Here is a 1,153,433-nt window from a genome sequence, read left to right as displayed (position 1 = left end):
GCAGCCAGACCGACCGCCCGACCAACGCCCTCAACTCAGCCCTCCGCGGAGCCTCCCTTGGCACTGGCACCTCAGGCCTGCCATTCTCCCAGGACCCAACCCTAACCCTAGGTGGCGTGTTCAGGACCCGGACCCCAGAGGCCTGGCACCCAATTCCTCCCAGGCAGGGCAGCCTCAGGCTGACGGCCGGACTCAGCCTCTCCGCCAGGAGCAAACGCTCTCATGGGCTGCAGTCTACTACCCTCGCAATGACAGAAAACAGTATGCCCCCGGGAGGCCATGCCCGCTCTCTGGGCCCCTGCGGGCCCCAAACGCAGGGAGCGAGGAGCCTGCTGAGTCCCGCCCTCAACTCAGGCCTTGGGGGAGGCCATGAGGGTGTGGCCAGAGCAGACATGCCTTGTCCCTAAGACCTAACCCTAACCCTAACCCTAGCCCTAACACGAAGCCCAGCTTGGGTGCTCAGGCTTCCGTCCGCAGAGGCCTGTTTCCCAAACTCTCCAGGCGGGGGGAGCCCCGAGCTTCAGCCCACAACTGCATCTCCACGGAGGAGGAGAGCCTGCCCTTTGAAAGGAGCTGAATCCGCAGAGCGGGAGACCCCCGCCTGCTTCCCTTGGGCCCCCTCCACGTTAGGCGCCCAACCGGACCAGGAACCAGTTGGCTGACGGTCCTGCAGACACAAGCCCTCAACTCAGCCTGCGGGAGAGGCCACGTCAGCGCGGGCAGCTCGGGCCTGCCGTGCCCCGTCGGCCTAACCCTAACCCTAGGCTGGTTCCTCAGGCTTCCGTCCCCAATGGCCTGGCCCCGCAGCCCTGCCGTTCGGGGACTCCTAATTCACAACGTCGGACTCTGGGGGCCCCCCGCGTGGCAACTGTGCCCTTTGGCCCCGTGGAGAACCCTCCTGGCGCGCGAAAAGTACATGGCCCCCTACAGACACACACAGCACCCGAGGGCACCCACACCCAAATCCCGCAGCCAGACCGACCGCCCGACCAACGCCCTCAACTCAGCCTTCCACGGAGCCTCCCTTGGCACCGGCACCTTAGGCCTGCCATTCTCCCAAGACCCAACCCTAACCCTAGGTGGCGTGTTCAGGACCGGGACCCCGGAGGCCTGGCACCCAATTCCTCCCAGGCAGGGCAGCCTCAAGCTGACGGCCGGACTGAGCCTCTCCGCCAGGAGCAAACGCTCTCATCGGCTGCAGTCTACTACCCTCGCAGTGGCAGAAAACAGCATGCCCCCGGGAGGCCATGCCCGCTCTCTGGGCCCCTGCGGGCCCCCAACGCAGGGAGCGAGGAGCCTGCTGAGTCCCGCCCTCAACTCAGGCCTTGGGGGAGGCCATGAGGGTGTGGCCAGAGCAGACATGCTTTGTCCCTAAGACCTAACACTTACCCTAACCCTAGCCCTAACACGAAGCCCAGCGTGGGTGCTCAGGCTTCCGTCCGCAGAGGCCTGCTTCCCAAACTCTCCAGGCGGGAGGAGTCCCGAGCTTCAGCCCACAACTGCATCTCCACGGAGGAGGAGAGCCTGCCCTTTGAAACGAGCTGAATCCGCAGAGCGGGAGACCCCCGCCTGCTTCCCTTGGGCCCCCTCCACGTTAGGCGCCCACCCGGACCAGGAACCAGGAGGCTGACGGTCCTGCAGACACAAGCCCTCAACTCAGCCTGCGGGAGAGGCCACGTCAGCGCGGGCAGCTCGGGCGTGCTGTGCCCCGTTGGCCTAACCCTAACCCTAGGCTTGTTCCTCAGGCTTCCGTCCCCAATGGCCTGGCCCCGCAAACCTGCCGTTCGGGGACTCCTTATTCACAACGTCGGACTCTGGGGGCCCCCCGCGTGGCAACTGTGCCCTTTGGCCCCGTGGAGAACCCTCCTGGCGGGCGAAACCTACATGCCCCCCTACAGACACACACAGCCCCCGAGCTCGCCCACGCCCAAACCCCGCAGCCAGACCGACCGCCCGACCAACGCCCTCAACTCAGCCCTCCGCGGAGCCTCCCTTGGCACCGGCACCTCAGGCCTGCCATTCTCCCAGGACCCAACCCTAACCCTAGGTGGCGTGTTCAGGACCCGGACCCCAGAGGCCTGGCACCCAATTCCTCCCAGGCAGGGCAGCCTCAGGCTGACGGCCGGACTCAGCCTCTCCAACAGGAGCAAACGCTCTCATCGGCTGCAGTCTACTACAATCGCAATGGCAGAAAACAGTATGCCCCCGGGAGGCCATGCCCAATCTCTGGGCCCCTGCGGGCCCCAAACGCAGGGAGCGAGGAGCCTGCTGAGTCCCGCCCTCAACTCAGGCCTTGGGGGAGGCCATGAGGGTGTGGCCAGAGCAGACATGCCTTGTCCCTAAGACCTAACCCTAACCCTAACCCTAGCCCTAACACGAAGCCCAGCTTGGGTGCTCAGGCTTCCGTACGCAGAGGCCTGTTTCCCTAACTCTCCAGGCGGGGGGAGCCGCGAGCTTCAGCCCACAACTGCATCTCCTCGGAGGTGGAGAGCCTGCCCTTTGAAACGAGCTGAATCCGCAGAGCGGGAGAACCCCGCCTGCTTCCCTTGGGCCCCCTCCACGTTAGGCGCCCACCCGGACCAGGAACCAGTTGGCTGACGGTCCTGCAGACACAAGCCCTCAACTCAGCCTGCGGGAGAGGCCACGTCAGCGCGGGCAGCTCGGGCCTGCCGTGCCCCGTCGGCCTAACCCTAACCCTAGGCTGGTTCCTCAGGCTTCTGTCCCCAATGGCCTGGCCCCGAAGCGCTGCCGATCGGGGACTCCTTATTCACAACGTTGGACTCTGGGGGCCCCCCGCGTGGCAACTGTGCCCTTTGGCCCCGTGGAGAACCCTCCTGGCGGGCGAAACCTACATGCCCCCCTACAGACACACACAGCCCCCGAGGGCACCCATGCCCAAACCCCGCAGCCAGACCGACCGCCCGACCAATGCCCTCAACTCAGCCCTCCGGGGAGCCTCCCTTGGCACCGGCACCTCAGGCCTGCCATTCTCCCAGGACCCAACCCTAACCCTAGGTGGCGTGTTCAGGACCCGGACCCCAGAGGCCTGGCACCCAATTCCTCCCAGGCAGGGCAGCCTCAGGCTGACGGCCAGACTCAGCCTCTCCAACAGGAGCAAACGCTCTCATCGGCTGCAGTCTACTACAATCGCAATGGCAGAAAACAGTATGCCCCCGGGAGGCCATGCCCGCTCTCTGGGCCCCTGCGGGCCCCCAACGCAGGGAGCGAGGAGCCTGCTGAGTCCCGCCCTCAACTCAGGCCTTGGGGGAGGCCATGAGCGTGTGGCCAGAGCAGACATGCCTTGTCCCTAAGACTTAACCCTAACCCTAACCCTAGCCCTAACCCGAAGCCTAAGCCTGACCCGAAGCCCAGCTTGGGTGCTCAGGCTTCCGTCCGCAGAGGCCTGCTTCCCAAACTCTCCAGGCGGGGGGGCCCCGAGCTTCAGCCCACAACTGCATCTCCTCGGAGGTGGAGAGCCTGCCCTTTGAAACGAGCTGAATCCGCAGAGCGGGAGAACCCCGCCTGCTTCCCTTGGGCCCCCTCCACGTTAGGCGCCCACCCGGACCAGGAACCAGTTGGCTGACGGTCCTGCAGACACAAGCCCTCAACTCAGCCTGCGGGAGAGGCCACGTCAGCGCGGGCAGCTCGGGCCTGCCGTGCCCCGTCGGCCTAACCCTAACCCTAGGCTGGTTCCTCAGGCTTCTGTCCCCAATGGCCTGGCCCCGAAGCGCTGCCGATCGGGGACTCCTTATTCACAACGTTGGACTCTGGGGGCCCCCCGCGTGGCAACTGTGCCCTTTGGCCCCGTGGAGAACCGTCCGGGCGGGCGAAACCTACATGCCCCCCTACAGACACACCCAGCAGCCGAGGGCACCCATGCCCAAACCCCGCAGCCAGACCGACCGCCCGACCAACGCCCTCAACTCAGCCCTCCGCGGAGACTCCCTTGGCACCGGCACCTCAGGACTGCCATTCTCCCAGGACCCAACCCTAACCCTAGGTGTCGTGTTCAGTACCCGGACCCCAGAGGCCTGGCACCCAATTCCTCCCAGGCAGGGCAGCCTCAGGCTGACGGCCGGACTCAGCCTCTCCAACAGGAGCAAACGCTCTCATCGGCTGCAGTCTACTACCCTCGCAGTGGCAGAAAACAGCATGCCCCCGGGAGGCGATGCCCGCTCTCTGGGCCCCTGCGGGCCCCAAACGCAGGGAGCGAGGAGCCTGCTGAGTCCCGCCCTCAACTCAGGCCTTGGGGGAGGCCATGAGGGTGTGGCCAGAGCAGACATGCTTTGTCCCTAAGACCTAACCCTAACCCTAACCCTACCCTAACAGGAAGCCCAGCTTGGGTGCTCAGGCTTCCGTCCGCAGAGGCCTGTTTCCAAACTCTCCAGGCGGTGGGAGCCCTGAGCATCAGCCCACAACTGCATCTCCACGGAGGAGGAGAGCCTGCCCTTTGAAACGAGCTGAATCCGCAGAGCGGGAGACCCCCGCCTGCTTCCCTTGGGCCCCCTCCACGTTAGGCGCCCCCCCGGACCAGAAACCAGTTGGCTGACTGTCCTGCAGACACAAGCCCTCAACTCAGCCTGCGGGAGAGGCCATGTCAGTGCGGGCAGCTCGGGCCTGCCGTGCCCCGTCAGCCTAACCCTAACCCTAGGCTGGTTCCTCAGGCTTCCGTCCCCAAAGGCCTGGCCCCGCAGCGCTGCCGATCGGGGCTCCTTATTCACAACGTCGGACTCTGGGGGCCTCCCGCGTGGCAACTGTGCCCTTTGGCCCCGTGGAGAACCCTCCTGGCGGGCGAAACCTACATGCCCACCTACAGACACACACAGCCCCCGAGGGCACCCATGCCCAAACCCCGCAGCCAGACCGACCACCCGACCAACGCCCTCAACTCAGCCCTCCGCGGAGCCTCCCTTGGCACCGGCACCTCAGGCCTGCCATTCTCCCAAGACCCAACCCTAACCCTAGGTGGCTTGTTCAGGACCCGGAACCCAGAGGCCTGGCACCCAATTCCTCCCGGCAGGGCAGCCTCAAGCTGACGGCCGGACTCAGCCTCTCCGCCAGGAGCAAACGCTCTCATCGGCTGCAGTCTACTACCCTCGCAGTGGCAGAAAACAGCATGCCCCCGGGAGGCCATGCCTCCTCTCTGGGCCCCTGCGGGCCCCCAACGCAGGGAGCGAGGAGCCTGCTGAGTCCCGCCCTCAACTCAGGCCTTGGGGGAGGCCATGAGGGTGTGGCCAGAGCAGACATGCTTTGTCCCTAAGACCTAACACTTACCCTAAACCTAGCCCTAACACGAAGCCCAGCGTGGGTGCTCAGGCTTCCGTCCGCAGAGGCCTGCTTCCCAAACTCTCCAGGCGGGAGGAGTCCCGAGCTTCAGCCCACAACTGCATCTCCACGGAGGAGGAGAGCCTGCCCTTTGAAACGAGCTGAATCCGCAGAGCGGGAGACCCCCGCCTGCTTCCCTTGGGCCCCCTCCACGTTAGGCGCCCACCCGGACCAGGAACCAGTTGGCTGACGGTCCTGCAGACACAAGCCCTCAACTCAGCCTGCGGGAGAGGCCACGTCAGCGCGGGCAGCTCGGGCCTGCCGTGCCCCGTCGGCCTAACCCTAACCCTAGGCTGGTTCCTCAGGCTTCTGTCCCCAATGGCCTGGCCCCGAAGCGCTGCCGATCGGGGACTCCTTATTCACAACGTTGGACTCTGGGGGCCCCCCGCGTGGCAACTGTGCCCTTTGGCCCCGTGGAGAACCGTCCGGGCGGGCGAAACCTACATGCCCCCCTACAGACACACCCAGCAGCCGAGGGCACCCATGCCCAAACCCCGCAGCCAGACCGACCGCCCGACCAACGCCCTCAACTCAGCCCTCCGCGGAGACTCCCTTGGCACCGGCACCTCAGGCCTGCCATTCTCCCAGGACCCAACCCTAACCCTAGGTGTCGTGTTCAGGACCCGGACCCCAGAGGCCTGGCACCCAATTCCTCCCAGGCAGGGCAGCCTCAGGCTGACGGCCGGACTCAGCCTCTCCAACAGGAGCAAACGCTCTCATCGGCTGCAGTCTACTACAATCGCAATGGCAGAAAACAGTATGCCCCCGGGAGGCCATGCCCGCTCTCTGGGCCCCTGCGGGCCCCAAACGCAGGGAGCGAGGAGCCTGCTGAGTCCCGCCCTCAACTCAGGCCTTGGGGGAGGCCATGAGCGTGTGGCCAGAGCAGACATGCCTTGTCCCTAAGACTTAACCCTAACCCTAACCCTAGCCCTAACCCGAAGCCTAAGCCTGACCCGAAGCCCAGCTTGGGTGCTCAGGCTTCCGTCCGCAGAGGCCTGCTTCCCAAACTCTCCAGGCGGGGGGGCCCCGAGCTTCAGCCCACAACTGCATCTCCTCGGAGGAGGAGAGCCTGCCCTTTGAAACGAGCTGAATCCGCAGAGCGGGAGACCCCCGCCTGCTCCCCTTGGGCCCCCTCCACGTTAGGCGCCCACCCGGACCAGGAACCAGGAGGCTGACGGTCCTGCAGACACAAGCCCTCAACTCAGCCTGTGGGAGAGGCCACGTCAGCGCGGGCAGCTCGGGCCTGCCGTGCCCCGTCGGCCTAACCCTAACCCTAGGCTGGTTCCTCAGGCTTCCGTCCCCAATGGCCTGGCCCCGCAGCCCTGCCGTTCGGGGACTCCTAATTCACAACGTCGGAACCGGGAGGCCCCCCGCGTGGCAACTGTGCCCTTTGGCCCCGTGGAGAACCCTCCTGGCGCGCGAAAAGTACATGGCCCCCTACAGACACACACAGCACCCGAGGGCACCCACACCCTAACCCCGCAGCCAGACCGACCGCCCGACCAACGCCCTCAAATCAGCCCTCCGCGGAGCCTCCCTTGGCACCGGCACCTCAGGCCTGCCATTCTCCCAAGACCCAACCCTAACCCTAGGTGGCGTGTTCAGGACCCGGACCCCGGAGGCCTGGCACCCAATTCCTCCCAGGCAGGGCAGCCTCAAGCTGACGGCCGGACTCAGCCTCTCCGCCAGGAGCAAACGGTCTCATCGGCTGCTGTCTACTACTCTCGCAGTGGCAGAAAACAGCATGCCCCTGGGAGGCCATGCCCGCTCTCGGGGCCCCTGCAGGCCGCAAACGCAGGGAGCGAGGAGCCTCCTAAGTCCCGCCCTCAACTCAGGCCTTGGGGGAGGCCATGATGGTGTGGCCAGAGCAGACATGCCTTGTCCCTAAGAATTAACCCTAACCCTAACCCTAGCCCTAACCCGAAGCCCAGCTTGGGTGCTCAGGCTTCCGTCCGCAGAGGCCTGTTTCCCTAACTCTCCAGGCGGGGGGAGCCCGAGTGTCAGGCCACAACTGCATCTCCACGGAGGAGGAGAGCCTGCCCTTTGAAACGAGCTGAATCCGCAGAGCTGTAGACGCCCGCCTGCTTCCCTTGTGCGCCCTCCACGTTAGGCGCCCACCCGGACCAGGAACCAGGAGGCTGACGGTCCTGCAGACACAAGCCCTCAACTCAGCCTGCGGGAGAGGCCACGTCAGCGCGGGCAGCTCGGGCCTGCCGTGCCCCGTCGGCCTAACCCTAACCCTAGGCTGGTTCCTCAGGCTTCCGTCCCCAATGGCCTGGCCCCGCAGCCCTGCCGTTCGGGGACTCCTTATGCACAACGTCGGACTCTGGGGGCCCCCCGCGTGGCAACTGTGCCCTTTGGCCCCGTGGAGAACCCTCCTGGCGGGCGAAACCTACATGCCCCCCTACAGACACACACAGCCCCCGAGGGCACCCAAACCCAAACCCCGCAGCCAGACCGACCGCCCGAACAACGCCCTCAACTCAGCCCTCCGCGGAGCCTCCCTTGGCACCGGCACCTCAGGCCTGCCATTCTCCCAGGACCCAACCCTAACCCTAGGTGGCGTGTTCAGGACCCGGACCCCAGAGGCCTGGCACCCAATTCCTCCCAGGCAGGGCAGCCTCAGGCTGACGGCCGGACTCAGCCTCTCCAACAGGAGCAAACGCTCTCATCGGCTGCAGTCTACTACAATCGCAATGGCAGAAAACAGTATGCCCCCGGGAGGCCATGCCCGCTCTCTGGGCCCCTGCGGGCCCCCAACGCAGGGAGCGAGGAGCCTGCTGAGTCCCGCCCTCAACTCAGGCCTTGGGGGAGGCCATGAGGGTGTGGCCAGAGCAGACATGCCTTGTCCCTAAACCTAACCCTAACCCTAACCCTAGCCCTAACACGAAGCCCAGCTTGGGTGCTCAGGCTTCCGTACGCAGAGGCCTGTTTCCCAAACTCTCCAGGCGGGGGGAGCCGCGAGCTTCAGCCCACAACTGCATCTCCTCGGAGGTGGAGAGCCTGCCCTTTGAAACGAGCTGAATCCGCAGAGCGGGAGAACCCCGCCTGCTTCCCTTGGGCCCCCTCCACGTTAGGCGCCCACCCGGACCAGGAACCAGTTGGCTGACGGTCCTGCAGACACAAGCCCTCAACTCAGCCTGCGGGAGAGGCCACGTCAGCGCGGGCAGCTCGGGCCTGCCGTGCCCCGTCGGCCTAACCCTAACCCTAGGTTGGTTCCTCAGGCTTCTGTCCCCAATGGCCTGGCCCCGAAGCGCTGCCGATCGGGGACTCCTTATTCACAACGTTGGACTCTGGGGGCCCCCCGCGTGGCAACTGTGCCCTTTGGCCCCGTGGAGAACCGTCCGGGCGGGCGAAACCTACATGCTCCCCTACAGACACACCCAGCAGCCGAGGGCACCCATGCCCAAACCCCGCAGCCAGACCGACCGCCCGACCAACGCCCTCAACTCAGCCCTCCGCGGAGACTCCCTTGGCACCGGCACCTCAGGACTGCCATTCTCCCAGGACCCAACCCTAACCCTAGGTGTCGTGTTCAGTACCCGGACCCCAGAGGCCTGGCACCCAATTCCTCCCAGGCAGGGCAGCCTCAGGCTGACGGCCGGACTCAGCCTCTCCAACAGGAGCAAACGCTCTCATCGGCTGCAGTCTACTACAATCGCAATGGCAGAAAACAGTATGCCCCCGGGAGGCCATGCCCGCTCTCTGGGCCCCTGCGGGCCCCAAACGCAGGGAGCGAGGAGCCTGCTGAGTCCCGCCCTCAACTCAGGCCTTGGGGGAGGCCATGAGCGTGTGGCCAGAGCAGACATGCCTTGTCCCTAAGACTTAACCCTAACCCTAACCCTAGCCCTAACCCGAAGCCTAAGCCTGACCCGAAGCCCAGCTTGGGTGCTCAGGCTTCCGTCCGCAGAGGCCTGCTTCCCAAACTCTCCAGGCGGGGGGGCCCCGAGCTTCAGCCCACAACTGCATCTCCTCGGAGGAGGAGAGCCTGCCCTTTGAAACGAGCTGAATCCGCAGAGCGGGAGACCCCCGCCTGCTCCCCTTGGGCCCCCTCCACGTTAGGCGCCCACCCGGACCAGGAACCAGGAGGCTGACGGTCCTGCAGACACAAGCCCTCAACTCAGCCTGTGGGAGAGGCCACGTCAGCGCGGGCAGCTCGGGCCTGCCGTGCCCCGTCGGCCTAACCCTAACCCTAGGCTGGTTCCTCAGGCTTCCGTCCCCAATAGCCTGGCCCCGCAGCCCTGCCGTTCGGGGACTCCTTATTCACAACGTCGGACTCTGGGGGCCCCACGCGTGGCAACTGTGCCCTTTGGACCCGTGGAGAACCCTCCTGGCGGGCGAAACCTACATGCCCCCCTACAGACACACACAGCCCCCGAGCGTGCCCACGCCCAAACCCCGCAGCCAGACCGACCGCCCGACCAACGCCCTCAACTCAGCCCTCCGCGGAGCCTCCCTTGGCACCGGCACCTCAGGCCTGCCATTCTCCCAGGACCCAACCCTAACCCTAGGTGGCGTGTTCAGGACCTGGACCCCGGAGGCCTGGCACCCAATTCCTCCCAGGCAGGGCAGCCTCAGGCTGACGGCCGGACTCAGCCTCTCCGCCAGGAGCAAATGGTCTCATCGGCTGCAGTCTACTACCCTCGCAGTGGCAGAAAACAGCATGCCCCCGGGAGGCGATGCCCGCTCTCTGGGCCCCTGCGGGCCCCAAACGCAGGGAGCGAGGAGCCTGCTGAGTCCCGCCCTCAACTCAGGCCTTGGGGGAGGCCATGAGGGTGTGGCCAGAGCAGACATGCTTTGTCCCTAAGACCTAACCCTAACCCTAACCCTACCCTAACACAAAGCCCAGCTTGGGTGCTCAGGCTTCCGTCCGCAGAGGCCTGTTTCCAAACTCTCCAGGCGGGGGGAGCCCTGAGCATCAGCCCACAACTGCATCTCCACGGAGGAGGAGAGCCTGCCCTTTGAAACGAGCTGAATCCGCAGAGCGGGAGACCCCCGCCTGCTTCCCTTGGGCCCCCTCCACGTTAGGCGCCCACCCGGACCAGAAACCAGTTGGCTGACGGTCCTGCAGACACAAGCCCTCAACTCAGCCTGCGGGAGAGGCCATGTCAGTGCGGGCAGCTCGGGCCTGCCGTGCCCCGTCAGACTAACCCTAACCCTAGGCTGGTTCCTCAGGCTTCCGTCCCCAATGGCCTGGCTCCGCAGCGCTGCCGATCGGGGACTCCTTATTCACAACGTCGGACTCTGGGGGCCTCCCGCGTGGCAACTGTGCCCTTTGGCCCCGTGGAGAACCCTCCTGGCGGGCGAAACCTACATGCCCACCTACAGACACACACAGCCCCCGAGGGCACCCATGCCCAAACCCCGCAGCCAGACCGACCGCCCGACCAACGCCCTCAACTCAGCCCTCCGCGGAGCCTCCCTTGGCACCGGCACCTCAGGCCTGCCATTCTCCCAAGACCCAACCCTAACCCTAGGTGGCGTGTTCAGGACCCGGAACCCAGAGGCCTGGCACCCAATTCCTCCCGGCAGGGCAGCCTCAAGCTGACGGCCGGACTCAGCCTCTCCGCCAGGAGCAAACGGTCTCATCGGCTGCAGTCTACTACTCTCGCAGTGGCAGAAAACAGCATGCCCCCGGGAGGCCATGCCCGCTCTCTGGGCCCCTGCGGGCCCCAAACGCAGGGAGCGAGGAGCCTGCTGAGTCCCGCCCTCAACTCAGGCCTTGGGGGAGGCCATGAGGGTGTGGCAAGAGCAGACATGCCTTGTCCCTAAGACCTAACCCTAACCCTAACCCTAGCCCTAACCCGAAGCCTAAGCCTGACCCGAAGCCCAGCTTGGGTGCTCAGGCTTCCGTCCGCAGAGGCCTGCTTCCCAAACTCTCCAGGCGGGAGGAGTCCCGAGCTTCAGCCCACAACTGCATCTCCATGGAGGAGGAGAGCCTGCCCTTTGAAACGAGCTGAATCCGCAGAGCGGGAGACCCCCGCCTGCTTCCCTTGGGGCCCCTCCACGTTAGGCGCCCACCCGGACCAGGAACCAGGAGGCTGACGGTCCTGCAGACACAAGCCCTCAACTCAGCCTGCGGGAGAGGCCACGTCAGCGCGGGCAGCTCGGGCGTGCTGTGCCCCGTTGGCCTACCCTAACCCTAGGCTTGTTCCTCAGGCTTCCTTCCCCAATGGCCTGGCCCCGAACCGCTGCCGATCAGGGACTCCTTATTCACCACGTTGGACTCTGGGGGCCCCCCGCGTGGCAACTGTGCCCTTTGGCCCCGTGGAGAACCCTCCTGGCGGGCGAAACCTACATGCCCCCCTACAGACACACACAGCGGCCGAGGGCACCCATGCCCAAACCCCGCAGCCAGACCGACCGCCCGACCAACGCCCTCAACTCAGCCCTCCGCGGAGCCTCCCTTGGCACCGGCACCTCAGGCCTGCCATTCTCCCAGGACCCAACCATAACCCTAGGTGGCGTGTTCAGGACCCGGACCCCAGAGGCCTGGCACCCAATTCCTCCCAGGCAGGGCAGCCTCAGGCTGACGGCCGGACTCAGCCTCTCCGCCAGGAGCAAACGCTCTCATGGGCTGCAGTCTACTACCCTCGCAATGACAGAAAACAGTATGCCCCCGGGAGGCCATGCCCGCTCTCTGGGCCCCTGCGGGCCCCAAACGCAGGGAGCGAGGAGCCTGCTGAGTCCCGCCCTCAACTCAGGCCTTGGGGGAGGCCATGAGGGTGTGGCCAGAGCAGACATGCCTTGTCCCTAAGACCTAACCCTAACCCTAACCCTAGCCCTAACACGAAGCCCAGCTTGGGTGCTCAGGCTTCCGTCCGCAGAGGCCTGTTTCCCAAACTCTCCAGGCGGGGGGAGCCCCGAGCTTCAGCCCACAACTGCATCTCCACGGAGGAGGAGAGCCTGCCCTTTGAAACGAGCTGAATCCGCAGAGCGGGAGAACCCCGCCTGCTTCCCTTGGGCCCCCTCCACGTTAGGCGCCCAACCGGACCAGGAACCAGTTGGCTGAGGGTCCTGCAGACACAAGCCCTCAACTCAGCCTGCGGGAGAGGCCACGTCAGCGCGGGCAGCTCGGGCCTGCCGTGCCCCGTCGGCCTAACCCTAACCCTAGGCTGGTTCCTCAGGCTTCCGTCCCCAATGGCCTGGCCCCGCAGCCCTGCCGTTCGGGGACTCCTTATTCACAACGTCGGACTCTGGGGGCCCCCCGCGTGGCAACTGTGCCCTTTGGCCCCGTGGAGAACCCTCCTGGCGCGCGAAAAGTACATGGCCACCTACAGACACACACAGCACCCGAGGGCACCCACACCCAAATCCCGCAGCCAGACCGACCGCCCGACCAACGCCCTCAACTCAGCCCTCCGCGGAGCCTCCCTTGGCACCGGCACCTCAGGCCTGCCATTCTCCCAAGACCCAACCCTAACCCTAGGTGGCGTGTTCAGGACCGGGACCCCAGAGGCCTGGCACCCAATTCCTCCCAGGCAGGGCAGCCTCAAGCTGACGGCCGGACTCAGCCTCTCCGCCAGGAGCAAACGCTCTCATCGGCTGCAGTCTACTACCCTCGCAGTGGCAGAAAACAGCATGCCCCCGGGAGGCCATGCCCGCTCTCTGGGCCCCTGCGGGCCCCCAACGCAGGGAGCGAGGAGCCTGCTGAGTCCCGCCCTCAACTCAGGCCTTGGGGGAGGCCATGAGGGTGTGGCCAGAGCAGACATGCTTTGTCCCTAAGACCTAACACTTACCCTAACCCTAGCCCTAACACGAAGCCCAGCGTGGGTGCTCAGGCTTCCGTCCGCAGAGGCCTGCTTCCCAAACTCTCCAGGCGGGAGGAGTCCCGAGCTTCAGCCCACAACTGCATCTCCACGGAGGAGGAGAGCCTGCCCTTTGAAACGAGCTGAATCCGCAGAGCGGGAGACCCCCGCCTGCTTCCCTTGGGCCCCCTCCACGTTAGGCGCCCACCCGGACCAGGAACCAGGAGGCTGACGGTCCTGCAGACACAAGCCCTCAACTCAGCCTGCGGGAGAGGCCACGTCAGCGCGGGCAGCTCGGGCGTGCTGTGCCCCGTTGGCCTAACCCTAACCCTAGGCTTGTTCCTCAGGCTTCCGTCCCCAATGGCCTGGCCCCGCAACCCTGCCGTTCGGGGACTCCTTATTCACAACGTCGGACTCTGGGGGACCCCGCGTGGCAACTGTGCCCTTTGGCCCCGTGGAGAACCCTCCTGGCGGGCGAAACCTACATGCCCCCCTACAGACACACACAGCCCCCGAGCGCGCCCACGCCCAAACCCCGCAGCCAGACCGACCGCCCGACCAACGCCCTCAACTCAGCCCTCCGCGGAGCCTCCCTTGGCACCGGCACCTCAGGCCTGCCATTCTCCCAGGACCCAACCCTAACCCTAGGTGGCGGGTTCAGGACCCGGACCCCAGAGGCCTGGCACCCAATTCCTCCCAGGCAGGGCAGCCTCAGGCTGACGGCCGGACTCAGCCTCTCCAACAGGAGCAAACGCTCTCATCGGCTGCAGTCTACTACAATCGCAATGGCAGAAAACAGTATGCCCCCGGGAGGCCATGCCCGCTCTCTGGGCCCCTGCGGGCCCCAAACGCAGGGAGCGAGGAGCCTGCTGAGTCCCGCCCTCAACTCAGGCCTTGGGGGAGGCCATGAGGGTGTGGCCAGAGCAGACATGCCTTGTCCCTAAGACCTAACCCTAACCCTAACCCTAGCCCTAACCCGAAGCCTAAGCCTGACCCGAAGCCCAGCTTGGGTGCTCAGGCTTCCATCCGCAGAGGCCTGCTTCCCAAACTCTCCAGGCGGGGGGGCCCCGAGCTTCAGCCCACAACTGCATCTCCACGGAGGAGGAGAGCCTGCCCTTTGAAACGAGCTGAATCCGCAGAGCGGGAGACCCCCGCCTGCTTCCCTTGGGCCCCCTCCACGTTAGTCGCCCACCCGGACCAGGAACCAGGAGGCTGACGGTCCTGCAGACACAAGCCCTCAACACAGCCTGTGGGAGAGGCCACGTCAGCGCGGGCAGCTCGGGCCTGCCGTGCCCCGTCGGCCTAACCCTAACCCTAGGCTGGTTCCTCAGGCTTCCGTCCCCAATGGCCTGGCCCCGCAGCCCTGCCATTCGGGGACTCCTTATTCACAACGTCGGACTCTGGGGGCCCCACGCGTGGCAACTGTGCCTTTTGGACCCGTGGAGAACCCTCCTGGCGGGCGAAAGCTACATGCCCCCCTACAGACACACACAGCCCCCGAGCGCGCCCACGCCCAAACCCCGCAGCCAGACCGACCGCCCGACCAACGCCCTCAACTCAGCCCTCCGCGGAGCCTCCCTTGGCACCGGCACCTCAGGCCTGCCATTCTCCCAGGACCCAACCCTAACCCTAGGTGGCGTGTTCAGGACCCGGACCCCAGAGGCCTGGCACCCAATTCCTCCCAGGCAGGGCAGCCTCAGGCTGACGGCCGGACTCAGCCTCTCCGCCAGGAGCAAATGGTCTCATCGGCTGCAGTCTACTACCCTCGCAGTGGCAGAAAACAGTATGCCCCCGGGAGGCGATGCCCGCTCTCTGGGCCCCTGCGGGCCCCAAACGCAGGGAGCGAGGAGCCTGCTGAGTCCCGCCCTCAACTCAGGCCTTGGGGGAGGCCATGAGGGTGTGGCCAGAGCAGACATGCTTTGTCCCTAAGACCTAACCCTAACCCTAACCCTACCCTAACACGAAGCCCAGCTTGGGTGCTCAGGCTTCCGTCCGCAGAGGCCTGTTTCCAAACTCTCCAGGCGGTGGGAGCCCTGAGCATCAGCCCACAACTGCATCTCCACGGAGGAGGAGAGCCTGCCCTTTGAAACGAGCTGATTCCGCAGAGCGGGAGACCCCCGCCTGCTTCCCTTGGGCCCCCTCCACGTTAGGCGCCCACCCGGACCAGAAACCAGTTGGCTGACGGTCCTGCAGACACAAGCCCTCAACTCAGCCTGCGGGAGAGGCCATGTCAGTGCGGGCAGCTCGGGCCTGCCGTGCCCCGTCAGACTAACCCTAACCCTAGGCTGGTTCCTCAGGCTTCCGTCCCCAATGGCCTGGCCCCGCAGCGCTGCCGATCGGGGACTCCTTATTCACAACGTCGGACTCTGGGGGCCTCCCGCGTGGCAACTGTGCCCTTTGGCCCCGTGGAGAACCCTCCTGGCGGGCGAAACCTACATGCCCACCTACAGACACACACAGCCCCCTAGGGCACCCATGCCCAAACCCCGCAGCCAGACCGACCGCCCGACCAACGCCCTCAACTCAGCCCTCCGCGGAGCCTCCCTTGGCACCGGCACCTCAGGCCTGCCATTCTCCCAAGACCCAACCCTAACCCTAGGTGGCGTGTTCAGGACCCGGACCCCAGAGGCCTGGCACCCAATTCCTCTCGGCAGGGCAGCCTCAAGCTGAGGGCCGGACTCAGCCTCTCCGCCAGGAGCAAACGGTCTCATCGGCTGCAGTCTACTACTCTCGCAGTGGCAGAAAACAGCATGCCCCCGGGAGGCCATGCCCGCTCTCTGGGCCCCTGCGGGCCCCAAACGCAGGGAGCGAGGAGCCTGCTGAGTCCCGCCCTCAACTCAGGCCTTGGGGGAGGCCATGAGGGTGTGGCAAGAGCAGACATGCCTTGTCCCTAAGACCTAACCCTAACCCTAACCCTAGCCCTAACCCGAAGCCTAAGCCTGACCCGAAGCCCAGCTTGGGTGCTCAGGCTTCCGTCCGCAGAGGCCTGCTTCCCAAACTCTCCAGGCGGGAGGAGTCCCGAGCTTCAGCCCACAACTGCATCTCCACGGAGGAGGAGAGCCTGCCCTTTGAAACGAGCTGAATCCGCAGAGCGGGAGACCCCCGCCTGCTTCCCTTGGGCCCCCTCCACGTTAGGCGCCCACCCGGACCAGGAACCAGGAGGCTGACGGTCCTGCAGACACAAGCCCTCAACTCAGCCTGTGGGAGAGGCCACGTCAGCGCGGGCAGCTCGGGCGTGCTGTGCCCCGTTGGCCTAACCCTAACCCTAGGCTTGTTCCTCAGGCTTCCTTCCCCAATGGCCTGGCCCCGAAGCGCTGCCGATCAGGGACTCCTTATTCACCACGTTGGACTCTGGGGGCCCCCCGCGTGGCAACTGTGCCCTTTGGCCCCGTGGAGAACCCTCCTGGCGGGCGAAACCTACATGCCCCCCTACAGACACACACAGCGGCCGAGGGCACCCATGCCCAAACCCCGCAGCCAGACCGACCGCCCGACCAACGCCCTCAACTCAGCCCTCCGCGGAGCCTCCCTTGGCACCGGCACCTCAGGCCTGCCATTCTCCCAGGACCCAACCCTAACCCTAGGTGGCGTGTTCAGTACCCGGACCCCAGAGGCCTGGCACCCAATTCCTCCCAGGCAGGGCAGCCTCAGGCTGACGGCCGGACTCAGCCTCTCCAACAGGAGCAAACGCTCTCATCGGCTGCAGTCTACTACAATCGCAATGGCAGAAAACAGTATGCCCCCGGGAGGCCATGCCCGCTCTCTGGGCCCCTGCGGGCCCCAAACGCAGGGAGCGAGGAGCCTGCTGAGTCCCGCCCTCAACTCAGGCCTTGGGGGAGGCCATGAGGGTGTGGCCAGAGCAGACATGCCTTGTCCCTAAGACCTAACCCTAACCCTAACCCTAGCCCTAACACGAAGCCCAGCTTGGGTGCTCAGGCTTCCGTACGCAGAGGCCTGTTTCCCTAACTCTCCATGCGGGGGGAGCCGCGAGCTTCAGCCCACAACTGCATCTCCTCGGAGGTGGAGAGCCTGCCCTTTGAAACGAGCTGAATCCGCAGAGCGGGAGAACCCCGCCTGCTTCCCTTGGGCCCCCTCCACGTTAGGCGCCCACCCGGACCAGGAACCAGTTGGCTGACGGTCCTGCAGACACAAGCCCTCAACTCAGCCTCCGGGAGAGGCCACGTCAGCGCAGGCAGCTCGGGCCTGCCGTGCCCCGTCGGCCTAACCCTAACCCTAGGCTGGTTCCTCAGGCTTCTGTCCCCAATGGCCTGGCCCCGAAGCGCTGCCGATCGGGGACTCCTTATTCACAACGTTGGACTCTGGGGGCCCCCCGCGTGGCAACTGTGCCCTTTGGCCCCGTGGAGAACCCTCCTGGCGGGCGAAACCTACATGCCCCCCTACAGACACACACAGCCGCCGAGGGCACCCATGCCCAAACCCCGCAGCCAGACCGACCGCCCGACCAACGCCCTCAACTCAGCCCTCCGCGGAGCCTCCCTTGGCACCGGCACCTCAGGCCTGCCATTCTCCCAGGACCCAACCCTAACCCTAGGTGGCGTGTTCAGGACCCGGACCCCAGAGGCCTGGCACCCAATTCCTCCCAGGCAGGGCAGCCTCAGGCTGAAGGCCGGACTCAGCCTCTCCAACAGGAGCAAACGCTCTCATCGGCTGCAGTCTACTACAATCGCAATGGCAGAAAACAGTATGCCCCCGGGAGGCCATGCCCGCTCTCTGGGCCCCTGCGGGCCCCAAACGCAGGGAGCGAGGAGCCTGCTGAGTCCCGCCCTCAACTCAGGCCTTGGGGGAGGCCATGAGCGTGTGGCCAGAGCAGACATGCCTTGTCCCTAAGACTTAACCCTAACCCTAACCCTAGCCCTAACCCGAAGCCTAAGCCTGACCCGAAGCCCAGCTTGGGTGCTCAGGCTTCCGTCCGCAGAGGCCTGCTTCCCAAACTCTCCAGGCGGGGGGGCCCCGAGCTTCAGCCCACAACTGCATCTCCACGGAGGAGGAGAGCCTGCCCTTTGAAACGAGCTGAATCCGCAGAGCGGGAGACCCCCGCATGCTTCCCTTGGGCCCCCTCCACGTTAGGCGCCCACCCGGACCAGGAACCAGGAGGCTGACGGTCCTGCAGACACAAGCCCTCAACACAGCCTGTGGGAGAGGCCACGTCAGCGCGGGCAGCTCGGGCCTGCCGTGCCCCGTCGGCCTAACCCTAACCCTAGGCTTGTTCCTCAGGCTTCCTTCCCCAATGGCCTGGCCCCGAAGCGCTGCCGATCAGGGACTCCTTATTCACCACGTTGGACTCTGGGGGCCCCCCGCGTGGCAACTGTGCCCTTTGGCCCCGTGGAGAACCCTCCTGGCGGGCGAAACCTACATGCCCCCCTACAGACACACACAGCGGCCGAGGGCACCCATGCCCAAACCCCGCAGCCAGACCGACCGCCCGAACAACGCCCTCAACTCAGCCCTCCGCGGAGCCTCCCTTGGCACCGGCACCTCAGGCCTGCCATTCTCCCAGGACCCAACCCTAACCCTAGGTGGCGTGTTCAGGACCCGGACCCCAGAGGCCTGGCACCCAATTCCTCCCAGGCAGGGCAGCCTCAGGCTGACGGCCGGACTCAGCCTCTCCGCCAGGAGCAAACGCTCTCATGGGCTGCAGTCCACTACCCTCGCAATGACAGAAAACAGTATGCCCCCGTGAGGCCATGCCCGCTCTCTGGGCCCCTGCGGGCCCCCAACGCAGGGAGCGAGGAGCCTGCTGAGTCCCGCCCTCAACTCAGGCCTTGGGGGAGGCCATGAGGGTGTGGCCAGAGCAGACATGCCTTGTCCCTAAGACCTAACCCTAACCCTAACCCTAGCCCTAACACGAAGCCCAGCTTGGGTGCTCAGGCTTCCGTCCGCAGAGGCCTGTTTCCCAAACTCTCCAGGCGGGGGGAGCCCCGAGCTTCAGCCCACAACTGCATCTCCACGGAGGAGGAGAGCCTGCCCTTTGAAACGAGCTGAATCCGCAGAGCGGGAGACCCCCGCCTGCTTCCCTTGGGCCCCCTCCACGTTAGGCGCCCAACCGGACCAGGAACCAGTTGGCTGACGGTCCTGCAGACACAAGCCCTCAACTCAGCCTGCGGGAGAGGCCACGACAGCGCGGGCAGCTCGGGCCTGCCGTGCCCCGTCGGCCTAACCCTAACCCTAGGCTGGTTCCTCAGGCTTCCGTCCCCAATGGCCTGGCCCCGCAGCCCTGCCGTTCGGGGACTCCTAATTCACAACGTCGGACTCTGGGGGCCCCCCGCGTGGCAACTGTGCCCTTTGGCCCCGTGGAGAACCCTCCTGGCGCGCGAAAAGTACATGGCCCCCTACAGACACACACAGCACCCGAGGGCACCCACACCCAAATCCCGCAGCCAGACCGACCGCCCGACCAACGCCCTCAACTCAGCCCTCCGCGGAGCCTCCCTTGGCACCGGCACCTCAGGCCTGCCATTCTCCCAAGACCCAACCCTAACCCTAGGTGGCGTGTTCAGGACCGGGACCCCGGAGGCCTGGCACCCAATTCCTCCCAGGCAGGGCAGCCTCAAGCTGACGGCCGGACTCAGCCTCTCCGCCAGGAGCAAACGCTCTCATCGGCTGCAGTCTACTACCCTCGCAGTGGCAGAAAACAGCATGCCCCCGGGAGGCCATGCCCGCTCTCTAGGCCCCTGCGGGCCCTCAACGCAGGGAGCGAGGAGCCTGCTGAGTCCCGCCCTCAACTCAGGCCTTGGGGGAGGCCATGAGGGTGTGGCCAGAGCAGACATGCTTTGTCCCTAAGACCTAACACTTACCCTAACCCTAGCCCTAACACGAAGCCCAGCGTGGGTGCTCAGGCTTCCGTCCGCAGAGGCCTGCTTCCCAAACTCTCCAGGCGGGAGGAGTCCCGAGCTTCAGCCCACAACTGCATCTCCACGGAGGAGGAGAGCCTGCCCTTTGAAACGAGCTGAATCCGCAGAGCGGGAGACCCCCGCCTGCTTCCCTTGGGCCCCCTCCACGTTAGGCGCCCACCCGGACCAGGAACCAGGAGGCTGACGGTCCTGCAGACACAAGCCCTCAACTCAGCCTGCGGGAGAGGCCACGTCAGCCCGGGCAGCTCGGGCGTGCTGTGCCCCGTTGGCCTAACCCTAACCCTAGGCTTGTTCCTCAGGCTTCCGTCCCCAATGGCCTGGCCCCGCAACCCTGCCGTTCGGGGACTCCTTATTCACAACGTCGGACTCTGGGGGCCCCCCGCGTGGCAACTGTGCCCTTTGGCCCCGTGGAGAACCCTCCTGGCGGGCGAAACCTACATGCCCCCCTACAGACACACACAGCCCCCGAGCTCGCCCACGCCCAAACCCCGCAGCCAGACCGACCGCCCGACCAACGCCCTCAACTCAGCCCTCCGCGGAGCCTCCCTTGGCACCGGCACCTCAGGCCTGCCATTCTCCCAGGACCCAACCCTAACCCTAGGTGGCGTGTTCAGGACCCGGACCCCAGAGGCCTGGCACCCAATTCCTCCCAGGCAGGGCAGCCTCAGGCTGACGGCCGGACTCAGCCTCTCCGCCAGGAGCAAATGGTCTCATCGGCTGCAGTCTACTACCCTCGCAGTGGCAGAAAACAGTATGCCCCCGGGAGGCCATGCCCAATCTCTGGGCCCCTGCGGGCCCCAAACGCAGGGAGCGAGGAGCCTGCTGAGTCCCGCCCTCAACTCAGGCCTTGGGGGAGGCCATGAGGGTGTGGCCAGAGCAGACATGCCTTGTCCCTAAGACCTAACCCTAACCCTAACCCTAGCCCTAACACGAAGCCCAGCTTGGGTGCTCAGGCTTCCGTACGCAGAGGCCTGTTTCCCTAACTCTCCAGGCGGGGGGAGCCGCGAGCTTCAGCCCACAACTGCATCTCCTCGGAGGTGGAGAGCCTGCCCTTTGAAACGAGCTGAATCCGCAGAGCGGGAGAACCCCGCCTGCTTCCCTTGGGCCCCCTCCACGTTAGGCGCCCACCCGGACCAGGAACCAGTTGGCTGACGGTCCTGCAGACACAAGCCCTCAACTCAGCCTGCGGGAGAGGCCACGTCAGCGCGGGCAGCTCGGGCCTGCCGTGCCCCGTCGGCCTAACCCTAACCCTAGGCTGGTTCCTCAGGCTTCTGTCCCCAATGGCCTGGCCCCGAAGCGCTGCCGATCGGGGACTCCTTATTCACAACGTTGGACTCTGGGGGCCCCCCGCGTGGCAACTGTGCCCTTTGGCCCCGTGGAGAACCCTCCTGGCGGGCGAAACCTACATGCCCCCCTACAGACACACACAGCCCCCGAGGGCACCCATGCCCAAACCCCGCAGCCAGACCGACCGCCCGACCAATGCCCTCAACTCAGCCCTCCGGGGAGCCTCCCTTGGCACCGGCACCTCAGGCCTGCCATTCTCCCAGGACCCAACCCTAACCCTAGGTGGCGTGTTCAGGACCCGGACCCCAGAGGCCTGGCACCCAATTCCTCCCAGGCAGGGCAGCCTCAGGCTGACGGCCGGACTCAGCCTCTCCAACAGGAGCAAACGCTCTCATCGGCTGCAGTCTACTACAATCGCAATGGCAGAAAACAGTATGCCCCCGGGAGGCCATGCCCGCTCTCTGGGCCCCTGCGGGCCCCCAACGCAGGGAGCGAGGAGCCTGCTGAGTCCCGCCCTCAACTCAGGCCTTGGGGGAGGCCATGAGCGTGTGGCCAGAGCAGACATGCCTTGTCCCTAAGACTTAACCCTAACCCTAACCCTAGCCCTAACCCGAAGCCTAAGCCTGACCCGAAGCCCAGCTTGGGTGCTCAGGCTTCCGTCCGCAGAGGCCTGCTTCCCAAACTCTCCAGGCGGGGGGGCCCCGAGCTTCAGCCCACAACTGCATCTCCACGGAGGAGGAGAGCCTGCCCTTTGAAACGAGCTGAATCCGCAGAGCGGGAGACCCCCGCATACTTCCCTTGGGCCCCCTCCACGTTAGGCGCCCACCCGGACCAGGAACCAGGAGGCTGACGGTCCTGCAGACACAAGCCCTCAACACAGCCTGTGGGAGAGGCCACGTCAGCGCGGGCAGCTCGGGCCTGCCGTGCCCCGTCGGCCTAACCCTAACCCTAGGCTGGTTCCTCAGGCTTCCGTCCCCAATGGCCTGGCCCCGCAGCCCTGCCATTCGGGGACTCCTTATTCACAACGTCGGACTCTGGGGGCCCCACGCGTGGCAACTGTGCCCTTTGGCCCCGTGGAGAACCCTCCTGGCGGGCGAAAGCTACATGCCCCCCTACAGACACACACAGCCCCCGAGCGCGCCCACGCCCAAACCCCGCAGCCAGACCGACCGCCCGACCAACGCCCTCAACTCAGCCCTCCGCGGAGCCTCCCTTGGCACCGGCACCTCAGGCCTGCCATTCTCCCAGGACCCAACCATAACCCTAGGTGGCGTGTTCAGGACCCGGACCCCAGAGGCCTGGCACCCAATTCCTCCCAGGCAGGGCAGCCTCAGGCTGACGGCCGGACTCAGCCTCTCCGCCAGGAGCAAACGGTCTCATCGGCTGCAGTCTACTACCCTCGCAGTGGCAGAAAACAGCATGCCCCCGGGAGGCGATGCCCGCTCTCTGGGCCCCTGCGGGCCCCAAACGCAGGGAGCGAGGAGCCTGCTGAGTCCCGCCCTCAACTCAGGCCTTGGGGGAGGCCATGAGGGTGTGGCCAGAGCAGACATGCTTTGTCCCTAAGACCTAACCCTAACCCTAACCCTACCCTAACACGAAGCCCAGGTTGGGTGCTCAGGCTTCCGTCCGCAGAGGCCTGTTTCCAAACTCTCCAGGCGGTGGGAGCCCTGAGCATCAGCCCACAACTGCATCTCCACGGAGGAGGAGAGCCTGCCCTTTGAAACGAGCTGAATCCGCAGAGCGGGAGACCCCCGCCTGCTTCCCTTGGGCCCCCTCCACGTTAGGCGCCCACCCGGACCAGAAACCAGTTGGCTGACGGTCCTGCGGACACAAGCCCTCAACTCAGCCTGCGGGAGAGGCCATGTCAGTGCGGGCAGCTCGGGCCTGCCGTGCCCCGTCAGACTAACCCTAACCCTAGGCTGGTTCCTCAGGCTTCCGTCCCCAATGGCCTGGCCCCGAAGCGCTGCCGATCGGGGACTCCTTATTCACAACGTCGGACTCTGGGGGCCTCCCGCGTGGCAACTGTGCCCTTTGGCCCCGTGGAGAACCCTCCTGGCGGGCGAAACCTACATGCCCACCTACAGACACACACAGCCCCCGAGGGCACCCATGCCCAAACCCCGCAGCCAGACCGACCGCCCGACCAACGCCCTCAACTCAGCCCTCCGCGGAGCCTCCCTTGGCACCGGCACCTCAGGCCTGCCATTCTCCCAAGACCCAACCCTAACCCTAGGTGGCGTGTTCAGGACCCGGAACCCAGAGGCCTGGCACCCAATTCCTCCCGGCAGGGCAGCCTCAAGCTGACGGCCGGACTCAGCCTCTCCGCCAGGAGCAAACGGTCTCATCGGCTGCAGTCTACTACTCTCGCAGTGGCAGAAAACAGCATGCCCCCGGGAGGCCATGCCCGCTCTCTGGGCCCCTGCGGGCCCCAAACGCAGGGAGCGAGGAGCCTGCTGAGTCCCGCCCTCAACTCAGGCCTTGGGGGAGGCCATGAGGGTGTGGCAAGAGCAGACATGCCTTGTCCCTAAGACCTAACCCTAACCCTAACCCTAGCCCTAACCCGAAGCCTAAGCCTGACCCGAAGCCCAGCTTGGGTGCTCAGGCTTCCGTCCGCAGAGGCCTGCTTCCCAAACTCTCCAGGCGGGAGGAGTCCCGAGCTTCAGCCCACAACTGCATCTCCACGGAGGAGGAGAGCCTGCCCTTTGAAACGAGCTGAATCCGCAGAGCGGGAGACCCCCGCCTGCTTCCCTTGGGCCCCCTCCACGTTAGGCGCCCACCCGGACCAGGAACCAGGAGGCTGACGGTCCTGCAGACACAAGCCCTCAACTCAGCCTGTGGGAGAGGCCACGTCAGCGCGGGCAGCTCGGGCGTGCTGTGCCCCGTTGGCCTAACCCTAACCCTAGGCTTGTTCCTCAGGCTTCCTTCCCCAATGGCCTGGCCCCGAAGCGCTGCCGATCAGGGACTCCTTATTCACCACGTTGGACTCTGGGGGCCCCCCGCGTGGCAACTGTGCCCTTTGGCCCCGTGGAGAACCCTCCTGGCGGGCGAAACCTACATGCCCCCCTACAGACACACACAGCGGCCGAGGGCACCCATGCCCAAACCCCGCAGCCAGACCGACCGCCCGACCAACGCCCTCAACTCAGCCCTCCGCGGAGCCTCCCTTGGCACCGGCACCTCAGGCCTGCCATTCTCCCAGGACCCAACCCTAACCCTAGGTGGCGTGTTCAGGACCCGGACCCCAGAGGCCTGGCACCCAATTCCTCCCAGGCAGGGCAGCCTCAGGCTGACGGCCGGACTCAGCCTCTCCGCCAGGAGCAAACGCTCTCATGGGCTGCAGTCTACTACCCTCGCAATGACAGAAAACAGTATGCCCCCGGGAGGCCATGCCCGCTCTCTGGGCCCCTGCGGGCCCCAAACGCAGGGAGCGAGGAGCCTGCTGAGTCCCGCCCTCAACTCAGGCCTTGGGGGAGGCCATGAGGGTGTGGCCAGAGCAGACATGCCTTGTCCCTAAGACCTAACCCTAACCCTAACCCTAGCCCTAACACGAAGCCCAGCTTGGGTGCTCAGGCTTCCGTCCGCAGAGGCCTGTTTCCCAAACTCTCCAGGCGGGGGGAGCCCCGAGCTTCAGCCCACAACTGCATCTCCACGGAGGAGGAGAGCCTGCCCTTTGAAACGAGCTGAATCCGCAGAGCGGGAGACCCCCGCCTGCTTCCCTTGGGCCCCCTCCACGTTAGGCGCCCAACCGGACCAGGAACCAGTTGGCTGACGGTCCTGCAGACACAAGCCCTCAACTCAGCCTGCGGGAGAGGCCACGTCAGCGCGGGCAGCTCGGGCCTGCCGTGCCCCGTCGGCCTAACCCTAACCCTAGGCTGGTTCCTCAGGCTTCCGTCCCCAATGGCCTGGCCCCGCAGCCCTGCCGTTCGGGGACTCCTAATTCACAACGTCGGACTCTGGGGGCCCCCCGCGTGGCAACTGTGCCCTTTGGCCCCGTGGAGAACCCTCCTGGCGCGCGAAAAGTACATGGCCCCCTACAGACACACACAGCACCCGAGGGCACCCACACCCAAATCCCGCAGCCAGACCGACCGCCCGACCAACGCCCTCAACTCAGCCCTCCGCGGAGCCTCCCTTGGCACCGGCACCTCAGGCCTGCCATTCTCCCAAGACCCAACCCTAACCCTAGGTGGCGTGTTCAGGACCGGGACCCCGGAGGCCTGGCACCCAATTCCTCCCAGGCAGGGCAGCCTCAAGCTGACGGCCGGACTCAGCCTCTCCGCCAGGAGCAAACGCTCTCATCGGCTGCAGTCTACTACCCTCGCAGTGGCAGAAAACAGCATGCCCCCGGGAGGCCATGCCCGCTCTCTGGGCCCCTGCGGGCCCCCAACGCAGGGAGCGAGGAGCCTGCTGAGTCCCGCCCTCAACTCAGGCCTTGGGGGAGGCCATGAGGGTGTGGCCAGAGCAGACATGCTTTGTCCCTAAGACCTAACACTTACCCTAACCCTAGCCCTAACACGAAGCCCAGCGTGGGTGCTCAGGCTTCCGTCCGCAGAGGCCTGCTTCCCAAACTCTCCAGGCGGGAGGAGTCCCGAGCTTCAGCCCACAACTGCATCTCCACGGAGGAGGAGAGCCTGCCCTTTGAAACGAGCTGAATCCGCAGAGCGGGAGACCCCCGCCTGCTTCCCTTGGGCCCCCTCCACGTTAGGCGCCCACCCGGACCAGGAACCAGGAGGCTGACGGTCCTGCAGACACAAGCCCTCAACTCAGCCTGCGGGAGAGGCCACGTCAGCGCGGGCAGCTCGGGCGTGCTGTGCCCCGTTGGCCTAACCCTAACCCTAGGCTTGTTCCTAAGGCTTCCGTCCCCAATGGCCTGGCCCCGCAACCCTGCCGTTCGGGGACTCCTTATTCACAACGTCGGACTCTGGGGGCCCCCCGCGTGGCAACTGTGCCCTTTGGCCCCGTGGAGAACCCTCCTGGCGGGCGAAACCTACATGCCCCCCTACAGACACACACAGCCCCCGAGCTCGCCCACGCCCAAACCCCGCAGCCAGACCGACCGCCCGACCAACGCCCTCAACTCAGCCCTCCGCGGAGCCTCCCTTGGCACCGGCACCTCAGGCCTGCCATTCTCCCAGGACCCAACCCTAACCCTAGGTGGCGTGTTCAGGACCCGGACCCCAGAGGCCTGGCACCCAATTCCTCCCAGGCAGGGCAGCCTCAGGCTGACGGCCGGACTCAGCCTCTCCGCCAGGAGCAAACGCTCTCATCGGCTGCAGTCTACTACTCTCGCAGTGGCAGAAAACAGCATGCCCCTGGGAGGCCATGCCCGCTCTCGGGGCCCCGGCAGGCCGCAAACGCAGGGAGCGAGGAGCCTGCTGAGTCCCGCCCTCAACTCAGGCCTTGGGGGAGGCCATGAGGGTGTGGCCAGAGCAGACATGCCTTGTCCCAAAGACTTAACCCTAACCCTAACCCTAGCCCTAACCCGAAGCCCAGCTTGGGTGCTTAGGCTTCCGTCCGCAGAGGCCTGTTTCCCTAACTCTCCAGGCGGGGGGAGCCCGAGTGTCAGGCCACAACTGCATCTCCACGGAGGAGGAGAGCCTGCCCTTTGAAACGAGCTGAATCCGCAGAGCGGTAGACCCCCGCCTGCTTCCCTTGTGCGCCCTCCACGTTAGGCGCCCACCCGGACCAGGAACCAGTTGGCTGACGGTCCTGCAGACACAAGCCCTCAACTCAGCCTCCGGGAGAGGCCACGTCAGCGCGGGCAGCTCGGGCCTGCCGTGCCCCGTCGGCCTAACCCTAACCCTAGGCTGGTTCCTCAGGCTTCTGTCCCCAATGGCCTGGCCCCGAAGCGCTGCCGATCGGGGACTCCTTATTCACAACGTTGGACTCTGGGGGCCCCCCGCGTGGCAACTGTGCCCTTTGGCCCCGTGGAGAACCCTCCTGGCGGGCGAAACCTACATGCCCCCCTACAGACACACACAGCCGCCGAGGGCACCCATGCCCAAACCCCGCAGCCAGACCGACCGCCCGACCAATGCCCTCAACTCAGCCCTCCGGGGAGCCTCCCTTGGCACCGGCACCTCAGGCCTGCCATTCTCCCAGGACCCAACCCTAACCCTAGGTGGCGTGTTCAGGACCCGGACCCCAGAGGCCTGGCACCCAATTCCTCCCAGGCAGGGCAGCCTCAGGCTGACGGCCGGACTCAGCCTCTCCAACAGGAGCAAACGCTCTCATCGGCTGCAGTCTACTACAATCGCAATGGCAGAAAACAGTATGCCCCCGGGAGGCCATGCCCGCTCTCTGGGCCCCTGCGGGCCCCCAACGCAGGGAGCGAGGAGCCTGCTGAGTCCCGCCCTCAACTCAGGCCTTGGGGGAGGCCATGAGCGTGTGGCCAGAGCAGACATGCCTTGTCCCTAAGACTTAACCCTAACCCTAACCCTAGCCCTAACCCGAAGCCTAAGCCTGACCCGAAGCCCAGCTTGGGTGCTCAGGCTTCCGTCCGCAGAGGCCTGCTTCCCAAACTCTCCAGGCGGGGGGGCCCCGAGCTTCAGCCCACAACTGCATCTCCACGGAGGAGGAGAGCCTGCCCTTTGAAACGAGCTGAATCCGCAGAGCGGGAGACCCCCGCATACTTCCCTTGGGCCCCCTCCACGTTAGGCGCCCACCCGGACCAGGAACCAGGAGGCTGACGGTCCTGCAGACACAAGCCCTCAACACAGCCTGTGGGAGAGGCCACGTCAGCGCGGGCAGCTCGGGCCTGCCGTGCCCCGTCGGCCTAACCCTAACCCTAGGCTGGTTCCTCAGGCTTCCGTCCCCAATGGCCTGGCCCCGCAGCCCTGCCATTCGGGGACTCCTTATTCACAACGTCGGACTCTGGGGGCCCCACGCGTGGCAACTGTGCCCTTTGGACCCGTGGAGAACCCTCCTGGCGGGCGAAAGCTACATGCCCCCCTACAGACACACACAGCCCCCGAGCGCGCCCACGCCCAAACCCCGCAGCCAGACCGACCGCCCGACCAACGCCCTCAACTCAGCCCTCCGCGGAGCCTCCCTTGGCACCGGCACCTCAGGCCTGCCATTCTCCCAGGACCCAACCCTAACCCTAGGTGGCGTGTTCAGGACCCGGACCCCAGAGGCCTGGCACCCAATTCCTCCCAGGCAGGGCAGCCTCAGGCTGACGGCCGGACTCAGCCTCTCCGCCAGGAGCAAACGGTCTCATCGGCTGCAGTCTACTACCCTCGCAGTGGCAGAAAACAGCATGCCCCCGGGAGGCGATGCCCGCTCTCTGGGCCCCTGCGGGCCCCAAACGCAGGGAGCGAGGAGCCTGCTGAGTCCCGCCCTCAACTCAGGCCTTGGGGGAGGCCATGAGGGTGTGGCCAGAGCAGACATGCTTTGTCCCTAAGACCTAACCCTAACCCTAACCCTACCCTAACACGAAGCCCAGGTTGGGTGCTCAGGCTTCCGTCCGCAGAGGCCTGTTTCCAAACTCTCCAGGCGGTGGGAGCCCTGAGCATCAGCCCACAACTGCATCTCCACGGAGGAGGAGAGCCTGCCCTTTGAAACGAGCTGAATCCGCAGAGCGGGAGACCCCCGCCTGCTTCCCTTGGGCCCCCTCCACGTTAGGCGCCCACCCGGACCAGAAACCAGTTGGCTGACGGTCCTGCAGACACAAGCCCTCAACTCAGCCTGCGGGAGAGGCCATGTCAGTGCGGGCAGCTCGGGCCTGCCGTGCCCCGTCAGCCTAACCCTAACCCTAGGCTGGTTCCTCAGGCTTCCGTCCCCAATGGCCTGGCCCCGCAGCGCTGCCGATCGGGGCTCCTTATTCACAACTTCGGACTCTGGGGGCCTCCCGCGTGGCAACTGTGCCCTTTGGCCCCGTGGAGAACCCTCCTGGCGGGCGAAACCTACATGCCCACCTACAGACACACACAGCCCCCGAGGGCACCCATGCCCAAACCCCGCAGCCAGACCGACCGCCCGACCAATGCCCTCAACTCAGCCCTCCGCGGAGCCTCCCTTGGCACCGGCACCTCAGGCCTGCCATTCTCCCAAGACCCAACCCTAACCCTAGGTGGCGTGTTCAGGACCCGGAACCCAGAGGCCTGGCACCCAATTCCTCCCGGCAGGGCAGCCTCAAGCTGACGGCCGGACTCAGCCTCTCCGCCAGGAGCAAACGCTCTCATCGGCTGCAGTCTACTACCCTCGCAGTGGCAGAAAACAGCATGCCCCCGGGAGGCCATGCCTCCTCTCTGGGCCCCTGCGGGCCCCCAACGCAGGGAGCGAGGAGCCTGCTGAGTCCCGCCCTCAACTCAGGCCTTGGGGGAGGCCATGAGGGTGTGGCCAGAGCAGACATGCTTTGTCCCTAAGACCTAACACTTACCCTAACCCTAGCCCTAACACGAAGCCCAGCGTGGGTGCTCAGGCTTCCGTCCGCAGAGGCCTGCTTCCCAAACTCTCCAGGCGGGAGGAGTCCCGAGCTTCAGCCCACAACTGCATCTCCACGGAGGAGGAGAGCCTGCCCTTTGAAACGAGCTGAATCCGCAGAGCGGGAGACCCCCGCCTGCTTCCCTTGGGCCCCCTCCACGTTAGGCGCCCACCCGGATCAGGAACCAGGAGGCTGACGGTCCTGCAGACACAAGCCCTCAACTCAGCCTGTGGGAGAGGCCACGTCAGCGCGGGCAGCTCGGGCGTGCTGTGCCCCGTTGGCCTAACCCTAACCCTAGGCTTGTTCCTCAGGCTTCCGTCCCCAATGGCCTGGCCCCGGAGCGCTGCCTATCGGGGACTCCTTATTCACAACGTTGGACTCTGGGGGCCCCCCGCATGGCAACTGTGCCCTTTGGCCCCGTGGAGAACCCTCCTGGCGGGCGAAACCTACATGCCCCCCTACAGACACACACATCGGCCGAGGGCACCCATGCCCAAACCCCGCAGCCAGACCGACCGCCCGACCAACGCCCTCAACTCAGCCCTCCGCGGAGCCTCCCTTGGCACCGGCACCTCAGGCCTGCCATTCTCCCAGGACCCAACCCTAACCCTAGGTGGCGTGTTCAGGACCCGGACCCCAGAGGCCTGGCACCCAATTCCTCCCAGGCAGGGCAGCCTCAGGCTGACGGCCAGACTCAGCCTCTCCGCCAGGAGCAAACGCTCTCATGGGCTGCAGTCTACTACCCTCGCAATGACAGAAAACAGTATGCCCCCGGGAGGCCATGCCCGCTCTCTGGGCCCCTGCGGGCCCCAAACGCAGGGAGCGAGGAGCCTGCTGAGTCCCGCCCTCAACTCAGGCCTTGGGGGAGGCCATGAGGGTGTGGCCAGAGCAGACATGCCTTGTCCCTAAGACCTAACACTTACCCTAACCCTAGCCCTAACACGAAGCCCAGCTTGGGTGCTCAGGCTTCCGTCCGCAGAGGCCTGTTTCCCAAACTCTCCAGGCGGTGGGAGCCCCGAGCTTCAGCCCACAACTGCATCTCCACGGAGGAGGAGAGCCTGCCCTTTGAAACGAGCTGAATCCGCAGAGCGGGAGACCCCCGCCTGCTTCCCTTGGGCCCCCTCCACGTTAGGCGCCCACCCGGACCAGGAACCAGGAGGCTGACGGTCCTGCAGACACAAGCCCTCAACTCAGCCTGCGGGAGAGGCCACGTCAGCGCGGGCAGCTCGGGCCTGCCGTGCCCCGTCGGCCTAACCCTAACCCTAGGCTGGTTCCTCAGGCTTCCGTCCCCAATGGCCTGGCCCCGCAGCCCTGCCGTTCGGGGACTCCTTATTCACAACGTCGGACTCTGGGGGCCCCCCGCGTGGCAACTGTGCCCTTTGGCCCCGTGGAAAACCCTCCTGGCGCGCGAAAAGTACATGGCCCCCTACAGACACACACAGCACCCGAGGGCACCCACACCCAAACCCCGCAGCCAGACCGACCGCCCGACCAACGCCCTCAAATCAGCCCTCCGCGGAGCCTCCCTTGGCACCGGCACCTCAGGCCTGCCATTCTCCCAAGACCCAACCCTAACCCTAGGTGGCATGTTCAGGACCCGGACCCCGGAGGCCTGGCACCCAATTCCTCCCAGGCAGGGCAGCCTCAAGCTGACGGCCGGACTCAGCCTCTCCGCCAGGAGCAAACGGTCTCATCGGCTGCTGTCTACTACTCTCACAGTGGCAGAAAACAGCATGCCCCTGGGAGGCCATGCCAGCTCTCGGGGCCCCTGCAGGCCGCAAACGCAGGGAGCGAGGAGCCTCCTGAGTCCCGCCCTCAACTCAGGCCTTGGGGGAGGCCATGAGGGTGTGGCCAGAGCAGACATGCCTTGTCCCTAAGACTTAACCCTAACCCTAACCCTAGCCCTAACCCGAAGCCCAGCTTGGGTGCTCAGGCTTCCGTCCGCAGAGGCCTGTTTCCCTAACTCTCCAGGCGGGGGGGAGCCCGAGTGTCAGGCCACAACTGCATCTCCACGGAGGAGGAGAGCCTGCCCTTTGAAACGAGCTGAATCCGCAGAGCGGTAGACGCCCGCCTGCTTCCCTTGTGCGCCCTCCACGTTAGGCGCCCACCCGGACCAGGAACCAGGAGGCTGACGGTCCTGCAGACACAAGCCCTCAACTCAGCCTGCGGGAGAGGCCACGTCAGCGCGGGCAGCTCGGGCGTGCTGTGCCCCGTCGGCCTAACCCTAACCCTAGGCTGGTTCCTCAGGCTTCCGTCCCCAATAGCCTGGCCCCGCAGCCCTGCCGTTCGGGGACTCCTTATTCACAACGTCGGACTCTGGGGGCCCCCCGCGTGGCAACTGTGCCCTTTGGCCCCGTGGAGAACCCTCCTGGCGGGCGAAACATACATGGCCCCTTACAGACACACACAGCCCCCGAGGGCACCCAAACCCAAACCCCGCAGCCAGACCGACCGCCCGAACAACGCCCTCAACTCAGCCCTCCGCGGAGCCTCCCTTGGCACCGGCACCTCAGGCCTGCCATTCTCCCAGGACCCAACCCTAACCCTAGGTGGCGTGTTCAGGACCCGGACCCCAGAGGCCTGGCACCCAATTCCTCCCAGGCAGGGCAGCCTCAGGCTGACGGCCGGACTCAGCCTCTCCAACAGGAGCAAACGCTCTCATCGGCTGCAGTCTACTACAATCGCAATGGCAGAAAACAGTATGCCCCCGGGAGGCCATGCCCGCTCTCTGGGCCCCTGCGGGCCCCAAACGCAGGGAGCGAGGAGCCTGCTGAGTCCCGCCCTCAACTCAGGCCTTGGGGGAGGCCATGAGGGTGTGGCCAGAGCAGACATGCCTTGTCCCTAAACCTAACCCTAACCCTAACCCTAGCCCTAACACGAAGCCCAGCTTGGGTGCTCAGGCTTCCGTACGCAGAGGCCTGTTTCCCAAACTCTCCAGGCGGGGGGAGCCGCGAGCTTCAGCCCACAACTGCATCTCCTCGGAGGTGGAGAGCCTGCCCTTTGAAACGAGCTGAATCCGCAGAGCGGGAGAACCCCGCCTGCTTCCCTTGGGCCCCCTCCACGTTAGGCGCCCACCCGGACCAGGAACCAGTTGGCTGACGGTCCTGCAGACACAAGCCCTCAACTCAGCCTGCGGGAGAGGCCACGTCAGCGCGGGCAGCTCGGGCCTGCCGTGCCCCGTCGGCCTAACCCTAACCCTAGGCTGGTTCCTCAGGCTTCTGTCCCCAATGGCCTGGCCCCGAAGCGCTGCCGATCGGGGACTCCTTATTCACAACGTTGGACTCTGGGGGCCCCCCGCGTGGCAACTGTGCCCTTTGGCCCCGTGGAGAACCGTCCGGGCGGGCGAAACCTACATGCCCCCCTACAGACACACCCAGCAGCCGAGGGCACCCATGCCCAAACCCCGCAGCCAGACCGACCGCCCGACCAACGCCCTCAACTCAGCCCTCCGCGGAGACTCCCTTGGCACCGGCACCTCAGGACTGCCATTCTCCCAGGACCCAACCCTAACCCTAGGTGTCGTGTTCAGTACCCGGACCCCAGAGGCCTGGCACCCAATTCCTCCCAGGCAGGGCAGCCTCAGGCTGACGGCCGGACTCAGCCTCTCCAACAGGAGCAAACGCTCTCATCGGCTGCAGTCTACTACAATCGCAATGGCAGAAAACAGTATGCCCCCGGGAGGACATGCCCGCTCTCTGGGCCCCTGCGGGCCCCAAACGCAGGGAGCGAGGAGCCTGCTGAGTCCCGCCCTCAACTCAGGCCTTGGGGGAGGCCATGAGCGTGTGGCCAGAGCAGACATGCCTTGTCCCTAAGACTTAACCCTAACCCTAACCCTAGCCCTAACCCGAAGCCTAAGCCTGACCCGAAGCCCAGCTTGGGTGCTCAGGCTTCCGTCCGCAGAGGCCTGCTTCCCAAACTCTCCAGGCGGGGGGGCCCCGAGCTTCAGCCCACAACTGCATCTCCTCGGAGGAGGAGAGCCTGCCCTTTGAAACGAGCTGAATCCGCAGAGCGGGAGACCCCCGCCTGCTTCCCTTGGGCCCCCTCCACGTTAGGCGCCCACCCGGACCAGGAACCAGGAGGCTGACGGTCCTGCAGACACAAGCCCTCAACTCAGCCTGTGGGAGAGGCCACGTCAGCGCGGGCAGCTCGGGCCTGCCGTGCCCCGTCGGCCTAACCCTAACCCTAGGCTGGTTCCTCAGGCTTCCGTCCCCAATAGCCTGGCCCCGCAGCCCTGCCGTTCGGGGACTCCTTATTCACAACGTCGGACTCTGGGGGCCCCACGCGTGGCAACTGTGCCCTTTGGACCCGTGGAGAACCCTCCTGGCGGGCGAAACCTACATGCCCCCCTACAGACACACACAGCCCCCGAGCGTGCCCACGCCCAAACCCCGCAGCCAGACTGACCGCCCGACCAACGCCCTCAACTCAGCCCTCCGCGGAGCCTCCCTTGGCACCGGCACCTCAGGCCTGCCATTCTCCCAGGACCCAACCCTAACCCTAGGTGGCGTGTTCAGGACCCGGACCCCAGAGGCCTGGCACCCAATTCCTCCCAGGCAGGGCAGCCTCAGGCTGACGGCCGGACTCAGCCTCTCCGCCAGGAGCAAATGATCTCATCGGCTGCAGTCTACTACCCTCGCAGTGGCAGAAAACAGCATGCCCCCGGGAGGCGATGCCCGCTCTCTGGGCCCCTGCGGGCCCCAAACGCAGGGAGCGAGGAGCCTGCTGAGTCCCGCCCTCAACTCAGGCCTTGGGGGAGGCCATGAGGGTGTGGCCAGAGCAGACATGCTTTGTCCCTAAGACCTAACCCTAACCCTAACCCTACCCTAACACGAAGCCCAGCTTGGGTGCTCAGGCTTCCGTCCGCAGAGGCCTGCTTCCCAAACTCTCCAGGCGGGGGGGCCCCGAGCTTCAGCCCACAACTGCATCTCCACGGAGGAGGAGAGCCTGCCCTTTGAAACGAGCTGAATCCGCAGAGCGGGAGACCCCCGCATACTTCCCTTGGGCCCCCTCCACGTTAGGCGCCCACCCGGACCAGGAACCAGGAGGCTGACGGTCCTGCAGACACAAGCCCTCAACACAGCCTGTGGGAGAGGCCACGTCAGCGCGGGCAGCTCGGGCCTGCCGTGCCCCGTCGGCCTAACCCTAACCCTAGGCTGGTTCCTCAGGCTTCCGTCCCCAATGGCCTGGCCCCGCAGCCCTGCCATTCGGGGACTCCTTATTCACAACGTCGGACTCTGGGGGCCCCACGCGTGGCAACTGTGCCCTTTGGACCCGTGGAGAACCCTCCTGGCGGGCGAAAGCTACATGCCCCCCTACAGACACACACAGCCCCCGAGCGCGCCCACGCCCAAACCCCGCAGCCAGACCGACCGCCCGACCAACGCCCTCAACTCAGCCCTCCGCGGAGCCTCCCTTGGCACCGGCACCTCAGGCCTGCCATTCTCCCAGGACCCAACCCTAACCCTAGGTGGCGTGTTCAGGACCCGGACCCCAGAGGCCTGGCACCCAATTCCTCCCAGGCAGGGCAGCCTCAGGCTGACGGCCGGACTCAGCCTCTCCGCCAGGAGCAAACGGTCTCATCGGCTGCAGTCTACTACCCTCGCAGTGGCAGAAAACAGCATGCCCCCGGGAGGCGATGCCCGCTCTCTGGGCCCGGGCGGGCCCCAAACGCAGGGAGCGAGGAGCCTGCTGAGTCCCGCCCTCAACTCAGGCCTTGGGGGAGGCCATGAGGGTGTGGCCAGGGCAGACATGCTTTGTCCCTAAGACCTAACCCTAACCCTAACCCTACCCTAACACGAAGCCCAGGTTGGGTGCTCAGGCTTCCGTCCGCAGAGGCCTGTTTCCAAACTCTCCAGGCGGTGGGAGCCCTGAGCATCAGCCCACAACTGCATCTCCACGGAGGAGGAGAGCCTGCCCTTTGAAACGAGCTGAATCCGCAGAGCGGGAGACCCCCGCCTGCTTCCCTTGGGCCCCCTCCACGTTAGGCGCCCACCCGGACCAGAAACCAGTTGGCTGACGGTCCTGCAGACACAAGCCCTCAACTCAGCCTGCGGGAGAGGCCATGTCAGTGCGGGCAGCTCGGGCCTGCCGTGCCCCGTCAGCCTAACCCTAACCCTAGGCTGGTTCCTCAGGCTTCCGTCCCCAATGGCCTGGCCCCGCAGCGCTGCCGATCGGGGCTCCTTATTCACAACTTCGGACTCTGGGGGCCTCCCGCGTGGCAACTGTGCCCTTTGGCCCCGTGGAGAACCCTCCTGGCGGGCGAAACCTACATGCCCACCTACAGACACACACAGCCCCCGAGGGCACCCATGCCCAAACCCCGTAGCCAGACCGACCGCCCGACCAATGCCCTAAACTCAGCCCTCCGCGGAGCCTCCCTTGGCACCGGCACCTCAGGCCTGCCATTCTCCCAAGACCCAACCCTAACCCTAGGTGGCGTGTTCAGGACCCGGAACCCAGAGGCCTGGCACCCAATTCCTCCCGGCAGGGCAGCCTCAAGCTGACGGCCGGACTCAGCCTCTCCGCCAGGAGCAAACGCTCTCATCGGCTGCAGTCTACTACCCTCGCAGTGGCAGAAAACAGCATGCCCCCGGGAGGCCATGCCTCCTCTCTGGGCCCCTGCGGGCCCCCAACGCAGGGAGCGAGGAGCCTGCTGAGTCCCGCCCTCAACTCAGGCCTTGGGGGAGGCCATGAGGGTGTGGCCAGAGCAGACATGCTTTGTCCCTAAGACCTAACACTTACCCTAACCCTAGCCCTAACACGAAGCCCAGCGTGGGTGCTCAGGCTTCCGTCCGCAGAGGCCTGCTTCCCAAACTCTCCAGGCGGGAGGAGTCCCGAGCTTCAGCCCACAACTGCATCTCCACGGAGGAGGAGAGCCTGCCCTTTGAAACGAGCTGAATCCGCAGAGCGGGAGACCCCCGCCTGCTTCCCTTGGGCCCCCTCCACGTTAGGCGCCCACCCGGACCAGGAACCAGGAGGCTGACGGTCCTGCAGACACAAGCCCTCAACTCAGCCTGTGGGAGAGGCCACGTCAGCGCGGGCAGCTCGGGCGTGCTGTGCCCCGTTGGCCTAACCCTAACCCTAGGCTTGTTCCTCAGGCTTCCGTCCCCAATGGCCTGGCCCCGGAGCGCTGCCTATCGGGGACTCCTTATTCACAACGTTGGACTCTGGGGGCCCCCCGCATGGCAACTGTGCCCTTTGGCCCCGTGGAGAACCCTCCTGGCGGGCGAAACCTACATGCCCCCCTACAGACACACACATCGGCCGAGGGCACCCATGCCCAAACCCCGCAGCCAGACCGACCGCCCGACCAACGCCCTCAACTCAGCCCTCCGCGGAGCCTCCCTTGGCACCGGCACCTCAGGCCTGCCATTCTCCCAGGACCCAACCCTAACCCTAGGTGGCGTGTTCAGGACCCGGACCCCAGAGGCCTGGCACCCAATTCCTCCCAGGCAGGGCAGCCTCAGGCTGACGGCCAGACTCAGCCTCTCCGCCAGGAGCAAACGCTCTCATGGGCTGCAGTCTACTACCCTCGCAATGACAGAAAACAGTATGCCCCCGGGAGGCCATGCCCGCTCTCTGGGCCCCTGCGGGCCCCAAACGCAGGGAGCGAGGAGCCTGCTGAGTCCCGCCCTCAACTCAGGCCTTGGGGGAGGCCATGAGGGTGTGGCCAGAGCAGACATGCCTTGTCCCTAAGACCTAACACTTACCCTAACCCTAGCCCTAACACGAAGCCCAGCTTGGGTGCTCAGGCTTCCGTCCGCAGAGGCCTGTTTCCCAAACTCTCCAGGCGGTGGGAGCCCCGAGCTTCAGCCCACAACTGCATCTCCACGGAGGAGGAGAGCCTGCCCTTTGAAACGAGCTGAATCCGCAGAGCGGGAGACCCCCGCCTGCTTCCCTTGGGCCCCCTCCACGTTAGGCGCCCACCCGGACCAGGAACCAGGAGGCTGACGGTCCTGCAGACACAAGCCCTCAACTCAGCCTGCGGGAGAGGCCACGTCAGCGCGGGCAGCTCGGGCCTGCCGTGCCCCGTCGGCCTAACCCTAACCCTAGGCTGGTTCCTCAGGCTTCCGTCCCCAATGGCCTGGCCCCGCAGCCCTGCCGTTCGGGGACTCCTTATTCACAACGTCGGACTCTGGGGGCCCCCCGCGTGGCAACTGTGCCCTTTGGCCCCGTGGAGAACCCTCCTGGCGCGCGAAAAGTACATGGCCCCCTACAGACACACACAGCACCCGAGGGCACCCACACCCAAACCCCGCAGCCAGACCGACCGCCCGACCAACGCCCTCAAATCAGCCCTCCGCGGAGCCTCCCTTGGCACCGGCACCTCAGGCCTGCCATTCTCCCAAGACCCAACCCTAACCCTAGGTGGCATGTTCAGGACCCGGACCCCGGAGGCCTGGCACCCAATTCCTCCCAGGCAGGGCAGCCTCAAGCTGACGGCCGGACTCAGCCTCTCCGCCAGGAGCAAACGGTCTCATCGGCTGCTGTCTACTACTCTCACAGTGGCAGAAAACAGCATGCCCCTGGGAGGCCATGCCAGCTCTCGGGGCCCCTGCAGGCCGCAAACGCAGGGAGCGAGGAGCCTCCTGAGTCCCGCCCTCAACTCAGGCCTTGGGGGAGGCCATGAGGGTGTGGCCAGAGCAGACATGCCTTGTCCCTAAGACTTAACCCTAACCCTAACCCTAGCCCTAACCCGAAGCCCAGCTTGGGTGCTCAGGCTTCCGTCCGCAGAGGCCTGTTTCCCTAACTCTCCAGGCGGGGGGGAGCCCGAGTGTCAGGCCACAACTGCATCTCCACGGAGGAGGAGAGCCTGCCCTTTGAAACGAGCTGAATCCGCAGAGCGGTAGACGCCCGCCTGCTTCCCTTGTGCGCCCTCCACGTTAGGCGCCCACCCGGACCAGGAACCAGGAGGCTGACGGTCCTGCAGACACAAGCCCTCAACTCAGCCTGCGGGAGAGGCCACGTCAGCGCGGGCAGCTCGGGCGTGCTGTGCCCCGTCGGCCTAACCCTAACCCTAGGCTGGTTCCTCAGGCTTCCGTCCCCAATAGCCTGGCCCCGCAGCCCTGCCGTTCGGGGACTCCTTATTCACAACGTCGGACTCTGGGGGCCCCCCGCGTGGCAACTGTGCCCTTTGGCCCCGTGGAGAACCCTCCTGGCGGGCGAAACATACATGGCCCCTTACAGACACACACAGCCCCCGAGGGCACCCAAACCCAAACCCCGCAGCCAGACCGACCGCCCGAACAACGCCCTCAACTCAGCCCTCCGCGGAGCCTCCCTTGGCACCGGCACCTCAGGCCTGCCATTCTCCCAGGACCCAACCCTAACCCTAGGTGGCGTGTTCAGGACCCGGACCCCAGAGGCCTGGCACCCAATTCCTCCCAGGCAGGGCAGCCTCAGGCTGACGGCCGGACTCAGCCTCTCCAACAGGAGCAAACGCTCTCATCGGCTGCAGTCTACTACAATCGCAATGGCAGAAAACAGTATGCCCCCGGGAGGCCATGCCCGCTCTCTGGGCCCCTGCGGGCCCCCAACGCAGGGAGCGAGGAGCCTGCTGAGTCCCGCCCTCAACTCAGGCCTTGGGGGAGGCCATGAGGGTGTGGCCAGAGCAGACATGCCTTGTCCCTAAACCTAACCCTAACCCTAACCCTAGCCCTAACACGAAGCCCAGCGTGGGTGCTCAGGCTTCCGTCCGCAGAGGCCTGCTTCCCAAACTCTCCAGGCGGGAGGAGTCCCGAGCTTCAGCCCACAACTGCATCTCCACGGAGGAGGAGAGCCTGCCCTTTGAAACGAGCTGAATCCGCAGAGCGGGAGACCCCCGCCTGCTTCCCTTGGGCCCCCTCCACGTTAGGCGCCCACCCGGACCAGGAACCAGGAGGCTGACGGTCCTGCAGACACAAGCCCTCAACTCAGCCTGCGGGAGAGGCCACGTCAGCGCGGGCAGCTCGGGCGTGCTGTGCCCCGTTGGCCTACCCTAACCCTAGGCTTGTTCCTCAGGCTTCCTTCCCCAATGGCCTGGCCCCGAAGCGCTGCCGATCAGGGACTCCTTATTCACCACGTTGGACTCTGGGGGCCCCCCGCGTGGCAACTGTGCCCTTTGGCCCCGTGGAGAACCCTCCTGGCGGGCGAAAACTACATGCCCCCCTACAGACACACACAGCGGCCGAGGGCACCCATGCCCAAACCCCGCAGCCACACCGACCGCCCGACCAACGCCCTCAACTCAGCCCTCCGCGGAGCCTCCCTTGGCACCGGCACCTCAGGCCTGCCATTCTCCCAGGACCCAACCCTAACCCTAGGTGGCGTGTTCAGGACCCGGACCCCAGAGGCCTGGCACCCAATTCCTCCCAGGCAGGGCAGCCTCAGGCTGACGGCCGGACTCAGCCTCTCCGCCAGGAGCAAACGCTCTCATGGGCTGCAGTCTACTACCCTCGATGACAGAAAACAGTATGCCCCCGGGAGGCCATGCCCGCTCTCTGGGCCACTGCGGGCCCCAAACGCAGGGAGCGAGGAGCCTGCTGAGTCCCGCCCTCAACTCAGGCCTTGGGGGAGGCCATGAGGGTGTGGCCAGAGCAGACATGCCTTGTCCCTAAGACTTAACCCTAACCCTAACCCTAGCCCTAACCCGAAGCCCAGCTTGGGTGCTCAGGCTTCCGTCCGCAGAGGCCTGTTTCCCAAACTCTCCAGGCGGGGGGAGCCGCGAGCTTCAGCCCACAACTGCATCTCCTCGGAGGTGGAGAGCCTGCCCTTTGAAAGGAGCTGAATCCGCAGAGCGGGAGACCCCCGCCTGCTTCCCTTGGGCCCCCTCCACGTTAGGCGCCCACCCGGACCAGGAACCAGTTGGCTGACGGTCCTGCAGACACAAGCCCTCAACTCAGCCTGCGGGAGAGGCCACGTCAGCGCGGGCAGCTCGGGCCTGCCGTGCCCCGTCGGCCTAACCCTAACCCTAGGCTGGTTCCTCAGGCTTCTGTCCCCAATGGCCTGGCCCCGAAGCGCTGCCGATCGGGGACTCCTTATTCACAACGTTGGACTCTGGGGGCCCCCCGCGTGGCAACTGTGCCCTTTGGCCCCGTGGAGAACCCTCCTGGCGGGCGAAACCTACATGCCCCCCTACAGACACACACAGCCGCCGAGGGCACCCATGCCCAAACCCCGCAACCAGACCGACCGCCCGACCAACGCCCTCAACTCAGCCCTCCGCGGAGCCTCCCTTGGCACCGGCACCTCAGGCCTGCCATTCTCCCAGGACCCAACCCTAACCCTAGGTGGCGTGTTCAGGACCCGGACCCCAGAGGCCTGGCACCCAATTCCTCCCAGGCAAGGCAGCCTCAGGCTGACGGCCGGACTCAGCCTCTCCGCCAGGAGCAAACGCTCTCACGGGCTGCAGTCTACTACCCTCGCAATGGCAGAAAACAGCATGCCGCCGGGAGGCGATGCCCGCTCTCTGGGCCCCTGCGGGCCCCAAACGCAGGGAGCGAGGAGCCTGCTGAGTCCCGCCCTCAACTCAGGCCTTGGGGGAGGCCATGAGGGTGTGGCCAGAGCAGACATGCCTTGTCCCTAAGACCTAACCCTAACCCTAACACTAGCCCTAACACGAAGCCCAGCTTGGGTGCTCAGGCTTCCGTCCGCAGAGGCCTGTTTCCCAAACTCTCCAGGCGGGGGAGCCCCGAGCTTCAGCCCACAACTGCATCTCCACGGAGGAGGAGAGCCTGCCCTTTGAAAAGAGCTGAATCCGCAGAGCAGGAGACCCCCGCCTGCTTCCCTTGGGCCCCCTCCACGTTTGGCGCCCACCCGGACCAGGAACCAGGAGGCTGACGGTCCTGCAGACCCAAGCCCTCAACTCAGCCTGCGGGAGAGGCCACGTCAGCGCGGGCAGCTCGGGCCTGCCGTGCCCTGTCGGCCTAACCTTAACCCTAGGCTGGTTCCTCAGGCTTCCGTCCCCAATCGCCTGGTCCCGCAGCCCTGCCGTTCGGGGACTCCTTATTCACAATGTCGGACTCTGGGGGCCCCCCGCGTGGCAACTGTGCCCTTGGCCCCGTGGAGAACCCTCCTGGCGGGCGAAACCTACATGCCCCCCTATAGACACACACAGCACCCGAGGGCGCCCACGCCCAAACCCCGCAGCCAGACCGACCGCCCGACCAACGCCCTCAACTCAGCCCTCCGCGGAGCCTCCCTTGGCACCGGCACCTCAGGCCTGCCATTCTCCCAGGACCCAACCCTAACCCTAGGTGGCGGGTTCAGGACCCGGACCCCAGAGGCCTGGCACCCAATTCCTCCCAGGCAGGGCAGGATCAGGCTGAGGGCCGGACAAAGCCTCTACGCAGGAGCAAACGCTCTCATCGGTTGCAGTCTACTACCCTCGCAGTGGCAGAAAAGAGCATGCCCCCGGGAGGCCATGCCCGCTCTCTGGGCCCCTGAGGGCCCCAAACGCAGGGAGCGAGGAGCCTGCTGAGTCCCGCCCTCAACTCAGGCCTTGGGGGAGGGCATGACCGTGTGGCCAGAGCAGACATGCCTTGTCCATAAGACCTAACCCTATCCCTAACCCTAGCCCTAACCCTAACCCTAGCCCTAACACGAAGCCCAGCTTGGGTGCTCAGGCTTCCGTCCGCAGAGGCCCGTTTCCCAAACTCTCCAGGCGGGGGGAGCCCCGAGCTTCAGCCCACAACTGCATCTCCACGGAGGAGGAGAGCCTGCCCTTTGAAACGAGCTGTATCCGCAGAGCGGGAGACCCCCGCCTGCTTCCCTTGCCCCCTCCACGTTAGGCGCCCACCCGGACCAGGAACCAGGAGGCTGACGGTCCTGCAGACACAAGCCCTCAACTCAGCCTGCGGGAGATGCCACTTCAGCGCGGGCAGCTCGGGCCTGCCGTGCCCTGTCGGCCTAACCCTAACCCTAGGCTGGTTCCTCAGGCTTCCGTCCCCAATGGCCTGGCCCCGCAGCCCTGCCGTTCGGGGACTCCTTATTCACAACGTCGGACTCTGGGGGCCCCCCGCGTGGCAACTGTGCCCTTTGGCCCCGTGGAGAACCCTCCTGGCGGGCGAAACCTACATGCCCCCCTACAGACACACACAGCCCCCGAGGGCACCCATGCCCAAACCCCGCAGCCAGACCGACCGCCCGACCAACGCCCTCAACTCAGCCCTCCGCGGAGCCTCCCTTGGCACCGGCACCTCAGGCCTGCCATTCTCCCAGGACCCAACCCTAACCCTAGGTGGCGTGTTAAGGACCCGGACCCCAGAGGCCTGGCACCCAATTCCTCCCAGGCAGGGCAGCCTCAAGCTGACGGCCGGACTCAGCCTCTCCGCCAGGAGCAAACGCTCTCATCGGCTGCAGTCTACTACCCTCGCAATGGCAGAAAACAGTATGCCCCCGGGAGGCCATGCCCGCTCTCTGGGCCCCTGCGGGCCCCAAACGCAGGTAGCGAGGAGCCTGCTGAGTCCCGCCCTCAACTCAGGCCTTGGGGGAGGCCATGAGGGTGTGGCCAGAGCAGACATGCCTTGTCCCTAAGACCTAACCCTAACCCTAACCCTAGCCCTAACAGGAAGCCCAGCTTGGGTGCTCAGGCTTCCGTACGCAGAGGCCTGTTTCCCAAACTCTCCAGGCGGGGGGAGCCGCGAGCTTCAGCCCACAACTGCATCTCCTCGGAGGTGGAGAGCGTGCCCTTTGAAACGAGCTGAATCCGCAGAGCGGGAGACCCCCGCCTGCTTCCCTTGGGCCCCCTCCACGTTAGGCGCCCACCCGGACCAGGAACCAGTTGGCTGACGGTCCTGCAGACACAAGCCCTCAACTCAGCCTGCGGGAGAGGCCACGTCAGCGCAGGCAGCTCGGGCCTGCCGTGCCCCGTCGGCCTAACCCTAACCCTAGGCTGGTTCCTCAGGCTTCCGTCCCCAATGGCCTGGCCCCGAAGCGCTGCCGATCGGGGACTCCTTATTCACAACGTTGGACTCTGGGGGCCCCCCGTGTGGCAACTGTGCCCTTTGGCCCCGTGGAGAACCCTCCTGGCGGGCGAAACCTACATGCCCCCCTACAGACACACACAGCCGTCGAGGGCACCACGCCCAAACCCCGCAGCCAGACCGACCGCCCGACCAACGCCCTCAACTCAGCCCTCCGCGGAGCCTCCCTTGGCACCGGCACCTCAGGCCTGCCATTCTCCCAGGACCCAACCCTAACCCTAAGTGGCATGTTCAGGACCCGGACCCCAGAGGCCTGGCACCCAATTCCTCCCAGGCAGGGCAGCCTCAGGCTGACGGCCGGACTCAGCCTCTCCGCCAGGAGCAAACGCTCTCATTGGCTGCAGTCTACTACCCTCGCAATGACAGAACAGTATGCCCCCGGGAGGCCATGCCCGCTCTCTGGGCCCCTGCGGGCCCCAAACGCAGGGAGCGAGGAGCCTGCTGAGTCCCGCCCTCAACTCAGGCCTTGGGGGAGGCCATGAGGGTGTGGCCAGAGCAGACATGCCTTGTCCCTAAGACCTAACCCTAACCCTAACCCTAGCCCTAACACGAAGCCCAGCTTGGGTGCTCAGGCTTCCGTACGCAGAGGCCTGTTTCCCAAACTCTCCAGGCGGGGGGAGCCGCCAGCTTCAGACCACAACTGCATCTCCTCGGAGGTGGAGAGCCTGCCCTTTGAAACGAGCTGAATCCGCAGAGCGGGAGACCCCCGCCTGCTTCCCTTGGGCCCCCTCCACGTTAGGCGCCCACCCGGACCAGGAACCAGTTGGCTGACGGTCCTGCAGACCCAAGCCCTCAACTCAGCCTGCCGGAGAGGCCACGTCAGCGCGGGCAGCTCGGGCCTGCCGTGCCCCGTCGGCCTAACCCTAACCCTAGGCTGGTTCCTCAGGCTTCCGTCCCCAATGGCCTGGCCCCGCAGCCCTGCCGTTCGGGGACTCCTTATTCACAACGTCTGCCTCTGGGGGCCCCCCGCGTGGCAACTGTGCCCTTTGGCCCCGTGGAGAACCCTCCTGGCGGGCGAAACCTACATGCCCCCCTACAGACACACACAGCACCCGAGCGCGCCCACGCCCAAACCCCGCAGCCAGACCGACCGACCGACCAACGCCCTCAACTCAGCCCTCCGCGGAGCCTCCCTTGGCACCGGCACCTCAGGCCTGCCATTCTCCCAGGACCCAACCCTAACCCTATGTGGCGTGTTCAGGACCTGGACCCCAGAGGCCTGGCACCCAATTCCTCCCAGGCAGGGCAGCCTCAGGCTGACGGCCGGACTCAGCCTCTCCGCCAGGAGCAAACGCTCTCATGGGATGCAGTCTACTACCCTCGCAATGGCAGAAAACAGCATGCCGCCGGGAGGCCATGCCCGCTCTCTGGGCCCCTGCGGGCCCCAAACACAGGGAGCGAGGAGCCTGCTGAGTCCCGCCCTCAACTCAGGCCTTGGGGGAGGCCATGAGGGTGTGGCCAGAGCAGACATGCCTTGTCCCTAAGACCTAACCCTAACCCTAACCCAAGCCCTAACACGAAGCCCAGCTTGGGTGCTCAGGCTTCCGTCCGCAGAGGCCTGTTTCCCAAACTCTCCAGGCGGGGGAGCCCCGAGCTTCAGCCCACAACTGCATCTCCACGGAGGAGGAGAGCCTGCCCTTTGAAAGGAGCTGAATCCGCAGAGCGGGAGACCCCCGCCTGCTTCCCTTGGGCCCCCTCCACGTTTGGCGCCCACCCGGACCAGGAACCAGGAGGCTGACGGTCCTGCAGACACAAGCCCTCAACTCAGCCTGCGGGAGATGCCACGTCAGCGCGGGCAGCTCGGGCCTGCCGTGCCCCGTCGGCCTAACCCTAACCCTAGGCTGGTTCCTCAGACTTCCGTCCCCAATGGCCTGGCCCCGCAGCCCTGCCGTTCGGGGACTCCTTATTCACAACGTCGGACTCTGGGGGCCCCCCGCGTGGCAACTGTGCCCTTTGGCCCCGTGGAGAACCCTCCTGGCGGGCGAAACCTACATGCCCCCCTACAGACACACACAGCCCCCGAGCGCGCCCACGCCCAAACCCCGCAGCCAGACCGACCGCCCGACCAACGCCCTCAACTCAGCCCTCCGCGGAGCCTCCCTTGGCACCGGCACCTCAGGCCTGCCATTCTCCCAGGACCCAACCCTAACCCTAGGTGGCGTGTTCAGGACCTGGACCCCAGAGGCCTGGCACCCAATTCCTCCCAGGCAGGGCAGCCTCAGGCTGACGGCCGGACTCAGCCTCTCCGCCAGGAGCAAACGCTCTCATCGGCTGCAGTCTACTACCCTCGCAATGGCAGAAAACAGTATGCCCCCGGGAGGCCATGCCCGCTCTCTGGGCCCCTGCGGGCCCCAAACGCAGGGAGCGAGGAGCCTGCTGAGTCCCGCCCTCAACTCAGGCCTTGGGGGAGGCCATGAGGGTGTGGCCAGAGCAGACATGCCTTGTCCCTAAGACCTAACCCTAACCCTAACCCTAGCCCTAACCCGAAGCCTAAGCCTGACCCGAAGCCCAGCTTGGGTGCTCAGGCTTCCGTCCGCAGAGGCCTGCTTCCCAAACTCTCCAGGCGGGAGGAGTCCCGAGCTTCAGCCCACAACTGCATCTCCACGGAGGAGGAGAGCCTGCCCTTTGAAACGAGCTGAATCCGCAGAGCGGGAGACCCCCGCCTGCTTCCCTTGGGCCCCCTCCACGTTAGGCGCCCACCCGGACCAGGAACCAGGAGGCTGACGGTCCTGCAGACACAAGCCCTCAACTCAGCCTGCGGGAGAGGCCACGTCAGCGCGGGCAGCTCAGGCGTGCTGTGCCCCGTTGGCCTAACCCTAACCCTAGGCTTGTTCCTAAGGCTTCCGTCCCCAATGGCCTGGCCCCGCAACCCTGCCGTTCGGGGACTCCTTATTCACAACGTCGGACTCTGGGGGCCCCCCGCGTGGCAACTGTGCCCTTTAGCCCCGTGGAGAACCCTCCTGGCGGGCGAAACCTACATGCCCCCCTACAGACACACACAGCCCCCGAGCGCGCCCACGCCCAAACCCCGCAGCCAGACCGACCGCCCGACCAACGCCCTCAACTCAGCCCTCCGCAGAGCCTCCCTTGGCACCGGCACCTCAGGCCTGCCATTCTCCCAAGACCCAACCCTAACCCTAGGTGGCGTGTTCAGGTCCCGGACCCCAGAGGCCTGGCACCCAATTCCTCCCAGGCAGGGCAGCCTCAGGCTGACGGCCGGACTCAGCCTCTCCGCCAGGAGCAAACGCTCTCATCGGCTGCAGTCTACTACCCTCGCAGTGGCAGAAAACAGCACGCCCCTGGGAGGCCATGACCACTCTCTGGGCCCCTGCGGGCCCCAAACGCAGGGAGCGAGGAGCCTGCTGAGTCCCACCCTCAACTCAGGCCTTGGGGGAGGCCATGAAGGTGTGGCCAGAGCAGACATGCCTTGTCCCTAAGACCTAACCCTAACCCTAACCCTAGCCCTAACACGAAGCCCAGCTTGGGTGCTCAGGCTTCCGTACGCAGAGGCCTGTTTCCCAAACTCTCCAGGCGGGGGGAGCCGCGAGCTTCAGCCCACAACTGCATCTCCTCGGAGGTGGAGAGCCTGCCCTTTGAAACGAGCTGAATCCGCAGAGCGGGAGACCCCCGCCTGCTTCACTTGGGCCCCCTCCACGTTAGGCGCCCACCCGGACCAGGAACCAGGAGGCTGACGGTCCTTCAGACCCAAGCCCTCAACTCAGCCTGCGGGAGAGGCCACGTCAGCGCGGGCAGCTCGGGCCTGCCGTGCCCTGTCGGCCTAACCTTAACCCTAGGCTGGTTCCTCAGGCTTCCGTCCCCAATCGCCTGGCCCCGCAGCCCTGCCGTTCGGGGACTCCTTATTCACAATGTCGGACTCTGGGGGCCCCCCGCGTGGCAACTGTGCCCTTGGCCCCGTGGAGAACCCTCCTGGCGGGCGAAACCTACATGCCCCCCTACAGACACACACAGCACCCGAGGGCGCCCACGCCCAAACCCCGCAGCCAGACCGACCGCCCGACCAACGCCCTCAACTCAGCCCTCCGCGGAGCCTCCCTTGGCACCGGCACCTCAGGCCTGCCATTCTCCCAGGACCCAACCCTAACCCTAGGTGGCGGGTTCAGGACCCGGACCCCAGAGGCCTGGCACCCAATTCCTCCCAGGCAGGGCAGGATCAGGCTGAGGGCCGGACTAAGCCTCTACGCAGGAGCAAACCCTCTCATCGGTTGCAGTCTACTACCCTCGCAGTGGCAGAAAAGAGCATGCCCCCGGGAGGCCATGCCCGTTCTCTGGGCCCCTGCAGGCCCCAAACGCAGGGAGCGAGGAGCCTGCTGAGTCCCGCCCTCAACTCAGGCCTTGGGGGAGGGCATGACCGTGTGGCCAGAGCAGACATGCCTTGTCCATAAGACCTAACCCTATCCCTAACCCTAGCCCTAACCCTAACCCTAGCCCTAACACGAAGCCCAGCTTGGGTGCTCAGGCTTCCGTCCGCAGAGGCCCGTTTCCCAAACTCTCCAGGCGGGGGGAGCCCCGAGCTTCAGCCCACAACTGCATCTCCACGGAGGAGGAGAGCCTGCCCTTTGAAACGAGCTGTATCCGCAGAGCGGGAGACCCCCGCCTGCTTCCCTTGTCCCCCTCCACGTTAGGCGCCCACCCGGACCAGGAACCAGGAGGCTGACGGTCCTGCAGACACAAGCCCTCAACTCAGCCTGCGGGAGATGCCACTTCAGCGCGTGCAGCTCGGGCCTGCCGTGCCCTGTCGGCCTAACCCTAACCCTAGGCTGGTTCCTCAGGCTTCCGTCCCCAATGTCCTGGCCCCGCAGCGCTGCCGGTCGGGGACTCCTTATTCACAACGTCGGACTCTGGGGGACCCCCACGTGGCAACTGTGCCCTTTGGCCCCGTGGAGAACCCTCCTGGCGGGCGAAACCTACATGCCCCCCTACAGACACACACAGCCCCCCAGCGCGCCCACGCGCAAACCCCGCAGTCAGACCGACCGCCCGAACAACGCCCTCAACTCAGCCCTCCGCGGAGCCTCCCTTGGCACCGGCACCTCAGGCCTGCCATTCTCCCAAGACCCAACCCTAACCCTAGGTGGCGTGTTCAGGTCCCGGACCCCAGAGGCCTGGCACCCAATTCCTCCCAGGCAGGGCAGCCTCAGGCTGACGGCCGGACTCAGCCTCTCCGCCAGGAGCAAACGCTCTCATCGGCTGCAGTCTACTACCCTCGCAGTGGCAGAAAACAGCACGCCCCTGGGAGGCCATGCCCGCTCTCTGGGCCCCTGCGGGCCCCAAACGCAGGGAGCGAGGAGCCTGCTGAGTCCCGCCCTCAACTCAGGCCTTGGGGGAGGCCATGAGGGTGTGGCCAGAGCAGACATGCCTTGTCCCTAAACCTAACCCTAACCCTAACCCTAGCCCTAACACGAAGCCCAGCTTGGGTGCTCAGGCTTCCGTACGCAGAGGCCTGTTTCCCAAACTCTCCAGGCGGGGGGAGCCGCGAGCTTCAGCCCACAACTGCATCTCCTCGGAGGTGGAGAGCCTGCCCTTTGAAACGAGCTGAATCCACAGAGCGGGAGAACCCCGCCTGCTTCCCTTGGGCCCCCTCCACGTTAGGCGCCCACCCGGACCAGGAACCAGTTGGCTGACGGTCCTGCAGACACAAGCCCTCAACTCAGCCTGCGGGAGAGGCCACGTCAGCGCGGGCAGCTCGGGCCTGCCGTGCCCCGTCGGCCTAACCCTAACCCTAGGCTGGTTCCTCAGGCTTCTGTCCCCAATGGCCTGGCCCCGAAGCGCTGCCGATCGGGGACTCCTTATTCACAACGTTGGACTCTGGGGGCCCCCCGCGTGGCAACTGTGCCCTTTGGCCCCGTGGAGAACCGTCCGGGCGGGCGAAACCTACATGCCCCCCTACAGACACACCCAGCAGCCGAGGGCACCCATGCCCAAACCCCGCAGCCAGACCGACCGCCCGACCAACGCCCTCAACTCAGCCCTCCGCGGAGACTCCCTTGGCACCGGCACCTCAGGACTGCCATTCTCCCAGGACCCAACCCTAACCCTAGGTGTCGTGTTCAGTACCCGGACCCCAGAGGCCTGGCACCCAATTCCTCCCAGGCAGGGCAGCCTCAGGCTGACGGCCGGACTCAGCCTCTCCAACAGGAGCAAACGCTCTCATCGGCTGCAGTCTACTACAATCGCAATGGCAGAAAACAGTATGCCCCCGGGAGGACATGCCCGCTCTCTGGGCCCCTGCGGGCCCCAAACGCAGGGAGCGAGGAGCCTGCTGAGTCCCGCCCTCAACTCAGGCCTTGGGGGAGGCCATGAGCTTGTGGCCAGAGCAGACATGCCTTGTCCCTAAGACTTAACCCTAACCCTAACCCTAGCCCTAACCCGAAGCCTAAGCCTGACCCGAAGCCCAGCTTGGGTGCTCAGGCTTCCGTCCGCAGAGGCCTGCTTCCCAAACTCTCCAGGCGGGGGGGCCCCGAGCTTCAGCCCACAACTGCATCTCCTCGGAGGAGGAGAGCCTGCCCTTTGAAACGAGCTGAATCCGCAGAGCGGGAGACCCCCGCCTGCTTCCCTTGGGCCCCCTCCACGTTAGGCGCCCACCCGGACCAGGAACCAGGAGGCTGACGGTCCTGCAGACACAAGCCCTCAACTCAGCCTGTGGGAGAGGCCACGTCAGCGCGGGCAGCTCGGGCCTGCCGTGCCCCGGCGGCCTAACCCTAACCCTAGGCTGGTTCCTCAGGCTTCCGTCCCCAATAGCCTGGCCCCGCAGCCCTGCCGTTCGGGGACTCCTTATTCACAACGTCGGACTCTGGGGGCCCCACGCGTGGCAACTGTGCCCTTTGGACCCGTGGAGAACCCTCCTGGCGGGCGAAACCTACATGCCCCCCTACAGACACACACAGCCCCCGAGCGTGCCCACGCCCAAACCCCGCAGCCAGACTGACCGCCCGACCAACGCCCTCAACTCAGCCCTCCGCGGAGCCTCCCTTGGCACCGGCACCTCAGGCCTGCCATTCTCCCAGGACCCAACCCTAACCCTAGGTGGCGTGTTCAGGACCCGGACCCCAGAGGCCTGGCACCCAATTCCTCCCAGGCAGGGCAGCCTCAGGCTGACGGCCGGACTCAGCCTCTCCGCCAGGAGCAAATGATCTCATCGGCTGCAGTCTACTACCCTCGCAGTGGCAGAAAAGAGCATGCCCCCGGGAGGCGATGCCCGCTCTCTGGGCCCCTGCGGGCCCCAAACGCAGGGAGCGAGGAGCCTGCTGAGTCCCGCCCTCAACTCAGGCCTTGGGGGAGGCCATGAGGGTGTGGCCAGAGCAGACATGCTTTGTCCCTAAGACCTAACCCTAACCCTAACCCTACCCTAACACGAAGCCCAGCTTGGGTGCTCAGGCTTCCGTCCGCAGAGGCCTGTTTCCAAACTCTCCAGGCGGTGGGAGCCCTGAGCATCAGCCCACAACTGCATCTCCACGGAGGAGGAGAGCCTGCCCTTTGAAACGAGCTGAATCCGCAGAGCGGGAGACCCCCGCCTGCTTCCCTTGGGCCCCCTCCACGTTAGGCGCCCACCCGGACCAGAAACCAGTTGGCTGATGGTCCTGCAGACACAAGCCCTCAACTCAGCCTGCGGGAGAGGCCATGTCAGTGCGGGCAGCTCGTGCCTGCCGTGCCCCGTCAGCCTAACCCTAACCCTAGGCTGGTTCCTCAGGCTTCCGTCCCCAATGGCCTGGCCCCGCAGCGCTGCCGATCGGGGCTCCTTATTCACAACGTCGGACTCTGGGGGCCTCCCGCGTGGCAACTGTGCCCTTTGGCCCCGTGGAGAACCCTCCTGGCGGGCGAAACCTACATGCCCACCTACAGACACACACAGCCCCCGAGGGCACCCATGCCCAAACCCCGCAGCCAGACCGACCGCCCGACCAACGCCCTCAACTCAGCCCTCCGCGGAGCCTCCCTTGGCACCGGCACCTCAGGCCTGCCATTCTCCCAAGACCCAACCCTAACCCTAGGTGGCGTGTTCAGGACCCGGAACCCAGAGGCCTGGCACCCAATTCCTCCCGGCAGGGCAGCCTCAAGCTGACGGCCGGACTCAGCCTCTCCGCCAGGAGCAAACGCTCTCATCGGCTGCAGTCTACTACCCTCGCAGTGGCAGAAAACAGCATGCCCCCGGGAGGCCATGCCTGCTCTCTGGGCCCCTGCGGGCCCCCAACGCAGGGAGCGAGGAGCCTGCTGAGTCCCGCCCTCAACTCAGGCCTTGGGGGAGGCCATGAGGGTGTGGCCAGAGCAGACATGCTTTGTCCCTAAAACCTAACACTTACCCTAACCCTAGCCCTAACACGAAGCCCAGCGTGGGTGCTCAGGCTTCCGTCCGCAGAGGCCTGCTTCCCAAACTCTCCAGGCGGGAGGAGTCCCGAGCTTCAGCCCACAACTGCATCTCCACGGAGGAGGAGAGCCTGCCCTTTGAAACGAGCTGAATCCGCAGAGCGGGAGACCCCCGCCTGCTTCCCTTGTGCGCCCTCCACGTTAGGCGCCCACCCGGACCAGGAACCAGGAGGCTGACGGTCCTGCAGACACAAGCCCTCAACTCAGCCTGCGGGAGAGGCCACGTCAGCGCGGGCAGCTCGGGCGTGCTGTGCCCCGTTGGCCTACCCTAACCCTAGGCTTGTTCCTCAGGCTTCCTTCCCCAATGGCCTGGCCCCGAAGCGCTGCCGATCAGGGACTCCTTATTCACCACGTTGGACTCTGGGGGCCCCCCGCGTGGCAACTGTGCCCTTTGGCCCCGTGGAGAACCCTCCTGGCGGGCGAAACCTACATGCCCCCCTACAGACACACACAGCGGCCGAGGGCACCCATGCCCAAACCCCGCAGCCACACCGACCGCCCGACCAACGCCCTCAACTCAGCCCTCCGCGGAGCCTCCCTTGGCACCGGCACCTCAGGCCTGCCATTCTCCCAGGACCCAACCCTAACCCTAGGTGGCGTGTTCAGGACCCGGACCCCAGAGGCCTGGCACCCAATTCCTCCCAGGCAGGGCAGCCTCAGGCTGACGGCCGGACTCAGCCTCTCCGCCAGGAGCAAACGCTCTCACGGGCTGCAGTCTACTACCCTCGCAATGGCAGAAAACAGCATGCCGCCGGGAGGCGATGCCCGCTCTCTGGGCCCCTGCGGGCCCCAAACGCAGGGAGCGAGGAGCCTGCTGAGTCCCGCCCTCAACTCAGGCCTTGGGGGAGGCCATGAGGGTGTGGCCAGAGCAGACATGCCTTGTCCCTAAGACTTAACCCTAACCCTAACCCTAGCCCTAACCCGAAGCCCAGCTTGGGTGCTCAGGCTTCCGTCCGCAGAGGCCTGTTTCCCAAACTCTCCAGGCGGGGGGAGCCGCGAGCTTCAGCCCACAACTGCATCTCCTCGGAGGTGGAGAGCCTGCCCTTTGAAAGGAGCTGAATCCGCAGAGCGGGAGACCCCCGCCTGCTTCCCTTGGGCCCCCTCCACGTTAGGCGCCCACCCGGACCAGGAACCAGTTGGCTGACGGTCCTGCAGACACAAGCCCTCAACTCAGCCTGCGGGAGAGGCCACGTCAGCGCGGGCAGCTCGGGCCTGCCGTGCCCCGTCGGCCTAACCCTAACCCTAGGCTGGTTCCTCAGGCTTCTGTCCCCAATGGCCTGGCCCCGAAGCGCTGCCGATCGGGGACTCCTTATTCACAACGTTGGACTCTGGGGGCCCCCCGCGTGGCAACTGTGCCCTTTGGCCCCGTGGAGAACCCTCCTGGCGGGCGAAACCTACATGCCCCCCTACAGACACACACAGCCGCCGAGGGCACCCATGCCCAAACCCCGCAACCAGACCGACCGCCCGACCAACGCCCTCAACTCAGCCCTCCGCGGAGCCTCCCTTGGCACCGGCACCTCAGGCCTGCCATTCTCCCAGGACCCAACCCTAACCCTAGGTGGCGTGTTCAGGACCCGGACCCCAGAGGCCTGGCACCCAATTCCTCCCAGGCAAGGCAGCCTCAGGCTGACGGCCGGACTCAGCCTCTCCGCCAGGAGCAAACGCTCTCACGGGCTGCAGTCTACTACCCTCGCAATGGCAGAAAACAGCATGCCGCCGGGAGGCGATGCCCGCTCTCTGGGCCCCTGCGGGCCCCATACGCAGGGAGCGAGGAGCCTGCTGAGTCCCGCCCTCAACTCAGGCCTTGGGGGAGGCCATGAGGGTGTGGCCAGAGCAGACATGCCTTGTCCCTAAGACCTAACCCTAACCCTAACACTAGCCCTAACACGAAGCCCAGCTTGGGTGCTCAGGCTTCCGTCCGCAGAGGCCTGTTTCCCAAACTCTCCAGGCGGGGGAGCCCCGAGCTTCAGCCCACAACTGCATCTCCACGGAGGAGGAGAGCCTGCCCTTTGAAAAGAGCTGAATCCGCAGAGCAGGAGACCCCCGCCTGCTTCCCTTGGGCCCCCTCCACGTTTGGCGCCCACCCGGACCAGGAACCAGGAGGCTGACGGTCCTGCAGACCCAAGCCCTCAACTCAGCCTGCGGGAGAGGCCACGTCAGCGCGGGCAGCTCGGGCCTGCCGTGCCCTGTCGGCCTAACCTTAACCCTAGGCTGGTTCCTCAGGCTTCCGTCCCCAATCGCCTGGTCCCGCAGCCCTGCCGTTCGGGGACTCCTTATTCACAATGTCGGACTCTGGGGGCCCCCCGCGTGGCAACTGTGCCCTTGGCCCCGTGGAGAACCCTCCTGGCGGGCGAAACCTACATGCCCCCCTACAGACACACACAGCACCCGAGGGCGCCCACGCCCAAACCCCGCAGCCAGACCGACCGCCCGACCAACGCCCTCAACTCAGCCCTCCGCGGAGCCTCCCTTGGCACCGGCACCTCAGGCCTGCCATTCTCCCAGGACCCAACCCTAACCCTAGGTGGCGGGTTCAGGACCCGGACCCCAGAGGCCTGGCACCCAATTCCTCCCAGGCAGGGCAGGATCAGGCTGAGGGCCGGACAAAGCCTCTACGCAGGAGCAAACGCTCTCATCGGTTGCAGTCTACTACCCTCGCAGTGGCAGAAAAGAGCATGCCCCCGGGAGGCCATGCCCGCTCTCTGGGCCCCTGAGGGCCCCAAACGCAGGGAGCGAGGAGCCTGCTGAGTCCCGCCCTCAACTCAGGCCTTGGGGGAGGGCATGACCGTGTGGCCAGAGCAGACATGCCTTGTCCATAAGACCTAACCCTATCCCTAACCCTAGCCCTAACCCTAACCCTAGCCCTAACACGAAGCCCAGCTTGGGTGCTCAGGCTTCCGTCCGCAGAGGCCCGTTTCCCAAACTCTCCAGGCGGGGGGAGCCCCGAGCTTCAGCCCACAACTGCATCTCCACGGAGGAGGAGAGCCTGCCCTTTGAAACGAGCTGTATCCGCAGAGCGGGAGACCCCCGCCTGCTTCCCTTGCCCCCTCCACGTTAGGCGCCCACCCGGACCAGGAACCAGGAGGCTGACGGTCCTGCAGACACAAGCCCTCAACTCAGCCTGCGGGAGATGCCACTTCAGCGCGGGCAGCTCGGGCCTGCCGTGCCCTGTCGGCCTAACCCTAACCCTAGGCTGGTTCCTCAGGCTTCCGTCCCCAATGGCCTGGCCCCGCAGCCCTGCCGTTCGGGGACTCCTTATTCACAACGTCGGACTCTGGGGGCCCCCCGCGTGGCAACTGTGCCCTTTGGCCCCGTGGAGAACCCTCCTGGCGGGCGAAACCTACATGCCCCCCTACAGACACACACAGCCCCCGAGGGCACCCATGCCCAAACCCCGCAGCCAGACCGACCGCCCGACCAACGCCCTCAACTCAGCCCTCCGCGGAGCCTCCCTTGGCACCGGCACCTCAGGCCTGCCATTCTCCCAGGACCCAACCCTAACCCTAGGTGGCGTGTTAAGGACCCGGACCCCAGAGGCCTGGCACCCAATTCCTCCCAGGCAGGGCAGCCTCAAGCTGACGGCCGGACTCAGCCTCTCCGCCAGGAGCAAACGCTCTCATCGGCTGCAGTCTACTACCCTCGCAATGGCAGAAAACAGTATGCCCCCGGGAGGCCATGCCCGCTCTCTGGGCCCCTGCGGGCCCCAAACGCAGGTAGCGAGGAGCCTGCTGAGTCCCGCCCTCAACTCAGGCCTTGGGGGAGGCCATGAGGGTGTGGCCAGAGCAGACATGCCTTGTCCCTAAGACCTAACCCTAACCCTAACCCTAGCCCTAACAGGAAGCCCAGCTTGGGTGCTCAGGCTTCCGTACGCAGAGGCCTGTTTCCCAAACTCTCCAGGCGGGGGGAGCCGCGAGCTTCAGCCCACAACTGCATCTCCTCGGAGGTGGAGAGCGTGCCCTTTGAAACGAGCTGAATCCGCAGAGCGGGAGACCCCCGCCTGCTTCCCTTGGGCCCCCTCCACGTTAGGCGCCCACCCGGACCAGGAACCAGTTGGCTGACGGTCCTGCAGACACAAGCCCTCAACTCAGCCTGCGGGAGAGGCCACGTCAGCGCAGGCAGCTCGGGCCTGCCGTGCCCCGTCGGCCTAACCCTAACCCTAGGCTGGTTCCTCAGGCTTCCGTCCCCAATGGCCTGGCCCCGAAGCGCTGCCGATCGGGGACTCCTTATTCACAACGTTGGACTCTGGGGGCCCCCCGTGTGGCAACTGTGCCCTTTGGCCCCGTGGAGAACCCTCCTGGCGGGCGAAACCTACATGCCCCCCTACAGACACACACAGCCGTCGAGGGCACCACGCCCAAACCCCGCAGCCAGACCGACCGCCCGACCAACGCCCTCAACTCAGCCCTCCGCGGAGCCTCCCTTGGCACCGGCACCTCAGGCCTGCCATTCTCCCAGGACCCAACCCTAACCCTAAGTGGCATGTTCAGGACCCGGACCCCAGAGGCCTGGCACCCAATTCCTCCCAGGCAGGGCAGCCTCAGGCTGACGGCCGGACTCAGCCTCTCCGCCAGGAGCAAACGCTCTCATTGGCTGCAGTCTACTACCCTCGCAATGACAGAACAGTATGCCCCCGGGAGGCCATGCCCGCTCTCTGGGCCCCTGCGGGCCCCAAACGCAGGGAGCGAGGAGCCTGCTGAGTCCCGCCCTCAACTCAGGCCTTGGGGGAGGCCATGAGGGTGTGGCCAGAGCAGACATGCCTTGTCCCTAAGACCTAACCCTAACCCTAACCCTAGCCCTAACACGAAGCCCAGCTTGGGTGCTCAGGCTTCCGTACGCAGAGGCCTGTTTCCCAAACTCTCCAGGCGGGGGGAGCCGCCAGCTTCAGACCACAACTGCATCTCCTCGGAGGTGGAGAGCCTGCCCTTTGAAACGAGCTGAATCCGCAGAGCGGGAGACCCCCGCCTGCTTCCCTTGGGCCCCCTCCACGTTAGGCGCCCACCCGGACCAGGAACCAGTTGGCTGACGGTCCTGCAGACCCAAGCCCTCAACTCAGCCTGCCGGAGAGGCCACGTCAGCGCGGGCAGCTCGGGCCTGCCGTGCCCCGTCGGCCTAACCCTAACCCTAGGCTGGTTCCTCAGGCTTCCGTCCCCAATGGCCTGGCCCCGCAGCCCTGCCGTTCGGGGACTCCTTATTCACAACGTCTGCCTCTGGGGGCCCCCCGCGTGGCAACTGTGCCCTTTGGCCCCGTGGAGAACCCTCCTGGCGGGCGAAACCTACATGCCCCCCTACAGACACACACAGCACCCGAGCGCGCCCACGCCCAAACCCCGCAGCCAGACCGACCGACCGACCAACGCCCTCAACTCAGCCCTCCGCGGAGCCTCCCTTGGCACCGGCACCTCAGGCCTGCCATTCTCCCAGGACCCAACCCTAACCCTAGGTGGCGTGTTCAGGACCTGGACCCCAGAGGCCTGGCACCCAATTCCTCCCAGGCAGGGCAGCCTCAGGCTGACGGCCGGACTCAGCCTCTCCGCCAGGAGCAAACGCTCTCATGGGATGCAGTCTACTACCCTCGCAATGGCAGAAAACAGCATGCCGCCGGGAGGCCATGCCCGCTCTCTGGGCCCCTGCGGGCCCCAAACACAGGGAGCGAGGAGCCTGCTGAGTCCCGCCCTCAACTCAGGCCTTGGGGGAGGCCATGAGGGTGTGGCCAGAGCAGACATGCCTTGTCCCTAAGACCTAACCCTAACCCTAACCCAAGCCCTAACACGAAGCCCAGCTTGGGTGCTCAGGCTTCCGTCCGCAGAGGCCTGTTTCCCAAACTCTCCAGGCGGGGGAGCCCCGAGCTTCAGCCCACAACTGCATCTCCACGGAGGAGGAGAGCCTGCCCTTTGAAAGGAGCTGAATCCGCAGAGCGGGAGACCCCCGCCTGCTTCCCTTGGGCCCCCTCCACGTTTGGCGCCCACCCGGACCAGGAACCAGGAGGCTGACGGTCCTGCAGACACAAGCCCTCAACTCAGCCTGCGGGAGATGCCACGTCAGCGCGGGCAGCTCGGGCCTGCCGTGCCCCGTCGGCCTAACCCTAACCCTAGGCTGGTTCCTCAGACTTCCGTCCCCAATGGCCTGGCCCCGCAGCCCTGCCGTTCGGGGACTCCTTATTCACAACGTCGGACTCTGGGGGCCCCCCGCGTGGCAACTGTGCCCTTTGGCCCCGTGGAGAACCCTCCTGGCGGGCGAAACCTACATGCCCCCCTACAGACACACACAGCCCCCGAGCGCGCCCACGCCCAAACCCCGCAGCCAGACCGACCGCCCGACCAACGCCCTCAACTCAGCCCTCCGCGGAGCCTCCCTTGGCACCGGCACCTCAGGCCTGCCATTCTCCCAGGACCCAACCCTAACCCTAGGTGGCGTGTTCAGGACCTGGACCCCAGAGGCCTGGCACCCAATTCCTCCCAGGCAGGGCAGCCTCAGGCTGACGGCCGGACTCAGCCTCTCCGCCAGGAGCAAACGCTCTCATCGGCTGCAGTCTACTACCCTCGCAATGGCAGAAAACAGTATGCCCCCGGGAGGCCATGCCCGCTCTCTGGGCCCCTGCGGGCCCCAAACGCAGGGAGCGAGGAGCCTGCTGAGTCCCGCCCTCAACTCAGGCCTTGGGGGAGGCCATGAGGGTGTGGCCAGAGCAGACATGCCTTGTCCCTAAGACCTAACCCTAACCCTAACCCTAGCCCTAACCCGAAGCCTAAGCCTGACCCGAAGCCCAGCTTGGGTGCTCAGGCTTCCGTCCGCAGAGGCCTTCTTCCCAAACTCTCCAGGCGGGAGGAGTCCCGAGCTTCAGCCCACAACTGCATCTCCACGGAGGAGGAGAGCCTGCCCTTTGAAACGAGCTGAATCCGCAGAGCGGGAGACCCCCGCCTGCTTCCCTTGGGCCCCCTCCACGTTAGGCGCCCACCCGGACCAGGAACCAGGAGGCTGACGGTCCTGCAGACACAAGCCCTCAACTCAGCCTGCGGGAGAGGCCACGTCAGCGCGGGCAGCTCAGGCGTGCTGTGCCCCGTTGGCCTAACCCTAACCCTAGGCTTGTTCCTAAGGCTTCCGTCCCCAATGGCCTGGCCCCGCAACCCTGCCGTTCGGGGACTCCTTATTCACAACGTCGGACTCTGGGGGCCCCCCGCGTGGCAACTGTGCCCTTTAGCCCCGTGGAGAACCCTCCTGGCGGGCGAAACCTACATGCCCCCCTACAGACACACACAGCCCCCGAGCGCGCCCACGCCCAAACCCCGCAGCCAGACCGACCGCCCGACCAACGCCCTCAACTCAGCCCTCCGCAGAGCCTCCCTTGGCACCGGCACCTCAGGCCTGCCATTCTCCCAAGACCCAACCCTAACCCTAGGTGGCGTGTTCAGGTCCCGGACCCCAGAGGCCTGGCACCCAATTCCTCCCAGGCAGGGCAGCCTCAGGCTGATGGCCGGACTCAGCCTCTCCGCCAGGAGCAAACGCTCTCATCGGCTGCAGTCTACTACCCTCGCAGTGGCAGAAAACAGCACGCCCCTGGGAGGCCATGACCACTCTCTGGGCCCCTGCGGGCCCCAAACGCAGGGAGCGAGGAGCCTGCTGAGTCCCACCCTCAACTCAGGCCTTGGGGGAGGCCATGAAGGTGTGGCCAGAGCAGACATGCCTTGTCCCTAAGACCTAACCCTAACCCTAACCCTAGCCCTAACACGAAGCCCAGCTTGGGTGCTCAGGCTTCCGTACGCAGAGGCCTGTTTCCCAAACTCTCCAGGCGGGGGGAGCCGCGAGCTTCAGCCCACAACTGCATCTCCTCGGAGGTGGAGAGCCTGCCCTTTGAAACGAGCTGAATCCGCAGAGCGGGAGACCCCCGCCTGCTTCACTTGGGCCCCCTCCACGTTAGGCGCCCACCCGGACCAGGAACCAGTTGGCTGACGGTCCTGCAGACACAAGCCCTCAACTCAGCCTGCGGGAGAGGCCACGTCAGCGCGGGCAGCTCGGGCCTGCCGTGCCCCGTCGGCCTAACCCTAACCCTAGGCTGGTTCCTCAGGCTTCCGTCCCCAATGGCCTGGCCCCGAAGCGCTGCCGATCGGGGACTCCTTATTCACAACGTTGGACTCTGGGGGCCCCCCGCGTGGCAACTGTGCCCATTGGCCCCGTGGAGAACCCTCCTGGCGGGCGAAACCTACATGCCCCCCTACAGACACACACAGCCGCCGAGGGCACCCATGCCCAAACCCCGCAACCAGACCGACCGCCCGACCAACGCCCTCAACTCAGCCCTCCGCGGAGCCTCCCTTGGCACCGGCACCTCAGGCCTGCCATTCTCCCAGGACCCAACCCTAACCCTAGGTGGCGTGTTCAGGACCCGGACCCCAGAGGCCTGGCACCCAATTCCTCCCAGGCAGGGCAGCCTCAGGCTGACGGCCGGACTCAGCCTCTCCGCCAGGAGCAAACGCTCTCACGGGCTGCAGTCTACTACCCTCGCAATGGCAGAAAACAGCATGCCGCCGGGAGGCGATGCCCGCTCTTTGGGCCCCTGCGGGCCCCAAACGCAGGGAGCGAGGAGCCTGCTGAGTCCCGCCCTCAACTCAGGCCTTGGGGGAGGCCATGAGGGTGTGGCCAGAGCAGACATGCCTTGTCCCTAAGACCTAACCCTAACCCTAACCCTAGCCCTAACACGAAGCCCAGCTTGGGTGCTCAGGCTTCCGTACGCAGAGGCCTGTTTCCCAAACTCTCCAGGCGGGGGGAGCCGCGAGCTTCAGCCCACAACTGCATCTCCTCGGAGGTGGAGAGCCTGCCCTTTGAAACGAGCTGAATCCGCAGAGCGGGAGACCCCCGCCTGCTTCACTTGGGCCCCCTCCACGTTAGGCGCCCACCCGGACCAGGAACCAGGAGGCTGACGGTCCTTCAGACCCAAGCCCTCAACTCAGCCTGCGGGAGAGGCCACGTCAGCGCGGGCAGCTCGGGCCTGCCGTGCCCTGTCGGCCTAACCTTAACCCTAGGCTGGTTCCTCAGGCTTCCGTCCCCAATCGCCTGGCCCCGCAGCCCTGCCGTTCGGGGACTCCTTATTCACAATGTCGGACTCTGGGGGCCCCCCGCGTGGCAACTGTGCCCTTGGCCCCGTGGAGAACCCTCCTGGCGGGCGAAACCTACATGCCCCCCTACAGACACACACAGCACCCGAGGGCGCCCACGCCCAAACCCCGCAGCCAGACCGACCGCCCGACCAACGCCCTCAACTCAGCCCTCCGCGGAGCCTCCCTTGGCACCGGCACCTCAGGCCTGCCATTCTCCCAGGACCCAACCCTAACCCTAGGTGTCGTGTTCAGGACCCGGACCCCAGAGGCCTGGCACCCAATTCCTCCCAGGCAGGGCAGGATCAGGCTGAGGGCCGGACTAAGCCTCTACGCAGGAGCAAACCCTCTCATCGGTTGCAGTCTACTACCCTCGCAGTGGCAGAAAAGAGCATGCCCCCGGGAGGCCATGCCCGTTCTCTGGGCCCCTGCAGGCCCCAAACGCAGGGAGCGAGGAGCCTGCTGAGTCCCGCCCTCAACTCAGGCCTTGGGGGAGGGCATGACCGTGTGGCCAGAGCAGACATGCCTTGTCCATAAGACCTAACCCTATCCCTAACCCTAGCCCTAACCCTAACCCTAGCCCTAACACGAAGCCCAGCTTGGGTGCTCAGGCTTCCGTCCGCAGAGGCCCGTTTCCCAAACTCTCCAGGCGGGGGGAGCCCCGAGCTTCAGCCCACAACTGCATCTCCACGGAGGAGGAGAGCCTGCCCTTTGAAACGAGCTGTATCCGCAGAGCGGGAGACCCCCGCCTGCTTCCCTTGTCCCCCTCCACGTTAGGCGCCCACCCGGACCAGGAACCAGGAGGCTGACGGTCCTGCAGACACAAGCCCTCAACTCAGCCTGCGGGAGATGCCACTTCAGCGCGTGCAGCTCGGGCCTGCCGTGCCCTGTCGGCCTAACCCTAACCCTAGGCTGGTTCCTCAGGCTTCCGTCCCCAATGTCCTGGCCCCGCAGCGCTGCCGGTCGGGGACTCCTTATTCACAACGTCGGACTCTGGGGGACCCCCACGTGGCAACTGTGCCCTTTGGCCCCGTGGAGAACCCTCCTGGCGGGCGAAACCTACATGCCCCCCTACAGACACACACAGCCCCCCAGCGCGCCCACGCGCAAACCCCGCAGTCAGACCGACCGCCCGAACAACGCCCTCAACTCAGCCCTCCGCGGAGCCTCCCTTGGCACCGGCACCTCAGGCCTGCCATTCTCCCAAGACCCAACCCTAACCCTAGGTGGCGTGTTCAGGTCCCGGACCCCAGAGGCCTGGCACCCAATTCCTCCCAGGCAGGGCAGCCTCAGGCTGACGGCCGGACTCAGCCTCTCCGCCAGGAGCAAACGCTCTCATCGGCTGCAGTCTACTACCCTCGCAGTGGCAGAAAACAGCACGCCCCTGGGAGGCCATGCCCGCTCTCTGGGCCCCTGCGGGCCCCAAACGCAGGGAGCGAGGAGCCTGCTGAGTCCCGCCCTCAACTCAGGCCTTGGGGGAGGCCATGAGGGTGTGGCCAGAGCAGACATGCCTTGTCCCTAAACCTAACCCTAACCCTAACCCTAGCCCTAACACGAAGCCCAGCTTGGGTGCTCAGGCTTCCGTACGCAGAGGCCTGTTTCCCAAACTCTCCAGGCGGGGGGAGCCGCGAGCTTCAGCCCACAACTGCATCTCCTCGGAGGTGGAGAGCCTGCCCTTTGAAACGAGCTGAATCCGCAGAGCGGGAGAACCCCGCCTGCTTCCCTTGGGCCCCCTCCACGTTAGGCGCCCACCCGGACCAGGAACCAGTTGGCTGACGGTCCTGCAGACACAAGCCCTCAACTCAGCCTGCGGGAGAGGCCACGTCAGCGCGGGCAGCTCGGGCCTGCCGTGCCCCGTCGGCCTAACCCTAACCCTAGGCTGGTTCCTCAGGCTTCTGTCCCCAATGGCCTGGCCCCGAAGCGCTGCCGATCGGGGACTCCTTATTCACAACGTTGGACTCTGGGGGCCCCCCGCGTGGCAACTGTGCCCTTTGGCCCCGTGGAGAACCGTCCGGGCGGGCGAAACCTACATGCCCCCCTACAGACACACCCAGCAGCCGAGGGCACCCATGCCCAAACCCCGCAGCCAGACCGACCGCCCGACCAACGCCCTCAACTCAGCCCTCCGCGGAGACTCCCTTGGCACCGGCACCTCAGGACTGCCATTCTCCCAGGACCCAACCCTAACCCTAGGTGTCGTGTTCAGTACCCGGACCCCAGAGGCCTGGCACCCAATTCCTCCCAGGCAGGGCAGCCTCAGGCTGACGGCCGGACTCAGCCTCTCCAACAGGAGCAAACGCTCTCATCGGCTGCAGTCTACTACAATCGCAATGGCAGAAAACAGTATGCCCCCGGGAGGACATGCCCGCTCTCTGGGCCCCTGCGGGCCCCAAACGCAGGGAGCGAGGAGCCTGCTGAGTCCCGCCCTCAACTCAGGCCTTGGGGGAGGCCATGAGCGTGTGGCCAGAGCAGACATGCCTTGTCCCTAAGACTTAACCCTAACCCTAACCCTAGCCCTAACCCGAAGCCTAAGCCTGACCCGAAGCCCAGGTTGGGTGCTCAGGCTTCCGTCCGCAGAGGCCTGCTTCCCAAACTCTCCAGGCGGGGGGGCCCCGAGCTTCAGCCCACAACTGCATCTCCTCGGAGGAGGAGAGCCTGCCCTTTGAAACGAGCTGAATCCGCAGAGCGGGAGACCCCCGCCTGCTTCCCTTGGGCCCCCTCCACGTTAGGCGCCCACCCGGACCAGGAACCAGGAGGCTGACGGTCCTGCAGACACAAGCCCTCAACTCAGCCTGTGGGAGAGGCCACGTCAGCGCGGGCAGCTCGGGCCTGCCGTGCCCCGGCGGCCTAACCCTAACCCTAGGCTGGTTCCTCAGGCTTCCGTCCCCAATAGCCTGGCCCCGCAGCCCTGCCGTTCGGGGACTCCTTATTCACAACGTCGGACTCTGGGGGCCCCACGCGTGGCAACTGTGCCCTTTGGACCCGTGGAGAACCCTCCTGGCGGGCGAAACCTACATGCCCCCCTACAGACACACACAGCCCCCGAGCGTGCCCACGCCCAAACCCCGCAGCCAGACTGACCGCCCGACCAACGCCCTCAACTCAGCCCTCCGCGGAGCCTCCCTTGGCACCGGCACCTCAGGCCTGCCATTCTCCCAGGACCCAACCCTAACCCTAGGTGGCGTGTTCAGGACCCGGACCCCAGAGGCCTGGCACCCAATTCCTCCCAGGCAGGGCAGCCTCAGGCTGACGGCCGGACTCAGCCTCTCCGCCAGGAGCAAATGATCTCATCGGCTGCAGTCTACTACCCTCGCAGTGGCAGAAAACAGCATGCCCCCGGGAGGCGATGCCCGCTCTCTGGGCCCCTGCGGGCCCCAAACGCAGGGAGCGAGGAGCCTGCTGAGTCCCGCCCTCAACTCAGGCCTTGGGGGAGGCCATGAGGGTGTGGCCAGAGCAGACATGCTTTGTCCCTAAGACCTAACCCTAACCCTAACCCTACCCTAACACGAAGCCCAGCTTGGGTGCTCAGGCTTCCGTCCGCAGAGGCCTGTTTCCAAACTCTCCAGGCGGTGGGAGCCCTGAGCATCAGCCCACAACTGCATCTCCACGGAGGAGGAGAGCCTGCCCTTTGAAACGAGCTGAATCCGCAGAGCGGGAGACCCCCGCCTGCTTCCCTTGGGCCCCCTCCACGTTAGGCGCCCACCCGGACCAGAAACCAGTTGGCTGATGGTCCTGCAGACACAAGCCCTCAACTCAGCCTGCGGGAGAGGCCATGTCAGTGCGGGCAGCTCGTGCCTGCCGTGCCCCGTCAGCCTAACCCTAACCCTAGGCTGGTTCCTCAGGCTTCCGTCCCCAATGGCCTGGCCCCGCAGCGCTGCCGATCGGGGCTCCTTATTCACAACGTCGGACTCTGGGGGCCTCCCGCGTGGCAACTGTGCCCTTTGGCCCCGTGGAGAACCCTCCTGGCGGGCGAAACCTACATGCCCACCTACAGACACACACAGCCCCCGAGGGCACCCATGCCCAAACCCCGCAGCCAGACCGACCGCCCGACCAACGCCCTCAACTCAGCCCTCCGCGGAGCCTCCCTTGGCACCGGCACCTCAGGCCTGCCATTCTCCCAAGACCCAACCCTAACCCTAGGTGGCGTGTTCAGGACCCGGAACCCAGAGGCCTGGCACCCAATTCCTCCCGGCAGGGCAGCCTCAAGCTGACGGCCGGACTCAGCCTCTCCGCCAGGAGCAAACGCTCTCATCGGCTGCAGTCTACTACCCTCGCAGTGGCAGAAAACAGCATGCCCCCGGGAGGCCATGCCTGCTCTCTGGGCCCCTGCGGGCCCCCAACGCAGGGAGCGAGGAGCCTGCTGAGTCCCGCCCTCAACTCAGGCCTTGGGGGAGGCCATGAGGGTGTGGCCAGAGCAGACATGCTTTGTCCCTAAAACCTAACACTTACCCTAACCCTAGCCCTAACACGAAGCCCAGCGTGGGTGCTCAGGCTTCCGTCCGCAGAGGCCTGCTTCCCAAACTCTCCAGGCGGGAGGAGTCCCGAGCTTCAGCCCACAACTGCATCTCCACGGAGGAGGAGAGCCTGCCCTTTGAAACGAGCTGAATCCGCAGAGCGGGAGACCCCCGCCTGCTTCCCTTGTGCGCCCTCCACGTTAGGCGCCCACCCGGACCAGGAACCAGGAGGCTGACGGTCCTGCAGACACAAGCCCTCAACTCAGCCTGCGGGAGAGGCCACGTCAGCGCGGGCAGCTCGGGCGTGCTGTGCCCCGTTGGCCTACCCTAACCCTAGGCTTGTTCCTCAGGCTTCCTTCCCCAATGGCCTGGCCCCGAAGCGCTGCCGATCAGGGACTCCTTATTCACCACGTTGGACTCTGGGGGCCCCCCGCGTGGCAACTGTGCCCTTTGGCCCCGTGGAGAACCCTCCTGGCGGGCGAAACCTACATGCCCCCCTACAGACACACACAGCGGCCGAGGGCACCCATGCCCAAACCCCGCAGCCACACCGACCGCCCGACCAACGCCCTCAACTCAGCCCTCCGCGGAGCCTCCCTTGGCACCGGCACCTCAGGCCTGCCATTCTCCCAGGACCCAACCCTAACCCTAGGTGGCGTGTTCAGGACCCGGACCCCAGAGGCCTGGCACCCAATTCCTCCCAGGCAGGGCAGCCTCAGGCTGACGGCCGGACTCAGCCTCTCCGCCAGGAGCAAACGCTCTCATGGGCTGCAGTCTACTACCCTCGATGACAGAAAACAGTATGCCCCCGGGAGGCCATGCCCGCTCTCTGGGCCACTGCGGGCCCCAAACGCAGGGAGCGAGGAGCCTGCTGAGTCCCGCCCTCAACTCAGGCCTTGGGGGAGGCCATGAGGGTGTGGCCAGAGCAGACATGCCTTGTCCCTAAGACTTAACCCTAACCCTAACCCTAGCCCTAACCCGAAGCCCAGCTTGGGTGCTCAGGCTTCCGTCCGCAGAGGCCTGTTTCCCAAACTCTCCAGGCGGGGGGAGCCGCGAGCTTCAGCCCACAACTGCATCTCCTCGGAGGTGGAGAGCCTGCCCTTTGAAAGGAGCTGAATCCGCAGAGCGGGAGACCCCCGCCTGCTTCCCTTGGGCCCCCTCCACGTTAGGCGCCCACCCGGACCAGGAACCAGTTGGCTGACGGTCCTGCAGACACAAGCCCTCAACTCAGCCTGGGGGAGAGGCCACGTCAGCGCGGGCAGCTCGGGCCTGCCGTGCCCCGTCGGCCTAACCCTAACCCTAGGCTGGTTCCTCAGGCTTCTGTCCCCAATGGCCTGGCCCCGAAGCGCTGCCGATCGGGGACTCCTTATTCACAACGTTGGACTCTGGGGGCCCCCCGCGTGGCAACTGTGCCCTTTGGCCCCGTGGAGAACCCTCCTGGCGGGCGAAACCTACATGCCCCCCTACAGACACACACAGCCGCCGAGGGCACCCATGCCCAAACCCCGCAACCAGACCGACCGCCCGACCAACGCCCTCAACTCAGCCCTCCGCGGAGCCTCCCTTGGCACCGGCACCTCAGGCCTGCCATTCTCCCAGGACCCAACCCTAACCCTAGGTGGCGTGTTCAGGACCCGGACCCCAGAGGCCTGGCACCCAATTCCTCCCAGGCAAGGCAGCCTCAGGCTGACGGCCGGACTCAGCCTCTCCGCCAGGAGCAAACGCTCTCACGGGCTGCAGTCTACTACCCTCGCAATGGCAGAAAACAGCATGCCGCCGGGAGGCGATGCCCGCTCTCTGGGCCCCTGCGGGCCCCAAACGCAGGGAGCGAGGAGCCTGCTGAGTCCCGCCCTCAACTCAGGCCTTGGGGGAGGCCATGAGGGTGTGGCCAGAGCAGACATGCCTTGTCCCTAAGACCTAACCCTAACCCTAACACTAGCCCTAACACGAAGCCCAGCTTGGGTGCTCAGGCTTCCGTCCGCAGAGGCCTGTTTCCCAAACTCTCCAGGCGGGGGAGCCCCGAGCTTCAGCCCACAACTGCATCTCCACGGAGGAGGAGAGCCTGCCCTTTGAAAAGAGCTGAATCCGCAGAGCAGGAGACCCCCGCCTGCTTCCCTTGGGCCCCCTCCACGTTTGGCGCCCACCCGGACCAGGAACCAGGAGGCTGACGGTCCTGCAGACCCAAGCCCTCAACTCAGCCTGCGGGAGAGGCCACGTCAGCGCGGGCAGCTCGGGCCTGCCGTGCCCTGTCGGCCTAACCTTAACCCTAGGCTGGTTCCTCAGGCTTCCGTCCCCAATCGCCTGGTCCCGCAGCCCTGCCGTTCGGGGACTCCTTATTCACAATGTCGGACTCTGGGGGCCCCCCGCGTGGCAACTGTGCCCTTGGCCCCGTGGAGAACCCTCCTGGCGGGCGAAACCTACATGCCCCCCTACAGACACACACAGCACCCGAGGGCGCCCACGCCCAAACCCCGCAGCCAGACCGACCGCCCGACCAACGCCCTCAACTCAGCCCTCCGCGGAGCCTCCCTTGGCACCGGCACCTCAGGCCTGCCATTCTCCCAGGACCCAACCCTAACCCTAGGTGGCGGGTTCAGGACCCGGACCCCAGAGGCCTGGCACCCAATTCCTCCCAGGCAGGGCAGGATCAGGCTGAGGGCCGGACAAAGCCTCTACGCAGGAGCAAACGCTCTCATCGGTTGCAGTCTACTACCCTCGCAGTGGCAGAAAAGAGCATGCCCCCGGGAGGCCATGCCCGCTCTCTGGGCCCCTGAGGGCCCCAAACGCAGGGAGCGAGGAGCCTGCTGAGTCCCGCCCTCAACTCAGGCCTTGGGGGAGGGCATGACCGTGTGGCCAGAGCAGACATGCCTTGTCCATAAGACCTAACCCTATCCCTAACCCTAGCCCTAACCCTAACCCTAGCCCTAACACGAAGCCCAGCTTGGGTGCTCAGGCTTCCGTCCGCAGAGGCCCGTTTCCCAAACTCTCCAGGCGGGGGGAGCCCCGAGCTTCAGCCCACAACTGCATCTCCACGGAGGAGGAGAGCCTGCCCTTTGAAACGAGCTGTATCCGCAGAGCGGGAGACCCCCGCCTGCTTCCCTTGCCCCCTCCACGTTAGGCGCCCACCCGGACCAGGAACCAGGAGGCTGACGGTCCTGCAGACACAAGCCCTCAACTCAGCCTGCGGGAGATGCCACTTCAGCGCGGGCAGCTCGGGCCTGCCGTGCCCTGTCGGCCTAACCCTAACCCTAGGCTGGTTCCTCAGGCTTCCGTCCCCAATGGCCTGGCCCCGCAGCCCTGCCGTTCGGGGACTCCTTATTCACAACGTCGGACTCTGGGGGCCCCCCGCGTGGCAACTGTGCCCTTTGGCCCCGTGGAGAACCCTCCTGGCGGGCGAAACCTACATGCCCCCCTACAGACACACACAGCCGTCGAGGGCACCACGCCCAAACCCCGCAGCCAGACCGACCGCCCGACCAACGCCCTCATCTCAGCCCTCCGCGGAGCCTCCCTTGGCACCGGCACCTCAGGCCTGCCATTCTCCCAGGACCCAACCCTAACCCTAAGTGGCATGTTCAGGACCCGGACCCCAGAGGCCTGGCACCCAATTCCTCCCAGGCAGGGCAGCCTCAGGCTGACGGCCGGACTCAGCCTCTCCGCCAGGAGCAAACGCTCTCATTGGCTGCAGTCTACTACCCTCGCAATGACAGAACAGTATGCCCCCGGGAGGCCATGCCCGCTCTCTGGGCCCCTGCGGGCCCCAAACGCAGGGAGCGAGGAGCCTGCTGAGTCCCGCCCTCAACTCAGGCCTTGGGGGAGGCCATGAGGGTGTGGCCAGAGCAGACATGCCTTGTCCCTAAGACCTAACCCTAACCCTAACCCTAGCCCTAACACGAAGCCCAGCTTGGGTGCTCAGGCTTCCGTACGCAGAGGCCTGTTTCCCAAACTCTCCAGGCGGGGGGAGCCGCCAGCTTCAGACCACAACTGCATCTCCTCGGAGGTGGAGAGCCTGCCCTTTGAAACGAGCTGAATCCGCAGAGCGGGAGACCCCCGCCTGCTTCCCTTGGGCCCCCTCCACGTTAGGCGCCCACCCGGACCAGGAACCAGTTGGCTGACGGTCCTGCAGACACAAGCCCTCAACTCAGCCTGCGGGAGAGGCCACGTCAGCGCGGGCAGCTCGGGCCTGCCGTGCCCCGTCGGCCTAACCCTAACCCTAGGCTGGTTCCTCAGGCTTCCGTCCCCAATGGCCTGGCCCCGCAGCCCTGCCGTTCGGGGACTCCTTATTCACAACGTCTGCCTCTGGGGGCCCCCCGCGTGGCAACTGTGCCCTTTGGCCCCGTGGAGAACCCTCCTGGCGGGCGAAACCTACATGCCCCCCTACAGACACACACAGCACCCGAGCGCGCCCACGCCCAAACCCCGCAGCCAGACCGACCGACCGACCAACGCCCTCAACTCAGCCCTCCGCGGAGCCTCCCTTGGCACCGGCACCTCAGGCCTGCCATTCTCCCAGGACCCAACCCTAACCCTAGGTGGCGTGTTCAGGACCTGGACCCCAGAGGCCTGGCACCCAATTCCTCCCAGGCAGGGCAGCCTCAGGCTGACGGCCGGACTCAGCCTCTCCGCCAGGAGCAAACGCTCTCATGGGATGCAGTCTACTACCCTCGCAATGGCAGAAAACAGCATGCCGCCGGGAGGCCATGCCCGCTCTCTGGGCCCCTGCGGGCCCCAAACACAGGGAGCGAGGAGCCTGCTGAGTCCCGCCCTCAACTCAGGCCTTGGGGGAGGCCATGAGGGTGTGGCCAGAGCAGACATGCCTTGTCCCTAAGACCTAACCCTAACCCTAACCCAAGCCCTAACACGAAGCCCAGCTTGGGTGCTCAGGCTTCCGTCCGCAGAGGCCTGTTTCCCAAACTCTCCAGGCGGGGGAGCCCCGAGCTTCAGCCCACAACTGCATCTCCACGGAGGAGGAGAGCCTGCCCTTTGAAAGGAGCTGAATCCGCAGAGCGGGAGACCCCCACCTGCTTCCCTTGGGCCCCCTCCACGTTTGGCGCCCACCCGGACCAGGAACCAGGAGGCTGACGGTCCTGCAGACACAAGCCCTCAACTCAGCCTGCGGGAGATGCCACGTCAGCGCGGGCAGCTCGGGCCTGCCGTGCCCCGTCGGCCTAACCCTAACCCTAGGCTGGTTCCTCAGACTTCCGTCCCCAATGGCCTGGCCCCGCAGCCCTGCCGTTCGGGGACTCCTTATTCACAACGTCGGACTCTGGGGGCCCCCCGCGTGGCAACTGTGCCCTTTGGCCCCGTGGAGAACCCTCCTGGCGGGCGAAACCTACATGCCCCCCTACAGACACACACAGCCCCCGAGCGCGCCCACGCCCAAACCCCGCAGCCAGACCGACCGCCCGACCAACGCCCTCAACTCAGCCCTCCGCGGAGCCTCCCTTGGCACCGGCACCTCAGGCCTGCCATTCTCCCAGGACCCAACCCTAACCCTAGGTGGCGTGTTCAGGACCTGGACCCCAGAGGCCTGGCACCCAATTCCTCCCAGGCAGGGCAGCCTCAGGCTGACGGCCGGACTCAGCCTCTCCGCCAGGAGCAAACGCTCTCATCGGCTGCAGTCTACTACCCTCGCAATGGCAGAAAACAGTATGCCCCCGGGAGGCCATGCCCGCTCTCTGGGCCCCTGCGGGCCCCAAACGCAGGGAGCGAGGAGCCTGCTGAGTCCCGCCCTCAACTCAGGCCTTGGGGGAGGCCATGAGGGTGTGGCCAGAGCAGACATGCCTTGTCCCTAAGACCTAACCCTAACCCTAACCCTAGCCCTAACCCGAAGCCTAAGCCTGACCCGAAGCCCAGCTTGGGTGCTCAGGCTTCCGTCCGCAGAGGCCTGCTTCCCAAACTCTCCAGGCGGGAGGAGTCCCGAGCTTCAGCCCACAACTGCATCTCCACGGAGGAGGAGAGCCTGCCCTTTGAAACGAGCTGAATCCGCAGAGCGGGAGACCCCCGCCTGCTTCCCTTGGGCCCCCTCCACGTTAGGCGCCCACCCGGACCAGGAACCAGGAGGCTGACGGTCCTGCAGACACAAGCCCTCAACTCAGCCTGCGGGAGAGGCCACGTCAGCGCGGGCAGCTCAGGCGTGCTGTGCCCCGTTGGCCTAACCCTAACCCTAGGCTTGTTCCTAAGGCTTCCGTCCCCAATGGCCTGGCCCCGCAACCCTGCCGTTCGGGGACTCCTTATTCACAACGTCGGACTCTGGGGGCCCCCCGCGTGGCAACTGTGCCCTTTAGCCCCGTGGAGAACCCTCCTGGCGGGCGAAACCTACATGCCCCCCTACAGACACACACAGCCCCCGAGCGCGCCCACGCCCAAACCCCGCAGCCAGACCGACCGCCCGACCAACGCCCTCAACTCAGCCCTCCGCAGAGCCTCCCTTGGCACCGGCACCTCAGGCCTGCCATTCTCCCAAGACCCAACCCTAACCCTAGGTGGCGTGTTCAGGTCCCGGACCCCAGAGGCCTGGCACCCAATTCCTCCCAGGCAGGGCAGCCTCAGGCTGACGGCCGGACTCAGCCTCTCCGCCAGGAGCAAACGCTCTCATCGGCTGCAGTCTACTACCCTCGCAGTGGCAGAAAACAGCACGCCCCTGGGAGGCCATGACCACTCTCTGGGCCCCTGCGGGCCCCAAACGCAGGGAGCGAGGAGCCTGCTGAGTCCCACCCTCAACTCAGGCCTTGGGGGAGGCCATGAAGGTGTGGCCAGAGCAGACATGCCTTGTCCCTAAGACCTAACCCTAACCCTAACCCTAGCCCTAACACGAAGCCCAGCTTGGGTGCTCAGGCTTCCGTACGCAGAGGCCTGTTTCCCAAACTCTCCAGGCGGGGGGAGCCGCGAGCTTCAGCCCACAACTGCATCTCCTCGGAGGTGGAGAGCCTGCCCTTTGAAACGAGCTGAATCCGCAGAGCGGGAGACCCCCGCCTGCTTCACTTGGGCCCCCTCCACGTTAGGCGCCCACCCGGACCAGGAACCAGGAGGCTGACGGTCCTTCAGACACAAGCCCTCAACTCAGCCTGCGGGAGAGGCCACGTCAGCGCGGGCAGCTCGGGCCTGCCGTGCCCTGTCGGCCTAACCTTAACCCTAGGCTGGTTCCTCAGGCTTCCGTCCCCAATCGCCTGGCCCCGCAGCCCTGCCGTTCGGGGACTCCTTATTCACAATGTCGAATCTGGGGGCCCCCCGCGTGGCAACTGTGCCCTTGGCCCCGTGGAGAACCCTCCTGGCGGGCGAAACCTACATGCCCCCCTACAGACACACACAGCACCCGAGGGCGCCCACGCCCAAACCCCGCAGCCAGACCGACCGCCCGACCAACGCCCTCAACTCAGCCCTCCGCGGAGCCTCCCTTGGCACCGGCACCTCAGGCCTGCCATTCTCCCAAGACCCAACCCTAACCCTAGGTGGCGTGTTCAGGTCCCGGACCCCAGAGGCCTGGCACCCAATTCCTCCCAGGCAGGGCAGCCTCAGGCTGACGGCCGGACTCAACCTCTCCGCCAGGAGCAAACGCTCTCACGGGCTGCAGTCTACTACCCTCGCAATGGCAGAAAACAGCATGCCGCCGGGAGTCGATGCCCGCTCTCTGGGCCCCTGCGGGCCCCAAACGCAGGGAGCGAGGAGCCTGCTGAGTCCCGCCCTCAACTCAGGCCTTGGGGGAGGCCATGAGGGTGTGGCCAGAGCAGACATGCCTTGTCCCTAAGACCTAACCCTAACCCTAACCCTAGCCCTAACACGAAGCCCAGCTTGGGTGCTCAGGCTTCCGTACGCAGAGGCCTGTTTCCCAAACTCTCCAGGCGGGGGGAGCCGCGAGCTTCAGCCCACAACTGCATCTCCTCGGAGGTGGAGAGCCTGCCCTTTGAAAGGAGCTGAATCCGCAGAGCGGGAGACCCCCGCCTGCTTCCCTTGGGCCCCCTCCACGTTTGGCGCCCACCCGGACCAGGAACCAGGAGGCTGACGGTCCTTCAGACCCAAGCCCTCAACTCAGCCTGCGGGAGAGGCCACGTCAGCGCGGGCAGCTCGGGCCTGCCGTGCCCTGTCGGCCTAACCTTAACCCTAGGCTGGTTCCTCAGGCTTCCGTCCCCAATCGCCTGGTCCCGCAGCCCTGCCGTTCGGGGACTCCTTATTCACAATGTCGGACTCTGGGGGCCCCCCGCGTGGCAACTGTGCCCTTGGCCCCGTGGAGAACCCTCCTGGCGGGCGAAACCTACATGCCCCCCTACAGACACACACAGCACCCGAGGGCGCCCACGCCCAAACCCCGCAGCCAGACCGACCGCCCGACCAACGCCCTCAACTCAGCCCTCCGCGGAGCCTCCCTTGGCACCGGCACCTCAGGCCTGCCATTCTCCCAGGACCCAACCCTAACCCTAGGTGGCGGGTTCAGGACCCGGACCCCAGAGGCCTGGCACCCAATTCCTCCCAGGCAGGGCAGGATCAGGCTGAGGGCCGGACAAAGCCTCTACGCAGGAGCAAACGCTCTCATCGGTTGCAGTCTACTACCCTCGCAGTGGCAGAAAAGAGCATGCCCCCGGGAGGCCATGCCCGCTCTCTGGGCCCCTGAGGGCCTTAAACGCAGGGAGCGAGGAGCCTGCTGAGTCCCGCCCTCAACTCAGGCCTTGGGGGAGGGCATGACCGTGTGGCCAGAGCAGACATGCCTTGTCCATAAGACCTAACCCTATCCCTAACCCTAGCCCTAACACTAACCCTAGCCCTAACACGAAGCCCAGCTTGGGTGCTCAGGCTTCCGTCCGCAGAGGCCCGTTTCCCAAACTCTCCAGGCGGGGGGAGCCCCGAGCTTCAGCCCACAACTGCATCTCCACGGAGGAGGAGAGCCTGCCCTTTGAAACGAGCTGTATCCGCAGAGCGGGAGACCCCCGCCTGCTTCCCTTGTCCCCCTCCACGTTAGGCGCCCACCCGGACCAGGAACCAGGAGGCTGACGGTCCTGCAGACACAAGCCCTCAACTCAGCCTGCGGGAGATGCCACTTCAGCGCGGGCAGCTCGGGCCTGCCGTGCCCTGTCGGCCTAACCCTAACCCTAGGCTGGTTCCTCAGGCTTCTGTCCCCAATGGCCTGGCCCCGCAGCCCTGCCGTTCGGGGACTCCTTATTCACAACGTCGGACTCTGGGGGCCCCCCGCGTGGCAACTGTGCCCTTTGGCCCCGTGGAGAACCCTCCTGGCGGGCGAAACCTACATGCCCCCCTAGAGACACACACAGCCCCCGAGGGCACCCATGCCCAAACCCCGCAGCCAGACCGACCGCCCGACCAACGCCCTCAACTCAGCCCTCCGCGGAGCCTCCCTTGGCACCGGCACCTCAGGCCTGCCATTCTCCCAGGACCCAACCCTAACCCTAGGTGGCGTGTTTAGGACCCGGACCCCAGAGGCCTGGCACCCAATTCCTCCCAGGCAGGGCAGCCTCAAGCTGACGGCCGGACTCAGCCTCTCCGCCAGGAGCAAACGCTCTCATCGGCTGCAGTCTACTACCCTCGCAATGGCAGAAAACAGTATGCCCCCGGGAGGCCATGCCCGCTCTCTGGGCCCCTGCGGGCCCCAAACGCAGGGAGCGAGGAGCCTGCTGAGTCCCGCCCTCAACTCAGGCCTTGGGGGAGGCCATGAGGGTGTGGCCAGAGCAGACATGCCTTGTCCCTAAGACCTAACCCTAACCCTAACCCTAGCCCTAACAGGAAGCCCAGCTTGGGTGCTCAGGCTTCCGTACGCAGAGGCCTGTTTCCCAAACTCTCCAGGCGGGGGGAGCCGCGAGCTTCAGCCCACAACTGCATCTCCTCGGAGGTGGAGAGCGTGCCCTTTGAAACGAGCTGAATCCGCAGAGCGGGAGACCCCCGCCTGCTTCCCTTGGGCCCCCTCCACGTTAGGCGCCCACCCGGACCAGGAACCAGTTGGCTGACGGTCCTGCAGACACAAGCCCTCAACTCAGCCTGCGGGAGAGGCCACGTCAGCGCGGGCAGCTCGGGCCTGCCGTGCCCCGTCGGCCTAACCCTAACCCTAGGCTGGTTCCTCAGGCTTCCGTCCCCAATGGCCTGGCCCCGAAGCGCTGCCGATCGGGGACTCCTTATTCACAACGTTGGACTCTGGGGGCCCCCAGTGTGGCAACTGTGCCCTTTGGCCCCGTGGAGAACCCTCCTGGCTGGCGAAACCTACATGCCCCCATACAGACACACACAGCCGTCGAGGGCACCACGCCCAAACCCCGCAGCCAGACCGACCGCCCGACCAACGCCCTCAACTCAGCCCTCCGCGGAGCCTCCCTTGGCACCGGCACCTCAGGCCTGCCATTCTCCCAGGACCCAACCCTAACCCTAAGTGGCATGTTCAGGACCCGGACCCCAGAGGCCTGGCACCCAATTCCTCCCAGGCAGGGCAGCCTCAGGCTGACGGCCGGACTCAGCCTCTCCGCCAGGAGCAAACGCTCTCATTGGCTGCAGTCTACTACCCTCGCAATGACAGAACAGTATGCCCCCGGGAGGCCATGCCCGCTCTCTGGGCCCCTGCGGGCCCCAAACGCAGGGAGCGAGGAGCCTGCTGAGTCCCGCCCTCAACTCAGGCCTTGGGGGAGGCCATGAGGGTGTGGCCAGAGCAGACATGCCTTGTCCCTAAGACCTAACCCTAACCCTAACCCTAGCCCTAACACGAAGCCCAGCTTGGGTGCTCAGGCTTCCGTACGCAGAGGCCTGTTTCCCAAACTCTCCAGGCAGGGGGAGCCGCCAGCTTCAGACCACAACTGCATCTCCTCGGAGGTGGAGAGCCTGCCCTTTGAAACGAGCTGAATCCGCAGAGCGGGAGACCCCCGCCTGCTTCCCTTGGGCCCCCTCTACGTTAGGCGCCCACCCGGACCAGGAACCAGTTGGCTGACGGTCCTGCAGACCCAAGCCCTCAACTCAGCCTGCCGGAGAGGCCACGTCAGCGCGGGCAGCTCGGGCCTGCCGTGCCCCGTCGGCCTAACCCTAACCCTAGGCTGGTTCCTCAGGCTTCCGTCCCCAATGGCCTGGCCCCGCAGCCCTGCCGTTCGGGGACTCCTTATTCACAACGTCGGACTCTGGGGGCCCCCCGCGTGGCAACTGTGCCCTTTGGCCCTGTGGAGAACCCTCCTGGCGGGCGAAACCTACATGCCCCCCTACAGACACACACAGACCCCGAGCGCGCCCACGCCCAAACCCCGCAGCCAGACCGACCGCCCGACCAACGCCCTCAACTCAGCCCTCCGCGGAGCCTCCCTTGGCACCGGCACCTCAGGCCTGCCATTCTCCCAGGACCCAACCCTAACCCTAGGTGGCGTGTTCAGGACCTGGACCCCAGAGGCCTGGCACCCAATTCCTCCCAGGCAGGGCAGCCTCAGGCTGACGGCCGGACTCAGCCTCTCCGCCAGGAGCAAACGCTCTCATGGGCTGCAGTCTACTACCCTCGCAATGGCAGAAAACAGCATGCCGCCGGGAGGCCATGCCCGCTCTCTGGGCCCCTGCGGGCCCCAAACGCAGGGAGCGAGGAGCCTGCTGAGTCCCCCCCTCAACTCAGGCCTTGGGGGAGGCCATGAGGGTGTGGCCAGAGCAGACATGCCTTGTCCCTAAGACCTAACCCTAACCCTAACCCAAGCCCTAACACGAAGCCCAGCTTGGGTGCTCAGGCTTCCGTCCGCAGAGGCCTGTTTCCCAAACTCTCCAGGCGGGGGAGCCCCGAGCTTCAGCCCACAACTGCATCTCCACGGAGGAGGAGAGCCTGCCCTTTGAAACGAGCTGAATCTGCAGAGCGGGAGACCCCCGCCTGCTTCCCTTGGGCCCCCTCCACGTTTGGCGCCCACCCGGACCAGGAACCAGGAGGCTGACGGTCCTGCAGACACAAGCCCTCAACTCAGCCTGCGGGAGATGCCACGTCAGCGCGGGCAGCTCGGGCCTGCCGTGCCCCGTCGGCCTAACCCTAACCCTAGGCTGGTTCCTCAGGCTTCCGTCCCCAATGGCCTGGCCCCGCAGCCCTGCCGTTCGGGGACTCCTTATTCACAACGTCGGACTCTGGGGGCCCCCCGCGTGGCAACTGTGCCCTTTGGCCCCGTGGAGAACCCTCCTGGCGGGCGAAACCTACATGCCCCCCTACAGACACACACAGCCCCCGAGCGCGCCCACGCCCAAACCCCGCAGCCAGACCGACCGCCCGACCAACGCCCTCAACTCAGCCCTCCGCGGAGCCTCCCTTGGCACCGGCACCTCAGGCCTGCCATTCTCCCAGGACCCAACCCTAACCCTAGGTGGCGTGTTCAGGACCTGGACCCCAGAGGCCTGGCACCCAATTCCTCCCAGGCAGGGCAGCCTCAGGCTGACGGCCGGACTCAGCCTCTCCAACAGGAGCAAACGCTCTCATCGGCTGCAGTCTACTACCCTCGCAATGGCAGAAAACAGTATGCCCCCGGGAGGCCATGCCCGCTCTCTGGGCCCCTGCGGGCCCCAAACGCAGGGAGCGAGGAGCCTGCTGAGTCCCGCCCTCAACTCAGGCCTTGGGGGAGGCCATGAGGGTGTGGCCAGAGCAGACATGCCTTGTCCCTAAGACCTAACCCTAACCCTAACCGTAGCCCTAACCCGAAGCCTAAGCCTGACCCGAAGCCCAGCTTGGGTGCTCAGACTTCCGTCCGCAGAGGCCTGCTTCCCAAACTCTCCAGGCGGGACGAGTCCCGAGCTTCAGCCCACAACTGCATCTCCACGGAGGAGGAGAGCCTGCCCTTTGAAACGAGCTGAATCCGCAGAGCGGGAGACCCCCGCCTGCTTCCCTTGGGCCCCCTCCACGTTAGGCGCCCACCCGGACCAGGAACCAGGAGGCTGACGGTCCTGCAGACCCAAGCCCTCAACTCAGCCTGCGGGAGAGGCCACGTCAGCGCGGGCAGCTCGGGCCTGCCGTGCCCTGTCGGCCTAACCTTAACCCTAGGCTGGTTCCTCAGGCTTCCGTCCCCAATCGCCTGGTCCCGCAGCCCTGCCGTTCGGGGACTCCTTATTCACAATGTCGGACTCTGGGGGCCCCCCGCGTGGCAACTGTGCCCTTGGCCCCGTGGAGAACCCTCCTGGCGGGCGAAACCTACATGCCCCCCTACAGACACACACAGCACCCGAGGGCGCCCACGCCCAAACCCCGCAGCCAGACCGACCGCCCGACCAACGCCCTCAACTCAGCCCTCCGCGGAGCCTCCCTTGGCACCGGCACCTCAGGCCTGCCATTCTCCCAGGACCCAACCCTAACCCTAGGTGGCGGGTTCAGGACCCGGACCCCAGAGGCCTGGCACCCAATTCCTCCCAGGCAGGGCAGGATCAGGCTGAGGGCCGGACAAAGCCTCTACGCAGGAGCAAACGCTCTCATCGGTTGCAGTCTACTACCCTCGCAGTGGCAGAAAAGAGCATGCCCCCGGGAGGCCATGCCCGCTCTCTGGGCCCCTGAGGGCCCCAAACGCAGGGAGCGAGGAGCCTGCTGAGTCCCGCCCTCAACTCAGGCCTTGGGGGAGGGCATGACCGTGTGGCCAGAGCAGACATGCCTTGTCCATAAGACCTAACCCTATCCCTAACCCTAGCCCTAACCCTAACCCTAGCCCTAACACGAAGCCCAGCTTGGGTGCTCAGGCTTCCGTCCGCAGGGCCCGTTTCCCAAACTCTCCAGGCGGGGGGAGCCCCGAGCTTCAGCCCACAACTGCATCTCCACGGAGGAGGAGAGCCTGCCCTTTGAAACGAGCTGTATCCGCAGAGCGGGAGACCCCCGCCTGCTTCCCTTGTCCCCCTCCACGTTAGGCGCCCACCCGGACCAGGAACCAGGAGGCTGACGGTCCTGCAGACACAAGCCCTCAACTCAGCCTGCAGGAGATGCCACTTCAGCGCGGGCAGCTCGGGCCTGCCGTGCCCTGTCGGCCTAACCCTAACCCTAGGCTGGTTCCTCAGGCTTCCGTCCCCAATGTCCTGGCCCCGCAGCCCTGCCGTTCGGGGACTCCTTACTCACAACGTCGGACTCTGGGGGCCCCCCGCGTGGCAACTGTGCCCTTTGGCCCCGTGGAGAACCCTCCTGGCGGGCGAAACCTACATGCCCCCCTACAGACACACACAGCCCCCGAGGGCACCCATGCCCAAACCCCGCAGCCAGACCGACCGCCCGACCAACGCCCTCAACTCAGCCCTCCGCGGAGCCTCCCTTGGCACCGGCACCTCAGGCCTGCCATTCTCCCAGGACCCAACCCTAACCCTAGGTGGCGTGTTAAGGACCCGGACCCCAGAGGCCTGGCACCCAATTCCTCCCAGGCAGGGCAGCCTCAAGCTGACGGCCGGACTCAGCCTCTCCGCCAGGAGCAAACGCTCTCATCGGCTGCAGTCTACTACCCTCGCAATGGCAGAAAACAGTATGCCCCCGGGAGGCCATGCCCGCTCTCTGGGCCCCTGCGGGCCCCAAACGCAGGTAGCGAGGAGCCTGCTGAGTCCCGCCCTCAACTCAGGCCTTGGGGGAGGCCATGAGGGTTTGGCCAGAGCAGACATGCCTTGTCCCTAAGACCTAACCCTAACCCTAACCCTAGCCCTAACAGGAAGCCCAGCTTGGGTGCTCAGGCTTCCGTACGCAGAGGCCTGTTTCCCAAACTCTCCAGGCGGGGGGAGCCGCGAGCTTCAGCCCACAACTGCATCTCCTCGGAGGTGGAGAGCGTGCCCTTTGAAACGAGCTGAATCCGCAGAGCGGGAGACCCCCGCCTGCTTCCCTTGGGCCCCCTCCACGTTAGGCGCCCACCCGGACCAGGAACCAGTTGGCTGACGGTCCTGCAGACACAAGCCCTCAACTCAGCCTGCGGGAGAGGCCACGTCAGCGCGGGCAGCTCGGGCCTGCCGTGCCCCGTCGGCCTAACCCTAACCCTAGGCTGGTTCCTCAGGCTTCCGTCCCCAATGGCCTGGCCCCGAAGCGCTGCCGATCGGGGACTCCTTATTCACAACGTTGGACTCTGGGGGCCCCCCGTGTGGCAACTGTGCCCTTTGGCCCCGTGGAGAACCCTCCTGGCGGGCGAAACCTACATGCCCCCATACAGACACACACAGCCGTCGAGGGCACCACGCCCAAACCCCGCAGCCAGACCGACCGCCCGACCAACGCCCTCAACTCAGCCCTCCGCGGAGCCTCCCTTGGCACCGGCACCTCAGGCCTGCCATTCTCCCAGGACCCAACCCTAACCCTAAGTGGCATGTTCAGGACCCGGACCCCAGAGGCCTGGCACCCAATTCCTCCCAGGCAGGGCAGCCTCAGGCTGACGGCCGGACTCAGCCTCTCCGCCAGGAGCAAACGCTCTCATTGGCTGCAGTCTACTACCCTCGCAATGACAGAACAGTATGCCCCCGGGAGGACATGCCCGCTCTCTGGGCCCCTGCGAGCCCCAAACGCAGGGAGCGAGGAGCCTGCTGAGTCCCGCCCTCAACTCAGGCCTTGGGGGAGGCCATGAGGGTGTGGCCAGAGCAGACATGCCTTGTCCCTAAGACCTAACCCTAACCCTAACCCTAGCCCAAACCCGAAGCCTAAGCCTGACCCGAAGCCCAGCTTGGGTGCTCAGACTTCCGTCCGCAGAGGCCTGCTTCCCAAACTCTCCAGGCGGGAGGAGTCCCGAGCTTCAGCCCACAACTGCATCTCCACGGAGGAGGAGAGCCTGCCCTTTGAAACGAGCTGAATCCGCAGAGCGGGAGACCCCCGCCTGCTTCCCTTGGGCCCCCTCCACGTTAGGCGCCCACCCGGACCAGGAACCAGGAGGCTGACGGTCCTGCAGACACAAGCCCTCAACTCAGCCTGTGGGAGAGGCCACGTCAGCGCGGGCAGCTCAGGCGTGCTGTGCCCCGTTGGCCTAACCCTAACCCTAGGCTTGTTCCTAAGGCTTCCGTCCCCAATGGCCTGGCCCCGCAACCCTGCCGTTCGGGGACTCCTTATTCACAACGTCGGACTCTGGGGGCCCCCCGTGTGGCAACTGTGCCCTTTGGCCCCGTGGAGAACCCTCCTGGCGGGCGAAACCTACATGCCCCCCTACAGACACACACAGCCCCCGAGCGCGCCCACGCCCAAACCCCGCAGCCAGACCGACCGCCCGACCAACGCCCTCAACTCAGCCCTCCGCAGAGCCTCCCTTTGCACCGGCACCTCAGGCCTGCCATTCTCCCAAGACCCAACCCTAACACTAGGTGGCGTGTTCAGGTCCCGGACCCCAGAGGCCTGGCACCCAATTCCTCCCAGGCAGGGCAGCCTCAGGCTGACGGCCGGACTCAGCCTCTCCGCCAGGAGCAAACGCTCTCATCGGCTGCAGTCTACTACCCTCGCAGTGGCAGAAAAGAGCATGCCCCCGGGAGGCCATGCCCGCTCTCTGGGCCCCTGAGGGCCCCAAACGCAGGGAGCGAGGAGCCTGCTGAGTCCCGCCCTCAACTCAGGCCTTGGGGGAGGGCATGACCGTGTGGCCAGAGCAGACATGCCTTGTCCATAAGACCTAACCCTATCCCTAACCCTAGCCCTAACCCTAACCCTAGCCCTAACACGAAGCCCAGCTTGGGTGCTCAGGCTTCCGTCCGCAGAGGCCCGTTTCCCAAACTCTCCAGGCGGGGGGAGCCCCGAGCTTCAGCCCACAACTGCATCTCCACGGAGGAGGAGAGCCTGCCCTTTGAAACGAGCTGTATCCGCAGAGCGGGAGACCCCCGCCTGCTTCCCTTGTCCCCCTCCACGTTAGGCGCCCACCCGGACCAGGAACCAGGAGGCTGACGGTCCTGCAGACACAAGCCCTCAACTCAGCCTGCGGGAGATGCCACTTCAGCGCGGGCAGCTCGGGCCTGCCGTGCCCTGTCAGCCTAACCCTAACCCTAGGCTGGTTCCTCAGGCTTCCGTCCCCAATGGCCTGGCCCCGCAGCCCTGCCGTTCGGGGACTCCTTATTCACAACGTCGGACTCTGGGGGCCCCCCGCGTGGCAACTGTGCCCTTTGGCCCCGTGGAGAACCCTCCTGGCGGGCGAAACCTACATGCCCCCCTACAGACACACACAGCCCCCGAGGGCACCCATGCCCAAACCCCGCAGCCAGACCGACCGCCCGACCAACGCCCTCAACTCAGCCCTCCGCGGAGCCTCCCTTGGCACCGGCACCTCAGGCCTGCCATTCTCCCAGGACCCAACCATAACCCTAGGTGGCGTGTTAAGGACCCGGACCCCAGAGGCCTGGCACCCAATTCCTCCCAGGCAGGGCAGCCTCAAGCTGACGGCCGGACTCAGCCTCTCCGCCAGGAGCAAACGCTCTCATCGGCTGCAGTCTACTACCCTCGCAATGGCAGAAAACAGTATGCCCCCGGGAGGCCATGCCCGCTCTCTGGGCCCCTGCGGGCCCCAAACGCAGGTAGCGAGGAGCCTGCTGAGTCCCGCCCTCAACTCAGGCCTTGGGGGAGGCCATGAGGGTGTGGCCAGAGCAGACATGCCTTGTCCCTAAGACCTAACCCTAACCCTAACCCTAGCCCTAACAGGAAGCCCAGCTTGGGTGCTCAGGCTTCCGTACGCAGAGGCCTGTTTCCCAAACTCTCCAGGCGGGGGGAGCCGCGAGCTTCAGCCCACAACTGCATCTCCTCGGAGGTGGAGAGCGTGCCCTTTGAAACGAGCTGAATCCGCAGAGCGGGAGACCCCCGCCTGCTTCCCTTGGGCCCCCTCCACGTTAGGCGCCCACCCGGACCAGGAACCAGTTGGCTGACGGTCCTGCAGACACAAGCCCTCAACTCAGCCTCCGGGAGAGGCCACGTCAGCGCGGGCAGCTCGGGCCTGCCGTGCCCCGTCGGCCTAACCCTAACCCTAGGCTGGTTCCTCAGGCTTCCGTCCCCAATGGCCTGGCCCCGAAGCGCTGCCGATCGGGGACTCCTTATTCACAACGTTGGACTCTGGGGGCCCCCCGTGTGGCAACTGTGCCCTTTGGCCCCGTGGAGAACCCTCCTGGCGGGCGAAACCTACATGCCCCCATACAGACACACACAGTCGTCGAGGGCACCACGCCCAAACCCCGCAGCCAGACCGACCGCCCGACCAACGCCCTCAACTCAGCCCTCCGCGGAGCCTCCCTTGGCACCGGCACCTCAGGCCTGCCATTCTCCCAGGACCCAACCCTAACCCTAAGTGGCATGTTCAGGACCCGGACCCCAGAGGCCTGGCACCCAATTCCTCCCAGGCAGGGCAGCCTCAGGCTGACGGCCGGACTCAGCCTCTCCGCCAGGAGCAAACGCTCTCATTGGCTGCAGTCTACTACCCTCGCAATGACAGAACAGTATGCCCCCGGGAGGCCATGCCCGCTCTCTGGGCCCCTGCGGGCCCCAAACGCAGGGAGCGAGGAGCCTGCTGAGTCCCGCCCTCAACTCAGGCCTTGGGGGAGGCCATGAGGGTGTGGCCAGAGCAGACATGCCTTGTCCCTAAGACCTAACCCTAACCCTAACCCTAGCCCTAACACGAAGCCCAGCTTGGGTGCTCAGGCTTCCGTACGCAGAGGCCTGTTTCCCAAACTCTACAGGCGGGGGGAGCCGCCAGCTTCAGACCACAACTGCATCTCCTCGGAGGTGGAGAGCCTGCCCTTTGAAACGAGCTGAATCCGCAGAGCGGGAGACCCCCGCCTGCTTCCCTTGGGCCCCCTCCACGTTAGGCGCCCACCCGGACCAGGAACCAGTTGGCTGACGGTCCTGCAGACCCAAGCCCTCAACTCAGCCTGCCGGAGAGGCCACGTCAGCGCGGGCAGCTCGGGCCTGCCGTGCCCCGTCGGCCTAACCCTAACCCTAGGCTGGTTCCTCAGGCTTCCGTCCCCAATGGCCTGGCCCCGCAGCCCTGCCGTTCGGGGACTCCTTATTCACAACGTCTGACTCTGGGGGCCCCCCGCGTGGCAACTGTGCCCTTTGGCCCCGTGGAGAACCCTCCTGGCGGGCGAAACCTACATGCCCCCCTACAGACACACACAGCCCCCGAGCGCGCCCACGCCCAAACCCCGCAGCCAGACCGACCGCCCGACCAACGCCCTCAACTCGGCCCTCCGCGGAGCCTCCCTTGGCACCGGCACCTCAGGCCTGCCATTCTCCCAGGACCCAACCCTAACCCTAGGTGGCGTGTTCAGGACCTGGACCCCAGAGGCCTGGCACCCAATTCCTCCCAGGCAGGGCAGCCTCAGGCTGACGGCCGGACTCAGCCTCTCCGCCAGGAGCAAACGCTCTCATGGGCTGCAGTCTACTACCCTCGCAATGGCAGAAAACAGCATGCCGCCGGGAGGCCATGCCCGCTCTCTGGGCCCCTGCGGGCCCCAAACGCAGGGAGCGAGGAGCCTGCTGAGTCCCGCCCTCAACTCAGGCCTTGGGGGAGGCCATGAGGGTGTGGCCAGAGCAGACATGCCTTGTCCCTAAGACCTAACCCTAACCCTAACCCAAGCCCTAACACGAAGTCCAGCTTGGGTGCTCAGGCTTCCGTCCGCAGAGGCCTGTTTCCCAAACTCTCCAGGCGGGGGAGCCCCGAGCTTCAGCCCACAACTGCATCTCCACGGAGGAGGAGAGCCTGCCCTTTGAAAGGAGCTGAATCCGCAGAGCGGGAGACCCCCGCCTGCTTCCCTTGGGCCCCCTCCACGTTTGGCGCCCACCCGGACCAGGAACCAGGAGGCTGACGGTCCTGCAGACACAAGCCCTCAACTCAGCCTGCGGGAGATGCCACGTCAGCGCGGGCAGCTCGGGCCTGCCGTGCCCCGTCGGCCTAACCCTAACCCTAGGCTGGTTCCTCAGGCTTCCGTCCCCAATGGCCTGGCCCCGCAGCCCTGCCGTTCGGGGACTCCTTATTCACAACGTCGGACTCTGGGGGCCCCCCGCGTGGCAACTGTGCCCTTTGGCCCCGTGGAGAACCCTCCTGGCGGGCGAAACCTACATGCCCCCCTACAGACACACACAGCCCCCGAGCGCGCCCACGCCCAAACCCCGCAGCCAGACCGACCGCCCGACCAACGCCCTCAACTCAGCCCTCCGCGGAGCCTCCCTTGGCACCGGCACCTCAGGCCTGCCATTCTCCCAGGACCCAACCCTAACCCTAGGTGGCGTGTTCAGGACCTGGACCCCAGAGGCCTGGCACCCAATTCCTCCCAGGCAGGGCAGCCTCAGGCTGACGGCCGGACTCAGCCTCTCCAACAGGAGCAAACGCTCTCATCGGCTGCAGTCTACTACCCTCGCAATGGCAGAAAACAGTATGCCCCCGGGAGGCCATGCCCGCTCTCTGGGCCCCTGCGGGCCCCAAACGCAGGGAGCGAGGAGCCTGCTGAGTCCCGCCCTCAACTCAGGCCTTGGGGGAGGCCATGAGGGTGTGGCCAGAGCAGACATGCCTTGTCCCTAAGACCTAACCCTAACCCTAACCCTAGCCCTAACCCGAAGCCTAAGCCTGACCCGAAGCCCAGCTTGGGTGCTCAGGCTTCCGTCCGCAGAGGCCTGCTTCCCAAACTCTCCAGGCGGGAGGAGTCCCGAGCTTCAGCCCACAACTGCATCTCCATGGAGGAGGAGAGCCTGCCCTTTGAAACGAGCTGAATCCGCAGAGCGGGAGACCCCCGCCTGCTTCCCTTGGGCCCCCTCCACGTTAGGCGCCCACCCGGACCAGGAACCAGGAGGCTGACGGTCCTGCAGACACAAGCCCTCAACTCAGCCTGCGGGAGAGGCCACGTCAGCGCGGGCAGCTCAGGCGTGCTGTGCCCCGTTGGCCTAACCCTAACCCTAGGCTTGTTCCTAAGGCTTCCGTCCCCAATGGCCTGGCCCCGCAACCCTGCCGTTCGGGGACTCCTTATTCACAACGTCGGACTCTGGGGGCCCCCCGCGTGGCAACTGTGCCCTTTGGCCCCGTGGAGAACCCTCCTGGCGGGCGAAACCTACATGCCCCCCTACAGACACACACAGCCCCCGAGCGCGCCGACGCCCAAACCCCGCAGCCAGACCGACCGCCCGACCAACGCCCTCAACTCAGCCCTCCGCAGAGCCTCCCTTGGCACCGGCACCTCAGGCCTGCCATTCTCCCAAGACCCAACCCTAACCCTAGGTGGCGTGTTCAGGTCCCGGACCCCAGAGGCCTGGCACCCAATTCCTCCCAGGCAGGGCAGCCTCAGGCTGACGGCCGGACTCAGCCTCTCCGCCAGGAGCAAACGCTCTCATCGGCTGCAGTCTACTACCCTCGCAGTGGCAGAAAACAGCACGCCCCTGGGAGGCCATGACCACTCTCTGGGCCCCTGCGGGCCCCAAACGCAGGGAGCGAGGAGCCTGCTGAGTCCCACCCTCAACTCAGGCCTTGGGGGAGGCCATGAAGGTGTGGCCAGAGCAGACATGCCTTGTCCCTAAGACCTAACCCTAACCCTAACCCTAGCCCTAACACGAAGCCCAGCTTGGGTGCTCAGGCTTCCGTACGCAGAGGCCTGTTTCCCAAACTCTCCAGGCGGGGGGAGCCGCGAGCTTCAGCCCACAACTGCATCTCCTCGGAGGTGGAGAGCCTGCCCTTTGAAAGGAGCTGAATCCGCAGAGCGGGAGACCCCCGCCTGCTTCCCTTGGGCCCCCTCCACGTTAGGCGCCCACCCGGACCAGGAACCAGTTGGCTGACGGTCCTGCAGACACAAGCCCTCAACTCAGCATGCGGGAGAGGCCACGTCAGCGCGGGCAGCTCGGGCCTGCCGTGCCCCGTCGGCCTAACCCTAACCCTAGGCTGGTTCCTCAGGCTTCCGTCCCCAATGGCCTGGCCCCGAAGCGCTGCCGATCGGGGACTCCTTATTCACAACGTTGGACTCTGGGGGCCCCCCGCGTGGCAGCTGTGCCCTTTGGCCCCGTGGAGAACCCTCCTGGCGGGCGAAACCTACATGCCCCCCTACAGACACACACAGCCGCCGAGGGCACCCATGCCCAAACCCCGCAACCAGACCGACCGCCCGACCAACGCCCTCAACTCAGCCCTCCGCGGAGCCTCCCTTGGCACCGGCACCTCAGGCCTGCCATTCTCCCAGGACCCAACCCTAACCCTAGGTGGCGTGTTCAGGACCCGGACCCCAGAGGCCTGGCACCCAATTCCTCCCAGGCAGGGCAGCCTCAGGCTGACGGCCGGACTCAGCCTCTCCGCCAGGAGCAAACGCTCTCACGGGCTGCAGTCTACTACCCTCGCAATGGCAGAAAACAGCATGCCGCCGGGAGGCGATGCCCGCTCTCTGGGCCCCTGCGGGCCCCAAACGCAGGGAGCGAGGAGCCTGCTGAGTCCCGCCCTCAACTCAGGCCTTGGGGGAGGCCATGAGGGTGTGGCCAGAGCAGACATGCCTTGTCCCTAAGACCTAACCCTAACCCTAACACTAGCCCTAACACGAAGCCCAGCTTGGGTGCTCAGGCTTCCGTACGCAGAGGCCTGTTTCCCAAACTCTCCAGGCGGGGGAGCCCCGAGCTTCAGCCCACAACTGCATCTCCACGGAGGAGGAGAGCCTGCCCTTTGAAAAGAGCTGAATCCGCAGAGCAGGAGACCCCCGCCTGCTTCCCTTGGGCCCCCTCCACGTTTGGCGCCCACCCGGACCAGGAACCAGGAGGCTGACGGTCCTGCAGACCCAAGCCCTCAACTCAGCCTGCGGGAGAGGCCACGTCAGCGCGGGCAGCTCGGGCCTGCCGTGCCCTGTCGGCCTAACCTTAACCCTAGGCTGGTTCCTCAGGCTTCCGTCCCCAATCGCCTGGTCCCGCAGCCCTGCCGTTCGGGGACTCCTTATTCACAATGTCGGACTCTGGGGGCCCCCCGCGTGGCAACTGTGCCCTTGGCCCCGTGGAGAACCCTCCTGGCGGGCGAAACCTACATGCCCCCCTACAGACACACACAGCACCCGAGGGCGCCCACGCCCAAACCCCGCAGCCAGACCGACCGCCCGACCAACGCCCTCAACTCAGCCCTCCGCGGAGCCTCCCTTGGCACCGGCACCTCAGGCCTGCCATTCTCCCAGGACCCAACCCTAACCCTAGGTGGCGGGTTCAGGACCCGGACCCCAGAGGCCTGGCACCCAATTCCTCCCAGGCAGGGCAGGATCAGGCTGAGGGCCGGACAAAGCCTCTACGCAGGAGCAAACGCTCTCATCGGTTGCAGTCTACTACCCTCGCAGTGGCAGAAAAGAGCATGCCCCCGGGAGGCCATGCCCGCTCTCTGGGCCCCTGAGGGCCCCAAACGCAGGGAGCGAGGAGCCTGCTGAGTCCCGCCCTCAACTCAGGCCTTGGGGGAGGGCATGACCGTGTGGCCAGAGCAGACATGCCTTGTCCATAAGACCTAACCCTATCCCTAACCCTAGCCCTAACCCTAACCCTAGCCCTAACACGAAGCCCAGCTTGGGTGCTCAGGCTTCCGTCCGCAGAGGCCCGTTTCCCAAACTCTCCAGGCGGGGGGAGCCCCGAGCTTCAGCCCACAACTGCATCTCCACGGAGGAGGAGAGCCTGCCCTTTGAAACGAGCTGTATCCGCAGAGCGGGAGACCCCCGCCTGCTTCCCTTGTCCCCCTCCACGTTAGGCGCCCACCCGGACCAGGAACCAGGAGGCTGACGGTCCTTCAGACACAAGCCCTCAACTCAGCCTGCGGGAGATGCCACTTCAGCGCGGGCAGCTCGGGCCTGCCGTGCCCTGTCAGCCTAACCCTAACCCTAGGCTGGTTCCTCAGGCTTCCGTCCCCAATGGCCTGGCCCCGCAGCCCTGCCGTTCGGGGACTCCTTATTCACAACGTCGGACTCTGGGGGCCCCCCGCGTGGCAACTGTGCCCTTTGGCCCCGTGGAGAACCCTCCTGGCGGGCGAAACCTACATGCCCCCCTACAGACACACACAGCCCCCGAGGGCACCCATGCCCAAACCCCGCAGCCAGACCGACCGCCCGACCAACGCCCTCAACTCAGCCCTCCGCGGAGCCTCCCTTGGCACCGGCACCTCAGGCCTGCCATTCTCCCAGGACCCAACCCTAACCCTAGGTGGCGTGTTAAGGACCCGGACCCCAGAGGCCTGGCACCCAATTCCTCCCAGGCAGGGCAGCCTCAAGCTGACGGCCGGACTCAGCCTCTCCGCCAGGAGCAAACGCTCTCATCGGCTGCAGTCTACTACCCTCGCAATGGCAGAAAACAGTATGCCCCCGGGAGGCCATGCCCGCTATCTGGGCCCCTGCGGGCCCCAAACGCAGGTAGCGAGGAGCCTGCTGAGTCCCGCCCTCAACTCAGGCCTTGGGGGAGGCCATGAGGGTGTGGCCAGAGCAGACATGCCTTGTCCCTAAGACCTAACCCTAACCCTAACCCTAGCCCTAACAGGAAGCCCAGCTTGGGTGCTCAGGCTTCCGTACGCAGAGGCCTGTTTCCCAAACTCTCCAGGCGGGGGGAGCCGCGAGCTTCAGCCCACAACTGCATCTCCTCGGAGGTGGAGAGCGTGCCCTTTGAAACGAGCTGAATCCGCAGAGCGGGAGACCCCCGCCTGCTTCCCTTGGGCCCCCTCCACGTTAGGCGCCCACCCGGACCAGGAACCAGTTGGCTGACGGTCCTGCAGACACAAGCCCTCAACTCAGCCTGCGGGAGAGGCCACGTCAGCGCGGGCAGCTCGGGCCTGCCGTGCCCCGTCGGCCTAACCCTAACCCTAGGCTGGTTCCTCAGGCTTCCGTCCCCAATGGCCTGGCCCCGAAGCGCTGCCGATCGGGGACTCCTTATTCACAACGTTGGACTCTGGGGGCCCCCCGTGTGGCAACTGTGCCCTTTGGCCCCGTGGAGAACCCTCCTGGCGGGCGAAACCTACATGCCCCCATACAGACACACACAGCCGTCGAGGGCACCACGCCCAAACCCCGCAGCCAGTCCGACCGCCCGACCAACGCCCTCAACTCAGCCCTCCGCGGAGCCTCCCTTGGCACCGGCACCTCAGGCCTGCCATTCTCCCAGGACCCAACCCTAACCCTAAGTGGCATGTTCAGGACCCGGACCCCAGAGGCCTGGCACCCAATTCCTCCCAGGCAGGGCAGCCTCAGGCTGACGGCCGGACTCAGCCTCTCCGCCAGGAGCAAACGCTCTCATTGGCTGCAGTCTACTACCCTCGCAATGACAGAACAGTATGCCCCCGGGAGGCCATGCCCGCTCTCTGGGCCCCTGCGGGCCCCAAACGCAGGGAGCGAGGAGCCTGCTGAGTCCCGCCCTCAACTCAGGCCTTGGGGGAGGCCATGAGGGTGTGGCCAGAGCAGACATGCCTTGTCCCTAAGACCTAACCCTAACCCTAACCCTAGCCCTAACCCGAAGCCTAAGCCTGACCCGAAGCCCAGCTTGGGTGCTCAGGCTTCCGTCCGCAGAGGCCTGCTTCCCAAACTCTCCAGGCGGGAGGAGTCCCGAGCTTCAGCCCACAACTGCATCTCCACGGAGGAGGAGAGCCTGCCCTTTGAAACGAGCTGAATCCGCAGAGCGGGAGACCCCCGCCTGCTTCCCTTGGGCCCCCTCGACGTTAGGCGCCCACCCGGACCAGGAACCAGGAGGCTGACGGTCCTGCAGACACAAGCCCTCAACTCAGCCTGCGGGAGAGGCCACGTCAGCGCGGGCAGCTCAGGCGTGCTGTGCCCCGTTGGCCTAACCCTAACCCTAGGCTTGTTCCTAAGGCTTCCGTCCCCAATGGCCTGGCCCCGCAACCCTGCCGTTCGGGGACTCCTTATTCACAACGTCGGACTCTGGGGGCCCCCCGCGTGGCAACTGTGCCCTTTGGCCCCGTGGAGAACCCTCCTGGCGGGCGAAACCTACATGCCCCCCTACAGACACACACAGCCCCCGAGCGCGCCCACGCCCAAACCCCGCAGCCAGACTGACCGCCCGACCAACGCCCTCAACTCAGCCCTCCGCAGAGCCTCCCTTGGCACCGGCACCTCAGGCCTGCCATTCTCCCAAGACCCAACCCTAACCCTAGGTGGCGTGTTCAGGACCCGGACCCCAGAGGCCTGGCACCCAATTCCTCCCAGGCAGGGCAGCCTCAAGCTGACGGCCGGACTCAGCCTCTCCGCCAGGAGCAAACGCTCTCATCGGCTGCAGTCTACTACCCTCGCAATGGCAGAAAACAGTATGCCCCCGGGAGGCCATGCCCGCTCTCTGGGCCCCTGCGGGCCCCAAACGCAGGTAGCGAGGAGCCTGCTGAGTCCCGCCCTCAACTCAGGCCTTGGGGGAGGCCATGAGGGTGTGGCCAGAGCAGACATGCCTTGTCCCTAAGACCTAACCCTAACCCTAACCCTAGCCCTAACAGGAAGCCCAGCTTGGGTGCTCAGGCTTCCGTACGCAGAGGCCTGTTTCCCAAACTCTCCAGGCGGGGGGAGCCGCGAGCTTCAGCCCACAACTGCATCTCCTCGGAGGTGGAGAGCGTGCCCTTTGAAACGAGCTGAATCCGCAGAGCGGGAGACCCCCGCCTGCTTCCCTTGGGCCCCCTCCACGTTAGGCGCCCACCCGGACCAGGAACCAGTTGGCTGACGGTCCTGCAGACACAAGCCCTCAACTCAGCCTCCGGGAGAGGCCACGTCAGCGCGGGCAGCTCGGGCCTGCCGTGCCCCGTCGGCCTAACCCTAACCCTAGGCTGGTTCCTCAGGCTTCCGTCCCCAATGGCCTGGCCCCGAAGCGCTGCCGATCGGGGACTCCTTATTCACAACGTTGGACTCTGGGGGCCCCCCGTGTGGCAACTGTGCCCTTTGGCCCCGTGGAGAACCCTCCTGGCGGGCGAAACCTACATGCCCCCATACAGACACACACAGTCGTCGAGGGCACCACGCCCAAACCCCGCAGCCAGACCGACCGCCCGACCAACGCCCTCAACTCAGCCCTCCGCGGAGCCTCCCTTGGCACCGGCACCTCAGGCCTGCCATTCTCCCAGGACCCAACCCTAACCCTAAGTGGCATGTTCAGGACCCGGACCCCAGAGGCCTGGCACCCAATTCCTCCCAGGCAGGGCAGCCTCAGGCTGACGGCCGGACTCAGCCTCTCCGCCAGGAGCAAACGCTCTCATTGGCTGCAGTCTACTACCCTCGCAATGACAGAACAGTATGCCCCCGGGAGGCCATGCCCGCTCTCTGGGCCCCTGCGGGCCCCAAACGCAGGGAGCGAGGAGCCTGCTGAGTCCCGCCCTCAACTCAGGCCTTGGGGGAGGCCATGAGGGTGTGGCCAGAGCAGACATGCCTTGTCCCTAAGACCTAACCCTAACCCTAACCCTAGCCCTAACACGAAGCCCAGCTTGGGTGCTCAGGCTTCCGTACGCAGAGGCCTGTTTCCCAAACTCTACAGGCGGGGGGAGCCGCCAGCTTCAGACCACAACTGCATCTCCTCGGAGGTGGAGAGCCTGCCCTTTGAAACGAGCTGAATCCGCAGAGCGGGAGACCCCCGCCTGCTTCCCTTGGGCCCCCTCCACGTTAGGCGCCCACCCGGACCAGGAACCAGTTGGCTGACGGTCCTGCAGACCCAAGCCCTCAACTCAGCCTGCCGGAGAGGCCACGTCAGCGCGGGCAGCTCGGGCCTGCCGTGCCCCGTCGGCCTAACCCTAACCCTAGGCTGGTTCCTCAGGCTTCCGTCCCCAATGGCCTGGCCCCGCAGCCCTGCCGTTCGGGGACTCCTTATTCACAACGTCTGACTCTGGGGGCCCCCCGCGTGGCAACTGTGCCCTTTGGCCCCGTGGAGAACCCTCCTGGCGGGCGAAACCTACATGCCCCCCTACAGACACACACAGCCCCCGAGCGCGCCCACGCCCAAACCCCGCAGCCAGACCGACCGCCCGACCAACGCCCTCAACTCGGCCCTCCGCGGAGCCTCCCTTGGCACCGGCACCTCAGGCCTGCCATTCTCCCAGGACCCAACCCTAACCCTAGGTGGCGTGTTCAGGACCTGGACCCCAGAGGCCTGGCACCCAATTCCTCCCAGGCAGGGCAGCCTCAGGCTGACGGCCGGACTCAGCCTCTCCGCCAGGAGCAAACGCTCTCATGGGCTGCAGTCTACTACCCTCGCAATGGCAGAAAACAGCATGCCGCCGGGAGGCCATGCCCGCTCTCTGGGCCCCTGCGGGCCCCAAACGCAGGGAGCGAGGAGCCTGCTGAGTCCCGCCCTCAACTCAGGCCTTGGGGGAGGCCATGAGGGTGTGGCCAGAGCAGACATGCCTTGTCCCTAAGACCTAACCCTAACCCTAACCCAAGCCCTAACACGAAGTCCAGCTTGGGTGCTCAGGCTTCCGTCCGCAGAGGCCTGTTTCCCAAACTCTCCAGGCGGGGGAGCCCCGAGCTTCAGCCCACAACTGCATCTCCACGGAGGAGGAGAGCCTGCCCTTTGAAAGGAGCTGAATCCGCAGAGCGGGAGACCCCCGCCTGCTTCCCTTGGGCCCCCTCCACGTTTGGCGCCCACCCGGACCAGGAACCAGGAGGCTGACGGTCCTGCAGACACAAGCCCTCAACTCAGCCTGCGGGAGATGCCACGTCAGCGCGGGCAGCTCGGGCCTGCCGTGCCCCGTCGGCCTAACCCTAACCCTAGGCTGGTTCCTCAGGCTTCCGTCCCCAATGGCCTGGCCCCGCAGCCCTGCCGTTCGGGGACTCCTTATTCACAACGTCGGACTCTGGGGGCCCCCCGCGTGGCAACTGTGCCCTTTGGCCCCGTGGAGAACCCTCCTGGCGGGCGAAACCTACATGCCCCCCTACAGACACACACAGCCCCCGAGCGCGCCCACGCCCAAACCCCGCAGCCAGACCGACCGCCCGACCAACGCCCTCAACTCAGCCCTCCGCGGAGCCTCCCTTGGCACCGGCACCTCAGGCCTGCCATTCTCCCAGGACCCAACCCTAACCCTAGGTGGCGTGTTCAGGACCTGGACCCCAGAGGCCTGGCACCCAATTCCTCCCAGGCAGGGCAGCCTCAGGCTGACGGCCGGACTCAGCCTCTCCAACAGGAGCAAACGCTCTCATCGGCTGCAGTCTACTACCCTCGCAATGGCAGAAAACAGTATGCCCCCGGGAGGCCATGCCCGCTCTCTGGGCCCCTGCGGGCCCCAAACGCAGGGAGCGAGGAGCCTGCTGAGTCCCGCCCTCAACTCAGGCCTTGGGGGAGGCCATGAGGGTGTGGCCAGAGCAGACATGCCTTGTCCCTAAGACCTAACCCTAACCCTAAACCTAGCCCTAACCCGAAGCCTAAGCCTGACCCGAAGCCCAGCTTGGGTGCTCAGGCTTCCGTCCGCAGAGGCCTGCTTCCCAAACTCTCCAGGCGGGAGGAGTCCCGAGCTTCAGCCCACAACTGCATCTCCATGGAGGAGGAGAGCCTGCCCTTTGAAACGAGCTGAATCCGCAGAGCGGGAGACCCCCGCCTGCTTCCCTTGGGCCCCCTCCACGTTAGGCGCCCACCCGGACCAGGAACCAGGAGGCTGACGGTCCTGCAGACACAAGCCCTCAACTCAGCCTGCGGGAGAGGCCACGTCAGCGCGGGCAGCTCAGGCGTGCTGTGCCCCGTTGGCCTAACCCTAACCCTAGGCTTGTTCCTAAGGCTTCCGTCCCCAATGGCCTGGCCCCGCAACCCTGCCGTTCGGGGACTCCTTATTCACAACGTCGGACTCTGGGGGCCCCCCGCGTGGCAACTGTGCCCTTTGGCCCCGTGGAGAACCCTCCTGGCGGGCGAAACCTACATGCCCCCCTACAGACACACACAGCCCCCGAGCGCGCCGACGCCCAAACCCCGCAGCCAGACCGACCGCCCGACCAACGCCCTCAACTCAGCCCTCCGCAGAGCCTCCCTTGGCACCGGCACCTCAGGCCTGCCATTCTCCCAAGACCCAACCCTAACCCTAGGTGGCGTGTTCAGGTCCCGGACCCCAGAGGCCTGGCACCCAATTCCTCCCAGGCAGGGCAGCCTCAGGCTGACGGCCGGACTCAGCCTCTCCGCCAGGAGCAAACGCTCTCATCGGCTGCAGTCTACTACCCTCGCAGTGGCAGAAAACAGCACGCCCCTGGGAGGCCATGACCACTCTCTGGGCCCCTGCGGGCCCCAAACGCAGGGAGCGAGGAGCCTGCTGAGTCCCACCCTCAACTCAGGCCTTGGGGGAGGCCATGAAGGTGTGGCCAGAGCAGACATGCCTTGTCCCTAAGACCTAACCCTAACCCTAACCCTAGCCCTAACACGAAGCCCAGCTTGGGTGCTCAGGCTTCCGTACGCAGAGGCCTGTTTCCCAAACTCTCCAGGCGGGGGGAGCCGCGAGCTTCAGCCCACAACTGCATCTCCTCGGAGGTGGAGAGCCTGCCCTTTGAAAGGAGCTGAATCCGCAGAGCGGGAGACCCCCGCCTGCTTCCCTTGGGCCCCCTCCACGTTAGGCGCCCACCCGGACCAGGAACCAGTTGGCTGACGGTCCTGCAGACACAAGCCCTCAACTCAGCATGCGGGAGAGGCCACGTCAGCGCGGGCAGCTCGGGCCTGCCGTGCCCCGTCGGCCTAACCCTAACCCTAGGCTGGTTCCTCAGGCTTCCGTCCCCAATGGCCTGGCCCCGAAGCGCTGCCGATCGGGGACTCCTTATTCACAACGTTGGACTCTGGGGGCCCCCCGCGTGGCAGCTGTGCCCTTTGGCCCCGTGGAGAACCCTCCTGGCGGGCGAAACCTACATGCCCCCCTACAGACACACACAGCCGCCGAGGGCACCCATGCCCAAACCCCGCAACCAGACCGACCGCCCGACCAACGCCCTCAACTCAGCCCTCCGCGGAGCCTCCCTTGGCACCGGCACCTCAGGCCTGCCATTCTCCCAGGACCCAACCCTAACCCTAGGTGGCGTGTTCAGGACCCGGACCCCAGAGGCCTGGCACCCAATTCCTCCCAGGCAGGGCAGCCTCAGGCTGACGGCCGGACTCAGCCTCTCCGCCAGGAGCAAACGCTCTCACGGGCTGCAGTCTACTACCCTCGCAATGGCAGAAAACAGCATGCCGCCGGGAGGCGATGCCCGCTCTCTGGGCCCCTGCGGGCCCCAAACGCAGGGAGCGAGGAGCCTGCTGAGTCCCGCCCTCAACTCAGGCCTTGGGGGAGGCCATGAGGGTGTGGCCAGAGCAGACATGCCTTGTCCCTAAGACCTAACCCTAACCCTAACACTAGCCCTAACACGAAGCCCAGCTTGGGTGCTCAGGCTTCCGTACGCAGAGGCCTGTTTCCCAAACTCTCCAGGCGGGGGAGCCCCGAGCTTCAGCCCACAACTGCATCTCCACGGAGGAGGAGAGCCTGCCCTTTGAAAAGAGCTGAATCCGCAGAGCAGGAGACCCCCGCCTGCTTCCCTTGGGCCCCCTCCACGTTTGGCGCCCACCCGGACCAGGAACCAGGAGGCTGACGGTCCTGCAGACCCAAGCCCTCAACTCAGCCTGCGGGAGAGGCCACGTCAGCGCGGGCAGCTCGGGCCTGCCGTGCCCTGTCGGCCTAACCTTAACCCTAGGCTGGTTCCTCAGGCTTCCGTCCCCAATCGCCTGGTCCCGCAGCCCTGCCGTTCGGGGACTCCTTATTCACAATGTCGGACTCTGGGGGCCCCCCGCGTGGCAACTGTGCCCTTGGCCCCGTGGAGAACCCTCCTGGCGGGCGAAACCTACATGCCCCCCTACAGACACACACAGCACCCGAGGGCGCCCACGCCCAAACCCCGCAGCCAGACCGACCGCCCGACCAACGCCCTCAACTCAGCCCTCCGCGGAGCCTCCCTTGGCACCGGCACCTCAGGCCTGCCATTCTCCCAGGACCCAACCCTAACCCTAGGTGGCGGGTTCAGGACCCGGACCCCAGAGGCCTGGCACCCAATTCCTCCCAGGCAGGGCAGGATCAGGCTGAGGGCCGGACAAAGCCTCTACGCAGGAGCAAACGCTCTCATCGGTTGCAGTCTACTACCCTCGCAGTGGCAGAAAAGAGCATGCCCCCGGGAGGCCATGCCCGCTCTCTGGGCCCCTGAGGGCCCCAAACGCAGGGAGCGAGGAGCCTGCTGAGTCCCGCCCTCAACTCAGGCCTTGGGGGAGGGCATGACCGTGTGGCCAGAGCAGACATGCCTTGTCCATAAGACCTAACCCTATCCCTAACCCTAGCCCTAACCCTAACCCTAGCCCTAACACGAAGCCCAGCTTGGGTGCTCAGGCTTCCGTCCGCAGAGGCCCGTTTCCCAAACTCTCCAGGCGGGGGGAGCCCCGAGCTTCAGCCCACAACTGCATCTCCACGGAGGAGGAGAGCCTGCCCTTTGAAACGAGCTGTATCCGCAGAGCGGGAGACCCCCGCCTGCTTCCCTTGTCCCCCTCCACGTTAGGCGCCCACCCGGACCAGGAACCAGGAGGCTGACGGTCCTTCAGACACAAGCCCTCAACTCAGCCTGCGGGAGATGCCACTTCAGCGCGGGCAGCTCGGGCCTGCCGTGCCCTGTCAGCCTAACCCTAACCCTAGGCTGGTTCCTCAGGCTTCCGTCCCCAATGGCCTGGCCCCGCAGCCCTGCCGTTCGGGGACTCCTTATTCACAACGTCGGACTCTGGGGGCCCCCCGCGTGGCAACTGTGCCCTTTGGCCCCGTGGAGAACCCTCCTGGCGGGCGAAACCTACATGCCCCCCTACAGACACACACAGCCCCCGAGGGCACCCATGCCCAAACCCCGCAGCCAGACCGACCGCCCGACCAACGCCCTCAACTCAGCCCTCCGCGGAGCCTCCCTTGGCACCGGCACCTCAGGCCTGCCATTCTCCCAGGACCCAACCCTAACCCTAGGTGGCGTGTTAAGGACCCGGACCCCAGAGGCCTGGCACCCAATTCCTCCCAGGCAGGGCAGCCTCAAGCTGACGGCCGGACTCAGCCTCTCCGCCAGGAGCAAACGCTCTCATCGGCTGCAGTCTACTACCCTCGCAATGGCAGAAAACAGTATGCCCCCGGGAGGCCATGCCCGCTATCTGGGCCCCTGCGGGCCCCAAACGCAGGTAGCGAGGAGCCTGCTGAGTCCCGCCCTCAACTCAGGCCTTGGGGGAGGCCATGAGGGTGTGGCCAGAGCAGACATGCCTTGTCCCTAAGACCTAACCCTAACCCTAACCCTAGCCCTAACAGGAAGCCCAGCTTGGGTGCTCAGGCTTCCGTACGCAGAGGCCTGTTTCCCAAACTCTCCAGGCGGGGGGAGCCGCGAGCTTCAGCCCACAACTGCATCTCCTCGGAGGTGGAGAGCGTGCCCTTTGAAACGAGCTGAATCCGCAGAGCGGGAGACCCCCGCCTGCTTCCCTTGGGCCCCCTCCACGTTAGGCGCCCACCCGGACCAGGAACCAGTTGGCTGACGGTCCTGCAGACACAAGCCCTCAACTCAGCCTGCGGGAGAGGCCACGTCAGCGCGGGCAGCTCGGGCCTGCCGTGCCCCGTCGGCCTAACCCTAACCCTAGGCTGGTTCCTCAGGCTTCCGTCCCCAATGGCCTGGCCCCGAAGCGCTGCCGATCGGGGACTCCTTATTCACAACGTTGGACTCTGGGGGCCCCCCGTGTGGCAACTGTGCCCTTTGGCCCCGTGGAGAACCCTCCTGGCGGGCGAAACCTACATGCCCCCATACAGACACACACAGCCGTCGAGGGCACCACGCCCAAACCCCGCAGCCAGTCCGACCGCCCGACCAACGCCCTCAACTCAGCCCTCCGCGGAGCCTCCCTTGGCACCGGCACCTCAGGCCTGCCATTCTCCCAGGACCCAACCCTAACCCTAAGTGGCATGTTCAGGACCCGGACCCCAGAGGCCTGGCACCCAATTCCTCCCAGGCAGGGCAGCCTCAGGCTGACGGCCGGACTCAGCCTCTCCGCCAGGAGCAAACGCTCTCATTGGCTGCAGTCTACTACCCTCGCAATGACAGAACAGTATGCCCCCGGGAGGCCATGCCCGCTCTCTGGGCCCCTGCGGGCCCCAAACGCAGGGAGCGAGGAGCCTGCTGAGTCCCGCCCTCAACTCAGGCCTTGGGGGAGGCCATGAGGGTGTGGCCAGAGCAGACATGCCTTGTCCCTAAGACCTAACCCTAACCCTAACCCTAGCCCTAACCCGAAGCCTAAGCCTGACCCGAAGCCCAGCTTGGGTGCTCAGGCTTCCGTCCGCAGAGGCCTGCTTCCCAAACTCTCCAGGCGGGAGGAGTCCCGAGCTTCAGCCCACAACTGCATCTCCACGGAGGAGGAGAGCCTGCCCTTTGAAACGAGCTGAATCCGCAGAGCGGGAGACCCCCGCCTGCTTCCCTTGGGCCCCCTCGACGTTAGGCGCCCACCCGGACCAGGAACCAGGAGGCTGACGGTCCTGCAGACACAAGCCCTCAACTCAGCCTGCGGGAGAGGCCACGTCAGCGCGGGCAGCTCAGGCGTGCTGTGCCCCGTTGGCCTAACCCTAACCCTAGGCTTGTTCCTAAGGCTTCCGTCCCCAATGGCCTGGCCCCGCAACCCTGCCGTTCGGGGACTCCTTATTCACAACGTCGGACTCTGGGGGCCCCCCGCGTGGCAACTGTGCCCTTTGGCCCCGTGGAGAACCCTCCTGGCGGGCGAAACCTACATGCCCCCCTACAGACACACACAGCCCCCGAGCGCGCCCACGCCCAAACCCCGCAGCCAGACTGACCGCCCGACCAACGCCCTCAACTCAGCCCTCCGCAGAGCCTCCCTTGGCACCGGCACCTCAGGCCTGCCATTCTCCCAAGACCCAACCCTAACCCTAGGTGGCGTGTTCAGGTCCCGGACCCCAGAGGCCTGGCACCCAATTCCTCCCAGGCAGGGCAGCCTCAGGCTGACGGCCGGACTCAGCCTCTCCGCCAGGAGCAAACGCTCTCATCGGCTGCAGTCTACTACCCTCGCAGTGGCAGAAAACAGCACGCCCCTGGGAGGCCATGACCACTCTCTGGGCCCCTGCGGGCCCCAAACGCAGGGAGCGAGGAGCCTGCTGAGTCCCACCCTCAACTCAGGCCTTGGGGGAGGCCATGAAGGTGTGGCCAGAGCAGACATGCCTTGTCCCTAAGACCTAACCCTAACCCTAACCCTAGCCCTAACACGAAGCCCAGCTTGGGTGCTCAGGCTTCCGTACGCAGAGGCCTGTTTCCCAAACTCTCCAGGCGGGGGGAGCCGCGAGCTTCAGCCCACAACTGCATCTCCTCGGAGGTGGAGAGCCTGCCCTTTGAAAGGAGCTGAATCCGCAGAGCGGGAGACCCCCGCCTGCTTCCCTTGGGCCCCCTCCACGTTAGGCGCCCACCCGGACCAGGAACCAGGAGGCTGACGGTCCTGCAGACACAAGCCCTCAACTCAGCCTGCGGGAGAGGCCACGTCAGCGCGGGCAGCTCGGGCCTGCCGTGCCCCGTCGGCCTAACCCTAACCCTAGGCTGGTTCTTCAGGCTTCCGTCCCCAATGGCCTGGCCCCGAAGCGCTGCCGATCGGGGACTCCTTATTCACAACGTTGGACTCTGGGGGCCCCCCGCGTGGCAACTGTGCCCTTTGGCCCCGTGGAGAACCCTCCTGGCGGGCGAAACCTACATGCCCCCCTACAGACACACACAGCCGCCGAGGGCACCCATGCCCAAACCCCGCAACCAGACCGACCGCCCGACCAACGCCCTCAACTCAGCCCTCCGCGGAGCCTCCCTTGGCACCGGCACCTCAGGCCTGCCATTCTCCCAGGACCCAACCCTAACCCTAGGTGGCGTGTTCAGGACCCGGACCCCAGAGGCCTGGCACCCAATTCCTCCCAGGCAGGGCAGCCTCAGGCTGACGGCCGGACTCAGCCTCTCCGCCAGGAGCAAACGCTCTCACGGGCTGCAGTCTACTACCCTCGCAATGGCAGAAAACAGCATGCCGCCGGGAGGCGATGCCCGCTCTTTGGGCCCCTGCGGGCCCCAAACGCAGGGAGCGAGGAGCCTGCTGAGTCCCGCCCTCAACTCAGGCCTTGGGGGAGGCCATGAGGGTGTGGTCAGAGCAGACATGCCTTGTCCCTAAGACCTAACCCTAACCCTAACACTAGCCCTAACACGAAGCCCAGCTTGGGTGCTCAGGCTTCCGTCCGCAGAGGCCTGTTTCCCAAACTCTCCAGGCGGGGGAGCCCCGAGCTTCAGCCCACAACTGCATCTCCATGGAGGATGAGAGCCTGCCCTTTGAAAAGAGCTGAATCCGCAGAGCAGGAGACCCCCGCCTGCTTCCCTTGGGCCCCCTCCACGTTTGGCGCCCACCCGGACCAGGAACCAGGAGGCTGACGGTCCTGCAGACACAAGCCCTCAACTCAGCCTGCGGGAGAGGCCACGTCAGCGCGGGCAGCTCGGGCCTGCCGTGCCCTGTCGGCCTAACCTTAACCCTAGGCTGGTTCCTCAGGCTTCCGTCCCCAATCGCCTGGTCCCGCAGCCCTGCCGTTCGGGGACTCCTTATTCACAATGTCGGACTCTGGGGGCCCCCCGCGTGGCAACTGTGCCCTTGGCCCCGTGGAGAACCCTCCTGGCGGGCGAAACCTACATGCCCCCCTACAGACACACACAGCACCCGAGGGCGCCCACGCCCAAACCCCGCAGCCAGACCGACCGCCCGACCAACGCCCTCAACTCAGCCCTCCGCGGAGCCTCCCTTGGCACCGGCACCTCAGGCCTGCCATTCTCCCAGGACCCAACCCTAACCCTAGGTGGCGGGTTCAGGACCCGGACCCCAGAGGCCTGGCACCCAATTCCTCCCAGGCAGGGCAGGATCAGGCTGAGGGCCGGACAAAGCCTCTACGCAGGAACAAACGCTCTCATCGGTTGCAGTCTACTACCCTCGCAGTGGCAGAAAAGAGCATGCACCCGGGAGGCCATGCCCGCTCTCTGGGCCCCTGAGGGCCCCAAACGCAGGGAGCGAGGAGCCTGCTGAGTCCCGCCCTCAACTCAGGCCTTGGGGGAGGGCATGACCGTGTGGCCAGAGCAGACATGCCTTGTCCATAAGACCTAACCCTATCCCTAACCCTAGCCCTAACCCTAACCCTAGCCCTAACACGAAGCCCAGCTTGGGTGCTCAGGCTTCCGTCCGCAGAGGCCCGTTTCCCAAACTCTCCAGGCGGGGGGAGCCCCGAGCTTCAGCCCACAACTGCATCTCCACGGAGGAGGAGAGCCTGCCCTTTGAAACGAGCTGTATCCGCAGAGCGGGAGACCCCCGCCTGCTTCCCTTGTCCCCCTCCACGTTAGGCGCCCACCCGGACCAGGAACCAGGAGGCTGACGGTCCTGCAGACACAAGCCCTCAACTCAGCCTGCGGGAGATGCCACTTCAGCGCGGGCAGCTCGGGCCTGCCGTGCCCTGTCGGCCTAACCCTAACCCTAGGCTGGTTCCTCAGGCTTCCGTCCCCAATGTCCTGGCCCCGCAGCCCTGCCGTTCGGGGACTCCTTATTCACAACGTCGGACTCTGGGGGCCCCCCGCGTGGCAACTGTGCCCTTTGGCCCCGTGGAGAACCCTCCTGGCGGGCGAAACCTACATGCCCCCCTACAGACACACACAGCCCCCGAGGGCACCCATGCCCAAACCCCGCAGCCAGACCGACCGCCCGACCAACGCCCTCAACTCAGCCCTCCGCGGAGCCTCCCTTGGCACCGGCACCTCAGGCCTGCCATTCTCCCAGGACCCAACCCTAACCCTAGGTGGCGTGTTCAGGACCCGGACCCCAGAGGCCTGGCACCCAATTCCTCCCAGGCAGGGCAGCCTCAAGCTGACGGCCGGACTCAGCCTCTCCGCCAGGAGCAAACGCTCTCATCGGCTGCAGTCTACTACCCTCGCAATGGCAGAAAACAGTATGCCCCCGGGAGGCCATGCCCGCTCTCTGGGCCCCTGCGGGCCCCAAACGCAGGTAGCGAGGAGCCTGCTGAGTCCCGCCCTCAACTCAGGCCTTGGGGGAGGCCATGAGGGTGTGGCCAGAGCAGACATGCCTTGTCCCTAAGACCTAACCCTAACCCTAACCCTAGCACTAACAGGAAGCCCAGCTTGGGTGCTCAGGCTTCCGTACGCAGAGGCCTGTTTCCCAAACTCTCCAGGCGGGGGAAGCCGCGAGCTTCAGCCCACAACTGCATCTCCTCGGAGGTGGAGAGCGTGCCCTTTGAAACGAGCTGAATCCGCAGAGCGGGAGACCCCCGCCTGCTTCCCTTGGGCCCCCTCCACGTTAGGCGCCCACCCGGACCAGGAACCAGTTGGCTGACGGTCCTGCAGACACAAGCCCTCAACTCAGCCTGCGGGAGAGGCCACGTCAGCGCGGGCAGCTCGGGCCTGCCGTGCCCCGTCGGCCTAACCCTAACCCTAGGCTGGTTCCTCAGGCTTCCGTCCCCAATGGCCTGGCCCCGAAGCGCTGCCGATCGGGGACTCCTTATTCACAACGTTGGACTCTGGGGGCCCCCCGTGTGGCAACTGTGCCCTTTGGCCCCGTGGAGAACCCTCCTGGCGGGCAAAACCTACATGCCCCCATACAGACATAAACAGCCGTCGAGGGCACCACGCCCAAACCCCGCAGCCAGACCGACCGCCCGACCAACGCCCTCAACTCAGCCCTCCGCGGAGCCTCCCTTGGCACCGGCACCTCAGGCCTGCCATTCTCCCAGGACCCAACCCTAACCCTAAGTGGCATGTTCAGGACCCGGACCCCAGAGGCCTGGCACCCAATTCCTCCCAGGCAGGGCAGCCTCAGGCTGACGGCCGGACTCAGCCTCTCCGCCAGGAGCAAACGCTCTCATTGGCTGCAGTCTACTACCCTCGCAATGACAGAACAGTATGCCCCCGGGAGGCCATGCCCGCTCTCTGGGCCCCTGCGGGCCCCAAACGCAGGGAGCGAGGAGCCTGCTGAGTCCCGCCCTCAACTCAGGCCTTGGGGGAGGCCATGAGGTTGTGGCCAGAGCAGACATGCCTTGTCCCTAAGACCTAACCCTAACCCTAACGCTAGCCCTAACACGAAGCCCAGCTTGGGTGCTCAGGCTTCCGTACGCAGAGGCCTGTTTCCCAAACTCTCCAGGCGGGGGGAGCCGCCAGCTTCAGACCACAACTGCATCTCCTCGGAGGTGGAGAGCCTGCCCTTTGAAACGAGCTGAATCCGCAGAGCGGGAGACCCCCGCCTGCTTCCCTTGGGCCCCCTCCACGTTAGGCGCCCACCCGGACCAGGAACCAGTTGGCTGACGGTCCTGCAGACCCAAGCCCTCAACTCAGCCTGCCGGAGAGGCCACGTCAGCGCGGGCAGCTCGGGCCTGCCGTGCCCCGTCGGCCTAACCCTAACCCTAGGCTGGTTCCTCAGGCTTCCGTCCCCAATGGCCTGGCCCCGCAGCCCTGCCATTCGGGGACTCCTTATTCACAACGTCGGACTCTGGGGGCCCCCCGCGTGGCAACTGTGCCCTTTGGCCCCGTGGAGGACCCTCCTGGCGGGCGAAACCTACATGCCCCCCTACAGACACACACAGCCCCCGAGCGCGCCCACGCGCAAACCCCGCAGACAGACCGACCGCCCGACCAACGCCCTCAACTCAGCCCTCCGCGGAGCCTCCCTTGGCACCGGCACCTCAGGCCTGCCATTCTCCCAGGACCCAACCCTAACCCTAGGTGGCGTGTTCAGGACCCGGACCCCAGAGGCCTGGCACCCAATTCCTCCCAGGCAGGGCAGCCTCAGGCTGACGGCCGGACTCAGCCTCTCCGCCAGGAGCAAACGCTCTCACGGGCTGCAGTCTACTACCCTCGCAATGGCAGAAAACAGCATGCCGCCGGGAGGCGATGCCCGCTCTTTGGGCCCCTGCGGGCCCCAAACGCAGGGAGCGAGGAGCCTGCTGAGTCCCGCCCTCAACTCAGGCCTTGGGGGAGGCCATGAGGGTGTGGCCAGAGTAGACATGCCTTGTCCCTAAGACCTAACCCTAACCCTAACACTAGCCCTAACACGAAGCCCAGCTTGGGTGCTCAGGCTTCCGTCCGCAGAGGCCTGTTTCCCAAACTCTCCAGGCGGGGGAGCCCCGAGCTTCAGCCCACAACTGCATCTCCATGGAGGAGGAGAGCCTGCCCTTTGAAAAGAGCTGAATCCGCAGAGCAGGAGACCCCCGCCTGCTTCCCTTGGGCCCCCTCCACGTTTGGCGCCCACCCGGACCAGGAACCAGGAGGCTGACGGTCCTGCAGACACAAGCCCTCAACTCAGCCTGCGGGAGAGGCCACGTCAGCGCGGGCAGCTCGGGCCTGCCGTGCCCTGTCGGCCTAACCTTAACCCTAGGCTGGTTCCTCAGGCTTCCGTCCCCAATCGCCTGGTCCCGCAGCCCTGCCGTTCGGGGACTCCTTATTCACAATGTCGGACTCTGGGGGCCCCCCGCGTGGCAACTGTGCCCTTGGCCCCGTGGAGAACCCTCCTGGCGGGCGAAACCTACATGCCCCCCTACAGACACACACAGCACCCGAGGGCGCCCACGCCCAAACCCCGCAGCCAGACCGACCGCCCGACCAACGCCCTCAACTCAGCCCTCCGCGGAGCCTCCCTTGGCACCGGCACCTCAGGCCTGCCATTCTCCCAGGACCAAACCCTAACCCTAGGTGGCGGGTTCAGGACCCGGACCCCAGAGGCCTGGCACCCAATTCCTCCCAGGAAGGGCAGGATCAGGCTGAGGGCCGGACTCAGCCTCTCCAACAGGAGCAAACGCTCTCATCGGCTGCAGTCTACTACCCTCGCAATGGCAGAAAACAGTATGCCCCCGGGAGGCCATGCCCGCTCTCTGGGCCCCTGCGGGCCCCAAACGCAGGGAGCGAGGAGCCTGCTGAGTCCCGCCCTCAACTCAGGCCTTGGGGGAGGCCATGAGGGTGTGGCCAGAGCAGACATGCCTTGTCCCTAAGACCTAACCCTAACCCTAAACCTAGCCCTAACCCGAAGCCTAAGCCTGAGCCGAAGCCCAGCTTGGGTGCTCAGGCTTCCGTCCGCAGAGGCCTGCTTCCCAAACTCTCCAGGCGGGAGGAGTCCCGAGCTTCAGCCCACAACTGCATCTCCACGGAGGAGGAGAGCCTGCCCTTTGAAACGAGCTGAATCCGCAGAGCGGGAGACCCCCGCCTGCTTCCCTTGGGCCCCCTCCACGTTAGGCGCCCACCCGGACCAGGAACCAGGAGGCTGACGGTCCTGCAGACACAAGCCCTCAACTCAGCCTGCGGGAGAGGCCACGTCAGCGCGGGCAGCTCAGGCGTGCTGTGCCCCGTTGGCCTAACCCTAACCCTAGGCTTGTTCCTAAGGCTTCCGTCCCCAATGGCCTGGCCCCGCAACCCTGCCGTTCGGGGACTCCTTATTCACAACGTCGGACTCTGGGGGCCCCCCGCGTGGCAACTGTGCCCTTTGGCCCCGTGGAGAACCCTCCTGGCGGGCGAAACCTACATGCCCCCCTACAGACACACACAGCCCCCGAGCGCGCCCACGCCCAAACCCCGCAGCCAGACCGACCGCCCGACCAACGCCCTCAACTCAGCCCTCCGCAGAGCCTCCCTTGGCACCGGCACCTCAGGCCTGCCATTCTCCCAGGACCCAACCCTAACCCTAGGTGGCGTGTTCAGGACCCGGACCCCAGAGGCCTGGCACCCAATTCCTCCCAGGCAGGGGAGCCTCAGGCTGACGGCCGGACTCAGCCTCTCCAACAGGAGCAAACGCTCTCATGGGCTGCAGTCTACTACCCTCGCAATGGCAGAAAACAGTATGCCCCCGGGAGGCCATGCCCGCTCTCTGGGCACCTACGGGCCCCAAACGCAGGGAGCGAGGAGCCTGCTGAGTCCCGCCCTCAACTCAGGCCTTGGGGGAGGCCATGAGGGTGTGGCCAGAGCAGACATGCCTTGTCCCTAAGACCTAACCCTAACCCTAACCCTAGCCCTAACACGAAGCACAGCTTGGGTGCTGAGGCTTCCGTACGCAGAGGCCTGTTTCCCAAACTCTCCAGGCGGGGGGAGCCGCGAGCTTCAGCCCACAACTGCATCTCCTCGGAGGTGGAGAGCCTGCCCTTTGAAACGAGCTGAATCCGCAGAGCGGGAGACCCCCGCCTGCTTCCCTTGGGCCCCCTCCACGTTAGGCGCCCACCCGGACCAGGAACCAGGAGGCTGACGGTCCTTCAGACCCAAGCCCTCAACTCAGCCTGCGGGAGAGGCCACGTCAGCGCGGGCAGCTCGGGCCTGCCGTGCCCTGTCGGCCTAACCGTAACCCTAGGCTGGTTCCTCAGGCTTCCGTCCCCAGTCGCCTGGCCCCGCAGCCCTGCCGTTCGGGGACTCCTTATTCACAATGTCGGACTCTGGGGGCCCCCCGCGTGGCAACTGTGCCCTTGGCCCCGTGGAGAACCCTCCTGGCGGGCGAAACCTACATGCCCCCCTACAGACACACACAGCACCCGAGGGCGCCCACGCCCAAACCCCGCAGCCAGACCGACCGCCCGACCAACGCCCTCAACTCAGCCCTCCGCGGAGCCTCCCTTGGCACCGGCACCTCAGGCCTGCCATTCTCCCAGGACCCAACCCTAACCCTAGGTGGCAGGTTCAGGACCCGGACCCCAGAGGCCTGGCACCCAATTCCTCCCAGGCAGGGCAGGATCAGGCTGAGGGCCGGACTAAGCCTCTACGCAGGAGCAAACGCTCTCATCGGTTGCAGTCTACTACCCTCGCAGTGGCAGAAAAGAGCATGACCCCGGGAGGCCATGCCCGCTCTCTGGGCCCCTGCAGGCCCCAAACGCAGGGAGCGAGGAGCCTGCTGAGTCCCGCCCTCAACTCAGGCCTTGGGGGAGGGCATGACCGTGTGGCCAGAGCAGACATGCCTTGACCATAAGACCTAACCCTATCCCTAACCCTAGCCCTAACCCTAACCCTAGCCCTAACACGAAGCCCAGCTTGGGTGCTCAGGCTTCCGTCCGCAGAGGCCCGTTTCCCAAACTCTCCAGGCGGGGGGAGCTCCGAGCTTCAGCCCACAACTGCATCTCCACGGAGGAGGAGAGCCTGCCCTTTGAAACGAGCTGTATCCGCGGAGCGAGAGACCCCTGCCTGCTTCCCTTGTCCCCCTCCACGTTAGGCGCCCACCCGGACCAGGAACCAGGAGGCTGACGGTCCTGCAGACACAAGCCCTCAACTCAGCCTGCAGGAGATGCCACTTCAGCGCGTGCAGCTCGGGCCTGCCGTGCCCTGTCGGCCTAACCCTAACCCTAGGCTGGTTCCTCAGGCTTCCGTCCCCAATGTCCTAGCCCCGCAGCGCTGCCGGTCGGGGACTCCTTATTCACAACGTCGGATTCTGGGGGAACCCAGCGTGGCAACTGTGCCCTTTGGCCCCGTGGAGAACCCTCCTGGCGGGCGAAACCTACATGCCCCCCTACAGACACACACAGCCCCCGAGCGCGCCCACGCGCAATCCCCGCAGTCAGACCGACCGCCCGAACAACGCCCTCAACTCAGCCCTCCGCGGAGCCTCCCTTGGCACCGGCACCTCAGGCCTGCCATTCTCCCAAGACCCAACCCTAACCCTAGGTGGCGTGTTCAGGTCCCGGACCCCAGAGGCCTGGCACCCAATTCCTCCCAGGCAGGGCAGCCTCAGGCTGACGGCCGGACTCAGCCTCTCCGCCAGGAGCAAACGCTCTCATCGGCTGCAGTCTACTACCCTCGCAGTGGCAGAAAACAGCACGCCCCTGGGAGGCCATGCCCACTCTCTGGGCCCCTGCGGGCCCCAAAGGCAGGGAGCGAGGAGCCTGCTGAGTCCCACCCTCAACTCAGGCCTTGTGGGAGGCCATGAGGGTGTGGCCAGAGCAGACATGCCTTGTCCCTAAGACCTAACCCTAACCCTAACCCTAGCCCTAACACGAAGCCCAGCTTGGGTGCTCAGGCTTCCGTACGCAGAGGCCTGTTTCCCAAACTCTCCAGGCGGGGGGAGCAGCGAGCTTCAGCCCACAACTGCATCTCCTCGGAGGTGGAGAGCCTGCCCTTTGAAAGGAGCTGAATCCGCAGAGCGGGAGACCCCCGCCTGCTTCCCTTGGGCCCCCTCCACGTTAGGCGCCCACCCGGACCAGGAACCAGTTGGCTGACGGTCCTGCAGACACAAGCCCTCAACTCAGCCTGCGGGAGAGGCCACGTCAGCGCGGGCAGCTCGGGCCTGCCGTGCCCCGTCGGCCTAACCCTAACCCTAGGCTGGTTCCTCAGGCTTCCGTCCCCAATGGCCTGGCCCCGAAGCGCTGCCGATCGGGGACTCCTTATTCACAACGTTGGACTCTGGGGGCCCCCCGCGTGGCAACTGTGCCCTTTGGCCCCGTGGAGAACCCTCCTGGTGGGCGAAACCTACATGCCCCCCTACAGACACACACAGCCGCCGAGGGCACCCATGCCCAAACCCCGCAACCAGACCGACCGCCCGACCAACGCCCTCAACTCAGCCCTCCGCGGAGCCTCCCTTGGCACCGGCACCTCAGGCCTGCCATTCTCCCAGGACCCAACCCTAACCCTAGGTGGCGTGTTCAGGTCCCGGACCCCAGAGGCCTGGCACCCAATTCCTCCCAGGCAGGGCAGCCTCAGGCTGACGGCCGGACTCAGCCTCTCCGCCAGGAGCAAACGCTCTCACGGGCTGCAGTCTACTACCCTCGCAATGGCAGAAAACAGCATGCCGCCGGGAGGCGATGCCCGCTCTCTGGGCCCCTGCGGGCCCCAAACGCAGGGAGCGAGGAGCCTGCTGAGTCCCGCCCTCAACTCAGGCCTTGGGGGAGGCCATGAGGGTGTGGCCAGAGCAGACATGCCTTGTCCCTAAGACCTAACCCTAACCCTAACACTAGCCCTAACACGAAGCCCAGCTTGGGTGCTCAGGCTTCCGTCCGCAGAGGCCTGTTTCCCAAACTCTCCAGGCGGGGGAGCCCCGAGCTTCAGCCCACAACTGCATCTCCACGGAGGAGGAGAGTCTGCCCTTTGAAAAGAGCTGAATCCGCAGAGCGGGAGACCCCCGCCTGCTTCCCTTGGGCCCCCTCCACGTTTGGCGCCCACCCGGACCAGGAACCAGGAGGCTGACGGTCCTTCAGACCCAAGCCCTCAACTCAGCCTGCGGGAGAGGCCACGTCAGCGCGGGCAGCTCGGGCCTGCCGTGCCCTGTCGGCCTAAAGTTAACCCTAGGCTGGTTCCTCAGGCTTCCGTTCCCAATCGCCTGGCCCCGCAGCCCTGCCGTTCGGGGACTCCTTATTCACAATGTCGGACTCTGGGGGCCCCCCGCGTGGCAACTGTGCCCTTGGCCCCGTGGAGAACCCTCCTGGCGGGCGAAACCTACATGCCCCCCTACAGACACACACAGCACCCGAGGGCGCCCACGACAAACCCCGCAGCCAGACCGACCGCCCGACCAACGCCCTCAACTCAGCCCTCCGCGGAGCCTCCCTTGGCACCGGCACCTCAGGCCTGCCATTCTCCCAGGACCCAACCCTAACCCTAGGTGGCGGGTTCAGGACCCGGACCCCAGAGGCCTGGCACCCAATTCCTCCCAGGCAGGGCAGGATCAGGCTGAGGGCCGGACTAAGCCTCTACGCAGGAGCAAACGCTCTCATCGGTTGCAGTCTACTACCCTCGCAGTGGCAGAAAAGAGCTAGCCCCCGGAAGGCCATGTCCGCTCTCTGGGCCCCTGAGGGCCCCAAACGCAGGGAGCGAGGAGCCTGCTGAGTCCCGCCCTCAACTCAGGCCTTGGGGGAGGGCATGACCGTGTGGCCAGAGCAGACATGCCTTGTCCATAAGACCTAACCCTATCCCTAACCCTAGCCCTAACCCTAACCCTAGCCCTAACACGAAGCCCAGCTTGGGTGCTCAGGCTTCCGTCCGCAGAGGCCTGCTTCCCAAACTCTCCAGGCGGGAGGAGTCCCGAGCTTCAGCCCACAACTGCATCTCCACGGAGGAGGAGAGCCTGCCCTTTGAAACGAGCTTAATCCGCAGAGCGGGAGAACCCCGTGTGGTTCCCTTGGGCCCCCTCCACGTTAGGCGCCCACCCGGACCAGGAATCAGGAGGCTGACGGTCCTGCAGACACAAGCCCTCAACTCAGCCTGCGGGAGAGGCCACGTCAGCGCGGGCAGCTCGGGCGTGCTATGCCCCGTTGGCCTAACCCTAACCCTAGGCTTGTTCCTCAGGCTTCCGTCCCCAATGGCCTGGCCCCGCAACCCTGCCGTTCGGGGACTCCTTATTCACAACGTCGGACTCTGGGGGACACCCGCGTGGCAACTGTGCCCTTTGGCCCCGTGGAGAACCCTCCTGGCGGGCGAAACCTACATGCCCCCCTACAGACACACACAGCCGCCGAGGGCACCCATGCCCAAACCCAGCACCAGACCGACCGCCCGACCAACGCCCTCAACTCAGCCCTCCGCGGAGCCTCCCTTGGCACCGGCACCTCAGGCCTGCCATTCTCCCAGGACCCAACCCTAACCCTAGGTGGCGTGTTCAGGACCCGGACCCCAGAGGCCTGGCACCCAATTCCTCCCAGGCAGGGCAGCCTCAGGCTGACGGCCGGACTCAGCCTCTCCGCCAGGAGCACACGCTCTCATGGGCTGCAGTCTACTACCCTCGCAATGGCAGAAAACAGCATGCCGCCGGGAGGCCATGCCCGCTCTCTGGGCCCCTGCGGACCCCAAACGCAGGGAGCGAGGAGCCTGCTGAGTCCCGCCCTCAACTCAGGCCTTGGGGGAGGCCATGAGGGTGTGGCCAGAGCAGACATGCCTTGTCCCTAAGACCTAACCCTAACCCTAACCCTAGCCCTAACACGAAGCCCAGCTTGGGTGCTCAGGCTTCCGTCCACAGAGGCCTGTTTCCCAAACTCTCCAGGCGGGGGAGCCCCGAGCTTCAGCCCACAACTGCATCTCCACGGAGGAGGAGAGCCTGCCCTTTGAAAGGAGCTGAATCCGCAGAGCGGGAGACCCCCGCCTGCTTCCCTTGGGCCCCCTCCACGTTTGGCGCCCACCCGGACCAGGAACCAGGAGGCTGACGGTCCTGCAGACACAAGCCCTCAACTCAGCCTGCGGGAGATGCCACGTCAGCGCGGGAAGCTCGGGCCTGCCGTGCCCCGTCGGCCTAACCCTAACCCTAGGCTGGTTCCTCAGCCTTCCGTCCCCAATGGCCTGGCCCCGCAGCCCTGCCGTTCGGGGACTCCTTATTCACAACGTCGGACTCTGGGGGCCCCCCGCGTGGCAACTGTGCCCTTTGGCCCCGTGGAGAACCCTCCTGGCGGGCGAAACCTACATGCCCCCCTACAGACACACACAGCCCCCGAGCGCGCCCACGCCCAAACCCCGCAGCCAGACCGACCGCCCGACCAACGCCCTCAACTCAGCCCTCCGCGGAGCCTCCCTTGGCACCGGCACCTCAGGCCTGCCATTCTCCCAGGACCCAACCCTAACCCTAGGTGGCGTGTTCAGGACCTGGACCCCAGAGGCCTGGCACCCAATTCCTCCCAGGCAGGGCAGCCTCAGGCTGACGGCCGGACTCAGCCTCTCCAACAGGAGCAAACGCTCTCATCGGCTGCAGTCTACTACCCTCGCAATGGCAGAAAACAGTATGCTCCCGGGAGGCCATGCCCGCTCTCTGGGCCCCTGCGGGCCCCAAACGCAGGGAGCGAGGAGCCTGCTGAGTCCCGCCCTCAACTCTGGCCTTGGGGGAGGCCATGAGGGTGTGGCCAGAGCAGAAAAGCCTTGTCCCTAAGACTTAACCCTAACCCTAACCCTAGCCCTAACACGATGCCCAGCTTGGGTGCTCAGGCTTCCGTCCGCAGAGGCCTGCTTCCCAAACTCTCCAGGCGGGAGGAGTCCCGAGCTTCAGCCCACAACGGCATCTCCACGGAGGAGGAGAGCCTGCCCTTTGAAACGAGCTGAATCCGCAGAGCGGGAGACCCCCGCCTGCTTCCCTTGGGCCCCCTCCACGTTAGGCGCCCACCCGGACCAGGAACCAGGAGGCTGACGGTCCTGCAGACACAAGCCCTCAACTCAGCCTGCGGGAGAGGCCACGTCAGCGCGGGCAGCTCGGGCGTGCTATGCCCCGTTGGCCTAACCCTAACCCTAGGCTGGTTCCTCAGGCTTCCGTCCCCAATGGCCTGGCCCCGCAACCCTGCCATTCGGGGACTCCTTATTCACAACGTCGGACTCTGGGGGACCCCCGCGTGGCAACTGTGCCCTTTGGCCCCGTGGAGAACCCTCCTGGCGGGCGAAACCTACATGCCCCCCTACAGACACACACAGCCCCCGAGCGCGCCCACGCGCAAACCCCGCAGACAGACCGACCGCCCGACCAACGCCCTCAACTCAGCCCTCCGCGGAGCCTCCCTTGGCACCGGCACCTCAGGCCTGCCATTCTCCCAGGACCCAACCCTAACCCTAGGTGGCGTGTTCAGGACCTGGACCCCAGAGGCCTGGCACCCAATTCCTCCCAGGCAGGGCAGCCTCAGGCTGACGGCCGGACTCAGCCTCTCCAACAGGAGCAAACGCTCTCATCGGCTGCAGTCTACTACCCTCGCAATGGCAGAAAACAGTATGCCCCCGGGAGGCCATGCCCGCTCTCTGGGCCCCTGCGGGCCCCAAACGCAGGGAGCGAGGAGCCTGCTGAGTCCCGCCCTCAACTCAGGCCTTGGGGGAGGCCATGAGGGTGTGGCCAGAGCAGACATGCCTTGTCCCTAAGACCTAACCCTAACCCTAACCCTAGCCCTAACCCGAAGCCTAAGCCTGACCCGAAGCCCAGCTTGGGTGCTCAGGCTTCCGTCCGCAGAGGCCTGCTTCCCAAACTCTCCAGGCGGGAGGAGTCCCGAGCTTCAGCCCACAACTGCATCTCCACGGAGGAGGAGAGCCTGCCCTTTGAAACGAGCTGAATCCGCAGAGCGGGAGACCCCCGCCTGCTTCCCTTGGGCCCCCTCCACGTTAGGCGCCCACCCGGACCAGGAACCAGGAGGCTGACGGTCCTGCAGACACAAGCCCTCAACTCAGCCTGCGGGAGAGGCCACGTCAGCGCGGGCAGCTCAGGCGTGCTGTGCCCCGTTGGCCTAACCCTAACCCTAGGCTTGTTCCTAAGGCTTCCGACCCCAATGGCCTGGCCCCGAAGTGCTGCCGATCGGGGACTCCTTATTCACAACGTTGGACTCTGGGGGCCCCCCGCGTGGCAACTGTGCCCTTTGGCCCCGTGGAGAACCCTCCTGGCGGGCGAAACCTACATGCCCCCCTACAGACACACACAGCCGCCGAGGGCACCCATGCCCAAACCCAGCAGCCAGACCGACCGCCCGACCAACGCCCTCAACTCAGCCCTCCGCGGAGCCTCCCTTGGCACCGGCACCTCAGGCCTGCCATTCTCCCAGGACCCAACCCTAACCCTAGGTGGCGTGTTCAGGACCCGGACCCCAGAGGCCTGGCACCCAATTCCTCCCAGGCAGGGCAGCCTCAGGCTGACGGCCGGACTCAGCCTCTCCGCCAGGAGCAAACGCTCTCATGGGCTGCAGTCTACTACCCTCGCAATGGCAGAAAACAGCATGCCGCCGGGAGGCCATGCCCGCTCTCTGGGCCCCTGCGGGCCCCAAACGCAGGGAGCGAGGAGCCTGCTGAGTCCCGCCCTCAACTCAGGCCTTGGGGGAGGCCATGAGGGTGTGGCCAGAGCAGACATGCCTTGTCCCTAAGACCTAACCCTAACCCTAACCCTAGCCCTAACACGAAGCCCAGCTTGGGTGCTGAGGCTTCCGTCCGCAGAGGCCTGTTTCCCAAACTCTCCAGGCGGGGGAGCCCCGAGCTTCAGCCCACAACTGCATCTCCACGGAGGAGGAGAGCCTGCCCTTTGAAAGGAGCTGAATCCGCAGAGCGGGAGACCCCCGCCTGCTTCCCTTGGGCCCCCTCCACGTTTGGCGCCCACCCGGACCAGGAACCAGGAGGCTGACGGTCCTGCAGACACAAGCCCTCAACTCAGCCTGCGGGAGATGCCACGTCAGCGCGGGCAGCTCGGGCCTGCCGTGCCCCGTCGGCCTAACCCTAACCCTAGGCTGGTTCCTCAGGCTTCCGTCCCCAATGGCCTGGCCCCGCAGCCCTGCCGTTCGGGGACTCCTTATTCACAACGTCGGACTCTGGGGGCCCCCCGCGTGGCAACTGTGCCCTTTGGCACCGTGGAGAACCCTCCTGGCGGGCGAAAACTACATGCCCCCCTACAGACACACACAGCCCCCGAGCGCGCCCACGCCCAAACCCCGCAGCCAGACCGACCGCCCGACCAACGCCCTCAACTCAGCCCTCCGCGGAGCCTCCCTTGGCACCGGCACCTCAGGCCTGCCATTCTCCCAGGACCCAACCCTAACCCTAGGTGGCGTGTTCAGGACCTGGACCCCAGAGGCCTGGCACCCAATTCCTCCCAGGCAGGGCAGCCTCAGGCTGACGGCCGGACTCAGCCTCTCCAACAGGAGCAAACACTCTCATCGGCTGCAGTCTACTACCCTCGCAATGGCAGAAAACAGTATGCTCCCGGGAGGCCATGCCCGCTCTCTGGGCCCCTGCGGGCCCCAAACGCAGGGAGCGAGGAGCCTGCTGAGTCCCGCCCTCAACTCAGGCCTTGGGGGAGGCCATGAGGGTGTGGCCAGAGCAGACAAGCCTTGTCCCTAAGACTTAACCCTAACCCTAACCCTAGCCCTAACACGAAGCCCAGCTTGGGTGCTCAGGCTTCCGTCCGCAGAGGCCTGCTTCCCAAACTCTCCAGGCGGGAGGAGTCCCGAGCTTCAGCCCACAACGGCATCTCCACGGAGGAGGAGAGCCTGCCCTTTGAAACGAGCTGAATCCGCAGAGCGGGAGAACCCCGTGTGGTTCCCTTGGGCCCCCTCCACGTTAGGCGCCCACCCGGACCAGGAACCAGGAGGCTGACGGTCCTGCAGACACAAGCCCTCAACTCAGCCTGCGGGAGAGGCCACGTCAGCGCGGGCAGCTCGGGCGTGCTATGCCCCGTTGGCCTAACCCTTACCCTAGGCTGGTTCCTCAGGCTTCCGTCCCCAATGGCCTGGCCCCGCAACCCTGCCATTCGGGGACTCCTTATTCACAACGTCGGACTCTGGGGGACCCCCGCGTGGCAACTGTGCCCTTTGGCCCCGTGGAGAACCCTCCTGGCGGGCGAAACCTACATGCCCCCCTACAGACACACACAGACCCCGAGCGCGCCCACGCGCAAACCCCGCAGACAGACCGACCGCCCGACCAACGCCCTCAACTCAGCCCTCCGCGGAGCCTCCCTTGGCACCGGCACCTCAGGCCTGCCATTCTCCCAGGACCCAACCCTAACCCTAGGTGGCGTGTTCAGGACCCGGACCCCAGAGGCCTGGCACCCAATTCCTCCCAGGCAGGGCAGCCTCAGGCTGACGGCCGGACTCAGCCTCTCCAACAGGAGCAAACGCTCTCATCGGCTGCAGTCTACTACCCTCGCAATGGCAGAAAACAGTATGCCCCCGGGAGGCCATGCCCGCTCTCTGGGCCCCTGCGGGCCCCAAACGCAGGGAGCGAGGAGCCTGCTGAGTCCCGCCCTCAACTCAGGCCTTGGGGGAGGCCATGAGGGTGTGGCCAGAGCAGACATGCCTTGTCCCTAAGACCTAACCCTAACCCTAACCCTAGCCCTAACCCTAACCCTAGCCCTAACACGAAGCCCAGCTTGGGTGCTCAGGCTTCCGTACGCAGAGGCCTGTTTCCCAAACTCTCCAGGCGGGGGGAGCCGCGAGCTTCAGCCCACAACTGCATCTCCTCGGAGGTGGAGAGCCTGCCCTTTGAAACGAGCTGAATCCGCAGAGCGGGAGACCCCCGCCTGCTTCCCTTGGGCCCCCTCCACGTTAGGCGCCCACCCGGACCAGGAACCAGGAGGCTGACGGTCCTTCAGACCCAAGCCCTCAACTCAGCCTGCGGGAGAGGCCACGTCAGCGCGGGCAGCTCGGGCCTGCCGTGCCCTGTCGGCCTAACCTTAACCCTAGGCTGGTTCCTCAGGCTTCCGTCCCCAATCGCCTGGCCCCGCAGCCCTGCCGTTCGGGGACTCCTTATTCACAATGTCGGACTCTGGGGGCCCCCCGCGTGGCAACTGTGCCCTTGGCCCCGTGGAGAACCCTCCTGGCGGGCGAAACCTACATGCCCCCCTACAGACACACACAGCACCCGAGGGCGCCCACGCCCAAACCCCGCAGCCAGACCGACCGCCCGACCAACGCCCTCAACTCAGCCCTCCGCGGAGCCTCCCTTGGCACCGGCACCTCAGGCCTGCCATTCTCCCAGGACCCAACCCTAACCCTAGGTGGCGGGTTCAGGACCCGGACCCCAGAGGCCTGGCACCCAATTCCTCCCAGGCAGGGCAGGATCAGGCTGAGGGCCGGACTAAGCCTCTACGCAGGAGCAAACGCTCTCATCGGTTGCAGTCTACTACCCTCGCAGTGGCAGAAAAGAGCATGCGCCCGGGAGGCCATGCCCGCTCTCTGGGCCCCTGCAGGCCCCAAACGCAGGGAGCGAGGAGCCTGCTGAGTCCCGCCCTCAACTCAGGCCTTGGGGGAGGGCATGACCGTGTGGCCAGAGCAGACATGCCTTGTCCATAAGACCTAACCCTATCCCTAACCCTAGCCCTAACCCTAACCCTAGCCCTAACACGAAGCCCAGCTTGGGTGCTCAGGCTTCCGTCCGCAGAGGCCTGCTTCCCAAACTCTCCAGGCGGGAGGAGTCCCGAGCTTCAGCCCACAACGGCATCTCCACGGAGGAGGAGAGCCTGCCCTTTGAAACGAGCTGAATCCGCAGAGCGGGAGAACCCCGTGTGGTTCCCTTGGGCCCCCTCCACGTTAGGCGCCCACCCGGACCAGGAACCAGGAGGCTGACGGTCCTGCAGACACAAGCCCTCAACTCAGCCTGCGGGAGAGGCCACGTCAGCGCGGGCAGCTCGGGCCTGCCGTGCCCCGTCGGCCTAACCCTAACCCTAGGCTGGTTCCTCAGGCTTCCGTCCCCAATGGCCTGGCCCCGCAGCCCTGCCGTTCGGGGACTCCTTATTCACAACGTCGGACTCTGGGGGCCCCCCGCGTGGCAACTGTGCCCTTTGGCCCCGTGGAGAACACTCCTGGCGGGCGAAACCTACATGGCCCCCTACAGACACACACAGCCCCCGAGGGCACCCACACCCAAACCCCGCAGCCAGACCGACCGCCCGAACAACGCCCTCAACTCAGCCCTCCGCGGAGCCTCCCTTGGCACCGGCACCTCAGGCCTGCCATTCTCCCAAGACCCAACCCTAACCCTAGGTGGCGTGTTAAGGACCCGGACCCCAGAGGCCTGGCACCCAATTCCTCCCAGGCAGGGCAGCCTCAAGCTGACGGCCGGACTCAGCCTCTCCGCCAGGAGCAAACGCTCTCATCGGCTGCAGTCTACTACCCTCGCAATGGCAGAAAACAGTATGCCTCCGGGAGGCCATGCCCGCTCTCTGGGCCCCTGCGGGCCCCAAACGCAGGGAGCGAGGAGCCTGCTGAGTCCCGCCCTCAACTCAGGCCTTGGGGGAGGCCATGAGGGTGTGGCCAGAGCAGACATGCCTTGTCCCTAAGACCTAACCCTAACCCTAAACCTAGCCCTAACACGAAGCCCAGCTTGGGTGCTCAGGCTTCCGTCCGCAGAGGCCTGTTTCCCAAACTCTCCAGGCGGGGGGAGCCGCGAGCTTCAGCCCACAACTGCATCTCCTCGGAGGTGGAGAGCGTGCCCTTTGAAACGAGCTGAATCCGCAGAGCGGGAGACCCCCGCCTGCTTCCCTTGGGCCCCCTCCACGTTAGGCGCCCACCCGGACCAGGAACCAGTTGGCTGACGGTCCTGCAGACACAAGCCCTCAACTCAGCCTGCGGGAGAGGCCACGTCAGCGCGGGCAGCTCGGGCCTGCCGTGCCCCGTCGGCCTAACCCTAACCCTAGGCTGGTTCCTCAGGCTTCTGTCCCCAATGGCCTGGCCCCGAAGCGCTGCCGATCGGGGACTCCTTATTCACAACGTTGGACTCTGGGGGCCCCCCGTGTGGCAACTGTGCCCTTTGGCCCCGTGGAGAACCCTCCTGGCGGGCGAAACCTACATGCCCCCATACAGACACACACAGCCGTCGAGGGCACACACGCCCAAACACCGCAGCCAGACCGACCGCCCGACCAACGCCCTCAACTCAGCCCTCCGCGGAGCCTCCCTTGGCACCGGCACCTCAGGCCTGCCATTCTCCTAGGACCCAACCCTAACCCTAGGTGGCGTGTTCAGGACCCGGACCCCAGAGGCCTGGCACCCAATTCCTCCCAGGCAGGGCAGCCTCAGGCTGACGGCCGGACTCAGCCTCTCCGCCAGGAGCAAACGCTCTCATTGGCTGCAGTCTACTACCCTAGCAATGACAGAACAGTATGACCCCGGGAGGCCATGCCCGCTCTCTGGGCCCCTTCGGGCCCCAAACGCAGGGAGCGAGGAGCCTGCTGAGTCCCGCCCTCAACTCTGGCCTTGGGGGAGGCCATGAGGGTGTGGCCAGAGCAGACATGCCTTGTCCCTAAGACCTAACGCTAACCCTAACCCTAGCCCTAACAGGAAGCCCAGCTTGGGTGCTCAGGCTTCCGTCCGCAGAGGCCTGTTTCCCAAACTCTCCAGGCGGGGGGAGCCCCGAGCTTCAGCCCACAACTGCATCTCCACGGAGGAGGAGAGCCTGCCCTTTGAAACGAGCTGAATCCGCAGAGCGGGAGACCCCCGCCTGCTTCCCTTGGGCCCCCTCCACGTTAGGCGCCCACCCGGACCAGGAACCAGGAGGCTGACGGTCCTGCAGACACAAGCCCTCAACTCAGCCTGCGGGAGATGCCACGTCAGCGCAGGCAGCTTGGGCCTGCCGTGCCCCGTCGGCCTAACCCTAACCCTAGGCTGGTTCCTCAGGCTTCCGTCCCCAATGGCCTGGCCCCGCAGCCCTGCCGTTCGGGGACTCCTTATTCACAACGTCGGACTCTGGGGTCCCCCCGCGTGGCAACTGTGCCCTTTGGCCCCGTGGAGAACCCTCCTGGCGGGCGAAACGTACATGGCCCCCTACAGACACACACAGCCCCCGAGGGCACCCACACCCAAACCCCGCAGCCAGACGGACCGCCCGAACAACGCCCTCAACTCAGCCCTCCGCGGAGCCTCCCTTGGCACCGGCACCTCAGGCCTGCCATTCTCCCAGGACCCAACCCTAACCCTAGGTGGCGTGTTCAGGACCCGGACCCCAGAGGCCTGGCACCCAATTCCTCCCAGGCAGGGCAGCCTCAGGCTGACGGCCGGACTCAGCCTCTCCGCCAGGAGCAAACGCTCTCACGGGCTGCAGTCTACTACCCTCGCAATGGCATAAAACAGCATGCCGCCGGGAGGCGATGCCCGCTCTCTGGGCCCCTGCGGGCCCCAAACGCAGAGAGCGAGGAGCCTGCTGAGTCCCGCCCTCAACTCAGGCCTTGGGGGAGGCCATGAGGGTGTGGCCAGAGCAGAAATGCCTTGTCCCTAAGACCTAACCCTAACCCTAACACTAGCCCTAACACGAAGCCCAGCTTGGGTGCTCAGGCTTCCGTCCGCAGAGGCCTGTTTCCCAAACTCTCCAGGCGGGGGAGCCCCGAGCTTCAGCCCACAACTGCATCTCCACGGAGGAGGAGAGCCTGCCCTTTGAAAAGAGCTGAATCCGCAGAGCGGGAGACCCCCGCCTGCTTCCCTTGGGCCCCCTCCACGTTTGACGCCCACCCGGACCTGGAACCAGGAGGCTGACGGTCCTTCAGACCCAAGCCCTCAACTCAGCCTGCGGGAGAGGCCACGTCAGCGCGGGCAGCTCGGGCCTGCCGTGCCCTGTCGGCCTAACCTTAACCCTAGGCTGGTTCCTCAGGCTTCCGTCCCCAATCGCCTGGTCCCGCAGCCCTGCCGTTCGGGGACTCCTTATTCACAACGTCGGACTCTGGGGGCCCCCCGCGTGGCAACTGTGCCCTTGGCCCCGTGGAGAACCCTCCTGGCGGGCGAAACCTACATGCCCCCCTACAGACACACACAGCACTCGAGGGCGCCCACGCCCAAACCCCGCAGCCAGACCGACCGCCCGACCAACGCCCTCAACTCAGCCCTCCGCGGAGCCTCCCTTGGCACCGGCACCTCAGGCCTGCCATTCTCCCAGGACCCAACCCTAACCCTAGGTGGCGTGTTCAGGTCCCGGACCCCAGAGGCCTGGTACCCAATTCCTCCCAGGCAGGGCAGCCTCAGGCTGACGGCCGGACTCAGCCTCTCCGCCAGGAGCAAACGCTCTCATTGGCTGCAGTCTACTACCCTAGCAATGACAGAACAGTATGCCCCCGGGAGGCCATGCCCACTCTCTGGGCCCCTTCGGGCCCCAACGCAGGGAGCGAGGAGCCTGCTGAGTCCCGCCCTCAACTCAGGCCTTGGGGGAGGCCATGAGGTTGTGGCCAGAGCAGACATGCCTTGTCCCTAAGACCTAACGCTAACCCTAACCCTAGCCCTAACAGGAAGCCCAGCTTGAGTGCTCAGGCTTCCGTCCGCAGAGGCCTGTTTCCCAAACTCTCCAGGCGGGGGGAGCCCCGAGCTTCAGCCCACAACTGCATCTCCACGGAGGAGGAGAGCCTGCCCTTTGAAACGAGCTGAATCCGCAGAGCGGGAAACCCCCGCCTGCTTCCCTTGGGCCCCCTCCACGTTAGGCGCCCACCCGGACCAGAAACCAGTTGGCTGACGGTCCTGCAGACACAAGCCCTCAACTCAGCCTGCGGGAGAGGCCATGTCAGTGCGGGCAGCTCGGGCCTGCCGTGCCCCGTCAGCCTAACCCTAACCCTAGGCTGGTTCCTCAGGCTTCCGTCCCCAATGGCCTGGCCCCGCAGCCCTGCCGTTCGGGGACTCCTTATTCACAATGTCGGACTCTGGGGGCCCCCCGCGTGGCAACTGTGCCCTTGGCCCCGTGGAGAACCCTCCTGGCGGGCGAAACCTACATGCCCCCCTACAGACACACACAGCACCCGAGGGCGCCCACGCCCAAACCCCGCAGCCAGACCGACCGCCCGACCAACGCCCTCAACTCAGCCCTCCGCGGAGCCTCCCTTGGCACCGGCACCTCAGGCCTGCCATTCTCCCAGGACCCAACCCTAACCCTAGGTGGCGGGTTCAGGACCCGGACCCCAGAGGCCTGGCACCCAATTCCTCCCAGGCAGGGCAGGATCAGGCTGAGGGCCGGACAAAGCCTCTACGCAGGAGCAAACGCTCTCATCGGTTGCAGTCTACTACCCTCGCAGTGGCAGAAAAGAGCATGCCCCCGGGAGGCCATGCCCGCTCTCTGGGCCCCTGAGGGCCCCAAACGCAGGGAGCGAGGAGCCTGCTGAGTCCCGCCCTCAACTCAGGCCTTGGGGGAGGGCATGACCGTGTGGCCAGAGCAGACATGCCTTGTCCATAAGACCTAACCCTATCCCTAACCCTAGCCCTAACCCTAACCCTAGCCCTAACACGAAGCCCAGCTTGGGTGCTCAGGCTTCCGTCCGCAGAGGCCCGTTTCCCAAACTCTCCAGGCGGGGGGAGCCCCGAGCTTCAGCCCACAACTGCATCTCCACGGAGGAGGAGAGCCTGCCCTTTGAAACGAGCTGTATCCGCAGAGCGGGAGACCCCCGCCTGCTTCCCTTGTCCCCCTCCACGTTAGGCGCCCACCCGGACCAGGAACCAGGAGGCTGACGGTCCTGCAGACACAAGCCCTCAACTCAGCCTGCGGGAGATGCCACTTCAGCGAGGGCAGCTCGGGCCTGCAGTGCCCCGTCGGCCTAACCCTAACCCTAGGCTGGTTCCTCAGGCTTCCGTCCCCAATGTCCTGGCCCCGCAGCGCTGCCGGTCGGGGACTCCTTATTCACAACGTCGGACTCTGGGGGCCCCCCGCGTGGCAACTGTGCCCTTTGGCCCCGTGGAGAACCCTCCTGGCGGGCGAAACCTACATGCCCCCCTACAGACACACACAGCCCCCGAGGGCACCCATGCCCAAACCCCGCAGCCAGACCGACCGCCCGACCAACGCCCTCAACTCAGCCCTCCGCGGAGCCTCCCTTGGCACCGGCACCTCAGGCCTGCCATTCTCCCAGGACCCAACCCTAACCCTAGGTGGCGTGTTAAGGACCCGGACCCCAGAGGCCTGGCACCCAATTCCTCCCAGGCAGGGCAGCCTCAGGCTGACGGCCGGACTCAGCCTCTCCGCCAGGAGCAAACGCTCTCATCGGCTGCAGTCTACTACCCTCGCAATGGCAGAAAACAGTATGCCCCCGGGAGGCCATGCCCGCTCTCTGGGCCCCTGCGGGCCCCAAACGCAGGTAGCGAGGAGCCTGCTGAGTCCCGCCCTCAACTCAGGCCTTGGGGGAGGCCATGAGGGTGTGGCCAGAGCAGACATGCCTTGTCCCTAAGACCTAACCCTAAACCTAACCCTAGCCCTAACAGGAAGCCCAGCTTGGGTGCTCAGGCTTCCGTACGCAGAGGCCTGTTTCCCAAACTCTCCAGGCGGGGGGATCCGCGAGCTTCAGCCCACAACTGCATCTCCTCGGAGGTGGAGAGCGTGCCCTTTGAAACGAGCTGAATCCGCAGAGCGGGAGACCCCCGCCTGCTTCCCTTGGGCCCCCTCCACGTTAGGCGCCCACCCGGACCAGGAACCAGTTGGCTGACGGTCCTGCAGACACAAGCCCTCAACTCAGCCTGCGGGAGAGGCCACGTCAGCGCGGGCAGCTCGGGCCTGCCGTGCCCCGTCTGCCTAACCCTAACCCTAGGCTGGTTCCTCAGGCTTCCGTCCCCAATGGCCTGGCCCCGAAGCGCTGCCGATCGGGGACTCCTTATTCACAACGTTGGACTCTGGGGGCCCCCCGTGTGGCAACTGTGCCCTTTGGCCCCGTGGAGAACCCTCCTGGCGGGCGAAACCTACATGCCCCGATACAGACACACACAGCCGTCGAGGACACCACGCCCAAACCCCGCAGCCAGACCGACCGCCCGACCAACGCCCTCAACTCAGCCCTCCGCGGAGCCTCCCTTGGCACCGGCACCTCAGGCCTGCCATTCTCCCAGGACCCAACCCTAACCCTAGGTGGCGTGTTCAGGACCCGGACCCCAGAGGCCTGGCACCCAATTCCTCCCAGGCAGGGCAGCCTCAGGCTGACGGCCGGACTCAGCCTCTCCGCCAGGAGCAAACGCTCTCATGGGCTGCAGTCTACTACCCTCGCAATGGCAGAAAACAGTATGCCCCCGGGAGGCCATGCCCGCTCTCTGGGCCCCTGCGGGCCCCAAACGCAGGGAGCGAGGAGCCTGCTGAGTCCCGCCCTCAACTCAGGCCTTGGGGGAGGCCATGAGGGTGTGGCCAGAGCAGACATGCCTTGTCCCTAAGACCTAACCCTAACCCTAACCCTAGCCCTAACCCGAAGCCTAAGCCTGACCCGAAGCCCAGCTTGGGTGCTCAGGCTTCCGTCCGCAGAGGCCTGCTTCCCAAACTCTCCAGGCGGGAGGAGTCCCGAGCTTCAGCCCACAACTGCATCTCCACGGAGGAGGAGAGCCTGCCCTTTGAAACGAGCTGAATCCGCAGAGCGGGAGACCCCCGCCTGCTTCCCTTGGGCCCCCTCCACGTTAGGCGCCCACCCGGACCAGGAACCAGGAGGCTGACGGTCCTGCAGACACAAGCCCTCAACTCAGCCTGCGGGAGAGGCCACGTCAGCGCGGGCAGCTCGGGCCTGCCGTGCCCCGTCGGCCTAACCCTAACCCTAGGCTGGTTCCTCAGGCTTCCGTCCCCAATGGCCTGGCCCCGCAACCCTGCCGTTCGGGGACTCCTTATTCACAACGTCGGACTCTGGGGGCCCCCCGCGTGGCAACTGTGCCCTTTGGCCCCGTGGAGAACCCTCCTGGCGGGCGAAACCTACATGCCCCCCTACAGACACACACAGCACCCGAGGGCGCCCACGCCCAAACCCCGCAGCCAGACCGACCGCCCGACCAACGCCCTCAACTCAGCCCTCCGCGGAGCCTCCCTTGGCACCGGCACCTCAGGCCTGCCATTCTCCCAGGACCCAACCCTAACCCTAGGTGGCGTGTTCAGGTCCCGGACCCCAGAGGCCTGGCACCCAATTCCTCCCAGGCAGGGCAGCCTCAGGCTGACGGCCGGACTCAGCCTCTCCGCCAGGAGCAAACGCTCTCATTGGCTGCAGTCTACTACACTAGCAATGACAGAACAGTATGCCCCCGGGAGGCCATGCCCGCTCTCTGGGCCCCTTCGGGCCCCAACGCAGGGAGCGAGGAGCCTGCTGAGTCCCGCCCTCAACTCAGGCCTTGGTGGAGGCCATGAGGTTGTGGCCAGAGCAGACATGCCTTGTCCCTAAGACCTAACGCTAACCCTAACCCTAGCCCTAACAGGAAGCCCAGCTTGGGTGCTCAGGCTTCCGTCCGCAGAGGCCTGTTTCCCAAACTCTCCAGGCGGGGGGAGCCCCGAGCTTCAGCCCACAACTGCATCTCCACAGAGGAGGAGAGCCTGCCCTTTGAAACGAGCTGAATCCGCAGAGCGGGAGACCCCCGCCTGCTTCCCTTGGGCCCCCTCCACGTTAGGCGCCCACCCGGACCAGGAACCAGGAGGCTGACGGTCCTGCAGACACAAGCCCTCAACTCAGCCTGCGGGAGAGGCCACGTCAGCGCGGGCAGCTCGGGCCTGCCGTGCCCCGTCGGCCTAACCCTAACCCTAGGCTGGTTCCTCAGGCTTCCGTCCCCAATGGCCTGGCCCCGCAGCCCTGCCGTTCGGGGACTCCTTATTCACAACGTCGGACTCTGGGGGCCCCCCGCGTGGCAACTGTGCCCTTTGGCCCCGTGGAGAACACTCCTGGCGGGCGAAACGTACATGGCCCCCTACAGACACACACAGCCCCCGAGGGCACCCACACCCAAACCCCGCAGCCAGACCGACCGCCCGAACAACGCCCTCAACTCAGCCCTCCGCGGAGCCTCCCTTGGCACCGGCACCTCAGGCCTGCCATTCTCCCAAGACCCAACCCTAACCCTAGGTGGCGTGTTAAGGACCCGGACCCCAGAGGCCTGGCACCCAATTCCTCCCAGGCAGGGCAGCCTCAAGCTGACGGCCGGACTCAGCCTCTCCGCCAGGAGCAAACGCTCTCATCGGCTGCAGTCTACTACCCTCGCAATGGCAGAAAACAGTATGCCTCCGGGAGGCCATGCCCGCTCTCTGGGCCCCTGCGGGCCCCAAACGCAGGGAGCGAGGAGCCTGCTGAGTCCCGCCCTCAACTCAGGCCTTGGGGGAGGCCATGAGGGTGTGGCCAGAGCAGACATGCCTTGTCCCTAAGACCTAACCCTAACCCTAACCCTAGCCCTAACACGAAGCCCAGCTTGGGTGCTCAGGCTTCCGTCCGCAGAGGCCTGTTTCCCAAACTCTCCAGGCGGGGGGAGCCGCGAGCTTCAGCCCACAACTGCATCTCCTCGGAGGTGGAGAGCGTGCCCTTTGAAACGAGCTGAATCCGCAGAGCGGGAGACCCCCGCCTGCTTCCCTTGGGCCCCCTCCACGTTAGGCGCCCACCCGGACAAAGAACCAGTTGGCAGACGGTCCTGCAGACACAAGCCCTCAACTCAGCCTGCGGGAGAGGCCACGTCAGCGCGGGCAGCTCGGGCCTGCCGTGCCCCGTCGGCCTAACCCTAACCCTAGGCTGGTTCCTCAGGCTTCTGTCCCCAATGGCCTGGCCCCGAAGCGCTGCCGATCGGGGACTCCTTATTCACAACGTTGGACTCTGGGGGCCCCCCGTGTGGCAACTGTGCCCTTTGGCCCCGTGGAGAACCCTCCTGGCGGGCGAAACCTACATGCCCCCATACAGACACACACAGCCGTCGAGGGCACACACGCCCAAACCCCGCAGCCAGACCGACCGCCCGACCAACGCCCTCAACTCAGCCCTCCGCGGAGCCTCCCTTGGCACCGGCACCTCAGGCCTGCCATTCTCCTAGGACCCAACCCTAACCCTAGGTGGCGTGTTCAGGACCCGGACCCCAGAGGCCTGGCACCCAATTCCTCCCAGGCAGGGCAGCCTCAGGCTGACGGCCGGACTCAGCCTCTCCAACAGGAGCAAACGCTCTCATTGGCTGCAGTCTACTACCCTAGCAATGACAGAACAGTATGCCCCCGGGAGGCCATGCCCGCTCTCTGGGCCCCTTCGGGCCCCAACGCAGGGAGCGAGGAGCCTGCTGAGTCCCGCCCTCAACTCAGGCCTTGGGGGAGGCCATGAGGTTGTGGCCAGAGCAGACATGCCTTGTCCCTAAGACCTAACGCTAACCCTAACCCTAGCCCTAACAGGAAGCCCAGCTTGGGTGCTCAGGCTTCCGTCCGCAGAGGCCTGTTTCCCAAACTCTCCAGGCGGGGGGAGCCCCGAGCTTCAGCCCACAACTGCATCTCCACAGAGGAGGAGAGCCTGCCCTTTGAAACGAGCTGAATCCGCAGAGCGGGAGACCCCCGCCTGCTTCCCTTGGGCCCCCTCCACGTTAGGCGCCCACCCGGACCAGGAACCAGGAGGCTGACGGTCCTGCAGACACAAGCCCTCAACTCAGCCTGCGGGAGAGGCCACGTCAGCGCGGGCAGCTCGGGCCTGCCGTGCCCCGTCGGCCTAACCCTAACCCTAGGCTGGTTCCTCAGGCTTCCGTCCCCAATGGCCTGGCCCCGCAGCCCTGCCGTTCGGGGACTCCTTATTCACAACGTCGGACTCTGGGGGCCCCCCGCGTGGCAACTGTGCCCTTTGGCCCCGTGGAGAACACTCCTGGCGGGCGAAACGTACATGGCCCCCTACAGACACACACAGCCCCCGAGGGCACCCACACCCAAACCCCGCAGCCAGACCGACCGCCCGAACAACGCCCTCAACTCAGCCCTCCGCGGAGCCTCCCTTGGCACCGGCACCTCAGGCCTGCCATTCTCCCAAGACCCAACCCTAACCCTAGGTGGCGTGTTAAGGACCCGGACCCCAGAGGCCTGGCACCCAATTCCTCCCAGGCAGGGCAGCCTCAAGCTGACGGCCGGACTCAGCCTCTCCGCCAGGAGCAAACGCTCTCATCGGCTGCAGTCTACTACCCTCGCAATGGCAGAAAACAGTATGCCCCCGGGAGGCCATGCCCGCTCTCTGGGCCCCTGCGGGCCCCAAACGCAGGGAGCGAGGAGCCTGCTGAGTCCCGCCCTCAACTCAGGCCTTGGGGGAGGCCATGAGGGTGTGGCCAGAGCAGACATGCCTTGTCCCTAAGACCTAACCCTAAACCTAACCCTAGCCCTAACAGGAAGCCCAGCTTGGGTGCTCAGGCTTCCGTACGCAGAGGCCTGTTTCCCAAACTCTCCAGGCGGGGGGAGCCGCGAGCTTCAGCCCACAACTGCATCTCCTCGGAGGTGGAGAGCGTGCCCTTTGAAACGAGCTGAATCCGCAGAGCGGGAGACCCCCGCCTGCTTCCCTTGGGCCCCCTCCACGTTAGGCGCCCACCCGGACCAGGAACCAGTTGGCTGACGGTCCTGCAGACACAAGCCCTCAACTCAGCCTGCGGGAGAGGCCACGTCAGCGCGGGCAGCTCGGGCCTGCCGTGCCCCGTCGGCCTAACCCTAACCCTAGGCTGGTTCCTCAGGCTTCCGTCCCCAATGGCCTGGCCCCGAAGCGCTGCCGATCGGGGACTCCTTATTCACAACGTTGGACTCTGGGGGCCCCCCGTGTGGCAACTGTGCCCTTTGGCCCCGTGGAGAACCCTCCTGGCGGGCGAAACCTACATGCCCCCATACAGACACACACAGCCGTCGAGGGCACCACGCCCAAACCCCGCAGCCAGACCGACCGCCCGACCAACGCCCTCAACTCAGTCCTCCGCGGAGCCTCCCTTGGCACCGGCACCTCAGGCCTGCCATTCTCCCAGGAACCAACCCTAACCCTAAGTGGCATGTTCAGGACCCGGACCCCAGAGGCCTGGCACCCAATTCCTCCCAGGCAGGGCAGCCTCAGGCTGACGGCCGGACTCAGCCTCTCCGCCAGGAGCAAACGCTCTCATTGGCTGCAGTCTACTACCCTAGCAATGACAGAACAGTATGCCCCCGGGAGGCCATGCCCGCTCTCTGGGCCCCTGCGGGCCCCAAACGCAGGGAGCGAGGAGCCTGCTGAGTCCCGCCCTCAACTCAGGCCTTGGGGGAGGCCATGAGGGTGTGGCCAGAGCAGACATGCCTTGTCCCTAAGACCTAACCCTAACCCTAACCCTAGCCCTAACACGAAGCCCAGCTTGGGTGCTCAGGCTTCCGTACGCAGAGGCCTGTTTCCCAAACTCTCCAGGCGGGGGGAGCCGCCAGCTTCAGACCACAACTGCATCTCCTCGGAGGTGGAGAGCCTGCCCTTTGAAACGAGCTGAATCCGCAGAGCGGGAGACCCCCGCCTGCTTCCCTTGGGCCCCCTCCACGTTAGGCGCCCACCCGGACCAGGAACCAGTTGGCTGACGGTCCTGCAGACACAAGCCCTCAACTCAGCCTGCGGGAGAGGCCACGTCAGCGCGGGCAGCTCGGGCCTGCCGTGCCCCGTCGGCCTAACCCTAACCCTAGGCTGGTTCCTCAGGCTTCCGTCCCCAATGGCCTGGCCCCGAAGCGCTGCCGATCGGGGACTCCTTATTCACAACGTTGGACTCTGGGGGCCCCCCGCGTGGCAACTGTGCCCTTTGGCCCCGTGGAGAACCCTCCTGGCGGGCGAAACCTACATGCCCCCCTACAGACACACACAGCCCCCGAGCGCGCCCACGCCCAAACCACGCAGCCAGACCGACCGCCCGACCAACGCCCTCAACTCAGCCCTCCGCAGAGCCTCCCTTGGCACCGGCACCTCAGGCCTGCCATTCTCCCAGGACCCAACCCTAACCCTAGGTGGCGTGTTCAGGACCCGGACCCCAGAGGCCTGGCACCCAATTCCTCCCAGGCAGGGCAGCCTCAGGCTGACGGCCGGACTCAGCCTCTCCGCCAGGAGCAAACGCTCTCACGGGCTGCAGTCTACTACCCTCGCAATGGCAGAAAACAGCATGCCGCCGGGAGGCGATGCCCGCTCTCTGGGCCCCTGCGGGCCCCAAACGCAGGGAGCGAGGAGCCTGCTGAGTCCCGCCCTCAACTCAGGCCTTGGGGGAGGCCATGAGGGTGTGGCCAGAGCAGACATGCCTTGTCCCTAAGACCTAACCCTAACCCTAACACTAGCCCTAACACGAAGCCCAGCTTGGGTGCTCAGGCTTCCGTCCGCAGAGGCCTGTTTCCCAAACTCTCCAGGCGGGGGAGCCCCGAGCTTCAGCCCACAACTGCATCTCCACGGAGGAGGAGAGCCTGCCCTTTGAAAAGAGCTGAATCCGCAGAGCGGGAGACCCCCGCCTGCTTCCCTTGGGCCCCCTCCACGTTTGGCGCCCACCCGGACCAGGAACCCGGAGGCTGACGGTCCTGCAGACACAAGCCCTCAACTCAGCCTGCGGGAGAGGCCACGTCAGCGCGGGCAGCTCGGGCCTGCCGTGCCCTGTCGGCCTAACCTTAACCCTAGGCTGGTTCCTCAGGCTTCCGTCCCCAATCGCCTGGTCCCGCAGCCCTGCCGTTCGGGGACTCCTTATTCACAATGTCGGACTCTGGGGGCCCCCCGCGTGGCAACTGTGCCCTTGGCCCCGTGGAGAACCCTCCTGGCGGGCGAAACCTACATGCCCCCCTACAGACACACACAGCACCCGAGGGCGCCCACGCCCAAACCCCGCAGCCAGACCGACCGCCCGACCAACGCCCTCAACTCAGCCCTCCGCGGAGCCTCCCTTGGCACCGGCACCTCAGGCCTGCCATTCTCCCAGGACCCAACCCTAACCCTAGGTGGCGTGTTCAGGTCCCGGACCCCAGAGGCCTGGCACCCAATTCCTCCCAGGCAGGGCAGCCTCAGGCTGACGGCCGGACTCAGCCTCTCCGCCAGGAGCAAACGCTCTCATTGGCTGCAGTCTACTACCCTAGCAATGACAGAACAGTATGCCCCCGGGAGGCCATGCCCGCTCTCTGGGCCCCTTCGGGCCCCAACGCAGGGAGCGAGGAGCCTGCTGAGTCCCGCCCTCAACTCAGGCCTTGGGGGAGGCCATGAGGTTGTGGCCAGAGCAGACATGCCTTGTCCCTAAGACCTAACGCTAACCCTAACCCTAGCCCTAACAGGAAGCCCAGCTTGGGTGCTCAGGCTTCCGTCCGCAGAGGCCTGTTTCCCAAACTCTCCAGGCGGGGGGAGCCCCGAGCTTCAGCCCACAACTGCATCTCCACGGAGGAGGAGAGCCTGCCCTTTGAAACGAGCTGAATCCGCAGAGCGGGAGACCCCCGCCTGCTTCCCTTGGGCCCCCTCCACGTTAGGCGCCCACCCGGACCAGGAACCAGGAGGCTGACGGTCCTGCAGACACAAGCCCTCAACTCAGCCTGCGGGAGAGGCCACGTCAGCGCGGGCAGCTCGGGCCTGCCGTGCCCCGTCGGCCTAACCCTAACCCTAGGCTGGTTCCTCAGGCTTCCGTCCCCAATGGCCTGGCCCCGCAGCCCTGCCGTTCGGGGACTCCTTATTCACAATGTCGGACTCTGGGGGCCCCCCGCGTGGCAACTGTGCCCTTGGCCCCGTGGAGAACCCTCCTGGCGGGCGAAACCTACATGCCCCCCTACAGACACACACAGCACCCGAGGGCGCCCACGCCCAAACCCCGCAGCCAGACCGACCGCCCGACCAACGCCCTCAACTCAGCCCTCCGCGGAGCCTCCCTTGGCACCGGCACCTCAGGCCTGCCATTCTCCCAGGACCCAACCCTAACCCTAGGTGGCGGGTTCAGGACCCGGACCCCAGAGGCCTGGCACCCAATTCCTCCCAGGCAGGGCAGGATCAGGCTGAGGGCCGGACAAAGCCTCTACGCAGGAGCAAACGCTCTCATCGGTTGCAGTCTACTACCCTCGCAGTGGCAGAAAAGAGCATGCCCCCGGGAGGCCATGCCCGCTCTCTGGGCCCCTGAGGGCCCCAAACGCAGGGAGCGAGGAGCCTGCTGAGTCCCGCCCTCAACTCAGGCCTTGGGGGAGGGCATGACCGTGTGGCCAGAGCAGACATGCCTTGTCCATAAGACCTAACCCTATCCCTAACCCTAGCCCTAACCCTAACCCTAGCCCTAACACGAAGCCCAGCTTGGGTGCTCAGGCTTCCGTCCGCAGAGGCCCGTTTCCCAAACTCTCCAGGCGGGGGGAGCCCCGAGCTTCAGCCCACAACTGCATCTCCACGGAGGAGGAGAGCCTGCCCTTTGAAACGAGCTGTATCCGCAGAGCGGGAGACCCCCGCCTGCTTCCCTTGTCCCCCTCCACGTTAGGCGCCCACCCGGACCAGGAACCAGGAGGCTGACGGTCCTGCAGACACAAGCCCTCAACTCAGCCTGCGGGAGATGCCACTACAGCGCGGGCAGCTCGGGCCTGCCGTGCCCCGTCGGCCTAACCCTAACCCTAGGCTGGTTCCTCAGGCTTCTGTCCCCAATGTCCTGGCCCCGCAGCGCTGCCGGTCGGGGACTCCTTATTCACAATGTCGGACTCTGGGGGCCCCCCGCGTGGCAACTGTGCCCTTTGGCCCCGTGGAGAACCCTCCTGGCGGGCGAAACCTACATGGCCCCCTACAGACACACACAGCCCCCGAGGGCACCCACACCCAAACCCCGCAGCCAGACCGACCGCCCGAACAACGCCCTCAACTCAGCCCTCCGCGGAGCCTCCCTTGGCACCGGCACCTCAGGCCTGCCATTCTCCCAAGACCCAACCCTAACCCTAGGTGGCGTGTTCAGGTCCCGGACCCCAGAGGCCTGGCACCTAATTCCTCTCAGGCAGGGCAGCCTCAGGCTGACGGCCGGACTCAGCCTCTCCGCCAGGAGCAAACGCTCTCATCGGCTGCAGTCTACTACCCTCGCAGTGGCAGAAAACAGCACGCCCCTGGGAGGCCATGCCCACTCTCTGGGCCCCTGCGGGCCCCAAACGCAGGGAGCGAGGAGCCTGCTGAGTCCCACCCTCAACTCAGGCCTTGGGGGAGGCCATGAAGGTGTGGCCAGAGCAGACATGCCTTGTCCCTAAGACCTAACCCTAACCCTAACCCTAGCCCTAACACGAAGCCCAGCTTGGGTGCTCAGGCTTCCGTACGCAGAGGCCTGTTTCCCAAACTCTCCAGGCGGGGGGAGCCGCGAGCTTCAGCCCACAACTGCATCTCCTCGGAGGTGGAGAGCCTGCCCTTTGAAACGAGCTGAATCCGCAGAGCGGGAGACCCCCGCCTGCTTCCCTTGGGCCCCCTCCACGTTAGGCGCCCACCCGGACCAGGAACCAGTTGGCTGACGGTCCTGCAGACACAAGCCCTCAACTCAGCCTGCGGGAGAGGCCACGTCAGCGCGGGCAGCTCGGGCCTGCCGTGCCCCGTCGGCCTAACCCTAACCCTAGGCTGGTTCCTCAGGCTTCCGTCCCCAATGGCCTGGCCCCGAAGCGCTGCCGATCGGGGACTCCTTATTCACAACGTTGGACTCTGGGGGCCCCCCGCGTGGCAACTGTGCCCTTTGGCCCCGTGGAGAACCCTCCTGGCGGGCGAAACCTACATGCCCCCCTACAGACACACACAGCCGCCGAGGGCACCCATGCCCAAACCCCGCAACCAGACCGACCGCCCGACCAACGCCCTCAACTCAGCCCTCCGCGGAGCCTCCCTTGGCACCGGCACCTCAGGCCTGCCATTCTCCCAGGACCCAACCCTAACCCTAGGTGGCGTGTTCAGGACCCGGACCCCAGAGGCCTGGCACCCAATTCCTCCCAGGCAGGGCAGCCTCAGGCTGACGGCCGGACTCAGCCTCTCCGCCAGGAGCAAACGCTCTCACGGGCTGCAGTCTACTACCCTCGCAATGGCAGAAAACAGCATGCCGCCGGGAGGCGATGCCCGCTCTCTGGGCCCCTGCGGGCCCCAAACGCAGGGAGCGAGGAGCCTGCTGAGTCCCGCCCTCAACTCAGGCCTTGGGGGAGGCCATGAGGGTGTGGCCAGAGCAGACATGCCTTGTCCCTAAGACCTAACCCTAACCCTAACACTAGCCCTAACACGAAGCCCAGCTTGGGTGCTCAGGCTTCCGTCCGCAGAGGCCTGTTTCCCAAACTCTCCAGGCGGGGGAGCCCCGAGCTTCAGCCCACAACTGCATCTCCACGGAGGAGGAGAGCCTGCCCTTTGAAAAGAGCTGAATCCGCAGAGCGGGAGACCCCCGCCTGCTTCCCTTGGGCCTCCTCCACGTTTGGCGCCCACCCGGACCAGGAACCAGGAGGCTGACGGTCCTGCAGACACAAGCCCTCAACTCAGCCTGCGGGAGAGGCCACGTCAGCGCGGGCAGCTCGGGCCTGCCGTGCCCTGTCGGCCTAACCTTAACCCTAGGCTGGTTCCTCAGGCTTCCGTCCCCAATCGCCTGGTCCCGCAGCCCTGCCGTTCGGGGACTCCTTATTCACAATGTCGGACTCTGGGGGCCCCCCGCGTGGCAACTGTGCCCTTGGCCCCGTGGAGAACCCTCCTGGCGGGCGAAACCTACATGCCCCCCTACAGACACACACAGCACCCGAGGGCGCCCACGCCCAAACCCCGCAGCCAGACCGACCGCCCGACCAACGCCCTCAACTCAGCCCTCCGCAGAGCCTCCCTTGGCACCGGCACCTCAGGCCTGCCATTCTCCCAGGACCCAACCCTAACCCTAGGTGGCGTGTTCAGGTCCCGGACCCCAGAGGCCTGGCACCCAATTCCTCCCAGGCAGGGCAGCCTCAGGCTGACGGCCGGACTCAGCCTCTCCGCCAGGAGCAAACGCTCTCATTGGCTGCAGTCTACTACCCTAGCAATGACAGAACAGTATGCCCCCGGGAGGCCATGCCCGCTCTCTGGGCCCCTTCGGGCCCCAACGCAGGGAGCGAGGAGCCTGCTGAGTCCCGCCCTCAACTCAGGCCTTGGGGGAGGCCATGAGGTTGTGGCCAGAGCAGACATGCCTTGTCCCTAAGACCTAACGCTAACCCTAACCCTAGCCCTAACAGGAAGCCCAGCTTGGGTGCTCAGGCTTCCGTCCGCAGAGGCCTGTTTCCCAAACTCTCCAGGCGGGGGGAGCCCCGAGCTTCAGCCCACAACTGCATCTCCACGGAGGAGGAGAGCCTGCCCTTTGAAACGAGCTGAATCCGCAGAGCGGGAAACCCCCGCCTGCTTCCCTTGGGCCCCCTCCACGTTAGGCGCCCACCCGGACCAGAAACCAGTTGGCTGACGGTCCTGCAGACACAAGCCCTCAACTCAGCCTGCGGGAGAGGCCATGTCAGTGCGGGCAGCTCGGGCCTGCCGTGCCCCGTCAGCCTAACCCTAACCCTAGGCTGGTTCCTCAGGCTTCCGTCCCCAATGGCCTGGCCCCGCAGCCCTGCCGTTCGGGGACTCCTTATTCACAATGTCGGACTCTGGGGGCCCCCCGCGTGGCAACTGTGCCCTTGGCCCCGTGGAGAACCCTCCTGGCGGGCGAAACCTACATGCCCCCCTACAGACACACACAGCACCCGAGGGCGCCCACGCCCAAACCCCGCAGCCAGACCGACCGCCCGACCAACGCCCTCAACTCAGCCCTCCGCGGAGCCTCCCTTGGCACCGGCACCTCAGGCCTGCCATTCTCCCAGGACCCAACCCTAACCCTAGGTGGCGGGTTCAGGACCCGGACCCCAGAGGCCTGGCACCCAATTCCTCCCAGGCAGGGCAGGATCAGGCTGAGGGCCGGACAAAGCCTCTACGCAGGAGCAAACGCTCTCATCGGTTGCAGTCTACTACCCTCGCAGTGGCAGAAAAGAGCATGCCCCCGGGAGGCCATGCCCGCTCTCTGGGCCCCTGAGGGCCCCAAACGCAGGGAGCGAGGAGCCTGCTGAGTCCCGCCCTCAACTCAGGCCTTGGGGGAGGGCATGACCGTGTGGCCAGAGCAGACATGCCTTGTCCATAAGACCTAACCCTATCCCTAACCCTAGCCCTAACCCTAACCCTAGCCCTAACACGAAGCCCAGCTTGGGTGCTCAGGCTTCCGTCCGCAGAGGCCCGTTTCCCAAACTCTCCAGGCGGGGGGAGCCCCGAGCTTCAGCCCACAACTGCATCTCCACGGAGGAGGAGAGCCTGCCCTTTGAAACGAGCTGTATCCGCAGAGCGGGAGACCCCCGCCTGCTTCCCTTGTCCCCCTCCACGTTAGGCGCCCACCCGGACCAGGAACCAGGAGGCTGACGGTCCTGCAGACACAAGCCCTCAACTCAGCCTGCGGGAGATGCCACTTCAGCGAGGGCAGCTCGGGCCTGCCGTGCCCCGTCGGCCTAACCCTAACCCTAGGCTGGTTCCTCAGGCTTCCGTCCCCAATGTCCTGGCCCCGCAGCGCTGCCGGTCGGGGACTCCTTATTCACAACGTCGGACTCTGGGGGCCCCCCGCGTGGCAACTGTGCCCTTTGGCCCCGTGGAGAACCCTCCTGGCGGGCGAAACCTACATGCCCCCCTACAGACACACACAGCCCCCGAGGGCACCCATGCCCAAACCCCGCAGCCAGACCGACCGCCCGACCAACGCCCTCAACTCAGCCCTCCGCGGAGCCTCCCTTGGCACCGGCACCTCAGGCCTGCCATTCTCCCAGGACCCAACCCTAACCCTAGGTGGCGTGTTAAGGACCCGGACCCCAGAGGCCTGGCACCCAATTCCTCCCAGGCAGGGCAGCCTCAGGCTGACGGCCGGACTCAGCCTCTCCGCCAGGAGCAAACGCTCTCATCGGCTGCAGTCTACTACCCTCGCAATGGCAGAAAACAGTATGCCCCCGGGAGGCCATGCCCGCTCTCTGAACCCCTGCGGGCCCCAAACGCAGGTAGCGAGGAGCCTGCTGAGTCCCGCCCTCAACTCAGGCCTTGGGGGAGGCCATGAGGGTGTGGCCAGAGCAGACATGCCTTGTCCCTAAGACCTAACCCTAAACCTAACCCTAGCCCTAACAGGAAGCCCAGCTTGGGTGCTCAGGCTTCCGTACGCAGAGGCCTGTTTCCCAAACTCTCCAGGCGGGGGGATCCGCGAGCTTCAGCCCACAACTGCATCTCCTCGGAGGTGGAGAGCGTGCCCTTTGAAACGAGCTGAATCCGCAGAGCGGGAGACCCCCGCCTGCTTCCCTTGGGCCCCCTCCACGTTAGGCGCCCACCCGGACCAGGAACCAGTTGGCTGACGGTCCTGCAGACACAAGCCCTCAACTCAGCCTGCGGGAGAGGCCACGTCAGCGCGGGCAGCTCGGGCCTGCCGTGCCCCGTCTGCCTAACCCTAACCCTAGGCTGGTTCCTCAGGCTTCCGTCCCCAATGGCCTGGCCCCGAAGCGCTGCCGATCGGGGACTCCTTATTCACAACGTTGGACTCTGGGGGCCCCCCGTGTGGCAACTGTGCCCTTTGGCCCCGTGGAGAACCCTCCTGGCGGGCGAAACCTACATGCCCCGATACAGACACACACAGCCGTCGAGGACACCACGCCCAAACCCCGCAGCCAGACCGACCGCCCGACCAACGCCCTCAACTCAGCCCTCCGCGGAGCCTCCCTTGGCACCGGCACCTCAGGCCTGCCATTCTCCCAGGACCCAACCCTAACCCTAGGTGGCGTGTTCAGGACCCGGACCCCAGAGGCCTGGCACCCAATTCCTCCCAGGCAGGGCAGCCTCAGGCTGACGGCCGGACTCAGCCTCTCCGCCAGGAGCAAACGCTCTCATGGGCTGCAGTCTACTACCCTCGCAATGGCAGAAAACAGTATGCCCCCGGGAGGCCATGCCCGCTCTCTGGGCCCCTGCGGGCCCCAAACGCAGGGAGCGAGGAGCCTGCTGAGTCCCGCCCTCAACTCAGGCCTTGGGGGAGGCCATGAGGGTGTGGCCAGAGCAGACATGCCTTGTCCCTAAGACCTAACCCTAACCCTAACCCTAGCCCTAACCCGAAGCCTAAGCCTGACCCGAAGCCCAGCTTGGGTGCTCAGGCTTCCGTCCGCAGAGGCCTGCTTCCCAAACTCTCCAGGCGGGAGGAGTCCCGAGCTTCAGCCCACAACTGCATCTCCACGGAGGAGGAGAGCCTGCCCTTTGAAACGAGCTGAATCCGCAGAGCGGGAGACCCCCGCCTGCTTCCCTTGGGCCCCCTCCACGTTAGGCGCCCACCCGGACCAGGAACCAGGAGGCTGACGGTCCTGCAGACACAAGCCCTCAACTCAGCCTGCGGGAGAGGCCACGTCAGCGCGGGCAGCTCGGGCCTGCCGTGCCCCGTCGGCCTAACCCTAACCCTAGGCTGGTTCCTCAGGCTTCCGTCCCCAATGGCCTGGCCCCGCAACCCTGCCGTTCGGGGACTCCTTATTCACAACGTCGGACTCTGGGGGCCCCCCGCGTGGCAACTGTGCCCTTTGGCCCCGTGGAGAACCCTCCTGGCGGGCGAAACCTACATGCCCCCCTACAGACACACACAGCACCCGAGGGCGCCCACGCCCAAACCCCGCAGCCAGACCGACCGCCCGACCAACGCCCTCAACTCAGCCCTCCGCGGAGCCTCCCTTGGCACCGGCACCTCAGGCCTGCCATTCTCCCAGGACCCAACCCTAACCCTAGGTGGCGTGTTCAGGTCCCGGACCCCAGAGGCCTGGCACCCAATTCCTCCCAGGCAGGGCAGCCTCAGGCTGACGGCCGGACTCAGCCTCTCCGCCAGGAGCAAACGCTCTCATTGGCTGCAGTCTACTACACTAGCAATGACAGAACAGTATGCCCCCGGGAGGCCATGCCCGCTCTCTGGGCCCCTTCGGGCCCCAACGCAGGGAGCGAGGAGCCTGCTGAGTCCTGCCCTCAACTCAGGCCTTGGGGGAGGCCATGAGGTTGTGGCCAGAGCAGACATGCCTTGTCCCTAAGACCTAACGCTAACCCTAACCCTAGCCCTAACAGGAAGCCCAGCTTGGGTGCTCAGGCTTCCGTCCGCAGAGGCCTGTTTCCCAAACTCTCCAGGCGGGGGGAGCCCCGAGCTTCAGCCCACAACTGCATCTCCACAGAGGAGGAGAGCCTGCCCTTTGAAACGAGCTGAATCCGCAGAGCGGGAGACCCCCGCCTGCTTCCCTTGGGCCCCCTCCACGTTAGGCGCCCACCCGGACCAGGAACCAGGAGGCTGACGGTCCTGCAGACACAAGCCCTCAACTCAGCCTGCGGGAGAGGCCACGTCAGCGCGGGCAGCTCGGGCCTGCCGTGCCCCGTCGGCCTAACCCTAACCCTAGGCTGGTTCCTCAGGCTTCCGTCCCCAATGGCCTGGCCCCGCAGCCCTGCCGTTCGGGGACTCCTTATTCACAACGTCGGACTCTGGGGGCCCCCCGCGTGGCAACTGTGCCCTTTGGCCCCGTGGAGAACACTCCTGGCGGGCGAAACGTACATGGCCCCCTACAGACACACACAGCCCCCGAGGGCACCCACACCCAAACCCCGCAGCCAGACCGACCGCCCGAACAACGCCCTCAACTCAGCCCTCCGCGGAGCCTCCCTTGGCACCGGCACCTCAGGCCTGCCATTCTCCCAAGACCCAACCCTAACCCTAGGTGGCGTGTTAAGGACCCGGACCCCAGAGGCCTGGCACCCAATTCCTCCCAGGCAGGGCAGCCTCAAGCTGACGGCCGGACTCAGCCTCTCCGCCAGGAGCAAACGCTCTCATCGGCTGCAGTCTACTACCCTCGCAATGGCAGAAAACAGTATGCCTCCGGGAGGCCATGCCCGCTCTCTGGGCCCCTGCGGGCCCCAAACGCAGGGAGCGAGGAGCCTGCTGAGTCCCGCCCTCAACTCAGGCCTTGGGGGAGGCCATGAGGGTGTGGCCAGAGCAGACATGCCTTGTCCCTAAGACCTAACCCTAACCCTAACCCTAGCCCTAACACGAAGCCCAGCTTGGGTGCTCAGGCTTCCGTCCGCAGAGGCCTGTTTCCCAAACTCTCCAGGCGGGGGGAGCCGCGAGCTTCAGCCCACAACTGCATCTCCTCGGAGGTGGAGAGCGTGCCCTTTGAAACGAGCTGAATCCGCAGAGCGGGAGACCCCCGCCTGCTTCCCTTGGGCCCCCTCCACGTTAGGCGCCCACCCGGACAAAGAACCAGTTGGCAGACGGTCCTGCAGACACAAGCCCTCAACTCAGCCTGCGGGAGAGGCCACGTCAGCGCGGGCAGCTCGGGCCTGCCGTGCCCCGTCGGCCTAACCCTAACCCTAGGCTGGTTCCTCAGGCTTCTGTCCCCAATGGCCTGGCCCCGAAGCGCTGCCGATCGGGGACTCCTTATTCACAACGTTGGACTCTGGGGGCCCCCCGTGTGGCAACTGTGCCCTTTGGCCCCGTGGAGAACCCTCCTGGCGGGCGAAACCTACATGCCCCCATACAGACACACACAGCCGTCGAGGGCACACACGCCCAAACCCCGCAGCCAGACCGACCGCCCGACCAACGCCCTCAACTCAGCCCTCCGCGGAGCCTCCCTTGGCACCGGCACCTCAGGCCTGCCATTCTCCTAGGACCCAACCCTAACCCTAGGTGGCGTGTTCAGGACCCGGACCCCAGAGGCCTGGCACCCAATTCCTCCCAGGCAGGGCAGCCTCAGGCTGACGGCCGGACTCAGCCTCTCCGCCAGGAGCAAACGCTCTCATTGGCTGCAGTCTACTACCCTAGCAATGACAGAACAGTATGCCCCCGGGAGGCCATGCCCGCTCTCTGGGCCCCTTCGGGCCCCAACGCAGGGAGCGAGGAGCCTGCTGAGTCCCGCCCTCAACTCAGGCCTTGGGGGAGGCCATGAGGTTGTGGCCAGAGCAGACATGCCTTGTCCCTAAGACCTAACGCTAACCCTAACCCTAGCCCTAACAGGAAGCCCAGCTTGGGTGCTCAGGCTTCCGTCCGCAGAGGCCTGTTTCCCAAACTCTCCAGGCGGGGGGAGCCCCGAGCTTCAGCCCACAACTGCATCTCCACAGAGGAGGAGAGCCTGCCCTTTGAAACGAGCTGAATCCGCAGAGCGGGAGACCCCCGCCTGCTTCCCTTGGGCCCCCTCCACGTTAGGCGCCCACCCGGACCAGGAACCAGGAGGCTGACGGTCCTGCAGACACAAGCCCTCAACTCAGCCTGCGGGAGAGGCCACGTCAGCGCGGGCAGCTCGGGCCTGCCGTGCCCCGTCGGCCTAACCCTAACCCTAGGCTGGTTCCTCAGGCTTCCGTCCCCAATGGCCTGGCCCCGCAGCCCTGCCGTTCGGGGACTCCTTATTCACAACGTCGGACTCTGGGGGCCCCCCGCGTGGCAACTGTGCCCTTTGGCCCCGTGGAGAACACTCCTGGCGGGCGAAACGTACATGGCCCCCTACAGACACACACAGCCCCCGAGGGCACCCACACCCAAACCCCGCAGCCAGACCGACCGCCCGAACAACGCCCTCAACTCAGCCCTCCGCGGAGCCTCCCTTGGCACCGGCACCTCAGGCCTGCCATTCTCCCAAGACCCAACCCTAACCCTAGGTGGCGTGTTAAGGACCCGGACCCCAGAGGCCTGGCACCCAATTCCTCCCAGGCAGGGCAGCCTCAAGCTGACGGCCGGACTCAGCCTCTCCGCCAGGAGCAAACGCTCTCATCGGCTGCAGTCTACTACCCTCGCAATGGCAGAAAACAGTATGCCCCCGGGAGGCCATGCCCGCTCTCTGGGCCCCTGCGGGCCCCAAACGCAGGGAGCGAGGAGCCTGCTGAGTCCCGCCCTCAACTCAGGCCTTGGGGGAGGCCATGAGGGTGTGGCCAGAGCAGACATGCCTTGTCCCTAAGACCTAACCCTAAACCTAACCCTAGCCCTAACAGGAAGCCCAGCTTGGGTGCTCAGGCTTCCGTACGCAGAGGCCTGTTTCCCAAACTCTCCAGGCGGGGGGAGCCGCGAGCTTCAGCCCACAACTGCATCTCCTCGGAGGTGGAGAGCGTGCCCTTTGAAACGAGCTGAATCCGCAGAGCGGGAGACCCCCGCCTGCTTCCCTTGGGCCCCCTCCACGTTAGGCGCCCACCCGGACCAGGAACCAGTTGGCTGACGGTCCTGCAGACACAAGCCCTCAACTCAGCCTGCGGGAGAGGCCACGTCAGCGCGGGCAGCTCGGGCCTGCCGTGCCCCGTCGGCCTAACCCTAACCCTAGGCTGGTTCCTCAGGCTTCCGTCCCCAATGGCCTGGCCCCGAAGCGCTGCCGATCGGGGACTCCTTATTCACAACGTTGGACTCTGGGGGCCCCCCGTGTGGCAACTGTGCCCTTTGGCCCCGTGGAGAACCCTCCTGGCGGGCGAAACCTACATGCCCCCATACAGACACACACAGCCGTCGAGGGCACCACGCCCAAACCCCGCAGCCAGACCGACCGCCCGACCAACGCCCTCAACTCAGTCCTCCGCGGAGCCTCCCTTGGCACCGGCACCTCAGGCCTGCCATTCTCCCAGGAACCAACCCTAACCCTAAGTGGCATGTTCAGGACCCGGACCCCAGAGGCCTGGCACCCAATTCCTCCCAGGCAGGGCAGCCTCAGGCTGACGGCCGGACTCAGCCTCTCCGCCAGGAGCAAACGCTCTCATTGGCTGCAGTCTACTACCCTAGCAATGACAGAACAGTATGCCCCCGGGAGGCCATGCCCGCTCTCTGGGCCCCTGCGGGCCCCAAACGCAGGGAGCGAGGAGCCTGCTGAGTCCCGCCCTCAACTCAGGCCTTGGGGGAGGCCATGAGGGTGTGGCCAGAGCAGACATGCCTTGTCCCTAAGACCTAACCCTAACCCTAACCCTAGCCCTAACACGAAGCCCAGCTTGGGTGCTCAGGCTTCCGTACGCAGAGGCCTGTTTCCCAAACTCTCCAGGCGGGGGGAGCCGCCAGCTTCAGACCACAACTGCATCTCCTCGGAGGTGGAGAGCCTGCCCTTTGAAACGAGCTGAATCCGCAGAGCGGGAGACCCCCGCCTGCTTCCCTTGGGCCCCCTCCACGTTAGGCGCCCACCCGGACCAGGAACCAGTTGGCTGACGGTCCTGCAGACACAAGCCCTCAACTCAGCCTGCGGGAGAGGCCACGTCAGCGCGGGCAGCTCGGGCCTGCCGTGCCCCGTCGGCCTAACCCTAACCCTAGGCTGGTTCCTCAGGCTTCCGTCCCCAATGGCCTGGCCCCGAAGCGCTGCCGATCGGGGACTCCTTATTCACAACGTTGGACTCTGGGGGCCCCCCGCGTGGCAACTGTGCCCTTTGGCCCCGTGGAGAACCCTCCTGGCGGGCGAAACCTACATGCCCCCCTACAGACACACACAGCCCCCGAGCGCGCCCACGCCCAAACCACGCAGCCAGACCGACCGCCCGACCAACGCCCTCAACTCAGCCCTCCGCAGAGCCTCCCTTGGCACCGGCACCTCAGGCCTGCCATTCTCCCAGGACCCAACCCTAACCCTAGGTGGCGTGTTCAGGACCCGGACCCCAGAGGCCTGGCACCCAATTCCTCCCAGGCAGGGCAGCCTCAGGCTGACGGCCGGACTCAGCCTCTCCGCCAGGAGCAAACGCTCTCACGGGCTGCAGTCTACTACCCTCGCAATGGCAGAAAACAGCATGCCGCCGGGAGGCGATGCCCGCTCTCTGGGCCCCTGCGGGCCCCAAACGCAGGGAGCGAGGAGCCTGCTGAGTCCCGCCCTCAACTCAGGCCTTGGGGGAGGCCATGAGGGTGTGGCCAGAGCAGACATGCCTTGTCCCTAAGACCTAACCCTAACCCTAACACTAGCCCTAACACGAAGCCCAGCTTGGGTGCTCAGGCTTCCGTCCGCAGAGGCCTGTTTCCCAAACTCTCCAGGCGGGGGAGCCCCGAGCTTCAGCCCACAACTGCATCTCCACGGAGGAGGAGAGCCTGCCCTTTGAAAAGAGCTGAATCCGCAGAGCGGGAGACCCCCGCCTGCTTCCCTTGGGCCCCCTCCACGTTTGGCGCCCACCCGGACCAGGAACCCGGAGGCTGACGGTCCTGCAGACACAAGCCCTCAACTCAGCCTGCGGGAGAGGCCACGTCAGCGCGGGCAGCTCGGGCCTGCCGTGCCCTGTCGGCCTAACCTTAACCCTAGGCTGGTTCCTCAGGCTTCCGTCCCCAATCGCCTGGTCCCGCAGCCCTGCCGTTCGGGGACTCCTTATTCACAATGTCGGACTCTGGGGGCCCCCCGCGTGGCAACTGTGCCCTTGGCCCCGTGGAGAACCCTCCTGGCGGGCGAAACCTACATGCCCCCCTACAGACACACACAGCACCCGAGGGCGCCCACGCCCAAACCCCGCAGCCAGACCGACCGCCCGACCAACGCCCTCAACTCAGCCCTCCGCGGAGCCTCCCTTGGCACCGGCACCTCAGGCCTGCCATTCTCCCAGGACCCAACCCTAACCCTAGGTGGCGTGTTCAGGTCCCGGACCCCAGAGGCCTGGCACCCAATTCCTCCCAGGCAGGGCAGCCTCAGGCTGACGGCCGGACTCAGCCTCTCCGCCAGGAGCAAACGCTCTCATTGGCTGCAGTCTACTACCCTAGCAATGACAGAACAGTATGCCCCCGGGAGGCCATGCCCGCTCTCTGGGCCCCTTCGGGCCCCAACGCAGGGAGCGAGGAGCCTGCTGAGTCCCGCCCTCAACTCAGGCCTTGGGGGAGGCCATGAGGTTGTGGCCAGAGCAGACATGCCTTGTCCCTAAGACCTAACGCTAACCCTAACCCTAGCCCTAACAGGAAGCCCAGCTTGGGTGCTCAGGCTTCCGTCCGCAGAGGCCTGTTTCCCAAACTCTCCAGGCGGGGGGAGCCCCGAGCTTCAGCCCACAACTGCATCTCCACGGAGGAGGAGAGCCTGCCCTTTGAAACGAGCTGAATCCGCAGAGCGGGAGACCCCCGCCTGCTTCCCTTGGGCCCCCTCCACGTTAGGCGCCCACCCGGACCAGGAACCAGGAGGCTGACGGTCCTGCAGACACAAGCCCTCAACTCAGCCTGCGGGAGAGGCCACGTCAGCGCGGGCAGCTCGGGCCTGCCGTGCCCCGTCGGCCTAACCCTAACCCTAGGCTGGTTCCTCAGGCTTCCGTCCCCAATGGCCTGGCCCCGCAGCCCTGCCGTTCGGGGACTCCTTATTCACAATGTCGGACTCTGGGGGCCCCCCGCGTGGCAACTGTGCCCTTGGCCCCGTGGAGAACCCTCCTGGCGGGCGAAACCTACATGCCCCCCTACAGACACACACAGCACCCGAGGGCGCCCACGCCCAAACCCCGCAGCCAGACCGACCGCCCGACCAACGCCCTCAACTCAGCCCTCCGCGGAGCCTCCCTTGGCACCGGCACCTCAGGCCTGCCATTCTCCCAGGACCCAACCCTAACCCTAGGTGGCGGGTTCAGGACCCGGACCCCAGAGGCCTGGCACCCAATTCCTCCCAGGCAGGGCAGGATCAGGCTGAGGGCCGGACAAAGCCTCTACGCAGGAGCAAACGCTCTCATCGGTTGCAGTCTACTACCCTCGCAGTGGCAGAAAAGAGCATGCCCCCGGGAGGCCATGCCCGCTCTCTGGGCCCCTGAGGGCCCCAAACGCAGGGAGCGAGGAGCCTGCTGAGTCCCGCCCTCAACTCAGGCCTTGGGGGAGGGCATGACCGTGTGGCCAGAGCAGACATGCCTTGTCCATAAGACCTAACCCTATCCCTAACCCTAGCCCTAACCCTAACCCTAGCCCTAACACGAAGCCCAGCTTGGGTGCTCAGGCTTCCGTCCGCAGAGGCCCGTTTCCCAAACTCTCCAGGCGGGGGGAGCCCCGAGCTTCAGCCCACAACTGCATCTCCACGGAGGAGGAGAGCCTGCCCTTTGAAACGAGCTGTATCCGCAGAGCGGGAGACCCCCGCCTGCTTCCCTTGTCCCCCTCCACGTTAGGCGCCCACCCGGACCAGGAACCAGGAGGCTGACGGTCCTGCAGACACAAGCCCTCAACTCAGCCTGCGGGAGATGCCACTACAGCGCGGGCAGCTCGGGCCTGCCGTGCCCCGTCGGCCTAACCCTAACCCTAGGCTGGTTCCTCAGGCTTCTGTCCCCAATGTCCTGGCCCCGCAGCGCTGCCGGTCGGGGACTCCTTATTCACAATGTCGGACTCTGGGGGCCCCCCGCGTGGCAACTGTGCCCTTTGGCCCCGTGGAGAACCCTCCTGGCGGGCGAAACCTACATGGCCCCCTACAGACACACACAGCCCCCGAGGGCACCCACACCCAAACCCCGCAGCCAGACCGACCGCCCGAACAACGCCCTCAACTCAGCCCTCCGCGGAGCCTCCCTTGGCACCGGCACCTCAGGCCTGCCATTCTCCCAAGACCCAACCCTAACCCTAGGTGGCGTGTTCAGGTCCCGGACCCCAGAGGCCTGGCACCTAATTCCTCTCAGGCAGGGCAGCCTCAGGCTGACGGCCGGACTCAGCCTCTCCGCCAGGAGCAAACGCTCTCATCGGCTGCAGTCTACTACCCTCGCAGTGGCAGAAAACAGCACGCCCCTGGGAGGCCATGCCCACTCTCTGGGCCCCTGCGGGCCCCAAACGCAGGGAGCGAGGAGCCTGCTGAGTCCCACCCTCAACTCAGGCCTTGGGGGAGGCCATGAAGGTGTGGCCAGAGCAGACATGCCTTGTCCCTAAGACCTAACCCTAACCCTAACCCTAGCCCTAACACGAAGCCCAGCTTGGGTGCTCAGGCTTCCGTACGCAGAGGCCTGTTTCCCAAACTCTCCAGGCGGGGGGAGCCGCGAGCTTCAGCCCACAACTGCATCTCCTCGGAGGTGGAGAGCCTGCCCTTTGAAACGAGCTGAATCCGCAGAGCGGGAGACCCCCGCCTGCTTCCCTTGGGCCCCCTCCACGTTAGGCGCCCACCCGGACCAGGAACCAGTTGGCTGACGGTCCTGCAGACACAAGCCCTCAACTCAGCCTGCGGGAGAGGCCACGTCAGCGCGGGCAGCTCGGGCCTGCCGTGCCCCGTCGGCCTAACCCTAACCCTAGGCTGGTTCCTCAGGCTTCCGTCCCCAATGGCCTGGCCCCGAAGCGCTGCCGATCGGGGACTCCTTATTCACAACGTTGGACTCTGGGGGCCCCCCGCGTGGCAACTGTGCCCTTTGGCCCCGTGGAGAACCCTCCTGGCGGGCGAAACCTACATGCCCCCCTACAGACACACACAGCCGCCGAGGGCACCCATGCCCAAACCCCGCAACCAGACCGACCGCCCGACCAACGCCCTCAACTCAGCCCTCCGCGGAGCCTCCCTTGGCACCGGCACCTCAGGCCTGCCATTCTCCCAGGACCCAACCCTAACCCTAGGTGGCGTGTTCAGGACCCGGACCCCAGAGGCCTGGCACCCAATTCCTCCCAGGCAGGGCAGCCTCAGGCTGACGGCCGGACTCAGCCTCTCCGCCAGGAGCAAACGCTCTCACGGGCTGCAGTCTACTACCCTCGCAATGGCAGAAAACAGCATGCCGCCGGGAGGCGATGCCCGCTCTCTGGGCCCCTGCGGGCCCCAAACGCAGGGAGCGAGGAGCCTGCTGAGTCCCGCCCTCAACTCAGGCCTTGGGGGAGGCCATGAGGGTGTGGCCAGAGCAGACATGCCTTGTCCCTAAGACCTAACCCTAACCCTAACACTAGCCCTAACACGAAGCCCAGCTTGGGTGCTCAGGCTTCCGTCCGCAGAGGCCTGTTTCCCAAACTCTCCAGGCGGGGGAGCCCCGAGCTTCAGCCCACAACTGCATCTCCACGGAGGAGGAGAGCCTGCCCTTTGAAAAGAGCTGAATCCGCAGAGCGGGAGACCCCCGCCTGCTTCCCTTGGGCCTCCTCCACGTTTGGCGCCCACCCGGACCAGGAACCAGGAGGCTGACGGTCCTGCAGACACAAGCCCTCAACTCAGCCTGCGGGAGAGGCCACGTCAGCGCGGGCAGCTCGGGCCTGCCGTGCCCTGTCGGCCTAACCTTAACCCTAGGCTGGTTCCTCAGGCTTCCGTCCCCAATCGCCTGGTCCCGCAGCCCTGCCGTTCGGGGACTCCTTATTCACAATGTCGGACTCTGGGGGCCCCCCGCGTGGCAACTGTGCCCTTGGCCCCGTGGAGAACCCTCCTGGCGGGCGAAACCTACATGCCCCCCTACAGACACACACAGCACCCGAGGGCGCCCACGCCCAAACCCCGCAGCCAGACCGACCGCCCGACCAACGCCCTCAACTCAGCCCTCCGCAGAGCCTCCCTTGGCACCGGCACCTCAGGCCTGCCATTCTCCCAGGACCCAACCCTAACCCTAGGTGGCGTGTTCAGGTCCCGGACCCCAGAGGCCTGGCACCCAATTCCTCCCAGGCAGGGCAGCCTCAGGCTGACGGCCGGACTCAGCCTCTCCGCCAGGAGCAAACGCTCTCATTGGCTGCAGTCTACTACCCTAGCAATGACAGAACAGTATGCCCCCGGGAGGCCATGCCCGCTCTCTGGGCCCCTTCGGGCCCCAACGCAGGGAGCGAGGAGCCTGCTGAGTCCCGCCCTCAACTCAGGCCTTGGGGGAGGCCATGAGGTTGTGGCCAGAGCAGACATGCCTTGTCCCTAAGACCTAACGCTAACCCTAACCCTAGCCCTAACAGGAAGCCCAGCCTGGGTGCTCAGGCTTCCGTCCGCAGAGGCCTGTTTCCCAAACTCTCCAGGCGGGGGGAGCCCCGAGCTTCAGCCCACAACTGCATCTCCACGGAGGAGGAGAGCCTGCCCTTTGAAACGAGCTGAATCCGCAGAGCGGGAGACCCCCGCCTGCTTCCCTTGGGCCCCCTCCACGTTAGGCGCCCACCCGGACCAGGAACCAGGAGGCTGACGGTCCTGCAGACACAAGCCCTCAACTCAGCCTGCGGGAGAGGCCACGTCAGCGCGGGCAGCTCGGGCCTGCCGTGCCCCGTCGGCCTAACCCTAACCCTAGGCTGGTTCCTCAGGCTTCCGTCCCCAATGGCCTGGCCCCGCAGCCCTGCCGTTCGGGGACTCCTTATTCACAATGTCGGACTCTGGGGGCCCCCCGCGTGGCAACTGTGCCCTTGGCCCCGTGGAGAACCCTCCTGGCGGGCGAAACCTACATGCCCCCCTACAGACACACACAGCACCCGAGGGCGCCCACGCCCAAACCCCGCAGCCAGACCGACCGCCCGACCAACCTTCTCAACTCAGCCAGCCGCGGAGCCTCCCTTGGCACCGGCACCTCAGGCCTGCCATTCTCCCAGGACCCAACCCTAACCCTAGGTGGCGGGTTCAGGACCCGGACCCCAGAGGCCTGGCACCCAATTCCTCCCAGGCAGGGCAGGATCAGGCTGAGGGCCGGACAAAGCCTCTACGCAGGAGCAAACGCTCTCATCGGTTGCAGTCTACTACCCTCGCAGTGGCAGAAAAGAGCATGCCCCCGGGAGGCCATGCCCACTCTCTGGGCCCCTGAGGGCCCCAAACGCAGGTGGCGAGGAGCCTGCTGAGTCCCGCCCTCAACTCAGGCCTTGGGGGAGGGCATGACCGTGTGGCCAGAGCAGACATGCCTTGTCCATAAGACCTAACCCTATCCCTAACCCTAGCCCTAACCCTAACCCTAGCCCTAACACGAAGCCCAGCTTGGGTGCTCAGGCTTCCGTCCGCAGAGGCCCGTTTCCCAAACTCTCCAGGCGGGGGGAGCCCCGAGCTTCAGCCCACAACTGCATCTCCACGGAGGAGGAGAGCCTGCCCTTTGAAACGAGCTGTATCCGCAGAGCGGGAGACCCCCGCCTGCTTCCCTTGTCCCCCTCCACGTTAGGCGCCCACCCGGACCAGGAACCAGGAGGCTGACGGTCCTGCAGACACAAGCCCTCAACTCAGCCTGCGGGAGATGCCACTACAGCGCGGGCAGCTCGGGCCTGCCGTGCCCCGTCGGCCTAACCCTAACCCTAGGCTGGTTCCTCAGGCTTCCGTCCCCAATGGCCTGGCCCCGAAGCGCTGCCGATCGGGGACTCCTTATTCACAACGTTGGACTCTGGGGGCCCCCCGCGTGGCAACTGTGCCCTTTGGCCCCGTGGAGAACCCTCCTGGCGGGCGAAACCTACATGCCCCCCTACAGACACACACAGCCCCCGAGGGCACCCATGCCCAAACCCCGCAGCCAGACCGACCGCCCGACCAACGCCCTCAACTCAGCCCTCCGCGGAGCCTCCCTTGGCACCGGCACCTCAGGCCTGCCATTCTCCCAGGACCCAACCCTAACCCTAGGTGGCGTGTTAAGGACCCGGACCCCAGAGGCCTGGCACCCAATTCCTCCCAGGCAGGGGAGCCTCAAGCTGACGGCCGGACTCAGCCTCTCCGCCAGGAGCAAACGCTCTCATCGGCTGCAGTCTACTACCCTCGCAATGGCAGAAAACAGTATGCCCCCGGGAGGCCATGCCCGCTCTCTGGGCCCCTGCGGGCCCCAAACGCAGGGAGCGAGGAGCCTGCTGAGTCCCGCCCTCAACTCTGGCCTTGGGGGAGGCCATGAGGGTGTGGCCAGAGCAGACATGCCTTGTCCCTAAGACCTAACCCTAAACCTAACCCTAGCCCTAACAGGAAGCCCAGCTTGGGTGCTCAGGCTTCCGTACGCAGAGGCCTGTTTCCCAAACTCTCCAGGCGGGGGGAGCCGCGAGCTTCAGCCCACAACTGCATCTCCTCGGAGGTGGAGAGCGTGCCCTTTGAAACGAGCTGAATCCGCAGAGCGGGAGACCCCCGCCTGCTTCCCTTGGGCCCCCTCCACGTTAGGCGCCCACTCGGACCAGGAACCAGTTGGCTGACGGTCCTGCAGACACAAGCCCTCAACTCAGCCTGCGGGAGAGGCCACGTCAGCGCGGGCAGCTCGGGCCTGCCGTGCCCCGTCGGCCTAACCCTAACCCTAGGCTGGTTCCTCAGGCTTCCGTCCCCAATGGCCTGGCCCCGAAGCGCTGCCGATCGGGGACTCCTTATTCACAACGTTGGACTCTGGGGGCCCCCCGTGTGGCAACTGTGCCCTTTGGCCCCGTGGAGAACCCTCCTGGCGGGCGAAACCTACATGCCCCCATACAGACACACACAGCCGTCGAGGGCACCACGCCCAAACCCCGCAGCCAGACCGACCGCCCGACCAACGCCCTCAACTCAGTCCTCCGCGGAGCCTCCCTTGGCACCGGCACCTCAGGCCTGCCATTCTCCCAGGACCCAACCCTAACCCTAAGTGGCATGTTCAGGACCCGGACCCCAGAGGCCTGGCACCCAATTCCTCCCAGGCAGGGCAGCCTCAGGCTGACGGCCGGACTCAGCCTCTCCGCCAGGAGCAAACGCTCTCATTGGCTGCAGTCTACTACCCTCGCAATGACAGAACAGTATGCCCCCGGGAGGCCATGCCCGCTCTCTGGGCCCCTGCGGGCCCCAAACGCAGGGAGCGAGGAGCCTGCTGAGTCCCGCCCTCAACTCAGGCCTTGGGGGAGGCCATGAGGGTGTGGCCAGAGCAGACATGCCTTGTCCCTAAGACCTAACCCTAACCCTAACCCTAGCCCTAACACGAAGCCCAGCTTGGGTGCTCAGGCTTCCGTACGCAGAGGCCTGTTTCCCAAACTCTCCAGGCGGGGGGAGCCGCCAGCTTCAGACCACAACTGCATCTCCTCGGAGGTGGAGAGCGTGCCCTTTGAAACGAGCTGAATCCGCAGAGCGGGAGACCCCCGCCTGCTTCCCTTGGGCCCCCTCCACGTTAGGCGCCCACCCGGACCAGGAACCAGTTGGCTGACGGTCCTGCAGACACAAGCCCTCAACTCAGCCTGCGGGAGAGGCCACGTCAGCGCGGGCAGCTCGGGCCTGCCGTGCCCCGTCGGCCTAACCCTAACCCTAGGCTGGTTCCTCAGGCTTCCGTCCCCAATGGCCTGGCCCCGAAGCGCTGCCGATCGGGGACTCCTTATTCACAACGTTGGACTCTGGGGGCCCCCCGCGTGGCAACTGTGCCCTTTGGCCCCGTGGAGAACCCTCCTGGCGGGCGAAACCTACATGCCCCCCTACAGACACACACAGCCCCCGAGCGCGCCCACGCCCAAACCACGCAGCCAGACCGACCGCCCGACCAACGCCCTCAACTCAGCCCTCCGCAGAGCCTCCCTTGGCACCGGCACCTCAGGCCTGCCATTCTCCCAGGACCCAACCCTAACCCTAGGTGGCGTGTTCAGGACCCGGACCCCAGAGGCCTGGCACCCAATTCCTCCCAGGCAGGGGAGCCTCAGGCTGACGGCCGGACTCAGCCTCTCCAACAGGAGCAAACGCTCTCATGGGCTGCAGTCTACTACCCTCGCAATGGCAGAAAACAGTATGCCCCCGGGAGGCCAAGCCCGCTCTCTGGGCCCCTGCGGGCCCCAAACGCAGGGAGCGAGGAGCCTGCTGAGTCCCGCCCTCAACTCAGGCCTTGGGGGAGGCCATGAGGGTGTGGCCAGAGCAGACATGCCTTGTCCCTAAGACCTAACCCTAACCCTAACCCTAGCCCTAACACGAAGCCCAGCTTGGGTGCTCAGGCTTCCGTACGCAGAGGCCTGTTTCCCAAACTCTCCAGGCGGGGGGAGCCGCGAGCTTCAGCCCACAACTGCATCTCCTCGGAGGTGGAGAGCCTGCCCTTTGAAACGAGCTGAATCCGCAGAGCGGGAGACCCCCGCCTGCTTCCCTTGGGCCCCCTCCACGTTAGGCGCCCACCCGGACCAGGAACCAGGAGGCTGACGGTCCTTCAGACCCAAGCCCTCAACTCAGCCTGCGGGAGAGGCCACGTCAGCGCGGGCAGCTCGGGCCTGCCGTGCCCTGTCGGCCTAACCTTAACCCTAGGCTGGTTCCTCAGGCTTCCGTCCCCAATCGCCTGGCCCCGCAGCCCTGCCGTTCGGGGACTCCTTATTCACAATGTCGGACTCTGGGGGCCCCCCGCGTGGCAACTGTGCCCTTGGCCCCGTGGAGAACCCTCCTGGCGGGCGAAACCTACATGCCCCCCTACAGACACACACAGCACCCGAGGGCGCCCACGCCCAAACCCCGCAGCCAGACCGACCGCCCGACCAACGCCCTCAACTCAGCCCTCCGCGGAGCCTCCCTTGGCACCGGCACCTCAGGCCTGCCATTCTCCCAGGACCCAACCCTAACCCTAGGTGGCGGGTTCAGGACCCGGACCCCAGAGGCCTGGCACCCAATTCCTCCCAGGCAGGGCAGGATCAGGCTGAGGGCCGGACTAAGCCTCTACGCAGGAGCAAACGCTCTCATCGGTTGCAGTCTACTACCCTCGCAGTGGCAGAAAAGAGCATGCCCCCGGGAGGCCATGCCCGCTCTCTGGGCCCCTGCAGGCCCCAAACGCAGGGAGCGAGGAGCCTGCTGAGTCCCGCCCTCAACTCAGGCCTTGGGGGAGGGCATGACCGTGTGGCCAGAGCAGACATGCCTTGTCCATAAGACCTAACCCTATCCCTAACCCTAGCCCTAACCCTAACCCTAGCCCTAACACGAAGCCTAGCTTGGGTGCTCAGGCTTCCGTCCGCAGAGGCCTGTTTCCCAAACTCTCCAGGCGGGGGGAGCCCCGAGCTTCAGCCCACAACTGCATCTCCACGGAGGAGGAGAGCCTGCCCTTTGAAACGAGCTGTATCCGCAGAGCGGGAGACCCCTGCCTGCTTCCCTTGTCCCCCTCCACTTTAGGCGCCCACCCGGACCAGGAACCAGGAGGCTGACGGTCCTGCAGACACAAGCCCTCAACTCAGCCTGCGGGAGATGCCACTTCAGCGCGTGCAGCTCGGGCCTGCCGTGCCCTGTCGGCCTAACCCTAACCCTAGGCTGGTTCCTCAGGCTTCCGTCCCCAATGTCCTGGCCCCGCAGCGCTGCCGGTCGGGGACTCCTTATTCACAACGTCGGACTCTGGGGGACCCCCGCGTGGCAACTGTGCCCTTTGGCCCCGTGGAGAACCCTCCTGGCGGGCGAAACCTACATGCCCCCCTACAGACACACACAGCCCCCGAGCGCGCCCACGCGCAAACCCCGCAGTCAGACCGACCGCCCGAACAACGCCCTCAACTCAGCCCTCCGCGGAGCCTCCCTTGGCACCGGCACCTCAGGCCTGCCATTCTCCCAAGACCCAACCCTAACCCTAGGTGGCGTGTTCAGGTCCCGGACCCCAGAGGCCTGGCACCCAATTCCTCCCAGGCAGGGCAGCCTCAGGCTGACGGCCGGACTCAGCCTCTCCGCCAGGAGCAAACGCTCTCATCGGCTGCAGTCTACTACCCTCGCAGTGGCAGAAAACAGCACGCCCCTGGGAGGCCATGCCCACTCTCTGGGCCCCTGCGGGCCCCAAACGCAGGGAGCGAGGAGCCTGCTGAGTCCCACCCTCAACTCAGGCCTTGGGGGAGGCCATGAGGGTGTGGCCAGAGCAGACATGCCTTGTCCCTAAGACCTAACCCTAACCCTAACCCTAGCCCTAACACGAAGCCCAGCTTGGGTGCTCAGGCTTCCGTACGCAGAGGCCTGTTTCCCAAACTCTCCAGGCGGGGGGAGCCGCGAGCTTCAGCCCACAACTGCATCTCCTCGGAGGTGGAGAGCCTGCCCTTTGAAACGAGCTGAATCCGCAGAGCGGGAGACCCCCGCCTGCTTCCCTTGGGCCCCCTCCACGTTAGGCGCCCACCCGGACCAGGAACCAGTTGGCTGACGGTCCTGCAGACACAAGCCCTCAACTCAGCCTGCGGGAGAGGCCACGTCAGCGCGGGCAGCTCGGGCCTGCCGTGCCCCGTCGGCCTAACCCTAACCCTAGGCTGGTTCCTCAGGCTTCCGTCCCCAATGGCCTGGCCCCGAAGCGCTGCCGATCGGGGACTCCTTATTCACAACGTTGGACTCTGGGGGCCCCCCGCGTGGCAACTGTGCCCTTTGGCCCCGTGGAGAACCCTCCTGGCGGGCGAAACCTACATGCCCCCCTACAGACACACACAGCCGCCGAGGGCACCCATGCCCAAACCCCGCAACCAGACCGACCGCCCGACCAACGCCCTCAACTCAGCCCTCCGCGGAGCCTCCCTTGGCACCGGCACCTCAGGCCTGCCATTCTCCCAGGACCCAACCCTAACCCTAGGTGGCGTGTTCAGGACCCGGACCCCAGAGGCCTGGCACCCAATTCCTCCCAGGCAGGGCAGCCTCAGGCTGACGGCCGGACTCAGCCTCTCCGCCAGGAGCAAACGCTCTCACGGGCTGCAGTCTACTACCCTCGCAATGGCAGAAAACAGCATGCCGCCGGGAGGCGATGCCCGCTCTCTGGGCCCCTGCGGGCCCCAAACGCAGGGAGCGAGGAGCCTGCTGAGTCCCGCCCTCAACTCAGGCCTTGGGGGAGGCCATGAGGGTGTGGCCAGAGCAGACATGCCTTGTCCCTAAGACCTAACCCTAACCCTAACACTAGCCCTAACACGAAGCCCAGCTTGGGTGCTCAGGCTTCCGTCCGCAGAGGCCTGTTTCCCAAACTCTCCAGGCGGGGGAGCCCCGAGCTTCAGCCCACAACTGCATCTCCACGGAGGAGGAGAGCCTGCCCTTTGAAAAGAGCTGAATCCGCAGAGCGGGAGACCCCCGCCTGCTTCCCTTGGGCCTCCTCCACGTTTGGCGCCCACCCGGACCAGGAACCAGGAGGCTGACGGTCCTGCAGACACAAGCCCTCAACTCAGCCTGCGGGAGAGGCCACGTCAGCGCGGGCAGCTCGGGCCTGCCGTGCCCTGTCGGCCTAACCTTAACCCTAGGCTGGTTCCTCAGGCTTCCGTCCCCAATCGCCTGGTCCCGCAGCCCTGCCGTTCGGGGACTCCTTATTCACAATGTCGGACTCTGGGGGCCCCCCGCGTGGCAACTGTGCCCTTGGCCCCGTGGAGACCCTCCTGGCGGGCGAAACCTACATGCCCCCCTACAGACACACACAGCACCCGAGGGCGCCCACGCCCAAACCCCGCAGCCAGACCGACCGCCCGACCAACGCCCTCAACTCAGCCCTCCGCGGAGCCTCCCTTGGCACCGGCACCTCAGGCCTGCCATTCTCCCAGGACCCAACCCTAACCCTAGGTGGCGTGTTCAGGTCCCGGACCCCAGAGGCCTGGCACCCAATTCCTCCCAGGCAGGGCAGCCTCAGGCTGACGGCCGGACTCAGCCTCTCCGCCAGGAGCAAACGCTCTCATTGGCTGCAGTCTACTACCCTAGCAATGACAGAACAGTATGCCCCCGGGAGGCCATGCCCGCTCTCTGGGCCCCTTCGGGCCCCAAACGCAGGGAGCGAGGAGCCTGCTGAGTCCCGCCCTCAACTCTGGCCTTGGGGGAGGCCATGAGGGTGTGGCCAGAGCAGACATGCCTTGTCCCTAAGACCTAACGCTAACCCTAACCCTAGCCCTAACAGGAAGCCCAGCTTGGGTGCTCAGGCTTCCGTCCGCAGAGGCCTGTTTCCCAAACTCTCCAGGCGGGGGGAGCCCCGAGCTTCAGCCCACAACTGCATCTCCACGGAGGAGGAGAGCCTGCCCTTTGAAACGAGCTGAATCCGCAGAGCGGGAGACCCCCGCCTGCTTCCCTTGGGCCCCCTCCACGTTAGGCGCCCACCCGGACCAGGAACCAGGAGGCTGACGGTCCTGCAGACACAAGCCCTCAACTCAGCCTGCGGGAGATGCCACGTCAGCGCAGGCAGCTTGGGCCTGCCGTGCCCCGTCGGCCTAACCCTAACCCTAGGCTGGTTCCTCAGGCTTCCGTCCCCAATGGCCTGGCCCCGCAGCCCTGCCGTTCGGGGACTCCTTATTCACAACGTCGGACTCTGGGGGCCCCCCGCGTGGCAACTGTGCCCTTTGGCCCCGTGGAGAACCCTCCTGGCGGGCGAAACCTACATGGCCCCCTACAGACACACACAGCCCCCGAGGGCACCCACACCCAAACCCAGCAGCCAGACCGACCGCCCGAACAACGCCCTCAACTCAGCCCTCCGCGGAGCCTCCCTTGGCACCGGCACCTCAGGCCTGCCATTCTCCCAAGACCCAACCCTAACCCTAGGTGGCGTGTTCAGGTCCCGGACCCCAGAGGCCTGGCACCCAATTCCTCCCAGGCAGGGCAGCCTCAGGCTGATGGCCGAACTCAGCCTCTCCGCCAGGAGCAAACGCTCTCATCGGCTGCAGTCTACTACCCTCGCAGTGGCAGAAAACAGCACGCCCCTGGGAGGCCATGCCCACTCTCTGGGCCCCTGCGGGCCCCAAACGCAGGGAGCGAGGAGCCTGCTGAGTCCCACCCTCAACTCAGGCCTTGGGGGAGGCCATGAAGGTGTGGCCAGAGCAGACATGCCTTGTCCCTAAGACCTAACCCTAACCCTAACCCTAGCCCTAACACGAAGCCCAGCTTGGGTGCTCAGGCTTCCGTACGCAGAGGCCTGTTTCCCAAACTCTCCAGGCGGGGGGAGCCGCGAGCTTCAGCCCACAACTGCATCTCCTCGGAGGTGGAGAGCCTGCCCTTTGAAACGAGCTGAATCCGCAGAGCGGGAGACCCCCGCCTGCTTCCCTTGGGCCCCCTCCACGTTAGGCGCCCACCCGGACCAGGAACCAGTTGGCTGACGGTCCTGCAGACACAAGCCCTCAACTCAGCCTGCGGGAGAGGCCACGTCAGCGCGGGCAGCTCGGGCCTGCCGTGCCCCGTCGGCCTAACCCTAACCCTAGGCTGGTTCCTCAGGCTTCCGTCCCCAATGGCCTGGCCCCGAAGCGCTGCCGATCGGGGACTCCTTATTCACAACGTTGGACTCTGGGGGCCCCCCGCGTGGCAACTGTGCCCTTTGGCCCCGTGGAGAACCCTCCTGGCGGGCGAAACCTACATGCCCCCCTACAGACACACACAGCCGCCGAGGGCACCCATGCCCAAACCCCGCAACCAGACCGACCGCCCGACCAACGCCCTCAACTCAGCCCTCCGCGGAGCCTCCCTTGGCACCGGCACCTCAGGCCTGCCATTCTCCCAGGACCCAACCCTAACCCTAGGTGGCGTGTTCAGGACCCGGACCCCAGAGGCCTGGCACCCAATTCCTCCCAGGCAGGGCAGCCTCAGGCTGACGGCCGGACTCAGCCTCTCCGCCAGGAGCAAACGCTCTCACGGGCTGCAGTCTACTACCCTCGCAATGGCAGAAAACAGCATGCCGCCGGGAGGCGATGCCCGCTCTCTGGGCCCCTGCGGGCCCCAAACGCAGGGAGCGAGGAGCCTGCTGAGTCCCGCCCTCAACTCAGGCCTTGGGGGAGGCCATGAGGGTGTGGCCAGAGCAGACATGCCTTGTCCCTAAGACCTAACCCTAACCCTAACACTAGCCCTAACACGAAGCCCAGCTTGGGTGCTCAGGCTTCCGTCCGCAGAGGCCTGTTTCCCAAACTCTCCAGGCGGGGGAGCCCCGAGCTTCAGCCCACAACTGCATCTCCACGGAGGAGGAGAGCCTGCCCTTTGAAAAGAGCTGAATCCGCAGAGCGGGAGACCCCCGCCTGCTTCCCTTGGGCCCCCTCCACGTTTGGCGCCCACCCGGACCAGGAACCAGGAGGCTGACGGTCCTGCAGACACAAGCCCTCAACTCAGCCTGCGGGAGAGGCCACGTCAGCGCGGGCAGCTCGGGCCTGCCGTGCCCTGTCAGCCTAACCTTAACCCTAGGCTGGTTCCTCAGGCTTCCGTCCCCAATCGCCTGGTCCCGCAGCCCTGCCGTTCGGGGACTCCTTATTCACAATGTCGGACTCTGGGGGCCCCCCGCGTGGCAACTGTGCCCTTGGCCCCGTGGAGAACCCTCCTGGCGGGCGAAACCTACATGCCCCCCTACAGACACACACAGCACCCGAGGGCGCCCACGCCCAAACCCCGCAGCCAGACCGACCGCCCGACCAACGCCCTCAACTCAGCCCTCCGTGGAGCCTCCCTTGGCACCGGCACCTCAGGCCTGCCATTCTCCCAGGACCCAACCCTAACCCTAGGTGGCGTGTTCAGGTCCCGGACCCCAGAGGCCTGGCACCCAATTCCTCCCAGGCAGGGCAGCCTCAGGCTGACGGCCGGACTCAGCCTCTCCGCCAGGAGCAAACGCTCTCATTGGCTGCAGTCTACTACCCTAGCAATGACAGAACAGTATGCCCCCGGGAGGCCATGCCCGCTCTCTGGGCCCCTTCGGGCCCCAACGCAGGGAGCGAGGAGCCTGCTGAGTCCCGCCCTCAACTCAGGCCTTGGGGGAGGCCATGAGGTTGTGGCCAGAGCAGACATGCCTTGTCCCTAAGACCTAACGCTAACCCTAACCCTAGCCCTAACAGGAAGCCCAGCTTGGGTGCTCAGGCTTCCGTCCGCAGAGGCCTGTTTCCCAAACTCTCCAGGCGGGGGGAGCCCCGAGCTTCAGCCCACAACTGCATCTCCACGGAGGAGGAGAGCCTGCCCTTTGAAACGAGCTGAATCCGCAGAGCGGGAGACCCCCGCCTGCTTCCCTTGGGCCCCCTCCACGTTAGGCGCCCACCCGGACCAGGAACCAGGAGGCTGACGGTCCTGCAGACACAAGCCCTCAACTCAGCCTGCGGGAGAGGCCACGTCAGCGCGGGCAGCTCGGGCCTGCCGTGCCCCGTCGGCCTAACCCTAACCCTAGGCTGGTTCCTCAGGCTTCCGTCCCCAATGGCCTGGCCCCGCAGCCCTGCCGTTCGGGGACTCCTTATTCACAATGTCGGACTCTGGGGGCCCCCCGCGTGGCAACTGTGCCCTTGGCCCCGTGGAGAACCCTCCTGGCGGGCGAAACCTACATGCCCCCCTACAGACACACACAGCACCCGAGGGCGCCCACGCCCAAACCCCGCAGCCAGACCGACCGCCCGACCAACGCCCTCAACTCAGCCCTCCGCGGAGCCTCCCTTGGCACCGGCACCTCAGGCCTGCCATTCTCCCAGGACCCAACCCTAACCCTAGGTGGCGGGTTCAGGACCCGGACCCCAGAGGCCTGGCACCCAATTCCTCCCAGGCAGGGCAGGATCAGGCTGAGGGCCGGACAAAGCCTCTACGCAGGAGCAAACGCTCTCATCGGTTGCAGTCTACTACCCTCGCAGTGGCAGAAAAGAGCATGCCCCCGGGAGGCCATGCCCGCTCTCTGGGCCCCTGAGGGCCCCAAACGCAGGGAGCGAGGAGCCTGCTGAGTCCCGCCCTCAACTCAGGCCTTGGGGGAGGGCATGACCGTGTGGCCAGAGCAGACATGCCTTGTCCATAAGACCTAACCCTATCCCTAACCCTAGCCCTAACCCTAACCCTAGCCCTAACACGAAGCCCAGCTTGGGTGCTCAGGCTTCCGTCCGCAGAGGCCCGTTTCCCAAACTCTCCAGGCGGGGGGAGCCCCGAGCTACAGCCCACAACTGCATCTCCACGGAGGAGGAGAGCCTGCCCTTTGAAACGAGCTTTATCCGCAGAGCGGGAGACCCCCGCCTGCTTCCCTTGTCCCCCTCCACGTTAGGCGCCCACCCGGACCAGGAACCAGGAGGCTGACGGTCCTGCAGACACAAGCCCTCAACTCAGCCTGCGGGAGATGCCACTACAGCGCGGGCAGCTCGGGCCTGCCGTGCCCCGTCGGCCTAACCCTAACCCTAGGCTGGTTCCTCAGGCTTCTGTCCCCAATGTCCTGGCCCCGCAGCGCTGCCGGTCGGGGACTCCTTATTCACAACGTCGGACTCTGGGGGCCCCCCGCGTGGCAACTGTGCCCTTTGGCCCCGTGGAGAACCCTCCTGGCGGGCGAAACCTACATGGCCCCCTACAGACACACACAGCCCCCGAGGGCACCCACACCCAAACCCCGCAGCCAGACCGACCGCCCGAACAACGCCCTCAACTCAGCCCTCCGCGGAGCCTCCCTTGGCACCGGCACCTCAGGCCTGCCATTCTCCCAAGACCCAACCCTAACCCTAGGTGGCGTGTTCAGGTCCCGGACCCCAGAGGCCTGGCACCCAATTCCTCCCAGGCAGGGCAGCCTCAGGCTGACGGCCGGACTCAGCCTCTCCGCCAGGAGCAAACGCTCTCATTGGCTGCAGTCTACTACCCTCGCAGTGGCAGAAAACAGCACGCCCCTGGGAGGCCATGCCCACTCTCTGGGCCCCTGCGGGCCCCAAACGCAGGGAGCGAGGAGCCTGCTGAGTCCCACCCTCAACTCAGGCCATGGGGGAGGCCATGAAGGTGTGGCCAGAGCAGACATGCCTTGTCCCTAAGACCTAACCCTAACCCTAACCCTAGCCCTAACACGAAGCCCAGCTTGGGTGCTCAGGCTTCCGTACGCAGAGGCCTGTTTCCCAAACTCTCCAGGCGGGGGGAGCCGCGAGCTTCAGCCCACAACTGCATCTCCTCGGAGGTGGAGAGCCTGCCCTTTGAAACGAGCTGAATCCGCAGAGCGGGAGACCCCCGCCTGCTTCCCTTGGGCCCCCTCCACGTTAGGCGCCCACCCGGACCAGGAACCAGTTGGCTGACGGTCCTGCAGACACAAGCCCTCAACTCAGCCTGCGGGAGAGGCCACGTCAGCGCGGGCAGCTCGGGCCTGCCGTGCCCCGTCGGCCTAACCCTAACCCTAGGCTGGTTCCTCAGGCTTCCGTCCCCAATGGCCTGGCCCCGAAGCGCTGCCGATCGGGGACTCCTTATTCACAACGTTGGACTCTGGGGGCCCCCCGCGTGGCAACTGTGCCCTTTGGCCCCGTGGAGAACCCTCCTGGCGGGCGAAACCTACATGCCCCCCTACAGACACACACAGCCGCCGAGGGCACCCATGCCCAAACCCCGCAACCAGACCGACCGCCCGACCAACGCCCTCAACTCAGCCCTCCGCGGAGCCTCCCTTGGCACCGGCACCTCAGGCCTGCCATTCTCCCAGGACCCAACCCTAACCCTAGGTGGCGTGTTCAGGACCCGGACCCCAGAGGCCTGGCACCCAATTCCTCCCAGGCAGGGCAGCCTCAGGCTGACGGCCGGACTCAGCCTCTCCGCCAGGAGCAAACGCTCTCACGGGCTGCAGTCTACTACCCTCGCAATGGCAGAAAACAGCATGCCGCCGGGAGGCGATGCCCGCTCTCTGGGCCCCTGCGGGCCCCAAACGCAGGGAGCGAGGAGCCTGCTGAGTCCCGCCCTCAACTCAGGCCTTGGGGGAGGCCATGAGGGTGTGGCCAGAGCAGACATGCCTTGTCCCTAAGACCTAACCCTAACCCTAACACTAGCCCTAACACGAAGCCCAGCTTGGGTGCTCAGGCTTCCGTCCGCAGAGGCCTGTTTCCCAAACTCTCCAGGCGGGGGAGCCCCGAGCTTCAGCCCACAACTGCATCTCCACGGAGGAGGAGAGCCTGCCCTTTGAAAAGAGCTGAATCCGCAGAGCGGGAGACCCCCGCCTGCTTCCCTTGGGCCCCCTCCACGTTTGGCGCCCACCCGGACCAGGAACCAGGAGGCTGACGGTCCTGCAGACACAAGCCCTCAACTCAGCCTGCGGGAGAGGCCACGTCAGCGCGGGCAGCTCGGGCCTGCCGTGCCCTGTCGGCCTAACCTTAACCCTAGGCTGGTTCCTCAGGCTTCCGTCCCCAATCGCCTGGTCCCGCAGCCCTGCCGTTTGGGGACTCCTTATTCACAATGTCGGACTCTGGGGGCCCCCCGCGTGGCAACTGTGCCCTTGGCCCCGTGGAGAACCCTCCTGGCGGGCGAAACCTACATGCCCCCCTACAGACACACACAGCACCCGAGGGCGCCCACGCCCAAACCCCGCAGCCAGACCGACCGCCCGACCAACGCCCTCAACTCAGCCCTCCGCGGAGCCTCCCTTGGCACCGGCACCTCAGGCCTGCCATTCTCCCAGGACCCAACCCTAACCCTAGGTGGCGGGTTCAGGACCCGGACCCCAGAGGCCTGGCACCCAATTCCTCCCAGGCAGGGCAGGATCAGGCTGAGGGCCGGACAAAGCCTCTACGCAGGAGCAAACGCTCTCATCGGTTGCAGTCTACTACCCTCGCAGTGGCAGAAAAGAGCATGCCCCCGGGAGGCCATGCCCGCTCTCTGGGCCCCTGAGGGCCCCAAACGCAGGGAGCGAGGAGCCTGCTGAGTCCCGCCCTCAACTCAGGCCTTGGGGGAGGGCATGACCGTGTGGCCAGAGCAGACATGCCTTGTCCATAAGACCTAACCCTATCCCTAACCCTAGACCTAACCCTAACCCTAGCCCTAACACGAAGCCCAGCTTGGGTGCTCAGGCTTCCGTCCGCAGAGGCCCGTTTCCCAAACTCTCCAGGCGGGGGGAGCCCCGAGCTTCAGCCCACAACTGCATCTCCACGGAGGAGGAGAGCCTGCCCTTTGAAACGAGCTGTATCCGCAGAGCGGGAGACCCCCGCCTGCTTCCCTTGTCCCCCTCCACGTTAGGCGCCCACCCGGACCAGGAACCAGGAGGCTGACGGTCCTGCAGACACAAGCCCTCAACTCAGCCTGCGGGAGATGCCACTTCAGCGCGGGCAGCTCGGGCCTGCCGTGCCCTGTCGGCCTAACCCTAACCCTAGGCTGGTTCCTCAGGCTTCCGTCCCCAATGTCCTGGCCCCGCAGCCCTGCCGTTCGGGGACTCCTTATTCACAACGTCGGACTCTGGGGGACCCCCGCGTGGCAACTGTGCCCTTTGGCCCCGTGGAGAACCCTCCTGGCGGGCGAAACCTACATGCCCCCCTACAGACACACACAGCCCCCGAGGGCACCCATGCCCAAACCCCGCAGCCAGACCGACCGCCCGACCAACGCCCTCAACTCAGCCCTCCGCGGAGCCTCCCTTGGCACCGGCACCTCAGGCCTGCCATTCTCCCAGGACCCAACCCTAACCCTAGGTGGCGTGTTTAGGACCCGGACCCCAGAGGCCTGGCACCCAATTCCTCCCAGGCAGGGCAGCCTCAAGCTGACGGCCGGACTCAGCCTCTCCGCCAGGAGCAAACGCTCTCATCGGCTGCAGTCTACTACCCTCGCAATGGCAGAAAACAGTATGCCCCCGGGAGGCCATGCCCGCTCTCTGGGCCCCTGCGGGCCCCAAACGCAGGGAGCGAGGAGCCTGCTGAGTCCCGCCCTCAACTCAGGCCTTGGGGGAGGCCATGAGGGTGTGGCCAGAGCAGACATGCCTTGTCCCTAAGACCTAACCCTAACCCTAACCCTAGCCCTAACAGGAAGCCCAGCTTGGGTGCTCAGGCTTCCGTACGCAGAGGCCTGTTTCCCAAACTCTCCAGGCGGGGGGAGCCGCCAGCTTCAGACCACAACTGCATCTCCTCGGAGGTGGAGAGCGTGCCCTTTGAAACGAGCTGAATCCGCAGAGCGGGAGACCCCCGCCTGCTTCCCTTGGGCCCCCTCCACGTTAGGCGCCCACCCGGACCAGGAACCAGTTGGCTGACGGTCCTGCAGACACAAGCCCTCAACTCAGCCTGCGGGAGAGGCCACGTCAGCGCGGGCAGCTCGGGCCTGCCGTGCCCCGTCGGCCTAACCCTAACCCTAGGCTGGTTCCTCAGGCTTCCGTCCCCAATGGCCTGGCCCCGAAGCGCTGCCGATCGGGGACTCCTTATTCACAACGTTGGACTCTGGGGGCCCCCCGTGTGGCAACTGTGCCCTTTGGCCCCGTGGAGAACCCTCCTGGCGGGCGAAACCTACATGCCCCCATACAGACACACACAGCCGTCGAGGGCACCACGCCCAAACCCCGCAGCCAGACCGACCGCCCGACCAACGCCCTCAACTCAGCCCTCCGCGGAGCCTCCCTTGGCACCGGCACCTCAGGCCTGCCATTCTCCCAGGACCCAACCCTAACCCTAAGTGGCATGTTCAGGACCCGGACCCCAGAGGCCTGGCACCCAATTCCTCCCAGGCAGGGCAGCCTCAGGCTGACGGCCGGACTCAGCCTCTCCGCCAGGAGCAAACGCTCTCATTGGCTGCAGTCTACTACCCTCGCAATGACAGAACAGTATGCCCCCGGGAGGCCATGCCCGCTCTCTGGGCCCCTGCGGGCCCCAAACGCAGGGAGCGAGGAGCCTGCTGAGTCCCGCCCTCAACTCAGGCCTTGGGGGAGGCCATGAGGGTGTGGCCAGAGCAGACATGCCTTGTCCCTAAGACCTAACCCTAACCCTAACCCTAGCCCTAACACGAAGCCCAGCTTGGGTGCTCAGGCTTCCGTACGCAGAGGCCTGTTTCCCAAACTCTCCAGGCGGGGGGAGCCGCCAGCTTCAGACCACAACTGCATCTCCTCGGAGGTGGAGAGCCTGCCCTTTGAAACGAGCTGAATCCGCAGAGCGGGAGACCCCCGCCTGCTTCCCTTGGGCCCCCTCCACGTTAGGCGCCCACCCGTACCAGGAACCAGTTGCCTGACGGTCCTGCAGACCCAAGCCCTCAACTCAGCCTGCCGGAGAGGCCACGTCAGCGCGGGCAGCTCGGGCCTGCCGTGCCCCGTCGGCCTAACCCTAACCCTAGGCTGGTTCCTCAGGCTTCCGTCCCCAATGGCCTGGCCCCGCAGCCCTGCCGTTCGGGGACTCCTTATTCACAACGTCGGACTCTGGGGGCCCCCCGCGTGGCAACTGTGCCCTTTGGCCCCGTGGAGAACCCTCCTGGCGGGCGAAACCTACATGCCCCCCTACAGACACACACAGCCCCCGAGCGCGCCCACGCCCAAACCCCGCAGCCAGACCGACCGCCCGACCAACGCCCTCAACTCAGCCCTCCGCGGAGCCTCCCTTGGCACCGGCACCTCAGGCCTGCCATTCTCCCAGGACCCAACCCTAACCCTAGGTGGCGTGTTCAGGACCTGGACCCCAGAGGCCTGGCACCCAATTCCTCCCAGGCAGGGCAGCCTCAGGCTGACGGCCGGACTCAGCCTCTCCAACAGGAGAAAACGCTCTCATCGGCTGCAGTCTACTACCCTCGCAATGGCAGAAAACAGTATGCCCCCGGGAGGCCATGCCCGCTCTCTGGGCCCCTGCGGGCCCCAAACGCAGGGAGCGAGGAGCCTGCTGAGTCCCGCCCTCAACTCAGGCCTTGGGGGAGGCCATGAGGGTGTGGCCAGAGCAGACATGCCTTGTCCCTAAGACCTAACCCTAACCCTAACCCTAGCCCTAACCCGAAGCCTAAGCCTGACCCGAAGCCCAGCTTGGGTGCTCAGACTTCCGTCCGCAGAGGCCTGCTTCCCAAACTCTCCAGGTGGGAGGAGTCCCGAGCTTCAGCCCACAACTGCATCTCCACGGAGGAGGAGAGCCTGCCCTTTGAAACGAGCTGAATCCGCAGAGCGGGAGACCCCCGCCTGCTTCCCTTGGGCCCCCTCCACGTTAGGCGCCCACCCGGACCAGGAACCAGGAGGCTGACGGTCCTGCAGACCCAAGCCCTCAACTCAGCCTGCGGGAGAGGCCACGTCAGCGCGGGCAGCTCGGGCCTGCCGTGCCCTGTCGGCCTAACCTTAACCCTAGGCTGGTTCCTCAGGCTTCCGTCCCCAATCGCCTGGTCCCGCAGCCCTGCCGTTCGGGGACTCCTTATTCACAATGTCGGACTCTGGGGGCCCCCCGCGTGGCAACTGTGCCCTTGGCCCCGTGGAGAACCCTCCTGGCGGGCGAAACCTACATGCCCCCCTACAGACACACACAGCACCCGAGGGCGCCCACGCCCAAACCCCGCAGCCAGACCGACCTCCCGACCAACGCCCTCAACTCAGCCCTCCGCGGAGCCTCCCTTGGCACCGGCACCTCAGGCCTGCCATTCTCCCAGGACCCAACCCTAACCCTAGGTGGCGGGTTCAGGACCCGGAACCCAGAGGCCTGGCACCCAATTCCTCCCAGGCAGGGCAGGATCAGGCTGAGGGCCGGACAAAGCCTCTACGCAGGAGCAAACGCTCTCATCGGTTGCAGTCTACTACCCTCGCAGTGGCAGAAAAGAGCATGCCCCCGGGAGGCCATGCCCGCTCTCTGGGCCCCTGAGGGCCCCAAACGCAGGGAGCGAGGAGCCTGCTGAGTCCCGCCCTCAACTCAGGCCTTGGGGGAGGGCATGACCGTGTGGCCAGAGCAGACATGCCTTGTCCATAAGACCTAACCCTATCCCTAACCCTAGCCCTAACCCTAACCCTAGCCCTAACACGAAGCCCAGCTTGGGTGCTCAGGCTTCCGTCCGCAGGGCCCGTTTCCCAAACTCTCCAGGCGGGGGGAGCCCCGAGCTTCAGCCCACAACTGCATCTCCACGGAGGAGGAGAGCCTGCCCTTTGAAACGAGCTGTATCCGCAGAGCGGGAGACCCCCGCCTGCTTCCCTTGTCCCCCTCCACGTTAGGCGCCCACCCGGACCAGGAACCAGGAGGCTGACGGTCCTGCAGACACAAGCCCTCAACTCAGCCTGCGGGAGATGCCACTTCAGCGCGGGCAGCTCGGGCCTGCCGTGCCCTGTCGGCCTAACCCTAACCCTAGGCTGGTTCCTCAGGCTTCCGTCCCCAATGTCCTGGCCCCGCAGCCCTGCCGTTCGGGGACTCCTTACTCACAACGTCGGACTCTGGGGGCCCCCCGCGTGGCAACTGTGCCCTTTGGCCCCGTGGAGAACCCTCCTGGCGGGCGAAACCTACATGCCCCCCTACAGACACACACAGCCCCCGAGGGCACCCATGCCCAAACCCCGCAGCCAGACCGACCGCCCGACCAACGCCCTCAACTCAGCCCTCCGCGGAGCCTCCCTTGGCACCGGCACCTCAGGCCTGCCATTCTCCCAGGACCCAACCCTAACCCTAGGTGGCGTGTTAAGGACCCGGACCCCAGAGGCCTGGCACCCAATTCCTCCCAGGCAGGGCAGCCTCAAGCTGACGGCCGGACTCAGCCTCTCCGCCAGGAGCAAACGCTCTCATCGGCTGCAGTCTACTACCCTCGCAATGGCAGAAAACAGTATGCCCCCGGGAGGCCATGCCCGCTCTCTGGGCCCCTGCGGGCCCCAAACGCAGGTAGCGAGGAGCCTGCTGAGTCCCGCCCTCAACTCAGGCCTTGGGGGAGGCCATGAGGGTGTGGCCAGAGCAGACATGCCTTGTCCCTAAGACCTAACCCTAACCCTAACCCTAGCCCTAACAGGAAGCCCAGCTTGGGTGCTCAGGCTTCCGTACGCAGAGGCCTGTTTCCCAAACTCTCCAGGCGGGGGGAGCCGCGAGCTTCAGCCCACAACTGCATCTCCTCGGAGGTGGAGAGCGTGCCCTTTGAAACGAGCTGAATCCGCAGAGCGGGAGACCCCCGCCTGCTTCCCTTGGGCCCCCTCCACGTTAGGCGCCCACCCGGACCAGGAACCAGTTGGCTGACGGTCCTGCAGACACAAGCCCTCAACTCAGCCTGCGGGAGAGGCCACGTCAGCGCGGGCAGCTCGGGCCTGCCGTGCCCCGTCGGCCTAACCCTAACCCTAGGCTGGTTCCTCAGGCTTCCGTCCCCAATGGCCTGGCCCCGAAGCGCTGCCGATCGGGGACTCCTTATTCACAACGTTGGACTCTGGGGGCCCCCCGTGTGGCAACTGTGCCCTTTGGCCCCGTGGAGAACCCTCCTGGCGGGCGAAACCTACATGCCCCCATACAGACACACACAGCCGTCGAGGGCACCACGCCCAAACCCCGCAGCCAGACCGACCGCCCGACCAACGCCCTCAACTCAGCCCTCCGCGGAGCCTCCCTTGGCACCGGCACCTCAGGCCTGCCATTCTCCCAGGACCCAACCCTAACCCTAAGTGGCATGTTCAGGACCCGGACCCCAGAGGCCTGGCACCCAATTCCTCCCAGGCAGGGCAGCCTCAGGCTGACGGCCGGACTCAGCCTCTCCGCCAGGAGCAAACGCTCTCATTGGCTGCAGTCTACTACCCTCGCAATGACAGAACAGTATGCCCCCGGGAGGCCATGCCCGCTCTCTGGGCCCCTGCGGGCCCCAAACGCAGGGAGCGAGGAGCCTGCTGAGTCCCGCCCTCAACTCAGGCCTTGGGGGAGGCCATGAGGGTGTGGCCAGAGCAGACATGCCTTGTCCCTAAGACCTAACCCTAACCCTAACCCTAGCCCTAACACGAAGCCCAGCTTGGGTGCTCAGGCTTCCGTACGCAGAGGCCTGTTTCCCAAACTCTCCAGGCGGGGGGAGCCGCCAGCTTCAGACCACAACTGCATCTCCTCGGAGGTGGAGAGCCTGCCCTTTGAAACGAGCTGAATCCGCAGAGCGGGAGACCCCCGCCTGCTTCCCTTGGGCCCCCTCCACGTTAGGCGCCCACCCGGACCAGGAACCAGTTGGCTGACGGTCCTGCAGACCCAAGCCCTCAACTCAGCCTGCCGGAGAGGCCACGTCAGCGCGGGCAGCTCGGGCCTGCCGTGCCCCGTCGGCCTAACCCTAACCCTAGGCTGGTTCCTCAGGCTTCCGTCCCCAATGGCCTGGCCCCGCAGCCCTGCCGTTCGGGGACTCCTTATTCACAACGTCGGACTCTGGGGGCCCCCCGCGTGGCAACTGTGCCCTTTGGCCCCGTGGAGAACCCTCCTGGCGGGCGAAACCTACATGCCCCCCTACAGACACACACAGCCCCCGAGCGCGCCCACGCCCAAACCCCGCAGCCAGACCGACCGCCCGACCAACGCCCTCAACTCAGCCCTCCGCGGAGCCTCCCTTGGCACCGGCACCTCAGGCCTGCCATTCTCCCAGGACCCAACCCTAACCCTAGGTGGCGTGTTCAGGACCTGGACCCCAGAGGCCTGGCACCCAATTCCTCCCAGGCAGGGCAGCCTCAGGCTGACGGCCGGACTCAGCCTCTCCGCCAGGAGCAAACGCTCTCATGGGCTGCAGTCTACTACCCTCGCAATGGCAGAAAACAGCATGCCGCCGGGAGGCCATGCCCGCTCTCTGGGCCCCTGCGGGCCCCAAACGCAGGGAGCGAGGAGCCTGCTGAGTCCCGCCCTCAACTCAGGCCTTGGGGGAGGCCATGAGGGTGTGGCCAGAGCAGACATGCCTTGTCCCTAAGACCTAACCCTAACCCTAACCCAAGCCCTAACACGAAGCCCAGCTTGGGTGCTCAGGCTTCCGTCCGCAGAGGCCTGTTTCCCAAACTCTCCAGGCGGGGGAGCCCCGAGCTTCAGCCCACAACTGCATCTCCACGGAGGAGGAGAGCCTGCCCTTTGAAAGGAGCTGAATCCGCAGAGCGGGAGACCCCCGCCTGCTTCCCTTGGGCCCCCTCCACGTTTGGCGCCCACCCGGACCAGGAACCAGGAGGCTGACGGTCCTGCAGACACAAGCCCTCAACTCAGCCTGCGGGAGATGCCACGTCAGCGCGGGCAGCTCGGGCCTGCCGTGCCCCGTCGGCCTAACCCTAACCCTAGGCTGGTTCCTCAGGCTTCCGTCCCCAATGGCCTGGCCCCGCAGCCCTGCCGTTCGGGGACTCCTTATTCACAACGTCGGACTCTGGGGGCCCCCCGCGTGGCAACTGTGCCCTTTGGCCCCGTGGAGAACCCTCCTGGCGGGCGAAACCTACATGCCCCCCTACAGACACACACAGCCCCCGAGCGCGCCCACGCCCAAACCCCGCAGCCAGACCGACCGCCCGACCAACGCCCTCAACTCAGCCCTCCGCGGAGCCTCCCTTGGCACCGGCACCTCAGGCCTGCCATTCTCCCAGGACCCAACCCTAACCCTAGGTGGCGTGTTCAGGACCTGGACCCCAGAGGCCTGGCACCCAATTCCTCCCAGGCAGGGCAGCCTCAGGCTGACGGCCGGACTCAGCCTCTCCAACAGGAGCAAACGCTCTCATCGGCTGCAGTCTACTACCCTCGCAATGGCAGAAAACAGTATGCCCCCGGGAGGCCATGCCCGCTCTCTGGGCCCCTGCGGGCCCCAAACGCAGGGAGCGAGGAGCCTGCTGAGTCCCGCCCTCAACTCAGGCCTTGGGGGAGGCCATGAGGGTGTGGCCAGAGCAGACATGCCTTGTCCCTAAGACCTAACCCTAACCCTAACCCTAGCCCTAACCCGAAGCCTAAGCCTGACCCGAAGCCCAGCTTGGGTGCTCAGGCTTCCGTCCGCAGAGGCCTGCTTCCCAAACTCTCCAGGCGGGAGGAGTCCCGAGCTTCAGCCCACAACTGCATCTCCACGGAGGAGGAGAGCCTGCCCTTTGAAACGAGCTGAATCCGCAGAGCGGGAGACCCCCGCCTGCTTCCCTTGGGCCCCCTCCACGTTAGGCGCCCACCCGGACCAGGAACCAGGAGGCTGACGGTCCTGCAGACACAAGCCCTCAACTCAGCCTGTGGGAGAGGCCACGTCAGCGCGGGCAGCTCAGGCGTGCTGTGCCCCGTTGGCCTAACCCTAACCCTAGGCTTGTTCCTAAGGCTTCCGTCCCCAATGGCCTGGCCCCGCAACCCTGCCGTTCGGGGACTCCTTATTCACAACGTCGGACTCTGGGGGCCCCCCGCGTGGCAACTGTGCCCTTTGGCCCCGTGGAGAACCCTCCTGGCGGGCGAAACCTACATGCCCCCCTACAGACACACACAGCCCCCGAGCGCGCCCACGCCCAAACCCCGCAGCCAGACCGACCGCCCGACCAACGCCCTCAACTCAGCCCTCCGCAGAGCCTCCCTTGGCACCGGCACCTCAGGCCTGCCATTCTCCCAGGACCCAACCCTAACCCTAGGTGGCGTGTTCAGGACCCGGACCCCAGAGGCCTGGCACCCAATTCCTCCCAGGCAGGGCAGCCTCAGGCTGACGGCCGGACTCAGCCTCTCCGCCAGGAGCAAACGCTCTCACGGGCTGCAGTCTACTACCCTCGCAATGGCAGAAAACAGCATGCCGCCGGGAGGCGATGCCCGCTCTCTGGGCCCCTGCGGGCCCCAAACGCAGGGAGCGAGGAGCCTGCTGAGTCCCGCCCTCAACTCAGGCCTTGGGGGAGGCCATGAGGGTGTGGCCAGAGCAGACATGCCTTGTCCCTAAGACCTAACCCTAATCCTAACACTAGCCCTAACACGAAGCCCAGCTTGGGTGCTCAGGCTTCCGTACGCAGAGGCCTGTTTCCCAAACTCTCCAGGCGGGGGAGCCCCGAGCTTCAGCCCACAACTGCATCTCCACGGAGGAGGAGAGCCTGCCCTTTGAAAAGAGCTGAATCCGCAGAGCAGGAGACCCCCGCCTGCTTCCCTTGGGCCCCCTCCACGTTTGGCGCCCACCCGGACCAGGAACCAGGAGGCTGACGGTCCTGCAGACCCAAGCCCTCAACTCAGCCTGCGGGAGAGGCCACGTCAGCGCGGGCAGCTCGGGCCTGCCGTGCCCTGTCGGCCTAATCTTAACCCTAGGCTGGTTCCTCAGGCTTCCGTCCCCAATCGCATGGTCCCGCAGCCCTGCCGTTCGGGGACTCCTTATTCACAATGTCGGACTCTGGGGGCCCCCCGCGTGGCAACTGTGCCCTTGGCCCCGTGGAGAACCCTCCTGGCGGGCGAAACCTACATGCCCCCCTACAGACACACACAGCACCCGAGGGCGCCCACGCCCAAACCCCGCAGCCAGACCGACCGCCCGACCAACGCCCTCAACTCAGCCCTCCGCGGAGCCTCCCTTGGCACCGGCACCTCAGGCCTGCCATTCTCCCAGGACCCAACCCTAACCCTAGGTGGCGGGTTCAGGACCCGGACCCCAGAGGCCTGGCACCCAATTCCTCCCAGGCAGGGCAGGATCAGGCTGAGGGCCGGACAAAGCCTCTACGCAGGAGCAAACGCTCTCATCGGTTGCAGTCTACTACCCTCGCAGTGGCAGAAAAGAGCATGCCCCCGGGAGGCCATGCCCGCTCTCTGGGCCCCTGAGGGCCCCAAACGCAGGGAGCGAGGAGCCTGCTGAGTCCCGCCCTCAACTCAGGCCTTGGGGGAGGGCATGACCGTGTGGCCAGAGCAGACATGCCTTGTCCATAAGACCTAACCCTATCCCTAACCCTAGCCCTAACCCTAACCCTAGCCCTAACACGAAGCCCAGCTTGGGTGCTCAGGCTTCCGTCCGCAGAGGCCCGTTTCCCAAACTCTCCAGGCGGGGGGAGCCCCGAGCTTCAGCCCACAACTGCATCTCCACGGAGGAGGAGAGCCTGCCCTTTGAAACGAGCTGTATCCGCAGAGCGGGAGACCCCCGCCTGCTTCCCTTGTCCCCCTCCACGTTAGGCGCCCACCCGGACCAGGAACCAGGAGGCTGACGGTCCTGCAGACACAAGCCCTCAACTCAGCCTGCGGGAGATGCCACTTCAGCGCGGGCAGCTCGGGCCTGCCGTGCCCTGTCAGCCTAACCCTAACCCTAGGCTGGTTCCTCAGGCTTCCGTCCCCAATGGCCTGGCCCCGCAGCCCTGCCGTTCGGGGACTCCTTATTCACAACGTCGGACTCTGGGGGCCCCCCGCGTGGCAACTGTGCCCTTTGGCCCCGTGGAGAACCCTCCTGGCGGGCGAAACCTACATGCCCCCCTACAGACACACACAGCCCCCGAGGGCACCCATGCCCAAACCCCGCAGCCAGACCGACCGCCCGACCAACGCCCTCAACTCAGCCCTCCGCGGAGCCTCCCTTGGCACCGGCACCTCAGGCCTGCCATTCTCCCAGGACCCAACCCTAACCCTAGGTGGCGTGTTAAGGACCCGGACCCCAGAGGCCTGGCACCCAATTCCTCCCAGGCAGGGCAGCCTCAAGCTGACGGCCGGACTCAGCCTCTCCGCCAGGAGCAAACGCTCTCATCGGCTGCAGTCTACTACCCTCGCAATGGCAGAAAACAGTATGCCCCCGGGAGGCCATGCCCGCTCTCTGGGCCCCTGCGGGCCCCAAACGCAGGTAGCGAGGAGCCTGCTGAGTCCCGCCCTCAACTCAGGCCTTGGGGGAGGCCATGAGGGTGTGGCCAGAGCAGACATGCCTTGTCCCTAAGACCTAACCCTAACCCTAACCCTAGCCCTAACAGGAAGCCCAGCTTGGGTGCTCAGGCTTCCGTACGCAGAGGCCTGTTTCCCAAACTCTCCAGGCGGGGGGAGCCGCGAGCTTCAGCCCACAACTGCATCTCCTCGGAGGTGGAGAGCGTGCCCTTTGAAACGAGCTGAATCCACAGAGCGGGAGACCCCCGCCTGCTTCCCTTGGGCCCCCTCCACGTTAGGCGCCCACCCGGACCAGGAACCAGTTGGCTGAAGGTCCTGCAGACACAAGCCCTCAACTCAGCCTGCGGGAGAGGCCACGTCAGCGCGGGCAGCTCGGGCCTGCCGTGCCCCGTTGGCCTAACCCTAACCCTAGGCTGGTTCCTCAGGCTTCCGTCCCCAATGGCCTGGCCCCGAAGCGCTGCCGATCGGGGACTCCTTATTCACAACGTTGGACTCTGGGGGCCCCCCGTGTGGCAACTGTGCCCTTTGGCCCCGTGGAGAACCCTCCTGGCGGGCGAAACCTACATGCCCCCATACAGACACACACAGCCGTCGAGGGCACCACGCCCAAACCCCGCAGCCAGACCGACCGCCCGACCAACGCCCTCAACTCAGCCCTCCGCGGAGCCTCCCTTGGCACCGGCACCTCAGGCCTGCCATTCTCCCAGGACCCAACCCTAACCCTAAGTGGCATGTTCAGGACCCGGACCCCAGAGGCCTGGCACCCAATTCCTCCCAGGCAGGGCAGCCTCAGGCTGACGGCCGGACTCAGCCTCTCCGCCAGGAGCAAACGCTCTCATTGGCTGCAGTCTACTACCCTCGCAATGACAGAACAGTATGCCCCCGGGAGGCCATGCCCGCTCTCTGGGCCCCTGCGGGCCCCAAACGCAGGGAGCGAGGAGCCTGCTGAGTCCCGCCCTCAACTCAGGCCTTGGGGGAGGCCATGAGGGTGTGGCCAGAGCAGACATGCCTTGTCCCTAAGACCTAACCCTAACCCTAACCCTAGCCCTAACACGAAGCCCAGCTTGGGTGCTCAGGCTTCCGTACGCAGAGGCCTGTTTCCCAAACTCTCCAGGCGGGGGGAGCCGCCAGCTTCAGACCACAACTGCATCTCCTCGGAGGTGGAGAGCCTGCCCTTTGAAACGAGCTGAATCCGCAGAGCGGGAGACCCCCGCCTGCTTCCCTTGGGCCCCCTCCACGTTAGGCGCCCACCCGGACCAGGAACCAGTTGGCTGACGGTCCTGCAGACCCAAGCCCTCAACTCAGCCTGCCGGAGAGGCCACGTCAGCGCGGGCAGCTCGGGCCTGCCGTGCCCCGTCGGCCTAACCCTAACCCTAGGCTGGTTCCTCAGGCTTCCGTCCCCAATGGCCTGGCCCCGCAGCCCTGCCGTTCGGGGACTCCTTATTCACAACGTCTGACTCTGGGGGCCCCCCGCGTGGCAACTGTGCCCTTTGGCCCCGTGGAGAACCCTCCTGGCGGGCGAAACCTACATGCCCCCCTACAGACACACACAGCCCCCGAGCGCGCCCACGCCCAAACCCCGCAGCCAGACCGACCGCCCGACCAACGCCCTCAACTCAGCCCTCCGCGGAGCCTCCCTTGGCACCGGCACCTCAGGCCTGCCATTCTCCCAGGACCCAACCCTAACCCTAGGTGGCGTGTTCAGGACCTGGACCCCAGAGGCCTGGCACCCAATTCCTCCCAGGCAGGGCAGCCTCAGGCTGACGGCCGGACTCAGCCTCTCCGCCAGGAGCAAACGCTCTCATGGGCTGCAGTCTACTACCCTCGCAATGGCAGAAAACAGCATGCCGCCGGGAGGCCATGCCCGCTCTCTGGGCCCCTGCGGGCCCCAAACGCAGGGAGCGAGGAGCCTGCTGAGTCCCGCCCTCAACTCAGGCCTTGGGGGAGGCCATGAGGGTGTGGCCAGAGCAGACATGCCTTGTCCCTAAGACCTAACCCTAACCCTAACCCAAGCCCTAACACGAAGCCCAGCTTGGGTGCTCAGGCTTCCGTCCGCAGAGGCCTGTTTCCCAAACTCTCCAGGCGGGGGAGCCCCGAGCTTCAGCCCACAACTGCATCTCCACGGAGGAGGAGAGCCTGCCCTTTGAAAGGAGCTGAATCCGCAGAGCGGGAGACCCCCGCCTGCTTCCCTTGGGCCCCCTCCACGTTTGGCGCCCACCCGGACCAGGAACCAGGAGGCTGACGGTCCTGCAGACACAAGCCCTCAACTCAGCCTGCGGGAGATGCCACGTCAGCGCGGGCAGCTCGGGCCTGCCGTGCCCCGTCGGCCTAACCCTAACCCTAGGCTGGTTCCTCAGGCTTCCGTCCCCAATGGCCTGGCCCCGCAGCCCTGCCGTTCGGGGACTCCTTATTCACAACGTCGGACTCTGGGGGCCCCCCGCGTGGCAACTGTGCCCTTTGGCCCCGTGGAGAACCCTCCTGGCGGGCGAAACCTACATGCCCCCCTACAGACACACACAGCCCCCCAGCGCGCCCACGCCCAAACCCCGCAGCCAGACCGACCGCCCGACCAACGCCCTCAACTCAGCCCTCCGCGGAGCCTCCCTTGGCACCGGCACCTCAGGCCTGCCATTCTCCCAGGACCCAACCCTAACCCTAGGTGGCGTGTTCAGGACCTGGACCCCAGAGGCCTGGCACCCAATTCCTCCCAGGCAGGGCAGCCTCAGGCTGACGGCCGGACTCAGCCTCTCCAACAGGAGCAAACGCTCTCATCGGCTGCAGTCTACTACCCTCGCAATGGCAGAAAACAGTATGCCCCCGGGAGGCCATGCCCGCTCTCTGGGCCCCTGCGGGCCCCAAACGCAGGGAGCGAGGAGCCTGCTGAGTCCCGCCCTCAACTCAGGCCTTGGGGGAGGCCATGAGGGTGTGGCCAGAGCAGACATGCCTTGTCCCTAAGACCTAACCCTAACCCTAACCCTAGCCCTAACCCGAAGCCTAAGCCTGACCCGAAGCCCAGCTTGGGTGCTCAGGCTTCCGTCCGCAGAGGCCTGCTTCCCAAACTCTCCAGGCGGGAGGAGTCCCGAGCTTCATCCCACAACTGCATCTCCACGGAGGAGGAGAGCCTGCCCTTTGAAACGAGCTGAATCCGCAGAGCGGGAGACCCCCGCCTGCTTCCCTTGGGCCCCCTCCACGTTAGGCGCCCACCCGGACCAGGAACCAGGAGGCTGACGGTCCTGCAGACACAAGCCCTCAACTCAGCCTGCGGGAGAGGCCATGTCAGCGCGGGCAGCTCAGGCGTGCTGTGCCCCGTTGGCCTAACCCTAACCCTAGGCTTGTTCCTAAGGCTTCCGTCCCCAATGGCCTGGCCCCGCAACCCTGCCGTTCGGGGACTCCTTATTCACAACGTCGGACTCTGGGGGCCCCCCGCGTGGCAACTGTGCCCTTTGGCCCCGTGGAGAACCCTCCTGGCGGGCGAAACCTACATGCCCCCCTACAGACACACACAGCCCCCGAGCGCGCCCACGCCCAAACCCCGCAGCCAGACCGACCGCCCGACCAACGCCCTCAACTCAGCCCTCCGCAGAGCCTCCCTTGGCACCGGCACCTCAGGCCTGCCATTCTCCCAAGACCCAACCCTAACCCTAGGTGGCGTGTTCAGGTCCCGGACCCCAGAGGCCTGGCACCCAATTCCTCCCAGGCAGGGCAGCCTCAGGCTGACGGCCGGACTCAGCCTCTCCGCCAGGAGCAAACGCTCTCATCGGCTGCAGTCTACTACCCTCGCAGTGGCAGAAAACAGCACGCCCCTGGGAGGCCATGACCACTCTCTGGGCCCCTGCGGGCCCCAAACGCAGGGAGCGAGGAGCCTGCTGAGTCCCACCCTCAACTCAGGCCTTGGGGGAGGCCATGAAGGTGTGGCCAGAGCAGACATGCCTTGTCCCTAAGACCTAACCCTAACCCTAACCCTAGCCCTAACACGAAGCCCAGCTTGGGTGCTCAGGCTTCCGTACGCAGAGGCCTGTTTCCCAAACTCTCCAGGCGGGGGGAGCCGCGAGCTTCAGCCCACAACTGCATCTCCTCGGAGGTGGAGAGCGTGCCCTTTGAAAGGAGCTGAATCCGCAGAGCGGGAGACCCCCGCCTGCTTCCCTTGGGCCCCCTCCACGTTAGGCGCCCACCCGGACCAGGAACCAGTTGGCTGACGGTCCTGCAGACACAAGCCCTCAACTCAGCCTGCGGGAGAGGCCACGTCAGCGCGGGCAGCTCGGGCCTGCCGTGCCCCGTCGGCCTAACCCTAACCCTAGGCTGGTTCCTCAGGCTTCCGTCCCCAATGGCCTGGCCCCGAAGCGCTGCCGATCGGGGACTCCTTATTCACAACGTTGGACTCTGGGGGCCCCCCGCGTGGCAACTGTGCCCTTTGGCCCCGTGGAGAACCCTCCTGGCGGGCGAAACCTACATGCCCCCCTACAGACACACACAGCCGCCGAGGGCACCCATGCCCAAACCCCGCAACCAGACCGACCGCCCGACCAACGCCCTCAACTCAGCCCTCCGCGGAGCCTCCCTTGGCACCGGCACCTCAGGCCTGCCATTCTCCCAGGACCCAACCCTAACCCTAGGTGGCGTGTTCAGGACCCGGACCCCAGAGGCCTGGCACCCAATTCCTCCCAGGCAGGGCAGCCTCAGGCTGACGGCCGGACTCAGCCTCTCCGCCAGGAGCAAACGCTCTCACGGGCTGCAGTCTACTACCCTCGCAATGGCAGAAAACAGCATGCCGCCGGGAGGCGATGCCCGCTCTCTGGGCCCCTGCGGGCCCCAAACGCAGGGAGCGAGGAGCCTGCTGAGTCCCGCCCTCAACTCAGGCCTTGGGGGAGGCCATGAGGGTGTGGCCAGAGCAGACATGCCTTGTCCCTAAGACCTAACCCTAACCCTAACACTAGCCCTAACACGAAGCCCAGCTTGGGTGCTCAGGCTTCCGTACGCAGAGGCCTGTTTCCCAAACTCTCCAGGCGGGGGAGCCCCGAGCTTCAGCCCACAACTGCATCTCCACGGAGGAGGAGAGCCTGCCCTTTGAAAAGAGCTGAATCCGCAGAGCAGGAGACCCCCGCCTGCTTACCTTGGGCCCCCTCCACGTTTGGCGCCCACCCGGACCAGGAACCAGGAGGCTGACGGTCCTGCAGACCCAAGCCCTCAACTCAGCCTGCGGGAGAGGCCACGTCAGCGCGGGCAGCTCGGGCCTGCCGTGCCCTGTCGGCCTAACCTTAACCCTAGGCTGGTTCCTCAGGCTTCCGTCCCCAATCGCCTGGTCCCGCAGCCCTGCCGTTCGGGGACTCCTTATTCACAATGTCGGACTCTGGGGGCCCCCCGCGTGGCAACTGTGCCCTTGGCCCCGTGGAGAACCCTCCTGGCGGGCGAAACCTACATGCCCCCCTACAGACACACACAGCACCCGAGGGCGCCCACGCCCAAACCCCGCAGCCAGACCGACCGCCCGACCAACGCCCTCAACTCAGCCCTCCGCGGAGCCTCCCTTGGCACCGGCACCTCAGGCCTGCCATTCTCCCAGGACCCAACCCTAACCCTAGGTGGCGGGTTCAGGACCCGGACCCCAGAGGCCTGGCACCCAATTCCTCCCAGGCAGGGCAGGATCAGGCTGAGGGCCGGACAAAGCCTCTACGCAGGAGCAAACGCTCTCATCGGTTGCAGTCTACTACCCTCGCAGTGGCAGAAAAGAGCATGCCCCCGGGAGGCCATGCCCGCTCTCTGGGCCCCTGAGGGCCCCAAACGCAGGGAGCGAGGAGCCTGCTGAGTCCCGCCCTCAACTCAGGCCTTGGGGGAGGGCATGACCGTGTGGCCAGAGCAGACATGCCTTGTCCATAAGACCTAACCCTATCCCTAACCCTAGACCTAACCCTAACCCTAGCCCTAACACGAAGCCCAGCTTGGGTGCTCAGGCTTCCGTCCGCAGAGGCCCGTTTCCCAAACTCTCCAGGCGGGGGGAGCCCCGAGCTTCAGCCCACAACTGCATCTCCACGGAGGAGGAGAGCCTGCCCTTTGAAACGAGCTGTATCCGCAGAGCGGGAGACCCCCGCCTGCTTCCCTTGTCCCCCTCCACGTTAGGCGCCCACCCGGACCAGGAACCAGGAGGCTGACGGTCCTGCAGACACAAGCCCTCAACTCAGCCTGCGGGAGATGCCACTTCAGCGCGGGCAGCTCGGGCCTGCCGTGCCCTGTCAGCCTAACCCTAACCCTAGGCTGGTTCCTCAGGCTTCCGTCCCCAATGGCCTGGCCCCGCAGCCCTGCCGTTCGGGGACTCCTTATTCACAACGTCGGACTCTGGGGGCCCCCCGCGTGGCAACTGTGCCCTTTGGCCCGTGGAGAACCCTCCTGGCGGGCGAAACCTACATGCCCCCCTACAGACACACACAGCCCCCGAGGGCACCCATGCCCAAACCCCGCAGCCAGACCGACCGCCCAACCAACGCCCTCAACTCAGCCCTCCGCGGAGCCTCCCTTGGCACCGGCACCTCAGGCCTGCCATTCTCCCAGGACCCAACCCTAACCCTAGGTGGCGTGTTAAGGACCCGGACCCCAGAGGCCTGGCACCCAATTCCTCCCAGGCAGGGCAGCCTCAAGCTGACGGCCGGACTCAGCCTCTCCGCCAGGAGCAAACGCTCTCATTGGCTGCAGTCTACTACCCTCGCAATGGCAGAAAACAGTATGCCCCCGGGAGGCCATGCCCGCTCTCTGGGCCCCTGCGGGCCCCAAACGCAGGCAGCGAGGAGCCTGCTGAGTCCCGCCCTCAACTCAGGCCTTGGGGGAGGCCATGAGGGTGTGGCCAGAGCAGACATGCCTTGTCCCTAAGACCTAACCCTAACCCTAACCCTAGCCCTAACAGGAAGCCCAGCTTGGGTGCTCAGGCTTCCGTACGCAGAGGCCTGTTTCCCAAACTCTCCAGGCGGGGGGAGCCGCGAGCTTCAGCCCACAACTGCATCTCCTCGGAGGTGGAGAGCGTGCCCTTTGAAACGAGCTGAATCCGCAGAGCGGGAGACCCCCGCCTGCTTCCCTTGGGCCCCCTCCACGTTAGGCGCCCACCCGGACCAGGAACCAGTTGGCTGACGGTCCTGCAGACACAAGCCCTCAACTCAGCCTGCGGGAGAGGCCACGTCAGCGCGGGCAGCTCGGGCCTGCCGTGCCCCGTCGGCCTAACCCTAACCCTAGGCTGGTTCCTCAGGCTTCCGTCCCCAATGGCCTGGCCCCGAAGCGCTGCCGATCGGGGACTCCTTATTCACAACGTTGGATTCTGGGGGCCCCCCGTGTGGCAACTGTGCCCTTTGGCCCCGTGGAGAACCCTCCTGGCGGGCGAAACCTACATGCCCCCATACAGACACACACAGCCGTCGAGGGCACCACGCCCAAACCCCGCAGCCAGTCCGACCGCCCGACCAACGCCCTCAACTCAGCCCTCCGCGGAGCCTCCCTTGGCACCGGCACCTCAGGCCTGCCATTCTCCCAGGACCCAACCCTAACCCTAAGTGGCATGTTCAGGACCCTGACCCCAGAGGCCTGGCACCCAATTCCTCCCAGGCAGGGCAGCCTCAGGCTGACGGCCGGACTCAGCCTCTCCGCCAGGAGCAAACGCTCTCATTGGCTGCAGTCTACTACCCTCGCAATGACAGAACGGTATGCCCCCGGGAGGCCATGCCCGCTCTCTGGGCCCCTGCGGGCCCCAAACGCAGGGAGCGAGGAGCCTGCTGAGTCCCGCCCTCAACTCAGGCCTTGGGGGAGGCCATGAGGGTGTGGCCAGAGCAGACATGCCTTGTCCCTAAGACCTAACCCTAACCCTAACCCTAGCCCTAACACGAAGCCCAGCTTGGGTGCTCAGGCTTCCGTACGCAGAGGCCTGTTTCCCAAACTCTCCAGGCGGGGGGAGCCGCCAGCTTCAGACCACAACTGCATCTCCTCGGAGGTGGAGAGCCTGCCCTTTGAAACGAGCTGAATCCGCAGAGCGGGAGACCCCCGCCTGCTTCCCTTGGGCCCCCTCCACGTTAGGCGCCCACCCGGACCAGGAACCAGTTGGCTGACGGTCCTGCAGACCCAAGCCCTCAACTCAGCCTGCCGGAGAGGCCACGTCAGCGCGGGCAGCTCGGGCCTGCCGTGTCCCGTCGGCCTAACCCTAACCCTAGGCTGGTTCCTCAGGCTTCCGTCCCCAATGGCCTGGCCCCGCAGCCCTGCCGTTCGGGGACTCCTTATTCACAACGTCGGACTCTGGGGGCCCCCTGCGTGGCAACTGTGCCCTTTGGCCCCGTGGAGAACCCTCCTGGCGGGCGAAACCTACATGCCCCCCTACAGACACACACAGCCCCCGAGCGCGCCCACGCCCAAACCCCGCAGCCAGACCGACCGCCCGACCAACGCCCTCAACTCAGCCCTCCGCGGAGCCTCCCTTGGCACCGGCACCTCAGGCCTGCCATTCTCCCAGGACCCAACCCTAACCCTAGGTGGCGTGTTCAGGACCCGGACCCCAGAGGCCTGGCACCCAATTCCTCCCAGGCAGGGCAGCCTCAGGCTGACGGCCGGACTCAGCCTCTCCAACAGGAGCAAACGCTCTCATCGGCTGCAGTCTACTACCCTCGCAATGGCAGAAAACAGTATGCCCCCGGGAGGCCATGCCCGCTCTCTGGGCCCCTGCGGGCCCCAAACGCAGGGAGCGAGGAGCCTGCTGAGTCCCGCCCTCAACTCAGGCCTTGGGGGAGGCCATGAGGGTGTGGCCAGAGCAGACATGCCTTGTCCCTAAGACCTAACCCTAACCCTAACCCTAGCCCTAACCCGAAGCCTAAGCCTGACCCGAAGCCCAGCTTGGGTGCTCAGGCTTCCGTCCGCAGAGGCCTGCTTCCCAAACTCTCCAGGCGGGAGGAGTCCCGAGCTTCAGCCCACAACTGCATCTCCACGGAGGAGGAGAGCCTGCCCTTTGAAACGAGCTGAATCCGCAGAGCGGGAGACCCCCGCCTGCTTCCCTTGGGCCCCCTCCACGTTAGGCGCCCACCCGGACCAGGAACCAGGAGGCTGACGGTCCTGCAGACACAAGCCCTCAACTCAGCCTGCGGGAGAGGCCACGTCAGCGCGGGCAGCTCAGGCGTGCTGTGCCCCGTTGGCCTAACCCTAACCCTAGGCTTGTTCCTCAGGCTTCCGTCCCCAATGGCCTGGCCCCGCAACCCTGCCGTTCGGGGACTCCTTATTCACAACGTCGGACTCTGGGGGCCCCCCGCGTGGCAACTGTGCCCTTTGGCCCCGTGGAGAACCCTCCTGGCGGGCGAAACCTACATGCCCCCCTACAGACACACACAGCCCCGGAGCGCGCCCACGCCCAAACCCCGCAGCCAGACCGACCGCCCGACCAACGCCCTCAACTCAGCCCTCCGCAGAGCCTCCCTTGGCACCGGCACCTCAGGCCTGCCATTCTCCCAAGACCCAACCCTAACCCTAGGTGGCGTGTTCAGGTCCCGGACCCCAGAGGCCTGGCACCCAATTCCTCCCAGGCAGGGCAGCCTCAGGCTGACGGCCGGACTCAGCCTCTCCGCCAGGAGCAAACGCTCTCATCGGCTGCAGTCTACTACCCTCGCAGTGGCAGAAAACAGCACGCCCCTGGGAGGCCATGACCACTCTCTGGGCCCCTGCGGGCCCCAAACGCAGGGAGCGAGGAGCCTGCTGAGTCCCGCCCTCAACTCAGGCCTTGGGGGAGGCCATGAAGGTGTGGCCAGAGCAGACATGCCTTGTCCCTAAGACCTAACCCTAACCCTAACCCTAGCCCTAACACGAAGCCCAGCTTGGGTGCTCAGGCTTCCGTACGCAGAGGCCTGTTTCCCAAACTCTCCAGGCGGGGGGAGCCGCGAGCTTCAGCCCACAACTGCATCTCCTCGGAGGTGGAGAGCCTGCCCTTTGAAAGGAGCTGAATCCGCAGAGCGGGAGACCCCCGCCTGCTTCCCTTGGGCCACCTCCACGTTAGGCGCCCACCCGGACCAGGAACCAGTTGGCTGACGGTCCTGCAGACACAAGCCCTCAACTCAGCCTGCGGGAGAGGCCACGTCAGCGCGGGCAGCTCGGGCCTGCCGTGCCCCGTCGGCCTAACCCTAACCCTAGGCTGGTTCTTCAGGCTTCCGTCCCCAATGGCCTGGCCCCGAAGCGCTGCCGATCGGGGACTCCTTATTCACAACGTTGGACTCTGGGGGCCCCCCGCGTGGCAACTGTGCCCTTTGGCCCCGTGGAGAACCCTCCTGGCGGGCGAAACCTACATGCCCCCCTACAGACACACACAGCCGCCGAGGGCACCCATGCCCAAACCCCGCAACCAGACCGACCGCCCGACCAACGCCCTCAACTCAGCCCTCCGCGGAGCCTCCCTTGGCACCGGCACCTCAGGCCTGCCATTCTCCCAGGACCCAACCCTAACCCTAGGTGGCGTGTTCAGGACCCGGACCCCAGAGGCCTGGCACCCAATTCCTCCCAGGCAGGGCAGCCTCAGGCTGACGGCCGGACTCAGCCTCTCCGCCAGGAGCAAACGCTCTCACGGGCTGCAGTCTACTACCCTCGCAATGGCAGAAAACAGCATGCCGCCGGGAGGCGATGCCCGCTCTCTGGGCCCCTGCGGGCCCCAAACGCAGGGAGCGAGGAGCCTGCTGAGTCCCGCCCTCAACTCAGGCCTTGGGGGAGGCCATGAGGGTGTGGCCAGAGCAGACATGCCTTGTCCCTAAGACCTAACCCTAACCCTAACACTAGCCCTAACACGAAGCCCAGCTTGGGTGCTCAGGCTTCCGTACGCAGAGGCCTGTTTCCCAAACTCTCCAGGCGGGGGAGCCCCGAGCTTCAGCCCACAACTGCATCTCCACGGAGGAGGAGAGCCTGCCCTTTGAAAAGAGCTGAATCCGCAGAGCAGGAGACCCCCGCCTGCTTCCCTTGGGCCCCCTCCACGTTTGGCGCCCACCCGGACCAGGAACCAGGAGGCTGACGGTCCTGCAGACCCAAGCCCTCAACTCAGCCTGCGGGAGAGGCCACGTCAGCGCGGGCAGCTCGGGCCTGCCGTGCCCTGTCGGCCTAACCTTAACCCTAGGCTGGTTCCTCAGGCTTCCGTCCCCAATCGCCTGGTCCCGCAGCCCTGCCGTTCGGGGACTCCTTATTCACAATGTCGGACTCTGGGGGCCCCCCGCGTGGCAACTGTGCCCTTGGCCCCGTGGAGAACCCTCCTGGCGGGCGAAACCTACATGCCCCCCTACAGACACACACAGCACCCGAGGGCGCCCACGCCCAAACCCCGCAGCCAGACCGACCGCCCGACCAACGCCCTCAACTCAGCCCTCCGCGGAGCCTCCCTTGGCACCGGCACCTCAGGCCTGCCATTCTCCCAGGACCCAACCCTAACCCTAGGTGGCGGGTTCAGGACCCGGACCCCAGAGGCCTGGCACCCAATTCCTCCCAGGCAGGGCAGGATCAGGCTGAGGGCCGGACAAAGCCTCTACGCAGGAGCAAACGCTCTCATCGGTTGCAGTCTACTACCCTCGCAGTGGCAGAAAAGAGCATGCCCCCGGGAGGCCATGCCCGCTCTCTGGGCCCCTGAGGGCCCCAAACGCAGGGAGCGAGGAGCCTGCTGAGTCCCGCCCTCAACTCAGGCCTTGGGGGAGGGCATGACCGTGTGGCCAGAGCAGACATGCCTTGTCCATAAGACCTAACCCTATCCCTAACCCTAGCCCTAACCCTAACCCTAGCCCTAACACGAAGCCCAGCTTGGGTGCTCAGGCTTCCGTCCGCAGAGGCCCGTTTCCCAAACTCTCCAGGCGGGGGGAGCCCCGAGCTTCAGCCCACAACTGCATCTCCACGGAGGAGGAGAGCCTGCCCTTTGAAACGAGCTGTATCCGCAGAGCGGGAGACCCCCGCCTGCTTCCCTTGTCCCCCTCCACGTTAGGCGCCCACCCGGACCAGGAACCAGGAGGCTGACGGTCCTGCAGACACAAGCCCTCAACTCAGCCTGCGGGAGATGCCACTTCAGCGCGGGCAGCTCGGGCCTGCCGTGCCCTGTCAGCCTAACCCTAACCCTAGGCTGGTTCCTCAGGCTTCCGTCCCCAATGGCCTGGCCCCGCAGCCCTGCCGTTCGGGGACTCCTTATTCACAACGTCGGACTCTGGGGGCCCCCCGCGTGGCAACTGTGCCCTTTGGCCCCGTGGAGAACCCTCCTGGCGGGCGAAACCTACATGCCCCCCTACAGACACACACAGCCCCCGAGGGCACCCATGCCCAAACCCCGCAGCCAGACCGACCGCCCGACCAACGCCCTCAACTCAGCCCTCCGCGGAGCCTCCCTTGGCACCGGCACCTCAGGCCTGCCATTCTCCCAGGACCCAACCCTAACCCTAGGTGGCGTGTTAAGGACCCGGACCCCAGAGGCCTGGCACCCAATTCCTCCCAGGCAGGGCAGCCTCAAGCTGACGGCCGGACTCAGCGTCTCCGCCAGGAGCAAACGCTCTCATCGGCTGCAGTCTACTACCCTCGCAATGGCAGAAAACAGTATGCCCCCGGGAGGCCATGCCCGCTCTCTGGGCCCCTGCGGGCCCCAAACGCAGGTAGCGAGGAGCCTGCTGAGTCCCGCCCTCAACTCAGGCCTTGGGGGAGGCCATGAGGGTGTGGCCAGAGCAGACATGCCTTGTCCCTAAGACCTAACCCTAACCCTAACCCTAGCCCTAACACGAAGCCCAGCTTGGGTGCTCAGGCTTCCGTACGCAGAGGCCTGTTTCCCAAACTCTCCAGGCGGGGGGAGCCGCGAGCTTCAGCCCACAACTGCATCTCCTCGGAGGTGGAGAGCGTGCCCTTTGAAACGAGCTGAATCCGCAGAGCGGGAGACCCCCGCCTGCTTCCCTTGGGCCCCCTCCACGTTAGGCGCCCACCCGGACCAGGAACCAGTTGGCTGACGGTCCTGCAGACCCAAGCCCTCAACTCAGCCTGCGGGAGAGGCCACGTCAGCGCGGGCAGCTCGGGCCTGCCGTGCCCCGTCGGCCTAACCCTAACCCTAGGCTGGTTCCTCAGGCTTCCGTCCCCAATGGCCTGGCCCTGAAGCGCTGCCGATCGGGGACTCCTTATTCACAACGTTGGACTCTGGGGGCCCCCCGTGTGGCAACTGTGCCCTTTGGCCCCGTGGAGAACCCTCCTGGCGGGCGAAACCTACATGCCCCCATACAGACACACACAGCCGTCGAGGGCACCACGCCCAAACCCCGCAGCCAGACCAACCGCCCGACCAACGCCCTCAACTCAGCCCTCCGCGGAGCCTCCCTTGGCACCGGCACCTCAGGCCTGCCATTCTCCCAGGACCCAACCCTAACCCTAAGTGGCATGTTCAGGACCCGGACCCCAGAGGCCTGGCACCCAATTCCTCCCAGGCAGGGCAGCCTCAGGCTGACGGCCGGACTCAGCCTCTCCGCCAGGAGCAAACGCTCTCATTGGCTGCAGTCTACTACCCTCGCAATGACAGAACAGTATGCCCCCGGGAGGCCATGCCCGCTCTCTGGGCCCCTGCGGGCCCCAAACGCAGGGAGCGAGGAGCCTGCTGAGTCCCGCCCTCAACTCAGGCCTTGGGGGAGGCCATGAGGGTGTGGCCAGAGCAGACATGCCTTGTCCCTAAGACCTAACCCTAACCCTAACCCTAGCCCTAACCCGAAGCCTAAGCCTGACCCGAAGCCCAGCTTGGGTGCTCAGGCTTCCGTCCGCAGAGGCCTGCTTCCCAAACTCTCCAGGCGGGAGGAGTCCCGAGCTTCAGCCCACAACTGCATCTCCACGGAGGAGGAGAGCCTGCCCTTTGAAACGAGCTGAATCCGCAGAGCGGGAGACCCCCGCCTGCTTCCCTTGGGCCCCCTCCACGTTAGGCGCCCACCCGGACCAGGAACCAGGAGGCTGACGGTCCTGCAGACACAAGCCCTCAACTCAGCCTGCGGGAGAGGCCACGTCAGCGCGGGCAGCTCAGGCGTGCTGTGCCCCGTTGGCCTAACCCTAACCCTAGGCTTGTTCCTAAGGCTTCCGTCCCCAATGGCCTGGCCCCGCAACCCTGCCGTTCGGGGACTCCTTATTCACAACGTCGGACTCTGGGGGCCCCCCGCGTGGCAACTGTGCCCTTTGGCCCCGTGGAGAACCCTCCTGGCGGGCGAAACCTACATGCCCCCCTACAGACACACACAGCCCCCGAGCGCGCCCACGCCCAAACCCCGCAGCCAGACCGACCGCCCGACCAACGCCCTCAACTCAGCCCTCCGCAGAGCCTCCCTTGGCACCGGCACCTCAGGCCTGCCATTCTCCCAAGACCCAACCCTAACCATAGGTGGCGGGTTCAGGACCCGGACCCCAGAGGCCTGGCACCCAATTCCTCCCAGGCAGGGCAGCCTCAGGCTGACGGCCGGACTCAGCCTCTCCGCCAGGAGCAAACGCTCTCATCGGCTGCAGTCTACTACCCTCGCAGTGGCAGAAAACAGCACGCCCCTGGGAGGCCATGACCACTCTCTGGGCCCCTGCGGGCCCCAAACGCAGGGAGCGAGGAGCCTGCTGAGTCCCACCCTCAACTCAGGCCTTGGGGGAGGCCATGAAGGTGTGGCCAGAGCAGACATGCCTTGTCCCTAAGACCTAACCCTAACCCTAACCCTAGCCCTAACACGAAGCCCAGCTTGGGTGCTCAGGCTTCCGTACGCAGAGGCCTGTTTCCCAAACTCTCCAGGCGGGGGGAGCCGCGAGCTTCAGCCCACAACTGCATCTCCTCGGAGGTGGAGAGCCTGCCCTTTGAAAGGAGCTGAATCCGCAGAGCGGGAGACCCCCGCCTGCTTAACTTGGGCCCCCTCCACGTTAGGCGCCCACCCGGACCAGGAACCAGTTGGCTGACGGTCCTGCAGACACAAGCCCTCAACTCAGCCTGCGGGAGAGGCCACGTCAGCGCGGGCAGCTCGGGCCTGCCGTGCCCCGTCGGCCTAACCCTAACCCTAGGCTGGTTCCTCAGGCTTCCGTCCCCAATCGCCTGGTGCCGCAGCCCTGCCGTTCGGGGACTCCTTATTCACAATGTCGGACTCTTGGGGCCCCCCCGCGTGGCAACTGTGCCCTTGGCCCCGTGGAGAACCCTCCTGGCGGGCGAAACCTACATGCCCCCCTACAGACACACACAGCACCTGAGGGCGCCCACGCCCAAACCCCGCAGCGAGACCGACCGCCCGACCAACGCCCTCAACTCAGCCCTCCGCGGAGCCTCCCTTGGCACCGGCACCTCAGGCCTGCCATTCTCCCAGGACCCAACCCTAACCCTAGGTGGCGGGTTCAGGACCCGGACCCCAGAGGCCTGGCACCCAATTCCTCCCAGGCAGGGCAGGATCAGGCTGAGGGCCGGACAAAGCCTCTACGCAGGAGCAAACGCTCTCATCGGTTGCAGTCTACTACCCTCGCAGTGGCAGAAAAGAGCATGCCCCCGGGAGGCCATGCCCGCTCTCTGGGCCCCTGAGGGCCCCAAACGCAGGGAGCGAGGAGCCTGCTGAGTCCCGCCCTCAACTCAGGCCTTGGGGGAGGGCATGACCGTGTGGCCAGAGCAGACATGCCTTGTCCATAAGACCTAACCCTATCCCTAACCCTAGCCCTAACCCTAACCCTAGCCCTAACACGAAGCCCAGCTTGGGTGCTCAGGCTTCCGTCCGCAGAGGCCCGTTTCCCAAACTCTCCAGGCGGGGGGAGCCCCGAGCTTCAGCCCACAACTGCATCTCCACGGAGGAGGAGAGCCTGCCCTTTGAAACGAGCTGTATCCGCAGAGCGGGAGACCCCCGCCTGCTTCCCTTGTCCCCCTCCACGTTAGGCGCCCACCCGGACCAGGAACCAGGAGGCTGACGGTCCTGCAGACACAAGCCCTCAACTCAGCCTGCGGGAGAGGCCACGTCAGCGCGGGCAGCTCAGGCGTGCTGTGCCCCGTTGGCCTAACCCTAACCCTAGGCTTGTTCCTAAGGCTTCCGTCCCCAATGGCCTGGCCCCGCAACCCTGCCGTTCGGGGACTCCTTATTCACAACGTCGGACTCTGGGGGCCCCCCGCGTGGCAACTGTGCCCTTTGGCCCCGTGGAGAACCCTCCTGGCGGGCGAAACCTACATGCCCCCCTACAGACACACACAGCCCCCGAGCGCGCCCACGCCCAAACCCCGCAGCCAGACCGACCGCCCGACCAACGCCCTCAACTCAGCCCTCCGCAGAGCCTCCCTTGGCACCGGCACCTCAGGCCTGCCATTCTCCCAAGACCCAACCCTAACCATAGGTGGCGGGTTCAGGACCCGGACCCCAGAGGCCTGGCACCCAATTCCTCCCAGGCAGGGCAGCCTCAGGCTGACGGCCGGACTCAGCCTCTCCGCCAGGAGCAAACGCTCTCATTGGCTGCAGTCTACTACCCTCGCAATGACAGAACAGTATGCCCCCGGGAGGCCATGCCCGCTCTCTGGGCCCCTGCGGGCCCCAAACGCAGGGAGCGAGGAGCCTGCTGAGTCCCGCCCTCAACTCAGGCCTTGGGGGAGGCCATGAGGTTGTGGCCAGAGCAGACATGCCTTGTCCCTAAGACCTAACCCTAACCCTAACCCTAGCCCTAACACGAAGCCCAGCTTGGGTGCTCAGGCTTCCGTACGCAGAGGCCTGTTTCCCAAACTCTCCAGGCGGGGGGAGCCGCCAGCTTCAGACCACAACTGCATCTCCTCGGAGGTGGAGAGCCTGCCCTTTGAAACGAGCTGAATCCGCAGAGCGGGAGACCCCCGCCTGCTTCCCTTGGGCTCCCTCCACGTTAGGCGCCCACCCGGACCAGGAACCAGTTGGCTGACGGTCCTGCAGACCCAAGCCCTCAACTCAGCCTGCCGGAGAGGCCACGTCAGCGCGGGCAGCTCGGGCCTGCCGTGCCCCGTCGGCCTAACCCTAACCCTAGGCTGGTTCCTCAGGCTTCCGTCCCCAATGGCCTGGCCCCGCAGCCCTGCCGTTCGGGGACTCCTTATTCACAACGTCGGACTCTGGGGGCCCCTTCGCGTGGCAACTGTGCCCTTTGGCCCCGTGGAGAACCCTCCTGGCGGGCGAAACCTACATGTCCCCCTACAGACACACACAGCCCCCGAGCGCGCCCACGCGCAAACCCCGCAGACAGACCGACCGCCCGACCAACGCCCTCAACTCAGCCCTCCGCGGAGCCTCCCTTGGCACCGGCACCTCAGGCCTGCCATTCTCCCAGGACCCAACCCTAACACTAGGTGGCAGGTTCAGGACCCGGACCCCAGAGGCCTGGCACCCAATTCCTCCCAGGCAGGGCAGGATCAGGCTGAGGGCCGGACTAAGCCTCTACGCAGGAGCAAACGCTCTCATCGGTTGCAGTCTACTACCCTCGCAGTGGCAGAAAAGAGCATGCCCCCGGGAGGCCATGCCCGCTCTCTGGGCCCCTGCAGGCCCCAAACGCAGGGAGCGAGGAGCCTGCTGAGTCCCGCCCTCAACTCAGGCCTTGGGGGAGGGCATGACCGTGTGGCCAGAGCAGACATGCCTTGTCCATAAGACCTAACCCTATCCCTAACCCTAGCCCTAACCCTAACCCTAGCCCTAACACGAAGCCCAGCTTGGTTGCTCAGGCTTCCGTCCGCAGACGCCCGTTTCCCAAACTCTCCAGGCGGGGGGAGCCCCGAGCTTCAGCCCACAACTGCATCTCCACGGAGGAGGAGAGCCTGCCCTTTGAAACGAGCTGTATCCGCAGAGCGAGAGACCCCTGCCTGCTTCCCTTGTCCCCCTCCACGTTAGGCGCCCACCCGGACCAGGAACCAGGAGGCTGACGGTCCTGCAGACACAAGCCCTCAACTCAGCCTGCGGGAGATGCCACTTCAGCGCGTGCAGCTCGGGCCTGCCGTGCCCTGTCGGCCTAACCCTAACCCTAGGCTGGTTCCTCAGGCTTCCGTCCCCAATGTCCTGGCCCCGCAGCGCTGCCGGTCGGGGACTCCTTATTCACAACGTCGGACTCTGGGGGACCCCCGCGTGGCAACTGTGCCCTTTGGCCCCGTGGAGAACCCTCCTGGCGGGCGAAACCTACATGCCCCCCTACAGACACACACAGCCCCCGAGCGCGCCCACGCGCAAACCCCGCAGTGAGACCGACCGCCCGAACAACGCCCTCAACTCAGCCCTCCGGGGAGCCTCCCTTGGCACCGGCACCTCAGGCCTGCCATTCTCCCAAGACCCAACCCTAACCCTAGGTGGCGTGTTCAGGTCCCGGACCCCAGAGGCCTGGCACCCAATTCCTCCCAGGCAGGGCAGCCTCAGGCTGACGGCCGGACTCAGCCTCTCCGCCAGGAGCAAACGCTCTCATCGGCTGCAGTCTACTACCCTCGCAGTGGCAGAAAACAGCACACCCCTGGGAGGCCATGCCCACTCTCTGGGCCCCTGCGGGCCCCAAAGGCAGGGAGCGAGGAGCCTGCTGAGTCCCACCCTCAACTCAGGCCTTGGGGGAGGCCATGAGGGTGTGGCCAGAGCAGACATGCCTTGTCCCTAAGACCTAACCCTAACCCTAACCCTAGCCCTAACACGAAGCCCAGCTTGGGTGCTCAGGCTTCCGTACGCAGAGGCCTGTTTCCCAAACTCTCCAGGCGGGGGGAGCAGCGAGCTTCAGCCCACAACTGCATCTCCTCGGAGGTGGAGAGCCTGCCCTTTGAAAGGAGCTGAATCCGCAGAGCGGGAGACCCCCGCCTGCTTCCCTTGGGCCCCCTCCACGTTAGGCGCCCACCCGGACCAGGAACCAGTTGGCTGACGGTCCTGCAGACACAAGCCCTCAACTCAGCCTGCGGGAGAGGCCACGTCAGCGCGGGCAGCTCGGGCCTGCCGTGCCCCGTCGGCCTAACCCTAACCCTAGGCTGGTTCCTCAGGCTTCCGTCCCCAATGGCCTGGCCCCGAAGCGCTGCCGATCGGGGACTCCTTATTCACAACGTTGGACTCTGGGGGCCCCCCGCGTGGCAACTGTGCCCTTTGGCCCCGTGGAGAACCCTCCTGGTGGGCGAAACCTACATGCCCCCCTACAGACACACACAGCCGCCGAGGGCACCCATGCCCAAACCCCGCAACCAGACCGACCGCCCGACCAACGCCCTCAACTCAGCCCTCCGCGGAGCCTCCCTTGGCACCGGCACCTCAGGCCTGCCATTCTCCCAGGACCCAACCCTAACCCTAGGTGGCGTGTTCAGGTCCCGGACCCCAGAGGCCTGGCACCCAATTCCTCCCAGGCAGGGCAGCCTCAGGCTGACGGCCGGACTCAGCCTCTCCGCCAGGAGCAAACGCTCTCACGGGCTGCAGTCTACTACCCTCGCAATGGCAGAAAACAGCATGCCGCCGGGAGGCGATGCCCGCTCTCTGGGCCCCTGCGGGCCCCAAACGCAGGGAGCGAGGAGCCTGCTGAGTCCCGCCCTCAACTCAGGCCTTGGGGGAGGCCATGAGGGTGTGGCCAGAGCAGACATGCCTTGTCCCTAAGACCTAACCCTAACCCTAACACTAGCCCTAACACGAAGCCCAGCTTGGGTGCTCAGGCTTCCGTCCGCAGAGGCCTGTTTCCCAAACTCTCCAGGCGGGGGAGCCCCGAGCTTCAGCCCACAACTGCATCTCCACGGAGGAGGAGAGCCTGCCCTTTGAAAAGAGCTGAATCCGCAGAGCGGGAGACCCCCGCCTGCTTCCCTTGGGCCCCCTCCACGTTTGGCGCCCACCCGGACCAGGAACCAGGAGGCTGACGGTCCTTCAGACCCAAGCCCTCAACTCAGCCTGCGGGAGAGGCCACGTCAGCGCGGGCAGCTCGGGCCTGCCGTGCCCTGTCGGCCTAAAGTTAACCCTAGGCTGGTTCCTCAGGCTTCCGTTCCCAATCGCCTGGCCCCGCAGCCCTGCCGTTCGGGGACTCCTTATTCACAATGTCGGACTCTGGGGGCCCCCCGCGTGGCAACTGTGCCCTTGGCCCCGTGGAGAACCCTCCTGGCGGGCGAAACCTACATGCCCCCCTACAGACACACACAGCACCCGAGGGCGCCCACGCCAAACCCCGCAGCCAGACCGACCGCCCGACCAACGCCCTCAACTCAGCCCTCCGCGGAGCCTCCCTTGGCACCGGCACCTCAGGCCTGCCATTCTCCCAGGACCCAACCCTAACCCTAGGTGGCGGGTTCAGGACCCGGACCCCAGAGGCCTGGCACCCAATTCCTCCCAGGCAGGGCAGGATCAGGCTGAGGGCCGGACTAAGCCTCTACGCAGGAGCAAACGCTCTCATCGGTTGCAGTCTACTACCCTCGCAGTGGCAGAAAAGAGCATGCCCCCGGGAGGCCATGTCCGCTCTCTGGGCCCCTGAGGGCCCCAAACGCAGGGAGCGAGGAGCCTGCTGAGTCCCGCCCTCAACTCAGGCCTTGGGGGAGGGCATGACCGTGTGGCCAGAGCAGACATGCCTTGTCCATAAGACCTAACCCTATCCCTAACCCTAGCCCTAACCCTAACCCTAGCCCTAACACGAAGCCCAGCTTGGGTGCTCAGGCTTCCGTCCGCAGAGGCCTGCTTCCCAAACTCTCCAGGCGGGAGGAGTCCCGAGCTTCAGCCCACAACTGCATCTCCACGGAGGAGGAGAGCCTGCCCTTTGAAACGAGCTGAATCCGCAGAGCGGGAGAACCCCGTGTGGTTCCCTTGGGCCCCCTCCACGTTAGGCGCCCACCCGGACCAGGAACCAGGAGGCTGACGGTCCTGCAGACACAAGCCCTCAACTCAGCCTGCGGGAGAGGCCACGTCAGCGCGGGCAGCTCGGGCGTGCTATGCCCCGTTGGCCTAACCCTAACCCTAGGCTTGTTCCTCAGGCTTCCGTCCCCAATGGCCTGGCCCCGCAACCCTGCCGTTCGGGGACTCCTTATTCACAACGTCGGACTCTGGGGGACACCCGCGTGGCAACTGTGCCCTTTGGCCCCGTGGAGAACCCTCCTGGCGGGCGAAACCTACATGCCCCCCTACAGACACACACAGCCCCTGAGCGCGCCCACGCGCAAACCCCGCAGCCAGACTGACCGCCCAACCAACGCCCTCAACTCAGCCCTCCGCGGAGCCTCCCTTGGCACCGGCACCTCAGGCCTGCCATTCTCCCAGGACCCAACCCTAACCCTAGGTGGCGTGTTCAGGACCTGGACCCCAGAGGCCTGGCACCCAATTCCTCCCAGGCAGGGCAGCCTCAGGCTGACGGCCGGACTCAGCCTCTCCAACAGGAGCAAACGCTCTCATCGGCTGCAGTCTACTACCCTCGCAATGGCAGAAAACAGTATGCCCCCGGGAGGCCATGCCCGCTCTCTGGGCCCCTGCGGGCCCCAAACGCAGGGAGCGAGGAGCATGCTGAGTCCCGCCCTCAACTCAGGCCTTGGGGGAGGCCATGAGGGTGTGGCCAGAGCAGACATGCCTTGTCCCTAAGACCTAACCCTAACCCTAACCCTAGCCCTAACCCGAAGCCTAAGCCTGACCCGAAGCCCAGCTTGGGTGCTCAGGCTTCCGTCCGCAGAGGCCTGCTTCCCAAACTCTCCAGGCGGGAGGAGTCCCGAGCTTCAGCCCACAACTGCATCTCCACGGAGGAGGAGAGCCTGCCCTTTGAAACGAGCTGAATCCGCAGAGCGGGAGACCCCCGCCTGCTTCCCTTGGGCCCCCTCCACGTTAGGCGCCCACCCGGACCAGGAACCAGGAGGCTGACGGTCCTGCAGACACAAGCCCTCAACTCAGCCTGCGGGAGAGGCCACGTCAGCGCGGGCAGCTCAGGCGTGCTGTGCCCCGTTGGCCTAACCCTAACCCTAGGCTTGTTCCTAAGGCTTCCGTCCCCAATGGCCTGGCCCCGCAACCCTGCCGTTCGGGGACTCCTTATTCACAACGTCGGACTCTGGGGGCCCCCCGCGTGGCAACTGTGCCCTTTGGCCCCGTGGAGAACCCTCCTGGCGGGCGAAACCTACATGCCCCCCTACAGACACACACAGCCCCCGAGCGCGCCCACGCCCAAACCCCGCAGCCAGACCGACCGCCCGACCAACGCCCTCAACTCAGCCCTCCGCAGAGCCTCCCTTGGCACCGGCACCTCAGGCTTGCCATTCTCCCAGGACCCAACCCTAACCCTAGGTGGCGTGTTCAGGACCCGGACCCCAGAGGCCTGGCACCCAATTCCTCCCAGGCAGGGCAGCCTCAGGCTGACGGCCGGACTCAGCCTCTCCAACAGGAGCAAACGCTCTCATGGGCTGCAGTCTACTACCCTCGCAATGGCAGAAAACAGTATGCCCCCGGGAGGCCATGCCCGCTCTCTGGGCACCTACGGGCCCCAAACGCAGGGAGCGAGGAGCCTGCTGAGTCCCGCCCTCAACTCAGGCCTTGGGGGAGGCCATGAGGGTGTGGCCAGAGCAGACATGCCTTGTCCCTAAGACCTAACCCTAACCCTAACCCTAGCCCTAACACGAAGCCCAGCTTGGGTGCTGAGGCTTCCGTACGCAGAGGCCTGTTTCCCAAACTCTCCAGGCGGGGGGAGCCGCGAGCTTCAGCCCACAACTGCATCTCCTCGGAGGTGGAGAGCCTGCCCTTTGAAACGAGCTGAATCCGCAGAGCGGGAGACCCCCGCCTGCTTCCCTTGGGCCCCCTCCACGTTAGGCGCCCACCCGGACCAGGAACCAGGAGGCTGACGGTCCTGCAGACACAAGCCCTCAACACAGCCTGCGGGAGAGGCCACGTCAGCCGGGCAGCTCGGGCCTGCCGTGCCCCGTCGGCCTAACCCTAACCCTAGGCTGGTTCCTCAGGCTTCCATCCCCAATGGCCTGGCCCCGCAGCCCTGCCGTTCGGGGACTCCTTATTCACAACGTCGGACTCTGGGAGCCCCCCGCGTGGCAACTGTGCCCTTTGGCCCCGTGGAGAACCCTCCTGGCGGGCGAAACCTACATGCCCCCCTACAGACACACACATCACCCGAGGGCGCCCACGCCCAAACCCCGCAGCCAGACCGACCGCCCGACCAACGCCCTCAACTCAGCCCTCCGCGGAGCCTCCCTTGGCACCGGCACCTCAGGCCTGCCATTCTCCCAGGACCCAACCCTAACCCTAGGTGGCGTGTTCAGGACCCGGACCCCAGAGGCCTGGCACCCAATTCCTCCCAGGCAGGGCAGCCTCAGGCTGACGGCCGGACTCAGCCTCTCCGCCAGGAGCAAACGCTCTCATCGGCTGCAGTCTACTACCCTCACAGTGGCAGAAAAGAGCATGCCCCCGGGAGGCCATGCCCGATCTCTGGGCCCTTGCGGGCCCCAAACGCAGGGAGCGAGGAGCCTGCTGAGTCCTGCCCTCAACTCAGGCCTTGGGGGAGGCCATGAGGGTGTGGCTAGAGCAGACATGCCTTCTCCCTAAGACCTAACCCTAACCCTAACCCTAGCCCTAACCCGAAGCCTAAACCTGACCCGAAGCCCAGCTTGGGTGTTCAGGCTTCCGTCCGCAGACGCCTGCTTCCCAAACTCTCCAGGCGGGGGGAGCCGCCAGCTTCAGACCACAACTGCATCTCCTCGGAGGTGGAGAGCCTGCCCTTTGAAACGAGCTGAATCCGCAGAGCGGGAGACCCCCGCCTGCTTCCCTTGGGCCCCCTCCACGTTAGGCGCCTACCCGGACCAGGAACCAGTTGGCTGACGGTCCTGCAGACCCAAGCCCTCAACTCAGCCTGCCGGAGAGGCCACGTCAGCGCGGGCAGCTCGGGCCTGCCGTGCCCCGTCGGCCTAACCCTAACCCTAGGCTGGTTCCTCAGGCTTCTGTCCCCAATGGCCTGGCCCCGAAGTGCTGCCGATCGGGGACTCCTTATTCACAACGTTGGACTCTGGGGGCCCCCCGCGTGGCAACTGTGCCCTTTGGCCCCGTGGAGAACCCTCCTGGCGGGCGAAACCTACATGCCCCCCTACAGACACACACAGCCGCCGAGGGCACCCATGCCCAAACCCAGCAGCCAGACCGACCGCCCGACCAACGCCCTCAACTCAGCCCTCCGCGGAGCCTCCCTTGGCACCGGCACCTCAGGCCTGCCATTCTCCCAGGACCCAACCCTAACCCTAGGTGGCGTGTTCAGGACCCGGACCCCAGAGGCCTGGCACCCAATTCCTCCCAGGCAGGGCAGCCTCAGGCTGACGGCCGGACTCAGCCTCTCCGCCAGGAGCACACGCTCTCATGGGCTGCAGTCTACTACCCTCGCAATGGCAGAAAACAGCATGCCGCCGGGAGGCCATGCCCGCTCTCTGGGCCCCTGCGGGCCCCAAACGCAGGGAGCGAGGAGCCTGCTGAGTCCCGCCCTCAACTCAGGCCTTGGGGGAGGCCATGAGGGTGTGGCCAGAGCAGACATGCCTTGTCCCTAAGACCTAACCCTAACCCTAACCCTAGCCCTAACACGAAGCCCAGCTTGGGTGCTCAGGCTTCCGTCCGCAGAGGCCTGTTTCCCAAACTCTCCAGGCGGGGGAGCCCCGAGCTTCAGCCCACAACTGCATCTCCACGGAGGAGGAGAGCCTGCCCTTTGAAAGGAGCTGAATCCGCAGAGCGGGAGATCCCCGCCTGCTTCCCTTGGGCCCCCTCCACGTTTGGCGCCCACCCGGACCAGGAACCAGGAGGCTGACGGTCCTGCAGACACAAGCCCTCAACTCAGCCTGCGGGAGATGCCACGTCAGCGCGGGCAGCTCGGGCCTGCCGTGCCCCGTCGGCCTAACCCTAACCCTAGGCTGGTTCCTCAGCCTTCCGTCCCCAATGGCCTGGCCCCGCAGCCCTGCCGTTCGGGGACTCCTTATTCACAACGTCGGACTCTGGGGGCCCCCCGCGTGGCAACTGTGCCCTTTGGCCCCGTGGAGAACCCTCCTGGCGGGCGAAACCTACATGCCCCCCTACAGACACACACAGCCCCCGAGCGCGCCCACGCCCAAACCCCGCAGCCAGACCGACCGCCCGACCAACGCCCTCAACTCAGCCCTCCGCGGAGCCTCCCTTGGCACCGGCACCTCAGGCCTGCCATTCTCCCAGGACCCAACCCTAACCCTAGGTGGCGTGTTCAGGACCTGGACCCCAGAGGCCTGGCTCCCAATTCCTCCCAGGCAGGGCAGCCTCAGGCTGACGGCCGGACTCAGCCTCTCCAACAGGAGCAAACGCTCTCATCGGCTGCAGTCTACTACCCTCGCAATGGCAGAAAACAGTATGCTCCCGGGAGGCCATGCCTGCTCTCTGGGCCCCTGCGGGCCCCAAACGCAGGGAGCGAGGAGCCTGCTGAGTCCCGCCCTCAACTCAGGCCTTGGGGGAGGCCATGAGGGTGTGGCCAGAGCAGACAAGCCTTGTCCCTAAGACTTAACCCTAACCCTAACCCTAGCCCTAACACGAAGCCCAGCTTGGGTGCTCAGGCTTCCGTCCGCAGAGGCCTGCTTCCCAAACTCTCCAGGCGGGAGGAGTCCCGAGCTTCAGCCCACAACGGCATCTCCACGGAGGAGGAGAGCCTGCCCTTTGAAACGAGCTGAATCCGCAGAGCGGGAGACCCCCGCCTGCTTCCCTTGGGCCCCCTCCACGTTAGGCGCCCACCCGGACCAGGAACCAGGAGGCTGACGGTCCTGCAGACACAAGCCCTCAACTCAGCCTGCGGGAGAGGCCACGTCAGCGCGGGCAGCTCGGGCGTGCTATGCCCCGTTGGCCTAACCCTAACCCTAGGCTGGTTCCTCAGGCTTCCGTCCCCAATGGCCTGGCCCCGCAACCCTGCCATTCGGGGACTCCTTATTCACAACGTCGGACTCTGGGGGACCCCCGCGTGGCAACTGTGCCCTTTGGCCCCGTGGAGAACCCTCCTGGCGGGCGAAACCTACATGCCCCCCTACAGACACACACAGCCCCCGAGCGCGCCCACGCGCAAACCCCGCAGACAGACCGACCGCCCGACCAACGCCCTCAACTCAGCCCTCCGCGGAGCCTCCCTTGGCACCGGCACCTCAGGCCTGCCATTCTCCCAGGACCCAACCCTAACCCTAGGTGGCGTGTTCAGGACCTGGACCCCAGAGGCCTGGCACCCAATTCCTCCCAGGCAGGGCAGCCTCAGGCTGACGGCCGGACTCAGCCTCTCCAACAGGAGCAAACGCTCTCATCGGCTGCAGTCTACTACCCTCGCAATGGCAGAAAACAGTATGCCCCCGGGAGGCCATGCCCGCTCTCTGGGCCCCTGCGGGCCCCAAACGCAGGGAGCGAGGAGCCTGCTGAGTCCCGCCCTCAACTCAGGCCTTGGGGGAGGCCATGAGGGTGTGGCCAGAGCAGACATGCCTTGTCCCTAAGACCTAACCCTAACCCTAACCCTAGCCCTAACCCGAAGCCTAAGCCTGACCCGAAGCCCAGCTTGGGTGCTCAGGCTTCCGTCCGCAGAGGCCTGCTTCCCAAACTCTCCAGGCGGGAGGAGTCCCGAGCTTCAGCCCACAACTGCATCTCCACGGAGGAGGAGAGCCTGCCCTTTGAAACGAGCTGAATCCGCAGAGCGGGAGACCCCCGCCTGCTTCCCTTGGGCCCCCTCCACGTTAGGCGCCCACCCGGACCAGGAACCAGGAGGCTGACGGTCCTGCAGACACAAGCCCTCAACTCAGCCTGCGGGAGAGGCCACGTCAGCGCGGGCAGCTCAGGCGTGCTGTGCCCCGTTGGCCTAACCCTAACCCTAGGCTTGTTCCTAAGGCTTCCGACCCCAATAGCCTGGCCCCGAAGTGCTGCCGATCGGGGACTCCTTATTCACAACGTTGGACTCTGGGGGCCCCCCGCGTGGCAACTGTGCCCTTTGGCCCCGTGAAGAACCCTCCTGGCGGGCGAAACCTACATGCCCCCCTACAGACACACACAGCCGCCGAGGGCACCCATGCCCAAACCCAGCAGCCAGACCGACCGCCCGACCAACGCCCTTAACTCAGCCCTCCGCGGAGCCTCCCTTGGCACCGGCACCTCAGGCCTGCCATTCTCCCAGGACCCAACCCTAACCCTAGGTGGCGTGTTCAGGACCCGGACCCCAGAGGCCTGGCACCCAATTCCTCCCAGGCAGGGCAGCCTCAGGCTGACGGCCGGACTCAGCCTCTCCGCCAGGAGCAAACGCTCTCATGGGCTGCAGTCTACTACCCTCGCAATGGCAGAAAACAGCATGCCGCCGGGAGGCCATGCCCGCTCTCTGGGCCCCTGCGGGCCCCAAACGCAGGGAGCGAGGAGCCTGCTGAGTCCCGCCCTCAACTCAGGCCTTGGGGGAGGCCATGAGGGTGTGGCCAGAGCAGACATGCCTTGTCCCTAAGACCTAACCCTAACCCTAACCCTAGCCCTAACACGAAGCCCAGCTTGGGTGCTCAGGCTTCCGTCCGCAGAGGCCTGTTTCCCAAACTCTCCAGGCGGGGGAGCCCCGAGCTTCAGCCCACAACTGCATCTCCTCGGAGGAGGAGAGCCTGCCCTTTGAAAGGAGCTGAATCCGCAGAGCGGGAGACCCCCGCCTGCTTCCCTTGGGCCCCCTCCACGTTTGGCGCCCACCCGGACCAGGAACCAGGAGGCTGACGGTCCTGCAGACACAAGCCCTCAACTCAGCCTGCGGGAGATGCCACGTCAGCGCGGGCAGCTCGGGCCTGCCGTGCCCCGTCGGCCTAACCCTAACCCTAGGCTGGTTCCTCAGGCTTCCGTCCCCAATGGCCTGGCCCCGCAGCCCTGCCGTTCGGGGACTCCTTATTCACAACGTCGGACTCTGGGGGCCCCCCGCGTGGCAACTGTGCCCTTTGGCACCGTGGAGAACCCTCCTGGCGGGCGAAAACTACATGCCCCCCTACAGACACACACAGCCCCCGAGCGCGCCCACGCCCAAACCCCGCAGCCAGACCGACCGCCCGACCAACGCCCTCAACTCAGCCCTCCGCGGAGCCTCCCTTGGCACCGGCACCTCAGGCCTGCCATTCTCCCAGGACCCAACCCTAACCCTAGGTGGCGTGTTCAGGACCTGGACCCCAGAGGCCTGGCACCCAATTCCTCCCAGGCAGGGCAGCCTCAGGCTGACGGCCGGACTCAGCCTCTCCAACAGGAGCAAACACTCTCATCGGCTGCAGTCTACTACCCTCGCAATGGCAGAAAACAGTATGCTCCCGGGAGGCCATGCCCGCTCTCTGGGCCCCTGCGGGCCCCAAACGCAGGGAGCGAGGAGCCTGCTGAGTCCCGCCCTCAACTCAGGCCTTGGGGGAGGCCATGAGGGTGTGGCCAGAGCAGACAAGCCTTGTCCCTAAGACTTAACCCTAACCCTAACCCTAGCCCTAACACGAAGCCCAGCTTGGGTGCTCAGGCTTCCGTCCGCAGAGGCCTGCTTCCCAAACTCTCCAGGCGGGAGGAGTCCCGAGCTTCAGCCCACAACGGCATCTCCACGGAGGAGGAGAGCCTGCCCTTTGAAACGAGCTGAATCCGCAGAGCGGGAGAACCCCGTGTGGTTCCCTTGGGCCCCCTCCACGTTAGGCGCCCACCCGGACCAGGAACCAGGAGGCTGACGGTCCTGCAGACACAAGCCCTCAACTCAGCCTGCGGGAGAGGCCACGTCAGCGCGGGCAGCTCGGGCGTGCTATGCCCCGTTGGCCTAACCCTAACCCTAGGCTGGTTCCTCAGGCTTCCGTCCCCAATGGCCTGGCCCCGCAACCCTGCCATTCGGGGACTCCTTATTCACAACGTCGGACTCTGGGGGACCCCCGCGTGGCAACTGTGCCCTTTGGCCCCGTGGAGAACCCTCCTGGCGGGCGAAACCTACATGCCCCCCTACAGACACACACAGCCCCCGAGCGCGCCCACGCGCAAACCCCGCAGACAGACCGACCGCCCGACCAACGCCCTCAACTCAGCCCTCCGCGGAGCCTCCCTTGGCACCGGCACCTCAGGCCTGCCATTCTCCCAGGACCCAACCCTAACCCTAGGTGGCGTGTTCAGGACCTGGACCCCAGAGGCCTGGCACCCAATTCCTCCCAGGCAGGGCAGCCTCAGGCTGACGGCCGGACTCAGCCTCTCCAACAGGAGCAAACGCTCTCATCGGCTGCAGTCTACTACCCTCGCAATGGCAGAAAACAGTATGCCCCCGGGAGGCCATGCCCGCTCTCTGGGCCCCTGCGGGCCCCAAACGCAGGGAGCGAGGAGCCTGCTGAGTCCCGCCCTCAACTCAGGCCTTGGGGGAGGCCATGAGGGTGTGGCCAGAGCAGACATGCCTTGTCCCTAAGACCTAACCCTAACCCTAACCCTAGCCCTAACCCGAAGCCTAAGCCTGACCCGAAGCCCAGCTTGGGTGCTCAGGCTTCCGTCCGCAGAGGCCTGCTTCCCAAACTCTCCAGGCGGGAGGAGTCCCGAGCTTCAGCCCACAACTGCATCTCCACGGAGGAGGAGAGCCTGCCCTTTGAAACGAGCTGAATCCGCAGAGCGGGAGACCCCCGCCTGCTTCCCTTGGGCCCCCTCCACGTTAGGCGCCCACCCGGACCAGGAACCAGGAGGCTGACGGTCCTGCAGACACAAGCCCTCAACTCAGCCTGCGGGAGAGGCCACGTCAGCGCGGGCAGCTCAGGCGTGCTGTGCCCCGTTGGCCTAACCCTAACCCTAGGCTTGTTCCTAAGGCTTCCGACCCCAATGGCCTGGCCCCGCAACCCTGCCGTTCGGGGACTCCTTATTCACAACGTCGGACTCTGGGGGCCCCCCGCGTGGCAACTGTGCCCTTTGGCCCCGTGGAGAACCCTCCTGGCGGGCGAAACCTACATGCCCCCCTACAGACACACACAGCCCCCGAGCGCGCCCACGCCCAAACCCCGCAGCCAGACCGACCGCCCGACCAACGCCCTCAACTCAGCCCTCCGCAGAGCCTCCCTTGGCACCGGCACCTCAGGCCTGCCATTCTCCCAGGACCCAACCCTAACCCTAGGTGGCGTGTTCAGGACCCGGACCCCAGAGGCCTGGCACCCAATTCCTCCCAGGCAGGGGAACCTCAGGCTGACGGCCGGACTCAGCCTCTCCAACAGGAACAAACGCTCTCATGGGCTGCAGTCTACTACCCTCGCAATGGCAGAAAACAGTATGCCCCCGGGAGGCCATGCCCGCTCTCTGGGCACCTACGGGCCCCAAACGCAGGGAGCGAGGAGCCTGCTGAGTCCCGCCCTCAACTCAGGCCTTGGGGGAGGCCATGAGGGTGTGGCCAGAGCAGACATGCCTTGTCCCTAAGACCTAACCCTAACCCTAGCCCTAACACGAAGCCCAGCTTGGGTGCTCAGGCTTCCGTACGCAGAGGCCTGTTTCCCAAACTCTCCAGGCGGGGGGAGCCGCGAGCTTCAGCCCACAACTGCATCTCCTCGGAGGTGGAGAGCCTGCCCTTTGAAACGAGCTGAATCCGCAGAGCGGGAGACCCCCGCCTGCTTCCCTTGGGCCCCCTCCACGTTAGGCGCCCACCCGGACCAGGAACCAGGAGGCTGACGGTCTTTCAGACCCAAGCCCTCAACTCAGCCTGCGGGAGAGGCCACGTCAGCGCGGGCAGCTCGGGCCTGCCGTGCCCTGTCGGCCTAACCTTAACCCTAGGCTGGTTCCTCAGGCTTCCGTCCCCAATCGCCTGGCCCCGCAGCCCTGCCGTTCGGGGACTCCTTATTCACAATGTCAGACTCTGGGGGCCCCCCGCGTGGCAACTGTGCCCTTGGCCCCGTGGAGAACCCTCCTGGCGGGCGAAACCTACATGCCCCCCTACAGACACACACAGCACCCGAGGGCGCCCACGCCCAAACCCCGCAGCCAGACCGACCGCCCGACCAACGCCCTCAACTCAGCCCTCCGCGGAGCCTCCCTTGGCACCGGCACCTCAGGCCTGCCATTCTCCCAGGACCCAACCCTAACCCTAGGTGGCGGGTTCAGGACCCGGACCCCAGAGGCCTGGCACCCAATTCCTCCCAGGCAGGGCAGGATCAGGCTGAGGGCCGGACTAAGCCTCTACGCAGGAGCAAACGCTCTCATCGGTTGCAGTCTACTACCCTCGCAGTGGCAGAAAAGAGCATGCGCCCGGGAGGCCATGCCCGCTCTCTGGGCCCCTGCAGGCCCCAAACGCAGGGAGCGAGGAGCCTGCTGAGTCCCGCCCTCAACTCAGGCCTTGGGGGAGGGCATGACCGTGTGGCCAGAGCAGACATGCCTTGTCCATAAGACCTAACCCTATCCCTAACCCTAGCCCTAACCCTAACCCTAGCCCTAACACGAAGCCCAGCTTGGGTGCTCAGGCTTCCGTCCGCAGAGGCCTGCTTCCCAAACTCTCCAGGCGGGAGGAGTCCCGAGCTTCAGCCCACAACGGCATCTCCACGGAGGAGGAGAGCCTGCCCTTTGAAACGAGCTGAATCCGCAGAGCGGGAGAACCCCGTGTGGTTCCCTTGGGCCCCCTCCACGTTAGGCGCCCACCCGGACCAGGAACCAGGAGGCTGACGGTCCTGCAGACACAAGCCCTCAACTCAGCCTGGGGGAGAGGCCACGTCAGCGCGGGCAGCTCGGGCCTGCCGTGCCCCGTCGGCCTAACCCTAACCCTAGGCTGGTTCCTCAGGCTTCCGTCCCCAATGGCCTGGCCCCGCAGCCCTGCCGTTCGGGGACTCCTTATTCACAACGTCGGACTCTGGGGGCCCCCCGCGTGGCAACTGTGCCCTTTGGCCCCGTGGAGAACACTCCTGGCGGGCGAAACCTACATGGCCCCCTACAGACACACACAGCCCCCGAGGGCACCCACACCCAAACCCCGCAGCCAGACCGACCGCCCGAACAACGCCCTCAACTCAGCCCTCCGCGGAGCCTCCCTTGGCACCGGCACCTCAGGCCTGCCATTCTCCCAAGACCCAACCCTAACCCTAGGTGGCGTGTTAAGGACCCGGACCCCAGAGGCCTGGCACCCAATTCCTCCCAGGCAGGGCAGCCTCAAGCTGACGGCCGGACTCAGCCTCTCCGCCAGGAGCAAACGCTCTCATCGGCTGCAGTCTACTACCCTCGCAATGGCAGAAAACAGTATGCCTCCGGGAGGCCATGCCCGCTCTCTGGGCCCCTGCGGGCCCCAAACGCAGGGAGCGAGGAGCCTGCTGAGTCCCGCCCTCAACTCAGGCCTTGGGGGAGGCCATGAGGGTGTGGCCAGAGCAGACATGCCTTGTCCCTAAGACCTAACCCTAACCCTAAACCTAGCCCTAACACGAAGCCCAGCTTGGGTGCTCAGGCTTCCGTCCGCAGAGGCCTGTTTCCCAAACTCTCCAGGCGGGGGGAGCCGCGAGCTTCAGCCCACAACTGCATCTCCTCGGAGGTGGAGAGCGTGCCCTTTGAAACGAGCTGAATCCGCAGAGCGGGAGACCCCCGCCTGCTTCCCTTGGGCCCCCTCCACGTTAGGCGCCCACCCGGACCAGGAACCAGTTGGCTGACGGTCCTGCAGACACAAGCCCTCAACTCAGCCTGCGGGAGAGGCCACGTCAGCGCGGGCAGCTCGGGCCTGCCGTGCCCCGTCGGCCTAACCCTAACCCTAGGCTGGTTCCTCAGGCTTCTGTCCCCAATGGCCTGGCCCCGAAGCGCTGCCGATCGGGGACTCCTTATTCACAACGTTGGACTCTGGGGGCCCCCCGTGTGGCAACTGTGCCCTTTGGCCCCGTGGAGAACCCTCCTGGCGGGCGAAACCTACATGCCCCCATACAGACACACACAGCCGTCGAGGGCACACACGCCCAAACACCGCAGCCAGACCGACCGCCCGACCAACGCCCTCAACTCAGCCCTCCGCGGAGCCTCCCTTGGCACCGGCACCTCAGGCCTGCCATTCTCCTAGGACCCAACCCTAACCCTAGGTGGCGTGTTCAGGACCCGGACCCCAGAGGCCTGGCACCCAATTCCTCCCAGGCAGGGCAGCCTCAGGCTGACGGCCGGACTCAGCCTCTCCGCCAGGAGCAAACGCTCTCATTGGCTGCAGTCTACTACCCTAGCAATGACAGAACAGTATGCCCCCGGGAGGCCATGCCCGCTCTCTGGGCCCCTTCGGGCCCCAAACGCAGGGAGCGAGGAGCCTGCTGAGTCCCGCCCTCAACTCAGGCCTTGGGGGAGGCCATGAGGGTGTGGCCAGAGCAGACATGCCTTGTCCCTAAGACCTAACCCTAACCCTAACCCTAGCCCTAACACGAAGCCCAGCTTGGGTGCTCAGGCTTCCGTACGCAGAGGCCTGTTTCCCAAACTCTCCAGGCGGGGGGAGCCGCGAGCTTCAGCCCACAACTGCATCTCCACGGAGGAGGAGAGCCTGCCCTTTGAAACGAGCTGAATCCGCAGAGCGGGAGACCCACGCCTGCTTCCCTTGGGCCCCCTCCACGTTAGGCGCCCACCCGGACCAGGAACCAGGAGGCTGACGGTCCTGCAGACACAAGCCCTCAACTCAGCCTGCGGGAGATGCCACGTCAGCGCAGGCAGCTTGGGCCTGCCGTGCCCCGTCGGCCTAACCCTAACCCTAGGCTGGTTCCTCAGGCTTCCGTCCCCAATGGCCTGGCCCCGCAGCCCTGCCGTTCGGGGACTCCTTATTCACAACGTCGGACTCTGGGGTCCCCCCGCGTGGCAACTGTGCCCTTTGGCCCCGTGGAGAACCCTCCTGGCGGGCGAAACGTACATGGCCCCCTACAGACACACACAGCCCCCGAGGGCACCCACACCCAAACCCCGCAGCCAGACGGACCGCCCGAACAACGCCCTCAACTCAGCCCTCCGCGGAGCCTCCCTTGGCACCGGCACCTCAGGCCTGCCATTCTCCCAAGACACAACCCTAACCCTAGGTGGCGTGTTCAGGTCCCGGACCCCAGAGGCCTGGCACCCAATTCCTCCCAGGCAGGGCAGCCTCAGGCTGACGGCCGGACTCAGCCTCTCCGCCAGGAGCAAACGCTCTCATCGGCTGCAGTCTACTACCCTCGCAGTGGCAGAAAACAGCACGCCCCTGGGAGGCCATGCCCACTCTCTGGGCCCCTGCGGGCCCCAAACGCAGGGAGCGAGGAGCCTGCTGAGTCCCACCCTCAACTCAGGCCTTGGGGGAGGCCATGAAGGTGTGGCCAGAGCAGACATGCCTTGTCCCTAAGACCTAACCCTAACCCTAACCCTAGCCCTAACACGAAGCCCAGCTTGGGTGCTCAGGCTTCCGTACGCAGAGGCCTGTTTCCCAAACTCTCCAGGCGGGGGGAGCCGCGAGCTTCAGCCCACAACTGCATCTCCTCGGAGGTGGAGAGCGTGCCCTTTGAAACGAGCTGAATCCGCAGAGCGGGAGACCCCCGCCTGCTTCCCTTGGGCCCCCTCCACGTTAGGCGCCCACCCGGACCAGGAACCAGTTGGCTGACGGTCCTGCAGACCCAAGCCCTCAACTCAGCCTGCGGGAGAGGCCACGTCAGCGCGGGCAGCTCGGGCCTGCCGTGCCCCGTCGGCCTAACCCTAACCCTAGGCTGGTTCCTCAGGCCTCCGTCCCCAATGGCCTGGCCCCGAAGCGCTGCCGATCGGGGAATCCTTATTCACAACGTTGGACTCTGGGGGCCCCCCGCGTGGCAAATGTGCCCTTTGGCCCCGTGGAGAACCCTCCTGGCGGGCGAAACCTACATGCCCCCCTACAGACACACACAGCCGTCGAGGGCACCCACGCCCAAACACCGCAGCCAGACCGACCGCCCGACCAACGCCCTCAACTCAGCCCTCCGCGGAGCCTCCCTTGGCACCGGCACCTCAGGCCTGCCATTCTCCCAGGACCCAACCCTAACCCTAGGTGGCGTGTTCAGGACCCGGACCCCAGAGGCCTGGCACCCAATTCCTCCCAGGCAGGGCAGCCTCAGGCTGACGGCCGGACTCAGCCTCTCCGCCAGGAGCAAACGCTCTCACGGGCTGCAGTCTACTACCCTCGCAATGGCAGAAAACAGCATGCCGCCGGGAGGCGATGCCCGCTCTCTGGGCCCCTGCGGGCCCCAAACGCAGAGAGCGAGGAGCCTGCTGAGTCCCGCCCTCAACTCAGGCCTTGGGGGAGGCCATGAGGGTGTGGCCAGAGCAGAAATGCCTTGTCCCTAAGACCTAACCCTAACCCTAACACTAGCCCTAACACGAAGCCCAGCTTGGGTGCTCAGGCTTCCGTCCGCAGAGGCCTGTTTCCCAAACTCTCCAGGCGGGGGAGCCCCGAGCTTCAGCCCACAACTGCATCTCCACGGAGGAGGAGAGCCTGCCCTTTGAAAAGAGCTGAATCCGCAGAGCGGGAGACCCCCGCCTGCTTCCCTTGGGCCCCCTCCACGTTTGGCGCCCACCCTGACCTGGAACCAGGAGGCTGACGGTCCTTCAGACCCAAGCCCTCAACTCAGCCTGCGGGAGAGGCCACGTCAGCGCGGGCAGCTCGGGCCTGCCGTGCCCTGTCGGCCTAACCTTAACCCTAGGCTGGTTCCTCAGGCTTCCGTCCCCAATCGCCTGGTCCCGCAGCCCTGCCGTTCGGGGACTCCTTATTCACAACGACGGACTCTGGGGGCCCCCCGCGTGGCAACTGTGCCCTTGGCCCCGTGGAGAACCCTCCTGGCGGGCGAAACCTACATGCCCCCCTACAGACACACCCAGCACTCGAGGGCGCCCACGCCCAAACCCCGCAGCCAGACCGACCGCCCGACCAACGCCCTCAACTCAGCCCTCCGCGGAGCCTCCCTTGGCACCGGCACCTCAGGCCTGCCATTCTCCCAGGACCCAACCCTAACCCTAGGTGGCGTGTTCAGGTCCCGGACCCCAGAGGCCTGGCACCCAATTCCTCCCAGGCAGGGCAGCCTCAGGCTGACGGCCGGACTCAGCCTCTCCGCCAGGAGCAAACGCTCTCATTGGCTGCAGTCTACTACCCTAGCAATGACAGAACAGTATGCCCCCGGGAGGCCATGCCCGCTCTCTGGGCCCCTTCGGGCCCCAACGCAGGGAGCGAGGAGCCTGCTGAGTCCCGCCCTCAACTCAGGCCTTGGGGGAGGCCATGAGGTTGTGGCCAGAGCAGACATGCCTTGTCCCTAAGACCTAACGCTAACCCTAACCCTAGCCCTAACAGGAAGCCCAGCTTGGGTGCTCAGGCTTCTGTCCGCAGAGGCCTGTTTCCCAAACTCTCCAGGCGGGGGGAGCCCCGAGCTTCAGCCCACAACTGCATCTCCACGGAGGAGGAGAGCCTGCCCTTTGAAACGAGCTGAATCCGCAGAGCGGGAGACCCCCGCCTGCTTCCCTTGGGCCCCCTCCACGTTAGGCGCCCACCCGGACCAGAAACCAGTTGGCTGACGGTCCTGCAGACACAAGCCCTCAACTCAGCCTGCGGGAGAGGCCATGTCAGTGCGGGCAGCTCGGGCCTGCCGTGCCCCGTCAGCCTAACCCTAACCCTAGGCTGGTTCCTCAGGCTTCCGTCCCCAATGGCCTGGCCCCGCAGCCCTGCCGTTCGGGGACTCCTTATTCACAATGTCGGACTCTGGGGGCCCCCCGCGTGGCAACTGTGCCCTTGGCCCCGTGGAGAACCCTCCTGGCGGGCGAAACCTACATGCCCCCCTACAGACACACACAGCACCCGAGGGCGCCCACGCCCAAACCCCGCAGCCAGACCGACCGCCCGACCAACGCCCTCAACTCAGCCCTCCGCGGAGCCTCCCTTGGCACCGGCACCTCAGGCCTGCCATTCTCCCAGGACCCAACCCTAACCCTAGGTGGCGGGTTCAGGACCCGGACCCCAGAGGCCTGGCACCCAATTCCTCCCAGGCAGGGCAGGATCAGGCTGAGGGCCGGACAAAGCCTCTACGCAGGAGCAAACGCTCTCATCGGTTGCAGTCTACTACCCTCGCAGTGGCAGAAAAGAGCATGCCCCCGGGAGGCCATGCCCGCTCTCTGGGCCCCTGAGGGCCCCAAACGCAGGGAGCGAGGAGCCTGCTGAGTCCCGCCCTCAACTCAGGCCTTGGGGGAGGGCATGACCGTGTGGCCAGAGCAGACATGCCTTGTCCATAAGACCTAACCCTATCCCTAACCCTAGCCCTAACCCTAACCCTAGCCCTAACACGAAGCCCAGCTTGGGTGCTCAGGCTTCCGTCCGCAGAGGCCCGTTTCCCAAACTCTCCAGGCGGGGGGAGCCCCGAGCTTCAGCCCACAACTGCATCTCCACGGAGGAGGAGAGCCTGCCCTTTGAAACGAGCTGTATCCGCAGAGCGGGAGACCCCCGCCTGCTTTCCTTGTCCCCCTCCACGTTAGGCGCCCACCCGGACCAGGAACCAGGAGGCTGACGGTCCTGCAGACACAAGCCCTCAACTCAGCCTGCGGGAGATGCCACTTCAGCGAGGGCAGCTCGGGCCTGCCGTGCGCCGTCGGCCTAACCCTAACCCTAGGCTGGTTCCTCAGGCTTCCGTCCCCAATGTCCTGGCCCCGCAGCGCTGCCGGTCGGGGACTCCTTATTCACAACGTCGGACTCTGGGGGCCCCCCGCGTGGCAACTGTGCCCTTTGGCCCCGTGGAGAACCCTCCTGGCGGGCGAAACCTACATGCCCCCCTACAGACACACACAGCCCCCGAGGGCACCCATGCCCAAACCCCGCAGCCAGACCGACCGCCCGACCAACGCCCTCAACTCAGCCCTCCGCGGAGCCTCCCTTGGCACCGGCACCTCAGGCCTGCCATTCTCCCAGGACCCAACCCTAACCCTAGGTGGCGTGTTAAGGACCCGGACCCCAGAGGCCTGGCACCCAATTCCTCCCAGGCAGGGCAGCCTCAGGCTGACGGCCGGACTCAGCCTCTCCGCCAGGAGCAAACGCTCTCATCGGCTGCAGTCTACTACCCTCGCAATGGCAGAAAACAGTATGCTCCCGGGAGGCCATGCCCGCTCTCTGGGCCCCTGCGGGCCCCAAACGCAGGTATCGAGGAGCCTGCTGAGTCCCGCCCTCAACTCAGGCCTTGGGGGAGGCCATGAGGGTGTGGCCAGAGCAGACATGCCTTGTCCCTAAGACCTAACCCTAAACCTAACCCTAGCCCTAACAGGAAGCCCAGCTTGGGTGCTCAGGCTTCCGTACGCAGAGGCCTGTTTCCCAAACTCTCCAGGCGGGGGGAGCCGCGAGCTTCAGCCCACAACTGCATCTCCTCGGAGGTGGAGAGCGTGCCCTTTGAAACGAGCTGAATCCGCAGAGCGGGAGACCCCCGCCTGCTTCCCTTGGGCCCCCTCCACGTTAGGCGCCCACCCGGACCAGGAACCAGTTGGCTGACGGTCCTGCAGACACAAGCCCTCAACTCAGCCTGCGGGAGAGGCCACGTCAGCGCGGGCAGCTCGGGCCTGCCGTGCCCCGTCGGCCTAACCCTAACCCTAGGCTGGTTCCTCAGGCTTCCGTCCCCAATGGCCTGGCCCCGAAGCGCTGCCGATCGGGGACTCCTTATTCACAACGTTGGACTCTGGGGGCCCCCCGTGTGGCAACTGTGCCCTTTGGCCCCGTGGAGAACCCTCCTGGCGGGCGAAACCTACATGCCCCCATACAGACACACACAGCCGTCGAGGACACCACGCCCAAACCCCGCAGCCAGACCGACCGCCCGACCAACGCCCTCAACTCAGCCCTCCGCGGAGCCTCCCTTGGCACCGGCACCTCAGGCCTGCCATTCTCCTAGGACCCAACCCTAACCCTAGGTGGCGTGTTCAGGACCCGGACCCCAGAGGCCTGGCACCCAATTCCTCCCAGGCAGGGCAGCCTCAGGCTGACGGCCGGACTCAGCCTCTCCGCCAGGAGCAAACGCTCTCATGGGCTGCAGTCTACTACCCTCGCAATGGCAGAAAACAGTATGCCCCCGGGAGGCCATGCCCGCTCTCTGGGCCCCTGCGGGCCCCAAACGCAGGGAGCGAGGAGCCTGCTGAGTCCCGCCCTCAACTCAGGCCTTGGGGGAGGCCATGAGGGTGTGGCCAGAGCAGACATGCCTTGTCCCTAAGACCTAACCCTAACCCTAACCCTAGCCCTAACCCGAAGCCTAAGCCTGACCCGAAGCCCAGCTTGGGTGCTCAGGCTTCCGTCCGCAGAGGCCTGCTTCCCAAACTCTCCAGGCGGGAGGAGTCCCGAGCTTCAGCCCACAACTGCATCTCCACGGAGGAGGAGAGCCTGCCCTTTGAAACGAGCTGAATCCGCAGAGCGGGAGACCCCCGCCTGCTTCCCTTGGGCCCCCTCCACGTTAGGCGCCCACCCGGACCAGGAACCAGGAGGCTGACGGTCCTGCAGACACAAGCCCTCAACTCAGCCTGCGGGAGAGGCCACGTCAGCGCGGGCAGCTCGGGCCTGCCGTGCCCCGTCGGCCTAACCCTAACCCTAGGCTGGTTCCTCAGGCTTCCGTCCCCAATGGCCTGGCCCCGCAACCCTGCCGTTCGGGGACTCCTTATTCACAACGTCGGACTCTGGGGGCCCCCCGCGTGGCAACTGTGCCCTTTGGCCCCGTGGAGAACCCTCCTGGCGGGCGAAACCTACATGCCCCCCTACAGACACACACAGCACCCGAGGGCGCCCACGCCCAAACCCCGCAGCCAGACCGACCGCCCGACCAACGCCCTCAACTCAGCCCTCCGCGGAGCCTCCCTTGGCACCGGTACCTCAGGCCTGCCATTCTCCCAGGACCCAACCCTAACCCTAGGTGGCGTGTTCAGGTCCCGGACCCCAGAGGCCTGGCACCCAATTCCTCCCAGGCAGGGCAGCCTCAGGCTGACGGCCGGACTCAGCCTCTCCGCCAGGAGCAAACGCTCTCATTGGCTGCAGTCTACTACCCTAGCAATGACAGAACAGTATGCCCCCGGGAGGCCATGCCCGCTCTCTGGGCCCCTTCGGGCCCCAACGCAGGGAGCGAGGAGCCTGCTGAGTCCCGCCCTCAACTCAGGCCTTGGGGGAGGCCATGAGGTTGTGGCCAGAGCAGACATGCCTTGTCCCTAAGACCTAACGCTAACCCTAACCCTAGCCCTAACAGGAAGCCCAGCTTGGGTGCTCAGGCTTCCGTCCGCAGAGGCCTGTTTCCCAAACTCTCCAGGCGGGGGGAGCCCCGAGCTTCAGCCCACAACTGCATCTCCACAGAGGAGGAGAGCCTGCCCTTTGAAACGAGCTGAATCCGCAGAGCGGGAGACCCCCGCCTGCTTCCCTTGGGCCCCCTCCACGTTAGGCGCCCACCCGGACCAGGAACCAGGAGGCTGACGGTCCTGCAGACACAAGCCCTCAACTCAGCCTGCGGGAGACGCCACGTCAGCGCGGGCAGCTCGGGCCTGCCGTGCCCCGTCGGCCTAACCCTAACCCTAGGCTGGTTCCTCAGGCTTCCGTCCCCAATGGCCTGGCCCCGCAGCCCTGCCGTTCGGGGACTCCTTATTCACAACGTCGGACTCTGGGGGCCCCCCGCGTGGCAACTGTGCCCTTTGGCCCCGTGGAGAACACTCCTGGCGGGCGAAACGTACATGGCCCCCTACAGACACACACAGCCCCCGAGGGCACCCACACCCAAACCCCGCAGCCAGACCGACCGCCCGAACAACGCCCTCAACTCAGCCCTCCGCGGAGCCTCCCTTGGCACCGGCACCTCAGGCCTGCCATTCTCCCAAGACCCAACCCTAACCCTAGGTGGCGTGTTAAGGACCCGGACCCCAGAGGCCTGGCACCCAATTCCTCCCAGGCAGGGCAGCCTCAAGCTGACGGCCGGACTCAGCCTCTCCGCCAGGAGCAAACGCTCTCATCGGCTGCAGTCTACTACCCTCGCAATGGCAGAAAACAGTATGCCTCCGGGAGGCCATGCCCGCTCTCTGGGCCCCTGCGGGCCCCAAACGCAGGGAGCGAGGAGCCTGCTGAGTCCCGCCCTCAACTCAGGCCTTGGGGGAGGCCATGAGGGTGTGGCCAGAGCAGACATGCCTTGTCCCTAAGACCTAACCCTAACCCTAACCCTAGCCCTAACACGAAGCCCAGCTTGGGTGCTCAGGCTTCCGTCCGCAGAGGCCTGTTTCCCAAACTCTCCAGGCGGGGGGAGCCGCGAGCTTCAGCCCACAACTGCATCTCCTCGGAGGTGGAGAGCGCGCCCTTTGAAACGAGCTGAATCCGCAGAGCGGGAGACCCCCGCCTGCTTCCCTTGGGCCCCCTCCACGTTAGGCGCCCACCCGGACCAGGAACCAGTTGGCTGACGGTCCTGCAGACACAAGCCCTCAACTCAGCCTGCGGGAGAGGCCACGTCAGCGCGGGCAGCTCGGGCCTGCCGTGCCCCGTCGGCCTAACCCTAACCCTAGGCTGGTTCCTCAGGCTTCTGTCCCCAATGGCCTGGCCCCGAAGCGCTGCCGATCGGGGACTCCTTATTCACAACGTTGGACGTTGGGGGCCCCCCGTGTGGCAACTGTGCCCTTTGGCCCCGTGGAGAACCCTCCTGGCGGGCGAAACCTACATGCCCCCATACAGACACACACAGCCGTCGAGGGCACACACGCCCAAACCCCGCAGCCAGACCGACCGCCCGACCAACGCCCTCAACTCAGCCCTCCGCGGAGCCTCCCTTGGCACCGGCACCTCAGGCCTGCCATTCTCCTAGGACCCAACCCTAACCCTAGGTGGCGTGTTCAGGACCCGGACCCCAGAGGCCTGGCACCCAATTCCTCCCAGGCAGGGCAGCCTCAGGCTGACGGCCGGACTCAGCCTCTCCGCCAGGAGCAAACGCTCTCAATGGCTGCAGTCTACTACCCTAGCAATGACAGAACAGTATGCCCCCGGGAGGCCATGCCCGCTCTCTGGGCCCCTTCGGGCCCCAAACGCAGGGAGCGAGGAGCCTGCTGAGTCCCGCCCTCAACTCTGGCCTTGGGGGAGGCCATGAGGGTGTGGCCAGAGCAGACATGCCTTGTCCCTAAGACCTAACGCTAACCCTAACCCTAGCCCTAACAGGAAGCCCAGCTTGGGTGCTCAGGCTTCCGTCCGCAGAGGCCTGTTTCCCAAACTCTCCAGGCGGGGGGAGCCCCGAGCTTCAGCCCACAACTGCATCTCCACGGAGGAGGAGAGCCTGCCCTTTGAAACGAGCTGAATCCGCAGAGCGGGAGACCCCCGCCTGCTTCCCTTGGGCCCCCTCCACGTTAGGCGCCCACCCGGACCAGGAACCAGGAGGCTGACGGTCCTGCAGACACAAGCCCTCAACTCAGCCTGCGGGAGAGGCCACGTCAGCGCGGGCAGCTCGGGCCTGCCGTGCCCCGTCGGCCTAACCCTAACCCTAGGCTGGTTCCTCAGGCTTCCGTCCCCAATGGCCTGGCCCCGCAGCCCTGCCGTTCGGGGACTCCTTATTCACAACGTCGGACTCTGGGGGCCCCCCGCGTGGCAACTGTGCCCTTTGGCCCCGTGGAGAACCCTCCTGGCGGGCGAAACCTACATGGCCCCCTACAGACACACACAGCCCCCGAGGGCACCCACACCCAAACCCCGCAGCCAGACCGACCGCCCGAACAACGCCCTCAACTCAGCCCTCCGCGGAGCCTCCCTTGGCACCGGCACCTCAGGCCTGCCATTCTCCCAAGACCCAACCCTAACCCTAGGTGGCGTGTTCAGGTCCCGGACCCCAGAGGCCTGGCACCCAATTCCTCCCAGGCAGGGCAGCCTCAGGCTGACGGCCGGACTCAGCCTCTCCGCCAGGAGCAAACGCTCTCATCGGCTGCAGTCTACTACCCTCGCAGTGGCAGAAAACAGCACGCCCCTGGGAGGCCATGCCCACTCTCTGGGCCCCTGCGGGCCCCAAACGCAGGGAGCGAGGAGCCTGCTGAGTCCCACCCTCAACTCAGGCCTTGGGGGAGGCCATGAAGGTGTGGCCAGAGCAGACATGCCTTGTCCCTAAGACCTAACCCTAACCCTAACCCTAGCCCTAACACGAAGCCCAGCTTGGGTGCTCAGGCTTCCGTACGCAGAGGCCTGTTTCCCAAACTCTCCAGGCGGGGGGAGCCGCGAGCTTCAGCCCACAACTGCATCTCCTCGGAGGTGGAGAGCCTGCCCTTTGAAACGAGCTGAATCCGCAGAGCGGGAGACCCCCGCCTGCTTCCCTTGGGCCCCCTCCACGTTAGGCGCCCACCCGGACCAGGAACCAGTTGGCTGACGGTCCTGCAGACACAAGCCCTCAACTCAGCCTGCGGGAGAGGCCACGTCAGCGCGGGCAGCTCGGGCCTGCCGTGCCCCGTCGGCCTAACCCTAACCCTAGGCTGGTTCCTCAGGCTTCCGTCCCCAATGGCCTGGCCCCGAAGCGCTGCCGATCGGGGACTCCTTATTCACAACGTTGGACTCTGGGGGCCCCCCGCGTGGCAACTGTGCCCTTTGGCCCCGTGGAGAACCCTCCTGGCGGGCGAAACCTACATGCCCCCCTACAGACACACACAGCCCCCGAGGGCACCCATGCCCAAACCCCGCAACCAGACCGACCGCCCGACCAACGCCCTCAACTCAGCCCTCCGCGGAGCCTCCCTTGGCACCGGCACCTCAGGCCTGCCATTCTCCCAGGACCCAACCCTAACCCTAGGTGGCGTGTTCAGGACCCGGACCCCAGAGGCCTGGCACCCAATTCCTCCCAGGCAGGGCAGCCTCAGGCTGATGGCCGGACTCAGCCTCTCCGCCAGGAGCAAACGCTCTCACGGGCTGCAGTCTACTACCCTCGCAATGGCAGAAAACAGCATGCCGCCGGGAGGCGATGCCCGCTCTCTGGGCCCCTGCGGGCCCCAAACGCAGGGAGCGAGGAGCCTGCTGAGTCCCGCCCTCAACTCAGGCCTTGGGGGAGGCCATGAGGGTGTGGCCAGAGCAGACATGCCTTGTCCCTAAGACCTAACCCTAACCCTAACACTAGCCCTAACACGAAGCCCAGCTTGGGTGCTCAGGCTTCCGTCCGCAGAGGCCTGTTTCCCAAACTCTCCAGGCGGGGGAGCCCCGAGCTTCAGCCCACAACTGCATCTCCACGGAGGAGGAGAGCCTGCCCTTTGAAAAGAGCTGAATCCGCAGAGCGGGAGACCCCCGCCTGCTTCCCTTGGGCCCCCTCCACGTTTGGCGCCCACCCTGACCTGGAACCAGGAGGCTGACGGTCCTTCAGACCCAAGCCCTCAACTCAGCCTGCGGGAGAGGCCACGTCAGCGCGGGCAGCTCGGGCCTGCCGTGCCCTGTCGGGCTAACCTTAACCCTAGGCTGGTTCCTCAGGCTTCCGTCCCCAATCGCCTGGTCCCGCAGCCCTGCCGTTCGGGGACTCCTTATTCACAACGACGGACTCTGGGGGCCCCCCGCGTGGCAACTGTGCCCTTGGCCCCGTGGAGAACCCTCCTGGCGGGCGAAACCTACATGCCCCCCTACAGACACACACAGCACTCGAGGGCGCCCACGCCCAAACCCCGCAGCCAGACCGACCGCCCGACCAACGCCCTCAACTCAGCCCTCCGCGGAGCCTCCCTTGGCACCGGCACCTCAGGCCTGCCATTCTCCCAGGACCCAACCCTAACCCTAGGTGGCGTGTTCAGGTCCCGGACCCCAGAGGCCTGGCACCCAATTCCTCCCAGGCAGGGCAGCCTCAGGCTGACGGCCGGACTCAGCCTCTCCGCCAGGAGCAAACGCTCTCATTGGCTGCAGTCTACTACCCTAGCAATGACAGAACAGTATGCCCCCGGGAGGCCATGCCCGCTCTCTGGGCCCCTTCGGGCCCCAACGCAGGGAGCGAGGAGCCTGCTGAGTCCCGCCCTCAACTCAGGCCTTGGGGGAGGCCATGAGGTTGTGGCCAGAGCAGACATGCCTTGTCCCTAAGACCTAACGCTAACCCTAACCCTAGCCCTAACAGGAAGCCCAGCTTGGGTGCTCAGGCTTCTGTCCGCAGAGGCCTGTTTCCCAAACTCTCCAGGCGGGGGGAGCCCCGAGCTTCAGCCCACAACTGCATCTCCACGGAGGAGGAGAGCCTGCCCTTTGAAACGAGCTGAATCCGCAGAGCGGGAGACCCCCGCCTGCTTCCCTTGGGCCCCCTCCACGTTAGGCGCCCACCCGGACCAGAAACCAGTTGGCTGACGGTCCTGCAGACACAAGCCCTCAACTCAGCCTGCGGGAGAGGCCATGTCAGTGCGGGCAGCTCGGGCCTGCCGTGCCCCGTCAGCCTAACCCTAACCCTAGGCTGGTTCCTCAGGCTTCCGTCCCCAATGGCCTGGCCCCGCAGCCCTGCCGTTCGGGGACTCCTTATTCACAATGTCGGACTCTGGGGGCCCCCCGCGTGGCAACTGTGCCCTTGGCCCCGTGGAGAACCCTCCTGGCGGGCGAAACCTACATGCCCCCCTACAGACACACACAGCACCCGAGGGCGCCCACGCCCAAACCCCGCAGCCAGACCGACCGCCCGACCAACGCCCTCAACTCAGCCCTCCGCGGAGCCTCCCTTGGCACCGGCACCTCAGGCCTGCCATTCTCCCAGGACCCAACCCTAACCCTAGGTGGCGGGTTCAGGACCCGGACCCCAGAGGCCTGGCACCCAATTCCTCCCAGGCAGGGCAGGATCAGGCTGAGGGCCGGACAAAGCCTCTACGCAGGAGCAAACGCTCTCATCGGTTGCAGTCTACTACCCTCGCAGTGGCAGAAAAGAGCATGCCCCCGGGAGGCCATGCCCGCTCTCTGGGCCCCTGAGGGCCCCAAACGCAGGGAGCGAGGAGCCTGCTGAGTCCCGCCCTCAACTCAGGCCTTGGGGGAGGGCATGACCGTGTGGCCAGAGCAGACATGCCTTGTCCATAAGACCTAACCCTATCCCTAACCCTAGCCCTAACCCTAACCCTAGCCCTAACACGAAGCCCAGCTTGGGTGCTCAGGCTTCCGTCCGCAGAGGCCCGTTTCCCAAACTCTCCAGGCGGGGGGAGCCCCGAGCTTCAGCCCACAACTGCATCTCCACGGAGGAGGAGAGCCTGCCCTTTGAAACGAGCTGTATCCGCAGAGCGGGAGACCCCCGCCTGCTTCCCTTGTCCCCCTCCACGTTAGGCGCCCACCCGGACCAGGAACCAGGAGGCTGACGGTCCTGCAGACACAAGCCCTCAACTCAGCCTGCGGGAGATGCCACTTCAGCGAGGGCAGCTCGGGCCTGCCGTGCGCCGTCGGCCTAACCCTAACCCTAGGCTGGTTCCTCAGGCTTCCGTCCCCAATGTCCTGGCCCCGCAGCGCTGCCGGTCGGGGACTCCTTATTCACAACGTCGGACTCTGGGGGCCCCCCGCGTGGCAACTGTGCCCTTTGGCCCCGTGGAGAACCCTCCTGGCGGGCGAAACCTACATGCCCCCCTACAGACACACACAGCCCCCGAGGGCACCCATGCCCAAACCCCGCAGCCAGACCGACCGCCCGACCAACGCCCTCAACTCAGCCCTCCGCGGAGCCTCCCTTGGCACCGGCACCTCAGGCCTGCCATTCTCCCAGGACCCAACCCTAACCCTAGGTGGCGTGTTAAGGACCCGGACCCCAGAGGCCTGGCACCCAATTCCTCCCAGGCAGGGCAGCCTCAGGCTGACGGCCGGACTCAGCCTCTCCGCCAGGAGCAAACGCTCTCATCGGCTGCAGTCTACTACCCTCGCAATGGCAGAAAACAGTATGCTCCCGGGAGGCCATGCCCGCTCTCTGGGCCCCTGCGGGCCCCAAACGCAGGTATCGAGGAGCCTGCTGAGTCCCGCCCTCAACTCAGGCCTTGGGGGAGGCCATGAGGGTGTGGCCAGAGCAGACATGCCTTGTCCCTAAGACCTAACCCTAAACCTAACCCTAGCCCTAACAGGAAGCCCAGCTTGGGTGCTCAGGCTTCCGTACGCAGAGGCCTGTTTCCCAAACTCTCCAGGCGGGGGGAGCCGCGAGCTTCAGCCCACAACTGCATCTCCTCGGAGGTGGAGAGCGTGCCCTTTGAAACGAGCTGAATCCGCAGAGCGGGAGACCCCCGCCTGCTTCCCTTGGGCCCCCTCCACGTTAGGCGCCCACCCGGACCAGGAACCAGTTGGCTGACGGTCCTGCAGACACAAGCCCTCAACTCAGCCTGCGGGAGAGGCCACGTCAGCGCGGGCAGCTCGGGCCTGCCGTGCCCCGTCGGCCTAACCCTAACCCTAGGCTGGTTCCTCAGGCTTCCGTCCCCAATGGCCTGGCCCCGAAGCGCTGCCGATCGGGGACTCCTTATTCACAACGTTGGACTCTGGGGGCCCCCCGTGTGGCAACTGTGCCCTTTGGCCCCGTGGAGAACCCTCCTGGCGGGCGAAACCTACATGCCCCCATACAGACACACACAGCCGTCGAGGACACCACGCCCAAACCCCGCAGCCAGACCGACCGCCCGACCAACGCCCTCAACTCAGCCCTCCGCGGAGCCTCCCTTGGCACCGGCACCTCAGGCCTGCCATTCTCCTAGGACCCAACCCTAACCCTAGGTGGCGTGTTCAGGACCCGGACCCCAGAGGCCTGGCACCCAATTCCTCCCAGGCAGGGCAGCCTCAGGCTGACGGCCGGACTCAGCCTCTCCGCCAGGAGCAAACGCTCTCATGGGCTGCAGTCTACTACCCTCGCAATGGCAGAAAACAGTATGCCCCCGGGAGGCCATGCCCGCTCTCTGGGCCCCTGCGGGCCCCAAACGCAGGGAGCGAGGAGCCTGCTGAGTCCCGCCCTCAACTCAGGCCTTGGGGGAGGCCATGAGGGTGTGGCCAGAGCAGACATGCCTTGTCCCTAAGACCTAACCCTAACCCTAACCCTAGCCCTAACCCGAAGCCTAAGCCTGACCCGAAGCCCAGCTTGGGTGCTCAGGCTTCCGTCCGCAGAGGCCTGCTTCCCAAACTCTCCAGGCGGGAGGAGTCCCGAGCTTCAGCCCACAACTGCATCTCCACGGAGGAGGAGAGCCTGCCCTTTGAAACGAGCTGAATCCGCAGAGCGGGAGACCCCCGCCTGCTTCCCTTGGGCCCCCTCCACGTTAGGCGCCCACCCGGACCAGGAACCAGGAGGCTGACGGTCCTGCAGACACAAGCCCTCAACTCAGCCTGCGGGAGAGGCCACGTCAGCGCGGGCAGCTCGGGCCTGCCGTGCCCCGTCGGCCTAACCCTAACCCTAGGCTGGTTCCTCAGGCTTCCGTCCCCAATGGCCTGGCCCCGCAACCCTGCCGTTCGGGGACTCCTTATTCACAACGTCGGACTCTGGGGGCCCCCCGCGTGGCAACTGTGCCCTTTGGCCCCGTGGAGAACCCTCCTGGCGGGCGAAACCTACATGCCCCCCTACAGACACACACAGCACCCGAGGGCGCCCACGCCCAAACCCCGCAGCCAGACCGACCGCCCGACCAACGCCCTCAACTCAGCCCTCCGCGGAGCCTCCCTTGGCACCGGTACCTCAGGCTTGCCATTCTCCCAGGACCCAACCCTAACCCTAGGTGGCGTGTTCAGGTCCCGGACCCCAGAGGCCTGGCACCCAATTCCTCCCAGGCAGGGCAGCCTCAGGCTGACGGCCGGACTCAGCCTCTCCGCCAGGAGCAAACGCTCTCATTGGCTGCAGTCTACTACCCTAGCAATGACAGAACAGTATGCCCCCGGGAGGCCATGCCCGCTCTCTGGGCCCCTTCGGGCCCCAACGCAGGGAGCGAGGAGCCTGCTGAGTCCCGCCCTCAACTCAGGCCTTGGGGGAGGCCATGAGGTTGTGGCCAGAGCAGACATGCCTTGTCCCTAAGACCTAACGCTAACCCTAACCCTAGCCCTAACAGGAAGCCCAGCTTGGGTGCTCAGGCTTCCGTCCGCAGAGGCCTGTTTCCCAAACTCTCCAGGCGGGGGGAGCCCCGAGCTTCAGCCCACAACTGCATCTCCACAGAGGAGGAGAGCCTGCCCTTTGAAACGAGCTGAATCCGCAGAGCGGGAGACCCCCGCCTGCTTCCCTTGGGCCCCCTCCACGTTAGGCGCCCACCCGGACCAGGAACCAGGAGGCTGACGGTCCTGCAGACACAAGCCCTCAACTCAGCCTGCGGGAGACGCCACGTCAGCGCGGGCAGCTCGGGCCTGCCGTGCCCCGTCGGCCTAACCCTAACCCTAGGCTGGTTCCTCAGGCTTCCGTCCCCAATGGCCTGGCCCCGCAGCCCTGCCGTTCGGGGACTCCTTATTCACAACGTCGGACTCTGGGGGCCCCCCGCGTGGCAACTGTGCCCTTTGGCCCCGTGGAGAACACTCCTGGCGGGCGAAACGTACATGGCCCCCTACAGACACACACAGCCCCCGAGGGCACCCACACCCAAACCCCGCAGCCAGACCGACCGCCCGAACAACGCCCTCAACTCAGCCCTCCGCGGAGCCTCCCTTGGCACCGGCACCTCAGGCCTGCCATTCTCCCAAGACCCAACCCTAACCCTAGGTGGCGTGTTAAGGACCCGGACCCCAGAGGCCTGGCACCCAATTCCTCCCAGGCAGGGCAGCCTCAAGCTGACGGCCGGACTCAGCCTCTCCGCCAGGAGCAAACGCTCTCATCGGCTGCAGTCTACTACCCTCGCAATGGCAGAAAACAGTATGCCTCCGGGAGGCCATGCCCGCTCTCTGGGCCCCTGCGGGCCCCAAACGCAGGGAGCGAGGAGCCTGCTGAGTCCCGCCCTCAACTCAGGCCTTGGGGGAGGCCATGAGGGTGTGGCCAGAGCAGACATGCCTTGTCCCTAAGACCTAACCCTAACCCTAACCCTAGCCCTAACACGAAGCCCAGCTTGGGTGCTCAGGCTTCCGTCCGCAGAGGCCTGTTTCCCAAACTCTCCAGGCGGGGGGAGCCGCGAGCTTCAGCCCACAACTGCATCTCCTCGGAGGTGGAGAGCGTGCCCTTTGAAACGAGCTGAATCCGCAGAGCGGGAGACCCCCGCCTGCTTCCCTTGGGCCCCCTCCACGTTAGGCGCCCACCCGGACCAGGAACCAGTTGGCTGACGGTCCTGCAGACACAAGCCCTCAACTCAGCCTGCGGGAGAGGCCACGTCAGCGCGGGCAGCTCGGGCCTGCCGTGCCCCGTCGGCCTAACCCTAACCCTAGGCTGGTTCCTCAGGCTTCTGTCCCCAATGGCCTGGCCCCGAAGCGCTGCCGATCGGGGACTCCTTATTCACAACGTTGGACGTTGGGGGCCCCCCGTGTGGCAACTGTGCCCTTTGGCCCCGTGGAGAACCCTCCTGGCGGGCGAAACCTACATGCCCCCATACAGACACACACAGCCGTCGAGGGCACACACGCCCAAACCCCGCAGCCAGACCGACCGCCCGACCAACGCCCTCAACTCAGCCCTCCGCGGAGCCTCCCTTGGCACCGGCACCTCAGGCCTGCCATTCTCCTAGGACCCAACCCTAACCCTAGGTGGCGTGTTCAGGACCCGGACCCCAGAGGCCTGGCACCCAATTCCTCCCAGGCAGGGCAGCCTCAGGCTGACGGCCGGACTCAGCCTCTCCGCCAGGAGCAAACGCTCTCAATGGCTGCAGTCTACTACCCTAGCAATGACAGAACAGTATGCCCCCGGGAGGCCATGCCCGCTCTCTGGGCCCCTTCGGGCCCCAAACGCAGGGAGCGAGGAGCCTGCTGAGTCCCGCCCTCAACTCTGGCCTTGGGGGAGGCCATGAGGGTGTGGCCAGAGCAGACATGCCTTGTCCCTAAGACCTAACGCTAACCCTAACCCTAGCCCTAACAGGAAGCCCAGCTTGGGTGCTCAGGCTTCCGTCCGCAGAGGCCTGTTTCCCAAACTCTCCAGGCGGGGGGAGCCCCGAGCTTCAGCCCACAACTGCATCTCCACGGAGGAGGAGAGCCTGCCCTTTGAAACGAGCTGAATCCGCAGAGCGGGAGACCCCCGCCTGCTTCCCTTGGGCCCCCTCCACGTTAGGCGCCCACCCGGACCAGGAACCAGGAGGCTGACGGTCCTGCAGACACAAGCCCTCAACTCAGCCTGCGGGAGATGCCACGTCAGCGCAGGCAGCTTGGGCCTGCCGTGCCCCGTCGGCCTAACCCTAACCCTAGGCTGGTTCCTCAGGCTTCCGTCCCCAGTGGCCTGGCCCCGCAGCCCTGCCGTTCGGGGACTCCTTATTCACAACGTCGGACTCTGGGGGCCCCCCGCGTGGCAACTGTGCCCTTTGGCCCCGTGGAGAACCCTCCTGGCGGGCGAAACCTACATGGCCCCCTACAGACACACACAGCCCCCGAGGGCACCCACACCCAAACCCCGCAGCCAGACCGACCGCCCGAACAACGCCCTCAACTCAGCCCTCCGCGGAGCCTCCCTTGGCACCGGCACCTCAGGCCTGCCATTCTCCCAAGACCCAACCCTAACCCTAGGTGGCGTGTTCAGGTCCCGGACCCCAGAGGCCTGGCACCCAATTCCTCCCAGGCAGGGCAGCCTCAGGCTGACGGCCGGACTCAGCCTCTCCGCCAGGAGCAAACGCTCTCATCGGCTGCAGTCTACTACCCTCGCAGTGGCAGAAAACAGCACGCCCCTGGGAGGCCATGCCCACTCTCTGGGCCCCTGCGGGCCCCAAACGCAGGGAGCGAGGAGCCTGCTGAGTCCCACCCTCAACTCAGGCCTTGGGGGAGGCCATGAAGGTGTGGCCAGAGCAGACATGCCTTGTCCCTAAGACCTAACCCTAACCCTAACCCTAGCCCTAACACGAAGCCCAGCTTGGGTGCTCAGGCTTCCGTACGCAGAGGCCTGTTTCCCAAACTCTCCAGGCGGGGGGAGCCGCGAGCTTCAGCCCACAACTGCATCTCCTCGGAGGTGGAGAGCCTGCCCTTTGAAACGAGCTGAATCCGCAGAGCGGGAGACCCCCGCCTGCTTCCCTTGGGCCCCCTCCACGTTAGGCGCCCACCCGGACCAGGAACCAGTTGGCTGACGGTCCTGCAGACACAAGCCCTCAACTCAGCCTGCGGGAGAGGCCACGTCAGCGCGGGCAGCTCGGGCCTGCCGTGCCCCGTCGGCCTAACCCTAACCCTAGGCTGGTTCCTCAGGCTTCCGTCCCCAATGGCCTGGCCCCGAAGCGCTGCCGATCGGGGACTCCTTATTCACAACGTTGGACTCTGGGGGCCCCCCGCGTGGCAACTGTGCCCTTTGGCCCCGTGGAGAACCCTCCTGGCGGGCGAAACCTACATGCCCCCCTACAGACACACACAGCCCCCGAGGGCACCCATGCCCAAACCCCGCAACCAGACCGACCGCCCGACCAACGCCCTCAACTCAGCCCTCCGCGGAGCCTCCCTTGGCACCGGCACCTCAGGCCTGCCATTCTCCCAGGACCCAACCCTAACCCTAGGTGGCGTGTTCAGGACCCGGACCCCAGAGGCCTGGCACCCAATTCCTCCCAGGCAGGGCAGCCTCAGGCTGATGGCCGGACTCAGCCTCTCCGCCAGGAGCAAACGCTCTCACGGGCTGCAGTCTACTACCCTCGCAATGGCAGAAAACAGCATGCCGCCGGGAGGCGATGCCCGCTCTCTGGGCCCCTGCGGGCCCCAAACGCAGGGAGCGAGGAGCCTGCTGAGTCCCGCCCTCAACTCAGGCCTTGGGGGAGGCCATGAGGGTGTGGCCAGAGCAGACATGCCTTGTCCCTAAGACCTAACCCTAACCCTAACCCTAGCCCTAACACGAAGCCCAGCTTGGGTGCTCAGGCTTCCGTCCGCAGAGGCCTGTTTCCCAAACTCTCCAGGCGGGGGGAGCCGCGAGCTTCAGCCCACAACTGCATCTCCTCGGAGGTGGAGAGCGTGCCCTTTGAAACGAGCTGAATCCGCAGAGCGGGAGACCCCCGCCTGCTTCCCTTGGGCCCCCTCCACGTTAGGCGCCCACCCGGACAAAGAACCAGTTGGCTGACGGTCCTGCAGACACAAGCCCTCAACTCAGCCTGCGGGAGAGGCCACGTCAGCGCGGGCAGCTCGGGCCTGCCGTGCCCCGTCGGCCTAACCCTAACCCTAGGCTGGTTCCTCAGGCTTCTGTCCCCAATGGCCTGGCCCCGAAGCGCTGCCGATCGGGGACTCCTTATTCACAACGTTGGACGTTGGGGGCCCCCCGTGTGGCAACTGTGCCCTTTGGCCCCGTGGAGAACCCTCCTGGCGGGCGAAACCTACATGCCCCCATACAGACACACACAGCCGTCGAGGGCACACACGCCCAAACCCCGCAGCCAGACCGACCGCCCGACCAACGCCCTCAACTCAGCCCTCCGCGGAGCCTCCCTTGGCACCGGCACCTCAGGCCTGCCATTCTCCTAGGACCCAACCCTAACCCTAGGTGGCGTGTTCAGGACCCGGACCCCAGAGGCCTGGCACCCAATTCCTCCCAGGCAGGGCAGCCTCAGGCTGACGGCCGGACTCAGCCTCTCCGCCAGGAGCAAACGCTCTCATTGGCTGCAGTCTACTACCCTAGCAATGACAGAACAGTATGCCCCCGGGAGGCCATGCCCGCTCTCTGGGCCCCTTCGGGCCCCAAACGCAGGGAGCGAGGAGCCTGCTGAGTCCCGCCCTCAACTCTGGCCTTGGGGGAGGCCATGAGGGTGTGGCCAGAGCAGACATGCCTTGTCCCTAAGACCTAACGCTAACCCTAACACTAGCCCTAACACGAAGCCCAGCTTGGGTGCTCAGGCTTCCGTCCGCAGAGGCCTGTTTCCCAAACTCTCCAGGCGGGGGGAGCCCCGAGCTTCAGCCCACAACTGCATCTCCACGGAGGAGGAGAGCCTGCCCTTTGAAACGAGCTGAATCCGCAGAGCGGGAGACCCCCGCCTGCTTCCCTTGGGCCCCCTCCACGTTAGGCGCCCACCCGGACCAGGAACCAGGAGGCTGACGGTCCTGCAGACACAAGCCCTCAACTCAGCCTGCGGGAGATGCCACGTCAGCGCAGGCAGCTTGGGCCTGCCGTGCCCCGTCGGCCTAACCCTAACCCTAGGCTGGTTCCTCAGGCTTCCGTCCCCAATGGCCTGGCCCCGCAGCCCTGCCGTTCGGGGACTCCTTATTCACAACGTCGGACTCTGGGGGCCCCCCGCGTGGCAACTGTGCCCTTTGGCCCCGTGGAGAACCCTCCTGGCGGGCGAAACCTACATGGCCCCCTACAGACACACACAGCCCCCGAGGGCACCCACACCCAAACCCCGCAGCCAGACCGACCGCCCGAACAACGCCCTCAACTCAGCCCTCCGCGGAGCCTCCCTTGGCACCGGCACCTCAGGCCTGCCATTCTCCCAAGACCCAACCCTAACCCTAGGTGGCGTGTTCAGGTCCCGGACCCCAGAGGCCTGGCACCCAATTCCTCCCAGGCAGGGCAGCCTCAGGCTGACGGCCGGACTCAGCCTCTCCGCCAGGAGCAAACGCTCTCATCGGCTGCAGTCTACTACCCTCGCAGTGGCAGAAAACAGCACGCCCCTGGGAGGCCATGCCCACTCTCTGGGCCCCTGCGGGCCCCAAACGCAGGGAGCGAGGAGCCTGCTGAGTCCCACCCTCAACTCAGGCCTTGGGGGAGGCCATGAAGGTGTGGCCAGAGCAGACATGCCTTGTCCCTAAGACCTAACCCTAACCCTAACCCTAGCCCTAACACGAAGCCCAGCTTGGGTGCTCAGGCTTCCGTACGCAGAGGCCTGTTTCCCAAACTCTCCAGGCGGGGGGAGCCGCGAGCTTCAGCCCACAACTGCATCTCCTCGGAGGTGGAGAGCCTGCCCTTTGAAACGAGCTGAATCCGCAGAGCGGGAGACCCCCGCCTGCTTCCCTTGGGCCCCCTCCACGTTAGGCGCCCACCCGGACCAGGAACCAGTTGGCTGACGGTCCTGCAGACACAAGCCCTCAACTCAGCCTGCGGGAGAGGCCACGTCAGCGCGGGCAGCTCGGGCCTGCCGTGCCCCGTCGGCCTAACCCTAACCCTAGGCTGGTTCCTCAGGCTTCCGTCCCCAATGGCCTGGCCCCGAAGCGCTGCCGATCGGGGACTCCTTATTCACAACGTTGGACTCTGGGGGCCCCCCGCGTGGCAACTGTGCCCTTTGGCCCCGTGGAGAACCCTCCTGGCGGGCGAAACCTACATGCCCCCCTACAGACACACACAGCACCCGAGGGCGCCCACGCCCAAACCCCGCAGCCAGACCGACCGCCCGACCAACGCCCTCAACTCAGCCCTCCGCGGAGCCTCCCTTGGCACCGGCACCTCAGGCCTGCCATTCTCCCAGGACCCAACCCTAACCCTAGGTGGCGTGTTCAGGTCCCGGACCGCAGAGGCCTGGCACCCAATTCCTCCCAGGCAGGGCAGCCTCAGGCTGACGGCCGGACTCAGCCTCTCCGCCAGGAGCAAACGCTCTCATTGGCTGCAGTCTACTACCCTAGCAATGACAGAACAGTATGCCCCCGGGAGGCCATGCCCGCTCTCTGGGCCCCTTCGGGCCCCAACGCAGGGAGCGAGGAGCCTGCTGAGTCCCGCCCTCAACTCAGGCCTTGGGGGAGGCCATGAGGTTGTGGCCAGAGCAGACATGCCTTGTCCCTAAGACCTAACGCTAACCCTAACCCTAGCCCTAACAGGAAGCCCAGCTTGGGTGCTCAGGCTTCCGTCCGCAGAGGCCTGTTTCCCAAACTCTCCAGGCGGGGGGAGCCCCGAGCTTCAGCCCACAACTGCATCTCCACAGAGGAGGAGAGCCTGCCCTTTGAAACGAGCTGAATCCGCAGAGCGGGAGACCCCCGCCTGCTTCCCTTGGGCCCCCTCCACGTTAGGCGCCCACCCGGACCAGGAACCAGGAGGCTGACGGTCCTGCAGACACAAGCCCTCAACTCAGCCTGCGGGAGAGGCCACGTCAGCGCGGGCAGCTCGGGCCTGCCGTGCCCCGTCGGCCTAACCCTAACCCTAGGCTGGTTCCTCAGGCTTCCGTCCCCAATGGCCTGGCCCCGCAGCCCTGCCGTTCGGGGACTCCTTATTCACAACGTCGGACTCTGGGGGCCCCCCGCGTGGCAACTGTGCCCTTTGGCCCCGTGGAGAACACTCCTGGCGGGCGAAACGTACATGGCCCCCTACAGACACACACAGCCCCCGAGGGCACCCACACCCAAACCCCGCAGCCAGACCGACCGCCCGAACAACGCCCTCAACTCAGCCCTCCGCGGAGCCTCCCTTGGCACCGGCACCTCAGGCCTGCCATTCTCCCAAGACCCAACCCTAACCCTAGGTGGCGTGTTAAGGACCCGGACCCCAGAGGCCTGGCACCCAATTCCTCCCAGGCAGGGCAGCCTCAAGCTGACGGCCGGACTCAGCCTCTCCGCCAGGAGCAAACGCTCTCATCGGCTGCAGTCTACTACCCTCGCAATGGCAGAAAACAGTATGCCTCCGGGAGGCCATGCCCGCTCTCTGGGCCCCTGCGGGCCCCAAACGCAGGGAGCGAGGAGCCTGCTGAGTCCCGCCCTCAACTCAGGCCTTGGGGGAGGCCATGAGGGTGTGGCCAGAGCAGACATGCCTTGTCCCTAAGACCTAACCCTAACCCTAACCCTAGCCCTAACACGAAGCCCAGCTTGGGTGCTCAGGCTTCCGTCCGCAGAGGCCTGTTTCCCAAACTCTCCAGGCGGGGGGAGCCGCGAGCTTCAGCCCACAACTGCATCTCCTCGGAGGTGGAGAGCGTGCCCTTTGAAACGAGCTGAATCCGCAGAGCGGGAGACCCCCGCCTGCTTCCCTTGGGCCCCCTCCACGTTAGGCGCCCACCCGGACCAGGAACCAGTTGGCTGACGGTCCTGCAGACACAAGCCCTCAACTCAGCCTGCGGGAGAGGCCACGTCAGCGCGGGCAGCTCGGGCCTGCCGTGCCCCGTCGGCCTAACCCTAACCCTAGGCTGGTTCCTCAGGCTTCTGTCCCCAATGGCCTGGCCCCGAAGCGCTGCCGATCGGGGACTCCTTATTCACAACGTTGGACGTTGGGGGCCCCCCGTGTGGCAACTGTGCCCTTTGGCCCCGTGGAGAACCCTCCTGGCGGGCGAAACCTACATGCCCCCATACAGACACACACAGCCGTCGAGGGCACACACGCCCAAACCCCGCAGCCAGACCGACCGCCCGACCAACGCCCTCAACTCAGCCCTCCGCGGAGCCTCCCTTGGCACCGGCACCTCAGGCCTGCCATTCTCCTAGGACCCAACCCTAACCCTAGGTGGCGTGTTCAGGACCCGGACCCCAGAGGCCTGGCACCCAATTCCTCCCAGGCAGGGCAGCCTCAGGCTGACGGCCGGACTCAGCCTCTCCGCCAGGAGCAAACGCTCTCATTGGCTGCAGTCTACTACCCTAGCAATGACAGAACAGTATGCCCCCGGGAGGCCATGCCCGCTCTCTGGGCCCCTTCGGGCCCCAAACGCAGGGAGCGAGGAGCCTGCTGAGTCCCGCCCTCAACTCTGGCCTTGGGGGAGGCCATGAGGGTGTGGCCAGAGCAGACATGCCTTGTCCCTAAGACCTAACCCTAACCCTAACCCTAGCCCTAACAGGAAGCCCAGCTTGGGTGCTCAGGCTTCCGTCCGCAGAGGCCTGTTTCCCAAACTCTCCAGGCGGGGGGAGCCCCGAGCTTCAGCCCACAACTGCATCTCCACGGAGGAGGAGAGCCTGCCCTTTGAAACGAGCTGAATCCGCAGAGCGGGAGACCCCCGCCTGCTTCCCTTGGGCCCCCTCCACGTTAGGCGCCCACCCGGACCAGGAACCAGGAGGCTGACGGTCCTGCAGACACAAGCCCTCAACTCAGCCTGCGGGAGATGCCACGTCAGCGCAGGCAGCTTGGGCCTGCCGTGCCCCGTCGGCCTAACCCTAACCCTAGGCTGGTTCCTCAGGCTTCCGTCCCCAATGGCCTGGCCCCGCAGCCCTGCCGTTCGGGGACTCCTTATTCACAACGTCGGACTCTGGGGGCCCCCCGCGTGGCAACTGTGCCCTTTGGCCCCGTGGAGAACCCTCCTGGCGGGCGAAACCTACATGGCCCCCTACAGACACACACAGCCCCCGAGGGCACCCACACCCAAACCCCGCAGCCAGACCGACCGCCCGAACAACGCCCTCAACTCAGCCCTCCGCGGAGCCTCCCTTGGCACCGGCACCTCAGGCCTGCCATTCTCCCAAGACCCAACCCTAACCCTAGGTGGCGTGTTCAGGTCCCGGACCCCAGAGGCCTGGCACCCAATTCCTCCCAGGCAGGGCAGCCTCAGGCTGACGGCCGGACTCAGCCTCTCCGCCAGGAGCAAACGCTCTCATCGGCTGCAGTCTACTACCCTCGCAGTGGCAGAAAACAGCACGCCCCTGGGAGGCCATGCCCACTCTCTGGGCCCCTGCGGGCCCCAAACGCAGGGAGCGAGGAGCCTGCTGAGTCCCACCCTCAACTCAGGCCTTGGGGGAGGCCATGAAGGTGTGGCCAGAGCAGACATGCCTTGTCCCTAAGACCTAACCCTAACCCTAACCCTAGCCCTAACACGAAGCCCAGCTTGGGTGCTCAGGCTTCCGTACGCAGAGGCCTGTTTCCCAAACTCTCCAGGCGGGGGGAGCCGCGAGCTTCAGCCCACAACTGCATCTCCTCGGAGGTGGAGAGCCTGCCCTTTGAAACGAGCTGAATCCGCAGAGCGGGAGACCCCCGCCTGCTTCCCTTGGGCCCCCTCCACGTTAGGCGCCCACCCGGACCAGGAACCAGTTGGCTGACGGTCCTGCAGACACAAGCCCTCAACTCAGCCTGCGGGAGAGGCCACGTCAGCGCGGGCAGCTCGGGCCTGCCGTGCCCCGTCGGCCTAACCCTAACCCTAGGCTGGTTCCTCAGGCTTCCGTCCCCAATGGCCTGGCCCCGAAGCGCTGCCGATCGGGGACTCCTTATTCACAACGTTGGACTCTGGGGGCCCCCCGCGTGGCAACTGTGCCCTTTGGCCCCGTGGAGAACCCTCCTGGCGGGCGAAACCTACATGCCCCCCTACAGACACACACAGCCGCCGAGGGCACCCATGCCCAAACCCCGCAACCAGACCGACCGCCCGACCAACGCCCTCAACTCAGCCCTCCGCGGAGCCTCCCTTGGCACCGGCACCTCAGGCCTGCCATTCTCCCAGGACCCAACCCTAACCCTAGGTGGCGTGTTCAGGACCCGGACCCCAGAGGCCTGGCACCCAATTCCTCCCAGGCAGGGCAGCCTCAGGCTGACGGCCGGACTCAGCCTCTCCGCCAGGAGCAAACGCTCTCACGGGCTGCAGTCTACTACCCTCGCAATGGCAGAAAACAGCATGCCGCCGGGAGGCGATGCCCGCTCTCTGGGCCCCTGCGGGCCCCAAACGCAGGGAGCGAGGAGCCTGCTGAGTCCCGCCCTCAACTCAGGCCTTGGGGGAGGCCATGAGGGTGTGGCCAGAGCAGACATGCCTTGTCCCTAAGACCTAACCCTAACCCTAACACTAGCCCTAACACGAAGCCCAGCTTGGGTGCTCAGGCTTCCGTCCGCAGAGGCCTGTTTCCCAAACTCTCCAGGCGGGGGAGCCCCGAGCTTCAGCCCACAACGGCATCTCCACGGAGGAGGAGAGCCTGCCCTTTGAAAAGAGCTGAATCCGCAGAGCGGGAGACCCCCGCCTGCTTCCCTTGGGCCCCCTCCACGTTTGGCGCCCACCCGGACCAGGAACCAGGAGGCTGACGGTCCTGCAGACACAAGCCCTCAACTCAGCCTGCGGGAGAGGCCACGTCAGCGCGGGCAGCTCGGGCCTGCCGTGCCCTGTCGGCCTAACCTTAACCCTAGGCTGGTTCCTCAGGCTTCCGTCCCCAATCGCCTGGTCCCGCAGCCCTGCCGTTCGGGGACTCCTTATTCACAATGTCGGACTCTGGGGGCCCCCCGCGTGGCAACTGTGCCCTTGGCCCCGTGGAGAACCCTCCTGGCGGGCGAAACCTACATGCCCCCCTACAGACACACACAGCACCCGAGGGCGCCCACGCCCAAACCCCGCAGCCAGACCGACCGCCCGACCAACGCCCTCAACTCAGCCCTCCGCGGAGCCTCCCTTGGCACCGGCACCTCAGGCCTGCCATTCTCCCAGGACCCAACCCTAACCCTAGGTGGCGTGTTCAGGTCCCGGACCCCAGAGGCCTGGCACCCAATTCCTCCCAGGCAGGGCAGCCTCAGGCTGACGGCCGGACTCAGCCTCTCCGCCAGGAGCAAACGCTCTCATTGGCTGCAGTCTACTACCCTAGCAATGACAGAACAGTATGCCCCCGGGAGGCCATGCCCGCTCTCTGGGCCCCTTCGGGCCCCAACGCAGGGAGCGAGGAGCCTGCTGAGTCCCGCCCTCAACTCAGGCCTTGGGGGAGGCCATGAGGTTGTGGCCAGAGCAGACATGCCTTGTCCCTAAGACCTAACGCTAACCCTAACCCTAGCCCTAACAGGAAGCCCAGCTTGGGTGCTCAGGCTTCCGTCCGCAGAGGCCTGTTTCCCAAACTCTCCAGGCGGGGGGAGCCCCGAGCTTCAGCCCACAACTGCATCTCCACGGAGGAGGAGAGCCTGCCCTTTGAAACGAGCTGAATCCGCAGAGCGGGAGACCCCCGCCTGCTTCCCTTGGGCCCCCTCCACGTTAGGCGCCCACCCGGACCAGGAACCAGGAGGCTGACGGTCCTGCAGACACAAGCCCTCAACTCAGCCTGCGGGAGAGGCCACGTCAGCGCGGGCAGCTCGGGCCTGCCGTGCCCCGTCGGCCTAACCCTAACCCTAGGCTGGTTCCTCAGGCTTCCGTCCCCAATGGCCTGGCCCCGCAGCCCTGCCGTTCGGGGACTCCTTATTCACAATGTCGGACTCTGGGGGCCCCCCGCGTGGCAACTGTGCCCTTGGCCCCGTGGAGAACCCTCCTGGCGGGCGAAACCTACATGCCCCCCTACAGACACACACAGCACCCGAGGGCGCCCACGCCCAAACCCCGCAGCCAGACCGACCGCCCGACCAACGCCCTCAACTCAGCCCTCCGCGGAGCCTCCCTTGGCACCGGCACCTCAGGCCTGCCATTCTCCCAGGACCCAACCCTAACCCTAGGTGGCGGGTTCAGGACCCGGACCCCAGAGGCCTGGCACCCAATTCCTCCCAGGCAGGGCAGGATCAGGCTGAGGGCCGGACAAAGCCTCTACGCAGGAGCAAACGCTCTCATCGGTTGCAGTCTACTACCCTCGCAGTGGCAGAAAAGAGCATGCCCCCGGGAGGCCATGCCCACTCTCTGGGCCCCTGAGGGCCCCAAACGCAGGGAGCGAGGAGCCTGCTGAGTCCCGCCCTCAACTCAGGCCTTGGGGGAGGGCATGACCGTGTGGCCAGAGCAGACATGCCTTGTCCATAAGACCTAACCCTATCCCTAACCCTAGCCCTAACCCTAACCCTAGCCCTAACACGAAGCCCAGCTTGGGTGCTCAGGCTTCCGTCCGCAGAGGCCCGTTTCCCAAACTCTCCAGGCGGGGGGAGCCCCGAGCTTCAGCCCACAACTGCATCTCCACGGAGGAGGAGAGCCTGCCCTTTGAAACGAGCTGAATCCGCAGAGCGGGAGACCCCCGCCTGCTTCCCTTGGGCCCCCTCCACGTTAGGCGCCCACCCGGACCAGGAACCAGTTGGCTGACGGTCCTGCAGACACAAGCCCTCAACTCAGCCTGCGGGAGAGGCCACGTCAGCGCGGGCAGCTCGGGCCTGCCGTGCCCCGTCGGCCTAACCCTAACCCTAGGCTGGTTCCTCAGGCTTCTGTCCCCAATGTCCTGGCCCCGCAGCCCTGCCGGTCGGGGACTCCTTATTCACAACGTCGGACTCTGGGGGCCCCCCGCGTGGCAACTGTGCCCTTTGGCCCCGTGGAGAACCCTCCTGGCGGGCGAAACCTACATGGCCCCCTACAGACACACACAGCCCCCGAGGGCACCCACACCCAAACCCCGCAGCCAGACCGACCGCCCGAACAACGCCCTCAACTCAGCCCTCCGCGGAGCCTCCCTTGGCACCGGCACCTCAGGCCTGCCATTCTCCCAAGACCCAACCCTAACCCTAGGTGGCGTGTTCAGGTCCCGGACCCCAGAGGCCTGGCACCCAATTCCTCCCAGGCAGGGCAGCCTCAGGCTGACGGCCGGACTCAGCCTCTCCGCCAGGAGCAAACGCTCTCATCGGCTGCAGTCTACTACCCTCGCAGTGGCAGAAAACAGCACGCCCCTGGGAGGCCATGCCCACTCTCTGGGCCCCTGCGGGCCCCAAACGCAGGGAGCGAGGAGCCTGCTGAGTCCCACCCTCAACTCAGGCCTTGGGGGAGGCCATGAAGGTGTGGCCAGAGCAGACATGCCTTGTCCCTAAGACCTAACCCTAACCCTAACCCTAGCCCTAACACGAAGCCCAGCTTGGGTGCTCAGGCTTCCGAACGCAGAGGCCTGTTTCCCAAACTCTCCAGGCGGGGGGAGCCGCGAGCTTCAGCCCACAACTGCATCTCCTCGGAGGTGGAGAGCCTGCCCTTTGAAACGAGCTGAATCCGCAGAGCGGGAGACCCCCGCCTGCTTCCCTTGGGCCCCCTCCACGTTAGGCGCCCACCCGGACCAGGAACCAGTTGGCTGACGGTCCTGCAGACACAAGCCCTCAACTCAGCCTGCGGGAGAGGCCACGTCAGCGCGGGCAGCTCGGGCCTGCCGTGCCCCGTCGGCCTAACCCTAACCCTAGGCTGGTTCCTCAGGCTTCCGTCCCCAATGGCCTGGCCCTGAAGCGCTGCCGATCGGGGACTCCTTATTCACAACGTTGGACTCTGGGGGCCCCCCGCGTGGCAACTGTGCCCTTTGGCCCCGTGGAGAACCCTCCTGGCGGGCGAAACCTACATGCCCCCCTACAGACACACACAGCCGCCGAGGGCACCCATGCCCAAACCCCGCAACCAGACCGACCGCCCGACCAACGCCCTCAACTCAGCCCTCCGCGGAGCCTCCCTTGGCACCGGCACCTCAGGCCTGCCATTCTCCCAGGACCCAACCCTAACCCTAGGTGGCGTGTTCAGGACCCGGACCCCAGAGGCCTGGCACCCAATTCCTCCCAGGCAGGGCAGCCTCAGGCTGACGGCCGGACTCAGCCTCTCCGCCAGGAGCAAACGCTCTCACGGGCTGCAGTCTACTACCCTCGCAATGGCAGAAAACAGCATGCCGCCGGGAGGCGATGCCCGCTCTCTGGGCCCCTGCGGGCCCCAAACGCAGGGAGCGAGGAGCCTGCTGAGTCCCGCCCTCAACTCAGGCCTTGGGGGAGGCCATGAGGGTGTGGCCAGAGCAGACATGCCTTGTCCCTAAGACCTAACCCTAACCCTAACACTAGCCCTAACACGAAGCCCAGCTTGGGTGCTCAGGCTTCCGTCCGCAGAGGCCTCTTTCCCAAACTCTCCAGGCGGGGGAGCCCCGAGCTTCAGCCCACAACTGCATCTCCACGGAGGAGGAGAGCCTGCCCTTTGAAAAGAGCTGAATCCGCAGAGCGGGAGACCCCCGCCTGCTTCCCTTGGGCCTCCTCCACGTTTGGCGCCCACCCGGACCAGGAACCAGGAGGCTGACGGTCCTGCAGACACAAGCCCTCAACTCAGCCTGCGGGAGAGGCCACGTCAGCGCGGGCAGCTCGGGCCTGCCGTGCCCTGTCGGCCTAACTTTAACCCTAGGCTGGTTCCTCAGGCTTCCGTCCCCAATCGCCTGGTCCCGCAGCCCTGCCGTTCGGGGACTCCTTATTCACAATGTCGGACTCTGGGGGCCCCCCGCGTGGCAACTGTGCCCTTGGCCCCGTGGAGAACCCTCCTGGCGGGCGAAACCTACATGCCCCCCTACAGACACACACAGCACCCGAGGGCGCCCACGCCCAAACCCCGCAGCCAGACCGACCGCCCGACCAACGCCCTCAACTCAGCCCTCCGCGGAGCCTCCCTTGGCACCGGCACCTCAGGCCTGCCATTCTCCCAGGACCCAACCCTAACCCTAGGTGGCGTGTTCAGGTCCCGGACCCCAGAGGCCTGGCACCCAATTCCTCCCAGGCAGGGCAGCCTCAGGCTGACGGCCGGACTCAGCCTCTCCGCCAGGAGCAAACGCTCTCATTGGCTGCAGTCTACTACCCTAGCAATGACAGAACAGTATGCCCCCGGGAGGCCATGCCCGCTCTCTGGGCCCCTTCGGGCCCCAACGCAGGGAGCGAGGAGCCTGCTGAGTCCCGCCCTCAACTCAGGCCTTGGGGGAGGCCATGAGGTTGTGGCCAGAGCAGACATGCCTTGTCCCTAAGACCTAACGCTAACCCTAACCCTAGCCCTAACAGGAAGCCCAGCTTGGGTGCTCAGGCTTCCGTCCGCAGAGGCCTGTTTCCCAAACTCTCCAGGCGGGGGGAGCCCCGAGCTTCAGCCCACAACTGCATCTCCACGGAGGAGGAGAGCCTGCCCTTTGAAACGAGCTGAATCCGCAGAGCGGGAGACCCCCGCCTGCTTCCCTTGGGCCCCCTCCACGTTAGGCGCCCACCCGGACCAGGAACCAGGAGGCTGACGGTCCTGCAGACACAAGCCCTCAACTCAGCCTGCGGGAGAGGCCACGTCAGCGCGGGCAGCTCGGGCCTGCCGTGCCCCGTCGGCCTAACCCTAACCCTAGGCTGGTTCCTCAGGCTTCCGTCCCCAATGGCCTGGCCCCGCAGCCCTGCCGTTCGGGGACTCCTTATTCACAATGTCGGACTCTGGGGGCCCCCCGCGTGGCAACTGTGCCCTTGGCCCCGTGGAGAACCCTCCTGGCGGGCGAAACCTACATGCCCCCCTACAGACACACACAGCACCCGAGGGCGCCCACGCCCAAACCCCGCAGCCAGACCGACCGCCCGACCAACCTTCTCAACTCAGCCCTCCGCGGAGCCTCCCTTGGCACCGGCACCTCAGGCCTGCCATTCTCCCAGGACCCAACCCTAACCCTAGGTGGCGGGTTCAGGACCCGGACCCCAGAGGCCTGGCACCCAATTCCTCCCAGGCAGGGCAGGATCAGGCTGAGGGCCGGACAAAGCCTCTACGCAGGAGCAAACGCTCTCATCGGTTGCAGTCTACTACCCTCGCAGTGGCAGAAAAGAGCATGCCCCCGGGAGGCCATGCCCACTCTCTGGGCCCCTGAGGGCCCCAAACGCAGGGAGCGAGGAGCCTGCTGAGTCCCGCCCTCAACTCAGGCCTTGGGGGAGGGCATGACCGTGTGGCCAGAGCAGACATGCCTTGTCCATAAGACCTAACCCTATCCCTAACCCTAGCCCTAACCCTAACCCTAGCCCTAACACGAAGCCCAGCTTGGGTGCTCAGGCTTCCGTCCGCAGAGGCCCGTTTCCCAAACTCTCCAGGCGGGGGGAGCCCCGAGCTTCAGCCCACAACTGCATCTCCACGGAGGAGGAGAGCCTGCCCTTTGAAACGAGCTGTATCCGCAGAGCGGGAGACCCCCGCCTGCTTCCCTTGTCCCCCTCCACGTTAGGCGCCCACCCGGACCAGGAACCAGGAGGCTGACGGTCCTGCAGACACAAGCCCTCAACTCAGCCTGCGGGAGATGCCACTACAGCGCGGGCAGCTCGGGCCTGCCGTGCCCCGTCGGCCTAACCCTAACCCTAGGCTGGTTCCTCAGGCTTCCGTCCCCAATGTCCTGGCCCCGCAGCGCTGCCGGTCGGGGACTCCTTATTCACAACGTCGGACTCTGGGGGCCCCCCGCGTGGCAACTGTGCCCTTTGGCCCCGTGGAGAACCCTCCTGGCGGGCGAAACCTACATGCCCCCCTACAGACACACACAGCCCCCGAGGGCACCCATGCCCAAACCCCGCAGCCAGACCGACCGCCCGACCAACGCCCTCAACTCAGCCCTCCGCGGAGCCTCCCTTGGCACCGGCACCTCAGGCCTGCCATTCTCCCAGGACCCAACCCTAACCCTAGGTGGCGTGTTAAGGACCCGGACCCCAGAGGCCTGGCACCCAATTCCTCCCAGGCAGGGGAGCCTCAAGCTGACGGCCGGACTCAGCCTCTCCGCCAGGAGCAAACGCTCTCATCGGCTGCAGTCTACTACCCTCGCAATGGCAGAAAACAGTATGCCCCCGGGAGGCCATGCCCGCTCTCTGGGCCCCTGCGGGCCCCAAACGCAGGGAGCGAGGAGCCTGCTGAGTCCCGCCCTCAACTCAGGCCTTGGGGGAGGCCATGAGGGTGTGGCCAGAGCAGACATGCCTTGTCCCTAAGACCTAACCCTAAACCTAACCCTAGCCCTAACAGGAAGCCCAGCTTGGGTGCTCAGGCTTCCGTACGCAGAGGCCTGTTTCCCAAACTCTCCAGGCGGGGGGAGCCGCGAGCTTCAGCCCACAACTGCATCTCCTCGGAGGTGGAGAGCGTGCCCTTTGAAACGAGCTGAATCCGCAGAGCGGGAGACCCCCGCCTGCTTCCCTTGGGCCCCCTCCACGTTAGGCGCCCACCCGGACCAGGAACCAGTTGGCTGACGGTCCTGCAGACACAAGCCCTCAACTCAGCCTGCGGGAGAGGCCACGTCAGCGCGGGCAGCTCGGGCCTGCCGTGCCCCGTCGGCCTAACCCTAACCCTAGGCTGGTTCCTCAGGCTTCCGTCCCCAATGGCCTGGCCCCGAAGCGCTGCCGATCGGGGACTCCTTATTCACAACGTTGGACTCTGGGGGCCCCCCGTGTGGCAACTGTGCCCTTTGGCCCCGTGGAGAACCCTCCTGGCAGGCGAAACCTACATGCCCCCATACAGACACACACAGCCGTCGAGGGCACCACGCCCAAACCCCGCAGCCAGACCGACCGCCCGACCAACGCCCTCAACTCAGTCCTCCGCGGAGCCTCCCTTGGCACCGGCACCTCAGGCCTGCCATTCTCCCAGGACCCAACCCTAACCCTAAGTGGCATGTTCAGGACCCGGACCCCAGAGGCCTGGCACCCAATTCCTCCCAGGCAGGGCAGCCTCAGGCTGACGGCCGGACTCAGCCTCTCCGCCAGGAGCAAACGCTCTCATTGGCTGCAGTCTACTACCCTAGCAATGACAGAACAGTATGCCCCCGGGAGGCCATGCCCGCTCTCTGGGCCCCTGCGGGCCCCAAACGCAGGGAGCGAGGAGCCTGCTGAGTCCCGCCCTCAACTCAGGCCTTGGGGGAGGCCATGAGGGTGTGGCCAGAGCAGACATGCCTTGTCCCTAAGACCTAACCCTAACCCTAACCCTAGCCCTAACACGAAGCCCAGCTTGGGTGCTCAGGCTTCCGTACGCAGAGGCCTGTTTCCCAAACTCTCCAGGCGGGGGGAGCCGCCAGCTTCAGACCACAACTGCATCTCCTCGGAGGTGGAGAGCGTGCCCTTTGAAACGAGCTGAATCCGCAGAGCGGGAGACCCCCGCCTGCTTCCCTTGGGCCCCCTCCACGTTAGGCGCCCACCCGGACCAGGATCCAGTTGGCTGACGGTCCTGCAGACACAAGCCCTCAACTCAGCCTGCGGGAGAGGCCACGTCAGCGCGGGCAGCTCGGGCCTGCCGTGCCCCGTCGGCCTAACCCTAACCCTAGGCTGGTTCCTCAGGCTTCCGTCCCCAATGGCCTGGCCCCGAAGCCCTGCCGATCGGGGACTCCTTATTCACAACGTTGGACTCTGGGGGCCCCCCGCGTGGCAACTGTGCCCTTTGGCCCCGTGGAGAACCCTCCTGGCGGGCGAAACCTACATGCCCCCCTACAGACACACACAGCCCCCGAGCGCGCCCACGCCCAAACCACGCAGCCAGACCGACCGCCCGACCAACGCCCTCAACTCAGCCCTCCGCAGAGCCTCCCTTGGCACCGGCACCTCAGGCCTGCCATTCTCCCAGGACCCAACCCTAACCCTAGGTGGCGTGTTCAGGACCCGGACCCCAGAGGCCTGGCACCCAATTCCTCCCAGGCAGGGGAGCCTCAGGCTGACGGCCGGACTCAGCCTCTCCAACAGGAGCAAACGCTCTCATGGGCTGCAGTCTACTACCCTCGCAATGGCAGAAAACAGTATGCCCCCGGGAGGCCAAGCCCGCTCTCTGGGCCCCTGCGGGCCCCAAACGCAGGGAGCGAGGAGCCTGCTGAGTCCCGCCCTCAACTCAGGCCTTGGGGGAGGCCATGAGGGTGTGGCCAGAGCAGACATGCCTTGTCCATAAGACCTAACCCTATCCCTAACCCTAGCCCTAACCCTAACCCTAGCCCTAACACGAAGCCCAGCTTGGGTGCTCAGGCTTCCGTCCGCAGAGGCCTGCTTCCCAAACTCTCCAGGCGGGAGGAGTCCCGAGCTTCAGCCCACAACTGCATCTCCACGGAGGAGGAGAGCCTGCCCTTTGAAACGAGCTGAATCCGCAGAGCGGGAGAACCCCGTGTGGTTCCCTTGGGCCCCCTCCACGTTAGGCGCCCACCCGGACCAGGAACCAGGAGGCTGACGGTCCTGCAGACACAAGCCCTCAACTCAGCCTGCGGGAGAGGCCACGTCAGCGCGGGCAGCTCGGGCGTGCTATGCCCCGTTGGCCTAACCCTAACCCTAGGCTTGTTCCTCAGGCTTCCGTCCCCAATGGCCTGGCCCCGCAACCCTGCCGTTCGGGGACTCCTTATTCACAACGTCGGACTCTGGGGGCCCCCCGCGTGGCAACTGTGCCCTTTGGCCCCGTGGAGAACCCTCCTGGCGGGCGAAACCTACATGCCCCCCTACAGACACACACAGCCCCCGAGCGCGCCCACGCCCAAACCCCGCAGCCAGACCGACCGCCCGACCAACGCCCTCAACTCAGCCCTCCGCAGAGCCTCCCTTGGCACCGGCACCTCAGGCTTGCCATTCTCCCAGGACCCAACCCTAACCCTAGGTGGCGTGTTCAGGACCCGGACCCCAGAGGCCTGGCACCCAATTCCTCCCAGGCAGGGCAGCCTCAGGCTGACGGCCGGACTCAGCCTCTCCAACAGGAGCAAACGCTCTCATGGGCTGCAGTCTACTACCCTCGCAATGGCAGAAAACAGTATGCCCCCGGGAGGCCATGCCCGCTCTCTGGGCACCTACGGGCCCCAAACGCAGGGAGCGAGGAGCCTGCTGAGTCCCGCCCTCAACTCAGGCCTTGGGGGAGGCCATGAGGGTGTGGCCAGAGCAGACATGCCTTGTCCCTAAGACCTAACCCTAACCCTAACCCTAGCCCTAACACGAAGCCCAGCTTGGGTGCTGAGGCTTCCGTACGCAGAGGCCTGTTTCCCAAACTCTCCAGGCGGGGGGAGCCGCGAGCTTCAGCCCACAACTGCATCTCCTCGGAGGTGGAGAGCCTGCCCTTTGAAACGAGCTGAATCCGCAGAGCGGGAGACCCCCGCCTGCTTCCCTTGGGCCCCCTCCACGTTAGGCGCCCACCCGGACCAGGAACCAGGAGGCTGACGGTCCTGCAGACACAAGCCCTCAACACAGCCTGCGGGAGAGGCCACGTCAGCCGGGCAGCTCGGGCCTGCCGTGCCCCGTCGGCCTAACCCTAACCCTAGGCTGGTTCCTCAGGCTTCCATCCCCAATGGCCTGGCCCCGCAGCCCTGCCGTTCGGGGACTCCTTATTCACAACGTCGGACTCTGGGAGCCCCCCGCGTGGCAACTGTGCCCTTTGGCCCCGTGGAGAACCCTCCTGGCGGGCGAAACCTACATGCCCCCCTACAGACACACACATCACCCGAGGGCGCCCACGCCCAAACCCCGCAGCCAGACCGACCGCCCGACCAACGCCCTCAACTCAGCCCTCCGCGGAGCCTCCCTTGGCACCGGCACCTCAGGCCTGCCATTCTCCCAGGACCCAACCCTAACCCTAGGTGGCGTGTTCAGGACCCGGACCCCAGAGGCCTGGCACCCAATTCCTCCCAGGCAGGGCAGCCTCAGGCTGACGGCCGGACTCAGCCTCTCCGCCAGGAGCAAACGCTCTCATCGGCTGCAGTCTACTACCCTCACAGTGGCAGAAAAGAGCATGCCCCCGGGAGGCCATGCCCGCTCTCTGGGCCCTTGCGGGCCCCAAACGCAGGGAGCGAGGAGCCTGCTGAGTCCTGCCCTCAACTCAGGCCTTGGGGGAGGCCATGAGGGTGTGGCTAGAGCAGACATGCCTTCTCCCTAAGACCTAACCCTAACCCTAACCCTAGCCCTAACCCGAAGCCTAAACCTGACCCGAAGCCCAGCTTGGGTGTTCAGGCTTCCGTCCGCAGACGCCTGCTTCCCAAACTCTCCAGGCGGGGGGAGCCGCCAGCTTCAGACCACAACTGCATCTCCTCGGAGGTGGAGAGCCTGCCCTTTGAAACGAGCTGAATCCGCAGAGCGGGAGACCCCCGCCTGCTTCCCTTGGGCCCCCTCCACGTTAGGCGCCTACCCGGACCAGGAACCAGTTGGCTGACGGTCCTGCAGACCCAAGCCCTCAACTCAGCCTGCCGGAGAGGCCACGTCAGCGCGGGCAGCTCGGGCCTGCCGTGCCCCGTCGGCCTAACCCTAACCCTAGGCTGGTTCCTCAGGCTTCTGTCCCCAATGGCCTGGCCCCGAAGTGCTGCCGATCGGGGACTCCTTATTCACAACGTTGGACTCTGGGGGCCCCCCGCGTGGCAACTGTGCCCTTTGGCCCCGTGGAGAACCCTCCTGGCGGGCGAAACCTACATGCCCCCCTAAGACACACACAGCCGCCGAGGGCACCCATGCCCAAACCCAGCAGCCAGACCGACCGCCCGACCAACGCCCTCAACTCAGCCCTCCGCGGAGCCTCCCTTGGCACCGGCACCTCAGGCCTGCCATTCTCCCAGGACCCAACCCTAACCCTAGGTGTCGTGTTCAGGACCCGGACCCCAGAGGCCTGGCACCCAATTCCTCCCAGGCAGGGCAGCCTCAGGCTGACGGCCGGACTCAGCCTCTCCGCCAGGAGCACACGCTCTCATGGGCTGCAGTCTACTACCCTCGCAATGGCAGAAAACAGCATGCCGCCGGGAGGCCATGCCCGCTCTCTGGGCCCCTGCGGGCCCCAAACGCAGGGAGCGAGGAGCCTGCTGAGTCCCGCCCTCAACTCAGGCCTTGGGGGAGGCCATGAGGGTGTGGCCAGAGCAGACATGCCTTGTCCCTAAGACCTAACCCTAACCCTAACCCTAGCCCTAACACGAAGCCCAGCTTGGGTGCTCAGGCTTCCGTCCACAGAGGCCTGTTTCCCAAACTCTCCAGGCGGGGGAGCCCCGAGCTTCAGCCCACAACTGCATCTCCACGGAGGAGGAGAGCCTGCCCTTTGAAAGGAGCTGAATCCGCAGAGCGGGAGACCCCCGCCTGCTTCCCTTGGGCCCCCTCCACGTTTGGCGCCCACCCGGACCAGGAACCAGGAGGCTGACGGTCCTGCAGACACAAGCCCTCAACTCAGCCTGCGGGAGATGCCACGTCAGCGCGGGCAGCTCGGGCCTGCCGTGCCCCGTCGGCCTAACCCTAACCCTAGGCTGGTTCCTCAGCCTTCCGTCCCCAATGGCCTGGCCCCGCAGCCCTGCCGTTCGGGGACTCCTTATTCACAACGTCGGACTCTGGGGGCCCCCCGCGTGGCAACTGTGCCCTTTGGCCCCGTGGAGAACCCTCCTGGCGGGCGAAACCTACATGCCCCCCTACAGACACACACAGCCCCCGAGCGCGCCCACGCCCAAACCCCGCAGCCAGACCGACCGCCCGACCAACGCCCTCAACTCAGCCCTCCGCGGAGCCTCCCTTGGCACCGGCACCTCAGGCCTGCCATTCTCCCAGGACCCAACCCTAACCCTAGGTGGCGTGTTCAGGACCTGGACCCCAGAGGCCTGGCACCCAATTCCTCCCAGGCAGGGCAGCCTCAGGCTGACGGCCGGACTCAGCCTCTCCAACAGGAGCAAACGCTCTCATCGGCTGCAGTCTACTACCCTCGCAATGGCAGAAAACAGTATGCTCCCGGGAGGCCATGCCCGCTCTCTGGGCCCCTGCGGGCCCCAAACGCAGGGAGCGAGGAGCCTGCTGAGTCCCGCCCTCAACTCAGGCCTTGGGGGAGGCCATGAGGGTGTGGCCAGAGCAGACAAGCCTTGTCCCTAAGACTTAACCCTAACCCTAACCCTAGCCCTAACACGAAGCCCAGCTTGGGTGCTCAGGCTTCCGTCCGCAGAGGCCTGCTTCCCAAACTCTCCAGGCGGGAGGAGTCCCGAGCTTCAGCCCACAACGGCATCTCCACGGAGGAGGAGAGCCTGCCCTTTGAAACGAGCTGAATCCGCAGAGCGGGAGACCCCCGCCTGCTTCCCTTGGGCCCCCTCCACGTTAGGCGCCCACCCGGACCAGGAACCAGGAGGCTGACGGTCCTGCAGACACAAGCCCTCAACTCAGCCTGCGGGAGAGGCCACGTCAGCGCGGGCAGCTCGGGCGTGCTATGCCCCGTTGGCCTAACCCTAACCCTAGGCTGGTTCCTCAGGCTTCCGTCCCCAATGGCCTGGCCCCGCAACCCTGCCATTCGGGGACTCCTTATTCACAACGTCGGACTCTGGGGGACCCCCGCGTGGCAACTGTGCCCTTTGGCCCCGTGGAGAACCCTCCTGGCGGGCGAAACCTACATGCCCCCCTACAGACACACACAGCCCCCGAGCGCGCCCACGCGCAAACCCCGCAGACAGACCGACCGCCCGACCAACGCCCTCAACTCAGCCCTCCGCGGAGCCTCCCTTGGCACCGGCACCTCAGGCCTGCCATTCTCCCAGGACCCAACCCTAACCCTAGGTGGCGTGTTCAGGACCTGGACCCCAGAGGCCTGGCACCCAATTCCTCCCAGGCAGGGCAGCCTCAGGCTGACGGCCGGACTCAGCCTCTCCAACAGGAGCAAACGCTCTCATCGGCTGCAGTCTACTACCCTCGCAATGGCAGAAAACAGTATGCCCCCGGGAGGCCATGCCCGCTCTCTGGGCCCCTGCGGGCCCCAAACGCAGGGAGCGAGGAGCCTGCTGAGTCCCGCCCTCAACTCAGGCCTTGGGGGAGGCCATGAGGGTGTGGCCAGAGCAGACATGCCTTGTCCCTAAGACCTAACCCTAACCCTAACCCTAGCCCTAACCCGAAGCCTAAGCCTGACCCGAAGCCCAGCTTGGGTGCTCAGGCTTCCGTCCGCAGAGGCCTGCTTCCCAAACTCTCCAGGCGGGAGGAGTCCCGAGCTTCAGCCCACAACTGCATCTCCACGGAGGAGGAGAGCCTGCCCTTTGAAACGAGCTGAATCCGCAGAGCGGGAGACCCCCGCCTGCTTCCCTTGGGCCCCCTCCACGTTAGGCGCCCACCCGGACCAGGAACCAGGAGGCTGACGGTCCTGCAGACACAAGCCCTCAACTCAGCCTGCGGGAGAGGCACGTCAGCGCGGGCAGCTCAGGCGTGCTGTGCCCCGTTGGCCTAACCCTAACCCTAGGCTTGTTCCTAAGGCTTCCGACCCCAATGGCCTGGCCCCGAAGTGCTGCCGATCGGGGACTCCTTATTCACAACGTTGGACTCTGGGGGCCCCCCGCGTGGCAACTGTGCCCTTTGGCCCCGTGAAGAACCCTCCTGGCGGGCGAAACCTACATGCCCCCCTACAGACACACACAGCCGCCGAGGGCACCCATGCCCAAACCCAGCAGCCAGACCGACCGCCCGACCAACGCCCTCAACTCAGCCCTCCTCGGAGCCTCCCTTGGCACCGGCACCTCAGGCCTGCCATTCTCCCAGGACCCAACCCTAACCCTAGGTGGCGTGTTCAGGACCCGGACCCCAGAGGCCTGGCACCCAATTCCTCCCAGGCAGGGCAGCCTCAGGCTGACGGCCGGACTCAGCCTCTCCGCCAGGAGCAAACGCTCTCATGGGCTGCAGTCTACTACCCTCGCAATGGCAGAAAACAGCATGCCGCCGGGAGGCCATGCCCGCTCTCTGGGCCCCTGCGGGCCCCAAACGCAGGGAGCGAGGAGCCTGCTGAGTCCCGCCCTCAACTCAGGCCTTGGGGGAGGCCATGAGGGTGTGGCCAGAGCAGACATGCCTTGTCCCTAAGACCTAACCCTAACCCTAACCCTAGCCCTAACACGAAGCCCAGCTTGGGTGCTCAGGCTTCCGTCCGCAGAGGCCTGTTTCCCAAACTCTCCAGGCGGGGGAGCCCCGAGCTTCAGCCCACAACTGCATCTCCTCGGAGGAGGAGAGCCTGCCCTTTGAAACGAGCTGAATCCGCAGAGCGGGAGACCCCCGCCTGCTTCCCTTGGGCCCCCTCCACGTTTGGCGCCCACCCGGACCAGGAACCAGGAGGCTGACGGTCCTGCAGACACAAGCCCTCAACTCAGCCTGCGGGAGATGCCACGTCAGCGCGGGCAGCTCGGGCCTGCCGTGCCCCGTCGGCCTAACCCTAACCCTAGGCTGGTTCCTCAGGCTTCCGTCCCCAATGGCCTGGCCCCGAAGCGCTGCCGATCGGGGACTCCTTATTCACAACGTTGGACTCTGGGGGCCCCCCGTGTGGCAACTGTGCCCTTTGGCCCCGTGGAGAACCCTCCTGGCGGGCGAAACCTACATGCCCCCATACAGACACACACAGCCGTCGAGGACACCACGCCCAAACCCCGCAGCCAGACCGACCGCCCGACCAACGCCCTCAACTCAGCCCTCCGCGGAGCCTCCCTTGGCACCGGCACCTCAGGCCTGCCATTCTCCTAGGACCCAACCCTAACCCTAGGTGGCGTGTTCAGGACCCGGACCCCAGAGGCCTGGCACCCAATTCCTCCCAGGCAGGGCAGCCTCAGGCTGACGGCCGGACTCAGCCTCTCCGCCAGGAGCAAACGCTCTCATGGGCTGCAGTCTACTACCCTCGCAATGGCAGAAAACAGTATGCCCCCGGGGGCCATGCCCGCTCTCTGGGCCCCTGCGGGCCCCAAACGCAGGGAGCGAGGAGCCTGCTGAGTCCCGCCCTCAACTCAGGCCTTGGGGGAGGCCATGAGGGTGTGGCCAGAGCAGACATGCCTTGTCCCTAAGACCTAACCCTAACCCTAACCCTAGCCCTAACCCGAAGCCTAAGCCTGACCCGAAGCCCAGCTTGGGTGCTCAGGCTTCCGTCCGCAGAGGCCTGCTTCCCAAACTCTCCAGGCGGGAGGAGTCCCGAGCTTCAGCCCACAACTGCATCTCCACGGAGGAGGAGAGCCTGCCCTTTGAAACGAGCTGAATCCGCAGAGCGGGAGACCCCCGCCTGCTTCCCTTGGGCCCCCTCCACGTTAGGCGCCCACCCGGACCAGGAACCAGGAGGCTGACGGTCCTGCAGACACAAGCCCTCAACTCAGCCTGCGGGAGAGGCCACGTCAGCGCGGGCAGCTCGGGCCTGCCGTGCCCCGTCGGCCTAACCCTAACCCTAGGCTGGTTCCTCAGGCTTCCGTCCCCAATGGCCTGGCCCCGCAACCCTGCCGTTCGGGGACTCCTTATTCACAACGTCGGACTCTGGGGGCCCCCCGCGTGGCAACTGTGCCCTTTGGCCCCGTGGAGAACCCTCCTGGCGGGCGAAACCTACATGCCCCCCTACAGACACACACAGCACCCGAGGGCGCCCACGCCCAAACCCCGCAGCCAGACCGACCGCCCGACCAACGCCCTCAACTCAGCCCTCCGCGGAGCCTCCCTTGGCACCGGTACCTCAGGCCTGCCATTCTCCCAGGACCCAACCCTAACCCTAGGTGGCGTGTTCAGGTCCCGGACCCCAGAGGCCTGGCACCCAATTCCTCCCAGGCAGGGCAGCCTCAGGCTGACGGCCGGACTCAGCCTCTCCGCCAGGAGCAAACGCTCTCATTGGCTGCAGTCTACTACCCTAGCAATGACAGAACAGTATGCCCCCGGGAGGCCATGCCCGCTCTCTGGGCCCCTTCGGGCCCCAACGCAGGGAGCGAGGAGCCTGCTGAGTCCCGCCCTCAACTCAGGCCTTGGGGGAGGCCATGAGGTTGTGGCCAGAGCAGACATGCCTTGTCCCTAAGACCTAACGCTAACCCTAACCCTAGCCCTAACAGGAAGCCCAGCTTGGGTGCTCAGGCTTCCGTCCGCAGAGGCCTGTTTCCCAAACTCTCCAGGCGGGGGGAGCCCCGAGCTTCAGCCCACAACTGCATCTCCACAGAGGAGGAGAGCCTGCCCTTTGAAACGAGCTGAATCCGCAGAGCGGGAGACCCCCGCCTGCTTCCCTTGGGCCCCCTCCACGTTAGGCGCCCACCCGGACCAGGAACCAGGAGGCTGACGGTCCTGCAGACACAAGCCCTCAACTCAGCCTGCGGGAGACGCCACGTCAGCGCGGGCAGCTCGGGCCTGCCGTGCCCCGTCGGCCTAACCCTAACCCTAGGCTGGTTCCTCAGGCTTCCGTCCCCAATGGCCTGGCCCCGCAGCCCTGCCGTTCGGGGACTCCTTATTCACAACGTCGGACTCTGGGGGCCCCCCGCGTGGCAACTGTGCCCTTTGGCCCCGTGGAGAACACTCCTGGCGGGCGAAACGTACATGGCCCCCTACAGACACACACAGCCCCCGAGGGCACCCACACCCAAACCCCGCAGCCAGACCGACCGCCCGAACAACGCCCTCAACTCAGCCCTCCGCGGAGCCTCCCTTGGCACCGGCACCTCAGGCCTGCCATTCTCCCAAGACCCAATCCTAACCCTAGGTGGCGTGTTAAGGACCCGGACCCCAGAGGCCTGGCACCCAATTCCTCCCAGGCAGGGCAGCCTCAAGCTGACGGCCGGACTCAGCCTCTCCGCCAGGAGCAAACGCTCTCATCGGCTGCAGTCTACTACCCTCGCAATGGCAGAAAACAGTATGCCTCCGGGAGGCCATGCCCGCTCTCTGGGCCCCTGCGGGCCCCAAACGCAGGGAGCGAGGAGCCTGCTGAGTCCCGCCCTCAACTCAGGCCTTGGGGGAGGCCATGAGGGTGTGGCCAGAGCAGACATGCCTTGTCCCTAAGACCTAACCCTAACCCTAACCCTAGCCCTAACACGAAGCCCAGCTTGGGTGCTCAGGCTTCCGTCCGCAGAGGCCTGTTTCCCAAACTCTCCAGGCGGGGGGAGCCGCGAGCTTCAGCCCACAACTGCATCTCCTCGGAGGTGGAGAGCGTGCCCTTTGAAACGAGCTGAATCCGCAGAGCGGGAGACCCCCGCCTGCTTCCCTTGGGCCCCCTCCACGTTAGGCGCCCACCCGGACCAGGAACCAGTTGGCTGACGGTCCTGCAGACACAAGCCCTCAACTCAGCCTGCGGGAGAGGCCACGTCAGCGCGGGCAGCTCGGGCCTGCCGTGCCCCGTCGGCCTAACCCTAACCCTAGGCTGGTTCCTCAGGCTTCTGTCCCCAATGGCCTGGCCCCGAAGCGCTGCCGATCGGGGACTCCTTATTCACAACGTTGGACGTTGGGGGCCCCCCGTGTGGCAACTGTGCCCTTTGGCCCCGTGGAGAACCCTCCTGGCGGGCGAAACCTACATGCCCCCATACAGACACACACAGCCGTCGAGGGCACACACGCCCAAACCCCGCAGCCAGACCGACCGCCCGACCAACGCCCTCAACTCAGCCCTCCGCGGAGCCTCCCTTGGCACCGGCACCTCAGGCCTGCCATTCTCCTAGGACCCAACCCTAACCCTAGGTGGCGTGTTCAGGACCCGGACCCCAGAGGCCTGGCACCCAATTCCTCCCAGGCAGGGCAGCCTCAGGCTGACGGCCGGACTCAGCCTCTCCGCCAGGAGCAAACGCTCTCAATGGCTGCAGTCTACTACCCTAGCAATGACAGAACAGTATGCCCCCGGGAGGCCATGCCCGCTCTCTGGGCCCCTTCGGGCCCCAAACGCAGGGAGCGAGGAGCCTGCTGAGTCCCGCCCTCAACTCTGGCCTTGGGGGAGGCCATGAGGGTGTGGCCAGAGCAGACATGCCTTGTCCCTAAGACCTAACGCTAACCCTAACCCTAGCCCTAACAGGAAGCCCAGCTTGGGTGCTCAGGCTTCCGTCCGCAGAGGCCTGTTTCCCAAACTCTCCAGGCGGGGGGAGCCCCGAGCTTCAGCCCACAACTGCATCTCCACGGAGGAGGAGAGCCTGCCCTTTGAAACGAGCTGAATCCGCAGAGCGGGAGACCCCCGCCTGCTTCCCTTGGGCCCCCTCCACGTTAGGCGCCCACCCGGACCAGGAACCAGGAGGCTGACGGTCCTGCAGACACAAGCCCTCAACTCAGCCTGCGGGAGATGCCACGTCAGCGCAGGCAGCTTGGGCCTGCCGTGCCCCGTCGGCCTAACCCTAACCCTAGGCTGGTTCCTCAGGCTTCCGTCCCCAATGGCCTGGCCCCGCAGCCCTGCCGTTCGGGGACTCCTTATTCACAACGTCGGACTCTGGGGGCCCCCCGCGTGGCAACTGTGCCCTTTGGCCCCGTGGAGAACCCTCCTGGCGGGCGAAACCTACATGGCCCCCTACAGACACACACAGCCCCCGAGGGCACCCACACCCAAACCCCGCAGCCAGACCGACCGCCCGAACAACGCCCTCAACTCAGCCCTCCGCGGAGCCTCCCTTGGCACCGGCACCTCAGGCCTGCCATTCTCCCAAGACCCAACCCTAACCCTAGGTGGCGTGTTCAGGTCCCGGACCCCAGAGGCCTGGCACCCAATTCCTCCCAGGCAGGGCAGCCTCAGGCTGACGGCCGGACTCAGCCTCTCCGCCAGGAGCAAACGCTCTCATCGGCTGCAGTCTACTACCCTCGCAGTGGCAGAAAACAGCACGCCCCTGGGAGGCCATGCCCACTCTCTGGGCCCCTGCGGGCCCCAAACGCAGGGAGCGAGGAGCCTGCTGAGTCCCACCCTCAACTCAGGCCTTGGGGGAGGCCATGAAGGTGTGGCCAGAGCAGACATGCCTTGTCCCTAAGACCTAACCCTAACCCTAACCCTAGCCCTAACACGAAGCCCAGCTTGGGTGCTCAGGCTTCCGTACGCAGAGGCCTGTTTCCCAAACTCTCCAGGCGGGGGGAGCCGCGAGCTTCAGCCCACAACTGCATCTCCTCGGAGGTGGAGAGCCTGCCCTTTGAAACGAGCTGAATCCGCAGAGCGGGAGACCCCCGCCTGCTTCCCTTGGGCCCCCTCCACGTTAGGCGCCCACCCGGACCAGGAACCAGTTGGCTGACGGTCCTGCAGACACAAGCCCTCAACTCAGCCTGCGGGAGAGGCCACGTCAGCGCGGGCAGCTCGGGCCTGCCGTGCCCCGTCGGCCTAACCCTAACCCTAGGCTGGTTCCTCAGGCTTCCGTCCCCAATGGCCTGGCCCCGAAGCGCTGCCGATCGGGGACTCCTTATTCACAACGTTGGACTCTGGGGGCCCCCCGCGTGGCAACTGTGCCCTTTGGCCCCGTGGAGAACCCTCCTGGCGGGCGAAACCTACATGCCCCCCTACAGACACACACAGCCCCCGAGGGCACCCATGCCCAAACCCCGCAACCAGACCGACCGCCCGACCAACGCCCTCAACTCAGCCCTCCGCGGAGCCTCCCTTGGCACCGGCACCTCAGGCCTGCCATTCTCCCAGGACCCAACCCTAACCCTAGGTGGCGTGTTCAGGACCCGGACCCCAGAGGCCTGGCACCCAATTCCTCCCAGGCAGGGCAGCCTCAGGCTGACGGCCGGACTCAGCCTCTCCGCCAGGAGCAAACGCTCTCACGGGCTGCAGTCTACTACCCTCGCAATGGCAGAAAACAGCATGCCGCCGGGAGGCGATGCCCGCTCTCTGGGCCCCTGCGGGCCCCAAACGCAGGGAGCGAGGAGCCTGCTGAGTCCCGCCCTCAACTCAGGCCTTGGGGGAGGCCATGAGGGTGTGGCCAGAGCAGACATGCCTTGTCCCTAAGACCTAACCCTAACCCTAACACTAGCCCTAACACGAAGCCCAGCTTGGGTGCTCAGGCTTCCGTACGCAGAGGCCTGTTTCCCAAACTCTCCAGGCGGGGGAGCCCCGAGCTTCAGCCCACAACTGCATCTCCACGGAGGAGGAGAGCCTGCCCTTTGAAAAGAGCTGAATCCGCAGAGCGGGAGACCCCCGCCTGCTTCCCTTGGGCCCCCTCCACGTTTGGCGCCCACCCGGACCAGGAACCAGGAGGCTGACGGTCCTGCAGACACAAGCCCTCAACTCAGCCTGCGGGAGAGGCCACGTCAGCGCGGGCAGCTCGGGCCTGCCGTGCCCTGTCGGCCTAACCTTAACCCTAGGCTGGTTCCTCAGGCTTCCGTCCCCAATCGCCTGGTCCCGCAGCCCTGCCGTTCGGGGACTCCTTATTCACAATGTCGGACTCTGGGGGCCCCCCGCGTGGCAACTGTGCCCTTGGCCCCGTGGAGAACCCTCCTGGCGGGCGAAACCTACATGCCCCCCTACAGACACACACAGCACCCGAGGGCGCCCACGCCCAAACCCCGCAGCCAGACCGACCGCCCGAACAACGCCCTCAACTCAGCCCTCCGCGGAGCCTCCCTTGGCACCGGCACCTCAGGCCTGCCATTCTCCCAGGACCCAACCCTAACCCTAGGTGGCGTGTTCAGGTCCCGGACCCCAGAGGCCTGGCACCCAATTCCTCCCAGGCAGGGCAGCCTCAGGCTGACGGCCGGACTCAGCCTCTCCGCCAGGAGCAAACGCTCTCATTGGCTGCAGTCTACTACCCTAGCAATGACAGAACAGTATGCCCCCGGGAGGCCATGCCCGCTCTCTGGGCCCCTTCGGGCCCCAACGCAGGGAGCGAGGAGCCTGCTGAGTCCCGCCCTCAACTCAGGCCTTGGGGGAGGCCATGAGGGTGTGGCCAGAGCAGACATGCCTTGTCCCTAAGACCTAACCCTAACCCTAACCCTAGCCCTAACACGAAGCCCAGCTTGGGTGCTCAGGCTTCCGTCCGCAGAGGCCTGTTTCCCAAACTCTCCAGGCGGGGGGAGCCGCGAGCTTCAGCCCACAACTGCATCTCCTCGGAGGTGGAGAGCGTGCCCTTTGAAACGAGCTGAATCCGCAGAGCGGGAGACCCCCGCCTGCTTCCCTTGGGCCCCCTCCACGTTAGGCGCCCACCCGGACAAAGAACCAGTTGGCTGACGGTCCTGCAGACACAAGCCCTCAACTCAGCCTGCGGGAGAGGCCACGTCAGCGCGGGCAGCTCGGGCCTGCCGTGCCCCGTCGGCCTAACCCTAACCCTAGGCTGGTTCCTCAGGCTTCTGTCCCCAATGGCCTGGCCCCGAAGCGCTGCCGATCGGGGACTCCTTATTCACAACGTTGGACTCTGGGGGCCCCCCGTGTGGCAACTGTGCCCTTTGGCCCCGTGGAGAACCCTCCTGGCGGGCGAAACCTACATGCCCCCATACAGACACACACAGCCGTCGAGGGCACACACGCCCAAACCCCGCAGCCAGACCGACCGCCCGACCAACGCCCTCAACTCAGCCCTCCGCGGAGCCTCCCTTGGCACCGGCACCTCAGGCCTGCCATTCTCCTAGGACCCAACCCTAACCCTAGGTGGCGTGTTCAGGACCCGGACCCCAGAGGCCTGGCACCCAATTCCTCCCAGGCAGGGCAGCCTCAGGCTGACGGCCGGACTCAGCCTCTCCGCCAGGAGCAAACGCTCTCATTGGCTGCAGTCTACTACCCTAGCAATGACAGAACAGTATGCCCCCGGGAGGCCATGCCCGCTCTCTGGGCCCCTTCGGGCCCCAAACGCAGGGAGCGAGGAGCCTGCTGAGTCCCGCCCTCAACTCTGGCCTTGGGGGAGGCCATGAGGGTGTGGCCAGAGCAGACATGCCTTGTCCCTAAGACCTAACGCTAACCCTAACCCTAGCCCTAACAGGAAGCCCAGCTTGGGTGCTCAGGCTTCCGTCCGCAGAGGCCTGTTTCCCAAACTCTCCAGGCGGGGGGAGCCCCGAGCTTCAGCCCACAACTGCATCTCCACGGAGGAGGAGAGCCTGCCCTTTGAAACGAGCTGAATCCGCAGAGCGGGAGACCCCCGCCTGCTTCCCTTGGGCCCCCTCCACGTTAGGCGCCCACCCGGACCAGGAACCAGGAGGCTGACGGTCCTGCAGACACAAGCCCTCAACTCAGCCTGCGGGAGATGCCACGTCAGCGCAGGCAGCTTGGGCCTGCCGTGCCCCGTCGGCCTAACCCTAACCCTAGGCTGGTTCCTCAGGCTTCCGTCCCCAATGGCCTGGCCCCGCAGCCCTGCCGTTCGGGGACTCCTTATTCACAACGTCGGACTCTGGGGGCCCCCCGCGTGGCAACTGTGCCCTTTGGCCCCGTGGAGAACCCTCCTGGCGGGCGAAACCTACATGGCCCCCTACAGACACACACAGCCCCCGAGGGCACCCACACCCAAACCCCGCAGCCAGACCGACCGCCCGAACAACGCCCTCAACTCAGCCCTCCGCGGAGCCTCCCTTGGCACCGGCACCTCAGGCCTGCCATTCTCCCAAGACCCAACCCTAACCCTAGGTGGCGTGTTCAGGTCCCGGACCCCAGAGGCCTGGCACCCAATTCCTCCCAGGCAGGGCAGCCTCAGGCTGACGGCCGGACTCAGCCTCTCCGCCAGGAGCAAACGCTCTCATCGGCTGCAGTCTACTACCCTCGCAGTGGCAGAAAACAGCACGCCCCTGGGAGGCCATGCCCACTCTCTGGGCCCCTGCGGGCCCCAAACGCAGGGAGCGAGGAGCCTGCTGAGTCCCACCCTCAACTCAGGCCTTGGGGGAGGCCATGAAGGTGTGGCCAGAGCAGACATGCCTTGTCCCTAAGACCTAACCCTAACCCTAACCCTAGCCCTAACACGAAGCCCAGCTTGGGTGCTCAGGCTTCCGTACGCAGAGGCCTGTTTCCCAAACTCTCCAGGCGGGGGGAGCCGCGAGCTTCAGCCCACAACTGCATCTCCTCGGAGGTGGAGAGCCTGCCCTTTGAAACGAGCTGAATCCGCAGAGCGGGAGACCCCCGCCTGCTTCCCTTGGGCCCCCTCCACGTTAGGCGCCCACCCGGACCAGGAACCAGTTGGCTGACGGTCCTGCAGACACAAGCCCTCAACTCAGCCTGCGGGAGAGGCCACGTCAGCGCGGGCAGCTCGGGCCTGCCGTGCCCCGTCGGCCTAACCCTAACCCTAGGCTGGTTCCTCAGGCTTCCGTCCCCAATGGCCTGGCCCCGAAGCGCTGCCGATCGGGGACTCCTTATTCACAACGTTGGACTCTGGGGGCCCCCCGCGTGGCAACTGTGCCCTTTGGCCCCGTGGAGAACCCTCCTGGCGGGCGAAACCTACATGCCCCCCTACAGACACACACAGCACCCGAGGGCGCCCACGCCCAAACCCCGCAGCCAGACCGACCGCCCGACCAACGCCCTCAACTCAGCCCTCCGCGGAGCCTCCCTTGGCACCGGCACCTCAGGCCTGCCATTCTCCCAGGACCCAACCCTAACCCTAGGTGGCGTGTTCAGGTCCCGGACCGCAGAGGCCTGGCACCCAATTCCTCCCAGGCAGGGCAGCCTCAGGCTGACGGCCGGACTCAGCCTCTCCGCCAGGAGCAAACGCTCTCATTGGCTGCAGTCTACTACCCTAGCAATGACAGAACAGTATGCCCCCGGGAGGCCATGCCCGCTCTCTGGGCCCCTTCGGGCCCCAACGCAGGGAGCGAGGAGCCTGCTGAGTCCCGCCCTCAACTCAGGCCTTGGGGGAGGCCATGAGGTTGTGGCCAGAGCAGACATGCCTTGTCCCTAAGACCTAACGCTAACCCTAACCCTAGCCCTAACAGGAAGCCCAGCTTGGGTGCTCAGGCTTCCGTCCGCAGAGGCCTGTTTCCCAAACTCTCCAGGCGGGGGGAGCCCCGAGCTTCAGCCCACAACTGCATCTCCACAGAGGAGGAGAGCCTGCCCTTTGAAACGAGCTGAATCCGCAGAGCGGGAGACCCCCGCCTGCTTCCCTTGGGCCCCCTCCACGTTAGGCGCCCACCCGGACCAGGAACCAGGAGGCTGACGGTCCTGCAGACACAAGCCCTCAACTCAGCCTGCGGGAGAGGCCACGTCAGCGCGGGCAGCTCGGGCCTGCCGTGCCCCGTCGGCCTAACCCTAACCCTAGGCTGGTTCCTCAGGCTTCCGTCCCCAATGGCCTGGCCCCGCAGCCCTGCCGTTCGGGGACTCCTTATTCACAACGTCGGACTCTGGGGGCCCCCCGCGTGGCAACTGTGCCCTTTGGCCCCGTGGAGAACACTCCTGGCGGGCGAAACGTACATGGCCCCCTACAGACACACACAGCCCCCGAGGGCACCCACACCCAAACCCCGCAGCCAGACCGACCGCCCGAACAACGCCCTCAACTCAGCCCTCCGCGGAGCCTCCCTTGGCACCGGCACCTCAGGCCTGCCATTCTCCCAAGACCCAACCCTAACCCTAGGTGGCGTGTTAAGGACCCGGACCCCAGAGGCCTGGCACCCAATTCCTCCCAGGCAGGGCAGCCTCAAGCTGACGGCCGGACTCAGCCTCTCCGCCAGGAGCAAACGCTCTCATCGGCTGCAGTCTACTACCCTCGCAATGGCAGAAAACAGTATGCCTCCGGGAGGCCATGCCCGCTCTCTGGGCCCCTGCGGGCCCCAAACGCAGGGAGCGAGGAGCCTGCTGAGTCCCGCCCTCAACTCAGGCCTTGGGGGAGGCCATGAGGGTGTGGCCAGAGCAGACATGCCTTGTCCCTAAGACCTAACCCTAACCCTAACCCTAGCCCTAACACGAAGCCCAGCTTGGGTGCTCAGGCTTCCGTCCGCAGAGGCCTGTTTCCCAAACTCTCCAGGCGGGGGGAGCCGCGAGCTTCAGCCCACAACTGCATCTCCTCGGAGGTGGAGAGCGTGCCCTTTGAAACGAGCTGAATCCGCAGAGCGGGAGACCCCCGCCTGCTTCCCTTGGGCCCCCTCCACGTTAGGCGCCCACCCGGACCAGGAACCAGTTGGCTGACGGTCCTGCAGACACAAGCCCTCAACTCAGCCTGCGGGAGAGGCCACGTCAGCGCGGGCAGCTCGGGCCTGCCGTGCCCCGTCGGCCTAACCCTAACCCTAGGCTGGTTCCTCAGGCTTCTGTCCCCAATGGCCTGGCCCCGAAGCGCTGCCGATCGGGGACTCCTTATTCACAACGTTGGACGTTGGGGGCCCCCCGTGTGGCAACTGTGCCCTTTGGCCCCGTGGAGAACCCTCCTGGCGGGCGAAACCTACATGCCCCCATACAGACACACACAGCCGTCGAGGGCACACACGCCCAAACCCCGCAGCCAGACCGACCGCCCGACCAACGCCCTCAACTCAGCCCTCCGCGGAGCCTCCCTTGGCACCGGCACCTCAGGCCTGCCATTCTCCTAGGACCCAACCCTAACCCTAGGTGGCGTGTTCAGGACCCGGACCCCAGAGGCCTGGCACCCAATTCCTCCCAGGCAGGGCAGCCTCAGGCTGACGGCCGGACTCAGCCTCTCCGCCAGGAGCAAACGCTCTCATTGGCTGCAGTCTACTACCCTAGCAATGACAGAACAGTATGCCCCCGGGAGGCCATGCCCGCTCTCTGGGCCCCTTCGGGCCCCAAACGCAGGGAGCGAGGAGCCTGCTGAGTCCCGCCCTCAACTCTGGCCTTGGGGGAGGCCATGAGGGTGTGGCCAGAGCAGACATGCCTTGTCCCTAAGACCTAACCCTAACCCTAACCCTAGCCCTAACAGGAAGCCCAGCTTGGGTGCTCAGGCTTCCGTCCGCAGAGGCCTGTTTCCCAAACTCTCCAGGCGGGGGGAGCCCCGAGCTTCAGCCCACAACTGCATCTCCACGGAGGAGGAGAGCCTGCCCTTTGAAACGAGCTGAATCCGCAGAGCGGGAGACCCCCGCCTGCTTCCCTTGGGCCCCCTCCACGTTAGGCGCCCACCCGGACCAGGAACCAGGAGGCTGACGGTCCTGCAGACACAAGCCCTCAACTCAGCCTGCGGGAGATGCCACGTCAGCGCAGGCAGCTTGGGCCTGCCGTGCCCCGTCGGCCTAACCCTAACCCTAGGCTGGTTCCTCAGGCTTCCGTCCCCAATGGCCTGGCCCCGCAGCCCTGCCGTTCGGGGACTCCTTATTCACAACGTCGGACTCTGGGGGCCCCCCGCGTGGCAACTGTGCCCTTTGGCCCCGTGGTGAACCCTCCTGGCGGGCGAAACCTACATGGCCCCCTACAGACACACACAGCCCCCGAGGGCACCCACACCCAAACCCCGCAGCCAGACCGACCGCCCGAACAACGCCCTCAACTCAGCCCTCCGCGGAGCCTCCCTTGGCACCGGCACCTCAGGCCTGCCATTCTCCCAAGACCCAACCCTAACCCTAGGTGGCGTGTTCAGGTCCCGGACCCCAGAGGCCTGGCACCCAATTCCTCCCAGGCAGGGCAGCCTCAGGCTGACGGCCGGACTCAGCCTCTCCGCCAGGAGCAAACGCTCTCATCGGCTGCAGTCTACTACCCTCGCAGTGGCAGAAAACAGCACGCCCCTGGGAGGCCATGCCCACTCTCTGGGCCCCTGCGGGCCCCAAACGCAGGGAGCGAGGAGCCTGCTGAGTCCCACCCTCAACTCAGGCCTTGGGGGAGGCCATGAAGGTGTGGCCAGAGCAGACATGCCTTGTCCCTAAGACCTAACCCTAACCCTAACCCTAGCCCTAACACGAAGCCCAGCTTGGGTGCTCAGGCTTCCGTACGCAGAGGCCTGTTTCCCAAACTCTCCAGGCGGGGGGAGCCGCGAGCTTCAGCCCACAACTGCATCTCCTCGGAGGTGGAGAGCCTGCCCTTTGAAACGAGCTGAATCCGCAGAGCGGGAGACCCCCGCCTGCTTCCCTTGGGCCCCCTCCACGTTAGGCGCCCACCCGGACCAGGAACCAGTTGGCTGACGGTCCTGCAGACACAAGCCCTCAACTCAGCCTGCGGGAGAGGCCACGTCAGCGCGGGCAGCTCGGGCCTGCCGTGCCCCGTCGGCCTAACCCTAACCCTAGGCTGGTTCCTCAGGCTTCCGTCCCCAATGGCCTGGCCCCGAAGCGCTGCCGATCGGGGACTCCTTATTCACAACGTTGGACTCTGGGGGCCCCCCGCGTGGCAACTGTGCCCTTTGGCCCCGTGGAGAACCCTCCTGGCGGGCGAAACCTACATGCCCCCCTACAGACACACACAGCCGCCGAGGGCACCCATGCCCAAACCCCGCAACCAGACCGACCGCCCGACCAACGCCCTCAACTCAGCCCTCCGCGGAGCCTCCCTTGGCACCGGCACCTCAGGCCTGCCATTCTCCCAGGACCCAACCCTAACCCTAGGTGGCGTGTTCAGGACCCGGACCCCAGAGGCCTGGCACCCAATTCCTCCCAGGCAGGGCAGCCTCAGGCTGACGGCCGGACTCAGCCTCTCCGCCAGGAGCAAACGCTCTCACGGGCTGCAGTCTACTACCCTCGCAATGGCAGAAAACAGCATGCCGCCGGGAGGCGATGCCCGCTCTCTGGGCCCCTGCGGGCCCCAAACGCAGGGAGCGAGGAGCCTGCTGAGTCCCGCCCTCAACTCAGGCCTTGGGGGAGGCCATGAGGGTGTGGCCAGAGCAGACATGCCTTGTCCCTAAGACCTAACCCTAACCCTAACACTAGCCCTAACACGAAGCCCAGCTTGGGTGCTCAGGCTTCCGTCCGCAGAGGCCTGTTTCCCAAACTCTCCAGGCGGGGGAGCCCCGAGCTTCAGCCCACAACGGCATCTCCACGGAGGAGGAGAGCCTGCCCTTTGAAAAGAGCTGAATCCGCAGAGCGGGAGACACCCGCCTGCTTCCCTTGGGCCCCCTCCACGTTTGGCGCCCACCCGGACCAGGAACCAGGAGGCTGACGGTCCTGCAGACACAAGCCCTCAACTCAGCCTGCGGGAGAGGCCACGTCAGCGCGGGCAGCTCGGGCCTGCCGTGCCCTGTCGGCCTAACCTTAACCCTAGGCTGGTTCCTCTGGCTTCCGTCCCCAATCGCCTGGTCCCGCAGCCCTGCCGTTCGGGGACTCCTTATTCACAATGTCGGACTCTGGGGGCCCCCCGCGTGGCAACTGTGCCCTTGGCCCCGTGGAGAACCCTCCTGGCGGGCGAAACCTACATGCCCCCCTACAGACACACACAGCACCCGAGGGCGCCCACGCCCAAACCCCGCAGCCAGACCGACCGCCCGACCAACGCCCTCAACTCAGCCCTCCGCGGAGCCTCCCTTGGCACCGGCACCTCAGGCCTGCCATTCTCCCAGGACCCAACCCTAACCCTAGGTGGCGTGTTCAGGTCCCGGACCCCAGAGGCCTGGCACCCAATTCCTCCCAGGCAGGGCAGCCTCAGGCTGACGGCCGGACTCAGCCTCTCCGCCAGGAGCAAACGCTCTCATTGGCTGCAGTCTACTACCCTAGCAATGACAGAACAGTATGCCCCCGGGAGGCCATGCCCGCTCTCTGGGCCCCTTCGGGCCCCAACGCAGGGAGCGAGGAGCCTGCTGAGTCCCGCCCTCAACTCAGGCCTTGGGGGAGGCCATGAGGTTGTGGCCAGAGCAGACATGCCTTGTCCCTAAGACCTAACGCTAACCCTAACCCTAGCCCTAACAGGAAGCCCAGCTTGGGTGCTCAGGCTTCCGTCCGCAGAGGCCTGTTTCCCAAACTCTCCAGGCGGGGGGAGCCCCGAGCTTCAGCCCACAACTGCATCTCCACGGAGGAGGAGAGCCTGCCCTTTGAAACGAGCTGAATCCGCAGAGCGGGAGACCCCCGCCTGCTTCCCTTGGGCCCCCTCCACGTTAGGCGCCCACCCGGACCAGGAACCAGGAGGCTGACGGTCCTGCAGACACAAGCCCTCAACTCAGCCTGCGGGAGAGGCCACGTCAGCGCGGGCAGCTCGGGCCTGCCGTGCCCCGTCGGCCTAACCCTAACCCTAGGCTGGTTCCTCAGGCTTCCGTCCCCAATGGCCTGGCCCCGCAGCCCTGCCGTTCGGGGACTCCTTATTCACAATGTCGGACTCTGGGGGCCCCCCGCGTGGCAACTGTGCCCTTGGCCCCGTGGAGAACCCTCCTGGCGGGCGAAACCTACATGCCCCCCTACAGACACACACAGCACCCGAGGGCGCCCACGCCCAAACCCCGCAGCCAGACCGACCGCCCGACCAACGCCCTCAACTCAGCCCTCCGCGGAGCCTCCCTTGGCACCGGCACCTCAGGCCTGCCATTCTCCCAGGACCCAACCCTAACCCTAGGTGGCGGGTTCAGGACCCGGACCCCAGAGGCCTGGCACCCAATTCCTCCCAGGCAGGGCAGGATCAGGCTGAGGGCCGGACAAAGCCTCTACGCAGGAGCAAACGCTCTCATCGGTTGCAGTCTACTACCCTCGCAGTGGCAGAAAAGAGCATGCCCCCGGGAGGCCATGCCCGCTCTCTGGGCCCCTGAGGGCCCCAAACGCAGGGAGCGAGGAGCCTGCTGAGTCCCGCCCTCAACTCAGGCCTTGGGGGAGGGCATGACCGTGTGGCCAGAGCAGACATGCCTTGTCCATAAGACCTAACCCTATCCCTAACCCTAGCCCTAACCCTAACCCTAGCCCTAACACGAAGCCCAGCTTGGGTGCTCAGGCTTCCGTCCGCAGAGGCCCGTTTCCCAAACTCTCCAGGCGGGGGGAGCCCCGAGCTTCAGCCCACAACTGCATCTCCACGGAGGAGGAGAGCCTGCCCTTTGAAACGAGCTGAATCCGCAGAGCGGGAGACCCCCGCCTGCTTCCCTTGGGCCCCCTCCACGTTAGGCGCCCACCCGGACCAGGAACCAGTTGGCTGACGGTCCTGCAGACACAAGCCCTCAACTCAGCCTGCGGGAGAGGCCACGTCAGCGCGGGCAGCTCGGGCCTGCCGTGCCCCGTCGGCCTAACCCTAACCCTAGGCTGGTTCCTCAGGCTTCTGTCCCCAATGTCCTGGCCCCGCAGCGCTGCCGGTCGGGGACTCCTTATTCACAACGTCGGACTCTGGGGGCCCCCCGCGTGGCAACTGTGCCCTTTGGCCCCGTGGAGAACCCTCCTGGCGGGCGAAACCTACATGGCCCCCTACAGACACACACAGCCCCCGAGGGCACCCACACCCAAACCCCGCAGCCAGACCGACCGCCCGAACAACGCCCTCAACTCAGCCCTCCGCGGAGCCTCCCTTGGCACCGGCACCTCAGGCCTGCCATTCTCCCAAGACCCAACCCTAACCCTAGGTGGCGTGTTCAGGTCCCGGACCCCAGAGGCCTGGCACCCAATTCCTCCCAGGCAGGGCAGCCTCAGGCTGACGGCCGGACTCAGCCTCTCCGCCAGGAGCAAACGCTCTCATCGGCTGCAGTCTACTACCCTCGCAGTGGCAGAAAACAGCACGCCCCTGGGAGGCCATGCCCACTCTCTGGGCCCCTGCGGGCCCCAAACGCAGGGAGCGAGGAGCCTGCTGAGTCCCACCCTCAACTCAGGCCTTGGGGGAGGCCATGAAGGTGTGGCCAGAGCAGACATGCCTTGTCCCTAAGACCTAACCCTAACCCTAACCCTAGCCCTAACACGAAGCCCAGCTTGGGTGCTCAGGCTTCCGAACGCAGAGGCCTGTTTCCCAAACTCTCCAGGCGGGGGGAGCCGCGAGCTTCAGCCCACAACTGCATCTCCTCGGAGGTGGAGAGCCTGCCCTTTGAAACGAGCTGAATCCGCAGAGCGGGAGACCCCCGCCTGCTTCCCTTGGGCCCCCTCCACGTTAGGCGCCCACCCGGACCAGGAACCAGTTGGCTGACGGTCCTGCAGACACAAGCCCTCAACTCAGCCTGCGGGAGAGGCCACGTCAGCGCGGGCAGCTCGGGCCTGCCGTGCCCCGTCGGCCTAACCCTAACCCTAGGCTGGTTCCTCAGGCTTCCGTCCCCAATGGCCTGGCCCTGAAGCGCTGCCGATCGGGGACTCCTTATTCACAACGTTGGACTCTGGGGGCCCCCCGCGTGGCAACTGTGCCCTTTGGCCCCGTGGAGAACCCTCCTGGCGGGCGAAACCTACATGCCACCCTACAGACACACACAGCCGCCGAGGGCACCCATGCCCAAACCCCGCAACCAGACCGACCGCCCGACCAACGCCCTCAACTCAGCCCTCCGCGGAGCCTCCCTTGGCACCGGCACCTCAGGCCTGCCATTCTCCCAGGACCCAACCCTAACCCTAGGTGGCGTGTTCAGGACCCGGACCCCAGAGGCCTGGCACCCAATTCCTCCCAGGCAGGGCAGCCTCAGGCTGACGGCCGGACTCAGCCTCTCCGCCAGGAGCAAACGCTCTCACGGGCTGCAGTCTACTACCCTCGCAATGGCAGAAAACAGCATGCCGCCGGGAGGCGATGCCCGCTCTCTGGGCCCCTGCGGGCCCCAAACGCAGGGAGCGAGGAGCCTGCTGAGTCCCGCCCTCAACTCAGGCCTTGGGGGAGGCCATGAGGGTGTGGCCAGAGCAGACATGCCTTGTCCCTAAGACCTAACCCTAACCCTAACACTAGCCCTAACACGAAGCCCAGCTTGGGTGCTCAGGCTTCCGTCCGCAGAGGCCTCTTTCCCAAACTCTCCAGGCGGGGGAGCCCCGAGCTTCAGCCCACAACTGCATCTCCACGGAGGAGGAGAGCCTGCCCTTTGAAAAGAGCTGAATCCGCAGAGCGGGAGACCCCCGCCTGCTTCCCTTGGGCCTCCTCCACGTTTGGCGCCCACCCGGACCAGGAACCAGGAGGCTGACGGTCCTGCAGACACAAGCCCTCAACTCAGCCTGCGGGAGAGGCCACGTCAGCGCGGGCAGCTCGGGCCTGCCGTGCCCTGTCGGCCTAACTTTAACCCTAGGCTGGTTCCTCAGGCTTCCGTCCCCAATCGCCTGGTCCCGCAGCCCTGCCGTTCGGGGACTCCTTATTCACAATGTCGGACTCTGGGGGCCCCCCGCGTGGCAACTGTGCCCTTGGCCCCGTGGAGAACCCTCCTGGCGGGCGAAACCTACATGCCCCCCTACAGACACACACAGCACCCGAGGGCGCCCACGCCCAAACCCCGCAGCCAGACCGACCGCCCGACCAACGCCCTCAACTCAGCCCTCCGCGGAGCCTCCCTTGGCACCGGCACCTCAGGCCTGCCATTCTCCCAGGACCCAACCCTAACCCTAGGTGGCGTGTTCAGGTCCCGGACCCCAGAGGCCTGGCACCCAATTCCTCCCAGGCAGGGCAGCCTCAGGCTGACGGCCGGACTCAGCCTCTCCGCCAGGAGCAAACGCTCTCATTGGCTGCAGTCTACTACCCTAGCAATGACAGAACAGTATGCCCCCGGGAGGCCATGCCCGCTCTCTGGGCCCCTTCGGGCCCCAACGCAGGGAGCGAGGAGCCTGATGAGTCCCGCCCTCAACTCAGGCCTTGGGGGAGGCCATGAGGTTGTGGCCAGAGCAGACATGCCTTGTCCCTAAGACCTAACGCTAACCCTAACCCTAGCCCTAACAGGAAGCCCAGCTTGGGTGCTCAGGCTTCCGTCCGCAGAGGCCTGTTTCCCAAACTCTCCAGGCGGGGGGAGCCCCGAGCTTCAGCCCACAACTGCATCTCCACGGAGGAGGAGAGCCTGCCCTTTGAAACGAGCTGAATCCGCAGAGCGGGAGACCCCCGCCTGCTTCCCTTGGGCCCCCTCCACGTTAGGCGCCCACCCGGACCAGGAACCAGGAGGCTGACGGTCCTGCAGACACAAGCCCTCAACTCAGCCTGCGGGAGAGGCCACGTCAGCGCGGGCAGCTCGGGCCTGCCGTGCCCCGTCGGCCTAACCCTAACCCTAGGCTGGTTCCTCAGGCTTCCGTCCCCAATGGCCTGGCCCCGCAGCCCTGCCGTTCGGGGACTCCTTATTCACAATGTCGGACTCTGGGGGCCCCCCGCGTGGCAACTGTGCCCTTGGCCCCGTGGAGAACCCTCCTGGCGGGCGAAACCTACATGCCCCCCTACAGACACACACAGCACCCGAGGGCGCCCACGCCCAAACCCCGCAGCCAGACCGACCGCCCGACCAACCTTCTCAACTCAGCCCTCCGCGGAGCCTCCCTTGGCACCGGCACCTCAGGCCTGCCATTCTCCCAGGACCCAACCCTAACCCTAGGTGGCGGGTTCAGGACCCGGACCCCAGAGGCCTGGCACCCAATTCCTCCCAGGCAGGGCAGGATCAGGCTGAGGGCCGGACAAAGCCTCTACGCAGGAGCAAACGCTCTCATCGGTTGCAGTCTACTACCCTCGCAGTGGCAGAAAAGAGCATGCCCCCGGGAGGCCATGCCCACTCTCTGGGCCCCTGAGGGCCCCAAACGCAGGGAGCGAGGAGCCTGCTGAGTCCCGCCCTCAACTCAGGCCTTGGGGGAGGGCATGACCGTGTGGCCAGAGCAGACATGCCTTGTCCATAAGACCTAACCCTATCCCTAACCCTAGCCCTAACCCTAACCCTAGCCCTAACACGAAGCCCAGCTTGGGTGCTCAGGCTTCCGTCCGCAGAGGCCCGTTTCCCAAACTCTCCAGGCGGGGGGAGCCCCGAGCTTCAGCCCACAACTGCATCTCCACGGAGGAGGAGAGCCTGCCCTTTGAAACGAGCTGTATCCGCAGAGCGGGAGACCCCCGCCTGCTTCCCTTGTCCCCCTCCACGTTAGGCGCCCACCCGGACCAGGAACCAGGAGGCTGACGGTCCTGCAGACACAAGCCCTCAACTCAGCCTGCGGGAGATGCCACTACAGCGCGGGCAGCTCGGGCCTGCCGTGCCCCGTCGGCCTAACCCTAACCCTAGGCTGGTTCCTCAGGCTTCCGTCCCCAATGTCCTGGCCCCGCAGCGCTGCCGGTCGGGGACTCCTTATTCACAACGTCGGACTCTGGGGGCCCCCCGCGTGGCAACTGTGCCCTTTGGCCCCGTGGAGAACCCTCCTGGCGGGCGAAACCTACATGCCCCCCTACAGACACACACAGCCCCCGAGGGCACCCATGCCCAAACCCCGCAGCCAGACCGACCGCCCGACCAACGCCCTCAACTCAGCCCTCCGCGGAGCCTCCCTTGGCACCGGCACCTCAGGCCTGCCATTCTCCCAGGACCCAACCCTAACCCTAGGTGGCGTGTTAAGGACCCGGACCCCAGAGGCCTGGCACCCAATTCCTCCCAGGCAGGGGAGCCTCAAGCTGACGGCCGGACTCAGCCTCTCCGCCAGGAGCAAACGCTCTCATCGGCTGCAGTCTACTACCCTCGCAATGGCAGAAAACAGTATGCCCCCGGGAGGCCATGCCCGCTCTCTGGGCCCCTGCGGGCCCCAAACGCAGGGAGCGAGGAGCCTGCTGAGTCCCGCCCTCAACTCAGGCCTTGGGGGAGGCCATGAGGGTGTGGCCAGAGCAGACATGCCTTGTCCCTAAGACCTAACCCTAAACCTAACCCTAGCCCTAACAGGAAGCCCAGCTTGGGTGCTCAGGCTTCCGTACGCAGAGGCCTGTTTCCCAAACTCTCCAGGCGGGGGGAGCCGCGAGCTTCAGCCCACAACTGCATCTCCTCGGAGGTGGAGAGCGTGCCCTTTGAAACGAGCTGAATCCGCAGAGCGGGAGACCCCCGCCTGCTTCCCTTGGGCCCCCTCCACGTTAGGCGCCCACCCGGACCAGGAACCAGTTGGCTGACGGTCCTGCAGACACAAGCCCTCAACTCAGCCTGCGGGAGAGGCCACGTCAGCGCGGGCAGCTCGGGCCTGCCGTGCCCCGTCGGCCTAACCCTAACCCTAGGCTGGTTCCTCAGGCTTCCGTCCCCAATGGCCTGGCCCCGAAGCGCTGCCGATCGGGGACTCCTTATTCACAACGTTGGACTCTGGGGGCCCCCCGTGTGGCAACTGTGCCCTTTGGCCCCGTGGAGAACCCTCCTGGCAGGCGAAACCTACATGCCCCCATACAGACACACACAGCCGTCGAGGGCACCACGCCCAAACCCCGCAGCCAGACCGACCGCCCGACCAACGCCCTCAACTCAGTCCTCCGCGGAGCCTCCCTTGGCACCGGCACCTCAGGCCTGCCATTCTCCCAGGACCCAACCCTAACCCTAAGTGGCATGTTCAGGACCCGGACCCCAGAGGCCTGGCACCCAATTCCTCCCAGGCAGGGCAGCCTCAGGCTGACGGCCGGACTCAGCCTCTCCGCCAGGAGCAAACGCTCTCATTGGCTGCAGTCTACTACCCTAGCAATGACAGAACAGTATGCCCCCGGGAGGCCATGCCCGCTCTCTGGGCCCCTGCGGGCCCCAAACGCAGGGAGCGAGGAGCCTGCTGAGTCCCGCCCTCAACTCAGGCCTTGGGGGAGGCCATGAGGGTGTGGCCAGAGCAGACATGCCTTGTCCCTAAGACCTAACCCTAACCCTAACCCTAGCCCTAACACGAAGCCCAGCTTGGGTGCTCAGGCTTCCGTACGCAGAGGCCTGTTTCCCAAACTCTCCAGGCGGGGGGAGCCGCCAGCTTCAGACCACAACTGCATCTCCTCGGAGGTGGAGAGCGTGCCCTTTGAAACGAGCTGAATCCGCAGAGCGGGAGACCCCCGCCTGCTTCCCTTGGGCCCCCTCCACGTTAGGCGCCCACCCGGACCAGGATCCAGTTGGCTGACGGTCCTGCAGACACAAGCCCTCAACTCAGCCTGCGGGAGAGGCCACGTCAGCGCGGGCAGCTCGGGCCTGCCGTGCCCCGTCGGCCTAACCCTAACCCTAGGCTGGTTCCTCAGGCTTCCGTCCCCAATGGCCTGGCCCCGAAGCCCTGCCGATCGGGGACTCCTTATTCACAACGTTGGACTCTGGGGGCCCCCCGCGTGGCAACTGTGCCCTTTGGCCCCGTGGAGAACCCTCCTGGCGGGCGAAACCTACATGCCCCCCTACAGACACACACAGCCCCCGAGCGCGCCCACGCCCAAACCACGCAGCCAGACCGACCGCCCGACCAACGCCCTCAACTCAGCCCTCCGCAGAGCCTCCCTTGGCACCGGCACCTCAGGCCTGCCATTCTCCCAGGACCCAACCCTAACCCTAGGTGGCGTGTTCAGGACCCGGACCCCAGAGGCCTGGCACCCAATTCCTCCCAGGCAGGGGAGCCTCAGGCTGACGGCCGGACTCAGCCTCTCCAACAGGAGCAAACGCTCTCATGGGCTGCAGTCTACTACCCTCGCAATGGCAGAAAACAGTATGCCCCCGGGAGGCCAAGCCCGCTCTCTGGGCCCCTGCGGGCCCCAAACGCAGGGAGCGAGGAGCCTGCTGAGTCCCGCCCTCAACTCAGGCCTTGGGGGAGGCCATGAGGGTGTGGCCAGAGCAGACATGCCTTGTCCATAAGACCTAACCCTATCCCTAACCCTAGCCCTAACCCTAACCCTAGCCCTAACACGAAGCCCAGCTTGGGTGCTCAGGCTTCCGTCCGCAGAGGCCTGCTTCCCAAACTCTCCAGGCGGGAGGAGTCCCGAGCTTCAGCCCACAACTGCATCTCCACGGAGGAGGAGAGCCTGCCCTTTGAAACGAGCTGAATCCGCAGAGCGGGAGAACCCCGTGTGGTTCCCTTGGGCCCCCTCCACGTTAGGCGCCCACCCGGACCAGGAACCAGGAGGCTGACGGTCCTGCAGACACAAGCCCTCAACTCAGCCTGCGGGAGAGGCCACGTCAGCGCGGGCAGCTCGGGCGTGCTATGCCCCGTTGGCCTAACCCTAACCCTAGGCTTGTTCCTCAGGCTTCCGTCCCCAATGGCCTGGCCCCGCAACCCTGCCGTTCGGGGACTCCTTATTCACAACGTCGGACTCTGGGGGCCCCCCGCGTGGCAACTGTGCCCTTTGGCCCCGTGGAGAACCCTCCTGGCCGGCGAAACCTACATGCCCCCCTACAGACACACACAGCCCCCGAGCGCGCCCACGCCCAAACCCCGCAGCCAGACCGACCGCCCGACCAACGCCCTCAACTCAGCCCTCCGCAGAGCCTCCCTTGGCACCGGCACCTCAGGCTTGCCATTCTCCCAGGACCCAACCCTAACCCTAGGTGGCGTGTTCAGGACCCGGACCCCAGAGGCCTGGCACCCAATTCCTCCCAGGCAGGGCAGCCTCAGGCTGACGGCCGGACTCAGCCTCTCCAACAGGAGCAAACGCTCTCATGGGCTGCAGTCTACTACCCTCGCAATGGCAGAAAACAGTATGCCCCCGGGAGGCCATGCCCGCTCTCTGGGCACCTACGGGCCCCAAACGCAGGGAGCGAGGAGCCTGCTGAGTCCCGCCCTCAACTCAGGCCTTGGGGGAGGCCATGAGGGTGTGGCCAGAGCAGACATGCCTTGTCCCTAAGACCTAACCCTAACCCTAACCCTAGCCCTAACACGAAGCCCAGCTTGGGTGCTGAGGCTTCCGTACGCAGAGGCCTGTTTCCCAAACTCTCCAGGCGGGGGGAGCCGCGAGCTTCAGCCCACAACTGCATCTCCTCGGAGGTGGAGAGCCTGCCCTTTGAAACGAGCTGAATCCGCAGAGCGGGAGACCCCCGCCTGCTTCCCTTGGGCCCCCTCCACGTTAGGCGCCCACCCGGACCAGGAACCAGGAGGCTGACGGTCCTGCAGACACAAGCCCTCAACACAGCCTGCGGGAGAGGCCACGTCAGCCGGGCAGCTCGGGCCTGCCGTGCCCCGTCGGCCTAACCCTAACCCTAGGCTGGTTCCTCAGGCTTCCATCCCCAATGGCCTGGCCCCGCAGCCCTGCCGTTCGGGGACTCCTTATTCACAACGTCGGACTCTGGGAGCCCCCCGCGTGGCAACTGTGCCCTTTGGCCCCGTGGAGAACCCTCCTGGCGGGCGAAACCTACATGCCCCCCTACAGACACACACATCACCCGAGGGCGCCCACGCCCAAACCCCGCAGCCAGACCGACCGCCCGACCAACGCCCTCAACTCAGCCCTCCGCGGAGCCTCCCTTGGCACCGGCACCTCAGGCCTGCCATTCTCCCAGGACCCAACCCTAACCCTAGGTGGCGTGTTCAGGACCCGGACCCCAGAGGCCTGGCACCCAATTCCTCCCAGGCAGGGCAGCCTCAGGCTGACGGCCGGACTCAGCCTCTCCGCCAGGAGCAAACGCTCTCATCGGCTGCAGTCTACTACCCTCACAGTGGCAGAAAAGAGCATGCCCCCGGGAGGCCATGCCCGCTCTCTGGGCCCTTGCGGGCCCCAAACGCAGGGAGCGAGGAGCCTGCTGAGTCCTGCCCTCAACTCAGGCCTTGGGGGAGGCCATGAGGGTGTGGCTAGAGCAGACATGCCTTCTCCCTAAGACCTAACCCTAACCCTAACCCTAGCCCTAACCCGAAGCCTAAACCTGACCCGAAGCCCAGCTTGGGTGTTCAGGCTTCCGTCCGCAGACGCCTGCTTCCCAAACTCTCCAGGCGGGGGGAGCCGCCAGCTTCAGACCACAACTGCATCTCCTCGGAGGTGGAGAGCCTGCCCTTTGAAACGAGCTGAATCCGCAGAGCGGGAGACCCCCGCCTGCTTCCCTTGGGCCCCCTCCACGTTAGGCGCCTACCCGGACCAGGAACCAGTTGGCTGACGGTCCTGCAGACCCAAGCCCTCAACTCAGCCTGCCGGAGAGGCCACGTCAGCGCGGGCAGCTCGGGCCTGCCGTGCCCCGTCGGCCTAACCCTAACCCTAGGCTGGTTCCTCAGGCTTCTGTCCCCAATGGCCTGGCCCCGAAGTGCTGCCGATCGGGGACTCCTTATTCACAACGTTGGACTCTGGGGGCCCCCCGCGTGGCAACTGTGCCCTTTGGCCCCGTGGAGAACCCTCCTGGCGGGCGAAACCTACATGCCCCCCTACAGACACACACAGCCGCCGAGGGCACCCATGCCCAAACCCAGCAGCCAGACCGACCGCCCGACCAACGCCCTCAACTCAGCCCTCCGCGGAGCCTCCCTTGGCACCGGCACCTCAGGCCTGCCATTCTCCCAGGACCCAACCCTAACCCTAGGTGTCGTGTTCAGGACCCGGACCCCAGAGGCCTGGCACCCAATTCCTCCCAGGCAGGGCAGCCTCAGGCTGACGGCCGGACTCAGCCTCTCCGCCAGGAGCACACGCTCTCATGGGCTGCAGTCTACTACCCTCGCAATGGCAGAAAACAGCATGCCGCCGGGAGGCCATGCCCGCTCTCTGGGCCCCTGCGGGCCCCAGACGCAGGGAGCGAGGAGCCTGCTGAGTCCCGCCCTCAACTCAGGCCTTGGGGGAGGCCATGAGGGTGTGGCCAGAGCAGACATGCCTTGTCCCTAAGACCTAACCCTAACCCTAACCCTAGCCCTAACACGAAGCCCAGCTTGGGTGCTCAGGCTTCCGTCCACAGAGGCCTGTTTCCCAAACTCTCCAGGCGGGGGAGCCCCGAGCTTCAGCCCACAACTGCATCTCCACGGAGGAGGAGAGCCTGCCCTTTGAAAGGAGCTGAATCCGCAGAGCGGGAGACCCCCGCCTGCTTCCCTTGGGCCCCCTCCACGTTTGGCGCCCACCCGGACCAGGAACCAGGAGGCTGACGGTCCTGCAGACACAAGCCCTCAACTCAGCCTGCGGGAGATGCCACGTCAGCGCGGGCAGCTCGGGCCTGCCGTGCCCCGTCGGCCTAACCCTAACCCTAGGCTGGTTCCTCAGCCTTCCGTCCCCAATGGCCTGGCCCCGCAGCCCTGCCGTTCGGGGACTCCTTATTCACAACGTCGGACTCTGGGGGCCCCCCGCGTGGCAACTGTGCCCTTTGGCCCCGTGGAGAACCCTCCTGGCGGGCGAAACCTACATGCCCCCCTACAGACACACACAGCCCTCGAGCGCGCCCACGCCCAAACCCCGCAGCCAGACCGACCGCCCGACCAACGCCCTCAACTCAGCCCTCCGCGGAGCCTCCCTTGGCACCGGCACCTCAGGCCTGCCATTCTCCCAGGACCCAACCCTAACCCTAGGTGGCGTGTTCAGGACCTGGACCCCAGAGGCCTGGCACCCAATTCCTCCCAGGCAGGGCAGCCTCAGGCTGACGGCCGGACTCAGCCTCTCCAACAGGAGCAAACGCTCTCATCGGCTGCAGTCTACTACCCTCGCAATGGCAGAAAACAGTATGCTCCCGGGAGGCCATGCCCGCTCTCTGGGCCCCTGCGGGCCCCAAACGCAGGGAGCGAGGAGCCTGCTGAGTCCCGCCCTCAACTCAGGCCTTGGGGGAGGCCATGAGGGTGTGGCCAGAGCAGACAAGCCTTGTCCCTAAGACTTAACCCTAACCCTAACCCTAGCCCTAACACGAAGCCCAGCTTGGGTGCTCAGGCTTCCGTCCGCAGAGGCCTGCTTCCCAAACTCTCCAGGCGGGAGGAGTCCCGAGCTTCAGCCCACAACTGCATCTCCACGGAGGAGGAGAGCCTGCCCTTTGAAACGAGCTGAATCCGCAGAGCGGGAGACCCCCGCCTGCTTCCCTTGGGCCCCCTCCACGTTAGGCGCCCACCCGGACCAGGAACCAGGAGGCTGACGGTCCTGCAGACACAAGCCCTCAACTCAGCCTGCGGGAGAGGCCACGTCAGCGCGGGCAGCTCGGGCGTGCTATGCCCCGTTGGCCTAACCCTAACCCTAGGCTGGTTCCTCAGGCTTCCGTCCCCAATGGCCTGGCCCCGCAACCCTGCCATTCGGGGACTCCTTATTCACAACGTCGGACTCTGGGGGACCCCCGCGTGGCAACTGTGCCCTTTGGCCCCGTGGAGAACCCTCCTGGCGGGCGAAACCTACATGCCCCCCTACAGACACACACAGCCCCCGAGCGCGCCCACGCGCAAACCCCGCAGACAGACCGACCGCCCGACCAACGCCCTCAACTCAGCCCTCCGCGGAGCCTCCCTTGGCACCGGCACCTCAGGCCTGCCATTCTCCCAGGACCCAACCCTAACCCTAGGTGGCGTGTTCAGGACCTGGACCCCAGAGGCCTGGCACCCAATTCCTCCCAGGCAGGGCAGCCTCAGGCTGACGGCCGGACTCAGCCTCTCCAACAGGAGCAAACGCTCTCATCGGCTGCAGTCTACTACCCTCGCAATGGCAGAAAACAGTATGCCCCCGGGAGGCCATGCCCGCTCTCTGGGCCCCTGCGGGCCCCAAACGCAGGGAGCGAGGAGCCTGCTGAGTCCCGCCCTCAACTCAGGCCTTGGGGGAGGCCATGAGGGTGTGGCCAGAGCAGACATGCCTTGTCCCTAAGACCTAACCCTAACCCTAACCCTAGCCCTAACCCGAAGCCTAAGCCTGACCCGAAGCCCAGCTTGGGTGCTCAGGCTTCCGTCCGCAGAGGCCTGCTTCCCAAACTCTCCAGGCGGGAGGAGTCCCGAGCTTCAGCCCACAACTGCATCTCCACGGAGGAGGAGAGCCTGCCCTTGGAAACGAGCTGAATCCGCAGAGCGGGAGACCCCCGCCTGCTTCCCTTGGGCCCCCTCCACGTTAGGCGCCCACCCGGACCAGGAACCAGGAGGCTGACGGTCCTGCAGACACAAGCCCTCAACTCAGCCTGCGGGAGAGGCCACGTCAGCGCGGGCAGCTCAGGCGTGCTGTGCCCCGTTGGCCTAACCCTAACCCTAGGCTTGTTCCTAAGGCTTCCGACCCCAATGGCCTGGCCCCGAAGTGCTGCCGATCGGGGACTCCTTATTCACAACGTTGGACTCTGGGGGCCCCCCGCGTGGCAACTGTGCCCTTTGGCCCCGTGAAGAACCCTCCTGGCGGGCGAAACCTACATGCCCCCCTACAGACACACACAGCCGCCGAGGGCACCCATGCCCAAACCCAGCAGCCAGACCGACCGCCCGACCAACGCCCTCAACTCAGCCCTCCGCGGAGCCTCCCTTGGCACCGGCACCTCAGGCCTGCCATTCTCCCAGGACCCAACCCTAACCCTAGGTGTCGTGTTCAGGACCCGGACCCCAGAGGCCTGGCACCCAATTCCTCCCAGGCAGGGCAGCCTCAGGCTGACGGCCGGACTCAGCCTCTCCGCCAGGAGCAAACGCTCTCATGGGCTGCAGTCTACTACCCTCGCAATGGCAGAAAACAGCATGCCGCCGGGAGGCCATGCCCGCTCTCTGGGCCCCTGCGGGCCCCAAACGCAGGGAGCGAGGAGCCTGCTGAGTCCCGCCCTCAACTCAGGCCTTGGGGGAGGCCATGAGGGTGTGGCCAGAGCAGACATGCCTTGTCCCTAAGACCTAACCCTAACCCTAACCCTAGCCCTAACACGAAGCCCAGCTTGGGTGCTCAGGCTTCCGTCCGCAGAGGCCTGTTTCCCAAACTCTCCAGGCGGGGGAGCCCCGAGCTTCAGCCCACAACTGCATCTCCTCGGAGGAGGAGAGCCTGCCCTTTGAAACGAGCTGAATCCGCAGAGCGGGAGACCCCCGCCTGCTTCCCTTGGGCCCCCTCCACGTTTGGCGCCCACCCGGACCAGGAACCAGGAGGCTGACGGTCCTGCAGACACAAGCCCTCAACTCAGCCTGCGGGAGATGCCACGTCAGCGCGGGCAGCTCGGGCCTGCCGTGCCCCGTCGGCCTAACCCTAACCCTAGGCTGGTTCCTCAGGCTTCCGTCCCCAATGGCCTGGCCCCGCAGCCCTGCCGTTCGGGGACTCCTTATTCACAACGTCGGACTCTGGGGGCCCCCCGCGTGGCAACTGTGCCCTTTGGCACCGTGGAGAACCCTCCTGGCGGGCGAAAACTACATGCCCCCCTACAGACACACACAGCCCCCGAGCGCGACCACGCCCAAACCCCGCAGCCAGACCGACCGCCCGACCAACGCCCTCAACTCAGCCCTCCGCGGAGCCTCCCTTGGCACCGGCACCTCAGGCCTGCCATTCTCCCAGGACCCAACCCTAACCCTAGGTGGCGTGTTCAGGACCTGGACCCCAGAGGCCTGGCACCCAATTCCTCCCAGGCAGGGCAGCCTCAGGCTGACGGCCGGACTCAGCCTCTCCAACAGGAGCAAACACTCTCATCGGCTGCAGTCTACTACCCTCGCAATGGCAGAAAACAGTATGCTCCCGGGAGGCCATGCCCGCTCTCTGGGCCCCTGCGGGCCCCAAACGCAGGGAGCGAGGAGCCTGCTGAGTCCCGCCCTCAACTCAGGCCTTGGGGGAGGCCATGAGGGTGTGGCCAGAGCAGACAAGCCTTGTCCCTAAGACTTAAACCTAACCCTAACCCAAGCCCTAACACGAAGCCCAGCTTGGGTGCTCAGGCTTCCGTCCGCAGAGGCCTGCTTCCCAAACTCTCCAGGCGGGAGGAGTCCCGAGCTTCAGCCCACAACGGCATCTCCACGGAGGAGGAGAGCCTGCCCTTTGAAACGAGCTGAATCCGCAGAGCGGGAGAACCCCGTGTGGTTCCCTTGGGCCCCCTCCACGTTAGGCGCCCACCCGGACCAGGAACCAGGAGGCTGACGGTCCTGCAGACACAAGCCCTCAACTCAGCCTGCGGGAGAGGCCACGTCAGCGCGGGCAGCTCGGGCGTGCTATGCCCCGTTGGCCTAACCCTAACCCTAGGCTGGTTCCTCAGGCTTCCGTCCCCAATGGCCTGGCCCCGCAACCCTGCCATTCGGGGACTCCTTATTCACAACGTCGGACTCTGGGGGACCCCCGCGTGGCAACTGTGCCCTTTGGCCCCGTGGAGAACCCTCCTGGCGGGCGAAACCTACATGCCCCCCTACAGACACACACAGCCCCCGAGCGCGCCCACGCGCAAACCCCGCAGACAGACCGACCGCCCGACCAACGCCCTCAACTCAGCCCTCCGCGGAGCCTCCCTTGGCACCGGCACCTCAGGCCTGCCATTCTCCCAGGACCCAACCCTAACCCTAGGTGGCGTGTTCAGGACCTGGACCCCAGAGGCCTGGCACCCAATTCCTCCCAGGCAGGGCAGCCTCAGGCTGACGGCCGGACTCAGCCTCTCCAACAGGAGCAAACGCTCTCATCGGCTGCAGTCTACTACCCTCGCAATGGCAGAAAACAGTATGCCCCCGGGAGGCCATGCCCGCTCTCTGGGCCCCTGCGGGCCCCAAACGCAGGGAGCGAGGAGCCTGCTGAGTCCCGCCCTCAACTCAGGCCTTGGGGGAGGCCATGAGGGTGTGGCCAGAGCAGACATGCCTTGTCCCTAAGACCTAACCCTAACCCTAACCCTAGCCCTAACCCGAAGCCTAAGCCTGACCCGAAGCCCAGCTTGGGTGCTCAGGCTTCCGTCCGCAGAGGCCTGCTTCCCAAACTCTCCAGGCGGGAGGAGTCCCGAGCTTCAGCCCACAACTGCATCTCCACGGAGGAGGAGAGCCTGCCCTTTGAAACGAGCTGAATCCGCAGAGCAGGAGACCCCCGCCTGCTTCCCTTGGGCCCCCTCCACGTTAGGCGCCCACCCGGACCAGGAACCAGGAGGCTGACGGTCCTGCAGACACAAGCCCTCAACTCAGCCTGCGGGAGAGGCCACGTCAGCGCGGGCAGCTCAGGCGTGCTGTGCCCCGTTGGCCTAACCCTAACCCTAGGCTTGTTCCTAAGGCTTCCGACCCCAATGGCCTGGCCCCGCAACCCTGCCGTTCGGGGACTCCTTATTCACAACGTCGGACTCTGGGGGCCCCCCGCGTGGCAACTGTGCCCTTTGGCCCCGTGGAGAACCCTCCTGGCGGGCGAAACCTACATGCCCCCCTACAGACACACACAGCCCCCGAGCGCGCCCACGCCCAAACCCCGCAGCCAGACCGACCGCCCGACCAACGCCCTCAACTCAGCCCTCCGCAGAGCCTCCCTTGGCACCGGCACCTCAGGCCTGCCATTCTCCCAGGACCCAACCCTAACCCTAGGTGGCGTGTTCAGGACCCGGACCCCAGAGGCCTGGCACCCAATTCCTCCCAGGCAGGGGAGCCTCAGGCTGACGGCCGGACTCAGCCTCTCCAACAGGAACAAACGCTCTCATGGGCTGCAGTCTACTACCCTCGCAATGGCAGAAAACAGTATGCCCCCGGGAGGCCATGCCCGCTCTCTGGGCACCTACGGGCCCCAAACGCAGGGAGCGAGGAGCCTGCTGAGTCCCGCCCTCAACTCAGGCCTTGGGGGAGGCCATGAGGGTGTGGCCAGAGCAGACATGCCTTGTCCCTAAGACCTAACCCTAACCCTAGCCCTAACACGAAGCCCAGCTTGGGTGCTCAGGCTTCCGTACGCAGAGGCCTGTTTCCCAAACTCTCCAGGCGGGGGGAGCCGCGAGCTTCAGCCCACAACTGCATCTCCTCGGAGGTGGAGAGCCTGCCCTTTGAAACGAGCTGAATCCGCAGAGCGGGAGACCCCCGCCTGCTTCCCTTGGGCCCCCTCCACGTTAGGCGCCCACCCGGACCAGGAACCAGGAGGCTGACGGTCTTTCAGACCCAAGCCCTCAACTCAGCCTGCGGGAGAGGCCACGTCAGCGCGGGCAGCTCGGGCCTGCCGTGCCCTGTCGGCCTAACCTTAACCCTAGGCTGGTTCCTCAGGCTTCCGTCCCCAATCGCCTGGCCCCGCAGCCCTGCCGTTCGGGGACTCCTTATTCACAATGTCAGACTCTGGGGGCCCCCCGCGTGGCAACTGTGCCCTTGGCCCCGTGGAGAACCCTCCTGGCGGGCGAAACCTACATGCCCCCCTACAGACACACACAGCACCCGAGGGCGCCCACGCCCAAACCCCGCAGCCAGACCGACCGCCCGACCAACGCCCTCAACTCAGCCCTCCGCGGAGCCTCCCTTGGCACCGGCACCTCAGGCCTGCCATTCTCCCAGGACCCAACCCTAACCCTAGGTGGCGGGTTCAGGACCCGGACCCCAGAGGCCTGGCACCCAATTCCTCCCAGGCAGGGCAGGATCAGGCTGAGGGCCGGACTAAGCCTCTACGCAGGAGCAAACGCTCTCATCGGTTGCAGTCTACTACCCTCGCAGTGGCAGAAAAGAGCATGCGCCCGGGAGGCCATGCCCGCTCTCTGGGCCCCTGCAGGCCCCAAACGCAGGGAGCGAGGAGCCTGCTGAGTCCCGCCCTCAACTCAGGCCTTGGGGGAGGGCATGACCGTGTGGCCAGAGCAGACATGCCTTGTCCATAAGACCTAACCCTATCCCTAACCCTAGCCCTAACCCTAACCCTAGCCCTAACACGAAGCCCAGCTTGGGTGCTCAGGCTTCCGTCCGCAGAGGCCTGCTTCCCAAACTCTCCAGGCGGGAGGAGTCCCGAGCTTCAGCCCACAACGGCATCTCCACGGAGGAGGAGAGCCTGCCCTTTGAAACGAGCTGAATCCGCAGAGCGGGAGAACCCCGTGTGGTTCCCTTGGGCCCCCTCCACGTTAGGCGCCCACCCGGACCAGGAACCAGGAGGCTGACGGTCCTGCAGACACAAGCCCTCAACTCAGCCTGGGGGAGAGGCCACGTCAGCGCGGGCAGCTCGGGCCTGCCGTGCCTCGTCGGCCTAACCCTAACCCTAGGCTGGTTCCTCAGGCTTCCGTCCCCAATGGCCTGGCCCCGCAGCCCTGCCGTTCGGGGACTCCTTATTCACAACGTCGGACTCTGGGGGCCCCCCGCGTGGCAACTGTGCCCTTTGGCCCCGTGGAGAACACTCCTGGCGGGCGAAACCTACATGGCCCCCTACAGACACACACAGCCCCCGAGGGCACCCACACCCAAACCCCGCAGCCAGACCGACCGCCCGAACAACGCCCTCAACTCAGCCCTCCGCGGAGCCTCCCTTGGCACCGGCACCTCAGGCCTGCCATTCTCCCAAGACCCAACCCTAACCCTAGGTGGCGTGTTAAGGACCCGGACCCCAGAGGCCTGGCACCCAATTCCTCCCAGGCAGGGCAGCCTCAAGCTGACGGCCGGACTCAGCCTCTCCGCCAGGAGCAAACGCTCTCATCGGCTGCAGTCTACTACCCTCGCAATGGCAGAAAACAGTATGCCTCCGGGAGGCCATGCCCGCTCTCTGGGCCCCTGCGGGCCCCAAACACAGGGAGCGAGGAGCCTGCTGAGTCCCGCCCTCAACTCAGGCCTTGGGGGAGGCCATGAGGGTGTGGCCAGAGCAGACATGCCTTGTCCCTAAGACCTAACCCTAACCCTAAACCTAGCCCTAACACGAAGCCCAGCTTGGGTGCTCAGGCTTCCGTCCGCAGAGGCCTGTTTCCCAAACTCTCCAGGCGGGGGGAGCCGCGAGCTTCAGCCCACAACTGCATCTCCTCGGAGGTGGAGAGCGTGCCCTTTGAAACGAGCTGAATCCGCAGAGCGGGAGACCCCCGCCTGCTTCCCTTGGGCCCCCTCCACGTTAGGCGCCCACCCGGACCAGGAACCAGTTGGCTGACGGTCCTGCAGACACAAGCCCTCAACTCAGCCTGCGGGAGAGGCCACGTCAGCGCGGGCAGCTCGGGCCTGCCGTGCCCCGTCGGCCTAACCCTAACCCTAGGCTGGTTCCTCAGGCTTCTGTCCCCAATGGCCTGGCCCCGAAGCGCTGCCGATCGGGGACTCCTTATTCACAACGTTGGACTCTGGGGGCCCCCCGTGTGGCAACTGTGCCCTTTGGCCCCGTGGAGAACCCTCCTGGCGGGCGAAACCTACATGCCCCCATACAGACACACACAGCCGTCGAGGGCACACACGCCCAAACACCGCAGCCAGACCGACCGCCCGACCAACGCCCTCAACTCAGCCCTCCGCGGAGCCTCCCTTGGCACCGGCACCTCAGGCCTGCCATTCTCCTAGGACCCAACCCTAACCCTAGGTGGCGTGTTCAGGACCCGGACCCCAGAGGCCTGGCACCCAATTCCTCCCAGGCAGGGCAGCCTCAGGCTGACGGCCGGACTCAGCCTCTCCGCCAGGAGCAAACGCTCTCATTGGCTGCAGTCTACTACCCTAGCAATGACAGAACAGTATGCCCCCGGGAGGCCATGCCCGCTCTCTGGGCCCCTTCGGGCCCCAAACGCAGGGAGCGAGGAGCCTGCTGAGTCCCGCCCTCAACTCTGGCCTTGGGGGAGGCCATGAGGGTGTGGCCAGAGCAGACATGCCTTGTCCCTAAGACCTAACGCTAACCCTAACCCTAGCCCTAACAGGAAGCCCAGCTTGGGTGCTCAGGCTTCCGTCCGCAGAGGCCTGTTTCCCAAACTCTCCAGGCGGGGGGAGCCCCGAGCTTCAGCCCACAACTGCATCTCCACGGAGGAGGAGAGCCTGCCCTTTGAAACGAGCTGAATCCGCAGAGCGGGAGACCCCCGCCTGCTTCCCTTGGGCCCCCTCCACGTTAGGCGCCCACCCGGACCAGGAACCAGGAGGCTGACGGTCCTACAGACACAAGCCCTCAACTCAGCCTGCGGGAGATGCCACGTCAGCGCAGGCAGCTTGGGCCTGCCGTGCCCCGTCGGCCTAACCCTAACCCTAGGCTGGTTCCTCAGGCTTCCGTCCCCAATGGCCTGGCCCCGCAGCCCTGCCGTTCGGGGACTCCTTATTCACAACGTCGGACTCTGGGGTCCCCCCGCGTGGCAACTGTGCCCTTTGGCCCCGTGGAGAACCCTCCTGGCGGGCGAAACGTACATGGCCCCCTACAGACACACACAGCCCCCGAGGGCACCCACACCCAAACCCCGCAGCCAGACGGACCGCCCGAACAACGCCCTCAACTCAGCCCTCCGCGGAGCCTCCCTTGGCACCGGCACCTCAGGCCTGCCATTCTCCCAAGACACAACCCTAACCCTAGGTGGCGTGTTCAGGTCCCGGACCCCAGAGGCCTGGCACCCAATTCCTCCCAGGCAGGGCAGCCTCAGGCTGACGGCCGGACTCAGCCTCTCCGCCAGGAGCAAACGCTCTCATCGGCTGCAGTCTACTACCCTCGCAGTGGCAGAAAACAGCACGCCCCTGGGAGGCCATGCCCACTCTCTGGGCCCCTGCGGGCCCCAAACGCAGGGAGCGAGGAGCCTGCTGAGTCCCACCCTCAACTCAGGCCTTGGGGGAGGCCATGAAGGTGTGGCCAGAGCAGACATGCCTTGTCCCTAAGACCTAACCCTAACCCTAACCCTAGCCCTAACACGAAGCCCAGCTTGGGTGCTCAGGCTTCCGTACGCAGAGGCCTGTTTCCCAAACTCTCCAGGCGGGGGGAGCCGCGAGCTTCAGCCCACAACTGCATCTCCTCGGAGGTGGAGAGCGTGCCCTTTGAAACGAGCTGAATCCGCAGAGCGGGAGACCCCCGCCTGCTTCCCTTGGGCCCCCTCCACGTTAGGCGCCCACCCGGACCAGGAACCAGTTGGCTGACGGTCCTGCAGACCCAAGCCCTCAACTCAGCCTGCGGGAGAGGCCACGTCAGCGCGGGCAGCTCGGGCCTGCCGTGCCCCGTCGGCCTAACCCTAACCCTAGGCTGGTTCCTCAGGCTTCCGTCCCCAATGGCCTGGCCCCGAAGCGCTGCCGATCGGGGAATCCTTATTCACAACGTTGGACTCTGGGGGCCCCCCGCGTGGCAACTGTGCCCTTTGGCCCCGTGGAGAACCCTCCTGGCGGGCGAAACCTACATGCCCCCCTACAGACACACACAGCCGCCGAGGGCACCCATGCCCAAACCCCGCAACCAGACCGACCGCCCGACCAACGCCCTCAACTCAGCCCTCCGCGGAGCCTCCCTTGGCACCGGCACCTCAGGCCTGCCATTCTCCCAGGACCCAACCCTAACCCTAGGTGGCGTGTTCAGGACCCGGACCCCAGAGGCCTGGCACCCAATTCCTCCCAGGCAGGGCAGCCTCAGGCTGACGGCCGGACTCAGCCTCTCCGCCAGGAGCAAACGCTCTCACGGGCTGCAGTCTACTACCCTCGCAATGGCAGAAAACAGCATGCCGCCGGGAGGCGATGCCCGCTCTCTGGGCCCCTGCGGGCCCCAAACGCAGAGAGCGAGGAGCCTGCTGAGTCCCGCCCTCAACTCAGGCCTTGGGGGAGGCCATGAGGGTGTGGCCAGAGCAGAAATGCCTTGTCCCTAAGACCTAACCCTAACCCTAACACTAGCCCTAACACGAAGCCCAGCTTGGGTGCTCAGGCTTCCGTCCGCAGAGGCCTGTTTCCCAAACTCTCCAGGCGGGGGAGCCCCGAGCTTCAGCCCACAACTGCATCTCCACGGAGGAGGAGAGCCTGCCCTTTGAAAAGAGCTGAATCCGCAGAGCGGGAGACCCCCGCCTGCTTCCCTTGGGCCCCCTCCACGTTTGGCGCCCACCCGGACCTGGAACCAGGAGGCTGACGGTCCTTCAGACCCAAGCCCTCAACTCAGCCTGCGGGAGAGGCCACGTCAGCGCGGGCAGCTCGGGCCTGCCGTGCCCTGTCGGCCTAACCTTAACCCTAGGCTGGTTCCTCAGGCTTCCGTCCCCAATCGCCTGGTCCCGCAGCCCTGCCGTTCGGGGACTCCTTATTCACAACGTCGGACTCTGGGGGCCCCCCGCGTGGCAACTGTGCCCTTTGGCCCCGTGAAGAACCCTCCTGGCGGGCGAAACCTACATGCCCCCCTACAGACACACACAGCCGCCGAGGGCACCCATGCCCAAACCCAGCAGCCAGACCGACCGCCCGACCAACGCCCTCAACTCAGCCCTCCGCGGAGCCTCCCTTGGCACCGGCACCTCAGGCCTGCCATTCTCCCAGGACCCAACCCTAACCCTAGGTGTCGTGTTCAGGACCCGGACCCCAGAGGCCTGGCACCCAATTCCTCCCAGGCAGGGCAGCCTCAGGCTGACGGCCGGACTCAGCCTCTCCGCCAGGAGCAAACGCTCTCATGGGCTGCAGTCTACTACCCTCGCAATGGCAGAAAACAGCATGCCGCCGGGAGGCCATGCCCGCTCTCTGGGCCCCTGCGGGCCCCAAACGCAGGGAGCGAGGAGCCTGCTGAGTCCCGCCCTCAACTCAGGCCTTGGGGGAGGCCATGAGGGTGTGGCCAGAGCAGACATGCCTTGTCCCTAAGACCTAACCCTAACCCTAACCCTAGCCCTAACACGAAGCCCAGCTTGGGTGCTCAGGCTTCCGTCCGCAGAGGCCTGTTTCCCAAACTCTCCAGGCGGGGGAGCCCCGAGCTTCAGCCCACAACTGCATCTCCTCGGAGGAGGAGAGCCTGCCCTTTGAAACGAGCTGAATCCGCAGAGCGGGAGACCCCCGCCTGCTTCCCTTGGGCCCCCTCCACGTTTGGCGCCCACCCGGACCAGGAACCAGGAGGCTGACGGTCCTGCAGACACAAGCCCTCAACTCAGCCTGCGGGAGATGCCACGTCAGCGCGGGCAGCTCGGGCCTGCCGTGCCCCGTCGGCCTAACCCTAACCCTAGGCTGGTTCCTCAGGCTTCCGTCCCCAATGGCCTGGCCCCGCAGCCCTGCCGTTCGGGGACTCCTTATTCACAACGTCGGACTCTGGGGGCCCCCCGCGTGGCAACTGTGCCCTTTGGCACCGTGGAGAACCCTCCTGGCGGGCGAAAACTACATGCCCCCCTACAGACACACACAGCCCCCGAGCGCGACCACGCCCAAACCCCGCAGCCAGACCGACCGCCCGACCAACGCCCTCAACTCAGCCCTCCGCGGAGCCTCCCTTGGCACCGGCACCTCAGGCCTGCCATTCTCCCAGGACCCAACCCTAACCCTAGGTGGCGTGTTCAGGACCTGGACCCCAGAGGCCTGGCACCCAATTCCTCCCAGGCAGGGCAGCCTCAGGCTGACGGCCGGACTCAGCCTCTCCAACAGGAGCAAACACTCTCATCGGCTGCAGTCTACTACCCTCGCAATGGCAGAAAACAGTATGCTCCCGGGAGGCCATGCCCGCTCTCTGGGCCCCTGCGGGCCCCAAACGCAGGGAGCGAGGAGCCTGCTGAGTCCCGCCCTCAACTCAGGCCTTGGGGGAGGCCATGAGGGTGTGGCCAGAGCAGACAAGCCTTGTCCCTAAGACTTAAACCTAACCCTAACCCAAGCCCTAACACGAAGCCCAGCTTGGGTGCTCAGGCTTCCGTCCGCAGAGGCCTGCTTCCCAAACTCTCCAGGCGGGAGGAGTCCCGAGCTTCAGCCCACAACGGCATCTCCACGGAGGAGGAGAGCCTGCCCTTTGAAACGAGCTGAATCCGCAGAGCGGGAGAACCCCGTGTGGTTCCCTTGGGCCCCCTCCACGTTAGGCGCCCACCCGGACCAGGAACCAGGAGGCTGACGGTCCTGCAGACACAAGCCCTCAACTCAGCCTGCGGGAGAGGCCACGTCAGCGCGGGCAGCTCGGGCGTGCTATGCCCCGTTGGCCTAACCCTAACCCTAGGCTGGTTCCTCAGGCTTCCGTCCCCAATGGCCTGGCCCCGCAACCCTGCCATTCGGGGACTCCTTATTCACAACGTCGGACTCTGGGGGACCCCCGCGTGGCAACTGTGCCCTTTGGCCCCGTGGAGAACCCTCCTGGCGGGCGAAACCTACATGCCCCCCTACAGACACACACAGCCCCCGAGCGCGCCCACGCGCAAACCCCGCAGACAGACCGACCGCCCGACCAACGCCCTCAACTCAGCCCTCCGCGGAGCCTCCCTTGGCACCGGCACCTCAGGCCTGCCATTCTCCCAGGACCCAACCCTAACCCTAGGTGGCGTGTTCAGGACCTGGACCCCAGAGGCCTGGCACCCAATTCCTCCCAGGCAGGGCAGCCTCAGGCTGACGGCCGGACTCAGCCTCTCCAACAGGAGCAAACGCTCTCATCGGCTGCAGTCTACTACCCTCGCAATGGCAGAAAACAGTATGCCCCCGGGAGGCCATGCCCGCTCTCTGGGCCCCTGCGGGCCCCAAACGCAGGGAGCGAGGAGCCTGCTGAGTCCCGCCCTCAACTCAGGCCTTGGGGGAGGCCATGAGGGTGTGGCCAGAGCAGACATGCCTTGTCCCTAAGACCTAACCCTAACCCTAACCCTAGCCCTAACCCGAAGCCTAAGCCTGACCCGAAGCCCAGCTTGGGTGCTCAGGCTTCCGTCCGCAGAGGCCTGCTTCCCAAACTCTCCAGGCGGGAGGAGTCCCGAGCTTCAGCCCACAACTGCATCTCCACGGAGGAGGAGAGCCTGCCCTTTGAAACGAGCTGAATCCGCAGAGCAGGAGACCCCCGCCTGCTTCCCTTGGGCCCCCTCCACGTTAGGCGCCCACCCGGACCAGGAACCAGGAGGCTGACGGTCCTGCAGACACAAGCCCTCAACTCAGCCTGCGGGAGAGGCCACGTCAGCGCGGGCAGCTCAGGCGTGCTGTGCCCCGTTGGCCTAACCCTAACCCTAGGCTTGTTCCTAAGGCTTCCGACCCCAATGGCCTGGCCCCGCAACCCTGCCGTTCGGGGACTCCTTATTCACAACGTCGGACTCTGGGGGCCCCCCGCGTGGCAACTGTGCCCTTTGGCCCCGTGGAGAACCCTCCTGGCGGGCGAAACCTACATGCCCCCCTACAGACACACACAGCCCCCGAGCGCGCCCACGCCCAAACCCCGCAGCCAGACCGACCGCCCGACCAACGCCCTCAACTCAGCCCTCCGCAGAGCCTCCCTTGGCACCGGCACCTCAGGCCTGCCATTCTCCCAGGACCCAACCCTAACCCTAGGTGGCGTGTTCAGGACCCGGACCCCAGAGGCCTGGCACCCAATTCCTCCCAGGCAGGGGAGCCTCAGGCTGACGGCCGGACTCAGCCTCTCCAACAGGAACAAACGCTCTCATGGGCTGCAGTCTACTACCCTCGCAATGGCAGAAAACAGTATGCCCCCGGGAGGCCATGCCCGCTCTCTGGGCACCTACGGGCCCCAAACGCAGGGAGCGAGGAGCCTGCTGAGTCCCGCCCTCAACTCAGGCCTTGGGGGAGGCCATGAGGGTGTGGCCAGAGCAGACATGCCTTGTCCCTAAGACCTAACCCTAACCCTAGCCCTAACACGAAGCCCAGCTTGGGTGCTCAGGCTTCCGTACGCAGAGGCCTGTTTCCCAAACTCTCCAGGCGGGGGGAGCCGCGAGCTTCAGCCCACAACTGCATCTCCTCGGAGGTGGAGAGCCTGCCCTTTGAAACGAGCTGAATCCGCAGAGCGGGAGACCCCCGCCTGCTTCCCTTGGGCCCCCTCCACGTTAGGCGCCCACCCGGACCAGGAACCAGGAGGCTGACGGTCTTTCAGACCCAAGCCCTCAACTCAGCCTGCGGGAGAGGCCACGTCAGCGCGGGCAGCTCGGGCCTGCCGTGCCCTGTCGGCCTAACCTTAACCCTAGGCTGGTTCCTCAGGCTTCCGTCCCCAATCGCCTGGCCCCGCAGCCCTGCCGTTCGGGGACTCCTTATTCACAATGTCAGACTCTGGGGGCCCCCCGCGTGGCAACTGTGCCCTTGGCCCCGTGGAGAACCCTCCTGGCGGGCGAAACCTACATGCCCCCCTACAGACACACACAGCACCCGAGGGCGCCCACGCCCAAACCCCGCAGCCAGACCGACCGCCCGACCAACGCCCTCAACTCAGCCCTCCGCGGAGCCTCCCTTGGCACCGGCACCTCAGGCCTGCCATTCTCCCAGGACCCAACCCTAACCCTAGGTGGCGGGTTCAGGACCCGGACCCCAGAGGCCTGGCACCCAATTCCTCCCAGGCAGGGCAGGATCAGGCTGAGGGCCGGACTAAGCCTCTACGCAGGAGCAAACGCTCTCATCGGTTGCAGTCTACTACCCTCGCAGTGGCAGAAAAGAGCATGCGCCCGGGAGGCCATGCCCGCTCTCTGGGCCCCTGCAGGCCCCAAACGCAGGGAGCGAGGAGCCTGCTGAGTCCCGCCCTCAACTCAGGCCTTGGGGGAGGGCATGACCGTGTGGCCAGAGCAGACATGCCTTGTCCATAAGACCTAACCCTATCCCTAACCCTAGCCCTAACCCTAACCCTAGCCCTAACACGAAGCCCAGCTTGGGTGCTCAGGCTTCCGTCCGCAGAGGCCTGCTTCCCAAACTCTCCAGGCGGGAGGAGTCCCGAGCTTCAGCCCACAACGGCATCTCCACGGAGGAGGAGAGCCTGCCCTTTGAAACGAGCTGAATCCGCAGAGCGGGAGAACCCCGTGTGGTTCCCTTGGGCCCCCTCCACGTTAGGCGCCCACCCGGACCAGGAACCAGGAGGCTGACGGTCCTGCAGACACAAGCCCTCAACTCAGCCTGGGGGAGAGGCCACGTCAGCGCGGGCAGCTCGGGCCTGCCGTGCCTCGTCGGCCTAACCCTAACCCTAGGCTGGTTCCTCAGGCTTCCGTCCCCAATGGCCTGGCCCCGCAGCCCTGCCGTTCGGGGACTCCTTATTCACAACGTCGGACTCTGGGGGCCCCCCGCGTGGCAACTGTGCCCTTTGGCCCCGTGGAGAACACTCCTGGCGGGCGAAACCTACATGGCCCCCTACAGACACACACAGCCCCCGAGGGCACCCACACCCAAACCCCGCAGCCAGACCGACCGCCCGAACAACGCCCTCAACTCAGCCCTCCGCGGAGCCTCCCTTGGCACCGGCACCTCAGGCCTGCCATTCTCCCAAGACCCAACCCTAACCCTAGGTGGCGTGTTAAGGACCCGGACCCCAGAGGCCTGGCACCCAATTCCTCCCAGGCAGGGCAGCCTCAAGCTGACGGCCGGACTCAGCCTCTCCGCCAGGAGCAAACGCTCTCATCGGCTGCAGTCTACTACCCTCGCAATGGCAGAAAACAGTATGCCTCCGGGAGGCCATGCCCGCTCTCTGGGCCCCTGCGGGCCCCAAACACAGGGAGCGAGGAGCCTGCTGAGTCCCGCCCTCAACTCAGGCCTTGGGGGAGGCCATGAGGGTGTGGCCAGAGCAGACATGCCTTGTCCCTAAGACCTAACCCTAACCCTAAACCTAGCCCTAACACGAAGCCCAGCTTGGGTGCTCAGGCTTCCGTCCGCAGAGGCCTGTTTCCCAAACTCTCCAGGCGGGGGGAGCCGCGAGCTTCAGCCCACAACTGCATCTCCTCGGAGGTGGAGAGCGTGCCCTTTGAAACGAGCTGAATCCGCAGAGCGGGAGACCCCCGCCTGCTTCCCTTGGGCCCCCTCCACGTTAGGCGCCCACCCGGACCAGGAACCAGTTGGCTGACGGTCCTGCAGACACAAGCCCTCAACTCAGCCTGCGGGAGAGGCCACGTCAGCGCGGGCAGCTCGGGCCTGCCGTGCCCCGTCGGCCTAACCCTAACCCTAGGCTGGTTCCTCAGGCTTCTGTCCCCAATGGCCTGGCCCCGAAGCGCTGCCGATCGGGGACTCCTTATTCACAACGTTGGACTCTGGGGGCCCCCCGTGTGGCAACTGTGCCCTTTGGCCCCGTGGAGAACCCTCCTGGCGGGCGAAACCTACATGCCCCCATACAGACACACACAGCCGTCGAGGGCACACACGCCCAAACACCGCAGCCAGACCGACCGCCCGACCAACGCCCTCAACTCAGCCCTCCGCGGAGCCTCCCTTGGCACCGGCACCTCAGGCCTGCCATTCTCCTAGGACCCAACCCTAACCCTAGGTGGCGTGTTCAGGACCCGGACCCCAGAGGCCTGGCACCCAATTCCTCCCAGGCAGGGCAGCCTCAGGCTGACGGCCGGACTCAGCCTCTCCGCCAGGAGCAAACGCTCTCATTGGCTGCAGTCTACTACCCTAGCAATGACAGAACAGTATGCCCCCGGGAGGCCATGCCCGCTCTCTGGGCCCCTTCGGGCCCCAAACGCAGGGAGCGAGGAGCCTGCTGAGTCCCGCCCTCAACTCTGGCCTTGGGGGAGGCCATGAGGGTGTGGCCAGAGCAGACATGCCTTGTCCCTAAGACCTAACGCTAACCCTAACCCTAGCCCTAACAGGAAGCCCAGCTTGGGTGCTCAGGCTTCCGTCCGCAGAGGCCTGTTTCCCAAACTCTCCAGGCGGGGGGAGCCCCGAGCTTCAGCCCACAACTGCATCTCCACGGAGGAGGAGAGCCTGCCCTTTGAAACGAGCTGAATCCGCAGAGCGGGAGACCCCCGCCTGCTTCCCTTGGGCCCCCTCCACGTTAGGCGCCCACCCGGACCAGGAACCAGGAGGCTGACGGTCCTACAGACACAAGCCCTCAACTCAGCCTGCGGGAGATGCCACGTCAGCGCAGGCAGCTTGGGCCTGCCGTGCCCCGTCGGCCTAACCCTAACCCTAGGCTGGTTCCTCAGGCTTCCGTCCCCAATGGCCTGGCCCCGCAGCCCTGCCGTTCGGGGACTCCTTATTCACAACGTCGGACTCTGGGGTCCCCCCGCGTGGCAACTGTGCCCTTTGGCCCCGTGGAGAACCCTCCTGGCGGGCGAAACGTACATGGCCCCCTACAGACACACACAGCCCCCGAGGGCACCCACACCCAAACCCCGCAGCCAGACGGACCGCCCGAACAACGCCCTCAACTCAGCCCTCCGCGGAGCCTCCCTTGGCACCGGCACCTCAGGCCTGCCATTCTCCCAAGACACAACCCTAACCCTAGGTGGCGTGTTCAGGTCCCGGACCCCAGAGGCCTGGCACCCAATTCCTCCCAGGCAGGGCAGCCTCAGGCTGACGGCCGGACTCAGCCTCTCCGCCAGGAGCAAACGCTCTCATCGGCTGCAGTCTACTACCCTCGCAGTGGCAGAAAACAGCACGCCCCTGGGAGGCCATGCCCACTCTCTGGGCCCCTGCGGGCCCCAAACGCAGGGAGCGAGGAGCCTGCTGAGTCCCACCCTCAACTCAGGCCTTGGGGGAGGCCATGAAGGTGTGGCCAGAGCAGACATGCCTTGTCCCTAAGACCTAACCCTAACCCTAACCCTAGCCCTAACACGAAGCCCAGCTTGGGTGCTCAGGCTTCCGTACGCAGAGGCCTGTTTCCCAAACTCTCCAGGCGGGGGGAGCCGCGAGCTTCAGCCCACAACTGCATCTCCTCGGAGGTGGAGAGCGTGCCCTTTGAAACGAGCTGAATCCGCAGAGCGGGAGACCCCCGCCTGCTTCCCTTGGGCCCCCTCCACGTTAGGCGCCCACCCGGACCAGGAACCAGTTGGCTGACGGTCCTGCAGACCCAAGCCCTCAACTCAGCCTGCGGGAGAGGCCACGTCAGCGCGGGCAGCTCGGGCCTGCCGTGCCCCGTCGGCCTAACCCTAACCCTAGGCTGGTTCCTCAGGCTTCCGTCCCCAATGGCCTGGCCCCGAAGCGCTGCCGATCGGGGAATCCTTATTCACAACGTTGGACTCTGGGGGCCCCCCGCGTGGCAACTGTGCCCTTTGGCCCCGTGGAGAACCCTCCTGGCGGGCGAAACCTACATGCCCCCCTACAGACACACACAGCCGCCGAGGGCACCCATGCCCAAACCCCGCAACCAGACCGACCGCCCGACCAACGCCCTCAACTCAGCCCTCCGCGGAGCCTCCCTTGGCACCGGCACCTCAGGCCTGCCATTCTCCCAGGACCCAACCCTAACCCTAGGTGGCGTGTTCAGGACCCGGACCCCAGAGGCCTGGCACCCAATTCCTCCCAGGCAGGGCAGCCTCAGGCTGACGGCCGGACTCAGCCTCTCCGCCAGGAGCAAACGCTCTCACGGGCTGCAGTCTACTACCCTCGCAATGGCAGAAAACAGCATGCCGCCGGGAGGCGATGCCCGCTCTCTGGGCCCCTGCGGGCCCCAAACGCAGAGAGCGAGGAGCCTGCTGAGTCCCGCCCTCAACTCAGGCCTTGGGGGAGGCCATGAGGGTGTGGCCAGAGCAGAAATGCCTTGTCCCTAAGACCTAACCCTAACCCTAACACTAGCCCTAACACGAAGCCCAGCTTGGGTGCTCAGGCTTCCGTCCGCAGAGGCCTGTTTCCCAAACTCTCCAGGCGGGGGAGCCCCGAGCTTCAGCCCACAACTGCATCTCCACGGAGGAGGAGAGCCTGCCCTTTGAAAAGAGCTGAATCCGCAGAGCGGGAGACCCCCGCCTGCTTCCCTTGGGCCCCCTCCACGTTTGGCGCCCACCCGGACCTGGAACCAGGAGGCTGACGGTCCTTCAGACCCAAGCCCTCAACTCAGCCTGCGGGAGAGGCCACGTCAGCGCGGGCAGCTCGGGCCTGCCGTGCCCTGTCGGCCTAACCTTAACCCTAGGCTGGTTCCTCAGGCTTCCGTCCCCAATCGCCTGGTCCCGCAGCCCTGCCGTTCGGGGACTCCTTATTCACAACGTCGGACTCTGGGGGCCCCCCGCGTGGCAACTGTGCCCTTGGCCCCGTGGAGAACCCTCCTGGCGGGCGAAACCTACATGCCCCCCTACAGACACACACAGCACTCGAGGGCGCCCACGCCCAAACCCCGCAGCCAGACCGACCGCCCGACCAACGCCCTCAACTCAGCCCTCCGCGGAGCCTCCCTTGGCACCGGCACCTCAGGCCTGCCATTCTCCCAGGACCCAACCCTAACCCTAGGTGGCGTGTTCAGGTCCCGGACCCCAGAGGCCTGGCACCCAATTCCTCCCAGGCAGGGCAGCCTCAGGCTGACGGCCGGACTCAGCCTCTCCGCCAGGAGCAAACGCTCTCATTGGCTGCAGTCTACTACCCTAGCAATGACAGAACAGTATGCCCCCGGGAGGCCATGCCCGCTCTCTGGGCCCCTTCGGGCCCCAACGCAGGGAGCGAGGAGCCTGCTGAGTCCCGCCCTCAACTCAGGCCTTGGGGGAGGCCATGAGGTTGTGGCCAGAGCAGACATGCCTTGTCCCTAAGACCTAACGCTAACCCTAACCCTAGCCCTAACAGGAAGCCCAGCTTGGGTGCTCAGGCTTCCGTCCGCAGAGGCCTGTTTCCCAAACTCTCCAGGCGGGGGGAGCCCCGAGCTTCAGCCCACAACTGCATCTCCACGGAGGAGGAGAGCCTGCCCTTTGAAACGAGCTGAATCCGCAGAGCGGGAGACCCCCGCCTGCTTCCCTTGGGCCCCCTCCACGTTAGGCGCCCACCCGGACCAGAAACCAGTTGGCTGACGGTCCTGCAGACACAAGCCCTCAACTCAGCCTGCGGGAGAGGCCATGTCAGTGCGGGCAGCTCGGGCCTGCCGTGCCCCGTCAGCCTAACCCTAACCCTAGGCTGGTTCCTCAGGCTTCCGTCCCCAATGGCCTGGCCCCGCAGCCCTGCCGTTCGGGGACTCCTTATTCACAATGTCGGACTCTGGGGGCCCCCCGCGTGGCAACTGTGCCCTTGGCCCCGTGGAGAACCCTCCTGGCGGGCGAAACCTACATGCCCCCCTACAGACACACACAGCACCCGAGGGCGCCCACGCCCAAACCCCGCAGCCAGACCGACCGCCCGACCAACGCCCTCAACTCAGCCCTCCGCGGAGCCTCCCTTGGCACCGGCACCTCAGGCCTGCCATTCTCCCAGGACCCAACCCTAACCCTAGGTGGCGGGTTCAGGACCCGGACCCCAGAGGCCTGGCACCCAATTCCTCCCAGGCAGGGCAGGATCAGGCTGAGGGCCGGACAAAGCCTCTACGCAGGAGCAAACGCTCTCATCGGTTGCAGTCTACTACCCTCGCAGTGGCAGAAAAGAGCATGCCCCCGGGAGGCCATGCCCGCTCTCTGGTCCCTGAGGGCCCCAAACGCAGGGAGCGAGGAGCCTGCTGAGTCCCGCCCTCAACTCAGGCCTTGGGGGAGGGCATGACCGTGTGGCCAGAGCAGACATGCCTTGTCCATAAGACCTAACCCTATCCCTAACCCTAACCCTAGCCCTAACACGAAGCCCAGCTTGGGTGCTCAGGCTTCCGTCCGCAGAGGCCCGTTTCCCAAACTCTCCAGGCGGGGGGAGCCCCGAGCTTCAGCCCACAACTGCATCTCCACGGAGGAGGAGAGCCTGCCCTTTGAAACGAGCTGTATCCGCAGAGCGGGAGACCCCCGCCTGCTTCCCTTGTCCCCCTCCACGTTAGGCGCCCACCCGGACCAGGAACCAGGAGGCTGACGGTCCTGCAGACACAAGCCCTCAACTCAGCCTGCGGGAGATGCCACTTCAGCGAGGGCAGCTCGGGCCTGCCGTGCGCCGTCGGCCTAACCCTAACCCTAGGCTGGTTCCTCAGGCTTCCGTCCCCAATGTCCTGGCCCCGCAGCGCTGCCGGTCGGGGACTCCTTATTCACAACGTCGGACTCTGGGGGCCCCCCGCGTGGCAACTGTGCCCTTTGGCCCCGTGGAGAACCCTCCTGGCGGGCGAAACCTACATACCCCCCTACAGACACACACAGCCCCCGAGGGCACCCATGCCCAAACCCCGCAGCCAGACCGACCGCCCGACCAACGCCCTCAACTCAGCCCTCCGCGGAGCCTCCCTTGGCACCGGCACCTCAGGCCTGCCATTCTCCCAGGACCCAACCCTAACCCTAGGTGGCGTGTTAAGGACCCGGACCCCAGAGGCCTGGCACCCAATTCCTCCCAGGCAGGGCAGCCTCAGGCTGACGGCCGGACTCAGCCTCTCCGCCAGGAGCAAACGCTCTCATCGGCTGCAGTCTACTACCCTCGCAATGGCAGAAAACAGTATGCTCCCGGGAGGCCATGCCCGCTCTCTGGGCCCCTGCGGGCCCCAAACGCAGGTATCGAGGAGCCTGCTGAGTCCCGCCCTCAACTCAGGCCTTGGGGGAGGCCATGAGGGTGTGGCCAGAGCAGACATGCCTTGTCCCTAAGACCTAACCCTAAACCTAACCCTAGCCCTAACAGGAAGCCCAGCTTGGGTGCTCAGGCTTCCGTACGCAGAGGCCTGTTTCCCAAACTCTCCAGGCGGGGGGAGCCGCGAGCTTCAGCCCACAACTGCATCTCCTCGGAGGTGGAGAGCGTGCCCTTTGAAACGAGCTGAATCCGCAGAGCGGGAGACCCCCGCCTGCTTCCCTTGGGCCCCCTCCACGTTAGGCGCCCACCCGGACCAGGAACCAGTTGGCTGACGGTCCTGCAGACACAAGCCCTCAACTCAGCCTGCGGGAGAGGCCACGTCAGCGCGGGCAGCTCGGGCCTGCCGTGCCCCGTCGGCCTAACCCTAACCCTAGGCTGGTTCCTCAGGCTTCCGTCCCCAATGGCCTGGCCCCGAAGCGCTGCCGATCGGGGACTCCTTATTCACAACGTTGGACTCTGGGGGCCCCCCGTGTGGCAACTGTGCCCTTTGGCCCCGTGGAGAACCCTCCTGGCGGGCGAAACCTACATGCCCCCATACAGACACACACAGCCGTCGAGGACACCACGCCCAAACCCCGCAGCCAGACCGACCGCCCGACCAACGCCCTCAACTCAGCCCTCCGCGGAGCCTCCCTTGGCACCGGCACCTCAGGCCTGCCATTCTCCCAGGACCCAACCCTAACCCTAGGTGGCGTGTTCAGGACCCGGACCCCAGAGGCCTGGCACCCAATTCCTCCCAGGCAGGGCAGCCTCAGGCTGACGGCCGGACTCAGCCTCTCCGCCAGGAGCAAACGCTCTCATGGGCTGCAGTCTACTACCCTCGCAATGGCAGAAAACAGTATGCCCCCGGGAGGCCATGCCCGCTCTCTGGGCCCCTGCGGGCCCCAAACGCAGGGAGCGAGGAGCCTGCTGAGTCCCGCCCTCAACTCAGGCCTTGGGGGAGGCCATGAGGGTGTGGCCAGAGCAGACATGCCTTGTCCCTAAGACCTAACCCTAACCCTAACCCTAGCCCTAACCCGAAGCCTAAGCCTGACCCGAAGCCCAGCTTGGGTGCTCAGGCTTCCGTCCCCAGAGGCCTGCTTCCCAAACTCTCCAGGCGGGAGGAGTCCCGAGCTTCAGCCCACAACTGCATCTCCACGGAGGAGGAGAGCCTGCCCTTTGAAACGAGCTGAATCCGCAGAGCGGGAGACCCCCGCCTGCTTCCCTTGGGCCCCCTCCACGTTAGGCGCCCACCCGGACCAGGAACCAGGAGGCTGACGGTCCTGCAGACACAAGCCCTCAACTCAGCCTGCGGGAGAGGCCACGTCAGCGCGGGCAGCTCGGGCCTGCCGTGCCCCGTCGGCCTAACCCTAACCCTAGGCTGGTTCCTCAGGCTTCCGTCCCCAATGGCCTGGCCCCGCAACCCTGCCGTTCGGGGACTCCTTATTCACAACGTCGGACTCTGGGGGCCCCCCGCGTGGCAACTGTGCCCTTTGGCCCCGTGGAGAACCCTCCTGGCGGGCGAAACCTACATGCCCCCCTACAGACACACACAGCACCCGAGGGCGCCCACGCCCAAACCCCGCAGCCAGACCGACCGCCCGACCAACGCCCTCAACTCAGCCCTCCGCGGAGCCTCCCTTGGCACCGGCACCTCAGGCCTGCCATTCTCCCAGGACCCAACCCTAACCCTAGGTGGCGTGTTCAGGTCCCGGACCCCAGAGGCCTGGCACCCAATTCCTCCCAGGCAGGGCAGCCTCAGGCTGACGGCCGGACTCAGCCTCTCCGCCAGGAGCAAACGCTCTCATTGGCTGCAGTCTACTACCCTAGCAATGACAGAACAGTATGCCCCCGGGAGGCCATGCCCGCTCTCTGGGCCCCTTCGGGCCCCAACGCAGGGAGCGAGGAGCCTGCTGAGTCCCGCCCTCAACTCAGGCCTTGGGGGAGGCCATGAGGTTGTGGCCAGAGCAGACATGCCTTGTCCCTAAGACCTAACGCTAACCCTAACCCTAGCCCTAACACGAAGCCCAGCTTGGGTGCTCAGGCTTCCGTCCGCAGAGGCCTGTTTCCCAAACTCTCCAGGCGGGGGGAGCCCCGAGCTTCAGCCCACAACTGCATCTCCACAGAGGAGGAGAGCCTGCCCTTTGAAACGAGCTGAATCCGCAGAGCGGGAGACCCCCGCCTGCTTCCCTTGGGCCCCCTCCACGTTAGGCGCCCACCCGGACCAGGAACCAGGAGGCTGACGGTCCTGCAGACACAAGCCCTCAACTCAGCCTGCGGGAGACGCCACGTCAGCGCGGGCAGCTCGGGCCTGCCGTGCCCCGTCGGCCTAACCCTAACCCTAGGCTGGTTCCTCAGGCTTCCGTCCCCAATGGCCTGGCCCCGCAGCCCTGCCGTTCGGGGACTCCTTATTCACAACGTCGGACTCTGGGGGCCCCCCGCGTGGCAACTGTGCCCTTTGGCCCCGTGGAGAACACTCCTGGCGGGCGAAACGTACATGGCCCCCTACAGACACACACAGCCCCCGAGGGCACCCACACCCAAACCCCGCAGCCAGACCGACCGCCCGAACAACGCCCTCAACTCAGCCCTCCGCGGAGCCTCCCTTGGCACCGGCACCTCAGGCCTGCCATTCTCCCAAGACCCAACCCTAACCCTAGGTGGCGTGTTAAGGACCCGGACCCCAGAGGCCTGGCACCCAATTCCTCCCAGGCAGGGCAGCCTCAAGCTGACGGCCGGACTCAGCCTCTCCGCCAGGAGCAAACGCTCTCATCGGCTGCAGTCTACTACCCTCGCAATGGCAGAAAACAGTATGCCTCCGGGAGGCCATGCCCGCTCTCTGGGCCCCTGCGGGCCCCAAACGCAGGGAGCGAGGAGCCTGCTGAGTCCCGCCCTCAACTCAGGCCTTGGGGGAGGCCATGAGGGTGTGGCCAGAGCAGACATGCCTTGTCCCTAAGACCTAACCCTAACCCTAACCCTAGCCCTAACAGGAAGCCCAGCTTGGGTGCTCAGGCTTCCGTCCGCAGAGGCCTGTTTCCCAAACTCTCCAGGCGGGGGGAGCCGCGAGCTTCAGCCCACAACTGCATCTCCTCGGAGGTGGAGAGCGTGCCCTTTGAAACGAGCTGAATCCGCAGAGCGGGAGACCCCCGCCTGCTTCCCTTGGGCCCCCTCCACGTTAGGCGCCCACCCGGACCAGGAACCAGTTGGCTGACGGTCCTGCAGACACAAGCCCTCAACTCAGCCTGCGGGAGAGGCCACGTCAGCGCGGGCAGCTCGGGCCTGCCGTGCCCCGTCGGCCTAACCCTAACCCTAGGCTGGTTCCTCAGGCTTCTGTCCCCAATGGCCTGGCCCCGAAGCGCTGCCGATCGGGGACTCCTTATTCACAACGTTGGACTCTGGGGGCCCCCCGTGTGGCAACTGTGCCCTTTGGCCCCGTGGAGAACCCTCCTGGCGGGCGAAACCTACATGCCCCCCTACAGACACACACAGCCGTCGAGGGCACACACGCCCAAACCCCGCAGCCAGACCGACCGCCCGAACAACGCCCTCAACTCAGCCCTCCGCGGAGCCTCCCTTGGCACCGGCACCTCAGGCCTGCCATTCTCCTAGGACCCAACCCTAACCCTAGGTGGCGTGTTCAGGACCCGGACCCCAGAGGCCTGGCACCCAATTCCTCCCAGGCAGGGCAGCCTCAGGCTGACGGCCGGACTCAGCCTCTCCGCCAGGAGCAAACGCTCTCATTGGCTGCAGTCTACTACCCTAGCAATGACAGAACAGTATGCCCCCGGGAGGCCATGCCCGCTCTCTGGGCCCCTTCGGGCCCCAAACGCAGGGAGCGAGGAGCCTGCTGAGTCCCGCCCTCAACTCTGGCCTTGGGGGAGGCCATGAGGGTGTGGCCAGAGCAGACATGCCTTGTCCCTAAGACCTAACGCTAACCCTAACCCTAGCCCTAACAGGAAGCCCAGCTTGGGTGCTCAGGCTTCCGTCCGCAGAGGCCTGTTTCCCAAACTCTCCAGGCGGGGGGAGCCCCGAGCTTCAGCCCACAACTGCATCTCCACGGAGGAGGAGAGCCTGCCCTTTGAAACGAGCTGAATCCGCAGAGCGGGAGACCCCCGCCTGCTTCCCTTGGGCCCCCTCCACGTTAGGCGCCCACCCGGACCAGGAACCAGGAGGCTGACGGTCCTGCAGACACAAGCCCTCAACTCAGCCTGCGGGAGATGCCACGTCAGCGCAGGCAGCTTGGGCCTGCCGTGCCCCGTCGGCCTAACCCTAACCCTAGGCTGGTTCCTCAGGCTTCCGTCCCCAATGGCCTGGCCCCGCAGCCCTGCCGTTCGGGGACTCCTTATTCACAACGTCGGACTCTGGGGGCCCCCCGCGTGGCAACTGTGCCCTTTGGCCCCGTGGAGAACCCTCCTGGCGGGCGAAACCTACATGGCCCCCTACAGACACACACAGCCCCCGAGGGCACCCACACCCAAACCCCGCAGCCAGACCGACCGCCCGAACAACGCCCTCAACTCAGCCCTCCGCGGAGCCTCCCTTGGCACCGGCACCTCAGGCCTGCCATTCTCCCAAGACCCAACCCTAACCCTAGGTGGCGTGTTCAGGTCCCGGACCCCAGAGGCCTGGCACCCAATTCCTCCCAGGCAGGGCAGCCTCAGGCTGACGGCCGGACTCAGCCTCTCCGCCAGGAGCAAACGCTCTCATCGGCTGCAGTCTACTACCCTCGCAGTGGCAGAAAACAGCACGCCCCTGGGAGGCCATGCCCACTCTCTGGGCCCCTGCGGGCCCCAAACGCAGGGAGCGAGGAGCCTGCTGAGTCCCACCCTCAACTCAGGCCTTGGGGGAGGCCATGAAGGTGTGGCCAGAGCAGACATGCCTTGTCCCTAAGACCTAACCCTAACCCTAACCCTAGCCCTAACACGAAGCCCAGCTTGGGTGCTCAGGCTTCCGTACGCAGAGGCCTGTTTCCCAAACTCTCCAGGCGGGGGGAGCCGCGAGCTTCAGCCCACAAGTGCATCTCCTCGGAGGTGGAGAGCCTGCCCTTTGAAACGAGCTGAATCCGCAGAGCGGGAGACCCCCGCCTGCTTCCCTTGGGCCCCCTCCACGTTAGGCGCCCACCCGGACCAGGAACCAGTTGGCTGACGGTCCTGCAGACACAAGCCCTCAACTCAGCCTGCGGGAGAGGCCACGTCAGCGCGGGCAGCTCGGGCCTGCCGTGCCCCGTCGGCCTAACCCTAACCCTAGGCTGGTTCCTCAGGCTTCCGTCCCCAATGGCCTGGCCCCGAAGCGCTGCCGATCGGGGACTCCTTATTCACAACGTTGGACTCTGGGGGCCCCCCGCGTGGCAACTGTGCCCTTTGGCCCCGTGGAGAACCCTCCTGGCGGGCGAAACCTACATGCCCCCCTACAGACACACACAGCCGCCGAGGGCACCCATGCCCAAACCCCGCAACCAGACCGACCGCCCGACCAACGCCCTCAACTCAGCCCTCCGCGGAGCCTCCCTTGGCACCGGCACCTCAGGCCTGCCATTCTCCCAGGACCCAACCCTAACCCTAGGTGGCGTGTTCAGGACCCGGACCCCAGAGGCCTGGCACCCAATTCCTCCCAGGCAGGGCAGCCTCAGGCTGACGGCCGGACTCAGCCTCTCCGCCAGGAGCAAACGCTCTCACGGGCTGCAGTCTACTACCCTCGCAATGGCAGAAAACAGCATGCCGCCGGGAGGCGATGCCCGCTCTCTGGGCCCCTGCGGGCCCCAAACGCAGGGAGCGAGGAGCCTGCTGAGTCCCGCCCTCAACTCAGGCCTTGGGGGAGGCCATGAGGGTGTGGCCAGAGCAGACATGCCTTGTCCCTAAGACCTAACCCTAACCCTAACACTAGCCCTAACACGAAGCCCAGCTTGGGTGCTCAGGCTTCCGTCCGCAGAGGCCTGTTTCCCAAACTCTCCAGGCGGGGGAGCCCCGAGCTTCAGCCCACAACTGCATCTCCACGGAGGAGGAGAGCCTGCCCTTTGAAAAGAGCTGAATCCGCAGAGCGGGAGACCCCCGCCTGCTTCCCTTGGGCCCCCTCCACGTTTGGCGCCCACCCGGACCAGGAACCAGGAGGCTGACGGTCCTGCAGACACAAGCCCTCAACTCAGCCTGCGGGAGAGGCCACGTCAGCGCGGGCAGCTCGGGCCTGCCGTGCCCTGTCGGCCTAACCTTAACCCTAGGCTGGTTCCTCAGGCTTCCGTCCCCAATCGCCTGGTCCCGCAGCCCTGCCGTTCGGGGACTCCTTATTCACAATGTCGGACTCTGGGGGCCCCCCGCGTGGCAACTGTGCCCTTGGCCCCGTGGAGAACCCTCCTGGCGGGCGAAAACTACATGCCCCCCTACAGACACACACAGCACCCGAGGGCGCCCACGCCCAAACCCCGCAGCCAGACCGACCGCCCGACCAACGCCCTCAACTCAGCCCTCCGCGGAGCCTCCCTTGGCACCGGCACCTCAGGCCTGCCATTCTCCCAGGACCCAACCCTAACCCTAGGTGGCGTGTTCAGGTCCCGGACCCCAGAGGCCTGGCACCCAATTCCTCCCAGGCAGGGCAGCCTCAGGCTGACGGCCGGACTCAGCTTCTCCGCCAGGAGCAAACGCTCTCATTGGCTGCAGTCTACTACCCTAGCAATGACAGAACAGTATGCCCCCGGGAGGCCATGCCCGCTCTCTGGGCCCCTTCGGGCCCCAACGCAGGGAGCGAGGAGCCTGCTGAGTCCCGCCCTCAACTCAGGCCTTGGGGGAGGCCATGAGGGTGTGGCCAGAGCAGACATGCCTTGTCCCTAAGACCTAACCCTAACCCTAACCCTAGCCCTAACACGAAGCCCAGCTTGGGTGCTCAGGCTTCCGTCCGCAGAGGCCTGTTTCCCAAACTCTCCAGGCGGGGGGAGCCGCGAGCTTCAGCCCACAACTGCATCTCCTCGGAGGTGGAGAGCGTGCCCTTTGAAACGAGCTGAATCCGCAGAGCGGGAGACCCCCGCCTGCTTCCCTTGGGCCCCCTCCACGTTAGGCGCCCACCCGGACAAAGAACCAGTTGGCTGACGGTCCTGCAGACACAAGCCCTCAACTCAGCCTGCGGGAGAGGCCACGTCAGCGCGGGCAGCTCGGGCCTGCCGTGCCCCGTCGGCCTAACCCTAACCCTAGGCTGGTTCCTCAGGCTTCTGTCCCCAATGGCCTGGCCCCGAAGCGCTGCCGATCGGGGACTCCTTATTCACAACGTTGGACTCTGGGGGCCCCCCGTGTGGCAACTGTGCCCTTTGGCCCCGTGGAGAACCCTCCTGGCGGGCGAAACCTACATGCCCCCATACAGACACACACAGCCGTCGAGGGCACACACGCCCAAACCCCGCAGCCAGACCGACCGCCCGACCAACGCCCTCAACTCAGCCCTCCGCGGAGCCTCCCTTGGCACCGGCACCTCAGGCCTGCCATTCTCCTAGGACCCAACCCTAACCCTAGGTGGCGTGTTCAGGACCCGGACCCCAGAGGCCTGGCACCCAATTCCTCCCAGGCAGGGCAGCCTCAGGCTGACGGCCGGACTCAGCCTCTCCGCCAGGAGCAAACGCTCTCATTGGCTGCAGTCTACTACCCTAGCAATGACAGAACAGTATGCCCCCGGGAGGCCATGCCCGCTCTCTGGGCCCCTTCGGGCCCCAAACGCAGGGAGCGAGGAGCCTGCTGAGTCCCGCCCTCAACTCTGGCCTTGGGGGAGGCCATGAGGGTGTGGCCAGAGCAGACATGCCTTGTCCCTAAGACCTAACGCTAACCCTAACCCTAGCCCTAACAGGAAGCCCAGCTTGGGTGCTCAGGCTTCCGTCCGCAGAGGCCTGTTTCCCAAACTCTCCAGGCGGGGGGAGCCCCGAGCTTCAGCCCACAACTGCATCTCCACGGAGGAGGAGAGCCTGCCCTTTGAAACGAGCTGAATCCGCAGAGCGGGAGACCCCCGCCTGCTTCCCTTGGGCCCCCTCCACGTTAGGCGCCCACCCGGACCAGGAACCAGGAGGCTGACGGTCCTGCAGACACAAGCCCTCAACTCAGCCTGCGGGAGATGCCACGTCAGCGCAGGCAGCTTGGGCCTGCCGTGCCCCGTCGGCCTAACCCTAACCCTAGGCTGGTTCCTCAGGCTTCCGTCCCCAATGGCCTGGCCCCGCAGCCCTGCCGTTCGGGGACTCCTTATTCACAACGTCGGACTCTGGGGGCCCCCCGCGTGGCAACTGTGCCCTTTGGCCCCGTGGAGAACCCTCCTGGCGGGCGAAACCTACATGGCCCCCTACAGACACACACAGCCCCCGAGGGCACCCACACCCAAACCCCGCAGCCAGACCGACCGCCCGAACAACGCCCTCAACTCAGCCCTCCGCGGAGCCTCCCTTGGCACCGGCACCTCAGGCCTGCCATTCTCCCAAGACCCAACCCTAACCCTAGGTGGCGTGTTCAGGTCCCGGACCCCAGAGGCCTGGCACCCAATTCCTCCCAGGCAGGGCAGCCTCAGGCTGACGGCCGGACTCAGCCTCTCCGCCAGGAGCAAACGCTCTCATCGGCTGCAGTCTACTACCCTCGCAGTGGCAGAAAACAGCACGCCCCTGGGAGGCCATGCCCACTCTCTGGGCCCCTGCGGGCCCCAAACGCAGGGAGCGAGGAGCCTGCTGAGTCCCACCCTCAACTCAGGCCTTGGGGGAGGCCATGAAGGTGTGGCCAGAGCAGACATGCCTTGTCCCTAAGACCTAACCCTAACCCTAACCCTAGCCCTAACACGAAGCCCAGCTTGGGTGCTCAGGCTTCCGTACGCAGAGGCCTGTTTCCCAAACTCTCCAGGCGGGGGGAGCCGCGAGCTTCAGCCCACAACTGCATCTCCTCGGAGGTGGAGAGCCTGCCCTTTGAAACGAGCTGAATCCGCAGAGCGGGAGACCCCCGCCTGCTTCCCTTGGGCCCCCTCCACGTTAGGCGCCCACCCGGACCAGGAACCAGTTGGCTGACGGTCCTGCAGACACAAGCCCTCAACTCAGCCTGCGGGAGAGGCCACGTCAGCGCGGGCAGCTCGGGCCTGCCGTGCCCCGTCGGCCTAACCCTAACCCTAGGCTGGTTCCTCAGGCTTCCGTCCCCAATGGCCTGGCCCCGAAGCGCTGCCGATCGGGGACTCCTTATTCACAACGTTGGACTCTGGGGGCCCCCCGCGTGGCAACTGTGCCCTTTGGCCCCGTGGAGAACCCTCCTGGCGGGCGAAACCTACATGCCCCCCTACAGACACACACAGCACCCGAGGGCGCCCACGCCCAAACCCCGCAGCCAGACCGACCGCCCGACCAACGCCCTCAACTCAGCCCTCCGCGGAGCCTCCCTTGGCACCGGCACCTCAGGCCTGCCATTCTCCCAGGACCCAACCCTAACCCTAGGTGGCGTGTTCAGGTCCCGGACCCCAGAGGCCTGGCACCCAATTCCTCCCAGGCAGGGCAGCCTCAGGCTGACGGCCGGACTCAGCCTCTCCGCCAGGAGCAAACGCTCTCATTGGCTGCAGTCTACTACCCTAGCAATGACAGAACAGTATGCCCCCGGGAGGCCATGCCCGCTCTCTGGGCCCCTTCGGGCCCCAACGCAGGGAGCGAGGAGCCTGCTGAGTCCCGCCCTCAACTCAGGCCTTGGGGGAGGCCATGAGGTTGTGGCCAGAGCAGACATGCCTTGTCCCTAAGACCTAACGCTAACCCTAACCCTAGCCCTAACAGGAAGCCCAGCTTGGGTGCTCAGGCTTCCGTCCGCAGAGGCCTGTTTCCCAAACTCTCCAGGCGGGGGGAGCCCCGAGCTTCAGCCCACAACTGCATCTCCACAGAGGAGGAGAGCCTGCCCTTTGAAACGAGCTGAATCCGCAGAGCGGGAGACCCCCGCCTGCTTCCCTTGGGCCCCCTCCACGTTAGGCGCCCACCCGGACCAGGAACCAGGAGGCTGACGGTCCTGCAGACACAAGCCCTCAACTCAGCCTGCGGGAGAGGCCACGTCAGCGCGGGCAGCTCGGGCCTGCCGTGCCCCGTCGGCCTAACCCTAACCCTAGGCTGGTTCCTCAGGCTTCCGTCCCCAATGGCCTGGCCCCGCAGCCCTGCCGTTCGGGGACTCCTTATTCACAACGTCGGACTCTGGGGGCCCCCCGCGTGGCAACTGTGCCCTTTGGCCCCGTGGAGAACACTCCTGGCGGGCGAAACGTACATGGCCCCCTACAGACACACACAGCCCCCGAGGGCACCCACACCCAAACCCCGCAGCCAGACCGACCGCCCGAACAACGCCCTCAACTCAGCCCTCCGCGGAGCCTCCCTTGGCACCGGCACCTCAGGCCTGCCATTCTCCCAAGACCCAACCCTAACCCTAGGTGGCGTGTTAAGGACCCGGACCCCAGAGGCCTGGCACCCAATTCCTCCCAGGCAGGGCAGCCTCAAGCTGACGGCCGGACTCAGCCTCTCCGCCAGGAGCAAACGCTCTCATCGGCTGCAGTCTACTACCCTCGCAATGGCAGAAAACAGTATGCCTCCGGGAGGCCATGCCCGCTCTCTGGGCCCCTGCGGGCCCCAAACGCAGGGAGCGAGGAGCCTGCTGAGTCCCGCCCTCAACTCAGGCCTTGGGGGAGGCCATGAGGGTGTGGCCAGAGCAGACATGCCTTGTCCCTAAGACCTAACCCTAACCCTAACCCTAGCCCTAACACGAAGCCCAGCTTGGGTGCTCAGGCTTCCGTCCGCAGAGGCCTGTTTCCCAAACTCTCCAGGCGGGGGGAGCCGCGAGCTTCAGCCCACAACTGCATCTCCTCGGAGGTGGAGAGCGTGCCCTTTGAAACGAGCTGAATCCGCAGAGCGGGAGACCCCCGCCTGCTTCCCTTGGGCCCCCTCCACGTTAGGCGCCCACCCGGACCAGGAACCAGTTGGCTGACGGTCCTGCAGACACAAGCCCTCAACTCAGCCTGCGGGAGAGGCCACGTCAGCGCGGGCAGCTCGGGCCTGCCGTGCCCCGTCGGCCTAACCCTAACCCTAGGCTGGTTCCTCAGGCTTCTGTCCCCAATGGCCTGGCCCCGAAGCGCTGCCGATCGGGGACTCCTTATTCACAACGTTGGACGTTGGGGGCCCCCCGTGTGGCAACTGTGCCCTTTGGCCCCGTGGAGAACCCTCCTGGCGGGCGAAACCTACATGCCCCCATACAGACACACACAGCCGTCGAGGGCACACACGCCCAAACCCCGCAGCCAGACCGACCGCCCGACCAACGCCCTCAACTCAGCCCTCCGCGGAGCCTCCCTTGGCACCGGCACCTCAGGCCTGCCATTCTCCTAGGACCCAACCCTAACCCTAGGTGGCGTGTTCAGGACCCGGACCCCAGAGGCCTGGCACCCAATTCCTCCCAGGCAGGGCAGCCTCAGGCTGACGGCCGGACTCAGCCTCTCCGCCAGGAGCAAACGCTCTCATTGGCTGCAGTCTACTACCCTAGCAATGACAGAACAGTATGCCCCCGGGAGGCCATGCCCGCTCTCTGGGCCCCTTCGGGCCCCAAACGCAGGGAGCGAGGAGCCTGCTGAGTCCCGCCCTCAACTCTGGCCTTGGGGGAGGCCATGAGGGTGTGGCCAGAGCAGACATGCCTTGTCCCTAAGACCTAACGCTAACCCTAACCCTAGCCCTAACAGGAAGCCCAGCTTGGGTGCTCAGGCTTCCGTCCGCAGAGGCCTGTTTCCCAAACTCTCCAGGCGGGGGGAGCCCCGAGCTTCAGCCCACAACTGCATCTCCACGGAGGAGGAGAGCCTGCCCTTTGAAACGAGCTGAATCCGCAGAGCGGGAGACCCCCGCCTGCTTCCCTTGGGCCCCCTCCACGTTAGGCGCCCACCCGGACCAGGAACCAGGAGGCTGACGGTCCTGCAGACACAAGCCCTCAACTCAGCCTGCGGGAGATGCCACGTCAGCGCAGGCAGCTTGGGCCTGCCGTGCCCCGTCGGCCTAACCCTAACCCTAGGCTGGTTCCTCAGGCTTCCGTCCCCAATGGCCTGGCCCCGCAGCCCTGCCGTTCGGGGACTCCTTATTCACAACGTCGGACTCTGGGGGCCCCCCGCGTGGCAACTGTGCCCTTTGGCCCCGTGGAGAACCCTCCTGGCGGGCGAAACCTACATGGCCCCCTACAGACACACACAGCCCCCGAGGGCACCCACACCCAAACCCCGCAGCCAGACCGACCGCCCGAACAACGCCCTCAACTCAGCCCTCCGCGGAGCCTCCCTTGGCACCGGCACCTCAGGCCTGCCATTCTCCCAAGACCCAACCCTAACCCTAGGTGGCGTGTTCAGGTCCCGGACCCCAGAGGCCTGGCACCCAATTCCTCCCAGGCAGGGCAGCCTCAGGCTGACGGCCGGACTCAGCCTCTCCGCCAGGAGCAAACGCTCTCATCGGCTGCAGTCTACTACCCTCGCAGTGGCAGAAAACAGCACGCCCCTGGGAGGCCATGCCCACTCTCTGGGCCCCTGCGGGCCCCAAACGCAGGGAGCGAGGAGCCTGCTGAGTCCCACCCTCAACTCAGGCCTTGGGGGAGGCCATGAAGGTGTGGCCAGAGCAGACATGCCTTGTCCCTAAGACCTAACCCTAACCCTAACCCTAGCCCTAACACGAAGCCCAGCTTGGGTGCTCAGGCTTCCGTACGCAGAGGCCTGTTTCCCAAACTCTCCAGGCGGGGGTAGCCGCGAGCTTCAGCCCACAACTGCATCTCCTCGGAGGTGGAGAGCCTGCCCTTTGAAACGAGCTGAATCCGCAGAGCGGGAGACCCCCGCCTGCTTCCCTTGGGCCCCCTCCACGTTAGGCGCCCACCCGGACCAGGAACCAGTTGGCTGACGGTCCTGCAGACACAAGCCCTCAACTCAGCCTGCGGGAGAGGCCACGTCAGCGCGGGCAGCTCGGGCCTGCCGTGCCCCGTCGGCCTAACCCTAACCCTAGGCTGGTTCCTCAGGCTTCCGTCCCCAATGGCCTGGCCCCGAAGCGCTGCCGATCGGGGACTCCTTATTCACAACGTTGGACTCTGGGGGCCCCCCGCGTGGCAACTGTGCCCTTTGACCCCGTGGAGAACCCTCCTGGCGGGCGAAACCTACATGCCCCCCTACAGACACACACAGCCGCCGAGGGCACCCATGCCCAAACCCCGCAACCAGACCGACCGCCCGACCAACGCCCTCAACTCAGCCCTCCGCGGAGCCTCCCTTGGCACCGGCACCTCAGGCCTGCCATTCTCCCAGGACCCAACCCTAACCCTAGGTGGCGTGTTCAGGTCCCGGACCCCAGAGGCCTGGCACCCAATTCCTCCCAGGCAGGGCAGCCTCAGGCTGACGGCCGGACTCAGCCTCTCCGCCAGGAGCAAACGCTCTCATTGGCTGCAGTCTACTACCCTAGCAATGACAGAACAGTATGCCCCCGGGAGGCCATGCCCGCTCTCTGGGCCCCTTCGGGCCCCAACGCAGGGAGCGAGGAGCCTGCTGAGTCCCGCCCTCAACTCAGGCCTTGGGGGAGGCCATGAGGTTGTGGCCAGAGCAGACATGCCTTGTCCCTAAGACCTAACGCTAACCCTAACCCTAGCCCTAACAGGAAGCCCAGCTTGGGTGCTCAGGCTTCCGTCCGCAGAGGCCTGTTTCCCAAACTCTCCAGGCGGGGGGAGCCCCGAGCTTCAGCCCACAACTGCATCTCCACAGAGGAGGAGAGCCTGCCCTTTGAAACGAGCTGAATCCGCAGAGCGGGAGACCCCCGCCTGCTTCCCTTGGGCCCCCTCCACGTTAGGCGCCCACCCGGACCAGGAACCAGGAGGCTGACGGTCCTGCAGACACAAGCCCTCAACTCAGCCTGCGGGAGAGGCCACGTCAGCGCGGGCAGCTCGGGCCTGCCGTGCCCCGTCGGCCTAACCCTAACCCTAGGCTGGTTCCTCAGGCTTCCGTCCCCAATGGCCTGGCCCCGCAGCCCTGCCGTTCGGGGACTCCTTATTCACAACGTCGGACTCTGGGGGCCCCCCGCGTGGCAACTGTGCCCTTTGGCCCCGTGGAGAACACTCCTGGCGGGCGAAACGTACATGGCCCCCTACAGACACACACAGCCCCCGAGGGCACCCACACCCAAACCCCGCAGCCAGACCGACCGCCCGAACAACGCCCTCAACTCAGCCCTCCGCGGAGCCTCCCTTGGCACCGGCACCTCAGGCCTGCCATTCTCCCAAGACCCAACCCTAACCCTAGGTGGCGTGTTAAGGACCCGGACCCCAGAGGCCTGGCACCCAATTCCTCCCAGGCAGGGCAGCCTCAAGCTGACGGCCGGACTCAGCCTCTCCGCCAGGAGCAAACGCTCTCATCGGCTGCAGTCTACTACCCTCGCAATGGCAGAAAACAGTATGCCTCCGGGAGGCCATGCCCGCTCTCTGGGCCCCTGCGGGCCCCAAACGCAGGGAGCGAGGAGCCTGCTGAGTCCCGCCCTCAACTCAGGCCTTGGGGGAGGCCATGAGGGTGTGGCCAGAGCAGACATGCCTTGTCCCTAAGACCTAACCCTAACCCTAACCCTAGCCCTAACACGAAGCCCAGCTTGGGTGCTCAGGCTTCCGTCCGCAGAGGCCTGTTTCCCAAACTCTCCAGGCGGGGGGAGCCGCGAGCTTCAGCCCACAACTGCATCTCCTCGGAGGTGGAGAGCGTGCCCTTTGAAACGAGCTGAATCCGCAGAGCGGGAGACCCCCGCCTGCTTCCCTTGGGCCCCCTCCACGTTAGGCGCCCACCCGGACCAGGAACCAGTTGGCTGACGGTCCTGCAGACACAAGCCCTCAACTCAGCCTGCGGGAGAGGCCACGTCAGCGCGGGCAGCTCGGGCCTGCCGTGCCCCGTCGGCCTAACCCTAACCCTAGGCTGGTTCCTCAGGCTTCTGTCCCCAATGGCCTGGCCCCGAAGCGCTGCCGATCGGGGACTCCTTATTCACAACGTTGGACGTTGGGGGCCCCCCGTGTGGCAACTGTGCCCTTTGGCCCCGTGGAGAACCCTCCTGGCGGGCGAAACCTACATGCCCCCATACAGACACACACAGCCGTCGAGGGCACACACGCCCAAACCCCGCAGCCAGACCGACCGCCCGACCAACGCCCTCAACTCAGCCCTCCGCGGAGCCTCCCTTGGCACCGGCACCTCAGGCCTGCCATTCTCCTAGGACCCAACCCTAACCCTAGGTGGCGTGTTCAGGACCCGGACCCCAGAGGCCTGGCACCCAATTCCTCCCAGGCAGGGCAGCCTCAGGCTGACGGCCGGACTCAGCCTCTCCGCCAGGAGCAAACGCTCTCATTGGCTGCAGTCTACTACCCTAGCAATGACAGAACAGTATGCCCCCGGGAGGCCATGCCCGCTCTCTGGGCCCCTTCGGGCCCCAAACGCAGGGAGCGAGGAGCCTGCTGAGTCCCGCCCTCAACTCTGGCCTTGGGGGAGGCCATGAGGGTGTGGCCAGAGCAGACATGCCTTGTCCCTAAGACCTAACGCTAACCCTAACCCTAGCCCTAACAGGAAGCCCAGCTTGGGTGCTCAGGCTTCCGTCCGCAGAGGCCTGTTTCCCAAACTCTCCAGGCGGGGGGAGCCCCGAGCTTCAGCCCACAACTGCATCTCCACGGAGGAGGAGAGCCTGCCCTTTGAAACGAGCTGAATCCGCAGAGCGGGAGACCCCCGCCTGCTTCCCTTGGGCCCCCTCCACGTTAGGCGCCCACCCGGACCAGGAACCAGGAGGCTGACGGTCCTGCAGACACAAGCCCTCAACTCAGCCTGCGGGAGATGCCACGTCAGCGCAGGCAGCTTGGGCCTGCCGTGCCCCGTCGGCCTAACCCTAACCCTAGGCTGGTTCCTCAGGCTTCCGTCCCCAATGGCCTGGCCCCGCAGCCCTGCCGTTCGGGGACTCCTTATTCACAACGTCGGACTCTGGGGGCCCCCCGCGTGGCAACTGTGCCCTTTGGCCCCGTGGAGAACCCTCCTGGCGGGCGAAACCTACATGGCCCCCTACAGACACACACAGCCCCCGAGGGCACCCACACCCAAACCCCGCAGCCAGACCGACCGCCCGAACAACGCCCTCAACTCAGCCCTCCGCGGAGCCTCCCTTGGCACCGGCACCTCAGGCCTGCCATTCTCCCAAGACCCAACCCTAACCCTAGGTGGCGTGTTCAGGTCCCGGACCCCAGAGGCCTGGCACCCAATTCCTCCCAGGCAGGGCAGCCTCAGGCTGACGGCCGGACTCAGCCTCTCCGCCAGGAGCAAACGCTCTCATCGGCTGCAGTCTACTACCCTCGCAGTGGCAGAAAACAGCACGCCCCTGGGAGGCCATGCCCACTCTCTGGGCCCCTGCGGGCCCCAAACGCAGGGAGCGAGGAGCCTGCTGAGTCCCACCCTCAACTCAGGCCTTGGGGGAGGCCATGAAGGTGTGGCCAGAGCAGACATGCCTTGTCCCTAAGACCTAACCCTAACCCTAACCCTAGCCCTAACACGAAGCCCAGCTTGGGTGCTCAGGCTTCCGTACGCAGAGGCCTGTTTCCCAAACTCTCCAGGCGGGGGGAGCCGCGAGCTTCAGCCCACAACTGCATCTCCTCGGAGGTGGAGAGCCTGCCCTTTGAAACGAGCTGAATCCGCAGAGCGGGAGACCCCCGCCTGCTTCCCTTGGGCCCCCTCCACGTTAGGCGCCCACCCGGACCAGGAACCAGTTGGCTGACGGTCCTGCAGACACAAGCCCTCAACTCAGCCTGCGGGAGAGGCCACGTCAGCGCGGGCAGCTCGGGCCTGCCGTGCCCCGTCGGCCTAACCCTAACCCTAGGCTGGTTCCTCAGGCTTCCGTCCCCAATGGCCTGGCCCCGAAGCGCTGCCGATCGGGGACTCCTTATTCACAACGTTGGACGTTGGGGGCCCCCCGTGTGGCAACTGTGCCCTTTGGCCCCGTGGAGAACCCTCCTGGCGGGCGAAACCTACATGCCCCCATACAGACACACACAGCCGTCGAGGGCACACACGCCCAAACCCCGCAGCCAGACCGACCGCCCGACCAACGCCCTCAACTCAGCCCTCCGCGGAGCCTCCCTTGGCACCGGCACCTCAGGCCTGCCATTCTCCTAGGACCCAACCCTAACCCTAGGTGGCGTGTTCAGGACCCGGACCCCAGAGGCCTGGCACCCAATTCCTCCCAGGCAGGGCAGCCTCAGGCTGACGGCCGGACTCAGCCTCTCCGCCAGGAGCAAACGCTCTCATTGGCTGCAGTCTACTACCCTAGCAATGACAGAACAGTATGCCCCCGGGAGGCCATGCCCGCTCTCTGGGCCCCTTCGGGCCCCAAACGCAGGGAGCGAGGAGCCTGCTGAGTCCCGCCCTCAACTCTGGCCTTGGGGGAGGCCATGAGGGTGTGGCCAGAGCAGACATGCCTTGTCCCTAAGACCTAACGCTAACCCTAACCCTAGCCCTAACAGGAAGCCCAGCTTGGGTGCTCAGGCTTCCGTCCGCAGAGGCCTGTTTCCCAAACTCTCCAGGCGGGGGGAGCCCCGAGCTTCAGCCCACAACTGCATCTCCACGGAGGAGGAGAGCCTGCCCTTTGAAACGAGCTGAATCCGCAGAGCGGGAGACCCCCGCCTGCTTCCCTTGGGCCCCCTCCACGTTAGGCGCCCACCCGGACCAGGAACCAGGAGGCTGACGGTCCTGCAGACACAAGCCCTCAACTCAGCCTGCGGGAGATGCCACGTCAGCGCAGGCAGCTTGGGCCTGCCGTGCCCCGTCGGCCTAACCCTAACCCTAGGCTGGTTCCTCAGGCTTCCGTCCCCAATGGCCTGGCCCCGCAGCCCTGCCGTTCGGGGACTCCTTATTCACAACGTCGGACTCTGGGGGCCCCCCGCGTGGCAACTGTGCCCTTTGGCCCCGTGGAGAACCCTCCTGGCGGGCGAAACCTACATGGCCCCCTACAGACACACACAGCCCCCGAGGGCACCCAAACCCAAACCCCGCAGCCAGACCGACCGCCCGAACAACGCCCTCAACTCAGCCCTCCGCGGAGCCTCCCTTGGCACCGGCACCTCAGGCCTGCCATTCTCCCAAGACCCAACCCTAACCCTAGGTGGCGTGTTCAGGTCCCGGACCCCAGAGGCCTGGCACCCAATTCCTCCCAGGCAGGGCAGCCTCAGGCTGACGGCCGGACTCAGCCTCTCCGCCAGGAGCAAACGCTCTCATCGGCTGCAGTCTACTACCCTCGCAGTGGCAGAAAACAGCACGCCCCTGGGAGGCCATGCCCACTCTCTGGGCCCCTGCGGGCCCCAAACGCAGGGAGCGAGGAGCCTGCTGAGTCCCACCCTCAACTCAGGCCTTGGGGGAGGCCATGAAGGTGTGGCCAGAGCAGACATGCCTTGTCCCTAAGACCTAACCCTAACCCTAACCCTAGCCCTAACACGAAGCCCAGCTTGGGTGCTCAGGCTTCCGTACGCAGAGGCCTGTTTCCCAAACTCTCCAGGCGGGGGTAGCCGCGAGCTTCAGCCCACAACTGCATCTCCTCGGAGGTGGAGAGCCTGCCCTTTGAAACGAGCTGAATCCGCAGAGCGGGAGACCCCCGCCTGCTTCCCTTGGGCCCCCTCCACGTTAGGCGCCCACCCGGACCAGGAACCAGTTGGCTGACGGTCCTGCAGACACAAGCCCTCAACTCAGCCTGCGGGAGAGGCCACGTCAGCGCGGGCAGCTCGGGCCTGCCGTGCCCCGTCGGCCTAACCCTAACCCTAGGCTGGTTCCTCAGGCTTCCGTCCCCAATGGCCTGGCCCCGAAGCGCTGCCGATCGGGGACTCCTTATTCACAACGTTGGACTCTGGGGGCCCCCCGCGTGGCAACTGTGCCCTTTGACCCCGTGGAGAACCCTCCTGGCGGGCGAAACCTACATGCCCCCCTACAGACACACACAGCCGCCGAGGGCACCCATGCCCAAACCCCGCAACCAGACCGACCGCCCGACCAACGCCCTCAACTCAGCCCTCCGCGGAGCCTCCCTTGGCACCGGCACCTCAGGCCTGCCATTCTCCCAGGACCCAACCCTAACCCTAGGTGGCGTGTTCAGGACCCGGACCCCAGAGGCCTGGCACCCAATTCCTCCCAGGCAGGGCAGCCTCAGGCTGACGGCCGGACTCAGCCTCTCCGCCAGGAGCAAACGCTCTCACGGGCTGCAGTCTACTACCCTCGCAATGGCAGAAAACAGCATGCCGCCGGGAGGCGATGCCCGCTCTCTGGGCCCCTGCGGGCCCCAAACGCAGGGAGCGAGGAGCCTGCTGAGTCCCGCCCTCAACTCAGGCCTTGGGGGAGGCCATGAGGGTGTGGCCAGAGCAGACATGCCTTGTCCCTAAGACCTAACCCTAACCCTAACACTAGCCCTAACACGAAGCCCAGCTTGGGTGCTCAGGCTTCCGTCCGCAGAGGCCTGTTTCCCAAACTCTCCAGGCGGGGGAGCCCCGAGCTTCAGCCCACAACGGCATCTCCACGGAGGAGGAGAGCCTGCCCTTTGAAAAGAGCTGAATCCGCAGAGCGGGAGACCCCCGCCTGCTTCCCTTGGGCCCCCTCCACGTTTGGCGCCCACCCAGACCAGGAACCAGGAGGCTGACGGTCCTGCAGACACAAGCCCTCAACTCAGCCTGCGGGAGAGGCCACGTCAGCGCGGGCAGCTCGGGCCTGCCGTGCCCTGTCGGCCTAACCTTAACCCTAGGCTGGTTCCTCAGGCTTTCGTCCCCAATCGCCTGGTCCCGCAGCCCTGCCGTTCGGGGACTCCTTATTCACAATGTCGGACTCTGGGGGCCCCCCGCGTGGCAACTGTGCCCTTGGCCCCGTGGAGAACCCTCCTGGCGGGCGAAACCTACATGCCCCCCTACAGACACACACAGCACCCGAGGGCGCCCACGCCCAAAACCCCGCAGCCAGACCGACCGCCCGACCAACGCTCTCAACTCAGCCCTCCGCGGAGCCTCCCTTGGCACCGGCACCTCAGGCCTGCCATTCTCCCAGGACCCAACCCTAACCCTAGGTGGCGTGTTCAGGTCCCGGACCCCAGAGGCCTGGCACCCAATTCCTCCCAGGCAGGGCAGCCTCAGGCTGACGGCCGGACTCAGCCTCTCCGCCAGGAGCAAACGCTCTCATTGGCTGCAGTCTACTACCCTAGCAATGACAGAACAGTATGCCCCCGGGAGGCCATGCCCGCTCTCTGGGCCCCTTCGGGCCCCAACGCAGGGAGCGAGGAGCCTGCTGAGTCCCGCCCTCAACTCAGGCCTTGGGGGAGGCCATGAGGTTGTGGCCAGAGCAGACATGCCTTGTCCCTAAGACCTAACGCTAACCCTAACCCTAGCCCTAACAGGAAGCCCAGCTTGGGTGCTCAGGCTTCCGTCCGCAGAGGCCTGTTTCCCAAACTCTCCAGGCGGGGGGAGCCCCGAGCTTCAGCCCACAACTGCATCTCCACGGAGGAGGAGAGCCTGCCCTTTGAAACGAGCTGAATCCGCAGAGCGGGAGACCCCCGCCTGCTTCCCTTGGGCCCCCTCCACGTTAGGCGCCCACCCGGACAAAGAACCAGTTGGCTGACGGTCCTGCAGACACAAGCCCTCAACTCAGCCTGCGGGAGAGGCCACATCAGCGCGGGCAGCTCGGGCCTGCCGTGCCCCGTCGGCCTAACCCTAACCCTAGGCTGGTTCCTCAGGCTTCTGTCCCCAATGGCCTGGCCCCGAAGCGCTGCCGATCGGGGACTCCTTATTCACAACGTTGGACTCTGGGGGCCCCCCGTGTGGCAACTGTGCCCTTTGGCCCCGTGGAGAACCCTCCTGGCGGGTGAAACCTACATGCCCCCCTACAGACACACACAGCCGTCGAGGGCACACACGCCCAAACCCCGCAGCCAGACCGACCGCCCGACCAACGCCCTCAACTCAGCCCTCCGCGGAGCCTCCCTTGGCACCGGCACCTCAGGCCTGCCATTCTCCTAGGACCCAACCCTAACCCTAGGTGGCGTGTTCAGGACCCGGACCCCAGAGGCCTGGCACCCAATTCCTCCCAGGCAGGGCAGCCTCAGGCTGACGGCCGGACTCAGCCTCTCCGCCAGGAGCAAACGCTCTCATTGGCTGCAGTCTACTACCCTAGCAATGACAGAACAGTATGCCCCCGGGAGGCCATGCCCGCTCTCTGGGCCCCTTCGGGCCCCAAACGCAGGGAGCGAGGAGCCTGCTGAGTCCCGCCCTCAACTCTGGCCTTGGGGGAGGCCATGAGGGTGTGGCCAGAGCAGACATGCCTTGTCCCTAAGACCTAACGCTAACCCTAACCCTAGCCCTAACAGGAAGCCCAGCTTGGGTGCTCAGGCTTCCGTCCGCAGAGGCCTGTTTCCCAAACTCTCCAGGCGGGGGGAGCCCCGAGCTTCAGCCCACAACTGCATCTCCACGGAGGAGGAGAGCCTGCCCTTTGAAACGAGCTGAATCCGCAGAGCGGGAGACCCCCGCCTGCTTCCCTTGGGCCCCCTCCACGTTAGGCGCCCACCCGGACCAGGAACCAGGAGGCTGACGGTCCTGCAGACACAAGCCCTCAACTCAGCCTGCGGGAGATGCCACGTCAGCGCAGGCAGCTTGGGCCTGCCGTGCCCCGTCGGCCTAACCCTAACCCTAGGCTGGTTCCTCAGGCTTCCGTCCCCAATGGCCTGGCCCCGCAGCCCTGCCGTTCGGGGACTCCTTATTCACAACGTCGGACTCTGGGGGCCCCCCGCGTGGCAACTGTGCCCTTTGGCCCCGTGGAGAACCCTCCTGGCGGGCGAAACCTACATGGCCCCCTACAGACACACACAGCCCCCGAGGGCACCCACACCCAAACCCCGCAGCCAGACCGACCGCCCGAACAACGCCCTCAACTCAGCCCTCCGCGGAGCCTCCCTTGGCACCGGCACCTCAGGCCTGCCATTCTCCCAAGACCCAACCCTAACCCTAGGTGGCGTGTTCAGGTCCCGGACCCCAGAGGCCTGGCACCCAATTCCTCCCAGGCAGGGCAGCCTCAGGCTGACGGCCGGACTCAGCCTCTCCGCCAGGAGCAAACGCTCTCATCGGCTGCAGTCTACTACCCTCGCAGTGGCAGAAAACAGCACGCCCCTGGGAGGCCATGCCCACTCTCTGGGCCCCTGCGGGCCCCAAACGCAGGGAGCGAGGAGCCTGCTGAGTCCCACCCACAACTCAGGCCTTGGGGGAGGCCATGAAGGTGTGGCCAGAGCAGACATGCCTTGTCCCTAAGACCTAACCCTAACCCTAACCCTAGCCCTAACACGAAGCCCAGCTTGGGTGCTCAGGCTTCCGTACGCAGAGGCCTGTTTCCCAAACTCTCCAGGCGGGGGGAGCCGCGAGCTTCAGCCCACAACTGCATCTCCTCGGAGGTGGAGAGCCTGCCCTTTGAAACGAGCTGAATCCGCAGAGCGGGAGACCCCCGCCTGCTTCCCTTGGGCCCCCTCCACGTTAGGCGCCCACCCGGACCAGGAACCAGTTGGCTGACGGTCCTGCAGACACAAGCCCTCAACTCAGCCTGCGGGAGAGGCCACGTCAGCGCGGGCAGCTCGGGCCTGCCGTGCCCCGTCGGCCTAACCCTAACCCTAGGCTGGTTCCTCAGGCTTCCGTCCCCAATGGCCTGGCCCCGAAGCGCTGCCGATCGGGGACTCCTTATTCACAACGTTGGACTCTGGGGGCCCCCCGCGTGGCAACTGTGCCCTTTGGCCCCGTGGAGAACCCTCCTGGCGGGCGAAACCTACATGCCCCCCTACAGACACACACAGCACCCGAGGGCGCCCACGCCCAAACCCCGCAGCCAGACCGACCGCCCGACCAACGCCCTCAACTCAGCCCTCCGCGGAGCCTCCCTTGGCACCGGCACCTCAGGCCTGCCATTCTCCCAGGACCCAACCCTAACCCTAGGTGGCGTGTTCAGGTCCCGGACCCCAGAGGCCTGGCACCCAATTCCTCCCAGGCAGGGCAGCCTCAGGCTGACGGCCGGACTCAGCCTCTCCGCCAGGAGCAAACGCTCTCATTGGCTGCAGTCTACTACCCTAGCAATGACAGAACAGTATGCCCCCGGGAGGCCATGCCCGCTCTCTGGGCCCCTTCGGGCCCCAACGCAGGGAGCGAGGAGCCTGCTGAGTCCCGCCCTCAACTCAGGCCTTGGGGGAGGCCATGAGGTTGTGGCCAGAGCAGACATGCCTTGTCCCTAAGACCTAACGCTAACCCTAACCCTAGCCCTAACACGAAGCCCAGCTTGGGTGCTCAGGCTTCCGTCCGCAGAGGCCTGTTTCCCAAACTCTCCAGGCGGGGGGAGCCCCGAGCTTCAGCCCACAACTGCATCTCCACAGAGGAGGAGAGCCTGCCCTTTGAAACGAGCTGAATCCGCAGAGCGGGAGACCCCCGCCTGCTTCCCTTGGGCCCCCTCCACGTTAGGCGCCCACCCGGACCAGGAACCAGGAGGCTGACGGTCCTGCAGACACAAGCCCTCAACTCAGCCTGCGGGAGACGCCACGTCAGCGCGGGCAGCTCGGGCCTGCCGTGCCCCGTCGGCCTAACCCTAACCCTAGGCTGGTTCCTCAGGCTTCCGTCCCCAATGGCCTGGCCCCGCAGCCCTGCCGTTCGGGGACTCCTTATTCACAACGTCGGACTCTGGGGGCCCCCCGCGTGGCAACTGTGCCCTTTGGCCCCGTGGAGAACACTCCTGGCGGGCGAAACGTACATGGCCCCCTACAGACACACACAGCCCCCGAGGGCACCCACACCCAAACCCCGCAGCCAGACCGACCGCCCGAACAACGCCCTCAACTCAGCCCTCCGCGGAGCCTCCCTTGGCACCGGCACCTCAGGCCTGCCATTCTCCCAAGACCCAACCCTAACCCTAGGTGGCGTGTTAAGGACCCGGACCCCAGAGGCCTGGCACCCAATTCCTCCCAGGCAGGGCAGCCTCAAGCTGACGGCCGGACTCAGCCTCTCCGCCAGGAGCAAACGCTCTCATCGGCTGCAGTCTACTACCCTCGCAATGGCAGAAAACAGTATGCCTCCGGGAGGCCATGCCCGCTCTCTGGGCCCCTGCGGGCCCCAAACGCAGGGAGCGAGGAGCCTGCTGAGTCCCGCCCTCAACTCAGGCCTTGGGGGAGGCCATGAGGGTGTGGCCAGAGCAGACATGCCTTGTCCCTAAGACCTAACCCTAACCCTAACCCTAGCCCTAACACGAAGCCCAGCTTGGGTGCTCAGGCTTCCGTCCGCAGAGGCCTGTTTCCCAAACTCTCCAGGCGGGGGGAGCCGCGAGCTTCAGCCCACAACTGCATCTCCTCGGAGGTGGAGAGCGTGCCCTTTGAAACGAGCTGAATCCGCAGAGCGGGAGACCCCCGCCTGCTTCCCTTGGGCCCCCTCCACGTTAGGCGCCCACCCGGACCAGGAACCAGTTGGCTGACGGTCCTGCAGACACAAGCCCTCAACTCAGCCTGCGGGAGAGGCCACGTCAGCGCGGGCAGCTCGGGCCTGCCGTGCCCCGTCGGCCTAACCCTAACCCTAGGCTGGTTCCTCAGGCTTCTGTCCCCAATGGCCTGGCCCCGAAGCGCTGCCGATCGGGGACTCCTTATTCACAACGTTGGACTCTGGGGGCCCCCCGTGTGGCAACTGTGCCCTTTGGCCCCGTGGAGAACCCTCCTGGCGGGCGAAACCTACATGCCCCCCTACAGACACACACAGCCGTCGAGGGCACACACGCCCAAACCCCGCAGCCAGACCGACCGCCCGAACAACGCCCTCAACTCAGCCCTCCGCGGAGCCTCCCTTGGCACCGGCACCTCAGGCCTGCCATTCTCCTAGGACCCAACCCTAACCCTAGGTGGCGTGTTCAGGACCCGGACCCCAGAGGCCTGGCACCCAATTCCTCCCAGGCAGGGCAGCCTCAGGCTGACGGCCGGACTCAGCCTCTCCGCCAGGAGCAAACGCTCTCATTGGCTGCAGTCTACTACCCTAGCAATGACAGAACAGTATGCCCCCGGGAGGCCATGCCCGCTCTCTGGGCCCCTTCGGGCCCCAAACGCAGGGAGCGAGGAGCCTGCTGAGTCCCGCCCTCAACTCTGGCCTTGGGGGAGGCCATGAGGGTGTGGCCAGAGCAGACATGCCTTGTCCCTAAGACCTAACGCTAACCCTAACCCTAGCCCTAACAGGAAGCCCAGCTTGGGTGCTCAGGCTTCCGTCCGCAGAGGCCTGTTTCCCAAACTCTCCAGGCGGGGGGAGCCCCGAGCTTCAGCCCACAACTGCATCTCCACGGAGGAGGAGAGCCTGCCCTTTGAAACGAGCTGAATCCGCAGAGCGGGAGACCCCCGCCTGCTTCCCTTGGGCCCCCTCCACGTTAGGCGCCCACCCGGACCAGGAACCAGGAGGCTGACGGTCCTGCAGACACAAGCCCTCAACTCAGCCTGCGGGAGATGCCACGTCAGCGCAGGCAGCTTGGGCCTGCCGTGCCCCGTCGGCCTAACCCTAACCCTAGGCTGGTTCCTCAGGCTTCCGTCCCCAATGGCCTGGCCCCGCAGCCCTGCCGTTCGGGGACTCCTTATTCACAACGTCGGACTCTGGGGGCCCCCCGCGTGGCAACTGTGCCCTTTGGCCCCGTGGAGAACCCTCCTGGCGGGCGAAACCTACATGGCCCCCTACAGACACACACAGCCCCCGAGGGCACCCACACCCAAACCCCGCAGCCAGACCGACCGCCCGAACAACGCCCTCAACTCAGCCCTCCGCGGAGCCTCCCTTGGCACCGGCACCTCAGGCCTGCCATTCTCCCAAGACCCAACCCTAACCCTAGGTGGCGTGTTCAGGTCCCGGACCCCAGAGGCCTGGCACCCAATTCCTCCCAGGCAGGGCAGCCTCAGGCTGACGGCCGGACTCAGCCTCTCCGCCAGGAGCAAACGCTCTCATCGGCTGCAGTCTACTACCCTCGCAGTGGCAGAAAACAGCACGCCCCTGGGAGGCCATGCCCACTCTCTGGGCCCCTGCGGGCCCCAAACGCAGGGAGCGAGGAGCCTGCTGAGTCCCACCCTCAACTCAGGCCTTGGGGGAGGCCATGAAGGTGTGGCCAGAGCAGACATGCCTTGTCCCTAAGACCTAACCCTAACCCTAACCCTAGCCCTAACACGAAGCCCAGCTTGGGTGCTCAGGCTTCCGTACGCAGAGGCCTGTTTCCCAAACTCTCCAGGCGGGGGGAGCCGCGAGCTTCAGCCCACAACTGCATCTCCTCGGAGGTGGAGAGCCTGCCCTTTGAAACGAGCTGAATCCGCAGAGCGGGAGACCCCCGCCTGCTTCCCTTGGGCCCCCTCCACGTTAGGCGCCCACCCGGACCAGGAACCAGTTGGCTGACGGTCCTGCAGACACAAGCCCTCAACTCAGCCTGCGGGAGAGGCCACGTCAGCGCGGGCAGCTCGGGCCTGCCGTGCCCCGTCGGCCTAACCCTAACCCTAGGCTGGTTCCTCAGGCTTCCGTCCCCAATGGCCTGGCCCCGAAGCGCTGCCGATCGGGGACTCCTTATTCACAACGTTGGACTCTGGGGGCCCCCCGCGTGGCAACTGTGCCCTTTGGCCCCGTGGAGAACCCTCCTGGCGGGCGAAACCTACATGCCCCCCTACAGACACACACAGCCGCCGAGGGCACCCATGCCCAAACCCCGCAACCAGACCGACCGCCCGACCAACGCCCTCAACTCAGCCCTCCGCGGAGCCTCCCTTGGCACCGGCACCTCAGGCCTGCCATTCTCCCAGGACCCAACCCTAACCCTAGGTGGCGTGTTCAGGACCCGGACCCCAGAGGCCTGGCACCCAATTCCTCCCAGGCAGGGCAGCCTCAGGCTGACGGCCGGACTCAGCCTCTCCGCCAGGAGCAAACGCTCTCACGGGCTGCAGTCTACTACCCTCGCAATGGCAGAAAACAGCATGCCGCCGGGAGGCGATGCCCGCTCTCTGGGCCCCTGCGGGCCCCAAACGCAGGGAGCGAGGAGCCTGCTGAGTCCCGCCCTCAACTCAGGCCTTGGGGGAGGGCATGACCGTGTGGCCAGAGCAGACATGCCTTGTCCCTAAGACCTAACCCTAACCCTAACACTAGCCCTAACACGAAGCCCAGCTTGGGTGCTCAGGCTTCCGTCCGCAGAGGCCTGTTTCCCAAACTCTCCAGGCGGGGGAGCCCCGAGCTTCAGCCCACAACTGCATCTCCACGGAGGAGGAGAGCCTGCCCTTTGAAAAGAGCTGAATCCGCAGAGCGGGAGACCCCCGCCTGCTTCCCTTGGGCCCCCTCCACGTTTGGCGCCCACCCGGACCAGGAACCAGGAGGCTGACGGTCCTGCAGACACAAGCCCTCAACTCAGCCTGCGGGAGAGGCCACGTCAGCGCGGGCAGCTCGGGCCTGCCGTGCCCTGTCGGCCTAACCTTAACCCTAGGCTGGTTCCTCAGGCTTCCGTCCCCAATCGCCTGGTCCCGCAGCCCTGCCGTTCGGGGACTCCTTATTCACAATGTCGGACTCTGGGGGCCCCCCGCGTGGCAACTGTGCCCTTGGCCCCGTGGAGAACCCTCCTGGCGGGCGAAACCTACATGCCCCCCTACAGACACACACAGCACCCGAGGGCGCCCACGCCCAAACCCCGCAGCCAGACCGACCGCCCGACCAACGCCCTCAACTCAGCCCTCCGCGGAGCCTCCCTTGGCACCGGCACCTCAGGCCTGCCATTCTCCCAGGACCCAACCCTAACCCTAGGTGGCGTGTTCAGGTCCCGGACCCCAGAGGCCTGGCACCCAATTCCTCCCAGGCAGGGCAGCCTCAGGCTGACGGCCGGACTCAGCTTCTCCGCCAGGAGCAAACGCTCTCATTGGCTGCAGTCTACTACCCTAGCAATGACAGAACAGTATGCCCCCGGGAGGCCATGCCCGCTCTCTGGGCCCCTTCGGGCCCCAACGCAGGGAGCGAGGAGCCTGCTGAGTCCCGCCCTCAACTCAGGCCTTGGGGGAGGCCATGAGGGTGTGGCCAGAGCAGACATGCCTTGTCCCTAAAACCTAACCCTAACCCTAACCCTAGCCCTAACACGAAGCCCAGCTTGGGTGCTCAGGCTTCCGTCCGCAGAGGCCTGTTTCCCAAACTCTCCAGGCGGGGGGAGCCGCGAGCTTCAGCCCACAACTGCATCTCCTCGGAGGTGGAGAGCGTGCCCTTTGAAACGAGCTGAATCCGCAGAGCGGGAGACCCCCGCCTGCTTCCCTTGGGCCCCCTCCACGTTAGGCGCCCACCCGGACAAAGAACCAGTTGGCTGACGGTCCTGCAGACACAAGCCCTCAACTCAGCCTGCGGGAGAGGCCACGTCAGCGCGGGCAGCTCGGGCCTGCCGTGCCCCGTCGGCCTAACCCTAACCCTAGGCTGGTTCCTCAGGCTTCTGTCCCCAATGGCCTGGCCCCGAAGCGCTGCCGATCGGGGACTCCTTATTCACAACGTTGGACTCTGGGGGCCCCCCGTGTGGCAACTGTGCCCTTTGGCCCCGTGGAGAACCCTCCTGGCGGGCGAAACCTACATGCCCCCATACAGACACACACAGCCGTCGAGGGCACACACGCCCAAACCCCGCAGCCAGACCGACCGCCCGACCAACGCCCTCAACTCAGCCCTCCGCGGAGCCTCCCTTGGCACCGGCACCTCAGGCCTGCCATTCTCCTAGGACCCAACCCTAACCCTAGGTGGCGTGTTCAGGACCCGGACCCCAGAGGCCTGGCACCCAATTCCTCCCAGGCAGGGCAGCCTCAGGCTGACGGCCGGACTCAGCCTCTCCGCCAGGAGCAAACGCTCTCATTGGCTGCAGTCTACTACCCTAGCAATGACAGAACAGTATGCCCCCGGGAGGCCATGCCCGCTCTCTGGGCCCCTTCGGGCCCCAAACGCAGGGAGCGAGGAGCCTGCTGAGTCCCGCCCTCAACTCTGGCCTTGGGGGAGGCCATGAGGGTGTGGCCAGAGCAGACATGCCTTGTCCCTAAGACCTAACGCTAACCCTAACCCTAGCCCTAACAGGAAGCCCAGCTTGGGTGCTCAGGCTTCCGTCCGCAGAGGCCTGTTTCCCAAACTCTCCAGGCGGGGGGAGCCCCGAGCTTCAGCCCACAACTGCATCTCCACGGAGGAGGAGAGCCTGCCCTTTGAAACGAGCTGAATCCGCAGAGCGGGAGACCCCCGCCTGCTTCCCTTGGGCCCCCTCCACGTTAGGCGCCCACCCGGACCAGGAACCAGGAGGCTGACGGTCCTGCAGACACAAGCCCTCAACTCAGCCTGCGGGAGATGCCACGTCAGCGCAGGCAGCTTGGGCCTGCCGTGCCCCGTCGGCCTAACCCTAACCCTAGGCTGGTTCCTCAGGCTTCCGTCCCCAATGGCCTGGCCCCGCAGCCCTGCCGTTCGGGGACTCCTTATTCACAACGTCGGACTCTGGGGGCCCCCCGCGTGGCAACTGTGCCCTTTGGCCCCGTGGAGAACCCTCCTGGCGGGCGAAACCTACATGGCCCCCTACAGACACACACAGCCCCCGAGGGCACCCACACCCAAACCCCGCAGCCAGACCGACCGCCCGAACAACGCCCTCAACTCAGCCCTCCGCGGAGCCTCCCTTGGCACCGGCACCTCAGGCCTGCCATTCTCCCAAGACCCAACCCTAACCCTAGGTGGCGTGTTCAGGTCCCGGACCCCAGAGGCCTGGCACCCAATTCCTCCCAGGCAGGGCAGCCTCAGGCTGACGGCCGGACTCAGCCTCTCCGCCAGGAGCAAACGCTCTCATCGGCTGCAGTCTACTACCCTCGCAGTGGCAGAAAACAGCACGCCCCTGGGAGGCCATGCCCACTCTCTGGGCCCCTGCGGGCCCCAAACGCAGGGAGCGAGGAGCCTGCTGAGTCCCACCCTCAACTCAGGCCTTGGGGGAGGCCATGAAGGTGTGGCCAGAGCAGACATGCCTTGTCCCTAAGACCTAACCCTAACCCTAACCCTAGCCCTAACACGAAGCCCAGCTTGGGTGCTCAGGCTTCCGTACGCAGAGGCCTGTTTCCCAAACTCTCCAGGTGGGGGGAGCCGCGAGCTTCAGCCCACAACTGCATCTCCTCGGAGGTGGAGAGCCTGCCCTTTGAAACGAGCTGAATCCGCAGAGCGGGAGACCCCCGCCTGCTTCCCTTGGGCCCCCTCCACGTTAGGCGCCCACCCGGACCAGGAACCAGTTGGCTGACGGTCCTGCAGACACAAGCCCTCAACTCAGCCTGCGGGAGAGGCCACGTCAGCGCGGGCAGCTCGGGCCTGCCGTGCCCCGTCGGCCTAACCCTAACCCTAGGCTGGTTCCTCAGGCTTCCGTCCCCAATGGCCTGGCCCCGAAGCGCTGCCGATCGGGGACTCCTTATTCACAACGTTGGACTCTGGGGGCCCCCCGCGTGGCAACTGTGCCCTTTGGCCCCGTGGAGAACCCTCCTGGCGGGCGAAACCTACATGCCCCCCTACAGACACACACAGCACCCGAGGGCGCCCACGCCCAAACCCCGCAGCCAGACCGACCGCCCGACCAACGCCCTCAACTCAGCCCTCCGCGGAGCCTCCCTTGGCACCGGCACCTCAGGCCTGCCATTCTCCCAGGACCCAACCCTAACCCTAGGTGGCGTGTTCAGGTCCCGGACCCCAGAGGCCTGGCACCCAATTCCTCCCAGGCAGGGCAGCCTCAGGCTGACGGCCGGACTCAGCCTCTCCGCCAGGAGCAAACGCTCTCATTGGCTGCAGTCTACTACCCTAGCAATGACAGAACAGTATGCCCCCGGGAGGCCATGCCCGCTCTCTGGGCCCCTTCGGGCCCCAACGCAGGGAGCGAGGAGCCTGCTGAGTCCCGCCCTCAACTCAGGCCTTGGGGGAGGCCATGAGGTTGTGGCCAGAGCAGACATGCCTTGTCCCTAAGACCTAACGCTAACCCTAACCCTAGCCCTAACAGGAAGCCCAGCTTGGGTGCTCAGGCTTCCGTCCGCAGAGGCCTGTTTCCCAAACTCTCCAGGCGGGGGGAGCCCCGAGCTTCAGCCCACAACTGCATCTCCACAGAGGAGGAGAGCCTGCCCTTTGAAACGAGCTGAATCCGCAGAGCGGGAGACCCCCGCCTGCTTCCCTTGGGCCCCCTCCACGTTAGGCGCCCACCCGGACCAGGAACCAGGAGGCTGACGGTCCTGCAGACACAAGCCCTCAACTCAGCCTGCGGGAGAGGCCACGTCAGCGCGGGCAGCTCGGGCCTGCCGTGCCCCGTCGGCCTAACCCTAACCCTAGGCTGGTTCCTCAGGCTTCCGTCCCCAATGGCCTGGCCCCGCAGCCCTGCCGTTCGGGGACTCCTTATTCACAACGTCGGACTCTGGGGGCCCCCCGCGTGGCAACTGTGCCCTTTGGCCCCGTGGAGAACACTCCTGGCGGGCGAAACGTACATGGCCCCCTACAGACACACACAGCCCCCGAGGGCACCCACACCCAAACCCCGCAGCCAGACCGACCGCCCGAACAACGCCCTCAACTCAGCCCTCCGCGGAGCCTCCCTTGGCACCGGCACCTCAGGCCTGCCATTCTCCCAAGACCCAACCCTAACCCTAGGTGGCGTGTTAAGGACCCGGACCCCAGAGGCCTGGCACCCAATTCCTCCCAGGCAGGGCAGCCTCAAGCTGACGGCCGGACTCAGCCTCTCCGCCAGGAGCAAACGCTCTCATCGGCTGCAGTCTACTACCCTCGCAATGGCAGAAAACAGTATGCCTCCGGGAGGCCATGCCCGCTCTCTGGGCCCCTGCGGGCCCCAAACGCAGGGAGCGAGGAGCCTGCTGAGTCCCGCCCTCAACTCAGGCCTTGGGGGAGGCCATGAGGGTGTGGCCAGAGCAGACATGCCTTGTCCCTAAGACCTAACCCTAACCCTAACCCTAGCCCTAACACGAAGCCCAGCTTGGGTGCTCAGGCTTCCGTCCGCAGAGGCCTGTTTCCCAAACTCTCCAGGCGGGGGGAGCCGCGAGCTTCAGCCCACAACTGCATCTCCTCGGAGGTGGAGAGCGTGCCCTTTGAAACGAGCTGAATCCGCAGAGCGGGAGACCCCCGCCTGCTTCCCTTGGGCCCCCTCCACGTTAGGCGCCCACCCGGACCAGGAACCAGTTGGCTGACGGTCCTGCAGACACAAGCCCTCAACTCAGCCTGCGGGAGAGGCCACGTCAGCGCGGGCAGCTCGGGCCTGCCGTGCCCCGTCGGCCTAACCCTAACCCTAGGCTGGTTCCTCAGGCTTCTGTCCCCAATGGCCTGGCCCCGAAGCGCTGCCGATCGGGGACTCCTTATTCACAACGTTGGACGTTGGGGGCCCCCCGTGTGGCAACTGTGCCCTTTGGCCCCGTGGAGAACCCTCCTGGCGGGCGAAACCTACATGCCCCCATACAGACACACACAGCCGTCGAGGGCACACACGCCCAAACCCCGCAGCCAGACCGACCGCCCGACCAACGCCCTCAACTCAGCCCTCCGCGGAGCCTCCCTTGGCACCGGCACCTCAGGCCTGCCATTCTCCTAGGACCCAACCCTAACCCTAGGTGGCGTGTTCAGGACCCGGACCCCACAGGCCTGGCACCCAATTCCTCCCAGGCAGGGCAGCCTCAGGCTGACGGCCGGACTCAGCCTCTCCGCCAGGAGCAAACGCTCTCATTGGCTGCAGTCTACTACCCTAGCAATGACAGAACAGTATGCCCCCGGGAGGCCATGCCCGCTCTCTGGGCCCCTTCGGGCCCCAAACGCAGGGAGCGAGGAGCCTGCTGAGTCCCGCCCTCAACTCTGGCCTTGGGGGAGGCCATGAGGGTGTGGCCAGAGCAGACATGCCTTGTCCCTAAGACCTAACGCTAACCCTAACCCTAGCCCTAACAGGAAGCCCAGCTTGGGTGCTCAGGCTTCCGTCCGCAGAGGCCTGTTTCCCAAACTCTCCAGGCGGGGGGAGCCCCGAGCTTCAGCCCACAACTGCATCTCCACGGAGGAGGAGAGCCTGCCCTTTGAAACGAGCTGAATCCGCAGAGCGGGAGACCCCCGCCTGCTTCCCTTGGGCCCCCTCCACGTTAGGCGCCCACCCGGACCAGGAACCAGGAGGCTGACGGTCCTGCAGACACAAGCCCTCAACTCAGCCTGCGGGAGATGCCACGTCAGCGCAGGCAGCTTGGGCCTGCCGTGCCCCGTCGGCCTAACCCTAACCCTAGGCTGGTTCCTCAGGCTTCCGTCCCCAATGGCCTGGCCCCGCAGCCCTGCCGTTCGGGGACTCCTTATTCACAACGTCGGACTCTGGGGGCCCCCCGCGTGGCAACTGTGCCCTTTGGCCCCGTGGAGAACCCTCCTGGCGGGCGAAACCTACATGGCCCCATACAGACACACACAGCCCCCGAGGGCACCCAAACCCAAACCCCGCAGCCAGACCGACCGCCCGAACAACGCCCTCAACTCAGCCCTCCGCGGAGCCTCCCTTGGCACCGGCACCTCAGGCCTGCCATTCTCCCAAGACCCAACCCTAACCCTAGGTGGCGTGTTCAGGTCCCGGACCCCAGAGGCCTGGCACCCAATTCCTCCCAGGCAGGGCAGCCTCAGGCTGACGGCCGGACTCAGCCTCTCCGCCAGGAGCAAACGCTCTCATCGGCTGCAGTCTACTACCCTCGCAGTGGCAGAAAACAGCACGCCCCTGGGAGGCCATGCCCACTCTCTGGGCCCCTGCGGGCCCCAAACGCAGGGAGCGAGGAGCCTGCTGAGTCCCACCCTCAACTCAGGCCTTGGGGGAGGCCATGAAGGTGTGGCCAGAGCAGACATGCCTTGTCCCTAAGACCTAACCCTAACCCTAACCCTAGCCCTAACACGAAGCCCAGCTTGGGTGCTCAGGCTTCCGTACGCAGAGGCCTGTTTCCCAAACTCTCCAGGCGGGGGTAGCCGCGAGCTTCAGCCCACAACTGCATCTCCTCGGAGGTGGAGAGCCTGCCCTTTGAAACGAGCTGAATCCGCAGAGCGGGAGACCCCCGCCTGCTTCCCTTGGGCCCCCTCCACGTTAGGCGCCCACCCGGACCAGGAACCAGTTGGCTGACGGTCCTGCAGACACAAGCCCTCAACTCAGCCTGCGGGAGAGGCCACGTCAGCGCGGGCAGCTCGGGCCTGCCGTGCCCCGTCGGCCTAACCCTAACCCTAGGCTGGTTCCTCAGGCTTCCGTCCCCAATGGCCTGGCCCCGAAGCGCTGCCGATCGGGGACTCCTTATTCACAACGTTGGACTCTGGGGGCCCCCCGCGTGGCAACTGTGCCCTTTGACCCCGTGGAGAACCCTCCTGGCGGGCGAAACCTACATGCCCCCCTACAGACACACACAGCCGCCGAGGGCACCCACGCCCAAACCCCGCAACCAGACCGACCGCCCGACCAACGCCCTCAACTCAGCCCTCCGCGGAGCCTCCCTTGGCACCGGCACCTCAGGCCTGCCATTCTCCCAGGACCCAACCCTAACCCTAGGTGGCGTGTTCAGGTCCCGGACCCCAGAGGCCTGGCACCCAATTCCTCCCAGGCAGGGCAGCCTCAGGCTGACGGCCGGACTCAGCCTCTCCGCCAGGAGCAAACGCTCTCATTGGCTGCAGTCTACTACCCTAGCAATGACAGAACAGTATGCCCCCGGGAGGCCATGCCCGCTCTCTGGGCCCCTTCGGGCCCCAACGCAGGGAGCGAGGAGCCTGCTGAGTCCCGCCCTCAACTCAGGCCTTGGGGGAGGCCATGAGGTTGTGGCCAGAGCAGACATGCCTTGTCCCTAAGACCTAACGCTAACCCTAACCCTAGCCCTAACAGGAAGCCCAGCTTGGGTGCTCAGGCTTCCGTCCGCAGAGGCCTGTTTCCCAAACTCTCCAGGCGGGGGGAGCCCCGAGCTTCAGCCCACAACTGCATCTCCACAGAGGAGGAGAGCCTGCCCTTTGAAACGAGCTGAATCCGCAGAGCGGGAGACCCCCGCCTGCTTCCCTTGGGCCCCCTCCACGTTAGGCGCCCACCCGGACCAGGAACCAGGAGGCTGACGGTCCTGCAGACACAAGCCCTCAACTCAGCCTGCGGGAGAGGCCACGTCAGCGCGGGCAGCTCGGGCCTGCCGTGCCCCGTCGGCCTAACCCTAACCCTAGGCTGGTTCCTCAGGCTTCCGTCCCCAATGGCCTGGCCCCGCAGCCCTGCCGTTCGGGGACTCCTTATTCACAACGTCGGACTCTGGGGGCCCCCCGCGTGGCAACTGTGCCCTTTGGCCCCGTGGAGAACACTCCTGGCGGGCGAAACGTACATGGCCCCCTACAGACACACACAGCCCCCGAGGGCACCCACACCCAAACCCCGCAGCCAGACCGACCGCCCGAACAACGCCCTCAACTCAGCCCTCCGCGGAGCCTCCCTTGGCACCGGCACCTCAGGCCTGCCATTCTCCCAAGACCCAACCCTAACCCTAGGTGGCGTGTTAAGGACCCGGACCCCAGAGGCCTGGCACCCAATTCCTCCCAGGCAGGGCAGCCTCAAGCTGACGGCCGGACTCAGCCTCTCCGCCAGGAGCAAACGCTCTCATCGGCTGCAGTCTACTACCCTCGCAATGGCAGAAAACAGTATGCCTCCGGGAGGCCATGCCCGCTCTCTGGGCCCCTGCGGGCCCCAAACGCAGGGAGCGAGGAGCCTGCTGAGTCCCGCCCTCAACTCAGGCCTTGGGGGAGGCCATGAGGGTGTGGCCAGAGCAGACATGCCTTGTCCCTAAGACCTAACCCTAACCCTAACCCTAGCCCTAACACGAAGCCCAGCTTGGGTGCTCAGGCTTCCGTCCGCAGAGGCCTGTTTCCCAAACTCTCCAGGCGGGGGGAGCCGCGAGCTTCAGCCCACAACTGCATCTCCTCGGAGGTGGAGAGCGTGCCCTTTGAAACGAGCTGAATCCGCAGAGCGGGAGACCCCCGCCTGCTTCCCTTGGGCCCCCTCCACGTTAGGCGCCCACCCGGACCAGGAACCAGTTGGCTGACGGTCCTGCAGACACAAGCCCTCAACTCAGCCTGCGGGAGAGGCCACGTCAGCGCGGGCAGCTCGGGCCTGCCGTGCCCCGTCGGCCTAACCCTAACCCTAGGCTGGTTCCTCAGGCTTCTGTCCCCAATGGCCTGGCCCCGAAGCGCTGCCGATCGGGGACTCCTTATTCACAACGTTGGACGTTGGGGGCCCCCCGTGTGGCAACTGTGCCCTTTGGCCCCGTGGAGAACCCTCCTGGCGGGCGAAACCTACATGCCCCCATACAGACACACACAGCCGTCGAGGGCACACACGCCCAAACCCCGCAGCCAGACCGACCGCCCGACCAACGCCCTCAACTCAGCCCTCCGCGGAGCCTCCCTTGGCACCGGCACCTCAGGCCTGCCATTCTCCTAGGACCCAACCCTAACCCTAGGTGGCGTGTTCAGGACCCGGACCCCAGAGGCCTGGCACCCAATTCCTCCCAGGCAGGGCAGCCTCAGGCTGACGGCCGGACTCAGCCTCTCCGCCAGGAGCAAACGCTCTCATTGGCTGCAGTCTACTACCCTAGCAATGACAGAACAGTATGCCCCCGGGAGGCCATGCCCGCTCTCTGGGCCCCTTCGGGCCCCAAACGCAGGGAGCGAGGAGCCTGCTGAGTCCCGCCCTCAACTCTGGCCTTGGGGGAGGCCATGAGGGTGTGGCCAGAGCAGACATGCCTTGTCCCTAAGACCTAACGCTAACCCTAACCCTAGCCCTAACAGGAAGCCCAGCTTGGGTGCTCAGGCTTCCGTCCGCAGAGGCCTGTTTCCCAAACTCTCCAGGCGGGGGGAGCCCCGAGCTTCAGCCCACAACTGCATTTCCACGGAGGAGGAGAGCCTGCCCTTTGAAACGAGCTGAATCCGCAGAGCGGGAGACCCCCGCCTGCTTCCCTTGGGCCCCCTCCACGTTAGGCGCCCACCCGGACCAGGAACCAGGAGGCTGACGGTCCTGCAGACACAAGCCCTCAACTCAGCCTGCGGGAGATGCCACGTCAGCGCAGGCAGCTTGGGCCTGCCGTGCCCCGTCGGCCTAACCCTAACCCTAGGCTGGTTCCTCAGGCTTCCGTCCCCAATGGCCTGGCCCCGCAGCCCTGCCGTTCGGGGACTCCTTATTCACAACGTCGGACTCTGGGGGCCCCCCGCGTGGCAACTGTGCCCTTTGGCCCCGTGGAGAACCCTCCTGGCGGGCGAAACCTACATGGCCCCATACAGACACACACAGCCCCCGAGGGCACCCAAACCCAAACCCCGCAGCCAGACCGACCGCCCGAACAACGCCCTCAACTCAGCCCTCCGCGGAGCCTCCCTTGGCACCGGCACCTCAGGCCTGCCATTCTCCCAAGACCCAACCCTAACCCTAGGTGGCGTGTTCAGGTCCCGGACCCCAGAGGCCTGGCACCCAATTCCTCCCAGGCAGGGCAGCCTCAGGCTGACGGCCGGACTCAGCCTCTCCGCCAGGAGCAAACGCTCTCATCGGCTGCAGTCTACTACCCTCGCAGTGGCAGAAAACAGCACGCCCCTGGGAGGCCATGCCCACTCTCTGGGCCCCTGCGGGCCCCAAACGCAGGGAGCGAGGAGCCTGCTGAGTCCCACCCTCAACTCAGGCCTTGGGGGAGGCCATGAAGGTGTGGCCAGAGCAGACATGCCTTGTCCCTAAGACCTAACCCTAACCCTAACCCTAGCCCTAACACGAAGCCCAGCTTGGGTGCTCAGGCTTCCGTACGCAGAGGCCTGTTTCCCAAACTCTCCAGGCGGGGGTAGCCGCGAGCTTCAGCCCACAACTGCATCTCCTCGGAGGTGGAGAGCCTGCCCTTTGAAACGAGCTGAATCCGCAGAGCGGGAGACCCCCGCCTGCTTCCCTTGGGCCCCCTCCACGTTAGGCGCCCACCCGGACCAGGAACCAGTTGGCTGACGGTCCTGCAGACACAAGCCCTCAACTCAGCCTGCGGGAGAGGCCACGTCAGCGCGGGCAGCTCGGGCCTGCCGTGCCCCGTCGGCCTAACCCTAACCCTAGGCTGGTTCCTCAGGCTTCCGTCCCCAATGGCCTGGCCCCGAAGCGCTGCCGATCGGGGACTCCTTATTCACAACGTTGGACTCTGGGGGCCCCCCGCGTGGCAACTGTGCCCTTTGACCCCGTGGAGAACCCTCCTGGCGGGCGAAACCTACATGCCCCCCTACAGACACACACAGCCGCCGAGGGCACCCACGCCCAAACCCCGCAACCAGACCGACCGCCCGACCAACGCCCTCAACTCAGCCCTCCGCGGAGCCTCCCTTGGCACCGGCACCTCAGGCCTGCCATTCTCCCAGGACCCAACCCTAACCCTAGGTGGCGTGTTCAGGTCCCGGACCCCAGAGGCCTGGCACCCAATTCCTCCCAGGCAGGGCAGCCTCAGGCTGACGGCCGGACTCAGCCTCTCCGCCAGGAGCAAACGCTCTCATTGGCTGCAGTCTACTACCCTAGCAATGACAGAACAGTATGCCCCCGGGAGGCCATGCCCGCTCTCTGGGCCCCTTCGGGCCCCAACGCAGGGAGCGAGGAGCCTGCTGAGTCCCGCCCTCAACTCAGGCCTTGGGGGAGGCCATGAGGTTGTGGCCAGAGCAGACATGCCTTGTCCCTAAGACCTAACGCTAACCCTAACCCTAGCCCTAACAGGAAGCCCAGCTTGGGTGCTCAGGCTTCCGTCCGCAGAGGCCTGTTTCCCAAACTCTCCAGGCGGGGGGAGCCCCGAGCTTCAGCCCACAACTGCATCTCCACAGAGGAGGAGAGCCTGCCCTTTGAAACGAGCTGAATCCGCAGAGCGGGAGACCCCCGCCTGCTTCCCTTGGGCCCCCTCCACGTTAGGCGCCCACCCGGACCAGGAACCAGGAGGCTGACGGTCCTGCAGACACAAGCCCTCAACTCAGCCTGCGGGAGAGGCCACGTCAGCGCGGGCAGCTCGGGCCTGCCGTGCCCCGTCGGCCTAACCCTAACCCTAGGCTGGTTCCTCAGGCTTCCGTCCCCAATGGCCTGGCCCCGCAGCCCTGCCGTTCGGGGACTCCTTATTCACAACGTCGGACTCTGGGGGCCCCCCGCGTGGCAACTGTGCCCTTTGGCCCCGTGGAGAACACTCCTGGCGGGCGAAACGTACATGGCCCCCTACAGACACACACAGCCCCCGAGGGCACCCACACCCAAACCCCGCAGCCAGACCGACCGCCCGAACAACGCCCTCAACTCAGCCCTCCGCGGAGCCTCCCTTGGCACCGGCACCTCAGGCCTGCCATTCTCCCAAGACCCAACCCTAACCCTAGGTGGCGTGTTAAGGACCCGGACCCCAGAGGCCTGGCACCCAATTCCTCCCAGGCAGGGCAGCCTCAAGCTGACGGCCGGACTCAGCCTCTCCGCCAGGAGCAAACGCTCTCATCGGCTGCAGTCTACTACCCTCGCAATGGCAGAAAACAGTATGCCTCCGGGAGGCCATGCCCGCTCTCTGGGCCCCTGCGGGCCCCAAACGCAGGGAGCGAGGAGCCTGCTGAGTCCCGCCCTCAACTCAGGCCTTGGGGGAGGCCATGAGGGTGTGGCCAGAGCAGACATGCCTTGTCCCTAAGACCTAACCCTAACCCTAACCCTAGCCCTAACACGAAGCCCAGCTTGGGTGCTCAGGCTTCCGTCCGCAGAGGCCTGTTTCCCAAACTCTCCAGGCGGGGGGAGCCGCGAGCTTCAGCCCACAACTGCATCTCCTCGGAGGTGGAGAGCGTGCCCTTTGAAACGAGCTGAATCCGCAGAGCGGGAGACCCCCGCCTGCTTCCCTTGGGCCCCCTCCACGTTAGGCGCCCACCCGGACCAGGAACCAGTTGGCTGACGGTCCTGCAGACACAAGCCCTCAACTCAGCCTGCGGGAGAGGCCACGTCAGCGCGGGCAGCTCGGGCCTGCCGTGCCCCGTCGGCCTAACCCTAACCCTAGGCTGGTTCCTCAGGCTTCTGTCCCCAATGGCCTGGCCCCGAAGCGCTGCCGATCGGGGACTCCTTATTCACAACGTTGGACGTTGGGGGCCCCCCGTGTGGCAACTGTGCCCTTTGGCCCCGTGGAGAACCCTCCTGGCGGGCGAAACCTACATGCCCCCATACAGACACACACAGCCGTCGAGGGCACACACGCCCAAACCCCGCAGCCAGACCGACCGCCCGACCAACGCCCTCAACTCAGCCCTCCGCGGAGCCTCCCTTGGCACCGGCACCTCAGGCCTGCCATTCTCCTAGGACCCAACCCTAACCCTAGGTGGCGTGTTCAGGACCCGGACCCCAGAGGCCTGGCACCCAATTCCTCCCAGGCAGGGCAGCCTCAGGCTGACGGCCGGACTCAGCCTCTCCGCCAGGAGCAAACGCTCTCATTGGCTGCAGTCTACTACCCTAGCAATGACAGAACAGTATGCCCCCGGGAGGCCATGCCCGCTCTCTGGGCCCCTTCGGGCCCCAAACGCAGGGAGCGAGGAGCCTGCTGAGTCCCGCCCTCAACTCTGGCCTTGGGGGAGGCCATGAGGGTGTGGCCAGAGCAGACATGCCTTGTCCCTAAGACCTAACGCTAACCCTAACCCTAGCCCTAACAGGAAGCCCAGCTTGGGTGCTCAGGCTTCCGTCCGCAGAGGCCTGTTTCCCAAACTCTCCAGGCGGGGGGAGCCCCGAGCTTCAGCCCACAACTGCATCTCCACGGAGGAGGAGAGCCTGCCCTTTGAAACGAGCTGAATCCGCAGAGCGGGAGACCCCCGCCTGCTTCCCTTGGGCCCCCTCCACGTTAGGCGCCCACCCGGACCAGGAACCAGGAGGCTGACGGTCCTGCAGACACAAGCCCTCAACTCAGCCTGCGGGAGATGCCACGTCAGCGCAGGCAGCTTGGGCCTGCCGTGCCCCGTCGGCCTAACCCTAACCCTAGGCTGGTTCCTCAGGCTTCCGTCCCCAATGGCCTGGCCCCGCAGCCCTGCCGTTCGGGGACTCCTTATTCACAACGTCGGACTCTGGGGGCCCCCCGCGTGGCAACTGTGCCCTTTGGCCCCGTGGAGAACCCTCCTGGCGGGCGAAACCTACATGGCCCCATACAGACACACACAGCCCCCGAGGGCACCCACACCCAAACCCCGCAGCCAGACCGACCGCCCGAACAACGCCCTCAACTCAGCCCTCCGCGGAGCCTCCCTTGGCACCGGCACCTCAGGCCTGCCATTCTCCCAAGACCCAACCCTAACCCTAGGTGGCGTGTTCAGGTCCCGGACCCCAGAGGCCTGGCACCCAATTCCTCCCAGGCAGGGCAGCCTCAGGCTGACGGCCGGACTCAGCCTCTCCGCCAGGAGCAAACGCTCTCATCGGCTGCAGTCTACTACCCTCGCAGTGGCAGAAAACAGCACGCCCCTGGGAGGCCATGCCCACTCTCTGGGCCCCTGCGGGCCCCAAACGCAGGGAGCGAGGAGCCTGCTGAGTCCCACCCTCAACTCAGGCCTTGGGGGAGGCCATGAAGGTGTGGCCAGAGCAGACATGCCTTGTCCCTAAGACCTAACCCTAACCCTAACCCTAGCCCTAACACGAAGCCCAGCTTGGGTGCTCAGGCTTCCGTACGCAGAGGCCTGTTTCCCAAACTCTCCAGGCGGGGGGAGCCGCGAGCTTCAGCCCACAACTGCATCTCCACAGAGGAGGAGAGCCTGCCCTTTGAAACGAGCTGAATCCGCAGAGCGGGAGACCCCCGCCTGCTTCCCTTGGGCCCCCTCCACGTTAGGCGCCCACCCGGACCAGGAACCAGGAGGCTGACGGTCCTGCAGACACAAGCCCTCAACTCAGCCTGCGGGAGAGGCCACGTCAGCGCGGGCAGCTCGGGCCTGCCGTGCCCCGTCGGCCTAACCCTAACCCTAGGCTGGTTCCTCAGGCTTCCGTCCCCAATGGCCTGGCCCCGCAGCCCTGCCGTTCGGGGACTCCTTATTCACAACGTCGGACTCTGGGGGCCCCCCGCGTGGCAACTGTGCCCTTTGGCCCCGTGGAGAACACTCCTGGCGGGCGAAACGTACATGGCCCCCTACAGACACACACAGCCCCCGAGGGCACCCACACCCAAACCCCGCAGCCAGACCGACCGCCCGAACAACGCCCTCAACTCAGCCCTCCGCGGAGCCTCCCTTGGCACCGGCACCTCAGGCCTGCCATTCTCCCAAGACCCAACCCTAACCCTAGGTGGCGTGTTAAGGACCCGGACCCCAGAGGCCTGGCACCCAATTCCTCCCAGGCAGGGCAGCCTCAAGCTGACGGCCGGACTCAGCCTCTCCGCCAGGAGCAAACGCTCTCATCGGCTGCAGTCTACTACCCTCGCAATGGCAGAAAACAGTATGCCTCCGGGAGGCCATGCCCGCTCTCTGGGCCCCTGCGGGCCCCAAACGCAGGGAGCGAGGAGCCTGCTGAGTCCCGCCCTCAACTCAGGCCTTGGGGGAGGCCATGAGGGTGTGGCCAGAGCAGACATGCCTTGTCCCTAAGACCTAACCCTAACCCTAACCCTAGCCCTAACACGAAGCCCAGCTTGGGTGCTCAGGCTTCCGTCCGCAGAGGCCTGTTTCCCAAACTCTCCAGGCGGGGGGAGCCGCGAGCTTCAGCCCACAACTGCATCTCCTCGGAGGTGGAGAGCGTGCCCTTTGAAACGAGCTGAATCCGCAGAGCGGGAGACCCCCGCCTGCTTCCCTTGGGCCCCCTCCACGTTAGGCGCCCACCCGGACCAGGAACCAGTTGGCTGACGGTCCTGCAGACACAAGCCCTCAACTCAGCCTGCGGGAGAGGCCACGTCAGCGCGGGCAGCTCGGGCCTGCCGTGCCCCGTCGGCCTAACCCTAACCCTAGGCTGGTTCCTCAGGCTTCTGTCCCCAATGGCCTGGCCCCGAAGCGCTGCCGATCGGGGACTCCTTATTCACAACGTTGGACGTTGGGGGCCCCCCGTGTGGCAACTGTGCCCTTTGGCCCCGTGGAGAACCCTCCTGGCGGGCGAAACCTACATGCCCCCATACAGACACACACAGCCGTCGAGGGCACACACGCCCAAACCCCGCAGCCAGACCGACCGCCCGACCAACGCCCTCAACTCAGCCCTCCGCGGAGCCTCCCTTGGCACCGGCACCTCAGGCCTGCCATTCTCCTAGGACCCAACCCTAACCCTAGGTGGCGTGTTCAGGACCCGGACCCCAGAGGCCTGGCACCCAATTCCTCCCAGGCAGGGCAGCCTCAGGCTGACGGCCGGACTCAGCCTCTCCGCCAGGAGCAAACGCTCTCATTGGCTGCAGTCTACTACCCTAGCAATGACAGAACAGTATGCCCCCGGGAGGCCATGCCCGCTCTCTGGGCCCCTTCGGGCCCCAAACGCAGGGAGCGAGGAGCCTGCTGAGTCCCGCCCTCAACTCTGGCCTTGGGGGAGGCCATGAGGGTGTGGCCAGAGCAGACATGCCTTGTCCCTAAGACCTAACGCTAACCCTAACCCTAGCCCTAACAGGAAGCCCAGCTTGGGTGCTCAGGCTTCCGTCCGCAGAGGCCTGTTTCCCAAACTCTCCAGGCGGGGGGAGCCCCGAGCTTCAGCCCACAACTGCATCTCCACGGAGGAGGAGAGCCTGCCCTTTGAAACGAGCTGAATCCGCAGAGCGGGAGACCCCCGCCTGCTTCCCTTGGGCCCCCTCCACGTTAGGCGCCCACCCGGACCAGGAACCAGGAGGCTGACGGTCCTGCAGACACAAGCCCTCAACTCAGCCTGCGGGAGATGCCACGTCAGCGCAGGCAGCTTGGGCCTGCCGTGCCCCGTCGGCCTAACCCTAACCCTAGGCTGGTTCCTCAGGCTTCCGTCCCCAATGGCCTGGCCCCGCAGCCCTGCCGTTCGGGGACTCCTTATTCACAACGTCGGACTCTGGGGGCCCCCCGCGTGGCAACTGTGCCCTTTGGCCCCGTGGAGAACCCTCCTGGCGGGCGAAACCTACATGGCCCCCTACAGACACACACAGCCCCCGAGGGCACCCAAACCCAAACCCCGCAGCCAGACCGACCGCCCGAACAACGCCCTCAACTCAGCCCTCCGCGGAGCCTCCCTTGGCACCGGCACCTCAGGCCTGCCATTCTCCCAAGACCCAACCCTAACCCTAGGTGGCGTGTTCAGGTCCCGGACCCCAGAGGCCTGGCACCCAATTCCTCCCAGGCAGGGCAGCCTCAGGCTGACGGCCGGACTCAGCCTCTCCGCCAGGAGCAAACGCTCTCATCGGCTGCAGTCTACTACCCTCGCAGTGGCAGAAAACAGCACGCCCCTGGGAGGCCATGCCCACTCTCTGGGCCCCTGCGGGCCCCAAACGCAGGGAGCGAGGAGCCTGCTGAGTCCCACCCTCAACTCAGGCCTTGGGGGAGGCCATGAAGGTGTGGCCAGAGCAGACATGCCTTGTCCCTAAGACCTAACCCTAACCCTAACCCTAGCCCTAACACGAAGCCCAGCTTGGGTGCTCAGGCTTCCGTACGCAGAGGCCTGTTTCCCAAACTCTCCAGGCGGGGGTAGCCGCGAGCTTCAGCCCACAACTGCATCTCCTCGGAGGTGGAGAGCCTGCCCTTTGAAACGAGCTGAATCCGCAGAGCGGGAGACCCCCGCCTGCTTCCCTTGGGCCCCCTCCACGTTAGGCGCCCACCCGGACCAGGAACCAGTTGGCTGACGGTCCTGCAGACACAAGCCCTCAACTCAGCCTGCGGGAGAGGCCACGTCAGCGCGGGCAGCTCGGGCCTGCCGTGCCCCGTCGGCCTAACCCTAACCCTAGGCTGGTTCCTCAGGCTTCCGTCCCCAATGGCCTGGCCCCGAAGCGCTGCCGATCGGGGACTCCTTATTCACAACGTTGGACTCTGGGGGCCCCCCGCGTGGCAACTGTGCCCTTTGACCCCGTGGAGAACCCTCCTGGCGGGCGAAACCTACATGCCCCCCTACAGACACACACAGCCGCCGAGGGCACCCATGCCCAAACCCCGCAACCAGACCGACCGCCCGACCAACGCCCTCAACTCAGCCCTCCGCGGAGCCTCCCTTGGCACCGGCACCTCAGGCCTGCCATTCTCCCAGGACCCAACCCTAACCCTAGGTGGCGTGTTCAGGACCCGGACCCCAGAGGCCTGGCACCCAATTCCTCCCAGGCAGGGCAGCCTCAGGCTGACGGCCGGACTCAGCCTCTCCGCCAGGAGCAAACGCTCTCACGGGCTGCAGTCTACTACCCTCGCAATGGCAGAAAACAGCATGCCGCCGGGAGGCGATGCCCGCTCTCTGGGCCCCTGCGGGCCCCAAACGCAGGGAGCGAGGAGCCTGCTGAGTCCCGCCCTCAACTCAGGCCTTGGGGGAGGCCATGAGGGTGTGGCCAGAGCAGACATGCCTTGTCCCTAAGACCTAACCCTAACCCTAACACTAGCCCTAACACGAAGCCCAGCTTGGGTGCTCAGGCTTCCGTCCGCAGAGGCCTGTTTCCCAAACTCTCCAGGCGGGGGAGCCCCGAGCTTCAGCCCACAACGGCATCTCCACGGAGGAGGAGAGCCTGCCCTTTGAAAAGAGCTGAATCCGCAGAGCGGGAGACCCCCGCCTGCTTCCCTTGGGCCCCCTCCACGTTTGGCGCCCACCCGGACCAGGAACCAGGAGGCTGACGGTCCTGCAGACACAAGCCCTCAACTCAGCCTGCGGGAGAGGCCACGTCAGCGCGGGCAGCTCGGGCCTGCCGTGCCCTGTCGGCCTAACCTTAACCCTAGGCTGGTTCCTCAGGCTTCCGTCCCCAATCGCCTGGTCCCGCAGCCCTGCCGTTCGGGGACTCCTTATTCACAATGTCGGACTCTGGGGGCCCCCCGCGTGGCAACTGTGCCCTTGGCCCCGTGGAGAACCCTCCTGGCGGGCGAAACCTACATGCCCCCCTACAGACACACACAGCACCCGAGGGCGCCCACGCCCAAAACCCCGCAGCCAGACCGACCGCCCGACCAACGCCCTCAACTCAGCCCTCCGCGGAGCCTCCCTTGGCACCGGCACCTCAGGCCTGCCATTCTCCCAGGACCCAACCCTAACCCTAGGTGGCGTGTTCAGGTCCCGGACCCCAGAGGCCTGGCACCCAATTCCTCCCAGGCAGGGCAGCCTCAGGCTGACGGCCGGACTCAGCCTCTCCGCCAGGAGCAAACGCTCTCATTGGCTGCAGTCTACTACCCTAGCAATGACAGAACAGTATGCCCCCGGGAGGCCATGCCCGCTCTCTGGGCCCCTTCGGGCCCCAACGCAGGGAGCGAGGAGCCTGCTGAGTCCCGCCCTCAACTCAGGCCTTGGGGGAGGCCATGAGGTTGTGGCCAGAGCAGACATGCCTTGTCCCTAAGACCTAACGCTAACCCTAACCCTAGCCCTAACAGGAAGCCCAGCTTGGGTGCTCAGGCTTCCGTCCGCAGAGGCCTGTTTCCCAAACTCTCCAGGCGGGGGGAGCCCCGAGCTTCAGCCCACAACTGCATCTCCACGGAGGAGGAGAGCCTGCCCTTTGAAACGAGCTGAATCCGCAGAGCGGGAGACCCCCGCCTGCTTCCCTTGGGCCCCCTCCACGTTAGGCGCCCACCCGGACCAGGAACCAGGAGGCTGACGGTCCTGCAGACACAAGCCCTCAACTCAGCCTGCGGGAGAGGCCACGTCAGCGCGGGCAGCTCGGGCCTGCCGTGCCCCGTCGGCCTAACCCTAACCCTAGGCTGGTTCCTCAGGCTTCCGTCCCCAATGGCCTGGCCCCGCAGCCCTGCCGTTCGGGGACTCCTTATTCACAATGTCGGACTCTGGGGGCCCCCCGCGTGGCAACTGTGCCCTTGGCCCCGTGGAGAACCCTCCTGGCGGGCGAAACCTACATGCCCCCCTACAGACACACACAGCACCCGAGGGCGCCCACGCCCAAACCCCGCAGCCAGACCGACCGCCCGACCAACGCCCTCAACTCAGCCCTCCGCGGAGCCTCCCTTGGCACCGGCACCTCAGGCCTGCCATTCTCCCAGGACCCAACCCTAACCCTAGGTGGCGGGTTCAGGACCCGGACCCCAGAGGCCTGGCACCCAATTCCTCCCAGGCAGGGCAGGATCAGGCTGAGGGCCGGACAAAGCCTCTACGCAGGAGCAAACGCTCTCATCGGTTGCAGTCTACTACCCTCGCAGTGGCAGAAAAGAGCATGCCCCCGGGAGGCCATGCCCGCTCTCTGGGCCCCTGAGGGCCCCAAACGCAGGGAGCGAGGAGCCTGCTGAGTCCCGCCCTCAAATCAGGCCTTGGGGGAGGGCATGACCGTGTGGCCAGAGCAGACATGCCTTGTCCATAAGACCTAACCCTATCCCTAACCCTAGCCCTAACCCTAACCCTAGCCCTAACACGAAGCCCAGCTTGGGTGCTCAGGCTTCCGTCCGCAGAGGCCCGTTTCCCAAACTCTCCAGGCGGGGGGAGCCCCGAGCTTCAGCCCACAACTGCATCTCCACGGAGGAGGAGAGCCTGCCCTTTGAAACGAGCTGAATCCGCAGAGCGGGAGACCCCCGCCTGCTTCCCTTGGGCCCCCTCCACGTTAGGCGCCCACCCGGACCAGGAACCAGTTGGCTGACGGTCCTGCAGACACAAGCCCTCAACTCAGCCTGCGGGAGAGGCCACGTCAGCGCGGGCAGCTCGGGCCTGCCGTGCCCCGTCGGCCTAACCCTAACCCTAGGCTGGTTCCTCAGGCTTCTGTCCCCAATGTCCTGGCCCCGCAGCGCTGCCGGTCGGGGACTCCTTATTCACAACGTCGGACTCTGGGGGCCCCCCGCGTGGCAACTGTGCCCTTTGGCCCCGTGGAGAACCCTCCTGGCGGGCGAAACCTACATGGCCCCCTACAGACACACACAGCCCCCGAGGGCACCCACACCCAAACCCCGCAGCCAGACCGACCGCCCGAACAACGCCCTCAACTCAGCCCTCCGCGGAGCCTCCCTTGGCACCGGCACCTCAGGCCTGCCATTCTCCCAAGACCCAACCCTAACCCTAGGTGGCGTGTTCAGGTCCCGGACCCCAGAGGCCTGGCACCCAATTCCTCCCAGGCAGGGCAGCCTCAGGCTGACGGCCGGACTCAGCCTCTCCGCCAGGAGCAAACGCTCTCATCGGCTGCAGTCTACTACCCTCGCAGTGGCAGAAAACAGCACGCCCCTGGGAGGCCATGCCCACTCTCTGGGCCCCTGCGGGCCCCAAACGCAGGGAGCGAGGAGCCTGCTGAGTCCCACCCTCAACTCAGGCCTTGGGGGAGGCCATGAAGGTGTGGCCAGAGCAGACATGCCTTGTCCCTAAGACCTAACCCTAACCCTAACCCTAGCCCTAACACGAAGCCCAGCTTGGGTGCTCAGGCTTCCGTACGCAGAGGCCTGTTTCCCAAACTCTCCAGGCGGGGGGAGCCGCGAGCTTCAGCCCACAACTGCATCTCCTCGGAGGTGGAGAGCCTGCCCTTTGAAACGAGCTGAATCCGCAGAGCGGGAGACCCCCGCCTGCTTCCCTTGGGCCCCCTCCACGTTAGGCGCCCACCCGGACCAGGAACCAGTTGGCTGACGGTCCTGCAGACACAAGCCCTCAACTCAGCCTGCGGGAGAGGCCACGTCAGCGCGGGCAGCTCGGGCCTGCCGTGCCCCGTCGGCCTAACCCTAACCCTAGGCTGGTTCCTCAGGCTTCCGTCCCCAATGGCCTGGCCCCGAAGCGCTGCCGATCGGGGACTCCTTATTCACAACGTTGGACTCTGGGGGCCCCCCGCGTGGCAACTGTGCCCTTTGGCCCCGTGGAGAACCCTCCTGGCGGGCGAAACCTACATGCCCCCCTACAGACACACACAGCACCCGAGGGCGCCCACGCCCAAACCCCGCAGCCAGACCGACCGCCCGACCAACGCCCTCAACTCAGCCCTCCGCGGAGCCTCCCTTGGCACCGGCACCTCAGGCCTGCCATTCTCCCAGGACCCAACCCTAACCCTAGGTGGCGTGTTCAGGTCCCGGACCCCAGAGGCCTGGCACCCAATTCCTCCCAGGCAGGGCAGCCTCAGGCTGACGGCCGGACTCAGCCTCTCCGCCAGGAGCAAACGCTCTCATTGGCTGCAGTCTACTACCCTAGCAATGACAGAACAGTATGCCCCCGGGAGGCCATGCCCGCTCTCTGGGCCCCTTCGGGCCCCAACGCAGGGAGCGAGGAGCCTGCTGAGTCCCGCCCTCAACTCAGGCCTTGGGGGAGGCCATGAGGTTGTGGCCAGAGCAGACATGCCTTGTCCCTAAGACCTAACGCTAACCCTAACCCTAGCCCTAACAGGAAGCCCAGCTTGGGTGCTCAGGCTTCCGTCCGCAGAGGCCTGTTTCCCAAACTCTCCAGGCGGGGGGAGCCCCGAGCTTCAGCCCACAACTGCATCTCCACGGAGGAGGAGAGCCTGCCCTTTGAAACGAGCTGAATCCGCAGAGCGGGAGACCCCCGCCTGCTTCCCTTGGGCCCCCTCCACGTTAGGCGCCCACCCGGACCAGGAACCAGGAGGCTGACGGTCCTGCAGACACAAGCCCTCAACTCAGCCTGCGGGAGAGGCCACGTCAGCGCGGGCAGCTCGGGCCTGCCGTGCCCCGTCGGCCTAACCCTAACCCTAGGCTGGTTCCTCAGGCTTCTGTCCCCAATGGCCTGGCCCCGAAGCGCTGCCGATCGGGGACTCCTTATTCACAACGTTGGACGTTGGGGGCCCCCCGTGTGGCAACTGTGCCCTTTGGCCCCGTGGAGAACCCTCCTGGCGGGCGAAACCTACATGCCCCCATACAGACACACACAGCCGTCGAGGGCACACACGCCCAAACCCCGCAGCCAGACCGACCGCCCGACCAACGCCCTCAACTCAGCCCTCCGCGGAGCCTCCCTTGGCACCGGCACCTCAGGCCTGCCATTCTCCTAGGACCCAACCCTAACCCTAGGTGGCGTGTTCAGGACCCGGACCCCAGAGGCCTGGCACCCAATTCCTCCCAGGCAGGGCAGCCTCAGGCTGACGGCCGGACTCAGCCTCTCCGCCAGGAGCAAACGCTCTCATTGGCTGCAGTCTACTACCCTAGCAATGACAGAACAGTATGCCCCCGGGAGGCCATGCCCGCTCTCTGGGCCCCTTCGGGCCCCAAACGCAGGGAGCGAGGAGCCTGCTGAGTCCCGCCCTCAACTCTGGCCTTGGGGGAGGCCATGAGGGTGTGGCCAGAGCAGACATGCCTTGTCCCTAAGACCTAACGCTAACCCTAACCCTAGCCCTAACAGGAAGCCCAGCTTGGGTGCTCAGGCTTCCGTCCGCAGAGGCCTGTTTCCCAAACTCTCCAGGCGGGGGGAGCCCCGAGCTTCAGCCCACAACTGCATCTCCACGGAGGAGGAGAGCCTGCCCTTTGAAACGAGCTGAATCCGCAGAGCGGGAGACCCCCGCCTGCTTCCCTTGGGCCCCCTCCACGTTAGGCGCCCACCCGGACCAGGAACCAGGAGGCTGACGGTCCTGCAGACACAAGCCCTCAACTCAGCCTGCGGGAGATGCCACGTCAGCGCAGGCAGCTTGGGCCTGCCGTGCCCCGTCGGCCTAACCCTAACCCTAGGCTGGTTCCTCAGGCTTCCGTCCCCAATGGCCTGGCCCCGCAGCCCTGCCGTTCGGGGACTCCTTATTCACAACGTCGGACTCTGGGGGCCCCCCGCGTGGCAACTGTGCCCTTTGGCCCCGTGGAGAACCCTCCTGGCGGGCGAAACCTACATGGCCCCATACAGACACACACAGCCCCCGAGGGCACCCAAACCCAAACCCCGCAGCCAGACCGACCGCCCGAACAACGCCCTCAACTCAGCCCTCCGCGGAGCCTCCCTTGGCACCGGCACCTCAGGCCTGCCATTCTCCCAAGACCCAACCCTAACCCTAGGTGGCGTGTTCAGGTCCCGGACCCCAGAGGCCTGGCACCCAATTCCTCCCAGGCAGGGCAGCCTCAGGCTGACGGCCGGACTCAGCCTCTCCGCCAGGAGCAAACGCTCTCATCGGCTGCAGTCTACTACCCTCGCAGTGGCAGAAAACAGCACGCCCCTGGGAGGCCATGCCCACTCTCTGGGCCCCTGCGGGCCCCAAACGCAGGGAGCGAGGAGCCTGCTGAGTCCCACCCTCAACTCAGGCCTTGGGGGAGGCCATGAAGGTGTGGCCAGAGCAGACATGCCTTGTCCCTAAGACCTAACCCTAACCCTAACCCTAGCCCTAACACGAAGCCCAGCTTGGGTGCTCAGGCTTCCGTACGCAGAGGCCTGTTTCCCAAACTCTCCAGGCGGGGGGAGCCGCGAGCTTCAGCCCACAACTGCATCTCCTCGGAGGTGGAGAGCCTGCCCTTTGAAACGAGCTGAATCCGCAGAGCGGGAGACCCCCGCCTGCTTCCCTTGGGCCCCCTCCACGTTAGGCGCCCACCCGGACCAGGAACCAGTTGGCTGACGGTCCTGCAGACACAAGCCCTCAACTCAGCCTGCGGGAGAGGCCACGTCAGCGCGGGCAGCTCGGGCCTGCCGTGCCCCGTCGGCCTAACCCTAACCCTAGGCTGGTTCCTCAGGCTTCCGTCCCCAATGGCCTGGCCCCGAAGCGCTGCCGATCGGGGACTCCTTATTCACAACGTTGGACTCTGGGGGCCCCCCGCGTGGCAACTGTGCCCTTTGACCCCGTGGAGAACCCTCCTGGCGGGCGAAACCTACATGCCCCCCTACAGACACACACAGCCGCCGAGGGCACCCATGCCCAAACCCCGCAACCAGACCGACCGCCCGACCAACGCCCTCAACTCAGCCCTCCGCGGAGCCTCCCTTGGCACCGGCACCTCAGGCCTGCCATTCTCCCAGGACCCAACCCTAACCCTAGGTGGCGTGTTCAGGTCCCGGACCCCAGAGGCCTGGCACCCAATTCCTCCCAGGCAGGGCAGCCTCAGGCTGACGGCCGGACTCAGCCTCTCCGCCAGGAGCAAACGCTCTCATTGGCTGCAGTCTACTACCCTAGCAATGACAGAACAGTATGCCCCCGGGAGGCCATGCCCGCTCTCTGGGCCCCTTCGGGCCCCAACGCAGGGAGCGAGGAGCCTGCTGAGTCCCGCCCTCAACTCAGGCCTTGGGGGAGGCCATGAGGTTGTGGCCAGAGCAGACATGCCTTGTCCCTAAGACCTAACGCTAACCCTAACCCTAGCCCTAACAGGAAGCCCAGCTTGGGTGCTCAGGCTTCCGTCCGCAGAGGCCTGTTTCCCAAACTCTCCAGGCGGGGGGAGCCCCGAGCTTCAGCCCACAACTGCATCTCCACAGAGGAGGAGAGCCTGCCCTTTGAAACGAGCTGAATCCGCAGAGCGGGAGACCCCCGCCTGCTTCCCTTGGGCCCCCTCCACGTTAGGCGCCCACCCGGACCAGGAACCAGGAGGCTGACGGTCCTGCAGACACAAGCCCTCAACTCAGCCTGCGGGAGAGGCCACGTCAGCGCGGGCAGCTCGGGCCTGCCGTGCCCCGTCGGCCTAACCCTAACCCTAGGCTGGTTCCTCAGGCTTCCGTCCCCAATGGCCTGGCCCCGCAGCCCTGCCGTTCGGGGACTCCTTATTCACAACGTCGGACTCTGGGGGCCCCCCGCGTGGCAACTGTGCCCTTTGGCCCCGTGGAGAACACTCCTGGCGGGCGAAACGTACATGGCCCCCTACAGACACACACAGCCCCCGAGGGCACCCACACCCAAACCCCGCAGCCAGACCGACCGCCCGAACAACGCCCTCAACTCAGCCCTCCGCGGAGCCTCCCTTGGCACCGGCACCTCAGGCCTGCCATTCTCCCAAGACCCAACCCTAACCCTAGGTGGCGTGTTAAGGACCCGGACCCCAGAGGCCTGGCACCCAATTCCTCCCAGGCAGGGCAGCCTCAAGCTGACGGCCGGACTCAGCCTCTCCGCCAGGAGCAAACGCTCTCATCGGCTGCAGTCTACTACCCTCGCAATGGCAGAAAACAGTATGCCTCCGGGAGGCCATGCCCGCTCTCTGGGCCCCTGCGGGCCCCAAACGCAGGGAGCGAGGAGCCTGCTGAGTCCCGCCCTCAACTCAGGCCTTGGGGGAGGCCATGAGGGTGTGGCCAGAGCAGACATGCCTTGTCCCTAAGACCTAACCCTAACCCTAACCCTAGCCCTAACACGAAGCCCAGCTTGGGTGCTCAGGCTTCCGTCCGCAGAGGCCTGTTTCCCAAACTCTCCAGGCGGGGGGAGCCGCGAGCTTCAGCCCACAACTGCATCTCCTCGGAGGTGGAGAGCGTGCCCTTTGAAACGAGCTGAATCCGCAGAGCGGGAGACCCCCGCCTGCTTCCCTTGGGCCCCCTCCACGTTAGGCGCCCACCCGGACCAGGAACCAGTTGGCTGACGGTCCTGCAGACACAAGCCCTCAACTCAGCCTGCGGGAGAGGCCACGTCAGCGCGGGCAGCTCGGGCCTGCCGTGCCCCGTCGGCCTAACCCTAACCCTAGGCTGGTTCCTCAGGCTTCTGTCCCCAATGGCCTGGCCCCGAAGCGCTGCCGATCGGGGACTCCTTATTCACAACGTTGGACGTTGGGGGCCCCCCGTGTGGCAACTGTGCCCTTTGGCCCCGTGGAGAACCCTCCTGGCGGGCGAAACCTACATGCCCCCATACAGACACACACAGCCGTCGAGGGCACACACGCCCAAACCCCGCAGCCAGACCGACCGCCCGACCAACGCCCTCAACTCAGCCCTCCGCGGAGCCTCCCTTGGCACCGGCACCTCAGGCCTGCCATTCTCCTAGGACCCAACCCTAACCCTAGGTGGCGTGTTCAGGACCCGGACCCCAGAGGCCTGGCACCCAATTCCTCCCAGGCAGGGCAGCCTCAGGCTGACGGCCGGACTCAGCCTCTCCGCCAGGAGCAAACGCTCTCATTGGCTGCAGTCTACTACCCTAGCAATGACAGAACAGTATGCCCCCGGGAGGCCATGCCCGCTCTCTGGGCCCCTTCGGGCCCCAAACGCAGGGAGCGAGGAGCCTGCTGAGTCCCGCCCTCAACTCTGGCCTTGGGGGAGGCCATGAGGGTGTGGCCAGAGCAGACATGCCTTGTCCCTAAGACCTAACGCTAACCCTAACCCTAGCCCTAACAGGAAGCCCAGCTTGGGTGCTCAGGCTTCCGTCCGCAGAGGCCTGTTTCCCAAACTCTCCAGGCGGGGGGAGCCCCGAGCTTCAGCCCACAACTGCATCTCCACGGAGGAGGAGAGCCTGCCCTTTGAAACGAGCTGAATCCGCAGAGCGGGAGACCCCCGCCTGCTTCCCTTGGGCCCCCTCCACGTTAGGCGCCCACCCGGACCAGGAACCAGGAGGCTGACGGTCCTGCAGACACAAGCCCTCAACTCAGCCTGCGGGAGATGCCACGTCAGCGCAGGCAGCTTGGGCCTGCCGTGCCCCGTCGGCCTAACCCTAACCCTAGGCTGGTTCCTCAGGCTTCCGTCCCCAATGGCCTGGCCCCGCAGCCCTGCCGTTCGGGGACTCCTTATTCACAACGTCGGACTCTGGGGGCCCCCCGCGTGGCAACTGTGCCCTTTGGCCCCGTGGAGAACCCTCCTGGCGGGCGAAACCTACATGGCCCCCTACAGACACACACAGCCCCCGAGGGCACCCACACCCAAACCCCGCAGCCAGACCGACCGCCCGAACAACGCCCTCAACTCAGCCCTCCGCGGAGCCTCCCTTGGCACCGGCACCTCAGGCCTGCCATTCTCCCAAGACCCAACCCTAACCCTAGGTGGCGTGTTCAGGTCCCGGACCCCAGAGGCCTGGCACCCAATTCCTCCCAGGCAGGGCAGCCTCAGGCTGACGGCCGGACTCAGCCTCTCCGCCAGGAGCAAACGCTCTCATCGGCTGCAGTCTACTACCCTCGCAGTGGCAGAAAACAGCACGCCCCTGGGAGGCCATGCCCACTCTCTGGGCCCCTGCGGGCCCCAAACGCAGGGAGCGAGGAGCCTGCTGAGTCCCACCCTCAACTCAGGCCTTGGGGGAGGCCATGAAGGTGTGGCCAGAGCAGACATGCCTTGTCCCTAAGACCTAACCCTAACCCTAACCCTAGCCCTAACACGAAGCCCAGCTTGGGTGCTCAGGCTTCCGTACGCAGAGGCCTGTTTCCCAAACTCTCCAGGCGGGGGGAGCCGCGAGCTTCAGCCCACAACTGCATCTCCACAGAGGAGGAGAGCCTGCCCTTTGAAACGAGCTGAATCCGCAGAGCGGGAGACCCCCGCCTGCTTCCCTTGGGCCCCCTCCACGTTAGGCGCCCACCCGGACCAGGAACCAGGAGGCTGACGGTCCTGCAGACACAAGCCCTCAACTCAGCCTGCGGGAGAGGCCACGTCAGCGCGGGCAGCTCGGGCCTGCCGTGCCCCGTCGGCCTAACCCTAACCCTAGGCTGGTTCCTCAGGCTTCCGTCCCCAATGGCCTGGCCCCGCAGCCCTGCCGTTCGGGGACTCCTTATTCACAACGTCGGACTCTGGGGGCCCCCCGCGTGGCAACTGTGCCCTTTGGCCCCGTGGAGAACACTCCTGGCGGGCGAAACGTACATGGCCCCCTACAGACACACACAGCCCCCGAGGGCACCCACACCCAAACCCCGCAGCCAGACCGACCGCCCGAACAACGCCCTCAACTCAGCCCTCCGCGGAGCCTCCCTTGGCACCGGCACCTCAGGCCTGCCATTCTCCCAAGACCCAACCCTAACCCTAGGTGGCGTGTTAAGGACCCGGACCCCAGAGGCCTGGCACCCAATTCCTCCCAGGCAGGGCAGCCTCAAGCTGACGGCCGGACTCAGCCTCTCCGCCAGGAGCAAACGCTCTCATCGGCTGCAGTCTACTACCCTCGCAATGGCAGAAAACAGTATGCCTCCGGGAGGCCATGCCCGCTCTCTGGGCCCCTGCGGGCCCCAAACGCAGGGAGCGAGGAGCCTGCTGAGTCCCGCCCTCAACTCAGGCCTTGGGGGAGGCCATGAGGGTGTGGCCAGAGCAGACATGCCTTGTCCCTAAGACCTAACCCTAACCCTAACCCTAGCCCTAACACGAAGCCCAGCTTGGGTGCTCAGGCTTCCGTCCGCAGAGGCCTGTTTCCCAAACTCTCCAGGCGGGGGGAGCCGCGAGCTTCAGCCCACAACTGCATCTCCTCGGAGGTGGAGAGCGTGCCCTTTGAAACGAGCTGAATCCGCAGAGCGGGAGACCCCCGCCTGCTTCCCTTGGGCCCCCTCCACGTTAGGCGCCCACCCGGACCAGGAACCAGTTGGCTGACGGTCCTGCAGACACAAGCCCTCAACTCAGCCTGCGGGAGAGGCCACGTCAGCGCGGGCAGCTCGGGCCTGCCGTGCCCCGTCGGCCTAACCCTAACCCTAGGCTGGTTCCTCAGGCTTCTGTCCCCAATGGCCTGGCCCCGAAGCGCTGCCGATCGGGGACTCCTTATTCACAACGTTGGACGTTGGGGGCCCCCCGTGTGGCAACTGTGCCCTTTGGCCCCGTGGAGAACCCTCCTGGCGGGCGAAACCTACATGCCCCCATACAGACACACACAGCCGTCGAGGGCACACACGCCCAAACCCCGCAGCCAGACCGACCGCCCGACCAACGCCCTCAACTCAGCCCTCCGCGGAGCCTCCCTTGGCACCGGCACCTCAGGCCTGCCATTCTCCTAGGACCCAACCCTAACCCTAGGTGGCGTGTTCAGGACCCGGACCCCAGAGGCCTGGCACCCAATTCCTCCCAGGCAGGGCAGCCTCAGGCTGACGGCCGGACTCAGCCTCTCCGCCAGGAGCAAACGCTCTCATTGGCTGCAGTCTACTACCCTAGCAATGACAGAACAGTATGCCCCCGGGAGGCCATGCCCGCTCTCTGGGCCCCTTCGGGCCCCAAACGCAGGGAGCGAGGAGCCTGCTGAGTCCCGCCCTCAACTCTGGCCTTGGGGGAGGCCATGAGGGTGTGGCCAGAGCAGACATGCCTTGTCCCTAAGACCTAACGCTAACCCTAACCCTAGCCCTAACAGGAAGCCCAGCTTGGGTGCTCAGGCTTCCGTCCGCAGAGGCCTGTTTCCCAAACTCTCCAGGCGGGGGGAGCCCCGAGCTTCAGCCCACAACTGCATCTCCACGGAGGAGGAGAGCCTGCCCTTTGAAACGAGCTGAATCCGCAGAGCGGGAGACCCCCGCCTGCTTCCCTTGGGCCCCCTCCACGTTAGGCGCCCACCCGGACCAGGAACCAGGAGGCTGACGGTCCTGCAGACACAAGCCCTCAACTCAGCCTGCGGGAGATGCCACGTCAGCGCAGGCAGCTTGGGCCTGCCGTGCCCCGTCGGCCTAACCCTAACCCTAGGCTGGTTCCTCAGGCTTCCGTCCCCAATGGCCTGGCCCCGCAGCCCTGCCGTTCGGGGACTCCTTATTCACAACGTCGGACTCTGGGGGCCCCCCGCGTGGCAACTGTGCCCTTTGGCCCCGTGGAGAACCCTCCTGGCGGGCGAAACCTACATGGCCCCCTACAGACACACACAGCCCCCGAGGGCACCCAAACCCAAACCCCGCAGCCAGACCGACCGCCCGAACAACGCCCTCAACTCAGCCCTCCGCGGAGCCTCCCTTGGCACCGGCACCTCAGGCCTGCCATTCTCCCAAGACCCAACCCTAACCCTAGGTGGCGTGTTCAGGTCCCGGACCCCAGAGGCCTGGCACCCAATTCCTCCCAGGCAGGGCAGCCTCAGGCTGACGGCCGGACTCAGCCTCTCCGCCAGGAGCAAACGCTCTCATCGGCTGCAGTCTACTACCCTCGCAGTGGCAGAAAACAGCACGCCCCTGGGAGGCCATGCCCACTCTCTGGGCCCCTGCGGGCCCCAAACGCAGGGAGCGAGGAGCCTGCTGAGTCCCACCCTCAACTCAGGCCTTGGGGGAGGCCATGAAGGTGTGGCCAGAGCAGACATGCCTTGTCCCTAAGACCTAACCCTAACCCTAACCCTAGCCCTAACACGAAGCCCAGCTTGGGTGCTCAGGCTTCCGTACGCAGAGGCCTGTTTCCCAAACTCTCCAGGCGGGGGTAGCCGCGAGCTTCAGCCCACAACTGCATCTCCTCGGAGGTGGAGAGCCTGCCCTTTGAAACGAGCTGAATCCGCAGAGCGGGAGACCCCCGCCTGCTTCCCTTGGGCCCCCTCCACGTTAGGCGCCCACCCGGACCAGGAACCAGTTGGCTGACGGTCCTGCAGACACAAGCCCTCAACTCAGCCTGCGGGAGAGGCCACGTCAGCGCGGGCAGCTCGGGCCTGCCGTGCCCCGTCGGCCTAACCCTAACCCTAGGCTGGTTCCTCAGGCTTCCGTCCCCAATGGCCTGGCCCCGAAGCGCTGCCGATCGGGGACTCCTTATTCACAACGTTGGACTCTGGGGGCCCCCCGCGTGGCAACTGTGCCCTTTGACCCCGTGGAGAACCCTCCTGGCGGGCGAAACCTACATGCCCCCCTACAGACACACACAGCCGCCGAGGGCACCCATGCCCAAACCCCGCAACCAGACCGACCGCCCGACCAACGCCCTCAACTCAGCCCTCCGCGGAGCCTCCCTTGGCACCGGCACCTCAGGCCTGCCATTCTCCCAGGACCCAACCCTAACCCTAGGTGGCGTGTTCAGGACCCGGACCCCAGAGGCCTGGCACCCAATTCCTCCCAGGCAGGGCAGCCTCAGGCTGACGGCCGGACTCAGCCTCTCCGCCAGGAGCAAACGCTCTCACGGGCTGCAGTCTACTACCCTCGCAATGGCAGAAAACAGCATGCCGCCGGGAGGCGATGCCCGCTCTCTGGGCCCCTGCGGGCCCCAAACGCAGGGAGCGAGGAGCCTGCTGAGTCCCGCCCTCAACTCAGGCCTTGGGGGAGGCCATGAGGGTGTGGCCAGAGCAGACATGCCTTGTCCCTAAGACCTAACCCTAACCCTAACACTAGCCCTAACACGAAGCCCAGCTTGGGTGCTCAGGCTTCCGTCCGCAGAGGCCTGTTTCCCAAACTCTCCAGGCGGGGGAGCCCCGAGCTTCAGCCCACAACGGCATCTCCACGGAGGAGGAGAGCCTGCCCTTTGAAAAGAGCTGAATCCGCAGAGCGGGAGACCCCCGCCTGCTTCCCTTGGGCCCCCTCCACGTTTGGCGCCCACCCGGACCAGGAACCAGGAGGCTGACGGTCCTGCAGACACAAGCCCTCAACTCAGCCTGCGGGAGAGGCCACGTCAGCGCGGGCAGCTCGGGCCTGCCGTGCCCTGTCGGCCTAACCTTAACCCTAGGCTGGTTCCTCAGGCTTCCGTCCCCAATCGCCTGGTCCCGCAGCCCTGCCGTTCGGGGACTCCTTATTCACAATGTCGGACTCTGGGGGCCCCCCGCGTGGCAACTGTGCCCTTGGCCCCGTGGAGAACCCTCCTGGCGGGCGAAACCTACATGCCCCCCTACAGACACACACAGCACCCGAGGGCGCCCACGCCCAAAACCCCGCAGCCAGACCGACCGCCCGACCAACGCCCTCAACTCAGCCCTCCGCGGAGCCTCCCTTGGCACCGGCACCTCAGGCCTGCCATTCTCCCAGGACCCAACCCTAACCCTAGGTGGCGTGTTCAGGTCCCGGACCCCAGAGGCCTGGCACCCAATTCCTCCCAGGCAGGGCAGCCTCAGGCTGACGGCCGGACTCAGCCTCTCCGCCAGGAGCAAACGCTCTCATTGGCTGCAGTCTACTACCCTAGCAATGACAGAACAGTATGCCCCCGGGAGGCCATGCCCGCTCTCTGGGCCCCTTCGGGCCCCAACGCAGGGAGCGAGGAGCCTGCTGAGTCCCGCCCTCAACTCAGGCCTTGGGGGAGGCCATGAGGTTGTGGCCAGAGCAGACATGCCTTGTCCCTAAGACCTAACGCTAACCCTAACCCTAGCCCTAACAGGAAGCCCAGCTTGGGTGCTCAGGCTTCCGTCCGCAGAGGCCTGTTTCCCAAACTCTCCAGGCGGGGGGAGCCCCGAGCTTCAGCCCACAACTGCATCTCCACGGAGGAGGAGAGCCTGCCCTTTGAAACGAGCTGAATCCGCAGAGCGGGAGACCCCCGCCTGCTTCCCTTGGGCCCCCTCCACGTTAGGCGCCCACCCGGACCAGGAACCAGGAGGCTGACGGTCCTGCAGACACAAGCCCTCAACTCAGCCTGCGGGAGAGGCCACGTCAGCGCGGGCAGCTCGGGCCTGCCGTGCCCCGTCGGCCTAACCCTAACCCTAGGCTGGTTCCTCAGGCTTCCGTCCCCAATGGCCTGGCCCCGCAGCCCTGCCGTTCGGGGACTCCTTATTCACAATGTCGGACTCTGGGGGCCCCCCGCGTGGCAACTGTGCCCTTGGCCCCGTGGAGAACCCTCCTGGCGGGCGAAACCTACATGCCCCCCTACAGACACACACAGCACCCGAGGGCGCCCACGCCCAAACCCCGCAGCCAGACCGACCGCCCGACCAACGCCCTCAACTCAGCCCTCCGCGGAGCCTCCCTTGGCACCGGCACCTCAGGCCTGCCATTCTCCCAGGACCCAACCCTAACCCTAGGTGGCGGGTTCAGGACCCGGACCCCAGAGGCCTGGCACCCAATTCCTCCCAGGCAGGGCAGGATCAGGCTGAGGGCCGGACAAAGCCTCTACGCAGGAGCAAACGCTCTCATCGGTTGCAGTCTACTACCCTCGCAGTGGCAGAAAAGAGCATGCCCCCGGGAGGCCATGCCCGCTCTCTGGGCCCCTGAGGGCCCCAAACGCAGGGAGCGAGGAGCCTGCTGAGTCCCGCCCTCAAATCAGGCCTTGGGGGAGGGCATGACCGTGTGGCCAGAGCAGACATGCCTTGTCCATAAGACCTAACCCTATCCCTAACCCTAGCCCTAACCCTAACCCTAGCCCTAACACGAAGCCCAGCTTGGGTGCTCAGGCTTCCGTCCGCAGAGGCCCGTTTCCCAAACTCTCCAGGCGGGGGGAGCCCCGAGCTTCAGCCCACAACTGCATCTCCACGGAGGAGGAGAGCCTGCCCTTTGAAACGAGCTGAATCCGCAGAGCGGGAGACCCCCGCCTGCTTCCCTTGGGCCCCCTCCACGTTAGGCGCCCACCCGGACCAGGAACCAGTTGGCTGACGGTCCTGCAGACACAAGCCCTCAACTCAGCCTGCGGGAGAGGCCACGTCAGCGCGGGCAGCTCGGGCCTGCCGTGCCCCGTCGGCCTAACCCTAACCCTAGGCTGGTTCCTCAGGCTTCTGTCCCCAATGTCCTGGCCCCGCAGCGCTGCCGGTCGGGGACTCCTTATTCACAACGTCGGACTCTGGGGGCCCCCCGCGTGGCAACTGTGCCCTTTGGCCCCGTGGAGAACCCTCCTGGCGGGCGAAACCTACATGGCCCCCTACAGACACACACAGCCCCCGAGGGCACCCACACCCAAACCCCGCAGCCAGACCGACCGCCCGAACAACGCCCTCAACTCAGCCCTCCGCGGAGCCTCCCTTGGCACCGGCACCTCAGGCCTGCCATTCTCCCAAGACCCAACCCTAACCCTAGGTGGCGTGTTCAGGTCCCGGACCCCAGAGGCCTGGCACCCAATTCCTCCCAGGCAGGGCAGCCTCAGGCTGACGGCCGGACTCAGCCTCTCCGCCAGGAGCAAACGCTCTCATCGGCTGCAGTCTACTACCCTCGCAGTGGCAGAAAACAGCACGCCCCTGGGAGGCCATGCCCACTCTCTGGGCCCCTGCGGGCCCCAAACGCAGGGAGCGAGGAGCCTGCTGAGTCCCACCCTCAACTCAGGCCTTGGGGGAGGCCATGAAGGTGTGGCCAGAGCAGACATGCCTTGTCCCTAAGACCTAACCCTAACCCTAACCCTAGCCCTAACACGAAGCCCAGCTTGGGTGCTCAGGCTTCCGTACGCAGAGGCCTGTTTCCCAAACTCTCCAGGCGGGGGGAGCCGCGAGCTTCAGCCCACAACTGCATCTCCTCGGAGGTGGAGAGCCTGCCCTTTGAAACGAGCTGAATCCGCAGAGCGGGAGACCCCCGCCTGCTTCCCTTGGGCCCCCTCCACGTTAGGCGCCCACCCGGACCAGGAACCAGTTGGCTGACGGTCCTGCAGACACAAGCCCTCAACTCAGCCTGCGGGAGAGGCCACGTCAGCGCGGGCAGCTCGGGCCTGCCGTGCCCCGTCGGCCTAACCCTAACCCTAGGCTGGTTCCTCAGGCTTCCGTCCCCAATGGCCTGGCCCCGAAGCGCTGCCGATCGGGGACTCCTTATTCACAACGTTGGACTCTGGGGGCCCCCCGCGTGGCAACTGTGCCCTTTGGCCCCGTGGAGAACCCTCCTGGCGGGCGAAACCTACATGCCCCCCTACAGACACACACAGCACCCGAGGGCGCCCACGCCCAAACCCCGCAGCCAGACCGACCGCCCGACCAACGCCCTCAACTCAGCCCTCCGCGGAGCCTCCCTTGGCACCGGCACCTCAGGCCTGCCATTCTCCCAGGACCCAACCCTAACCCTAGGTGGCGTGTTCAGGTCCCGGACCCCAGAGGCCTGGCACCCAATTCCTCCCAGGCAGGGCAGCCTCAGGCTGACGGCCGGACTCAGCCTCTCCGCCAGGAGCAAACGCTCTCATTGGCTGCAGTCTACTACCCTAGCAATGACAGAACAGTATGCCCCCGGGAGGCCATGCCCGCTCTCTGGGCCCCTTCGGGCCCCAACGCAGGGAGCGAGGAGCCTGCTGAGTCCCGCCCTCAACTCAGGCCTTGGGGGAGGCCATGAGGTTGTGGCCAGAGCAGACATGCCTTGTCCCTAAGACCTAACGCTAACCCTAACCCTAGCCCTAACAGGAAGCCCAGCTTGGGTGCTCAGGCTTCCGTCCGCAGAGGCCTGTTTCCCAAACTCTCCAGGCGGGGGGAGCCCCGAGCTTCAGCCCACAACTGCATCTCCACGGAGGAGGAGAGCCTGCCCTTTGAAACGAGCTGAATCCGCAGAGCGGGAGACCCCCGCCTGCTTCCCTTGGGCCCCCTCCACGTTAGGCGCCCACCCGGACCAGGAACCAGGAGGCTGACGGTCCTGCAGACACAAGCCCTCAACTCAGCCTGCGGGAGAGGCCACGTCAGCGCGGGCAGCTCGGGCCTGCCGTGCCCCGTCGGCCTAACCCTAACCCTAGGCTGGTTCCTCAGGCTTCCGTCCCCAATGGCCTGGCCCCGCAGCCCTGCCGTTCGGGGACTCCTTATTCACAATGTCGGACTCTGGGGGCCCCCCGCGTGGCAACTGTTCCCTTGGCCCCGTGGAGAACCCTCCTGGCGGGCGAAACCTACATGCCCCCCTACAGACACACACAGCACCCGAGGGCGCCCACGCCCAAACCCCGCAGCCAGACCGACCGCCCGACCAACCTTCTCAACTCAGCCCTCCGCGGAGCCTCCCTTGGCACCGGCACCTCAGGCCTGCCATTCTCCCAGGACCCAACCCTAACCCTAGGTGGCGGGTTCAGGACCCGGACCCCAGAGGCCTGGCACCCAATTCCTCCCAGGCAGGGCAGGATCAGGCTGAGGGCCGGACAAAGCCTCTACGCAGGAGCAAACGCTCTCATCGGTTGCAGTCTACTACCCTCGCAGTGGCAGAAAAGAGCATGCCCCCGGGAGGCCATGCCCACTCTCTGGGCCCCTGAGGGCCCCAAACGCAGGGAGCGAGGAGCCTGCTGAGTCCCGCCCTCAACTCAGGCCTTGGGGGAGGGCATGACCGTGTGGCCAGAGCAGACATGCCTTGTCCATAAGACCTAACCCTATCCCTAACCCTAGCCCTAACCCTAACCCTAGCCCTAACACGAAGCCCAGCTTGGGTGCTCAGGCTTCCGTCCGCAGAGGCCCGTTTCCCAAACTCTCCAGGCGGGGGGAGCCCCGAGCTTCAGCCCACAACTGCATCTCCACGGAGGAGGAGAGCCTGCCCTTTGAAACGAGCTGTATCCGCAGAGCGGGAGACCCCCGCCTGCTTCCCTTGTCCCCCTCCACGTTAGGCGCCCACCCGGACCAGGAACCAGGAGGCTGACGGTCCTGCAGACACAAGCCCTCAACTCAGCCTGCGGGAGATGCCACTACAGCGCGGGCAGCTCGGGCCTGCCGTGCCCCGTCGGCCTAACCCTAACCCTAGGCTGGTTCCTCAGGCTTCCGTCCCCAATGTCCTGGCCCCGCAGCGCTGCCGGTCGGGGACTCCTTATTCACAACGTCGGACTCTGGGGGCCCCCCGCGTGGCAACTGTGCCCTTTGGCCCCGTGGAGAACCCTCCTGGCGGGCGAAACCTACATGCCCCCCTACAGACACACACAGCCCCCGAGGGCACCCATGCCCAAACCCCGCAGCCAGACCGACCGCCCGACCAACGCCCTCAACTCAGCCCTCCGCGGAGCCTCCCTTGGCACCGGCACCTCAGGCCTGCCATTCTCCCAGGACCCAACCCTAACCCTAGGTGGCGTGTTAAGGACCCGGACCCCAGAGGCCTGGCACCCAATTCCTCCCAGGCAGGGGAGCCTCAAGCTGACGGCCGGACTCAGCCTCTCCGCCAGGAGGAAACGCTCTCATCGGCTGCAGTCTACTACCCTCGCAATGGCAGAAAACAGTATGCCCCCGGGAGGCCATGCCCGCTCTCTGGGCCCCTGCGGGCCCCAAACGCAGGGAGCGAGGAGCCTGCTGAGTCCCGCCCTCAACTCAGGCCTTGGGGGAGGCCATGAGGGTGTGGCCAGAGCAGACATGCCTTGTCCCTAAGACCTAACCCTAAACCTAACCCTAGCCCTAACAGGAAGCCCAGCTTGGGTGCTCAGGCTTCCGTACGCAGAGGCCTGTTTCCCAAACTCTCCAGGCGGGGGGAGCCGCGAGCTTCAGCCCACAACTGCATCTCCTCGGAGGTGGAGAGCGTGCCCTTTGAAACGAGCTGAATCCGCAGAGCGGGAGACCCCCGCCTGCTTCCCTTGGGCCCCCTCCACGTTAGGCGCCCACCCGGACCAGGAACCAGTTGGCTGACGGTCCTGCAGACACAAGCCCTCAACTCAGCCTGCGGGAGAGGCCACGTCAGCGCGGGCAGCTCGGGCCTGCCGTGCCCCGTCGGCCTAACCCTAACCCTAGGCTGGTTCCTCAGGCTTCCGTCCCCAATGGCCTGGCCCCGAAGCGCTGCCGATCGGGGACTCCTTATTCACAACGTTGGACTCTGGGGGCCCCCCGTGTGGCAACTGTGCCCTTTGGCCCCGTGGAGAACCCTCCTGGCGGGCGAAACCTACATGCCCCCATACAGACACACACAGCCGTCGAGGGCACCACGCCCAAACCCCGCAGCCAGACCGACCGCCCGACCAACGCCCTCAACTCAGTCCTCCGCGGAGCCTCCCTTGGCACCGGCACCTCAGGCCTGCCATTCTCCCAGGACCCAACCCTAACCCTAAGTGGCATGTTCAGGACCCGGACCCCAGAGGCCTGGCACCCAATTCCTCCCAGGCAGGGCAGCCTCAGGCTGACGGCCGGACTCAGCCTCTCCGCCAGGAGCAAACGCTCTCATTGGCTGCAGTCTACTACCCTAGCAATGACAGAACAGTATGCCCCCCGGAGGCCATGCCCGCTCTCTGGGCCCCTGCGGGCCCCAAACGCAGGGAGCGAGGAGCCTGCTGAGTCCCGCCCTCAACTCAGTCCTTGGGGGAGGGCATGACCGTGTGGCCAGAGCAGACATGCCTTGTCCATAAGACCTAACCCTATCCCTAACCCTAGCCCTAACCCTAACCCTAGCCCTAACACGAAGCCCAGCTTGGGTGCTCAGGCTTCCGTCCGCAGAGGCCTGTTTCCCAAACTCTCCAGGCGGGGGAGCCCCGAGCTTCAGCCCACAACTGCATCTCCACGGAGGAGGAGAGCCTGCCCTTTGAAAAGAGCTGAATCCGCAGAGCGGGAGACCCCCGCCTGCTTCCCTTGGGCCCCCTCCACGTTTGGCGCCCACCCGGACCAGGAACCAGGAGGCTGACGGTCCTGCAGACACAAGCCCTCAACTCAGCCTGCGGGAGAGGCCACGTCAGCGCGGGCAGCTCGGGCCTGCCGTGCCCTGTCGGCCTAACCTTAACCCTAGGCTGGTTCCTCAGGCTTCCGTCCCCAATCGCCTGGTCCCGCAGCCCTGCCGTTCGGGGACTCCTTATTCACAATGTCGGACTCTGGGGGCCCCCCGCGTGGCAACTGTGCCCTTGGCCCCGTGGAGAACCCTCCTGGCGGGCGAAACCTACATGCCCCCCTACAGACACACACAGCACCCGAGGGCGCCCACGCCCAAACCCCGCAGCCAGACCGACCGCCCGACCAACGCCCTCAACTCAGCCCTCCGCGGAGCCTCCCTTGGCACCGGCACCTCAGGCCTGCCATTCTCCCAGGACCCAACCCTAACCCTAGGTGGCGGGTTCAGGACCCGGACCCCAGAGGCCTGGCACCCAATTCCTCCCAGGCAGGGCAGGATCAGGCTGAGGGCCGGACTAAGCCTCTACGCAGGAGCAAACGCTCTCATCGGTTGCAGTCTACTACCCTCGCAGTGGCAGAAAAGAGCATGCCCCCGGGAGGCCATGCCCGCTCTCTGGGCCCCTGAGGGCCCCAAACGCAGGGAGCGAGGAGCCTGCTGAGTCCCGCCCTCAACTCAGGCCTTGGGGGAGGGCATGACCGTGTGGCCAGAGCAGACATGCCTTGTCCATAAGACCTAACCCTATCCCTAACCCTAGCCCTAACCCTAACCCTAGCCCTAACACGAAGCCCAGCTTGGGTGCTCAGGCTTCCGTCCGCAGAGGCCCGTTTCCCAAACTCTCCAGGCGGGGGGAGCCCCGAGCTTCAGCCCACAACTGCATCTCCACGGAGGAGGAGAGCCTGCCCTTTGAAACGAGCTGTATCCGCAGAGCGGGAGACCCCCGCCTGCTTCCCTTGTCCCCCTCCACGTTAGGCGCCCACCCGGACCAGGAACCAGGAGGCTGACGGTCCTGCAGACACAAGCCCTCAACTCAGCCTGCGGGAGATGCCACTTCAGCGCGTGCAGCTCGGGCCTGCCGTGCCCTGTCGGCCTAACCCTAACCCTAGGCTGGTTCCTCAGGCTTCCGTCCCCAATGTCCTGGCCCCGCAGCGCTGCCGGTCGGGGACTCCTTATTCACAACGTCGGACTCTGTGGGACCCCCGCGTGGCAACTGTGCCCTTTGTCCCCGTGGAGAACCCTTCTGGCGGGCGAAACCTACATGCCCCCCTACAGACACACACAGCCCCCGAGCGCGCCCACGCCCAAACCCCGCAGCCAGACCGACCGCCCGACCAACGCCCTCAACTCAGCCCTCCGCGGAGCCTCCCTTGGCACCGGCACCTCAGGCCTGCCATTCTCCCAGGACCCAACCCTAACCCTAGGTGGCGTGTTCAGGACCTGGACCCCAGAGGCCTGGCACCCAATTCCTCCCAGGCAGGGCAGCCTCAGGCTGACGGCCGGACTCAGCCTCTCCAACAGGAGCAAACGCTCTCATCGGCTGCAGTCTACTACCCTCGCAATGGCAGAAAACAGTATGCCCCCGGGAGGCGATGCCCGCTCTCTGGGCCCCTGCGGGCCCCAAACGCAGGGAGCGAGGAGCCTGCTGAGTCCCGCCCTCAACTCAGGCCTTGGGGGAGGCCATGAGGGTGTGGCCAGAGCAGACATGCCTTGTCCCTAAGACCTAACCCTAACCCTAACCCTAGCCCTAACCCGAAGCCTAAGCCTGACCCGAAGCCCAGCTTGGGTGCTCAGGCTTCCGTCCGCAGAGGCCTGCTTCCCAAACTCTCCAGGCGGGAGGAGTCCCGAGCTTCAGCCCACAACTGCATCTCCACGGAGGAGGAGAGCCTGCCCTTTGAAACGAGCTGAAACCGCAGAGCGGGAGACCCCCGCCTGCTTCCCTTGGGCCCCCTCCACGTTAGGCGCCCACCCGGACCAGGAACCAGGAGGCTGACGGTCCTGCAGACACAAGCCCTCAACTCAGCCTGCGGGAGAGGCCACGTCAGCGCGGGCAGCTCAGGCGTGCTGTGCCCCGTTGGCCTAACCCTAACCCTAGGCTTGTTCCTAAGCCTTCCGTCCCCAATGGCCTGGCCCCGCAACCCTGCCGTTCGGGGACTCCTTATTCACAACGTCGGACTCTGGGGGCCCCCCGCGTGGCAACTGTGCCCTTTGGCCCCGTGGAGAACCCTCCTGGCGGGCGAAACCTACATGCCCCCCTACAGACACACACAGCCCCCGAGCGCGCCCACGGCCAAACCCCGCAGCCAGACCGACCGCCCGACCAAGGCCCTCAAATCAGCCCTTCGCAGAGCCTCCCTTGGCACCGGCACCTCAGGCTTGCCATTCTCCCAGGACCCAACCCTAACCCTAGGTGGCGTGTTCAGGACCCGGACCCCAGAGGCCTGGCACCCAATTCCTCCCAGGCAGGGCAGCCTCAGGCTGACGGCCGGACTCAGCCTCTCCAACAGGAGCAAACGCTCTCATGGGCTGCAGTCTACTACCCTCGCAATGGCAGAAAACAGTATGCCCCCGGGAGGCCATGCCCGCTCTCTGGGCACCTACGGGCCCCAAACGCAGGGAGCGAGGAGCCTGCTGAGTCCCGCCCTCAAACAGGCCTTGGGGGAGGCCATGAGGGTGTGGCCAGAGCAGACATGCCTTGTCCCTAAGACCTAACCCTAACCCTAACCCTAGCCCTAACACGAAGCCCAGCTTGGGTGCTGAGGCTTCCGTACGCAGAGGCCTGTTTCCCAAACTCTCCAGGCGGGGGGAGCCGCGAGCTTCAGCCCACAACTGCATCTCCTCGGAGGTGGAGAGCCTGCCCTTTGAAACGAGCTGAACCCGCAGAGCGATAGACCCCCGACTGCTTCCCTTGGGCCCCCTCCACGTTAGGCGCCCACCCGGACCAGGAACCAGGAGGCTGATGGTCCTGCAGACACAAGCCCTCAACTCAGCCTGCGGGAAAGGCCACGTCATCGCGGGCAGCTCGGGCTTGCCGTGCCCCGTCGGCCTAACCCTAACCCTAGGCTGGTTCCTCAGGCTTCCATCCCCAATGGCCTGGCCCCGCAGCCCTGCCGTTCGGGGACTCCTTATTCACAACGTCGGACTCTGGGAGCCCCCCGCGTGGCAACTGTGCCCTTTGGACCCGTGGAGAACCCTCCTGGCGGGCGAAACCTACATGCCCCCCCTACAGACACACACATCCCCCGAGGGCGCCCACGCCCAAACCCCGCAGCCAGACCGACCGCCCGACCAACGCCCTCAACTCAGCCCTCCGCGGAGCCTCCCTTGGCACCGGCACCTCAGGCCTGCCATTCTCCCAGGACCCAACCCTAACCCTAGGTGGCGTGTTCAGGACCCGGACCCCAGAGGCCTGGCACCCAATTCCTCCCAGGCAGGGCAGCCTCAGGCTGACGGCCGGACTCAGCCTCTCCGCCAGGAGCAAACGCTCTCATCGGCTGCAGTCTACTACCCTCACAGTGGCAGTAAAGAGCATGCCCCCGGGAGGCCATGCCCGCTCTCTGGGCCCCTGCGGGCCCCAAACGCAGGGAGCGAGGAGCCTGCTGAGTCCTGCCCTCAACTCAGGACTTGGGGGAGGCCATGAGGGTGTGGCTAGAGCAGACATGCCTTCTCCCTAAGACCTAACCCTAACCCTAACCCTAGCCCTAACCCGAAGCCTAAACCTGACCCGAAGCCCAGCTTGGGTGTTCAGGCTTCCGTCCGCAGACGCCTGCTTCCCAAACTCTCCAGGCGTGGGGAGCCCCGAGCTTCAGCCCACAACTGCATCTCCACGGAGGAGGAGAGCCTGCCCTTTGAAACGAGTTGAATCCGCAGAGCGGGAGACCCCCGCCTGCTTCCCTTGGGCCCCCTCCACGTTAGGCGTCCACCCGGACCAGGAACCAGGAAGCTGACGGTCCTGCAGACACAAGCCCTCAACTCAGCCAGCGGGAGAGGCCACGTCAGCGCGGGCAGCTCGGGCCTGCCGTGCCTCGTCGGCCTAACCCTAACCCGAGGCTGGTTCCTCAGTCTTCCGTCCCCAATGGCCTGGCTTCGCAGCCCTGCCGTTGATGGACACCTTATTCACAACGTCGGACTCTGGGGGCCCCCCGCGTGTCAACTGTGCCCTTTGGCCCCGTGGAGAACCCTCCTGGGGGGCGAAACCTACATGCCCCCCTACAGACACACACAGCCTCCGAGGGTGCCCACGCCCTACCCCGCAGCCAGACCGACGGCCCGACCATTGCCCTCAACTCAGCCCTCCGCGGAGCCTCCCTTGGCACCAGCACCTCAGGCCTGCCATTCTCCCAGGACCCAACCCTAACCCTAGGTGGCGTGTTCAGGACCCGGACCCCAGAGGCCTGGCACCCAATTCCTCCCAGGCAGGGCAGCCTCAGGCTGACGGCCGGACTCAGCCTCTCCGCCAGGAGCAAACGCTCTCATCGGCTGTAGTCTACTACCCTCGCAGTGGCAGAAAACAGCATGCCCCCGGGAGGCCATGCCCGCTCTCTGGGCCCCTGCGGGCCCCAAACGCAGGGAGCGAGGAGCCTGCTGAGTCCCGCCCTCAACTCAGGCCTTGGGGGAGGCCATGAGGGTGTGGCCAGAGCAGACATGCCTTGTCCCTAAGACCTAACCCTAACCCTAACCCTAGCCCTAACCCGAAGCCCAGCTTGGGTACTCAGGCTTCCGTCCGCAGAGGCCTGCTTCCCAGACTCTCCAGGCGGGGGGAGCCCCGAGCTTCAGCCCACAACTGCATCTTCACGGAGGAGGAGAGCCTGCCCTTTGAAAGGAGCTGAACCCGCAGCGCGGGAGACCCCCGCCTGCTTCCCTTGGGCCCCCTCCACGTTAGGCGCCCACCCGGACCAGGATCCAGGAGGCTGACGATCCTGCAGGCACAAGCCCTCAAAACAGCCTCTGGGAGAGGCCACGAGAGCGCGGGCAGCTCGGGCCTACCGTGCTCCGTGGCCGTAACCCTAACCCTAGGCTGGTTCCTCAGGCCTCCGTCCCCAATGTCCTGGCCCCGCAGCACTGCCGTTCGGGGACTCCTTATTCACAACGTCGGACTCTGCGGGGCCCCCCCGTGGAAACTGTGCCCTTTGGCCCCGTGGAGAACCCTCCTGGCAGGCGAAACCTACATGCCCCCCTACAGACACACAGCCCCCGAGGGCGCCCACGCCCTAACCCCGCAGCCAGTCCGACCGCCCGACCAATGCCCTCAACTCAGCCCTCCGCGGAGCCTCCCTTGGCACCGGCCCCTCAGGCCTGCCATTTTCCCAGGACCCAACCCTAACCCTAGGTGGCGTGTTCAGGACCCGGACCCCAGAGGCCTGGCACCCAATTCCTCCCAGGAAGGGCAGCCTAGGCTGACGGCCGGACTCAGCCTCTCCGCCAGGAGCAAACGCTCTCATTGGCTGCAGTCTACTACCCTCGCAGTGGTCGAAAACAGCATGCCGACGGGAGGCCATGCCCGCTCTCTGGGCCCCTGCAGGCCCCAAACGCAGGGAGCGAGGAGCCTGCTGAGTCCCGCCTTCAACTCAGGCCTTGGGGGAGGCCATGACCGTGTGGCCAGAGCAGACATGCCTTGTCCCTAAGACCTCACCATAACCCTAGCCCTAACCCGAAGCCCAGCTTGGGTGCTCAGGCTTCCGTACGCAGAGGCCTGCTTCCCAAACTCTCCAGGCGGGGGAGCCCTGAGCTTCAGCCCACAACTGCATCTCCACGGAGGAGGAGAGCCTGCCCTTTGAAAGGAGCTGAATCCGCAGAGCGGGAGACCCCCGCCTGCTTCCCTTGGGCCCCCAACCCGTTAGTCGCCCACCCGGACCAGGAACCAGGAGGCTGATGATCCTGCAGACACAAGCCCTCAACAGCCTGCGGGAGAGGCCACGTCAGCGCGGGCAGCTCGGGCCTGCCGGGCCCCGTCGGCCTAACCCTAACCCTAGGCTGGTTCCTCAGGCTTCCGTCCCCAATGGCCAGGCCCCACAGCCCTGCCGTTCGGGGACTCCTTATACACAACGTCGGACTCTGGGGGCCCCCCGTGTGGAAACTGTGCCCCTTGGCCCCGTGGAGAACTCTCCTGGCGGGCGAAACCTACATGCCCCCCTACAGACACACACAGCCCCCGCGGGCGCCCACTCCCATACCCCACAACCAGACCGACCGCCCGACCAACGTCCTCAATTCAGTCCTCCGAGGAACCTCCCTTGGCACCGGCCCCTCAGGACTGCCATTCTCCCAGGACCCAACCCTAACCCTAGGTGGCGTGTTCAGGACCCGGACCCCAGAGGCCTGGCACCCAATTCCTCCCAGGCTGGGCAGCCTCAGGCTGACGGCTGGACTCAGCCTCTCCGCCAGGAGCAAACGCTCTCATCGGGTGCAGTCTACTACCCTCGCAGTGGTCGAAAACAGCATGCCCCCGGGAGGCCATGCCCGCTCTCTGGGCCCCTGCGGGCCCCAAACGCAGGGAGCGAGGAGCCTGCTGAGTCCCGCCCTCAACTCAGGCCTTGGGTGAGGCCATGACCGTGTGGCCAGAGCAGACATGCCTTGTCCCTAAGACCTCACCCTAACCCTAGCCCTAAGGCGAAGCCCAGCTTGGGTGCTCAGGCTTCCGTGCGAGGAGGCCTGCTTCCCTAACTCTCCAGGCGGGGGGTGCCCCGAGCTTCAGCCCCCAACTGCATCTCCACGGAGGAGGAGAGCCTGCCCTTTGAAACGAGCTGAATCCGCAGAGCGGGAGACCCCCGCCTGCTTCCCTTGGGCCCCCTCCACGTTAGGCGCCCACCCGGACCAGGAACCAGGAGGCTGACGGTCCTGCAGACACAGGCCCTCAACTCAGCCTGCGGGAGAGGCCACGTCAGCGCGGGCAGCTCGGGCCTGCCGTGCTCCGTCGGCCTAACCCTAACCCTAGGCTGGTTCCTCAGGCCTCCGTCCCCAATGGCCTGTCCCCGCAGCCCTGCAGTTCGGGGACTCCTTATTCACAACGTCGGACTCTGGGGGCCCCCCGCGTGGCAACTGTGCCCTTTGGCCCCGTGGAGAACCCTCCTGGCGGGCGAAACCTACATGCCCCCCTACAGACACACACAGCCCCCGATGGCGCCCACGCCCAAACCCCGCAGCCAGACCGACCGCCCGAACAACGCCCTCAACTCAGCCCTCCGCGGAGCCTCCCTTGGCACCGGCACCTCAGGCCTGCCATTCTCCCAGGACCCAACCCTAACCCTAGGTGGCGTGTTCAGGACCCAGACCCCAGAGGCCTGGCACCCAATTCCTCCCAGGCAGGGCAACCTCAGGCTGACGGCTGGACTCAGCCTCTCAGCCAGGAGCAAACACCGTCATTGGGTGCTATCTCAGAGCCTCAGTGGGGAGAAAGCAGCAAGTTCCCCTGAGGTTTTTACCGCCATCTTTGCCCCTCCAGGCCAAATGCCCAGGACCTGATGAGCGTCCTGACTCCTGCCCTCAACTCAGCCCTTGGGGAGCCCTTATCAGCGCTGGCAGATTCAACATGCCTTGTCCCAAGGCGATAAACCTAACCCTAAGCCTAACACTAACCCTACCAAGAACCCTAGCACTTGTGTGTTCAGGCGTCGTCCTCCGATGCCTGATCAACCCAGATGGGGGAACCACTGAGCTATACCCCTTTATGTTACATTTCCCCATTAGGATATCATGCCCTTTAGAAATATGCTGAACCCGCAGAGCGGAGGAATCCTACATGCCTCCTGCGGCCACCCCCACTTCAGGCACCCGAATACAGGAATCAGGATTCTCATGGTCATGGAGACACGCACCCTCAACTCAGGCCTTGGTATGGGTCACCAAGCCCCGGAATATCGGGGCTGCCATTCCCCTACATCCTAACCCTAACCCTAGTTTGGGTGTTCAGGCTTCTGTCCCCTGAGGCCTGGCCCCCAGCCCTGCGGACTGGGGACCCCGTATTCACAACACAGGACTCTGGGTACCACCCACATGGAAACTGTACCATTTGGCCCTATGCAGATCTGTCCTGGCGGGAGAAACCTCCATGCCCCCTAATGCCACCCACACCTTCTGAGGACACCCACACCACAATCCCGGGACCTGACGGGCTGCCAGATCAATGCCCTCAACTCAGCCCTCCAGAGAACCTGACTCTGCACTGACACATCAGGTCTGCCATTCTCCCAGAACCAAACCCTAACCCTAGGTTCGGTGTTCAGGCTTGGACCCTAGAGTCCTGACACCTACTTATTCCATGGATGGGAGCATCGGACTGATAGCAGGACTCAGCCTCTCACCCAGGAGGAAGCCTCAGAACATTAGAAAACAGTATGTTCCCTTGGAGTATTCCCTCCATTTTTGCCCCTCCAGGCAAAACACCCCAGGCCTGAAGAGCCTCCTAACTCTGCCCTTGTATGAGCCCTTATTTGTGCTAGCAGATCCGTCATGCCTTGTCCCTAAGACATAATCCTAACCCTAAACCTAACACTAACCCTAATACTAATCCTAGACTAGGTTGGGTGTTCAGTCACCCGACCTCCGCCGACTCCTCAGCACAGATGGGGGACTCCTGAGCTGCAACCCATAATGTCACCTAATCCCATTGGGAATCCATGCCCTTTAGAAATATCCTGAACCCGCAGAGTTCGGGAAACCTGCATGCTTCCCTGAGGCTACCCCCAACTTCTGCCGTCTCCAGGACCAGGAACCAGAAGTCTCGAGGTCCAGCAGACTCACACCCTCAACTCAGTCCTTGGGAGGTTTCACCACAGTGCCAGCAGATCGGGGCTGCCATACCCCTACGACCTAACCCTAACCCTAGGTTGTGTATTGAGGCTTCCGTCCCCAAAGGCCTGGCTCCTTGGCCCTCCAGACTGGGGACCTCATATTCACAACACAGGATTCTGGCTGCCACCCACGTGGAAACTGTGCCATTGGGCACTGTGCAGAACCCTCCTCGAGGGAGAAACCTCCACGCCTTCTAAAGCCACCCACACCTTCCAAGGACCCCGACACTACAATCCTGGAGCCTGACGGGCCGCCAGAGCAACTCCCTCAACTCAGCCGTTCGGAGAGTCTGACTCTCCTCTGACACATAACGTCCTCCATTCTCCCGGGAGCAATCCCAAATGCTAGGTTGGATGTCCAGGGTGACGTGTGGAGCAGCAGGTTCCCCACATTTTGCCCGTAGCTGAAAATGTTCCTCTAGCCCAGAGAGCGTAAGTTCTTTGAAGGACATATTCTCTGCAGTGTATGGTTACCAAAGGAAGGTCTGTGTTCAGTGAAACATCTTCAGTCGGACACCCATTCGTGGCAGTAAGCTGTTGGAACTGACGGTGCTGAAAACATGAAGAGTCTCATACAGGGCCCTAGTCTCGGACGTCCATACGTTTCTCTGAAACGTCCCTGTCACCGCGACACCTGTTCTTCATGGCAAGTTCCATGGTGAACCAACAGGTTTGTCTGCGTGAAGAGCATCTTTTCTAATGCTCTAACATATACTTTGGAAAGGGAGTTGAGTTTCTGTTTCTGTTTCCCCACTGTCCTGTTTCTTACGGCACTCCCTTCTTAGACTGCACCTACTTTGGGGAAGGGCTTCCATCGTTCTGTGAAGGCGGTTCAAGTTCTGTGTTCTGTGTCAGAATCAAGGAGCTCACACATCACACGGCAATGCATTCTCCTCAGAGCGGCAGGAGGAGGGTTATGTAGAGAACACTCTCCTCTCAGTGCTCTTTCTCAGAGTCAAGGCTATCTGCATGTACCATACAAGTACGTGCAGAACTATCCACACTGTGTGATTCCACACGCCACACCATTGGAACCCTTCCCATTTCGTGAAACCAATTATTGTCAAAAACATCTTGTTTCTCTGAGTTAAGCACATGGCCGTTGCTATTGCTTCCACACTCACGTTTGAGGAGGCCGTCCCCCTGCATCAAGAGGTTGGTTCAAAGGTGACCATAGGAAGAGTCGCGTACAGGGCCCTAGTCTCAGACGTCCATACCGGTGATCATAGGAAGGTCTGTGTTCAATGAAACTTCTTCAGGCAGACACCCGTTCGTGGCAGTGTCTTCCCAGTTGAGGAAAGAACATAGAACAAGGACGGACTCTGGGCGGGTTGGATACTGAGTGTTAGGTGCAGGCCACAGCTCTTAGGTTTCCAAAACGTATATTGAAAGAGCACGACCTCTGGTCATCCAAACTGTCTACGTCTGTCAAAAACGCTTCAAACATCATGAAAAAAGTGTGCTTTGGGACACACTCACGACAGTTTTGAGACCGTCAAGATGTAAGTTGTTGGAACTGACTGTGTTGAAACATGAAGAGTCGCGTTCAGGGCCCTAGTCTCAGACGTCCATACCGTTGATTTTAGGAAGGTCTGTGTTCAGTGAAACTCCTTCAGGCATACACCCATTCATGTCCCTGTTTTCCCAGTTGAGGAAAGAAGATAGAAGGACGGACTTGGGCAGGTTGGATACTATGAGTTAAGTACAGGGTACGGCTCTTAGGCTTCCAAAACGTATATGGGCAGAGCACGACCTCTGGTCATCCTAATTGTCTACCTCTGTTGAAAACGCTTCATACGTCGCGAGGGAAGTGTGCTTTAGGATGGACTTGTGACAGTTTTGAGAATGTCAAACATGGAATCTGTAGGAACTGACTGTGTTGAAAACATGAATAGTGGCGTCCACGGCCCTAGTCTCAGAGGACAATACCTGTGACCATAGGAAGGTCTGTGTTCACAGAAACTTCTTCAGGCGGACACCCATTCGTGGCAGTGTCTTCCCAGTTGAGGAAAGAAGACAGAACAAGGACAGACTGTGGGAGGGTAGGACACTATGAGTTATGTGCAGGCCATGGCTCATAGGCTTCCAAAACGTATATTGGAAGAGCACGACCTCTGGTCATCCATACTGTCTACCTCTGTCAAAAACGTTTCAAAGGTGGTGAGGGAAGTGAGGTTTAGGACTGACTTGTGGCAGTTTTGTGACTGTCGAAACATGGAAGCTGTTGGAACTGAGTGGGTTTAGAAACATGACGAGTCACATACAGGGCCCTACTGGTGACCATAGGACGGTATGTGTTCAGTGAAATATCTTCAGGTGGACACCCATTCTTGGCAGTGTCTTCCCAGTTGAGGAAAGAAGATAGAACAAGGAAGGACTCTGGGCATGTTGGATACTATGAGTTAAGTGTAGACATGACTCTTAGGCTTCCAAAATGTATAGTGGCAGAGCACGACCTATTGTCATCTAAACTGTGTACCTCTGTCGAAAACGCTTCAAATGTCATGAGGGAAGTGTGCTTTAGGGAGGACTCATGACAGTTTTGAGACTCTTGAAACATGGAAGCTGTTGGAACTGACTGGGCTTGAAAACATGAAGAGTTGTGTACAGGTCCCTCGTCTCAGATGTCCATACCCGTGACCATTGGAAGGTCTGTGTTCAGTGAAACTTCTTCAGGCAGACAGCCACTCATGGCAGTGTCTTCCCAGTTGAGGAAAGAAGATAGAATGAGGACAGATTCTGTGCTGTTTTTATACTGTAAGTTAAGTGCAGGACACGGCTCTTAGGCTTCCAAAACGTATATTGGAAGAGCACGACCTGTGGTCATCCAAACTGTCTACCTCTGTCGAAAACACTTCAAAGGTCGTGAGGGAAGTGTGCTCTAGGACGGATTCGCCATTGTTTTGAGACTGTCGACACATGGAAGCTGTTGGAACTGACTGTGATGAAAACATGAAGAGTTGCATACAGGGCCCTAGTCTCGGAGGACCATACCGGTAACCATAGGAAGGTCTCTGTTCAATGAAACTTCTTCAGGTGAACACCCATTCTTGGCAGTGTCTTCCCAGTTGTGGAAAGAAGATAGAACAAGGACGTACTCTGGGCGGGTTGGATACTGAGAGTTAGGTGCAGGCCACATCTCTTAGGCTGCCAAAACATATATTGGAAGAGCACGACCTGTGGTCATCCAAACTGTCTACGTCTGTCAAAAATACTTCAAACATCGTGAGGGAAGTGTGCTTAAGGACAGACTCATGACAGTTTTGAGACTGTGGAAACATGGAAGCTGTTGGAACTGACTGTGTTGAAACATGAAGAGTCGCGGACAGGGCCCTAGTCTCAGACATCCATAACGGTGACTAGAGGAAGGTCTGTGTTCAGTGAACCTTCTTCAGGCGTCACCCATTCATGGTAGTGTCTCCCCAGTTGAGGAAAGAAGATAGAACAAGGACGGACTTGGGCAGGTTGGATACTATGAGTTAAGTGCAGGTTACGGCTTTTAGGCTTCCAAAACGTATATTGGAAGAGCATGGCCTCTGGTCATCCAAACTGTCTACTTCTGTTGATAATGCTTCAAATGCCGTGAGGGAAGTGAGGTTTAGGACTGACTCATGACAGTTTTGAGACTGTCGAAACAGGGCAGCTGTTGGAACTGACTGGGTTTTAAAACATGAAGAGCCGCGTACAGGGCCCTAGTCAACACAGTCAGTTCCAACAGTTTCCATGTTTCAAATTGCAGTGCCTTGCACTTCCCTCACAGTTTCAAAACAGTCCAGAGACAGTCTTTGCTCTATCTTCTTTCCTGAAGTGAAAAGCCATTGCAACTAAGGTGCGCATGCCTGAAGGATATTCCCTAAACCAAGCTCGTTCTAGTGTTACAGCACACTGCAGAGAAGAATGTCACTAGAGAGAGTCAAGCATCATATGGTTTCACTTATTTGTGGAGCATAACAAATAATATGGAGGACAAGGGTAGATGGAGAAGAGAAGGGAGTTGAGGGAAATTGGAAGGGAGGTGAACCATGAGAGACTATGGACTGGAAAACAACCTGAGGGTTTTGAAGGGGCAGGGGGGTGGGAGGTTGGGGGAACCAGGTGGTGGGTATTAGGGAGGGCACGGATTGCATGGAGCACTGGGTGTGGTGAAAAAACAATGAATACTGTTATGCTGAAAATAAATAAAAAAGGAAAGAAAGAAAGAAAGAAAGAAAGAAAGAAAGAAAGAAAGAAAGTCACTCAATGAACGGGCGCTCTCTGGGCCATAGGGGTGTTTCTGGCCATGTGCCAAAACAGACGGAAACGCCTCTCCACGAAACCCAGATCGGGCAACTCTGAGTCGAATGCACCTTTCAACGAACGTCTTGATGCAGGCGAATCCGCCTCCTCCAACGTCTGTGTGGAAGCGTTAGGGACCTGCCCTCTGCTCAACTCTGGGAACCAAAATGCTTTTGACTAAGACCTCCTTTCACGAACCTGGAAGGGTTCCATCGAAGAGACCTACAGAATCCCACATCCCGCAGGTTACTGCCCGGACCTTGGGTGCAAAAGCCTTGACACCGAGAAAGAGCACTGAGAGCAGAGTGCTACAGATGTAACCCACATTCTGCCACTCTGAGCAGAGTAGAGCTCTATTGTGATGTGCGATACCTCGGATTCTGAGACAGAACACAGACCTCGAACCACCTTGGCTGCACGATGGCAGCGCGTCCCCCAAAGTGGGTGTGGACGGAGAAAGAAGTGCCGTCAGAGGCATGACTGTGGGGGAACAGAAACAGAAATGAAACTCCCTTTCCACAGTGTATGCGAAAGCGTAAGGCAAAGGCTGGGCACTCAGAGAAATCTGTTGGTTCAGAATGGAACTCGCAACCAAGGGCCTATGTCCTGGTGATGGAGGACGCATCAGATAAACATGTGGCAGTCCCAAAGAAAGCTCCGCAGACAGAACTCTGAGAAGGCAGTGCACCAAGTGTCTTCTGACTAATGTCTTGATGTGGGACGAGAGGGGCATGTCACAAGGTAGGCGAGGGAGCCAAACCTAAGACCCACACGTTGGAACAGCACTCAGCAAGAACATGGCAGAGAACCTGCTTTCAAGCCACGTGTGCTTTCAGGAAGACACAAGCGTTTTCAACGTGCGTGCCCATGCCTGAGGAAGGAGCCACGGACCGGTCTTGGAGAGCACACAGTTGTGAGTCAAATGCCATGTTCCATGAACTTTTGGTGAAGGTACTCAGGCTTCCTAGTATAACTCTCAGAAAGCAAACAGCTTTCGTGGAATGGTCCTTCAGCTACCCCCTTCCCGCTCGAAGAATGAGGCAGCAGGGAAAGTGGGGGCGAGCACCAAGGAAGACGCCCCCTGTATCAGACTCTGAGAAACGAATGTGCGGGCCGCATCGCTCAACTGCCGTCACGTGTCCTGAGCCTAGATGCGGTTTCCATTATATGCGCGGAGACGAGGGACGGTGCTGCAGGCCCATAGCTCGGAGGCAGCACAAGGCTGAGCAAATGCCTTTCAGCGACCTTTACTTCTTTGAAGATTTATCTTACATCTTACCTTCTGCAAATTTCCTTCCTGACAGTTGAAGCATTTTCAGCAGATGTAGACAGCTCTGTCGTCCATTTTGTACTCTCTGAATATAAGTTTTATTAGCATAAGAAGAGTGCCATATACTTAATTCACAGTTTCAAAACTGTCCAGAGACCGTCTTTGTGCTCTCTTCTTTCCTGATGTGGTAAGCCATTTCAATAGTGTTATTTGCCTCAAGGTCATTCAAAGGAGTTCACTAAATATGCATGTAATTTATGAGTTCTTTGACATGGGGTTTCAACACAGTGTTGCTATGAAAATTTCAACGAAAGGCTTTTAGTAGTCTTATCCATGTAAGATTAAGCCCTCATATCTAAGGGAAAGAAAATGTTCCTCAGAGTATGGATTCAAAACCATGTAGTTTCCAGAATGTGTACACAATGCCATTTCCTTGTAATGAAACAATACCTTTGAAATCAATCCTTAACTTTATGAAACTCTGGTGTTTCTTGAAGTTTTTTTTTAAGACGTTCTAGTTTCAAGGAATGAAGGAGAAGGCCAGTTTCCAGGGACTATATGCGTAAGGTCATGAACATGCATGCAAAACAGGAAGTTGTTCCTTCATCGGTGCTTTAAGCACAGAGTAGTATAAAGACGTTAAGCACATTTCTTGTTTCTGCTAATGTGTCCTCACATAACAGCCAAATGAAAAGAAGATGTTGGCGCTCTACCCTTTTCTTGTTACCCGAAACTAGAGGAAACCAAGGCATCACTCCCAGCCAGTGTCTCAGAGCAATAACCTCGCTCTTCACGTGGGGACTCATGCAGACATCTTAGGACTGTGGTGATGTTGTGCCAGAGGCCCCTCCAAAGTTGGTTTCAGAGCAACGGGGACATCAGGAACCTCTGGGAGTTTGAAGAGGCTCAGCAGAAAATGTTTGTGTGTAGGCCAAACTATAGGGTTTGGGGGGGAGGTGGCCTCTTTCCTGGGGCAAGGGAAACAATGTTAGTTCCCTCCCTCGCAGCTTTTTTATTCTTTTTTTTTTTCCCTTTCCTGGGTGGAATGTAGAATGTGAATCCTCTCAGTAGACATTCCCATAACTTTATCTTCCATATTTCGGCCTAGGTCTTTGCTCACAGTCAATGCGGATGGAGCTCTCACTCACACTGCCATCACCCAAAGATTTTGATGACTTCTCACTTTGATTCTGTGTAAGTGAGCATAATTGGCATCTGATATCTCCCCAGCATGGTGGCCCTCCTGTCCCTGTATAGTTGCTGCTGAAAGGACTGTGGCCAGTGCACTGATGTTTAGCCATACAATCACCACACACATGCCACTCGCACACCTGCATATATCACATACAATTGCGCACCCCACAGACAGCACAAAAACAGCAGGCCCGGACACACTTCCATCACATGCCCACGGCACGAACTACAAAGACCCACCACGCACAACAGAGGGCCTGCGGACACAGCACCCATACCTCACATACACCGCACGCATATACCAAATACCTACACACTACACATAGGGCACCCCCATTCGAGACCTCCATCATACACACACCAGTCCTACACAGAACACATACATATACACTGCACTCACCCTTGACATATAGAACACACACAATAGGCAAACACCACACACACCATACCAACACCAGACACATAAACACATATTACCACACAATCACCACACATACACTGTGCACATATGCAACACACACCACGCATGTGCCACACACAAACCTCTCACCCAACACATGTAGCACACACTTATAACATACAGAGCACACACCAAGTCCACCACACACACACACACACACCAACCAAAAGCCATACACAGCTCACATACACCACAGACTCACCTTTGACTTAACTCCTATACAAAACAGTCACCCCCAAAGTGCACGATATATTCAACACAAACACATCCCCTACATGGAACACAGTGCTTGCACACACACACAAACACACACAAATGCACGCAGAAGGCACACACAGCTCATATCCTACAGAAATTCACTCGCACCACAGACACGACATTCATATCTCGTAGATGACATATTCACCACTCCACTACTACCAAATACCTCACACACACCCCTCACACACACACAGCGTGTATGCAACACACACACACTCCGCCCAACACACACACAAAACCTCCAGACATGCACACCAGAAATGCTAAATACCCACGGCACATACCATGCACACACAAGTGCTCACCCCCACAGACATCACACATGCACACACAATTACACTTATGCTGCACACACAGAAACCCCACAAATGCCACACAAATGCCAAACACCCACACCACAAAGGAACCCCAGAAGCTGCACACACATGACCTACAATAGTCACACCACCCATCCAACACCAGCACTTGTCAATCACACACAGACCAGCACCACACACAATCCGCACCTACCCGTGCACCATGAAAACACATGAACACCACACACAACACTTATAGGGCACACACACCAAATGGCCGCCAAATGTGCACAACACCTCCACCACTGGCTCATCCCACCTGCCCCACATGCCATCCATACAACGCAAACACACACCACACACCATACAAACAGTACACAACAAAGGACACCACACACATCCCACATACCCACACATAGCGGACCCATTTACCACATGGATCTCACAAACAACAGACACATGACACATACAACACACAGGCCACACACACACCTACCCACATCATATAGACCATGCACACTACCCAATACAACACACGCACTACACGTATTCCATGCAGAACACATATCTCAAACACACACGACACACATACAAAACAGCAACCCACCACAACACCACAAAGACACTGGACACACCTATATAGATACATGCCACCTCTTCCCCTCACGCACACTACAGCTGCACCAAGACTCACCATACATAAAGCACCTATCCACCCCGCATATGCCATCTACACACCACGACTCTAGCACTCACCCATGCCTCATATCACCCCAGACGTACTAGAGAAACTCAACCCGCTGGCCTGACACACACACACACCCGACATATGCCAAATGCACACACAGAAACCACACAAACACCAACATACACAGAAGTACTTTACACAGTGTAATGCACTCTGCACTTGCAACATAAATTATGGGCATGTACATTCTACACACAGGCCACCTAACAACACAGGCCACATATATGCCAGGAACTCCCAACACTTCAGCCACAGAAAAGCATGTCAAACATACACAACACACACACCATACACAAGCCACAATACACCATGCACACCACCCATCTCCCACCAACATACCACACACGGACCACAGAGAAAGACACCACACACACACACCCCACACACAGACCACCCAAAACCACACCACACTAACACCTTGCACATTGCACACAAATCACCCCCACACAACACATACACCACCAACAGACTGCACATATGTCATATATACACACCACATATGCCCCCACCCATACACTCTACACAAACACCAAACATTCACCATGAAAAACACATCTCCAACACACACAAACCACACATATAACACACAAAACAAACCACATACACACCTGCCAAGAACTGCGTGCACACACCGTAGCTCTACCACATAGCTACACCCCCATATTCAACACACCTCCATAGACCACACATACACCACCCAGGCCAGAACACCTATCCCCCTCACATCACACACATACCATGCCACACACTAGTCACGTAATGAGCACAGACAGAAAGCATACAGATAGACACACACACACACACACACACACACTCTCACACACACACACCTGCAAACATGCACACACATGCAAACACGTACACCCAAACACACCAGAGGCTTGCTTAGTTCTTGGATGGATGGTGTCAGCCTGCTGATCTGTATCCAGCTTGTCTCCTTCTCCCAACTGATTAGCAGGCCTTCATTAGGAAGAGAAGAGAGTTCCCCCATACACAGAAGGAAGTGAATCTGTGTCTGGTATGTCCCCCATCCTGGAACACAATGCAAAACCAAACCAAACCAAACCAAAACCAAGCACAATCACCATGGGTTGTCAGGGAATGCTTGCTGCTCAGCCAGCTGTGGTAAAGGTGGTGATGGGCCGCCAGATTCCCAACCACCCTTAACCAACTTGGATGCCCACATTCTGAAAAGCAGTCAGTTCACACAAGTGAAGTATGCTCTGAGAACCTCTCCATACAGAAAAAGCCCTTTCAGAGGATATTGCCTCAAACCCCAGATCGAAACTCTTGACCATCAGTCAAAACAAATAGAGCTTCCCTATGTCCCTGCAATTGCACTACTGGGTATTTACCCCAAAGATACAGATGTAGGGAAAAGAAGGGCCATCTGTACCCCAATGTTCATAGCAGTAATGGCCACGGTCGCCAAACTGTTGAAAGAACCAAGATGCCCTTCAACAGATGAATGGATAAGGAAGCTGTGATCCATATACACTATAGAGTATTATGCCTCCATCAGAAATGATGAATACCCAACTTTTGTATCAACATGGACAGGACTGGAGGAGATTATGCTGAATGAAATAAGTCAAGCAGAGAGAGTCACTTATTTGTGGACCATAAGAAATAACACGGAGGACATGGGGAGATGGAGAGGAGAAGGGAGTTGGGGGAAATTGAAGGGGAGATGAACCATGAGAGACTATGGACTCTGAAAAACAATCCGAGGGTTTTGAAGGGGCAGGGGGTGGGAGGTTGGGGGAGCCTGGTGGTGGATATTATGGAGGGCACGTATTGCATGGAGCACTGGGTGTGGTGTATAAACAATGAATTCTAGTACACTGAAAAGTAGTTAGAAAAATAAAAAAAATTTTAAAAATCATGAGCTCTCACACACATCTTACGGGATTTCTAGACAAAACTTGTGAGATCATATTCCAAATTTCAAAAGAGCTCATGCAAAGCTCACCATACCTCTGTTCAAATCTCATGAGCTCTCACACACATCCTGTGAGACTCCTCACCAAATCTCAGGAGCTCTCATCCCAACCCTGCAATATCTGTCCAAATCTCAGGAGAACTCTTCCAAACATAGTGGGATCTCATCCAAATATCAACTGATCTCATTCCTGATATTGTGAGATCTCACATACATCTCATGAGGTTGCTAGCCAAATCTCCTGCAACCTTAGTCCAAATCTCATGAGCTCTCAGTCCAGTATCCTATGATCTCATTCAAATCTCACCAAGCCTTCAGCCCCCAGGAAGGGCACAACCTGCCCGTGAATGATCCAAAGGATGTCCTCACTTCAGCTTATTGTGTGGTCACAACCCTCTGCACTCTTTTCCACTTGCTCCCTCTCCCTGACTTTGTTCCATGAGGCAGTAATCCTCCCCATCTGGGCTACATGGCTTCCAGATCCACCAACTCAGGGCTCTGAACCTCCCCTCTGACTTCAAAGTTGCAGACTGTTTTTCCTTCCCTCCCTCCAGCTATGCAGATTCTTTCCTTACTCCTCCAATCCTCTTCCTAATTGTTCAAAAGAATTGAATGTTGATCTAGTTGTATCCAAAAGACACTTCAAATTCTGGAGTCCCCTACTACTCTGCCATCTTGGAAACATAACACACCCAAATCTTGTGTCCTAGGGAAAGTACAGATCAGGCACACTTTAAAAACAGTTTAGTTTCAAGGATTTTCCCTACTATGTATACATGCATACCATGTATATGTCTACACACATCTGAGTGAAAACCCCGTTACTTGGTGGATGATTTAAGTAGTGTAGTTTCAAGTAGATAAGCACATGCCTTTTCCTAATGCTTGACACATAATTCAAAAACAAACAAACAAACGAACACTATATACTCATTAAACGAAGATGTTCCTTTACAAGTGGTTGAAACACAGTGCTGCTGTGAGGATTTCAAGAAATGGCTTTTAGCAGTCTTATCCACATAAGATAATACTCTCCTGTTCTAAGGAAAATAAGCTGTTGCTTGGGGTATGGATAAAAAACAGTTAAGTATGTGCACACAATGCCATTTTATTTCTAGGGGTGTGAAAACACTCCTGATCTTTATAAAACTCTGATGTTTCTTTAATATTCTGTAAAGACTGTATAGATTCAAGGAAGGAAGGACAAGGCCAGTTTCAAGGGACTATACGCATAAGTTGATGAACATATACGTGAAAAGGAGTTACTTCACCGATGCTTTAAGCACAAAGTAGTTTCAAGAAGTTAAGCACATTTCTTGTTTTTGCTAATGTGTCCTCACATAAGATGCAAATGAAAAGAAGATGTTGGGGCACCCCAGTTGTTGGGTGTCTCCTCTGCCTTTGGCACAGGTGATGATCCCAGAGTCCTGGGATCCAGCCCTGCATTGGGCTTCCTGCTCGGGGGGTGGGGGTGGGGGGGGAGCCCTCTTCTTCTAATCTCGCTTCCCTGCTTATGTTCTCTCCTTTGCTGTGTCTTTCTGTGTTAAGAAAATAGATAAAATCTTGAAGAAAAAAGAGGAAAAAAGAAAGGAAGATGTCAATTCACGGACACTTTAAGCAGAGTGTAGTTTCAAGGAGTTTAAGTGGATTTTTCCTACATGTTTTACACATGCTATCACTTATCTCACATTGTGACGCTCCGATCTTCCTGAAGGGAATAGGTCACTGGACACATGTTTGGAAGCACAGTGCAGTTTCAACTAGACACCAAGGCGAGGACTTCCAGGACCGTGTTAACTAACAGACAAAAAAATGACACTGGACTCTTTGTCACACTATACACAAAAGTTCAACTCCAAAGCGATGAACAACCAAAATGTGAGACATGTATCCATCAGAATCCTATAGGAGAACAGAGGCTTCGACATCGGCCACAGCAACTTCTTTCAAGATAGGTCTTCAAGGGCCAAGGAAACAATAGCAAAATTGAACTTTTGGGACTTCATCAAGGTCAAAAGCTTCTGCACAGCAAAGGATACAGTCAAGAAAATAAAGTGGCAACCCACACAATGGGAGAAGATATTTGCAAATGACAATACAGACAAAGGGCTGATGTCCAGGGTCTATAAAGAACTCCTCAAACTCAACACACACACAAACAGATAATTCAGAAAATGGGCAGAAATCATGAACAGACACTTCTCCAATGAAGACATACAAATGGCTAACAGACACATGAAAAAGTGTTCATCATCACTAGCCATCAGGGAGATTCAAATCAAAACCACACTGAGATACCACCTTACAAAAGTTAGGATGGCCAAAATTAACAAGACAGTGAACAATGTGTGTTGGAGAGGATGTGGAGCAAGGGGAACCCTCTTAACTGTTGGTGGGAATGCAAGTTGGTGTAGCCACTTTGGAAAACAGTGTGGAGATTCCTTAAGAAATGAAAATTAGAGCTTCCCTATGACCCTGCAATTGCACTACTGGGTATTTACCCCAAAGATACAGATGTACGGAAAAGAAGGGCCATCTGTACCCCAATGTTCATAGCAGCAATGGCCATGGTCGCCAAACTGTGGAAAGAACCAAGGTGCCCTTCAACGGATGGATGGATAAGGAAGATGTGGTCCATATACACTATGGAGTATTATGCCTCCATCATAAACGATGAATACCCAACTTTTGTATCCACATGGATGGGACTGGAAGAGATTATGCTGCGTGAAATGAGTCAAGCAGAGAGAGTCAATTATCATATGGTTTCACTAATTTGTGGAGCATAAGAAATAACACAGAGGACATGGAGAGATGGAGAGGAGAAGAGAGTTGGGGGAAATTGGAGGGTGAGACGAACCATAAGGGACTATGGACTCTGAAAAAAAATCTGAGGGTTTTGAAGGGGCGGGGGGTGGGTGGGAAGGTGGGTGAGCCTGGTGGTGGGTATTATGGAGGACACATATTGCATGGAGCACTGGGTGTGGTGCATAAACAATGAATTCTGTTACACTGAAAAGAAATTTAATTTAAAAATTTTTTTAAAAGGAAAAAAGTTAATATGGAATATAATATATTAAACATGGATTTAAAATGGTAAGTCGGTAAAAAAATTAAAAGAACAAGAATCATGAGAAAGAATATAAAAGAAGGAGAGAGAAAAAATTTGTATCTAGGTAATATACAGGCTGTGAGGCAATCCTGGGAACTTAATATATTGCTTTTCCTAGTGCTGGGGTTTAAGAGTTCTATGAGGACCTTGTGGTTGGTGTCCTCTTGTTCTTTCAGCTTGTCTTCTGGGGGAGGGGCTTGCCACATTGTTTTTCAGTAGCTCCTTCTTGGGTGGAGTTGCCTTGTCCCCTCTCAAGGGGCTGGGCTCCACAGAACCTGGTTTTTTACCTTTTGTTCTCTGGAGTTATTTTGTTCTGTGGCAGCTTTTTGCGACTTTTTGGAAGGTCAGAACAAAGTAAACTACACCCAGACCTCTGCCTCAGAGAGAACCCACAGACTGCTCCTCTTTCAATGGCCCAGAACACACAGATTCCCCCTCTGCAAACTCCATTGAACACCACAATCTCCCACAGGTGATGCACACCAGCAGCCACTGCCTCAGTGGTCACCTGAGGCCCCCACTTGCCTCTGTACCCCTGTGCCACCGAAACTGCAATTGATACTGGTCTTGGCGAGCCTGTTCCCAGTGGCTTCCCTTCCTGGGACCGCTGACTCAAACCCATGCTGGGTGCCCTCAGACCTGGTGGCAGTTGAGTAAGTGGATGTGGCTGTGGTGGCCATGGCAGCCACCAGCCCCAGGGACAGCTGACTCGAACCTGAGCTGGGCCCTCTCAGGCACAGGCAGGTGGCAACTGTGGCCATCCTGGGATCGTGGGCTTTGGTCCACATCTGTGGCCACCCAGTCCCAGCAATTATCCTTTAAATCCTTCATTCTGTTTGAGTGTTGTTATCAGTCACTTCCCATCTCGCAGTCTCTGGTGTCCAAGCCATTGCTGGTCCCCAAGCTCAGGGCACTTCCACATTGGAATAATACTTTCCAATGGCTTGCTTCAGTGGCTCCCTCCCCCTTATGTTCATCCTCTGATATTTGTCCATGTACTCCCAATTCCTCTGTACCTCTCCACTGAGGAACCTCTGCCCCCGTAGAGATCCAGAAGGGTATAATCTTTCTTCTATCTCAGGCAGATTTCATGTGTGTTCAGATTGCTGCAGTATATATCTAGCTCAATTTAAGAGATGGGTTGAAATAGGCTTTCCTACTCCTCCACCATGTTCACTCTATACTACATATTCTATATCCATTCACCAGTCAATGGACATCTGAGCCCTTTCCATATTTTAGCTATTGTAGACATTGTTGCTATAAACATTGTGTGCCCCCTTTGAATCACTATTTTTGTATCCTTTAGGTAAATACCTAGACATGAAATTGCTGGGTCAAACAATAGTTCTATTTTAAACTTCCTGATAAATCTCCATACTGTTTTCCAGCCCAGAACTTTTGTTTGTTGGAGATTTTTTATTATTGATTCAATTTCTTTGCCGGTAATGGATCTGTTCAAATTTTCTACTTCTTGTATCAGTTTTGGTAATTTGTAGGTTTCTGAGAATTTGTCCATTTCTTCCACTGCCCAATTTTTGGACCTATAATTTTGCAAAGCATTTTCATATAATTGTAATTCTGTGGTGTTGTTTGTAGTCTCTCCTACTTTATTCATGATTTGTATCTATTAGGGTCTTTTTTCTTTTTGATAAATCTGGCTAGGGATTTATCAATTTTATCAATTCTTTTGTAGAACCAACTCTTAGTTTTGTTAATCAGTTTTGTCATTTTTTTTCTGTTTCTATGCCATTTATTTCTACTTTAATCTTTATTATTCCCCTTCTGCTGGATTTAGGTTTTACTTGCTGTTCATTTTCTAACTCCATTATGTGTAAGATTAAGTTGCATATTTGAGACTTTTCTTGTTTCTTACAGAAGGCCTGTATTGCTATCTGCTTCCTTTTTAGGACCACCTTTGCTGACACCCCAAATGTTTTGGACTGTTTTGTTTTCATTTTCATTTGTTTCCATGTCCTTTTTTATTTATTCTTTAATATCCTGGTTGACCCATTCATTCCTTAGTAGGATGTTCTGTAAAGTCCATGTATTTATGTCTTTCCAAATTTTTCTTGTTGTTGACTTCAAATTTCATAACATTGTGGTCTGAAAATATACATGGTGTAATCTCAATCTTTTTATACTTCTTGAGGTCTGATTCATGAGCCAGTATGTGATCTATTCTGGAGAATATCCCATGTGCACTCAAGAATAATGTGTATTCTGCTGCTTTAGGAAGCAATGTTCTGAATATATCTGTTAAGTCCCTATGTTTCAGGGTGTCATTCAAAGTCATCGTTTCCTTGTTGATCTTCTGCTTAGATGATGTATCCACTGATGTAAGTGGACACTAAGTCCCCTACTTTTATTGCATTATTATTAGTGAGATTCTTTATGGTGTTATTAATTGATTTATATATTTGGGTGCTCCCAAGTTGGGGCATATTTACACTTGTTAGGTCCATCTGTTCCAATGCGTCATTCAAAGCTCGTGTTTCTTTGTTGATTTTCTGTTTGGATGATCTATTACTGAGTGGCATGTTAAGATCCCCTATAATTAATGTATTCTTATCAATATGCCTCTTTATTTTGATTAACAGTTAGCATATGTTGTTGGCTGCTCCTATATTGGGGGCATAAATATTTACAATTGTTAGATCTTCTTGGTGGATAGACCCTTTAAGAATGATATAGTGTTTTTCTGTATCTGACTAGTCTTTAGCTTAAAATCTGATTTATCTGATACAAGAATCGCTACCTCTGCATTCTTTTGAGGCCCATTGTCATGAGAGATGTTTCTCCATCCCTTCACTTTCAGTATCAATGTATCTTTAGTTTCCAAATTTGTCTCTCGCAGACATCATATGGATGGGTCCTGTCATTTTCATCCAGTTTGCAACCCTGTGCCATTTTATGGGAACATTTAGGTCGTTCACATTGAGTGATTATTGAAAGATAACTTTTTAATGTCATCATGTTTCCTGTGAAGTCCTTGTTTCCATAGATTGTCTCTGTAAATTTCTGTTCTATGTCACTCTTGGATTCTTTCTTCTTTTATACAATCCCCCTTAATATTTCTTATAGCGACAGCTTGGTGGTCACATAGTCTTAAACCATGGAGGTCTTGGAAGCTTTTTATCTCTCCACCCATTTTTTTTTCCTCCACCCATTTTGAATGTCTGCCTTGCTGGATGCAGTATTCCTGGCTGCACGTTCTTCTCATTTAGTGCCCTGAATATGTCTTGCCAGTCCTTTCTGGCTCGCAAGTTTTCTGTGGACAGGTCTGACATTATTCTGATGGTCCTTCCTCTGTATGTAAGGAATCTCTTCTCCCTTACTAGCCTTAAGACCTCCTTTCTGAAATTATGATTCATGAATTTCACAATTAAGTGTCTGGATGTCTTTTGAGACTCATTGATCTTGGGAGTGTATCCTTTCTGTTTCTAGGACATGAACTCTGGTCCCATTCCCCAGATTGGGGAAATTTTCATCCAGAATTTGTTCAACTATATCTTCTAGTCTTCTCCCTTTCTCCAACCCCTCAGGATCCCAATAATTCTGATGTTGGAACATTTCATGGCATCAATCTTTCTCCCTGTGATTCTGTTTTCATGGCTTCTAAGGTGTTTGTTCCAGGCCTCCTCTTGATCCTTTTTCTATCAGTGTTGTCTAGATCACTAATTCGATCTTCTGTCTTGCTTAACCTAGCTGTTAAAGTATTTAGATTAGATTGGAACTCATTGATAGCATTTTTTTAGTACTGCCAGATCAGCCATCACTTCCACCCTTAGAGTTTCTATGTGGCCACTAATGTCTTCTCCAACCTAACCATTGCCTGGATAATTGTTATCCTGAATTCCTTTTCTGACATACTGTTTATGTACATATCCACTAGCTGTGGCAGAGGGCACAGTCTCTGAAATTTTCCTCTGTTGGGTGTTCCTCCTCCTACTCCTTCTGGTGAAAGGTGCTTGAGGGGATGTACAGCTGAATATATCAACCACAATCTAGGCAAGTTGCACCCTAGAAAGTTTCGGAGCAATCTCTCCAAGTCACCACCAAAAAGAAAGAAAAAAGAAAAGAGAGAGAGAGAGTGAAAGAGAAAAAAAGAGAAAATCCAGCCTATGTGAGCACCAAAAGAAAGATTTATGAAGTATATGAACAAGATTGAACAAATGAAAAGACCAACAAAAGTAAAAGATAAGAAAAAAAGAAAAACCCAGCCAAAATGAACCCAAGAATAAGATTTATATAGCACCAGAACAAAAACAAATACACAGAAACACTGACAAAAGAATAAGATGGGAAGGTAATTATAATCTCTCGATGTTGCCAAGGAAAGTTATTTCAGTTCTTCCTGTGTGTATCTCGTTATCTTTGTTAAAGGACCCAACTTTCCAGAGATACAGGGAAATTGAAACTGGTTTATATATGAGTACTATTGAATAAGGAAAAAGGATAACCTTGAAGCTTATACCTATCTGTATATTTTTTTTAAAAAGAAAGAAACACAGGTACATGTATGAAAAAAGTTCAAATTAAAAAGTTATTATGGAATATGTTGGTAAGTAGGTTAAAAAATTAAAAGAACAAGAGTTATGAGAACAAATTTTAAAAAAGAAAGAAAGAAAAGTTGTATCTATTAAATATACAGGTTTGGGGGCAATACTGGTAGCTTAATATATTGTTTTCCCCTGATGTTGGGGTTTTACATTTTTGGGGGGACCATGTGGTGGTTTTCCTCTTGTACTTTTGGCTTGTCTTCTGGAGGAGGGGCCTGCTGCATTGTTTTTCAGTCAGTCTTGCTTGGGCTGAGTCGCCCTGCCCCTATTAAGGGACTGGGCTCTGTGGAAACCAGTTTTTCAGGCTTTTGTTCTCTGGAGGTTTTTGTTCTTTGGAGGGTTTTTTGGTGGATTTTCAACGGTTTAATGGAAAGTAAACTGTCCACACCTGGACTTCTGCCTCAGAGAGAAACCTCAGACTGCTCCCCTCTGGGTAGTCCAGAGCGCACAGACTCTCCCTCTGCAAACTCCACTGAACACCACAACCTCCCATGGATGTTGTGCACCCCCAGCCACTGTCCCAGTGATCATCTGAGGCCCCCGCTTGTCTCTGCTCTCCCGTGCCACTAAAACTGCAAGAATATTGGTCCAGGGAGCCTGATTCTGGTGGCTGCCATTGCTGTGACTGCTCTCTGGATTCCAGACCCACACTGGGTGCACTTGCACCTGATAGCTGCACAGGTCACAGAAGGCTTTGGGCCAAGTCACCTTCACCGCAGTCTGTGCTGGGTTCTCTCAGGCGTGGTCTGGGTGTGCTCAGACACAGTCACGCAGGTCACAGAAGGCTCCAGGCCTATAGACCACTAGCCAGCACTCACACAGGGCTTTCTCAGGTGATGGTGGGAGTGCACCCAGCCTGAGCAGTGGTGCAAGCGGTGGAAAGCCACAGGCTCCATGGACTGGAGGGACCATACTGGGCTCTCTATGGCATGGGTGGTTACCGGCAGTGACTCTCCTGAGACTGTGGGCTTAGGCCCATACCCATGACCGCCTGATTCCACCAGTAGCCCCTTAGGATCTTTTGCTGTTTTTGAGTAATTTTAACCAGACCCCAAGTTAATGTTGGTCCCCAACCACAGGACACTTTCATATTGGTGTATTACTTCCAGTGGGTTGCTTTTGGTGGCTCCTCCCTCTTCTCTTTATCCTCTGATATCTTTCCAAGTGTTCCCACTCCGTGTTACCTCTCCACTGATGTCTTCTGCCCCCCATAGAGATCCAGAAGTGTATAATGTTACATCTAAGCTCCTTCCACAGTTTGACTATTGTGGACATTGCTTCTACAAGTATTGGGGTGCATGTGCCCCTTCTTTTCACAACATCTGTATCTTTGGGGCAAATACACAGTAGTGCTGTTGCTGGGTTGTAAGGTAGCTCTATTTTTAACATCCTGAGGAACTTCTGAACCATTTTCCAGAGGGGCAGTACCAGCTTGCATTCCCTCCAACAGTGTAAGAGGGTGCCCCTTTCTCCACATCCTCGCCAACGTGTTATTCCCTGTCTTGTTAATTTTAGCCATTCTGACTGGTCAAGTGGTATTTCCTTGTGGTTTTGATTTGTATTTCTCTGATGTGGAGCATTTTTTTCTATTGGCCAATTGTATGTCTTCTTTGGAGAAGTGTCCGTTCATGCCTTTGGTCCATTTCTTGGCTCGATTACTTGGTTTTTAGGGAGTTGAGTTTGATAAGTTCTTTATACATCATGGATACAAGCCCTTCATCCATAATGCCATTTGCAAATATCTTGTCCCATTCTGTGGGTTGCCTTTTAGTTTTGTTGACTGTCTCATTTGCCATGCAGAAAGTTTTTATCTTGATGAAGTACCTATAGTTTATTTTTCTTTTGTTTCCCTTGCCTTTAGAGACCTGTCTTGCAAGAGGTTGGTATGCCCAAGGTCAAAGAAGTTGCCTATTTTTTTTCCTCTAGGATTTTGATAGATTCCTGTCTGACATTGAGGACATTCATCTCTTTTAAGTTTATCTTTGTGTGTGTTGTAAAAGAATGGCCCACTTTCATTCTTCTGCATGTGACTGTCCAATTTTCCCAGCATCATTTATCAAAGGGACTGTCTTTTTCCATTTGATATTCCTTCTTGCTTTGTTGAACATTAGTTAACTAGAGTTGAGGGTCCATTTATGGGTTCTCTATTCTGTTCCATTGATCTACGTGTTTGTTTCTTTTCCAATACCCTGCTGTCTTCATGATCATAGCTGTATTATATAGCTTGAAGTCAGACATTCGGATGTCCCCAGGTTTGGTTTTCATTTTCAACACTTCCCTGGAGAGTCAGGGTCTTTTCTGTTTCCATATAAATTTTAGGACTGTTTGTCCCAGCTCTGTGAACAATGTTGATGGTATTTCAATAGGGATTGCATTGAATGTGTAGAGTGCTCTGGGAAGCACAGACATTTTCACGTTTATTCTTCCAACCCATGACCATGGAATGTTTTTCCATTTCTTTGTGTCTTCCTTAAATTCTTTCATAAGTGTTCTGTAGTTTCTAATACAGATCCTTTACCTCTTTGGTTAGATTTATTCCTAGGTATCTTTTGGCTTTCAGTGTAATTGTAAATAGGATTGATTCCTTAATTTCTCTTTCTTCAGTCACATTTCATGTATAGAAATGCAACCGATTTCTGTGCATTGATTTTTGTGTCCTGTCACATTGATAAATTGTTGTACAAGTTCTAGCAGTTTTGGGGTAGAGACTTTTGGGTTTAACATGAAGTACCATGTCATCTGTGAAGAATGAGAGTTTGACTTCTTCATTAGCAATATGAATACAATTTATTTGTTTTTGCTGTCTGCTGAAGCTAGGACTTCTAGTACTATGTGGTACAATAGTGGTGAGAGTGGACATCCCTGTCTTGTTCCCGACATTAAGGGAAAAGCTTTCTGTTTTTCCCCATTGAGGCTTTTTGTAAATGGTTTTTATGATAGTGACATATGTTCAGTCTATTCCTGTGCTTTGAAGAGTATTAATCAAGAAAGAATGCTTATCTTGTCAAATGCTTTTCCTTCATCCATTGAGAGGATCATATGGTTCTTGACCTTTCTTTTATTAATGTGCTCTATCACATTGATTAATTTGCGAATGTTGAACCACACTTGCATCCCAGGAATAAATTCCACTTGGTCATGGTGAATAATCCTTTTAGTGCACTGTTGGATCCTATTGGCTAGGATTTTGTTGAGTATTTTGGCATCCATGTTCATCAGGGACATTGGCCTGAAATTCTTCTCTCTGATAGGGTCTTTGTCCAGTTTTGGGATCAGGGTAATGCTGGCCTCATAGAATGAGTTTGGAAGTTTTCCTTCCATTTCTATTTTTTGAAACATTTTTAGTAGAATAGGTATTATTACCGCTTTAAATGTCTGGTAAAATTCCCCTAGAATGCCATCTGGCCATTTGGCCTTGGACTGTTTTTTGGGAGACTTTTTTTCATTACTTCTTCAATTTTCTTGCTGGTTATGGTTCTTTTCAGGTTGTCTATTTCTTCCTGTTTTAGTGTTGGGAGTTGTTTTCCAGGAAAGCAACCATTTCTTCCAGATTCCCTAATTTGTTTGGCATATAGCTAGCTGTTGATATTGGTATTCAGTCATGATCCCTTGGTATTAGTCATGATCTCTCCCTTATCATTCATGATTTTATGAATTGGGGTTCTTTCTCTTTTATTTTGGATAAGTCTGGCCAGAGGTTTATTGATTTTAATAATTCTTCCAAAGAACCAGTTTCTCGTTTCATTGATCTGTTTTACTCTTCTTCTGGTTTTTATTTCATCAATTTCTCTCCTAATATTTATCATTTCTGATCTCCTGTTTGGTTTAGGTGTTATTTGCTGTTCCTTCTCCAGGTCCTTCTGATGCATTTTGGATTTTTCTAATTTTTTTGAGGGAGGCTTGGATGGCTATGTACTTCCATTTTAGGATTGTCTTTGTAGTATCAAATAGGTTTTGAACTGACGTGTTTTCATTTTTGTTGGTTTTGTTGAATTGTTTAAATTCTTTAATATCTTGGTTGACTCATTCATTCTTTAGCAGGATGTTCTTTAACCTCCAAGCATTTGAATACCTTCCAAATGATTGAATCCTTGTTTCAAAACATTGTATTCTTAAACAAGTGCAGAGATCATCTCAATCTTTTGGTATTGGTTGAGGCCTGATTTGTGACCCAGTATGTCAACTGTCATGGAGGAAGTTCCACATGCTCTCAAGAATGAGTTTTCTGTTGTTATAGGATTCAATATTCTGTATATATCTGCAAAGTACATTTGGGCCAGCGTGTCATTCAAAGCCCTTGTTTCTTTGTTGATCTTCTGCTAAGATGATCTGTCCATTACTGTGAGTGGGGTGTTGAAGTCTGCTATTCATGTATTATTATCAATATATTTCTTTACTTTGGCCATAGGATAGAGTGTCTCTCTGCATCTCTTACTACAATCTTTGGTTTAAAATCCAATTTGTCTGGATAATGGAGTCAGCAATAAGGATTGCTACACCAGTTTTCTTTTGAAGCCATTAGCATAATAAGTCATTCTCCACACCCTCACTATCAATCTGTAGGTGTGTTTAAGTTGTAAAACTCTTCTCTTGTAGACAGCAAGGATCTACAAGGATGTACACTTTGTAGGGTCTACAGGTTGTAGGGTCTACAAGGATGCACCCTGCTTTTTTATCCAATCTGATACTCTATGTCTTTTGATTGCAGCATTCTGCCAACTTACATTCAGAGTTACTATTGAAATATATGAATTTAGTGTCATTGTATTGCCTGTAAAGTCTCTGTTTCTGTAGTTTTCCTCTGTTTCTTTCTGGTCTATTACTCTTTTAGTCTCTTTGTGTAAAGAATTCCCCTAGTATTTCTTGCAGGGCTGGTTTGGTGGTCATATACTCTTTCAGATTCTGCCTCTCCTAGAAAATTTTTATTTCTCCATCCATTCTGGATGATGGCCTTGCTGGATGAAATATTCTTGCCTGCATGTTCTTCTCATATAGTACACAAAATATGTCTTGCAAGCCCTTTGTGGCCTGCCAAGTGTTTGGAGATAAGTCTGATATTATTCTGATGTTCCTCCCTCATTATGTAAAGAACCTCTTCTCCCTAGCTGCTCTCAGGACAGTTTCTTTGTCCCTAAGATTTGCAAGCTTTACTATTACGTGTAAGGATATTGATCTATTTTTATTGATTTTGGGAGGGGTCCTTCTCTGCTTTTTGGACTTATATGCTTTTTTCCTTCCCCAGATTAGGGAAGTTCTCAGCTAAGATTTTCTCAAATATACCTTCTCTCTCTCTCTCTCCACCCTCTCAGGGATCCTAATAATTTTGACATTGGAATGTTTCATGGCATCATTAATCTCTCCAAGCCTTTTTTTTTTTCCCCCTCATGGGCCATTAGTTGTTTTCCCTCTTTTTTTTCAACTTCTTTCCTTTCCATCAGCTTATCCTCTATATCACTTATTCTCTCTTCTGCTTCCTTTACCCTAGATGTTAGAGGATCCAGTTTATACTGCTTCTCATTCACAGCATTTTTTTAAGTTTGGCCTGATCCTCCACTTAAGAGATTCTGTATTGCAACGTATGCTTTTTGCTAGCCTACCTATTACCTTTATTATTGCTATCTGAATTCTGTCTCTGACTTATTCCTTATATCCATATCAAATTAGCTCTGTGGCAGAGAACAGTGCCTCTTTTTTTTTTTTTTTTTTTTGAGTGCCTCCTTCTAGTCATTCTGTCCAGAGAATGATGGGTGGATGAATGAACAGAGTCCAACATGTCAGCCACGACCCACGCAAGATGTACCTTAGAATAATCCAGAGTGTTTGGGAGGCACCACAGAAAATCAAACAAAGCCACAATGAAACATAAGAATTAAATAAAAATATTTTGAAAAGGCGGGAAGGAGGAAAGACTATAATCTCACACGTGGACAAAGCAGGGTGATCCAATTGTTCCTAAGTGAATTTTGGTCTCTGTGTTAGAAGATATTACATCCCCAAATTACAAGGAATGTATTATATATTTGAATGGAGTGTGGAAATCACTAAAATGAAGTATATATCTATAAGATATAGATGTGAAAAAATACATGTTAAAAAGCGGCTATCAGATATAAGTTGGTATAATAAACATCAAGTTGAAATGGGAAGAATATACGAAGAAAGAAAAGAAGCATAAGAAGGAAAAAAAAAAGAAGCATAAGAAGGAAAAAAAGAAAAAGAAAAGGAGAATTTTATCTGAAAAAAAAATTACTTGTGAGGCAACACCTGGAGTTCAATATACTATTTTCCCCCAGCATTGGAATTTTACAGTCTCGTGGGATCCATAGGCTTGTTGTTCACCTGTTTTTCCAGACTATCTTCTGTGGGAGGGGCCTGCTGTGCTGTTTTCTCAGGTATCCCTGCCTAGGTGGAGTTGTCCCACCCCCTGACACAGGGATGGGCTCAGTGAAAACCAGTCCTCTGTGTAGCTTTTGGTCCCTGGAGGTTTGTCACACCTCTTCAGAGAATCAGAACAAAGTGGCCCTCCCCAAGTCTCTGGCCCAGAGCAGAAAGAATGCCATCTTCCCACTCTAATAAACCTTCTGGGACAGTCTTCACTTCTTTATGTGCCCAAACCCACAATATCCCATGGCACACACCCATTGCAACTCTCTCAAAGGTAGTTCCAGGGACCCGGGAGTGTCACTGCCCTGCGTTACTCTAAAACTGCAAGTGGCCATGGGTTGGCATGCACAACCAAAGCTCTTGGATTATGTCTACACCCTAATGTCTTTTCTGAGCTGCTACCATCCTGCAAGCTTTTGCCTAGTTGTGGGCACAGCTGTTTCATCTCTCTCAGGGGATGATAAATGGACCCCATGTTCCCGTTCTTTTCAGGCTGATCAGGAAAGAAGTGATTACCAACAAGCCTGATTCATGTGACGTGAGCTGAGATTCCTCTCCTGGGCTCCCTGACCATAACCTGCTTCCTGACTCCACTGTTCAGGCACTCTGCTGGTTTAGGCACCCCTCTTCAACCTGTAACCACTTGGATCCTGAGACCACAGTGCCCCACCTAGAATTCTGCCTTTAATTTCCAGACCCCCTTTCAGAGAGGGATGTCTCTCACTATAGCCGATTTCTAAGGGTTCTGATTTTGTGCTCTGGTGTTATATCACTTTCCAGGAGGCAACTTATGAAGGCTCCCTCTACTATCTATCTTCCAACATCTCCCTACAGATTCATGATTCTGTACCTCCTATGTTGCAAAAGGTAGTCCATTCTCTGCTTGTAGAAATCCAGATATACGTTACATCTCAGGATGATTTGGTGGGTGTTCCTAATGGTTTGATAGATATTCAGCTAAATGTAGGGGACCAGTTGAAACAAGATCCTCTACATCTCTGCCCTCTTGCCTCCCACACAGATTTTGAAAATTCTTCTATCTTCACGGAAGAAAACGTTAGTTGAAACACAGTTTCTCCAGTGTTATTTTTATTTTATTTATTTATTTTTTTAAATTTCTTTTCAGTGTTCCAGAATTCATTGTTTATGCACCACACCCAGTGCTCCAATGCAATATGTGCCTTCCATCTCCAGTGTTATTTTTAGAGTTATTTGTTATATGGCATGTTCCTTAGGCTTCCACACCTAAATTTAGAAAGTGCTTTTATTATCATGAAACAAGATAGTTAAAGATGCATCCCACACTGACTTGTTTCCCAGAGTTAAGGATATTGCACTTTCCTTAAGTTTTCAAACACACCTTTGACAATGTTTCCATAATCAGGAAAGAAAATGTTAGTTCAAAGGTTTCTATTTTGGAAAACTACATCAAAAACTATTCTTGTTTTTTATGGTGACTAACATAACAAAATTTTTAAAAAGAAAGAAGTTTTCTATACACTATTATTTCTTAGAGTTAAGGATATGGCATTTCCTTATGTTTCCATTCATATTTGAAAATGCTTCTATCTTCATGAAACACAATTAGTTGAAAGAGGTATTCTACACAGACTTGTTTCACAGAGTTAAGTCTATGACACATTCCCTATGCTTCCACAAATATAATTGAAAATGCTTGTATCTATACGAAGGAAGATTTTAACTAAAAGATGGCTTCAATTGAGTGATTTTTCCTTTTTTATTATGCTTAACTAACCAATATACAATACATAATTAATTTTTGATGTAATATTCAATGATTCATTAGTTGTATATAATACCCAGTACTCATCATATCACACACCCTCCTTCATACCCATCATTCGGTTACCCATACCCCACCCTCCTGCCTTCTTTAACCTTCAGTATATTTCCCAGAGTCAAGAGTCTCTCAGGGTTTGTCTCCCTCTCTGACTTTTTCCCATTCAGTTTTTCCAACCTTTCCCTATTGTCCTCTGAACTATTCTTTATTTTTCACATATGAACAAAACCAGATGATAATTTTCTTTCTCTTCTTAATGTATTGCACTTAGAATTTTTGGAGGATTTGTCCCGCACCGTTCTTTTGTCTCCTCTCCCTTAATTCCTCAGCCTTTTAATGGGAAGATGCCTTCTACACAGGCTCCTTTCTCAGAGTTACATGTATGGCCATATCCTTTTGCATTCACACACACTTTGGAAAATGCTTGTCTCTTCTGCAAAGAAGATGTTGGTTGAAAGACAGTTTCTCCACATTGTTGTTTTTTAGAGTTCAGTGGGTGGCACTTCCACTTCCACACATACATTGATAACATTTCTATCTTCATGAAGCAAGATGTGAGTTGAAAGGGGCGTTCTAAAGAGATTTGTTCCTCCCTGAGTGAAGTATATTATATGTTTCTCATGCTTTCACACACGCATTTGAAAATTCTCCTGTCTTCAGGAATGATGATGTTAGTTGAAACAGTTTCTAATGGCACTTCATTTCACTTTCACGTGTACATTTGAAAACGTGTCTGTCTTCCTGATACAAGAAGTTGGTTGAAAGTCCCATTCTACATGAACTTGTTTCTCAGAGTCAAGTATATATCACTTTACTTCTGCTTTCACACACAACTTTTAAAACACTCCCGTCTACCTGAAAGATGGTAGTAGAAGTATGGTTTCTCTATAGGGTAACTCCTCAAGAGTGTTACATACGTGGCAATTTCTTTATGTTATCTCGCACACTTTTGGAAGTGCTTCCAGCTTCAGGAAAAAAGATATTCATTGAATCTGTTTTTTCCCTACAGTGCTGTTTCATAAAGTTTATTACGCTTTGTTTGAGCATCCATATGTATATATGAAATAGTTTCTATCATCATGAAACAAGATTTTAGTGGAAGGACGTATTCAACACAGACTTGTTTCTCAGAGGTAAGTACATGACAGTATCTTTCTTCTTTCACACACACTGTTTTAAAATTTTTTATTTTTTTTAAATTTCTTTTCAGCGTTCCAGAATTCATTGTTTATGCACCACACCCAGTGCTCCATGCAGTACGTGCCCTCCATAATACCCACCACCAGGCTCACCCAACCTCCCACCCCCCTCCCCTCCAAAACCCTCAGATTGTTTCTCAGAGTCCACAGTCTCTCATGGTTCATCACACACTTTTGAACATGCTTCCCCCTTCAGGAAACATGATGTTAGTTGAAATTCGGTTTCTCTCCTGTTTACTATGTTTCTTAGAGTTATATTTGTGGCACTTTTCTTATGCTTCCATACATACATCTGAAAACTCTTCTATCTTTGTGAAACCAGATATTCATTCAAAGTTTCCTTCTATACAGACTTGGTCCTCCGAGTTAAGAATATTTCACTTGTACTTATGTTTCAGACACACTTTTGAAAGTATTTTTATCTTCTGGAAAGAAAGAGTTCATTGAAAGAGAGTTCCTCTAAAGTGTCATTTCTTAGAGTTAAGTATAGGGCATTTTTTTAAGCTTCAAACGACATATTTGAAAATCCTTGTACCTTCATGAATCAACATGTTAGTTCGAAGGTGCATTCTATCTACACAACAAAAGTTTCTTAACATTCACTACATGGCACTTTCTTTATGCATTCACACACACTTTCTCAAATGCTTCCACCTTCCTGACAGAAGAGGTTTCTATGCTGTGTTCTTTCTTAAAGTTCAACGTATAGCACTTTCTGTATGCTACTACACATACATTCATTGGAAGATACTTTTATGGTCAAGAAAGAAGACGTTCATTGAGAGAGGGTTTCTATACGTTGTTCTTTGGCAAAGCAAGTGTATGGCACTTTTCTAATGCTTCCACGTATACATGGAGAATCACTCTATCTTCGTGAAAGAATATATTTTTTGAAGGAGGCTATGTACACAGGCTTCTTTCTCAAAGTTAAGTAGATGATACTTGCCTTAGGTTTGCATGCATACATATGAAAAAGTTTCTATCCTCATGAACAATCATGTTGGTCAAAAGAGATTTTTTTATATAACATGCTCTTGAAGGGTACAATATAAGGCCTTTACCCTTTGCTTTCACACACACATTTGAAAATGCTTCTATATCTATGAAAAATTTTAGTTAAAGATGTTTCTATAGGGTGTTCTTATTTAGACTAATGTATATGCTACTTTCCTCATGCTTCCACAGGTACATTGCAAAAGGCTTCCATTTTTATGACTGAAGATGCAGTTGAAGGAAGGTAGCTGTACAGTTTTCTTTCTCAGAGAGAAGTAAATGCTACTTATGCTTTCACACCTACATTGATAAATTCTTCTATCTTAATGAAAGACGTTAGTCAAAAGATGGTCTCTATATCATGTTATTTCTTGGCATCAAATCTATGGTACTTTCCTTATGCTTCTACAGAGACATTTGAAAATGCTTCTATCTTCCTGAAAGATGGTAATCAAGGATGGTACCTACATAGTGTTCTTTCTTACCTGGCAATTTGCTTACATCTCCACACATACCCTTCAAAACACTTCTGTTTTAATTGTGTCCTATCCCTTGCACCTTGAGTCCTAGTGTTCAGGCCCTTTCTGTCCCACAGGCCTGTTTGGGTTTATGACGATTGCTCCTGATATATTGGAGGCCTATTGATGAGAGTGCAGAGACCTGCCATGAGGGCTGAGTTGAGGGCTGGCATTAAGGTGAGTTTATGGCTTTCAGTGTGGCCTCAGGGGTTGCTGAGGGTCACGTTTAGGGTTATATTTTCACTACAATCCTGCTCTCCCACTCCATTCTGAGGGTTGCCTGTGGCACAGTCTCCTTCTGTACCACTGCTTGAGTATTCTTACATTTGCCAGGGGTCCAGATCCATTGTGCCCTCAGATTGTGAGCTCAGGCCCTGTCATTGCCACAGCCAGGACTAGGACAACTGTTTCAGTTCAGGAGACGATAGGAGCTGATTCAGTGGCAGCAAGGAGATATGACCAGGTACTGAGTTGAGGATGACCCTTAGGATGAGGCTTCTGCTTCTTGTTTAATTTCAGTGGGATGTTAATAGTGATGATAAAGTTATGATTTCAGTAAAATCATGCTCTCCTGGAAGAACCCAGGGACTGCATGTGGCATGTTTGGTTCTGTGCTCTTGCCTGAGTAGTCTGACATCAGCCAGGTGTCACAAATCCATTATAACCCCAGAAGTAGTGTTTGAGTGCTTTCAGCCCCACAGGCTGGTCTAGGGTTAGGATGAGTGAATGGGTGGCAGTTGGAACCTATCTAATGACAGTGCGAGGGCCTACCCTGAGGGCTTATGTTCGTAACTGACACTACGGTGAGGCTCTAGCTTCTGTTCTGACTTCATGGGGAGGCTGAGGGTTTTGGTGAGGATTCAATATTCACTAGAATCCATCTCTCCTGCTGAAAACCAGTGTTGCAAGACACAGAGTTTCCTTTGCTTTCTTCCATCAGTGGTCTGCTATCTTCCGGATATCCCAAAACCATTGGTTCTCAGATTTTTATTTTTTAAGTTCCAGAGAGTGACACAGCCAAGCAAGATTAAGGGTTATGGTCCAGGAGATGGTAGGAGTCTATCCAGTGGCAGTATGGAGACCTGTTGTGAGGCCTGAGTTGAGGGCGAGGATTCAGGTGAACCTCAGCATTAGCGTTTGCACTTAGGCACTAAGCTCACTGTGGGATCGAGGGTCAGATTTCTGCTAGATTCTTGCTACTTTCTCAGCTGTGATGGTGGCACTTGGCCTGGTTTGTTTCTGCATTCCTGTAAGAGTGGTCCTACGCCAGTCTTGTATCCCTAACCCCATTGTTCCTCAGATATTGCATTTGGGCCCAGGAAGGAAAATAGCCATGACTAGCTGAGGGTGAGAATCTGGGAGGTGGTAGGCACCTGTGTCATGGCAGTGAGGGCAAGTGCCCAAGGATAGAGAAAAGGGTTAGAATTAGAGGAGCATGTGGCTTTCCATTTGGCCCCAGGTACATTCTTCTTGTCTTCCTGAGATTTAGGAACTTCACTCTAAACATGGTCTATTTCAAGCAACATCCTCAGGGGTTGCAAACCACATCGTTTCCTCCTATGTTCTTACCTGATTAGCCTAGCATTACATAGGAGTTCAAAATCTACTGAGGCCTCCCAAGTGGGATTCAGGTCTGGTCAGGGCAATATCCAGGGCTAAGGTTAGGGTTATAGAGTCATGAAGAGATTAGGGGCACAAGGGATGGCAGTGCATAGTCCTAACCTGAGGTCTTAGTGGAAGTCTGTTATTACAGCGAGGCTCAGTCTTCAGGGATCCCCTCGCGGAAATGTTCACAGTGGGGTTGAGTTGCTGGTTTGGGGCTCGAATCCTGTTTGTTTGCAATCTGGGCATTGCAAGTGCTTCAGTCTCCTTCAGTGCTCCTTACTCATTCATCTGACATCAGTCTAGGAGCCAAATCATCTCCACCCTCAGAACTAGGGTTCGGACAACTTTACTTCCATGGCCAGGGCTAAGGTTGAAGTTCTGGGCCGGGAGATGGTGGGAGTCTATTTGATGGCCATGTGGAGACCTGTCCTGAGGCCAGAGTGTAGAGGCGTGTTAGTGTGAAACCAGTGTGAGTGTTTTTGATCTGCGGGGTTAGGCTCTTAGCTTGGCCCAGGGTCAGGTGTTCCTCAGAATCACGTTATTGGGTCCTCCCTTGTAGTTGTCCATGCATGCTTCTCCATAGTCTTGGAGGATTTATCCATACTCTTCCTCTGTCCTACCTCGCATCACTCCTCAGCCTTCTAGTTGGAAGATGCTTCTCTGCAAGCTCCTCTCTCAGTGCTATGTGTATGGCCATTTCCTGGTGCATTCACACACACACTTTGGAAAATGAGTCTCAAATCTGCAAAAAAAAGTGGTGCTTATAAGAAAGTTTCTCCACAGTTCAGTGGAGTTCAGTGGATGGCGCTTATGCTTCCACATACACATTGATAACATTTCTAGCTTCATGAAAGATGTGAGTTGAAAGGTTCACCTCAACGTGAAATACATGACAAGTTCCTCATGCCTTCACACACACTTTTGAAAATGTTTCTGTCTTCAGGAATGATGACATTCATTGAAACAAATTACTCTATATTGTTGCTTCTTACTGTTAAGTGGATGGCACTTCCCTTTTCTGCCACACATTCACATGGAACTTGCAAACAACATCTTGGGTCCACACTCAAGATACAAGATGTTGTTTGAAAGGGCCATTCTGCACGAACTTTTTTCCCAGAGTCAAATATATGTCAACTTCCTTGTACTGTCACACATATTGTGCAAAAAACACTCCTGTCTTCCCAAAGGATGGTAGGTGAGAGATTATTTCTCTACAGGGTGGATTCTGAGATGTCCTCATCCCATTAAACGCACTTTTTAAAGTGCTTCCATCTTCAGAAAAGAAGATGTTCATTGAAACGGTATTTTTCTACACTGAGGTGTTATATAAGTGAATAATCACTAAATTCTATTCCTGAGAGCACCTGGGTGGCTCAGTGGGTTAAGGCCTCTGTCTTCAGCTCAGATCATGATCCCAGGGTCTTGGGATTGAGCCCCACCTCGGGCTCTCTGCTTGGCAGGGAACCTGCTTCCCCCTCTCTCTCTCTGCCTGCCTCTCTGCCTACTTGTGATCTCTGTCTGTCAAATAAATAAACAAATAAATAAATAAATCTTAAATTCTACTCCTGAAATGAGGAGAATGCCAAATGTTAACTAACTAGGATATAAAGAGAAATCGAAATAAACAACAAAAAGGAAACCCAGGAGCCTGGTCATGTTTTTGTGAGCATGGGAGAGGTGAGGCCACCAGACTACTCGTGATTTGGCTTCGGCAATATCTGGGCATTGTGAGGCCTAGGGCATTTGACAATGCCCAGCAGAGAGTGTTTGAAGGTAGGCGGGGCCATCCCTTTTTGGGAGAAGAGCTGGCCTCTTCTCTGGGGCAAATGGACATAAGGGCATCTCCCTGATATTTCCCCTTCCTCCTTGAAATGGAGACCTTGACTCTTTTGGTAGCCATCCCTATATTCTTGCATGATTTCTAATGAGGCCTTGTTCCCATCCAGGGGGTGAGGGGGCTCCCATGCAGCCAGCACCCAAGGATTGCTGTGAAGTTCCCACTATGATCCAGTGGTAAGGGAGAGTAATCAGTGTCTGACATCCCAAAAGAACAATGGCATTCATGATCCTGAGCATGTGCTTGGCCGACTGGTATGATCATTATGCCCAATAACCAGGTTGCTTCCCTCCCCTGGCTCATCCAGATGCCTTCCTTATGAACAGCAGATAAGCTGTGCACGTGCAGTATGCCCCAGGATGTGGTTAGTGCAGAAACTGCCCTTTCGAGGCATACCTCACCAAGGTCCCATTCTCAGCACTTGAGCAGCAGTGGCAAGCACCCGCATGGTACTGTTGAACCTCTGCTATCTCTATCCACCAGTGAGATGGGTCGGGAAACAGCCAAGTCCAGAAGCCGTCCCTGTCGTCCTGAGGGGAGAATGTCAGCCTCTTGCTGACAGGGGTCCCATATGCAAACAATGGAGATTTTTCTTTGCCCAAGTTCACAGGTGTTAGCTCTTCTGGAGGTGGTCCACTTGCCAGGGCATGGTGCAATGCCATTCACCACATGAGGCCATTCTCATCTCTCCTCGTGAACTTTAAACTTCTGTGTATCCAGGTTGACCCTTTCATTCTTTCCTTAGGGTTTATTTACTGATTTATGTGAGAGAGAGGAAGGAGAGTACACATGACTAGGGGGAGGCTCAGAATGAGAGGATCTTCAAGTAGACTCCCTGCTGAGCACAGAGCTGGCCATGGGGCCTCATCTCACAACTCATGAGATCCTGACCTCAGCTGCAACCAAGAGTCAGATTCTTAGCTCCCGGAGCCAAACAGTGGGCCCTACTCTTTTCTTTTCACCCAAAACTAGATGAACCCAAGGGACCACTCTGAGCTAGTGTCTTAGAGCCTCTCTCTAACGTAGGGATCATGTAGAGATCTTAGGACTGTGGCAATGTTGTGCCATGGGGCCCCTCAAACGTTCATTTCAGAACATTTGGAACAACAGGAACCTTCGGGGGTTTGAAGAGGCTCAGCAGAAAATGTTTGTGTGTGGGTCAAGTTATAGGGTTTGGGTGGTAGTTGGCCTTATTCCCGGGGCAAGGCGAAACAAAGTGAGATCTCTCGCTGGCAGATTTTTCTTTTCCCCCTCTCCTGTGTGAAGTGTAGAACGTGGATCCTCTCAGTACACCTTCCTATAACCTTCCATATTTCTGACTATGTAAAGACATGGCTCACATTCAGGGGGGATAGAGCTCTCATTCACACTGCCATCACAAGAAGATTTTGATGAGTTCTCACGTTGTTTCTGTGTAACTGAGCATAATTGGTGTCTGCTATCTCCCCAGGAGGATGGCCCTCCTGTCCCTGTACAGTTGCTGCTCAAAAGACTGTGGTCAGTGCACTGACTATTAGCCATCCAATCACCCCACCCATGCCACTCTCACACCTGCTTGCACAACATGCAATTGCATACCCCACAGACACCACACAAACAGCAGGCCCAGGCACACTTTCATCACATGCCCAGGGCACAAACTACACAGGACCACCACACACAACACAGTGCCTGGAGACACAGTACCAATACCTCACAAACACACCACACCCATATACCAAACACTTACACACTTCAATAGAGCACACCCATACGAAACATACACCATACACTCACCATTCCTACACAGAACACACACATATACACTGCATTCACCCTTCACACACTTGAAAACACACAATATGCACACACCACATACCATACCTATGCCACAGACACATAGACACATATTACCACACAATCTCCAAACACACTGTGCACACATGCAACATACACCATGCATGTGCCACAAACAAGACTCTCACTCAACAATGTAGCACACATTTAGACATAGAGAATGCACACCAAGTTAACTACACACACACACACACACACACACACACTCCACACACAAAATGCACAATGTATGCCACCCACCTACTATACACACACCACCCAAAAAACATGTATACCATGCACACACCACACACACACGTTTCATTTACCTCATATACAGCACAGTCACACCAGGAGTGCCAAGTATATTTAACGCAAATACGTTACTGAAACAGAACATTGTGGGTACACACACACACACACACACAAGAAGGCACACGCCGTCCCTTTCCTCCAGAAACTCACACGAACATAAGACACCACACTCAAATTTCCTAGACGACACATTCACCAGTCCACTACCACCAAATTCGTCACACATACACCTCATACCACACACAATGTGTATGTAACACACACACACTTCCAAACACACACAAAATGCCTACAGACATGCACACCACAAATACGAAATACACATGACACACACCGCACACACAGCACACACGATCACACACAGACATCACACATGCACCACACAATTACACGTATACTGCACACACAGAAACCCCACAAACACCACACAATTGCCAAACACCCACACCACAAGGAAACCTCAGAAGCTGAACACACAGTACCTACAATAGTCATACAACACCAGCACTTGTCAATCACACACAGACTGGCACCACACACATAAACACATTCACCCATGCACCATGAAAACACATGAACAACACTCATAGTACACACACTCCAAAAGGCCACCAAATGGGCACACCTCCAACACAGACATATCACACCTACAACACAAGCCACCCATACAATGCAAACACACACCACACACCATACAAACATTGCACAAGAAGAGACACACCACTCACATCCCACATTGAATCCACGAGTATAACACACAGGCAACAAATTCATACCACACGTAATTGACCCATTTACCAGATGTACATCACAAACAAAAGACACATGACACGTACAACACATAGACCACATACACACACAAACACACACCCCTACCCACATCATATAGACCACGCACACTACCCAAAACAATACATGCACTACACATATTCCACACAAAATGCACAGTCAAACACACACGACACACATACCAAACACGAACCTACCACAAAGGCACTGGACACACAATACACAAAAATGCCACATGCTCCCCTCACGCACACTACAGTGGCACCAAGAGCCACCACACATACAGCACCTACCCACCCCGCATACACTGTCCACGTGCCACAACTCTACAACTCACCCACTCCTTACATCACCACACACTTACCACAGAAACACAACACACTGGCCTCACACACACACCAGACATAGGCCAAATGAACACACAAAACCCACACAAACACCAACATACACATAAATACTTTACACAATATAATGTACACCGCACATGCAACACAAATTACAGGCATGTACTAAGTACACAGAGGTCACCTAAGAACACATGCCATATATATGCCAGACACTCACACTTCAACAACAGAAAAAACAGGTCACACAACATGCACACCATATGCTAACCACAATATACCATGCGTACCATGCATCTCCCACCAACACACCACACATGGACCACATGCAAACACAGTAGGCACACACACACACACACATACACACACAGCATGCACACACAATCGATACACCACACTCAGCCCACACAGACCACCCAAAACTACATCACACATACACCATGCACGAAGCACACAAATAACCCATGCACAACACATGCACCACAAACACACTGCACATATATCATATATACACACCACAGATACCCCACCCATACACACTACACAAACACCAAACATACACTACACAAAACACATCTCCAACACGCACAAACCACATATATAACACACAAAACAGACCACATATACACCACTCAGGAACTGCACACACAAACACCACACCTCTACCACTCAGTTACACCCACATATTCAACACATCTCCATAGACCACACACACCACAAAGTCAGAACACTTATCCCACTCACATCACATGCAAACCACACTATCTACAAACTCACCCATACGCCATACCACACACTATTCAAATAATGAGCACAGACACACACACACAAACACACAGGCACACACATGTGCACAAAAACATACACGCCTGCTTAACACTTGGATGGCTGGTGTCAGCTTGCTGACCTGTACCAAGCTTGTCTCCATCTCCCAGTTGATGGACAGGCCTTCATTAGGAAGAAAAGAGAGTTAACCCATGCACAGAGCTCTCCATGACATGACCTACCCAGAGAGAGCCCTTGCTTTTAATACCGCACTGAGTTCCAGTTAGAAACACTGGAGAGAGAGGGGGAGACAAGATGGCGAGAAGTAGGAGGAGGTGCTGTTTCAACCTGTCCCCTAAAGTGAGCTGATTACCTATCAAAGAACTCTGATCACACGTGAAATCAGCCTGAGATTAGAATTATACACTTCTGGATCTCTACCGGGGCAGAAGACACCAGTGGACAGGTAAAGCAGAGTGGGAACATCAGACTGATATTGGAAGAGAAACAAAAGGGGGAGGGAGCCACCAGAAGCGACCCATTGGAAAGTAATACCCCAATACGAGAGTGTACTGTGATTGGGGACCAGCATTAACTTGGAGTCTGCTTGAAAGCACTCAAAAAGAGCAAAAGATCTTAAGGAGAAATTGGTGGAATTGGGCGGTTAGGGACAGGGCTTAAGTCCACAGTCCCAGGACTGCCACCATCAACAGGGAACCAAAGAGTGCAGCAAAGAAACCAGGTCTTGGTCCCCGAGCCGCTGGTGCGCCTGATAGCGTCTGGGTGGCAGCTCTCATGAGGGTGAAGGAGCCTGCTATGGATGCCACAGCTTGCTGTGGATGCCAGCTGACAGAACCACAGCCTTTTGCACTCTGCATGTGCGTGCAACCAGGGTCTGAGTAGCGCCCCACACCCTCCATTGAGAGAGGCCTGTGGCTCGCTAGGACCCAGAGAGTCTGAGCACTCTAAGCCCGGGCCAGTGTGAAAATCTCAGTGTACTATCTCTTGTTGGGACCTCTCTGGTGGTCTGGACCTGCCCAGACAGCTGAGCTAGTATTTCTCGTGGTTTGAGGTACAAGCCAGAGTTCCTGTGACCCCAGAGACTGTGACTGGGGATGTGATCTGCCAGTGGCAGAGGGGGAATTTATGTGTTCTGGAGCACCCAGAGGGGAACAGACTGAGGCTTCTCTCTGAGATGGAGGTCTGGGTGCAGTTTGCCTTCCTCTCTAAACCTCCAAAGAACCACCAAAAGCCGCCAAGGGGAGAAAAAACAAACAAACAAACAAAAAACCCTCCAGAGAACAAAAGCCTGAAAAACCAGTTTCCTCAGGGCCCAGCCCCTTGATGGGGGCAGGAGGACTCAACTCTAGCAAGACTCCCTGAAAAACCACGTGGCTGGCCACTCCCCAAGAAAGCCAGCCAAAAAACAAAACAAAACAAAACAAAAAAACCAAGAGGACAACCACCACTACTTCATAGATACAACTTTTTTTTTTTTTTCAGTGTAACAGTATTCATTGTTTTTGCACCACACCCAGTGCTCCAAGCAATACGTGCCCTCCCTAATACCCACCACCTGGTCAAAACCTTCAGGTTGTTTTTCAGAGTCCATAGTCTCTCATGGTTCACCTCCCCTTCCAATTTCCCTCAACTCCCTTATCATCTCCATCTACCCTTGTCCTCCATATTATTTGTTATGGATCTCTCCCTTTTGATTCATAATTTTATTAATTTGGGCCTTCCCTCTTTTCTTTTGCGCTAGTTTGGCCAGTGGTTTATCTATCTTATTGATTCTTTCACAAAACCAGCTTCTAGTTTCATTGATGCGTTCTACAGTATCTCTAGCTTCTATCTCATTGATCTCTGGTGTAATCTTGGTTATTTCCCTTCTTGTGTGTGGAGTTGGCTTAATTTGTTGTTGATTCTCCAGTTCTTTAGGGTGTAGAGATAGCGTGTGTATTATGGATTTTTCAGTTTTTTTTTTGAGGGAAGCTTGAATGGCTATGTATTTCCCCCTTAGGACTGCCTTTGCCATATCCCATAGTTTTTGGACCAAATTGTCTTCATTCTCATTGGTTTCCATGAATTGTTTAAGTTCTTCTTCAATTTCCTGATTGATCCAAGCATTCTTAAGCAAGGTGGTCTTTAGTTTCCAGGTATTTGAATTCCTTCCAAACGTTTCCTTGTGGTTGAGCTCCAGTTTCAAAGCATTGTGATCTGAGAATATGCAGGGAATAATCTCCATCTTTTGGTATTGGTTGAGCCCTGATTTGTGACCCAGTATGTGGTCTATTCTGGAGAAGGTTTCATGTGCACTCGAGAGGAATGAGTATTCTGTTTGTTTCAGGGTGGAACGTTCTGTATATATCTATGAGGTCCATCTGGTCCAATGTGTCATTAAATGCTCTTGTTTCTTTATTGATTTTCTGCATGGATGATCTGTCTATTACTGAGAGTGGCGTGTTAAGATCTCCTACTATTAATGTATTCATATCAATATGATTCTTTATCTTGATTAACAGTTTTCTTATGTAATTGGCTGCTCCCATATTGGGGGCATAAATATTTACAATTGTTAGATCTTCTTGGTGGATAGTCCCTTTAAGAATGATGTAGTGTCCTTCTGTATCTCTGACTACAGTCTTTAAAGTCTAATTTATCTGATATGAGAATCGCTACCCCAGCCTTCTTTTGAGACCCATTGGCATGAAAGATGCTTCTCCATCCCTTCATTTTCAGTCTGGATGTGTCCTTAGGTTCAAAATGGGTTTCTTGTAGACAACATATGGATGGGTCCTGTCATTTTATCCACTCTGCAACACTGTGCCATTTTATGGGCTCATTTAGATCATTCGCATTGAGAGTGATTATTAGGAGATACGTTTTTATGGACATCATGTTACCTGTGAAGTCTTTGTTTCTATAGATTGTCTCCATATATTTCTTTTCAATGATATTACTGGGTTTTTCCTCTTTTATAGAACCCCCCTTAATATTTCTTGCAATGCCAGCTTAGTGGTCACATACTCTTTTAAAACTTGCCCATCTTGGAAGCTCTTTATCTCTCCATCCATTTTGAATGTCAGTCTTGCTGGATAAAGTATTCTTGGCTCAAGGAACTACAGAACACTCATGAAAGAAATTGAAGAAGACTCAAAAAGATGGAAGACCATTCCATGCTCTTGGATCGGAAGCATAAACATTGTCAAAATGTCTATACTGCCTAGAGCAATCTATACTTTTAATGCCATTTTGATCAAAATTCCACCAGTATTTTTCAAAGAGCTGGAGCAAATAACCCTAAAATTTGTATGGAATCAGAAGAGACCCCGAATTGCTAAGGAAATGTTGAAAAACAAAAATAAAACTGGCGGCATCACGTTGCCTGGTTTCAAGCTTTACTACAAAGCTGTGATCATCAAGACAGCATGGTACTGGCATAAAAACAGACACATCGACCAGTGGAACAGAGTAGAGAGCCCAGATATGGACCCTCAACTCTATGGTCAAATAATCTTTGAAAAAAACAGGAAAAAATATCCAGTGGAAAAATGACAGTCTCTTCAATAAATGGTGCTGGGAAAACTGGACAGCTATAGGTAGAAGAATGAAACTCGACCATTCTCTTACACCGTACACAAAGATAAACTCGAAATGGATAAAAGACCTCAACGTGAGACAGGAATCCATCAGAATCCTCGAGGAGAACATAGGCAGTAATCTCTTTGATATCAGCCACAGCAACTTCTTTCAAGTTATGTCTCCAAAGGCAAAGGAAACAAAAGTGAAAATGAATTTTGGGGACTTCATCAAGATCAAAAGCTTCTGCACAGCAAAGGAAACAGTCAACGAAACAAAGAGGCAACCCACGGAATGGGAGAAGATATTCGCAAATGGTAGTACAGACAAAAGGTTGATATCCAGGGCGCCTGAGTGGCTCAGTGGATTAAGCCTCTGCCTTCGGCTCAGGTCATGATCTCGGGGTCCTGGGATCAAGCCCCACATCTGGCTCTCCGCTCAGCAGGGAGCCTGCTTCCCCCTGTCTCTCTGACTACTTGTGATCTCTGTCTCTCTCTCTCTCTCTCTCTCTCTCTCTCTCTCGGCACCAAATAAATAAATAAAATCTTTAAAAAAAAAAAAAAGGTTGATATCCAGGATCTATAAAGAACTCCTCAAACTCAACACACACAAAACAGATAATCATGTCAAAAAATTGGCAGAAGTCATGAACAGACACTTCTCCAATGAAGACATACAAATGGCTAACAGACACATGAAAAAATGTTCATCATCCCTAGCCATCAGGGATATTCAAATTAAAACCACATTGAGATACCACCTTACACCAGTTAGAATGGCCAAAATTAGCAAGACAAGAAACAACGTGTGTTTGAGAAGATGTGGAGAAAGGGGAACCCTCTTACACTGTTGGTGGGAATGCAAGTTGGTACAGCCACTTTGGAGAACAGTGTGGGGATTCCTTAAGAAATTAAAAATAGAGCCTCCTTATGACCATGCAATTGCACTACTGGGTATTTACCCCAAAGATACAGATGTAGGGAAAAGAAGGGCCATCTGTACCCCAATGTTCATAGCAGCAATGGCCACAGTCACCAAACTGTGGAAAGATCAAGATGTCCTTCAACAGACGAAGGGATAAGGAAGATGTGATCCATATACACTATGGAGTATTATGCCTCCATCAGAAACGATGAGTACCCAACTTTGTATCAACATGGACATGACTGGAAGAGATTATGCTGAGTGAAATAAGTCAAGCTGAGAGAGTCAATTATCATATGGTTTCACTAATTTGTGGAACATAAGAAATAACACGGAGGACATGGGGAGATGGAGAGGAGAAGGGAGTTGGGGGAAATTGGAGGGGGAGTTGAACCATGAGAGACTATGGACTCTGAAAAACAATCTGAGGGTTTCTTAGGAGCGGGGGATGGGAGGTTGGGTGAACCTGGTGGTGGGTATGTAGAAGGGCATGTATTGCATGGAACACTGGATGTGGGACATAAACAATGAATTCTGGTACACTGAAAAGAAATTTTAAAATTAAAAAGTAAAATTTGGATTAAAAATAAGACATTATCGGCCTTTGTAATGGGGGCATTAGTGGGACATCAGGTGTTCCCAAGTATTCCTAATCCAGTAACTCCCCAGCCCTACCTACATATCCTGTAGGAAGTGGGCTATGCTAAGGTGTTCTGACCCCTGTGGAGTTCCCAGAGGTTTGGGACAGAGATCTCAGAACAGACTGTCATCTCACAAGATTTGTCTACAGGATTATGTGTAATCTGGCAAATGGAAAAATGAACTTGTATCTTGGAGGGTGCAAGACACAAGCACACTGACATCCTGAAGTGTCTGAACATTGGAAGCACCCATGTAGCCTGCTTGTGTTCAGATGAGCCAGGTCCTGTAAACATTATTTTTTCTGGCCCTTCTGTTCTATCGCTTCTAGTTTAATGTGAATAATAAACCACAAGGACCATTCATCACTATTTCAGTGCCCTGTTGTTAGCTTCACATCATCCAGGACACGATAAGAGGTGAGACATGACTGAGACACCCTGTGTCTTTATGCTGGTGGTGTGTGAGGCTGTTTGTTTTATGACAGGTTCCCAGATGTCCCAAACCCAGGCATATCCCAGCCCAACCTACTTAAACTGTGCAAGGGAGGGGAGGCTCTGAAGTGCCTACTCCTGCTAAGTTCCCTTGACATTTGTCTTGATGTGATATGAGAATTGGCCATAGATTTCATGAGATTTGTCCCAGGTACTCGTGAGATTTGTGGCTGAAATCTTATGATGTTTGTAGTGAGATCCTGCAAGACTCCCAACAAGATTTTGTTAGATCTGGTGACAGAAACAAGGATCTTGTTTTGGGTTGGAGCTAGTCACAAATAGACTTTCCTGAAGAGGCCCAAGATAGGGAAAGCACCAAGGAAGACTGCTTGTGTTTTCAGATGATCCAGCTCCCATTCACATTTTTCATCCTTCTCCTGCCCTACTGTTTCTACCACCTCAAATTCACTGTGAAAAAAAAAAATCATTCATCCTGAATTCAGTGTTGTTTTGTTGCCCACACTTTACCCAGGATGCTGAAACACTAGGGATATAGGAGTGAGACTCCTTGTGCCTTTGTGCAAGTCATATCTGGAAGCGTTTGTGAGATCACAAATATTGGTGGCTGTGCCCACACTGGAATGTGCCATGCCTATCTACTTCAGCGGTGCAAGAGAGGCTCTGGCAGGGTGTTCCAGGTCTTCCTGAGAGCCCAGGAGTTTTTATCTTGCTGGCTATATCTTGCTGACTGGGCCAGAGATCTCATGAAATTTGGACTAACATCATACAGGACTGTCCCACGATCATGTGAGATTTGTCAGAGGGAAGAGGTGGTTTGTTGCTGCTGGGGGTGAATCTCAAACAAACTGTCTCAATTTGTCAAAAGCCTGGGAAAGCACCCATGGAGTCTTCCTGTGTGTTCAGATGAGCCAGCTCCCAGTCTTTTTGCCTCTTCCTGCACCTACTGCTCTCCTGTGTCCAGTACCTCTAACACAGTGTCAGTAAGGGATCTGGAGGCCCATTAATCCCATGTTTATGGGCCCATTTTGCCCCACATCACAATGGCATCTGGAGGCACCTGTGGAAAGCGAGGTGTTCCCAAGTATCCCCAATCCAGGAAAGTCTGAGCACTACCTACTGTGCTGCACAGGAGTCAAGTTTAGAGAATTCTCTCCTCTGCCAGGTCCCTGTGATATTTCTCCCCAGATCTCAGGAGATTTGGTCTGATCTCTCACGAGGTTTTTGGCAGAGTTTCAAGAGTGGCCTTTGATCTCAAGAGATTTGTCCAGAGATATCATGAGATGTGGTCCAAGCTTTCAGGAGAGGTAGCCTGAAATTCACAAGATTTGCTCCAAGATTATTATTAGGCACTTATCTTTTGTGTGTGTGTGTGTGTGTGTGGTGGTGGTGTGAGACACACATAGCCTAAACATGTTAAAAGCTGGGGAGATCTCCCAAGGAACCTCCCTATGTGCTCAGTTGACCAGTTCCAGGACATGTTGCTTCTTTCCTTCTCCTCCTGCCCTCCTGTATCTATCACCTCCAATTTCATATGAAGAAGAGGCCACAGGGCCCAGTCATCCTGAAAACAGATCTACCTTTTTATCCCCCAACCCCCTTCACACAGGATGCTGAAACACTAAGGATATAGTGTCTTCATGAAGGTCATATCTGGGAACATTTGTGAAATTGCAAATATTGGCAGTTGTGCCCAATCCTTGATGTGCCATCCTTATCCAGTTAAGCAGTACAAAGGAGACTGCTAGGGAGGGCCAAGTCCTCCCTAGGGCCCAGGAGCTTTGGCGAGAGATCTCACAAGTATGGGCCCTAGATCTCACTGACTGAGCCTGAGATCTCATGAGATTTGGGTGAGTTCTCCCAAGACTTGAACTGAGATCATGAGAGATTTGCCCCAAGATCACAAAAGATATGGCAGAGGAAAGAGGTGACAAGTCTTCAGCAGACTGTCTTGGATTACCAAAAGCCTCAGAAAGCACCCGAGGAGAGTTCCTGTGTGTTCAGATGAACCAGCTCCCATACTTGTTGCCTCTTCCTGCACCTACCATCCTCCTGCATCTATCACCTCTAATGTAGTACAAATAAGGCACATGGAGGTCCATTCATTCCTCCTTCTGTTATTACTTCCACATCACTTGAAATATGGGGATATTTCTACAGTGTCAGGTGTTTCCAGGTATCCTCAACCCAGGAATGTCCCAAAATGACCTAATAGGCTGCACAGGAGTTGAGGCCAAGGAGTTCCCTCATCTGTCAAGTTCCGTTGAGATTTCTTCCCAGGTGTCATATGATTTGGTCATAGATGTTGAGAGATCTGGCCTGAACTCTGGGGATTATGGCATATTTCTGAAGAGTGGCCATTCATCTCATGGGATTTTTCCAGAGATCGTGTAAGATTTGGTCCAAGGTTTCACCAGAGGTAGCCTGAAATTCACAAGATTTTTCCCCAAGATTACATGAGATCTGGCTAAAGGTAAGAGGGGGACTCTCTCTCTCTCTCTCTCTGGTGGGACAAGGGGTGGGATGAGACCCACACAGAGAGCCTTAACATGTTGAAAGCCTAGGAAAACTCCAGGGGATGCTCCCTTTGTGCTCAGATGTCCAGCTCTGGGGCTTTTTGCTTCTTCCTTATCCTTCTTCCTTCCTATTTCTATCATCTCCAATTTAGTGTGAATAAGAGGACACAGGGGCCATTCATCCTGTTTTAGTGCTATGCAGGTACCCCCCACTTCACCCAGGATGATGAAACACCACGGATATAATGCTGAGACCTCTAGTGTCTTCATGCAGGTTGCTTCTGGGAGAATTATGAAACCACAAATATTGGCAGTTGTGCCCAATCCTGGAATGTACCATCCCTACCTACTTCACCAGGACAAAGGAGGCTGAGCAAAGGAGTGCCAGGTCCTTCCAAGGGCCTGGGAGGTTTGGTCAGAGATCTCATGAGTTTTTGCCCTCTCACTGGCTGGGCCCAAGATCTCATGAAGTTTGTATGGGATCTCCTGAGATATAGACTTAGATCATGTAAGATTGCCCCCAAGATCATGAAAGATCTGGCAGCTTGTTTCTGTAGATGCTAAGTCTCAAACCAATGGTCCTGAATAGCCAAAAGCCTGGGAAAGTACACAGGGAGATATCTGTGTGTTCAGACGAGCCAGCTCACATTCTGTTGCCTTCCTGTGCCTATCACCTCTAATGTAGTTAATGTAGTGTCAGTAATGAACTTGGAGTCCCATTCATCCCTCTTTCAAGGGTCCATTTTTACCCCCACATCATACTGGCAGGAGCATTTGTGGAATGCCAGGTGTTCTCAGGTATCCTCAATCCAGGAATTTCCTAGTACTTCTTATTATCTGCACAGGAATTGTTGCTGGGTGTTCCCTCCCCTGCTGAGTTCCCTGAGATTTCTTGCCATCTCTTGCAAGATAGTTCTCACAAGATTTTACCTGATTTCTCAGGAGATTTTTGTCAATATCCAAAGAGTAGCCTTTGACCCCATGATATCTGTGAAGAGATCACATGAAATTTGGTTCATGTTTCCCCAGAGGTATTCTGAGAATTCACGAGATTTGTTCCAAGATTACATGAAATCTGACAAAGGTGAGAGGTGGCTTATCTTTTTTTGGTGGGTGGTGGGCAAGACACACACAGAGAGCCTTATCATGTTGAAAGACTTGGAAAGCTCCCAGGAAGCTTGTCTGTGCTGTCAGAGTCAAGCTGTGGGGCACACTGCTTCTTTCCTTCTCATCCTGCCCTCCTGTTTTTATTACCTCCAGTTTAGTATTAATAAGATGCTACAGGGCACAATTATCCTGAATTTAGTGCTTCCTTGTTACCCTAACTTCACAGAGGATGCTGAAACACCAGAGATATAGGAGTGAGACCTCTTGTGTCTTTGTATAGGTTGCATCTGAGAGAATTTGTGAAACGGCAAATATTGGTAGTTATGCCCAATCCTGGGATGTGTGTCATCCCTGCCCACTTAACTAGCACAACTGAGGCTCAGCTAGGGAGTGCCAGGTCCTCCTGGGGGCCCAAAAGTTTATAGTTAAAAGCCTGGGACACCCAGGGAGCCTTCCTGTGTGTTAAGATGACTGAGTTCCCATCCTTTTGTCTCTTCCTGACCTTACTGTCCTCCTGTGTCTATCACCTTCAAGGTAGTATCCATAAGGGACCTGGAGGACCATTCATCCCTTTTTCAGTGCTCCGTTTTGATCCCCAACCACCCAGATGATGAAGGTGGTGGAGATACAATGGAAACAACGTGTGTCTTTGTGGTGCTGGCATCTGGGGGCTTTTGTGGCATTACAGGTGCTCCAGAGGTCCTCAATCAAGGCATGTTCCAGTGCTACGTATGATGCTTCACAGGAATCGAGGCTAAGGAGTTCCCACCTGTGTCACATTCCAATGAGATTTCTCCCCAGGTCTCAAAGATAGCCAGAGTTGTCTCAAGATATGGCCTGACCTCTCAGTAGGTTTTGGCCAAGTTCCAAGGAGTGGCTTTTGATTTCCCAAGTTTTGTCCAGAGATCTTGTGAGATAAGGGTCAAAGTTTTGCAGGAGGTTGCCTGGGAATTCATGAAATTTTCCCCAAGATTACCTGAGATCTGACTATAGCAAGAGGTGACTTATTTTGGGGGGGGGGTGGAGACACACAGAGTTAGTCTTAACCCTCAAAAGCCTGGGAAATGGCCCAGGAGCCTGCTGTGTGTTCAGATGTCCAGCTCTGGCCACCTTGCTTCTTTCTTTTCCTCCTGCCCCCAATTTCTACCACATCTACAAAAATTTATTGTGTTGTTGAAAGATGGATCATAAGCAGTCTTGCTTCACTGAGATAAGTAGATAAATATATTGCACTGAGATAAGTATATTCATTTTTCTTTCACAAATACATTTGAAAAAGCTGCTATTGAGGGGAGAATGAACCATGAGACACTGTGGACACTGAGAAACAAACAGGTTTTTGGAAGGGAGGAGGTGGGGGTATGGGTGATTAAGGAAGCAGGTGTTGCATGGAGCACTGGGTGTGGTGCATAAACAATGAATCTTGGAACACTGAAAAAATAAAATTAAATTAAAAAAATAAAGAAGTTGCTGTACCAATGTTAAAGAGATTACTGTCTATGTTCTCCTCTAGGATTCTGATGGATTCCTACCTCACATTGAGGTCTTTCTTCCATTTCAAGTTTATCTTTGTGTGTGGTGTAAGAGAATGGTTGAGTTTCATTTTTCTACATATAGCTGTCCAATTTTCCCAGCACCACTTATTGAAGAGACTGTCTTTTTTCCACTGGATATTTTTTCCTGTTTTGTCGAAGATTATTTGACCATAGAGTTGAGGGTCCATATCTGGGCTCTCTACTCTGTTCCACTGGTCGATGTGTCTGTTTTTGTGTCAGTACCAGACTGTCTTGGTAATCACAGCTTTGTAGTAAAGCTTAAAATCAGGCAACATGATGACCCCAGTTTTGTTTTTCTTTTTCAACATTTCCTTAGCAATTCAGGCTCTCTTCTGGTTCCATACAAATTAAAGGATTGTTTGCTCCAGCTCTTTGAAAAATGCCAGTGGAATTTTGATCAAAATGGCATTAAAAGTATAGATTGCTCTAGGCAGTATAGACATTTTAACAATGTTTATTTTTCTAATCCATGAGCATGGAATGGTCTTCCATCTTTTTGTGTCTTCTTCGATTTCCTTCATGAGTGCTCTGTAGTTCCTCGAGTACAGATCCTTTACCTCTTTGGTTAGGTTTATTCCCAGGTAGCTTATGTTTCTTAGTGCTATAGTAAATGGGATCAATTCTCTAATTTCTCTTTCTGTATTGTCATTGTTAGTGTATAAGAAAGCAACTGATTTCTGTACATTGATTTTTTTTTATCCTACCACATTACCGAATTGCTGTATGAATTCTAGTACTTTGGGAGTGGAATCTTTTGGGTTTTCCATATAAAGTATCAGGTCATATGTGAAGATAGTTTGATTTCTTCTTTGCCAATTTGAATACATTTTATTTCTCTTTGTTGTCTGATTGCTGTTGCTAGGACTTCTAACACTATGTTGAACAAGAGTGGTGAGAGTGGGCATTCTTGTCATGTGCTTGATCTCAAAGGGAATACTGTCAGCTTTTCCCCTTTGAGAATGATATTTGCTGTGGGTTTTTCACAGGTAGATATTGTGAAGTTGAGGAATCTTCCCTCTATCCCTATATTTTGAAGTGTTTTAATCAGGAATGGATGCTGTATCTTGTCAAATGCTTTTTCTGTATCAGTTGAGAAGACCATGTGGTTCTTCTCTCTTCTCTTATTGATTTGTTCTATCACATTGATTGATTTGTGAATGTTGAATCACCCTTGCAACCCAGGGATGAATCCCACCTAGTCATGGTGGATAACCTTTTTAATATACTGTTGGATCATATTAGACAGGATCTTGTTGAGAATCTTAGCATCCATATTCATCAGAGATATTGGTCTGAAGTTCTCCTTTTTGGTGGGGTCGTTGTCTGGTTTGGGGACCAGGGTAATGCTGGCTTCATAAAAAGAGTCTGGAAGTTTTCCTTCTGCTTAAATGTTTTGAAACAGCTTCAGGAGAATAGGTATTATTTCTTCTTTGAAAGTTTGGTAGAACTCCCCAGGGAATCCATCAGGTCCCGGGCTCTTGTTTTTTGGGGGGGTTTTGATCACTGCTTCAATCTTGTTACTAGATATTAGTCTCTTCAGGTTGTCAATTTCTTCCTGATGCAGTCTTGGAAGTTCATAGGTTTCCAGGAATGCATCCATTTCATCTAGGTTGCTTAACTTATTGGCATATAGCTGTTGATAATAATTTCTGATGTTTGTTTCTATTTAGTTGGTGTTATTCAGGATCTCTCCCTTTTGATTCATAATTTTATTAATTTGGGCCTTCTCTCTTTTCTTTTGCATTAGTTTGGCCAATGGCTTATCCATCTTATTGATTCTTTCAAAAAACCAGCTTCTAGTTTTGTTGATGTGTTCTACTAATGCTTTTGATCTTGATGAAGTCCCAAAGGTTCATTTTCACTTCTGTTTTCTTTACCTTTGGAGACATATCTTGAAAGAAGCTGTTGTGGCCAATGTCGAAGATGTTACTGTCTATGTTCTCCTCTAGGATTCTGATGGATTCCTACCTCACATTGAGGTCTTTCATCCACTTCAAGTTTATCTTTGTATATGGTATAAGAGAATGATCAAGTTTCATTCTTCTACACATAGAGGTCCAATTTTCCCAGCACCGTTTATTGAAGAGACTATCTTTTTTCCACTGGATTTTTTTTTTTCTGCTTTGTTGAGGAGTATTTGGCCATAGAGCTGCAGGTCCATATCTGGGCTCTCTACTCTGTTCCACTGGTCGATGTATCTGTTTTTATGCCAGTATCATGCTCTGTCGGTGATCACAGCTTTGTAGTAAAGCTTGAAATCAGGCAATGTGATGCCTCCGGTTTTGTTTTTCTTTTTCAACACTTCCTTAGCAATTTGGGGTCTTTTCTGGTTCCATACAAATGAAATAAGTGTTTTGATTTAAAAAAAAACTTGAAATGAATTAAAAATTTAAACATAAGACCTGAAAGTATAAATCTCAGAAAAACTAACAGGAATATGTTCACTAACATAGGTCTTGACAACTATTCTTTAGATATGACACCAAAAGCACAAACAGCAAAAGTAAAAATTCATAAGTAGGACTACATCAAACCAAAAAGTTTCTGCAAGGAAGAAACATAAAGAAAATATAATCTAAGAAGTGAGAGAAAATATTTATTCATGGAACAAGCTATGAATACCTAAAATATGTAAACAACTCATACAACTTAACTTTCAAACAATATGATTGAGGAGGGTCAAGATGGAGGAGAAGTATGAGACCCTGTTTCAACTGGTCACCTAAACTGAGCTAAATATCTGTTAGAATACTCTGAACACCCAGGAACTCAGCCTGAGATGTAAGATTATAAACTTCTGGATCTCTATGGGGGCAGAAGACATCAGTGGAAAGGTAAAGTAGAGTGGGAATGCTTCGACTGATATCAGAGGATAAACAGAAGTGGGAGGGAGCCACCAGAAGTGACCCATTGGAAAGTAACACCCTAATGTGAAAAAATATGATTGAAAATATGGGTAAAATAACTGAATAGACATTTTTCCAAAGAACATCTGAAAAGCCCACAGGTACATGAAGATACTCAACATCATTAATCATCAGGAAAATGCAAATCTAAACCACAATGAGATATCAACTCACACTTGTTAAAGTTAGAATGATTATCAATAAGACAAGACATAAATAATGTGAGGATGCAGAGAAAAGGGAATGCTTGTGCAGCACTGGTGGGAGTAATAATTGGGTCAGCCACTATGGAAAGCAGTGTGAATATTTCTCAGTAAACTCAAAAGGGAACTACCATTTGATCCAGCAATTCCACTTCTGGGTATATATTCAAAGGAAAGGAAAACAGGATATTAAATAGACATCTGCACTTTCATATTTACTGTAGCATTATTCACAATAGTCATGATATGGACACAACCCAAGTATCCATCAAAATATGATGGATAAAGAAGATGTGATTAGATATGTAATGGTATGTTATTCAGCCACATAAAAAGACATTTTGTCACTTAATACAACATAGATGAACCTTGAGAACATTGTGCTAAATGAGATAAGTCATGCAGAGATAGTCAAATACTGTACAGTGTCACTTATAGGTGAAATCCAAGAAAGACTAAACAAACAAACAAACAAACAATACAGAGAGTAGAATGTTTGTTACCAGGGACTGGGTGTGTGGTAATTGGGAGATGTTTGTCCAAAGTATATACTCGAAGTTAGAAAATGAATAAATTCTGGAAATCTAATGCACAACATTGTGCTTACAGTCAATAATACTGAATTACATAATCAAAACTACTAAGAGACTAGATCTTTAATGTTCTGATCACATAAAAGTAATGTGATGTGATGAAAGTGTAAACTTAGTTATGATAGTAATAATATTGCAATATATAAATGTATCAAGTCAACAGATTGTATTCCTTAAACTTACACTATTGCTCTACACCATTTATATATCAATTCTTTTTTAAAAGTTGGGTTAGTGCAATAGTATAGCATAGCACAGTGCAATGGTGACCTGCAGACTCCAGAGATAGACTGCCTTGGTTCAAATTTAACTCTTCCACTTAACAGATTTTATACAAGTTACCTATTCTTTGAGATTACTTCTGCTTGAGTAGGAGCAAGTAATAGCATACCATGAGAATGATATGAGGCTGAAATGAGTCAATATATGTTAAATTTTTCAAACACCAATTGAGAACATAGCAAATACTTAATGAATTCTACTTGTTGTTAGAGAACACCATCTAGCACATAACATGTACCTTTTAATACTCAGTGGCTCCATTTACTTATTAAAATTTGGCTAACCTAACTAATCACAAAGAAATTTTTTTCTAAGGAGGAAATTAGGAAAAAAATAGATGGATGTGGCTCAGCAACTGGAAATCTCATCACCTTGATAAGCTGACATAGTGTGATGGCCTGGGCTTGAAGGCATTGGTTGGTTAGTGGAAGAGATGGGAATAAGAACTCATAATACAAGACACAAAGGGAGCTTTAGAATTCAGTATGGCCTTCTCTAAAACTTGTTTTCCTCAATAATCCAAAAGGACTGTGGTCTTTTTCTAGCAGGTGAACTGAAAAAAGAGACTGCTGGGAACTTAAACAAATGTTCTGAAGAAAAATAACATTCAGGAATTTTAGACATATCTTGTCTCTAAAGAAAACCTCTTTTATATTTAAAAAAAAAATGTCTTTTTCCAAAGCATCATTTCCATTGAAATAGCATGCACATTAAAGGGAACATAATCTTCTGGGTAAAAATATGCCTTTTCCTCACATTTTTCTTTTTTGGAAGTGAGTGGGAAGTTCTGTTCTGAAATAAAAACTAAAAAGGAGAGCATATCTGTTTTCCTTCTCAAACACACAAACCTACCAAAACAGGCACAATTACAATATACCTTATTTTACTACATTCTCATGACTTGGTGGAAATATTAAAAAGTATTAGACCAAAAAAAGAAAGGAAGAAAACTGCATCCTATTACATTAAAATTTGGCTTGGTGATGTCAGATGTCACTTATAAAATTTATAATGAAGGAAGCAATGGCTTACTTTAATTTTCCCCTTTTAAGTTAACTTGTCCCTCAGTTATGTGTTTAATTAAACATATTTCCAACCATGAGGGGAGTATGTGCCTGTGCATCTGTGTGTATCATTTATTTTGTCTGAATCCACCAAGTCTGTTGAGAATTACAGCCTACAATGGCAAGGAGCAAATTCTGCTCTCAATAATTTACAACAATGTGATGGTAAGGTATAACTCACCGTAATTTGGCTATTGCAATTACTGTGACTATAAATAGAACAGTACATGTATCCCTTTGAATTAATGTTTTTGTATTTTGGAGGTAAATACCCAGTAGTGTAATTACTGGATTGTAGGATAGTTCTATTTTTAACTTTTTGAGAAACCCCCACACTGTTTTCCGGAGTGGCTGCCCCCGTTTGCATTCCCACCAGCAGTGCACGAAGGTTTGTTTTTCTCCACAGATTCAGCAACCCTTGTTTCTTCTGTTGTCGATTTAAGCCATTCTGACAAGTGTGGACTAGAATCTTACTGTAGTTTTAATTTTCATTTTCTTGATGATGAGTGATATTGAACATCTTTTCATGTAGAAATATCTGTTCATTTCTTCTGCCCATTCTTAAAATTTTACTGTTTTTTTAGGTGTTGAATTGTATACATTCTTCATATAATTTGGATACTAGCCATTTATTACATATGTCACTTGCTAATATCCTCTTCCATTCAGTAGGTTGCCTTTTATATTTGTTGATTGTTTTCTTTACCATGCAGAGTCTTCTTATTTTGATGTTATGTCAATAGTTTATATTTGCTTTTATTTTCCCTGCCTCAGGAGACATACCTAGAAAATATTGTTAAGATCAATGTCAGAGAAAATACTGCTTTTGTGATCTTCTAGGATTTTTATGGTTTTAGGTCTCACATTATATCTTTAATCAATTTTGAATTTGTTATTGTGTATGGTGTAAGAAAGTGGTCAAGTCTCATTCTTTGGAGGGTCACTGTCCAGTTTTCCCAGTAACATTGGATTTACCCAGTGGGTATTCTTTTCTGTTTTGTTGAAGATTAATAAACATATAATTGTGGACTTATTTCTGGGTTTCTTATTCTATTCCATTGGTCTACTTTTCTATTTCTGTGCCATTTCTACTCTATTTTGATAACTATAATTTGTAGTATAACTTGGAGTCTGGAATTGTGTTTTGCTTTTGTTTTGTTTTCAAGATTTCTTTGGCTCTTTGGGGTCCTTCATGGTTCGGTACAAATTTAGAATTGTTTATTCCGGTTCTGTGAAAAATGCTTTTAGTATTTTGATAGGGGTTACATTAAATGCATAGAGTGCTCTGAATAGAATGGATATTTTTAACAATATTTGTTATTCAAATCCATGAACATGGAATGTCTTTCCATTTCATTCTGTTGTGTTCAATTTCTTCTGTTTTTAATCCTATTTTACTTTTCCTTCCTTTCCCTTATGTTCATCAGTTTTGTTTCTTAAATTTCATGTATACGTGAAATAATATAGTTGTCTTTCTCTGACTGATTTATTTTGATTAGCATAATGCACTCTAGTTCTATCCACATTGTGGATAGATAGGCAAAATTTCATTTTTTTTATGTCAGAGTAATATTTTATTGTATAGATATAGCACATCTTCTTTATCCACTCAGCTACTGTGGATAGTGTTGCCATAAACATTGGGGTGAGTGTGCCCCTTTGAATCACTTTTTTCTGTATCCTTTGGGTTAATACTTATTAGTGCAATTGCTGTGACATGTAAGAGACTCTTAACTACAGAGAACAAACTGAGGGTTGCTGGAGGGGAGGAGAGAGAAGGGATGGGGTAATTGGGTAATGGACATTAAGGAGGTGACATGACATAATGAGCATTGGATGTTATATACAACTGATGAATCACTAAATTATACTCCAGATTTAATAATAGGCTTTATGTTAACAAACTTGAAATTAAATAAAATAAAATTTTTTAAAGTATATAGACATTTTAACAATGTTTATTTTTCCAATCCATGAGCATGGAATGGTCTTCCATCTTTTTGCGTCTTCTTTGATTTCTTTCATGAGTGTTCTATAGTTCCTCAAGTACAGATCTTTTACCTCTTTTACCTCTTTTACCTCTTTTACCTCTATAGTTCCTCAAGTACAGATCTTTTACCTCTTTTACCTCTTTATTCCCAGGTATCTTATGGTTCTTGGTGCTATAGAAAATTGAATTGATTCTTTAACTTCCCTTTCTGTGCTTTCATTGTTAGTGTATAAGAAAGCAAGTGATTTCTGTACATTGACTTTATATCCTACCACATTACTGAATTGCTGTATGAGTTTTAGTATTTTGGGGGTAGAGTCTTTTGGGTTTTCCATATAAAGTAACCTGTCATCTGTGAAGAGAGAGTTTGACTTCTTCATTGCCAATTTGGATACCTTTTATTTCTCTTTGTTGTCTGATTGCTGTTGCTAGGACTTCGTTGAACAAGAGTGGTGAGAGTGGGCATCCTTGTCAGCTTTTTCCCATTAAGGATGATATTTGCTGTGGGTTTTTCATAGATAGATTTTATGAAGCTGAGGAATATTCCCTCTATCCCTATACTTTAAGACGTTTTAATCGGGAACAAATACTAGATTTTGTTAAATGCTTTTTCTGCATCAATTGAGAGGACCATGTGGTTCTTCTCTCTTCTCTTATTGATTTGTTCTATCACATTGATTGATTTGTGAATGTTGAATCACCCTTGCAACCCAGGGATGAATCCCACCTAGTCATGGTAGATAACCTTTTTAATATACTGTTGGATCATATTAGATAGGATTTTGTTGAGAATCTTAGCATCCATATTCATCAGGGATGTTGGTCTGAAATTCTCCTTTTTGGTGGGGTCGTTGCCTGGTTTGGGGACCAGGGTAATGCTGGCTTCATAAAAAGAATCTGGAAGTTTACCTCCTGCTTCAATTTTTTGAAACAGCTTCAGGAAAATAGGTGTTATTTCTTCTTTGAAAGTTTGGTAGAATTCCCTAGGGAATCCATCAGGTCCCGGGCTCTTGTTTTTTGTGGGTTTTTTTTGGCAGGGGTTTTTTTTTTTTGATCACTGCTTGAATCTCATTACTAGATACTGGTCTAATCATGTTGTCAGTTTCTTCCTGATTCAGTTTTGGAAGTTTATAGGTTTCCAAGAATGCATCCATTTCTTCTAGGTTTCTTAATGTATTGGCATATAGCTATTGATAATTTCTGATGATTTTTTCTATTTCTTTGGTGTAAGTCATGATCTGTCCCCTTTCATTCATAATTTATTAATTGGGATCCTCTCTCTTTTCTTTTGGATTAGTTTGGCCAGTGTTTTATAGATCTTAAAATTCTTTTGAAGAACAATCTTCTGGTTTCATTGATGTGTTCTACTATATCTCTAGTTTCTATCTCATTGATCTCTGCTCTAATCTTGATTATTTCCCTTCTTATGCACAAGGTTGACTTAATTTGTTGTTGATTCTCCAGTTCTTCAAAGTATAAAGAGAGCTGGTGTACTCTGGATTTTTCAAATTTTTTGATGGAGGCTTGGATAGCTATGTATTTCCCCCTTAGGACCGCCTTTGCCATATCCAATTGGTTTTGGACCGAAGTGTCTTCATTCTCATTGGTTTCCATGAATTGTTTAAGCTCTTCTTTGATTTTCAGGTTGATCCAAACATTCTTGAGCAGTATGGTCTTTAGCTTCCAAGTGTTTGAATTCCTTCCAAACTTTTTCTTGTGGTTGAGTTCCACTTGCAAAGCACTGTGGTCTAAGAATATGCAGGGGATAATCTCAATGTTTTGGTATTGGTTGAGCCCTGATTTGTGACCCATTATGTGATCTATTCTGGAAAAAGTTCTATGCACGCTTGAGAAGAATGAATCTGTTGTTTTACTGTGGAATGTTCTGTATATATCTATGAAGTTCATGTGGTCAAGTGTATCATTCACTGCTCTTGTTTCTTTTTTGATTTTATGCTTAGATGACCAGTCTGTTGCTGAAAGTGGCCTGTTAAGATCCCCTACGATTAATGTATTCATATCAATATGACTCTTTATTTTTTTTTTAAAGATTTATTTATTTATCAGAGAGAGAGAGAGGAGCGAGAGTGAGCACAAGCAGACAGAGTGGCAGGCAGAGGGAGAAGCAGGCTCCCTGCTGAGCAAGGAGCCCGATGTGGGACTCGATCCCAGGACGCTGGGATCATGACCTGAGCCGAAGGCAGCTGCTTAACCAACTGAGCCACCCAGGCATCCCAATATGACTCTTTATTTTAATTAACAGTTGGTTTATGTAGTTGGCTGCTACCATGTTGGGGGCATAAATATTTAAAATTGTTAGATCTTCTTGGTGGATAGACCCTTTAAGAATGATGCAGTGTCCTTCTGTATCTCTCACTACAGTCTTTAGCTTAAAATCTAATTTATCTCGTATGAGAATTACCCAAGCTTTCTTTTGAGGCCCATTGGTATGAAAGATTGTTCTCCATCACTTCACTCTGAGTCTAGATGCATCTTTAGGTTCAAAATATGTCTCTTATAGACATAATATGGATGAATCCTATTATTTTATCCAATCTACAACCCTGTGCCAGTTTATGGGAACATTTAAGCCATTCACGTGAGTGATTATTGAAAGATAAGTTTTTATTGACATCATGTTGCTTGTGAAGTCCTTGTTTCTACACTAGATTGTCTCTCTAAATTTCTTTTATATGTCACTCTTGGATTCTTTCTTCTTTTATAGAACCCCCGACCTTAATATTTCTTGTTGTGCTGGCCTGGTGGTTACATACTCTTTTAAACCTTGCCAGTCTTGGAAGCTCTTTATCTCTCTATCCATTCTGAATGTTAGCCTTTCTGGATAAAATATTCTTGGCTGCATGTTCTTCTCATTTTGTGCCCTGAATATGTCTTGCCAGCCCTTTCTGGCTTGTCAGGTTTCTGTGTAGAGGTCTGATGTTATTCTTTTTTTTTTTTTTTTTTAGATTATTTATTTATTTATTTGACAGAGAGAGAGATCACAAGTAGGCTGAGAGGCAGGCAGAGAGAGAGGAAGAAGCAGGCTCCCGGCCAAGCAGAGAGCCCAATGAGGGACTCAATCCCAGGACCCGGAGATCATGACCTGAGCCGAAGGCAGAGGCTTATCCCACTGAGCCACCAGGCGCCCCTAGGTCTGATGTTATTCTGATGGCCCTCCCTTTGTACATAAGGAATCTCTTCTCCCTAGCTGCTCTTAAGACATCTTCTCTGGATATATGACTTGTGAATTTCACAATTAAGTGCCTGGAGGTCTTTCTATCCTCCTTGAGAAAGAGAAAAAAAAGAAAAAAAAAACAGCCAAAATGATCCCAAAAGGTAAGGTTTATAAAGTATATAGACAAAAACGAACCAATAAAAAGACTGACAAAAGTATGAGTGCTTGGGTGCCTCAGTGGGTTAGGCCTCAGCCTTCAGCTCAGGTCATAGTCTCAGGGTCCTGGGATAGAGGCCTGCATAGAGCTCTCTGCTAAGTGGGGGCCTGCTCCCCCCACTTTTTGCCTGCCTCTCTGCTTACTTGTGATCTCTTTCTATGTCAAATAAATAAATAAAATCTTTTTTTAAAGAAAGACTGACAAAAGCAAAAGAAGAGAAAAAAAGAAAAGAAAAACCCAGCCAAAATGAACCCCAAGAATAAGATTTATATAGTACAAAAACAAAGACAAATACACAGAAACACTAACAGAAGAATAAGATGGGAAGGTGGTTAGAATCCCTTCATGTGGGTGAGGAAGGTTATTTCAGTTCTTCCTTTTTATATCTTGTTATCTTTGTCAAAGGACTCAACTTTCCAGAGATACAGGGAAATTAATACCGGTTTATATATAGGATCAGTATTGAATAGGGAAAAAGGATTACCTTGAAGCTTATATCTGTATATATTAAAAAGAAAAAGAAACACAAGTATATGTATGAAAAAAAGTTCAAGTTAAAAAGTTATTATGTAATATGTTGTATTAAACATCTATTTGTAATGGGAAGTAGGATAAAAAAAGAAAAGAAGAATTATTGTGAGAACAATTTTTTAAAAAGTTGTATCTATGAAATATACAGGTTTGGGGGCAATACCGAGAGAATAGTATATTGTTTTCCCCTGATGTTGGGATTTTACGGTTCTATGGGGACTTTGTGGTTATTGTACTCTTCTTTTGGCTTGCCTTCTGGGGAAGGGGCCTACCGCATTGTTTTTCAGTCAATCTTGCTTGAACTGCATTGCCCTGGCCCCTATTAAGGGGCTTGGCTCTGTGGAAACCGGTTTTTCAGGCTTTTGTTCTCTGGAGGTTTTTGTTCTTTGGTAGTTTTTGCAGCTTTTTAGAGGGTTAGTGCAAACTAAACTGTCTGCACCGAGTCCTCTGCCTCAGAGAGAAACCTCGGTCCGCTCCTCTCTGGATGGTCCAGAACACACAAACTTCCCCTCTGCAAACTCCACTGAACACTGCAACCTCCCTCAGGTGGTGTGCATTCCCAGCCACAGTCTCAATGGTTGCCCATAGACCCCACTTTTCTCTGTAACCCTGTGCCACTAAAACCCTGAGTGATATTGGTTGGGGCAAGACAATCCTGGTGGCTGCCATTGCCCGGACTGCTTTCTGGAGACCATGCCCATGCCAGGTGCATTCAGTCCTGGCAATGGCACAGGTTGTGGAAGGCTGCAAGTCCAGGGACCTTGGGCAAGAGCCTGCACTGGGCACTCTCAGGTGCAGACAGGGGTGTGTGGCCCCAGTGATGGTGCAAGCAACAGAAAGCCGTGAGCTCAGGGACCACTGCCAGGAGCCCCCACCAGGCTCTCTCACGCATGGATGGGTGCTGAGTGTGACCACCATGGGACTGTGGGCTTAGGTCCATGCCTGTGGCCACCAATTCCACCACTTCCCCTTAAGATCCTATATTCTTTTTGAGAACTTTTTAAAATCTTTTTTTTAAGATTTTATTTATTTATTTGACAGACAGAGATCACAAGTAGGCAGAGAGGCAGGCAGAGAGAGAGGAGGAAGCAGGCTTCCCGCGGAGAAGAGAGCCCGATGTGGGGCTCGATCCCAGAACCCTGGGATCATGACCTGAGCCATAGACAGAGGCTTTAACCCACTGAGCCACCCAGGTGCCCCTCTTTTTAAGAACTTCTAACTAGACTCCAAGTTAATGCTGGTCCCCAAGCCCAGGACACTTTCATATTGGGGTATTACTTTCCAATGGGCTGCTTCTGGTGGCTCCCTCCCCCTGTTGTTTGTCCTCTTGATGAAGTTCTAGAACCTAGGTGAGGTTCCGTGGGCTGAGGTCCAGAGCTGATGACCAAGAAAGAATTCTTGAGACATCTTTGGTGCAAAATGGTGGTTTATTAAAGCACAGGGACAGGACCCGTGGGCAGGAAGAGCTGCTGTCCCGGGTTGTGAGGGATGGCAGGCTATGTACCCTGCGGTTAGGGGAAGGTGAGGGAAAGGGAGGTTTCAATGGAGCTTTCATATGTTAAAGAGGGCCTACAAGATGCTAGGATAGCGGAGGCTTGATCAAAGTTGTCTTTTGGCAAGCCATTAATATCAAGATAGTTGGGAGATTCCTGTCTTGCAGGATTGTGATCTCTGCAAGTTAACTATTTGTTTCTCATTTATGGCAGTCAGGGGTGCCTGAGGAATGTCACACATATTACCGAGGGGAGCGAGGGGAGCGGGTGGAGAGGGGGTACAAGGTGCCAGCTTTTGCTTTGTCCTCAGCCAGGCTCTTGCTCTCTCATCACTCTGATATGGGTCTGAGTGCTCCCACTTCACTTTACCTCTTCACTGATGATCTCCTGCCTCCCCCAGAGATCCAGAAGTGTATAATCTTATATCTCAGGCTGATTTCATGGGTGCTCAGAGTGTTCTGGTAGATATTTAGCTCAATTCAGGGTGTAAAGTTTCGCAGGTGAGGTAAACACAACACCAGGCGAGGTAGACACAAGGCAAGATTTATTAAAGGCACTCTCCGGTGAAGTTTCAGGGCTCAGGAGAAGGGGAGTCAGGAAAGTCTCACCAGGAGGGTGTGGGCTCCCTCCGGTGAGGTTCCGTGACTCTGGAAAGCAGAGTCAGGGAAGTTGCACTGGGAAGGGAGTTGGTGGGGGTCTTTTATTGGGCCAAGGTAGGGCATGGTCTCACATCCATATATAGTAGGGTATTTGGTGATCAGAGAGTATGGGGTGGGGGATCCTGATACTTCTGTTTCCTGCATAGGTATCGGGTTACCTATAGAGATGTGACCTGGGCAGAAGTCCTTCTGGCAGAGAGTCAAGGGTTAAGAAAAGGGGGGTGGAGGAGGCTGGAAGACAGCGACCCCAGTGCTCATTTCTATTGTTCCTCCTGCACTCCTGGACCCAACACAGGGGACTGGTTGAAACAGGGTCTCCTACTTCTCCATCATCTTGCCCCTCCTTTCCCATTAATGTAAATTTAAAACACAAGCAGAAAAGAAACCACATTACGTATATCACATTCATACCACATATTGTGGACACGTTTCAGAAACACTATACAGTGCCTTGAGGTGCAGTGAGTAACGAGACTGAAAGATGGGGGATAAAAAAAGAAATATAGAAATTGAGGGGCCTCACAGAACTTGATGAAGAAAGATGTCATAAACTGAGGAGAGTGGTTTAAAATTTTCATCTTCTGCCTCCTCTAGGTTAATAGATCTGTTTTTCCTGGACCCCATCAAAACTCTCACCTCCCACATTACACATAGAACATCTGGTTTTGGGCTCCATAAGAGCAGAACTCTGTCAAGCACAACCTTACAGACTGTGGCTAGGGTTCATCAGATAATACAGCTCCCCACTCCTTTTCAATAAATGGATTTGAATAAGCGGCACACATACACAATGTAAGGCCCAAAACTACATTTCCCAGAGATCTCTAGGTGAATTTAACTCAACTCTGGGGGCGGAGCATTTTAGAAAACCAGGAAGGGCTTTCCTGACTACTTCCTGTACTGGTGCTGGAAGTGGGAAGACTGGAGTCAGCCTGGTTCCTTGTTATTAGTCCTAGTGGTGATCGGTAAGTGACTTGTTTATGCTTTGAAATTGGGGCTTAATCCTGTCTTAAATGTGAGTCTGGAGTACTAGACATGATATTCTCCTGAATTTCAGGTCCTATGGTGGTTCAGAAAGTTTGGTTAACACATACTTTGAATCCTTATGCTATACCTACTATACAGCATATAAAATAACAGACACTTAATTTAAACTGCTTTGGTTATAGGGGTTATAGTCACAGCCACATCACAAACTAGCTGTGAGGACTTGGGCAGGTCACTCTGCATCTCTAAAAGTCAGTTGGTACATCAGTAAAATAGAGGTAACAAGAGAGTTTATTTAGGATTGTTGTGTGGATTAAAGAAGTGTATAAAAGCTAATGTGTATAGTGACTGCTTCAGGGATTTCCCTCTTGGATAATTGAAAGAGTGATGTCCACCTCCTCTGTCCCCAACTTGCTGTGTCCCAAAGAGTGCAGCCCTATAAGGCAGCAAATTCATATTTCCTGCTCCTCCTGCATTAGCTGGTCAGAAATTCTCTAATAATCCCAAATGCCCAGGGAGGCTAGGTTGCATTGTTTGCAATGTTTAAGGGGATTCCTGAAGAAAGGTCCATCTCGTTGGAAAGAAGATCAGAGGGGAGGTTCTCAGGAGCCATAATGACAGGAATAACCTCCTTCACTGTTGGCACTGAGCACAGAGGTACAGAATTCCATAGGAGAGAGGAACCTGCTGAAGCAGACAGCCCCAGGAGAAAGGGGCCCATTGAGCTATCTACTCTGGACATTGCTTCCAGACTTTGGCATGATTTCCACAACATACCTGTTGGCTCTTTTTAAATAAACTTCTCTTTCCCTTCACAAGGCCCTCATTTTAGTTTCTCAATCACAAAACAGCTGGCCCTCTCTCACTCCAAAAGAAATTAACTGTCAACTATAGGCTGCATTCTGTACAGAGACTTACTTTGTTTGCCCTTTATAAGTTTAAAAAGTTCAGATCCAACTTTAAAAATAGGCAGATTTTACCTTCAAGTTTGAATTTCTCCTCCTGAGGAGGGCAAAAGCAAAATAAAAACAAAACTCTCAGAACTTCCTACTTCCTGGGGCTCATTCCAACTGTATTTAACTGTACCAATTGTTTTTCCTGTATGAGGATTTCCAGTGACAGATCAAGGATGGTCTGTGGGAATGGCTTGCCTGGCAACTTCTCTTTTTCCATCTGGAACATTGCTGTGCTGGCCACTTGCCCCTGGGAGTGGGCTGGGCTGTAGTGTCTTTGTGGTGGTCTTCAGAGCCAAAGCAGAATGGATAGGATGGGAAAAGAAAGGAAGGAAGAGGAAAAGAAAAGAAAAGCATATAGAAAGAAAAATCATTCAAGAGCACTCCCTAAAATTCTTCTATTCAACTCAGCAATTCTATTCCTGGGTACATATCCAAAAGAACTGAAAGCAGATACTGAAAAATGTATTTGAGCACAAGTACATAGGGGAATAATCTGAGGAACATAGTGGCAAGAATTTTTGTCTGAGATTATGTAGCTCATATGGGAAAGAGTGAGAATTCTGTCTCTGCACAGTAATTTTCAAATTTGATTGTACTTTGAATTTACTTGGAGGCTTTTAATTTAATTTTTAAAATTTTCTCTTTTACTGAAGTAAATTGACATACAATTTTATATAAGTTTCAGGTGTACAACACAGTGATTCAAAATTTATATGTACATTGTGAAATGATCACCAAGATAAACCCAGCTGCTGTATGTCACCATACAAAATTATTACATATATTATCTATATTCCCTGTCCTGTACATTGTAATATTCCATTGTATAAATTTACATTTACTTGATCCATTCATCTATTAATGGAAAGTTAGATTGCTTCTATATCTTGGCTATTATAAATAACTCTGCAATTAACTTCAATAAATTTTGAATTAATGTTTTCATTTTCTTCACATAAATACCCAGAAATGGAATTGCTGGATTGCATGGCAATTCTATTATTAATTTTTTTGAGGAACTACCATACTGTACCAAAAGTGCACAAGGTTCTCTATGCTCCACATCTTAATCTACACTTGCTTTCTTTTTTTTAAAGTAAGCTCTATGCCCAATGTGCAGTTGGAACACATGACCCCAAGAAAAAGAGTCACATGTTCTACTGACTGAGCCACCCATATGCCCCAAACACTTGCTATTTCTTGCCTTTTTTGTTGTTGTTATTGATACTAGCCATTCTGACAGGTGTGAGGTGATATCTCATTGTGGTTTTGATTTGTATTTCCCTGATGATTAGTGATGTTAAGCATCTTTTCATGTGTCTGTTGACCATCTGTGTGTCTTTGTAAACATGTCTATTCAGAGCCTCTGCCTATTTTTTAATTGGGTTGTTTGTTCATTTGTTTTTGATGATGAGCTTGTGAGTTCTTTATGTATTATATATATTAACTCCTTAGTAGCTATATCATTTGCAAATATCTTCTCCTATTCAGTAGGTTGCCTCAATTTTGTTGATAGTATTCTTTGCTGTTAAAAATTTTTGGCTGGGACGCCTGGGTGGCTCAGTTGGTTAAGCTGCTGCCTTCGGCTCAGGTCATGATCCCAGGGTGCTGGGATTGAGTCTCCCATTGGGCTCCTTGCTCAGCAGGGAGCCTGCTTCTCTCTGCCTCTGCCTGCCACTCTGCCTGTTTGTGTGTACTCCCTGTCTCTCTGACAAATAAATAAATAAAATCTAAAAAAAAAATTTTTTTTGGCTGATGTAGTCTCATTTGTTTATTTTTGCTTTGGTTACCAATGCCTGAAGAAACAGGTCAAAAAAATATTGTGCAAACCAATGGCTAAGAACTGACTGTGAATGCTTTCTTATAGTAGTTTTATGGTTTGGGGTCCCACATTTAAGTCCATTTTAAGATTATTTTTATGTATATTATAAGAAAGTGGTCCAGTATCATTCTTTTGCATGTGGCTATTATAAATAATTCTGCAGTAAACATAAGCATGTATGTATCTTCAATTAGTGTTTTTGTTTTCTTTGGGTAAATACTGAGTAGTGGAATTACTGGATCCCATCATAATTCTATTTTAAAATTTTAGAGGCACCTCAAAACCTCATTGTTTTGCACAGTGGCTGTTCTAGCTTACTTTCTGACCAACAGTGCAAGAGGGTAACTCTCATTATTTCTTTTATTTTGTATTTTAGCCATTCTAACAGGTGTGAGGTAATATCTCATTGCTGTTTTGATCTACACTTCCCTGATACTAGTGATGTTGAGTGTCCTTTCATGTGTCTGTTGGGCATCTTTATGTCTTCTTTGGAAACATGTCTATTTAGGTCCTCTGCCTACTTTTTAACTGGATTTTTTTTTCATTTGTTTTTGGTAATGAGCTTGTGAGTTCTTTATATATTTCGTACACTAACCCCTATCAGTTACCGATGTCCAAGAGCTGACTGAATTGCCATAGATTTATGTATATTAATTTTGTATATTACAACCCTACTGAATTCATTTATTAATTCTAATAGGGGTTTATTTGGTGGGGTCTGTAGAGTTTTGTGTATAAATATCATGTTTTCTGCAAATAGTAACATTTTATTTGTTATTTCCACTTAGATTCTTTTTTTCATTTATTTTTCTTCTCTGACACTATCGCTAGAACTTACAATGCTATGTTGAATTAAAGTGGCAACTGTGGGCATCCTTGTCTTACTCCTGATCTTTGAGGAAAAGCTTTCATCTTTTCCCCATGGAGTATGATGTTAGCTGTTGCTTGGTCATACATGTTCTATATTATGTTGAGATATGTTCCTTCTATACTCAGGTTGTTGAGAGTTTTTGTCATAAATGACAGTTGAATTTTATCAAATGCTTTTTTCTGTATCTATTAAGATGAAAATATGGTTTTAATCTTTTTTTGTTAATATGGTACATTACTATGATTCATTTGTGAATGTAGAACAATCCTTTCATCTCTGGAATAAATCCCAGTCGATCATGGTGATGATCCTTTTAATGTATCATTGAGTTTGTTTTGCTGATAGTTTTTGAGGATTTTTGCATTTTTGTTCATCAGGAATACTGGCCTATAGTTTTCCGTTTTCTTGTGGTGTCTTTCCCTGGTCTTGGGATCAGGGTAATATTGGTGTCCTTCAATGATTTTGGAAGCATTCCTCTTCATTCTTTTGGAATATTTTCACCAGGATAGGTATTAGCTTTTCTTTATTTTCTTATATATATTTTTGTAAGCATTGTCTATAATTGTGGGGAACAGAATCAATAAACAAAGATATTATAAATTTCCCTTGACTAAAATAAAACAGAAAAAAAATTTATCATAATTTAGGATTAGAAGATCTCATTGTATTTCATAAAAAGAAAGAAAATCAGTAAAAATTAAACTTTCTTAGATAAAACCAATTAAAGATTAATAAAATTGTTTTCAAGAGAAATATTTTTGTGAATGTTTTTACTCATAGGAAATTTAGGGTCTCACCTCCAATCCTACATCAAAACAAATTTCTTTTTTGACATTAATTTTTTTTATTAAGTTCAATTAGCCAACATAAAACACATCATTAGTTTTTGATGTAATGTGTTTCTTCAGTTCTGCATAACACTCAGGGCTCACTCTATCACATGCCTTTTTTAATACCCATCACCCTGTTATCCCATCCACCCCCCTCCCTCTGCAACCCTCTTCTTTAAATATTTGGTAGCATTTATATTTGAAGCCATCTGGTCCTGAGCATCTGTTTGTTTGGAGGGTTTTTTTTTTTTTTTTAACTCAATTTCATTGATAGTAATGTGTCTACTCAGATTTTCCATTTCAGCTGACTCGGTCCTGGAAGAGAGTATGTTTCTAGAATTCATCCATTTCTTCTAGCTTGTCCCACTGGTTGGCAGGCAATTGCTCAAAGTAGTCTCTTATTACCCTTTATTTATCAGTTGTAACTTCTCTCCCATTTCTGATTTTACTTATTTGGGCACTCTCTCTTTTTTTTTTTTTTTGTCAAATCTGGCTAAGTGTTTGTAATTTTGTTTATCTTTTCAGTAAAACAACTCCTACTTTCACTGATTTTTAAAACTTTTTTTAGTCTCTATTTTATTTATTTTCTTGCTAATTTTTATTTCCTTCCTTCTACTAACTTTGGACTTTGTCCTTTTTCTAGTTCCTGCAGATGTAAGGTTGATTGTTTATTTGAGGGTTTTCTTTGAATCTTGGGGTAGGCCTGTATTGCAGTAAACTTCCCTAATAGAACTGTTTTTGCTGCATCTCAGAGGTTTTGAAATATTTTGTTTCCATTTTCATTTGTCTTGAGTATTAATATGATTTCTTCTGACTTTTTTTTTTTGTGGACCCATATTGTTTAACCTCACATGTTTGTATTTTTTTCAAGGTTTCTTCTTGTAATTAATTTCAAGTTTCAAACTCTTGTGGTCCGGAAAGATAGTGGATATGACTTCAGTCTTCTTAAACTTACTGAGAGTTGTTTGCAGCCTAAAATGCAATCTGTCCTTGTGAATGTTCTTTGTGCACTTGAAAAATATGTATTCTGCTGTTTTTCATGGAATATTCCATCTGTATCTAAGTGCTCCAGCTAATATGTCTTTTAAGGCCGAAGTTTCCTTACCGATTTTCTCTCCGGATGATTGATTCATTGATGTTAGTGAAATGTTTAAAATCTCCTGTTATTGTTGCATGACTGTCAGTTCCTCACTTTATATCTGTCAGTATTGTTTTATGTATTTAGGTGCTTCCAAGCCCACTGCGTAGATATTCATTTTATAGCCTCTTGTTGTATAGATCCTTTATCGTTATGTAATGCACTTTTTTGGTCTCATTACACTCGTTTTAAGATCTATTTTTTCTGATATAATTATTGCTAGCCCAGTTTCCTTTTTATTTCCCTTTACATGTGATATCTTTTTATGTCCCATTACTTTTAGACTTTTTTGTTCTTTTTAAAGATTTATTTATTCATTTTAGAGAGAGAGAAAGAAAGCAGTGGGGAGGGACAAGGTGTGGGGAGAGTCTTAAGCTGATTCCATGGGGAGCCAGGAGCCTAATGTGGGGCTAGATCTCACTGCCTTGAGATCATGACATAAACTGAAACCAAGAGTTGGGTGCTTAACTGACTGCCACCAAGGTGCCCCACAATTTTGTGTGTTTTTTTCTAAGAATTTATTCTTTTCTTTTTTTTAAATTATATTCAGTTAGCCAACATTAGCATCATTAGTTGTTGATGTAGTGTTCACTGATTCATTAGGTCCATATAACACCCAGTGCTCATCACAACACGTGCCCTCCTTAATATCCATAACCTAGTTACCTAATCCTCCCATGCCCTTCCCCTCTGAAACCCTCAGTTTGTTTCCTGGAGTCCATATTCTCTCATGGTTTGTCTCCCTCTCTGATTTGCCCACCCACCTTCTGTTTTCCCTCCCTTCCCCTATGGTCGAGTGAAACCATATGATAATTGTCTTTCTCTGATTGACTTATTTCACTTGGCATAATCCCCTCCAGTTACATCCATGTCAATGGAAATGGTGGGTATTTATCCTTTCTGGTGACTGAGAAATATTCCATTGTATATATGTAACACATCTTCTTTGCTCCCTCCACAGTTTGGCTATGGTGGACATTGCTGCTATGCATATTGGGGCACATCTGCTCCTTCTTTTTACTACATCTGTATCTGGGATAAATAACCAGTAGTGCAATTGCTAGGTCACAGGGAACTTTATTTTTAATTTTTTTAAGGAACCTCCATACTGTTTTCCACAGTGGCTGTATCAGCTTGGATTCCCACCTACAATGTAAGGAGGGTGTCCCTTTCTCCTCATCCTGGCCAACATTTGTTGATTCCTGCCTTATTGATTTTAGCCATTCTAACTGGCATAAGGTGATATTTCATTGTGGTTTTGATTTGTATTTCCCTGATGGCTAATGATGATGAACATTTTTTCATGTGTCTGTTAGTCATTTGTATGTCTTCTTTGGAGAAGTGTCTGTTCACATCTTCTGCCCATTTCTTGACTGGATTATTTGTTTTTTGGGGTGTTGAATATGAAAAGTTCTTTATAGATCTTAGATACCAACCCTTATCTGTAATGTTATTTGCAAATATCTTCTCCCATTCTGTGGGTTGCCTCTTAGTTTTGTTGACTGCTTCCTTTGCCATGCAGAAGCTTTTTAGCTTGTTGAAATCCCAAAAGTTCACTTTTGCTTTTGCTTCCCTTGCCTTTGGAAACGTGTCTTGAAAGAAGTTGCTGTGGCTGATGTTGAAGAGGTTACTGTCTATTTTCTCCTCTAGGATTATGATGGAGTCCTGTCACACATTGAGGTCTTTAATCCATTTTGAGTTTATCTTTGTGTATGGTGTAAGAGAGTAATCTAGTTCCATTCTTCTGCATGTGGCCGTCCAATTTTCCTATCACCATTTATTGAAGAGATTTTTTTTTCCATTGGATGTTCTTTTCTACTTTGTTGACAGTTAGTTGACCAGAGAGTTGAGGATCCATTTCTAGGTTCTCTACTCTGTTCCATTGGTCTATGTGTCTGTTTTCATGCCAGTACCATGCTGTCTTGGTGATCATAGCTTTGTAATATAGCTTGAAATCAAGCAACGTGATGCCCCCAGCTTTTTTTTTTTTTTCTTTTTCAACATTCCCCTGGCAATTAGGGTTCTTTCTGGTTCCATACACACTTTAGGATTGTTTCAGCTCATTGAAAAATGTCAGTGGTATTTTAATAGGAATGGCATTGAAAGTGTAAATTGTCCTGGAGAGCATAGACATTTTAACAATGTTTATTCTTCTGATCCATGAGCATGGAATGTTTTTCCATCTTTTTGTATCTTCCTCAATATCTTTCATAAGGGTTCTGTAATTTCTAGATCCTTTAGCTTTTTTGTTAGGTTTATTCCTAGGGAATCTTATGGTTTCGGTGCTGTTGTAAATGGAATCGATTCCTTAATTTCTCTTTCTATAGTTTAATTCTTACTATATAGAAAAGCAATTGATTTCTGTGCATTGGTTTTGTATCCTGTCACATTACTGGATTGCTGTGAGTTCTAGTAGTTTGGGGGTGAAGTCTTTTGGGTTTTCCACATAAAGTATCATTTCATCTGAAGAGAGAGAGTTTGACTTCTTCTTTGCCAATTTGAATACATTTTATTTCCTTTTGTTGTCTGATTGCTCTTTCTAGGACTTCCAATACTATGTTGAACAATAGTGCTGAGAGTGGGCCTCCCTGTCATGTTCTTGACCTTAAGGGAAAAGCTTTCAGCTTTTCTGCATTGAGAATGATATTCACTGTGGGCTTTTCATAGATAGTTTTTATGATATTAAGTAATGTTCCCTCTATCTCTATACTCTGAAGAGTTTTACTCAGGAAGGGATGTGGTATTTTGTCAAATGTTTTTTCTGGATCAATTGAGAGGATCATATGGTTCTTGTCTTTTATTAATGTGATCTTTCACGTTGATTGATTTGTGAATGTTAAACCATGCTTGCTTGCCAAGAATCAATCCCACCTAGTCATGTTGGATAACCCTTTTAATGTACTATTAGATTCTATTGGCTAGGGTCTTGGTGAGTATTTTGGCACCTGTGTTCATCAGGGTTATTTGTCTGCAATTCTCCTTTTTGATGGGTCTTTGTTTTGAGATCAGGGTAATGCTGGCCTCATAGAGACTGGAACTTTTCCTTCTGTTTCTATTTTTTGAAGCAGCTTCAGTAGAAGAGGTATTATTTCTTCTTTAAATGTTTGGTAGAATTCTACTGGGAAGCCATCTGGCCCAGGACTCTTGTTTTTTGGAGGTTTTTAATTACTGCTTCAATTTCATTACTGGTTATTGTTTTATATAGATTGTGTATTTCTTCCTGTTTCAGTCTTGGTAGTTTCCAGGAAGGTATCCATTTCTTCCAGGCTGCTTAATTTGTTGACATATAGTTGCTGGTAATAATTTCTAATAATTGTTTCTATGTACTTGGTGTTAGTTGAGATCTCAACCCTTTCATTTATGATTTTATTAATTTCAGGTTTATTTTTCTTTTCTTTTGGGTAAGTCTGGCCAGAGGTTTATTGATCTTATAAATTCTTTCAAAGAACCAGCTTCTAGTTTCTTTGAGCTGTTCTACTATTTTTCTGGTTTCTATTTCATTGATTTCTGCTCTAATCTTTGTTATTTCTCCTCTCCTGCTTGGTTAAGGCTTTATTTGCTGTTCTTCCTCTAGGTCCTTTAAGTATAAGGTTAGGTTGTGCATTTCGGATTTTTCTAGTTCTAGCCTCTAGAGAGGCTTGGATGGCTAAATATTTCCCCCTTAGGACTGCCTTTGCAGTATCCTTGGGTTTTGGACTGGTGTGTTTTCATTCTCATTGGTTTCCATTAATTAAGTTCTTCTTTGATTTTCTGGTTGACCCAATCATTCTTTAGAAGGATGGTCTTTAATTTCCAATGTTTGAATTCCTTCCATTTTGTTTTTCTTTTGACTGAGTTCCAGTTGCAGGGAATAGTCTCAATCTTTTGATATCAGTTGACACCTGATTTGTGACCCCTTATGTGATCTATTCTGGGGAAAGGACTGTGTGCACTCAAGAAGAATGGTTGTTCTGTTGTTTTAGGGTAGAATATTTTGTACATATTTGTGACGTCCATCTGGTCCAACGTGTCATCAAAGCTCTTGTTTCTTTATTGATTTGCTTAGATGATCTGTCCATTTTTGTGAATGGAGTGTTGAGGTCTTCTACTCTTAATATATTATTATCAATATGATCCTTTATTTTGGTTAACAGTTGGCTTATGTAGTTGGCTGTTCCCATGTTGGGGGCACAGATATTTAAAATTGTTAGATTTTCTTGTTGGATAGACCCTATAAATATGATCTCTCTCTCTCTTTTTTTTAAATTTCTTTTCAGTGTTCCAGAATTCATTGTTTATGCACCACATCCAGTGCTCCATGCAATATGTGCCCTCCATAATACCCACCACCAGGCTCACAGAACCCCCCACCGCCTCCCCACCAAAACCCTCAGTTTGTTTCTCAGAGTCCACAGTCTCTCATGGTTCATCTCCCCTTCCAATTTCTGCCAGCTTACTTCTCTCCATCTCCCCATGTCCTCCGTGTTATTCCTTATGCTCCATAAGTAAGTGAAACCACATGATAATCGACTCTTTCTACTTGACTAATTTCACTCAGCATAATCTCCTCTAGTCCCATCCATGTTGATACAAAAGTTGGGAATTCAGCCTTTCAGATAGAGGCATAATATTCCATTATATATATGGACCATATTTTCTTTATCCATTCATCTGTTGAAGGGCATCTTGGCTCTCTCCACAGTTTGGCGATTTTAGCCATTGCTTCTATGAACATTGGGGTACAGTTGGCCCTTCTTTTCACTACATCGGTATCTTTGGGGTAAACAACCAGTAATGCAACTGCAGGGTCATAGGGTAGCTCTATTTCTTAATTTCTTAAGGAATCTCCACACTGTATTCCAAAGTAGCTGCACCAACTCACATTCCCACCAACAGTGTTAGAGGGTTCCCCTTTCTCCACATCCTCTCCAACACATGTTGTTTACTGTCTTGTTAATTTTGGCCATCTCACATCTCAATCTCAAAGTGGTTTTGATTTGAATCTCCCTGATGGCTAATGATGATGAACATTTTTTCAGGTGTCTGTTAGCCACTTGTATGTCTTCACTAGAGAATTGTCTGTTAATATCTTCTGCCCATTTTTTTGATGTGATTGTCTGTTTTGTGTGTGTTGAGTTTGAGAAGTTCTTTTTTTTTTTTTCAAAGATTTTATTTATTTGTCAGAGAGAGAGAGAGTACACACAAGCTGGCAGAGAGGCAGGCAGAGAGAGAGGAGGAAGCAGGCTCCCTGCTGAGCAAGGAGCCCAATGCAGGACTCAATCCCAGGACCCCAGGATCATGACCTGAGCCGAAGGCAGTGGCCCAACCAACTGAGCCACCCAGGCGTCCCGAGAAGTTCTTTATAGATCTTGGATATCAGCCTTTTGTCTGTATTGTCATTTGCTAATATCTTCTCCCAATCCGTGGGTTGCTTCTTTGTTTCATTGACTGCTTCCTTTGCTGTGCAGAAGCTTTTGATCTTGACGAAGTCCCAAAAATTCATTTTCGCTTTTGTTTCGTTTGTTTTTAGAGACATATCTTGAAAGAAGTTTTGGCTAATATCGAAGAGGTTACTAACTATGTTCTCCTCTAGGATTCTGATGGATTCCTGCCTCACGTTGAAGTCTTTTATCCATTTCGAGTTTATCTTTGTGTATGGCGTAAGAGAATGGTCGAGTTTCATTCTTCTACATACAGCTGTCCAATTTTCCCAGCACCATTTATTGAAGAGACTGTCTTTTTTCCACTGTATATTTTATTCCTGCTTTGTGGAAGATTATTTGACCATAGAGTTGAGGGTCCATATCTGGGCTCTCTATTCTGTTCCACTGGTCTATGTGTCTGTTTTTGTGCCAGTACCATGCTGTTTTGGTTATCACAGCTTTGTAGTAAAGCTTAAAATCAGACAGTGTGATGCCCCCAGTTTTTTTCTTTTTCAATATTTCCTTAGAAACTTGGGGTCTTTCTGGTTCCATATAAATTTTAGGATTGTTTGTTCCAGGGCTTTGAAAAATGGTGGTGGAATTCTGATCAGAATGGCATTGAAAGTATAGATTGCTCTAGGCAGTATAGACACTTTAACAATGTTTATTTTTCTGATCCATGAGCATGGAATGGTCTTCCATATTTTTGTATCTTCTTCGATTTCTTTCATGAGTGTTCTGTAGTTCCTTGAGTACAGATCCTTTACCTCTTTGGTTAGGTTTAATCCCAGGTATATTATGGCTCTTGGAGCTATAGTAAATGGAATCAATTCTCTAATTTCCCTTTCTACTGTTTCATTGTTAGTGTATAAGAAAGCCACTGATTTCTGTGCATTGATTTTGTATCCTGCCACATTATTGAATTGCTGTATGATTTCTAGTAGTTTGAGGGTGGAGTCTTTTGGTTTTTCCACATAAAATATCATGTCATCTGGGAAGAGAGAGAGTTTGACTTCTTCTTTGTCAATCTGAATACCTTTTATTTCTCTTTGTTGTCTGATTGCTGTTGCTAGGACTTCTAGTACTATATTGAACAACAGTGGCAATAGTGGACACCCTTGTTGTGTTCCTAATCTCAAGGGGAAGGCTGTCAGCTTTTCCCCATTGAGAAAGATATTCACTGTGGGTTTTTCATAGATAGATTTTATGAAGTTGAGGCATGTTCCCTCTATCCCTATACTTTGAAGCATTTTAATCAGGAACAGATGCTGTATCTTGTCAGATGCTTTTTCTGCATCAACTGAGAGGACTATGTGTTTCTTCTCTCTTCTCTTATTGATTTGTTTTGTCAGTTTGATGATTTGGGAATGTTGAACAACACTTGCATCCCAGGGATAATTCCCACCTGGTCATGGTAGATAGACAGTTGGATCCTATTAGCTAGGATCTTGTTGAGAATCTTCACATCCATATTCATCATGTATATTGTTCTGAAATTCTCCTTTTTGATTGGGTACTTGCCTGATTTGGGTATCAAGGTAATTCTGGCTTCATAGAAAGTGTCTGGAAGTTTTTCTTCTGTTTTTATTTTTTGACACAGCTTGAGGAGAATAGATATTATTTCTCCTTTAAATGTTCGGTCTAATTCCCAAGGAATCACTCAGGTCCTGGACTCTTGTGTTTTGGGAGGTTTTTGATCACCGCTTCAGTCTTGTTACTAGATATTGGTTTATTCAGGTTGTCAATTTCTTCCTCTTTGGAAGTTTATGGGTTTCCAGGAATGTATTTATTTCTTCCAGGTTTCTTAACTTATTGACGTATAACTGTTGATAGTAATTTCTGATGAGTCATGATCTCTCCCTTTTCATTTATAACTTTATTAATTTGGGTCCCCTCTCTTTCCTTTTTGAATTAGTTTGGGCAATGGTTTATCAATCTTATTGATTCTTTCAAAATACCAGCTTTTAGTTTCTTTAATGTGTTCTACTGTATCTCTACTTTCTAACTCATTGGTCTCTGCTCTAATATTGATTATTTCCCTTCTTGTGCATGGGGTTGGCTTCATTTGTTGTTGATTTTCCAGTTCTTTAAGGTGTAAAGAGAGTTGGTGTATTTGGGTTTTTTCAATTTTTTTTAGCAAGGCTCAGATGGCTATGTATTTCCCCCTTACAACTGCCATTGCTGTATCCCGAATATTTTGGACTGATGTGTCTTCATTCTCATTGGTTTCCATGAATTATTTAAGTTCTTCTTCGATTTCCTGGTTGATCCAAACACTCTTGAGCAGAATAGTCTTTAGCTTCCAAATGTTTGAATTCCTTCCAAACTTTTTCTTTTAGTTGAGTTTCAGTTATAAAAGCATTGTGGTCTGAGAATACACAGGGAATAATCTGAAATTTTTGGCATCAGTTGAGCCCTGATTTTTGACCCAGTGTGTGGTCTATTCTGGAGAAGGTCTGTCTATGCTTGAGTAAAATGAGTATTCTGTTGTTTTAGAGTGGACTGTTCTGTAGATATCTATGAGGTCCATGTGGTTGAGTGTGTCATTCACTGCTCTGTTTCTTTGTTGATTTTCTGCTTGGATGATCTGTCTATTACTGAGAGTGGCATGTTATGATCCCCTATGATTAATGTATTCATATCAATATGACTATTTTGTTTAACAGTTGGGTTATGTAGTTGGCTGCTCCAGAAAAACCCAATATGGGAGTATAAATATTTACAATTGTTAGATCTTCTTGAATAGTCCCTTAATGAATGATATACTGTCCTTTTGTATCTCTGACCACAGTCTTTAGCTTAAAGTCTAATTTATCTGATATGAGAATTGCTACCCTAGCTTTTTTTTGAGGCCGGTTGGCATGAAAGATGCTTCTCCATCCTTCACTTTCAGTCTGGATATATCTTTAGGTTCCAAATGTGTCTCTTGTAGACAGCATATGGATGGGTCCCATTGTTTTAGCCAGTCTGCAACCCTGTGCTATTTTATGCATTTAGGTCGTTCACACTGAGAGTGATTATTGACAGATACATTTTTATGGACATCATGTTGCCTGTGAAGTCCTTGTTTCTATAGATTGTCTCTGTAAATTTCTGTCCTATGTCACTCTTGGGTTCTTTCTTCTTTTATAGAACCTCCCTTAGAATTTCTTGTAGTGCCAGCGTGGTGGTCACATACTCTTTTAAACCTTGCTGGTCTTGGAAGCTCTTTATCTCTCCATCCATTTTGAATGTCAGTCTTGCTGGATAAAGTATTCTTGGATGCATGTTCTTCTCATTTAGCGCCCTGAATATGTCTTGCCAGCTCTTTTTCGCTTGCCAGGTTTTTGTGGACAGGTCTGATATTATTCTGATGGACAATCCTATGTACATAAGGAATCTCTTCCCCCTAGCTGCCCTTAAGACCTCCTGTGTGAAATCACGATTTTTTTATTTCACAGTTAAGTGTCTGGAGGTCTTTCTAGACTCGTTGATCCTTTCTGTCTCTAGGACACGAACACTTGTTCCATTCCCCAGAATAGGGATTTGTTAACTTTATCTTCTCATCTTCTCTCTCTCCCTTTCCCCAGTGATCCCAATAATTCTGACATATGAATGTTTCATGGGGTCATTTATTTCCTTAATTCTGTTTTAATAACTTCTAAGCTGTTTGTTCCAGGCCTCCTCCTGATCCTTCTTTTCTATTGGTTTGTGTTTCAAATCACTAATTCAATGTTCAGCCCCATTTACCCTAGCTGTTAGGGTACTTGAATTAGTTTGGATCTCATTGATAGCATTTCTAACTTCTGACAGATCAGCTCTCATTTCTGCCCTTAGAGACTCTATGTTGCCACTAATGATCTTCTCCAACCTAGCCATTGCATGGATAATTATTACCCTGAATTCCCTTTCCAACATATTGTTTATGTCCATATCCAATAATTCTGTGGCAGAGGTCACAATATCTGAGTTTTTCTTCTGTTGAGTGTTCCTCCTCCTAGTCATTTTTAGTGTGAGGTGTTTGAGGGGATGTATAGCTGAATATATCAACCGTGATCCAGTCAAGGTACACCTTGGAAAGTTTCAGAGCAATCATAAATCGCCATGAAAAAGAAAGAATTAAAAAAGGGAGAGAAAAAGAAAAGAAAAAAAAAAGAAATACCTAGCCAAAATGAGCCCCAAAGGTAAGATTTATAAGGTACATAGACAAAAAACAAACAAACAAAAGGACTGACAAACTAAAAGAAAATAAAAGAAAAACCTAGCCAAAATGAACCCCAAGAACAAGATTTATATAGTACAAAAACAAAAACAAAAACAAATGCACATACACAGAAACACTGACTGAGGAGTAAGATGGGAAGGGGGTTACAAACCCTTGATGTGGGCAAGGAAGTTTATTTCAGTTCTTCCTGGGTATCTTGTTATCTTTGTCAAAGGACTCAACTTTCCAGAAATACAAGGAAATTAAAACTGGTTTATATATAGGGGTAGTATTGAATAGGGAAAAAGGATTACTTTGAAGCTTATATCTATATATAATTTTTTTAAAAAGAAGAAAAAGAAAAAGAAACAGCTATATGTATGAAAAAAGTTCAAGTTAGAAATTTATTATGGAATATGTTGTATTAAACATCTAATTGTAATGGTAAGTAGGTTAAAAAAAATAAAAGAACAAGAATCTTGAGAATGAATTTTTTAAAAAAAGAAAAGAAAAGTTGTATCTATGATATATATAGGTTTGGGGGCAATACCAGGAGATTAATATATTGTTTTTCTTGATGTCAGGGTTTTACAGTTTTGATATGTCCTCTTGTTCTTTTGGCTTGTGTTCTGGGGAGGGACCTGCCACATTGTTTTTCCATCAGTCTTGCTTGAGCTGGTCCCCCTGCCCCCTATAAAGGGGCTGTGCTCTGTGGAAACTGGTTTTTCAGGCTTTTGTTCTCTGAAGGTTTTTGTTTTGTTTTGCAGCTTTCCGGAGGGTTAGTGCAAAATAAACTGTCCTCACCCAGACCTCTCCCTCGAAGAGAAGCCTCAGTCTGCTGCCCTCTGGGTGGTCCAGAACACACAGACTCGCCCTCTGCAAATTCCACTGAACACTTCAAACTCCCACAGGTGGTGGGCACTCCCACAGGTTGTGGGCACCCCCAGCCACCATCTCAGTGGTTGCCTGATGTCCCCACTTGTCTTTGCACCCCCGTGCCACTGAAACCATGAGGAATACTGGTACGGGTGAGCCTAATCCCCATGGTTGCTGTTGCCGGACTACTGTCTTCAGCCCACTCCCACACTGGGGATGTTCAGACCTGGTGGCTGTGCAGGTTGTAGAAGGCTGCAGGCCCAGGGACCTCTGGTTGGAGCCCACGCCGGGGTCTCTCAGGAATGGGTGGGCACTGACTGTGACCGCCCTGCACCAGTGGGCTTAGGTCCATGCCTATTGTCATCTGATTCCACCAATTGCCCCTTAAGATCCTTTGTTCTTTTTGAGTGTTTTTAACCAGATTCCAAGTAATGCTGGTCCCCAAGCACAGGGCACTTGCATATTGGGGTATTACTTTCCAATGGGTTGCTTCTGGTGGCTCCCTCTCCCTTCTGTTTATTCTCTGGTATTCTCCATTGTACCTCTCCACTGAAGTTCTGCCCCCATAGAGATCCAGAAGTGTATAATCTTACATCTCAGGCTGACTTCATGGCTGTTCAGAGTGTTCTGGTAGATATTTAGTTCAATTCAGGGGACTGGTAGAAAGATCTCTTACTTCTCTGCCATCTTGCCCTTCCTCCCCTAGTTTTTTGATATAGTGTTCAATGTTTCATTAGTTGTGTATAACACCTAGTGCTCATTACATTGCTTGGTGATGGGCGATAAAGAGGACACATGATGCCTCCTGGATTTGTATGCCTGTTTCCTTCTCCAGTTTGAGAAGGTTCACAGCTATAATTTGTTCAAATAAACCTTCTATCCATCTCTTCCTCTCTTCATCTTCTGGGTCTCCTAATATTCGAACACTATTTTGCTTTAAGGAATCACTGAGTTCTATTAGTTTCCCTCAGTTATCTGGTATTTGTATTTCTCTCCTCTTATTAGCTTCCATGTCATCCATCATTTATTTTTTTTATATCACTGACTCTTCTGCCTTGCTTATACTTGTTTTTAGAGCCTTCATTTGGGACTGCATCTTGATAATAACATTTTTAATTTTTGCCTAAGTAGATTTTAGTTCTTTTATTTCCATGGTAAAGAGTGCCCTAGGGACTTCTATGCTTTTTTCAAGCCCAGATTTTATCCTTGTAAACACTGTTTTAAGTTGTAGTACAGACTTACCTATATCTGTATTGATTAAATCCCTGTCAGTGAGTACTTCTGTGCGGCCTTCCTTTGGAGTGAATTTCTCCATATCTTCATTTTTGTCTAGAAAATAGTAGAAGAAGGAGAGAAAAAGAATAACTACAATAATAACAGAAATAAAAACAAAGAAAAAATTAAAAAAAAAGAAAATAACAAACAAGAAACAGAACAAAACAGAAAACTAGATTCTCTGTGTGTGTTTGGTCTGCTTGTTTAAAGAAACTGAATCCCAAAATAAGAAAGAAAGGAAAACTTAAGTATATACAATAATTAAAAAAATATAATGAGTTTATCTTTGTATATGGATGAAAGATGTCAATGTGAGACCGGAATCTGTCAAAATCTTAAAGGAGAACATAGGCAGTAACATCTTTGACATCAGCCACAGCAACTTCTTTCAAGACACATCTCAAAAGGCACGGGAAACAAAAGCAAAAATGAACTTTTGGGACTTCATCAAGATCAAAAGCTTCTGCACAGCAAAGGAAACAGTAAACAAAACAAAGAGGCAACCCACGGAATGGGAGAAGATATTCGTGAATGACACTACAATGGGCTGATATCCAAGGTCTATAAAGAACTTCTCAAACTCAACAACCAAAAAACAAATAATCATGTCAAAAAATGGGTAGAAGATATGAACAGACATGTCTCCAAAGCAGACATACAAATGGCTAACAGACACATGGAAATGTTATCCATCAGTAGCCATCAGGGAAATTCAAATCAAAACCACATTGAGATACCACCTTACACCAGTTAGGATGGCCAGAATTAACAAGAGAGATGTGGTTTTGATTTGAATTTGAAATAAAAACCCAAAAAATGAAAATAAAAATAAAACACAATAAAAGGAAAAAAATTTTTAAAAATATGTGTAAAATGTGTACATAAAAATTTTAAAAAGAATTAAAAATACGAATAACAAAAAATAATACTAAAAGGCTTAAGAATATTAAAAAAAAAAAAAAAACCTGTTTTTCCCAAGAGCTGAAGCTTTCAGCTCTCTATGACAGTAAAGTTGTTTGTGAGCCAGATGTTCCTGCTGGTCTTCTGGGTCAAAGACCTATTGCAATGATTCTCAGGTGTCCTTGCCCTTGTGGAAGTGCACCTCCCTTACCAGAGACCTGGGCTCAGTGTAAGCAGCTTCAATTCCACTGTGTGGTTCTCTTTTGCTCCCTGAAAACTTCAGCACGGATGGGTGGGATGAAAATGTTAGCACCCCAATCTCTAGCCCTGGAGCTGAAAATTCACATCCTCTACTTTTCAGTGAGCTCTCATTGAATAGCAGTCAATCAGCCTTGTCTCCCTGGTTTCTGTCTGAACTCTGTGTTCTCCCAGCCTATGACCAAGCATTTTTTCTTAGACATGTAACTGAGTTTTAAAACTCCAAATTTTGCAGACTCCAAATTTTGCAGATCCATGCTGTTCCTCCTAGGGAGAGGGTGGGGGGAGGTCTTGCCAGGCTTCTACCTTTTCCTGTATCCCTGTCAGGAGAGTGGTCGCATGACCATGCAGTGGTTCACAATTAATGGCAACAGAGAGCAGAAAGTCAGAGCCTATACTGCCTGTTCTCAGCTGGCTTCCTTGCTCCTATGCCTGGGATCTCTGCTGCACTTTAGGCACTTTAGGCACTCCATTCCTCCTGTGACCCTAGGGATCCTGATACAACACTGTGCCACCTGGGATTCTGCCCCACTTTGACACCTGACCACCTTTAGACCAAGCACTTCCTGTACTGTTGCAGATTTCTAAAAGTTCTAATTTTGTATTCCATTGCTTATAATACTTTGTGGTAGCCTCCTTAAGCAGCGTCCCTCCCTTCCATCACGTCCTCTGATATATCACCCCATATTCAAGTCTCCGCACCTCCTACATTCCAAAAAGGGATCACTTTTCTATTTGTAGAATTGCAGAATTCTATTTGTAGAATTTCTTTTCTCAGACCTCTGACTGATTTCACAGGTGTTCAGAATTATTTGATAACTATATATATTTATTTGGACTAGAGAAACTTAGGGTCCCATACTCTTCTGCCATTTTAACTCTGATTTGGGTATGAGATTTTATTTCATGGCAATAATATATTTTCAAGCTAGACTGAGGTGATAGTTTCACAAAGTTGTGAATGTAATAAATGGCACTGAATTGTTCATTTTAAAATAGTTGATTTTATTAAGTGGATGTTATAACATTTAAAAAAATCCATTTAGTAATGCCAGAAATCCTGGCAGTAGGAGTTGGAGATTCCACCTCAGCCCAAAAGTTTACGTGTGCCACCTGTAGCCTTGAGTGTGATGGCAGCATTGTTTCCTTCCCCAGGACCCTCATTTTAACTCCTCAAGCATAAGGTGATGGACTTAACTCCTTCCCACAAAAGAAAACTTTTAACTCTCAATTCCCTAGCTACATCTGTCCCAGAGACTTATATTGTTTGGCCTTTGACATCTTTGGGTGAGCAGATGTTTCATTTTAGATTGGCTTTCTGGTACTGCTCTATGGATGCCACGTACCTGCCTGATCTCTATAGGCATTAACTTAGGGCTGTAGCTGAGATGCAGTCTTATTGACCAATGGACTGTGAACATAGCTGGCTTGGCAACTTTTTTTTTTTATCCAGAAAGTCAAGTAGCTGTCATATACTTTTGGGAGGGAAGGCTGGATTACAGTGTCAATCCAGTGAGGTGCCATGACCTTCACTAGGACAAAGAAAAGAGAATGAAAGGGATTGGGAGGGATACACAGAAAGAAAAATAATTCACTAGCACTCTTAAATTCTGTTCAGTAATGGCAGAAATATAGGCATTAGGTAAAGATTCCATTTTAGTCAAATAATTTATTTGTGCTGCTTGTAGTCTTGGGAGAACAGCACCCCATGTGGTCTACTTCCAAATCAATCTATTTAAAATTTTTTTAGGCTCTTGCTTATAACTTCATTTGGGGAGAGAATAAGGATTTCTTTTCTTTTTTTTTTTTTATTTATTTGACAGACAGAGATCACAAGTAGGCAGAGAGGCAGGCAGAGAGAGGAGGAAGCAGGCTCCCTGCTGAGCAGAGAGCCCAATATGGGGCTCGATCCCAGGACCCTGGGATCATGACCTGAGCCGAAAGCAGAGGCTTTAACCCACTGAGCCACCCAGGCGCCCCTGAGAATAAGGATTTCTGTAGTCAAAAAAATGAAAATGAATTGAAGTAACACGTCGCTTAAAGATAAGTCCATTCAACTATTGAATATTGACCATTAAAGAAAACAAACATCCATTTGATCTGCAGAAAAAATAAATCTCTTTTATCTGATATTCAAAGCCTTCTGGAATTTGCCTCATCCCATGTATCTTACCTTTCCTTCACACAGCTTGCCAAAATAAACATCAAAGTAACTTAAATCAGGTTCCCAGAATCAGAGAGAGACAAGGATCCATGTGCAAGTGACATATTAAGTAAGTAGTCCTGGTAGAAACCAAATTTCAGCCTGGATGCAAAGTAAGTTTGTCCAGACACGAGACAAAGTGCTGGGCTTTCAAAACCTCCCACCAATAAGTCACTGACCCAGAAAACCCTGGTAGGATATGAATTCCCTGGCACTTGCTGCTTTCTGGTGTCCTTAAGTGTAAGAGCACAAAAGCCAGACCAGGCATAACAAAAGGTAAAAGAGATCTGAAGTGGTATGAATGGCTTACAGAGAGCTTTCCCCCACACCACCCTTACTTCTAAATCCTCATCAACCCCATGTACCCTCTCTAGGTACACTAAACATGCTTACTCTGTTCTTTAACCCCTACATGTGCAGGAGTAATAGGTTTCATTTGAGTCACATTTTTTAAAATGTTTTTAAATTACTTCAGCCACAATTCTCATAATCTTTCTTCTCTTTGTTCTATAAAAAAAGGAGTTAATTCTGTCCAGCACTCCTTTAATTGTGGTCTCTTACTTTTTTTTTTTTTTTCTAAATTTTGATTTACATCTTCGCTAACCAATGGAAAGTAACATTTATTCAGGGTAGCTCATCATTGTTGCATTTCTCAAATTTTTTCATGTTTGAGATTGTCTTTATTCATTTTCCCTTCATAATTCAGTGAAATACTAACAGAATCATGTTTGAGGGTCATACTTTTTTTCAAAACTTTGTAAGCATAATTCCATTACTGAAGTAAGGTGAACTTGTGGACATTTCTGTGGAATATTCTGATGCCAGTGTAATGTTTTATAAATTATAAATTGTTTGTTTTCTCTACCTGATGCTTGACTAGTTAATTTTTTTTAATTTATTTTATTTTTTCAGTGTACCAGAATTCATTGTTTATCCACCACACGCAATGCTCCATGCAATACGTGCCCTCCTTAGTACCATCACCAGGCTCACCTAACTTCTCACCACCCTCCCCTCCAAAACCCTCAGTTTGTTTCTCAAAGTCCACAGTTTCTCATGGTTTGTCTCCCACTCCAACTTCCCCCAACTCACTTCTCCTCTCCATCTCCCAATGTCCTCTGTCTTATTCCTTATGCTCCACAAGTAAGTGAAACCATATGATAATTGACTCTCTCTGCTTGACTTATTTCACTCAGCATAATCTCTTCCAGTCCCGTCCATGTTGATGCAAAAGTTGGGTATTCATCCTTTCTGATGGAGGCATAATACTCCATAGTGTATATGGACCATATCTTCTTTATCCATTTGTCCATTGAAGGGTATTTTGGTTCTTTCCACAGTTTGAACACTGTGGCCATTGCTGCTATGAATATTGGGGTAATGGCCCTTCTTTTCACTACATCTGTATGTTTGGGGTAAATAGTAGTACAGTTGCAGGGTTATAGGGTAGCTCTATTTTTTAATTTCTTAAGGAATCTCCACACTGTTTTCCAAAGTGGCTGCACCAACTTGCATTCCCACCAACAGTGTTAGAGGGTTCCCCTTTCTCCACATCCTCTCCAACACATGTTGTTTTACTGTCTTGTTAAGTTTGGCCATTCTAACTGGTGTCAGGTGGTATCTCAGTGTGGTTTTGATTTGAGTCTCCCTGATGGCTAGGGATGATGAACATTTTTTCATCTGTCTGTTAGCCATTTGTTATGACTTCTTCGGAGAAGTGTCTGTTCATATCTTCTGCCCATTTTTTAACAGGATTATCTGTTTTGTGTGTGTTGAGTTTGAAGAGTTCTTTATAAATCTTGGATATCAGCCTTTTGTCTGTATTGTCATTTGCAAATATCTTCCCATTGTGTGGGTTGCCTCTTTGTTTTGTTGACTGTTTCCTTTACTGTGCAGAAGCTTTTGATCTTGATGAAGTCCCAAAAGTTCATTTTCACTTTTGTTTCCTTTGGCTTTGGAGACATATCTTGAAAGAAGTTGCTGTGGCCAATGTTGAAGAGGTTATTGCCTATGTTCTCATTTCGGATTCTGATGGATTCCTGCCTCGCGTTGAGATCTTTCATCCATTTCGAGTTTATCTTTGTGTATGGTATAAGAGAATGGTCGAGTTTCATTCTTCTATGCATAGCTGTCCAATTTTCCCAGCATCATTTATTGAAGAGACAGTCTTTTTTCTACTAGATATTTTTTCCTGCTTTGTCGAAGATTATTTGACCATATAGTTGAGGGCCCATATCTGGTCACTCTACTCTGTTCCACTGGTCTATGTGTCTGTTTTTATGCCAGTACCATGCTGTCTTGGTGATCACAGCTTTGTAGTAAAGCTTCAAATCAGACAACGTGATGCCCCAGCTTTGTTTTTCTTTTTCAACATTTCCTTGGCAATTTGGGGTCTCTTCTGCTTCCATACGAATTTTTGGATTCTTTGCTCCAGCACTTTGAAAAATGTTGGTGGAAGAATGACACTGAAAGTATAGATTGCTCTAGGCAGTATAGACATTTTAACAATGTTTATTTTTCTGATCCATGAGCATGGAATAGTCTTCCATCTTTTTGTGTCTTCTTCAATTTCTTTCATGAGTGTTCTGTAGTTCCTCGAGTACAGATCCTTTACCTCTTTGGTTAGGTTTATCCCCAGGTATCTTATGGTTCTTGGTGCTATAGTAAAAGGAATTGATTCTCTAATTTCACTTTCTATATTTTCATTGTTAGTGTATAAGAAAGCCACTGATTTCTGTGCATTGATTTTGTATCCTGCTACATTACTGAATTCCTGTATGAGTTCTAGTAGTTTGCGGGTAGAGTCTTTTGGGTTTTCCATATTAAGTATCATGTCATCTGTGAAGAGAGAGAGTGCAACTTGTTCCTTGCCAATTTGAAAACATTTTATTTCCTTTTGTTGTCAGATTGCTATTGCTAGGACTTCTAGTACTCTGTTCAACAAGAGTGGTGAGAGTGGGCATCCTTGTTGTGTTCCTGATCTCAAAGGGAAGGCTGTCAACTTTCTCCATTGAGAATGATATTTGCTGTGGGTTTTTCATAGATTTTATGAAGTTGAGGAATCTTCCCTCTATCCCTACACTTTGAAGCATTTTAATCAGGAATGGATGCTGTATCTTGTCAAGTGCTTTTTCTGCATCAGTTGAGAGGACCATGTGGTTATTCTTCCTTCTCTTATTTATTTGTTCTATCACATTGACTGATTTGTGAATGCTGAACCACCCCTGCATCCCATGGATAAATGCCACCTGGTCATGGTGGATAATCTTTTCAATGTACTGTTGGATCCTTTTAGCTAAGATCTTGTTGAGAATCTTAGCATCGATATTCATCAGGGATTGCCATTTCCTGACGGTGCACGGGAGAAGAATGAGGCATAAACAAGTCAGCTGCAAGAGAAAGGGAGCAGGGGACAACAGTAGAAAAGACTGTTGCCCCGAACAACTCTTCAGTCCCACTTTTATTAGATATAGACAGTAATCAACAGAAGAGCCAAAGAAGGCCAAACATTAATCATATGCCTTGTAGATAAAAAAGTAGGAAGGCAAAATATGTCTGGTCAAGCAATATAAAGTTTACAGTTGAGCAAGCACATTCAAAGGACTTATCTAATTAGCCATAGGTGCTCTCAAGGGGGAAAGGGGAGATAACGGAAAAATGAAGCAGGCGGCATTTCACCCTGAGTGGGCTGGACATTACCAGCTGCTTGGCTTCCATGAAGCAGGCGGTGTTCCACTTTGAGCTAGCTGGGCATAGCCAGCTGCTCGGTTTCAAGGCCGTATATCATCCCCTCCCCCAGAGGCCTGTTGCCAGTATGTGTTTTTCTCAAGGCTATATTTAAACGTTCTTGGTAACTAGTAAAATTTCCCATGGCTTATATTTTAAGCAATATATTGTTCTGAGGGACAGATACAAGGGATATTGGTCTGAAATTCTTTTTGGTGGGGTCCTTGCCTGGTTTGGGGATCAGGGTAATGCTGGCTTTATAAAAAGAGTCTGAAAGTTTTCCTTCTGTTTCTATTTTTTAAGACAGCTTCAGGAGAATAGATATTATTTCTTCTTTGAAAGTTTGGTAGAATTCCCCAGGGAATCTGTCAGGTCCTGGGCTCTTGTATTTTGGGAGGTTTTTGATCACTGCTTCAATCTCGTTACTAGATATTGGTCTCTTCAGGTTGTCAATCTTCCTGATTCAGTTTTGGAAGTTTATAGGTTTCCAAGAATGCATCCATTTCGTCTAGGTTGCTTAACTTATTGGCATATACCTATTGATAATAATTTCTGATGATTTTTTCTATTTCCTTGGTGTTAGTCGTGACCTCTCCCTTTTCATTCATAATTTTTATTAATTTAGGTCCTCTCTCTTTTCTTTTCGATTTGTTTGGCCAAGGGTTTATCGATCTTCTTGGTTCCTTCAAAAACCCAGCTTCTGGTTTCATTGATGTATTCTACTGTATCTCTAGTTTCTATCTCATTGATCTCTGCTCTAATCTTGATTATTTCCCTTCCTGTGTGTGGGGTTGGCTTAATTTTTTGTTGATTCTCCAGCTCTTTAAGGTGTAAAGACAGTTTGTGTATTCTGTATTTTTCAATTTTTTTGAGGGAGGCTTGGATGGCTACGTATTTCCCCCTTAGGACTGCCTTTGCCGTATCCCATAGGTTTGGGACCCAAAGTGTCTTCATTCTCATTGGTTCCCATAAATCGTTTAAGTTCTTCTTTGATTTCCTGGTGGATCCAAACATTCTTAAGCAAGGTGGTCTTTAGCTTTCAAGTGTTTGAATTCCTTCCAAAATTTTCTTGTGGTTGAGTTCTAGTTGTAAAGCATTGTGGTCTGAGAATATGCAGGGAATGATCTCAATCTTTTGTTATCAGTTGAGCCCTGATTTATGACCCAGTATGTGGTCTATTCTGGAGAAGGTTCCATGTGCACTTGAGAAGAATGAGTATTCTGTTGTTTTAAGGTGGAATGTTCTATATGTATCTATGAGGTCCATCTTGTCCAATGTGTCATTTAATGCCAGTTTCTTTACTGATTTTCTGCTTGGATGATCTATTACTGAGAGTGACATGTTAAGAACCCCTACAGTTAATGTATTCATATCAATATGACTCCTTCTCTTGATTAACAGTTGTCTTATGTACTGGATATGGGAGCATAAATATTTACAATTGTTAGATCTTCTTGGTGGATAGACCCTTTAAGTATGATGTAGTGTCCTTCTTTGTATCTGACTGCAGTGTTTAGTTTAAAATCTAGTTTATCTGATATGAGAATCTCTACCCCAGCCTTCTTTTGAGGCCCATTGGCATGAAAGATGCTTCTCCATCCCTTCACTTTCAGTCTGGATGTACCCTTAGGTTCAGAATGGGTCTCTTGTAGACAACATATGGATGGGTCCTGTCGTTTTATCCAATCTGCTACCCTGTGCCATTTTATGGGAGCACTTAGGCTCTTCATGTTGAGAGCAATTACTGAGAGATACGTTTTTATTGACATCGTGTTGCTTGTGAAGCCCTTGTTTCTATAGATCGTCTCCATTAATTTTTGTTCAATGTCACTCTTGAGTTCTTTCTTCTTTTATAGAATCCTCCTTAATATTTCTTGTAGTGCCAGCTTGGTGGTCACATACTGTGTTAAACCTTGCCAGTCTTTGAAGCTCTTTATCTCTCCATGCATTTTGAATGTCAGCCTTGCTGGATAATGTATTCTTGTCTTCATGTTCTTCTCATTTAGTGCCTTGAATATGTCTTGCCAGCCTCTTCTGCCTTGTCAGGTTTCTGTGGACAGGTCTGATGTTATTCTGATGAGCCTTCCTCTGTATGTAAGGAATCTCATCCCCTAGCTTCTCTCAAGAACTAAAATTATGATTCATGGGGCACTTGGGCAGCTCAGTAGTTTAAGCCTCTGCCTTCGGCTCAAGTCATGATCTCAGGGTCCTGGGATCAAGCCCTGCATCAGACTCTCTGCTCAGTGGGGAGTCTGCTTCCCAACCCCCAACGCCAGCCTCTCTGCCTAGCTCTGATTTCTCTCTGTCAAATAAATAAAATCTAAATAAAATAAAATATGATTCATCATTTTCACAACCAGGTGTCTCGAAGTCTTTCTAGACTCTATGATCTTCAGGGGAGACCATTCTGCCTCTAGAACATGAACGCTGGTTCCATTCCCCAGACTGGGAAAATTTTCATGGAGAATTTGTTCAACTATATCCATTAGTCTTCTTTCTTTCTCCTCCCCCTCAGGAATTCCAATAATTCTGACGTTGGAATGTTTCATGGGGTCATTTATTTCCCTAATTCTGTTTTCATGGCTTCTAAGCTGTTTGTTCCAGGCCTCCTCCTGGTCTTTTTTCCCTATTAGTTTGTCCTCTAGATCACTAATTCTACCTTCTGCCTCAGTTACCCTAGCTGTCAGGGAATTTAGATTAGATCGGAACTCATCGATAACATTTTTAACTTCTTCCCTGGTGGCTTTCACTTATGCCCTACTTGATTCCATTTTGTCATTAATGGTTTTCTCCAACCTAGCCATTGCCTGGACAATAGCTTGAATTCCCCTTCCAACATAGAGTTTATGTCCATATCCAATAACTCTGATGGAGAGGGCAGCCTCTGAATTTTTTCTCTGGTGGGCATTCCTCCTCCTAGTCATTTTGGTGAAAGATGGCTGAGGGGATGTGTAGCTGAATATATCAACTGTGACCCAGGCAAGGTGCCCCTAGAATGCTTCTGAGCAATCAGAAGTCCCCACCAAAAAGAAAGAAAAAAGGAAAAAAAGAGAGAGAAAGAGGGAGACAGGAAAAAAAAAAAAGAAGAAGAAGACCCAGCCTGAATGGGCCCCAGTGGTACTATTTATAAAGTATACAAACAAAAATAGACAAACAAAAAGACCGATAAAAATAAATGACAAGTAAAAAAAGAACCTGGCCAAAATGAATCTCAAGTATAAGATTTATATACTACCAGAACAAAAACAAATACACAGAAACACTGACAGAAGAAAAAGATGGGTGGGTGGTTATAAATCCTCAGTGTGGGTGAGGAAGGTTATTTTGATTCTTCCTGGGTTCATCTTGATATTTTTGTTAAAGGACTCAACTTTCCCGAGATAAAGGGGGATTAAAACTGGTTTATATATAGGGGTAGTATTGATTGGGGAAAGAGGGTTACCTTGAAGCTTATCTCTATATGAATATTAAAAAATATATATAAAAAGAAAAGGAAAACACAGATATATATACCAAAAAGGCTCAAGTTAAAAGGTTATTATGGAATTTGTTGTACTGAACCTCTCGTTGTGATGGTAAATAGGCTACAACAAATTTTTAAAAATTAAAAAGAACAAGAATAGTGGGAAGGAATTAAAAATAAAAGTTGTATCTATGAAATATACAGGTTTTAGAGCAATATCGGCAGCTTAATATCTTCTTTTCCCCTGATATTGGGGTTTTACAGTTTTATGGGAACACTGTGGTGGTTGTTCTCTCGTTTTTTAGGTTGGCTTTCTGGGGTCGGGGCCTGCCGCATTGTTTTTCAAGAAATCTTGCTTGGGTTGAGTCCTCCTGCCCCCTATCAGTAGGCTCGGCTCTGAGGAAATAGGTTTTTCAGGCTTTTGTTCTCTGGAGGGTTTTTTTTTCTTTTTTTTTTTTTTCCTCCCTTGGCGGCTTTTGGTGGTTCTTTGGAGGTTTAGAGGAAAATAAACTGCACCCAGACCTCCATCTCAGAGAAGCCTCAGTCTGTTCCTCTCTGGGTGGTGCAGAGCATACAGACTCCCCCTCTGCCACCCCCCACCAGCAAAGCACGTCCCTAGCCATAGTTTGAGGGGTCGCATGAGCTCCCACCTGTCTCTGTACCCTGGTGTTACTAAAACCATGAGCAATATTGGTCCAGAGAGCCTGCTTCCAGTGCCTGCCTTTGCCCCAGCTCTCTGGGCAGGTCCAGACAGCCAGAGAGATCCCAACCAGAGATAGCATACTGAGATTTTCATGCATGCCCAGGCTGGGAGTGTTCAGACCCTCGCTAGTCCTAGAGAGCACTGGCTAGCACCTGCACGGACCTATCTCAGGGGAGGGTGAGTGGAGGGTGTGGAGCGCGGCTCAGGCACCAGTCGCACAACACACCTGCAAAGTGCAAAAGGCTGAGATTCTAGAGAGCTCCAGCTGTCATCCACCCAGACGCTCTCATGACTGCCTGCACCTCAGGGACCACAGTCTGGAGGCTTCCCCGCACTCTCTCTGGCATGGGTGGTCGCCAGCAGAGGCTGTCCTGGGTTGTGGGCTTAAGCCCATGCCCATGACTGCCTGATTCCACCAGTTGCCTCTTTAGATCTTTTGCTCTTTTTGAGTGTTTTTAACCAGACTCCAAATTAATGCTGGTCCCCAATCACAGGGAACTCTCATATTGGGGTATTGCTTTCCAATGGGTCACTTCTGGTGGCTCTCTCTCCATTCTGTTTATCTTCCAACGTCGGTGCCATCATTCCCACTCTGCTTTACCTGTCCACTGGAGTCTTCTGCCCATGAAGAGATCCAGAAGTGTATAATCCTATATTTCAGGCTGATTTCATGAGTGTTCAGAGTGTTCTGGTAGATAATCAGCTCATTTTAGGGGACCAGTTAAAACAGTGCCTCCTACTTCTCTGCCATCTTGCCCCCCTCACTGCCATTACTAAATTCTAATTTAAAATTATATCTTAAAAAAAGAATAGAGAAAAAAATGAAAAGGAAAACAAACACTTGAAAACAAATTATGACAATTCAAAATAAGTACAAAATAATTTTCAAGTAGAAGGAATAATGATTTAACCATGAATCAAATGGCCAAGCTATAAACCACTTGATCCCTTTTCCATTACCCTTCACCTCTGTTCTTTCCATACACATTTACAAATTCTGGATTAGTGTCAGAGAGGATATGGGAGATCTGGCTAAATACCAGTTGTTCTCTCTGTGACTAAAGAGTAGAGTATTACAACTTCTCTAAATATTGGGAAAGATGCTGGTGAGATGAAAGAAAGTGTAATGAATCTAATAGATTTAAAGGAAACAATATTTCAGACACCATGAACAGAGAAAGTTGGAAGCATTGGCAATGTGGGAGTGATAGTTGGGTTAAAAAAGAGAAATAAGAAAACCTGGAAGAAATTATATAAGGAGAAAGAAAAGAAATCCTTAACTTATGACTATTAAACTCAGAGCCAGGCCCTTTGTACCATGCCATCTCAGGCTGTCCCACACTGTGAAGGTGTTAGCCTTGGTGTGTAAAATGGTTGCAATTTGAGTCTCAGTAGATTAATATTATTGACTAAAGGGGAGGAGCTAAGGTGGCAAAGCAGGAGGACCCCAAGTTTGTCTTGTCCATCAAATACAACTAGATAGTTGTCAATTCATTCTGAACATGCAAGAAAAAAACAGAGATCTAAGAAAACAAATGCTGCAAGCCTACAGGTAGAAAAGAGACCACTGTTTGGAAGGTAGGAAGTTAAGGAGACTTGACTACAGTGTGATAGAGCAGAGAATATGGCAGAGGGGAGGGATCCTACTTGAGGAGGCTACCACAAAGCATTATAAGCAGTGGAGTGCAAAATCGGAACTTTGAGGAGTCTGCTACAGGAGATATACCTGACTTAAAGGTGCTCAGGTGGTGAAGTGGGACCAAATCCCAGGTGTGACAGCATGGTCTGAGAATCCCCAGGGTCATAAGAAGAACAGGTGGTCCCTCAGTGTGACAGAGTTTCCAGGCATTGGAGCAGAGAAGCTGGCTGAGAACAAGGAGTCTACATGATAGCTTTTTCTACTCTGTGTTGTCATAAACTGTGAATCACTGCACAGTCATGCAATTGCCTTCCAGGGACAAGTCTAGCAAAAAAGCAGCTTGGCGGGACTCCACCTCCAACCCCCTTTCCTGGGAGGAACACTGTGGGTCTGGGCCATGGGTCTAAAATTTAGTTTTGAAACTAAGTCAAATGCCTGAGATAAGAACGATTGTTCGAAGGCTGAGTGAACACAGAGTTCTGATGAAAGCAAGGAAACAAGAGTGATTGCTTTTCTGTGACAGCTCACTGAAGAGTGGGGGCGGGGGGAGCACATTTTTTCAGCTCCAGGGCTAGAGAGCAGAGTGCAGCTATATTCATCCAGCCCATCAGTGCTGAAAGCCTTCAAAAAGCAAAAGAGTGCCACCTGAAGGACTATGGAGCCGCTTACTTTGAGCCCTGCCATTCTGTGCACTGTGCATTTACCCTAGGGCAAGTCAACCTAAGAATCAGCATGACAGACCCTTCCCACAGAAGTGTCACCAAGGGTACTGTTCATAGAAAGCTGCAAACCTTCAGTTGTTGGGGAAAACAGTATATAGTATTCTCTGTATTTTCATTCCTTAGAATTTTAGTATTATTTTTTCAGTAATTTTCTTACTTCTTCAATTCTTTTTTAATCTTTTTTAATTTTTAATTTTATATACACTTTTTTTTGCCATTTGAACAAAGTAGGATACATTTTTTATTTAAATTCACTTAGCCAAGGTATAGTACATTATTAGTTTTTGATATAATGTTCACTGACTCATTTTATTTTTTGTTTCCTTTCATTGTATTTTATTTTATTTTAAATATATATGTTTTTCTTTCTTTCTTATATTGGAACCTAGTTTCTTTTAACAAACAGACCAAAATACATGCAGGATCTAGTTTTTTTGTTTTGTTTTGTTTTGTTTTGTTTTGTTGTTATTGTTGTTTTTCTTTTTCTTCTTTTCTTTGCTGGACAAAAAGAAGTGACTGATAAAAACACCCCAGAAGAAAGAACAGAAGATAGTACTCCCAGGAATTTAATCACTACAGATATAAGTAAGATTTCTGAACTAGACTTAAAATAAGGATTATAAAGATACTAGCTTGGCTTGAAAAAAGTACAGAACACACTAGAGAATCCCTACTGTAGAGATAAAAGAACTAAAATCTAATCAGGCTGAAATTAAAAATGCTATTACCAAGATGCAGTCACAAGTGCAGGCCATAAAAACAACAACGAACAATGCAAAAGAGCAAATCAGTGATACAGAAGATGAAATGATGGGAGAAAAGGAAGCTGAAAAGAAGAGGGAAAGAAAACTATTAAATCACAAAGGTAGACTTAAGGAACTCAGCGATTTCATACAGCCAATTAATATCCATATTATAGGAATCCCAGAAGACAAAGAGTGGGGAAAGAGAAGCAGAAGATTTATTTGAATGATTTATAGGAGAGAACTTCCCTAATTTGAGGAAGGAAACAGTTAAGTCTAAGAGGCACAGAGAATTCCCCTCAAAAGCAACAAAAATAGGTTAACACCATGACCTATAACTTCCAGATTGCAAATATAAAGAGAAAATCCTGAAAACAACTTTGAAGAAGAGGCCTTTAAGCTACAAATGTAGAAACATAAGGTTGGCAGCAGACCTGTCCACAGAGACCTGGCAAAGCCAGAAAGGACTGGCATGATATATTCAATATGCTAAGTGGGAAAAATACATAAACAAGAATACTTTATCCAGCAAAGCTATCATTCAGATTAGAAAAAGAGATAGAGTTTCCAAGAGAACCAACATGAAAAGCATTCATGACCACTAAACCAGCCCTGCAAGAAACATTAAAGGGGACCCTATTAATGATGAGGGGTCAAGGATAACAAAGATCAGAAAGGAACAGAGACAATCTACCAGAACAGTGAGTTTACATGTAATAAAATGGCACTAAATTCATGTCTTTCAGTTATTACTGTGAATGTAGATGGGCTAAATGTTCCAAAAAAAAAAAAAGAAAGAAAGAAAGAAAGAAATAGTGTAATGGATTAAAAAAAAGAGGAACCATTGATATGCTACTTACAACAGACTCATTTTAGACCCAAATACGCCTCCAGATTGAAAGTGAAGAGGTGGGGGCACCTGGTTGGCTCAGTGGGTTAAAGCCTCTGCCTTCGGCTCAGGTCATGATCTCAGGGTCCTGGGATCGAGCCCCGCATCGGGCTCTCTGCTCAGTGGGGAGCCTGCTTCCCTTCCTCTCTCTCTGCCTGCCTCTCTGCCTACTTGTGATCTCTGTCAAATAAATAAAATCTTCAAAAAAAAAGTATATTCTTAAAAAAAAAAGAAAGTGAAGGGGTGGAGAACCATATATCATGCTAACTGTCATTTTAAAAAAGCGGAGTAGCCATCCTTATATTAGGCAAACTAGATTTGAAACCAAAGACTCTAGAAAGAGATGAAAAGGACACTATGTCATAATAAAGGGGTGTATCGAACAAGAAGATCTAACAACTGTTATAAAAGACACACAGCTAATATCCTCCATGGGGAAAAACAGAAATTTTTCCTAAGGTCAGGAAAATGACAGGGATGTCCACTCTCATCATGGTTGTTCAACATAGTACTGGAAGTTCTGGCCTCAGCAATAAAACAATAAAAAGAAATGAAAGGCTTCCAAATCAGCAAAAAGGAAGGCAAACTTTCACTCTTCACAGATGATATGATACTCTATGTTGGAAATCCAAAAAACTCCACCCAAAAGTTGCTAGAAGTAATACAGAAATTCAGTAAAGTTGCAGGATGTAAGATCAACACATGGAAGTCTGTTGCATTTCTATACTCTAACAATGAAACAGCAGAAAGAAATCAAGAAATCTATTCCATTTACAATTTTACAAAAACTCATAAGATACCTAGGAATAAACCTAACCAAAGAGGTAAAATATCTGTACTCTGAAAACTACAGAACACTTATGAAAGAAATTGAGAAAGACACAAAGAAATGCAAAGACATTCCATGTTCATGGACTAGAGGAACAAATATTGTTAAATTGTCTATTCTCCCCAAAGCAATCTATTCATTTAAAGCAATCCCTATCAAAATATCACCAGCATTTTCAAAGCTGGAACAAACAATCCTAAAAATTTGTATGAAACAAGAAAAGACCTTGAAAAACAGAAGGAATGTTAAAAAAAAAAAAAGAACACCAGGGGTGCCGGGTGGCTCAGTTGGTTAAACATTTGCCTTCAGCTCAGGTTATGATCTCAGGGTCCTGGAATTGAGCCCCACATCAGGATCCCTATCCCTCTGCTGCTCTCCCTGCTTATACTTTCTTTCTGTCAAATAAATAAAATCTTGAAAGGAAGAATGAAAGTACAAAAGAAAGAAAAGAAAAGAAAGAAAAAAACTGAAAAGAAAAGAAGGAAGGAAAGGATAATGAAAAAACTGAAGCTGGTGACATCACAATTCTAGACTTCAAGCTGTATTACAAATCTGTAACCATCAAGACAATATGATACTGGCACAAAAACAGTCACAATGGACCAGAATAGCAAACCCAGAAATAGAACTTCAACTCTATAGGCAACTAATCTTCAACAAGGCAGGAAAGAATACCCAGTGGGGAAAAACAAAAAACAAAACAGTCTCTTTAACAAATGGTGTTAGGAAAACTAGACAGCCACATGTAGAAGAATGAAACTGGACCATTTTATTACCCCATACACAAAAATAAATTCAAAATGGATAAAATTCCTAAATGTGAGACAGTAAACCATCAAAATCCTAGTGGAGAACACAAGCGTCAACCTCTTTGACCTCATTGCCGCTAACTTCTGGCCACGTACATCTTCAAAGGCAAGGGAAACAAAAGCAAAAATGAACTATCAGTACTTTGTCAAAATACAAAGCTTTTGTACAGCAAAGGAAATAGTCAACAAAACTAAAAGACAACCTTTTAGTTCATTCATTAATGACATATTCATTTATGACATATCAGGTAAAAGGCTAATATCCAAAATCTGTAAAGAATATACCAAGCTCAACACTGAAAAAAATAATAATAATCTAGTCAAGAAATGGATGGAAGACATGAACAGACATTTTTCTACAGGAAGATATGCAAATGGCCAAAAGACAAATGAAAAAATGTTCAATGTCACTCAATATCAAAGAAATATAAGTCAAAAAATGATACACCACCTCACATCTCAACAACTCAGGAACAACAGATGTTGGCAAAGATGTGGAGAAAGAGAAAACCTCTTACTCTGTTGGTTGAAATGCAAACTGGTGCAGCCACTCTGGAAAACTGTATGGAGGTTCTTCAAAAAGTTAAAAATAGACCTACCCTATGGCCCAGTAATTACACTAGATATTATCCAAAGGATACAAACATAGTGATTCAGAGACGCACATGCATTTCAATGTTTATGCAACAATGTCCACAATAGCCAAAATATAGAAAGAGCCCACATGTGTATGGAGGATGAATGGACAAAGATGTGATTGATATATATAATGGAATGTTACTCAGCCATCAAAAAAGTGAAATCTTGCCATTTACAATGATGTGGATGTAACCATATGGTATTATGCTAAGAGAAATAATGTCAAAGAAAGAAATATCATATAATTTTACTCATATGTGGAATTTAAGAAACAAAACAGATGAAAATAGGGGAAGGGAAGGATAAACAAAGTAAAATAAAAACAGAGAGGAAGGAAAACCGTAAGAGTCTTAGCTACAGGAAAGAAACTGAGGGTTGCTGGAAGGGAGGTGGGTAAGGGTTTAAGGTAATTAGGTGGGCACTTAATGTCATGAGCACTAGGTGTTTTATGTAAATGATGAATCACTAAATTCTACCTCTGAAACTAATTATTAGTTAATTATTAATTATATTAATATATTAATTATATTATAATTATATTGTTATATATTATTATAATATTATAAATTATATTATTTATGTTAACTAAAATGAAAAGGGAAAATTCTGTTAACTAAATTTTTTTAAAGCTCAAGCATGTCTAAACCATATTTCTTTTGTGCCATATCACTGTCCTCCTTACTTATTCAACAGTGCTTCTGGGTATAGAATCAGAGAGGGTTTTGGATGGTCTGTCTCAATTACAATAATTTCTCCATATCCGAGTGGCAGTTTTAGAGCCTGTGTACATGTTGGTAAAGGACATCAATGCAAATAAGATGAGAAGAGTTTAAATAAACTTAATAGATTTAGAGAAAATAATGTTGCAGACATTAAAAAAATAAAGAAAGTTAAAACCCTGGCAAAATGGGAAGAGCTGACCAAGAAAGAAAAACACAATACAAAAGAAATGAGAATAAAAAGGACAATAGAAACACATAGCTCATCACCACTAGCCTAGGGAACAGGGCCTTTTGTATCATGTCACCTCAGACTATGTCATACTAACAATGGTAGTGCACTACTGTTACAATTAGCGTCTACATGGGATTAGGACTCTTCACCAGCAGAGGCAGAACGTTTTCTACATGGGATTTAACAAAAATAAGGAATTTTTTTTTCTGCTACCTCACCTTAACAGAAAGTCAAGAGATAATTCAAAATTTGGTTCAAGTCTTTTCTCATCTCTTTTTTCCTCCTGCTTTTCATTCCTCAACTCCATACATTTTTATTGATATTATTTTTCAGCAAGTTCTCCTAGTAGCTTTGAGAAAATACCCTACCAGTTCTTAGCCCTGCAGCAGAACATATCTGTTTAGGTTTCTGAAATATCCCTTCAAAAGAGTCTTATTGACTTGATTTGGATAACATACCATTCATGAGGAGAGTACTGGTCCTAGAACATACACGTTTTTAATTGGTCTACCTGGGTCACCAGTCTATTTAGCTGAATGGATACAGCTTATTCTTCATGTAATAGCCAGAAACATTAAATTGATTTTGGTACACTTTGCCTAAACTGCAACCTTCCTCCACTGCCCTTCTCACTATGATTCTGATCTCAGAGTTTGAGCCAAAAGGCTGGTATTTTTTATAGGGTATGTTAGTTGTCTTATCTCATCTCAGTTCACATTCTCTCCCACTCACTCTGCTTCAATCACTCTGGCCTCCTGTATGTTCTCTGAGCACTCTAGGCAGGTTCTACTTTGAGACTTTTTTTTTTTTTTTTTGCTTTGTTTCTTCTGCCTGAATGGTATTCCCCACACATGTAGACATGGCTTATTCTTTCACATCCTTAAGGTCACAATGATGCTTTCTTTGATCACTTTATTCAAAATTAGTTTTCTCAGTGCATAACGTGTCTACTTTCTTTGCTTTAGTCTTCCACAGGACACTTATCAGAATCTAAGAAATTGAATGTTTTATTAGTTTATCCAATTAACAATCTATGTCATCCAACTATCACTAAAATGTAAGATTTCTGAGGGCAAGCAAGATCAGTAGCAAATACATAGTAGGTATTCAGAAAATACATCGAATGGATTAATAAATCAGTGCACAAATGAATATAATCTTTGAGTGGGAATATTTGAGCAGATAATTTTATCTTATCTAAAGGGGAAATTGAGTGGATCAGGTACCATGAAATCAATAGACCCCTTTATATAATTCTATTTATATTAGGAACTATTTGTAAACCTTATTTTGATACCAGTTTGAACCTTGTTTTGTTCATCATGAAGAAAACCACCTGTAAACTGTTTTTATAGTTTCACTCCTCACTTACTATGGATTTCCAAATTCTCATGCTTAAAATATGAAAGAAGTGGTAATAGTTTTCCTACAGGGTTACTAAGTCTACTAAGTGAGTTTATATGTACAAAAGTAATTTATACAATAAAAGCACTAAACAAAAGATTTATGATTATGGATACTTATAACCACTGATTGCATTTATATATTTAAAATACATTAGTTATAATTAGGCTAATCAAAGAAATCCAGTGCAAAAGTAATGTATTATTTCTGTTTTGTTGTACTTCCCTCAGGGGATCATGGACATTGAAGCATACTTTGAAAGAATTGGTTATAGGAACTCTAGGAAGAAACTGGACTTGGAAACATTAACTGACATTCTTCAGCACCAGATCCGAACCATTCCTTTTGAGAACCTTAACATCCATTGTGGGGAAGCCATGGAATTGGACTTGGAGGCCATTTTTGATCAAATTGTGAGGAGGAACCGTGGTGGGTGGTGTCTCCAGGTCAATCATCTTCTGTATTGGGCTCTGACCACAATTGGTTTTGAGACCACAATGTTGGGAGGGTATGTTTACAGTACTCCAGCCAACAAATATAGCAATGCTATGATTCACCTTCTGCTGAAGGTGACTACTGATGGCAGGAATTACATAGTGGATGCTGGGTTTGGACGCTCTTACCAGATGTGGCAGCCTCTGGAGTTAATTTCTGGGAAGGATCAGCCTCAGGTGCCTTGCATCTTCCACTTGACAGAAGACAAAGGAATCTGGTACTTGGACCAAATCAGAAGAGAACAGTACATTTCAAATCAAGAATTTCTTAATTCTGATCTTCTGGAAAAGAACAAATACCGAAAAATATACTCCTTTACTCTTGAACCTCGAACAATTGAAGATTTTGAGTCTGTGAATACATACCTTCAGATATCTCCAACATCTGTGTTTACAAGCAAGTCATTCTGTTCCTTGCAGACCTCTGAAGGGGTTCACTGTTTAGTGGGCTGCACCCTTTCCTATAGGAAATTCAATTTTAAAGACAATATGGATTTGATAGAGTTTAAGATACTGAATGAGGAAGAAGTAGAAAAAAAGCTTAAAAATATATTTAATATTTCCTTGGAAAGAAAGCTTGTGCCCAAACATGGTGATCAGTTTTTTACCATTTAGTATAAGGAGTAAAAATGGCCTTCGATATTACTTCATGTCCTGAAACTTTTTATTATAAAAAATTTTAAACATATACTAGAGAAAATAAAATACTAAATGTCTGTATCACCCAATTTATCAATTATTAACTACCATATTTCTTCAATGTTCACACATTATACCAAAGAAAATTTTACCCTTTAAAATATCAGCATTTAACATTACAAAGGTGTAGTCATCAAAACAGTATGGTACTGGCACAAAAATGGACACATAGATCAATGGAACAGAATAGAGAACCCAGAAATGGATCCACAACTATATAGTCAACTAATCTTCAATAGAGCAGGAAAGAATATCCAGTGGAAAAAAAGACAATACCTTCAACAAATAGTGTTGGGAAAACTGGACAGCTACATGTACAAAATGAAACTGGACCATTTTCTTAAACCATACACAAAAAATAAACTCAAAAGACTCAGTGTGAAACACAAAATCAACAAAATCTTAGAGAAGAACACAGGCATAAATTCAAAAGACTCAGTGTGAAACAGGAAATCACCAAAATCCTAGAGAAGAACACAGGCATAAACCTCTTTGACCTGGGCTGCAGCAACTTCTTGCTAGACCCAACACCAGAGGCAAGGAAAACAAAAGCAAAAATGAACAACTGGGACTTCATTAAAATAAAAACCTTCTTCATAATGAAGGAGACAATCAATAAAACTAAAATGCAGCCCACGGAATGGGAGAAGATATTTTCAAATGACCTTACAGATACAGGGTTAGTATCAAGATCTATAAAGAATTTATCAAACTCAATATCCCCGAAAAACAAATAATCTAGTTAAGAAATACATGGAAGACGTGAATAAACACTTCTCCAAAGAAGACATACAAATGGCTAACAGACACATCAAAAATGCTTAACATCATTCATCATCAGGGTAATAAAAATCAAAACTACAGTAGGATATCACCTCACCAATCAGAATGACTAGTTAACAACAAAGAAAGAACAGGTGTCAAAGAGGGTATGGAGAAAGGGGAACCCTCTTGCACAGTTGGTGGGAATGAAAACTGATGTAGCCATTCTGGAGAACAGTTTAGAGGTTCCTCAAAAAGCTAAAAATAGAACTCCCTACAATCTAACAATTGCATTCTTAGGTACTTAACAAAAAGATACAAAAATACAGATTCAAGGGGGGTACATGCACCCCAATGTTATAGCAACATTATCAACAATAGCCAAACTATGGAGCGAGACCAAATGTCCATCAACTGATGAATGGATAAAGATGAGGTTTTATATATATTTATGTGCCACCTCTATTGCATATAATATATACAGTGGAATATTATTCAAGCCATCAAAAAGAACGAAATCTTCCATTTGCAATGATGTAAACCCAACTAGAGTGTATAATGCCACATGAAATAAATCATAGAAAGACAAATACCATATGGTCTCACTCACCATATGTGGAATTTAAGGAAGAAAATATATGAACATATGGGACATGGGAAAAGAAGAAAAGGGGAGAGGGAAACAAGTCATAAGTGACTCTTAACAATAGAGAACAAACAGGGTTGATGAAGGGAGGTGGGTGGTGGATGGGCCAGAAGGATGATCGGTATTAAAGAAGGCACCTTTGTTGAGGCACCTATGTGGCTCACTCAGTTAAATGTCTGCCTTCAGCTCAGGTCATGATCCCAGGGTCCTGGGATCAAGTCTCACATTGGGCTCCCTGCTAAGTGGGGAGTCTCCTTCTCTCTCACACTCTGCCCCTGCCCCTGCTCATGCTCTATCTCACAATCTATCATAATAAATAAATAAATAAATAAATAAATAAATAAAATCTTTAGAAGTAAAAATAAGACACTTGTGATGAGCACTGGGTGTTGTGTGTAAGTGATGAATTACTGAATTCTATTCCAGAAACCAATAATGCACTGTATGTTAACTACCTAAATTAAGAAACAGGATAAAACCAGAATGTAGGGGATAAAAAACATGAAAGAGAGACAAACTGGTGGAAGAGTAGGGGACCTCATTTCATCTGGTCCCCTGAATTTAGCTAGATAACTATCAAATCACTCTGATAACCTATGAATTCAACCTGAGATATAATAAAAGAATTGCTGGAATTCTACAAATAGAAAGCGACCACTTTTTGCAAGGTAAGAGTGTGAAGTGAAATGGAGGGGATATATCAGAGGATAAACGGTGGAGGGGAGGGAGCCTCTGTAAGCCAGCTACCAGAAAGTAATATAGCCCCAGAGCACAAAATCTGAACCCTTAGAAATCTGCTCCAGTGAGAGACATCCCTGCCTGAAAGGTGTCGTTTGGTGAAGTGGGGCAGAATCCTTGGTGGAACAGTGTGGTCTCAGGTTCACTGGTGTCACAGAGAGCATGGGGATCCCGGAGCCAACAGAGTTCCCCAGCATTGGAGTGGGTAAACTGGTTACCATCTGCAATCCCAGGAGGAGGCTCTCAGCTTGGTTCACCATAAGCCATGAACCCTGCAGACTCTGGCGACGCCTCTCAGTGGGGGGCGGGGGAATTGCAAAAGTCAATTAAAGCTGTGGCCTTCTGCCTTCCCCCAGGAGGGGCAATGGGGGCATGTGCACCACTGGGTGAATGCTGTCCTTGCAGGGCCCCTTCAAGGATAGAGGTTGGTGACCCCCACTTCCCCCAGTAAGGAAGGTGTGTGGGTGAACACACGACTAGGTGAATGAGTTCTGGTTTGGGGGGGTTGCTGAAGAAGACAGAAATGTGCGACCCTCCCTCTTCCCCCAGAAGGATCAGTGCAGGCACATACCATAGGACTCTACAGAGTGTGACACACACAAAGTGAAAACTGCTTATCCCTAAGTGTTTACTGAAGAAAGAGGACGACAATCTTTTGGCTTGGGGGCTATAGATCGGGGCACAGCCATTTTTACTTTCATCTAAAGAGGCCTGGAAAGCCTTTAGGGGAAAAAAGCCACATAGAAAAAGCAGAAACACCTTACACTGAGCCCCTCCCCCACCCCACAATTGTTGGTGCAACTCAGCCAAGACAAATGCAACTGAGAAACAATGCAGCAGGCCCCTGCCCCAGAGACCAGCTGGAAAAACGGGGAACACCAAACTTACAGAGCTCACAGTGCTGCAAACTTGCAGCTCTAAGGGAAAATAGTATGTAGAATTTGAGGTTGTTCCTCATGATTCCTTTATATTTCAGTTTAAAAATTTCTCTTTTTTTCCTTTTTCAACGAATTTCTTATTTTATCAACTCTTTGTTTTTAAGTCTTTTTAAACTTTCATTTTTTTTTATATTTACTTTTCTAGACATATTCTTCAGCTTTGGCTTCCTTTCACTGTATTCAATTTTATTTTTGTGTATATATAAGTTTTGCTTTCTTTACAATTTTTGGATTTAGTGTCTTCTAACACAGAGACCAAAATATACCCAGGACCAAGGGGATCACCCTGTTTTGTTCACCTGGAGGATTTTATTCTCTCTTCCCCTTCCCCTACTTATTTGGGGTTTCTGACACTTCAGATTTAGCTATTGTATTTCCCTTGAGCTGGGGTTGATATTTGTGGGGTTTTTTTTCCCATCCATTCATCCATACCTCTTTAGGCAAAATGACTAGAAGGAGGAATTCAAAACAAAAGAAAGATGCAGAGGTAATATTCTCTGCCACAGATCTAATGGATGTGGATATAAGTAAAACGTCAGAGATGGAATTCAGGAAAACAATTTATTAAGTTACTATCTGGGCTTGAAAGCATAAAGACACTAAAGAATGTCTTATTGCAGAAATGAGATCTAATCAGGCCTAAATTTAAAATGCTCTAACTAAAATGCTCTAACTGAGATGAGTCTAAATTGGATGCTCTAATAACCAGAAGAGGCAGAAGAGACGGTAAGTGACATAGAAAACAAGTTGATGGAGAGGAAGGAAGCTGAGGAAAAGAGAAAAACAACTAATAGACCATGAAGGGAGGCTTTGAGAAATCAGTAATGCCATTAAAAAAAAAAAAATCAGTACTAGTAGACTGCCTAAGGGAGAGAAAAGAAAGAGGGCCACAATGTATATTTGAGGGATCTGAGAACATCCCTAATCTGGAGAAGGAAAAAGGCATTCATGGGGAAGACACCTCCCAAAGTCAGTGAAAATAGATCAACACCCTGACATATACTAAGGAAGCTTGCAAATTTCAGAGATAAAGAAAAAATCCTGAAAGCACCTGGAGACAAGAAGTTCTTAACCTCTGGGGTAGGAATATTAGACTGACATCAGACTTAATCCACAGAGACCTGTCAGACTTGAAAAGGCTGTCATGATATACTCAGGGTATAAATGAGAAAAACATACAGTCAAGAATACTTTATCCAGCAAGGCTGTAATTAAGAATGGAAGGAGAGATAAAGAGCTTCCAGGACAGACAGAATTTTAAAAATATGTGACCACAAAGACAGCACCACAAGAAATATTAAGGCAATCCTGTAAGCAAAGAGAGACCAAGATTAACATAAAAACAGAAGGAAACAGATGATCTACAGAAAAAAGAACTTAAAGATATTACAAAGGCACTAAATTCATATCTTTTAATGGTTACTCTGAATGTAAATTGGCTAAATGCTCCAATCAAAAGACACAGGGTATCAGATTGGATAAAAAAGCACAACCCATCCATATGCTGTCTACAAGACACTCACTTTAGACCCAAAGATGCATCCAGATTGAAAGGGAGAGGTGGAGAATTATTTATAATGCTAATGGACATAAAAGAAAGCTGAGGTAGCAATCCTTATATCAGACAAATTACATTTTAAGCCAAAGAGATAAAGAGGGACACTATATCATATACTTAAAGCATCTATCCCCAAAAGATCTAATAATGGCAAATATGTATGCCTCTAACTTGGGAGCAACCAAATATATCAACCAAGTAATAACACAATTAAAGAAACACATTGATAACAATACAATAATAGTAAGGGACTTCAGCACCCCTCTCACAGCAATGTATAGGTCAGCTAAGCAGAAGATCAACAAGAAAATGAGGGCTTTGAATGACATACTGGATCAAATGGATGTAACAAATATACACAGAGCATTCCAACCTAAAGCAACAGAATACATATTCTTCTCAAGTGTATATGAAATTATCTCCAGAATAAATCACATACAGGTCACAAAGCAGGTCTCCGCTAGTACCAAAAGACTGAGATAATTCCCTGCATGTTTTCAGACCACAAGGGTTTGAAACTTGAATCACAAGAGGAAATTTGGAAGGGACTCAAATACTTGGAGGTTAATGAGCATCCTGCTAAAGAAGGAATGGGTAACCAGGAAAATAAAGATTTTAAAAATTCATGGAAGGAAATGAAAATGAAAAAACAGCTGTACAAAACCGGGATACAGCAAAGGTGGTCCTAAGCGGGATGTACATTGCAATACAAGTCTTTCTCTAAAAACTCCAAAAATATTGAATACATAAACTAACTTTATACCTAAAGGACTTGGAGAAAGAACAGCAAATAAAGCCTAAGCCAAGCAAGAGAAGGGAAATAATAAAGATTAAGCAGAAATCAATGAAATAGAAGCCAGAAGAATAGGAGAACAGATCAATGCTGATTCTTGAAAAGAATAAGAGCAATAAACCTCTGGAAGAATTATCAAAAAGAAAAAAAATGACCCAAATTAATAAAATCATGAATGAAACAAGAGAGATCATGACCAACACCAAGGAAATACAAACAATTTTTAGAACATATTTTGAGCAACCGTATGTCTACAAATTAGGCAATCCGGAAGAAATGGATGCATTCCTAGAAGCTTGCAAATTTAAAACAAAACAAAAAACAACAACTGAAAAAGGAAGAAGTAGAAAATCTGAACAGGCCCATAACCAGAAAGGAAACTGAAGCAGTAATCCAAACTCTCACAAAAGACTAGAGTCCAGGGCTGGATGGTTACCCAGGGGAATTCTACCAAACATTTAAAGAAGAAATAATACCTATTCCACTGAAGCAGTTTCAAAAAATAAAAAAGGAAAGAAAGCTTTCAAAATCATTCTATCATGCCAGCATTACCTTGATCCCAGACAAAGACCCCATCAAAAAGAAGAATTACAGACACATATCTCTGATGAACAAGGATGTCAAAATACTCACCAAGTACAAGCCATTGGATCCAACAGTACATTAAAAGGATTATTCACCATGACCAAGTGGTGTTGGGCTGCAAGCGTGGTTCAGCATTCACAAACCAATCAAAGTGATAGATCACATTAATAAAAAGAAAGGACCAGAACTATATGATCCTATCAATTGCAGAAAAAGATTTTGAAAAAAAATACAACATTCTTGATTAAAAGTCTCAAGTGTAGGGATAGAAGGAACTTAGTACAGTATCATGAAAGCCATCCATGAAGAGCCCACAGCGAATATCATTTTCAATGGGGAAAAACGGAACTCTTCCCCTAAGGTCAGGAACACGATAGGGAGGCCCACTGTCAACATTATTGTTCAACATAGTATTGGAAGTCCTAGTCTTAGCAATCAGACAACAAAAAGAAGCAAAGCGCATTCAAATTGGGAAAGAAGAATTCAAACTTTCTTTGCAGATGACATGATACTTCGTGTGGAAAACCCAAAAGATTCCTCCTCCAAATTGCTAGAACTCATACAAGAATTCAGCAACATGGCAGGATATAAAATCAGTGCAGCAAACCATTTGTGTTTCTATACACTAAAAATGAGCCAGAAGAAAGAGAAATTAGGGAATCTATTCCATTTACAATTGCACCAAAAACCATAAGATCCTTAGGAATAAACCTAACCCAAGAGGTAAAGGACCTGTACTCTAAAAATGACAGAACACTTATGAAAGAAATTGAGGGAGACATAAAGAAATAGGAAAACATTCCATACTCATGGATTGAAAGAATAGATATTGTTAAATTGTCCATGCTACCCAGAACTATCTACACATTTAATGCAAAATGCCATTGACATTTTTCACAGAGCTGGAACAAACAATCCTAAAATTTGTATGGAACCAGAAAAGACCCTGCATAGCCAAGGGGAGGCAAGATAGTAGTGCAGTAGGAGACCTCATTTCATCTGATCCCTTGAATTTAACCACATGAAGTCAACCTGAGATGTAAAAGAAGTATATTTGGACCTCTAAAAGCAGAGAAACAACTCCTTTTTGCACAGTAGGAGGGGCAGAATTGTGAATCTGTGGGGAAATATCAGAAGACAAATGGAGGGGGGAGGAAACGTCCATAAGCCAGCTACAGGAAAGTAATATAACACTGGAGCACACAATCAGAACCCTTAGAAATCTGCCCCAGTGAGAGACATCCCTTTCTGAAAATAGCATAAGGGATGAACAGGGAAGACTTTTAGGTGGGTCATTTTGGTCTCAGGATCACAGAAGACTCAGAAAGAACTGGGGAGCTTGAACTGATAGAATGCCCAAGCAGTGGAGTGGGGAAACTGGTTATGTTCAACAAGCCCAGAAGGGACTCTCAGCTCCAATTGCAATAAACTGTGAGCAGAGCCAGTAGGAAACCACTCCTTGCCTGAGCACCATGAAAAGTTCAGAAACTCAGGCTGATTACCATCCCCTGGCAGGGACAAAACAACTGCGCCCATGACTGGGCAACAGCTCTCAGGCTGACAGTGGCCCTGGAAAAGACAGTAGGCTGACACCTAGCCATGATCTGCAAACAGCAGAATGGGATGTGCACATGAGCCTGCAGCCACTCACAGTTGCAAGGACACAGAGCTCAGTGACACTCATGGGCCCTGGGGAAGCCCCCTGGAGAACTGAAAGGGGGTATGAACTGCATGATTCTCCAGAGTTTTCTGCAGACAAAGGCTGCACTCATGACTGGGCAACAGCTCTCAGGGTGACAACACCATGGAAAAGACAGTAGGGCAGCAGGTAGTCAGGACCTGGATGCAGCAGTGTGGGCTGCACACAGGAGGCCACAACTGTTCACAGCCAAAAAGACACAGGGAACAGTGATCCTCAGGGACACCTGGAGACCCCTACTGGGGGAGTCCCAGGGAGCAAGCCACACGAGTCTGAGGAGTTTAGTTCCACCAGAGGAAGAAATATGTTGATCACATATTTCTCTGTGTATTCACAGAGATCCCAGAGTGCCATATTTGCTCTGACCATCTGAAGAGTCTTGGAAATCCACCAAATTACACAAAGAATCCACACTGATGACCAGCTCACTTTAAGGCCATCCCCCTACAGGAGTAGGGGCGACTCCACCCAGGAAAACACACATGAGAAGCCAAACAACAGCCCCTGCCCCAGAAAACAGGAAGAACAAGTGGATGACAAGCTTATGCATCCCACAGGACAAGAAAACTCCAGCACCAGGGGAAAATAATATATTGCGCTCCAGATGTTTCCTCATGACTTGTTTATCCTTCAGGCTAAATTTTACATTTCTTTTTTTTTTCCTTCTTTCTATCCTTTCTTTCTTTCCTTCTTTCTTTTCTTTCTTTCTTTCATTAACTTTTTCCCATTTCAAATAGATTCTTATTTTGAAACGTATGTTTTTAAGTTACTTTTTAATTTTTATTTTTTTCACATCAACATTTTATAGATTTATGCCCCCATTCTACTCCTTTTTTCACTCTATTCAATTTTATTTTGAAATATATATAAGTTCTTATTTTTTTGCAATTTTGGGATATGCCGTCTTTTTAAAAAGATTTTATTTATTTATTTGACAGAGAGAGAGACAGCAAGAGAGGGAACACAAGCAGGGGGAGAGGGAAAGGGAGAAGCAGGCTTCCCAGCAGATCAGGGATCCTGACGTGGGGCTCGATCACAGGACCTGAGCAGAAGGCAGAAGTTTAACAAGTTAGCCACCCAGGTGTCCCAATACACTATCTTCTAACATAGAGATAAAAAAAGCAGATCATCCTGCTTTGTCCACACTGAGAAATTATACTCCCTTATACTCCCTGCCCCCCCTCCAATTTTTTTTGTTTTGTTTTTTAATTGTTTAGGATCTTTTTGGCTTTACATGTCTATGGTAGCTTCTGACCACTTCGGATTTATTCTAGGGTGTATTTTGCTTTGGCTGTCCTTTATATTTTGGACTCTGTTGATTTGCTCACCCACCCTTCACTAGACAGAATTATTAGGAGGAACTCACAACAAGGAAAAGAACCAGAGGCAATGTCCTCTGCCACAGAGCTAATGGTTATGGTTATAAGCATGTTGTCAGAGATAGAATTCAGGGTAGCAATTATAGGGATAAAAGCTAGACTTGAAAAAAGGATACATGACAACACAGACTCTCTAGCAGTGGAAATGAGATCAAGACAAACTCAAAAATGTTATGAATGAGATGTAATCTAAATTTGATACTCTAACAGCTACAGTCAATGAGCAGAAGAAAGAATAAATGATCTATAGGACAGGAAGGTGGAAAGGAAGGAAGTTGAAGAAAAGAGAGATGAACAAATAACAGCAAATGAGGAGAGTCTGAGAGAATAAGAGAGACAGGACTAGAAGGCATATTTGAGCAAATCATGGCTAAGAACTTCCTAATCTTGGGAAAGAAACAAGCATTCACATCCCAAGAGATGGAGAATACCCCTCCCAAAATCAATAAAAATACATCAACACTCTGACATATAACAGTGAAGTTTGTAATCTTACAGCCAAAGAAACTATCCTGACAGCAGCTAGGGAGGGATGTTGCTTTATATGGAGGGAGGAGCATCAGAATAACATCAGACCTAACCACAGAAATATGGCAAGCCAGGTTTGGGGTGGCAAGACATATTCATGGTACTAAGTGAGAAGAAAATGCAACTAAAAATACTTTATCTGAACCATGAGAGACTGTGGACTCTGAGAAACAAACTGAGGGTTTTGGAGGGGAGGGGTGTGGAATGTTGGGTGAGCCTGCTGGTGGGTATTAATGGATGGCATGTATTGCATGGAGCACTTGGGTGTGGTGCATAAACAATGAATTCTGGAACACTGAAAAGAAATTTAAAAAAAAATTTTTAAGTTAATAAAAAAAAATACATTATCTGGCAACACTGTCATTCGTAATGGATGGAGAGATAAAGAGCTTCCAGGACAGGCAGAAACTGAAAGAATATGTGATCATCAAACCAACCCTGCAAGAAATATTAAGGGGGATTCTGGTTCAACATTCAGAAATCAATCAATATGATAGAAAACAGTAACAAAAGAAAAGACAAGAACCACATGATCCTCTGAGTTGATGCAGAAAAATATTTTGATGAAATACAGAGTCCTTTCTTGATAAAAACTCTTCAGAATATAAGGATAGAGGAAACATACCTCAAAGACATTAAAAACCATCTATGAAAGCACACAGCAAACATCATTCTGAATGGGGAAAACCTGAGAACCCTTCCCTTAAGGACAAGAACATGACAGGGATATCCACTATCAACACTGTTATTCAACATAGTACTAGAAATACTAGCCTCAGTAATCATATAACAAAAACAAATAAAAGGCATTCAAATTAGCAAAGAAGAAGTCAAACTCTCTCTCTTCAGAGACGACATGATACTTTATGGAAAACCCAGAAGAAACTGTAGAAATACAAATTAGAGAATTGATTCCTTTACAGCACCAAAAATAATAAAATACCTTGGAATAAACCTAACCAAAGAGATAAAGGATCAAGGAACTACAGAACACTCATGAAAGAAATTGAAGAAGACACAAAAGATGGAAAAATATTCCATGCTCATGGATTGGAAGAATAAATGTTAAAATGTCTATGCTAGATCCTGGATATCAACCTTTTGTCTGTACTGTCATTTGCAAATATCTTCTCCCATTCCGTGGGTTGCCTCTTTGTTTTGTTGACTGTTTCTTTTGCTGTGCAGAAGCTTTTGATCTTGATGAAGTCCCAAAAGTTCATTTTCGCTTTTGTTTCCTTCGCCTTTGGAGACATATCTTGAAAGAAGTTGCTGTGGCTGATATCAAAGAGGTTACTGCCTATGTTCTCCTCGAGGATTCTGATGGATTCCTGTCTCACGTTGAGGTCTTTTATCCATTTCGAGTTTATCTTTGTGTACGGTGTAAGAGAATGGTCGAGTTTCATTCTTCTACCTATAGCTGTCCAGTTTTCCCAGCACCATTTATTGAAGAGACTGTCTTTTTTCCACTGGATATTTTTTCCTGTTTTGTCGAAGATTATTTGACCATAGAGTTGAGGGTCCATATCTGGGCTCTCTACTCTGTTCCACTGGTCGATGTGTCTGTTTTTATGCCAGTACCATGCTGTCTTGGTGATCACAGCTTTGTAGTAAAGCTTGAAATCAGGTAACGTGATGCCGCCAGTTTTATTTTTGTTTTTCAACATTTCCTTAGCAATTCGGGGTCTCTTCTGATTCCATACAAATTTTAGGATTATTTGCTCCAGCTCTTTGAAAAATACTGGTGGAATTTTGATTGGAATGGCATTAAAAGTATAGATTGCTCTGGGCAGTATAAACATTTTAACGATGTTTATTCTTCCGATCCAAGAGCATGGAATGGTCTTCCATCTTTCTGTGTCTTCTTCAATTTCTTTTAGGAGTGTTCTGTAGTTCCTCAAGTACAGATCTTTAACCTCTTTGGTTAGGTTTATTCCGAGGTATCTTATGGTTCTTGGTGCTATAGTAAATGGAATCGATTCTCTAATTTGCCTTTCTGTATTTTCATTATTAGTGTATAAGAAAGCCACTGATTTCTGGACATTGACTTTGTATCCTGCCACATTACTGAATTGCTGTATGAGTTCTAGTAGTTTGGGGGTGGAGTCTTTTGGGTTTTCCATATAAAGAATCATGTCATCTGCGAAGAGAGAGAGTTTGACTTCTTCCTTGCCAGTTTGGATACCTTTTATTTCTCTTTGTTGTCTGATTGCTGTTGCTAGGACTTCTAATACAATGTTGAAGAAAAGTGGTGAGAGTGGGCATCCTTGTCGTGTTCCTGATCTCAACGGGAAGGCTGCAAGCTTTTTCCCATTGAGGATGATATTTGCTGTGGGTCTTTCATAGATAGATTTGATGAAGTTCAGGAATGTTCCCTCTATCCCTATACTTTGAAGCGTTTTAATCAGGAACGGATGCTGGATTTTGTCAAAAGCTTTTTCTGCATCAATTGAGAGGATCATATAAAGAACTCCTCAAACTCAACACACACAAAACAGACAATCATATTAAAAAATGGGCAGAAGATATGAACAGACACTTCTCCAATGAAGACATACAAATGGTTACCAGACACATGAAAAAATGTTCATCATCACTAGCCATCAAGGAGATTCAAATCAAAACCACATTGAGATACCACCTTACACCAGTTAGAATGTCCAAAATTAGCAAGACAGGAAACAACGTGTGTTGGAGAGTATGTGGAGAAAGGGGAACCCTCTTACACTGTTGGTGGGAATGCAAACTGGTGCAGCTGCTTTGGAGAACAATGTGGAGATTCCTCAGGAAATTAAAAATAGAGCTTCCCTATGACCCTGCAATTGCACTACTGGGTATTTACCCCAAAGATACAGATGGAGTGAAAAAAAGGCCATCTGTACCCCAATGTTTATAGCAGCAATGGCCACGGTCGCCAAACTGTGGAAAGAACCAAGATGCCCTTCAACGGATGAATGGATAAGGAAGATCTGGTCCATATACACTATGGAGTATTATGCCTCCATCAGAAAGGACGAATACCCAACTTTTGTAGCAACATGGACAGGACTGGAAGAGATTATGCTGAGTGAAATAAGTCAAACAGAGAGAGTCAAGTATCATATGGTTTCACTTATTTGTGGAGCATAACAAATAATATAGAGGACTAGGGTAGATGGAGAGGAGAAGGGAGTTGAGGGAAATTGGAAGGGGAGGTGAACCATGAGAGACTACGGACTCTGAAAAACAACCTGAGGGTTTTGAAGGGGCAGGGGGGTGGGAGGTTGGGGGAAACAGGTGGTGGGCATTAGGGAGGGCACAGATTGCATGGAGCACTGGGTGTGGTGAAAAAACAATGAATACTGTTATGCTGAAAATAAATAAAAAATTTAATTAAAAAAATGTCTATGCTAAATAATGACTCTTGGAACACTGAAAAAATAAAATAAAGTTAAATTTTAAAATGTCTATGCTTCCCAAAGTAATCTACATATTCAATGCACTCATGATCAAAATACAATCAACATTATTCACAGGGTTGAAACAAACAATCCTAAAATGTGTATGGAAATAGAAAAGACCCCTAATTGCCAGGGGAATGTTGAAAAAGAAATACAAAGCTTGGGCATCACAATGCCTAACTTCAAGCTGTATTACACAGTTGTGATCACCAAAACAGCATGATTCTGGCACAAAAACTGACACATAGACCAATGGAACACAATAGAGAGTCCAGAAGTGGACCCCCAACTCTCTGGTTAGCTGTTAACAAAGCAGGAAAGAATATCCAGTGGAAAAGGACAGTCCCTTCAATAAATGGTGCTAGAAAAATTGGACAGCCACATGCAAAAGAATGAACCTGGACCATTGTCTTACATCATACACAAAGAGAAACTCAAAATGGATGAAAGACCTCGATTTGAGACAGAAATCCATCAAAATCCTAGAGGAAGGCATAGGTAGTAACCTCTTCAACAAAAGCCACACAACTTCTTGATAGACATGTATCCAAAGGCAGGGGAAACAAAAGCAAAAATGAACTATTAGGACTTCATCAAGATAAAAAGCTTTTGTACAACAAAAGAAACAGTTGAGAAAACCAAGACAACCTACAGAATGGGAGAAGATATTTGCAAATGTCTAATCAGATAAAGCACTTGTATTCCAGATCTATAAAGAACTTCTCAGGGAGGTTCCAAGATGACAGGGGGATCTTGAACTTGCCTCACCCTTCAAGTGCAAATGGGTCAACTTTCAGCTATTTTTTTTATTTAATTTAATTTTTTTCAAGTATTCCAAGATTTGATGTTTATGCACCGCACCCAGTGCTCCATGCAATATGTGCCTTCCTTAATAACCACCGCCAGGCTCACCCACACCCCCACCCTCCTCCCCTCCCAAACCTTCAGATTGTTTCTCAGAGTTGACAGTCTCTCATGGTTTCTCTCCCCTCTGATTTCCCTTAACTCACTTCTTCTCTCCAACTCCCAATGCCCTCCATGTTATTCCTTATGCTCTGCAAGCAAGTGAAACCACGTGATAATTGACTCTCTCTGCTTGACTAATTTCACTCAGCATAATCTCCTCTAGTCCCATTCATGTTGCTACAAAAGTTGGGAATTCAGCCTTTCTGATGGAGGCATAATATTCCATTGTATATATGGACCACATCTTCTTTATCCATTCATCTGTTGAAGGGCATCTTGGCTCTCTCCACAGTTTGGCGATATTAGCCATTGCTTCTATGAACATTGGGGTACAGCTGGCCCTTCTTTTCACTACATCTGTATCTTTGGGGTAAATACCCAGTAGTGCAATTGGAGGGTTACAGGGTAGCTCTATTTCTTAATTTCTTTTTTTTTTTAAGATTTATTTATTTATTTGTCAGAGAGAGAGAGAGAGAGAGCGCGAGCACAGGCAGACAGAGTGGCAGAGGGAGAAGCAGCCTCCCTGCGGAGCAAGGAGCCTGATGTGGGACTCGATCCCAGGACGCTGGGATCATGACCTGAGCCGAAGGCAGCTGCTTAACCAACTGAGCCACCCAAGGGTCCCTCTATTTCTTAATTTCTTAAGGAGTCTCCACACTGTATTCCAAAGTGGCTGCACCAACTCATATTCCCGCCAACAGTGTTAAAGTGTTCCCCTTTCTCCACATCCTCTCCAACATTTTCTCTTTCCTGTCTTGTTACTTTTGGCCATTCTAACTGGTATAAGGTGGTATCTCAGTGTGGTTTTGATTTGAATCTCCATGATGAATAATGACGATGAACATTTTTTCAGGTGTCTGTTAGCCATTTGTATGTCTTCTTTGGAGAATTGTTTGTTAATGTCTTCTACTCATTTTTTGACATGATTATCTGTGTGGTGTGTGCTGAATTTGAGTTCTTTATAGATCTCAGATATCAGCCTTTTGTTTGTATTGTCATTTGCTAATATCTTCTCCCATTCTGTGAGCTGCCTCTTTGTTTGGTTCACTGTTTCCTTTGCTGTGCAGAAGCTTTTGATCTTGATGAAGTCCCAAAAGTTCATTTTCATTTTTGTTTCCTTTGGCTTTGGAAACATGTTTTGAAAGAAGTTGCTGTGGCCAATGTTGAAGAGCTTACTGCCTATGTTCTCCTCGAGGATTTTGATAGATTTTTGCCTCACATTGAGGTCTTTTATCCATTTTGAGTTTACCTTTGGGTATAAGAGAGTGTACATATAAGAGAGTGGTCGAGTTTCATTCTTCTATACATAGCTATCCAATTTTCCCAGCACCATTTATTGAAGAGACTATCTTTTTTCCACTGTACATTTTTTTCCTGCTTTCTCAAAGATTATTTGACCATAGAGTTGTGGGTCCATATCTGGACTCTCTACTCTGTTCCACTGGTCTGTGTCTGTTTTGGGGTCAGTACCATGCTGTCTTGGGGATCACAGCTTTGTAGTAAATCTTAAAATCAGGCAAAGTGATTTCCCCAGTTTTGTTTTTCTTTTTCAACATTTCCTTAGCAACTTGGGGTTTCATCTGGTTCCATAAAAATTTTAGAATTGTTTGCTCCAGCTCTTTGAAAAGTGCCGGTGGAATTTTGGTTGAAATGGCATTGAAAGTAGAGATTGCTCTAGGCAGTATAGATATTTTAACAATGTTTATTCTTCTAATCCATAAGCATGGAATGGTTTTCCATATTTTTGTGTCTTCTTCAATTTCTTTCATGAGTGTTTTGTAGTTCCTGGAGTACAGATCCTTTACCTCTTTGGTTAGGTTTAATCCCAGGTATCTTATGGTATTTGGAGCTATAGGAAATGGCATTGATTCTCTCATTTCCCTTCGTATATTTTCACTGTTAATGTATAAAAAAGCAACTGATTTCTGTGCATTGATTTTGTATCCTGCCACATTACTGAATTGCTGTATGAGCTCTAGTAATTTAGGGTGGAGTCTTTGGGTTTTCCATGTAAAATATCATGTCGTCTACAAAGAGAGAGAGTTTGACTTCTTCATTGCCAATTTGAATCCGTTTTATTTCTCTTTGTTGTCTGATTGCTGTTGCTAGGACTTCTAATACTATGTTGAACAAGAGAACAAGAGAGTGGGCATTCTTCTCATGTTCCTGATCTCAAAGGGAAGGCTATCAGTGTTTCCCCATTGAGAATGATATTCGCTGTGGGTTTTTCATAAATAGATTTTATGAAGTTGAGGAATGTTTCCTCTATCCCTATACTCTGAAGCGTTTTAATCAGAAACAGATGCTGTATCTTGTCAAATGCTTTTTCTGCATCAATTGAGTGGACCATGTGGTTCTTCTCTCTTCTCTTATTGATTTGTTTTATCACATTGGTTGATTTATGAATGTTGAACTATGCTTGCAACCCAGGGATAAATTCCACCTTGTCATATGGATAATCACTTTAATGTACTGTTGGATCCTATTAGCTAGGATCTGGCTGAGATTCTTGGCCTCCATATTTATCAGGAATATTGGTCTGAAATTCTCCTTTTTGGTGGATTCTTAGCCTGGTTTGGGGATCAGGGTAATTCTGGCTTCAAAGAAAGAGTCTGAAAGTTGTCCTTCTGCTTCAATGTTTTGAAACAGTTTCAGGATAATAGGTATTATATCTTCTTTGAATGTTTGGTAGAATTCCCCAGGGAATTCATTAGGTCCCGGGCTCTTGTTTTTTGGGATGTTTTTGATCACTGCTTCAATCTCATTACTAGATTCAGGTTGTCAATTTCTTCCTGATTCAGTTATGGAAGTTTCCAGGTTTCCAGGAATGCATCCATTTTTTTCTAGGTTGCTTAACTTATTAGCATATAGCTGTTGATAATAATTTTTGATGATTGCTTCTATTTCCTTAGTGTTAGTCGTGATCTCTCCCTTTTCATTCATAATTTTATTAATTGGGATCCTCTCTCATTTCTTTTGGATTAATTTGGCCATGGTTTATCGATCTTATTGATTCCTTCAAAATACCAGCTTCTAGTTTCGTTGATGTGTTCTACTGTATCTCTAGTTTCTATCTCATTGATCTCTGCCCTAATGTTGATTATTTCCCTTCTTGTGCATGGGGTTGGCCAACTTTGTTGATTTTCCAGTTCTTTAAGGTATAAAGAGAGCTGGTGTATTTGGGATTTCTTTTTTTTTTTTTAAGTGAGGCTTGGATGATAAGACAGCCTTTGCCTTATCCCATAGGTTTTGGACCAAAGTGTCTTCATTCTCATTGGTTTCCATGAATTGTTTAAGTTCTTCTTTGATTTGCTGATTGATCCAAACATTCTTAAGCAGGGTGGTCTTTAGCTTCCAGGTGTTTGAATTCTTTCCAAACTTTTTCTTGTGATTGAATTCCAGTTGTAAAGTACTGTCATCTAAGAATATGCAGGTAATAATCTTCATCTTTTGGTATCGGTTGAGCCCTGATATGTGACCCAGTATGTGGTCTATTCTGAAGAAAGTTCCATGGGTGTTTGAGAAGAATGAGTATTCTGTTGTTTTAGAGTGGAATGTTCTGTATATATCTATGAGGTCTGTCTGGTCCAATGTGTCATTCAAAGCTCTTGTTTCTTTATTGGTTTGCTGCTTGATCTGTCTATTACTGAGAGTAGTGTGTTAAGATTTCCTACTATTAATCATATCAATATGACTATTTTGATTAACAGTTTTCTTATGTAGTTGGCTGCTCCCATGTTGGCAGCATAAATATTTGCAATTGTTAGATTTTCTTGGTGGATAGTCCCTTAATGAATGATGTATTGTCCTTCTGTATCTCTGACCACAGTCTTTAGCTTAAAATCTAATTTATCTGACATGAGAATTGCTACTGCAACTTTTTTTTTTGAGGCCTGTTGGCGTGAAAGATGCTTTTCCTTCCCTTCACTTTCAGTCTGGAAATATCTTTAGGTTCCCAGTGTATCTCTTGTAGACAGCATATGGACAGGTCCCATCGTTTTGGCCAGTATGCAACCCTGTGCCATTTTATGGGAGAATTTAGGTCATTCACATTGAGAGTGATTATTGAAAGACAGGTTTTTATTGACATCATGTTGCCTGTGAAGTCCTTGTTTCTATAGATTGTCTCTGTAAGTTTCTGTTCTATTTCATTCTTGGGTTCTTTCTTTTATAGAACCCCCCCTTAGTATGTCTTGTAGTGCTGGCTTGGTGGTCACATACTCTTTTAAACCTTGCCAGTCTTGGAAGCTATCTCTCCATCCATTTTGAATGTCAACCTTGCTGGATAAAGTATTCTTGGCTGCATGTTCTTTTCATTTAGTGTCCTGAATATGTCTTGCCATCCCTTTCCAGCTTGCCAGATTTCTGTGGACAGTTCTGACATTATTCTGATGGACCTTCCTCTGTATGTAAGGAAACTCTTCACCATAGCTGCCCTCAGAAGTTTTGTCTAAAATTTTGATTCGTCAGTTTCACAATGAAGTGCCTTGAAGTCTTTCTAGATTCGTTGATATTGGGGAGTGCTCTTTCTGCCTCTAGGACATAAACACTCATTCCAGTCCCCAGACTGGGAAAATTTTCATCCAGAATTTGTTCAACTATATCTTTTAATCTTTTGTCTTTTTCCACCCCCTCAAGGATCCCAATAATTCTGATGTTGGAACATTTCATGGCATCATTTATTTCCCTAATTCTGTTTTCATGGCTTCTAAGCTGTTTGTTCCAGGCCTCCGGCTGATCCTTTTTTCTATCAGCTTATCCTCTAAATCACTAATTCTATCTTCTGCCTTGTCTTACCCTGGTTGTTAGAGTATTTAGATTAGATTGGATTTCATTGAAAACATTTTATCTTATGCCTTGTTGGCTCTCACTTTTGCCCATAGAGATTCTATGTTGTCACTAATGGTTTTCTCCAACCTAGTCATTGCCTAGATAATTGTTACCCCGAATTCCCTTTCCAATATACTGTTAGTATCTATATCCAATCGTTCTGATGGAGAGGGCTCAGTCTCTGAATTTTTCCTCTTTTGGGTGTTCCTTCTCCCAGTGTTTTGGTGAGAGGTGGGTAAGGGGATTTATAGCTGAATATATCAACCATGATCCAGGCAAGGTGCACCCTGGAACACTTCAGAGCAATCAGAAGTCACCACCAAAAAGAAAGAAAATAGAAAAAGAGAGAGAGAGAGAGGAAGAGAGAAGAGGGGGAAAAAAAGAAAACCCAGGCAGAGTGAGCCCCAAAAGTAAGATTTATAAGGTATATAAACAAAAATGGACAAAAAGACCAACAAAAAGGAACACCTTGAAGCTCAATATATTAAATATTAAATATATGTATTTTAAAAAAAGAAAAAAGAAAAGAGAAAGGAAAATACAGGTATGGAAAAAGTTCAAGTTAAAAGATTATTATGGATTATGTTGTATTGAACCTCTAGTTGTAATGGTAGGTAGGTGAGTTAAAGAAATTAAAAGAACATGAATCATGAGAACGAATTAAAAGAATGTATCTATGAAAAATACAGGTTTAAGGACAATACTGGGAGCTTAATATATTGCTTTCTCCTGATGTTGGGATTTTACTGTTTCACGGGGACCCTGTGGTGGTTGTGCTCTCATTCTTTTGGCTTGCCTTCTGGGGGAAGGACCTTCTCTATTGTTTTTCAGTCAGTCTTACTTGGATTGAGTTATCCTGCCCCTATCAAGGGGCTGGCCTCTGTGGAAACCACTTTTTCAGGCTTTTGTTCTCTGGAGGTTTTTATTTTTGTTTTGTTTTGGGTGGCTTTTTGTGGCTTTTCGGAAGTTTAGTGGAAAGCAAACTGCACGCAGACCTCTGCCTTAGAAGCCTCAGTCTGTTTCCTTCTGGGTGGTCCAGAACACACAGACTCTCCCTCTGCAAACTCCGCTGAACACCACAACATCCCACAGGCTGTGCGTTCGCCCCCACCACTGTCTCAGGGGTCACCCAAAGTGCCCCAATGCCACTAAAATCACGAGAGATATTTGTCCAGCGAACCCTCTTCCAGTGGCAGCCTTTAACAGGATTGCTGTCTGGGGAGCAGGCCCATGCTGCCAGGTGTGCTCAGTGGTACAGCTGCTGCCACTGAGGGATCCAACCACCCACCAGACACCCTCATGCATGGGAGTGAGTGCACCCAACCAAGCAGTGATCCAAGCAGTGCAAACTGAGCGCTCAGGGACCAGGAACTGGAGGTTCCAATGTATGCTTTCCAGCACAGGTGGTCACCAGCAGTGGCCATCCTGGGTCTGGGGGATTAGGTCCGTGCCCATGACCACCCAATTCCACCAGTTGGCCCTTAAGATCTTTTGCTCTTTTTGAGTGCTTTTAAACAGACTCCAAGTTAATGCTGGTCCCCAAGCACAGGACACTTTCGTACTGGGGTATTATTTTCCAATGGGTTGCTTCTGGTGGTCTCTTGCCCCTTCTTCTTATCCTCCACTATCATTTCACGCATTCCCACTCCACTTTACCTCTCCACTGGTGTCTTCTGCCCCTGTAGAGATCCAGAAGTGTATAATCTTACATCTCAGGCTGATTTCATGGGTGTTCAGAGTGTTCTGGTAGACACTTATCTCACTTTAGGGGACCATTTGAAACTGGGTCTCCTACTTCTCTGCCATCTTGCCCCTCTACTCCAACCTTCAGCTGTTTTGAACAACTATGAAACAATCAGAGAAGAACAAAAAAAAAAATGTGCACAAGCAAGTGAATTTGGCAGAAGCAAGGTTTGAAGCCTTGAATATGGGGATCGAGAAGCCATCGGGCAAGGAAGGGTAGGAAGTCTGGTTCACAGAATAAAGCCAGGAAGAGGGAGAAAAGCAGAAAGATTGCAGCTTTTTGTGACCCCCCACCACACACACACACACACACACACACACACACACTAAGGTGTGGCGATAAGATCCCTGGGTTGCTCAAGGAAAGATTGCTCCCCTTTCTGGAAGGCATTTGAGGAGAATATTTGTCCTCTCCAGAGACAGAGGGACAGCTAGGGACCCATTGAGAGAAGCTCCAAAGCGGGGTTGGAGGGGCACACAGAGGGAATAAAACCCCTTAACTTTTTGATGTGAGCCACAGTGGACTTGAACCTCTGTGTGCATACCTTACGTATGCTTTTCTGGGACTGAGCAAGTAGAGGGCAGAGACTGGAGAATATCTCAGATAACCTGGCTGCCACTGTTTGTTCTGAGCTACAACAGGCTTGAACTTCTGTGCGTGCCTTCACAGCAGATTTTCTGGGACTGGCTGAGCACAGTGCAGAGACTGGAGGGGATCAGGGATAACCTGGCCACTGCTTTTTGCTCTGAGCCACAATAGGGTTGAACCTGTGAGTGCATGCCAATTGTTGCTTTTCTAGAACTGATTGAGTGCAGTGCAAAGACTGGGATCAGATCATTGATAATATGGCCGCTGCTTTTTGCTGTCTGTCACAATAGATTCAAGCTTCTGCCATGGCTTTTTGGGGACAAAGGGGAGTGGAGAACTAAGTCAAGTGTAGATAGCTGATAGCCTGGCTTCAGCTTTTTACTAAGCATTACAATAAACTCTAGCTTCTGTGTGTACTGTGCAAAGGCTTTTGGAGATGGAACAGTACTGGGCATGTCCTGAGCTTCCCTGCCTGGGGATGGGAGTGGGCACACACATTACAAGGTTCTTTAAAACTTGGAGTTTTGAATCCAAGTCACTGTTCAGAGATAAAATACAGGAGATCTGTGCTACTGGGCATGTTATTGACCAAAAACGGACAGATTAGGCCAGGGAATTGATAAGGTCCTGGGCCTCAGAAGATTGATCACTTTTCTGAGAGGGCCTCCCGAGCAGTGGCTGCTAGGAGTTCCACCCCCCAGGGACAAAGGGAAGAGATGATGCCATATTCTATCTCTTCCACCACCACTCTTCTGCCCACCAACACAGCTAGCTCCGGAGAGAAGCGCAGGGCCTCTAGTGGAGGTCCCTACACCTAAGCCCAACAGTCTGACCTGGCAGGAACATCTTTCTGAAGGCAAGTCAGCTTGTGAGCCACACCAGCAGGCCTCTCCCTTAGAAGACAAACACAACCCCCCACATATACCAAATCTACTGACTATAGAAACCTCTAAAACATCAGCTTCAGGTTTAACTTCATAAACAAATCAAAGCATACCTACTTAAATGAACAAACACTCCTCACTACAAGCAAGAAGTAACTCTGTAGAGGAAGGACCAGTGGGAAAGAGTAGTCAAAACACAATAGCAGAGAGTACACAGCATACACAAGAATCCCTTCCTGAAGATATTGTTGTTGTTCTTGTTTTTATTATTGTTGCTGTTTTTACTGATACTTATTCTTTTCGTTTCCTTTCTTTTTATTTGTCTTTCATTTCTCCTTTCTTTTCTGGAAAAATCTGTGGAAGGAGAACAACCAAAGGTAATACTTTCTCCTATAGTAATACTAATGCTTTCTACTATAGACTTAATTGACATGGATATAAGTAAGATGTTGGAACTAGAATTCAAAATAATGATTACAAAGATACTAGCTGGAGTTGAAGGAAAGCGCTAGCGAATCCCTTAGTGAAGAAGTAAACGAACTAAAATATAATCGGGCTGAAATTAAAAATGCTATTATGGAGATGAAGTAAAAAAATGGAGGATCTAACTGCTAAGGTAAATGAGGCAGAAGAGAGAGTCAGTGATATAGAAGACAAAATGATGTAAAGTAAGGAAGTTAAGAAAAAGAGAAAAACAACCACTGAATCATGGGAGGAGTCTTTAAGAAATCAGTAACACCATAAACACAATAATATTTGCATAATACGTGTCCCAGGAGATGAGGAAAGAGAGAGAGAGCGAGAGAGGAGAGAAAGATTATTTGAACAAATTATAGCTGAAAACTTCCCTAATCCAGGAGACACAGAGAATCCCCCTTCAAAATCAATAAAAATAGATCAACACCCCAACATATAATAGTGAAGCTTGAAAATTTCAGAGATAAAGAAAAAATAAAAAGAAAATAAAAAATAAAGAAAAACAAAGCTGGGAGGATCATTTTGTCTGATTTCAAGCTATATCACAAAGCTGTGATCACCAAGACAGCATGATATTGGCACAAAAGCAGATACATAGATAAATGGAACAGAATAGAGACCCAAGAAATGGACCCTCAACTCTATGGTCAATTCATCTTTGACAAAGCAGGAAAAAATATCCAAGGGGGGCGAAACAGTCTCTTCAATAAATGGTGCCGGTAAAGCTGGACAGTTATATACAGAAGAATGAAACTCAACCATTCCTTTACACCAAACATAAAGATAAACTCAAAATGGATGAAAGACCTCAATGTCAAACAGGAATATATCAAAATCCTAGAGAACATAGGCAGTTCCCTCTTCAGCATTAGCCACAATAACTTCTTTCAAGACACATCTCCAAAGGCAAGTGAAACAAAAGCAAAAATGAACTATCAGGACTTCATCAAGATCAAAAGCTTCTGCACAACAAAGGAAGCAGTCAACAAAACTAAGAGCCAACTGATGGAATGGCAGATGATACTTGGAAATGACATTACAATTAAAGGGTTGATATCCAAGATCTATAAAGAACTCCTCAAACTCAACACACAAAACACTAAGAACCCTGTAAAAAAAAGGGGTGGCAGCAAGAGGACATAAACAGACACTTATCTAAAAAAGACATACAAATGACGAACAGTCACATGAAAAAAATGTTCAACATCCCTAGCCATCAGGAAACTACAAATAAAAGCCACAAATGAGCAAGCCACCTTACACCACGTTAGAACAGCAAAAATTAACAAAACAGGAAAAGACAAATGTTGGTGAGGAGGTGGAGAAAGAGAAACCCTCTTACACTGTTGGTGGGAATGCAAGTTGATATGGCCACCCTGAAAAACAGTATGGAGGTTCCTCAAGATATTAAAGAATAGAGCTAACCTATGACACAGCAATTGCACTACTGGATAGTTACCTTAAAGATACAGATGTAGTGAAAAGGGGCACATGCATCCCAATGTTCACAGTGACAATGTCTATTATAGCCAGACTGTGGAAGGAGCCGAGATGCCTTTCAACAGATGAATGGATAAAGATGATGTGGTACATATACACAAAGGGATATTATTCAGCCACCAAAAACAATGAATACCCAACTTTTGCATCAACATAGATGGAACTGGAGGTGATTATGTTAAATGAAGCAAGTCAAACAGAGAAAGACAATTTCGTATGGTTTCACTCATATATGGAACATAAGCAATAGCATGGAGGACTATAGGGGAAGGCAGGGAAATCCAAAGGGGGTAGAAATCAGAAAGGGAGATGACCATGAGAAACTATGGAACTGGAAAATTAATCTGGGGGTTTCAGAGGGGAGAACAGTTGGGGAGGGGGTAACAGCGTGATGGGTATTGAGGGCACATGCTGTGATGCACACTGGATGTTATATTTAACTAATAAATCACTGAACACTGCATCAAGGACAAATTATGTACTATACAGTGGCTAACTGAACATAATTTTTTTAAAAAGGAAAAAAATTAGAAAAAGCAAAAGATAAAAGGAGTTTGAGACAAGAGGTCCTTGTCTACCTACAAAGGTAGAAACATTAGGCAAGATGGTGGAAGAGTAAGGGACCTCTTTTCATCTGGTTCCTTGAATTTAGCAGGTATCTATCAAACCATTCTGAACAACCATGAATTCAGCCTGAGATGTAAGAAAATACATCTGCAACTCTACAAGTAGAAAAGTGACTGCTTTTTGCAAGGTAGTAGGTGTGGAGAAGTGAATCTGTGGGGAGATATTGGACGAAAAAGAGAGGGGGGATAGATCCTCCATAAGCCAGCTACTGAAAAGTGATACAGTGCCAGAGAGCAAAATCAGAACCTTTAGAAATATGCTCCAGTGAGAGACATCCCTGTCTGAAAGGGGATCAGGGGATGAAAAGGGAAGAATTCTACATGAGTCAACGTGGCCTCAGGATCCCAGGAATCACAGAATGAATGGGGGAATACCTGACCCAGTATGGCACCCAAGCAGTGGAGTGGGGAAACTGGTTATGGACAATGAGCCCAGGAGAAGGCTCTAAGCTTGGGTCACCATAAATTGCAAGCCAGACGGTCAGGGGACCACTCTCTGTCAAAGCACCCTGAAAAGGCCTGGAACGTGGGCCATTTGCCATCCCCAGTAAGGGAGAAATGGGTGCACCCATGACAGGCAACAACTCTCAGGGCAGTGGCCTTGGAAAGGACAATAAGGTGACACTCAGCCATCCCCTGGAAGCAGTGGAGTGGGTAGGTGCATGATCTGGCTAACACTCTCAGCCCTGGGGACAACAATGGGCAGTAATGCCAGATCCTAGGGAGACCCCCCCCAGGAGGATTGCAGAGGCACGCACTACAGGACTATGCAAAGTTTGGCAGGCACAAAAGTAAAGACTGTCCCTAAGGGTTTATTGAAGAGGGGGAACTGAGATCTTTCAGCTTTGTGGCCAGAGATTGGGGCATGGATATTTTTATTTTGACTCTCCAAGGAAAAAAAACACACACAGAAGACCAGCCTACATTGAGCCCAGGCCCCTAGCAAGGGGCAGTGAAACTCCACCCAGGCAAAGCCACCTGAAAAGCAGCACAGCAAGCCCCTCCTGCAGAAGAACAGGTGGACAACTAGTTTATAGATCCCACAAGAATATAAGACTCCAGTGCCAGAGGAAAATAGCTTATTGAGCTTGAGGGTTTTTTTTTTCTCATGATTTGTTTAACTTTTAGTGTACAATTTTCCATTCTGGGAGGTGGGAAAAGATGACAGAGGAGTAGGGGAACCTATTTCAACTGGTCGCTTGAATTGCACTGGATATCTACAAGAACCCTCTAAATACCCATGAAATCAACCTGAGATGGAAGAAGATATATCCTGAACTCTACAAACAGAATACCTCCAGGGGTTGGTTTCGACATATGAAGTGCGGAGCTGTAATTCTGTGGGTAGATATCAGAAGATAAATGGAAGGGGGAGGGACTCGTTGGGATCCTGCATGACCAGAGCAAAAAAGCCTCCTGCACTAGAGACTGGAGACAGACTCTCAGACCAGTAGTGGAGGGGGAAAGAATTTAGGACAGCCCCCCCAGACTGAAACCTGGAGTTGCAGGGGCACATGTGTGAATGGGGGCAGCTCGCAGTTTTAGAAGCAAAAAGATCAAAGACATGCCAGAACCTGGAAATGAGGGCTGGGAATGCTGCTATGGGATGCACAAGCTTGGACACTCTCATTATTAGCATCACAGATAAAAATGGACTGACTGTGGCCTGGAGGACAGACTGCAAACTCTCTGTTCTGAGACAGATGTTTGTATATGAACACTTGTACTGTGACTCTTAGAAGAGACGTAGAAAACCATCAAGGAAAACCACCAGAGAATAACCCCCCCCCCCCACAAAAGCTGGTTTTAACTGAGCCCATACCTCCCCACAGGGGGCAGAGCAACTCTCCCCAAACAGAGTAGCCTGAATAACAGCACAGCAAGACCCTGAAAGAGCTGAAAGAACAAGAGGCTAACAAGGCTTTTTCTTGGGTTGTTGTCAATAGTTTGGACTCTGTACATTCCCTCAACCACCTCTTACCAGAATGACTAGGAGGAGGAACCCCCCAAAGAGGAAAAATTCAGAAACTATGACCTCTGCCACAGAACTAATGGGTATGGATATAAGAAAGATGTTAGAAATAGACTTCAGGGAAACAGTTATGCTGACAATACCTAGGTTGGAGAAAACCATTAATGGCAACATAGATTCCTTAAGAGCAGAAGTGAGAGCTGATCTGGCAGAACTTAAAAATGCTATCAATGGGTGCCTGGGTGGCTCAGTGGGTTAAAGCCCCTGCCTCCAGCTCAGGTCATGATCCTGGGATCAAGCCCCACATCGGGCTCTCTGCTCAGCAGGGAGCCTGCTTCCCCCTTTCTCTCTCTGCCTGCCTTTCTGCCTACTTGTGCTCTCTCTCTCTCTCTGTCAAATAAATAAATAAAATCTTTTTAAAAATGGTATCAATGAGATCCAATCTAATCTAAATACTCTAACAACTAGGGTAAATGAGGCAGAAGAACAAATTCGTGATCTAGAAGACAAGCTGATAGAAAAGAAGGATCAGAAGGAGGCCTGGAGCAAACAGCTTAGAAGCCCTGAAAACAAAATTAAAGAAATAAATGACGTCATGAAACATTCCAATGTCAGAATTATTGGGACTGCTAAGGTGGTGGAGAGAGAGAGGACTAGAAGATATAACTGAGCAAATCACAGTTGAAATTTTCTCTAATCTGGGGAATGGAATAATTGTTCATGTCCTAGAGGCATAGAAGACACCCCACAAGATCGAGGAAGGGAGACTGACCCCAAGGCATGTGAGAGTGAAACTCATGAATCTTAAAAGCAGGGGAAGCATGTTAAGAACAACTAGGGGGAAGAGATTCCTTACTTACAGAGATAAGAACATCATAATAAAGTGAGACCGGTCCACAGAGACTTGGCAAGCCAGAAAGGGCTGGCAAGATGTATTAAGGACAATAAATGAGAAGAACATAAAGCCAAGAATACTTTATCCAGCAAGGTTGACATTCAAAATGGATGGAGAGATAAAGAGCTTTCAAGTCCTGCAAAGACTGAAAGAATATGTGACCACTAAGCTGGCCCTTCAAGAAATATTAAGGGGGATAATATAAAAGAAGAAAGACCCCAAGAGTGATATAGAACAGAAATTTACAGAGACAAGGTATAGAAACAAGGACCTCCCAGGCTAAATGATGACAATAAAACATCTCTTTCAATAACCAACGTGAACTGCCTAAATATTCCCATAAAACAGCAGAGGGTTGCAGATTAGATAACAGGACAGCACCCATCCATATGTTGTCTACAAGAGACTAATTTTGAACCTCAAGATACATCCAAACTGAAAGTGAATTGATGGAGAACAATATTTCATGCCAACAGACCTCAAAAGAAAGCTGGGGTAGTGATTCTCACATCAGACAAATCAGATTTTAAGTGAAAGACTGTAGTAGGAGATACAGAAGGACAATACTTCATTCTTAAAGAGTCTACCCAACAAGAAGATATAACAATTGTAAATATCTATTCCCCAACATGGGAGAAGCTAACTACATAGACCAACAGTTAGCCAAAACAAAGAGACATATGGGTAATAATACATTAATTGTAGGAGACCTTAACACTCCACTCTCATAAACAGACAGATCTAAGCAGAAAATCAACAAAAAAACAAGAGTTGTGAATGACACATTGGACCGGATGGACCTCATAGATATATAAAGAGCATTCCACCCTAAAACAACAGAATACACATTCTTCTCAAGCACACATGGAACGTTCTCCAGAACAGACTGCATACTGGGTCACAAATCAGGGCTCAACTGATACCAAAAGACTGAGATTATTCCCTGCATATTCTCAAACCACAATGCTTTGAAACTGGAACTGGACCACAAGAAAAAGTTTCAAGGAATTCAAACACCTGGAAGCTAAAGACCATCCTGATTAAGAATGTTTGCATCACCAGGAAATCAAAGAACTTAAGCAATTCATGAGAATTGTTTAATGAGAATGAAGATACATCAGTCCAAAAACCTATGGGTTATGGCAAAGGAAGTCTTAAGGAGGAAATACATAGCCATCCAGGCTCACTCAAAAAAATATAAAATTCCTGAACACAAACTCTCTTTATACCTTAAAGAACTAAAGAATCAACAATAAATTATGCCTACCCCATGCACAGGAAGGGAAATAATTAGATTAGAGCAGAATTCAATGAATTAGAAACTAGAAATAGAGTAGTTACATTGATGTAAAAAACTGGAAACTGGTTCATTGAAAGAACTAATAAGATCAATAATCTACTAGCCAGACTAATCCAAAACAAAAGAGGAAAGACCCCAACTAATAAAATTATGAATGAAAGGGGAGAGATCACACCTAACACCAAGGAAATAGAAATAATCATCAGAAAGTATTATCAACAGCTATATGCCAGTACCTTAAACAACCTTGAAGAAATGGATGCATTCCTGGAAACCTATAAACTTCCAAGACTGAAACAGGAAGAAACTGACAAGCTGAATAGACCAATCCCTAATAATGAGATTGAAGCAGTGATCAAAAACCTCCCTAAAAACAAGAGTCCAGGACCTGATGGATTCCCCGGGCAATTCTACCAAACATTCAAAGAAGATATACTACTTATTCTTCTGAAGCTGTTTCAAAAAATAGAAACAGAAGGAAAACTTCCAGACTCTTTCTATGATGTCAGCATCACCTTGAACCCCAAACCAGACAAGACCCTATCAAAACAAGATCCTAGTTAATAGGATCCAACAGCACACTAAAAAGATTATTCACCATGACGAGGTGGGATTTATCCCTGGGATACAAGCATGGTTCAACATTCGCAAATCATTAAAGTGATAGAAGAAATCAATAAGAGAAGAGAGGAGAGCCACATGGTCCTTTGAATTGATGGAGAGAAAGCATTTGACAAAGTACAGCATCCTTTCCTGATTAAAACTCTTCAGATTATAGGAATAGAGGGAACATTCCTCAACTTTCCAAAATCCATCAATGAAAAACCCACAGGGAATATCATTCTCAATGGGGAAAAGCTGAGAGCCTTTCCCTTAAGATCAGGAACATGACAAGGATGCCCACTCTCACCACTCTTGCTCAACATAGTATTAGAAATCCTAGCAACAGCAGTCAGACAACAAAGAAAAATAAAAGGTATTCAAATTGGCAATGAAGAAGTCAAACTCTCTCTCTTCGCAGATGACATGATACTTTATATGGAAAACCCAAAAGACTCCACCCCCAAACTACTAGAACTCATTCAGCAATTCAATGGCAGGATACAAAATCAATGTACAGAAATCAGTTACTTTCTTATATAGCATCCTTTCTTGATAAAAAAAAACTCTCAACAAAGTAGGGATAGATGGAACATACCTCTGCGCCTTCCGGTCGGCGAACGGGAGAAGAATTAGGCACAAACAAGTCAGTTGCAAGAGACTGGGAGCAGGGGACAACAATCAAAAAGACTGCTGTCCCGAGCAACTCCAGAGTCCCACTTTTATTAGATAGAAACAATAGCCAACAGAAAAACCGATGAAGGTCAAACATTAGTCACAAGTCTCATGGACAAGAAAGGAGGAGGATAAAGTTTATAGTTAATCAAGCACATTCAAAGGACTCATCTAACTGACAATGGGCACTTCTGGGAAGAGAAAGGAGCAATAACGGAAAAGGGAAGCAGGTGGTATTTCGTTCCACCCTGAGCTGACCGGGCGTTCCCGAGTGCTCGGCTTCCCTGAGCAGGCGGCGTTCTGCCCTGGGCAGGTGGGGCATTCCTGGCTGCCCAGCTTCAGTGAAGGGGCGGCATTCCGCCCTGAGCGAGCCAGGCATCCCCAGCTGCCCAGCTTCACAGTCGTATATCGTCCTTCTCCCCAAAGACCCGTTGCCAGTATATGTTTTTCTTAAGGCCATATCTAAATGTGCTTGGTAACTAGTAAAATCCTCCAGGGGCTATAGTTTAAGTAACACATTGTTCCAAGGGGCAGTAGCAGAAAGACATAATTCTAATATCAGGACTTCACTATTCATCTGTCTTTGGTGACTTCATTGCTCGGACTCCTTGACATGGCTTTCTAGGTCCTCCTTAAATTGATTCCCCTGTCACATACTTTGTATCCAGAGCTCCCTCTTCTTCCTCCCTTCACACTCCACATATCCACTAGCATTTGTTTATGGATGCTTACCCATATTTCAAGGCCCAGGTAAATTTTCATCATTTACGTGAAACTGTCTCTGATAAACTGGTCATCTCAGTTTTTTGTTTTCATGGCTTCATAGCACTTTGTACCTGTTTTATGGCTTTTCTTATGTTCTAGTTATATTTTAAACCCTCTACTGAGTTAAACGCTTTTTATGGTCAAGTGCTATAGCTTCTTCTTCTCCTTTCTTTTCTTAAGTTGCAATCATTTTTTAGTTGAATTTATAAATTTGTTTTTCTTTGGAGCCTGAGTAAATTAATATTTTTGGCACCCATACATCCATCACCCCTAAATCTCTTCATAAACATGAAAAGAAGTCTATTAAAGCCTTCCTTCTCATAAGAATGTAACAGAAATGTAATTCATCTTCTGAACTCCTTTAAAGAAACTAGTATTATATTTAAATCACCACTTGAGCACACATTAGTGTTCCTACTGTTTAATCCTTATAGCTAATGGTACCCTCTGTATGATTTACATCCCAAAGCTGATTTAACAATTTTATTTTCCTTATTTTTGCAAACTTGATGAGTTATTGAATTGTTTTCCAGTTGCAGAAGCTCTATTTCATTTTGGACACTATTCATTACATGACCTAATTTCACATAAGCAGGAGCACTATGGAGACATTTATTTCCTTAGACATTTATTTTTAACCTGATGGCTGTTCTAAATATTTTTCTTTTCTTTTCCTTCTTTTCTTTTCTTTTTTTTTTTTTTTTTTGGTCCCAAGACAGCCATTATCCCACTTGTTCTTAACAGATGACCTTGTTTTCTTCTTTATTGAAGAGATCAATGCCATCTGTCTTGAAATCTCCCTGTTGCTAAATTTCTCAAACTTTATCCATTCCCACTGATCCAGAGACCAAAGTATTTGTCTAAAGCAGTGGTTCCAAGCCCAATTCACATGAAAACATCCCAATGCCTTTTTCACACCCCACAGAGAATCTGATTACATTGACTGGAATGAGACTTAGACACTGATTTTTTTTTTAAAGATTTTATTTATTTACTTGACAGACAGAGATCACAAGGAGGCAGAGAGGCAGGCAGAGAGAGAGGGAAGCAGGCTCCCCGCTGAGCAGAGAGCCCGATGCGGGGCTCGATCCCAGGACCCTGGGATCATGACCCGAGCCGAAGGCAGAGGCTTGAACCCACTGAGCCACCCAGGCACCCCAACACTGATATTTTTTATAACCTCCCTGGGTGTTTCTACGTACAATCAGGCTGAGAACACCAGTTTGGGGAGGGCTTTCCACTTTTCCCCTGGACGTCAGTTCATTAAAGATTTTGTTCCTTCTGACATTCTAGCTGCCTCTCCTATCCTCCCAGGAAAAAATATTTCCATCCATCAGTCTTCTCTTTGGGCTACCATTCTCTGATGTTCCTCTCTTTGCCAAAGCAAACAGCAAAGTGAAGCAAAACATACACTTGCTACTATTCATTGACTCCTTCATTCTTGCTAAATTCTCCATGCCACTCTTGAAAAATACTCCCTCAAAGTTGCCAAACATCCTCTTAGTCATCATTGATGAAGTGATTTCATTTCCACTCTTATGCTGTCTGAAGCACTTCACACTGTTCAGCATACTATTCTTTTCTTTTTAACTTCATGGTTTTGCAATCATTTCCTACCTCATTGAATTTTTTGTCCATTTTTTTTTAACTTACAGATCCTTTCAAGCAAGTGATAATACCTGGCACCAATAACTGTAGTAATAAGCTCCTTGAAAAAATCACCTAGCCAGCCACTTAGGTTTCACCCTAAATAGACAAAATGTGGTTCAGACTACAATAAGCAAAGAAAATAGTGAGAAATGAGCATTATCTCCTTGTCCCCTGGAATTTCCATTTTATCTGAATAAAGGTATCTCTTCCCTATATCAGTGGCAAATGACAGAAACCTAACTTAAATTAGCTCAAGCAAAGTGACAGTGGGTTTGTTAGTTTATGAAATTTATAAGGCTGGGTGTGCACTAAGTTCAGATGCAGATGGAACCAGATATTAAAATGATGTTATCAGGAGTACTCCTCTTTCTACCTCTAGCTCTTTTTTGCTCCCTCATACAACTGGTATGATAGATAGTTGCTAGCAGGACTACTCTTTTATTCTACCAACTCGACTATCCCAGAGAACTGAGAGAATCTTTCACAGGAATACCTATAAAAGTTGCACACCTCATTCTGATGATCTAGTTTGGGTACATGCCCATTACCAAACCTTTACAATAGCTCTAGTTGGGTAGTCTTGGGTTGTGGGTTGAGGTCTTTTCAATTTGAATTATATGGATTGAGAATAGGAAAGGATTATCTCTAAAAAAAAATTAGGGAGACATTAACCAAAGATGAAATGGACAGGACAGGCAAAAACAACAGGTAAATATGGTATATTACCCAACCCAATCTCTTAAACGATCCCGATTGCTCTCCACTCTCTCAGTTCTCTCCTAGACATAATTATCTTGAAAGATGCCCAGTGAAAGAAGATATAGGAACTGGTTATCACATCGTACTTTATTATGCCATACATTCCTGGAGTTTTCTTAAAGGACATGGTTTTAAATGTGAACATTAATACCTTGGTTTATATGAAAACAAAAGAGAAGTCATTTGTTTAGGTTGCTTTAAAAATTGGCTTCCTATAATCCCCTCCTCATTCATTCCCTGGTGTAGTCTCCTCACCTTGAATGTGGATGTGACTTCTGACTTGCTTCTAATCAATAAAATATGGTAAAGGTGGGAAGGAGTTAAAATGAAGTAGGGGACCATAATTTCATCTGCTCACTGGAATTCAGTTAGATAGTTATCAAATCATTCTGAACACCAGCAAAATCAATCAACGTTCTGAGAAAAGAATTGTTGCACTTCTACAGAAAGAAAAAAGACTACTTTTTGGAAGATAGGAAGTGCAGAGATGTGAACCTGCAGTGATATATTCAGAAGATATGGAGTAGGTTAGGAGCTTACTTAAGGAGTCTATCACAAAGTATTCTAAGCAGTTGAGTGCAAAATCAGAACTTTTAGAAGTCTGTCACATGAAAAAATGCTTCAAATACAAATCAAAATCACAATGAGATACCACTTTACACTAGTTAGAATGGTTAAAATTAGCAAGACAGTGAAAAACAAAGTTGGGGAGGCTGTAGAGAAAAGGGAACCCTCTTAAACTGTTGGTGAAAATGTAAGCTGGTACAGCCACTCTGGAAAACAGTGTGAAGGTTTCTCAAGTCATCAAAAATAGAGCTACCCTACAACCCAGCAATTGCACTACTAGGTATTTACACAAAGATACAGATGTAGTGAAAAGAAGGGGCACCTGCACCCCAATGTTCAGAACAGCAATATCCACAATAGCCAAAATGTGGAAGAAGCCAAGATATCCTTCAACAGATGAATGGATAAAGAAGAATGTGGTTCATATATACAACGGAATATTTCTCAGCCCTCAGAAAGGACGAATACCTACCATTTGCATCAACATGGTTGGAACTGGAGGGGATTATGCTAAGTGAAATACATCAAGCAGAGAAAGACAATTATATGGTTTCACTTATATAAGGAACAGCACAATGGACCACAGGGGAAAGTAGGGAAACATGAATGGGAAGAAGTCAGAGAGGGACACAAACCATGAGAGATTTTTTTTTTCATTTTTTAAAAGATTTTATTTATTTATTTGACAGACAAAGATCACAAGTAGGCAGAGAGGGAGGCAGAGAGAGAGGAGGAAGCAGGCTCCCTGCTGAGCAGAAAGCCCGATGTGGGGCTCGATCCCAGGACCCTGGGATCATGACCTGAGCCAAAGGCAGAGGCTTTAACCCACTGAGCCACCCAGGTTCCCCATGAGAGATTCTTGAAACAGACTCTTGACTCTGGGACACAAACTAAGGGTTACAGAAGGGAAGGGGTGGGAAATGGGGTAACAGGGTGATGGGTATTAAGGAAGGCTCACACTGGGATGAGCACTGGGTATTATACAGAGCTAATGACTCATTGAACACTACATCAAAAACTAATGATGTACCATATGTTGGCTAATTGAATGTAATAATAATTTTAAAAAGACACTAAAGAATACTTTACAGTAGAAATAAAAGAACTAAAATTTAATCAGGCCAAAATTAAAATAGCTATTATTGAGATGTGGCCAAAGATGGAGGCTCTAACAATTGGATAAGTGAGGCAGAAGAGAGATTCAGCGATATAGAATAAAAAATGATGGAGAATAATGAAGCTGAGGAAAAGAGAGAAAAACATCTGGATCACAAGGGAGAGAATTTGAGAAATCAGTGATACCATAACATGAAATAATTTTTGAATACTAGGGGTCCCAGAAGATGAAGGGGGAGCAGAAGATTTCTTTTAACAAATTATAGTTGAGAACTTCTCTAATCTGAGGAGGGAAACAGGCATTCAATTCCAGGAGGCACAGAGAACCTGTCTAAAATCAATGAAAATAGGTCAACACCTTGACATAGAAGTAAATCTAGGAAATTTCAGAGATAAAGAGAAAGTACTGAAAGCAGCTGGGGGACAAAGTCCTTAACCTCAAGGGTAGAAGCATGAGACTGGTGGTAGACCTGTCCACAGAGACTAAACAGACCAGAAATGACTGGCATGATATATTCAATGTAGTAAAAGGGAAAAATACCCAGCTAAGAATACTTGAGACAGCAAGGCTGTTATTCAGAACAGAAGAAGAGATTTTTTAAAAAGTTTTAGGGAAAACAAAAAGTAAAGGAATTCATGAACACTAAACCAGCCCTGCAAGAAATATTAAAGGGGATCCTTTGGGCAAAGAGAGAGTTCAAAAGTAATAAAACCAGAGAGGAACAGAGACAATCTACAGAAACAGCACCTTTACAAGTAATACAATAGCACTAAATTCATATCTTTCAGTAGTTACTCTGAATTTAAATGGCTAAATGTTCCAAACAAAGGACACAGGGCAACAGATTGGGTAAAAAGGCAAGACCCAACCAGAAGCAGTCTATAAGAGACTCATTTGTGAACCAAAGACACTTCCAGATTGAAAGTGAGGGGATGGAGAACCTAATGGAAATCAAAAGAAAGCTGTGGTAGCAAGCCTTATATTAGACAAATTATTTTATTTTTTTAAGATTATTTATTTATTTGTCAGAAAGAGAGAGCACAATCTCTCCCTCTGGCAGAGGGAGAAGCAGGCTCTCTGCTGAACAAGGAGCCTGATGCAGGACTCGATTCTAGAATGCTAGGATCATGACCTGAGCCAAAGGCAGATGCTTAACAGACCGAGAAGTCCAGGCATCCCTAGAGAAATTATTTTAAACCAAAGACTGCAGTAAGGGATGAAGAGGGACACTTTATCATACTTAAAGGGTCTATCCAACAGGAAGATCTAACAATTGTAAATATCTATGCCTTCAAGGTGGGAGCAGCCAATTAAATAAACCAATTAATAACAAACATTGCTAATAACACAAAAATAGTAGGGGACTTTAACACCCCACTCAGAGCAATGGAAAGATCCTCTAAACAGAAGATCAACAAGGAAACAAGGGCTTTGAATAACACACCAGACCGATGACCTTCACAAATATATTTGGAGAATTTCATCCTAAAGCAACAGAACACACATGCTTCTAAGTGCGTTTGCAATATTCTCCATAAATCATGTCTCAACTACTACAAAAAAACTGGGATTATTCCCTGCATATTTTCAGACCACAAAACTTTAAACTTGATCTCAATCACAAGGGAAAAATTGGAAAACAAATACATGGAGGTTAAAGAGCAACTTAATAAAGAATGAATGGATCAACCAGAATATTAAAGAAGAATTTTAAAAAGAAATGGAAACAAAAGAAAACACAACAGTTCAGAACATCTGGGATGCAGCAAAGGCTCTCCTAAAAGGGAAGTACATATAAATACAAGCCATGCTCAAGAAACAAGAAATCCTCAAATACAAAACCTAACTGCACACCTAAAGGCACCTTTTTCTCCCTCTCCCTCTGCCTGCTATTCCCCCTACTTGTGCTCTCCCTCTGTCAAATAAATAAATAAAATCTTAAAGAAATAAAAGTGGAAGGAAAACATCCAAACTCATTCTATGAGGCCAGCATTACCTTGATCCCTAAACCAAAGACCACAGCAAAGTGAGAATTATAGACCAATATCCCTGATGAAAATGGATGCAAAAATTCTCACCAAGATACTAGCCAACAGGATCCAACAGTACATTAAAAGGATTATTCACCACGACCAAGTGGGATTTATCCTGGGATGCAAGGGTGGTTCAGCATCCACAAATCAACGAATGTGATTCACCATATTCATAAAATAAAGGGCAAGACCATATGATACTTTCAATAGATGCAGAAAAGACATGTGACAAAATACAGTATCCTTTCTTGATTAAAACTTTCTGCAGTGTAGGGATAGAAGGAACACACCTACAATATCATAAAAGCCATATACAAAAAAAAAAAAACCCTACAAATATCATCCTCATCAGGGAAAAACTGAGGGCTTTTCCCTCAGGGTCAGAAATATGACAGGGATGTCCACTTTTACTGCTGTTGTTCAACGTAGTATGAGAAGTCCTAGTCTTGGCAATCAGACAACAAAAAGAAATAAAAGACATTGAAACTGACAAAGAAGAAGACAAACTCTCTCTTCACAGATGACATGATACTTTATGTGCAAAACCCAAAAGACTCCACACCCAAATTGCTAGAACTCATACAGCAGTTCAGCAATGTGTCAGGATACAAAATCAATACTCAGAAATTGGTTGAAACTCTACACAGGAATAATATGACTGAATAAAGATAAATTAAGGAATCTATCCCATTTACAATTGTAAAAAAAACATAAGATACCTAGGAATAAACCTAACCACTGAGGTAAAGGAGTTTTACTCTAAAAACGACTGAACACTTATGAACACTTCTTGAGGAACATACAAAGAAATAGGAAAACATCCTATACTCATTGATTGAAAGAATAAATATTGTTTAAATGTCTATGCTTCCCAAAGCAATCTACACTTTCAATGCAATTCCTATCAAAATACCATTGATATTTTTCACATAGCTGGAAAAGACAATCCTAAAGTTTGTATGGAACAAGAAAAGACCCCCAAAAGAAAAAGGAATATTGAAAAAGAAAACCAAAGCTGGGGTATCACAATACCAGACTTCAGACTATATTTTAAAGCTGTGATCACCAAGACAGTATGGTACTGGCACAAAAGCAGATACATAAATTGATGGAATAGCATAGATAACTCAGAAATGGACCCTTGACTCTATGGTCAACTAATCCTTGGAAAAGCAGGCAAGACTGTCCAAGGGAAAAAAAGACAGTCTCTTCAATAAATGGTGCGGGGAAAATTGGACAGCCATATCTAGAATGAAACTGGACCATTTTCTTACATCATACACAAAGATAAACTCAAAGGGATGAAAGGTTTGCAATGATGTGGGTGGAACTAGAGGGCATAATGCTAAGCGAAATAAGTCAATTAGAGAAAGATAATTATTATATGATCTCAATAATATGAAGAATTTGAGAAATAAGTCAGAGGATCATAAGGAAGGGAGGGAAAAAATGAAAGAAGATGAAACCAGAGAGGGAGACAAACCATAGAAGACTCAATCTCAGGAAACAAACTGTGGGTTGTTGGAGGGGACGGAGGTAGGAGGGGTGGAGTGGTTGGGTGATGGACATTGGACAGAGTATGTGCTATGGTGAGAAAAAAAATTTTTTTAAGGGATGAAAGACCTCAATGTGAGACAGAAATCCATCAAAATCCTAGAGGAGAGCACAGGCAGCAACATCTTTGACCTCAGTCAACAGCAACTTTTTGAAAGACATGTCTCCAAAGGTAAGGGAAACAAAACAAAACAAAAATGAACTATTGTGACTTCATCAAGATAAAAAAACGTTTGGACAGCAAGGGAAAGAGTTAACAAAACTACAAGGTAACCTATGGAATGGAAGAAGATATTCACAAATTACATATCAGGTTAAAGGGGTAGTATGCAAGATCTACAAAGAACTTATCAAACTCAACACCCAAAAACAAAATAATCCAGTCAAGAAATGGACAGAAGACATGAACACACATTTCTCCAAAGAAGAGATAATGCATGGCCAACAGACACATAAAAAAATGTTCCACATCACAGAGAATTAGGGAAATACAAATCAAAACCGCAACGTGATACCACATATCAGTTGGAATGGCTAAAATGAATAACTCAGAAACAACATGTGTTGGTGAAGATGCAGAGAAAGGGGAACATTCTTACAACTGTTGGTGGGAATGCAAACTGATGCAGCTGCTCTGGAAAACTGTATGAAGCTTCCTCAAAAAGTTAAAAATAGAACTACCATATGACTCAGCAATTGCACTAGTAGGCATTTATCCAAAGCATACAAACATAGTGATTCAAAGGTGCACATGCACCCCAATGTTTCTAGCAGAATGTCCACAATAGCCAAATTATGGAAAGAGCCCAGATGTCCATCAACGGTTGAATGGATAAAGAAGTTGCATATATACACAATGCAATATTACTCAGCCATTAAAAATAATGATATCTTGTAATTTACAGTGATGTGGATGGAACTAGCAGGTGTTATGCTAAGCAAAATAAGTTAGTCAGAAAAGTCAAATACTATATGATTTCATTCATAGGTGGAATTTAAGAAACAAAACATATGTACATAGGGGAAGGGAAGGAAGAATGAAATAAGATAAAAACAAAGAGGGACGGGCACCTGGGTGTCTCAGTGGGTTAAGCCTCTGTCTTTGGCTCAGGTCATGGTCTCAGGGTCCTGGGATTGAGTCCTGCATTGGGCTCTCTGCTCAGTGGGGAGCCTGTTCCCCCCACCCCCGCCTGCCTCTCTGCCTGTTTGTGACCTCTGTCAAATAAATAAATAAAATCTTTAAATAAAAACAAAGAGGGATTTCATTAGAGACTCTTTTTTGAAAATTTTTAATTTAAATTCAATTGACTAACATGTAGTGTATTATTAGTTTCAGAGGTAAAGGTCAGTGATTCATCAGTCTTATAGGATACCCAGTACTCATTACACCATGTCTATCACTTTGTTACTCCAACACCCCTCCCCTTCAGCACCCTTCAAGTTTGTTTCCTATGATTAAGACTCTCAACTATAGGAAACAAACTGAGGGTTTCGGGAGGGAGTTGTGTATGATTTCACTCATACGTGGAATTTAAGAAACAAATCAAATGAGCAAAGGGAAAAAAAGAGGGGGTGTGAACCAAGAAACTGACCCTTAACTACAGAGAACAAACTGATAGTTATCAGAGAGGAGGGTGGGAGCAATGGGTTAAATAGGTGATGGGAATTAAGTAGTGTATACACAACCACATGTTGTGGTGAGCACTGGATATTGTATGGAAGTGTTGAATCACTATATTGTACACCTGAAAATAGTATTATACTTTAAGTTAACTAACTGGAATTTAAATTAAACATTTTTTACAAGTAGGTAAAAGGGATTAAGAGTACATTTATTATGATGAGAACTGAGTAATGTATAAAATCATTGAATCATTATATTGCACACCCGAAACTAATATAAAACTGGATGTTAATTATACTGGAATTAAAATTTTAAGAAGGAGAGAGAACATATATCTGTCTGCTCCTGTATGCATAATGGTGTCTAAAAAGAAAAAAAAAAAAAAAACTCTGTATATGATGGGGGCAGGGAAATTCGGGACATATGTTGATGAGTAGGAAAAAGTTCTCCATTTTTTAAAAATATTTTTGGTGTTTCAATCATATGGAAATATTACCTATTCACAAAATTAAATTAAAGCATCTATGCCAAATGGTGCCAAAGTTATAAAGAAAACATGGAAATGTAATTTATCCTTGCTCTAAAATTTGCATTTTGGACTTTTTGCATTTCAAATTATATATTTTCAGACACATGTGGGTCTATCTTTCCAGAATTATTTAAACTTCTACTTAGGAATTGTAGCCACTCACAGATCTCTTTTATAGCTCTGTAGAACATGTTGCCATAATTTCCCAGGAGAGAATGATATCAGTATTCTTCAACATGAATGTGATCTATTCAGTTAGAGACAATAAAGAAGTGGGAATCACTCCTGAAATACTATGTATGCCTCGCAGACATTCATGTTAGAACTCTAGTTAAGAAATGTCTCTTATGGGGCGCCTGGGTGGCTCAGTGGGTTAAAGCTGCTGCCTTCGGCTCGGGTCGTGTTCCTGGCGTCCTGGGATCGAGCCCCGCATCGGGCTCTCTGCTCAGCGGGGAGCCTGCTTCCTCCCTTCTCTCTCTGCCTGCCTCTCTGCCTACTTGTGATCTCTGTCTGTCAAATAAATAAATAAAATCTTTAAAAAAAAAAAAAAAGAAATGTCTCTTACATGAAGTATTTTACACTTAGCCTTACTAGGCTCTTCTGCCATTTCCTTTCTTACCCACACTGCATGGAAGGTTTTGCTTCAGTATGTTCCTGTTAGTTTGACATTTCTCAATTTAAAAGAGTTAGTCATATATAACTAACGAGAAGAAATTCTTGTGTTTTCTTCTTCAGATCACTGATATAAAAATTATTATTTTTATTTTGTGTTCTCAGTGAGAAAATAAGAAAGTAGTGGGGATTTTTCTTTTTTGCCTGAAAGATACATTTTATTGTGACCCACATACTACTTATTAAAAATGCTTACATTGACTGCCAATATTTAAAAATCAGGGGATTTCATATACAAATCTGTAGCTCTAACAGGAAAAGTAAAAATATCAGAAGATCTGGCAAAGCAAGCTAAAACCACTTTCTATCATAGCAACAGTTGGCTTTTTTTTTATGATTGCATTTCACTTTATTTTCATTTTTTAAATTTTTGTTTTATTTTTTCAGTGTTCCAAAATTCATTGTTTATGCACCACACCCAGTGCTCCATGCAATACACGCACTTCTTAGTAACCAACACCAGCCTCACCTAACATCCTACCTCCCACCCCTCCAAAATCCTCAGTTTGTTTCTCAGAGTCCACAGCCTCTCATGGTTTATCTCCCCCTCTGATTTCCCCCAATTCACTTTTCCTTTCTCCTAATATCCTCCATGTTATTCCTTATGCTCCACAAGTAAGTGAAACCATATGATAATTGACTTTCTCTGCTTGACTTATTTCACTCAGCATAATCTCCTCCAGTTCCGTCCATGTTGATACAAAAGTTGGGTATTCATCCTTTCTGATGGAGGCGTAATGTTCCATTGTAGACATGGATCATATCTTCTTTATCCATTCATCTGTTGAAAGACATCTTGGCTCTGGAAAGTAGTGTGGATTGCAGAAACTGGCCCTGTGTGGCCGATCTTCCCATTTTTCAGCATCAGCCCAAAGAAAGCATTTGACAAGATACAGCATCTGTTTTGATTAAAACGCTTCAAAGTATAGGGATAGAGGGAACATTCCTCAACTTCATAATATCTATCTATGAAAAACCCACAATGAATATCATATCATCCTCAATGGGGAAAAACTGACTGCCTTCCCTTTGAGATCAGGAACACGACAAGGATGCCCACTCTCATCACTCTTGTTCAACATAGTGTTTGAAGTTCTAGCCACAACAATCAGACAACAAAGAGAAATAAAAGGTATTCAAATAGGCAATGAAGAAGTCAAACTTTCTCTCTTCACAGATGACATGATACTTTTTATGGAAAACCCAAAGGACTCCACCCCCAAACTACTAGAACTCATACAGGAATTCAGTAATGTGGCAGCATACAAAATCAATGTACCGAAATCAGTTTGCTTTCTTATACACCAACAATGAAAATACAGAAAGGGAAATTAGAGAATGGATTCCATTTACTATAGCATGAAGAATCATAAGATACCTGGGAATAAACCTAACCAAAGAAGTAAAGGATCTGTACTTGAGGAACTACAGAACACTCATGAAAGAAATTGAAGAAGACACAAAAATATGGAAGACCATTCCATGCTCATGGATCAGAAGAATAAACATTGTTAAAATGTCTATACTGCCTAGAGCAATCTATACTTTCAATGCCATTCCGTATAACTGTCCCTCAGAACAATGCATTACTTAAAATATAACCCATGAGAAATTATACTAATTACCAAGCATGTTTAGATATAGCCTTAAGAAAAACATATACTGGCAACAGGCCTCTGGGGAAGAGGACGATATAGGTCCTTAAAGCCGAGCAGTTGGGGATGCCCAGCCCACTCAGGGCAGAACACCACCTGCTTCATTTTTCCATTATCTCCCTTCCCCCTGAGAACACCTGTGGCTAATTAAATAAGCCCTTTGAATATGCTGCTCAACTATAAACTTTACACTACTTGACCAGATATATTTTGCCTTCCTTCTTGTTTATCTACAAGGAATATGATTAATGTGTAGCCTTCTTTGGCTCCTTTGTTAATTACTATCTATATCTAATAAAAACAGGACTAAAAAGTTGTTCAGGGCAACAGCCTTTTCTACTGTTGTCCCCTGCACCCTTTCTTTTGCAGCTGACTTGCTTGTGCCTCATTCTTCTCCTGTGCACCATCAGGAAGCGAAAAGCGGTGCCCAAACAGGGACAAGAAACAAAACAGGAGAAGCCCCAACGTGAGTTTTCGCATGGCCATGCCTTTGTCCCGCTGGTAAATTGTGGGTACTTATCACAGGTTATGGGTAATCTAAAAAGCACAAACAATTAACGCTCTTATGTATGCTTACTAAGACAGCTCCTAAAGGCCAGAGAAGCAAAAGTCAGCAAGGACCAACTTGTGGAGCTTTTAAAAGTAATTAAAAAACATTGCTTCTGTTTCCCTATGTTAGGCACTTTAGACTTACAAACATGGGGAAAAGTAGGTCATGAGTTAAAACTTTTACATGCTAAAGGAAAACCAATTCCAAATACTATATGGTCTACTTGGACCCTCATTCGCTCCATTTTGGAGCCTTTACAAACTCCTAATTCAGAGAGTGATAATGAATAATCAGGAGAAACTAAAAGAGGAACATGCCATCCAGAAGGAAACATGCCATCCAGAAGGAAAAAAAATTACTAAGGTCATCAAAAAATATATATATAAAGGAGGAATCTCCTCCTCCTCCTCCAATAACAGAACAAAAGGTATAAATGGCCACTGCCACAATTGGCTCTGCCATTCTATAAAAATGCACTGTTTAATTTAAAAAATAAAATATCCAGGAACAATCTACACCTCTATTCAGCAAAAAAAAGTTACAGAAGATAAGACCTTCCACCTTCAACAACCTTATAAAAATGTAAGGGTCAAAAATTGTTAAAACAAACAAACAAACATGTTGCTATGGTCTTACCTCAAAAATCATATCTACTCCCGGTCTCAGCACAGAAATCAAAATTAATGGCAGTTATTACATTGTTTCAAAATGTTTCTCCTGCATTTAATCTGTTATCTGATTCTTTATATACAGTGTATGTTTTACAACATATCAAAACTACAACTGTTTCTACATCTGATGTAACTATAATGGCACTCATCACAGTAGCTGTAAGTCTTCCTGGATGTTATACGCAAATAGATAACTTTACTTATTGGGCTTATATACCCAATCCTCCCTTGCTCCGTCCAGTAAAGTGGAAAAAAGATATAATACCAATTTATTTAAATGCCTTAAAATGGGTACCTGAAATTGTAAATCCTAAATTGCCACTATTGCCCCAAGTGGAGGACACAAATATTAATCTTCCCTTAGGATATCAAAATAAACCAATATGTATCAGCAATCATTCCAGTTGTCTTTTCCCTAATGATCAAAAATTGTTGGTGGATTTTCCTACTAAGAATTATCTAACTGAAGTTCAGTTACATTTACTCTCCACTAAAGAATTCCTAGCCAATAAATATCAGGATCCTAGCTATAGCACAGGAGCATCCCCTATTCCCGAATGCAAACTGACACAAATGTGGTCTAATAAGGAAATTCGCCCTTTATGGAGAATTGTCAAGCTTCTCACCCCAGTATTGTTATTAATAATTCCCACAGAATCGTATGGGACTGGTCCCCTAAGGGGATGGCAGTCACCAATTACACTGGGAGACCCTGCTCCTCTCATCAAAATTTAAAATGACAAGTTTTTGATGATCTCATTTTACCACAAACCTTACCCTCAGGAGATGCACCTCTGGCCTGATATGGACAAAGACTTTAGGCACCATCCCCTTTTATTAATTATCATAAAAGACAAGAGAATTTATAAAAGGTCACAACCACTTTAAATCACATAAGAGTTTAAAACGGCTCTTACATTTATCAGTCTAATAACTATGCATTCTCCTTTTTCTTAATGAAAAAAGAATGGGTAAGAGCATGTGTTAAAAATCCCTATATTTTTGTTATTAAATAAATGACTTTGATCATAACATGAGAAAACTAAACTGTCCCAGATGTAAAATGTTCACCTGTGTTCACCTGCATGGATGAAAATGTTTATACAGACAATTCTATCATTCTCATAACTAAAATAATATTTATATATAGGCATCTGGTTACAGGTGAAACACCACCGTGTTTTAAAAAGCTCTCAAAATATACATGTACTTTTAACAGTTTTAAAGGACTGGGTCCATAAAACGAAAAGATTTCTTGGGTTGCTTATAACAACTATTTTAGGAATTATAGCCATCACTACTATAGCTACCACTGAAGGAATAGCCTTGCAACAAACTGTAAAAACTACACAATTTGCACAAAGTGTCACAAAAATGCTACCAAAACTTAAAATCCACAATCATAAATCAAAAATTAAATTAAAAAATCTCTAATTTAAAAACAGCCGTAATATATATAGGAGATAATCTTCAAAATATAAAGCTTAGGCTTCACATTTTATGTAACTGGAATGTTTTTTCCTTCTGTGTTACTCCCCATGACTATAAAAAATCAAAAATATCTTGGAGCAAAATTCGCCGTCATATTACCAATCATTTTGATGATAATCTAACTTTAGATATTAAATGACTTCAAGATACTATTCAAGGCATTACTCACTCATCATTATAATCAGTTCCAGGAGTGAGTTTTGCACAAAAAATTAACAATATTCTGTCTAATTTGAACCCTTTTACTTAAATCAAACAAACTGGTCTTGGCATTATAGATAGAATAATGATTCTTTTTATTACTATAATCTTCTTCCTCAAATGTGTGCAAAAATCCCTCCAACAACTAATAAATCAAAAAGTTGCAAAATCAACTTTCTTACTTCTACACAAACAAAAAGGGAAAAAATGTAACTGTCCCTCAGAACAATGTATTACTTAAAATATAACCCATGAGAAATTATATTAGTTACCAAGCATGTTTAGATATAGCCTTAAGAAAAACATACACTGACAACAGGCCTCTGGGGAAGAAGACGATATACATCCTTAAAGCCAAGCAGCTAGGGATGCCCGGCCCGCTCAGGGTGGAAATCTGTCTGCCTCATTTTCCCGTTATCTCCCCTTCCCCTTCAAAACACCTGTGGCTAATATTCCGATCAAAAATTCACTGGCACTTTTCTAAGAGCTCGAGCAAACAATCCTAAAATTTGTATGGAATTGGAAGAGACCCAAATTGCTAAGGAAATGTTGAAAAAGAAAAACAAAACTGGGAATATCACATTGCCTGATTTCAAGCTTTACTACAAAGCTGTGATCACCAAGACAGCATGGTACTGGCACAAAAACAGACATACAGACCAGTGGAAGAGAGTAGAGAGCTCAGATATGGACCTTCAACTTTACGGTCAAATAATCTTCGACAAATTCAGTATCTTAAATATAATTTTTTTTAATTGAGGGTTTAAAGATACAGGTATTGTGAAAAGAAGGGCCATATGCACCCCAATGTTCATAGCAACAATGTCCACAATAGCCAAACTGTAAAAAGAGCCAGGATGTCCTTCAACAGATGAATGGATAAAGACGATATGGTCCATTTACACAATGGGATATTACTCAGCCATCAGAAAGGATGAATACCCAACTTTTGCATCAACATGGATGGGACTGGAGGGGATTGTGCTAAGTGAAATAAGTCAAGCAGAGAAAGTCAATTATCATATGGTTTCACTTACTTGTGGAGCACGAGGCATATCATGGAGGACATTAGGAGAAGGAAGGGAAAAATGAAGGGGGAAATCAGAGTGAGAGATGAACCATGAGAGACTATGGACTCCAGCAAGCAAACTGAGGGTTTTAGAAGGGAAGGGGTGTGGAAGGATGAGTGAGCCTGGTATGAGTATTAAGGAGGGCACAGATTGCTTGAAGCACTGGGTGTTATACACAAACAATGAATCATGGAAAACCACACCAAAAACTAATGATGTACTGTATATAACATAATAAAATAAATAAATAAAATTGGGAGGTTTTGTGTAGCCCAAACTAAAATGCCTGCAGGCTGATCTGACCTGAATTTTCCAACCACTGATTTTCTCATTCTTGATAAAACTTGCAAATCCTCTGATAGGTTAAATGTTTAAAAAGCCCTTGGTGTGAAATTCTGTAAGATATTTTTAAAGGTTAAATATATTCTCTCTTTCTCTCTCTCTCTCTCTCTCTCTCTCTCTATATATATATATATATATATATATATATATATATATATATATATATATATATTTGCCATTGTCTTAAAGAAAACTCTTTAAAATCTGAAGGGATGAATTTCCTTCCATAAAAACAACATTGTAAAGTAAAGTAAATGCCTTGTCTTAAGCATTTAAGCATTTTCAAAAGGGTATGTCTTACCAAACTACTCTGGGTAGCAAACCTAGCAAAGATTTAGAAACTTTCAACATAAAAGGGCTTGTAAAAGAGAACATACTTGGGCAGTGGCTGCAGAGATACCAGAATGCCTATTTTGCTCACATTGACTAATGTAAATAAAATGTATGAATTGGATATCTGTCTGAGCAATAGTTACTTTTTCTGATTTCATCTGAAAATTTTATGAACTTAAATGACTGTCTTTATGTCTTAAAATTTTTTTTTAATTTAAATTAGAGTTAGTTGGGTGCCTGGGCAGCTCTGTCAGGTAAGCATCTGCCTTTGGCTCAGGTCATGATCCCAGGGTTCTGGGATCAAGTCGCACATTGGGCTCCCTGTTCAGCAGGGAGTCTGTTTCTCCCTTTCCTTCTGCCCCTCCTCCCACTCGTGCTCTCTCTTTCTCTCTATCTCTCTCACAAAAATAAATAAAATCTTCTAAGAATAAAAAAAATAAATTACAGTTGATGTACAGTGTAATATTAGTTTCAGGTATACAATTTAATGATTCAACACTTCCATACAACACCTGGTGCTCACCACAATATGTGCATTCCTTATTCCTCATCATCCATTCAAAGTATCCCCACCACCACCTGGGACAAAGCTAGCTCCTTTGTACCTGGAAAGATGTTTCCGTGACTGCTACTACTCAGGGATGTGCTCCAAAAAGAGGGAATAATTTCCCCTCTATGTGTTCCAGGCATTCTTCAATCAATGTTGCCATGCTATCTACTCAGAGCAGTGCTTTCAAGGCTCTATCCCAGTCAAGCCTGCTGACCTTTAAAACTCCAGGCTTTAAGGCCCACTGGTTGGGGTTCTACCAAGATGGCAGAGGAGGGGGGTACTCCATTTCAACCAGTCCCCTGAATTTAGCTAGAAATCTACCAAGCCACTCTGAACACCCATGAAATCAGCCTGAGATGTAAGGTTATACATGTTTGGATCTCTATGGGAGCAGAAAATCATCAGTCGAGAGGAACAAAAGAAAGAGTTGGGTTTGCACAGACAGATATCGGATGAAAAACAGAAGGGGCAGGGAGCCACCAGAAGCTAGCCACTGGAAAGTAATACCCCAGTTCAAATACACCCTGTGTTTGGAGACCAGCAATAGCTTGGAGACCAGTGGTTGTGAGATGGGAAGGGACTGATAACAATGCTCAAACTGAACAAAGGGGCTTAAGGAACAATCACTGGGACTGGACAGCCCCAGGTGCAGAACTATGGACCAGCCATAATCGCCTGCTGTGCACGCCTGAGAGGACCCAGGAAAGACTTGAGTCAGCAGTCCCTGGGGCTGCCAGCTGCAGCCACCACAGCCACCACTGCCACCTCTGTCTCTGCAGCTGCAGCTGAGAGGACCCACCTTGGTCTGGAGCCCATGGCCCCAGGAACAGCAGGCACTGAGGACAGGCTCACCAGGACTGGTATGACTCATGGTTTTGGTGGCAGATGGGTACAGAGACAAGCGGGGGCCTTGACCAACCACTGAGAGGGTCACTAGAGGTGTACACCGCCTGTGGGAAGCTGTGGTATTCAATGGCGCTTGAAAGGGGGATTCTGTGTGTTCTGGATGATTCAGAGAAGAGCAGACTATGGCTTATCTCTGAGTCTCCCTGCAGACAGTTTACTTTGCTCTGACCCTCCAAAAAGGACCTCTGAACTTCCAAAGCAAAGGTTATTTTGCTTTGACCCTGCAAAGAGCTGCCAGAGAACAAAAAACCTAAAAACTGGTTTCCAAGGAGCCCAGCCCCTTGATAGGGGGCAGAGTAACTCCGCCCAAGCAAGACTGACTGAAAATCAATGTGGCATGCTCCTTCCCCAGAAGACAAGCTGAAAGAACAAGACTACAACCACCACAGGGTCCCCATAAAACTGTAAAACCCCAACACCAGGGAAAAATGATATATTAAGCCCCTGGTATTGCCTCATAGCCTGTATATTTCTGAGATACAACTTTTGTTCATCTTTTTAAAGTTCTTTCTCATGACTCTTTTTCTTTGTTATTGTTGTTTTACCTGCTTATCATTTCAACTAGATGTTTAATATAACATATGCCAAGTAACTTTTTTTAAGATTGTATTTATTTATTTGACAGAGAGAGAGACAGAACACAAGCAGGGGGGGTAGGAGTGGGAGAAGCAGGCTCCCTGCCAAGCAGGGAGCCCAATGTGGGACTCGATCCCAGGACCCCCAGGATCATGACCTGAGCCGAAAGCAGATGTTTAATGACTGAGCCACCCAGGTGCCCCACCATAGTAACTTTTTAACTTGAATTTTTCACATACTTTTATAAACTTTTTCGTTGTTCTTATATATGTAGATATAAGCCCCAATGTTGTCCTTTTTTGCCCTATTCAATACTGCCTTTAGATATATACCAGTTTTAATCTCCCTGTATCTCTGGGAAGTTGAGTACTCTAACAGAGATAACAAAATATACTGAAGAAGAACTGAAATACCCTTTCTCACCCAAATTGAAGGATTATAACCACCTTCCAATCACCCCCAAATTTATGTATATATTGTCAGTCTTTTTGTTTGTTTTTCTTTTGTACTTTATAAATATTACTCTTGGGGTTCATTTTGGCTGGGTTTCCTTTTCCTTTTTTAAAAAAACATTATTTATTTATTTGACAGAGAGAGAGAGAGAGAGCACAAGCAGATGGAGTAGCAGGCAGAGGGAGAGAGAGAAGCAGGCTCCCTGCTGAGCAAGGAGCCCGAAACGGGACTTGATCCCAGGACCCTGGGATCATGACCTAAGATGAAGGCAGTTGCTTAACCAAATGAGCCACCCGGGCATACTGGGGTTGTTGTTTTTTTTTTTTTCTCTCTCTTTTTTTTTCTTTTTGGTGGTGACTTGTGATTGCTCTGAAACTTCCCAGGGTGCATCTTGCTTGGACAGTGATTGATATTTTCAGTTATACCTCCCCTCAACCAAAATTCAACAGAATGACTAGGAGGAGGAACCCCCAACAAAGAAAAGACAGAAAATGGCCTCTCCAGAAGATCTAATTGATACGGATCTAAGCAAGATGTCAGAAATAGACTTCAGGGTAGCAGTTAAGAAGACAATAGGCTGGATAAAACTGTTAATGGCAACATAGGTTTCCTAAGGGCAAAAGTGAGAGTGGATTTAGCAGAAAGTAAAAATCTATCAATGAGATACTATCTAATCTAAATACTCTAATTGGATAAATGAGGCAGAAGAACAAATTAGTGATCTTGAAGACAAACTGACAGAAAGAAGGATCAGGAGGAGGCCTAGAACAAACAGCTTAAAATCCAAGAAAACAGAATTAGAGACATAAATGACACCATGAACCATTCAAATGTCAGACTTACTGTGATCCCTGAGGGGGTGGAGAGAGAGAAGACTAGAAGATATATTTGACCAACTTTTAGCTGAGAACTTCCTTAATCTGCAGAATGAAACAAACAATCATGCCCTAGAGGGAGAGTAGCACCCCCCAAGATCATGAGGGCAGACCAAAATCCAGACATGTAATACTAAAACGTGTAAATCTTAGAACCAAGGAAATCATTTTAGGGGTACTTGGGGGGAAGAGATTCCTTATGTACAGAAGAAGGAACATCAGAATGACATCAGACCTGTCCACAGAGAACTGGCAAGCCATAAAGGGCTGGCAAGACATATACAGGGTACTAAATGAGAATAATATGCAGCCAAGCATTCTTTATCTGACAAGGCTGTCAATCAGAATGGATAGAGTGATAAGAAGCTTCCAGGACCAACAAACACTGAAAGAATATATGACCACTAAGTCGGCCCTGCAAGAAATATTAAGGGGGTTCTATTAAAAAAAAAAAAAGAAAGAAAGAAAGAAAGACACCAAGATTGACACAGAACAGACATATAGAGAGACAAACCATAGAAACAAGGACCTCACAGACAAAATGATGACAATAAAATCTTATCTGTTAATAGTCACTCTCAATGGGAATGGCCTAAATGCTCCCATAAAACAGCACATGGCTGCAGATTGGATAAAAAGACAGGATCCATCCATATACTTTCTGTAAGAGAATCATTTTGAATGGAAAGATAAATCCAGAATGAATGTGGAGGGATGGAGAACTATCTTGCATGCCAATGAACCTCAAAAGAAAGCTGGGATAACAATTCTTGTATTAGACAAATTAGATTTTAGGCTAAAGACTGTGTTCAGAAATAAAGAAAGACACTACATCATTTTTTTAAGAGATTTTATTATTTATTTATGTGAAAGAGAGATAGAGAGCAGAAGTAGGCAGAGCAGCAGGCAGAGGGAGAGGGAGAAGCAGGTTTTCTGCTGAGCAGGGAGCCCAATGCAGGGCTCAATCCCAGGATCCTGGGATCATGACCTGAGCCAAAGGAGGCTGTTTAACTGACTGAGCCACCCAGGCACCCAAACACTACATGATTCTTTTTTTTATTATTAATTTTTATTAACATATGTGTTATTTGCCCCAGTGGCACAGATCTGTGAATCATCAGGCTTACACATTTCACAGTCCTCACCATATCACATACTCTCCCCAATGTCCATAACCCAAGAACCCTCTCCATACCCCACCTCCCCCAGCAGCCCTCAGTTTCTTTTGTGAGATAAAAAGTCTCCTATGTTTTGTCTCCCTCCCATTTCATTTTTTCTTTCCCTAACCCCCAACCCCCCCACCCTGTATCTCAAATTCCTCATATCAGGGAGATCATATGATAATTTTCATTCACTGATTGTCTTATTTCACCCAGCGTAATACTCTCTAGTTCCATCCACGTCATTGCAAATGGCAAGATTTCATTTCTTTTAATGGCTGCATAGCATTTCATTCTATATATATACCACATCATCTTTATCCATTCATCTGTTGATGGACATCTAGGTTATTTCCATAGTTTGGCTATTAACACTACATCATTCTTAAAGGGTCTATCTAACAAGAAGATCTAACAATTGTACATATCTATGCCCCCAACATGGGAGCAACCAACTACATAAGCCAACTATTAATCAAAATAAAGAGACATATGGATTATAATATGAGAATTGTTGGAGGCCTTAACACTCTACTCTCAGCAGCAGACAGAACATCAAAGCAGAAAATCAACAAAGAAACAAGAGCTTTAAATGACACACTAGACCACATGGACTCATAGATAAATACAGAACGTTCCACCTGATAACAACAGAGTACTCATTCTTCTCAAACACATATGGAACATTCTTCAGAACATATCACATACTGGGTCACAAATCAGGGTTCAACTGATACCAAAAGATTGAGATTATTCCCTGCATACTTCTAGACCACAATGCTTTGAAACTGGAGCTCAAGCACAAGAAAAAGTTTGGAAGGAATTCAAATACTTGGAAGCTAAGGACCAACTTGCTAAAGAATGTTGCATCAACCAGAAAATCAAAGAACTTAAACAATTTATGGAAACCAGTGAGAACAAAGACACATCAGTCCAAAAGCTATGGGTTATGGCAAACGTGGTTCTAAATGGGGGAAATACATAATGATCCAAGGCTCACTCAAAAAAATATAAAAATCCTGAACACAAACTCTATACCTTAAAGAACTGGAGAATCAACAATAAATTAAGCCTACCCCATGCACAAGAAGGGAAATAATTACAATAAGAGCAGAAATCAATGAATTAAAAGCTAGAAATAGAGTAATTTCATTGATGTAACAAAACTGGAAGCTGATTCATTGAAAGAACTAATAAGATTGATAAACCACTGGCCAGACTAATCCAAAAGAGAAAGGACACCAATTAATAAAATTATGAATGAAAGGGGAAAGATCACGACTAACATCAAGGAAATAGAAATAATCATCAGAAAGTATTATCAACAGCTATATGCCAATACCTTAAAAAACCTAGAAGAAATGGATGCATTCCTGGAAGCCTATAAACTTCCAAGACTGAAACAGGAAGAAACTGACAAGCTGAATAGACCAATCCCTAATAAAAAGATTGAAGCAGTGATCAAAAACCTCCTTAAAAACAAGAGTCCAGGACCTGATGGATTCCCTGGGGAATTCTACCAAACTTTCAAAGAAAATATACTACCTATTCTCCTAAAGCTGTTCCAAATTTTCCAGACTCTTTCTATGACGCCAGCATCACCTTGATCCCCAAACCAGGAAAAAATCCCATCAAAAAGGAGAAATTCAGACAAATATCCCTGATGAATATGGATGCCAAGATTCTCAACAAGATCCTAGCCAATAGGATCCAACAGTACATTAAAAAGATTATCCACCATGACCAGGTGGGATTTATCCCTGGGATGTAAGGGAGGTTCAACATTTGCAAATCATCAAAGTGATAGAAGAAATCAATAAGAGAAGAGAGGAGAACTACATGGTCCTCTCAATTGATGGAGAGAAAGCATTTGACACAGCATCCTTTCCTGATTAAAACTCTTCAGAGTATACAGATAGAGGGAACATTCCTCAATTTTCCAAAATCCATCAATGAAAAACCCACAGGGAATATCATTCTTAATGGGGAAAAGCTGAGAGCCTTTCTCTTAAGATTAGGAACACGACAAGGAGGCCAATTCTCACCACTATTGTTCAACATAGTACTAAAAGTCCTAGCAACAGCAATCAGACAACAAAAAGAAATAAGAGGTATTCGAATTGACAAAGAACAAGTCAAACTCTTTCTCTTTGCAGACGACATGAAACTTCATGTGGAAAACCCAAAAGACTCCACCCCTAAATTGCTAGGACTCATACAGCAATGCAGTAATGTGGCAGGATACAAACTCAAAGCACAGAAATCAATTGCTTTCTTATAGACTAACAATGAAATTGTAGAAGGGGAAATTAGAGAATTGATTCCATTTACAATTGTGCAAAAACAAAAAAAAATTGTACAAAAAAAAGGAATAAATCTAACCAAAGAGGTAAAGGATCTATACTCTAGGAACTACAGAACAGTCATGAAAGAAATTGAGGAAGACAGAAAGAGATGGGAAAATATTCCATACTCATGGATCAGAAGAATAAACATTGTGAAAATGTCTATGTTGCCCAGAGTCATCTACACTTTCAATGCCATCCCAATCAAAATACCACCAACATTTTTCAAAGACCTGGAACAAATAATCCTAAAATTTTTATGGAACTGAAAAAGACTCAAAGTTGCCAGGGGAATGTTGAAAAAGAAAACCAAAGCTGTGGGCATCACAATGACTGACTTCAAGCTATATTACAAAGCCGTAGTTATCAAGACAGTATGGTATTGGAACAAAAACAGACACATAGATCAATGGAACAGAACAGAGATCCCAGAAATGGGCACTCAATCTATGATCGCTAATCTTTGATAAAGCAGGAAAGAATATCCAATAGATAAAAAACAGTCTCTTCAACAAATGGTATTGGTGTGGGGCATAAACAATGAAAAAATCAAATTTTAAAAAAACACACCAAAAAAATGGTGTTGGAAAAATTAGACAGCCACATGCAGAAGAATGGAATTGGACCACTCCCTTACACAATACACAAAGATAAATTCTAAGTGGTTGAAAGACCTCATTGTGAGACAGGAATCCAACCAATATCCTAAAGGAGAACACAGGCAGCAATATCTTTGACCTCGGCCACAGCAACTTCTCACAAGGCATGTCTCCAAATGCCAGGGAAACAAAAGGAAAAATGAACTATTGGGACTTCATCAAGATAAAAAGCTTCTGTACAGCAACAGTCAACAAAACTAAAAGTCATCCTATAGAATGGGAATGACATATAGGATAAAGGGCTATTCAAGATATACAAAGAACTTATCAAACTCAACACCCAAAAAAGAAATAATCCAGTCAAGAAATGGGCAGAAGACATGAACAAACACTTCTCCAAAGTAGACATAAAAATGGTCAACAGACTTATGAAAAAATGCTCCACATCACTTGTTGCCAGGAAATACAAATCAAAACCACAATGAGATACCACCTCACACCAGTTAAAATGGCTAAAATTAACAAAACAGGAAAGAACAGATGTTGGCAAGGATATGGAGAAAGGGGAATCCTCTTACACTGTTGGTGGGAATGCAAGCTGGTACAGCCACTCTGGAAAATAGCATGAATGTTCCTCGGGAGTTAAAAATAGAGCTAACCTATGACCCAGCAATTTCACTACAAGATATTTACCCCAAAGATACAAATGTAGTGAAAAGAAGAGGCACATGCACCCCAATGTTCAAGGCAGCAATGTCCACAATAGCCAAAATGTGGAAGGAGCCAAGGTCCTTCCACAGATGGATGGATAAAGAAGATGTTGCCGATATACACAATGCAATATTACTCAGCCATCAGAAAGGATGAATATCTACCGTTTACATTGACATGGATGAAACTGGAGGGGATTATCCTAAGTGAAATAAATCAATCAGAGAAAGACAATTACCGTATGGTTTCACTTATATGTGGAAAATATGGACTAGTGAAGAGGACAATAGGGGAAGGGAGGGAAGATTGAATGGGAGGAGATCAGAGAGGGAGACAATCCATGAGAGACTCTGGACTCTGGGAAACAAGCTGAGGGCTAAAGTAGGGAAGGGAGTTGAGGGAGGAGTAACCAGGTGATGGGTGTTAAAGAGGGCATGTATTGTGATGAGTGCTGGGTGTTATATGCAACAAATAAATCAATGAGCACTACATCAAAAACTAGTAATATGAATGTTGGCTAACTGAACATAATGATAAAATTTAATTTAATTTAATTTAAAAAATAAAAAAAGAACTGATGGGCCACATATATAATTAAGGGTAAGCATAGCATGTGGAAGGTTAGTCACAATCTGAGAGAGGGCAGGTTGGACAGAGTTGAGGTCCTTCCTTAATGCAGAGTTGGTCTCCCAGGGTAGATGTTTTGAAAGGGAACAATAGGCATTTTTGTGTGAAGACAAACACTGCCCACCCCCATCCCACCCAGTGATTATTGGGCACTAGTAACCCTTGTCATTATCATGTGCACTCTTCTCTGCCTTCTACCAATGAGGAGAGATGAGATGTATTTCTCAGAAATTGTTACCTAAGAGAAAGTAAGAGAATCATATCAGAGACTGACAAATTAGTTGTTTCAGAGCTACAAGGATCAGGCTGGTCATGATTGCAAAGCCAAGTAGAGGACTTTAGGCTTAATCAAAGCAAAAAAAAAAAAAATGGGTGCTATCACAAAATCTGATCTAAGAATGTTTTGATGGAAGTGGTGGAACCAGGCCAATCAGCTACTATTAGCTGAATGAGCTTTCTGAAAATAGCCTGCTAGCTCAGAGTTTATTGCAAGGCCACCATATATCCATTAGGATTGCTACAGTTGGTTTGTTTCTTTGTTTGTTTGATGTTATGTTAGTCACCAGACAGTACGTCATTACTTTTTTTAAAAATTAATTAATTTATTTTAATAAACACATAATGTATTTTTATTCCCAGGGGTACAGGTCTGTGAATCACCAGGTTTACACATTTCACAGCACTCATCATAGCACATATCCTCCCCAATGTCCATATCCCCACCACACTCTCCCGTCCCCCCTCCCCCCAGCAACCCTCAGTCTGTTTCTTGAGATTGAGTCTTTTATGGTTTGTCTCCCTCCCAATCCCATCTTTTCATTTTTTCTTTTCCTACCTCCCCCCAACCCCCCCGCATTGCATCTCCACTTCCTCATATCAAAGAGATCATATGATAGTTGTCTTTCTCTGATTGACTTATTTCGCTAAGCATGATACCCTCTAGTTCCATCCACGTCATTACAAATGGCAAGATTTCATGTCTTTTCATGGCTGCACAGTATTCCATTGTGTATATATACCACATCTTCTTTATCCATTCATCTTTTGATGGACATCTAGGTTCTTTCCACAGTTTGGCTATTGTGGACATTGCTGCTATAAACATTCGGGTGCAAGTGCCCCTTCAGAGCACCACGTTTGTATCTTTAGGATATATACCCAGTAGTGCAATTGCTGGGTCATAGGGTAGCTCTAATTTCAGTTTTTTGAGGAACCTCCAAACTGTTTTCCAGAGTGGTTGCACCAGCTTGCATTCCTACCAGCAGTGTAGGAGTGTTCCCCTCTCTCCACATCCTCGCCAGCATCTGTCATTTCTTGACTTGTTAATTTTAGCCATTCTGACTGGTGTGAGGTGGTATCTCATTGTGGTTTTGATTTGTATTTCCCTGATGCTGAGTGATGTGGAGCATTTTTTCATGTGTCTGTTGGCCATCTGGATGTCTTCTTTGCAGAAATGTCTGTTCGTGTCCTCTGCCCATTTCTTGACTGGATTATTTGTTCTTTGGGTATTGAGTTTGATAAGCTCTTTATAGATTTTGGATACTAGCCCTTTATCTGATATGTCGTTTGCAAATATCTTCCCCCATTCTGTCAGTTGTCTTTTGGTTTTGTTAACTGTTTCCTTTGCTGTGCAAAAGCTTTTGATCTTGATGCAATCCCAATAGTTCATTTTTGCCCTTGCTTCTGTTGCCTTTGGCGATGGTCCTAGGAAGAAGTTGCTGCGGTTGAGATCAAACAGGTTGCTGCCTGCATTCTCCTCAAGGATTTTGATAGATTCCTTTCTCACATTGAGGTCCTTCATCCATTTTGAGTCTATTTTCGTGTGTGGTGTAAGGAAATTGTCCAATTTCATTTTTCTGCATGTGGCTGTCCGATTTTCCCAGCACCATTTGTTGAAGAGGCTGTCTTTTTCCCATTGGATATTCTTTCCTGCTTTGTTGAAGATTAGTTGACCATAGAGTTGAGGGTCTATTTCTGGGCTCTCTATTCTGTTCCATTGATCTATATGTCTGTTTTTGTGCCAGTACCATACTGTCTTGATGATGACACCTTTGTAATAGAGCTTGAAGTCTGGAATTGTGATGTCACCAACTTTGGCTTTCTTTTTCAATATTCCTTTGGTTCTTCGAGGCCTTTTCTGGTTCCATACAAATTTTAGGATTATTGGTTCTATTTCTTTGAAAAAAATGGATGTGATTTTGATAGGGATTGCATTAAATGTGTAGATTGCTTTAGGTAGAATAGATATTTTCACCATATTTGTTCTTCCAATCAATGAGCATGGAACATTTTTCCATTTCTTTGTGTCTTCCTCAGTTTCTTTCATGAGTACTTTATAGTTTTCTGAGTATAGATTCTTTGCCTCTTTGGTTAGGTTTATTCCTAGGTATCTTATGGTTTTGGGTGCAATTGTAAATGGGACTGACTCCTCAATTTCTCTTTCTACTGTCCTGTTGTTAGTGTAAAGAAATGCAACTGATTTCTTTGCATCGATTTTATATCTTGACACTTTACTGAATTCCTCTACAAGTTCTAGCAGATTTGGAGTGGAGTCTTTTGGGTTTTCCACATATAGTATCATATCATTGGCAAAGGGTGATAGTTTGACTTCTTCTTTGCCAATTTGGATGCCTTTAATTTCTTTTTGTTGTCTGATTGCTGAGGCTAGGACTTCTAGTACTATGTTGAACAGCAGTGGTGATAACGGACATCCTTGCTGTGTTCCTGACCTTAGTGGAAAAGCTTTCAGTTTTTCTCCATTGAGAATGATATTTGCAGTGGGTTTTTCATAGATGGCTTTGATAATATTGAGGTATGTGCCCTCTATCCCTATACTTTGGAGAGTTTTAATCAGGAAGGGATGCTGCACTTTGTCAAATGCTTTTTCAGCATCTATTGAGAGTATCATATGGTTCTTATTCTTTCTTTTATTAATGTATTGTATCACATTGATGGATTTGCGGATGTTGAACCAACCTTGCAGCCCTGGAATAAATCCCACTTGGTCGTGTTGAATAATCCCTTTAATGTACTGTTGGATCCTATTGGCCAGTATTTTGGTGAGAATTTTCGCATCTGTGTTCATCAAGGATATTGGTCTGTAATTCTCTTTTGATGGCATCCTTGTCTGCTTCGGGGATCAAGGTGATGCTGGCCTCATAAAATGAGTTTGGAAGTTTTCCTTCCATTTCTATTTTTTGGAACAGTTTCAGGAGAATAGGAATTAATTCTTCTTTAAATGTTTGGTAGAATTCCCCTGGGAAGCCGTCTGGCCCTGGACTTTGGTTTGTTTGGAGATTTTTGATGACTGTTTCAATCTCCTTACTGGTTATGGTTCTGTTCAGGTTTTCTATTTCTTCCTGGTTCAGTTGTGGTAGTTTATATGTCCCTAGAAATATATCCATTTCTTCCAGATTGTCAAATTTGTTGGCGTAGAGTTGCTCATAGTATTTTCTTATAATTGTTTGTATTTCTTTGGTGTTGCTTGCGATCTCTCCTCTTTCATTCATAATTTTATTTATTTGCGTCTTTTCTCTTTTCTTTTTGATAAGTCTGGCCAGGGGTTTATCAATCTTATTAATTCTTTTAAAGAACCAGCTCCTACTACTGTTGATTTGTTCTATTGTTTTTTTGGTTTCTATTTCATTGATTTCTGCTCTGATCTTTATGATTTCTCCTGCTGGGTTTAGGCTTTCTTTGTTGTTCTTTCTCCAGCTCCTTTAGGTGTAGGGTTAGGTTGTGTATTTGAGACCTTTCTTGCTTCTTGAGAAAGGCTTGTACCGCTATATATTTTCCTCTCAGGACTGCCTTTGTTGTGTCCCACAGATTTTGAACCGTTGTGTTTTCATTATCATTTGTTTCCATGAATTTTTTCAATTCTTCTTTAATTTCCTAGTTGGCCCATTCATTTTTTAGAAGGATGCTGTTTAGTCTCCATGTATTTGGGTTCTTTCCAAATTTCCTCTTGTGATGGAGTTCTACCTTCAGAGCATTGTGGTCTGTAAATATGCAGGGAATGATCCCAATCTTTTGATACTGGTTGAGACCTGATTTATGACCCAGGATGTTGTCTATTCTGGAGAATGTTCCATGTGCACTGGAGAAGAATATATATTCTGTTGCTTTGGGTTGGAATGTTCTGAATATATCTGTGATGTCCATCTGGTCCAGTGTGTCATTTAAGGCTTTTATTTCCTTGTTGATCTTTCGCTTGGATGATCTGTCCATTTCAGTGAGGGGAGTGTTAATGTCCCCTACTATTATTGTATTACTGTCGATGTATTTCTTTGATTTTGTTATTAATTGGTTTATATAGTTGGCTGCTCTCATGTTAGGGGCATAGATATTTAAGATTGTTAGGTCTTCTTGTTGGACAGACCCTTTGAGTATGATATAGTGCCCTTCCTCATCTCTTATTATAGTCTTTGGCTTAAAATCTAATTGATCTGATATAAGGATTGCCACCCCAGCTTTCTTCTGATGTCTATTAGCATGGTACATTTTTTTCCACCCCCTCACTTTAAATCTGGAGGTGTCTTCGGGTCTAAAATGAGTTTCTTGTAGGCAGTATATTGATGGGTTTTGTTTTTTTATCCATTCTGATACCCTGTGTCTTTTGATTGGGGCAGTTAGCCCATTAACATTCAGGATAACTATTGAGAGATATGAATTTATTGCCATTGTATTGCCTGTAAGGTGACTGTTTCTGTATATTGTCTCTGTTTCTTTCTGATCTATTCCTTTTAGGGTCTCTCTTTGCTTAGAGGACCCCTTTCAATATTTCCTGTAGAGCTGGTTTGGTGTTTGCAAATTCTTTCAGCTTTTGTTTGTTCTGGGAACCTTCTATTTGTTTGTTCTTCTCTCCTTCTATTTTCAATGATAGCCTAGCCGGATATAGTATTCTTGGATGCATGTTTTTCTCATTTAGTGCTCTGAATATATCATGCCAGTTCTTTCTGGCCTGCCAGGTCTCTGTGGATAGGTCCGCTGCCAATCTAATGTTTTTACCCTTGTATGTTACAGATTTCTTTTCCCGGGCTGCTTTCAGGATTTCCTCTTTGTTGCTAAGACTTGTAAAATTTACTATCAGGTGATGATATTTTTTTTTGATATTTTTATTGATTTTGAGGGGCGTTCTTAGCATCTCCTGGATTTTGATGTTTGTTCCCTTTGCCATATTAGGGAAATTCTCTACAATAATTCACTCCAATATACCTTCTGCTCCCCTCTCTCTTTCTTCTTCTTCTGGAATCCCAATTATTCTAATGCTGTGTCGTCTTATGGTGTCCCTTATGTCTCGAATTCTCTCCTCGTGGTCCAGTATTTGTTTGTCTCTCTTTTGCTCAGCTTCTTTATTCTCTGTCATTTGGTCTTCTATGTCACTAATTCTTTTTTGTGCCTCATTTATCCTAGCAGTAAGAGCTTCCATTTTTGATTGCACCTCATTAATAGCTTTTTTGCTTTCAATTTGGTTAGATTTTAGTTCTTTTATTTCTCCAGAAAGGGCTTTTATCTCTCCGGAGAGGGTTTCTCTAATATCTTCTATGCCTTTTTCGAGCCTGGCTAGAACCTTGAGAAGAACCTAGGCTAGAACTTAGGCTAGAACCTAGAGTTCATCATTCTGAACTCTAAATCTGTGATATTACCAATGTCCGTATTGATTAGGTCCCCAGCCTTCGGTACTGCCTCTTGTTCTTTTTTTTGTGGTGAGTTTTTCCACCTTGTCATTTTGTCCAGATAAGATTTGCTTTCTCCTCCTCTAGAATTCCGATGTTCTTGGTGAGTGAAGTTGGTCTTGGCTGGGTTTCTTGTTGATTTACTGGGGGAGCAGCCTGTCTTTGCCCCAGGTGGAATTGCACCCCTCTTACCAGGGGCCGGGCTAAGTAATCCGCTTGGGTTTGCTTTCAGGAGCTTTTGTTCCCTGAGCACTTTCCGTAGAGTTCTGTAGGACGGGAATGAAGATGGTGGCCTCCCAATCTCCCGCCTGGAGGAGCCGAGAGCTCAGGGTCCCGCTCCTCCGTGTGCCCTCAAAGAAAAGTGCCCGACCGCCCCGCCTCCCTGGCCTCTGGTCATGCCTGGAGGAAAGCGCTCAATTGCTCGCTCTTAGAGAAAATCACCTGGTCGCTTCTGTCTCCGTGGCCTCGGGCTGTGCTCTGAGCCCATCCAGCCTATGACTGGCTCAAGGTAACCCCGAGCTGAGAGCTCACTCCTCGGCTTTGTCGCTGTAGCCAGCTTCCCCGCTCTAATAACTATGAGCTCTGCGACACTCTGACACCCCCGGTCCTTCTGTGACCCTGTGAGACCTGGGGTTACACTGACCCCTCGTGGTCTTCCCCCTGGTTTAGCCTCTGGTGCGATGTCCCTCCGTGGAGCAGACTTTTAAAAGTCCTGGTTTAGTGCTCCATTGCTCCACTGCTTGCCGGGAACTGGCCCCTCCCCCCGCGGTCCGTCTTCCCGTCGCTTTGGATTCACTTCTCCACAGTTCCTACCTTTCAGAAAGTGATTGATTTTCTGTTTCTAGAATTGTTGCTCTTCTCTTCGATTTCCCGTTGGATTTGTAGGTGTTCACAATGATTAGATAAGCTATTTAGCTGATCTCCTGCTACCCGATGTCGTCTCAGCCTGCTACTTCTCCGCCATCTTGACTCCTCAGTCATTACTTTTTGATACAATGTCCAAGAGTCATTGTTTACATATAACACCCAGTGCTCCATGGAATACGTGCCCTCCTTAATGCCCATCACCAGGCCAATCCATTCCCCAACCCCACTACTGTCTAAAATTCTCAGTTTGTTCCTCAGAGTTCACAGTCTCTCATGGTTCATCTCCCACTCTGATCCCCGCCCCCCTTCTATTTCCCTTCCTTCTTATAATGTCCTCCATATGTCCCACAAATAAGTGAAATCCTATGATACTTGGCTTTCTGTACTTGATTTATTTCACTCAGCATAATCTCTTCCTTTCCTGTCCATGTTGATACAAAAGTTGGGTATTCATCCTTTCTGATGGAGGCATAATACTCTGTAGTATATATGGACCACATCCTCCTTATCCATTTTTCCAATGAATGGTATCTTGGTTCTTTCCACATTTTGGTGACTGTGCCCATTGCTGCTATGAACATGGGGGTACAGATGGCTTTCTTTTCACTACATCTGTGTCTTTGGGGCAAACACCCAGTAGTGCAATTGCAGGGTCATGGGGAAGCTCTATTTTTAATTTCTTAAGGAATCTCCACACTGTTCTCCAAAGTGGTTACACCAACTTGCATTCCCACCAACAGTGTAAGAGAGTTCCCCTTTCTCACATCCTCTCAAACACACGTGGTTTACTGTCTTGTTACGTTTGGCTAGTCTAATTGGTTTAAGATGGTGTCTCCATGTGGTTTTGATTCTAATCTCCCTGATGGCTAGTGATGATGAACATTTTTTCATGTGTCTGATAGCCGTTTGTGTGTCTTCATTGGAGAAGTGTCTGTTCATATCTTCTTCCCATTTTTTGACAAAAATTATCTGTTTTGTGCGTGTTGAGTTTGAGGAGTTTTTTATAGATCCTGGATATCAGCCCTTTCTCTGTATTGTCATTTGTGAGTATCTTCTCCCATTCCCTGGGTTGCCTCTTTGTTTGCTTCACTATTTCCTTTGCTGTGCAGAAGCTTTTGATCTTGGTGAAGTCCCAAAAGTTCATTTTCATTTTTGTTTTCTTTGGCTTTGGAGACATGTCTCGAAAGAAGTTGCTCTGCCTGATGTCGAAGAGCTTACTGCCTGTGTTCTCCTCTAGGATTCTGATGGATTGCTGCCTCACGTTGAGGTCTTTTTTTTTTTTTTTTAGATTTTATTTATTCATTTGACAGAGATCACAAGTTGGCAGAGAGGCAGGCAGAGAGAGAGGAGGAAGCAGGCTCCCTCCTGAGCAGAGGGCCCAATGCGGGGCTCGATCCCAGCACCCTGGGATCATGACCTGAGCTGAAGGCAGAGGCTTTAACCCACTGAGCCACACAGGCACCCCATCATTGAGGTCTTTTATCCATTTCGAGTTTATCTTTGTGTATGGTGTAAGAGAATGGTTGAGTTTCATTCTTCTACACACCGCTGTTCAATTTTCCCAGCACCATTTTTTGAAGAGATTGTCTTTTTTCCACTGTATATTTTTTCCTGCTTCGTCAAAAATTATTTAACCATAAAGTTGAGGGTTCATATCTGGGCTCTCTACTCTGTTCCACTGGTCTATGTGTCTGTTTCTATGCCAGTACCATGTTGTCTTTATGATCACAGCTTTGCAGTAAAGCTTGAAATCAGGCAACATGATGCTCCCAGTTTTGTTTTTCTTTTTCAATATTTCCTTAGCAATTCGGGGTCTCTTCTCATTCCATACAAATTTTAGGATTGTTTGCTCTAGCTCCTTGAAAAATGCCGGGGAATTTTGATCAGAATGGCATTGAAAGTATAGATTACTCTGGACAGTATAGACATTTTAACAATGTTTATTCTTCCGATCCATGAGCATGAAATGGTCTTCCATCATTTTGTGTCTTCTTCAATTTCTTTCATGAGTGTTCTGTAGTTCCTCGAATACAGATCCTTTACCTCTTTGGTTAGGTTTATTCCCAGGTATCTTATGATTCTTTTTTTTTTTTTTTTTAAGATTTTATTTATTTATTTGACAGACAGAGATCACAAGTAGGCAGAGAGGCAGACAGAGAGAGGAGGAAGCAGGCCCCCCGCTGAGCAGAGAGCCCGATGCGGGGCTCGATCCCAGGACCCTGGGATCATGACCCGAGCCGAAGGCAGAGGCTTTAACCCACTGAGCCACCCAGGTGCCCCTATCTTATGATTCTTCATGCTATAGTAAATGGAATCCATTCTCTAATTTCCCTTTCTGTGTTTTCATTGTTAGTGTATAAGAAAGCAAACTGATTTCTGTACATTGATTTTGTATCTTGCCACATTACTGAATTCCTGTATGAGTTCTAGTAGTTTGGGTGTGGGAGTCTTTTGGGTTTTCCATAAAAAGTGTCATGTCATCTGTGAAGAGAGAGAGTTTGACTTCTTCATTGCCAATTTGAATACATTTTATTTCTTTTTGTTGTCTGATTGCTGTTTCTAGGACTTCTAATACTATGTTGAACAAGAGTGGTGAGAGTGGGCATCCTTGACGTGTTCCTGATCTCAAAGGGAAGACTGTGAGCTTTTTCCCATTTCGGATGATATTTGCTGTGGGTTACTCATAAATAGATTTTATGAAGTTCAGAAATGTTTTCTCTATCCCTATACTTTGAAGTGTTTTTATCAGGAATGGATGCTGTATCTTGTCAAATGCTTTTTCTACATCGAGAAGACCATATGGATCTTCTCTCTTCTCTTATTGATATGTTCTGTCACATTGATTGATTTATGAATGTTGAACCATGCTTGCAACCCAGGGATAAATCCCACCTGGTGATGGTGGATAATCTTTTTAATGTGATGTTTGATCCTATTAGCTAGGATCTTGTTGAGAATCTTAGCATCCATATTCATCAGGGATATTGGTCTGAAATTCTCCTTTTTGGTGGGGCCTTTGCCTGGTTTGGGGATCAGGGTAATGCTGGCTTTATAAAAAGAGTCTGGAAGTTTTCCTTCTGTGTCTATTTTTCAAGACAGCTTCAGAAGAATAGATATTATTTCTTCTTTGAAAGTTTGGTAGAATTCCCCAGGGAATCCGTCAGGTCCTGGGCTCTTGTTTTGTTTTGTTTTGTTTTGTTTTTTTAAAAGATTGTTTATTTATTTATTTGACAGGCAGAGATTACAAGTAGGCAGAGAGGCAGGCAGAGAGAGAGAGGAGGAAGCAGGCTCCCCGCTGAGCAGAGAGCCCGATGCGGGGCTCTATCCCAGGACCCTGGGATCATGACCTGAGCTGAAGGCAAAGGCTTTAACCCACTGAGCCACCCAGGCGCCCCTGGGCTCTTGTTTTTTGGGAGGTTTTTGATCACTGCTTCAATCTCTTACTAGATATTGGTCTCTTCAGATTGTCAATTTCTTCCTGATTCAGTTTTGGAAGTTTATAGGTTTCCAAGAATGCATCCATTTCGTCTAGGTTGCTTAACTTATTGGCATATACCTACTGATAATAATTTCTGATGATTTTTTCTATTTCCTTGGTGTTAGTCGTGACCTCTCCCTTTTCATTCATAATTTTATTAATTCGGCCTTCTCTCTTTTCTTTTGGATTATTTTGGCAAATGGTTTATTGATCTTATTGATTCTTTCAAAAAACCAGCTTCTAAAGAAAAAAAAACAAAAAAAAACAGCTTCTAGTTTCATTGATGCGTTCTACTGTATCTCTAGATTTTATCTCATTGATCTCTGCTCTAATCTTGATTATTTGCCTTCTTGTGTGTGGAATTGGCTTAAATTGTTGTTGATTCTCTAGTTCTTTAATGTGTATTCTGGATTTTTCCATTTTTTTGAGGGAGGCTTGGATGACTATGTATTTCCCCCTCAGGACTGTCTTTCCTGTATCCCATAGATTTTGGACCAAAGTGTCTTCATTCTCATTGGTTTCCATGTTCTTCTTTGATTTCCCAGTTGTTCTGAGCTTTCTTAGGCAAGGTGGTCTTTAGCTTCCAGGTGTTTGAATTCCTTCCAAACTTTTTCTTGTGGTTGAGCTCCAGTTTCAAAGCATTGTGATCTGAGAATATGCAGGGAATAATATCAATCTTTTGGTATTGCTTGAGCCCTGATTTGTGACCCAGTATGTGATCTATTCTGGAGAAGGTTCCATGTGCACTTGAGAAGAATGAGTATTCTGTTGTTTAAGGGTGGAATGCTATGTATATATCTATGAGGTCCATCTGGTCCAATGTGTCTTTAAGTGCTCTTGTTTCTTTATTGATTTTCTGCTTGGATGATCTATTACTGAGAGTGGCATGTTAAGATCCCCCTACTATTAATGTAGTCATATCAATATGACTCTTTATCTAGATTAACAGTTGTCTTATGTAATTGGCTGCTCCCATATTGGGAGCATAAATATTTATAATTGTTAGATCTTCTTGGTGGATAGGCCCTTTAATAATGATGTAGTGTCCTTCTGTACCTCTGACTACAGTCTTTAGTTTAAGATCTAATTTATCTGATATAAGAATCTCTACCCCAGCCTTCTTTTGAGGCCCATTGGCATAAAAGATGCTTCTCCATCTCTTCACTTTCAGTCTGGAGGTATCCTTAGGTCCAAATGGGTCTCTTGCAGACAATGTATGGATGGGTCCTATCATTTTATCCATTCTGCAACCCTGTGCCATTTTATGGGTGCATTTAGGCTGTTCACATTGACAGTGATTATTGAGAGATACGTTTTTATTGACATTGTGTTACCTGTGAAGTCTTTGTTTCTATAGTTTGTCTCCATGTATTTCTGTTCAATGATATTCTTGGTTTTTTTCCTCTTTTATAGAACCTCCCTTAATGTTTCTTGTAGGCTTGGTGGTCACATACTCTTTTAAAACTTGCCCGTCTTGGAAGCGCTTTATCTCTCCATCCATTTTGAATGTCAGCCTTGCTGGATAAAGTATTCTTGGCTCCATGCTCTTCTCATTTAGTGTGCTGAATACAGCTTGCCAGCCCTTTCTGGCTTGCCAGGTTTCTGCGGACAGGTCTGAAATTATTTTGATAGGCTTTCCTCTGTACGTAAGGAATCTCTTCCCCCTAGCTGCTTTCAAGAGCTCCTGTCTAAAATTATGATTCATCATTTTCACAATCAGGGATCTCGAGGTCTTTCTAGATTCTATGATCTTGGGGGCATACCTTTCTGCCTCTAGGACACGAACGTTAGTTCAATTTGCCACGTTGGGAAAATTTTCATGGAGAATTTGTTCAAGTGTATCCTCTAGTCTTCTTTCTTTCTCCTCCCCCTCAGGGATTCCAATAATTCTGACGTTGGAATGTTTCGTGGCATCATTTATTTCCCTAATTCTGTTTTCATGACTTCTGAGTGCTTGTTCCAGGCCTCCTCCTTATCCTTTTTCTCTATCAGTTTGTCCTCCAGATCACTAACTCTATCTTCTGCCTCAGTTACCCTAGCTGTCAGGGAATTTAGATTAGATTGGAACTCATTGAGAGCATTGTTAACATCATCCCTGTTGGCTTTCACTTCTGCCCTAACCAATTCCATTTTGTCATAAAAGGCTTTCTCCAACTTAGCCATTGCCTGGATAATTGTTAGCCTGAATTCCCCTTCCAACATACTGTTGATGTCCATATCCAATAGCTCTGATGGAGAGGGCCCAGTCTCTGAATTTTTCCTCTATTGGGCATTCCTCCTCCTAGTCATTTTGGTGAGAGATGGCTGAAGGGATGTGTAGCTGAATGTATCAACTGTGGTGCAGGCAAGGTACACTCTGGAAAGCCTCTGAGCAATCGGGATTCCTCACCAAAAAGAAAGAAAGAGCGAGAGAGGGAGGGGAAAAAAGAAAAGAGAAGACCCAGCCCAAATGGGCCCCAAAGGTAAGATATATAAAGTATAAAAACAAAAACAGACAAACAAAAAGATCGACCAAAGTAAATTACAAGGAAAAAAGAAAAAGAAAAACCCAGCCAAAATGAATTGGTAATAAATCTGATAAATCTGGTAGATTTATATACTGCCAGAACAAAAACAAATACACAGGAACACTGACAGAAGAAAAAGATGGGAGGGTGGTTATAAATTCTCAGTGTGGGCAAAGAAGGTTATTTTGATTCTTCCTGGATGTATCTTGATATCTTTGTTAAAGGACTCAACTTTTCTGAGATATAGAGGGTTTAAAACTGGTTTGTATATAGGGGTAGCATTGATTGGGGAAAGGGGATTACCTTGAAGCTCATCTCTATATAAATATTTTTAAAAATAAAATAATAAAAATAGAAAAATAGAAAAGCAAAAAAAAAAAACACAGGTATATGTATCAGAAAAGTTCAAGTTAAATGGTTATTATGGAATTTGTTGTACTGAACATCTCATTGTGATGGTAAATAGGCTTAAAATTATTTAAAAAATTGAAAAGAATGAGAATAGTGGGAATAAATTAAAAATAGAAGTTGTATCTATGAAGTAGTGGTGGCTGTGCTCTTATTTTTTGTTTGTTTGGTTTTGGTTTTTTTGTTTTTGTTTTTGTTTTTTTTTGGCTGGCTCCCTGTGAGGAGGGGCCTGCTGCGTGGTGTTTCAGGTAGTCTATCTAGAGTTGAGACCTCCTGCTCACTATCAAGGGGCTGGGCTCTGAGGAAACTGGTTTTACAGGCTTTTGTTCTCTGGAGGTTTTTTTTTTTTTTTCCCTCCCCTTGGTGACTTTTGGTCATTCTTTGGAGGTTTAGAGGAAAGCAAAATGCACCCAGACCTCAGAGAGAAGCCTCAGTCTGTTCCCCTCTGGGTGCTCCAGAGCACATAAATTCCCCCTATGCAGCCCACAGAGCACGTCCCCAGTCAGGGTCTCCGTGGTCATAGGAACTCCCACTTTTACCCAAAACCATGAGAAGTACTAGTCCAGAAAGCTGGCTTCCAGCGGCTGCTTCCTCCACGGCTCTCTGGGCAGTTCCAAACTGTGGGAAAGGTCCCAACCAGAAATAGCACACCGAGATTTTCATGCTGGCCTGGGCTGGGAGTGTTCAGAATCTCCTGATCCTAGAGAGCACCAGCTAGTGCCTGCAGGGACCTCTCTCCGGGGAGGGTTTGGAGCGCACATGCAGAGTGAAAAAAGCTGTGGTTCTAGAGAGCACAGGCTGGCATCCACACCAGACTCTCAAGGCACGCCACCACCCAGATGCTATTACATGCGCCATGGCTCAGGGACCAAGGCCTGGCTACTTCGCTGCATTCTCTGGCTCAGTGCCAGCGGTGGCTGTCCTGGGTCTGTGGGCTTAAGCCCCTGTCCCTAACCGCCCCATTCCACCAATTTCCCCTTAAGATCTTTTGCTCTTTTCTTTTTCTTTTAAAGATTTTTTTTTTAATTTGACAGAGATCACAAATAGGCAGAGAAGCAGACAGAGAGAGAGGCCAACGTAGGCTCCCCACTGAGCAGAGAGCCCAATGCAGGGCTCAATCCCAGGACCCTGGGATCATTACCTGAGCCAAAGGCAGAGGCTTTAACCCACTGAGCCACCCAGGCGCCCCAGATCTTTTGCTCTTTTTCAGTGCTTTCAACCAGACTCCAAGTTAATGCTGGTCCCCAAGCACAGGGCACTCTCGTATTGGGGTATTGCTTTCCAATGAGTCACTTCTGGTGGCTCCCTCCCCTTTTGTTTATCTTCTGATATCAGTCTGATGATCCCACTCCACTTTACCTGTCCACTGGTGTCTTCTGCCCATGTAGAGATCCAGAAGTGTATAATTCTAATCTCAGGCTGATTTCATGGGTGATCAGAATTCTTTGGTAGATAATCAGCTCACTTTAGGGGACCAGTTGAAAGAGCATCTCTTACTTCTCTGCCATCTTGTCTTCACTTCCTAATCTTAATTTTTGAGATGATTTTCAATTTCTTTCCTGAGTTTGGTCAACTCTTATTCCTTCCTATTTTGGGGAAAGATTTTTTTGGATTTTCAAGTTTGTTGGAACATATTGAGATTTTTTTTCATGTCTTCAAAAAATCTTTCAAGGATATCTGTGACGTTTGATATTGGTTGAGAGGTTCTGCTATTTTGGCAGGTGTAGAAGGGACTGGACAATTTTTTTTTAAAGATTTTATTTATTTATTTGTCAGGGAGAGTGAGCACAGGCAGACAGAGAGGCAGGCAGAGGCAGAGGGAGAAGCAGGCTCCCTGCCGCGCAAAGACCCCAATGTGGGACTCCATCCCAGGATGCTGGGATCATGATCTGAGCCGAAGGCAGCCGCTTAACCAACTGAGCCACTCAGGCATCCCGGGACTGGACAATTTTTATCAGATTCTCATGTTTTGTTTTCTTTTTGTATGCACATATAAAAACTGCCAGTTTCTGTTGTTTGAAATGAATTTTTTTTCTAGACCAGCAATATGGGATTTTTTTTTTAAGCCAAGAATAGGGAGTTTGCATTGCTTATTAGTTTTCTTAACTCAAGTTTACTGTCTTTTCTTGGAGTAGAGGGTTCAGTTTCTTTAATAAATAATCTCTTTTGGAGGAGAGGGTCTTAACTGATTTTGTGATTTCCTTTTGCTTCTGTACAATCCTTAATTACTACCACATCCTTCATCCCACCCCTTCACAGCAAAGCCTTCACTTCTAACTTGTATGCTCTTCTCCCAGAAGTGATACTCCCCCTCAATTGCCATCTCAAATTCTGAACAGTTTCAAGTCCTTTCTTTTCAAGTCCTTTTAGCCATTTCTCTGCTCTACCAGGTCTCAGAACTGTTCTCAGAATTTCTTCTGTTAGAGTGGGATTCCATCTCCCTGGGCATGATTCTTATCTATACCAGTCAGTCTCCCACTATTCTCTTTCCTTTTCTGTGTGGTTTCTCTCTGATTCTCTACTTCTGTATGAACTCTAGAGCTGTCTCAATTTGTTTCAGATATTTCTTTACCTATTTACATGCAAATTAAAGTTATAGTATTCTTTTATCCCATAGAGAGAAACATACTGTAGGCATTTTTTTAAGGGTAGTTTTACTTGAATTTCCTTGGGATTTGTATGGTTTTTGTAAGATGTGTGTTATATTCTAATTCAGACTGCTGTCATTATGCCATGGAACCAGGAAGTCTCTGCTGTACCTCCAATGCTTCATCTTTTTTTTTTAATGTCAGATCCTTTACATTAAAATAAGATGTCTGAAATTTACCTCTCCATTTTATTTTCAGAATTAAATAAGGTAACACACATAGAATTCCTAGCCTAATATATGGCACAAAGTAAGTGTTCAACAAATTTTAGTTGTTATGTTGTTATTCTGATGCACACTGTGAGTCTTCCCCGCATTGGGTGCTTTTACTGGATCTTCATGCATCAAGAATACCCAGGGAGGGAGACACTGATTTATAGCTCTAGATCTTCTCTTAGAAACATGTGCTAACCCTGTTTTCCTTCCCAAATTCAACTTGAGTTTGACAAGTAGTCATTTTTGCCATTTCTAGAATTCTAAAAAAAAATTCTGTTATTTTTCCATTGAGGATAAATGTTTCTTCAAAAACAAATAATCATAAAAACAGATGGACTGGTAATGAATAAAAATGCTTTGTGGGTCCCAGCAGGAGGGCTGGAATGGTGGCTCTGCCTCTCACTCTGCCTGAACTGCCTGCATTGGTTCCTGTGCATTTGGTATTTATAAGACTTACTTTTCCAGACTGAGCTGTTTAATCTTTCTTTCACTTTACATTTTTCCTCTTCCTTTTTCTGAAGCTTCCCATCTTTATTGCTCTTTTTCCCAACATACCCTCTACCCTCTCTTGCATCCTCAATCACAACTAGGTGATTGCTCTCCAGAGTGTCACTTGAACAAACAGTTTATATTTAGAATATCCCTCCACCCAAATTGGAATTAACGTACACCCGCTCATTCAGTTTCCACTTCTTTTTCCAACTGAATTTACTAAGCCGTCACTGCCTAAGGAATAGACTATATAATATGTAATGCATTCTGGGTAAATGACTTACTTAGGATGGGGCACTGATAAAACAGTTGCCCTTGAACCTCAAGACTTTAGTGAACAAGCTGGTTCTTATATCACCCCATAAATAAAGACATATCTTATGCAAGGGGCACCAGACAAAAATACAGAATACTCAATTATTATTGTCTAGAAATTCTTGTAAACCATTCCAGTCTAACTTCCTGACTTTAGAATAAGAACTGTTCTTTGCATCTCTACTTTCCCACTACTCAAGAGAGAACCCAACATGCATAGAGTTCTTAGGTAATGTAGTAGGCTGAATAATGGCTTCCCAAAGATATCTAGGTCTTAATCCCTGGAACTGGTGAATGTTTCTTTATATATCAAAAAGGGAGTCTCAGATGTGATCAAGTTTAAGGATCTGGAGACGGGAGATTCGCCGCGAATGGGAGAATTAGGCACAAACAAGTCAGCTGCAAGAGACTGGGAGCAGGGGACAACAGTTGAAAAGACTGCTGCCACGAGCAACTCCAGAGTCTCACTTTTATTAGATAGAAACAATAGCCAACAGAAGAACCGATGAAGGTCAAATATTAGTCACATGTCTTGTGGACAAGCAAGAAGGAGGATAAAGTTTATAGTTAACCAAACACATTCAAAGGACTCATCTAACTAACAACAGGCGCTTCTGGGAAGAGAAAGGAGTGATAACGGAAAAGGGAAGCAGGCGGTATTTCGTTCCACCCTGAGCTGACCGGGCGTTCCTGGGTGCTTGGCTTCCCTGAGCAGGCGGCATTCTGCCCTGGGCGGGCCGGGCATTCCTCGCTGCCCAGCTTCTGTGAAGGGGCGGTGTTCCACCCTGAGTGAGACAGGCATCCCCAGCTGCCCAGCTTCACAGTTGTATATCGTCCTTCTCCCCAAAGACCCATTGCCAGTATATATTTTTCTTAAGGCCATATCTAAATGTGCTTGGTAACTAGTAAAATCCTCCAGGGGCTATAGTTTAAGTAACACACTGTTCCGAGGGGCAGTAGCAGGAGATTATAACTGGAATATCTGGATGGATCTACCATAGTCACTGGGATCTGTGTAAGAGGGAGGCAGGAGATCTGTGTAAGAGAAGAAGGAAGAAAGTGGATGTGTCAATGGAAGCTAAAGGGCTGGAGCTGATGTGAAGAAAGGGTCACAAGCCAGGAAATGCAAGTAACCTCCAGAAGCTCAAGAAAGCAAGGAGACAGAATCTCCCCAAGAGCTTCCAAAAGGAATGAGCCCTGCCAACTCCTTAACCCAAGCCCTTTGAAACTGATTTGGGTCTTTCTAGGTCCCCAAACAGTAAGAGAATAAATTTTTGTGGTTTTAAACTACAGATTTTTGGTAATTTCTCACAGCACCACCAAGAAACTAATACAGGCAATGTTAGTTAACTTTTTAAAAAATGTATTTACTCTTCACATAACATTCAAATTCAGCAGACTTAACGGACTTGTCCAAGTTCACAAGGATGGTTATAGGCAAAGCTTTTATTAGAACTAGAATGACTATGTATCAGTTAACTTGATGCATAACAAATAAACCTGAACTTAGTGGTTTGAAACAATGAACATTGATTTAGTTAACAATTTTACAGATCACAAATTAAAGTTAGGCTCACCTGGGTAGTTTTTCTGATGTTCACTGAGCACATCCATGCACAGTCAGTTACCAGGTTATCTGGGGACTGGCTGATCTGCGATGGCCTCATCTGGTTAGGATTTGTTTCTGCTCCATGTGATCTTATCAGTCTCCAGCAGGTTCACTCAGGCATGTTCTCATGGCAGCTGGACAGAGCTCCAAAAGAAATAATGAAAATATGCAAGATACACTGGGGCCTGGGCTTGAAACTGGCACATCACTTCCATTATATTTTAACTGGCCAAAGCCAAGTCATAAGTAAGTCCAGATTCAAGGAGGGAAAATAGATTCCTCTTTTTTATGGAGAAGCTGAAATTCATATTGGAAAGGATGTTGATGAAGGAAGAAGTGATTGATTTTGCAATGTACTCCATCATATAATTTATATCTTAAATTGGGTCACTTCTGAGAATGAAAGGGTATGCTTTTAAGAATTACATCAAGAAAACAGATATAAACCAGTACTGTTCCAAGTGTTAGGGTATTAGGGCCCTTATCTCCTGACTCCAAACCCAAGGTTCTTATGTCTCCAGACTGTGTTACCATACTGCTTTTATGATTTTGGGAGGAAGCCACAGAACTTGCAGAGGATAGACCTCAAATCTGAGTCCTAGCCAAAGATTAATGTGAATGCTATTCCTGGTGTCTAGGTAAATAATTATGAAGAATTTGTTTTCCCATTTCTCTCTATAACCCAAGTGTCTTCTCCTTTAAAACTCTTCCCTGAGGCCTCTCGCACATCTCGGCGGTCATCAAAGAGTTATCATCAATAAAAATAGCTGCTGCTCTCAGTTTGGCTCTTGATGCTAGCTGTTCAGTGTGTCTGTGTTTTTAATGTGAATGTACATTTTATAAATATAAAAATGTAAAGAAAATAGTTTCTAGAGTTCACAACTGAAGCTTTTCATTTAAGCATGAGTGTATAAAGCTTTCCTCTGTGAATTTGAATCCTGTCATGTATTCCTGTTGACCTGAGCTGTAGGGAATCTGGCCTCCTTTCTAATATTGTCAAGCCTTTCAAAGGTTTATTTCAAAAACTTATTTTATAGCTTGGTTTATAAAAAGGTTATTATTTGTTCAAATAATATGATATTTTTAAAAAGATTTTATTTATTTATTTAATAGAGAGAGCAATCACAAGAAGGCAGAGAGGCAGGCAGAGGGGGAGGGGGAAGCAGGCTCCCCACCAAGTGGAGAGCCCGATGTGGGGCTCATTCCAGAACCCCGAGATCACGACATGAGCCGAAGGCGGAGGCTCAACCCATTGAGCCATCCAGGTGCCCCCAAATAATATGGTTTTTTGAAGCAGAATTTCTCAAACAACTTTGGAAATATTCATACTATGGTGTGAAGTCATGAGCTGGGGCATTTTAGAACTTATTTGAAAACCTAGAAATCCGAGGGGAGGGGCAAGATGGCAACAGACTTAAGGAACCCTATTTCAACTGGTCCCCTGAATTCATCTGAATATCTGCCAGACCACCCTAAACACCCATGAAATCAGCCTGACATGTAAGAAGATATATCAGGACCTATACAACAGAATATCTCCAGCAGCTTATTTTGAAGTATGAAGCAGGGAGTGGCAATTCTGCAGGCAGATATCAGAAGATAAAAAGAAGGGGGAAGGAGCTGCCATAAGCGCTGGTGCTGGGAAGGTGAAATAACACAGGAGTGCAAAAGTGTCCCACACTGGGGCTGGGACACAGACTCGCAGACTGGTAGCCACTAGGAAAGGACTTTAGGACAGCCTCCCAGGCTGAAACCTGGAGTTGTGTGGGCACACATGTGAACTGGGGGTGGCTGGCAGTTTTAGAAGCACAAAGGGCAGAGATGTGCTTGGTCTGGAAGTGAGGTTTGGGAGTATTACCGTGGAGAGCACAGAACCAGATTTCTGTGGTTTTTAGCAGCACAGACAAAAATGGAGTCATTGTGGCCTGGAGACCTTTCCGAAGAACAGTCTGTGATCTCTCTGTTCTGAGATAGAAGTTTGGACACAGTCACTTCTGCTCTGACTCTTGGAAGGGACAGAGAAACCCAACACGGAAAGCCGCCAGAGAATAAAAGCCCCCCAAAACCGGTTTTCATTGAGCCTATACCCCCCTACAGGGGGCAAGGAATTCTGCCCAAACAGGGTTGTCTGAGTAACAGGGTGGTAGGCACCTCCCCCCAGAAGACAGACTGAAAGAACAAGAGGCCAAGTACCTTAAAGCCCCTATAAAACACATGCATCTTTCTTGGTTTGTGGTCAATAGTTTGGACCTTTTACATTCCCTCAACCACCTCTCACCAGAATGACTAGGAGGAGGAACCCTCAACCGAGGAAAAATTCAGAGACTGTAACCTCTGCCACAGAACTAATGGATATGGACTTAAGCAAGGTGTCAGAAATAAACTTTAGGGTAACAGTTATGCAGACAACAGCTATGTTGGAGAAAACCATTAATGGCAACATGGATTCTCTAAGGGCAGAAGTGAGAGGTGATCTGGCAGAACTTAAAAATGCTATCAGTAAGATTCAATCTAATCTAGATACAGCTAGGGTAAATGAGGCAGAAGATCTAATTAGTGATCTAGAAGACAAACTGATAGAAAAAAAGGATCAGCAGGAGGCCTGGAGCAAACAGGTTAGAAGCCATGAAAACAGAATTATAGACATAAATGACACCATGGAACATTCCAGCGTCAGAATTATTGGGATCGCTGAGGGGGTGGAGATAGAGGACCTGAAGATATAGCTGAGCAAATCATAGCTGAAAATTTCCCTAATTTGGGGAACGAAACAAACGTTCATATCCTAGAGGCAGAGAGGACACCCCTGAAGATCGACGAGGGAAGAGTGACCCCCAGACATATGATAGTGAAACTCGTGACTCTGAAAATCAGAGAAAATATCTTAAGAGTATCCAGAGCAAGAGATTCTTTACATACAGTGGACAGAACATCAGAATAATGTCAGACCTGTCCACAGAAACCTGGCAAGTCAGAAAGGGCTGGCAAGACATATTCAGGACACTAAATGAGAAGAACATGCAGCCAAGAGTACTTTATCCAGCAAGGCAGTCATTTAGAATGGATGGAGAGATAAAGAGCTTCCAAGACTAGCAAAGACTAAAAGAATATGAGTCCACTAAGCCAGCCCTGCAGGAAATATTAACAAGGATTCCCTAAAGAAGAAAGACCCCAAGAGTAATAACAGAAATTTACAGAGACCATCTATAGAAACAAGGACCTCCCAGGCAACATGATGACAATAAAAACATCTCTTTCAATAATCATTCTCAATGTGAACTGCCTAAATGCTCCCATAAGATGGCACAGGAGATCAAACTGGATAAAAATACAGGACCCACCCATATGTTGTATACATGAGACTCATTTTGAACCTTAAGATATATCTGGACTGAATGTGGAGGGATGGAGTACCATCTTTCATTCCAACAAACCCCAAAAGAAAGCTGGGGTAGCAATTCTCATATCAAAAAAACTTGATTTTAAGCTAAAGACTGTAGTCAGAGATACAGAAGGACACTATACCATTCTTTTTTTTTTTTTTTTAAATTTTTTTTATTTTAATAAACATATAATGTATTTTTATCCCCAGGGGTACAGGTCTGTGAATCGTCTGGTTTACACATTTCACAGCACTCATCATAGCACATACCCTCCCCAATGTCCATTTCCCCACCACCCTCTCCCATCCCCCTTCCCCCCCGCAACCCTCAGTCTGTTTCTTGAGATTGAGTCTTTTATGGTTTGTCTCCCTCCCAATCCCATCTTTTCATTTTTTCTTTTCCTACCTCCCCCCAAACCCCCCCACCTTGCATCTCCACTTCCTCATATCAAAGAGATCATATGATAGTTATATTTCTCCGATTGACTTATTTCGCTAAGCATGATACCCTCTAGTTCCATCCACGTCGTCGCAAATGGCAAGATTTCATGTCTTTTGATGGCTGCATAGTATTCCATTGTGTATATATACCACATCTTCTTTATCCATTCATCTGTTGATGGACATCTAGGCGCTTTCCACAGTTTGGCTATTGTGGACATTGCTGCTATAAACATTCGGGTGCACGTGCCCCTTCGGAGCACCACGTTTGTATCTTTAGGATATATACCCAGGAGTGCAATTGCTGGGTCGTAGGGTAGCTCTATTTTCAGTTTTTTGAGGAACCTCCACACTGTTTTCCAGAGTGGTTGCACCAGCTTGCATTCCCACCAACAGTGTAGGAGGGTTCCCCTCTCTCCGCATCCTCGCCAGCATCTGTCATTTCTTGACTTGTTAATTTTAGCCATTCTGACTGGTGTGAGGTGGTATCTCATTGTGGTTTTGATTTGTATTTCCCTGATGCCGAGTGATGTGGAGCATTTTTTCATGTGTCTGTTGGCCATCTGGATGTCTTCCTTGCAGAAATGTCTGTTCATGTCCTCTGCCCATTTCTTGACTGGATTATTTGTTCTTTGGGTATTGAGTTTGATAAGCTCTTTATAGATTTTGGATACGAGCCCTTTATCTGATATGTCGTTTGCAAATATCTTCTCCCATTCTGTCAGTTGTCTTTTGGTTTTGTTAACTGTTTCCTTTGCTGTGCAAAAGCTTTTGATCTTGATGAAATCCCAATAGTTCATTTTTGCCCTTGCTTCTGTTGCCTTTGGCGATGTTCCTAGGAAGAAGTTGCTGCGGTGGAGGTCAAAGAGGTTGCTGCCTGCATTGTCCTCAAGGATTTTGATAGATTCCTTTCTCACATTGAGGTCCTTCATCCACTTTGAGTCTATTTTCGTGTGTGGTGTAAGGAAATAGTCCAATTTCATTTTTCTGCATGTGGCTGTCCAATTTTCCCAGCACCATTTGTTGAAGAGGCTGTCTTTTTTCCATTGGATATTCTTTCCTGCTTTGTAGAAGATTAGTTGACCATAGAGTTGAGGGTCTATTTCTGGGCTCTCTATTCTGTTCCATTGGTCTATATGTCTGTTTTTGTGCCAGTACCATACTGTCTTGATGATGACAGCTTTGTAATAGAGCTTGAAGTCTGGAATTGTGATACCACCGACTTTGGCTTTCTTTTTCAATATTCCTTTGGCTATTCGAGGTCTTTTCTGGTTCCATATAAATTTTAGGATTATTTGTTCTATTTCTTTAAAAAAAATGGATGGGATTTTGATAGGGATTGCATTAAATGTGTAGATTGCTTTAGGTAAAATAGACATTTTCACAATATTTGTTCTTCCAATCCATGAGCATGGAATATTTTTCCATTTCTTTGTGTCTTCCTCAATTTCTTTCATGAGTACTTTATAGTTTTCTGAGTATAGATTCTTTGCCTCTTTGGTTAGATTTATTTCTAGGTATCTTATGGTTTTGGGTACGATTGTAAATGGGACTGACTCCTCAATTTCTCTTTCTTCTGTCTTGTTGTTAGTGTAAAGAAATGCGACTGATTTCTGTGCATTGACTTTATATCCTGACACTTTACTGAATTCCTGTATAAGTTCTAGCAGTTTTGGAGTGGAGCCTTTTGGGTTTTCCACATATAGTATCATATCATCTGCAAAGAGTGATAGTTTGACTTCTTCTTTGCCGATTTGGATGCCTTTAATTTCTTTTTGTTGTCTGATTGCTGAGGCTAGGACTTCTAGTACTATATTGAACAGCAGTGGTGATAACGGACATCCCTGCCGTGTTCCTGACCTTAGCGGAAAAGCTTTCAGTTTTTCTCCATTGAGAATGATATTTGCGGTGGGTTTTTCATAGATGGCTTTGATAATGTTGAGGTATGTGCCTTCTATCCCTACACTTTGAAGAGTTTTAATCAGGAAGGGATGCTGCACTTTGTCAAACGCTTTTTCAGCATCTATTGAGAGTATCATATGGTTCTTGTTCTTTCTTTTATTAATGTATTGTATCACATTGATGGATTTGCAGATGTTGAACCAACCTTGCAGCCCTGGAATAAATCCCACTTGGTCGTGGTGAATAATCCTTTTAATGTACTGTTGGATCCTATTGGCCAGTATTTTGGTGAGAATTTTCGCATCTGTGTTCATCAAGGATATTGGTCTGTAATTCTCTTTTTTGGTGGGATCCTTGTCTGGTTTTGGGATCAAGGTGATGCTGGCCTCATAGAATGAGTTTGGAAGTTTTCCTTCCATTTCTATTTTTTGGAACAGTTTCAGGAGAATAGGAATTAATTCTTCTTTAAATGTTTGGTAGAATTCCCCTGGGAAGCCGTCTGGTCCTGGACTTTTGTTTGTTTGGAGATTTTTGATGACTGTTTCAATCTCCTTACTGGTTATGGGTCTGTTCAGGTTATCTATTTCTTCCTGGTTCAGTTGTGGTAGTTTATACATCTCTAGAAATGTATCCATTTCTTCCAGGTTGTCAAATTTGTTGCCATAGAGTTGCTCGTAGTATGTTCTTATAATTGTTTGTATTTCTTTGGTGTTAGTTGTGATCTCTCCTCTTTCATTCATGATTTTATTTATTTGCGTCCTTTCTCTTTTCTTTTTGATAAGTCTGGCCAGGGGCTTATCAATCTTATTAATTCTTTCAAAGAACCAGCTCCTAGTTTTGTTGATTTGTTCTATTGTTTTTTTAGTTTCTATTTCATTGATTTCTGCTCTGATCTTTATGATTTCTCTTCTCCTGCTGGGTTTAGGCTTTCTTTGTTGTTCTCTCTCCAGCTCCTTTAGGTGTAGGGTTAGGTTGTGTATTTGAGACCTTTCTTGTTTCTTGAGAAAGGCTTGCACTGCTATATATTTTCCTCTCAGGACTGCCTTTGTTGTGTCCCACAGATTTTGAACTGTTGTGTTTTCATTATCATTTGTTTCCATGAATTTTTTCAATTCTTCTTTAATTTCCTGGTTGACCCATTCATTTTTTAGAAGGATGCTGTTTAGTCTCCATGTATTTGCGTTCTTTCCAAATTTCCTCTTGTGATTGAGTTCGAGCTTCAGAGCATTGTGGTCTGAAAATATGCAGGGAATGATCTCGATCTTTTGGTACTGATTGAGACCTGATTTATGACCCAGGATGTGGTCTATTCTGGAGAATGTTCCATGTGCACTAGAGAAGAATGTATATTCTGTTGCTTTGGGATGGAATGTTCTGAATATATCTGTGATGTCCATCTGGTCCAGTGTGTCATTTAAGGCCTTTATTTCCTTGTTGATCTTTTGCTTAGATGATCTGTCCATTTCAGTGAGGGGAGTGTTAAAGTCCCCTGCTATTATTGTATTACTGTCGATGTATTTCTTTGATTTTGTTACTAATTGGTTTATATAGTTGGCTGCTCCCATGTTAGGGGCATAGATATTTAAGATTGTTAGATCTTCTTGTTGGACAGACCCTTTGAGTATGATATAGTGTCCTTCCTCATCTCTTATTATAGTCTTTGGCTTAAAATCTAATTGATCTGATATAAGGATTGCCAGCCCAGCTTTCTTCTGATGTCCATTAGCATGGTACATTGTTTTCCACCCCCTCACTTTAAATCTGGAGGTGTCTTCGGGTCTAAAATGAGTTTCTTGTAGGCAGCATATGGATGGGTTTTGTTTTTTTATCCATTCTGATACCCTGTGTCTTTTGATTGGGGCATTTAGCCCATTAACATTCAGGGTAACTATTGAGAGATATGAATTTAGTGCCATTGTATTGCCTGTAAGATGATTGTTACTGTATATTGTTTCTGTTTCTTTCTGATCTACTACTTTTAGGGTCTCTCTTTGCTTAGAGGACCCCTTTCAATATTTCCTGTAGAGCTGGTTTGGTGTTTGCAAATTCTTTCAGCTTTTGTTTGTCCTGGAAGCTCTTTATCTCTCCTTCTATTTTCAATGATAGCCTAGCCGGATATAGTATTCTTGGCTGCATGTTTTTCTCATTTAGTGCTCTGAATATATCATGCCAGTTCTTTCTGGCCTGCCAGGTCTCTGTGGATAGGTCCGCTGCCAATCTAATGTTTTTACCCTTGTATGTTACAGACTTCTTTTCCCGGGCTGCTTTCAGGATTTTCTCTTTGTCGCTAAGACTTGTAAATTTTACTATCAGGTGACGAGGTGTGGACCTATTTTTATTGATTTTGAGGGGCGTTCTTAGCATCTCCTGGATTTTGATGTTTGTTCCCTTTGCCATATTAGGGAAATTCTCTCCAATAATTGTCTCCAATATACCTTCTGCTCCTCTCTCTCTTTCTTCTTCTTCTGGAATCCCAATTATTCTAATGTTGTGTCGTCTTATGGTGTCACTTATCTCTCGAATCCTCTCCTCGTGTTCCAGTAGTTGTTTGTCTCTCTTTTGCTCAGCTTCTTTATTCTCTGTCATTTGGTCTTCTATGTCACTAATTCTTTCTTCTGCCTCATTTATCCTGGCAGTGAGAGCTTCCATTTTTGATTGCACCTCATGAATAGCTTTTTTGATTTCAACTTGGTTAGATTTTAGTTCTTTTATTTCTCCAGAAAGGGCTTTTATCTCTCCGGAGAGGGTTTCTCTAATATCTTCTATGCCTTTTTCGAGCCCGGCTAGAACCTTGAGAATTGTCATTCTGAACTCTAGATCTGTCATGCTACCTATGTCTGTATTGATTAGGTCTCCAGCCTTCGGTACGGCCTCTTGTTCTTTTTTTTGAGGTGAGTTTTTCCGCCTTGTCATTTTGTCCAGGTAGGATTTGCTTTCTCCTGCTGTGGAATTCCGCTGTTCTTGGTGACTGAAGTTGGTTTTGGATGGGTTTCTTGTTGATCTTCTGGGGGAGGGGCCTGTTGTAGTGATTCTCAAGTGTCTTTGCCGCAGGCGGAATTGCACCGCCCTTGCCAGGGGCCGGGCTAAGTAATCCGCTCGGGTTCGCTTTCGGGAGCTTTTGTTCCCTGAGCGCTTTCCGTAGAGTTCCGGAGGACGGGAATGAAGATGGCGGCCTCCCAATCTCTCGGCCGGGAGGAGCCGAGAGCTTGGGGTTCCGCTCCTCAGTGCGCTCTCAGAGCAAAGCGCCCAATAGCCCCGCCTCCCTGGCTTGCGGTCGCGCCTCGAGGAAAGCAGTCAATTGTTGGAGCTGGAGAAAAGCGCCGGGTCGCTTTTGTCTCCGTGGCCTCCGGCCGCGCTCCGAGCCCACCCAGCCTGCGACCGGCACAAGGTAACCCCGGGCTTAGAGCTCACTCCTCGGCTTTGTCGCTATAGCCGGCTTCCCCGCTCTAATACCTGGGAGCTCTGCGGCACTCAGACACCCCCAGTCCTTCTGTGACCCCGCGGGTCCTGGGGTTATGCTGACCCCGCCTGGGTTTCCCCCCAGTTTAGCCTCTGGAGCGATGTCTCCCAGTGGAGCCGACTTTTAAAAGTCCCGATTTTGTGCTCCGTCGCTCCGCCGCTTGCCGGGTGCCGGCCCCTCCCCCCGGGGTCTATCTTCCCGTCGCTTTGGATTCACTTCTCCGCAGGTCCTACCTTTCAGAAAGTGATCGATTTTCTGTTTCTGGGATTGTTGCTCTTCTTCTCTTCGATTTCCCGTTGGATTTATAGGTGTTCACAATGGTTAGATAAGCTATCTAGCTGATCTCCTGCTACCCGATGTCGTCTCAGCCTGCTACTTCTCCGCCATCTTGACTCCTCCCCCCCACTATACCATTCTTAAAGGGTCTATCCAACAAGAAGATATAACAATTGTAAATATCTATGCCCTCAACATGGTAGCAGTCAACTACATAGACCAACTGTTAACCAAAACAAAGACACATATTAATAATAATAGGTTAATTGTAGGAGACTTTAACACTCAATTCTCAGCAACACACAGAACATCTAAGCAGAAAATCAACAAAGAAACAAGAGCGTTGAATGACACACTCGACCATATGGACCTCATAGATATATACAGAACATTCCACCTGATAACAACAGAGTACTCATTCTTCTCGAGCACACATGAAACTTTCCCCAGAATAGATCACATACTGGGTCACATATCAGGTCTCAACTGATACCAAAAGATTGAGATTATTCCCTGCATATTCTCAGCCACAATGCTTTGAAACTGGAACTCAATCACAAGAAAAAATTTGGAAGGAATTCAAACACCTGGAAACTAAAGACCATTCCACTCAGGAATGTATGCATCAACCAGGGAATCAAAGAAGATCTTAAACAACCCATGGAAACCAATGAGAACAAAGACACATCAGTCCAAAAGCTATGGGATGTGGCAAGGGCGGTCCTAAGGGGAAATACATAGCCATTCAAGGCTCACTCAAAGAAATAGAAAAATCCCGAATATACAAACTCTCTTTATACCTTAAAGAACTGGAGAATCAACAAAAAACTAAGCCTACCCCATGCACAAGAAGGGAAATAATTAAGATTAGAGCAGAAATCAATGAATTAGAAGCCAGAGATACAGTTAAAGCACATCAACAAAACTAGAAGCCAGTTCTTTGAAAGAATAAATAAGATCAATAAAAAACTGGCCAGACTAATCCAAGAGAAAAGAAAAAGGACCCTAATTAATAAAATTATGAATGGAAGTGGAGAGATCATGACTAACACCAAGGAAATAGGAACAATCATCAGAAATTATTATCAACAGCTATACACCAATATAGAAATGACATTCATTTCTTAAGCAGCCCAGAAGAAATGGATGCATTCCTGGAAACCTATAAACTTCCAAGACTGCATCAGGAAGAAATTGACAACCTAAATAGACCAACTCCTAATAATGAGATTGAAGTGGCGATCAAAAACCTCCCCAAAAACAAGAGTCCAGAACCTGATGGATTCCCTGGGGAATTCTACCAATCATATTCAAAGAATACTACCTATTCTCCTGAAGCTGTTTCAAAAAATAGGGACAGAAGGAAAACGTCCAGACTCTTTCTATGATGCCAGCATCATCTTGATCCCCAAACTAGGCAAAGACCCCATCAAAAAGGAGAATTTCAGATCACTAACCCAGATATATATGAATGCCAATATTCTCAACAAGATCCTAGCTGATAGGATCCAACAGTACATTAAAAAGATTATCCACCATGACCAGGTGGGATTTATCCCTGGGATGTAAGGGAGGTTCAACATTCTCTAATTAATCAATGTGTTAGATAAATTAATAAGAGATGAGAGAAGAAACACATGGTCCTCTCAGTTGATGCCAAAAAAAGCATTTGACAAAATATAGCACCCTTTCCTGATTAAAACTCTTCAGAGTATACGGATAGAGGGAACATTCCTCAACTTCCCAAAATCCATCAATGAAAAACCCACAGGGAATATCATTCTCAATGGGGAAAAGCTGAGAGCCTTTCCCTTAAGATCAGGAACATGACAAAGATGCCCACTCTCACCACTCTTGTTCAACATACTACTAGAAGTCCTAGCAACAGCAATCAGACAGTAAAAAGTAATAAGAGGTATTTGAATTGGCAAAGAACAAGTCAAACTCTTTCTCTTTGCAGATGACATGAAACTTCATGTGGAAAACCCAAAAGACTCTACCCCTAAATTGCTAGGACTCATACAGCAATTCAGTAATGTGGCAGGATAAAAACTCAATGCACAGAAATCAGTTGCTTTCTTATACACTAACAATTAAACTGTAGAAAGGGAAAATAGAGACTTGATTCCATTCAGAATGGAAAATAGCACCAATAACCATAAGATACCTTGTAATAAACCTAAACGAAGAGGTAAGAATGGATACACAATGAACTACAGAACACTCGTGAAAAAAATTTAAGAAGACACAAAAAGATGGAAAAACATTCCATGCTCATGGGTTGGAAGAATAAACATTGTTAAAATGTCTATACTGTCCAGAGCAATCTATACTTTCAACGTCATCCTGATCAAAATTCCACCAGCATTTTTCAAAGTGCTGGAACAAACAATCGAAATACTTATATGGAACCAGAAAAGACCCCGAGTTACCAAGGAAATGTTGAAAAAGAAAAAACTGGGGGCATCACATGCCCGATTTCAAGCTTTACTATAAAGCTGTGATCACCAGGACAGCATGATACTGGCACAAAAACAGACATAGACCAGTGGAAGAGCATAGAGAGCCCAAATATGGACCCTCAGCTTATATGGTCAGATAATCTTTGACAAAGCAGGAAAAAATATACGTGGAAAAAAACAGTCTCTTCAATAAATGGTGCTGGGAAAACTGGACAACTATGTATAGAAGAATGTAATTCGACCATTCTCTTACACCGTACACAAAGATAAACTTGAAATGGATAAAAGACCTCAACGTGAGGCAGGAATCCATCAGAATCATAAAGGAGAACATAGGCAGTAACCTCTTTGATATCAGCCACAGCAACATCTTTCAAGGTATATCTCCAAAGGCAAAGGAAACAAAAGCAAAAATGAACTTTTGGGACTTCATCAAGATCAAAGCTTCTGCACAGCAAAGGAAACAGTCAACAGAACAAAAAGGCAACCCACAGAACGGGAGAAGATATTTGCAAATGACAGTGTAGACTAATAGATCCAAAATCTATAAAGAACTCCTCAAACTCAACACACACAAAACAGAAAATCACGTCAAAAAATGGGAGAAGACATGAACAGACACTTCTCCAATGAAGACATACAAACGGCTAACACACATGAGAAAATGTTCATCATCAGGGAGATTCAAATCAAAACCACACTGAGATACCACCTTACACTAGTTAAAGTGGCCAAAATTAACAAGACAGTAAATAACAAGTGTTGGAGAGGGTGTGGAGGAAGGAGAATCCTCTTACACTGTTAGTGGGAATGCAAGTTGGTGCAGCCACTTTGGAATACAGTGTGGAGATTCTTTAAGAAATTAAGAAATAGAGTTACCCTATGACCCTGCAATTGCACTATTGGGTATTTACCCCAAAGATATAGATGTAGTGAAATGAAGGGCCATATGCACCCCAATATTCATAGCAGTAAAGTCCACTGTGGGGAGAGTCCTTCAACAAATGAATGGATAAAGAAGATGTGGTCCATATACACAATGGGATATTACTCAGCCATCAGAAATGATGAATACTTAACTTTTGCATTAACATGGATAGTACTGGAGATTAGGATGAATGAAATAAGCCAAGCAGAGAAAGTCAGTTATCATAGGGTTTCACTTACTTGTGGAACATAAGGAATAGCATGGATGACATTAGAAGAAGGAAGGGAAAAATGAAGGAGGGGGGGAATCGGAGGGAGAGATGTACCATGAGAGACTGTGGACTCTGAGAAACAAACAGGATTTTAGAGGTTAGGGAGTAGGGGGATGGGTTGGCCTGGTGATGGGTATTAAGGAGGGTACATATTGCATGGGTGTTGTACATAAACAATGAATCTTGGAACACTGCATCAAAAACTAATACCATTCTGTATAGTCACTAACATAACATAAAAAAATAAAAAAGATAAGGTCAACAAAACTAAGAGGAAACCTACAGAATGTGAGAAGATACCAGATAAATGCTGGTATCCAAGATCTATAAAGAACTTAGCAAACTCACACCATTTTTCATTGAACCAGAATCACCCTAAAATTTATAAGGAATCAGAAGAGACCTTGAATAGCTAAAGTAATTGCAGATTTCAAAGTATGCTACAAAGCTGCAGTGATGAAAACAGCATGGTACAGGCACAGTAATAAACACTAAAATCAACGTAACAGAATAGAGAGTCCAGAAACAAATCCATGCTTTTATGGCCAATTAATCTACAAAGGAGGCAAGAATGTAAAATGGGAAAAAGTCTCTTCAACAAATGATTTTGGGAAAACTGGATGGCAGCATGTAAAAGAATGAAACCGAACCATTTTCTTACACCATACACAAAAAGAAACTCAAAATGTATTAAAGACCTAAATGTGAGACCTGAAACTAGTAAATTTCTTAGAAGAGAAGATAGGCTGTAATTTCTTTGACATGGCCATAGAAACATTTTTTCTAGATATGTGTCCTAAGTCAAGGGAAACAAAAGAAAAACTAAACTATTGGGTCTGCACCAAAATCAACAAAACAAAAAGATACTACTCAATGGAAAAATGTATTTGCAAATGATATATCTGATAAGGTTATAATAATCAAAATATAATGAACTTATACAATTCAACATTAAAAAACCAAATAAGCTAAGTAATAAATGGGCAGAAGACATGAATAGACATTTTTCCAAAGAAGACATGCAGATGGCCTACAGACAGATGAAAAGATGTTTAACATCACTACTTATAAGGAAAATGTAGATCTAAATGACAGTGAGATGCCACCTCAAACCTGTCAGAATGGCTAAAAATAACAACACAAGAAATAGTAGGTGTTGCAAAGGTTTTGGAGATAGAGAACCCTTATGTACTATTGGTCAGAATACAAGCTTTTGTAGCCACTGTGGAAAACACTAATGTTTTGGATGTTCCTTGCTGTGGAAAACATTGAGGCCTGGATGTTCCTCAAAATATTAAAACTAGAATTACCATATGATTGGGGTTCAGTAGGTTGTGTCTGGGTTTGGCTCAAGTCATGATCCCAGGGATCTGGGATCGAACCCACAGTGGGCTCCCTGTTCAGTACAGAGTCTGCTTCTCCATCTGCCCCTCACGCATTCATGCATGCTCTCTCTCTCTCTCTCAGTCTCTGTTGGAAATAAATAAATCTTTAAAAAAAGAATTACCATATGACCTAGTAATTGCACCACTGGATTTGTACACCCAAAATATAAAAGCACTAATTTGAAAAGATATGTGCACCCCTATGTTTATTGCAACATTATTTATAATAGCCAAGATATGGAAGCAACCCAAGTGTCCACTGATATGTAGATGGATAAAACAGATGGGGTATTGGGGAATTACTCGGCCATGAAAAAAGAATGAAATCATGCTAGTTGCAACAACATGGATGGATCTAATGCTAAGTAAAATAAGTCAGTCACAGAATGAGAAATGCATATAATTTCACTCATGAAGTTTAAGGAACAAAACAAATGAACAAGAAAAATATGCAAACAGCAAACAGACTTTTTATAGAACAAATTTTTGGTTGCCAGAGGGGAGGTCTTGGGGCAGATGGGTGAAATAGGTTAGGTGAGATTGTTGTGATGAGAAATGAGGTATGTATCGAATTGTTGAATCATGACATTGTACACCTGAAATGAATATAATGTGTGTGTGTGTTTTTTTTAAAGATTTTTTTAATTTATTTTATTTATTTGACAGACAGAGATCACAAATAGGCAGAGAGGCAGGCAGAGAGAGAGGAGGAAACAGGCTCCCTGCTGAGCAGAGAGCCCAATGTGGGGCTCGATCCCAGGACCCTAGGATCATGACCCAAGCCGAAGGCAGAGGCTTTAACCCACTGAGCCACCCAGGCGCCCCAATGTGTGTGTTAATTACACTTGAATAAAAAATAAAATTGTGAAAGAGAAAAATTACCCAAATTAAAATACAGTGGAGAAAACAGTAAAAAAAAAAAAAAACCCTCAGAGTATATAATAAAAAAGCTGTAAGGGGGCTAGGAGTCAAGATGGTGGAGAAGTAACAGGCTGAGATGACATCGGGTAGCAGGAGATCAGCTAGATAGCTTATCAAACCATTCCGAACACCTACAAATCCAACAGGAGATTGAAGAGAAGAAGAGCAACAATTCTAGAAACAGAAAATTGACCACTTTCTGAAAGGTAGGACTGGCGAAGAAGTGAATCCAAAGTGACGGGAAGATAGATCGCGGGGGAGGGGCCAGCTCCCAGCAAGCGGCAGAGCAACAGAGCACAAAATCAGAACTTTTAAAAGTCTGCTCCACTGAGGGACATTGGTCCAGAGGCTAAACTGGGGTGAGGCCACGCAGGGACAGCGTGGTCTCAGGTCCCTCGGGGTGACAGAAGGATCGGGGGTGTGTGAGTGTCGCAGAGCTCACAGGTATTAGAGCAGGGAAGCCACCTACAGAGACGGAGCTGAGGAGTGAGCTCTCAACTCGGGGTTACCTTATCCTGATCCATGGCACAGGTCATTGCTCTGTGAGTGGGGACCCCACAAGATCTGGGGAGATGCCCCTGGAAGAGCTCAGGGATTTGCGGGGTTCAGAGATTCCAGGCGGAGCTGCATGCCAGAAACAGGGACACTTGGTCACAGGCTGGGTGAGCTCAGAGTGCGGCGGGGGGCCAGGGAGATGGGAGTGATTGAGTGCTTTTCTCCAAGGGTGCACTGAGGAGTGGGGCCCCGAGCTCTCTGCTCCTCTGGGACAGAGATTGGGAGGCCGCCATTTTTATTCCTGTCCTCCGGAACTCTACAGAAAGCGTTCAGGGAACAAAAGCTCCCGAAAGTAAACCCAAGTGGATTACTTAGCCTGGCCCCTGGTAAGGATGGTGCACTTCTGCCTTGGGCAAAGACACTTGAGAATCACTAAAACAGGCCCCTACCCCAGAAGATCAACAAGAAATCCAGCCAAGACCAAGTTCACTTACCAAGGAGAACAGCAGAATTCCAGAGGAGGAGAAAGCAAAGCATGGAATTCATGGCTTTCTCCCCATGATTCTTTAGTCTTGCAAAGTTAAATTTTTTTAATTTTATTTTTTTCTTCTGCTAATTTTTTTAACTTTTACCCTTTCCTCTTTTAACGTTTTTTAATGATTTTATCTTAACATGACTTTCATTGTTAAGATAAAAAAGCTATTAATGAGGTGCAATCAAAAATGGAGGCTCTTACTGCAAGGATAAATGAGGCAGAAGAAAGAATTAGTGACATAGAAGACCAAATGACAGAGCATAAAGAAGCTGAGCAAAAGAGAGACAAATAACTATTGGACCATGAGGGAAGAATTCAAGAGGTAAGACGAAACAACATTAGAATAATTGGGATTCCAGAAGAAGAAGAAAGAGAGAGAGGAGCAGAAGGTATATTGGAGAGAATTATTGTAGAGAATTTCCTAATATGGCAAAGGGAACAAACATCAAAATCCAGGAGGTTCAGAGAACCCCCCTCAAAATCAATAAGAATAGATCCACACCCTGTCACCTAATAGTAAAATTTACAAGTCTTAGCGACAAAGAAAAAATCCTGAAAGCAGCCTGGGACAAGAAGTCTGTAACATACAATGGTAAAAATATTAGATTGGCAACAGACTTATCCACAGAGACCTGGCAGGCCAGAAAGAACTGGCATGATATATTCAGAGCACTAAATGAGAAAAACATGCAGCCAAGAATACTATATCCAGCTAGCCTATCATTGAAAATAGAAGGAGAGATAAAAAGTTTCCAGGACAAAAAAAACTGAAAGAATTTGTAAACACCAAACCAGCTCTACAGGAAATATTGAAAGGGGTCCTCTAAGCAAAGAGAGACCCTAAAAGTAGTAGATCAGAAAGGAACAGAGACAATATACAGTAACAGTCACCTTACAGGCAATACAATGGCACTAAATTCATATCTCTCAATAGTTATCCTGAATGTAAATGGGCTAAATACCCCAATCAAAAGACACAGGGTATCGGAATGGATTAAAAAAAAATCCATATGCTGCCTACAAGAAACTCGTTTTAGACCCAAAGACACCTCCAGATTTAAAGTGAGGGGGTGGAAAACAATTTACCTTGCTAATGGACATCAAAAGAAATCTGTGGTGGCAATCCTTATATCAGATCAATTAGATTTTAAGCCAAAGACTATAATAAGAGATGAGGAAGGACACTATAGCATACTCAAATGGTCTGTCCAACAAGAAGATATAACAATTTAAAATATCTATGCTCCTAACATGGGAGCAGCCAACTACATAAACCAATTAATAACAAAATCAAAGAAACACATCGACAATAATACAATAATAGTAGGGGACTTTAACACTCCCCTCACTGAAATGGACAGATCATCCAAGCAAAAGATCAACAAGGAAATAAAGGCCTTAAATGACACACTGGACCAGATGGACATCACAGATATATTCAGAACATTCCATCCCAGAGCGACAGAATACACACTCTTCTCTAGTGCACATGGAATATTTCCAGAATAGATCACATCCTGGGTCAAAAATCAGGTCTCAACCAGTATCAAAGGATTGGGATCATTCCCTGCATATTTGCAGACCACAATGCTCTGAAGGTAGAACTCCATCACAAGAGGAAATTTGGAAAGAACCCAAATACATGGAGACTAAACAGCATCCTTCTAAAGAATGAATGGGTCAACCAGGAAATTAAAGAAGAATTGAAAAAATTCATGGAAACAAATGATAATGAAAACACAACAGTTCGAAATCTGTGGGACACAGCAAAGGCAGTCCTGAGAGGAAAATACACAGCAATACAAGCCTTTCTCAAGAAACAAGAAAGGTCTCAAATACACAACTTAACCCTACACCTAAAGGAGCTAGAGAAAGAACAACAAAGAAAGCCTAAACCCAGCAGGAGAAGAGAAATCATAAAGATCAGAGCAGAAATCAATGAAATAGAAACCAAAAAAACAATAGAACAAATCAACAGTAGTAGGAGCTGGTTCTTTGAAAGAATTAATAAGATTGACAAACCCCTGGCCAGACTTATCAAAAAGAAAAGAGAAAGGACCTGAATAAATAAAATCATGAATGAAAGAGGAAAGATCACAACCAATACCGAAGAAATACAAACAATTATAAGAACATACTATGAGCAACACTACGCCAATAAATCTGACGATCTGGAAGAAATGGATGCATTCCTAGAGACATATAAACCACCACAACTGAACCAGGAAGACATAGAAAACCTGAACAGACCCATAACCAGTAAGGAGATTGAAACAGTCATCAAAGATCTTCAAACAAACAAAAGTCCAGGGCCAGACAGCTTCCCAGGGGAATTCTACCAAACATTTAAAGAAGAATTAATTCCTATTCTCCTGAAACTGTTCCAAAAAATAGAAATGGAAGGAAAACTTCCAAACTCATTTTATGAGGCCAGCATCACCTTGATCCCCAAACCAGACAAGGATGTCATCAAAAAAGAGAATTACAGACCAATATCCTTGATGAACACAGATGCGAAAATTCTCACCAAAATACTGGCCAATAGGATCCAACAGTACATTGAAAGGATTATTCACCCCGACCAAGTGGGATTTATTCCAGGGCTGCAACGTTGGTTCAACATCTGCAAATCAATCAATGTGATACAATACATTAATAAAAGAAAGAACAAGAACCATATGATACTCTCAATAGATGCAGAAAAAGCTTTTGACAAATTATAGTATCCTTTCCTGATCAAAACTCTTCAAAGTGTAGGGACAGAGGGCACATACCTCAATATTATCAAAGCCACCTATGAAAAAACCACCGCAAATATCATTCTCAATGGAGAAAAACTGAAAGCTTTTCTGCTAAGGTCAGGAACACGGCAAGGATGTCCATTATCACCACTGTTATTCAACATAGTACTAGAAGTCCTAGCCTCAAGCATCAGACAACTAAAAGAAATTAAAGGCATCCAAATGGGCAAAGAAGAAGTCAAACTCTCACTCTTTGCAGATGGTATGATACTTTATGTGGAAAACCCTAAAGACTCCACTCCAAATCTGCTAGAACTTGTACAGGAATTCAGTAAAGTGTCAGGATATAAAGTCAATGCACAGAAATCAGTTGCATCTCTATATACCAACAAGACAGAAGAAAGAGAAATTAAGGAGTCAATCTCATTTACAATTGCACCCAAAACCATAAGATACCTAGGGATAAACCTAACCAAAGAGGCAAAGAATCTATACTCAGAAAACTATAAGTACTCATGAAAGAAACTGAGGAAGACACAAAGAAATGGAAAAATGTTCCATGCTCATGGATTGGAAGAACAAATATTGTGAAAATGTCTATGCTACCTAAAGCAATCTACACATTTAATGCAATCCCTATCAAAATCCCATCCATTTTTTTTAAAAGAAATGGAACAAAGAATCCTAAAATTTGTATGGAACCAGAAAAGACCTCAAATAGCCAGAGGAATATTGAAAAAGAAAGCCAAGGTTGGTGGCATCACAATTCCGGACTTCAAGCTCTATTACAAAGCTGTCATCATCAAGACAGTATGGTACTGGCACAAAAACAGACATATAGATCAATGGAACAGAATAGAGAGCCCAGAAATAGACCCTCAACTCTATGGTCAACTAATCTTCGACAAAGCAGGAAGGAATGTCCAATGGAAAAAAGACAGCCTCTTCAACAAATGGTGTTGGGAAAATTGGACAGCCACATGCAGAAAAATGAAATTGGACCATTTCCTTACACCACACATGAAAATAGACTCAAAATGGATGAAGGACCTCAATGTGAGGAAGGAATCCATCAAAATCCTTGAGGAGAACACAGGCAGCAACCTCTTCGACTTCAGCCACTGCAACTTCTTCCTAGGAACATCGCCAAAGACAAGGGAAGCAAGGGCAAAAATGAACTATTGGGACTTCATCAAGATCAAAAGTTTTTGCACAGCAAAGGAAACAGTTAACAAAACCAAAAGACAGAATGGGAGAAGATATTTGCAAACGACATATCAGATAAAGAGCTAGTATCCAAAATCTATAAAGAACTTATCAAACTCAACACCTAAAGAACAAATAATCCAATCAAGAAATGGGCAGAGGACATGAACAGACATTTCTGCAAAGAAGACATCCAGATGGCCCGCAGACACATGAAAAAGACACATCACTCAGCATCAGGGAAAAACAAATCAAAACCACAATGGGATAACACCTCACACCAGTCGGAGTGGCTGAACTTAACAAGTCAGGAAATGACAGATGTTGGTGAGGATGCTGAGAAAGGGGAACCCTCTTACACTGTTTTTGGGAATGCAAGCTGGTGCAGCCACTCTGGAAAACAGCATGGAGTTTCCTCAAAAAGTTGAAAATAGAGCTCCTCTATGACCCAGCAATTGCACTAGTGGGTATTTACCCTAAAGATACAAATGTAGTGATCCGAAGGGGTATGTGCACCTGAATATCTATAGCAGCAATGTCCACAATAGCCAAACTATGGAAAGAACCTAGATGTCCATCAACAGATGAATTAATAAAGAAGATGTGTATATATACAATGGAATACTATGCAGCCATCAAAAGAAATGAAATCTTGCCATTTGCGACGACATTGATGGAACCTAGAGGGTATTATGCTTAGCAAAATAAGTCAATCGGAGAAAGACAACTATCATATGATCTCCCTGATATGAGGAAGTGGAGAGGCAACATGGAGGGTTTAGGGGACAGGAAAAGAATAAATGAAACAAGATGGGATCGGGAGGGAGATAAACCATAACAGACTCTTAATCTCACAAAACAAACTGAGGGTTGCCGGGGGGAGGGTGGTAGGGAGAGGGTGGTTGGGTTATGGACATTGGGCAGGGTATGTGCTATTGTGAGTGCTGTAAAATGTGTAAGCCTGGCGATTCACAGACCTGTACCTCTGGGGCTAATACATTATATGTTAATTAAAAAAAAAAAAAGAGCCTAAAGGGATACCTGGGTGGCTCAGTTGGTTAAGCTGCTGCCTTTGGCTCAGGTCATGATCCTAGGGTCCTGGGACCGAGTCCCACATCAGGCTCCTTGCTCAGTGGGGAGCCTGCTTCTCTCTCTTTCTCTGATTTCCACTCCACCTGCTTGTGCACTATCTCTCTGACAAATAAATAAATAAAATCTTTTTTAAAAAAAAAGCTGTAGGACAATATCAAGTCTGATATATGTGTAAAAACAATCCCAGAGGAAGATAGAAAGGGCAGAAGAAATATTAGAAATGTAACTGCTTTGACTTCTGATTGATCATGGCAAGCAGAAAAAATAGCTAAAATGAGATTTTTGAGATATTTGGGGAATTTTAATATGGACTATATGTCATCAATGTTAAACTTCTTGAGTGTGATGATATTGTGCTTATGTAGGAGGATATCCTTGTTCTTGGGAGAGGTATACTGAAGCACTAAAAGGTGAAGTTTCATGCTGTATGTAAATGGTTCAAAGAAAAAAATATGTCTTCCAGTGGTTCACCTAAAATAAGAAGTGCAATTGTTGTGTGCATATGAATAGGTGAGTGGTTATAGAGAGAAAGGTAGAGGGGAATGTGGCAAAATGTTAACCTTTGGTGAATCTAGGTCTAGGGTATACTGGGAGACACGGACATGTACATTCAGGGGAGAACTTGCCCAACTGCAAAAAGAGTGGTCAGGAGACAGCCTCCAGCTATCAGCTCTTCCTCTCTACCACTATAGCAGAGAGCTGCCTCATCAGAGTCATCTTCTTTCTATAAAATTCCACATCCAGTGACTGAGAGAGGTAGGGTAGAAAGACCCAGCCATTTCTGTTTAGCACAGGCCATTCTAATAACATAACCTGTGCCAGAGTTCACCACTGGAGTCACAGTGGCTTCATCTTGGATCTTGCCTAGCTAGCTCCATTTCCTCATCCTTCCTTTCACTGGTGATGATCCCTAATGAACACCTTGCATCTAAACTCTACCTCAGTCACTGCTTCCTGAGATTCAACACCTGATAGGTTTTCATTTTTCAACTTGTCCAGAGATCTAATTTTTTCAAAGCAAGAAATGTTTGGGGGAAAACTGAAACACAAAGAAAAGTACTTGGCCCAGAATCACGAAGCACATACAGTAATTTGTAAAGGTAGGATTTGAATCCAGATATTGATTCCTCTATATGGGAACTTTTTTTTTTTTTTCCTCAGTGGTATATAAGTTATGTATCACCTCTAGGTCTAAATTCATACTTCATTGCCTGCTCTGTGAAAGGGGATCTGAGCCCTTGAAATCTTTCTCTTTGCCAGTTGGCAAAAACGTTTTGTCAGTAGAGGGGTAGAGGGTGCTGGAGAAAGATTACAGAAAGAATGTGTTTTTCATTTCTGTGTTTGATGTGCCCATTCAGCAGTCTCCTGCATTGCCTCTCTTACAATAGATGTGGCTTCACCAGTGCTCATTTCCTCAGTGCATGAATCTTTTCCAGCACTTAGTTCATACAGGAAGCCTGACTCCTGCAGTGAATTTGTCTTCCCAGCATTCAGCAATTTCAGTGCACATAGTTTCCCTAGCACCCAGATCCTGCAGGATGGGTAGCCTCTCCAGTGCTGGGCTCCTGAATCATACGATGGTAAGTAGAATGCAAAGACCAGCAGCTTCCTCCTGTACCTTGGGAAGTTTTGTAGCATCGTGACTCGAGGAGAACACCTTCCCATGAGATGCTTTCCCTGGCATTCTAGAGGATAGATTTCTAGCAAGTTCTAGAGAGCAAATGCCCAGCAGCTTCTCCTGGCATCGTGGCATGGCAATTTATCTGCCATTTAGTGAGTATTGCCATGTCTTTTCAAGATCTGGATTTCAGCTCTGGGGGAGATGTGGACTCTTCCTTGGGTACTCTTCCTCAGTCTTAGTGGTAGTTGCTGCACCTTTTATCTGCTACTCTTATTTTCCTTAGCATTTTTCTTACCCTTTACTCATTATTTCAATCCTCTCTTATATTCATATTTTAAATTCAATTGTCCCTGATCAAATTACTGTGCAATTTCTCTCCTGATGGAATGCTTTTCCATTTCTTTGTGTCCTCTTCAACTTCTTTCATAAGTGTTCTATAGTTTTCAGAGTACATATCTCTAACTTCTTTATTAGGTTTGTTCCTAGGTATCTTAATTGTTTTCAGTGTAATTGCCAATGGGATCAATCCCTTGACTTCTTTTTCTTTTTCTTTATTTATTTTTCTGTTGCTTTGTTACTGGTGTAAAGAAATGCAACAGATTTCTTCACATTGATTTTATATCCTGCAACTTTGTTGAATTCACATATTGGCTCTGGGAATTTTTTGGTGGAATCTTTCATGTTTTCTTTGTGTAGTATCTATTGTCTGCAAATAGTGAAAGTTTGACTTTTTCCTTGCCAGTTTGGATGCCTTATACTTCTTTTTGTTATTTGATTGCTGAGGGTAATACTTCCAGTACTATATTAAATAGTAATAGTGAGAATGGACATCCTGTCTTGTTCCTGACTATAGGGGAAAAGCTGACAGTTTTTCCCCATTGAAGATGATATTAACTGTGGGTCTTTTATATATGGCCTTTATGATGTTGAGATATATTCCATCTATTCCTACTTTGTTGAGAGTTTTTAATCAAGAATGTATGCTATGTTTTGTCAAATGCTTTTTCTGCATTTATTGAGAGGATCATATGGTTCTTATCCTTTCTTTTATTAATGTGGTATATCACATTGATTGATTTTCAAATATTGAACCACCCGTGCAGCCAAGGAATAAATCCCACTTGATTGTGATGAATAATTATTTTAATGTACTGTTGAATTCGATATGCTAGTATCTTGTTGAGGATTTTTGCATCCATGTTCATCAGGCCTGTAATTCTCCTTTTTAATGAGGTCTTTAGTTTTGGAATCGAGATAATGCTGGCCTTATAGTAGGAGTTTGGAAGTTTTCCTTCTATTTCTATTTTTTAGAACAGTTTGAGGAGAATAGGTATTAACTGTTCTTTAAATGTCTGGTAGAATTCCCTTGGTAATCCATCCAGTCCTGGACTTTTTTGGGGGGGGGAGGGAGGGATTTTTTATTACAGATTCAATTTCCTGGCTGGTTATGGGTCTGTTCAAATTTTCTATTTTTTCCTGTTTCAGTTTTGATAGTATACATAGTATTCTCTTGCAATTGTTTCTATTTCTGTGATGTTGGCTATGATTTCTCTTCTTTTGTTTGTGATTTTATATATTTGGGTCTTTTTTCTTTTTGATGAATCTGGCTAGGGGTTTATCAATTTTAGTAATTCTTTCACAGAACCAGCTCTTAGTTTCATTAATCCATTCCACTGTGGTTTTGTTTATTTGTTTCTGTATCATTTATTTCTGTTCTAATCTTTATTATTTCCCTTCTGCTGGCTTTAGGCCTTATTTACTGTTACTTTTCTAACTTCTTTAGGTATAAGGTTAGGTTGTGTAATTGAGACTTTTCTTGCTTCTTAAAGTGGGTCTGTATTACAATATACATCCCTTTTAGGACTGCCTTTACTGCATTCCAAAGGTTTTGGACTGTTGTATTTTCACTTTAATTTGCTTCCATGTATTTTTATTTATTTTTTAATTTCCTGGTTAACCATTCATTCTTTAGTAGTCCTTACATAGTAGGACCAAGTATTTGTGGTCTTTCCAATTTTTTTCTTGTGGTTGAGTTTAAGTTTCATGGTGTTGTGGTCTAAAAACACACATGGTGTGATCTCCATCTTTTTGTACTTGTTGAGGCCTGATTTGTGACCCAGTATGTGATCTATTCTGGAGAATATTCTATGTGCACTTGAAAAGAATGTGTATTATGCTGCTTGAGGATCAAATGTTCTGAATCTATACGTTAAGTCCATCTGGTTCAGTGTGTCATTCAAAGTCTTTGTTTCCTTGTTGATTTTCTGCTTAGATGATTTGTCCATTGCTATAACTGGGGTGTTAAAGTCCTCTACTGTTATTGTATTTTTATAAATGGGTTCCTTTATATTTATTATTAATGGATTTATATATTTGGGTGCTCCCAAGTTGGGGGCATAAATATTTACAATTGTTAGATCTTCTTGATGGATAGACCATTTAATTATGCTCTTCTTCATTTCTTGTTACAGTCTTTGTCTTAAAAATCTAGTTTGTTTGGTGTAGTATGGCTACTCTGGTTTTCTTTTGGCACTGTAAATGGTTCCCAATCTCCTCACTTTCTATTTGCGTGTCTTTGATCTAAAAGGAGTCTCTTGTAGGCAACATATACAGGGATCTTGTTTTTTAACACATTCTGATACCCTCTGTCTTTTGATTGGAGCATTTAGTCCATTTGCATTCAGTGTGATTATTGGAAAATATCAGTTTAGTGCCATTATGCTACCTGTGGAGTTGGTATTTCTGGTGATGTATTCTAACCCTTTCTAGTCTTTGTTGCTTTTGGCTTTTTTTTTTTTTTTTCCATTTTGTTTTGTTTTGTTTTACATTCCACTCAAAGTGTCTTCTTTAAAATTTCTTGCAGGGCTGGTTTACTGGTCATGAGCTCCTTTAGTTTTTGTTTGTCCAAAGAACTGTTTATCTCTGCTTCTATTCTAAATGACCACCTTGCTGGACAAAGAATTCTTGTTTGCATATTTTTCCTATTCAGTGCATTGAATATTTCCTTCCACTCCTTTCTAGCCTGCCAGGTTTCAGTGAACAGATCTGCTGTGAACCTGATCTGGCTTCCCTTCTAGGTTAAGGACATTTTTTCTCCCTTTGTTACTTTCAGGAATTTTTCCTTATATTTGTATTTTGTTAATTTGACTATGATATGCCTTGGTGATGGGTGGGTTTTGTTCAATTTAATAGCAGTTCTCTGTGCTTCCTGGATTTTGATGTATGTGTCTTTCTCTTTTTCAGAGTTTGTCAGCACTAATTTGTTCAAAAAACCCTTCTGCCTCTTTTTCTCTCCATCTTCTGGGACTCCTCTGTTATTTTGTTTTAATAAGTGGCTCAGTTCCCTGTCTACCTTTGTGGTTCATTACTTTTCCTTTCCTCATCTTTCAGTTTCATTATTTTCTATGATTTTATCTTCTATACTACTGATTCACTCTGCTTCATCCATCCTCATTTTTATGGCCTCCACTCAGAACTTCATCGCAGTTATAGCATTTTTAATTTCAGCCTGACTAGATTTTAGTTCTTTTATCTCTGTAGTAAGGGATTCTGTAGCATCTTCTATGCTTTTCCAAGCTCAGATAATCTGCTTGTTAAAAGCATCTAGATCCCAATAAAAAATAAATGTAAAAAAAAAAAAAGAAAGAAAGCAACAATATAAAAAAATAAAGTACACATAAAAATTTAAGTGAAAAAAATTAAAAAGAAAGGAGAACTAATTAAAAAATGAATAAAAGTGCAAAGGAAGGTAGATACTATTTTCCCTTACAGCTGGAGCTTTGTAAACTTTGTGTGAGCAAGTTGTTTTCTGCTGGTCTTCTGGCAGAGAGTGGCCTGTTGCCCTGATTCTTAGGTGGCAATGTGCCTCCAGTGTGCCAGGAGACAGGGCATGGTGTAAGACAGGGCTGGACTCCATTAGGTGGTGCTATTTTGCTCCCTGAAGGTTTTCAGCACTGATTGGCACTTTGAATATGGCGGTGCCCCACTCTCTAGCTCCAGAGCTGTAAGTTCATGCTCCTCTTTCAGTGAGCCCTCACAGGAGAACAATCAATCACATTTGTGTCTCCAGTTTCTGTCAGAACCCTGAATTCATCCTGCCTGTGTCTGAGACTTTTTACCTCAGGCTTGTGACTGAATTTCAAAACTCCAAAGTTCAAGGACTCCCGTGGAGTGGATCCGTGCTGTTCCTCTGGGGAGGACGGGTCTCCCCATGTTTTCCAATTTTTATCATTGTTAAGAGTACAATTATTTTTTCCAACAAACTTAGTGAGCCCCCAAATGCAAGCACCTCTTAGATACACTGGGAACCCAGGCAGGCAGTTAGCAACTGTTGAGATTTAGAATTTGGCTGGGCTTTGAAGAGAATATACTAAGAAAAGGTGGGCTGTAGATGCTTTCAGGTAGAACAGAAATTCCCAGATCTGAGCTTTCATCTACCCCTGTCCATGGGCATGTCTTTTATTATGGGGGCATATCTTGGTTAGGAATCACGAGAAGACTAAAACAGCAAGTACTGAGAGGCAAGGCACAGATCACACTGCCCAAAAAGCAGCCTCTTCAGGATGGAAACTCTGCCTCTCAAAGTCGTTCACAACCTGGAGGTGAGTTGTTCTTATCCCCAGTATGGAGCAGTCCCACTTCCACATCTCTTGGTAGACAAACTAGAAGGAAGAGATGCAGGGAGATCATTTGATCACCCTACTTTTAATAGTTGTAGGGAAACTGGGAGAGGAATAGAGACCCATATCTCAAAGGAAGAAGTAAAAACAAAAATTCAGATCACCCTTGCTCATTGGGTTGAATTACACACTCTTTTTCAGTAAATTTCATTAGTTCTTATTTTAATTGTACCCCTGTTATACTTTATATTATTGTTATTGGAATTTTTCTCTGGGGCTGTTTAGCAATACTGTATGTATTTTTTTATGTAAAAGTTGAAGTAACGTTTGGCTATATTGTTTGTTGTTATTACTGAGCATAGTTCCATGGCAGAATAAATATTTGTTAAATGAATGAATCAATTTTGGGTGCCTGAGACTTGATCCATAAAGAAATTTTCATTGTAATCATGTGTGTTATATCAAGTACATGGAAAAATCTCAACTTAAAAATGAGCCTAGTGCAGTACTGTCCAATAGATGATGGAAATGTGTGTATATCTAGATACACACACACACACACACACACATTTTATATATATATATATATATATATATATACACACACACATACACATAGTATGTTATATATATGTTCTATATCAATGATATGTAGGTCAAGTAACTAAAACAGAAGTTTAATTTCCTCAAGTGATTGGCGGCTATCATATTGAACAGTACTTTTCTAGAGGACCAAGATCATAACAAATGTAGACAATATAAGTACTAAATACTTATAAAACTTGATGTACAGACTGTGGGTTAGCAAAATAGCCCTCTCCAAAATTCTTCTAAGAGTTAAATTACAAAATCAACACATTGTGGATAAGCTGAGATATATGCTAAAAACACAATTCTTCCTGGGCCAGAGACTGGAGGAATAAGCTGACAACTACCACTAATGGAATTAATGCCATTGATAAGGTAATGTTGGTCAATATCATCATCATCATCATCATCATCATCATCATCATCATCAGGGTTTGCTAAGGGACAAATACTATGTTAAGTGTTTTATATGTGTTGTCTCATTTAAGCCTCATAAATACCCTATGAATTGAGTGTTGTTGTTATTCACATTTTAAAAATGTGGAAACAGGAATAGAGATAGGTAACTTGCCTAAGGTCATACTACCAGGGAGTTAAAGGTAGCTGCTTTGGATTCCAGTATCTCTGTTCTTAATCAGTTGTTCTACTGAGCAGAAGTTAGCAAGTGATGCCATGTACATTTAGCACTACATAGTGTGGTGTCCACCCAACAGCCTGTGATTATGCTGGCAAGGAGGTTCCTTAATTAGGAATAGTCTGTTACAGACTATTTCAAAAGAAGGGCATCACCTAGAAGACCTAATGCCTCTCATTTTGATTCTATCCAAAATGTATTTGTTGAGCAGTAAATATATTATTGAGCAGTTTCTTGGGATGCCAGGCACATAGCACCTTACCTCACACAAAGTTGAGCAAGGTACAGTTTTTTCTGCCCTTGAGGAGCTAAGCAAAATTCAGATTTTAATTTGACTTCCACTCTACATATACTTAAGGGGGGGGGGGATGTCTGTTACAACACCAACACTCCAGGCCACATTATGATTTTATTTTTATTCTCACTAAAATTGGCATGTGGCTTTACACCTTTCATCCTCTGTGAGATAGTGTGAATGAGCTTCTGTGAATCTTATTAGCCTAAAGATATTGACAAAATCCTTTTTGGGTAAAAAAGGGTAAATTAGTGAGGAAGTGCTACCCAAAGGGTTAAGTATCTGCCTTTGGCTCAGGTCATGATCCCAGGGTCCTGGGCTTGAGCCCCACAGCAGAATTTCTGCTCAGCAGCAAGTATGATTCTCCCTCTCCCTCTGCCTCTCCCCCTGCTTGTGCATGCTCTCTGTCAACTAAATAAATAAAAATCTTAAAAAACTGAGGCTGACAAGAAAGGTAGTATTAGCTCTGACTTCTGTAGATCCAGATAGAAGCTGTTGAGGTATCAAAATTTTGAAGATCTGTAGAGATAGAACTCAATGCAGGCTTTTTCTTATCTGTAAAATGGGGCAAATAATAGTGCTATATCATAGAATTTCATAAATATTGAATGAGATAGATGATCCATGCCAAGTTGCCAGCATTAAATAATAATATCAACTATCATTGTTACCACAATCCAACTACCCACCTGAACTACACTTTTGGCAAGGAATTTGTCTGTTGTGGCCAGCCTTGTGTGGAAAGCTCTCCCTTCTATTAAGTTCTTCTAGGTTCCAATAATCAATCCTAGTTAAGCCCTTTATTTAGATTGCTACAGCACAGTTCCCGTTTCCCTTCCACCTAAGACTCTTTTAAGCTTCTAAAACCACTATTCCTTAGTTCTGTCACAGGTTAACCATTCCCAGTTCATGTATTTCCTACATTTCTCACTCATTATGGTATTTTTTTTTTCCCATCCTGACTGATCATTTTGCATATTCTCTGGCTTGTTTTCAAGTCTCAAGACAATTTATCTGGGTGTAGTCTCATTAGTGTAGAGCACTGTGACTCACCTTCTTGTCTTAGAAGTCACTTATTTCACACAGAGTATGCCTGAGATGGTGGCAGTGTTTTTGGTGGCTACATCACTCTGTTCACGTTAACTGAGCTTGCTGTGGATTATAGTTGGAGGCTTTCTTTCCTATGTGCCTGCTATTCTATGCAACACAAGGTCCTAGTTTGACCTTGTGAATTTTTTTTTTTTAATAATGGAAGTGTAAAATCTTATACTCTTATTCTTCAACACTTCACATTGTTAACTTGTCCCATTTCCCTGCCTAGTGAATTGTTGTTGTTGTTTAATTTTGATCTTGTCCTTTAGTAAAATCATTCTCTCCCAGCTTTATGACATATACATTTTTAATAAACGCATTTTTTGTAGTTTTAGTCAAGTTATTAATTGAACTGTTGGATAGATGGAGCCAAAAGGTAAGCTCTTCCAGGTTGATAGGTATCCTTTAATAAGCACCATTCAAGTGATTACACACCCACCAATTGTTTAACATCGGTATTTCACCATTTTGCCTAGATATAAATAAGACCATATTAAATTCTTTGTTAGGGCTCAGATATTTTGTCTATTGAGTTTTTCAAATCTACTTAATCTTACAAAATAGGAAATATATGTGTCTGAAATGGTTTGTTCATGAGAATCCACGAAGGCTTGTAGTAATTGTTGCATCCTTATCATTCACTCTGTAACTATGCCTAGAATTAATATCAAGCTCATTAGTCTATAGCATCAAGAACTTACACTCTTCTAATATTAGAAAAATATATGCCTGTCTCCAATATTTCCAATATAGCTTATAATTTTTCAGTAAAAATTGGGTAATTCAGCAGTCTCATTGGTAAATGTCATAGTATTGTGGAATAGAATCAGTGTAGAGGTTCAACATTATTTAGACTTGATAATTATTCATTATATCTTAATTTGCCCTCAGTTTTAGTTTCTTCTCATGAGTGTCTCATCTTTTAATATTAATCTGTGCAACAAAGAGAATATGACAAGATATATAAAACTCCTAGCTCTGGAGGACAGACAACCAGGCAATGAGAATTCATGTTTGTTTCTTTTTAAAACTGAGATATAATTGACTTTATAACATTAGTTTCCAGTGTACAATATGATTCAATTTTTATGTAAGAAGATTCATGTTTGAGAGTCACACAGGAAATTTTAGTGGAAGGCAAGGGGTGCCAAGGGACCTATCTCTTTCTATTTCCCCACCCCAAACTATTTATTTCTCTGTGAAATACATATGCAGCAGTTTTCATCTCTGCCAGGCAGCAGTTTCGTTCATTTGTCAGCTATCTTGCTTCAAAAATCCCAAATCCGATGTGGGGGCAAGGTGATGGAGAAGTAGGAGACCTTGTTCCAACTGGTCCCCTGAAATGAGCCAAATATTTACCAGAACACTCTGAACACCCATGAAATCAGCCTGAGATGTAAGAATATACACTTCTGGATCTCTACAGGGGCAGGAGATCATCAATGGAGATTTAGGGTATGACAGAGGCAGATCAAATTAGTGATCTAGAAGACATACTGATAGAACAGAAGGATTAGGAGGGGGCCTGAAACAAACAGCTTAGAGGCCATGACTACAGAATGAGGGAAATAAATGGAGCCATGAAACGTTGCAATGTCAGAATTATTGGGATCCCTGAGTGGGTGGAGAAAGACAGAAGACTAGAAGATAGAGTTGAACAAATCCTGGATGAAAATTTCCCTAATGTAGGGAATGGAACAAGTGTTCATGTTCTAGAGGCAGAAAGGACACTCCCCAAGATCAACAAGTCTAGAAAGACCTTCAGACACTTAATTGTGAAATTCACAAATCACAATTTCAGACAGGAGGTATTAAGGGCAGCTAGGGGGAAGAGATTCCTTATGCACATAGGACAGTCCATCAGAATAATATCAGACCTGTCAACAAAAACCTGGCAAGCCAGAAAGGGCTGGCAAGACATACTAAGGGCACTAAATGAGAAGAACATGCAGCCAAGAATACTTTATCCAGAAAGGTTGACATTCAAAATGGATGGAGAGATAGAGAGCTTCCAAGACCATCAAGGTTTAAAAGAGTATGTGACCACCAAGCTGGCACTACAAGAAATACTAAGGGGGGTGGCAGAGTTCTATAAAAGAAGAAAGAACCTAAGAGTGACATAAAACAGAAATTTACAGAGACAATCTTTAGAAACAAGGACTTCACAGGCAACATGATGTCCATAAAAACGTATCTTTCAATAATTGCTCTCAGTGTGAATGACCTAAATGCATAAAATAGCACAGGGTTGTAGACTGGCTAAAGCAATGGGACCCATCCATATGCTATCTACAAGAGACACATTTGGAACCTAAAGATATATCCAGACTGAAAATGAAGGATGGAGAAGCATCTTTCATGCCAAAAGGCCTCAAAAAAAAAAAAAAAAAGCTGGGGTAGCAATTCTCATATCAGATAAATTAGTCAGAGATACAGAAGGATAATACATCATTCATTAAGGGACTATCCATCAAGAAGATCTAACAATTGTAAATATTTATGCTCCCATATTGGGTTTTTCTGGAGCAGCCAACTACATAACCCAACTGTTAAACAAAATAATCATATTGATATGAATACATTAATTGTAGGGGATCGTAACATGCCACTCTCAGTAATAGACAGATCATCTAAGCAGAAAATCAACAAAGAAACAAGAGCAGTGAATGACACACTCAACCACATGGACCTCGTAGATATCTACAGAACATTCCACCCTAAAACAACAGAATACTCATTCTACTCAAGCACACATGGACTTTCTCCAGAATAGACCACACACTGGGTCAAAATCAGGGCTCAACTGATGCCAAAAATTTCAGATTATTCCCTGTGTATTCTCAGACCACAATGCTTTACAACTGAAACTCAACTAAAAGAAAAAGTTTGGAAGGAATTCAAACACTTGGAAGCTAAAGACTTTGGAAGGACTACAAACACTTGGAAGGTAAAGACTACAAACACTTGGAAGCTCAAGAATGTTTGGTACAACCAGGAAATCAAGGAAGAACTTAAACAATTCATGGAAACCACTGACAATGAAGAAACATCAGTCCAAAACCTATGGGATATGGCCAAGGCCATATAAGGGGAAATACATAGCTATCCAAGGCTCACTCAAAAACATAAAAAAAAAATAGCCCAAATATACCAACTCTCTTGACACCTTAAAGAACTGGAGAATCAACAACAAATTAAGCCAACCCTGTACACACGATGCGAAATAATTAAGATCAGAGCAGAGATCAATGAGTTAGAAACCAGAGATACAGTAGAACACGTCAATGAAACTAGAAGCTAGTTTTTTGAAAGAATCAATAAGACGATAAATCATTGGCCAAACGAACCCAACAGAAAAGAGAGAAGGCTAAATTAATAAAATTATGAATGAAAAGGGAGAGATCACAACTAACACCAAGGAAATAGAAATAATCATCAGAAATTATTGTCAAGTTATACGCCAATAAGTTAAGCAACCTAGATGAAATGGATGCATTCCTCGAAATCTGTAAACTTCCAAGACTGCATCAGGGAGAAATTGACAACCTGAAGAGACCAATATCTAGTAATGAGATTGAAGCAGTGATCAAAAACCTCCCAAAGAACAAGAGCCTGGGACCTGACAGACTCCCTGGGGAATTCTACCAAACTTTCAAAGAAGAAATACTACCCATTCTCCTAAAGCTGTTTCAAAAAAATAGAAACAGACTCTTTCTATGAAACCAGCATTACCCTGATCCCCAAACCAGACAAAGACCTCACCAAAAAGGAGAATTTCAGACCAATATCCCTGATGAATATGGATGCCAAGATTCTCAACAAGATCCTAGATGATAGGATCCAACAATACATTAAAAAGATTATTCACCATGACCAGGTAGGATTTATTCCTGGGATGCAACTGTGGTTCAACATTTCCAAATCAATGAATGTGACAGAACAAATCAATAAAAGAAGAAAGAAGAACCACATGGTCCTCCCAATTGATGCAGAAGAAGCATTTGACAAAATACAGGATCCTTTCCTGAATAAAACTCTCCAAAGTATAGGGATAGAGGAAACATTCCTCAACATCATAAAGTCTATCTGCAAAAATTCCACAGCGAATATCATTCTCAATGGGGAAAAGCCCACTCTCGTCACTGTTGTTTGACATAGTACTAGAAGTCCTAGCAACAGCAATCAGACAACAACAACAAAAAAATGAGGTATTTAAATTGGCAAAGAGAAGTCAAACTCTCTTCACAGGATCACATGACACTTTATATGGAAAACCCAAAAGACTCCACCCCCAAACTACTAGAACTCATACAGGAATTCAGTAATGTGGCAGGATACAAAATCAATGTACAGAAATCAGCTGCTTTCTTACACACTAAAAATGAAACTACAGAAAGGGCAATTAGAGAATAAATTCCATTTACTCTAGCACCAAGAACCATAAGATACCTGGGAATAAACCTAACAAAAGAGGCAAAGGTTCTGTACTTGAGGAACTACAGCACACTCAGGAAAAACTTGAAGAAGACACAAAAAGATGGAAAAACATTCCATGCTCATGGATTGGAAGAATAAACATTGTTAAAATGTCTATGTTGCCCAGAGCAATCTATACTTTCAATGCCATCCCGATCAAAATTCCACCAGCATTTTTCAAAGTGCTGGAACAAATAATCCTAAAATTTATATGGAACCAGAAAAGACCCGGAATTGCTAAGGAAATGTTGAAAAAGAAAAACAAAGCTGGGGGCATCACGTTGCCTGATTTCAAGCTTTACTACAAAGCTGTGATCACCAAGACAGCATGGTACTGGCACAAAAACAGACATGTAGACCAGTGGAACAGAGTAGAGAGCCCAGATATGGACCTGCAAGTCTATGGCCAAATAATCTTCGAGAAAGCAGGAAAAAATATCCAGTGGAAAAAAGACAGCCTCTTCAATAAATGGTGCTGCAAAAACTGGAGAGCTATGTATAGAAGAATGAAACTCTACCATTCTCTTATACCATACACAAAGATAAGCTCAAAATCGATAAGGGATCTCAATGTGAGGCAGGAATATATTGAAATCCTAGAAGAGAACATAGGCAATAACCTCTTTGACATTGGCCACAGCAACTTCTTTCAAGACATGTCTCCAAAGGCAATGGAACCACAGCGAAAATAAACTTTCGGGACTTCATCAAGATCAAAAGCTTCTGCACAGCAAAGGAAACAGTCAACGAAACAAAGAGCCAACCCACACAAGGGGAGAAGTTACTCAAAAATGACAGTACAGACAAAGGGCTGATATCCAAGATCTATAAAGGACTCCTCAAACTCAACATCCACAAAACAGATAATTACAGCAAAAAAATAGGCAGAAGACATGAACAGACACTTCATTTGTATGAAGACATACAAATGGCTAACAGACACATGGAAAAATGTTCATCATCATTAGCCATCAGGGAAATTCAAATCAAAACCACTCTGAGATACCACTTTAACACCAGTTAGAATGGCCATAAGTAGCAAGACAGGAAACAGCAAGTGTGGAGAGGATGTGGAGAAAGGGGAACCCTCTAACACTGTTGGTGGGAATGCAAGTTGGTGCAGCCACTTTGGAATACAGTGTGGAGATTCCTTAAGAAATTAAAAATAGAGCTTCCCTATGACCCTGCAATTGCACTACTGGGTATTTACCCCAAAGATACAGATGTAGTGAAAAGAAGGGCCATCTGTATTCCAATGTTCATAGCAGCAATGGCCAGAATTGCCAAACTGTGGAAAGAGCCAAGATACCCTTCAACGGATGAATGGATAAAGAAGATATGGTCCATATATACAATGGAGTATTATGCCTCCATCAGAAAGGATGAATACCCAACTTTTATCAACATGGACAGGACTGGAGGAGATTATGCTGAGTGAAATAAGTCAAGGAGAGAAAGTCAATTACATGGTTTCACTTATTTGTGGAGCATAAGGAATAACATGGAAGACATTAGGGGAAAGGAAAGGAAAAATGAATTGGGGTAAATCGGGGGGGAGATGAACCATGAGAGGGTGTGGACTCTGAGAAACAAACTGAGGGTTTTGAATGGAGGTGTGGGGTGTTAGGTGAATCTGGTGTTGGGTGCTAAGGAGGGCACGTATTGCATGGAGCACGGGGTGTGGTGTTATAAACAGTGAATCTTGGAACACTAAAAAAAAAGTCCCATATCCCCAAACATAAAATATTTTCTCAAATATTCTGAAGTTAGGTGATTAGGGTGGAATTTTATTTTTTAATTTTCCAAATCAACAGATGTTATTTTTAACATTAAGTTTGGTTATGAGAATACAGATGTATACACTAGGACCATAAAGCAGTGATGAGCATTTGCATTTTAGGGCAATAATTAACTCTTCAGTCCTTTTACCTTGATAAAAAGTGTTAGGAGTATAGGAATGCAAATTAATTTTTGAGATTACTTTAAAACTTTCGTTCTTTCCTTGCTTAAAGCCTCCTGATGAAGACAGTATGTCTCCTAAGTCTCATCAACCTTTGTGCAAATGCAAGTTTTACAGAAATTAATGGAGGTGAGTAACAGCTAACAGTTTGACTTTCTTAATACCTTTAATCAATTACCCTGGTCAAATCTCTCACTGTAGGCTTTGGCTATCTTTTTAATGCAGGGAGGTGTATTGTGTTGTTTTGATTTTTAAAGGTATTATACAGTTGCTTAAATAAGCAAATAAAAATGTTCCCCAAATGATTGAAATTTGTTAATTTATTTTTCTAAAGTTTGTACATTTACATATATCATATACATATTTTAGATCCTTTGCTATTTTGCATGACTTCTATTACATAAAATCCACTTAAATCCAATAGATTTTGTTGTTGTAAAACAACAAATTATCCCCAACTTATAAAAACACAGGAACAGTTATATTCATAAACATTTACACAATAGAGAAAAGTACTGTGTATATGTCACAGGTTCTATACACATCAGGTGACTCACTTGTCTACATGGTTTAGGTTTACTTCAACAACAGTGAAATGGGGTAATATTTATATACAACTATTTTAATAAAAAATAAAGCAATTGTAAAATGTAAACTTAATTTTCAAAATATTCTCTAAACACTTTAACAATACCCACATAAATTACTGTTCCATTAAAAAGATGACCACCATAAATGCCATAATTTTCTAGGAGATGGCATTTCTTCAGTCTGGTGGGTGATAATAAGGAACAGGTTTCCAGTACAGAATTCAGTCTCACTAGCTTACCTAGGTCTGCTAATGCTGACAGACTGGCCACTGAAAAGGAGTAGTCTGCTCTTTTGTCACTACCTTCACAGTTTGCAGGGAGATAATGGCACCAGGACTGCAGTCAAACTGCAATGATTGGTGGAGAAAACTTTGAAGATAAAGGAATGTTCCACACTGCCAATTATTCTGAATCACAGCAAATATAACTCAGTTACTAGGCTGGAAAAGTTAGAAGCTTGTTCTATATTAAAGGATACATACTACCTACCACCCTTCTACCCGTCCTACAGTAATCAAGGCTGACAGTATTGGTTCTCCACTTGTATAAATTTCTGTTCTAGAAACGGGCTCCTAAAACCTGAGGTAAAAGAGAATGCAGGGAGGCATTTAGGCCTTTATCCAACAGCTCTCATCTGAACTGAGCAGAAATGTGAAGCAATAAGCTTAGTGTTTCTTGACCCTTCGCACAGAACTGAAACATCCATTTCCAGAAATCTGGGTGCAAAGGCAAGATATCATCCCTCCCTGGTTAGAGTTCAATGTGCCAGTTTGTTTCTTGCAAAGGCAAAATATATGGTCTTGGCTTCAGGTAGAGAATTTTTAAAATACCTTTGTCATGTGTCACAACCAGTGACTCAGTCACTCTGAGTGGATATCTTTCCTTGGCAGGGTCAACCTCTTAGAACAGCTTGATTCCCAAAGCTGGGGAAATAGCACTGAAATCCAGGATGTGCTTGCTGCTCAGTAGAAGCCCTAGTGGAGTGGGAGGCCAGAAGAGAAGCTCCGCTTTGCACAGAGAATATATTATCATCCTCTGTAGTGCCCCAGTATTCAGGGGTCAGAGCAAGGAGCCTCAGACCTACAGTACTGTCCTTAACTGAGCTTTCTGAATAGGATTCTCCTGGGAGTGTCTAACGTCTTATCTATACAAGCTCACAGGGAAATGGCAAGTGAAACACCAAATTTCTCTCCACTAACCAACATTTTCAGGAATTGAAGAGAAGGTGCTTTTAATAACACAATTAGTGAGAGTTTAGCTCTTTACCCTGCAAAGGAAAATACATTTTAGCTAAGTTTCTTTTCATCTCCATCTTCACTGTCATTGCTTAACTGTTCGGCATACTTCAATCTGAGCTTCTCACCAGTACAGCTCAAAAGGGAGTGTGTACAATTCACATCAATGCTCCTATGGTAAGTACTTTGTTGCTGCTCCATTTATGTTCTTATCTCAAAGGAATGATCTCCAGGGCAAGCAGCAATGCCACCCTGGAAAATAGTGAACATCAATCAGCCTTCTGGAACGTTCCCGTGCTACTGCGGGGTGTTGGGAGACCTCCTGCTTGTGAATTACAAGAAAGATTTCAATTTGGTAGATGTGATTCGTATGTCCTCACGTATTTGTTAAAAATCCAATGCTTCTCAAAGTCAGACACTAGAGCTCAAACTCCTCCCTAGCCCTTAGAAAACATTCCTGTGATGCAGCTTCCACCCACTCCAGTTCAACACCTCATTTACACTCTGGTCCTTTGTGTTTTAAGTTTCCATAACTTAAAACATTCATTATGTGCACATGTGTGCAAGTGTATGTACACATGTGAGAGGCCCAGATGTGTAAGACTTTCCCCTTACACACCTAAGGGGACAGTAAACTGGTTCTGAATCTCTCAGGAGCAGAGAACTGACCACATGTATATCTACCTTAAATGGAAGGCAACCAGCTCACACACTTCCCCTAACAAGCCCCCTAACTTCAATTTGGTCTAATTAGTCTCATTCCTATAGCTTAAAAAAGTATTCTAACAGCATTAAAAATCAATGTGCATATATACTCTCTATACAGTGAATATTATTATCCACACCAAATGGTTATCTGGCTTTATAACCTACATGGCTTTGTATTAAAAGTCCAAGCATTTCAAATGATTAAGGCCCAAAATGAAACTTTATTTTTGCTACTCCTTTTGTATATACTTTCTGAATCAAATGGATGCTTTTGCAAATCACTATAATTTTTAGAAAGAAACACACTCTTGCAGAACAAAGACCCTGCTGATAAGTCACAGAGCCAGTTCACTGCACGTCAAGAACAAATTAGGAAATATATTTGCAAAAATAGTTTGAGACTGTAGAATTAATAAAAACTCCAATGTAACTACCAACACACTACTGCGGACTGGAGCTGAAGATTAGTCTCCCACCCCACAACTCCAATTCTCTGAACCAGATGCAAAGAATAGGAGACAGTATGTTTAAAAATATACTGCACTCAATCACTCACTCAAACATACTCAGTTGCGGCTTTAAATACACCAAACATGCTGGTTAATACACATTTAATCTCTAATTATCTATTTACACACTGTAAGATAAGCAGTAAGCTCAAACAACTAAGGCCAGTGGCTCTTCTTTGGGGAGAGGCAGGAAGAGACCTAAGTATAAAAATATTAAATAAAGTTTTAACCTGGTCCATAGCCTGCCCTAAAATTCTTTTACTTGTGATACTAGATGCTAATTTGTACAACTGCAAACCTAGAATATAGTACCTGATCTTGGGAAGCCCTGATACACTTGAACATTGTAATATTTCTTTAAAGTAAAGAGGGTAAGGAGGTGGTGCTAGAAGAGTGGTTTGAACTACTGTAAAACAGACACAGGCACAAAAATGATATGGTGGGCACTTACTCAATTCTTCTGAAAGCTCGATTTTTCTGGACCAATTACAACAATAAAGAACGTGTGCTTTAAAGCATCACATTTTGTAATAAGCCCAAAACTGTCAGTTTGATTTTATGGTTAAGTGCTCGGAATACTGAAGTTGTTAAGACTGCAGAGGATGCCTGTTTTTTTTCTCTTCTGTATATCGCAAATTGTAATGAGCTATCCCATTAGTATTGTACACAGTACACTGAAATAGTTTCACAAAGTTAGTTCAGAGTCATTTTTGCCCTGGTGATTCAAAGATCTTAGATGAAATTTTTAAACATACAATCTTATTAAAAATCTAATCAAAATATCATTTTAAGTTTAATAAAACAGTACCACTATATATACTTTTAATAACTGTATTATATAATCAATCCTATGAGGTTTTTACTTGCTTTTCATATCACACTGGTTATTAAAGATAAAAATAAATTTGATATACATATACCATATACTGATATACAGTCTACACATTGATACATATACATATACATACATACAACTATAAATACCCACAATACAACATTGGCAGGTGACAGCATTTTCTTTGATGTCTGATGTACTAACTCTATGAATATTCTCCAAAAGCCTGCAAAACTACAGATACACATATAAATTACAAAGAATGAGCTGGGGAGATTTAAGGAAACTGTATATACAATTACTTAACTTGCAATATTTTCTTGCTGTTGCATTCAAGTTAACAAACTATCATGCAGATTCAAGTATGTACTGACATTCTCTCTATGAAGATATTCTCTTTGCATGCAATGGGTATTATTGTCTTAAGCAGAATGTTGCCCACTTGGGTTTTGGATACTACAGGTACAAAAGGAGAATGACAATGGCTTTGGACTTTAGTCCCCCTTTTAACAGTGAGACACTGAAAAGGAATCTGAGAGGACAAAGCACCTCCCTATCACTTGTTGGGATTATTTTGTAGTGAACTACTGACCTGTAAGGTCCTCTATGTGACTTGATAGTGTAAGATGTCAAAAGGCTGATGGAAATACCTGTTGACCTGAGGCCAACTAGTAGCCTGACCTGGCCTGGGAGAAGAGACAGCAAGAAAGCTTTCAAGCAAGGTAGACCCAGAGACTCATCTGCCTGCAAGGCTGACTGATCTTTTGTCAGAGTATCTTAGATGCTGAGAAAAGCAGATGCTATTTAAACCCAAAGTCACACTATTATTCATTAACTAAACTCTACTTTTAATAAGTCCTAGGATGCCACTTTGGTTCTTTGCTTAACAGTGTTACTGTTACAACTGGAAAAAATTATCATTCGAAAAGTGAAGAGATTGTTCGCTGCTAAAATTAAGGAAGGTAGCTACCAATGTGCTGAAAACTTGACTAGGTCCATGAGCTAAGGTATCGAAACTTGGATCTACAACGCTCTGAAACTCCTTGTGAATTCTGGCTTAAAAAAGCCTAACTGATGACTACAAGGAAAGATGCCAAAGGAATTCAAACTCTAAGAACAACTAACTATACTCAAGAAAGTCTTGATAGTAAGACAACTTCCAAAAGGTAAAGTTTCTTTCCATTGTCTATGATTAGGGATAAAGGCAGAGCAGAATTAAAGCTCATACCAAATCAGGCCCTGCCTTACCTAAGAACAGATTTTCAAGCTCTTTACATCAGAAGGAGTAGCAGGCTAGGGCCAGCAGAAAACTCTCCTTCACTGCTGGTTATATAAATTCTTCTGCAACCTCAGAAGTTCTGTGGTTTGGCCACAGGGTGAAATACAAACTCTAGAGACCACCTCTAGCTTGGCCTTAGAAAGCCAGCCAATTTTGCTCTTCCAGAATTAATTCCCTCATACTGCTCTTGACTAGGACACAGTCCTCATCTTCTGAATTAGGATAACAGAGAAGCCTAGAGGGTCTTACACACTTGCTTTCTACCTTCTTTACCTAAGATCAATAGGAACTACAGTTCTACCAGAGGAGTCTCCTACATATTGGTTTTACATGTGATTAATTAAAATACATGAAGTATTGCTTGGTTTACTTAGGCGTTGCTAAGAGTTACCAAAGTGTTTCTAAAAAACTCATTTCAAACAATGGCTATAGCCTGGCAATAAAATGAAGAGTCTGCATGCTAGTAGTTAAGTTTGATTGCTAACAATGGATTTCTGACATCTCTTGAAAGGTCAACATGCGAGGTGGGGGAACAAATCTTGAAAACACTCAAAAGATTTTATACATGGGCCACTTCTATGGTCAGTTTTGCAACAAGACCAAGGTGTTCTGATGGCTATCAAGATTTTCTGTACAAAAAATAATATTAAGTGTATTTATGTGAAGGAGAATAATGATTTATCACATGGAGAGAAATCCCAAGGCTCCTGGTGCTGAGGTATGGGTGAGGAGTGGGGATGGGAAGACGGGGAGTACCTTCAAAAGGAAAGGAGGAGAAGAGGTCCCCTGTACTGTGAACAAGGCAGCAGGCTTGGGATAGCTGTGAAAGGAAATGTCTTCAGTTTCTTCTGACTAGATAACACACGAAAGAAATGATCATGAAGGAAATTGTGGTTGGCATGGGCAAGATTCAGAATCTAGTCAGATCAGGGGCCCTTTCCTCCTATTGGATACACTCTTGGCCTGTTAGGTGCACTGACAACAGATTGGGCAGAGGTATCCTCAACGCATCCCTGCAGATGGGCAACATCATGCCAGGGCAATCTGGGATCCTGGCTAACAGAAAAACCTTTTGCAGTTATTTTTAAAGAGAAACTATGCAAACATAGTATTCGGCAGCTTCCAAGTGTCCTTCTCATTCATTTATCTATTAGCATATACAGTAGTTCCTGTGGCTAACATTAGTGAATCATACACTAGGCATAATGCTGTAGTGGTGCTGATGCCAACTGAGCATTTCAGAACTACTCTAAATGTCAGAAACACTGCAGCAAAGTACCATCATTTCATGTCTATTATATACTGTAAGTAAAATACACAGAGACATTCTATATACACAGACACAGTCACACTGTGGACAAACACATTCAAGCCAATCAGGGATGTTTATTTTTCTTTAGTTATTGAAGCTCAGAGATGATATAGTCTAGGTATTTCTCTCTGCTTGGTATGAATATCTAGGCAGAAAACAGACAGGCTAATTATTCAGATTTAAGGAAGAAAGATGATTCCCTTGTGGAAATCTTGGATTTGGTCAGAAGCTACAGACATGAATCAGGTACTCAGGGCCATATTGGTAACTACCTTGTTTGTTTTATGGTTCTGAAACATAAATTTAGTCATTGCCTTTATGTAAACAAGATAGAGGGTTAGAGTGAGTTTTTCAAAGGTGTGGCAAAATATTTATCACAAAGCAAGCAGCTACAACCATAGCATGGGGTTTCTCTTTTCTGGGCACTAGCAAATATGGGCATTTATAGAGGTAAAGGAAATAAATGTTAATAAATAATGCTGGCATACCAGAACAATATGCCACTAGAAACCACCACGGTTTAATAGCAGATTTTCTCTAATTTACCAAAACCATGATATTCATGCAGAGTCCCTGATTCTTTGGTCATAGTACCTTTAACTAATAAACTGAGTAGAACTAGAGCATATATGTATGGGAAGGAAAAGAGTATTCAAAGTGATTCCAATAGATCTGAAGTCATGGAGATTATAGCTTTCAGGATCACAAAGTTTCAGGATTTCAAAATCAGAAACTTCTAACTCATAGAGGGCTCATTGATGATAAATCCTAAACTGCAAAGGGACCATCACTAGAACATACTCATTACTATAAGGTTAATAGAACTATTTTGCGTAGGTAGAAAATAATGATTTAAAATAAAGTCCTTATTTTTAGGAAAAAGTTCAATAGTAGCAGAGTGAATTGGCTATCAAAAAGACTGAGATAAGAATAAAGTAAGTAACCTTGCATAGGCAACCAGTAGATTCTTCAGTTTTCCAACCACAATTCATTCAATTTATTACTTTCAGATTTATTTTAAAGAATCAGTATTCATTGCATTGCTGAACTGCAGCTACTTTTTCCTGTCTTATTTTGTCTTGATTAAAAAAAGAATAAAAGGGGTCCCATTTGCAACATTATTTTGTTAGGAAGACCCCAGTATTTTATAAACAGGAAATAACACCATGACCGAATAACCTAATTCCTGAATGACAGGGTATTGATGATAGAGATGATTCTGGATTCCTAGTCTAGACCCTGGGAGTGAGATAACAATTTCCTACACACCAACCACATGCCTACTACTACAGATCCCCAAGAGTCGATTATTGCCACTACCCTTTAGGAAACAAAATGAACTTGGTGTTGTCTTTCCACAACCTTCAATGGCAAAAGATTTCACTCCCTCTTTCCTCCTTTGGCTGAAATGTAATCAACACTTCAAGGAAGCTAATGCACTTCTTAGGTTCTCCAAGTCCTCTGACCTTTACACTTCCTATCCCTGCTTTCAGCAGGGTCACAACTCAACAGTAAGTGTGAAGATGTATGCACACCTGCATCACAGTGGAACATCTTGAGTCCCAGAACTGTAATTCTTAACTGAATTTCTGTGAGTGCTCAATTTCACCTCTGTGACTGAGCAAGATTTCACATATAAAGGCTTATATGAACTCTGGCTAGAATTTGCTAACTTCCAAGTTCGTCCAGTTAAATGTTTCACAATGAATTAAATTTTTAACCTTCAAAAAGTGTAATAGCTGATTCAAGAATACATAAAATGACTGAGCAGAGGGCAAATAAGAAAAAAACCAAAGGAAAAGTGACACACAATTAATTCTGAAATCATGATCCCCTCCCCCTCACGAAAAAGGTGCATTAGTCATCAAGTAGCAAAAAAATCATCAAAGCGAAGAAATTAAGAGCAAAGAGACAATCAGAACAGAAACTAACAAAACTATACAATAGAAAAGGTTACTAATGCACCGTTTAGTCACAGACTGTTTAAAAATATATTCACGGGTTTACCAGAAAGATCTTGAAAAACTCTATTTTGCTCCATGACCAGTACTTCCTGGTCACATATGGATTCTAAGTAACTTTTTGCTTAATGCTTGGTGTTTCAGGTCGGTGATCTTTCCTCTCTGACACGTTACGCTTAACCTTGGCTGTGACTGGGGATGAATCCGGATTCAGTGAAGGACTTGAATGTGACTTCTTCAGTCCTGCAGCCTCACTTTCATTGTTACTCAGGAGCTCCTTGCCTCCTTCTTTTAGAATGCTGACATAAATTTCATAACGGGTTTTCTGGAGGGAAAGTCAGAGAAGAATGGTAGTTAGTATACTGTTCATAAATGCATGGAAGAATCGTGCTTCTTCAACATCCAGGCGCAAGAATGGTAGAAGCTTGAGGAGCTATGACCTCTGGTTGTGGGCAATTAGATGGCTCCTATGGTACAGTCACCTGAGCTTCCCTCAAATGACCAAGGCCCCTTCACTTGAACCTAGCTTGGATATGGTTGTTTACTCCCTTTCCTACCCCCTGTAATTCCACAAAGATTCAACTTGAGGAATCAGTCTATGATGAATCTACTTTCCAGTTCCCTACAAGATCACAACACTTTCTAGAAGCTGCTCTGGGTTTCCCACCATTGCTTTTCTGTTAGAATTACCAATTTCTCAGAGTACTGTAGTTTCTCAAAAAATTTCAAATTCTATTCTGATACTTTCCTCATACTATGAAATTTTTTCATCATCAATTATTTCCTTAGTATCTATTATGTTTTAAACAGCTCCTTGATTATATCCCTGTGTATCTTTGTCTAAAAATAACTGACAAGCACACTGCAGAGATTTTTTTTTTCTCTAACCCTAACTGGTATTTGTTGTTTATTTGTTTTTATCTGGGTCACTACAGAATATATGTATATATATCTTGCAAATTACAGATGGGCCTCAGATTCTTGATTTGACAGATTCTAGTCAAAATAAGCCTTTCACCGTACTGCTTTGACATATGAAGCATTTATAGAAAGCATAAAGTGTTTTTTATTTTTAAACAAAATGAAGTGTCAGTTGTAATTATCCCAACAAAGGCAGGCAGATTCTCTGACTATAAATATTTTAAGGATTTTCCAAGTTAGACTGAGATTTTAAGTTAATAATTATGATGTTGAAGTTATTGGAAGTTACTCTTTCAGTTGTTTTGTTCAAAAGTGGGAAAAAGCGGCTAGTAATTAAGCTTGCTCTGGGTCTGGTCAGTATCTATGTGGAGATGCCAAGTTTTGCTTGATAATGATAATGACATTTACGTGAAGTGCTCATATGCTAATTTCAGGTCATTAATACAATAATCATGTACCTAACCAGTACATTACTTTCCCTATTTTACAGTAAAGGAGATAGAGGCAGTGAGAAGTCCAAAGTCAGAGTTTGCAAAGAAGCTGGGATTTAAAGTCAGGAAATCTGACTCCAGAACCCACTGTCTTAAGATGTATCTCCTCACTGGATATGAAAATATATGCATGTATATTTTAGGATGACTACTCTTATAGATACTGTTTGTTTAGTCAATTAAAAGGCATTCTCAGTCCCCCCATTCCTGTGTCCTCCCACTACAAAGGTTCCTCCCACTGTAAAACATGAATACTTTTCCAGCCCCTCTTTTTTTTTTTAATTAACATATAATGTATTATTTGCTTCAGGGGTACAGGTCTGTGAATCATCAGTCTTACACAATTCACAGCACTTACCATAGCACATACCCTCCTCAATGTCCACAACCCAGCCACCCTATCCCTACCCCACCCCACCCCCCCCAGCAACCCTCAGTTTGAGATTAAGAGATTAAGAGTCTCTTAGGGTTTGTCTCCCTCCCTAGTCCCATCTTGTTTCATTTTTTTCCCTCTCTGCCCCCCACGGCCCCCTGCCCTGCCTCTCAAATTCCTCATATCAGAGAGATCATATGATAATTGTCTTTCTCTGACTGACTTATTTCGCTTGGCATAATACTCTCTAGTTCCATCCATATCATTGCAAATGGCAAGATTTCATTTTTTGATGGCTGTACAGTATTCCATATACCACTTCCTTTTGATCCATTCATCTGTTGATGGACATCTAGGTTCTTTCCATAGTTTGGTTATTGTGGACATTGCTGCTATAAACATTTGGGTGCACGTGCCCCTTTGGATCACCACACTTGTATCTTTAGGGTAAATACCCAGTAGTGTGATTGCTGGGTCATAGGGTTAGCTCTATTTTCTACTTTTTGAGGAACCTCCATACTGTTTTCCAGAGTGGCTACACCAGCTTGCATTCCCATCAATAGTAGGAGGGTTCCCTTTTCTCCGCATCCTCACCAACATTTGTCATTTTCCAGCCCCTCTTGCGGCTATGATGGGTCATGTGATAGTCTTGCCAATGAGATGTAAGGAGAAATCTATTGGGGAGCTTCTGGGAAAGTGATTTTGCTTTCTGATAAAGGGGCCAGGCTTTAGAGGAGAAATTACTGGTACAAGCCCTCTTTCACTTCTATTTCTTCCTTGACATGGATATGACTGGTTGAACTGCAGGCCATGACATAGTCAGGGCCGCAGGCAGAAAGACAAAAAGACCAGATGCTAACTTCAAGAAAAATGGAAAGACAGAAAAAGTGGGTTCTTTATGATACAATGAGCTGGATCCAACTCTAAGATTCCCTACTATCTCTGAATATCTTGTTAGTATGAATAATAAATATTCGTAGGGTTTAAGCCACTGTTCATCAGGCACTGTCAAATGTAGCTGAAAGCATTACTAATGACATACATTCCAATTTTAATCAAGTAATAACGTAAAATAACAAAATACTAAGCTTATCTCATAGTAATCAAAGGGCTTAGTAAGGGCATTTCCTAATAAAAAATGTCATGTCATCAACATTACACATTAGTCAATGCATCAGTAAAATCAGGGGACTGAACTAGACAATATCCAAAGGGTATACTAGTTCTAAAGTCCTATTCATTCTAAAAATTAATTATTTTAATCTGTCTCTACACTGCCTTGGTGGCAAGATTGAAGTACAGGAAGAACTACTCTCAGTATGAACCACCTTTAGTAAAATGATCCAAAGACAGCTTAAATAGATTCAGAACGCCAGCATAAGTATTTCATGAAGCTGGGGCACTTATACAATAAAAGGGGTAGGAAAGAAAAATTCTTGAGATGACTTGAAAGGAGACAAAAGGAAGGTGATAGGGTGAATTTCCTATTTGTCTTTGAAGAAACTGATACTATTGGGAAAATTCACCTGAAAAATACCATTTCAAACACTCATTCTATAGCTTTAGCTACAAAGCTATTGTCTCAAATAAATTACATCAGTATGTCAGTCAACAAACAAAAGGAATAGCACTGAAGAGTGGAAGCACATTAGTCATCAGATGAAAAGAAAAGACAAAGCAAAGCAAAGAATGAAAGGGGACCAGAAAGTGAAGTGTTCAGTTGTTGTTAAGAGAACTAAGGAAAAGGAAACCGATGGGTGTTTATAAACTTCCAAATGGCTGTACTCTGTTTCTGTGTTAAAGAGGTTTATAGGGAAAGAGGCTACTAAACCCAGTGATGGAGCTTTGCTTTTCAGCCTTCTCTAAAATTAAACTAAATGCATCTTCAAAATATTTTAGGACATCTTTAATCTTAGAAGTATTGGTTTCAGTCATATTCTTCTGAGATTATAGATTCATCTAAATATGTAAATCTCTATCTTTGAGGCTTAGGGCTAAGAACAGATTTTCTCTGAGTAAAAAACAGCTCTGTGTGAAGCCCCGAAGAGCAATGGAAATGAGAATAACTTTAAAAAGTCTCTTCTTCGGGCACCTGGGTAGCTCAGTCATCTAAGCATCTGCCTGCCTTCAGCTCAGGCCTGGGATCAAGCCCCATATTGGGCTCCCTGTTTGGTGGAAACCTCCTTTACCCTCTCCCTCTCCCATTCCCCCAGCTCTGTTCTTTGGCTCTCCCTATTTCCATGTCAAATAAATAAATAAAATCTTAAAAAATATCTTAAAAATTAAAAAAAATCTTAAAAAAAAAAAGAAAAAGTCTCTTCTCCAGTGAAGGAAAAATAAAATAAGATAAAAACAGAGAGGGAGGCAAACCATAAGAGACTCTTTGTCTTTTTAAAGATTATTTATTTATTTGAGAGACAGAATAGGGGAAGGGGCAAAGGAGAGAGAATCCTGAAGCAGTCTCCCCACTGAATGCAGAGCCTGATGTGGGGCTGGATCCCAGAACTCCAAGATTGTGACTTGAGCTGAAATCAAGAGTCAGCTGCTTACCTGACTGAGCCACCCAAGAACCCCAAGGACTCTTAACTACAGGGAACAAATTGAGGGTTGCTGGAGGGCAGGTGTAATGGGGTAATGGGCATTAAGGAAGGCATGCAACTGATGAATCACTAAATTCTACTCCTGCAACTAATAATACACTATATGTTAACTAAATTAAATTTAAATAAAATTTTTTTTTAAAAAGTCTTTTTATTGATATCTCCTTTTACTCTCCTTTTTTCTGGGTGAGAATATCATCTCTCTTCCTAACTATACAACCATGTGGTATCTTTGGAAGGTTTTATTTCCTTTCTTTCTTTTGGAGAAGACATGATTCTTATCTCTTTTTCTAAAACCAACTGTGAAATTTAAGTCTGAAGTTAAAGCTCAGGACTATCCTGAGCTCACTCCCCTCTCAAAACCACATAAACACATAAAGGGTACAAATACACATACTCTGAGAAAGATCTAAAAACTAGCACAACTCTTCAGAGCTTAAGATAGGAAGAAAAAGCCACACAGAGAAGGTCAGTATGGGTAGAGATATGGTCAGGAACTAAAGCCCTGACATGGTGGCCCACAAGTGGCAGGACTATTAAGGAATGGAGGGTCCCCCCCGCCCCGAGAATTGTGGGATTTAGCCCCTACATTGTGCACTTCCCCCTGGAGGTGCACACTGGGAAGATGAACCCCTATAACATCTGGCTTTGAAAATCAAGTGAATCTTAACTCTGGGAGAGTCAGAAATGGAGACTCCACTCTTAAAGGGCCTATGCACAATATCATTTGCTCTGAGACCCAGCACAGAAGCAGCAGTTTAGCTTTATACACTAGAAAGCACTTGAGCTATACACAAAGGACATTTATTGAATAATTTTAGGGCATGTGCCAGAGGTTCAAAGATTTACAGGAACTTTCTCTAGGAATGGAAGTGTGGGCAGGTGCCATTTTTCTTGTCCTCCTTTAGCCTAGCAGGCCTGGTTGGCAGGTGTCAGTTCTGACATTCTCCATCTACCTTGCTAGCCTCTTGCCCCACCCTGTCCAATCTTCCTTCCCTGGCAGGTGATCCTCCAAAGCAGCTTTCCATAACCCCTGCAATACCTGGCAGGTTGCATCAGCCAAGATCAGTGCCCCTCGAAAGCAACTACTGGTCCAGGGAGGGGGGCCAGCCCTGCCTACCAAAACCCCTGCAATGGTCACTTAAGCCTTGTAGCCAGCCACACCAGTGCTATTTCCACCCCCAGTACGTTTGTAACTGGGGGTCACACCAGGCCTCACAGCAAGCTGCAACGGGCTATCCCCACCCACCAGCATGCCTATAGCAGCTGCAGCTGGACCTCTCAGCCAGTCCTACACACCAGTATATCTGCAGTAGTCATGACCCACATTGCAGCCAGCATAGAAAGGGGCTACCTCCACCTATGAGTACTCTTAAAGCGGTGTGGCCCAGCCACAACAGGAGAGCACATGCAGCCCACATAGGGGACACCCCTAGAGTGCCTGGTTGTGGCGATCAGGGAGAAATGCTGGTCCCCACGGGATACCTTCTATATAAGGCCACAATTCCCAAGGCCAGGAAACGTAACTGACCTACCTAAAACATAGAAATAAACACAGTGAGTAGACAGACTAAAGAGACAGAGGAATATGCTCCAAATGAAAGAACAAGATAAAACCTCAGAAAAAGAACTAAATGAAATGAAGAAAAGCAATCTACCTGATAAAAATGCTCATCAGACTTGGGAGAAGTGGATGAACTCAGTGAGATCCTCAACTAAGAGATGGGAAATACTGAAAAGAAACAAATCAAACTGAAGAGTACAGTAACAGAAATGAAAAATATGCTACAGGGAATGAATAGTAGGTTAGAAGACACAGAAGAATGGATCAGAGATCTAGAAGACAAGGTAATGGAAATAATCTAAACTGTACAGCAAAAAGAAAAAAGAACTTAAAATGAGGATAAGTTAAGCGATCTCTGGGACAGTATCAAATGTACCAACCTTCACATTATAAGGGCCCCAGAAGGAGAGGAGATAAAGCGGCAGAAAACTTATTTGAAGAAATAATAGCTGAAAACTTCCTTTACATGGGGAAGGAAACAAACATCTAAGTCCAGGAGGAGAAAAGAGATCCAAACATGATGAACTGAAAGAGGTCCACACCAAGACATACAATAATTAAAATGTCAAAAATTAAAGATAAAAAGGGATCTTTAAAGTAACAAGACAAAAGCAACTAGTTACATACTAGGGAACACCCATATGACTCTCACCTGACTTTTCATCAGAACCTAGTGGGCCAGGATGACTTGCAACATGAGCAACTATTATCATGTCTGGTTTAAACCATGATTCCCTTCCTGGGGCTAGGCATATTGACCTCTTTAATGAAAATCACAGTTCTGTTAGCAAGAAAGAAGGCCCCACTAGGGAAGCAGCAACAGTGACTACACAATACCATATACCAATTCTTTGGCCAACATTTACCATTTGAACGTGATCATAACTATTTTTTCTCTAAACTGGTACATCAGATAGTTTAAAAGCAATTTACAAATACACTTCCTGTTGATACTCCACTTGGCTTATACACCAGCTTTAGCTTAGCTTTTTAAAATTTATTTTTAAAGTATAGCTGACATACAATATTAGTTTCAGTTGAACAACATAACAATTTGATACTTATATATATTACTAAATGCTCACTGTGATTTGGTATTGTTAACATCTGTCACCAAAGTTACATCATCTTATTGACTATATTCCCTCTGTTGTACTTTATATCCTAATGACTTATGATTTTAAAACTTGTTTGTACCTCCTAATCCCCTTCACCTATTTCACCCATCCCTGCACCCCTTATCCATCATGCAACCACCAGTTTTTCTCTGTATTTAGGACTCTTTTTCTGTTCTGTTTGTTCTTTTGTTTTGCTTCTTAAATTCCACATAAAAGTGATGGTGTCTCTGACTTATTTAACTTAACATAATACCCTCTAGGTCCATCAATATTGTCACAAATGGCAAGATCTCAATCTTTTTTTATGGCCGAATAATATTCCATTGTATACATCTTCTTTATCCACTCATCAGTTAGTGGGCACTTAGGTTGCTTCCACACCTTGATTATTGTAAATAATGCTCCAATAAACATAGGGGTGCATATATCTTCAAATAATGCTTTTGTTTTCTTAGGAAACTCCATACTGTTTTCCATAGTGGCTGTACCAGTTTTCATTCCCATTAGCCAGCAGTATAGGAGGGTTCCCTTTTCTCTACATCCTCACCAATACCTGTTATTTCTCGTCTTTTTGATACTAGCTATTCTGACTGATGTGTAGGTAATACCTCTTTGTGGTTTCTATTTGTATTTCCCTGATGATTAATGATGTGGAACACTTTCATGTGTCCATTGGCCATGTATATGTCTTCTTTGGAAAAATGTCTATTCAGGTCTTCTGCCCACTGTTTAACAGAAAAAAATTGTGTGTGTGTGTGTGTGTGTGTTAAGTTGTATGTGTTCTTACATATTTTGGACTTTAACCACTTATTGGGTATATCATTTGCAAATATCTTCTCCCATTCTTTTCATTTTGTTGATTTCCTTTGCTGTGCAAAAGCTTTTTATTTCGGTAAAGGTATTTTTGCTTTAGTTTCCCTTGCCTGAGTAAACATATTGAAAAATGTTGCTAAGTCCTGTGTTTTCTTTTGGGAACTTTATGAGTTCAGTTATTACATTTAGGTTTTCATTTTGTATACAGTGTAAGAAACTGGTCCAGATTCATTCTTTTGTATGTACTTGTCCAGTTTTCCCAAATTCATTTATTGAAAAGATTGTCTTTTCCCCATTGTATACTCTTGCCTCCTTTGTTGAAGATTAATTGATCATGCAAGCGTGGATTTATTTATGGGCTCTCTATTCTCTTCATTGATCTATGTGTCTATTTTGTGTCAGTACCACACTATTTTGCTTACTACACCTTTGTAGTAAGCTGGGAAATCTGGGACTGTAATAACTGAAATCTGGAACTGTAATACCTCCAAGCTTTGTTATTTCTCAAGATTGCTTTGGCCATTTGGGGTCTTTTCTGGTACCATATAAAATTTTATTATTATTTGTTCTAGTCCTGTGAAAAATGTTGTTGGTATTCCAGTAAGGAATTCATTGTATCTGTAGACTGCATTGGGCAATACAGACATTTTAACAATTCTTTAACAATTCTTCGAATCCATGAGCATTCCATATCTTATTGTGTCAATTTCTTTCATAAATGTCTTATAGCTTTCAGAGTACAGATCTTTCCTGTCCTTGGTTAAATTTATTCTTAGTTATTTTATATTAGTCTTTTTGATGTAATTGCAACTGGGAGGTTTTTTGTTTTTTTTTTTAATTCTCTTTCTGGTAAACACAACGGATTTTTTGTATATTAATTTTGTACCCAAAACTTTACTGAATTCATTTACTGGATCCAGTATTGTTTCAGTAGAGTCTTTATGGTTTTCTATATATAGTATCATGTCATCTGCAAATAGTGACAGTTTCACTTCTTTTTTACCAACTTAGAAGCCTTTTGTTTCTTTTCTTTGTCTGACTGATGTAGTTAGAACTTCTGTGTAGAAAAATGTGGCAAGACTTAGAATCCTTGTCTTGTTCCTGATCTTAGAGGAAAAGGTTTCAGTTTCTCACCACTGAGTATCATGTCAGGTGTGCATTTGTCATATATGGTCTTTATTAAGTTGAAGTATATTTCCTACATATCTACTTTGTTTCAAGTTTTTATCATGAATGGATGTTAAAATAAGTTAGAGCATGTCATCTCTGCTCAAAATTCTTCAGTGGTTTCTCATTCTTAGAAATCCTTCCCAACCTCAAATCCTTAAAATGGCCTAGAAATTGCAGTGCCTACTCTTACTGCTGTTCACTGCTTTATTTTTCTCCTTAGTACTTCTATCAGACTTAAATTTTACTTATAAAAAATTCTCTTTCTCTTTCTCTTGATAATACTAGAATGTAATCACATGAGATAAGGCCCTTGCTTTTTGCACAGAGAAAACACTGAATAAATGTTGAATGTATGAATGGAAAGAGGGAACAAACATGAAAAAATAAAATTTCTCAATAAAACTTCATATATTTTGAACTCTCAATATGGAAAATCATAGAAAATTAAAATAACACATATATAAACACAGAAGTAGATGCCTGATGAAGTCCTAAGTCAGTGACCCATAGGACACCTTAAATCTTCAGTGTTCTACCATTCCCATGTTTTCCAGAACAACACGGAGGGCTGACCCTGTGGAGCAATACTGAGGCACATGAGCCTCTACTCATCAAAGACTTGTTCATATTCTTCCCATGTCCATATCTACTTGACCACGCTCATCGTGATGACATGCAGGGCAAACCCGCACAGTGCAATGACAGGCAGGCTGCTGTGCTGAAAACACGGGTTCCCTTGGGGTGCCTGGGTGGCTCAGTCTCTTAAGCATCTGACTCTTGATTTCAGCTCAAGTCATGATCTCAGGGCTGTGGGACTGAGTCTTGCTTGGGGCTCACACGGAGTGTGAAGCCTGCTTGAGACTCTCTCTCTCTCCCTTTGCCCCTCCCCACCAGCTTGTGCACACATGTGCCCTCTCTTTAAAAATAAATAAAATTTAAAAACTAAAAACAGAACAAAACAGGGGTTCTCTCTATCTGCAGAGAAAGAAAAGTAGTTTATATCATATTTTTGAGGTTCCTAAAACATAGACATATTTCTGAGCATCTCATATAGCAGTAAATGAAGACCCAATTTCTACTAACCACTTTGAGCTTAAAATAAATTAAGAAATGGGATCACTGTACACAGACTATGGTGGTTCTTTATTTGGATAGTTACTAGATCTCATTTTGACATGAAGAGGAACTTCTACATTTACCTTCCAACAAAAGCATCCTTTATAAAGATAAGAATTTTTCAATGGTATTCATATCTGCATTTCTCTGCCTGATCATCCCTACATGTAACTTACATATAATGTATCAGGATCACATTTACTCTTGGGTAAATACTTCAATACTAACTGAAGAAACTGGACTCCCTGGGTCTGAGTGTAGTAGCCTTGTCACTATTAATACAGGAAGGAATCTGCTATTGATAGTAAACAAATAATAACAATATTAAAATATTATACCTTTGCTCTGACAATAATGTTCATAACCAGATGGTTAACAAAGGGAAGAAGAAACAACAAAAAAATAAATGTGTTAGTTAATATAATTTCATGCCACAAAGTAATCACTACTTAAGAATTAACGTAATTAACATACTCCAGGTAGGGCAAGTTAAAATTGATATGGAATATAAAAAATGAGTGAAAAGTATTATGGTCTTGAGGTCAGGTGGCCTGATGCTGACACTGCCAGTGTAAGTATGGCATTTGTTTATTTCCTAAATTGTTATTCACTCTTTGTTATGTAGCACTTTCAGGTATGTTTCTTTCATTAAGAAGGCCAAAGAAAATTTGAGAATAAGATGTACCTCAGGGACAGTTTGCTGCCTTTGGCCAAGTTATTAAAAATTTTGTCTTAGGGGCGCCTGGGTGGCTCAGTGGGTTAAAGCCTCTGCCTTCGGCTCAGGTCATGATCCCAGGGTCCTGGGATCCAGCCCTGCAATGGGCTCTCTGCTCAGCAGGGAGCCTGCTTCCCTTCCTCTCTCTGCCTGCCTCTCTGCCTGCTTGTGATCTCTGTCTGTCAAATAAATAAATTAAAAAAATCTTTAAAAAAAAATTTTTGTCTTAGTCTCTGTTGATTCATTCTCAGATCAATTCTAGAAAATTTGGTAGTTGTATGCTTAGCTTCCTTCATTAGGAATTCTCCAACAGTGTGAATAGATTTGTAGCAGTGTAACTGTGTAATCTTATGCCACTACCAAAACAATTTGAGATGGGATTTTACCAAATCCAAGTCCAATAGTTACTCCCTACAGAAAAGTGTCAAAACATTGTTTTGGTGGCTTTATCCATTCAGCAAGATTTCTCCTTTAATTTCATTTTAAGATTTGCTATTTTCATGAAGCCTTCTGTGACCATCAAGAGCCAAAGAAAATTAAAATGATAAAAGGCTTCTTTTTCTGCTAAAATAAAATTCCTTCTTCAGTCTGTAATCTCCTGACTACATTTTTGTTTTGCCATATTTGCTTATTAAAAAGTTGGTCCTTAATTACCCTTAACAGTGCTTCTCAATATGTAAAAAAATATATCCCTTTTCACTAGCAGCAATGCCTGCTAGGGAGGAATGGAAAACCCCATGTCTAAGGCAAGCAAGGTATTGTTTAGGTTGAATGTTACTACCTACTAAAAGAAACAAAAACAAAACCAGAAAAAGGAAAAAAAACCAACAAACAACCTAACTATTGGTATTATTTGAAAAGAAGTTTAATCACATCCACATATAAATATACATGCATCTGACTGAATAGTTTCTTTTCTCGAGCCCTGCATACCATTTATTTCAGCTAACAGTATACTATCTCTTTTTGATTTCTGATATGTGAATACAATAGTAACACCTTGAATAAAAATAACATTGTGCAGACAATTTTAATTTGGTATTGCCATTTGCATTCAGACCTTACTGCTCTAGCAATCAAATCCTGAATACATTTCCTCCTGACATTTCCTTTTCTCATGCAGGAAGGGTAAAAGGTCATTTTGAAATGAAATGAGAAGAAACCAATAATGTCATGTACAGAGTAAAAAGCTTTTGTTCTTAGATTTCTACACTGGGAAACAAACAAACTAAAAAATAAAAAGAAGCAATCAATACAGGAAGGAAGTCTTGAAGTAACTGCTTATTCAAATAAAGACTGTTCGTCTCCATTTTGCATTGTATGGAATGGTGGCAGAATTGATTTGTAGACTTTCTCCTTGACAAGCTGGCTCATCTACCACTACCTAGTAAGTTAAAGAAGCAATTACATTCAAAGCAGCTTTCTGGAAGTTCTTACCTAAAAGCTATGCTAGGATTTACATTTTTTTAAAAAAGATTTTATTTATTATTTATTTGACAGACAGAGATCACAAGCAGGCAGAGAGGCAGGCAGAGAGAGAGGAAGGGAAGCAGGCTCGTTGCTAAGCAGAGAGCCCAATGCGGGGCTTAATCCCAGGACCCTGGGATCATGACCTTAGTTGAAGGCTGAGGCTTTAACCCACTGAGCCACCCACATGCCCCTTAGGATTTACATTTTTAAAAAGAAAATTTTAAAGGAATTTTTTCCCCTTATGCTACTCCCATATTAGGCTTCTGCATGCAGTGGTAACCCACTGCCTAAATATAGCAAATATATACATTTTTTTTAAGGTTTTATTTATTTATTTGACAGAGAGAGACACAGCGAGGAGTGGGAAAGGAAGAAGCAGGCTTCCTGCTGACCAGGGAGCCCAATGCAGGGCTCGATCCCAGGATCCTGGGATCAGGACCTGAGCAGAAGGCAGACACTTAATGACTGAGCCACCCAAGCACCCTGCAAATATATACATTTCAATCTGTATATTTGTATTCGCGGCTTTCTGGGAAAATCTGAGGAAATGTGAATTTCATTTTTTCATTTCAGCCTACCTCTCAGCTCTATCACTCTTTAAATAAACTTTGTGGCTTCTATTTTAAACACTTTAAAATGGGTGGCTCAGAGGGTTGGGCCTCTGTATTTGGTTCAGGTCATGATCTCAGGGTCCTGGGATCTAGCCCAGAATTGGGTTCTCTGCTCAGTGGGAAGCCTCCCCCCCGCCCCCCCCCCACCTCCTGCCTGCCGCCTGCCTCTCTGCCTACTTGTGATCTCTGTCTGCCAAATAAATAAAATCAAACAAAACAAAACAACACAACTTTTAAAAGCTTGCTTTTGTATAATAATATAAGAGAAGGGATCAAAATGCTCTACTATATATAAAAAGGACTGGATTTGTAGAGAGCTTTACTGTTTCCATTCTTTTGCCCTTGGCCTTCCCAACCCAAATATTCCTATGGCATTTGGTCTTTGCCAGGTGGCAACTCAACCCTACTTCACTGCCCCTGAACAGCTCTTCTGTGGGCCTTTTAGAGAGAAAGGAGAACTGAATGGCCATCAGTGGACCTGGCCCCCCACCCAACAAATCCGGGTCCTGCTACTGCTCTCCTCAGGGCCTGCCTGGCTGCCAGCACTGGGGAGGCAGATCCCCTGCAGTGCTTTTTATTTGTGTGGTAAACTTCTCCATCTTTGTGGAAAAGGAAAAGATTTGGGTTGTTAAGGAGAATATTCCTGATTCCTGGTAAGAAATAATTTTTAAAACACTGCTACCTCTCTCATTCTTTAACTTTGTTTTCTTAGCTCTAAAAACCCTTTCTATAAACCCAGTCTGTATTAGTATACAGACTTCTATCTCTTTAAAAAAATTAAACTCAAGATTTTTAATTTAAAATCCGCAAAGTACGCATTTTGCATTTTGCTTTCTCGGTGGAAAATTTCAAGAAATGAATTGTTTGGTTCCAACCCACCAAAGCGGCAATCCTACAGAGAGCTGGCATCCACAAGGCTTCTGGCTCTGGAACTCCAGTTATGCCTATTCCCAATGGCCCCACACAGTTTGGCCTTGTGTGAGGGTTTTGACAGCAGCCAAGGATAAAGTTAACTATAAAAGAAAATTCATTCTGGATTAATAAGATTAAAAAGTTTGTTATCAAAAAAATGGAAAGGATACTGTCCTTTAAAACAGAGGGATATGAAGTCAAGTTTCTACATACCCAAGCTAAGTAATTTGAGCTAGAGAAATACTACTTATCTGGACAAATGACTAAATTTAACTCTTGTGGAGTAGAAGTTTGTCTCTCACTAAATTTTTCTTTATGGAACTCATCTAAAACAAAATTTTAGTTTGTTATGACAACATTTTTATAAAAGCCATGCTCTTAGTCTTTTGGTTTATTATTTTGTTAATGCTTCTGATTATATTGTAATTCCCTAAAGTCATACAAGGTATCCCTCAGCAGCACATTACCGAGTCTTCACTACAGCTTGTCACATTCGGCTCTCTGCTCAGCGGGGAGACTGCTTTCCCCTCTCTCTCTGCTTGCCTCTCTGCCTACTTGTGATCTGCCTGTCAAATAAATAAATAAAAATCTTTAATAAAAAAAAATAAAAAGTAGGATTTGAGGAGGTTTTGAAAAACCTTGGCTTTAAACTACCTTCCCCACTAGTCTTCCATGACATTTCATTCCTGAGATTTATTAATTGCTTTGAGTTAAAAGCAGTTTTACACTTTCTGTATTCTCAATTCAAATGTCCCTTTAAGGGAAGTACCATAAGTTACCATCTTACTAGTTTTGTGCCCAGTTTTGATCCTGTCTTTAAAGCATCTTCCAAACAGTGGAGTCAAAATACTGAGCTACGGGATCTTGGCTAAGTCCCTTGATTCCTGCAGGTCTCAAGTTCCACATAGGGCACTGAAGGGAAATGGAAAACAAGCCATTATTTCACAATTTTGCCAAAGGCCAGATCTGGTCAGGGAAGAAACCTGCTGTGAAAGCACCTTGTAGGGGTGCCTGAGTGGCTCAGTTGTGAAGTGTCTGCCTTTGGCTCAGGTCATGATCCAAGGGTCCTGGGATAGGGCCTTGCATTGGGCTCGCTGCTCAGCAGGAAGCCTGCTTCTCCCTCTCTCACTGTGTCTCTCTCTGTCAATAAACAAACAAACAAACAAACAAACAAACAAAATCTTTAAAGAAAAAGAAAGCACCTTGTACATTCCTTGGTATGTACGAGCCACACCTCAAGGAAGAACACAAGTGGACAAATTATTGAGTACTCCTAAAAAGAAGCCTATGACATGAGTAGAACCAATTTCTAGTCTTCCAAATAATGCTGTGCTGAAAATTCTTATAGCAAACATCTCTTGGTTTGCATATGCTTTTTTCCTAATAGTTCCAGAAATAAAATTTTTAAAAACATTTTACATTTTCATTGTAAGTCTATTGAGTCATTTTAAACTAGATACACCTAAAGAATCTCAACAGACTGTTCCAGCACCCCACCCCAAAAGCCTCTTCACCACAGATCAGGTGCTTAAGTTTTTAAAACTCAAAAGCAAAAGCAAAAGATTCTTCTAGAATATAATAGGAAAAAATCTAATGTAGTTCTTAGAGATAAAGTACTCCAGGTAAAAATAAAAAAGCAAAACCAAAACATACAACCTCTTTTCACTGTTCTGATTCCAGAGATTAGCCCAGAACAAGTATTCAGCACCAGCAGTCAGCAAACTAACAGATGAGATTGGGAGAGGCATTTGCCAAAAAGTCTACAGAAACCAGAAAGGAGGTGATTCATATTGTTTGCATGAGAACTTTGTTTGTGAGGGAAACATATTTGGTTTTCTCCTATTTCAAAAGTTACTGATATGAAAAAGGACACTAAAAGGTTGTAGGCAACATCATTCACACCAGAGAGGCCCCCTCTTTATTGTATTCCCAACCAAAAGTAATAATCAAAATATTAAACTACTGCAGAGCAATAGGCAGTGCTAAATCAGAATGGAAACCACTCGTAAACCATCCTAGAGCTTTACAGATGGACAACAGCTGCCTATCAGCTCACTTTCCACCTCTTTAATTAACCATAAAGTCTATCCAGGCCTGTTATCTGACCTCCTAATCCTTTGATTTTTAAGCAAATTGCACGGTTTTATTGATGTGTAAGCCCCTACAATAGCCATTAGCCTTAGGTAGCTACAGAACATGTGAAATGTGGCCAGTCTCCATTGACATATGTCATAAGTGGAAAATAAATACTTGGGATGTGTGGGTGGCTCAGTTGGTTAAGTGTCTGTCTCCATTCAGGTCATGATCCCAGAGTCCTGGGATCGAGTCCCGCACTGGGTTCCTTGCTCAGTGGGTAGCCTACTTCTCCCTCTGCCTGCCATTCTCCCTGCTTGTGCTCTCTTAAATAAAATCTTAAAAAAAAGAAATAAAGAAAATAAGCACTAAAGTCTGAGGACTCAATGAGAAAAAAGAACGTAAAATATCTTAGTATTTTATATTGATTACATGTTAAAATGATAATATTTTGGATACATTGTGTTAAATTTAAAATTATTCTAATAAATTCCACATGTTTCCTTTAATTTTTAAATGTAGCTATTAGAAAATTTAAGATTAGATACATCATTTACATTATATCTCTACTGGATAGTACTGGTTTAGATCTCCTGAAATCCCCAAATTGAAATATTATTTTTTTTTAAGATTTAAAATTTTTTTAAAGTAATTTCTACACCCAACATGGGACTTAAACTCACAACCCCAAGATCAAGAGTCATGTGCTTTACTGACTAAGCCATCCAAGCAACCTCACCAAATCAAAATATTCTTCTTGAGAGTGAGTTAATCTAACAAACTAATTGGTGTTAATATGTTACTCTACTCAAAAACAGAGTTTGGGGGACCTTTAGTTCTTTAGGGCCTTTACGTTAGTTCACCCAATACCACCTCATTTTTAATATCTGGGAAACAGGCCCAGAGAGAATAAATGTGTAACAAACACATCAAGGATAAGATTAAAACAGCTTCCTAACTCCCAGTCCAGTCCTTTCTCCAATTTTACTATTTTATCACTGCATCTGCCCTTTTCCCTCAGATAATACCTTAACCCAAAGCAGTGACCCTCATGAGAGCAGACTATTTCAGGCATAAGGAGAAATATAGGGACAGAAAGTCATTTCAAGTAATATAGCTGGCTATTTATTCTGCCTTCTCAGGTATGGCCCTAGTTCTTTTCAATCATCTATTTAAAATGGAGGTGGGTTGGGGGATGGGGTAACTGGGTGATAGGAGGGCATGTGACATGATGAGCATTGGGTGTTATAGTCAACTAATGAATCATAGATTATATCAAAAAGTAATGATATACTATACTTTGGCTAATTGAATTTAAATTTAAAAAATGTGATTCAAAGGATCCTATTGCTTAGTTCCTCCCTTCAAAAGCATATATCATCATTTACAAAGTAAAATTCCTACCCCTCTTTCATCATGTCATAAAAATGTAATTCCAAATGGCATGGCAAGAATGATGTCTCTCTTATCAATTTCCTAGAAAACTGCTGTTCTCAAGTCTCTAGCCTTTGACTCAGAACAGTATCCCACCAAAAAAACAGAATTCTTAAATCTCCTCAATAATTCTATTAACCTGCAATATAGCTTCTCAGACCCAGACATAACACCTCTGTGATGTTTTCTGTGAAGGAGATATCATTAGATTCCAGGCTAGACTTAGTTACTAAGACTGAGACTTGCTACTCATCTTCTGTAAGTAAGTGAATGGAGTTTCTCCCTTGCTTTCACTAGGGAGTAAAAGGGTAACAACTGCTATCATTGTATTTTTATGATTAAGGCCACTTCCAAATTAACAGATTGATCATTTTGTTTCAGAGGTGGATTTTGCCTTGTGACAGCTGGCACTGTATTGAGATATGCCCTTGCATTCCTCCTGTGAGAGGAAAAGTGGTCTGTAATGTTAAAATTACTTACTCTTATTCTCAAATATGTCAATTTCTGAAAGAATTATGCCATTTTACATGTCAAGAAAAATTACAAATTCAGAAAAAAATGCATCATATCTCAAGAATGTCCTAGATTTTCTAGATTTAAAATACTCTATCCCAAGACTCTTATATGTCTTGTTATAGTGAACATGTGTTGTTTCTAAAATTGAGTTTTCTACCCATGTGGTTGGTGTGGGTCCTAATGGTCTTAAGCCATAAGCATATGCTACTCTAGGTTGCAATTCAGGAGCGAGAACTCACTGAAATCTAGTCCATGAAACCAAGGGAATATTATTCTGCATCTGGCTTGAGCCATCAGGGAAGTGGACTTTTTTCATGCTAGATTAGGACCTGAAAACACAAACCCAGTAAGTATCCACTTTCTAAACATGAAGGGAACAGTTGATTGCACATATTGAAAGATCTAACTAACACACAAAGCATATACAACTGGCTGCAACCTTTATCTAGGGATGGCAAACTCACAAGCCTTCAGGGGCCAGGCCAACACATAAATGCGGAAACCTACCAGACATGGTATAATAAGGAGGTAGAGAAAAGACTGCTAGTCTTCTCTGGGGGTATATAAATTACAATGAAAACAAATATAGTGCTGTGCTGGCCAAACAAAAATTTTGCCATTAGGTCTGATACATAAAATTCATTGGCATTGTGTTGGCCAGCAGGTTTCCATGGGGCTCTAGAAGTTACCTCAGAAGCCTCCCTCTATTATCCTGACCCTAAGCAATCCCTCTTCATTAAATCTCTTACAACTCAGTCATGTTTTTAATCAGTTTGGGCTGTTACACTGTCTCCCTTTCACTACTTAGGTCTAAGGATTAATTATTGATGCCACTGAAAATATCCTAATTAACTTTCTTTAATTTCAATTAAATTAACATATAGTGTATTACTAGTTTCAAGGTAGAGTTTAGTGATTTATCAACTGCATATAACATCCAATGATCATTACATCAAGTGCCCTCCTTAATGTCCATCCCCTCTGTTACCCATCCCCTCACACATCTCCCCTCCAGCAATCCTCAGTTTGACTTCTAGAGTTATCAGTCTCTTATGGTTTGACTCCCATCTGATTTTGTCTTATTTTATTTACTGCTCCCTTTCCCTATGATCCTCTGTTTTGTTTTTTTAATTTCCACGTATGAACGAGATCATATGATAATTGTCTTTCTCCAATTGACTTACTATGCTTAGCATAATACCCTCTAGTTCCATCCACATCACTGCAAATGCTAAGATTTCATTTTTTAATGACTGAGTAATAGTCTATTGTATATATATACACCACATTTTCCTTATCCATTCATCTGTTGATGAACATCTGGGTTCTTTCCATATTTGGAAAGATACTGTGGACATTGCTGCTATAAACATTGGAGTGCAGGTACCCCTTTGAATCACTATGTTTCTATCCTTTGGGTAAATACCTAGTAGTGCAATTGCTAGGTCATAGGTTAGCTCTATTTTTAACTTTTTGAGGAACCTCCATATTGTTTTCCAGAGTGCCTACACCAACTTGCATTCCCACCAGCAGTGTAAGAGGGTTCCCCTTTTTCACATCCTTGCCAACATTTGTCATTTCCTGACTTGTTAGTCTTAGCTGTTGACTGCTCTGATAGCCAGTGAGGTAGTAACTCATTGTGGTTTTGATCTGTATTTCCCTGATGCCAAGTGATGTCGAGCATTTTTTTCATGTCTGATGGCCATGTGCATGTCATCTTCGGAGAAACGTCTGTTCATGTTTTCTTTCCATTTCTTGATGGAATTATTTGTTTTTGGGGTGTTGAGTTTGATAAATTCTTTATAGATTTTGGATACTAGCCCTTTATCTCATAAGACACTTGGAAATATTAGCTCCCATTCAGCAGGTTGTCTTTTGGTTTTGTTGACTGTTTTCTTTGCTGTGCAAAAGCTTTTTATCATAAGTCCCAATAGTTCATTTTTGCTTTTGTTTTCCTTGCCTTTGAAGATGTGTCTAGCAAGAAGTTGCTATGGCTGAGGTTGAAGTAGTTGCTGACTATGTTCTCCTCTAGGATTTTGATGGATTCCTGTTTCCCATTGAAGTCTTTCATCCATTTTGAGTTTATTTTTGTGTATGGTATAAAAATATCCAGTTTCATTCTTCTGGATGTGGCTGCCCAATTTCCCCAAACCAATTGTAGAGGAGATGGTCTTTTCCATTAGATATTATTTACTGCTTTGTTGAAGATTAGTTGACTGTAGAGTTGAGGGTCTATTTTTGGGTTCTCTATTCTGTCCCATTGATCTATGTATTAGTTTTTCTGCCAGTACCATGCTGTCCTGATGATTACAGCTTTGTAATATAGCTTGAAGTCCAGAATTGTGATGTCACCAGCTTTGGTTTTCTTTTTCAACATTCCTTTGGCTATTCAGGGTCTTTTCTTGTCCCATAAATATTTTAGGATTGTTTGTCCACCTCTATGAAAAATGCTGACAGTATTTTGATAGGGATTACACTGAATTTGTAGATTGCTTTGGGTAGCATAGATATTTTTAACAATATTTGTTCCTTTAATCCATGAGCATGGGCTGTCTTTCCATTTCTTGTGTCTTCCTTAATTTCTTCCATAAGTGTTATATAGTTCTAAGAATAAAGATATTATACCTCTTTGGCTAGGTATATTCCTATAATATAAAAAACCATATACCTTATGGTTTTTGGAGCAATTTTAAATGGGATCAATTCTTTGACTTTTCTTCTACCTTGTTTGTAGTGAACAGAAATACTACTGACTTCTGTGCATTGATTTTTTAACCCTTGACTTTACTGAATTCCTGTATGAGTTTTAGCAACTCTAGGGCTGAGCCTTTTGGCTTTTCCACGTAGAGTATTATGTCATCTGCAAAGAGTGATATTTTGACTTCCTTGCCAATTTGAATGCCTTTTATTTCTTTTTGTTGTCTGGTTGCTGAGGCTAGGACTTCTAGTACCATGTCAAATGACAGTGGTGAAAGTGAGCACCCCTGTCTTGTTCCTGACCTGAAGGGAAAAGGCTCTCAATTTTTCCCCACTGAGGACAATATTCACTGTGGGCTTTTAGTACATGGGTTTTATGATATTGAGGTATGTTCCTTTTATCCCTACACTGGAGAGAGTTTTAATCAAGAAAGGATGCTGTATTCTGTCAAATACTTTTTCTGCATCTATTAGGAGGATCATATGGTTCTTGTACTTTCTTTCATGAATGTGGTGTTATCACATTGGTCGATTCACCAATATTGAACCACCCTTCAGGCCAGGAATAAATCTCACTTGGTCGTGGTGAATAATCCTTTTAATGTACTGCTGGATCCTACTGGCAAGTATCTTGGTGAGAATCTGGGCATCCATGTTCATCAGGAATATTGGTCTATAATCCTTTTTGATGGGGTCTTTAGTGTTGGGATCAAGGTAATGCTGGCCTCATAGAATGAGTCTGAAAGTTTTCCTTACATTCTTATTTTTTAAAACAGCTTCAGAAAAACAGGTACTATTTGTTCTTTAAATGTGTGGTAGAATTCCCTCGGGGAACCATCTGGTCCTGGACTCTTGTTTGTTGGGAGAGTTTTGATTACTGCTTCAATTTCCTTGCTGGTAATTGGTCTGGTAGTTTATATGTTTCTAGGAATGCATCCATTCCTTCCTGTTTGACCAATTGTTGGCATATAATGTTCATAATATGTTCTTATAATTGTTTGTATTTCTTTGGTGTTATTGTGATCTTTCTTCTTACCTTTGCAATTTTTTTTTTTTTTTAATTTGAGACCTTTCTCTTTTCCTTTTGGTAAATCTGGCTAGGGATTTATTGATTTTATTAACTATTTCAGAGAACCAGCTCCTAGTTTCATTGATCTGTTTCAGTGTTCTTTGGTTTCTATTTCATTGATTTCTGCTCTAATCTTTATTATTTCTCTTCTGCTGTGTTTAGGCTTTATTTGCTGTTCTTTCTCCATCTCCTTAGGTGTAAGGTATCTTGTGTATTGAGACTTTTGTTTGTTGAGGAAGGTCTGTACTGCTATATACGTCTCCTTTAGGAACACCTTTGTCACATTCCAAAGGTTTTGAGGTATCATGTTTCCATGAGTTTTAAAAATTTTTCTTTACTTTCCTGATTAACCCATTCATTCATTTTTTTTTTAACCCATTCATTCTTTAGCAGGATGCTCTTTAACTTCCATGTCTTTGTGTTCCTTCCAAATTTTCTCTTGTGACTGAGTTCAAGTTTTGAAGCACTGTGGTCTGGAAATATGCAGGGAATATTTCCAATCTTTTGGTACTGGCTGAGACCTCATTTGTGACCATGTATGTGATCTACACTGGAGAATGTTCCGTGTGCACTTAAGAAGAATGTATATTCTGCTGCTTTAGGATGAAATGCTCTGAATATAGCTTTGAAGTCCATTTGGTCCTGTGTGTCATTCAAAGCTCTTGTTGATCTTCTGCTGGGATGATCTGTCCACTGCTGTGAGTAGGAGGTTGAAGTCCCCTAATGTTATTGTATTATTTATTACCAATGTGTTTCTTTAAGTTTGTTATTGATTTATATAATTGGCTGCTCCCAAGTTAAGGGGCATAAATATTTAGTTGTTAGATCTTGTTGTATAGACACAATATTTATTACGATATAGTGTCCTTTTCATCTCTCAGTACAGTCTTTGGTTTAAAATCTAATTTGTCTAATATAAGGATTGCTACCCCAGCTTTCTTTTAATGCCCATTAGCATGAATGGTTCTCCACCTCCTTACTTTCAATGTGGAGGTATCTTTTAGTCTAAAATGAGTCTCTTGTAGACAGCATATGGATGGGTCCTCTTTTTTCATCGAATCTGATACCCTGTGTCTTTTGTTTGGAGTATTTAGTCCATTTACATTCAGATTAATTACTGAAAGATTAACTTAGAGCCATTGTTATGGGTAAAGTCACTGTTTTTGTAGATTGTCTCTGTTCCTTTCTGGCCTTTGTTATTTTTGGGCTCTCTCTCTCTCTCTTATTTATTTATTTATTTATTTATTTTTATTTCTTTTCAGCGTAACAGAATTCATTCTTTTTGCACCACACCCAGTGCTCCATGCAATGCGTGCCCTCCATAATACCCACCACCTGGCTCCCCCAACCTTCCACCCCCCCACCCCTTCAAAACCCTCAGGTTGTTTTTCAGAGTCCATAGTCTCTCATGGTTCACCTCCCTTTCCAATTTCCCTCAACTCCCTTCTCCTCTCCACCTCCTTATGTCCTCCATGTTATTTGTTATGCTCCACAAATAAGTGAAACCATATGATAATTGACTCTCTCTGCTTGACTTATTTCACTCCACATAATCTGTTCCAGTCCCGTCCATGTTGTAGTGGTGGTTGTTCTCTTGTCTTTTTTTTTTTTTTTTTTTTTCTGGTTGGCTTTCTGGGGGAGGGGTCTGCCACATGGGTTTTCAGGCAGTGTTCCCTGAGCTAAGTCCTTCCGCCCCCCCTCAAGGGGGTGGGCTCTGAGGAAACCGGTTTTTCAGGCTTTTGTTCTCTGGAGGTTTTTATGTTTGTTCGTTTGTTTTCTCTCACCTTGACAACTTTAGATGGTTTTTGGAGGTTTAGAGGAAAGCAAACTGCACCCAGACCTCCCTCTCAGAGAGAAGCCTCAGTCTGTTCCCCTCTGGGTGTTGCAGAGCACATAAATTCCCCCTCGGCTGCTGGCAGAGCACATTCCGAGTCGCAGTCCCTGGGGACACAGGAACTCCTGCTTGTACCCAAAACCACGACAGTGGCAGCTGTCTGGGTAGCTCCAGACTGCCAGAGAGGTTCCAAGCAGCGATCACACACTGAGATTTTCCCGCTGGCCTGGGCTGGAGGTGCCTGGTCTTTCTGGGTCCGAGAGCGCTGGGCTGGCGCCTGCACGCACCTCTCTCAAGGGAGGGTGTGGGGCGCGACTCAGGCTCTGACAGCATGGCACGGCGCATGCGTGGGGACTGAAAAAAGGCTGTGCTTCTGCTGGCTGGCAAGGCTCCCAGTCCCTCACGGGAGCCGGACCCCATGCATTCTCAGGCGCGCTGGCGGCTCAGGGACCAAGACCTGGTTTCTCTGCTGCACTTTCTCTGGCTCAGCGCCAGGGGTGGCTGTCCTCGGTCTGGGGACTTAAGCCCGTCACTAACCGCCCCGATTCCCACAATTTCCCCCCGCAATCCTTTGCTCTTTTTGAGTGCTTTCAACCAGACTCCAAGTTAATGCTGGTCCCCAGTCGCAGGGCACTCTCATATTGGGGTATTACTTTCCAATGTGTCACTTCTGGTGGCTCCCTCCCCCTTTTGTTTATCTTCCAATATCAGTCCAACATTCCCACTCTGCTTTACCTGCCCATTGGCATCTTCTGCCCCTGTAGAGATCCAGACGTGTATAATTCTAATCTCAGGCTGATTTCACGGGTGATCGGAGTTCTTTGGTAGGTAGTCAGCTCACTTTAGGGTACAGGTTGAAACGGCGCCTCCTCCTACTTCCCTGCCATCTTGTCTCCCTGGGGTCTCTCTTTATTCAAAGGATCCCCTTTAATATTTCTTGCAGGGTAGTTTAGTTATCATCAATTCTTTTTAATTTCTGTTTGTCCTGAAATCTCTTTATCTCTCCTTCTAGTCTGAATGACGCCCTTGTTGAATACAGTATTCTTGGCTACGTATTTTTCTCATTTCGTACCTTGACTATATCACGTCAGCCCTTTCTGGCCTGCCAGGTCTTTATGGACAGCTCTGTTGCCAGCCTTATGTTTTTATTCTTGTAGGTTAAGGACCTCTTGTTCCAAGCTGCTTTTAGGACTTTATCTTTATCTCTGAAATTTGCAAGCTTCTATGTTGAGGTTTGATGTACTTTTATTTACTTTGAGGGGCATTTTCTGTGCTTCCTGGACTTGAATGCCTGTTTCCTTCCCCAGATCAGGAAAGTTCTCAGTTAAAATTTCTTCAAATAAATCTCCTGCTCCTCTCTCTCTCCTCTTCCTCTGGGCCCCAATTATTCTAATACTATTTTGCTGTTTATATCTGTTTCTCAGCTTCCTTAATATCCATCATTTTGTCTTCTCCAAGACTCTCTCTTCTCCCTTGTTTATCCTAGCAGTTAGAGCCTCCATTTTTTATTGTGTTTCAGTAAGAGAATTTTTTAGTTCAACCTGATTAGATTTTAGTTCTTTTATTTCGCTAGTAAGGAATTACTTATTGTCTTCTATGTTTTTTTCCAAGCCCAGCTGCTACCTTTATAATGGTTGTTTTGAATTCTTGTTCCAACATCTTACTTATGTCCCTATCTTTTGTTCTCTCTTCTGGGGTGACTTTTCCATCTTGTCATTATGTCCAGAAAAGACCAGATGAAAGAGAAAGAAAATAGGAAAATAGCAACAATGACAACAGAAAAAAAAAATACACTAAACAAATCAGAAGGGAACAGAAACAAGCAAACAAAAGAAAAGAATAAAATGAAAGAAGCTGAACAGACGATAAACTAGATTCTGGATATATTTTGGTCTGTTGCTAGAAGAAACCAGATCTCAAAATAGGAAAGAAAGAAAAACATAGACACACAAAAATAAAATTGAATACAATTTGAAAGGAAGCCAAAAATGAAAAATGTACATATAAAATGTAAATGTAAAAATGAAAATTAAAAGACTTAAAAAAAGAATTGATATAATAAGAAAATAGCTGAAAAGGAAAAAAAACATATAAAACTGAAAGACTAAAGAATAAGAGGGAAAAAAAACACAAATTCTAAATACTGCTTCTCCAAAAGCTGAAGTTTTGCAGTTCTCTATGATCAGTAAACTTGGTAATAACAGGATGGTCCTGCTGGTCTTCCAGGGACAGGCCTGTTGGGCTGATTCTTAGGTGTCTTTCCCCAGGCAGAATTGCACCACCATTGACAGGGCGCTGGGCTCAGTGTGAGGCTCTGGATTGCTCTATGTGGTTGATTTGTTGCCTGAAGGGTTTCTGCACTGATGTGGGAAGTGAAAATGGCAGTGCCCTGGATCTCTAGCCCTAGAGCTGAACGTCTGCACCCCCTACTCTTCAGAAACACAGTAAATCACTCTTGTGTCCCTGGTTTCCATTCTGTGTTCACCCAGCCTATGACCAATTGTTTTTTGTTTATTTTTAAAGATTTTTATTTATTTATTTGACAGATAGAGATCACAAGTAGGCAGAGAGAGAGAGAGAGAGGAGGAAACAGGCTCCCTGCTGAGCAGAGAGCCCAATGCGGGGCTCGATCCCAGGACCTTGAGATCATGACCTGAGCTGAAGGCAGAGGCTTTAACCCACTGAGCCACCCAGGCGCCCCTGACCAATTGTTTTTATCTCAGGCACAGGACTCTGTTTCAGGTCTCTAAACTTTATGGACTCCTGTGTCCTGCCCTAACGCCACTCCTTCCAGGGGATAGAGGGGGCTATCCCCACAGTTCCGCCCCTTGCCGGGCCCCTGCTTGGAGAGTGATCACCAGATCAGTATAGTTGTTTGTGGTTTATGGCAACAGCATGCAGAAAGCTGGCACCTGGACTTGGTGTTTGCAGCCAGCTTCCCTGTTCCGATGCTTGGGTAGTCTGCCACACTCAGGCACCGCCCCCCACCTTCTTTTTGTGACTCTGGGGATCCTGAGTCCATGCTGTCCCATCTGGGATTCCTCCCCTCTTTGGCCCCTAGCACCTTTCAGGCAGACTTCTCAAAGTTCTGATTTTATTCTCTGCTGCTTATAACACTTTCCGGTACCCAGTTTATGGAGGCTCCCTCCCGCTGTGGTTTACCTTCTGATATATCTGTCATCTTGGGTTCACATGTGCGCACCTCCTACCTTGCAAAGAGTGGTCGCATTTCTATTTACAGAATTGCAGGAAGTCTTTTCTCAGATCTTTGGTTGATTTTGCAGGTGCTCAGAAAGATCTGATAACTGTCTAGCTGAATTCCAGGGACCAGATGAAAATAGGATCCCCTACTCCTCTGCCATCTTAACTTCTCCTCTGAAGACACTCTAATTTACATGAAAAACATCTTGGTGTAAATAGTATCTTCACTCAGTTCTACTTGCTATTGTCTATAAAGCTGAAGAAATCCAAATTTATAAGGCTACCATGCTATCGAAGGAATCTCTTTAAGAGGGTTGTTTCTTAAATGTCCCAGGAGTTTCTTGGCACAGCTCAGCTTACTGTGCTTTCACTGGCTGGGGTTCTGTAAGTTTTTATATTCGATACAAGTCATCCATCTCGCTCATATCTTGAAAAATTTCCAAATGCACTGGAAGCATGGAGATCAATTCAGACATTTTTAAGTGAAGTGGGAACTGAATAAAGTAGAAATAATTTATAAAGAAGTGAGGCTATTTCTGATATTTATTTTTTAAAATTGGAAAATGAGGGGTGCTTGGGTGTCTCAGTGGGTTAAAGCCTCTGCCTTCAGTTCAGGTCATGATCTCAGGGTCCTGGGATCAAGCCCCGCATCGGGCTCTCCACTCAGTGGGGAGCCTGCTTCCCCACTCCTCTCTCTCTCTGCCTGCCTCTATGCCTACTTGTGATCTCTATCTGTCAAATAAATAAATAAAATCTTTTTAAAAAAATAAAATAAAATTGGAAAATGATGCTGAGTTTCTTAACAGAGACTTGTGATGTCTAACAACTCTATCAAAAGTATGTTTAGGTTCCAAGTGAACTCTTTCAAAGAATTAACAGCCACGGTTTGGGGGTACCAATCCAATAAAAAACAAAATATCTGCCCTTCCCTCCCTAACGTCAACAGAGAGACAGGCATGGATTTATTCAATTATAGCCCATTCTGAGTGACATTTGTTGCTTTACATAAATGAGAATCTATTTTTCTTATATCCTAAGGCTAGTAGGATAAATAGAACCTCCACTTTCCTTGCTCACTGTAGACTTTTTATAGACTTTAAAGATTTTTATTTATTTATTTGATAGAGAGAGAGAGATCACAAGTAGGCAGAGAGGCAGGCAGAGAGAGACAGGGAAGCAGGCTCCCTACTGAGCAGAGAGCCCAATGTGGGGCTTGATCCCAGGACCCTGGGATCATGACCAGAGCCGAAGGTAGAGGCTTAACCCACTGAGCCACCCTGATGCCCTGACTTTTTATAGACTTTAAAACAAAAAACAAAAACAATAACAATGAAACAAACTCTGAACCTACTTTACTTACTACAATTTCTAGTAAGTTATTGTCAGTCAGTTTGGAGAGTTTGTTTCTTTTCTTTCTTTCTTTCTTTTTCTTTTTTTCCTTTCTTTCTTTCTTTCTTTCTTTTTTTTTTTTTTTGGCGCTTATTGTTAACAGTCAGGGACAAACACTTCTAGAAGAATTAGGAGGCAATAATAAGTAGTGTTTTTTCTTTTTTTCTTTGAAGTTTTCACTTAAATTCTAGTTAGTTAACATATAGTATAATATTAGTTTCATGAGTAGAACTTAGTGATTCACCATTTACATATAATGCCTGGTGCTCATCACAAGTACCCAGCCATTTAGAGAATTCCCTTGCCTACTCCCCTCCAGCAAATCTCAGTTTGTTCTCCATAGTTAAGAGCCTGTTTTCTGGTTTTCTTCTCTTTTTTCCCCCCATGTTCATCTGTTTTGTTTAATTCCACATATGGGTGAAATCATATGGTACTTGTCTTTCTCTGACTAATTTCACTTAGCATAATACACTCTAGCTCCATCCACAGTGTTGCAAAGGGCAAGACTTCATTCTTTTTGATGGCTGAGTAATATTCCACGGTATGTGTATATATATGTGTGTATATACATATACCATATCTTCTTTATCCATTCATTATTAAATGGACATTTGGGCTCTTTCCATAATGTGGCTATTGTTGATAAGAGAATATTTCTCAGTCACAGAAAGAGCTGTGAATTTGGCCTACCATGAAGAACTGTTGTATTGAAAGCAATTTGGGATATAAGCAACTGAAATGCATAAACTTAGGAACAACTCCCAGTGTAATTACTAAAAGCTTAATATTCTAACAAAATAAAAGCATTTTTCTTTATCAAAATGTGAAAAATTTTAAGAATTTTCTGTGTTCTGAAACTGCAAGGAGGCCCTTTTTCCAGAAATAGGTGAAAGCTCATTTCTTTTTTTTTTTTTTTAAAGATTTTTATTTATTTATTTGACAGACATATCACAAGTAGGCAGAGAGGCAGGCAGAGAGAGAAGGGAGGAAGCAGGCTCCCTGCTGAGCAGAGAGCCTGATGCGGGGCTCGATCCCAGGATGCTGGGATCGTGACCTGAGCCGAAGGCAGCAGCTTTAACCCACTGAGCCACCCAGGCGCCCCTGAAAGCTCATTTCTGACTGTGATTCTTGGTGACAGGATGCAGATGGGATTAAAACTCCCCTTCCTGTCACTCCTCATTTGAGGTTCACACTGAATTACAGAAGGTGCTGTCTGTTCTCACCTGCCCATCAGATCTGATTTCAGGGGACCTACTAAGCTGTCTTAGTGAACTACTTTCTTTGATGTTTATCTTTTATATACAATAATAAAATTTCATTTATTCATTCAACAAATACATACATACAAAATATAAAAAATGATCAGGGGCACCTGGGTGGCTCAGTGGGTTAAAGCCTCTGCCTTGGGCTCAGGTCATGTTCCCAGGATCCTGGGATCAAGTTCCGCATTGGCTCTCTGCTCAGCAGAGAGCCTGCTTCCTCCTTTCTCTCTGCCTGCCTCTCTGCCTACTTGTGATCTCAGTCTGTCAACTAAATAAATAAAATCTTTAAAAAATTTTTTAAAAAAATGATCAATCACTCTCATACTCCCTATTCAGGGAATGAGATTAGATTCAATGAGGGAATGAAGCAGTCTGCTCAGGGAGTGCTGCTGATAAAGCAGAGGACTTCATGCTGTACAAAAGCACTCTGTCAGTACACTCAAGACAAATTCTGGTGGCTGAAAGAATAGCAAAGTGGACTCCATAAGTTATACTACTACAATTTTAAGTTAATGAAAAATAAAAATTCATTTTTGAAAAAAGGATTACTTTTACAAAAACTTCTTTAGATAGCGTCTACCCTTCTACATTCCTGGTAGACACAGGTTAATGCAGCCTGAGAGACAATCCAATATGCCCGACACAGAAGTATGATTTTAATGAGCCAGGGGTTGTGGGATATAATCTTTAGGTTCCTTGAGGTGATAATGTGATGAAAGCAAGACTTATCCCCACAAAGCTTGGTTTAGGTTCTATGTCATTAAATGAAAATGCTGCTCTTGTTAGGTTACATTTTTGGAAAAGAGGTACCACAGTACGTTCAAAATTAAGGAGTGCTTTTAGCAGTGACAACCTTTCCATGGTCTTGGAGCCACCCCCACCTCCTGGAACAGGCTCTTAGCCTTCCAAGTCAAGGGCTCACAGTAAGTTTTTGAGTGCTGGAAACAGGGGACTGAGGTGTTGGGAAATTTAATTAGCATGTGTGAAAATAAAAGGGTCTATAGCTGAAATCCACTCTAGAAGTGTGAAGAATTATGATTGCTTTTTGAGATACTCCCATTTCTCAAGAATGAACAAGCCTGGGGAAAGAAAGATGAGCTGCTTAGGTTTTTTGTTTGTTTTTTAAAAAATGTTTTTCAAGTCTTTTGCTGGTGAGGCTGATGTGGAGAAAAAGGGCAAAAGAAATGTAGATAAAATTAAACTTCCTTGTAACCTGCAGCCCATTGACAAAAGACTTGATACAAACAGAGAATGACATTCCTCCAAGAAACTCCCAACTGTCTTAATTTTAATGCTTTGCTGGAGGAAAAAACAACCTTAGCTTGAAAATAGAGACAGCGGGTAGAAATGTGACTAAGATACATGGAGGCTGTTGTGGAAAGACCAGTGTGGTGGAAACATAGAAAGAACTCAAATCCTCTTAAATTAAGGATTAGGACTTTATTAATGAGACAATTGTGGGGGTAGTTGTAGGGGAAAATCAAGGCAGCTGCTGAAGAGAGGAATGCCACTTGATGTGGGAAACAAAGGCAGAAGAAAAATTATTAAATTTTTATTTAATTTCCTTACTACCTAGAGTCAATTGACAGGTCCTTGAAAAAAGCAGAGTGACATTTCTCTAACTGCCTCAATGTTAATATTTTGCTAAGGGCAACAGGTAATCTTAGCCCAACCCCCAGGATCCTGTAAATCTACTTTAACATGTAAAAGTTCCTTTGGAAACTTTGTCTCTACATACGTGTTGGCAATCATCTCCCAAGCATACGGCCCACCGATATACATCTAAAGGGTCTTGTGACTCAGGTTTTACTAGATGGTAATAAGTGACCTTTTCCCAACAACAGCTAGCCCCTCAAGGTCCTGGAAACCTTGCCTCCAACACTCCTTAGAGACTTACAGTATCCCTAAAACCCTCACAACTTGAAAGTATATGATGGACTCCTCATGACCCCAGTGCAGCTTTTTCTGCCCATGGGTCGTATCCCTGTGCTTTAATAAAACCACTGTTTTGCAACAAAGATGTCTCAAGAATTCTTTCTTGGTCATTGACTTTGAACCCTAAAGTTCTTTCCTACAGCAACAGTGTCTAATTAGGGAAAAAATGCAGCCAAAGCTAACATTTGCTATATATACTGCTTTCAACTTGCTTTTACATTTCTCACCTTTCCAGAGATTATAGATCCTCCCCATTCTTTTTAATAACCACACTTGTTATATATAGTACATGGATGGATGTGCCACAATAGATCTATTTATTAATCTCCTTCTAAAGGATACAGGTGGAGAGAGGAAAAATGCATCAGTGTTGCTGAACAGCAAGAATAGGCATGAAGAAGCTAATGTTTCATGTCACCCTGTAGCTCATTCCCTTCACTATAGTTTTTTCTTTTCTTTCTTTCTTTTTTTTTTTTTTTAACTCAAACTCTGCTGAAAGAGACACAGACACAGGGAAAGCAGCCACCCATTCTGGTGTGTCCATCTACTGTTGTTTTTTCTCACAGCAGGCACACATTAGCCTAACCAGGCAGGCTATTTGCTTTTAAGCACATAAACTGACAGTTGTTTTTTTTTTTTTTTTTTTTTTATGTTTGTTGGATACTTATATAGGATCCTGAACACGAGGGGGGCCGCCATGATCTAGACCATGCCTGGAGCTCCCAAGTTAGAGTCAGGGTTGAGGTACGCTTCCTATAGCAAGGCAGCTGAAAAAAAACCTGCCTCATGGAAAAATCATACAATAACTTAGATATAGGCATTTACTACATTTAGGTTCAACATACCTCAAACTCCAGATAGTGATCTTTCAGTCTGTATTCATCTATCTCCTTGGCTTTAACTTTCTTGTCTGGGGGATATGAGCGGTGCTCAGCTAGCTCAGTGGTAATCTGCTTCAGCTTGCTTTCATGAGATTTCAGCTGTTCCTCCTGCAGGAAATTATTAAGCTATTTAGCATCCGGAAAGTAAATCAATTAAAAAAAAATCACAGAGTACTTTTTAACATCCCTTATGATGAATGACTCCAATTCATCAAAACAGTCCAATGTACCTCCACTGCCACATCTTACCAACCTTCTCAGACTAGTATTCACATGTACCTTTGCAAAATGACAACCAGGCCCCTTGTTACAAAACCAAATACTTTCAGAGCCAAATACTTTCAAACCAAATACTTTCAAGTGTAGCTGTCATGAAGTTGAGACGAGACTTCCTAAGAAATACTTCAAAAGGCAAGGCACTAGTTAAGCACCCATCCTCAGAATCCTGCATAATTTGGCTTTTCCATTTCCTGTCCACTCAGCAATGCTACTATTTCCCCATCTGTCACAGTGAATTTAGAGCCGCTCTGCTTAGTTTTTCACCCCCCTTTTTAAGAAAGCAATGCCACCAAGAAATAATTCTCTGTAAGCCATCAGATGATATATTTTTAAAAAGAGATTTATTATTTATTTGTCAGAGAGAGAGAGTGCACGCATGAGCAAGCACAAGCAGGGGGAGTGGCAGGCAGAGGGAGAAGCAGGCTCCCTGTGGAGCAAGGAGCTGGACGTGGGATTTGATCCCAGGACCCTGCTGGGATTGTGACCTGAGCTGAAGGCAGATGCTTAACCAAAAGAACCACCCAGGCATCCCTTTCAGATGGTATTCTAAAAACTGCAGCAACCTATGATTTTTCCCTCCAAAGTAGTAGAGGTTCTGACTTCCTTCAAAATCTTATTGACCCAAACTAGTGATTCAATTGAATGACCTATAGAGCAATTCTTGCCTGAAAGGTGTTACTATAGGCACCATGCACCAATGCAACATGTTTGATGCTATGTCAAAGAACTTCCATTCGAGGGGCACCATTTTTATTGCCTTATGATACTATTAACCCCCCTGGGAATATTTTAAAAATGAAACAAAGAGACTGGAATTTTCTTGCATTTGTATTCCTGCAAATTCATGCTGAATATAAACTTTACATGTACAATAAGATATAAATGGATGAAAGTAAATGAAGAGGGACTGATTAAACTAGGTGATAAATATATTTTGTATAATAGCAACATTATTTATTTATTTAAAATAGCAGACAAAAGGGATTTCCGTCCTTTATTAAGTTCGTATTTGAGGACATATCAATTTGTACTCCTCATAAAAGGCATGGCATTAAAAACAAACAAACAAACAAACAAAAAAAACAAACAAGATGAGTTTTCCCCTTCTGTTTCTCAAACTCATGGCACCCTAGATAATCACAAGCAGAGTTAAAGGTAAAAAATTAACATGTACAATACATCATCACCACAATTCCCAGTTGAATTTTTTCCATATGGTGTTTTTTTTCTTTTAAAGATTTTATTTATTTGACAGACAGAGATCACAAGTAGGCAGAGAGGCAGGAAGAGAGAGAGAGAGAGAGAGGAGGAAGCAGGCTTCCCGCTAAGGAGAGAGCCCGATGCGGGGCTCGATCCCAGAACCCTGGGATCATGACCTGAGCCGAAGGCAGAGGCTTAACCCACTGAGCCACCCAGGCGCCCCTATATGGTATTTTTATAAATTAAAATTACTATTTAAATCCAAGATCAGCATACATAGTTGCCAGATGAAGAATTTAAACCATAAAGCAACTGTGTAATACATCTGTCAATTTAAGCCTGTAATTCAAATCTAGAAGAACAATTTAGAGGTGAAAAATCCTAATAATTTTAATTTATGATGTGAGGGTATATGTAACTATCTATCTATATAAACATGCCACATTATGAATTTGAGCTCAGGTCATGATGCTGGAGTTTTGGGATTGAGAGCACAAGAGGGACTGGGCAGGGGCAGGGGAGGAGAGGGACAGAGGGAGGAGGAGAAACGGGTTTTTCTCTGAGCAGAGAGCCCGACATGGGGCTCAATCCTAGGACCCTGGGATTATGATCTGAGCCAAAGGAAGATGCTTAATAGACTGAACCATCCAGGTGCCCCTTATTTATTTTAGAGACAAAGAGAGAACAGGGGGAGGGGCAGAGGGAGAGAATTGCAAGCAGACTCCCCGCTAAGCACGGAGCCTGACTTGTGCTTGATCTCACAACCCTAAGTTCATGACCTAAGCTGAAATCAAGAATCTGCCCCTCAACTGACTGAGCAACGCAGGCACCCTATCTAATTCTTTTTCTATGCTACTCCTTTATAAATACAAAGATCCATAAAAATAGAATATTATGTTCTATAGGTTTTTATACTTCATAGGTTTCCTTTGGTGACTTGTTTTCTCATTCAACATGTTTTTGAGATTTACTCACATATATGTTCTAGTTTCTTCCTTTTAAGTATAGGACACTGTATGACATACTATAATTTCACTGAAGGATGTTTAGGCTGTTTTCAGGTGTGTTTAGGCTATTATAAATGATGCTACATTGAACATGCTGCTTAGTGAATATGAGCAAGAATTGTCCTACAGTATAATCACTAAGATGGAGAATTTTGGGGTTTTAGAATATGTCTATCTTTAAGAGGACACTAACATGCTTTTTAAAGTGTTTCCACCAGTTTACATTTCTATAGTAGGCTTAAAAATTCACATTGTTCTGTATCTTTGCCAAAATTTGATATTCACTGAAAACCAGTGTTATTCCAGTGGGGAAGAGAGGTAAAGAAGGGAGGGCTCTGACTGTTTCCTTTGTGCTGTTTTAAAATAGGTAGGTGACTTAGAAGGTAATGACATCTCTAAAAATCTTCTGGGAAACTTATAAGACAAATTGCTAAATACTACAGCCTTATGAACCCAAGCTATATGGAATTTAGAATAAATAACAACTGCTTTAACTCAGTTTGAACTCTTTCTGAAGGCACCATCAGAAAGAATTTATGTTTAAGAGATTTAAAAATTTTTATAAACAGTTCAGTGAGCTTCTGCATTAACTTCAACATGATTTCATTGTTTATTGAGTACTCAATATATGTTAAATACAGATGTCTAAGAAATGAATATAAAATATATCTATTCTGGAAAAGTGTAATGAACCATTTAAGGCAATGCCAAGGAGTGTGGACTGCATCTTGTTGGAGAAAGTGAGCCCATTATGTTTAAGTGATAGTACATGAGTCATATTTTAGCCACAACTGTGAAGGATGGATTAGAGAAAAGCAAGACTGGAGGAAGAGAGATCTCAAGTGGTTATGCAAATAATCTGTCGGAGTTTTTCAAAGTGGGTTGTTTGCAACCCAGGCAAGATGATCCACTGGGAAAAAATCAGCATTGGGATATAATTCACATACCACATAATTTACCCATTTAAAGTGTGTAATTTAGTTAAGTTTTAGTATAGTCACAGGGTTGTGCAACCATCACTACAATTTTATGACATTTTAGCTTCCCATTCCTTTTGGAATGGTATCACACAATGTTTCTTTTTGTGACTGCCTTCTTTCACTTAGTGGAGTATTTTCAAGGTTCATCCACTTTGTAGGATGTACTTCGTTGTGTTTTTTACAACTGAATAATATTCCATTGTATGTATATATCATATTTCATTCATCTATTCACCAGCTGATGGCCATTTCCACCTCCGGCTGCAATGAACATTTGTGTAAAAGATTTTGTGTCAGTTTATGTTTTCATTCTCCTGCTATCTAAGTAGGAGTGGAATTGCTGGGTCACATGTTAACTGTTTAATCATTTGATGAACCACCAAATTATTTTCCGAAGTAGCTACTGTAAGGGCCTACTTAGCCAGAGCAAGCCATTTTGTTGTTTATGCAGTAAACTTAGATTGATCCTGCACCACCCCCCCCCCCCCCCCGAGGAACTTACTTAGAAACAAGTCTGGGAAACCAGTAAAATATGACTGACCAGCCCCTGATAACAGAGCCGATATACTAGGATGTGTCAGGTCAGGGGGAGGTAACAGAGCCCAGAATACAAGGATGAGTCAAGCCAGGTGGAGACGTCCAATCAGGAAAACACCTCCCTAACCACCCAAGAATGTGGGCCCTGCCTTTTGGGTGCCAATTCTGACCAGAGTGATAGGCTAATTCAAATAACTACTATGGGTAAATTGTAATTCAGTTGGCCACCTGTGTGTGGCCAGGCTCAACCACATGGCCTTTGCTCTATAAAAGTTAGTCTGTGAGGCTGGGAGGGGTCGCCTCTTTGTAGGAGACGGCCCTGGCCGGTCAGTTTGATTCTCGATGCTTGGCACGAAATAAAGCTTTGCTTGACCTTCATTTTGTATCAGTCTCAAAGGAGCAACTTTGACCATGGCCAACAGCTACATTATTCTATGTTCCCACCAGCAACATACTGAAGTTGTAATTTCTCCACATCCTCACCAACACATTCTTTTCCTTGAAGGTTTTTTTTTTTTTTTAAATTATAGCCACTATAATGAGTATAAAGTGATATCTCCTGATTTTGACTTATATTTTCCTAATGATTAATGATGTTCCACATTTTTCCATCTTGTTGATAATAGGACATGTAGTATATTTTATAAAAATATATACATATGTTGGAGGATATCTGTTCAAATATTTATTATTAATAAGGTGAATGATCAAAAAAGTTAGGAGACCAGTGATATAGGTGAAAGACGACTAAAGTCTGAATTAAGGAACATGGGTAGGATTGAAAGATATTTAAGAAGCAGAAGTGACAGGATTTGTGACTAAAAGTATAAAATGGAGTCAGGCGGGAAGCGTGTGGTTTTGGCCAGTGAGGGACACAGTTACAAGAATGATTTCCTACTCTGAAATTCCACTGCTCCAGATGCTTGCCTGTCGGAGGAGGTCATTGAGATGCATTAGCTGAAAGGCAAGCTGGACCTGAGCAACTGGAGGCTCCTCACCTCCACCCCGTCCATGAAATGTGCATTTGCCTCCCCTTCCCAAGCTAGAAGCTGCCCTAAGGACACAGCCTCGAAATAGTAGTATGTTTCTGAGACCATCTATATGGTATACAAGACTGAACTCAATTAAGGCCTCTATCTAAACTTCATGATTCTGGCAGGTGGGTGCAAAGATCTACTCACCTTGTGGCCGCCCAAGACAGGCCTCTTAAGTAAGTTCCCTTGCTTATTAAAACTGCCACCTACCAATTTGAAGCGTCTCCTTCTTTCTTCAGTCACTCCTTGCCCTCAGGGTACAGGAGCCAGATTATGAAAGAACCCTGCCACACTCATCTGGCCCTTGGCCATAACTGCCCTGATGGTCAAACCACAGGATAAAAAGAGAGGTGAGAAGCAAGCAGAAGGCTTTCCTTTGTTTCAAATCAGTGTTTATCACAAGGCCTGGCCTTCAACAATTAGCATTTGTGATCAAACTAATCACTAGTTAGTGATTCAAATAATCATTGATCATTGATTCAGAACCTTACAGGAGAGTGGCGGAAATTCAAAGAAGAAAACAGGACTAGATATCAGGAAATGGTAACTCCATAAGGTGCAAGTGAGACAGAGGAGGGATTAGACTTGGGTCTCCTAACCCTGACTGTGAAATCCAGTATTCCTTGCCTTCTCCACAAGGAGAAAAAAAAAAAAAAAAAAAAAAAAAAGATAAGAAAACTCTTTGCCTCTTGAGTAGCACATTTTGCAGGAATGCAGAGGGAGGATGCTTACTGACAAGGAAGATACTTACTACAAGGACTGGTAAAGACCAGACCAAACCAATCTGCACCAAGATGGACCCCAGTGCTGGACTTTCATGGACTTCTTCCCTCATAATAATACTAAAAATCCCACCCAGGTGGAGATTTCACGTTATTTTGACATGTGATATATGAAGAAGCATAAATTTTAAATGCGTAGGTGCTAATAAACCCCCACCTCTACATGCTTACAAAGTACCCTTTTCTACCCAACTTTCTTTTAAAAACTCTCCCTAACCTTGCCTCGGGGGAGTCAGCCTGCAGAGCTTTCCTTTGTGTTGACTCCCCTGTCCCACTAAAGCCTTGCCTGAAACTCCCATTTGGCCTCTTGTCAATTTCTACTGTTGAGCTAGCCCAAGAGCCCACTTCAGTTTCATGCGTCTCCAAAAAAGTAGTGAAAGACACAGTAGGGATTGTAGGGATTACAGTGCAGTCCCTTTAAGTATGATCTGCATGGTTTGCAGTCTGGATACCTGGTCTGTCTTAAAACATTCATGTTCCTGGGCCCCTGACCTGGACCTCATTAACCTGGTATGGGGATGCTGGGACACGTGCACTTTCAACAAGTCCCCAGATCATTTCTGTACACATTCAAGCTGAAAATGACTGCTTTGATGAGTAGAAAGGGAGGTCCTGAATAGATCCTTAGGAGGGCCAACCATGAAATCTTAAGTTTAGACTACTGTACCAGAAGGAGAAACAAAACTTAAATTTTCAATATCCCCAAAAGAAGAAAAATGTGCTTTGGCAACCCTGCCATGAAAACAACTAAGAAGATGACTCCTACACAGCAGAGTTGTTCAGAAAGATCCACATTGCACTGATAATAATCAATTTTAATAATGAAGGCTAATATGTTTTGGATAGAAGACAAGAATAAATTAAAGCTTGCAAATGACAGGGTGATGATGAACAGTATGTCTTTAAAAGCACCAAACAATGTTTTAATTGACTGTTTAGTTTTTTCCTAACACTATTAAGTTTTTTTTCCAGTAGGGTACTCACATTGTTATATATGAATTTTATAAACTAAAATTATCCAAGTAGTTCTGGCATTTAGGGGAGTCATAGCCAGGCTGTGGGTGTATGGAGAAAGGAAAGATGGCTGGGCTAATTCAGTGGTTCTCAATAGCAGCAGGTAGCAGTGGGGTGGGTTTTGACCCCACAGGATATTTGGCAATGTCTGCAGACATTTTTGGTTGTCACAACTAGGGGGATGATACTGGTATCTAGTGGGTAGCGCTGGGGATATTGCTAAACATCCTACAATTCACAACAAAGAACTATCTAGGCTAAAATGGCACTCATGCTGAGGTTGGTAATGCCAGGGCTAAATCATGAGGACTAGTAGTCTTCAAGGTACTGGAAAACTTGTGGGTGCATCTAGACATGTATTCCAGGATTCACTGAAGGTGCACTATGATAACTCTTCCAAAGATATCCCCACAAAAGTCTCTATTTGATGTGGAGGGTACACCAAATACTGAACAGGCTGCGTGTAGCCTAACTCTTCTCTCCCTCTTTCTAAACTATTCTTTTATCACATGCTTCATTTTACATATTTATTTCTAAATTGTCCTATTACTCTCAAAGGCAAAACATCTTCATTTTTAAGTAAAAAAACACAATGACCTGGGCAAAAAATACAGAGCTAATGAAAGAACCTTAAAAACACTCTAGAACAGTCTTCTTAATTTTCCAGTTGGAAAACTGAGGCTCACAAAGGCTTGGTGATTTATTTGTGGAGGAGGAAAACACCTTATTTTATTATTATTTTTTTAACAAGGTAATTAAATTCCTGAAAGTACTTGGTCATCTTGTCATAAGTGATAAAGAAGTATGTCTCTTTTTGGTTATTGCCTTATTTAAAATCCTAAATACATCATTTGATAACATTACATAAGCAGGGTTTTTTTTTTTGTTATCTCTATGGATTTATGTTCAAAATGAGGAAAAATATTAAAAATTTTATGCATTCTATTTTTAGTTCCAGTGTAAAACATTTGTTTAAAATAAGAGATTTTTGCTTTGGAAAAGGTGCTTGCTTACCTGGTCTTATGGTAAAAAAATATACAAATAGAGAAACACATTCATTTTCATGTGCCAGTGACTTACTAAAATATAGCCCATACAAAAATAGAACACAAGTACATTTTCAAAGTAGAAAGTAAATAGAAGTGTAGATCCATAGTAAGGAAAGAACAAGTTAAAACTTGTAAGTTGCTCTATGCTTATTAATGCTCCTTTTAAACTTCAACTCATCTTTTTCCTGGATCTTTTATAAGAATGACTGTGAGAAAGACCAATCTATTGAAAAGTAAGTCCTGGAAAATCCCTCGTGAAATTAACACAACAAAACCCAACTTCTGAAGGTATTTGTTGCCTCTGGTTAGTTGTTCAATTCTTTTTTTCTTCTCATACCTTATATAATATGGCTTACTGTTTATTTCAAGTACCCAAAATTAAAGTGGGGGAACGCATTTGCTTTAAGAGGTCATAGTTTAGGTGGGTAGATGGAGAATTCTGCTAATAAACTTTTTGGTCATCAATAAGATGACCTGTCCCCTTCAATTTGGTTAGACTTGAAAATTAAATGCCATTCTGCCTTGTAAAGCGAACTGGCCTGGTCTTCTCTATTCCTAACAGGTTTTTGTTTTTGTTTTTGTAGTCTGTGAACAACATAGCAATAGTAATGCTTACATGGGAGTATCCAATTCATGTTAATAATAATTATAAATTAACAAAACCAAAGGAATTTTTCATTAAACCATGTCTCCTCTCTTCTTACCACCAGTCTATTTTTTATGAACTCACGGCAAGACTTGTATGTATTCCCTTCCTCTGCTTCCTTACTACTTTCCAATCCTTTCTCAAAGAAGACTAATGTGGTTCTCTTCCCATCACTCCACAAACTGCTCTCACCAAGGGACCCGATGACCTCCTGCCACTTCATAGGAGATATTTTTTGTGCTATTTTACCTGACCTCTCTCCTCTTTCTCCCCTTTCCTGGCACAACATTCTCCCTGTTTTTTCTTGACAACAGAAAAATTGTTTCTCAAATGTCCATTTAGGTCTTCTGAGCACTGAGCATTGCAACATTTGGAAGCAGAAAGAGGAGAAGGACCCAGGAAAGAACCCTAGGCAGAAGTAACAGGATGAAAACCAGATGGTGAGGTCACAAAAGCCAAGTCAGACAAGACAGCACAATCCCCAGCCGCTGAAGTCTAGATGATAGTCCTTATTCCTTTACTTCAATGAGCCACTGGGAACACTCATTCCACACTCTCAAGATGTCTCAAATACTTCCACTTCTATCCATCTCTTCTACAAATAACTTTATTTTTCCTCTCATTATTTCCCCTGCCTTTATTTTTATTTTATTTGTTTTAAGGATTTATTTATTTATTTGGGGGAAAGAGAGAGAGAACAAACAGGAGGAACAGCAGGCAGAGGAAGAGGGGAGAAGCAGGTTCCCTGTTGCACAGGGTAGCCCAATGCTGCAGGGGAAGAGGGGCTAGATCCCGTGACCCTGGGATCACGACCTGAGCTGAAGGCAGAAGCTTAAGTGACTGAGTCACCCAGGCACCCCTCCCATACCTTTAAAATTAGACTTTCTGCTTCTAGTAGCTTCTTCCACTAAAACTTTCTTCCTATTGTAACATAAATAATTTTTGAAGCACAAATTTGGTCACATTACTTTCCTGCTTAAACTGTTACCCTAAAGATATTGGGGAACCAGTGAAGCACCCAAAATCCTACACATGACATAAAAGACCTTTCATCATTTGGCCATACTTACTTCTACAGAGGAATGTATCTTGCCTTTTCTCAATATTTTGTGCTCAAGTCACATTTGACAACTTGTATGTGGTTCTCACATCTCAGTGCTTTCTCCTCTGGGCCTTTTTGATATTCTGTTGCATCATTTTCTCTTGCCACACCACATCTAGCTGCTACTCATCCTTTAAGTTTCATATAAGACACCATACTTCCTCTTTCACTATACATGGCACTCTGGACTTACCTTCCTGTGCTCTAATCAAACTGTATTATACTTACTTGCATGTTTTGCATTCAGAGAGTACCTGGGTTTCATTTGTCTTTCTGTTTCCAGAGCCTAAAATAGTCTCTCAAGTGTAACAGGCACAAAATATGTTGATAATCCATGATATCAGGTAAGTAGAGGAGTCAGTTAATATCAACACCTGGTTGACTAGAGCCAGATGAAACTATTTCTATTATTGCACCAAAAAGAAATTCACAGGGACATCAAACTATCTTCTAAAATCCTTAACTAGTCAATGGCAATAGGGACACTGCAGACAGGTTTAAAATTGGCAAAATGGGCCTGTTTACAGTGTCCTCAGAACAGAGTTTTGAGGAGGAGAGGGACATAAAATATGATCTTTAGAGAGATCTGACAATAGGAGAGAAACTTAGATGACTACATTTGGAATACTGTTCTACTGTACATTGTCTGGATTACCTAGGAAAACCCACATGGTCCATTTAGCTCCTCCCTGAAGGCAGGGAAGTCTCTTCCCCATTGTACTGTGGATAGTGGATCCCTGGGAATATTCTTATATATCCAGCATCAAATACAGCCTGGGATATGGGAAAAGTTCAATAAAATGAGTGAATGAATGAATGAATGAATGAATAAACAAAAATTTTTTTAAAAAAAGATTTTATTTATTTGATAGACAGAGATCACAAGTAGGCAGTGGGGGGGGGGGGAGGAGGCTCCCTGCTGAGCAAAGAACCCAATGTGGGGCTCGATCCCAGGACCCTGGGATCATGACCTGAGCTGAAAGCAGAGGCTTTAACCCACTGAGCCACCCAGGCGCCCTGAATAAACAAATTTTTAAAAAGCTTGTTTTCAAGCCAGGATGTCTAACCCCAGCCAGTTATTTAAAAAATATGAGCTGTTAGTACAAACAAAATCAAAAACCTAAGCCCACCATTTGTAACAACATGGATAGACCTAAGAGGGGTATAATGCTAAATGAAATAAGTCAGACAGAAAAAGACAAATACCATATAATTCCTCTTATATGTGGAATCTAAAGAACAAAACAAATGAATAAACAAATAAGCAAAAAGGAGAGACAGACCCATAAATACAGAAAGCAGACTAATGGTTCCTAGAGGGGAGGAGGGGTGGAAGATGGGCAAAACGGATGAAGGAAAATAGGAGGAACAGGTTTCCAGAGATGGAATGAGTAAGGCACAGGGATGAAAAGTACAGCATAGGTCGTAGAGTCAATGGTATTATAATAGTGTATATGAGGACAGATGGGAGCTACACTTGTGGCGAGCAGAGCATAACTCAGAGATTTGTTGAATCACTATGCTGCACACCTGAAACTAATGTAATGTGGTGTGTCAACTATACTTCAATTAAAAAAAATAATAAAACCAGAGTAAACTAATCCCCTATGACTGAGTAGCAAACGTTTGAAACGTATTCAAACTATGTGTTTTACCAACCATGACTCAGTTGTGTCAGCTTCCAATATGAAGTGTAAAACCCAGTACACTACATTTTGTCCCATTTATACAATACACCTTCCAAGGCAAGGGCTTACCCTTGCTGTCAAAATGTGTAGTACTATTCCAATTAAATGTTAATAAGATTATTTTATAAAGTACTTTTTCCCAAAGTCAAAGCACTATCAAAATGACTTACCTGAGACAATTTTGTTGTAGTAGCAGGCAGAAGTGGGCGACTAAACTTTTTCTGAGATCCAATGGCTGCTGGAAATGGTGGTGCAGAAAATACAGCTGCAACACAGTTAATTTTGTTTATCCACCCATGCATTTCCTCTGGACTCCTATGAGAAACAGATAAATTTACATCAGGTTATTTCTCTGTCTTAAATACATCACGCCTAGCCCATTTCTTATTACCAATTTAAAATGGCACATAAAATCATTTATTTAGCTTTCTTGGTACAATTAATTCCTGACAAAATTTCATTGAGATTTAACATTTTCAACAGCAATCACCATGGAAATAAGAGGCCCTGGAACCCATGATCATTATAGCTTAAGACTGTGATTATTTCTCAAGGATACAAAAGGGGGAAAAAAGCAAAATAACTTGATATTAAATATTAACCCCTTACTTTGATACTAAGCTCAGTCAAAAATTAAAAAATTAACTCATCTCTTCCAATCACATAATTCAATTTTAAAATCCAACTGAGGGACAAACTGATAGAATTTAAAAGGAATGTAAAAAGGCAACACCCACTTGGAAAGCAGCTTTGAGTTTCCTGAAAAGTTAACTATAGGTTTATCATATAACCCAGCAATTCTACTTCTAGGTATACACCCAAGAGAAATAAAAACATATAGGCACAAAAAGATTTGTATCTGAAAGCATAAGAGTCCAAAAGGGGAAACAATCTAAATGTCTATCAACTAGTGAATGAATTTTTAAAATGTGGTATACATCCATACAGTGGAACACTACTCAACACTAAAGGCATGAAGTGGAGATATATGTTACAACATGGTGAACCCCCAAAACTTTGTGGTAAGTGAAGAAAGCCAAACATCTATCATTATAAGATTCCATGTATATGAGAAGTCCAGTAAAGGCAAAACTATAGAGACAGAAAGGAGATTAGTGGTGTCTGGGGCTGGGGTAAAAACAGAGAGTGACTACAAAGTGGTCATGGAGGGTCTCTTTGGGGTGATAGAGTGTTCCAAAACTGGATTTTGGTGATGGTTGCACAATTCTGTAAATATGCTAAAAAATAATTGAACTGTACACTTAACCAAGGTGAGATTAATCAGATGTTAAAAATCTACCTGACAGGATGCAAAAATCATCTGATGTCATTAATATACTTTTAACTTGAATGTCATATATTTGCAGAGACCAGCACGGATAGCACTTAATAAATATTTGTGAATTCATAAATTGAATAGGAGAAATAGTTGTGAGCCAGGATAGTTGATCCACCATGTATATAATCAGTAAACAGAAGATGGACAAAATGTCAGTCCACATAAAATCATTTCCTTTACTGATGACTCTGAGAGACCACTCTAGAAATCAACTCTTTGCATCCCATATGCTTCTCTCATCTGATTTCTCTGGCTCTGTTGATTCAATTCTGTCTGAAGTAATTAGAGCTTTTTGGTTATCATGTTTGGTATTTTAGTAAAAAAAAAATGGGGAATAGAATAATTTGAAGGACTCTGATGACTAATAGCTGTAATTATACATCTGGCTATGATTCCCTCTGTGGTGTTAAAGCTGTCTTACTCCCACACTAAAAAAAATCCTGTGTAACTTGGATTTCCTTACAGCTTCCTCCTCACCTGATGTCAGCAATTTCATACCTCCGCAAATTCAACATTCATAAACCACCAGAGTACCTGCTGTTGTTCTTATTTCTTTTCTTGATCTTACATTGCTATGATCAACAAGCATGCAGATACTTGTGCTCACTATCTTGATGTCAAATTTTAAGACCAGTGCCAACTGTGATCAATTGGTGGGGTTGTGTTGAGAGTGATTCTGAAGTCAAGTACAGGTTGTGGAAAGCATCCCATGAAGAATTAACACTGCCACAGAATTAACACTGATGCTATGTGCTCCTATAAAAATTCCCATTCTAGAGGCTCAGTTCTGAAAATCCAGTTTCTCACTTCACAAATCCAGAATTCTCCATGTGAAGGAGTCCACTTCTAATCTGAAGGTTGTCATGGACCCCTTATTAAACTGGCAATCCATTCCATTTCCTTGCCCAGAACATAATTTTATCTTTTTCTTCTAGTTTTATCACAGACTATTAGAGCTCAGAAGGAGAGAGAAGAGAGAGAGAGGGAACAAAGTGGAAATCTATACTTACTGAACAGTTTCTATGTGCCAGGCACTGTAGGAAGTACTTATATACTTGATTTCATTTAATTCTCACAAGAACCTTGTGAGATAAAACATTATCATCTGCATTAGTGACAAGCTAAGGTTCAGGGTTAGGTTAAATTACATGTCAGGACAAAGAGCTAGGAAATGGTGGTTTGAATTTAGGTCTATTTTACTTATTGTGTGATAAAATTTGTACACCACAACACTTAAGTTAAGTTCTAGATTAAGAATAAGTTCTAGATATGATCTAAGTGGCTGACTGAAAGTCACAGGGCTACTTTGTAGCTAACAAAAAACTGGAACCCAGGGTTTCTATTTTTGATTCTAGTTTTCTTAGTTTGTCTCTCTGGGGGAACCAGTTAATGACTTTGAATCCAACTCAATTTCCCCTGTAGACTCTGATTCTATGCCTTGGTATAAGGTGATGCTATGCAAACTAAGAAACGAAACCAAACCAGTGAAACATACTGGGCTTGAAAAAGCAAGACCCGCCAGTCGGCAGTTTTAAGTTTAAGCACATTCGGCTTCTTCTCATAGTCTGTGGCCTTGGATGCCAGCGCGTGATGCACACTCACGGCGTTTTTCAAATCCTCTTCAGACAGGGCCTTTTCTGGTTTATATTCATCCTATAGATGGATACAAAGAAAACCAAGACAAGATCATGTTCAGATTTCACCTCCTCTTTTTAGGATAAGGGGAAAAAACCCCTCTAAAACTAAAAGAAAAGAAATTAGAAAATCCATGAAAGTGCATGAAGAAAGTGATATGGTATAAAAACTCTTTGCTACTTCAGATACCCATCAACAGAACTACACTGATGGTGTAAACCATGCCGTTGTTTTCTTTACTCTAAAGATACTGTATTTTCTTGATACTTTCTTTTGAGTCCAATATTATCAAAGGAAAATGAGCAGTAAAATAAAATGATTCCTCTAGCTGTTCTTTGAAAGAGAAGAGGAAAATCAGTTTACTGTTCAGGAGAAGCTTAGCTGTATTATAATAAATTGAGAAAATGGATAAAATTATATAAAACGGAAGGTGTCCTGTGCAGATGCACTTTTCTTTAGGAATGAATTACACACAATTCACAGAATTTATAAAGGTTTTCTGTATGGCTTCCCTCCAAAATAACAACAACAAAAATTCCAACTAGTACAATAATGAGAATTTAAAGCAAATTTGATTATTTATCATACTCTTATATTTAGTAGTTTCCCTAGGTCCCTTAGAATAAAAAAAGACTTCAAAGAAAGCAATTAAATACAGTAGGCATTATGAACTGTTTTAGGAGATGTTTTCTAGTGTGTAAGGTCCCTTCTTTCACCTTCCTGTAATCTGTCAGACATGATGCTAAATAAACCTGCATTTCTGTGAAGAAAACATACATAAGCACACACTCCTCTTCTTACCTTCTAATTAGTTAAAAAAAAAAAAATCCTAAAAGAAAGACATTATCTATTCTCTTAACACAGTCTGGTTTTATAAATCTCCAAAAAAAACAATGACCTCCTACTTCCTTCTCCCAACCCCTCCACAAATCAAGCAATTCAAACATACTATTGCTATTAATTCAAACGGAGTGAGAAATCAACAGAAACAAATGTTGATCCTATAATGATCGGTCAGTGACAGTTCTGAGAGACAAAGGTCAGGAAAACCTAAAATACACAGTGAATACCAATAGGAATATAAAGATTACCCAAATTTATAATATTAAATGATGAAATTACTACTTTAAATTGCAACAAATCTATTTTATTAAGCCTCAGAAATTAAGAACTGCTGTTGACAATGACAGTTATCCAGAGTGGCATGATGAAGAAAGAAAATAAAAAGAAATCTTAAAATAAATACAATATATTTATACCTATCTGTTCTACAATTCCCATTAATGTATAAAGGTGTAATCTAGCTACGTTTTGGGGTCTTGTCTTCTCTAAATGAGATTTTTTTCTTAGTGACTTAGCATTCCAAAGATTCACAAATCTCCTCCCAGGGGAACTGTCATTAGAAGAGGGAGTATCAATTAGAGGTAAAGCTCCCTTTCAACCTCATGATTGTGCTACAACAGAACCCTATATAGCTGAACATCCACTCATGTTAACCACTTACCTCCATATAGGAATCTGAAGCAGATAAATAACGGGGAGTGGGTGTAAAAGACCAGGGCCAAAATTATCTTCAGAGAATTTATATGCTACCTCCATTTGCATACATACTGATCTCTAACACACTGGATATTGGAATTTGCCTAGGGATCAGCTTAGAAATTTCTGTGTATCATTTTTGATGTCTAGGTCCATGATGTGGCCTTTTATCTTAATTCCTTCTCACTAGTTTCTTTTGATTAATTTTTTTGTTTGAATTTAAGAGGACTACTTAAAAAAAAAAATAAAAGGACTACTTAGTTCTTTTGCTTTTCTGATTTCCTCTTTAATTAAGAAAAAATTTAAGGCTAGAGTTTTTCCTCTGAGTACAGGTTGCACATGGTTTGAGAATAAAAATATTTTTCATTGTTCCCTAGTTTGTAGTTTTATTTTTTGATCTCTTTGATTTTAGTCATGTCAAATAGAATGTTTCTTAAGTTTAAGGTACCTAAGGTTTTAGTTATTTATCATTATATATTTCTAATTTTATTGGCTTCTGAGCAGAGATTTTATAGCACTCTGTAAAATCTGTTATTTTTTCAAAAATTTTTTAAGGTTTTCAAAGCTTTGATTTTTGTTGATGTTCCCTGGAATACAGAAAAATATTATTCTCCGAGGGATGTGTGTTTTTATATTTATTGATTCAATCCCTCTATGTCCTTACATCATTTTTTCTACAAGTTCATCCTCTTGAGACAAATACACTGACCTCGTTCACTACATTGTATTTTAAGCTCTCCTTGCATTTCTAATAGTTTTTGTTCCACATTTTAGTTGCTATGTTGTTTGATGTATTTAGGCTTATGACCGTTACCTTTCTTACATGATGTGCTATTTATTACTCTAAAATGTTCTTTATCCAGTAGTGCTTAGTTACATAACATAGAAACTTAAAAGGCTCTCTCTCCCATAAAAATGTTCTAATTCTCTACTAACAGTCCACATCAATAAGATTTTAAAAATCATTTAACTTCCCTCCTTCCTTCTCATTAATCCTAAACTTTGCTGAAGTACTTTATTATGTTTATTCTGCAATCTTATTAAAATTACCTTGTGTTATGTATTTTCTGTTTCAGGAAACCTTACTTCGCACTTACATGTTCACTGAGTCTCTCCTTATTCTTTTAATTGCTCACTTACTTTCTATCTTTCCTCTATCTTGAGGTTTCAAGTATTTTTTTTCAGGTGAATGATATACTCGAGTTTTTATTTCCAAATGTCTTCCATTTTCTTTGACAGGTATAGAACTCTTGGTTGCAGTTCTCTTCTACTCAGTAATCTATAGATGCTATTCTATTGTCTTCTACCTTCCAGTTTTATAAATGTCCAATGCTAGTCTGATTATTTTTTTCCCCATATTACTGTATTTTCTGTTAGAATTCTTACAGAGATTTATTTTTATTCTCAGAATTTAGGAATTTTTTCTAGGCTATGCCTTAATATTCTCATCTGCCCAGTTCGGAATGAAAAAAATTCCTACCCTAATATGATTATTCACTTGGGCTGCTAACTGCTACTAGAAATAATCAACTCAGATGTACAGATGTGTGCCAGCATTGATTTATGGTCTCCAGCTATGGTTGTACACATTTCCAACGGACAATTCTTTCACATATCCATGATAATTTCTTTTTGCATTCTGCCAAATATTCTGCAGTCTTTTCAACACCCCCTGACTCAACACAACTGTGGTTAAGAGTTTAGGTGCCTGTTAGAACTCTCTAGGTTCAAATGACTAGTTCTAATATAATACTTAATGTTTTCGTGACCTTAGGTTAATTAAACTTATTAAGCTTCACTTTCTAAGATTGAGAAGCAGTGATAATACTTTCCTCATAGAACTGTATGATGAAATTAAATGAGTTACTCTTTCTAAAACTCAATGTTCACAGCATATAGTAACCACTCAAATGCTAGCTGGTCTATTTTCCAATAATAATTTCTTAGTAACATATAGTTTGACCTTGTATTTTATAAGGTCAAACTTGTAAATATAAAACTTTCTGCTTACATACCAATATTTGGTGACCACCTTTGTTTTCTTTCTTCCTAAAACAGAAGAATCCTGCTTAAGGCTAATCCTCCATCGACCTTCCTAGGAGCTTATTTCATTATTATCATTCTTCTCTATTTTTAATTATCCTCTATCTTCTGGCTTCTTCCCCAAAGCCTAAAAGTACACTCCAAGTCTCTTATCTTTGTAAAATCATAGCTTCTTCTGAATATTGCTCTCTTCTCTGGCATCACCTCTTTTCCTTTAGATGAGTTACAAGTCCATCTTAGCTGTTTTTATATATTGATTTCCTGTTTACCTTTTAACCCATTGCAAACTGGAATTCATTCCTATGCTTCACTGAAAATCCTCTGGCAAAGGTCATCAATGACCTCTTAATTGAAAAATTCAATAAATTATTGTCTGTTCTCATCATATGGCACCCAAAGAAGTCAACAATCTTTTTGAAATTCTTCCTTTGCTTCTATTAAAATATATCCCTGATTTCTCTCCTACCTTGCTGAGCATTTCTTTGTTATCTCCTCTTTTTTTTTTTAAAGATTTTATTTATTTATTTGACAGAGAGAGATTACAAGTAGGCAGAGAAGCAAGCAGAGAGAGAGAGAGAGAGAGAGGAGGAAGCAGGCTCCCTGCTAAGCAGAGAGCCTGATGCGGGACTTGATCCCAGGACCCTGGGATCATGACCTGAGCCGAAGGCAGAGGCTTAACCCACTGAGCCACCCAGGCGCCCCTGTTATCTCCTCTTTAGACAAACCTTCAGATGTTAGTTCTGTCATTGTCTTTCATCTTTTCTCATTCCCCAAATACCCTTTGGGATGATTATAATTGCTCTTATCTATTAAACTCCTACCTATATCATGATGTCTAACAAACTGCTATAGGTAGAATAAGAAACATGAGACCAGCTGATAGCTATTAATAATGAAAGACTTAAGCCTTTGAGCTTGGAGGAATATAAATATTCTTAGAACATATTTTCTATCTGCTGATATTTTCATTTAAAACCAAGCCCAAAGGATAACATTCTTAGACTGCTCTAAAAGTGCAAGGGATTTTAAAATGCAACATTTATTATAGCCCTAAGTAAAAGCAAACAGTAATTATCAAACTTGGGAGAATTGTACCATTGTTGCAGAAGAAGACTCCATTCTACAGCAGTCTCCAAAAGTACAATACACTGCCAGTTTACCTTATATTGGAAGGAAAATACTGCACAGGACAGAAATGGTAGACAAGATCTATGTAGTTAGGATGGAACTGAAGTCTAGAAATTTTAAGTCTAACAAACTTCTGATTTTGTAGTTGATAGTAATATCACCTTACCATGAAAAAAAATACGGCAAAATAGGAGAGGATCAAGATACTGGAAAAGGAAGATCCTGAGCTCACCCCCTCCCACGAATACACCAAAAGCTACAACTACTTATAGACAACTATCTCTGAGAACAAACTGAAGAATAGCAGAACAGATCATACACAACTAAGGATATAAAAAAAAAAAAAATCCACAAAGAGCTGGTAGTAGGGGCAGAGATGTTGTTTAGTCAGGAACTACACTCCTGGTTCACTGAGCCACAGAAAAAGGGATTTCTGAACCAAGGAGGGCCCTCCCTGAGGATGGAGGGTTCCCGGTCACACATTAGGCTCCACAGCTCAGGGGATCTGCATCAGAAAGATAAGCACCCATTATGTCTGGCTTTGAAAATCAGTGGGGCTTGGATCTGGGGGGACTTAAGTGGCACACACATAACTCACTTGCTCCAAGATCCAGCACAGAGGCAGCAGTTTCAAAAGTGCCTGGGTTAACATAGAAGGAGATACATCAACTAACCTAAGGGTGCATATCAGAGAAAGAGGGATCTGTTGGAATGTTCTCTGGGGATGGAAGTGCTGGCAGGAACCATTTCTGACACTTTCTATCTACTGGGCTAGCACCATTAACCTAATGCTAACATTTGCCTGTGGACTTACACTGCTAAACTGCCTACCCCAAATGAGCATTCCTTCCCAAGTGGCTCCCTGCCCCACAAAACATGGTGATGGCCTCGGCTGGCATTAGTGACCCCAACCTAGGGAGCCACCCCTGCACACTAGAGCATCTGCAACAATCATGGCCGTACCTCACAGCCAGCTGCATCAGAAACCTATCCCACCCATCAGCACTCCTACAGTTGTCATAGCCAGGCCTCTCAGCTGGCTATGTGGGGGAGCCAACCCAGCACACCAGAATGCCTGCAGCAGTCACAGCCAGAATGCTTGGTAAGATGGGTTAGGGGCCAACCCCACTCACCAGCATGTCTACAATGGTCACAGCCAAGCCTCACAGACAACCATGTTGAGATAGTCCTATAAACTAGTGAGTCTGCCAATCCTGACCCAGCTACAAGAGAAGGGTTCACACTGCCAACACAAGGGCTTGAGTGACTAAAGTTTACACTACTGGGCCCCACAGGACACCTTCTGCATAAACCCACTCCTTCAAAACTGGGAGATGTAACTGATCTACCTAACACACAGAAACAAACACAGAAAGTTAACACAAAAAGAAGAGATAAAGGAATATATTCCAAATGAAAGAACAAGACAAAACCCAAGAACTAAATGAAACAGACATAAGCAATCTATCAGATAAAGAGTTTAAAGTGATGGTCATAAAGAGGCTCACTGAAATCAGGAGGAGAATGGATAAACTCAATAAGAACTTCAACAAAGATAGAAAGTATAAAAAAGAATCATCAGAGCTAAAGGATACAATAACTAAAATGAAAACTACACAAGAGGGAATCAACAGCAGCAGATTAAATGAAGCAGAAGAATGGATCAGTGATCTGGGAGACAAATAGTGGAAATCACCTATAATAGCAAAAAGAAAAAAGAATTTTAAAAATATGAGGATTATTTAAAAGACCCATGGAACAACATCAAATATACTAACATTCATATTAAAAGCATCCCAGGAGGAGAAGAGAAAAAGGAAAAGAAACTCTATTTGAAGAAATAATGGGTGAAACTTCCCCAACCTGGAAGAAACAGACCAAGTCCAGGAAGCATGGAGAGCTTCAAACAAGATGAACTCAAAAAGGCCCATGCCAAGACATATAATAAGCAAAGTGTTAACAGTTAAAGAGAATCTTAAAAGCAGTAAGATAAAAGCAACTAGTTATGTACAAGGGAACCCCCAACACAATGACAGCTGGTTTTTCAGGAGTAACTTTACAGTCCAGAAGGGAGTGGCACAATATATTCAAAGTACTGAAAGGAAAAAACCTACAACCAAGAATACTTCATCTGGCAAGGTTATCACTCAGAACTGGAGAGATAAGGAGTTTCCCAGAAAATCAAAAGCTAAAGAAGTTCATCAACATCAAATTGGTCTTACAAGAAATGTTAAAGGGACTTCTTTAGCACAAAAGAAAAGGCCATAACCAGAAAAATAAATATGAAAGAAATAATTTTAGTGTTAAAGGTAAACATACAGTTAAAGTAGTGGATCAAGTACTAACATAGCTAGTATGAAGGTTAGAAGACAAAAGCAGTAAAATCATCTAGACCTAAAATAATTAGTCAAGGGACATAACAATAAGATGTAAAGTGAGACATCAAAAATAAAAAACATGGTGGGGGGATGGGGAGATGTAGTCCTTTTACAATGTACTGGAACTTCAGCCACTAGCAATTTAAAATAGTCTGTCATATATAAGATTATCAACATAAATCTGCTGCCATCTATCACCATACAAAGTTTTACAATATTATGCACTATATTCCCTATGTTATCCATTGTATCTGCCTGTCTTGTTTATTTTATAAGCAGAAATATGTACCTTTTCACCCCCATTCCCTTGGTTTGTCCATCCCTCCAACCCCCTCTACTTTGGCAACCACCAGATTGTTATCAGTATCTATGAGTCTATTTCTGTTTTGTTTGTTGATTTTTTTTGTTTTTTTAGATTCCACATGTAAGTGAAATCATATGCTATTTGTATTTCTCTGACTAATTTGACTTAGCATCATATCCTCTGAGTCCATTCATGTTGTTGCAAATTATAGTATTTCATTCTTTTGCATGTCCTGAGTAATAGTCAATTGTATGTATGGATACACGTAGGCACACAGACACACAAACACACACCCCACGTCTTTATCCATTCATCTATTGAAGAGCACTTAGGTTGCTTACATATCTGGGCTGTAGTAAAAAAAAGGTGCAATGAACTTGGGGTGCATATATCTATTCAAATTAGTGTTTTTGTTTTCTATAGATAAATACCCAGGAGTAGAATAGCTAGCTCATATGATGATTCTATTTTTAATTTTTTGAGGACTCTCTATACTGTTTTCCCTAGTAACATCACCTTTTTGCATTCCCACCCAGCAGGGGACAAGAATTCCCTTTTATCTGCACCCTGGCCAACAATTGCTGTTTCCTCTCTTTTTGGTAATAGTCATTCTGACAGGTGTAAAACTCATTGTTATTTTGATTACTATTTCCCTGATGATTAGTGATGAGCATCTTTTCATGTGTCTATTGGCCATCTTTATGTCTTCTTTGGAGAAATGTCTATCCATGTCCTCTGCCCATTTTTTAACTGGATTTTTTACTTCTCGATACTGAGTTATGTGAGTTCATTACATAGTTAGGATAATCCCATACCAGTGGTATAATTTGCAAATATCTTCTCCATTCAGTATGTTGCCTTTTCATTTTGTATGGTGATAGATGGTAGCAGATTTATGTTGGTAATCAGTTCCTAATGTACACAAATGTTGAATGACTATGTTGTACACCTGAAATGAATATAATATTGTATGTCAACTACATTTCAATTAAAAAAAAGAAACAAAGACCTAATAAAAACAAAGTATGCTTGGCATTCTGAACTCCCACTAGAAATTGAAGCTCCAAGTTCATAAAACATGAGCAAATTCCAGAGTGAGAATGGAAACACCAGGATTGACAACTGGATAAAAAGAAATGACTTTATCCTACAGATTTATTCCGACATCTTTATTTTTCATCACTTAAAGTAGAAGAGAGTGTTTAAGTGATGGAATTGGGAAAGAAGAAGCATGGGATAAATTATCATCAAACTATTTCAAACTTAAGAATCTTTGCTATGCAAACTATAATATGAAACAGCAAAATAAATACAATCAAGAAATTTTCTGTAAGAAAAGAAAATACTCCACAACATTTAACTACTATCCATTTTTTCAAACAAATGAAAGGTGACAGTGATGCCTAAAAACATGTTACTCTCCTTCCGTGTTCAGTTGCAATATACATCTTTTTTATCTAGTGTGACTCATTAGAGCATTCCACCACCCTATTAAGCACCAATAATGTGATTTTACATTATTTATTTTAAATTCATTTAAAGTATGGAATGAAAAGCTTTCTATTTTTTTCCCCCTAAGAGACTTGTTAATTAAACATCTTACAAAGTTGAATCATAACACACTAACACAGAAACCATCTGCGTATGTACAAATAACTGGTATCAGTCTGAAACCTTGTATTCTCAGGTAAATATAAAGTCCCATTTGGGAGTGACCAAATCTCGACAGAAATTCTTCAACATCAATTGAAAAGATTCTCAGATTCCAGTTTTCAAAATAATACTCACTTCATACCTTATTAAATAGGTAAAATTGGTATACCTAATTAAAACAATTTAAAGCCATGTTGAAATGGTCTTGATATCCACTGAGACAATAAAGACTGGAAAACTGAGAACAAATTCTTGTTTGAAACTATGATATTAATAAAAATGTTAATCATTAAAGGAAAATGGATCCTAGACAGTCTATTAATCCTTGATTTTTAAAAAGGCATTAGAAGTTTTTTTATAACTTGATGACTATCTTTTTTAAAAAATTCTAAATATTTCTGGTTAGATCACTTTCTAAAAATCATTCAGTGTCTTTTTTTTCTCCCAGGGAGCAAATAAAGTGCTATGCTTCCACAGACGTGGGAAGTGAGGAGTAAGAGCATATGAAATGAAGATATGTTTTAGCTCATCACTCAACTAATTACACATTTGACAACTGGTTATTTGTAGAATTTTAAAAATTGAAAGGAGACTGAGGGATCTTTTCATCTAATTTTCTGTTAGGTAAGCAATTTTAGTGTCAGAAAAATATGACCTATATTACAGTAACATAGAGAATTAAGAGAGAATAAACAAGTTAAAGTCAAAGCGTTCAAGATGTTTCCATTATACGCTACAATAATGTGGAGGTATTGGCCTGTAGTAGGAGAAATTCATTATACACTGAATCACTTTGCCCTATAGCTCTCCTTAGTCTACACAGAGAGCGAGCACGTACAAACGCAGGAGAATATGAAGGACTTGAAATGCTTTCTCAGTAAGGCCTTGGACTTCTGTGAAGCCCAGGAAATTTTCTAGGATCAGACTGGTGACTGAACTAGGAATTTAGGATCTATATTTTTAATGATTCCACAACTGAACTTAAGAGTTAGATAGAGGTGATAATTATCAATAGCCTTTGAAAAAGCTAATAGGATTCCTTGACTTAACATATGAAAAGACTTAGAGTTAAGAAGTGTCTAAGTTTATAAGCAGAAAAAAAAATATCTCAAGCACCCTTCATACTTCTTCCATTTTTCTATTTTTATCAGTTGGAGGCTGTTTTCTGCTTTCTTCACAGTTCTAAGCATCACTAACATGTGCTTGTTATGATGTGACCACATTGATGTGTGTATCATCCACCCTACTGTCACTCAGTTCAGAGTCCTGTGAGATCAAGTTAGTGTCTAATTCATGTTTTCCTTTACAACTTTCACATGACTGATGGGGGTATAATATTTATTGAAAGGAAGAAAGAGAGGGAAAGTGAGAGGGAGGAAGACAAAGAGGGAGAGAGAAGCACTGCCTAGGGAGCTGAGTAGCAAATGGGGAATGAAGTTTGTGTTCTGGACCTATCTCAAACTTGAATAACTTGGAAGAAACCACAAAGCACTGCATCATCTCTTCATGTAGGGACAAAAAAATTCTTCAGGAATAAACTAGTTTCTATTTACTGGGCACCTGAATGAGAATTGTGTTTTTATTTTTCTTATTTATTATTATTATTTTTAAAGATTTAATTTATCCATTTGAGAGAGAGAGAGTGAGAAAGAGTATGAGAGTGGAGAAGGTCAGAGAGAGAAGCAGACTCCCTGCGGAGCCGGGAGCCCAATGTGGGACTTGATCCAGGCAATCCGGGATCATGACCCGAGCCAAAGGCAGTAGCTTAACCAACTGAGCCACCCAGGTGTCCTAGAATTGTGTTTTTAAACAGAAATCTTCAGAGTCTTAAGCCCAAGCAACCAGGTATGTTTCTAGTTATAGTGTCTTTTTATAAATTTACAGTCTTTTAGAATTGTTATTATTTCCAGAATATCTCTTATATAATGGTCACATTTCTTTGCTGGAGTATGTCACTCAACTAAATTATAACTAGTGAAAACTTGGATATTATCATCATTCTCCCAAGGAAACACTAGGCTTCAAAGCCTAGTTAACTTTTTCTTTCATACATTGTCCATTGCTTTAGAGAATGAGAGAAGTCTGGACACCCTTTCCAAAGGGTGAAAGAGCAGAGAGCCAGCAGTTTCATGAGAGGAGATAAAAACTCCCTGAGCTTACAGGAAAGCTTTTTGCTCTCAGGGACAAGCCAGCTTCTGGCACTAAGGTATTTGTCATATCAGCCCCAGACTGGCTGCCATCATCACGGTCAGAAGATTTAAATCATTAGTGCCTTTCTTCTGCTTGGTCCTGGTTCACTCCTGATGCCACTTCTACTTCAAACACTGCAAAAACAAAAACAAACAACTCTCCTCCCAATCAGATTTTAAAAACCTTATTAGCAGTTGGAACAAACCTCTCTTCCAAGTAATCCAAGGAATGAAGAGAACATTTTGCTACGAGCACAGAGAGTTCCTAGGATATTGTGACAGAAAACTAAATTTTTAGATAATGAACTGATTTTTCACCTTTGAAAGACCTGGTGAAGACAAATACAGTCAGGTTTGAATAGCTGTTTTCTAGACCCTTGAGATAAGAGACATTAGAAGACTCTCAAGAGCCTGGTCTAGAGAATGCAATATCAAGTAATTAATGCCATGTATCAACCAGCAACCTATACCCATTTCTCTTAACCATTCCATCAACCACCTGACAATTTATTTTAAGAGTAACATATTTCAGTTTTGTCACCACCAGACCCATAATAGAAATACCGTCATAAAGCTTACAAAAAGATACTTTCAAGAAAAAGGCATAGACTAGCAAGGTCAGGCACAAAGCCCATGATAGAAACCAACAGAGAACTTTTGAAGCTCTTTAATAGCAAAGGCTTGTCTAAGCCTTTAGCTAGCAGATGACTTATTCTCAGTTAGCAAATGGATATGAAGTTAATACCTGAATATTGACAATGGTGGATCATCAAGATCAATAAGGATTTACTTATTTTATCATCACTTCATAGCAATTTCAAAATTTTAAAGCATATATAAACTGTCTTAAAGTGATAATATTAGACTCTTCTGTAATGAATACTTTATATTCCAATAATAATAATCATTAATAGGGTATACATTTCTTAGGCATGAGCTGGCTTGGGTTCAGGGATACTAAAAGTATGAGAAGCAAACAATGATATGAGTGCATTCTTACTTAGCTGGAAGACAGACAAAACCACTCTATCATAAATGCCCTATTTTGGTATACCTAAGAGAGTTCTAGAAACTGTAATCAGTTATTCACAGAACTTTATTCCATTTACCTTATTTTTTTTTTCCACCTACACACTTGGTTTATATCACATCACTAGCCATTCATTGCATGAGACCGATCTTCTTATCTGCATTGTAATACTAAGCTTTTTAAAGGGGTAGACACCAAGTTTGTTTCTTACATAGCTCTCAATATGATATTTTATAAATGGTTCTGACATTACTAGTGTGATACTCTGTGGATCTACTTTTCGCTTGAAAGAGATAAATGTGACTAAGTGATATTAAGCAAGGGGACCAGAAAGGGAAATGAGGTGGTCATGAAGACGACTGTGTGTAACCTGAAGAAGCAAAACAACAGCTTTGGGCAATGTCAGATATTGTCTAGGGGAAAAGAAGAAAGAAAAAAGACATTTTATTATAAAGAGAAATCAGTAACAGGAAAGAAAAGAGATTCAATAGAAATGAGTTAGAAACTGGGGATGTTATTGGCAAAAGTCACAAAAAGGAAGTATCAGAAAAGGGGGAGTGGAGGGAAGATCAAAGTGGAAGCTATAAAGCAAGTCTCTTCAAAGTAGCTGTCTATATACTTTGTATCTCTCTCTCTCTTTTTTTTTTTTTTAAAGATTTATTTATTTATTTGACGGGTTGCAGGGGCAGAGGGAGAGGGAAAATCTCAAGCAGACTCCCAGCTCAGCACGACCTGACGAGGGGCTCGGTCTCTTCACCCTGTGATCACAACCTGAGCAGAAAACGGGAGTTGGATGCTCAACATATTGTGACACTCAGATGCCCCATCTGCCTGTATGTCTTTAACTCTCAGTCCATTTTGGCTTCCATACCTGCCACTCTGCTCAAACTGCTTTACCAATAATTTCCTTGTTGGTAAATTCAAGTGACACTTTCCAATTCCTATCTTACTTAACCATCTTACAACATGGAACGCTGTTACCATCTGTTGATATCTGTAGTATCTCATCTCTGTCTCTCTTGGTTTTGTTCTTGGCTCTTTCTGGTTACACTGTTTAGGCTCCTCAGGCTCCTTCACTTTCTATTGATATTAGAAAACATATGAAGTGCCTGTGTTCCACTGGTTCTATCCTCCATCTTCTCCTCACTCTATTCTGAGTAACATCACTTATTCCAATGGCTGAAATCATTAATTATTTTTTGATGGCTCTCCAGATGTGTATTTCTAGGTTTCCTCCTCAGCTCCAGATCTGAATATCCATAACTGTTTATTGGATGTATCTATTTATTATTCCAAAGACACCTTGAATTCAACACTTCTAGTTAGATTATGTTTCCCTCTTTCTGTTATCCCTATAATCCCTATAGTTATACCTACTGTAGTTTACGCTCATCTGATCTCTCTCGATGAACAAATCTTACTCAAGTCCTCCCTATCCTATAGTCAGACTGATCTTTCTAAAATATATATCTGATCATGTCACATCCTATTTATACATTTTTTAAAGATTTTATTTATTTATATATTTGTCAGAGAGAGAGAGAGAGAGAGCACGCACAAATAGGCAGAGTGGCAGGCAGGGGCAGAGAGAGAAGCAGGCTCCCCGCTGAGCAAGGATGGACTCGATCCCAGGACCCTGGGATCATGACCTGAGCCGAAGGCAGAGGCTTAACAGCCTAAGCCACCCAGGCATCCCCCATTTATACTTTCTGATAGCTCCACATTGCTCTAAGATAAAATTTCAATGATGAAACATAATTTTCTAGGCTATTTCGTATGCCTTGGGTACTCTTTATACTCCGCTGAACCTGCAGCTCCTCAAATGTGTTGTGGTCTCTCACAGTTAGGCATCCACACAGGTTTCTCCCTGTCCCAATCCTCTGTATGATTAAGTTATATTTGTCTTCAAATGTAGGCTTAAATATCACTTACTTCATGAATTCTTCCACAATCTTCCTTTCTCTTCCCGAGGCTTAGTTAAGTGTTTCCATACCATACCTTTAGTAGCACATATCAAATTGCATTCAGATTTTGTTTTGTTTTCTTTTTTTTTCTCTGTCTTCAGACAGAATATAAGCTTCTTTAGGGACTATATCTTGCTCACAATCATGTCACTAGTGTACAGCACTTTGAAAAGCCAGCATAGTCCTAATCTAATAGATGTATTCTAATAGATGTATTCACTATGGATTTTCTTCCTAGTATGGCCCTCTGTATTGGAATGGTAGTTTCTTTGCCAAAGTTCAGATGATAATGGATGCTTGGGTTACTTTTAAGTGTCCATCCAGGAATCATGAAATGGTTGGAATGTTGACATTTTCATGGTTTTTCATGGTTTATGGGAATAATAAGGAAGAATAATTGAAAATGAGTCCATGTTAGAAAATCTCAAAAAGTTAGTTACTCTAATTATAGAAGATGATTAGAGATAGTTTCATATTTCAGTAAAACAGTAGCTAGAGCCAGGGAATACAGTAAGAGAGAGAAAGTAACCATTAGTTCTTACCATAGCAGGAGGTTAAAGGAAAAGAGAATAAGCTATTGCATAGTTGCTATGTAGTAGCCACAAGTAAGCTGAATCTGGTTGAGGATGTAAAGTTAACTAGTCATTTCTGACTGAATGATCACTGAAGTAAGCTGGCTTAGTATGTTAGCTAACCCATTTCCTACCTCTTTGATGTGTGATGCTTGGATTGAGAAATGATTATTCTCTTCAATACTAGATAAAAAAGCAATGCTTTGTAATGACATATTTTTTAATAGAGGAATAGTCATGAGAGGGTTATAAACACACAGGCAGGATTATAAACTTTAGAGGCATCAGATATTTATTAATTCTTCAATTTCTTATAGCAGTCACTGAAAACTTTTGTTATCGGATAAGCCTCTTTGGTTGGGATGGATGTAGGGAAGGAGGCTGAATGAATGGAAACTGAGGATTCAGAGCTCTTTCTCAGTATAATTTAAGCTATGCCTCTAATGACTTTTTTTTTTCACTTTTAATGAGGAAATGCTAACTGAATTGTTCCACATGGGTAAAAATCACTAGGTTATTTCATAGTTGAGAAGTGTTGATGAAAAGCTTAAATATAAATGATGAGCATCTGATAATGGAATGAGCACCTAAATATTACGTTATTTAAATGAGAGAGGGGTTTTTGTGTGTATGGTGTGTATGTGTTTATAATAAAGGGAAGGTGGGCTTTAAAGGAGTGAGTCGCCAATCATTATGATCTCTTTAGAAGATTTACTTGATTTTTATCAAGGGAGTAAAGGCCCTGTATCCCGTTTTAGGGAATACTATCCCCATTCTCCCCGCCCCCCCCCCTCCCCGACACCCACCCCACCTCTTGCCTCCCCTTTAGGAGTCAAGATACTAGAAGTCACAATGTGGTAGGGAGCAGTGATAGAGAATCTGCCCACCTGAGAAAAATGGAAGGAACCCAGTATAGAACAATTACTGGAAGGCTTTGGACAGGAATCTTTAATGCTGAGAAATTTATATGGAGTGAAAAGGCACGGAAAAAAAGGATGGTGGGCAATCTAACTTTGGAGCTCTAATACAAACTGATGCTAAAAGTTCAAAGTTCACAAAGTCATTCCCTGGTCAATATTTAGCCCTTTTTCTTTGGTAGCTGGATGAGTCAAACTCAATCCAATTCACTTAACTGAGGGAGAGGGCAACAAGATAGGAAAAGCTGGTAACTTGGAAAAGCATCTCTCTTTGCATTGCCTCTGTCAAATGTTGACTGCAAGAGCATTTTTCTCTCTTCCCAGGTTCACTCTGGGGTGGAGTGGGTGGAAATCCTGTGGCTCGGTATTCAATGAAATGGTTTTGCCAAAGACAGCTATGCCCTTTACAGAGATTTTAGAGAAAATGAAAAAGTAAGCCAAGAGAATAGGATTTCTGCTGGGGAAACAGCTGTGCTATGTGAAATTTAATTTCAAAGGGTTGTTTCCTGTAGAGACAAAGCTAGCTGAAAGGACCAATGTGGGCCTAGCATGTACACACATGCTGCTTTGGCAGAGGCCAAAATGGTTGACTTATAAATTAGAAGCTGTCCTGGCTCTATAGAGAAATAAAGACAATACAAGGTATCTGACCATGTAAGAGCATGGATAATCTAATATCAATGACAGTCTCCATTTCTCCTGTTGTGTTTTCTGACTCAAAGTAATGTGTAAATTTTAAGAGGATACTGCAAATTCTTTGTAATCTTTGGATTTCAGCTAACTCCACAACTTTTTCTGCAAAGGTGACTTATTGACAAAGAGAACTCTGGTCCAAGGTGAAGCATTCCAAGCTCTAATATTCCTTACCTAATCTATTACAAAAGGAAAAAATAAAAGAGTTTGTGTAAGATATGGTCCTTCCCAATGTAGACATCTAGAAAAAAGCTCCAATAAAGAATAGAACAGAAGAGAATTATAAAAGTGTTCCTTACAAAGCTGCTCTTGTAATATGTAAAATGTTGATACAGAATATAATAAAATGCACTCAAAGTCCTTTGGACTGGGAAGACTCCTAAGGATGGGTGGTTTTTAAAGCAAATTGTTCTTTCCATTTTATTATATAGAGCATTATTATAACACTTGAAATGTTTAAAATAAAAATAAGTTAAATATATTTCCCATTAGTGGTATCTCCATTCCAAAGCATTTTATTATATCAATGGTGCAAGTGTGGGTGCCACGATATAGGGGATGCTATCTCATTCAGTATTGTAGATAGCATATCGAAGGAAGGACTCTTTCCCAGAGAAACACACTTGTGAAACGACAGCTATAGAAGAATATTAAACGTGTAACGACATGTGTTTATACACTAAAAACAAAATGTTTAAAATGAATGGGAACTTTCTCTTCAAATATCCAAACACCAATAAGTAATCTGGTGAGAAGAGGCTGTGATGAGACAGATACTGTTGTAAATAACTGTTGGGAATGAATATTGGCTTTTGGCCTCTTCAGAAAGAATTTAGAATTATGTCCCAATAATTTTAAGCAGTTCCTATCCTGTCCCTGTGACCCATGACAGTACCAGGAATCTATCTTCAGGATATAAATAGATATGTGCACAAATACACGCACCATTATTTATAACTGAAAATCAACCAAAATGAGGGTATGTCTGAAAATGGGAAAAAGATGAAGTTATGGTAAACCTATTTAGTGGAAATTACATTAGAGGCAATTAAAAATGAATGCTTTTATAAAGTTTACTAAGGAGAGAGGAAAAAAATAAAACCATATGACTCTTATCATATCATAGTCACCAGATACCAGGTTAACGAAAAAATATGCTTCTGAAAAAATTTAAATTTAAGAATGCTTATGATACTAAGTAAAGTGAAAAGAAAAAGATGCCAAAATTATTTATCATAGTCCAAGTAGATTTAAAAATATTTTCCTAGGAGTGATGTCAGCAAGATAGCAAAATAAAAAGTCTCAGTTCCTGTTCCCCCAAAGAAACACAATTTAGCCATAATACATGCATCAAAATGCCTTTATGAAAATGTTAGAATGCAGTTAAGAGGTTGCAGTACTATGAGAAAAAAAGCCAAGAAGAACCACATTGAAATGGATAAGAATAATAATTTCACTTTATGTGTTAGCCCCTCACTGAAACTGCCACAGGTCAGCACCACAAGAAAATACCCTACCCCTTAACTACACCCTCAGGGTAAAGTTAAGAGTGGAGAATGCCTCTAATGTTCTGGCTTTTTGGAAGGTTGCTGAAGGAATGGTTTCTGTCATGCCTCACTCAGAATTCTGAGTGAATCAGCATAGATTGGATACCTGGAGGTTGCTGAAATTAAAGGAAAGTGGTGGATGGCTTGCTGCAGCCGGCACAGCTTGGTAAGATTGGGAGAAAAGTGCAAAACCTAAGGCTTCTCTCTAAAGAGAGAGATACAAGGAAGGAGTGTGTATCTGGCATTCTTATCAGAGGGCTGCCCAAGGGAAATGGTGATTATCTTGACTGACTTGGGGCATTGCTGGGAACTGACATACTCTGGATGCCCGGTTGTCACTAAGAAGAAGAGAGAGCTGTGGCTTCCTGCTGTAAAACCAGAGCAGTTGCACTGCTACAAATAAACATGAGAGAGCAAAAATCACAAGCTCTTGAAAAAGAAGAATACAAGATTGTCTACCTGAGAAACTGCATGCAGAGGCACAGAGAAGTTCCATCACTCAAAAAAAGTTTCAAAGATCCTCGAAAATTAGCCAAGCAGATTGGCAAGGGTCTTCGCTATATGAAAATGGTCTGTAAAGACTGAGAGGGGTAACTTTAAATGTGCAGATCCCAATACAAAGTTATCAGACAAATGAAGAAACAAGTAGATAAGGCCTGATCAGAAAATCAAAATAAACCTCTAGAAACTGACCCCAAATAAGGAGAGGTATATAAGTTATCTGATAAAAATTTTGAAGTAACCATTATAAAGATGCTCAATGTGCTGAAGAAAATGATGCGTGCACAACATGAGAATATTAACAAAGAAATAAAAAATATAAGAAGGAACAAAATAGAAATTGTGGAGCTAAATAATAGGATAACTAAACTAAAAAAAATCACTAGATGGGTTCAACAGCAGACTTGAGCAAGAAGAAAGGATAAGCAAACTTGAAAACAGGCAACTTGAAATTATTAAGTCAAAGAAATGCAAAAGAAAAAAAAAAGAGAAAAGAGTAAAGAAAGCCTAATAGACTAATAGGACACCATCCACTGGACCAAAACACATATCATCAGAATCCCAGAAGGAGAAGAGAGATAGGGGTAGAAAGCTTAGAGAGTAATAAGGGCCAAAACCTTCCCCAATCAGGAAAGAAATGGACATCTAGATCCAAGAAGCCCCAAAGTCTCAAATCTAGATGAACTCACTGACAACTACACCAAGACACATTATAATCAAATTTTCAAAAGTCAAAGATGAAGAGAATTTTGCAAGTAGCAAGAGTGACTTGTAATTTACATGGATCCCTTAAGACTCTCAAAGGATTTCTCAGCAAAAACCTTGCAGGTCATGAGAAAATAGGATGATATATCCAGAATGGTGGGAAACAAACAACCTACAAACCAAAGGTACTATATACAACAAATTAGTCCTTTAAAAAATTAAGGAGAGAGAAAGATTTTCCCTCATAAACGAAAACTGAAGGAATTTGTTACACCTAGACCTGCCATACTTGAGGTGTAATGAAAACAAAATAAGAATCTGAAATGAAAGGATATGAAACTACAACATGAAAGCATATGAAGTATAGATCTCACTGGTAAAGACAAATATATAGACAAATACAGAGTAATGAAATACTGTAGCAGTGGTATGTAAATCACATATAACTATATTACAGTTGAAAGAGAAATATATCAAGAATAACTATAAACACAAAAATTTGTTAGAAGAATGTTGACATCAGTATCATAAATTGTGCATGTTGTGGTAGGCAGTGGAAGTGTAAATGTTTTTGTATGTGATTGAAAATGTTAAGTTGTTGTCAGCTTAAAAGAGACTGTTAGAACGATATATATAAAATATTTTATGTAAGCCTCATGGTAACCACAAAGAAAATATGTACAAAAGATATACAAAAGACAATGAGAAAGCAATAAAAACATGTTTCTACAAAATATCAATAAAATGCACAGGAAGAGGGCACCTGGGTGGCTCAGTCCTTAAGCGTCTGTCTTTGAATCAGGTCATGATCCCAGAGTCCTGGGATCAAGCACCACATTAGGCTTCCGGCTCTGCGGGAAGCCTGCTTCTCCCTCTTCTGCTCCCCCTGCTTGTGTTCCCTCTCTCACTGTCTCTCTCTCTGCCAAAAAAAAAAAAAAAAGCAAGCACAGGAAGACACTGATAGAGGAAAAAAGTGTCAAAAGGCTACAAAAAAGACAGCAATTTATAAAATGCTAATATTAAGTCCTTCACTATTAATAATTAAATGTAAATGGATTAGACTCTCCCACCAAAATACAGAGCATCTCAATGGACAATAAAACAACACCCAATTATAAGCTGTCTATAAGAGGCTCACTTTAGATTTAAAGGTGTACTTCTGTTTAGAGTAGAAATAAATGAAATAGAAACCAGAAAAATAGCAAAAAAAAAAAAATCAACAAAACTAAGAATTGTTTGTTTTTATTTAAAGTAGGCTCCATGCTCAGTGTGGAGCCCAACATGGGGCTTAAACCCATGAGCCTGAGATCAGGAGTGGGATGCTTAACCAACTGAACTACCCAGGCACCCCAAGAATTTGTTTTTTGAAAAGATTAACAAAATGGACAGTCCTTTAACTACACTACAAATAAATAAAATCCGAAATGAAAACAGACAGAATACAACTGATGCCACAAAACTAAAAGCATTATAAGAAACAACTATGAACAAGTTGGACAACCTAGAAGAAAGAAGTAAATTCCTAGAGAAATACAATCTGCCAAGACTGAATTATGTAATTATAGAAAATCAAAACAGATCTGTAACTAGTAAGCAGAGCAAATCAGTAATCAAAACCCTCCCCATGATGCAGAAAAAATGAATCTTGGAACACTGAAAAAATAAAATAAAGTTTACATTAAAAACAAACAAACAAACAAAGATCCTCCCCAATGGAAAAAAGTCTAGGACCGCATGGCTTATCCATAATTAAAGATGAGATTTATTTATTTTTTTAAAAAAAGATTTTATTTATTTATTTGTGCGTGTGCGCACGATAGAAAGTGTGAGCCAGAGACCAAGCAGGAGCATGGTGGAGGGGCAAAGAGAGAGGGAGAAGTAGACTCCCCACTGAGCAGGGACCTTGATGCAGGGCTTGATCCTAGGACCCTGGATTCATGACCTGAGCTGAAGGCAGATGCTTAACCAACTGAGCCACTAAGATACCCTAAAGAAGATTTTTTTTTTTTAAATTTGTTTGACAAACAGATTACAAGTAGGCAGAGAGGCAGGCAGAGAGAGAGAGAGAGGAGGAGGCAGTCTCCCCACTGAGCAGGGAGCCCGATGTGGGGCTCGATCCCAGGACCCTGGGACCATGACCTGAGCTGAAGGCAGAGGCTTTAATCCACCGAGCCAACCAGGTGCCCCTAAAGAAGAGTTTTAAAGAAGAATTAATATCAATTCTTCTCAAGTTCTTCCCAAAAATTGAAGAGGAAGGAACAGTTTTAACTCATTTTATGAGATCAGCATTATCCTGATACCAAAACCAGAAAAAGATACATAGGAAAACTACAGGTCAACATTCCTGAAGAGTATAGATGCAAAAATCCTCAACAAAATACCAGCAAACCAAATCCAATACTACATCAAAAGGAGTACACACTGTGACCACGTGAGATCTATTCCTAGGATGTAAAGATAATTCCATATATGAAAATCAATTAACGTGATAATCATATTAACAGAACAAAGGTTATAAGCCAAATGATTATCTCAATAGATGCAGAAAAAGCATTTAATAAACGTTCAAGACTTTTTTATGATAATATTAAACGAAGAATAAAAGGAAATTACCTTACTATAATAAAAGTCATGTATGAAAAGCTCATAGCTTACATTATATTAAATGGTGAAAAACTGAATGTTTTTCTTCTAAGAAAAGAAATAAGAAGCTCATTTTCACCTCCTCTATTCAATATAGTACTGAAGTCCTACCCAGAATGGGTGAGAAAAAGAACTAAAAGGCTTCCAAACTGGAAAGGAAAAAGTAATACTATCTGTTCACAGATTTCATGACCTTATAAATAGGAAACTCTAAAGATTCCACAAAACAAAACAAAATAAACACCTGTTAGAACTAAGAAACCTATTCAGCAACATTGCAGGATACAAAATTGACATGTAAAAATCAGTTGCATTTCTATACACCAATAATGAACAATCCTGAAAGGAAATTAAGAAAACAATTCCACTTACAATAGCATCAAAGAAAAATTACTTAGGAAGAATAAACTTAATGGAGGGGAAAACCTTATACACTGAAAAATACAAAACAATGCTAAAAGAAATTCAAGACACAAATAAATGGAAAGGCATCTCACGTTCATGGATTTGAAGACAATACTGTAAAAATGTTCATATTCCTGAGGGGAGTAGTTAAGATGGCAGAGAAGTAGGCTGAGACGACATCAGGTAGCAGGAGATCTGCTAGACAGCTTATCAAACCATTCTGAACACCTACAAATCCAACAGGAGATCAAAGAGAAGAAGAGCAACAATTCTAGAAACAGAAAATCGACCACTTTCTGAAAGGTAGGACCAGCGGAGAAGTGAATCCAAAGTGACGGGAAGATAGACCGCGGGGGGAGGGGCCAGCTCCCGGCAAGGGGCAGAGCAACGCAGCACAAAATCAGGACTTTTAAAAGTTTGTTCCCCTGAGGGACATCGCTCCAGAGGCTAAACCGGGGTGAAGCCCACGCGGGAAAAGTGTGGCCCCAGGTCCTGCGGAGTCACAGGAGGATCGGGAGTGTCTGAGTGTTGCAGAGCTTGCAGGTATTAGAGCAGGGAAGCCAGCTACAGAGACAGAGTGGAGGAGTGAGCTCTCAACTTGGGATTACCTTGAACTGTAATCTGTGGCACAAGCCACTGCTCTGTGAGTGGGGTCCCCACAAGATCCGGGGAGACCACCCCCCGGAAGAGCTCAGGGATCTGTGGGGTTCAGAGACTCCATGCGGAGCTGCCTGCCAGAAACAGGGACACTCGGTCACAGGCTGGGTGAGCTCGGAGTGTGACAGGGGGCCAGGGAGACGGGAGTGATTGAGCGCTTTTCTCTGAGGGCGCACTGAGGAGTGGGGCCCCGAGCTCTCTGCTCCTCCGGGCCCGGAGATTGGGAGGCCACCATTTTCATTCCTGTCCTCCGGAACTCTACAGAAAGCGTTCAGGGAACAAAAGCTCCCGAAAGTGAACCCAAGTGGATTACTGAGCCTGGCCCCTGGTAAGGATGGTGCACTTCTGCCTCGGGCAAAGACACTTGAGAATCACTACAACAGGCCCGTACCCCAGAAGATCAACAAGAAATCCAGCCAAGACCAAGTTCACTTACCAAGGAGAACAGCAGAATTCCAGAGGAGGAGAAAGCAAAGCATGGAATTCATGGCTTTCTCCCCATGATTCCTTAGTCTTGCAAAGTTAACTTTTTCTTAATTTTATTTTTTTTTCTTCTGCTAATTTTTTTTAACTTTTACCATTTCCTCTTTTAATGTTTTTTAACTACTTTATCTTAACAATGCCTTTCATTAAAAAAATAATCTTTTTTGAAACTTCATTGTTATAGTCATATTTTATACTTCATTGTATCTAACTTTATTTTTTGTATACACATAGGGATTATTCTTCTAAAAAATTTGGGGTACAACGTCTTCTAATAGATCAAAATACACCCTAAATCTAGCACGGGGCTTTTTCTAGTCTGCAGCCTGAGCAAATTCCCTCCACTTTCTTTTTCTTTATTCTCCCAACCAACTTACCTTATCAACACCTTTTTTAGAAATGAAAAAAAAATTTTTTTTCATCTTTATAGTCATAGTCCATCCCTTCATTGTGTTTACCCTTATATATGTTTTTCATTCTTTAAAATTTTGGGAGGCAGTTTCTTCTAAGAGGCCAAAATACTCCCAAAATTAAGTGGGTGACCCTGTTCTAGTCACCAGTCTAATATATATATATATATATTTTTTCCTTTTTATATTTTTTCTTTATTTGTTTTCTTATTTTAATTCTTTTTTTCTGAACTTCCTTTGCCACCCTTTTAGTATTTTATTTGCTCCTTCATATATTCTTATCTGGATAAAATGACAAGGTGGAAAAACTCACTACAAAAAAAAGAACAAGAGGCAGTACTGAAGGTTAGGGACCTAATCAATACGGACATTGGTAATATATCAGATCTAGAGTTCAGAATGACGATTCTCAAGGTTCTAGCCGGGCTCGAAAAAGGCATGGAAGATATTGGAGAAACCCTGTCTGGAGAGATAAAAGCTCTTTCTGGAGAAATAAAAGAACTAAAATCTAACCAAGTTGAAATTAAAAAAGCTATTCATGAGATGCAATCAAAAATGGAGGCTCTTACTGCTAGGATAAATGAGGTAGAAGCAAGAATTAGTGACATAGAAGACCAAATGACAGAGAATAAAGAAGCTGAGCAAAAGTAGACAAACAACTACTGGACCACGAGGAGAGAATTCGAGAGATAAGTGATACCATAAGAAGAAACAACATTAGAATAATTGGGATTCCAGAAGAAGAAGAAAGAGAGAGGGGAGCAGAAGGTATATTGGAAAGAATTATTGTAGAGAATTTCCCTAACATGGCAAAGGGAATAAACATCAAAATCCAGGAGATGCTAAGAACGCCCCTCAAAATCAATAAAAATAGGTCCACACATTGTCACCTTATAGTAAAAGTCTTAGCGACAAAGAGAAAATCCTGAAAGCAGCCCGGGAAAAGAAGTCTGTAAGATACAAGGGTAAAAACATTAGATTGGCCTAAGACTTATCCACAGAGACCTGGCAGGCCAGAAAGAACTGGCATGATATATTCAGAGCACTAAATGAGAAAAACATGCAGCCAAGAACACTATATCCAGCTAGGCTATCATTGAAAATAGAAGGAGAGGTAAAAAGCCTCCAGAACAAACAAAAGCTGAAAGAATTTGCAAACACCAAACCAGCTCTACAGGAAATATTGAAAGGGATCCTCTAAGTAAAGAGAGACCCTAAAAGTAATAGATCAGAAAGGAACAGAGACAATATACAGTAACAGTCACCTTACAGGCAATACAACAACACTAAGTTCTTATCTCTCAATACTTACCCTGAATGTAAATGGGCTAAATGCCCCAATCAAAAGACACAGGGTATCAGAATGGATAAAAAAACAAAACTTATCAATATACTGCCTACAAGAAACTCATTTTAGACCCAAAGACACCTCCAGATTTAAAGTGGGGGGGGGAAACAATTTACCTTGCTAATGGACATCAAAAGAAAGCTGGGGTGGCAATCCTTATATCAGTTCAATTAGATTTTAAGCCAAAGAGTATAATAAGAGATAAGGAAGGACACTATATCATACTCGAAGGGCCTGTCCAACAAGAAGATCTAACAATTTTAAATATCTATGCCCTAACATGGGAGCAGCCAACTATATAAGCCAATTAATAACAAAATCAAAGAAATACATCGACAGTAATACAATAATAGTAGGAGACTTTAACACTCCCCTCACTGAAATGGACAGATCATCCAAGCAAAAGATCAACAAGGAAATAAAGGTCTTAAATGACACACTGGACCAGATGGACATCACGGATATATTCAGAACATTGCATCCCAAAGTGACAGAATACACATTCTTCTCTAGTGCACATGGAACATTCTCCAGAATAGATCACATCCTGGGTCATAAATCAGGTCTCAACCAGTATCAAAAGACTGGGATCATTCCCTGCATATTTGCAGACCAAATGCTCTGAAGCTAGAACTCAATCACAAGAGGAAATTTGGAAAGAACCCAAATACATGGAGACTAAACAGCATCCTTCTAAAGAATGAATGGGTCAACCAGAAAATTAAAGAAGAATTGAAAAAATTCATGGAAACAAATGATAGTGAAAACACAACGGTTCAAAATCTGTGGGACACAACAAAGGCAGTCCTGAGAGGAAAATATATAGCGGTGCAAGCCTTTCTCAAGAAACAAGAAAGGTCTCAAATACACAACCAAACCCTACCCCTAAAGGAGCTAGAGAAAGAACAACAAAGAAAGCCTAAACCCAGCAGGAGAAGAGAAATCATAAAGATAAGTGCAGAAATCAATGAAATAGAAACAAAAAAAAACAACAGAACAAATCAATGAAACTAGGAGCTGGTTCTTTGAAAGAATTAATAAGATTGATAAACCCCTGGCCAGACTTATCAAAAAGAAAAGAGAAAAGGACCCAAATAAATAAAATCATGAATGAAAGAGGAGAGATCACAACCAATACCAAAGAAATACAAACAATTATAAGAACATATTATGAGCAACACTATGCCAACAAATCTGACAATCTGGAAGAAATGGATATATTCCTAGAGACATATAAACTACCACAACTGAACCAGGAAGACATAGAAAACCCGAACAGACCCATAACCAGTAAAGAGATTGAAACTGTCATCAAAAATCTCCAAACAAACAAAAGCCCAGGGCCAGACGGCTTCCCAGGGGAATTCTACCAAACATTTAAAGAAGAATTAATTCCTATTCTCCTGAAACTGTTCCAAAAAATAGAAATGGAAGGAAAACTTCCAAACTCATTCTATGAGGCCAGCATCACCTTGATCCCAAAACCAGACAAGGATCCCATCAAAAAAGAGAATTACAGACCAATACCCTTGATGAACACAGATGCGAAAATTCTCACCAAAACACTACCCAATAGGATCCAACAATACATTGAAAGGATTATTCACCCAGACCAAGTGGGATTTATTCCAGGGCTGCAACGTTGGTTCAACATCCACAAATCCATCAATGTGATACAATACATTAATAAAAGAAAGAAAAAGAACCATATGATACTCTCAATAGATGCTGAAAAAGCATTTGACAAAGTATAGTATCCTTTCCTGGTCAAAACTCTTCAAAGTGTAGGGATAGAGGGCACATACCTCAATATTATCAAAGCCACCTATGAAAAACCCACCACAAATATCATTCTCAATGGAGAAAAACTGAGAGCATTTCCACTAAGGTCAGGAACACGGCAGGGATGTCCATTATCACCACTGTTATTCAACATAGTACTAGAAGTCCTAGCCTCAGCAATCAGTCAACAAAAAGAAATTAAGGCATCCACATTGGCAAAGAAGAAGTCAAACTCTCACTTTTTGCAGATGGTATGATACTTTATGTGGAAAACCCAAAACACTCCACTCCAAATCTGCTAGAACTTGTACAGGAATTCAGTAAAGTGTCAGGATATAAAATCAATGCACAGAAATCAGTTGCATCTCTATATACCAACACAAGACAGAAGAAGAGAAATTGCACCCAAAACCCTAATACCTATGAATAAACCTAACCAAAGAGGCAAAGAATCTGTACTCAGAAAACTGTAAAGTACTCATGAAAGAAATTGAGGAAGACACAAAGAAAAGGAAAAATGTTCCCTGCTCATGGATTGGAAGAACAAATATTGTGAAAATGTCTATGCTACCTAAAGCAATCTACACATTTAATGCAATCCCTATCAAAATCACATCCATTTTTTTCAAAGAAATGGAACAAAGAATCCTAAAATTTGTATGGAACCAGAAAAGACCTCGAATAGCCAGAGGAATATTGAAAAAGAAAGCCAAGGTTGGTGGCATCACAATTCCAGACTTCAAGCTCTATTACAAAGCTGTCATCATCCAGACAGTATGGTACCAGCACAAAAACAGACACATAGATCAATGGAACAGAATAGAGAGCCCAGAAATAGACCCTCAACTCTATGGTCAACTAATCTTCGACAAAGCAGGAAGGAATGTCCAATGGAAAAAAGACAAATGGTGTTGGGAAAATTGGACAGCCACATGCAGAAAAATGAAACTGGACTATTTCCTTACACCACACACGAAAATAGACTCAAAATGGATGAAGGACCTCAATGTGAGAAAGGAATCCATCAAAACCCTTGAGGAGGACACAGGCAGCAACCTCTTTGACCTCAGCCGCAGCAACTTCTTCCTAGGAACATCGCCAAAGGCAACAGAAGCAAAATGAACTATTGGGACTTCATCAATATCAAAAGTTTTTGCACAGCAAAGGAAACAGTTAACAAAACCAAAAGACAACTGACAGAATGGGAGAAGATATTTGCAAACGACATATCAGATAAAGGGCTAGTATCCAAAAACTATAAAGAGCTTAGCACACTCGACACTCAAAGAACAAATAATCCAATCAAGAAATGGGCAGAGGACATGAACAGACATTTCTGCAAAGAAGACATCCAGATGGTCAACAGACACATGAAAAAGTGCTCCGCATCACTCAGCATCAGGGAAATACTAATCAAAACCACAATGAGATACCACCTCACACCAGTCAGAATGGCTAAAATGAACAAGTCAGGAAATGACAGATGCTGTCAAGGATGCAGAGAAAGGGGAGCCCTCCTACAGTGTTGTTGGGAACACAAGCTGGTGCAACCACTCTGGAAAACAGCAAGGAGGTTCCTCAAAAAGTTGAAAATAGAGCTACCTTACGACCCTGCAATTGCACTACTGGGTATTTACCCTAAAGATACAAATGTAGTGATCCGAAGGGGCAGGTGCACCTGAATATTTATAGCAGCAATATCCACAATAGCCAAACTATGGAAAGAACCTAGATGTCCATCAACAGATGAAGGGATAAAGAAGATGTGGGGTATGTATACAATGGAATACTATGCAGCCATCATAAGAAATGAAATCCTGCCATTTGTGACGACGTGGTTGGAACTAGAGGGTATTGTGTTTATCAAAATAAGTCAATCAGAGAAAGACAACTATAATATGATCTCCCTTTTATGAGGAAGTGGAGAGGCAACATGGGGGGTTTGGGGGACAGGAAAAGAATAAATGAAACAAGATGGGATCGGGAGGGAGACAAACCATAAGAGACTCTTAACGTCACAAAACAAACTGAGGGGGGCCCGGTGTAGTGGGGTAGGGAGAGGGTAGTGGGGCAATGGATATCGGGGAGGGTATGTGCTATGGTGAGTGCTGTGAAGTGTGCAAACCTGGCGATTCACAGATCTGTACCCCTGTTTGTAAAAATTTAAAAATAAAAAAAAAAAATTTAAAAACTGTTCATATTCCTCAAAGTCACCTACAGATTCAATATACTTAACAAAATCCCAATGCATTTTTTATAGAAATAGAAAACCCACCCTGAGATTCATATGGAACTAGAAAGGATCCTGAATACTCAAAACAATCTTGAGAAAGAACAAATTTAGAGGCCTCACATTTCCTGATTTCAAAATATATTACAAAGCTACAGTAATTAAAACATTATAGTATTGGCATAAGGACAGACATACAGACAAACTTAACAGAGAAGAGAACCCAAAAATAATCCTATGTGTATACAGTAAACTGATTTCTAACATAGTGCCAACAGTATACAAGGGGGAAAAGATAATTCCTTTAACAAATAGTACTAGGAAAATGGGTATCCACATATGAAAGAATGACATTTCATCCTTATACCCTAACCAAAAGTTAATTCAAAATAGATTAAAGGCTCAAATGTAGACTTGACACTGTAAAACTAGAAGAAAACAACTGAAAAGTTTGTTGGCATTGACACTGGCAATGATTTCTTGGATGTGATTCCAAAAGCACAGGCAATAGAAGCAAAAATAAACAAGTGCGACTACACCAAAATAAAAATCTTCTGTATAGCAATGGAAACAAGGGATTGAAAAGGCTACCTACAGAATGGGAGAAAATATCTGAAAACCATACATATGATAAGGAGTTAACATCAAAATATGTAAGAAAGTCGTATAACTCAGTAGCAAAAAACAAAACAAAAGAAAAACAACAAATCATCTGAATAAATTATGGGCGAAGGACTTGGAGAGACATTTCTACAAAGACAACATTCATATGGCCAACTGATATGTGAAAAGATGCTTGACATCACAAATCATCAGGAAAATGTAAATCAAAATTACAACGAGATATCGCCTCATACTTATTAGGATGGCCATTATTAAAAACAAAACGAAACAAAAAAACAGAGGATAAGAAGTGCTAACATGCACGTGGAGAAATTAGAACTCCAGTTGGTGGGAACTGAAAATAATTCAGCCACTATGGAAAACAGAATAGATATTCTTTACGAAATAAGTAGAACTACCATATGATCCAGTGACCTCACTTCTGTGTTACCTTTATCAGAGGTAATTGAATCAGGATATCAAAAAGAGATTTGCACTCCATGTTTACTTCAGTATTATTTACAATGACCAAGAAGTGGAAACAACATAAAAATCGATGCATGAATGAATGAAGAAAGAAAATGAAGTAAAAAATAGACTATTATTTAGCCATTAAAAAAAGAAGGGAATTCTGTCATAGACTACAACATGGATGAACCTTCATCATATTATGTTAAATGAAATCAGCCAGTCATTGAAGGACAAATACTATGTGTTTGCACTTACATGAAATAGCCATACTCAGAAACAGAAGGTAGAACAGTGGTTGCCCGGGGTTGGGGAGAGGGGTAGGGAGAACTGCTGTTTACTTGGTATTTGTCATGCAAAATGGAAAATTTCTAGAGATCTATTGTACAACACTGTGCTGATAGTTAATACTATCTACTACGCAGTTAAAAATTGAGGGTTGTGTGTTTTTGATCACCGTTTAAAAAGTGACTTTTCCTATCAGTCATCATTGAGGGCAGTGTTGTTATTGCCTTGCTGTCTATTTGCCTGAATTCCAAGCAGCCCTTCACAGAGCTGGAATCCTGTTTGGCCCTGGGAAGGGGTGGACCTCTTTCCAGTCAACACACAAATTTCTCATGTCCACACACACAGAGCTAGGGAGGTAGAAGCTCCAGGGGTTACTTTTCAAAGGCCAGAATGTACAAACTTGATCCCAAACAGATTTCCAGATTCTGGGATTTAGAAGAAAGGATTCAGGCAGGAAATGGTCTGGTTAAAAACTTTCCCAGCTAATTTAGATTATATTAAGTACCAATGCTTCAGGACTTGACTGAAGTGTTTCTAGATTTAGGTAAGATTTAAATGAAGGTAAATAATTAAATAAAGATATTCTATTACATAGTATTAGTGAAAGAGATAAATGAAGGATCTAACTAATCTATAGTATAAATAACCAAGAAACAAGTGCTGCCACAGGACTGTAACTACATAGACCATTTGCAGTCTGACTTATCAAACCATATTCAAAATTTCTAACTGAACACAAATGGAACAGAGCTCTGATCACATACACAAACACACACACAGACACACACACATTTATATTTAATATATACTATAACATATACATCATCAAATATTTTGTGTATAAAATACTTTATATAATATATATAATTACATATATATAATTTCTAAAATAATCTTTAACCAGAAACAACAACAAAAAAATGAACAAAGAATTTAGATATCAATTAAGTAATTTTTTGGGTGTTCGATGTAGGCTCTTTGTACAAAGTAAATATTTTCTGGGTACCTTGTCAAATTATTTCATAAAGTGTTATGGGCTTCATTTTTAATTTACATTTTACCTTTTGCAAGTAAAGAACTGTTCCTTTTAGTACAGCATAAAAAGTTTTCCATCCTCGCTTTCCTCTTGGAGCTAGAAAGGGGGAAAAAATGGAAAATTTTATTTGACAGAAAACAGCATTTTAGAAAGAATCAAAATGATCAACATGGTGATTGTGTTTCAATGTCCCTGGTTTATTAACTTCCAAAATTAATAATAATGAGAACTAAAATTTTCTTGAGATTTTAACAAAAACAGGCAGTATTCCAAAAATGTCTTCCATGTACTATCTCACTTAATCTTCCCAATAATCCTGTGAGACAGGTACTATGACTCTTCTCTTTTTATAAAACTGAAGCACAGAAAGTAACCCACTCATGGTCACACAACTAGGAAGGTAGAGAAGCAAGAATCTGAACCCAGGAAGCATGGCCCTATAGACATGACTTAAGGACTGGGAAAGCAAAGAGGCATTTTGGAAGTATATATTAATCTAAGGGAAAGCTTAAAAGGCTCATGTACCAGATCATCTATAGCTCTTCTAAGTTTCTAGAAATCATTAAAATCTCAGAATATAAAAGAACTCCTCTTGGCATTTCCCCTCAACACCCACCAACTGGATTATAACTTTAGATATTATTATTCCTATGGCAACCTGTGGTAACTCAGTTGCAGATCTTGCCACACTGTAACAATATTTTTGTTAAAGTGTCACTTTTCAGGGGATTATGAATGAAGTGAGAGCAGGTACCCTTCATTTCTATAATTCACAGTACCTAGCACTGTGTAAGGCAGACATTAGGTACCCTTATAAAAATTCTCCAAATTAATTTTCTTTCAGAAGTCCTTATATTATTTTTGTTTATATTTTCTTGGAGTAAAAAGTAGAATTTCTCAACTGACTTATGTATACTTTATAGACTATCCTAAAACAAAAGCACAGATTAGCAAAAACAGTTTATTATCTAATCTTAATCCAATTAAAATAATGTAACTAGAAAATGTTATTATCTGAATGCCATTTTTCTTTTTCTTTTTTTTTCTTTAAAGATTTTATTTACTTATTTGACAGAGAAAGAGACAGCAAGAGCGAACACAAGCAGGGGAAGTGGGAGAGGGAGAAGCAGGCTTCCTGCTGAGCAGAGAGCCCAAGGCAGGGCTCGATCCCAGGACCTTGGGATCATGACCTGAGCTGAAGGCAGACGCTTAATGACTGAGCCACCCAGGCACCCCTGTATGCCATTTTTCTAAACATGTCTATCCAAATAAGTAGAGAGGACCACTTGTTCTTATTCCTCCATCAACCATTTGGCTGCCTTTATGTTGTCTTAACTTGGATACCTAATTAAATTAGGAAATGTATCTTCTTAAGAAAATCCTTTAAATCTCCTTTGACTGAAGGCTCAAGAATTCTTAGGGTTGGGAATTGTGTGAATATCCACCTACAGAACACAGGTGCCCCTGCCAACACCATACTGATATATCCACCTGGCAAAAAAGGACTCAAAACATCCGCTCTGCAGGTTTCCAGGGAAAATTAAAAAAAAAAAAAATCATCCCATCTGTTTTCACTATGCAAGGTTTGAAAGTACATACTCAAAAATAAATGATCAACAGTACACCATCACCTCCTTTATAAAGAGAGCCACAGATCATTGTGTGTGTGTGTATAACATAAATGTTGACTATACTGTTCAATAGGTGTCAAAATCGATATGGTTGATGTGAGAATGGTGCACACAGAAGTGACCACAGGCTGCACGAGCCATGGCAGAGCAGGACCAAAGGCAGCACGGTGTGCTGAAGGTACCTGACTAGAAACAGACCAGCTGGTTTCTAGACTTGTTTTAAAACCATCTCACCCAAAACCCCTGAGTAACTCCTGGCCAATCCACCAACTTTTCAAAACTTCAGATGCTTTATTTAAAAATATGGATAATTTACCTAAGTTAAGGCAAATCACTAGCTAATGGTGGAAAATAATTTAGAGAAATCCCTTTTCTTTCTTGTTTTTCTCTTATTTTTATTTATTTATTTAGTTTTTGCTTTTTCCCAACACCTTTAATCCCCATCACCTATTTTACCCATTGCCCCCACCCAAATCATCTCTGGTAACCATCAGTTAGTTCCTTATATTTAAGAGTCTGTTTCTTCGTTTCTTCCTTTTTCCTTTGTTCATTTGTTTCTTAAATTCCACATGTGAGTGAAATCATATGGTATTTCTCTTTCTCTGACTGACTTATTTTGCTTAGCATCACATTCTCTGATCCATCCATGTTGTTGCAAATGTCAAGGTTTCATTCTTTTTTCATGGATGAGTAATACACACACACACACACACACACACACACACACACACACACACCCACCATTTCTTTATCCCTTCCTCTACTGAAGGACACCTGGGCTGCTTCCATAATTTGGAAATTGTAAATAATGCTGCAATAAACATGGGGATGCATATGTGCCTCTGACTTAGTGTTTTTGTATTTTTTGGGTAAATATCCAGCAGTGCAATTACTGGATATTTAGGGTAGTTCTATTTTTAGTTTTTAAAGAAACCCCCATACTGTTTCCACAGTGGCTGCACCAGTTTGCATTCTCACCAACAGTGCATGATGGTCCCTTTCTCTCCACATACTTGCCAACACTTGTTCTTGAATTTTTGACTTGAGCCATTCCGACAGGTGTGAGGTGGTATCTCATGGTGGTTTTGATTTGTATTTCCCTGATAATGACTGATGTTGAGCATCTTTTCATGTGTCTATTAGCCATCTGGATGTCCTTGGGAGAAATGTCTGTTCATATCTTTTGCCCATTTTTTAATTGGGCTATTTGTATTTTGGGTGTTGAATAAGTTCTTTGCATATTTTGGATACTAACCCTTTAACAGATAGGTCATTTGCAAATTTCTTCTCCCATTCCCTAGGCTGCCTTTTAGTTTTGTTGAGAGTTTTCTTTGTTGTGCGGATACTTTTAATTTAGTAGTCCCAATTGTTCATTTTTCCTTTTATTTCCCTTACCTCAGGAGAAATATCTAGAAAAATTTTATTATAGATGATGTCAAAGAAGTTACTGCCTGTGCCCTCTTCTAGGATTTTTATGGTTTCAGGTCTCACATTTAGGTCTTCAAGCCATTTTGCCTTTATTTTTGTGTGTAGTAAAAAAATGGGCCAGTTTCATTCTTTTGCATGTTGCTATCCAGTTTTCCCAACACCATTTGAACAGACTTTTTCCCATTGCACATTCTTTCCTCCTTTTTCAGAGATTAATTGATCATGTAGTTGTGTGTTTATTTCTGTGTACTCTATTCATTTCTATTAATCTATGTGTCTATTTTTGTGCCAGTACCACACTGTTTTCATTATCAGTTCTGCAATGTAACTTGAAGTCTGGAATTGTGATGCCTCCACCTTTTCTTTTTAAGATTGCTTTGGCTATTCAGGGTCTTTTGTGGTTCCATACCAATTTTAGGATTGTCTGACCCAGTTCTGTGAAAAATGCTGTTGGTATTTTGATAGGGATTTGCATTAAATCTGTAGATATTTGTTCTTTCAATCCAAGAGCATGGAAGGTCTTTCCATTTCTTTGTGTGGTCTTTGATTTCTTTTACTTCTTTAGTTACATTTATTCCTAGGTGTTTTATTATTTTTGGTGCAGTTGTAAGTGGGATTGTTAATTACTTTCTGCTGCTTTATCAACAGTGTATAGAAATGCAACAGATTTCTGTACACTGATTTTTGTATCCTGCAACTATACTGAATTTATCAGTTCTAGTAGCTTTTGGGTGGAGTCTTCAGGGTTTTCTATGTAGTATTATGTTGTCTGCAAATACTGAAAGCCTTTTATTTCTTTTCGTTGTCTGACTGCTGTGGCTAGGACTTTCAGCCTTTGTTGAATAAAACTGGTGAGAGTGGACATCCTTGTCTTGTTCCTTACATAGGGGAAATGTTCTGTTTTTTCCCATTGAGTATGATGTGGGATTTTCATATAAGGCCTTTGTATATTGAGGTATGTTCCCTCTAAACTTATCTTGCTGAGGGCCTTTTTTAAAAAATCATGAATGGATGTTATACTTTGTCAAATGCTTTTGATGCATCTATTTAGATGACAATATGAAATTTATCCTTTCTCTAATTGCTATGATATATCTCATTGATTGATTTGCAAATATTGAACCATCCTTCAATCCTGGGAATAAATCCTACTTGATCTTGTTGAATGATTTTTTTAATGTATTGTTGGACTTGGTTTACTACTATTCTCTTGAGGATTTCTGCATCTATGTTCATCAGAGATACTGGCCAGTAGTTTTGTTTTGTTTTGTTTTGTTTTTTGTGGTATCTTCATCTGGTTTTCTTACGCTAATGCTGGTCTCAAAGAATGAATCTGGAAGCTTTCCTTCTTCATCTATTTTTTGGGGAATAATTTGAAAAAAACAGGTGTTAACTCTTCTTCACATATCATCATAAATACTCTTTAATCCCCTTGCCCTGTTTCCCCTATTGAAGCACCCCACCCCCTGTCTAGTAATCATCAGTTTGTTCTCTATAGTTAAGAATATTGTTCCTTGGTTTCTCTCTTTTTTCCTTTAATAATTGTTTTGTTTCTTAAATGGCACATGTGAGTGAAATCATGTGGTATTTGTCTTTCTCTGACTGGTTTATTTTGCTTAGCATTATACACTCTACCTCCACCCATGTTGTTGCATATCGCAGGATTTAATTCTTTTTATGGCTGAATAATACTTCATTGCATATATATACCACACCTTCTCTATCAACTAATCTGTTGATGAACACTTGGGCTGCTTCTGTAGTTTGGCTATTGTAAATAATGCTGCAATCAACATAGGGGGCATGTATCTCATTGAATTAGTGTTGTTACATGTTTTGGGTAAATACCTTATACTGTGTTCATAGATTATAGGGTATTTCTATCTTTAATTTTTAGAGGAAGCTCAATAGTATTTTTCACAATGGGTGCACCTGTCTGCATTCTGGCTAACAGTGCAGGAAGGTTCCTTTTTCTCCACATCCTTGCCAACAACTGTTGTTTCTTATGTTGTTGATTTTAGCCATTTTGACAGGTGTGAGGTGATATCATATTATAGTTTTACACCCTATGTCCTATTCATTAGAGTGTTTTGTACATTTATATTGAAAATAATTACCGATAGATGTGTTATTGCCATTTTGTTACTTACTTTGTGGTTATTCTTGTAGTTTTTCTCCTATCGTTTCTTCTCTTGCTCTCTTTCATGGTTTGCTGGCTTTCTTTAGTGAAATACTTGGATCTCTTTCTTGTTATTCTTTGCTTATATATTACTGGTTTTTGATTTGTGGCTACCACTGGCTTATATGTAATATCTTCTGCATATAGCAGTCCATGCTATGCTGACAGTTGCTTAAGTTGGAACCCATTCTTTACTCCTCTCATCCTCATGTTTTAGGTATATGGTATTGTATTTTACATCCTTTTATTTTGTGAATCCCTTGGCTGGTTTTTACAGATATACTTACTTTTACTGCTTTTGTGTTTCCTACTTCTCCTACTCTTACTATGGCCTTTCCTTTCCTTTCCACTCAAAGGATCCCTTTTAATATTTCTTATAGGGTTGGTTTAGTTGTCATGAACTACTTTATTTTTTCATTTTTCTGAGAAAATTTATCTGTCATTCTGTTCTTTTTAAAAAATTTTAAATTCAACTAATTAACATATAATGTATTATTAATTTCAGACACAGAGTTCAGTGATTCATCAGTCTTATATAATACCCAGGCTCACTACATCTTGCACCCCCCTGAAGGTCCAACCCCAGTTACCCCATCCCCTCATCTCCCTCCCCTCCAGCAACCCTGTTTATTTCCTATAGTTAAGTCTCTTACAGTTTGTCTCCCTCTCTGATTTCATCTTCCCTCCCTTCCACTATGATCCTGTTTTGTTTCTTAAATTCCACATGAGATAATATGATAACTGTCTTTCTGTGATTGACTTCTTTTGCTTAGCATAGTCCTCTTTAGTTCCATCCATGTCATTGCAAATGGCAAGATTTCATTTTGATGAAATCACTGATGGCTGAGTAGTATTCCATTGTATACATACATATACACCACATCTTCTTCATCCATTTGTCTGTCACTCTGTTCTGAATGAGAGTCTTGCTGGATAGAGTATTCTTGGCTGAAGATTTTTCCCTTACAGCACTTTGAATATATCATGCCACTGTCTTCTGGCCTGTATAGTTTCTGCTGAAAAACCACTGATTGCTTATCAGGTTTCCCTTATAAGAAATGTCTTCTTTTCTCTTGGTGCTTTAAAAGTTTTTTTTCTCTACCACTATTTGCCATTTTAATTACTATGTGTCTTGGTGTGGACCTCCTTGCATTGATTTTGTTGGGGTAATCTCTGTGCCTCCTGGATATGGATCTCTTCTTCAGATTAGGGGAGTTTTCAGCTACTTCTTCAAATAAATTTTCTGCCCCCTTCTCTTTCTCTTCTTCCTCTGTGATCCCTAAAATGTAAATGTTATTGTGCTTGATGTAACTGCTGAGTTCCCTAAATCTATTCTCATTTTTCATAATTTTTCCTCTCTCTTTGTTCAGCTTGATTACTTCCCATTTCTCTGTCTTCCAGGTTATTAATTTGTGCCTCTGAGTCCTCTAACTTGCTATTTATTCTATCAAGTGTACTTTTAATTTCATTTATTGTCTTGGCTGCTTCTTTTTTTAATCTTTGTTCAGGGAATCACTGATGTCCTTTTCTTTTTTCAAGTCCAGTGAGTATATTTATGATCATTACTTGAAGTTCTCTATCGGGCATATCACCTATCTCCATTTTTTTTTTAAATATTTTATTTATTTATTTGACAGACAGAAATCACAAGTAGGCAGAGAGGAGAGAGAAGGGGAAGCAGGCTCCTGCCGAGCAGAGAGCCCTATGTGGGGCTCGATCCCAGGACCCTGAGACCATGACCTGAGCTGAAGGCAGAGACTCAATCCACTGAGCCACCCAGGCGCCCCCGCTTATCTCCATTTTGCTTAGGTCTCTTGCTGTGGTTTTATCCTGTTGTTTCGTTTGGGACATACTCCTCTGTCTCTTCATTTTTGTCTATCTTTTCCATGTGTTAGGAAAGTTATCTCCATTTCCTGCTCTTTAAGGTAATGGCCTTATGAAGAAGAGGTCTTATAATGTCCTAGAGTGCAGTGACCCTCCTCTACAGGACTTGACGCCTTAAGGAGCATCTCCTATGTGTGTTCTGTGTGCCCTGCTGTTGTGTCCTGACTGCTTTATCCTTCAGTGTAGTTGTGTGCAGAGGCTTCTTTGCCTTTTGTGGGCAGTGTTTGGTCCTCAGCCAAGTGGTGCACGTTTTAAGAGGTATGCATGGGTCTGCTTGCAAAAGGAGACCTGCCACTATCATCAGGACTGAGGCTACAGATCAGGAGATGTGGTGTCGGCTTGATTTGCACCATTCTTCTGGGGGAGGGGTACTGTAGCACAGGACTGAGGCAAGCATGACTGGCAAGGGCAGATCCACCATAGTGTAGGGAGATGGGGCTTGGTGTAAGCAAGTTAGGTGTCAAAAGATGGGAGAGTGGTTATAAATTCTCAGTGTGGGCAAGGAAGGTTATTTTGATTCTTCCTGGATGTATCTTGATATCTTTGTTAAAGGACTCAACTTTCCTAAGATAAAGGGGGATTAAAAACTGGTTTACCTATGGGGTAGCATAGACTGGGGAAAAGGGATTACCTTGAAGTTTAACTCTATATGAATATTAAAAAATAAAAATAAAAATAAACTAAACTAAAATTAAATTAAATTAAAAAATTAAAAAATAGAAAAGCAAAAGAAAAACACAGGTATATGTATCAAAAAGTTCAGGTTTAAAGGTTATTATGGAATTTGATGTACTGGACATCTCACTGTGATGGTAAATAGGTTAAAAAATTATCTATAAAAAAAAAAATGAACCAGAATAGTGGGAACGAATTAAAAATAAAAGTTGTATCTATGTAGTAGTGGTGGTTGTTCTCTTGTCTTTTTGTTGTTGTTGTTGTTGTTGGTTTTCTGGGGGAGGGGCCTGCTGCGTGGTTTTTCAGGCACTGTTTCCTGAGTTAAGTCCTCCTGTCACCATCAAGGGGGTGGGCTCTGAGGAAACCGGTTTTTCAGGCTTTTGTTCGCTGGAGGTTTTTTGTTTGTTTGTTCATTTGTTTCTTCTTTGGGATAGGAGAGGAATGCAAGTTAGGTATGTTCTCTAATTTCACTGAATTCTAGAACTTTCAAAGGTATCCTTGCTCATGGCCATGAAATTCAGAGCTGAGGCATGATCCCTCTTGTCTGCCCTCTCAGATGTGACCAGCCCAACGTTTTTGCATGGTACCAATGCTAATAGCAGCACTAATTATAGCAAAAGTAATACCACATGCTGTTTTAAGCACTGTTCCAAAACTTAATGTGTATTAATAAAGCTTACAACTTTATGAGGAAGCAAATATTATAATCTCTACTTTACTGATATGGAATCTGAGATCCCATCTAACCTGCAGTACTTGCTCCCCACAGTACTGGACACTTTTGCTCTGCTTTATATGCAGGGGAAGATCAGTTGGGAAATGCATGGAAAGACCAGGGAAAGACCAAGACAAGTACCTTGGTTAACTCTGAGATATAAAAGTTATATTCGAGCTATTTAAGAGCTGACTTAGCATGGACTCTGACCGATCAGGGAAAATAGAGCCCAATAAGGACTGAAGGGACAGCCATGGTAAACAGTCTGTTCAACTGAACCAGTCCACATTCCTTGACTATCAGCCCTGGCTAGGGGACTGTTTCCTGCCCACTGTAGGTTAAAATAAGGAACAAAAAAGTCAAAGGAATTTTTATATTTATTATTCTATCTTTCTCTCTCCCCCCTCCTCTCTCTCTATCACACACACACACACACACACACACACACATACACACACACAGAGAATATACATTTCTGCAAAAGAGAAACTGGCAGTTGTTCCAAAGATGGGTGATAACGGAACTTTCATTAAATCTTCAGTATTACAAAACAGTTCTTGTTAATGTTCTCATCTCATCTTCATTATACATTTGAAGAAGCCTTTAATAACAATATCTTGGCTTCAATTACTGCCACTGATCTTCATAAAACAGTTAAATACATAACTGGGACTGAAAGCACAGATTGTTACCATTTTTTCATAAAGAAAGAGGAATCAGAAAATATTCCTGAGCAATAAAATAGTAGGTAAAGAGTATTGCTGGATATATGCCAAAAAGTAAAGCTATACATTTTTTAATCCACCAAAAGGTATAGGCTTCATGTAAAAGTTTACATTTGCATGCTATACTCTTCAACTTTAATTTCTTCTGAAATAAACTGGGAACAAATGGTGGCTAAGATCTTACTGTTCCAATTTTTCTATTTTATTCATAAAGCAGAGAATTTTTTCCTACATCAAAACTGATTCATCCTGTTTTTGGCCACTGCTCACTTTGGATTCCGTGATCATCAACTTTTGGCTTTTATTCAAGTTTAATATGAGAAAGACTTAATATGTATAGAAAGACACAGTATGTCCATTGTCTATTTTTTCTTTTAATACCCTAATCTCTCCTGTATGTTGGTTTAAAAAGCATTCTTCCACTGCCCCAGTAAAATGACAAAAATACCATCCACCCCCTCCCCCCAAAAGAGTAGAGGTCAGTAAGCCATATCCATACTAATGAGAAAGAATTCTTGAGTTACCACCTGAAGGCTAACACTGCAGACCCTACCAGGTTTCGAACCAAAGGGACTATGAGAATTTTGCATAGCACCTTCAATTTCCTTCTGTTATCCGGCAAAGAGGTTTAAAATATAATGCGATACCAATGAGGGCATTCCAAAATAAACCCTCCCTGAACTTGGAAACAAAGATGTGCTCAGCAAAAGCTCTTCTATACTAGTACAACTGGCATGAATTTATGACATATTTGTAAAAGGCATAAGACATTTTTAAAGCTGCTTTATTTCTCTAGTGACAACATCGGAAAATTTGGCAAAACTTTTAAATTATCTTCCTTACAGGATGAAGAGGTATCCTACCTTGCTTGGTAGGAGGCAAACTTAAATTCTACATCACTGAGGTAGGTGTGTGTGTGTTTGTGTGTGTTTTTTCTTTTAAAGATTTATTAGAGAGAATGAGTGAGCATGTGTTGCAGGGGGAGGAGCAGAGGGAGATGGGAGACAAGCAGATTACTGGCTGAGTGGGAAGTCCAACAAAGGGCTCTATCCCAGGGGCCTGGGGTTATGACCTGAACCAAAATCAACAGTTGGATGCTCAGTGGACTGAGCCACCTTGGTGATTAGGGAACAAAAGGCTGGCTGAGGACAAAGCAGAAACTGACACCCTGCAACCTTCCCCCACTCCCACTCCTGAGTGGGACATATGTGACATTCTTTAAGAATCTCCCACCTATCTTAATGTTAATACATTGCTAGAGGCAAAAATGACCTTGACAATGTCAAGGCCTCCAGGCCTCTTTAGCATATGAAAGTTCTATTGAAACCTCCCTTTTCCTTACCTCCCAACCCCATCATATGTAACCTGCCACCCTTCACAACCTGGGGCAGCAGGTTTCTGCCCACAGGTCCTGTCCCCATCTTTAATAAATCACTATTTTGCACCAAAGATGTCTCAAGAATTCTCTCTTGGTCATCTGCTCCGGACTCCACCCCACTGAACCTCACCTATATTCTAAAACTTCATCACTGGCATCCCTAAGGTGGCTGAAGGTACAACACAGGCAGGCAGAGTTTGCTTTCTGTGACTGGTTTATAAAGGATTTGGACAGATTCATAAATGACAGCCTTACAAATCATTAAGGCAAGTTAAGGGTAATCCTTGTATAGTTATCCTTGATTTTCTTTCATAAATATCCTTGGGCACTACTAAAACTACTATTAAAACTTCATAGAGTGTAAAGGCCAAGGGCAGGCCACTCAAAATGTGCCACTTTGGCATATCAATTATTTTCAATAAAAGTTACTTAAGAAACAACCAATGCAAAGAGACAACCCATGGAATGGGAGAAGATATTCACAAATGACACTACAGACAAAGGGCTGATATCCAAGATCTATAAAGAACTCCTCAAACTCAGCACTCAAAAACCATAATCACATCAAAAAATGTGAAGAAGACATGAACAGACACTTCTCCAATGAGACATAAAAATGACTAACAGAGGCCTGAAAAAATTGTCCATCATCATTAGCCACCAGGGAGATTCAAATGAAAACCTCACTGAGATACCACCTTACACCACCTTATAGCAGTTTCTTACACCAGTTAGAATGGCCAAAATTACCAAGGCAGTAAACAACAAGTGTTGGAGAGGATGTGGAGAATGGAGAACCCTCTTACACTGTTGGTGGGAATGCAAGTTGGTGCAGCCACTTTGGAGTATTTTATGGTTCTTATCAGACCAGCATCAGTTTAAGACAAGCTTTGTTGAGGGTTAATGTGTATATGAGGTAAAGGCTATTGTTAAGAGATCTTGGAAGCCGAGTCAAGATGGCAGATTAGTAGCAGGCTGAGACGACATCAGGTAGCAGGAGATCAGCTAGATAGCTTATCTAACCATTGCGAAACCTACAAATCCAACGGAAAATCGAAGAGAAGAAGAGCAACAATTCTAGAAACAGAAAATTGATCACTTTCTAAAAGGTAGGACCTGCGGAGAAGTGAATCCAAAGCGACGGGAAGACAGACCGCGGCGGGAGGAGCCAGCTCCCGGCAAGCAGCGCAGCAACAGAGCACTAAATCAGGACTTTTAAAAGTCTCCTCCACTGAGGGACATTGTTCTAGAGGCTAAACAGGGGGGAAGCCCAGACGGGGTCAGCGTAACCCCAGGTCCCGCGGGGTCACAGAAGGACTGGGGGTGTCTGAGTATCGCAGGGCTCACAGGTATTAGAGCAGGGAAGCCGGTTACAGCGACAAAGCCGAGGAGTGAGCTCTCAGCTCGGGGGTTACCTTGAGCCGGTCGAAGGCTGGGTGGGCTCGGAGCGCGGCCCGAGGCCCCGGAGACGGAAGCGACCGACCGGGCGCTTTTCTCCAGGTGAAAGCAATTGAGCGCTTTCCTCCAGGCGCGACCAGAGGCCAGGGAGGCGGGGACGGTTGGGTGCTTTTCCTTGAGGGTGCACTGAGGAGCGGGACCCCGAGCTCTCGGCTCCTCCAGGCCGGAGATTGGGAGGCCGCCATCTTCATTCCTGTCCTCCGGAACTCTACGGAAAGCGCTCAGGGAACAAAAGCTGCCGAAAGCGAACCCGAGCGGATTACTTAGCCTGGCCCCTGGTAAGGGCGGTGCAATTCCACCAGGGGCAAAGACACTTGAGAATCACTAAAACAGGCCCCTCCCCCAGAAGATCAACAAGAAACCCAGCCAAGACCAATTTCACTCACCAAGAACAGTGGAATTCTAGAGGAGGAGAAAGCAAATCTTATCTGGACAAAATGACAAGGCGGAAAAACTCACCACAAAAAAAAAGAACAAGAGGCAGGATCGAAGTCTAGGGACCTAATCAATACGGACATTGGTAATATGACAGATCTAGAGGTCAGAATGACGATTCTCAAGGTTCTAGCCAGGCTCGAAAAAGGCATAGAAGATATTACAGCAACACTCACCGGAGAGATAAAAGCCCTTTCTGGAGAAATAAAAGAACTAAAATCTAACCCAGTTGAATCAAAAAAGCTAGTAATGAGGTGCAATAAAAAATGGAAGCTCTTACTGCTAGGATAAATGAGGCAGAAGAAAGAATTAATGACATAGAAGACCAAATGACAGAGAATAAAGAAGCTGAGCAAAAGAGAGACAAATACTGGACCACGAGGAGAGAATTCAAGAGATAAGCGACATCATAAGAAGACACAACATTAGAATAATTGGGATTCCAGAAGAAGAAGAAAGAGAGAGGGGAGCAGAAGGTATACTGGAGACAATTATTGGAGAGAATTTCCCTAATATGGCAAAAGGAACAAACATCAAAATCCAGGAGATGTTAAGAACGCCCCTCAAAATCAATAAAAATAGGTCCACACCTCGTCACCTGATAGTAAAATTTACAAGTCTTAGCGACAAAGAGAAAATCCTGAAAGCGGCCCGGGAAAAGAAGTCTGTTACATACAAGGGTAAAAACATTAGATTGGCAGCGAACCTATCCACAGAAACCTGGCAGGCCAGAAAGAACTGGCATGATATATTCAGAGCACTAAATGAGAAAAACATGCAGCCAAGAATACTATATCCAGCCAGGCTATCATTGAAAATAGAAGGAGAGATAATAGCCACAGGAATGTTGAAAAAGAAAGCAAAGTTGGTGGCATCACAATTCCAGATTTCAAGCTCTATTACAAAGCTGTCATCATCAAGACAGTATGGTACTGGCACAAAAACAGACACATAGATCAATGGAACAGAATAGAGAGCCCAGAAATAGACCCTCAACTCTATGGTCAACTAATCTTCGACAAAGCAGGAAGGAATGTCCAATGGAAAAAAGATAGCCTCTACAACAAATGGTGCTGGGAAAACTGGACAGCCACATGCAGAAAAATGAAACTGGACTATTTCCTTACACCACACACGAAAATAGACTCAAAATGGATGAAGGACCTCAGTGTGAGAAAGGAATCTATCAAAATCCTTGAGGAGAACGCAGGCAGCAACCTCTTTGACCTCAGCCGCAGCAACTTCTTCCTAGGAACATCGCCAAAGGCAACAGAAGCAAGGGCAAAAATGAACTATTGGGATTTCATCAAGATCAAAAGCTTTTGCACAGCAAAGGAAACAGTTAACAAAACCAAAAGACAACTGACAGAATGGGAGAAGATATTTGCAAACGACATATCAGATAAAGGGCTAGTATCCAAAATCTATAAAGAGCTTAGCAATCTCAACACCCAAAGAACAAATAATCCAGTCAAGAAATGGGCAGAGGACATGAACAGACATTTCTGCAGAGAAGACATCCAGATGGCCAACAGACACATGAAAAAATGCTCCACATCACTCGGCATCAGGGAAATACAAATCAAAACCACAATGAGATACCACCTCACACCAGTCAGAATGGCTAAAATTAACAAGTCAAGAAATGACAGATGCTGGCGAGGATGCGGAGAGAGGGGAACCCTCCTACACTGCTGGTGGGAATGCAAGCTGGTGCAAACACTCTGGAAAACCGTGTGGAGGTTCCTCAAAAAACTGAAAATAGAGCTACCCTATGAACCAGTGATTGCACTACTGGGTATATATCCTAAGGATACAAACGTGGTGCTCCGAAGGGGCACGTACACACGTATTTTTATAGCAGCAATGTCCACAATAGCCAAACTGTGGAAAGAACCTAGATGTCCATCAACAGATGAATGGATAAAGAAGATGTGGTATATATACACAATGGAATACTATGCAGCCATCAAAAGACATGAAATCTTGCCATTTGCGACGACATGGATGGAACTAGAGGGTATTATGCTTAGCGAAATAAGTCAATCAGAGAAAGACAACTATCATATGATCTCCCTGATATGAGGAAGTGGAGATGCAATGCGGGGGGGTTGGGGGGGTAGGAAAAGAAAAAAATGAAAGAAGATGGGATTGGGAGGGAGACAAACCATAAAAGACTCAATCTCAAAAAACAGACTGAGGGTTGCTGGGGGGAGTGGGGATGGGAGAGGGTGGTGGGGATATGGACATTGGGGAGGGTATGTGCTATGATGAGTGCTGTGAAATGTGTAAACCTGGTGATTCACAGACCTGTACCCCTGGGGATAAAAATACATTATGTGTTTATTAAAATAAATAAATTAATTTAAAAATTAAAAAAAAAAAGCCACGAAAAAATAAAAAAAAAGAGAGATCTTGGAAGCCAAACCCACAAAACTGGTGGGAATGAGTTGAGCACTTAAATGCTGTTAGGGCCCTTGTCACCTAACTCAAAGACTCCTATGTTAGAATAAGTTGGTCACAGAACAAGTTAAATTAACACTAGGTCACTGATCAATCTCAAGAAAACTTCCATGCAATGACGTATACTGTTAAAAGGACACACAATACCCAACCTAATGGCACTTTCCTTCCAGGTATTAGTTTAACTCTGAGAGACCCAAGGCTTAGCTAAAGCTGCTAATTATGCATATAAAAAAAAACCTGAAAGAGGTTATTCCTTTCATCTGGCTATAAGCTGTACTGTCTGTGGGGCTATGTCAGCTGTCAGGGAATTTGTCATGAGAGGTATCTTTGTCGTTTCAACCATGGTTGCTTGTTAGTGCTAAAATAATAATAATAATAACAACAACAACAAACCCTATTCCAGTAGCACTTGCCTGGTGACTGACTTGGGTCAATGACATGAGGCTTCTCACATTTGTAGGAGACTGGAGACACTGTATATACTACATGATTTTTACCTCCTATACAACAAAGGTCTTTGCTTTCTTAGACTATTTTTGGGAAGAAAATTAGGGATAATGGGGGCTGCATCACCTATGCCTTCTCCAAGGCTGCCTCTTGGGTCCATAATCTAAGCATGGAAAGTTGCTTCTGTGTCTTTCCATAAAAAGGCTTATTGGGGGACACCTGGGTGGCTCAGTCAGTTAAGCATCATGGCTCAGGTCATGATCCCGGAGTCCTGGGATCAAGCTCACATCATGCTCCTTGCTCAGTGGAGAGCCTGCTTCTCCCTCTCCCTCTGCCTGCCACTCTCCCTGCTTGTGCTCTGTCAAAGCTTATTGGTTTGAGTCATTGAAATTAATAAAAAAACCTATTCATCAGTGGTCATACAATGGATCCTTTGAATTGGCTATATTTGGAGGAAAAATTTCTTTATAGAGAGCTCTCAACTGTCTTATTAGTATAATGGCTATCCTTAGGGACTCCCTGGAAAAGATGAAAACAAACAAAAACCCCCTCAGAAATTAGACTTAAGATAAAAATTAATGCCCACATCCAATGTAAATTTCCCATGTTAAAATCTGGCTCTATATCTGTCTGTCTTAACTTCCCTTTCCCTACAAGATTTGCAGAGTACTCTGGTCTAACCTATAGGGTCAAACTATATAGGCTATTCTTATAAATGCTGAAAGCCAGAAAGTGAATTTTATTAGAAGCATGTGGGACAGGCAGCAGGGCTTGGTTTACTATAATTAAGCTCTGCAAGTTTCAGACATTCCTATGCAATAACATTTGCAAATGTATCTTAGGACTGCTCTCACCTTTGCAAAGAATTCACGTCCCCTAAACAGCAGCAGATCTTTTAAATTACAAAGTCCTTTTCCCTCTACTTTCAAAAGATTCTACCAAATTTAGAGAAAAATTAGAAAGATTAATGACTATTTACAATCCCATTCACAGACAACCAGGTAGGCTGCTAAGGGTAGTTCTTCCAGCCCATGATTATATTATGGTCATGAGGCAGGCCAGACGGTGCACATCCCCCAGTTCCCCCACCACTAGTCCTTCACAAAGGAAAGGAATGATCATAATTTCTAACAGGTCCTCCTACAGATGACCTGGGAAAGGCCAGTATTTAGGGACTGACAGAAGACAAGATTAAACTGTATATTCAGAAAGAAGATTTTTGTTAAAATGCTTTATACAGACTTTACAAAGCTATAAATCTTTTGATTCCCATTTTAGTTAAAAATTTCCCTGATATAAAAAACCAAATAAACAAGTTAAATTTAGAAAGGCAGGTCAGGTCAATCCCTTGATATTCAGGCTATAATTCTGTTCTTTGGGGGAAATGGAAACAACTGTCTTTGCCTTACAAATCTCTACAAAACCAGTAACACAAATCTAAAAACAGTTTAAGCCCACCTATCTTTACCCATCCTTAAACTTCCCCTATTACTCTCAAAATAGTTATAAATATTATAAAAGATCAGAATATTGGGACAAAATTGTCCTGTACTTTAAAAAAAAAAAAAAAAAGAAGAAGAAGAAGATAGAGGGGGTTAGGTGGCCAACTCTTGGTTTCAGCTCAGGCCACGATCTCAGGATGCTGAGATGGAGCTCCATGTTGGGCTCCACATTCAGCCCAGAGTCTCCTTAGGTTTCTCTCTCCCTCTCTCTTACTCTTTCTCTCTTTCAAATAAATAAATAAATCTTAAAAAAAAAAAAAAAGGAAAACAGATTTTAAATAGCAATTACTGTAAAACTCTGGAGGAAAGAAAACATAAAACTTACATTCTTTTTCTCTTACAGTTACTGAAATGTAAACACAACTCACAATTACCTGAGACAGAAGAAAATAAAGGGGAGTCTGGGAGAGAAGAAACATTTTTAAAATAAAAACTGCTGGAGGGGCTCTTGTGTCCAGAGGCTGTAATACATCTGATAAAAGTCCATTATGTTCTAAAAAGTCCACCTTGGAGAAAACTTGGGAATATTTAATGCTTTTGTGGTACAAATTTTCTGCCCCCATCATCTCTAGTATGTAAAAGCCATTCCTTGAAATACAAACTTTAAGGAGAAGTTTCTCATTAAAAGAAAAAAAGATATTTGGAAGAAAGCCTATAATATACGTTCTACAAATATTAGTAAAAACAAAAGCTGTGAGATTTTTGTTGGTATCTGTTTATATGTTTATGTATGGCCCACATATATGTTATAAATGTGAGGTAATTTTTCTGCCTCTAATTGGTATTATCAAAATCAATTTGTAAAAGAGCTCTATCTAGTTGGTCTAAAGACAAGTGCTTATAAGGATTGGGCATTCTACAATTTTCCAAAAGGCAGAAACTAACCCAAATGTTTTTCAAGTTCATGTGATCTGCGAAAAATGTTCAATATTAAAGCTAATTCAAGGTTGTTACTTTAATTAAAGCAGGTATGTCTTCAAAGTTATCAGCATTAACACTAACTTTTATTCTACCTGAGTTTACTCAAACTCAAGTTGGTGTTATCTGTTAGAAATGTTTTAAAAAATAATAATAACACTCTTGGAAGATAACTGACTTTGATGTCTCTCAAAGTTTCCACAGGTATTTGAAGCATAACTGTAAAGAACAAGTAAATTTCATAGCTGCAAATAAAAAAAATTTTTTAAGGTAAATTTTTACTTTCCCCCAATCTTTTTAGTAACCTGAAACCTTTAAGTTTTGCTAAGTTAAGTGATGAATTAGGTTTAATTCACTGAATTATCCATGTCATTTCCAAATAAGAAAATAATAAACATTAAGTGCAAAGCATCAGTTTACATATTTTTTATTTCTTCCTTTTTCTTTTTCTTTCTTTTCCTTCCTTTATTTTAGATATTTATTTGTCAGAGTGAGAGAGAACACAAGCAGGGGGAGTAGAAAGAGAGGGAGAAGCAGACTCCCCCCTGAGCAGGGAGCCCAATGTGGGGCTCCATCCCAGGACTCTGGGATCATGACCCGAGCCAAAGGCAGATGCTTAACTGACAGAGCCATGCAGGCAGCCCTCCTCTCGTTTCTTAATTACAGTGACACTAAAAATAAATTTGGGTCTGTTAGTAAACATGTTTTTTGTCTTACTAAAAGATTGTACTATGAAAAAAACACACATGTTTTTAGAAACTGTATTCATAAATTTACCAATCTAAAACAATGCTGGTACAACAGTTCATACTTACCTGTCATTTAGCTTTCACTAGAAATTAAAGTTTCTGAGAGTTCATGTATATGGGTAAAGCTGAGGCAGGGAAGCTGAAATGACTCCATTTAGAAGGAATTCTGTCTCTGCTGTTTTTCTGCTAGGCCCCACTAATTCATGTTCTATAAGCTACTTCAAGGGGGAACAAGAAAGTTAACCATTCTCTAAATTCTGTGCTAGGCTCCAAACACCTAAAAACATCTAAGAAGAGCCAGATCCTGAACATATTCTAGCACTAGCTTCAGACAAACCTCGGCTGATGCTGGCATCAGTACACCTACCTTTGGTAATTTACAAAATAGCACCTATTGTTCATCTGACCCTCACCTTTGATGGGATCTCACCATGAATTCCTGAAGGAACACATACCCTAGACCTCTTCCCAATATGAATCCCTAACCCCATGCGATTTCCTTTCTGAATGTCCCAGACAATCTGTCTGCTATTCTCTGTTACTCATACTATTTAATAAATCCTGTTTTCACTTTCACTTTCTCCAGTTCACATTTGATTTCTATGCTGTGAGAAGCCAAGGACCTTCTTGGCTGGTCCTGTGGGGACCATCTCTGGGTCCACAAAACCAGCCTGCCTGTGCCAAAGGTACCAAAAATAGTAAGAAAAAGATCTCCATAAGAAAGGAAAGTAAAATGTATGCTTTTGGTAAGAAAAGGTATGAGGAATGGAAATTCGTTTTTTGTTGAGGAAAAAGGAAATTTTTTCCTAAAGTGAAGCTAGTTTTAAAGAAAGAACTCTCAGGACAAAATCTGAATGTAAAAAAGAAGTTGTAAAAGGTTTATAGAAAAGGAACCTCTGGAAAGAAATTTTTATATGCAGTCAATACCAACTAAGTTTCAAAGAAATTTATTTAAGAATGTGTTTTGAGAATGAAATCTTGCAATTTGAAACATCATGGATGGAACTAGAGAATATTATGCTAAGCAAAATAAGTCAGTCAGAGAAAGATAAATACATATGATTTCATTTATATATAGAATTTAAGAAACAAAACAGATGAACATAGGGGAAGGGAAGGAAAAATAAAATAAGTTAAAAACAGAGAGGGAGGCAAATCATAAGAAACCCTTAACTACAGGGAACAAACTGAGGGTTGCTATAGGGGAGGTGAGGGGGGATGGGGTGACTGGGCATGAAGGAGGGCACTTGACATAATGAGCACTGGGTATTATATAAGACTGATGAATCACTAAATTCTACCTCTGAAACTTAAAAAAAAAAAAAAAGAATGAGGTTTAATACCAAAATTACACCGATGCTGAATTAGAATTTGGTTTTTTTCTGTGAAAAAAGGAAAAAGTTTTCTTAGGTTAACAGTTTCCTTTTTATAAAAAATTATAAACAAAATTTTCTTTAAATGTAATCTGCCTAGGAAAACAGAGACTAATGTTTTGTCTTTATCAGGTCTTTGATTATTCAAGAAAATAGAATCTTTGTATTATTAAAAGAGCTAAATTTTGCTCACAGCTATATAACATTCTGTATTTGCCTATAAGAAGCCATTAGTATAACTTTAAAGAGGGAATTATTGTTTTTATAAGAATCTGTGACCCTATTTAATAAAATGTTCATCCTTTTGATATTTTTTTAACAAACTTCCCAAAATCTAATTCTAAAATGAAGCCTTCTGGCCACAATCTGAAGTGATTCAAGAGGGCCCCTGGAATATTTCAAAGGATGTACTCTCTTCATAAAAGAGAGGTATTAAACTAATTAGGCTTATTTGTTTATGCTAAATTACATGGGAAGCATTGTCAAATAAGTGATACTAAACCTTTTTAGATAACATGTATTTAGATACATGTTATTAAAAATATGATATACCCTGGTACATTATTGTCTTGAAGTATTACTCTGTACATCACAGAAATAACCAAATTTCCTTGTCAACTGCATTGTTTTTTTTTTTTCTTTTTTTTTTTTTAATTTTTTTATTTTAATAAACATATAATGTATTTTTATTCCCAGGGGTACAGGTCTGTGAATCGTCTGGTTTACACATTTCACAGCACTCATCATAGCCCATACCCTCCCCAATGTCCATTTCCCCACCACCCTCTCCCGTCCCCCTTCCCCCCCGCAACCCTCAGTCTGTTTCTTGAGATTGAGTCTTTTATGGTTTGTCTCCCTCCCAATCCCATCTTTTCATTTTTACTTTTCCTACCTCCCCCCAAACCCCCCCACCTTGCATCTCCACTTCCTCATATCAAAGAGATCATATGATAGTTATATTTCTCCGATTGACTTATTTCGCTAAGCATGATACCCTCTAGTTCCATCCACGTCGTCGCAAATGGCAAGATTTCATGTCTTTTGATGGCTGCATAGTATTCCATTGTGTATATATACCACATCTTCTTTATCCATTCATCTGTTGATGGACATCTAGGCGCTTTCCACAGTTTGGCTATTGTGGATATTGCTGCTATAAACATTCGGGTGCACGTGCCCCTTCGGAGCACCACGTTTGTATCTTTAGGATATATACCCAGGAGTGCAATTGCTGGGTCGTAGGGTAGCTCTATTTTCAGTTTTTTGAGGAACCTCCACACTGTTTTCCAGAGTGGTTGCACCAGCTTGCATTCCCACCAACAGTGTAGGAGGGTTCCCCTCTCTCCGCATCCTCGCCAGCATCTGTCATTTCTTGACTTGTTAATTTTAGCCATTCTGACTGGTGTGAGGTGGTATCTCATTGTGGTTTTGATTTGTATTTCCCTGATGCCGAGTGATGTGGAGCATTTTTTCATGTGTCTGTTGGCCATCTGGATGTCTTCCTTGCAGAAATGTCTGTTCATGTCCTCTGCCCATTTCTTGACTGGATTATTTGTTCTTTGGGTATTGAGTTTGATAAGCTCTTTATAGATTTTGGATACGAGCCCTTTATCTGATATGTCGTTTGCAAATATCTTCTCCCATTCTGTCAGTTGTCTTTTGGTTTTGTTAACTGTTTCCTTTGCTGTGCAAAAGCTTTTGATCTTGATGAAATCCCAATAGTTCATTTTTGCCCTTGCTTCTGTTGCCTTTGGCGATGTTCCTAGGAAGAAGTTGCTGCAGTTGAGGTCAAAGAGGTTGCTGCCTGCATTGTCCTCAAGGATTTTGATAGATTCCTTTCGCACATTGAGGTCCTTCATCCATTTTGAGTCTATTTTCGTGTGTGGTGTAAGGAAATAGTCCAATTTCATTTTTCTGCATGTGGCTGTCCAATTTTCCCAGCACCATTTGTTGAAGAGGTTGTCTTTTTTCCATTGGATATTCTTTCCTGCTTTGTTGAAGATTAGTTGACCATAGAGTTGAGGGTCTATTTCTGGGCTCTCTATTCTGTTCCATTGGTCTATATGTCTGTTTTTGTGCCAGTACCATACTGTCTTGATGATGACAGCTTTGTAATAGAGCTTGAAGTCTGGAATTGTGATGCTACCGACTTTGGCTTTCTTTTTCAATATTCCTTTGGCTATTCGAGGTCTTTTCTGGTTCCATATAAATTTTAGGATTATTTGTTCTATTTCTTTAAAAAAAATGGATGGGATTTTGATAGGGATTGCATTCAATGTGTAGATTGCTTTAGGTAGAATAGACATTTTCACAATATTTGTTCTTCCAATCCATGAGCATGGAATATTTTTCCATTTCTTTGTGTCTTCCTCAATTTCTTTCATGAGTACTTTATAGTTTTCTGAGTATAGATTCTTTGCCTCTTTGGTTAGATTTATTCCTAGGTATCTTATGGTTTTGGGTATGATTGTAAATGGGACTGACTCCTCAATTTCTCTTTCTTCTGTCTTGTTGTTAGTGTAAAGAAATGCGACTGATTTCTGTGCATTGACTTTATATCCTGACACTTTACTGAATTCCTGTATAAGTTCTAGCAGTTTTGGAGTGGAGCCTTTTGGGTTTTCCACATATAGTATCATATCATCTGCAAAGAGAGATAGTTTGATTTCTTTGCCGATTTGGATGCCTTTAATTTCTTTTTGTTGTCTGATTGCTGAGGCTAGGACTTCTAGTACTGTGTTGAATAGCAGTGGTGATAATGGACATCCCTGCCGTGTTCCTGACCTTAGCGGAAAAGCTTTCAGTTTTTCTCCATTGAGAATGATATTTGCAGTGGGTTTTTCATAGATGGCTTTGATAATATTGAGGTATGTGCCTTCTATCCCTACACTTTGAAGAGTTTTAATCAGGAAGGGATGCTGCACTTTGTCAAATGCTTTTTCAGCATCTATTGAGAGTATCATATGGTTCTTACTCTTTCTTTTATTAATGTATTGTATCACATTGATGGATTTGCGGATGTTGAACCAACCTTGCAGCCCTGGAATAAATCCCACTTGGTCGTGGTGAATAATCCTTTTAATGTACTGTTGGATCCTATTGGCCAGTATTTTGGTGAGAATTTTCGCATCTGTGTTCATCAAGGATATTGGTCTGTAATTCTCTTTTTTGGTGGGATCCTTGTCTGGTTTTGGGATCAAGGTGATGCTGGCCTCATAGAATGAGTTTGGAAGTTTTCCTTCCATTTCTATTTTTTGGAACAGTTTCAGGAGAATAGGAATTAATTCTTCTTTAAATGTTTGGTAGAATTCCCCTGGGAAGCCGTCTGGTCCTGGACTTTTGTTTGTTTGGAGATTTTTGATGACCGTTTCAATCTCCTTACTGGTTATGGGTCTGTTCAGGTTATCTATTTCTTCCTGGTTCAGTTGTGGTAGTTTATACATCTCTAGAAATGTATCCATTTCTTCCAGGTTGTCAAATTTGTTGCCATAGAGTTGATCATAGTATGTTCTTATAATTGTTTGTATTTCTTTGGTGTTGGTTGTGATCTCTCCTCTTTCATTCATGATTTTATTTATTTGCGTCCTTTCTCTTTTCTTTTTGATAAGTCTGGCCAGGGGCTTATCAATCTTATTAATTCTTTCAAAGAACCAGCTCCTAGTTTTGTTGATTTGTTCTATTGTTTTTTTAGTTTCTATTTCATTGATTTCTGCTCTGATCTTTATGATTTCTCTTCTCCTGCTGGGTTTAGGCTTTCTTTGTTGTTCTCTCTCCAGCTCCTTTAGGTGTAGAGTTAGGTTGTGTATTTGAGACCTTTCTTGTTTCTTGAGAAAGGCTTGCACTGCTATATATTTTCCTCTCAGGACTGCCTTTGTTGTGTCCCACAGATTTTGAACTGTTGTGTTTTCATTATCATTTGTTTCCATGAATTTTTTCAATTCTTCTTTAATTTCCTGGTTGACCCATTCATTTTTTAGAAGGATGCTGTTTAGTCTCCATGTATTTGCGTTCTTTCCAAATTTCCTCTTGTGATTGAGTTCGAGCTTCAGAGCATTGTGGTCTGAAAATATGCAGGGAATGATCTCGATCTTTTGGTACCGATTGAGACCTGATTTATGACCCAGGATGTGGTCTATTCTGGAGAATGTTCCATGTGCACTAGAGAAGAATGTATATTCTGTTGCTTTGGGATGGAATGTTCTGAATATATCTGTGATGTCCATCTGGTCCAGTGTGTCATTTAAGGCCTTTATTTCCTTGTTGATCTTTTGCTTAGATGATCTGTCCATTTCAGTGAGGGGAGTGTTAAAGTCCCCTGCTATTATTGCATTACTGTTGATGTATTTCTTTGATTTTGTTATTAATTGGTTTATATAGTTGGCTGCTCCCATGTTAGGGGCATAGATATTTAAGATTGTTAGATCTTCTTGATGGACAGACCCTTTGAGTATGATATAGTGTCCTTCCTCATCTCTTATTATAGTCTTTGGCTTAAAATCTAATTGATCTTATATAAGGATTGCCACCCCAGCTTTCTTCTGATGTCCATTAGCATGGTACATTGTTTTCCACCCCCTCACTTTAAATCTGGAGGTGTCTTCGGGTCTAAAATGAGTTTCTTGTAGGCAGCATATTGATGGGTTTTGTTTTTTTATCCATTCTGATACCCTGTGTCTTTTGATTGGGGCATTTAGCCCATTAACATTCAGGGTAACTATTGAGAGATATGAATTTAGTGCCATTGTATTGCCTGTAAGGTGATTGTTACTGTATATTGTTTCTGTTTCTTTCTGATCTACTACTTTTAGGGTCTCTCTTTGCTTAGAGGACCCCTTTCAATATTTCCTGTAGAGCTGGTTTGGTGTTTGCAAATTCTTTCAGCTTTTGTTTGTCCTGGAAGCTCTTTATCTCTCCTTCTATTTTCAATGATAGCCTAGCCGGATATAGTATTCTTGGCTGCATGTTTTTCTCGTTTAGTGCTCTGAATATATCATGCCAGTTCTTTCTGGCCTGCCAGGTCTCTGTGGATAGGTCTGCTGCCAATCTAATGTTTTTACCCTTGTATGTTACAGACTTCTTTTCCCGGGCTGCTTTCAGGATTTTCTCTTTGTCGCTAAGACTTGTTAATTTTACTATCAGGTGACGAGGTGTGGACCTATTTTTATTGATTTTGAGGGGCGTTCTTAGCATCTCCTGGATTTTGATGTTTGTTCCCTTTGCCATATTAGGGAAATTCTCTCCAATAATTGTCTCCAATATACCTTCTGCTCCCCTCTCTCTTTCTTCTTCTTCTGGAATCCCAATTATTCTAATGTTGTGTCGTCTTATGGTGTCACTTATCTCTCGAATTCTCCCCTCGTGTTCCAGTAGTTGTTTGTCTCTCTTTTGCTCAGCTTCTTTATTCTCTGTCATTTGGTCTTCTATGTCACTAATTCTTTCTTCTGCCTCATTTATCCTGGCAGTGAGAGCTTCCATTTTTGATTGCACCTCATGAATAGCTTTTTTGATTTCAACTTGGTTAGATTTTAGTTCTTTTATTTCTCCAGAAAGGGCTTTTATCTCTCCGGAGAGGGTTTCTCTAATATCTTCTATGCCTTTTTCGAGCCCAGCTAGAACCTTGAGAATTGTCATTCTGAACTCTAGATCTGTCATGCTACCTATGTCTGTATTGATTAGGTCTCCAGCCTTCGGTACGGCCTCTTGTTCTTTTTTTTGAGGTGAGTTTTTCCGCCTTGTCATTTTGTCCAGGTAGGATTTGCTTTCTCCTGCTGTGGAATTCCGCTGTTCTTGGTGACTGAAGTTGGTTTTGGATGGGTTTCTTGTTGATCTTCTGGGGGAGGGGCCTGTTGTAGTGATTCTCAAGTGTCCTTGCCGCAGGCGGAATTGCACCGCCCTTGCCAGGGGCCGAGCTAAGGAATCCGCTCGGGTTTGCTTTCAGGAGCTTTTGTTCCCTGAGCGCTTTCCGTAGAGTTCCGGAGGACGGGAATGAAGATGGCGGCCTCCCAATCTCTCGGCCCGGAGGAGCCGAGAGCTTGGGGTTCCGCTCCTCAGTGCGCTCTCAGAGCAAAGCGCCCAACAGCCCCGCCTCCCTGGCTTGCGGTCGCGCCTCGAGGAAAGCAGTCAATTGTTGGAGCTGGAGAAAAGCGCCGGGTCGCTTTTGTCTCCGTGGCCTCCGGCCGCGCTCCGAGCCCACCCAGCCTGCGACCGGCACAAGGTAACCCTGGGCTTAGAGCTCACTCCTCGGCTTTGTCGCTATAGCCGGCTTCCCCGCTCTAATACCTGCGAGCTCTGAGGCACTCAGACACCCCCAGTCCTTCTGTGACCCCGCGGGTCCTGGGCTTATGCTGACCCCGCCTGGGTTTCCTCCCAGTTTAGCCTCTGGAGCGATGTCTCCCAGTGGAGCCGACTTTTAAAAGTCCCGATTTTGTGCTCCGTCGCTCCGCCGCCTGCCGGGTGCCGGCCCCTCCCCCCGGGGTCTATCTTCCCGTCGCTTTGGATTCACTTCTCCGCAGGTCCTACCTTTCAGAAAGTGATCGATTTTCTGTTTCTGGGATTGTTGCTCTTCTTCTCTTCGATTTCCCGTTGGATTTGTAGGTGTTCACAATGGTTAGATAAGCTATCTAGCTGATCTCCTGCTACCCGATGTCGTCTCAGCCTGCTACTTCTCCGCCATCTTGACTCCTCCTCCCCTTGTCAACTGCATTGTAATGAACTCTAATCTGATCTTTAACCATAGCCATTTGTAAGTCTTTTATCATTTACAACAGTTAAGTCTTAACTCAGATGTGTTTACAAAAGCTTCCTGCAAATATGCTTCATTTTCAGTGAGATGCAAGGAAAGAACTCTGAGTACAGGTTTCTGATAACCTTAAGATCAAAAACTGATAGTGGCTAAGAATTTCTAGAACTAGTCGAAGAACTGGATTCAAGCCAAAGTACAATTAATAACATGGACTGAATGAACTGAAAAAGATGGTTATAATTTTTATAACATTTTTGTTTGAAACACTGCTAATTTTCTTAATGTTTAGTTTTCCCAGATTTATGTAAAGTTTTTCTCTTGAAGTAACTATGACTTAGAGCAGTTTGATAAAATATACCTTTGTGAACAAACTGAAACATTTATCTTTTTCTCCCTACCAGATCCCTCCAGAATTCAAAAATTTAGTATTCTTATATTTATGACAACATATTTGCCCAAGTTCAATAGGAATCTGTTTTCTCTGTAACAAAACACAATTGGAAACACTGATACACACACACACACACACACACACACACACACATACATACATACATACATATTTAAGATGTACTTATTTACTTGAGAGAGAGCAAGAACATAAGCAGGAGGGGCAGAGGGAGAGGGAGAGAGAATCTCAAGCAGACACCACGCTGAGCACAGAGCCTGATGCAGGGCTTGATCTTACAACTCTGAAATCACAACTTGAGCTGAAACCAAGAGCTGGACATTCAACCAACTGTGCCATCCAGGCAACCCTGAAGTATTGGTTATATTATCTAGGACTTGCAGGGAATGTCATATTTGAGGGAAATAATGTATAAACTCAAGATATGATCGGACAACTTTAAGGAACTAAAGTTGATTTTATGGAGCCAATAAAGCCCTGTGGAAAAAATAGCCTGCTACCTTGTTTATGGGGTTCTCAAGCAGTCTTACCAGGTGAGTAAAAGTTACTTCCTGGCAGGTATAAGAACCTCAAGATATTTTGGGGATCTCAAGAAGAAAATTATTTACCCAAATCTACACAGTGTGACAGGCTAATCTGAATGCAAGTATTTTGTTTGGCTTCTGGTCTAAACAGGCTGCTGAAAGTTCAATCTGGAGATTCCTTACAAAAAGTTCTAGCAGACCAGATTTAAAGGAGCATATACAACCAATTGTTCTTCCTGCTGCACTGAAGTAAATAACCAGGACAAGTTTTTTGTTTGTTTTTTAACTTGACTTATTTTGCAAACAAATTAGTATTAATTTGGCTATCTCTGGTAAGGTAAGGGTGATTACAGAAGGAAAAAATGGTATTTCAATAACAAACCTTTGTGGATATTTGATTCTAATACAGTTCATTATAAACTGGACCAGATCCTGATTTCTTCTAGTTTCATACAATGCCTAGGCTACAACTCTCCAAAATTATGTTTTCAACATTTCCTCCATCCTTTTGATTTGGAATCATTTGATAACTAAAAGTACCCTTTCCCTGAGGCCCTACAAACTGATTATAAACAACTTGATTTAAACTTCATAGCAATCAGCACAGTATCTCCTATATAATCTTCATGCTTATTGCCCAGTGGGCCACTCAAATATGTCACCAAAGACAACAAAACAAGAAAATCTGTTAGATTGCTACTACTTACCCTCACTCTATCTAAAGATGCTTTAAGCCTGACATCTGAAAATCCTCTTGACTAGCTACCCTCAAAACTCAAAAACTACTTTATAACTTAATCTAATCATTAACCATTGTTTTTCTCTTTTTTCCATGCCTCTTATTTATTAACTGATTATTTTAGCCATAGGCTTATATTTGAGAACTCACCCACATCACAACTTCCTCAAATGAGTTTAACTGCACTGACCTATTATCAGAACTAGAAGACTGGTTCAAGGAGACAGAACAATCTACCAGCTCAACTTTTAATGTGTGAAACTTCCAGGGAACTTTAGGGGTCAAGGGAAGGATGCCCAAAATGTGCCACTTTGGCATTTTCAATAAAAGCTATAAAAAACAACCAATGCAAAAAGAACACGCTGATCCCCCCACCATATGCACTTTGTCTACAGAAGCAAGAAGGAAAACTTTCATGTGAAAGGTACCCTCTCTGTATCATGAGGTAGAGACATTCTTATCACCAGAGACAGGAAATTTAGAGACATGAAAACTGTATAAAGAACCCTTGTTACTTTTTTACTAATTTACTCCTCCAGCCCAAATTCTGTTTAGAATTCCTTACTATTTGAAACTCCCAAAGTTATGTTTTCTCTGTCCTATCAATTTCTCAGAGGTTTTTGTCTCTTTGTCTAAAACATATAAAACTTGCCTGCCTTGATCATTTCTTTAGGTCTCAATTCCATTACTGGGCTTCTGTGTGCATGTAGTAAAATTTTGGCTTTTTTCCCCCTCCCTTTTAATCTGTCTCATGTCAATTTAATTCTTAGTTCAGTTAGAAGGATCCTGAAGGGCAGAAGAAAAATTTCTTTCTCCTTTACAAGAGTAACTCAGACACTTTTAGTCTACTATTTGAAGCACTGGAATGGAAGCTCTATGTAACAGAAGTTACGTCTGGGAGATGAATCACTTAATATTGAGCTACTGACAGTATTTATCCTACGGTCATAACAGAGTAGTTGAAATAAAATAGTACTATTACCATCTTGCATTTCTACATCATTTATATTTGAAACATTTAAGGCAGTTTGCTCATGTCTGAAGGCAGTTAATCTTTACAATTTTTCTCTTCAACACTGGAAGCTGTTATTTGTACTCAACTATATTTTATAAAAGGAAAAAATGTGGCAGCCTCAATGAAACCAGAAGTATAACATATACTTATTGCTTTATCCAGAAAAATTTTCCTTCTTTTATATATAGGATTAGGTTTATTTTATTGATAGAGAACAGAACATGAAACAAAAGAGGGAACTGGGAGACTATCCCACATAAGAATGTCCCCTGATCATTCTGGATATGCCTTTAAGAAAGCAAGACTCTTACCTAAATTGATCTTTTTGGAAAGGCAGAAACTACCCTGAACTTGTTGCCAAGAAATCTGGATTTTTACTTATACCTTTGTATCTACTATTGATATCTGATTTTGGACAAGTCATCTAACATCTCTGGTTTTAAATCTATAAAATGAATATGCTACACTGTACTACAATTACTTTACAATATTGTTGGAATTACTTAAAGATTAACAGGACACAGATCCTACCCATAAAGAGTTTGTATGGAGCACTGGGTGTTATAAGCAAATAGTGAATCATGGAATGCTACATCAAAAACTAATGATGTACTGTATGATGACTAACATAACATATAAAAAAATTTCAAAAAAAGTTTGTATATAGAGGTATCACATTAATAATAAAACTTAATACAACATACCAAGCTGTGTAAACAAATGGTAGCATGACACCAACCTAAGAATATCACAATGGAGTTTCAAGTTGTTAAAGACAGAAGTCATTAATTCTACTGATGAGTCAGAGAAGTCAGAGAAGATTTTAAATAAGCGTTTAGTTTTCAGCAAGACTTAGAAGGGGAAAAAAAAAGATTTTCTTTTGACCTTTATATTCTCTATAGTATGTCTGGGCTAAGACACTAAATCAAAATGTGGATCTCAATTATCCAAGTCTCATAACATTGTTAAAAAAACACCATCCTTTAACAAGATGGCCTCTGGACAAAAGTCAACATAGTATTTTTTATAGAAAGCACCAGGTTTGAAATTTTGATTTTTACCAGAGTGACCCTAGGCAAGTCACTTAACCTCTTCAGGCTTTACTTCCTTTCTCTGTAAAATAGGAATAAAACAGTACCTACTTCTGAAAATTAATATATATGAATCTTTTTGAAGTGCATTCTTCTTTAAGGATACTGTCTGCTAAAGGAAAAATGCATCCAATTTCCATGATAAAACACAAGAACTTATTTTAAAAATTTCATTCATGTATTCAGAATTTTTTCTTTGTTAAAGTCAATTATTTTAAGGACTCCTGCCGACATTATTGATAATTTTTTACAAGAAAGAGGGTACATTTTTCATTCTTAATTTAACTCGGGGAAATGCAACACAAATATTAACATATTTGTTGTTGTTTTTCTCAGACCCTGTCTTAATATTAAAGATACCAAATATGATCACAAACAATAAAAATAAATAATAGGAGAAAGGACAAAAGCTGATAGAGAACTTTTTACCCAAGTAATAAGCTACAAAAATCTATAAACCTAACGTATAAACAATGATCTCTCTCCACTTAGGTAGGAGATAGCTTCACCGGCAGCTATTACTGAAGCACAGGAAGAATTTAAACGATGTACGCTGAGGTTGAAAAAGAGGGCAGAACACAAGAATACATCATCGTAAGCTAAAGGTTCCAGGAAAAGCATGCAGGCAGCAAGAAATACAGAAATGACTCTGAATATATTTTCAGGAAAAACAGAAATAGTAGTCATATAACTTTTTAAAAAATAATTTTTGCAAAGGAAATATACCTTACATTTTCTCCAGCTAAAATGTTCCTTCCCCAAATATCACAGCTTGCCCCTTCACTTCAACTAGGTACTTGCCGAAATACGACCTCATCCACAGGTCCACTTTAATCACTCTATTCAATATAGCACCTACTCACTTGCTTCACCCTGCTAAAAAAAAAACCCAGAGGCCCAAAATGGACTCATTTATGTTTAGGCCCCATGTCAGCAAACCAAGACTTAATACTTAACCTAACTGCAGTTTCAACCACCCCAAGAATGTAACCTTTAACCAATCAACATCGAATTTTCTGGTCGGCAAAGAAATTTACTGGTAGACAACTTCTGTTGCCTTTAGGAGGGATATCTTATCTAAAATAATGCATTCTTTGTGAATAATTAATTTTTTTCTGTTCCTTCTCTACTTTTAAAAACTTTTCCTTTTTTACAGCTGAACAGAGCTCCTTTCTATTTGCTGAATGGGATGCTGCTGCCTGATTAATGAATCATTTAATAAAGCCAGTTAGATCTTCAAATTAACTCAGTTGAATATTTGTTAATTAAACAGATTTGGTGACAGTAGTTGGGGCCAAAGGAGACTTCTGGTGCCTTGAGGAACCATGAAAAAAATGTGTGGTACCCACAAACCCTTTGAGTTCACTGTCTTTCTTGCTGTTTTCAAGGGCTATGGGTAAGTTCCTTCTTGGTTCTGAGCTCTGTTCTGCTTTGACCTCCCAATCTAATTGGCTTTCCTTTACAGGGCACATCAGTTTGAGCTGGCAGATGGAGCCCAGTTAATCTAGCAGTTCTGCCTCCAGCCCAGTTGAACTGGCAGATGATTCTGCCCAAAGCTAAGCCCCAAGTTTTTTAGTGGAAAACCCCAGTCCTCAATTCTATCTCCAGATTCCATGCAGGGAACTGCTGGCAGTTTAGTCTGGAGCTCCACAGTTGTTTGGAGTCCTTCCTAGGAATCCAACACTGGGAACTGTTGGAGGCAACTGTAGTTCTGAATTTTGTTTGGAATCAGTCTTCAGTCCCCATTTCTTGGGTTTGCTGGTTTCTCCAGTCCAAGGTTCCATGGGAATTGGTGGTGTGCATAGGGCCTTCTCTTGGTCAAGACACAGTAATGTCTCCCGGTTACTGCTGATAGATTAAGCACACGTTTGTTTGTCTTGTTTGATGTAGGTAAAAGCTATTGCTAACAGGGATCTCAAAGGCCAAAAGACCACAAAATTGGTGGGTACATGTTGAGCATTTAAGAGCTGTTAGAGTGTTCATCTCTTAACCCAAAGACTCCTAGGTTAGCATGAGCTGGTCATAGAAGGCATCAGATTGACACTAAGTCACCTACCGACCTCAAGAATATTTCTGTGTAACAAGGTACACTGTGAGACAACACACAACCCCAACCCTGTAGCATATCCCTCTTTGGTGTTAATCTGGCTGCAAGAGACCCAAAGGCTTAGCTAAAAACAAAAATAAAAAATATATACATTATATGTTTATTAAAATAAGTAAATTAATTAAAAAATAAATAGATACATAAATGGATGAATGAATGAATAACAATAAAATGGGATCCTTAAAATCCAGAGTTAAGTGCATCACCTTCTAGCACACGTGCTTATTTTATATCTAAGGACCATGGTCCCAGAAGCTATAAATATCTACAAAAATGGCAAAATCTTACTAAGTTTGTTTTGTGGCCTAAAGAACTTTACTTGGTAACTGTCAGGCTGGGGTCCTCAAGTTAAGGCTGGACAGAAATGTGACTTGCACTCCATTTGCAGTTTGGATCTTACTGAACTGCCAGCCTTCAGGGGGAACTACAATCTAGAATTACAATGGCCATTATAAGGAACATTCTAATTAGATAAGATTATTTAAGAAGTGAAAGTAAAAAGCAAAAATCTTCAAAATTCCAAAAAGAACTTTATTAAAAGTTTCACTGTAAAAGGCTGGTAACAAATTAAAGACAAGAGGTACCTGATAGGAAAGACTACAAAGACTACAAAACTGATATAACTCCTGCTGATCCCCTCTGTCCCCCTTTGAATACTCATTCTAGTGCCCCTCTGAATAATTTTCCTTCTCTGAAAATTTGACTACATGACTGTAAGCAAAAGCCCACCAAGTTAATGGCCTTATAGACTCCCCCATATCTACCTTCAAAGGAGGGCCCATATGCAGCTCTCCCTGAGTCAACTCTGAGGGTTTTTCTGGTGAACTGACATTATATCCTTAAATGGCCAAGGGAAAGCTAAGGTTAAAAGAAAGTATCCTTATCTTACAAGTTTTTTCCCAAAACTAGAAATGTAGCATGAGAGGCAATTCAAAGTGCACCTATTCCTTTCATTGATCTCCAAACCTCCCATTTATCTCAACAGCTTTTAAATTACTGGTCTTGCGAAAACAAAGTCCTTCTTGGAGGAACTTGCACTCTTTCCTTGTGGCTTTGAGATGAAAATATTAAAAGTACAAACCTCAGAGAAGTAATTCTTATCAGAAGTAGAATGAAAAAGAGGAAAGGTCATTTTAAATTCAGATAAATGAAAAATCATGTGTCTTTTTCGCAAATATTAGCAGAAAAAACTTGGGCTATCCGAGTAGGTAACCTTAACTTATTCTATCTGCCAGGAAAACAGTTTGGGTCCAACTGTGCTTTTACAGACTAGTGAATATTGACTAGTTACATTACTGTAATATCAGTCCTATGGCTAAAAAATTTGAAAACAGTAAGATCTCTGTTTATGTGCAGCATTTTCCAACTCAGGATGGTATTGCTGAGACTTGTAAATAGCTCTATGTAATTGGCTTAAAAATAAGCACTTATAAATTATTTTTAAATCTCAGAAATATAATAGAAACTAACACAAATGCTTTTCAGGTTCACGCAATTATAAGATATTTGGTATTGAAGCTAGTTTAAGTTTGCTGGTTTGATTAAAATACATGTTTTAAAGTTACAAACATTGAAAGACGTAACTTCTTACTCTTTCTGGGTTTATTAGTCAAATAAATTAATGTTATCTCTGTTGCAAAATTTGTCAGCAAAAGATAACAGAATAATGGCTGACTTTGTCTAATGCCTCTTAAGTCGTCATGGGTAATCTCAAAATAATTACTGAGAATAAGCAAATTAAATAGATATGAATGATAAAGTTTTTTTTTTAAGATTTTATTTATTTATTTGACAGAAATCACAAGTAGGCAGAGAGGCAGGCAGAGAGAGAGGGGGGGAAGCAGGCTCCCCGCTGAGCAGAGAGCCCGATGTGGGCTCAATCCCAGGACCCTGGGATGGTGACCTGAGCTGAAGGCAGTGACCTAACCCACTGAGCCATTCAGGTGCCCCAGATAATAAAGTTTTTAAGTGAGCTTTTTAGCAATAATTATGTTTTATAAAGCATATGTACTTAAAAATAGCTTCTGAAATCTTTGGTAACTTCAAATTTTTAAGTTTTGCTAAGTGAAGTTAAATAAAGGAAAAATATCAAATATCTAGATCATTTTCAGATAAAATAACGTTAATCTTAAGATAAAATAATATTAATCACTAAACATAAGCTTATCTACTTTTTGCTCCCTTTTCCATAGGAACTAAAGACATTTGTATCTATTAGTAAACATGTTTTATGCCATGCTAAGAAATTTCCTAAGCAAAAAAAACACATATTTAGAAATCATAAAAAGTATAAATCTGCTAAATTCACAGAATGCTAATGTAAAAGACAGTTCACAGTTGTTTACTCCTTAGTTAAGGTTTCTGAGGGTTAAGAATTCAAATAAATATATGTGATTAAAGCTACTAGAACATCTCTATATGCAAAAAAATAAAAAATAAATAAGTAGAATAGATGTTCTTCTGATTTGGAATCATTAAGAAAAAAGACTGCCCTTAAATCTGCCCCCATACTAGGTCCTTCTCACTACTCAGATAAGAGTCACATTTTAGAGACTTAAATCTTGGATATGCATCTCACTACTAAAGAAGTCTCCACCTGACATGCGGTCCTGTACAGATGTTAGAAACTCCAGATCAAATTGATGAGGAAGTGAAGTGGTTCTTGCTTCCTCCCAAGATGCCAGATCAAGAGCTCTGTTTACCTAAACAGGTGAGTTCTTCTTCTTTCCTTTCTGTCCTTTATTCTGGTACTGGTCTCAAAAGATAATGCCATCATCCGTGTCTCCCAGGCCATTGCTAATGAGAAAAAGTTTGCCTTTCAGATGTTGGATCTGTCATCAAAAACCTGTCAATTAACAGAGCCAGCTTAGTGGAAGTAGTTTGTACTCTGACAGGGTTTATTGTTGTCTGTGATGGTTATCTTCTCCTTGGGCCTGTGAATACCAACATGGCTGTGCATTACCAGGTTTTCTAACTGTGCCCTAAATAGTTACATCTCATGGTTCGACTCTGCTGAATTTACATCATCAAGGTAGAAAGGAACTATAGGAAGTATTCATGATTCAGGATTTGCTTCCTTTGGTGGGGCTATACTACCCTGATTAGGAGTAAATATAAATCAGAATATGATCAGCAGCCTCTCCTCCTTAACTCACAGATTTAACAGAATCCATTGCTAAGACAATAGCTGCCCAACAAAGATCCTTAGACTCTCTGTCTAAAGTGTTATGTATGTTAAGGCTGCAAGTCAGCAAACCAAGGCTCAATGCTTGAACAAACTACAGTTTCAATCCTACCCACCCCTGCCAGGGATATAACCTTTAACCAGTCAACATGGAATTTCTTGGTCAGCACTACAAAATTCAACTGATAGGCCCCTTCAGTTCCTCTTAGGAGGGGATCATACCTAAAACAATATATTCTTTGTTAATAATTTCCTTTTTTCTGTTCTGCCTTTAAAAACCTTTCATTTTTCGGGGCACACGGGTGGCTCAGTGAGTTTAGCCTCTGCCTTTGGCTCGGGTCATGATCTCAGCATCCCGGGATCAAGCCAGGCATTGGGCTCTCTGCTCAGCAGGGAGCCTGCTTCCTCCTCTCTCTCTGCCTGCCTCTCTGCCTACTTGTGATCTCTCTCTCTCTGTGTCAAATAAATAAAATCTTTTAAAAAAATAAAATAAAAACCTTTTATTTTCCACAGCTCAATGAAATTCCTTTTTCTTTGTTAGATGGGATGCTGCCCAAATGTTTACAAAGCCAACTAGATCTTCAATATACTTAGCTGAATTTTTGTTATTTAATAACTTTCTCCTCACATTACCTTTGTTCTTCTCTGGATCACTTAACACCTCTCTGAAATATGGCAAATTTATTATTGAGCTCCCACTATACTAGAATGGAACCTCCGAGTATATACTTTATTTGATTTGTTGCCATGACCGGAGAGCAGATTAAAAACTTTGAAGAAAAATGGAAAAAATCAGATGTCCCAAATAGGCATGGAAATGATGTGACTGAACAAATGTTAAAGGGAATTTTTTAGAAGTTAATTTTCTTGGGACACCTGGGTGGCTCAGTTGGTTAAGCAACTTCCTTCGGCTCAGGTCATGATCCTGGAGTCTCGGGATTGAGTCCCACATTGGGCTCCCTGCTTGGCGGGAAGTCTGCTTCTCCCTCTGACCTCTCCCCTTTCATGCTCTCTTTCAAATAAATAAATAAAATCTTTTAAAAAAAGTTGATTTTCTCTTTCATTTATATGAAACATGTTACAAAACTCATGTTGCTTAAAGAGAACAGAAGGGGCAGGATAAAATTTTGATGCAGATTATATGAGTAAAATGATGTTACATATGAAAATAAGATTATTAGTGAAGACTAGGCTCATAAGGAACAAATAGAGCTTGTCAAAGTACTACTGGTTTTCAAGGATTTACAGAATGAACATTTGTGGTAAAGGACTTAAAAATTCTAGGAAAGAAATGCCACCTCAATATTCATTTTTTAAAATTAAGGTATAATTGACATAACATTATGCTAATTTCAGGTATATAATGTAATGATTTGATATTTGTATATATAATGAAATTGACCACCACAGTAAGTCTAGCTAATATCTGTCACCATACATGGTGGCAATTTTTTTTCTTATGATGAGGATGTTTACTATCTTTTCTCTTGGCAACATGCAAATGTGAGATATAATATTATTAGCTACAATCAACATGATCATAATTCTAATAAACTGAAGGAGCATGCAGGAGAACTTACTGTTTTTAATAACCATCTTAAAAAGTTGGACATAGCTAAATGTTACTGAAGTTCAATAATTTCATTATAGAAAATCAAGCATACTAATGTTTTTTAATAATTTCTTCAACAATTTATAGAGCTCATTATAAAACTTATAGAGAGCTAAGTGCTAAAATAAAATGTAAGGTTAAATCATTATAGTCTATCTGAGCAGTGTAGGTAACTGCTGAATCAGGCAATTAGGCTTATCAAGTGACACCAAATCAGGTGTCACTTCACAAGAACATTATGACTGAGAAAGGTCAGAGTCAAAGACCCTGCTGAACATGCATTTCTACAAATAGCAATTCAAATAACTATTGTAATTGTAAAACAGCCCAAGGCTCCTGTCATCTTTGGAATGCCCCTAGGCAAAAGCTACTGCAGGTCAATAAAAATAATTTCTAGTGGCAAGGATGAGTAGCCTCCAGACAGAATCTGTTCTCCAGGGCACGTAATAAAAGTCTGTTTGCTCTTCCCCAAATTTAGAAGCTTCAGGATAGACTTCCAGCTCCCCCTTCTGAAATATTACTCCAGACCCTCACACTACAAGGCTGCTCACACAGACAGAGGAGTCATAAACTGCATCTGAATTGGTGCCACTGTGTGCTTAACTCTTGGCTTTTCCAATTCAAATGTCTTCCATTTATTTAGCCTTCTGTTGCTCTAAAGTGCTTTCCACTTTGTAAAAAGGCAAATAGGAATGTATTCCCAGGAGTAAGGCAACAAGCATCCTTTATACAAATTACTTAGTGCTGCTAAAACAACACAAAGCCACCTTTGTCGAATACACAATCATCCCCTAGCCCCTAATTTATTTATGATAAGAACAGTATCACAACAACCATTAAGTGAAGTTTTAGAAGAGGGAAAATATAGACCCATCCTATCCTTAAGTCATTTTTTTAATTGTTAATCATATATGATAAATGTTTGTTATACCCTTTTCCATTTATCATTATTTTGCAAATGTTTTTCTATAATTTTAGATACAATTATACTTCATTAGAACATTAACATGCCATTATATTAATGCCACATTTTATTTTTTTATGATTTTATTTTAGAGAAAGAGAGACAGACAATGTGAGCAGGAGCAGCAGAAGGAGAGAGAGACTCTCAAGCAGACTCCACACTGAGTGTGGAGCCCAACACAGGGCTCGATCCCAGGACCCTGAGATCATGAACTGACCTGAAACCAAGAGTCAGACAGATGCTTAAAACAACTGCACCACCCAGGTGGCCCATAATGTCACATTTTAAATAACATGTTTTAACATAAAATAATGATTTTCCCTGAAAATGTAAGTCATGCTTGTCCAGTATCAATAGCAAAAATACAAGAGTAAGTAAAAAGGAAAAAAAGAGAGAAAAAGCACATAAAAAAAAGCACATAAAAAACTATAAAATCATCAATCTAACCAGAGACTACCATTATTGACATTTGGTATATTACCTTCTAATAATTTTACCATGCATACATGTGTCACACAACTAGGATATTACACTTATTTTAAAACACTTCTGCTAAGACTACATATGTTGTTTAAAAAAATGACATCAAAGAAAGACGTAGTACTGTTCTTCCTATTTTACTCAATGAATCTTTCCTTGGCCATGTCCCCAACCAGGGGAAGGACAGACATCCAGATTCAGCAAGAATAGAGAACCCCAAACAAGACAAACACAAAGAGGTTCACACAAAAACAGATTATAGTTCAAATGTCACAAATTAAAGATAAAGACAGAATTTTTTAAAGTGGCAAGATAAAGCCAGATAGTTATACATAAGGGGACACTAATAAGACTATCATCCTTGAAGGACAGGAACTTTATAGGCCAGAAGGGGGTGGCATCATATATTTAAATTGTTAAAAGGGAAAAACAAAAAACAAAAAACAAAAACCTACAAGCAAGAATAAATCTACCCCAAAAAGTTATCATTCAGAAATGAGGGAAAGAGTTTCCCAGACAAATAAAGGAGTTCATCGAAACTAAACTGGACTTATAAAAAATTTAAAGTGACTTTTTAAAAATTTTTTAAAAGATTTTATTTATTTATTTGACAGACAGAGATCACAAGTAGGCAGAGAGGCAGGCAGAGACAGAGAGAGGGGGGAAGCAGGCTCCCCGCTAAGCAGAGAGCCCAATGTGGGGTTCGATCCCAAGACCCTGGGATGATGACCTGAGCCGAAGGCAGAGGCTTTAACCCACTGAGCCACCCAGGCGCCCCTAAAGGGACTTTTTTAATTGGAAAAGTAAAAGCCATAGCTAGCAGTAAAAAGTTATAAGAGAAAAAATCTCACTGGTAAAAGCAAACAAACAGTAAAGGCAGTGAATAAACAACTTGCAAACTACTATGAAGGTTAAAAGAAAACTGGTAAAATCAATTACATCTATAATAATTGGTTAAATGATACACAAAATAAAAAGATGTAAAATAACACATCAAAACATAAAACGTGGGCAGCAGAACAACAACATAGTACTTTTAGAATAAATTTCAATTCAAGCAAACCAACTTAAAATAGACTTGTATATGAGTCACATGGTAACTACAAATCAAAAAGCTATGTTAGGTAAACGAAAAATAAAAGGAAAGGAATACAAATGTAACACTAAAGAAAGGAAAAGAAGAAGAAAAAGTGAACACTTCTATGACAATAACAGGGGCACCTGGGATCAAGCCCAGCATCTGCTCAGTGGGGAGCCTGCTTCCCCCTTTCTCTCTGCCTGCCTCTCTGCTTACTTGTGATCTCTGTCGGATATATAAATAAAAGAAAAGAAAAAGAATGACAATAACAACCAAAAAAGTTAATAAAATGGCAGTGAAAACACAGCTATATTACTTTAAATGTAAATACACTAAATGCTCCCATCAAAAGACATAGGGTAGAGATTTCCCAAGGTGGCAGGACAGTAGGAGACCTTAGGCTTATGTAGTCTCAGGAACACAACTAGATAACTATCAAATCACCCTAAATACCACAGAAATCAGCCTGAAAACTGACAGAAAAAAACTCCACAACTAAATGGAGAGGCCACATCTATGTGCCACATCCACATCCACATCTATGTGCTGCTTAGAAAAGATTCATTTTAGACCCCAAAACACCTATAGCTTGAAAGTGAGGGAATGGAGAAACATTTATCACACAAATGGAGGTCAAAATAAAGCAAGAGTAGCAATACTTATATTTGACAAACTAGAATTTTTTGTTCTTGTATTGTTTTTATCCTGCTTTGGTATCAGGGTAGTAATGATTTTGAATGTGTTCACTCTATTCCATTATTTGTTAAGATTTGATAATGACTGTGATTATTTTTTTAAAATGTTTGGTAGAATTCATCAATGAAACTGTGGTCTTGGGCTATTTTCTTTGCTTAGGAGATTTCTGACCCCTAGTTCAACTTTCGTTTTTGTTATTGATCTAAGAAGATTTCCTATTGGATTCAAGATTCATGATTCAAATACAAAGGATTTTAAGAGACTACTACAAACCTTATACACAACTGTAGAACCTAGAAGAAATCGATAAATTCCTAGAAACATATAATTTCCCAAGATTGAATCAGGAAGAAATAGAAAATCTGAGTAAGACTGATTACTAGTTTCAAAACTCAAATTAAGTCTGTACTATCCAGTGATAAAACTTTTGTAAATGAATTTGTCACTGTAATTATTTCCTTTAAAAAACAGTATTGTTTTTCATTTTAAATTTTTACCAAATTACTGAAGAATTTCATACTGCATTAAATAACCAAAACAGAGACATCAACATTATTTTCTTTTTTTCCCCACAAATGTTAACTACATCAAAAATATTTGGAGTCAACAGTTCAAATAGAATAATATCTAAAAATCAGATACAGTGAAAACAGTGCATTCCTCTTCCAGAAAGAAGTATGTCAGAAATAATGAACAAAGATCTTTTGGTGCTAAAAGATTGCAGTTCTTATTCCATGGGCCCTTGTCAAGAGCTTTTCAGAATGGTGGATGGTCTCTTTCAGAAAAACAACTTTAGTCCATTTCAGGAAAGGATTTTAAATTGAAGACATTAGCCATGAAAATGGAATTTAAAAACTTAAAATTTATTATTTTTTAATCTAAATGTAGAATTGTGAAGAGGGATTCCCCATCAAAAATAGATAAAATGCTACCAAAACTAGACTGTCACAGGTCAAACTACCACATGAGAACTCAAAGGGCTGCCCTAAAGGTGGTGCTCCTTAACCTTGTATCAACAGCAAGCCCAGAGCACAGAAAAGTGGAAAGGAGGGGGAAAGTATCTTAGCATACTTTTGAAATAATTGCTTTGCTTTGAGCCACTAAAAGAGTCTTGGGGCGCCTGGGTGGCTCAGTGGGTTAAAGCCTCTGCCTTCAGCTCAGGTCATGATCCCAGGGTCCTGGGATCGAGCCCCGCATTGGGCTCTCTGCTCAGTGGGAAGCCAGCTTCCTCCTCTCTCTCTGACTGCCTCTCTGCCTACTTGTGATCTCTGTCTGTCAAATAAATAAATAAAATCTTTAAAAAAAAAAAAGTATTATTAAAGTAATACATCCACACAATTAGCCACCTTGGTTCACTTCTTCACAAGTCTTCCAATCCCATTTTCTAAAACAAACCACTTTTTAACATTTGAGCTATTTCTCTGGGTAGTTAATTTCTATTATATCCCTAAACAAGGTGCTGTCATAATAAACAGACTGTAAAATTCTCCATTGATTTTTCTGCTGCAAGATGAGTGTTTAGCAAAATTAACCACTTCATTCCATCTTCTCTATATATTTGTATGGCTTTTATTTGCACCTCAGTAGTTTAAAAGCACATGCTTTGATTATTTTCTGTTTCCTCAATATAGGTAGTCTCTTTCAGTTTTCTGTAAGAGCAAGTTAATGGCTCTCCGTGGATTCCTTTGGTTCTCCTCTCTACTTTTACCCCACCTTCTTTCATGTGTACTCTAACTGAGTCAAGGTGGACAATATTTACATTACATCTACTATGCAACCATAATTAACTCTTTTCCATTTTTAGATGTAAAGGACAACCAAAATTCTATTATTGTGGTGAAGTTCTAAAATGTTATATTGTAGTTATGGTGATTACTAATTTTGGGGGTTTTTTTGGCTTTTCCAACTATTCTTTTTCTCACAGATTTCAAGAAAAAATATCCTCCACTCTTTCTAAAGTTCCCATACAATCATGTGTTCTATCAAGTTTTTAAAAACTATAAAACATTTATGCATCTAAACTTCATCAAGAGCAATAAAGCAAACATACACCATCACCTAATTTTTTTTTTTAAGATTTTGTTTATTTATTTGACAGAGAGATAGAGAACACAAGAAGGCAGAGCGGCAGGCAGAGGGAAGAGTAGTCGCAGGCCCTCCGCTGAGCAGGGATCCCGATATGGGGCTCAATCCCAGGACCCTGGGATCATGACCCGAGCCAAAGGCAGCAGCTTAACCAACTGAGCCACCCAGACACCCATCACCTAATTTTTTTAAAAAAGTGATCAGTATAGTTGAACTGCTGTGTACTCCTCACTGACTCTCCCTTCTGCCAGAGTTAACCACTATTCCATATGTAATTATTTCTATGTGTGAATGTATTCCTACTAAAAACAGTGTTGTTTTACATGCTTTAGAATCTTAGGGGAAGGGAGGGAAAAATTAAAATAAGATTAAATCAGAGAGAGAGACAAACTGTAAGAGCTTTTTTAAAAAAAGATTTATTTATTTGAGAGAGTGAGAGAGAGAGAGAGAGTGTGTGCGAGAGAGAGCACAAGCAGGGTAGAGAAACAGAGGGACAGGGAGAAGCAGACTCCCCACTGAGAAGTCTCCCAATGCAGGGCTCCATCCCAGGATCCTGCTATCATGACCTGGGCCAAAGGCAGACACTTAACTGACTGAGATACCCAGGTGCCCTACCATAGAGACTCTTAACTACAGGAAACAAACTAAGGGTTACTGGAGGGGAGAGGGATGGGGTAACTGTGTGATGGGCATTAAGGAGAGCATGTGATGTAATGAGGACTGGGTGTTACATACAACTGAGCAACCACTGAACTCTACCTCTGAAACTAAGAATGCACTATATGTTAATTAACTGAATTTAAATACAATTAAATTCAATTAAAAAAGAACTTTTTTTTCATTTCACATCATGCTTGTGAGAGCCATGATGTTGATACATGGAATTTTTGTTCCTTCCTTTTCACTGCTACATAGTTTTTTTGTTATATGAATTCATTAAACCCATCCAATCCCTTATTAAGGTCTATTTTGGTTATTTCATTCTCAACTATTATAATGTTGCCAAGAAATTTTCCCTCATAAAACTGCAAGAGTTTTTGGGGTGCCTGGGTGGCTCAGTCAGTTAGGCAACTGCCTTTTAGGGATTGAGCCCTGCATTGGGCTCCTTATTTAGCAGGGAGCCTGCTTGAGCCTGCCTCTCCCTCTCGCCTCTCCTCGCCTTGCCTCTGTCTGCTGCTCCCCCACTTGTACTCTCACTCTCTCTGTCAAATAAATAAAGTATTTAAAAAAAAAAAAAAACCTGCCAGAGTTTTTGTAGATACGTACCTAAGTAGGATTGGATTGACTGGTTGAAGTATTTTCAACTCTACTGATGATTGCCAACTGTCTTCCAAAGGAGTGATACTACTGATACACTCACAGGGTAGGAGAGAGCTCCTTGCTCTAAATGCTTGCCAACATTTGTTATCATTCTTTCAAAGTCTTGTCAATGACATTGGTATGTGAAATATGTGAAATAATGTAACATTACGTGTTTAATATGAATATCATTGATTACTGCTGAAGTTGGGTAGCTCTTCATATTTTTTGATCATCTGAATTTCTCTTTCTGTGGATGATATATGTTTATATTGTTGCTCCTTACTCTATTGGGCTGCCTTTTCTAACTAATTAAAGATTTCTTTAAATGTGTATTATGGATGGTAATCCTGCCAATGTGCTACAAGTATCTTCTCCCAATCTATGGACTGTCTTTTAATTTTTTAAAAAAGGATTTTAATACAAAAAAGTCTACTTTTAATGTAATCACATGTATCAACATATTTCACTGTTTTTGCTTTTCTAAATCTTAAGAAATCTTTCTCTACCCAAAGATAATAAAAGACACTGTTCCACAGTTTCTCCTGAAAATTTTAGATTTTGTCTCGTTTTTACTTTTAATTTCCCTGGAACTGATTTTCCTGGTGGGACTGATGTGGAGCACACACACACACACACACACACACACACACACACACCCTACCATACCCCACATGAACACATATCACATACCCTCCTACCACACACACCATACCCCCCTACATATCACATCCGCATACTTGAACCCCCATACTCTGGACCATTTACTGAAGCATTTCTGATGTCCCTAATTATCTGAAATACTTCTTATGACATCTTCCAAGTTATAAACTATGGATACTGCTGCTCCTGGGCTCTCTTCAATTTCACTGGTCCTATCAATGTCTTGTTATCTGAGAAAATGTAAGCACAGTCTCAATAGCACTTCTTCCACTCGACTTTGAACATCATGTATGGTACTATGGATGATAGATTGTAATTACTCCCTACAAATTATACCTGGATGCAAGCTACTTAGGAGAGAAGCTATGTTTAACATAAATCTTTATACATACATGGTCTTAGGTACTCAAGGAGTGCTTAATTCATGTAGGGAAAAAAAATCATTACTTGCACCTCACCTTATGTAGGCTGTGGTAATAAAAACTAGACAACCACTTTACTTCTTTCCACATTGATACCACTAAAATACAAAGACAGCAGTAAGTATGATCTTATTTATCTGCCTGCCCCCATCTCTTGTGTGCTACCTTAGTCTAAATGGAGGACAGGGATTGGGGTCACAATCTCCAAAGAATATGGGGCCAGAAAAGTAGCAATTATTGTGAAACTATGGTCAACAAGGAAATGCCTAACAAAATTCATGCAATTCAAAATATACAAAAGGACTGTGTTGGCCAAGGAATAGAAATGCTCAGCCTGCATAGGACCTCTTGTCATTTAAATACACGCTACATAGTGACAGACTGTCCCCAACAATACAAAAAATGCAGAACTTAAATGTTTCATAGGCATTATTTTCTTTTGGGCACATCTTTACTATGTTGAATTTCCCTACCTCTGAATTTCTCTACCTCTCCATTTACTTAGTTCTTTGATTATTTTCATCACAATATTCTAATATTCAGCACACAAATACTGTACATGTTTTAAGTGCATACCTAAGTGGCTTGGTCCGCTTGGGTTGCCTTAACAAATTATCACAGACTGTGTGGCTTAAAGAACAGGAATTTATTTTCTCACAGTTCCGAAGTCTGGAAGTGTGAGATCAATGTTCAGCATGGTTGGGTTCTACTAAGAGCTCTCTTCAAGTACTCACATGGCATTTCCTCAGTGCATGCATGTGGAGACTGAAAGAAAGAGATCTTCCTCTTCTTTTAAGACCACCAATCCTACTGGATTAGGATTCTAACTTTATGATGTCATTTAACCTCAATTCCTAAAAGCCTTATCTCCTAAAGTCACATTTGGGGTAAGGGCTTCAGTGTGTGAATTTTGGGGGGGGGGCACAATTCTATCCATCACACTAAGTAATACATTTTTTTAAAGTAATTGTAAGTGGAATTGCATTTTTAACTTGGTTTCCACATATTGTTAGTATGTAGAAACGGATATATTTTATTGTGTAGATCTTTTAATCTGCAACAAGGCTGAACTCACACTAAATACTATGATTTTTCTTTTGCACTTTTTGGTAGGTTTCCTTGGAAGTTTATATATAGACAATCATGTCATCCGTGAACAGAGACAGTTTTATTTTTCCAACTAATTTTCTAATTTTTTTCCTTTATCTTGCCTTACTGCACTGGCAGAATTGCAGTATTATGTTGAGTAAAAGTGGTAAGCATATCAGTCCCTTCCCAATCTCAGGGGGAAAGCATTCAGTCCTTCATTATTAAGTATGATGCTGGAAATAGGATTTCGGTATATGCTCTTTACCAACTTCAGGTAATCCTATTATTAAGAGGAGTCTTCTTTTGTTCAGCTATAGTTAAAAATGAAATATATTTGACATGTAACATTATGTAAATTTTAGGTATACAACATGTTGACTTGATATATTTATATATTGTGATATGATTGCCACTGTAGCAATAGCACCACTATCATGTCAATCACTGTCATTTCCTTTTTGTGGTGCAAATAAAAGATCTAGTCTCTCAGCAAGTTTGAGGACTATAATACAATACTGTGTCTATTTCACTATACTTTGCTTTTGATCTCCAGGTCATACATTTTTTTATTCTTCCAAGTTTTATTTAAATTCAAGTTAGTTAATATAGATTGTAGCATTGGTTTCAGGAGTAGTATTTAGTGATTCATCACTTACATATAATACCCACTGCTCAAGACAACAAGGGCCCTCTTTAGTTCCTATCACCCATTTTGCCCATTCCCTATCCACAACTCCCCCTCCAGCAAACCTGTTTGTTATCTATAGTTAAGAGTCTCTTATGGTTTGCCTGACTCTCTATTTTTATCTTACTGTATTTTTCCTATCCATCCATTCTGTTCATTTGCATTGCTTCTTAAATTCCACATATGAGTGAAATCATATGGTATTTGTCTTTCTCTGACTGACTGAAACCACTTAGTAGAATACACTCTAGTTCCACTACATTGTTACAAAAGGCAAGGTTTCATTCATTCTGATGGCTAAGTAATACTCCTTTGTATGCATATACACATATTCTTTATCCATTCATCAGTCTACAGATACTTGGCACTTTCCACAATTTGGCTATTGTCCATAATTCTTCCCCAAACATAGGGGGTGCATGCACCCCTTCGAATCTGTACTTTTGTACCCTTTGGGTAAATACCTAGTAGTGCAATTGCTGGGTCATAGGGTAATTCTATTTTTAACATTTTGAGGAACTTCCATACTATTTTTCCAATTGGCTGAACCAGTTTGCATTCCCCATATAGTCCAAGAGGGGTCTTATCTGCATTCTCACTAACATCTGTTGTTTCCTGTGTTGTTAATTTTAGCTATTCTGACAGGTGTGAAGTGATATTTCACTGTGGTTTCAATTTGTATTTCCCTGATGATGAGTGATATTGAGCATCTTTTCATGTGTCTGTTAGCCATCTGGATGTCATCTTTGGAAAATGTCTATTCATGTCTTCAGCCCATTTCTTAACTGGGTTATTTGTTTTTTGGGTGTTGAGTTTGACAAATTCTTAATAGATTTTGGGTATTAACCTTTTATGAGATATATCATTTGCAAGTATCTTCTCCCATTCCATAGGCTGTTTTATAGTTCTGTTGATTGTTTCCTTAGCTGTGCAGAAATTTTTATTTTTTTTTAGAAGATTTTATTTATTTATTGAGAGAGAAAGCATGCACATGGGCAGGGGGAGGGGCAGAGGGGCAGGGAGAAGCAGATGCCGCACTGAGCAGGGAGCCTGATGCAGGGCTTGATCCCAGGACTCTGAGATCATGACCTGAGCCAAAGGCAGATGCTTAACCTACAGAGTCACTCAGGTGCCTCAACAAATAGCGTCTAGTAAGAAGTTGCTACAGCCAAGGTCAAAGAGGTTTCTATCTGTGTTCTCCTGTAGGATTTTGAGGGTTTCCTGTCTCACATTTAGGTCTTTCATCCACTTTGAATTTGTTTTTGTGTGTGGTGTAAGACAGTAGTCCAGTTTCATAATTTTGCATGTTATTGTCCAATCTTCCCAAAACCATTACTGAAGAGACTGCCTTTTTTTCCACTGGATATTCTTTCCTGCTTTGTCGAAGATTAGTTGACCACAGAGTTGAGGGTACATTTCTGGGTTCTCTATTCTGTACCATTTCTCTGTTTCTGTTTTTGTGCCAGTACCATACTGTCTTGATGATTATAGCTTTGTAATATAGCTTGAAGTTCAGTATTGTGATGCTACTAGGTGTGGTTTTCTTTTTCAACTATGACTACTTTAGATGTATCCCAAAAGTTTGGGACTGTCATGTATTCATTTTCATTCTTCCATGTATTCTTTAATTTCTTGGTTAGCTCATTCATTCTTTAGTAGAATATTCTTTAGCCTCCATGTATTTGTGGTCTTTCCAAATTTTTCTTGTGACTGACTTCAAGTTTCACAGCATTGTGGTCTGAAAATATGTATGGTATAATCTCAATCTTTTTGTATTGGTTGAGGCCTGACTTGTGATCTAGTATATGACCTATTCTGGAGAATGTTCCTTGTGTACTTGGAAAGAACCTGTATTCTGCTGCTTTAGTATGAAATGCTCTGAATATATCTGTGAAGTCCATCTGGTCCAGTGTGTCACTCAAAGCCCTTTTTCCTTGTTGATTTTCTGCTTAGATGATTTGTTCAATTGCTGTGAGTGGGGTGTTAAAACTCCCTACTGTCATTGTATTATTATCAGTTGAACTTCCTTGTCATTAATTGATTTATATATTTGTCTGCTCAGAAGTTGGGGCATAAATATTTACAACTGTTAGATCTTCTTGTTGGATAGACCCTTTTATTATGATACACTATCCCACTACATCTCTTATTACAGTCTTTAGTTCGAAGTGTTGTTTGTCTGACATCAGTATGGCTACTCCAGCTTTCTTTTGATGTTATTAAAGTGATAAATGGTTCTCCATCCCCTCACTTTGAATCTGGAGATGTCTATGGGTCTAAAGTCCACCTTGGGGGCGCCTGGGTGGCTCAGTGGGTCAAGCCTCTGCCTTCGGCTCAGGTCATGATCTCAGGGTTCTGGGATTGAGCCCCACATCGGGCTCTCTGCTCAGCAGGGAGCCTGCTTCCTCCTCTCTCTCTCTCTCTCTGCCTGCCTCTCTGCCTACTTGTGATCTCTGCCTGTCAAATAAATAAATAAAATCTTTAAAAAAAAAAAAAAGTCCACCTTGGTGCATCTGTTTAGTTACTGTTGTTGGAATGCAGTTGTGCAGCAGTATCATCAATAGTTTTAGAGAAGATTTCTCCCAGTTGTTTAAAAATTGAATGTATAAACATGCATTTTGTTGTGGTGAGATCATTAAATTATTTTAAAGAGGACAATAAATCCTCACACTTTGCAAACTTGTAAAGAATCTTCAATGGAATTATAAATGGTTTTGTTTAAAAAGAATTCATCTTGTGTAAGCAGTGTATCAATAAGTCTTGTTTTTTTAATCCATTCTGATACCCTATGTCTTTGTTTTGGAGCACTGAGTCCACGTACATTCAGAATAATATTGATAGATATGAATTTAGAGCCATTGTATTTCCTGTCAAGTTGCTCTTCCTATAGATTGTCTCTGTTCCTTTCTAGTCTTTGTTGTTTTGGTCTCTTTTTCCTGCTTAAAGGGTTTCCTTTAATATTTCTTGCAAGGTGGTTTAGAATTCATGAACTCCTATAGTTTTTGCTTGTCTTAGAAACTCTTTATCTCTCCTTCTATTCTGAATGACAGCCTTGCAGGATAAAGTTGTTGTTGTTGTTGTTGTTGTTGTTTTTAAGATTTTATTTATTCATTTGAGGGAGAGAGAGCACAAGCAGGGGTAGAGGGAGAAGCAGACTTCCCTGCTGAGCCCTGGACCCTGAGATCATGACCTGAGCCAAAGGCAGACCTGAGCCACCCAGGCGCCCCTGGATAAAGTATTCTTGGCTACATATTTTTCCCACTTAACATGTTGAGTATTTCCTGCCCTCTCTTCTGGCCTTGTAAGTTTCAGTGGCCAGGTCTGCTGCTAACCTTATGCATCTACCCTTACAGGTAAAGTAATTTTTTTGTCCCTAGCTGCTTTCAGAATTCTCTTTATATTTTGCAAGTTTCACCATGATATTGTAAGGGCCTATTTAGCCAGAGTGATTCCATCTGGTTAAACAATGACTTTGTTGTTTATACAGTAAACCTTAAACTGTCCCTGCCCCCCACCCCTTACCCCAGGGGACTTACTTAAAAACAAGTCCTGGAAACCAGTCCCAGGTAACAAAGCCCAAATACAAGGGTGGGTCAGGCCAGGTGGAGGTATCCAATCAGTGGGGGCGCATACTGTCTCCCTACTACCAAGGAGTATGGGCCCCGCCCTACAGGTGCCCTTTGGGTGCCAATTCTGACTAAGGTGATAGTCTAGTTCAAATATCTACTATAGGGTAAATTGTAATTCAATTGGTCACTTAGGTGTGACCTAGCATGACTGTGCAGCTTTCTCTGTGTGTTACAATCTCATTGGCCACCTGTGCGTGGCCAGGTCCAACCACATGGCCTTTGCCCTTAAAAGCTAGTCTGTAAGGCAGAGAGAGGTCGCCCTCTCTGTAAGAGGCACGGCCCCGAACGGTTGGTTTGATTCTTCATGCTTGGCGTGAAATAAAGCTTTGCTTGACCTTCGCTTTGTATAAGTCTTATTCCTTTGATTATGGACCCAACAATATGTCATTGTCTTGATCTGTTTTTGTTGATTTTGAGGGGAGTTCTCTGTGCCTCTTGGGACTTCAACGCCTGTTTCTTTCCCCAGGTTAGGAAAGTTCTCAGCTATGATTTGTTCAGATAAACCTTCTGCCCCAATAACCTGCTCTTCTTCTGGGATTCATATGATATGGATATTATTGCACTTTATGGAGTTGCTGTGTTCTGTAAGTTAATTTTGTGAATAGTTTTCTTCCTCTCTTCTTTTCATCTTCATTATGTTCCATAATTTTATCTTTTCTATCACCTATTGACTCCTCTGATTCTTCCATCCTCATTACAATTTTATCCATTCAGTTTTGCATCTCAGTTAAAGCATTTTTTCTTTCCGTCTCACTACTTTTTATGTTTTTTCTCTCTCCAGCAAGGGTATCTCTGATGCCTTCTATGCTTCCTTCAAGTCCAACTATATTCTTATGACTGCTGTTCTAAATTCTTGTTCAGATATATTGCTTATATCTGTTTTGAATAAATTGCTGGATATGATTTCTTCTTGATCTTTCTTTTGGGGAGAATTCCTCCATCTTGTAATTTTTTCTAGGTTTCTGTCTTTTGGAGCTTGTTATATTCCCTGCTCCTAAGAGTAATGCTGTATCAGGAAGGGGTAATACCCTGTCCGGGGCTTGGCACTTCAGGAAGTCTTCCTGGTATATGCTATGTGCACTCCATTGTTGTGTTTTGGCTTCCCCTTCCCACTGGTCAGTCCTCTGCAGAGTTCTTCTTTGCTTGCAGTGGGGAGTGTTTAGACATCTAACCATGTATGCTTTTGATTTGCTTGATACAATAAGCCTGGTTTTTTTAAAAACTTTTAAATTATTTACTTATTTAGTTCTAAAGATTTTATTTATTTATTTGAGAGGCAGTGAGAGAGAACATGAGAGGGGAGAAGGTCAGAGGGAGAAGCAGACTCTCTGTGGAGCTGGGAGCCTGATGCAGGACTTGATCTCAGGACTCCAGGATCATGACCTGAGCTGAAGGCAATCGCTTAACCAACTGAGCCATGCGGGTGCCCTGCCCCCTTTTCTAAACGTGATCCAAAAAAAGAAAAGGACAAAAGCCCCACAAATACACAAATACTAAATACAAATACACAAATACTAAAAGCGGTAAGTCTGATTCCAAAGAAAGAAAGAAAAAAGCCTGATACTAAAAAAGAGAAAAGGAAATGAACAAACAAACAAAACTATAAACTATAAACCTGATTCTATAGGAAAAAGAAAAAAGAAAGCCTGGTCCTGTTTCCACCAGAACTGAAGGTGACACTTTGGAGCACTCTATGAGCCAGTAGACTTGGTGCATGTGGGGGGCTTATACTATTCCTCTGTGGAAGATACCTGCTGTGCTGGCTCAGTGTCCAACTTGCTGAGTAAATATGCACCTGCAGGGAGCAGTGGGCAGGGTTTGGTGTAAGTGGCTCAAGACTCCACTAGGGGTGCTAAGTTGCTCACTGAGGTCCAATCATGTTGTTGGGAGAGGGAAAGATGGCATCACCCCACTCTCTCATCCCCAAAGAGGGGAGCTCAGACTGACACTGTTCAGAAAGGCCTAAGAGAAAAGTGAACAACCTCCCTTTGGTGTCCCAGGCTGATCCCTGCCTTCAATCTGTCTGTGCCTGAGCCATGGGCACATCCAGTGCCACAGTTCTCCTGGAACACAAAACTCCAAATCTTAAGGGACCTGCTATGGCACAGACCCACTCCTCTCCTCTGGAGCAGAACCTCACCACATTGTGTCTGGTGCTGTTTTGTCCCAGGAAAGCAGACGCATAGCAGTGTAGGTGCTTGGAGTTTATGGTAAAGCACAATGAGAAGCTGTGAACAGGTTATCTGCCCTCTGTGCATTCTTCTGTCCCTTGCTAATGAAGAACTTCTTAATGGTGCCTGGAGGGTATTTTTTTCCCTGGAGAGGCAATATACCCTCTTTCAGACGTACCCTAGGAAGGGGAATGTTCTCTCCCAGTGTGACCCAGGGGATCCCTACACAATGTTTTCTGCTTTCAGGTCTCTGTCCTCTTTCTCTCTGGGAGAAATGCTGCCCACCCAGCTGGAATCCTGTGAATGGTATGGTCTTCTAAAACTTCAAACTTTGAACTCTTCTGTTTATAAAAACTAGAGATAGCCCGGTTCCTCTGGATTCTCCAGTCAATGGTTTTGGGGAAGTGTTTCTCCTGTGTGAACCAATGCGCTGCTCTCTGTCCTCCTCTCATTTTCTCTCTTTCTTTCCATAACAGAAAGTGCTCCCTCCTCCTCTTCATGGCACTGTGGCTTTTCTGTCCTCCAATTCACATCACTGCACCTTGTACATGCCACTTTCTCTCTTTAACTGTGCAGACTGTTCTCTTAATCCTCAGAACAATTTCCTAGGTGTTTAAATGATTGGATATCTCTGTAGCTGTGTTCAAGGGATGAGGCAGGACAAGGGTACCCCTACTACTCTGCTATCTTAACTCTCCACACCTATACCACAATTTCTTTATCCAGTTATCAGTCAATGGATATTTGAGCTCCTTCTATAATTTGGCTGTTGTTGAAAATGCTGTTAGTAAATCAGGGTGCAGGTGTCCCTCTGAATCAATATTTCTGTAACCTTTGGATAAACACCTAGTAGTGCAATTGCTGGTCACAGGGTAGTTCAAGTTTTAACTTTCTGAAGAACATTCATATTGTTTACTATACTGGCAGCCCCAGTTTGCATTCCCACCAAGAGAGTGAAAGAGGGTTCTCCTTTCTCCACATAGGTGCCAAGATCTATTGTTTCCTGTGTTGTTCATTTTAGCCATTCTGACAGGTGTGATGTGGTATCTCATTGTGGTTTTGATTTGTATTTCCCTAATGATGAGTGATGTTGAGCATCTTTTCATGTTTTGTTAGTCATCTGGCTGTCTTCTTTGGAAAAACATCTATTCATGTGTTCTATTTCTTAAATGGATTATTTGTTTTTGAGGTATTGAGTTTGACAAGTTCTTTATATATTTTGGATACTAATCTTTTATCAGATATGACATTTGCAAATATTTTCTCCCATTCCTTAGGCTGTCTTTTAGTTTTGTTGATTGTTTCCTTTGCTGTGCATTAGCTTTTTAAATTGAAGAAATCACAATGGTTTATTTTTGCTTTTGATTCCCTTCCCTCTGACGATATGAGTAGTAAGAAGTTGCCTGGCCAAGACCAAAGAGTTTGCTGTCTGTGTTCGCTAGGCTTTTGATGGTTTCCCAACTCACGTTTGGGCCTTTCATCCATTTTGAATTTATTTTGTGTATGGTATAAGAAATTGATCTAGTTTCATTCTTTTGTATGTTGCCATCCAGTTTCCCAGCACCATTTGTTGAAGAGACTTTTTCTCATGATATTCATTCTTGCTGTATTGAAGAGTAGTTGTCCATATAGTTGCGGGTTCATTTCTGGGTTTTCTATTCTGTTATATTAATCAATGTGTCTGTTTTTGTGCCAGTACCATATTGCTGTAATCATTACAGAGCTGTAACATAGGTTGAAGTCCAGAATGTAATGGCTCCAGCTTTTCTTTTCTTTTTCAGGAATGCTTTGGCTATCCAGGGTCTTTTGTGGTTCCATACAGATTTTAGGATTTGTTCGAGCTCTGTGAAAAATGCTGGTGGTATTTTGATAGGGATTGCACTGAATGTGTAGATAGACATTTTAACAATGTTTCTAATCCATGAGCATGGAATGTTTTTCCATTTCTTTGTTTCCTCTTCAATTTTTTCCCAAGTGTTCTGTAGTTTCCAGAGTACAGCTCTTTTACCTCTCCGGTTAAGTTTATTCTTACAGGTTTTGGTGCAATTGTAAATGGGATTGATTCCTTGATTTCTGCTGCTTCATTATTGGCATAGAGAAATGCAAAAGATTTCTGTATATTGACTTTATATCCTGCGACTTTGCTGAATTCATGTATGAATTTTAGCAATTTTTTGGTGGAATCTGTTGGGTTTTCTACATAGAGTATAATGTTGTCTGCACGGTGTGAAAGTTTGGCTTCCTCCTTGCCATTGAGCTTGATATTAAAATTCCATTTCACTTTCATAGCTCAGTAAATATTAAGTCTTGAGGCCTGAGGCAACTAGAAAAAAATTTCTTAACAAAAGTGATCAGTAATCAGTTTAGTTCTCCTTATGTCCATGAAAGGTTAACTGCTACAAAACAAAAGGTTAACTGCTACAAAAAATTATTTCCTTTCATAATTAGAAAACAATTAGAAACCAAAAGTTTCCAGATGTTGTGCAATAGGCAGCTTAAATTGGTTCTAAAGAGAAAGGAACAAAAGAGGTAAGCCCAGATAACTGCTTGAAGGAAGTATTTAAGATCCAATAGTGAAAGAGGGTGCCAAAATAGCATTAAGAACTTGTGCTGACTTTTGTGAGGCTGAGGTGGCTGGAATTTGTTCATCAGCGTACGAGAGAGAGGAAAGGTACACAAGAGGATAGCTCTGGAGATCCACAGAGGAATTCCCAGGTCTTGGCTATAGCACTGATATGGTCACATGTGAAAAGAATAACCAAACAGTTGTGAGATGAACAATTTCAAAAGCCCATGTGGGGATGGAAATAGTCTATGTCTTCATCAGACAGAGGAGGGAAAGACTTTGTAATACTAGGGCACTGGATGCTAAAGAGTAATAATGGTTCCCAGTATAAAGCAAAATAAGTTCCGGAATAAAGGCTGATTTGGTTATACCCTGACAAAGAGTAAAGTTGGCAAGCCTCTAAGAATTCAGTTAATTCATAAGTTACTTACCTATGCAACAGGATAAAATCCAACATTCTTTAATGGCACATAACTAAATTGTCTCCGGAAATGTCACAACATCTGGCATTCAAATAAAAATTACTAGGAATGCAAAGAAAAAGAAAACTATAACCTAGAGGTAGCAGGAAAATTAATCAAAGTAACAGTCCTGGAAATCCCAGGGAGAAAAGAATCAAAGAGAAGGACGTTAATACAGCTTTGGTAAATATTAAAAAATATTTTTTACATTAATATAAATATATATTTACAAATATATTTATATATTTATATATATATATAAATATTTAAAAATATGCTATATATGCAATGACAAATACTATAGTAAAACCGAAGACATGAAATAAAAGAAAGTTCTGAAAGCATAAAAAAGATTTGGAAAAAAATTGAACAGAGCCTTAAACTTTTTGTGTAGTATCAAGTAGTCAAATATATAGGAAAGGAGAATCCTAGAAAAAGGGGTGGGTGCTATAGAAATAATGGCTAAAAGATCTCCATAATTGGTGAAAAATATAACCTGACAAATACAAGAAATTCAATCAACACCAGACAAGAAAAATAAAAAGAAAATCCCACTAAGGCAGCTCATAATAAAATTGCTGAAAATCAAAAATAAAAAGAAAAAAATTTTAAAGCAGCCAGAAAGAGAAAATAAAACCATTATGGGTACAGAGAAATAAATGATGTCAGCAGGTTTTTTGCCTGAAGCCATACAGGGCATTGCAAAATAGAACATTTTTAAATTACTGAGGGAAAAGGAAAACACTGCCAAATAATTCTACAACCAGCAATCAAAAATTCCTAAAATTAAGATGCAGTGTACCTTTTTCTTTTTAAACCAGTAAGACATGAGAACATTTCTTGCTAGCAGGACTTTACTATATAAGACATATTAAAGGAAATTATTTAAGCAGAAAAAGAAAAGATACTGAATGGAAATTTGGAAATGAAAAAGGAAACTCAGTATGCCAGAAATAGTCAATGTGTGGGTAAAAGTAAAAACTACATTTCTATTTAAAGCAAAAATAATCACAATGTACTATGAGTTTTATACACAAGGAAAAGAGATGACAATAGCACAAATGCTAGGAAAATACAAAAGGAAGTAACCAGTTATAAGGATCTCAAACTTCAATTTCTTTCATAAGTGTTCTACAGTTTCCAGAGTACCTCTCTGGTTAGGTTTGTTCCTAGGTAATCTTAGAGGTTTTGGTGTAATTGTAAATGGGATCAATTTCTTGATTTCTGCTGCTTCATTATTGGCATAGAGAAATGCAGTAGATTTCTGTACATTGATTTTATATCCTGCGACTTTGCTGAATTCATGTATGAGTTTTAGTGGAATGTATGAGTTTTGGTGGAATCTGTTGGGTTTTCTATACAGAGTATAATGTTGTCTGTGCAGTGTGAAAGTTTGGCTTCCTCCTTGCCGATTTGGATGCCTTTTATTTCTTTTTGTTGTCTGATTGCTGATGCTTAAGATTTCCAGTACTATGTTAAGTAACAGTGGTGAGAGCAGACATCCCTGTCTTGTTACCGACCAGGTCTTCCCAATTGAAGAGAATATTAGTTGTGGGCTTTTCAATATGGCCTTTATTATATGTTGAGGTATATTCTCTCTAACTCTACTTTGTTGAGGGTCTTTTTTTTTTTTATCATGAATGGATGATGGATGTTACATATTTTTTTCAAATGCTCTTTTTGCATCTCTTGAAAGTATCATGTGGTTCTTGTCTTTCTTTTATTAATGTGGTGTATCATTTTGATTGTTTTTCTAATCTTGAACCACCCTTACAGGCCAGGCATAAATCCCACTTGATAGTGGTGAATGCTTTTTCAATGGACTGTTTGATTGGTTTGCTACTATTTTATTGAGAACTTGTACATCCACAAGCATCAGGGATATTGGCCTCTAGTTCTCTTTTTTAGTGGAATTTTTATTTTGAATTCAGGGTAATTCTGGGCCTATAGAATAAATGTAGATGTTTTCCTACCTCTTCTATTTTTTTAAATAGTTTGAGAAGAACAGGTAATCACTGTCGTTTAAATGTTTGGTAGAATTGACCCATGAAGCCACCTAGCCCTGGATTTCTTTGTTAGTTATTGGTCTCTTCAAGTTTTCTATTTCTCCCTGTTTCAGTTTTTGTGGTTCACATGTTTGTAGGAATACATCCATTTCTTTCAGTTTGTCCAATTTGTGCATATATAGTTTTTCATAATATTTTCTTATAATTTTATTTCTGTGGTGTTGGTGGTTAATTTTTGTCTCCTGTTTTGATTTTAGTTATTTGGTTCCTTTCTCTTTTCTTTTTGGTAAGTCTGGCTTGGGACTTAGCAATTTTATTCATTTTTTCAATGAACCACCTCCTGGTTTCATTGATTTTTTTTTTTTTTTAGTTTCTATATCATTCATTTCTGCTCTAATCTTTAGTATTCTCTTCTTTATACTGGATTTAGGCTTCATTTATTGTTCTTCTTCTAGCTTCTTTAGAAATAAGGTTAGGTTGTTAAAGATTTTCCTTGCTTGTTGAGCCTGTATAGCTATTGTTTTCCCTGTTAGGACTGCTTCTGCTGCATCCCAAAGGCTTTGGACTGTTGTGTTCATTTTTATTTGTTTCCACATACATTTCTATTTCTTCCTTGATTTCCTGGTTGACCCATTCATTGTTTAGTAGCATGTTGTTTAACCACCATATGTTTGTGGTCTTTCAAAAAAAAAATTTTTTTTTTTTTTGTGGTTGACTTCAAGTCATGGCACTCTGGTCAGAAAAGATGCAAGGGTATTTACCCCAAAGAAACAGATGTAGTGAAAAGAAGGGCCATCTGTACCCCAATGTTTATAGCAGCAATGGCCATGGTCGCCAAACTGTGGAAAGAACCAAGATGCCCTTCAACGGATGAATGGATAATGAAGGTGTGGTCCATATACACTATGGAGTATTATGCCTCCATCAGAAAGGACGAATACCCAACTTTTGTATCAACATGGACAGGTCTAGAGGAGATTATGCTGAGTGAAGTAAGTCAAGCAGAAAGAGTCAATTATCATATGGTTTCACTTATTTGTGGAGCATAACAAATAACATAGAGGACATAGGGAGATGGAGAGGAGAAGGGAGTTGAGGGAAATTGGAAGGGGAGATGAACCATGAGAGACTATGGATTCTGAAAAACAATCTGAGGGTTTTGAAGGGGCAGGGGATGGGTGGTTGGGGGAGCCAGCTGGTGGGTATTACGGAGGGAATGTATTGCATGGAGCACTGGGTGTGGTGCATAAACAATGAATTCTGTTACACTGAAAAGAAATTAAATAAAAAAATTTTGATATTAAAAAAAAAGAAAAGATGCATGGCATGATCTCAATCTTTTTGTACTTGTGGCCTGATTTGTGACCTAGTATATAATCTATTCTGGACATCATTCCATGTGCACTCAAAAAGAACCTGCATTAAAGTGCATTCTGCCACTTTAGGATGAAATATTCTGAATATATCTATGAAGTCCATCTGGTCCAGTGCATCATCCAAAGTTATTAAGCTATTGTTTCTTTGTCAATTTTCTGCTTAGATATCTGTTCATTGATGTAACTGGGGAGATAAAGTCCCCTACTATTATTGTATTATTATTAATGAGTTCCTTTATGTTTGTTATTGTTTTATATATTGGGGTGACTCCACACTGCCTGTATAAATACTTCCAATTACTCTTCTTTTTAGATTGTCCCCTTGGTTATGATATAATGCCCTTCATCTCTTCTTACAGTGTTTGGTTTAAAGTCTAGTTTGTTGTATAGAAGTACTGCTAATCTGGCTTTATTTTGATGTACAGTTACATGATAAGTATTTCTCCATTCCATCAATTTCAATGCATAGGTGTCTTTAGGTCTAAAATCAATTTCTTGTAAGCAGATAAATGGGTCTTCTTTTTTTAATATATTCTGACACTGCATATTCTGATTGGAGTGCTTAATCTATTTACATTAAGAGTAATTACTAATAGATATGTATTTAGTGCCATTTTATTACTTGGCTTGTTGTTTTGGGAAATTTTCTCTATTACATTCTTGTCTTTGTCACTTTGGTCTTTGCTTTTAATATTTTTTCCCTTTTAATATTTTAATATTTCCTGCAGGGTTGGTTTAATGGCTATGGACTCCTTTAGTTTTCTTTGTCTGAGAAACTCTTTTTACCTTTTTTATTCTGAATTACAGCCTTGCTATTCTTGGTTGCAGATTTTTCCCATTCAGTACTATAAACATATCATGTCACTACCACCTAGCCTGCCAAATTTATGTTGAGAGATCTGAAGCTAGCCTCATGGGTCTTCCCTGTAAGTTAGGGACTTCTTTTTGTCTTGCTGTTTTTAAGACTTTTCTCTTTTCATACATTATTTTCTCAAATAAATTCCCTGTCCTCTTTTCTCTGTCTTCTTCTTCTAGTACACCTATAATATGGATTTTATTACATTTGATGGAGTCACTGAGTTCCGTAAGTATATTCTCATATTGCAAAATTCTTTCTCTTTTGTTCAGCTTATGTTTCATTATTTTATCTTGTATGTCACTTCTTTCTGCCTCTGCTTCTTCCATCCTTGTGTTCATTGCATCATGCCTGTTTTGAATCTCAGTTACTGAATTTTTCATTTCTAATTGTTTTTTTACTCTTTTATTTCTGTAATAAGGGTCTCCCTGGTCTTCCATTCTTTTCTTAAGCTAGCAAGTAACCTTATGATTGTTGCTTTGGATTCCCCATCAGTCATATTACTTCTATCTGTTCTGCTTAGTTCTCTGGCTGTGACCCTATCTTTTTCTTTCATTTGGGATAAATTTCTATGTCCTTGGCTTTTCTTTAAATCTCTCTTCCTCTCTGTGTTAGAAAAGCATGTATGTTTCCTGCTCCTGACAATCATGGCTTTATCAAGAAGAGATCATATAGGTCCAGAACCTGGTACATCAGATAGGGTCTCTGGTGTGTGCTGTGTGCTCTCTACTACTGTGTTTTGGCTGCTGTATCCTTCAGGTCAGTTTCTGCAGGGGTTCTCCTTGCCTGAAATGAGAAGTGTTTGGTCCTTGACTAGAATGTGGCATGTTTTAACTAGGTGCACTTTGGTCTGCATGTTAAATGAGACTTGATATTTCCACTTGAACTGAAGCCATAAAGAACTCTGGTCAGGAGCTGTGGTGTGGGCAGGGAATTCTGCTGATCTTCTGTGGAAATGGCCTGCAGCACTGGGACAGAGGCAAGCTTTATGGAGAAGGGCAGTACTACCAGACTGCAGGGATGTGACTTGGTGTAAGCAGGTTAGCCAGCCAGTGTGGGCACTTTGCTGCTTACCCCAGGTGGCTCTGTGTTTATGCTGAGGGGTGGTGGAGGAAATGGCCCTACCCGGTTTCTCTGTTCCTGGAGAGGAGTACTATGCATGCTGCCTCTCTGGGAGGCAGGCCAAGAAGAGTGAATAATCTCCCCACTGTTTATTCGTACAGTCTCCCTCTGGGTTGTTTGTCTGACTTCTCTCCAGGTGTAATGCCATGCCCTCTGAGCTATATCCAGCCAAGTCTGCTGACTTTTAAAACTTTAGGCTTTAGGGACATGATGTGGGCAGGGGCTTGTGCTGGTCTTTGGGGGAGTGTCTCACCTAGGCAGAAATTCTTAAGTTGCTAAAAAGATAAAAGTCCCATGACACTTAAAACTGACCTAATGAATCTCAAGGTCTCAGAGGAGTTAACTAAGGGTTTAAAGGCATTATATCGGCAGGAAAATCTAGCGTGATATAAAATGTCTAGGATGGCTCAACTATTAAGCAACTCCCAGGTTTTGTACCTATACTCATATACAGTGGGCTGCTAAGGGAGCAGAGCTTCCAGCAAGGTAATTTTCTCCAATAATCCTTAGAAGTGTACCAGGAAAACAAGACAGAAAGAAAATTTCACTGGTAGGCCAAATCTAGGGACTCTTTGGAATAAGTTAATCAATTATGTCAATCCATTGCTAGGGAAGTGAATCAATGAAAAGATGTTCAAGTAGGTTAACTCTGCAGAATGTAGTAAAATACACTAAATCAATGATTGGTATTGCTTCCTTTTTTGCCTTTCCTGAACTGGTATTTTAAACTGCAGTTATTCTACTTTTTGTTTCTAGTACTTCATATAAACTATGTCATATATTTCTGTACTTTTATTTAGACTATAGCGTGAATTTACATCCCTACCTAGGGAAAATGGACACTGACCAGCAAATTTAAACCTTGGAGATGGGAGCCACTCCTAGACACGACATGTGGGACAGAGATGAGTATATCTGTGGTTATAAATGAAAAATGGTACTATGTTCTCCAAAAGCTTTGCTTGAATTGGCTGGAGAAAGTGTATGCATGTATGCTGGCAACAAAGAGATGAATATCTAGTGCATTGTCTGCCAAAAAGAAACCCCTTTTCCATGAAAACTGTATCTTATTCGTTCTTGAGGGAACTTTCCCTTTTTGCATTTCAACCAAGTGAGTGCTGACAATTATAGTATTCCATCTCTCAGTCATACAAATCAGAGTTCTTCCCAGAATATAGTAAATTCAAAATTAGGAAAGAATGAGAATACTTTTTGTTGACAAAATTGAACACATTTTCTAAAATGCTGCTAATAATCATGTATCTTGCCATGTAAGAGAGACCTGTTTTCAAAGAGTAAAGGTGACATGCAATATAATGCAGAGACAGAAATGGACAAAGTGTCCTGGCAACACTCCTCATTTTAAGTGTGCCCTTGCCCTTTTTTTCCTAAGCCAGTTAGACTTGCTGCCACTTGCAACTATGAGTCCTGAAAAAATTCTCTTCCAGAAAATTAAGTAGTCTAATAGGCTAGTATATAGAGTATAGGATATATGATAGAGGTACTCCTAAGGAACTTGGAAAAACTGAGAAACTTACTCAGCATCGTATGTCAGTGTCAAAGCCACTCTGTTACAATATTTCTCTTGACCATAACCCAATAAAACGTGCTAACACATTAAGAAAAAGTACCCAGCTACAGATGGAAATAGTGGTACTGTCCATCCAAGCAGTGCCTATTTGTGTTTGTCGATAGGCAGGAACACCCTAAAGGTTTAACCCACTAATTTTGAGCATACATACTAGCTTACCTTAGCCTGTTCAACTATATCAAATTGCTATTTCACCCTCTGCATAGGTTACTCAAGCACAGAAACATACTTAATTTCTTTCAAATTTCTAACACTATTACCTGTCACTAGATAATGATGTCTCATACTTCACAGAGCCATCATATGGGACTCCTTTAATTTTCTAGTACTAATCATACTTGCTTATGACATACCTATCCATCTCCCATAGAGGCCAATCCCTTCAAATATGTGCAGACCATAATTCTTTCCCTTCCTTGTCTGTAGGATCCTACATTATTGATTATTTTATGTGTTATAAATTCACTCTTCCCCTCAACCACCAGAGATGTAAACTCCATGAAGACATGGACCTTGCCCATCCCATTGGCTGCTATATTTTTGATGGCTAGTACATAGTTAAGTATCCAGAATTATTTGCTGAAATCAAGAGTAAATAATTGAACAAAAGGTTGGAAATGAATTATCTGCAAGAGGTCTTCCATTTCTGAAGCCCTATAATTCTACTTGGAGAAGAGTAGGTGCCACAATAGTTTTCTGACTTAGGGTTACAGGCTTCATCAAACTTCAGTTAATATTTCTCTAGATAAACCTAATATATTTTTTCTTCATGCTTGACTTTACTTCAGATAAATTCACTTTAAATTTTAGCCTCAAGATGAAATAAATGAAATAGACAATGACAACAAATTGTGCTTACTCTTCTTTCCATCCATATCTGCATGGATCTTCCGAGCCAAGAATCCACTTTTGTACACAGCAGCATTTGGGTCATGAGGAATGTCTAAGAATGGGTTGGTAGTGCTCCCAATACGACTGATGGTCTTTGGATGTGTTCCATTAGCCTTCTCATCAGTACCTTCAGATGGAGATTTTTTTTTCTCTTCATCATCTCTAAAGAAGAAAACAAAGATTGAGCACTTAACAACAATCAGTAAACAAAGTTATTTAGTGTAATAAACTACAATGTTTTCAATAGCCTATCAGTCCTGATAACAAAAACTGTAATAACAGGTATCATTTACTAAGTGTTTATGTGCCAGGTATTAATGATCATAACAATTTTCTAAGACTGACATTAGTATCCCATATTACATATAACGAAACAAACTCAAGAAAGTTTAAATAAATGCCCAAGGCCACAGATCTAGTAAGGATATGACTGCAAAATCTCTAAAGTCTTTGCTCTTTCTACCCACTAGTGTCTTCACGTCTGTCCTCTTTCAAAAAGAGTGGGGATTCTTTGGCAGAGATCACGATTTTGACTTTGATTTTTGATTTCTACATGGTTTAGCACATTGCCAAGTATACAGAATATAACAAATGATTACAGATTCAGTCCAGTGAATAATATTGAACTATATCTGGCATGTAACAGGTAATTCTCTTATACTGAAACCCCAGTAAAGCTATTAATGAGGTAGGATGGTGGTGTCATCCAAAGTGCTTTGGCATCTTATAGGTACTACTTTCTCAACTGCCATAAAAGTATGAGACACCTTAACAGCAACTGACAAAACCTGTAATTGCCCAGTCTATTTTAAATCTCTGTTCCAGGGTGCCTGGGTGGCTCAGGAGGTTAAGCATCTGCATTCGGCTCAGGTCATAATCTCAAGGTCCTGGGATTGAGCCCCTCATCGGGCTTTCTGCTCAGTGGGAAGTCTGCTTCTCCCTCTCTCTCTGCTCCTCCCTAGTCCTCTACTCTCTTACTCCCCCCCAAATAAATAAAAAATCTTTTTAAAAAATCTGTTCCTTCAAGGAGGGTAAATTTAAATCTGAGATTCTAATGTACATTAAGTATAAAGGAGGCAAAAAATGGATGGTTACATTCAATAAAGAGGAACAAATAGAAGAAGAAAATTAACAAACGCTGATATACTGCTAACAAACACAGCACCGAATTAAGAGCATTTGTCTTAGTTCACCTGTTCAATTTCCTCAATCATCTCTGGTTTTATTGCTTATTAGATATTGATTAGTGAGTATTTTTATTAAAACTTCAAAATAACCGGGGCACCTGGGTGGCTCAGTGGGTTAAGCCACTGCCTTCGGCTCAGGTCATGATCTTGGGGTCCTGGGATCGAGCATATTGGGCTCTCTGCTCAGTCGGGAGCCTGCTTCCCCCTTTCTCTCTGACTACTGCTCTGCCTGTGATCTCTCTTTTACTCTGTCAAATAAATAAATAAAAATCTTAAAACAAAATAAAACAAAAAACAAAAAAAAACCTTCAAAATAACCACAAAATTAATAATTATCAAAAGTGTTTATTTAGTGATTAAGTTGAAATAGTCTTTTTTTCCTCCACTGCTATTTGATTATTGTGAGATATACAAAAGCACTGGACTCTTAGACATCTATACTTAACGTTTAATTTTGAGAAAACTTTAGATTTGTAAAGATAGTACTTACATTCTCATCTGCCCATTACCCAGTTCCCCCTAATGTTAACAACCTACATAACCATAGTAAAAATTTAAAAATGAAGAAAGCAATGATGCAATACTATGAATTAAACTTAAGACTTTATTCAGACTTTACCAATTTTTTCATTATTATTTTTTTTTCTGTTCCAGGAGACTATCCATGATCCAGTAGTGCATGTAGTTATTCCGATTTCTTAGTTTTCTCCAGTCACAAATAGAACCTCACTCTTTCTTTGTCCCTCATGACTTGACATTTTGAAGATTATCAGAACTGGCCAGTTATGTTACAGAATATCCCCAATTTAGGTTTGTTAAATTAGACTGATGCTGTACATTTTTCAGAAGGATACCATATGTGATGCAACCTCTCAATGCATCAGATTAGGCTATATATGTTTTATGACTAGTGATATTAACCTTGATTACTTGGTTGAGGTGCTGTCTGGAAAGTTTCTACTCTGTAATGTTATAATTTTCTTTTGTAAATGTTTTGGGGAAAATTTGTGACTATGAAAATAGCCTGTTTCTCCTTAAACTTCTGCACACTAATACAAACATTCATCAGTGGATTTTGCTTATGATAATTATTATTGTGCTGATCTAATGGTGTTTTTTTATTTCCTTCATTTGTTCTACATCAGTAATAGGAAAATTGTTCTCTAAGTATGGACACATGGATATAATCTTATTCTTTTGCATCATAATAAAACCTATCATTATTACATTTATTACTCCATTTTTTTTTTCAGCTTTGGCCACTGGGAATTCTCTCAAGGAGGCTTCTGTGTCCTTTCAACACGCCTTCCTCTTTTTCCTTTTTGTTTTTCAGCACTTCTTTTAGGTAGCACAAGAAGATGCTTCCAAGCTCATCTTAAATTTTCCTTATCTCAACCCTGGAAGAAATGTCTCCAAGAAGCCCAGTTCTTGTTGGACAAATCCAGTTCTTCTCGTTGGGCAACGGTATTTAGAAACCAAATCTATGTACTAGATATGTTCACTATATGTAGAAAATTCCCTCCTGCTTCCCTCCTTTAGTCAATTCCTTTCCTCTACCAATTCTTGAAAATTACTGATATCCTCCAGCCCTACAGATTTCCCTTTTTCAAAATGGCATGAAACTGGTTTCTTTTACTCAGCAAATTATATTTAAGATTCATCCATATGTACAAATCAATAGTTTGTTCCCTTCTATTGCTAAATATTATTTCATTTTATGGTACACCATATTTAGTTTGCTTATCTATTTGTCTCCCCACTCCCAACTTTACTAAAGAAGTGATTTTTTAAAAAAGATTTTAGTTATATTCCAGTTAGTGAAAATACAGGGTAACAGTTTCACGTGTACGACATAGTGATTATACACTTTCATACATCACCTGGTGCTCATCACAACAAATGCATTCCTTTAACCCTATCACCTCTTTAATCCACCTACTCATCCCTTCTTAGTAACCATCAGTTTGTCCTCTACACTTAAGAGTCTGTTTCTTGCTTTGTTTTTTCCTTTTCTTTCTTCTTTTTCCTTCTTTTTTTGGTCCCTCTGTTCATTTTTTTTGTTTCTTAAATTCCACATATGAGTGAAATCATATGGTATCTGTCTTTCCCTGACTGACTTATTTTGCCTAGCATAATGCTGTCTAGTTGCCTCTGCTTTGTTTGCCTGCCTTCTCAGGAGCAGTGCAGTGCCATCTGGTCTCAATGCCAGGCAAGCCTGCTGACCTTTAAAACTCCAGGTTCTAAGCCCCTCTGATGGTAAGAATACATGAAATCCAGACCCTCTTGTTTTCCAAACCAATGGCTTGGGGAAACATTCTCCTTATGTGTTCCCATGTGCTCCTCTTTCTTTTATCCTTCTCTACAACCACACTTCTCTTCCTTCTGTAGCACCTGGCATCTGTTTCTCCCCAAATCATATCTCTATACTTCCTACTTTATTCAATGTCTTCTCTTCCTTTAGTTGTGGGGTTTGTTTTACCAAAGTCTTCATGTCAATTTCTGGATTATTTAGAATGATTTGATAGTTACCTAGTTTGTGTTCATGGAACAACATTAGTCTAAGGTCCTCCTACTCTGCTGCCATCTTCCTCTCCCTCTGGAATAACTGATTTATGCAATGTAAGAGATTTACTTATTTATTAATTTACTTAAAATTAATGGTCAGTATTGATATTCAGAAAATATCTTCTGGACATTACAAAAATCCTGGAAAATTACAATTAGTTATTATACAGATTATTTTTCCTCTTCTATGTTGTTTTATTAATTTTCTTGAGTGTAATTGACAATTTAATGTGAGATACTTAAAGTATACAGTATGAAGATTTAATATACATATATATCATGAAGAGTACCTTCACTGAGTTAACACACCTATCACTTTACATATATGTATATATAAATATTACATATATAAATATTTTTTGTAAGAAAACATTTAAATTCTACTCTTAGAAACTTTCAATTATTCAATGCAGTATTATCAACTGTAGTTACCATGTTATACATTATTTCCTCAGATCTTATCCATTTTATAACTGAAAAGTTTATATCTTTTTGCCAGCTATTCCCAACTTCCCCCACACCTCAAACCTTGAAAATGACTTTTATACCCTCCACTGCTATGAATTCAACTTTAAAAAAACAAACAAACTCACATATGATAATATCACAAGTGATACTGTGGGGTATTTATCTTTCAAAGTCTAACTTAATTCAGTTAGCATAATGCTCTCCAGATTAATTCATGTTTGCTGCCTATGACAAGATTTCATTCTTTTTTAGAGGCTGCATAGTATTCCATTGTGTATATACACCTCATCTTCTTTATCCTTTCATCTGTAGACTGATACTTAGGTTTTTTTCCATACTTAGGCTATTGTAAACCATTCTGCTATAAACATAAGAATACAGGTTATTCTTTCAGATAATTTTGTTTCCTTTGTCTATATATTCTGAAGTTGGATTACTGGTAGTTCTACTTTTTAAAAAAGACTTTATTTATTTGAGAGAGAGTGTGCACACAAGACAGAGAGGGAGAAAGACAGAAAGAGAGAGTGAAAGAGTAGGGGGTGGGGGCAGAAGGAGGGAGAAACAGACTTCCCGCTAAGAAGGGAGCCTGATGTGGGCTTTAATCCCAGGACCCTGGATCATGACCTGAGCTGAAGGTAGATGCTTAACTGACTGAGCTACCTAGAGGCTCCAGATAGTTCTGTTTTTAACTTCTTGAGGAGCCTCAGTGCTATCTGCCATAGTGACTGTACCAGTTAACATTTACACCAACAAGGTAAATGTCTTTTCCCATTTAGTAGGTTGCCTTTTTATTTTCTTAATGGTTTCCTTTGTTGTGTAGAACTTTTCAGTTTGATGTAGTCCAACTAATTTTTGTTCTTGTTCCTAAATCTTAAAAATCTTAAAAATGTATTGTTCAGACCAATGTCAAGGAGCTTATTCTTTATGTTTTCTTCTAGGAGTTTCATGGTTTTATGTTCAAAGATTTAATCCAATTTGAGTTGATTTTGTGTAAAGTAGAAGAAAAAGGTCCACTTTCATTCTTTTCCATGTGGATATTCAGTTTTCCTAAAACTACTTATTGAGGGGACAATCTTTTCCCCATGATAATGGGGAAATTCTTGGCTGTCTTGTCAAAAATCAATTGAACAAATTTCTTTGAGTTTATTTCTGGATTTTCTATTCTATTCCCATTGATCTATTTGTCTGCTTTTTTATGTAGTACCATACTGTGTTGATTATTATAGATTTATAGTATAATTTGAAGTCAGGACTTATGATATCTCCAGCTTTGTTCTTCTTTTCAAGATTGCTTGGCAAGACACCACAAAAAAAGAGATCTACAGGCCAATATCACTCATGAATATAGATGCAATTCCTCAACAAAATATTAGCAAACAAACTCCAACAAACCATAAAAAAAATTACATATCAGGGTGCCTGGGTGGTTCAGTTGTTTAAGTATCTGAGTCTTGGTTTTGGCTCAAGTTACAATCTCATGGGTCATGAGACTGAGCCTTACATTGCAGGGGAGCGGTCCATGCTTAAGGGGAGTTTGCATCAAGATTCTTTCCTTTCCCTTTGCCCCTTCCCCCATGTGCGTGCACACGCTCTCTCTTTCTCACTTTCTCTCTCAAAAAAAAAAAAAAAATCATACAGCATGATCAAGTGGGATTTCAATATTTCCAAAACAATCAAGCAGGTAACAGCAATAGAGAAAGGATAAAAACCATATTTCAAAGGATGCAGAAAAAGCATCTGACAAAGTAAAACATCCATTCATGATAAAAATCCTTTGTGAAGTAGGTCTAGACAGAACATACCTCTACATAATAAAGGCTTTATATGAAAAACCCACAGCCAATATCATATTCGATGGGGAAAAATGGGAAACCTTTCCACTCAGGTGAGGAACAAGACAAGGCTGTCTACTTTCAACACTTTTATTCAACATAGTAATGTAACTTACACAGCAACTAGACAAAAATAACATGCGTCTAAATTGGTGAGGAAGAAGTTAAACTTTCAGTATTTGCATATGACATGAAACTATATATAGAAAATCCTAAAGACTCCACTTGAAAATCACTAGAACTGATAAATAAATTCAGTAATGTCACAGGATACAAAATCAATATATAGAAATCTGTTGAATTCCTATACTCTAATAATGAAGCAGCAAAAAGAGAAATCAAGAAAACAATCCCATTAACAATTGTGCCCCAAACAATAAGATACCTAGGAATAAACATAACTAAAGAGATGAGTTGTACTCTGAAAACTGTAAAATACTGATGAAAGAAATTCAAGACAATGTCAAGAAATGGAAAGACATTCCACGCTCATGGATTGAAAGAACAAATATTGCAAATGTCTAAACTACCCAAAGCAATCTACAGATTTGATGCAATCTCTATTAAAACACAACAGCATTTTTCACAGAGCTATCCAAAATTCAGAATCCAAAAATTTGTATAGAACCACAAAAGACCTTGAATAGCCAAACCAATCTTGAAAAAGAAATACAAAAGTGAAGGTATCACAATTCTAAATTTTGGTTATATTACACATCTGATGTAATATTAGTTTGAAGTATAAATACAGTGATTCAACACTTCCATACATCACCTAATTCTCACCCTAAATGCACTCCTTAATACCCATCACTTATTTAACACATCCCCCAATCCACCTCCCCTTCTGGTAAAGCATCAGTTTGTTTTCTATAGTTAAGAGTCTATTTCTTGGTTTTCCTCCCTTTGTCTTAGATTCTACATGAGAGAAATTGTATGGTGTTTGTCTTTTTCTGACTGACTTATTTCACTTAGCATAATAATCTCTAGCTCCATCCATGTCATTGCAAATGGCAAGATTTCATTCTTAATTATGGTTGAGTAATATCCCACTAGACAGACAGACACACACACACACCCATCTTTATCCATTCATCAGTCAATGGACACGTGGGTTGTTTCCGTAATTTGGCTATTGCAGATAATCATGCAATATATACCAGAGTGCATGTAACATTTTCAATTAGTATTTTTGTATCTTTTGGGTAAATACCTAGTATGACAACTGCTGGATGACAGCATAGTTCATTTTTAACTTTTTGAGGAACATTGGATACTGTTTTCTGGAGTGGCTGCACCAGTTTGCATTCCCACCAGGGTGTAAGTGGGTTCCCTTTTTCCTACATTCTCGCCAACAGCTGTTGTTTCCTGTGTTGTTAATTTTAGCTATTCTGACATTTGTGAGGTAATCATCACACTGTGGTTTTGAGTTCCATTTCCCTGATGATGAATGAGGTTAAGCATCTTTACGTATCTGCTGGCTATCTGTATGTCTTCGGAAAAATGTCTATTTATGTCTTCTATCCATTTTTAAACTGGATTATCTGATTCGTGGATTTTGAGTTTTATAAATTCTTTACATATTTTAAATACTAACCCTTTATCAGTTACGCCATTTACAAATATCCTCTCCTATTCCATAGGTTACCTTTTAGTTTTGTTGACTGAAGACAGTCTCTTCAACAGATGGTATTGGGAAAACAGGACACCTACATGCAGAAGAATGAAACTGGACCACTTTCATATACCATACACAGAAATAAACTCAAAATAGATTAAAGACAGAAATGTGAGCCATGAAATCATAAAAATCCCTGAAGATAATATAAGTTACTCTCTTCTGACATCAGCCACAGCAACATTTTTCTAGGTATGTTTCAGAGGCAAGGGAAACAAAGGCAAAAGTAAACTATTCGAACTACATAAAAAAAAATGGTCACACAGCAAAGGAAATAAAACTAAGATGAAACGTATGGAATGGGAGAAGATATTTGCAAATGACATATCTTATGAAAGTTTAGTATCCAAAATATGTAAAGAACTTATAAAACTCAACACCCAATAAAAGAATAATCCAACTGAAAAACAGGTAGAAGACATGAATATACATTTTTCCAAAGAAGACAAACTGATGGCCAACAGACACATGAAAAAATGTTCACATCATTCATCATTAGGGAAATACAAATGGAAACTACAACGAGATATCACCTCATATTAGTCAGAATATCTAAAATTAACAACATAGGAAACAACAAGTGTTGGCAAGGATTTGAGGATGTGGAGAAAGGGGAATCTTCTTGTATTTTTGGTGGAAATGCAAACTGGTACAGCCAATGTAGAAAACAGTATGGAGGTTTCTCAAAAAGTATACACACACATATACACCACCTCTTCTTTATCCATTTATCAGTCAGTGGACACTTGGGCTACTTCTATAATGTGGCTATTGTAAATAATGCTGCTATAAATGTTAGTATGCATGTATCTCTTTGAATTAGCATTTTATGTATTTTATGTATTATATATACATAAATACATATATAAAAATATATATGCATATATATGTGTGTGTATATATACATATACATATATATATATATATATATATATATATATATATATATATATAGTGGAATATCACTCAGCCACAAAAAAAGAATGAAATCTTGCCATTTGCAGTGATGCAGGTGGAGCTAGAGAGAATTGAGCTAAGTGAAATAAGTCAGTCAGGGAAAGACACATACCATATGATTTCACTCATATATGGAATTTAAGAAACAAAACAGATGACCATATGGGAAGAAAAAAAAAAACAGACAGGGAAGCAAATTATAGGACACCCTTAACAATAGAGAAAAAAACTGATGGTTGAAGGAGGGAGGTGGGTGTGGGATGGGTTAAATGGGTGATGGGTATTAAGGAGGGCACTTGCTACGATGAGCACTGGGTTTTATCTGTAAGTGATAAATCACTAACTTCTACTCCTGAAGCCAAATCAATCAATCATACAGAAGGCAAAAAAAAGTATACTTAATGTGATGAAAAATAATAAATAAATTTTAAAAAAGGAAAAAAAAAGATGGATTTGGCTATATGATATCTTTTGTGGTTCCACACAAATTTTAGGATTTTTTTTCTATTTCTGTGAAAAATGATATTGCAATTTTGATAGGGATTACACTGAATCTGTAGACTGCTTTGGATGGTATGGACATTTTAACAATATCTATTATTCCAGTCTATAAGCACAAAATGCTTTTCCCATTTTTTTGTGCCCTCCTTAATTTCTTTAATCAATGTCTTACAGTTTTTAGTGTACAGTCTTTCACTTCCTTCATTAAATTTATTCCTAAGTATTTTACTGATTTGGATGCTACTGTATGTTGGATTTACTTAAAATCTGCTTCTGATAGTTCAGTGTTAATATATAGAAAGATATCTGATTCTCATATATAACTTTACTGAATTCATTTATTAATTCTAATAGTGTTTCTGTTGAAGTCTATAGGGTTTTCTATATATAATACCAGTCATCTGCAAACAGAGGTACTGTTACTTCCTTCTTTTTGATTTGTATCCCTTTTATTTCTTTTTTTCATCTAACTCCTCTGGCTAGGATTTCCAGTATTATGTTGAACAAGATGTTGAGATGGGTATCCTTGGCCAATGTTCCTGATCTTAGAGGAATGTTTCACTGTTGAGTACAATACAAGCAATGGGCTTGTCACATACAGCCCTTACTATGTTTTGAGATACATCCTCTAACTAGTTTGTTGAGAGTTATCATAAAAGGTTGTTAAATACTGTCAAATGCTTTTTCTGAGTCTACTGAGACAATCATACAGTTTTTATACTTCATTTTGATCATGTGGTACATCACATTTATTGATTTGCAGATGTTGAACCACCCCTGCCTGCATCTCTGGAATAAAACCCATCTGATCATGGAGTATGATCTTTTCAAAATGTTGCTGCATTTGGTTTGCCAATATTTTATTGAGGATCTTTTGCATCTATGTTCATCAAGGATTTGGCCTTTTTTTCTGTATCCTTGCCTGGCTTTGCTATCAGGGTTATGTAATTTGAAAGTGTTCCCACCTTTTTTTTTTTTTTTTTTTTTTTTTTTGTGAATAGTTTGAGAAGGATTGGCATTTATTCTTTGAAGCTTGGTAGAATTCACCAGTGAAATCATCAGGTCTTGGATTTTTATTTTTTGGGGAGGTATTTGATTGTTGATTCAATCTCCTTATTAGTAATTCATCTGTTCAGTTTTTCTGTTTTTTCATGATTTAGTCTTGGTAGGGTGTTCATATCCAGGAACTGATTCTTTTTTATGTTGTCCAGTTTCCCAGGGAAAAATCCCACCTGATCATGGTGGATAATCTTTTTAATGTACTGTTGGATCCTATTAGCTAGGATCTTGTTGAGAATCTTGGCACCCATATTCATCAGGGATACTGGTCTGAAATTCTCCTTTTTGATGGGGTCTTTGGCCTGGTTTGGCGATCAAGGTAATGCTAGCTTCACAGAAAGAAAATGGAAGTTTTTCTTCTGTTTCTATTTTTTTGAAACAGCTTCAGGAGAATAGATATTATTTCCTTTTTTTTTTTTTTTTTAAGATTTTATGTATTTGACACAGAGAGAGAGAGAGATAGTGAGAGAGGGTATGTAAGCAGGGGGAGTGGGAGAGGGAGAAGCAGGCTCCTCGCTGAGCAGGGAGCCCGATGTGGGGCTTGATCCCAGGACACTTGGATCATGATTGGAGCCGAAGGCAGATGCTTAACGACTGAGCTACCCAGGCGCCCCTGAATAGGTATTATTTCTTCTTTGAATGTTTGGCAGAATTCCCCAAGGAATCAGTCAGGTCCTGGGCTCTTGTTTTTTGGGAGGTTTTTGATCACTGCTTCAATCTCATTACTAGATATCAGTCTATTCAGGTTGTCAATTTCTTCCTGTTTCAGCCTTGGAAGTTTATAGGATTCCAGGAATGCATCCATTTCTTCTGGGTTGTTTAACTTATTGGCATATAGCTTTTGATAATAATTTTTTTGTTGATGATAATTTCTGATGATTGTTTCTATTTCCTTGGTGTTAGTCATGATCTCTCTACTTTTTTAAAAAAAGATTTTATTTACTTGAGAGAGAGATAATGAGAGAGAGAGAGAGAGAGAGAGAGAGAGCACGAGAGAGGGTAGGGTCAGAAGGAGAAGCAGACTACCCGCCGAGCAGGAAGCCCGAAGTGGGACTCAATCCCAGGACTCCAGGATCATGACATGAGCCGACGGCAGTCACCCAACCAACTGAGCCACCCAGGCATCATCTCCCTTTTCTTTCATAATTTTATTATTTTGGGTCCTCTCTCTTTTCTTTTGGATTAGTTTGGCCAGTGGTTTATCGATCTTATTAATTCTTTCAAAGAACCAGCTTCTAATTCATTGATCTCTGCTCTAATCTTAATTATTTCCCTTCTTGTGCACTGGGTTGGCTTAATTTGTTGTTGATTTTCCAGTTCCTTAGGGTGTAAAGAGAGTTGGTGAATCCGAGATTTTTCAATTTTTTTGAGTGAGGCTTGGATGGCTATGTATTTCCCCCTTAGGACCACCTTTCCCATATCCCATAGGTTTTGGACTGATGTGTCTTCGTTCTCATTGGTTTCCATGAATTGTTTAAGTTCTTCCTTAATTTCCTGATTGATCCAAACATTCTTGAGCAGGCTGGTCTTTAGCTTTCAAATGTTTGAATTCCTTCCAAACTTTTTCTTGTGGTTGAGTTTCAGTTTCAAAGCACTGTGGTCTGAGAACATGCAGGGAATAATCTCAATCTGTTGGTATCGATTAAGCCCTGATTTGTGACCCAGTACGTGGTCTATAATGAAGAAAGTTCCATGTGTGCTCGAGAAGAATGAGTATTCTGCTATTTAGGGTGGAACGTTCTGTATATATCTATCAGGTCCATCTGGTCCAATGTGTCATTCACAGCTCTTGTTTCTTTGTTGATTTTCTGCTTGGATGATCTGTCTATTGCAGAGAGTGGTGTGTTAAGATCCCCTACTTAATGTATTCGTATCAACATGACTCTGTATTTTGAGTTGGCTCCTCCCATGTGGGTGGCATAAATATTTACAATTGTTAGATCTTCTTGTTGGATAGACCCTTTAAGAATGATGTAGTGTCCTTCTGTATCTCTGAATACCGTCTTTAGCTCAAAATCTAATTCATCTGATATGAGAATTGCTACCCCAGCTTTCTTTTGAGGCCCGTTGACATGAATGATGGTTCTCCATCCCGTCACTTTCAGTCTGGATGCATCTTCAGGTTCCAAATGCATCTCTTGTAGACAGCATATGGACGGGTCCTGTCATTTTATCCAGTCTGTAACTCTAAGCCATTTTATGGGAGCATTTAGATTGTTTGGCATATGTCTTTTATGATTATTGGCATATGTCTTTTATGAATGACTATTTTCTGTGATATCAGTTGTAATGTCTGCTTCATTTCTAATTTTAATTATTTGAGTCCTCTTTTTTTCTTAAATCTGTTTGTCTATTTTGTTTACTTTTTCAAAAATTGAGCTCTTTTGTTTCATTGATCTTTTCTACTGTCCATTTTTGACTATTTGTTTCCACTCTGGACTTTGTTATTTCCCTTTTTTTCTAATTTGGGGTTTGGTTTATGCTTCTTTTTCTAATTCCTTGAAGTATAAAATTGGGTTGTTTATTTAAGATCCTACCTTTTACTTAATGTAGACATTTGCATTTATTGCTATAGGCTTCCCCCTGAGAATTGCTTTTCATGCATCCCATAAGGTTTGATATGTTGTACTTCCATTTTCATGTGTCTCAAGATATTTTTTTTATTTCTCTTTGAGAGATATCTGGGTAACTTCTAGTTTCTAGGTTTTATTTTTGTAATGAGAAATTTTTGTAATGAGATGGTGTCTGTAAACACCATCATGATAATAAAATAAAAATAGTTTAACAGGTCTTTCATAGGCTCGAATCAATCCAGAAGGAAAATTCCTACTATTCAAATAGATTACACTACTGTTACTATTCAGATTTAATATTGGTAAGATATAAATTTGGGTTCGTTTGAAAAACAAAAAGTAATCTCCTGTATTAAAAAAAAGAATTACAGATTCAAAAGTCAAATATTGCTTGCCAAATATCACTCATTCTGTGTAGTATCCTACATAATTTTTTGTTTGTGTAACTGATGATACAAAGTAAATTCTGATGTGAGCAAGCCAAAATACATCTACCTGAAAAAATTTTATCTCCTTTCAAATTTCACCTATTTACAAAGTGCTTATAAAAATCAGACTTAGCAGGCACCTGGGTGGCTCAGTGGGTTAAAGCTTCTGCCTTCGGCTCAGGCCATGATCCCAGGGTCCTGGGATCGAGCCCCACGTTGGGCTCTTTGCTCAGCAGGGAGCCTGCTTCCTCCTCTCTCTCTCTGCCTGCTTCTCTGCCTACTTGTGATCTCCGTCAAGTAAATAAATAAAATCTTAAAAAAAAAAAAATCAGACTTAGTATGATCCAAAGGTCCTGGGATCGAGTCCTACATCTGGCTCTCTGCTCAGCGGGGAGCCTGATTTCTCTCTCTCTGCCTGCTTCTCTGCCTACTTGTGATCTCTGTCTGTCAAATAAATAAATATAATCTTAAAAAAAATCAGACTTAGTTTTCTCACACTATTCTATACTATTACATTTGGTAGTCAACAGAAATATAAATTTTGAAATTTTGATAATATTAAATATATTTTTAGTGTGAATAAGCACATTTCTAAAAGAAAGCACATGACACACATGGTTATTTCTAAAGCAATTTTGATTGTTTTAAATTATTAAGTCCGAGACAAAAATAATAGTAAATGTTACAGTTTTTCTTTATTCATGCAGTGGTATTTTAAGATGATCATACTCAAAGTACTATTTTCTCATTTTGAAGGAGAAAGATAGGACATAGATTAAATAAGAATTAATAGACTGTTAACTGCATGACTTCAAAATTTATTCATAAATCTGTCCTAAATATTTGGGCATAACTAATTTTGGGGGGGTTTCAGTTGTGAGTAGAAAAAACCAGAATGATTATCCTGGTAATTATGTTAATTATTTTAGATATAAGGAGCTATAAGAAACACTACTATATACATTGTTTCCAAGCTTGTTTTTTAAGCAGATTAATCTTTTAGAGGGAGCAAACTAAACAAAATCTGAGTATGAACTTGATGAAGCATAATTCTGCATTATAAATTTTAATGTATAATATATATTATAAAGCATATCAATTGGAAAGGTGGAACTTTGTAAATTTTGGAGGTATTTTTTGGTATGGTTTTTTTACAAACACACAATGTATAAAACTTGAACTGCGTATCAGTGTAGTTAGCCTCAGCATTCTGCCTAATTTTGTACTTCGGATGGTTACAGTTTTGTAAAAATTCTAAAATTCTGATTCATATAAAAAAGTGGCATAAATGATAAAACTTTTTAAGCTGCCTACTTTATAAACAGAATATTTTTTAATAGAAAAGTGAAATAACAGTAGAACATTATTCTGAGACATATAAGAGAAATCAAGATGATAATGTATGAATGTATAAAAATTTAGTACATGTAAAGTACTAAAAGTACCTTACATGTACTAAAAGCTGAAAAGTTAGAAACACATTTTAAAATGAATGTAGAATCAATCTTTTAAAATCCTGAAGAACTATGAAAAAGTCTTCAACTTCAGTCAACACAAAAAATTTGAAAAGCACGGTACTCAAGAGTGAGTTAGCATCAAAGTCATGTCCCACTTAATGCAACTAATTCATTTCTGAAAATCAATGTTTGGTCAAAAAATGCAAAACAGGGATTCACTTGCTAGTCCTTGCAAGAGAAAAAAGTGATAATAGTGTAGTACATGTCAATCTCAAATAATTTCCTAAGAAGTGTCTAAAGCACAAAAAAATGACTATATATAAACACAGTAATCACATAAGATATAAGGTGCTTAAAATATTGCTTCCATATCACCAAACAACTGTGTTTTTAGATTTTATTTATTTATTTGAGAGAAAGAGAGACAGCATGTACATTACTGGTGGGAGGGTCGAGGGGGTGGTGTAGAATCTCAAGTAGACTCCTCGGCCAGTGCGGAGCCAGACTTGGGGCTGAATCCCACAACACCCAAGTGGAAACCAACAGTCAGGCACATAACCAACTGAGCCACCCAGGCACCCTAATAATCACGTTTTTAAACAAACAAATCCTTTTTATGTGTCTTGGGTCTCTTTGCACCAGCAACATCTTAGTCCAAGAAAATTCTTTGCTGACAACTGGACACAGTTTCCAAAATAACTACATGGCTGACCTTTAACTGTAATGTTATTTGAGACTTCCCACATGTATTATTTAAAATGTCGTATGGAGGGGCACCTGGGTGACTCAGTCGGTTAAGCGTCTGCCTTTGGCTTGCGTCATGATCCTGGGGGTCCGGGACTGAGCCTTGCATCAGGCTCTCTGCTCAGCAGGCAGCCTGCTTCTCCCTCTCCTTATGCCTGCCGCTCTGCCTTCTTGTGCTCTTTCTCTGTCAGATAAATAAATAAAATCTTAGGAAAAATAAAGTACTGAGTTTGGGGATGCAATTATGATTTTTCTCTATATAAACATCAACCAAAAAAAGCTTATAGAGTTACAATGTTTAATATGGTAGCCAAGGCCAAATATAGCATTTGAGAACTGGAAATGTGGGTAATCCAAACTGAGATGTGCAGTAAGTGAAAAAATATATAACAGATTTCAAAAGACTCAGTACAAAAAAGGGGAGGAAATGTTTCAGTAGGTTTTTTTGTTTTGTTTTGTTTTCATACTGAAATAATATTCTATATACACTGGATTAAATTTAAAAATACATTATGAAATTAATCTCACTGATTTCTTATTCTAGTATATGGGATGAAAAATTTTAAAGTTACATATGTGGCATCCATTAGATTTCTTTTAAGCAGGTCTGTTGTTAGAGCAGCTTAAATATTTTATGATATTTGAATATTAAAAACAATAGGACAATAATAAAGAAATGTAAAACCCTGAAAATGAAAGCTGAAAATATTCAACCTTGCAAAACAAGTATTCTTGACATTTTAAATTAATGATCTTGTCAAGCTTTGAAAGTAAAAACCTACTTTAGTCTGAGATGCAGACTGGCTCCATCTGGTGGAGGTTATTTTGGGGGCTTAAATATACATGGGTCTGTGCTGCTGGGACTTCTGGGATGGAAGCTCTGTCAGATAATAATGTGAGGACCTTCTCCTTCCCTACAAGCCACCCCTCCACCCCTGCAGTATACCTCTTTCTCTATTATTCCTACCCTTCTATCCATATCTCCCTAGTACCCAGAAGAACCTGTGCCAGGCTTCCTTTGAGACATGGAATTGGCACAGAATAGGAACCAATCATTTTATACCTCGATTCCTGACTGCATCACTGTAGGGTTTCATTGTTTTTACAGTTTATCATAAATGCCAGCACTTCCCCATAAGGGAAATTATTTCTACTGTATACGGGAGTAGATACAAATTAACATTTTGTTAAAAATAATTCTATAAATAAAGTTAGCTCATGTCTATCGAAAATAGCCCATCTAACTAAGACTTTTTTGTGTATCCTGAACCACTGAGAAATTTTCAGGACAATGATACTTTGTTAAAGTAAAATGGAGGAGACACAACAAGGCTCTCCGTCTTAATTGTGAAAAGAATTACTCAAACCTGAGTATTTTTAAAAAGACTCATGGTGTAGTATTTTCTACTAAGATTCCAGGCATCTCAAAACCTAACAACCTACACAATCCCCACATTCCTCACATGAATCTATTCTCTCAGTAATCAAGTATATAAACTAATCAGGTGGTCTAAGTCCACTACTTGGTGCAGTTTATTTCAAAAATGACAAAATTTCTAAAAAAAAAAAAAAAAGAATGATGAAAGCTCTTGTGCTGAGAGCAGATAACCTTTCTAACTTCTATGTTCTTTCTAAAGCTCAACTGTAAATCATGAATTTCCTAAAGGTTCATCCATGTTGGACCATGTTTCAGAATTTTCTTCCTTTTAAAGACTAATATTCCTTTGTGTGTATGTATGTATGTATGTACGTGTATGTGTTTATCCATTTTGTTTAAGCATTCATCCATCAAGGGTCACTTATGTTGATTCCATACTTTGGCAACTCTGAATAATATTGCTAAGAATATCTAATTAATATCAATTACTTTGGGGAAAACAGAGCTACCCTATGACCCAGCAATTGCACATCGAGGTATTTATCCAAAGGATACAACACAGTGATTCAAAGGGGTACAAGCATCCCAATGTTCATATAGCAGGAATATCCACAATAGCCAAAACATGGAAAGAGCCCAAATGTCCACTGACAGATGAATGGATAAAGAAGTGGTATAGATAAACAATGGAATATCACTCAGCCATCAGAAAGGATAAAACTTTGCGATTTGCAACAATGCGGATAGAGCTAGAGTATTGTGCTAAGTGAAATAAGTCAGTCTGAGAGAGACAATGCCATAGGACTTCACTCATATGTGGGAATTTAAGAAATGAAACAGATGAACATAGAGTAAGGGGAAGAAAAACAAAATAAGATGATGATAAAAAGGGAGGCAAACCATAAGAGACCCTTAATTCTAGGAAACAACCTGAAGGTTGCTAGAGGGGAGACGGGTGGGGGGAAGGAGTAATTAGGTGATGGATATTAAGGAAGGCACTTGATGTAATGAGCACTGGGTGTTATATGCAACTGATGAATCACTAAATTTTATCCCAGAAAGTAATAATATAGTATATGTTAATTAAATTGAAGTTAAAGAATTAAAAAAAAATTACTTTGGGGATATGCTCAGAAGTACAATTGCTGGAACATATAGTTGTTGTTTTTTTTTTTTTTGTTTTGTTTTTTTGTTTTTTGTTTTTTTTAAAACTTTTTGAGGAATTGCTTGCCATAGATGGCTATGCCATTTTACACTCTCTCAGATGGTACAGAGTTCCTATACTCCACATGTTTGCTAACACTTACTTTGATTTGATAATAGCCCTCTTAACAAGTATAAGGTGGTATCTCACTGTGATTTTGATTTGTATTTCCTAACTGATTAGTGATGTTGAGCATCTTTTCATATACTTATGGATCATTTGCTTATCTTCTTTGGAAAATTATCTATTCAAGGGAATGTTTTGTTTTTGTTAACTGTTGAAGTATCATCCTTCATATATTCTGGATGCTAATCCCCCATCAAATGAGTGATTTGCAGATAATTTGTCCATTCCATGGGTTACCTTTTCACTCTGTTGATAATTCCTTTGATGCACAAAATTTTTTAATTTTGATGAAACCCAACTATCTAACAATTCTTTTGTTTCCTGTATTTTAGGTGTTATACCCAAAAAATCATTGCCAAATTCAATGTCTGAAGTTCTTCCCCTCATGTTCCTTCTAAAAGTTTTATATTTTTAGCTCGAACATTTAGGACTTTGATCCACTTTAAGGTAATTACCATATACGGTGTAAGATAAGGGTTCAACTTCATTTTTTTCCTCATGTGTGAGTCCAGTTTTCCAAATACCAATTGTTGAAAAGTGTCCTTTCCTCATTTGAATGGTCATGACAACTTTCTAAAAATCGTCTGACCACAATATGGAATGGTTTATTTCTGGCTCTCCATTCTATTCCACTGGTCTTTGTATTTTTTTGTCAGTACTGACTCCACCATTTTGATTACTATGGCTTTGTAATTAAGTTTTGAAATCATTAAGTGTGAGGCCTCCAACTTTGTTCTTTTCTTTTTAAGGATTTTATGTATTTTATGTATTTATGTATTTAAGAGAGAGAGCACAGTGGGTGAGAGGGAGAAACAGACTCCCTGCAGGGGGTCCAATGTGGACCAAGCTAAAGGCAAGATGCCAATCAACTGAGCTAACCAGGTGCCCTCTTTATTTTTTTTTTTAATTATTTATTTATTTATTTGAGAAACAGAGAGAGAGCCAGTGAGAGCCTGAGGAGGGAGGGAGGGTCGGAGGGAGAGGGAGAAGCAGACTCCCTACTGAGCAGAGAGCCTGATGCAGGGCTTAATCCCAGGACTCTGACATTATGACCAGAGCCAAAGGCAGCTACTTAATCGACTGAGCCAACCAGTCACCCCAAACATTTTTTTTCTTTTTTTTTGTATTTTTTATTCCAACTTTTTTTTTTTTTTTTCCCAGATTGTTTTGGCTAGGGGCACCTGAGTGGCACAGTTAGTTAAGCATCTGCCTTCAGCTCACGTCATGAATCCAGGGTCCTGGGATCGAGTCCCGAGCTGGGCTCCTTGCTTGGCAGAGAGCCTGCTTCTCCCTCTCCCTCTGCATGCAGTTCCCTCTCTCACTATCTCTCTCTATGTGTCAAATAAATAAATAAAATCTTAAAAAAAATGTTTTGGCCATCTGGGGCTCCTTCAAATTTCCTATGAATTTCAGAATAGGTTTCTGTTTTTGCAAAACAACAAAAAAGTCACTTAGGAATCTTCTGAGAACCACACTGAACCTGCAGTTGCTATAGGCAGAACTGATGCCTTAACAATAATTTAAGTCTCCCAACCCAAGAAAGCAAGATGTTCTTCCATTTATTTGTCTTTGTTACTTTCAACCACCATTTTCAGTGCTGAAACATTTTCACTATTCAAATTGCTTTAGAAAATTGTATAGTAGATAATATCTTAAAAATTAAACAGTTTTCTCTCACAGTTCTGGAGGGTTAAAATCCACAGTCAAAATGCTGGCCAGTTTTGTTTCAACTGAGGCATCTCTCCATGGTTTGTAGATAGTGGTTTTATTAGTGTCCTCACATGGCCTTTTCTCAGTGTGTGTGCAACTCTGGTGTCTCTTCTTCTTCTTCTTCTTCTTCTTTTTTTTTTTTTTAAGATTTTATTTACTTATTTGACAGAGAGAGAGATCACAAGTAGGCAGAGAGGCAGGCAGAGAGAGAGGAGGAAGCAGGCTCTGCGCTAAGCAGAGAGTCTGATGCGGGGCTTGATCCCAGGACTCTGGGATCATGACCTGAGCAGAAGGCAGAGGCTTTAACCCACTGAGCCACCCAGGCGTCCCCTGGTGTCTCTTCTTTTAAGGATACCAGTCATATTGGATTAGGATCCACCCTTATGATTTCATTTAACCTTAGTAACATCTTTAAAGGCCCTTTTTCCAAATAGTCACAGTAAGGATTAGGGCATCAACATATGAATACAAAGGAAACACAATTTAGTCCATAACACTCTTACTATGACTTCTAGTACTATGTTGAAAAGAAGTGGTGAGAGTAAGCATCTTTCTTTTGTTCCTGATATTAGAGGAAAAGCTTTCAGTCTTTCACCATTGAGTATGATGTTAGCTCTAAGTCTTTCAAACATAAATGTTGAGGTATTTTCCTTCTATCCTCGATTTGTTGAGTGCTTCTATCCTGAGAGTTTTTCATTTTTTCAAATGATTTTTCTGCATCAATTGAAATATTCATGTGGATTAGCTTCTTTGTTCTGTTAATGTGGCATAACAAATTTACTTTGCTAGTGTTTTGTGGAGGATTTTTGCATCAATATTCCTAAGAGATATTGTTCTGTAATTTTGTGAGTATCTTAGTTTGGCTTTGGTACTGGTGTATTACTTGCCTCAGAATGAGTTTGGAAGTGTTCCCTCCACCTCAGTTTTGTCTTAGCAGGACTGGCCTTAATTCTTTTTGAAGTTTTGATAGAATTCTCTAGTAAGCCTATATGGTTCTCGGGTTTTCTTCACTGGAAGGTTTATTATTACTGATTAAGTCTCCTATCAGTCTGTCAGACTTTGTATTTCTGCGTGATTCAGTCTTGGCAGCTTGTTTGTTTCTAAAAATTGTTCATTTGTCATACAGGTTATTCAGTGTATAGTTGTTCACAGTACTCTTTTTATAAACCTTTTTATTTCAGTTATTTCAGTTAAATATTTCAGTTAAATCAGTTAAAAGTAGTAACATTCCCTCTTTCATTTCTAATTTTAATTATTTGAGTCTTCTCCATTTCCCTCAACCTAGCTAGGGATTTGTCAAATTTGTTAAATTTTTCAAAAGACGCCTTATTTCATTGACTTTTTTCTAATATTTTGATATTTCCTATTTTATATCTCTGCAATAAAGTATCTTAATTCTTTCTGCTGGTTTCTTTTTACTAGTTCTTTAAGGTATAAAACTAGGTTTTGAATTGAGAACTTTCTTCTTTTTTAATATAAGCATTTATGCTAAAAATTTCTCTCTGTTTGATCCACTCTGACAATTTGTCTTCTGTGTATTTAGGCCACTGACATTTAATGATATAGCTGGATTAATAGCTACCATGTTTGTTACCGTTTTCTATTCATTGTTCTTGTTATTCATTCCTGTTTTTGTCTTCTCCCTTTTCCTGTCTTTTGGTGATTTTAACTGAGCAGCGTATACGATTCCGTTTTCCTTATTTCTCAGTATGTTATATTTTTTAATGTTTTCTAGTAGTTGCCGTAAGTTTGCAATATACTTTTACAACTAATCCAAATCTACATTCAAATAACATTTCAGAGGTAGTGCAAGTACTTTACAAAAAACAGAAACCAGGGGGCTTGGAGTCAAGATGGCGGAGAAGTAGCAGGCTGAGACGACATCGGGTAGCAGGAGATCAGCTAGATAGCTTATCTAACCATTGTGAACACCTACAAATCCAACGGGAAATCGAAAAGAAGAGCAACAATTCTAGAAACAGAAAATCGACCACTTTCTGAAAGGTAGGACCCATGGAGAAGAGAATCCAAAGCAAAGGGAAGACAGACCGCGGCGGGAGGGGCCGGCTCCTGGCAAGCGGCGGAGCAATGGAGCACAAAATCGGGACTTTTAAAAGTCTGCTCCACAGAGGGACATCGGTCCAGAGGCTAAACCGGGGAGAAGCCCAGGCGGGGTCAGCGTAACCCCAGGTCCCGCGGGGTCACAGAAGGATAGGGGGTGTCTGACTGCTGCAGAGCTTACAGGTATTAGAGCGGGGAAGCCGGCTACAGCGACAAAGCCGAGGAGTGAGATCTCAGCCCATGGTTACCTTGAGCCGGTCACAGGCTGGGTGGGCTCGGAGCGCGGCCGGAGGCCACAGAGACAGAAGCGACCGGGCGCATTTCTCCAAGTGCCAGCAAAAGACTGCTTTCCTACCGACGTGACCACAGGCCAGGCAGGCGGGGCGGTTGGGCGCTATTCTCTGAGGGCGCACTGAGGAGTGGAACCCCAAGCTCTAGGCTCCTCTGGGCCGAGAGATTGGGAGGTCGCCATCTTCATTCCCGTCCTCCGGAACTCTACGGAAAGCGCTCAGGGAACAAAAGCTCCCGAAAGCAAACCCGAGCGGATTACTTAGCCCGGCCCCTGGTAAGAGCGGTGCAATTCCGCCTGGGGCAAAGACACTTGAGAATCACTACAACAGGCTGCTCCCCCAGTAAATCAACAAGAAACCCAGCCAAGACCAACTTCACTCACCAAGAACATCGGAATTCTAGAGGAGGAGAAAGCAAATCTTATCTGGACAAAATGACAAGGTGGAAAAACTCACCACAAAAAAAAGAACAAGAGGCAGTACCGAAGGCTGGGGACCTAATCAATATGGACATTGGTAATATCACAGATTTAGAGTTCAGAATGACAAACTCTAGGTTCTAGCCAAGGTTCTAGCCTAGGTTCTTCTCAAGGTTCTAGCCGGGCTCGAAAAAAGGCATAGAAGATATTAGAGAAACCCTCTCCGGAGAGATAAAAGCCCTTTCTGGAGAAATAAAAGAACTAAAATCTAACCAAATTGAAATCAAATGAGGTGCAATCAAAAATGGAAGGTCTCACTGCTAGGATAAATGAGGCAGAAGAATGAATTAGTGACATAGAAGACCAAATGACAGAGAATAAAGAAGCTGAGCAAAAGAGAGACAAACAAATACTGGACCACGAGGAGAGAATTCGAAGATAAGCGACACCATAAGAAGACACAACATTAGAATAATTGGGATTCCAGAAGAAGAAGAAAGAGAGAGGGGAGCAGAAGGTATATTGGAGACAATTATTGGAGAGAATTTCCCTAATATGGCAAAGGGAACAAACATCAAAATCCAGGAGATGCTAAGAACGCCCCTCAAAATCAATAAAAATAGGTCCACACCTCGTCACCTGATAGTAAAATTTACAAGTCTTAGCGACAAAGAGAAAATCCTGAAAGCGGCCCGGGAAAAGAAGTCTGTTACATACAAGGGTAAAAACATTAGATTGGCAGCGGACCTATCCACAGAGACCTGGCAGGCCAGAAAGAACTGGCATGATATATTCAGAGCAATAAACGAGAGAAACACGCAGCCAAGAATACTATATCCGGCTAGGCTATCATTGAAAATAGGAGGAGAGATAAAGAGCTTCCAGGACACATAAAAGCTAAAAGAATTTGCAAACACCAAACCAGCTCTACAGGAAATATTGAAAGGGGTCCTCTAAGCAAAGAGAGACCCTAAAAGGAATAGATCAGAAAGAAACAGAGACAATATACAGTAACAGTCACCTTACAGGCAATACAATGGCAATAAATTCATATCTCTCAATAGTTACCCGAATGTTAATGGGCTAAATGCCCCAATCAAAAGACACAGGGTATCAGAATGGATAAAAAAACAAAACCCATCAATATGCTGCCTACAAGAAACTCATTTTAGACCCGAAGACACCTCCAGATTTAAAGTGAGGGGGTGGAAAACAAGGTACCATGCTAATGGACATCAGAAGAAAGCTGGGGTGGCAATCATTATATCAGATCAATTAGATTTTAAGCCAAAGACTATAATAAGAGATGAGGAAGGACACTACATCATACTCAAAGGGTCTGTCCAACAAGAAGACCTAACAATCTTAAATATCTAACATATCTAACAATATCTAATAAATATCTAACAATAACTAACATGGGAACAGCCAACTATATAAGCCAATTAATAACAAAATCAAAGAAATAAATTGACAGTAATACAATAATAGTAGGGTACTTTAACACTCCTCTCACTGAAATGGACAGATCATCTAAGCAAAAGATCAACAAGGAAATAAAGGCCTTAAATGACACACTGGACCAGATGAACATCACAGATATATTCAGAACATTCCATCCCAAAGCAACTGAATATACATTCTTCTCTAGCGCACATGGAACATTCTCCAGAATAGATCACATCCTGGGTCATAAATCAGGTCTCAACCAGTATCAAAAGACTGGGATCATTCCGGGCATACTTTCAGACCACAATGCTCTGAAGCTAGAACTCAATCACAAGAGGAAATTGGGAAAGAACCCAAATACATGGAGACTGAACAGCATCCTTCTAAAGAATGAATGGGTCAACCAGGAAATTAGAGAAGAATTGAAAAAATTCATGGAAACAAATGATAATGAAAACACAACGGTTCAAAATCTGTGGGACAAAACAAAGGCAGTCCTGAGAGGAAAATATATAGCGGTGCAAGCCTTTCTCAAGAAACAAGAAAGGTCTCAAATACACAACCAAACCCTACCCCTAAAGGAGCTAGAGAAAGAACAACAAAGAAAGCCTAAACCCAGCAGGAGAAGAGAAATCATAAAGATCAGAGCAGAAATCAATGAAATAGAAACCAAAAAAACAATAGAACAAATCAACAGTAGTAGGAGCTGGTTCTTTGAAAGAATTAATAAGACTGATAAACCCCTGGCCAGACTTATCGAAAAGAAAAGAGAAAGGATGCAAATAAATAAAATCATGAATGAAAGAGGAGAGATCACAACCAATACCAAAGAAATACAAACAATTATAAGAACATACTACGAGCAACTCTACGCCAACAAATTTGACAATCTGGAAGAAATGGATACATTTCTAGAGACGTATAAACTACCACAACTGAACCAGGAAGAAATAGAAAACCTGAACAGAACCATAACCAGTAAGGAGATTGAAATAGTCATCAAAAATCTCCAAACAAACAAAAGTCCAGGGCCAGATAGCTTCCCAGGGGAATTCTACCAAACATTTAAAGAAGAATTAATTCCTATTCTCCTGAAACTGTTCCAAAAAATAGAAATGGAAGGAAAACTTCCAAACTCATTTTATGAGGCCAGCATCACCTTGATCCCAAAACCAGACAAGGATGCCATCAAAAAAGAGAATTACAGACCAATACCCTTGATGAACACAGATGCGAAAATTCTCACCAAAATACTGGCCAATAGGATCCAACAGTACATTAAAAGGATTATTCACCACGACCAAGTGGGATTTATTCCAGGGCTGCAAGGTTGGTTCAACATCCGCAAATCCATCAATGTGATACAATACATTAAAAAAAGAAAGAAAAAGAACCATGTGATACTCTCAATAGATGCCGAAAAAGCATTTGACAAAGTGCAGCATCCCTTCCTGATTAAAACTCTTCAAAGTGTAGGGATAGAGGGCACATACCCCAATATCATCAAAGCTATCTATGAAAACCCCACCGCAAATACCATTCTCAATGGAGAAAAACTGAAAGCTTTTCCGCTAAGGTCAGGAACACGGCAGGGATGTCCGTTATCACCACTGCTGTTCAACATAGTACTAGAAGTCCTAGCCTCAGCAATCAGACAACAAAAAGAAATTAAAGGCATCCAAATTGGCAAAGAAGAAGTCAAACTATCACTCTTTTCAGATGATATGATACTATATGTGGAAAACCCAAAAGGCTCCACTCCAAAACTGCTAGAACTTGTACAGGAATTCAGTAAAGTGTCAGGATATAAAGTCAATGCACAGAAATCAGTTGCATTTCTTTACACTAACAACAAGACAGAAGAAAGAGAAATTGAGGAGTCATTCCCATTTACAATCGCACCCAAAACCATAGGATACCTAGGAATAAATCTAACCAAAGAGGCAAAGAATCTATACTCAGAAAACTATAAAGTACTCATGAAAGAAATTGAGGAAGACACAAAGAAATGGAAAAATATTCCATGCTCATGGATTGGAAGAACAAATATTGTGAAAATGTCTATGCTACCTAAAGCAATCTACACATTTAATGCAATCCCTATCAAAATCCCATCCATTTTTTTTTAAAGAAATAGAACAAATAATCCTAAAATTTATATGGAACCAGAAAAGACCTCGAAGAACCAAAGGAATATTGAAAAAGAAAGCCAAAGTTGGTGACATCACAATTCCAGACTTCAAGCTCTATTACAAAGCTGTCATCATCCAGACAGTATGGTACCAGCACAAAAAAAGACATATAGACCAATGGAACAGAATAGAGAGCCCAGAAATAGACCCTCAACTCTATGGTCAACTAATCTTTGACAAAGCAGGAAGGAATGTCCAATGGAAAAAAGACAGCCTCTTCAACAAATGGTGCTGGGAAAACTGGACAGCCACATGCAGAAAAATGAAATTGGACTATTTCCTTACACCACACACAAAAATAGACTCAAAATGGATGAAGGACCTCAGTGTGAGAAAGGAATCTATCAAAATCCTTGAGGAGAACGCAGGCAGCAACCTCTTTGACCTCAGCCGCAGCAACTTCTTCCTAGGAACATCGCCAAAGGCAACAGAAGCAAGGGCAAAAATGAACTATTGGGATTGCATCAAGATCAAAAGCTTTTGCACAGCAAAGGAAACAGTTAACAAAACCAAAAGACAACTGACAGAATGGGAGAAGGTATTTGCAAACGACATATCAGATAAAGGGCTAGTATCCAAAATCTATAAAGAGCTTAGCAAACTCAACACCCAAAGAACAAATAATCCAATCAAGAAATGGGCAGAGGACATGAACAGACATTTCTGCAGAGAAGACATCCAGATGGCCAACAGACACATGAAAAAATGCTCCACATCACTCGGCATCAGGGAAATACAAATCAAAACCACAATGAGATACCACCTCACACCAGTCAGAATGGCTAAAATTAACAAGTCAAGAAATGACAGATGCTGGCGAGGATGCGGAGAGAGGGAAACCCTCCTACACTGTTGGTGGGAATGCAAGCTGGTGCAACCACTCTGGAAAACCGTGTGGAGGTTCCTCAAAAAACTGAAAATAGAGCTACCCTACAACCCAGCAATTGCACTACTGGGTATATATCCTAAAGATACAAGCGTGGTGCTCCGAAGGGGCACGTGCACTCAAATGTTTACAGCAGCAATGTCCACAATAGCCAAACTATGGAAAGAACCTAGATGTCCATCAACACATGAATGGATAAAGAAGATGTGGTATATATACACAATGGAATACTATGCAGCCATCAAAAGACATGAAATCTTGCCATTTGCGACGACGTGGATGGAACTAGAGGGTATCATGCTTAGCGAAATAAGTCAATCGGAGAAAGACAACTATCATATGATCTCTTTGATATGAGGAAGTGCAGATGCAAGGCGGGGGGGGTTGGGGGAGGTAGGAAAAGAAAAAATGAAAAGATGGGATTGGGAGGGAGACAAACCATAAAAGACTCAATCTCAGGAAACAGACTGAGGGTTACTGGGGGGGAGGGGCGACGGGAGAGGGTGGTGGGGAAATGGACTTTGGGGAGGGTATGTGCTATGATGAGTGCTGTGAAATGTGTAAACCTGGCGATTCACAGACCTGTACCCCTGGGGATAAAAATACATTATATGTTTATTAAAATAAATTAAAAAAAAGAAGAAAGTGTTGAGTCCTTCAACTTGAAAAAAAAAAAAAACCCCAGAAACCATCAAATTCCAGTCTCCTGTTCTTTGTAACATTGCTATAATTCATATCACTTACATCCAAGTATACATGTATACATGTATAAATATGCATATATGCAAAATACATAGTCAAGTAATTGTTCCTATTATTTTGAACAAACTTATCAAATATGCTAAGAAGAAGAAAAATTAAAAAAAAAATTTTACATTGACTTACTCCTCTTATGATACACTTCCTTTCTTTATGTAGAGCTGAGATTCTTACCTATATCATTTTCCTTCTCCCTCAAGAACTTCTCTTAACAATTCTTTTAAGGCAGTTCTACTGGAAAATTTCCTCAATATTCGTATGAAAACATATTTCTCCTTTACTGTTTTCCCTATGTTTTACTGAAATATAACTGACATATATCACTGTGTAAGTTCAAGAAATACAGCTTAATAGTTTGACTTACATATAGTCTAAGATGATAACCACAACAAGCTTAGTTAGCAACTAAGCAACCATCATCTTATATAAAGAGAAAGCAAAAAAGAAAAAAGAAAAAAAATTTTCTTTTTATGAGAACTTAGTATTTACTTTTTTTTTAATTTTTTAAAGATTTTATTTATTTGACAGAGACAGAGACAGCAAGAGAAGGAACACAAGCAGAAGAGTGGGGGAGGGAGATGCTGACTTTTCACTTAATAGGGAGGTCAAAGCAGGGCTCCATCACAGAGCCCCAGGATCATGACCTGAACCGAAGGCAGATGCTTAACTAACTGTGCCACCCAGGCACATCAGCATTTACTCTTCTAACGATTTTCACATATATCATATAGCAGTGTTAACTACACTCATTATGCAATATATTAAATCCCTAAGTACTTACTTATCTTGTAACTGGAAGTTTTTATCTTTGACCACCAATCTCCAATTCCCTTCCACCCACCCCACCCTCACCTCTGGCTGGTAACCACAAATCTGATCTCTTTCCTGAGTTTGACTTTTTTTTTTTTTTTTTTTTTAAGATTCAACACATAAATGAAACCATATAGTATTTGTTTTTCTCTGACTTATTTCACTTGGCATAATTGCCTTCAAGGTCCATCCATGTTGTTACAAATGGCATGATTTCCTCATTTTTTTTTAAATGGCTGAATAATATCCCTTTGTCTATGTGTATCACAGTTTCTTTCTATTCATTTATTGATGAACACTTAGGTTACTTCTACTTCTTTGGTATTGCAAATAATGCTGCAGCAAACATGGGGGTGGGGGTGCAGATATCTTTTCAAGTTAGTGTTTTCATTTACTTTGTATATATTTCCAGAAGTGAAACTGCTGAATTATATAACAGTTCTAGTTTCCATTTTTTGAGGATCCTCCATACTGTTTTTCAGATTGGCTGTACCAGTTTACAATTCCACTAACAGTGTGTAAGGATTCCCTTTTTACCACATTCTTGCCAGCATTTGTTATTTTTTGTCTTTTTATCATGGCTATCCTAAGAGGAATGAAGTTGTATCTCAAAGTGGTTTGATTTGCATTTCCATAATGACTAGTGATCAGCATTTTCATGTACCTGTTGGTGTTTTGTGTATCTTTGGAAAAAATGTCTATTCGGGTCTTTTGCCCATTTTAATTAGGTTTGTTGTTGGGTTTTTTTTTTGTTTTGTTTTGTTTTGTTTTTATTTTGGGGGTTTTTTGGCTATTGAGTTGTAGGAGTCCTTTATATATTTCGGCTGTTAGCCTCTAATCAGAAACATGGTTTGAAACATTTTTCTCATTCTGCAGGTTACCCTTTCACTTGTTTCTCTTGCTTTGCAGAAGCTTTCCAGTTTGATGCAGTTCCACTTGTTTATTTTTTATTTTGTTGCTTGTGCTTTCAGTGTCAAATAGAAAAAAATCATTGGCAAGATCCATGCCAAGGATCTTTAGTCTTATGTTTCTTCTGGTAGTTTCATGGTTTCAGATCTGACGTTCAACTCTTCAATCCATACCAACTTGGTTTTCATGAGTGGTGTAAAATAAAATAATAATATTAAAAATTAAAAAAAATTCATTTTTTTAAACATGAATATCCAATTCTCCCAGCACCATTTATTTGAGACTGTCTTTTCTCCATTGAGAATTATTGGCTCCCTTGTCTAATATTAGGTTGACCATATATGCTAGGGTTTATTTCTGGCCTGTCAGTTCTGTTGCAATGATCTCTTTGTTTTTATGCCAGTATCATACTGTTTTGACTACTAAAGCTTTAATACTATAGCTTGAAATCAGGAAGTGTGTGCCTCCTGCTTAGTTCTTTCTCAGTATTGCTTTGGCTATTTTGTTATTCCATATAAATTTTAGGACTGTTTTTCCTACTTCTGCAAAATATGCAATTGGAATTTTAATTAGGATTACACTGAATCTATTGATGGCTTTTGGTAATATGGACATTGAAACAACATTATTTCTTCCAATCCATGAACATAGAATACTTTTCTATTTGTGTCCTCTTCAATTGCTTTCATCCATGTCTTGCAGTTTTCAGAGTAATGATCTTTCACCTCCTTGGTTAAGTTTATTTATTTATTGTTCTTAATGCTATAGTAATAGGATCATATTCTTTAATTCTTTTTTCAGATAATTCAGTGTTAGTCTATAAAAATGCTACTGATTTTTATATTCTAACTTTGTATCCTATAACTTTACTGAATTTGTTGATTAGGCCTAATAGTTTTTTGTTGGATTCTTTAGGATTTTTTATATATAAAATCAAGTCATCTGCAAAGAGACACAATTTTACATCTTCCTTTCTAATTCTGATGCCTTTTATTTCTCCTTCTTGCCTGACTGTTCTGGCAAGGGTTTCCAGTACTACTTAAATAGAAGTGGTCAGAGTGGGCACCTTTGTCTTATTCCTGATCATACAGAAAAGCTTTCAACATTTCACCACTGATATGATATTAGTTATGGACTTATCATATATGTCCTTTATTATGTAGAGGTATGTTGCTTCTATATCTAATTGGTTAAGAGTTTTGATCATGAATGTTGACTTTCATCAAATACTTTTTATGGATCTACCGAGATGGTAATATGATTTTTTTTCTTTGATTCTATTAATTCTATTGATGGATTTGCATATATTAAACCATCCTTACATCCAAATATAAATCCTACTTGATCACAGTGAATGATCTTATTTTCTTTATAAGATTTTATTTATTTATTTGACAGACAGAGATCACAAGTAGACAGAGAGGCAGGCAGAGAGAGAGAGGGAAGCAGACTCTCCGTGGAGCAGAGAGCCCGATGGGGCTCGATCCAGGACCGTGAGATCATGATCTGAGCCGAAGGCAGAGGCTTTAACCCACTGAGGCACCCAGGCGCCCCAGTGAATGATCTTCTTAATGTGCTGCTAAATTTGGTTTGCTACTATTTTATTGAGAATTATTGAATCTATATTCATCTGGAATATTAGTCTGTAGTTTTCTAATATTTTTCTGGCTTTGGTATCAGGATGATACTGGCCTTGTAAAATAAATTTGTGAGTGTCACCTCTTTTTTAATTTTACAGAAGAGTTTGAGAAGGATTGCCATTAATTCTTTAAATGTTAGGTAAAATTTACCAATAAAGCCATATGGTCCTGGGCTTTTTCTCTGTCAGGAGATTTTTGATTACTGATGCAATCTCTTTACTAATTGACTTATTCAGACTTTCTACTTCTTCCTGATTCATCAAAGGATTTTTGTTTATTTCTAAGAAGTTTTCCATTTTTTTTCTAGGTTGTCCCGCCTGTTGGTATTTAATTGTTCATAATAGCTTTTTATGATTCTTTGTATTTCTGTATATCAGCTGTAGTATCTCCTATTTCATTTATAATTTTGCTGACTTGGGTTTCCTTTCTTTTTCTTGGCTGGTCTAGGTAAAGGTTTGTCAATTTTGTTAATCTTTTCAAAAAAGGAACTCTTAGTTTGGTTAATCTTTTCTGTTTTCCTTTTTCATTTATTTCTTTTTATTCATTTTCCTGTTTCAATTGTTTCTGCTCTAATCTTTACTATTTCCTTCCTTCTGTTAACTTTAGACTCTGTTCTTTTTCTAGTTCCTAAGGGCATAGTTAGGTTGTTTATTTGTGATTTTTCCTGCTTCTTAAAATAGGTGTTTATTGCTATTGACTCTCCTACTAGAACTTCTTTTGCTGTATCCCATATGTTTTGGTATGTTGTGTATTTTTGTTTGTCTCAAGAAAATATTTAATTTCTTTGATTCATTGGTTATTCAGAAGAGTGTTATTTAATTTCCACATACTTGTGTATTTCCAGTTTTCCTCTTGTTATGGACTTCTAGTTTCATATCATTGTGGTCAGAAAAGATAGCTGGTATGATTTTAATATTGAATTCACTAAGACTTGTTCTGTAACCTACAGAACCTCTAGAACATAACCTATAGATTAATACATAATCTATCCTAGAAAATGTTACATGTGTGCTTGATACAAACATATTCTGCTATTTAGGATATAATGTTCTGTATACGTTTCTTGGGTCCACTTAATCTATAGTGTTGTTTAAATTTGCCGTTTCCTTATTGATTCTCTGAATGACCCATCCATTGTTGACAATGGGGTATTAAAGTCCTTAACAGTCACTGTATCAGTGTTTATTTCTTCTTTTAGTTCTGTTAGTTTTTGCTTTATATATTTATGTGATCCATGTTGGTCACATATATATTTACAAGTTATATCTTCTTGATGTATCAGCCCCTTTATCATAACATAATGGCCTTACCTCTTTTTACCATTTTAATTTAAAGTCTTCTTTGTCTGATGTAAGTATAGCTATCTCTGTTGTTCTGTTTTGGGTTACCATTTACTTCAAATACCTTTTTCCATCCCTTTATTCTTGGTCTGCTTGTCTTAATGGCCAAGTGAGTGTCTTATAGGCAGCATATAGCTGAACCTTTTTTCTGTTTTGTTTTTTTAAATCCATCAGCCATTCCATATTTTTTTGCTGACAAATTTAATCCATTTATTTTTAGAGTAGTTATTGCTAAGAACTTACAATTGCTTTTGTTAATTATTTTCTGGTTATTATGTGTCTTGATGTCTTCTGATTATCAGCATGCTTTGACTGGTTTACAATGTTCTTTTGTGTACTTATTATAGGTATTTCTTTTGTGGTTACGATGAGCTATACATAAAATATCTTAGAATTATAACACACTAATTTAAACTAATAACATCAATAAAATTTCTAAGTTTTATACTTTGCCTTCTCTTCCTCCACATATTTTAAGTTACTGATGCTATAATTTACATATTCTTATATTCTGTAATTAATAGCAGGTTACTGTAGTTAAGTATATTTTTACTATTTTTTTAAGTTTTTTTTGTTTTTGTATTTTTTTAATTTAATTTAATTTTTTTCTTTTTTTTTTTAATTTTCTTATTTTAATAAACATATAATGTATTTTTATCCCCAGGGGTACAGGTCTGTGAATTGCCAGGTTTACACATTTCACAGCACTCATCATAGCACATACCCTCCCCAATGTCCATTTCCCCACCACCCTCTCCCGTCGCCCCTTCCCCCCAGCAACCCTCAGTCTGTTTCCTGAGATTGAGTCTTTTATGGTTTGTCTCCCTCCCAATCCCATCTTTTCATTTTTTCTTTTCCTACCTCCCCCAACCCCCCCCGCCTTGCATCTGCACTTCCTCATATCAAAGAGATCATATGATAGTTGTCTTTCTCCGATTGACTTATTTCGCTAAGCATGATACCCTCTAGTTCCATCCACGTCGTCGCAAATGGCAAGATTTCATGTCTTTTGATGGCTGCATAGTATTCCATTGTGTATATATACCACATCTTCTTTATCCATTCATCTGTTGATGGACATCTAGGCTCATTCCACAGTTTGGTTATTGCGGACATTGCTGCTATAAACATTCGGGTGCACGTGCCCCTTCGGAGTACCACGTTTGTATCTTTAGGATATATACCCAGTAGTGCAATTGCTGGGTCATAGGGTAGCTCTATTTTCAGTTTTTTGAGAAACCTCCACGCGGTTTTCCAGAGTGGTTGCACCAGCTTGCATTCCCACCAGCAGTATAGGAGGGTTTCCCACTCGCCGCATCCTCACCAGCATCTGTCATTTCTTGACTTGTTAATTTTAGCCATTCTGACTGGTGTGAGGTGGTATCTCATTGTGGTTTTGATTTGTATTTCCCTGATGCCGAGTGATGTGGAGCATTTTTTCATGTGTCTGTTGGCCATCTGGATGTCTTCTCTGCAGAAATGTCTGTTCATGTCCTCTGCCCATTTCTTGATTGGATTATTTGTTCTTTGGGTGTTGAGTTTGCTAAGCTCTTTATAGATTTTGGATACTAGCCCTTTATCTGATATGTCGTTTGCAAATATCTTCTCCCATTCTGTCAGTTGTCTTTTGGTTTTGTTAACTGTTTCCTTTGCTGTGCAAAAGCTTTTGATCTTGATGCAATCCCAATAGTTCATTTTTGCCCTTGCTTCTGTTGCCTTTGGCGATGTTCCTAGGAAGAAGTTGCTGCGGCTGAGGTCAAAGAGGTTGCTGCCTGCGTTCTCCTCAAGGATTTTGATAGATTCCTTTCTCACACTGAGGTCCTTCATCCATTTTGAGTCTATTTTTGTGTGTGGTGTAAGGAAATAGTCCAATTTCATTTTTCTGCATGTGGCTGTCCAGTTTTCCCAGTACCATTTGTTGAAGAGGCTGTCTTTTTTCCATTGGACATTCCTTCCTGCTTTGTCAAAGATTAGTTGACCATAGAGTTGAGGGTCTATTTCTGGGCTCTCTATTCTGTTCCATTGGTCTATATGTCTTTTTTTGTGCTGGTACCATACTGTCTGGATGATGACAGCTTTGTAATAGAGCTTGAAGTCTGGAATTGTGATGTCACCAACTTTGGCTTTCTTTTTCAATATTCCTTTGGTTCTTCGAGGTCTTTTCTGGTTCCATATAAATTTTAGGATTATTTGTTCTATTTCTTTAAAAAAAAATGGATGGGATTTTGATAGGGATTGCATTAAATGTGTAGATTGCTTTAGGTAGCATAGACATTTTCACAATATTTGTTCTTCCAATCCATGAGCATGGAATATTTTTCCATTTCTTTGTGTCTTCCTCAATTTCTTTCATGAGTACTTTATAGTTTTCTGAGTATAGATTCTTTGCCTCTTTGGTTAGATTTATTCCTAGGTATCCTATGGTTTTGGGTGCGATTGTAAATGGGAATGACTCCTCAATTTCTCTTTCTTCTGTCTTGTTGTTAGTGTAAAGAAATGCAACTGATTTCTGTGCATTGACTATATCCTGACACTTTACTGAATTCCTGTACAAGTTCTAGCAGTTTTGGAGTGGAGCCTTTTGGGTTTTCCACATATAGTATCATATAAAGAGTGATAGTTTGACTTCTTCTTTGCCAATTTGGATGCCTTTAATTTCTTTTTGTTGTCTGATTGCTGAGGCTAGGACTTCTAGTACTATGTTGAACAGCAGTGGTGATAACGGACATCCCTGCCGTGTTCCTGACCTTAGCGGAAAAGCTTTCAGTTTTTCTCCATTGAGAATGGTATTTGCGGGGGGTTTTTCATAGATGGCTTTGATAATATTGAGGTATGTGCCTTCTATCCCTACACTTTGAAGAGTTTTAATCAGGAAGGGATGCTGCACTTTGTCAAACGCTTTTTCGGCATCTATTGAGAGTATCACATGGTTCTTTTTCTTTCTTTGATTAATGTATTGTATCACATTGATTGATTTGTGGATGTTGAACCAACCTTGCAGCCCTGGAATAAATCCCACTTGGTCGTGGTGAATAAACCTTTTAATGTACTGTTGGATCCTATTGGCCAGTATTTTGGTGAGAATTTTCGCATCTGTGTTCATCAAAGATATTGGTCTGTAATTCTCTTTTTTGGTAGGATCCTTGTCTGGTTTTGGGATCAAGGTGATGCTGGCCTCATAGAATGAGTTTGGAAGTTTTCCTTCCATTTCTATTTTTTGGAACAGTTTCAGGAGAATAGGAATTAATTCTTCTTTAAATGTTTGGTAGAATTCCCCTGGGAAGCCGTCTGGCCCTGGACTTTTGTTTGTTTGGAGATTTTTTTTTTTTTTTAAAGATTTTATTTATTTATTTGACAGACAGATCACAAGTAGGCAGAGAGGCAGGCAGAGAGAGAAGGGAGGAAGCAGGCTCCCTGCCGAGCAGAGAGCCCGATGCGGGGCTCGATCCCAGGACGCTGGGATCATGACCTGAGCCGAAGGCAGCGGCTTTAACCACTGAGCCACCCAGGCGCCCCTGTTTGGAGATTTTTGATGACTGTTTCAATCTCCTTACTGGTTATGGTTCTGTTCAGGTTTTCTATTTCTTCCTGGTTCAGTTGTGGTAGTTTATACGTCTCTAGAAATGTATCCATTTCTTCCAGATTGTCAAATTTGTTGGCGTAGAGTTGCTCGTATCATGTTCTTATAATTGTTTGTATTTCTTTGGTGTTGGTTGTGATCTCTCCTCTTTCATTCATGATTTTATTTATTTGCGTCCTTTCTCTTTTCTTTTTGATAAGTCTGGCCAGGGGTTTATCAATCTTATTAATTCTTTCAAAGAACCAGCTCCTACTACTGTTGATTTGTTCTATTGTTTTTTTGGTTTCTATTTCATTGATTTCTGCTCTGACCTTTATGATTTCTCTTCTCCTGCTGGGTTTAGGCTTTCTTTGTTGTTCTTTCTCTAGCTCCTTTAGGGGTAGGGTTAGGTTGTGTATTTGAGACCTTTCTTGTTTCTTGAGAAAGGCTTGCACCGCTATATATTTTCCTCTCAGGACTGCCTTTGTTTTGTCCCACAGATTTTGAACCGTTGTGTTTTCATTATCATTTGTTTCCATGAATTTTTTCAATTCTTCTTTAATTTCCTGGTTGACCCATTCATTCTTTAGAAGGATGCTGTTTAGTCTCCATGTATTTGCGTTTCTTCCAAATTTCCTTTTGTGATTGAGTTCTAGCTTCAGAGCACTGTGGTCTGAAAATATGCAGGGAATGATCTCAATCTTTTGGTACCGATTGAGACCTGATTTATGACTCAGAATGTGGTCTATTCTGGAGAATGTTCCATGTGCGCTAGAGAAGAATGTATATTCAGCTGCTTTGGGATGGAATGTTCTGAATATATCTGTGATGTCCATCTGGTCCAGTGTGTCATTTAAGGCCTTTATTTCTTTGTTGATCTTTTGCTTAGATGATCTGTCCATTTCAGTGAGGGGAGTGTTAAAGTCCCCTGCTATTATTGTATTACTGTCAATTTATTTCTTTGATTTTGTTATTAATTGGCTTATATAGTTGGCTGCTCCCATGTTAGGGGCATAGATATTTAAGATTGTTAGGTCTTCTTGTTGGACAGACCCTTTGAGTATGATGTAGTGCCCTTCCTCATCTCTTATTATAGTCTTTGGCTTAAAATCTAATTGATCTGATATAAGGATTGCCACCCCAGCTTTCTTCTGATGTCCATTAGCATGGTACCTTGTTTTCCACCCCCTCACTTTAAATCTGGAGGTGTCTTCGGGTCTAAAATGAGTTTCTTGTAGGCAGCATATTGATGGGTTTTGTTTTTTTATCCATTCTGATACCCTGTGTCTTTTGATTGGGGCATTGAGCCCATTAACATTCAGGATAACTATTGAGAGATATGAATTTATTGCCATTGTATTGCCTGTAAGGTGACTGTTACTGTATATTGTCTCTGTTTCTTTCTGATCTACTCCTTTTAGGGTCTCTCTTTGCTTAGAGGATCCCTTTCAATATTTCCTGTAGAGCTGGTTTGGTGTTTGCAAATTCTTTCAGCTTTTGTGTGTCCTGGAAGCTCTTTATCTCTCCTCCTATTTTCAATGATAGCCTAGCCGGATATAGTATTCTTGGCTGCGTGTTTTTCTCATTTAGTGCTCTGAATATATCATGCCAGTTCTTTCTGGCCTGCCAGGTCTCTGTGGATAGGTCTGCTGCCAATCTAATGTTTTTACCCTTGTATGTAACAGACTTTTCCCGGGCTGCTTTCAGGATTTTCTCTTTGTCGCTAAGAGCTGTAAATTTTACTATCAGGTGACGAGGTGTGGACCTATTTTTATTGATTTTGAGGGGCGTTCTTAGCATCTCCTGGATTTTGATGTTTGTTCCCTTTGCCATATTAGGGAAATTCTCTCCAATAATTGTCTCCAATATACCTTCTGCTCCCCTCTCTCTTTCTTCTTCTTCTGGAATCCCAATTATTCTAATGTTGTGTCTTCTTATGGTGTCGCTTATCTCTCGAATTCTCTCCTCGTGGTCCAGTATTTGTTTGTCTCTCTTTTGCTCAGCTTCTTTATTCTCTGTCATTTGGTCACTAATTCTATGTCACTATTTCTTTCTTCTGCCTCATTTATCCTAGCAGTGAGAGCTTCCATTTTTGATTGCACCTCATTAATAGCTTTTTTGATTTCAACTTGGTTAGATTTTAGTTCTTTTATTTCTCCACAAAGGGCTTTTATCTCTCCGGAGAGGGTTTCTCTAATATCTTCTATGCCTTTTTCGAGCCGGGCTAGAACCTTGAGAATTGTCATTCTGAACTCTAGATCTGTCATGTTACCAATGTCTGTAGTGATTAGGTCTCCAGCCTTCGGTATGGCCTCTTGTTCTTTTTTTTGAGGTGAGTTTTTCTGCCTTGTCATTTTGTCCAGGTAGGATTTGCTTTCTCCTGCTGTGGAATTCCACTGTTCTTGGTGAGCGAAGTTGGTTTTGGCTGGGTTTCTTGTTGATCTTCTGGGGGAGGGGCCTGTTGTAGTGATTCTCAAGTGTCTTTGCCCCAGGCGGAATTGTACCGCCCTTGCCAGGGGTGGGCTAAGTAATCCTCTGGGGTTTGCTTTAGGGAGCTTTTGTTCCCTGAGCGTTTTCCGTAGAGTTCCGGAGGACGGGAATGACGATGGTGGCCTCCCAATCTCTCGGCCCGGAGGAGCCGAGAGCTTGGGGTTCCGCTCCTCAGTGCGCTCTCAGAGCAAAGCGCCCAACCGCCCTGCCTCCCTGTCCTGCGGTCGCACCTTGAGGAAAGCAGTCAATTGCTGGAGTTGGAGAAAAGCGCCAGGTCGCTTCCGTCTCTGCAGCCTCCAGCCGTGCTCCGAGCCCACCCAGCCTGCGACCGGCACAAGGTAACCCCGGGCTTAGAGCTCACTCCTCGGCCTTGTCGCTGTAGCCGGCTTCCCCGTTCTAATACCTGCGAGCTCTGCGGCACTCAGACACCCCCAGTTCTTCTGTGACCCCGCGGGACCTGGGGTTATGCTGACCCTGCCTGGGTTTCACCCCGGTTTAGCCTCTGGAGCGATGTCTCCCAGTGGAGCCGACTTTTTAAAAGTCCCGATTTTGTGCTCCGTTGCTCCGCTGCTTGCTGGGAGCCGGCCCCTCCCCCCGGGGTCTATCTTCCTGTCGCTTTGGATTCACTTCTCCGCAGGTCCTACCTTTCAGAAAGTGATCGATTTTCTGTTTCTAGAATTGTTGCTCTTCTTCTCTTCGATTTCCCGTTGGATTTGTAGGTGTTTACAATAGTTAGATAAGCTGTCTAGCTGATCTCCTGCTACCCGATGTCGTCTCAGCCTGCTACTTCTCCGCCATCTTGACTCCTCCCCCCAGTTTTTTTTTTAAGTTTAAGTAAAGAGAGTTGTAAGTGAATTAATCACCACTATTATCCTATTTCAAAATCAAACTCTAACTATAAATTTACCATTCCAGTGAATTTTACACTACTTTCTTATATGTGTGTGTGTGTATGTGTATATATATATATATATATATATATATATATATATATATAAAGATTTTATTTATTTGACAGAGAGAACACAAGCAGGCAGAGGGATGAGAGAAGCAGGTTCATCATGGAGCAGGAAGCCTGATGTGGGGCTTGATCCCAGAACCCCAGGATCATGACCTGAGCCAAAGGCAGACGCTTAACCGACTGAGCCACCCCGGCGCCCCTCTTATATGTTTTTATGATGTTAATTAGTGTCCCTTTATTTCCACTTAAATAAATCCCTTTAGAATTTCTTCTAAGGCAAGTCTAGTGGTAATAAACTCTCTTGGCTTTTTTAAATTTCAGAATGTTTTTTATCTCTCCTCCATTTCTGAAGGACAACTTCTTTGGATATAGTGTTCTTGGTTGACATTTGGATATAGTGTTCAAAATATTTCAATATTTTGAATGTGTTATGCCATTCTCTTCTGGTCTGAAAATTTTCTGTTGAGATAGTTACCTATACTTTTATGAGGGCTCCCTTTTATGTCCTTCTCTGTTTTCTCTTGTTGCTTTTAAAATTCTTTTTTTACCTTTACTTTTGACAATTTCATAACAATATGTTTCAGTGTAGCCCTATTTGGCTTCAACCTATTTGGGGGTCAATGGGCCTCTTGGATGTGGTGTCTATTTCTACCTTCAGATATGGGTTGCCTGGGTGGCTCAGTCAGTTAGGAAGGAGTCCAACTCTTGGTTTTGGCTCAGGTCATGATCTCAGGGTCATGAGAACAGCCCCCACATTGGGCTCTATGTTCAGTGCAGAGTCTGCTTGGGATAGTTTCCCCCTATGTTCTTCTCCCTGCTCACATTCTCTCTCTCTGTCTCTCTCACTAAAATGAATGATAAATGAATAAAATCTTAAAAAAAAAATTTTTTTTGAAAGTCACCACAACATCCACAGGAACGTCTGTGAAGCATGGTAGACAGCAAGAGGCCAAGCCCCTGTTGGTCTCTAAGAGGGCGTGGGTACCATCTCAGTAATAATTAAAAGGAGCTTCTAATTGTCAGGCAGTGTGCTAGGCAATGGGCTAACAAAATGACTAAGCTCATTGAGGGATGCATAGTCCAGCAGGGGAAATAGATACATATAATAACGGGTTATATACATTTTATTATAAACCTCAATAGAGTTGTGCACAAGACAGTGCAGGACCATGGAGGAGGGAAGAGTTCACAGCAAATATACTGAATGACATGTACAAGGAATCTTTATGAAGTGGTTAACAAGGGGGTGATAAATTCTGGTGATTGTTATATAACTCTATAAGTATACATAAAACCATGAAATTGTACAATTAAATGAGTGAATTTTATGGTATATAGATTATACCTTAGGGGTGACTGGGTGGCTCAATGGGTTAAGCCTCTGCCTTCGGCTCAGGTCACGATCTCATTGATCTGGGATGGAGCCCCACATCAGGCTCCCTGCTCAGCAGGGAGCCTGCTTCCCCCTCTCTCTCTGCTACCTCTCTGCCTACTTGTGATCTCTCTCTGTCGAAGAAATAAATAAAATCTTTTAAAAAATTATACCTTAATAAATCTGTTTTTAAAAAATGAACACAGTAGTTGAGTGGAGGAACAGAACACTTAAGTTGAATATTATCTGAATATTGTGATCAGGTGATTGTTGGAAAATAAATAATAAACTTATTTAAAAAAATTTGCTGACATGTAAGAAATTTCTATGATACCAGATGGTATAACGGCACAAAGCAGAATCACTTTAAAATGAATCTTTGTCATTTACCGACAGTTTAAATAAAAAAGGTTGTAAATTTAAAAATTCGGATAAAACCAGGAAATATATTTTTATTTTCTAAAAATATCTTATTCTGACACAGACATCTGAACTATAAAGAGCCACCCTTTCTATTAAAAATGTCAAGCTCCTTCTTTAGTCCTTTAACACCAATAAGAATGCTGCCAGATGTGAGGAGGCTGCAGGCTGGTAACAGCTATATGTACAGATTGCAGTATGCTTTTCAAACTAAGTTAACTATAAATGATAAGATGTTTTTTAAAAAGTAGTTGGAAGTTTACTAGGGTCAAACAAGATGTTTCCAAAAGATCTACTATGAAATTTTTAATGGGCAACTTAAAATAACTTCTTTTAATACTACTGATCTGGCTAAATTTTCTGCATCCCCAAAAATGTATGTATGCATGTATATTAAAATGTACACATACAAAATGCTTAATGAAATCCAGACTATTGTCTACAATATTCAAAGCACTATATTAGCCGCTGCATGCATAATATGCTTCACTTAGAAATTATATTCATTATAATATTTTCCTCATGTCATTAACAAAAATCAAAAGTTAGCAATTAATATAGATGGTAAAAAATTCTAAATCACCATCATATTAGGAAAAACAATTTCCTTATAGACCAGTTTCCATAATTCTTTGCACCTCAGTGATTCTAAAATTGCTCTGGTACAAGTAGGATACTAACATTATAATCACATTCCATCTGCTCAGACCAACTGTCTGTTCAGCATATTCTGAAATTAAAGATAATGTAAAGCGAAGATAACAGTATTTATAAATTACATTACTTTCATTATCATCTTTATGGATATTAAAACTGTTATGACAATAAATCCTTAAATATTCTAAGTATCCATCTCCTCAGCATTGAGAGAGATGCTACTTACACAGAAAGCAGACATTTTTGTTTTTAACTTGCCCTTCAAAGCTAAGAACTGAACAGCAAATTCTTCTAGTTTCCCATATATCTGAGTTCAGCATACTTGAAATGACAGAGAAAAACAGGTCTTTACAGATTAAATATTGTGAGCTATGATTCGGATTAATAAATTATACTTTACAGAGCTATAAGAGAATTTTCCCTAATTCTATATCCTGAAGTTTTTCCCCCTTTAAACCCTAAAATCAGGGAGACTGAACCACATTCAGTATCATATTTAGCTAAGAAATTTTTAAGTGATATTAATTCTTCAGTTCAAAAATCTCCTTTCAAATTAATGACTTTTTCATAACTATGTTATTTCTAGTTTTTCTTCTTTCCTTATTTTATATTCAATGTATTCAATGTATTTTCACTGAATTTACATTAGAATAATCAAATGAGTAATATTCTTTACATATCCATCTATATATTCATGTAGATTACCTTCTAAATTTGTCAATTCCATGTAACATTAATATTAGAATTATTAATTAATTAATATTAGAATTAACATTAAAATTAGAATTACTATTTTACTAAAATATTTTACTAAAAATATGATGTAGCATTCTCCATGTTAGGAATGTGAGGAAAGCAATCATCTAATTGCAATGATGGTAAGAATGTTACTTCTTATTCTAGTCTATTATTTTAATGAGGCACAATACATACCTAGTGAACATTTAGTAGTATGAACACCCAAAATGGAGAACTGAGTTTTATTCCTTTCTTTTCTTATTATCCAATGTTTCACACAAAATAGTTTTATTAATCTTCCCATGGTTACTTCTTTCTGTACCAAAAAACTCTTAATGCCAACTTCCCCAACTTTTTTTTCTGATATACTCAACTTTTTTTTAACACTAAATATATTTGTGGTATCTACAAACACTGTACAACCTATTGCAACTTTTATTTGCCTTAGGTCTCTCAATAGTAATAATATAAACATATGGGTGGTTATCTGGAAGTTTTAAAAGAGAATTACTGTAGGGAGGCTGGGAAGACGGCAGAGCAGGAAGACCATAAGCTCACCTCATCCCACGGATACAACCAGGTAACAGTTATATTCAGCATAAATAACCCAGAAGATGACCCAAAGACTAGCAGAACAAACTCCACAACTAAATGTAGAGAAAAAGCCACATCAAAGGTGGTAGAAAAGGTGGAGATGTGGTGAGGAGCTAAGACTCTAGCCTCCAAGGTGGCGAGAAAGCCAGACTGGAGGAAGGGTAGAATTAAACTATCACACCAAGGAACTCCCTTGGGGAAAATGAATCCCCGTAACATTTGGCTTTGAAAGGAGAGGGGCTGAATTTTTGGAGTTCTTACAATAGCTGTACTTAAAATCTATAGTTTTAAAAGTCAGTGGGCTTGACTATCACCTGGAGGGTGATAGGAAGTTGAGTTTCCCCACCTAAAGAGACAGCACAGGGAATAGCCCAAGGAGATACCATGTAAAACTATCAGTTTGAAAAACACCTGATGCAAAAGGGAGGGAGAGTTACTTACTAATCTCAGAGCCTGTCCAGGAGTGTTAGAGTAAGAAACTAGTACTACTGCAGAAACAAAGGAGTTGGCTGGCACCATCTCCTTCCTTACTGCTCAGCAGAAACAAAGAACGACTTGTGGGAACCAACACAGTGCCTGCATTCACTACCTAACTTGCTCACACCAATCACTGTCCCCTACACTTTTACAAATCGACCCTTTCCAGTCATATCTTTTTCAGTCCCAGAGCTGTGAGTCTACTTTCTCAGGAGACTGGAACAACCTTACCAACACTGCGTCTTCCAACCCAACTGCTTTGTGGGGCCTTGGTCCTCATGGCAGCAGAGGTGGTCCAATAGAAGACCAATGCATACTTTGTTAAAATTGTGCATCCCTCTTACAAACACTGTGCAGATTTGCCCAGACTACCCAGTTCCTGCAGCTTTGATGAAAGGTCTCTTTCAAAAGCAGACCAGTGCATACTATGCTAAAACTGCATGCGCCACACCAGCTAGTCCCAGCAGCAGCATGATGTCCCCTCCCATACGCCCTTGACCATAGCCCATCCAAGGCCACTGATAATATGCAAGCAGCTCCAAAAGAGGCCAGTCACTCCAAAGTGACTCCTTCTCTGGGGTGAGGGGAAGATAACCACACACACACCAGTTAGATGGCAGCCCCCACAGTGGGCTGCCAACAGATAGTTGGTTTGACTGCAGGCCGTACCTACCAATAAAACCTTCTCACTAGACAACACCAGGAAAATATACTGCAGTTTGGTCCTACTCCATCTCTAGGAAATGCCTGATCTGACTCAATTCAAGCCCAAGGCAGCCCCAAAGGGGCAAAATACTGCCTACAACAGGCAAAGAAAGCCATTGCACATGACTGGACTAAAGGAAAAAGAAGCCAAGACATAATAACAAGTCGCACAAAACATACAGGAAACACCTGTGAAGTACCAGGTTCTGGTGAAGAGGGGTCACTGCACATTGGGGCAATATAAGACTTCTTCATAAGGCCATTACCTCTAAGAGAAGGAGATGTAGCTGACTTTCCTAACACAGAGAAACACAAGAGTTAGACAAAATAAGGAGACAGAAGAACATGTCCCAAATGAAAGAACAGGACAAAACCATAACAAGAGACCTAAGCAAAATCGATATAAGTAATATGCCTCATAAGGAATTTAATGATCAAAAAGATACTCACTGGATTGGAGAAGAGTGGAAGAAAACATTGAGAACCTTATCAAAGAGATAAAGAACATGAAAAAGAACACATCAGAGATGAAGAACACAATAAATGAAATTAAAAATACACTAGATGAAATAAATAGTGGGCTAAAGGAATCAGAGGAATGAATCAGCAACCTGGAGAACAGAATAATGGAAAGTAATCAAGCTGAAAAACTGAGAGAAAAAAATGTGCAAAACGAGAATAGTTTTAGGGAATTCAGTGACTCCATCAAGCATAACAACATTCTCATTATATGGATCCCAGAATAGAGAGAAAGGGGGTCAGAAAACTTACCTGATGAAATAATAGCTGACAACTTCCTGAATCTGGGGAAGGAACTACCAATATCTAGGAGGCACAGAGAACCCTCAACAAAATCAACCCATGGAGGTTGATTTTGACACAGACACAGAGTAATCAACTATCAGTAATCAACTGACAAAAAGTAGTGATAAAGAGAGAATTTTAAAATCAACAAGAGTAAAGAAAACAGTTACATAGAAGGGAAACCCCATAAGACTATTAGTGGTTTTTTCAGCAGAAACTTGGCAGGCCAGAAGACAGTGGCATGATATGTTCAAAGGAAAAAATCTGCAGCCAGGAATACTCTTTCCAGAAAGGCTATCATGCAGAACAGAAGGAGAGATAAACAGTTTCTCAAACAAAAGGTAAAGGAGTTCATGACCATCAAACCAGCCCTATTGGAAATGTTAAAAATGACTCTTTGATTGGAAAAGGAAGACTGTAAGTAGGAGTAAGAAAAGAAGGAAAAACAGTAACAATTAGTATATATGTAAAAGTCAGTCAAGGGCATCGAGTGGGTGTGAAGTATGACACAATATATCTAAAACATGGGTAGGGGGAAGAGTAAAGAATGGGTTCAAATTTAAGTGATCATCAATTTAACATAGACAGCTATATTCAGATGTTATATACAAACCCCATGTTAACCACAAATCAAAAATAAGTAAGAGATATGCAAAAATGAAAAGAAATTCAAGAACACCGGTAAAGAAAGTCAGAAAATCATGAGAGTAGAGAGCAAGAGAAGAAAGAGTCTGAGGAGAAGTAGAAAACAAACACAAATCAAGTAACAAAATAGCAATAAATACATATCTTATTGATATTACTCTGAATGTAAATGGGGTGATTGCTCCAATCAAAAGATAAAGGGTCGTGGAATAGACAAAAATACATGACCCATTTATATGCCCTGTAAGAGACTCATTTCTAAAGCCACCTGCAGACTGAAAGTGAGGGGATGGAGAAACACTTATCATGCAAATAGATGTCAAAAGAAAACTGGGGTAGCAATACTTATATCGGACAAAGCAGACTTCAAAACAAAGACAATCATAAAGAGGACAATCCAACAATAAGATACAACAATTGTAAATACTATACATGATATACATAAGATAGTTAATAACAAACATGAAGAAGCAAATCAATATTGATATAATAGTAGAGGATTTTTAACTCTGCATTTACATCAATGGACAGATCATAGAAACTGAAAGCAAACAAGGCAACAGTGGCTTTGGATGACACATTGGACCAGATGGATATAAAAGATATATTCAGAATATTCCATCCTAAAACAACAGAACACATTCTTTTCAAGTGTACATGGAACATTCTCAAGATAGACCACATATTAGGCCAAAAAACAAGTGTCAAGAAATTTAACTATAATGCTATGAAATTAGATATCAACTACAAGAAAAAATCTCTAAAGAGCACAAATACACGGAGGTTAATTACCACGCTATTAAACAATGAATGGGTCAACCATGAAATCAGAAAAAAATTAAAAATTAGGTGGAGAAAAACAGAAATAAAAACAATGATACACAGTCACTGGAATGCAGCAAAAGCAGTTCTAAGAGGGAAATTTATCGTAATACAGTCTATCTCAAAAAGGAAGAAAAATCTCAAATAAAAAACCTAACCTTATACCTAAATGGGCTAGAGAAAAAAACAATAAACTAAACCCAAAACAAGCAGAAGGAAGGACATAGTAAAGATTATGGCAGAAATAAATGATGTAGCAACTAAAAAAAACCCCAATAGAACAGATCAATGAAAGAAGAAGTTGGTTCTTCCAAATGATCAAAGAATTGATGAAACTCTAGCCAAAATAATCAAAAGAGAGAAAGAGGGTGAGAGGGCTCAAACAAAACCAGAAATGAAAGAGGAGAAATAACAACCAACACCAGAGAAATACAAACAACTATAAGAGAATATTATGAAAAACTATTATGTCAACACAATGGACAACCTAGAAGAAATGGATAAATTCCTAGACACATATTACCTATCAGAACTAAAGCAGGAGAAAGAAAATTTGAACAAATCTATGTAACTGAATCAGTAATCAATAAACTCCCAATAAACAAAAGTCAAGGACCAAAGCTTCACTGCTGAATTCTACCAACATTAATGGAAGAGTTAATACCTATTTTCTCAAATGCTCCCAAGAAATACAAGAGGAAAGAAAACTTCCATATTCATTCTATGAGGATAGCATTACCCTCATACCAAAACCAGATAAAGACACAATAAAAAAAGAGAACTACAGTCCAATATCTCTGATGAACATACGTGCAAAAATCCTCAACAAAATACTGGTAAACCACATCCAACAAAAATCATTCACCACTGTTAAATGGGATTTAATATTGGGATGAAAGGTGGTTAATTATTGACAAATCAATGTAATACATCACATCAATAAGAGAAATGATAAGAACCTTTCAATATCTGCAGAAAAAGCATTTGAACTAAAGTGCAATTCATGATAAAAACTCTCAACAAAGTAGGGTTAGAGGGAACATACCTCAAAATAATAAAGGCCTAATATGAAGCACCTGCAGTCAACATCATCCTAAATGGGGAAAAATTGAGAGCTTTTCCCCTAATGTCAAGAATAAGAAAAGGATGTCTACTCTCACTGCTTTTATTTAACACGGTACTCCAAGCTGCAGCCACAGCAATCACACAACAAAAAGAAATAAAAGGCATCCAAATTGGTAAGGAAGAAGTAAAACTATGGCTATTTGTAGATGTCATACTCTAGATAGAAAACCCAAAAGGCTCCACCAAAAACTTCTAGAATTGATAAACGAATTCAGTAAATTCATAGGATACAAAATCACATGAAATCTATTGCATTTATGTGCACCAATAACAAAGTAATAGAAAGTGAAATTAAGAAAACAATCCCACTTACAATAGCATGAAAAATAAGGAGATACCTAGGAATAAACCTAACCAAAGAGATGAAGAAGACTTGTACACTGGAAACTGTAACACACTGATGAAAGAAATTCAGGTTGATGCAAAGAAACAGAAAGAGAGTCCATGCTCTCTCTTCCATTGGATCGAAAGAACTGATGTTGTTAAAATGCCTATACTATCCAAAGCAAATTATACATTTAATGCAATTCCATCAAAATACCAAAAGCATTTTTCATAGAACTACAGTGATCTTAAAATTTGCATGGAACCACAAAAGACTCCAGATAGCCAAAGCAACCTTATAAAAGCAAAGCAAAGCAGGAGGCATCACAATTCTGGACTTCAAGTTATATTACAAAGCTGTAGTGATCAAAACAGTATGGCACTGGCACAAAAACAGACACATAGAACAATGGAATAGAATAAAGTCCCAGAAATAAGCCCACAATCATATGATCAATGAATCTTCAACAAAGCATGATGTTTTTGAAAAAAAGACAGCCTCTTCAACAAATAGTATTGAGAAAACTTGACAGCAATATGTGAAAGAATGAAACTAGACCACTTTTCTAAACCATACACAGAAATAAATTCAAAATGGATTAAGAATTAAATATGAGATCTGATTCCATAAAAGCCCTAGAAGAGAACATAGGTAGTAATTTCTCTGACACTGGCTATAGCAACATCTGAAGCAACATCCTGAAGCAACAAAAGCAAATATAGTCTATTGGGACTACATCAAAACAAAAAGCTTCAGCATAGCAAAGAAACAACCAAGAAAACTAAGTGGGCAGATATTTGCCCATTTACAGAATGGGCAAGATATGTGCAACTGACATTTCTAATAAACAGCTAGTCTCTAAAATATATTAAGAATTTATAAAACTCACACCCAAAAAACAAATAATCCAGTTAAAAAAATGGGATAACTCAGTCCTGTTTTGATCATAAAGTACCTTTTAACAGCTACTAAAACTAATGTTCCTTAGAACACACCTTAGAAAATTCAGCTGTATATCAATTTATATGATTCTTCAGATAAAGAATATAAGACTTTTCCTTGATAAATGAGTATGTACGTGTATATAATTATATAGAACACTGTGCTCAGCCAGTTCTTCTTGTGCCTCTCCAATCACATTTTCTCTAACTCATTTTTGTCCCATTATTTATTAATGTTGGTACTTCTCAGAGATAGCACTTAGAATTGTTTTCTTTCATAAGGTCCTTTTCTCAGCAATCTTTACTCATTCTTAAAACTTCATCTGCCATATCTGTAAAATATTTTCCCAAGTATTTATATAGCTCTGACCTCTTTCCCAAGTTTCAATTCAACATTTTCACTTTCCTACAGGACCTTTCCACTCTATTTAGTCTTTATCATCTGTCTCTGAACTTTGTCATATACTCTCTATTTCTAGTAGCAACACCAGTATTTCCATACTTATTTAGGTTTTGGCCTCTACCTTATCTTTGACTCCTCTCATATCACTGCTGTAGATATGGCTTTCACTACTGTTCTATGTTTAGTGTTTTAGAACATTTTATAGTGTCATCCTGAGGATTAAAAAAGGTTCAATAATTGCTCCTCATATAAAAGAGGAAACTGAGGCAAAGAGGCATGACCAGTGACCCAGCTAGTACATGGAAGAGTTGGAATTCAAACCCAAATCTACCTGATTATGGATTTGGGGCTCCTGAACACAATGCTCTCTAGACTTGATAAGAGGGACACAGAAGAACTCAGTTCTTGGGTAAACTTCCATGCTCATCCATGGATTGGGCTCAAGATAAGACACTTTCTTATCATCAGGGAAATGCAAATCAAAACTGCAATGAGATATCACCTCACACCTGTCAGAATGGCTAAAATAAAAAACTCAAGAAACAAATTTCAGAGAGACTGTGGAGATAAAAGAACCCTTGTGCACTGTTGGTGGAAATGCAAACTGGTACAGTCACTGTGGAGAATGGTATGGCGGTTCCTCAAAAAATTAAATATAGAATTACCATATGATCTACTAATTCTACTACTGGTAAATAACCAGTAAATACTGGTTATTTACCCAAAGAATACAAAAAACACTAAATCAAAAAGATATGTGCATTCCTATGTTTACTGCACCATTATTTACAATAGTCAAGATAAGGAAGCAGCCCTAGCATCCATCGATAGATGAAAGATAAAGAAGATGTGGTGTATATAGTCCTCAGACATAAAAAACAAATAAAGTCTCCCACTTGTGATGACACGGATGGAACTAGAGGGTACAATGTTTAGTGAAATAAGGCAGTCAAAGAAAGTCAAATACCATATGCTTTCACTCATGTATGGAATTTAAGAAATAAAACAAATGCAAGGAAAAAAAAGAGCCAAAAACCAGACTAAACTACAGAGGACAAACTGGTGGTTCACAGAGGGGAGGTGAGTTGAGGGAATGGGTGAAATAGGTGAAGGGGATTAAGACTACACTTACCATGATGAGCACTGGGTAACACAGAATTGCTGAATCACTATATTGTACACCTGAAACTAATATAGCATTCTATGTTAACTATACTGAAATTAAGAAAAAGATACCTTCTTACACCAAATTGCCATTATGCATAATATATATAAAACCTACTGTAACAAATTGTAATATATCAAGAATTTGGATTTACAAAGCATATCCTCATGGGTACATTTATTTGGTTTTTAAAATAACTTTATAAAAGAAAAATATTTTCTCCCCCGGTATGAATGTATTTATACTTCATTTTTATTAAATTTCACTACAGGAGTTACTCTACATAGGTCAGGATATGCCTTTAATATTTTAACAAGATTCTAAATATATTATTTATGAAATTTTTCTAGGAAACCCACTTTCATTCATGAGAGAGAAGTCCAAAAGTGATTACTTTGGTAGGCCATGAATTCTTATTATCTTAATGAGTTTTCCTTAAAATGATATACTTTGAGTCTCATGATGTATATAAATATAGACACATCACATATACTTGCAAATATTAGTTCCAAATTAAACTCCGAATCCCTCATTTAAAACAGTACCATATGAGCTAACAGTTACTGGAAACAGTTTAATAGTACTTTTTAAAAAATTCATTCTAGCCTGTTATATGTGAGATATATGCAGTCAACTGCTAAACCACTTTTTCCAATGCACATATGAAAGAATAAGATTTATCCCCTAAGTTCTGATTCTATAAACCTAAGTTCATGCAGACTGCTGTGTAAGGTCACATGGTAGAAAAATATTTATGAATGCTTAATATCAGTGGAAACCAAAAATAAAATTCACATGTAGTTCTATTTTAAAAACATATTTTGACCTAATTTATGGATAACTTTAGTTAATATTTTTAAGTTAAATTCCTAACTGCTGCAGTGAAAGAAAGATCAGTGAAAGTTCAGCAAGAGTAGTACTGTTGGTCTACATAGGGTTAGATATAACTTATCTGTAATAGTATCTCCCAAAGTATGTACCTTGAAACACACTACCATTATACTGTTGAAAAGGTTCAGAAAACATTGCAAATTTGATTCCTCTCTTGGATACTCACACTGTACAAACTCCTGGAAGTTTTGCAGTTAAAATGTATTTTTTTAGCTTATTTAATCTATCATTTCTCAAGTTTTTCAATATCTTAGTATAATTACGGTCATTGGATAAAAGATTGGAAAACATTGATCTACGATGATAGGCAAGAGGGAATTAAAACAAGTAGATGGTACCAAAATCATTTGTATTAGATTCTGGATTACAGGTGATTTTATCAGCTTTTCTTTTTGAATGCTATTTTTTAAAAGGATACATTAAAAAGATAATTGTCTCTAGGCAAGGCAACTAGACTAAAAGCAAACAGAAAAAGAGTATGGGATACTCAGGGTTTACTTAAGGTTTTTTTTTTTTTTTAATATTTTATTTATTTATTTGACAGAGCGAGATCACAAGTAGGCAGAGAGAGAGAGGAGGAAGCAGGCTCCCTGTCGAGCACAGAGCCTGATGCGGGGCTCGATCCCAGGACCCTGAGATCACGACCTGAGCCGAAGGCAGAGGCTTTAACCCACCGAGCCACCCAGGTGCCCCTACTTAAGGTTTTATACAATGTTAGACACTGGTGTGAAATCAGAACTGGCCATGCATATTTAATCCTTCTCTAAGATCACCTCTAAAGCATAAAGAAAGACAGTAAGAAAAGAACAAGTAAATCATTTATTAAAATGCTAACAGTCAGCATACTCACACTGCCCATTCTAGCTTCTCATTCTTAATAGAGTTGTACAGAGCCTGTAAAGAGAGAAAACAAGATGGAATTATTCTTTTCATTCTGTTCAATATTTTTATTTTTATTTATTTATTTTTTAAAAGATTTTATTTATTTATTTGACAGAGAGAGAGATCACAAGTAGGCAGAGAGGCAGGCAGAGAGCGAGGAGGAAGCAGGCTCCCCACTGAGCAGAGAGCCTGATGTGGGGCTTGATCCCAGGACCCTGAGATCATGACCCAAGACGAAGGCCGAGGCTTTAACCCACTGAGCCACCCAGGCGCCCCTTTGTTCAATATTTTTAATTCAGCAAATGACCAAAGCAAAGCCAAAAGGCTTGACTGAGTTATTAGCAAGCAACTCCTAAGCCCCTTGTCAGTCACCCTGTTGGCTCTGAAAGATAAAGAATACACAGGTGAAGCAAATAAGCATAGGGTAAACAGTATTTTGTGAAACAGATTTTGCACAAAGTAAAAAATGGCATTTATAAGTAAGACACACAATACTGTGTTACATTTTACCACAGTAAAATACTAGGATATGATTAAAATTAGACCATGTACTCTATTTTTCTTATTCAAAAAATGGTCTTGTAGTTTCACTAGTTTGGATACTGAAGTATGCCAACTTTTTTCATTGACATAATAAATTTAACTGTTTTTATAACATTTTAATGAACAAGATACATGTGAGAGGGACTGAACCTAGGATATGGAAAAGCATCTCAGAATAATTTCAGAGTTTCTATACCAATGACTTATGCAGTTTTTATCAGTCTAACTTCATAATTGTGCTTTACATTAGTGAGTGTTACCCTGGTAGGCTTGAAGTGGTGGAGGGGAAGACAGAAAACTTCTTCAGAGCTTTGGTAACGATAATGACAGTCAGCCTGATTCTCTCTGATTCTCTCAGATAAGATAAGATCCTTGTAATCAAGTTGTTCCACTATGACAACCACCCAAGAAAATGCTACTCCACATCTGTGCTTTCTTAATTTTGGGTTAAGATGTAAAAGAAAACACATACGTATCTCTAAGCTATAAAACCAACACAACACATACTGAAGAAAAGGATATGTGCATCTTAACATTATAATGATGTTGGAATGTTTTCCTTCAAAGAAGGACTTGGAGCAACTCAAGTCACCAAAGATTCAGTATAAATATATTTAGGTTACAGATTTTATATTACTTAAGATTTAATTCATGTACCCCTAGCCAGTATTTTCACAAACTCTGTGGGAATTCTGCAGGGTGGCTACAATAGTAAGTTTAACCCAGTGAACCACCCAGGCACCCCTAGAATAGTACGTTTAAATACCAGATAATTATGAACCTAATAAAAATTAGGAGGCATTTCATAATTAACAGCACATGGTAAAATGTATCCTCAAATACAAAAACTGATAGAACATCAAATTAAAATAAGGGGCAAACTGAGGCACAAAGACCATGCTGTAAATTAAATGTTCTTTTGAGGAACTCAGATTTACTGAAGAACTACAACAACCTATTGTTTAAATGTCTCATGAGGCTGTACTTATTTAGAAGTGCAGAGAGAGCACACGTCTAACAAGCCTCGGGAGACTCTTGCCGGATAAATGTCTTTTTAATGGGTTCCATGACTTGTATGAGCATTTTAAACCCACAAGTAAAAGTTAAGTGAGAAACTGCAATTGAAAAGAGACAGATCATTAAAGGTTCTTTCTATACTACCATACTCAAAATTACCTAGAATAATTTAATGATGTAGTAAAATTTTAAAAATGTATTCATAAAGTAGATATACTTGACAATGATAACTAAGCATCTAAATATTTTCTAATACATTCAATTCTGTCCTAGAACAAGTTTTTTCAAATTTTTTTGCCCATGAGAATATTTTGCTTAACAAGGTACTGAGTCCCAAAATAGAAAATTCTTGTTCAGACACATATCATGCAATAAAAATCTTTTATAAAGTATTCTGTAAAATTCAACAAACTTGCCATATTGTAATCCTCTCCCAATGTATATATTATAACGTGACAAATCTAAAAAGTAGATGTTATCCTTATTGTTTTCAATTGCAAAATTACAAAGGGATTTTCTTGAATCTTTCTGGTGCTTTATAATGACACACTGTTTTTCTTAAAAAAAAAAAAAAAAGGAAAATGGGTTTTGGAAATGCAACTAAAACTTATATATCCTTCATCACAACTCCCTACCCTTCTGCCCACTTAGCTTATTTAAGAACTGATTCGTCTTTAAGCCCACAGTCATCCCTTTCATTCTCGTCCATGCTCTATCACATCAAAAAGTCTTGTCATTATTAATATCTTCAACTTCTTTGTCCCACTGCCTCTCTGTTGTACCTAAAAAAAAAAAAACACTGAAACTCTTGAACAATCCTACTCTGCCTTCTCCACATTTATACCCCCTCTATTAGTTAAGGTTTCTTTAGTATTTCAAATACAAATACTTAACTCTAGCTATCTTATGCATAAGGGGCACCTAACAGTTTATGCAGCCAAATCATAAAAACATGAATGGAGCTGGCCTCAGGGACACAGGCACTTAAAACTCTCCTCCTCGCTTCTCAACCATTCTCCTCTTTCCATCCCAAACATCTCCACTCCTTGTTTCTTTACTACACAAGAAACATTTCTACAACAAGCAATACCCATTACATCTTTTATGTCTCTCAACAAGAGAAAATGTTTTTTTCCCCTAACTCCAAATTGAAAAGATTCTAATTGGTGTGATTTAGATCACCTGTTCTCCCCATGGACTAATCCGTGTGGCTGGAAGATGAGGTATAATGACTGGGCCCAGCCCTGAAGTCAAGGAAGCTGGGGTATGTATTAAAGAAGGGGTAGCACTGCCCTAGTCACTAGTGTAATCCTCCTGAGCTTTACAGCCTCCCCTATTTATATGTGACTCATTCAGCACCGATAGTGAAAATTAAATTAAACAAGAGCATAAATTATTGTCACTGAATATTTAGCATCTCAAACTTCAGGAGAGACTTCATTCATGAGCTTCATTTAATTTTTTGCCATCTTTCCTAAAATATATCTGGCAAGAGCATCTATTTTCTCTGCCTTTCTGATGGTATGGGAAGGGGTATCGCACCTCTACCAGGCTAAATCTCTAAAACTGGTCCTGATACCTTCCCTTTCTATGGTGACATCTCCTCCTTTATTAGCTCCTTTCTATCAGCTGTCAAACATGTACAAGTCTCCCTAAACCCCACCTCGGCAATTTTGTTATCACCCTTTGTCCTCAGCCCCTATTTTAGCCAAATTTTGAGAGAAGTTTCTATAATATTTCCACTTAATGTCTTCTCTTCAACTCAGGCAATCTTGCTTTCATTCTTGTTCCTCCATTAAAAACTGATCACAATAAATGCACCTGCTTCTTTCATGTTAAATTCAAAGTCACTTTTCAGTGTTCCTGTGTCACTTTGCCCGTCTGCAGCACTGAATACTCTCAAATATGTTCTACCTTATTTCCTGTGACACAATACAGTCTCCTGAATTTTCTCCTCTCTGGATAATACCTATTACTCACATCTTCCTTATCTTCACTTAAATGTGGGTGAGCCTAAGGGTTTAACTTCAGCTCGTGTGAACTCTTGTGAACATTAGATCCATATGTCAGACACACTTGGATGTTTACAAAGCACCACAAACTCAGTAAAAAGGAACTAAGGCATGAAGACCTAAAAGTGGGAATGTATTCTCAATCTTAGTAAACTGTATCAGTATAAAGTATGTAATTTCTTGAGTGTGGAAACACTATACATAAAGCCTACGTAAAAGTGATTTACAGTAATATAAAATATAGCCAAGTCAGAATCCTGGGACTAGCAGAATTTTTCTATCAACTATTTCATCCAAATACTATTATATTGCTATCACACAATCGAGAAAGTTCAAAGTCAAAGTCATACTTGTATCTGCCTACTAATGGCATAAGGATAAGTCTTTTAGTAATAATATTTTTGGGATGATTTATAAAATTCTCAAATTTCCACTCAAGAAACAACAAAATGGGATTTCAGAGCTGACAGGGGCCTTAGAGATCATCAAACAAATTCTTCCTTTTACAGATTAAAGAAAATGAAGTCCAGTATTAACTTCTTTCAAGGTCCAATAGTTATTTTCCACAAACTGACTCAGAAATCATATTTCTCAGAAATCAATTGACTAAATTCATTCAACTAATTACATTCTCTCTTATCAACTAACTAAAACTAACTACATTCTCTCCTCCTAAGACCAAACTTTACAGTACCGTAAATGCCTGGCTTGTCAAGACCCATGTGAAAAGGTAACAAGGCCTCCCTTAGAATACATTCAATAATGGTGGTCACTGTAATATTCTAAAGGATGAGCTTTCAACAAAAGTCACTGTTGCTAGGACACAAGCTTGAAATGCCTTTGTTGGTGACCATGACTGGTTTGCCACACTGATCCTATAGTCTCAGTCCACTTACAACCAAAGCTATCTGCCATATAAATGGCTGAAACTGGAGATGTAGACTATAGCTCAGGAAAATAATTTATCCCTGGCTATGTGAGGGGTTATTTGACCTAGCTCCAAGAGAGCAAAGTCTGTAGGCAAACACTGTCATGAAAGGCTGTTAGATCCCAGTGGCCATGAACTGACAGCTAGGGATAAATCAACCTTCAAAGACCACAGTGACCCGTATGTATTATACGCAGTGAGGTGATAAACAATTGTGGTGGGCTAAATAATGGACCCTCAGATGATGTCCAGGTCCTAATCCCTGGAACCTGTAAACATTTCTGTATCTAGCAAAAAGACTGAAAATGTGATTAAGTTAATGATCTTGAGATGGGGAGGGTATCTGCGCTGGGTGGAGTCTGTAGAAGATGGAAGAGGGAGATTTAAGAAAGACAGAAGAAGCGAAGGCAATGTGAAGATGGACACAGCAGTTGGATACAGACACAAGTGAAGGAAAGCTAACAACCACTATAAGTTGGAAGAGGCAGGGATTCTCTCCTAGACACTCCAAAAGGAGTACAGCATGTTGACAACTTGATTTCAGACTTCTGGCTTCCAAAATTATGAGAAGATAAATTTCTGTTGTTTTAAGACACCAAGTTTGTGGTACTTCGTTATAGCAGCCCTAGGAAACTAATATACAAAGGTACAAATGTAAGAGATACCTGAGTAAAGAAAGGCTGATTTTCAGAAATATTTCCAGAGTTGGTCCCTAGATAAAACATAATCTCTTACATAGTGGCTGACAAAATCAGTCAAAGAATTTTTTTAAAAATATTGATTATCGAGCTCCATCCCAGATCTTCTCATCCCATATCTATTGAATCAGATTCCCAGTAGAGAAAATATATAAATATTCTAAATGCTCTACTCCTGACTTTTATATGAACCTGTTGTTAAAAACCGCTTTGCAAATTTACCAACCATTTAATTTTTTCTAAAGACTTTATTTATTTATTTGTCAGAGTTAGAAAGAGAGAGCATACACAAGCAGGGGGAGCAGCAGGCAGAAGGAGAAGCAGGCTCCTGGGGAGCAAGGATCCCAGGACCCTCTTGACCTGGGCCGAAGGCAGGCACTTAACTGACTGAGCCACCCAGGTGTTCTTACCAAATACTTATTTAAGTGAAATTCCTGCAGTATAACCCAGAAGCTAGACAACAGTCAAATGCCTCCACTGAGACTAAACAGGACAGAATGATTCTTCAAATATGAAGTTCATTAAGTTTTAAGAATGAGAAAGCAAAAGTAAATTGCTTAAATTACAGAGATTAAGGTTTCTTGGTCTAAATTTACTTTTAAGTCTTTGTTCCTAACTTTTGATTGTTTCTCACTGAAATGATAAAATGCAATTTTATTCATGGCTCAACACCATCGCTGACAGCCCACACATGGTTCTCTGAAGTTTTCCCATTACCATGCATTGTGTAACCTGAGTTTCTCTCTGTCTCTCTCGCTCTCTCTCTTCCTCCCTCTCCCTTCCTCCCACCCCTCCTCACAGAGAGGCACATTTTGCAATCTATGATATTCATGTATTTTAGTTCAATCATCTCTAAACTCCAATGATTTTTTTCCTCTATGTATTCTTTCAATTATTATAAAAAGTACAAAAGATAAACTGGATTGCTTCCAACTTCCTTTAGTGAGACAGTAACCACAGCGAAATTTGTACCCAGGAAGAATTATGACACCGTTAACACTATTAACACCAGGGCTATCTTTTCCAAGGCAAATATCATGCAGGTATTCAGATTAAGCAGACTTTTAAGTATAAAATTAAATATGCACTACTCTGGAAGTTATTATCAAAGAGAGACTATGTTCGAAAAGACGTTATTTTAAAACTAATGATAAAACTCGTAATTAAATGAATTTCATATTGTTTAGAGAAACTCAAAATATGTTAAAGCAATGGTGTTCTATTTTTATTTTCTTTTCTATGCCTTAGAATAATATTGAAAAACTGCATTACCCTCCACATTAGAGGTTTCCCTAAAATCAGTCTCTAGAATGGATTTTTTGTTTGCCCCTTCTATTCCTGAGGGATCTTACATGTATTCAATGTACCAAATAAGATTATGGGTGAGAGCTATACCCCCCTCCTTTTTTTAAGTGGCAACTGTCAAGTAGAGGCACAGAATAAGCAGCCTGAAGCTTTGACCACAGAGCATTCATAGGGCAGATCCATTTTAGGGAGAAAGTACTAAAGATGAGTTTCTCAAGATTGATCCCCTTTAAGCCACTTGTGTTCCCGAACTCACTAGACAATATTCATTTACCTAAGTTTAAAGAGTACTGCATTAAAGAACATATATTTACAAGCAACATCATAAACATTCATCTTCAGTTCTCACTCAGGGTGACAGAAGCATGCTCAATATAAAGTAACTTATTTTGTTTTTTTCCCCATATCTATAGTTAGATCTGTTTTTTGGATCCAGCCACCATGTAAACAGAATCAAAATCTATGTCTTGGACAATTAACTTGAACCTTCTGTTGTGGTGCACTTACAAACCCAGCCAGCAATGGCAGAAATATCAAACCATTATCTGTCTGACTCAATTGGGTAGACATGCCAGCAAAAACCCAAAACAGACACTAGAAAACTAATTTAAAAATGCTTTTGTTATTGAAAGAGAATCTGAGGTATACTTAATATGTGTAATTCATCACATAATAAACATTTTTTAGAGCATTCTGTTGGCTGGAGTGACATTATGCTAGGTACAGACAAATACATTCTGCCTTGAGGGGCCTCTTAGGTGAGGGTGATAAAATGTGATGCTCAACCTCACTGAGCTTTACCTAATGGAGAATTAGTTAGCTAAGACAGTCTAACTTTGCTTCCTATTTACAATGTGCAAGATGCTTTTACACACACAGTATCTAATAAAATCTGATGTGATACTGAATGTATTTTAAGGAAAAATTTTATAGAAGGAAAACAGCTCCAATCTCTGGATCTAAGGATTTAAAGTGTGGGGGTGAGCATCTATCTGACTGACATTAACTTTTTAAAGATTTTACTTATTTATTTGACAGAGAGAGAGAGAGAGTTGATTCTCTAAGGGGGGAGAGGGGAACATGGGGCTTGCGTGATTGCCTGTTGTCAAATGTATCTTTATGAGCTAAAATAGAAACCACCATTCCTTCATTATTACTAAATGGAAAAGAAACGCAGCCAAAGATAATACTAAACAGGCACACAAAAGATTTGGTGAGCAGTTCTGGAGGTACCACTAAACCAAACATGAAAATAAATAAAACTATAATTCCCAATTTACATTTCTACTAATGCAATACTCCAAACAAATATACACACATGTATTTTCATTCATTCATTTTGAGGGATGGGTTGGTCAGTAAGGTGTTATGAGAATTTACACAGAGCACAATTCCCCTAAAGTGCCTTTACTACACCTTATAATTGCTTTCCATTTGATTAGCTACTATGTCTTAGGGAAAAGTTCTTAAATATACTAGCATGAATAACAGTATTGCAAATGTAAGCAAAAATTCAAATAGTAAATAGCCACTAAGTTTCTTTTTTAAAAAGAGGTATAATTGTCATATAACATTAGATTAGTTTTAGGTATACAATACAACGGTTCAATATCTGTACTAAGTTCCTTTTTAAGCAACAATTTTAACTAGAATTTTTTTCTCACTTTCTGAAACTGATCCCCTAACATAATAAAGGCCATATATGACAAGTGCACAACTAACATACTACTCAGCAGTGAAAAGGCTCAAAACTTTTCCTCAAGTCAGGAACAAGACAAAGATACTTACACTTGCCACTTTTATTGACCACAGTACTGGAAGTCCCAGCCAGAGCAATTAGGTAAGAAAAAGAATAAAAGGCATTCAAGTTGGGGAAATTAAAAAAGAAGTAAAATGATCATTATTTGCAGATGACATGGTATTACATATAAAAAACCCTGAAGACTCCATCAAAAAAAGTACTGGATCTAAGAAAAGAGTTCAATGAAGCTGCAGGATACAAGGCCAATATATGAAAATCTGTAGTGTTTCTATACACTAATTACAAAGAATCAGAAAGAGAAATTAAAATAATTCTACTTTATAATTACATCAATATAATACCTAGGAGTAAATTTTACCAAGAAGGTAAAAGACCTATACAGTGAAACTGTAAGATATTGATGAAAGAAACTACAGAAGATACAAATAAATGGAAAGATATTATGTGTTCAGGGACTGGAAGAATACCATTAAAATGTCCATTGTACCCAAAGCAGTCTTCCAATTTAGTGCAATCCAAATAAAAGTTCCAATGGCATTTTTCAATAAATAGAACAAACAATCCCAGAAGATGGAAAGAACCACAAAAGACCTCAAACAGCCAAAACAATCTTGAGAAAGAAGAACAAAGTTGGAGGCATCATACTCTCTGATTTCAAACTATATTACAAAGCTACAGTAACTAAAACAGCATGATCCTGGCATAAAAACAGATTTCACAGATCAATGGAATAGAAAGCCCAGACAAAAATCCGCATATATATGATCAATTAATTTATGACAAAGAAGCCAAGAATCTGAAATGGAGAAAGTACAGTCTCATCAATAAATTGTGTTGGGAAAATTGGACTGCTACATGCAAAGGAATGAAACTGGACCACTATCTTATACCATACATAAATTTTAACACAAAAAGGATTACAAACTTGAATGTAAGGCCTAAAATCATAAAACTCCTAGAAGAAAACATAGAGGGTAATTTCTTTTATGCTAGTATTGGTAATGATGGTTTTGCCTTTGCAAAGGAGCAAAGAGTAGCAATTAGTTAAGTGGGACTGTATCAAACTAAGAAGCTTCTGCACAGCAAAGGAATCATCAACAAAATAAAAAGGCAACCTACTGAATGGGAAAAAGTATTTGCAAATCATATATGTGATTAGGGGTTAATATGTAAAATAAAAAATACATAACTCAACAGCAGAAAAAAAATCCAATTAAAATATGGGCAGAGGATCTAAATAGGCATTTTTCCAAAGAGGACCTGACTAGACATCCCCCCACCAAAGAGATGGCCAGCAGGTACATGAAAAGATAGATGCTCAACATCACTAATCATCAGGGAAATGTAAATCAAAACCACAATGAATTATCACCTCACACCTGTTAGAATGGCTAGTATCAAAAAGACAGGAGAGAACAAATGCTGGCAAGGATGCAGAGAAAAAGGAACCCTAGTGCACTGTTGGTGGGAATGTATATTGGTGCAGTCACTATGGAGAACATCAGAGAGGTTCCTCAAAAAAATTAAAACTAGAGATATCATATGATCCTGTAATTCCAGTTCCTGGCATTTATCCAAAGAAAATAAAAAGTACTAATTCAAAAAGATATACACAGCCCCATAATTACTGCAGCATTATTTACAATCACCAAGATATGGAAACAACCTAGGTATCCACTGACAGATGAATGGATGAAGTGTGGCGTATATATGGTGGGATACTATTCAGCCATAAAAAGAGTGTAATCTTGCTATCTGATACAATATGGATGGACCTTGAGGGCATTATGCTAGGTGAAACAAGTCAAAAAGAGAAGGGCAAATACTGTATGATATTACTTATATGTGGAATCTAAAACAAAAACAACAAACAAAAAATGGAAGTTTGTAGATACATAGAATAGACTGATGGTTGCCAGATTGAGAGGTGAATAGAATGGGTGAAGGGGTCAAAAGGTACTAACTTCCAGTTACAAAAATAAGTTATGGGGATGTAATGTACAGCATGGTGAATATAGTTCATACTCTACTGCATATTTGAAAATTGTTAAGAGAGTAGATTAAAATTCATCATCACAAGGAAAAAAATGTTCTATAACTATGTAAGGTGATCATTTTATAATATATACAAATATCAAATCATTATGTTGTACACTTAAAACTTATCACAGACAACATGAATTGATAGTAGTTCAAATTATCCTGAACATCACTGAATCTTTATAAACTGTTTCAAATGGCATATGACACATAATTCTTATTTATTTTATCACTCTATTGTACAATAACTACAACAAATATTTTATCATAACATATGCTAATATGTCAGAGGAAATTTTTAAGTAACTTTTTAAAACTATTTTTATAACTATCAATAATATTTTTTCTATAATAGTATAATAGATAGTATAAGTATTTATACAAAATAGTATAGTTTCCTTCTTCACTACCAGAAGACATTAATTCCTATTGTAACATCAATAGTACAGTAAACAGTTGTAACACTTGTAACAATATAGTCTAAACAAATCTCTTAAAACTATTCACTCATTCATTCATATATTCAGTCAAATATTTACTGAGTCTCTACTACCTATCAGGTTGTCAGGTATTAATATAGGCACTGAAAGTTCAGTGGTGAAAAACACAAGCAAAGAACTTAGATTTAGTGGGGTGGAAACAGATAATAAAGGAATAAGAAAACAGAAACACATCAAGATGAGTCTGTCATTTTCTGGTACACTTCTAGAAAATTACCATAAGATATTCAATATAAGGTAACTTAAAAGACTAGCTTTCAACAGAATGGACAAGAAAACTTTTATGCAAGGAAATTTAACGAGTGACAAAGAGCAGCTACACAAAGATAAAGGGAAGATCGGTAAGCAGCTCCTTGGTATAACTGAGCATGGTGGGTCTGAAGGCCTGTGGCAAGGGAAAATAGGTAGACAGGTCACACAGGGTTTTTTGACCAGAAAACAAAGAACTTCTGTGTGTGCTGGGCAACCATGGAGGAGAGACCTGCTCTAGTTCATATTCTTACAGGTCACCCTGGTTTCTGTGTGGAGAAAGAACTAGAAGAGAGCAAGGGAAGTAGCAGAAAGACTGGTGGTGTCTGGAGAGAGATGATGTGACCTGGACTGAGGTAATGGCAGTGGCAGATCTGGGATTTATCAGGCTATCTTCCTAAATTATGGGAGAAGGGTGGCCCATTTTTACATGCTTCAAGCACAAATAAAAAATTGGATAAGACAGTTTTAACAATAGCACCAGAGATATACTGTCACCCATTAGTATTTAAAGTCATTTAAACTAAAAATGAAGTAGATATATTACAATATAATGTTAAAAGAAAAAAGGTTCAAAACAGTGCCCATGTATATAAATATAAATATATAAACATAATGTTTACACAGAACCTTTCTGAAATACAGAAGAAACCACTGATGGTGATTGCCTCTGGAGAGGGCGATTGGGGAAATGGGGAGAGAGACAGAATTTTCAATGTATAACCTACACTACTCGAATGTTTACCACAGCATGTATGCATCACTTCAACTGAAAACTAGATGATAATAATATTTAAACTTTTTGCACATGTAATCAAGTCTACTGCCTCTCTTTTGTCTCCACAGTGCCTCATAAATTGTCTCAACCACAGCAAATGTTAAGAAAAAAAAAAAATTGAGAAGACAAAGACCTCAATGCTGATAATCCTAATACAGCAATTATGATAGGAACAGTAAATGTAGAAAAAAGAACAATGAACTAGAAATCAGTAGACTTGTACTAAACCTGCCTCTTGAATCCTCTGTTATGACTTTTGGCCACTAACACTAAACTTCTGCTTTCTTCATCTGTAAAGACAGTAAAACAACACCTACCTCACAGAATTGTGAAGATGATATGAAACCATTTGTACACTGGCTAAGTGACACATAAATAAAAAGAACTACTTTTGTTACATGCAGTCTACTTCTGCCCTCCTCAGATTTTATAGAACATTTGAATTTAGATATCCAAATCTATCCATTCCATGCCCCTTAGCCAATCAATATCCCATGGCAAACATTTGCTGGGCATTGGGAGAATCACTTATTCTGAAACAAACTGGCAGTTTGGCATCATGGACAAATTATGCCAACAAACTAAGATTTACTGAGTGGTTAACAAGTGCTAAGACCTGTTCCTAGGGTTGTACATAACCTACATCATCATTTACTCTTTATACCACTACCCACGAATATTATTCCCATTTTACAGAGAAGGAAAATAGAGTGCATAGACTTTAAGTGCTATTAAGTGGCAGATCTCAAAATGGAATCACAGGCAGTTTGACTCTAAAGCCTTTATAATTTTTTCCTTGACCTTTGATTTAAAAAATATAGGCATTCACTTCCTATTTCCACCTGTGTATACGAACTAGCCTGGGCTATATAATTCTTCCACCCCAAATTTTAAAACATAAGAGTACAAAGTTTCTGACCACTCAGAGTAGAATACTCTTCACTCAAGGATCTTAGAATTTGGCACAGAACTCCAAATGAATGTCTAACAACATTTTAGGGCTAGAGCCCTATCTGTTTTGGGATGCCAGGCTAGATGTCTGACAAATGGAAGAAGGTCTTCCATATATTTGACATTTATTGAGTGCTACGGTGTGCTGGACTCTGAACTGAGCACTTATGTACATTATTTAACTTAACCCTCTACAACTATAATTTACTCCATTGATCTTAAAGCTGGGAATAAGGTGGACTGTTATTTGCTGAATGCTGTAGGCTGTCAGATCAAATTCAGGATGCCAAGTTAGATGTTAAGTTCAGATAAACAATGAATGACTTAAATATGTCCCCAAACTTGGCATGAGAGATATTTATGCTAAATATTATAATTTATCTGCACTTCACATTTAGCTGGGTTTTCTGCATTTTTATTTGCTAAATATGGCAACCTTATCCCAGTGACAGAGTTATTAGTTAAGTGGCAAAACTGGAACTCAAACATAAGACTGACTCCAGAACCCATGCTTTTATTCACTACTTTACACTTTCTTCTTTGTCCTTCCCCAAATGACCTTGCCATGACCCTGTCAAAACACTCTTAAGAAGCGGTATGGATCCCAGGCAGAAGAGGTATTCTCACTCAGTGAGATTCTCATGAAAGAAAGACTGCAACATATATTTTATAAGTACCCTTCATTTTTCAAACCAATGTGGGCATTAAAAACTAGTATACAAAAACATTATATAGCTGTAACTTAATATAGCAATCCTTAGAGCCAGACAGCTTGGGAAAAGTTAATGTAGCTATGTTCTCAGTGAATCACCACATTCTTCCATGTGAGTTATAATGAACATCCAAAATATTCTTCAGCAAATGTCTAACTATTCTCTGACCTGATTCAGACTATTCATGATTTTCAAACTCATTGCATTTATAATTATCTCCTGATTTTGCTTTTAATTCTTATAACTTAATCCTCTTGCAGTATAACTTATTTATCAAAACTTGTTTGGATTTAGATAGCTAAGCCATTCTCTGGAATAAATATACCAATAACTTCAATTACTGAATTCAATAACTGGGCTATACTTGCTATAATCAGTTGCTAGACCTTCCTGTTGGTAAACCTTAGTTGTTAAGAACTGCCAGGCATGTACCATAATAAAGATGCTTTATAATTTTAGAACATAAGGAAAACAAATTCTAAGTGTCTTTATAAAATGCATGCAGTATTGTTTAAATACCTAAGAAAAATGGATCAACTATTTAATGATTATGGATATGATGGCAAAGTTAATGTATGCTGTTAAAAAACTGGTGGGTAACATGCAGATTTCTTTTTACAAAAGGCTTGTAAAAAATGATCATTAGGGGATTCTGACATTTAGAGAGAACACCAGGCATGCCATTTGTACTCTGTCATTTCCATGGATTAGACAAAGCAAGGAAAGACAAACCAAATGGAACTAGATTTCATCTAAAACAATCAATACAGCCAAATTAAATGATCTAATCTAGTGACTACCAGGTTTTTAGATTTCATAAACAGGAAAATATTCTAAAGAGGTTTTCGGAACCCACATGGAATTGCCAAGTTTTAAATTTTGCCAAGTGAGGAAAGAAATTTTTAAAAACAAAACAAAGCACAACACTATCTACTACTGTCATCATCCATGAAAATAAGTAACAAGGACAATCTCAAATAAAGGAATGTTTCCCAAGAGAGGACCAGTCTTTCATGACCATTTTTACTACAGACAGAAAATTCTGACAGCAAACAGCAGCAGAACACAATCTAGTCCCATAACTGCTAAAATGTAGTGTCTTGGGAAAGATGTAACTTTTAAAAAAGTAGTTTATGTTTTTTGGTATTTGCTAAACAACAAGTTAAGATACACAAACCATTTTATTCTTTGAATTTTTATGCTTTCCTAAATTTTTAAATTTTTAAAAATTTCCTAAATTTTTAAATTTTTAAAAATTTTAACTTTTTAATTCCAGTTAGTTAACATAATTATTCCAGTCAGTGTTTCATTAGTTTCAGGTGTAAAATATAGTTTTGAACAATCCATACATCTCTAGTACTCAACACAATGAGTGCACAACCTTAATCCCCATCACTTATTTAACCCATCCCCCACCCTCTAGTAATCATCAGTTTGTTCTCTATAATTAAGAATCAGTTTCTTAATTCCTCTCTTGCTCTTTCTCTTTTTCCCTTTGTTCATTTGTTTTGTTTCTTATCAGTGAAATTATACGGTATTTATCTTTCTCTGATTTATTTTGCTTAGAATTATACACTCTAGCTCCATTTATGTCGTTGCAAATGGGAAGATTTCATTCTTTTTTAGGGCGAATAACATTCCGCTGTGTGTGTGTGTGTATACCACAGCTTCTTGAACATCAGTAGATGGACACTTAGGCTACTTCCTTATCTTCTCTATCATAAACAATGCTGCTACAAACATAGGGGTGCATGTATCCCTTTGTATTAGTGTTTTCTTATTCTTTGGGTAAATAGTTAGTAGCGGGATTGCTGGATCAAAGGGCAGATCTATTTTTAACTTTTCGAGAAATGTCCATACTGTCTTCCACAGTGGCTGCACCAGTTTGCATTCCAACCAACACTGCATGAACGTTCGTTTTTCTCCACATCCTCACCAACATCTGTTGTTTCCTGTGTGGTTGATTTTAGCCATTCTGACAGGTGTGAGGTGATATCTCATTGTAGTTTTCCATGTGCATTTCCCTGATGATTAGAGACGTTAAGCATCTCTCCATGTATCTGTTAGGCTATTCAGGTCTTCTGCCCATTTTTAAATAGGTTACTTGTTTCTCAGGTGTTGAGTTATATAAGTTCTTTATATTTTGGATACTAACCTTTTATCAGATATGTCATTTGCAAATATCTTTTCCCACTCCATAGGCTGCTTTCCAGTTTTGTCGACTACTGCTCAGAAGCTATTATTTTGATGTAGTTCTAATACTTTATTTTTGCTTTTGTTTCCCTTGCCTCAGGAAACATATCTAGAAAGAAGTTGCTACAGCCAATGTCAAAGAGGTTACTTCCTGTGTTCTCTTCTGGGATGTTTATGGTTTCAGGTCACACATTTAAGTCTTTAGTCCATTTTAAATTTATTTTTGTGTATGGTGTAAGAAAGAGGTCCAATTTCTTTCTTTTGTACGTAGCTGTCCAGTTTTCCCAACACCATTTGTTAAAGAGACTTTTTCCCACTGGCTACTCTTTCCTGTGCTGTCAAAGATTAACTGACCATATAGTTGTGGGTTTACTTCTGTTTTCTATTCTGTTCCATTAATCTAGGTGTATAAGTCCAGAATTGGGATGCTATCAGCTTTGCTTTTTTTTTTTCCCAAGACTCTTTTGGCTATTTGAGGTCCTTGGTGGTTCCACACAAATTTTATGATTCTTTGTTCTAGTTCTGTGAAAAATGCTCTTGGTATTTTCATAGAGATTGCATTAAATCTGTAGATTGCTTTGGGTAGTATAAACATTTTAACAATTATTTGTTCTTCCGATCCATGAGCATGGAATACCTTTTCATTTCTTTGCAGTGTCTTGAATTTCTTTCAGAGTATAGATCTTTTACCTCTTTGGTTAGGTTTATTCCTAGGTGCTTTTGGCACAACTGTAAATGGGATTGTTTTCTTAATTTTGTTTTCTGCTACTTCATTACTAGTGCAGAGAAAGGCAACGTATCTCTATATGTTAATTTTGTACCCTGTGACTACTTAATTTGTGTATCGATTCTAGAAGTTTTCTGGTAGAGTCCTTTGGGTTTTCTATCTAGAGCATGATGTCAACTGTAAATACCAAGTTTTACTTCTTGCTTACCAATTTGGATGCCTTTTCTTTCTTTCTGTTGTCTGATTGCTATGGCTAGAACTTTTAGTATAATGTTGAACAAAAGTGGTAAGAGTGGACATTCTTTTTTTTTTTTTTTAAAGATAGATTTATTTATTTATTTATTTATTTATTTATTTATTTATTTATTTATTTATCTGTCAGAGAGAGAGAGAGAGAGAGGAAGCGAGAGTGAGCACAAGCAGAAAGAGTGGCAGGCAGAGGGAGAAGCAGGCTCCCTGCCGAGCAAGGAGCCCAATGTGGGACTCGATCCCAGGACGCTGGGATCATGACCTGAGCCGAAGGCAGCTGCTTAACCAACTGAGCCACCCAGGCGTCCCAAGAGTGGACATTCTTGTCTTGTTTCTGACCTTAGGGGAAAATCTCTTAGTTTTTCTCCATTTAGGATGATGGTGGCTGTGGGGTTTCATATCAGGCCTTTACTATGTTGAGGTATGTTCCCTCTATCCCTACTTTGTTGAGGGATTTTATCATGAATGGATGTTGTACTTTGTCAAATGCTTTTATGCAGATATTTAAACAATCATGTGGTTCTTAGCCTTTCTCTTAGTGAAGTGATGTACCACGTTGATGGATTTGCAAACACTGAACCATACCTGCAACCCAAGAATAAATCTGATGTCATTGTGGTAAATGATTTTTTAAATGTATTGTTGGATTAGGTTTGCTAGTATTCTGCTGCGGATTTCTGCATCTATGTATATCAGGCATACTGGCCTGTACTTCTCTTTTTCAGTGGTGTCTTTATCCGGTTTTGCTACTGGGGTAATGTTGGCCTCATAGAATTTGGATGTTTTCCATCCTTTTCTATTTTTTGAAATAGTTTCAGAAGACTAGGTATTAAGTCTTCTTTAAATGTTTGGTAAAATTTGCCTATGAAGCCATCTGGTCCTGGATTTCTGTTTGTTGGCAATTTTTTGATTACTAACTCAGTTTCTTTTCTGGTTATCAGTCTGTTCAAATTTTCTACTTCTTCTTGTTCAGTTTTGGTAATTTATACATTTCTAGAAATGTATCCATTTCTTCTAGGTCATCCAGTTTTTTGGCATATAGTTTTTATAATATTCTAATTATTTGTATTTCTGGGGTGTTGGTTGTTGTTTCTCCTCTCTTACTTGTGATTTTATTATTTGAGTCTTTTCTCCTTCCTTCTTGATCTGGCTAGAGGTTTATCAGTTTTATTGATTCTTTAACCAGTTCCTGATTTTTTGATCTGCCCTTTGACATTTTACTTTCTATTTCATTTGTTTCTGCTCTAATCTTTACTATTTCTTTCCTTATGCAAGTTTTAGGTTTTGTTTGTTCTTCTTTTTCTAGCTTCTTCAGGTACAAGGTTAGGTTGTTTATTTGAGACCTTTCTTGCTTTTTTTTTTTTTTTTTTTTAAGATTTTATTTATTTGACACAGAGAGAGAGATCACAAGTAGGCAGGGAGGCAAGCAGAGAGAGAGGGGGAAGCAGGCTCCCTGCTGAGCAGAGAACCCAATGCGGGCATCGATCCCAGGACACTGAGATCATGACCTGAGCTGAAGGCAGAGGCTTAATCCATTGAGCCACCCAGGTACCCTGCCTTTCTTGCTTCTTGAGGTGGGCCTGTATTCCTATAAACTTCCCCCTTGGAACAACTTTTACTGTATCCCATAGGTTCTGGACAGTGGCGTTTTCATTTTCATTTGTTTTCATGTACTTTTTAATTGTTTATTGTTTATTTCCCGGCTGTTTAGTAGCATGTTATTTAACCTCCATGTATTTGCGATCTTTCTAGATTTTTTTTCTTGTGTTTGACATCTAGTATCATAACCCTGGTGTCAGAAAACATATATAGCATGTTTTCCATTTTGAATTTGTTGAGGTTTGTTTTGTGGGTTAATATGTTATCTATTCTAGCAAATGTTCCATGTGCACTTGAAAATAATGTGTATTCTGCTGTTTTAGGATGGAATGTTCTGAATATATCTGTTAAATCCACCTGTTTCAGTGCTTCATTTAAAGCCATTGCATTGTTTTCTTCTTGATTTTGTTTAGATGATTTGTACTTTGATGTAAGTGGGGTGTTAAAGTCTCCTACTATTATATTATCAATTAGTTCCTTTATGTGTGTTATTAGCTATTTTATGTATTTGGGTGCTCCCGTATTGGGTGTATAAATATTTACAACTGTTGTATCATCTGTTTGGATTGTTCTGTTACAATTATATAGTGTCCTTCTTTGTCTCTTGTTACAGTCTTTGTTTTGAAGTCTATTTGGTCTATTATAAGTATTGCTACTCCAGCTTTCTTTTGAAATCTATTTACATGACACATGTTTCTCCAACCCCTCACTTTTAATCTGCAGGTGTCCTTAAGATTGAAATGAGTCTTTTGTAAGCAGCATGTAGATGGTTATTGTTTTTTTATCCACTCTTTGAGAATTTAGTGCATTTACATTCAAAGTAATTACTGATAGATATGTATTTACTGTTGTTTTATTACGTGTTTTGTGGTTGTTAATATTTTTTTCCGATCCTTCTTCTTTCTCTCTTTGACAGGTTGCTTACTTTCCTTAGCGATATATTTGTATTTCTTTCTCTTTATTCTTTGCATGTTTATTAGTGGGTTTTGATATATTGTTATCATTAGGTTTGTATATAATCTCTTCTGCATATAGCAATCTATATTATAAAGTTGATGGTCGTTTAGGTTTGAACTCATTCTTTACTCCACCCTGCACTTTAGGTTTATGTTTTTATACTTTATGTACTTTTATTCTGTGAGTTCCATGACTGATTTTTTATAGAAGTATCTATGTTTTTTATTTATTTATTTACATTTAGTATTTATTATAAATAAATATATCATAAATTATAGAAATAAATATATTATAAAATATATAAATAAATATATTTAGTATTTATTTAAGGTTTATGTTTTTATACTTTATGTACTTTTATTCTGTGAGTTCCATGACTGATTTTTTACAGAGTATTTATTTTTACTGCTTTTGTGTGTCCTACCTCTATAGTGTCACTTTATGTCTCCCCCTTTCACTCAGAGTCCCCTTCAAAATTTCTTGCATGGCTGGATGGAAACAGAGTGTATTATGCTAAGGAAAATAAGTCAGTCAGAGAAAGACAAACATCATATGACTTCACTCAAATGTGGAATCTTGGAAACAAAGCAGATGACCATAAGGAAAGGGAAGAAAAAATAAAATAAGATAAAAACAGAGAGGGAGGCAAACCATAAGAGATTCTATAGTAAAGAGAACAAACTGAGGGTTGCTGGAGGAGAGTTTGGTGGAGGGAATGGGCTAAATGGGTGATGGGTATTAAAGAGAGCATTTGTTGGTATGAGCAGTGGGTATTATATGTAAGTGATGAATCACTAAATTCTACTCCTGAAACCAATACTACACTAAATGTTAACTATCTTGAATGTAAATAAAATAAAATAAAAATATTTCTTGCATAGCTGATTCACTGGTCATAAGCTCTTTTAGTTTTCATCTGTCTGGGAAACTATCTCTCCTTCTATTCTGTATGATAGATAGCCTTGCTGGATAGAGTATTCTTGGCTGCAGATTTTTCCCATTTAGCACTTCAAATGTTAGGTCATTCCCTTCTGGCTTTTAAAGTTTCTGCTGAAAAATTCCCTGCTAGCCTAATGTGTTTTCCTTTATAGTTACTGTCTTCTTTTGCCTTGCTGCTTTTAGAATTTTTTTTATCACTGTATTTTGCCAATTTGATTGCAATATGTTTTGGTGCGGATCTGCTTTTGTTGATTTTGATGACAGTTCTCTGTGCCTCCTGGATCTGGTGTCTGTTTCCCCTCCCTAAATGAAGGAAGTTTTCAGCTATTACTTCTTCAAATAAATTTCCTGCTCCTTTTTGTCTCTTTTTCCAGGACTCTTGTAATACAAATGTTGTTGCAAATGGACTCACTGAGTACCCTAAGTCTATTTTCATTTTGCATAGTTCTTTTTTCTCTTGTGGTTGGTTTAATTTTCATTACTCCATCTTCTAAGTTACTAATTTGTTCCTCTGCTTCTTCCATTGTGCTGTTTTTTGCATCAAGTGTGATTCTTATTTCATTTATTAAGCTTTTTATCTATTTTGCATTATTCCTTATCTCTGTGTTAAGGGTCTCACACATGTCTTCCACACTTTCCTCAAGTCTGGTGAGTAGCTTATGATCATTACTTCAAATTTTCTATCAGGCAAGTTATTTATATTTATTTCACTTAGATCCCTGGCTGTGGCCTTGTCCTGTTCTTTTATTTGGGATAAATTTCTCTGTCTTCTGGTTTTGCTTAAATCTCTGTGGCTGTTTCTACGTGTTATGAAAGTCACCTGTATCTCTTTTTCTTGAAGGTAATGGCCTTATGAAGAAGAGATCATGTAGTGCCTTGCTATGTAGTGTCCCCTGTTGCTTAGACCCTAGCGCTTCTGGAAATGTCTCTAATATCTGTTGCTTTTGCTCTGATTTTGTGTCCTGGTGACTTTATCTTTGAGGTCAGTCATCTGCGGAGTCTCTCTTTGACTGTTGTGGGCAGTGTTTATTCCCTGGCCTAAATGAGGCACCTTTTAACTAGGTGTGTTCTGGTCTGCTTGTGAAATGAGACCTATCACCACTGTCACTAGAACCAAGGCTCCACAAAACTCCCACATCGGGAGATGTGAGGTGAGCAGGGGCTTGGACCTGTCTTCTGGGGGAAGCGGTGACATGCTAGGACTGAGGCAAGACTGGGAGGGGCTGTTCTACCATAGTGTGAGGGTGGTTTTCCTGGACGGGTCTCTTTGAATCCTCTCTCTCTGGGATGAGCTCCAGGAGATGAGCAATTCACCTCCCCATTGTATGCCCCAGGTGCTCTTCAGATTGCTATTTCCACACTGCATGCCTGTAGGCTGTTTGCTTGCTTTCTCCCCAAGAGCAGTCCCAATGTCCTCTGAGCTCTCCCAGAGCCATGCATGCTGACCTTTAAAACTCTAGGCTTTAAGCCCCACTGTTTGCAAGAACTCACAAAATCTGGGACCTCTTACTTTCCAAGCTAATTACTATGGGGATTCATTTTCCCTGTGAGCTCTCCTATGTGCTTGTCTGCCTCTAGCTCTATCACTACCACAGCAGCCATACTCCATTTCTCTTCTAAAGCATGTATCCATACTTCTTACCTTCTTTGAAGTAATATGGCCTCTTCTCTATGTTTAGCCATGAGGTTTGTTCTGCTAGTATTCTGATTGATTTCTGGAGTATTTAGGATAATTTGATAGTTATCTAGCTATATTCATGGGAAGAGGCAAGCCTAGTGTCATTCTACTCTGCCACCAACTCCTCTGGCCTGCTTTTCTACACAAACCATTCTAGTCACTGAAAATTATTCCAGTCTCATATGCACATATATATACTATTTTCTATTCATTTTTAAAAGCTTAAAAATGCAATACATGTATGTACTTTTTATAATAAGAAGTTACTAAAAGTCATATAATTAATATAACAATCCCTTGATTTACTCTGATTCTTGCTGCCCAGAAGTAATCTCTCTTAACTCTTTTTGTTTTTTTGTGTTTTCAGAATGACCTACTGACTTTTACCTACGGACCTCTGGAAAACGGTACTTCTCTTTCTCTCTCCTTTTTTTCACTCACACATACCAACAGTTGACTCTCTCTCTCTCTCTCCCCTCTTGCACCCCAATCCTTCCTCTAAAATTATATCACAATCACAATTTAACATTACATCAATTGTCAGTGCTTAAGTTATTATGACTATGTAGATATAATTTACCCCTGAGCTATGCATGTACTCTGTTTCATTTGCTTTTGGTCTTCTCTGGAGTTATTCCTCATTTTGTTGTTGTTTACTTCATTTTCAAAAGCCTATCTCTAATTCATTGCCACATTTTCCAAAAGAACCGAGACTCTCCATATGGTCTAACAGTTCACATATTCTCTCAATGACACTGTTGGAAGCATCCTTGGAATCCTCTACTCTCCCATTCTAATCTAAACTGTCTGGTTTCTATCTTCTGCATAGCTGATTTGCTAGGGCTTCCCTTTATCATCATCCTGAGGCTTCCCTTTGTCTCTCTGCTATTAGATTTCCTGTTTATTGGATACCAAGCTTCCTTTTCTTTAAGTAACTAAGGAAAAAATACATGGGTGAGGAGAAAGGTCTGCCCACTGTGAAATGTATGTACTTTCCACTTAATTTTGCTCTTTTCAGTGTGGGAATCTCACTACTGGCCTCAACTGACATGATTTCCGAAGTCCAAAGTTTTTGGGTTAATCTTCCCAGATAGGAGTTACAGAAGATGAGGAGCGCCTGGCTCTACAAAGTAGGGAGGGCACTGAGAGTGTTTAGTTACTAATTTAGAACATTTAAAGAGATGTTCTTGTTTTGACCTAGTGTTCTTAGATGTAATCATTGTTTCTAATTCTTAGACCTTTCTTGTGTTCTATGGGGAAAATCAGTCATCTTTCCTTGGCTTCCTTGTCTGCAGGCACCTGGGTTTCAGCTTTCTCAGGTAAATAGTTAACAAGTCTGTAAGCTTTCCATCTTTCAATTTTTTTTAGACATATTGAGGGCATCAGGTCTCATTATATGCCCTTCAAGATCTATGAGTTCTACTGTCCTTTTAGTGAGATTTTACATATCCATGGAGAGAAAAGCATATTGTTATCTTTAATTTTAAGAGTTATGCTTTTGGAGTATATAAATACCACTTAGTCCAGAGTCTTAAGGGGTCACAGCAAGGAGTTAATGAAACATACAAAAATCCCTTCAAAATACTGCCCAATCATAATTAAAGTATTCTGGAGAGCCTTTTCCATTTTATCTATTCTTTAAAAAGTGCTCTGGGGAAAACTATCATAAATGAGTGCACTGCTGGTACTTTAGCAGTCCTTCTAAGTGACAGTAAAGAGCTTTTTCTCTCAAAGTACTCTCCTATATCTGTCTGTCTATTCAGTCTACTCAATTAACTAGACCCCAACCTTTCTAGTTTACCACATTGGGAAATCTTATAAGAAAACTTAAATTAAAAAGCCCAATGGGAATGAATTCCCTTGTCACAGGTTGCCAGGAGCTCCAGAATCTAGAGAAGGTCCTACTGCTTGCTATAAATAAAATGGCATGATCCAGTGGATTTCTCAGTTATAGAGCTGAAGCTGACCCCACTAAATTGCACCCTGGATGCAAGGGGATTACTGTGTCTGGAATAGCTATATAATCTTTTTTTTTCTTTTCTTTTTTTTTAGATTTTATTTATGTATCTAAGAGAGAGAGAAAGAGAAAACTAGCAGGGGGAGCAGCAGCCAGAGGCAGAGGGAGAGGGAGAAGCAGGCTCCTGATGAGCAAGGAGCCCAATGTAGGGCTCAATCCCAGGATGTTGGGATCATGACCTGGGCTGAAGGCAGATGCTAAACAGACTGAGTCACCCAGGCACCCCGTGGAACAGCTATATAATCTTCTTTGATTTGCCAGAATCAAACAAAAACTTGGTTTACCAGACTTGAATCTGGTTATAATGAGTAAGTATATTAATGTCTCCAGTGCCTTGGGTATCATCCTGCCTTCTAACACTTAACTGCAGGCTACAACCAGTGTTATGTTATGAGTCAGGCTATAAAAATTGAGTCTCAGCCAGTACTTTCTTAAAAATTTTGACACGAAACACTCCAAGTAATCTACCTAGAAAAACAAATTCCACAAAGATCAAATGATCTATAGGACAAATAACAATCAAATGTTGTACCACTGAATGTCAAAGATTGGCTTTTAAAAAGCAATGAGAAGTGATCCAATTGAAGGATAAGATAATGCTCCAAAATCTTAATTAAAATCAAATATAAAAGAGAAACTCCCATGATAAATGGCTGAAGAAGAGCCACCCTGCCCAGATTCTCATGGTTTCTGCATCACCATGGATGAGTAAATAAAAACATTCTCCAAAAATCTCCTTTTAGTCCCTAAACTGAATGAACTAATCCTGAATTATAAACCAGGCAGCCAGTCATGATCTAACAACAGGATACAATAAAGGAAAGGCATCATCCTGGAAAATCAGGACATCTGGTTACCAAGCATATTCCCACACAAGAGCTCCCAGATGGTTAAATTCAGGTTATCATGATGGTACTAATCTCCCTCAAGCTTCAACAAAGACTCTTAAAAATGCAGGGATTCTTTTTTCCTCCTGAATTCTCATCTTAATATTTCATATATTTTTTTCCCCTTTTCTTTGATTCTGACAAGGGTATTATACTAGCTTGCCAAGAATGATGGCATGGGCCAGCAATTTCTTTACAATGTTCAAATACTGCATGGAAGCTCTGAACCACCAGCTATAGAGCAACATCACTGGAAGAATGTGTTCAAAGAGAAAGGCATGGGGAAGCAGATCAAGAACACAGTATGACACTGGGAGTTATTTTAGAGACACTCAAGCCAAGAACAACCCTACTGGCACTTTAATCAAGTGAAAATAGGTAAATGATGAAGATCTGCTTTTAATTATATTCAAGGGTCAAAAAGGGTCATCTCTTCAGAAGCACAGTTCGCTCAACATCTCAAAATTTGTATAATCTAAGGGGGAAAAAAAGTATTAATTTACATGAGATTACTGGCAGGATCTGAGAAATTCAGAAACAAGCTGGGTGGTTAGGACTTGAAGGAGAATTAAAAAAAGAAACCCAAACCGAACAATAAAAACCAATATCACTTTGCTAACTTTATAATTTAAAAATAAATTCAAAGGTAGTACAAGCTTCTATTTTTGACACAAGGTTGACTAAAGTCTTAAGGAAGTTAAATAGCTACTGATAATAATGTAGTCTGCAGAAATACTTTCCAGAAGGATCCAAGTCTCTTCTTAATACCTCCTTTGGGTAAAGACTATATTAAAACATCAAAATTTGTTAGTCTGGTGGAATCACACCTGAGGGAAAAGTATAACTTCTTGGAATACAAGAAGTGACTCCAGTGGGAAGACAGTAGAGCCAATGTAAGGAAAATAGAGTTTTGGAGATAAAATTATTTTTATCTTTACACTATCACATTTGTTTTGTGAAAGACACTTCCTCCCTAATTCTCTCATGTACCAGGGTAATAAGATGTGCAGAGAGATGTTCTTGAATTCTGACCCCAACTGTTTAAGTCTACTGTCCTTCTGAAAGGATCCCAGTCAGGATGAATTTATGAGATTAAAAAATGTTCTGCTTCAATTTAAGAATAAAAAATATATACAAATAGACATTTGCAGGAATTTTTCCAAAATTATGACTAAGGATTTTTCCCATAATAGATGAGATACACCTTTTTGTATATGCATATATAAAGAATCCATTTGACCAGAATCTCCTTCCCAGGCTCTAGCCTTAATCTAAAGTACAAAAGGGATGTAGTTAAGAATAACAACAATCCGCAAATCTCTCAGGAAAAAACTTTAGGTTGCAGTGGCATTGTAATGATATCTTTAAGGTTCCTTTGTGTATGGATTTGATTCACAAAAGGGGAAATGAGTAACATTTACTTAACAATGCTAAAGAAATAACAAGCAAGCTTATGCAGGATGGAAAGAAGAGAGTTGATGGGGCCTTTCAGGATAGCTGCAACATGTTTTACAAAAGAATGAATTAGGCATTTCATTTCCTTTTAACATGTTTGTGGTTAACACCTCCTAGCACAGGAAGAGTTTTATTCCAAATACATATAAAACTCACCTTCCCTGAATCTAGCTCAGTCTTTAGATTCCTTTTACAGAGGAAATAACCCCCACCAACCCCCGCAAGATTTCTAAAATTAACAATGCTCAGAACAAAGCTATCATTCTATCAACCCCTGCATTTTATGGATGAATCCCAGGAAGAAGTGACTGTCTAGGCACATATTGCTAATTATAGGGAGCAAAACCCAGGCTAGGCCACCAGGAATCAACACCCTGGCACAGAGAGCAAACGGCAAACTTTTTTCATTTTGCACTGCCCAAAGTACCAATTTCCCTCTGAAATTTCAGTGCTGGAGAAATTGATTTCTTTACCACATTATTAAATAATAGGATTAAACAATTTGCTTGAATCCATATAATAATCAACTAGAAAAATGTTGCTTTATCTTAGCCTCTTACTAGTCCTCAAAAAAAGGCCTCAAGGGTTCAACCATGCTGGTTATATTCACCCACAACAACATGAAACAAAAGCATCAGTTGAGATCTTCCGGATCTATAAAAAATAATGCAGTCTGACAAGAGATAAAGAAGGAAATGAGTTATATTATCAACGTGAACTTTTGCGGATTTATGTTTTAAACCTATAATTGACTTACTCAAGTTAAAAACTAAGGAATACTGAAATAATTTATATCTGAGGTTTAACTAAACCCATGGGAGACAAATGGAAATTCTAGGCAGTACTGAGGCCTAATCAACATTTCTTATACTCCACACACCAAAATTTGGAGTATTTGTCTTTTAACAAATTAATTCCAAAATGTTACTTCTGTCAAAGGGAGAGCAACCAGCTGGGCATGACAGCAGGAAAGTCTGCACTGCCCCCTCATGGCCAGGAGCCTCACTGGTAACTCTTCCAATAACAGAGCCTTAACTGATAAATAGCTTAAGTCAAAGTAAGAATTAATACATTTGAACAGTGAATGTGTTCTCCACAAAATGCATATTCTTCTAAAACATATTGACATGTGTCCCACCATTTTATCTGCTTCAGAAATTGATATTAACAATGTTATCTAGAAAAGGACAAAGCCACTTTGTATCCAGAGGGCTAAAGAATATAATTTAAAATACCTTAAAGGAAAAAAAAAAAAAAAAAAGGACCATACAGAAAATGGAGTTTTAAAGAAAATAACATATAAACTGCACTTTGGTAGTTCAAATAACATTCTTTAAACTATGTCAAAATGAACCACAAAGGATTAGAAAATTCAATTTTCTTAATTTAAAATGATTAGATCAAAGGAAGCTTTTAAGATATTTTGCTAAAATCAAAGGCAACAGTGCCTAATCCTTTCAGAAGTCCTTTAATACCTGCTTCAAATGAAGAACAAATATGAATAAACTAGATAAAAAGTTAGGACAACAGATGAATAAAATTTAAACCATTATGTTTTCAATAAACAATAAAACAGAAGTTAGAAACATGAAAATGAAAGCGTTCAAGGAATACAAATCATGTTATTACTCCAACTCTTTGACAAAGGACAATTAATACACCTATTCTAGGAAGAACCAGAGTTCCAGAGAGACAAAATTAAATCTCAAGCATATATCACAAGCACCCTACCTTTTTGGAGGGGATTAAGGGAGGAATTTTTTACTAATCATTGGATTAGATACCTTTCATTTTGGATAAAGAGTCAGATAATTAAAAAGTGTTATTTACATGATTAGCGGGAAGAAACATTAAGTGCTAAAAAAGTACTGATGGTGAATAAGAATTCTGATTATTAATCCCTGCAGTAAAATGCATATACTATGGATAGAAATATGTGTTGATACATATTTATGCATCTATAATGTAATTCAGTCCCCTATATTTAGGGTACAAGTCTATAGTGTTATTAAGCTAACTTCATTTAGGGAACAAAAATGGCTAGTGAAAGATTAAGTTCAATCTATATAATTTCCTATTCTAATGATTTTCTGTGAGCTCCTTCTGGTGTTCAATTTTAAAAGACTACATAATCCTACAAAAATATCTCTTGTGAGATATTGGGGACTTGGATACATTCTTAAAATACACACTCTGGAACTTAGAGATCACATATGCTTAAAAATATATAATTTTAAAAATTTGACTATATTTCCAGAGCACCATATCATGGCCTACTGATTACAATTCTACCAGGGGTCTTTTATACTGTCCACTCCTTGTAATGTTAGTGATATTAAAAAAAAAAAAAAAAAAAAAAAAGCTTGGCTTTCTCTTGCATAGATGCAACATCAAGTAAGATAACCTATACTGTGTAACAAACAGAAGATAGTACAAATCTTTTCATTTCACATCTATGCTAAATTCCAACATTAATTACAGTATAAAACCATAATTCTGGTTGTATTCTTCAGGACTGGTGGTAGATGATGATGATCTGTTTATTTCCTAAAGTCTTTGACAGCACAGTGTAGGTAAAATCCATGTTAAAACAAAACCTAAAAATGCTTCTTAGCTCTCCTAATAGAAGCCAGTTTTAGAGCCATGTTGAGAATTACATACATGCTTGCATACATTTAGTTATTTAACAATATAATAAGCCATCCTGGTCTATCACAGCAGGGAGACAGTAGTCAGCACACTACAGGAGGTCTCATGGCAATTTCAATAGAGACCAATACATCACTGTCCAGGTCACAGTGACAGGACTGTGAAGATGACATGTGAACAGAACATGTGAAGACACATGTTTCCCCCCAAAGCTACAGCTTTTAAGAAAAAATACTGACGGGGAAAGAGCTATATCTGAGGACTTTCTAGCTAGAAAATCTGCTAATGATGGAAGGGGTTAGATCCCACTGTGTCATAATCTAAGGGGGAGGATAGAATGCAAGCATGTTTCTTAAAGTGACATTAAGGTATTTTGCCCCCTTCATCCCCACCCCTGCCATACTTTTAAGGGAACCTGTTACTGCCAAAGTCTTTCAACAGTGTAAATGCCATAGAAGGGACTGGGAAGGTGAAAGGTGGGAGGGTGAAAGCCTAATGCCACTCTCACTGGGTCTGGATGTGTAACTTGTGAGAAGACAGAAAGGACACTGAGATCTACCTCCTGAAGCTTTTTCTGTGCATTATCAAACCTCTAAAATCTCCATCATAATCATCTACATCTCCAGCCTTAGAGTTCTGTGATCCTATGATTCTATTATTCCATTTTTAAACCTGTGGAGTGGGAGTGTTTCTGAGTACCCTGCTCACACAGATGGTGGTGGGAAGAATCTCAAGAATATGTTGCATGTAGTAAAATGCCCATTTCACTACGTAATCACTCCCTTCACATTTCATATGAACAGAGATAATATTATCCTACAGATGTCGCAAAAAGACAAGCGATTAATGGCAGCACAGCCAGCACACATATGTGTAAGAAACATGAAAGAAGATAATCTTCCCAATTACATATACCTGAGACTATTGACTCTGTACAAGGCAAGAATGTAGTTAAATAAGACCAGGTCACTGTTGCACAGCAGCTTCATCTATTGTGGGCAGAGCAGGGGTGGGGAGGCAAGAGGACTAACAGAATGATAAAATCATACACAATGTCTCTGTATTCCTGATGTTCTAAAAATACACTGCACTGACAAATCATTTGTCAAAGCAACCTTTCTGAAACTAAAAACAAGATCAATGTGCCAACCAACATTTTCCCACAATCATCTCATTCTGAGCATTGCCTCACCCTTCTCTTCCACGAACGGGCTCTTTATAAACCTGACCCATGCCACAGCAATCTTTATATCTGGAGTTCAGATACCATCCCTTTCATCTGATCTCACCTGATTATCTTAGAGCCATTTTATATATCTTATCTTCTCATTCTGTCACTGCACATTAGACACTGGCAAAGACTGTATCAAATTTTTAATACAGTTTAACATAGTATTTCTTTACCTTGGTATCCTTAGCAGAAAACTCTGAGGAGTTAGAAATTTTCATAGACTTTGACCGGTGGGACTGCCGCCGGATAGAATCCTCCCGGGAGTATTTCACGGAACCTGAGGTCCTCACCCGCACCTTGCTGGTACTCTGAACACTATTCACTCCAATCATTTTGCAGGTTGACAGGGGAAGAGGTTTGGAGAAATAAAAAGGCACTTTCCAACCACTGAAAGGTTCTAATGCTGAAGGAACTCTGTCGGGTTGTGCCTGAGCAGCTCAGAGAGCTGAGATCCGTGTTAGCTTAAGAAACACCAGGCTGCCTCCCCCAGCATCTTCAACTATCCTGTTTCCAGCGAGCCTGATTGTTCCAGGCACAGCTCACGTCACTGGCTGCGAAGAGGAAAAAAATGCAATCCCACCCCTGCTACTCGTCTCTCTTTTACACACACACACACACACACACACACACACACACTCCCTCCCTCTCCCTCCCTCTCTCTCTCTCCATATTCACACACTGGAACAAATGGCAATTGGCCAGGCAAGCTATTCATTAACATTCCAAATAGCAACACCATTTCTCTTGTGATATTGTGCAGCAAGCTCATTAATGTCAACAACAAAATAGAGATACCACAAATAAAAGTCTCAAATAATCTGTGGGGCACCATGTGGGGTGGGAACAGATAAATCTCCAAAGGGGGGGAGGGGGATGGAAATCAAAAGGTTCATCAATTACAGGCTAGTAAAAAGGATGGCAGCCACAAAGGCACCTCCAACGATCATTTATTTTCCTCTCTTTCCTGTTCCAGGTCACACATTGTTTAACAGTAATTTAAACTGTACTGCCTTCTGATGAATTAAATGTTTATAATCACCTTGGTACTTAGTCAGTACTCAGTACTTAGTCAGATATTTAGACAGGAATTGTGTCAGGTTGTATGAAAAAGCCAGAATAAAAAAGAGATTATGCTACCTTCCTATCACGCTAAAAAGTTAGAAAAAAAACTGGCCAGTTAGCACATGCTGATTTTGCATATGGCCTAGAGTAAGACCAATAAAACCAATTCCAATCAATAAAAAGCAATAAGCTTTTCCAAGAGCTGTAAATGCTATCAGTGAACAAGAACACATGCAACATTTTGAGTAAGAATTACAAATTGGAGATTATTAAAAGACCAGATAGTTTTAGTTCCTGACACACAGAGTCAGTTTTAAGTATAATACTCCTGATTGCAATGCCTCATTTATCTGGCATCTCAGGGGTGGAGAGAGGGTCAGCCAGATAACCTCTAGATAAAAGTAGTTTCAGCATTAATATAAAAAACAAAATTTTAAAATAGTTTATAAAATGATAATCTAGGAAGAGAGTGGTGCCTCAACTGATCTAATCCTCAAGTCGGAATTTTTCCTTGATGACTCAGGATTACAAATTTTATACAGTACATAGCAAAGTACTGATGTGCTTGAGAATTGCTTAAGAAGGTGTTCAGGCTGTTTTGTTCATTGTCAATCAGCCCAGGCAAAGTGATATTTGGATTTGGGGTTTTGTTTCACCCTCAGGTCAGGGGCTTCCTCCCAGTCTCCTCAAGACTTCTTTACTTTCCATGTCTTATATCTGAAGTATTTGATACTTCAACTATTATAAATGAAAAGAGAAATTAATTTTTGATAGAATATTATCTAAAATAATAATAGATGAGAGCTTTTTAGAAGATCTTGGGGATCTCCTATAAGAATTAATTGATTTTAGAGTTTATAACATCATTTTGGCTACTTTGCGGTAAATTTTCCTCTCTTCCTAGGTAATTTGAAGCTATTGTGTAACTGTTCTTTAAAGCAAATTAAAGAGAAAAAAAAAAGTAGCGACTTTACATATTACAAAGCATGTTCCAAAGGCATAAAAAGAAGTGTTATAATGTTATGATAAAGTTGACCATTTAAATATACACAATTCAAATTTAAGTATATGATGATTATACAGGCAAATTTCTTCACTTAACACAAGTAAGCCTGAGGTAGAAGAACCCATGAAGGAACTACTAGCAGGGGAAAGGTAAAAATTCAAAAAGTATTGTGTAAAAGACAGAGCCCCCACCTCAGCATGGTTATAAATACAAAGCACTGATTTAAAAGAAACATGTCTTTTAGATATTTGCTAGTCACCATAATAAGGAGTTAGAATATGTCACCTGATGAACCGAATTTCCTTTTCTCCACCAAAAAGGTTCCATGAAAGAATGAAAACCATGTGCTAGTACGTATAGAAATGGATTCTGATACATAACTGCCCAACTGACTCTACTACTCCTATAATGTCATTATTAATAATTTTCATCTGTTTACCACCTTATACTTTGTAGAAGCAACATTCATTACCTCATTTTGATTCTCAACTTGACAATTTTGTGAAGTGGGTTGAAGTGACATTATAATCACTACCACTTTATAGATGAGCGAGGTTACCTCAGGAAGCTAGCACAGAGCCAGCATTCAAATCCTCACTTTAAACCATACCACTAATCACACTGTCTTCCACAAACTATGGCTGTTTACATTGGCTGTTTCCTTTTTAAACCTAGAATAAATCTTCCTGCAAGTTAGAGAAAGAAAAATCTCCTCCTGTGCCTCCCCTATATTTTCTGTTCCAAGCTTGTATCTGGACAGAGTGAACAGAACCACTGCAATGCTTCCAGTACTCTAAGAATTAACAACAGACAATGCCTATAACATATCGAGCACATCCACCAAGAGATATGTGGAGAAGCTGGCAGGACCCCTAGCATTCAGGGTCAGGGGGGTGGCCTCATCCTATTGACCTAAACTTAATTCTCACCACTTCCCAATACCACTCTTTCCTTCAGTCAGCCCTGTCTCTCCATTCCACTGTAATACACTGGACTGTAGCTTTCCTCAACCCACATATAAAACACAAGCTCAGCTCCTTACTGTAGCTCTCCTGAATTACTTCCTATTTGCTGTCCTCCCACCTGGAACTCTGTTGCTCTACCCAGATCCTCCACAGAGCTGGTTTCTCAACATTCAGAGTTCAGCTCAGATGCTACTTGTTCCAAGAGAATTTCTGTCACCTTCCTAAAAGAGCCCCTACTCTCCACTCACATTCATTCTGTATCATAACTGCTATCTTCCTGATGTTTATGGTGCTCACTGCTGTCTGAAGTCATCTGCCCCTCAGAGCTTACAACAGTGCTGGTAGACAGCAGGAGCTCAATGACTATTTGCTAAATAATTAAACTCCTTAATATATAGTAAGCTTCCCTTCTCTACTGCATTTCATGTTGTTAAACATTCAAAGAAAATTCACAATTTTTTTCTGAAAAATGAATACAGTTAATACACACTTAATTTCTTTCCTAATAGTACAAAAGAGTATGCAGTGAAATTTAAGTTCCCTCCCACACCAGCTTCCCAGTCCTCTGCCCAGAAAAAAGCACTATTGACAGCTTCCCATGCATCCTTCCAGAGATCATCCATCCATATACACTATATGTGTGAGTGTGTGTATCTTGTTTCCTTTTCTATCTTATGGGCATGATATATATTCTTTTTGTTTCCTGCTTTTTTCCCTTTTCAAGATCTTTCTACATCAGCACAAAGCTACCTCACTCTTGTTAACAGCTGCATAGTATTCCAGGGTGGTGAAGTATCATATGTTATCAGGGTCTTATTATTGGACATTTAGTTTACAGTCTTTGCTACCATAAATCAGTATGCAGTGAATGTGCCTGTAATATTCCACATCTTAAATAGTATTTAAACAATATAATTTTCCAACTGTTTTCTGAACAAGTCTTATTTTCCTTTTCCTACATTTATTTCGTATCTCTCACAGTCGTCATGTTAGGTATTTGTGGGGTCACAAGCAGATTCAATATGAATCACTTCAAAGACTTAACAGAACACCCTGTGTTGCCGCGTCCTGCTCTGAGTGGGCTTGACTGTCCTTAGACTTCAGCCAGCCCTCGCACAGAGAGCCTGCTTGCTACAATATGAAGGCCTCCTGGAGAGCGGCAGCTATTTAGAAGTCCAAAATAACTTTCCGTAAAAGCTTTCACAGAAAATAAAGGTGACTTTCATATGAAATAGAAATTGTAAGGGAAACTTAATCATGCAAATTAATTAACTGAAAGTCTGAAAATTGATACTTCACCCTCTGATGCTTTCTCTGACTTAGGATACTATTTAGTACATAAACCCTAAAAGGCTACTAAAAAAGTGTCCCAGTTAATGGGTAGCAGGAAAACTCTCTAAGCCTTTCCACAGGCAGAGTCCCAGAGAAACTAATCCAATTTAATATTTTGTTCATGTGTGCCTACCAGGTGCTGGGGATATATATACACAACATCAGCATGAGGCCCCTAACTTTAGGCAGCTCACAGTCAGTTGGGGGTGAGGGTAGAAAAAACAGGAAATTCTGTTACCATCTTTATAATGGTGAATACCTTTGAAAGATCAATGAACTGAAGACTGCAGACCCCAAATGAGATAGAGAAGATCAATGTATCCAGGCAGATGCTTCTTTCCCTTCTAAGAAAATGTCATGGAACCATGAGCAGAGAAAGGTAAAGACTGAGTGATGAGCTCTGGAGAGAAGCCAAAGTGGTAATGAATTCTAAATACCAACTGCCCAGGGGCACCTGGGTGGCTCAGTCAGTTAAGTCTCTGCCTTCAGCTCAGGTCATGATCTCAGGGTCCTGGGATCAAGCCCCGCATCGGGCTCTCTGCTCAGCAGGGACCCTGCTTCTCCCTCTCTCTCTGCCTGCCTCTCTGCCTACTTGTGACCTCTCTCTCTCTGTCAAATAAATAAATAAAATCTTAAAAAAAATTTAAAACAAATAAATAAATACCAACTGCCCCGAGGTACAATTATTAACATGATAGACAGAGGGCTAGGGGAGGGGAGAGATGGCAAGAGGAAACCAGCTCACTTTATTTTCAGAACAGAATGGTGGATGTAACATTCACTAATATAAAAAGATCTCATGGCTTTCCCTAGGTTCTTTAGAACACAGTGTTTTGTATAAAAGAGAGTAAAGTGACAGAATGCTGATCTAGGAGTCAGAGGTCAGGTGCTCACTGAGACTCTCTGGCCATGATTGTCACGTGGCCCCACATATTCAATATTGGTGCTAGTGCTTCTGTCATAAAGGTGCTAATGAGTGGTTTTCTTCTAGGCCATTCATTTGGATTTAATCTCATTGATAAAGCTGGAAGGGACCTTAGGAAAAAAATCACCTCAATCTCTTCATTTCACAGGTGGAGATTTCTGAGACCCAGAAACATGAAGTGACTTGTCCAGGATCTCATAACTGGTAAGTGACAGAACTGAGACTTGTGTCCAGGTTTCCTAATATTTAACAGAAGCTGTTTTGCTGTTACCTTCTTTTCTTTTCTTTTTTTTTTTTTTTTTTTGACAGAGAGAGAAATCACAAGTAGGAAGAGAGGCAGAGAGACATGGGGAAGTAGGCTCCCTTGCTGAGCAGAGAGCCTGATGCGGGCCTCGATCCCAGGATCCTGAGACTATGACCTGAGTGGAAGGCAGAGGCTTAACCCACTAAGCCACCCAGGTGCCCAATGCTGTTTGCTTCTTGAAAGCTAAAGATTCCACAGCCACACCTTTTTTTTTTTTTTTTTCAGACTGCAATAATGCTTGAAATGGTTACCTTGGAATAGAAAATTCGCTACAAGAAGACTGACTCCAGAAGTGAAATGGAAGCCAGCCACTCATATAATAACTATAGGGAAGACTTGAAAAAATCAACTCTGCCAATAGCTTAGGAACTACTTCTAGGGTCCCAGAAAATGTGTGACAGCTTCCTGCTCCTCATGTGGCAGGAGTAAGGTATGTATCCTCCCATTCTCTGGGTGCTATTCCTTTCTATACAATCACATGATTGCAAATAACCTCCTAGAGGACAATGTAGTCATTGAGAATACATAAAAACAACAAATGATTTCAACTAATAAAAGACACATTTGATAAAAGATACATTTGATATTCCCTGCTTTATTTTCCTGTCTTCTTTCAGGCTTTCCCATAATTTTGATACTTTTCCAATCTGAGGACCCACTTTGAACCCTAGCAAAGGGTGATTAGCCTGGATTCTTCTAGTGCTCTACACCCCAGGACTAAGTCCTGATCCACAGGTGGTCCAACCACATGAAGCTTCATGCAGGCTCACCTGCCTGACATCTGCGAGGACAGTCTGAACTGGAATTCTGTTGCCATGTGTCACCAGGCTAGTACTTTAATGGACTGGACATACCTCAAGACTATTTTCCAAATTGGGAACCAGATAATTTCTCCACAAATAGATACTGAATCTGCACTCTGCTCTCTTTATCTCTTCACTCTCAGCCTAATAAGCAAGTTTCACAGCCCCTTCCCTTTGTCCACTGTCCCTTTTCCTAGAGATCTGATAATGCTTATCTTTATACACCTCAGTTATGCGCAAAAGTGAGAAGTTTTGTCTATCACTGGGGCTACAGATTTCTTTGGGTCAATAATTCATTATTTAAAAATTAAAATCAGTTTAATTTTAGTGAATAACCACTGTCTTCAGTAATCGGCAGTTGGAAGTCAAAATCCCTATGACTTGTTCAACCTATGAAGACATATTACCTCACTCTAGCAGCCCTCAATCTTGCCTCTATTATCACATGCTTTAGCTCCATCTGTTCCTCATACAAAGCAACAGGATGGGGAAAAAAAATCTTTAAATAGAACCTTCTTACATTTAAAATTAAATAACATTCTTGAGGGGGGAAAAACACCCTGTAAGCGTGAAATAGTTCCAAACTTGAAAAAAACATCATTTTTTCCTCATAAAACCAAATCCAGTGATGTAAGACATTTAAGACAAGGGTCAAATATTAGATTTGCTCTTTAGAGGTATAGGAAAATACAGAAGGAAGACTTCATCCATGTGTTCATAAGACATAATTTTGTATGTTCAGCTCAGGCCTTCTAGGATGCCAGAAAAGCCTATCATGTGTACCTGAGACACTACAAATTCTTCTTTCTGTGCTACAAGACAGTACTCTTCATTCTGCCCCAAAATACACACAAAAAGCAAGTGCTGAAATGGTTATGATTTTAGAGCCCTAAAAGATGTTCTTCTAGGAATTAAACCAATAATTATAGATGAGATAGTGTAAGGGCTGAGAAAATATTCTGTTCTAGAAGCTAATCCAATAAGCCCACCCACAATAATCTCTTTATAACACTTAGTATTAATTCAAAAAATATTCCCTAAATGCCTTACACGTGCCAGGCACAGGGTCCGAGAGAAAAGAAAATAGTCAGAGATCACTGCCCTTGCAGAGCTTCACACCAAAGACAAACTATTATCTGAGTAAAAAATAATGTTAATTACATGCTAAGTACATGACTTTACTTTCTTTTTTTTTTTTTTTTCAAAACAAAACAAAACAAAACCAACAACAAACAGGATTTGTCTAGAGAGAGCATCACTTTTTGTTGCCTCTTTCAGAAAATCCTTACAAACCACAGAATTTCATTTCCCATTTGATTTGTTCGCTTGGTAGTTTGGGTCACATTATCAGTTTCTATCAGTCTTTAATAATTTCAAGTTATATTATTTCACCAGAAATGGTGTTACATAAGGGGAACTGAAAGCTCTATCATGCCAATGACAAAAGACCTGTTTAATTCTATTCACCACCATAATTTCCTTCATTCACTATGTTAGGCACTAGGAACAGAATATTAACAAAACCAGACAGGTTCCTGCTCCTACTGAGTCGACATGGAGCTAGACACTACCCCCAGAATCATTAATTAGTAAATAATCAAATAACCCCACAAGCCAATGGAAAACAGTAAATGTGCCACTGACTTGAGGAGAATCACAAGGTTCTCTGAAAGTTTCCATCATGTTCTGAGCTGGTCTTAAGAAGTCTAGGAAGGCTTCCCTGAGAAAGCTGATGATGAAATGGAATCTGAAGGATAAAGAGGAAGGAGAGGGACAAACGATCTAAGTAACTGTAGCATAATAGCAGGAGCTTAGTTATATTAGTCAAAAAAGGAACTGCAAAAATTGTTAATTGGGGGCCATTTTCTGTTTCCAAATCTATCTGTGGCTTTTATTTTCAAAAGGACAGTAAGCCAAACTGCTCAGACTACATGGATATTATTTTAACGTCTCAATCAGCAATTCCAATCAAAGAACAGAATGGAACACAGAGTGTTAGGAATATTCAAAGCCCCATAAAACCCAAGTTGAGCTCTGGAGCTTCAGAAAGTCATTTCTAGGGGTGGGAGGTTCAGGTGGGACACAGGACTGGTATGAGTTTGCCCTCAAGTGAACACCTGAAGGGTTTAGAAAAATCTCTGAGCAAATTCAGGAGTAGGTAAAAGGCTAGACTATCCGTATCATAGAGTAGCCAATGATCAACTTCTCAAACTGAACCAGATTTTTCTAATGGAACCAGACCAGCTGGAAATGTACAACCTTCAAAAACCAAAACAAAACAAACTAAACAAACCAACAGATTTCTACTCTGCTTCATTCAAATTTCAGTGTGGGCAAGACTATACATGTGGCTTCTACACAGTTAAATGCAATAAGGTATAAAGATATGAGCCAAAACAGACTGGAGTTTATGCCTTGGCTTCATCACTGACTGGATGTATGACTTTGGTAAGTTACCAGAATTCTCTAAATATCAATGAATAACAGGGCAAATGACTCAATGTACATTTGCTGATTTTAGGCTACTCATCAACATCACCCATTTAGGGGAAACCCCTACTGTGGCCCAGAAGTAGGGTTACAGGCAGTCTTTGTCACTGTAAGCCGGTAGCAAAGGCCATGTGATCTAAGCTTGACCACCTGGTGCTCACAATGGATTGACATAAAGACACTGTGGCAATGACAGAGCATCAGTGTCATACTGCTCCTGGCAGCTGCAGGGTCCTGACAGCACTTCTATCATGGAAGCAACTTGGCATTTTTCTCTGCTGTCAAACCTTCCTTGGATAGAGTCTACTTTTCACAATTCTCAAATAATCTCCCCCCCCTCCATTTTGTGAGTTACCTGATGACCTTCCCAAAAGTTCTTTTGATCCTTATCAAGGATCAGTTTCCTTTCTTTTTCTTTTTTTTGGGGGGGGGGGTGGTCAACAAACAATCATGGTTATTACAATGGCACTATGGAAGATGGTAGAGTAGAAACACAGATGAAGGACTTAGCATAGCACCTGATATATAAAAGATATATTTGTGATAACTGAGTAGTGAAGCTAGATCCTGATGCTCTGAAAGACTTGATTTTTGATATCTAAAAATACTCCTGTTGGAGTTTCATGAAACAAACAATAAAGCAGCTCAATCCAGAGTTTCTCTTCAGTAACAAAGATTAAAAAGATTCTAGTACCTATTCAAGCCTGGGCCACAAATAGTAAATAATCATTAATAAAACATCTTTGTTCCCAAGCCTTAAACAGCTACCCACAATTCCCACCCCACCAGCTAACTCAGCTCACCTGTTCCCACCACTATAGTGAAGTCTCTTGGGAAAATATGCTACAGAGCTCAAAATAATTAAAAAGTGAGTTTACTTTTCCAGATGAAAGCTCTTTCACTTCTTACTTAGATAATAAATTTAAATTATTCTGATAAATGAAATGGTTTTCAGGTTAGCAGTAAACATTCAAGGGATCCTTAGAGCTGGCCAAGTATGTGGAAATCTATACTACCCCCTCCCAAAATACTACTAACTCTTAGATATTAAAAATAATCCAATACACATTTTATTTATTTATTTATTTATTTATTTATTTATTTATAAGACCGTATTCATTTGAGAGAGAGGGAAGAGTGCATTGCCCATTCAAGCACAAGTGGTGGGGGAGGGGCAGAGGGAGAAGTAGACCACCCAGCCAAGCAAGACCACCTCCTAGTGGCTCAAGAAGGCAGACACTTAACTGACTGAGCCACCAAGGTGTCCCGAAAAACAATCCAATACACATTTTAATGTTAAGAGGAACCAATAAATGGAAACAGAAGATCTAAGACAAATAGCATGAAAAAGGGACCAGAGCTATGATGTGCAATTCTCAAATTTTCTAGGGATAAGACTACACCTAAGAAGACTAAAGATCTCGGGCAGAAGGAAAAAGCTTCTTTACAAAAAGTGGCAACAACAAAGGCTGATAAGAGCTAATACTACAGTGATAATGAGATCACAACTTGGGCTGACTAGGTGAAGGCTGACAATCTAAATTAAATCTTAGTATCTCTTAGAGGAAGCTGTAGACACAACAACATTGATACCTGACAGCACCAAATCAGACTTGCAGAAAGGAAAGTGTAAGCATGAGGTAAAAGAGTAACAAGATAACGTCTTTAATGCCTCCCTCCATAATATGTTAGAAACTGAACTGGTTAAGGGTACCAAGTACTTTAGAAACAAACTGCAGGACCTCTTCCATGTACTTTCATAGAACTGTGAAAAACTACCTACTCCCATTTAGGGGGCATTTTTATTACGTAATAATTGATAGATACAAAATAATATATGCAATATTTTGCAAAGTAAACATAATAATGAAAGAAACACGCATTAGCCCTCTACTCCATTATGTGAAATATAATATAATAATCACTGTTAAAATTTTCTGGGGCCCCATCCTACGTGTCTTGCTCTTCCCTCCATATAAACAATCTGGAAAATGTGGCATTATCTTACAAAACTGAGTTTGACTACCTTATGACCTGGCAGTTCTTCTCCCAGGACTATACTCTAGAAAAGCTCTTACACATATGCTCCAGGAGATGAACTAAAAAATGTTATTGTAAGGGGAATGCATAGGAAAAAACTCAAATGGTTAAATTAATTATAGTAACTTCATACAACACAAAGCATATTTTTCTATTGTAAAGCAAGCATTGTAACAGGAGGGAAGAGGTAATGAACATTCATGAGTGGAAACGGTGCTAGGCTGCCCAGACACCCTTTCAGGAAAGAAGGACACATCCAGCCTCACCTGTTAGCCCTCACTCGAGAACTGTCCTGAGGAAGGGATGACCCAGATCTGATGATGAGTCTATGGCGGCCTGGCTCCTTCACCCCACTGCAGGACAGTCCTGAACAGCCACTTCTCGGTTTCAGAGCTCCATCAAGGGTCCACGGAGGCCTTTGTGAGATGGCATCACAGTCCAACTTCTCTTCCTCTCTCCTCCCCAGCACACCCTCAATACCCGCCCCCCCACCTCCCTGGTATGATCCGGATTCTACTCCCTAGTAAACTTCCTACAAGTTAACGTCTGCCTCAAAGTATGTATCCCAGGGAGCTGTATATAGGCCAGAAACTTCACTTACATTATTTCATGTAATCCTATGACATACCTTAGTAGGTGGACATTATTAATCTCATTTTAGAGATGGGTTTTAGAGAAGTTAGCTAAACTGCAGAAAGTCATTCAGCTAAAATAGGGACTTGAATTTAATATTAAATCCACTAAGACCCTAAAAGTTACTCTTTCTAATATTGTGTGACCTATTTTACTGAGCAGCATCTTGCTTAGCTTGTATTAGTAATATATTCCTAGAAGCAAATAAAATGCATTTCTTTTAAAACATCCTTTAATTCAGGTACTAATTATAGTTTCCCTTGAGAATTACCAAGGTTTTGCTATATACAGTATCACAATCACTCATCAACTCATGTTCATCAATGTAAGTTTAAGAGGAAATAATTTTTATTAAACTAGTTCTAATAAATCTGGCTCCACCACTTTTATCCATTCTGACTAGGATAGGGTAAAGGTGTTCAGACTTCAGTCATACCATCATTAGTTTGGGGGAAAAGTTGGGGGTGGGTACTGTCCAACAGAAATATAATGAAACTCACATATATACTTTAATTTCTAGTAACCTCATCAAAATGAGTAAAAAGAAAACAGGTGGCATTAACTTAGGGTTAACAGGGGTGTTGCTGGAAATAGCCAGATACTGTTTCTCAGCCCCACTTGCAGCTAGATGCCAACTGAATGTGAGTGGAAGGAATGCGTGCCACTTCCTGGTCAAGCTTTTGAAGCTCCCTCTCCCCCATGCCCACCATGTTCCTTTTCACCTTTTACAAGCCACATACAGAAAAATTAAGGTGTCCCTGGGTTTGTTAAAGCCACAAAATGGAAATAGGCTACTATTTTTCTTCATAGAAAAAAGCAACTTGCTCACCAGGAATATCTGCCTTGGACAACTGGGTAAGAAGGAAAATAAACACCTACTGTGTTTAGCTATTATATAATTTGGGTCATTTACTATTGCAATTTAGCCTACCTAAATTGATACAACTAGTTACAATTAAGAAAGAGAACCCAACATTTGATTTTTGAATTTACTTTCATGGTGACAATGTGGTATGTGGTCAAAATTGTAGCTCTTTATTTAGTGAGCTGGTTAAACTCATTTGGTCAATTATTCTACATGAAGAAGGGCTTCCTCAGAAAATGTTTGTTGGGATGTTTATAATTATTGGTAAAGATTTCAGGCAGTGTAAGGACTGTTGGGCAATATATGATAAGAGAAAAACAAAAGGAATTCAAGTAGTATGACAGATAAATTAATCATAAGAAACTTTTGGATAGGTATACTGAGATACAGAATGGGTATGTTATTTTATTTATTTTATTTTATTTTGTAAGTAAGTTCTAAGTCCAACTCCCGACCCTGAGATCAAGAGCTGTATACTCCACCAACTAAGCCGGCCAGGAACCCCCAGAATGAGTGTTTTGAGACAAAGGGAAATGTAAGATGTGAGGCATTTTAATTACTCCCATTATTTAAACAAAGTTTATTAGGATTCTTCCTAGTACTACACATTGTACAAATTGTAAAGAGGCCCTAAGAAAACAAAAAGCAAGCTACAGATTCTGCTCTTCTTTCTTTCTTTCTTTCTTTACTAACCACTGGTGAATGATTAACTTTTTGAACTTCTTTCCAAGAATAAAAATTTTCCCATAGGCAGTTAGTTAATCAATGACAAAAGTCCTGGAAAATTTTAATGAGGTGAGGCTTCCTTCTTTGCAAGAGGATTTGATAGCATCTTATTTCAGTCAAACCTTGTTATCTTTTTCCTTAGTCAAGATTTAAAGAAATGGGACCTAAGAACTTAACCACCACTTCTTGGCTCTCATGGTAACATTAAACATAACTTTTAAAAACAAAGACCAGAAAATAATGCAGTAGTTCTCCGTTTCCCTCTGAAAACAGACTTCTTAATCACTTAAATATAATTTTAAAAGATACGCAAAGCCCATGAGTTTATTATATAGACTGTTAGAATATGATTATATAGATTATAATGAATGAGTCATCAAAAAGGTATATATTTTCATATTAGTAATTGGAAATATGATGTACTTTCTACAGTATGGTTGTTTCTTCTTGGATCGAGTTCTTAAAGATATAAAACACCACTTAAACAGTGTGAACATTGCTTACAGGCTATATCCCATACCTATCATCTTAAGCTTTTCTGCTATCTATAACTTCTAGTAACCTGAAAACCATGCTTGAGAAAATCAACAGTTTGCTTTGGGACCTAAGACTAAGCAGAAGCACAGCTTCATCATGTAGCAGGCCTGCAGTATGGAATAATAGCTTCTAGGCAACTGTGTAGGGATCTACAATTTTATCATTAAACACAGTTACCTGTTTATAATGATCTGAACTCTGGAGAATAAAGATTTAAAAATAAGCTTCTTTTTATAAAACAAAATGTATACATGTTCATTTTCCCATCAGAAACAAAACACAGAAATAGGCCAGGTATATAAAACACTGCAGAAATCATTTTTATTCAAGAGGAAAACAAGACCAAAATTAGTAAGGGCAAAAAGAGAAGCCAAACCTCTAATCTGCTATACTCCAAGACTAATCAATTTTACAACATCACACTATAGACCAATCCACAGAATATTGAGCCCTCTTTTCCTTTTGTCCTTTCTTTTTGTTTTTAGTTTCTTTACCTCAGCCAAGGTCTAAAAAGGCAGTGGAATAGAAAGGGTTCTGGACTGAGATTCAAACCCTAAGTGAAACTGAAGCAACCTTAGAAGAGTCCCTTCACATATCAAGGACTCAGTTTACTCATCTGTATAGAAGGTATGATCTCTAAGGCCCTTGCAGATTTAAAGTTCCACAATTTCATAAAATAACATCTTAAATATTATAACTAAAAAAAAAAAAAAACTGGTCACAGGAAATGATACTTTGAGTTGGTATAACTCAAAGTTGGAGTTGGATATTTTGACTTGATATAGATAATTCCAATAACAAAACAAGTTTCATTTAGCTTGCTACAAATTTGAAACCCATATGTAATATACTACTTTAACATGCCCCACATGAAGACTGCAGAACTTAAAACCTAGCAAAGCCTCTCATACAAACAAAACAGAATCAAAATGATTATCAAAAGAACATAGTTGATCATTTATATTACACAATCCAGTTAAACCAAACATATGAGTTAAGTCATTCATTGTAGAAAGAAAGAAAGAAAAGGTGGTTTCCTAAGAGAACATATTCCAAGATGCACACATGTATCTTGTCAAGGTGAATTTTCCTCAAATGCACTGAGTTTATTTGATAATGCTTAGTGTTTCTCTTTAAGTGGATATTTATTTTTAACATGGAATTAGTCACACTTGAAATAAGCTTTACAGTAGCAAAGCCATAAGCTTTCCCAAGGGTGTAAAAACCTACTTAAAAAAAAAAAAAAGAAACTTAATGGACAATACTTCATTTCAATCTTTTTCAATCCGCCGCACACAAAAAAATAATGAAAATGTCTCCGTGTGAAATACTATGTTCATAGGACCTTTATGGCTCTGGGGACTTTTTGCCTACACATTATTTGAATATTATGTAAAAGGACTGAAAATAAAAGCAAAACCAAAAAACTCTTCAAGATCAAGTTTTAACACTGTACTTCTCAAGACAGTGTTTATCAGCAATTGTGGTGTTGTCTTCGGATGCTCTGAGTGACAGCTACTCCTGCAGGCATTACACTGGTAGCTCATCCATCTGTAGAGGAGGCTGAAACCACTAATTTGTAACCAACAGTGGTTTCCACGTGTTTAAGATGACCTTGAAATAGGTGGAACTATTTGTAACTCTATCTCTAAGAACCACATTCTCCCTAATAACTTAAAAACATGATCTGATTAATTAAGTAAATTATACAGAGGCACAAACAGAGTACAGTGGTTAAGAAAGATGGGGGTGGGGGGAAATATACCATTTACTGCAGGGGAACTATGCTATATGTTAAGCTTCAGTTTTCAACTCTATAAAACAGAGAAATCTTAGGTATGTGTATACGTATACACATATATGTGTGTATACACACACACACATACACACATACACACACATAACACCTACTTATGGATTGTTCTCAGAGTTATGAGATGGAAATGACTTAAAATGTTAGCTTATTGTAAAATATCTATACCTTAATTGGTACCCTTTACAAGAGGCACTTTATTGTTCTGTGTACTGCTTGCCAGGGCCATTTTCATGTTCTCCTAAAATGTCCCCCTTTCATCTCTTTTCTGATACTATCTCTTTTTTTGTGCTTTTGTGAGAACAAGAACTGGGAGAGATTCTAGCAAGAGAAAACTCTTATTTGTCAGTGTCAAGAGCTGTATAAGGTGTCCTTTAATTATTTGCTGCTAGGACTCCACTAAAAAGAAGGCACCACCAACAGTCCCTGAGCTTTCTCACTGTTTCCTGGTTATTAGGGGAACTTTTCTTGCTGAATTTGTAGTCTATGAAGCATGACAGAGATTTTTCTGATGTGCTTTCTGTGGCTGTAAAAGAGTGAAGCTCACTGACCAATATGCAACTGAAACCTACAGCTATCTAGCACCCACCTTGCTCAGGAATGGCTTACCCAGAGTTATACTGAGTTACTGTCCCCTCCAAGGTACCTCAAGGTGCTTAACCAGACTTACAAGAGGTGGAAATCAAAATTGCTTTCCTTCAATTCTTCATTATCATGAGATTATCTGAACTCTGAGGAGATCAAGCATTTACTTTCCAAGGACAAGTTTAAAACAAATTTCCAGGAATATAAACAATTAACAATGTGCCATTTTTGTTGGTGTAAATAATCACCCACAGAAAACACACTCCCACATAGAGAATTCCCCTGGAAGTGGAACTGTTAATTAAATAACATACAAATAACTTCCACAGAAGACTGGATGATATACATCCACTGTAACGTATGTTATTTCTAAAAGACCAGCCAATCTTTAGTGTTCTCTCTCTCTCTCTTTTTTTTTAAGTAAAATAAGAATACATAGCAGTAAGCCTAAGTAAACCTTGCATTTTAAAACCAAGAGAAATGAACTCCATTGAATCTCAAAGCAATCATTTTCAAAATTTGGCCTGAAGTATATTGCCCATGAATTTCACATTAATCAAAGTGCCTTTTTAAAAATATATATATATTTTATTTATTTACTTGATAGAGAGAGACACAGCGAGAGACGGAACATAAGCAGGGTGCCCAATGAAGGGCTCGATCCCAGGATCCTGGGATCATGATCTGAGCCGCTTAAGGACTGAGCCACCCGGGGTGTCCCTCAAAGTGCTTTTTACTCCGAAAATACTGCAACAGCACTGGTTTGTTCTAAAATTATAAATTATAAATTATAATTTTGAAAGAAAGAAAGAGAGGAAGGTAAGGAAAGGAAAGGAAGAAAGAAGGGAGGGAGGGAAAGAGGAAAGAAAGAAAGAGAGAGAGAGAGAAAGGAAGGAAGGAAGAAGGAAGCTGATTAATCAAAAATGAACTTCCTGGCAGATAAGGCCTAAAACAAAGATGCCAAAAGGATGAAAAACCAAAAATCAAAGCAAGGCATGATGTATCAAAATACTGCTTCCCAACTGAAAACATACATTTCTGTCTTCAAACACTAACTTTACTGCCAGTAAAATAAAGATCATTTCCTTTATACCAAACATTGTTTCTCTTACTGGACTATAAATGGAGAATGTCCCTTTATGAGAGGACCAGTTCTGGGAGGATACACTTTCACAGTGGGAAACCTTAAACACAGAGCATAGAGGAAAAGTGAGAGAATCCCCGTGCTTCCTACTCTGAGTTTCATCTCAGGCCTGCCCAGTTACCGAGAGACCTACTACATAGGCTCAGTGTGTCCATTTCCTGTATTCTACCCTACTCTACCTTCATGCAACATACCATCCATAATGTCTTTGTCCTGCTTAATATTTAAAAACTGAAAGTTTAAAAAATAACATAAAGTTAAAAGACAGGCTAGAAAAAAATACAGAGCATATGTGAGAGACAAAGTTAAAAAAAATCATTAAATACAAATTTAGAGATCAATTAGAAAAAAGATGACATTACCAATTTAAAAAAATGGAAAAAAGCAATAAACAGGTAATTCAAAAATGAAGAAACAGTAAAATATTCAATAAACACAATGAAATTGATATTTAAAAAAATACATGAGATAGAATTTTCACCTGTCAAACTGGTTCAGAAATAGCACAGAACAGCCTTTCTGGAGTATAATTTTGTAATATAAAGAAAAAGCACTAAAAATATGAATTTATCCTTTGACTCAGCAATTCCTAAGTAAATAACTGAGGAATGAAAAAAAAATGTTTAAACAGTTGTTTAAAATGGCAAAAGCTAAAAATAATCAAAATGTCAGAGGGCTGGTAAAAAAAACAGCATAAATAATGAAATACAGTGCAAACATTAAAATTTTATTAAAGTATATATTGATATGTAAAGATTTTTAAAATATATGAATTGAGGGGCGCCTGGGTGGCTCAGTGGGTTGGGCCTCTGCCTTCGGCTCAGGTCATGATCTCAGGGTCCTGGGATCAAGCCCCACATCAGGCTCTCTGCTCAGCAGGGAGCCTTCTTCCCCCTCTCTCTGCCTGCCTCTCTGCCTACTTGGGATCTCTGTCTGCCAAATAAATAAAAAAAATTAAAAAAATATATATGAATTGAAAAAGGCAGACCACACCACTTATATTTGTGTTCATTTATGGCTATATTATAAAACTCCTAAAGAATGCAACACAGGCTGTTCTTGGATGTCTCCTCTTTGGAGAGGGGGTGAGTGTATTTTGCCTGTGGAAGGAAGTGAGTATTCATAAACAGAAAAGTAGAATGTGGTTGCTGTATTATTGGATACATGTATATTTTGGATGTGATGAAAGGGAATATTTGTGATCAAAACTATCATAAACTGTACTGTTTTTCACAAGTACTTATATATACCCTACTCCCAAGGTTTCCCAAGAAAAACTACCTACGCAATTGATGTTGGCCACAGACATATAACTTGCTTTGGCCAATAGCATATGAGTATTTGAATATGATCTATGCCACACACCAGTAAAAGCTTTAAGTTCATTGTGGTGGAGCTCAGCCTCTCCTGGTCTTCCTTCTACTATAAGAATGGGCCTGTCCACAGAGGAACACCTTGTTCAGGCTTGATCTCCAAATGAGAAGACACTTGGAGCAGAGCAGAGTTCAATCAGAGCCACCCCACAGCCACCAATATGTAGTAAGAGAAAGAAATAAATCTGATTTAAGTCATCAAGATTTTGGGGTTGTTATGTAGCAAAAGTATTTAAAAAATATATAGTGTAATGTTATTCTGCAAAATGTCATTATGGGATAATTTTTCTCTTGTTTTGCTTATCTTTATTTCCTAATTTTTCTATTATAACTATGTATTACATAATCATACAGTAGTTCAAAAATGTTAGCTCAACAAGCTAGAAGGATTCACCTTGATTGCATATATTACAATATCTAAAGAAATACTCCCTGTCAGCTATTTGTTAGCCAAGAAAGAAGAGCAAAAGAGCCATACACAAAAGCACTGGCAGTGCCCATCCATGTACAGTCTAGAGAAGAAGCCTCAGCTAGTGAGCTTAGATATATTTTTGGTCCAACTGGCAATCTCCAAGCATAGGGATGGATAGAGAAGCCGCAGCTAAGGAACTCTGAGGTTTGTGGTCCAGTGCACACTCATCCCTATCGGAAATACCTCTATCAAGCTGCCTTATTAGCTCAGTGACATTAAACATTCAATTCATCTAACCCTCTCTGTCCTGATGCCACCCCAGCCAAACAATCTATTGAATATTATATGGTTTCATATTTTTAACCAATGGAAAAGAATCTGCTACTAAACAGCTCTGATAGTTACTTAAGTCAGTAAATTAACAAACTGGGATTCACATTTCATTTTTAGGATAGAGAGCAGCAAGGAATCATTCAAAAAACACCTCAAAGCTGACCCTCCTCTCTTTCCAGGAACCCTATTCCTTCCTTTCTAATTCACAACAGCAATACCGGTTATTCTGTTCCACTCACACCTCAAGTATATGAGATTATTCCTCTGTAGGAACTACAAACTCCTTGAAACCTCCCGTATTCCCCACAGCAACAAGTGAGCAGGGGATTCTCAAAAAATATCTGTGCAATTGATTTCTGACCACATTCACTTCATAGTTTCAGGGCAGGGAGGCTTAGGATTTACGGGTGGCTGCTCTGCAGCAAACACACTTAGTACTATTGCAAGGCACAGTCCTGAGCACTTGTTTTAAAAAATTACTGGGGGAAAAAAAAGTATGACTATGAGATGGATACTGTCATCACTCCCATATTCCATAGACACAGCAAGACTCAAGACATTTAGTAACATTCCCAGGGGCAGTAGTCGTAGAGCTGGGATTCGGAGTCCATTAGCTTGGTCTTATGTCTATTACCTCCTGCTAATTTCAGCTTCTTATACTAAGGTAAGACTTACTGGAAATGAAACAAGATAGAGAAAAATTATTACACTCCTCAGAAGACTACCATGGAGATTAGAAAGTTTGGAATGGGAAGTAAGAGCCCCCCAAAAGAGTGCTTGAATAGAAACAGATAAATACCAATCTGTCTTCTCTGGAGGGCAGGGAGTGCAGTTTCTGTTTGGTCGAGTAGGGTGTGATAGTTGGGGGCTTTAAAAAACAGTAAGTTTATCCACAGACAAATTTCTAACTTTTAATCTTAGCAGTACTTCTGGGTAGAGCCATCACTGATGAGTTGTGGATCATACAGCTGTCTCTCCATGTTTTTTCAGGAAGTTTCTACTCTAATATTCAGTAACAACACTTTCCTCATGACCCAGCAACATACAACACACACACATATATATCTGAAACAAAAATTTCAGAAACTAATAGTTACTTTCCTATATGTACTACATTCTTTTCGATTCCATTTTAATGAAAGAAGTGGTAGTCAAAAAACACTAGATTGATTTAATGATCTGCTAACCTGTAATTTAAAAAGCAATGGTCTTGGCAGATCTGGAAACCCAATTTTAGGCCATTTATTTTATCAGTGTATTCATGTACGTACTTATTGTCCATCTACAAATTATGTAACACTTTAAGAAGAGAGTATTTTGCTATTCTTTAAATTACCCTAATTTAGATTTTCAAGAAAGGTAACCACTCTACAAACTCTAAATTACCTAGCTTAAAAATTAACAGTAATTTAAAAATGTGATCTGTTTCTAGAGACTAAGTCTAAAGACTTATCTGTAATATTTGCTAAATATAACATTTAAAAAATTTAATCAATTAATTAATTTATTTGACAGAGAGAGAGACAGAGAGAGAGGGAACACAAGTAGGGGGAGTGGGAGAGGGAGAAGCAGACTCCCTGCTGAGCACGGAGCCCAGTGCAGGGCTCGATGCCAGGACCCTGGGATCATGAACTGAGCCAAAGGCAGACACTTAACAAATGAGCCACCCAAGTGCCCCTAAACAGAACAGACTTTTAAAAATATGATTTAAGATTATTTTAAAATATTGAAAATGCTTTCCAAACACAGGTATCAACACTCTACGTCAGTTGTGAAAATCTATGGCAGGCAAACATAGGCCTTGCTGCTCTACAGCCCATGATGAATATCACTTATTAGTAATACTTGTTTTCTTTTCTTTTTCTTTCTTTCTTTCTTTCTTTCTTTTTTTTTTTTTTACAAATCCCATTCCAATCTTCAGTTTCTCTCTCAATTCTCTCACAAGCTACCCCAAAACTGGAGGTGGCATAGAAATTCATTCAATAAGCACGTACTGAAACTCTACTATGTGTCAGGCATTATTCTAGGTATAGATGGGCACAAGGAAAATACAAAGCATTTACCCTCACAGAACATAGATTTCAGTGAGGAAAGCAGTTAACGTATGAATAAGCAGATACCTGAATCATTCCAGGTTGCTGAAGCATTATGGAGAACACAGAGTAGGGTAAAAGAACAGAATGTAACGGTGGGGGTGGGTATGTGCTACTTGAGAGGGTAGGCCCAGAACAAATAGTGGTCAGGGTGCAAGTGCAGAGAAAGGAATCTACTTAGGAAGTTTAAGACTGTGATTTATCAAATATTAAACAGTTTACAGATTGCTAGAAAAAATGAAAAAATCCAGGCTGAGTGTCCAGGCTATAGTCCCAGGGCCATCCCACAGACCTGCACCACTAGAGGTGCCACGGCCCCGACCAGGATGAGGACAGCACTGCCACCAGAACCCCTTGACCTCCACCATGACTGGCACCCACATCCTGCCTCTGGGGAGGTAGACAAACAGTGGACATTTGGACATCTGCTGCAGAAGCCACAAAAATGAAACTGTAGCAGAGAGAACAACATGATTACAAGCAGACTCAGCCTCTTTATGCCTCATGTTCATCTCAGTTGGAGTTCTGAGGGTCAAACCTAAATCACAGATCAGAACCTGGGTAGCAAGGACTAAAGGAAATACAATTTTCCCCTTTCCAGGCACTGCAGAGGCACAGATGCTTGAGAATCCAATTTTTGAGCAGGCTGCTGATTAACGAGGAGCAGCCAGTGAAAGGAAGAATGTTCCAAGTGTGTGAAACAATGAAACAGCTGAGAGTGGGAAGGTGCTTAGTGTATTCACAGAGGGGCAAGAAGGCCTGTGTGCCTGAAGCTTGTGTAGTAAGAAAAAATTGGCAAGAGATGAGGTGGGGGTAAGGTTAGGGGATGAGTATCAGGAGTCTGATCATGTGAGCCTTGTAGATCTTGATAAGGAGTCTAAATCTATTTTTCTAAGTGTGGAGGGAAGTTATACAATGAAGAGTTTTAACCAGGGAGAAACATGATCTGATTAACCTTTATATTAGATCAATTTATAGTTCTATAAACTATTCTCTATATCTGATTTAAGTCAATGGTTTAAAAACACACATGGTTTAAAAATGGCTAATTTGATCTCATACAGAATAAGAATATTAGAACTCAAAAGAAGGGACTACAAGGTAATATATCTCAATTTATATCTATGTCACAGAGACAGAGGTGTTAATATGATCATCTCCACCTTCCCTAGGACACAGAGGGGAGTCAGTCACAAGGGCAGCCCAACCCTGGCCATAGTCTCCTGCCAGACTCTGAAGAGATGTGGTTAATAAGGATGCACCTACTTCAAAAACAATAAATAAAATTTAAAAAAAAAATTCAAGGGGCGCCTGGGTGGCTCAGTGGGTTAAAGTCTCTGCCTTCGGTTCAGGTCATGATCTCAGGGTCCTGAGATCAAGCTCCACATCTGGCTCTCTGCTCAGCGGGGAGCCTGCTTCCTCCTCTTTCTCTCTGCCTGCCTCTCGGCCTACTTGTGATCTCTGTCTTTCAAATAGATAAATGAAATCTTTAAAAAAAAAAAAAATTTCAAACCTCTAGACTTAGAAATCTGAAGTTCTCCAAACATGAAAAAATAGCAGTTAGAAAAGAAAATGAAAATTAGCCAGCAGAAATGAAATCAGCCTTTTTAAAAGGAGTTCCAGTATCATCAAAGTTTTTTTGTTTTCTTCTCCAGTACACAAATCAAAAGCAAAACAACAGGATTAAATAAAAATAAATAAACAATTAAAGTAAATCCTGTTTCTCAATTTTTTTTTTCAGGTAGTAAGCATTTCACCCTAATGTCCCATTTACAACAGACCTATTTTCTTTTTCATAAGGAGTGAAGCCATTTAGAAGAAAATGTCAATTTAAAAAATGTTCCAGAATGGGGATTAGGGGAACTTTCCTTAAGTATATACCTAGTTTAGCAATTGTCATGCTTCTGCCAGGAACATCTGTTACTGGTGTGAGATGACACATCTTAACTGTGGTCAAAACATTCTAATTTGCTTTTATTTTTACAATTATAATATCTTAACCTTTTGAGCCTAAACATATTTTGCTCCAATTTAAAAGAAAACATAGAGGGAATCTGGGTGGCTCAGTGGGTTAAAGCCTCTGCTTTCGGCTCAGGTCATGATCCCAGGGTCCTGGGATCGAGTCCCACATCGGGCTCTTTGCTCAGCAGGGAGCATGCTTCCTCCTCTCTCTCTGCCTGCCTGCCTACTTGTGATCTCTGTCTGTCAAATAAATAAATAAAATCTTTAAAAAAAAAAAAAAAAGAAAAGAAAACATAGAGCAAAACTGCAGAAAGGGAGTCAGTTTTAAATACCCTTTGATATATTAACTATTTCATGTATTTGTATATTAGTTATTTATATAATTTCTTTTACCTTTTCTCCAAAGCTACAACACTGGCTTTGATGAATTCTTGTCGTTTTGACAGAGTCAGAAAAAAAACACTATTTGGCTTCCCCCCCGCCCCATTACAGCCTGTTTTGGTGTTTTGTTTTTTCCCACACATATGTTGAAGCATTCTTTCCATTTAACCAACTTCTGCCTATGACAGCTTCCCTACATACACTAAAGTAGACAAGGTGAGACTTGGTAAATAAAGGAATAGAGAAAGGGGTGCCTGGGTGGCTCAGTGGGTTAAAGCCTCTGCCTTCAGCTTGGGTCATGATCTCAGGGTCCTAGGATCGAGCCCCGTGTCAGACTCTTTGCTCAGTGGGGAGCCTGCTTCCTCCTCTCTCTTTGCGTGCCTCTCTGCCTATTTGTGATCTCTGTTTGTCAAATAAATAAATAAAATCTTTAAAAAAAAAAAAAAAAGAACAGAGAAAATGTTCCATAGGGTTCAAACTAAGTTTCCAAAATGGCTCAGAAAGTTTTGCAGTAGCCAGCCTCTAAGAAGGCACCCAGTATGTCCTGCCTCTGGAAGTCACACTCCTGTGCATCCCTTTCTACTTTTGTACCTGGGTTTAATATAATGTTTTTCAAAAATATTTGGTAGAGGGGGGATATGTTTCACATTGGCTCCAGTAAGCCCTTGATGAACCCTCTGTTGTCAGCTGGCTTTGACTGTTTCTTACCTCCTGCTTCTGCTCCCACACTCACAACCCACCTCCATCTCCTGAAAGAGCACCCTTACAAAGCATTGTAGTGTAAATGACATTCTTTTACATTCACACTCTTTATTTTTTCCTTTCATCCATTTATTCATTCATCTTCATTTCTCTAGAATCATCCAGCAACGTTTATCTGTTTTCCCATGTTATCCATTACATGCTCACATATACCTTTTTTTCCCCATAAGAAATTATAAAAGACTGGTAACTTAAGCATACTGTTGTTAGGTGTTTTTTTGGGTTTTCCTTTTTCTAAGAAAGTAGGCAAAGGCAGGGATTACAAAGAGGTTAAATCATTCAGCTTCACAGATAAAAAGGACTAGAAGGACATATTCAAAAATATTATCTCTGGGCTACAGGAATACTGAAGGCATTTTTTAAAAAGATTTTTATTTATTTATTTGAGACAGAGACAGTGAGAAAGAGCATCAGAGGAGAGGTCAGAGGGAGAAGCAGACTCCCCATGGAGCTGGGAGCCTGATGTGGGACTCGATCCCGGGACTCCGGGATCATGACCTGAGCCAAAGGCAGTTGCTTAACCAACTGAGCCACCCAGGTGCTCTGACAGCATTTTTTTTTAAACAAGCTTTAATAGTTTAAATATCTTCTATAATAAGTGTTTAATAAATTTTATAGTCAGTAAAAATATTAATAAAAAGAAAACACATCAATACTGCATATAGTCATGTCTCAGCTGTGTTCTTCAGTATAAGGTCTTCTAAGATCTGAAAGGTCATACAATCTGAAGTAAAAACCTTAAAAGCCCTTAGGAGATTAAAAAAAAAAAAAAACAGAGGTAGGAGAAAAATAGGAAATTACGGAAGAAGAAAGTAGGAAGTCAGGGAAATTTTCTAACTTAGAGATATAATGAGTTTGAAAGTAAAGGAATTTGGTGTGAAAAAAATTAAAAAAAAGAACTAAAATGGGAAAAACAGGTTAAAAAAAAAAGGCAAAAAAGGAGAGCAGAGTTTAGCACAAATGCCTAGACAATGTGCAAAAACAGACATCACAGAACTTCAGACTCTACCCAACTGACACAGACATCTGTAAAACTGTCAGTCAGCTGATGTAGAGAACTTGTGAGAACAGAGGATTAAGGAATATAAGTGATAACAGTTATCTTAGATCAGGAGAAAGAGGCTAATAGGAAAGAATGAAGACAGAGATTGAAAATTAGGTGTCTAGGACTACTGATAGGCATGCAGCCTGCTTCAGAAGCACTCTGCCCTGTTCCACCTAATAAAAAAGTTTCTAGGAGGCGCCTTGGGAGAGGGATAGACTAGATTCCACTGAGACTTTCCAAGTAATATGTTTTGTGGGTAACATATATAAAGCTCTTTTTTTTTTTTATATATGTCAAGTGAGATGATTAGTAGATTAGTAGCACCAAGATCACTAAGGAATCATCTTTAACAAAACTGCCAGATTCTTTATGGGATGTATCTTGTTTCTAAAAAGATAGTATAATGATGCCTCGGTGGCTCAGGTGGTTAAGCATCTGCTTTCAGCTCAGGTCGTGATCTCAGGGTGGTGGGATCAAGCCAACATTGGGTTCCCTGCTCAGTGAGGAGTCTGTTTATTCCTTTCCCTCTGCCCCTCACCCCCCAATCCCTGCTTGTGCTCTCTACTCTCTCTCTCTCTCTCAAATAAATAAATACAATCTTTAAAAAATAAAAAATAAAAAGACAGTATAAAATATAAAATCGAAGTTAAGACTCCGGAGTCAGACTTTAGGAATTCAGAAATGTTCCTCACTTAAACACCTCAACTGCCTTATCTGTAACATGAGGATGATATTAATTATAAAGTTCCTCTTAATCAGGCTGTATTGGATTATCTGTCAAAAGATAAAGTCCTTAGAAAAAATTTTTAAAAATGTGACATTGTTCAGCCTGAGGAAATAATTAAATCCAGGCTTTTACCTTATCCCATGTTTTAGAAGACTCCTAAGGAAAACAACAACAACAACAATTCTCAAGCCACATAAGCAGCACCGGCAGAAGCAGAAGACATCTTTAAAGGCATCTTTATTATGTATCACAAGTCATCTTGCTTAAAACAACATTCATATCTGTATTAAACTGTAATGAAGTATATACCATAGGATCTTATTTGAGAAAGAGTTTAAAAGTCATTTAGTCCAACTATTCTTTTAGATGCACCTCTCCTTCAGACCCCAGCTAAGTGCCCAAACTATGCTTGAACACTTTCAGGTCAAGGAAACCACATTTACAGAGGCAGTACATTTTATCTATGGACAACTCCAACTCTGAGGATATTTTATTCTAGGATATTTTGTTTTTTATTCTTATTCTAGGATATTTTATTTTTCTAGGATATTTTATTTTTATTCTTAAAACTGCTTACATCTCCTCTTTTATGATCAAGTAGTTTCATTTTAACCAAATAGCTTTGTAGGAAGATAACATACACATATATATCAAACTCAGTATTTTATATTTTGTTTTGCCAAAGATTTTGAGGTAATAGGTAAGAAAGCATATACTAACACATATAACTAAAAAATAGAAGTCACTAGCATTACCCTGATATCAAAACCAGACAAAATCACAAGGAAAGAAAACTACAAGCCAATATTCATGAGGAAGATAGATGCAAAAATCCTCAACAAAATACTGCCAAACGACATTCAACAATATTTTAAAAGGATCATTCACCATGACCAAAGTAGGATTTACTGTGGGGATGCAAAGATGGTTCAGTATCAATCAGCATGACATATCATATCAACTAAACAGGACAAAAATCACATGATTATCTCAACAGATGCACAAGGAGCACTTGACAAAATTCAATATCCATTCATAATAAAAACTCTCAACAAAGTAGGTTTGGAGGGCACATACGTCAACATAATAAAGGTTATATATGAAAAACACAGCTAATTTCACATTCAATGGTGAAAAACTAAAAGCTTTTCCTCTAAATCAGAAATAAGACAAGGATGTCTACTCCTGCTACTTTTATTCAACACAATACTACAAGTCCTAGCCACAGCAATCAGACAAGAAAAAGAAATCTGAGGCATCCATATTGGTAAAGAAGTAGTTAAACCGTCACTATTTGCAGATAACATAATGCTATACACAAAATCCTAAAGACTCCACTAAAAATCTACTAGAAGTAATGAATTCAGTAAAGTTGCAATATACAAAATTAATACACAGAAATCAGCAGCATTTCTATACATAAATAACAAAGTAGCAGAAAGAGAAATTAAGAAAACAATCCCATTTATGATTGCACCAAAAAGAATAAAATACCTAGGAATAAACCTGTGTTCTGAAAAGTTTAAAACACTGATGAAAGGAATTGAAGATGACACAAAAAATGGAAAGATATTCCATGCTCACGGATTGGAAGATTTAGTATTGTTAAAACGTCCATACTATCCGGGGCACCTGGGTGGCTCAGTGGGTTAAGCCTCTGCCTTCGGCTCAGGTCATGATCCCGGGGTCCTGGGATCGAGCCCCACATTGGGCTCTCTGCTCAGCGGGGAGACTGCTTCCCCCCTCTCTCTCTGCCTACTTCTCTGCCTACTTGTGATCTCTGTCTGTTAAATAAATAAATAAAATCTTTAAAAAAAAATAAAAAAATAAAATAAAATGTCCATACTATCCAAAACAATCTACAGATTCTATGCAATCCCATTTTTCACAGAACTAGAAAAATGAATCTTAAAATTTGTATGGAACCGTAAAAGGCTCTGAATAGTCAAAGTGATCCTGAGGAAGAAGAACAAAGCTGGAGGTACCATTACTCCACATTTCAAGATATATTACAAAGCTGTAGAAATCAAAATAGTATGATACTGGCACAAAAACAGATACATAGATCAATGGAACTGAACAGAAAACCCAGAAATAAGCCCACACTTATCTGGTCAGTTAATCTATGACAAAAGAGGCAAGTAAATACAACGGAGAAAAGATAGTCTCTTCAATAAATGGTGCTGGGAAAACTGGACAACTACATGGACTAAACCAAAAATAAACAAAATGGATGAAAGATCTGAAACCATAAAATCCTAGAACAGAACACAGACAATAATTTCTCTGACAATGGCCACAGCAACATTTTTCTAGATAAGTCCCCTAAGGCAAGGGAAGCCAAACCAAAAATAAACTATTAGGACTACACCAAAATTAAAAGATTTTGTACAATGAAGGAAACAATCAAGAAAACAAAAAGACAACCTACTGAATGGGAAAAGATATTTGCAAATGACATATCTGATAAAGGGTTAATATCCAAAATACATAAGGAATGTATACAATTCAATACCAATATAAAACCAAAAAAAAAAAAAAAGAATTAAGTAAGAAAGAAAGAAAAAATCCAAAACAAATTATCTAATAAAAAAATGGGCAGAAGACATGAAAAATTTCTCCAAAGAAGACTGGCCAGCATTCTTCTACAGATGGCCAGCAGACATATGAAAAGATGCTCAACCTCACTCATCATCAGGGAAATGCAAATCAAAACTACAATGAGTTATCACCTCATACCTATCAGAATGGCTAAAATCAAAAGCTCAAGAAATAACAAGTTTTGGTGAGGATGTGGAGAAAAAAGAACCCTTGTGCACTGCTGGTAGGAATACAAACTGGTTCAGTCACTGTGGAAGACAGTTTCATACTCTTTGAGCATTTACCCAAATTTACCCAATTGGGTAAATGCCCAAAGAATATGAAAACACTAATTCAAAAGTATATGTGCCCCCCCTGTGTTTACTGCAGTGTTATTTACACTAGCCAAGAGATGGAAGCAATCTAAGTGTCCATAGAGAGGAAAACAGGTAAGGAAGCTATGTCTATATAAACCTATATATGTATAAAACATACAATGGAATACTATGCAGCCATAAAAAGGATGAGATTATGACATTTGTGACAACCTAGATAGACCTAGAGGGGTATAAGTGAAAAAAGTCAGTCAGAGAAAGACAAATACTATATGATTTCACTCATATGTAGAATCTAAAAAAACAAATGAAAAAAAAACAAACAAAAAGCAGAATCAGACCTATAAATACAGAGAACAAACTCAATAGGTGCCAGAGGAGAGAGGGTAGGGGGATGGATGGTCAAAATGGGTGAAGGGGAGGAGGAGATACAGGCTTCCAGTTTTGGAATGAATAAGTAATGGCACATCATAAGAGATATAGTCAATGACACTGTAATAGCATTGTATGGTGACAGATGGTACCTACAATTGTGTTGAGCACAGCATAATATATAAGCTTGTCAAATCACCATGTTATATACCTGAAATTAATATAACACTTTGTGGAAACTATACTCAAATTTTAAAAACAGAAATATCTATTCTGTTCACAGTGATGTATTGTTATTTCTCTCACTGAAATACAGAAAAGGATACGTAAATTTTGTCCATAGTGCCCAAAGTGTAAAATATGGAGACCTACAGGTAATTATGACTGTCCCATTCTGACCCAACCCATCAAGGATAAATGCCATATCCAATATGGCAAAACTGATTTGTACAAGGAAAATCTGCAGAGATATTCTGCAAGTAGAGGGGCATGTTGGAAAATAAAAAGAAGCTCAGAGCTTGGATACAAAAACATAACCCCTTATTAATAAAGCACATAGGCACATTCCAATCATTCCTACCTATCTGAACCACCCGATGTTTACTGGATTACACTTTTGGCAGACCTGCACTCTGAACCTCTTAAGACCCTTTGAATTGACAACATATTTTAATATAAATCTGGGAAAACAGTATAATTTTGTTGAGTAAAACAAACAAAACTTAAAAAAAAAAAAAACCTGTAACCATGTCCTCAAACTACCTGGAATTATATGTTTTTATAGCTACTTAGGGTTGGCAAAAAGCAGCAAGAATAAGAAGCCCTTGATGGAATAGAAACAAATCATTATATGCAAACTGACCAGAAGAAAAGAAAAATGACAGATTCTTAAAGAAGTTCGTATTGAAATCTGCCAGAAAAACTGAAAGAAAAATCCAATCTAGTATGAAACCCTCCTCCCTGCCTGACCACCCCCACAGTGCTCTGCAGATGGCATACAATACCCATAAGCAGGGATGCAGATGCACTCATGTAACACGCTTTAAATATACACATAATTACAACAACTCAAGTCTTAAAGAAAAGCAAAGAAGGTTCAAAGGTCATTTTCAAAAATAGTGATTTATCAGCAGGGTGATATTTTAAAGGTTTTAATTTTTCCTACCTTTTTTTCTTTTTGAGGGAGAGAGAGTGTACACAAGCGGGGAGGGGGCGGTTGGGTGGAGGAGGGGCACAGAAAGAATCTTAAGCAGGCTCCACGCCCAGCATGGAGCCCTACCTGGGGCTTGATTTCATGACCCTGAGATCATAATCTGCACCTAAATCAAGAGTCCTATTCTTTACTGACTGAGCTGCCGAGGCACCTCTAATTTTTCCTGTTTTATATCATTCTTCCTCAGAATTTGGGGAAGCCAAAATGAGCCTTTATTTTAAAAGCAAGTATGAAGATAAAAATATTTGTACTGAGGCGTAAGCCTCATCAGCCAATGTGAACAAAGAGATTAAATCATGAACATTTTACCAGTTTTCTTGGTGAAAGAAGCCTTTGCCCACTTTGCCCACTGTCTATGTCCCTCTGAGAACAAAGCCCTTCTCACCCCACCCCCACCCCCAAGCACTCACTTCTGGCTAGCAGAACAAGATGTATGCAACTTATGGTATTTTTTTTTTTTTTTCAAAATAATCTTAATAGTTTCTGTTTAAGGATTTAATATTTCTGAATAAAATCTACGAAATTTCTAGGAGAGACTCCAAAGGGCTGGGGGAGGCAAAGTGCTACTGACGTAAGATTCATTTTGAGATATGCCTACAAATGTCTACCTGGATGAGTCAACCATGTCCCAGGTAACCAGGACCAAGTACTGGAGCCACCTGAGACCAAGGAACACTGGATTGATTCTTTTATATTCCTCCAGATTTCTGTAGTATGGCTAGGACCATAAAAACCTCAAAGTTAAAAAGATAGACATTTAGTGAGATGATAATGCAATGTCACAGTTTATACATGAAGAAAGTGAAGCTGTGTGTAACTTGCCCAAGGCCACTAACAATGTACCATTATGGCTCGGGAGGGCCTGGGTTTCTTGACTCCTGCTCCAGGAATCACTCCACATAAGCAAATGATCACTCTGGAAAATGTCCTATCTTAATACAGAGCAAGAGGGAGGCATTTTTGCTATTAACTATTTACTAAGTAGTTCCCTGAATAATGGCTCATTGCACTTCTTCACCCAATAAAATCCAGTCCACTGAGAATCAGTCAGTATTCATTTAACCTCTTGAAGTTCAAAATATGACTGCAATTAAAAGATAGCTTTGTAAAAGGCCTACAAGTCAAACAATGGCTATACACATATTGTTCCCAGTACAAGGACAACTGTTTTAAGTAGGTCACAAATAGTAATTCCATGTAATTTAAAGTGTGATGACTAACAACACATTCTAAAACAGAAGTCAATTTATTGTTATAATTTCTAAACTAGTGCAGACATAGAGACTATGATTTCTGAGGCTTTTTTAATGGTATAAATCATATTTCAACTCCCCTTTCTCCCAGCTGCAGTATTGAACTTAAATGTCTACTAGATCAGTGGGTGGAAGATCAAAGAACATTTAAAAAATTTTAACTTTACTACCCACAAGGATGTGGGAGTAATATGTCAGTGGGACTAAAAAGTATGTGACAAAGTCTTAGAGATTCCCTAATTCGACATGGCGCAGGTTGTTCCCTTTTTTAAAGAAGCAACACTCAGCCTTCCTTTGCTGGGTCTACTTTATAGAGCTGACAAACACAAGGACAAACTTAAACCAGAATCTAAAAATGTACATGTTCTTATAATGTTCTCTTTTCAGCACAGTATAAACACTAACCACAGGTGATAGTCTGAGATTTCTACCTAGATGGCCTTATAAAAGGTTTCCCTTCATCTGGGTAATAAATGATCTACACTAAGAATAAACTTAATTTTTAAAGAAACGGACAGATAATCTTTCTCTCCATCCTCTCTCCTTCAATCCTATCTCCAGAGAGCACACGGCAGTGTCAGCAACAGTGTATGGGGGAAGGAAAGCATGTCTACCCTCTTTCAGCCCCCCAGGTTGCTCTTCCACTGTCTCCCATTACTGTCACATCCTCTCAGTAACCACTTAACCTATGCAGTTGGACCTCAGGTTGGCCATCTTTACTGCTATTGAACACTAATACTGTGCTCCCTCTCCCCTCCCAAATCCTGCTCTTCTCTAACCCCAGAATGCCCTTCCCCCTTACCATAAGCACCCTTCCCATCTGTCTAAATCTCATCTATCTGTTAGGCTCATTCAAAATTCATCACCCAAATACAGCTTCCCTGGAGTACCATATATTCACCAAGCTCTCATTTTCTGAACTCTTACAGCACTCTTCTGCGAAACCCATAATTTGTTACCAACTACAGAATGTCATGTCCTTTGCTAGTTGTTGCATATACATTATCCAGTTTGTTTCCCCACTTACACTGTAAAATCAAGGACAAATACCAGAACTTATACTTTCAAAATATATTCCATAGCACTAGCATATAAGTGGACAAATAGGAGCCTGGTGAAAAAATCCTGCCACACTGACTTAGCATTATCAAACTCGTGCCTCTCAGGAGTGACACAGTATTTCTTCCTTTGGCTGTACATGAACTCAGATGCAACTGAAAGGTGTACGGCTATAAATCACATTGGTGATCTAGCTCCTCTGGAAAGACTAGACATAATCATCAATATTATTGTTGTTATTCATCTTCAAGAAAGCAAAATGCCATTAATAACATTTAGGTATGCAAATTCCTCAAATCTTTGTGCCGATATGGATGTAATTTTTCTTTCATTTTTGGATTTCATCATCTAGTGCATTTTTTTTCATTTTACAGCAAGTCATTAAAAGGATCCTTCAGTCAACTATTTTAATGTAATCCAAATTAGTCACATAGGCACTTCTCTACTGAAGATCTGTTAAATGCCCAGCACCAAACAACATCCTGAAATAAATAAAGACATATGACCGAGTTCCTTTTCTATCTTGTTAATTCTCAAATATAAAAAGCACACACACAAACACACCTAGAGACACATATACACATACAGAGTCCTCAAGGAAAGGAACAGAAACTTATTCCCTCTGTATCTCCATCACCATTTCTCCCAATGCTGCATATATAGTAATAACTCAAAGAGTGCGTCAGTCGCACTGCATTGTTTATGAAATAATGAAGTTTGTAGGTATAAACATAGAAAAGCACAGTGGCACTTTATAAATAAACAATCTTATGAAAGCCAAGTATATAAAAATAATATATTTTAAGGACATTTTTTTTTCTTCTGACTTAATTTTTAGAGAAGAGTTAATTCTCCCACACACTGTCACTGCAAAAACCATTTATTGATTTTAAATCTCATGTTCCCTGAAGCAGAAATTAATTTAGGAGGCAAATTCTGTAGCTATACATATCAGAATACCTCTGGAAGCCTGCTGTTGCCACAACAATGATTTGCTATCACAGCCATATTAATGTAAGTAAAGGACTGTAAGCCTACATGTATAAAGAAAGTTACATAGAAAATTATTCCTTCAAAAGTAAACAATAACAGACATTTAAAAATGGATATACTAAAAAGAAGACAAAAATATAAGCTTAGGGTTTGGGTCCACACATGAGAGTGGAAACATTATGCAGAGTGGAGATCTTGGCTTCAGGCATGACTATGCCTATTATCAAGGGGTCTATCACCAGAAGAAGAAAAATGAGGCAACAACATACTGAGTAGACAAAACAAATAGCAGTGCTATTACAACTAGACCCCTCTTTATAATTCTTCCCAGCATGGTTGTAAAATTTAACGTGAACATGTAACGGTTAATATGAGAAAGGTAAATACTGCTTAACAAATGATTCTAGAACATATGAACATATTAATAAATAGAGGAAGGAATAAATGAATGCAAGAATAGAACAAGGAGTGTGAGGATAAATTATCTACTCCTGGATATGGGGGAAGTAAATGGATAATGGACAAGAACAATCCTAACCACTAGACCTGGATGATGTTAAGTGGGCCAGTGAGCTTGGAGCAAAGTTATCAATCAGGGGGGAAAAAATGCCTTATATAAAAAGATTTTAGGTCATAGATAAAATGAACTGACTTTTCCCATGTAGATCATTGAGCAAATTCTAATTTCCTAGTTTTTTTCTGCCAAATAACCTTTCATTAGGCTTTCAATGTAGAAAACACATTCTATTTATCGGTTCCCAATCATGCTATTTCTTTTGTAACCCACGTCTGTAATAAGTCTCCACCTCACATCACCCTGCCCCAATCCTATTCATCCTTTAAGGTCTAACTCAATACAAGCCCTAAGAATTCTTTCTTCTTTAGGAAACTTAGAAAATAGCTAGCTTTGAGAAGAGAGGCTACAAACAGATAGGGACAGAAATAGATAAAGGAGGAGATGTAAGTAGGATCTGAGCTTGGAAGAAACTAATATTATAGACGTCTTTGGTTGGGATCTGGAAAAAAAAAAAAAAAGATGAAAACCAGGTCTCTCAATCACACTTTGTCCTAAGGGGGTAAAAATCTTTTGTACTTCCTTCAAGGAGGCTTCCTTTTGATTTCTAGAATCACTGGAAGGAATGAGATTGGCACTCTTTTTTACAACCCTTCTACCTTATGCCCCATTTTAAATCCTGTCCTTTTGGCAACTGAGGCATCTCATATATATTCATTTAGGCTATGTCCCAAGTAAAAGATTATCAGAGAGAAAAGTAGAAGATCAAGTGAGAGGGACTTTCTCTCTCTTGCACTCTATTTCCTTCATGAAGTCCTCTAGCCTTAACCTTGGAAGATGGGATGGGTAACATCTCCTAGATTATTTCTTGAGAACATTGCCACACCTCCAAAGAAAACAAAATGCTGAGACACTGGGCTACTCCCAAAGAAACAAGGGTGGCTGGGGTAAGTAAAATTAGTGGCACTAGTGGCAATGACGCAGAGAGAAGGAAAAAGGGAAGAAATGCCAAGCTGTAGCCAGGCAATGCAACGAACCATTGCTTCACGTCCCACCCACTTCCACACCCACTGAGAGTGCTGTTCTTGGGGACGAGAAAAACAGCTTGAGATAGCAACAGAAGAATCAATGCCAAACCATCCTTATCTCTGAGCCAAGACACTAACCTCACAGTTCAGTGCCATTACTGAAAGAAAGAAGACAAAGACAACAGAAGCTATGACTGTGGGTCTCTCCTTACTCCACTTCCTAAACCCAGAAAGGCACTCATGTGCTAAATCTATTTAAAAATCACATGAATTACTGGCCTCTATTTCTTTCATGTATTTGTTGGAGACATGCCTGAATTGACACCGATGAGCTAGTGAGATACTGTCAAGTAAAAAGCAGACAGAGACATTAAGTTACTGAACTTTAATAAAATGACAGTTCAAAATTTAAAGACAAAGAAATGCCTTTATTTCCATATTTCTTTCACATATGAAGAAGGAGTATAGCTGGTTAAGATTCACAGTAATTCCCTGATTTCCTTTTATCTTTTTTTCTTTATTTTCATTTCAATTGCCATATAACTGATTAATATAAAAATTTAAATAAACTACAAGATTATCTACTACCTAGCTATCCCACCACTTCAACTCATATTTGTTACAGAAGACTGCCAAACCCTGATCTACAATTCCATTCTCTCATCTGGGTACCCACTAAAACGTAAACTTTATGGCAGCACAGGCCTCACTGGTCTTGTGCAGCTGTATGACCTCCGGAGAATGACAAGAAGTGGGAGGAGCTTAATAAGCAGCAACTGAATGAACCTAAGTCTGATGAAATCCGATTCGACTTATCCAAACACTCCCCCCATACACACACACAAAATTTCTTCTAAAAATCTTTACCTCTCTGCCACTATTCTATTCCAAGTTCGGTATCTTTACCCCTATTTTGGCAATCTTGTCTAAGTTGGCCTTTTTACTTTAAGTTGCTGCATACTAATTAAAAGTCTCCTTTACTCAAAAGCTATATATACTTCTCCATTACCCACCTACTTTCCAAAGTAAAATTACGCTCTTAAGGGGAGCCATTCAAAGTCCAGCTTGCAACATAACTTACTCATCAAAATGGTCCTCCTCGTTGCCCTACCAGCCTGCTAATTTCTATACTCAGATTTAACTCATTTTTATCCATTTAGTCCAACAGAATATAAACTTGACCAAATCAGGGATTTTTCACTTTTATATCTTCAGCACCTAGAATAATGCTGAAAACATGTTAGGACCTCAAAAAATACCTGCTGGATAAATGAATGAGTTGTTGTAAGCATAAGAGAAAAATAGAAGGAAGAGAGAAAGGGAAGTAGGAGAAAAAATGTGCCAAACTCTCCCGATGAAGGAGCTTATAATTCAGGTCAAACTCCCATTTTTACAAATCACTTCTATCTTCAGTGTTTCTTCTCTTCATACAACTTAGCACTTAAATACTCATTCCAAGCCTGCTATGCATCAAACTCTGTGTCAGGCACTGGTGTTACACCAACGAACACAACAGACATGGTCTTTATCTTTTCCAAATTTATAGTCTAGTGTAAACATTAAAGTCAATTAAATACCATGTGCTCTGGACAAAACAGAAAGGACATTTAACCTGGAAGTCAACAACAAGGAAGATTTCTTAGAGGGACATGCAAAAGAAGACCTGAAGGATGAGTATGAGTTAACCAGAAAAAAAGTGGGGAGGTGTGTTTGAGGCAGAGGGAACAGCATGAATGAAGACCTAGAAGCAAGACAGAATAGAAAGTGTTCAGGAACTGAAAGAAGTTCAATAGGTTGAGAGTTCAGAGCACAAAGAGGACAGGAAAAGAGCTGAAGCTTCAGGGTTGACAAGGATCAGAGTTTGAAGGGCCTGGAAATTATCTTCAGTTGTCCTTCCCATCCAAAGGAAAAAAAGAGTATGGGCTATGAAAATGAGTATAAGAGGGAAGCTGAGAAGGAGCAAAGGAAAGGGAGAGGCCTCACGTGTCAGTTCTAACTCTCAGTTTAGAGAATAAATTCTTTGTAAGAAAAACACAGAATAAAATCCTTGTGGTCTTACATTTTCTCTGTATCCTGAAATGTCTGTTCAAAAAATGCAGTGATGAAAACGTTGATTGAAAATTTTTGTCCTTCTGGCTCCTTTCCCATCCAAACAAACTAACAAACAAACAAATTTTTTTCTAAAAATGTAGTAACAGAACTAAAAGCAATGTTAAATGCAAATGCAGACTCCATAAACTATATGAACCTTAAGTGTCTAATTTTTTTTTTTCCCCACGTTGGGACTCTGAACTTCCTTTGCTAGTCAGCACAGATTTCTGAACTGGACTCCTCTCAGAATCTGTAATCCTGTAAATTCCCATAATTACTAGGCAAAAAAAGTTTAAGCAATGAGCTAAGGAAACAGTTTATAAACTGGTTCTGCTTTTTGTTTTATTTCTTGCTTCGAATTTACTAGCTCCCTTTAATCCACCACCAGTTCTTAACATTAGTCCATATTCATTACAGAGTTCTGTCCAAATATGGTATCTTGTTTGGGATGGTCACCTGAAATTATTTTAAGACAGAGGGCTAAACCTAGACTCACACAGTATTCCTGAGAATATGCCATTACACTAAAGAAAAGAAGTGTGCAACAAAGATAAAAGGGATAAACAGAATCCATAGCTCCCAAGACAAAAAAGATGCAGTTTTTAAAATATGAATTAGAAAAGGTATGGATTTAAAATGGAAAATTTTTAGTAACTGTGTATTAAAAACTCCCCAGCATCTGTCTCATACATTATCTTTAAATACTGCTCTTCCTCAAAACAGCTAGCACTTGGTCTGGGCCATGAACGAAATGAGGACACTATGAAAAAATATAAGTGCTATTCTGGGGGAAAATCCCTCATATCACTGTTTCTAACCTACTACAGAGGAGAGGGAAATAAATCCCCTGCTAAACCTTCTTCCTTCTGAGAAAGTTACTAATTCAAATTTTTAAAATAATATTGCCCCAGTGCACTAAACAATGTTTCCACTCTGTAAAAACCCTCATTACTTATCATATTCATTTATTTCCTGTTTCATTAAAATAGTGAAGCCACAATTCCAGAGACTAGAAAAGCAAGCATCATAACACAAAAAAGTTGCCCCTTTCCTAAAATAAGGGCATTATTTGGCATACTAGTTCTTGACTTTCAAAAGTAAGAAATACACTAAAGTATTGCTTTTTACTAATTACAAATAGTACACTGTATTATTCCCAATATACCACTTCTTTTGAGATGTTCTTTACGGGGAATGTTACTTAGGAACAGCTCTAAAAAAATCATACGCATTCTACAACCCTAAGACAACAAAATGAGGACTTGAGATTTTAAGGATGAAGGTACCATGGTGTGATCAACCTTGACGTTAATTCTCAACTATTAATACCTTAATCTGTTGATCTCCAGTTGGTAAGTGGCAAGTATTCCTAATACAAACATACATATGTGCATGCACACACACACAATTATTATAACTAAAAAAATTATTTGTTTTCATCTCTGTTGTGTGTAAGAAATGCAAAAACCTTTTATCTATGCATATTAACAAGAAAACCTTGGATTATACCTGAACAAGCAATCTGACCTTTAACAAAGCCTACCTTCAGTACCTTTTGAGGAAAGAGAAGGAAGACACAATGTATCCACTGTTACACTCACTGACCTCCCATCCATCCATTTAATACTCATTTAATTATCACCTCCTGTGTGTCAGATACCACACAATGGAAAATGTTCAGTGGCATCTTTAGCCTCTGTGCATTAAATATGACTAGCGCCTACCCACCTCAACTTGTAAAAACCAAAAATGTCTCCACACACTGCCAAATGTCCAGTGGGAACCACTGCCTTACAGCTTGTTAAGAGTATGTAACAGCATTTCAGGGTTAGAGAGATGGTAACCAAGCAGAAATTCACATGTACCTAGGTAAAGTGGAAAGTATTTTTAAATAAAAGGAAGAAAAGAGAATTTGGTCCTAAAAATCATTCCCCTCAGCCAGAAAAGGCTGAGAAAGTTGTCTCCTCCCCCATCACCCTAAATGATCCTCTTCATCATAGGGCAAAACATTTATTCTAACTACTGACTACTGAACTCATGGAATCATGTTACCCCATAATGACTAGAAGTAGGTGAATCAGTAAATAAATCATTAAGGTGGGCCTGATATGATTCTCTCTATTAAGAAAGACAACTCAGATCCTCTAAACCCAGACTTTTCTATCCATTTGACACTAAAACTTTACTGTCTGATCAAACATAATTCCAGTAATTCCTTTTAGTCAACTGTTTGGGAGAGTTTGAGGTAAGAAATTGCTAGAAAGACAACAGAAAAAATGATAAATCTTTAATTAAAGTATAAAAAACTGACAGCAAAATGAGAAAAATACTACCTTGAATTGTCAAAGGAAATTGCTTATAGAGGCTGATACAAGGACCTCAGAATAAGCATTCATTCTGCTCAGGAAATTAAAAGTCATACTCTTAAAAATCGTTTCAGATCCTTCCAGAAAATTTAAAGTAAGACAAAATAATTGCTTTCTAAGTTTTCCTGGGAATACTTACAATTTCAATAGGAAATATACATTGCACATTCTCCGTCCACCAATGGGCACAATGTTCAGCTACTCGTGGAATCTGAGAGGTGAGTATGGTCTAATGTAGTAGCAAGGAAATATCTTTAGAGAAAATAAGTTATCTTTTTTTATTTTATTATTTTTCTTTTGCAAGAGAGGAGTAATTTTTTGTCTTCTACGCACTATGAGAAATTGGTCTCTCCACGTGTTCCAGAGAAATGACCTCTCAGGGGCATTTCAGGAGACAAAGAATCTGCTCTAAGTGAAGACAAATATAAAGCTGGTAGAGAACAAAATGAAAACAGCTGTTTAAGAATGTTAACAAATTTTAACACAACAAAATACTGATCAGTTAGCAGACCCCTCAGGAATATAAGTTCATGGATGTACTTAGACAATTAGTAACCAGCTATGAGAAAAGAAGAAAGATCTGGAAGAAATAAAAATCCTGTCTTGATTACCTATTGCTCTGCAACAAGCTACCCCAAAAGCCAGTGTCATATAACATCTACTGTTTTACTTGCTCATGAGTCTGTGGATGTGCAGTTTGGACACTGCTCTAAGGAGACTGTCTATCTCTATCTCCATACGGTGTTTGCTAGGCTTACCTGGGGCTGGAGAAGCCAAGGTAACTTACTCCCATGTCTGAAAATTGTGCTGGCTGCAGGATGCACAGCTTTGGAGTTCCTACTACAAATGCTTCCCCTTTCCAGCAGGATAGCTTGATTCCTTCCTTACACAGTGGCTCAGGAACTGCCCCTTCTAAGGTCTATGATTCTCACGGCATTGCTTCTGCCACATTCTGTCCACTAGGCCAGCCCAGACTTTAAGGGGAGGGGAAAGAGATGCCTCCCTCTTGATGGGTGGAACAGCACGTGCAAACAGGGATGGGAAGAACTACAGGTGACCATCTTTGCAAACAATCTGCTACAAGCCCCACTACTGGAAACCATTGCAACATAAAGGAAATCAAGAGAAAATATCAAAAATGGCCAAAATCAAGTTCCTTTCTTGCCAATATACCCTATTTCCTACCCTTGACTCCTCACCCGATGAAGAGTAGAAAAGAACAAAATGGAGGATGCAGTGCAGACTATATCTTTACAGAGAGCAACCTTGATGATAACATCTAATTAGAATTTTTTTAAAATATAGAAATAGAGAACAAAAGAACGAGTTTATAGAACCATCCCTGAGTCTCTTAGTCCTTTGAGCTAAATGTATGTTGTAAACAAAAAAAAAGGATTTAGTACCAGGTAAAGAATACATAAATTGTTAAGGGAAGAGATGGAAAGTTCCTTTCAAAAAAGTTCTACTTCTTAGGATCATGATTTTAAAAGATCAATGTTTCTAACATCTTTCTTAGAAGAAGTAAATACTGGAATACCCACAATTGAAAAATCAAAGTGATAAATGGAGGTACTAACATAGCACCTCTGTGAATAGGCGGCTGCCCTTCCTGCACCAACATGCAATGCTGCAGAACACCAACCCCTCTTGACATCTCCAATGTCTGTGTATAGGAAACAGTAGTATTATTCATGCATGGCCTTTCCCAAAAAGTGGTTGGCAGATGGGTTTATATACCGAAGTGGAGATGTAAAGAGATTATCCTGAGTCCCAAGAAACTAGCGCAATTGAGCCTGGACAACATTTCATTGGATAAGAGGTTTATCATTTGCAAAGAATGTGGACAAATATGCCCTGTTACAGTGGCTTCCACTCATTTCCCAGTTTGTCACTGTTCCTCTCCATTTTCCATAATAAAAAGGTTAATATTTTTCTGCCAGCTATAGATGTTTGTCTTCAACTAATCCAATACCATACCATCTCAGGGGTATCTCTATATATATATATATATATATATATATATATATATATATTTTTTTTTTTTTTTTTAAAGATCCTTCATTTAGTCATTAGAGAGAGAGAGCCAGTGAAACCACAAGCAGGGGGAGGGTCAGAGGGAGAGGGAGAAGAAGACTCCCTGCTAAGCATGGAGCCCTGCAACACTGCAACACAGGGGCTTGATCCCAGGTCCCCGGGATCATGACCTGAGCCGAAGGCAGACACTTAACTGACTGAGCCACCTCGGCACCCCTGAAGGTTATCTGTATTTTAGTAGGAAAGCTCTGAAGCCTGCAAATCATATAAGACCAAAATGAGGAAATCTAACTGTAATAATGGAATAATGAGAAAACAATAAGGGAGCAGAAAAGCCCTTCATGTCAGACCACACAGGAGGCCAACACTGACTACCACAGATGAAAGAAATTGTGAAGTGATGCTTCTTTTGCTGTCTTTTAAGCAGAGACCTCTATGCTAAGCCAGCACTCATTTAACAAATTTTACAGGTATTAAGATTGGTGACATATAAGGCTAAATAATTTCAGTTACTGTTATTTTGGGCCTGGATAATTCTTTATTCTGACACACACTGGCCCCCACATAAAAGGCAAAAGTAGAAAGATCACTAAATTTGGAAGGAGGGAAAAAGAGATTTGAATCCTGGCTCTCTAACTCTGTACAGAACCCCTAGTAAATTAATCTTTTAAAGTCCAAATTTCTTCCCCTATAAAAATATGGATAAAAATACACTCAATCAATGAGTTTTCCTCTATGGGTTCAATGAAATAAGTAGTTTATATGCCTGAAAAACAGTATCCAATAAATGTAAAGTGTGTATGATTCTGCCTTTTTACATAGATTAAGGCCCCAAATAATTAGGACTCCCAAGTAAATTCTGTTTATTTTTTTAATGACATAAAGGCACAAAGTTTGCAGTCAGAAGATGAAGCGTTTAGGTCATATTTTGAAACTTACTGGGCTGCCCAGTGTTGGGTAAGTCTTTTTTCTCTCCCTAAGTCTTAGGTTCTTCACCTACTGGGGCACTGGGGACACAACAGTGAATAAGGCAAATCAACTCCTTGCCCTCGTGGAGCTCTTCGTGTCATGGGGAGACATAAAAGGAACAAACACATAGTGCCAGGCACCATTGCCTATATATGAGGTGACTGGGCGAGAGTATCTTTAAGCCCCACCTCACCCCCATTGAAGTCTATGAGCTCATGACTATAAATATCAAAGTCAACAAAAAGGAAGACCACAATTTCTCATTCTGATGTTTTATAAGATATTAAATCATTCTTTCTAAAGCTAAAATCAAAGGCTTCCAAAGAAATGCTGCATCATTACAAAGCTTTTCTGTACTACAAAAGCAACAGTCCTCATCTAAGATGAAAACTTAAAATTCTGCTGTTAAAAGGGAAAGTCGGATCTTCACATGAAAGACTGCTTTTCCATATACTCCTAAAGCCAATAACTTAGAGGGTAATACCAGCACATATTCACAAGACCACCAAGACCTTAGCATAAATAATCCAAATGATGACTGAGATGCTCACAATACTAGTTCAGAAAAATCTGTTGAGCCGGGACATGGACTGCAAATGAGCACAAGCAGACATACTACCCTGCAGGTTAAGAGTCACACTGAACAGAAATGTTTTATTTGCAGCTTTTATACTTTATGTTCTGTTACCAGCCATACAAACACATCTGCTAGGGGTGCCTGGGTGGCTCAGTCGGTTAAGCAACTGCCTTCAGCTCAGGTCATGATCCCAGAGTTCTGGGATACAGTCCCTGAGCAGGGAGCCTGCTTCTCCCTCTTCCACTCTCCCTGCTTGTGATCTCTCTCTCTGTGTCAAATAAATAAATAAAATCTTAAACAAAAAGTATCTGCTAAAATAATCAGATGAAAAGTAAGTTCTACAAGGCGAATTTTTCTCTGAAATGTTTCTATTCCCCAGGAGCATGGTTTTTACTGGCAACCTTGAGGATATAAGCCTTACATAGAAAGACTGGGCTTTCAGAATGAATCAGACAAGGACTAAGAAACAATATTCATAAAAAGAATCAACAGAAATTTCTCAGGCTGGTGAAACTGTGAGAACACAAAGGATTTTTGGATATCAACAAGGGTTCTTTAAATGATTTTTCTATGAGTTAGTCAGAAACTTTGTTTGCATCAATTGAAAAAACACTCATTTGAATAATAAAATTATGTTTTAGAAAATTTATTTGGCAAATTGAACAAAGATTATGTAGCAGAATTCATTAAAAATCTACTTTAAAGAATAAATAAAAATAACATAATTAGCATATAAATTGTTTTTATGTTAAGTAGCTTCTGAAGTGCTTGAAGTTTCTTAAAACAGCATGTAATTATAACAAATGTGAACACATCTCCTATAATTTAGTTTGCCTATTTAGGTATAAGCATAAACCTTATGCCTTCCATATAACTTCTTTAACTTCCAACTTCTACAATTATAAACTAAGGATAATTCATATCATGAGTCACAATGGTTTAAACTCCAGAGTTCTAGAATTCTATGAAATACAACAAGATTCAGGTCAGACTCTCTTTAGACTTTTAGATGAGGGATGAATGAACAGAATTTAAATTCCTTTATTTTATGTGTATGCATGTCTGTATTACTATAAAATAAAAAGAATAAGTTCTTGTGCAAATTTAGGCAATGTGTCTGTGATTTATAATAAAATAAATGAAAAACTCTTGGCTTTAGAAATAGGCCTAAGGAGCTGAAGATTGTTTTCTTTTTATATACTATGTGAAATTGATTAGTATCAATATACTATTGTTAATTTACATAGAAGCATAAGAACTTGGAGTTGTCAAGGTACTTAGAAATTAAGATCCTTACATTACAGATGAGGAGACCTCTACTGAAAGGCTAAAGGATTACAGGTTCTGCAGTAAGATGTCTTATATTATTCATATTCTAGCTCTGCTACCCACTGTGAAATCAGAGGCAAGATAACTCACTTGTCATGCTCTTGTCTTGTTTCTTCTTTTTATCTATAAAATGAAGATAATAATGGTATCTACCTGATAGAGTTATTCCAAGAATCAAATGTATTAATATATTTAAACACTAGAACCATGCCTGGTATGTAAGAATTCAAAAATGCTGGGGATTATATAATCCATGGTATTTATTAGTGAATATATCTGTAAACCAGTAAATAATTATTTGCTTAATAAATAATAATTATTTACTGAAAATAAATAATTTTTTACTGAAAATAAATAATTATTTACTGAAACTAGGGACTTTCATTAACCCTATGCTCAAAAAGAATTTCAGAGGATGACAATCAACAAAACCCCTTAGTCTCCCTCCTGTGCTCATCAAGTGGTTGTGTTCACTTCTAGGAAACACACATCACAGAGATGATAGCCATCCAGGTTATCCCCAGAACAAGACAAGCAGGATGTTAGGATACAGACAAATTGTCACTATCAACAGAGATGGAAAGTTGGGAGCATTCTGCTTTAAGAGGTAACTTTGCAGAATCATAAGATAATCTTCAAATATTAGAAGTCATCAAATAAATAAGGAATTAGAGTTATTATCTGTTTCTCCAAAGGCAAATCTGGCTGCTTATCAGAAAAAAAAAAGTTTTAAGAATTTAAGATTTCTGATAGTAATGAGCATTTTTTCAACATGTTAACACAAAAATAAGATGCCACTTTTCAAATACTAAGGGATGATTATGCTGATGAGGAGTTGGACTAGATGACATTTAAAAAAATCTGAGAATTGTAGAATATTAGAACTTAGAAGGATGTTCAAAGTTATCAGGTCTGATGGCTTAGCTGTCCATTAGATTCACCTGAAGAGCTTTAAAAACAATACTAACCCCATCCAGGATCACTTAAAATCAAAGCTTTCTCATGGTAAAGGCTGGCACTATTTTGTTTGCTTTGTGTTTTCTCCCAGATGATGCTAACACAGCCACAGCTGAGAAACAATGCATTAGTTCACAAATGACAAAATTATGTGGGATGCCTGGGTGGCTCAGTCAGTTAAGCATCTGCCTTCAGCGTCTGGGATCAAGTCCCGCATCATCACATCATCGGGCTCCCTGCTCAGTGGGGAGTCTGTTTCTCCTTCTGCCTGACACTCCCCCTGCTTGTGCTCTCGCGCTCTCTCTGACAAATAAATAAAATCTTTAAAAAAAGAAAAGACAAGATAAGACAAGAAAAGAAAAAAAAAAGAAAATTAGGGCTCACTGTTAGAAAATGACAGAACTATCATTTGAACCCAGGAATTCTGTTGTGTTACACTATCTTTGCTTGATCTTAAAAGTCCTTCAGTCTGAGATTGGGAGAACAACAATGCAGTGTAAATCACGAAATCTGAATCCCTGACATGGGTCACTGGCAAAAAACCAGAACTGAGTGTTAATTCCAGACCTTATCATCTGCATCACAGACTATTATCATGACTTGCCAGTAATCAGTTTTGCATGTCATTTCAAATTCAAGAGGGCATCCTGGCAGGTAGGAAAACCATGGCAGTAAGAAAGAGAATTAGCTAGCTTTACTCCTCTCTATTCTGTCTTTGCCTAACCTTACTGACCAGGAGATTGCGTAAGTCACTATCTCCCTGAAACCCATTTGCAAACAGAGAGGGTTCATCAGAATCATGTCAGGAGTGACTTCTAACCCTAATGACCTATGACTAAATAACATCCATTTTGTCAGGACCAATATGTTTTACTATATGTAGCTGTTTTTTTCCGGGGACACAATCCACCAGGTGGTACATCTGAATCCACACAGTAATCATCCTAAAAAGGGAGTCTACCATACATACTGCACATTAAATTTTGAAAACTCTACTCATTACTGGATATCTCAATTCCATCACAGGTTAAACCATAACATGAGTAAGTCTGAATGCCAAATTGGCACCTGACTCTCAGCATCAAAATGAAGACTCATACTAGTTACCAGAACAATGGCTGAATGAAAGAGATATAAACATCAAACAGGTGGAAGGGTTGATTATGCCTTTAATGAACTGATCATGTTCCAGAAGTGATCTTCTTGGATTGCTAAAAAGCAGACAAAGGTAAGCTTTCTTTTTTTTTTTTTTTTTTTAAAGATTTTATTTATTTATTTGACAGAGAGAGATCACAAGTAGGCAGAGAGGCAGGCAGAGAGAGAGAGAGGAGGAAGCAGGCTCTCCGCTGAGCAGAAAGCCCGATGCGGGACTTGATCCCAGGACCCCGAGATCATGACCTGAGCTGAAGGCAGAGGCTTAACCCACTGAGCCACCCAGGTGCCCCAAAGGTAAGCTTTCTAACTACCTCCTCTCTCTCTCAAAAAAGTGTTCTATAAGAAATTCTAGTCCCTTTTTTCCTAAAATTGTCTTAATATATTTACAAGACAAAAACAGGAAAAAAGAATGATTTTTCTTTTCCTTTTAAGAAGAATCTCTGGCACCTAGGTGTCACAGATTGCTCATAACAATTCGGACAAGAGGCTGACTTTCACTTAGTGATTTAGTTAAAAAGTAAGTTCAATGTTAAAAAATATTTTTGGAAAGCATATATGGAAAAGCAGGAAAAATTCAAGTGGATAAGAATCTATTGATAAATATCCTTAAAAAAGAAAATATTAAGCAATTGAAAAACTCATTTAGATTGAAAACTATGCTCAGCTATAATCAGTAACAAGGAAACATATGATTCTCCCAGCAGAAATAGACTTTAGGCAATAAACAAATCTTTGTGCAAGAAAGACTAGGATATATAAGGGAAAAAATGGGTGTTCCTATGCTTAATTATTAGTTACAGGCTCACTGCTGAAATACCATCAGTATTTAAAGAAACAAGAGGGCTGGGCAAACCTGGAAAACATCAAATATAAATACATTTGTTTGAACTCCATGGTGAACCATAAAATTTCCTAAAACATCTGTGTTTTATTATAGGGTTGGAAATGAAGAACAGGATTATGTACTCCAAAATTTAATTTTTAAACTTCCATTTTTCATGTGTCTAGTATTTATAGATAAGAGGATCATTCTATAAATACTATCTACTTTATACTTATTAATAAACATACAGATTTCTAACCTATCCTATCTTTTAGTAGCAAAAAATAAAAACCAAATTATTTTTTAATTTTATAAGACTAGATGAAATTAACACTATTAGAGGTTTTTTTTTTTTTTTTAGTTTTATTTATTTATTTGACAGACACAGATCACAACTAGGCAGAGAGGCAGGCAGAGAGAGAGAGAGGGAAGCAGGCTCCCTGCTGAGTAGAGAGCCCAATGTGGGGCTAGATCCCAGGACCCTGGGATCATGACCTGAGCTGAAGGCAGAGGCTTTAACCCACTGAGCCACCCAGGCGCCCCTATTTTTATTTTTTTTAAAGATTTTATTTACTTGACAGAGAGAGAGAAAGAGCAAACACAAGCAGGAGGAGGGACAGAGGGATAGGGGAAATGTAAGGCTCGATCCCAGGACCTGAGCCAAAGGCAGACACTATTTTTAGAACATGGGTTCTATCCAAAAAGAAATTTTCAAGATACCACAAATAATGTAACATCAAATCTGGGCTAGGAGACTGCTTGGTAACTCTCTATTTCATGAAAAAGATCAGAGAAACAAAACTGCAAGATGTGAGATGTCAGCCAAACACCGAAGAGCCACGGTGGCAAGACCGGTCTGTAGGAGAGGTCCTCAGGCCACCTCCACAGAGGCTCCCCAAGCTACTTTTCAGCACCAACTCCATATTCACGTAACATGGCCTTGCTTCCTTGTCTGTTGTCCCCAGCTCTGATCTCCAACTGGCCTGCTGAACCAGACACTGACCCCGGCTCCAGGCTGACAGCTCCTGCTGTGTTAACTCACCCCAGATCCCTCCCCCACGCTGCTTTTACTAGCAATGGGTGTTGGCAACCTACTCACTCCTCAGAATCTGACCTCAGCTCTACCCTTTTTCTTTTCTACTTCACTCCTCCTCCTCAATTCTGACAGCTTGCAGTGACCTTCTCTCGCTACAAAGACAGAAATGTCTTGGTGTTTCATGTGTAAAATTCTCAAGTAAAACACATCATACCTTAGGTCCCATGCTTTAGGGACTCTTTGAGTAATCAAATTACTGCACTCCTAATGAAGCAGGGGAAGTAGTCTGAGTGAACTTGAAAAAATCTCAATTCCTCTTTGAGCCTACCTTTAATAGTTCCTCAGTTCCCTCATCTAAAATTTCAGGGACATCAGAGTAGGAAACCTTTTACAACCACCTCCAACTCTAATAAAATTGCCTATGTATTTGTAATCTTAGTGAAATGGCACCACTGGCATCCAGAAATCCTCTCTCTCACTCATCCCCAGATCCAAATGAATGAATTATTCCCTCTACTACTTCCACTTTGTCTCCTATTCCTCCTAATTTTGTTTAAACATTGCTTCAACCTCCTTTGTGGAGCCAACCTTAACCCTCACACACCTTCTAGCTCCCCCAAGGTTCAGTATATCTGCTTCAGGGCTTTGTCTTCGAATATTCTGCTGAGTGTGAGCTTGGGTGCTTTCCTAAGGGTTTATCTTGTCTTCCAGAGAGATGTTCTAGCACACTCACTAACAATGAATGAAAGAATGAAAAGAAGAAAGAAAACTTATAATAAGAATTTTCAGGCCCAAATATATGAAAGGGACTTAAGCAATATATTTTAGAAAAAAGTTTTCTTATTTTTAAAATTTGACTTAAGTGATATTTTCTGTTGTCTGTTTTTTAAATATTAGAAAATAAAGCACTGGGCAAGAGGTAGATTAAAACAAGTGGGGTAGGGTAGAAAAGTACTAGTTATGAGCCAGAGGATGTGCTGAACGTTCTGATACACATGATCTAATTTAATCCTTATAACAACTGTTTAAGGGGATTTAATATTATCTCCACTTCACAGTTAGAGAAAGGATCCTCAGAAAACTTCAATAATTTGCCCAATGTCACCAACCAGTAAGTGGCAGAGACAGAACTACACTCAAGATGATGTGACTCCAAAAGTCCATTGCTCTTTCCCTAGACTTGTTATTCTCATGATCCCACCTTCATAGCACTGGCTCACATGAGCTATGCCCACTACAGCTAGCGAATTTTATCTCATATGAAAATTCTAGAATTTAAGAAACCAAAGTATTTAGGAGAAAGTAAAAATTCTTACTGACATCCCAGCTGTGCTATTCATGTACAGACTCTACACTTACATGTGGCTACTAGCTATATACACCAGTACCTTTAAAATGTAATATTGTAAAACCCAATCTTGAGCTAAGATGATCTACCAGTACCTCATCTACAAGCACATGGCATTTGGGGATGCCCTCTCTTATCTACATTAAGCTCCTCAGAGATTGCAATATAATATATGGGCTTCGATGCACTGCATCTAATTTTATCGTAAAAGAAAAATTCTCTGCCATCCAGTTACCATGGATGAAACAGTGACTGTTGCAAAGAGAAGAAAAAAACAGGTGGAATCCTGAAGGAAAAGTGAAACATAAACGAAATCTAAATGATTTTAAAATAGCAGGTCAACCAATATTGTATATTTGAACAAAAATGTTTAACAAAACCAGGAGGAAAGAGTATAAAAATATTACGAAGAATCAAATGAGGAAAATATGCTTTCAACATTTTTGCTTTTTTTTCTTTTGAAAGCTTCAGCGATTCAAATTTGAGAGGCCTATTATAGGGAAGATATTAAAAAGGAATTACAAATGCAAAAGAACAGAAGAGCATTTTACCTTTTATTCCAATTTCTAGAAATAGTCCTCCTATATCCCTGGAATATACTTATTTTTAAGATTTCATCCAGTTCCACCCTGTGATCCTTTTAGAAACCCAGTATAGTCTAAAACTACAAAGAGAGATGTATCTAAATCTGCCTCATAGACCTGTACAGTTCAGAGTAGTCAAGCACAGAGCCCTAAGACTATAAAGAACTTTAGAACATCACAGGTACTGAAGCAAGTATGAAGAAAAAAAAATTAATTTAAAAACCCAACAAGAAACACAAACAAGTTGATATCATATCCAAAATATGAATTAAGGATATTCTTCAAAAATGTGTAGTTACTTACAGGTATCCGCACATGTAGATTCTATCTATGCTGTAGACAAATACAAACGGCTTTTGTTACCATATCAGTGAATTCTGGCTTACACTGTAACTCAGATGGGTCACCACTACCTAAGGATCAAAAAGCAATGGGTATCTATCCTATTTTTAACATAAGCCTAGAGATTATATCATTTTGGTGCTCTTCTCCAAAGTTTAAACATTCTAATAAAAATTACCAAAACTATTTATTTCTGGATAACCCCTATAATTTAGGCCTTTTGGGTTAGATCCCATGAAGACAAAAAGCTGGTCACATTCATCCTCACAATAATCTTCCACAGCTTAGAATAATCAGCTAGAGCCATTAAGTTCTTCATTTTCCAAGTCGAGAACCATGCCGCACAGTATTTGATACTGACTAGCTTTGCATGGCCAAGAGCAGAGCCAAACCTCTTCTACTTTCCACTATAAGAGAACACAAGTCATATGATCTTGAAGACTCTTCTAGAATGACTAACCAATTCCATTAGCCGTAGAGTTCTCATTTCTATTAATAATAATTTCTATTTAATAATTTTTATTTAATAATTATTGAAATAGGCTTCTACACTTGCCTAATTGTATACTTTACGGAAAATACATTTTTAAAGTTTAACTTAGAAAGTGCAAAGTTCCCTAATCTGCCAACCTCCTCTAACACCACCACCATTAACATATTAGTATCTGATCTTTAAGATTCATACATATGTTTAATAGACTTTATGTTTTCTTTAAAGATTTTATTTACTTATTTATAGAGAGAGAGAGAGAGAGCATGCATGACCAAGGGGGAGGGGCAGAGGGAGAGACATAATCTCAAGGAGACTTGGTACTAAGTGCAGAGTCTGACATAGGGCTCAATGCATGACCTCAAGACCATGACCTGGGCTGGAATAAAAAAAAAAAAAAAAAAAAAAGACGCTTACCAACTGAACCACTCAGGTGCTCTATAATCTTTTTTTTTTTTTTTTTTTTTTTTAAACAGAAATGGCATCATTCGCTACTTAATGTTATTTTGGTCTTTTCCCCTCCATTTATTTGTGCTAAATATTATTAGCATAAGCTTTGCATGGATTTTCACATTTATTCTTCATAGCCAGTCCATGTACATATGTACATACTATTATTATTTCCAATTTACTGATGAAGAAACTGGTGAACTGAGAGAAGAGAAATAATCTGGCCAATATCACAGAATCAGTTTTAGGTACTGAGGAGGGGAAGAAAATCCATGCAGCCTGAATGAAACTGTATACTCTCAACCCTTCGGCATGATATACGTATCAGTATATTAATTATATGAGTATAACATAATTTACTTAATCCCTTACCAATGGACATTTGCATTATTTTTAATTTCTTGCTTTTGTGAACAATGCTGCAACTAATGTCCTTGTACACACAACTTTGTACATTTAAGTACCCATCATCTTCTCCTTCTGAAATAATTCTAGACTTAAAAAAAGTTGTACAAATAGTACAGAGAGTTCCTGTATACCCTTCACCCAGCCTTCTCATAATGTTAACTTATAAAACTACACTACAATGACCAAAACCAGGACATTAACACTGGTATGGCATTATTAACTAAACTATAGACCTTATTTGAATTTCATTGGTTTTTCCATTACTGCCTTTTTTTCTACTCCAGGACACTATCCGGGATCCTATGATCCACTTGGTAGTTGTGTTTTCTTTGTCTCCTCTAATCTGTGGTAGTTCAATCTTTCATGACCTTGACACTTCTGAAGAGAATTGGCTGTTCTAGGGAATAGTACTCAGTTTGAGGATGCTTGTTGTTTTCTCCTGTTTACACTGAAGTTAGGCATTTTTTCAATGGTATTTATTTTGTTCTATGGGGTAGAATCTAATATTATTCCTTGCTCAAATTATTCTAGCTTTGACCTTGGGAGTCTCTCCAGGTTGGCCCAGTTATTCTTTTAGTATGCCCCCCTCCCCTGCTGAGCACTTCCTTAACTTTCTCCATCCCAAGATGTTTTAGGCTACTCTTGTATTTTCCCTGTCCCAGGTCTAGAACCAAACACTTCTCCAAGGAGCCTTGGTTCCTTTTATTGGTGACTAATACCTAGAAACCAAGGTCTGGATGTTAGGAGGGTCACTGCTTCTAGATCCTCTCAGCAGGCAGAACTAGGAAATACCTGTATGCATACTAACCCAGCACATACACACCCAGCTACATTTCTGTCTGTACATTAAAAATTACAAATTTATACAAGTAACTTCAATTCTAATCTAACACCAAAGGGTTTAACTTTACCCCTTTCCCTGATCTGTAATGTCTTTGTCCTATGGAGAGAAACCTGGCTTTTATCATCTATAGTTTATTCATTTATTTGTTTAATCCTAGTAATTTCAGAATTGCTAGCTCATGGCCTCCTCTGCACAAACAAAATAATGTGAAGTTTAGAAAAATAACAATTTTTTTTGTTAAACAGGGCTTCTCAAATGCAAATACTGCGAAATAATTCTCCATTCCTTAGTAATAATAATAATGTGAAACATATCATAAATCAGAGTTCCGCCTTTTCATAAAAATATATGTGGGTACCTGCAAAATACTAACACCATTTACTGGAGGTTAACAGCACTGGGAAAGTCCTTACAGTGAGCTTAATTAAAAGTACTATAAACAAGGAAAATGTAAGAACACAATAACTTGAAGAAGTTACCTAAGAGAGTTTCTAAAGGTTTAGTTTTCAGGTATCTTTAATTCATTTTTCCTATTTAAAAAAATGTAACTAATGTAATAGACAGGCAAAAAACTATTTTCTCAAAGTCAGTAGCATTATGGAAATATGAAGAAATAAGTGAAAGAAACTGCTATCTCTTAGAGCTATTGGAATATATATCTTAACATATAAAAGTGGGAAAATGAATGAAAAAAGATGAAATGAGGAGAGTTCCCAGTAATTCTGAATATGAAAGCATGAAGTTTTCATCAAAACACCAGGAGAGATCCTGGCAGGATGGTGGCAATAAAAAGACTGCAACACGGTGAAGAAAGCAGGTGCTAAATAGCTAAATAAACTACCATATGAATAACTAATGTACTATTTACTCAGAATGCAGAAAGCAACTCCAAGAAAAAGGCATTTCTCCTCTCAGACACAGAAGAAGAATGCTAAAGGACAGGACTCCAGTTATTAGGACCACCGTATTAGGTTTGGGTGGAGGCTAGGAAGAGAAGGAAAGAAGGCAGACACTGGAAAGCACTAGGAAGAAAAGTCTGGAGAGATTCCAGAATGCTTAGTATGCACCAGAAGTTCACAGAGCTAGTTGTGCTGGTCCTATCATTCTAGCTTTTATGTACACACCCTTTAGAAGGCTGAATAAAAATGACTATAGGCAGTTATATTATTTGTATTTTTAAAAGGTTGGCAGGAAGTACTCTAAGACTTTTTATATAGATGTGTTTCAAAATAAAAATGTATATACAATCTTTTTTTAAAAATATAAATAGGGGCACTGGGTGGCCCAGTTGAAGTGTCCAACTCTTCATTTCAGCTCAGGTCATGATCTCAGGGTTGTGAGATCGAGCCCCTAGTCGGGCTCCATGCTGGGAATGAAGTCTGCTTATGATTCTCTCTCTCTCTCTCCCTCTGCCCCTCACCCCCCTCTATAAATAAATGAATTAATAAATAAATGCTTATAAATAAATTAGATAAAAAGAAGATAACTGGTACAAAGAACTTAGCGCTTATCAAAAGGATTTTCCCTTTATACAAAATTACTATAAAAAAAATCAGTGAATAACGCTGTAGTTTTTAGATAGATGCCACACAGCCACAGCCTCTCTACACAGAAGCTACGATTATACTCATGTTTTATCATCCACCTATAGCAGGATAAAGTCTACTAAAAATGGTCAAGAGTTAAGTATAGTGGGGAAATACAAAGGAAGAGTGGTATACTTTTATGGAAGGCCAATCTCTAGGTTTTCATCAGTAGATTTGGAGTTCTGAAAAATTTCGAAATATGTAAGTAACTTTTTAAACTTTCACATATAATTCTACTGGGTTCTAAGAGCTGAAGAAAAGTTGACACAAAAGTCACATTAACAAAATTGCCCAGTCCTTTTAAAAAATGATACTTCTACCCATTAGATGTGTAATTTTTTGACATTCCGCCTATTCTACTTTAATCTAAAAAAATCTGATTTTATGCTATAGTGGTTCAAATAGCTCAGTGTAAATAACCAATACACATGGAATGCTTTCATGGGATAAGGGCTGTTTGTAAGTGCATCACACATTGTCACCTTTCCTTTCCCCACACTGCACTATAACTATTACCCCATCCAGAGTTCTCTCTCCTATTCTAGTTCCAGAGAATCCATAAGAACCACCATTTAAATGACAACTAAATTCTACTTCCTAAAAGGAGGTTTCTCAATGCTCCCTAGTTGGAAGTCATTTCTTTATTCTGAAAGCCCTCAGCATTTTATAGGTAATTTTCTACTGTAGGCAGAATTCTCTTTTAAGATTTTTTAAATTTATTATTTATTTGACAGAGAAATTACAAATAGGCAGAGAGGCAGGCAGAGAGAGAGGAGGAAGCAGGCTCCCTGCCGAGCAGAGAGTCTGATGTGGGACTCGATCCCAGGACCCTGAGACTAGGACCCGAGCCAAAGGCAGAGGCTTAACCCACTGAGCCACTCAGGTGCCCCACTGTAGGCAGAATTCTAAACATGCTTGCCCTCCCCTCCCCAAAATTCTCACCCCAGGTGCTACTGGGTAAAAAACTCTGCAGATAGAATTGAAGTTATTAATCAACTGACCTTAATGCAGGAAGATTATTCTGGATTATCTGGGTGGGCCCAATTTAATTCTATGAGCCCTCCAAAACATAAGAGGAAGGCAGAACAGTCACTCAGGAGATGTGCAACCCCCCCCCCCCCAAAAAAGGTGCAGAGGAGAGATGAAGTAGAAGGGAGGTCAAAGGGATTTGAGGAGTGAGAAGATCCGAGCCATCAGTGCTGGGTATAAAGATGGAGAAAGGGGACCAGAAGCCAAGGAATGTGGCTGGCTTCTAAAAGATGAGAATAACCACTAGCCACACAAGGAAATGAGGACCTTAGTGTTACAACCACATGGCACTGATTTCTGGCAACAGTCTGAATGAGTCTGGAAATGGATTCACCCTCAGAGCTTTCAGAATGAGAGGTAAGCCTGTCTATACCTTGACTTTGGTTTTGTGAGACCCGGGGCAGAAAAATTTAGGTCTACCCAAACCTGTGACATACAAAACAGTATGAATCAATCTGTGTTGTTTTAAACTGCTGAATTTATGGTAATTTGTTACAAAAGCAACAGAAAACTAATGTTTCCTTTGGACTTTTTCCTACTCAGTAATCCTTCATATTTCAGTAGATATCAGAAACATCTGAGGAGCTTTTAAAAATGCATATGGCGGGTGCCTGGGTGGCTCAGTGGGTTAAGCCTCTGCCTTCGGCTCAGGTCATGGTCTTAGGGTCCTAGGATCGAGTCCGGCATCAGGCTCTCTGCTCGGCAGGGATCTTTTTTAAGAAATGCATATGGACCAAGAGATTTGAAATTTATGACAGGGAAGAGAACTGGGAGAAGACATCAACATTTTGTTTACAGCTCTACATGTGACATTTTCCTCAACATTTTTTCCAATATTAGCATTACCACAGAAAGTTCCTGAATGCCCATTCCTAGGATATTCCAACCCTTTTTAGCCATCATAGATCAGTTTTGCTTATAGCAGACATTCATATATAACCATACACTGCATACATATGTTTATAAAACTTCTTTCATTCGTGATGTGTGAACTGATAGGCCATTCCTTTTTACTGAATACCACACTGTATACCACATTTCATCCATTCACCTGTTAAAAGACATTTGGGTTGTTACTAGTTTGGGGATATTATGAATAAGGTTGCTACAATTGTTTTTATGACATAGGTTTTCACTTATCTTTAACTGCTGGATCATAGGGTAAGTATATGTTTAGTTTTATAAGAAAGTTCAAGACCTTACTTCGAAGAGTCTATACCATTCTAATAGTTTCGCTCTAAGTGAGAATACATTAGTTGCCTATTATTTCTCCTCTCACCTCAAATGATTTTAATGTGTAGCCAGAGCTGCAAACTACTATGTTAAAAATTCCTTTAGGGTAAAGATGCATGTCTCACTCATCTTTGCTTTCACCAATATATTTAGCACAGTCTTTACCAAAGGAGAAGCTCATGAATCCTTTCAAATTCCATCTTAATTTAGTTTTTTACTTTTGCCACACATGGCAAATCTATTAAGTATGCCTTTTATACCTAATCACAATTAGTGTATAATTTTGAGTAAAGCATTTCATACTCTGTATAATCATGGGTACAATATTTGTTTTCCCTACCAAATTCTGAGTTCCATGATGGCATAACCTGTATCTGTGTTATTTAAGGGCTGCACCCCAGAATCCAGCAAATATTGGTCCATAGCAGGATCTCAGTAACGAACAATATGCTTTGGGGAAAAAAAACAACCTCTTTCTTCTAAGTATTCTGTGTGTTTATTTAAATCAAAACAACAAGGTACAAGTCTCTACTCTAGGAGGGTCACATGTCTATAGGTTCTCAGAATTTGGGGGACCAAAGATCCCTCTGACAATATAATTAAAACTACATGGATCCCCTTGCATGCTCTCTCTCTCTCTCTCTCAAAAAAAAAAAAAAAAAAGATGGAGTTATCTATACACTAAAACACATTCACAATTCTGCATACAGTGTCAAGTTGTTCACATAATGCTCACAAAGCCAATCCACAGGCAGAAATCACTCCACAGTTTTATATAAAACTGCAGTAGTGCTCGCTTCGGCAGCACATATATAAAACTGCAGTAATTTCTTTCACAAGTATTTGTTGACTATCTGATTTGTCCTGGAATTACACGTGGTATAAAGATACTGTGACCAATAAGACACAGACTCTGCCCTTAAGAATAGGGTCAGGGAAAACAAAAGCAAAAATGAACTATTGCGATTTCATCAGGATAAAAAGCCTTTACACAGCAAGAGAAAGAAACAATCAATAAAACTAAAACATAACCTAGAGAATGACATATCAGATAAAAGGCTAGTATCCAAGATATGCAAAGAACTTATCAAACTCAACAACCAAAACAAACAAACAAACAAAAAATCCAGTTAAGAAATAGAAAACATGAATAGGCATTTCTCCAAAGAAGACACACAAATGGCCAACAGACTCATTATCAGGGAAATACAAATCAAAACTGCAATGAGGTATCACCTCACACCTATGAGAATGGTTAAAATAACAACTCAGGAAATGACAGAGGTTGGTGAGGATATGGAGAAAGGAGAACACTTTCTGCTGGTGGGAATGCAAATGGTTGCAACCACTCCTTAAAACACTATGGAGGTTCCTCAAAAAGTGAAAAACAGAGCTACCATATGACCCAGCAGTTGCACTACTAGGTATTTGCCCAAACACTCCAGCGTTTATAGTAGCAATGTCGACAGTTGCCAAAATATGGAAAGATCCCAAATGGGAATGGACAGATGAATGGATAAAGATGATGTGGTATGTATGTGTGTGTGTGTGCGTGTGTGTGTATATGAGCAATGGAATATTACTCAGCCGTCAAAAAAGGAAATCTTTCCATTTGCAGCATCGTGGATGAACCAGAGGATATTATGCTAAGTGAAATTATGCTAAGTGAAATAATAATATATGCTAAGTGAAATTTGTCAGAGAAAGACAAACACCATATGATTTCACTCATATGTGGAATTTAAGAAACAGAACAGATGAACACAGGGGAAAGGAAGGAAAATTAAAATAAAATAAGAGAAGGAGGCAAACTATAAGAGACTCTTAACTATTTGGAACAAACTGAAGGTTGCTGGAGGGGAGGTGAGTGTGGGGGGTGGGGTAATTGGTTGACAGGGTAACTGATGGCACATGCAACTGATGAATCACTAAATTCTAAATTCATTCTAAATTCTAAATTCTAAATTCATAATACACAGTATGTTAACTAAATTGAATTTAAATATAATTTTTTTAAAAAAGAATAGGGTCAGGGAAAGTGGATAAGGAAAATGTCACACACACACACACACACACACACACACACACACACAGGAATATTACACAGCCATAAAAATGGTGTGATCATGCCATCTGATGCATCACGGACCTAGAAAGTACTATGCTAAGTGAGATAAACCAGTAAAAGAAAGACAAATACCATATGATTTCACTCACGTGTGGAATTCAAGAAACAAAACAAATGAACAAAGTGGGGGGAGAGAAAAATTGAAAAACAGATTCTTTTTTTTTCCATTTTAGTCAATATTCTTCATTTGCAACCAATATAAATCAGCTTCAATTAGCTTAAGCAAAAAGGGGAATTTATTAGGAAAAAAACAGGGATGGCTCATTAAACTCTAAGATAAGAAGTAAAACTGAGTATTTTTGAACAGCTTGCTCATTGCTCTGTGCCTTTATGGGTTCAAACATTTATTGTTGTTATAGTTAATTTTTCACATGTCTTCACAAACCCCCATAATTTTCTAGGTAGGCATAGTGTCACCTACATAGCAGATCTGAATACACGTTTGTTGAATGAATAAATGTTGTACTTCACTTTTATGGTGCTGTCACCTATTCCTTTTTGGAAGAAGATATGACAGTGACATTTGTCACTCCACAGACTGACAGGATTGATTTGACTGATCTGACACTTAATCTTCATGGAAAAACAGATTCTTTAAACTACAGAGAACAATCATAGTTATCAGAGGGAAGGTGGGAGGGAGGATGGGTGAGTTAGTTGAAGAGGATTAAGAACACACTTACCTTGATGAGCACTGAGCAACATGGAACTGTTGAATCACTATATTGCACAGCTGAAACTAATATAACAAACACTGTATGTTAACTACACTGGAATTAAGATTGAAAAAAAAATGAATAAACAAACAAAAAGCAGAATCAGAACCAAAAATACAGAAAACCAACTGATGGCTGCCAGATAGTGAAGCTGGTCAAAATAAGTGAAATGGAGAGAGTATGTAAGCCACAGGAATAAAAAGTAGAGCATAAGAACACAGTCAAGGATACTGTAATATCAATGAAATGGGTCAGATGGTAGCTATACCTGTGGTGAACACAGCATAATGTATAAACTTGTCAAATTACTAAATTGTACACTTGAAACTAATGTATCATCATGTGTCAACTATACTCAAATTAAAAAACAAAGGGTCAGGGAGAAGGTCATACATATGCAATGAGCCATATCATCTAATAAAAATTCAGATATTCTCAAAATCCATAACTCTTCAAATATGTTTTTTTTGTTTTGTTTTGTTTTGTTTTGTTTTGTTTTGCTAAGCTTATAACATGACTAATAACCTGAAGTGCAAACAACCCTTCAAGGTAATATTTTAGGTAGACAGATAGATTTACATTTATACGAGTGAAAGAAAACAAAAGAAAAAGAGGAAAACAGTGTATGTATGTATGTTGCATTCTTCGGGAATAACTGCTTGTGATTGCTTCTAGAATTAAGCAACTACATAGTAAAATGACTTGCCTAGGATTAAGTACTGACTTCCCTTAATGGTCTTCTTCAAATGGCAGTGTGTTGAACAAAGCAGTTCATTTATCTGAAAGTATCAGAATTTTCAACAGATAGCTGAGATGATGAGGGAGAACTGAAGGAATGTAGAGTGGTCAAGAGGAAAGTCTATGTATCTACATCATCCAGGAAACACTTGCAAAGTTTGGGAAAATGCCATTTCCTGGTGTTTCTAAGAAAGCAACATTAGAGCACAAAAACTATACTGTTATCTATGAAAAATTTGAGGAAAGGGTAAATGTTAAAACTACTAAAATTTAAAAAAGCTTTAAATTAACAACAACAAAAATAACCAAAATTGACAGGGAATGGAGCTCAAAAATGAGTAGAGAAATGAATTATTCTACAACAGTAGATTTCCTGATTGTAAACTGATTTCTTTAAATGCCAAAATCTTTATAAAATAGTTTCTTTGGCAATCTTTCCAAATCTATTTCACACTGTCTCCTTAAACTGAGTAAGCATAATGCAACATTTTTGATGACTCATTAAGTACAACCATTACTCCTGATGTGGTATATAATAGAGCCATTCTCTGGAAGCTACTCGACTACATAGATTTGCCTGTCCTCTGTCAAAACAACTCCAGCTGTTCCATTTGGAGATCCAGTGCTTTTTAAGGTTTCATTTTCTCTCCACCTCCTTATCTAATCACTTCTTGCTAATGTCCATATAGCTAACAGCACTTCCTCCAACTTCATCTTTCCAATTCATGGCTAACTGGAAAAATAACAAAATTAAGTTAAATTTCAACTAAAATATTTAGGTAACAACCTAAATACTTGTGTTTTATGAAGTCTGTTTTAGAAGAATCAATTGAATGTGGCTATTAGTTTGTCAGTGAAGAGCTGGTTCAAACCGGCAGGTGCCCAGCCAGCCCAGAGTTTGAAGCAGTTGCTTTTAAACTGGTACCCACCTGTGTCTGCATGGCCCTTTGCTTAGGATATACCAAAAAAGGAGATTAGGCCAAAAATTTTGAAGTAAAAATTGTGGTTACTATTAAAAATAGGCCACAAGTGAGGGTCTGAATAAAATTTTAAGCTTTGTTACACAGACGCTGTAACATTCATTTATTCTGGCTGTTTGGAGTTATTTTAACTTTGTGTTTTCAATATTCTGATTCTTTTTCAGACAAATGACCTTTACATGATGAAACCATTAATACAACCACAAAAACTGTTTTCCTTTATGACATTTTTATCGTATAGCTAAAAATGACTTTAAATTAAAAATTTATTCCTTCATATCCTCAATGGATAGGTAAACACTGTGTTTAGAATACCTATTTGCTGATAGTTTATTTACACTGGATTGCAGGCCTGTTAAAAAAACAAACCACATCACTCCTAAAGGAACACATACCTATGTGGTATATCATAAGCAAAAGGAGGATGTTTTAAATTCAGTGTAACCATGACATTCATATTAATATCACATGTTCATACTTGAGTGAAAGGAGCAGCAACCTTGACGGATTGATTATGTTTTAAAAAATCTCCAAACATACAATCTAACTTCCATAGAGACATCTTAATATGAAATTCCATAGCATTCCTTCAGGATCAAATTAAAAATAAAATCTCTCTGGGAATCATTAGTATTCCATTGAATACCCTTAAGGATTACTACCTTCCCTACTCAAACTTCTTTCTTTTCTTTTCTCTTCTTCTATTTTTTTTTGGTTAAAAATCTGTTTGTACTCTTTGAGTAGCATCTGTTCTGCCAAAATGTTCTACCAGAATTCTTTTTGATAGATTTTTTTTTTTAAGGCATGAACATGATTTGTGGATTTTCAGCTACTTCAAAGTATTATCCTCATTACAGTCAACCATGTTTCATTCAAGGAACCATATGAAAGGCAGCATCATTATTCAGTCCATGACGAGCACATGACTGGAAGCCAAGCAAGCTTCTAGATCTCCATGGGGAAAGCAGAAGCAGAAACACCCACAAACCTTTCAACACAACTCAGCTTGATTCATTTTACTGAAAAAAGCAATATTCCATATTTTAAATAAGAACCTTTAGAGCTTTTCTCTTAAAAAGCTTGCTAACATAGCTTTTCTCTTTAAAAGTTATCCTGTTTATATCAGGATAAGCATCTAAGCCCTTTTCCTCCATAGATACTGTTGCTACCAGGTTTCCATGACCTTCTCTCTGAGAGAACTCACCTACTCTAGGCAACAGTTGATGCTCTTTTTTTAGCTACACTTAAATACCACCCATAAGTTCCTATTTTCAACTACATACTCCGAATATAACTCAGATCAAGTATTTTTGAGAATTCACTTCAAGTTTTTCATTTATAAAAAGTTCAGACTTTTTTCTAACTGCAGCTTGCTTCTTCCTCTCATGTAATTCTTTAGGATTAAGCCTTTGAGAATGCTGCTAGGACAAAGGTAATTTTCCTGGGTTTAAATCTAAACTTTCACTATTAGGTATACACCCGTTTGTCTAAACCAATAAATATAATATAAAAGACAAAACTTGATACGATTTGAGCTTACAAAGAGAAATAAAGAATGCTTCCAGTACTTAGGTTGAAAGGTACCTTAAACATCATCTATAGGATTTTTCCAATGTCTCTGCCATTGAATATTTAGCTCAAAAAATATGAGCACAGCAGAAAAACAGAGCAAGAAGTTCTGGTCCACGTAGCAAGTGGTGGTGACAGAACAGGAGTGGGCCCTAGACACTGTGGGCTACCGGAGCCTGAACAGATTATGGGTACAGCCCAACTATCTTATTTTGTAAATGAAGAAACTAAGGCACAAAGAGGTGAAATGATCACGTTGATGCTCCATCACTAGTCACTGGCAGCATTAAGATAGGCACAGAGCCCTAGTGACCTCCAGAACCCATCCACAAAAACTAGAACAGTAGGGGTGCCTGGGTGGCTCAGTCGTTAAGTGTCTGCTTTCGGCTCAAGTCACGAGCCAGAGTCCTGGGACTGAGCCCAGCATCTGGCTCTCTGCTCAGTGGGAAGTCTGTTTCTTCCTCTCCTACTCCCCCCTGCTTGTGTTCCCTCTCTCACTGTGTCTCTCTGTCAAATAAACAAATAAAATCTTAAAAAAACAAACAAACAAAAACTAGAGCAGTAGAAAAAACAAGCTAACATTTATGAATACTTTAATGCATTTTAGATGACACAATGCTAGCCACTGAACACACATCATCTTATTTAATTTTCATAATCACTCTTGGAGGAAAGTATTATTACCTGTGTTACATATGAGGAAACGAAAAAAAAGTTCATTGTCTGGCTAAGGTAAAATACTGGGCTTCCTTTCCAGATGTGACACTATTCACTTCACATGGCCACAAAGCCTACCATTACATTCAGCCTAAGAGATCAAACATACCTCAGGAAAAAAATTATGGTTGTTCTACCTTTTACTGCTCTTCCATTCCATGCAGATTAGAATGCAGGTGATATAGCAGGGGGTGGATGGGCAATTCAGAGTAAGACTTTAGCAACAGAAACTCTAATAACAAACTCAAAATAATTCAAGAGTGAATATTTTTCTCAATACTGTCACTACCCACATCCATACCACTATTCCTTCTCTTGTGGACAGACCATTTCATTACCATCTTTTCCATTTCTACTCCCACATCTTTCCAAACAAATCTCCACAGTATCCAGAGTAATCATAAAAATAGATTTATGCGACTTTCCAGCTTTCAACTCTTGAAAACAATTCCTATTGCCTTTTTCTTAATACACCATTGTTTTTAATGCTACTACACACTTATACCTAACCTGTTGATCATGATATTTGGTAATTTAAAAGAAGGACCCACAAGAAATAAAACTTCATTAATTTATATATGATGCCTAAATCTCTGGCTGAACGGAGAAAATGCCTACCCCCCCTTTTTAAGTGGGCCTTTTCTTCATTAAAAGTTTTAATGAAATAATTACAGATCTGCATGTAGTTGTAAGAAATAATAGATTTCTTATATCTTTTACCCAGTTTCCTCCAAAGGTAACATCTGCAAAACTATAGTATAATACCACAACCTGACATAATAAAACCTGATCTTATTCAGGTTTCTCTAGTTATACTTGTCCTCAGTGATAACACTGGAAGTAAAGATGAAAGAGTAGAGAACAAAAATGATATGTGCAGGGAGTGTAGGATGTTGCTTAAGGCTAGCCTTCTGCGATAAAAAAAGGAGGGAATTTTCAGTGTTAAATTTTCAACCTTCTCCCTGGCTGAAAGGGTCAAATTAGATAAACTCTAGAAGTGAAGTGGGCTGGCTTTGCTCTCTCTCTTTTTAAGAAGAATCCTCACAGCTCTTCATGTCACACTGTGTGAAACAGTTCCTTTTCAGTGACTGAGATCACAAAAAAATTGCCTATCTCTAAGTCTGATTGCTGATTGATTTTTATTTACCCTTAAGTGTAACTGTAATTGACTGAAAAGCCTAATGGTTATGAACCTTCACAGTATTTTATATTTCCTAGTCATGTTTCTTCCTCATCCAATAAAATACATTAATCTTTATTTAAAATGTATTTTTCAGCCTAAAGAGTCAAAGCAATCTCAAAAAAGAAAAGCAAAGCTGGAGGCATCACAAATACGGACTTCAAGTTATATTACAAAGCTGCAGTGATCAAGACAGTATGGTCCTGGCATAAAAATAGACACATAGACCAATGGAAAATAGAAAACCCAGAAATGGGATGCACAACTGTATGGGCAACTAATATTCAACAAAGCAGGAAAGAGGGGTGCCTGGGTGGCTCAGTGGGTTAAAGCCTCTGCCTTCAGCACAGGTTATGTGATAAGCACTGGGTATTATTGCCTGTAAGTGATGAATCACTAGACTCTACACCTGCAAATAATGTTACACTGTATGTTAACTGGAATTCAAAAACTTGAAAAGAAATAACATATATTATTATTATTATTATTATTATTTGCTGACTTTTAGAGTCTATCTGTTTAAACATTACCCTTCCGGCTAAATTCTCCATCATTTTCACAAATTATTTTTCCCTAATAATGCCAAATGAGAAAAATGCATTTAGAATACAACATAATGCTTTCAGCCATACACATATGTTAAGGATTGAATACAGGTAGCCTTATGTTCTTAGAAACTTCTTATAAAAAACCTCCCCTAAATTCTTTTGTGAAAGCTAAGGGAAAACAAGCACATCTGAATAAGAACTTTTATTGGGATTCTGACCAATGCAGTATGTAACAATTTAATTCACTACGTTATTTACCATTCCATTAATAGAATAATGCATATGAATTCCACTAAGCCAGGCATATTGATTTACATTTTGCCAATTTAACTGTAACTTCCCCCTACCCCATAATCTACACACACACACACACACACACACTCACTCTCTCTCTCTCTCTCTCTCTTTCTCTCTCTCTCTTCACCATTAACTACCTCTCTCTTTACCACTAACATCTGAGACAGTAAAAATTTTTGGTCTTTCCTCAAGAGACTGCAAGTTAATTTCAAGGTTAATAAATTCCCAAGTAAAGGAGATACGTGCAAGTAATTTCTACCCAAAAATTAAATTTCAGAATATTTTAAAGTCAAACATCTAATCATAAGCAATAGCCTGAATGGATGGGATGTTATTGACTTGCCCAAGCAAGATTTATTTACCTTGCTTTTTAATGATTTCCAGTGACACTGCCTTATAACTAGAGCTATTATTAAAGCTATCTGTGTATTTAAGCAAATTTAAAAGGAGATAGGTTCCAAAACACTCTGCAAATTATATTCAGTTTTGTTTTTTAGTTACATGAGAATCATTTTGAAAGACTTGGGTGTTTTTTTGTTTCCACCCTCTCTCTTACTAAGATGACATAAAAATTCTTAGAGATTTTTTTCTAATTCCCACTGGCACCTATTGAATTCAATTGCTGCTCAACAAAAAAAAAAAGAAACTTAAAGACCTAACTATGACAAGGATAAAAAATATTAAGAATATTATTTGAGTATCAAATGGTAGGTGGCAATAAGAATGCTGAGATAGAAAACAACCAGTGTTTCATGTTTCATTGTCACAATCTTCAGTCTGGAACTCCCCAAAATGAAATTATTATGCAGCCAATAACTAACCTTCCACCCTATATGTTTCAGTGACACTTTTCATTGGCTCCTTTTGCTTTATTTCCCATTGCTTCTTTCCTGTTTTCATGTAAATATATTTTGAAATGGCTACTTCCCCTCTAAATTTTTTTTTAAATTTTTATTGGTGGCCATCGTCCAAAGTTCCTGTGTATTCCCCCTATACGTAATGAGAAATGAAGGATTATCAACAACCCAGGTTAGAAATAGAACATAGAATGGACTGAAGATAAAATTGTGGTTTTTCTTTTAAAACCAAGAATAGAGATTCATAGGAAACTCAGAAGAAATAAAATTTACAGAGCAGTTTAAGACCAAACTTAAACTGGTCCTGGAATCTTGAAGAAGCATCGAGGAAGCAAATTAGTTCTTGTGCCTCTGAAGATCCCCAAATAATCCTGGGATATTAATGGAGATGTGAATTATTTGAAGTGGTTAAAAATCCAAGGGAAAAAAAGAAAGGTTGCTAGATGTCCACCTGCTCTCTTATATTTTCTCCAAATGGTCCTAGGTAAGAAGGCTCAGGACCTCCAATCATGCGGTTTCAAAGATACAAACCAAATATAAGATATAAAAGCATGGCAAGAGGGATATGGTCCAGGAGAAATGGCCTGTTGTTAACAAGGTAAAAAGGCAAAGAAAACATAGGGCTAACCAAGGTTCATGAATTTTCAAGTGCCCCCATGATGTTAACACAGACTTTATGGAACAAATGCTTCTTGTGGAAAATTATGATGCCTGTTCTTTGGAATCAACAGTCTCTGGAAAAAAAGGAAGCCATAAATGATGAGGTTTAAAAATCTTACCACAAAAGGAAGAAATGCACAAGTTCAAGATCACAGATGGTCCATTGAAAAGAGCAAGAGAATGTGCATGGTTAGGCTGAAAAAAGGATGGGCAATAGAGGTCTTATGATTTAAAGCTAATCCCACTTGGCCATAGTACTTATAAAACACTTTAGACCCAAACCCTGCAGGAAGGGATGGAGGCCCTTTGCAGTCCACTTCAAGCTAGGTAAAGAATAAAATAATATTAAAAATAAAAAAAAGTTACAACAGCTAACAGATATTGCATTTATTACATGCTAGGACTCTAAAGGCTTTATAGGTTAACTCATTCAATTAATAAAACTGATGAGGTGGATACTAATAAGATCTCCCATTTCACAGATGCAGAAATCAAGAGACAAAGTTTCAGTGAATTTACTTACAATCCCTCAGCTACTAAGAGAGGAGAGCTGGGATTAGAACCCAATCAGTATAGCTCTCACGTCTATAATCATAATCAGCACACTATAGTGTCTCTCAGAACGTTCAGCCTCTAAGCCAGAGCTGGCCCACGTTTTACATTCTCATCCCTCTCTATTCATGTACTTAAGAGTTTCATTGTTACAGAATCTTAGAAATGTCTTATTAAGTTTATCAAAAGAACCTCCCTTTCCTCTTCTTTCTCACATTTTCCCTCAAGGATGCACATCCAAGTTTTGGGATGGGCATTCCCTATACAGCTACGGAACTTGCCAGATAGTCTGTCGTATTTTGTTAAATGAACTGCTCTACTGATTTGGTGAAATAATAGGGAAAGGTACTTATGACAGAGAACATTAATGTTTATGGGTGGGAAAGGTGGTGGGAAATGAAATAGAATAATCATCTAGCTAAAAACCAAAGGAACTCAACTACTAAAATGGTACCTATACTTCAAAGGCCTCTCTCAAACATCACATCCTCCCAGCCAGACTTCAACGTTAAAGAACCTAAATAATCTTCTATCACTGGTTGTCATTTGTTATCCAACTAACTATGCTTTACACTATAGGTATCTAGAATTAAAACTCAAAGCAGCTTGTGGGAAAACATGCTTATTTGCACAAAGCACTCATTTCTCTGTTAGGTCATCAGGTCAAAAGGGACACTGAAGTGGAACTGTAAATTATAAAAAAGGGCTCAATTACCTATCCCTTTCATGTAGTCTAGGGCAAAATTAAAGCAAAGTATTAATTGAAGTCTCTGAATTAAAGGCTTGAAATAAATTTCTCACTTTTCATATATTTAAATACATTAAGGTTTATCTTTTTGATAACCATTTCTGTTGAGAACAAGGAGAATCAGTTTATATTTTAATTTCAATATGGAACAATTGTTTACTTTAAGGGGAAAAGAACCACCCATCTTTCTCAGTAGTCTGTGAGGACAGGGGCCCATTTATTTCTAGTATGTTCTCCAAGTCCACAATACCCAGTGAACACACAATAGGCCATCAATAAATATTCCCTACTACCTAGCCACACTGAATAACAGACATAAGATGAAATGTTACTGCTGGTCCAAAGCAAGCTGAACAGACATGGATGAAATGCTATTTTTGAACCAAAGAAATCTAAAAGTAATCAGATTAATATGTAGCAATGAAAGCCTCAACTCAATCCATGTAACTCTAGGCATCTTACTGAATAAATTAAACTGAATGTTGTCAATACCTGCAATTTTCAAGTTGGAGAGAGGACAGAAGAGGACAGAAAAGGGGCTAGGTGACTCAGAACCTGTAACATAGTACCAAATGTTTTGTGTTTGTCTTTCTGTGTGACATGTGTATAATCATTGTCCATGAAAGTTCAAATTAACATTCTACCCAGGAATCAAGAGATAGCCATTGAGAAAGAAAATGAGGGAGAGTGTTTGAGAAGGAGTGAAGAAAGAGGGGAAAGAAGAGACAAAACTGAAAAGAAATAAGATAAAATAAAAGTAAAAAAAAAAAAAAAAAGAGAACAAGAGGAAAGAAAAAAACACAGATGAATAGAAACAGAGGAAGTAAGTGAGGGAAAGGAGGAAGGAAGGAAGAGCAGGAGGGCACGGAAGGGAAAAAGAACAGCCACATGGAAAAGAGAAATGAAACAAAAATGGTTTGAAAAAAACCTTTTCTTGATGAAATGTGCAGTAAAATCCAGATTCTTGCTGAAATGGGAAACTCCACCTTTGGTGGGTGAGTGGCTGGGCTTTTTTCTATGAAAGGGAATCAGTATTTTACTTGACAATTTCCATGCTAAATGCCACTGTCACTTTCAGTGTCATTTCACTGTCATCTTCCTACAGTAAATAAAACAGTATAATAAATATTTTCCCCCCTGAGGTTTAAAAACATGATCTCAACGGTACAACTTTAACAAATCATCCAGAAAATTCTTGGCAGAGTAAACCAAAGAACATATGTTTATCCAAGGTGAACGACAGCCACTGGACTTATGTTAACTACATTTGGTTTCAGACAGCTCATCAAATATGCTTTAAAACTGCCCAATAATTCATCCACAGTCATGCATGTTACCATAAGCCTACCAATAAAATCTAAAAGCTTCACTACGAAAATTTTTCCTGCCAATTTCCACTTCTGACATAACTTGACAAAAGCTTCTCCAATCCTTCCCTTAGAAAGACTGCATTATTTTCCATGTTAATACCACTAAACTGAAAAGACTTGTTAACATACGTCTACAGTACATCTTCAATGGATGTAGAGAATATATTTATCATGTCACAATCCAACACATTTTATTTCCCATTCAGAACTGTAGCTTAAAGCAATGGTCACAATCACCAAACTGTGGAAAGAGCCAAGATGCCTTTCAACAAACGAATGGATAAAGAAGATATGGTTCATATACCCAATGTATTATTACTCCTCCACCAGAAAGGATGAATACCCAACTTTTGTATCAACGCGGACAGGACTGGAGGAGATTATGCTGAGTGAAATAAGTCACGCACAGAGAGTCAATTATCATGGTTTCACTTACTTGTGGAGCATAAGGAATAACACGGAGGACATTAGGAGAAGGAAAGGAAAAGTGAATTGGGATAAATCGGAGGGAGAGACAAACCATGAGAGATTGTGGACTCTGAGAAACAAACTGAGGGTTTTGGAAGGGGGGTGGCGGTGAGAGGCTGGGTGAGCCTGGTGGTGGTATTAAGGAGGGCACATATTGTATGGAGCATTGGGTGAATCTTGGAACACTGAAAAAATTAAATTAAGTTAAAAAAAAAAAAAGAATTGTAGCTTCAGCCATGGCAGCATTTGTCCTATAAGGAAACAATTTTTAAAAATACCTTCTTTCTATAGTAACCTGAAGCTCCTTTTCTTCTTGCTTTTTCCATAAGGTAATTCTTCATTGAGTTGCAATTAAAGTCAGTAAGAGAATCTCATAATATCATATTCTTATGCCTTTTCTCACTTTCTACATATATGTATGTGTGTGTGTGTGTGTGTGTGTGTGTGTGTGTCTTTCAAAATCGAGGACTCTACTGTATATATTTTATATGGTTTAAAAGATACATAAAACATAATAAAGGACTTATTCTCAACTGGTACCTTTCCAGATCATACCATGATTCATACATGTTGCCCTTAGCAAATTCAAAGGAATTGCCAAAGAAATCTACATATGTACAAAGTTTTTAAAAAGAAGGCTAGAATCTAACAGAATTCTATAAAAATCACATTGTCAACATACATATCTTATCCTGAACTGCTAAAATATTCACATTCATTATCAATCACTATTTTCTATTTAAACAAATGCATTTCTCATTTATATTGCTTGTAGAAAGTTATGAATTCTAAAGCTTATTTTGTTGTCTCCTTGGAAACAATCTGATACAGAAAAACATGCCGATTGTTACCAATAATGAAACCAACCACACATCATTCAAACATTCTACAATTACTCAGATTTCCAGAGACAACCTAAATGGCTCTACAACTAGGGACTGAATACAGCTTCCATTACAGTATGTAAATGCTTTTTTGTTTCCATAGTAAATATACCTTTGTGATCTTTCTCAAGTTCTGACAGTATGCTCACAAATAAAACAAAAACTGCCCACTATTTGAATCACCAATTATTCCAAACTACTTACTGTCTCAGTATTATTGGTTACCATGTGAACTTTTACCATTTATTCATTGAAGGGTATTTGCAGTCTGACACATCAAGGATGGGTTCCAATAGAAATATCACCAACAAAACCAAAAGCAAAAATCAAAATACTTAAGTGATCCTTGGTCTATTTATTTCAGATTAAAAAATAAGCAGAAAAGATAAAAATAAACATATTTTAAAAGCCAATTATTTCAATGCTTACTTTTAGTAGATCCTTGGAGAAATCACCACCCTCATTAACACCTTGGAGGTTTGCAATGAACTCTTGGCAGGTCATCTTCTTTCCAATATTCTGGAATAGAGGCAAATAATACATCATAATGGCATATATACATGGAATTCTTAAAACTGTGATTAAGCAAAGCAAGACTGATTTTGCTTTTCAAAACATGAATACACATGCCCCTATATGTGCATATATCCACACATACATATAATAAAAACTTATACACATGAGAAACAGACGGCTTATTATGCTTTCAAATAGCCATTAAATATAAATAACAAAATTATGCCAAACCTTTTTTTTAACCTAAGAAAACATGAGAAATCTATGCTACATTTATATACATGTAAGGTAGCTTTTAATAAAAACATGGATAAAATGACATTTCTGAGCTGACCTCTGATAGCTCTTTATTTACTTGTTTATTTTTATTTCCTACATATTGTCAAGAGCTGTGAAGGATCTGAGATTTTAGCCCACTTTCAAGCTAACAAACTAGTCTACCACAATCTCACATGTTGGCAGATGAAGTATTATTCCTGAGTTGGAGGCTCAGTTAATTTTTTTATAATAGGAGCAGCCAAAATATCAGCATTTTCTTGCTCCAGTTTCCCGGGTCCCAGTTCTCACAGAACCTGAACAGGGCCAGCTGATATGCACAAGCAGTGGGCTGTGATACAGGAAAGGAGCCCTGCCACGAGATCTGGGAATCTGAATATTTGTAATGGACAGTAAGCATGCCTACTGCTCTTGCTCTAAAGGAAGAAACCAAGTCTTCTCATGCAAGGCTATAAGCAAATCTATCCACTGCTCTGAAGTTACTATATTTTCCAAAGCTGCTCAGTATAGAAACAGTTTTGAAAAATTACACCAGAACAAAATTTCTGTTCACAAAGTGTACAGAAATGCAAGAGACCCAAGGAAAATTGTCTCCTAACACATTTGAGTTTAAGGAAAAGTTTAAGATTTAAGAGTAAGTTTAACAAACAAACAAACAAAAAATCACATTAATAAAATGAAAAAAAAATAGAAAATCTAAACTAACAAAAAGAGAGAAGATACAAATATATTAGACCTAGAAAACTAAAAAAACTCCTAGGCCAGTTTCAGTCAACTAGTAAGAGCTGCCAGGATTCAGAAGGATTCAGAGGCTCAATCTGGACACCAGCAGAAATCTGTCATGAGTGTAGAAGAGGGATATGGAACACATACACATCAGTATGGGATCTCTGGGAATATGTGGTTCAAGTGAACATGAAGTGTACCAACATATTAATATCCTTGTACAGAATATGTATGTTCTGTGAGGCTATTTTTCAGAAAAGAACAAGAGTGGGCTAGAACATTAGTCCTCAAGTTGAGGAAAAATATTAAGACTTTAAAAGGGTTGGAAAGCCATGGATAGTTTTAAGAGAGTATGTATACAAAACCTTAACTTCAAAAATACAGATCTGCCTGGGAACATATACACCTATGTGTCTTAAAAGTAATCACTTCTCTACAAATAAAAACCACAATGAGATACCACCTCAAACCAGTCAGAACGGCTAAAATTAACAAGTCAGGAAATGACAGATGCTGGCGAGGATTCAGAGAAAGGGGAACCCTCCTACACTACTGGAGGGAATGCAAGCCGGTGCAGCCACTCTGGAAAACAGCATGGAGGTTCCTCAAAAGGTTGAAAATAGAGCTACCCTATGGCCCAGCAATCGCACTACTGGGTATTTACCCTAAAGATACAAATGTAGTGATCTGAAGGGGCACATGCACCCAAATGTTTATAGCAGCAATGTCCACAATAGCCAAACTATGGAAAGAACCTAGATGTCCATCAACAGATGAATGGATAAAGAAGATGTGATATATATATATATATATATATATATATATATATATATATATACACACAATACAATGGAATACTATGCAGCCATCAAAAGAAATGAAATTTTACCATTTGCGACGACGTGGATGGAACTAGAGGGTATTATGCTTAGTGAAATAATTGGAGAAAGACAATTATCATGTGATCTCCCTGATATGAGGAAGTTGAGAGGCAACGTGGGGGGTTTGGGGGGTAGGAAAAGAATAAATGAAACAAGATGGGCTCGGGAAGGAGACAAACCATAAGAGACTTGTAATCTCACAAAACAAACTGAGGGTTGCCAGCGGGGAGGGGGGAAAGGAGAGGGTGGTGGGGTTGTGGACATTGGGGAGGGTATGTGCTATGGTGAGTGCTGTGAAGTGTGTAAACCTGGTGATTCACAGACCTATACCCCTGGGGCTAATAGTACATTATGTGTTAATTAAAAAAAAATAAGTAATCACTTCCCACTCCCCCCTCACAACTGCTCTTCTACTTTACAACATGAAACAAATCATCCAACCCACCCTATCTAATTAATTATGGTGAAAGTGCTAAATAACTTGTTAAAAACCTTGCCTCTTCCATAAGCAAAGAGGGCATAGTCAGACTTTACATGCAAGACTGGATGAATGTTTTAACAATGGGAACTGGCTTTACCAATGATTTTAAGTTAAATCTGCAGCCCTAAGTTCTGATGAAAATTTATTTAAAGCACAGGAACTTTAATAAAAAAAATACCGTCTCACATTAATTGAAAAACACAATTACCTCAACCTTTCCAATCCTTACCAAGTATATCAGATCAAAAAAGGTACATGTACTAAATGCTGGCTAACTGAATACCTAATAATTAAAAAACAAAAGGTATCTTAAGGTAAAAAGTAACAAGTACATTCAATAGTCATTTTCATATGACTTGACAAGGTCTTTCTGGTTATGTTCTGAGGACCTGAGAAAGTGAATGAATAATGACTACATAACAAATTCTTTTCCAAGTCAGACAGTTTCCAATTCTCAAAATCAAAAAAGGACATGATTTAACTATTAGTTAAAAACCAAAATTTTCTTTAACATGTGACCTGGTGAATTCAAGTATTTGTAACATTATCTTTTTTAATCAATTTTGTATTGTCCAAAACAAAAATTTCTTGAAGAATGATTTATATTTAAACATTTGTATTTATTTGTATTTATTTGTATTTATATTTAAACATTTGTTGTATTATAGTCGTGAGATATTTTGTTATAAATAAGTATCAAGTAATAACAAAAGACTCCCAAGTATAAAAACATATTACATAAAAAAAAAACTCTTGAAAATTAAACAATTATGACTACTAGGAGAAAAAAGTGAAATAAAGAGTTGACTTTTTTATATGATGGAGTGTCCACTCCATCCTATAAGTTTTTACAAATCCGCTATAAGTTTTTACAAATACCAGCCTTATTGAAATATAACGCACATAACATTCACCCTTTCGAATTATACAATACAGTAATTCTTATATATTTATTTATTTACTTGAGAGAGGACAAGGGTGAGCAGGAGGAAGGGCAGGGGGCAGGGAGAGGTATGAGCAGACTCTGCGCTGAGCACAGAACCCAACTGGGGGCTTGCTCTCACCATCCTGAGTTCGTGACCTGAGCTGAAGTCAAGACTCCACCATTCATCCAACTGAGCCACCCAGCTGCTCCTACAATTCAGTAATTCTTAATATGTTGACAGAGTTCTGCAGCCATTACCACTACCTAAATTCAAAACATTTTCATCACTCCAAAAGACACCCCATATCCATTAGCAGTCAGTTTCCATATCTCTCCTCCCACCCCCAATACCCATCTCCTGGCAACCACTAATTCCCTTATTTGTATGGATTTTCCTGTGCAGGAACATTTCACATAAATGTAATCATATAAAATGTGGCCTTTTTAAACTGGCTTCTTTCATCTACCATATACTTTTCAAAGTACATCCATATTTTAGCATCTATCAGTATTTTATTGCAAAATAACACTCCATTGTATGAATATGCCAAATTTTCCATTCAGAAGTTGATGGCTTCTTGGACTGTTCCCACAGTTTGGTTATTATGAATAATGTTGCTGTAAATATTTGTGTAAAGTTTTTGTGTAGACGTATGTTTTCATTCCTCCTATATATATAACTCAGGAGTGGGATTGCTAGGTCATACGGTAACTCTATGTTTAATCATTTGAGGAACTGTCAGAATTTTTTCCAAACAGACCACACCAGTTTACATCCCCACTAAAGGTGTGAGTTTCAATTTCTCCACATCCTTACCAGCATTTATCTGTCTTTTTCATTTCAGCCATTTCTAGTAGATATGAATTGCCATCTTGTGGCTCTGATTTGCAATTCCCTAATGACTAATGATGTTCAGCACCCTTTCAAAAATGCACATATTGGCTATTTGTATATATTCTTGGAAGAAATGCCTACTCAAATCCTTTGCCCTTATTGAGTCATTTGTCTTTTATTGTTAAGTTGTAGGAGATATTTATATACTCTGGATATATAAGGAGTTTTGACTCCTTATCAGATATATACTTTGAAAATGTTTTCTCCTATTCTGCGGGTTATCTTTTCTTGATGGTGTTGTCTGGAGCACAGAAAGTTTCGATCTTGATGAAATCCATTTTTTTTTTTTTTCCTGGAAATGCTTTAACTCTATACCCATTAAAAAACAATTCCCCTGAGACTCTGGTAACAATCATTCTACTTTCTTTCTGTTTCTCTGAATTTGACTGCTTTTGATATTTTATATACGTGGAATCATAGAGTACTTTCTTGTATGTATGTGTATATATATATATGTACATATATATGTATAAATGTATGTGTGTATACATGTTTCTCATATATATATAATATAAATATATATTTCAAGTGCACAGCTTTGTAACTTGACATCTGCATACACTACCAAATGACCACCACCACAAGTCCAGTTACCATCCGTCCCCATACAGATGACCTCCTTTATCCATTTCACCTACTCCCCAATTCCCTTACACGCTGTTAACTACTACTTTGTTTTCCATATTTATGAGTTTGTTTTGTTTCATTTGTTCATTTGTTTTCTAACTTTCCATATATGCTGCCTGTGTTTTTACTGTCAAGTTAACAAATTATTGCCTAATCCAAGGTCAGAAAGATTTGTTCCTATGTTTCCTAAAAATGATACACTGTTAGCTCTCACATTTAGATATTTGGTCCATATTGCAATAATTTTTGTACAGGACAGGAAAAACAAATCCAAGTTAATTCTTTTCCATGTGTCTATCCCAGCACCATTTGTTGAAAAGGCTATTCTTTCTCCCACTGAATAATCTTGGGATCCCTGTTGAAAATCAACTGACCATAAATGTAAGGGTTTACTTCAAATTCTCAATTCTATTGTATTGACCTAGACATGTGACTGGATGCCAGTGTAAGACTCTCTTTATTCTTGTAGCTTTATACTAAAAGTTGTTTTTGCCTTTGTATTTATTGTGGCAAAAAAATACATAGCAAAAAATTTACCCTCTTAACCATATTTAAGTGTACAGTTCAGCAATGTTAAGTATATTCACATGGTTGTAAAACAGACTTTCAGAACTTTTACATCTCCCTAATAATTAGTGATGCTAAGCATCTTCTCATGTGCCTTTTGCCATCTGTATGTCTTCTCTGGTATAATGTCTATTCAGATCCTCTATCCATTTTTTAATGAGGTTTTTTGAATTTTGCTGAGTTATAGGAGATATATAGATATATAGATAGATCTATATTCATATATATATTTTAACCCCTTATCAGATATATGGTTTGCCAAGTATATTCTTGCATTCAGTAGGTTGCCTTTATGTTTTGATGATGGTTTTCCTTTCCAGAAGCTTTTTAGTTTCAGATAGTCTCATTTTTGTTTATTTTTGCTTTTGTTTCTCATCTTGGGAGTTGGGTCTAAAAAGACATCATTAGGACTGACATCCAGGAGTTTCCTGTCTATATTTTCTTCTAGGAATTTCATGGTTTCAGGTCTTACATTCACGTCTTTAATCCACTTTGACTTAATTTTTGTGTATGGTATAAGACAGTGGGTATAGTTTTGTTATCTTGAATGGGCTGTCCAGTTTTCCCAGCACTCTTTATTGAAGAGACTCTCCTTTCTTCATTGTATGTTCTTGGTTCCTCCTGTGTAGTTTAATTGTCCATATATATGTGAATTTATTTTGGGGCTCTTTCATTCCACTGATCTGTGTGTCTATTTTTATACTGATAACGTAATTGTGATTATTACAGCTTTGTATTATGGTTTGAAGTCAGCATGATACCTCCAACTTTGCTCTTTCTCAGGATCACTTTGGCTCTTGAGAAACTTCTGCAGTTCATACAAATTTTACAATTATTTGCTCTAGTTCTGTGAAGTATGCCATTAGGATTTTGATGGGTATTGAATTGAACCTGTAGGTTATTTTGAGTAGTATGGACATTTTAACAATAGTAATTCTTTCAATCCCCGAGCATGGACTATCTTTCCATTTATTTGTGTCATCTTCAATTTTAGCAGTGTCTTATAGTTTTCAGAGTATATATAGGTCTTTCACCCTTGTAGTTAAATTCATTCCTGGGTATATTATTCTTTGTGATTGTTTGCAATTACAAACAGGATTCTTTGCAATTATAAACGGGATTGTTTTCTTAATTTATCTTTCTGATGTTTTTAGCATATAGAAATGCCATGTCTATCTGTATATTGATTTTGTGTCCTACAACTTTATTGAATTCATTTATCAGTTCCAACTGATAAGACTTTGGTGGATTTTTCAGGGTTTTCTATATGTAGTACCATGTCATCTATGGAAACAGTTCTGCTTCTGCCTTTCTGATTTGGATGTCTTTTATTTCTTTTTCTTGTCTAACTGCTGTACCTAGGACTTCTAATACTACATTGACTTGAAGCGGTAGGAGTGGGCAATCCTGTCTTTTTCTTAGAGGAAAAGCTTTCAGCACCTTACTGTTGAGTATGATGCTAGCTCTAGGATTGTGCTATATGGCCATTAGTATGTTCCCTCTATATCCACTTTGTTGAGCTTTTCTCATAAATAAATGTTACATTTTATCAAATGCTTTTTCTGTGTCTACTGAGATGTCATGTGATTTTTATCATACATTTTGTTAATAGATCACACTGAAGAATATTATGCCTCCATGAGAAAGGATGAATACCCAACTTTTGTATCAACATTGACAAGACTGGAGGAGATTATGCTGAGTGAAATAAGTCAAGCAGAGAGAGTCAATTATCATATGGTTTCACTTACTTGTGGAGCATAAGGAATAATACAGAGGACATTGGGAGCTGTAGAGAAGTAAGTTGGACAAAATCGGAGGGGAAAACAAACCATAAGACACTGTGGACTCTGAGAAACAAACTGAGGGTTTTGGGGTGGGGGGGTGCTGGGTAAGCCTGGTGGTGGGTTTATTAAGGAGGGCACATATTGCATGGAGCATTGGGTGTGGTGCATAAACAATAAATCTTGGGACACTGAAAAAAAAATAAAATTTAAAAAAATAGATCACATTGATTTACAGATGTTGAACCACCCTTGCATCTCTAAAATAAATGCCACTTGATCAGGATGTATGATCTTTTTAACATATTACTGGGTCAGTTTACTAATACTTTCTTGAGGATTTCTGCTACTATGTTCATCAAGGATACTGGCCTAAAATTTTCCTTTGTTTGTGGTTTCCCTTTCTGGGTTTGGTATTAGGATACTGCTGGATTTGTACAATGTGTTGGAAAAAGTTCCCTCCTCTTCAATTTTTTGGAAGAATTTGAGAAGAATATTAAATCTTCTTTGGATGTTTGATGGAATTTGCCAAAGAAGCCATCTGATCCTGAACTTTTATTTGTTGAGAGATTTCTGATTACTGTTTTAATCTCCCTACCAAAGTCTATTAAAATTTATATTTCTTCATATTCAGTCTTGGAAGATTTTAGAAATTTTTTTTAAAGATTTTTATTTATTTGACAGAGAGAGCACAAGTAGACACAGCAGCAGGCAGAGGGAAAGAGAGAAGCAGGCTCCCTGCTCAACAAAGAGGCTCTCCGCTGAGCAGGGAGACTGATCCCAGGACTCGGATCATGACCTCAACTGAAGGCAGCCACTTAACTGACTGAGTCACCCAGAAACCCCTGATTATAGAAATGTATCCATTTCTTCTAGGTTGTCCACCTTGTTGGCATATAATTGTTCATTATGATCTTTTGTATTTCTGTGGTATCAGTTGTAACTTCCCTTTCATTTCTTATTTTGTTTGTGTACTCTATCTTTTTTTCTTGGTTAGTCAAGCTTAATAGTTGATTGATTTTGTTTACATTCAAAGAACGAGTTTAGTTTCACTGATTGTTTTTTTAGTCTATTTATTTAGTCTATTTTTTTTTTTTTTAGTCTCTATTTATTTCCTCTCTGATCTTTATTGTTTTCTTCTTTCTACTAATGTTGGGCTTTGCTCTTCTTTCTCTAGTTCTCTGAGGTATAGATTGTTTATTTGAGGTTTTTCTTGTTTCTTGAGGTAGGTCTATATTGCTATGAACTTCCTTCTTAGAACCATTTTTTTATATGTCATAGATTTGGGACTGCTGCATTCCATAAATTTTGATATGTCATATTTCTCTTTATGTATCTCTAGGTATTTTTTTTCCTTTCTCTGTTTGATTCATTTAATGACCCCTGGTTGTTCAGTACTTACTGTTTAATCTCCAAGTTTTGTTGAGTTTTTTCCTCATTTTCTTCTTGTAATTGATTTCTAGTTTCCCATCATTATGATTGCAAAAAATGTTTGATATAGTTTCAGTTTTCTTGCATTTAATGAGACTTGTTTTGTGACTTAACATGTGATCTATTCTTGAAGAATGTCCCGTGTGCACTTGAGAAGTTTGTGTATTCTGCTGCTTTTGGATGGAATGTTCTATATATAGCTATCAAGTCCATCTGGTCTAATGTGTCATTTATGCCTGATGTTTCCGTCTTGATCTTTTGTCTGAATGGTCTGTCCATTTATGAAACACTACTGTTATTGCACTGCTTTCAGTTTCTCCAAGTCTTGTAATATTTGCTTTATAAATCTTGGTCCTCCTATGCTGAGGGCATATATATTTCTAAGTGTTTTATCTTCCTATTGTATTGACCCCTTTAAGACAGTGCAATGCCCTTCTCTATTTTTATTACAATCTTTTAAAGTCTACTCTGTTTGACATAATTATACCTACTTATATTATAGTCTTTTAAAAAGTCTACTCTGTCTGATAAGAGTATACTTACTCTGGCTTTCATTTCATATTCATTTCCATGGAATATCTTTTTCCATCCCCTCACTTTCTGTGTGTGTCCTTACTTCTGGAGTGAGTCACCTACAGGCAACATCTAGATGACTCTTGTTTTCCTACCCATTCAGCCACACCATGTCTTCTATTGGTGAATTCAGTCAATCTGCATTTAAAGTAACTACTGAGAAGCATATACTTATTATATATAATTTGCAAATATTTTCTCCCATTTCATTGGCAGCCATTTAACTCCACTGTGTCCTTTCATTTACAAGAGTTAAGTTTGATGTAACCCTGTTTGTCTGTTTTTGCTTTTGTTGCCTGTGCTTTAGGTACCATAAGCCAAGAAATCGTTGCTAGGTCCAACATCACGTTTTCTTCTAGGAGTCCTATAGTTTTAGGTCTTATGTTAAGATTGTTAAACCATTTTGAGTTAATTTTTTATATGGTATAAAGGTCCAACTTCATTTTCCTGCCTTGGATATCCTTTATTCCCAACACCATTTGAAAAGACTGATTGTCCTTTCCCATTGAGTGGTCCTGGCATCCTTGTTGAAGATCATTAGACCAAATATGCAAGGGTCTATCTTTGCACTGTGATTTATTTGCCTATGTCAGTAACACACTCTTATGATTATTGTAGCCTTACACTATATTTTGGAATCAGGAAGTGTGGGTCCTCTATTTTTTTCCAAAGTTGTTTGGGCTATCCACAGTACCTTGAGAATCCATATGAATTTCAGGATTTTTTTTCTATTTCTGCAAAATATGCCATTGGGATTTTGATACAAACTGTACTGAATCTACAGATCACTTTGGGAGGTATGGACATCTTAACAATATTGTCTTCCAATCCAAGAACATGGGAAGTCTTTCCACTTATTTGTGTCTTCTTTCTTTTAGCAATGTTTTCCAGTAAGTTTTGCAATCAAAAAGTGTTAAGTCCTCCAAGTTATTTCTGTGCTCTTGATTTTTTTGGTATTTCTACATGAATTTCAAGATTGACCACCCCCCACCTCCACCACCTCCCAGCCAAAAAAAAGGACATCTGGGATTTTGACAGTGATTGTACTGACTCTTAAGATCACTTTGGAGAATATGCCACTTTAAGTGTTCCAATCCCCATGGGATGACCATAGGATAACTTTCCACTTGATTTCTTTGAACAACGTTTTATACTTTTCAACATCAATATATTAATCTTATTTCAAGTTTATTCTTAAGTATCTTATTATTTCTGATACTACTGTAAATGAAATGAATTTCATTTTTGCATTATTCATTACTGATATATAGAAATATAATTGATCTTTGTACATTCAACTTTTATGCTGTAGCCTTGCTGAACTGGTTTTTGAGATTTTTAAGGTTATTTTTGTAGATTTCTTAAGATTTTCCATATACAAGATCAAGTCTTCTGCAAGCAGATAATTTTACTTATTCCTTTCTAATCCTGGTATGTTTTTTTCCTTGTCTAATAACGCTAGTTAAAATCTTCAATACGGTACACAGAAGTGACAAGAGGAACCAATTTACATTCCTACCAACAATGCACAAGGGTTCCCTTTTCTACAAGTCTTCACCAGCACTTGTAACTTCTTGTCTTTTTGATAATAGCCATTTTAACAGCTGTGAGGTAACACCTGATTGTGGTTTGATTTGCATTTCCTGATGGTGATGGTGAGCATCTTTTCATGTACCTGTTGACAATCTGTACAGATCTTCCTTGGAAAAGTTCAGTTCCTTTCCCAATTTTAATTTTTTTTCTTGCTATTGAGTTGTAAGAGTTCCTTATATTTCGGGGTATTAATATCTTATCAGATATGTGATATATAAATATTTCCTCTCATTTCATAGGCTGCCTTTTCATTTTGTTGGTGGTTTCCTTTGCTGTGCAAACTTTTTAGTCTGATGTAGTCCCACTTACCTACTTTTATTTCTGTTCCTTTTGCTTTGGTGTCAGATTAAAAAAATAATTTCCGAAAACAGTATCAATGAGCTTTTTTCTGATGTTTCCTTCCAGGATTTTATGGTTTTAGGCCTTACATATAATTCTTTAATCCACTCTGAGTTAATTTTGTGAGTGGTGTAAGATAAAGGTCCAGTTTTTTTCTTTCACATGAGCATAACCAGTTTTCCCAATGCCATTTATTGCAGAGACAATCAATACCCCATAGAGTATTCTTGGCTCCCCTGTCAAATATTAGTTGATTGTGGGGCATCTGGGTGGCTCAGTTAGTTAAGTGTCCAATGCCTGACTTCAGCTCAAGTCATGATCTCAGGGTTGCAAGATTAAGCCTCATGTCAGGCTCTGCGCACAGTGTGAAGTCTGCTTAAGATTCTCACCCCCTCCCCTTACCTCTCCCCTACACCTGCTCACGTTGTCTAAAAAAATTATATACACACACATATCACATATGTATAAGTTGAATATATATATACATGTATGTGTATATATACACATATATATGGTGATTGTATATATGTGAGTTCATTTCTGGGGTCTGAATTCTGTTCCATTGGTGTGTATACACACACACACAGACACACACACACACACATATCAACTTATTTAATTCTGTTCCATTGGTATATATATATACATCAATATATATAATTATATTATATAATTATATTATACAATTCTGTTCCATTGGCATATATATATTCATATACACACACACACAATCAACTTATATAAGTTGAATATATATATTGAATATATTGAATATATTCTATATATACATATAGTGATTATATATATGTGATTGTATATATGTGAGTTCATTTCTGGGGTCTGAATTCTGTTCCATTGGTTTATGTTTCTATTTTTATGCCAGTATCATGTTTTAATTACTGTAACCTTATAATGTAGCTTGAAATCCAGAAATTTCATATATCTGGCTTTATTCCTCTTTCTCAAAATTGCTTTGGCTCCTTGGGGTTTTTGTGGTACCATACAAATTTTAGGGTTATTCTTCCTTTTCTGTAAAAATTCCATTGAAATTTAAGTAGGGATTGCATTGGATCTATAGATGACTCTGGGTACTATGGACATCTTGACAACATTAATTATTCCAATCATGAATATGGGACATCTTTCCATGTATTTGTGTCTTCAATTTCTTTCATCAATGTCTTCTAGTTTTCAGTGTACAGATATTTCACCTCCTTTTATTCCTAAGTATTTCATTGTTCTTGATAATATTGTGACTGGGACTGTTTTCTTTTTCAGATAATCTCTCATGAGTGCAAACCCAACCCAAATGATTTTTTTGCATATTAACTTTTTATCTTCAATCTTTACTGATATCCTTTATTAGTTCTAACTTTTGTGTGTGTAGAGTCTTTAGCCTTTATTCTTCTACATTTAAGAACATCATTTGCAAATAGATGACTTTACTTCTTTCTTTGCCATTTGGGTTCTTTTAATTTCTTTTCCTTGTTTGATTACTTTGGCTAGGATTTGCATTACTAAGTTGAAAAGGCATAGTGAGAATGGAAACACTTGCCTCATTCTTAAAGGAAAAATTTTCACCATTTCACCATGTAGTATGCTGTTAGCAGTGGTATGGCCTTTGCTGAGGCATACATGCTTCCATACCCAATGTATTAAGAGTTTTTATCATGAAAGGATATTAAGTTTTGTTAAATGTCTTTTCCATATATATTAAGATGATTATATAATTTTTATCTTTCATTTTACGAATGTAATACATCAATTTATTGATCTGTGTATGATGAAACATCCTTGCCTCCTAGGAATGATTCCCACCTGATAACAGTGTATGTTCCTTCTAACATGCTCTTAACGTGGTTTGCTAGTATTTGGAGAAATTCTGCATGTCCTCATCAGTGGCCTGTAATATTCTTTTCTTACACTGACCTTATCTGGCTTTTGTATCAAGGTAATGCTGTTCTTGTAAATGAGTTTGGAAGTGCTTCCTCCTCCTCTTGAATTTTTTGGAAGAGTTTGACAAGGACTAGCATTAATCCTTCTTTAAAAGTTTGAATTCACCAGTGAAACCATCTGGTGCTGGGCTTATCTTTGTTAGGAAGCTTTTGATACTGAATCAGTCTCCTTACTAATCATTGGTCTGTTCAGGTTTTCTATTTCCTTGGTGGACTCTGTAATTCTAGAAATTCATCCATTTATTCTAGGTTGTCCAATAGGTTGGAATATAACTGTTAATAGTAGTTTCTCATCATTCTTTTTATTTCTGTGGTGTCTACTGTAACATCTCCTCTTTTATTTATAATTTTATTCATTTAGGAATAATACTCTTGTGTAGTCTACCTGATAGTTTATCAATTTTGCTATCATTTCAAAGAACCCACTCAGTTTTGTTAATCTTTTCTATTGCTTTTCTATCTTCTATTCCATTTATTTCTGCTCTTATCTTTATTATTTCCTTTCTTTTGCTAATATTGGGCTTAGTTTGTTCTTCTTTTAGTTCCTTGAGGTATACGGTTAGGTTGCTTGAGATATGTTTCTTTTTTCTTGACATATGTGCTTCCACCTATAGTTTCCTTTTAAAACCATTTATGCTGCATCCTATAAGTTTTAGTACATTGTGTTTCCATTTTTAATTGTCTCAAGACAATTTTTCATTTCCCTTTTGATTTCTCCTTTGATCCAGTGGTTATTTCTACATATTTGTGAGTTTTCCAGCTTTCCTCCTGTTATTGATTTCTATTTTCATTTTCTAACCTTTGTGGTCAGAAAAGGTACTTGACATAATTTTTCTCATATTCTGTTTCTTGAGACTTGTTTTGTAGCCTAACATGATTTATCCTAGGTAATGAACAATGTGTGCTTTAAAATAACATGTATTCTACTACTGTTAGATGGAATGTATATGTCAGAATGTATACATCTCCTAGGCCCATCAGGCCTATACTATTGTTGAAATCCACTGTTCCCTTAATGATTCTCTAAGTGATCTATCCATTGGTAACAGTGGATATTAAAGGCCCCAACTATTACTGTACTGCTGTTTGTTGCTCATTTTAGTTCTGTATTTACTTATATATTTTGGTGCTCTGATTTTCAGTGTATTATCTACTTCTACTTGCCAGTTGTTTATCCATTTATTTATTTTTTTAAGAATTTATTTATTTGACAGAGAGTGAGAGAAGGAGAGAGAGCACAAGCAGGGGGAACAGCAGAGGAAGAGGGGGGAAGCAGGCTCCCTGCTCAGCAGGGAGCCCGATGCAGGACTGGATCCCAGGACCCTGAGATCATGACCCAAGCAGAAGGCAGAGGCTTAACCCACTGAGCCACCCGGGTGCCCCTGTTTATCCATTTATTACAGGGCAATGTTATTATTAGTTTTAAAGATTTTATTTATTTTTTTGACAGAGAAAAAGAGAGTACAAGCAGGGTGAGAGGCAGGCAGAGGGAGAAGTAGGCTCCCCACTGAGCAGGAAGCCTCATGCGGGGGGGATCAATCCCAGGACCCTGGGATCATGACCTGAGCCAAAGGCAGATGCTTAACCAAGTGAGCCACCCAGGTGTCCCTACAGGGCTATATTATTAAGTTCCTAAACTTAGAATTGTTGTATCCACTTGGTATATTGACCCTTTCATCATTATAAAATGTCTTTGTTTCTAGTAATTCTGGTCTTAAAGTACATTTTGTTGATATTAACACAGAAACTCCAGCTCTCTTCCAATTACTGCTTAAATGGTACTACTTTTTTCATTCTTTAACTTTAAACATATCTGCCTCTTAATCTAAAATGTGCCTCTTCTAGACAACACATAGCTGAATGTTTTTAGTCCATTTTTCTAATATTTTAAGTCCAATGTCTGGCTCTCCTTGAGCCAGTTTCTATTGACTGCTTTCTTTTAGTGTGTATGACCCATACTTTCTTCTTTCTTTGCAAGTCTCATAATTACTTGTTGCAAACTAAAGATTTTAAACAATATGGTAAATCTGTAAATCAGATTCCTCCCCTTCCCCAACTGTTTGATGTTACTGTATTGTTTGTTTAGTGGCTTTTCCTGAACTAATTCTTTGTTGTATGTGACCCCTGAAGTCTCAGTTAGCTGATTTTATTATTTGATAGAGATTTCCTGAAATGCCTTGAATGAGTAAGTATCCCAGCCTTTGTCATTGGGTTCTGCATGCATGTTAAGGTATAATTTCAGTGCTCCAGGAGACAGGTGTTTTTTTTTTAAGATTTTTTTAAAAGATATTTTTAAGTCTGTCATAGTCTTCACTTTTTGCTTATGCAGAATCTCAAGGGTTGTCAGAGGTAAGAGCTTCGAGCCTTCTCAGGTTTTTCCGAGGCAGGTGGACATACATTCCCAAGAATATGTCGGAGTTCACCAGTATGCTGTATTTCCCAGCTTTTCCTTTTAAGTTTTTTGGTCAACCTTGTGTTTGCCCAACTGCTATTAGCACCAGATGCAACAGTAATGTTGAAAAACGGTCAAATGCTCTGCGGAAAAGACTATTTTTACTGAATGAGCGCACAGTCAGATCAAAGAAAAACAAGCTCTGCAAGTGAGGATTTTCCAGGGAACTGCCAGACAAGTCAAATAACGACAATTCCCTGGGAATGGGGCTTTTGAGGGAGTTCCTAACTGCCTATTCCTGTCAATGATTCTGGTTTTCATAGCTAATATGACTGTGAGAGACTAATGGTTTTTAAGATTACTGTGGAACTGAGGAGAGGGGAATGATAATAGAGCGAGTGAAAACACCACAAAATCTTACTGTTCTTATGGATATTAAGCTTTTTGTTTTGTTTTGTTTTCTTCAATAAACACTCTTCAGATTGTTGCAAGCCTTTCATTAATCTCCAGAGTTCTAAAAACATTTTGACCATTTTTTGCAAGTGTTCTCATTGTTCTTTGGAGGAACAGATTTTCAGAAGTACTTACTGTCACTTGGAAGTACTATTCGCTCCGTCTAACCTTTAGACACTAATGAAGAATAGTTTTAATGTCAATAATGTCCACATCAAAAATTAATTTTGTAAGTTTTAATTACTTAAACTTTTAATGAAAAAATTTAGAGGACAACTTTAAACTGGAAGAAGGTATTATTTTTTGTTCAAAATTCTTTTGAAAGACTAATGAGCAATAACTTTAAAGATCACTAAGTCAAAAAACTCGAGGACATTATGAATTTTTATTATATGGTATAAATAAAACTTTCATCATTTAATTAATAATTGTTATGTTTTATAACACTGAAAAACAATGGTAAAGTTCCTGGCATTATTTTGGTTTATAAAGTCATACTTCATTCTAAATTCAGACTTATTTTATTTACTTGCTTATTTAGCATTGCTTTTTATATACTTTCACAGCCTACATTAGTGTAAAGATACCATTTTGACTCACGTGAATTTTGAAATAACAATTAGGAAAATAGCAATTAGGGAGAAAATGGATATGTAAATTCAAGCTTACAATAACAATTCATACACTTTGGGTCCTCCACAGTAAAGAAGAATTAGTACAAACACCCAAGAACTGGTGCCTCAATCTGCCTGACTAATGCAGGAAAATAACCAAGATAAATAGCCTTCTATTAGTCAAAGATGCTCAACAACTTACTGAATATTCGATTAGTTGAGGCAATTATATCTGCTATTTACTGTCCTCCTCTGACACTCTGGCAGTTCTAGGTAAGGCCCAGGAGGAAAGGCGAAGGGTCTCATTAGTCCATTTTGTGCCTTACTTACCTATATGGTTAAACACTTCCTGAGTTTTTGTACCATCTTTATCATGGAGTAAAAGTAAAATGAAATGAAGTCTTTGTCATTGAGAAACACTCCTTCATATAATGCCTGGATTTTTCCTTCTTGTTATACCAAACTGTATCAATTATCTTGAAATACTATTATTCAAATACTGTCCACTGAACAAAGCTAACTGTAATCACTGATTTTGTATCTCAGCCATTCATAGCTATCACAGAGAAACTCACACACTGCCATGATTCTATTTTCTTCCCAAATTGATTCAAAACTTTGGAAAAAAGTAGGCTTGCTCTGAAACAAATGTTGGCCAGTTACATGCCAAGGCAGTAATTTTGTAGTACCTTTTTATATTCTGGATTCCTTTCCATTAAATGAATAAAAGCATGGAGATGTAAAAAAGCCTCCTGATGCACTGAGAGTCAAAGAAACTGTTTCTTGAAATCAATGCAACATTTCCAATCAAATCTGAGCTGTTCGATGAATATGAATCTCTGGATCATTAACTAAAATCAAAAGACATCTTTAATCAAATCTAAAATTAAACACACAGAATAGAAAATCCACAAAAAGTAAGAATTCCATTTGAAACCTCAAAATACCAGGCCTAAATTTTGAATATTTGGCCAATTAAGGCACAATCCTTAATGAGAGAGAATATTAAGCAAAAAGATGAAAAACCCAAGACTGGAGGTTCATATCCCCAGAAAAATTTAAGGCTTTTCTCTGAAATGATTATACTGCCATTTTCAAATATATTATAGTATTATCTTATAATACAAGAAAGAGCTCTTTTCTCCATTTTTTTAACAAGATACATTAAATGACTTTTAGAAATTCTTTGATGAATTTATCATTTCTCAAAAACTGAACTCAGATACATTTTTAACATGTTATCATTCAGAAGGTTAAGTAAAAGAAGCATCCTTAACCTTACTCTACTACATCTGGGAGAGAGAGAAGAAGGTTTCATGTACTAAGGGTAGGGCGTGTAGAAAAGTTCTGTAAATTTGTGAAAAGAAGTAGATAGGAAATATTTTAGGCTTTACAGGTCATGAGGTCTCTGTTACAACTACTCATCACCTTATTTTAGTGTGAAGATATAAAGAAATGGGTTTGGCTGTGTTCCATAAACCTTCACTTACAAAAACAGGCCATCAGCTGGATTTTGCCTGTGGGTCATGCTTTGCTGACCCCTGATCTTTTTTTTTTTTTTTCCCTTTAGGATTTTATTTTTAAGTCCTCTCTATACCCAGTGTGGGCCTCGAAATCACAACCTTAAGATCAAAAGTCACATGCTCCACCAATGAGCCAGCCAGGTGCCTAGCTGACCCCTGAACTAAAAGAAAACTGGAAGGAAGTGGCGTTTGTATTCAAGACAACATCATGAGTGAGCATGCAAATAGATTAGAATTATGTATTAGAATATGTATTCAGATATATTCTGTGCCTTACTGTTAAAGTTATGGCATTTTTCCCCACTCAGTTGATAATCAGCTCCCAACTTTAGTGGTAACAATGAGAGTAAAGGGGAAAAGTTAAGATGAAGAGACTCCTTCTTTAGAGTCACCTAGAAACCATACAAGCTACTGTCTGAAATTCAGCACAAGAGTGACCAAGTCTTTGCTTTGAGTATGCTTTCCCTGACAACTGGAGGAATGAAACCTTCTTCAAAGCTCCAGACAAGACCTAACCTAAACTCAGATCTAAGAGAGAGCAGCTAGCAAGGACAGCTATCTCAAGTATTCACCAGGAAAACAGACCACAGCATATAGTTGCAGAATTAGGCAAAATAATCCTAAAATTTTTATTTTCAATAATGTAGAATCTGGCATTGTGGGAGAAAAAAAAAAAAACAACTTTCAGAGAAACTAAAAGCTTTCATGATCCATTGGTAAAATCTGGTCTCATAAGTCTTGGGATTTTAAACCACAGCAGGCATACCCTCCCACATGATAATTCCACCTCCTCCAACATGTTACAATAATTGAGGGGAGAAAAAGCATACTACAGATTTGGTAATTACTTCAGTTCTATAGATCTGCTATAAGCTATTTTGCTTTTGTTTTGTATTCTTCTCTACCAAATAAATTTAATTGTATTATGCTGCCCTCAGGTGTCTATTTTTTTATATGTATGATTAGCAGGCAAAGCAAGATCCTTCATAAATTTCCAAACCAAGAAGCTGTGGCTGTGATATTCAAAGTATTCTTTCATAAACCCCAATCACAGGCTAATGTAAGTATTAGAAGTTCAACTTTTAGGGATATCTGAAATATTACTTGGACTTTCCTGCCTCTTGTATAATACACTGCCATTGAAAAAGGAACTAGACGTGGTTTAAAGAAAAAAATATGGCAACTGATAATAACATTCTAAGACAGTGGTTCTCAAAGTATGACTCAGGGATCCTGTTCAGGGAGCCCGTGAGATCACACCTAGTGTTATAATAATACTCAGAACATTTTTTTCACTCTCACTCATAAGTTACAGTGGAGTTTTCTAGAAGCTACATTACTTGTGACATATAGCAACTAATTAAATACATAAGCAGAGAATTCAGCTGTCTTCTATTAAGCCAAATATGAAAGAGTCTTGCAAAAAATTTTCAATGCAATACTTTTCACTGATTTTTTTTTTGCTTTGCTAAGTCTAATTGTTATTCATAAAAAAAGAATGTTATTCCTATAGGATTTCACTTACATGTGGAATCTGAAAAACAAACAAATGAACAAATAAGTGATGGGGATTAAGGAGTGCACTTGTGATAAGCATCAGTGTTCTTTGTAAGTGTTGAATCACTGAATTGTACACCTGAAACTGGTATTATACCGTATGTTAACTAACTGGAATTTTAAATTAAAAACTTAAAAAATATGTAAGTGTGTGTAACGTTAAAAAGAAAAAAAAAAGGAAAAGCAGAAACAGACCCATAAATATAGAGGAACAAACTGCTACCAGAGTGGAGTGCAGGTTGGGGTTGGGCAAAATAGGTGAAGGGGAGTAGGAGACACAGGCTTCCAGTTATGAAATGAGTAAGTCACAGGATTAAAAAGTACAGCACAGGAAAAATAGTCAATAGTATTGTAATAGTGTTGTATGGTGACAGATGGTAGCTACAGTTGTGGTAAGCATAGCATAACAAACAGACTTGTCAAATCACTAGGTTGTACACCTGAAACTAACATAACATTGTGTGTCAACTATAGTTCAATTAATTTAAAAAAAGGAACAATCTTCCACTTGTAAAGTAAGTACTGCATGGGGATATAATGTACATCATGGTGACTACAGTACTGAATGTCTGAAACTGAAGAGTAGCTTGAAAGTTCTTACCACAAGGAAAAAAAATTTAACTACGGATGGTGACAGATGTTAACTAGACTTACTGTGGTGATCATTTTGTAATTATATATAAATAATGAATCATTATGTTGTATACCTAAAAATAAACTAAAAAATAAAATTCACTCATTTTAAAAGAAAAAAGTATGTTATTCATTTAATGGGTTTATCATTGCCATTTTAAAATACTAAATATTTTTAAATCTTATCCATTTTAGTTTCTAACATGGTAAATATTAATGGATATACACAAAAGCTCTTTGGGGTCCTCAAAAAAATTTAAGAGTACAAAGGGAATATGATACTAAAAAGTTTGAGAAGTACTGTAGTAGCAGATTCTATAACAGCTTCATAGGAAGTATTTCCTTGAAATTTGAGAAGATAGAAGACACTGTCCTCATAATCAAATTACAAAGACTAAACTCTACTTTTAATTTGTCATAGAATGACAGATGTTAACTTAAGTAATGGGATTAGAGGTAAGAAGTTTTTTTTCAGTCACCTTCCTCACCCTTACTCCTTCCCTCCTCAAACCATTTGCAGGAAGAAAGAGCAAAAACAGACTTAATATGGAGTTTGATCTGCTTTATCATTTTCTACTAAAGACCTGTGCAAATGTGAAAAACTCGTAACGGTAAGAAGGAAAAGGAATGCAGCTACTGAATAATGTACAAATTCGATAACCCGAAGTCCCTAAATGAGCCCTACTGACCCAACTGATATCTCCACATTGTACTTTCCATGTATGAACCTATTCTTAAAAAAGGAGAACTAGCAAAAAAAAAAGTGAAGAAAGGAAGAGAAGTGGGGGAGGTGGCTAGAGGAGGAAGAAATGGGGGAAAGGAAAAAAAGGAAAGGAGGCTTTCATTTTGATAAGTCACAGAAGCAGAGAAAATGCACCAGTGCGTGATTAACTGTGACATGCTTAAGTAAGCATTCCTATTAAAATCCACACATAGTCGTCAATGTGACAGTATCTTAAAGGTCATTTTAAAATTGAAAAATCTGAGGGGCACCTGAATGGCTCAGTTGGCTAAGCATCTGCTTTCAGCTCAGGTCATGATCTTGGGGTCCTGGGACTGAGCTGAGTCAGGCTCTCTCCTCAGCAGGAGACTGCTTCTCCCTCTCCCTAGGCCCCTCCCCGCCAACTTGTGCTCTCTCTTGCTCTCTCTCTCTCAAATAAATAAAATCTTTAAAAAAATAGAAAAATCTATAAGACATTTTTCGATAAAAAACATTTCCACAGCTGACAGTAAAGGTTCTCAAGCAATCCCCAAAATGCTCCTTATGGTAAGAGAAACAGTAACAGTAAAACTGAACCCAATGCCCCACCAGAAATCCTTGGCAACTCTGGTCCAGACCTGATCCTTCTGTGAACTATCATCATCACTGAGAAGCTCCAGGCATGAGAGCCTGCTGGAAGTCACTGTAGCTGGGAAGCTCCCAAAGAGGTGAAAGGAAGGACTTGGAACCAAGGACACGGAAAAGAGGCCTCCAAGGGAAAGGAGGCTTGTTGACGGAAAGGAAATTAAGAACAAGGCTAGAATCTACAGTAGGGTAAAACTCAGATAGGAAAATAAATGAATGCCAAAGACGGCTTTCCTGGCAGAGGGCATCTAGGATGTGAGGCAGCAGAGACAGGAAGAGGAGCCCAGAGAGAAGACAGCTAGACAGGAGGAAGAGCAGCAGGCAAAAAGCACTTCAGGCAGCTGGCCAATTACAATAATGATTATCACAGAAACAGAAATTTCCTAAGGATGTTAAATGTCTGTGGTGCTTTTGAGGGTAGAAAGGTAAAACAGCACACTATGAAAAGTAAAAGCATTAAACAATTCTTATAATAGTCATTTTCCACTTCTGATAATAAACAAAATATTTTGCCTGCCAATTTAAAATTCTACGATCCTACAGAGCCAATCTAGGAATTAAAAAAAAAAAATTACCAATGCAGTATACACACTGAAAAATAATGAAAATAATGAACTGCTAACATTATTCTATTACAAAACCTATACTTGACTCCTTTCTGCCCCTCTACCAGTATGGTATACTAACTGTGGTTTTATCCCTTATTCAACTTATAATCCAACACCAAACAAAAACAAACAAAAAAACAGTAAGGTCCTGCCTCATAATTAAACTCAGACCACTGAGGATGATATTCAACACACCCAGAGTATCCCAAAGTTATCTACAGGATGACTAGACTGAGCCACCACTCCAGAAGAACCACACCCCCAACTCCCTTACACCTGTTGCAGAGTGGGCTAGCTCCTGCCATTACTGAAAAACACAGAGACGCCTTGGGTAAAATTCCTATTAAAAATCCCAAGCCACAGTGTCAAAGGATAGATTCTGCCACAATACCTTGATTACAAATAAATGTCCTTGCTACTGCCTCTAACCAAGGCCTGACTCTGGGCAGCCACTGTCTTACAGATCTCTTTTGACTTTTAGTTGTGAAAATGACCAACTGATTCTATATTTATCTATCCCACTCTTCATTACAACTCAGTCTACATCTAAAACTTCTTCCCACTTCAGAGTCTAACCCTGGTGCAAAGTTTCTGCCTATTGTCCTGCCCCTGACACCTGTCTTCAGCTCCAATGATAATCCTGGTAGACAGCTGAATCTCTGTTATGATCCAAGTACCTGAGAGCTAGTTACAGTCAACAAAGCACAAGTGAAGATCAGTCCAGAAAAGAAATAGTATTGAATTTATTCTAACTTTATTCATACTTTTTCCAATAAAACACAAGGCTTTAAAGAAAAAGATTTTCATATTTTCAATTTTTTCCTTGTTGGTAGCTCAAATAACATTGATACAACTTAGTTCCTGTATTGTAAGAGAAAAATAAACTCTAGAGTTTGTTTTAATAGAAAGTTATCTGTATATGCAAAAGTTTAATTTACATACATATTTCATCGATGAAGTCATTTTAAAAATAAGAGATTACTCAGCAAATTAGCTATGTGACCACAATTATAAAATATTTTATCTAAGAAAATAAACCACACGCAAATAAAAGCATGTCAATACTATTGCTAAAATAATAATGCATCATTCATTTTTTTTAAAATAGGTACAAAAGGGAATCAGCATTTTTAGCTCCACTGAAATTATGACATTTAAATGAACTTCTTCCAAAAATATTGCATATACTTCAGATTTTTTTCCTAGCCTACTTAGTGAAATTCAATTATCCAAGTACTTTTCAATTATCCCCAGTACTTTTCCACTACAGCACCTCAGTTACCTGTTATATTCTAAGTTAAAAGGACTAATGAAAGTCAGCCTAGCCAACACTACCAGAAATGAGATTTGACTTCCACAAATGTCTCATTCATTTCCAATCCTTACCCAGATGGCACATAATTTGGATAGAGTAGACATACTATAAGTGTTTGTTGAATGTTAGAATAAATTATAAAAAGAAAGACAGAAAGGCATTCCAACATATAACACTATATTAGATTTATTACATTAGTATACAGTCAATGATTTTATTAGTAAGAAAAGTTAGCAGAATGAACAAAGGCCCAAACCAGTGCATTTCCAATGTATCATTCCTCAGAGTAAATAAAACCCACAAGGAGGATTCATCACAAAGAAAAACCAAAAGAAGCTAATTCCCAAGTTATGCCTCCCCCACTGAGAGCATGAGGACAAGCTTATAGCAGTACTTCTTAGAAAGATCATGCTGGTGTATTGCTATCAGGGCACAATGGTAAAGAAGAAAAGGAAAATGGCTTATTAGTTCACTTCCCAAGAGGACTTTTCTAGCATTGGACTAAGTAATGAGAGGTGATGGCCTAGGCAGTACAGCCTAGGGAGGAGGTGAAAAGGGGCAGATATTAGAAATAATTCACTTTATATTTTGAATGATTCACCTTCAAAGGGATCATGCTAGTAAGTCGAACAGAAACTGTAACAATACATCAGGCAATCATGATGCAACAGAAACTACATCCAGAATTATGGATAAAAACTTACCACCTAGAAGGAAAATTTATTTTTAAAATGAATCCAGAGTTGGAAGATAAGAAAACACATTTTCGTATGGTTAGTTCTTATGAAACTACTATATATTCAACAGGCTTTCAACAGCATGCATTGTAAATAAGGATTTAACAAACCTCTAATATACAAAACCTAACCAACAGATAATCCTAAGTATATAGCACACATTTTCAAGAACAAAGCTAAGAACTAATAATTAATAAAAATATGTTAATATTGTACTTACTCTCCCTCTTACATGTAATTCTGTCACTATAGCCAATTGTTAATTATGTACAATTGACACAACTCAGGATAATATTAAACTGTTTGTTCATATACTGCCCCTTACCTATAAACTCTTACATTCTAGTTGCAAAAAGAAATGTTACTCTTCATTTAATCTCTTTTCAATTATATAAAAGTGGTCTGAAAACAGAGCAAGAGCAAATCCAAGATCTGTGGTTCTGAACTTATGGACTATAAACACTGGGGTGCTCACGGTTAGTCTGGATATCAAGCTGAGTTATCTGAATATATAACAAACCTCACACCTTTATTTACTGCCATATTTAAAATTATTGTGATTAATAAGATATACACTTATTTGAACATATTAAAGCAATATTAGCTTTCTAAAAAGTAATTCAGCTTTTAATAGAAATTAATCCCCCATCTAGCAACTTCTATAGAAGTTCTATGAGATCCTCAACTTTTAAATAAGAATTGAACGTGTTACTGGATTTTTTTGTCATTATAAATTTTCTCAGTCAACAGACACTAAATGCACACTCATCATACGTGAATGAGACCTTAAAATATCTCACATGACAAAGCTACCTCATGTTGGGACTCACTAACTTGGATCAAAGTTATATGTGGACGAGTATTCAAAAATTCTCTTAAGTGGGAGGAAAAGAAGAGGACAATATTGTAACTGTCATCATAAGACAGGCAGAGGAAAAAGCAAGGAAAACTTGCTTTGCTGGTAAGAGAAAAACAGGGGTCAGGACGGTCCACTGAGTTGTCATCCCCATAACAAACCTATGAGTTTAGATTCTGATCCTCATGTCAAGGCTCACACTGCGGGAATCCTAGCACCTTTACATGCCCAGGATGATTTATGGTGCTATGGCCCCAAAATGTCCCTGAGAGTATCTACTAATTTTATTCATATCATCGCTGGACACATGTTACATATGTCTACAGGTCACTAGGTTATTCTAAATACAACTCATGGAAATTGAAAAAGGAACTTGCTAGTTTCCTAGTTAAGTTGGGAGGCTTGTGAAGACAGTGCTAGTTATCACTATATCTCCTCTTCATTTTTCTGACAGAACATTTCTTTTTCCCTTCAGTCCACTTTAATGGTCCCAAACTGCACCATTTTGCCTTTCTTAAGGAAATTATGTGTCCTTTTGGAATATGAAAATGAATTTGTACAGATACCTAAGCTTTATTCTTTCAGTGTGATTTTTTAAAATTTTAAGATAAATCATATAGCAAATCAAGGGATGACCTAGATTCTTTAATTATAAGAAACTTGGTTTTCTCTTCAGAATAAATGGACCTGGGACTATGAAATAATTTTTGTGCTAAGTGAGTACATACTGGCCTATATTAAACTAAAAGATTTTCATTTTCTCTAAGACAAACAGTTTAAGTAAATGCTAAAATTTCACACCTATGAAAGGTAAAAGTTTATATATAATTATAAAGCATCTCACCCTGGTTAAGTTTTCTCTAGATTTTTCAACAGAATATGAGATAGTAATTAGAATATTTTGATATTTCAACTAGTAAAAAAGACCACATCAGCTGAGAAGCAAAGAAAAGGCTTGTGTTCTTAAGACTGGCTACTAGATTTAGTAAAAACATGGTTATCATCTTCAGCTCTAACTTATTTCCTCTTTCCATCATATTAGCAACCCAAATAGCTAACCAAAAAACAAATGCTCTGTCTCTGCCATCTACTGGAGAAAAGATACAGAACACACTCACTACAGATAAGTCAACTCCAGACATGCAGACAGTATCATATTCATGTTAGCATGTAAAGTGAGTTATTTCTTTTTCCAAGGATTTACATTTACCTACCTGCCATGTAGAGAATGAGAGAAGGGAAGGGGAGAGAATAAGTGTGTATGAACACAAAAGCAAAGATAAGCTCAAGATATTTTAATTTCTATAAGACAGCTTCACACACCGACACTTACATGGCCATGGAGATCTGTGTTAAGAAGCATCATTGCACAGGTGAGACAATGGACTCCATCTAAGGGAAGAGACAAGGAAGAAAGCATTAATTCACTATTTCCTGTTGGACTACTTATTATCATTAAAGTGGCATACATTAAGAACCTCTGAAAACACAATAATGTGGCTAAGCACAATCATATTTGTTTGGGGAGACAAAAAAAATTATTAAAAGGGCCTCAGTGCAGAGAGCAGGACTCTGCTGGTGATAGAGTATATTATTCTTAACTCTCTGGAGGGTAGTTTGATAGTACGTATCTTAAGCTTTGGAACAGTATCTTTTGACACAGCAAATCCATTTATAAGACTTTACACTAAGGAAATAGGATCTATACAAGATACAAGGGTATCCAAAGAAATATCGCTTATAATGGGGAGCAAGTAAATAAAACCCTCCAAAACCACAATCCTGTTATGTTTAAGTCATTAAAAATGTTGTCCAAGTATGCTGACTGTTGAAACAAAAAGATATTTCACAATAAATTATTATATGAAAAGCACATTATATGCAGTATGATCCCATTTAAATATAAATACATCCAGAATAATATATAGCATTATATTAAAATATTACTGTCTCTGGGTAATGAGATAATTTTTATCTTTTTATTTATATTTTCCTAATCTTATGTAATAAAAGATGCAGAAATGAAAATAAATTATTTGCTACCGTTCCTTCTTTTTTTTTTACTTTCTGGGAGGAATGTAAATTAAGAAAGAAGCAAAAGTTACAGGAAACCAAGATTTGGGTCTTTCAGTGTACCGTCCGGGTATTAATTCTCTGGCTAAAAATATATGGGCAGGAATAGTTATCCTCTTTCTTGACAATTCACTAAAGGCAACATGTAGGTCAACTGGTCCAGGATACTATGGATCAGCCAAAAGTAAAATACTGCAATAATCTGTAAAGATTAAAAAATTAAATATTCAGGGGAAAGATGCTGCTCAAACCAGATGGATCATGTCACATTTAGATGGAAACATCACTATCTCTTACTTTATAAAGGAAAAGAAAAAGCACTAAGAATTAGAAGCTTCTCATTTCCAAACCTTAGAATTACTTCTCCTCATTCTTTTCCTGCAATTCTCAACCTAAGTATAGTAGACAATGGTAGTTGCAGATGCAGAAAAACCTTATTATGTATGCCCAATGTACAGAAAGGCAGGCCTTCCTAATTACTGAATTCATGAATTAAAGACAGCTTATTTTTCAGAAGTATGCCTTTGAGTACAGTAGGTGATTTCTATTATTAATGTCTCTAAGGAGATGCTATTGAATGACCAAAAGTGTATTTATTCCAGTTCCAGATTATTATTATTAAATATTAACTACATTTAAAATAAATTCCTTGAAAGCATTTGTAAAACACTCAGCAGCCAACTCTCCAATACCCTTATCAACAGCCAGATGAGTGTACATATCCAAATTCCTTATTTCACTCGGGAATGTCAATATTTTATTAGATTTAAGGAGGCTTTTAATAAAAACAATTCCCTTCTATCCCTTTCATTCTCTACACAATACTGATAAGTGATAGAAACAGTGAATAAATAGTCTAAGTATAATCAAAGAAAGGACTAAAGAAAATTAAATTCCCATTTTATGGAGATGAATGTGACTCAAATGATCAGATTGTTAGTTAATTTAGCTATAGCCTGCAGGGCAGAGGCTGGGGGATTAATCACTTTAGTCAACATCAAGTATACTTATCCCAGTTAACGGGCAAGACTGAAGCTAAAGATAATGGTTATTTCTGGTGCCTCTAATCCTAGTGATCTATTCCAGAATTCGTGTTTATGAAAGATTCTCCAATTGCAAATGAATGTGCCTGACTTCAAACCTTGAAAATTTTACTTTATTGCAGGAATTGACATGGAGGAAAAACCTCTTGATATGGTGCATCAACACTGAAATAGTTTAAAGTTGCTTTTTAAAAATAGTACAATAAACAAAAACTCATAGTTCATTAAAATCATAAACCAAAGTCAGTGGTCAGTGTTGCTACAACAAATATCAAACCAAAGCACTGGAGACACACTACAAAACTCCAGTGAGATTTGTAAATGTTTCCAAAACTAAGCATACATGCTCTTCAAGAAGTTTAGAGATCAGAGGGATAGAAAGAAGAAATAAAACCTGCATTTCATTTATTACAATGTGCTTTGCATGTAAAATTTCAGACTGATTTAAAGCCTCTTATCATACTATAGAACTGGAAAACAAAGTAAAAAATAATGAAAAGAAAAGAATGTCATGCAGCCATTAAATATGACACGAGAAAATGCTCACAACTGAAAGGGAAAGAACAGAAAACAAAACTCTGTAATGATTCAAATTTGAAATTAAATATTATACAAATAGAGAAGGAAATAAATCAGTTGTTAAAAGTTATCTCCAGATAATTAGAGATCCCTAGATGATTTTCATTTTCTTCTGTATAATCTTCCATATTTTCCACAATAAAATTTAACTTTTATAATGAGAAAAATAACCCTTGTTTTTTGAAATACAAACATTTCCATCAGATTACCTTGTGAAGCAATGGTATTTGGGTTACAATAAAAGTATCTATTGGAGAAGTGTATTAAAACTCTCTCTCGTTCTTGAGTTTCTCCCACAAGAGAAAATGCTTTAAAGAAATACCTAAAAAAAAAGAATTAAGAGAAAAAAAGTGAAACTAGAAAACATTACCATACTCTTTATGTTTGATAATTAAAGCTAATTCATATATAATACAAAATTAGTTATACAAAGTAAGATATTCTAGTTATTAAAAAAAAACTTGCTAGAGATAGCCATTCAATATAAATTTATTTAATTCTATAAAATGTTAATATGAAAGATGACAGAATAGTAACAGTAACATGGTAGCTAATACATTAAAATAAAGCCCTGGGGGGCGCCTGGGTGGCTCAGTGGATTAAAGCCTCTGCCTTCGGCTCAGGTCATGATCCCAGGGTCCTGGGATCGAGCCCCACATCGGGCTCTCTGCTCGGCGGGGAGCCTGCTTCTCCCTCTCTCTCTGCCTGTCTCTCTGCCTACTTGTGATCTCTCTCTGTCAAATAAATAAATAAAATCTTAAAAAAATAAAAAATAAAAAAAATAAAGCCCTGGGAAGGTAGTAACTTCCCCATATGACTGAAATGACAAGTACCCATTTAAAAGATCAGTCAGATAAAAACCAAAGAACACTTAAAGACCAAACCCATAACCATGGAGGCTATGTTTTAAAACTACAACAGTTTGTCATTTTGTTTATATGATTGTACTTGCCACTGACACACTGTTATATAAAACAAATGAAACACTGAACTCTACCTCTGAAACTAGTAATCATTATACATTAATTAACTGAATATAAATAAAATAAAATTTAAAAAAAGAAAAAAATTACAATTATATTATCCTGTGTACAATTTTTATTAATTTTATTTTGCCTATTATCACCTTATATTAACTTTTTATATAAGAAGAAAATTGGGAGCTAAAACACAACTAATTTATGTATAAAAATTCTTTGAAAAACAAAAATATGCCCAGAACCACACACCAATCTAAATCAGAGTCACTAAGAGTACTGTCTATGATGAATTCCAATGACCCTCACTTGACAAAGTGGATGCGCTTCCCTAAACATGAGTTAGGAAGGAAAAAAAATCCTTTAAAATGTTCTAAGAAATCTTACAATTAGAAGAAACATACAACATTATTATTTCTATGATGAAAGTGCTGCTTTCTTAGCTTGTTAACTTATATTGATCAAACTGGAATTTTTCATAACTGTCTTTTATAAACCACATCAGAGAACAATGCATAAACATCAATCTTTTCTCTACCCTTACTTGTTTTCAGTGGAAAAACCTATGTATGCCCTCAATTCACACAAAGTACCACTGAATAAGTCGTTATTGTGCATTCTAACCTAAATATCCTCACTCCACCTCCCAAAACACAGTTGCCTCATTTATAAAACTAGAGGGTTATACAGATGATCTCAGAATTCCTCCAGGCTCTGACATGTTATAAAGTTAATAAGAGGTAAATGCTGACTGGGTTTTACCTTCACAACTCTTAGAAATTTACAGTACACTATGGTGTGAAAAGTGAGGATCAGTGTGTTTATTAAACCTTCATCTGAACAGATCAGCAAAAAGTGCTACTATCTGAAACAGTTTACAGATATCTTCTGCCGATTATATGTTGATGTTCATTTTTATTCCATTCATGAATTAATTCCAAGCAACATCTTAGAGGCTATTTGGCTATTATAAACAAATGTTTAGGGGGAAAAAGCCTGCAATTCTACAGTCTGTAAATCTGTGCCTTTTTAAACTGATCATCCGAAAACCAGATTCCCACAGATTCCACTTGTCAAGACCTACTTTTGAGATTCCACTTCTCAAGACTTACTATTTTTTACTATGTCATCTACTAGATGGAAAATATGATTTCATGTGTGATTTCATTAAAAAAATGATTTTCTTTCTATTATGTCTAATAAACTATAGTATAATCTGAACTAAGATCACAAAGTCACTGTGGGCTAAAAGAATTAAAACTTGGATTTTAGTTTCAGCATTACTTTCTCTTCTCAGAATTATTTGGAAGCAAAAAAGAACAGAAGTGATATTTAATCATACCTGAGAGACTGATCCAGTGTCATTCCTGTAAAATCAAAAAACTTCAGATATTCTTCTGCCACTAGTTTGCTAAATTCATTGCTATAAGAAAACAGGATACACTTTGTTATTAAAATCCAAGCTATTTAAAAAGACACACATACAAGGACACACTCAGACACCAGCCTTGGTACACAACGTACTTCTTGCCTAGGTGCTTTGCAACATCCGATCTTTTGAATCTGTCTAGTTGATAAAGGCGTTTGGCCAACCTTTTGGCTGCTTCTACGTTGCTGCTGGTACCATTACTGAGACTTTCTGAGGTCTCCTTTTCCAGAATTTCAGTGCTCCCCATCTCAGAATGAGCCTCTAGCAGTGTTGTTTTTACCCCAGCATTGCTGTGAGAATTGATAAAGAAGAAAAAAAGAAAAGGTTTTTCTTATGTGACAAAAAGGAAAAATAGCTGACAAAATTACCATGCTATTTTAAAACTAAACGAAAAAGATTTTAAATGAGATAGTTTTATCCTTAATTATTCCTAAAAGTATTTCCAGCTACCATATTTCAATGTACTTGAAGAAGTGATTCCTTAAACCCTTGATGAGCAGTTCTCAAAACTTTTGGTCTCAGGACCTTTACATTTTTAAAAATACAGAGGACACCAAACATATAAACTGTGTTTATATGGGTTACATCTATTGATATTCACAGCATTAGTAATTTAAAAAGAAAAATTTTAAATGTTAACTCACTTAAAAATAACAAACCCATTTCATGAATATAAATAGTATATTTTATTAAAAATAATAATAGTTTCTAAAACAACATAAAATTTAGTGAGAAAGGCAACAATTATTTACATATTTAGAATAATGGTTGGCTTACTGAAGACAGCTGGGTTCTCACTGCCACTAACCAATACTTTGTTTTGGTTAAAATATATTAAGAAAACCCAGCCTCACACAGATATTTGGTTAAAAAAAAAAAAGAAGTAACTTAATATCTTTTCCAGATAATTGTAGAAATTCTTTTTTTTCAATGTGGCACTAAAATAAGATTAAGTGGTGGTTTCCCAAAGGTTAGTGGCAATATAGTATCAAAGAATTTTTTGTACTCATATTAAAATTTGTCTTCTACTTTAAATCAATCTTTTACCCAGGCAAGATTCTGTACCATACACTGGCCATTTGCAAAGTATCTGTTGATACATTTCACTATACAATACTTTTAAAAATCACATTTATTATATCACCACTATTATCTTCAGAAAAATCTTTAATTATGGAAAAGCTACCAAACTCCTGGTGGTAGATAAAAGTTTTCCAAATTTCTAAGTTTTAACTGAAAGCTCAAGTTGCATTGTTGGCAAAAAATATTGTCAGTTTTCTTAGAGTATTAATGGATTCACTCCATTAATTTTTAAGAAAATGACTGCCAATAACCATAATTTGTCAGTTACACTTTGAAGGAAAAATGGCATTTCATAAAAAGCAACAAGTTTATAACTCATAAATCAAATTACATACAAGACTGTCCCAAAGAAAACCATCAGGAAGAAGGGCTTTATGCATATTTCCCATTTCATCACACATGAAATTAAAAACATATGTATTAAGGGTTAAAATGTAATTATTCTGTACTGCTTTATCAAAGAATTTTTAGGCAAGACTGACTTTCGTTTTTATTTTGAGTGCATGATAGTGAAGAACAACGTAACAACTAGGACAGTTTGGAGTCACTACCTTGATTTGTGCTAAAGCCTGCAAACCATTGCTTCTGCATCATCAGTGTAAATATCAATACAATGAAAAAGGAAAATAATGCTGTACTGCTATTATAAAGTAATTTTGAACTCATAAATCTCCTGAAAGGGTTTTGGTAAGCCCCACAAACCACAAAGTGAGCACCTCTGCCCTTGAAAGGAGTCAGTAAGCTATAGCCTGTAGCTGGCTATGGAATGCTATATCCTCCATTTGTAACATACCAATAATGCAATAATTTCCAAATCCTCATTTTAACTTGATAACTAAGGAAAGATACATTCATGATAAACAATGACATTTAAATAGCCTTCCAACATATTTACCACAGACTCTAAACCAGACACAGAATTTTTCTGTAATGAACCAGACATTGAATATTTCAGGCAAGGCCACATTAGGTCTCTGTCACACACGCCTCTATTTTTGTTGTTTTTGTTTGTTTGTTTCTTTGTTTTTCCCAACTTTTTAAAACTTAAAAACCATTCCAGGCTAGGCTGAACAGGCAGCCCACAAGCCTACTCTTGCCATGTCTTTGTTCTACATAGTTCTTTAACTTGACCTGAATTAAAAGTAGAGTATCCATTTACGGTCTAACCCAAGATACTCTGAAGAGGGAACAGGATGATAAAATTAAATATGTAATTATAACAACAAAGGGTTTTCTTTAAGATTTTTATTTATTTATTTATTTGACAGAGAGAGAGAGAGAAATCACAAGTAGGCAGAGAGGCAGGCAGAGAGAGAGAGGAGGAAGCAGGCTCCCTGCTGAGCAGAGAGCCTGATATGGGGCTCGATCCCAGGACCCTGGGATCATGACCTGAGCCGAAGGCAGAGGCTTAACCCACTGAGCCACCCAGGCGCCCCGTTTACAAAGTTTTTTTAAAAGCAATAAAAATAGTTGTAAACTTACAATAAATGACAAAAATCATTATAACAAAAAATGTTTTTTTTTAAGCAGAACTATTCAGTATCTATTTTTGTCACTTAGTGTACCTTATGATTTTCCATTTCCTATCACCAATAAGTGGTAGCCTGGCAGGTACACTATCACTCAAATGCAGCTCCAGCCACTAGGCCCAGCCAGTACACCAGGTAGCTCCTAGGAACTGCACTGCTCCAGACTTCCCCAACCACCGCTAGACTTGGGGGAGATAACCACCCCTCACAACTCCTCTCCAAGCTCATTTTATTACCAAGTATGCCACATGCTGTCCTTGAAAGAGAGCTATATGGGGAAGGAATAGAGAGGGGTTATCCCATAGTGTCTTTCACACTCAACTATTCTGCTCAATGCACCGGTCAACTCACACATCCCACAGGACACTGTGGAGAAGCTAGAAGTACCAAGTGGAAGCTTATCAAACCCAGGCTGACTTGACTTTACTGCAGCTATTAATGAGAATACTTCATTTTTTAAAGTCAGTCAAATATTAAACCATAGCTGATGCCAGGACAACAAACACAAACTGGAACTGCCCCAGGCAAACTAAGATATTTGCTAATCCTTCTTTAAACAGTTAGCCACCTTAAATAAATTTCCAACAGAAACAGATACCAATTAAAATAAATTACTTCATTATGAGATCTTCATGCAAATACTTTTAAATATTTTTTCATCCTAAACCTTCCTCTACAGAGTTACCAGCCAGTTTTATGAAATCTATCCTATCAGAAAACTGAGTATTTAATCATTATATACAGCAAACTGTAATATGTAAACTCGTAGTAGAAAATTCTTTTAAAGGGCAACTCACACTTTGTGGTGGAAATGCAAAATATTTATTCCAAGAGCTATTTTAGTTACAATCAAGTAATTTTTATAATTATAAAAGAAAACCCCTGCAGTTGTGTCTGCATGCATTCTCTTACTCTCTGTAGTAGCTATCATGGAGAAAAAACAAATGCCAAAGAAAGCAGTTTCTTTTCAATTAAACTGCTACTTACCGCTCGTTTTTCAAGACAAATTTATGGCATATATTTAATCACTCCATGTAAATAGTATAATTGCACCACACATACAGTACTACAAAGATTTTGTTCAAATACAAGAGACTTATCCTAAAGAGCATATATATTTTATATATATATATTTTTTATATTTATATATATATTGAAAAAACCTTCAATGAAAAAGAAAATAAGGAATACAGTGAGGATAAATACCTCCACTCCTAGATGGCTTTATTCTGTCCCATTTCATGATTTATGAGATTACTTGAACAAGAACAGAGACTGCTCTTTTCAAATCAGAAAGCCTCACAATATGATGGCAATACAAACTCACCAGCAATAAGGAAGACACCAAAGAGAACTCATCCCAGAGCATAGGGTGACTGGGCCATACATACATCCTCTTATAAGCCCCTTCTCAGCACTCTTTGCCCCACAAGTCCAGTGTTTGTTGGTCCACTAGGACTTCTAAGGAACTAGTTCCCTGTGAAGTCATATTACTATGACCTCACCAACTTGGCAGAGGGCTTACTGTTGGGGTTTTTGTAATGTTTTTACAATCACAATTAAAATAGGAGCCTGAACACAAGAGCCACTGTATATAAGGCGCATAAACAACAATGATAGCCTAGCCTCGCTCACACTTGATAAAGCAAACTGGATGATCCCTCTCAGGAGGGATGACACCCCATTTTGTTTCCTGGAATACACAAGAAATTGTTCATCTAGTCTGCTGAATATTAGATGCTTTCAGTAGTTTGATTTTTTTCTTTTTTTTTTCCTAGTCCCTCTTCTTGATCAAGTACTTTTCACAATTTCCTAAGGTGAAATTCCTACTAGCCACTTAAATATAAAAAGACTCCCCAAAGATTCTCCTTGTGTTCTAGATAATGCTTTAATGGCGACTGTACCTCACACCTGCAAACAAATATGGTAACACTAACATCAAAAGAAAGATCAAATTATTGAGTCTGATCACCGGGCATTCCCATAAGCTTTTTTAATGCTAGGATTGCCAGTTTTTCTAAATAAAAATAATAGGATACCTAATTAAATTTCAAATACACAACAAATCTGAATTTCAGATAAACAAAAAATAGTTTTTAGTACAGAACATACATACACACACAAATCACTCAACATTTATCTGAAATTCAAATTTAACTGGTCTTCTTATACTTTAACTAGGTTCTCCTGATAACACAACCTCCTAAAATGTTTGTTCTAAACTTATTTGAAGAATTCCAATAATGGTGTTCCCTAACTGCCAACAGGTAGTGTGTTTCACAGCCTATACCATGGGTTTATTTTGACTTACTTATGTAATTTTTATTCCTTATTAAACTATTGTTCTATAGTTTCATCAAGACCTTCTCTCAGTTGCCTATGACCTACTGATTCTTCTCTAACCTCCTCTAAATATAAAGGAAAAACTCTCTTTTCTCTATATATTCACTGTTCTTTCCAAGCCTACATACCGCTACGACAGATGTAATAATATGCCTCCTTCATAAAAATCCTACACAAGATAAAAATCCAGGGGGAGAGTCAAGATGGCGGAGGAGTAGCAGACTGAGATGACATCAGGTCACAGGAGTTCAGCTAGATAGTTATCAAACCAATCCGAACACCTACAAACCCAACAGGAGATCAAAGAGAAGAAGAATAGCAATTCTAGAAACAGAAAATCGACTACTTTCTGAAAGGTAGGACTTGCAGAGAAGTGAATCTGAAGTGACAGGAAGATAGGCTGTGGGGGGAGGGGCCAGCTCCCAGCAAGTGGGGGAGTAATGGAGCACAAAATCCAAACTTTTAGAAGTCTGCTCCACTGAGGGACATCACTACAGAGGCTAAGTGGGGGTGGAGCCCTTGCGGGGACAGTCTGGTCTCAGGTCCTGTGGGGTCACAGAAGGATCAGGGGTGTCTGAGAGAGAGAGACAGTGAGAGAGAGCATGAGAGGGAAGGTCAGAGAGAGAAGCAGACTCCCCATGGAGCTGGAAGCCTGGTGTGGGACTCGATCCCAGCTCTCCAGGACCATGACCTGAGCTGAAGGCAGTTCCTTAAGCAACTGAGTCATCCAGGTGCCCTTCGTTCATATATTCTTATCTGGATAAAATGATAACACAGAAAAACTCACCACCAAAAAAAAAAAAAAAGAACAAGAGGCAGTACTGAAGGCTAAGGACCTAATCAATATGGACACTGGTAATAATAACTTCAGAATGACAATTCTCAAGGTGCTAGCTGGGCTCAAAAAAGACATGGAAGATATTAGAGAAATTCTGACTGGAAAAATAAAAGCCCTTTCTGGCAAAATAAAAAAACTAAAATCTAACCAAGCTGAAATCAAAAAAGCTATTAATGATATGCAATCAAAAAATGGAGTTTCTTACTGCTAGGATAAATGAGGTGGAAGAGAGAATTAGTGGTATAGAAGACCAAATGACGGAGAATAAAGAAACTGAGCAAAAGAGAGACAAATAACTACTGGACCACGAGGGGAGAATTCAAGAGATAAGTGATACCATAAGACGAAACAGTATTAGAATAAATGGGATTCCAGAAGACGAAGAAAGAGAGGGGGGGACAGAAGGTATGTTGGAGCGAGTTATAGTAGAGAATTTCCTAGTATGGCAAACGGAACAAGCATCAAAATCCAGAAGGCACAGAAAACCCCCCTCAAAATTAAACAAAAATAGGTCCACACCCTGTCATCTAATACTGAAACTTACAAATCTTAGGGACAAAGAGAAAATCCTGAAAGCAGCTCGGGACAAGAAGTCTGTAACATACAATGGTAAAAATATTAGATTGGCAGCAGACTTATCCACAGAGACCTGGCAGGCCAGAAAGAACTGGCATGATATATTCAGAGCACTAAATGAGAAAAACATGCAGCCAAGCATACGATATCCAGCTAGACTATCATTGAAAATAGAAGGAAACATTAAAAAAAGCTTCCAGGAAAAACAAAAACTAAAAGAATTTATAAATAGTAAACCAGCTCTACAGGAAATATTGAAAGGGGTCCTCTAAGCAAAGAGAGAGCCTAAAAGTAGTAGACCAGACAGGAACAGAGACATTATACAGCAACAGTCCCCTTACAGGCAACACAATGGCACTAAATTCCTATCTTTCAAGAGTTACCCTGAATGTAAATGGGCTAAATGTCCCAATCAAAAGACACAGGGTATCAGAATGGATAAAAAAACAAAACCCATCAATATGCTGTCTACAAGAAACTCATTTTAGACCCAAAGAAACCTCTGGATTTAAACTGAGGGGGTAGAAAACAATTTACCATACTAATGGACATCAAAAGAAAGCTGGGGTGGCAATCCTTATATCAGATCAATTAGATTTTAAGCCAAAAACTATAACAAGAGATGAGAAAGGAAGGACACTATATCATACTCAAAGGGTCTGTCCAACAAGAAGATCTAATAATTTTAAATAACTATGCCCCTAACATAGGAGCAGCCAACTATATAAACCAATTAATAACAAAATCAAAGAAACAAATCAACAATAATACAATAATAGTAGGGGACTTTAATACTCCCCTCACTGAAATGGGCAGATCATCCAAGCAAAAGATCAACAAGGAAATAAAGGCCTTAAATGACACACTGGACCAGATGGACATCACAGATATATCCAGAACATTCCATCCCAAAGCAACAGAATGCACATTCTTCTCGAGTGCACATGGAACATTTTCCAGAACAGATCACATCCTGGATCACAAATCAGGTCTCAACCAGTATCAAAAGATTGGGATCATTTCCTGCATATTTGCAGACCACAATGCTCTGAAGCTAGAACTCAGTCGCAAGAGGAAAGTTAGAAAGAACCCAAATACTGAAGGCTAAAGAATGAATGGGTCAACCAGAAAATTAAAGAAGAATTGAAAAAAATTCAGGGAAACAAATGATAGTGAAAACACAATGTTTCAAAATCTGTGGGACACAGCAAAGGCAGTCCTAAGAGGAAAATACACAGCAATACAAGCCTTTCTCAAGAAACAAGAAAGGTCTCAAATTCACAACCTAACCCTACCCCTAAAGGAGCTATAGAAAGAACAACAGAGAAAGCCTAAACCCAGCAGGAGAAGAGAAATAAAAAAGATAAGTACAGAAATCAATGAAATAGAAACCAAAAAAACAAGAGAACAAATCAACAAAACTAGGAGCTGGTTCTTTGAAAGAATTAATAAGATTGATAAACCCTGGCCAGACTTATCAAAAAGAAAAGAGAAAAGGACCCAAATAAATAAAATCATGAATGAAAGAGGAGAGATCACAACCAACACCAAAGAAATACAAACAATTATAAGAACATATTATGAGCAACACTACGCCAACAAATCTGACAATCTGGAAGAAATGGATATATTCCTAGAGACATATAAACTACCACAACTGAACCAGGAAGACATAGAAAACCCGAACAGACCCATAACCAGTAAAGAGATTGAAACTGTCATCAAAAATCTCCAAACAAACAAAAGCCCAGGGCCAGACGGCTTCCCAGGGGAATTCTACCAAACATTTAAAGAAGAATTAATTCCTATTCTCCTGAAACTGGTTCAACATCCACAAATCAATCAATGTGATACAATACATTAATAAAAGAAAGAACAAGAACCATATGATACTCTCAATAGATGATGAAAAAGCATTTGACAAAGTACAGCATCCTTTCTTGATCAAAACTCTTCACAGCGTAGGGATAGAGGGCACATACCTCAATATGCTCAAAGCCATCTATGAAAACCCCACTGCAAATATCATTCTCAATGGAGAAAAACTGACAGCATTTCCGCTAAGGTCAGGAACATGGCAGGGATGTCCACTATCACCACTGTTATTCAACATAGTACTAGAAGTCCTAGCCTCAGCCATCAGACAACAAAAAGAAATTAAAGGCATCCAAATGGCAAAGAATAAGTCAGACTCTCACTCTTGCAGATGATATGAAACTTTATGTGGAAAACCCAAAGGACTCCACTCAGATCTGCTAGAACTTGTAGAGGAATTCAGTAAAGTGTCAGGATATAAAATAAATGCACAGAAATCAGTTGCATTTCTCTACACCAACAAGAAGACAGAAGATAGAGAAATTAAGGAGTCAATCCCACCTACAATTGCATTCAAAACCATAAGATACCTAGGAATAAACCTAACCAAAGAGGCAAAGAATCTGTACTCAGAAAACTATAAAGTACTCATGAAAGAAACTGAGGGAGACACAAAGAAATGGAAAAATGTGCCATGCTCATGGATAGGAAGAATAAATGTCTATGTTACCTAAAGCACTCTGCACATTAATGTAATCCCTATCAAGATACCATCAATTTTTTTCAAGGAAATGGAATAAATAATCCTAAAATTTATATGGAACCAGAAAAGACCTCGAATAGCCACAGGAATGTTGAAAAAGAAAGCCAAAGTTTGGTGGCATCACAATTCCAGATTTCAAGCTCTACTACAAAGCTATCATCACCAAGACAGTACGGTACTGGCACAAAAACAGACACTTAGATCAATGGAACAGAAGAGAGAGCCCAGAAATAGACCCTCAACTCTATGTTCAACTAATCTTTGACAAAGAATGGAAAGAATGTCCAACGGAAAAAAGACAGCCTCTTCAACAAATGGTGTTGGGAAAATTGAACAGCCACATGCAGAAAAATGAAACTGGACCATTTTCTTACACCACACACAAAAATAGACTAAAAATGGATGAAAGACCTCAATGTAAGACAGGAATCCATCAAAATCCTTGAGGAGAACATAGGCAGCAACCTCTTTGACCTCAGCTGCAGCAACTTCTTCCTAGAAACATCGCCAAAGGCAAGGGAAGCAAGGGCAAAAATGAACTACTGGGACTTCATCAAGATCAAAAGCTTTTGCACAGCAAAGGAAACAGTCAACATAACCAAAAGACAACGGACAGAATGGGAGAACATATCCGCAAATGACATATCAGACAGATAAAGGGCTAGTATCCAAAATCTTTAAAGAACTTATCAAACTCAACACCCAAAGAATAAATTATCCAATCAAGAAATGGGCAGGGACATGAACAGACATTTCTGCAAAGAAGACATCCAGATGGCCAAAAGACACATGAAAAAGTGCTCCACATCACTCAGCATCAGGGAAATACAAATCAAAATCACAATGAGATACCACCTCACACTAGTAAGAATGGCTAAAATTAACCAGTCAGGAAACGACAGATGCTGGCGAGGATGCAGAGAAAGGGGAACCCTCCTACACTGTTGGTGGGAATGCAAGCTGGTGCAGCCACTCTGGAAAACAGAAAGAAGGTTCCTCAAAAAGTTGAAAATAGAGCTACCTTATGACCCAGCAATCGCACTACTGCAATCACACTACTGAGTATTTACCCTACAGATATAAATGTAGTGATCCGAAGGGGCACGTGTCCCCGAATGTTTACAGCAGCAATTTCCACAAAAGCCAAACTATGGAAAGAACCTAGATGTCCATCAACAGATGAATGGATAAAGAAGATGTGGTGTATATATATACAATGGAATACTATGCAGCCATTAAAAGAAATGAAATCTTGCCATTTGCAACAACGTGGTTGGAACTAGAGGGTATTATGCTGAGCAAAATAAGTCAATCAGAGGAAGACAATTATCATATGATCTCCCTGATATGAGGAATTTGAGAGGCAAAGTGGGGGGTTTGGGCAGTAGGAGAGGAAAAAATAAAACAAGATGGGATTGGGAGGGAGGCAGACCATAAGAGATTCTTTATCTCACAAAACAAACTGAGGTATGGAGAGGGTGGTTGGGTTATGGACACTGGGGAGGGTATATGCTATGGTGAGTGCTGTAAAGTGTGTAAGCCTAAAGATTCACAGACTTGTACCCCTGGAGAATATAATACATTATATGTTAATTTTAAAAAAACTATAAAAGGGGCGCCTGTGTGGCTCAGTGGGTTAAAGCCTCTGCCTTCTGCTCAGGTCATGATCCCAGAGTCCTTGGATCGAGCCCCACATCGGGCTCTCTGCTTAGCGGGGAGCCTGCTTCCCCCTCTGTCTCTCTGCCTGCCTCTCCACCTACTTGTGATCTCTCTCTCTATCAAATAATAAAATAAATAAAATCTTAAAAAAAAAACTATAAAAATATGATAAAAATCCTTATCTGTAGCATGTCAGATAAGACCATTCACAAGCTGATCCCAACTGCTCATTTAGATTTATCATCTACCATTTTCCTCATGCTTGGGCCCTACAGGGATATTAGCTGTGCTCTCATACCCCTTTTCCATCTTGTTCCTTTTGCCCCTCTTGTTACACCTATGCTAAAATTCTGGGGTGCCCCAAAGTTTGCAAACTCTTTTGACCCTACAAGACCCCAAGTGAGGTAACTTTATAAAGAATCATATCCCAACTCCTTCCACCTACATTCTCAGAACACTTGATAAATTACCTTTATTCTAGCTCTTCTTTTAAGTCTCCTCTCTCACCTACCAAAATCTTGAATTTCACTCTGTTATCTACATCCTGACAGTAGGCTGATTATTCAATAGCCACCTGCTAAAAGGATGAAAGAACTGAGCAACTGGCTGTATCCACTTTCTCCACTGTCTTCTCTGCTATACTATCAATGACACACGGCACGAACTTTCTAGTTCATTATGACCAATCCTGGAATGTTCTAGAAGAGACTGCCATCAGCAGAGGGTACCAGTTAGATTCTCTGGTTTCATATTTACTTTGAATTTTAGTTGAATTTTAGTTTTAAAAAGTTCTTTAAATTTGTATCGAATTGAGGTAATAAAACTAGGATTAAAAAGTGAACTAGGCTAAAGTGTCTAAGCTTCCCGCATCCCACCATTTATAAAGTATATTGGGAAAACAACAACAACAACAAACAGCACCTAGTCCAATTTTATACTGTACAGGCTAGGTGAAGGCCAGTCAGAAGAATCCCAAGGAGTTGAAAGAAATTACTCTAGTTGCAAGTGGAATGAAAGGACCAGAGGGTACAATGTGACCCTGGCACCATTCTTCATGCTGAAAATACAGATACAGAGGTCTGGAACCAACAGATTCAGGGAAGCCGGTACAAATGCATTAGCTTTCATGGCCAGAATGAACGTCAGTCAAAAAGAGTTTTAAGTATATCATAAGCAAGATACATTTAAAATTCTGAAGTATAAAATTACCTTTGAGAAAGGAAAGGAAGTCTTATTGGCCAGAGCATATCATCTAATCTTGGAAGAAATATAAATGAGAAATTATTCAGAACAGCTACAGTACCTCCAGAGGTACCCATTCACCTAACAGCATCTCACCCTGGTTAAGCACTTACTTTGTGCCAATCACTAAGATAAGTGCTTCCTAGAGATTGTCTCATCTAACCCTCAGCAGTCTTATAAAGTAGATAGTTGTATACCCATTTTATAGATGGAAACTGAGGCACAGAGCTGGACATGGACGATGGTACTTCAGTACCCAAGTCCTTTATATCCTCTACTACTACTAATTTTACTACTGGTAGTCATTTTCTGGTATGGTTGTTTTTGCTGATCCTACAAATATTAACAAATTCCTTACCATGTGTCAGACAATGTGTTTAGGTGCTTCCTACTTAGGAATACTTCAGCAAACAAAAGAAAACACTTCTACCCCAGGAGAGCTAAAAATAAACAACATAATAAATGAAAATATATATATATATGTAGTATGTTAGAAGGTAATAACTGCTATGGAAAAAAATAGGACGAAGAAATAGAGATCAAGAATCTCAGTCTGGGGAGAGAGGGAGATATATTTTTATTTACAAAATGGTCATGGGAGGTCCCAGCAACTTGAAGGGTAGAGCTGTCAGCAATTAATATAGGGAAACCAAAGTTGGTGCAGGTTTTAAGAGAAAGAAGTTCCATTTTATTTTTTAAAATATTTTATTTATTTGACAGAGAGAGACACAGCGAGAGAGAGAACACAGGGAGCGGGAGAGGGAGAAGCAGGCTTCCCACAGAGCAGGAAGTGGGGCTCATAATCCCAGGACCCTGGGATCAGGACCTGAGCCAAAGGCAGACACTTAAAGACTGAGCCAACCAGGCGCCCCCAGAAGTTCCATTTTAGATACACTGACTTTGATATTTCCATTAGACATCCAAGGAGATATGAGAATAAGACAATATGCCCGGGGCCTACTCCAGGGAATTCTCAGACTGTTGGCCTGAGGTGGGCCTTCACATTTTCTTTTTCTTTTTTAAGCTCCAAGAAGATTCTGATGTTATTAGGATTTTAAGCTACAGCCGTAACCCATGGAAACTCACTATAGGTCCAAAGAGGAGAAATGGTAATGATCAGACTTGGATTTTTTTTTTTTTTTTAAGAGAGAGGAAAAGAGTTTTAAGCAGGCTCCATACTCAAGGGCAGAGCTAGGCTCGGGGCTCAATCTCAAAACCCTAAGATCATGACCTGAGCAGAAATCAAGAGTCAGATGTAACCACCCAGGCACCCCACCAGACTTGGATTTTTATAAGATCACTTTTCTTTGTACCATGAGGGAAAAACTATAGGGAGACAAAATGGAGGGCAGAGAAATCAGCTAGGAAAGCTATCAAAATACTCAGGCTAGGCGATAAGAACCTGAATTGAAAGATAATTCATGCGAATATTAAAACAAAACAAAACAAAACAAAAAAATACCTGCTCTAAGGGGCGGCTGGGTGGACCAGTTGGTAAACTGATGAACCTCTCGATTTCCACTCAAGTCATGATCTCAGAGTCATGAGACTGGCCTGCCCCGGGTTCCACACTCAGTACATAATCTACTTGAGACTCTTCCCTTCTCCCTCCACCCCCCCCCCCCCGCCGTGCACGCTCTCTCCCTCAAATAAACAAATCTTTAAAAAGTAATAATAACCTGTTCTGAAAGAGATTTAGAAAGTAAACTGAAAGCACATATTGAGTGATTTGGAATGTGCGTGAAGTTGTGTTCAAAGGGAGGACAGAAGCCTAACTCTGACTTAGAAGCTGGGAAGAATATGTTATCACCAACCAAGATAACAAATAAAGAGGAAGAAGATGGGGCACGTCACAGTGTGTGAGGGGCACGCGAGCACACGCACATACAGAAACAGGAGACAGAAAGAGAAAAGATCATGAATTTGATTCGAAGATGTAATAACATAAGGAGTCTACAGAATATTTAGGCAGAGTTGTCTAGTAGCCACAGCAGCTATCCCACTACAGTAGGAACTCAGTACAGGCACAGCAGTCCCCTCCACTAATGAGGACAGATCACCTGGTAAGGAGCTGTAATATCCAATATGACCAAGGAACCCAGAAATGTGTGACAAAGAAATATGTCTAGCAGTGTATTCATCTCAACACAAATTCATTATGACAGAAGAATTAGGAAGTCTCCTTTCATGTGTTAATGAGATGCCACATGCAAGTGCTTTGTTTGCCAGTAACAATTATTAGTTTATAAGATGCTAAAAGCAAGTATTTGCCAAAAAGCTCCAGTTAGACTGCCAAGGTTCAAACACTGGTTCTATCAGTCACCAGAATGGGTAAATTCATTATTTTCTGTGTGAGCCTCAGTTTCTTCATCTACAAAATGGAGAGAACAGCACCAACTTCCCAAGATGTCATGCAGATTAAATGAGAAGATCGACATAAATGCTTACCTACTAGTGTTTGGCACATAGTGAACAATAAATGTTAGCTGCCATCACCAGACCCATTTTCTTCACAACTACTACTCCCTGTATCTTTAAGCTTATTACTTGGTTATTTAGATGATCACATGAGATAATTACAGCAGGCAGTATTTTATTAAATGTAAATGTTATTTGTACTGTACACAAATGTTAACTGGCTCTCAATAGAAATTAATACTTTTCTCTAAAGAAAACTGCCTCGAATGAACCCACTTTTGACATTTACATAGAATACATCTCTCTAGATGGGACTGCATTTTACTTACAAATGATTTCAGGGACTTTATAATTTTAGAGAACCATTGACAAAATCTAACCATAGAAACTACTAATGGCTACTTCTGTTTGGCATGGAAAACGTAATTCAGTCTTTACAAATGAAGAATTGTAGTAAGTGTCACCTGGAGGTTCTAGCTCAGATTATTTTTTAAAGCCCATTCATTTTACTTAGTCCTGCATTCAGTATTCCAGAAAGGGGCACCAACGTGCAAGGCAGTGGTACAGAAACTGACCAAACTTACCAATTTGCCTTGGAAGCATTTATTTGTAGTAACTGGAATCTTTACTCTTCTAGAGCTTCCTACTCCTCTAGGGGCATAACACAGATTATGCAGGGTTATTTCTTTTCTTTTTGCTTTTTTGCTTTTTGAGTTTTTTGTTTTGTTTTGATTTTTCATATTAAACTGGAGATTTTCTGGGCTGGCTCTCAAATGAGGATGTAATTTTGCTGTAATAGTATCAAGTCAATTTCAATACAACTACATTATAAAAATTTGAGATGAATCATCTGCAAAGCAACTATTACTAGATGTCTGGCTTGATAATAAATAAGGAGGGAAGTGATGCAAAAACATTTACATGTTATTATTTGCACAGAAGCTTCAGTGAACAAATCAGTGAATCCCAATTCCAGTGGGCAAGAAAGGAAGAGTGAATCATTCACAGATGGACTAACTTGTTTTCCTGGAATGCTATTAAAATGTCACTGCATATTCTGGGTTTACATCTTTCATGAGATACAGCTTTTGGTCATGTTACCTCACTGCCTTTACATGGCATTAAAAATCTCCAGTGACACTATATCACTCTCTACCCTGACAAAAGGAAATAAAAGGGGCAACTGCATTCCATATCCCTGTAAATTCATAAGTAGACAGTCTGAAGCTGACCATATCGGTTAGTGACTGTGTTTATGCACTACACACTCTGGGGAAATGGGGTGGTCTGAATTTAGACAAAACGCACACATTTCTCCACAGAAAAACACAAGCTTATCCCCCATGCCAAGATATTACATCCCTTCTTGTTTCTCCAAAATCAAATTTTCTAATTTAAAAATTTTTCATTTATTTGAAATGAAGGCATCAACAGTCTAAATAAATGAATGCATACATACACAAATAAAGCATAAACTCATCAAAACACACCCTCCTTTGACTTGGAGGAGGAGGTATTATTTGGCCCTATGACACATGAGAAAAGAAAGACATGTAAAAGGGACTAACTAAACTGCTAGAGTCTACTACCTCACACCTGGGATTTAGTTGAGGATGCTATTACTGCCAAATGTAATACAATTACAAGGAACAAAGCTTAATGCCCTTGGAGAGAATATTTACAGTAACACAGAATGAGATCAAGTCTATCCTTCCAAAGACAATTTATAAGAAGGAATGTCAAATTTTTAGAAGCCAAGAATTGATGAACTAGCACATCTTTGCTTTTTCTCTCTGAAATCCCTACCAACTAAAATAAGACAGACAACAAATAATAGTCACATACAATTGTATATAACAAGATAATGACAATGGCTGCTTTTCTGTAGCACTTACCAGACTATTTCTTAGTACTTCCCCCTATTGAGGCCCATTCAATGATACAATCTGTCATTAAACAAAAGACATCAATGCAAAAGCATTCCCAAATAACCACCTGATAACTCAAGATATGTTTTATTATTAGTTCAATCATAATTATCTAAAATTGTTTCTGGTTTTTTAAATTTATCTGATACTTGAAAATGATCAGTTTTCTATCACTATGGTTATATTATTGAGGAAAAGTTATGACTGAAAAATAATGTTTTAAAAGTGCTATATTCTGCCCCTTCATACCAGAGGGGAAAAAAATCCTCAATGTTAATTTTAAAAATATGAAGCACTGAATTACTTTTCAGTGGGATCTTAAACCATCTTCTAATTATTCATATTAATAGCTGGTCCACACATTTTAGAACACAATAAATAATTTTTAAGCAAAAATTTATCTTCTGTCTACACTTTTACTGCACTGAATTAGTATTACTATACATTCACTGGGCAACAGAAAGTGAGCAAGGATTTTGCCAGTGAGGGTATGCAGGAACTCTGACCAACACAACTGGCAACAGATACTCCACTAAGTGGATAATCCTTATATGGATAATGACTACATTTTTACTATTGTGAATAGTTTGTTAAATAGTGTCATATCAAGAGTTGGTGTACCCATCAACAAAAGGATAAAAGCCATACGATCATCTCAATACATGCAGAAAAAACACTAGACAAAGGAGAACATTCATTCATGATTTTAAAAAATCTTCATCAAAGTAGGCTTAGAGGGAACATACCTTAACATAATAAAGGCCATCTATGAAAGACCCACAGTGAATATCAAACTCAACAGGGAAAAACTGAGACTTCTCTCTAAGGTCAAGAACACAACAAGGATGTCCACTCTCACCAGTTTTATTCAAAATAGTACTAGATGTCCTAGCCTCAGCAATTAGAAAACAAAAAGAAATAAAAGGCATCCAAACTGGCAAGGAAGAAGTCAAATTTTTACTATTTGCAGATCACAAGATACTCTATACAGAAAAACTGTTAAGACTTCACCAAAAACTTCTGGAAAAGATAAACAAATTCAGTAGAGTCCCAGGGTACAAAAATCAACGTGGAGCTATCTCTTGCATTTTATACACCAATAATGAAGCAGCAGAAAGAGAAATTAGATAAACAATCTCAACTAATTGAATTTATTTTTTTAAAGATTTTATTTTTTTATTTGATAGAGAGAGAGCGTGTGCACACGTGAGCAGGGGGAGGGGCAGAGGAAGAGGGACAAGAGACTCCATGCTGAACCCAAAGCCCAATGCAGGACTTGATCTCATGACCCTGAAATGATGACCTGAGCCTAAACCAAGAGTCAGACACTTACCCAACTGAGCCATCCAGGCACCCCACAACTAACTGGAATTTAAATAAAACTTAGGAAAAAAAAAAAAAGAAAGAAAGAAAATCCCATTTATAATTGTACCCAAAATAATAAGATACCTAGGGAATAAACATAACCAAAGAAATAAAAGACCTGTACTCTGAAAACTTAAAACATTGATGAAAGAAACTAAAGATGACACAAACAAATAAAAAGATATTCCATGCTCATGGATCCAAAGAACAAATATTTCTAAAATATCTCTATTATCCAAAGAAATCTACACATGTAATGTAATCCCTATCAAAACACCAACAGCATTTTTCACAGAACTGGAACACACAATCCTAAAATTTGTATGGAAACACAAAAGACCTCAAATAATCCAAAGCAATCTTGAAAAACAAAAACGAAGCTGGAGGTATTACAATTCCAGACTTCAAGTCGTATTACACAAAGCTGTAGTGATCACAACAGTATGGTACTGGTACAACAATAGACACACAGTTCAGTGGAACATAACAGAAAACCCAGAAATAAACCTACAACTATATGGCCAATTAAACTTTGTGAAGGAAGGAAAGAATATCCAGTAAGAAAAGACAGGCTCTTCAACAAAAGGTATTGGGAAAACTGGACAGCTACATGCAAAAGAATGAAACTGGACCACTTTCTTATACCATACACAATAATATACTCAAAATGGATTAAAGACCTAAATGTGAGACCTGAAACCATAAAAATCTTAGAAGAGAGCACAGGCAGTAATTTCTCTGACTTTGGCTATAGTAACATTTTTCTAGTTATGTCTCCTGAGACAAGGGAAATAAAAGCAAAACTAAATTATTAGAATTACCTCAAAATAAAAGACTTCTGTATAGCAAGGGAAACAATCAACAAAACTAAAAGACAACCTACAGAATGAGAGAAGATATTTGCAAATGACATACCCAATGAAGGGTCAGTATCCAAAATATATGAAGAACTTACAAAACTCAACACCCAGGGGCGCCTGGGTGGCTCAGTGGGTTAAGCCTCTGCCTTTGGCTCAGGCCGAAGGAATCGAGCCCTCCATTGGGCTCTCTGCTCGGCAGGGAGCCTGCTCCCCCCCCTGTCTGGGCCTGCCTCTCTGCCTACTTGTGATCCCTCTCTGTCAAATAAATAAAATCTTAAAAAAAAAAACCAAAAAAACAAAAAAACAAAAAAAAACCTGAACACCCAAAAAGCAATCCAATTAAAAATGGGCAGAATACATGAACAGACATTTTTCCAAAGACATCCAGATGGCCAAGAGACACATGAAAAGATGCTCAGCATCACTCACTATCAGGGAAATGCAAATCAAAACTACAATAAATATCACCTCATACCTGTCAGAATAACTGAAATAAAAAACACAAGAAACAACAAGTGTTGGCAGGGATATGAAAAAAAGGAACCCTATTCACTACTGGTGGGAACGCACACTGGTGTAGCCACTCTGGAAGGGGGAAGGGATGGGTGAAATAAGTGATGGGGACAAAGGAGTGTTCTTGGCATGGTGAGCACACGGTGATGTAGGGAAGTGTTGAAGTACTATATTATACACCTGAAACTAATATAACACTATGTTAATTATACTGGAATTTAAAAGAAAATAAAAAAAGCTTTGCATCTGAACCAATCCTGTGAATCCCTGTTTGCCACTAACCACACAGGTCAAGTCAGGGACAGATCTATCTTGTAAGCAGTGGCTGGAGTTAGATGTATACTAATTCAAGTCGAATTTTTTAAATCAATCTCTGCTAGAGGTCTCAACTTAGAACTTAACTTCTTTTTAATGTAATTTGCTTGAGAATAATAACCACTAGGGATAAGTGAGTTACAATTCTAAGTATCCCACTCCTAAAACTAAATATTACAACCACTCAAAAGTATACAAGTACAAATTTAGCTTGATCAAACACCCCCCCACAACACACACCTTTGCAGGTCCAGGTACTAAATAATAATATCTAGCTAGAGAACATTAACTCAGTTCTATACTTTACTCTCTCTTCCTCTTCTAAGTTCCATCTTCAGAAGAACAAGAGGCTTTATGAATACTTTCCATGGTTGGTTATATCTAATTTGTATCATCACTATTCATGTTTTCTGCTCTCCCTTCAAATTTTTATAAACACCTGTTTTCACGGCCCCACACCACAGTTTTGCTACACTTCTTCAGTGCACTCAGAACTACACAGCTGGCCTGCGGTGCCCCTCAGTGTCTGATGGGCCACTGCAGGGCCTGCAGTCTCACCTTGCAAACACCTTCTGCAGTCTTCCAGGAGAGGGCACCAACATGCAAAGGGGTATAGAAACTGCCCAAACACCAAGTGAATGAAATAGACTGCATTTACCTTAGAGGCATTAATTTTCAATAAATAATTTTACTCTTCACCCTTCACACTCCTCTGGGGGCATGATCCAGACGATGCAAGTTTTTGCTTCTTCGTTTTCACAAAGTCCATGCAATTCTTACTATAGTGGCCTGTCAGCATATCCTCTCTATACTGAGTTTTCCCTGAGTGCTACTTACTGCAACTACACTGAAAGCTGCCAGATTTGATAGAGGTTTCTCAGATTCGCTTAATAAATTTTGCATATAATTTTAAAGAGAAAAAATGAGCTCCCTAACAAGAGTGTAGGAAGATCAGTGCAAAGAAAGCAGGAAGATCATCCCCCAAGGAAATAAAATCTTATCTCAGTCACTTCCTGCTTTCATCTCTTTACATTATTCCAGCTCATCTGGAGACAGATCAATGGGATCATCCTCCTCTGGGGCTATGGGAATAAAAAGGGGTTTTTCCACCCTGTATTGCCTATGATGAATGAGTTAGCAAGAATATCCATATACATTTTTGTCTTTAATATATTTTGTAAGCACATCATAATGTTTACTGTTCTCTGTACATTATTCTAAGCACTTTATATTAACTCACCTAACCCTTTTAACAGCTCTATGATAGGTACTATCATCACCACTTAACAGAGGAATAAACTAAGACATCGAGACGGAAAGTAATTTCACATGGTCACAATCCTAATCAAAGGCAAAGCTGGATAGGAGCTCAAGCTAGGCAGTTTGATCTTCAAAGATCAAGCTCTTAAACAATATGCTGTCTGGCCTTCCTTCTGTGGTAATAGTTATACTTCAGGTATACCACTGGCATATAAGAACAAAAATGTCTACTTCTTAAGGGACATCCATATGACTAAACATGCTTAGTATAGTTAATTAAGTGTACACATCAATTTGCATAATTCTCTCTACAATAACTTATTAAAGCATTAATATGTGCTGGACATACTTTAGGTGCTAGGAGTACAGAACAACTGTAACAAAGCCCTACCTTTGTAGTTTTAACTTCAAATAAAAGACAGACAATAAGCCAAATGAAGGTCCTCCTCTCTGTGTCCCTCCCTTTTACCTTTGCACAAATATCTACTGAATATCTGTTATGAGTAAGACACTGTTCTAGGTAAATATTAAAGGGTCAATAAAGCATTGAAGAGCAAAAGTCCTTGCTCTCATGGAGCTAACATTCAGACGGTGAAGGTGAAAAATGCCTTGGAGATAAATACAGCCAGGTAAGGAAACAGGGGAGGCTAGACCTGCTGATTTATTCATGGCACCAGGAAAGTGCCACCTGAATGGAAAACTGAAGGAAAATAAAGGATGTGTCCTCGCAAATCATCTTTAGGAAGAGCACTCCAAACAAATACTAAGGCCTGTGTAGGACTGTGTTTGGCAAGCCAAAAGGACAGCACAGAGAGGACACTATGGCTAGACAAGAGCGAGCAAGAGAAGAGGTGGGGCCTGAACTCACTTGTACATCTGAAGTAGTCACTCACTCAAAAGCCCCCAAATCAACTCCAATTCTCAAACACCTATGGTCAGAAACAGCACAACAATTAAAAAGAAAACCAATAAAACAGCAACAACAAAATGGATTGTTAGTATCTTAGATACACATTAGCTTCCAAAGTTAGTAGCCTGTTTTTCAGTTCCTCCCCTAATTCTGAGAATGTTTCTGTGACCCTCAGCGTCATCCAAGGCCTACTCCAGCAATCCCCTAAGTCATCCCAGAGCACAAATGTCCACTGCGTACTGTGCATCATGTCTTCACTACTGCCCCCTGGTTGATCTGTAAGGTTTCTAGGGCTGAATCCAGATCTTCATCACATTTCTGTCTCAGTGCCTAGTACAAGGACTGGCACAGAAACTCTCTAAAAGAACCTAAAAACCAATGGCAAAAAATTTAAAAAGTAAAGTCAATGACTATGTTCTAGTCTAAACACACCAAGCAACCTGACTAGAAGATGCCTGAAAATAGTAACTAGGATGCTTCCTCTTATAACCTACATAAAAAGTTGAGAGTCTCCACCATGAAGTTTTGGTTACTTATATCCACCAATTAGAATTACTTCAATAATTTTAAACACTTCCCTCACTGTGGAATCTAGAAGCTCTGACCAGTACAAAACACTTACCAATGAGCTCTCTCTAGACATTCTTCCCCCAGCTATATATTTTTTTAAACATTACCTGCTCCTCAATATTGCACAGTGTGGAGCAAATACCAAAACATGGCAAAGAAGTAGACAGAATCCAAGGGGAACATCAATTCTTAATAACTTTGAAAAGTAAAACCATCACTGCTAAATAAAAACCATCATATGAATTATCTTAAAAAGGAAAGCAGCATTGCCAATTGCCAACTTTGTATGTTCCCAGGCATGATGCTTAAACCAGGTTCTTCCTATCTTCATTTATCATCTGTTAAAAATAGATGAGATGATGCTTAAGATGATTTCCCTGGATCACTGAGTCACATAAGAGAGGAGGAGGTGCTCAGAAATGGGGTGCCTTCCTTCCCAAGGAATATGTTTTAGAAAGTTATACGTTTCTTGAAACCATCTTTGATTTAAAAAATATGTATTTTTAAACAAATGAGGTAATAAGCAAGAAAACCAGGAGAACTGTGCCTACCAGACAGTTGGCACACAGTTGTTTCTTACCGAAGTGTTTGCTTAATGAATAAATCATCTGAACCATGTATAATTTAGAAATAAACTACTTTTCCCATGCAAAAAAAGTTACCAAACTTTAGGCAGCTGTAGATCATCCTAATTTGCCCTTTGATTTCACACTATCAACTCCTAAAATCAAACCACCTGCAATGCAATGGGAGTGAGCCCAGGGCTCCTTAATGTAAATGACATCAGCTATCTACCATCTAACTCTTTTTCTCAAGAATTTTGGTATTTTAAAATTGAAATTGTGGGATTTCAGAGGTAGTTTAGTAACAAGAGCTGGAAAAGATTCAGTTCTTGGACACAAGACAAGACAATCTGCTCTGCAAATAAGCTGAGAATTAAAGGGACACGGTAAACAATAAATTTAGTGAATACCTCCCCCTCCAAAAAAAGAAAAAAAGAGAAAGACAGTCTTTAAAATCAGTTGAGAAGAAAGGAAATCACATTTTCTGACATAGCCCTTTACATATATCATCTCATTTTTAACAACAGTCAAAACCTCCTGGTGCAGTTTTTTTGGTAAGTATTTTAGAAAGGTATCCTTATGTACAAATGAAATACAATAAGGCATCCATTTTGGTACACATTTTAGATAATGGAAAGCTTACTAAGCCTCATAGCTGAGCAAACAGAATTCAGGTCATATAACCACTTTTCACATCTGAGACCCTTGCAGTGGTCCAAAGAAATTGTAGCATAATTAGGACAATAACCTACCGGTAGACCACATGGCCTTAGGAAAGCACCTGCAGAACTTTCAAATAACAGATCACCTAACTACTCATTGTTCACATGACAACAACTGATATCCAGAGGTGTGACTTGCCCTTAGAGTCATGTCTTCCAACTCCAAATCCAAAATTTTTTGTTCAGTACATAAGTATCTAGAGCAAAAATGACAATTTAAATAACTGGTGACAAAGCTGGCCTTCCCAAAGGGTAGGCTTAGTCTCTACAAATGCTTCTGAAAATATTTTTCAAGTAAACTGAAAATGACAAAGTTTCTTGGTCAAGGGAAAGGGCACTGGGGGAGGAGCACTTCTGAAAGCCCAGAAAACTAATAACAGAGTGGATGATGTCAGCGACAGTGCAGACCAGCTTGAAATGCTAAAACTAATCCTCCAGAACCTGATCATGAGCCTTCCCATAAGGGGAGGGGGGGGTGATACCAGGAAGAGATAGGGATGCTCCTGAACCAAAACTAGAAGTCCTCTCCCCCTTCTTTTTTTCTCCATTAAACATCTCCAGAGAGATAAGGCAAAAGTGGTACTAATTTTGACAAAACTATATAAAGACAAGTACATACCATAATATGTTCCATTGATTCTTAGACAATTTTTTTCTAAATTTCATAGTCTCTGAAATTAGGATGGTTTCTTATATAGTACAACTTCTGTCAGCCAGACAGGTATTTGTTACCTGTGTTCAAAGGAAAATTATACGTTGTTGATTTAGTCTTAACTTAACTGATGTGTACAAGGTCTCCAAAAAAATTATGCTATTAATTGGTATTGAAACAAAAGTATTGTGTATGGAGAAGGCAATGAAAACAAGCAACTAAGATTCTTATTTTTATGTAAAAATATGTACATTTAAATAAAAATACCATATGATCCAGTAATTCCACTACTGGGTATTCACCAGAAGAAAACAAAAACAAATTTGAAGAGATACATGCACCCCTATGTTTACTGTGGCATTATTTACAATAGCCAAGATCTGGAAGCAACCCAAGTATCCATCAACTGCTGAATGGATAAAGAAGATGTGGTATATGAATATACAGTAGAACATTAACCAGCCATAAATAGAATGAGACCTTGCTATTTGCAACAACATAGATGGACCTAAAGAATATTATGCTAAGTGAAATAAGTCAGAGAAAGAAAAAAAATTCTAAGTATTAAAAAGCATTGTGTCATAGTTAATTAGTGGCATATTATTTTCTGGTGGTACTTAAAATAATGATTTGCCTCAGAATCAACAGCATCTTAGATTTTAAAAATTGTTTGTTTTTATTACTTTACATTTACCTTAAATTTCAATAACATTTAATTTTTTTAAAAAATTTTATTTATTTATTTGACAAAGAGAGAGACCACAAGTAGGCAGAGAGGCACACAGGGAAAGAGAGAGGAGGAAGCAGGCTCCCTGCTGAGCAGAGAGCCCAATGCGGGGGACCCTGAGATCATGACCTGAGCCAAAGGCAGAGGCTTAACCCACTGAGCCACCCAGACACCCCAACATTTAATTTTTTAAAAGGAAGATTATGTTCTGTTTCTTGATTTGCTCACTTATGGGTCATGAGAGTAAAATAATGATGGCATGAAATTCTTTGGTTTCTGTTCCCTCTGTTCTAGAAAAGACAAGACATTTTGAAGTTCTAGTGTTTACATTTAATTCCAGAAGTGTATGGCCCACTTCTCAAAAATCATCACTCAAAAGAACACAGACATACTCTTCAATCAGTGCTTTTTAAAATACTATTTTTCAGCACAGATAAATGAGAATGGTATTTTTAAAGCATTGCTATTATCTTCAAGACAATGTGTACGAAGAACACATTTGAGATAATTAGTATTACAATTTTGCTCCTCCAATTTCAAAAAAACCAATATACCCCTTTCCAAAAACGCTAAACTCTTAAGATTATGGGTTAACTATTCCTCCTAAGAAAAATGATAGAGTTTATGTGAACTACTTAAGGCCTAACAAAAGCAAATGCAAATTCTTGTGCTTTCTCTGAAAAAATTATTACTTTTCTCATTTTTAGGCCAGTTTCTGTAGAAATGAAGAATATTTCCCCAGTTAATTCAAACACTGTTATAGATAATATTAAATATCCATATTGCTATAATACCCAAGTTGTGGACTTTTGACATGCACACACACACACACACAAATAAAACTGCATGCAACTCCATACAGTTCATGAACTTCTACACCCATGGCTTCAAATATACATATACATATACATATATATATATATATATGTATATATATATATACACACACACACACACACATATATATATATATTTTTTTAAATCTTGAACCATAATCAATTCTATCACTTCAAACTGCATTTTGAGAAAGGGATGGCGAGAGGAGAAAATTCTCTATAGAATAAATACCCTCCATACCATACAAAAGAGGAATAGGGGAAGTAAACAGAGTATTTACTTGTAACTCCCCTCCTCCCCTGCTGATTGACATTGCAGTTGAATCCTCTTAGTACAAAAGACTTAGAAGTTCTTCAGAAAAAGTTTTACTCTTTTTTACTTTTGTGATAAAATCTTTTTTTTGTTGTTTGGTTTTGGTTTTGTTTACTACCATTTACTTCCTATCTATTCTACATGGAACACACACTCAGTGAACACAAGCATTCCAACTTTCACTACGTTATTAGAGCTACAGAGTTAGATGCTTTTTGTACCACAGAAACTTTTTCAGGTGGGGAGGGGCCATAGAAGGTTTCGGGTAGTCTGAATTCAACAGATGGCCCAGGCTGAGTCTTTAGACTTCAGAGAAAAGCAACAGAGGGACATCTGGTCACATATGCCTTCCATGCAGAGCCCCAGACAGCACCTGTTGTCTCTCCAGCCCAGCTCCTCAGAGTGTCACTCACTTGAGAGTAGGAGGGCAAACCTGGGTCCCTTCTGTGATACTACAGTTCACTCCCTGAACTGTGTTCCCAATACCCCTTCACCCCATCCCAAGCTGGACATACACACTCATGAGCAACACCTCACACCATAGTGCAAGAATAAAGTAGAAGTATCCTCAAACTCAACCTTTAAAAGAGCTAGAATGAATGACCTAGTTGTGATGTTTTGGGTATAATTTGTCTATCCATAAGCCAGTAGTATCCCCCTAATGACCAGTCTGTCTACTTCCTGACTTAAATGCCATAGTTGTCAATGTGAATAATTTAAGCAATTCCCAACTATTTGCTACACAAAGCTGCGTATCAGAGACTAACCCAGAAAACAGCTTTCACATACATTGTGACTTTCAGAGAATATTCTGACATTTCAGAATAGATGCAAAATAGAAAATAAAATACATTGTCCTCACTAGTACATTAACGCTATATACTATCTCGTCTTCTAAAATAAAAAATACATGTCAGATATCTGTAAGTATGTTCAAGTTTAGAGAACAAGAACATTTGTTTGCCCACCCTTCTAGATTTAGGCACCACAACTCCTATCCCAGCATATATACTCACTCAAAAATGATCAATCCATCTGTCAATAACCCCAAGAAGGTTTTACTTAAGATTTACTCTTTAATTTCATTTCTGAGGTATACTGTAAGTAATTTTATTCTGAGGTATAAAAACTCCAGTTTTATAGGGCAATATAGAGGGAAGGAGTGAGGGAGGGAAGGAAGACAAAAGAAAAAACTAAGTCAATACCTAGAAAAACACCCAAGAACAAAATTAAAACACAAACACACACACACACAAAAACAACCTACCTGTCTGGCACTTCTACTCGAAGGATACACTCCTTCCTTTGGGGTCTGTAGGAAACAGAATTTACTGTGGCACCATTCTTAAAATTCATTTTTAATTTCTCCTTCAACCACAGTCAGATCACCTAGACAGTCTTACTTTCACATTCTGAATTCCTATCCTTGGAACGAGGGCTGATAAAATAAGATCTAAACATACTTGAAGTCAGTCTTGCCAATCCTACCAGAAAATTTTTACCCCAACCACTTAAAATAAAAAGAAGAAAGTATAAGTCAAGTGGCAATAATTGCAAAGGTGTGAATTCTCCCCTCCCCTTTATTCACCTGAGGTGTTAAAAGTCCTGTCCTACTGGAGATCAGGCTAGCGTTTTGGCCTTGCCACAGAAGATCCTAAATTCCGCAATTTGCTGCAATGCCCTAAGCTCCAAGTCACCCAAGAGATGACGTTTCTGCACCTTGTCACACTGTTGTCACATGCTAGTCACTTCACAGCAACTAAAATACTTGCAGAAGTAACTCCCATTGATACCATTTTAAACTTGCCGAAGTTTGGGGAAAGCTCATTATTATAAATGAGAATACCAATTACTTGCTCCCTTTCCTTACAGTTACAGATGTTACTTTATACTAAATGCACACACATGCACACACATACACTCACAAATTTTCCTAATACTCTGGGGACTAGGTCTGAAAAACACTATACACGTAATGGAGGGGAAAAAGTGAGGCCCAGAGAGATTACTGACTTTCCCAAAAAGACAAAGCTACTTAGTCATGAAACTGAAATCGAATCACATCTATCTTCTTTCTTAAGAGTATTTTCCACAGTAAACAATCCAATGCACTAATAAAGATCTTAAATAGGAGTACCTGGGTGGCTTAGTGGGTTAAGCCTCTGCCTTCAGCTCAGGTCATGATCTCAGCATCCTGGGATCAAGCCCCACATCTGGCTCTCTGCTCAGCAGGGAGCCTGCTTCCTCCTCTCTCTCTGCCTGCCTCCCTGCCTACTTGTGATCTCTCTCTCTCTGTCAAATAAATAAAATATTAAAAAAAAAAAAGATCTTAAATAAAACTGAAAGGCAAAATCACTAAGAAAAGAAAAGATTAGGTGTTTGGAGATTCAGACTTAGGCTCAGGGCTCAGCCTCGCCAAGCTATGATCACCTGTCCTAGCCTTGGCTTCTTACTTAGAAATAATGAAAATCATAAGACCTCCATTAAAGGGTTACAGTGAAGACTGAATATAATTAGTCACTCAAAAATAGTGGCTAACTATAAAGTTTTTAAAAAAGATTTTGTTGGGACGCCTGGGTGGCTCAGTTGGTTAAGCAGCTGCCTTCGGCTCAGGTCATGATCCCAGCATTCTGGGATCGAGTCCCACATCGGGCTCCTTGCTGGGCAGGGAGCCTGCTTCTCCCTCTGCCTGCCACTCTGTCTGCTTGTGCTCACTCTCGCTCCTCCCTCTCTCTCTCTCCCTCTGACAAATAAATAAATAAATCTTTATTAAAAAAAAAAAAGATTTTGTTTTCTCTTTCTCAGAATTCTTAATTTTACAGAATAGACATGAAAAAAAAGTTCCCCACAACTCCCCAAAATAAATCCAGGGGCCACATACCAATGTCTAAAGCACACACTTCATTATCCACGATAAATGCTCCAAAGAAATTTGCAGTGTTTGGGGGCAGCAGTTAAAAAAAAAAAAAAGAACCAAGATGGCTGTGTTCAATACCTGACTGCAACAGAGATACCTAAAAGAGAGCCAACTAACCCCCAACTCAGAGTACCAATAACACACAGTGTGCACCACTGTGCCCAACACCACCTCTATAGCCATGTCTTAGAACAAACCAGAGGGCAAGAGCCACCTTTTTCTATATGTCCTCCAAGAGTATGCTATTCCTAGTGCTCTAGGCTCTGAAAAGTGGAGCTATTAGAAACAAAAACAAAAAACCCTTTTTAACTTTCTAACATTTCTCAAGCTTATTTGACATAAATCCATTTGTGCTAAGAACATCTCTATTCGACACCTAGAGAAATACAATTTGGAAAACCCTGACTTACTACAGTGCTGTCATACACCAGAGAAGTTTGGTGAACTTATCTTTACATTAGAAGCACCTGGAAATTGTGTCAAAGGCAACTTCTCCGATCCCACTCAAGACCCAAAGTTTGAGAACCAATGGGTTAGTTATATGTAATTACCACCAGTACCTCTCAAAGTTCTATGTCTTTAAGAGTCACCTGGAAGCTTGTTTTTTAAAAAGTACATTACTGGGGCGCCTGGGTGGCTCAAGTCAGTTAGGCATCTGCCTTCAGCTCAGGTCATGTCTCGGGGTCCAGGGATTGAATCCCACATGGGGCTCCCTGCTCAGTGGGAAGTCTGCTTCTCCCTCTCCTTCTGCCTCCTCCTCCCTCCTGCTCATGGTCTGTCTCTCTCACTCTCTCTGTAAAATAATAAATAAAATCTTAAAAAAAAAAAAAAAAGAAAAGGAAAGAAAGCACATTACTGAGTTACCCCTAAAAACCTCAGATTTACAGGGTGCAGGCCACTTTGAGAATCACACCTATAGTGGGTATGACTAAAATGTCTCCTGGCTATAAGTGTCTTCATCCTAATCATTACATTTTATAAAATAGTAAGTAACAATTAGGATATGAATGCTGAGGGGGCAGGGAACCTTGTTCATTGGTAAATAATAGCTTAAAGCATTTCTATATAATTTTGAATGAAGATGCTTTCAATATCTGCTTTAAGATAAGGAACTATAATTCACTGATTGATACTCTGAACATTACTGCTTTAACTGATCACTATCTTTCATGGACTGAGAATGACCTGCGAAAATCTGATCTCTTCCACTGCTTCCACACCGATGGCTTTAAAAGTATAGGAAGACAGAACACCCAGCAGGATCTGTGTAGTTGGTTCGTAGCCACTTCCTCTGCTCAGATGCTGGAGTTCTTCTGCATGTTCCCTTCTTAAAACAAAAAACATTGTGATGACTAGTTAATTTTATCCATCACTTGACTGAGGCCCAGATGCCCAAATACATGGTTAAACATTATTTCTGGCTGTGTCTGTGAGGGTGTTTCTGGAAGAAATTAACATCTATTTAGTGAACTCAGTAAAGAAGATACCCCTCCTCAATATGGGTGGGCATCATCCAATCCACTGAGAGCCTGAATAGAAGAAAAAGGGGGAGAAAAGCTGAGTTTGACCTCTGCCTGACTGTTTGAACTAGGACACCCATCTTTTCCTGCATCGATCACTTCTGGTTTTCAGGGCTTCAAACTCAGAATCTATACCTCTCTGACTCCGAGGTCTTTGGATGATACCATCAACTTTTCTGGGTCTCAAGCTTGCAGATGGCAGACTATGGAACTTCTCAGCCTCCATAAGCATATAAGCCAACTCCTTAAAATAAATTTCATTTTATATATCTCCTATGGATTCTGTTTTTTTTGAAAAACCCTAACTAGTACAGGTATACTATACTCTACATGAATTGGTACAACTGTTGGATCCAAACAGGATAGTATTAACAGCAATTTCCCTTCTAACCTAAGTCTAACTTCCTACAGTTCTCATCAGATGGTATAATGTCATATTACCTTATATTCCTTGTGATGTAAAAGAGTTTCTTTTGTACTTTTCTGTTTGGAAAATAAAACTGTTATCATTAAGAAGGAAAAAAGTTCTATTACATACAACTGATTCCACTAACATCTACTGTATTATCCCTGATGTTTGGGAATTCGTATCAGTCTTGGCAAAGGCCATTTGGAAAATTTTTGAAGGTTTGGTTTTGGTTTTTTAAAAATTTAATTATGTCTACATGTACCCAGGGCCACTTCCATTTCACACTTACAAAAGTGATATGAATATTTCTATAGCCAGAAAAAGTACATCTATCTTTCAAGTATACCATAAGTTCTAAGGCTTAAGTGCTGTAACGTAACTAATATCAGCTATAACTAACAAGGAGCTAACTAACATCAGCTCATACCAAAGTGATATGAATAGTATGATGATTTTTGACATTGTTTTGTACAAAGTTAATGTCACAGTTAAGAGCACAGGCTTAAGAGAATGCCTAACCATCTACAAAGTTCCCTCACTGACATCAATTACTAAGCATCCAGACCTCACAGTAGGTATGGAGTATACAGAGATGAATAAAGAGCAAAATACAGCTCTCAACACCCAGGATTTCAGTCTAGGTAGTGAAAACAAACTTTATACAAGTAACTACAAACATGACAGAAATCATGGAGCAGTTAGTGCTTCAGTTGCAAGAGGTTACATCCTGTACAACCCTCAACCAAAAGAAGGCATTTACCGGGTAGGTAGTGGTGAAAGAAAGGCACTCCCGGCACCAGGAATGGCTCCATCCAAGTTACGGGAGGAGTAAAACTGCATGGCTTGTCCAGAGAACTACAAGAGGCCAATGTCACCAGATTACAGGGTAGGAGAAGGGGAAGGAGAAGCATGAATACTTGAGCAAGGAAGCCAGACAAAGACTTAAGAAGGTAAGAAAAATGGCCAGATTTAAGAGAGATCACTAGGTGGCATTATGGAAGGTGACTGGAAACACAGATGGATTAAATGAGCTGGAATTTATAAAGTGCTTAAAATGGCAGCAGAAAGTAGTGCCACTCAATGTTTGTTAGGAAGAGAGACTGAAGATGGGGGCTTCCAACTATTAAACTACTGCAAAGGTCTAGGCAAAAAAACACAGAAGACTCAATACAAGGTAATGAACATGAAGCTAATGAGCAGAACTGTAAGAAAAGTAGTAGAAGTGGCAAAATGTTTCAGCCAATTATACTTGGGAAATGAAGGAAGGAGACAAATCAAGGTAGACTTCAAGCTTTTGGCTTTGTACAACATAAGGATGCTGGGTGAATAATAGTGAATTTAATGAACTTTTAGCCAAAGTAAGAAACACAAGTCAGACTGCTTTGGGAAGGGCAGGGATAATGCACGTGATTTTTTTTTTTTATATCAGCAATAAAATCTGTATTTCTCATTCTTAAATTACTTGAGTCTCATAAACTCCTTGTAAGGTGTAATATTTTTATTTTACAAGAAAAGACTCTGAGAAGTTAGCAAGATTCCCTGAGTTGCCTAATTTAAAAGTTACAGGCAGCAGAACTATAAGCCAAATCCTCTAGCTCCTTGGTTCAGGGTTATTTCTACTTCACAAATTTCACCAGAGGAAACATATCACCTTCATACTCTAATTTTCCACTTTTCCCTTAACTAATTATAGAAAGCATCCTAAGTTACCAAAGTAACTAGTCCTTTATAACTATAAACTAGTCTTACAGTTGCTGATTTTTCCACTGAATGCTTTGTTTTATGTATTTAGTAATGAGAAATGCCCAAACATTTAATAATATGAAAGATTCAAGTCTACTTACAAGTTACAGAAACAACCAAGTTACCACAACCAAATTTTTATAACAGAAAAATATAGTCTTATTCATGATTCTTTTTATTTTTTTAATTCCCCGACAAAAGCACTTTTCTTTATAATGAAAAGACAAACTACCTAACATCTAAAATTTTTTAAATTTTAATTTTAAATTAATATTTAAATTTAATATTAATTTAATTTAATATTTAATTAGAATAAATTTAATATTTAATAACTACATTTGGAAAAATAAAAATTCATTTAAAAAGACAGAAGGAAAAAAGTTTCAAGGTTATATAGTAACCCAGGAATCTTTAGATACATTCAGTCACCATGGGCCTTTTCTTTCTAATCCAACCTCCATTCACCCAGAGGTCACCTACTATCAGGATGGGTATCATTCTCTTAAAAAAATTTCCAAAGCCTACAGAATAGCAGCCTAGCTCCTCAGCATGATGTTCACTGCACTATTCCTAGCACAGTGTTCTCAGTATCAGCTGGTCAAGTATCTAGCCTCAGTTTCCACTGCATCTTTCCCTGTACACTATGCAGACCCTTTGCTCAGGTTAGTGTTCCCTTAGCTCCAAGTGTGTGCTTCGTCCTCTCTAGCATCTGGAAATCTACTCATTCCTCCAGGCTCACCACAAATGCCTCTATACAGCTGATCCAAGCCCTCAAATGACTTGACTTTGTAATCTCACAGCATTTTTGCCCCACCTCTAAAAGGGTACTTCTTTAATTCTGTCTTGAAATAAAATAACATATAGGATATGAATTAAAAGACACTCTAAAGTTTGAGAGAAAATTTTTAATATAAATCATAATTTTATAAACAAAAATTTTTAAAAGGCTACCATCTTACATGACCTGACTGGCAAAAAGCACAACCATTTTTCCCTCAAAAAAGCTCTAGAGGGGCGCCTGGGTGGCTCAGTGGGTTAAAGCCTCTGCCTTCGGCTCAGGTCATGATCCCAGGTCCTGGGATCGAGCCCCGCATCGGGCTCTCTGCTCAGCAGGGAGCCTGCTTCCTCCTCTCTCTCTCTCTCTCTACCTGCCTCTCTGCCTACTTGTGATCTCTGTCTGTCAAATAAATAAATAAAATCTTAAAAAAAAAAAAAAAAGCTCTAGAAACACCAAACCTTAGCAATTTTCTATTGAATGAATAAGCCCTCTGGGCTCTGTGGACTCTGGATTCCACAAGCTCAGTAAAATGTGTTCAGGATCTACTTGGTATTCCTGATGATAAATCCCTGTGGCCTACATCTAATACAGATCCATTTGGTGGCAAGCCTCACTTTGCAGCAAATTTTATGTGCCAAAGCTCCTTTCTTTTAACTATTTCCCAAGAGGACATGGAACTGATGCATACTACAATTCATTTCAAAGAATACCAGCAGAAATTACCTGCTGTGATCTATGGTAGATAAATATTTATAAGTATCGGTACACCCTTGGCTATTATAGCATCAACAAATTTCATCTGTTGGCTTTTGAGGAAAAAGAAATTAGTTAACTAAAGAATTCCATGGTTGAGAAAAGAAATAAAAGGACTACAGCATAACCTGAGCTACTGTCCCTGAAGAAGCTGTCTTTATCTTTTCGGGGAACTGGCCCTACTGCTTGCAGACCTATTTCCTGTCTCAGGGTTCCTTAATCACAGACCAGATCTGTTCAACCTCAACTAGCTCTGAGGACAGAGCATGTCTTGGAGAAAAGCTGATACCACTTTCAGGTATGAAAAACCAAATACTGGAGAAACAGCATTGCTGAAAAAATGCTACATGGCAGCATGGTGACCAGCACAGAATACTGGAGTGGAAAAGCAAAACAACGCAGTGGTTAAAAGCAGGGATGTGAGACCCAGACCTTGGTTCACATCTTGGCTTCATGTGCAACAGCTGTGTGAGGATGAGCACGTTCCTTTTCTGCACCTCAGTTTCCTCTTCTGTAAAATAGGTAAGAGTGTTACCATCCACAAGTGCATACAATAGTGTGGCTACTATTACTAGTCTGGCCCTGAAGCTGAAAAGCCACATGACCTCAGATAAGTCACTTAGGATCTCAGCTACCTTGTCTGTGAAGTGAAAGGGTTAATTAAATCTGAGCCAGTGTTCAGTTCTAGAATTACTCTGAGGTGAAATACAGAACCACAACTTAAACTGCCAAAATACGCAGCCTCAACTTGCTTATTAGTCATATAGTAATCTCATATAAAATCAGCTCAATTGCTGTGTTCATTTTTAATACCAGTTCAACATTATGTCAAACAATAGATTGCCTAAGAAAGACATAGTATGAATAAAGAAATGAGATACAGAAAATAAAAACCAAAAATGTATTGGGTCTTCCTGTTTATATTCAGTTCTGAGTTCACAGTTTATAATTTATTTTTTTAAAGATTTATTTATTTGAGAACATGAAAAAAAGGGGCAGAGGGAGAGAGAGGAGAGGGAGGAATAGGCTCCCCACCGAGCAGGAAGCCCAGCCTGGGGATCGATCCCAGGATCCCAAGATCACAACCTAACCAACTGAGCCACCCAAGCACACCACAGTTCATAATCCATAGTAGAATATGATAATACACAAAAGAGCAGCATAGGAAGACAAGTTTAACTTAAAGAACACCGAAACCGTATGATAATTTTTTACTCACTGCTAGAAATATTTTCATAAACTGGTACCATCCAGGCTCACAAAAGCAAACCTTCCTGTCATTTGACAACAAAAGAGCACCAAATACTACATTTTTATAGGCATTCCTGTTTTTCCTGTTGCCTTTCTTCACTCTGGCTTCTTCACTATGGTCTTTCTTGTAAGTGGGGTTCCTGAACTTTATGAGGTCGTCTGCCATTTTAGAGGATGTAAAAATCCAGGAGTGCACTACTTCAACCCTGGAGAGCAAAGAAATTAAAGGGTAAAAGCATAAAGTACAGGGTTATATTTTCTTTCATGTCCAAGGGTACACAAGGGTATACAGAGTTCATCGGCATATGAAACAGCCTTCTAAATTCCTCAAAACTCTTTGCTCAGACTCCAGTAACAGAAGACAGGCCTTCCCTTCAGCTCTGCACAGGTTCAGATCCGGGTACAACGAAATGCTTCCAACATAGGCATATGCTGCCCCTACCCTCTTTCAACTCCACCAACTTCCCTCTTGCTACTACTGTTGCTAATCCAGGCAGCTCCCTGCATTATCTTACTTGATAAACTCACTGATAAGCATGCCAAGCACAATTCTCCATTCCCCTTTTAATCATTAATTTAGGAAGCATTTATCGGGTGAGAACTTTTATATGTCAGATACAGTGTTCAATAAGGCAGATAAAAGATACACTCTGGCACTGCAGTATGAGGTTACAGTTGAATAGCTACAACAATTTTTAAAAGGCATGATTTTTAAAATTACAAATTTTTTAAAGATTTTATTTATTTATTTATTTGACAGAGAGAGAGAGAGAAAGAGAGCCCATAAGCAAAGGGAGTAGCAGAGGAGAGGGAGACCAGGCTCTCCACTGAGTAGGGAGCCCAATGTAGGACTTGATCCCAGGACCCTGGTATCATGACCTGAGGTGAAGGCAGACATTTAACTGACTGAGCCACCAAGGTGCCCCTAAAAACTACTTGTTATTTTAAAGGAAATGCCACTTGCATTAGGAATACATGGTGGGACATAACTTAGTCTAAGGAAATCAGCCTTCCTGGAGAAAGTGATACTGAAGTTGACCCTGAGGACAAGGATGGGGGCGGGGGTGGGGGGGGGAACAGGACAGGCCAATGCACAAGAACAAAATATAGCTAAACTTCACTACAGTTGAAGTTACCGGGTGGAAGTGGGAGATATGCAGAATACAGAGCCCGCAAAAGAGGAAGCTAGGAGGCATGCAGCTGCTATATTATCAAAGTTTCCTGCTGACATCAGCATCAAGACACCTTCTATTCCATTTAAGGTGTATTTCTCAATTTTCTGTAATAACAGTAAACCAGAAACAAAAGACTAAATCAATCAGAAAACTAAATCCATGACATGCTATATTAGCAAGTACAATATAATATGTTAATGGGAGTGATCATATGTGCATTTTAACAGGGATTTTCTAGAGGCGGTGGTTAGACCAGAAACAGTGCAGCAAGTGAAATGTTCAGGCTCTAAGACAAGGCAGCAGAAAAAAACTGGTGGGCAAGACCCAATTTCCACTAGTTTCATTTACTCACACATTCCCAGAGCATTCTAATCAGAATTATCCCCAACAAAGCACAACAGTATAAGACATGCTCCAGGGGCACCTAGGTGGCTCAGTATTTAAGCGTCTGCCTTCGGCTCAGGTCACGATCCCAGGGTCATGGGATTGAGCTCCATGTTGGGCTCCCTGCTGGGGGCGGGGGGTGGCGGGGAAGCCTGCTTCTCCCTTTCCCACTCCCCCTGCTTGCATTCCCCTCTCTCACTCTGTGTCTCTCTCTTTATTTATTAAGCAAATAAATAAAATCTTTAAATAAAAAAAAGACATGCCCCACATTTCAGTATAATAATAGTTGTATTATTATACATTTATATATAATGTTGGAATATGCCTATGTTGGAAATATTTCATTGTACCTGGATCTGAACCTATACATCCTGAAAGACCTACCAAGAGAAGAAAGGAACAGACGAAGGTAGAAATAAAGTGATAATTACTTATATTTTATAATCTCCACATGTAAAGCCCAAAAGTATCAAGTAAAGTATGAGCCAGCCCACCTGAGGTGGTCAATTATAAAACAAAAATATTTTTTAAATAGCTTTAATAAACTACGAATGAGCAATTAAAAAACATAACTGAAAAAATCCTCCGCATAGTAAGAATAAAAACTTATAAAGTAGCTAGGAATGAACTTAAAAGCACAGAACTAAAACAAAGCTACAAAATTTTGCTAAGAGAAAAAAAATGAGTACAAAATAAAGACTATACTCTTGGAATGAATATGGCAAAGACACTCATTTCTTAAATTCCTCTAAAATTTAACACAATCCAGGGGGCACATAAAAAATAAAACCATAAAGAACTAGAAGAAAATATAGCTAAATGTATAATCCTCATAGAGAAGGTATTTATCAACATTACACCAGCAGAAATCATATTTTAACTGACAAATTCAATTACACGGCAAAAACACCAAGCAAAAGAAAAATGATAAATGGACAGAAAAACACCCATAAAATAAAGACAACACTAGCCTATATATGTAAAGGACTTCTGTGGACCCAAAAGAGAAAAATGAATACAACAAATAAAAAAATGGGTAAAAGACACTGTGCTGAATATTCTAGTTGCTGTGTCTCTCCTAGAGAAGCTGCTTCATCCACAGTGCCTGGAAGAACAGAGCCCAAATACCTCAACCCCTTATCCTGATCTCAGCTGACTGAACATGGAGTGAAACTGAGCCAATCAACTGCTCACACCTAGTTATCTGGGACACAGATACCCATGGCACTTAGATGATGATGGGTACCTGAACTGAAGGGTCGTGTTAAAATAGGGGCTGAACTAAGTGACATGACAAGCCAAAGCCAGATGGAATAAAGAGTTATGGGGGCAAGGAGGCCCAGAGGAAAGGGAAATGCAGGACGTAAAGAAAAGCAGGAGAGTGAGGATAAGGGAGGGATGCTGACTCTCCAGTTCTTGTCTCTGGTAGGGATGACTGTCCTTTGTATTCTATTCCTCAAGATAAACCAGAGTGCCTGTGATATCAGTCCAATAAAACCAGTTCATGTAGGTTTTCAGTCCACTATACCCACAGCCCAGGACAAAACAGACATGGGCAAACAATTCCCAAAAAAGGATAAAAAGATCAAAAATAAACATGTGACAAAATGCTCATATATATGTTACAAAAGAAGTATAGGTTAAGCTTAAAGCTCAGATAGCTTTTTTAGCTATTCAACTGGAAAAGATAAAAAAGTACTGAGACAACTGCACAGCAGGATATGGGAGAAAATAGAAACAACTCATACAGGAGGGAGGAATGTAAACTGTAAAGTTTCTTGTTTCAGTAAGCCTTAAAAGCTGTATATCCTAACAACCAGAAATTATACTTTTAAGCATTTAGTTTAAGGAAATAATCATAAACATGCACAAAAAAATTACTTAAGAATATTTACTACAGGGATGCCTGGGTGGCTCAGTGGGTTAAAGCCTCTGCCCTCAGCTCAGGTCATGATCCCAAGGTCCTGGGATCGAGCCCCACATCGGGCTCTCTGCTCTGCGGGGAGCCTGCTTTCTCCTCTCTCTCTGCCTGCCTCTCTGCCTACTTGAGATCTGTCTGTCAAATGAATAAATAAAATCTTAAAAAAAAAAAAGAATATTTACTACAGTGCTATCTTATAATAACACAAAAAACTAACTTAAAGATTACTTAAATCAGTATTTCTCAAGTATCATTCCTCACTTTCAATGACTTTTATATATCCCTTCACCACGTGTACTGATTCACTTAACATTACTCCTTAAGTCAGCTCATGATTTTTATTTAACCTATTCTTTCGACAAGGTTTTACTGAGTGCATACTATATGCCAGGAACTATTCTAAATGCTGGAAATTCAACAATGACTAAAGCAGACAAAAATCCCTTCCCTAGTGGAGGAGCTTACATTTTAGTGAGGAGATAGGTGATAGTAACTAAAATAAGTAACATATACAGTATGTTAGTGACATGGTTAGGGAGAAAAAAATAAAGCAGGCAAGGGGAATATGCGGCTCTGTGGGGAAAAGGGTTAGAATTTTAGAGAGAAGGTAGCCAGGTAAATGCTCACTAGAAAGACCTGAAGTGAAGGGACTTACCATGAGACTGAGAGATAGCATTCCAAGATGATGGAATAACAAGGGCAAAGTAAGTGGTAGAAACCTGTCTGGTGTGTTCTAAGAAAGGCAAAGAAGCCAATGTGAGTGAAGCAAAGCAAGTAAGAAGGGTGAAAGGAGATGAGATCATAAAGGTATGGGGTATATTTTGTAGGGACTTATACATCATGGTATGGACTCTGGCTAATGCTCTGAGATTAAAGCCAATAGAGATTGAAAAAAGACGTGGAACACTAGATAAAAGGATATTGTAATAAACCATTGTGACTTGGACCATTTGAAACATGATAGCATTTGGAATGGTGAAAGAATTGAATTATTAATATATTTTGAAGGTAGAGCTGACAAGATTGCTGAAGTGCTAGATTAAAGACCTAGTGAAATCACCTAAGGAGTGAGGCAATGAAGAGATGCTCATGACTCCCAACAACTAAAGGTCTTCCACAGTAACTGTAACCATGAAATCACAGGTTTGATGTGCTAGTTATAATTTTATAATACATATTAGAATATATACCTATTAATGAAACATGCTCATTCACATATTTTCTATAATATCTCATATACCATGAATAGTGTCTGCACCAAACTTGGGGAAATGCTATCTAAATAAACTTGATACATTCTACGCATGTGTGTGCATGCACACACACACACACACACACACACACACGATGAAAATGCATATGCCAGTATGGAAATAGTACCAATTCCTTGGTGGTAGATTGTTTGTTTTCTTCTCTGTGCTTTTCAAGTTGTCTTCAATGAATATATACTTTACTTTTGAAATTGTCTTCAATGATAAATACTTTCCTTTTAGAATTAGATTCCCAATATACATGTGCATTTCATTCAAATGAAGTTCTGTGACTTATTAAACTCAACACCGAAAAAACAAAACAAAACAAATTCAAAAAATGGGCAGAAGACATGAAAAGACATTTCTTCAAAGAAGACATACAAATGGCCAACAGACACAAGAAAAAATGCTCCACATCACTTGGCATCAGGGAAATACAAATCAAAACCACAGTGAGATACCACCTCACACCAGTCAGAACTGCTAAAATAAACGACCTAGGAAACAATAGATGTTGACGAGGATGTGGAGAAAGCGTTGATAGGAATATAAATTGGTGCAGTCACTCCTCAAAACAGTATGGAAGTTCCTCAAAAAGTGAAAAATAGAGCTACCCTATGACCCAGCAATTATACTACTAGTATACAACATATATAGAAATATATAAATAAATATATATACTATATATATATATACACACACACTATATGTATTTATAAATATACTAGTATTTATCCACAGGATACATACACAGTGATTTGAAGGGGCACATACACTCCACTGTTTATAGCAGCAATATACACATTAGCCCAACTATGAAAAGAGCCCAGATATCCATCAACAGATGAATGGATAAAGAAAATGTGGTGTGTATATGTGTGTGTGTGTGCGCGCACACGTGTGTGTATGCATGTATGCAATGGAATATTACTCAGCCATCAAAAAGAATGAACTCTTGTTATTTGCAGCAACATGGATGGAACCAGAGGGCATTATGCTAAGCGAAATAAGTCAGAGAAAGACAAATACCATATGATTTCACTCATATGTGGAATTTAAGAAACATAACAGATGAACATAGGGAAAGGGAAGGAAAAGTAAAATAAAACAAAAAAACAGAGAGGGAGGCAAATCAGCACTGGGTGTTTTATGCAACTGATGAATCACTAAAGTCTACCTCTGAAACTAATAAAAAAAATTAAGTTCTTTGGTTCTTGGTTTGATCTGATGGGTAAGGCTTTTAGCTACATATCCAGGACAGAAAGGAACTAGGATATAGACCTTCAAGGTGGGGGTGGGGAAGTATGCTCAGAAACAAAAAACACAGGCCCAGATAGTAGTATACATAATACTACCAGTAGCAGACACAGATAGTATACATGATCTTAAAACTCCAGTGGACAGCATTCCATGTGCAAAAATCAAGGTCCGGAAAGTAGAAGACAGCAAATGCGAGATGCTCTTGAATCAGCCATGAACAAGTTCTTGGACACTGGTTAGACCAGGGACCAGCTCTCTACCAAGAGCTTCTTCACTGCTTTGTGGTAAACAAGTCTTCTTGATATTTGCCAATACCATAATACCATATTTTAATGAACTGCACAGATGCTTCCACATTAATGTCATCTAAATTACCCAGGGAGCACCTGGGTGGCTCAGTCAGTTAAGCATCTGCCTTCAGCTCAGGTCATGATCCTGGAGTCCTAGGATGGAGCCATACATCAGGCTCCTTGCTCAGTGGGGAGTCTGATTCTCCCTCTCCCTCTGCTCCTCCCCTGGCTTGTGCTCACTCTCTCTCTCTAATAAATAAATAAAACCTTAAAAAAAAAATTCCCAGGTAAAATAAACCCAGGTTTGTCTAAATAGAGCTCAAGAGGAATAAGAGCAAGTTCAGTGAAAGTCAGAGTGGGCTCTGGAAGAAACAGACTATGCTTTGCCTCCCCATCCTAATGGCCTAATTTTCATACCACTTACTTAGGTTACCAAGATATCACTGTTCTTAACACTTTATTACTAACTGCCAAAAGACCATAAAATATGCATATTAAATGAAATGAGAGATGAAACTCTACAACATTCTGGTCAGCTCTAAGGTTTTCAAGTACTCCAGCTTGGTTAAAAATTAGGATGACTCTCTTCTAGCCTCAATCAGATCAACAACTCATTTTTATCTTCAAAATGTCGTGTTGTACTTCAGACAGACAGCCACTGTGCAAGGGAGGGCCAGTCTGAGAATGAAATGATAGAGGACTGTTCTAGATGCCTGCCCTGTGTAGACAAAGATCTCTAATCTCTCTAATAAAGAGCATAATTATGAATGGCTTTAAGTTATCTCACTTATCAAATGAATCATATGGCTTAACCAGTTATCACACAATGCCATCTGACAAAGCTCACACTCACACCTGTATTCCTCTGGCAGCCCTGAGCAGGGCTTTTAGATTCTGAACAATCTTCTGCCAATAATTATAGAGTTTTAAGTTTTGATTTCATGTAGAACTATGGCTTCATGATGTGATCAAGAAACATTAAGTCTAAAGTATTATCCAAAGGACTTCATTGTCTTACTAGTCTTGACAAATGTTAGAAGATGGGTTTCCTGGAAAGGAAATAGTCTGCGTCTGCTCTCCAAAAGTATTTCTGTGATTAGGAAAGCTAAGTACCATTATCCACTAAATGTGTCCTTTCTCTTTAAAAAAACAACAACAAAAAAACTACAAAGAGTTAGGGAAACTTTTTTAATACATGCAAACCAAAGTTCAACTTTTTTAAAATAATAATGTTCGATAAAACAAATATAAGCTTTCAGTGGCTGACAACCTATTTTGGCTAAAATCATTTCAAAAATATAACTTGGACCTTGTTTCGCAGTAATCTCAGCCAGTCTTTATATATTCTACAAATGACCCAAAGGAAATGGGCTTACCATACAAATGGGAATGGAAGATAACTCAAAAAAACCAACTGTAAAACAAACAAAAGGAAGAGGTCTTTGAAAACGGAACTAAATCTCAAAACACCACTTCTTGTACTAAGCTCTTTCAAAAGCAGCCAAGGTACTGCTCCTCATTTTCACCAGAAGAGCAGCCACGGAAGCATGCCAGCATCCTAACTCAAGAGCACACCATTTACAAGTGGTCCGAATTGGTGAATTCATTGGTTTCCTGCATTATTATCTCACCAGAGCACAGACAGAAAAGACATCCCTAGTGCAAACACATTTTCTCCATTGATCTTTGAGACACAAATCTAACTTACTTTTAAAGGAAAAATTTTCCATGACCAAAAAACAACAGAGCAAAGTTTCCCTTTAAAAGTTCCTTTGCCGGGACGCCTGGGTGGCTCAGTTGGTTAAGCGGCTGCCTTCGGCTCAGGTCATGATCCCAGCGTCCTGGGATTGAGTCCCACATCAGGCTCCTTGCTCCGCAGGGAGCCTGCTTCTCCCTCTGCCACTCTGTCTGCCTGTGCGCTCTCTCTCGCTCTCTCTCTCTCTCTGACAAATAAATAAATAAAATCTTTAAAAAAAAAAAAAAGTTCCTTTGTCAAAAGGCAAACTTCCTTGGCTCCTCTAGGTACACCTTCCTCACAGAATTCTCTCTCCACCAAAGCACCTTGAGTTTGTTTTTCCTCATACAACTCATGGCCCTTAAAGGTGGAGCCTGTTTGCTACAGCAAAGAAAAGGGAGTAACAGACAGGCTGTGGCCAGTCACAGAGGAGGCCTATTTGGAGAAGAAACACTTCTGCAAATGTAAGCTGGAACCAGGATTACTCACCCAGAGAAAAACAAGTTTCCTAGGAAGGTTTTGCAGCTCCAGTAGTTCTAGAACACACCACTCACCACAGGGATCACCCACTGTAAGTCAACTCAACACTGAGCTCAAAGTACCAACGGGGTTATCCTCCAAGTATTTTAGCACACAAAGCAAGACTTGGGCTTGACTGTAGCTCTCCCATGACACAGTGATGACACAATTAGCTCCACACAGTATCTCCCTGCCTCCCACACAGCCTACGGCAGTGGACTGACAGATGTGGTAGTTACTTAGCAATACTCTGTGGTTATTTCACCCACATCATTCACATAGACAGACAATGCAGTGCCATCGTTCCATAAAAACTTTTCTCTCTCCTCCCACATACTGTTCCACATAATAATTTATATTATTACATGAACAAACAAAATAATGGCTCATGCTTTGTAAAAAGTAACCATCCCATGAGCCTTTAAGGATCCTACTGCTCATCCCTTTGTCCCCTGGGTCTCAAACAAAACTACTCTGCATTAATTCAAAGGAATGCAACTGCCAAGTAAATAAGCCTAAAGAGCTTAGAGCAAGAACTACCTTCTGTCTGAAAACATCCTGCCATCTCATGTCCAGCAGCTAAGCCTCAGACCCCCAGTCAATCCTGTGTTACAGGGTGGGGTGGGGAGGTGTGTACTGGAGGGAAGGCTAAGCCAAAATGTCTCAAAACACTTAGGACAAACATGTTGGTCTTCCACAGATGACCTGGGTGGTTGGTATATATTTTGCTAATGCCAAATGAACTAAATGAACCCTAGTTGGTTTGCCCAGGCTGTGGTAAACATTTCGGTGTGATCCGTAACAGGCTGCAGTCAATTTCTCTCCCCTGGCATTCAATGCATATCTGCATTCAGATAAAAATGACAGTTAATGTGTATTAAGCACTTTCACAGTTCTAGGCATTGTTCTGAGACTTTAACAGGCATTCGTATATTTAATTTTCGTATCAACTCTATGAAGTAGGTATCATTAGTATGTCTACTTGACAGACGGGAAAACTGAGGCACAAGTGAGCAGTATGCCAGAGCTGGGATGTGTATCCAGACAGGCTTACGTAAGACAACACACTGCTTATCCTGCCTCCCTAGGACAGGTCTATGATGCCAGTGTGGTAAGGCCGATTTACAAACAGCAGTCAGATGTGAGAGACATGTTGAAGACATTCTGAAACAGCAGGAGAGTTGAATTCTTCTTTCCATCTCATCATTAGCGGTGAAATTTGGAGCAAGCTGCATCACTTCCTTAACCTTAGTATATTCATTCATCTGTACAACTCTGTGTGTGTGTGTATATGTGTGTCTATGTGTCTTGTGTAAGGGAGACTGGATGAATGTCCCTTCTGCCTCTAAAATTCTACACCAGGCATTAGTCTCTGATCTCAACTCTGATCTCAAGGTTGTAAGTTCAAGCCCAACATTAGGCATAGAAATTACTTAAAAATAAAACCTCAAAAAAAATCTTTTCTTTAGTTTTAAGATGAGTTATATCTCACAATAATTTATAGTTTTACTAATATACAGAGTTTGTTAATATTCAGTCAATGAGAGCTCTGCAGCAAAGGTTTTAGACATAAATATGTATCGAAAAATGAGTGCATTGACTAAAGAAAGCCTGGTACAATGTTAAGGTACAGAGGTCTTCCTCTTATGTTCCCTCAGAACATTATGAAATCAGGCATGGGACTTTCCTACTATACTTGGTAAGGTTATTAGAGTACTATGTGCTCCTTAAAAGGTGCTAAAACAAGAACCTAAGTAGGGGATGCAAAGTAAAAGTAGTCTCATAATTTCTGTTGGATAAAAATCAAGTTTATAACCTAAACTGCCTGATAAACCTAGCCAGGAGTGGCAATTCATGCTTAAGGCAGTTAGGTAGTACCTAACTTTATGGTGGCTTAGTAAACCATCCTACTTGTTACGGCTTGCTAATATGTGTTCCTGTGTGTATGCATGTTTGTGTATAGCACGGAAGGGCAGGGAGAAATACGTTATGTATTTTTAGCAAGGACAACTCTGGAAAGCAGCCCCTGAGGAGTGCTGGCGATGCCTGGAGTAGAATTCAGTATCACACAGTTTAAGCTTCAGACAAAGCAAGTTCCACTTTCAACTATCTGATAAACCTGGGAGTTCTTTATTATACTGTTTTTAAAAATGTCTATTTTAAACTCACTCTCTCACTCACACACACACACGGTTTTAAAACCCACTACATTGGAGGAATCAGTCACCCTTACTTGCCATGAAGAGAAAGGGCTCCCTGGATCCCACACAGAAATGGAGAACGGAAGTGCAGGCACTGTTTGAACTAGGTAAAAAGAAGGATGCTGGTGAGCAGGTGGGCTTTTCTGGATTGCACCCAGCCAGGTGGTATCAACCAGTCATGCCTGGGTGACTCAACCATGATGATGATGGACAAATTCTCTCAAGTTTTTCAAGAGATAGTTGTTTGCTGCTAACAGGCATGAACCATTCTCAGGAAGTCTCAGAAGGATCAGGGAAGGAAGAGTCTTCTACACTGAGCCACACCACCCGTAGAAAAACCCCATATGACTCAGTATATGAGGGTGACAAAATGAATTTAAAAGCATAAACTAACAAAGGGCCCCTGGCCCCTTCTTTTGTTTAATTATAACCTATTCTATTTGCAAGTAGAATGTTCAAGGCCAATGGAGGTATATAGCTGATAAAGACACCGTAGCTACTAGCTGGAGGAGCAGAAAGGCAGTGAAGAGCCCTTCTCTGCTGTTTCCAGCACCAACAATCAGATGGACTTCACCATCCTCCCATTTTAGTCAGTATTTCAAGTGTCTTAGAATCCCAGGAAGTAGTACCTGGAGCCTACCGCTGGATACACAATGAGACTGAGGATCACACCAACTTGCATTCAACCCACAACCAGTGCTCCTTGAACAAAAACCACAACTACTCTGTAGAGCATACCATTATCCCAAAGGAGCTCAAGACTGCACAGTTCCAAAGTTCACATGATTTTATAACCCCTCTGTGTTGCAGAGACTGCTTAGAGGTAGGCTATCAGAGGTAGTTTATTTTTGACATAAAAATGTTCCACCATGGGCTTAAATGGAAAAATCTTTTTTTGATCTCTTCAGCAATCTAAATGTTTTCTTTATGGGTCCCTAGCTGGCTCAGCAGGTAGAGTACATGACTCTTGATCTTAGGGTTGTTAAGTTCGAGCCCCACATTAGGAATAGAGATTACTTAAAAATAAAACCTCAAAAAAATAAAATCTTTTCTTTAGTTTTAAGATGAGTTATATCTCACAATAATTTATAGTTTTACTAATATACAGACTTTGTTCATGTTCAGTCAATGAGAGCTCTGCAGCAAAGGTTTTAGATATAAATATGTATCAAAGAATGAGTGCATTGACTAAAGAAAGCCTAATACAATGTTAAGGTACAGAGGTCTTCCTCTTATATTACATATGTCAGAACATTATGAAATCAGGCATGGGACTTTCCTTGGGCAGAGACCCACAAATTTTCATATTATTCTAACTTTTAAAAGGACATATTCAATTTCTATGTTGTTTTTCCACTGTTAATGCAACACTCTAGCTGTCTCTGCTGTGGTGTTAATAAAAACTGAAATCATCAAAAAAAAAAAAAAAAAGATTCTTGGGAACCTGGGTGGCTCAGTGGGTTAAAGCCTCTGCTTTCGGCTCAGGTCATGATCCCAGGGTCCTGGGATCAAGTCCCACATCGGGCTCTCTGCTCAGCAGGGAGCCTGCTTCCTCCTCTCTCTCTGCCTGCCTCTCTGCCTACTTGTGATCTGTCTGTCAAATAAATAAATAAAATCTTAAAAAAAAAAAAAGATTCTTAAAAAAAAAAAAAACTGAAATCATCAGAAGAATTATGGGGACCCATAACTGAAAGTTATTGTTCTAGACAGACAAATATCAGCATGAGGAATTAAACTCACCATATTTAAAAATGTAAGCAAAGAAGTCAGACATTATTTTTTTTTTTTTTTTTTTTACCCTTTATGCAATGAAGTGCTTGCTGTGAGAGGCACTGGAAATTCCCTCTCCCTGAAAAGATGCATGCAAAGAACTCTGTATTCTGGATTTTTCTCCTCTTCTAATAGCAGCTTTGAGATATAGCTTTAAGCCTCACCCAGCACCCCTGACTGAAGGACACCAAGAGGTACAAAGCACAGAGGAGAGTAGAAAGGAAATGAGTATGCAATAATGTTCCTTGCTGCTAATTTAAGCTTTATGCTTAATGGAAATAATATTAAAAGCACAGTGAAAATACAGGCATTTTCAAGTATACAGAATGACTTAATAAGGAGGATGACGACAGTGAAGATGGTGGTGATAACTGACAATTCCTGCACACTGTGTTAAGCACTTCACGATCATTACCTTAGCTGAAACACCTCTGGAAGTATTATTGTATTACTGTCCTTTTACAAAGGACAAAGGGAGGGTCCCCCTCCCCCAGGGCAATACTGTCAGGAAATGGCCAGCTTGAGCTATGAAAATGAATCGCCTGAAATAAAGAAACAGATTCTTACCCCTACAAGTGACTCTAAGCCATCGCATACTTTAGAATTCTAGCCCTAAAAGAGATCCAGCAGTTAGCTCAATGGGACTACATAAAATATTTAGAGCAAGACTTGCATTAATACTCTTTAAATCATATAAATATATCCATAATTACCTAAGAGTTGTAGCTTCCCAAGGATAAACTATGAGTTCTGATAATTATTCATCAAATACAAAGATGTCATAGAAAGAAAGTAAAGGAAGCTCCCCTTCAATCCTCAGAGAGTTCTAAAGAAGGTGGGATTTACTACAAGGTGATCTCTCCTCTATTCTTTTTCATATAAATGATGTGCGGTAGACATGCATAAGTCCCATAAAAAACTTGAGAACTCTATTACTGATTGCTAGTTTCTGTAATTCAAGCCCTTATGTATGAACAATTTAGTGTACACTTTATTTTAGCTAAATAGAATAATGATCCTCCTTCTATTCACCATTTATAGCCTTTTTTTTTTAAGATTTTATTTATTTATTTATTTATTTATTTATTTATTTATTTATTTGACAGACAGAGATCACAAGTAGGCAGAGGCAGGCACAGGGAGAGGGAGAAGCAGACAGCTTGGCGCCAGGCTCGATCCCAAGACCCTGAGATCATGACCTGAGCCAAAGGCAGAGGCTTATTACCCTACTGAGCCACCCAGGCATCCTGCTCTTACTCTTCTATACCCTTAAACCCAAACCACATTGAGATTAAACCATTTCTACTGAATACTCTGAAGCTAGAAAATCAAAATAGAACACACTGGATGTGCTTGCAATTTCAACCACAACTCCTACTCCACCTTAAATAGAACGGGCTGCTTTCTCATGGAAAAATAAGATTTATTACTAGCAAAGTTAGAAGCACAAAAACAATAACTTATAAGGGAAACTGTTCACTAGCAGGGCTCCTTTGCAACAGATTTTAATTGGGAGAAAAATAGAGCAGTCAAATTCCAGAATAATCTAGTCTGCACAGCATTTATTTTGGGTATAAAGAAAATGACGTCATTATAGGGTTAGGATCCGAAACAACTGTCCCATACAAAACTGGTTACAATGACCAGTTCATTCCAAATTGGTGGGAAAAGCCTTGTATTCAAATCCAGGAATGCACAGCCTTGGATGGTTCAAAGCATGTCATGGGAGTTCACAAACTAGTCTAGATTGTCTAAAGTCTTGTTATTTAAATAGAACAAAGTTTTAACTTGAAGGTAAGTTTATTCTAAGAAGAAAAAAATCAGGAGATAAAATTATATTTAGTAAATTAGAATTTTTTCTTCAAAAGTAAACAGCATCTTTCACTATTACCATTCTGATTTGAGATTATATTACTCATAGAAGCTTGGCACATCTATAAAGATATTATCTTGAGGAGGACAGGGAGAGGAGAGGCTGTCATATCAGCAGTAAGCTGGAGAAATCCTCCAACTTGCTGGAGTAGCTGCCCCCTGGGCCTTTGGCATCTGTGCCATCCCAATGACGTGGCCCTGTCTGTGGTCCCAGAATTAGAGACATAGGCAGGGTGGCAACTTCATCCTCAGGCATCACTTCCAGGGTACAGGGCAGGGCTTCAGGAGACAGGTACTTCCAACTAAGAGAGGTCTGGAACCACCACATCAACCCCCCTCTTAGTTATGTCAGTAACACAAAATTGGGGCTACTTGAGCCCTCTGACTCCCTCTTCTCCCTCAGGTGAAGCTTCACAGATCTCATTACTACATCAGTTAGGACACAGCAGAAGAGAGAATCACAAATAAATCGAACTATAACCCAGTCTAAGTGTCTGACAGGAGAGAATACTGAAACTAATATTTTGAATAAAATAAGCATATATAAATAAAAGAAATCCTTTCTATTTTTGCTAACCAAAAGCAACAGATTAACCAACAGGTTAACTCTCCATTCCTACTGATACCTTTGCCTTAAGTCAGTGGTATGAGCCTACACCAAAGCATTCTCCGGGACTGGAAAGAGTGGCATCCCTCACTGAGATAGGATGTATTTTAAACTCAGGGCAATGTGTCAACTCTGAAGTTGCCTGTGGTACTGAAAAAAATAAAAATAGGGAAAGGAGATTTTCAGACCTCCTCATGACCAGAAAATATTCTTGATAAGCCACTCAGTGCATGTACTCAACTTTATCAATCAGAATACAAATGTTTTGATTGGCACTATCATTAGCAAGAAAGCAAAGGCAAAAAAAAAAAAAAAAAAAAAGAAAGAAAGAAAGAAAGAAAGAAAGAAAGAAAGAAAGCAAAGGCAAATAATTCCCTGAAGAAACACTGATGTTCCCTTGCTAAACCTCACTTAGGGTTCAAAAACACAAGCAGGTCCTTCAACCTGGATGCCAACAGACACTTATTACAATCTGGGGAACGATGAATGTCCTTGAGGATTTTGTTGAAGAAAAAACAAACAGAAAGGGAGATCAACAGAAAAGTTTCTACCATCCTGCGAAAGGAGATAATTTCCTCATGAAAGTATATATAGTTCAAACTTCTGCCATCACTACAAGAAAAATTCATACTAGAATCCTCTCATGTTTCTGGGAGGTTGTCCTCACAGAGAGAGCCTCAGACAGCTGATGCCTTCATAAATTCTAAAATCAATACACTAACTGAAAAGAAGAATCAATTTTAAAACATCGTGGTAACCTGGACTTAGTGCTATACAAAAATAAAAAAAGACAGCCTCTGCCTTCAAGGAGGGTGTAAGCTCTACACAGGCCATCAGAAGAATCTGACTGTTGTCACTCTCCTTTTCCCTCACCGCCACTCCTTTCTCAGGGCCTCACAAATGAAGAGGAAAACTACAGGGTCATGGCACGATGGCTCTGGAAAAAAATCTAAGTACTGCCTAGCCCAACTCCTTCATTTTAAAGACAAAATCAGCTCAGAAATGGGTAAGTGACATGAGAACCACAGAGCTAATGTGAAGGACTAGAAAAACCACAGGTTCCCTACTGCCAATTATACACTTCTTCGGCTCAAAAAGAAGAGAATAGCTCTTCTAAATGCAGGGGATACAATATCCAGACACTGGATAACTAAGAATCAAGAGAGAATTACATGGACTCTAACCTCCTACATTCTGGTTTCATTTCAGCTGCTTTGGGTCACACTTCTGCTTTCATGTGAAAAACAAGGCCTTTAAGAAGGGATAAAGAAGTCACAACCATCAGTCACTTCCTTCAGCCAAAAGAAGGAAAATTCTAATGCCCTACTGTCTCTGTGCTCATCTTCCTAGCAGAGTGCATTTGGGATTTCAAAGTAAGTATTTCTTATCAACCAACTCAGACTGAAAAGGGGTAATTGGTGGATGTTGCTTTCCTGGAAGAACAATACAAAAGTCAACCTGTGTACACAGCCTAAAAAAAGACCATGGAGGAATGGAAAATGGCCTCTCCTTCCACTTGCTCTCCATCTAGTCAATGCTGTGAGCACTACTGCTGAATTTCAGCATTATTCTACCTGCTCCAGTTCCACAGCCTCCTCACTATTTTTCAATTTGTTCTTGTAAAGAAGATTCTAACTGATCACAAAGAACTAATCTAAGGAGCCAATTAGTAAGATTTCATGGAGTCAAGTAATGGGTTTTTTGGAGCCGAAAATACATGTTGTAAATTATTTAATCTAATCTCATTTTCCATATGAGTGAATGGAAAGACAGGTTAGGAATTTAGATAGAGACAGAACAAGGGCCAGAGCCCAAGTCTTCCAACTCCCAGGACAGCACTCCTCCAACTACTACTTGCATCACCAGCAGACACAAGACTACTGTAGACGTCCACCTTCCATAGACAGGTCTGGAAGCAACTTGGGCTTACCAAAGTCTCCCTGGTTGATGTGCAATGGCCACATCAACATGGCAACTTAAAGTTCATATCTGTCAGTGGCTACTGAGGCTCAGCAAGATAAGAATGTGGAATGGAGAAACAACTGGGAAGACATGAGTGTGGTTAAATATTCAGGGAAAGGAAAAAATCCCATGACAATCTGAATTCTGAGGACACAGGAGACAGGAAAGGCAGAGGAAAGAAAACAGGATAGAGAAAGCATGCTACCAAAAAAGCAAATATTCTGTCAAATAAATAAATAAATATCTTTAAAAGGGGGGGGTGGGTGCTGAGTGGCTCATATGGTTAAGCGTCTGCCTTCAGCTCAGGTCATGATCCTGGAATCGAGCCCCGCATCAGGCTCCCTGCTTAGTAGGGAGCCTGCTTCTCCTTCTCTCTCTGCCATTCCCCTCACTTGTGCTCTCTGGCTCTATCATTCTGTAAAATAAATAAATAAAAATCTTTAAAAACAATGAGTAAAAAGAATGGCATCAGAGCACAGAAAGGATAGCTGGTATCGATATAATATACAATATTTTGAGGGGAAAAATACTTAAATCTTGTTTTCACAATGAAACTTCCTTTTTAAGTTATTTAAGAAGGTATATCTAATTCAATTTTTAATCAACTTGGTGTACAGTTACAGGAGACTGCTGTCTTCAAGTACAGTTTCATAAAACAAGATAAATATTACTTCTATACTAGCCAACCATGGGTGGATTTTAATACTTCACACATACTGGGTAGGGCAACCCCACCCTTGGCTCATAGTCTAGCTTCTGTAGTTGGATCTCTCAGCCTACTGCCAGAGCTGGTCCCATGGCTGTGTGACTCTGAGACCTCCCAAGAAGACCTCAGTGCCACAGGAAGAGACACTGATGACTCAGGAGATGGCCAGCTCTCACTCTGCAGCAACCAAATGAATCCAGACATGGAGCTAATAATCAGTATGGAGCAGTGCTGACATTTCAAACATCTGCTGACTATGGCTTAAATATAAGTGCTGTATGTTCTGGGATATTTCTGGGAATAGCCTTTTGTGTGTGTGTGTGTGTGTGTGCGCGCGCGCACGTGTGCGCACGCGCATGTGGTAGGATGGATAGTGGGTGCCTGCTTTGTTCAACCTAAATTTCCCAGTGAAATATTTTGTTAATAAAAATGTTTTTCTCCTTTAAAAAAAAAAAAAAAAAAAAAAAGAAGGGTGCCTGGGTGGCTCAGTTGGTTAAGCAAGGTAATTCAGCTCAGGTCATGATCCCTGGGTCCTGGGATCAAGCCCTGTATTGGGCTGCCCCTGCTCTGTGGGGAACCTGCTTCTCTCTCTCCCTCTGCCTGCCACTCCCCCTGCTTGCGCGCTCTCTCTAATAAATAAATAAATAATCTTTTTTAAAAAGTTATAATTCAAAGGATTGGGATGTGAAATCCATATTGCTTACCAATGAGGAGCCCCAGATCAGTAAATTTACCAGGACCCTACTGAGAAGGTGGAGCCCAGGGAATAGGCAGTTTCTTATTAAATTAAAACATGCCAACATGTTTTTGGCTATGTTTCAGGTGGATACGTTGGTTCCCTCATTTTCAAACTTAAGAAAATGCCCAGCAATTTCCAAGGTGAATTCAAAATTATAGTCAAGGATGGGACACACCAGCTTCCCAAGGTCAAGATGCCAGAAAATGCAAAAGCAAACTCATCTTATATTGATTTAGTCCTTAGTTTTATTCTTCATCACCTTCTAAATCGATTGGCCATATCCCCACCTCCAATCCTGAAGCTGTACTTATATGTTTGATATTTAAGCAGCTATTGATCTACTTGTCCCAAAGTTTAAGCAAGATAAATATCTGAGACCTCACCTTTGGAATTAGGAAGAAGTGTGAAATCTTGATCAACAGAATCTCTACTTAAATTAAGACTGGAGGCTCTACAACAGAGCTTATCTCTCTAACACATGGTAATACACTTGGGATACTCGGGCAATCACATAAGAAATCTGTGTTTCTCTTACCAACCCTTGATTTTTGAAGTCATGAATCCTGGAATTCTTTAGCTGAATTATTTCAACAAGAATGACACTTTCCATGGGTCTCTAAGAGTTGGCTCAGCTGACCCAAGGAACACTACACACACAAGTTAGAGCAGGCAATGACTGTCTCACACTACTTGGGCCAGTCCTATGCCTTCTGATTCGTAAGCTGCAGAGACAACTTTTAACTTTTTATCTTTCAGCAGCAAAATACTGAAGAAATACAAATGTTTCCCTATCATTCTGTCACCTAGAAATGGAGTCTTGTCCTGGGAAAGCCAGACTAGAATGTCTATACTTGATAAATGTGTTCCTCTAGTGAATAAGATTTAGATTAAGAACTTAAGAACCAGGATGGATGAATAGTACTGAGAACCAAGCCACAGCAATGCAAACATCTCACACAGAGCCTGGCAAAAGCCCCCTCCTCTGCCCTGATGGGATTACTGCCTCCAACGAAAAGAATATTCATACTCCATTTCTTCTCATGGTGGCATCTCTATTTCACCTACCATCTACCATGGCATCCTTTTTCTCTCTCTCCCTTCAGGTATGCATAGCTCCTGTAACAACAGATCTGAGACATGGAAACCCTAAGGTGATTAGTTCTAGATGACTACAAAGCAAAGCATGCCAATGCCAGTGGATTACAGGCAGGAGAATATGATACCTAACTCAACACCGTGTCACCCTTAAAGGGTTTTCCTTATATTTAGGTCCCACAAGTCACCACAGCATCCCTCAAATGATGTTTAGCCCCATTACTCACTTGTTTTATGTTTCTGAAGATAACTGCCCTAAGTTAGTTATTTATTTATTTATTTGCTAAAAGATTTATTTATTTATTTGACAGACAGAGATCACAAGTAGGCAGAGAGGCAGGCAGAGAGAGAGAGGAGGAAGCAGGCTCCCTGCTGAGCAGAGAGCCCGACGTGGGGCTCGATCCCAGGACCCTGGGACCATGACGGAAGGCAGAGGCTTTAAGACACTGAGCCACCCAGGTGCCCCATGCCCTAAGTTATTTAAAAGGAGAAGAAAGAATTGGTCAGTAAGATGACGGATATCATAAGGTAAAGACAGAAAAAGGAAGATATCCAGTCCACCATCTCCACCCCCACATACAAAGAAGTCTTCTGTCCAGCTGCCTTTGTTTTACAGAGGAGAAAAGTCAGAGATCAAGAGAGGAAGTTATTCTTCACAGGTCTCACAATGAGTAGCAGAGTTGGGCCAATGGAGATGCTCAGGGCCTCACTTAATGCTTCCTCTGCTAAAAGGTACAGTCTCAGTAAAGGACCAGCTGAATCAACAAAAGGGAGTGGCTTCTTTGAGAACATTCTGAGCACAGAAATTATACTGCCCTAGCCCCTTCGAAATGCAGGCTTCTAGGTATGCCAGGAGCATTGAACAGCAGATGGGACAACCTTCCTTCACAAAGAGGTGGGATGAAGTCCAATGGCACCAACTCTAGACAGCGACATGGTTCCTCCCTCTCCAAAGCACAGATAGTTTAACATACCTAAGCCAATCAGGAGGAATAAGCCAGTCCTTTCAATATCCACTAAGAAAAACAAATTTAAAAACCCAAAGGGCACTTTGCAGTCTACCTAGTACTTTCATATGCATTATTGTATCTCACACTCACAACAGTCCCATTTTCCAAGAAACAGAGAACCAAAGAAGTCTCGCCTCTGGCTCACAGCTGGTAAGCAGCAAGGCTGGCAGCTGAGCCTCTTTCTTCCAACTCCACATTCAGTGCACCTACTTGTATCCTCCCTCCACCCAATGTTATTAATGACAAAAAGCCAAACACAACAGTCGCTCAAAAGGCTGCCTGAACCACACCCTCTAGTCAACTAAACAATGACTAAAATCCTTGCTGGAGCCCAACACAGGCTCTGCCTCCCCAGAATTTCAGGACTGAGCATTTTCACAGTAGGTTCAGACCCAGGCATGCCTCGCTATCCTCTATGACCTCTGGCCTGATCATATGAATCACAACAGTGTGGCCACAGCTGGACCTGCCAAATGCATTGGGCTCTTAGAGACACAGCCCAGCTGTGTAGGCAGGTTCCTTACAAGGGTGCTCCCAAACATTCCAAACATTGTGCTACAGAAGAGGGAGGAACTGAGCTGTAGAGGGAGCTGGCAAATGTGACAGAACTTTCCATTCTACTTCTGTACTTTTGCACCATTAAGGTAGTTTAAAACTGGTTCCCAAAGAGTGTCAGGGATCATGCCTTAAAGAATACATTAAAACCGGAGCGCCTGGGTGGCTCAGAGGGTTAAAGCCTCTGCCTTTGGCTCAGGTCATGATCTCAGGGTCCTGGGATCGAGCCCCACATCAGGCTCTCTGCTCAGCGGGGAGCCTGCTTCCTCTTCTCTCTCTGCCTGCCTCTCTGCCTACTTGTGATCTCTCTCTCTGTCAAATAAATGAATAAAATCTTAAAAAAAAAAAAAAAGAATACACTAAAACCATCAGGAGGTTCCTTCTGAGAAGTGGGAGCAAAGTGGGGAGAAAAGAGAACTTCAATTTCAGTTTTTACCATTCGCACATATTCCTTTAATATTTTTGAAAACTAGTTCAAAATTAAATTTAAAAGCTATAATGACTTCCGGGGAAAGTCAGGGTGACAAACAGAAACTGACACTAGACAAGGTAAACTAGTAACACAGAAGAAAATCATTATAAACAAAAGCTTAAGAAACACTGATCTAGACATGAGACCTTTATAAAGCAAAATAGGCAAAGAGTCTCATATACAAACTGAATTTTCCTTTCACAGTAATCGAAGAAATGGAGGAATTTTTGGAAGAGCAAAAAATTTGTTAGTACTTGGGACTTTTGTGTTTCCACATATTTTATCTTACTTTTTTAAAGATTCTATTTAATTATTTGAGAAAGAGAGAAAACACACACATGCTCAAGTTGGGGGAGGGGCAGAGGGAGAAGCAGGCGCCCCAGCCTAACATGGGGCTCAATCCCAGGACTCCAGGATCATGACCTAAGCCAAAGGCAAGACACTTAATCAATTGAGCCACCCAGGTGCCCCATATTTTATCTTATGTAATCTCAATAACCATGGAAGAAAAGATATTATCCACAAGTCATAGTCCAGGAAATTTAAGTTAAGCAGCTTCAAACTGCTGCACAGCTACTAACTCCTGGAGCATTAAGATAGAAAGGGCCAAGCTGGAAATATAGATAAACCCTCTAAGAAGAGCCACCACTGCGTGGAAAAGGACAGTCTACACCTACAGAAAGAACACAGAAAAGATGGCCTGGTTCCGACGATCGCTTCAGTTTTACTCCTAGTGTGGGTCACATTCCTCCTGAGGTACGTGTGTGTGCAGTCCTGTGCTCCATATTCAAAGACGATGGAACTGACAGGATACACTATCAACAGGACATGAGCATAAAGAAGTTTTCACAAAGTGTTGATAGTTGGCACTAACCTACCCTTTTTTTCTCTCAGCCCTCCTTGGCCCCTAAGGCTCCACTGGAGCGATGACTGCCTGGGAAGACTGCCTGGCATGAGGCACAGGGCACTACCTGGAACCCTGCCATGCTTACATTGTGGGCATACCCAAATTCCAAGTTCACGACTGCCGTTCTCTAAGGTCCAAGTCCTCTCACGTGCCTGATGTAAGGAAGGGCAATTTAAACATAACAGTAGCCAGTTTGCTAACATTTACTGAGCTTTTATTAACGCAGGAGAAATTCTGCTAAGTGCTTCCCATGTATTGCACCTCAGTTAATCTTCACAACAACCACCTCTCAGGTTAGGTGCTATGATCATCTCGAGGTCCCATACGAAGAAACTGCAATTGAAGAGTGGTTAAGTAACTTACCAGAGGTCAAACTGTAAGAAATAGAGATAAAATTCAGTCAATGGGCCTATAATTCCCAAGTCCAGGCTCATAACCACCACTATGTCTCTCACAAACTATGTTTCACATCCTTTTATCAAGCATTCTCTTTGTCCTTTGTTATTAAAGCTATGAAATAAAATATCCAAATAGAAAGAGGCTTTTTTTATACTGATGGCCAGGTAAGATAAATAACATTATAAAATATTAGATATATGAATTTAAAATTATGAACTTAAACACTGTTATCAAAGCAAGAAACTTCAACTTACCCAATACATACCTACAAATACATCTATTAGAATCAGCTGACTGTCCTGGGCATTTAAATGCCTGGGTTCTCACAGACTCCCAGGTGTTCAGGAATCCTTTAACCCCAAGCATTGCAAGAATGGACCCCCCAAAAATAACAACACTCTGGGTTCAAGTTCCCCCCTTTACCATCACTGACCTTATTTATGAATACAAAATGAGAGAGAACTTCTCAGAAATAAATTGTGGAGCTGAAATTCCCTCAGTTCCAGAAAAAAATATTCCCTATACCTTTTTTCTTTAGATAACCAGCTAGCCTTTAAGGTTTCAAACCTAATGCTAACTTCTAAGACAAATCATGTTTCTACACTAACAGCACAGCCAACTCTCCCTTTAGAGCAGTCAGAACAGACCCCAGTAAATGACCAAGCTCAAACTGGTAACCTTCTAATGCCTGGATGCAGTTTCAGAAAAGGTAGCTGAAAGCACACTATATTCTAGGAACACCAAGCTATGTCTGAACACTCAAGAAGCAGCACAACTCTATTAAGGAAAAAAATCTCATCCTGTCCAAACATTACAGACCCTATAACAAATACACCCTTCTCATTTTTGTCAACCTTATTTAGAAAACAATATATATGAATTATCATTTTCCTACATTTCTAAGACCTTCTTATAATGTTTTCCATTACAAAAAAAAGTTTAAAATCCAAGGAATTTTCTGTAACTTCAGTTATATATAATTCATTACTGCCTAGAACCAGACAAAGAAAATAAACTGAATTCCAGTTACCTCCGTCAGCAAACAGTTTGCCCATAATTTTATCAAGAATACAAAGAACATTCTCCTGTTCCATCTGTTCAGCAAACCTTCATCTTCAGCAAGGCCTCTTTTAATGTACTTATACAGCTGCTTCTGTTGTGAGTACAAGCTGCTACACACTGACTCTGCAGTGACATTCTCCCAGAATGCCACTATGGCCCTCAGGGGCTGAGGGATAAGAACTTGAAAGAAGTGAAAGGAGCACTCCCTCCTCCCCCTCTGCCTAGACTCCCCTCCAAACAGGCAGCTTCCCTCCAAGAGATCAGCTTCAAACGTCCAGACCCAGTGAAGTCACACATGACCTCACAAACCTCCAACTTAACTCTTTAGAAGCCAGACAGCAAACCGACAACGGGGAGAAAGGGCAACTGTCTTAGCTGGTTTTGGAGTGGTTGTTCTTACGAAGAAAGAGAAGTTTGTCCAACATCATTTTTAAAAAGGAAAAAAAAAAAAAAGAAAGTAATTTCAGCATTCATCTTCCATAATAGCACTAAGGTTTCTGAAGTACTGTTTTTGAAGACTATAATTTCTTGCAGCACACACGTTCTATACCTCAAAGAATGACTGAAATGGGGGGGAGGGACTAATTCATTTACATTAGATAAAATTCACACTTAATCTTACGTGATTTGTGTTTTACTATTTTCATTCCCAGTTTTGATTCTGGTCTTCTGCTATCGTTAATGTGAAATGTTAGTCTGCCCTATCACTGGAGTCCTGCTTCAGACAACCAGAAGTGGACAGCCAACACTCACAGCTGTCAGACACAGGCAGCAATTGCCACAGAGAAGTCTCAGAAACCAGGAGCTACAGCTTCGGACAGAAAGCACAGCCACCAGACCCAACTAATGGATAGCAGAGTCCGCACTTAGTGCCCCTCAAGGGAAAGGACAGCAGTGTCAGGGTCTTTCCCAAGCTTTTTCTTGGGGCATCAGCTGTTTTTGTTGGGATATCAGAATTATAAGGATCAGGAGGTAAAATAACTAAAAATTGCTTTACAAATAAAAGTAGATAAAATTACATCCTCTCAAAGAAAATGCAATATGCCCTTTCAAGAATGCCTTGGTTCACCCAGAAAATGATTATAACTTACTGTCCAGCGATTTTATTCCTAAATATACACCTAACCTACAGAACTCTCCCATAAGTGCACAAGAAGCCACAAATTAGAATGTTCACTGCCATGCCATTTGAGATAACAAAAACACAAGACAGCCAAAGTATTCATAAATAGGGAAGTGGAAAAATAAATTCTAGTATACATTCATGTAATGAATACTATAAGCAAATAAATGATCAATTAGGACTTTATGAATCAGTAAGAATAAATCTGAAATGTTGAGAAAAAAGGTGAGTTACAAAAGAAGAGATGAAGGTAGCATTTTATACGAGGTTTAAAAACGTGAAAAAATACTATCAAAAAAAAATACTATCTAGTGTTGACAGACACACGCTTACATAGGAATGACAACACCCACAGGTCATGGCTGCCTTAAGGACAAGAAAGAAAGGAATGGGACCACAGAGGCATTCACAGGAGTTGGCAATTCATCTGCAATGTTTGTTTTTTTTAAATTAGCTATGAGATCACATGTGTTTATTATTTTCTACACTTTTTGACATGCCTAAAATGTTTCAGAAGTTGTAAAAAGTCAACTCATAATAGCTGCCTTTGAATGCAGCAGCCCCTGTTCAGTCTAAAAAATTAACAGAAGAGGCAAAGAGGTTCACAGTACCCTGAACTCCTAACTCTCAAGTGCCCAAATCTGAGCACCTGTTACTAATTCTGCCTCAGTTTGGCCCCATCTGGACAGTCACCCTGTCCAGTCTCCCCATGATCTATCCCTCCTTTCAAAACCTGCCACAAAAAGCACCACTTCCAAGTGCCTCCACAACCCCTCATGCTAGAAGTAGTCCGAGTCTCAGAACCTTATGTCTGGCTCATTAGGCCTGTACTAGAACTATCTGTGAAGTGATCTAATCTGCATCCTCTCCGGGAGACACCTAGCACCTAGTAGAGAGCAGCTGGTAATTAACTTCTTCATTAAGCAAACACTGAGTGTCTGGGGGGTGTGCTGGCCCCTGTAACAGAGGTTCTCTGAGTCTTGGAACTAAAGACTTGAGAACATCACTGCCAGGGCTCCTGGGTGGCTCAGTCGTTAAGCGTCTGCCTTTGGCTAGGGTCATGTCCTAGGACCAAACCCCACACGGGGCTCCTGCTCAGAAAGAGGCTTGCACCTCCCTCTCACTCCCCATGCTGTGTTCCCTCTCTCGCTATCTCTATCAAACACATAAATAAAATCTTTAAAGAAAAAAAAAGATTACTGCCTAAGTATATTACAGGATGAACCCTAAAATTACTCTTACATGAATGCTGAGTGTGAATAAAAAACTCTGATTTTGTTTTGCAATAATCACTCAGTACCTCTTATTTTCTCTATACTAAAAATTGTATATTACTACTCTTGACTAAAAAAATGTCACCTTCTTTGTGTTGAGGTGGAACTGCTAAATAGATAATTACAAAGACAGTAAAACAAACTGTCATTAAAAATCCTCACCTTCAAGTAATCCAACGGTCTTAGAACTATTATTACAAATATATAATACCTTCATCAATCTGACCACAGCCCATTCATATCAGGTGACTTTGAAAAAGTTTTAAAGTTTAAACTCTTTGTTTAAGCAGTATTATTGCTGATAATAATAGGCAACATATTTTGAGTACTCATCAAGTGGAAGTAAATTATTATCCCTCTTCCCAGATAAGAAAGTTGAGGTTTAGGGAGAAAATTCACCAAAATTTGAACCAAAGCAGGCTGACTTCAGAACCCAAAAAAACAAAAACAAAACATACTATAAAAAAAACAAAACAAAACAAAAAACAAAAAAACCGCACATACTGTTTCCTAGCAGGAAGATGGATCAACCCCTATGTTGCTAGAGTAAGGATGGGAACCCTATGATCACTACATCAAAGATGAAAAAGAATCCTATAAAGGTTCATAGCCAGGACCACTCACTTTTACAAGCCTCTGCCACTAGCACAGTGACCCTGCTTACCTGAGAACAGGGACTGCCTCACTGAGCTTTGTATTCTGCCTCTAAACAGTTTTCACCACATCTCAAACTTTAAAGTACTTACGAATCACCTCAGAATTCGTTAGAACATACACTTTGATCGAGTAGGTCAGGGGTAGGTGTGTGGTACACATTTCTAACAAACTCTGAGGGGTTGACAGCCCAAGCTGAACAACAGAATCACCTGGGAATCTCTAAAAGCCACACGGTTGAGATGTCACCCTAAACCAACAGAATCAGAATCTCTGGAGGTGAAGCGTGGGAAGTCGGAATTTTAAAAAGCTCCCTATGTAACTCTAATGTGAAGTCAGGTCAAAAACCCTGTTTTAGAGCTTCTCTACTTGAGCTTGGTCCACGGACCACTGTCCTAGCCCTGTGCTTCTCAAACTTCGTTGTATATGTGAACCATCTGGACATCTTAAAATGCGGATCCTAACTTAGTGGGTCAGAGATGGGGCTTGAGATTCTGCACTTCTAACAAGCTCCGAGGTGAATACTGCTGGGAAGCAAGGTGGTAAGCAGGAAGATTAAAAATCTCAGTAGTGCAGTGTGTGTGATTTGTAAGGCTTTCCTTTTGTAATTATTAATTCAGGAGAGTCCTGCAAATGGAGGTTTAGGTGCAGGCATATGAAATAGCATATGGGGTGTAGGGATTATAAAGGTAAATTATTCATCTAACATTGGCTCAGATGTAGTTTAATATTAATCCTCATTAGCATTCAAGATTATATTGAACATACCTCACACCATGGCCACTTGGGTGCTGAGTGTTAAGGCTCTGCTAGGAGCTTGAGCTAATTTAATACAGACTCCTGTATCAGTTTCTAGAAAGCTTATGAGATCCACAGTAGAAAAAGAAAAAAAAAAAAATGAAAGCACTGGAAATGTACCCATTTTGCATTCTGATAAACTGGTATTCCTATGTAAAATACGCTCAAAGAACTTTATTTCTCTTTTTTTTCCCCAAATCACAAATCAGTGGATAATGTTTCTCATCCAGTACTGCAAATCTTGTGTTTAGTGACCGCTGCTGAGAGGAAATGCTACTGCTTCCTTTAAAAGTTAAGTATTGCACTGATACATGAATAAGAAGATTGCTGTATCATCCCAACCAGTTACAATATTAACTGCCAATCCAGTTTTTTATTTAGACCTGTGACTGCCCTTGTAATTATATGTATGTCCTTGTATTATAATATATATGCTCAATGTCTTTAATCATTTGAAGTCTTTTAATATGGTTTTTGATAAAAGATGATCCACTTCAGTAAGCATCTCACAGCACTCCTCAAGGGTAACATCCACCATTATCCAGGGTGCATTACTTGAAGCTGTAAACTACAGAATTAGAACGTTTCTAGGAAACTCTATGTCAAATCTGGCACCATTTCCTGAAGTCATCACCAATTTATACAAGAGGCACTTCACAAACAGAAAGAGCCCAAAACCACGAGAGCCAGCCAGGGCCAGGACTGTCTGGGAGGAACCGAAAGAACATCAATGACCAGAGCACGTAGCTTTTACAAGGGCTCCCCGAGAAACAAGGTGCTACTGGAGAAATGAAGCCAGCGCAGAAGAGCGACCAGGAAACTCACCTTAAGGGCTATTTTCTACAGATATGGAATTAGAAGACACACGAGCGGCACTGTAGCGCTGCTGTGTGCCCATCTCTGCAGCGTGTCTCAGTGCAGTGCTCACCCTCCAAGAGTTCGCTCATGTCCACAGCTGCTGGCCTCACCTCTGAATGGTGACTCTGAACTCTCTACAGCCAACCTTCAACCTCATATTCCCACCAGCATTTGTACATAAAGCACCATCACTTTCCTCAAATTTTACCTGTTTAAACTGACCCCACCACCAGCTATTCTCTCACAAACCTAGCTAATCTACCCAATTCCTATGACTTCTGGATTCAGTAAGTCATCTAAGCTTGAAGTCTCACAGTGATTTTGACCCAGGCTTCATGTCCTGTATTCAAACATTTGCCAAGTCCTTGCATCTTCTTTTTTTTCTTTACTAGGCTTTTCTTACCTATTTTCTTATATCCCTTAGACTATTACTCAGAATACTACAAAACTTACAATAGGTTTAAAATAAATATCCACAAACTAGAACTTAGCAAATTCTTACAACAAAACTATAAATAAAGTGGTAAGCTTATTTCCATTTTACCAATAAGAAATCAGAGGCCCTCTTAAGTCAAACAACCTACCCAATAACAGTTAGTAAAAAGGCAGCTAGTAAAAAGGCTGACCAGACCTCCTGGTCTTCCGATCCCAAATCTAAATATTTATGCCACCTGACCACAGTGTATTGTACTTTATGAAAAGAAGTGATATTTCAGGAAGTCCAATAATAAGTGTTCCAGGCAGCATAGAGCTGGGAGGACAGTGCTGGCAGCTCAGAGGCTGATACAGGACATGGTAGAGGCATGGACATAAATTTTGATTCATTTATCTCCTACTATGTATACCAGGCACTGTTACACCACTTGATTTTCTTTTCTTATTTTCGGTCACCTGATTAATTTCATTTGTTTCACCTTCCTTTACCAGATAGGTATTACTCATTGCATTTTGCACTTAGAAAGGCTCCTAGATTTTCTATAATTACTCAAGATCACACATCTAGTGAGTACCTACGGCAGGATTCAAACCCAGGTAAGCCACATCATGCATCACTGAGCAAGAACTCCTTTTGGTAAATTAAAAAAAAAAAATCTATTATAGCTTCTAGGAAAGCAGATGGAAGAATCTAGAAAGACAAAACATGAGAACGCATTTTCTGCAGAACTAGTTTTAAAACATAAAAGAAAAGGACTAAAAAGATTACTAGAGCAACAGCTACCCTATGATAGCTGATGAACCTATGAGACAGCAGAGCTTCCTGTTTCTAATGTTACAAGAAAAGTTGGGCGCTCAGTGGCCAGCCAGGTCTCTAAAGATGACTTCACAAGATCAAATCTTTTCCTCAGTCACCAGCTTAACTAATACCACGTTAGTTTAATTTATTTTAATACTTATACATTATATTAAAATGCCTGCAGATTTTAAGTTGGAACATCAAAATATTTTTTGAAATCATACTTCACAAACTTCTGTATTAATCCTATTTCATGTGACTTTTTCCTAGACAGAAAGAAACTAAAGAAAGAGAAAAACTGAAGAGAGGGGATAATTTTAAATGCCAGCATTCCATTTGAGAACGGGAGGGGAAGAACAAGAAGAAGGCAAAAAAAACAAAACTATCAAATTCAGAGTGGACCCAGGAGTGGCTGGAGCACCCTCCTCAGGCATACCAGTTGCACACAGATGTAATTCACCTCTTCTGTGGTAATGCATATCCTGAGCGGTATCTGAAAGAAAAACTAGGAAGCTGAGGCATAAAATATATCCATTACACTAAACAGGTGATTTTAAAAAGCGGTTTTATGTATTTCAGAGAACCAAAACAAAGCTCCTGCCATATTACTGTATTTGATATCTCTCTTTTCCTATCTGTCCAAACCTAAGCTCAATAGACCTGGACAACATTCAGCTCTGTTAATGGTCACAGTGACAACATTTGTGCCTTTCGGTCTTCAGGTCAGAACTTACTGATTGGAGTTGCAATCATCAGATGATAAGCCAGCGAGGGAGAAGCACCCAGACACAAAGGAACCCATTGGAACATGTACAACTGTAAGTCTCTAATTATCCTTTCTAATTTTGGAGCCATGTGACTGGACTTCACACAGCACTGCTGACCCTGTCAGCCCGAGTGCTATGTAGCGGACCACAACGGGAGGGGATGCTCTTCTTTGCTCCTTCATTAAAATATTGTGTTACAATCATAGGGTGAGCTATTTCCTGACTGACTGCAGCTTCCTCGCCAATATTCAGTGCTCAGAGCACTCAGAGCACCTGAGAGAATTTAACTCTTCCTATCCAGGGTTAGTCCAGGGTCTTAAGAATTTTTTTCACCTTATAAAGAATGATCTATTTGATATCAAAAAAGTATATGATCCTTTAAACGACAAACAGTGAGCACATGTACTCTTTAAAAATGTCCTTTCGGGGGCACCTGGGTGGCTCAGTGGGTTAAGCCTCTGCCTTCGGCTCAGGTCATGATCTCAGGGTCCTGAGATCGAGCCCCGCATCGGTCTCTCTGCTCAGCGGGGAGCCTGCTTCCCCCCTCTCTCTGCCTGCCTCTCTGCCTACTTGTGATCTCTGTCTGTCAAATAAATAAATAAAATCTTTAAAAAAAAAATGTCCTTTCGGACCTAATACTAGAATATTACAGATTTGAAATGTTTTCTTCTTTGACTTAAGTGGAGAGAAAGAGCACCGGGCAAGAACAACCCCTTTGGCCACCAGTGCATGGCTAACTCCAAGACTGTAAGGTGTTGCTAAGAGGGAGAACGAAGTCTTGCTGAAGTGATACAACATCCTCATCACCTTTCCCAAACACTTGCACTTGTCTTTAAAGAAGCAACACAATAGAAAACATGTTATCTGGCATTCAAAGGAAATCACTGTCAAATACTGTCACTGAAATCATCTTTAATGACAGAGTAAAGACACATACTGAAGGAGAAAAAGATTTAAAAATATACCTAGGCAGTGCCAAATATATTTTTGTTTTGAAACCAATAATAAATGGACTCTGGAGCCTGATTACCTGGGTTCAAATCCTGTGACTTTGAGCAAGTTACTCAACTGTGCTATGCTTCTGTTTCCTTATCTGGAAACTGTGAACATTATTAGCTTCTTTCTCCTGATTTCTTATGAGAATTACATACCATGTGTTTACTAATAAAACCTATAGGATGCCTTTCATATAAAATTGTGCCCAGAGACAGCCTAAGTAATCTTATAATCTTTTCTACTAGTTGAGAACTGACATTTTATACATTAAAATCAAGACTTCAACAGAGATAGGCTTAATTTCTTGGTTCAGTTTTAGTTAGAATCAAAGAAGCATTATCAGGGAGATAGTCATGTCATTAGTCATATCATCCCCTTTCTTCTGAGCTTTCTTCAGATTCCTTTAATATGGTCAAATGCCCCTAGACTGCTAACAGAACAGCGAGGTTGGTGGATAGAGACAAAATACGAGGCATAGGCACTTGTTTTATTTAGCACTTTCTTTATGTAAATGTCACAACATTTATTAATAAAATTGGGAAAAAAATTTGCTAACAGAACAGCGAGGTTGGTGGATAGAGACAAATTACGAGGCATAGGCACTTGTTTTATTTAGCACTTTCTTTATGTAAATGTCACAACATTTATTAATAAAATTGGGAAAAAAATTTTTCCCCTTGAATCCTAACACTTTGACCCTCAGTGCTTGATTGAGGGAAGTCAATCAGGTTCACAACTGTACAGTCAGCATTCTAGTTTGGATTTCCTTAACAGGCTCAATAGCCTACTTCCTTACATCTGCAGAAGAATGCTTTAATGTAGAAGAAATGTTTAAAAGCCTGCTCATTGATTACTTTAAAAATTTATGGAGACATGTTCATTATCAATTTGGTAAATTTTTTCTCAAATTAAACATAACACACACCACCAACAAGAAGTTCTACAATTACCAACTCAGACTCCTGGTTCTAGACTTATGAATGAGAGAAATTATACTTAGAAAAAGAATAAAAATATAAAACCAGGCAGCTTAGAAACAGTGAATGTATCTGGTCTAGGAGTCAGACAATTTGAATTCTGGTACAGGATCTCTCACCAGGTAAATCCATCCCACCAAACTGGGACGTGGATTCTTTACCATAAAAACAGGAAAGATTACCTAAGGCCCCTTCGAGCTGAAAAATGTCACAATTCTTCAACTTATAATTCTTCCGGTGCTGCAACTTGAAAGCACCAATAAGGCAGAGAGGGTAAAGAAAAACATAACAGTTATTCCTGTTTCTTTAAAATTTCTTAGGATCACTGAGCCCATTCTATTTTTTAACCCTGAATAAAGACATATATCAAAAAACAAACCTTTTCTACCTATAACCATTTATTATCTTATGCTAACTCAAAGAACACAAATAGATTCATCCAAGTCACAAAGAAGGGTAGAATGATCACTAGTTAGGAATCATGAGGAAGAGTACCAGAGCTGAGAGAGAAATCTTGTTGGCACATCTCTAAGATGCTTTTCATTCAGTACTAGAATTCCGTCTTATTTTTTTTTTAAGTTTTAACTTAAATTCCAGTTAGTTAACACAGTGTAATACTAGTTTCAGGTGTTTGACACTTCCAAACAATACCAGGTGCTCATCATAAGGGTGTTCCTTAATCCCCATCTCACCCATCCATATAATACAAATAATGTATATTTTTTGTTAAAAAAGACAGTTGATTTAAGTATCTGTTCTCTCTCTCTCTTTTTGTTTTTGTTTTGGGGGAGGGGTGTTTTGGATTCTTTTTGTTGTCATTGGTGACTCGCGCTTTTTTAAGTGGGAAAACAAGTTCATTATATTCATATTTTTATTTGTATTTTCAAGACTTTGAACATTTATGTTTAAAAGTGAGAAGAAAAGTAGTATTTGAAACTGATTCTTGAAACAATGCAAGCTTATAATGTATCCCAATAACTTTCTGACATGGTAAAAAGATTCTGTCTATAGTGAACTCTGCACACTTTCTCCAAGTATTACCCCTGAAAGATAGGAATTGGCTCCTGCATGCACACATGCACACACCGCCACATACATCTATCTATACTAGCTTAAGCCAAACCCTTGTCTTGCAGATGTAGAAATTGCTGCTTTCTCTGATAAAACTGGTTTTAGACTTGGGGCGCCTGGGTGGCTCAGTGGGTTAAGCCTCTGCCTTCGGCTCAGGTCATGATCTCAGGGTCCTGGGATGGAGCCCCACATGGGGCTCTCTGCTCAGCAGGGGTCTGCTTCCCCCTCTCTCTGCCTGCTTCTCTGCCTACTTGTGATCTCTGTCTGTCAAATAAAGAAATAAAATCTTTAAAAGAAGAAAACTGGTTTTAGACAAAAAAACAGGGTTAATCACTCTTAGATCATGCTAATGTTAACAGAGAAGAGGCATTCTTTTCTTTCTTCTATATGAAACTTGAAATGAGGAAAAGCAATTCTAGTGTAAATCATGCAAGCATTATAATTACTATATATAAGAAAACCCAAGAAGATTCAATCACTATATAGAATGGTAAACTACCAACTCATTTCTTTCATTAATCATATTGTTAAATAAATTGTGTGCAAAAGACAAAAGGGTGGTCCTTCTTGAATTCATGTAGCTGGTATTAACACAGTGTTCGGAGGCGGCGAGGGGGCTGCTATGAAAATGCTGTTGCATTCCTTATTCCCTATCTCACCCATCCCCTGAGCCATCTCCCCTGGGTAACCATCAGATTGTTCTCTATTGTTAAGAGTCTGTTTCTTGGTTTGTCTTACTACTGGCCAACATCTCATGGTTTTACAATGCATTTAATGAAGCTTTGACTTGAGATGGCCTGAAGTATACTGCTGTCTAAATGTGAGATGCTAAAATACTGTAACCTACCCTAATACTCTTTCTTAATTATCTAACTCTGCCTTACCAAAAATGACTGGCACCCATGCTGGCCCCAATAATGCCTACTTCCTATTTCAAGTAAGCAGACCATACATTTGTAAAGGTCTCACCTAATTCCTTCCTGATCTGACTCACTGATGTTCATTTCTTCTTTTTATTTACTTACTCTCCCTGTAGCTTCAATAAGAAAGCATCTCAGCCACAAAACCCCTCAGTTCCCCCAACCTATTTTGGGGGTCTGAAATAAATAAAATAAATAACTTCAACTCACCCCAGAAAGTTGGACTAAATTTTTAATAAAATTATCTGCATGCCTATACTATTGCATTTTATCCAACTTAGTTATCAGAGATGACGGTGAAACAAAAGGACAAACGAGTAAAGCAAAAAGGTCCCCTCTCTGAGGGGAGGATTGCCCTCCTCAGAAACATGATCCCCTCCAGAGACACCCTCCGTCTCAGGCCACCTCTCTCAGAGACACAGGGAGTCTAAATGTGGACTTAGCAGCCAAATCAATTCTGATTCACAACACCTTTATTCAAGCTCCTACTTTGTACCAGGCACTATGCTAGTTGCTTAATCTATATTAACTCTTTAATATAGCCACATAGCATACTGGAAATCATTAACCCTATTTTGCCAGTGAATAAAGTGGGTATCAGAGAAAGCTAAGTGGCTTGCCCAAGTATTTCAGACCAAGGTCTTCTGCTTTTGAGACTAGTGTTAATTATCTCACCATGGACCCAAGAAGACAATCAACATCTGTGGTCCATTTCATATGGAAATGCATAACTTCAGTGCTCTAAAGTGCCAGTCTTGAATGTGTTCATCTAATGAAATCTAGAAAATGCTCAACATAAGGTGGACTGCTCACAAAGAAGTTCACTGGAAACCTGTAACATGAATACTGACTTTAAAAAAGCACTGACACTTTTTCATACAGCTTTAAAATAGTTTATCCCCATTTAACCTCCCCCCCACCTCTCCCAAAACACACACACCAACACACTTTAATTCAGGAAAATTATATCAAAACTAAATTCACAAGATCATTTGAAGTTTAGTACTCCCTGCCCATTGATAAAGATGCTAAAGGACAGGTAAATGACCTGAGAATGATGAGCAAGAAGCAATGAAATGCCGGATAATCCATAAACAGACAGGGAATGACTAAATGACATGTATGGCACATATAATCAATGTAATGTGTCATCTTATTTCCCAGGTAGACTTAAACCCTAGAGAGATGAAATATTCATAGCCTTGACCAAGTATCGGCTCTATTAAGCATTCACATAATCAGATCCTTCCCCCACCATCTCAGGAACAGGAAAAATGCCTAATAGAGCAGGACCTCACAGAGCAAAGGCCTGGAAGAGACTTTGGTCACCATCTAACCCAGCACCCTCAATTTGCAATTAAGGAATTTCTGGCCTAGTCAAGCAACCCGCTTCAAGTCATCAACCAGTATCAGTGCCAAAACGAAAGTCGACACCTTCCAGTGTTCTTTTCACAGCACCATACCACTGCTACCAAAGCTGCACCACGGGAGCTAACACCTACTCCTCATCCACATATATTTTTTATTTTACATACCAATTTACATATGGTAATCCAGGAAATATCACCAAATAACCACAGCTTGCCAATTTGGCAAAACTGCTAAGGTGTACTCTGCCTGCCCTAAAACCCAAATTTCTTTCTACTCCCATCATTCACTTCCATCCACAGAAACTGTTCAGATGCTACTTAGATATATTCCACATTCAGATCTACCAAACAGAAAATGATACAAAAACCAACGCATGAAATTAACGAGAATAGAGCTAGTACCTTCCCCAGAAAGCAATCTCTGGCATGCCTTTCATGTAGATGGAGTCACTGGTGTCAGTCAGCCCATTGGTGATCCCACTAGAATAGCCCATCACTATTCCACCATCTGCTGAGACGCTCAGAACATCCTGCTGTCCTGCCACCGACGTCCTCTCCAGGAACTGACTGCCTTCTTTAATGCGCTGCTGTATCATTGGTGTGAGGGGCATTTCAAAGCTAAAATAGCTATCAGGTTCTGAATATAATGTCTCCAAGGACTCCGCACTGTAATATAAGGAAGTGTTGTCCAAAATGGTTTCAAACTGGGAGCTGTACACATCAGTGGAGTCTTCTGTATACCCAGGCCCAAGGATATCATCATCTCCTCCCCTAAAGTGCTCCTCTTGCTCAAGAGTCCTGGACAGGAAATAAGAATGAAGAATTTCAAAATTAGGTTAATATTCTTTTTATTTTTCTCCCATCAACCATATAAAAAAGATAAGATTCTGTAAAGCCAACAATTATATTCTTTGGGCTTGTATTTTAATATATTCAGAAAGGAAGGTATCACAGAATCATATTCGGGTTGACAAACCTCTTGGCATACATGTGCTACTCTACCCTCTAAATAGTTTACATAGTTTCAAACTAGTTTCCTAGTATGGGACTATATCTGGTCTATTGAATATTTGAATAAAAATATTAAATTCTCATTTTAACCAACTAATCTCCACAAATTCAAATTATTAACAGCTACTGTCATCCTCAATTTTAATGGACACAGATAAATATAGTCTAAACTTAATGGAGTAAAAATATACTAAACTTTCATCAGTCTATTAATACTTTCTGATTTAAACAAGACCAAACACCCTCAAGAGGATGACTACATTAGAATCCAAAGGCCGCCCCCTGCTGACAATGAGGCAGCACTGCAGAGAGATTTCAAGGCCCAAAATTAGCCAGTGAAAGACCTTTAAAGTTTTTTTTAAAGCCAGCAAACATGTTAATTTCAAGGCTAAACAACACAGTGAAAACCTATAAACAACTTACAATTTAATATACATGGGTGGATGGAGCACCAACTAATCAGTACGCAGCATTTTGTTCAAATATTAAAAATGAACATTGGGATAACTAAAAAATTTTAAAACTCAGTAAGAGCAAGAGGTCAAGAGTTAGAAAAACCTGGAGCTGAAGGCTGGAGGTGCCAATTACCAGCTATGTCACTTTAAAAATCTTCACTTGGGGCGCCTGGGTGGCTCAGTGGTTTAAAGCCTCTGCCTTCGGCTCAGGTCATGATTCCAGGACCCTGGGATCGAGCCCTGCATCAGGCTCCCGGCTCATCGGGGAGCCTGCTTCTTCCTCTCTCTCTGCCTGCCTCTCTGCCTACTTGTGATCTCTGTCTGTCAAATAAATAAATAAAATCTTTTAAAAAAAATAATAAAAATAAAAATCTTCACTTAATTTCTGAGTCTCAGATTGCTATAAATAGGAATACAGTAACAATTGAAAGAAAACTACCTCCTAAGTATCCATATTCCTAGGTATTATGAGGACTCAATCAATAATACAGTTGTCTATGTTGTTTTTAAATTGCAAAGGTCTACTATGTACCAAATAGTACTCTGGGTTTGTATCTCTAAATAGCTTCTTGCTGCTTAGGAAATAAAATGGGAAGTTCCTATGAGGAAGCTCCTCCTTACCCCTCCACACTCATTTCCCACCCCTGCCCCAGCCTCCTTGCACCCCAGCCACACTGCTATCGTATTTGACATAAAGCCTTTGTTTCACACAACTCTAGGAAGCACACGTAGTCAGACAACTCAGCAGCTCTCCTTGTATGTTGTTCGTTTGCACATGCTGTTCCCTCACTCCCTGGAACATTCTTCCTCCCCGTACTCTGCCTGGTTAACTCATATTAATTTCTCAAGTCTCAGCCTACTTATCATTTCCACAGAAAGGCCTTCTCAGGACCATCAACTGAATTTAAATTACTTTTTTCTAGTATGTCTCTCTTCTTCTCCTTCACAGAACCTACCACTATTTATGATCCTGTAATTATTAATATATTATATGGTCAGTGTTTATCTTCAACCGAAAACTCTATGAAGGCAGTGGCCACAGGCCATTACCTATTTTGAACGTTCTTTTATGCCCAGCATCTAGTAGGGTCAAGAATATCATAGACAATCAAACACTATTTGTGGAAGAAGAGAGAAAGAGGAAAGGAAGAAAGAATTAATAACATGCAAAAGTGCATATTCCAGCGGGAATATAATTACTGAGCCGTGCCACACACCAAGGCTGCTTTTGAGAGACGTCTAGAGATGTTTATGTGTTAGAGGTTGGGGAGGAAGGAGTAGAAAGGAGGAGTCCTGATTACCATCCTAAAGGAGCATCACTCTAGGTGGATTTGTTAACTGCACAGGAAAAGGCATTTCCTTACACCGAACAAACACAAAAACCCTTCAGTCTTGACATACATGCTCTCCCACATAAGCTGTAAAATGTGGTGTTCTGAGGACCAACAGAAGAAAAGATGGTACTAACTGGAAATGAGAGTACACAACAAATGACTCCGCCAAAAGGTGCACTGTATGGTCAAGACTGCAATCAAGAGAAGTAATGAAAGACAGGTTCTGTCTTCCATTTATCCAGGCTCTAAGCTGGTGCAGATGTCAGAAATGTGTGGAAAGAGCAGGAAATACAATATGTATAAGCTTATCAGGCCCCAAATCAAAACATGTGCTACTTGTAAGAAGGGATTCTCATGTGAATGCCATGGAACAACTGAATTACAAACTCAGTCTACTTCTGACCTCTGACTTCCTTTCTAAACTTAGAAAGTTGAGGCAGCCCACACCCAACACCTCTGTGTTCACACGTCTGCAGCTTGTGTGCAGGCACTGGTGTAGCATCCGGAAGAAGCGCCTAAGGTAAGATAACAATGACTACAGGTAGGTCAAGAGTCCAGATCCTTTCATATTATTAAAGATAACTGTTGGGTACTGTTATGTAGCTGTGCTGATGCTGGAAAACTTGAAATCTGTCAAATATAAAAATTGTTAGAAATGGGCAGGTTCAGTTTCTCCAGAATTCTGCCTCCCTAATCTATGCCTAATGGACAGCTTTATAACAAGATCACTTTAATATGTTAGGACTTGGAAGGAATCCAGCCTATGGTAACTTCTCTTCTACTCTATGAAAACAAGGCCCCAGGATACTGTGTTGGGTTCTCTTGGCCAAGCACAGGCTAACAGTTTCCTATGATGTGTACCAGGCATCACAGACAGTAGGATGACTATGGGAGCTCACCTTTCCTTGTCTCTCTCCAGTTCAGGTTTCTTCTCAAGATGTTCTTTGTTGTCCTTGATGAAGACTTCATCCTCTCCACTGTCAACAAGAGGCAGAGGGGAAAATGTCCCTGAGCCAGTGCCTGGCTTCTCTGAGGAAGCGTTCCAGGTTTCATCCCAAACACTCTCAGTTAAACCAACTGAATTATACAAACCAGCAGATGAGATGAGACGGCTTGGCGCTTTGGAAAACTCTCTGCTTTCAGGAGAGGTCATCCTTTCCAATGGGATCTCAAAATCCACAGGCTGCTGTGTCTCTCTTTTCTCCCCTCCTGTCCACAATATTTCCACCCCTTGAAATTCCACATGTTTGACCCGGCCAGGGCGTCCTGTGGAGCTACCTTGATCAGACCTTCTTTCCCTCAAAAAACCAACACTGCCCGCCGAGGTATGGGTCACTGCTGGGCTCCCCAGGGAGGATACTGGACAAGCTGGTTCCTGCACACGAAGAGCCCCTTTTCTACCATCATCAGTTACCTTGGAAAGCTCTGCCTGAGTTTCTCCAGTTAATAGCACAGTCAGATCCTTCTGGATGCTCAAGTAAGAATTCTCCTCAGTTGTAACTTCAGCTGAAGGAGGTATATCTGGTCCTTTTTCATGGCCAGCAGGAAATGATTTGTTGGCTCTCTGTCTCTTTGTTTTATGAGGGGCAGTGTCCAGCTCCTTCTCCACCTGCTGAACTGAAAAACTAGCATCTTTGTCCAGTACCTTTGTAGCCTGTAATGTTCCTGAAGCTATTCTGGCTTCTGTGGCTTTCAGAGTTGATATCAAGGAGTCAATGGGTTGTAAACTTTGTTCCTTGAGGTGACTTTGAGAGAGGGACTCTCTGACATCTTTTGGTCCTTCTGTAACACTGTCAGGCCCAGAGTGGTGATCAAGAAGCTGGACCCCCTGCTGCCCTTGTAGGCCACCTGGCAGAGACTCTGTATCAAACCCAAGAGAAGTTCTTAGGCCTTCTCCACTTTCCTCCATGGTCCCATATTCTGGAAATTCATTTGTGACATTGGGTGGGAGTAAAGTGCTTCCTCCATGATCACCTATGAAGAGAAGAGAATGGAGATATAAATTGTTTTGAACAACAGGTTCCAATGTGTATTAATAAATATCCACACAGATTAGGTACTCAATAATCCTTATTTGATACTTTCACTGTCTCCTGCCCCTCAGCCACCCTGCCACACATTCTTCTCATAACTTTACCAGTGGTCCCTTCCACTCAGCTAACATGAAGGTAAAGGTTTTAGTACAGAAGGAGGCATCTAATGACACATGCCATGTTTCACCCTGCTTTTGATAAAGTCTCACACATGCAACTCAGTTGCTGCATATGCAGTAAGAGAATAAAATAAAATACATATCACTTTCCATATACCACTCATGAAGTGGTAACTCAAATATTTATATTGGGCATGAAAATAAATACCTTATGATCTAGCCAACAGCATTTGTGCAGTGCAATCTCTGAGACAGATACGATCTACTTAGAGTCAGTAAATACTTTTTCAGCTTGGAAGCCTCCCCTTCACTACTGGATGTCTATGGGGAAAAAGGCTTTCAGAACATCCTTGGACAATGAGAGTGAAGTCAAAATGGAATAGCATACTTAATGTGTTAAGAAAAGTTTCCAGAAAAAAAAAAAAAAAAGAAAGAAAGAAAAATTTCCAGGATCCCAGCTGCATAACTTAAATGGTGTGTTAGGCAGAACCCCAATATGTGAAGAAGTAAAAATAGTAAATAGTATATATTTACTGCAACAAACCAAATTTACAACATTTTCTTATTAAAATGGCAGTCAGTGAGAACAACGAAAATGTTCTGATGAAGAAAATTTTAAATTGGGAGTTTATGGATAACAGGTACAGTTATATCAGCTCTGATAATCCAATTTCCTTCTGAACTTAGTTTTGGTTACTTTGTATCAAGAAAATCCTCATGTACACTAGAAATGTAGTATACTACTTTGACAACTTTATCAAAGAGGACAGGTGTTGCTGTGTTATTATTTTTAAATCCCTGTGAACTACAACCTTTCTACTTAGTGAAATATTAGATAAATATCTGAATATATGCACTAAAACGACATGAAAGACTTGATTCCAAGGCATACACAAAATGAAGTTAACTTGGAAACATGAGTTAACATATGGTATCCCACAGTATGCAAAATATGATGAATAGTAATACATCTGAGAGTGTATACTGTCTAATATTCCATTTTCTAAAAAATTTGAAATATATTTTTTAAATTAAATTTGAGTAAGGTGAGGATGGAATCCAAAAGCACTTCTCTGTGATGGCTTAAAATACCTTCATAAGACAGGACTAAGAGAATGTGGCTTGCTGAAATCTGAAGAGTGAGCATTTCTTCAAATCCTGATTTTAAAACAAAGACAGTTAAAAACAGTAAGATCCCTCTTACTAGGGTGGCATATTGGTATCTTTTCCTCTTTGAAGATTCGGTGGTTTGAAATATGCTCACTAAATTATACCATTACCACTCTCTAATTCCAAACATTTCACCACCCACTCCAAAAAACAAACAAACAAACAAAAAACCCCATATTCATCAGCTGTCGCTCCTCAGTTCCAGGTAACCGACCAATCTACATTCTTTCTGTCTCTATAGATTTGTGTATTCCAGACATGTCATAAAAATGGAATCATATAATATGTGGCATTCGGTGTCTGGCTTTTTTCACTGAGCACAATGTTTTCAAGGTTTATCCACACTGTGGCATATATCAGAACTTCATTCCTTTTTACTGCCAAACAATATTTCACTGTATGGATATACCATAGCTTCTTTGTCCATTCATCAGTTAATGGATATTTGTGTTATTTCTACTTTTTGGCTATTAAGAAGTTATACAAAATATACAAGTTCTTGTGTCTACATTTATTTTCAGTTTTCTTGGATATACATCTACAAGTGGCATTTCTGGGTTTCATGGTTACTCAATGTTTAGTGTTTGAGAAACTGCCAGTTTTCCAAAACAATTGCACCATTTTACCTTCCTACCAGCAAAATCTGAGAGTACCATTACTGTCCATCTTTTTTCAATTCTAGCTGTCCCGGTGAGAATTAAATGATACCTCACTGTGGTTTTGATGTGCATTTCCCTAGTGACTGATAGTAAGCATCTTGTCATATATGAATTGGTCATTTGTACATTTTCTTTGGAGTTATATCTGTTCAGTTCCTTTGCCCATTTTATAATTCAGTTACTTATCTCTTTATCATTGAGTTGTAAGAGTTCTTATATATTTTTGACAGAAGTTCTTTATCAAATATATACTTTGCAAATATTTTTCTCCCATTCTGTGTGTTGTCTTTCCCCTTAGTTGACAGTCTTTTGAAGCACAAACGTTTTTAATTTTGATAATATGTAACTCATCTTTTTTTTTCTTTTGTTGCTTGTGCTTTTGATGTTATATGTAACAATTATTGTCCAAGATCACAAAAATTTATTCCTATCTTCTTCTAAGAGTTTTACAGTGTTAGCTATCACATTTAGATCTTTGATCCAATTTGAGTTAATTTTTGTGTATGGTATGAGGTAGAGATCCAACTTCATTTTTCAGGCGGCTATCCAGTTGTCCCAACACTATCTGTTGAAAAAACTATTCCCTCCCCCCACTGAACTGCCTTGATACCCTTGTAGAAAATCAACTGACCCTAAGTATAAAGGTTTATTTCTGAACTCTCAATTCTATTCCATTGAGCTAGAAGCCTATCTTGTAGCTGGTATTAAACCATCTTGATTATTATAACTCTGTGGAAACTAAAATAAGGAAGCGTGAGTCCTATTTTGTTCATCCTTTTCCAAGGTGTTTTGACTACTTTGTGCCTCTTGTATTTCCTACATGAATTTTAGGATCAGCTTGTCAGACAGCTGAAATTGTGAGAGACTTAGGTGAATCTGTACAGCACTGGAATCTTAACAATATTACTATTACATTTTAGATCTATGCCATAGACTGTCTTTCAATTTATTTAATTTTCTTGAATTTCTCTTAGCAATTTTTTATAATTTTAAATGTAGAAATTTTGCATTACTTTTATTAAATTTATCCCTTAGCAGTTTATTCTTTTTGATACTGTTATATCTTAAAATTGCATTTTCAGATTATTCATTGCTAGCATAGAGAAATACAATTGGTCACTGTACAAGGAACTTATATCCTACAACCTTGCTGAACTTTTAAGTTCCAACTGCTTTTTTGTGGATGTCTTAAGATTTCCTACATACAAAATCATGTGACCCATGAAAATAAGTAGTTTCACTTTTTCTTTTTTATCCGGATGCCTTTTATTTCTTTTCCTTGCCTAACTGCCCTAGCTAACCCCCTAGTACAATGTTGATTAGAAGTGGTAAGAGAAGGGATGCCTGGGTGGCTCAGTCTACTAAGCGTCTGCCTTCAGCTCAGGTCATGATCTCAGGGTCCTAGGACTGAGGGAAGTCAGGCTTTCCACTCAGCAGAGTCTGCTTCTTCCTCTGCCCCTCCCCCCAGCCCCAGCTCATGCGCTCGCTCTCCCCCAAGTAAATAAATAAAAATCCTTTTAAAAAAAAAAAAGAAGAAGAAGAAGAAGAAGAGGTAAGAGCAGACAACCTTGTCTTGTTCCTAAACTTAAGAGAAAGTTTCAGTCTCTTACCATTAAATCTAATGTTAGCCGTGGATTTTTCACAAATGCCTTCTATCAGGCTGAGATCCCTTCAATTCCTAGTTTCTCAAGTGTTTTTATCATGAAATGGTGTCCAATTCTGTCAAATGCCTTTTCTCTGTTAACTCAGACACTCATGTGGATTTCATATTTTTTTCTAGTAACATGGTGTATTATGTTAATTGATTTTTATATACTGAACCAACCTTGCATGCCTAAAATAAATCTCACTTGGTCAGAGTATATAATCCTTTTCATATGTTGCTAGATTCAGGTTTCTAGTTATTTTTGGTGAGGAATATTGGTCTGCAGTTGTCTTGCATTATCTTCGCCCAGCTTTGATACCAGGGTACTGCTGGCTTCACAAAATGAATTGGGAAATATCCTATATTGGCATCTATTTAGACCCTCTTTACACTTTTTTAAAAACATTTTTCATGTTTTATACTTTTTTTGAGCTCTTACCAGTTTTCTCTCCATTAATGTTTCTTCAGCACTTTAAAACTATAAATTTATTGTTAATATGCTATGAAAGAAAAAAGCAAATAATCCAAAAAGATGTTTTCCTTTCTTTAACACAGTAAAAGAGCTTAAAATGCATAGAGAAGTACTTAGCACACAGTAGGAAATACTTCCTTTAGATTTTAAATGTTTTTCATTATTTCTCTAAGCTAGATACCTTTAGAAAAATTCAAGTACCAAAGAATAAAGAATTTCAAAGGTTGAAGGATTTAAGAATTAATTCAGCCACCTTACAGTTAGGTGAGAAACCATGCTCAACTGAATGATGTACTCTACCAACATAACACAACAAATAAAAAATCAGAGCTTTTCTATTCTACCTCTACTATGCTTTACATCCCTCCCTGCCCCTCTACCTTTATTGGTAACCAGGTACCCTAATATGTGTGTCTTCAATCTTTTCCCTGAAATTTAAAAATCTTCCTAAATGGTTATCCAATGTCCAGCCTCATTTTCCACTTTGTTCCTAAACCAAAAATTATGTTGCTTTCAGTAGTTTCGCACTGCCTACAGAATAGTCTAAAGTCTGAACTCCTTAATCTAGAAGTCCCAATCCCAAACCAGTCCCAATCTATTTTCCCTAAACTACTCTTTTTTTCCTGTTCAACTCTCTTTTCAAATATTACTATTTGAAAAGATTACTACTAATAAAACTAATTACTAACTAATTACTACTAATAAAAGATTACTACTAATATTACTACTATTACTTCTCCAGTTGAAGGAGAGGTACAGCACATGAATACCTTGAGAAGGTTCTCTCAAATATATACTGGAAATAAAGTTAACTGTATATACATACCTTTGCCTTTGCTCAATCTCTTTTCCCCACAGGACATAGTTTTTCTTCCCATCTCTAAATGACCAGATTGTTTTCATCCTTCAAGACTTGACTCAAAACCCCTTTCTCTAATTAAGTCTTCCCTTAACCACCAGCGCTTGCAAGAAGTCACCTCTCCCCTTACAAATGCCAAGAGTATTTTAGCTGCATATTACATATCATACAAATACATGAAATAAGTGGACATGATGTTAGCTCATAGGTTAAAGCTACAAAAGACTACAATCTTTAACCTGTCTGAAGTGCTTTAACAAAACTGCCCATAGTGACCATTGAAGCCATACATATATTTAAGATTACAGGGAAATCCATTCAACAAAAGGAAGAAAAGTTACTCTTTATCATTCAGGAGTCCACTTCACTCTAACACTTTAAACTGCCACCTGTAAAACCACCACTAAAATAAACACTGGTACGCCAGCCCAAAGAGGAGCGACCATAAAAAAAAATCAAGAAAAGGGGTCTCAAAGGAATTAAGTAATCTCTCCACCCTATTTTTAATACTTTTCATTAAAATGTACCACATAAAGGAGGATGGAAAATGCCTCAGTTGTGGGCAACAACTTGTAGTATCTTGATATAACAACTTGGCAACTGGTCAAGAAAGTGAGACCAAAAAAAAAAAAAAAGTGAGACAAAAGGCATAAGGACAAAATCAAAACCCTGCATGACAAATAGCTTGCTTTACTATTCCAGCCCATTCTCCTGTTCTAGGTTTACTTTTCTAATAACAAGCACAGACCAAGAGAAATCAATGTTCTGAGAGACAAACTGACCTGACCAAGGTAAACAGGACGATGTTCAATCACGTGTTATGCAAGAATTACAAGTCGGGACTAGATTCCTAGTCTTTTGTTTCTCAGGAGTAAATTCCTGGGAAAAACTAAGAGGTCTCTGAGTTGTTAGATCTCTATTTCTAACACCAGCAATATTACCAGACACAATAAAGAATAAAAAAATCTTCCAGTTGTAGCTTCTGAGCAAAAACAGCCTTGAACATCGCATGGCTCTTGGTTGGCACGCTCATCACAGGACTCAGCACAGTATCAAATCCTTCCTTTCAAATAAGGCATTTCTTTGTTAGAATGCAAGAGCAGTTATTTCTGCTGCTTGCATTTCAGGTCACCACTTAAATTGTATTTAACAATAAACAAAACTTCATAAGATATTAATCCTGACCTTTTAATTTAGAATTTCTGACTTATTCCTTGTTTTTAAAAATCAGGACTACTTATTAGGGTGATTTTTTTTTTAAGACCAAATTCTTCTTTTACTTCAAGATTTTTTTCTGTCCCCTTTTGAAACAGCACCATAGATACTTCCCATTTAAATGCTTATCATTTCCAAAATTCCTTCAATTCAATAAACTTTTGTTAATTACCTGCTGTATACTAAACATAGGGGATTCAAAAGTGAATATTGCCAAAGCATGAAAAATCTGTTTAGCATGTTAGAAGAGTTTATTCCAGTAACATTTGAAGGAATATACAGAGGACAAAGAACGGACATAAACAGACTCAGGAGTAACAGCCCAGGCTACTGGCAATAGCACAGGTGAGGTGACGCATGCTTGAGCCTGGGCAAGGGTGGAAGGGACAGAACAAAGATGCAGGAGCTCCTGCATCTCCCACTCCAGCCAGTATCCACACCCAGTATCACCTCATGCCCTCTGCCCAGCCCCCTCTAACTTCAACATGCTCCCACAAAGCTGCTGCTCAGCCTATGCCAACTGCTGTGGGCTCTTACAACTCACTTGTTAAAGCTTTTCCTTCACCTTTGTCAGTCTCTATCTAATGTAAGAATCCAAGTGAATACTGAAATAGCTATTTCTCTTCCAGAAAGTTTTACTGAATTAGTATTGCCCAAATTTGGTTTCATATCTGTGACAAAGGGATTTGTGAAGTATAAAAAAAGAACTTTAGCACTTACCTAAATATAAACCACACACTAGTAGAATCTGAATTAATAAAAGTTCATAGCTTTTCTGCATTTATTCTTCCCCTTAAAGGAATCAAAATGTAGTGTCAAGTGTGTAGGAGGGAGGGGAAGGAGGAGAGAAGAGCTTTTCACATTCATGTGAAATATATATACACTGGGGGGATATCTATTTATATTCCTTTAGGAATCATCTTTTTCTAATAGGAATCTGCCACTCTGTGTATTTGGTCAGCTTCCTAACTAATTGTTTCCTGTTGTTTAGTAAAGGTGCTTTGCCTGTGATGAACTAAACCTAGTAATTTTTTTTTTAAAGATTTTATTTATTCATTTGACAGACAGAGATCACAAGTAGGCAGAAAGGCAGGCAGAGAGAGAGGAGGAAGCAGGCTCCCTGCTGAGCAGAGAGCCCTATGCAGGGCTCGATCCAAGGACCTGGGATCATGACCAGAGCCGAAAGCAGAGGCTTTAACCCACTGAGCCACCCAGGCGCCCCTAAACTTAGTAATTTTTTTAACTTAATATATTGAAAAAGAAACGGGATACTTTTGAATGATAACAAATCAATTTCAAGAGTGCTTTGGGTTGTATATTAAATAGCCATCCACTTCTGGGAAACAGAAACAGTATTGAAATAAAACAAAATGGAATAAAAAAAAGAACTTCTATATAAAACTAAAAAAGCTTCTTGTTTGGCAAAGGAAACCATCAATAAAATGAAAAGGCACCCTACTGACTGGGAGAAAAATACCTGAAAATCATATATCTGGTAAGAGTTAATATCCAAAACATATAAAGAACTCATATAACTTAAGAGCAGAAAAAAATCCAACTTTAAAAATGGGGAGAAGTGGGGGGACGCCTGGGTGGCTCAGTGGGTTAAGCCTCTGCCTTCAGCTCAGGTCATGATCTCAGGGTCCTGGGATCAAGTCCCGCATCGCGCTCTCTGCTCAGCAGGGAGCCTGCTTCCCCCCACCACCCCTTCTCTCTCTCTGCCTGCTTCTCTGCCTACTTGTGATCTCTCTCTGTCCCTGAATAAATAAAAATCTTAAAAAAAAAAAAAATGGGGAGAAGTGGGGCACCTGGGTGGCTCAGTGGGTTAAGCCGCTGCCTTCAGCTCAGGTCATGATCCCAGGGTCCTGGGATCGAGCCCTGCATCGGGCTTTCTGCTCAGTAGGGAGCCTGCTTCCTTCTCTCATTCTCTCTCTGCCCTCCCTTCTGCCTACTTGTGATCTCTGTCAAATAAATAAATAAAATCTTCAAAAAAAAAAAATGGGGAGAAGTTCTGAAAAGACATCTTTTTTCCCCAAAGATATACAGATATACATACAGGTACCTGAAAAGATATTTAACATCATTAATCATCAGGGAAATGCAAATCAAAATAACAGTAAGATAACACCTCATACCTCTTAAAATGGCCAGCATCAAAAACACAAGAATAACAAATGTTAGAGAGGATGTGTTAGAAAGGGAACCCTTGGCACTGTTGGTGGAAATGCAAACTGGTGCAGCCACTACGGAAAACGTATGGCAGAATCTCAAAAAATTAGAAGTAGTACTATCATATGATCCAGCAATTCCACTTCTGTATTTAATCAAAGAAAATGAAAACACACTAATTCGAAAAGACAGGCACCCCCACGTTCACTGCAGCATTGTTTATAATAGCCAAGATACGCAAACAGCCCAAGTACACACCAACGGTTGAATGATTAAAGAAAATCAAGCATGCATGCATGCACACACACACACATACACTGAAATATTATCCAGTCATAAAAAAGAAGGAAATCCTGCCATCTGCAAGAACATAGGTAGACCCTAGGGCATTATGCTAAGTGAAATAAGTCAGACAGAGAAAGACAAATACTGTATGATCTCATTTACATGTGGATATCTAAAAACAGCAACAACAACATCCAAGTTCACAGAGAACAGACTGATAGTTACCAGAGGTGGCAGGTAGGGGTTAGGTGAAATGGGTGAAAGGGATCAAAAGGCACAAATTTCCAGTTACAAAATAAATAAGTCATGGAGATATAACGTGCTACAGAGTGACTATAATGAACGATATTGTATCATACTATTTCCAAGTTGCTAAGAGAGTAGATCTTAAAAGCCTCCATCACAAGAAAAAAATTTTAACTATATATGGTGATGGATGTTAACTAGATTTTCCATGCTGCAAATCTATGATTTTCTATGTTGCAAATATTCTGCAACATACAGATATCAAATCATTATGCACTTGAAACCAATATAATGTTATGTGTCAATTACATCTCAATTTAAAAAACCTGTTGTTCTTCAAATCATGAGGAAGTGAGCCTGCTCCATAAGATGGGCTTCAGAAAGACTGTGGTCTTCTAAGAATAATCCTGTCTGAGGATGAGTAAATGAAATGGATTTTCTTCCATTCTGGGTTGCAAACTCCTTGAGAGAAAATGGTTGAAGGAAAAAAGAAAGAACTATTTGGCAAGTCTACTGCAGACTAGAACATGGGAAGCTGAAATGTGAAGCAAGTAAAAAGGTTTATCATGAGGGATTCTGAGCAACAGGATGTCAGTTTCCCAAGAGAATATGACTGTCATATCTATGCCTAGAGCCCCAGAAGAACCATAATTATGACTTCTACACATACATATTCCCTAGAAATTGGACCTAGTCATTTTTAGAAAGAGGTTTTTTGTTTTTGTTTTGTACTGTTTTGTTTTGTTGCCATGAGAATATAAACTGCAAAAGTCTGGAACTTTGCTTTATCATTATATCCCCAGAACCCAGTACCTAGCAAAATGGAAATATTTGTTGGATCAAAGAATAAATGAAGAGTGTTCTATAACCATCAGGATACCATTTAATAGAACCTCAAAACAGAAACAAAAAGAAACCTACCAAAACACAAGCAAAATACTACATGTCATTGCCATCAGCCTTCTGTCCCCTAGTCCCAAGTACAGGCTTGAATAGACTAGTGGAAACATGGGGGTTCTTCCTAATGTTACAGCTAGCTAATTTTTCCAATTGCTCAGCCAACATTTATTACTGTGAGCCAAGTATGTGTTGAACACTGGAAAACAAAGCAACAAACAAGGCCAATGTGGCTCTTGCCATCAGGGAGCTTGCAGTCCAATAATTCCATTTGTATGCACTTGTCTATTGCAGACAAAGCTCAGGCACTGGTAAAATTAAGAGGAGACAATCTTGTCCACAGTTCCAGATTTCAACATGACCCTACAGGGGCTATTACCATTAAGAATAAATTTCTCAACTGATTATCTTACTCTAAATGCTATGCTGTCCAATATGTTATGTACAGCCACATATGGCTACTTAAATTTAAATTAATTAGAATAAAATAAAATTGAAAATCCATTGCTCAATACCATATGTAGTTAGGGGCTACCATATTGCACCACACAGATATAGAACATTTTTCTGTAATCACAGAAAATTCTATTTGGAAGTACTGTCCTAGAATCTTCCTACTCAAGAGTGTGGCCTCGGGACAGTAGCACAAATACCACCCAGAAGTTTGTAAAAAATGCGGACTCTGGTGCCAGCCTAATCAGAATCTGTATTTCTAAAAAGAAACCCAGGCTATCTGTATACACATTAAAGTATGAGAAGCACTTCTCCATAGAACTACAGTATTATCTACGACAATATCTAGTTGTTCTGACTATATTTAAATGGCCACTTTTTTATTCTAAAAGATAATCCCAAGAGTTCCTACCTCCTAACTGAAAGGTCCAACTGTTTAATCAAATGGACAACAACTAAAGAAGCATACAGTCTCTCATTCCTACAAGAGAAGGGTTTGCTCACTCTGGTCTAGGTTTGCCCTTCAATTATCCTGGAAGCCTTAAGAGAGGAAGAGAATCGCTTCTACTGTGATATAATCTCTTCTTTATTCTACATTTCATAATAAATTTCTCTCACAGTGAACGGTCAATGACAACTTTACTTATGCAAAAAAAATAAATAAAATAAAATAAAATCCTAAAATAATGCAAATGTAAACTTGAGCACTGTAAACATCTGTAAACAGCCTTAAAGAAATAACATTAGAGCTTAAAGGAAAAGAGCTGAGGGAAGGGTAAGATTTTTCAATTTTTAAAAACAGGGTTATTTTCCCAAGACTTTTTTTCTTTTAAGATTTTATTTATTTGACACACAGAGAGAGAAATCACAAGTAGGCAGAGAGGCAAGCAGAGAGAGAGGGGGAAGCAGCCTCTCTCCAAGCAGAGAGACCAACGCGGGATTCAATCCCAGGACCAAAGGTCATGACCTGAGCCGAAAGCAGAGGCTTAACCCACTCAGCCACCCAGGCGTCCCTCCCAAGACTTTAATGTATATGTCATTGGATATATTACTTGTAAAATAAAAATGCATGGACAAATTCACTCTGATGAGGTACTTTCGAGAGTGCACTAGGGGGTCTGTAATCTATTTTTTATGAGTACAAATCAACAGATTTTCATTTCTTTATAAATTGCAGCTAACTTAGCCACTAAAAATCTATTTTCTCTCCTTTCCACGTACTTTGTTCATAAATGCAATAATGCTGGGGCGCCTAGGTGGCTTAGTCAGTAAAGCATCTGCCTTTGGCTCAGGCCATGATCCTGGGGGGGGAGGGTGTCCTGGGGTTGAGCCCCCCACCGGGCTCCCTGCTCAGCAGGAAATCTGCTTCTTCCTCTCCCTCTGCCCATCCCCCTGCTTATTTTCTCTCTCTCTCTCAAATAAATAAAATCCCTTTTCAAAATGCAAAATTAATTAATTAATTAAATTTAAAAATAAAAATAAAATGCACTAATGTCACTGGTACTCTCTGTTCCTTAATGAGTATCAGTTAGCAAACACCTTAAAACACTTATATCATGAGTTAGTGTGATAAAAGAACCATAAATTCCTAATTTATTTTAACACTGGAAATTTTACAGAAATAAGCTTAAAGTCCCCTGACTTGTCAAATAGGAATTCAGTCCCATAGACAGGAGGGTGACCACTTTGTACCCTTTAGCTAAAATTTCATAAACCAATAAAAAAAAATTGGAAGACAAAGGTCCAGTTTACAAAGTAAATACAAAAAGCCTTACAGAGCTAAAAAAAAAAAAAAAATCTCAAATACATTTCACCTATAAGTAACTATAATCCTTAACTGTGAATAACAGTGATCAATGTTTTTAGGTCTAATAATCAACAAACCCCTCCAGTAATAGTGATGCATGTACACGTTGTTCAGATTTGCAATGCAACAGAAAAAGCCGCCTTTAAAAAAATATCTAGTCTGTTTTCCCTAAGCAATAGAAAATATATTTAGTATGATAAAAATAAAAATAACAGAAAACGAGTATGAGTAATGAGAATTTACTAAATGAGTAATCTAAGCACACTGTATTTTGGTACACACCCTTTACCCTAATAAAATTCACAGAGAATGCTGGCTACTGTCTGGTCACTAATAAGTCTAAAACACACATATTTCAGGTATTTATTTATATGCTGCAAAAACCAGGAAAAGGCCTGCCAACTACTACGCAAGCTATTAGCATGTGCATACAAATAGAGACTGTTGCATTAATTGAACACTCTTTTCCCTAGTGATTAATAGTTACAGCTGTGCTTACCACAAGCAATATTTCACATACTAATGACTCAGAACCCATTTTTTCCCATTCAGTTCTAATCCCTGGGGAAATGATCCTACCTTACCATCCCAGTCAATTTCGGAGGAAGCTCTGCAAGCTAAGGAGTGGCACTGCATTCAGCATACAGAAGGGAAAATGAGTGTGATAAGGAACAGCCCATTAATTTTAAACCAAAGTCTCTGCAAGTGTACAGAACACTGTTTTTGCCACAGAGAAGAAATACTACGCTGTAATAGTGGAATTTAAGCTTTAAAATCATTGTTTTTTAAAGCTGGTTTCCTTTTGTCGAACAATAAGGTCCTCCACCGTCATCCACTTCTCCTAACTTTTGTTTCTTTTCATATCCACACCTCATGCTTCTCCTGTCAGCCTTATTCTGATTAGAGCTGCTCCTCTGATTCCATCCATTCTATCCATTCTCCACTACTTCTTCCTGTCTAGGAATTCACACTTTTAAAAATCCAATTTTATTTTTTAATTTTTTTCCAGCTTTATTGAGCTACAACTGACATACAACATTGTGTAAGTTTAAGGCATATGTGCTAATTTGATACTTATAGACTGCAAAATGATTACCGCCATAGTTTAAGCTAACATCTCCATCATGTCACATAATTACCACCTCTTTTTTATAGTGAAAACATTCAAGATCTACTCTCTTCAGCAGCTTCAAAGTGTATAACACAATTACTATTAACTACAGTCACTGTGCTATATATTAGATTCCCAGAACTCACTCATCTTATAACTGGAAGTTTATACCCTTTGATCAACATCTTCTCATTTCTTCCACCCCCCAGCACCTCATAACCACCATTCTATTCTCTGAAAAACCCAATTTGAACAATTGACCCTTACTTTTTGTTATTTTATTCTGAAAAGCAAAAAAAGTTTAAGCTTTTAAATAATTACACAATTTGGTTTACAGCAGGCTCTCTTCTGCTAAAGTTATTATGAATGTGGTAGTATTAAAATAAATTCTTATATAAAATATTCTCTGAAATATTTCAATATTTAAGAAACTGAAACTGATGTTTCAAAATTCAAGTTGTTGTCTTCTTTTTCTTAAATCATGAATGCCAAGCAGCTGGAGTTCCTAGCAGGGAAGATCAAGTACAGCTGTGGACTTTTCTACACTGCTGTGTTTCAAGACAGATGTTAGGTGCAATGGTAAACAACCTCGTTCAGCCTCCAGTCTGAACGGAATCAAGCCTCAGCTGATTCATACTTGCATTCAGTGATTTTCATGCTCAAAAAGAGACCCATAGTTTTGCTAAGGATTCAGATGCAAACTAACATGAGCAATAATTCCAAGCATATCTGAAATGCAAATTTTACAGAAAGTCAAGTACCCTAGTGAGAGAAAAATAAACCTTGTATTACTCTAAAAGTGACACTTTCAATAGATACAAAAAACACAGCCCTGTGTATTAACTGAGGAGTTAAAATACCGATTATAAACCTCCAGGGGATACAATTTCAGCCTAACTAGAGTGTTCACAGAACATTTCTGGTGCCATGCTGTGGCCAACCTTGGTTCTCTTCTAGGCTACTCAGAGCCATACCTTAGGCATGCAGATGGAAAGGGGTTTGAGCTCTTTAAGAGAAACTCCTCCCCTATTCCCATCCAGCGCCACAATATTATGTCTTTCTAAAACTACAGGGGTAGCCCGTTTTCCTCCTTCTTTCTATATAATACATCACAAACAGAGAGTAGAGAAATAGGCTGAGAGAACTGTATTCTCAGGAAAGCTGGGTGAACACAAACAACAACAACAAAAAACAATGAAAGGAAATATAATCACAGGTAAGAATATTGCTTTCTATTTAAAAATAAAAATTTTGGAAAACCCAATGTCAGAAGCTAAAAAAAAAACAAACAAAAAACATTCCAGGTTAAAGCCAGGTAAGGTACTGGGCAAAAGCATTCCGAGGGTGGGTGGCATTTATCTGATGACTGGGGAATTAAAAAAATATTGACATGGGCATCCCTAAATAATGCAGTATGCTCTGCCCTATGTCAGGATTCAGCACAACCTGGTCTAGCCCCAGGAGTCTCCTACTGGGACAGTCAAAAGACAAGACTAGTAAGCAAAAGCAGTCAATAATACAGATGGATCATTTCACAGCAGCATTTTACAAGAGATAGAGATATAAAAATATATTTGCCTGCATAGACCTACAAATAGAGGTTACTCACAGAGATTACTGTAGCTCCAGCAGTTACCCATTGATCATAGAAAATGCCCAGTTCATCTGCTTAATGCTTGAGAAAAGTTAGCTAGAAAAAAAGCCAGCTAATTCAAAATCTGCTGTTCTAGTCAACTGGAAGCAAATTAGTTTCAAATTTCCTGGCAGCCCCTTTTGCCCTGCACTGCACACGGTGATGTCAATGGAAGCACTTTGAGCGCTAGAAACCTCAGCTGAGAGGAGCTGCCGCCTCAGTCCCTCTCTCACAAAGGCTAAGCTGCCTGTTCTCTCGCTCGCTCACTCGCCCTCTTTCTGCCTGTCTCTCTCTACCTTGGTAGCTTACCGAAAACAACCACCGTAGGGCTTTTCTATATTTGTGAAAACTACTTCCAAGGAGATAATTGAGATGACGGGAGTTAGCTTTAATGTAACCATTTCCCCAGTGCGGCAGCAGAAACCCCAGCAAAGGCTCCGAGAGGATTGTACCATCCTCAGTGACATCAGAGGTGGGGCTGTCATCTCAGTATTATGCAGCATTTTCTCTGATGAGGGAATGACATATGTGAAAGGAAATGCATGGGTTCCCTTTAAAAGGGTTTAATTCTTATGTTATTTAAACAGAAAAGGCAAAAGCAAATACAGTTTGAAAAACTGCTGTAGAAAGATACAGATCCTGCTTTGCCAGTCCTTATCGAACTGCTAAATGATGCTGCCATCTCAAGTCATTTTACTGATGATTACATTATCATTCCTGTGATTAAATTAATATTTAATGGGTAATTGATATTACTTTGGAAATGTGATCTAAAAAATTCAAAGACATTCACATCTAGCTTTAAATATGATGGCATAAACTTTTACATCACTAATACTACCTTGGATGTATGCAGTACCTTTCAACACAATCTCCGTAAACATACTAAATGTAAAAATTAACAGTTTTTTACATTAACAGATGAGAAAAGTGAGGTAAAAAACAGCACAAGATGAATAACATAATGTAACACTGGTCCTTAGTCTTGGTAATGGAGGTTAATACAAACATTAAAAAGAACTCATCTTCTATAACCTTAATATTCCAATCAGTATAAAAAGCAGAGGCCAACAATACAAAGCAATTGATGGTTATTTTCATTCATTCCATTTACATTTACTGAGTGGCTAACAAGTTCTAGAAAATGTGCCAAGTCTACTTTGGAGTGTACATTTCTGCTAAATAATAAAATCAGAATAGAAAATATGTATATAATGCTTACTATGTGCCAGGCACTGCAGTAGGCAGGTTAACTGTATTAACTCCTCTATTCCTACCAGCAGCCCTTGGGATAGCTACTCAAATACGACTACTGAAACACAAACAGGTATGCAATTTCTCTGAAATCACGCAGCGAAAACTGGCAAGGGCAGGATTCAAACACAGGCACTAAGGCTACGAAGTCCACCCTCCTGACCACTAAACTGCATTGCCTCCTGAGAACTTCCTTGCCAAGTAAAAGAATTCTGAAGGAAGAACATAATTTGCAAGATTAGAACCACAGCAAGCCAAAATTAGCCACCTCTCCAGAAGACTAGCCCAAATATAAGAGGATAAAGGTTAGAGAGTGCACCAAGAGAGAGCACACAGAAACAGTGGAAATAATGCCCAGTAATTTACTGCTGACTACTCAATTCACCTGGAGACAATGCCTTAACATCTTCCAGCTTTAGCTTCCTTACTTCTCAGCTGCAGATTTTTAAATTATAAATCCGTATTAAAATGTGGTTAAAGCACATGATCCAGACTTGTAATCTGGGTTCCATTATTTTCCAACTATGCCAATTTAAGCAAATTATTTAACCTCTGAGAGGCTCAACTTCCTCCTCCAAAAAAATGAGGAAAACAATGGGGTTATTCTGAGGACTAATGAACTATGCATATAAATATATAAAGCACTCAGAGTTACAACCAGTGTATAATAAAAGCTCAAGGTTAATTATTATTGTTTTTCATAACTGTCATGACTTTTAGTATTAATATCACTTTTTTTTTTTAACTAAAACTGCCAACTTTTCAAAAACCTTTCCAAGAAGAGCTGCTATTTTTCCTGAGTTGATTGGAAAAGCAAAGGCAACCTCTGCTGGTTTCATATAAACATTATCCAATCAATGAATCACCAATTCCCTATGAGATAGAAGATGGAAGTTATCAGGCATGACTTTCAAAAAAGGAGCTTTTTTGAAAGGTATGCCTAATAAAAAAATAGGGAAATAATAATAATAATAATAACAACAACAACAATCAATAGGGAAAAAATAGGAGCATTTACCATTTTGCCCTCCCCAACTTCTTCCCCTGAGGGGAATATGGAAGGGGGCCAGAGCCAAAGCAGCCTTGCCTAACAGCAGGCATTCTATTAGTTAGGAGGTGAAACCCACCATAGATCTCCCACCCCCATCTTCTTTCACATTGGAGAGAACTAAACCTTTACTTTAAGAAATTAATTCAAGTTTTCTATTATATGCAACTCTCCATGATCCTATGAAACACAGTTAAAGGCCAAAGTTTCCTGGTAGTTTCAAGGGCTAACTGGAGGGCTGGGCTATTTATCATGGCTTTTTAGTTACATCCTGAGCCTGCAACCTCTTCAGTGCCAAGCCAAAGTCAATGGATGAACCCATGGAAAAGAAACAGTAAACCATACTACTTCCCAATACTTAGTAGCTATGTTGCCTTATTACAAACAGAACAAAGGGTTGGAGGGCTAAAGCAACAGCATGTGAAATGTCCCTCCTCCAGCTTACTTTCTTCTAGTCTCTGGATCCATATATCCAGTCTACACGCTACTAGGCTAACGCTAGTTAGCCTAGTAGCGTGTAGAAAAACAAAAAAACTCAAATACAAGAATGAGGATGCTTGATAAAGTTACTGCTATTACAAAGGCTACACAACTCCAACTACCAGGGACCATGAAGAAAAATGTCTCCCCCTCACAAATGTCCCAATTTCAAATATCTAGCATTTCACATTAGGCTTTAACTATAATACTATCTTAGACTGATAATCTGAAACCTTCTATTTCAAAAAGTAAAGCTCAAAAATAAATTTGTTACATATTCTCTAGTATCTCATGGGCACCATTCTAAAAACTATGTTCAAAAACAGTGTGAGTCCATAACTAGATTAAATGAAAGGATTTTTCAATCTAAATTGGAACCAGGGGATATGAAATGGAGAAATTCACACAGGCACCCACAAAAAAACAGAACTTAGTAACTAAGAGACTGATTCCTATAAATGCCTGATTTACAGAAGACCAAGACTTATCTCCTGACCAGTGAACATCTGCCATAACTCTCTCTCCATCCACAAGCCAATGAACTTACCTGCTTGAACTCTGCCTGGCCCTCCCGCTCTGGACTCCTTGGCCATGGATAAAGCCTGAGCCAAACCCTCAATGGACCCACCTATTGTTTGCTACAGGATGCATTTCCCAAATTGCAATTGCTCCGCTGTCCCTAAATAAACTCAATTTCTGGTAATTCCAGCTTGCCTCAGTTTACATCTTTATTTAGACGGACAGCAGTGCCATCCTGAAAATATTTTGTTTTGTGTCTGAAATGTAATTTAATAACACTGCCATTATTCTGAAAGGAAATATAGTACCAAAACATTCAAAGGAGAGAACCATTAAAAAATCCAAACCAATATTCTGTTTATACCTCTTCTTTAAAATCTAATTGTTTTTCTAGAAATATCACTGACAGAGTGAATTTAAAAAAAGCTAGATTTATTTTTTATTAAAATTTAAAGGAATATTTTATAAGTAAAAATATACTTGCCAACTAACTACAACCAATGTTTTTAATAAAGTATGAAATTTAAATTATAAGTTATTTTGAACATTAACAAACTTTATATTAACTATATCTTCTTATTTGCTGTATTGATGCTCTGGCATTTGGAGCTTCCATCTTGAGGAGTCACATTACCCCTCCCACACCCCACTAGCTATTTCCTGTAGATAGCAATGGACTCCCATGGGAGTGTACTTTTGATATACAAACCAATCTACAGCCACACCCCATTTCCTACATAAATCTCTCACATTCTTAAACCAATATTCTCCTGTCCCAAATCACATCAGGGGCTTGTACTGGATAATTAGGAACTACCAGAAACCATGAAATTAATAACAAAAATAATAATAATAAACAACTATTTAATCCTAAACATACTCAGAGACCTAACCTATTTGCCCATTCCTTCCTGCAAAAACCTCGTTAAAAGCCGGGCTGTGTTCTCCCTGACTCTTTCTGCCTCCTTCCCCATGTGCCCTTGCACACCTACTATGCCTCCTTTTTCTAGAAATCTGTGGGTATAAACTTCTTCCTTCATGACAGTTATTCCCATGTCTGTGTGTCTTACCACACCTGATACATAAATGTATACAAACATAAATGCCAGGTCCAAATCTTCTAACAAAGGTTTAAAAGAAATGAACAACTACGCATTCCTGAAGAACAAAATTTCAAATCAGTAATGTATTTCTCCATTTTCATGTCACTGGCACTGCCCCTTTAGTTCAGAAATGACAAGCTGTAGATAATAAATTATTATTTGATATAATGTGTTATTTCTCAAAATCTTCAAACAGGCAAGCAAACTCATCCAATTTAGTATGAGATTTTAGAATTAAATCTTTTTCACAAATCAAGACTATGATGCCAATTCTTATCACCATGATATTTTATTGTTAGCTTTTACTAATTCCTAAATCCATGTGGAAGAACTGACAACAATAATTCCTTATTTGAAATAACTTTCTTCACCGAGCAAATTCCAATAAATAAGAAGACAGTTTCTAGTTTATTTTTTAAGTCTGGTTCTTAGATCTTAAAAACAAAAAACAAAAAATTCAATGCCAATTTCAGAGTTACAAAAATTTAGTTTTTATATATTAGTTTCTTGTCTCTATTATAAGGTACATCTGAAAGTTTAAGCGTCACATAGAGATAAACAGAATCTAGGAAGATGTAGCATGAAATAAATCCAAGCAGAGAGGAGGGGTGGGCAATACCAAGATTGATATGATGCCAGAGCTTTATACTCCAAAATACTATTAAAAAACAAACAAACAAACAAAAAATCACTCTAAGGTGAAATCTAAGGTGAAATGAAACTTATGTTAAAAACCAGACAACACAAAATAATAAAAAATAAAAGATAAAAAAAAACAAGACAACAGGTGCCAAATGTAGTCTCTTATTGCTAAGCTCCACATTACCAAACTGAGACATAACTTAATTACAGTTTTGGCTCTCCCAGAAATGTAATGTTGAACCAGTCAATCAGGAATGAATCACCTAGTTGGTACTAGTTAGGTAATATGCCTGACAGACCCCAGCCATCCCCTATAGGAAGGGAACTTTGTAATAACTAGCCCATTTTGTTGCCTACTATAACCTCCTTGTTCCCATTCCCTTTTGCCAATAAGTCTTTTCATTTTAAGTTGGAACTCCTTTCTATCTCCTATATTGGATGGTGTCTGATTTAAGTCAATTTTTGCTCAAATAAACTCCTAAAAATTTTGATAGACCTGGGGTGCCTGGGTGGCTCGGTTGGTTAAGCATCCAACTCTTAATTTTGGCTCAGATTCATGAGATCAAAGCCCCACTTCAGGCTCCATGTTGGGCTTAAGATTCTCTCCCTCTCCCTCCGCCCTTCCTCTCTCTCTCTCTACCTCTCTCTACCTCTCTTAAAAAAAAAATTAATAGATCTGTTTCTCTATTAGCACTTCTACTGTTAATCTGTCCATATTCATACAAATCTGCACATAATTCATGCTAATTTTGTGCGTTTTTATCTTTATGTTGATTTTGTATATATTTAACAACATACCACGTAAAGCAATTAAAAAATAAATTGGCTTTTATTAACTAATATTTCAGAGAATTATTTTATTCAAGCTTTTTGCATGCAATTTGTCATTAGGATCTTTGCTACCACAGATTCTTATTTTGAGTTGTATTACATCTTTAGTTCTGCCTTAAATTGAGATACAGCAATATTTAAATCTGTCTGATGCTGTAACTGGAAATTCTATCCTAATCTACAGTATCCATTCACTTAAGGTGATCCACACAATGTAACCACTTACTGTATGTCCTTTGTAAGTCATCTTTAAAAAGCTAGATTACAGTGACTTTTTACACAACTCTAGGATCACTTCCCCAGGAATAATTACTAAACCTGTGTAAGTATGTTTTCTTCTCCTTTTTAAAATCTATTTTAGTTGGGGCGCCTAGGTGGCTCAGTGGGTTAAGCCTCTGCCTTCGGCTCAGGTCATGATCTCAAGGTCCTGGGATCAAGTCCCACATCGGGCTCTCTGCTCGGTGGGGAGCCTGCTTCCCCCTCTCTCTGCCTACTTGTGATCTCTCTCTCTCTCCCTGTCAAATAAAATAAATAAAAACCTTTAAAAAAATAAAAGTAATATAAAATCTGTTTTAGTGATTTCTGTAAACATCCCAACTAGCATTATCTATACTTGTTTCAAGCTAATGTGTTTTCTCCAAAAAGTTCTTTGTTATTCAAAATAATCAAAACATCTTTAATACAGAAACAATTAACAACTTGAGTATAAGACCACTCCTTTTTTTCTGCTAAGTTTTTTGTTTTCTTTTTTTTTTAATTTATTTGATAGAGATCACAAGCAGGCAGAGAGGCAGGCAGAGACAGAGAGGGGGAAGCAGGCTCCCTGCTGAGCAGAGAGCCTGATGCAGGGCTTAATCCCAGGACCCCAGGATCACGACCTGAGCTGAAGCCAGAGGATTTAACCCACTGAGCCACCCAGGTGCCCCTTTCTGATAAGATTTTAAGGAAAACATCCTTACCCTAATTTGGGACTATATAAGATAGTATGGGATATTAACTGCTTCTTTACAGATCAAGAGTATAAAGCTGAAGAAACCTGGCTGACACAAGCTTAGAAGGTCAGGAGAGCAAGAAACAACCCTCAGACCAAAGTATGAAAAAAAAAAAAAAAAGGCAGTTTAGTTGCCAGCCCAAATATGAATATACAGAACAGTATTAGGAAACAAAACAAAATCATTATCTCACATGGATTATACTTCATTCCCGTCTTAATCTAGCACAGTTTGGAGATCTGGACCTTTTTTTCTTGTTGACTGCTTATATTAACTTATTTACAATAATACTTATATCGTGTTATTGTTAATATAAACTATGTAAATATCATTTTTAGTAGTAATATAACTTAGTTACTATTGAATAGTCTGGTTATTTCCGATATTATTCTAAGTAGATTCTTGCCCTGACAACTGGCTAATTATTCAGAATGTAATCAAATATTTATTATTTGGACATAATCAAAATATAAGCTTCCAAAGACCCAATGAAAACTTCCATGAAGTCTCTGGTTTTTTTCTATTTTGTTCACTGCTGTATTCCCATGCCACTGAGACACTCAGGAAGCACAAATATCCAACTGCAAGGCCAGTTCAAGAGGGCATAAAACTCAGGTGCGTGTAATAAGCAAGGAGAATTTTTACAGTCAGGAAACTGCCTTCCTCATGTATGGGGCCCAGGATGGAATCAGAACCCAAGAGTGCCAGGACAGCATTAGAGTTGAAGGAAAGTATGGTCTGGAGCTAAAGAAGTGACCTGAGGGGGTCCTTACCCATACACAAAAGTAAAACTTGAAAGCAAATACTATGAGGAAGTGAAAGTCCCCTAACATAGAAAAGTTGGTAAGTATCCAAATGGCATTTGAGGGGGCAAGCAAGGTAGCCAAAGGGCTCAGTAAGCCATACTTACATAATTCTCTATCCTATAAGCTCCTTTATTTGCTGCTTCTATTTCCTCTCCCTCTTTCAGTAAGAGATTCTGTTCAAAAATTCTCATATTAACTACATTAATGTAAAAATGTAATTTCACCTCTCTGTACGGATCAATAAGGGCATCCATGAGCTAGATGGCAGGGAATCAGGTCCAGAACAACTCTAGACCCAGCCTCAACAACAGTGCATATCTGCTCAGCCAAAGGATGGAAGGGAACAGTTTCTTTTAGAACCTGTCTCCCCCATCGGCTTGTGTAGCAATATGCTATCCAGGTTGTGGTTCTACCTCTTCTGCCCTGCTTCTCTCTCCATGGCTTGTTACACTTCCTCTTCTACCCTTAAATTATAGATAGTATCAAGAATCCATTAGTTCTCAGCTCACTGCTCTTCTCACTTAGCATTCTCTGCCTTCTAAAATGTAAGAGCTTGGGGCGCCTGGGTGGCTCAGATGGCTAGCGTCTGCCTTCAGCTCAGGTCATGATCCCGGGGTCCTAGGATCGAGTCCCAGGTCTGCTTCTCCTTCTCCCTCTGCCCTGACCCCTGCTCCTTCTCTCTCCCCTTTCTCTCTCTCAAATAAATAAATAAAATCTTAAAAAAATAAATAAAATGCAAGAGCTTGGAATAAATAGTGATCCAAAAGACAAACTGGTACGGTGGCAAAAGTATCCTAAATGAGTTAATACACATAAAGTGCTTAAAATGGCACCCAGAACATAGGAAATATTTAGTACAAACTAGCTGATATTACTATTACTATTAGGAATCAATCTTTGCTCTTACTTACTATATAATCTGGCAAACAATTTTGTCTCTGAGCCTCAGCTTTCACCTATTACTTTAAGAAAACTTATTAAAAGTCAACTTTTTCCCCAGTCTTTTGTACTAAAATAAAAATTTGTAATTAATTTGGATTCACAATTCAAACAATAATGTAGGTAAACAAGATGTTTATCTCCCAAGGTTGCTATAAGATTAAAATCAGAGGGGCATCTAGGTGGTTCAGTTGGTTAAGTGTCTGTCTTCAGCTCAGGTCATGATCCCGGAGTCCTGGGATCAAGCCCCATGTAAGGCTTCCTCCTGCTCTGCAGGTAGCCTGCTTCTCCCTCTCCATTTGCCCCTCCCCTGCTCATGCTTTTGAACTCTCATGTGCGTGTGCTCTCTCTCTCTCGCAAATAAATAAATAGAATCTTAAAAAAAAAAAAGAAAAGAAGAGAATAAAGAAAAGAAAAGATTAAAATTAGAAAGGCTACATGAAAAAGTAGCTGAAAACTACAAGACGGTATTTGAAAGTGGGGCTCTACACTGATAATTCCAGGTGGCCAGACCTGACATCTCTCCAGAGCTTCAGTCCACCTCACACTTCTGTTGAGTGGGAAGTACTAGTCACATAGAGACCACTATAAATAAAAAGAGAAAGATGTCAATGATTTAGTCAATTCAGAAGAAACTGCCAATCAGCCATACCAGACATCAGACTGTGGTAACAGAAAAAGGAGAGAAAACAGGAAAACTCTAGACCAGTCTGTATCCTCTTAATTACAAGCATGGAGGAAGCCAAATACAGAAGAAATCTTGCCAAGGAGAGTTAAAGGTCTCGAGGCTACATTCCTATCTGCCAGCCTATGATAATGACAACATATGAGAAACTTCGGTTAATGACAACATAACGAGAAAACAAATAAAAAATAAACCACAGCTAGAAGCAGTTCGCATATAATCTAGCTAGCTGGCATGGGGGGAAGGGTGAGGAGGTGTCTCAGGAGGAGTCTAGAAGAGACGTGTGTCTCATGTGAAGAAAGCAAAGGGAGAGTTCTGTATGACGGGCTAACCTGAGACGCTCTGCCCTGGGCTTCTCTGCAGACAGTGGCCACGTCGCTACCAATAACAAACCATGCGTTACATATCCACAATATTTCACCACGTGAACCCCCCGCCTTCTCATTTTGAAAGGCACTACCAGGAAGAAGGAAACCTGGACTGAAGAAACAGATTCCCTCTTTCCTAGGATCCTGTATGGGGTCTCAGGGCAGCCTCCTCTAGGAACTGTGCCTACCATCCCTGGAAAGCTGAGTCTGTCCAGAGAAGCAGAGAAACGGCAAAGAGTCAACAATTTCTAACTGTCTGACAGATGTTTCATGTTATACATTCAACATGTCAGAATCGTAGTGATTACCTTCCCTGAAAAACTAGCTTCTGAGAGAGAATTCCTACTTCGATGTAATATTAAACTCTCCTGTCACTTTAGAGTCCTCACATGTCCCGTATCTTTAGTCTCCAAGACTATAACAAGGTTCTTAAAGTCTTATGCATCTATCCCTTCCTTTCTATTATTACTATCACTTCTCTAGAGCAGGTATGATTGCTTTAGGAATTAGCTACTGGTCCTGAACAGCCTACCCACCTCAACAGGAATTCATTTCCTCTAAGAGACTCCAAGTAATTTTGCCGTATTAATCTTCCTAAAGCACTTTTCTGATAGCACTGCTGTCACCATGGTCCCATTATATGCCCTCCCCTTCCCCCAAACAAAACACAACAAATCTTAAACAAGTTCCCAGTGTGACTAAATTAAAGCTGTAATTCTTTAACTCAGGAGTCAGCAAACCTTTTCTGTAAAGGACTAAATAGTAAATATTTTAAGTTCCATGGGCCATAACATCTCTACACCAATAGGTTACTCTGCCCTAGTAGCAAAAACAACCACAGACGATGGCAAACTAATCCATGGCTATATTCCCATAAAACCAGTATACAGTTATTCCCTCTTTTCCAACTATGTCTTCCTCATTACTCATGGCCCTACTCAAATTCTATTCACTGAGATCCTCCATGCTTAACCCAACTCCATGATCATCCCCTCCCTTTTACTCTTAAAACATATACTGCCTGTACTTTTCATTGGGTCCTTATATTTTCATGATTTCACACTGCTTTCCCTACTTTTCATCTCAAATTTTCTATATCCTAGATAACTACCATACTGTAAAAGTTAAAAGGTACTTATTAATTCTTTATCAAGATGATGACAATGTTAAGTTACACGGCAATCCATGGATATATGGACCCAAAACAATTTTCACCAGTCCCCTTATTTATAATAATTAGAGTAAGTGAGCCCTATACAGTAAATAAACAAATTTTTTAAATGGAAAAAAGAAAGTATAAATTGATCCTTTCGGCCTTTCCAGTACAAATTATATCTTACAAAAAACAATGACAATATAGATTCAGTAACTGATCTACTTAAAAGAAGTTATTTTACAATAAATATCTTATTAGTGTTGTTGATTTAGGATAATAGTTATATTTGTAGCACTAGAAAAATAGAATCCTTATACTTGTTTTTCTGTTCCCCAAGTCTCAGAGAAGCAGTTCTTAATTTTTTGCTATCATGGACCTCCTGGAGAAAGCTATGGACCCTCTCCCAATAAGAAACATTCAGAGGGACATTTATACAAACTCTGTATAAAATGTCTAAAGGGCTCACAGACCCCCTAAAGTTAAGAAATCCTCCCTTAGAGGGTTTCATGTTAGACATTCACAGCTCTTACTCACTCACCTAAGAAACTTTCCTTTTAGTTCAAGTCATTCAAAGAATTTTCAATGCACCAAAGGATTTGGCAATATTTTTTTTACATTGTCAAAGAACAAACTATTATATCCAAATCAGAAGATGTCAAAGATCATAAACAATGGAAATGGAAAAATGTATAGTTACAAGCAAATGGATGAGAGGGGAGAGGAGAATATCAGCAATGACACAGATTTCAAATTCACTTCACTGCTCCCTAGGAAAGCTCAGATGGCCTAGAGACACGTCCACCACACCCAGGTTTCCTCCGGCCAACACACATTACTGCTAGACCTCAAACAACAGAAGTGGCAATTTTATATCCTAAAACAACAACTCAAGAAAAACTGCCATTAGCAACTAATTGTAAAATATCTCTTTAAAACTCAAATTCAGGGATAAAAATGAGTTCCTAAATATCAGTGTAATAACACACTGCGAATACAACAGCAGATAAATAAAACATATAATAATATTCATGACACATAGAGGCTGAATTATAATTCTCTTTCACTTTGTCTTCTTTTATAAGATAAATTCATTAAATATATTGCTAGATAGGATTTAACTTTTATGTCTTTAGTACTCAGCACAAGAGAATGAGCACAAAATATCACAAAAATGTAAATTTTAAAATTCAAACATAAAATAATTAAAATCAAACTATCTGTAGAAGTAATTCACCTTGAATATAATAGGTAAATGGATGACTACGGAATTTCAAAAATAGTCACATTCCAGTGAAGGTAACAAGGTGTAGTGTAAGTCTCATTTAGTGAAAGAAAAACCTCTAAATAAATGCGTGCCTTTCAGAATGACTGATTCAAAAGCTGAGACAGGCTATAAGGTACAGAGGGGACCCTCAAAGAATCAAACTCAAAGGGATTAAATAAAACTTCTCAGGACACAGACTTCAAATCACAACTTTCTAAACTGATATTAAAGGCCATGATCATACCTTCATTCACCTTTTCACTTGAGTCAGTATTCCACTGTTCTCCACAATATCACTCTCATCTTCTCCCACAACAAAATGTTCTCCCCATTCTTTCCACATATTCAAATCCTACCTGTCCCCTAAGACACAGAACACACCTGCCTCCCTCCAAGAAGCCTCTGATGAATCCTTCATTCCCCACTCTGTTCTCTCCTCTCCTGTATATAATATGATGACCACATATCCCTGATTTCCCACAGTGCTCCTGATCTCGACAGTCTGTCTCCTTTTAGGAGTGTATGTCTGTCTCTAGCAGGATCTTTAACATGGAATTAGTCATCTGTTCATGAGATTTAAACCAATTATCTGGCACTTAAATACATCATCTTCTATTTAATGACTCTGAGCATGAATATCATCTTGCTTATAAGTTCATCAGCTTTTTATAAACAGTTATTAGCAGTATTGGGTACATAGCAAACACTCAATAAATATTTGCAGAGATTATTTAAATGTATTAAACAAGAGAAACTTATTTCCTGCCCCTATTTTCTTCTCTTAGTTTTAATTACCTGGATATAAGAACCAAAGCTATACAAATCTCAGTTCCCAGCACATTTTAGGGAACTTGCCACCACAAAGAATCTCTAGACATTTTTCCTTTAAAAAGAACGGGGTCTCACACTTCTTTTAAAAATTCTCTTTACTTTCACCAATACTAACTCAAAGTTCACCACATCAGCTGTTCCAAGGACAAATGAAGAGAACATATTTTAAATATTTAACAATCTGTCATCAAAAGGGCAAGCTCTCTAAACTGCTTTTCCTAGTATAGTTAGCTGGATTTTACATTGAGCCATCCCTGTTCATTTGCTAGGGCTGCCCTCACAACCTCACAACAGAAATCTTCTTGTAAAATTGTTTGCAGGTCTCCTGACACACTGAAATAAACTTATCTATTCCTTAAGATTTGACCCTGGCCTTGTTAGCACCACTATCTTATCAAGTCAATGAATACAGACTAGATACTCCAACATATGAATAGTACAGACATAACAAGGGAAAAAAACTGTTGGGGGAAAACAAAACTAAGCCATGGATGAAAAGGTGCTTAGTTTTACTCACTGCTATTCTGTATCTTGCCAAGAAATCTCTAATTCTACAGTGTTGAAAGCAAACAGAACAGTGTTTTTATGTATTTTTACTTCTTTCACATTCCTGGCATTATAATTTCCCTCTGGATGAGAAAGGTTGGGTTGCTGAAGTTACACTGCAAGGAAAAAGGGGCAGGCTGGATGCTCCAATCATAGTGGATAAAGAATTTAGACATTTCGGTATCCTGAGACACAGAAGACTGCCCCAGTAAGAATTTGCTTTCTTCCTAATTTAATGGCCCTGTCATCAGCACCCTAATGCTGCCAACAGAAAGGAACATGCATTAAATAATGTGATGCCTTAGGCCATATCTTCTTTCCCTCCCAAAGGAAAATACAAGGAGGTATTGCACTGCATCAACACCTTTCAAAAAATAATGAGCTCTATGAGACCTAAGAAAGAAATCATACAGACCAATAACATAAAAATATTTTAAGAGGGAAAATTATGCCTTCAAATTGTATTTCACACAATAGTCCAACAGGTGAGGCAGATAAAAGAGGGGATGCCTTTGGCTGACTGGGATGGGGCATGGACTCCTAACCACTATCTCCTATTCCCCAAAACCTCAGGGAGACATGAAGATTTTGGTTTCAAGATTAAAAAGAAAAAAGAAAAAGTGAACAAAAAAAGTTAAATAGTTTATCCAGTATCATACCACCCATTGATAACAAAGTCAGAATTACAGCCCACTTTCTTTTTTTTTTTTTTTTAAGATTTTATTTATTTGACAGAGATCACAAGTAGGCAGAGGCAGGCAGAGAGAGAGGAGGAAGCAGGCTCCCTGCTGAGCAGAGAGCCCAATGTGGGTCTCGATCCCAGGACCCTGGAATCATAACCTGAGCCAAAGGCAGAGGCTTTCATCCACTGAGCCTCCTGGGCGCCCCTACAGCCCACTTTCATACAGACTGGCATTCAGCGGTATGGTGGCACCTGACTCTGTTCTCCATAGAAGTGTAGGGTATTGTGGGAAGACTCAGGCTTTGAACTCAGGTTGGCATACCAGTCCCATCCTTCTTTGTTGTGGAACCTAAGGTTAAATTATTTAAACCTCAGTGAATCTCATCTATGAAATAAACTGGGAGTGCAGGAGAGGCACACTAATATCAGAGGAGTCTTCTGAGGTTTAAACTAATACACAAATTTTCTAGTAGAGCATCCATTACATAATAAGTGTGTAAAAATATTCACTCAGGATTGAACCCCCAAAATTAAGAAAAATATCCTACTCATGTTATCAGCCTATATCATAATTTAATACAGAGCAAAACAAGTGCAGCAACCAAAAACCTATCCATTAAGGAACAGTTTAAGACGTTCCACATTAGTCTTTCAATTATTACATATCCAATAATATTGACTTCTTCGGAAGTTTTTGCAAAAATTTATATACAAGGGGAAAAAACAGCACTCCAGACTGGGTTTCATATATTATTTTAATGCATCTTATATTCAGGCAATATTATTATCATCAGCCTACCAAAATGTCTGTCTGAGGGTACAGCTGATTAACATTTCTATTTCAAAAACTGAAGTTTGTTTTTTGCCATAAAAATTCCAAAATCTTTAATTTCATAACATCAAAATGAGATTAAGACACAAAAGATTTAATGTGTATTTGTACACCACTGGAATTTTTATAAACCTCCAGATTAGATTAGGCAGAAAGAACAAAAGCATACTAACTGACCTTCAAAACGAATCTGCAAGAAATCTGCCTGCAGAAAAAGCAAACTGCGCTTGTGACCCTCTCCTGAAAGTGTTACACATTTTGTCCACCAGAGGGCAGTGTTGTCTCTCTAGTAACAGAACTGCGTGCCCAATTAAGAAACTCAGGGATAAAATTCTATTTTCAAAAAATTTCTTTCCAAGCTTTTGGGGAAAAAGGTATCTACTCATTGGAGGAAAACCTAGAAATCTAACACTAGATATCTGCAATTAGGTTTAAATTATATCATAAAAGATGGTCCAGTTTTCAAAATTATTTTGTGCCTATGAATTAATCAAACCTCTAGGTATAGGATTATCCTAAAAGGAACAAAGACTCACTATGTCCAGTTCCACCTAGCCAAGCTTGCTGCAGTTCTGACTAGTACTTAATCCTCACTCAGCCTGACACTATAAAGCTCAAGAAGGTGGTGGGCAGTGGCAGGTAGAATAACATTTTATCATATATTTTAAACCATTTCATGATGCTTAGGGCATACTAGTCCTTGTATTAAACATCTACCCCACCATACCCATAAAAATACTCTCACTTCGCAGTAAATATATCCATAATTTTAGCTTGAGAGAGTCAGTCTCTATCCTGTCTCAGTGACAAAAGCCCAGTGAGGGCTGCCAAGGGTTTAGGGGCACGGAATATGCAAGACCACTTCTAGAGGTCTTTTCAGGAAAATAGCAACCAACTACCCTGACTGATTTTAACAAGTCATAGGATCATGATGTTTAATCTAAACAACTTTACACATACATATATATATACATATATATGTGTGTATATATATACTATGTGATACACAGAGTCGTCTAGACACACACAGTTAGCTCCTGATTTCTAGACACTTCAGTCTTGATCTTACTAGATTCATCTATGGCATGAATTACTCCCTCATTAAAATCCCTTCTGTCATTTGCCAAATACCTTTCCGTTCTGATTTTCCTTTAAACACCACTCTCTCATCCTGACCTTTAATTTTTTTTTTTCTTCAAAATGTCATCTTTTCATTTTGTACATGCTTCCCGGGCAATCCTATGCACAAAACCTCTTCTCTTTGGCCCAGACCTATATGCCCACCTGCCCACCAGATCTTCCATCTGAGTGTGCCATAGGCCTCTCAAACTCAACACATCCAAATGTCACCATTCTTTTCTTGCCCCCCACACCTTCTCCTCCTTCAAACCTGCGTTGTTGAAAGGCACTACCATCTCCACAGCCGCCCAAGCAAATGCCACTCAGGGGCTCCCTCCTCTTCCTGTCCACATCCACTCAGCAGGGGCCCCTCACTCTGCAGGAAGTCTCTTCTCTTCAGTCTTCACTGCCTTAGTCCCTTCCTCCTCACAAATCCCTTGCATTCCCACATGACTCTGCAGCAGGGGCACGGGCGGTTTAACCCCCTGGACCATTCGTCCTCCTCCCTTACTAACAGAACTCCCAATTTTTAGCTGGGCACATGGCCACTTGGAATGAAGATTACATTTTTGACATTTCCCCTGTAGCTACAGCACCACATTATAAATGACGACCTCTAACTGAAAGTGTTTTGTAGTCCTGTCCCCCAAATATCTTTGAATTACATATAGCACATGCCCCTCTACCATTCCAGTGCTCCTCCTGCACCTTCCAGCTCTCAAGGAATATGGCAGAGCTCAAGCAACCACATCAGACGGTGAGAAATGTTCAAAGGCTACCAAACCAAAGAGTCCAAAGGAGTCAGGATCATCTGACTGCAGCATCAGCATCTGAGCTCTAAATCATCGGTGTAGATTCCTTCCATGGGATAGAAGAGTAAACTTTTGTCTAAGCCACTAGTGTGTGTGTGTGTGTGTGTGTGTGTGTGTGTGCGCGCGCACATGTGTTTACATGAGCATGCACCTTCCTAAAATGGTACACAGCCAACAATCTCACCTTTCTGTAACTGCAATCCAATCTCTAGGCTAACTTCCTATAAATCCCAAATGTGAAAAATTAGTCCATTATTTTAAAAAATCCATTCTATATATACTCCTTAGCATGGTATGTGAAACAGTTCACAACCTGGCCCAGGCCTTCCACAGGCCTTCTCCCTCATTCCTGCTGTGCTGATGCCAGCTGCTCTGAACAGTCCGCAGTGTTCACAGTAACACATCTTTGCATTTGCTCCTTCTTGTTGGAAACTTCTTTTTTTTTTTTTTTTAAGATTTTATTTATTTATTTGACAGAGATCACAGGTAGGCAGAGAAGCAGGCAGAGAGAGAGGGGAAGCAGGCTCCCCGCTGAGTAGAGAGCCCAATGCGGGGCTCGATCCCCGGACCCTGGGATCATGACCCGAGCCGAAGGCAGAGGCTTAACCCACTGAGCCACCCAGGCGCCCCAGAAACATCTTTCTTCTGAGCACCCACTCCACTTGACCCTCAAAAACCCTGCTTGGATGATCACCTCCCGAGAAGCCTTCCCTCCAGTCGATCTTAAGTGTGCTTCCAATCACCTCCCAAACCTCCCCGTTCCTCCTTCCATTATAGCAAGTAGCACACTGTGTTAGAATCATCATATTATTTGTCTGTTTCCCCCATGGGACTTCAGTCAGACTCTATGCTTTATTTCTGTATCTCCAGCCTAGCAACTATAGATACTTATTTTATGTTGAAGAAGTAAAAGCCCAGAAGTGCCTTTACTTGCCTTGAAGGAAGTTTTTGGCATCTGTAACCTAACACAAATGAAAATCCAGGCTTCCTGATTCTTCGCCCAGGCCTGTTTCCAGTGCATCAGCATTTCCCCAACTGTGTTCTAATAACACCCATGTAGGGAAGTTAATAATGTTAATAGCATGTGGGTTTCCAGTCAGTCCAGATGACTTTCAGTTCCACTAACCTGTCAAAGTCCTTCCACCCTGTCTCCCCACCCTGCTGGCTACTTTCCGCCCAGAAGCTCTTCTCCCTCAGCCTCTCCCTCGGTCAGGGTCCCATTCTCCAATCCAAGAGCCACCAGCTCCAACCCAGGCAGGACTCTACTCTCCCAGTACTTTTTAACAATCCTCTAAACTTCAGCTTAACCGTATCCTGAAACTCACAAATCTCTACAATTTCCTTTATTCTTTCTAAAAATAGAGGTTTCGCCTCTCATAATTATTTTTTTTTATTTTATTTGACAGAGAGAGATCACAAGTAAGCAGAGAGGCAGGCAGAGAGAAAGGAAGGGAAGCAGGCTCCCTGCTGAGCAGAGAGCCCCATGTGGGGCTCGATCCCAGGACCCTGAGACCTGAGCCGAAGGCAGAGGCTTTAACCCACTGAGCCACCCAGGCGCCCCTCGCCTCTCAGAATTTTTGAGCACTTGCCCTTTCTTTCTGTTTTTCCAAGATTACCTAGAGTGGATCTGTACTTTATCTGTAAATCTGCTCAGACTCTCAGGACACAATCCCTCACAGCTGAAATTCAGCTACAAAGAGCAAGTGGAGCTCTTTCTGGGCTTTTGCTTCTCAGCACTGTTTGCTCTACCATTTCCAAAAAGGCAACTGCTCCGAGTGATAGGAAAAACCCAACCCGGCAGGAGTTTCGTATCTGTACTCTATCTCAGAAATCTCTTACCATGACCTCCCAGACCCTTAGGAAGGAGTGTAACCCTCCCTTGCCCTCTCATCAGTCGCCCTGTCATTACTGCACTCACCCCTCAAGAGCAGGACGGTTCACAGTGCAATCCGATAACATCAGGGTCGCAATCACCCAGGGCATTCATTACAGTACTAGGTGTTCAGGTCACACACCAAAATCAGAATTACTGGGGGAGGGGAGTTCAAGAATCCAAACTGTTTCTTCAGCTTTACTGAGATATAACAGATAGTAAAATCGTAAGATTTTAAAGCGTACAAGGTGATATTTGATATACGTATGCACTGTGAAAGGAAGTATTTGAGGTTTTATTTTTTATGATTTTATTTATTTGACGGAGAGGGATACAGTGAGAGAGGGAACACAAGCAGGGAAATGGGGGAGGGAGAAGCAGGCTTCCCTCTGAGCAGGGAACCCAAAGCGGGGCTCGATTCCAGGACCCTGGGATCATGACCTGAGCCACAGACAGACGCTTAACGACTAAGCCACCCAGGAGCCCCAGTACTTGAGTTTTTAACAAGCATTCCAAGCATCCAAGGTTGTCAATATATCTCTGATAGCAAGGCAGGACAGGGCTGGACAAAACAGGGGCCACAGAATCCCTAGAAACTGTCACCTGAAGCCTGAAGCAGCTGCCTTCATTCATCCTAAGTGTATAATACAAAGAATATCATCTAAGTATGTCATGAAGCGGGAAAGGTTTGCAGAGTTCCTAGAATTTGTAGAAAACTATTAAATTAGTATTTCTAGGGGAGATTCACAATGATCATTTTCAAAACTTCCACAGGACAATCTGATGTGCTTAAGGACCAGTGCTTTAAAATAGCAATTCTCAGAGAGGCTGGGTGGCTCAGTCAGTGAAGCATACGACTCCTGATTCTGGCTCAGGTCACAGTCTCAGGGTCATGAGATCAAGCCCTGCAGGCAGCTCTGAACTCGGTGCAGAGTCTGCTTTAGATTCTCTCCCTCTCCATCTTCTTTTTCATCTCTCCCTGCCCCTCCCCATACTTGCCTGGTGTTCTTTCTCAAATAAATAAAATCTTTAGAAAAATAAAAAAAGCAATTCTCAACTTCATAAGATCAAAAATGCCTTTAATTTTATAACAAATATTTTACAATGCCTCCTTTATTATTATGAAGTGACATTCAAAAATAATAAAACCTGCCTAAATATAAAATTCAAACTAATCAATAATTTATAGAATGTGGTACATTCATGATTTTCATTACGTAAATGCGTAGGTCAGTCAAATGCTTGCTTGCTTCTAAACACAGAGTCACCCGGATTACAAGGCTCAAGCACAGATAACGGGTGTGTGGAACTGATGACTCAACAGCCATGAACACCACCTGTGAGACATAGTATTTTGAAACGGTGAATAAGTTTTAGTAAACTTCCAAACTAAGTAAAATCTTTCCTTGGTTCACATGATAATAACAGTGCTAGAAAATTCAGTGATATTTAAAATAACACAAAAAACATTTTGTTTATATGTCGCAAGTCCAGGGTGCCTGGGTGGCTCGGTGGGTTAGGCATCTGCCTTCAGCTCAGGTCATGATCCTGGGGGCCTGGGATCGAGCCTCACACTGGGGAGCTGGCTAGTCCCTCTCCATCTCCCTGCTGCTCTGCCTACTTATGCTCACTCACTCTGTCAAATGAATAAAATCTTTAAAATTTATTTGTTTAAAAACAAAATGTTTTTTAAAAATGTCCTAAGTCCAGATCATTAGAAACGTGTTTTTCCCCAACATGAACATCCAGTAGGACATTCACGGTCAGGCAGCAAGTGGAACAATTCTTCCTCCTGCAGTACTATCCCACACTCGATTATAAGATGCGTACCATCCCCTGGTCTTCCCCATTAAAGTTCATGAGCCAACCCTCAACCCAACCTCTAAGACAGTTAAAATCACCCCCACATGTTTCCAAAACCACCTCCTTAACATAACCATTCAACCTCCTCAAGCAACAAGAACAGAGGCAGTTGTATCAGGCCGCAATATAATTTTCCCTCGTACTCCCGTCTTACATTATAGTAACTCCAGAATCTCTACCTCATTCCACCCATACAATGTTTCCCAAAGCAAATATTTCCATAAATACTAGCAAAACAGGAATTGCTGATAAAATTCCACATGAATGGACAAATATCACAGACATGAGAAAACTTCATAAATTCTTTAAAAACTAATGCACACTATTTTTTAATAATCTAATCATGTTTCCTACTGACATTACTTTTTAATTTCAGAGCTGTCCTCTCATTTATCTGATGATCTTCAAACTGGCAGTGGTTCCTAAGCCCTATAGTTTTGGGTTTATATATAGCTCAAGTAATTACCTTTTTAAATACAGCAATTCTTTTAAGTTTTTATTTAAATTCCAGTTAGTTAACATACAGTGTAATATTAGTTTCAGGTGTACAATATCGTTATTCAAACTGCCATACATCACTGGGTGCTCATCACAAGTGCACTCCTGAATCCCAATCACCTATTTAACCCACAATCCCATCTACCTCCCCTCTTGTAACCATCAGTTTGTTCTTTATAGTTAAGACTGTTTCTTAGCTTGCCCCCCACTCTGGTTTCCCCCTTCGCTCATCTGTTTTATTTCTTAAATTTCACATATGAATGGTATTTGTCTTTCTCTTACTTACTTTGCTGACCACAAGACTCTCTAGCTCCATCCACATCATTGTAAAAGGCAGGAATTCATTTTTTTTAATGGCTGAATCATATTCCACTGTATATATATACCACTTCTTCTTTATCCATTCATCAGTCAATGGACACTCGGGCTGTTTTATAATTTGGCTATTACACATAATGCTGTTATAAACATGGGGGTGCACGTATCCCTTCAAATTAGTGCATGTGTGTGTGTTTGTTTTAATATTTTATTTATTTGAGAGAAAGAGAGAGTGAATAAGAGAGAGAGCAAATATGGGGGAGAGGCAGAGGGAGAAGCAGGCTCCCTGATGAGCAGAGAAGACCCTAGTATCATGACAAGAGCCAAAAGCAGACACTTAACTGAGCCATTCAGGCTCCTGAATTAGTATTTATAATGCCATAGTTCTTAAGCCTGTGTATCATAATCATCACCTGGGGAGCTGTTTAAAAATTTAGAGATGCCTGAGTATCTTGCCCACACATTTGACTGCAGAGGACAGAAGAAGGTGGGGCCCAGGAATCTTTGTCCTCTTTGGAAGGTCTACAGGTAATTTTCATGCTGGCAGGCCCAGATCCAGTTTTGTGCCTCCTGAAACTTACACAACCTGAGGTGCTCTCTTTAAGAGAAAGAAGAAAAAACTGCTATGTCTCTCAAGCCCTTGGAAAAGTCCTGTGCATGAGCTTCATGATTTACCACTGCTGAATGCTAATCATGCTTGCAAACTATGACAAAATGAATCATTATCACAATACATGACTGAACCTGTCAAGTCTTATAGTAGTATGACTCTGAAGCAGAGACCATAAGCCCAAAATGCCTACAAGCTTCAGGAGATAACAAACGGACAGCAGGCAAAGTAGGAGATGACACAAGGGGGTTTGCTGACTGGAGCTCCAAAGGGGCCAGCTGCTGTTTGGCATCAGGGCCCACTCAGTGTTGCACTCTCAGATTTTTAACAGAAGGCTGAAATCTGGGTTTTTATATGAAATCTCTCAAATTTTAAAAGTTAGCTCAATTTTTAAATAAAACACTGGCTAACCTAAATAAAACATGAGTGAAAGATGGCAGTATATAACCTCTGCTTTACAAAATAAAAGGGAAAAGACACCTCCTATCTAAAAATAAAAGGAGGGGCGCCTGGGTGGCTTCGTGGGTTAAATGCTCTGCCGTCAGCTCAGGTCATGATCCAAGGGATCGAGCCCGCAATCCCCGCATCGGGCTCTCTGCTCAGCAGGGAGCCTGCTTCCCCCACCCTCTCTCTCTCTGCCTGCCTCTCTGCCTACTTGTGATCTCTGTCTGTCAAATAAATAAACAAAATCTTAAAAAAAATAAAATAATAAAATAAAAATAAAAGGAAACAAGATTGGACAGTTGATTTAAGGAAGATGCAGGGAGATGCTGCTAAAGGCATACTTGGATCCATCTCAAAGATCCAAATTTACTCTAAAACATCCTAACAGCACTCAAAGAGTTCCTTAAGTCAAGAAAAGACTCTTTCTCTAATATAAAACACACAGAGAGGAAAATCCTTAAAAATGAATCCTTAATGGCTCCTAAGTGCATAAAAAAAGTCTGACCTCGACAACATTTGGTGCCTTATGTTTAGCGAGGTAAAAGCGCTTTCCTAAATGACTGTGTTGTACACCTGAAACTAATGTAACATTACGTGCCAACTATACTTCAGTTAAAAAAACAAACAAGCCTCTCTTTTCCAGTTGAGATGTACTGTTCTAAAGTTGATCATCTCAGAAAGAGTCAAATCCTGTTCAGCTTTTCAATAGGTGCTTTAAAAAAAAATACAATGAACACTGGTTCAAAAAAAGTGGATCTCCTAGGCAAAACTAAAATACTGTACTGAGTAGAAGGTAGGAATAAGCTTTTCAGCACACTCTGCACATTGATTTTTGCAACACTCCTTAGCTATCTCAGTCTAAGAGATGCCAGGCAGTTTTGAGGAGACAGCCGAGGCTATCAGTGCTATGTGCACGTGTGGACCAAGCAGGGAGAAGATGGAACCGCTAGACTATCATCACCCAAAACCCCAGCCAAAGAGAAAGTTCACAGTCCCTTCCTGGCCCACTTCGCCTAGCCAAAACAGACCACTAAAAACTACTGCCTACCAAGCAGGGTCTGCAAAATAGCTGAAAAAACAGAGGACATCTGGACATCTGGCCAATTTAATAAGGGCCAAGGATTGGCGAGCAAGTCTAGTATATACTTGTGTATCATAGTGTAAAATCACTTTTCTGCTTCCCATCATGGGTTAGAAGGAGGCTGGAAGTGGAAAGGAAAGAGTAAACTAGCTAAAATGTGCCAAAGACAGAGGATTTACCAAAGGACTTGGCATAAAATTATAAACCAACTTGTATCTGTGATGAAGACAAGAAAATAATAGAACAGAAGAGCCTAGAATTAGTAGATTTGTCATTTGTTACTTTGTATATCTGTGGTTTTCTACACCAACCCATATCTTTCCTAAAGCAATGTCTCCTAGCTTTCCTGGGTCCCAAGGCCAGATGCAAAGATTAGGATAGGAACATGAATAGGGTTAGGCTGCAATGCGACTTTATCTCCATCCTGCTCTCCAGGAATTCTGTGTATGGGGAGGTGTCACACAAATCAGTAAGATGCTCTACATTTACCCAATACCTTTCTTCATTAAGAATTATTTAGCTTCTTCCTCCACCATAAGCAAAAAAACAACTCAACATGATCACAGACCTAAATCTAAGAGTTAGGACTATAAAACTTAGAAGACAATATTACAAGTAAATCTTCTTGACCTTGGATTAGGCACAAGCTTCCTAAGATACCAAAAGCACAAGCAACAACAACAAAAAAACAAATAAATTGGATTTGATCAAATTTTAAAATTTTGTGCTATAAATGATACTATCAAGAAAGCAGACTATCCATAAAATATGAAAAAATAGTTTCAAATAATGTACCTGTATATAAAATATATAAAGAACCCTTAAAACTCAAACATAAAAAGACAAACCAACTAAAAACTAGGCAAAGGATCTGAATAGACATTTCCCCAAGGAAGACATAAATAAGCCAATAAGCATATGAAAAGATGATCAACATCATTAATCATTAAGGAAATGCAAAACAAAACACAATGAGATTCTACTTCACATCCTCTAGAAATGGTTATAATAAAAAAAGATAATAATAAGTGTTGACAAGAATGTGGAGAAATGAGAACTCTTGTACATAGCTGATGGGAATATAAAATAACACAACTGCCGTGGAAAAAAATTTAGAAGTTCCTCAAAAGGTTTAACATAGAATCACCACATTATCCGGCAATTCTACTTCTAGGTACATACCCAAGAGAAATGAAAGCATACATCCACATAAAATCCTATACCCACATGTTTATAAAACCATTATTCCTACTGGTCAAAAAGTGGAAGCAACCCAAGTATCTATCAAACAATGAACAGATAAATAAAATGTAGTCTTATCATACAATAAAATATTATTCTCCAATTTTTTATTATGGAACAAAGTAGTGATACATGCTACAGTATGGATGAAAACAACACAGTAAGTGAAAAAAACTAATCACAAAAGACCACATATTATATGATTTCAGTTATACGAAGCGATTAGAATAAGCCAATCTATAGAGACAAAAAATAAATTACTGATTGCCTACTGCAGTGGGGAGGGGATACAGAGTGACTGCTAGTTCATGTAGTCTTTTCTTTTTAGGATGATGAAAATATTCTAAATTAACTGGTGTGATATACGCACAACTCTGTGAACAAACGAAAAACCACTGAACTTCACACTTAAAGTGGGTTAATTATGTGGTACTATATATATCTCAATAAAGCTATTAAAAAGCAGTACCGTTTCTGGGTATATATCCAAAGGAAATGAAATAAGTATCTCAAAGTGATATCTGCACCTCCATGCTCACTGCAGTATTTACAGTAGCCAAAACATGGAAAGAACTGAAGTGTTCATCAACAAATAAATGGATAAAGAAAATGTGGTATAATGTGGTATATATAATGAAAAGAAGGAGATCTGTCATTTGCAACAACATGGATGGACCTTAACGGCATTATGCTAAGTGAGACAGAGACAAGTACCACATGATCTCACTTTTATGGAGAATCTAAAAAAGTCACCTCCTAGAAACAGAGTAGACTGGTGATTACCAAGGACTAAGGGATGGTAAATGGGGAAATGTTGGTCAAAGGGTATAACTTCCAGTTAAAAAATTGAGTAAATTGTGGAGATTTAAAATACAATATGGTGACCACAGTTAATGATACTGTATTGCATACTTGAAATATGCTTAGAGAGTAGATCTTAAACACAATCACCACCAACAAACAAACAAAAAAAAAGAGAGAAAGAAATAGTAACTGTGAGATACAGATATGCTAGCTAAATATGGTAATCACTTCAAAATATATACATATATCAAGTCATCATACTGTAAATATTAAAGTTACACAATGTTACCTGTCAATTAAATGTCATAAAGCTGGAGAAAAAAAGAATTATTTGGGCTTCTGGGTTACCATGACAGACAAGGACACAAGTTTGCCTCCTCTCCTTTTTTTTTTTTTTTTAAAGATTTTATCTATTTATTTGACAGGGATCACAAGCAGGTAGAGAAGCAGGCTCCCCGCTGAGCAGACAGCCCGATGCGGGGCTCGATCCCAGGACCCTGAGATCATGACCTGAGCTGAAGGCAGAGGCTTTAACCCACTGAGCCACCCAGGTGTCCCTCCTTTTCTAAATCCTATTAAAATGAAAGCAAATTTCAAAAGAAAATAAATTTGTTAACGATGCTGAGAAAAAAAGGAACATTACTAAGCCAGAAATTTTAATGAGTTTATCAGACTGAAAGGGATGGATGGGGTTATAATCACAAAATAAAGCAGAAATCACAACCAAGACCCAATCCAGAAGGCTTCAGATATCCTAATGGTAATGCCTCAGAGAAGCTAAAAGCCCAGGGTTGACAGATGTCCATATAGGTATGGATAAGCAGAATGGGAATGGGAAGCAGAACAGATGTCACTGTAATTAACTGAAGAATTAACTACAGAACAGCTTCCTATGTTGGTCCCTCTCCCACCACCCTCCCTACCTAGAGGCTTGCTGGCATCAAAGACTTAGCCTGAATATAACAGGCAGCACACCCACCTACCCCTGTACCAGTCCACAAATCTCAATGCACCAAGATTCTTCTCAGCCCTTTTCTATACACAAGGAAGAGGCCTGTTGGGGATGCATTCCACACACACAAAGAAGTTCTAGCTGTCATATTTGGGAACTCAGTCTTTTACTCACGCATATGAATGGGGGGAAAAAAAAAACTCCAACAGACATTTGAGGAAAAACAGTGGCTTCCAAGAGAAGCTCCAAGATTGAATAAAACAGAACTGACCGTGGATGAAGTAGAAATTACAGAAACAGAAGGTAATCCTAGAAAAACAATTCTAATGAATTCTTTAGAGAGATTAGACATAATAATGCATACATAAAAGAACAGATAAAATGAAAACTGATCAGAGATTGGGAAAGAGCTTTTGAAATTATAAAATAGAATTATCAAAGTGAAACTTCTATTAGAGAGAATGGAAGGTAATATTTTAAAACAGGAGGGAAAAATTAAGAGACATTGATGATTAATCTTTTTTTAATTTTCTATAACTTATATTTGGTTCTTGTTCAAATATGTATGTCTAATTTCACATTTTCCTCTTTCATCATAATGGTGTCTCTTCCCTCTTTTATCTTTTAAACAACCAATTTTACAGTTTCACAATATTCCATCTCTGGTTCTTTGGATCTTGATTCCCTGTTTTTGTGAATATGGACTTCCCCTCCTTCCATGCAAGTTCCTTCCTTTTTGCAATTTATACCATTTTAATGTGAGTTGATTAATGTTATGGATTACTGATTTATTTATTAATATGAGAGTTTTCTGTGTCCTGAGCTGTGAAACGACCCTCAGTGGTTCTGCATTTACTTTGACAATAATTTGTGGATTTTTCCCTAGTCTGTGAAACTGAAAACTAAAGGATACCTCATTTAAAATAGAGTGGGGAGGCCAGAAGGGGAGCTCTCATGCCCTACCACTGTCAACTGCAGATGCCAACAGGAAGGGAGGTATTGTGCTTTCCCAACAGGAAGAAGCCTATTTTATGGGTTCAGCAGGAGAAAGGAAGAATTTCTCACTGGCCAGCAATAAACTCAACCAATAATACCACGACTCAACCAATGAGAAACTGTCCACCAACCTAAACTCTTTCTTCCAATGGACTTCTATTCAAAGCAGCCCCTCCCAACTTCCTTTCTTTCTATAAAAGTAAGGTTCCTTTCCTTTTATCTTTGAACTCCTACATTTTGCCATACTTTGCATGTCCCAAATTGCAATTCCTCTGCTGTTCCTGAATAAACGGATCAATAAAGAATACAGGAGTAAGATTCTGTCAACTTCTAAGAGTTAATATAAGAAGTTGATTATCTTTCTTAGCATCCCACAGGCCCTTTTACTTCCTCACACACTTCCATAACTCACTTGTGTTCTCCCTGTAAGTTGAGAACCAGAGTCTTACTCTTCTTCAAAGCCTTTCTCAATTATTTCTTCCTTCCTGATTTTGATAAAAGAGAGACCAACCGACAGTGGTCATCTGATACTACCTTACAAACACTTCAAAAAACATACTTTCCTAAAATGAAGCCACCCTTCTGTTAAAGTGTACTTTATCGGACTAGTTTAGAAAAGCCATGCTGGTCATCTAAGTGAGGCAACCTAAAGAAGAAAAGTGTGATAAGTGGAAGTCTGATCATCAGCCAAACACTAATTAATTAATACAGGCCTTATGGTTAGCTCCAGGTGAAGTTCCTATGATACCTCTTTCTATCTCTCTGAAGTTCAATGCAACTCCATTTGTATTCCAACAGCTGACTGGAATGGAAGAGGAGAGCCTACCTCTGGTGACTCACAGCCTCATTAAGTCACAGCACAAGTGATGTCACACATAGCCAAGAGCCTCTCAACAATCACCAACTACTGCTCTTGCCCTTGACAAGTTCCTGAAAGCTGCAGCTCCCAGAAAGCAGGCGAACAAAGAAACCAGTGAAGCACAGTCATTCCTTTCCTTTCACTACACTGATGAACAGATAATGAGAATCTAGATCTTAATTCCAAGCCATCTTCCCACAATTCACATGTTCTCCTGTACCCCATCCAACACCCTAACCCTTGTCACTGATTCAAAATCCCTGCAATAAGCTATAGTTTGAAAATAATCTTGACTTGTTTTCCCTAGAACCTCCCACCTACAACTCCTGTTAAGTCCCTGCTCAACGGCAAAGTCTAAGCCTTCTCTCCCTGTAGCAGTGACACTTTCCTTGGGCCTAACTGGGGATCACGAACCAAGTGACTTTACCTGATCTGAATATGTCATTACTAGGGTACCACCCCTCAGGTGATGGCACCTGAGTATTACTGGGGATGCATCCATTTCTCCAGCAGTAGGTTTCTGGAGCACATAGTTTAAGTCACTTATTTAATCACTTTCTTTTTAAAGAAAAAAAAAAAAACTTTGTGGGAAGAAGTATGTCTATCAAATTCAAATAAAACACTGTCCTATTCTCTCTACTACTTTACCCTGCAGTATTCTGAATCTGGGCAGTGTTTTGATGACAGATGACTAGTCTATGTAAAGAAATTTCAACAGTGTTTTGAAATGAAAAAAAAATGCCATAATTTTTTGTAAAGATATGTAAAGATATGAAAAGAAAAAGAAATGAAAAAGGTATCTTACAACCCTCCTGTGGTAAGCAACAGCTTCTGCTGCTCTATTCCAATTTCAAGATCAATCCATCTTGACTTTCCACTTCCTTCTGCACACCTGGATACTGTGCAAACTCTTTACCTTGCCTTAGAAGGCCCTCCATGATTTTGCCCCTTTTAAAATGATTATCTTGCTAAACTTATCTCTCCTCATATACTTTGTTAGCCAATCAGGCTAGTCTCCTTGCTGTTCTTCAAGCAATTTTTATTTTCTGCCACCATACCCTTGCTCATACCATTCCCTCCAATCTGAAATGTCCTCCCCCCAAATCCTCTTAAACAGAACACTAGTTGTTTCTTTACAAAAAAGTTCAAATTCTACCTCTCCATAAAGTCAGAGCTAGAAATGATTATTCTCTTCCCCTGGTCACTTACACATCTGTTTCTCCCTGACCAAAGAATAAGTTCCTAAAAGGAAGAACTCTATCTGTACCTCTTTGCTTCCTCACAGTGCCCAGTACAGGTGACTACACAACTAAGTGTTCTTTAAATATATTTATTCAATAAATGCATGGATACTTTCATACCTGCAGAACATATCACCACTAGAAACAAATAATACTAACCATCTTTACCAAGGCAAATAAAAACAGGTTTAAAATGTCATTAAAATGTCATCCTGATCTGCCCCAGGTATACAGGTATACTCAAAACCTATACGTAAGAAGAGCCAAACTCATCTACCAAGTCAGAGAACTATGCAGACATTTGATATTATCTCTACATAGTGAAGCAAAAATCATTTTTTATCAAAGTCAAAAATAACAGCACAAAATCACAATGTGACATGCAAAGGTAAAGATGTGTCAAGAAGGAAGTGTGTGTGTGTGTGTGTGTGTGTGTGTGTGTGTGTGTGTTTTAAGAAGGAGTTTTAAATAGTCTTGGGTGAATCAGTATTCCCTGCCTGAGAAACAGTGAATAAATAATTAAGTGCCCCAAACCTCAAGCCCAGAATAGTTAGGTATTATGCCGAATGATAAACAGCAAATTGGGGCATTCTAATAAAAGCAGAATGATTTTTTTTTAAATAATCAAGCTGGTTTATACTTCCTTAAGAGTTCGCAGCTAATGAAATCTAGTAAGTATTCATTATTAAGGTAAAAGAAATTCTTAAATGAATGCATATGTACTACATTCTTGCTATCCCCCAATATTATGAGGTCCATCACATAATCCTATCCAACACATAAGTCCAAAATGCAGTTATTTTTTTATTTTTTTTTCAACTGAACAACAACTATATTAGGTCAGATTCCTTGTCTACCCAAAACAAAAATCAATGTCAGACAGTGACAGAATTGAGGAAAGACAAGACTGTACTTCAAAGGTCAGGGACATGGTGATGACGATGATGATTACAGTAAGTAATAACACCAGCAAACACTTTCAATGCACTTATTACATGCCACATGTGGCTCTTAGATCTTTATATAGGTCATTTTACTTAAAACCTTAAGAGAATTCTGAGACATATGTAACTATTTTATCTATAACCTATAGAATCTCATTTTACAGATGACAGCACTGAGGCACAGAGAGGTTAGCCTACTCAAGGTCACAAACTTCATAAGCTACAAGGCCAGAATTAAAACTCAGGAAGTCTAGCTCCAGAGCCCAGGTTCCTAAGCACATGCAGAATCCCTTTCCTAGCTAACTCCCAAGACACATTAATATCCCCTTAATCATTACTGAGTGAGTACTTCTCCACCCTCATCCCTACCTTCCTACCTCTTTGAAACCTGCTCACTTTAATTATTCTTTAAAACAAACTTTCTAAGAAATACTGGATGTGATTCTTGTAGCCTGTTCTGGGTACTTTCAAATCAGTTCTTAGTCTGAAGAATTCTCAGCTTCTGAGATAGGAAAGTTCAGTAGCACTTCACATCTGTTACCTGCAGGAGGAGGGTCAGGAAACACTTACTAGTATCTGGAGGTTTCTCTTCAGATCTGCCAAATAAAAACTCGTATTTGGCCTTGGCAACACTCTGGGAATGCGCTGATGCATTGTTAACCCAAACAAATGTCTCTGCCTGCAAAATTAAAACATAACAAAGACATCATTTAAAATATATCATAAAAATACATTATAAAGCAAACCAACCACAAGAGAATGGTTAGGCAATAATGACATATCTACTTGACAGAATGATACAGTAAGCCATTAAAAAATACAACATGAAGGGGGGAGACAAGATGGCGGGGAAGTAGGAGGAGGCGCCTTTTCAACCTGCACCCTAAAGTGAGCTGATTACCTACCAAAGAACTCCGATCACCCATGAAATCAGCCTGAGATCAGAATTATACACGTCTGGATCTCTACGGGGGCCAGAAGACGCCAGTGGGCAGGTAAAGTGGAGTGGGAACGTCGGACTGATATCGGAAGATAAACAAAAGGGGGAGGGAGCCACCAGAGGCGACCGACTGGAAAATAATACCCCGATACGAGAGTGCCCGGCATCTGGGGACCAGCATTAACTTGGAGTCTTGTTGAAAGCACTCAAAAGAGCAAAGACTCGCGCGGGGAAATTGTGGGAATCGGGGCGGATAGGGATAGGGGCTTAAGTCCCCAGACCCAGGGCAGCATCCCCTGGCGCTGAGCCGGAGAGTGCGGCGGAGAAACCTGGTCTTTGTCCCGGAGCCGCCAGTGCGCCCGAGAACGGGTGGAGTCCGGCTCCCGTGAGGGGCTGGGGCCACGCCAGACGGCAGAACGCGCACCTTCCTGGAGATGCGCGCGTGCCTCAACCTCCCCTGAGAGAGGTGCACGAACGCCCAGCCTGGTGTTCTGGGACCCACGCGGTGATAGACCCACGCGGCGATAGAGCCGATAGAGCTGGAGGCGCCGCGCCCCAAACCATCCCCTGGGAGAGGTGCGCGCAAGCCCTGAGCTCTCAGCCCCAGCCAGCGGGAAAATCTCAGTGTGCGATTGCTGCTTGGAATGTCTCTGGCGGTCTGGAGCTGCCCAGACAGCCACAGCTGCCTTGGTTTTGCGTACAAGCAGGAGATCCTGCGTCCCCAGGGACCGTGACTCAGAACCTGCTCTGCCAGCGGCCCAGCGGCTGCAGCACCTGCAGGGGAGCAGACTGAGGCTTCTCTCTGAGAGGGAGGTTGGGGTGCAGTTTTCTTTCCTCTAAACCTCCAAAAACCATCAAAAGCTGTCAAGGCGAGAGAAAAGAAGTGAACAAACATAAAAACCTCCAGAGAACAAAAACCTGAAAAAAACGTTTTTCTCAGAGCCCACCCCCTTGAGGGGGTTGGGAGGACTTAACTCAGGGAACATCATTGACTGAAAACCCACGTGGCAGCCCCCTCCCCCAGAAAACAAATCAGGAAAAAAAAAAAAAAAAGACTACAAGAGAACAACCACCACTACTTCATAGATACAACTTTTATTTTTAATTCTTTCCCACTATTCTGGTTCATTTTTTTTCTTTTTTTATATAGATAATTTTTTAACCTATTTACCATCACAGTGAGATGTCCAGTACATCAAATTCCATGATAAACTTCTAACCTGAATTTTTTGATACATACACATGTGTTTTTCTTTTGCTTTTCTATTTTCTTAATTTTTAAAAAAATTTTTAATTTAGTTTAGTCCAGTTTATTCCTTTTTTATTTTTATTTTCTAATATTCATATAGAGTTAAACTTCAAGGTAACCCCCTTTCTCCAAGCAATGCTACCCCTATAGGTGAACCAATTTTTAATCCCCCTTTTTCTTAGGAAAGTTGAGTCCTTTAACAAAGATATCAAGATACATCCAGGAAGAATCAAAATAACCTTCCTCGCCCACACCGAGAATCTATAACCATGCTCCCATCTTTTTCTTCTGCCAGTGTCTCTGTGTATTTATGTTTGTCTGGATAGTATATAAATCTTATACTTGGGGTTCTTCTTGACGAGGCTCCTCCTTTTTTTTGCTTATATATATATTTTTTTTCTCTCGTCATATACTTTTATCAGTCTTTTTGTTTGTCTGTTTTTGTTTGTATACGTCATAAACCTTACCCTGGGGCCCATTTGGGCTGAACCTTCACTTTTATCTTCCCTTTTTTTCCTGTCTCTCTCTCTCCCTCTTTTTTCTTTTTCTTTTCTTTTTTCTCTCATTTGGGTGGGGAATCCTGAGTGCTCAGAAGCGTTCCAGGGTGCACCTTGACTGCACCACGGTCAATACATCCAGCTACATCTGTCCAGTCATCTCTCACCAAAATGACTAGGAGGAGGAATCCCCAACAGAAGAAAAATACAGAGGATGGGCCTTCTGCAACAGAGCTAACGGCTATCAACATAGACAATATGTCAGAAAGAGAATTCAGGCTAACAATTATCCAGGCAATAGCTAGGTTGGAGAAAGCCATGGATGACCAAACAGAATTGATTAGGGCAGAATTGAAAGCGACCAGAGAGGAGGTTCATAATGTTAGGGCAGAGCTGAAGGCCACCAGGGATGAGGTTCACAACGCTCTCAATGAGTTCCAATCTAATCTAAATTCTCTAAAAGCTAGGGTAACTGAGACAGAAGATAGAATTAGTGATCTGGAGGACAAACAAATAGAGAGAAAGGATCAGGAGGAAGCCTGGAACAAACAGCTTAGAAGCCACGAAAACAGAATCAGGGAAATAAATGATGCCATGAAACGTTCCAACGTCAGAATTATTGGAATCCCTGAAGGGGAGGAGAAAGAAAGAAGTCTAGAAGATATAGTGGAACAAATTTTTCATGAAAATTTTCCCAATCTTGCGAATGGAACAAGTGTTCATGTACTAGAAGTAGAAAGGTCCCCCCCCAAGATTATAAATTCAAAAAAAACATCCAGGCACCTCATAGTAAAATTGAGGAATCATAATTGTAGATACAATCTCTTGAAAGCTGCTAGGACAAAGAACCTCCTTACATACAGAGGAAAGCCCATCAGAATAACGTCAGACCTGTCCACAGAGACCTGGCAAGCCAGAAAGGGCTGGCAAGATATATTCAGGGCACTAAATGAGAAGAACATGCAGCCAAGAATACTTTATCCAGCAAGACTGACATTCAAAATGGATGGAGAGATAAAGAGTTTCCAAGACCGGCAAGGCTTGAAGGACTATGCAACCACCAAGCCGACACTGCAGGAAATATTAAGGGGGGTTCTATAAAAGAGGAAAAATCCTAAGAATAGCATTGAACAGAAATATAGAGACAATCGACAGAAAGAAAGACTTCAAAGATAACACAATGTCAATAAAAACGTATCTCTCAATAATCACTCTCAATGTGAATGGCCTAAATGCACCCATAAAACGACACAGGGTTGCAGATTGGATAAAACGACAGGACCCATCCATATGTTGTCTACAAGAGACCCATTTTGAACCTAAAGATACACCCAGACTGAAAGTGAAGGGATGGAGAAGCATCTTTCACGCCAATGGGCCTCAAAAGAAGGCCGGGGTAGCGATTCTCATATCAGATAAATTAGATTTTAAACTAAAGACGGTAGTCAGGGATACAGAAGGACACTACATCATTCTTAAAGGGACTATCCACCAAGATGATCTAACAATTGTAAATATCTATGCCCCCAATATGGGAGCAGCCAATTACATAAGAAAACTATTAATCAAGATAAAGAGTCATATTGATATGAATACATTAATAGTAGGAGATCTTAACACGCCTCTCTCAGAAATAGACAGATCATCGAAGCAGAAAATCAATAAAGAAATAAGAGCATTGAATGACACATTGGACCAGATGGACCTCATAGATATATACAGAACATTCCACCCTAAAACAACAGAATACTCATTCTTCTCAAGTGCACATGGAACCTTCTCCAGAATAGACCACATACTGGGTCACAAATCAGGGCTCAACCGATACCAAAAGACTGAGATTATTCCATGCATATTCTCAGATCACAATGCTTTGAAACTGGAGCTCAATCACAAGGAAAAGTTCAGAAGGAACTCAAATACCTGGAAGCTAAAGACCACCTTGCTTAAGAATGCTTGGATCAACCAGGAGATCAAAGAAGAACTTAAACAATTTATGGAAACCAATGAGAACGAAGACACTTCACTCCAAAACCTATGGGATACAGCAAAGGCGGTCCTAAGGGGGAAATTCATAGCCATCCAAGCCTCCCTCAAAAAAATTGAAAAATCCAGAATACACCAGCTGTCTCTACACCTTAAAGAACTGGAGAATCAACAACAAATCAAACCAACTCCACACGTAAGAAGGGAAATAATCAAGATTAGAGCAGAGATCAACGAGGTAGAAACCAGAGATACAGTAGAACGTATCAACGAAACTAGAAGCTGGTTTTTTGAAAGAATCAATAAGATCGATAAACCATTGGCCACACTAATCCAAAAGAAAAGAGAGAAAGCCCAAATTAATAAAATTATGAATGAAAAGGGAGAGATCACAACTAACACCAAGGAAGTAGAAACAATCATCAGAAGCTATTATCAACAGTTATATGCCAATAAGCTAAGCAACCTAGATGAAATGGATGCATTCCTGGAAAACTATAAACTCCCAAAATTGAACCAGGAAGAAATTGACAACCTGAATAGACCGATATCTAGTAACGAGATTGAAGCAGTGATCAAAAACCTCCCAAAAAACAAGAGCCCAGGACCTGACGGATTCCCTGGGGAATTCTATCAAACTTTCAAAGAAGAAATAATACCTATTCTCCTGAAGCTGTTTCAAAAAATTGAAGCAGAAGGAAAACTTCCAGACTCTTTTTATGAAGCCAGCATCACCCTGATCCCCAAACCAGGCAAAGACCCTACCAAAAAGGAGAATTTCAGACCGATATCACTGATGAATATGGATGCTAAGATTCTCAACAAGATCCTAGCAAACAGGATCCAACAGCACATTAAAAAGATTATCCACCATGACCAGGTAGGATTCATCCCTGGGTTACAAGGATGGTTCAACATTCGCAAATCAATCAATGTGATAGAACAAATCAATAAGAGAAGAGAGAAGAACCACATGATCCTCTCCATTGATGCAGAAAAAGCTTTTGACAAAATCCAGCATCCGTTCCTGATTAAAACGCTTCAAAGTATAGGGATAGAGGGAACATTCCTGAACTTCATCAAATCTATCTATGAAAAACCCACAGCAAATATCATCCTCAATGGGAAAAAGCTTGCAGCCTTCCCATTGAGATCAGGAACACGACAAGGATGCCCACTCTCACCACTCTTGTTCAACATAGTATTAGAAGTCCTAGCAACAGCAATCAGACAACAAAGAGAAATAAAAGGTATCCAAATTGGCAAGGAAGAAGTCAAACACTCTCTCTTCGCAGATGACATGATTCTTTATATGGAAAACCCGAAAGACTCCACCTCCAAACTACTAGAACTCATACAGCAATTCAGTAATGTAGCAGGATACAAAGTCAATGTCCAGAAATCAGTGGCTTTCTTATACACTAACAATGAAAATACAGAAAGGCAAATTAGAGAATCGATTCCATTTACTATAGCACCAAAAACCATAAGATACCTCGGAATAAACCTAACCAAAGAGGTTAAAGATCTGTACTCGAGGAACTACAGAACACTCCTAAAAGAAATTGAAGAAGACACAAAAAGATGGAAGACCATTCCATGCTCTTGGATGGGAAGAATAAACATCGTTAAAATGTCTATACTGCCCAGAGCAATCTATACTTTTAATGCCATTCCAATCAAAATTCCACCAGTATTTTTCAAAGAGCTGGAGCAAATAATACTAAAATTTGTATGGAATCAGAAGAGACCCCGAATTGCTAAGGAAATGTTGAAAAACAAAAATAAAACTGGTGGCATCACGTTACCTGATTTCAAGCTTTACTACAAAGCTGTGATCACCAAGACAGCATGGTACTGGCATAAAAACAGACACATGGACCAGTGGAACAGAGTAGAGAGCCCAGATATGGACCCTCAACTCTATGGTCAAATAATCTTGGACAAAACAGGAAAAAATATCCAGTGGAAAAAAGACAGTCTCTTCAATAAATGGTGCTGGGAAAACTGGACAGCTATATGTAGAAGAATGAAACTTGACCATTCTCTTACACCGTACACAAAGATAAACTCGAAATGGATAAAAGACCTCAACGTAAGACAGGAATCCATCAGAATCCTCGAGGAGAACATAGGGAGTAACCTCTTTGATATCAGCCATAGCAACTTCTTTCAAGATATGTCTCCAAAGGCGAAGGAAATAAAGGCAAAGATGAACTTCTGGGACTTCATCAAGATAAAAAGCTTCTGCACAGCAAAAGAAACAGTCATCAAAACAAAGAGGCAACCCACGGAATGGGAGAAGATATTTGCAAATGACAGTACAGATAAAAGGTTGATATCCAGGATCTATAAAGAACTCCTCAAACTCAACACACACAAAACAGATAATCATATCAAAAAATGGGCAGAAGATATGAACAGACACTTCTCCAATGAAGACATACAAATGGCTACCAGACACATGAAAAAATGTTCATCATCACTAGCCATCAGGGAGATTCAAATCAAAACCACATTGAGATACCACCTTACACCAGTTAGAATGGCCAAAATTAGCAAGACAGGAAACAACGTGTGTTGGAGAGGATGTGGAGAAAGGGGAACCCTCTTACACTGTTGGTGGGAATGCAAACTGGTGCAGCCACTTTGGAGAACAGTGTGGAGATTCCTCAGGAAATTAAAAATAGATCTTCCCTATGACCCTGCAATTGCACTGCTGGGTATTTACCCCAAAGATACAGATGTAGTGAAAAGAAGGGCCATCTGTACCCCAATGTTTATAGCAGCAATGGCCACGGTCGCCAAACTGTGGAAAGAACCAAGATGCCCTTCAACGGATGAATGGATAAGGAAGATGTGGTCCATATACACTATGGAGTATTATGCCTCCATCAGAAAGGACGAATACCCAACTTTTGTAGCAACATGGACAGGACTGGAAGAGATTATGTTGAGTGAAGTAAGTCAAGCAGAGAAAGTCAAGTATCATATGGTTTCACTTATTGGTGGAGCATGACAAATAATATAGAGGACAAGGGTAGATGGAGAGGAGAAGGGAGTTGAGGGAAATTGGAAGGGGAGGTGAACCATGAGAGACTATGGACTCTGAAAAACAACCTGAGGGTTTTGAAGGGGCGGGGTGGGAGGGTGGGGGAACCAGGTGGTGGGTATTAGGGAGGGCACAGATTGCATGGAGCACTGGGTGTGGTGAAAAAACAATGAATACTGTTACGTTGAAAATAAATAAAAAATTAAAAAAAAAATACAACATGAAAAAACATAACACAACAAAAAACAAAATACAAGATGATCACTGCAAGATTACAATTATATTGAAAAATAAATATACATCAATTGGGAATAAGAAAAATATGAAAACTTTGCCTTGATGGGAGGGCAGAACTGTGGTACAATATCTTTTTTTAACTAAAGTATAAGTTTCAGGTATAAAACATAGTGATATAAAATGTTCACCACAATAAATGTAGTTACCACCTGTCATCATACAAAGTCATTCCAACAGTACTGACTACATTCCCTATACTGTAATTTTCAACCCATGACATGTTATAACTGGAAGTTTGACCTCTTAATTCCCTTCCCCTATTTAGCCCATCTTCCTACCCCTCTAGCAACCACCAGTTTGCTCTCTACATTTATGTTCTCTGCACTTATCTCTATTTCTGAGTATTTTTGTTTGTTCACTGATTTTGTTTTTTAGATTCTACATATAAGTGAAATCATATGGCATTTGCCTCTGTCTGACTTATTTCACTTAGCATAATATACTCTAGGTCCATCCACGTTGTGGTAAATGGCAAGCTTTCCATCCTTTTTATGGCTGAGTATTATTCCATTGTACATATATACCACATCTTATTAATCCATTCATCTGTGGATGGGTACTTGGGTTGCTTCCATATCTTGGCTATTAGAAATAACACTGCAATAAACACAGGGGTGTGTATACCTTTTCAAACTAACGTTTTTGTTTTCTTCTTCCAGAGCAGGGTTCCTGGATTACATAGTACTCCTATTTTTAAATTTTTGAGGTACCTCCCTACTGTTTTCCATAGTCGCTGCACCAATTTATGTTCCCACCAACAGTGCATGAGGTTTCCCTTTTCTTCACATCCTCACTAACACTGTTATTTCTTGTCTTTTTTATAATAGTCATTAGCCATTCTGTCTGTGGGAGGTGATGTCTCATTGTGATTTTATTTTATATTCCTCTGATGATGAGTGATGTTAAACATCTTTTCACGTGTCTCTTGGCCATCTGTTTTCTTTTGGAGAAATGTCTATTCAGGTGCTTTGCCCAATTTTTAATCAATTATTTGGTTTTTCTGGAGTGTGAGTTCTTTATATATTCTGGATATTAACTGCACTTACCAGATATATATTATTTGCGAATGTCTTCTCTCATTCAGTAGGTTTCCTTTTTATTTTGTTGATGGTTTCTTTTGCTATGCAGAAGTTTTTTAGTTTACTGTCCCAATGGCTGGGTTTTTGCTTTTGTTTCCCTTGCCAGAGGAGACAGATCCAGAAAAATATTGCTAAAGACACTGTCCAAGAGCTGACCACCCAGGTCTTCTTTTAGGAGTTTTTTGGTTCCAGGTCATACATTTTGGCCTTCTATCCATTTTGAGTTTATTTTTGTGTATGGTGTAAGAAAGCAGTCTGGTTTCATTCTTCTGCATGTTGCTGTCCAGTTTTCCCAACACTGTTTACTAAAGAGATGGCCTTTTCCCCAGTGTATATTTTGCCTTCATCATAAATTTATTGACCATATATGTGTGGGTTTATTTTTGGACTATCTTTCCTGTGCAACTGATCTACGTGCCTATTTTTGTTCCAGGACCATACTGTTTTGAGTACTATAGCTCTGCAGTATATTCTGAAGTCTGGAATTGTGATACCTCCAACTTTGTGCTTCTTTCTCAAAATCGCTTTGGACATTCAGGGGTCCTTTATGGTTCCATATAAATTTTACGATTGTTTATTCTAGTTCTCTGAAAAGTACTATTGGTATTTTGATAGGGACTGCACTGAATCTATAGACTGTTTGGGGTTAGTATGGACATTTTAACAACATTAACTCTTCTAGTCTGTAAGTGTGGTCTATCTTTCTACTTATTTGTGTCATTTTCAATCTCCTTCATCAACATCTTAAAGTTTTCAGAGTACAAGTCTTTCACTACCTTAGTTAAATTTATTCCCAAGTATTTTATTCTTTTTGATGTTATTGAAAATGAGACTATCTTCCTAATTTCTCTTTCTGCTAGTTCATTATTACTGTATAGAAACCCAACAGGATTTTGTATATTAATTTTGCATCCTTGCCACTTTACTGAATTCACTTATCAGTTCTAATAATTTTTAGTGGACTATTTAGGCTTTCTCTATATAATACCATGTCATCTGCAAACACTAACAGTTCTACTTCTTCCTTACCAATCTGGATGTCTTTTCTTTCTTTTTCTTAACTGACTGCTTCAGCTAAGACTTTCAGTACTATGTTGAATAAAAGTGGCAAGAGCTGACATCCTTGTTTGTTCCTAGTCTTAGGGAAAAAACTTCTGACTTTTCACCATTGAGTATGATATTAACGGTGGGTTGGCAGAATTTTTAAAATTAAATTTATGTTACTTTTCTGCAATTAGAAAACTGTATTTTATTTTTAGATGCATCATTTTCCAAATCATTATCATTACCCCACACCTCAGAGCAAGAATATTTGTGCATAGGTTCTACTAAAATATGCCAACAAAAAGTAGTCTTTCCCCAAAAGAGACCATACTTTTTATATAATCAGGAACACCATTCAGCCAAACAGGAGGCACAGAGTAGAAGTGATCCCGTTTGTACTAATCCCACTTATACTAACTGTCATCCCACTTATACTAATTGTCCTAAATTAAAGCATCTGTCCCAGCATTCTTTGGAATTCCTTAAAGTCCCCTATTTGAAAGAAAAGCTACAAAGGTAATTGTGAAAGTGGTTCACATCATGATTCTGAATTCCTATAACCTTCTTCCTGGCTGCTTTAGGCAACTGCCAAAAATCAGGAGTGCCTCCCTTCTCTGGCCTAGGATTAATTAAAAATAAGTAACAAGGCAGAAACTGGAAAACACAGAGAAATCTAACCTAGTTCAGTCAAGCAGCCATTTTTCTGCCACTTTACCCTGAATTCAAAAATCAGCCAGGATCCAGCCATTAATTGCCCCACTGGTTTCCACCCTCTAACTGTGAGACATCTTCTTTTCTCATGTCTGAGTAGCAAACTTGACCATTCACTTTAAGAGAGAGAAACACAAAAGGTTTTATTGGCAACCAGGCAACTACTTCAAAGAGGGAAATTTTATGATTTCTATTATATTCTTTGGAGCAGAAATGACTGACAGTAATGAACAGGCCCATGATGGGATTATGATTAATTCCATCATCCTACTGCAGAACAGTTCAATGGGCAGGCTTCTTTTTGCTCTTTAATACCAATATCAAAGAGCTAGCTTGTACAATTTTGAGATAACAATTTATTTCTTAAAATAGCTCTACAATCACTTAATGTTCATAATGTGTAAAATTTATCTTTATGGTAAAGGTGCACACTCCTCTTGGAGTTACATGCTTGATAATCACAGGCTGTTAACCAATCTTTTCCCCAGCACAGAGGAAATATCAACATTTTGATATGTTTAGGGAGCTTCAGACTGGTAGAAGAGGAATGTGGTGCCCTAATTTAGTTTGAGTGGTTAGGGAAGTCTCTCTGAGGAACTAATGTTTGCAGAGATGAGAAGGATGAGAGGCTGGGGAGGGACAGAAAGCCCCATCATCTAAGCAGAGGGAGAGTCAGACACAACGGCCTTAAAGCATGAAAGGAAAAGGCTACTCAAATGATTGAAAGGCCAATGTGGCCACAGAGTAGTGGGTAAATGGTAAACTAGAGAGACTGACCAGGAAAATAACACAGCAGAAAATAATACTGTAGAGGTGACAGGGGCCAAACACACAAGGCATGTAGGTCAAGGAAAGGTTTAATGGGAAGCTAGGAAAGGGACTGAAATATATGGAGATTCACTAACATTTTTTTAAAGATCATTCATTTAAACTTTTTAAAATAGCATATGATTATTATAAGAAAATGGATTTAAATTAGTCAAGAGGAAGCGGACACCTGTTAAGGGTCCAGAGAATATGGAAGGTTAGAGTAGAACGATGGCAATAGAAACAGGCAGAAGTCAATGGATTTTAAACATTTTGTAGGGAGGATCTACATAAATTTTCTGATAAATTGGGTTTAAGGAATGAGAGACAGGGAGAAATCAGGGGTAATTATAATGAATAACATTTACTAACCACTCGGTTCCAGCAAATCATTGCTCTAATGCAGCAAAGAGAAACTTAGCATGCCTGACTCCATATTGCTTCTACTTCCCTTGGTACTGTGACTTATAGCTTAGAAACTCCTGCTCACCCCTGCACCTGCACATACAGCTAAGATTCGCAAAAACTGTTTTCCATCCAAAATATAACTCACCCAGGGAAATAAGGAAGTATGTACAAAAATGACTCTGCTATGTTCAAGATTTACAGAATGGGATGACCAGATTCGTACATCCAACGATCAACTCACCAAGGACAAAGAAGTTACACAACCTTCTTCAGATCTCAACAGATATCAGTCACCTTTTGACTCCAACCCTCTCCTACTTCCCCTCTTCCTAACATAAAAGAATCTCAAATCTCATGCCTAGGGAGATGGTCTTTGGAACAATAGTACCAGTCCACCATCAGTTTGCTGGCTTTCTGAATAAAATTGCTCTCCTTGCCCCAGCATCATGCCCTTGACTTACTGCTCTATCGTATGGCCAGCAGGACAAGCTTGGACTCAGTCACACTAATGCAATACACGGGATATCTCATATAACACTCAGAACAATCATGTGAGGTGGGCACTACTATCATCCCAGTCTCATGTGTAGAGAAAGAAGCAATGAGCAGGTAAGTAACTTGTCCGTTATAAAGCTAGTAAATTATGGATTCAAATCCTGAATCCAGATCCCATGGCCCAAAAAATGACTCCCAGAAATGTGGCCTAAGGAACTGGGTGCATGTATTGAGACAAAAGAGAATACAGAAGGAACATTATCAATAGCTTGGATTTGGGCTTCCAGGTGACCTCTCAAGGTCTCAGTAAAACAACAGAAAAGGAAATTCTGAAGTCAAAATCCATTACAATGATATTAAAAAAAAAAAAAAGAATGAATGAAAGAAAGGAAAGATGCAATCTATGAAGCACCAGTTTTAAGAAACTGCAGAAAGGTAATTTTTTGGCATAGTTTCTATTTAAAGCCTGAAAACTGTTCTCCAAAGGAACATTCCTCTTGAGCAAGGGTTCTTAACCTCAGTTCCAAAGGGGTCTGTTAATAGAATTCTGGAAATCTGAAGTTAGACGGTGAAAAAAAATCCATCTTTATTTTCACTTACCTTAAGCCTTTTTTCAAATATGAATGTATGTGATGAAATATTATTATCAGTAGCTGCAACTTTGTTACTAATAGAAATCACAACCATTTTCACAATACCTAACAGTTACTGCAGATATTCTAAAATATAATTTATACTCTTACTTATTTTGAAATTATTGTAGTTACTAGGCCAACCACTAAATTTAATCATGAATAAAGAGGGGTGCCTGGGTGGCTCAGTCAATTAAGCATCTGCCTTCGGCTCAGACTGTGATCTGAGAGTCCTGGGATCAAGTCCCACATCAGGCTCCCGCTCTGTAGAAAGCCTCTTTCTCCCTCTGCCCCTCTGTCTCTCTCTCATCAATGAATAAATAAAATCCTAAAAAAAAAAAAAAAAAGAAAGAAAGAAAAGAAAAGAAATGCATTGCCCTATCAAAAAGGTGTTTAATATTTTTTTAAACATGTGTTAAACACAGTAACTGATTTTCCTGCAGCTCCATGTGTATTACTGTATATACCTAGAAAGCACTATTCTGATGAGAGATCCAGAGCATTACCCAACTGCCAAAGGGGCCCTGGCACGAAATGGTTACAACAGGGGAGGTGGGCAGTGGGGTGGGGGAAATATATGATGGCAATAAAAGAGTATACTGATCATGATGAAATAAAATAAAATAATTAAAAAAAGAAAACAAACAAAAAAGAAGAGACCCTGCTTAAGAACACTGTTCCTTAACATGCATCTCATGACACATTAGTGACCTGAGAATTTTATGTTTATACAGACATACATATATATATATATTTAAGAGAATGAAACTGAAAATACCAGAGTATGATGTCTTACTAAGCAGTAAGATAAGCATCATTTTTATAAAACTCCTAAGTTACTTGTGTGTATGCGCACATGCACGTGTGCGTGTGTATGTGTGTGACAGAGAGATCACGATGTAAAATGTACTATCTTACAAACTATTGGAAATGCATTGTTCTGGAGTGGCTCTCAAACTTCAGAATGAATTGGCATTATCTACAGGGTTTGTTAAAACTCGTACCTTGGATTCACCCAGAGTTTCTGTTTTAGTAGGTCTGGATGTTTGGTCTGAGAATCTGCATTTTCTAACAATGTTGCAGGTAATGTTAATGCTGGTGCTCTAGGGGCTGAATGTTGTGAACTGCCTAGATCAGTGTTTTTCATCCTACTTGTATGTATGAATCACATGGGAATCTTGTTAAAATAAAGAGTAAGCAGGTCTAGAGTGGTGCCTGAGATGCCTGAGACTCTGAATTCCTAAAAAGTTCCCAGAGGGATGATGACACGGGTTCACAAAGCACATCTGTGCTAATGTTTAAAAGTAAAGCAGTGTTCAAAGCATATTCGGACTTCAGAGAAAAGAAGCATTTTTTAAAGGGATGTTTTACCCAGGAATTAAATACACGAAAAGATTCCACTCTGATAAAGCACTCCATGCTATGATAATTATGGGGGATCCTAAAACCCCGCATTCAGACCCGAATCAAATCATTAACACCTTGCCTAATGAAATAAAATCCATTCTACCTACATTAACTATTCTAAACCTATACACACACACACACACACACACACACACATATATATTATATATATATATATATATATAATATATATATACAGGTTACATATATACACATATATATCCTCCTCCCATGCCAAGTGTTGTATCAGCCCCTATCTGTCCAATAATTTTTGTAGGTCTTTGAAAAACAGTATTTGAAACAAGCAATTTGACCAAAGACCCATATAATTCAGTACTACTTTTGCCTTCTGTATTACTAATTGAACAAAATATATTTTTTGATTTTGTCAGTCATTTAAGAAAGATAGATTGCATTAAGAAGTATTGGATATGAAGTAACATTAGCAAATGGACTGCCAGATGATCTCCACTGTAATCCTACCTGGAATTACCACTCAATCTCATACTAACGCTTAGTCTTTGGATGCTGGCTTCCATACTGAGAAAGAGTGTTATTCAAATTTATCTCTAAGGTCCCTTCAAATTCTGAAGCACAAAGATACTTCACAGTTCTGAATCACCTTCACAGATATTACATTAAGGAGGAAGAACACAACATTACAGTGACAGGATTATCAAAACATGCCCCTGCATCTTAAGACCCAAGTCCACTATTACATGGAGAGGACAAATAAAATCTCAATCTTACATTTTACATAGTTTTTCAAATTTGCAAGGAATTTGCACTGGCATTATCCAACTCTCAGGACATTACTGACTATAATTACCAATCTCAGACATAGGAGAAACACTACTGATGTAAAAATAATTCTTCTAATTGTCTAGATGCAAAAAAATCAAGAGGAGAGAGCAGAAACCGGTAAGCAAATTTTACAAGTAAAAGTAATTTGATTTGGGAGGGGAAGGATGGGGCCAGAAGATGGGAAGGGTTGAACAGGGACTGAGAGTAGAGTCTGCGGCGGGTTGTGTATGCTCATCATTTCCATTGCAGTGTGGTGTCCAGAGGATGTGAGAGCCTCCTCATCAGTCAGAGCTGAGTATTATCAAATGCTTTAAGCCAGAGATGATTAAATGCTAAATAAAAGGCCATAAAGACAGTATTTCAGAACTCATTAAGAACAAATACTTGGTTCCAACATTCACACTTTACATTTGCGCCTGTTGAGTCCCATCAGCTCCCATAGACCTGCAGAAGGCAGGCCTGTGGAAACAGGACACTGAGCATGCCCTCTCAAGAGCAGGCAGGCCTTAGTGTTAATGCTGCAAAAGGCGACAGTTACGTGGCTGTTACAGGCTGAACTATGTCCTCCAAAATTCCTATGCTCAAGTCCTAACCCCAGTACCTTAGATGGGATTGTACCTGGAGATAGTCTTTAAAGAAGTAATTAAGTTAAAATAAGGTCATTTGGGTGGGCTCTAATTAAGTATGACTGGTATCCTTATAAGAAGACATAAGGACACAGACACACACAGAAGGAAAACCATATGAAGACACAAGGAGAGGTCAGCCATCTGCAAGCCAAGGAAAGAGGCTTTCTGAAGAAGCCAACCCTGCTGACACCTTGATCTCAGAATTCTAGCCTCCAAATCTATGATAAAATAATTTTGTTTCGGACGCCTGGGTGGCTCAGTTGGTTAAGCCTCTGCCTTCAGCTCAGGTCATGATCCCAGGATCCTGGGATCGAGTCCCGCATCGGGCTCCTTGCTCAGCAGGGAGCCTGCTTCTCTCACTGCCTCTGCCTGCCTCTCTGCCTGCTTGTATGTACTCTCTCTCTCTCTCTCTGGCAAATAAATAAAATCTTTAAATAATAATAATAATAATAATTTTGTCTCTGGCTGTCTAAACCACCTACCCTGAGGTACCTTATATAGCAGCCTAGACAACTATTACATTAGGGAAGGCGGCAAGAGCTAAGAGCAAAAAGGAAGTTATTTAGGATGACAAGTACTTTATGTCCTGTTAAAAGAGAACAGAACCCATGGAAGCCACACCATACAGTACTCAAACAAGAGGATTAGTAAAAAAGAATGGTTATCAAAAAGTTAGATCCTCAGCTCCCTACCTCTGCTTCAATGGGCTAGTGTCCCTCTCCAACCTAAGCAAAACAATGGAGCTGTATTCACTGGAGAGATTTTTTGAAGAACACCTCTGGCTGAGGGATACCAGGCACAAATGATACAAGACACTACAGTGGAAATGGGGATTTGTTTGCTAAATGTTAGGATGCCACCTAGTCTGTAAATGCTGGCACCCTAGCTTTTTCCCTGCAGGCAGGCAGATGTGAACAGTTTTCTCTGTAGAATGTAACCAGCCCAAGAAAGACCTAGATAATTAAATCCACTAATAAGTGGCCTCACACAGGGAAGTTAAGAACTACCAACTGGCTGTTAGGACCCACTATTACATTACACCATATTCCTTAATTTTCACAACTGTGACACTTCATGCAAATTACCATCCAGCTATTTTGTAGAATGTTCTTCACCTTGGGTTTATCTTTACATTTCCTCGTGATTAAGTTCCAATTATGCATCTTTGACATGAAGATCACTGAAGTGATGCTCTTCTGCTCTTTCACCCTCCAGCGGCACAGGTTTAACCTGTCTGCTACTTAATCATATTCATTTTGATCTGCTAGGCTTCTCCACTGTCAACTGTAACTTTTTCTCATTGCAATTCATCAGTATGCTGTAGAAAAATACTTAGAAACTAAGTAGATACCTTATCAAACTTCCAACCTATGAATTTACTATTTTATTCAATGGGTTGTAATCTACTTTCATTATTTATTTCCAAGTTCGGATTGCCTGGTTTTGACCCGTAGACGTTCTATCTGGTCTCAGTTTTTCTTGAACTGTCTCCATTACTTTATGAGTACCACTTTACTTTCTGGTACAATGGGATGTTCCAGGCTTCTCCCTAGAATCAGCCATTTCTTTCTAAAAAAAGGAGGGGGGGCGCAAAAAAACAGTCCTTTTAGTGAAGAATATTATCTAGTATTTAGATGTAAGAACTGGACTTCGGGTGACAGGGTATGCTCATTGCTACTGGAGTGTAACTGCTTATAGACCACCCCAGAGGACACACAGAATTTTAAACAGATACACACAAGCATGTGTGCTCACAGCAACAGGCTGAATAAGAGGCCCCCAGCATCAACATTCTAATCCCTGCTATCTGTGAATGCTGCCTTATATGGCAAAGACTTTGAAGACATGATTAAGTTTCTTGACATGAGGAGACTATTCTGGATTACTCAGGTGGGCCAAGATGATACAGAAAAAAAAAAAAAAAGAAGAAAGCAGAGTAAAACAGTGCTATGCAATTAGATGGAGGAAGGGGCCAAATGCCCCCCTGTAAGGAATGTGAGAAATCCAGTTCCAGAGGCTAGAAACAGCAAAGAAGCTGATCCTCCCCAGTCTCCAGAGGAACCACTACCTTTCTGGCACCTTCATTTTAGCCCCTAAGACTCATTCAGACGTTTGGCCTCAGAACTATAAAAGAATACATTTCTGCCATGTTAAGCTACCACGCTGTAGTACTTTGTTTCATCAGCCATAGGAAACAAATACAAATACACAGAGAATATATATACAAGTGCACACTTTTTAGTCTATATTTCTATATCTATGCAATTAAAAAACCAAGAGTTCACACTCACATTCTTTCTGTAAGAATACTTCTGCTGCTTTCAAGCATAAATGAATTGTTAATGAAATAATCACAAGACTTATCAAGGAATTGTTATTCCACTAATAGTGTTCCTTGTGATTGCAGTTCATCGAAATACACTCACTGTTCCACTATAGCTAAGAAATTTGTACTGCTGAAAAGCCAAAAACAAAAACCATCCATTTCTTCTATTGCCATGGTTATAAAGAGAGATACTCAAATCTTATCATGTGTGGCATTTTTCCCTTTAAAAAGATATCTGACACATGCCTGCATATAAACAAGCAGAAAAAGACGCCGATGTCTGAGAAGAGGGTGGCCCAATTTAGCAGTGGGCAATTTAGAATTCCCCTACAACCAGCTCCTACTACCTTGACAGGCTAATTGAACAGATATTCCGAAACCAAGTAAAACTGGGACAGAGGGCCTCTCAAGAGTAGAGAGAGGCTAGGGGTGCCTGGGTGGCTCAGTTGGTTAGGTGACTGCCCTCGGCTCAGGTCATGATCCTGGAATTCCGGGATCAAACCCCACATCCGGCTCCCTGCTCGGCGGGGAGTCTGTTTCTCCCTCTGACCTCTCCCCTCTCATGTGCTCTCTCTCTCTCATTCTCTCTCTCTCAAATAAATAAATTTAAAAAAAAAAAAAAAGAGTAGAGAGAGGCCAAAAACAGCCAAGAGACAAACAGGGTAGAAGAAAGGCTAAATCTTTGACTTCTAAAGGTTGAAAACAGCTTCAAAACCAAAGAGCAAAGCAGGAAACAAGCTACAAGACCAAAGGGAAGACAGTAGAAAAAGGAGACCTCAGTTCCTCACCTAGTCACTATGGAGCCCTGCTGCTAAGCCTGCTTTTTACTGTGTGAGCACAAAAACAAGAGCTGAATTCATGGCTTTTTTAAAAGCCCCTGGGGGTCCATTCTCATTTTCCCACCAGCTGCTGTCTAGTCACTCAGCCAACTTCCTGAAAGTTCAGTTCCCTGGGGCAGGGCAAGTGGGGGTTCTGCTGTTCCTCCAGGCATGGAGTCAGGAACCAAGACTAATGGGGGAGAGGGTGGCCAGCGCTCCAGACCAGGCAGAGTCACCCTGCTGCCTTCCATCACATGTGAAGTCAATGGGAAGGATAAGGAGGCTTTGGGCCAATCAAAGGACTCTTCCCTTGATAATCTGCATCTTGGACCCATTTTAGTTGCCTTCTGACCAAATGGGAAGATTCTATCTCCCTTCTTGGAACTGTGCCCATACTGGGCAAGACTCTGCATTCATAAAACATTATGACTTATTACAAAGAATGACAGAATCTTTATTTTGAAGGGAGGGCAATGGAGAAAGTCAGTGGCTAGGAAACTAGATGATAAACACTCATTTGTAACAAAACCTCCATAGAACAAATGCAAGACATAGGGATCAAGTGTTCTTCACAGCTCCTTCACTAAGTCACCAACTAAATGAAGTGCTGGAGAGCTTCAAAGAAAGAATTAAAAAGAAAATTAGCAACCAAATATTATCAATTCATAATATATCCTCTGCCTTTCCCACTATTTCATAGTCAGTAATGACAAGAGGGTGGGACTTTTGGCAGCAAACATACAGACCCAGTGATAGGATTTCATTTTGCCTTTCTTGCTTCCCTACCTACCTTCTACCTACCACTTCCAACTCCCTCAAGCTCTGGACCTGTGCGCTTCAGGTTTAAATCTCCTAAATGAAGCAGACAATATAAAGATCCATATTTTAAAGAGAAAAACACACATTTTTAAGCCTTTGAACACATCTCCCTACCTGCTTCAGGTCCTTACTCAGGAGGCTAGAGCTTTCCACATAGGGAGAGCACTGCATGACTGCAGCAACATAAGGGAATACTGCAAAGCCACACAAAACTTTAGAAGTCAGCCCAGCAAAATCAACATCCCTCCAAGGAAATCAAACTTCGAATAATAGCACTGACAAATGCTCCTCTATGTACTCAAAAAAAAAAAAAAAAAAGGTGGGGAGGCGGGCAGGAAGACTAGGTACTGAGAACAATCAAAGCCAGTATCCCACAAAGCAGACAGACTACAGGCTTACAGTAAGTGTTCCAAAATGTTTTGCTGAGTCCTTATAAATTCAGCAACCTCAAAAACTCTGGAAGGCTTGGCAGAAACACCACCAAAAAACTACATAAATGAAAACTATCTGCCTACTCACTTAAATCTAAGCTTTGCAAAATATAAATGTGTCTTGAATTACTTCAAAGATTCCACCAAATTCTGAAAAAAATTACAACCACTCTCATGTTTAAAAAGTATGTCATTTGGCACTTTGACAGGAAGGAAAAATAGGAGCCAAATGTGACCAAGGTGGAAACCATGAGAACTAAGTGTATTCTCACCTTAGTTTAACACATCTTTATTTCCCTTAACTTAAAAGTGACCTCTTGGGTGGCAGCTATGTATTTTAGTGAAACATGTCATACCCAGGAGTGGATCTTACAAATAGGACATGCTAAAGATGGTTCTTGTTTAAGGTAAGAAAAGCAGCCACAATTTTCCTCTCAAGGAAGCATGTGAGGGATCAAATAAAGCAACATTCTTTCCTACTTTTGAAGTCCAAGTCATTTACCAGACCCATATGTATAGAGAAAAAAGTGCTTCTGGGCAAATACAAGCATTCTAAAAGTCCTAAAATTCAGCTTGTAATTTAAGCTGAAATGACACATGAAATCTTAGGGAGTAACACAATCAGTGCATTAATTTCTATAAGAAAATATGCAGTCCAAAGCATAGTGTCTCCAAACTCCTCTTGAAAAACACCGAATGATCACAAAATTTGTATAGAGAAAACTGTAAGAATCAGGTCAACCACCCTGGAGCTGGTTTGTCCTACAGGACATAAATCCAGACCAGACAATACCAAGCATCACATCCCTAGCTGCTAACAAATGCCTATTATGAAGAAATGTGCATGAGCTAAGATACAATGCTTTATAAAATACACATCTGTCAAGGCAAGGTACAGAAGGACACCAAATAGAACACTAGGTCCTGATAACAGAAATTTAACAAAAAGTTCTAAGTCAATTCTCAGACAAATAACTCTAATTATCAATGGTCTTGATAAATTTTTTTCACCAGATTTTTAATTTTAATTTAAAATCAAACACAAAAGTGAAATATTTATGTGGGTGCTTACTACCCCTGCTTAATCACCAATAAAGTCTTTTTTTTTCAAAAAGTCCTGACAAAGCAAGATACACTAATTGCCCAATTTTCCACTGATAACTTCTCAGCATCCCAGCTTCAGGAAAGTTATGATGGGCAGTTAATAGGTAAAAGGCACTACACAGACTGACAAAATGATTCGGATTTTGATTTCAGAAGATCTCTGTTTTTAAACTTAAGCATTGTCAGGATACTCAACAGACCTTCAATACTAAAAAATTCCAATTGTACATGTTTAGATTTTGCAAAGACACACATGTGTAATCCAAAATGAGTAAACTCAGAAACAAACTGCTTACATAAACATTATAGAAGAAAGTAATTATTTCAGGACTTTTATGTCCCATTTGGTCAGTTACCTCTTCGGGGACATCAAGTTGTACACTGGTCCCTGACAGAGTTCATCAGCCTCAACCACAGAAGCAGGTGATCTAGGAACAGTCTCACTCGGACTCATACCCAAGAAAGATAACATTAGGAGAGAGAAACATTCTAGAGCACTATTTGTGCTGGCCCAGGGAACATCTGTGATAAACTGCAGATTGCTGAACTACTCAGGCACACTGGATCAGATTCTTGGAACCTCATCTTGGAGAACTTAAATTTTTACTATATTCCTCCAGCTGATTCTTAGGCATGCTGAAGTTGGAGAGCTATCGGAGCTCCATGGAGTATACAACTGAGCCCTCAATAAGTACTAAGAAACAGCAGGACAGCTCACAGAAAGGAACAAAGGCTGTTCCTCTTAGGCTACCTCCACCATTTGTACAGCAAAACTACAACCATGAGATACCAGGGAAAATGTACTCTTAGGATTTCTGGTTTATTATGGGTATTTTACACCTTGGTGTTAAAGATGTTAGCTGCTATTATCAATGGCTTTAAATCAGAACAGTAAGTGAGAACAATGCTATTAGCCATGAAGTTGTTTTTGGACCCAAGCAATGAAAGAAGTACAGTATAGAGTAATGTCCATTGCTACAAAAGCCAAGTCATCCTCACAAACACTGGATTTTCAACAGACAATGCATGAGCTAAAGAATAAGAAGTGAATGAAAATTACCTTTGTTCTTAAATACAGAACACTGGAGAATAAATGATTCACTGAGAGGTAAGTCTTCACTTTTATAGTTTTAAAGACATTTACACATACCCTACACCCCCAACCTATCCCACAGTCTCTGATCACCAGAGCTTCTGAGGATTAGAGGCTTACTCTATTTTTACATCTATAATTGGAATATAAAAATCATGTGATAAACTATGTCTTTCTGGTTGAGCTCAAATAAAACTTAGTGCTTTATTAAGTATTGAGAGTTAGTTTTAAGAATGCTTGATTGGGCTTGCTGGAAACCTAGAAACTGACATGTTTCTGTGGAAAAATAAAAGTACAGTTCCAAATAATGATAGATAAACTTCTGGGATTCACATATGAAAGTCAGAGATTGTCTACATTTTACTTAGACATATGGTAAAATCTGGTTAACTGAGATTGGTAGCTTACATAAATTTACCAATAAAGACTACCGATGTGAGTGATTACAGATCCCTAATTTTGCTTGAGGGAGCTGAAAACAAATCACCTTTTGTACAAGAGCACATCAGTTAAAAATATAATGAGATGGTGATATTATTTGTTTAACACTTCCTTTATCTGGAACATAATAATCCAACAAACACATATCACAACAACAGAAAATAGATTTTCAGAGTATACATGTTCAAAAATCCATGAAATTAAATATATATACATTAATCAGGAGAACACTTGAGGGTTCTTGCATATGAACAAGTGAGGGAAATCTTGTTATTTTCTAAGTCAGTAAGACTCCCAACAGTTTATTAGGTAGAGGAGTAAGCAAGTGTTAAGTCTCCCCTGCCACACATCCCCTCCCCCCCATTATTACAGCTATAAGGACTCACAATTCAGTAAGAGATGATGGCCAATTCTAGGAGTACATATCAATCACCTCAATACACCGAAGCTTCAGAATAAATACTCCCTCAGGAAAGAAAGGTGACTGCACACAACTCGAGAAATTAATCTAACTCGAGCAACAAAATCAAAGGTAAGAACAGGCCAGACAGAGTCCAACTCTCCGAGAACTAATTCCATGTCATCCCATCAATCCCTGTCCTCTCCATTCAGCATGAACACTGGAAAGCCGACTGAGATAGAGGCCAGCATTTGCTGAATTTATTTCCACTATCCCACTGCAACCTGGAAAAGGAGGGACGTAGAGAAGAAACAGGAGTAAGTTAGGCAGGTTGAGATCAGGTATACATTAGAACATAGCCACTTCCAAGGCTCTCAAAAGGCTCTTAAGCAGAAAATCACTGCTTGCCAAAGCTTATGAGATCACCAAGTTAATAATGAATGCACTTACAGGTGGGGTCAAGTGTGGGTGCAACTAGCATGACCAAGAAACCCAGTGACCTGTGCAGTAGTAAATGAGTCCTAGGTCAGGATCCTTCAGACATTTGCAATGACATGCTCATAAACCGTTGAAGCGTAAAGAGATGTAACCTATTTGGAAGATAATTTGGCTATTTCTGTCAAAATCTGAGATGGACACGTGCCTTTATCAACTCTGCTTGTAGGAATTTAGTCTACAAAAACCAACATGTCAAAGAGGGCAGTAAAATGATACTTGTTTCAGCAAAACACAAGAAATAATTTACATGACTATCAATAGGGGTCTAATGACCTATTCCAGAATGCAATGAAATACAATAAAGATTTAAGAAAAGAATAAGGAAGACTTTATGTGCTACTCTAAAGCGATCTCCAAAGTACATTAAGTAAACACAGTAAAGTAGAAAACTGGGTAGAATAATTATTATTTCCAATTTGGGATTTGTTTGTTGGTTGGCTGTTATTTTTTCAAGGTTTTCCAATGTATGGATTCCTTCTGAGCATTCAAGGAGTTACAGAAAACATTTACACATTTTCCTGTAAAGGAAAATTGCAGGTCAATCTCACAAAACTAAATGTAAAAATCCTAGACAACAAATTAACAAAGTGAACTCAACAATATATATTTAAAAAATAAAATTAAATAATCCATCACAACTGATCTGGATTTATCCCAAGAAAGCAAAGCTGTTTTAATTTTAGAACTCCATTAATGTAATGTACCATACTGACAAATTAAAGGAGCAAAAAAACCTATCTGATCATCAGAATACATGCATAAAAATATTTGATAAAATTTGGGGCGCCTGGGTGGCTCAGTGGGTTAAAGCCTCTGCCTTCGGCTCAGGTCATGATCTCAGGGTCCTGGGATCGAGTCCCGCATTGGGCTCTCTGCTCAGAAGGGAGCCTGCTTCCTCCTCTCTCTCTGCCTGCCTCTCTGCCTACTTGTGATCTCCATCTGTCAAATAAATGAATAAAATCTTTTAAAAAATTTTTTGATAAAATTCAACATCCATTTATTATTTTAAAAAGAATCCTTAGCAAAGTAAGTATAGAAAAGAAGTTCTGTAAACTGGCAAAGGCATTAGAAACAATCCAGAGTAAACACCATACTTAATCATGAAATTCTCTTCCTACCTGTCCTATAAGCAAACAACACAAAGGTGTTCATTGGTGGGCCTTACACCCTTTTTGGAAGATAACCCCTTCAAAATATCCTACGTATGCTTTCAGCATATTTTCTAACATCTTATGTCATAACTTCCAAAGCCAGAAGTTCCATGAATTCCAACTGAAAAATCCTTGAAGGCTTTAAAAAAGAGGTATAAAAGTAAGAATGTATTCTATGGCACTATCTGATGTACAGTACTGAAACAAGACTCTATACACTCAAGTGTTCAAAAAACTTAAATGTGTCCTCAGACGACAAAATAAAGTCCGTGATCTGCAGCCCTGCACAATCTGGCTCCATCTCCTCTTTCAACTTTTATCTCTCACTGATCCACTGCAGTAACCAATGCTATTCATATACTCAGCATTTAATGCCTTATGCCTCCACCAACCTTGTCCTGCCACCCTCTCTCCATCACACCCAACCAAGAGAAAAACAAGTCAAGATGTGTCAAAACATCATCTTTATTACTGATAAAGCTGATTAGAGAAAATGACTATAATCTATTATAAGAATTAACCAGATTTTTCTAGCTAGTCATGGGCACAGCTAGACAACTCCAAACCATCCCAGCAGGGCCAGGTCTTGCAAGGCAGAAAAAGCCAAATGCAGCTGACTCTCAACAGAGAGGCCTAGAAGCTGCTGCATTGAAAATCTTCATTCTCCCCAACTCACCAGTCAGTAAGTCACTCCTTTTTTCTGTGGTAGTCCCTTTAACTAGAAACATGAGGCCAAGTAAAGATAAACTGTCTCACTAACACTCAACCCTTTCTTCAAGACACAGTGCAAGTCCCACCTCTGACCTGAAAACCATCCCATCCCAGGCATCATTTATCATGCTATCCTTTCCTTGGAATTCCTATAGCACTTAATACTGTGCTACTCTTTTCATTTATAGTTATATCTGTTGTACTGATGAGAAGTCTATCAAGATAATATACACAATAAGTCTCCTGACCTGGGACTCTATATTATCTCTCTGACTTCGCATCACTTAGATGCATGTCCTAACAAAATCGAAACTCAACTATTTACTGATTTTGAACAATTATTAATGTCAGAAAGTGGAGTGGAGTGTTCCATAGCTCAGAAGGAATGCTAAATAAAGGGGAAACATAATTAAGTGGTCTACTATGAAGAGTCAGTGGCATGCCTGGTTAGAAAACAAAATACAAAGAAGAAACAAAAGCCAAGGGAACAGACAGGCAAGAAAGAAACGAGAGAGGGAACTACAGTTATTTAGAGATGATCTGGCAAAGGCTCCTTTGAATGTCAGAGCAATAAAGTGGAAATCATAAAATGGAAAGCTGTCCAACAAAGAACTGAACAAAACAATTTGTGAAAACAAATTAGGAAATGCATATATATACTAAGGGTCACTTCACTGTAGGTCATCAGCTGATCCTGAACTGCTTGCTGCCTCTGTGATATTGCTCACATAACAGAGTTGCCAAAAATCGAAGGGGTAACTAAGTCATTTTATACTCTCTTTACATACAACCAACAGGTCCCAATTAGATCCTTATTAGAGTGCCAAGCCTAACAGAAAAGAATAATGAAGATGATTTAAGGAGCTGAAAAATGAAACTTCTGCAAAGAGTAAAAAAGCTCTGGACAAATAAAAAAACTCGAATGCATAATCATACTCTTGAAGACTAGAAGTTAAAGAGAATATAGCAAGTACACATTTTACAGCTCCACTGAAAAATGATGAAATTCAGCAACAGAGAAATCCTATCTAAATACACAGGAGAAACTCTAAACATAAGCATTGTTAATGAAGCAGACATAGAAATAATATGATCTTTTTTAGTCATCTCAATACTTGTTAGTCCACACAGTTGTCAACAAAATGGGACAGTAATACAGAACACAGTCACACAGAACATGTTGCTACAATTTAAGCTATCTAAAAGCAACAGAAGATAAAAAAACAAGAGTCATAAAAAATAAATACACACACAAACTATTTGTAGATATAAATATTCCTCTAGAGAGGGCCTTAAAATTGTCATTAAGGTATTTTGTTTGTCCTGAGTCAAACAGCAGATAAATCAGGTACCTGTCTGACAAAAATATTTCTAAATCCCGGTCGACAATGTATGGGCTTCCTCCACTGCCCAGAGCTCATTCCTTCAAGTACATAACAGTCATTACCGGCTTTCCTGATAAAACTATAAAATCTACAACACTGGCTTTCATTCTGGAAAAATTTTGTATTAGTCTCAAAATGAAGACGAGTCAATTTAAAACCTTGTTGTGCCTATTAGAAACTTCCTTCAACACTTTCCCCAACATTAAAAAACTTAAAAGTCTTCGGTTTGCTTTAAAGTTGGCAAGATATGACAATACAGACATGCAGCCAAAGGGATTTTTTTGTGGAGAAAAAGAAAATACCGTTTTGGAAAAAAATGGCAAACCATATTGCAAATGCAATATGCAAGTAAGATGTCTTTTTTTAACTGGGTAAAAAGATCATTCTTAGATGGGACTAGGAGTTATTTCAGTTTGACTCTCAAGTTTATGCTTGAATCCTTCCACAGCACACTGAAGTTTGAATATCTCCAACTGCTGAAGAACTGACTAGCCTAGACAGCTCTTACTGTTTAGTTTAAAAAAAAAAAAAAAGATATTTCTTTTATTTGGAAAAAAAAAAAAGATATGTATGATTACAAACTATGAGCCACGAGTGCCTGGCTAAATAACTTCATATATTGTATCACCTTAATCCTTACAAGCACTTGAGATCTAGTTTCCACTGTCAATCCTACCTCAAAGAAGAGCTAGAAGGGCTACAGATGACATCAGGCCACCAGGGAGGCCAGGATTTGCCCTAATCTTTGGAATAGTTCTGTTTAGACCATATACATTAGCACACATTACAACCCACAAAGAACTTGACCCCCTTAATTTCTGCTTCTAAAACTAAAAAATTCCTTCAAAACTTGTCTCATGCACATACCAGGTTCTTGAAATTTTCTGTGCGCTATGGATTCTCAGTTTATGAACCTCAGGGTTTTGTTTTACTTTGTTTTTCTTATTTTATACATACACAACTAGCAATAACTGAAATGCAAAGCATAAACAAAACAAATTCAATTCTTTTTCAAAATTACTCAGAAAGAGAGATGAGTCAAGATGGCGGAGGGGTAGCAGACTGAGATGACATCAGGTCACAGGAGTTCAGCTAGACAGTTATCAAACCATACCAGACACCTACAAACCCAACAGGAGATTGAAGAGAAGAAGAGCAGCAATTCTAGAAACAGAAAATAGACCACTTTCTGAAAGGTAGGATGTGCGGAGAAGTGAATCCAAAGCGACGGGAAGATAGACTGAGGCGGGAGGGGCTGACTCCCAGCAAGCAGTAGAGCATTGGAGCACAAAATCTGAACTTTTAAAAGTGTGCTCCACTGAGGGATATTACTCCAGAGGCAAAGTGGGGGTGGAGCCCTTGCAGGGACAATGTGGTCTCAGGTCCCGTGGCATCACGGAAGGATTGGGAGTGTCTGAGTGTAGCAGAGCTCACAGGTATCAGAGGAGGGAAGCCGCCTACAGAGACAGAGCCAAGGAGTGAGCTCTCAGCTAGAGGTAACCTTAAACTGTGATCTGTGGCACAGTCGGGCCACTGCTCTTGGAGCAGGGACCCCACAAGTGGCAGATTCGGCAAGACTCCACTTCCTCTCTGGAGGCAGGAATCTGCTGGGTTTGGAGACTCCAAACAGGACTGTGTGCCAGAGACAGAAACGCTCAGTCACAGGTCAGGTGAGCTCAGAGCACGGCCAGAGACCAGGGAGACAGGAGTGATTGAGCACTTTTCTCAAGGGTGCACTAAGGAGTGGGGTGCAGAGCTCTCGGCTCCACCAGGCCGGAGACTGGGAGGCCGCCATTTTCATTCCCGTCCTCCAGAGTTCTACGGAAAGCGCGTTCAGGGAACAAAAGCTCCAGAGCGAACCCAAGCAGATTACTTAGCCCGGCCCCTGGCAAGGGCGGTGCAATTCCCCCTGGGCAAAGACATTTGAGAATCATGATAACAGGCCCCTCCTGCAGAAGATCACCAAGAACATCCAGCCAAGACCAAGCTCACTGATGAAGGAGAACAGGGGGATTTCAGAGGAGGGGAAAGCAAAGCATGGAATTCATGTCTTTCTCCCCATGTTTCTTTAGTCCTGAAAAGTCAATTAAATTTTTTCAAATTTTATTTTTTCCAATTCTAACTTTTTTAACTTTTCCTCTTCTAACATTTTTTAACTAGTTTAACTTAATACCCTTCTTAAAAAGATCTTTTTAATCCTTCATTAATACAGTCATATTTATTCCTTCATTGTATCTAACTTTATTTTTTGGATACATATAGGGTTTTTCCTTCTAAAAAATTTCTGGGATACAATTTCTTCTAATAGATCAAAACATACCCTAAATCTAGCACAGGGCTTTGTTCTAGTCTCCAGCCTGAGCAAATTCTCTCCATTTTCTTTTCTTTCTGTTTCCAACCAACTTATCTTATCAATTCCTTTTTTTTAGAACTGTTTTTTATTTTTCATCCTTATAGTCATATTCCATCCCTTCATCATGTTAACCCTTATTTTTGTATATATATATATGTTTTTCATTCCTTAAAAAATTTTGGGAGGTAGTTTCTTTTAAGAGACCAAAATACACCCAAAATCAAGTGGGTGGCTCTGTTCTATTCACCTGTCTACTATGTGTGTGTGTATATATATATTTAATTTAAAAAAGTATTTTTTTAAACTTTTTACCCCCTTTCCTCTACCCCCGATTTGGGGTCTCTTCTGATTTTTCTGGGGGCTTTGCCTCCCTTTTAGTATTTTATTCTCTTATTCATATATTCCTATCTGGATAAAATGGTAAGGTGGAAAACTCACCACAAAAAAAAAAAAAAAAAAAAAAAAAAAGAACAAGAGGCAGTACCAAAGGCTAGGAACCTAATCAATATGGACATTAGTAATTTGTCAGACCTAGAGTTCAGAATGATGATTCACAAGATGCTAGCTGGGCTCGAGAAAGGCATGGAAGATATTAGAGAAACCCTGTCTGGAGAAATAAAACAACTAAAATGTAACAGAGCTGAAATCAAAAAAGCTATCAATGAGGTGCAATCAAAAATGGAGGCTCTTACTGCTAGGATAAATAAGCAGAAGAGAGAATTAGTGTTACAGAAGATCAAAAAACGGAGAATAAAGAAGCTAATAAGCAAAAGAGAGACAAACAACTACAGGACCACAAGGGGAGAATTCAAGAGATAAGTGATACCATGAGATGAAACAGTATTAGAATAATTGGGATTCCAGAAGAAGAAGAAAGAGCGATAGGGGCAGAAGGTATATTGGAGCGAATTACTATACAGAATTTCCCTAATATAGCAAAGGGAACAAACATCAAAATCCAGGAGGCAGAGAGAACCCCCGCTCAAAATCGATAAAAATAAGTCCACACCCCATCATCTAAGTGAAACTTACAAGTCTTAGTGACAAAGAGAAAATCATGAAAGCAGCCTGGTCTGTAACATATAATGGTAAAAATATTAGATTGGCAGCAGACTTAATCCACAGGACCTGGCAGACCAGAGAGACCTGAAATAATATATTCAGAGCACTAAATGATAAAAACATGCAGCCAAGAATACTATATCCAGCTAGGCTATCACTGAAAAGAGAAGGAGAGATAAAAAGCTTCCAGGACAAACAAAAAGAATTTGTAAACACCAAACCAGCCCTACAGGAAATATTGAAAGGGGTCCTCTAAGCAAAGAGAGAGCATAAAAGTAGTAGACCAGAAAGGAACAGAGACATTATACAGTAACAGTCCCCTTACAGGCAATACAATGGCACTAAATTCATATCTCTCAATAGTAACCCTGAATGTAAATGGGCTAAATGCCCCAATCAAAAGACACAGGGTATCAGAATGGATTTTTTTAAAAAAGACATTAATAATGCTGTCTATAAGAAACTCATTTGTGACCCAAAGACACCTCAAGATTTAAAGTGAGGGGGTAGAAAACAATTTACCATGCTAATGGACATCAAAAGAAAACTGGAGTGGCAATCTTTACATCAGATAAATTAGATTTTAAGCCAAACTCTATAAAAAGAGATAAGGAAGGAAGGACACTATATCATATTCAAACGGTCTGTCCAAAAAGAAGATCTAACAATTTTAAACATCTATGCTCCAAACATGGAAGCAGCCAACTATATAAACCAATTAATAACAAAATCAAACAAATACATTTACAATAATACAGTAATAGTGGGGGACTTTAACACCCCTCTCACTGAAATGGACAGATCATCCAAGCAAAAGATCAATAAGGAAATAAAGGCCTTAAATGACGCACTGGACCAGATGGACATCACAGATATATTCAGAACATTCCATCCCAAAGCAACAGAATACACATTCTTCTCGAGGGCACATGGAACATTCTCCAGAAGAGATCATATCCTGGGTCACAAATCAGGTCTCAACCGGTACCAAAAGACTGGGATCATTCCCTACATATTTTCAAACCACAATGTTCTGAAGCTACAACTCAATCACAAGAGGAAAGTTGGAAAAACTCAAATACATCAGGCTAAAAAGAGCATCCTACTAAAGAATGAATGGGTCAACCAGGAAATTAAAGAAGAAACAAATGAAAATGAAAATACAACCATTCAAAATCTGTGGGACATAGCAAACACAGTCCTGAGAGGAAAGTATATAGTGATACAAGGCTTTCTCAAAAAACAAGAAAGGTCTCAAGCATACAACCTAACCTTACACCTAAAGGAGCTGGAAAGAACAGCAAAGAAAGCCTAAACCCAGCTGAAGAGAAATAACGAAGATCAGAGCAGAAATCAATGAAACAGAAACCAAAAAATCAGTAGAACGGTTCAACGAAACTAGGAGCTGGTTCTTGGAAAGAATTAATAAGATTGATAAACCCCTGGTCAGACTCATCAAAAAGAAGAGAAAGGACCCAAATTAATAAAATCATGAACGAAAGAGGAGCGATCACAACCAACACCAAAGAAATACAATCATAAGAACATGTTACGAGCAACTATACGCCAGCAAATTTGACAATCTGGAAGAAATGGATGCATTCCTAGAGATGTATAAACTACCAAAACTGAACCAGGAAGAAATAGAAAACCTGAACAGACCCATAACCAGTAAGGAGATGGAAGCAGTCATCAAAAATCTCGCAACAGGGGCACCTGAGTGGCTCAGTGGGTTAAAGCCTCTGCCTTCAGCTTGGGTCATGATCCCAGGGTCCTGGGATCGAGCCCCGCGTTGGGCTCTCTGCTCAGCAGGGAGCCTGCTTCCTCCTCTCTCTCTGCCTGCCTATCTGCCTACTTGTGATCTCTGTCGGTCAAATAAATAAAATCTTTAAAAAAAAAAAATTTCACAAGAAACAAGAGCCCAGGACCAGACAGCTTCCCAGGGGAATTCTACCAAACATTTCAAGAAGAATTAATACCTATTCTCCTGAAACTGTTCCAAAAAGTAGAAATGGAAGGAAAACTTCCAAACTTGTTTTATGAGGCATTACCTTGATCCCAAAACCAGACAAAGACCCCATCAAAAAAGAGAATTACAGACCAATATCCTTTATGAACACAGGTGCAAAAATTCTCACCAAAATACTGGCCAACAGGATCCAACAGCACATTAAAAGGATTATTCACCACGACCAAGTGGGATTTATTCCAGGGCTGCAAGTTCGGTTCAACATCCACAAATCAATCAATGTGATACAATACATTAATAAAAGAAAGAACAAGAACCATATGATACTCTCAATAGATGCTGAAAAATCATTTGACAAAGTTTGATCAAAACTCTTCACAGTGTAGGGATAGAGGGTACATACCTCAATATCCTCAAAGCCATCTCTGAAAAACCCACAGCGAATATTATTCTCAATGGAGAAAAACTGAGAGCTTTTCCCCTAAGGTCAAGAACACAGCAGGGATGTCCACTATCACCACTGCTATTCACCATAATACCAGAAGTCCTAGTCTCAGCCATCAGACAACGAAAAGAAATAAAAGGCATCCGAATCGGCAAGGAAGAAGTCAAACTCTCACTCTTTGCAGATGACATGATACTTTATGTGGAAAATCCAAAAGACTCTACTCCAAAACTGCTAGAGCTTATACAGGAATTTAATAAAGTGTCAGGATATAAAATCAATGCACAGAAATCAGATGTATTTTTATTCACCAACAGCAAGACAGAAGATAGAGAAATTAAGGAGTAATCCCATTTACAATTGCACCCAAAGCCATAAGATATCTAGGAATAAACCTATCCAAACAGCAAAGAATCTGTACTCAGAAAACTATAAAGTACTCATGAAAGAAATGGAGGAAAACACAAAGAAATGGAAAAACGTACCACGCTCACTGCCTGGAAAAACAAATATTCTGAAAATGTCTTTGCTACCTAAAGGAATCTACATGTTTAATACAATCCCTATCAAAATACCGTCAATTTTTTTCAAAGAAATGGAACGAATAATCCTAACATTTATATGGAACCAGAAAAGACCTTGAATAACCACAGGAATGTTGAAAAAGAAAGCCAAAGATCGTGGCATCATAATTCCAGACTTCAAGCTCTATTACAAAGCTGTCATCATCAAGACAGTATGGTACCAGCACAAAACTGACACACAGATCAATGGAACAGAATAGAGAACTCAGAAATAGACCCTCCTCTATGGTCAACTGATCTTCGACAAAGCAGGAAAGAATGTCCAATGGAAAAAAGACAGTCTCTTCAACAAATGGTGTTGGGAAAATTGGACAGCCACATGCAGAAGAATGAAATTGGACCATTTCCTTACACCACACATGAAAATAGACTCAAAATGGATGAAGGACCTCAATGTGAGAAAGGAATCCATCAAAATCCTTGAGGAGAGAACACCGGCAGCAACCTCTTCGACCTCAGCCGCAGCAACTTCTTCCTAGGAACATCGTCAAAGGCAAGCAAAGCAAGGGCAAAAATGAACTCTTGGGACTTCATCAAGATCAAAAGCTTTTGCACAGCAAAGGAAACAGTTAACATAACCAAAAGACAACGGACAGAATGGGAGAAGAAATTTGCAAACAACATATCGGATAAAGGGCTAGTACCCAATATCTATAAAGAGCTTAGCAAACTTGACACCCAAAGAACAAATAATCCAATCAATAAATGTGCAGAGGAATAAAATCTTTTAAAAAAAGGCGGGGGGGGGGCAGGGAGCCTGGGTGGCTCCATGGGTTAAAGCCTCTGCCTTCGGCTCAGGTCATGATCCCAGGGTCCTGGGATGGAGCCCTTCATTGGGCAGCTTCCTCCTCTCTCTCTCTCCATCTGCCTCTCTGCCTACTTGTGATCTCTATCTGTCAAATAAATAAATAAAATCTTTAAAAAAAAAAAAGAAAGAAAGAAATGGGCAGAGGACATGAACAGACATTTCTGCAAAGAAGACATCCAGATGGCCAACAGACACATGAAAAAGTGCTCCACATCACTCAGCATCAGGGAAATACAAATCAAAACCACAATGAGATACCACCTCACACCAGTCAGAATGGCTAAAATTAACAAGTCAGGAAATGACAGATGCTGGAGAGGATGTGGAAAAAGGGGAACCCTCCTACACTGTTGGTGGGAATGCAAGCCGGTGCAGCCACTCTGGAAAACAGAAAGGAGGTTCCTCAAAAAGTTGAAAATAGAGTTACCCTACAACCCAGCAATCACACTACTGGGTATTTACCCTAAAGATACAACAAATGTAGTGATCCGAAGGGGCACGTGCACCCAAATGTTTATAGCAGCAATGTCCACAATAGCCAAACTATGGAAAGAGCCTAGATGTCCATCAACAGATGAATGGATAAAGAAGATGTGGTATATATATATATACAATGGAATACTATGCAGTCATCAAAAGAAATGATATCTTGCCATTTGCAACGACATGGATGGAACTAGAGGGTATTATGCTGAGCAAAATAAGTCAATCAGAGAAAGACAACTATCATATGATCTCCCTGATATGAGGAAGTTGAGAGGTAAAGTGGGGGTTTGGGGGTAGGGAAGGAAAAAATGAAAAAAGATGGGATTGGGAGGGAGACAAACCATAAGAGACTCTTAATCTCACAAAACAAACTGAGGGCTGCCGGCGGAGGGGGTTAGGGAGAGAGTGGTTGAGTTATGGACATTGGGTAGGGAATTTGCTTTGGTGAGTGCTATGAAGTCTTTAAGCCTGACAATTCACAGACCTGTACCCCTGGGGCTAATAATACATTATATTTTAATTTAAAAAAATTACTCAGAAGGACAAATTTAATGAAACAGCAATATTTATAGAGGCCACATTATTACAACATGAAGCAAATACATCACTTGAAAGAGTAGGAGTTATCAAGCTGGCCTCATAGGCTGGGTCCTTTCATCTTGGGTATTCTATACTTGTATGATTTGCTTGCTACCCCTCTAGGAATGTTGGTCCTGCTTTCAGTAGTTTAGCCAAAATAAGTAGGCCTTCTTCATGTACAGAGGAAAGAAGAGTTATGAAAATAATGAAATTTACACATTTCAGTACTTTCTACCAAAAATATAATACCTCATTAAGAAGACAGCACATTTATAGCATAGTTTCCACCTGTATTTGCCTAGATTTACAGACAAAATATCTCAATTCAGTTCTAAGAAATATTATTCTCTAATTCTAATCAACATCTCTTGTTATACTTAATCAAAATGTTTTACTCCTTAAAACCCTGGAGTACTTACTTTCTTATTTCAAGGACTCAGTGGCTTCAAAACCAATTCAGAGCACAAGCAATGATTTCCTCCTTACAGTTCTACTTCATGAGCAACCAACTACTCTTAACTTCTCTCTTTGCAAGGCCTCCCTTGATTTCCAAAGCTGCTGGAGTGCAGAGTGGCTCTGCACTGGATGTTTTTACCCAGAGAGGCACAAAAGACCCCTGTGTCTACAACTATTCTCAATTCACTCAACTCACTGGTCTCCATTTTACATTCAGGCCACCCCTTTTACATATTTTGAAACTCTAAGAAAACATAACATTATTAAAAAAGTGACACGTATCACTTCATTGAGCTACACAACAGACTATTATTATAATTAATGTGGTTTTTAGGTCAGATGTTTTGCTTTAACAGCCTAAAAATGTTTTTCTTTTTAAATCTCAGCCCTGAAATGTTTAAAACAGACCACTAAAAACAATTTGCATGACGAACTTATTCTTCATTGAAGTTCAACTCATAAATAGGTTCATTCATGTTAAAAGCTATTTTTAAATGTGCCTAACTCATTGCTTAGAATCACTAACAATTAAGCATTATACTTCAGTGGAATCTTAAAAGTTTAAAATTATATTTCTCCCATCTCCTTCCCAACTCCCCCAATTCTGCCATCCTGAATATCAACATTATTTTAAACTTTGCTGTCTTCTATTACAGTAGCTTCATTCATTGATAATTCAGAAGTAATGCCTTTCTGAACACTCTGGCATCTGACTTTTAAACTCAGTTATTCTATCAGTCAGGTTTTGGCTACATAAAGATGTATGAGCACATCCTGCCAAGCCCAAGAGGTTTCCCCAAATGAAATCAGGGGTAGATCTACACAGAGAGGGTATCACCCCCCCTACTAGGCCATTCACAAAAGGACCATAGGATTCACTGGCAAGGCTTTGTTCTCTCTCCTCTCATCAGCCCTCTCCTTAGCATGCACCCAATCTACCCTGGTGAGAACGCACATCAGGTTGCCAGAATGACAATTTATTACTCAAGTAGGGCACAAAGTTTATATTCCTTAAAGTGACAGCCTAGAGTTACTAAAGACGCGAGTCCCACAAACAGACTTATAGCTGAAAAATGTAGTAAATGTAGTAAATGTAGTAAGAGGTCTACGGAAAAAGTGTCCAATCCAACATGCAATAGTCAAGCTTGCAGGATTCTTGAAATAGATAGCAAGTTAAAACAGGTGAGGCCAAAAGGCCTCATTTTGACACACCTACTGGAAGGGCGTCAAGCTTAATACAGTACTTACTTTTTTGTTTAAAGCAACAAGTAAACAAAATAAGCAGAAGCTTAATGGCAGAGTAAAAGCCACACCTGGGTTAAACTCCTGGTAATATAATACTTGGTATTTTCCCTGTCCATTTTTTCCAGAGAGTTTAAGGCACACTACTAGCATGATCTCATTAATCCTTCTTGCAACACCTTATGAGAGGAATAGGCAACAAGTATTTTAATCTCCCTTTTTAAAATGGAAAAACAAAATGTGATGTGTAACTTTTCTCAGGATTACAGCTGGCACACAGTCCTATAGTCAGGGAAACAAACAGTTGGCCTGACTCTCTCAGTAAATGGTGGAATACACTGGGCTATTTTAAAGGAAATGCTTCTCACTGAGATAAGACGGATTTCTCAGGCAACTGTACACTATTAACCTTAAATATAAAAGTGCCAGTTATCCTACCAGCAAAAATGGTTTATTATTTTTTTGCAGAAAATTGCAATTCAGGACACACAAACTACCAAGCTATAGCAAAACCAAAGCTAAATCTGGGGAACAGAGGAGAGGAACGTTCTTTTATGGAGAAAAGGAGGGAGTTGCGAGGGGCTGTTAAAAACAAAAAGTCTACAGGAGTAAATTGGGAGTTCCAAGCGTAGGGACTTTTCGTTGGCTGGGCTATTATAGAACAAGGAGAAACCCTTCTCTCTCCTGCTGGGGTAGTAAAGTAGAAGGGACTTGCAAAGTACCTCTCTCTCTGTCAGTTCTACAACTGACAAGTGAAGGCTCCCCCTTCTGACCTCTCAACTCCATTTTTGTTAGGTTTCCCTTTATAGTTTTCACACTATATACTTTGCAAAAGAGATTGCCATTCCACTTCTCATTAAGTTTTTACAATCTATACAACAATGTCAAACAAAGAAGTTTTTTAAAATGCATACTTCTCCAAACCTCTTAGCTCCCAATATACCCTACAACCATGATTCTCAAACATGGGTATCTTCAAATCCTCAGCGTTAGTCAGCAGTATGCCAAGGGGTACACAAAGTCTCAGGACCAATGGGTACATTTTCTTGGAGTTCAGTTTGAATAGCCAGTCATTTAAAACCTGATTTTTATATTAAAATAAATATATTTTTAACATGTAATGCAAAAATGGGCATAAAATTTCTGTTCACACACCAAGGATTATGTCCACTCAAGCAAGGTTGGGAGAGGAACAGGAGGAATGTTACTTGCATTTTAGGGGTAATTCAAGGGAAATGTTTCAGAAGTTCTGATAAACAAAACTAAGAGATTTAGAGAAAAACTTATTCCAATCTTCTTGCCTTGCGCAAACTATTCCAGGCAAATGGGAACACATTGTTTCATAAAGTCTTTTACTTGGCTTTCTTTTCATGTAGTTTCTAAGACCTATCAAACTGGGATTCTACTTCAAATATTCTACAAAATTATCTTAAGATTACTAGCAGTAAAATGCTGTAACCACACTAAACGTAGACAATGCTTAGCAATTCTTATTTGTTGGGGCGCCTGGGTGGCTTAGTGGGTTGAAGCGTCTGCCTTCGGCTCGGGTCATGATCTCAGGGTCCTGGGATCGAGCCCCGCATCGGGCTCTCTGCTCGGCGGGGAGCCTGCTTTCCCCTCTCTCTGCCTGCCTCTCTGCCTGCTTGTGATCTCTGTCTGTCAAATAAATAAATAAAATCTTAAAAAAAAAAAAAAAGCAATTCTTATTTGTTCACTTAACTATTTTCAGAATACCTAACACATACCAAATTCACCTTGCTGGAGTCTCTTAACTATGAGCTGGTCCATAAGGTGCCTGAACGCCTTTGACTTTTAGAACAACAGTGTTCTCTTCAGTATTTCAACCAGAAAGTTAAACAATAAAGGTACCTAAGTGACTCAGTCAGTTAAGCATTTGCCTTCAGCCCAGGTCATGATCCCAGGGTCCTGGGATCCAGCCCAACTCCAGCTTCCTGCTCACTGGGCAGTCTGTTTGTCCCTCTCCCTCTGCCCCTCCCCACCTCGTGCTTTCTCTCTCTCAAATAAATAAAATCTTTAAAATAATAATAATAATAAAGAAAAGGCATATGACCACATATGTTGACAGGAGTGATTCCTTTACACTTACTAAAAGTATACACAAACTAGGGTGCCTGGGTGGCTCAGTCCGTTAAGCATCTGCCTTCAGCTCAGGTCATGACCCCAGAGTCTTGGGATCCAGCTTGAGTTGGGCTACCTGCTCAGCGGGAATCCTGGTCTCCCTTTCCCTCTGCCCCTCCCCACCACTCCTGCTCTCTCTCAAATAAATAAAATCTTAAAAAAAAGAAAGAAAGAAAAAATATCACTAACTGCCAAAAGAGTCACATGATTAAGTTAGTAACCAAAGGTTAAAAAGCACACAAAGATTACTAAGTTACCAGGTAATCCGGAAAATCAACTGACTGGGTGGGTAAAAACAGTATTCTCCCACACTTAACTTGCTTCCAAATGCATAGAGTTAGGATTAAGTATTGAGGGCCTACTCATATATTCCCAGATGCTATGAAGGGAATTGCTTCCAACATCCAAGAAGTTCAACAAGAGGCTGGTGAAAGATCTCATCTAAACTACCAAAATTAAACTGGTAACCCCTCTAAGGAGCTAAATGAGCAACTACACCCATGGAAGACTTTAGCTCCTCAGGACAGCTAGATTTACAATGAAAGAGGGTGTAGAAATGCATACCCATTTCCCTATAATTCCTGAAACTGCCACAGAAGGAAGATACTCTTGGTTTTCAATTGTTTTGGGGTTCCAGAACCCTTGGAGAAGGTGTCGAATACACCATACCCTTTCCTGAGGGGAAACAAAAATATCTACACACACCCACAGAAAATACTTTATACTGCTTCAGGATAGCCATTGCTCTCGGTTAAGACCATCCTATATTTCTACCCAGTAACTGAGAATTCCCAACTCCAAAAAACTGCTCCCAAGTCCAACTCTGCCTAATTAGGATACTAAGACACTGAGGAAGATTTCACAAGCAGATCATAAAGTATTTGAACTTTATTTTTAAAAATACAACTTGTATGTCCAAATGGACTGTCCTCATTCAAAGAGTCTCCCTAGGAAACCACACTTGTTATTTCAGGAAATCCTGAGCAAATCATTTAGAATTCCTGTTCTGAAGTAACTTCCAAAACCAGTTTTCACCTCACGTAGACAGGGGGATTCCTTACAGACACACCTCATGTCTCACTAAAGAAAGATTGTGTCTCAGCTTGCTATCACCTGGCCTACATAGCAAACTTTCAAAGTTGTAGCCTCATTCAAAAATAAAATCCACCCACAAAAAAATAAAGGTCCATCACTGCTGTGGGTAATTTTTCAAAATGCAATGGAGGATATAAATGTAATTGCAAAGTAAAAAGATCCAACAATGTGTTAAGCTACTGTAAAATCACAAAAAAAAGTAAAGTCTACTCTGAAAAGAATAACATTCTTTAAAATCTTACTGTTTTGATATAAAATTTATTTATTTAATAAACATGTCGGGTGGCAGGCGGGGGGAGATAATATTCAGTTTGCTTTCCAAAATGCCTTCTCTTACTGAGATCCATTTTAATAACAGCTTTAAGGTACTGAGTAAAGTTATATCATACTCATACATTCTTTTAAAAATCCCTTTCCCACAAACATTCTTTGTTCAAGTGCCTGACAAAGTATACTACCTTAATGAAATCCTGAAAACAAAACAGTCAAATTTAGATTTCGAAATCCACACTACAATGTGAATTTATGGAATGACCAGAAAACAATATAAATTTCGGGGGGGGGGGGTCAATAATGAAATACAAAGTATCCATGTTTTAGGTGCTATTAAAAATTATTTTATACTTACAGCTTGTTGTGTACATTTCTAAAATGAGGTAACACTATACCTTATTTGTTCAAGGTATGGTATTCACAGAAATGGACTAATAAGCAAGACAAATTTCAACAAGATAGTATAAGATTAAATTAATTCAATGCCCTTGATATTTTAATGTTCATCTTAGGAAAATTCAATATCCAAATTCTTATACTATTGGTATCATTAATATTCATATTAATAATATTAGCCTTGTCTATCATACTTCACAGACCTGAATTCCTGTTAACTTACCTATAACTTAATGTAAATGGGTGTAATTTAAAGTAAACCCAAGGAGCTTCAGAAATCTGAAAATACTAATCATAAGGAGTAAATATTCTGAAAGGATGGATTATTATTATGCATTTGTAGACACCACAGACACATGGTCTCCATATGAATGGCCCACAAGGGTTTTTAAAACCCCTCCAAATTACATGTAGCTTTAAGAATTTAAAAAGTTTACTTCTGCTAATAATATAATAATACTAGTACTTTTATTTTATTTTTATTTATAATTTATTATTTTATTTTATTTTAATTTATAATTTATTATTTTATTTATAATTATTTTATATTATATATTGTAATACAAATATATACAAGTATGCAAGGTAACATTAATTATTTCTTAACTAGTTTTTGAAATGAGAAATAACATGCTCGGCAAAAGAGGGGGAAAAAAACCTTATTTACTCTAATATATCTAAACACCAATAAACCAACTTACCTCATTTTCTTAAATTTATTTGCAATTTGAGCCCTTCCATGGAGCTTGGTAAAAACGTCAGTGTTCATAATTGACTGTAACCCTCCTACCAGCCAAACAGACATAGCTTTGACATTTTACAACACTTTCCACGTTCTAAATTTCAAAGATTTTATTTATTTATTTGACAGGCAGAGATCACAAGTAGGCAGAGAGGCAGGCAGAGAGAGATATGGAAGCAGGCTCCCTGCTGAGCATAGGGCCTGATGCGGGGCTAAATCCGAGGACCCTGAGATCATGACCTGAGCCAAAGGCAGAGGCTTTAACCCACTGAGCCACCCAGGCACCCCTCCACATTCTAAATTTCAACATCCTGGCATGTTCCCTGCCTGATCACCTTCTTTTAAAAAATACAATTACTGGGGCACCTGGCTGGCTCAGTAGCATGCGACTCTTGATCTCAGGGTCATGAGTTCAAGCCCCACAATAAGTGTGGAACCCACTTAAAAAAATAAAGTAAAATAAATAAAAGTACTATTACCAGCGGGAGAGTCTGTGTTATGTGAATGTAGGTCTCAGTTCTTGGATTCCCCATGAAAGATTTATGTGAGGATCCACACTCAAATAAAGACAGCCAGAAAGAAAGTAGCAAGCACAAAGCAGTTCATTAAGGACAGTACACTCTCAAGATGGGAAAGCAGGCAGGCCCAGAAGTGGCCACCACACTTGCCAGCGGTGTCTTTTTATGTTTGCAGAAGGTTATTGCTAGGGCAGTGTCCAACTGAGGTTGTTTTCAATCATCTAAGGGACTCCTCCTAAGGATTGGGAGGGGGGCAGTTTCTGGCCCTACAAAGTACAAATACAAACAGAACTGTCAGAACCATCTTCCCCTGTAGGGGGTGGAGGGGGGAGGTCAAAACCACAATAATAATATATTATAATGAAGCCACAGGATACCCTGGGGCAGCCATTGAAGAGGAGAGGGCAGATTCTGCACCTGTGGCTCTCCATCAGTCCGTCAGCCCCAGGGTGCTAGAAGCAGCAAGGCCAAGATGTTAAAAGCCACAAAATCAGGATATTGTGCCCTCAGGCTTCTAAGTGTCATCTTATTTATCACCACTTTTGCCTCCAGGTCATGTCTAACTGCCTATTCTATCAGTACCTGCTTTGAAAGGGTCAAAAAATAAACCTCTCTGAGATGTCTGATTGGCTCAGTCAGTAGAGTATACAACTCTGGATCTCAGTGTTGTGAGTTCAAGTCACATGTTGGGCGTAGAACTTAATTAAAAAAACAAACAAATCTTCCCTACAAAAGTACTCTGAAAATTAATCAGTTAAGGATGAGAAGATATAGCTCCTAATTGCCACATAAATAGCAATTATACACCCTAAGGAGTACATTCCTTAACTAGTACATCCAAACCTCAGATGTGCTGAGGCAGAGATGATTCAAAACCAAAATCTGGTACCACAACTTTAAAACACTCAAGTAAGGATATTCCTGTCTAGGTTCCTGGTGAAAAACAAGAAAATGACTCAGGTTAGCTTAGGCAGAAAAGGTGCTAGTTGTTGGCAAGGTTTCGGGGAGCTCACTGTCCTGCAGATGCAAACTCAGACCAGGACCAGGCAAGGCAAAGCATTGCCAAGGTCCTACAACAGAACAGCCTCACCTGCTGGAATGCTGCTGGGGCCACTGCTGCAGCCCCAACTCCACCACTACTGTGGACACTCACCTCTATCCACCTAGGCTCTGGCCCAAACATACCCTCAGCTGGACGCCCATCAACCAGCCTAGATGCCTCCACCAGTCAACAGAGGCAAACTGCAGAACTCAGAGCTCCTTAGAATCATGAGCCCTATCTGATGGCCAGAAGAGGGACTGGGTACGTCCATCTCCCTTGGGCTTTAGCACAGGGAGGCTGAGTCCAGTTTTCTATTTGCCTTGGTTTACCACAACAAAAAGAAAACTGGGCACAAAAAAGATAGACATCTGCCACAGAAGGGTCTATAAGAAACTAGATTTGTAGGGTAACTTCCAGATCTAAAATACTATGAAGAGTTCAGGTAAAGCTTTAATGCTTATCACACTAAACAGAGAAGAAAGGTATGAATCTTACTGATGAAAATAATAAGGAATGAATAGCCTAGTACCTCAATCTATTTTCATAGAGAATGAGCTGATGGAAGTTACTCATTAAAAAAAAAACCCAAATACAGAATTCCACTGTCAATTAAGCTCCTCTTTTATTTATGTATTACAGATTTATTTATATATATACCTTTTGGAATGGAAAACAAGTGGAATTGCTTTTCCCCAATAAATGTTACATAAAATATTATTATATTGTCTAGAATAAATAACAGGAGGGGAAAGGGAAGTCTATGAGAAACTGTCAAGTGCAGGCAGAACAGGCATTTTCTGCTACATTACAGAACAGTTAGAGTCAAATTTTGACTCAACATACATAATTCCTCAAACACTTCAAGGAATCCAAACAATGGAATAATGTCTACAGCAAAAGGGTGAGCTCCTCACCACTGGAAGTATAGGAGCAGGCTAGGCAGCCAACATTAGGAACACAGTGCAATGAGCTTGTGTCTCCCCAAAACTTGCATGCTGAAACTCTAATCCCAATGTACTCACATCTGGAGGTGGGCCTTTGCGAGGTAATTAGGTCACGAGAGAAGAGGACAGAGGGCTGAGTAGCTCTCTTTCCACTATGTGAAGACACAGCAACAGGACGTCCCTCTGTAAACCAGAAACCAGGCTCTCACTAGAAAATGACCATGCCACCACCCTGAACTTGGACTTCCAACCTCCAGAACTGTGACAAATGTTTACTGTTTAATCCAGTCTACGGTAATTTGTTATAGCTCCTCAGACTGACCAAAACACACAACATGAAGACTGCCAGTGCTAAGTTGGTCCAGAGAGAGTTCTGAAGGGGGAAAAAAAAGGAAGGCTGAAATTAACAAGATAAAATTCTGAATTTGGACTAAAATATTGACCAAATATAGGGCGGCACAGACATGAGCCTTGGGTATTTGGGGGACTACCTAACACAATCTTAGATTTCATTAGAAGAGTAATGTCCAATATTCAATCTACTCAGACCACCAGAGAGTCCTGAGTTCTTGGGGTTTCCCATTTTAAAAAGGACAATGACACACTTGAACGTATCTAGCTAGTGATGACCCGGACGGCAAAGCATCTGAAAACTGTCTCAAGAGCAGAATTAAGATAAGATAGGGATGGTAACTTGAGAAAAGAAAAAAGATCTGTTAAAATCTGCTTACTCTTCTCTGACAAGATACCACAGACTAAATGGCTTAAGAACCAGCCTCCTCCACCCTCTCACAGTTCTAGGGGCCAAAGTCCAAGATCAAGGGCCACTGGGTTGTTTACTAATGAAGCCTCCCCTCCAGACTTGTAGATAGCCAACCTCTCACTCTCTCTGTCTCTCAGGAAGAGAAATCTCTGCTATCTCTTACTCTTTTTTTTTTTTTAAAGAACACTTGTCCCATAGGATTAGGGTCCCACCTTTATGACCTTAAATACTTTCCTAAATGCTCCATCTCCAAATTTAGTGATGGTGGGGTTTGGGGCTTCAACATATAAATTCTGAAGGGATATAAATCAGCCTGCAAGATCCAATCTTAAGAACATGAATGACTGTGACTGAAAAGGATACTCATTTGTTTATCACTCCGGGAGGCAAAATCAGAAACACAGGAGTGGGGGCCCCTGGGTGGCTCAGTTGGTTAAGCTTCCAACTCTTGATTTCAGTTTAGGTCATGATCTCAGGGTTATGAGATCAACCAGAGAGTCTGCTTGAGATTCCTTCCCTCTGCCCCTCCCCCTGCTCACGCACTTGAGTGTGTGCTTTCTCTCTCTCTCAAATAAATAAATAAATCTTAAAAAAATAAGAAAAGAAACGAAACGTGGGGGTACTAGAGTTGCACTGGATGAAGTCTAAGCTTCTGTCAACTCTCCTAGCTACCATTTGTGGTGCTTCTTATAGACCAAACTTTGTACTAAGCAAGATTTCATTGAATTTTTATTCAATGAAACTCTGAGGTACTACAACCATGTGTTGTCATTTATAAATGACAACTCACTCTTGCCCAGTGTCACAGTGCTGATAAGTGGTAAAAGGACCAGATCCCAGGCAGTCAAACTCCAAAGTTACCTATAGAGCTTTTTTTAACCATTACACTGAACAGCCTCTCTAAATTAGTAAAAGACAGTAAGTATAATCCAACTGAGGAAATAAATCCATTTATCAACAGAAAATCAATCAGAAGAAAACTAAAATGCTAACAACCCCATTACCATTATTATTTTTCTTCCTCTGTACCAGTTCATCTTCACTGCACACCAAGGAGGCAGATATTATGCACATTTATAGATGAGCAAACAGGCCCAGAAAGCTTTCCTGAAATTCATACAATGATGAACAATATCTGGGGTCAGGATTCAAACCAAGGTCTGAACTATTCTTCATGCAAATGTTTCGTAACTATAGCCCCCTCTTTACCAGGCTCTCACTTGGCTCAGGCCCTGTAACCTGACAGACTTCAAAATCCCCTGGAGTTGACCAAATTTCCCAGGAAGAGCCGAATACAATCCAAACATGCCTTCAAGGGGAAGAGATCTAAGGAGTACAAATTCGACTTTTCATCACCAGGTCCTGTGGCACATTTGACAAATACTTATGGAGCCCCTGTGATGTGTTAGTCTCAGGGAACATGTGGAACAGTGAACAAAAGAGAATCCCACTCACCTTAACTCTATAGGCTACTTGGGGGTAGACTGAACAAATAAACATCACGTTTAAAAAGAAAGGCACAGAGATTGAAGGGGCAGAGGACTGGGGGCAGAAGACTCAAGAGGTGCTATTTCAGAACTCATGGTCAGAAGAGGCTTAGGTTTAAAGTGCTGCAGAGCGCAGCAGGCCTGCTAGCTACTACATCCAGCAGGCCTTGACTACTGTTCAGTGCTTTCTTGCTTTGCACCAGATGAAAGGGTGGACTACAGTGCTAATTGCAAACAATAGGTCAAACAGAAAGAAAAATAAGAAGTCTTTTTTCTTGACCTCAAGGAAAGCAGTTACCATATACTATTGCCATGGCATTGAGAGATGGAGAAAGCAGCATTCTAACACCAGGGAATGAAAAGAAATGTACTAGCAAGGAGAAGACAAAAGGCAAGTAGAGGTATATCACTCCCCTGGAAGTGTGGGGAAGGGGAAGAGGTCAAAGCTATTCAGGAAAATGTCTTTGCCTAATCCCCACCCATTTTCTATACTCCTAATACAGCACAGTTATTAATGGAAGAGTTAGCAGAAAAATTTTTTTAAAAATACAGAATTGAAAAATTGCACATGAGTAGGCAATTCATGAAAAAATATCAACTCCTTGGGGCACCTGGGTGGCTCAGTGGGTTAAAGCCTCTGCCTTCCCCTCAGGTCATGATCCCAGGGTCCTGGGACGGAGCCCCTCATCGGGCTCTCTGCTCTGCAGGGAGCCTGTTTCCCCCCCTCTCTCCGCCTGCCTCTCGCCTACTTGTGATCTCTCTCTCTCTCTCTGCCTGCCTCTCTGCCTACTTGTGATCTCTGTCTGTCAAATAAAAATAAAATCTTAAAAAAAAAAACTTAAAAAAAATCAACTCCTAATAAACATATGGGAAAAAAATCTCAATCTTAACTCATAAACAAAGGAATACATATTAGCCAAGATTTTTTAATTTAATAACACCAAGTAATATCATTGTTTATGGGGATACAGGCACTGTATCACACACTGCTGGCCAACATGCATAGGATCTTTCTAGAGAGAAATATAACAATATGAATCAAACCCTTAAAAATGTGTATTCCCTTCCAACTACCATTTATACCTCTTCTTTTTTTAAAAGATTTTATTTATTTAACAGATAGAGATAGGCAAAGAGGCAGGCAGAGAGAGAGGGAGAAGCAGGCTCCCTGCTGAGCAGAGAGCCGGATGCAGGGCTCAATCCCAGAACCCTGGGATCATGACCTGAGCCAAAGGCAGAGGCTTTAACCCACTAAGCACCCAGGCGCCCCCACCATTTCTACTTCTAAGAAATATCGTAAGAAAATATGAAGTGGATGTTCGTGACAGCACTACAATAAAAAACTAAAATCAAAATGCTCATATTGGAAAAACATTCACAATGCTATAAAAGTTGAAGGGCTATTCCTTTATTTTATAGAGAAGTCAAAATAATCTTTTTTTTTTTTTAAGAAAAAGGAACCACCTATGAAAATGGACCCCTATCTTATACCACAAATAAAAAAAAATCAACTCAAAATGGATTAAAGACTGGAACATAGGATCTGAAACCATAATACTCCTACAAGAATACATAGGCCTTGACATTAACCTTGGCTATGATTTTTTGGTTATGACAGCAAAAGCTAAAACAACAAAGGCAAAAATAAACAAGTGTGACTACATCAAATTAAAAAGCTTCTGCAAAGAAAAGGGAACCATCAACAAAGTGAAAAGGCGATCTATGGAATAATAGAAACTATTTGCTAATCATGTATGTTAGGAGTTAATATCCAAATAACATAAAGAAATACAACTCAATAGCAAAGGAACAGTTTTTAAACTGGGCACAAGAAGCAAAAAGATGTTTCCAAAAAAACACATCCAAATGACCAACAAATATGTGAAAGATGCTCAACATTACTAGTCATTAACAAATGCAAATCAAAACCACATTCTGATTATCACCTCACAACTACAGAACAGCTACCATCAAAAAGACAAAGATGAGGTGCCCTGGTGGCTCAGTGGGTTAAGCATCTGGACTCTTGATATCGGCAAGGGTCATGACCTCAGGGTCCTGAAATCAAGTCCTGTGACTGGGCTCCACACTCAGCAGGGAGTCTGCTTAGGGATTCTTTCTCACTCTCTCACTCTCCCTCTGCCCTTCCCACTGGTCATACTCTCTCTTTCTCTCTAAAACAAATGAATAAATATGCTTTTAAAAAAGACAAGAGAGGGGCGCCTGGGTAGCTCAGAGGGTTAAGCCTCTGCCTTCAGCTCAGGTCATGGTCTCAAGGTCCTGGGATCGAGCCCCACATGGGGCTCTCTGCTCAGCAGGGAGCCTGCTTCCCTCTCTCTCTGTCTCTCTGCCTACTTGTGATTTCTCTCTTTGCACCAAATAAATACGTAAAATCTTTAAAAATAAATAAATAAATAAGACAAGAACTAACAAGTACTGGTAAGTGTATGGAGAAAAGGAAACCCCTGTGCACTGTTGGTGGGAATGTAAATTCCTGTAGCCAATACAGGAAACAGTATGGAGATTTCTTAAAAAGTTAAAAAGAGAACTACCATGTGATCCAGCAATCCTAATTCTGGGTATATATCCAAAGGAAATATAAACAATATATAGAAAAGATATCTACATTCCCATGTTCACTGCAGCATTATTCACAATAGCCAAGATATGGAAACAAAGTAAATGTCCATCAATGGATGAATGGGCAATGAAGGCATGGTATATATGTATATTTATACATATATAATGTATATTATATAAAAATACACATTTATAAATACATGCATATAATATGCATACAGGTTTATATAATATATATACCACATACATATATCACTATATGTATATATAATGGAATATCATTCAGCCTTGAGAAAGAAAGAAATCCTGTCATTTCCGACACCATGATGTATCTTGAGGGTATTAGGCTAGGTGAAATAAGCCAGAAAGAAAAAGACAATTACTACATGGTATTATTTATATGTGAAATCTAAAAACAAAAAAACAAAAAAATTTAAGTCAACATTTACACAGAGTAGAAAAGTGGTTTTCAGGAGCTACATGGAAATAAGCAAAGGTTGGGAAAAGTGTACAAACTTTCAGCTATAAGATGAATAAGGTATGAGGACCTAATGGAAAACATGGTGACTATAGTTGATAACACTGTACTGCATGAATGAAATTTACTGATAGTAGAACTTAAATGTTCTCACCAAAATAAATATTTACCAATATCCACACTCCTCCAATTCTGGGTACTGGAAGATCAAAACTCCCTGGCCCCTGGAAGTTGGGCATACAGAGATGGGAGTAGTCAAGACCATGTGCTCCAGAATCACAAGGATAGGTTCAAATCCTACATTTTACTTACTTTACAATATGACACAATGAAAACTGTTTAACTTCTCTAGGCCTTAGTTTCCTTAACTAGGAATAATAACACTATCTCTTAGGGATATTTTGAAGATTAAATAAAATTTCAGCACAGGGTATGCCTCATAGTATTAAGAGTAATAGCAATAATTATCTTACTATGTAACAGGCACTATTCTATGAACTTTACATATAGCACCTGATTTTATCACTTAATAAATATTAGTATATTATTGCCACATTGCTTATAACTGCAAAATCTGGAAATAACCAAATTGTCTATTGTAGTGAACTAGATAATTAAATCAAGTTACAAAAAGGATGTCTATGTAACTGTTATATGGAATGAAATAGCTCTGTTCATGCTGATAAGGATCTCCAAATTTATTATAACTTTTTAGATCCCTTTCATACAGAAATGGATGGATGGTGGATGAATGAATGCTAAAATGGACATAAAAGTATTTCTACTTCTTAAAGCTTTTGTGAGGATTAGAGGAATTCACAGATACAATAGCCCCTGGCATATAGTAAGCAACCACTTAATGTTAGATGTTTTATTATTACCCACTCAAATATGTCAACAGCGGTTATGAGATTTCAGGACTTTTTTGTTTTCTTGTACTTCCCTATACTTAAAAGACAGAGACAAAGAGATGTGTCTTTTGAAAAATACAAAACTATATTTACTGACATCAGGTATAGAAGACATCAAATGAGAAATGCTAGTACAAAACAGTGTATGTAGTACAAACTCATTTTTATTAAAATATAGTTAGTATGCAAATAAATATACAGAGAAAACCACTTAAATATGCACTAAAATGTTACCAGTGGTTTCTCTAGGAGGGGGGATTATAGATTAATTTATATATTTCTTCTTATTGTTTTCTCTGTTTTCTGATTTTCCTAAAATGAACATACATTACTTGTGTAATAGGAACAAATTAACTGTCTTAATTTATTATGTACAGAACCTACAAAGTAAGAGGTCAAACTGAGAGACTTCCAATGATGTCACCAGAAATGGACTTTATAGAGTCAAGCGAAGAACACATGCTTTCCTGAGAACCTTTAAATCAGACAGCACGGTAATACCAAAGAAAACAACTGATATCAGTAGCTAAGACTGTCAGTCTCAATTGGGCCAGGCTTCCACCTGACTTCAGGGAGGTATTTGGGGATTTAAGAACCTAAATCTGGTGCCAGGTAAACGTCACAGGCTTGACAGTAGTCCAGCGGGCAACTGTGGGCAACCATAAAAATCAGCACAGCACACACACACACACACACACACACACTGTTTTAACACTGTTTCACAGCAGCAAATCACCTTGTGTGACTTGTGAAAGGATAACTAAAATATTCAAAATACCTTTGAAAATTAGTTTGCATTATGACTCTTCTTAAAAAGTCAAACCCTAACCAAGCAAGGACGGTCAAACAATTTTGCTCAGGTCTGAAAGTAGAAAAGTGAGTGTGAGGTTATACCCTTCTGCTAAGATATAAAAAATCTGAAATCTGACAAATTATCAGCCACATAAATTTCAATGTGCCACTTCTCTCCTTAACATCTCTATCTCCCTGAGTCGGCTAGCTCTATGGTTGCTGGCCTAAAGCTCAGCCAGCAAGCCTCAATTAGCTTGAGGTGGTTTATACTGAAGGTACAGAATGTTCTTAGATCCCACTACTACCAGTCTCCGCTCGCCTCATGTCTGCTTCAGATCACTGCTTGACTTCCTACTTCTGAGAAGGAGCAAAGAGGGCATACTGTTTTCTTTATCATGCTCTATGCCTCTCTCCTCTCAATCCCAGTCTCTCATCTCTCTCACTGACACTGACTCTCCCTCTTAACGTCTCCCATTCTAGTCCCTTCTAGAGTTAGCCATATAACTTCAGTCTCGTCCTCTCACCACTACGAGGTTTCTAAGAACCTTTCCTTGGTTTAAAATTCCGTGATTTCATGACAGCAAACAGATCACTACACAGAAGGACCACCAGGACACTGAGGGGAAGCTGCATTTACCCGTTTTTACTTTATTTCTCAGTAAACGTTTCCAAAATGCCTACTGCAAAAAAGTATACCCAACTAGACCCTAGTGCCTGTTTTAATTTTTATACATTGAAATTAAAAAACAGAATGTCTTGCTTTTACTTTGGACTCTGTAATTCTTTCCACTTATCAGGAGTAGCTCTTACATGAAAGTCAACTGAGTTTTATATGAAGCAGTACATTCTCAGTCAACAAGAGAACTTTAGGCATTTGGACTCAGAATCAAAAGTATCTTTCACTCCAGAAAAAGAAATCGCTGTTTTGGTATGTTTTGCACAAGACTTTTTCCAAGAAATATATTTTTATTATTTTAATACTAATTTATTACAGCTTTCATATAAGCAAAGTATTAATTTTGATATTAAATAAATCATACTTTTCAAAACACAAAAGAATACCTTTTTTGGGTGCAATTTTTTTAAATTTTAATTTAATTCCAATATGTTAACATACTGCCTTACTTTCGTTTCAGGTGTACAATATAAGTGATTCAACAATTCTATATATTAAACTCAGCAAGACAGGTGTACTCTTAATTTCCTTCACCTATTTCACCCATCCCCCCCACCCCAAAAGAATACTCTTCTACCTATAAAATGTATTCATGGAAAAGTAGGTCATTAGGTTCTTCATTGTGTAAAGAAGTGGTTTTCCATGCTATATATACAAATAAACCTCCAAAGCATTCAGAGGTAGAATATCCTTACGTAGAAGTCAGATTTAACCTTGACTGAATTAAGAAATATTTATTATATATTTATACATATTTTAGCAGGTATTATGGAAAAGTGAAAACTATAACAAGCTCCCTGCCGGCAAAGAGTTTACAATTTCACATGGAAATCAAATGTATACACATGATAAATGCTAGGTAAGGTATTCATACTTACGTGTACCAAATACCACAAGTCAAACACTACATAAGTCACTAGGGATGTGAATAAAACTCTACATTTGCCATAAAAGGTCTCACTGGTAGGGAGTGGAGCCAGTCCTTCATAATCTAAATACAACTAATCTACCAGTATGACCACTGCACTTAACAGTGGGAACCCCAGTGCCCTTCCCAAGAAGGTGACAGCTTCCAGAGTACAAGGAGAGGTGAGGAGATGGGGGTATATTATTTCACAGCCACTGCCTGTTACTTCTCATATTGTGAGAACCAATGAAGTAAAAGTAGAACCTTCTTTGGCTGGTTGGTTTTTTATCAATCTGACAATCTTTGTCTTTTAATTTGGTCCATACATATTTAATGTAATTACAAACACATTTGTAAGATGTATCATCTTATTTTATGCTATTTATCCCATCTATTTTATTTTAATCTCCTTTTTTGCTCCTTTTGATTTGATTTATTATTCTGTGCCCCTTACAAGAATGGAAGCCATATACTCTGTTTCTACACTTTTATTATCCCAGAAATGACAATGAAGTATAAAGTTAATTGTTTTACTCTTCTATCTGACCTTTAGAACACTTTTACACTATTTACACCTTTCACCCCTCCCAAAGCAAAACACTGAGCTTCACCCACAATGGATTTATTGGCAGTTCCCTGAGCAACTTACACAGCCTCTATCCAAGCCTTTGTGCTTGACTGCTCCTTCTGAACTAGAATGTCACCCCTCTTCTCTTCACACCTCCGTCTTAATCTAGATTAACCCTGCTCACCTTTCAGCCCTTTGCTTCTTTCTCAAGGAGTTCTTTTTAACCCCACAGTAAGTTGCACTCTGCTACATCTGTCTTCCTTCCTCTAGACATCAAGCACTGACAGTCATGGATTGTTAGATACTGAACTCCAACAGGTAAGGGTCTACCTGGATTACTTGTTACACCCTTAGCACCACATAATGGGTACTCAATCAATATGTGCTGATGAACAAATGAGTGAACAAAAGTTCCAAAACATACAAAAATCAGGATGGAAACAAAAGAGGCCATAGATTACCCAAAATGAAAAGGTCCACTCATTATACAACAAAAAGACTACCTTGGTGGAGCATAACAAATAACATGGAGGACACAAGGAGATGGAGAGGAGAAGGGAGTTGAGGGAAATTGGAAAAGGAGATGAACCATGAGAGACTATGGACTCTGAAAAACAATCTGAGGGTTTTGAAGGGGCGGGGGTGGGAGGTTGGGGGAGCCAGGTGGTGGGTATTATGGAGTGCACGTATTGCATGGAGCACTGGGTGTAGTGCATAAACAATGAATTCTGTTATGCTGAAAATAAATAAATAAATAAATAAGAATATATTATAGCCCTTAAAAAAAAAAAAAAAGAAAGAGTGAAGGCTTTGGTGCCAGACAAGAGAATTCAAATCTAAACGCTACTACTTGCTAGTAGGTAAGATTGACAAGGTACTTAACTTCCCTGTGACCTTAAAAAAAGAGGATATGGGGCACTTGGGTCGCTCAGTCGGTTAAATGTCTGCCTTCAGCCCAGGTGGTAATCCCAGGGTCCCAGGATGGAGCCTCACATCAGGTTGTCTGCTCAGCAGGAGCCTGCTTCTCCCTTTGCCTGCTGCTCCCCCTGCTTGTACTCTCTCTCTCTCTCTCTCTACGTCAAATAAGTAAAATCTTTTTTAAAAATTAAATTAAATTAAAAATTTAAAAAGAGGATAATTATAACACAACCTCATTAAGTTGTTGTAAGGAATAAATGAGCTACTACTTGAAAAGTATTTGAAACATTTTTTCTTAAGATTCTGTGTGTACATTTACAATAGGGGCTGAATATCTAGTTGTTAAAAAGCATAATTTAACTAAAACTGTTACTTAAAACCTATCACACATAATTTACCATTAATGCCTTTAAGATACAGATTTATAGCCCATAGACAACATGACTATAATTGAATACTAGAAAACAGTCAACATGAGTCATCAAAAAAAGTTAAGCAGCATTAAGTACATGCATTAAAATAGAGAAAAGGGAATAATAATATATTTTTTAAGGAATTCCATCAAAAAATGACCTACAGGAACCACCCGGCCATTTTAAGGAAGAAGTTTCAGTTTTTTAAATGAGGTAATAAAATAAGTTTGGAATATTATCATAATTCCTTAATTGTAGTTATAAAAAGTTTTGAGTTTTTTAAATTTCTGCATTTTCCAAAAGTATTATCCAAATAATGAAATCAATATTCATTATTATGCCATAAGACAGATGAAATATTTTAAACAGTTGTTTCGGATTTCTTTTTTCTCTAAATATTTAAGTATTAGAATGATGTATTTCAGTACCATGAAAAGGTCTTGGAATCAATTTTAATTCTCTGTTCATGATTTTGGGTGGCATTCACTCTATAACATTTTCTATTTTTTCCTAGAAGCCAATTAAATATTTCCTAATTAGTGTGATTTTAATGGATATCTTGTGACTGAATAACATTACATTACAATCGTATTTAGTCAAGCTTTGCTATTGATAATCCACCTCATTTTATTACCCAAAATTCTATTTAAAGACTAAGATCCCAGCTGTGTCTCATTCCCAAGCCGCAAGATGCTGGGTAGCAGAGCAATAGAGCAATAGGTCTTTAAAATCCTCAAGTGGTAATGATATAATAAAGGCTCATTAACTCAGACTAACTGTAAAAGGTCATACTGAACTGAGAAGTTTTTATTTTAAAAGGAGTGATTTTGATCCTTTCACATACAGAGAGTAATTGAAAGTAGGTTAATAGTATAGGCCTTTGGAGAAACCACATTAATAAGTAGATAAAAATTATAATTAGAATTTCAATTATAAAGTAAACAAAAGCACTTAAAAATAATTTTATCTCCCCTTTGGTGTTCAGAATTTTACCTATTTTTGTTTTACTTCGTTTTTGCTACCAAATATTGAGCACCTCACATTAGAAGCACCTTGCTTACATGGAAACCACTTAATCCTCAGAACACTCCTACAAGGCTATTTAGCTCTTCACCTCACTACAGATTTTAATAAAGCCCATCACTCTCACCTAAGGTAAGAGTGGACGAATTAGCTCAAAAAAGTCTCACAAGCGTGTTTTAATAACACTATATTTAGTTAACCCGATTAGTATATATACATATTACAATGCTGTTTTTGAAAATGCTATTTTTGAGAAATGCTGTTTTTGTTGTGCCTGTTATGTATTAGCAATGAACACCTAACTCTTCTGAACTCCACACAACGTACCCACTATCAGGAACAGTAATGCCTGCCTGCCTGTCTGCCTGTCTCAGAGTTGACGACGATCAAACCACACAGCATGTGTAAATTACACATAGCACCATATTAAAATTTGGCAAAATGTTTTCACTTTGTACTTTTATTTTTAAAAGATCTACAGCATTCCTGTAAGCAAATCATTTGATGAGATTCAAATGATTTTTTTTTAATTTTTACTATTTTTTAGAAGGCAAATCATTTGAAGATATTCAGCTTAAATTTTAAAGCCACAAGGAAATAAATGGGATTCCGTCTACAGAAACTTTTTTTTTACTCTGTTTTGCAAACTCAGCTACAACTGCATGAGGTCAATCTAAACATACATACTTACCTCGCCAAGCAGTTGGGGCAACTGGGGTAGTAACACTGAACGAAATAAAGTCTCTAACTGCTACATATCTTTCTATCTTTTGCATCTAAGAGCGTCTGGTACACAGCAGCCACCACGGAACTGTAGATAAATAAATGTACACATGAAGAACTTAGGTGTATAAAAATGACCAGAAAGAGGCCTGCCACTAGAAAGCTGCTTATATACCGCCCAAATATATCACTGCAGTTGTTGGCAAAGACTTGCCTGACTTCAGGTGCCCTGTTAAATCTGCTCCACTACAACAGTGAAGGAGATGGAAATAGAAACAGAAAGCCCCAGTCCAGATCTCCAAAGTCAGATACACCTGCCTCTCCTTTACCAGAGAACTAAAATTGAAACAGATGAAAACCAGGGAAATCCCTAATTAAAAAAAAAAAAAAAAAGCAAGTAAACCCCACATGTAAAACCTTTTCATCCATCAAATAAATCAGGAAAGGCAGCATTTCTAGGCCATTACCCTTGGGTCAACATGGCACTTACAAAATGGCTTAACTAATTAGTCTAATCATCGCTTCTGTTCCACATGGTTGTAGCTGCCTAATTACCCAACTCAAAATGTTCACCCAACCCCCATACACCAAGCCCCTTCACAGCTCTACTTCCTTAAACAATTTTTCCACAAGAACGTTAATGACACCACAACATGTACAAAACAAGGATTGATTTGGGAGTGTGTGAGAGAACCCAAAGTTTTGGAACATTTTTTTCCTTACAAACTTTTAAGGAACAGAACTTAAAGTTCTAATAACCCTTCAGCACTATGCAAATTAGAGTAGGGAAAGTAACTCTGGTTTCTGAAATTAATAAATCACTTTTAAAAATCTGTAGCAGGGCGCCTGGGTGGCTCAGTCATTTAAGTGTCTGCCTTCAGCTCAGGTCATGATCCCAGGGTCCTGGGATGAGTCCTGGGTAGGCTCCTTGCTCAGTGGGGAGTTTGCTTCTTCCTCTGACCCTCCCCCCTGTGCATGCTCTCTCACACATGCTCGCTCGCTCTCAAATAAAATATTTAAAAATTAAAAATCTGTAGCAAATGGAGGGATGGCAGAACAAAATGCACATTTTTTCCCCAGAAGGTAAGGTATTTACTCACTGGAATTGAGCCTGCCGTTTGGCCTTGGGGCTGCAAAACCAACAGCAAACCTAGGCCACGCAAACCACAGGACTGTAGGAGAACTCTACACAGACACAAACTGTACACTGAGGACACCTGATAAAGGTAGCTCGTGTTCTGCACCCATTTCTTTCAGAATGCCTCTATTCAATTCCTCCTGTTTTAAGGTTTCCCTTGGGAGAAAATAAAAAGCATGCTAGAGAGAGCAACAGCCATGAATAAGATAAACCAAAGCACTGGCTAAGGATGAGTAACAAGCATTGGTGAGCATCTCCTGAGCCCTAGCTAGCGCCGTGCTTACATGTTAGAAGCACATTCTGGAAGAGGTCTACCTTGCCCTAAAACTTCCGGGAGCTTATTATTGAGCCACTGACTGATTTCTTCTGGTCTGGGCCTCTTTTTCGAAGGCACTTTAGAATGAGGTTTTTGGTAAAAAAGAAAAAAGAGTCTGAAAGGAATTGAGATAATCAAAGCAGTTATCAAAGGTGCAGGAACCGCCCAAAGACAATATGGCTAGTTACCTAGTGTTTTGTTTGACTCTTAATATTAGAATGCCAAAGGAAGAAAAAAATACTAATTTTAGGCGGAAAAAAAAATTACCCACTAGAATAAGAATAGGGTAGATGATTTAATGAGAATACCAAGAATTAGAATATGTTACAGCTCTCTCAATAAATCAGAGCAGATTTCTTTAACTCAGAGGTCTGATTACATTTTCCATAAAATACAGCTCATGGTATCTTCTTCCCACATAATTTGTATTTTAAACAAATTTAAAAATGCAACAAGGTATGTCCTAACAAATAGGATTTATTGTTGTTATTATAAGCCTCCTCTCCAACTACCCACCTAACAGATGCTGAACCAAGTGCCCATCACATGCTCGACACTGTGCTACCATCAATGGTGATGAGATGATGTCTAATCCTATTCTCAAGAAGTACACAGTCTAGGTGGAAGGAGCTGAGTGACACAAAACAATACCAACAAGAGTGCTAAGTCTCAATAATGGCAATTCTATCCACTGTGTTAATCAAGCCAGAAATCTATTCCATTCCCCTCTCCTTACATCCCATCAATAACCAGGTTCTACTGACTGCAGGTTGCTGGGCGGGGGGTAGGGGGTGGAGGGGGGTGGAAAGAGTGGTTGGGTTACGGACACTGGGGAAAGTATGTGATACGGTGAGTGCCGTGAAGTGTGTAAGCCTGACGATTCACAGACCTGTACCCCTGGGGCAAATAATACATTATATGTTAATAAAAATAATTAAAAAAAAATCAGGTTCTACTGATCTACACAAAATGTGGCTTATTTATCTATTTGTATCAACTGCCACCATTCCCATCCAAGAAACCCTCCTCTCTTACCTATAAGCACCTCCCGAGTGCCCTGCTTCCCTTCTACAACATGAAAAATGGAATGAAGAATGACCTTTTTAAATATTTTATTTTTAAAGTAATCTCTACACCCAACATAGGGCTTGTTCACATCCATGAGGTCAAGAATCGCTTGCTATACCAACGGAGCCAGCCAGGAGCCCCAAGAGTGATCTTTTTAAAATGCCAAACTGCTTAAACAACTTCAACCACTTCCCATTTTCATAGGATAAAATCCAAGCAGCTTACTTTATAAGGTCCTGCACCATGGACTTCAGCCTACCTTTCTAATTCCCTTCTCTCCAGTCCTGCTCTCCCCACCCGAACACCTCCTCACTCACTTCTTCCCATTCTTCATATGCTAGGCTCTAGCCCACCCCTGGCCTCTGTGCTTGCTATTCTTCTGTAGGCATATGCTTCTTCTGGCCAGCCCCATTTCATCTGCCATGAGCATCTGTTGTTTTTGCCTGCCCAGCACTCTCTCCTCTCATAACAGAACACCTCTTTTCTTTTTTTGATCATCTCTCCCTTATTCGCACTCTGTGTATCAGGCTTAAATCGACAACTTCCCTTCATCCTTACCTAGGGCCACACATGCAGCCATGTAACTCAGACCTAGCCAAGGTATTCCACTCCCTTGGCCACAGAGACACATAACTCAAGCTAACCCTATCAAAATTAAGCCTGGGGATTTTGCTGGAAATACGGGCAAGAGGCATGTCAGGGGGCAAGATGATAGGTAATGGTACTATACACCAAACAGAGGCTATGCTGTAGCAGGAAAAAAAAAAAAGGTCTGTCCCCTCGGGATCAAACTGTCTCGAGTTCAGTCCTAGAGACAACTATCTCTGGTGCACTGGTTCAAGCTGAAGAAGAAACAACACAGGACAAAAAGGAGTCAAGTCTCTAATCTTGACTCAGCCAATTCCCAGCTATATGATCTTGGGTTAATGAATTAACTTCTTGTTGTAGTTCTCAGTTTTTTCATCTATAAAAGTATCAAAGTAGGACTAGATCTTTTCTAGATACAGATCTAAAGATTTTAGCTCTGTGATTCCACCACCACTTTTTTAAAGGTGTAAACTTAGGATAATGGCTAAAACAGAGCCAGTCCTAACCTGTATCCCCTAAAAACCACAAGTTTCTGCCTGCCTCTGTATGATGGTGGGTAAAATGTAAATGGTGCCACCTTCCCAGAAAGGACTACAGATCTGGGGGTCTTAAAAAGTTCACACCTTTGACTCTCAAACTCCTCTTCTTGGAAAATATTCTATGGCAATAATCAGAGACCCAGAAACAAAGTTCATATAAAAGCCTTTATTTGTAAGGTATAGATAGATAGAGAGAGACAGAGACAGACAGATAGATACAGATATATGCCATCACAATGAAAAAAATAGAAACATCCTAAGTATTCAGTAATAGGGAATTGGTTAAGTACGTTTCAGAAAAGCCCTAAGATTAAATAGCAGGTGGCCAAACACAGATTTGCTAAAACTAATATGACACTGTATGTCAACTATATTTCAGTTTAAAAAACAAGATGCTCATCAAAAAATTATAATAATAAATAATAAAAGTTGTTTGCAAATAGTGTTAATGATATGGGGAAATTGTTCATATTATAATAAACAAACTGAAACACCATATAAAACTGTATACTATATGAACACACATATACACACATACTCAGAATAAGAGAGGAAATAGAAATGTCTCAAAAAAGGTTAACAATGGGGTACCTGTGTGTCTCAGTCTGTTAAGCATCCGCCATTGGCTCCATGGGATCAAGCCCAGCATCTGGCTCCCTGCTCCACAGGGAGTCTGCTTCTTCCTCTCCCTCTGCCTCTGCCCCCCAGCCCCACTTGTGCACTCACTCATTCTGTGTCTCTCTCTCTCCCAAATAAAATCTTAAAAAAAAAAAATAAAGGTTAACAGTGTTTTATCTCTGAGTAGAAGGATTAGTTGATCTTTGTTGTCTTCTTTAAATATTCCTGTATATTCCAATTAATCCACAATTACCAAACCTTTTCCCATCTCAGAAAAAGTATAAAATCAAAATTTTATAACAGACAGAGATCACAAATAGGCAGAGAGGCAGGCAGAGAGAGAGAGGAAGGGAAGCAGGCTCCCTGCTGCGCAGAGAGCCTGATGTGGGGCTTGATCCCAGGACCCTGGGATCATGACCTGAGCCGAAGGCAGAGGCTTTAACCCACTGTGCCACCCAGGCACCCCAAAATTTTATACTTTAAAGTAAAATTTTAAAAATTACACAATCCAAAAGGAAAACAAAAAGGGCTCTACATGCCCATATCTTCACAAAAGACCTGCTATGCACCTACCTTTTCCATGATCTAGAATTCTAATGACCATGACATTCACTAATGGCTCAACTAAAAATAATGCTGAAATGTTGTATTAACTCAGTGGTCTTAGTTTTGCCAAAGTACTTTCAAATAACTGAGGGGAGAGGAAAGCAAAATAATGCCTCCAAAAAGGTTAAAATGTCCTCTAACCCTCTCCCATTAGCCCAGATAAATTTATCAACTCAGCTAGGTGATACCTAAACCCTCAGGAAAATAAGGCTAGAAGCAGCTGACAGCCATAGCAAAAGGAAAGGACAGCACCCTAAAGACATGCTTTACAGAGTTCCAAGTCAGTTTTACACAGAACTTTCTCCTAGTATCACTTGGAGACTGTCAAGCCAAATCTGTTATGTTTTTAAACCAGACACAGCCATAGGTAACAATACTGAACTAAAAGTCAGACTGAATTTCCAGGTGTAAAAATGGGCAAACAGAAAACACTGCAGAGGTGAACTTGTCCACAGAACCATAAGATGGTGTGTTTACTCTTCAGGAGGACAAACATTCTGGATAACGGAGTACACACATATCACACACCCCGAAAACCCAGGGAGGCTTCACAGTGAACCAGTCCCTTGGGTGTCCTTGGCTAGAGGTTAACTGTGATCTAAGGGCGGGACTCTTCCCTGCCTGCTTTCATCAATAGCCAAACCTCCAGAATTGGTCCAAAACTGATAAGGGCTATGGAATGTGGAGGAGAGCTCTAGAATTTGCCACATTGTGACACCACAAAAACAGCTAGTGATATACAAAAGGATTAATTCATATACACGTAAAACAGTGTTGAGGAAGGGTATTATTTTAAGCATTGAGTCAATGTCAGGATTTCTAGACAAAGGTATTTAAGACATTTAGTCTAAACTAAAAATAAATTAACACTCTGAATTAGCACCCCAAATCTATCTTTAAAATAACCTACCCATCTTAAAATTTCCTTGACTAAATTATCATAGTAACAATTTGACTGAATGTTTACAAAGTGCCAAGGGGCGCCTGGGTAGCTCAGTTGGTTAAGTGTCTGCCTTCCGTTCAGGTCATGATCCCAGGGTCCTGGGATACAGCCACGCATCCAGCTCCCTGCCCAATGGGGCCCTCTCCTTCTGCCTGTAGCTCCCCCTGCTTGTGTGTTCTCTCTCTCTCTCTGACAAATAAATAAATAAAACTAAAAACAACAACAACAAAAGCAAAGCAAAACAAAACAAAACAAAAAGTGCCAGGCACTGGGCTGAGCATTTTACCTGCATGGCCCCACTTTAATCATTTAACCATCAAAAAGTTCCATGAAAAAGGTTTTACCCCCATTTCACCAATAAGAAAACTGAAGCTCAGAGAATTCGTACATTTCAAAATCAGATCACCACTGAGAGGTGGAATTCAAACCCAGGTGGAATTCAAACTTCCATCAAGAAGTTATAATGTTTTTCAAACTGGTACATGGTAAATATTTTCAAGAGGTTTATACTTGTTTTATTGTGAACTTACTTAAATAACTTGTTGTGAACTTACATATACAACTTATATAAACCTCTAATTGCTGTTATTCCAATCTTGTGCCTAGCAGCCAAAAGGTGTGTCTCACTAAATCAAGGCGGACTACACCTGACTCAAACTCCTACTTTAAAAAAAAAAACAGGGGGTGGGGAGGCGCACCTGTGTGGCTCAGTTGGATAAGCGGCTGCGTGTGGCTCAGGTCATGACCCCAGGGTCCTGGAATGGAGTCCCATACCAGGTTTCCTCCTGCTCAGCAGGGAGCCTCATTCTCCCTCTCCCTCTGCCTGCTGCTGCCCCTGCCTGTGCTCTGTCAAATAAATAAATAAAATCTTAAAAAAAAAAAAAAAGAAAGCAAATCTACTCATCCTCGGCTCAAAACTACTTGATGGTTTCCCATCTCAGAGTAAAAGCCTGTGAAATTACAATTGTGCTTAGAAGAGTGTTTAGCACATAAGAAACCTTCAATAAATATTTGTTGAATGAACACCAAATTATCAGAGCCACTGTACCTTTCTTCTACTTTCATTGTGAAGATGCATATGTCTTAAGAAACCAAAACACCATGAAGAAAGAGAAAATTTGTCTTTAGGAAAATCACTGAGCTCCAAGTTCAGATGAGATAACAACCACAAAAGAAGGACTCCAGGGTGCCCCAATTCGAATTACAGCTTCTTCATTCTGTTACCTCTGGATAAGATTAAGAAGGAACTTTAAACATGTACTATATGTGACTTAATCTGTTTCATCTACATACTAGTAATGGTAATGGAAAAAAAAAAATAACAGTGGAGCTAAAGTCAATGCCAGACTATTTGTCCAACAGGGACTCAATCATCTCTAACTTTCTGTTTCCTCATTTGCAAAATGAGGTTAGACTTTAAGATTTCATCCTTCTTAGCTCTGACATTCTTTTTTTTTAATATTTTTATTTATTTATTTGACAGACAGAGATCACAAGTAGGCAGAGGGGCAGGCAGAGAGAGAAGGGAAGCAGGCTCCCCGCTGAGCGGAGAGCCCGACGTGGGGCTGATCCCAGGACCCTGAGATCATGACCTGAGCCAAAGGCAAAGGCTTTAACCCACTGAGCCACCCAGGCGCCCCTAGCTCTGACATTCTTATTAAGGCACAATCTCCAGCTTAATTTACAAACTGAGACAATTATTTACATTACAAAAGCATCTGATTTTAGAACACAATTTATGACAAAATCACCAACTCCCAAGAATGTAAATAACTTTCATTTGAAGAATTGGACAACTCACCTAATGGCCAATTCGTATAATCCAAATCTTACAAATATAAGCGTTTAATTTAAAATATCTCGGTAAGGACCTAGCCTCTGTCCAAATGCATCTAAACAGAAAGTTGGTTTAGTTTTTCAAACAATTCTTTGAGAAAGTTCTTTCTTATTCAGAAATGAAAATGTGTTATTCTGCAAACTTCTCTTCTATATTCTTTGGAGAAAGACAGAAAAGCATATTCCTTTCCCAAAGTCGGGTCTCTCTTTAGATCATGTGCCTTGTCCCAAATACTTAAAGACATCCATTCTATCCACTGAGTCTTCTTTCCTTGGGGTAAAGATAACAATTTCTACAACCTCTCCTAATATCACATTATTTTCTGGCCACTCATCTACCACTCAGCCACCTAACTTCCCCTTCATGGTTCCTGTCTCTTTTAAAATATGGTCCCCAGAACCGAAGACAGGAATTCTCATACAATCTAATTGTTTTGGACTGCAGCCACACAGCTTCTGGCACTTCCTAGACACAGCATCATTTTAATGATTAAACAAGACAATAAGTACAAAGTCTTATTAGCACAGTGCTTGGCATACAATAATCACTCAATAAATAGCTGCTGCTGTTTCTGGGCTCCAGTTCTCTCTTACACTAGAACCTTTGCCTTACATATCAGTAGTTTTTTTTTTTCCCCCCAAGTCAGAGTTGGACAGAGTAATGAAGTGTTGAGGCTCAATTGTGATGGGGGATCAGTGAGAAAGTAAGATAAAGCAACTCTAAAATTAAGACAAATTAATGGCAAACAGAATGTGATTTATTTAAAGAGTTAATTTACGCTCAAGTTTCCAAAATATATTAATTGCATAAATCAAGCAATCCCAACTCTTCACCCCTCAATCATAAAATTTAAAGATGCATTGCTAAGATATGCTAAGGAAGCAATCTGGAACAGACTTTAAGAAAATAAGCTCTCGAATCAGAGTGTCCAGAGTTCAAATCCTGGATCCTAGATTTTAAAATTATATATAAAACTTGACTTATATTTCCATTAAACAGTACTGATATAGATGATCCTAAATAATATGCTTCATGAAAATTAAATTCAAGACAAGATATATGATCTAAATTATAGCAGAAACTAAATGTATAACTTAAATGAATTTTCAGAGTTTATATGTAATTAACTCAAAACTCTTCCTCAACCAAAATATATATATACATATATATATCTTTGATAAGTACCTCTTCCAATTCTAGAGACATCTGAGAAGCTTTTGTCAGTATGTGGTGCTTCAGGATTTAAATAAGACCCAAAGTCTGGCCATTCATACAAATGAAATGTGCCAAGTCCCTTCAGCTACCTACTTACTAAACAAACACCCAGGAGCCAACAGCCTTTTCGCAGACATCAATAAAAATGCAAAGGCTGGATGGCAGAAGATACTGAAATGCTACACATTCTGAGAGTCAGATAGTTTTTGCTAGAGAGGACCCAAAATGGAAATAAGAGAAAATAGGAAGAAAACAGAAACAAAACCTAAGGAGAAAAAAATAAGCTCAGAAGTAGTACCTCTGAACTGTCATTCAATGTTGGGGAGAATGCATAAATGGTACAGGCATTTGGAGGACAATTTGGCATTTTCTTATAAAACTAAATGTACTCTTACAATATGATCCAGCAATCATGCTCCTTGGTATTTACCCAAAGGAGTCAGAGCCACACAAAAGTCTACACATGTTATGTTTTCAGCAGCTTTATTCATAATTGCCAAAACTTGGAAACAACCAAGAAATCCTTCAGTAGGTGAATGGACAAATTGTGGTGTATTCAGACAATGGAATATTATTCAACACTAAAAAGAAATGTTATCAAGCCATGAAAAACGATGGAAGCAGCTTAGGTCATATTACTAAGTGAAAGAAGCCAATCTGAAAAGGCTACACACTTCATGATTCCAACTATGTGACATTCTAGAAAAAGACTGTAGAAGACAATAAAAAGATCAGTTGCCAGGTGGTGGGACAGTAGGGAAGGATGAATAAGCAGAGCACAGAGAGCTTTTTAGGGCAGTGAAAATATTCTGCATGATATAATAATGAAGGATACATATTATTATACATTTTTGCCAACCCATAGAACACAGAACACCAAGAGTGAATCACTACTGTAAAGTATGGACTTTGGGTGATGATGATGATGTGTCAGTATGGGTTTATCAACTGAAATAAATGTACCACTCTGATGGGAAATGTTGATAATGGGGGATGCTATGAATGGGTGAGGGTAGGGGATAAATGGGAAATCTCTGTACCTTCCTCTCAATTATGCTGTGGACTTAAAACTGCTCTTAAAAAAATAAAGTCTTTAAAAAAAAGTCATCAGCTACTGAAGAAAGTATGTGAATTAAGTGTACCTCAGGCCCATGCATACAGGTGCAGAACTAAGGATGATATTAGGTTGAAAAAGATGAGCAGAAACTATCCATTCCAAAACTTCATTTATTTAAAGGCTCAGACAAAAAGAAAAGGTTTTGGTTTTTGATGGAGATGGGAAGATAAGAACTTTGTATACTGAAAATACAAACTGCATTAACAAGAATTCATGTTTACAATGCTAAGCTAAATGATTTTAGCTGTATCAAACAAAACCAATGCTCTTCTGAATGAGAATCGTGCTACCACATGAAGGCTCGTTCCTTTTTTCCTCTTTACTTTCTTTCCTATCAGCAAAACTTTTATTTTCTCCATTTTTAAATCTCTCTCGACCTCGCTTTTCCCTTCAGCTATATTTTTCACCTTCCCTTTGCAGCAAAAATCCTTTGAAATATTTGTCCACGTTTGATGTTTCCATTTCTCTACTCCTGCTCTCTCTTGAATCCTTACCAATTTTGGTCCCTAATACTCCAGCAAAATTGCTGTTGTCAAGCTCACCAGTGACCTCCCCATTGCTAAATTCCTAAGTCAAGTCTTGACCCTTGTCCCAGGAGCATGTGACTTAGGCTCCCAAGACTCCACAATCTCCAGGTTTTCCTCCTACCTCATTAGCTGCTTCTACTCATTCTCCTTTACTGGTTCCATCTCCCAATCTCAGTGTGGGAGTAGCCTAGGTTCTTAATCCTGAACCTCTTTGCTTTTCTATCTACACTCATTCTCTTGTGGATTTCATCCAGTCCCTATACTCTAACAACTCCCAAGTGTCTACCTCCAGTCCAGACCTCTGCTCTGAAATCCAGAGTAATGTATCCAACTGCTGACTGGGCATCTCCAAAACTGAGCTCCCGATCTTTCCACTCAAATCAGTGTCTTCCTAGCTTAGTTAATTCAACTCCATCCTTCAAAGTGCATAAGCTAAAAACTCTACAATTCATCACTGATATCTCTTACTCAGATCTCACATCCTATCACTCAGAAATCTTTCCCACTCTACCTTCAAAACATAACCACTCTAGTCACCATCACTCATCTGGGTTCCTATAATAGCCTCCTAACTGGTGTCCTTATTTCTACCCTTCCCCACTTAAGTTTAGTCTCATGAGATATAGCCGCAGTGTGTCTTCTTAAAACAAAAGCCAGATCATGTCACATCTTTATCTGAAACAAGACCAGAGGCCTCACAGGAACTGGTGTCTGCTCTCCTCCTTGCTCGCTCTACTCTGGTCACACTGGTTTTGTAGTTTCTAGAAGGAAGCGTGCCTCAGCCTCAGGACTTAGCACTTGCTATCCACTCTTCCTGAAGTACTCTTCTCTACATGACTCCCTTTACCTTCCTCAGGCCTTTCACCACAAGTCACCTCAGTGAAGTCATCCTTGACGATCCTATTTATAATTGCAACTCCACCTCATTCCTCATCTCCGTCCTCTACTTTATTTTTTCCCAAAGTACTTCATACACACAGTCTGTCACACCTTGCAGAAGTAAGAATTTGTCTATTTTGTTGATGACTGTATAGCCAGTATCTAAAATAATGTCTAGTACATGGGAGACGATAAATATTTGTTTAATAAATATGTAAGTGAATGAAAAAGGACAGTGACACAGACCTGTATGTGACCTATGACAGCATACTTTGCAGCCTTTCTAAAGGATTATACACATATATATTTTAAAGATTTTATTTATTCGACAGAGAGAGAGAGAGACAGTGAGAGCAGGAACACAAGCAGGGGTAGTGGAAGAAGGAGAAACAGGCTTCCCAACGAACGAGCAGGGAGCCCGATGCAGGGCTCAATCCCAGGACGCCGGGATCATGACCTGAGCCGAAGGCAGACGCTTAATGACTGAGCCACCCAGATGCCCCAAAGATTATATTTTAAGAAGTCACTTTGTATGTATATACATATTCAGATATTGTGGAAAAAAACAAAGAGGCTCCAATTTGAAAATGAAGTTAACCTTATTTTAAAAACTGAGTAAATATAAAGAAACAGTTCTTCAAACTGACAGATACTCTAAAACACTCCAAAGGCACCAGGACTTCTCAAAACCCTAGATCTTGCTTCACTAGAGCACACTGAAAAGATGGTCTTGATATGTATACCTTTCCCGAAGCAAGTCAAAGTTGCCAGGCCAATATAATGGGGTTTGATTTCTAAAAAAGAGAAATTATGACACAAAGTACGAAGCACTTAATGTTTTAATAATATAAAAAATCTGGATGTAACCTATTTTCATTGAACCTCTGAATTTAAATGTAAGACAAAAAAATTGGTTTTTTTTAATACCTTAGTAATATACTCACTCAACAGATAGACATGGTGGGTCACATTTTTACAAACCACATTTTAAAAGAACTTCAACTATCTTCCACATAAGAGGAAAGCAAAGTAAATTTTTTTCTTTTTTTGGTTCTGCCTTGAGTTTTCACTTTTTTTTTTTTAAGATTTTATTTATTAATTTGAGAGAGAGCGTGCACAAGCAGGTGGAGGGGCAGAGGGAAAGGGAGAAACAGACTCACAGCTAAGCAGGGAGTCTGATGCAGGGCTTGATCCCAGGACTCTGAGATTATGACCTGAGCTGAAGGCAAACACTTCACCAACAGAGCCACCCAGGTGCCCCAGGAATTTCCAAAAACATTTACATGCAGAAATAAATTATTCAGTTGTAAAATAACTCTGTACACAAACAGAAGTGATGTGAGGCAGAAAAAGCCAAAATTAACTCTTTAAAAAATGGAGTGGCTTAATTTCTCTACCTTATAATAATAATTCTCATATATGTTTGCTTGTTTCTAAAGTTATATATAGGAAGTCAGGTCCAGAGCAGAAGATCTTAACCAACCTCCAATTAGCCAACTCCAGGGTGAACATTCACCCTATAAAACATCCTAGCTGATGTCCATTATTATTCAGTGCCCAGAGCTAGTAATCAAGACTCTGGCAAGCTCATGAAATTCTGCTCCTATCATTGAGTTGATGGTTACCAAGAATCAACTGTATTTGCTCCCAAACTGACTTGTGCCAGTTATACTTGCTACTGAAACTGTTTAATTCAATTAAGTATTATATAAACCATTACATATGGGTATATAAGAAAGAGCTATTTCCAGGAAAGCTAAAAGGAATGTTTTAGAAACAATACATTAAAGGACCATAAAAGAACTCTACCAACAATAGTTTATTTTTTTCTTTTTACTGTATAGAAACAAAGCAAAACTTGTATTTGTATATATTAAGATTCATGATGCAAATATCCCTATGTACACCAAGAAATTACCATTATTCTTTTAGCTCACCTATAAATCTTCTTGATAGATAATACTATAAATTAAAACATTCTTCTCATGGACTACATAATCACAGATATATTTATTTTAGTAGTGCTTCTAAAATGTTGGCTTTAATTACTCTAAGCCTACCAAGTTCTTTGAAACATAAATATTTTTATATATAAAATTAAAATATATATTTTAACATAAATACACCTTTATGTCAGCTTATTTTAGATTATATATATATATATATATAGTTACTGTGTTTTATTAGATTTTTTTTCCAAACAGAACCCATTAATATATGAGACAATCAACTGACATACAGGCCACACAAGGAAGGGAAGAGGAAGTGAACCAAGAATGAAAAATACAGTAAAATCAGAGGAGAGGCCAGATGGCAGAGAAGTAGTGGACTGAAATGACATCAGATCCCAGGAGTTCAGCTAGATAGGTATCTTATCATTCCAAACACCTACAAACTCAACAGGAGATAGAAGAGAAGAGCAGCAATTCTAGGAACAGAAAATCAACCACTTTCTGAAAGGTGGGACGTGCGGAGAAGTGAATCTGAAGCGATGAGAAGATAGACCACAGTGGGAGGGGCCAGCTCCCGGCAAGCAGCGGAGCAGTGGAGCACAAAATCAGAACTTTTAGAAGTCTGCTCCACTGAGGGACAACGCTCCAGCGGCTAAGCAGGGTTGGAGCCCTCGCAGGGACAGTGTGGTCTCAGGTCCCACAGGGTCACAGAAAGATTGTGGGTGTCTGAGTGTGGCAGAGCCCCCAGGGACCGAAGCAGGGAAGCCGGCTACAGAGACAGAGCCAAGGAGTGAGCCTTCAGGTCAGGGTTACCTTAAACTGTGATCCAAGGCACAGTCAGGACACTGCTCTTAGAGCAGGGATGCCACAAGCGGCAGAATGGGGAGACTCACCTTTCTCCTCTGGGAGGAGCAGTGCAGCATGAATCTGCTGGGTTTGGAGACTCCAAACGGGGCCGTGTGCCAGAGACAGAACACTCGGTCACAGGCTGGGTGAGCTCGAACTGCAGCCGGAGACCAGAGAGATAGGAGGGATTGACTGCTTTACTCTGAGGATGCACTGAGGAGTAGGGACCCGAGGCTTCGGCTCCTCCAGGCCGGAGACTGCGAAGCTGCCATTTTCATTCCCGTCCTCCAAAGCTCTACCGAAAGCGTTCAGGGAACAAAAGCTCCCAGAGCGAACCCGAGCAGAATACTTAGCCTAGTCCCTGGCATGGGTGGTGCAATTCTGCCTCTGGCAAAGACATTTGAGAATCACTACAACAGGCCCCTCCTGCAAGAACATCCAGCCAAGAACAAGCTCATTCATCAAGGAGAACAGAGGAACTCCAGAGCTAGGCAAAAGCAATGCACAGAATTCATAGATTTTTTCCCCATGATCCTTTAGTCTTGAGAAGTAAAATTTTTTTATTTTTTTCTTATTCTATTTTTTTAACTTTTCTTCTTTTAACATTTTTTAACTAGTTTATCTTAACAATCTAAAAAAAAATATTTTTAAACCTTCATTTTTATAGTCATATTTTATCCCTTCATTGTATTTGACCTTATTTTTTGAATACATATAGGCTTTTTTTTTTTTTTTTTTTCTAAAAAGTTCTGGGATACAATTTCTTCTAATAGATCAAAATATACCCTAATCTAGCAGATGGCTTTATTCTAGTCTCCAGCCTAAGCACATTCCCTCCAATTTTTTCTTTCTTCTTCCAACCAACTTACCAATTTTTTAGAATTTTTTTTAAATGTGCATCTTTACAATCATATTCCATCCCTTCATTGTGTTTACCCTTATTTTGGTGTATACATATATACTTTTTTTTCTTTCTTTAAAATATTGGGAGATAGCTTCTTCTAAGGGACCAAAATACATCCAAAATCAAGTGGGTGGCTCTGTTCTATTCACCAGTCAAATATATATATATATTTTTAATATTTTTTAAATTTTTATTACTTTTTCTCTCCTTTCTTCTCCCCCCGGTTTTGGATCTCTTCTGATTTGGTTAGCGTTCATTTTTCTGAGGTCTTTGCCACCCTTTTAGTATTTTATTCTCTCATTCATATATTCTTATCTGGATAAAATGACAAGGTGGAAAAACTCACCACAAAAAAAGAACAAGAGGCAGTACCTAAGGCTAGGGACCTAATCAGGACATGGGTAATATGTCAGAACTACAGTTCAGAGCAACGATTTTCAAGGTGCTAGGGGGGCTTGAGAAAGGCATTTAAGATATTAGAGAAACCCATTCTGGAGAAATAAAATCCCTTTCTGGAGTAATAAAAGAACTAAAATCTAACCAAGTTGAAATCAAAAAAGCTATCAATGAGGTGCAATCAAAAATGGAGGTTCTTACTGCTAGGATAAATGAGGCAGAGGAGAGAATTAGTGATAAAGAAGACCAAATGATGGAGAATACAGAAGCTGAGCAAAAGAGAGACAAACAACTACTGGACCGTGAGGGGAGAATTTGAGAGAAAAGTGATACCATAAGATGAAACAATATTAGAATAATTGGGATTCCAGAAAAAGGGGGGGGGGGGAGGGACAGAAGGTATATTGGAGTGAATTATTATAAAGAATTTCCCTAATATGGCAAAGGGAACAAGCATCAAAATCCAGGAGGCATAGAGAACCCCCCTCAAAATCAATAAGAATAGATCCACATCCCGTCATCTAATAGTAAAACTTACAAGTCTTAGTGACAAAGAGAAAATCCTGAAAGCAGCCCGGAACAAGAAGTCTGTAACATACAATGGTAAAAATATTAGACTGGCAGCAGACTTATCCACAGAGACCTGGCAGACCAGAAAGAACTGGCATGATATATTCAAAGCACCAAATAAGAAAAACATGCAGCCAAGAATACTATATCCAGCTAGGCTATCATTGAAAATAGAAGGAAAGATAAAAAGCTTCCAGGACAGGGGCGCCGGGGTGGCTCAGTGGGTTAAGCCTCTGCCTTCAGCTCAGGTCATGATACCAGGGTCCTGGGATTGAGCCCCGCATCAGGCTCTCTGGTCGGCAAGGAGGCTGCTTCCTCCTTTCTCTCTCTCTCTGCCTGCCTCTCCACCTACTTGTGATCTCTGTCAAATAAATAAATAAAATCTTTAAAAAAAAAAAAAAAAAGCTTCCAGGACAAACAAAAACTAAAAGAATTTATAAACACCAAACCGGCTCTACAGGAAATATTGAAAGGGGTCCTCTAAGCAAAGAGAGAGCATAATAGTAGACCAGAAAGGAACAGATACAATATACAATAACAGTCACCATACAGGCAATACAATGGCACTAAATTCATATCTCTCAATAGTAACCCTGAATGTAAATGGGCTAAATGCCCCAATCAAAAGACACAGGGTATCAGAATGGATTTTTTAAAAAAAGACATTAATAATGCTGTCTATAAGAAACTCATTTGTGACCCAAAGACACCTCAAGATTTAAAGTGAGGGGGTAGAAAACAATTTACCATGCTAATGGACATCAAAAGAAAACTGGGGTGGCAATCCTTACATCAGATAAATTAGATTTTAAGCCAAACTCTATAAAAAGAGATAAGGAAGGAAGGACACTATATCATACTCATACGGTCTGTCCAAAAAGAAGATCTAACAATTTTAAACATCTATGCTCCAAACATGGAAGCAGCCAACTATATAAACCAATTAATAACAAAATCAAACAAATACATTTACAATAATACAGTAATAGTGGGGGACTTTAACACCCCTCTCACTGAAATGGACAGATCATCCAAGCAAAAGATCAATAAGGAAATAAAGGCCTTAAATGACGCACTGGACCAGATGGACATCACAGATATATTCAGAACATTCCATCCCAAAGCAACAGAATACACATTCTTCTCGAGGGCACATGGAACATTCTCCAGAAGAGATCATATCCTGGGTCACAAATCAGGTCTCAACCGGTACCAAAAGACTGGGATCATTCCCTACATATTTTCAAACCACAATGTTCTGAAGCTACAACTCAATCACAAGAGGAAAGTTGGAAAAACTCAAATACATCAGGCTAAAAAGAGCATCCTACTAAAGAATGAATGGGTCAACCAGGAAATTAAAGAAGAAACAAATGAAAATGAAAATACAACCATTCAAAATCTGTGGGACATAGCAAACACAGTCCTGAGAGGAAAGTATATAGTGATACAAGGCTTTCTCAAAAAACAAGAAAGGTCTCAAGCATACAACCTAACCTTACACCTAAAGGAGCTGGAAAGAACAGCAAAGAAAGCCTAAACCCAGCTGAAGAGAAATAACGAAGATCAGAGCAGAAATCAATGAAACAGAAACCAAAAAATCAGTAGAACGGTTCAACGAAACTAGGAGCTGGTTCTTGGAAAGAATTAATAAGATTGATAAACCCCTGGTCAGACTCATCAAAAAGAAGAGAAAGGACCCAAATTAATAAAATCATGAACGAAAGAGGAGCGATCACAACCAACACCAAAGAAATACAATCATAAGAACATGTTACGAGCAACTATACGCCAGCAAATTTGACAATCTGGAAGAAATGGATGCATTCCTAGAGATGTATAAACTACCAAAACTGAACCAGGAAGAAATAGAAAACCTGAACAGACCCATAACCAGTAAGGAGATTGAAGCAGTCATCAAAAATCTCCAAACAAACAAGAGCCCAGGATCAGACGGCTTCCCAAGGGAATTCTACCAAACATTTCAAGAAGAATTAATACCTATTCTCCTAAAACTGTTCCAAAAAGTAGAAATGGAAGGAAAACTTCCAAACTCATTTTATGAGGCCAGCATTACCTTGATCCCAAAACCAAGCAAAGACCCCACCGAAAGAGAGAATTACAGACCAATATCCTTGATGAACACAGATGCAAAAATTCTCACCAAAACACTAGCCAATAGGCTCCAACAGTACATTAAAAGGATTATTCCCCACAACCAAGTGGGATTTATTCCAGGGCTGCAAGGTTGGTTCAACATCCGCAAATCCATCAATGTGATACAATACATTAATAAAAGAAAGAACAAGAACCATATGATACTCTCAATAGATGCTGAAAAAGCATTTGACAAAGTACAGCATCCTTTCTTGATCTAAACTCTTCAAAGTGTAGGGATAGATGGTATATACCTCAATATCATCAAAGCCATCTATGAAAAGCCCACATCGAGTATCATTCTCAATAGGAAAAAACTTTTCCTCTAAGGTCAGGAACACAGCAGGGATGTCCACTATCACCACCGCTATTCAACATGGTACTAGAAGTCCTAGTCTCAGCCATCAGACAACAAAAAGAAATAAAAGGCATCTGAATCGGCAAAGAAGTCAAACTCTCACTCTTTGCAGATGATGTGATACTTTATGTGGAAAACCCAAAAGACTCCACTCCAAATCTGCTAGAACTTGTACAGGAATTCAGTAAAGTGTAAGGATATAAAATCAATGCACAGAAATCAGTTGTATTTCTAATCACCAACAACAAGACAGAAGATAAAGAAATTAAGGAATCAATCCCATTTACAATTGCACCCAAAACCATAAGATACCTAGGAATAAACCTAAGCAAAGAGGCAAAGAATCTGTACTCAGAAAACTATAATGTACTCATGAAAGAAATGGAGGAAGACACCAAGAAATGGAAAAATGTTCCATGCTCATGGATTGGAAGAACAAATATTGTGAAAATGTCTATGCTACCTAAGCAATCTACACATTTAATGCAATTCCTATCAAAATCCCATCCATGTTTTTCAACAAAATGGAACAAATAATCCTAAAATTTGTATGGAACCAGAAAAGACCCCGAATAGCCAGAGGAATGTTGAAAAAGAAAGCCAGAGTTGGTGGATCACAATTCCAGACTTCAAACTCTATTACAAAGCTGTCATCATCAAGACTGTATGGTACTGGCACAAAAACTGACACATAGATCAATGGTACAGAATAAAGAGCCCAGAAAAAGACCGTCGTCAATGGTCAACTAATCTTCGACAAAGCAGGAAAGAATGTCGAATGGAAAAAAGACAGTCTCTTCAACAAATGGTGTTGGGAATATTGGACAGCCACATGCAGAAGAATGAAACTGGACCATTTCCTTACACCACACACAAAAATAGACTCCAAATGAATGAAAGACCTCAATGTGAGACAGGAATCCATCAAAATCCTTGAGAAGAACACAGGCAGCAACCTCTTCGACCTCAGCCGCAGCAACTTCTTCCTAGGAACATCACCAAAGGCAAGGGAAGCAATGAACTCTTGGGACTTCATCAAGATCAAAAGCTTTTGCACAGCAAAGAAAACAGTCAACATAACCAAAAGACAACTGACAGAATGGGAGAACATATCCGCAAATGACATCTCAGATAGATAAAGGGCTAGTATCCAAAATCTTTAAAGAACTTATCAAACTCAGCACCCAAAGAATAAATAATCCAATCAAGAAATGGGCAGAGGACATGAACAGACATTTCTGCAAAGAAGACATCCAGAAAAAGTGCTCCACATCACTCCGCATCAGGGAAATACTAATCAAAACCACAATGAGATACCACCTCACACCAGTCAGAATGGCTAAAATTAACAAGTCAGGAAATGACAGATGCTGGAGAGGATGTGGAGAAAGGGGAACCCTCCTACACTGTTGGTGGGAATGCAAGCCGGTGCAGCCACTCTGGAAAACAGAAAGGAGGTTCCTCAAAAAGTTGAAAGTAGAGCTACCCTACGACCCAGCAATCGCACTACTAGGTATTTACCCTAAAGATACAAGTGTAGTGATCCAAAGGGACACGTGTGCCTGAATGTTTATAGCAGCAATGTCCACAACAGCCAAACTATGGAAAGAGCCTAGATGTCCATCAACAGATGAATGGATAAAGAAGATGTGGTACATATATACAATGGAATACTATGCAGCCATCAATAGAAATGAAATCTTAACCATTTGCAACAATGTGGATGGAACTAGAGGGTATTATGCTGAGCAAAATAAGTCAATCAGAAAAAGACAATTATCTTATGATCTCCCTGATATGAAGAATTTGAGAGGCAGAGTGGTGGGTTTGCGGGGTAGAGAAGGAAACAAAATGAAACAAGATGGGATTGAGAGGGAGATACCATAAGAGATTCTTAATCTCACAAAACAAACTGAGGGTTGCTGGGGGGAGGGGTGGGTGGAGAGGATGGTGGGTTATGGACATTGGGGAGGGTACATGATATGGTGAGTGCTGTGAAGTGTGTAAGCCTGAGGATTCACAGACCTATACCCCTGGGGCAAATAATACATTATATGTTAATAAAAATATTTTTTTTAAAGAAAAATATGGTGAAATCAAAAGAATAAATGAAACAGGTCTCTAAGACCGTTACATCACTCCAGGCAAACACAGCCTATACCTTTATCTACTTCAATCAGATGCTTCTGTCCTAAGGGAAAGACCTGTGTGAGGAAATTCACAGGGACACATTACTCTTATCTTTTGTGCTCTAGGCTGTCATTTGCAAGAAAGCTGTAATGAAAGCCATACACCTGGAACTCTAAAAGCAGACCATGAACACTGTCTACAAAGTAGGGGAAAATTCCATTTCGCTAAAACAGGAGACTCAACGAAACTCCACAGTGAAGCCAATAGCATAACATGATGAGGCCAGAAATCTGCCAACTCTGGAAATTCTACTCCACCATAACACAAGGCTAAATGTCAGAGCACCTATTCTGTCCATACATTTTTGGAAGGGTTCCTGGGCTTAGCTATCATGTGGTCTTCAACTCATTCATCGAACAGACATTTACTAAGTGAATGCTATGTGCCAAAGCACCACACAAAGTACTAAAATTTTCCTCTTAGCAACCAGTGCACTACAGGCAATAATAATACAGGGTACAAGAAAGATCAGTTTTACTAATTAATAGCTGTGTGACTTTTTAAGAATGAAAATAATTCCCACCCACCCAGATAAGTAACCCACCATCCAAGTTACATAGAGATCTATGTGGCTATGGGAGGCCTCCAGGGATTCAATGATGCTTAAAAAAAATTATGAACACATCTTAAAGGGGAAGAAAAGAAGAGAGAGCAATACTCTCAGGAGGATGGTGATAACCTTATGACATGAAAATGTTTATGAACCTGGATTAAATTTTTATAATGGAACTATCTCTACTGTAAGAGGGAAGGGTAAGAGAATTTGGGTTCTGTTGGATCAAGATCAGTAGCTGTGGTAAGCAAAGTAGTCAGACTGGATCTGCTCTTTGTAATAACCCTCAGAGAAGGATGCTTGTCCCCTGGAGGCCACACCCACTAAAGAGGTCTAATTAAGTTCTAGGGGCAACTACTAAAAGGTCATTATTATCACCAGTTTAGATCAGAGTTTCTCAAGCACTCCTGATCCTTATCATGTGAAATGTTGATGAAAAGTGCCACTTCAGAACTACTGAACCAGACCTTCAACTGGCCCTAAAAATCTAAAACCAGGTAACTCCTGTGATAGACAAATATGGGAAACACTATTTAGATCATAAAAATTACAGGGCCTCAAAAGAGGGCTTTTCCAGGTAAAGTCTCCTTTTCCTTTTATTTTTTTTTTAAGATTTTATTTATTTATTTGACAGAGAGCAAAAAAGCAGGGGGAAGGGACAGAGGGGGCGTGAGAAGCAGGCTCCCCACTGAGCAGGGAGCCCAATGTGGGGCTCCATCCGAGGACCCTGGGACCATGACCTGAGCCAAAGGCAGACGCTTAGCCGACTGAACTACCCAGGAGCCCCATCCTTTTCCTTTTAAACAGTTCTCTGTCGAATCCAGGAGGAAAGCACGATTTTCTATACATAAAAGTCCATAAAGAAACGACTTCTAAGTTTTACTTTCAATCCACATGAAAGCTGTGCAACCCTGCCTGAGTAGCTTAAGCAAAAGTTAAATATCTTTTTCTCCAACCAGAAACAAACAAAATGACATTCATTACACAAGCCATTTTACAAGTCATTTTGTTGACTGACCTCAGTATGTATGTGAAGTATGCTAAGCCTTCTTATGCTTTGCTTAAGATGAGGAACCTCACTTGCTTCAAAGGATAAGACAAGAAAATGAAAAGACTACCCACAGCATGGAAGAAGATATCTGCAAAGCATATATCAGACAAGGGCCTTATATCCATATCCATAGCCAATAAAGAATAGCCTTATATCCATATCCAATAAAGAAATTTTGCAGTTCAATAACGAAAAGACAAATACCCAATTTAACAAGAGCAAAAAAGGATCTAAAGAGACATCTCTCCAAAGAAGATATACAAATGGGAAACAAACATATGAAAAGATGCCCAACTACATTAGGGAAAACCACAATGAAATGACACACCACACCTATTAAGTTTGTTAAAATCAAAAAAGAGAAAATAACAAGTATGATGAGGATGTAGAGAAATGGAAGCCCTCATACACTGCTGATGGGAATGTAAAATAGTGCAGCCCCTGTGAAAAACAGTTTGGCAATTCTTCCAAGTGCTAAACAAAGAGTTATAATATGACCCAGCAATTGCATTCCTATGTATATATATCCAAGAGAAATGAAAACATGTGTCCCCACAAAAACTTATACATGCATGTTCAAAGCAGCATCATTCCTAATAGCCAAAAAATGGAAACAACCCATTATCAATGACTAAATGAAATGCGCCCTGTGTGTTCAAATGAATACTATTCAGCAATTAAAAGGAATGAAGTACAACACAGATGAGCACTGAAAACAGTGCTAAATTAAAGGAGACAGTCACAAAAGGCCACATACTGTAGAACAGGCAAATCCACAGAAAGTAGATTATCACTTGCCTGGGTCAGGAAGCGGGTGACAGCTAATAGGTCCAAAGTTTATTTTGATGTGATGAATATGCTCTAAAGTTGACTATGGTGCCAAATGCACAACTCTGTGAAAATACTGAAAAAGTCACTTTAAACAGATGAGTTGTGTGGCATGTAAATTTTATTGTCTATAATAAAGTTGTTTTTAAGAATCCCATTTAAACCTTCATGAGCTTCAATTTTATCCTCTGAAAATGGGGACACCACCTATCTTACAATATTGTAAAAAACATATAAGAACATATAAGTTCACACACATACATGCTTCACATAGAGCCTGGCACATAGTAAATACAGAATATATGTTATTCCTTCTCCTCTTCCTATCCCCACATTTTTGCATCATTATGTCTTGATTTCATTGTGTTTTCACCACAAGTTACAAAACTCAAAAACCAGAATGTATTTCAACAGAAGCCTAACCATGAGAATTCTCTCATGATTTCACACATGCTACACTCAAGGCTATTCCTGTACACCTACCTGGAGAAATCCTGGAACCTGCAAACAGGCTGTCCATCTCTCCAGTTTGTCACTAGAAAGTACTTGGGGAAAAAGAGTAAGATTTCTTTTTCCACCATTCCATTTTCTTACTGTGCTCTCTATCTCTAACGATAGTGCAGAAGCACCTCTACTAATGAGTAGTTTTACAACCAAGCACATTCCTTGCCAATATCTAGGCTATTCAGGCATCTTTCCTAGTCAGCTTCATCTACACAGAAAACCAACTGGGCTTCCAGGACAGCTTTAAGGGGTCCCAGGAAAGACCTTAGCCACTTGGATATTGAGCATGATGGACCCTGATATTCACTGCAATGGTAGGCTGACCAAAGGGGACTTGAAATTATGAACTATCCACAGCTTGCAACCAAAAAAGTCAACTGCAGTGTTCTTACCATTGCCATAAGTTCTCAAACAACTCATTATTAATGTAATAGTAGACTCAGCAAGACACTCAAGTTTTTCCATTTTATCAAAGGTTTTCTTCCATCTTGCTGAGTACTGTCAACTGCAAGCTACCTGTTACACAATTTGTTCTTTTTCTTTTCCGGACTAGTTCCTACTGTCAAATACATTTTTCTTCCTTCTCATCACTTTCAAAGATTTTACCGCCACTTTCATTTCCATTAAAATCCCATGCTTCCATACACTTTCACTGCTTTTGTATGATCTGACATGATCAGGTAAATATGTGCAAAACTAAGAACTTAGCAAAGCCTCGTTGGTGAACACATCATAAGGAACCAGATGGTCAAGTGGGAAGTGACTGCCCAGGACAGCCAATGCTATCTGTTAGTGTATTTTTGCTCTAGAGCTGTGTTATCCAACATATTGGATGTCATATCCACATGAGGCTATTTAAATTCACCTAAATAAATAAAATTTAAAATTCCTAAATCTCACTAGCTACATTCCAACTGCTCTTAGTAGGTACACGCAGCTACTGACTACCATACTGGACAGCATAGATATAGAATATTGCCAGGGTGCCTGGGTGGCTCAGTGGGTTAAAGCCTCTGCCTTCAGCTCAGGTCATGATCCCAGAGTCCTGGGATCAAGCCCCAGATTGGGCTCTCTGCTCAGCAGGGAGCCTGCTTCCTCCTCTCTCTCTCTCTGCCTTTCTCTCTGCCTACTTGTGATTTCTGTCAAATAAATAAATAAAATCTTAAAAAAAAAAAAAAGAATATTGCCATCATAGCAGAAAGTTCTATTTAACAATATTGATAGGACAGAAACTCCATTGAGTCTATAAAAGTGTTTTAAGTTCAGAGTTCTTAGGTACATTGTCAGTATTTACAGATTGTGAGGTCCGACTCTCAGAAGTACCGAAATGCCTCTGAATGTTCTTGGCAGGTTTTCTTAGTGGTCAGTGGACAAGTTTTTTAGAGCCTAACATAGATCTTAGCACATCACATGATAAGTACTTAACATGTGCTGAATGAATGAGTAGCATATTAATGTCTGTACTTCAGTTTCTGCCTTATTTTACTTACAGATATTAATTCAAGGAAAGCAATGGGATTTTTTTCTAACACAGAGGATTTTTGTAGGAAGAAATAAGCATCAGCAGGTGGGACAGGCAGCTCATATACCCTTTGAAACCACTAGAAATAAAGCTGAAAATAAACACCTGCCCAGAGCAAACTTTGATACTCAAATGAAAAGTTTCAGCCCCAAGGAAATATCTCGCTTCTTTAAACACTCATGACTTTTAGAGACATGAAGGAAAGATCAGGAGAGATGCTATGAAAGATCACACAGCCTGTTGTCATTTCAGTATTTTCTTAATATAATTTTGTTAGGAAATATTATTAATCAGAAAGGCAGTAATCATTTAACCCCACTGTCAATGTCACTGACTCTTATACCTAGATTTCTCTTTCCCCCAGTGTCCTATGAGTGAGTCTATACTGTCTATCAAATAACTTCTTGGAAAGGATTACAAAAAAACATAAAAATTCAGAAAAGGGTATAAGTTTTCACATACCGAGAAAAGTGGTGCCATTGGTCCTTAACTAATAATCTCCTGAAGTCCAAACAAAAGCTACAGCTTCTATTTACATTTTTCTACTTTCCTTGTCCACAGACCAAATAGCCACAGGAAGAACCAAGCTGCTCCATTTCTATAATTCACTTTTTCTTAGCAAATGTCTGGGAACAGAAGGTAAGAGAAAAGGGAGCAGCTGCTGCCTGATCTTTTTATTAATGCCCTCAGCTCATTCTCCATTCCCCTTCTCATTGTTTCAGGTTCGTTTTCTCAACAACCTAAGTCCCAGCTTATGGGAAGAAAAAAACAGCCTTCTCTGTGTCAACACCCACAATTACAAAAAAAAAAAAAAAAAAAAAAGTCTAGTTTACTTCTATGAGGTGATATAATTATAAGTTAAAATAGATGAGCCTTACATTCAATTTTAAATTGTGAATCTGCTTTATTTTGAATTCCAATCAATTGCTTATAACTATACAGAACTCCTTACATAATCCATTTAGTGATCCCTTTAGAAATTAGGAGTGATTCTGAAAGAAAATTACACAACTTCCATCTCTTGGGCCAAACTACAATCCTGGTCCTACCACTTAAGCCAACATATATATAAAATAATGGCTGTTGATAAGTCATCTAATTTCAGATTCTAAGACCTACAGAATCTAAATATGTGAGCCAAAACGTTCAGTTTCAGTAACACACAATACTAACTTTGAGGACATAAAAGCAGAACAGTAGTAGTTAAGAAAATTGGACTGTTGAATTTAAACCTCATTCTGCCACTTATTAGCTGTGTTACTTAACCTCTCCAGACTTCAGAGTGGAGATAATGACAGTACTGACCTCATGGGGTTGTCATGGGGACTAGAGGAGGTAATCTGTCAAAGCACACAGTAAGATCTCAATCAGCATTAGGAATGATGGTAACAATGCATCTCCTGAAAACCTGAATTAGCTTTTCTAAAATGCTTAAAATAAGCATTTTACAGAAGTGAGGACTTAAGATGAAACTTAAAGGAAAATATTGCTGCTCAGACAACCCACATGAAAATATTCTGTAAGAAAAGAGCCCCAGGCTCGGGTCAAAATGCTTACTTTTCCACTTACCCTAAATCCCTAACTCCAAGAATAAACTTGAAAACCATCCATCAACATGTACAATTGCTCTGACTCATATCACTGATTTGTGGCCAAAGAAAAGGGAGTTTCACACTAGACAGTTGTTCAAAGTCAAGCAAGCCCCAAGAAATGAGTGGCAGGCCCTGGCCAGGGCCTCACACCCACACAGAAGAAAAGGCAAGGACCTAGTGACTCCCTCACACCACAAGTTTGCCCAAGAGAAAAAATGTTTCACCACCTCTGTGCCCTGGATTGTCAACAAGGTCGCTGCCGATTAGGCACCAACTGGGCCCCAGTTTATTGACCTTCTGGGCCCAGCAAAAAAAACAAGGACTGCAGGGACATGTGCTATTTTATATAAATAAGATAGCATAAGCAAAGATTCATTATAGTTGAGTTACACCTTATTTTTGAAGGAGGCATGAAAATCTGGTGATCTGGATTTAAGAATAACTTAAATAACTCCAGGCTATAAGCTATCTTTTTTCTCCACTGTAAACTGCAACAGTGATTGACATTGCCACTGTAGCCACTGCAACTAGCCTAATTTGCAGCATGTGAAAAATGTCTTTGGAAGATGGTCTTGTAACTCTGAAACAAAGGAAAAGTACAAAGGGACACACTCTCAAAATGTCACTACTAAAATTCTTTCCAGCAAGCCTCTGAGTATGCAATATCACAAACAACACAAACTGTCCAGGCACAGACACTCTGAACAAATGATCTGGAGAAATTCATCTGGACCCTGTTCTCCTCTAACATACAGTTAGGCTGGTTTAACTGTAAAAGAATTCAGAAAGAACTAAAAGGCAGTATTCAAGATAAATCACTTCCACTCTCAGCAAAGGGAAACTAAGGACTTCTGTGTTCCGCCCAGACTACAGGGGAAGAATCCCTAACTGTTGAGAAGCCACAAAACAACAGTGATTTAAAGCTAGACTAGATCCCTAACCTTCTGTAAGCCTGGCTCATATCCTGAGGTAAGTGAACTTGGGTCACCTACTGATCACCAGATTATTTTTCACAGACTGACTAAACTTCAATCATATCTGAATTCATTTCTAAAAATTGGAAAGGGTCACCATCCATTATTCTCCTCCTAATCTAACCCAAGACCAAAGAAACGCTCTTTTCATAACTGCCATATGAGAACATACCTCAGGTAAACCTCGAACAAACCAGTCTGGAGGCCAAAGCACATACCCATTTTAATGTTCACATGGTTTTCCCCTCAGCTTAACCATGACTGAGATTAACCCATTACCACACTGGCATGTTAGTTTATATATAAGACAGGACAGATGACTCCAGAATTTCTAAAGAAAAAAAAAAAATCACCTCTAAAAGGAGTAACACCTTGACATTTTTTTAATGTAATGTCAGACTAAATCCCATTCATATTTTCCATCAGGATTAGCAAACAAATATAGAAATACCAAGTTTTTTAAAAAGTGAATAGAGACACTTACTGAAAGTATCTCTGAATTTTCCTTTTCCAATGAACTAATTTTCCATCTTATTTTTATTTCCGAATTCCCAAGATTTACTAGCCTAAAAGGATTTCAAAGTTATCCCATTTTTTTAACTGCTACTATTTAATTAAAAGCAAAATTGAACCTCTTAAGTACAATGTACATAATAAAGCATGCATTATTCTTTGTTCACAAATGAAGTAAAGACTGTCAACAAAATTTTTTTAAAGCCAACACAAATTGAGATTTGCAAATCAAGCTTCTTATGCTTGCATTTTTAAAAATAACATTCAACTGTAGAATTTCACCTTAAATAAGGTTATTTTAGCTTCGCAGCTTAATTGCTCTCGCATATTCAATGGCCAGGATAAGAGTGATGATCCCTTCACAAACACAAATTGAGAGAGAGTGCATCACTAAATAAGTAACGCATATACATGTTTAAGCATGTTACCATAAAATGCTAGTGTTAGATGGCTCGGGGAAAGCATCTACCCAATCCCCCCAACCTACAAAGGAAGAAATTTTAGCTAGAGGTTAAATGATTTGCCCAAGACAACAGCAAAAATTCAGTCAGTAACAAAACCTATAAGCCAGTGTCCCCACCCAAGTGCCTTCCATGGTAACACTCTGCTCCTTTAAGTATAAAAAGCATAGGTTAATGAAATATCTGGCAAGACAAATCATGTATTTGTGATATGATCTGTGAATGGATATAAGAAAGTTGTTAGAAAGACATGTATCCAGCCACTAAGAATTGGTTGGGAAGATGTTAATTTATTCTGTATTGTTTTGCTGGTTCTGTTGAGCATGTTGAATTTTCAAGAGGAATTAAATGACTTTAAAAATAAAATCTCTTGACTTATAAATACTGTAAGAAAGGATGGTAGAAAGCATTTCTTGGAATAGGACAGAGAGTGTATTTCTCTTCCTTCAGCAAGGAAACATCCTTTCCCCCACACAAAAAGATGGCCAAACCCTCACCACTTCAAGGTCCCCCTCAACTGCCAGCTCCTCTCCGAGGACTTTCAAGCTCTCCTCGGTCTTGGTTCCTCCATGTAACCTCTGCAAAAGTCTCTCCTACTAGAAAGCAGTTCCTTGACAGCAGAAATTCTGTCTTACTTACCTGGCTCCTGGGCTTTGCAAAATCCTGTGTATAATACTGAATTATAGTTAATGAAACGATGCATTCTTTCTCAGAATCCCATCTGGTGTAATTTTCAAGACCTGCCTTTTCCCTAGACCCACACCTGGACCCACTGAAGAGTTACTCTGGAGAGGAAATCCTGCATCCCACTGTCAGGCAAACCAGTTTCTATAAAACAAAATCTGTAACGCCCTTTACATCTGGGTGCTCGACGTCCTTTCAACCTCGAGGAGAACGGTCGAACTACACATTTAAGTCAACGACGACAACATTCTAAACTCACGTTCTCGAAGTATTAACCTGAATTTTTTTAAAATCTCAGAACATCATTTGCTAGAACGTAAGCTGAAAACAGCAGATCAAAGTTAAATGCATGTAAAACAGAATGAGACGTTTTTAAAAGCTACCGAGAATATTAGATCAAATAAGCTTCCCGTTTGCTCGCTCAATGCAAATTTGTTTTGGGTTTTGTTGTTGCTGCTGCTGCTGTTGTTTCTTAAAGAAAGAGAAACACGATCGCCCCTAAACCCAGGCGCCGACTCGGGCAGGGTAAAAACTGGCACATTAAGTCCTCTTTAATGCCTTCCTTCCTTTGACCATCGAGCAAGTACAAGTCCTCCGGCTTTTCTTCCGAGTCAGATTTTCAAACCTGAGGGTGGAATTAAAACCCCTAAACCTTCACACCACAAAGTTGACCCTTCGGGGCTCCTAACCCCCACAAAGAAAGAGCAAAAGGGAAAACAGTTACCAGAACCTGACATCAGGGCACAAACACCAGTGGCCCAGGGACTAAGGAGCGACAAAGCCAACCAAACCCGCGACGGACGGCGAGCCCCGCGCGCAGCCCCGCACGCCCGTCAGCCCCCGGCGGTTCTCGAGCCTCACCGCGGCGCTTCTTCCTTCCATCTTCCATCGCCCGCGCCGAAACCGTCGCCGGGCGCTCCCGAGCCAGGGAGCCTCGGGCGCGACTGCAGGCGGGCGGCCGGCGCCGCGCGCTCTTTGTTGGGCTCCCGGGACGGCCGCGTCGCGCCGGGCGAGCAGCCCAGAGGCGGCGGCGGCGGCGCTGCGCACCCTGGCGGAGGCTCCCGAGGCCGTTCGCCCGCCCGCCCCTCAGGCCCCCGGAGAAGGTCGGAGAGCGGGCTGCGCCGAGCGGCGGGGGGCGGGGCAGGCTCCGGGGGGCGGGGAGAGGGCGGGAGAGCGGGAAGGAGTAACTTCCCGAGGGTGGGAGGGTGTGGGAGGGGAGGCGGAGGGGGCGGTGCCCCCAGGGCGAGCGGGGGCGGTGCCCTGGGCCTTCCGTCGCTAGGTGCCCCGCGCTCGCCCTCCGCCCCGCCTCCGATCCGAGTGCGGGGCCGCGCCTGTTGCTTTGTCTGCTTCCCCGACAGTTTTGCCACCTGAGGAAAGTGAGAGGCGCGTCCCAGAGCGCTTCCTCGCGGGAAGGACCGTGTGAAGGGCCGGCGAGGAGGAGGAGCGCCGGGCCGCGAGCCGGCCGGGCCGCGCGCCCCACTGGGGTCCGGGGCGGCAGACCCTTCAGGTCGGGGCTGGGGTGTGTCGGCCTCTTCGGGGGCTCCGAGGACAACTAGCGCCGCCGGAGTCCCGGCGACCCGCCCGCCCGCCGCCCCACGTGAGGTCCGCTCCCCTCAGGAGAGTCTCGCCTGAGCAGGCGCTCCCGGCTCCCGGCAGCCGTGTCTCGGGACCGTCCCACACGGAACGTGCCCGCAGGGGAGCGCTCGCTTAAGAACTGCATTTTCGATAGAAAGTGCCGAAGTCTCGTGCTGTTTTCCCTCACCCTCTGTCGTGCGTGGCGAAGGCGGGGCCTGAAGAGGCGCCTCCTCCGGGCAGGGAAGAGGGAGACCTGAAACCAACCCTGTGTCGGGTCTGTCGCAAGCCGAGGGCGACCCACCGCCCCTTCAACCCTCGCGGGTCCGCCTGGAGGTGGAAATCCACGCGGCCCCCGGCCTGGTGCTTACGGTATGTTTGCGCGGCGCATCTCTGTCGCGAAGGCCAGCCTTACCTCTTGGAATCGCTCGAAGGTGTCTAAATAAAGGAAAGTGGCTAAAAACACGTTGACCTAGCTTGAAATCTTCTCTGCTCAGCCGGAGGTGTGCAGTGGGGACGAGGGTGGGCGAGGTCCCCTGTCCCCATGATTCCGCCCCAGGTACCCAGCCAGACACCTCCTGTGCCCGCTGAGTCTCTCTCCAGCCCACCCTGTTGGACCCAAGGCCACCTCTCTTGCCTGTGACCCACATCGGGTCCACAAGAAACACATGTCCCCGGCTTCACCAATGCTGGAACTGCAAACTAACCCCAGCCGCGCAGCAGGAGCTCTCCGGCCCTGCCTCCAAAGCGCGGTCCACTGTCTCCCACACTGAGTGTCCTGGCAAGCCACCGTCTCCATTAGTTTTTTGGGACAGAAGTTAGGCCACCATCCTCAGTATTTTCCAGCGACAGGGAGCAATTTCAAATACCTCAATGGGGCCCCTGGAAGTCCCTTCACTAGGCTTAGAATTAGAGAGTGGCACCTAATAAGGAGTAGAGCTAGGTTCCCACTCTCCTCATACTCTCACTTCTTTTTATAGCTTTGATCTGACTGTAGGACCCAATATTGTGGAGCAAGGTCTCGGGACCATCTCCTTAAAAATCTGCATATGGGGTAGAGGTTTATCTGACTTTCACTTTTATATCCTTCAATATCTATTGCCTTGACACCTCAACTGAACCTGAGACAGAGCCTTATTCTACCACCCTCTTACACTTCTTAACTTGAAACAGCCCTAACGCTTTATTTTCTCACTGTAAATATGTGTGCACATGTATTTACATGGACATTTGAGTATTCACATTATATATTGTACCTCTGGATACAGACAATCATTTTCATTGTAGATTCATTGAAGGTGATGATTCTGAAAGTTTTGGTACGCTTCTGGACAGATATCACTGGAAAAGATCCCATATCTACATATATCCCAATATACCATAACCACATTGTGCATACTGAGACAATTCATATTACGTATTCCTCGTACATATCCTGTCCAATTTGATAACTACTAGTTACATGTAGCCTTTTAAATTTAAACGAATTAAAATTAAATTAAAATTCGGTTTTTAGCCATATTTCAAATGTGGCTAATGACTCGTATATTTAGACAAAGCAGACAGAACATAGCCATCTTCATAAGAGTTTTGTTGACAGCCCTGACTCACACAGGGTTTGGCACATAGGTGACACAGAATAAATGACAAATGAAAGTTCAGTCCAAGAATACCATATGACTGATTTATTTTTCTGAGAAGATAAAACTTTTTAGTGCAATACTATGGACCAGCTCAACAATTAAAAACAAAAACCAAACCTTCACATAGCTACAGCTGCTTTTCTTCCATCTTCACCAGAAAATGCTTTATCATTAGGATAATTGCTGAAAATGTTTGGGAAAAAGTCCCTATTTCCCTCAAAAAGCAAATCACTATTTTCAGAATCATTCAACAAATGAAAAGGAATTGTTTCAAAGCAGTGTTTGTATTGAAGGGGGATTCCACAGAAAACATTTCTTTGCTGAAATAAGCATTTCACTTGTAATATTTTTTTACATTGTATAAATGACCTATGGAAATTACCAATGCTATGTGCCTTCAAAATGTAAAAGTAACCAGGCATTTCTCCAAGAAGAAAGCATAACATAGTAACAGGCTGCTCTACAGGCAGCAATGAGAGGAGATAATGAAGATGACCCCAGGAGCCTCTAGAATATTGAACAAGAATCAGACAACAGGGTCTCAACCCACTCACTGTCTAACCATGGAATGGGACCTTCTTATCCTTAGGCCTTCATTTCCTTTTCTATGACTGGGAAAGATTGGCCTTACTTGAAAAATTATAGCACTTGGGAATTTAAAGAGCTTTCAATTAAAAGTATTCTTTATTTTCATGATCCTCAGTCTTTTTGCCAAGTCTTTTAAGTAACAGTGGCAAACCCCAGGAGCTGAATGCTCTGAATTGTGACCCCAAGAAATCCAGAGCAGACAGCACTTTCCAGAGGGTATGAACAACACCTTATTCATTCACTCATTCATTCATTCATTCACTTACTTTTTGTCTCCATCGCAGAGCATATTGACTAGCACAGAGGAAGTACTCAACAAATGTTCACTGAATGAACAAATGAAGAAAAGAATCCTCTCTCCTTGTTTTGGGAAGGAGTAAACATGTTTAAGAATTCCTTTGATTTCAGTGACTCTATAGAGAATAATGTTGGTAAGCACTATCAACAAAGATGAAAGAGAACTTTGAATAGAACTCTCCTCACAAAATACATGCATTATGAACTCTTAAAAATTTCCATAAATTTAAATGTTTCTGAAAGGAAAAAGATCTATCAGTTTTCTATTTCCCATAAAGACTCTCATTCTAGATACAACTGCTGAATTACTTGCAAGAAGTGACACATCCTGAGGCTGAATTCTATCAGAGTGGCTCTTTTTGAGTCACTTCATCTCTAAGATCTGTGAGACCAGCTATTTTGGTCTATTGATTCATATAAATCCAGCCAGGAATCCTGGAGGAAAGGGTCTTTCCCTTTAATATCAGCCTTATTGAGGTACAATTTACATACAGTAAAGTTCGATAATTTTAAGTATTATGACAGTGTGATTTATAAGAAATTATGTATTTCAACTTTGTCCTCGTTCCTGGCACAGGGCATCCTAAAACCCTCAAAATTTCCTAAGGGACTAGAGCATTAAAATACCTTTTGGGGCACCTGGGTACCCACCTGGGTGGCTCAGTCAGTTAAGCGTCTACCTTTGGCTCAGGTCATGATCCCAGGATCATGGCATGGAGCCCAGCCACTGGCTCCCTGCTTCACAGGGAGTCTGCTTCTCCCTCTCCATCTGCCCCTCTCCCCCATCTTGTGATCTCTCACTCCTCTCACATAAATAAATAAAATTTTTTCTAAAAAAAGTCTTTTGTTTGTTAATGAGGTAACGTTTGGACCTCACCTGAAGATGGGACTTGTTGGTTTGTTGCCGGGAGAACCAACAACCTTGTGACTATAGGGTTGGAAATTTCAATACCAACTCCTGACCTGTAGGAAGGGAAGAGGGCCTGAAGGTTGAATCGTTGCCCAAAACTAATGAACTAATCAATTGTGCCTGTGTAATGAAGCCTCCATAAAAACCAAAAAGCACAGGTTCAGGAGCTTCCAGGTTGATGAACATTTGGAGATTCCGAGAGAGTGGCTTACTCAGGACATGGAGGCTTGGTACCCTTTCCTCATACTTTGCCCTTTGCATCTCTTCCACCTGGCTGTCACTCAGTCCCATCCTTTAATAATAAACTGGTAATATAGTAAATAAACTGTTTCTCTGAGTTATGTGAGCTGCTCTAGCAAATTAACTGAAGCTGAGGTGGAGGCGGTGAGAAACTTCAGTCTACAGCAGTTTGATCAGAAGCCTGTATGGCAACCTGGACTTATAGTTTCTGAAGGGAAGGGGGCAGTCTTGCCATAAGTCCCTTAAAGCCTGAGTCCTTCATATTTTATGATGTTGTCTCCAGGTAGATAGTGTAAGAATTGAGTTGAATTATAGAATACCCAGCTGATATGGGAGAATTGCTTGGTGATATGGGGGGAAAACTCATACATGTTGGAACTGGTGATCAGAATTGTTAAGTATACAATTCAATGAGTTCTGGCAAATGTATAGAGTTGTGTAAATCACTACTACAATCAAGATATTTTGCCTCCACCCTCCCAACCCTCACCGCCAAAATTCCAAGCCTCTTTGCAGTCAATCCCTCCCTCCAAACCCTGGATCCTAGCAACTACTGATCTGCTTTTCTGTTTTGCCCTTATAAAATTCCACATAAATGGAATCACATAATAAGACATTTTTTGCTGTCTACTTTCTTTCACATAGCATAATGCTTTTAAGATTCATGCATTTTTTTTAAGTAGAATGCCCAGTGTGGGCCTCAAATTCATGACCCTGAGATCAAGAGTCACATACTCTACCACTGAGCTAGCCAGTTGCCCCCCATGCATGTTTCTCTATGGGTCTGTAGTTTATTCCTCTTTATTGTCCAGTAGTGTTCCATTGCATGGATACATAACTTGTTTCTTTACCTTTGATGGACATTTGTGTTGTGTCCAGTTTTTGGCTATTATAAAGAAAATGTATGGCTATATATGTTCAAATTTTTTGTATACGTATGTTCTTTCTTGGATACTCAGATATTATATTGCTGCTTATGTGGTATATGTATGTTTATTTAAAAAGAAATACCAAATAGTTTTCCAAATTGTCCATATTATTATACATTCCCATTTGCAAGGTTTGAGAGCCCAGTATTCTACATTGTTGCCAACATTTGGTATTATCAATTTCTTTTTTCAATTTTGACTTTGTGTGTGTGTAGTTAGTAGACTGTCACTGTTGTTTGACTAGCATGTCTTAATGATGAATGGTATTGAGCATTATTTCCAATTCCTATGTCTTCTTTCCTAAAGTGTGTGTTTAAAACTTTTGCCCATTTTTGGGAACCTGGGTGGCTCAGTGGGTTAAAGCCTCTGCCTTCAGCTCAGGTCATGATCCCAGAGTCCTGGGATCGAGTCCCGCATCGGGCTCTCTGCTTGGCGGGGAGCCTGCTTCCTCCTCTCTCTCTGCCTGCGTCTCTGCCTACTTGTGATCTCTGTCTGTCAAATAAATAAATAAAATCTTAAAAAAAAAACTTTTGCCCATTTTTTGGATTATTTTTGTCTTCTTATTATTGAATTTTAAGAATTCTTATATATCCTGGATACAAGTTCTATGTCAGATACATGTTTTGTAAATATTTTCTTCCTGCCTCTGTGTTGCCTTTTCATTTTCTTAAGTTTCTTTGAAGAACAGAAGTTTTTAATCTAAATGAAGTCAAATCTACCACTTTTTTCTCTTATGATTTATGTTTTTAGTGTCCTAAGAAATCTTTGCCTAACATAATGTCAGAAATATTTCCCTTATGTTTGTTTCCAGAAGTTTTATGGTTTTAATTCTTATGTTTACATTATGACTTAATTTTTATATATGGCATAAGTTAAGGGTCTTCCTATATGGGAAGCCAGTTGTTCATTATTCTAATACTGTTCATGAGATTATCTTGAGATGGGGCAGTGTAAATATTTTAACTTTGTTCTTCCTTTTCAAAATTGTTTTGCCTCCTCTAGGTTTTTTGTATTTCCATATAATTTGAAAATCAACCAGTCAGTTTCTTTATAAATGCCTACTTAAGATTTTGATTGGGATTGTACTGAATCTATAGGTCAATTTGGAGAGAATTGAAAATCTCAACAGCACTTAGTCTTCTGAAATGTGAAGATGTTATATATACATCCATTTATTAAGATCTCCTTTGATTTCTTTCATCAGTGTTATGTAGTTTTAGTGTATAGTATTAGCACATATTTTATTAAGTTTACACCCAACTGTCACATGATTTTTCATGGTATGTAAATGTTATTATTTTCTTGATTATACTTTCAAATATTTTGCTATTAATACAGAGAAACAAATTTTGTTTTTCTATATTGATCTTGTGTCCTGTGACTTTGCTAAACTCATTTATTCTACTAGCTTTTAAATAAATTCCTTACAGTGTTCAACATAGCTGATCATGTCTTTTCTGAAAGAAGATAGTTTTACTTCTTTCTTTCTTACACTGATCAGGAACTTTAGTACAGTATTAAATCAAATTGTAAGAATTCTTGCTTCATTTCTGATCTTAGGGAGAAGGCATCTGTTTTTCCCTATTATGTATGATGGTAGCTACAAGTTTTTAGTAGATGATTTTTATCAGGTTGAGGAAAGTCTCCTACTATTCCCAGTCTACTGTGATTTTTTTCTTTCTTTCTTCCTTTTTTTTTTTAAATCATGAATGGGTTTTGAATTTTGTCAAATTTTTTTTGCATCTATTGAGGTATTTGTGTGATTTTTCTTTCTTATGCTCTAATCTCAGAGAATTACACTGACAGATGTTCAAATGTTAAACCAACACTACATTTGAGATAAACCTCCTTTGATCACCATATATTACTGGAATAATCTGCTAAAACAGCTATAACAGAATACTACAGATGTTGTGGCTTAAACAACAAAAATGTATTTTCTCACAGTTCTGAAGTCCAAGATTAAGGTCCCAGTAGGGTTTGTTTCTAGTGAGATCTCTCTTCTGGGCATGCAGATACCACCTTCTTACTATGTCCTCACATGGTCTTTCCTCTGTGCTTGCACATTCCTGGAGTCTCTTCCTCTCTTATGAGGACACCAGTCTTATTGGATTAGGTCCCCACACTTACGATCTCATTTAACCTTAAAATCCCTTTCTCCAAATACAGTCACATTGGGCTTAGGACTTCAGATTTGGCTTCTTTTGTTGGGGGGGGACATCATTTAGTTCATAACAATTATACCTTTTATATGCTTCTGAATTCAATTTGCTAATTATTTATACTATCATTGTGATATGTTATTGAAGGATATTGGCCTGACATCTCCTTTCTTGTACTATATCTTTCTGATTTGAATATCAGAGTAATGCTGGCCTCATAAAACAGTTGGGAAGTTGTTTTCTTCTCTCCTACTTTCTAAAGGAGTTAGTGTAGATCAGTATTATTTCTTCCTGAAGTGTTTGGTACAATTTACCTGTAATGCCATCTGGACTTGGAGGTTTTTTTGGAGGTTTTTAATTATAAAGTTAATTTCTTTTAAAAAAATGCATGTATATGTATGTATATATATATATACACACACACATAATTACGTGTAGTAATAACATACAAAATATGTATGGTTATCTATTTCAGATTATCTAGTTCTTGAGTGAACTCCTAAAGAACTTGTCCATTTTATCCACATTGTCAAAATCCATTGGAATAAATTTTTTCATTGCGTTTCCTTATTATCCTTTTAATATCTCTATGATCTCTAGTCATGTTCACACTTTCATTCTTGATATTGGTCATTTGTATCTTCTCTCTATTTTCTCATCATCAGTTTAGCTAGAAGCTTGTCAATTTTATTGATTTTCTCGAAGAATCAACTTTTTGTTTCATTTATAGTCTATGTTATTTTTCTATTTCCCATTTTACTGATTTCTGTTTTTATTGTTTTTGTGTTCATTTGTCTTCTTACTTTGGATTTAATTTGCTTTTCTTTTTCTAGCTTCTTAAGGTTGCAGCTTAGAGAGATCTTAGGTTTAAGCCAGAAACAAAGAAAATAAGATATATTATAAGCAAGTATAGACTGTAGAAAGGTTAGGAGGTGGGGCATCCAGGCAAAAATATGAAGCCAATGTCTTACAGAGCACATCTTCAGATTCTGTAAATACTCCCCCAATGTGCACACACACACACACACACAACTACACACTCACACTGCAGAATAATGCACTCTTCCCTACTCAGCATTTGTCTTCTCCAGCCCCATATCAACTTAATTCCTAAAGTTTTACCACTTTTTCATTCCTGAATTACACAAATAGGAGAAATTCAGCATGATAATTGTTACAGCCTCTGAGGACAATCATAACTTTGGTCATAGAAAATGTACCTGGATGAGCTGCTTTCCCCTTCTTCAACTCATTTCTGAATATGGCCCATTGCTATGGAATACTACGGCAGAAACAATCCCATGTGTTTACCCGCCCATTTTAATTTCCTCCTAGGCATGCTAGGAAGACTACATTTCCTATCCCAAAGTTATCTAGATGAGACCTTTTTACTAGTTCTGGTCAATGAAATGTCACCAGAAGTAATACATGCCACTTCAAGGCCTAACACCCCAAAACTTCCTTGTTCTCTTTCTTATCAGGAAGTTGCCAGTGCCCAGAGCAATCAGAGCATTCACCAACATACATTCTGTGAAGTAAGTGAGAAATAAACTTCTACTGTGTTAAGCTACTGAAATTTATGGGATTTTCTCTTAGAGCGGGAACATGATTAATACCTAACCCCAATACACATAATCAAATACCAATAATAAGCATATTATTTTGAAAGCTGTAAGGGAAGATATGTGAATCATGTATCCTGAAAGCAGTTACCAGTTCAGTCACACTTGCCACACTACTTCTAGGAGTAAAATCACAACAGGGAACAGGGTAGTATATAACAAATTTAAACTCATTCTATTATCTATCCTGATGAACTGATCTTTGTTTTTTGACACAATAAAAGTCAAGAACAACCTGAAAAAGTACTAAACATATATGTAGGTGAAGGTATTCCCTGCCTCCCCAACAAATGATCTTTTTATAAGCTCTCCAATAAGGAGACTTAGGATGAAAGTTCATTAACAAGTATATTAGATTCACCATAGTGTAGTTAGGTGCTACTTGAGAAGAAAGTGGGTGACATTCTGATGACAGGTTTATTTCTGTATGTTATCTAAATGGGAGTGGAATAATAAAACCAAGAGCAAGGAACTCGACTTCATAGACCAAATTAAAAGGACATTAGAGATTATTTAACTCAATCTCTTTATTTTACAGATGAGGAAACCTTCTTATAGACTCTTGGAATAGGTTGCAAGACAACTGTTTGAGTCAAATCATCATAACATTTTACTACAAAAATTTAATAATTGAATACATCCAATGATCTGCTCTATTTTAGAGAGATGATCACTTTCTGAGGAGAGTCCCTCCTGCCATTCAACATGACTTGGGAATGGGATGCTCAGGCCACTGGACACCAGGAAGGAGAGGACCACTGGAGGATGCCAACCCGAAGCCAGTGAGTCATATCTGGCATTTTATTCTAATCGCCATCTTCATTTGTCAAATGAGTACAAATAAAAATGATTGTACCTTATAGAAAAGACATTAAGATTTATGGAGCAATTTTTATCTTTGAAAAATTAACATTTTATCCTCTTACACTACCCCCAAACACCACACACACACACACGCACACACACACACCTAAAAATGAGTTATAGTTTATCTATCCCTTAAGTTATATATTAAATATAATATTTAGAGACAAAATTGAAAGCCAACTTGACTTATTTTATGATTTAAGTTATACTGATTTGTTGTGGAACTTTTTCAGGTAATAAAATATGTCCAAAGAAATTATTAGTAATTTGTAGTTGATGGTTATTCAGCATTAATATCAGAGTGTAGAACTCACCTCTTATTTTGTTGTGGATATAAGTTGAATATGCCCACATGTTTGCCAAAGAAATTCTGAGACTATACACATTAAGAGGGAAGGCGATTTTAATGTTTTAAGATTTTTCATTTTGTAAAAATGCTGCATAAATGTCTCTCTCTTTCACACACACACACACACACACACACACACACAACAATGGGGATTTAACCTCAATTCCATTTTGTTCAGAAAAAAAGACTTTTAATGTGGTGTTTTAGTTACTCTTGGATGTAAGATTGTTTTCTCCTTTAATTCTTTTCTCATTTGTGGTATACTATGAAAAGTGCCCATACCGGACATACTAGTTTATGCTGCCTTCACAGGTATAGTGCTTCTAGTAAATGATTAATTCTATAATGGCTATCTATAAAAAGACATTTTTCTTTTCTCTTTTACTACTTATTTTGGCCTTCAAACTTTTATTTGTATCTCCTCTAAAGAACAGTTTTTGTTGCACAAAAAATAGACTCAAAATGGGTAAAAGACCTAAATGTGAGATGGGAATCCATCAAAATCCTAGAGGAGAATATAGGCAGCAACCTCTGTGACCTCAACCACAGGAACTTCTTACTAGACATGTCTCCAAAGGTAAGGGAAACAAAGGCAAAAATGAACTATTGGAACTTCATCAAGATAAAAAGCTTTTGCACAGCAGAGGAAATAGTCGACAAAACCAAAAGACAACCAAAAGAATGGAGAAGATATTTACAAATATTGTATCAGACAAAGGTCTAGTATCCAAAATCTATAAAGAACTTATGAAACTCAGCACCTGAAGAACAAATAATCCAATCAAGAAATGGGCAGAAGACATGAACAGACATTCTCCAAAGAAGACATCCAGATGGCCAACAAACGTATGAAAAAACTCAGCTCACTCATCATCAGGGAAATACAAATCAAAACCATAATGAGATATCACCTCACACCAGAATGGCTAAAATTAACAAGTCAGAAAACAACAGATGTTGGTGAGGATGTGGAGAAAAGGGAACCCACCTACACTGTTGGTGGGAATGCAAGCTGGTGCAGCCACTCTAGAAAACAGTGCGGAGATTCCTCAAAAAGTTGAAAATAGAACTACCCTACGACCCAGCAATTGTACTACTAGGGATTTACCTCAAAGATATAAATATAGTGAAAATAAGGGGCACTTACATCCCACTGTTTATAGCAGCAATTTTCACAATAGCTATGGAAACAAACCAGATGTCCATTGACAGATGAATGTATAAAGAAGATGTGATATACATATATACATATATATGTGTGTGTGTGTATACATATATACGTGTATATACACGTATATATATACGTATATACGTATATATATGTATATGTATATATATGTGTGTGTGTGTGTATATATATACACACACACACACATATATATTTGAGTATTTGAGTATTTGAGATATATGTCAAATACTACTCAGCCATCAAAAAAATGAAATCTTGCCATTTGCAATGACAGGGATGGAACTACAGGGCATTATGCTAAGTGGAATAAATCAAAGACAATTATTATATGATCTCACTCATATGTGGACTTTAAGAAACAAAACAGAGGATCATAGGGAAAGAGAGGAAAAAAATAAAACAAGACAAAATCAAAGAGGGAGACAACCATAAGAGACTCTTAATCATAGGAAACAAACAAGGTTGCTGGAAGGGAGGGGAGGAAAGGGGATAGGGTAACTGGGTGATGGACATTAAGGAGGGCATACGATGTAATGAGCACTGGGTATTATATAAGACTGATGAATCACTGACTTCTACCTTTGAAACTAATAATATATGTTAATTAATTGAATAAATTAAAAAAAGAATAGTTTTGTTGCACTTGAAGGATCTATGTAGATGTAAGGTTTAAAAGTATAAGAATAGATTTTAAACCTCTCTTCTTTCTTTCTCTGCTTTGTGCTTTTTCTTCTGTTTCCATTCTCCTCCTGTACTGTTTATATCCCGTCTTTTACTTGCCTGGGTTACGTCTCCAGGATTCTTTTTTTTTTTTTTTTTTTTTTTTTCATTTCCTTTTCCTTGGCTCTGTCTCAGTCTCTCTTTAAGGTTCTTAGTCAGTTCACTGTTATTCCCAGCCTTTTGTCACAGTGACAGCCACACTTCCTGGAGTAGCAGTCTCATGAGTGGTTGGGACTGACCCAATATCATGTCCCACAAACAAGACCAAAATGTTATGGATTTCAGCAGTTCTGTGCAACTGGACCAGAGTTGTCATCACACAGTGTTGTTGGAGAGAAGGAAATAAAAATAAGAAAAATGATGAGAAAGAAGTTTCCAGTGTTTAAAACCTAGATCGGTTCCCTGCTTGCTCACTGACAGAAGAATTAAACAACAAGGTAAAAGTTGATATAAATATTTAGGGAAATGTGATTATATCAGAGAGCATTCTGGATATTAAGGAAAGTAGTTTGTAATTTTAGAACACAGTGAACCACAGACTTTAGGAAACCAGTTGGAAAAAAATCTCCATTTGGAAAATGACCTAAGGGGTCTCAGAGGAAAACCCAGCAGAGAATAGATTGTCAAAATTAGTGGATTTTTCCCCCCAGAATTAAAGCTATTTCAAGGCAAAAGTCTGAAAGAGAAAAGTTTGCTCCATACAATACCATTTAGCCAGTAATACTATGTCACCAACATAGTCCCCCAAGCATTACATTATAGCAAGAATCCAGTGTAGAATAAAAGTAGAAGTCCTTCCTCCTTCCCTTCCCAAAAAATCATATATTTCAACCTCATTCTCAAAGCAGGAAGCCCTTATACAATAATTTTAAGAGGTGACCATTCAGTTTCTGCAGCTTTACTTCTGGTGATAGAGAAGTGAGTCATTGCCTCACAAAGCAACTCATTCCATTTTTAACAACCTTCCACTAATAAAGTGGTAACACTCATGCATTACTTAATGTATAGTAGGCATGGGCCTGAGCTCATTCTCAGTACACTACTTTGGTAATACCCACATGATCCCATGCAACAGGTCTGTGGCTGAGAGTAGGTAGCCTGACCTATGGAAGGGACAGAGTCTGGGTTTAAGCACAGTCTGACTCCAGAACATTTGCCATAACCACTATGCTGTGATGCTTCAGATCAAACTTCCTGTAGCTTCCACAATGCTCTATGGTCTGGACCTCAGAGGATAAACCATCAGTCCAATTCCTCTTCCCTTCTGCTATAACCATTAGACACTTGAAGATGGTGACTGTGTCATCTTCCCCTTCCTCCATAACTCCTCTTCTCACTGTTAATTTAACAGAATATTTTTTAGTAGCCTCTGGCATTCTGATGACCCTATCCTCAGGATGGGTACCCAGGAAGAAACGTAATAGATAAGATATAAACAGAGTAATAATTATAGATGAAATTTTTATTTCTAGCTATCAGATTCAGTAAAAAATTTACATGTAACAAACATAAAAATTATAAATATTTGCTATTGCATGTTTTTATGTGTACTTGCAAATCTTCTTGTTATTAACATAACAACATAATTGTCATTCTAAACACATTATAGTGCTACATAATGATGATTTATTGCCCAAACTGAATTATGTTTCAGGAACTAAGAACAGATTTGATGGAGGCAACTATTTCTGTGTATCTCTATTTACTACCATGGCAACTAATTAAAATAAGTTTGTTTAATTAATTAGGTGTTGGTAAAACACTATAAAGATGAAAACTGCTATTAATAGATCTACAGTGTTTAGTATTGATGCTGGTGATATTATCATAAATGGTAAAATGTTCATAGCCAAAATAGACCAGTTCATCTCTCTTCTTTCCTTCCTTTCCTTCTTTCTTTCTCTTTCATTCTTTCTTTCTTTTCCTTCCTTCCTTCCTTCCTTCCTTCCTTCCTTCCTTCCTTCCTTCCTTTTTCTTTCTTTCCGCCTTTCTTCCTTTCTTCCTTTTTTTCTTTCTTTGAAGTAGGCTCCATACCCTGTGTGGGGCTTGAACTCATGACCTGAGCCAGCCAGGCACCATGACCAATTCATTTTTCATTAACAGTCATAATTTCATTGTTGAATTAGGAAGAAGAATTGTTTAAACTTCATTTCTTTTCTTTGCTGTTGTTATTTATTTATTTTTTTAACAAATTGTGCAGTCTCTCTTTTATACTTCTCTTAGCCAAATCTTAACCAACTCACATTACACAATCAGGCAAAAGAGAAAATTAATACACAAAGATAACCAAAGTTTCCTGATAAAAAAAAGAGTATCTTCTGACGGTGGGTGTAATGTTCAAATACCACTGCTGAACCTTTCAGTTTCTTAAAGCTGAACAAAGGCTGTGGAGATCACCAGGAGTATAGAGCTGGAAGAATTACCACACCATCTACATAGAACTGTTTCCAGAAATGGCACAAGGGGTTGTTTGTGGGGGAGGTTAGCCTCCCCCAATTCTTGATAACCTCTCCTAAGTCCCTCCAGTGCTCATGCAGTTAAGGTACAAATAGCCACTTGCCAAGAAGATGCAGCTCCATGACAAGCCTGCAGCATTCCCCTTCAAAAAATTGACCCCCGTTGTGTCCTAGATTGAAATTCTGGAGCTGCCATTGCCTACCTGCCTCCTGCCATGACTTCTTGAGTCTCCAGGGAGAATTTATAGCTGAGCTACTATCATGGAACTTAAAAGTGGCAAGACCCACCAGAGGCCTTTTAACCAGCTTTCTGAATTCTAATAGGTAAGGTAATTTACAAGTGAGGAAACACAAAGTTCAGATTACCTGAACTCAAAGAGTATTGAGCTGAACCGGGCTGGATGGCATTATGTGGCTGGGTTTGGAAATCTTATCCACGGGTAGACTGAGAATACCTTTAGCTTTCTTAGCTTAGGCCAGATCCATGTACTGCTGCCTGGGTCCATTTAAATGGACTAAATGGACTATCTCATTGTCAGTAATTGAAATGTCCTCCTTCACATGATGGTGGTGAGGAAATGCTCAGGCCTGGGCTCCTCTTTAGATGGTAGTGCACTCATTACCCACCTAGAGTCAGAACAAGCCAAAGGTGTAATGAAGGATGAATATGACTTCAATATTTCCCTTCCTCTGATACCTTGTGCTTTTGTTTTGCAACTCTTTAGGACCAACCCTTTTAGCAGTATCTTACGCTCTGAAGCACCTTCTGTGTTCCAGCCTCTCCTATTGCACATTAGAATTTACCTATCCTTGAGGGGCCTGAGTGGCTCAGTGGGTTAAAGCCTCTGCCTTCGGCTCGGGTCATGATCTCAGGGTCCTGAGATTGAGCCCCGCGTCGGGCTCTCTGCTCAGTGGGGAGCCTGCTTTCCCCCCAACCCTACCTCACGCTCCACCTACTTGTGATCTCTGTCTACCAAAAAATTAAATAAACAAACAAACAAACAAATAAAAAAGAATCCTTGAGGTCATTCTCTGTGACTCACAAAGAACTGTTACAGACCAGTCATTACCAGTGTCTTTATTCCCAGGTATGTATTTGTTTGAAAGAATCCTTTCTGTCAGGGCACCTGCGTGGCTCAGTCTGTTCAGCGTTACACTACTGGTTTTGGCTCAGCTCAAGATCTCAGGGTCCTGAGATTGAACCCTATATTAGACTCCATGCTCAGTGGGGAGTCTGCTTGAGATTCTCCCTCTTCCTGTCCCCTTGCTCTTTTCTCTCTCTCTCTCTCTCTCGGTCTTTCTAAAATAAATAAATAAATCTGTTTTTAAAAAGAAAAGAAAAAGAATCCTTCTGTCCCTTAAACCTAAGGAGTGATTGACTGTAACCAGTTCAAGGCCCATGGTAAATCAGTGGGAAGAACTTTATATGCTGAAAAATCTAACCTGAGGAAGAAAGGTCTGGCTTGCAAGATGTCAAACGGGATGCTTTTCAAATACAGATTGTATGAAGCTACCTGCTAGAGATGTGGAGAGAGTTTAGAGGAGATTGGGCCAGATGGCCTTATCAGATGCTTTCCAACCTGAAATTCTAAAAAGATTGTGTTAAATCAATTGCCACTTGATTCAATGTTGATCAATGGCAACTTAGAGAGGCTTTCTCACAGCATGTTGTAGGAATCTATCCCTAGCTCTTTGCAGTGCTTATCAAACTTATCAAGCTTATCACTTCAGAGTGTTGGAATTATCAGCTAACATGTAGCATTATAGGAAATAAGGACTCAAAAACTCTCAACAAGCTGAGACCATGGAATGATCCATCAAGGTGACATTGGAATACACTTCTCTTTATCAAAATATCCATATTTCTTCTCATCCTCATACTCTGTTTTGTGCTCTTATTTCAAAATCTATCTTCTCTTCCCTAAAACTAAGCCCTGAGCCTGAATTTGTGATCCTTTTTCCTTTCTTTACAGGATTTTTCACTTAAAAGCATCTTCACTTGATACCATTAATTCCCAAAATTTATCTTTCTCCTTCTTTTATATTCTAAACTTTTACCAAGAGAAATAATATCTAAATTTATTAAGTAGTTACTAGGTGTCATGTACTGGACTAAACTATTTAAAGGGGTTATTTCATTTATTTCTCATAACACTTTCATGTGGTAGATATTAATTTTATCCCTACTTAATATATGAGGAAATAAGGCTTAGAGACATTAAAAATCTTGCCTGAGGACATACAGTAAATGCTGAACTCTGGATTTAAATCCAGACAGTTTAATTCCGGAGCTCTTAACTATTAAGCCCCTCATCCTTGTTCTCTCAGTCCTGAGAAATTTGACTTTCTATCCCAGATTGTTGAAACTGCATCTCCTTCAGCCTAGTATTTATCCTGGGTTGATTTTCTTTCTTTTTTGACTGTGTGAGACCACGTGGATCTTTTTTTCTTTGCAAATGTCTTCCATATGTAAAGGTTCAGGCCTTTGCCTTTTTCCCCCCTCTCTTTTTTACCTTTTCTTTTATTTTTTTCCTCTTTCTCTACTCTTGGCAATCTCATCCTTTCCCACAGTTGAAATTACAAAATCAAAACAGGTATCTGAGCTCATTTCTGAGTTTCAGTTTTTACATATATGGTACATGACATCTGAATCTAAATGTTCTAGTAACACTTCAAACTCAGCATATCCAAACCTGAATTTTATCGTCTTTCTTTTGTCATTTTAGCTATACCCCAACATCAATTCCTTCTGCTGATTTAAATGAGATGCTGTGGTGTTATAGAAAACACACAAATCAGGGAAATTTACACAATACATTGATTCCAGTCCATGATGTACTAGCTGGTATAGAGGTCATCATTCAACTTAACTCTAGGATAAGGGGGTAGATTGGATGATATTCGGTGATTCTGAACTCTTTAGTCCTACAATTGCTGCTGTCCCACTTCCATCTTCTTTCAATTATCCAGTGATAGAATTTTAGAGTCATCTTTCACTCCACATAAATTCAGTCTTAAAATAGAGAGGAAATTTTTCTAGTAATTAATTTATTCATTCCATCAACATATATAGAATACCTACTATATGACAACATAGTAGAGAATGAAAGAGACAAAGTCTCTACTTCATAGAGCTATAGTACCCTGGGGAAGATGACAATAAACATCCACACAAATAAACACATATAGAATTGCTGAGTCATTATATGGAAACTAATATAACACTGTATGTTAATTATAATTGAATATTAAAAATAATAATATAAAGGAGCAATAAAACTATGAAGAAAAATAAAGCAGGTCAAGTGTTTATGAGTGATCTGTGGGGACCTATTTTAGTTAGGGTGATCTGAGGTGATGATACTTGAGTATTGATCTGACTGAACAAGGGAACGTGCCACACACAGATGCATGGGAAAAGCTCAGCAGGCTCAGGGAACAGCATACCAATGTCATGAAAATGGGAACAGCAGAAAGACCCATGTGGTCAGGGCAGAGCAATTAAGAAGGGGAGGGCAGGAGATGGTAGGCAGAAAACCAGGTCATGGGGCCTAAAGGCCACAGTAAGAGTTTGAATTTAGATTTAAAACATGGTGGGAATACCTTGGAGGATTTAAGACCTGAGAATAACTTGTCTTGATTACATTTTTAAAAGTTCACTTGCTGCAGTATGAAGATGAGATCATGGAGATTGGGATAGGACAAGGATGATAGCAGGAAGACCTGCTAAAATTTAGTGGGCTAGGTAAGAGATTATGGTGGCTTGGACCAGAATATCAATGCAAATGATGAGTTTGCTGAATAAGCTACTTTGTGAGGTGCTATGTCCCTTATTGGAAGTATCCAAACAGAAGGGGTGGGTGGATTAGGGATACCGTCTGAATAGTGCTTAGACCACAAAGTATATAAAGTGTCTTTAACTGTAACATTCTACATATTGTGAGACTTGATCCCATTTTATGTAGAACCTACCTTATTTATTTTTGTATGGCCATTATATCCTGTAAGTCACCAGCCAAATGGCAAAGGCATTAACTCAGAGAAGGACAAGGCTCTTTGGGACTAACTAATTAATCCATCTTTAGTAGCTCATATGACCCTAATGTGGTAGAGTACACTGCCAAAGTGAATGGGCCCCATTGTATGACACACATTTATTTTATTTTTAAAGATTTTATTTATTTATTTGAGAGAGAGAGAGAGCATGAGTGGAGAGAGGGATAGAGGGGGAGGGTGAAGGAGAGGGAGAGAGAATCTGAAGCAGACTCTGTGCTGAGCATGGAGCCTGATGCAGGGCTCAATCTCACGACTAAGAGATCGTGATCTGAGCTGAAACCAGGAGTTGGTCACCTAACCGACTGAGCCACCCAGGGATCTCGACACTCATTTTAATTATCTATGTCTCCTGAGCCTTAAATTCATGGTAAAAGAGGTATATGTTTGTCTGTATTAAATGGGAGAATGTATATGAAAACCATAAAGCTATAAAGTTCTATAGATATCTAAGTTATTATTCTTTAAGTAAATTTCAGTATAAAAGGTACAACCAAATATTTTCTATGTTACTTTGTAACTTCTGGAAATGCTGTACCTCTTGAACTTTCCAAAGCTGTACATAAAGACGGCTAAAAGCTTTACATCAACATGTATCAGATAAACACACTGGATTGTATACTCAAACAGCTTCTAAAGAGCTGAGACTAGGCACTTGGGTGGCTCAGTCTGTTAAACATCTGCCTTCAGCTCAGATCAGGATCCTGGGGTTCTGGGGTGGAGTCCTACATTGGGCTCCCTGCTCAGCAGGGAGTGTGCTTCTTCCTGTGTCCCTCCCCCCACTCGTGTTTTTTCTCTCTCTCTCTCAAAAATAAATAAGTAATCTTAAAAATTAAAAAAAAAAAAAGAATAGATGACACAACAGTAAGGATATGTCCCAACAGGCTCTGAACAACCAGTATTCCTCTCTGTGTTGATCTTGTCAGCAAAATGTTCTGATTGATCTTTTTTTCATTAAAAAGAAACCAAAAACCTTATTTGCTAATATTATTTTAAAATTGTACTTTTCCTACGTGGTTTTACAGAGTTAAAAGAATGAACATATTTGAAAAATGGAGACAAGACAAAGAGACAATCAAAATGCATTTCATTTTAAATTCTCCTTTGGATTCTTAACTTGTAAATTTTTATAATTCAGAGCTTCACATGAATTCCATCATCAAAGAAACTTTAAGGGGAAAAGAGAATTTATCTTTTCATTAAAATTGTCTATTTTATGTGTATGTGTTTATATGGGAACAAAACAAAACTGATGAGAAGCAGCTGGATGAACATGTGGTTTGTAAAACTTACATAATAGAAGAAAAGGATTCAGATTCCCACATTGCACCTAACATATGGTATTTCATCCCTGAGGGCTCCTTTTTTTTTTTTTTCCTAAGGATATAAAATTCCAAAGTGATTTTGCAGGTGACCTAGCTTCTAGAATTACATCCTGCAAAATGATTTTCCTTCCATATGCTTAGTGAAATGTAGGGTGAGGCTCCTATATAATTCCCCAACATGTTTCTAAGCAAAACCGGCACATATTTAAAGGAAAAATATTAGGCATGATAAATCTAGTTCTATAATGCATAAAGTGAAAAAAATCATGTGTAACAGTCAAGTGTCACTGATTGAAATATCAAAAACCTTCAATTCTATACCAGAAAAATAGGTAGTTTATGAAATTGACCAGGTCTGAACACCAACAGAACTTCCACAGTTTTCTTAAAAAAAAAAAAAAAAAAAAGTTGAGGATATAAACAAAAAGCAGTCATGAAAGTGCCTTTTTCATGGGTCACTGAAACTCAAAATAGCTGAATTCATGAAGATCTCAAAGTATCTCAAAGTATCATAAATCTACAAAATGCTCTTGAGCACAGACTTGGGCATTTTAATTTCATTCATAATGCTTGAGTTTGCTGCCAAAACTTCAATTTTCTTTCTTTTTTAAATTGAATTAAATGCCTGTGAAAGAATCATACTTCCTAAAAAGAAAGCACAACTTTACAAGAGAAGAATAATTGCTCTCATCTCCAGTTAAATACAACTTCCATCTTGGTAAGATCAAATAAAGGAATATTTCACCAGTGAGTTGGCCAATAATGAAAATAAAAGGGAATTACAAAAAATCATGGTCTTTACTTTGTCCTACCTCTTCTTCCCAGTTATCTGGTTCTTGTCCTTAAACTGTTTTGACCTTATAGAAACAAAATTCCAAAATGTTGCGGGGTGGGGGGTGGGGGGTGGGGGCCGCAGGCAGAACAGAAAAGAGTAGAAAAAAGAGCAAAGATCTAAGACTTGAACCAGGAGGACAATTCTGTGTTCAGCATCAGACCACACATTTTGTCAAATACTACAGACTGGCAAATAGCATATTTGGCCAAAACGTGTGAGGAAAAAATTCATATGTGTGGAATCATGCTATTTAAACAATATTTCAAAGAGTTTTAGTGTTAGTTCAGGGTCAACCTTTCCATATACTGTGATATTCAGCTGAACACAACTCAAACAACCCTCTCATCTGTTAGTGCATTTGTAAGGCTAAGGTACTGGCCTTTCTTCACAGCAGCTAATATCCCCTTGACAAATCTGAGCTGGTGGAGAATGGGATTCAACCTTTTATTTTTGCAGGCCACCCTTAGGCTCATAGTTAGGGGGGAAATACCTTGACTACCTCTCATGTCAAATCTCAAATATGCACATATGATTGAACAGATTATGATTTCTTTGCCGAATCTGAGTCTTTTTGGTTTTCTTCTCCACATGGTGCTGGGCGGTATCCCAACACAGGGCCAGGAGCAGCTACCTCTGAGAATCCAGGCTAAGGGCTGGTCCTGTCCCTACTACAGGGCCTCTGGCCCGCAACCACATTCAGACCACGTACTGTGTTGCTTTGGTGATTGCTATCAATCTGCTTTTCATTTGCCTGGTTCTCAGTTTGGCTCCTTGTCAATGTCTATCACTTTCATTAATTATTCTCTATTTATTACTCTTTTTTAAAAAGATTTTATTTATTCATTTGACAGAGAGAGATCATAAGTAAGCAGAGAGGTAGGCAGAGAGAGGGGGGGAAGCAGGCTCCCCACTGAGCAGAGCCTGATGCAGGGCTCAATCCCATGACCCTGTGGTCATGACCTGAGCTGAAGGCGGAGGCTTATCCTACTGAGCCACCTAGGCACCCCGTCTCTATTTATTACTCTTATCCAGGCCCTCATTACTCCTCAATTCAATTGCTCCCCTAGCTAGTCTCCTAGCTGCTGCTTCTCCCCTATCAAATCTGTACTGTTTACTAATGCCAGCCTGTATCTTCCATTGTAGCATTTCCCTTCTCGAGCCAGCCTGGTGTAATGCAAAGAGCCTGGGTTTTTTTGTTGTTGTTGTTGTTTTGTTTTTGGAGCATCAGATAGGACTCAAATCTAGGTTCTATCCTTAATTAATCTAAACAAATCACTCTATCCTTAAATCCATTTACTAATCTGTAAATGGGTTAATCCCTGCGTAGTTGTTAAATAGATTAAGTAAGATTATATCAATTGTATCCTGGAAAGCATCCAGCACCCTACAGCTTATAGCAGGTATTAAGTAAATATAAATTATCATCTGTTCTTTTTCACTATATTTACTGTTCCTTTTCAACTCATTCCATAGTCCTTAATCCAATGACTTTCAATACCCATGTTTTGGTCTCCAGGATTTTGTAGTTCAGTGAGGACAAAAACACATTAAAATAATTACAATAAAACATGAAAAGTACTGTGGGATTGAAAGAAATAAGAAAGGACTATAAGAACCTTGCTTTACCCAATACCATAAAGCTTCACAGGGGAGATTCTCCAAGGATGAAGAAGAGTTTGTTGTAGAGATGGGGAAGGAGATAAATGTTCCAAGGAGAGAGGGAGACGAGACTTTGAAGAAAGGTAAGGTCTAAATTGCAAAAATCCTTGAATGCCATTATAAGGGATTTGGACTTCATTTCTCACAGACAATCGGGAGAAAATTTTAAGGAGAGGATGATACAAAACTAAGAGATTTCCAATATCATGGGAAAACTTGACCAAAGGGCCTAGATATCCCTTTCATATGTCTTTTATCTTGAATATATCGGAAGTGTTAAGGGAGTTGAGACTGACAGTAGCCAAACTCCCTTGAACATGGCCAAGCATCTTTCCTGGAAAAATAATAGGCATTTCTAAGCAATAGCATAGAGCACTTGAAAATAGCAGTTCTCAGTAGTTGTTCTCTAAGACTGACTCTACAGAAGTTCCCCCAAGTGGTTAGAAAACTCTTGGCTTTTACAAAGATGAAGTTTCTCTATAACACGACAGGTAGTAAGTAATTCCTTACCTTTGTGACATCTCCAATAAAAAGGGAAAGAAATCCTAGAAATGGAAGGAAGTAAAAGAAACCAGCTATTTGACTCAGCTAAAAATCAGCTAGTGTTGAGAGGGCTGAGAAGAGGCTGTTAACAATTGTTGGCCATCTCCTAGGTGCCAGCATTGTGCTAGATGCTTTATACCCATTAATTCATTTAATTCGCACAAAAACCTGCCAGGTAGGCATTTTTATCCCAGTTGAATTCCGGGTTCGTATCAGTCTAATCATTACTAGATTCTCAAATACTTTTCTTTACAACTCTTTTTAGGCATAACCATCATCCCTTATATGCTGTCTTCAATAGATGATTACCAAGGACAATTGAAATTAATTTCAAGTTTAGTTTGCATAAGCAAACTTTTACTGGGATTATCCCATAGGGACAAAAAAACATTCATTGTGTAGAAAAAGATGAAATAATTAGGTCTTACCTTCTCAGACCTGATTGGGATCCTGATTTATTCATCATTTTAGCATTGGCCCATTTCTTTTCTTGGGCCATCATTTACTTACTCAGTAAATATGAGCTAAGTTCCAAGCCCCATCCATCTGATTGAGGTCAGACTTAACAAAGGGCGATGGCCACTCCTTCTTACTTAATTATAGTCGCCTTGTCCTTTCCTTATGCCTCTTGGAATGCCCAAGTGTAACCTTGCCTTAAATTTTCAAGGCAAGATGAACTTTTTTTCCCAAACTTGATCCAATGTTGGATTATCCAAAAAAACTCCAGATGCTGATCTTTTTAGTAAGATCTGATGAAGTTTTGTTAAAGCCAACAAAAAAAAAATTGTATTTCAAAGGAATGTTGTTGGCTCTGCTAAAGAGTAATACTGAAGCTTGCTATCATTCACTTCTTAGCAAGTGAGATGATTGGTTAGTCCTGCAATAGAAGAAAAGACATCATACTTAGTAGGGACAGGAACAAAATTCTCAGGTGTGGGCCTCAGGTGAACACTTGTCTTTGATCAAGAGTGGTCTCTACCCATCCTCAGTTCACATACTATCTGGAGAATCAGGAATTAAATCTTATGGCTGGAATTCTTGGGACCAACAGCTGCCAGCAAGTGTATTTGTCAGTATATCCTCTGCAAATCCCACTACCTCTCTGGGGCTCACTGCCAGCAGACCTCTCATTCCTGTGTATGTGGGGACATAAATCTGTTTGTAGGAAGCAGGAACTAAACTAGGAGCTTGAGCAGACAAATATTTAAGAGCCTCAGCAGAGAAATGCAGTTCCACTCAGCTGTTTATTTGCTAATGACAGCATGAACTGCTGATTTGCAAGCCTTGTTGTCTCTCTATAACTCTATAGTTCTTGGCACTCTGGAGCAGCCTTCATGTACTTGCACAAGGCTTCCAGGCTACAGCACTATTGAATGCATTGTGGAAACTTGATCATAAAACAAGGGATTCAGGATTGTGTAATTGGAGGGTCCACAAGATGCTCATTTATCATAAAATATCTTCTACCCAGATGATAAGATTCTGCCATTAAGGATTCTTGCCCTGGGATAAGCATCACTCTTCCTGTGGCTCTTTTCCTCAGATGCAAACCTCTGGGAGTAGGAGTACAGAGGACTGATGAAAGAAGAAAGGACAAAGAAGAGGGAGATACAGAGTGTAGGTAGGGAAAGGAAACACAACCTTTGCTTTCTGCACAACTATCCTATTGAGCCCAAAAGGCAGGGACCATGTCTGTCTATTCACCACTGTTCTCCCACACCTTGCATAATACCTGGCACAAGGCAGGCATCAATAGGGACATGTTGAATGATGTGAATTAACAAGGCAGAGAACCAGCCTTCTCCTTTCTGAGACTGGGAACCCCTTAGAATAAGGATCCCAAAGTGCCATGCTCCAGGCAGAAGCTGGTTACCACACTGCCCAGGGACCAATGCCATGGACAGTGGGCCTCCTGCTCTGAAGGTTCTGCTGTGAGGTGGCATCCACTTATAGCCTAGTTGGGCTAGTTGTGGTTAGATCTAGTTTTTTCTTTTCTTTTTTTTTTTTTTTTTCAGGTGAATCTTCCTGCAAATCTACTTTCCATCCTTGCTTATGCAGCAGCTCCAGACAAACTGGTTAGCATCCTTGGCTTGCCTAAACCTAGAACAAGCAGTATGTGTACATCCAAATATTTCAAAGAACAGGGCCAGTAGTTTCTAATTCATTCTCCTGAAGCCTATGTCAGAAGCAGCAGCCAGAGTGAGGCCAGGCTTGATAGCTAGCTGCCCTCAGGGACTGAAAGTAACTCAAAAACCAGTGAACCTGGTGGGGTGAAGGAGCCAGCATCTTCGGCTCCTCAAAGAGAAGTGGCCCCACCCTCTCCTACAGGCTGCCAGAGTTCTGGCAGACTTATCACCTTGGAGGCAAAAGCAGCTAGAGACATCTTTTATGGGATCCTTTTATGAGGGCAGGGTGTACTTTGTCTCCCCAAAGCCCACACCTTTGAAAGATACCTGGAGAAACAATTTATAGCACTAATCACGGCAAAAAAACATTTAGCTTACAAAGATACATGAATGAACTAGTGAAAGGTGCTTAGCTACTGGATTAATACTTTGTGTACTCAAGTTATTTAACTGCCAATGTTCTAGCTTATATATCTTTGTGAGAGAAATGAGAGAGAGGAAAGAGAGGAGATTCCAAATCATCAACATGGTCAATAAATGTGAGACCTGTGCGAGGTCGCGTTGAAAGGTATGGAGAGGCAATTTGCTTAAGCAGTAGGTAGCCTCATTCACAAAATATAGAAAACTGTCACAAAGTCTGATTTATTCCATAGGAGCAGGAAAACAAGGAAACTTAATCAGGTTTTTTCATTTTATGTGGATCTGGTAGAGCTGCATGAGGCTCTGTATTAATTAGATCAGGCTGCTATAGAGAATACCACAGCCTGGGAGGCTTGAATAACAGAAATTTGTTTTCTCCCACTTCTGGAAGCTGGAAGTCTAAGACCAAGGCATCATCAGATTTGGTTTCTTCTGAGGCCTGTCATCCTTGGCATGCAGATGGCCACTTTCTCTCTGTGTCTTCCCAGAATTGCCCCTTGATTTGTGTGTGGCCTGTGTCCTAATCTCTTCTCATAAGGAAACCTGTCATATTGAATGAGGGTTCAACCAAATGACCTAATTTCATCTTAATTACTTTTTTGAAGGTGCTATCTCCAAATACAGTCACATTCTGAGGTATTGAAAGTTGAGACTTCAACATATGAACTGGGGATAGGGAAGGGCGCATGGTTCGGGAGCTGTAAAAAGAGATGATTTTCTCCAATGAGGAGGAAGGAGAATATCTCCCATCATTGCAGTCCTACACCTAAGTCCTAGGTCAGGAATCTCTTAACCCTGAATCATGTGTGTGGAGACTTTCCTGTGCCTCTAAGATCTGTGAGAGAAGGTAATGGTGAAGATGGCTTTATTTTCTCATTTAAAGAGAAGGAAAAAAATCTAAGTATTTTATCTGCTCCGGTCTTGAGCCTGCTTTGACTAGTGAGGAGGAGGCAGAGTGGCGTGGCAAAATCCAAAGTCATAAGCCAGACTCCCTGCATTTGGATCCCATCCCTGCCACTCAATAGCTTAACCTCTTATCTGACTAATCCATTAGTAGAAAACAATCACAATAAAGAAAGGAATGAAACAATTAAAAAAATTCTTGGTTCCAGCTGGTACCTAGTAGAAAGATAAAGTCTTGAAGAAGCCAGGATTTAAAAAAAAAAAATAACACTTCTGCTCAAACAAGCCAGCCAATTCATGATAGGGATTGCAATAATTCTTAGATCAAGATCTAATTTCTTACAATGTAGGTCAAGGAGGCCATTCAGCCTTGCTAAGTTAGTTTTTGACAAATGTAATTTGGAAATCAGGAAAAAAAAATTCTAATTTAAGTGACTCTACTTCTCCTGGGTCTGTGAGGTTTGCCCGAAGCTCTTTGAACTTCAGCCACAGAAATGCTGTGAGTTCCATTGTGTATACCCCTCACCCACATCCCTACCTGTCAAATGGATTTTGGCTATGAGGCTTAGAGAAAAGTAAAAAGGTACAGAATTAAACAAATGGGCTGAAGACCTCTTGTGGGCCAGGACCTAGGTCTGGGAAGACCTAGGGTCTTCTATCCCAGGTCTAGGGAAGACTTCTTTGCTTCCTGGGGTTAGACCACATCTTCTATAATGCTTTCTTACATGATC

At 47.1% G+C, this 1,153,433-nt stretch overlaps 2 protein-coding genes across 3 annotated transcripts; one reads left to right on the top strand and one right to left on the bottom strand.

The window, feature by feature from the left end:
* Nucleotides 1-431,930: 431,930 nt before the first annotated feature.
* On the top strand, nucleotides 431,931-471,760 carry LOC308338182 (arylamine N-acetyltransferase 1). Its single transcript, XM_080796197.1, has 2 exons — nucleotides 431,931-431,974; nucleotides 469,461-471,760. The coding sequence occupies exon 2, from the start codon at nucleotides 469,467-469,469 to the stop codon at nucleotides 470,337-470,339; it is 873 nt and encodes a 290-aa protein (XP_080652323.1). The 5' UTR covers nucleotides 431,931-431,974; nucleotides 469,461-469,466; the 3' UTR covers nucleotides 470,340-471,760.
* A 117,625-nt stretch (nucleotides 471,761-589,385) lies between these two features.
* PSD3 (pleckstrin and Sec7 domain containing 3) lies at nucleotides 589,386-1,126,285 on the bottom strand. Of its 2 annotated transcripts, XM_080796195.1 has the most exons (16): nucleotides 1,126,156-1,126,285; nucleotides 1,039,833-1,039,941; nucleotides 992,755-993,829; nucleotides 989,458-989,853; nucleotides 918,044-918,238; nucleotides 917,862-917,942; nucleotides 915,752-915,864; nucleotides 913,181-913,239; nucleotides 886,675-886,764; nucleotides 784,409-784,452; nucleotides 731,811-732,004; nucleotides 668,352-668,422; nucleotides 636,671-636,828; nucleotides 634,007-634,151; nucleotides 622,483-622,626; nucleotides 589,386-590,678 (listed from the first exon to the last, which is right to left on the bottom strand). In XM_080796195.1, exons 1-16 carry the CDS (start codon nucleotides 1,126,174-1,126,176, stop codon nucleotides 590,463-590,465), a joined length of 3,111 nt encoding a protein of 1,036 aa, XP_080652321.1. In that variant the 5' UTR covers nucleotides 1,126,177-1,126,285; the 3' UTR covers nucleotides 589,386-590,462. The 2 variants fall into 2 exon arrangements, with proteins under 2 accessions (XP_080652321.1, XP_080652322.1); XM_080796196.1 differs by lacking the exons at nucleotides 589,386-590,678; nucleotides 622,483-622,626; nucleotides 634,007-634,151; ... (5 more) ...; nucleotides 1,039,833-1,039,941; nucleotides 1,126,156-1,126,285 and adding exons at nucleotides 746,959-747,475; nucleotides 961,627-961,815.
* Between the last annotated feature and the right edge of the window lie 27,148 nt (nucleotides 1,126,286-1,153,433).

This window comes from Martes martes (assembly GCF_963455335.1).
Source record: "Martes martes genome assembly, chromosome: 2".
In the NCBI taxonomy this organism is placed as follows: Eukaryota; Metazoa; Chordata; class Mammalia; order Carnivora; family Mustelidae; genus Martes; species Martes martes.
The sequence above is the reverse complement of the archived record's forward strand: the minus strand, read 5'-3'. Positions and strand labels throughout refer to the sequence as shown.

Bases quoted from the DNA above. Each gene is read 5' to 3' on its own strand.
- PSD3 (XM_080796195.1), bottom strand. From the start codon at position 1,126,176: ATGGAAGGAAGAAGCGCCGCG. The intron at 913,240-915,751 runs GTAATCTGATGG...CTCTTCCCTTAG, and splicing joins AAATACCATTGCTTCACAAG to ATGGAGTCCATTGTCTCACC. The intron at 668,423-731,810 runs GTAAGCACAATT...CCCCCTTTCTAG, and splicing joins AGATATGGATGGAAAGAAGA to CTCCAAGAGGAAAGCGAGGA.
- LOC308338182 (XM_080796197.1), top strand. From the start codon at position 469,467: ATGGACATTGAAGCATACTTTGAAAGAATTGGTTATAGGAACTCTAGG.